Source organism: Engystomops pustulosus, chromosome 3 (genome assembly GCF_040894005.1).
Source record: "Engystomops pustulosus chromosome 3, aEngPut4.maternal, whole genome shotgun sequence".
NCBI lineage: Eukaryota > Metazoa > Chordata > Amphibia > Anura > Leptodactylidae > Engystomops > Engystomops pustulosus.
Window position 1 is genome coordinate 87,398,890 of NC_092413.1, and position 1,058,145 is coordinate 88,457,034.

Here is a 1,058,145-nt window from a genome sequence, read left to right on the forward strand (position 1 = left end):
AAGGTTTTCAGCATTTTCTTATTGATAACATTATTGATAACATTGGTGCTGTGACATCACTTTGGGTGTGTATTAACCCCCTGTGCTGTAACATCACTTCTGGTGTGTATTAACCCCCTGTGCTGTGACATCACTTCTGGTGTGTATTAACCCCCTGTGCTGTGACATCACTTCTGGTGTGTATTAACCCCCTGTGCTGTGACATCACTTCTGGTGTGTATTAACCCACTGTGCTGTGACATCACTGTGTGTGTATTGACCCTCTGTGCTGTGACATCAACGTGTGTGTGTATTAACTGCTTGTGCTGTGCCATAACACGTGCGTGTATTAACCTCCTGTGCTGTGACATCACTGTGTATGTGTATTATTAACCCCCTGTGCTGTGACATCACTGTGTATGTGTATTATTAACCCCCTGTGCTGTGACATTACTGCGTGTGTATTTACCCCCTGTGCTGTGAAATCACTGTGTGTATTAACCCCCTGTGCTGTGACATCACTTTGGGTGTGTATTAACCCCCTGTGCCGTGACATCACTGTGTGTGTATTGACCCCCTGTGCTCTGACATCAACGTGTGTGTGTATTAACTGCTTGTGCTGTGCCATAACACGTGCGTGTATTAACCTCCTGTGCTGTGACATCACTGTGTATGTGTATTATTAACCCCCTGTGCTGTGACATTACTGTGTGTGTATTTACCCCCTGTGCTGTGAAATCACTGTGTGTATTAACCCCCTGTGCTGTGACATCAACGTGTGTGTGTATTAACTGCCTGTGCTATGACATCAACGCATGCGTGTATTAACCTCCTGTGCTGTGACATCACTGTGTATGTGTATTATTAACCCCCTGTGCTGTAACATCAACGTGTTTGTGTATTATCAACCCCCTGTGCTGTGACATCAGTATGTGTGTATTGACCCCCTGTGCTGTGACATCACTGTGTGTGTGTATTAACCCTCAAGCCTAATAAATTCCTAAGGGGAGGACCTACCTAATGATTTATTAAAGAAGAGCTCTGCCTAATTAAATAATAAGGGGGAGACCTACCTATTGAAGTACTATGAGGGGACCCTGCATAATGCATAATGGGTGCACAGTGTGGTCAGTTGTGGTGTGAAGAGTATATATGTGGGGAGGGGGGTTAGCGGAACAGTGTGGTCAGTTGTGATTAGAGGAATAGATATGATATATGTGGGGGCACAGTGTGGTCAGTTGTCGTGTGAGTGGTATATATGACATATGTGGGGGCACAGTGTGGTCAGTTGTGGTGTGAGGGGTATATATGATATATTTGGGGGTACAGTGTGGTCAGTTGTGGTGTGAGGTGTATATATGATATATTTGGGGGTACAGTGTGGTCAGTTGTGGTGTGAGGAGTATATATGATATATATGGGGGCACAGTGTGATCAGTTGTGGTGTGAGGGGTATATATGATATATGTGGGGGCAAAGTGTGGTCAGTTGTGGTGTGAGGGGAATATATGATATATGTGGGGGCACAGTATGATCAGTTGTGGTGTGAGGGGTATATATGATATATGTGAGGGCAAAGTGTGGTCAGTTATGGTGTGAGGGGTATATATGATATATTTGGGGGTACAGTGTGGTCAGTTGTGGTGTGAGGTGTATATATGATATATTTGGGGGTACAGTTTGGTCAGTTGTGGTGTGAGGAGTATATATGATATATATGGGGGCACAGTGTGATCAGTTGTGGTGTGAGGGGTATATATGATATATGTGGGGGCAAAGTGTGGTCAGTTGTGGTGTGAGGGGAATATATGATATATGTGGGGGCACAGTGTGATCAGTTGTGGTGTGAGGGGTATATATGATATATGTGAGGGCAAAGTGTGGTCAGTTGCGGTGGGAGGGGACACTTAATCTGGCCCGGTGCAACACGTTTTTGGTGCAGACACTTCTTGAATACCTGTGCAAGCAGTGTACACTAGAAAAAACATGTAACTGGCTGGACTCTCCAGGACTCCCATAAGCACATTTAAGACATAACCCTTTTTCCAACTTTATGTGATACCTATAATTACATATTAAAACTCTGTATATTGTGAACATTTCTATAATAACTCATTCATAGTATACCCATGTAACATCAAAATCCTTATGCATTGAAAAATGCTTTTTTGTCCGATCTGTTTAAGGGGCAGGGGGAAGGGAGTTTGTCTACGGAGAGGGGGGATGGGGCGGGATTGGCAGATTGTTTGTATATCTGTAAAACAGTTGAAAATCAATAAAAAAAATTTGATTTAAAAAAAAAAGAAAGAACGCGCAAAGTTCGGCAGAAAACTGGCGCACGGATCTTAGTAAATGTGCCCCCTTGTGTCTGGGGAAGCCTTGGGAAATGTAGAGACACCATACATGGACCCAGAGGTCACACTAACATTTTTCCCGAAGGGTAAAAATACTCCTCTTACTATTTTTGAGGAGTATTTTTTGCCGAGGAGGAGTATGAAAATTTTGGTAATACATATAACTAAATAATCTACCGTATTTTTTGCCCTATAGGGCGCACCGGACTATAAGGCGCATTAGTCCGATGCGCCTTATATATGTAATAATTACATATATAAGGCGCATCGGACTATAAGGCGCGGAGTCCGGGGGCGTGGCGGAGACGCGACGGGACGCCAAGACGTGACGGGGAACGCGGGGAAGGTGAGCGGGAGGTGGAGGAGGGCAGCGGACCATACTTACATAGGTCCCCGCTACCGGGGACAGCAGATCTCCAGCGGGAACTGCAGACCACGCGGCAGAAGTTGTTCGTGCCGCGTGGTCTGCAGTTCCCGCTGGAGATCTGCTGTCTCCGGTCTCCGGTAGCGGGGACCTATGTAAGTATGGTCCGCTGCCCAGTGCCATACATAGGGCGCACCGGACTATAAGGCGCACTTTGGATTTCCACGGAAATCCAATGCTTTTAAGTGCGCCTTATAGTCCGAAAAATACGGTATAACTCATAGTCCTATATAATGTTAATAGACCCTATTTATACAAAAAAAAAACCACACTCACCGCACAGCACATACACATAGAGTACAGTGTACCGCCGGTCGCGGCTCACACTCACCCAGCACTGCTCTCAGGTCCCGCCGGGATCACATAACCGCTGGGCAGGACGAGGAATACAGGGAATAATTGGCAAGCATATCTTTACGCATGGCAATTATTTAGGGGGGTAATGGCGCCACATCATGCGTCTATCACGCGTGGTGAGGCATTAATGCGACCTCTGCATGGACAGATGAAGGTATTGATCACTTGGTTCCTGCTCTGCGGCTAACCCGACACATCTATTCATAGGATTCCTTTCCAGGATTTCCCTGACGACAGCTACTGGGAGGCTGTACAACAGCAGAAGTCATTTAGTACTGAAAATGACAGAATCCCAGTATTGAACCACATTGCACAAGTATCGAGGTTTCGATACATCATGCAACCCTACTGGGACATAGAGCGATAAGTGTGATGCAACAGATCACTAGGGCATAGAGAGATAAACCAGGTGCATAGAGAGATAAACCAGGTGCATAGAGAGATAAACCGGTGCATAGAGAGATAAACCAGGTGCATAGAGAGATAAACCAGGTGCATAGAGAGATAAACCAAGTGCATAGAGAGATAAACCAGGTGCATAGAGAGATAAACCAGGTGCATAGAGAGATAAACCAGGTGCATAGAGAGATAAACCAGGTGCATAGAGAGATAAACCGGTGCATAGAGAGATAAACCAGGTGCATAGAGAGATAAACCAGGTGCATAGAGAGATAAACCAGGTGCATAGAGAGATAAACCAGGTGCATAGAGAGATAAACCAGGTGCATAGAGAGATAAACCAGGTGCATAGAGAGATAAACCAGGTGCATAGAGAGATAAACCAGGTGCATAGAGAGATAAACCAGGTGCATAGAGAGATAAACCAGGTGCATAGAGAGATAAACCGGTGCATAGAGAGATAAACCAGGTGCATAGAGAGATAAACCAGGTGCATAGAGAGATAAACCAGGTGCATAGAGAGATAAACCGGGTGCATAGAGAGATAAACTGGTATAATGCAGCTAGAAAATAGAGACACAACCGGAGAGCAACAGAGCGCTGTGGCATATAGGGATAAGTGACATCAATGCGATTACTATTTATATGCCAGTAGTTTACTATACTGACTATTACACCAGTTTTAAACAGAGAAATAAAGGGCAAACAGTAGCACAATCCATATATCAGATAGGGTGCTGTCCTTATAACTTGTCCCAGGAAAAGGATAAAATATGAAAAAGGAAGGTGTGAAAAAATTGAAGTATATATTTTCTCATATGCAACATTTTAGTTGCCTTTTTCAAGTAGAGAGATGACTTTTCATAGCGCCAGTGTGGGGTCAAAATACTCTGTTTACACTTAATTTCATTCATAGTTTCTAAAATTGGTTCAATCTGATATGGCACTTCAAAACCGCAACATCTGCCCCCAAAAAAGTAGTGCTCTTTGCCGTTTGCCCAACAACAGTTTTTGACCACAACATGTTGTGCACTAACCTCTTCAACCCCAAATAAAAATTATGGGGCAAAAGCAATGTTTATTGTAAATATATCTTTTTTACAGACGATTTCTTGATGGGTATCGTTTCCAAAAGGTCACTGTTGTTATTACTGTTCTGGTATATCAAGGGGTCTGCATATGTGACATGGACTTAATGGGACATATTCATTAGGACCTCTGTGCCACGTCAGTGGCGTAGAAGCCCTGAAATAATCGCAAATGCTAGCCTATTGCTAGCACTTGCAATCATTTACCCAAAGCCTCCACTTTCACGCCAGTGGGGCGTGAAGGGGGGTGTAGCCAGCTGAGCAGAGGGCGCTATTGATAATTTAACTAGCAGAAATAAAGATACATGTGCCCCTATTTACTACTACGAGACCTGCGAGAACACCAGTGACAAAATTTTAGTCGGTCCCCTGGTATATTCCACCACCTTATACGCAGCACATTCCCAATTTACGTCCAACCTTTGTTGTGAAATTATTTTGGTAAAAGAAATTATTGTAATAACTGTTAGGTCAAAATGCTCACCATACCCCTCGATAATTTTATTTAGGGATGTACTTTGCAAACTACAGTCACTTGTTGGTTTTATTTTTTTTTAGGTTTTCTATTTTCCCTCCAAGCCTCTGGATTTGTTAGCACATCCTTTGTAATTCTCCAAGTTCTGCCTGAAATACACATGATGCTTTAGCATTGCGGAACCCCATTGTATTTTCTGGTAGTGTTTAGGATCACATGCTAGGTTTTCTCATGTCAGGAAACATGGCTTCCACCTATATGTTCAAAATGCTCACTACACCAGATGTATTATACTACATCACACATTACACCTTGCTAAATTCTCCAATGGGTGTGCATTCAAAGATTAGGGTCACTCCTCTCCTCTGTTTTATACCACTAGGGCTCTCCAAATGCATACAACATTTTATATGCACTTCTACATGGGGTACTTCTACAGTTGGGATAAATAGTTTTTCATATTTTTGAGGGTTGTTAGATTTTTTTTATCCCTTGTGGTTAGAAATTAGGGGTAAATTTGACTTTTTGGGGAAAATGTGCACCTTTTTCCTTGTTGGGCCTAATTGAATCAAACACCTTTACATGCAAATACACATATTACACCTTGATACATTTTCCATGGGGTGCACTTGTTGAGGTTCTCCTCAATTTTGTACCACTAGACTAGGGCTCTCTAAATGCTTCCTAACACATGAAAAGGATTTCTGTCAAATTTGACTTCTAAAAGGCCATCGTCCCTCTTTCCGTTCTGAGCCCTACTGCGCACCCATACAACATTTTATATGCACATGTAGGGCAATTCTACTCTCAGGAGAAATAGTTTTACACATGTTTAGGAGTTGTTTCATCTTTTAACCCTTTGTGGCTGACAAAATTTAGAGGTAAAAGTGACTTTTTTGGGTAAAATTTTCACCATTTTCCTTTTTGTGGCATAATTGCATCAAACAGCTGTTGGGGCAAATACTCCAAGCGGTGTTCTTTCCATCAAGTGTCACTTGTTGGGGTTCTCTGTTTTGGTACCACTAGGGCTCTCTAAATGCATCCTGATACGTGCAAACTTTTTCAGCCATATTTGTCCTCCAAAAATAACCATGTATTTCAGTGCATTAGTGTCAACCTATGGCTCTGGCTGGACCGAGCAGGCATGTCCCGATGGCAGACTCGGGGACCTTCATTAGGTCCCCGGCTTCCCAGTTAAGCATCGCAAGGTGCTGGGAGGAGAGGGAGGGGCCCCCCTCCCTCAGAAGGTACATTGATCCCGGGTTTACCGCTTCCATTCTGGTCTGGACTGTTAGAACAGGGTCCCGTCTGTCATAAGACAGCTGGGGCACTGCTCTTCCCTGCATGGTGGGTCTGTGCACACCTTAGGTTTGGCCAACGGAGAAACACGTCGGCCTAGCCTAAGGCCCCTAAGTGACAGATGTAGAAACCCATATGGGTGGTCACTAAGGGGTTAAAGAAGCACATAGCAGAACGTCAAAAATTGACATGGACATTCAGGCACCAATGACCATTGGTCATGAAGGGGTTAAAAAGTATTTTTTAAAAGTTGCATTGAGTTTTTTTGGGGACTTTTCACTGTTAAAAAAGTCGCAAAGGACTATTTCCACCACTTTACTATACTGGTGTAAACATAGAACTACTGCTAGTGCTATTCTGTGCAAAGCCAGATTCATGTTCAAGTTGCTCCAGACCCGTGTTGGCATATGTGCTGGAACTTTTATGAATTCTGCTACTTTTTTGAAAAAATAAATCACAGACAGCAAGTAGTGGATAAGAACATTTATTGAAGGGCAAAAGCCACTTTAATGAATCTGATGGGCAGTAGAGCTCTAAAGACAGACATAGAACTGTCCCACAGAGACGCCTAATGATAAATGACCCCCATATTTGTAAATGTGAGCTGCAGATAAAAATTTAATTCTGCCCTTTTTTAACTGCCACTATCTCCAGATTTGTAACTTGCAGAACCACAATCACGATGTGATCTGAAAGATGTGATTTTTATCTTTAATATAACACAAGTGTGTTTCTAGGTCTATAGAAACAAAGATAGGGACGTTTGAATAGACCATTTCTTCCCAGAGCCTCTACAATTTACTCATCTCAAGTAGATATGACTCTTCACTGCTTATTTTCATATGACTTTGAAGGAGTTTTAATTTAATTTAGTAGGAATTAGGATTTCACATAAAAGAGGGTATTAGAAAGGACATTTTAAACCCTACATGTGGGGGCTAGTTGTTTTATCAGGTAAAATTCAGTGAAAGATTTCCATTAAGGCAGTGATGGCGAACCTATGGCACGAGTGCCAGAGGTGGCACTTAGAGACCTTTCTATGGACACCCAGGCTGTCACCCAAAGACAAAGTTCATCTGATAGGATTGAATCTCCCTGCAGTTCTAGACAACTTGAGATGCTGCTCTCAGCACTTTTTTTTAGGTGACACATCCTTCACTGATTGGAACTGCAAGAAGAGTAAGAAGGTGTGAACCGGGCCAGATTATCTTTTGAGGTCGCCTTGCTGACCCCATGACTTTTCCTGTACAAAGAGACCTTGGCAAGAAGCTACAATGTCGTCTGAATTTGCTCTCCTGCTTTCAACTGTAGGTCTATACGATTGAATGTTGCAGGGAGCAATAATTTACTGTTTAAATTACCGTATATACTCGAGTATAAGCCGACCCCAGTATAAGCCGAGACCCCTAATTTTACCATCAAAAACTGGGAAAACCTATTGACTCGAGTATAAGCCGAGGGTGGGAAATGCATTAATCACAGACCCCCCCAGCATGTATACAGCCTGCCCTTAGTAGTATACAGACTGCCCCCAGTAGTATACTGCCTGCCCCCAGTAGTATACAGCACTGCCCCCAGTAGTGTACAGCACTGCCCCCAGTAGTGTACAGCACTGCCCCCAGTAGTGTACAGCACTGCCCCCAGTAGTATACAGCACTGCCTCCAGTAGTATACAGCACTGCCTCCAGTAGTATACAGCACTGCCCCCAGTAATATACAGCCAGCCCAGAATTAAAAGAAAATAATAAACTTATATACCGCATATACTCGAGTATAAGCCGACCCGAGTATAAGCCGAGGCCCCTAATTTTACCACAAAAAACTGGGAAAACCTATTGACTCGAGTATAAGCCGAGGGTGGGAAATGCATTGGTCACAGCCTCTCCAGTATGTAGCCAGCCAGCCCCTGCCCCAGTGTATATAGCCTGCCAGCCCCTGCCCCAGTGTATATAGCCTGCCAGCCCCTGCCCCAGTTTATATAGCCTGCCAGCCCCTGCCCCAGTGTATATAGCCTGCCAGCCCCTGCCCCAGTGTATATAGCCCCCCCCCCTTCCCCGTTGTGCAGCACAACAATACCGGATGGATCACACAGAAGATCTATGGGTGCCGCCAGAAAGGCGAGTTTTGATTTATTTATTTTTTTGACTCTAGTATAAGCCGAGTTTGGGGTTTTCAGCGCATTTTTTGTGCTGAAAAACTAGGCTTATACTCGAGTATATAAGGTACTCACCCTCCGGTGGCCCCGACCTGCAGCGCTGCTCCCCCGATGTCCGCGCGGGTCCTCTTCTGGCTCCCGCGGCCATCATCTTTCTTCACTAACTTCGTGCTGGGCGCCGCCATTGTTCTCCCCTGGACGGCGCCTAGTATGACGCGCCGCTGCTGACGTCATACTAGGCACCGCCTGGAGGAAAAACATGGCGGCGCCCGGCACGAAGTTAGTGAAGACAGAAGACGGCCGCGGGAGCCAGAAGAGGACCCGCGCGGACATCGGGGGAGCAGCGCTGCAGGTCGGGGCCACCGGAGGGTGAGTATATAAGTTTATTATTTTTTAAAGATTTTTTATGACTGTATGACTCTTGTATAAGCCGAGGGGACGTTTTTCAGCACACTTTTTGTGCTGAAAAACTCGGCTTATACACAAGTATATACGGTATTGTCTAATTAGCACTTGATGGTAAATAATTAGGTTTTGGTTGTTACTTGGGCACCCAGTCTCCATCACTGCATTAAGGGATTAAAACCCATATAGAAATTTAATGGTTCCTAAAATTATTGACTCAGAATTTTCCTTGCTAAATGAAAAACTGGTGTCTGTTTGTGATGCCCACACAGAGATATGGTAAATGTTCGTTAGTAACTGATTTTGGTTGTAAGACTATCTGTTTGAAAATCAGAAAATTTAGATTTTTATAATTGTTTTCAAACAAATTCCTCCCTTATCATAAATAAAAGCAAAATGTTTTAACCAGAGGTTGAGATAACTACAAGTGATTTTCTTGTTTAGGCACAGGCTGATGGCTAGGAGCGGTGCCAGCGCGCACTGCAATCCTGCCCGCAGCGCACACCGTCACCAGGACATGTATTGCAGAGCCGCCACGCCAGGCCAGCTGGCTGCTTTTTTAGAAGGTCATGTGAACGGAGTGACATTCTACAGTCACATGACATTCTACAGCAGCCGTGGACTGGAGCAGTGAGGACAGCCCAAACCTTTACTGTGACAGGGGGGCGATAATATCAGTCCCCTGTCACACCTGCCCCTGGATGATAATATCAGTCCCCTGACACACCTGCTCCTGGATGATAATATCAGTCCCCTGACACACCTGCCCCTGTATACATTGAGAGGCATGCTGGGAGAATGCTATGTGCATCCTCTCTGCATGTCTCTGTATACAGATCACTTTTACCATGAGATCACTGTTATCTGTGATCTATCTATAAGAAAAGCAGGGAACACTTATATAATGTGTTCCTAGCTAAAGGTTCCCCTGTAAAAAAAATTCTAATTAAAAAACAAATGAAAAAAATGTATTAAAAAAAAAAAGTAAAAAAAAAAAGAAATTAACCTTTCGATAGCGGCGCTTGGGTGTCGCCATCTTTGTTTTGATTGACGCTCCCCGTGACGTCATCGAGAGTGGTGTTCATTTGCCATGTCTTTGTAAGACCCAAGGCTGTACGGCATCTGCAGATTAATGAATACTGTGTAAAAACGCCATATACAGTAATATTGCAATATATGGTGGGAACAATTAGAGCATCTAGGGTTAAAAATACCCTAGAGCAGTGGTGGCGAACCTATGGCACGGGTGCCATAGGCGGCACTCTGAGCCCTCTCTGTGGGCACCCAGGCCATCACCAGAGAGGACTCCAGGTATCTTTCTGCAGTCCCAGAGAGCCCAAGGCTTGCTGTGTACAGAGCTATTTTAAAGTGACAGCATTACCTGGGACTACTGGAGGGATGGGAATGTTTGGACAGATCTGGATTTATCATTGTAGCTCCTGCTCTGGCCTTGACAATTCTTCCTGTCTAGGGGATCCTTTCTGCTTTATTGGTGTCCTCAGTGAGCTGAATGGCACTTTGTGATAAATAAGTGGGTCTTGGTTGTAGTTTGGGCACTCGGTCTCTAAAAGGTTCGCCATCACTGCCCTAGAGGGTCTGAAAAATAGTAACAAAAAAAAATTTTTAAAGTGAAAAATAATAAAAATAACGTAAAAATTAAAATCACCCCCTTTCACTAGAACTAATATAAAACTTACGGGTAAGTAAAAACAGTAAAAATCACAAACATGTTAGGTATCGCCATGTCCCAAAATGCCACATCTATCAAAATATAAAAGCGGCGGTGAACCCCACAATGGAAATAAAAGTGAAAGTCATAAATTTCACCGCATAGCATACATCATGTAAAAGAGGCCTTAGCTGAATTCTATACCAGTCAGGATTTGGCCTAGAATTCAGATCATGCACTGGATATACTAAGCCCAATGTCTCTTAGTATGTGTCACAAAAAAAAAAAAAAAATCTCAATATCACCTGGGTAGGTTAAAGCAGCGTCCCCAACCACCGGGCTGCAGTGCAAATCAGGCTGTGGAAGACTCAATCACGGGCCATGGCCAAAAATGTAAACTTGAAATTAAAAACTTAGTACTTAGCGCGGGCGCTCCTCTTCACCCCGCAACTCCAGCTTATTTTCTTTTCAGGTTCCTGGCAGTGCAGGCAGAGGAATATCTATGTGCTCTGCCCGCATGCACGCACCCACTCTGACGCGCCGGAGCTTTGGACATTTCAATTTAGGGGTTCTGGTTTGGACATTTCATTGGGGGGTTCTGATGGGGACATACACTCACCGGCCACTTTATTAGGTACACCATGCTATTAACGGGTTGGACCCCCTTTTGCCTTCAGAACTGCCTCAATTCTTCGTGGCATAGATACAACAAGGTGCTTGAAGCATTCCTCAGAGATTTTGGTCCATATTGACATGATGGCATCCCACAGTTGCCGCAGATTTGTCGGCTGCACATCCATGATGCGAATCTCCCGTTCCACCACATCCCAAAGATGCTCTATTGGATTGAGATCTGGTGACTGTGGAGGCCATTTGAGTACAGTGAACTCATTGTCATGTTCAAGAAACCAGTCTGAGATGATTCCAGCTTTATGGCATGGCGCATTATCCTGCTGAAAGTAGCCATCAGATGTTGGGTACATTGTGGTCATAAAGGGATGGACATGGTCAGCAACAATACTCAGGTAGGCTGTGGCGTAGCAACAATGCTCAATTGGTACCAAGGGGCCCAAAGAGTGCCAAGAATATATTCCCCACACCATGACACCACCACCACCAGCCTGAACCGTTGATACAAGGCAGGATGGATCCATGCTTTCATGTTGTTGACGCCAAATTCTGACCCTACCATCCGAATGTCGCAGCAGAAATCGAGACTCATCAGACTAGGCAACGTTTTTCCAATCTTCTACTGTCCAATTTCGATGAGCTTGTGCAAATTGTAGCCTCAGTTTCCTGTTCTTAGCTGAAAGGAGTGGCACCCGGTGTGGTCTTCTGCTGCTGTAGCCCTTCTGCCTCAAAGTTCGACGTACTGTGCGTTCAGAGATGCTCTTCTGCCTACCTTGGTTGTAACGGGTGGCGATTTGAGTCACTGTTGCCTTTCTATCAGCTCAAACCAGTCTGCCCATTCTCCTCTGACCTCTGGCATCAACAAGGCATTTCCGCCCACAGAACTGCCGCTCGCTGGATGTTTTTTCTTTTTCGGACCATTCTCTGTAAATGGTTGTGCGTGAAAATCCCAGTAGATCAGCAGTTTCTGAAATACTTAGACCAGCCCTTCTGGCACCAACAACCATGCCACATTCAAAGGCACTCAAATCACCTTTCTTCCCCATACTGATGCTCGTTTTGAACTGCAGGAGATTGTTTTGACCATGTCTACATGCCTAAATGCACTGAGTTGCCGCCATGTGATTGGCTGATTAGAAATTAAGTGTTAACGAGCAGTTGGACAGGTGTACCTAATAAAGTGGCCGGTGAGTGTAAGGTGGGCCTTTGCCCGCCAAACACCTGCAAAGCTGTCAGAGACATTTAAATCCCAGCGGTGCGTGGGCACCGCCATCTTGGATTTGATCACTGGCACAGTCGGACACATTAAAAGGCTTCGGCTTCTTGATTTATCCAGCGGGGTTCTATGCAGAAATAACAGTGCTAGGGAATTTTCACATATGAAAATTTGTCTGCTGCAGTGAGTGCGCAGGCACGAGGACAGGAAAGCACACCAGCCACCCCTCGCCAACCGTGTCCACTGCCCGCCCCCCCCCCTTCACGTGTTTATTCTAGAATTGTTGAGCAGAATCCACTGTGTGTGCACTATAGCTACATCTGCTGTTTCCTAGAGACCGCATTGCTGCTTGCACAGCACTGTAGAAAACAAGCGCAGAGCAGCAGGTGCATAGGTATGTCCACGGTACATATAAATGTAGATGATTTTGCATGCAGTGATCAGCTAGCAGGGATGTAGTGTAAGAAAGAACAGTCTTTACAAAAGAAAAAAAAACTTACTTACAAGGTGTGTCATGCTTTTCTGGAAATATTGGGAATTGCCAATACCAATGTATTAACCCCATAGCACTACGCACCGTACTAGGTACACCGTACCTGCGATTAACGCTCAGAGCAGTACTAGCATGGCACTGAGCGATGCCGGTTCTGCACCAGAGCCGAGCCGGCATCCGAAGTCACAGGATGTCAGTGGTAATCTACCGCTAACATCCCTGAGTGACATCCGCGGCCGGAGTGGACTCCGATCGAGGTTGTTTAACCCGTTACTGCGGCATTTAACTTGCCTTTCGGGGCCATCTTCGGGGGGTGACGATTGTTGCTATGGCAGCCCTGGTGTCCCATCAGGTCTATGACGCCATCTTAAAGGCACAGTGTCAGCCTATGCATGTGCATAGGCTGACACTGCTAATACCCTGCAATACATCAGTATTGCCCGGTAGTATCATGAACAAGCATTCAGATGATAGTATCACCTTGTGATAAATTTTTGGACACAAATTTTAACTGAATTCTGTTATAAACACATGCTGTGATGAAAAATAAAATGCTACAAACCAATATGTAAACTTATTTTATGCCATTAACCCCTTAATGCTCAGCGTCCGATATATCGGACACTGAGCGCAGTGACTTAGCACTCAGCGTCCGATATATCGGACGCTGAGCCGATGCCGGTTCAGCTCACAGGGTGCCGGCTATAACTGATTGCCGGCAGCCCAGTGTAACACCCCCGATCGGAGTTGGCTCCGATCGTGTGTGCTTAACCCGTTATTTGATGATTGCTTGTTCATGTCCCATGGTGGAAACTGTAAAAAAGTGAAAAAAAAGGTAATTCAATAAAAAATAAAGTTAGAAATCAATAAAAATGCCCATAAGCCCCAAAACATATAAAGAGACATATAACGCAAAAAATGTCTAAATAATAACACAAACCTCACACATATAGTATCACCGCGCCTGTAACAACCTGTAGAATCAAAGTAAATCATTATTGAACCCGCACGATAAACGTTGCAAAAAAAACAACAACTTATAAACCCTCCAAAAATTATGAGTTTTACGTATTCAATCCCACAAAAATTACAATAAAAAGTGATAAAAAAACATATGTACTCTAGAATGATATTGGTGCAAAGTACAACATCTCCTGCAAAAAACGAACCATCAACCAGCTCCGTAGCCAAAAAAGTAAAAATGTTATGCCACTTGGAAGACGGCAATGCAAAAATGATAGATTTTTCCCCACATTAGGGTTTTATTTGACAAATTTAGTAAAACGTAAGAAAAAATATTCATGTCTGGTATCCCCATAATCGTATCGACCCGTAGAATAAAGATAACGTGGTTATTAGGATATATGGTGAACACTGGAAAAAAAAGTTAAATATCCAGTACAGAATTGATGCTTTTCTACTCCTGCCCTCAAAAAAAAGTTCCTAAATTTTCAACAATGGGGGATACCAAACCCAAAATGGTAACACTGGAAAAAGCATCTCATCCCGCAAAAAAAAAAAATCCGTCACATGGCCCCAATAACGAAAATTTTATAGCCTACAAATGCGGCCAATGAGGAAACTAAAATCCTGGCAGCTGCAGGGCGCTCCTTCCCTTCTGCACCCCGCTGTGCACCCATAAAACAAGTAACGTCCACATGTGGGGGTCTCCGTACTCAGGAGAAATTGTAGAACAAATTGTATGTGGGTTTTCTCTTTTTATTTTTTAGAAATGTGTAAATTTTAGGGCTAAATGAACGTATAACCGGCACAATTTGACCATTCTAAATTTCACCTCCATTTTGATTCAATTACTATGATGATCTCAAGGGGTTAACAATCTTCATAAAAGCTGTGTCTGATAGCTTGAGGGGTGCAGATTTAAAAATGAGTTTATTACATAGGGGGGTTTTGATGCTAAATATGTAAAATTTCATTCAAAACTGTATTTATCCCCAAAATAGTCCCCAATATCTGAAAATCCGAAAAATTGCTATTCGATTTGTAAGCCGCGTGACGTCAAAATAAATTATCCACACATTTCAAAAATGATGAAAATGTAAAGTAGACATATGGGAAATGTAATTCAGCAACTTATTTAGGTGGTAAATCTATCTGCCTGAAAACACAATGGGGCAGATTTACTTACCCGGTCCATTCGCGATCCAGCGGCGCGTTCTCTGCGCTGGATTCGGGTCCAGCCAGGATTCATTAAGGTAGTTCCTCTGCCGTCCACCAGGTGGCGCTGCTGCGCTGAAAAGCATCGGAACGCGCTGGAGTTCAACGAGCTGGGCTGAGTTAAGTTAAGTGCAAGCTCCGCGACAGATTTTTTTTTTTTTAAATGTGGCAGTTTTTCCGAATCCATCGGGTTTTCGTTCGGCCACGCCCCCCATTTCCGTTGCGTGCATGCCAGCGCCGATGCGCCACGATCCGATCGCGTGCGCCAAAATCCCGGGGCAATTCAGGGGAAATCGGAAATATTCAGTCGGGAAAACGCGAATCGGGCCCTTAGTAAATGACCCCCAATGACTTCGAATTTAGAAAATGGCAAATTTTTCAAAAAATTCATCATTTTTTTCTTTTTTTTGTAAATAAACACAAAACTTATGAGCCAACATTTACCACTAAAATGAAGTACAACAATTGGGGAGAAAATTTTTTTTTAGAATCACTTTGATAAGTAACAGTGTTCAAAAGTTATAACCATATAAAGAGACGCAAGTCAAAATACAAAAAATGGGGCTGAGCCTTCAGCTATTTAATGGTGGCGTCCTTAAGGGGTTAAAAAAGTGATTTCCACTTGAAATAACAAACAAGCACTACATTTGGTTTTGTATTACATTTCTTTTTTTTATACTTTATTGGACTTTAAAATATATATGGAAATAACAGCCCTAAAGGGCAACAGGGTGCAAGATGAATATGTGCCATGTAAAATAAAAAAAGTACCTTTAAGATGTCATAGACTGGTTACACTTCTACTATTAAAGACAGTGTAAATGTAGGTGATGAGAACCACAAGCAGTATTAGGGCACATATCTACATAGTCAATTACAAATAAAATTATTTTCATTATATTACCCAAAGTCTTTCCTATGTACATTTATGTTCCTTTAACACTTCCTAGTAGCACAATGAGCTTCCTCATTCTACGAAAAAATAATTATAAAGTATTTGACATTTGGTATATTTTCTTTAAACAAATCACATATGATGATAATGCAGGTTTTCACATTGCACTTGCCTTAGATAAAATAGATATAATTCATGGTCACAGAACTATTAAAATATGGATTTTAAAGGATGTCAGTAGCAAACCTTTGAACCTTGCCTGTGCAGCTGTCCAAGGTTCCAGAAGGTGAAGGCAGATGGGGTCCTGTGATGCCCATTGTTCAGAGCATGTGGAATGAGGATGGGTATCCTGACTTAGGCTTAATTATTTGCAGTGCTCATGTACTGGGTGACTGAAGTAGACTCCTGTCACCGTAACCCTGCCACCTTTCCCTGGAATATCAGGAACAGGAACCAAGCAGTTTATTGGCTCCAAATCTACAGACAGGTTACCTCTAAGATATTGAAGTGTTACCCCAATATATAAAACCAGGCCTTTTATTATCATTATATAATAAATCATATTTATTCTGCTTTTTACAGCTTTTCTTATGCGGAATTCTAATGTAATGGTTCTTATGACCCATGTGGGCATTATCAGCAAGCCGTCTCCTCCCTCTCTGACCTTCTTCAGCAGGCTTAGGACAACATGCAGGACAAATGTCTGCTTGAACCTACATCTGCATTGGCATGGGAAATATTAAGACTATCGCATGATGTGGCAGTCTAAATAAATCCCCCCTCCATTGTGTTCTGATCATTCATGGTATCACAGCTCTCATCACATTATCTCGTCAATTTTCTGAAAAAGTTATTTTGATACAAATAAGGACCTGAGAATGTCAGGTCTTTCCATTATACCCGTTCTCTGTGTAGAATCAACACTTAGTTTAGGTTTTAGCTCATAATAACTGGTGCAAAAACTGATGATATCTCTGGGATGTGAACTAGCCCATAACTAACGGAATAACCATAACAGTAACATCCAATAGTCTTAGTCAAATAGTTCTAGATGCCATTTTAGTGAGGCATTGATACAAATTTATCAGACTTTATTATTACCCTGGATAAGTATTTAGATGAAGATGGAAAGAAAGATTTATTTCAATGAAAGAAGTAAATGCATGTTTGCATTGGAAACCTGGTGAGCCTCTGTGTAATTACTGTACACAGGTCAGAGAAGAGGCTGGTAATACCCAGTCAATCACCAAAGAGGTCAGAGAGTGGCAAGCCGAGCCACTAGACCAGAGATGGTGAACCTTTTACAGACAGAGTGCCCAAACTACAACAAAAATCACAAAGTGCCAACATGTGATAGCTTTCAATCATGTTGACCTCCAGAAGACACCAATACAGTAGAAAGGAGAAGTAGTAATTTGGATTGTTATTGTAGCTTCCATCCAGGGTCCCAGAGCTGGCACTCCACAGATAATCTAGCTGTGTCCATACCTCCTCATGTAGTCCCAGGCAGCCCAGGATGTGTCCCTTTAAAATAGCACTGAAAATGGCTGGGACTGCAAAAGGAGGCCTTGAGTTCTGGCTGATGAACCCTGGGTGCTATAGGTTCACTACTAATGCACTACACCCATTATACTAGGGAAAACAACTGTTAGTATATAAAGTTTTATAGTTAAAAACACATATCCATCAAGATCAATATGAGAAAAGGTAAAAACACGCTACCATTAGTTCTTTTAAGTGGTCTCTTTCTGGTCTAAATCTTTCTGGCAATAGTCTGGTACAGGGCTCAAGCAGTAAAGTGCAGGATTACAGAAATACCTTCAGATGAAGGAAATAGTCGAGATAAAATGTAATCATAATGAGTATAAAATACCTGAAATCACTTGGTCTTCTGGAGATAATTAGAGTTCTATGGATACTGAGCGGTCCAGTATGTCAAATTATTCAAGCATTTGACCAGGGTATAGGACAAGCCCTTGGATTATGTTAGATGTGAAAAAACTTTCGTATTAAATGGCATCAAAAATAGTATTTTTAAGGCACTTCATGTGAAAATAAATAATAAGGAATTGTTGATTTTCTCCAAGCTGTCTTGTTGTATGTTTGCATCAGCAGCAATCAGATCTGGACACACACCAGGGTTCACTGGCTCAGATTACCCTTCCCGAATTTGGAGTAACTGAACTGATCTCAATATGCTCACCGTTGAGGCTTGTTAATCGAGAACAAACACAGCAAGTTTGACTGAACAAACTTGGTAATGTACAAAACGGTCTTTTTACTCTATGCCCAAGCCTGCTAACAGAGATGTCACAGCATTGTGTAAGGGAACATTTATATAACCTTTCAGAGTGATTCCTTATACCCTAATCTTTTCTAGAGAAATTATAGACAAGGGATTATCTGTTTCCCTATTGACTAATAAGTCATGAGCAAAGCCTAGTAGTAGTCAAAGGGTAAGCAAGACAAACCCCCAGTTTGTATACTGTAGAAAAAAAATAGCAGGAATGTATGGATCTATTTTGTTTGTATTATAAAGTTCCATCAGGTGATCATGGTATCTTATATGATATTATCACCATGTTACCATTGGCTCTACTCTTTAAAATAGGGCATCTTCCTATTGATGAAATTTATGGAAAACAGAAAAAGTTGCTGCAGTGATATTATATAAGGGCATGTAAGTAGAAGCATTGGTGATTTCCTCATCTCAAACTATTTATTGAAACAAAAACAGTGGTAAGTATAGCCACACAAAAATGTCACTATCACTATAACTTGTCATGTGGCCTTGTGCATCACTAACAACTTGACAACAATGTCTTATGCTGTTCACAAGTTAACTAATTGTCTGCTGAGGCATGGCATCCCACTCTTCTAGAAAGTAAGCCCACAGACCATTACGATTCTGGGGTACAAAGTGACGTGCCTCTACATGGCGATTCCATAAGTTTTCAATGAGATGATATCCTCTGTGATCCAGGAGTGCAGGCTACTCTACTTGAGGAACTCTAGTTTCCAGCTGCTGACACTCTAAGCATAGTAGCACTTTAAAGAGAAACTGTCAGGCAAATTAACCCCCAAAACTAAATATATTTTCATAAACTGCCATTAGTAAGCATTGCCCCTATCTCTTCATTGTCCCTCTACATGCCTGTAAACTTAAACAATCAGGTACTAAAGCTGTATGCAAATGCCCTGGGGAGATCCAATGAGTCATTGTCATATTTAGGTGTCCAGCTTTTATGCATGTGCTCCAGGATGCAGCCATGTGTATAGCAGAGCATGTCAGGTACTTGTGTAGCTGATGTCTGTGTCTCATACATGGGTATAGCAGAACATGTCAGGCACTTGTGTTGCTTTACCATACATTGCACACAGACATGAGCAGGCGGAGGAGAGGTGAGGGGTAACAGCGATAATATCCCTTTCTCTCTCCATGTACCCAACCTCATTTATATAATAAAGAAAATGTGATTTTAGAATAATAAAGGTATGAATTGAGTAGATAAAGGCTGGGTGGAATCCTAATGAGCTGCTCCAACAAGTAGTGGTGACAGGAATAGTAACAGAGACCCGATGACAAGTGTTCTTTAACAACTTCTCATTTTTGGGATGCAATAAAGTCTATTGCTTTAGGCTTTGCAATGGTGGAATACTGTTGGTCACTTTTTCAGTGTTGTCTCATGTGTCATGATGTCAAAATGTGGACAGCATGATGAGGAGGACTGTTTAACTACCAATTCAATTTGAAATTTATTGGACGATTCAGCTGGACAATGAAACATTGAACATCTGGACATTTGCCTTTAAAAGCCCCATTCTCAATAAGAAGGTCACATTGAGTTCACCTGTAAAGGTTCAAGTGACTTTTAGGATCATCTTGAAATTTCATCCACAAACCGAATATCCTTAACTTTTTGTCAGTAGGGTTTTTTGTCACGAGGGCGGTTCAATAAGTACCCGTGTTAGAAATGAAGACACCATTTTTTTAAAATAAAAGAGACCCCTTTTAGAACGATACAATTTCTCACAACATTCCTGCCATTTTTTATAACCCCTCCAAAAAACTTGGATTTGTTGAACTCTCCAAAACACGCCTCTGTCTCGGCGATGACTTCCTCGTTTGAGCTAGATTTTTTCCCCTGAACCATTTCTTCATGTTAGGGAACAAGAAAAAGGCGCAGGGAGCCACATTGGGTGAATACGGGGGGTGCGGCAGCAATTCATAACTCAATTCATGCAGTTTGGCCGCGACAACTCCGGATGAATGTGCTGGTGCATTATCGTGTTGAAACAGCACCTTCTTTTTCGCTAAATGCGGCCGTGTCTCCTTCAATTTTTTGTTGAAGCGCTCCAATAACTCACTGTAGTATTGTCCAGTGATCGTTCTTCCCTATTCCAAAAAATCCATGAGGATAACCCCGTTCGCATCTTAAAAAATCGTCGCCATGACCTTTCTGGCCGATGGAACCATCTTTGCCTTCTTTGGAGCAGATTCACTGTGAGAAATCCATTGTTTTGATTGTTGCTTGGTTTCTGGTGTGTAATGATGGTTTCATCAACGGTGACAACTCGACGCAAAAACTCCTTCGGATCTCGCTTGAATTGCTCCTAACACTGCTTCGACAATTTTTTCATCGCCAACTTATCAAGTAAAATATAAATTGCCATTCCGGTCGTCACACCTACGGCCTCTGCTACTTTGCGCACTTTCATTCATCGATCAGCGAGTATCATGTCGTAGACTTTTTGAATGATTTCCTCGGTAACCACGTCTGCCGGGCGTCCTGGTCACTCCTTATCAAAAACGGATATTCGCCCAGATTTAAATTCATTAAATCAATATCTAACTGTGGTCTTAGATGGCGAAGTGTCACCATAAACAGCATCCAACTTTGCTTTTATCTCTTCACATTTTTTCCCATCCAAAAACAAAAAGGTAAATACCGAACGATACTGCTCTTTTTACATCTTAGCGAAAATCACAAAAACCCGTCTTACTCAAATGGCTGCCAAATCCAAACTAACCTATTAATCAGTCTGCAATTTGTTTTGCCGTCGTTTGATAGATGGCAGCCCACGATGATAACACCAACTTCCCTCAGGAATACCCTCTGTCGTCCAACACAGGTACTTATTGAACCACCCTCATATATACATATCTATATAATGTAACAGGTTTTAAAATATAAGGAATGCACATACAAACACAAACAAGTTTGAAAAGCGATAACCGTTAGAAAACAGGTGAGAGGGAAAGAGTTAAACTGCAGCTGCACCAGTTTTATCTTCTACTGTATAAAGCAATATTTTGTTTTGTATATATTTATATATTTGTTTTATATATATATATATATATATATATATATATATATATATATATATATATATATATATGTTTTCTAAATTATATAAAAAGTGGGCAGCACTCCAAGGTTCCAACATTATGCTGCCCGCTTTTTACATCATATATCCACAAGAGGACCAAGCCAGGACCTTTTAGGGCGCTGCACCCCTCCTTTTAAGGAGTTGGCAAACAATGCTGACTTAAATTTTACTACTACTTTATTTGTTTTTTATATTTATATATATATACACACACACACACATGTATACAAAACAAAATATTGCTTTATACACTGGAGGATAAAACTGGTGCAGCTAGAAGTTACTCTTTCCCTCTTACCTGTTTTATTGTATCACTGTAATATTTTTTTTATTACATGAAACCCCCAACCAAAAAGTGGGTTGTTGTAATGTAAATCATAAAGCAGTCTACATACTGCTATGGATACAATACTTTACCAAACCATGTTCAATTTTTCACCCATAATCAACAAAAAAAAATAATACATTGTTGATCTTAGCATAAAGCTGTATATGGAGTTTCTCAATTAAGCAAGATGCTCAGTTTTACACTTCATCAGTTTCCGATAATAACTTCTGATTTCATGTAAAATAAATATTGGTCCTGTTTTTATAATTGGTCTAGATCAGTGATGGCGAACCTTTTAAAGACCAAGTGCCCAAACTACAACCAAAATCCACTTATTTACTCTGATGTGCCAATGTGCCATTTTAAGCAGTAACTTATTGCTACCTGTTCTTCCACTTCTTTAATGTATCGGCCACCTGAGGCCACTAATACAGTTGAAACAAGGTGTGCAAATTCAGATTATCATTGTAGCTTCTCTTCAGGGTTTCTCTGTTTAGGAAGAATGGTGGGTCCAGCATGAGGACCTCCAAAGATAATGCAGTTCTTTCAACACCTTCTCACTTTTCAAGCAGTTCCAAACAGTCAATGAAGTGCTGCTGTAAAATAGTGCGGAGCGCAGCATCTCATAAGTTGCCTAGGACTGCAGGAAGATTTAATGGATTTGTTCCTGTTTGATGAACTCTGTCCTGGGCTGATGGCCTGAGTGTCCACAGAAAGGGCTCTGAGTGCCACCTCTGGCACCAGTGCCATAGGTTCGCCATCACTGGTCTAGATTATCCTTTATCCTTTTTTTTTCTGGATGACATTACATTTTGGGATACATGTAAAAGTTGTTAACAATTATCACCTTTTTATGGAATGTAATGAAAAATAAAATGTAATCCACACATTATGGCATCAGCATTCCTATAATAAACTGCCTTTGCTCTAATTGCACCAGGGCTTGATTTTATTTACAACTCCTCTACTACTGAGTCCTGTCCTAAAGGGACCAAACAATCATGGTTCTGTGACACATCATATTAAATCCAGGCTTCACCTGGATGAGGAAGACGTAATAAAAGCAAACCTACTGAATATGACCAATACATAAGATGAAGGGAAGCGGAGCTCAATGATTCCCCTGCCTTCACACATGGTTTTACAGCTTTCCCTGTATCAATTTTTTATTATGAAAATCCTACTCCAATTGGAATCCACCGATGCTACTTTGTTTATTAAACATTGAATGTTAGTCTGATGACCTCTTTTCTCATGGTTATGAGCTCTTTTTTCACTTATTGCGAATACTTCATGTTTTGGGAACTACATGTGTATGTTATACCTATCAATACAGTTTATTGAACAGAAAGTCCTACTCCAAATGGTTGAAACCTCTGTGTTGCAATATTCAGCTTCTCTCATATCCTGCTCTCACAAAGAGCAGCAAAAATCAGGAGCCAATCACTGGCCACTGCCAATGTTGTTTCTTCTCCTGTTTAGTTCTACCCCTTGACATACAGAAAAAGATATGTAAAAACAAAGCTCCCCTATCTATATAGGTGTGCGTGGAGCTCATTGGCTGCCTTGGCTACAACTTAAGTGCAAAACATAATACAGATAAAGGCTGAGTACGTCACACTGTACCTTTCCTACACATTCATCATTCTGTAAATGCTTATAGCATTAATAAAACATTTTTTTGAAATACTGGCAAAAGCTCAAGTCCTTGTGCTATAACTCAATTCTCAACACTCTGATCAATCTCAATGAACATAAAAATCTAAGTAAACACAACCCGCAAAATCGGGCACAAGTATTTCCCTAATACCCAACATGTGGGAAAGTGTTAATGCAGTTCAGCATTAACCATGTTCCTTAAGTATTTTTTTAATAATAAAAAAAAGCTTAAGAAATGGACCTAGACTCATAGTTGTGAGGCTACAACTGGGGTATCATCTTTTGTAAATGTCCTCTAACCACTTATCATCTTGCTCCTCCTCATCTTCTATGGGTTCCTCTGTTTCCATAGGGATGGGAACTGGAATAGAAATTTCATGGTTGGATGTGGTTTTAACATGTGATTTAAGCCCAAATTTTCGCTTCAGCAAATGGAATTGTTCTTTGATGTAGTGATAAAACTCATATTCATATTTCATGCGCTGGTAGAGGACTTGCAGGGCGTTTGGAGATGGAAATGTTTTTTTCACTGTCACTGTCAGATTTCCAAGCTTTCTGTGTTCTGAGAAGAAAAATAATATATACAATGATAAAAAATATGCATGAAAACGGCTTTAAAATCTCAACTAGATACACATCTTCTGCCACATTAATGAAAAAAGTAATATTGCACCAAGTAGAGTCCTGTTTTTTGTTGATGTCCTTAGCAACACTGCAACTGAGTATGAGTAAGGAGAGCCCAAATTTAGTCTGTATAGCATGTGTGAGGAACAGACTCCTTACCCCTGACACCAATTGCTTCCATTGGAATTAGTGGTGATTGTTGAAATGCTCTGAAGTGGTAATTGTACTGTTCACTCTTAATATAGTGGTTGAAACGAACTAAGGACAGATTCACATTGGAATTTTTTCTTTTTGCAAAATATGTCATCATAGTGGATGTTAAAAAGTTATGGTTCACTTTAACTTGTGGAAAATAAATCTATTTTTCACAGTCCTGTAGATTATAATTAAACAGCTCTTCAGCGCTGCTACCAAAACTGCTGACAGATTCCCTGTAAAGCAGGAGCCCGGAAGTTAGTCACTTCTGAGCTTCTTCAGTTACTGTATGGGCAGAGCTTTGGTGTCTGTGAGATCACCCAGGTATAACTGTGTGTCCATTTGTGGAATACATCAGCCCATTAGGAGGTATAGTTATGACTATCTGCAGGAAGGGATTTAAAGATCTACCAGCTCTAAAATCAGCCCACAAATAAAAATGGTATTGTTTAGTGCACTTTATAAGTGTATCAGCATTACTAATTTAAGAAGACAATTTTATATTAATCTTGACGCTAAAGAGCTTCTTCTGTCTGCTGATTTTCAGTTTTTATTCTACCCAGCATTGAGCTAGAAAAAGAGGGGCGTGTGGGTTAGGACCCAAGTTTGGGACGAAGCCTGGATCATTTTAGCCCATTTAATCTATTTTGTATGGTGCTATACATTGGGCAGCAGTTGCAGTCCATTTTCCTTTATTATACTGAATTATAATAAAATAAATATTACCTGGGTTTTTGTAAATGCTCATGACATCCTTGAAGTAGTGAGGTAAAAACCTTTCCAACAAAAGCAGTACATCTTCAAGCTCCTCAAGAATTCCAACCAGAAGAAAGTTCTCTTTTACATTTTGCTTTGCACGTTCCAAGGCCCACTCACCAGGATCCCTAAAGGTGACAATGACATGTGTGAGTAATTGCTTGTAATAAAGTATAGTTTTCCAAGAACAATAACAGCTACATTTACAACAGAAGCATTTCATGAACTCGAGAAACTGAACAGAACGCCTGTGTGAAGAAGAGGAACATTTTATGAGCTTGATGTTTTTTTTTCACAAAACAGATGAATCAGTTATATAGTTTGGAAAAAATTGACAGTGACCCTTATTCTATGTAACTATGAAGAGAAGTGGTTCACTCACTTTTAGAGTATTTATGCCGGTGGTATTCAAGCAAGCTGTGAAGAGTGAAGAGTCAGATCCCCTAATTTAACCTGAGAATTCAGCAGTTTTTTTCAATTAAAAAATGGATACCAATAACAAAAGAATAGGAGATATAAAACTCTAATTAATTCATACATATCTGTAAAGAGTTTTTTCAGGTTTGTCAGCAGTTGTTTTTTGTCACTGAACTAGCTGGTTGCCACTCCTGTGTTGTCTAGTTTTAAGGTGAATTTTCAACCCAGAGTTCAAGAGCCACTCTGGATCAAGTTTTTTGAAGACTATCTTTAAACCTCACTTCATTCAGCTTCCCCACAACCCTAACTGTGGACGGACGGGACTTTTCTTTAGACTGGGGGGAGTAAATTAACTACGAGACGAGGTGATGTAGCTGGATCCCCCCAGCATAATTTTTATAACTCTATATTGCAGCAATTACAGTGTATAGAGTTATAATAAAAGAAGGCCTGGGGAGCATAGTCCCTCAGGAATGCCTTAGTATGACAAGTCTACCATCAATAAAACTGATGGTAGATGTTTTTTTTTTTTATAAATTTGCTAAGGGAGGTACATGTACAATACATACATGGCTTCCTAAAGTAAGGCATGACGTGCAGAAATAAACTTGTTATATTGTATAAGACCTTTATCCTCCCTGGCCCACCACATTTTCTTTAATTTTCCTGCTATAACAGAAGTAGGCATTTGCCACGCTCAACTGGAATACAACAGTGATCTTTAATAGAAAATAACCTGTGGTAGGATGAACATGACTTGTGTCATAGCAGGTTGATACAAGTGATATGTATTGAGAGGATATGCAAAACTTACCTATAACCTACTTATAATCCCCCCAGGGTACCTCAAAGATTCTCTGTGCAATAACAGACCGTGTTGCGGTATCTATACATGAAAGCCCTCATTTCATCCTCCAACAATTGGTTCGCAATAAAACTTCTCCATTTATGGAAGAAAGCTTTTGTAGCCACATTCCCCCTGTGTTTCGCTTCTAGTCTTCTCTAGAATGGTAGATGTCCTTTAAAATCAATATTTTGCTTGCATACCTTTAAATACTAAAACAATAAGTTACAGTGGCAATACAATGAGAAAATAGAGTGTGCATGGTGAATTCTAGTGGAAAGATTTGCAGTCAATATGGCTGTCCAATGCCCTAATTTCTAGTGTGTACCGAATACATTTCCTAGCATTGCCTTAAAAACTATACCAGACAACAAGTCCTCAAACCAATAAAAGGTGGATCATGATATCACAAAATGAGACTTGTTCTGTAGGCTTATATTTACCTGCATTTTGGATGTTGTCCACAAAAATATGGGATTATGTAAAATAATCTTGGATTGGAACACTCTGCATAATTTTCGAGAATGCATTCATTGATATCCTGAAAATATATGGAAGTCAAAAATATCAAAATGATCACACACTGAACAGATGAATGCATGCCAAATTTTTTTAAAAAAAAATCTAAATGTAATTTACTCATTTTTTTTGTCTTCAACATATCAGGACAGATACTTGAAACTGTGAAGATTGAGTTGTGTATGAGACTCTGCATTAGCCATAGCAGGACTCTACTCCACCACTGTCATGATGTCATTACAGCTCCTTTCCACTGCCTTAGCACCAGAGATGTAGTCTCCCATTCCTATTCTTCTAGTGTCCTATATGCAGACAGCATCTTTGAAAGCAGGAGACACTGAGCAGATTGCATATAGTGTCCTAGTAGAATGCAGCACGTTATAGAGCAAGAGCTGAGCAGATTATAAACAGTGCCCTATTTGCAGTTGAACCACAGGCTTTCTGTGGCCCAGGATGTATTATGGGAGGAAGCCAAATAATTTGTCTGTTCAAATGCTCCTCTGGCTACATATGCTCTATATGAGAGCATTTGCAAGGCATAAAGGTCTTGCTGATCAAAGAGCCATGGCTCAAATAAGCACAAACATTCAACCAATAGGCAATTAAGTCTAAAATGGCCAACGCTTACCAGTCCACCGTCTATGACAATGTACTGATTTTCTCCTAACAAAGGCAAATGTCAGAGAAAAGTAGACAGCGCATGTAAATACTGAAAATATACTAGGCTAGTGAACAATCTTTCAAAGCAGTAACCACTAGATGTCAGTATGTTGCTATTCAAACTTTAGAACCAGTATGTAAGGAATGAAAGCTGAAAACATGCACCATGTGACTACACATCAGGACTAAAATATATATACAGTATAAATGCATTACACTTTACTCTTCTTTAAAATACATTATGAATTTTTTTTAGGCTTCCTAAGGACTAAATTATAGGGCCTGTTTTCATCGGATTGGTAAGAATCAATAAACATACATCTGACTAGAATTATTTTTTACTTTATCCTTAATACATGAAAATGAACACAACAATTTGGCTGGCTGCATTTTTGTATTGCACGCTTTGTAGGCTTTTGTTGTTACTTAAACAACATCCCAGCCTTTATCGTATTAATTCAAACATTAATCATTGTAAACTCATCTCCTCTTTATTATGTAAATGAGGCTGGTCACATGGAGACAGAAAGTGATGTTAGCCCTCCCCTCTCCTCCCCCTGCTCATGTCTGTGTGTAATATATAGTAAAGCATTGCTAGTGTCTGTGCTTTATCTACTGGCATGCTGTCCTCCCATACACATGTGAGAGACACAGACATCAGCTACACAAGTAGTGTATAAGGGTAACAGTGTGCTACAGGATGCAGCCATGTGTATAGGAGTAACTCATACACAACAATTACAGCGTGCGTGACTGCCAGAACCAGGAACCACATAGAGGAGCCAGCACCAGGAGTGTCACATCATTATACAGGCTGTCAGTCATGTGTATAGGAGTATTTCATACACACCGGTTGCAGGGGGCATGGCTGCCAAAACCAGGAACCACATAGAGGAGCCAGCACCAGGAGTCTCACATCATTATACAGGCTGTCAGTCATGTGTATAGGAGTATTTCATACACGCCGGTTGCAGGGGGCATGGCCGCCAGAACCAGTTAGCACATAAAGGAGCCAGCACAAGGAGTGTCACATCATTATATAGATTGTCAGTCATTTGCTTGAATTTTCTTTTTTATTTTGCAATGAAAAGATTTTTTCACAACATCTTAGCCTTCACCTTTATGTGACTTTACATGACAAATAGAGAAAGTAGATCAAATAGAAGCACACAACGTTTCGGTCATCACGACCTTTGTCAAGTATGATCTATTTAGAGTGAAGCATATGTGGCGCTTAGGTGAGGCATGAGCTCTTTTTGTCATGTAAAGTCACATAAAGGTGAAGGCTAAAATCTTTTCATTGCAAAATAAAAAAGAAAATTCAAGAAAATCTTCAAGTGTGTGCCAAAGAATCTGTCTTTAATTGTCACAATTGGACTGAGAATCCTATTCTTTGAGCACCACATCATTGAGAGTGCGGTACCTTCGCTATATAGATTATACAGGCTGTCAATCATGTGAACAGGAGTATCTCATACACACCAGTTGCAGGGGGCTTGGCCGCCAGAACCAGGAAGCACATAGAGGAGCCAGCACCTGGAGTGTCACATCATTATACAGGCTGTCTGTCATGTGTATAGGAGTATCTCATACACACTCAGGCTGCAGGGGGCACCAGAACCAGGAAGCACATAGAAGAGCCAGCACCAGGAGTGTAACATCATTATATAGGCTGTCAGTCATGTGTATAGGAGTATCTAATACACACCAGTTGCAGGGGGCATGGCCACCAGAACCAGGAAGCACATAGAGGAGCCAGCACCAGGAATGTCACATCATTATACAGGCTGTCAGTCAGGTGTATAGAAGTATCTCATATACACACAGGCTGCAGGAGGTGTGGCTGCCAGAACCAGGAAGCACATAGAGGAGCCACCCCCAACAGTGTCACATCATTATACAGGGTATGTGTATAGAAGTATCTCATACAGGCTGTCAATCAAGCACTGGGGGTGGTTGTGCCAGACACTCATGAATAAGCTAGACTGCTGAATATAATAATGACTATTATTATGACCATAATATTGCATACAGGGACAATGTAGGGGGGGGGGGGCAAAAATATGTTTGAAAATATATTTAGTTTTGGAGTTTCTCTTTAAAGCAGATAACATGAAAATGAGCCCACCTTTGTAAGTAACAAAATGTCCCATAGTTATCCTACCAATAATCACCTAAACTGCAAAAACAGAAGGTTCTCAAGCAACAACGGTCCAGTGGTCACCTGCCAATTTCAATCTCAGTTTACCTTGCTGGAGTAATAATGCTTAATAGATTAACATCTTATGACAACTTCATGGACACCAGAATTTTTTGCATGTAACCGCTGTAGCCTGTGAATGTATATTTATTATATAGTATTTGCCATTATCTAGAATAAAAGCAGTCTAACTTACAATCAGCTCTATCAGTGACCTGTTCAACAGTTAAAACAGATCTATGTCATACTAGTTGCATGACATGGAAAACTAAGTATTAATCCACCATCCATGGTTTTCCTTCAATATATTTAGAGATGTGCCCTGAACGCTCAGAGCCCAATGAAAGCTTGAGGGAACATCTCTATTATAAACCTGGAGGCAGGTAATACATCATCACTCCATTAACAACAGGTTTTAGTCACATTTACTTACCTGTCCGACGGAGTTCACCGAAAGTGCATTGTCCGATGATAATGCACTCTGCCGCCATTCACCAAGATCGTGCACCCGATATTCCGCATGTGTCCGAGTTTACCATCTTTTTACTGGTGCATGTAAGTGCATTGTCTTGCAACATAATTTGAAAGTTAAATCACACACTCAGTCCGAATCAGTCGGATCGTCCGATGGTAGGGCCCCCATTTTGTGTTGCATGGAAGCCAGAGCAATGATCACGTGCGACACAATCCCAGCGCAGACACCTGTTAAACACCTGCCCAAGCCAAGTAATTCCCGAAAAAGGTGCAAAGTCCGACGAAAGTGTGCAGCATCACCCTTTGTAAATGAGCCCAAATTCTAGCATTGTTCTTCTATTACGGACCACTACAAAGGTCCAGGTGCCTAAATTTGTTCCCTGGACAATTGTTCCCTAACCAATCACATTTTGACTTTCTATGTAATACATTTGCTGAATGCATTACATACAAAAATCTTAATTTCTCAGCCAAAAATAAGTCTTTTGAAAACTGTAATAACATCTGGGAGCCCATCCATATGCTGTAAGATGTAATTTCCTGAAAACACCACTTTAGCCTTGAACTAGAGAGAACGTGTCTCATGTGCTTACTTTTAACTCTCTAATAAGTATGTTTGTCAGCTTTGGAATTAATATTTTCTTTCAAATGTGTTTTAATTATGTTTTTCATTCCTTTTTTCAAGGTCATTGCATATTTTCAAAAATGATTTAATAAAAAGTAAAGCAGTAATTTACTTGTCACATGTATTTTGTGTTTTTAGATAAATTCATGGCTGCTAAAAGTATAAATATCCATTAGTAATTTTTAAAAGCACTTTGGGAACATTTATCAAAAATTGCCATCTGTTTACTAACATCCCAAGACCAGCTGCCATGCCTGTGATGCCAGGCAATTTTACGCCAGTTTAGATAATTGCTTTAACATCTTGTTAACTGGACTTTCAAAATAACCAAAACCATAAGCATGAATATGTAAGGAAAGAGTCAGTCCACCGGCTCTACAACTAATCTTCGATTTCGGCAAGACGATTCAGCATACGCTGTTTTCAAAGTGTGGCAATGGTGTCTGGAAATCACAACGACAGTGGTGGTGCGCAACTGATCAATGTATAATCCAGATGTGGGAGAAGAAAGAAAATAGCCTCTCTCACCACTGTAGTGAAAAATGTCTTCTTTTATTTCATAATGCGACACAACAGGTGGACGCTGAACATGGTAAGGCTACAGGCCCCGCTTTGCGCTACTCAGCGCTTTCTCAAGCCAGTCTCACTGTTGTCATTAGAACCAGGATTAATAATAAAGCTTAAGTGCACACACCTTAGTGTCTAAGTGCCTTGGGCTAAAGTACAATAAATTACCAACATCCAGTGGTCCGTTTGTAACTAGGTGTCATTCTTATGTAGGGGGCCACCTGTACTGAGATGTCCAGGGTATGCCCTATTCTCATCTATTTTGTGGACTAATTACTGTCATTCCAGTCTATCCCTATATTTACAAGGCCCAGCAGTTTTCCTCTGTTTCCAGTTGCATCTGTTTTAACTGACCCTCATTTACTATAATTTGCACCTAAATAGAAGAGGGGGAGAAATGATTTAGAATGGATAGAGAAGTCTTTAAACCAGGGTGGAGGGGAGAGGACAGGGCTGAAAACTAAGAAGTAGATAGGATATAAAGGGGGAAGACTATATTGAGTCTTGGTGGAAAAGTGGATAGCATCTGGCCATTGGTTGCAGAATTTCAATTAGGCTGAGGTCTGGACTTGGACTTGCCTTTTTCTTTTTTGACCATTTTGTTTTAGATTTTCTGGTGTATCTGACATCAGTGTCCTGTTGCCTGACCACCCATTTATACTCAAGATTTAGCCTCGGATTTGACTCTAGAAAAAATTGATATACAAAGCAAATCATGGCTAAATATTCTCATATACCAGAATTACAGCTGGAGTTTGAGCGCTCTGGTACATCAGTGTACAAGATCTCACCAATGAAAACATCATAACTTGTAACTCTGTTGGGGTATTCAAACACTGCCTGCAACAGCAGTTTCTAAGAGCAGAGAGGAGGGTCTGTGCTGTGTCCTGTGACAAGATCTGACACCAGCACAATAGGGTTCCTCAAGTCCAGCTACAATCCTGAAACATAAATGCATTTTCATGCTTCTGCTACTAACATCATACAGGAAGGTATGGGTACACAGTTCTCCAGGGCTGTTACCCAACACTGTCTGCAAGTTTGTATAGTCTAAAATTATGATAGATTCCCTTTTAATAGAAAGATAATATTGGTGGAACTAAATGGTTAATTAAAATCGCACCAATGGGCTTCCCAATTTCATGTATTGGGGTTTTTATCCCCACATGTGACAATCCAATTTTGTATAATATAATAATCACTACTTGTTGTCTTTCATGGAGGAATCACTAGACAAACAGCTTGGGGAACACTTCACAAATATGTATGTAAGATATCTAAAACCCTTGATAACTTTGGTCCAGTTTGGAGTGGAACCCCTCCTATAATGGCTTGTGAACACATATCCAAATTCAAAATCCAAGAGGAATCTGCACTTTAATAGGGTGTATAGATGTCTATTCGATGTCTAACTGATGGTTGTGCCCACTTATATGTACATATATCTAATACAACATGCAACTTTATGCAAGACTTACCAAGTACCTTTCCTCTTCTTTCATGCCTGGAGTGCGGATCATGTGATTCTGTTCTCCCCTCCAATCTCCAAATCGCCGGAAAAAGTAATTGGAAAGAAATCTATTGACTGGGTCTCGAATTATGTTGATGTATACTGGCTGTTCTGCACCAAATCTGTAGGATACCAAATTAATTGAGATTAAGAACGTTGATTTACACTGATAAAAAATGTTTGTGTACAATACACAAAAACTTGCAGTTTTATTCTTCACATGTTGATACGTGGAGGCCTTGTAGTAAATCAATCAACACTCAATACACCACAGTGAGAATGTGAACTTTAGATATTTTTGCAAATGTATGAAAAAGTAGAAGCCAATGTTTCATGCAGATAGAAGAAACATTCAGAAGGAAAACTATCACTGAAGGTTCAATAATGATTTACATTTATTCTACGGGTTGTTACGGACTATATATGTGATACTATATATGTGGGGTTTGTGTTAGATTTAGATCGGACCCCAGAGTTGCTATAGCAACGATCGGCGCCCCCCGAAAACGGTTCGGGGGGGCCGATCGTGGGGGAAAGACCCCCCAGATGCATGTTAGATGCCGCGGTCACGCTGAACGCGGCATTTAACGGGTTAAGCACCCGCGATCGGAGACAACTCTATTAGTTACAGCCGGCACCCCGTGTTTCCCGATGCCGGTTTGGCTCTGATCCAGAGCCAAGCCGGCATAAGCGCCGTGGCGGATATTTCCGCCACTGAGCGCTAAGTCACTGCGCTCCGTGGCGGATATATCAGAGTTATGGAATTTTTAAAGGTAGGGAGTGAAAAAACAAAAAATAAAAAAACTGAAAGTATTGTATCCCTAACTCTTACAGGACTTTTTGCATTTCTGTTTTTAACTCCCCACCTTCAAAATTGTGAGGCTAGTTAGTATGTTTATGTTTTTATTTGTTTATTTTTAGATGTGTTATAAAGAAAGGGGGGGTCGTTTAAATTTTTACATTTTTTTCAATTGACAGTAAACTGCGAGAGGCAATTTGTTACATTTTAACATTTTTAACACTGACCTTTTTCCTACCTTTACCCATTTAGTTTAAGTTAATGAAAATATTAATGAACTAATAAATATCCAAAAATTATTACCATCAAATATTTAACTGACTCTGGAACACAAGCAACACAGACACAAAATTAAAATATGACAATGAGACACACACACAAAATATATTTGTAATGTGTTTATTTGTGGAAAAAAAAACAGAAAAAGACTAAATACAGGCAGTCCCCGGGTTACGTACAAGATAGGGTCCGGAGGTTTGTTCTTAAGCTGAATTTGTATGTAAGTCAAAACCGTATATTTTATAACTGTAGATCCAGACAAAAAAAATTTGGCCCTAGTGACATTTGGAGTTTAAACATTTTTTTTGCTGTAATGGGACCAAGGATTATCAGTAAAGCTTCATTACAGACACCTTACAGCTGATCAGTGCAGTCTGGGACTATAGTAACCAGAGGTCAGAGGGGTCTGTCTGTAACTATGGGTTGTCTGTAAGTCGGGTGTCCTTAAGTAGAAGACCGCCTGTATTTGGTTTTACTGTAATCATACTGACCCGTAGAATAAAGGTAATAATTGATACTATGCATTAAATAGAGAAAAAAACCCAATTTTTTTCATTGTTGTTCAGAAAGAGTTAACAAAAGTGAATTGATAAGTTACATGTAACCAGAAATGGTTCAGTAACAAAATAAAACTGGTGTCAGGAAAAAAAAACCACTCATACAGCTAAATTTACTGAAAAATTAAAAAATTATGGCTCTCAAAATGTGGTAATGCAAAACTGTAAAATCTAGCATCAGATTGATGGTAGACTCCTGAACTGCCTATTCTGAGCTCCTGTACCTGTAAACTGGTCTTCTTATTTACTGGATTTTGTAGGAATAGACGGTTTAAAATGATGCTAATTAGCCAGAGGCGCTCAGGCTTACATTTATAACACTCGCATTGTGTCCCACCTGGCCCTTCCCATAGAGCTTGCACCTCTCTGCAAATCTTGCACGTTGTTACAGTCGTGTTTGACCACGCCTTGTAAGGGGCTACTGATGTGGATCTGCCCCCCCCCCCTTGTGTCGTTAGGGATGGAGAAAATTTGGCCTCCATAGGGGCTCCTTCCAAATAGTGCCATCAAACAGAATTTTTTTTTTTGTAATAAAAGGGTTGTGGCCAATATAATAAATTATTTTAATGCTGTACTGTATCTACTATATTTGTCCATGTGCCTACGTAGAAAGTATAAGCCTCATCATGCGGAATGGAGGAATATAATCACATGTAGCACACTTGTATGTTTCTTGTCATTGAAAACTACCCACAATTTGTAAAAGATGTTTGTTTACCGTTCATGTAGATAAATATTTGTGAGATTTAGACCAACTTACTGGTTATGTTTGCATTTCACAGTTTTTGAGTATCTACAGCGGTTACAACCACATATGAGATATTGACATTCGGGAGAAATTGGGTATGAAACATTGTGCATTGTTTTGGTATTTTATAGACTGAGAATGTGTAAATTTTTGAAAGAATACATTCATTTAGCCAAAAAAAAAAAATTGTGCCATTTGGTGCCATTTATAGGGTTTTACTATTATATAGGCCTCTAAAAGTGACTTGAATGCCTAGCAGGTCCATCAAAAGTAGGATTTTGACTTTTTTTTTAAGAAAATGTGAAAAATCTAACCTAAAGTCAACATAAAGCAGACATTTGTGAAGTTATTTTGCTATTTTGACTGTGTGTAGAACATTTTTAATTTTAAAAAAACGAGAGTTTTTCCAAATTTTCACCAAATATCCATTTTTTTCATAAATAAACTCTAAATATCACCAAAATTTTTAAACTAACATGAAGTGCATGAATGTGTCTTGAGAAAACAATCTCAAAATCCCCTGTAAGCATTCCAAAGCTATTACCACATGTCAAATTTGAAAAAATGTTCAAGAAACAACTTTTTTTTTTTTAAAAAAGGTGAAACAATGGGCAAATTTACAATTTAACAAAATTTACAAAAAAAATATTATCAAACATGATTTTTGAACCTCAAGTGTACAAATATAAACTACAGGTCTTTATACATAAAATAAACCATCACAATACCACAATGACACAACATTTCAAAAGTTATGGCACTTGGAAGGGGATGGTGGAAAAAGAACCCCCCACCCCACCCGGAAAAGGATTTCATTGCTGTAAAGAAGTTACTCTATACATTTGGTATTGCTGTATGCATACTGACCTAGAGAAAAACATTTTTATGATATTAAGGTTCCACAATAAACGCAGATTTGCCTTCTTTTTTAAAGGACATCTACCACGAGGATGAAGTATTGTATACGAAGCATACAGACCTACTGAAGCATGCCCCCTCTTCTTTAAAGGAAACCTACCACTTGTAGTGGCAGGTTTCTGTTGGAAATACCGGGCACCAGCTCAGGGTGAGCTGGTGCCGGAGCTTATTTTAGTTAGTGTTTTAAACCGCGGTATCGCGGTTTAAAACACTTTTTAAACGTTATAGCCGGCGCAGGCAGGTACGCGCTCGGCGCTTACCGTGCACGCGGCTCTCATTCACTTCCTATGTAGCCGCGCGCAAGGTAAGCGCCGAGCGCGTACCTGCCTGCGCCAGCTATAAAGTTTAAAAAGTGTTTTAAACCGCGATACCGCGGTTTAAAACACTAACTAAAATAAGCTCCGGCACCAGCTCACCCTGAGCTGGTGCCCGGTATTTCCATCGGAAACCTGCCACTACAAGTGGTAGGTTTCCTTTAAGCATCTTATGCCCCTATGTTGAAGAGAAAAAAAGCTTTAAAAAAATATGCTAATGAGCCTGAGTGGCTTCAGGCTCGATTAATACCTATGGAGCCTGGAGCCCCTCAGATTCATTTGCATCATTTAAAAGCCTTTTTTGGTAAAAACCAGGGCATAAGAAACTCTAATACATTAATATTACAAACTAATGTTGCAAAGTTTAACCAGAAGGACTGGTTCAAGACTCTCCATAATATAACATAAACCAAAACACCTAAAAGTGAGAGAAGACCAGTCTCATCACATAATACCGTATATACTCGTGTATACTACTGGGGGCTGTGCTGTATACTACTGGGGGCAGTGCTGTATACTACTGGGGGCAGTGCTGTATACTACTGGGGGCAGTATAGTATACTACTGGGGGCAGTGCTGTATACTACTGGGGGCAGTGCTGTATACTACTGGGGGCAGTGCTGTATACTACTGGGGGCAGTGCTGTATACTACTGGGGGCAGTGCTGTATACTACTGGGGGCAGTGCTGTATACTACTGGGGGCAGTGCTGTATACTACTGGGGGCAGTATACTACTGGGGGCAGTGCTGTATACTACTGGGGGCAGTGCTGTATACTACTGGGGGCTGTGCTGTATACTACTGGGGGCAGTGCTGTATACTACTGGGGGCAGTGCTGTATACTACTGGGGGCAGTGCTGTATACTACTGGGGGCAGTGCTGTACACTACTGGGGGCAGTGCTGTATACTACTGGGGGCTGTGCTGTATACTACTGGGGGCAGTGCTGTATACTACTGGGGGCAGTATACTACTGGGGGCAGTGCTGTATACTACTGGGGGCAGTGCTGTATACTACTGGGGGCAGTGCTGTATACTACTGGGGGCAGGCTGTATACTACTGGGGGCAGGCTGTATACTACTGGGAGCTGCTGTATACTACTGGGAGCTGCTGTATACTACTGGGGGCAGGCTGTATACTACTGGGGGCAGTGCTGTATACTACTGGGGGCAGTGCTGTATACTACTGGGGGCAGTGCTGTATACTACTGGGGGCAGTGCTGTATACTACTGGGGGCTGTGCTGTATACTACTGGGGGCAGTGCTGTATACTACTGGGGGCAGTGCTGTATACTACTGGGGGCAGTATAGTATACTACTGGGGGCAGTGCTGTATACTACTGGGGGCAGTGCTGTATACTACTGGGGGCAGTGCTGTATACTACTGGGGGCTGTGCTGTATACTACTGGGGGCTGTGCTGTATACTACTGGGGGCTGTGCTGTATACTACTGGGGGCAGTGCTGTATACTACTGGGGGCAGTGCTGTATACTACTGGGGGCAGTGCTGTATACTACTGGGGGCAGTATACTACTGGGGGCAGTGCTGTATACTACTGGGGGCAGTGCTGTATACTACTGGGGGCTGTGCTGTATACTACTGGGGGCAGTGCTGTATACTACTGGGGGCAGTGCTGTATACTACTGGGGGCAGTGCTGTACACTACTGGGGGCAGTGCTGTACACTACTGGGGGCAGTGCTGTACACTACTGGGGGCTGTGCTGTATACTACTGGGGGCTGTGCTGTATACTACTGGGGGCAGTGCTGTATACTACTGGGGGCAGTGCTGTATACTACTGGGGGCAGTATACTACTGGGGGCAGTGCTGTATACTACTGGGGGCAGTGCTGTATACTACTGGGGGCAGTGCTGTATACTACTGGGGGCAGGCTGTATACTACTGGGGGCAGGCTGTATACTACTGGGAGCTGCTGTATACTACTGGGAGCTGCTGTATACTACTGGGAGCTGCTGTATACTACTGGGGGCTGCTGTATACTACTGGGGGCAGGCTGTATACTACTGGGGGCAGGCTGTATACTACTGGGGGCTGCTGTATACTACTGGGGGCAGGCTATACACTACTGGGGGCAGGCTGTATACTACTGGGGGAAGGCTGTATACTACTGGGGGCAGGCTGTATACATACTGGGGGGGTCTGTGATTAATGCATTTCCCACCCTCTGCTTATACTTGAGTCAATAGGTTTTCCCAGTTTTTGATGGCAAAATTAGGGGTCTCGGCTTATACTCGGGTCGGCTTATACTCGAGTATATACGGTATATCAGTAAAATACTGTATATCTTTATCAGGAAAAGCATGATTACAAATACATAAAAAAGCATATGTTAAAATAGTTTATCCAAGACGAGACAAAATGCACAGCTGAGTTACTGGCCCCAATACTCTTTAGTAATATATGACTATGTTGTTATATGTCACATAGCAAAATGTTTAAATAGTACAAGAAAAAGTCCATTGACTACAATTGAATAAGGGCATAAGAATAGAGATGGGCGAATCGGTTCTAACGAAGTGTATTCGTTTAGAATTTCAGGAAAACTTCGGTTCGTCACCAATTTGTGGGAAATTTTTTTTCCCTCCCTTTATTAGCAAAATGGCCACGAGCGTAACGTGTTACATGGGGCAGAAAACTCTGGGAAGAAGAAAGGAACACCCTTGATCACATGTGCAGAAATGTAAGCCAATCAGCGACCTCCAGGCCTATAAAAACAGATGGCCATTTGCAATCCTGTCATTTCACACTGCATGTGCTGTCTCTAGCGTATAGGTTACTTGTACTCAGTAGCTGATGGAGTGATTTTTTCTCAAAGTCCAGGGTGTCAGTTTTTGGGGTTCTGTATTCCCCAAATTTCGATTCTTTTTGTTGCTAAAGTTGTTATCAAGAAATCTGTGTCAAATCAACATAGTTGATTAACCAATATGTCAGACAGAGAGGTGGCAGGCCTATAAAAACAGACGGCCATTTGCAATCCCAGGTGTCAGCACAGTAAGGGGGTAAGGGGACGTCGCAGCAGGGGTGACTCTGTGAGGCCAGAACTGCTGGTGTCATCTAGCTGCAGTGTGTTGATCAACAACCCAAAGGTTCTCGATGGGTTGACTATAGTATCATAGTATATAAGGCCGGAAAAAGACGCAAGTCCAACCTTTAAGAATTACATAAATGTTTTTTCCCCATAACCCGTGATATTTTTTCTCTCCAGAACATGTACATAGAGTCCGCCATAACAACCTCACTGCTCTTACAGTAAAGAATCTTTGTCTATGTTGATGGTAGAATCGCCTCTCCTCTAGGCGCAGACAGGGCCGGCGCTATGGGTAGGCAAAGTAGGCAATTGCCTAGGGTCCCCTGAAAGAGAGTGGAGAATCTCTTCTTTCAAATGAATTATGAATTTTGTTTCTAGGTGCTATGGATCCAGAGATATTCAGGTTTGAAGTGAGAATATCAGGTGCCATTTTTATATATAACAATCACTCCTGGCGGCAGTTAACAGTTAATATCTCCGTTTTCCTGAGACTTAGAAACAGAAACATAAAAGATTCATATAAAAGCGGAGACTCTCTTCTTTCTTAGGAAAAAAGAAGTGAGGTTCTATGTGTCACAGAGCCAGAGATACAGCCCCCTGAAGTGAACCCCCCCCCTCCAGATTCTTAGCCATTAGGCTACAGGGAGAATTTGCTGCACACAGGAGCTGCTGCACCCCACAGATAATGGAAATATTCACTTTATATGTTACTACATTTTGAGATAATATCAACTAATATTCATGTTTTTAACCCTCTCCTATCCAAAACTATCTAAGAACACACTTTCTCTCTTATTGCCTTTTATTGCCTTATTTTGCCAAAATTGACTAATACGATGAACATTCGATCCTCTTCCCCTAATGTCGCTATTATATATTAACACTGTAACCCAGAACATATCCATAAAGTTATATCTAACACCAAAAACACAGACATGTTCTGGAATAAAGTTTTTATTTCCCACCATCCTCTATTATTTACACCTATGTTATGAGGTTCTCACTCAAATTTTTATGAAGCGCGGAAGGTTCTGCTATTGTGTGGCTAATACAATGGCGCACATCTAAAAGTGACTTTTATTATCTCATTAGCTTGGTTTATGGATATATAGTTATGTATTTGGGTTACCATTGTGTAAGGGAGGATACAATGATAGATCTGTGTGACGCTCAGTGTAATTTTCTGCAAAAATTGTTTGGTGTCCCCTGTGGATGTAACGTTCCCTTTGCTGCATATTTTGGTGAATATACACATGTGGCGTGTGTATGATCTCCTCACATCTGTATTAGGAAAGTATATTTTCTTCATATAAGTATCTGGATTTATACATATTTTAGAGGAAATTTTAAATGTTAATTGCCAAATCCATCGCCTGGTTGTCTACTTTCAAAATTATATAGGTTTTATGGCGCCTTTACTTTTATTCTGTTTTATTGATACATTTTGCAGGTTGTGACTGTTTTACAATTTCTAGCTTAAAAGCAGATATTTAGTTATTTCAGTTTTAATGATATTTTGTTGATTTATTTATGTGAACATATCAATATGGGACATTTGTGAGCTCTTCACATGTCCATTTATTACATTCAGGAGATGTGAAGGTAAATATTTTCTGTTCATCACATTTTTTGCCATCAAAGTCAAATTTTAAGTATTTTTTATAAAATGTTTCAGTTTGAATCAAAATTGCATGAAGGCGCCTATGTCTATAAACTCTTTAATGCAATTTTGAAAATGGGGCAAGTGTCTGCTTTCAGAAAATATGTGGTTTGCTGGGGTTTACTTTAATTTTTTTTGCTGTAAGGGTAAATACCCCTTGGTTGAATTACTGGGTGAAGATGTTTATCATCTATCTCCTGTCTATATATCTATCTGTCTAGTTATCTCATATAATCTGACCATTTATATATGTTGCTTTTTTTCTATCTATTTTTCAATCTTCTATTTCTCTTCTACTGTATTTATCTCTCATATCCATCTACTGTATATATCATTTACTTTATAGTTCTGCATATAGAAATCTCTACCATCTTTCATATTTATCTTCTATCATAATAATTATAATTAATAATTCTTTATTTATATAGCGCACACAGCTTACACAGAGCTGTCACATCAGTCCCTGTCCCCATGGGGCTCACAATCTAATCACCTACCAGTAATTTTTTGGAGTGTGGGAGGAAACGGGAGGACCTGGAGGAAATCCATGCAAACAGAGAGAACATACAAACTTTTTTCAGATGTTGATCAGTGCTGCAAGGCTGTAGTGCTAATCACTGAGCCACCATGCTGCCCATCAATCTCCCTATCATCTATCTCCAATAAAATTCTCCCGCATTAAGTTTGTTTTACCATACTAAGGGGGGGCTCTTGCTGACTGTGACTGGTCATAAAATTGTTTTATTTTTTAGTTTTGCCCAGGGCCCCACTTTGTCTGGAACCGGCCCTGGGCGTAGAGGATGCCCCTTTGTCCTGGTCACAGGCCTAGGTATAAAAAGATCTTTGCAGAGATCCTTGTACTGCCCGTTCAGGTATTTGTACATAGTAATGAGGTCTCCCCTCAGTCGTCTTTTTTCTAAACTGAATAATCCCAAATTTTGTAATCTACCATTGTATTCTAATCCCCCCATTCCCCTAATAATCTTTGTTGCTCTCCTCTGCACCCGTTCTAGCTCTACTATATCCTTTTTATACACTGGTGTCCAAAACTGTACACAATATTCCATGTGTGGTCTGACCAGGGATTTGTATAAGAGCAAAACTATGGGGCATATTTATCATACGCTGGCGCTCGTGCACCAGCGTCTGATAGCCCCGTCGCTGCATGTTCGCAGCCCGATACATCGAGAGGCTACCGGCAACAGCGTGTGCACAGGCACAGGGACAGTAACGCCCCGCGCCGGCCCACTCCCGGCCAGCCGCCCACTCCGCTCGGTCGGCCGCGCCTCCGCCTTCACGCCCCGCTGGCGTGAAGGTGGCGAATCAGGGCAAATAATCGCAAAAGCTAGAAATAAGCTAAAGTCTACGCTATAATTGCAGAGTGCCAACCCGGCTATTGAGCCTATAATTACTGACAATCCCCCTCTATAAGGGACATATAATACTGTCACATGATGACCATTACCAGTACAACAAGATAAATACCACCATACTGATAATAAACAGACCACCATAGAAAGACCAACATCACCAATTATATCACAAAGCAGGAGCAAATACAACGAGGAACACTACCCCCCTCCACTGAGGAACACTACCCCCCTCCACTGAGGAACACTACCCCCCTCCACTGAGGAACACTACCCCCCTCCACTGAGGAACACTACCCCAATCCACTGAGGAACACTAACCCCATACAGCGAGGAACACTACCGCCATACATTGAGGAACACTACCCCCATCCACTGAGGAACACTACCCCCATCCACTGAGGAACACTACCCCCACACAGCGAGTGTGGGTGCACTGAATTACAAAGTTACATGGAATCAGGCAGGTGAATTTTCGATCAAATGTCCCCATATGACAGCCGTCTGTGGCCATATATATATATCTCCCTTGGTCCTGAGCTCTGGGCACCTGTGCCATGCTGTCAGTGAGGGCAGTGTAGTGCACCCCAGGGTCACTGGCAGCATGGCACAGCAACAAGACAAGAGATCTGGGCCAAGGGCAGTATATATGTGGCCATGGGAAGCTGTCATACAGGGCAGTTTGGGACACTAAACAATAAGGACCTATAGTTGTTTAGTGTCCCAAAGCTGCCTGCCTGCTGCCTGTGACATATACACAGAGCAGCTCCTGCCTCCTGTTGTTATACTTATCTTTACAGGCTGCTGTACGCTCCTGCAGTTCCGTCTCTCTCTTCGTGTTTCCGGGCTGCAGGGGAGGAGGGGGAGGGAGTAAGAGAGTGTAAGGCAGCATTAGTGAGCACAGAGCAGCCTACAGTGAGAGATATCACTGGAGCGCTCGGCGATCGACAGCTTTTCCTGCTGGCCGAAGCTTCATTGATTCAAGATATAGACGGCAGGGGAGATGGTGCGCGTGCCCTCCGTGGCACGCGTGCCATAGGTTCGCCACCACTGCCCTATGTCTTTATCATGAGAATCTTTTCCTCTCTTGATACATCCCATAATTTTATTTGCTTTAGCAGCAGCTGCCTGGCTCTGGTCACTAAAATTAAGTTTACCATCCACCAGTACCCCCAAGTCCTTTTCAGCCCCAGTTTTACCAAGTAATTGACTGTTTAGAACATAATTATACTTTGAGTTTCCACGGCCCAAGTGCATAACTTTACATTTATCTACATTAAACCTCATCAACCATTTCTCTACCCACTCCTCAAGCTTCCACAAATCTCTCTGTAATGCTAAACTATTGACCTCAGTCTTTACACAGCTTAGTATCATCTGCAAATATTGAAACTTGACTGTGTAAACCCACTACAAGGTCATTAATAAAAATATTAAAAAGAAGTGGCCCCAATACTGACCCCTGTGGCACTCCACTGGTAACGTCAACCCAATCTGAGAATGTGCCATTAATGACGACCCTCTGTTTTCTATCACTAAGCCAATTACTTAACCAAATACACAGATTTTCCCCTAGTCCCAGCAGTCTCATTTTATATACCAACCTTTTATGTGGCACGGTGTGAAATGCCTTTGAAAAGTCCAGATATACAACATCCACAGCGTCCCCAAGATCCTAGACTAGGTCGTCCACTTCCTCCCAAATAACATCTGACAACCCCAGCCAAGAGTCTGTGGGTTTGTCAGATACAACCCTTAGTTGGCATGGCCCAGGAGCAGGTCAGTGGCCCTCACCTGTCCTCAACCAGCCTCTGTCCTTTCCATTTCCCTCAGCCAGAGATTTACTAGGTGGTCTGGGTTCAGCGCCACTATACAGTGAGGACGAACTCTTTGAGGACAGTCAGCATCTGCTTGGTAGTGAAGAGGTGGGGCAGACATCTGCGGCTTCGTGCAGTTGGCAGGAAAGTAGAGATGTGGAGAGTGGCACGGGAGGTTATGTTGCACTTGCAAGTAGTCAGGCTGTGCATACTCAGAGCATTGAGAATAGCAGTGACAGGGAAACACAAATCGATGATGATGTAGCCGATCACACTTGGGAGCTGGGTGAAGCAAGGGCTTCATCATCATCATTGGGAGAAGAGGATGTCAGCTTGCGCGTCAAGCCGCAAGTCGCTACGGTGGCCGTGAGTTAGCAGGGTGGCAGCAGTGCCAGAACGGGAGCCAAACGGCCGCAGGATACAAAACCCGCTTTGTAGGTCCAAGTAAGCAGCGGCACAGGGGCTCAGGGAGGCAGCGGCACAGGGGCTCAGGGAGGCAGCGGCATTAGTAGTCACTCAATGCAGAGTGTTGGCGGTAAAATCACCAACTCGGCTGTGTGGCAGTTTTTTGTTAAGACACCAGAGGAGCGTGTGTATTTGTACAATCTGCGGGCAGAAAGTGAAGCATGGCCAGGGAGCTAACGTTGGCACCACAACACATGCAGCTTCACCATCCAATGGCCTGGGAGAAACGTGTCTCAGATGTGGTGGTCCATCCTGCTGCCGCAGCAAAAGCAGCCGCACCTAATGGCACACATGCCATTTCAGCCAGTCAAGGCTCCAGCACCTCTGCCGAAGGGAGCTGTTTGTCTTTGACATCATCTACCGGTCCAGATGCTCCTGCTCCTCGCTATGCATGGCACCAGCAGTCGCTGAATGAGGCGATTACAAAGAGACAACTGTATGCGTCCAGCCATCCTAAGGTGCAGAGGCTGACCATGCTCCTGTCCAAGTTGTTGGTACTGCAGTCCCTCCCTTTCCAAGTCGTGGACTCTGCACCCTTCAGAGAACTAATGGCTTGTGCCAAACCAACGTGGAGAGTTCCAAGCCAAAACTAATTTTCCAAAAAGGCAGTACCAGCCCTTCACAAATATATAGAACAGAAGTGTGGAGCTGTAATTACGGTCAGGGCCAGTACATGCCCTTTACGGCCCACTGGGTGAATGTGCTTCCTGGCCAGCCAGACCAACAACTTGAACAGAAGACACTGCTTTCTCCTCCACATTGTCAAACTGCTGCTCCTGCGCCAATGTCCGCCTCCTCCAACACTACCTCAGTCTCCACAAGTCTAAATGCTGCTCCATCATACCACATGTGCAGGGCAACGTAGTGTCACGCAGTTCTACACCTGGTTTGCCTGGGCAAACAAAGTCACACAGGGGAGGAACTGCTCTGCGTCATGCAATAAGAAATCAATCTGTGGCTTTCTCCACGACAACTGCAAATCGTAACTATGGTGACAGACAATGGGAGGGATGGTCCATGCGCCCTGCATGGCGCATGTGTTTAATCTGGTTGTCAAAAGGTTCCTGAAGTCTTCCACACATCTGCAAGACATTCTAAAAATGGCCAGGAAACTGTGCATTCACCTCATCCATTCTTACAAAGCCAAGCAAACCCTCATCGAGTTGGAATTCCAGCCTCCATATGTTAGACCGCCTGTATGAACAGAGAAAAGCCATTAATTATTTTTTGATGATGCAAGCGGACAGGAGTACTTCCCTGTGTAACTTTGATGTCAGCAACTGGCAGCTTATGCGTGACACCTGCCGTTTGCACGGGCCCTTTCAAGAGGCCACATTATTTGTCAGTCGCGGACAACGGAATGAATAATATCATTCCACTGCTTTATGTCCTGATACAGATGCTGCTATGTCTTTGTTAAGGAGGTCACACTGGTTTCGGACGCCATCTTGACCACTGTCCGCCATCTTAGATACAGCAGCCATGTTCCCTGACCATTGTCAAGTTAATGTCATTATTCAAACTTCATTTTATGTGACCTGTTTGCTGGCCTGTCAGCTAATAACCTTTAATGAGAAGCCAGTCAGTCCTCGATTATATTATGAATCTGGAGTCCACTTATCTTATTCTTCTCAGCAAATTAGTATAAACAATATCTGTGTACAAGGTCTCTGAGAACTGAGCACAATTAATTAACTTTTTCCCAGAATGTTCTGGTAAAAAACATAATGGCCAATAGAATCTAAGTGCCTTATCTCCTATCATACAACACCCAAAATGCTGATTTCTATGTGCTAAAATACAGCTGTGTCTGTTTGAAATAAACAGTTTGATTTGAGTGAATCTATAGACTGGACTGTGTCTTTCTTTTACTCTGTCATCTCGCTGCCGGCAGCTATCTCATCCTCCCTCAAAGGGTTAATTAGGACTCACCTTACAAAAGTAAAGAGGGCATAAAAAAATCCCTATCACTGTCATGGCACTGGAGAATTGGCGACTACATCTCATGGCTACATGAGTCCAGTGGGGGCTAAACTGGAGGAGGAGGAGGACATTGGAGCACAAGCAGAATCTGGTGAAATTAGTGGTTTTTCTGCTCAGGTGACAGGAGAGGAGGAGCAGGAGCAACCAGAGGAGGTAGAAGACGAGGCAGATGACCCAGAAGCACCGTAGTATACAGTGGAGATGGACAGCCAAATAGTCAACATCTGGCATAGGGATGACTTTTGGCTCTCTCACCCCCTTGGACCCTCGCTACTGGTCCAAAAAGGGTGCCTTAAAGAGAAATACTGTGCAGACTGTTTGCTGCTGCCTTTGTGCGCCATTGTCCATCCTCTGTCAGGTCTGACCAGGGGATTCCTGGCAGTCATCGCTCACGTACTATTGCCACGGCTGCTGTGGGGAGATAAGGGGGTAGGAGAAGTAGCTGCTCCATCAGCAGCAGCTTAAGTCCGGAGTCCTTAATGAGCAGCTTCCACTCGCCTAGTGAGGAGGTAAGCCGCTACCAGCAGCAGGACATGGAGCAGACCCTGCACCAACAGGTGGTGGCCTACTTGGACAGCACTCTACCACCCCAGGTAGAGGATCCCCTGGACTACTGGGCAGCCAAACTCGATGTGTGGCCGCAACTTGCGGAGTTTGCAGTAAAGAAGCTATTCTGCCTGGCCAGTAGTGTGGCATCGTTACCCCAAGGAGAACCCATTTGTCCACCTGTAATGTGGGGAGACTGACCTTTGTCAAGATGAACCAGACATGGATCGGCAAAGATTTCAATACACCAATGCCTTATGCATCAGGTTAGATCTGCCATGACGACTCCCCCAAACGTTGAGAAATGAGTCTGGATTCTAACTACCTGCCTCAGCCACTATTCTGATGCTGCCACCCACCTTATGCCACACATCTGCTGCCAGTTGCCTTCCACCATCTTTACCAGGGAGGGAATTGTCACCCACCTCCACACTCTGTCATTTTGCCACTTTCTAACCTCCTGCTGCTGCCGGCACCTCCAAACTCATTGTGCCACACTATGGCCTACCATGTTGTTGCCACCACCAGAATTTGTCATTCTGCCACCCTCTGACCTCCTGCTGCTGCCGCCACCCCCACACTTTGTCTCTGTGCCACACTATGGCCTACCATGTTGCTGCCAGCTCCCCCCCCCCCCCCCCCCCCCCCGCGCGCGGCTTGACTAGTTCACCACAGTAGAGTTGTTTGATCTGCAGTTCCAGTTATCCCTCCCCTACCCTACCCTTCCCAATGTGTGTAACCTGTCTTGTCTGGAATGTTTTATTAGTTACTTAAGTTTTGAAGTGGGTTTTGTAGCAATAATCCATTTGAAAATTATTGGAGATGCATTGCATAACAGGACAGCTATACATAACTTAAAAGCAAACAGCTGTGATGGTACAGAACATTGCATTGTGACGTTATCCTTAGATTTGGTTATTGTAACTTGAACACTGCGGTAGCTACTGTTTCTCTTTATATGAATCTTGACTGAGATTTGATGTATAACAAGGCCAGCATTGCACGCATTACCCGCTGTATTGTGTTATGTTTGAAAAATCAATAAAAATTTACAGTTAAAAAAAAAAAAATGCTAGCGCTGTACAATAGAAACGTTGCATTGGTCTCAAAGCAGTCCATCATATTCATGAGGAGGCAGGATTAGGGGTGGTGTCTCCCGCATAACACGTGGCAGTCACCGCTGGCCTATGGAGTTAGCTGAGCGGTCCGGGGAAGAGGCAGCACCTCGGAATACGCTTTGAGAGGCGTTTCTATTATACAGCGCAGCGGTGTTTGTTAGCGTTATTAGAGCTTTCTGATAACGCTAGCATTTTAAGACTGCTGCATCTGTTTCTGAGGGTGACAGGTCCTCTTTAAATATACTGCACAGAAAAGGTCAATAAAAGTTCATCAGTAGAATATATGAAACCCAAAACTAAATTTTGTCACAAAAAAAGAGACCCTGTACTGCTATATTGAGAGGAAGATAAAAATGTTGTAGAAGGCATTATTAAAAAAAACAAAGAAATAGCCGGGTCATTAAGGTGGAACACGTGTGGAGACAAGGGGTTAAGTGACCTGTATGGAAAGAGTGAGCTCTTTCCTTATAGCCCTAAAGCAACGCAATGTACTATCCTGCTGTGGTGAGCTAGAGGGTTAAAAGGATAAATTTCAACATCATAATATTAAAAAACATTACCCCTTTTTAAGCCACATGGAGATCAGAGAGCTGTTCACTAAGGGCCCCTCTGATAAATCATGTGACAGGCCTGACAAAATGAATGGTTCAGTAGGTCCTTATATTCTGGTCCGACCTCACACCAGTATCAATGATCGGCAGGTTAGAAACATTAACAAAGGCTTCTAAGAGAATAAGCATATTCGTGGACCATTTCCCCTTAGGGCCCCCTTATTTTGAGTTGATAATGTAGGGGTTGCCCAATTTTTGTATTCAAATGGATTTTTCTTTGTCGGTTATTCATCCATAGGATATTTCTTCTTATTAGGATATGTTATTAGGATATGTCCTCCTCGAGAACAGAGGCTACTGGCCCCCCTTCCTGCAGCTGGGCTTAACATAGAGAGGCACATTTACTTACCCAGTCCCTGCGCAATCCTCGATCCGGACTGTCCGACGAGGATGACCTCTGCTACGATTCATGAAGATTGTGCGCCTGATTTCCTGCGTGTCTCGCTTCCCCGATCAGGTCCGCCAGAGTTCACCTCCTTCCTGGTGCATGTAGGTGCTTGGCTTGTGACACAAATTTAAATGTTAAATCCTGCGCGTAGTCCCAATCCGTCGGATCGTCTGACAGCCCGCCCCCCCCGATTTATGTCGAGTGAAAGCCGGCGCAATTGCAACACAAAACGACCGCATACGACACAATCCCCGAAAGGTCGGGAAAACTGACGATAATGCGGCCGCGGGACCCTTGGAATGTCACACATGCTCCTTCTACACTATGGGAGCAATGAAAATGGCCAAGATTATATGCTCCATAGAGTTGAATGGAAAGTGGTCGTATATATGCGTTACAAACTCTCATTTGAGCCCGGCAGCAGGAAAGGGGTCAGCAGAGGGGGATGATAAGTAGTGTGAATGGGAAACCTCTTTAAAGTTGTTTGCCCATGAAAGAAAGTTCTCCTTACTTTACAATTCCACTCAGTTTCAATGCTTTTTTAGCTCCTAGCACTAACACTGTAAAACTCTGGACTCTCTAAGCAGACTGCTGTTTTCTGGCAGGAAGTGCCTGTGTCTGAGCTGGTAATGTAAAGCAGGTGGAAGGGCAGGAGGCAAAGAGCACTGCAGTGTGCAGAAAAAAGATGCTATTCATGAGAAGAATCCGACCATAGTCAGGAGTTTACGGTTATATCCAGGGACAACCAAACTTGTAAACACCAGGATTGATATAGACAGGTTAGAATTATATCTGTGAAATGCTTTATTTTTGTCAATAGTGAATTAGAGAATGTGTTATTTTGTTATCCTGAGTATCCTTAAGAATCTGGTCTTTGTGGGAATACCCATTTAAGGAAAAAGTGCCCTCCTCTACAGAGGTCCCTTTTTCATATCTTATGGCTCCTGATGCAGATTACAACAGTGACAAGCAGTAACTGGATATGCATGACAGTAATTCTCTAGTCATAGAACGCCATGACCAGAATGACAGAATCACAAGACAATGTTTCAAATATGAAACACTCATTGATTTGCTTTATACATATTTACTTTCCCAGGCTCTTAGCAGCATGCATGACATCTGATTAACCATGCCATAGCTCTTCAGCACTATATTCTCTAATCACTAAGGTTCTAAGGTCTGAATTCTTAGAATTCATCCACTTAAGTGTGAAAATTGGGTATAAAATATTCATATCATAGCTGAACACCATTTTCACTCACAGAGAAATGTGAACATTACATTTATGTGATTAAAAATTGAAAAAAATACCTATTTACAGAAATGTATTAAATACCCTATAGGACTGGCCCTATGGTAGTAGTGGATGAAGGGTGACATGTATTGAGCAGTATTTTCTGGTCCCAAGTTCCTTTAGAGGTTTTGGTCCTACCCCAAAATGATTTGGCAGTGGGGTATTTTCTCCCTCTGTATACTCTGAAGCAAACAGTAATAATTTTCTCTCCTTCTTCCCCTGATCTCACACCATTCCTATTTGAGCTACTAAGGACAAAGTATAGTATATACTCAAGTATAAGCAGAGGCCTCTAATTTTACCACCAAAAACTGGGAAAACCTATTGACTCCAGTATAAGCAGAGGGTGAGAAATGCATTGGTCACAGCCTCCCAGTATATAGCCAGCCCCCTGCAGTATACAGCCAGCCCCCTGTAGTATACAGCCATCCCTATGTAATATATAGCCAGCCAGCAACCTTTAGTAGCCAGCCAGCCCCCAGTTTGGCCAGTATTTAAAAAAAATAAATTTACATCGGGACAGGGGTCCCGATGCGACAGCAGACCGAAGGGGAGCCGCGGGGACCAGAGCATTGTAGAGAAGACAGAAGAGGAGCATCGGGGAGCTGCGCAGAGCATTGGGGGAGCCAGAAAGTGAGTATTTAAGTTTATTTTTTTTTAATGGACTTATGTATAAGCCGAGGTGAGTTTTTTTAGCACGTTGTTTGAGCTGAAAAAAATTGGCTTACACACAAGTATATACGGTAGATCACCAGCTGTCTGTGATTTTCTGACCTGTGTGCTGGCACTTATAGTTCTCCACATAACCGATTAGTGAATAAAGCTCTCAGTTGCTCTACTGTTGATCATGAGTGATCATTATCATATTGCCCTTGTGAGGACAGGGACTAATTTGGTAAGCTCTGTGTAGTGCTGCAGAATATGTTGGTGCCATATAAATAAAGGAATTATTATTATCTTGGTGTGACCTGGCCCTTACTGAAAGTCTGATCTCCATATGTTAGGTATCTATACATTGGAACTGGCTCTAAAAATAAAACTTGTTTGTGTCACTATGTGACAATACATAAAAAGAGAAGGGATTTATTTCAATTACTTTACATTTTTGTGTATTATCCTTATCCATTTGGATTGTGTTCCTCAAGTGTGGGTTACATTGCACTTCTACATCACTTTGGATTTTGTTACCTTGTGTTCCAGATTATGGTTATTTATGGTTGATGTTAACACAATGAATTAAATTTTGCTGTTTAAGTGTCAATTTTTGCCATAGAATATGCTATGAATGTTTGATAGATGCAGGTCCCAGAGGTGGATAGGTTCTATGCTGTTTACATAAAATATCTCAACTTAATGGGGCTCATTTAGTTACCCGGTCCTGTCGCGATCCAGCGGCGGGTTCTCCGTCGAGGTTCCGGCGATAGTGTGCCCGATATCAACCAGGTGTCGCTGCTGCGCTGAAGTCCGACGGAGTTCACCATCCTATCCTGGGTGCAGGTAAGTGTGTGTCAAGTGACACATTTTTTTAAAAAAATACGGCGGTTTTTCCCAATCCGTCGAGTGCATGCCGGCGCCACTATCCGATCGCGTGCGCCAAAAACCCGGTAATTTTCGGGAAACCCGACGAAAAAGAGCAATTCGGGCCCTAAGTAAATGACCCCCAATGTTTGCATCATTTAGTAAAAGTTCTTTTATTCATATATATGACAGTAGACAGCTTACAAATCAAACAGATTTTAATTTTTTATCCAACATTTCTAAATTGAAATTTTTGGACCCTTTTTTTATCAAATGAGTTTAAAATATAAATTATTAGAATCCCACTATTTTCAAAAGTACATCAATAACTACTAAAAATTTTGTCGGTAATACATTCACTTAGCCCTAAAATTTACACATTTCCAAAAGATAAAAAGAGAAAACCCATGCAATTTCTCTACAGTACAGAGACATCCCAAATGTGGATGTTACTTGTTGTATTGGCGCACACCGAGCTGCCAAAAGGGAAGGAGCACCCTGCAGCTGCCAGTTTTATCCTATAGAACAGTGATGGCTAACCTATGGCACTGGTGCCAGAGGTGGCACTCGGAGCCCTTTCTGGGGGCACTCAGGCCATCACCAGAGATGACTCCAGGTATCTTCCTGCAGTCCCAGACAGCCCAGGACTTGCTGTGCACAGATGTATTTTAAAGTGACAGCTCTACCTGGGACTATTTTTTGCTTTATTGGTGTCCTCAGGTGCTGGTATCAATGAAAACTGTGACAGAGAATGGAGTATAAATCACAAATTAAATTTCTCTGTTTGCACTTTGTGATAAATAAGCGGGTCTTTGTTGTAGTTTGGGCACTTGGCCTCTAAAAGGTTTGCCATCACTGCTATAGAACTTGGTGGATTTTAATTTCCTCATTGGCTCCTTTTTGCAGATTTTAAAATTTTTTTTTCCATTAGTGGGGCCATGCGACAGTATTTTTTTGTGGGATGAAATGCAATTTCTAGTGTTGCCATTTCCCGCCAAATGGTTAATATTTTATTAACTTTTTTGAGGGGCTTTGTTGTAGAAAAGCATCAATTCTGTAATAGATTTGTTACAATTTTTCTTTTATGTTCACCGTGTCGACTAATAAACATGTTACAGCACATTTACTAAGAACAGTGCAAACTGTGTAGTTTATCTATGTATAGTGCACAAGGTGCCAGAATCAGGATTCCCAATGGGTGGGGGACACAGGATGGGTTGGTAAAGAGAGTTAAAACTTAATGCAGTTAACGAGTGTTATAGGCCTGCCTACAGAGATGGGTTTTAAGAGAACGTTTGAAACTTTGGAGGGTGGGTGTTAGGCTAGATCCACACTGCCATTGCCCGCTGTACCGTAGCACAGCGGGCACATGGCAGTGCTCGGGGAGAGGAGGAGGTGGTGAGCACTGCTCACCCCTGCCCCTCTCCATAGGGATATATATGGCGTACCCATTTGGGGGACGTATATTGGCCGTATATATATGTTGGCCATATATACGTCCCCCATGCGGCAGTGAATGTAGCCTTAGTCTGATAGTCTGGGGCAGAACATTCCATAGAAAGGGTGCAGCTCTAGAGAAGTCTTGGAGACGCGAGTGGGAAGTTCGAATTAATGTAGAAATTAATCTAAGATAACTGACAGATCAGAGAACAAGAAGTCTGAAAACAAAGTGCAAAACTGGTGCACGCCCCTTAGTAAATGTGGGCCGTTATCTTTATTCTATGGGTCAATTTGATTCTGGAGATACCATACTTAGATATTTTCTCTTGAAGGCAAATTAATGTTATTATCTTCATGAAGAAAATTATACAATTTTCCATTATACTTTCTGTTTTGCTTCCATATGGTTTTCTAGATCTCTGCTTGCTGTCATTCTATAGAAAGCTTCAATGTTCACTTCCAGTGGACAGAAATCTGACCATGGTCACACAGCTGAATGGCTCGTAATGTCACAGAGAATAATCAGAGCAGTGTGTTATAACGAGCTGTGCACCTGAGTGACCATGGTCAGATTTCTGTCCATTGGAAGTAGAAGCTTTCTATAGAAAGACAGCAATCAGAGATCTAGAAAACTGTGAAGAATTGATACAATATGTATATTAGAAAACTGTATAACTTTTCATTACACAAACCATATCAATAATTAGCTGAAATGGGAACACCCCTTTAAGTTTTACTAAGGCTACATTCACATTAACGTGCGCTGCTCACCCCCGCCACTCTCCTTAGAGAAACATGGGGCATCTATCTTTCTCACGGCTACGGAATAGTACGGTACCAATCTCGTAAGGGCCCATGCGCCCATTGCCGTTTATGGGGGACGTATACAGCCGTAAATATGCCCCCCCCCCCTACGGCAGTGTGAATGTAGCCTAAGTTTGTAAAATGAAACTTATTTTTTTGTCTATGGGGCTGATTGATGGCTTGTTTTTTTGCAGGATAGTTTGCACCAGTATCATTCTGACAGGGGCATTTAACAGGTTAAACACTCCGGATCGGAGTTCACTCTGACCCCGGGTGTTACACTGGGGTGTCACCTGTTACAGCGGATGTCCAGTGTATACAAATGCCGGCCCAGCTCCGATTTCGAGCTGAACCAGCATCAGTTCAGCGGATATATCCGCAACTGAGTGGCAAGAGTTTAAATACATATTACAATAACAAAACTTTTAATTTAGGGTTTGAATTATTAACATGTGGGGGCTGTTTTCAAGTAAGAAATTTTCATTTCAAATCTATAAAATAAATAAATATTAATTGTCAACTATACAATTTTTTTCACGTATATCAGTTGCCGTCGGTTTCTTAAACTCAAATCAGCACAACAGTAAAACTGATAAAAACATTCTGATTTGAGGATACAAAACTGGTAACAAATGATATATGTAAACGCACCCATAGTCCAAAACCGAAATTTTTATTTTCTTCTTAAATTTATCCATTTGAATCTAGGCTTTGTCATACAACGCTAATCCATGTTAGCTGCTTAGGTGCCCTACAAAGCTATGTGGTATCTTTCTCAGTGTAAGTGAAGCTTTTCCCTATAAGTAGAGGATTAACCTCTTAGTATAAAAGAATACAGAGAGATGAATAAGTAGACAGAATTGCAGGGAATACTGTGTCATGGCACACCATAAGTAAACATTTACCAGATGTTAGCTAGTCATAATGTAATTGAGAAATATCAATTCTTAAATGTGGTTTTGTGGGATAAGATTATATTTGCAGTTTAAAAAGACAGCAGCACTATAAAGTGTGAGTTTTATATATTAAGGCCTCCTGCACACGGACAATGTATGAGCTCATATAAAAAAATGAGGATGTATGCTAAAAGGTTAAATAAATAAAAAAACTATTTGCATGAGGTCTAAATATGACATTCTGTAACTGAAACTGGGTCTCCAGATTCTCCTTTTTGTCAAAGGTCACAACTGTGTTCTTAAAGCAGATAAAAATGCAGCAGAAAGAGGTGTAGAAATAAAAGCTTCATAGCTTTAAAGAACAGTAAAGTTTTTTTCCCCCCACAAATCAATAGCTCTTGGGATGTGGAACAACTTTGCCTATTATCTTTGTTACGTATATCCAGCAGTTTCTTTGGGATCCCCCTCAGATGACCTCAGAGTGTGTACACGACTCAGAACAGTGAGGTAAAGGTTCTCCCCTGTTCCCCATCAGTTCCTTCATTCCTGTCTGTGATTTTGCAGAACTTTCTCTGTCTCTCTCTGCACCTCATGCTGCTCCGACCCCACCTTTTACCATGGCAGTATCAGCTCTGTGCAAAGAAGCTATTAAGCCACAGTGGTCATACAGCACAGGCTATAAACTTCATCTAACTGGTTTACTTATGATTTCTTCTGCTTATTACGTGTGATGTAAGCGCCCAGGCTAGTCAACATATACATCCTGCATATATACATATACATATGTACATATACATATACATCCTGCAATGACCTATATAATAGCCCCTAATTCAATTCAGCAACATATAACCCCCTCTTTAAAGTTATCCTCCCTGTATAAGGTTTCCCATAACACTATCATTCTAATACTGCGGCGTTTGGTTTAGCACTAGGAGCTGCTTACTTCACTTGGTGACAGGTCCTCTTTAAGGTTGTGCTTCCTCTTCTAGGCTTTTAGTTGGGATGAATGTTGCTGCACTTGCACAGCTCAGTAGTGAAGTTCCTCTACTACAGATCAGAGGAATAAGGCACTGGGAAGGAATTCCCATATTTATTTCAGCACTGCTAGATAAACCAGGAAAACAGGAGTTGGAGTTATGGGGTCGGAGATGAAGTCAGGGAAATTGCGGAGCCAGAAGTTTGGCTTGCCGACTCCACAGCCCTTGCTAGCAGGATGAAATAATCTATGTTTTTCGTTAAGCTGTGTTACCTGCTGTATACCAACATACACTGATCAAACAGAACCCAAAGCACCTTCTATTTTCATCCTTCTGACAATATACTGTATGTCAATGAACACATGCAGCCTGTATATTGGGAGCTTTACTAGCTGTACAAGTTCATAAAATGAGATGTACATGAGGCCTAAGGCTAAGTTTGCAAGACCGATATTTTTCACATTAAAATGGCCACCGTAATGTTTTTAACAAGTGCTAAAAACATCCCCATCGACCCATTGCAAATATGATGACCTATATGATCAACGTATTTCTCACCATACAGTGAAAGTGACATGAGATTGCAACAAAAAAAAATAGAACAGGTCTATGGCTGTCTCCATAGAAGTCTATGGGAATGTAAAAATATGGGATGTATATGATGCCACTGCATAGGTGCCGCTTTTCAGTGGAGTTGCCCAGGAGACCTACACATGTGGGAGAAGCTTTCTGGCAGGGAAAGTTTTTGAACTTATCAGTCCAGTATCAGATCATCAACAGTTAAAAGTTAAAGCCAGAATCCACAGCAAGAAACAGTCATGGAGTCTAACCTCACTTTCAGTAAAGATAAAATGGATTCGTGGGTGTGGTCTTGGAATAAAGGGAGAGTAGTCGCACAAGGTTAGAGTTCCTGACCTTCAGACACCATTACAAGTCACTACAGTGCCAAGACAGCCTCTTAATACTATCTATTGGCCATGACTAAGGGGAAGAAAATCAAGGGCACCCCAAAACCAGCAGTACTGCCTGAAGCCACCCTAAATCAGTTCCTTTGCTTGCACTTAGCGGGAAACGCTTGGTGGAAATCCCAAGCTAAACATCCATTTACCTATGCCACCCTGTCAGTTTTCAAAAGTTGCAGGTCTAGGGTTACTATATCTCCAGCATGTTCCCTTTTACACTTACAACATACTGGGCAACCCAGACTTTTTCTCAGGGGTCGAGTCTCCAGCATGCTGCGGTATGCTAAGACGGGCAAGCATACATCCATGTGAATCTGACAATTTAAAGTGCATTAGTACTTAACATGTATAGACACAAGTATTTATTCAATAAGGAGATAAATAAGTATCTATTTGAAAAATGCACATTAACATGCATTGGCATAATATGCTGGCACCAAACTCCTGGTATTGTATAAATAATTGTAATACATAAACCAATAAATCGAAATTGTTTGGGAAAATAATGCACATAATAAAATTTGTAAACTGCCAGCACTCCGTGGTATATTAATCACTTACATTGGATGACAACACATGACAAATGAACTAAAAACTACTTTACTGTTATAGACAGTGCTATAAATTATATATTGTTTAAACACTGCCAAAAATATAAACAAGCATCCATTTACACTGTGCAATACACAAAATGCTTTTAGAATCTGCAAATAAAAAAAAAATATATCTACATAAGATATATTGTGAATTTGAGATAATATACAAATTTCACATTAATATACAATAGATGAGGGATCTATCACCCCATTAGGAAATTGATACAAGATTTTGGAACATATTCAGCATTCTAGGTAAACTGGAGCAAATCGTCAGTTTTGCCAGTTTTGCCCCCACTGTGGTGCAGAGTGCACATTAATGCAATAATGAGCAATAAAAAGAACTTTTTTGATCTTACCAATTGGCTGTAATTAAACAAAGAGTCAAGGGGTCAGAATATTTTCCGCTGAATACTTTAACCACTGTATATCAGAAATGAAAATACATATAGAAAAATCATAGCTGTAGCCAAAGGATTTACCTGGAGAAGTTAAGGAAGTGAACATGTCGGGTAAATAAATAGGGTTGCTCAGATGTGCTGATATTTTTTATTAATTCCACCTGCAAACAGAACATATGTAGAAAAAAAGAAATTATGTTCAGTATGCAATTATAAGTCTTTTAATCTCTGTGATATATTTCATAAAAATGCTGGTTAATGTAATAAAGTATGCATGCACCCAAAATATATAGAGTATAGCAAAAAGCAATCACTTCTGACAATTCAGGGGACTCTAAGAACCAAGACACAACATAGAAGAAGATAGAAAATGGCTTCTCTCTCTTTTTATTACTAGATTACTTCTTGATCCAATTATATAGACATTGCCTTGGTACACATGCCCATATCTTTTAACTCTTTCACATTTTAACATTTCTTTTTATTTAAACATAAGAAACATTTTCCTAGCCTTTTTATATTTGTGTTTTTAAACTTGTCTTTTGCCCAAAGATGTGTGAGCAGATGGTAATGTCATTCTTCCTTCATGATCCTGTTTACTCCTATGGGTCCATACATAAAGAGAGTTTGTCTGTAGCTTATGTGAGAAGTAACTCAAATCATGAAAATTTAAGTATTTTCTGTTGACAAGCTTTCTGTTCAAAATGACCCTTAAGACAGCTTATTCTATGCTACTGGTTGTGGTTGCAGGTAGATGTAGAACATAAACGACCTTTCTGTGATATGATAGAAAAGGGCACACACCCAGGGCTGCATACAGGTTAGATAGATTGTTTAGGTTGACAGCTGTCCACCAGCAAAAAAGCAGTCAATGGGCTTGTGAGCATCAGAAGTGAAACACTGAGCATTGTACAAAGGAGTCTTTGTTGAATCATGCATCCTTTTATATATTTGTTTGACATTTTTGAAGGTAAACCAATTGTGATGCTCTGGCATGGATTTATCAGGACATCGTCTGGTTTCTTCTACTACTTCTTCAGACTTATTTGTCTCATTGGAGAATTTTTTATTCAAACACTGAAAAATAAGTCTAAAAAAATTGTCCATAAAAATACAATGGGGCACATTTACTAAGGGGTGTGTGCGCTAGTTTTCAATCAGACTTTGCACATTCTTTTAGGCGCAAACTGCTTGTACATGTATTTAAGAAGTGCCTTACCACATTTGTGTCACACGCGACCCTTTTGGTGGCGCAGCTGCACTAAGCATCATGCAACACAAATAAGGCGGCGTTCTGGCGCTCAGTTGGACCAAGTACCAGATTTATCATGCAAAGTCCAACAGAATTGTGTTGTACGCCCTATGTTAAAGGTACACCGGAAAAAAGTTGGTGCACTCTGTCTTGGCAGTTCAGGGAGCTCCAGATTCATGAAGAATGGGCGCCAGAAATCCTGAATCTGGCGCACCCTGCACTACACACAGGCAAACGGCATTTAGTGTGCCCTAATGTGCTGATACATGCCCCGTTGTGTCCTGGCATTCATGTGGATTACAGTTTGGTTACTAATATTACAGCAACATCCCGAAGGTGATGCAACCTTTTCCATTTTTTTCTGTTTACTTGTCTTGGAGAGATTTACATTGATACATTAAGATATAGGGGCACATTTACTAAGGGCACATTTACTAACACTGCATTTTTGTCTCGTTTCGTGATTTTTTTCAGATTTGCCCTGAATTGCCCCGGGTTTTTGGCGCACGTGATCGGATTGTGGCACATTGGCGCCGGCTTGCATGCGACACATGCATGCATGGACGTCGGACAACCCGACTGATTCGGACAAACTGCGGAATTTAAAAACCAAATTGTGTCGCAAGATCAGCACTTACATGCACCGGGAACAAGAAGCTGAACTCCGGCGGACCTCAGCAGGGGAAGCGACACATGCACGATCTTAGTGAATTGCAGCAGCTCCGAATCCTCTGCGGACATTCCGGATCGGCGGCTTCAACGGGACGGGTATGTAAATGTGCCCCATAGTGAAGAATAATTGTCTCAACAAATTTAATGTTTTGGTGGCAGGATGAAGGGCCTACATAATATAATTTTTCCCTTTACAGGCACCCCAATATTACTGTATATTGCAGTAAGACAATAAAGGATGATATTCATTATATAAATGTCAATTTGTTAAAAAAAAGTTTACCCCTGGCTCTTTTAAACGTACATCATCTCACACTTAAAGGAAAACTGCCATAACTGCCATCAAAATTAAGCATGATATACCAGGGACACTTACTCATATATCCAGGCATCATGGGGGCATTTATCAGGGCTAGTACGCTAGAAGAGTCGCTAGTTAATAGCATAAATCTATGCTGTGCCGCCCAACTGGAGCTGTGATTTTAAGGTCACTTCATGCATGCATACACACATATTGGGGCAGATTTATCAAGCTGTCTGAAAGTCAGAATATTCCTAGTTGCTCATGGCAACCAATCACAGCTCCCCTTTAAAATATTCATGAGCACTGGTAAAATGAAAGCTGAGCATCTATACGCCAGTTAATGGCAAATGTCTGCTGTAATATAAACGATTGACAACCACTCAACATAATTTTACATTTATTAGCCGTAAATGGGTTAAGAAGTGTATTTTCTATAAGGGGTCACTTGTTGGAGGATTTCACAGTCCCTCAGGGGCTTTACAAATACAACATGATATATATCTATATATATTCCCTCCATTCTAAGCTTTGATGTTTTCTCAAAAACCACCGGTGGTACTGCCATATTGAGAAGGATTTGAAAGGATTGGAAACTGTGGCACGCTTTACAAAAATGAAGATTTTGGGGCTAAAAGGACATTTTATTGAAAAATTTCTAACTTTTCCATGGTTCTTTATTTATAAATACTCTGAAACATGTGTGGGGTCAAAATGATGACTAGTGCTGATGTTCCAGTACTGCTAGTAGCTCTTCAAACACGACATGGTGCATGAGGCGCAGTGGTGATATTGCAACCTGAGTGTGCTCTCTCTGCAGCCTCTGCCTGCCTGTGACATCTTTACAAAGGTTGCAGAAGATTGCTGTGGGAGCAGGATATTGAGGTGACATCTCTGATGGATATCTGTATACATTAAGAGAAAAGGGGTTAAAAGAGGCTCAGCTTTGGACTAGAGCTTCAGAGGAAGGTAAGTTCAGCTGCTTTTCACCCATCCTGAACTTGAAAACAAAATGAAAGCAGCTTCTCTGCGCCTGCGGTGAGTAGTGTATCTGTAAGCTTCTAAGATCTGTCCACTTCTGACAAATAAGGAGGCTAATGATTAACTCCTTCTGTACCTGGAGAATGTTTGCCTTGATCATTCAGCACTCTGAAGAGATTAGACTATCCAGACACTTGTCTGTAATGTCATCGGGAAGATTATCAGGTTCTTTATCTCTGAGCTGTTAGATGAGTACAGGACTGTAAGTTGATTTATAAAAACAGCATATATAAGAAAGAAAGGCAGAGGAAGAAGGACACAGGAACATATTTTCATAATAAAGTAGAAACATATTTTTATTATTAAGTATATTACAAATTTTACTATTATCATGCACTGCACTTTTGAGTTAATAAAACGTTGTCAAAGGTTTAGTTACTCTAACTATTTAAAGGGGTATTCTCGTCTGGGCATTCACATTCAGTTTCATTAATCTGCCATATATAAACATTTCTTCAATTAGATATTGTTAAAATAAATGTTCCTGTGTGAAGATAATTTCTCATAAATGTAGTTATATGGTCCCTTAGAAATGAGATGGCTTCCTCGGATACGGCCACCTCTGCTGGATTGATTGCACAAAGAAACAAAAGGTTTTTGTATATGAAATGTCCGGGGAGTTACTGCAGGTCCCACAGCCGTCCTGTGGTAATGATTGCTGAATCCTGGTGGTCCGGCAGGACTCTATAGCGCAAGTCTGGCCACCGCTGCCAGTGTGTGACGTGGTCGTATCCGAGGAAGCTATCTGGTTTCTAAGGGACAACATCACTACATTTATGAGAAATTATCTTCACACAGGAACATTTTTTTTAATAACATCCAATTGAAGAAATGTTTACATATGGCAAATGAATTCAATTAAATGTAAATGCCCAGATGGGAAAACCCCTTTAAGGCCTTTCTAGGTCTAAGGATTTCTGTCTTTAGTTTTTTTCTTTTAAATATGTAGAAAATGTTGTTTTCATCTTACCTGTTCACTTTTGGTAAGCCGAGTTTTATTGTGAATGTCAGAAGTTACCAAATTGAATCCATGTTTTTCAGAAAGAATGCGTAATAGTAAAACAACAGTCCTGCTCCCACATTTTCCAACTCTGTTATAAACAACTTGACTGGGAAAAGGGAGAACCTAAAGCAAAATAAAAAGATACCACCATTGTAAAAACAAAGAACATACTTGCCATTTTATTACATAGAGGATAGAAACCCATAGGAACAGAAACACTTGCAGAGGTACATAAAAAGAAACTACAAGTTAAATCCTATTTAAAAAGTACAAAAAGTAGAAAAAATAGCATCAGTCACAGTGTTTATCATTAGGCAGGATCTAGCACCAGTTTTAGAGCATCCTAGGAACTCTTGAGGTGTCTCTTGCCCATCAAATTTAGTAAAGAGGCTGAGACAGTTTGATAAATGTGGCACACGAGGTGTTAATGTTTTCCGTAGATATGGGGCTTGTGTGTCTGAAGTGAAAAGTGAAGCAGGTTGGTAAAAACATTGTTGCAAATCAACTTTGAGGACAGAGAACTGATGCAACTGCAATAAGGCAACATTTTCCAGGGTAGAACATGGAGAATAATTGCTGTTGAAACAGTGCTGTCTATATTCGGGAATTTGTTCCTTCTGGAGTTAGATATACTGGTTTGGCTTTAATCCCACATCAAGTCATTAGGCTTTCTAAAAGTCATGCCCTTTTGAGGGCTGCCTCAAAAGGTAGCAGAAAGAGGCGTGGTATTCCTGGAAAACCTATCCTGGAAAATGTATTTGAATATTTCTCAGAATCTCATGTGGAGCATCAATGGCTGTAAGTCTCCACACACCTGCAAGGCAGCCTTAATTATCTCTGAAAGAAGAACTCTTACTTCCTGTAACTGCAATGATACATCCTCCAAATATAGTTTTACAATAGATTTCACAGCCACTGTGCTGTTATATGGAACAATGGGAGAAATTCTAATTGTAGACATGTCAGTTTTCTGCTGTACAAAACTCTCAGAATTGTCTCAATTGACGATTTGCAAAAACTATTTGCGACTTGTTTTTGCATATTGGCTAACCTACTCCACTTTTAATCTTTGCATGCATTATGAAATGAATCCACATGTAGTAGACACATTTATGAATTACAACTGTTTAATGATACATCCCCACCAAAGCCATTCCACAGGAGAACTCTTCCCAATACTTACCTTCACTTCCCTACATCATATATGCCTCTGAATGTACTTCAGGACCACAATGTACTTAGAGAATGCGTGAACAACTACTGTTCAGTTGTCACCAGTTGTTATTTTAAACTGGTGTCTTATGCTTTTTGCAATTTTTTGGCCGTTTTGTGCCAATTTTAGAAAAAACACTCATGGTGGAGCAGGGAAAAAGGTGGGCCAGGTCACGGATGCCCTGGCCTGCAAAGTTTACTATATTAATGTACTATGCTAAAATTGGGGCAAATTACAGCTCACCAGGCTACCCTGCCTACTGAAGTGATTCAGAATAAAGATTTAACATTTGCAAATTAAATCCTTCATCCCCTTTCCTTGGGTCTGTCCGTATTTGTCAAACCCCATGGACAGCGGAAAGTTTATGAGGGAGTCCTCCTTGACCCACTCCCTCACTGGCACTGTAATCCTCTGTGTCTGACCCAATATGATTAAGCATTCCCGCAACCCTGCTCTATTTCTTTGCCCTACTGCTTCTTTATATGCATCTTGAATTGATATAAGAATCAATGCTAGGTTTTTAAAACATTTTTAAATATATTAAGATATCTAAACTATATAAAATTTGGTATCTCCGTTATTGTACTAAACCAAAGAGTAAAGGAGAGGTGTCACCTTGACTACAATATGAAATGCATAAAAATAAAGGCCATTAGAATATGGAGTAACTGTGTTTTTTGCCAATTCCACTACATTTGGGTTTTTTTTCAGCTTCTCAGTGCATGGCACAAAATATTTAATGTTGCTACTAGGAAGTATAATTTGCCTCACTGATAACAAGCCCTTGCAAATGGAAAAATAAAAAAGATATGGCTTATGGAAAGAGTGGAGGAAAAAAACGTAAAACCTTAAAAATACTGGTGTTGCAGGGGTTAATCTATTTTCAGATACATCTGTAGAGAGGTTTATTACCAGCACTGGACCATTTGTACATACCATGGTTACAGTGGACCTTAGTTTATGATGTTTCAACTGCATTACATGCTGGTTGAGGAATCTTCTCATCCAGGGAGCTTAGTCTACTAAAGGGTTTTCCCACTAATAGCATAATAAAAATAATATCACCTAGTTACAGGATCAGGGATACACTGATCATAAGTAATAGGATCCAATGGACCTTGATTATTAGGACTCAAAATAGTGACCAGAGTTCCCCAATTAAATGAAGCATAGTGCACATGTTCTACCAGTGCTTCGATCACTTGAGTAGGACTGCTGAAATAGAAAGTCCCATACAACTGAATAAAGTAATGACAGAGCATGAGGAACAGACAATTACACAATTACAGACCCCAGTTACACTTAGTGCTGGAAGTCCCAGTGGTTAGATGCTTATCCACAGGATAGCACCTCAGTTTTATGGTTCTTTAACCCCTCATCACCGACACTAGTTTTCAGCTCAATGACCAGACTCGATTTTTCGAATCTGCCCTGTGTCACAATAATTGGTTATAACTTCTGAACACTTTAACATATCCCGGTGATTTTGAGAATGTTTTCTCGTGACGCATTGTACTTCATGTTAGTTGTAAAATTTAAGTGATAAGTTTTGCGTTTCGGTCTGAAAAAAAAAGTTTGGCAAAAGTTTGTAAAAATTCTTCATTTTCCAAGTTTGAAATGTTCTGCTTTCCAGACAGGAAGTAAAACTACCCAAAAAGCTTGATAATTAACATTTATGGAATGTCTGCTTTATGCTGAGATGATATTTTATGCATCCTCTCATTTTTCTAGGATGTTATGAGGCACAGAACTTTAGGTGCGATTTTTCTCATTTTCATGAAAATCCCCAAAATTCACATTTTGAGGGACAACTCAGCTTCCAAGTGACTTTGAAAGGCCTAAATAATAGTTTAACCCCATAAATTACCCCACTATAGAAACTTCACCCCTCTATGTATGTAATACAACCTCTATTGAGTCTATTAACCCTTTAAGTGTTTCACATGGGTTAAAAAAAGATGGACCTGCGATTTAGAAACTTTAGAATTTCTTTGGAAAATAGATTAATTTAGGCCAAAACTGATGCTTTCATAATAAATTAAATGATGAAACGCTCTGAAATGATGCCCAATTTCTCCTGCTCTGAAATAATGCCCAATTTCTCCCGCTCTGAAATGATGCCCAATTTCTCCCGAGTGTACTGATATGATGCCCAATTTCTCCCGAGTGTACTGATACCCCATATGTGGTCATAACCTCCTGTATGGGCGCACGGCCGGGCATAGAATGAAAGCAGCGCCATTCACACCAGATTTGTATTGTCACATTGTACAAGCTATAAAATTTAATTTTTTTGGTAATGCGAACATATGATGGCTTATTATTTGCAGGATTAGATAGAATGTATAGATAATTATTTTGGGGGATCTTAAGCTTATTCGTGAGATTTTATTAACTATTTCAAGGGGGACACAAACAAAATCATCAATTTTTATTTTGGATTTTTAACACTTTTCTTCCCCTGCTCACCATAACGTAAAAATAATATTTTATCTTTATTCTCTGGTTCACTACGATTGCAGTGATACCTCATTTATATAGGTTTTCTTATCTTTGCTCAATTTTACTGAGCAAAAATCAACAACTTTTCCGGGCCATAACTTCTGTATTTTTCTGTTGTCAGATCTGGTTGAAGGTTATTTTTTGCATAAAGAGTTGTTCTTTTCAGTCGTATCATATTAGGGAACATAACTTTTTTGATCACTTTTTAGAACATTTTTTGTGATGGTGTTTGATGAAAAATTGTATATTACGGGAAATTTTTTTGTTTTTTTTTAACGTCATTCACCAAGCGGGTTCAATATCAATTTAGATTTATTGTACAGATTTATATGGACACAATGATACCAGATATGTACTTTTTCTGTGTTTTTGTGTTTTATATACTTTATTTGCCTTTTATGTGTTGCTGGGGAGATTACCTAGTTTTCCTATCCCGGGTGTTAGTGCTGGGTCTGAGCTGTGATATCACAGCCCGACACCGGCACTATACTGACCCGATGTCCCAAAATCTTCTTCTGATGCACCACCGTAGAAAGGCGTTGCGTCAAAAGAAGTGCCCTTAATGACCGCCATAGATTCCCGATAGGGCAGTCATTAAGGGGTTAATATCAATGCAATACTAATTTAGATAATATATGAGAAAGCTGGGTTATGTGTGTGATCCTCTAAGCATATCTGACTAATTGTTATATCGAAAAGCAATTTTCTTTGGGAGGGAGATAGCTTGTTAAGAGTTGAGAAATATCACCAGGTGCTAATACCTTTACTTTCAGAATGGTTATAGAACATTGTCTGCAAGGTATTAGAATGTTTAATTACATCTTATTGTGCAGAGCTTTAAAGACACCCACTAGTAATTTGAGGTCATAAAGCAGCCTCCTTATAATTGGTTTTGCTACATCCATACTCAATGTGAATAATAAACGTTGCAAGAGAATAAAAAATGATGCAACTGTTTGGAGCTAAATGACAGGATATGCAGCCTATTAGCCCCTACAGTGTTAAGAAAAAAGGATTACGGGTTCACTAATCAGTCCAGTGACTGTTTTAATGAGAGGAGAGTAAGAAAATCACTTAATTTATGATGGTTCAGAGAATTAGGAGCTAAAAATGTAAAGAAACGGTAAATAAAGATTAAGCTGCCTTTGGCTATTTGCCGTTTCCATCAATCACAAGCTGCTAAAGAAAAACTACCTACTTTAGTAGAAGTTTTTCTGCATCAACAAAACAAATTATAAATACTAAAGATTAATTTTTGATGCATGGTAGAGGTTTATCAACACAATGGTTATACAATGGCCTAATTTATAAGAAAAAAAACACTAAATAAATGGGTTTTCCACTAACACATAAGGATGATTTATCTTTGAAGTTGTCCCAGTTTTCAGATATATTACACACTTATTCACACTTAACATTTATCATGGTAATCCAGATGCTCAGATTTATGACGTTCAACTATTCAAAAAGTTGCCCATTTTCAAAACCCACTACATCGCTCTCCTGGTGCAGAAAACAATTTGCATTTAAAGAAGCAAATACACTGCAGACCCAGCAAAAGCCGGATCAAGCAGGTAAACCCACACTAATAAACTGGACTTGCGGAAGAGCTCCTACAATTTGCTGATCATTGGGGGTCTCATGTACTCCAGTCGGATCCTTTGCCGCTCCCCGAGATGAGATCAGCAGCAGCATGACACGCATGTTCAGGTTGTCCTGTTCATCGCTATGGTTCAGACAGAGATTGTAGAGTATGGTGCTTGGCAATCTCCATCAACTCCATAGAGATAAATTTGGCAACCCCTTTAAGGCTGATGCATAATTCCTGCCTAACGATACATGTCCCCCAATATTTGCTTAAAAAATGTTTTCATATCTTTTATTTAAAAAAAAAAAAAAAGATGAATCCTTATCTTTTTCTAATTTTTACTTCCTAGTTGCACCATTTTTTAAATTTCCATGCAACCTACTATAAAGCTTTAACCCATTCGGGACGCGGCCCCATTTTTCAAATCTGCCCTGTGTCACTATAAATGTTTATACCTTTGGAACAGTATAAGATATCCAGGGGATTTTGAGATTGTTTTCTTGTGACACATTGCACTTCAAATTAGTGGGAAAAAAAATTTGGATGAAATCTTTTTTGTTTAGTTATAACCCCCCCCCAAATTTGCCTAGAATTCAGAAGAATTCTTTATTTTCAAAGTTCTAAATTCTCTACATTTGAAGCAAATAGTCATAGCACCCAAATTAATTCATAACTTACATTTCCCAAATGTCTGCTTTATGTTGGCATGGTTTTTTAAGATTCCACATATTTTACTAGAATGTTATGAGGCTCAGAATTTGGGTGCCATTTTTCATATTTTTTGGAAAATCACAATCACCGTATTCAGAGGGACTTGTGCAACTTTCAATTGCCTGTGAGAGGCCTAAATACTAGCTAGACTCGTAAATTACCCCATTATGGAAACTACACCCCTCAACATATGAAAAAGCACCCTAAAGAAGTTTGTTAACCCTTAAGGTGTTTTATAGGGGTTGAGCGGTCTACAAATATTTTACAATATTTTTTGACAATACATACATTTTGGGTGGAAAATTAAACATTTGAAATAGATGAAATAAAAAAAGGCTCCACAAAGTTGGATACCCAATTTCTCCAGAGTACACCGATACCCCAGATGTGGTGGTATCCTGTTGTATGGGCGCACAGACGGTTATAGAATGAAAGGAGGCGCCATCCAGAGCAGATTTACATTGCAAATTACACAGGCTATAATTTTTTTTCTTTTTTTAATGTGGACCTATAGGGGCTTTTTTTGCCACATGGTACATAATTTTGGGTCATCTATAGCTAACTGTGAGATTTTATTAACTCTTTGTTGGTTGAGGAAATTATAATCATCAATTTTTAGGAAGATATTTATTTTTAGCCGTTTACCATACCATAAAAATAGTATACAGTATTATCTTTATTCTATAGGTCGCCACGAAAATATCTCATTGATATAGCTTTTTGAATTTTGTTCCCAATTTTAGTGAATTAAAGTAATTTTAGCATGCTTAACTTTTTTATTTTTTGGCTAACAAATCTGGTTAAGGGCTTATTTTTTAGCGAGAAGCGTTGTTCTCTTTAGTGGTCTTATTTTAGAGTGCGTAACATTTTTTATCACTTTTTAGAGCATTTTCTTTTTAAAGGGTACTAATTTAAAATAATCTTTTTTTATTGTTTTTAGCTTTTTTTGGGGTTGTTTTTTTACGGGGTTCACTTTGCAGGTCCAACAATGATTCGGTTTTATTATGCAGACTGTCACGGGCATAGCGATACCAAATATGTGGGGGTTTTGTCTATTTTATTAAATTTTATTAAATAAAAACAAACTTGGAGAAAATCTTGTTCATTTTAGCATCACCATCTTTTCATATGCATAACTTTTTATATTTTTCGGCTGACGAATCTGGTTATGGGCGTATTTTTTGCGAGAAGAGTTGTTCTTTTTAGTAGTCTTATTTTAGAGTGGGTAACTGTTTTATCACTTTTTAGAGCATTTTTTTTAAAGGTATTAAGGAAAAATGTTTGTTTTGGAAAGTTTTTTGCATTTTTTTCCCCTGGCGTTTACCATGCAGGTCCAGTAAGGATTCTGTTTTATTATGCAGATTGTTACTGGTAATACCAAATATGTGGTTTTTTTTGTGTATATGTGTTTTTTTATACTTTATTAAGTGTTTGTATGGGAAAGTGCCATTTTACGAGCTTCTATTTTTATGGGGTTTTTTTTAAATTTATTCTATTGTTTAAACTTTACTGACTGTCGGGATGATCGGGCAACCCTAGGGCACTTGGCAGACCTCGAGGCTACCCAGAAGTGAATCGGATCCCCCAGTAAGCGGCATGGGGGATCCGATCCATAGAAGGAAGACCTCACAAGGGGTTAACACTCACGATAAGAGCCGTCTCACGCTGTCAGCTGTAATATACAGCTAATGCTTCTGGTACCATGTCTGTTTGTGAGCCGGTGCCAGAAGCGGGACATTTTAGAACGTCCCCGGGCGGGAAGTATGGGGAATCGTTCCTCCTCCATTGTACCCTAGTAAATAACCAAGAACTCCAGTTTAATTTCTTTATTAAATCATTAAAAGGTCCAGAAAAACAATGTGCAGACAGGGCAGGACAGCTGCTGAAAGTACTTTTTGATAAATGCAATGTCAAATCTCACTTGTAATGCTGGTAAAAGGTTAAGATGTTCTTCCATGCGGCTGACATGATCAGATCTGCTCTGGTTTGTTAGAGAGAACCTTCAAGTCTTCTGGAGAAGGCTTCCCTTCCAGCTGGTAACACAAAGCAATAATCATCTGGCTGCAGTAGCCTTTTTGTTTTTGTCCTGAAATTGGACTAGTAAGCTGAACAAAGTACTAAATTACTTTGTAGAATGAAGGCCCAAACACATCTTCACATCATCCTTCCTCTCAGTTGCAGCATTCAGACAGCACAAATGTAGTGTCATCTGCTGGCTTTGAATTTTAGACCACCTTGGGTAGAAACCCTGGATGATGACACATTTCTATCATCCTGAATCTCCAGGGGAGGAGGTTACAGTAGAAGTCTTGTTTTTCTTCTAACCTACAAGCAGTTTTGGTGGCAAGAAGAAAGGCAGCGTTGAATGATAAGAATCTCAGCATGATCCTATCATCCTTCAAACATCTTTTAGCAACCTTGATAATACCAGGAGGTAAATCTCAGGGAGGAACTCTGGAGTAGATACAAGAATCTCTTCATAAACCTATCTTCAGAAAACTTTATATCAAGAAAGGCACTTAGTGCTGCAATATGGACATTTAGCATACTAATGTTCAAACCTTTATCCAAGCCCCTATGAAGAAATGCCTGATTTTAAGATACACTAAGATTGCTAGCGGTTCTCACCAATTCTTCCAGAAATGTAAGAGGCGTTCCATACTTTTGCATGAATCTATTACATCACCTGCTTTTCAGGAGCCTTGATATGACTGGATCAGACTACCCATTACTTCTTAGGGTGCTGTCACATGATCACGTTTTGATCCCGTTTTGTTAGCGTAAATGTAATGTAATGCTTTAACATAATGTTGTATGTTTACATCACTTTTGCAGTAACAGTGTGAGTTTACGCTGTGTTTGCGTTCACACCACATTTACATCATATTATCATATTTGCATTTACATTGCATTTGTGGTAACATTGCATTCACATTGTATTCACATGGTTTGTACATTCCGTTTACATAGCAATTTTGTGACATTGTGTTTATGTAAACATGGTGTAAACACAATGTCACCAGAATATTAGTGGAATGTGTGTGAACATAGCCTAGGTTTGAGCATATAGAAATCACAGTAGTTTCTCTAACATTTCCTACTGCTGATTTTTTAACAGCATTAGAGAAGATTAGCATAACATACAGCTCCAGCCCCAGCTTCTCCTCTCTGACAGAGCACAGATTACAATGATCAGATACTAGGACAGATATCTCCACAACTGTGAGGACTAGAAAGAAAATTCAATGTGCCCCTGAATCTGTGTAGAATTCCCTACATGGTCATATAAGTGAGGTGCTAAAAGGTCCTCTTTGAGCAATTTTTTGTTTAGTATTTGGTGATTCCATCCTATTGTGATGTATTGCTGCATGAATGTAAATAAAATGTGGAAGAGAATTAGACTGCAGGATCAGGCTACAAGATGTATTTGTAGTCTGTTACCATGGTGACTCAAATGTCTGCACAAAACATATTTATACCATTTTTAACACTTAATGATAACTGTTTTCACCGACTAGATATGTGCATATAAATATCTATTTTACCAATCTGAAAACCAGTAAAAAATAAGTAAAAGGAAATAATTATTTGGGATACACGGAAAAACACCTAAAGTGCATAATGTGACCACTAATTAGCATAATAGTTGAGTGTTTGTTGACACACCTTGCTTAGCAACCAACTGAAAACATTCAGCTACTTTCTAATTGCAGAAATTATAAATTGGAAAAATCTCACTCCATTGCCTATTCTATTACAGCAAACATAATACTGTAATTCTAACAGTGTGTTTTAACTTGATTAACACATCGTGTGTCCACATTACTTTAGACCCATTCTCACAGAATACATTCCACATGCTATGTTTACATAAAAATAATCTAAAAATTAAGCATTTCCTTACAGATAATTATATTATTTTTCCATTAACATATTTTCCCTTTGCATTGGTCATGATACCACCAAGCAGAAAGAAAATAACAATAATGAAACCATTTGTATTTACTGCTTTAAACATTTGGCCTTAGGGCAACACATAAATAATAAAGTCAACAGCTAACCCTGTTAATGTTGCTTTACTGTGAGGAAATTCACAGTTTAATACCTTTGGTGTTTGGATATTGAATATTGCCCAGAACATAGAATGTTGTCATTATTTTTAGCATGCATTTTATAGGATGACAAGATTAAAGGGAACTGATGAAGGTGAATATTATTATAGAATGGTATTATGCAGAGTGCGCAGAGGGAAACTGTGAAGACACATAGTTATATACAGGCGTAGTAAATACTAAATGTAAATATTTTTTTCTTATTACCATATATCCTCGAGAATAAGCCAACCCTAATTTTACCTCCAAAAACTTGGAAAACCTATAACCCTATAAGCCTAGGGTAGGAAATGCATTTGTCACAGCCTCCTCAGTATGTAGCCAGCCCTCCCTCCTGGTATATAGCCAGCCAGCCCCCAGTAGTATATAGCCAGCCAGCCCCCAGTGGTATATAGCCAGCCAGCCCCCTGTAGTATATAGCCAGCCAGCCCCCTGTAGTATATAGCCAGCCAGCCCCCTGTAGTAAATAGCCAGCCAGCCCCCTGTAGTATATGGCCAGCCAGCCCTTAGTGGTATATGGTCAGCCAGCCCCCTCTAGTATATAGCCCTCCAGCCCCCTGTAGTATGTAGCCCTCCGGCCCCCTGTAGTATGTAGCCCGCCAGCCCACTGTAGTATATAGCCAGCCCCCTGTAGTATATGGCCAGCCAGCCCCCAGTAGTATATGGCCAGCCATCCCCCCTGTAGTATATAGCGCGCCCGCTGTAGTATATAGCCAGGCCCTCTGTAGCATATAGCCAGCCAGACCCTGTAGTATACAGCCAGCCAGCCCATATAGTAAATAGCCATCCAGCCCCCAGAAGTATATAGCCAGCCAGCCCCCAGTAGTATATAGCCAGACAGCCCCCAGTAGCATATAGCCAGCCAGCCCCCTGTAGTAAATAGCCAGCCAGCCCCCTGTAGTAAATAGCCAGCCACAGCAGTATATAGCCCTCCAGCCCCCTGTAGTATGTAGCCAGCCCTCTGTAGTATATGGCCAGCCAGCCCCCGGTACTATATGGCCAGCCAGCCCCCCTGTAGTATATAGCCCGCCCACTGTAGTATATAGCCAGCCTCCTGTAGCATATAGCCAGCCAGCCCCCTGTAGCATATAGCCAGCCAGCCCCCTGTAGCATATAGCCAACCAGCCACCCAGTATATAGCCAGCCAGCCCCAGTAATATATAGCCAGCCAGCCCAAGTAGTAAATAGCCAGCCAGCCCCCAGTAGTATATAGCCAGCCAGCCCCAAGTAGTATATAGACAGCCACCTCCTAGTAGTATATAGCCTGGCAGCCCCCAGTAGTATATAGCCAGCCAGCCCGCCCCCTGCAGTAAATAGCCAGCCAGCCCCCAGTAGTATATAGGCAACCAGCCCCCAGTAGCAAATAGCCAGCCAGCCCCCAGTGGTATATGGCCAGCCAGCCCCCTGTAGTATGTAGCACACCAGCCCCCTGTAGTATGTAGCCCACCAGCCCCCTGTAGTATATAGCCAGCCCTGTGTAGTATATGGCCAGCCAGCCCCCAGTACTATATGGCCAGTCCCCAGTACTATATGGCCAGCCAGCCCTCCTGTAGTATATAGCCCGCCCCCCTGTGGCATATAGCCAGCGAGCCCCCAGTAGTATATAGCCAGCCAGCCCCCCCCTGTATAAAGCCAGCCAGCCCCCTGTAGTATATAGCCAGCCAGCACCCCCAGTATATGGCCAACCATCCCCCAGTGGTATATAGCCAGCCAGTCCCCCAGTATATAGCCAGCCAGCCCCTGTAGTATATAGTCAGCAAGCCCCCCCAGTATATGGCCAACCAGCCCCCAGTGGTATATAGCCCGTCAGCCCCCTGTAGTATGTAGCCAGCCCCCTGTAGTATATGGCCAGCCCCCTGTAGTATATAGCCCGCCCGCTATAGTATATAGACCGCCCCCCTGTAGCATATAGCCAGCCAGCCCCCAGTAGTATATAGCCAGCCCACAGTAGAATATAGCCAGCCAGCTCCTGTAATATATAGCCAGCCCCCATGTAGCATATAGCCAGCCAGCCCCCAGTAGTATATAGCCAGCCAGCCCCCCCAGTATATAGCCAGCCAGCCCCCTGTAGTATATAGCCAGACCCCCCAGTATATAGCCAGCCAGTCCCCTGTAGTATATGGCCAGCCAGCCCCCAGTGGTATATGGCCAGCAAGCCCCCAGTGGTATATGGCCAGCAAGCCCCCTGTAGTATATAGCCCTCCAGCCCCCTGTAGTACATAGCCCTCCAGCCCCCTGTAGTATGTAGCCAGCCCCCTGTAGTACAATTCTACACGCTGGAGCCTCCTGATAGATCTGGCAAGTGTTGAGGGACGGGGGTGGCATGACGTAATGGCGCAATTAGCGGCAGCATATGATGAATGTGTCCCTATGTGTGTATACAGTGTGTTTATACTGCATGTATTTGTATATATAGTGGGTGTATACTGTATGTCTAAGTATATGATGTATATGTACCAAGTATGTATAGAATCTGTATGTACGCTCACCGGCCACTTTATTAGGTACACCTGTCCAACTGCTCGTTAACACTTAATTTCTAATCAGCCAATCACATGGTGCATTTAGGCATGTAGACATGGTCAATACAATCTCCTGCAGTTCAAACCGAGCATCAGTATGGGGAAGAAAAGTGATTTGAGTGCCTTTGAACGTGGCATGGTTGTTGGTGCCAGAAGGGCTGGTCTGAGTATTTCAGAAACTGCTGATCTACTGGGATTTTCACGCACCACCATCTCTAGGGTTTCCAGAGAATAGTCCGAAAAAGAAAAAACATCCAGTGGGCGGCAGTTCTGTGGGCGGAAATGCCTTGTTGATGCCAGAGGAGAATGGGCAGACTGGTTTGAGCTGATAGAAAGGCAACAATGACTCAAATCGCCACCCGTTACAACCAAGGTAGGCAGAAGAGCATCTCTGAACGCACAGTACGTCGAACTTTGAGGCAGATGGGCTAGAGCAGCAGAAGACCACACCGGGTGCCACTCTTTTCAGCTAAGAACAGGAAACTGAGGCTACAATTTGCACAAGCTCATCGAAATTGGACAGTAGAAGATTGGAAAAACGTTGCCTGGTCTGATGAGTCTCGATTTCTGCTGCGACATTCGGATAGTAGGGTCAGAATTTGGCCTCCACATTCACCAGATCTCAATCCAATAGAGCATCTTTGGGATGTAGTGGAAAGGGAGATTCGCATCATGGATGTGCAGCCGGCAAATCTGCGGCAACTGTGTGATGCCATCATGTCAATATGGACCAAAATCTCTGAGGAATGCTTCCAGCACCTTGTTGAATCTATGCCATGAAGAATTGAGGCAGTTCTGAAGGCAAAAGGGGGTCCAACCCGTTACTAGCATGGTGTACCTAATAAAGTGGCCGGTGAGTGTATAATATGTGTGCAAATTTTATGTGTATATTATATGATGTGTATATAATAAGTGATTATATACAAATTCATACAGTATGTACATATTATACTCCATTTGTAAATGTATAAATGTATTTATGAATGCATAAATGTGTGCATATGGGTGAACACATGCAAGTGTGTAAAAGTGTATAAAAAGTGCGTACAACTCTGTGTGTGTATATAAATGAGTAAAAATATGTGTATATATTTTTTTTAGGGGAAATGCAGAAATCTGCTATGGGGCCCAGCCTCTCCTAGTTACGCCCCTGCAAGTAAAGTCCATATAGTAAGGGTCAAGTTTCCACAAATAGGTCAGCAAACATATTCCACTTGTAGTTTAAGTATTTTGTAACTGCCTTACATCTATGTTGAATCATTTATTTTTGTAAGGCATCTACTCATTTCAGAAATAAGGTTTCAAAACAGTTTTTTTTCCTTTTGCTGTTCTGGAAAACCTTTCACATTTAGCCCACATTGTCTTTTACTCTTGGGACTTAGTTTAGCAAACGAGTACCAAATCAAACTTTCCAGAAGCAATTTTATGATGTAATGTTAAACACTGACCCCAATATTAACAGTAAATTTAGATGTTCACAGCTATAGAATCTTGACTATTAATATAACTACTAGTATTCACTAGTGACAATTACTAAATGTTAATGATGGAAAGCTTAAAAATACTTTCATAACTACAACCCTTTGTTCTATAATCTACAAGTAATGTCTTTTGAACATGAGCTTGAGAAGGAGCTGTGATCTAAATCTGCCACATTTTAATATGTTTTAGGAGTCTCAGGAGTGAAGCAAATTCTTTTTGACACTTTGGAGAAAAAAAATAAGAGAGTCCGAGAGAATAATGATACATATATATATATATATATATATATATATATATATATATATATATATATATATATATATATATACACTTATTTTTAACATTTTATGTGTAAAATTATCAATTTGGTTTCTGCAGAGGAGTTTTAACCCATGTTGTCTTTCAATTCTTTATAGACTTTGTGACTATTACAGCCATGATATACTACTTATGGTATATATTAAATCATATTAGCCATGTTTTTTTATCAAATACATTTTTATTAATCAATTTTATGTTTTTTTACTTATACAGAAACAAAAACTCCCCTTTGAAGTAAGTGAGCACTTTGCTCCAGAAGTGACCAAGGTATGGACAGCCCAAAAAGATATGCATATGATCAGTTGGGCCTTGGGGCGCTCCTGGGGCAGATATCATCCTTATACTCGGTGAATAAGAAATACATGTGAAATCCTTAGGGCTTCAGCCATTAAAACCTGGGGCACAGACATCAATATTCCATCCCACTGTTCATCTGAAATGGGACCCATATTTTTAAGATATGATTTCAATAAATGACTATACAACAATGAAATCAGGCGAGCAGTCTCGTCCCTAGCAGCTGTTATTGTGATCACAGGAGCAGTTCCAGTAGTAAGCGCTGTCATGGCCAACTGAGTATTCCACGCAATGCCGTAGTTGCAAAAATTTATAGAATTGACTATGCGGCAACCGGACCTGCTCCTGAAAATCAGAAAAAGCCTTAAATGTCTCATCTGAGTGCAACTAGTGGACCAATCGAACACCCGCCTGTTCTCAGGGAGTGAAGCCCTCTATTCTAAAAAAAATCCGGAAGTTTTGGATTCCTCCAGATAGGGGTGAAAGGGGTGCAGCCACTGACCTCAAACAGCTGTTTAACTTTTTCCCACACTTTTACTATCAGAGAAAACGTGGGGGGCCCTTGTCCCTCCCTGCTCTGGGAACCGGCCTCTAGAGCTGCCAGAAGGGGCTTGTGGGATGTCATCTCACCAAGCAAGGTAGGTACCGCCCCACCCACATCCTCCACTCCCAATCCCCTTAAATGTTGTAATTGCAAGGATAGAATGAAGATCCAAGGGTTTGGGGCTGTGAGTCCTCAAGCATCCTTAGACCTTTGCAGTGTTTCATGTTTTATCTGTGCCAACCCCCTTTTTCCAACTCTCTAAATAGGGACCAAAATTTATGAAAATATCTGAGGGGAATCCATACTGGCGTATTATGTATGACAAAGTAATTGGGACATTAATATAATTTTAGTCAAATTCACTCTATCAATTACCGAAAGTAAAAACTTGCACCATGTGGTGATCTTGGCAGCAAATCGTGTAAGCAGTGTGGTCAGATTTAGCTGTATATAGTCTTGAACTCTCGCTGAGACCTGAACCCCAAAGTATTTAAACGTTCTAACTACCTGTATGGGTGTGCTAGCTATTGTGGAGCTCTCTGATAAGGGGTCAATAGGCATTAATACTGTCTTGTTCCAATTTATTCGAAGTCCGGAAAAGTGTCCAAACTGTCCAATAGCTGTGATGGCATTTTCTAGTGATGTTTCTGAGTCTCCTAGGAACAGTTTCAGGTTGTCCGCATACAGAGCTACTTTTTCTGTATGCAGATTATATGGCCATTTTAATAAAGGGGGTCATTGTTGTGGCCATTTCTTTAAAAGGGGGCCGATCTAGAGTGTCCATTTCTTAAAAGGGGTGCATTGCAGTGGCCATTTCATTAAAGGGGTGCATTTCTGTAAAGGGGGGACAGTACGGGCTGCGGTGGTGTAGTTGATCGAGGAGATTAGGCCTCAGGGCACAAGGTTGGTTTGGACACTGGGGGGCACCCGAGTTGTTTGAACACCCCAGGGCTCATGGGACACTTAATCTGACACTGCCCCAATGATCGGCAAACTTGGTGATCCCAAGTCCTCTTTAGCTGCTCTGAGATCCATTGGCTACTTGATTAAAGATAAATATTATATAGATTTATAGATGCATACATATAAAGTGGATTTTATATATATATATTTAGATAGATAGATATAGATATAATAGGATAGTAGATAGGAGAATAGATTAATTATAAGAGATACCTTATATACTCAAATATAAACAAAAGATGTGCTAAAAAAACCCATATTCTGCTTATCTTCTTTCTGGGGGCAGGTAATGGCTACCTATATACTGGGGGACAGTTGCTGGCTGGCTATATACTGGGGCGGGCTATATACTGGGGTAGGGGCAGGCTATACACTGGGGAGGCAGGGGGCTGGCTATATACTGATGATAGGGAGCTGGCTGGCTATATACTGGGGGCAAGGGGCTGTATAGCTATATACTGGGTGGAGGCTGTGACCAATGTATTTCCCACACTAGGCTTATACACCGGTCAATAGGTTCTCCCAGTTTTTTGTGGTAAAATTAGTTACCTCAGCTTATACTTGAGTGCATGTGTAGTAATTGAATAAATATTCTTTATTATAGACTGATAAAATATGAATATGCAAACTAAACACACAAAAGGAGTTCTCATAATAAATATACAGTGGTAAATTGCTAAATTATTATTATTATTATATATAGAAGGTAAACCATTGGGTGTTCATACTAATTGGAAAATCCCAATGATACTCACAACAATAGTTGAAAAATAGTCCATATTAGATAGTGGAAACACTGCGTGTCAGGGATAACACTGGCCCTAACGCACGTTTTGGCTAGATTAGCCTTTGTCTTGAATATGTAGGGGCAAATATATCCTCTGTGTCACAGGAGTCCCGCAATCCATGCCGCAGATCGCGGGCACACCCGCACCCCTCTTGGTGCCGTGGTCCCTGCTGCCACTGTCCCGCTCCCCGGCCCGGACTCTAATCTCCACGCTCCTGGCTGGATTTAAAGGGCCAGCGTCCACCTGATTGGAGCTCCTTAATCCGGTTCTCATTGTATAATCTGGCACGTCCCTTCTATCCCTGCCAGATCTTCAGCATTCTCTAGGAACTTCCAAGGTTTCCAGACCTCGCTTCCCTCGCTCCTGTATCTTCAGCATCATTTCCTGCTAAGTGAAAGCCCTCCTGCATTCCCTGTGTTACCAGTGTACCTCCGTTTGCCTCCCCCTGACACCGGCCCTGGCTGTATCTTACAATCTGATGAGACGACTGTATAGTACTCATGGCCTAGAACTATAGAGCTACATAACCTATTATGTTGTGCAACATAATATTTCTATTTAGTGCTTAGGCAGCGAGCCACTTGTGGGGTCCAAAATAAATATCTACTATAATTGCAATCGAGAAGAGAAATTACTTAGAGAAGAAAAACACACAATATACTCCCATTTCTAAAAAACTAAATTGTTATTATTACAATGCTTGTTTCAAAGTATAGAACTATTCTATTAACATTACACATTAAACACAAACATCAATGCCCCAGAGAAGACATTAAATGTCGAAGCATCTAAGCAAACCGGATAACCATTTACTTATTTAAAACATTATTAAGTGAACTTTTGGATTATGAAACAATACAGTGTCGGAAAATAGCTTTTCTTTAATTTAGAATAATTTGAGAATCATAAAGAATGATTATATTAAAAATAAACATGCAAGAAAATTACACCTATCCAAAGAAGAGATATTTAAAAGGAAACCAAGCACTTGAATAGCCATGATTATAGCCAACCATACTTACCCCAATTTAGAATCATATTTTTACTATCCCTAAAAAGAAGGAATTTCTCAAAAATTTACTTTTAAAATTGCGCAAATTAGGCTCCTTGTGCTCCCTTTGCTAATAATTATGCACTCCCTCTGCTAAAACTTAAGCATGCCTCCTGCATGCTCTGCTATACCCCACTGCCCCCATTCTCCTCGCAGAGAGTCAGTAATGTCACACCGCTTTTGGGAACTTGCGCACATGCACATTCTTTATCCCTATTGTGCAGCCAGCTGCTCCTTAGTGTGGCTGCACAATCAAACCCGGATGGCGCACAAGCCTGAGCAAGAGATGCCGAGAGTCAACGGACGTTATCGGGTCTCAGGCAGGGGAATGGGAGGAAGGGGATGTATATTAGAGCACGCAGGAGGCATTCATAACAGAGGGAGTGAATATTTATCAGCAGAGGGAGCGCAAGCACCCTGTGTGACCTACAAAGGAGCTCCGGAGCCTAATTTGCATAATTTTAAATGTATTTTTTTTTTACAAAATTCCTGGTTTTCAGGCCTAGTGAAGATACAATACTAAATCAGGATGAAAATACTGACCAGTGTATGGTTTGTATTAAATCATGGATTTTCAAGTGGTTGATTTCATTTGATTTCTTATGTGTATTTTTAAGAAGACAGTTACTAGTAGAAAGTACTAACCGTTTCTATTTGCAGGCCCAAAGCAGGCTATTTTGGTTTTCGTTATATGTGGGCACTGAAATATCAGTGTGGCATAGATCCAATAAGGTTCATCGCCCAAGGGCCAGGCAGTCATCTACTGCTCTTGACAGGTCCCCTTTAAGCACACATTGGGGCTCATTTACTAAGGGTCACGCAGCACACTTGTTGGACTGTGCACCTATTTGGGCTAAAACAGCTTGCACAGGTATTTAAGAAGTGTGTGTGGTTGGATTGTGGCGCAGCTGCGCTGGCTTCCATGCGCCAAAAATTACAAGGCATGCTGTCGGATGGTCCGACTGATTCGGACAGAGCGTCATATTTAACTTTTAAATTGTGTTGCACGCCCTATGTTAAAGATGCACCACAAAAAAGATGGTAAACCTGTGAGAAGCGACACATTCATGATTTTTGTCACACAATTTCACCACACTCAGCATTATAGACGGACAATGCGCTTTAAGTGAACTCCAGTGACTCTGTAAGTAAATGTGCCCCATTGAGATTGACCAAGAAATGCTTCAATGATAAGTCCCTCAAGTCCTACTTAACTTTCCTGTATTGCAGCCTTTCCTCATTGGCTTCTTAGGTGCTGTTCTTGCATTGCTTTTTTCATGCGGCATATCAAGCAAGAAAAATCATGTGTGCAATTTATAGCTCAAGTAGCTGTGGATGTTGTGATACCAAGTATCATTACCAAAGTAATGTTTTCTAATCCATAGGTCATGATGTCATCATTGGCTAAAATTATGAGAAACTAAATAAAGTATATCGAGAAGTATGAGTAAAAAACACAACTCAAGGATTTGGTCACTGTTTCACGTTAGTGGTTATAAGCAACTTCAAGGTTTGGAGACTACACAGATAAGGTTACACACAATATGAAATACAGACTGCATTGAAGAGCCGGAGATTTGTCCTCCCATTGGACTACTTTTCCTTGTTGTTATCATTTTTTCAGTAGGTAAGAAAAAGTAAAAAAAAAAAAATTGGTACAGTTAAATAGAAATCTAAGTGTTGTTTGCTTAAATCCACCGCTAGGTGGATCATCTTAAAAAGGAAGTTTTGGTAATATGTACAGAATGTTGGATTTGCGCAGATGTAACAAATTAAAGTACTAGGTACAGATGATCCCCTACTTAAGAGCACCCGACTTACAGACGACCTCTAGTTACAAACGGACCTTGGATGTTGGTAATTTACTGTACTGTAGCGTCAAGCTACAATAAACAGCCATAACAGTTATTAACCCCTTAACGCAATAGGACGTGTATTTACGCAGTTGCCGCATGCCTCCCGACGAACATGTACGTCTCGGCGATCACCCGGGCTCAGTAGCAGATCCCGCGCGATCCCTGCGGGAGCTCCGCTATATGTGGCAGCCGGGCTCCCGTAGTAGCAGCTGGGATCATGATATTCACATTCTCGGCTGTTTAACTCCATTACCGCCGCGGTCATAGTGACCGCGGCATCTATGGAGCAGAGCCGGGTACTCACCCGGTGGGTCGGTATCCTCCACGCAAGGCACGAAGGTGCCAACTGCTTCCATGTCTTTACTCAAATTGCATTGCTGCAAACAAAGGACTTTAGACCAAAATTAGGGAAAAGAAAAAATAATAATAAAATTTAACTTTTATTTCATTTTTATTCTAAAACCAGAGCAACGTCTGTGTTTATTATTTGTTTGAGATATATGTGCAAGGCCGAAAGGTTTAAAAATATTTAGGATGGTAGTGGGTTGTAAACTGGTGCGTGTTGTCACACAGAACGGGGAGGACGTACAGATCTGTAGTAATGAGGTGTGTATTAGTGGTAACTCTTTCCCTCTATCAAGTATGAGAGAGCCCCTTCGGCTCTAATGTTGGATGCTGTTGAACTGCCAAGGTGTCTCAACGGTCATCCGTGCCAACGGGGGAAATCCCTTATTTGATGTCACCTATCCTCTTTTTGTCTACAGACACACTTGCTCACTTGTGAGAGGTTTAACTAGAGTTCCACATTCGCATTCACACTTTTATATCCCTATTACTAAGTAGCTTGCTAGGTTCTTGCTGCTGCTGTTATATCTGGTTCATATCTGTGCGTCTCCCTGGGTGCTCAACTAATCACTATGGTAAATTAGAAAAACCCTAAACCTATGTCGCTGCAGTTCGACATATGTGGGTTGTTGTTGATCCAACTACTTTTCATCCCTATTAAAATATAAGTCACTCAATCAGCCCCCCCCGACATGTTTCGCCATAGACTGGCGTCCTCAGGGGGTCAGGACTGAACTGCAGATCCCGCGCGATCCCTGCGGGAGCTCCGCTATATGTGGCAACCGGGCTCCCGTAGTAGCAGCTGGGATCATGATATTCACATTCTCGGCTGTTTAACCCCATTACCGCCGCGGTCATAGTGAGCATCTATGGAGCAGAGACGGGTACTCACCCGGTGGGTCGGTATCCTCCACGCAAGGCACGAAGGTGCCAACTGCTTCCATGGAAACCCTAGGATCCTATGAAGGTCCAAAGGTCTGCCAGCAGTAGATGCATGCTTTCAGCACGATCCAACAAAATGCTTGTCAGCCTATGCAGAATGCATAGGCGAACTATGTAATATACTGCAATACATAAGTATTACAGAAATAATAAACCCCCATATGTCCACATTACAATAAAATAAACATGTTATACCTTGTAAAATGTGACAATGCAACTCTGCTTTCAATTGGAGTGCCCGTACAGTAGTTTACCACGACATATGGGGTATCAGTGTACTTAGGAGAAATTGGGTATTAAACTTTGTGGAGCTTTTGTCATTTAATCCATTGTGAATTTTTAATTTTGGGCCAAAATGAATGTATTGTGAAAAAGTTACAAATTGTAAATTTCACCTGCACTTTGTTTTTACCCCTGTAAAACACCTAAAGGGTTAACAAACTACTTAAAGTTGGTTTCTCATACATTGAGGGGTGTAGTTTCTATAATGGGGTAATTTATGTGGTTTTACTATTATTGGGCCTCCTAAAGTCACTTGAAACTGAACAGGTGCCTGTAAATAAAGGTTTTGTCGATTTTCATAAAAATGTGAAAATATGCACCCACAATTCTAAGCCCCATAACAACCCAGGGAAAATGAGAGGATGAGGAAAAAGCCCACTCCAACATGAAGCGGACATTTGGGAAAAGTTTCTATTTTTTTTATAATTAAACGCAAAGATAACATCCAAATATTTCCACTAATTTGAAGTACAATGTGTGATGAGAAAACAATCTCAAAATTACCTGGATATGTTAAAGCATTTGAAAGTTATAACCACTTATAGCAACACAGGGCAGATTTAAAAAATCGTGCTTGGTCCGGAAGCTCTACAGTCGCTTGGTCCTTAAGGGGTTAAAGGTGTCTACAATTAAGCTTTATTGTTAATCCTGGTTCTTATGACAATTCAACATTTTTAACCCCTTCCTGACATGTGACGTAACAATATGTCACACATTGGGTGCATGAAAAGGGCCGACGGGCTGAGCCCACTCCGTAGCTTGTAAGTCTTTGCTGCATATTGCAGCAAACACTTACCGGTAATACCAGCGATCAGTGCTAGCACCGACCTTCAAAAAAAATGGCAGCGGGCATCTTGATGAAGATCGTCGCTCCCCATGACGTCATGAGGGGGTCGGTGATCGGTCGCCATGACATCCTCGGGACTTCCGAAGACCGGAGGATGCCTCATTTTAACCCATTGATAGTGATATGTGCGATAAGCACATTGTAATGAATGAGGAGGAAAATCTAGTATGGTAGTATGGCAGTATATTATGGTAGGATCGATCAGACAACATAGGGTTAAAGTACCCTACCCTAGAGGGTTTGAAAAATAGTAAAAATAAAAAAAGTAATAAAAAAATCACCCCCTTTTCCCTAGAACTGATATAAATATAAAAAAACAGTAAAAATCCTTAACACATATGCCCGACCTATTAAAATATAATAAAGTTTTTTTTTTACTGGGTTTATACCCATAATGGAAAATAGCATTTGGAATTTTTTTTCCTGCTCCCTATTACACGGGATGGAATATTAAATACCATCACTATGAAGTGCAATAAGTTACGCAAAAAACAAACCATCACGCAGCTCTGTACATGGAAAAATAAAAAATGTATTGTTTTTGAAGTGGTGAGTGAAAAATTAAAATGCAAAAACGAAAAAGGCCTTGGCGAGAAGTAGTTAAAATCCAATTGTCGCAGAGACCAAAAAAAATGTAAGGGCCATAACTTTTATTTATGCATGCTATCTTAACATTTTTGAATTTTTTTTTGATACACATAAAGCTAGTGAAAAAGGTAATAAAAGTTCAAACTTTTTTTTTTTCATTTTTATCTTTATCTGGGGTTAAAAGAGGAAAAAAGTTTCCCCGAGGCTGAGACAAGGGGAGCCGCCGCATGCCACACATACAGGAATGTTTACACCTCACGTGTACACAGGATACAGGGCTCTGCATTACACTGCGGAAGCATGCGCTGCTACACAGATGAGTACCCTTTTTTTAAATATATACTCAAGTATAAGCCAAGTGGGTCTTTTTCAGCACAAAAATTGTGCTGAAAAACTTAGCTTATACTCGAGTATATACGCTATATATATCTCATTGTATTTTTATGAATATGTATTAATATTTTTTGTGTCTGTGTGTTTTTACATTATATTTCCCCCATGAGGTAATAAAAGACCCATGGGGTACATTTTATTCATTCGTTTTATATTACTTTATTTTTTTTTCTTTTACATGTTTTCCCATGTAACTGAGGCTTCTGTGAATGGGGATTTTGATCAGAGCTGTACTGGGTCTAACTAGACCCAGCAGCTCTGTTTAACATCTTTAGGCCTTGTGGTCACGTGACCGCCGAGTCTACAGAGCCGTCAGCAGCGACGGCTCTGCTCCTCTGTGCATCACGCTCATTCAGTGCGATGCTGTGAGGAGCGTTGAAGGGAGAAGCGGTAATGAACCACATCTCCCTTCTGCCTAGGGCAGTGGTGGCGAACCTATGGCACGGGTGCCAGAGGTGGCACTCAGAGCCCTTTCTGTGGGCACCCAGGCCATAACCACAGAGGACTCCATTTATCTTCCTGCAGTCCCAGACAGCCCAGGACTTGCTGTGCACAAAGCTATTTTAAAGTGACAGTGCTATCTGGGACTACTGGATGGATGGGAAGGGGCGGACGCATCTGGATTATCATTGTAGCTCCTGCCCTGACAATTCTTCCTGTTTATGGGACCCTGGAGGGAAGCTACAATGATCATCCGAATTTCTTCTATTTTCTGCTTTATTGGTGTCCTCAGGTTGCTGATATGAATGAAATCTATGACCGAGCAGGGAGTATAAATCACAAATTCAATTTCTGTGTTGGCACTTTGCAATAAATAAGTGGGTCATGGTTGTAGTTTGGGCACTTGGTCACTAAAAGGTTTGCCATCACTGGCCTAGGGTATCTAGGTGTCCCTGACTACCGGAGACCTGGTCCTGCTGTTAAGGTAAACCTAGCTGATAGATCAAATCCTGTAATTTCCTGTCATTTCTACTTGTCTTATTTTCCTATAAGCATTGTAACAGAGAATAAATTTTAAGATGGCGTCGGCATCGTGGACCGCAACCAAAACATCAAGGCTAAAGGAATGTGGGCGTGACGCTAACGTGCCACAGCAGGGTATCTCTCCAAACAAGACACTACATCATCTGGGAACCCTGATTTGTTATGATTTGTATGCTCCTCCTTTTTCCCCTCTGTGTGAAATTGAAATAAGTTTCTCAGTTGTTGCGTGTAAGTGCTTTGCTGAGCCAGAACAGAAAGGGAGGGGGAGAAGGTTCGAAGGTCAGACAAGATACTGGAGAGAAATGGAGCGAAAGAGACCGCACGGAAAAGCAGACACGGGACAAGTGTCTGGGATTTTGAAAAAAGGCAGATACGGGATGAGTGTCTGGGATTCTGATACAGGTGGCCAGGATAGTGGATAGCCCTACCATCCTTCAGCGGCAGCCATCTTCCCTTCCAGTCCCTGAAAGTTAATTGCCTATGACTCTACTCTGTTGGCAGCCATAAAGGCTGGTTGAGGATAATAGTTGTAGAAAAAACCTGGTTTTTGTTGTAGTTTAGCAGCTGAGCACCCTTGGAGAGTCTTGACAGATGTCTGGAATACAAGTCAAGTGAGGTGAATATTTTCACCAATTCCAGATCTCTGCTTGGATTATTCTTGGAGTGGGAAGTTGGTTGGTTTATTATGGTTCAGTTAAAACTTATTTGATCCTGACGTTTGTAGAAAAATTACTATAAAAAGTGTTGCAATGTCTCTGGTACCTGCTTTCTGGAGTTTGTAGCATTAACAAGGGACAGCGAGGGGGCATGAATTTGCGTTTTGTTATGCTTAGAACTGGCCTTGAAGTGCAGATAAAGCAGAATTTCTCCATATTGAGCTGCTTGGAATGCTGTGTTTTGTTATCATGTAGCTCACAGGCAGTGGTAATACAGTATGCCCTGTTTATGCCATGTAATGTGCTGATGATGTCCCGCTGTGTACTCCAAAAACAGACTAAGCAAGAACAAGCCCCCAACTCTATAACAGAGCCTTTGACTTTTTTTTTTTACTAGAAACCAACACTTTATTTAAGTATGACCTGACAGTGTAGTGTACCCCCAGTGCACTTTGCCAGCTGTTTTTTGACGGGTTGTTACCAAAGGTGTTAACGGACTAGAGACATCTCTGCCAGACTTGCGTATAGAGGGACTGATAAGACTGAGGAACAGAGATACCAGTTTCACAGACCACCGCCTAAGTGAGACTGAGAGAAAGCTCCGGTTCTGTGTGAGCCCGACCTAAGTGGGCGTGTTTTGACTGCGACGAGGAGACATTTCTCAAGTGACTAAAGTGAGTGGCCATTCTAGGAAACGGAGATGGCCCCCCCAGACAGAGTTAGCTCCTTTCATTGTAGAACTCTCCCCTGCTAGCCCGATGATTATTTAACCCATTCTCGGTCATGAAAAAGACCCAGAAAGAGCTTCCGGATACATGAAGGATGGTCCATGACCTCCAAGCTGCCAATGAGTGTCCTGAAGCCCAGTGGTTCCTAACCCACAAATGTCACTGGCAGCCATCCCAAAGAATGCCATATTATCCACTGTTATTGATTTGGCAGATGTTCTCCTCTTTGTGCCCCTACTTGAAGATTACTAGTACCTATTTACCTTTACCAGTTCATTATTCCAGTTTACCTGGTGCAGATTCCCACAAGGGGGAGGGCTGAAACTCCCACAGCCAGTACTCCACAGCCCTACAGGGAGTAAACTGGCAGACTAGCCCCTTACTGGATGATGTTCTTTTACAGTATGTGGATGACCTACCGTTTCTGTGCCTCTATTTTTCAGGTTTGCCAGGATGCATCAACTGACCTTATGTGTTTTCTGTTCCAGAAGGGTTGCAAAGCTTCCGGAGATAAATTTCAGTACTGCTAGGAGAAGGTGGTCTTCCTATGCCACTGCTTTTCAGCTACAGGCAGACACCTGACAGAGGAGAGAAAGCTGGCAGTCCAGAATATGCCCCTGTCTTGAGGCCCTAAGCCTCTTCACATGTTTCTAGGACTGGCCAGCTACTGCAGGCCTGAGATAAGGTCTGCTGCCTCCAGCCTGATGCTGCCCCTTTAATAACTGCATTGCCTCTTCCCCATTTGCCCTTAGTCAAGAGGCAATTGACGTATTCCACAGCCTTAAGATGGCAAAACCTGTCTGTCCCGGTCCTAGGCACACCCCACTGAACCAGACCTTTTATTTTATTTTGCACTGAGTATCTAAGCCACGCCACAGGTGTCCTAGCTCAGGAACGTGGTGGCCTCCCCAGTGGCCCACTATTAAGCCCAGTTAGACTCAGTCATGAGGGGTGCCTTCCTGCTGCCCTCTATTCAGTGAGGACCACCCTCAAAAGAAAGACGGGATTGTCCCCCTTTGAATTACTTTTTGGCTGTGCACCTGGACTAGGCCCGTACTTCCCACAGACCCTATAGCTGATGGCAGAAAACCAGGTGGAATATTCCATACAGTTAAGCCAAGCCTTGAAAAAGGTCCGCAAAAGTGTTTATGATCCCTTTTCAAATCCAGACAGAGACCTCAGGATGCATACCCTGAAGCCTGGAGACTATGTGATGGTAAAAAGACCAGAGAGAGTGTCTGGAGCCTCGCTACGATGGTCCTTTCCAAGTCCTGCTGACCAACGCCACGTCTGTGAAGCTATAGGGGAGCCAGCATGCTTCCACACTTTCTATTGCAAACTTACTTATTCTTCTTGCTAGCTGGTCTCTTTTGACTGACTGTATGCTCAGGGACACCCCAACCATGACTATCACTGTATCCATTGGGCTAACCAGGATGCCCCCAGAGTAGGAGACTTTACCTACGGTTGGTGCAACAAGAAAATGACCTTGACAGTAGAGGTAACCCTGTATTAGCAGAGTCTGATGTGTACTGGATTTGTAGGGATAGGAGAGTCAGGTCAAGCCTAGAGGCTGGGAAGGTGAGTGTACTGTGATAAAATTTCTGCATTCCTTCCTTGTGATCCCCAAGGATAACTCACATGCTGTCCATTTCCTTCTGATTCTCGTTGAGATTATTTAATTAAACTGATTGGACTTTATAAGGAAAGGCACATACCTGTCACAGTGCATGTCAGAGCACATGAGAATCATGAGGTCTAAAGAACTGCCTAAAGAGCTCAGATACAGAATTGTGGAAAGACACAGATCTGGAAAAGGTTACAAAAGGATTTATGCAGCACTCAAGGTTCCTAAGAATCCAGTGGCCTCCATAATCCTTAAATGGTGCTTACAGTTTGGGACAACCACAACTCTTGCTTGACCTGGCAGTCCAGCCAAACTCAGCAATTGTGGGAGGAGAGCCTTGATGAGAGAGCTAAATAATAAGCCCAAGATTATGCAGTAGGTAGATGGAGGTTCCACAAATTCAACTGCAGCCCTCCATCAGTTAGGGCTTTATGGCCCTTAACACCATATGTGACCGCAGCCTCATATGTTGTTATCTCTCTGGGGTGTGACTAGAGTGTTTAAAAATGCAGGACACAGCCTCAAATCCAAAATTAACAGTCCACTCCTGCATATAACCCCCTCATGAGGCTTGTGTCCATGTTGATTTGAGACAATTGCAACAAAAAGTCTCAAAAAGAAGCCAAAATTTGCACCTTACAGGATAGGCAAAACTGAACATTTATCACAAGAAAACAGACCTTCCAAATGTCTCAATTATACACCAAATACACCAAAGGGAAAAAAAATGTGATACATGTCCCCCAATGACCCTAAGCACACAGCTTAAATAACAAAGCAGTGGCTTTAGAACAACTCTGTGACCATTCTTGACTGGTCCAGTCAGAGCCCTGATCTAAAACCAATTGAGGATCTTTGTAGAGGCTTGAAAATGGCTGTCCACCAACATTCAACATCCAACCTGTGGGGACTGGAGAAGATCTGCAAGAAAGAATGGCAGAGGTTCCCCAAATCCAGGTGTGAAATACTTGTTGCATCATTCCCAAGAAGACTCATGGCTGTACTAGCTCAAAAGGTGCTTCTACTCAATATTAAGCAAAGGATCTGAATAATTATGACCATGTCATATTTCAGTTTTTCTTGTTTAATAAATTTGCAAAAATATCTTCATTTCCATATTTTTTTCGGTCAAGATGGGGTGCAGAGTGTACATTATTAAGGGAAGGAACAATTGGCTGCAATCAAACAAAGAGTGAAAAATTTAAAGGAGTCTGAATGCTTTCCGTACCTACTGCACATAGTTAAACTGGGTAAACATGAGGGTAACATCCTCAAAAGTTGAGCAGCTGTGAGTTGTGATACTAATCTATACAAGTTATACAATATAAAAGTGATTATCCAGTTTTTTTTTTTAATTGATGGGCATTTATAGATTAATTATCAGCTGTAAATCTACCATCAAAATCCAGCATGATATTCCAGGGACACTTACTCATAGATCCAGGTACTATTGTCAGGATCGGCGGTAGTGGATCCTCTGTACCACCGTGGACTATGATGTAAGCCGACACCTGGGACCAGAGTCTAAGTAGTGCCCGATTTTCAAGCAGGTTGGACTTGTTGCGGCATGGCGCCCCCAGGTCATTCCACAGACGCGAATTTGTCCACGGTGGCGGCCAAAGCGAAGTACAGATTCGTAAGGCAAACTTGTGGTCAGGGACAGGCAGGAGGTCGAGACACACAGTACAGGATCGGAGTCAGCGACTCAGAGGACATAGGCACAAGCTTTCTCACTGGCAACAAGACACAAAGATCCGGAAGGGTGTGCAGGGAGAGGCAGGTTTATATAGAATTCTGGGAAATGGGCAGGGCCAATTAACGGTGAGCCAGACCATGAAATTTTGTAAAGCCGGCGCGTCCATGGCCAGAGGACCGGGAACAGGAGGTGGACTGGGAGCCGTGCCAGCGTGCACGGAGGAGCACAGGGTGAGCCCGCAACCCGAGATATGGGTCGCCGGAGCACGCGTGTCAACTATGACTGAGAGAGAAGGGTAATACAGTGTACACCCTGTAAAGGTAGATAACAGGGGGGCTAGGGAGCTTAATTAGGGTCATTAACATAATTTTAAAAGTTGATTTTAGAAGAAAGAAAGCCATGAATAACAGATATAAGAAGATTACCACAGTCACGGTGTCTGGATCTATGAGTATGTGTCCATGGTTGATGTTGATGATAGATTTCCTTTAAAGAGAGCGGTGCTCTAGTGTTACCTGCATTCTTGGGGCACTGTGGTGCACTCATGTTGAAGGTCTCCTCACTGGAAACTGCACAGCACCACCCCTCTGGGTAACTGCTATAGTATTCAAACAGAAGCGTGTAACAGCAGTGACTCATAGCAGAGGGGTGGGACTGTACTGTAAGAACACTCACCAGAGTGCACCAGGTTTAGCTACAATCTTGAAATATACCCCCTTGAAATAACAAACGCAAAACGCACATCGGGGGTTCCAGGAATGCAAATAGTAACGGTGGGTAGGGCACATACTATACTATAACTATATTAACAGACCGTATTTGCTATTGCTGCATTGCACCTGGGTTTTGCACTCCTTCATTTAATTTCAAATACATAATAAAGAAATTTTGAATGAGATGTGTGTGAAAATATTTATGATATGGAGTTTGCTGTATTGTTGTAAACGGAGGTCTAGATGAGAAATTACCTAACCCGTCATCTGTAGCTTTAAGATCTTGGAATCTAAATGTATTTTTCACAGTTCTGCTGCTACTAACAAAAAAAAAACATACATGTAAGGCAAGAAATCAAGAAGGAATCAAGGATTCAAGACCAGGAAGCAAAGCTAGCTGCAGCTTTCTATGGTCAAAACTTCTTAGAGATTACCTTTAACATTAATGTAGACTAAAGAGACATGGTACATTGTCGTAAAAATTAAATAATGTTCATAAATTTGACGACTTGATTAAAAGTACCTTGGGGCTTAGTGGACCATGATCATCCAAGAAAGTTGAGTTACCTGTAAAAAAAAATAATTATAAGTTACAATAGGAAAAGACAACTTAAAAATATTTGATTTGTAAAGCGCTACGGAATTTGATGGCACTTTGTAAATAAAGATTATTATTATATTTGGCTCTTGAACATCAAATTGATGTGCCTTTAAAGGATAACTCCCTTCACTCATGAGTGGCTATAGAGGAGCAGTGGGCTTTTCATATATTTGAAAAGGACACATGGAGGAGCAGTTTCCCAAGGTTGGGGGGTACTGCATCTATATAGCCACTCCCAGGGGACGAGTGCACAGAGCACATGGCATTGAAAGGTCATAAAGGACTCATAGATCAATGATTTACCCATAAAGGACTCACAGATCCAGGCATCGTGACTGTGGTAATCTACTTATATATGTCTCCTTCCTTCTAAAATAAACTTAAAATTCTGCTCATGTTCCTGGGGGGCTCTCGGGGATGTTTCCACTGGTTGTTACAATGAGCAGAGCAGGTCACCCTTGCTACTTTAGATGAAAGGAGGCCATGGATAACAAATTTAAGTCACAGTGCTTGGAGCTATGAGTAAGAGGCCCTGAAAATCACCATACAATCCCTAGATATATGGTATTGCTGTGTCCGTAAAACAACCTGTACAATAATACTAAATCATCATTGTGCCCACACAATGAAAGCTGCAATAAAAATAAAAAAAAAACACAAAAATGATGGTTTTTATTTTTTATTTATCTCAACCCACAAAAAAAATGCAATTAAAAGGGATCAAAAAACTTTATCTACTCCAGGACCGTACAACATGTTCCAAAAAAAACAAGCCCTCAACCAGCTCAATAGACAAAGAAATAGAAGTGTTATACCTCTTGGAAAGATGTTGATTGGTTTGGTAATTTTTTTTTAAAAAATTTTCATATGTGTCTATACTGTACGTCTAATTTGTCGTTAAAACTAACTAAACCATGACATACTGTATAAGCTGGTTTTACACATACCACCTTCCCGCATAATCATGGAAAAAGACCACAGGTAAATATGGAATGCTCAGTTTTTATAGATTTGTAATACTGATGCAAATATCTTACATGCTTGTTTTAAAAATTTTTGATGTCACTAGAAGGTAATTATATCACACGTGGAAACACGATTTTTGGTTCTTCAACAGCTTTCAACCAAAGTGAAATATTTATAAAATAAATCTTTGTGGTCTCATCTACGTACCTAGCCTCGCGTTATGTAAAGACCTAGCTCTCTTACCAATATTTCTTTAAAAGACCTTTTTCATTTTACACATAGTCTGGGTGTGTTTAGCCTGAAATAACCAATAGACGCAAGTATTAAACCTGAAAATGAGGCATTCATTTCAAAATAGAACCTACATGGATTCTGTCACCTTGATCTGTAACACTAAACCACCAACAGTTTCTTATAAGCTTGTGGCCCAATAGAGCTAGATAGCCTATACAAATTTCTAAAATCAGGCCACCGGGATGGTAGGTTTGGGAAATCTTGTTAGCTCCAGCAGTGAGCCCTGATGTGCCTCCTCTGTGATTTTGGATCAAATGTCTACTACTATGGTCAAGTGAAGGGATAAGTAAGTATTACGGGCAAAACATCTTATAGCAGTGTGGCCCATTGAATTGAAGCACCTTCCTGTGCTTCCCGTGGTTAGATCGCTAATGCTTTATCAGAGCTAAGATCAGAAATAGGTATTAATAGAACACATAGGATGTTGTGGCACTAAAGGGTTGAACAGCAAGGAGACCTACTTGGCAGTCAACTGGAAAACAGAAACACAGTCAAAGAAAAAAGCCATTGTTACCAGAAAAAACACAGGAATTGTCCCAATTGCCCATTTTAACCGATACTATACATATTAAAGTCTACTACACAAAAAATGACCAAATTTATTTATAATAGACATTTTTAGTTAATTTTTTTTTGTAAAAAAAACAAGCCATAAAACAAAAAATAAAACTGTTATGCCTCTTAGAACATGGCAATGCTAAAAAAAGCTAATTTCTCAGCAAATGAGCCACCAATCATATAAAAATATATACATGGGGTATCACTGTAATCATGGTGGCCCAAAGAATTTTTATGGTACAGCGAACAGCCAACAAAAAAAAGCTAAAAACCCTAATCCAGAATTAAAGCGATAGTGATTTCACCAAATTATTTTATGTGATTCCCCTTTTGAAAACAAACAGAATGATACCTACTTTGTGCTGCTCACCCCTATCTTTCCAAAGGTACGGCATTTTCTGTTCAGAAAGTGTATGACAAAAATATTTCTCACCAGAGATGAAGTGGGTGGAGACTAATTCCAGTGGATTTACTTGTGGGAAACTAAATTGATGTAATGCTAAATTACTTTGAGAAAGAACACAAGGCATCATGGGATCTGTGGGCAAGCTAACTGGCCTCAGCGTATATCAGTCTCCACCCACTTCACCTCTGGTCAGAAAGATTTTTGTCATACACTTTCTGAACAGAAAATGCCATACCTTTGGAAAGATGCCCTCATACTGAGGCCAGTTAGCTTGCCCACAGATCCCATGATGCCTTGTGTTCTTTCTCAAAGTAATTTAGCATTACATCAATTTAGTTTCCCATAAGTAAATCCACTGGACAGTGTACATACAGGATGTATATGGTGACAGCCTGGCAGCTTCCATCACATGGAGGAGCAGGGAACATATAATAAGTGGAAGAAATCCAAGTACACCAGTTACATTAAGTCTATAGCCTGGCCTGTGCTGTATGAACACTAAGGGTGTCAGCACCTGTCTTGGCTTGGCGCTAGCTGTCAGACTAGGTAAGTGGTGGCGAACTCACCCTGCGATGTCCCTGCGCAGAGGAGGAGTCTTAGTCTTAGGCTGCATTTAGACAAACCTATGCCCGCATGGCTAAGGCCGGGCAGCATATGTCAGCCGTGATAGAGAGGGGTGACCCCTTTCCATATGGATGCACGGCTAATGGGCCGTAACACCGGGAAAGATAGGACATGTCCTATCTTTTTCCAGTGCCATATCGCTCTGTGCGGCCATTGCTGTCTATGAGGGACATATGCACGGCAGCAAGCTTGGGGTCGTACATACGTCCCCCATACGTATGTGTGAATGTAACCTTCCATTTCTTGGTTATTGCTTCCCATCTGAAAATCCCTTGTCACATGACCTTATTGTGACTTGATAAAAGTTACATTAAAATTTAATTGTATGTATGTATTTTATAAAGAAAATACCAGCACAAAAGATAAGAAAAAAATCAAAAAACTACTCGCTCTGTACATATGGTACTAAATCATAACAGTTATTATCTTATTATTGTGCTTCCTAAGGCTAATGTAACTTGTTCTCAGTTCTGCAGAAAACAGATGAGTGTAACAAAATATCAGTGTCATTTCCAAATAACTCCTCAAGTATAAATTTACGCAATAAACTCTGCCCTTCGACTGTTTATTCCTTTGCAAGATACATTGCTACTGGTTTAGTTATGGGAGAGCTCTAAAAACCTACTTTAGAAGGAAAAGAGGTTATCTGAGTGACAGATGTTTTTCTATGTTTATTTTTATCCGGCTATAGAACTAATTAATGACAGCTATGAGTTAAATTCCATCACAGCGGTTTAGTATGTTCCTCTGGATCTGTAATTAACTTTGAAACTTATAAAAAAAAGTAAAATGACAGACCTGCTGCTCTAAAAATATTGTAATATTGTAATTATTCTTCTAAGACAACTGTGAACTGGTCTTTAAAACCTCAACATGCTATTGCTCAGAAGCAGCAACGTCTTATGGGGAGGATCTACACCAGATGGGAACAATCTTCATAGTAGATTTTTGTGGTAGGGCAGCTTTTTTTTTAACAAGATGAAATGCTGGAAATGGAGCATATACAACATATTGTTCCCTAAAAACCTTAATTTGTATTTTGAATGTAGAAATGTAAATTCGTACTTAATTTTATGTAATCAAACATAACCAAGTAAAGATTATATAGTTTCAGGAAATTACTACTGCTATGACTAGTGGATTGGATGGATTGCATGGATTCTCCATAAGGACAAGGCATAAGCCAAAGATGATGTTAAAGGGGTATTCCGGGAATAAGAACATCTGACACAAAAACTCATGATGATATAAATAAATGAATACAACAATACTCAATGTCATTAGTCACAAAATGGAGCTTACATAGTTTGATTTTATGATTTACAAAATGTATGGCCTCTCTAAAGTAGGTGGAGTTATCACTAAGTTGGCCGCCACTGGAAACTACAAGTTCCATGATCCTTTAGTTCTCAGTAACTCCTCCTACCTCTTATGCTCTGCTCCCGGGGATGATCTAACAGACTTTCTTACTCTGTTACCATAGTAATGATGTGTAACTGCCATCACCACAGCACTGGCTATACTGGATGCACTGCAACCAACCAACTACAGCCAAACATAGTGCTGATCACATGACCTGCCCAGGAAGGTGGACATGTGACCAGCGGCCATCTTCTGTCCTGTGTCTGTTCTGCAACGGACCACGCAGAGGAAAATAACGGACTGATTAAAGGGCCAGTAGCATTTTAATTCTTCATAACAGTCTATGTCACCAGCATTTTCTGCTAACGGGAGCAAAATTTTAAATAACAACGAATTAAACATTAGCTTATATTTTGAGTACCCATTTGTATATTAATTATGCTTATTCCTGGAATACCCCTTTAACCTGAAATGGATGGTCATTCCCACTGAAATTGACATGTTCATTTGAAACACACCTCATCTCCAGCTTTTTTTACCAGCTCTCACAGTTCTTTACCTGCTTTAGTAGATGCCACTTCACAAATTTAGGTGCAGCTCATTTATTTTTCTCTAGCCCCCAGTGTTCCTGAACCATCATTACTTTTAGCTTTGGCGTGCATTAAAGGGTTTGTCTGGGCTTTCACTTTTTTAAAAGTGGCCCTAGGTTCTGTAAAAGCAGGAAATAAATTATTCGTAGCTTTCACAAACACTCAAACCAGTGCCAGTCTCTGTATACAGAGGCTCAGTGATGAAGTCACAACCAAAGTGCTTTCCCATTGCAGCTTCTGCCTACGGATGCCGTATGGCTTGCACAGGGTGTTGTAAGAAGCAGTACAGGGTATGCGTAATGCTTGTGGCGTCACCAACAAACATCTATATAATAATAATTCATTTGTATAGCACACACAGCTTGCCAAATCGGTCCCTGTCCCCATAGGGCTCACAATCTAAACAACCTACCAGTATGTTTTGGAGTGTGGGAGTAAACCAGAGTACTGGAGGAAACCCACGCAAATACGGATAGAACATACAAACTCTTTGCAGATGTTGACCTGGGTGGGACTTGAACCCAGGACTCCAGTGCTGCAAGGCAGAAGTGCTACCCACTCAGCCACATGCTGCCAATTACTGTCTGGTTTTGGACCATATTGTAGTCTGTTCTTGTGTCTATGTTACTTTTTGTACAAATACAGTATTAGGCATTAGTGGTTTCTGGGGGGGAATTTGGTCTGTACTGTGGTTTTTGGCGCCTCAAGGGTTTTGGTTAATAGTGCGACCCCCTGAAGGGTAGAGGCATGACAATTCGGCCCTTGGACCGAAAAAGGTTGTACACCCCTGGTTTAGATCAATGTTATTACTGGAACTTGTCAAAAGAAACTGTAAACTTGAGTTTCTTCTATAGTATGTTTTCAGTTCATAAAAAGCGTGTTCTGGGACATTATGTACTCAGGCCTCTTTTTCTTAAAAAAGATATCTTAATGCAGTCATAACTTAATTACATTTTCTTGTGAAAGTGTGATTTCTGTTTCCGCCAGAAAATTATCATACTACAGTAGTTGCATAATGTTGGTCTAAAATTGTAGAAATATCAATGTATAACCAGAAATGAGAAATTCACGTCATCTATTACCCTGACTTTTTGCATGAACTGGTCAAACTGATTAGTTTTAGTCTACAATAGTAATTTTCTCCTTTTTTGTGAACTTCTAAATAGCAGTAGCGATTTATGAATATCGTCCCTTTATTGCATTAACGAGACCCACTCCCAGAAAAAACACATCATTGCAGATTACACATACCGAAAGTGCAGAGTGTTAGAGAAACACAAGGAACGATAATCCAGCAGCCAGGCTTGGGTATAAAGTGCAGTAAAACTTCTATTTATTTCAACATTTTAAAAAAGGCATAAAAAAGGTACCATTATACAGACATCTGGTCTGTATAATCTTTAATCTATGACTAAGAACTCTCTGGAGTTCGAAACGCGTTAGATGTCTGTATAATGGTACCTTTTTTATGCCTTTTTTAAAACGATGAAATAAATAGAAGTTTTACTGCACTTTATACACAAGCCTGGCTGCTCGATTATCATTCCTTTTGTCTCAAGATGCACTGACCCGGCTCAGTATGTCCGCGCACCGGCACCTGATACATGACCACGGAAGGGTGAGCTGAATTTCTATTTCTCTCCCTTTTTTAGAGAAACACAGTCCAATGCAGTGCAACCACCATCAGCTCTCAGCCACCCATTAGAAGTGTAAGATTTCTCTACTTCTGTGCTGCCTTCTATGTTACCCATGATGAATTAGGATAGTATCACAAGGGCAGCTAGAGACTGCCTGATAGGAGGACAGTGATAATTCTTCTCAGTATACTTTAGAGAGAGACAAACATCTGGTCACATACAGAAAAGTACATAACAATGAGCAGGTTATAATGTGCTCACATAACCTGACAAAATAGATTCCAGGATAAAAATATTAAAAGCTAAGGTAATATTCACCAACTTCTATATAGGGGGGACTAGGGGCACAATGGAAAAAATAACAAGAGTGTCTCTTTAAAAAACAACAAAACATTTTTCAGTAAATTTTAAATTACGTACCCTAAAAAAGTTGTAATTTTTTTACCACTCTTCAATTTTCAATGCCCCCAAGTATATAGCCAGCAAGTCTCTAGTATATAGCCAACCCATGCCCCCCGAGTATATAGCCATCGGTCAGTACCCCCAGCACTTACAAAAATAAAGTCAATGCTAGCCTTTAAGACTACCCCACAGGTCATCTGGGAGCGGCAGGTCCGTGGGCGCTGGCCACGTACACACTAGGACTTCCGCCGCTGACATAGTATGTGCACCGGCAGATCCTGCTCTGGCCGCACACACCATTATGCCAGCAGTGCACGGACAAGACTATGATGTCATTGGGCAAGGACCTACTGCTCCCTGAAGTAAGAAGAGGACTTGCGGGAAGCGTCAGAAAGGTGAGTATTGACATTTTTTGTGCTGAAAAATTTGGCTTATATTGAGTATATATGGTACTTTAAGACTGAAGATCAAGGTTCTCCTGGGAATTACCGTACTGTGAATTCTGCTTTGTTTTTATATTTGATTTACTATCGTGGGCCGGGGTCAATTTTTTTCATTTGACTTTGGTTATTTAAAATTTTATCTTTAGAAACTGAATTTTCCATTCTTTCCTGATCAGTATTCATGATAGGCATAACAGTGACTGAGTCACATTCTTGGATATAAGAAAGGAATGTTGATAAGAAATAAATCAGATGTGTCAGTATAACTTTCCAATAACCTTTCATTCAGTTCATTCCAGACAACACGTAATGTTGCAATATCATTGTAACTTCCCTGGCTGATATTTTCTTGCTTGCTTTTTAAAAGCATATTACCGCCAAATCTAAAAGCTTCCTAGTTGATATCTTATTAACTGTAGCCAGATTCACATAAATGAAAATACTTCCTTCACTCTCAGTAGTTATTTCATTTATTAATCATAACACTTCCCCACATAGAATCTTAGATTTGGACAATTCAAACCTTCCAAAGAAGATGTCTGATATGTGATGAAGATGGAAGAGAGACAGCTGGTTTTTAGATTAGACTGACTGCAGGGGACAGGAAGAAAAGAAAAGAAGACTCAATAGCATGCTGTAGGGTACAACACCAGATTGAGACACAGGGCAGATTTATCAAACTATTAAGAACCCAATTCTGTCAGAATCTGCAGTTTTAAACGCCTTATGCCAGACACTTTTCCCAAGATGTGAACTTAGAAAAGGGGAGGTGGCTTTGTGGCAAAAAGAAGAGAATTTCGATCAGTTTTCTAGCAAAAACAAAATCAACTAATAGGAGGTGCACAGTACGATTGGAGAGTCTTACACTAGGTTATACTTATCATCCAGCATCAGACACTTTGATAATTATGATGACGCATAAAACTGTCTACTAAATCTCCCCTAGTTTGAAAATCCTGCTGGAAAGACCCAGAACCAAAGGCAACAGTGGATGTGCTGGGAAAATAGGTGCCAACAGGGCAAAAGTAACCGATTCCTCACCTCCCCCCCCAAAAAAACGGTTGCACCACTACACCTCTAAAAACATGAATAGGTTTCAGGTGTAGAGCCCCAGAGGCTGCCTTCACAAGTATCAATTTTGGTGCATTTTGAAATGCAAACCAAAAGCTTCACCTGCAATTACACATTGAGGTAAGATGCAATTTCTTTGCATTCAGTTAACGTGTTGGAAACACAATTTAACCAAAATATGGAATCACGAGGCATTGGATTGTCTTTCCAAACTCAACTCAAAACACCACTTGTGAATGTGGCCTCAGGTACCACAGACCTTTATCCCAGAAAGTTTGTAAACTTGTTATCATGTGGTATAAGGGGCATATTAACCCCTTGCGTTGGTTGGGCTTTTTCCATTTAACTTTCTGTTTATAACTCCCCACTTATTTTCTGCATAATAAATTGTACTTCCTAGTGACTATTTTATATTCCATGACTCGTACTGGCAATAGAAATATAATTCAAAAAGTGGTAATATTGACAAGAAGTCAAGCTTTTTACGTCTTTCACTGTACATTCCAAATCGCATCTTTAATATATTCTTTGGTTCGGTACGATCACAGGGATACCAAATTAAATACAGGTTTTATTAGGTGTTAATAGATTTTACCAAAAATTAAAACCTTTTGTACCAACATTTTTTTTTTAACCATATTCTGACTCCAATAACTTTTTCAGGAGTATGGAGTTGTTTAAGGTCATTTTTGGGGGGATGGGTCGACCTTCTAATTGTTACCATTTTGGGCACTGTGTGACCTTTAGATAATTTTTTATTTAAATTTTTATGCGTTGCGAAAGGGCACAAAAGTGGCGATTCGGACATTTGAGCGCATGTTCTCCATTATGGAGTTCACATTTTTATAGATTGAGAATTTTGGGACACAGTGATACGTATTATGTTGTGTTTTTTTAATTTTTTAATTATCTATTGTTTTATATGTGTTAGGGGCATTTGGGACATTTAAATGAATTTTATTTTTAATTTTTATTTATTTTTGTTTGTTTATTTAACTTTTTTTTAATTTTTACAATACTAATATATGAACTGGTGATCACTAGGGACATTTTAATGAATTTTTTTTTTTTATTATTTATTTTTGTTTGTTTTTTAACTTTTTTTTAATTTTTACAATACTAATATATGAACTGGTGATCACTAGTTCATACTAATGCATTGCAATAACCATGTATTGCAGTGCATTAGAAGTGTCAGCCTATGCAGGCCTTCATTACGTTCCCGGCTGTGAATACGGCACCCAATTGCATTGCGGGATGCCGGGAGGAGAGGGAGCCCCCTCCCTCTGCAGGTATGTAGATCCCGCGGTCACAACATGGACATCTAACGGGTTAACAGCCGAACTGTTAGAGCAGGGTCCTGCTGGAGCACAGCTCTTCCCTGGGGAGGCCGTGCAGACCTTAGGTTAGGAGAAACTTGCTGACCTAGTCTAAGGCCCCTTAGTTTCTTAATGACGCAGCCTGTTTTTAAGTTAATGCTCAGACCTTTTTCTTAAAATTTGACCAGTTTCTCTTTTCTGTGGTAATAACTTTTCAAAACTTTAAGCCTTGTGATTTTGAAAATGTTTTCTCGTAAGACATTGTAGTTTATGTTAATATTATCATTTCGGTGATCAGTTTCTTTTTTGGGGTGTAAAAATTCAATAATTTAGGAAAATGTTGAAAAAAAAAAAAGACAATTTTCAAATTTCAAATGTTTACAAATACTTTTTATACAAAAAGTCATACCACAAATTTTTTTTTGTAGAAACCTTTTGCCATTGGTCTTATTTTTATTTCCATAATTTGTTTTACATTTCCATTTTAAGTTTCAAGTTTTGAAAAATGCTAAATTTTTAGTGACCAATTCAGTCTGGAAGTGCCCTACAAAGGCATATGTACTATATACCTACACAAGTAACACCATTTTATGAACCTAACATCTCAAACTATTCAAATCAGCATTTAAGAAGTCTGTTAACCTTTTAAATCTTTCTCAGGAAGAAAACAAAAATGGATTGAAAATTTTGAAATTTCAATTTTTGAATTAGATTATTTTCATTTAGCCCTAAAATGGACACATTCAGAAGGAATTTGAGGTAAATATACATCCCAAAATTTTCACCCTGCTTCTACCGAGTACGGCAATACCAGACATGTGGATGTCAACTGCTCTTTAGTCGTACAGCGATGTCCAGAACAGAGTTCGTACCATTGGGTTTTTGGAAGTCCAATTTGACTGCAAATGTTTTGTGGTGCCACAGTGTACTTGAAGAGCCCCTGAAGTAACAGTATAATAGAAAACTCCCAAAGATGTCACCATTTAGGAAACTAGACCCCTCAAAGAATTTATCTGGGGTTTGGGTGAACATTTTAACCCCCAACATGCTGGCCAAAATCTAATGCAAAGTAAATGGCGCAGAGTAAAAGATGCATTTTTATCTCAAAAATGTCATTTTAGTGCCTAATATATTGTGCCCAACCCATGCCACATTAGACAAACACACCAAAAATCATTCTGCAGGTTGTACAGAGTACGGCAATACCACATATGTGGCAATAATTGACAGGCTGAGCACACATCAGGGCTGAGAAGGGAAGGAGCGAAATTTTGCTTTTGCAGCTCCGTTTTTACACGTTTGGATTTGGAGTGCCATGTCATGTTCGCAGGGCCCGTGAGGTACCAGTGCAATAGAACCCCCTGAGAAATTATACCATATTGGAAACTACACCCCTGAAAGACTTATCTGGGGTTGGAGGTGAGCATTTTAACCCCCAACATGCTGGCCAAAAAATAATGCAAAGTAAATGGTGCAGAGTAAAAAATGTGTTTTTATCTCAAAAATGTAATTTTACTGCCTAATATATTGTATCCCACCCATGCCACTTTAGACAAACACCCCAAAAATCATTCTGCGTGTCATCCCGAGTACGGCAATACCACACATGTGCCAAAAATTTACAGGTTGGGTACACAGCAGGGATGAGAAGGGAAGGAGAAAAATTTTGCTTTTGGAGCTCCATTTTCACCTATCTGGATTTGGAGTGCCATGTCATGTTCGCAGGGCCCGTGAGGTACCAGTGCAATAGAAGACCCCGAGAAATTATAATATTTTGGAAACTGCACCCCTCAAAGAATTTATCTGGGGTTGTGTTGAGTATTTTAACCCCCAGCATGATGGTCAAAATGTAATGCAAAGTAAATGGTGCATATTAAAAATTGCGTTTTTATCTCAAAAATGTCATTTTAGCATCTAATTTACTGTGTCCAACTCATGTCACTTCAGACATACACCACAAAAATAATTCTTTTTGTTTTTCCGAGTATGGCAATACCACACATGTGCCAAAAATTGACAGGCTGGGTACACGGCAGGGCTGAGAAGGGAAGAAGCTAAATTTTGCTTTTGGAGCACCCTTGTCACTAGACTGTTGTTGGGGTGTGCCAGTACCAGTACAATAGAAAACCCCCAAGTAGTGACCCCATTTTAGGAAAGGGCACCCTTCAAAGAATTTATCTAGTGTTGTATGAACATTTCAACCCCTGAGATGCTGGGTCAAATGTTATACAAAATGATGGGGGCAGTGTAAAAATTGCATTGTTTTCTCAAATGTGCCAAAGTAGGAAGAAATGTATTCAGCCCAACTCATCCCACTGTGGATAAACACCCCAAAAATCATTCAGTGGGTTACTTCGGGTATGACAATGCCCCATGTGTAGCAATAGTCAACAGGCTGGGGACACAGCAGGCCGGAGAAGGGACAAGCAAAATCTATCTTTTGGAGCACCCGTTTCACTAGACTGGTGTTGGGGTGCACCTGAGGTACCAGTACAATAGAAACCCCCATGTAGTGACCCCATTTTAGGAAAGAGCAACCCTCAAAGAATTTATTTAGGGTTGTATGAACATTTTAACCCATAAGATCCTGGCTCAAATGTAACACAAATTGAACGGTGTCGAGTAAAATTTGCTTTGCAATTTCTCTAAATTTGTAATTGTAGTGTCAAAAGTATTTTACCCAATTCATCCAACTGGAGGCAAACACCCCAAAAATCATCATGCAGGTTCTCCCGGGTACATGCCAATAATCTACAAGATGGAGACACGGCAGGGCTCGGAAGAGAATGGTATTTGGAGTACCGACATTTACATTTTTTTTTGGCACCATAAAACATCGCTTTATGAGGAAGAGGTGCACAAACAAAACGTCCCCACACTTGTCCCCACTAGCAGACTCCATATCGGAGGCCATATAATTATATACCTCCAAGTCAGTGTATGACTTCTGGGACATGGTGGGTGTAGTACACAACCTACGCAGAACAACACAGAACAACGCCTGCCCCTCCACGCTACGCCTGCTCCTCCACAGAACGCCTGCTCCCTCACGCTATTACTACTCCTCCACGCTACGCCTGCTCCCCCACAGAATGCGTGCTACCCCACAGAACGCCTGCTCCCCCACGCTACACCTAAAGTGACGTCTAAAGACGTCACTGCAGACTCCGGACCTGCGCCTGCTGACGTCTAAAGTCAGCGGGCGAGCAGAGAGGAGTTAGTGACCGACTGAGTGGTCACTAAGGGGTTAATTTCCCTATTAACATAGGTAGTATATGGTACCGTTTATGCTTTATGCACATTTTTCAATAAAATTATATGTGAGTTTGAACATTTTCTTTAGTAACATGTGTAAAATATGTCAGGTATACGATTCCGTTCCAAATTTTATATCCTGCTCTGTTATTTCTTATGTCATTACAACACGTGCTAATCAGTTACAGCCTCTATATAATGGTTTTCATTTGTATGTATTTTTTTACGACTATAATAAAGAGCTAGGAAGCTCTAAATATGTCAGTCTGTGACCTTCTGTGTGTATGGATTTTATATGCTTTGAATAAAATACAAGTTTTACTAAGACTGCATTGTGCTGGAGGATGGCATTGTGCCTTTTCGGTGAACCTCACAAGACACATGCTCTTCAAGTTGGGGTTGCAATGGACATAATATTGTTTTGTGCTAAAAGTAACTGAAGGTTTCAAAGAGGGCACCTGGTTTACTGATGCTTGAGCTTGAGAACCAGCTTAAAGAGGACCTGTCTCCCATAAAAAAGGCACTAGGAACGCTGGACCAAGCTCACAGCCGAAGAGCCCCTCCCACTCCATAGGCTGGCGGCGACTGCCAGGCTTCAGGCGGCAGTTGCTGCCTCCTAGTCCTTGGCCGTGAACGAAACATGATCTGGAAGTTGTTAAGTTGCTTAAAAACATACCTGATAGTGGTTCATTAGGTAAAATTCTGCTGACAGATTTCCTTTAATTCAAGTAGCTTAACAGCCAGGAGGCTGTGCCCAGTAAGCCACACCACAGTCATTCAGTCTTGGTTCAGAGAGGACCTCTTTGAAACTAAATAGGAACCTAGATGAAGATGGGTGTATAGGTGTGGAAGTGATGGAGTTTATAACAGAAGCTCCAAACAGATCCCAGAATTGGTGTTGCACCAGTACTAGAATTTTGACTACAATACGATATCTGAAAATCATCACTATACTCAATACCGATATGATACTTTTCACAAAACGGAAAAAAACATTATCCAAATCAAAAATTATTATTAAATGGGTATTCCCTAGAAGGCAAGTTTCTTAAACATACTCAGGGTAACAAAATAACACATTCTCTAATTCATGCTTATTAAAAATATACAGCATTTCACAGATATAAGTCTAACCTGTCTCTATCAGACCCAGACCTGGTGTACACAATTTCAGTTGCCCCTAGACACGACCCTGTAACTTCTGACTTCGGGTCAGGTGGCCGCCATCTTCGATTCCTGTGTGACGCTGTGCAGCGGAGATTTCTGTCTCTCTCTGCTCTATGCCTGTAGCCCTACCCCCTACATGGAGTACACACTGACACATACACTGACTTATTTCCTGCCAGCAAACATCGTGAGGAAACGAAGCTGCAAACTACAAACTCCATGCAGATAAGTGATCCGGGGGAAGGGGGAGGCAGGCACATAACTGTGAAAACAGAGATGTAGCAGAGCTGACAGTGTAAGGGCGCGGTCCCACGTTGCGTTTGCAAACGCAGACGCAGACCAAACCGCGCCCACCGGGCGGTCCGCGGTCCAATCGCATCGGCGTTTTCAATAGAAACATAGAGAAACGTCGATGCGATTGGACCGCGGACCGCCCGGTGGGCGCGGTTTGGTCTGCGTCTGCAAACGCAACGTGGGACCGCGCCCTGAATGTCTGTCAGCCTCTGTCTGTTATACCTACGTGTAATAGGCATCTCATGAATCTCATCTTCTCTGCTCTGCCTCATCTCTCTTTCTATGTGAGTACAATGTCAGAAGCCAGATGAAAGTGTACATACACCTGTACCCTGATAATCCAACCACATTGTCACCCACAGAACTAGAGGGATTAAGAAGTGTCTGTTTAGAAAGTCCTGGGCCACACCCTGGAGTTTTACACTGACCAGCCTAAAACAGAAATACACAGAAAAACACTGAGTAAAATTGTAAAGTAAGGGGTTAAAATTATCTTTATTGTGTAAACATTACTAGGGGATTGACATTTACTTCATGAAGCTGTTAATGATGTATAAACATGGCTCAAGGGCTGAGCCCGCTACATATGGGTTGCACCCGAAGACACCAGAGTTTGCACTGGAATATTCAATACTGCACTTGGCATTATGTCAGTGTTACAAATTGCACTTCGTTTATACAGCAATGTATACAGAAAAATGAAGACGTTTTGAATTTTTGAAGGTGGGGAGCAGAAAAATGGAAACACAGAAAATAAAGGCTGCGTCCTTAAGGGTTAAAACATTATCACCTTCCTAAAGTCATAACTTTTTTTTCACAGAGGAAAAAGGGCTGTAATTTTCCTAGGTACCATTTGCAGTTTGTGCCACTTTTTAAAACATTTTTTTTTAAACATGGTGACAAAATACCTCTTTTTTACTAAATTTGTGGGGGATTTTATTTTACGCTGTTACTAAATGGGTTAAAGAAATTATATCTTTTAGATCATGTGTCATGAATGCATAACAACAAACAAGAGGGAATTTTAGTAAATGTTTAATTTTTTTGTTTTATAATAAAATGGATTAAATGGAATGAAGGGTGATTAATTGTTTAAATTTTTATATATGGATATGTATATATATATATATTTTTAAACATTCTTTTACCTTTTTTATTTTGTCCATGAAGGGACTTGGAGTACAGAACTAGCATTTCAAAGTGCAGGTTCTATCAACAGGTACACGGCTGCAGCCCCTTTACAGGCACTGGGGATTAGTTTTACCTCTACAAAAGCACAATAAGCTACATAGGCGCGGGGCTGAACAGGTTAAACTGCCCCTTCCGCAACCTGAAATGCTAGTTTGCACATCACGTCCGTGGCCAAAGTTCCAGACCTCTGTAATCACTAGCGATTCAGAAACACGGCAAGTCATACAGGTCCAGGATCGGGCTGAAGAGATTATCCTGCACAGGTGCAGTGGCACTGGAGGCAGGGGAACCAACTTCATTTAGTTACGTCAAGAGCCACAGCACAGACTCCCACTGGTTAGGTCTCCAGTCCTTGTCCAGAACACACGGCATGTACTGCGTTCCTTCTCTGATTGGTCGAGCAGTGATCACGTGCGGAAGTTCGAACCACAATAAATCTTGGTATTGGATTGTGCAACCCTACCCTGAAAAGCAGGATATCAAAACAGAAACCTTTAATACTACAGTATGTTCCACTATATGAATATATATGTACATATATAGTGACTGGTCCGACCAGAAACACATTGCAAAAAGTGCATCTAATTTCTGTCTATTTATTATTTGCTGTAATGTACTTGTCTTGCTAATTAGATTTCCTACATCTGTAGACAATCTGTCAGAAGAAGAAATTGAAAAACACATTCTGTTTTTCACAGCTTTGTAGTTGAAATATACATTTAATATTAATAAATGGAAAGGCTTAGTAGAAAGACAGGCAGAAAATAATGATCTCTATTTCAAGTCGACCAATATAACTGAAAAAGAGCAACAAGAATACTAAAATTAGAGATGCGAAATGTCATATAATCTATAAAATGAGCATGAAAAAAAAACTTACAGTATGCATTTAACTCATTCAATTATCCTTAACACACACAAAATTACCTCTAAAAGGAAGGTGTGTAGACTTTTCTACTGTATCTTTTTATTACAATACCTTTATTTACTCCAATGCATTACTGCCTAGAATACTTTGGGTAAGCTGGGCTCTCCCAAATGATCATAGTATTACAGGGGGTATAACAGTCAGCAGTTCCCAAATCCTGGAATCCTGGATGTGGCCTAGTGACTACAAGTGCAGTACAATTTCAGCAGGTGGCATTAAAGGGATGCAAATAAGGTTCACTTATACAAAATATACATCACTGATATACAGTACTACTGGTGGCAGAGGCGTAGCTACAGGGGAGGGAGGAGGGGCAGGGGGTGCAGTGGCTCCGGATTTTGGGGGTCCACTGAGGGGCTTTCAGCTCTCTGTCCCTAGAGCCCTGCTGGGCTCTCTATCGTACTACATGAGTGCCAGCTCCTGACACACATTATTACTATTAACCTTTCAGGATCTTTGAGAGGAGTCATCCATAGGTTCTGGTTGTGCAGCACTGCTGAGGGGAGACGGATCATATGTGTGAGGTAAGTATGTGTGTGTGTGTGTGTATGTTTGCCTGTCTGTTTGCTGTTTCTGTCTACACTACTACTACTACAACTATCGTGCACTACACTGTAGCACAACACTGCGCTACTACACCTGTCCTGTATACATATGGGCACAGCATGGCACTACTACTGTTATCTAATGTATAAAGCTGAGTGTATGTGTGTGTATGTATGTATGCATGTCCGCTAAAGGAATCTGTAAGTCGCGTTTACAGTCACCAAATTTTGCACAGTCGCTCTCTGTGACTCAGGGAACGTCACAGACCAAAGTTTTGACCCGAAATTTTCAACCCCGCGCTTTCCAAAATCCACGGTTGATTTGTTTCCATGGGCAACTGCAGAGATAAGCTGTAATTTAATAAAAAGCTGTCCAAAAATGAAACTTGAGCTCTGATTGGTTGTCATGGCTAACTAGAGCAGTGTTGCTCTAAGACACTTCTGACAAATCTCTCCATAGACAAAGTGACAGTCGGAGACAGAGACAGTCACTGCAATGAGAGTGCCCTAGACCAGTGAAGGCAAACCTAATACATGCGTGTCAGTGCTGAACATGTAGCAATTTTCAGTGACACACGACCGCCCGAGAGTTAAGTTTCATCCTTGGTTCCTACACGGCCAGGTGCAGTAGCCGGGAGGCTGAGAGATTGTCAGGAACTGAGCTCCCAGCCCTCTCCCCTCCTCCTCTTCCTCCCCCGGGCCCCTCCACTTGTGTGAGCTGTGCCTCGTGTCTCCAGTGTGCCTAGGTATCAGCACGGGGCTCAAGACCAGGAGAGGTGACCCGGCCATCAACTCCACAAACTCCTCTGCAGCTCCTGATAGTTTTGGTGGGGGGAGGGAGGCAGCACAGAGGCTACATCGCTGCTGCCTTCTGTGATGTCCCAGCAGCTGCCACCTCTACAGTGACCATCTGCACAGCAGGGATGAGGGAGGACAACCTGCCACTCACATCATACAGTGAGTAAGGTCAGTGCACTGTATGATAGAAGACAGTCATCTGGGCTTGTTTGTCAGTTTTGTGACATACAAGCCCTGAAATAATCACAACGCCTTGCAAATTGCCAGACATTGCGATTATTTTGGTCCTCATGAAGGAGATGCGGACAGCGGCGCCTGCGCCCTAGCTATAACCTGTGAACTATCATGACTGAAAGTTTGCAGATTACTAAGCATTGCCACACCTGTCTGATTGTAACCGATCTATTACAATGTGCGATTTGCACATTGTAATAAATAGATGATGTGGAAAAACTGTAGTATAGCAGTACATGGTAGGATCAATCAGACAACCTAGGGTTAAAGTACCCTAGAAGTTAAATAATCATACATATTTATTATTCAAACTATAAATATCACAAAATTCTGTTTTTTTTGTCAAGGTGACTCACCACCCGAGTTATGCTCGGTTTTTTGGCAAATTTTGACACACCAAGCTCAAAAGGTTGCCCATCACTGCCCTAGACCGACAGTCACTGGAATGGGAGTGCCCAAGACCGACAGTCACTGATATGAGTGCCCGAGACCGACAGTCACTGGAATGAAAGTGCCCGAGACTGACAGTCACTGGAATGATAGTGCCCGAGACTGACAGTCACTGGAATGATAGTGCCCGAGACCGACAGTCACTGGAATGATAGTGCCCGAGACCGACAGTCACTGGAATGATAGTGCCCGAGACCGACAGTCACTGGAATGAGAGTGCTCGATATAGCTAAGAGCAGTTATTTACTATCCCGGGCAACGCCAGGAGCTAGAACTAATCCTCTGTATATGGCTACTGCACTGCACTACTTCTCCCATCTTGTATACTTGGGCACAGCACAGTACTACTACTACTATCATGTATATATGGGTACAGCTCAGTACTACTACTCCTATCCTGTATATATGGGCACATCTCAGTGCTAGTAATGATAAAGCCAGGTTGTTAGATATAAATTGAAGATTTTCCTTTCATATCTGTCATCATGACAGCACTTTAATTTTATAACAAGATATATTTATTGTGAGCCGTTACTTTTATGTTAAAGGAAAACTGTCAGGGCGAATTTGGGACACTAAACCACCCACAGGTCATTGTGCTTCTAGTGAAGCCAGAGTAGTACAACCTGGCTTCAATGCACTGACACTGTAGGTAAGCAGTGTGTACTATGAAGCTGGAGTTGTACACCCTGGCTTCACTGCACAAGCACTGTAGGTCCACAGCATGTACTATGAAGCTGAAGTTTTCAAGCTTCATTGAGAGGAGGCGCCAAGAGCTCCTGATGTGAGTTCTATGTGCCTCATCGGACTCACATCTAGGTAAGTATGAATGCCCTATAAGAACATGTTGACTGTTTAGTGTCCCAAATCCACCCGGCAAGTTCTCTTGAGCAAATCCAAGATCCCGCTTGAAGAGACTGGAAATATGTATGAGAACAGAGAGGTCTCCTGTAAGTCACTACAGTGTTTTATACTATGATTATTAATGAGGAGGCCTGAGGAGAACCAGTATCTGCCACATCTAGGTTTTCCCCCCTATGTTGAACCCCTAGTTACACCTCTGGCTGGCGGTTATTCCTATTTCAGGCTTTAATGGCAGTCAGTGGTATTGTTACAGCTGGGTTGCCTTTTTTATACAGTTTCTGAAAATCACATGGAAAGGAACAGGATTTATGTTCTGTAATTTGAGAATTCAGTGTATTTGTGCCATGTTGATCCTGTAACTCCTATTTGGGAGTTATGGAAACCGCATAAAACAGCCCACATAGACAGCAATACTCCTTTAAGCCACATTACAGACACTGGTAAGTTTCTGCATTTAGTCAATCAATCCGTGATCTCTCATTGTGCTCTTTTCATGGAGACTTTATTAAGAGGCCTATACACTTCACATATCTGTTGTCCAATAAACTATCACTTCATACTTCCTTCACGTGCATGATTAGTTTGTCTTAAAGGGGTTTTCCCATGAAAGAAAATTCTCAAATTTCAATCCCCCAGTGATATTAACACAATAAAAGAACATTTTAACCCTTTTCTTCACAATTTTACTCAATTGCTGTTTTAGCTCCTAGACACATTATGATCCATCTAGTTCTGCGAGCTGACAATGTACTTACATTATCAGGATACATGGTTTTTATACACTTTCATTTAGCTTCTGAACATTGTACTAGCATCTGACACATAAAAAGAGAGATAAGACAGATCAGAGATGATGAGAATCATGAGATGCCTATTACACACAATGACAGTCAGCTCTCCTACATCTCTGCTATTACACATAGATCTGCTTTGCCTTCCTTCCCAGATAAGTTCTTTATTTTTCTGTAGCTTGTAGTTATCCTCATGTCTGCTTATCAGTGTGAGAGCTCAGTCCTATACTGCAGGGGGGCGGGGCTAGATTGTAAATTGCAGGCAGCAGAGAAAGGAACTCGGCCATCACACAGAAATTACAGGGTCATATCTAGGAGCAACTGAAATGGTGTACACAGGACTGAAAGGTTGGACTTATATCTGTGAAATGCTGCATTTAAGTGAACAACAGTGAATTAGAGAATGTGTTATTTTGTTATCCTGAGTACATTTAGGAAACTTGTCTTTAAGTGTATGCGAAATAAATGGAGAGAAACAAAGAACCAAAAAATTGGACATGTGTATTCCAAGTTGCCTGCTCTTTATCACATTTGATGTCCAGCAATGAAGAGTAGCCAGAAGCCAAATACAGGCAATCCCCGAGTTACGTACAAGATAGGGTCCATAGGTTTGTTCTTAAGTTGAATTTGTATGCAAGTCAAAACTATATATTTTATAATTGTAGTTCTAGACAATTTTTTTTTGCCCCAGTGTAAATTGGAGCTTCAAAAATCTTTGCTGTAATGGGACCAAGGATTATCAATTAAGCTTCATTACAGACATTTTAAAGCTGATTATTGTAGTCTGGGACTATATTAAAGCATTCAGAGAGCTTCGCCAGAGGTCACAGTGGACAGAGGGGTCCATCTTTAACTAGGGGTCATCTTTAAGTCGGGTGTCCTTAAGTAGGGGACCGCCTGTACACATAAGATGTTGGCTCAGCATGCATGAACATTCACACAATTTTTATTTAATGTGACTTTTGGCTATTGATATTTTTCACATTAAAACCAACATCAATCAATACATCATACGATGCACAAGCTCACAAGACTGAACTATAATGCAGACTCCTCCTTTCCAAATACATGGTGTGTTGTTTATAGATAAAAACAGGGGAAATTTATCAAAAGAACTTAGATAATTGCAAATTCCTGCGCACTTGTAAAACTCTGCCAGGCGAAGCCTGGTGGTGCAGGTTTAAGCCTCTTGATTAGAGAGGAGTTAACCCAAACTTCCCATTCAGGCTTAGGTATGCCCTGCACGTCCAGGACATATTGCCGGATTGGCATATTAATGCCCCTAGCAACTACCCACGGCTGTGATTGGCCAGGGCTGTCTCCTCTCATGTTCAGTTTCCATTCCGAGTGGAGGCGTGCAGAGCCGCCTGAATGAGAAGTTTGTGTCCGCTCATCTCCACTCTTGATGTATCTGCCGTGACAATGGTGGTAGGGCTTGCATCTTAAACTATGGGGGAATTTATGCGTACAATAAACCATATGTTAACCCCTTTGCTACTACAATACAGTACATACGTCCTATTTCCACAAGCCCTGTGTATGCATGTGTATATACACACATACATATACACACACATGTCATGAAAGTGTCAAAATTTATATTTATTATGTCTCCTGAACCGTGGCCCCTACAAACACAATTCTGACATCCTATTAAAGAAGTGTGTTTCTAGGTGGAACAGAAATAGAGATTTATACGGTTACAATTAAAAAAAATTATTTTTAATTACAGATCTCAATTTCCACTTCAAGAGGGAATATCTCTAGTACCTACCCAATAACAACAACTTTATATGATATTAAAGGGGAGATTATCCTCTTTAATATAGGACAACAGAATTGTGTTTTCTATGTGTCACTGCTCAAGAGATTTGACTGTTTGAAATGAGCCACCATCCAGCTGAAGCTTAAGGCCTGCAAAAGACATTTTGCAAAAGTACATGCACCCTCTGTCTCTGAACCTGGATGATGGTTACGGATTGACACTGTATAAATTAATAACATATTTTGGGAAAGGTTCATACAATCACATTTTTAGTTATTTTTCTGCTAATTCTTAAAAATAAGTGTTGTTAATACAAATTACTCTATCCAGTTAAAGTCTCACTAAAAAAAACAAAATGAAATATGATATGTAAAGCAGTTCTAATGTAATCGAAGAGCAAAAGAGAACTGCAAAAATTGACTTTGACATTCAGGCACCAATGACCATTGGTCACGAATTTGTTAGAGAGGTAACAAAAATATATATTTTATATGTATGTAAATATACCAAATAACGCTTAAATTGCATTTGGGATACACTATACATAATAAGCTAGCTAATCTAGCATTTTACACCTGTCACACATGTAATTCATGGCATCTAGACCTACTGTACAGAGGTAAGAAATGGATGAAAATATGTCTAGCTGTGTAAGTTATTCTGCAATCAAATACAATGGTGCACTACGAAAAAAATAACATGTTAGATTAAAATACAAAATCCTCCCACCATTTTTTATCTACAGATGCTTACCCACTAACAACCAGTTGGACTTCCAAACTCTTAACTCTAAACCACAGTATGATCCACCCTGTGTGGTTAGCTTTATTTGCTAAAAATAAGAAAACAGGAAAACATCTCTGATTTCACGCCACTTACGTATGGGAAATGCAGAGACAACAGGCCTTGATTACCGCATAGTAAAAGCTGCAGGAAATCTTACAACAGCAGAACTGTATTTTGACCATTGCCTTCCTATCAATGGTGAATCAGGAAACTGACTCAGTTTAATTTAGTAGAAACTAGCCTGTCTTATATCACTTGTCAAATAGGCAGGTTCACAGGGCTAAGAACTATGCTAATGTGCATGGCCAGATGTTCTGCTGAATATTACATCATAGAGGAGACGTTTATAAAGCTTCTAAATATTTTGTAATGCATATTCATGAATGCTGCCTGTGAGACATATGTGTAGTTATTTCCCCAGGAATTGTTATCTTGTGCATGTATATGGGAAGTAATTGGTGTATTTGTGGATACATTAAAGGTGAACCAAAAAAAGAATATTTTCAGTTTATGTAAAACTGAATAAAACACAAAGTACTATAACTTCTACTACCCCATATGGCAGTGGTGGTGAACCTATGGCACGGGTGCCAGAGGTGGCACTCAGAACCCCAGGCCATCCCCAGAGAGGACTCCAGGTATCTTCCTACAGTCCCAGACAGCCCAGGACTTGCTGTGCACAGAGCTATTTTAACCCCTTAACGCTGAAGCCACTTTTCACCTTCCTGACACGGCCCATTTTTTCAAATCTGCCCTGTGTCACTATAAATGGTTATAACTTTGAAACGCTTTAACATATCCAAGTGATTTTAAAATTGTTTTCTCGTGACACTTTGTACTTCATGTTAGTTGAAAAATTTTGGTGTTATGTTTTGCATTTATTTATAAGAAAATCAGATATTTGGTGAAAATTTGGAAAAATTCTTGATTTTCGAACTTCAAAATGTTCTACTTTTTCCATACATAGTCATAACCGCAAAAAATGTAATAACTAACATTCACTAAATGTCTAATTTATGTGGACATGGTTTTTTAGGCATCCTCTTATTTTTGTAGGATGTTATGGGCCTTTGAACGTTAGGTGCGATTTTTCACATTTTCATAAAAAACGCAAAATCCTGATATTGAAGGACCTGCTCAGGTTTCAAATCACTTTGAGAGACCTAAATAAAAGTAAAACCCCCATAAATTACCCCATTATAGAAACTACACCCCTCAACGTACGTAAAACAACTTTTATGAAGTTTGTTAACCCTTTAATTGTTTTACAGGGGTTAAAACAAAATCGGATACAATTTTGAAAGTAAACTTTTTTGGCTAAATGAATGTGTTTTTCAAAAAATGTACAAATTCTCAGTGGATAAAATACCAAAACGCTCCACAAAATTTGATACCCAATCCCTCCCGCGTATATATGGGGTGGTAACCTGCTGTATGGGCACACGCCAGGGCATTGAGGGGGGAGCTGCGCCGTTCAGAGCAGATTATGCATTGTCACTTTTTATTGGCTATACAATCTTTATTTTTTTGGCAATTTGGACATATAAGGGCTTATTTTTTGCGACATGAGATGCACTTTACAAATAATTCATTTTCGTGGGTCATTAGCTTATTGATGAGATTTTATTAACTCTAGAATGTATGGGTGAAAAGAAAATTGTCAATTTTGGTTTACTTTTTTTTCGTATTTTTTGGGGGCCGTACACCGTTCACTAAAAATACTATATTATCTTTATTCTATAGGTGATTACTATTATGGTGATACCTCATTTATACAGTTTTTCATTTATTTTTACAATTTTACTGGATAAAAACTAATATAGAGGAAATCTCATTTGTTTTTGCATCGCCATCTTTTCTGAGACGTAACTTTAATATTTTTTGGTTGACACAGCTAGTTTTGGGCTTATTGTTGAGTTGTTCTTTTCAGTGGTACCATTTTTGCGCACACAACTTTTTTTGATCACTTTTTAGAACATTTTTGTGTAGAGATTTTATGAAAAATGTACATTTTTGGCGTGTTTTACGGGTTTTGTTTTTACGGCGTTCACCAAGCGGGTCCAATAATGTTTCTGAGTTATTGTACGGATTGATACGGACGCGGCGATACCAAATATGTGGGGTTTTTTGGCGATTTTGTGTTTTTTTCCACTTTATTGCATGTGTATAGGGAATATTTGTGTTTAGGGGACTTTAACTTTATTTAATTAATTCTTTTTATTAAAAAATGATTTTATGTAGTGTTTTTAACATTTTTTATTAACTTTTACAGGTCAGCTTGAACAAGTGATCCACTGATCACTTGTTCAAGCTCTTCTTCACATTACACAGTGCCAGAAGGCACGGACCAGGCTCACAGAAGAGGATCGCGCAGCCCCAGGCACCGCGGGGGGGGGGGGGGGAGGGGATGTGGGGGCTGGTCCGATTCTTCTCAAATGCCCCTAGCACACCGCGGTCAGCGCGACCGCGGCGTGTCAGGGGTTAACACCCGCGATCGGAGAAATCTCTGATCGCGGGCGTTAGAGGCGGGTGTCGGCTATAATATATAGCCAACACCCGCAGCTTCTGGCGCGGGCTCCGTTCTGGAGCCGGCGCCAGAAGCATGACATACTATTATTGCATTTTGCGGGAACGCACCTCCCGCCATGCAGTAATAGTACGTCAAATGTCGGGAAGGGGTTAAAGCGACAGCGACCTGGGACTACTGGAGTAGTGGGAAGGTGTGGACAGATCTGGAATATCATTGTAGCTCCTGCTTTGGCCCTGGCAATTCTTCCTGATTATGGAACCCTAAGGGAAGCTACAATGATCATCCAAGGTGCTTCTATTTTCTGCTTTATTGGTGTCCTCAGGGTGCTGAAATGAATGAAAGCTGTGACGGAGAAGGGAGGATAAATCACTAATTACATTTCTGTGTTGGCACTTTGTGGTAAATAAGTGGGTCTTGGTTGTAGTTTGGGCACTCGGTCTCTAAAAGGTTCCCCATCACTTCCATATGTTGTAGTTACCAAATATTAACAGCATTCCCTGGAAGAAGATGTTTAATGGGTTGGCCATTTAACAGGCTAAGTAGAAGACTCCCACCCATAATATATATATATGTTTTCTGTTCAGCACCAAGAGCACCGCCATAGGACTTAGGACTTCCTCTTGAATATAAGCCATCAGTTATCATTTCTGGCCAACCAACATAATATATAGAATATTAAAAAAAAAAATTGTCCTGGCTTAGTCACTTCCTGAAGTAAATGCTTTATATTTATTCAAAACAGACACAATTGTATAGATAAAAGGTATAAAATTATATTTAAAACATCATATTTAGAACAACTGCCTATTCTATGTATACGGTATATCATTTGCAATATTTTTCTTTTGTCACTGAATATTTTTGTTTCAGATTATGTGAGCAGCGACAAGTAAAAAGGAGCATAGATTTACATGAGGTGTTGACATAGAAAGTGACAGACTATGGACTTCTATGGGAAAGTGTTGTATGTGTGCTTTGTGAGCTGTATGAAGGTCACTGTGCAAGAAGAAGGACCTAGAATGTCTCCATTTTATAATATCAAGGTATAAGAAGGTAGTGTAACAGTCTGTGAAGCTGCAGCATGGAGGGGCTCTGGTAACTCCCCCCAGAGCCCATAAGGCCCCTCCTCCTGAACTTCTAGTTGCTGCTAGTTACACATGCAGAGAAAGGAGGAAGAGATCAGGGGGTTGGGTGAGGGATTTTTTGCTCTATGTAGCAGCCTATTAATCTACAGCACTGACGAACTCTGAAACCCATCCGTCTTTAGTCACAATGCCTGAATCTATAAGTGCTCCTGGTCTATCATGCTTTATTTTGATGGTAGATTTCCTTTAAAACCACAGTGTGTGGGCATTTCCAAAAATAAACATCATCTGAAACCTCAAGGCAGAATGAATATCAGAGCACCCCTTGGGACTTAAGCCAGTGTCACGCTCCAGACACATTGTAAACAAAAACGCTGACCACAGTCCAAAGTCGTAATTAGACAGGTGAAAGTGTTTTGTTGGGAAAAAGCAGTGGTTAAGACAATTCACACGGAAGTAAGACAAACGCCTAAAATAAATGCAGAACATTCTGTTAACCCATATTTTATATTGAGATACTTTATTCTAGATGGCAGCAACAGCAGATAATACAAATAAAATACATATTTTTTCCTTTCACTTTTCTACATTTTTAAACTGATATTCCTGCCATAGTCTTAGGCCTTTGGTAATTAAGTTAATGGATTCGACAGCAAGCTAGCCAATTGTTTTCACATAACCTCTAGCATCGCTAATCTATTTTTTAGGCATTGTGCTGCATGAAAATTGCCGGCTGATTAAGTGAAGAATGCAAGGAAGGAACCATGTGATGCTGAAGAAGGTTCTTGCACTTGCATTCACTGAGCCATAAAGTTGTATGAGAAGTCCAACTCCTGCTGCAGAAAGCATTCCCCAAACCATGAAACTTCCTTCAGCACCTTTAAATGACTTCTTTAAACACTTTGGGTTCAATCTTTCTCCAGTTTGTCATTAGATACAAATAAATAAAACTTGCTTTCATCACTAAAATGAACTGTGGACCACTACTACGTCCACACAAACTGCTTCTCAGTAAAGGTGAGTCTAGCCTTTTGGTTCTATCTGCTAATGAGAGGTGTGGTCACTGCAAAGTGGGGTTTAACTTTAAAGGCTCTTGAGTGCCAAAACACTTAATGAAGAGACAGATCCTTAGCCTGTACAGAGTTGAAAATGGGAGTAATTCTCTAGAAACTAGTAACTTAGACTGCCAGTTTGTCTTATAAGTAGGGAGATTGGCACCAGGTGCCAGATTAACACCGACAACTTCCAGGTATCTCTAATTTTGATCAGTGTTATTTTACAATAATCTCTTTTACATTTTTATTCTTTGCTTGATAATATACACTTTTTTTGAAATAATGTAAAAAATACTGCTCACTTTAGAATAAATTCACATAGGACTACACAATGACCTTGACATTTAGGAAATTGTGTGTTGCTCTCTAAGTTTGTTCTCCAGTGTATAAGAAACTTTGTAATTTTTCAAAGAAAAATGTTTCCTCTACGAATTAAGCATCAAATTACAGATGTTCATAAAAGTCTAGAGAGGGTCAAGTTTGTAAACTTTTATACTGTGCTCTCTGCAAAACCTTTCCGTAACTTGCAAGACACTAAGGCACTTGCTATGTCTTCCCATCATGTTTTCTCTACAGTATAGGGCATTTATTGTTCATACAGAGGCAAAATGTATGCCGTGTATGCCTATGTATATAGGTCTGGAGAGATGTCGTTGTATACAAAAAATGCCATTTATCAGTAAGCAGGCATCCTGCAACAGTTTATAGACTGTCTTAGGAGCTGTACTGTCCATCAGATTTATCATAGTGGCTTAGCTCTCATGATAAATCTGGCATATGAGGTATCAAGGTTTGCAATCCATCTGCAACTGTAACATAAAAGTTGCATATTTTTGAGGAACTAGTCTTAAACTTTTTCCTTAGCACGGGGGAGGACTAAAGTTGGTTTGTGCCTGAATTTAACCCCTTAACGCTCTGCGCCGTAGCTCTACGGCGCAGAGGTATAAGGGATGTATGAAGAGGGCTCACGGGCTGAGTCCTCTTCATACAAAGGTGGGGGTTTTTGCATTTTGCACAAAACCCCCACCGCTAATAACCGCGGTCGGTGCTTGCACCGATCGCGGCTATTAACCCCCTAAACGCCGCCGGCAAAGTCGCCGGCGGCGTTTAAAAGACGGCGGCGCGTGGGCGCCGCCATCTTTTTTTCGATCGCCACGCCCCCGAACGTCATCGGGGGGCGGCGATCAGTTGCCATGGTAGCCTCGTGTCTTCTTTTGACACGAGGCTATCTGGCAGCTGCATATTCGTTACAATGAGCCAGTGGCTCATTGTAATGAATGTGCTGCAAAAATGCCATATATTGCAATACAGAAGTATTGCAGTATATGGTAGCAGCGATCTGACTATCTAGGGTTAATGTACCCTAGATGGTCTAAAAGATAGTGAAAAAAAAAAGAAAAAAAAAAGTTTAAAAAATAAAAAAAATTAATTAAATATTAAAAGTTCAAATCACCCCCCTTTCCCTAGAACGGATATAAAACATAACAAACAGTAAAAATCACAGACATATTAGGTATCGCCGCGTCCCAAAATGCCCGATCTATCAAAATATAAAAACGGTTACGGCCGGCGGTGACCTCCGAGGCGGGAAATGGCGCCCAAATGTCCGAAATGCGACTTTTACACCTTTTTACATAACATAAAAAATGAAATAAAAAATGATCAAAATGTCGCACAGACCTCAAAATGGTAGCAATGAAAACGTCGCCTCATTTCGCAAAAAATGACCCCTCACACATCTCCGTGCGCCAAAGTATGAAAAAGTTATTAGCGTCAGAAGATGGCAAAAAATTTTTTTTCTTTTTTGTACACATTCGTTTAATTTTTGAAAATGTATTAAAACACAATAAAACCTGTATAAATTTGGTATCACCGCGATCGCACCGAACCAAAGAATAAAGTAGGCATGTTATTTGGAGCGAAGAGTGAAAGTCGTAAAAACTGAGCCCACAAGAACGTGACGCACGTGCGGGTTTTTTTCAATTTTTCCACATTTGGAATTTTTTTTCAGCTTTGCAGTACATGGCATGTTAAAATAAATAACATTAAGGGAAAGTAAAATTTGTTACGCACAAAATAAGCCCTCACACAGGTCTGTACACGGAAAAATGAAAAAGTTATGGATTTTTGAAGTTGGAGAGCGAGAAATGAGGCGAAAAACCCTCCGTCCTTAAGGGGTTAAAGGAAAACAACCATTAAGAATAACACAAAACAAACCAGACACACTCCCCTGCCCTTCACTTGATTGCTTCTTCACTTAGTAAAAAAGAATTAATTAGCAGCCAGGAGTGCGGGGACAAGATTATGCTAATTATGCACGCCCCTGCAACTTCCCCACCCAAGCTTGTCCCCATGCTCGGGGCTGCTAATCATAATTTGTCAAATTTGTTTTGTGTTTTTCTTAATGGTTGTTTTCCTTGAACATGTTGTACACTATCCGATACATCAGTAAATTTGACCTTAAAAGGGTATATGTCTAAGTGGAGTATATTTTAAAAATTGTGAAATAGTTACAAAACCCCCCACAGCAAAACGTCTGCTACAAATGTATTGCCAAAAACCTGGTGCAGATACTAGGATAAATAAAAATGGGTTTGCATGACTATGCAGGACCAAAAAAATGGCTACACAAAAAAAATACATAAGCGAATAAAAACAAAAAGAGATGCGTCAACAGACCAATGAAATTTACAAATATAAATTTTTATTAAAGGAAATTTACTATAAATAATCTAGCATTATAATCCAGGCACCATGGCTGTGGAAATCTTATTATATTTTTCTGTGGCATTGTTGGTTCGAAAATCAACTTTGCTGCAGGGCTCTTGGGGGTGGCAAGACATCGCTGGCATCACAGGCTGTTACTGTGCCTGATTACAATAGATAACTGCCTCCCAACCTGCATAATCTCCACAAACATAGAAGATCAATACTGTACCCTGTTAAGGATCTGTCGGTAAAGCAGAAGTCCTATAGTTTTTTGACACATTTTTTCATTTAATTCCTATAGAAAAACAGAGCATAAACTATCATTCCACCAGAGCAAGGGGAATAGTTACGTATTTTGGTTATTTGGGTTACAGCAGATTAACAAATCTAACCGGATAATTTAGCTATTGATGGCTCATGTGTTTATGTCATTTTTGTAACTTTAAAGTAATTTTCATTCAGAAAGAAGCAGATTGAAATCAGATGACTGAATCACTGAGTTCCAGTCTGGTGATGTCACATTCTTGTTGAAAAGTGGCTGCCAATAAGCAGTGACAACGAGGCACAGTAGGGGGCTCATAAAAAGTAATAGACTCATGTACACAGCAAATCCTGCTTACATTCTGAATCTATGAAATCCAAGTTCTTCATATTATGCAATAAGCGCTTACCTAAACCCCTTGCTCTTCCTTTATAATTGTGACACCCATATGTCATTAGAGCATGAGGGATTGTGAGACTAGGGAGGTAAAAGGCACAAAAAAGGCACACAAAAATAAGAACAGAAAAATGAATTCACAGATTTAACACATAAAAAGAAAATAAAGATATATTAGGCAAAAAAAAAAAAAAAAAAAAAACACAACCAAACAAAGGAACTAGAGAAAATTAAGAGAATAAACTATGATAAATTACCACCATGTGTAATTATGTTAGTTTTCGACCATCATAACATTTAAAGTTCTGCCAAAGTTCTTGTCTGATTTTATTTACATTTTTTGGACAATGATTTTTCCCTTGATCATTGATGTACAAATCTTGTTCACACATGTTTGAAAATTGTGATCTCTTTATAATCCCTTTATAATACTTCTTGCTAAATTAGTTTCTAATATATCTTGAGTCTCCGATATTGTTATCATTGACCCAAAAAAATATCCACATATCCTATAAAATTATATTCTCTATGACAAATAGAGTAATATGATTATAGAGTGGAACATGTGAATAATATTATTTGTTTGCAAGTCAATCTTGTACCTGCTGCATTCTCTGCCCTTGCTATGAAAAAAGAGGTAGCCTGTCTCGCCTTTATTTTGAAGGTTGATAAGTCATTAACCCCTTAGTGACCACTCATACAGGTTTCTACGTCGGTCACTAAGGAGCCTTGAGTTAGGCCGACAGAAAAACTGTGACCACAGGATCTATGTACCTGGTGAGGGAAGGGGCTCCCTCTCCTCCTGGCACCACGTGATTGCATCTTCTTCACTGCCAATCTAATGAAGGCCCCTGGGTCTGTCCAAGGCAGAGCCTGCTCTATCCAACCCCTGGCCCAATGTGAATGCATAGGCTGACACATCTAATGCACTGCAATAAATGGTTATCTAATTAATCTATTAACACCTAATAAAACCTATATTAATTTGGTATCCCTGTGATCGTATTGAACCAAAGAATATAAATGTATATAAAGATGCAATTTGGAGTGCACAGTGAAAGACGTAAAAACAGAGCCCACAAGAAAATGTCGGTTTCTTGTCAATTTTACTGCATTTTGAATTTTATTTCCATTTCCCAGTACACGGGATGGAATATAATATACCGTCACTAGGAAGTACAATTTGTTATGCAGAAATCAAGCCCTCATACAGCTCTGTACATGGCAGAGTAAAAAGGTTATTGATTTTTGAAAGTGGGTAGTGTGACAAGGTCATGAAATGAGTGTTCATGTGTATTGCAGCAACCAGAATGTGCATTGGGTCAAATTGGAAGCTATTTTCCATGTGTTGGTCTCTTGGAAGACCTGGTACAGGATTCTAATTGTGGAGACAGAAGTGTGATCACTGCTCCAGACCAAAGCTGCGAGATTCTAATGGGTCTTACAATGCACCAGGTGTGCAAGCCCTTAAAAAAGGGTGTGGAGCAGTCAAAATGGGCTCTCTACCTGGAGACACAAAAGCTGGACTGTGTGAGAGCCACACGTGAGTAACACGGGGTTACTGAAAGTATTTTTCATGCTGGCAGGGAGAAGCCTCCAGTGGCAAGTGAGGGCCTCCAAGTGTATAGTTAGAGCCGGACAGGCAAGGATTTTATTTTATGTTTTGTTTGATACTGCTGTTTTTCTGGAATAAATGCATAGTTTCAACTTTAATACTGCTGTCCATGAGAGCTTTGTCATTGCCGACCCCCACGTTTGAGCTGAACCCCTACAGTAGTGATAAGCAGAAAGTTAAATGGAAAAACTCATCAGGCGCAAGGGGTTAATATGACTCCTATACCACATGATAAAAAGTTTACAAATTCTCTGGGATAAAGGTTTGTGCTACCTGTGGCCACGGTCACAAGTGGCATTTTGGTTGCATTTTGAAATGTAATTCAAAGGCCCCACTAGTGATCAGACATTTTGGTAACATTGGGGCTCATTTACTAAGGGTCCATCGGACGCATTTTTGTCGGGTTTCCCGGCGGTTTCCGTTTTGCGCCGAATTGCCCTGGGATTTTGGCTCACGCGATCGGATTTTGGCGCATCGGTGCCGGCTTTCACGCGACAGAAATCAGGGGCCATGGCCATCGGACAACTCGACGGATTCCGACAAACCGCGGAATTTAAAAAAGGAAATGTGTCGCAAGATCAAGCACTCACATGCACCAGAAAGAAGAAGGTGAACTCGGGTGGACCTCAGCGCGTAAGCGACGGATGCAGGAACTCAGGCACACAATCTTAGTGAACCGTGGCAGACCCGAATCCTCGTCGGACAACGCACCACGGGATCACAACAGGACCAGGTAAGTAAATGTGCCCTATTGTGTTTCCAACACCTTAACTAAACGCAAAGGAAATGCAAACTTACCTCAACATGCGATTGCAGGAGGAGCCTTTGGATTGCATTTCAAAACGCAACCAAAATGCTACATGTCAACGCGGCCCCAGGGGCCCTAAGAACACGTCCTGGCACCTGAAAACTAATCAAAACTAAATCCAAATCTGCCATACAAAAGCTCAATACCACTTCTTCCCTTCCACCCCCGCCATGTGCCCTGACAGCAGATTACATCCAGGGTGTCCTCTTAGTCAGAAGAAACTGCACAATATATTCGTAGATGCTTTTCCTACTTTTATTGAGTTTATGTGGGTTTTAGGGCTAAATAAACGTATTAATGATAAATATTAGTGAATTCCAAAACAAACCTTTATTTTGTTTGAAGTTCTGTAAAATATTTAAAGGGTTAACAAGCTTCCTATGTATCGTTTTGCATAGTTTGAGGGGTGAAGTTAATAGAAGAGTAATATGTGGGGGGTTTCTATTAACCCCTTAAGGACCAGTCCCTTTTTTGTTTTTGCATTTTCATTTTTCACTCCCCACCTTCAAAAATCTATAACTTTTTAATTTTTCCATGTGAAGAGCGGTGTATGGGCTTGTTTTCTGCATAAGAAATTGCACTTCATAGTGCTGGTATTCAATATTCCATGCCATGTACTGGGAAGTGGGAAAAAAAATCTGAATGCAATGCTTTCATTATACGCCCTAAATGATATGTCTACTTTATTCTTTGGGTTGGTGCTTATAACTTCTTGATACTTCGGTGTACAAAACTGTGGGTGGTGTTATTTTATGTGACTTTTGATGACATTTTCAATGCTACCATTTTGAGGAATGTACAACTTTTTGATAACTTTTTCTGGAATTTCTTATATTTTGAAAAAATGGCAAAAAAGTTATACTTTCGACTGGGCGCTGTTTTTCGTTACAGGGTTTTAACGCCAGAAAATGTTATTATATTTTGATAGATCGGACAATTTAGGACACAGAGATATATAACATGTTTATGAATTTTACTGTTTATTTATATCAGGTCTAGGGAGGGGGGGGGGATTTGAATTTTTAGTTTTTTTTATATCTTTAAAATTTTTTTTACTTTGTATTTTTATTAATTTTTTTTTTTTATTTACTTTTTTTTCAGGTCCCTTAGGATACTTTAACCCTAGGTTGTCTAATTGATGCTACTATATACTTCCATACTACAGTATGGCAGTATATGAGGATTTTGAACATCATCTATTACAATGTGCAAATCGCACATTGTAACAAATAGCCTAAAACATGACAGTTTCGGATCTTAGTGTGACCCGAGGCTGTCATGGCAACAGATCGCCGCTCCCCGAAAAGCTAGCACCGATTGTGTGTGTTAGTGACAGGCGTGTGCTCCATTGTGCAGCAAACAACCGGTGAGTATGAAGAGGGCTCAGTCAGTGAGCCTGCCTCATACTCCCCCCTCCACTACAGGACGTTCAAGAATGTCTTTTTGCGTTAACAAAAAAGTTAACAGAACTTCAAATACCCCTCTATAGAAATAAAATGGTCCCTAAAATAATTAATTCTAAAATATTCTTGAAAATTTGAGAGAATGCTGTTTGTTTTGGATCTTTCTAGCATCGTAATAAAACAAAAAGGACACTTCTAAAATGATTCCAACACAAAGATGAGATGAGGTAGATATAAGTTAGTAACTAATTTTGGTAATAAGACTATCAGTTTGACAAACAGAACATTTTGAACTTTGAAAATAGCTAATTTTTTTCAAAATCTTTACCAAATTCCCCTTTTTAAAAATGAAAATAAATAAATGCTAAATATATCAACCAAAATTTCCCACTAACTTGAAGTACAAAATGTCATGAAAAAAAACAAACTCAAAAACAATTGGCGTAAGTTAAAGTGTTCTAAAGTTATTACCTGATAAAGTGACACATGCTGGTTTTGAAAAAATAGGCCTTAGGCATCAAGGCACAAATGAGCTTGATCACAATTGGGTTAATGAAGACATAAAATATAATACACATTTATAATTTCTCACAGTCCTTGGTAATTCAATGAACTCTTCAGAGACAAAGATAAATCCTGCAAACAATCCTCGGTCAATGACCATGCAAATCTTGGACTTCCTGCACATTCATCAAAGTGATCCCAAAGGCTATAGCCTACAGGGAAAAAAAACTTAAGCCCTAATAAGGATCACAAACGCTAACGTGACAAACTGTTTCTCCATATTGCAATTCATGTGTTAGTTAAACAATGTCAGAATAGGTATGGATGTCTTCCTAACGAGTGTTCCACCTTCCAAAAAAATATTTTCTGCCGCACATATGGCTCCACTGACTCCACAAACATATAATAAATTAAAACATTTTACAAACTTCCTTTAAATGTCTGTTCTATTCCTGATCTAAGGACTTAGACCAGGAGTGAAAACATTTATTGGTCCAAGGGCCATACTGTCATACTACTTAACTTAAGGGCCCACATCAGTAAACAGCACCCTAGATGCACCAACAACCACAGTACAGCTCAAAATGTCAGCCCAAAATTTATAAATGCCACAGTGCAAAAATAGATACCACCCCACAATCCAAATACTGCATTCAAAGCAGAAAATAATAGTGCAGACCCCAAAGTAAATAATAATAGTACTGGAGGACTCATAGCAGGCTTAAAATACTGGAGACCCCCAGAACAGAAAATTACTGCATACCTTCAGAGCAGACAAATAATACTGGAGAACCCATAGATGACAATACTGGAAACCCCCAGAGCATAAAACTACAAGGTTGAAGTTGAATATGTATATATATGAAGTGGTATATTTTGTAAGTGTAAGGCTACATTCACACGAATGTATGAGGGAAATATATAAGGCCGACAAATATACGGTGTATATACGTCCCTCTTACAAGGCAATGGGCGCACCACACCATATGGCAGCACCGTACCTTTCCCTAGCCGGGAGAAAGATAGGACATGTCCTATCTTTAGCCGGAATACGGTGCCGTGTGCCATATAGTGCTATGGAGGGGGGTGGGGTGACCAGCAGGCACGCGTTAATGTGAATGTAGCCTTACTCCAGACAAAGAATTTGTTGGTCCCTATGACAACTAGATTTTAGACATTTTGGGTTGACTTAGAAACAAGGATTAACATGAAAGCTTCATTGTAGACACCTCACAGTTAATCATTGCAGACTGCGGCTAAAGTAGAGTCAATTTCCAGCATCCAGTGAGCATCACCAAAGGTCAAATTAGGCAGGGAAGTCCATTTGTAACTAGGGGTCATTTGTAAGTCAGCTGTTCTTAAAGGAGTATTGCCACAATGACAAGATTCTTAACTATACCAAGAATAAAAAAAAAAAATAACACATTCTCTAATTCATTGTTATTATCAAAAATACAGCATTTCACAGATATAATCCTAACCTGTCTCCATCAGTCCAGGTGTAAACAATTTTGGCAGCCCCGGGTTCCGACCATAAATCTTCTCATGTCTAGGGTCGGGCATAGCAGATTCCTCTCATGAAAATCTCCTTCCTGCTCGCTGTAGTCTCTTTCTCTAATACTGGAGACCCCATATGACCACTTTGCAATGGGTCCTGACTTTGACGCAGACTACCAGTGTCAGGAGTCAGGACACAGAGTGAAGCAGCAGGAGAGGACCAAAGAGAACTTCTCAACTGCACTCACTGCTAACCGGCCTCTTGCACAACTGAAAGCTTCCATCAGTTATGTTACATCAGTAACATAAGTGCTCATTGAATTTGGACTGTCAGCATGGTGCGGACCGCTACTTATGGCTTGACTGGCTCCATGTGGCAAACCTGATCCACCTTTTAGTTGAGATTGATGTGTGGTGGACTTTATGTACATGCTCAGTAGTGAAGCTCCTCTTCTAAAGATGAAAGGCATGAGGCACTGGGAAGGAATGCCTTCATTTATCTCAAGCACTGCTGAAGTGACAAGGAAAACAGGACTGTGGAGTCGTGGTTGGTACTTTTTTTGGTAAAGCTGGAGACGAAGTTCGGAAGTTGAAGTTTTAAATTATGGACTCCATAATCTAATGGTCTACAGGATTGAAGACAGTCTCTCTCTCCTCTTCTGTTTCTCACACAGCTGTGAGTATTAACCCTTTTTGCTCTCTCCCTTGCTGTAGTATGTTATGAGCAAACATCAAGCTGAAGGTAAAGGGGTTAGTCCTCACTCTTTAACTAAACAAAGGACATTAGATATGAGCACATGCAGCCTCCACAGACACACACTATATAGACTGGCATATGCATCTTTATGGGTAAGAGCTTGATTTTTTTTTTACAAACTAAGCAAATTTGTTAATAAAATATATACGAAAAATGTTTACCACATTCCCCCACGCACGATACATAAAATTAGCTCAAAATGACAGTTACGCTTTAAAGAAGACCTTTCAGCTTTCTAGTCCCCACGATCAGTCCCAGTAGCTGACTATTCTTATCCTATGTATTATCAGAGAGGAGGAGCTGGAGAAGAGGGGGTGTGTGGTATGCTAATCTTCTTTCATACTGTCCACTCAGTGACAGACAGTGTATGATCTCCCTATGTTTATCTAGATGCTTAATGCATTGTGTTAATATTCTGCTGATATTCAGCTATAGCTACTTTCACACCCAACATATGCTCACCCCATGGGGAGATATATTCAGCTGCAAACTTGTACCTAGATATACCTCCCCACACTACCAGTGTAAATGCAATGTAAACGCAAACGTGACGCAAGTACAATGTAAACACAAAGTAAATGTAAACACAAAGTAAAAGTAAACACAAACCCAACACAAATGCAGTGTAAACGCTATGTAAATACAAACACCACGCTAACACAATATAAGCAAAAATACAAAGCGGACATAAACGCATATGCAATGCAAACGCCACACAACACCATGCCATGTAGACATGATGCAAACGGCATGTAAATGCCACCTAAATGCAAGTGCGACACAAACGTCACATAAATTTATAATAAACATGATGCAAATACCAATGTAATGTAAACGCTACATTAATACAAACAGTGAGTAAAAATGCAAGGCAAATGCCAGATAAATGTAGACACGATGCAAGCACCATGGAAACGCAATGTAAACACAATGCAAACACAATGTAAATGCATATGGTGTGGATAAACAAATGCAATGCAAGCACCAGGTGAATGTAAGCAGGACACAAAGGCGATATAAGTGCATCATGTAACATCATGTAAAGGCCATGTTTGCAAAAATGTAATATAAATACTTTTACATCACGTTTACGCTTTGCTGTAACATTGTGTTCGAGTTTACATCACGTCTGCACTCACATTACGATTATATCATGTTATCATATTTGCATTCATATTGCTTTTGTGGTAACATCGCATTTGCTTTTTGTAACATTGTTTTTATGTAAATACAGTGTAAACGCAATGTCATCAGAACTTTAAAAGGAATGTATGTGAACACTGCCTCTAAATGAGCATAGAGAAATTACAGCTCAATACTGTTCATTGTATTTCCTCTTTAAATTTGCCTGCTGCTGATTGGACGGTATGACAGAGGATTGGCAAAACATATGCCCCTCTCTTCTTCTCCAGCACCTCCTTTCTGCCAATACACAGGATAAAAATGTTCAGATACTGGGCATGATAGCTGTGGCAACTGAGAAAGAATCACCACATGTGTGAGGAGGTGAAATGGGTCCGCTTTAAAGATAACTACCCCCCAAAAATCAAGCATGATAACCCCAGGGACATTTATTCACATATCCAAGCACTGTGACTGTGGTAATCTTATTATATTTGTTACCCATGACCTCTTTCCTCCTAAAATCAAACTTTAAAATTATTATAATGAGACAGAGAGGTTATCAAACTCTGTGTGGGAGTTTTCTCCCTATGCATCACATAGGATCGGGCTGTCAGTGTGAAGCGGGATACCACCAGATCGCACCACAGGCACGACTTTGCTTGTGGTGGCGGACTAGGTGAGGTACAGAGTCGTACAGGAGGTCAAGACAGGCAGCACGGGATAGAAGTCAAAAGGCAGAGTGGAAGAGAGTGTGCAGCTGGCTGCAGAGGAGCGAAGTCAGGAACAGTATCATGGTCACAACGGGAAATCAGATTAAACGCACTAGGTAAGGGATACTGCTTTCTCAATAGCATGATAGCACAAAGATCCAGCAATTTATAAGGGCAGTCGACTGGCCAGCGCCAATTATTGGCGCGCTGGCCCTTTAAATCTTACAGAGCCGGCACGCACACACACACTAGGAGGCGGATACAGCGCGGGGACCGTCGCTGGCGCAAGGAAAGGTAAGTGAGGCTGCAGACTGGCTCCAAGGGCACATTTACTGTGCATGCGCACCCGTGACACAGTAATTATTTTCTTGCATAATTATATATTTAGTTATTTATTTGTGTTACTGAAATTTTTTTACACAAATCTTACCATTTTTGAAGAATATATTTAGCTGAGCAGTATTACCGTATATACTCGAGAATAAGCTGACCGGAGTATAAGCCGAGACCCCTAATTTTACCGCCAAAAACTGTGAAAACCTATTGACTCGAGTATAAGCCAGTGGGAAATGCATTGGTCACAGCCCCCCAGTATATAGACAGCCAGCTCCCAGTAGTATATAGCCAGTCTGCCCCATGTAGTATACAGCCAGCCCAGCCTGCCCCCTGTAGTATACAGCCAACCCAGCCCAGCCTGCCCCCCGTGGTATACAGCCAGCCCAGCGTGCTCCCTGTGGTATACAGCCAGCCCAGCACAGCTTGCCCCCTGTGGTATACAGCCAGCCCAGCCTGCCCTATGTAGTATACAGCCAACCCACCCAGCCCCCTGTAGTATACAGTCAGCCCACCCAGCCCCCTGTAGTATACAGCCAGCCCACCCAGCACTTAAAAAAAATAAACTTATATACTCACCCTCTGACGGCCCCGATGCTCAGTGCGGCTCCCGATGTCCCTGATACACACCTCTCCTGTCATCCCCGTGGCTCCTCTTCTTTCTTCAGTCTTCTGTACAGCAGGCAGGGATGCCACCATGTTTTCTCCCGGTCGGCGCATACTATGACGTCATCAGCGGCCACATCATCTGTATGCACCAACCAGGAAGATAACATGGCCATGTCCCTGCTTGCTGTACAGAAGACCGAAGACAGAAGGACGAGCCGCTGGGATGACAGAAGACGAGCCACGCAGGAGCATCGGGGCTGCCGGAGGGTGAGTATATAAGTTTATTATTTTTATTGACTCGTGTATAAGGTCACGTTTTTCAGAACATTTTTTGTGCTGAAAAATTCGGCTTATACACGACCATATACTGTATTACCCTTCTGGAAAAATGTTAGTGGGACCTCTGGATGAGTGCATTGGAGCCAACATGCTCCCTTTAATGAGTTAGGGAAATAATAAATCTACTAAATACTCTTTTCCCCACACACACATTTACGTTTGACATTTTATTTGACCTTTAAAGGATGTTTGCAATCTCAAAATTCACATACAGGAGTACAACTTAAAATTATAAACAAATGTATAGCTGCTTGCATTCTTATGTATATACAAAGTATACATAGCATAGATGCCTAGCCAAAAGTAGAAACAATGACTTATATAATCTCTTCATCATACTAAAGCCATTTACAAACATAAATGAATGGTGAGATTAGGTTAAATAAAGACGCAGGTCCTTCAATTCCATTATCATGTTCTTACTTTTTGCACTGTAAAAAGTCCAACAACAAACACTTGAGCAGCTCATGAGCAAAGAATCAGGAGATACATATATGCAATAAATTAGAAATGGACCAGGGCTGCACAGTTACAGATGGACTCTCTGGCCACTGTGACCTCTGGTGAAGCTCTCTGGGTGCTTTACTATAGTCCCAGACTTAAATGATCAGCCGTGTTCCCATTACAGCAAAGAATTTTGAAACTCCAATTGTTACTGCGGAAAAAAAATGTGTCTGTAGTTACAATTATAAAATTTATACAATTCTGACTTACATACAAATTTCGCCTTAAGAACAAACCTGTTTACAACAGAATTTTCTGGTGCACAGACTGAATTTTTGGCAAGACGCTTGGCTGGATCACATACGGTTTTCTGTGATCAGGAACAAGCGCCACACATTTTGGATATAAGCCATGTAAAATATGTGGTGCTTGTTGATAATCATAACTTTAAACAACAGGTGAAAGACATTAACTGAACAGGTGAATCACATTTATTGAAATGGTTTCCCCTTCAGAATAAAATTCACCTGTTTAATTAACACCTTAAGGACCAGGCCTATTTTGACCTTCAGGACAGAGGACTTTTTTGCATGCTTGAATAACTAAGACTTGTTTTATCTGACACAGGTATACAAGGGCTTGTTTTTGCAGTAAGAGTTTCGCTGCTAACTTTTTAATTAAAACATTTAGAAAGTTGACACTAAATAAAGTAAAAATTGTTAAGATATGTAAACATGTTTCAAAGATATTATTTTAAAAAAGCACATAACAGAACAGCAAAAATTGACCGTGACATTTAGTTACCAATGACCCTTGCTCACAAAAGGGTTAATGTACGGTTAAATGGATTATGTACATTGATAAAGAAATCAAAAAAGTGGTGTTCACAATGCTGTCATCAGTATGTGATATGCACAATTCACAGCTTCCAACATACAGCATGTGATATAAAAGCGATGTTAGCACTTCTATTTTTAATAAGCCAAAATTACACAAAGTCTACAGAGCAACAACAAAATGTAATAAAACCAGATTAGTATTCTGTCATATCTATTGATATTTGAGTCCACATTTTCTGGAATAAATCAGACAAAAACAGGTCTATACTTGATATAACAAAAAACATTAGAATGAAGTAAATTAATTTAGTGATCATACTCTGTAAAACGCCTTCAATATGTAAATCCAATGAGAATGCGTTACTCATAATAATGGTTTATGCCACATACTGTAATAAAGAACCAAAGTAAAATATTGCACTTAAAAACCATTGCGACTACATGCATGGTTTTCTCCATAGAAAGCCTGATACAAGATACGTGGAAAATGCATGGGCAGGATTAATGGGGTCAGGAAAAGTTTACATGAGGATGCACAGTACATTTTTTTGGCATACAATACTAGCCCTTACCACAATATTAAGCACTCAATTCACAAGAACAGCACTCAATGGAAAATTACAAAAGTTACGCAATGCTCATAAAGTACAGATTAAGACCAAAAACTAATTCAATTGTAGAAAAATTTAAGAAATATACACTCTGTGCACTGTTAAAAGGATAAAAAAAGTCAAGCAAAAGTTAATCAAATCCAGTGATACATAAAAAATAAAAAAAATCACTCTAAAATGCATTCGGTAATGCGGTAAAACATTGTACTAGTATGTACCTAAAGGAGCATAGAAGTGAATGTGTTTAAAAAACAACGGGAAATGGGGACCTCCCCACAGGAATTGAGACAGGTGTGTGATGAGATTGAGGTAGGAAACCAAAATTCCAAGAGTCAGAGGTCCAATCAAGTGATCCACGATTGGACATCCGGAAAAAGACAGATGTAAACAGGTTGCAACAGAGGTATGTCAAAGCAAACAGGGTTTCGAAGGTCCGATCATTTGATTTGTGATCAGATATAAAGTGAAAGGGATATATGTAAATATATTGTCGTCTAGAAACAACATTGTGTCAACATTTATAAGATTGATATTTGTGAAATTAAGATTAAGGTTAAGGCATAATAAGGGAAAGTACAGACGGAATTCAATGAATATAACATGCAAGAGCCCAACTTGGAAGCAAGGACACAATGGAAGAAATTAACAATATGCCACTATAGATATATAATAATAATAATAATAATAATAATAATAATAATAATAATAATACTTTATTATCCCAGACGGGAACTTAAATTGTCACATCCGCTAAACAACAATTTAACAAAAACATCACATATATAAAAAACACATAAAAACACATATACCATAAAACAGAGAGATAGCACAGGTACACATAAATATCCATTTCACCAAATTTACAATAAAAAGTTAAATAAGTTAATTAAAAAATAGTTAATTATAACCTTCCCTATCTAATAGTCATACATTATAAGACTTACATATTCTACCCCTAATCGCTATATTTGATAGCTCAAGAGCAGCCGGTATAAACGTCTTCTTAAATCTCTCCGACCTACATCGCATAAGAATAAAACGAGAACTAAAACCACTAATCTGTGCCTGCAGCACGCCATGCATTGGATGGTCACTGTTATTTCTAATTTTGTCCAGTTTCCTGAGTATCCCACACTGTACTAGTTTCTCCCATCTGTCAAAAGGTGAACCCACTATCGAGGAGGCTTTCTTGATTATCTTATCCATCCTCTGACAATCCCTACTAGAAATACAGTTGCCCCAAGCCGCTAGGGCAAATGCAAATGCGCTCACCATAACCGTGTTATAGAAACCTACCATCATAGTCCTAGGGACATCAAATGCCCTTAGTCTACGTAGAAAGAACAGATTACTATTAGCACGTCTGGATACTTTTTCAATATGCTCATGCCAGCTTAATTTATTGTCTATGATCACGCCCAAGTATTTGTAGCTACTAACCTGCTCAACTTCGGTCCCTGCTATAGTAAGTGATTTGTGTGTATCGTCCCTTCTCCTCGAGAAATTGATAACTAATTCTTTCGTCTTATTTACATTTAGCATAAGACCATTTGAGCTGCACCATCCAGTAAAAGTGTTCACTGACTCTCGATATTCACTATCGTCCCCCTCTGTAATACAGCCCACCAGTACTGAATCGTCTGAGTATTTCTGAAGAAAACAGCCCGGATCATTTTTTCTAAAGTCTGAGGTGTACAGAATAAACAAGAAGGGAGCTAGCACAGTGCCCTGAGGGGCCCCCGTGCTGCACACCACCTCATCAGACCATGTATCACCCAACCTAACCTTCTGTGGTCTTGCACTCAGATAATTCATCAGCCATTTAATCATCGTCGGTTCTATCAGCATGGCCTTTAGTTTAGACTCCAGCAGTGCAGGAATGATCGTATTAAATGCGCTGCTGAAGTCAAAAAACGTCTGTTTTAGGGGATTCAAGATGAGCACATACTCTATGTAGCAGATTAATTAATGCATCATCTACTCCCAGCCCACGACGATATGCAAATTGTAACGGGTCTACAAAATCCTTCACCACACTAGATAAGTGCCGCATAACCAGTCTTTCTAAGATTTTCATAGCCACTGAAGTCAGCGCTATTGGTCTATAGTCATTTAGTGATGTTGGTCGAGGAACTTTCTTTACTGGGACTATAACCGACGTTTTCCATAAAGTGGGCACTAGTCCACATCGTAGGCTCATGTTAAATAAGTGTGTGAAAACATCACCCAACTCTTTACAACACGTTTTCAAAACCCTATTATCCAACATATCTGGGCCTCCAGCTTTATTGGATTTCAGGCGACCTAGTTCTGATACCACATCCTCAACTTTAATCGGCGGCATTGTATCTAGTTTTTCTCCTCCATATTGTTCCCCCATCACATTTATAATTGCGACATCCCCAACGCTAGATCGTGACACTATTGAGTTACTCAACTCATCAAAACGATTGAAAAAGTTATTCAATTCGTTAGCCTTCTCTTTATCCCCCTCTGCCCCTTCAGTTCGCACAGGTATTCCGGTGATTAGTTTTAGACCCTTCCAAACCTCCTTTGTTTTCTGCTCAGACAGCTTATTCTCTAATCTCTTTTTATATGCAGCTTTGCACTCTCGGATTTTTTTTTTCACATCCTTCAATAGGCTTCTATAGGAGTCCTCATCCCCAGCCAAGAAAGCCCGCCTCTTCAACCCCAACAATTTCTTGAGCTCACCAGTCATCCATGGTTTATTATTTGCGAATATTTTAACCCTTTTTACTGGCACTATACTGTCTACACAGAACCTGATATAGTCAGTGACCAAATTAACGCCCAGGTTTACATCACCATGAGCTTCCCTACATAGCAATTCCCAGTCCGTTGTTGCAAAACAGCATTGCAGTTCCTCTTCCACTGACCCTGACCATTTACGTACCACTATCTCCTTGGGGGGAAGTCTTTTTAAGACTGGATGATATCGCGGCTTAAGAAAAATCAAATTGTGGTCAGAGTTTCCCAAGGGTGGCAATGTCACGGATTTATAAGCATCGGTAACATTAGCATAAAATAAGTCAAGTATATGTTCTCCTCTAGTAGGCCTAGTCACGTACTGAGTTAGGTTTGACCATATACCCGCATTTCTAACGTGGTTGAAATCCCCAGTTAGGATCAATAGAGTATCACTGTATCTACCTTGTAGTTCACCAACCACATCCTGAATTACTGCAAGTGCCGCATCATAGTTGGCTGATGGTGGGATATATATGCCAACCAAGATTACAGCTGAGAACTCCCTTGGAAGATAGAAGGGCCTCATTACCAGAGCCAAAATCTCCACGTCTCCACAGCAATGTTTAATTCTAACCGTGATATGGTCAGCTAGACACCACCCCTGATTAACATAAATGATAATACCTCCTCCTTTTTTCTTCCCACTACTTCTACAATCCCTATCTCCTCTAACCTGGGAGAAACCTGGTACACTAATCAGGCTATCCGGGATCATATCATGCAGCCATGACTCAGTGAAACACATAATACAGCACTTCGACTTTTCATTATCATTTACGATCATAGAATGTAATTCATCCATTTTGTTACTTAAAGATCTTACATTTCCAGTTAACACCGAAGGGACAAATGGTCTCATCCCCCTCTTCTTCTGTTTACATTTAAAACCTGCCCGTGTTCCCCGAAATGGTCTCCTAATTTCTTTTGGTATGTCGTTATACTTCATATTCCTCCTAGGTATAGATTTCCTAATCTCTAGGAGCACATATCTCGTAAACCTTGTTCTACTATTCTCTTTAAGTTGCATGTACACATTTTCATTTTTTCCTTCTGTCCCATAATTATAAACCACGGGGCTGAGATTTCCCATTCCCAGGCCCGAGTTATTTTCCAATCCTCCTCCAAATTTCCTACTTCCATTAACCATAAGTGTATCTTCATTGTCCAATCTTGGCCTTAACAGACATTTCACAGCAATTCCAGCATAAATTTCCGCCTGTACCACCTGATCCAGGCCCTGGTACGGGGCCATAGCGGGGCGAGGCGAGCACACGCCACGGACAGAGCCAGAGAGAACCCCCATCCACCAACCGGGGTAGCCCAGACTCTCTACAACCCACAGAGGTAGCTCACCAGGTAGACCACGGCAACCACGGGCTGAGTTCAATAGCAAATGCCATAGACAGAGTGGGTCCATTCCGCTCACCCCTAGTACAAAGTACAGGGGCAGAACAAGACTCCACACCCTAAGTGCCCGCCAGAACTCGTCTTCCCGGACGCCCCAGGACCCCATTACAGGGCTGCATGCACCAGCAATTGGTACTAACAGTTCACCCTGGGAGATTTCCCTCCGTAAATCATTAGGCCGCAATACGAGACAATCTGAGACACAGGGATCCTCCCCTCCAATCCCTTGGTAGTGCCACATCCTCCCCCCACCAGGTACCCCATACCTTGGGTCCAGACGTTGGCAGTCTCGGTCCATACTCATGCCTTCTCCAGTTGCACGATCTATGTTGGCTCTCGAAGTTCCAACCTGAGACACAGCCAGTTGTCCCAGAAACTCTTCAGAGACCGCACAATAGTTTATATAGTTTGCAGTCCAGTACCATGTAATGGAGGAGAGGGTGAGGAAGATCTTCAACAAGTCCCAGATGATCTTTAACAATCCCAAAGGATTTGAAGACGGGTCGAGGATCTCCAGCAGTCCCAAGTGATAGGGGGGGGGGATGTAAGGTCTCCAGCAGTCCCAAGTGATGGGGGGGGGGGGATGAAGGATCTCCAGCAGTCCCAAGTGATGGGGGGGGGGGGGATAGAGGATCTCCAACAGTCACAATTAATGGGGGGGGGGGATGGAGGTTCTCCAACAGTCCCAGTTGTTGGAAGGGAAAAGAGGATCTCCAGCAATCCCAGGTAATGGAGAGGGGGGAAAAGGATCTCCAGCAGTCCAAATAGTAATGAGGGAAGAAGGATCTCCAGCAGTCACCAGGCGATGGGGGAGGGGGAACGAAAGCCCCCCAACATCCAGGCAGTGGTGGGTGAACAATGGTGGGGATGAAGGACCTCCAGACAGTGGGGGGATGGAGGAGGGGGACAGTAAATTATAAACACCGGCAGCACGTGGGGCCGAAAACAGCCACCACACAAACAAGGGACACTAGAACAGACTAGATGACAGGGGGAACGAGCAGACAAACCCTCCAATCCGCAGCCGGAAAGCACGGGCCACTGCTCTGCAGCACGTGGGCGCGATCCGCCACCTGCACGGGAGCACGGGAGCCGGGAGCCGGGAGCACAGGAGCCGTGTCAGCCCTGCAAACAGTGCGCTCACACCGAGGGCGGAGGGGGGGCGATGAGGGGGCTGTGTTCGGCGTCCGAACGGCAGCAACGGCGGAACAAAGTGACGTGCAGCCGTTTCCGGCGCAATCCATATATATAGATTGAATACATAAGATGTGATAGATAGACATTTAGTAAATATACATCAAATCATTTTTGTGATTCATGCCTCTGGGAAATCGCGTGTCCAGGCGCACTATCCAATATGCTTCACACATATGCAAATGTTTCTCTCGATCTCCACCTAATTTATTATATGTTCTATAGCGGTAATGGTCATATGTTGTACAGAGCCACCATGTACATCCTGAAAGTGTGTGGAAGCTCCAGACACATTAAGGGCACTATTACGACTATTTGGATTGGCACCGCTGATGTGTTTTGATATGCACATTTTTAATTTTCGGATGGTACATCCTACGTACTGTAGCTTGCATTTAGTGCACGTGATTAAGTATATGACATGTGTAGACTCACAATTGAGGTGTTTTTTTATGTGAAAAAGGGAATTATTGGTACAGGATAAGAATTAGGAGGTTTTATGCATATGGTGGCAAATGTTACATGTCGCGCCTCCACAGCACACACTCCCCAGGAATTTTAACCAGTTTCTTTTGGACCTTTCTCTTTGGAACTGATTGGGAGAAAGTATGTTGCCCAGAGTGGGTGCTCTAGTGGATACACACTGAATCCCATTTTGTAAAATTTGGGCAAGTGTGGTGTCACGGTTCAAAATAGGTAAGTACCTGTTAATAATGTGTGTCACTTCCTTGTGGTCCACACTATACTGGGTAGTGAATACTGTTTTTTTAATGATGGCATCCTGTTTATTGCAATTACCCTTTTTGCATGACAGATAAAGAGCTCTACTTCTGGAGTCTGTTATGTTACGGGCTCTGTTACATAGTTTAGTGCTATAGCCTCTTTTTTGTAAACGGCCAATTATGCTGTTACATTTAGTTATATAGATTTTTTACCGTGTGGGCTGGATGACAACTGTCAGCTCTCAGAGTGGTGTTTCCAGAGGTGGGTTACCTAAAAAGTTGAGTGTGTATTGTGCCGAATTGATGTCTCCCTGCAGGTAAATGTCTCATCACACACCTGTCTCAATTCCCGTGGGGAGGTCCCCATTTCGGTTGTTTTTTAAACACATTCACTTCTATGCTCCTTTAGGTGTGACTTAGGACTAGTACACTGTTTTGTCCGAAGCGCGTTACCGCATGCATTTTAGAGTGATGTTTTTTTTATGTATCACTGGATTTAATAAACTTTTGCTGAACTTTTTCACCCTTTACCAGTGCGGACAAAGTGGATATTTTTCTTTTTTCTAAATATCTACCTTGGATCCAGACCAAGCGGCTTTCCTCCAGCTTTGTGTACAGCACTGTGTCGATATGCAACTTTCTTTTTTCATATGTATAACCAATTCATTTGTAGAGATAAAATACATTTAGCTGTGAAACATTCATAAAACGTACCAAATCTATACTTTCTAAAATTTAACTGACAATAAAGGGAACCTGTCAGGCACATCTAGCTCCCCACAACCAAAGGTCGTACCTAATTTTCTGTAGTGAGTTGCTCTGAATGATGATACTGAAATGACTCACCAACTTCTGTGAATTATAAAATGAACCCCCATACTCTGCATTTTAATCTTGTGAAATGAGACAGCTGGATGTTCCTAAACTGAGTCCAGCTGCAACACCTCCTTCCTTCTCTGTCCTCTAGTAAACAAGCCCTGCACACACCTACTAAGATGCAGTAGAGAAAGGTATGTGGGTGATAAGTGCAGGAGGTGTGCACGGTACATCTCGCTGACTCAATTCTCAGGATTACAATGTAGAGTGGGGGGAGAAGGTGGGGGGGTCATTTTATAATTCCCAGGAGCCATTGACTCCTTTCAATATTATCATGCAGAGCAACACACTATGATGTGCCTGACGGGTTCCTTATATTAAAAAGTAACTGTAAAGGTTTTTTTATTTTTCAATAGATGTAAAACACCTTTGCTTTGCCTATTATCTTTATTACCTATATTCAGTAGTTTCCTTGCTATGGCCCTCAGATTACCTTAGTGCTGCAATGGCTGCCTCCTCTCCATGTGCTGATAGGCCTTATGAATCCCTATGTTGTTTACACTTTGTTTGTGGTCCGTTTCGTAGGAGGGGAGGAGCTGCTGCTCCCTGCTCACAGGGGAAGAGGTCATGTTTCAGTGAATATAGCAGAGCTGGATGTGTATACAGATGTCTGCCTGCACAGAATAGTGAGGTACAAGATTTCCCTCATTCCCTCCGTCCCAGTCTGTGATTCTACAGAACATTATCTGTCTGTCTATGCTCTTCTCTCTGCTCACGCTTTAAAGGTTACCCGATGGTAGATAACAATAGCGCACCTCCCAATCCTGTCCCAGTGTGTCCCAAGCTTCATTTCTTATAATTTTGTATGGCTGCATTTCTGTAAAAAATAAGTTTATAAGGTATGCAAATTAGCTTGTGGTGCCCTGCAGAGCACCATCAGGTCCACCGTAAGTCAGACACTTTTGCCTCTGACAAATGCTTAGAGATCGGGCTGAATGACAGTCCTGGGAGTTTAGTACAGACACCCCGAATGTCATAGTAACCAATTTGGCGGCAGGCTGGCTTTGCCAAAGACATTTACATGTTTAGCAATATGAAGCGATCACCCACCTGGTACTAAGAGTCGCCCTCTTCGTCCGACCACCCTGACATGCACCATAACAGTATGGCGCATGTTGGGAAGAGGTTAAAGTATTCACCAGTCAACGGGACGCGTTTATCAATAAGTTTGCTCCGGAAAAAATGTCTATAATGACTTGAGCCAAGGTGATTTAGTAATGTGTTCACAACTCTATATTTGTGGCCAGCCGTCTGAATTTCATAAAGCCTCACTTCTGGTGAACCCTTTCTTAAGAAATAACTGAAATATACTTTAAGCAAAAGTGTGTTGATTTTGACTATATATTTTGAGAGGCTTTTATTTCGAGTTCTGACTCTCAGCTATTTCTGAGTCACATACTTGGAACATAAAACTCTTAAGGTTTTCTGTGGTTTTGGCATCTGAGAAGAGAAAGAGCTATCATGCATAAAAAGCATAAAACAACTGAAGGTTAAGGTAAAGGAAACAGTAAAGTCAAGTGACTAGCTTTATTTGAAGATTCCAAATGACAAACAATAAATAACTCTAAAATATTATTTTCTAAATATATTTTACATCATATACAATTATTTATCCTACACCTCTTTAGCAGCACAATTCTAACCTCAAAAAAGTTCTCTCCCCAAAAGGTAATTTTTTTTTCAATTTGAAAAGATGATTTTTTTCTGTTTGGTCCGTGGTAGATTTTAACCTTATAGAACAAGCTTAAAGGACACCTGTCATCAGGTCTCTGTCACTATTTCTGTCACTACTACCTGTTAGAGCAGCTCACAAGGATCCATCCCAGCCTTTATCTAGTCAATTTATACATTAATCATTGCAAAATCATCTATTCTTTATTATGTAAATGAGGCTGGTCACATGGTCAGAGGCAGTGATGTCACCCCTGTTACCAATCCCTTCTACTCCCCCTGCTCATGTCTGTGTGTAAGGCTGGATTCACACGACCGCAAGGGGGACGTATATAAGGCCGACATATATACGGCCGATATACGTCCCCCATAGACGGCAATGGGCGCGTGGCGCCCTACGGGAGTGGTACGGTGCCGCACACGTGCAGCACCGTACTGCCCCGTACCCCGTGAAAAAATAGGACATGTCCTATTTTTTCAGGGCATACGGCGCCGTGCGCCATGTATCCCTATGGAGAGGGGCGGGGGTGAGCAGCGTTCTCCCACTCCTCCTCTCCCCGCGCGCTGCCGTGTGCCCGCCGTGCGAATCCAGCATAGTTAGTGCATCTGCTGACATTTGCATCCTCCTAATACACAGAGACAGACATCAGCTACACAAGTACCTGACATGTTCTGCTATAACATGGCTGCCTGGAGCTGTTGTATCTCTCCTATACACACACAGACAGGCTGCAGGGGGCGTGGCCACCAGCAAGCACATGGAGCAGCCATTACATGGAGCAGCTGTCAGTCAAGCACGGGGGGTGGGCTGTACCTCCCACTCATGAATAAGCTGGACAGCTTGAATATGCTAATGACTCATTGGACATTTCACAGGTCATTTGCATACAGCTTTAGGACCTCATTGCTTAGGTTTACAGTCATGTAGAGGGACAATGAAGGAATAGAGGCAATGCTTTCTAATGGCAGTTTATGAAAATATATTTAGCTTAAGGGGGTTATTTTGCATGACGGGTTCTCTTTAAACAGAGTATAGAGGCTCTTTTTCCTGCTATGTGCAAAATAGAGAATGTGGTGAGATGGGGGATACTGCCAAAATAGATTGTCACATGATCAAAAGATATAGGGGCTTATTTACTAAGGGTTGCGCACACACTTTTGTTGGACTTGCACAGATATTTAAGAAGTGTGTGTGCTGGGATTGTGGCGCATGCAACCCTTTTTTGTGGCACAGCTGCACTAGCTTCCATGCGACACAATTTAGGGGGGTGCGCCGTCGGACAGTCCGACTGATTCGGAGTGTGTGCGGGATTTAACTTTCAAATTGTGCCGCAAACACTAGCACTTAGAGTCACCACTAAAAAGATGGTGAACTCTGTCGGACCAGAGCGGCGAAGCGACACATTCATGATATCAGGCGCACAATGTTAGTGAATTAGTGTATTATAGTCGGACAATGCACTTTCAGTGAACTCCAGTGACCCTGTAAGTAAATGTGCCCCATAGCCTCCACCTTCTTGTTTAGTTGCCAGTATGAAAAGGAGTTCAAAATACAGAAAACACTGGCAAAGTCTCAGATTAATTGGTCTGTTTTAGTGTACTTGTAAAGTTTAGATTTTGGTGTTCACTGACAACACGTTGAAAATTTGGAAACTATTGGTGAAATTCATGCTGATTTTCTTACGTAATAACAGAATGAATAAATGACCAATGGATAAAAAAAATTAAAATGTAAAATAATTACAATAATGGCCATCAATCAATACTAAAATGTCTAAATGACATAATTGTTTTGTTTGCATCCACCACTTCCTTCTGTATACATCACAGGTCACTTTGGCTCTCACACTCTCCATCCAGATGCTCCTTGCACTGAGTAGTTATGATACCATACATCTGCACATTACACAACTTGTTCATTCACTGAATGTCAGCTTAAAGCTACACGGTATTACATATAAAATCTGATGCCAATTTGGTCTGCCCGTAGAACAAATGCATGACATAATGTAGCCTTTCCTATTTTCCAACACATTTTATTTTGACTTTCCAGGTATGAACATTTTTCCTGTCGCCCCATAACATGTCTAATTACCATAGCCAGTGGAGGGCTGTCAGTCTCATTCTGTGGATTAAGAGAAAAGATTTTTGTATAGTAGTACAATACATTATATGTGGCTTAGGAGGAAAAAGCCACGGTCAATTAACCTTTACAGCAATGATATTCTTAGACCAATAGAAAATTGATTATTTCAATAAAATCTTTAGCGGTTCAACATATGGGACTGCATAGATTTTGTGGGATTCTATAGGGCAAGCTATGTAATTCCTATACTGCTAAAGGCTTATATGTGTCGCATAACTTGAGGCATTAGTTCCTGGTGTTAAAAACAGAGAATGACTGAACAGCAAAACCAACAAAATATTATTAACATTTTTGCACATTTGATCAGTATTTGCATCAATGTTATAACTAGCAGAGAACCAGCAAAGATTTGTATTTTTAGTACCTGTGATTCTAAAGGGGCTTTCTGAGGATAAATGTATAATTGAAAAAGGTCCCACCTCTGGGTCCCTTTACTGGTTACCAAAAATAGGGGTCTTTTGTCCCCTTTGTAAAGGGAATTACAATACAATCCATGAACACTAGATTATTCATAATAATGAATTCACACAAGGAACTCAGGGACCCCTAATTTTATTCATAGGTGTAGGATTCCAGATGTAGGACTCCCAACAAATATACATTTAACAACTATTCTCCAAAAAAAAAGGGGAAGATGTATTAATGTGATGGTCTTTGGACCAGTGCAGAGTAGAACTGGCTGGACAATGCAGTATAAGATTGGCGAGTCTTACTTTGCACCTCCTTTTAGTTGTTCTAATTTGCTGCACCGCAATATTAAATTTATTGGCGCAAAGATTGAATTTTCTGGTGCAAGGGCTATTTCCTGCTAAGCCACACCCCTTTACTAAAAACCAAGAGTCAGAAAACTGCCTAAAATGGTTGAAAACCAGAGCTATGGAGTCATGCTGTTGGAGACCATTTACGTGATGTCGGAAAACAATTAACCGACTCAGACTCCACAAATACTTTGATTGTGTCTGTTATTTGTCTCTCTATGTCTTGTCTCTCCCAGTGTAACCCCGCCATCTAGTAGCTGCCAAAGTAAGTTTCCCTCTCACCTTGCAGGGTCTGTTAGTAGGTTCTTGATAGTGGGTTTGACCTTATGAGGGTGGTAGGCAGGGCCATAGCCCGCAGGGACATCACAGGGTTAGTTCGCCAACGCTTACCCAGTCTGACAACTTGTGCCAAGTTCGGTTGTGGTTGCGCTGTTTACTGGACAGTTTCCCGACACACACACATGGAAAAGTACCATAGGTATAGAAGCAAAGTCTTCATGTTATCTATTACTGCTAGACTGTGCAGCATTATGATGTGAAACACTTAGTGAGCTGTTCCCAGTAAAAGCCTGATATTAAAAGTTCAACCATTCATCAAAACTGACTGTTCATAAGGTAATTCCTCATAAGTCTTGAAATTGGTAGAGATGTTGTCCATGTGGTAACTGCATTGCCACCAACTCGATTTAGTATAGGCTGCTCTCTAGCTATAACAAACTAATAGACTCAGTAAATAAATATTATTCAGTCCATTTTTGTTAAAAACTTTTTTTTCTCCACACAGTGTTTTGAGCAATTACAATTTATTAAAGTTATAGTTCTAAGGTTGCATTCTAATGCATTTTATGTTGATACGGTGATAAAAAGTAGTACTACTTTAAATTTTTCACTTAAACATGCCGCATGTATGTGGGAGTCAGAGTTAGGGAAACTAAGGAGTTGGGGTTAAGGCTTGCCAACTCCACTGCCCTGTCTAAAACCTTCAATATAGGTGGTGCACAAGAGAGACTCTGTTAATGGAGAAAACTTCAATCCATTAAACAATGTCACTTAGATGCTGTAATCAGTAATGGTCATGACACCTCTATGATCAAATGGGACATTTTGTAGGACAACTAATAGTTTACTCTGGTACCAATTTGGATCTATTTGACTTTTTGATTTAACTTAAATTTTTGGGAGGCGAATGTGCTTCACAACATAGGGATTCTTTTAGGGGAGCCCTAAATTAATTTTTTTGAGCATTGGCCTTTGTGCAATGCGGAATGCTTATTGTCAGAGCCTGCATTATGGGTAGGCAAAGTGGGCAATTGCCCAGTGCCACTGAAAGAGGAGAATCTCTTCTTTCAAATGAATCTAGAATTGTGTTTCTAGGTATCAAGGAACCGGAGATATTCAGGTTTAGGCTACATTTACACTGACGTGTGCCCGGCGTATCCTAGCACGGCGGGCACACAGCGGCGCCAGGGAGAGGAGGAGGGGGTGAGCAGCGCTCCATAGAGGAACATGGAGCATGGCATCATATTCTGAGAAAGGAATATAGGACATGTCCAATCTTTTTACGGGGTACGGAATGGTACGGTGTCGCACTTGTGTCCTGACCCGTGAATAACCTGCTGCTACTCCAGAATGACCCTGAGCCTTTTGGCTGGTAGTCTATTCAGTGTTCTCCTTGTCAGGGCTGTCAGTTTTGGTAGACAGCCATATCTTGGTAGTTTAGCAGTTTTTCCACATTCTGACCATTTACATATGATTGACTGAATAATGTCCCATGAAAAAGTCAAAGTTTCAGCAATTTTTTTTTAAACCTCTGCAAACACTTTGTCTCAACTTTATCCCTGCGCGGTCTGGGGTAATCCTGATTTTTCATGATGCTATTTATTCACTAATGTTATCTAATAAAACCCTTAGCCAGAATTCACTTATTACAGTTGGATATGATATGGATATGGATATGATAGGATCGTGCAGACACCCTAGGGTTAAAGTACCCTAGGGAGTCTGAAAAATACTAAAAATAAAAAAAAGTTTAAAAAAAAAATTATAATAAAAAACCCTAAAAACTCAAATCACCCCCCTTTCCCTAGAACTGATATAAATATAAATAAACAGTAAAAATCATAAACACATTAGGTATCGCTGTGTCCGAAAATGCCCGATCTATCAAAATATGATAACGGTTTTTCACTGCGTTTAATCCCGTAACGGAAAATCGCGCCCAAATTCGAAAATGGGACTTTTTTTGTCATTTAAAAAAATAAAAAAAATTCTACAACAAGTGATCACAAGGTCGAACAGTCCTAAAATTGATAACATTGTAAACGTAATCAAAATCCGCAAAAAACGACACCACCCACAGCTCTATAAACCAAAGTATAAAAAAGTTATTAGCGCCAGAAGATGGCAAAATCCCCCCAAAAATTTTTGTACAGGAGGTTTTAATTTTTTGAAATGTATGAAAACATTATAAAACCTATATAAATTTGGTATCCCCGTAATCGCACAGACCCAAAGAATAAAGTAGACCTGTCATTTGGGGCGCACAGTGAAATCCGTAAGATCCAAGCCCACAAGAAGACGGCACAAATGCGTTTTTTTACCAAATTCACTGCATTTGGAATTTTTTTCCCGCTTCCTAGTACACGGCATGGAATATTCAATACCTTATCTATGAAATGCAATTTGTTACGCAGAAAATAAGCCGTCACACAGCTCTGTACATGGAAAAATAAAAAAAGTTATGGATTCTTGATCATGGGGAGTAAAAAAAGAAAATGAAAAAACAAAAAAGGGCCAGGTCCTGAAAGGGTTAAAGATCGCATGCGTTTCAGTTGAAATGCATATGCGATCGGGTAAGGCCCCTCCCTACTGTGGTTCAATTGCGTTTCTAAACTAAACATGTTTATAACCGTAACATGTGAACGCAGCCCTAGACCTTCCAGTGGAAATGCATATACGATCGCCCCCCTGTGCACTAGCGCTGTGTTTGTAATCTCAGTGCTAGCAGTACATGTGACTGCACTCAAAAGGTTACTGGACACACTGGGGAGAAATCACTGGGGAGGATTCATTCCTCACTTTTTAGTCTTAAGAGCACTTCTGTTTATCTGTCAAATTTATATAATGGATTTGATTGCGCCTAAATTTGTGAATTTTTGAAAAGTCGCACATCATAAATCTAACTTGAACATCTCAATTTTCTTAATAAACCCGTTTTTTTCAAGAGTTGTAAAAAAAAATAAACTCAGCAATCGTGATTAATAAACCAAACTGGCATACCTACTATGATAAATTCCTTCACTGAATTTTATTTAGGGGTATCAGAATACAGGGGGGCGGCAAAACCATGCATCCATTTCTTTATTCATCACAAATATTTGCTTCTTTATGTTGTTCTGTCACATAAAATAAATTACATTTCAGTTTGTGTCTAAAACTTTTAACAATAAAAAAAGTCCAATGGGGTATGAATAATTTTTCAATCCACTGTATCTAAAAGGAACATAAGCAGCATGATATATATAATTATATTATTATTCATTCATTTTTAGATCCAGTTTGAGCTTTCTGCCAATATACTGTAATGTTACTCCAAGTGAGAACTACTAATAAAATATTAGTAAAATGTTTTACAGTTCACGCTGAGAAATTATTAAAACTACTACCACTACCAGCAGCTAAAGTTTTAAGCATTACATCCTCACTTAGAATAAACACTGATTTTCCATCCTTGAGAAATTTAGCAATTACTGGTTCTCCAAGGCTGATTTACCACTATGTGGATAGTTTCCACATAGCAAACTTTAAATAATCTGTCAGATGAAATGAGATTAAGGCAAATTACAACACGGAAAAAATGTTTCATAAATAACCATAAACGACATAACTTAACAAACTGTCAACGTCAGACATAAAATGTTCCACTGTAAACTTAACGCATAATAATGTAGAAGTTTCAAATGATCACCAGTTTAGATGCTGTGGATATCAGTTTAAATAAAAATAATAACACATAGGCTAAAAAGTGATTGGGTTGGGGTTGCAAATCTTTGATATATGCACTGAAATGTATTACAAATTATTCCTAGATGCCTAGTACCCACACCTTAAAGGACACCTGTCATCAGGTCTGTGTCACTATTCCTGTCACCTCTACCTGTTGGAGCAGCTCACTAGGATCCATCCCAGCCTTTATCTAGTTATTTCATACATTAATCATTATAAAATCATCTATTCTTTATTATGTAAATGAGGCTGGTCACAAGGTCAGAGGCAGTGATGTCACTCCTGTTCCCCCTCCCCTCCCCCTGCTCATGTCTGTGTGTAATGTTTAGTAAAGCATGGCTAGTGTGTGTGCTGTATCTGCTGACATGCTGCATCCTCCTAATACACATGTGTGGGACACAGACATCAGCTACGCAAGTACCTGACATTGCTGCACCCTGGAGCTGTTGTATTTCTCCTATACACACACCACAGGATGCAGCAAGCACATGGAGCAGCCATCACATCATTTTACAGCCATCACATGATTATACAGCCTCACATCATTATACAGGCTGTCAGTCATGCACTGGGGGTGTGGCTGTGCCTCCCACTCATGAATAAGCTGGACAGCTTGAATATGCTAATGACTCATTGGACATTTCACAGGTCATTTGCATCCAGCTTTAGGACCTCATTGCTTAAGTTTACAGGCATGTAGAGGGACAATGAAGGGATAGAGGCAATGCTCTCTAATGGCAGTTTATGAAAATATATTTAGATTAAGGGGGTTATTTTGCATGACGGGTTCTCTTTAAACTGAAATTTGTCATACATATTCACCACTTTCGCCACAATATACTGGCGTGACTGACACATATGGTAAAAGTACTTTTTAGACTTGTTGAGTTTTAAAGGGAACCTGTCATCAGGTTTTGACCTAGTTAAAATCTTCTCTCTAGTCACCTCTATTCCCAAGTAATCTAGACTTATAAATCCCAATTGTCAGACAATTGGAGACAAACCTTCAGTACCAGCCCAAGACCACCCACTTGACAGTAGAGAGCCTAGTCAGCAAAGTTTTAAAATTTCACTTCCTATTATATTAATTGGGGTTTCTAATGTCAGATGAGTAGTACTGGGATGATTACTCTGGAATGATATTACAAATTCCATGCGTACCTATCAAAAATGTCTGATAAAGCATAGAGACATAGCTGAAGTTTATAACAGTGGGAATAAATATATTGAGAACTACACAGATTACAAGAACAAACACTCAGTAGTGTTTGTCTGACAATTACATTGATTTGGTAGACAGACAAGTTAGTCAAGTGTAAGCTATACAGGCGGTCCCCTACTTAAGGACACCCGACTTACAGACAACCCATAGTTACAGACAGACCCCTCTGACCTCTGGTGAAGCTTTCTGAATGCTTTACTATTGTCCCAGACTGCAATTATCAGCTGTAAGGTGTCTGTAATGAAGCTTTATTAATGATCCTTGGTCCCATTACAGCAAAAAATGTTTAAACTCCAATTGTCACTGGATCTACAATTATAAAATATAGAGTTTCAACTTACATACAAATTCAACTTAAGAACAAACCTCCGGACCCTATCTTGTACATAACCCCGGGATTGCCTATATACTTCAAATAGTACATTGAAAAGCTATCTAAGGATACACAAAGGATCATCTCTTCATTCAAGTAAATGCAAGTGGTCTCGGAGAGCACAAAACCATTGATGTACACATTTGAGGTCTTTATGATAAATCAACATTTCAACAAAAGATCTACATTAATACTATTGTCTGTGCATTGAATGTTATATTTTGTTTTCTCATGGCAGTCACAGCAGTCACTGGGGCTTATTTACTAAGGGTCTGTGAATCGACTTCCCAACGTTTTCGGGATTTGCGCCACTGGGACAGGTATTTAGAAGGAGATTGTGTCGCACGCGATCAGATTTTGGCGCAGCGGCGCAGGATTTCATGCAACAGAAATCAGGGGGCGGGCCGTCGGACGATCCGACTGAGCACAGACATTTATATTGTGACGTAAGAACAAGCACTTACATACACCGGGAAGAAGATGGTGAACTCCGGCAGCCTGAGCGTGGGAAGCGACACATGCAGGATATCGGGCACACAATGTTAGTGAATCGCCACAGAGTGCATTATTGTGAGACAATGCGCATCAGGGAACGCGCCAGGGACGGGTAAGTTAATGTGCCCCACTGTGTTTCTAAGTCATATTAGTAACATAACTATCGCTCCCAGAAACAATACAATAATTAAATAGATGTGAAGCAGATTTGTCATTATATTATGCTTACATTTAAAGGAAACCTACCACTTCTGAAGGTAGGTATGAGATACAAACACCGGGCACCAGCTCAGGGTGAGCTGGTGCCGGTGCTTAGTCTCGTTAGTGTTAAAACCGCGGTATCGCGGTTTTAACACTTTTGAAACTTTCTAGCAGAAACTGCTTCGGCGCTTCGTGCACACGATCGTGCGCGCGCCTACATTGGAAACGCCGCAGGCGTTGCGCGCGCACGGTCGCGCGCAGCGCCGAAGCAGTTTCTGCTAGAAAGTTTCAAAAGTGTTAAAACCGCGATACCGCGGTTTTAACACTAACGAGACTAAGCACCGGCACCAGCTCACCCTGAGCTGGTGCCCGGTGTTTGTATCTCATACCTACCTTCAGAAGTGGTAGGTTTCCTTTAAGGGTAGCCAGAGGTTGCATAAACTTCTTTTAAAAATTCTTATTTGGATAAATCCACATTTGCCTTTTCCCCTGTGCATACCATGTGAGTAGCTGCACAGTGCTGCTGCTCATGAATAAGAAGTTGAGGAGGGAGGCTATGTCCCTCACTTTTCATACCACCCCACACTGATATGTATCAATATAGCAGTTCTATTCTATATAGTTGATACTGGAAGACTTTTTATTTAAGATCCAAAAAAGAAGAGTTCCGTAGCACATCCAGATAAAACAATATTTCTTTCCTTTATTCTGTCATCATTAAAAATTGTAAATGGTGTACAAGTAGGTCCAAACATCTACACGTTTCGGCTTTTACTTAAGCCTTACTCATGGGGTTTAACCCTTTCCCGCCGCAGCCCTTTTTCGGTTTTGCGTTTTCATTTTTCACTCCCCACATTCAAAAATCTGTAACTTTTTTATTTTTCCATGTACAGAGCTGTGTGACGGCTTATTTTATGCGTAACAAATTACACTTTAAATGGTGGTATTTAATATTCCATGCCGTGTACTGGGAAGCGGAAAAAAAATTCCAAATGCAGTGAAATTGGTAAAAAACGCATTTGTGTCGTATTCTTGTGGGCTTGGATTTTACTGTACGCCCCAAATGACAGGTCTACTTTATTCTTTGGGTCGGTACAATTACGGGGATAACAAATTTATATAGGTTTTATAATGTTTTCATACATTTAAAAAAATTAAAACCTCCTGTACAAAGATCTTCTTTTTGATTTTGCTTCTGGCGCTAATAACTTTTTCATACTTTGGTGTACAGAGCAGTGGTGGGTGATGTCACTTCTTGGGACCTTTGATGACATTTTCAATGTTACCATTTTTCAGACTGTACGACCTTTTGATCACTTTGGGCACTATTTTCCGTTACGGGGTTATACGTTGTAAAAAAAGTTATCATAATTTGATAGATCGGGCATTTCTAGGGAAAGGGGGGAAGATTGGATTTTTTAGGTTTTTTTTATTTTTTTTAAACTTTTTTTTTATATTTACTATGTTTCAGACTTCCTAGGGTACTTTAACCCTAGGTTGTCTGATCGATCCTATCATATACTGTCAAACTACAGTATGGCAGTTTATGGGGATTTTCCTCCTCATTCATTACAATTCATTGCTGATCACAAAAAAGTGCCATTTTCAACATTGGGCGCGATTTTCCGTTACGGGGTTAAACGCAGTGAAAAAACGTTATCATATTTTGATAGATCGGCCATTTTCGGACGCGGCGATACCTAATGTGTTAATGATTTTTACTGTTTATTTATATTTATATCAGTTCTAGGGAAAGGGGGGCGAGTAGAATTTTTAGGCTTTTTTATTATAATTTTTTTTTACTTTTTTTTTAATTTTTACTATTTTTCAGACTCCCTAGAGTACTTTAACTCAAGGGTGTCTATACGATCCTATCATATACTGCCATACTACAGAATTTTACATTCTAATGAATAGGTTAACCCGAAGTAGCTTCAGGTCTTCGTGAGACCCGAAGCTACCATGGCGACGGATACCCGCTCCCCGATGACATCACGGGGAGCGACGATCGTCAGAAAGATGGCGGCGCCCACCGGCTTTGCTTTGCCGGCGGCGATCAGCCCGAAAACACCCGCGATTGGTGCTTTGCAATATGCAGCAAAGACTTACCGGTTATGGAGAGGACTCGGCCCACAAGCCCTCTCCATGTACCGGGACCCGACATGAAACTATTTATGACAAGATCCACAGAATGGTCTATTAAACTTTACACATAAAATAAATGTAGCGCACAAAAAAACTTTCGAAATAAATGTGGCACACACTGGTTAATTAATTTGTAGAATGTGGAGTCTCAGACCCAATGTCCTCAATGAGTTTTGTTCCTGTGTTTTCTATAAAATTACTGATACCGCATTTATACTTAATGGCATCTCGAGCGAGTAAATAAACTAACATTGGGTTATTTTCTTTGCACTATTTTTGTTTATGTGTGCAATCAGGACATAATTCAACTATTATCCATTTGCAATTGAAATGACATCCGCAAAAGGCAATTCTGTATTTCGGTAGTTGCCATATTTGAAAAAAAAAACTAACAGAAGGAATGTGACTGCATCCAAATGTATTTATTTTTATTACTTGATGTGATTAGATTGGTATTTACACACACTATGCTATTTATAACATTGTAACCTCTTACCATCAACTCCAGCCTCTCTATTCACAAACTAAACTGTCAATCAGTACTGACAGCATAAAATGCAACCAGACGAGGTCACCCCGGCAAAAAAACGTGTCGGAACACTTCTGTCCACCTATACAGTAAAGGGATATACTTGAGGGAGCGCACAAGCATCAATGTTATATCTGTAGTGCGGGAGTGTGTGCCCCCTGTAGCCAGAACTGTGAGAAGCTGCTTGGATGCACACAATCACTACCGTGTGGGGGGCATTTGGTGCCCTTGGCTTGTACTGGTGTACGACATCCCCGCATCACAGTACAGCACAATAAATGATGTTAATAAACCACTTCATATGTGACAGACCTCCATCTCGCCTACAGTAGTGTGGGTGCCAGTAGCAGTTTGGAAGCCATCTCGGTGCCAGATGTACTGGGACCCCTGTGATGCTTGAGCTTAATTTGCTCAAACAAAGAGGGAACACAAATTTTATTAAATAATCCATTATCAGGGGGGACCTCTCCTTGTTTCATCGCAAGCTGTTACAGTCAACTTTTGTTATGGTGGACTTTATGTGTGAAACATAATATATGTTTAAAGAACTCGTACTTTTAATCATACCTAATGAAGGTTATATCCTTTTTTTTTTTTTTACACACACTCACATCCTTCTCCGTTCCAACCCCATTTTCTTTCTCTTATATCCTAGCAGAGTGACGTGTATGGGTATAGCCCCACATGACATTTTAGTTAGTTCTGGCAGATACATTGTGCATTGTGCTTGTCTTTGTCGCCAATGTAATCTAGGTGTAGCCTCATGAAACAGTAGGAAAACAGTGAGGTACATTTATATTAACTGTATATTAGTGGCTGATGACAGCAATTTCTTATGTAAGAAATGACCTTATTTCACACAAGCCACAAATGATACTGCTTAAAACATTTTCACAGCAGTTTGCCACATGCAGTCATATCCAAAATGTGTTGCTTCTGATCCGAATCTTCAGAAGATGCTCTGGCCAATAAGCCATGTTTAATTGAAAACAGAAAATTGTTCAAGCTGTAACCATGGCTCAAGGAGCTTTGCCAAGTTTTAAAAGGAAAGCCCTTGTACTGTTGATGCCTCATTTTCCTATTACACTGTTTATACTAGCTAAGGGATATATTTTGGCTTTGAAGAATAGTTTGTCATAGCAGTAGGGTTGAAATTCAAGTTTATTTTTTATATAGGAATGGCTTTAATACTTGCTGAAATCTGATTGGCGAATAAACATTCCAAACCTGAGCAAATACTCCAAGAGGAATGTGCACCTCTGAGCTTTTATGGTTCTAAAAAAGTGTGAATTTTTTTTCTTTCAGAAAATTCGACAACATCTATGGTATGTAAAAACCACACTTATTGGGTGGTGTATGCATGTGGTTCTCTTGCAAGTCGTCCTATGTAAATTAAGCCTGCAGAATTTCACGATTCTATAATTCAAGTTCTAAAAAAATATTGGCCCAGATTTATTAAACTGGCTGTGTCTGTCTAGCCTTGCACATGTATTTTTTGTGTTTGCACTTTGTCTGCTGCAAACTCTGAACTTAAAGGGCCGTTCTGGTGCCAATTCGGACCATGCGCTACATTTATGTCGAAAGTCTGACACTGCACATTAGTGATGCATCTCACTATTAATAGATCTGGCCCATTCCGTTTCAACTAAGAATATTCTGTACATTAATGTCATGTTAAAATATCAGATTTATGTCCAGAGAGTGAAAAGATGATCTTCTGTCAGAGGGCTTACAATCATATACTGAGGTTTAAGCAAGTAATGTTTTATCACACAGTAGTACAAAGACGCTATTGAACTAAACTATCAGCAGACTAGGGAGATATAAAACAGTAGTACAGAGTTAGACTAGATAGTCATATGTTTAGAGTTTAAACGTGTATTACGAGAATATGAACATCCGATACAAAAACCCATAATGCTATAAATAAATGAATACAACAAAATTCAATGTTATTAATCACAAAATGGATCTTAAGTAGTTTACTTTTATGATTTACAAAATGTTACGGCCTCTCTAAAGTAGGTGGAGTTATCTCCAATATGGCCATCACATAATACTACATCTCCCATGATCCTGCAGTTCTCAGCAACTCCTCCTACCTTTTCTACCCTTTTCCCAGTGATGATGTAACAGACTGTCTTGCTCTGTTACCATAGTAATGGTGTGTGCAGAGGTCCCACTAACATTTTTCCAGAAGGGTAATAATACTCCTTTCACCATCCTTTCAATTTCAGCCGAGGAGGAGTACGAAATTTTCAGTAATACAAATATAAAACTCCTAGTCGTATAAGTGTTAATAGACCAATGTTCCCTATGACTGTTTGTACTCTGTAATGTCTTATTTTATTTGTATGTGTCTGTGTCTATGTGAGGGCTTGTTTTCTGCGTAACAAATTGCAATTTATAGTGATGGTATTTAATGTTCCATGTCGTGTACTGGGAAGCGGGAAAAAAAATTCAAAAACCGGTGAAAAAATTGCATGTGCGCCGTTTTCTTAAGGGATTGGATTTTACGGCTTTCGCTGTACTCCCCAATTTATTCTTTGGGACGGTGCGATCTTGGGGATACCAAATTTGTATAAGTTTTATAATGTTTTCATACATTTAAAAAAATTAAAACCTCCTGTACAAAGATCTTCTTTTTGATTTTGCCAACTTCTGGCGCTAATAACTTTTTCATACTTTGGTGTACAGAGCAGTGGTGGGTGATGTCACTTCTTGGGACCTTTGATGACATTTTCAATGTTACCATTTTTCAGACTGTACGACCTTTTGATCACTTTGGGCACTATTTTCCGTTACGGGGTTATACGTTGTAAAAAAAGTTATCATAATTTGATAGATCGGGCATTTCTAGGGAAAGGGGGGAGATTAGATTTTTTAGGTTTTTTTAAACTTTTTTTTTTATATTTACTATGTTTCAGACTTCCTAGGGTACTTTAACCCTAGGTTGTCTGATCGATCCCATCATATACTGCCAAACTACAGTATGGCAGTTTATGGGGATTTTCTTCCTCATTCATTACAATGTGCTGATCACAAAAAAAAGCCTTAAAAAAAGCCTTAAAATATGCAAATGAGCCTGAAGGGCTCCAGGCTCAATTAACATCTATGGAGCCCGTAGAATTCCCTTCTTTATGTAAAAACTTATTAGCTTACCTATTAAAAACAAAAAAAAACTAATTGCTAATTCATATGCAAATGAGCCAAGTCACTTAATGCATCAGATTGACTATGGTGGTCCTGGTAATCTCGCTGGCACTGGGTTTAACTACAAGAGGAAATCATCTGTTATGTACAGCCTGGCTTCTGCAGTTCAACCCTTTAACTGCCATGATCAAGAGTAAAGGGATTACCTCTATCGCCTCCACAGCCTCATGAAATGAGATCATGTGTGCTGTGGGTTGCCTCTGGATCTGTCAACTACAGAAGTCCTGTTGGGCATAGCCAGAGGCGGGGGCTAATAAGCCGGCTGATTATAAAGCTGACAGTTACAATGCGTAAGGTAGGAGGAATAAAGCCTGGCACTCACCGAATCAGTGTTCAAAAAACTTCTTTTATTGCAGTGGCATCAGGACACAGTAAGGTGCTCCCTCACCAAGGTGACGGGCCGTTTCGTGCATGAGAACGCGCTTTCTCAAGCTGACAGGTACAATACACTGCTGTAGAGAAGCACTGCTGTCACAACCTACTGATTTGCTCTGAATGGGATCAGGTTTCAGGTGCTGAGGGCAGTGTCCATTGCTCTCTTTGTATTCAGCCCAGTTCCATCAGACGGTGCTGGTTATTGCAGTCCTACTTTTTCCATTGCGTGTGCTATTGCTTTGTTTGCTATTCTGTGTATCAGACCTCAACTATGTTTAATCTACCACTCTCTAGCTTTACCACTCTGTGCCTCAATGCTATTTTGGTTTGCAATGTCCCTCTGTGACTTGTCTCTCCTGGTGTGACCATGTTTTCCCTGACTCAGACTAGTGTTTGGTATTTCTGTGTCCTTGTGTTAACACTAGCCCGTCTCTGACTCTGGAAATCGCTGGGTTAGTTGGGGGACTTGAAAGAGAATCATTAAAATCTATATGCCATATTGTTATAAACACATGCATAAAATAAAACTCACAAATAACAAGTCATGACATGAATGATACATTCCAACTATTCTATGTGGTATAAAAAAACTGTTCTGCAGGTATAGTGTTATAGCATCTTACTATCTCATCATCCAAAAAAGAACAATGTTGGAATCCTAAAAAGTATGTAAAATGTATTAGCCAGTCTACAAAGGAAAATCAGTTGTCACATGAACGTTCCATATTATGAAAAATACATGAAAACAACACACATCATAATACACAATGGAGCTCATTTACTAACGGTCGTGGAGTGCACTTTCATTGGACTGTGCTGCTTTTTTGGGGATTAGATAGCTTGGACAGGCATTTAACAAGTGTATGCGCTGGGATTTTGGCGCACATGATCGTTTTTTGACGCAGCTGCTCTGGCTTCCATGCGGCACAAATTGGGGGGAGTGCCGTCGGACGATCCGACTGATTCGGAGTGCAGGATTTAACATTCAAATTGTGTTGCAGGCCCAAACACTTAAATGCACCACGAAAAAGAAGGTGAACTCTGTCGGACCTGAGCGGGGAACGGACACATGCAGGATTTCAGGTGCACGATCTTAGGGCACATTCACATGGCCGTCTGCGGGGACGTACATGCGGCCGCAAATTTGCAGCCGCATGTACGTCCCCATAGACGGCAATAGCGGCGCGGCGCAGATACGGTGCCACACCGGCCCGCACACCGCAAAAAGATAGAGAATGCTCTATCTTTTGCCGTGTGTGCGGCCGTGCGCCGCTATTTTCTATGGAGGGAGGAGGGGTCACCTCCTCTCCAGCACACGGCGGTATGCCTGCACGGCGGACATACCGCGTGTGAATGGACCCTTAGTGAAATGCACTTTCGGTGAACTCCAGCGGGCAGCTAAGTAAATGAGCCCCACTGAATATTAAAACAGTAAGGGTAACTTCACATCCTTAGTATAATAAATTAGCATCTTAGTGTATGGGATTGGTTGTAATCAACCACCGTGGATGACATGTCACTTATTGCTGCAGATACTGGTGTGGAAAAAGTCACAAATTTGCAGTGCAGATTATGGTTTGTTTCTGGTGCCTGCAGAATGGCTCCAGGATTACCACTATATTTTACTGCAAGATTTGGGAGAAAGTTACAATCTCTTCTACTGAGATTGAATGTTCACAAATCCTGACAGAGAATTCACAACCAATTACTTATTTATGGACATTACCTCATGGTTAGGAATGGAAAAGTTGCTGAAAAAACTGTTAGAAATTTCTGAGAATGTGTCGTCTGACAGGGGCCTGCATAGATCCAAGCATATGCTACAAAATTAACAGAGTAGATTTATTGAAAATATTTTTCATATGCATAAATCTTTTACCTATACACTCACCAATACATCTCCTTTAAGACAAAATCCATTTTATTGTCATACATTTCCTCGGCATGCGGAGGCACAAAAACAAACAGCAGCTTTATATTATTATAGTCTTCATCCTGATTGATTACACTTAAAACCTAATCACTTCCAAATGTCTGTTAGAGTCACTTATCCGCAGCCCTTTAAATTACTTTCACTGAGGATTTGCTGTCAGTGTCCTTCACAGGCCATTTCTTACAAGTGCTGGCAGCTAGCAAGACAGCTTCAATACAAAGGGAAATTAGGAACCACCAATAAAAAAAATACATATCTAACAACATTCACACCGGTCTTGGCACACATTATTCCCACTCTAGCCATGTTATAGTCCATTTATTTCTTTTCTAAAAGAGTTTTTACAACCGACATATCACCATATTGAATTTGGGCTGTTGATATGAAATATAAAGTAGGAATGAAATAGATTATTGGTTTATAAATGGTGTACGTTCAAATTCATGATAGAAAGAAAATGTCAACCATTCTTTACTTTGAAAAGTCCATCTATCTATCTATTTATCCTGCTCTTAGAATGCTTTGTCTTATCTGTTAAAAAATAGCAGTACAGTTAATTTTCCGTTGTAGTTCCGTGTCTCTCTAATATTAATAACTGCTGGAGTAGGTGAAAAGAGCTATGAAAATAGATATGAAAGAAAATGGCCTAAGAATATTTCACACCTTAGTTCCTGGTCAAACACCAAAGACCGATGGCTCTGTTAAAAGGTATTCCCAAGAAGACAAGTTTCTTAAACGAAACCGACTGGTTACTACTTAACAGCATTAGATGGGTCCAGTGAGGGTTTTTTTAAGTAATGGGGCAACAGCAGGAGGTTTAAAGAAGGAACGAAAGACTCCAGAAGAAAAAGAGATTAAACATTTTTGTGAGGTGAGAAGCTACTGCTGAGTAGATGCACTGTACAAGATGTGAGGTAGGTACTGATACAGGGGCAAACAGAGGAAAGGAGCCTGGACACTTCTTCCTCATTAATTGGCTCAAAGGAAAAGATCAAACAGGGTGCTGTATAAGAGGGAAGAGGATCCATGGGGCTTGTGAATTGGGAAATTTCCAGTTGGATACACTCAATTATATCTTTTAATTAGGTGAACAGATCTCCAGCCTCAGGTCTGTGACATGTGGCTACTTTTTGGGAGTTAGTAAAGAGTGAAGAGTATAACAGAGTCTTTTAGGATTATTAGAGAGAGCGGTGACTAGACTGTTGAAATACATCCATCTAGCAATGTGAAGGGCAGCTTTATAGGTCGTGAGCATAAATGAAGTGAAGAAAGTCAGCTTATGTTTTTCTCTACAAACATTCGGCACTCCTGGAGCATTGTTGAAGGAAAATGGTTTGGTCCATGTGCCAAGGTTGCCTGAGTCTATGTTGAAGAGAGTGGTGCCATCTCATCCAGGACACAATATGGTCATGATGATTACTAGCCAGGATGGAAAAGGTGAAAGAGGAGATAGGGGACAGCAAGGTTTCTGTGAGTTGGTATCAATGGCACATAGGTTAAAGTATGTACAATAGGTTGTTTGATTCCGAGAAGGTGAAGAATCGCACAAATCTAAAACCTCCTATCCTGTCATAATCGTTCACGAGACTCTCTTCTTTAATCTGACACCATATTTAATATGTGGATGGTGACATGGTGCATGCACGGAGCAAGACATAAATTACATAGCAGACCCTATTCCTGTGCAGCCGCAAATTTGGACATGGGTGAGGTAAGCAGTACTCATCCACCGATGTCCACCCAGCCAAAACGTCTGCAAACAGGAAGTCATTTTATCTTGTTGGCAACCTCTATTGCACAGACTGTCGTGTGCATGAGGCCTTATCTCAGGTTTTCAGGGACCCGGAAACACAATCCTGCTGTCAAAGAGGAGATTCTTCTCTTTCAGATGACACCAGAACTGTGATTCTACATTCCAAAGTTATGGCCCTGAGTATCCAGGAAATATAGTAGAAAATAGAGCAGCACATGCAATCAAACGGCGGGTGCAAGATTCATAAATCTGGCCTGGCCTTACTCCAAATAGAAACAGCACTAACCAAGATATATTAGATACATAACTGGCCACTGAAATGCCAACTTATGAGGCCGTATGAGGCACTTCCTTGGAAAGAGAAGGGATAAACAAACATATACCTTCATTGAGCTCAGCTAAATAAAAAGATCAGATACGAAATAGCCACGCCTTAAAGGACATCTACCATCAGTTTATTGGTGGTAGATGTGTCCTAGTAAGAAGTTCCTTCAGGACTTCTTTTATTATAACTGTATATGCCACGACGTGACAGGGTGATTAGCATAACTTGTATAATTATATATTTCCGCAATTGCGGCATACAGTTTTATAATTAAAAAACTTCTTATTAGGACACATCTACCATCAGTACACTAATGGTAGATGTAGACTTAAATTTCATTTTTACACCACTTTTTTGTAATGGGGTTATCTGGGAATTAAAAAAAAAAAATGTTATAGAAAAATAATAAAAAATGTTATATAAACACAGTAAACCACTCCCCTCCCTCTGTGCTCCCATTCACCCGGAGCGCCATCCATCACGTTGGATCTCTGTTTGATTACAGAGGCTGGTAGTGCCAACCAGCCCACAGCCAGGTCCCTACTACAGCAGATGCACAGCAGTGTTCGGAAAGGCACCGCAGCGGGTAAATGGGAGCCAGGAGAGAGGAGAGTATATGAGGTTTCCCTCAAAAATAAAAATAAATTAAGTTAGGAACTATTCTGACTAGCAGTCTAGACACGATAGAAAATAACATATTTTAATTCTCTTTTTTGGCGGGTGTAGAGAACAAAGAGAACATTACTTTTTAATATTTCAAATATATAATAAAAGATAACGCCAAGATTTTTTTGTTCAAGCTTTCTGGGAAGCTATTGACTGCTGCGTTTATATAAGAGAACACGACCACAAATATTTCAAGAACCTAAGGGCTTGGAGGACAGTTTCATCCTGTTAATAAGAAGTAGGGATTTCACTTTGAAAGCCTTAGGGAAGCAAAGACTTAGAAAAGCAACTACCTTCTTTCTCTTGTTCATTTCATGCAGCTTTACTTTGTTATAAAATAGTTTAATGTCATGGACAGACTTTTGTGTGGGGGAAAAAAGAATGTCACTGTAGATTATGACTAAGAAACATCAAACCACAGAGTGTACAGATCAAACTCTGAAAAAGAGACATTGCTATTACCGTTTTCAGCATTGTTCGACACACATGTTAAAAATTATAAGCCAATGTTGTTAAAATAAATAGTCTCTTTAATGAAGGCAGTTACTTACTGTTAATCGCAGAAGCTTTTAAGTGTCTATTCAGGCCGGCAATCTGAAGTGACATATATGGGCAGGATGATAACAGATCCATATACATGTTGAGTCAAGCATACTAGAAAGTGTTTAAATATATTCATTGACAGTTCATATTCTTAAGCCCCAAGGGAAAAAAGAAATCATGTTTCATATTTCAATATGATCAAGGACATTTTCCAGTATAAGAATTAGATACTGAAAGCCTGTAATATTAAAAGCAGGAGGAGAGATTTGTGACCTTAAAAGTTTATTCCTTGTTCATGGATGATACCATAAAACAACAATTTGTGTATTACTTTAAAGGGAACCTGTCATCAATTTGGTCATTTTTACATAATGACAGGTTCCAATGCCTCTGGCATAATAATAATTCTCATGATTTTTAATTTTTTTTTAAATTAACATGCTAGAGGCTATTGGAACCTGTCATCAATTATAATGACCTTCCTGATGATAGGTTCCCTTTCATATACTCACGGTGGCCTCATCTTGTGTTTGTGTCTTGAAAATATGATAGTGCTCAGTAGTAGTTGAATGAAGAGTTTTAGAGATTTTAAGGCAATTCTGGAAAACACCTTAGGCCATATCTGGCCACATACAAGAACTGAAAACCGGAGGCACTGGTGCAAGGTAAGTACATCTCTGTCTAGACCCCCAATGGGTTTTCTGAAATTCAGAAAAAAAAAACACTTTAAAAGGACACCTGTCATCAGGTCTCTGCCACTATTCCTGTCACCTCTACCTGTTGGAGCAGCTCACAAGGATCCCATCCCAGCCATTATCTAGTTATTTCATACATTAATCATTGTAAAATCATCTATTCTTTATTATGTAACCGAGGCTGGTCACATGGTCAGAGGCGGTGATGTCACCCCTGTTACCCCTCCCCTCTTCTCCCTCTGCTCATGTCTGTGTGTAATGTATTGCTGGTATCTGTGCTGCATCTGCTGACATGCTGCATCCTCCTAATATACAGAGACACAGACATCAGCTACACATGAATCTGACATGTTCTGCTGTAACATGGCTGCAGCCTGGAGCTGCTGTATCTCTCCAAAACACACACACACATGCACACACAGGCTGCAGGGGGCGTGGCCACCAGCACCAGGAAGCACATCATTATACAGCCTCACATCATTATACAGGCTGTCAGTCAAGCACTGGGGGTGTGGCTGTACCTCCCATTCATGAATAGAGTGGACAGCTTGAATATGCTAATGCTTCATTGGACATTTCACAGGTCATTTGCATACAGCTTTAGGACCTCATTGCTTAGGTTTACAGGCATGTAGAGGGACAATGAAGGGATAGAGGCAATGCTCTCTAATGGCAGTTTATGAAAATATATTTAGATTAGGGGGTTATTTTGCATGACGGGTTCTCTTTAAATGCAACTGTGCTCTCCCTACCTGCTTCTCAGATACATTGTTGTGCCAAGAATCAATCAGTCATTAATCCATTGCCAAAAATGGATGCACTATTACCACAGCAAGCGGTTTATGTGGTGGGTGAGCCTTAACCATACAGGAGTCAGTTCATTTAATTCCAACTCCATCAAAATGGTCTTCATCTGAATGGTCTCTGACTCTGACGGAATAGATAAGATGCAATGTTTGGAGCACACAGAGACAGCCACAAAAACCACAGGTGTCCACAGGAATATGGTACAATATGCTGTTATATGGATATGCTGTTATTTTGTCAATTTCCCTGCATTTGGAATCTTTTTTCCAGCTTCCAGGTACATTGGATGGGTTAGTAAATATTGTTACGCAGAAAACAAGCCCTTTATAGCTCTGTAAGTGGAAACCATAAATGTTATGGATTTTTAAAGGAGAGGAGCAAAAAACTCAAATCAAAACGGCATTGGTGGCAATGGTTTAAAAACAGGCCTCTAAATCCAATCCGGTGTGATTTTTTTTTTGTGAACCAAGAAATACAGCTTTGTGCAATGAGCGTAAAGAACATACTGTAGGTTACATCAAGATTTGACTTTCACGTTCAAAAACAGATTTGGCAGAGCTGATGTGGCTCCACTATAAATATATATTTGATAGCTGCCTTTTAAATATCATATCAGATAATGAATTATGAATGTTTCTTGCATGGTTGCATTTAAGGTATACCTAATCTTACAAGAAACTGAAATTAATGTTACTATAAGGGAGACATACCACAGTATTACAATACTGGCAAAATAATAAGCAAAATACACCAAAATGAAGGCATATGTGATGTGTTGGACAATCTAACTAATAGCATCATTTGTAATAAAGGTGATGCTATTAGTATATCTGTCCTACAGCGTGTAAATAAGGAATACAGGCAGTCCCCGGGTTACATACAAGATAGGGTCTGTAGGTTTGTTCTCAAGTCGAATTTGTATGTAAGTCAGAACTGTATATTTTATCATTGTAATCCCAGCCACAACTTTTTTGGGTCTCTGTGACAATTGGATTTTAAAAATGCTGGATTGTCATAAGAACCAGGATTATCAATAAATCTTAATTACACACACCTCTGATAACGGTTATAGCTGTTTATTCTAGCATAGGGCTAAAGTACAATAAATTACCAATATCCAGTGGTCCGTTTGTAACTAGGGGTGGTATGTAAGTTGAGTGTTCTTAAGTAGGGGACCGCCTGTACTGGCTTGGCTCTAATGCCTTCACTTATTTGCTCCATTCACATCAGATTAAAGTAGATGGAAATAGACTATTTAAATCAAAGCAACAGTTTTTTGGGTGAAAGTTTTTTTATTCAGTTTTAAAATGACATGGTTTTGGCTTTAAAACCCTGCATCCCTGTATTTGAAGGTATTTGGAACCCATGGATCACTTCAGAGGTTTCACCTACCCTTGAGAGGGCTCTGACTTTGTCCCCTTTGGTAGATTACACATAGCTTCATGTTACCACTCTCACCTTTAGCGACCGCCTATACTGAACTCGTACTAACTCCATTTTCAGGTTAATCCAACCCTCCCCAACCTTTTAACCTCCCACACCCTCCTCCCCATTCACTTGCTCAGTCTGTTTAATACAGTATCTGGCTATGCATCACTCTAAAATTACTTCTATGAGATCCCCCTGTGAGAGCATATGTTATGCAATGACCTATTGTTAGGCACTATTATACTTTTAATTCAATAACATTTTGTTGAAATTAAAACCCTGCATCAAAAACACAACTGGGTAAACTCAGCCCGAGGCTACATTCAGATGTGCTATGGCATGGGGGGCACACGTCGGCGCATGGGAAAGGAGTAGGGGGTGAGTGCTGCTCGCCCCTGACCCTCTACATAGAGATTCACAGCGCACTCCGCCATATTATGGGGAAGGATAGTACATGTCCTATCTTTTCCCGGGTATGGAATGTTGCCACACTCATGCACCACAGTACTTCGCAGTGCGCCCGTTGCCGGCCTATGGGGAACATATATATGGTGACCGTACACTCACCGGCCACTTTAATAGGTACACCTGTCCAACTGCTCGTTAACACTTAATTTCTAATCAGCCAATAACATGGCGGCAACTCAGTGCATTTAGGCATGTAGACATGGTCAAGACAATCTCCTGCAGTTCAAACCGAGCATCAGTATGGGGAAGAAAGGTGATTTGAGTGCCTTTGAACGTGGCATGGTTGTTGGTGTCAGAAGGGCTGGTCTGAGTATTACAGAAACTGCTGATCTACTGGGATTTTCACGCACAACCATCTCTAGGGTTTACAGAGAATGGTTCGAAAAAAGAAAAAACATCCAGTGAGCGGCAGTTCTGTGGACAGAAATGCCTTGTTGATGTCAGAGGTCAGAGGAGAATGGGCAGACTGGTTCGAGCTGATAGAAAGGCAACAGTGACTCAAATCGCAACCCGTTACAACCAAGGTAGGCAGAAGACCATCTCTGAACGCACAGTACGTCGAACTTTGAGGCAGATGGGCTACAGCAGCAGAAGACCACACCAGGTGGCACTCCTTTCAGCTAAGAACAAGAAACTGAGGCTACAATTTGCACAAGCTCATCTAAATTGGACAGTAGAAGATTGGGAAAACGTTGCCTGGTCTGATGAGTCTCGATTTCTGCTGCGACATTCGTATGGTAGGGTCAGAATTTGGCGTCAACAACATGAAAGCATGGATCCATCCTGCCTTGTATCAACGGTTCAGGCTGGTGGTGTCATGGTGTGGGGAATATTTTCCTGGCACTCTTTGGGCCCCTTGGTACCAATTGAGCATCGTTGCAACGCCACAGCCTACCTGAGTATTGTTGTTGACTATGTCCATCCCTTTATGACAATGTACCCAACATCTGATGGCTACTTTCAGCAGGATAATGCGCCATGTCATAAAGCTGGAATCATCTCAGACTGGTTTCTTGAACATGACAATGAGTTCACTGTACTCAAATGGCCTCCACAGTCACCAGATCTCAATCCAATAGAGCATCTTTGGGATGTGGTGGAACGGGAGATTCGCATCATGGATGTGCAGCCTACAAATCTGCGGCAACTGTGTGATGCCATCATGTCAATATGGACCAAAATCTCTAAGGAATGCTTCCAGCACCTTGTTGAATCTATGCCACGAGGAATTGAGGCAGTTCTGAAGGCAAAAGGGGGTCCAACCCGTTACTAGCATGGTGTACCTAATAAAGTGGACGGTGAGTGTATATATGTCCAACGATCGCCTGAATGTAGCCTAAGTACAAGGTACTGTATTTAACACATTGTTACTATTTATCTATCCATTCATTCATGTAGTCGGATTAAATTGTGAGCTGCAGTTTGTTTTAACTAGTAAGATAAATTCAGCAGATATTTGAATGGAAAGGGGGAAGATGGAGGGAGAGGGTTTTTACATTTCCTTGTACTATTGATTCACAGTATGTTGAAATGTTAGTGAGAATTTAACAGTTTAGATCATTTAGGCTTTCCTTAGGCTTGGATTTTTAAAAATGTTGTATTGTCATTAGAATCAGGATTATCAATAAATCTTTATCACACATACCTCTGATAACTGTTATAGCTGTTTATTCTAGCATAGGGCTAAAGTACAATAAATTACCAATATCCAGTGGTCCGTTTGTATCTAGGGGTCGTATGTAAGTTGAGTGTTCTTAAGTAGGGGACCGCCTGTACTGGCTTGGCTCTAATGCCTTCACTTATTTGCTCCATTCACATCAGATTAAAGTAGATGGACCCGTTACTAGCATGGTGTACCTAATAAAGTGGCCGGTGAGTGTATATATGTCCAACGGTCGTCTGAATGTAGCCTAAGTACAAGGTACTGTATTTAACACATTGTTACTATTTATCTATCCATTCATTCATGTAGTCGGATTAAATTGTGAGCTACAGTTTGTTTTAACTAGTAAGATAAATTCAGCAGATATTTGAATGGAAAGGGGGAAGATGGAGGGAAGAGAGGGTTTTTACATTTCCTTGTACTATTGATTCACAGTATGTTGAAATGTTAGTGAGAATTTAACAGTTTAGATCATTTAGGCTTTCCTTTACGCTGAATTATGTCCAACTGCAAGTAAGTGAATATTTTACCTGCCCTGGCACTACTTAGCATAATGAGATTATAGAACAGTCCTGTACAATCATATTCCAGACCACCAATATGGAAGGAATCATAAGAAGACTATGTGTAAAGCTGGCAATACTGTATATTCAGCACTGCTGGTTTTCTCCTTCTACTCAGCATGCTTGTAGCACGCTTAACAAAAGGAGGTGTATTACTTACTAATAGATCTAGGCACTGTGACTGTGGTAATCTTTTTATAGTGATTATCCATGGCCTCCTTCCTTCTAAAATCAACATTTAGAATTATGCTTTAGACTAGAGTCTGAATATATAAGAAGATTACCACAGTTATGGTGCTTGGATCTATGAGTAAGTGTCCCTGATTTATCATGATGGATTCTCATGGTAGACATTAGGACCATGCCTATCCTAACCCAACCCTCCAAATAAGGCCTCTTAATAACTAAGGTGCATATGAAGCTCGGCTATTCAGAAAAAAATGGTGTAGATTTCACATAAACACCAGTTTCCAGGAGCTAATTATAATGAATTTGTCTGCAGAAACCAAACTACCCCTTTTAGCACAAAAAGGTAATTTTATGGCACAAAACTGAAAAGTGGCATTAAAAAACCTATGAAATGAAAATCAAGTACGGTAAATACTTTCATTATAAGCTCTATCAAAACAGTACCAGGCATAAGGCAGCAGAACTATGTGCAGTGAGGTTCAATATATTAACTCCATACCATTTGTCATTTCTAGCAGATATGAACGAATGTTATTGGAAATAAATTGGACTCTTCACTTTCTGTTCAACAAACAACTTCTCTAATTCGACAACATACAGTAGAATATTGTTCTCCAAAAAAAAAATATATATATATTGGACATTTGGGCATTGAACAGCTCTGCCGCTAATGAGGTTAATCTTTTTTTTTTTTTTTAGTTTCCAGTGGCAAATTTTAGATTTTTTTTGTGGGATGCATTGCATTGTAAAATTGGTGTTGGAGACCAATTTGGTGGAGCCGGAGTAATGATAAAATGGACAGACTTCAAAAATATATACTAACTTGGTACAGTTTGATCAACACAGTATGTTCTAATAATTTGTTTCATAACAATTTGGGAAAATTATGAATTGTCCTCTGTCTGTCTGTTCTATTCCTGATCTAGGGATTTAAGGCAGGGATGAACAACCTTTATGTGAGGGCCGCATTGTCAAACTGCTCATCCTTAAAGGGGTTTGCAATTAAAGATAGTACTTTAATACCAGAGTGTGGGCAGGGTTTCTCTAAGCAGACACTTCATGATTCCTCTGTGCTATAATATGCTGTGTGCTGACAATGTGCTCAGATTATCAGAGTACAGGTTTATCTACACTTTTATTTAGCTTCTGAACATTTAATAGTATCTGACACACAGAAAAAGAGAGGAGAGATCATAAAATGGATATAAGACACAATGACACACTCCATCTCTGCTATCACACCTATAACACACACAATCAGCTCAGCTATGCCTCCCCCTCTCTTCCCTAGGATAAAGACCTTATCATCTCTGTAGTTTATAAACCCTGCACCTGCTTGCAGGCAGGATGAGTCTGTTGTGTCTGAGCTGGTCTTGTAATGTAAAGGGGAGGGGCAGGAGGCAGAGAGCACTGCAGCGTGCAGACAAGAGAAGCGATTCATGAGAAGAATCCAACCATAGTCAGAAGATTTATGGTCGGATCCAGGGACAACCAAACTTGTAAACACCAGAACTGATAGAGACTGGTTAGAATTATATGTGTGGAATGCCGTATTCTTGAATTAGAGCTTGTGTTATTTTGTCATCCTATTCTTTGTTGTATTAAAGGGCTGAAACAGTAACCAGCACCCTAGATACATCAACAACCACAGTAAAAGCACATAATGTCACCCCGGATATTATAAATACTAGAGAACAGCAATAATTACCAACCCAAAACCAAATACTGCATTCAGAGCAGACAATGATAGAGGACACACCGGGCAGACAATAATAATACTGGGGCCCCCAGAGCAGACAACGATAATTATGGATTACTCCCAGAGTAGACAATAATAATACTGAAGACCCCTAGAGCAGACAAATACAGGAGACCACGGGAGCAAGCAACAAAAAAAAAAAAACCCTACCATTTCCTGGCCCCTCTTCTGCTCCCTGCAAGACACTGCAGTTTCTTCTCTCCTCCATATGATGCTCTGCTCTCTGTACTGGCGTTCCTTGACTGTGCTGGCAAAAGGACCCAGAGGAACGCTACACCAGGAGCAGGAGAGGACTTGGAAGTACTTACCGCTGCTGTCGCAGCTCTGCTCTGGGTCTTGAAGCTACTGCAGTTAAGGAAGAGGTCATTGGATAGTGCAGGCTGCAACTGCATCGGCTGCATCCCTCTTCTAGATTTTAAATTGAAATAAATGTGGATGCACTTTATGTAAATGCTCAGTAGTGAAACTCCTCTGCTACAGATCAGAGGAAAAAGGCACTGGAGAATTGGTGACCATTTTGGTGGAGTTGGAGTTAGGGGAACTGAAGAGTTGGCTTACCAACTGTACAGCCCTGTGTATTTATTGCATTTACATAAACAAAACTATGGGGATCAGATGTTGATCAAACATGTACATGCTTTTCAACCATCCTGTAAGGGAATATTGTACCAATTTTCTTTTTAAAATCACATAGTAAAATGTTTGCCTATCACTTTTTTCTAATTTGTTTTTACATTTTGATTGTTAACCCCTTAAGGACGCAGCCTGTTTGCAGGTTAAGGCTCGCAACTTTTTTTTGAAATTTGACCTGCGTCTCTTTATATGGTTATAACTTTTGAACACTGTTACTTATCAAAGCGATTCTGAGATAGTTTTTTCCCCACATGTTGTACTTCATTTTAGTGGTAAATTTTGGCTGATACGTTTTGCGTTTATTTACAAAAAAAAGAAAAAAATGATGAATTTTTAGAAAAATTTGCCATTTTCGAAATTCAAAACCACCGCGTTTTCAGGCAGATAGATTTAACACCTAAATAACTTGCAGAATAACATTTCCCATTTGTCTACTTTACATTTTCATAATTTTTGAAATGTTTGGATAATTTATTTTGACGTCACGCGGCCTACAAATCGAATAGCGATTTTCCGTATTTTCGGAATTGACTATTTTGGGGATAAATACTGTTTGAAATCAAATTTTACATATTTAGCAACAAAACCACCTATATAACCAACCCATTTTCAAATCTGCACCCCTCAAACTATCAGAAACAGCATTTACAAAGATTGTTAACCCCTTGAGATCTTCATAGTAATTGAATCAAAATGGCGGTGAAATTTAGAATGGTCAAATTTTGTCGGTTATACGTTCATCTAGCCCTAAAATTTACACATTTCCAAAAGATAAAAAGAGAAAACTCACCATAAAATTTGTTCTACAATTTCTCCTGAGTGCAGCGACCCCCCACATGTGGACATTACTTGTGTTATGGGGGCACAGCAAGGCGCAGAAGGGAAGGAGCACCCTGCAGCTGCCAGGATTTTAGTTTTCTGGTTGCCCCCTTTTGAAGGCTATAACATTTTCGCTTTTCCGTTATTTGGGCCATGTGACGGCATTTTTTTTGCGGGACGAGATGCTTTTTCCAGTGTTACCATTTTGGGGTTGGTATCACCTATTGTTGAAAATTTTGGAACTTTTTTTTTGAGGTCATGAGTAGAAAAGCATCAATTCTGTACTGGATTTTTTACTTTTTTTTTTTTTTTTTTTGTGTTCACCGTATAGCCTAATAATCCTGTTATCTTTATTCTATGGGTCGATACGATTACGGGGATACCAGACATGAATATTTTTTCTTATGTTTTACTAAATTTGCCAAATAAAACCCTAATGTGGGGAAAAATCTATCATTTTTGCATCGCCGGCTTCCAAGTGGCATAACATTGTTACGTTTTTGGCTACAGAGCTGGTTGATGGCTTGTTTTTTGCGGGACATGTTGTTCTTTGCAACAATATCATTCTGGAGTACATATGTTTTGTTGATCACTTTTTATTGCATTTTTAGTGGGATATAATAGGTAAAAATCATAATTTTTGGCGGGTTTTTAACGTTTTTTTTTTACGGCGTTCATCATATGGGTTCAATAGTTATTTAGTTTTATTCTACGGATTGTTACGGACGCGGTGATACTATATATGTGGGGTTTGTGTTATGATTTAGACTTTTTTGAGTGTTATATGTCTCTTTATATGTTTTGGGGCTTATGGGCATTTTTAGTGATTTATAAAGTAATTTTTTATTGAAAAACATTTTTATTTACATTTTTTTACATGATCCACCATGGGATATGAACAAGCAATCATCTGATTGCTTGTTCTTGATAATACTCTGCAATACTAATGTATTGCAGGGTATTATCAGTGCCAGCCTATGCAGATGCATAGGCTGACACTTTGCCTTTAAGATGACGTCACAGACGCCATCTTAAAGGTAAACCCTCCAGGCTTCTCTGGGGTCCCGATCGGACCCCAGAGGTGCCAAAACAGCAATCGGCCCCCCCGAAAACGGTGCGGGGGGGCCGATTGTGATGTAAAGACCCCCAGAAGGCATGTTAAATGCCGCGGTCGCGTTGACCGCGGCATTTAACGGGTTAAACACCCGCGATCGGAGCCCACTCCGACCGCGGGTGTTAGCCGGGGATGTCAACGGTAGATTACCGTTGAAATCCCGCGGCTAACGATGCCGGTTCGGCTGCTATACAGCGCTGAACCGGCATCGTCTCTGCGCAGTAGCTGTACTGCGCTGAGCGCTATTCGCGGGACTCAGCGCAGTACAGCTACGGCGCAGAGCGCTAAGGGGTTAATGTTGTTTTTCTATTTATCTTTCTGTAATTATGGGGCTGTCATCTTGCATAGATCAAGTATAAGCCCTAGTGGCCATAGTTAAAATTGCAATCATAAAATTATGATAATGAGACTGTTGCTCTCCCCACCCTAATTATTCACTGCTTCAGCCTTGTCCTGGCCAGCAATAAGCCAAGAATACTTAATCACTGTGTTATCCCTGACAGGCAGAAGTAATCAATCGCTGCAACATCCTCCAGCTGCTGTGTATTATTAGACAAAGCTCAGGTTGATGAGTCCTGTCTGGACAGTTCAGGTGGCTCTTTAATGTATGGAAGCGAGTCTGCACCCAGCTTTCCCAAGGTCCTAAATTTTATAATTGTTTTTTGAGCAAAACCACGTAGTTCAGGGATTAAACAAGATATGTGTCTGCATCAGTGTAGCTACAGCATTCTCAAGGCATATTTTGTTCACAAGGTATAAAATGTCCACAAAGCGATGATGCAATATTCTCTGCTCTGCCTTTTTTTGTGCAACAAACAAAATCAGAAAATAATTCCAAGCTTCATTTTTTTACTGCAAAAAACAAGCATCTGTTAGGTAGTCCTACAAGATTCTATCTTTTCCTAGTCCACATAATTCATATGCATAACATACTCAGAATACAGCTCTTTTCAGGCAATATCTCTATCCCCAGGTGCTTCCTCTAGAACTGATGAAAGAAGAACTAGACTTTGTTAAACTCATGCACACTGACACAAAGAAAACTGTACAATCATTGTGACAATTTAGAACTATGTAAGAATTATGGTTTTGCTTCCTCTCCTTAGTCAAAAATGGTTAATAAAAGTTAATCTTTTAAAAAGTGTTATTTTCCCCATGTTACCATTTGGTAAAAATACTTCAACCAGCGATATATGAATTCAACACGTTAACGACATGACCATTTTGCACCTTCCTGAGAGGGCCCATTTTTTCAAATTTGAATGTGTCACTAAAAATGGATATTTTGCAAAAATTTAGAAAAATTCTCGATTTTTGGAATGGTCCACTTTTCCAACACATAGTCATAACACCAACATAACTTACAAACTTAATGAATGTCTGCTTTATATTGGAATGTTCTTTCAAGCATCCTCTCATATTTTTTTCTAGTATGTCATGAACTACATACTACATACAGTACAGACCAAAAGTTTGGACACACCTTCTCATTCAAGTTTCTGCATTTTCATGGGTATAAAAATTGTAGATTCACAATGCAAGCATCAGAACTATAAATTAACACATGTGGAATTATATACTTAACAAAACAGGGTACAACAACTGAAAATATGTCTTATATTCTATGTTCTTCAAAGTAGCCACCTTTTGCTTTGATTACTGCTTTGCACACTCTTGCCATTCTCTTGATGAGCTTCAAGATTTAGTCACCAGAAAAGGCAGGTGCCCTGTCAGGTTTAGTAAGTGGGATTTCAGCCTTATAAATGGGGTTGGACCCATCAGTTGTGTTGTGTAGAAGTCAGGTGGATACACAGCTGATAGTCCTACTGAATAGACTGTTAGAATTTGTATTATGGCTAGAAAAAAGCAGCAAAGTAAAGAAAAACAAGAGGCCATCATTACTTTAAGAAATGCAGGTCAGTCAGTCCAAAAAACTTCGGAAAACTTTGAAAACGTTCCCAGGTACAGTTGCAAAAACCATCAGGTGCTACAAAGAAACTGGCTCACATGAGGACTGCCCCAGGAAAGGAAGACCTAAAGTCACCTCTGGAGGATAAGTTCATCCAAGTCACCAGCCTCAGAAATCGCAGGTTAACAGGAGCTCAGATTAGAGACAAGGTCACTGCCACAGAGAGTTCTATCAGCAGACACATCTCTACAACAACTGTTAGGAGGAGACTGTGTGCAGCAGCCTTCATGGTAAAATAGCTGCTAGGAAACCACTGCTAAGGACAAGCAGAAGAGACTTGTTTGGGCTAAAGAACACAAGGTTCCAACCACAGTGTCTCTGTGCAACACAGAAAAGGTGAACGAATAGACTCTACATGCCTGGTTCCCACCGTGAAGCATGGAGGAGGAGGCCTGATGGTGTGGGGGTGCTTTGATGATGACACTTTTGGGGATTTATTAAAAATTGGACAGGACAATAACCCAAAACACACCTCCAGGCTGTGTAAGGGCTATTTGACCAAAAAGGAGATTGATGGAGTGCTACACCAGATGAGCTGACCTCCACGGTCACCAACCCAATTGTGATGGTTTGGGGTGAGATGGACCGCAGAGCAAAGGTGAAAGGACCAACAAGTGCTAAGCATCTCTGGGAACTCTTTCAAGATTGGTGGAAGACCATCTCAGGTGACTACCTCTTATTTTATAATTTGCTTTTATTGGTCGCAGGAACACAGGTAGGAGCCAGTTACGCAGTCCACATCACATTAACAGTATACATAAAGAAAACAATAATAATGTCACAATGGGTGATATATGAATCAGGAATTACAATATACATCACATATAATTAATTTAAATACTGTGCATACGTGTATAATAGTTTTAGGCAACAGAGCAATGGGAGAGCCCCAGTAGCCAGCAGAGTATCCAAAAAGGACCCCCCAAAGCAATAATGAAAATAGTAATAGAAATGAGACCAAAAAGAGAAAAAAAAGGGGGGAGGGGCTGCAGGGTACAACGACAGGAAAAGTGCATTGGGGGTGTCCAGACCAGGGGGAGAGGTTAGCCAAGAGAGACGGGAGGCATCTTCCATATTCATGATGTCATTGACTTTATTGACCCACTTGGCTATTGTTGGAGGAGTGGTCTTTTTCCAAAGTATTGGAATGCAAGGCTGGACGCCATTATAAGGAATCGTAGCAGAGAGCGTTTGTATGTTCGTGTCGAGTCACAATGGTGGTGGATGAAAAGAGCAGGCTCCAAACTTACTGAGTCTCCACTGACTGAGGAGTAGGTCCTGTCAAAATGGGGCAAGAACCCGACATGACCAAAGAAAGTGGGGGGAATGATCCCTCATCTTCTCTGCATCTCAAGCATGTGACAGGCACTTGTGGAAAAATGATATGTAACCGTGTTGGGGCCCTATACCATCTGGCCGAAGTTTATAACCTGCTGCCTTATTTCATGAATTTACCGAAGTGCTGTGAAATAACTCAAAGATTCTTGACTTCTGTTATGGTGTGAGTGAAGTATTCACTTAACCCTTTAAGTGTTTTACCAGGCTTAAAATACAATGGAATCGTATGTTTTTTGTTCTAAAAATGTACACACACAATGGATAAAATACCAAAACGCTCCACAAAGTCTCCACAATTTCTCCTGATTATGCCAGTACCCCACATGTGATGGTAAGCTTCTGCATAAACACCATAAAAATTTGGGGACTATTTTGTCATATGAGGCCTGATTTTTTGCAGATGAGATATACTTAAAAAAAAAATACTTAATTTTAGGACGCTTTAGCTTATTGATGAAATTGCATTCAATCTTTAATGTGTGGAGAAAAAGAAAATCATAATTTATTTCTTTTTTAGGGGGGGCGTTCACTATACCATAAAATAATATATCATCTACATCGATTAGCTTAGTTATATAGTTTTCTTTATATTTGTCCAATTTAACTGAAGAAAAACTAAAATAAAGAAGATCGCATTTGTTGTAGCACTGCCATTTTTTCAGAAACATAATTTGCTTCCAAACCCAAAGGCATGCTTGACTGCTGCGTGTAAGTGGTTAAAACCCATCATCGGAGGAATCTCCTGTAATGGGTGTTACAGCCGGATGTCAGCTGCAATATACAGCTGACACACATTCTGTATGGTGCGGCTCCACTCGTGATAATAGTACTGCGCTGGTCGGGATGTCTTGGAGACGGATTAAGCTACTGCTTACTGCTATTGGCTCTGTCATGTTCTATTTAATTAAAATTTGTTATTATAAAAAATAAAATGATGCAATATATAACTGTGCCCGAACTTCTAACTACAAGACAATGAATCATTTCTTCTTCTTTAGTAAAAACGTTCTAGGCAAATTTTACCGTATAAAAATTTGAAAATTGATAAGGCGTCACTCACCACTGATTTTTCTGTGAATATTTAATTATACTGATAAACCCTTGGGCATTATCCACCATAACTTAATTTATCAAAACTGTCAAACTTGTTATGTCGCCCATAGAAACCAAAGACCGTCAGTGCAGATTAAAGGGGTTTTCTCTGACTTAATAACCAATCCTTGGGGTCCTAATAAAATGTGCCTTTTCTAGCACTGTCACAACACTCTCTTCAATTAGATGGTCAGCACCTGGCACCCCCAAATGATTACATAGTGATTACCCACCCTAAGGAAACTCCTGGATTTGTTGTAATTTGACAAAAGGCAATTTGTTGGACAATTTTGATAATAAGGCCTAGGGATTTTGTGTAGTATAGGGTAAAATACAGCTTATTAAAATCTAGCATCCAAATGTTACATGTCCTTAACTGGACCTTAGTCACAGGGTCATGTTAATAACACAACTAAACATTTTATTTGGGAAAATAATATCAGGTCAGAGTTTCTCGAGCATTTTTACAAGCTACTATCACTGCAAAAATACTGAACATCTATCCTAAGAACAGAAGAAGATTATGAGCCTTTGTTCAGCAATTGGGGGATATGCATGGAATCCACTTAGTACAGTGGCCCTAGGTACCCTTTCAGTGTGTGTGTGTGTGGTTACCAAAGACACCTTAACATATAATGTCATGATAACTTTTTTAAAGCATAACTTTAAAGTTATAATGATTTTGCCAAATTATCTGATCACCCCTTTAAAAACAAACAAAACCATGCCCATATTGTGCTGCTCGGCATTTTCTTTCCAAAGTTATGGCATTTTCTGTTCCAAAAGTGTTTGACACCAGAGATTAAGCGGGCAGAGACTAAAGTCTGTCTGTCTATGCCCTTCAAGTTGCCCACAGATCCCATGCTGCCTTGTGTTATCTCTAAGAGTAATTTAGCATTAGATCCATTTAGTGTCCCACAAGTAATTTAACTGAACATTTTACATACATGATGTATATGGTGACCAGCCTGGCAGCTTCCATCACGTGGAGGAGCAGGGGACATGTAATAAGTGAAAGAAATCATATGTAAACCCATTACATTAAGTCTATAGCCTGTGCTGTGTGAGCACTAAGAGTTAATACCTTATCTACACAGTACTGTAGTAAAGTGCTGATGACAAGGTGGGGGAGGGGAGCAGCATGAGATGCAGAGAGAGACCGAGAAAGATCTGTAGAACCACAGACTGGGATGAAGGGACTGAAAGGGAACTAGGGGGATTTGTACCTCAATAGTTTGTGTAGGTGACATCTGTATCCACAGTCCAGAACAAATCCAGCCATGCTACGTACATAGAGAGCTCTGTCACATGACCCTTCTCCTTTGTGAGCAGTGAGAAGAAGCCCCTTCCCATCCCAGCAGTCCGACAGATAAGCAAACTATGGACTCCAGGGCTTGTCAGAACAGGCAAAGGAAGCAGCTACTGTCGCACTGAGATAACCTGAGGGGTATAGCAAAGAAACTGCTGGATATAGGTAACAAAGTTGTTCTGCATCTCAAGAGCTATTCATTTGTGGAAAACAAAAAAACTTTACAGTGGCTCTTTAAAATGTCACAGAAAGAAGTTCTGACAGATTCTGATGAATTGTTGCAAATCCTTTAAAAACTATGAACTAAGACACTGAATCGCTTAAGTTTAACCCAATTTACAGGAAAAAATGTTGTGAATTTTAACACAAAGCTGTATTTACAAGTGTTTTGGATCTACGCTCAAGGGCATAAAAAATGTAGTCCTGAAGTAATGATCTTAAACTAAACACAAGTTTGAGGAATGTTCATATTGTGAATGTTTCTAATATTTGACATTTTTGAGTCATAACTATCTTAACAAAACAAACACACTTTAGTTCATGTTGACTTTATCTTGCACTTTCTCCACTTTCACTACTCAGTATTAGGAATCTAGTATCATAAACGGTAACTTTTAATAATGAAATCATAAAAGATATCAATCAACGAACCAACAAGAGAAAAAACACCTGGTGGACTATGTCCAACGTTGCCAAAAATGTTCAAGAGGTCAGGAATGAAAGTCTATGGCAATACTCTAAAGTTGAGGTGCAGATGGGATGCAGATAGAAAATCAGGTAGAAAAGGATAGAAGAGACATCATGGCGGGGTGTATGGGATGCAAGCTCCAGGGTGCATAGGAACAAATAATACTGGGTGGAGACCTAAGCAGACCCTATAATTGTGACTGGGGCCTAGGTTGCCCTAAAGTCCTCACCTCGAAGCTGCAGTCCTAAACAGTTGCCACCCGACCGCAACCCATCCCTAACAACGGGCAAACTGTCCCTAGGCTAAAAGACCAAAGAGACGACAATTTGCCCATATAGGGATCAGAGATTTGAGAAATCAAGGTCAGATGTACCTGATATGTAAGAACGAAGTCAATATGTATCCTACATGCCATGTTTTTCTTATACAGGCTCATTAGGGGTGTAATAAATTACCTATTAAATAAACAAGAAATATAGTACACTCTCGTTGCAGTGACTGCCTGCCATCGGCACTCTCATTTACTGTCACTTTGTCTATGGGGGGAGTTATCAGAAGTTTCAGAGCAGAACTGCTATTGGTGCCCATGGCAACCAATCAGAAGACTAGTTTCCTTTTTGTATAGCTGTTCAAAAAATGACAGGTGATCTCTCACTGGTTTCCATGGGCAACTGTAACAGTTTTACCTCAGACAATTTCCCGCTATCTCTGTATCTCTATCCATCTTACCTCACACATAAGTTGTCTTCTACTCATTGCCTACAGTAAACAATCACAGGTCAGAGCTCATATTAATGACTTGTGGCAGAAAAGCAACCAATCACGGCTCAGCTTCCCACTGCCACAGCAGCAGCAGACAATGGCTCCTGTATAGGGTGGGTAATAAGTGCATTTTGGAAAGCGTGTGGTGAAAATTCTGGCTCAAAACGTGGTCTAAGAGGTTCCTTGAGTCACAGGCAACAACTGTATAAAATTTGGTGATTGTAAATCTGACGTTAGAAACAAAATCAAAGCACACGGAAGCGTGCCCCGGCCCAATCGCTATTGGTAACCAGCACCCAGTGTCTTTTATTGTCTAAATGCAAGACACCAGGTGCCGGTTACCGACCCCATGCATTTCCATTGAAGCTGCTATTGATTCTACAGTAGATCTGGTGCAGCCAGATATTTGGTGTTTTCATTACTTGCTCCAGTATACTGTATGTTCATTCTGTTTCTCCATGAAACAGCAAAAGAGAGGACTTCGATTTCCCAGCTGGGCAGGCAGATGCACTTCTATGTGATCTGCCTGCAGAGAAGCTAAGACGTGGCAGTGTCACCTGCTGATGTCATAGTTTCTCTGCAGGCAGATTGCATAGAAGTGCATCTGCTGGTTTGGCCAGGAACCCCAAGACTTGCTGCAGGGAGAAGAGGACACCGGGGCTCACACAAGTGCGGTTTTTGCCAATTTCACCACATTTGGAATTTTTTTTCCAGCCTCCTAGTACACGGCATCAAATAATAGTCTGTGCCACTGAATAGTTACACAGAAAATAAGGCCTAATACAGCTCTGTACAAGGATAAATGAAAAAGTTATAGATTTTTGAAGGTGGAGAGCGAAAAATGAATTAAATAAATGCTGCAACGTGAAGGGGTTAGAACTATATATACAACTAGGAGTTATATATTTGTATTACTGAAAATTTCATACTCCTCCCCGGCTAAAAATACTCCTCAAAAACGGTGAGAGGAGTATTATTACCCTTCTGGCAAAATGTTAGCGCAACCTCTGGTGACAGTACACAGATACCATTCATGTTGCTTTCATTTATGTATTCATTGTAAATAACCAAAACTAACAATAACAATCTGGTTTTTGTTTTGATTTTTTTTTTTTTTTACAGATAACTTTATCTAAAGCTCATTGTTAAAACTTCCTCTTTGCAAAAGTGCAAACAATTATCAGAATAATCCTTGCAAAGAATGTGATGCTGTCCCAAAGGGAGATTTCACCTCAGACTCATTCTGAAAACTACATTCATTCTAAAATCTGCATTTTTCCATAATCAGCACTTTGTCATTGTTGACATAAAATCTTCTTCCTGTATTCTATAAAAAAGAGAACACAAAACAACATATGAAAAATGTAAAAGTAATACTGATGTCACTTCACTTTTATCAATTCACTTAAATGAGACAAACAGGCAAGTGAGTGCCGGAAATCTTTTCTAAGGCCTGGTAAACCTAAGACACAGGATTGAAGCTTCCAAAACCTGGTGATGGGTTCTGGATGTCATTTAATTTACAGAAAGTTCAAGACAAAGCAGAACAGAAAGCATTACTAGTTTTTGACAAAACTTTACAGCTGGCAATAAAAATCCAGTCAAAGAATAAGGGTTGAAACATCCAGCTCCATAAAAACAGCTTGCTCCTTTATTAGTCCATTTGTAGATACATAGAACACGCGTGTATACTCGAGTATAAGCCAAGGTTTTCAGCACAAAAAATGTGCTGAAAAACCACACCTTGGCTTGTATACAAGTCTATAAAAAATAAACTTACATACTCACCTTCTGCGCTCCCGATGCTCGGTGCGGCTCCTCTTCTCTCTGCTGTAACATGATGTGGTGGTGTGTTGCCGCTAATTACGTCATAGTGTGCGACGGCAGAGAGAAGAAAGAAGAGGAGCCGCGGCAACTGGAGCATCACAGAGCCGCGCCGAGCATTGGGGACCGCCCGAAAGTGAATATGTAAGTTCATTTTTTTATGTGCTGGGCAAACTGGGGGCTGTCTGGCTATATACCACAAGGGGCTTGCTGGCCATATACCGGGAGGCAGTGATTAATGCATTTCCCACCCTAGGCTTATACTCGAGTTAATAGGTTTCCCCAGCTTTTAGTGGTAAAATTAGGGGCCTCAGCTTATACTCCGGTTGGCTTATACTCAAGTATATACAGTATCTGAGAAGGCCAATAGGAAGCCGATTTTGCTGATATTCTTTCCATGCAAAATACATAAAGGTTTGCATTAACACAGATGTGCATCGCTGTCACCATAGCCACCAAAATTTCTTCTCCCTTAAAAAAAATTAAATGTTTTAGTTTTTCATCTTTGTCTCCTGAATGGACACCACATCCATCAGAGCTAAGACCACTTCAGGATGAGAGACTGCCTTAGATGCACTTGTGGATGCACACCCCCCTGGAATAAAAGGTGCATTGCAACATACCTCTATCTCCCTGGCTCCTACCAAACCTCCTCAGTCTGAAGTTTTGCGTGGACAGACCCCCTTCGGAGGACAAATAAACCCAGCTGCAGGCAATTTACCTCATACAGAGGACTGTTCACAGAAGCCTCATTACTGGAAATCCGCTCCTGTCACCATAACCTTGTCTGTAGGAAAGGGAGATGACCTAAGTGAAGTTGGCCCCCCACCTTGTTCAAATCAAACAAAATTGGTGTCAAACGTTTGTGCTATGTTTGTGCTGGTTTGTGCAGCAGAAATTTTCGTTTGTGCCGCTATCGTTTTTAAGATTTTAATGAAAGTTTCCAGAGGTCATCAGAGGTCAACCAGCCCCCCCACATTGCCCAAATCAAACAAAACTGGTTCCAAATAATTCTGCTACGTTTGTGCTGGTTTGTGCTGCGCAAATTTTTGTTTGTGCTGCTTTTGTTTTGAATTTATGAACAAAAAATTTAAGTTCAAAAGTTCAAGCAGCCCCCCCACATTAACGGAATCAAACAAAACTGGTGTCAAATGTTAGTGCTACGTTTGTGCTGGTTTGTGCAGCAAAAATTTTCGTTTGTGCCGCTATCATTTTTAATATATTCATACTTTTTTGCAGAGGTCATCAGAGTTCATTTCTTCCAAAGTACAATGTGTTTGCTAGCTCCCCCTGGTGATCAAACCAGGGAAGTGTCACTAGGTTTGTTTTTTACCAGTTCATCCTAAACACCTCAAACACCTGAACATACCTTAAAAATTATAGCGGCACAAACAAAAATTTTTGCTGCACAAACCAGCACAAACGTAGCACTAATGTTTGACACCAGTTTTGTTTGATTCCGTTAATGTGGGGGGGCTGCTTGAACTTTTGAACTTTCATTTTTTGTTCATATATTCAAAACAAAAGCAGCACAAACAAAAATTTGTGCAGCACAAACCAGCACAAACGTAGCAGAATTGTTCGGCACCAGTTTTGTTTGATTTGGGCAATGTGGGGGGGCTGGTTGACCTCTGATGACCTCTGGAAACTTTCATTAAAATCTCGAAAACGATAGCGGCACAAACAAAAATTTCTGCTGCACAAACCAGCACAAACGTAGCACAAACGTTTGACACCAATTTTGTTTGATTTGAACAAGGTGGGGGGGCCAACTTCACTCAGGTAGGGAGATGACATTTGCAGTAACAAGTAGGCATGAATAAGGGAGGTATACAGATAAAATAAGGTTCTGAGGCCGTCAAATTACTGTACCTGAGTTAAGATGAAAGTATTTTACCATCTACATGCTCAAAGCATTTGCAATGATAGTTCTAATAATTCTAATAATAACTATGTTAACAAATCTAAATAAAATGCAGACTACAGCAGAATGTGGGCATATTTTAGTGTCAAAATGTTATACAAGATGCCCTGAACCACATTATTAACTATTTAGACACTTAAGACTTAAGTTTAGAGACTTGTTTATATACCTTGTTAAAAGATTACAGACCCTTCACTTTACCCCTACTTTGAGCGACTGTGGACATATTCAACCAAAAGCCTGCTCCATACTTTTACTAGCTTTCACGCACCATACATTGATCTTTTACTTTAAATATACATCTATTACAATCACCATTATGCTGGTTAAGAAAACTTGAGGGGGAGAACATGGCAATATATCGGAGGTGATGGCATTGAAGAAATCCAAGCTTTATTGTACTGAACTCCACATTTGCACATGTGACCCCCTTCATGTGCAATGTACAGGGCCGACCGCACTGAACACTACCCAGTCCCCACAGGCCTCATTTACACTCCTCTGATTCCAAAAACTGAATGGTACTCATGCTGTTAGAGAGGAGTACATCTAGTAAATGAAGGGAGGTATTTTTTTTAATTCTTTGTACATAACAGCAACATGCAGGAAAAAGTCTGCCATAAAAATCATCAGTCATGTAAGTCTTCCAGCTAGAGACAGATCAGAGATAAGAAATCCCTTTTATTTGGTACCATAGTGTTAGTCAGGCTTTGCATTTCATATTGAATATGTCAGATATGACAGAAATTCTATGCAGTAAAAGACAAAAAGAATCCATCATCCAGTAAAGAAAAAATGTTACTGAGCGTAATTAAATCTTAATATCCCTGCTCCTCTCCCTGCCCTTACCAATTCTTACTCACACAGGATGCTGGGGCAATAAAAACTACATCTCCAGGTCCCAGATCCTATCTGAAAATTACTGTGGGTTGAGGAGAGTCTCTCTATGTCTATTAACAAGGTCAGCAGGAGGTAGTGGCCTCTATCTCCCAGGTCACAGCAAAAAAAAACACCCTCTTGCCAAACACATCAAAGGAATATGCGGCATAATTCATATTTCACATGCCTGTTCCTAGTAATTCCATTCACCTCTCTGCTGTTACTGTGTCCAATGTAAAAAATGGTCCCTCAGCAACCGGGACCAATTAAATAACTCCCAAAATAATAGTACTGATATCGTCACGATTAGTATGTTTGCATGTGGTACATCATGAGGGAAAAGATGAAAGAAAAACAAGTTTATAAAACACCTGTATGGCAAGATATAATATAAAGATAGTTTAGAAGTTAGAAAAAGCAATTAGCATACTCCTCCTAGCTTTCTTCATGTCATCAGAGGCAGAGGGGCTATAGGGGTATATTACAATCATGCTTAGGTAGAACTTTGTAGATAGAAAATGATCATTCTTTGGGGATCCCTACCTGATAGATTGATTGTGTATTTCTGTTTTCTCAGGCACCAGACTTACAACATCATGTAATGTATTATGTTCTGTATCATTCCTTTTAATTTTATCAAACTGTGATTTTTGCACTGTATACATTTGTTTGTTCAATTTGTCACCCTCTTTGTATGATAACTTTTTTTTTGTAAGCGCTGTCCCTTATGATATTAATTAACATTTCAATTCAATAAGAGCCTTCTTCTAACGATTCCATAACTCCAAAGAGACGTTACCTAGATTAACGGATTTGTTTGCAAGTATAATATGGTATTTGGGCATAATCTATGCAAGGTATCTCGTCAGCCTAATATAAGACAAGCGGTGGCAGCTAAAATCACTCTGAAGGGTGGAGAGCTGGTAGAGGGAGGTCCAGCGTGACCCAATAGTCTTCCTTCCAGAACCTCAGTCTGTGATCCTGACACCTGCAACACAAGGAAGACCTATAGTGCATGGCTATCCTTAATTCTTAATAATTCTTTATATAGCACCTACAGATTACGCAGCGCTGCCCAGAGCTTGCCAAATCGGTCCTTGTTCCCATGGGGTTCACAATCTAATCATCCTACCAGTATGTTTTGGAGTGTGGGAGGAAACTGGAGGAAACGCACGCAAACACGGAGAGAACATACAAACTCTTTGCAGATGTTGACTTGGATGGCATTTGAACCGAGGAACCCAGCGCTGCAAGGCTATAATGCTAACCACTGAGCCGCCGTGCTGTCCCCATCTGTCATCGCATTGTAAATATATAATGCATGCAATTGTCTATGGATTTTTAATTTACCATTGAAAGATGAGAGATCCACTGCATGCAGGGTCCCTTATACACATCTTTCCTGGTTTCCAGTAATCTGTCATTTTAAAGAAAATTCGGCATTTATCTCTATGTAAACTAGTTTTTCGGTGCACCAAGGAAGTTGCTGTGATTACTGGTGCACCCATTTTCTTCTTTCTACACCTTGTTTCTGCAAAATATGTATGTTCTTGTTCAAATGGGTAGTACTGGTTGGTTATGGGAAGTATAGAAACCAAGGGCCAGCAGCTAACCGTGTGTTAAAATATATGCGATACAAATTTGCTGCAAAGTCTGCCTTAATATATTTTCATTCCACAACATGTTAAATACAACTTTAATATCCCCAAGCCTTTAAATAAGTGCAGTAGCACATTAAAACGCACAAAGACAAAGTGATTTACTGAACTGTATATGGATGATATGTGACTATGCATCCTAATCTATGCCTACAAACATGACTGTCCTGGGCATGGAGCTCACATGAGAAGGCACAATTTGACAGCCAAGTGCACTGTTAAATCCTAAGTCACGATGTAGTGCCAACCTATTGTGGGGAACAAAATCAGGATAAGACAGTCACATCTACGACCGCTGCATTAACTCCTGGGATATGTTCAAGATGAACCATTTTCCTCCTACAACAGATACTTTATAGATACTACTTCAACTAAACACATCATACAGTATCAAATGGACAGATACTGGAACACAGTAATGTTGTTATTGAACATAGGTAGGAAGCAGAGCGCTGTAGTGATATAGGTGCATCTTGGTATCTACAATGAGTAAATGTGCAGTAATGAGCAATGTCACAGCCGCATCTTCAGACTACTGACATACTTGGTACTAAAACAAGAACGCAGCTGGTAATGAATCTCAGCTGTTGTGCAGAGGTCAAACATGGAACCAAGAGCGACTGTCTCAGCCTCTACACAGCGCTGGCTTTTATGCCGCTAAACGCTCCCTTTAATCACACAGTTAAGAAAACAAAGCCTCATTTCCATACTCCTACAGTTTTATTTACCAGCGTCTTACTGCATTACTACATTCCAGAAAAGTGATCAGTTCAAAACCATTTCCCAGCTGCCTAATTCCTCAATTCAATGGATATGGTCAGAAGCCGAGTCCAAATTCTTGTGGCAATGGGTAAGTAACACCGTCTGTGATACATGAAAACTAGAATGCAAAGTCAGCAATACAGACTGTGAGAGCACACAGTACTGGCGGCAGTGCACCCTGCTGTATTCACACAGAGAAGGAGGTAAAAAGCACTTGGCAGGCTTAGATAGAAGGGAAATGTACAGAACGAGCCAATCAACTCTGTCTATTATTACAGCTATGAAATGAGGAGAATATCATAAAGCAGGTAGGAGCACCATTGTGAAGCCAGTGTAAGGACCACTGTTGTGTTCAGAGCTGATCAGAACTGATCAGGTAATCCACAAGTCTATGGGGAACTGCATGTGGTGTCCACTGGGATATAAACCCACCTTGTATCACTGTTTGTTATACTTGAAAATGGCTTGGTTATACTTGGCTTGGTTATACTTGAGATAGCTGAAACATTGTATTTCTTCCACTGGTGAAATAAATACCATTATTCACTACAGAGTGCTGCTTCCCTGTTTTGGATTTCTGATTGATGGGACCTTAAGCCAGATCCCTTGAAGCCTGCACCCACATCGGATTATAATTCTGATTACCACAATGCTACTGCACAAAACTTCTGTTTTTGGTGTCCACCATCTGATATATGTGCACTAGAAGGCAAAGTTCAGAACAAACACGCCGGATACAAAGTGGGGGGACATTAAGCCATGTGAGAAGTCACCTGGGCCTGACATGTCATGGACCGAAAGTGATACATAGAAAAGAATAAGACTGTGGAAAGAGTATAAAAGCATCATTGGCGACCTTTCAAATATATTAAAAGCTACTACAACAATAAAACTAATATATGTATTAAGCACAATTTACATTCTTTTTAATGCCCGCATTGGCCTGTTTGGTGACCATCCTTTTTTCCTGTTTTGGTTGTTTTCACCTGTGCCATTTTGATGCAGTTTTTGTAGAAAGAGCAGGGCGTGGATAATAAGTAAGAGAAATAATACAGGAAAATTCTACTTGTGTCTATGTAACGCTGTAATAATAAGTCTACATCTGTGACACCTGAAGCGTTAATCCACCTTACTAAAACTGATTTTACAGTGGTGGTTTTATGTACTGACCACAGGACAAGGCTACAAAGAAAGAACAGAATTACAGCATGTAAATAATACTTGGAGACGCACTTTTTCAGGGATTGGCAAGGTCTTACAGGATAAGCCAACACTTTTAGAAAGGTGGATAGTCCCTTTAAATATGGTAACATACATTAGGAAGGCTCAGAATTCCCAGCACTGGATATGCCTTCCACATCCAGGCTGATGACAAGCACTGACATGGAGCTCTCCCTGCCAGATATGACGGTTCTGTAATCTCCCCAGAGATATAAGCAGGCAATCCCTCCATGATACACCTCACCATGTGCATCTGACAAGTGATCAGCAGGCACCAGCCCCGGGCAGGAAGTTTCTGTGCTGCAGGTGTCCTGCATTCCTGCCTGGCACATGTACACATGGCACTTACCCAGGTAGAGGCGCAGGTCCAGCAGAAGCTGCGGGGGTCCTCCGTTCAGCTGGTAGAAGAGGGAGCCCAGGCAGAAGAGCAGCAGAGTGGCCATGCACAAGCCATAGTCCCGCAGTGAGCAGCGCGGAGATAACCTGGGAAGCCAGCCTCTGATACCCGGGACACCGTACACATGATGGCTGATGTGGTTATTGTTAGTGGTCTTCTTCATCGTCTCCTCCTTACACAGCCCGGCAGGAAGAGCTCACCCATCCGCCTGAAGAAGACAAGAGCTGCTGCTGCCTTCTGGCTCATTGGAGAAGTTGGAGGCAGAGTTTGGGAGAAGCCTCAGAAGAAGTTAGGAGATGGGTTCCTTCCATTGGCCGACCACTGCGTGTGTGTGGTGCTGCGCGCTGACCTCTGCTGATGCGTACGGCTGCCCTGCTATCTCTCCGGGCTATGCTGCCTGCCCGCTGCTCGCCCCTCCTCCTCCCCCCGTCCTGACTGCTCTCCCGCGCTCCCCTTACTGCAGGGCAGCGTGAGGCAAGCTGGGCTGCTGTCTCCTCAGGTTACGGGGGCTATCACGTTACCTCCCATTCCCCTTCTGTAACACAGGAGGCTTGGCGTTTTCTCTTGTAACGTGCAAAATAGGAAGAAAGTTGTTTTCATTTTTCGCCTTTCAGCCTTGCCCTTCCCCCCACATTCTCTTCCGAGTTGTCTTTATTTCCACACCAGCGACCTCTTGGGGCTTCAGCTGGATTTCTCCATACAAAAGACCTTAAATGGTGGTGAGGATTGTACTTTATACATGAAGACGATGATGAAGTTTCCTTTTCATCAATTCTTTATTCACTTGTATTTTGGCCTCTCATTAATACATTCTGAGGATAATCTCAAGAACGTGTTAAACTGCCCCGACGAAAGAGCACCATGACAAGAAAGAATTGCCATCAAAGTGGGCAAAAGAGACTACCATTTATATCAGTGATGGCGAACCTTTTAGAGGCCGAGTGCCTAAACTACAACAAAGACCCACTTATTTATCGCAAAGTGCCAACACAGAAATGTAATTTGTGATTTATACTCCCTTCTCTGTCACAGTTTTCATTGATACCAGCACCTGAGGACACCAATAAAGCAGAAAATAGTCCCAGGTAGCGCTGTCACTTTAAAATAGCTCTGTGCACAGCAAGTCCTGGGTTGTCTGCGACTGCAGGAAGATACCTGGAGTCATCTCTGGTGATGGCCTGAGTGCCCACAGAAAGGGCTCTGAGTGCCACCTCTGGCACCAGTGCCATAGGTTAGCCATCACTGATTTATATAGTACAGTACCTTCTATGTGATGCCACATTGTGAACACACAGGGGGTAATGCCCTGAATCAAATTCAGGCCCATATATACAGTACAGAAGTAGTAGTACTGTGCTGTGCCCATATATTCAGTACAGGAGTAGTAGTGCTGTGCCCATATATAGAGTACAGGAGTAGTACTGCTCTGCCCATGTATACAGTACAGGAGTAAGAGTACTGTCCTGTGCCCATATATACAGTACAGGAGTAGTAGTACTGTACTGTGCCCAAATATACAGTACAGGAGTAGTAGTAGTAGTACTGTCCTGTGCCCATATATACAGTACAAGAGTAGTAGTACTGTGCTGTGCCCATATATACAGTACAGGAGTAGTAGTACTGTGGTCATATATACAATACAGGAGTAGTAGTACCATCCTGTGCCCATATATACAGTACAAGAGTAGTAGTACTGTACTGTGCCCATATATACAGTACAGGAGTAGTAGTACTGTTCTGTGCCCATATATACAGTACAGGAGTAGTAGTACTGTGCTGTGCCCATATATTCAGTACAGGGGTAGTAGTGCTGTGCCCATATATTCAGTACAGGAGTAGTAGTGCTGTGCCCATATATAGAGTACAGGAGTAGTACTGCTCTGCCCATGTATACAGTACAGGAGTAAGAGTACTGTCCTGTGCCCATATATACAGTACAGGAGTAGTAGTACTGTACTGTGCCCAAATATACAGTACAGGAGTAGTAGTAGTAGTACTGTCCTGTGCCCATATATACAGTACAAGAGTAGTAGTACTGTGCTGTGCCCATATATACAGTACAGGAGTAGTAGTACTGTGATCATATATACAATACAGGAGTAGTAGTACCGTCCTGTGCCCATATATACAGTACAAGAGTAGTAGTACTGTACTGTGCCCATATATACAGTACAGGAGTAGTAGTACTGTTCTGTGCCCATATATACAGTACAGGAGTAGTAGTACTGTGCTGTGCCCATATATTCAGTACAGGGGTAGTAGTGCTGTGCCTATATATACAGTACAGGAGTAGTAGTGCTGTGCCCATATATACAGTACAGGAGTAAGGGTGCTGTCCTGTGCCCATATATACAGTACAGGAGTAGTAGTACTGTACTGTGCCCAAATATACAGTACAGGAGTAGTAGTAGTACTGTCCTGTGCCCATATATACAGTACAAGAGTAGTAGTACTGTACTCATATATACAATACAGGAGTAGTAGTACCGTCCTGTGCCCATATATACAGTACAAGAGTAGTAGTACTGTGCTGTGTCCATATATATAGAACAGGAGTAGTAATGCTGTGCTGTGCCCATATATACAGTACAAGAGTAGTAGTACTGTGCTGTGTCCATATATATAGAACAGGAGTAGTAATGCTGTGCTGTGCCCATATGTACAGTACAGGAGTAGTACTGAGCTGTGTCCATATATACAGTACCGGAGAAGTAGTACTATCCTGTGCCCATATGTACAGTACAGGAGTAGTAGTACTGTGCTGTGTCCATATATATAGAACAGGAGTAGTAATGCTGTGCTGTGCCCATATATACAGTACAAGAGTAGTAGTACTGTGCTGTGTCCATATATATAGAACAGGAGTAGTAATGCTGTGCTGTGCCCATATGTACAGTACAGGAGTAGTACTGAGCTGTGTCCATATATACAGTACCGGAGAAGTAGTACTATCCTGTGCCCATATATACAGTACAGGAGTAGTAGTACTGTGCTGTGTCCATATATATAGAACAGGAGTAGTAATGCTGTGCTGTGCCCATATATACAGTACAAGAGTAGTAGTACTGTGCTGTGTCCATATACATAGAACAGGAGTAGTAATGCTGTGCTGTGCCCATATGTACAGTACAGGAGTAGTACTGAGCTGTGTCCATATATACAGTACAGGAGCAGTAGTACTGTTCTGTGCCCGTATATACAATACCAGAGTAGTAGTACTGTTCTGTGCCCATATATACAGTACCAGAGTAGTAGTACTGTTCTGTGCCCATATGTACAGTACCAGAGTAGTAGTACTGTCCTTTGCCCATATATACAGTACAAGAGTAGTAGTACTGTGCTGTGCCCATATATACAGTACAGGAGTAGTAGTACTGGGCTGTGCCCATATATTCAGTACAGGAGTAGTAGTGCTGTGCCCATATATACAGTACAGGAGTAGTAGTACTGTACTGTGCCCATATATACAGTACAGGAGTAGTAGTACTGTACTGTGCCCATATATACAGTACAAGAGTAGTAGTACTGTGCTGTGCCCATATATACAGTACAGGAGTAGTAGTACTGTGCTATGCCCATATATACAGTACAGGAGTAGCAGTACTGTACCCATATATACAGTACAGGAGTAGTAGTTTTGTCCTGTGCCTGTATATACAGTAAAATAGCAGTACTGTGCTGTGCCCATATATACAGTACATGAGTAGTAGTACTGTACTATGCCCATATATACAGTACAGGAGTAGTAGTACTGTCCTGTGCCCATATATACAGTACAAGAGTAGTAGTACTGTGCTGTGCCCATATATACAGTACAGAAGTAGTAGTACTCTGCTGTGCCCATATATTCAGTACAGGAGTAGTAGTGCTGTGCCCATATATACAGTACATGAGTAGTAGTACTGTACTATGCCCATATATACAGTACCAGAGTAGTAGTACTGTCCTTTGCCCATATATACAGTACAAGAGTAGTAGTACTGTGCTGTGCCCATATATACAGTACAGGAGTAGTAGTACTGGGCTGTGCCCATATATTCAGTACAGGAGTAGTAGTGCTGTGCCCATATATACAGTACAGGAGTAGTAGTACTGCCCTGTGCCCATATATATATAGTACAGAACTAGTAGTGCTGTGCTGTGCCCATATATACAGTACAGGAGTAGTAGTACTGTACTATGCCCATATATACAGTACAGAAGTAGTAGTACTGTCCTGTGCCCATATATACAGTACAAGAGTAGTAGTACTGTGCTGTGCCCATATATACAGTACAGAAGTAGTAGTACTCTGCTGTGCCCATATATTTAGTACAGGAGTAGTAGTGCTGTGCACATATATACAGTACAGGAGCAGTAGCACTGTGCTATGCCCATATATACAGTACAGGAGTAGCAGTACTGTACCCATATATACAGTACAGGAGTAGTAGTTTTGTCCTGTGCCTGTATATACAGTAAAATAGCAGTACTGTGCTGTGCCCATATATACAGTACATGAGTAGTAGTACTGTACTATGCCCATATATACAGTACAGGAGTAGTAGTACTGTCCTGTGCCCATATATACAGTACAAGAGTAGTAGTACTGTGCTGTGCCCATATATACAGTACAGAAGTAGTAGTACTCTGCTGTGCCCATATATTCAGTACAGGAGTAGTAGTGCTGTGCCCATATATACAGTACATGAGTAGTAATACTGTACTATGCCCATATATACAGTACCAGAGTAGTAGTACTGTCCTTTGCCCATATATACAGTACAAGAGTAGTAGTACTGTGCTGTGCCCATATATACAGTACAAGAGTAGTAGTGCTGTGCCCATATATACAGTACAGGAGTAGTAGTACTGCCCTGTGCCCATATATATAGTACAGAACTAGTAGTGCTGTGCTGTGCCCATATATACAGTACAGGAGTAGTAGTACTGTACTATGCCCATATATACAGTACAGGAGTAGTAGTACTGTCCTGTGCCCATATATACAGTACAAGAGTAGTAGTACTGTGCTGTGCCCATATATACAGTACAGAAGTAGTAGTACTCTGCTGTGCCCATATATTTAGTACAGGAGTAGTAGTGCTGTGCACATATATACAGTACAGGAGCAGTAGTACTGTCATATGCCCATATATATATTTATATAGTACAGGAGTAGTAGTTCTGTGCTCTGCCCATATATTCAGTACAGGAGTAGTAGTACTGTGCTGTGCCCGTATATACAGTACAGGAGCAGTAGTACTGTTCTGTGCCCATATATACAGTACCAGAGTAGTAGTACTGTCCTGTGCCCATATCTATAGTACAGGAGAAGTAGTGCTGTGCCCATATATACAGTACAGGAGTAGTAGTACTGTCCCCATATATACAGTACTGGAGTAGTAGTGCTGTGCCCATATATACAGTACAGGAGTAGTAGTACTGTCCTGTGCCCATATATACAGTACAGGAGTAGTAGTTCTGTCCTGTGTCCATATATACAGTACAAGAGCAGTAGTACTGTGCTGTGCCCATATTTACAGTACAGGAGTAGTAGTACTGTACTGGGCCCATATATACAGTACAGGAGTAGTAGTACTGTCCTGTGCCCATATATACAGTACAAGAGTAGTAGTTCTGTGGTGTGCCCATATATACAGTACAGGAGTAGTAGTACTGTGCTGTGCCTGTATATACAGTACAGGAGTAGTAGTACTGTCCTGTTCCCATATATACAGTACAGGAGTAGTAGTACTGTACTGTGCCCATATATACAGTACAGGAGAAGTAGTTCTGTCCTGTGTCCATATCTACAGTACAAGAGCAGTAGTACTGTGCTGTGCCCATATGTACAGTACAGGATAAGTAGTACTGTTCTGTGCCCATATATACAATTCAAGAGTAATAGTATAGTCCTGTGGCCATATATACAGTACAGGAGTTATGGTACTGTCCTGTGGCCATATATACAGTACAAGAGTAGTAGTACTGGGCTGTGCCCATATATACAGTACAGGAGTAGTAGTACTGGGCTGTGCCCATATATACAGTACAGGAGTATTAGTACTGGGCTGTGCCCATATATACAGTACAGGATTAGTAGTACTGGGCTGTGCCCATATATACAGTACAGGATAAGTAGTACTGTTCTGTGCCCATATATACAATTCAAGAGTAGTAGTACTGTCCTGTGCCCATATATACAGTACAGGAGTAGTAGTACTGGGCAGTGCCCATATATACAGTACAGGAGTAGTAGTACTGGGCAGTGCCCATATATACAGTACAGGAGTAGTAGTACTGGGCAGTGCCCATATATACAGTACAGGAGTAGTAGTACTGGGCAGTGCCCATATATACAGTACAGGAGTAGTAGTACTGGGCAGTGCCCATATATACAGTACAGGAGTAGTAGTAGTACTGTGCTGTTCCCATATATACAGTACAGGAGCAGTAGTACTGTGCTGTTCCCATATATACAGTACAGGAGCAGTAGTACTGTCCTGTTCCCATATATGCATTACAGAAGTAGTAGTACTGTACTGTGCCCATATATACAGTACAGGAGTAGTAGTACTCTGCTGTTCACATTTATATATATAGTACAGGAGCAGTAGTACTGTCCTGTTCCCATATATGCATTACAGGAGTATTAGTACTGCCCTGTGCCCATATATACAGTACAGGAGTAGTAGTACTGTGCCCATATATACAGTACCAGAGTAGTAGTACTGTCCTGTGCCCATATATACAGTACTGGAGTAGTGGTACTATCCTGAGCCCATATATGCAGTACAGGAGTAGTAGTACTGTCCTGTGCCCATATGTACAGTACAGGGAAAGTAGTACTGTTCTGTGCCCATATATACTGTACAAGAGTAATAGTACTGTCCCCATATATAGAGTGCAGGAGTAGTAGTACTGTCCTGTGCCCATGTATACAGTACAAGAGTAGTAGTACTGCCCTGTCCCCATATATAGAGTACAGGAGTAGTAGTACTGGGCAGTGCCCATATATACAGTACAGGAGTAGTAGTACTGGGCTGTGTCCATATATACAGTACAGGAGTAGTAGTACTGGGCTGTGTCCATATATACAGTACAGGAGTAGTAGTACTGTCCTGTTCCCATATATGCATTACAGGAGTAGTAGTACTGTACTGTGCCCATATATACAGTACAGGAGTAGTAGTACTGTGCTGTTCCCATATATACAGTACAGGAGCAGGAGTACTGTCCTGTTCCCATACATGCATTACAGGAGTATTAGTACTGTCCTGTGCCCATATATACAGTACAGGAGTAGTAGTACTGTGCCCATATATACAGTACCAGAGTAGTAGTACTGTCCTGTGCCCATATATACAGTACTGGAGTAGTGGTACTATCCTGAGCCCATATATGCAGTACAGGAGTAGTAGTACTGTCCTGTGCCCATATGTACAGTACAGGGAAAATAGTACTGTTCTGTGCCCATATATACAGTACAAGAGTAATAGTACTGTCCTGTCCCCATATATAGAGTGCAGGAGTAGTAGTACTGTCCTGTGCTCATGTATACAGTACAAGAGTAGTAGTACTGCCCTGTTCCCATATATAGAGTACAGGAGTAGTAGTACTGTCCTGTGCCCATGTATAGAGTACATGAGTAGTAGTACTGGGCTGTGCCCATATATACAGTACAGGAGTAGTAGCACTGCCCTCTGCCCACATATACAGTACAGGAGTGGTAGTACTGTACTGTGCCCATATATTCAGTACAGGAGTAGTAGTACTGTCCTGTGCCCATGTATACAGTACAAGAGTAGTAGTACTGCCCTGTCCCCATATATAGAGTACAGGAGTAGTAGTACTGTCATGTGCCCATGTATACAGTACAGGAGTAGTAGTACTGTGCTGTTCCCATATATACAGTACAGGAGCAGTAGTACTGTCCTGTTCCCATATATGCATTACAGGAGTAGTAGTACTGTACTGTGCCCATATATACAGTACAGGAGTAGTAGTACTGTGATGTTCCCATATATACAGTACAGGAGCAGTAGTACTGTCCTGCTCCCATATATGCATTACATGAGTATTAGTACTGTCCTGTGCCCATATATACAGTACAGGAGTAGTAGTACTGTCATGTGCCCATGTATACAGCACAGGAGTAGTAGTACTGTGCTGTGCCCATATATACAGTACAGGAGTAGTACTACTGTTCTGTGCCCATATATACAGTACCGGAGTAGTAGTACTATTCTGTGCCCATATATACAGTACCGGAGAAGTAGTACTATCCTGTGCCCATATATACAGTACCGGAGAAGTAGTACTATCCTGTGCCCATATATACAGTACAGGAGTAGTAGTACTGTGCTGTGCCCATATATGCAGTACAGGAGCAGTAGTACTGTTCTGTGCCGCCCATATATACAGTACAAGAGTAGTAGTACTGTCCTGTGCCCATATATACAGTACAGGAGCAGTAGTACTGTCCTGTTCTCATATACACAGTACAGGAGTAGTAGTACGGTCCTGTTTCCACATATAGAGTACAGGAGTAGTAGTGCTGTGCCCATGTATACAGTACAGGAGGAATAGTACAGTTCTGTGCCCATATATACATTACAGGAGTAGTAGTACTGCCATGTTCCCATATATACAGTGTAGGAGTAGAAGTACTGTCCTGTGCCCATATATACAGTACAGGAGAAGTAGTACTGTTCTGTGCCCATATATACAGGATATGAGTACTAGTAGTATGCTATGCTCATCTATACCGCATAGGAGAAGGAGAACTGTGCAATGCCCACATATAGGCAGGGCTGGCGTTAGGGGGCGGCAAACTGGGAATTTGCCCAGGGTAACCTGCCCTTAATGGGCCCCCTGCATGTGGCCTTTTGTAGGCAGAGTATGTATTGCTCTTTTAAAGGAAACCTACCACTTGTAGTGGCAGGTTTCCGATGGAAATATCGGGCACCAGCTCAGGGTGAGCTGGTGCCGGAGCTTATTTTAGTCAGTGTTTTAAACCGCGGTATCGCGGTTTAAAACACTTTTTAAACGTTATAGCCGGCGCAGGCAGGTACGCGCTCGGCGCTTACCGTGCACGCGGCTCTCATTCACTTCCTATGTAGCCGCTGACTAAAATAAGCTCCGGCACCAGCTCACCCTGAGCTGGTACCCGGTATTTCTACCTATCTCCTATTATCTATCAATCTTCTATCTCTCATATCTTTCTATCATCCAACTCGCTATCTACTTTATATTTCTGCATCTACAAATCTATCTATTGTAGGGGATCAACTCAAATGGCAACTTCAGTAACAGTCCAGGTAGCTGTTTTAATTCTTTCCAAAACAGTTTAACGAAACAGAATCGCTTGCTTCAGCATATAACAGAAAATACAGTCCATATAAACAGGCTTGACTCACAGTCCTTTGTAGGTTGTGTCTCCATCCAGCAGCATAACCAAACAATGTCACTATTGCTGATCCTTGGCTGTGTAACACCTCCAGCCCTGCATGCAGTGTAGCAGAGACTTCCAGACTGCAAACACATACACCTAGCTCACCTGAGCTTCCTGGCTTTATCTCTCAGCCAAAACCTGGCCTGGATATGTGGGAGTAGTCACCCACCCTGCTCTTGACTACTCCAATGAAAGCCGGCCCGGATCAACTGCATTAAGCAGCTTTGCTACATTAAATATTGTCAGAAACCTAAGGTTCCTAACCAAACATTATCCGTCTCACTTCACTGAGGCCAGGCACCTCGGTGACACATATCTGCCATCAATAATGGCCCCTTGTACCTTCTCACATACCCCCCTCCTCTGACAAAAGCTGGGGGTTTTGGCACCTTTATCCACCAGACTATGCACCCTTGACAGGGTGTCTGCATTTCCCTGCATTTTTCCTGGCCTGTGCTCCACTGTGAAAGAAAAATCTTGTAGGGCCAGGAACCAGCGGGTGACCCGGGCATTTTTCCCCTTCTTCTCCCGCATCCATCTTAGTGGGGCATGGTCTGACACTAGTTTGAACCTCCATCCCAATAAATAGTACCTGAGGGAGTCTAGTGCCCACTTTATGGCCAGACATTCTCTCAATAATGGCATAATTTCTCTCCGCTGGGGACAGTTTCCTGCTAAGATAAATCACTGGGTGCTCTTCCCCATTTAATACTTGAGACAAAACTGCACCCAGACCTACATCAGACGCATCTGTCTGGACCACAAACTCGCGGGAGAAGTCAGGAGCTATCAACACTGGTTGACTACACAAGGCTTCTTTTAACTCTTTAAAAGCCCGCTCTGCTTCTGGAGACCACTGCACCATTGCCGACTTTGTACCCTTTGTGAGGTCAGTCAAAGGAACTGCTATCTCTGCAAACCTGGGGACAAATCGCCTGTAGTATCCCACAATTCCTAGAAATGCCCGGACCCGTTTCTTGTTAAGTGGGCGGGGCCAATTCTGAATAGCTTCCACTTTATTCAGTTGGGGTTTAATTTCCCCTCTTCCCACTATGTAACCCAGGTACCTGGTTTCATCCATTCCTAGGGCACATTTATTTGGATTAATCGTAAATCCCGCCCTTCTTAGAGAATTCAGAACAGCCTGAAGCTTAATGAGGTGACTTTCCCAGTCATGACTGAAAATAACAATATCATCCAAGTACGCTGCTGCATACTTCCTGTGAGGACGTAGAACCTGGTCCATGGCTCTCTGGAAAGTGACAGGGGCCCCCTGCAACCCAAATGGCATTCGATTGTACTGGAAACTCCCCTCAGGTGTGGACAAAAGCTGTTTTTTCCTTAGCCTCTTTAGACAATGGAATCTGCCAATATCCCTTAGTAAGGTCTAGGGTGCTGATGTACCTGGCTGGCCCTAGGGGTAAGCATCCACTGCGGATACCTCATTGAGTCTGCGGTAGTCGTTGCAGAATCTTGTTCCCCTGCAGCATTTCCCTACAATGTTGTTTTTGGGAAGGGGATACGCTCTCTGAAATTTTTACGGCTTCGATGGATGACTCCGATTGAGTCACTAGGCAAGAAGCCTCAGGGGGGTCTCTCTCTTTCCAGGGTTTGATCAGATTGACATGATAGATCTGGAAGGGCTTCCTCTTCCCTGGCTGATGGACCCTATAGTTGACCTCCCCAACCTTTTCCACTATCTCATAGGGCCCCTGCCATTTTGCTAGGAACTTGCTCTCCGCAGTAGGGACTAACACCAGTATGCGATCTCCTGGATGGAACTGTCTCACACAAGCAGATCTATTATAGACCCTGGCCTGTGACTCTTGGGCCTGGAGAAGATGCTCCTTCTGAGTGTAACCTCACTTTCCCAAGTTTCTTTTGCCACATCTAAGAGACCTCTGGGGTGCCTGCCATAAAGTAATTCAAAGGGTGAAAACCTGGTGGAGGATTGGGGCACTTCTCTAATCGAAAACAAAAGATACGGTAAAAGACAGTCCCAGTCTCGCCCATCCTTCTCTACCACCTTTTTCAGCATGGCTTTTAGGGTCTTATTAAACCTCTCCACAAGACCATCTGTCTGGGGGTGGTACACTGATGTGCGCAACTGTGTGACTTTTAACACCTTACACAGTTCCCTCATCACTTTTGACATGAACGGGGTTCCCTGGTCCGTTAAGATCTCCTTGGGAATTCCTGTGTGGGAAAAAACATAGAACAACTCCCTGGCAATATTTCGGGAGGAGGGGTGCCTTAGGGGGACAGCCTCGGGGTAACGTGTTGATTAATCCACAATGACTAGGATGTACTGATGCCCCCGAGCTGACTTCACTAAGGGTCCTACCAGGTCCATTGCTATTCTTTCAAATGGGACCTCAATAATTGGCAAAGGGACCAGAGGGCTGTGGAAATGTGCCACTGGGCATGTGATCTGGCAGATAGGACAGGATTGACAGTAATCTCTGATTTCCCGGTAACAACCTGGCCAATAGAACCGTGGTAGTACCCTCTCAAGTGTTTTGTCCACCCCTAGGTGACTTCCCAACACGTGTGAATGGGCCATATCCATAACCATACGTCTATATGGCCCTGGGACTAGTAGCTGCTCCACTATCTCATCCCTTATTTTAGTCACCCGATATAAAAGGTCCTGATTCAGGGCAAAATGTGGGTACCGGTTGTCTGCCCCAGGTTCTTGAGCAGCCCCATTTAACACTGTAACATTCTCTAGCGCCCCTTTTAAGGTCATGTCCCAGAGTTGGGCTGTGCCAAAATTTTCCCTCGATACATTTAAGTCAGGGACAGCTGCCTCCTCTGAAGTTGAATCTTCCTCATTCTCCCCTATTAGGGCATTCAGAGGGAACCCTAGTGTTTCCTCAGGATTTTCATCAACAGAGTTGACTGGGTTCTCTGGGGAACTTTACAAAGCTACCTTGGCCCATAGGTCCCAGAACAGAGGGCAATCACGTCCAACAATTACCTCATACAGCAGTTGTTTAACAACCCCCACATTGTGCAACACAGTACCCTGGTCTGTCCCAAGCATAACCTGAGCCACTGGGTAAACCTTGGTGTCCCCATGGATGCATGTGACACCCAGAGTTTTCCCAGGGGCCATAATGTGAGGGAGAGTGGCCGAGATGAGAGTGACCAAATGACATGACATCTCCAACAAATTACCTCCCGGGGTATCCCTTTGGTCACTGGTTTGTACCCCCCTTTGTCCTTGGTGCGACCATCATGAGAGATTTTAGGCCCCAGTTTCTGACAGTTCCAATCTTTATGGGGCTCCCAGTATACGGATTTCATATTCCCTGGCCCTCCCAGGGATTTCTCCATAGTGTGGAACCTCTCCACCAATCCCACTAGATCATCTGCATTCTGGGGGTCACCCTGTGCAACCCAGCACTGTATGGCACGGGGGAGCGAGTGCATAAATCGGTCTACAACCACTCGTTCGACAATCTGGGCTGGAGAGCAGGTGTCCACTTCTGGACTAGATGCAAAAGGTCAAACAGCTGTGATCTTGGCGGCTTGTCCAGGCTATAGGCCCAGTGTTGCACCCTCTGTGCTCAGCCTGCTAAGGTGGCACCAACCCGTGCCAGTATTTCCGCTTTTAATTTGGGGTACTCCTTGGCATCCTGCAGGGCCAGGTCATAATATGCCTTTTGGGGCTCGCCAGTTAAATATGGAGCCAGTACTTCAGCCCACTGACCTGGCGGCAGCTTCTCCTGGTCAGCCACTCGCTGAAATACTGTGAGGAACGCCTCAACGTCATCCTCTGGGGTCATCTTCTGCAATGCTTCCCTTACAGTCTTTCTGACAAGGTGACCATCATTTTGGTCTGGCAGAGCTGGACTCTCCTGCATGTGGACGGCGTCTGTCAGTACTGCCATCTACTGGACAAGGAGCTTGTTGGGCTCGCAAAGCCTCTGCATGTGCTCTCTGTTGCTGCAAGTTTGACTGCACAAGGTGCTTGATCACCTCCTCCATGGCAGCTGCTGTGTGCTGGCTCTGAGCTGAAGCCTTTGCTCTAAACAAACAATATATCCAGGGGATTATGCCCACATCCAAAGCACCAATTGTAGGGGATCAACTCAAATGGCAACTTCAGTAACAGTCCAGGTAGCTGTTTTATTTCTTTCCAAAACAGTTTAACGAAAAAAAATCGCTTGCTTCAGCATATAACAGAAAATACAGTCCATATAAACAGGCCTGACTCACAGTCCTTTGTAGGTTGTGTCTCCATCCAGCAGCATAACCAAACAATGTCACTATTGCTGATCCTTGGCTGTGTAACACCTCCAGCTCTGCATGCAGTGTAGCAGAGACTTCCAGACTGCAAACACATACACCTAGCTCACCTGAGCTTCCTGGCTTTATCTGTCAGCCAAAATCTGACCTGGATATGTGGGAGTAGTCACCCACCCTGCTCTTGACTACTCCAATGAAAGCCGGCCCGGATCAACTGCATTAAGCAGCTTTGCTACATTAAATATTGTCAGAAACCTAAGGTTCCTGACCAAACATTAACCGTCTCATTTCACTGAGGCCAGGCACCTCGGTGACACATATCTGCCATCAATAAAGGCCCCTTGTACCTTCTCACACTATCTATAAATCTAAATAAATCAGCCACATCCCCCACCGGGACCTAGCCTTTTCTTGGTGACCTGGAGGCAGCCAGGGCCCAAAATAACAGAGTGGCTTGCTATTGCAGTCTTTGGCACACTGTGGTCATGGTGCTTGGTATGGGGACCGGAGGGCTGATCTACAGTTTGGCAGGCCTCCAGCAGGTGATGTGTGCAAGAAATATGGAAGGAGAGGCTGATGCAGTGATTTCTCCTTGGGCAAACCCCTGAGGTGTCTGTAGGATGAGTCCCTGGATGATGGATGAGGAAGCCCATGGTGGTAAGCAGCCGTATACAGGGATCAGACAGAGGCAACTTTGTGCGAATCAACTCAAATTTCTTTATTGAACAGCAGGCAACAACCAAACGATTAACAGCAGCTTCTCAAGCTGGAAGAGTCATTGAGAGCCGGTCCACAGGAAGGTTACACGCAGCCTGTTAGTAGGTTCAGGCTGGGCTGGTGTCCGGGTGGTTTATCTCAGTTCAGGCCTTAAGTCTCCAGACTTGCCCTGGGTGCTAGGCAGTGGCCTGAGATACCTGTAGTTCCTGGGATTAGGACAGTGGCTGTGGCAGACAGACCCTGAGGTCTGGTGGTGTCTGAACTGAACCACGTTCTTCCGCCCGGCAGGGGTTTATATACTCCCTGGTCAGGTGCCTTGTAGGGCAGTAGCTACAGCTGCAATTACACAGTTGTCCAACACCTACAGACTAGATATGATCAGTCCCCCTAACAGCTCCTGACGTGGAGAGGGCGCTATTTGCAACTACCACCTTGCCCATGCATTGGCAGGGATGTTGCAAATCTATATCTTTCATACTTGTCTTCTATCATCAATCTATCAATCTATAATCTATAACATATACATCCTGTATGTGGTGCTCACTAGCATTAGTGACGCTGGGTATCTGGCAAAGGCATGCGAGGAGATGGGGCATGGGGTGCAGAGACTCATGAGTGGTGAAAGGATGTGGGGAAGCCTACTGCTTTGACATTACCAATGAGAACAGTGTGTGCCCAAAGCTGCTGCTCTCAGTGAAGTCGGGGTGGAGTGCACTGTGGGTCTGGAGTGTAAACTGAATTCCCGGTGGAGAAGATAGCCACAAAAGCACATCAGGCAGCAGGTCAGACACATTGTGGAGTGGATCATACAGCGGGTCATATGGTTTGTGGAGCGGGTCAGGCCACTACAGAGCAGGTCAAACTGGTCCTGGAGTGGATCAGACAAAAGCCTAAGACAAAAGGCCACAAAAAGCCTAAAAAAACATTCACTCAAGAGAAGGCTTCAGCACACTCAATGTAGGAGCTGTCCAGAACCTTGTAGGAGCTGGTCGCTGACTGTGAAGCCTACCTGCATGAAGGAGGCATTCTTCATCACAAGACCCCCTGAAGGCACATAAGTGTGTCAATAGTTACAGACTACGGAAAGCTGTCGGCCAGCCAGCAGATGCAGGGTAGCCAAGTGACCCAACTGATGCGCACATCTAGACCAAACCCACAGATCTATATCTTACACTGAGCTAGCTGATGCTGGGATAGAAGCAGAATCAGCAAAAGTAAAATTGTAAAGTAAGTGGTTAAAAGTTACCTTTATTATGTTTGGATTACTAGGGATTAAGATATGGGAACTTTTTTTTCGTGAGAAAACTTTTAATCCACTTTATGGCTAGTTTGGCAGTATGCTTTGGGTCATTATGCATTTGCAAGACCCATTTGCGCCCAAGCTTTAAATTCCTGGCTGATATGTTGAGATGTTGCTTCAGTATTGCCACATAAAGTCCTTTCCTCATAATGCCATCTATTTTCTAAAGTGCAACAATCACTCCTGCAGCCAAAGAACACCACAACATGATGCTGACACCCCTGTGTTTCACATTTGACAAAGTGTTCTCAGGCTTGCAACCTTTTCCCTTTTTCCTCCAAATGTAACAATGGTCGTGCACTTGTGATTAAACAGTTCAATTTTAGTTTCAGCAAACCATAGGACATGTCCTTTACATTTTCAAACATTAATCTTTAACCCCTTTTCGATATGGTTCCCTTTTCACTGTGGATAATGACACACTCTTACCAGCTTCAGCCAGCATTTTCACAGCATCTTCTTGGGTAGATATGCACATTTCAGACTTTCCTGAGTGATATCATGGCTGCAAATTCCCATCTTATTTGTAGTTGCATATAATTATTTGTACAGGTGAATGAGAAAAGTCAGGTATCTGTAAATTGCACACCAGGATGAAGCGGGCTTGTGCAAGTCCACATTTCCCATGATATGACACAAAGAAGCTGTGTGTTTCTAAATTGCCTCACATAAATCCACAGGTGTGTCTTTAACTCAGATGTTGCCAATAAACCTATTTGAAGCTTCCTTAGACATGAAATCATCATATGGGCTGTCCCAAATATTTTAAAGGAATAGTAATCTAAGTGTATGTAAACTTTTGACTATGATTAAAGTAATAAAAATTGCCGTGTATACTCGAGTATAAGCTGACCCAAGTATAAAAAACAATGAATAACCATATAGCTAGTGATAAATTCACAAAAACAATCTTTATTTGTAACCATAAAAATACATATAAGTACGGACAATGACATGTGGACCAAAAGGAGGGATAAAAAGTGGTTTGTACAGAGGTAATAGCCAGAAAACAGAGAGCTTAGAGATAGGTTATACAATCCATAACAAGATGAGGCATGAGGAGAATACAGCCAAATCTATAATCCAACAAGGTAGTAAATATACCATACCACAAGATAAAAGTACAAGCCACGGATCAAGGGGAGTGCTACGTGTTGGGAGAGTCTTGTATTTAAGCTGCCATAGGCCAATAGGAACCTACACAAAGTAATTACCACCTGAGTGCTAACCAATGCCATGGGAAGAGTAAACAAACGTACCTAAAAGACCAGCGACTGGCGGTGTGCGCTAAACACAGGCCGCCGCCCGGAGGTGTAGTGCGCATGCGCGGGAACAGCAAAGCATCGTGAGAATACCCGCACGTCAGCCGGCATAGGAGACTGAACAAGTAGAATACGTGCGCATGGGGAAAGGGCATAGGAGGCATAGGAAAAAACCAACTCACTTGTATTGCACATAAGCCCATTATAGTGTGTGCAAACTATGCATCATGAATAATAATAGTATGTAGAGTGGGATAGAACCTAGTGTTATAATTAATATAGCGAAAAACGCATAAATATATTGCACAGACCCAATATTCAACAGGCAAATAAGGAAGTGACAAATGCAAAAAAAAAATATACATATGAACAACAGTGTCTAATGTGTCACAAAAATGATACATAATCAATTATAACTAATAATACAGACATAAATGAATGTATAATGCACATGATTAAAAGTGATATATATACATGAAAAGAAAAATTCAACATAATAGTGAGATGGTGCAAAAAGTGAAAACCCAGTGCAAATGTGAACACACGTGAACAAGAAGGTAAGTATCGCCGAAGGAAATGGATAATAGGGCCAAACCGCTGTGGATTGGTAGGAGAAGGCAGCATACTCCAAGGGTATCTATTGTGGGGATTTGGCCCAGTAGAGACCGTGGTAGCGGGGTGCTGGGATGCAGTTCAAGACAGGGACACCAGGGTACAGTCCAAACAGGTCTCGCCTGCGTTTATTGCAGCAAAATAAAACAAGCCTTTACATTCAGGTATTTGAATAAACAAAAGAAAACCTACCCGTCAGGGTGCTAACTATACAAATAGTCCACTAGCTCACACTAAACAAAGATCACGTGGCTGCTCCAGACACACAGGTCAGAGCTGTGTCCTCTCAGCCTCCTTCCACAGAGAGACAACCCACTCAACTCTGCTGAGTCATTTTATCCAGGCTAATTAGGGTGTTCCCATCACCTGTGTCCAAGGTGCTGGACAAACCCACCTCAGCACTAAGGCCTTGCATAGAAGCAAAACCTAGGGGAAACATACCGCCCATCCACAGTTAACCCCTTCAGTGTCTCACATACCCTCCCCCTCTGTTTGACCCTGTGGGGACGAACATATTTGGCCATCAGACAGTGGGTACGGGACAGGGCATCGGCATTCCCATGCAGCTTTCCTGCTCGATGTTCCACCGTGAATTTAAAATTCTGGAGCATTAGGAACCACCTTGTGACCCTGGTGTTCCTCTCCTTGGCCTGACTCATCCAGGTTAGGGGAGAGTGATCAGTCACCAGTGTAAACTGCCGCCCTACCAGATAATACCTCAGGGATTCCAGAGCCCATTTGATCGCCAAGCACTCCCTCTCAACTATACTATAGTTCTTTTCAGGAGGTGTGAGCTTGCGGCTCAGGAATGTCACGGGATGTTCCTCACCCTCCACTACTTGGGACAGGACAGCCCCCAAGCCCACGTCAGAAGCGTCAGTCTGCACAATAAAGGTCTTGGTGAAGTTAGGGGTGATCAGTATCGGTCCCTCACACAAAACCGTCTTAAGTCGCTGAAACGCCCCCTCAGCCTCTTCACTCCACTTTACCATCACCGCCCTGCTACCCTTAGTCAGGTCAGTCAGGGGTGCCGCTATTGTCGCAAAATCGGGGATAAATCGGCGATAATAGCCCACTATGCCCAGAAAAGCCCTCACTTGCTTCTTGCTCAAAGGTCGTGGCCACTGCTGGATCGCCTCTACTTTATTTACTTGGGGTTTGATGACCCCTCGCCCAATACGGTACCCCAGGTAACGGGCCTCTTCCAGACCCAGTGCACACTTTTGGGGGTTCGCTGTCAGCCCTGCTGCCCTCAGGGAGTCTACCACTGCTTGTACTTTGGCTAGATGACTCTCCCAGTCGCTACTATAGACTATGATGTCATCTAAGTAGGCCGAGGCATAACTCCGGTGAGGTTTTAGCACGAGATCCATTAACCTCTGGAATGTGGCGGGAGCCCCATGTAGCCCAAAGGGGAGTACCACGTACTGAAAAAGCCCATCAGGGGTAACAAAAGCGGTCTTCTCTTTAGCCCTGTCAGTCAGGGGTACCTGCCAATACCCTTTCGTCAGGTCAAGGGTGGAGAAGAACCTAGCCTGTCCAAGTCGTTCTATCAACTCGTCAACCCTGGGCATGGGATAGGAATCAAATTTGGACACCTCGTTCAACTTCCTAAAATCATTGCAGAACCGTAGGGAACCATCAGGTTTGGGAATCAACACAATAGGACTCGACCAGTCACTTTTAGACTCCTCGATAACCCCCAGGTCTAACATCTGCCTGACTTCTTCGGATATGGCAAGCCGGCGCGCTTCAGGGACCCGGTAAGGTTTTTGGTGTACCCGGATGTGGGGTTCGGTTATGATGTCATGCTTGATGACTGAAGTACGTCCCGGTAACTTAGAGAACACCTCCATATTTCGGAGCACAAACTCCCTCGCTTCCTGAATCTGGGCCCTGGAGAGGGACTCCGAGATCCGTACTTCAGGCACCTTGGCATCGGGTACACCTACCTCCGGTGTCCCCTTTTTGGAGACAGACGTCTTCTCTACTCCCATGGCCATCAGGGACTCTCTTTCCCTCCATGGCTTTAGGAGGTTCACGTGGTATATCTGTTCGGGTTTCCTCCTCCCCGGCTGAGATACCCTGTAGGTTACCTTCCCCACTCTCTCCATGACCTCATATGGCCCTTGCCATTTGGCCAAGAACTTGCTCTCCACGGTGGGCACCAGAACTAGCACTCTGTCGCCTGGGTTAAAGGTCCTGAGTCTGGCTGACCTATTGTAGACCCTAGACTGGGCCTCTTGTGCCCTTGTCATGTGCTCCTTTACAAGGGGCATTACCGCCGCTATGCGGTCCTGCATTAGGGAGACGTGTTCTATCACACTACGGTGGGGGGTCCTCTCCTGCTCCCAGGTCTCCTTGGCTACATCCAAAAGCCCACGTGGGGAACGGCCATATAACAGCTCAAAGGGTGAGAAACCCGTGGAGGACTGGGGAACTTCACGTATGGCAAACATCAAATAAGGCAACAAACAATCCCAGTCCTTCCCATCTTTGCTGACCACCCTCTTAAGCATCCCCTTCAAGGTCTTGTTAAACCTCTCGACCAGGCCATCTGTCTGAGGATGATACACAGAGGTGCGGAGCTGTTTTACCTGTAGTAACTTGCACATCTCCTTCATTACCCTAGACATGAATGGGGTACCCTGGTCAGTCAAGATTTCCTTGGGGAGGCCTGTGCGTGAGAACACCTGGAACAGCTCCCTAGCAATATTTTTGGAGGAGGTGTTCCTTAATGGAATCGCCTCGGGATACCGCGTAGCGTAGTCCAGGATAACTAGGATGTATTGGTGCCCCCTGGAGGATTTGACTATGGGGCCAACCAGATCCATTGCAATCCGTTCAAAGGGCACTTCTATGATCGGAAGCGGGACCAAAGGACTCCTGAAGTGGGAGACCGGGGCAGTAAGTTGACACTCAGGGCAGGAGCTACAATACCGGTTTACCTCCTCCCACACCCCGGGCCAGAAAAATCTCTGCAGGATCCTTTCTCGGGTCTTCTCAGCACCTAAGTGCCCTCCCAGCACATGTTTGTGTGCCAACTCTAGCACCAGCCTACGGTGAGATTGGGGTACTACAAGTTGCTCAACCTCCTCACCCCGTATCTGGTCGACCCTGTACAACAGTTCCCCAATAATCACCATTCGGGGGTATATTTTATCAGCCCCTGGTATTTGGAGTACCCCATTTATCACCTTAACGTTCTCCCGTGCTTTAACCAAGGTAGGGTCCTGTAGCTGTGCAGCCCCAAAATTTTCACGGGAAATCTCAAGGTCCAGCATGTCGGCCACCTCCTCGTGGCCCTCGACCTCACCAGCTAGGACCTCTAGGGGAGAGAATTCATCACATGGGGTCACCCCTACTGCTGGTGTGGGTACATCGGCCTCAAAGGGTTCAGGGGCCAAGGCCGGACATACCTGATGTCCATTATCTGCAACAGCACCTGAGGTGGGTCTTCGTCTCCAGAGGTCCCAAAACACCGGTAAGTCTCTGCCGATAATAGCCTCATGAAAAAGGGTCCCCACCACCCCCACTTCATGGGTAACAGTACCACAAGGGGTATGTAGGTTGATGACAGCAGTGGGATATTCGCGAGTGTCCCCATGTATACACAACACTCCCACTCTCCGCCCACTGTATAGTCCAGGATCAACCAAAGTTCCCCGCACCAGGGTGACCAGACTCCCTGAGTCTAGCAAGGCTTCCACTGTGTGACCACCGATTGTGACCATGCATACTTGGGGTTCTGCATCCGTGACCGACTCAGCCGCCAGAACTGGCCGGGCAAACAGTGACACTCGCCGGGTCTGGTTGCAGTCCATTGGCTCCACTGACAGTGGACAGTTGGCAGCAATATGGCCCATTTCATGGCACCGCCAGCACTGGATGCGGCCATGACCTCTGTCACGAGCCTCACTGGGTTTCTGGGTATCCACGCCCCCCAATGAACCCCCTCCCAACCTGACATGTCTCCCCTTTTCCGCAGTAGCAGTCTTACCAGCTGGTTTGGTGACCCTGTCACTGGCACTGCTTCGTGTCGGAGAGGTAAGTAGCAGGTCCTCCGTAGCCCGATACCTCTCTACTAGGGACACAAGCTCCTCAGCTTTTGTGGGACCGGCCTGTCCAACCCACCGCTGGAGCCGAGAGGGCAGAGAACGGGTGAATTTGTCGAGGACCACTCTCTCTACCATCTGTGCGGCGGTGCAGTCCTCTGGTTGTAGCCACTTCCGGACAAGATGGATCAGGTCATGCATTTGGGAGCGTGGGGGTAATTTTTCTGAGTAAGCCCACTGGTGGACCCGGCTGGAGCGAACTTGAACGGTGACCCCAAGACGAGCCAGAATCTCCGCCTTTAGCTGGGGGTACTCACGGGCCTCCGTGTCACTCAGGTCGTAGTAAGCCTTCTGCGACTCGCCGGTCAGGAACGGTGCCAGGACATCTGCCCACTGCTCAGCCGGTAACTCCTCTCGCTCAGCTACTCGCTCGAACACTGTGAGATACGCCTCCACGTCGTCGGTCGCCGCCATTTTTTGTAAAGCCTTTTGTACTGCAGCCCGTGCGGAACGCTGGACAACCGGGTACCCTTGCAGACCAGTATGGGACCCCTCAGTAGTCGTCGCTTGCGGTGCTGCCATAATGCCAGAAAACTTCTCCATCATCAGCTGGAACATGGCTCGGGACTCCTCCTGCTGTTGCTGGAGCATGGCTTGCTGCTGTCGGGACCTCTCCTCCTGCTGCTGGAACATGGCTTGCTGCTGTCGGGACCTCTCCTCCTGCTGCTGGCGGGACCTCTCCTCCTGCTGCTGGAACATGGCTTGCTGCTGTCGGGACCTCTCCTCCTGCTGCTGGAGCATGGCTTGCTGCAGCTGCCGATTAGCCAGGGACTCTTCCTGCTGCTGCTGCCGATTAGCTCTGGCCTCCTCTTGCAGGTATTTAATAAAGTCCTCCATCTTGGCTTTATCCTGCAATTTGCCTGCTGCTTTCACCCAGGCCATGCAATGTTGCAGGATGTAGCGAGCCTTTCAGGTGTGTGTCTTTTGAACTGCCCGCAATCCGAAGCACCATATGTGGGGATTTGGCCCAGTAGAGACCGTGGTAGCGGGGTGCTGGGATGCAGTTCAAGACAGGGACACCAGGGTACAGTCCAAACAGGTCTCGCCTGCGTTTATTGCAGCAAAATAAAACCAGCCTTTACATTCAGGTATTTGAATAAACAAAAGAAAACCTACCCGTCAGGGTGCTAACTATACAAATAGTCCACTAGCTCACACTAAACAAAGATCACGTGGCTGCTCCAGACACACAGGTCAGAGCTGTGTCCTCTCAGCCTCCTTCCACAGAGAGACAACCCACTCAACTCTGCTGAGTCATTTTATCCAGGCTAATTAGGGTGTTCCCATCACCTGTGTCCAAGGTGCTGGACAATCCCACCTCAGCACTAAGGCCTTGCATAGAAGCAAAACCTAGGGGAAACATACCGCCCATCCACAGTTAACCCCTTCAGTGTCTCACACTATAAAAGAAGACAAAGAAACATAAAAGACACCAACTAATAAGAAACAATTACGGATAACCGAAGGATAAAAGGGACCATCAAAGTGGTACCATAAACAAAAAGCACAAAAAGTAAGTTAAAATAATTAAATACACTAAAAACCATAGAGGAACCCGAAGTATAAGGAAAAGGGGGTGGAGCTATAATTGGGGAAACTGCTGGATGGAAAACTATAAAAAGGGTGCAAAACTAAGGTTCTCATTAAGGCCTTGTGGGGCCACGGTGTCCAAAAGGAAAATCCATTTAGATTCTCTCTGTGCCAGGATCCGTCTCCAATTACCTCCCCTCGCATCAATGAGCACCCTATCTATCGCTTTTACCTTTAATTGGGATTCATCGCAATCATGATGTTCTTTAAAATGCCGAGGGATGGTTTTCAATTTGCCTAGGTCAGTTTCCTCCTTTGAAGCTCTGATGCCTAGGACATGTTCACGAACCCTTACCTTCTTGTTCACGTGTGTTCACATTTGCACTGGGTTTTCACTTTTTGCACCATCTCACTATTATGTTGAATTTTTCTTTTCATGTATATATATCACTTTTAATCATGTGCATTATACATTCATTTATGTATTATTCTGTATTATTAGTTATAATTGATTATGTATAATTTTTGTGACACATTAGACACTGTTGTTCATATGTATATTTTTTTTTTTGCATTTGTCACTTCCTTATTTGCCTGTTGAATATTGGGTCTGTGCAATATATTTATGCGTTTTTCGCTATATTAATTATAGCACTAGGTTCTATCCCGCTCTACATACTATTATTATTCATGATGCATAGTTTGCACACACTATAATGGGCTTATGTGCAATACAAGTGAGTTGGTTTTTTCCTATGCCCCTTTCCAAGATGTATTACCCACTATGCCGCTTTCTCCGGTGCCAGGCTTCCCTGTTCTGCGTATGCGCACATATTCTACTTGTTCAGTCCCTATGCCGGCTGACGCGCGGGTATTCTCGCGATGCTTCGGTGTTCCCGCGCATGCGCACTACACCTCCGGGCCGCGGCCTGTGTTTAGCGCACACCGCCAGTCAGTCGCTGGTCTTTTAGGTACGTTTGTTTACATGGCATTGGTTAGCACTCAGGTGGTAATTACTTTGTGTAGGTTCCTATTGGCCTATGGCAGCTTAAATACAAGACTCTCCCAACACATAGCACTCCCCTTGATAAAGCCTATCGGCGAAACACGTGTCGGGGTCTGTGGCTTGTACTTTTATCTTGTGGTATGGTATATTTACTACCTTGTTTGGATTATAGATTTGGCTGTATGTAAAATATATTCTTCTTTCTACTCTTGTTTTCTCCTCATGCCTCATCTTGTTATGGATTGTATAACCTACCTCTAAGCTCTCTGTTTTCTGGCTATCCCTCCTTTTGGTCCACATGTTATTGTCCGTACTTATATGTATTTTTATGGTTACAAATAAAGATTGATTTTGTGAATTTATCACTAGCTATATGGTTATTCATTGTTTTTTGTCCAAACTTTTTGGTGCTATATACTGTGCTGGTGGTGTATAGGCTCTCGCCACTGGCCTCTTTCTCTTTTTGTGACCCAAGAGTAAGCCAAGGCCCCTAATTTTACCACAAAAAACCTGGGAAATCCTATTGACTCGAATATAAGCCGATGGTGGGAAATGCATTGGTCACAGCCTCCCCAGTATATAGCCTGCCGGACCCTGCCCCATAGTATATAGCCAGCACCTGCCAATATCCCCCAGTATATAGCAGCCCCCTGCCTTAGTATATAGCCAGCAGCGGGGGAAGCCAGAAAGGTGAGTTTTGAAATATTTTTTGTACCCGAGTATAAGCCGAGTTTGGGGTTTCAGCACATTTTTTGTGCTGAAAAACTAGGCTTATATTCGAGTATATAATTGAAAAACTCTATGTCATTCTCTGGCATTTGGCAAATATAAATAATTTTGGTAATCCTAGTTGACCTAAAACGGCAAAGGTTTCTTCTGGTTTATGTCAGATAGTGAGAAAAACAGGCATTTGTGTATATTTATATAGTGTATGTAAATTTCTGCTTTCAGTTGTTTATGCAGGGTGGAAGAATTTAAGCTAAGTTAACAAACTTTTTTCAGCGGTATTCCTGACGTATTGTTAGATGGCGGGCTACATTACAATGCAGCCCATTCTGAAAGTGGAAGGGGGAGTGAAAATTGTACATTGTATGTACAGTTACATCACTGAGGTACATTAAAGGTCTAATGGACACTGAGGATGGAGGCCAGACAGTGGCAACCATTTACCTTAGGTTATTATTGATGATGCGGAAATATACCTTTTTTAACAGCAGCCAGCCGGATGAAATAGCTTACTCTGAACAGTCGTAGTGACCAAAAGTATACTGTTTGGGCCTTCATCTGACAGTATTTGCCTATACACAAGTTCAGCTTTTTTGTCAGGAGCTTTACTGATGTACATTCTGAACATGTGAAAAAACGAGATGTGAATATAGCCTAATATTCCATTCTATGGTCATTCTGTATATGCAGGATACGAGTAGACAGACACACATAAAAACAGACACTTACGTTACATACATGATCTGTTTCCACTAGTTCCCAAAGCGGATTAGTGATGCCTAGTCAGGAGAGATTACAACCATATTTATATATACTGTTGTCCTCAGTCAATGGGGGGCAAGGAGCCATAAGCAATGTGGCAACTATAAGTGTACAGTATAAGACGAGACAGCCCTATATAGGGGAAACTAGGTCAAGGAGCACCTACAATTTTGCACTATATAAGGTAGAGGTAACATACCACATACTATGTAGACTACAGGGTACACTATATAGATTACAGGAGACAAAGTTTATTGTGTGGGCTGAATTGGAAAGAGTATCATCTGTGATTCATCAGATTTAGTTATACTATAATAACATTTACAGTGTACAGAGCATTTATTTTGAACAAGAACCTACCGGTATCATTTTTTAAGTCAATGGCATTTCTCACACCTTGTGCAGTCTGGTGGGGCCCATTGTATCATCGAGGGACTTTTCACAGTGACTTTTGTTGTATTCTTGGTTTGGGTTATTCTATTGTTTATCATGGTCTTATATAGCTGTTGATAAATTAGTATCTGCAGTTTTGGAGCAATGCACCTTTAAAAACTGATCACATTGACCCAGCCTGACCAAACAGATCCAGCCTGAACACTACTGTGGTCTGTCTGTGATCCACAGAATGTGAAGCATTCTGTTTCGGAGACCGACCACACTCCCGGAGACAGGATTCATGGCATCATAGTGATATAATTATGATCACAGTTTGATGCTGCTGTTTAGCAGAGAAGCAGAAACACTTTGCATCATATATAACTATATTGGACCGTGTGATTGTACCTTGAAATATGGAACAGCACAGACCATGGCAGTCAGAGCCACTTTCATGATGGAAGTGCAACTGGTGCAGATGAATATCCGACAGAAGACTCTGGTGGGCCCCGACTGGTGTCATGTCATGGCTGCTGGGGGCTCTGTTACTATATTAACTAGGTGGGTCCTGTCAATATATGGCTTCTGTGGGGACCCTGTGACTTTATGGCTATAGTGGGGACCCTTTGACTACCTTGGCTACAGTGTACACCCATTGGTGGCTTATGGTGGCTTTGGGGACACTGTAACTATATTAACTACTGTGGGGGTAGCCTTAGGCCCGTTCCACACTTGCGAGTGTGATGCGATGAACTCTCATTAAACTCGCAATGTATGCTGCCAGGAACGCACGGCCCGAACAGTGCCCACCGGGAGTGAACAGACATCCTGAGTTCCCTCCCGGTGTGCAGCGTTCGGGCCGTGCGTTCCTGGCAGCATGCGCTGCGAGTGTAATGTGATGCGCCGGAGCCGCGCACACGGAGGCGGGGACGCGCTCGGCTCCTGCCGAAAATTTAAAGGGCCAGCGCACCGCTAATTGGTGCACTGGCTGAACACCTCACCTTTAAGAATCCTGCCTCTTCCTGTGTCCCCTGCCGGATCTTTGTGCCTCATAGCCTTAGAGAAAGCTTCCCAGCGAGTATTCCTGCGTTCCTGTGTATTCCTGCGTTCCTGTGTGTCCCCGCTCCTGAGTCCTGTGTTGCCGTGTTGCCTAAGTTCCTCCGTGTTGCTGTGTTCCTGGGTTACCCGTTTCCACCTACCTGGACCTCCTGTTGCTGACCCCGGACTTGGACTTGACGTTGCATCTCTGCCGCCTGCCCTGACCCTGTGCCTGGACCTGACTACGAGATTATCATCCGCTAAGGTACCTCGACCTCGGCTGCCACCGCGGGCTAGCCGCACCTGGGAACGACCTAGTGGTATCCTGCTGCAGCAAGTCCAACCCGCTTTGCGACGGGCTCTGGTGAATACCAGGTGCCGCTAGACTCCGGTCCCGGGTGGTCCAGAGGAACCACTGATCCTAACAGTAAGATTCGGCCATGGATCCCGTCGAGGTTCCGCTTCCCACTCGACCAAACTTTGCCGCCATAGTGGTCCAGCAATCCCGGGAGATTGCCGCTCAACGCGAACAGCTGGATCAAGTCACCACCATGCTGCAACAGCTGCTAGCCGCCCAGCAACAGGTTCCCGTGTCTGCTCCCGTGGCTCCTGCAACCCCGGTCTGCCTTCCTGCTGCTGAACCACGACTACGGCTGTCTATTCCCAGCAAATTTGCGGCGATGAAACGCGTGGGGTTCTCTACCTTCCTGTCTCTCTGTCCACCTCCATCACCCTGTGCATTTGTTCCCATGAGGATGATCTAGCTGGGTATTGTATCAGTAGGGCAGGTTTCATACACTAGTATATATACTTTTCCAGTACAGATTATTGTGCACTTGTCCACCGTTCTTTGCAATTCTTTGGTACTCTAGCAAATCACATTGGTGGACAGTTTAAACCAGGGGGTGTTGAATCGCTTTTTGACCAGTGAGAGCTATGTACATATACCTGCTGTACCTTTTTAGTGTTTTTATTGTATTCATGTCTTGTCTTGTTTTCTTCATTGATTATTATTTAATAAAAACTGTGTTTATATATTGGTCCAGTATATGCATCCATCTGGTGTTGCATCCATCTGGTGTTTATTACAGATTCAGGAAAATGGACGCACGATCTTGAAGAATGGCACCAGACTTCATCCTCGTCTGAGAACGCACCTCTGGGACCGCGACAGGACCGAGTAAGTAAATCTGCCCCAGAGTGCCTCTTGGACTGGGAGTTGGGGTCAGAGGACTTGCCACAGGGGCAAAGGATCGTAGACATCTCTTCAGCTGGTTCCGGTGTACCCGGAGTGTTGGATGGTCTCCTCTTGAAATCTCGTAGACTTCAGGGGAGAGACTGTTCCTAACTAGGTATGGCTCACCCTCCCAATCCCCATCTAGTTTGCTGGTGGGATGGTTATTTCTTAGCCACACTTGTTCCCCAGGGGCAAGAAACTCAGCGCAGGCATTGCAGTCAAAGTCTCTTTTCTGTTTGTCTCGGGCCTCCTTCACCCAGAGATCCACAATTTCTCCGGCCTCCGCCAGGCGCCTCTTGTGTACCTGGACCCAATCAGTCTGGGGGAGTAGGATTAGGAGTCAGGGGCTTCCATGTTCAAAGCCATATCAGCGGGGAGATGGCCATTTCTCCCGAACATCAGATAGTAGGGAGTGTACCCTGTGGAGCAATGGGTGGTTTTATTACACAGGCACACTAGCTCCAGTAGAAGTTTCGGCCAGTCAGCCCTTTTCGCAGCGGTCAGGGTCCTTAGCATGTTAATGAGAGTCTGGTTCATCTTTTCACAGAGTCCATTACCCTGCAGGTGGTAGGCTGTGGTTCTCAGCTTCTTACAGCCATAGGAGGTATACAGCTCCTGGAACACTTGAGACTCAAATGCTGTTCCCTGGTCCATAAGGATTTTCAAACCCCCAGCTGCCTTATCGGGGCTTCATTCTCTGTCAGCTCATTGAGAACACCCCATATATGAGCTTCGAAGTACACCGATAATCATAGCCTTTATTAATATAACTCCTCCCCCGTCCCTACTCCTTTCAAACATTTCAGGAACTTCTAACATACTTACTGTCCTAAGAGAGTGTTCCGACCACCCCACTCCTTATAGTCCACACTCCGACTTCATAATAGATGCTCCGATCTCTGGATCCTCCGCTTACGAGACGACGCATGCACATGGGATACTTCTACCCCTCTCACAGTGGGCAGGCGCGCTCTCCACTCCAGACCTATTTAAACTCCCGGCTGACGGCGGCAGCACACATTTAGCTTGCTGCTGCTGACCGGAGAGGATCGGACAACCAAACATGTAAGTTCCTCCCACCTTCCCCTATCGGCCAACAGAGCCTAGTCTAGACACTGCCTGAACACCATTCCCGTTCTCACCCTCTCAGCACCGCAGGGACCCTCGGACACTAAATCTCTGCCCACCGGTCTCCATCAGCTTTAGCACTCTAAAGGTCAGTTTTAACAATTTTTTTCCCCCACACTATGACCATTAGCTACTTTATCCGACATAATTTTTCCTACTCTCCTTTCAGCATGTAAAAAACAGTCTCCATTTAGGAAAACCTTATATCTGATATCTATACACAGAAAGGTCAGAATACCTTCTTTCAAACCCTATGTGAATAAAAATATTCCATTAGTTATCCCAGTCCATCTTGGTCATATAATGTTTTTAACTTATTATGAATTTTTTATGTTTTCCATTGTAATCATTTTTTTATGATTTCTATTGTAACGGCTTTTTACATGAATATATGAATGTATTTTAAAAGAAAATTACATGTATTGTACACACTCCCCATGTCTTAAATGACTCTCATGAAAGTTTTATATATGTATATATATATATTAAATATTGTTGAAGAAATATTATCTCCTGTTTATATAAACATATTTTTATGATTATATCAAATCCACAACAGCACATTTACTATACTGTTTATATGTAGATACATACCTGACAGTATGCTTCTACACATTACAGAATGCTGTGGACCTGAAGAAGGGGTCAATCCGCCCCGAATCGCGTCGTCCAAAATCCCAATGCTGATATTTAAAACTAAACTGTTCTTATATGCAATAAATGTCTTGTTATATGAACCATCTGCTTCTATGTATATATTGAACCAGATAATTGTACAAATCTTGGCAAAAGCAGCGCAACCAACTACTGGTAACCTTTCCTATAACCTACTGTAATATCAAGACTCCCTCCTGTACACCAGAGTATGCAGCAGCTTCAGATACATGTCCCTGTGGGAATATAGAATATCATTCCCAATAGAGACACAAAACCCTATGATGTTTTCACTCCCATGGAGCGCAGTGTGACCCTTTAAACTACTCAGTTAGTAGATGGGATAGGCTAGTCATGGACAGCTATAACCTGCATGTGTTTTTGCTGGGGGTGACGCTGTGTGTACATGTGTTACTAGGTGTAGCTATTTATATCTCTAGATTTTACTTTATTGAAAAAAAAATTGTGAGGAGGGCCCCCACGAGTTTGAGCCCAGGGGCCCCCACCACCCTTGATCTGTCCCTGCTGGCGCAAACTGGTGCTTTAACTGAGTGCATTAGTTTTTTTTCTGGTGCACTCAGTTGCAGCGGACACAGTGCAGCCATGACACAAAACTGGCACAACCACTTCAAGAATACATTTTGCACATGTACCAGAAACCTGTTGAATGAATGTGCCCCATGATGTTTAAAGGATGTTTTATACCAGTATTTTTTAATTCTTCTTTTAAAGAGATTGAACAACAAATTACTCCATAAGAAAGGGGAAAACAGTCTGATGGGTGGGGGATCAACTGCTGGGACCTCCACCATTCACTAAAATAGCGGTCCCTTCTCACGTACTAAGTGCTAGGTCTAACATGGAATCCTACCACTCCATTCATCACTGAAAGAGCAGTCGAAGATATTCAAGCAAAGGGTTTGGCAATTTGCAACCGTTCCCACAGCACTGAAATAACGTTGTGTCAACCAAGTGTCAAAGCTCAAAAGATTCTATGATATAACCTTAACAATGAGGCAAGGTCATTTTTGAAGCCAATCACGCCAAACAATGTAGTGGGCTACAGCCTGCCCATAGTCATAATCCACTTTGGAAAAGGTTGTCTTCAGCCACCATTCTGCCTCTGTGATAAGGGATTTTCAATGCCTAGGGATAACTGGCATTGCAGCAGCCAGGAAATAAATAGCACAGTTGGTTAAATAGTTATTGGGCTAAAATATATTTACATTTCACAAGATCAGACATATTTGGATACAGAGATTTGAAGGGAGGTGATTTGAGCTAGACCCAAGCTCTGTAGTATACCTTTATTCCCCATTAGTGAGGCTAATATATCAGCTCCATTTACATGGAAGACCGGCAATAAAAAAAAAAAAAAAAAAATTATGTTTCAAGGCTTTCCAAGGGTATTATGACTCCAAAGGCGAAAGAGAAAAAGAAGAAAATTGTTAATTATTTAAATAATACATTTCTGTACATACAGTTGTAGCCCACTGTGGCTTTGTCTTATTCAAGGTAGTGCAATTATGCAGTACATCCACAACTAATAATTTGACAAACTCCATTTTAAATTAAATAGCATACCTATCAACTACCACAATTATTATTATTTGTACATGGCAAAATTATATATATCAACACATATTATTCTTAGATTGAGCTGGCTTTACCTTACTAAAATGTTAATGTATTGTAGTTTAAATATTTATATGTTCTTCTTAGTCTTCGGTGAAATATATAGTGCACTTAATCTTAATTAGATGACAATGCTCATTGCATTTTGAATTGATTTTTATAGACAGAGCTTCATAAATTATCAATATTGCATTTTATATAATTTTGGCACTGAAAATGTCAGCAGAAGTAAAAAAAAAATAAAAAAAAATTTCAATATTCATGTTCAGTTGCAGACATGGCAGTTCACAAAACGTTTCTATTATAGTAGCTTTAAAAAAATCGGTAAAGGCAAAATCTGCCAGCTATACAGTTGAAAAATCTTTTATTTGTGCAAATATTAAAAAAAAAGGTATTTTAGTCTTAATGAGTTTTCCAATTTTTCGGACTATAAGACGCACTGGACCATAAGACGCACTTAGGTTTTAGAGGTGGAAAAATAAGAAAAAATGTTTTTTTTCCCCAAATAGTGCGCTAAAACATTTAATAAAGTAACAGTAAAGTAGCGGCGCCTTACAAGCGGTGCAGCCATGTTTCTCTTTGGAAAGGGGTAGGGGCGAGCAGCCCTCAACCCCTCCTTCTCTCCCAGGCATCAATGTGTGCCCGCCGTGCTACGTACGGTGGGCACACGTTCATGTGAATATAGCCTAAGGGGACTGTGTAGGGCAGTGATGGCGAACCTTTTAGAGACAGAGTGCCCAATCTACAAACTTAACCTTCTTTTATGTCGCAAAGTGCCAACCAGACAATTAAAGCAGTAGCCTATTGATCCCAGCTGTATCACAAGTTTCGATCGTATTGGCGTCCTGAGGACGCCAATACAATAGAAAGAAGATGGAGAAATTTGGATTGTAGCTTCCTTCCAGGGTTCTCTGAAGAGGAAGATTAAGGGAACCCGTGCAGGAGCTCCAACGATAATCCATCTCTGTCCACACCTTCTCGCTTCTTGTCTAGCCCTGGCAGCCAAAGAGGTGTCGCTTTAAAACAGCACTGAGCATAGCATGTCCATATCTTGGACCGCAGGAGGAAGACTTGAGGTGAAGGCATGGGTGCCCACAGAAAGGGCTCCGAGTGCCACCTCTGGCACCCGTGCCATAGGTTCGCCACCACTGGTGTAGGGCATACTTTTATTAGGGGTCATTGTGTGACATTTGGTGAAGTTTTAATAGTGTACTGTGTTTGGGGAGAATTAATGGGGAGACTTTATTAGGGGACATTTTATGGGATGACTCCCGTGCCGACACTACAAGTGTTCTGTCAGATTCAGCCCTATACAAAACACATGGTGGTCGGGGGGAGTGTCGTTTCTTTGACCCAACACTAATTGGCTAGGGCTTGGCTAGCAGCAAGCTCAGCAAACCAGTGTTGGGGGCAGAATTAGTGATGGGAATTACGGCTCTTTAGAGCCACCTAGTCAGGGGGTCTCAAGAGTTACCAGGGCTGTATAGGTATGAGTATATGTGACAATGGTCACAAGAGCTTACAATCTATGAGGAGGAGGGGGACAGCAGGTGACAGTGCTTGTACAATGGTCACAAGAGCTTACAATCTATGAGGAGGAGGGGCACTGGCGGTAACAATGCTTGTACAATGGTCACAAGAGCTTACAATCTATGAGGAGGGGACACAGGAGATGACAGTGCTTGTACAATGGCCATAAGAACTTACAATCTATGAGGCGGAGGGGACACAAGAAATGACAATGCTTGTAAAATGGTCACAAGAGCTTACAATCTATGAGGAGGAGGGGCACTGGTGGTGACAATGCTTGTACAATGGTCACAAGAGCGTACAATCTATGACGAGGGGACACGGGAGATGACAGTGCTTGTACAATGGCCACAAGAGCTTACAATCTATGAGGTGGAGGGGACACAAGAGGTGACAATGCCCACAAGAGCTTACAATCTATGAGGAGGAGGACACAGGAGGTGACAGCGCTTGTACAATGGTCACAAGAGCTTACAATCTATGAGGAGGACGACACAGGAGGTGACAGCGCTTGTACAATGGCCACAAGAGCTTACAATCTATGAGGTGGAGGGGACACAAGAGGTGACAATGCTTGTACAATGGCCACAAGAGCTTACAATCTATGAGGAGGAGGACACAGGAGGTGACAGCGCTTGTACAATGGTCACAAGAGCTTACAATCTATGAGGAGGATGACACAGGACATGACAGCGCTTGTACAATGGTCACAAGAGCTTACAATCTATGAGGAGGAGGAGGACACAGGAGGTGACAGAGCTTGTACAATGGTCACAGGAGCTTACACTCTATGAGGAGGAGGACACAGGAGGTGACATAGACTGTAAGCTCCTGTGACCTTGTACAAGCACTGTTTGGGAATTGTTCAGTTTCACACACCTGTGAGCACAGCAGGCACATGGCAGCACAAGCCCTACCCAATAAATAAATAAAAGAAAAGACAACAAAGCTCTTTTAGATAAATAATGGCCGTGGTGCTTATTAAAGGGTGACATAAAATTAATCCATTAAATAATTTATTAAATAAATTAATTAATTACTAATAAATAAATATTACTAAAGCAGAATAACTTCAATTTTATAAATAAGAACCCAGTCCACCCAGCATTGCTGGGTGACAATGCCCTAATAACGAACACCACAACAGTTCTTATAGCAAAAAATTGGGGAGGGAGGGTGGGTCTCTTCTTTTCTTGACAAACGACGTCTTCTGGCAATCGCCACCCGGCAACAGCTGTTTAAGTACTTTTTCTCCTCAGCGCTGCAGCCAATCAAGAAGATGCCGACATTTATCTGCCCGGAGACCCCGAATATTCCAGAACGGATAAACCAACTTGCATACTATCAGAGGAGGGTCAGATCATACCAAAAAACCCCAAAAAGCAACTAAGAAAATTCAACCTTGATATATAATTAAATCATTAACATTAAACAGGGAGGGCTATGCGGCCATGTGTCTCCCAGATTAGTCAATCCTGGGGGGCCCCTTTTTCATGGCAGCACAAGCCCTACCCAATAAATAAATAAAAGAAAAGACAACAAAGCTCTTTTGGATAAATAATGGCCGTGGTGTTTATTAAAGGGTGACATAATTAATCCATTAAATAATTTATTAAATAAATAAATTCATTACTAATAAATCATTAAATATTACTAAAGCAGAATAACTTAAATTTTATTAATAAAAACCCAGTCCACCCAGCATTGCTGGGTGACAATGCCCACAAGCCACGCGCTACAAGCGCGAGGCCCCCCCAAAACACCGCAGCTATAAATCTACTATGTTTTCAAAACCAGTATTTAGAATATCATTCCCAATATCGGACAAATGAACAAAGTCAGATATGTACAAGCTGTACTCGAAACCCTCTAACTCTACGTGTCTATAACTGAAACCGCCTAAATTGAGGAGGTACTTAGCCACTGCCCTATTTATTCTTTTCCGAATTTTTTCAATAAACGTACATTGCCCAAAAGCATAAATGAGCCTAGGTACTATTTCCGAAAAGACAATAAAAGTGTCAGGAAACATACCTTGTATCAACACGAAATCCCTCTTAATGGCCCACAGCAAATTCATAGTTTTCAGTTTACCTAAGTCATTACCTCCAAGGTGTAAAATTAAAAGATCTGGGGAAGGCAATGACTCTGCAGATTCGCGCAATACCCCCAGCAACTCCTTCCACTTTAAACCCCTTTTACCTATCCAGGAGACAAAAAATTGCTTCTCATTTAAAGATAAATTAACAGTATACAGTCTAGCTTCAGCCCGCTTCTGGGCCCAATATACAAAAGAATGTCCCACTATCCAAATAATAATACGACGATCTGTAAAGACAAAATGAATGAGAACCTATGATTAACTCAGGTCTAACATAAAGTCTAAATCTACTGGATGACCATCCACCAATATTTTTAATTAATCCCTCCCCGAGCCCCAAAGATGCCGCTTCAGTTGCAGCTCCTATATGAAACGAATGTGCAGAAAACTTATCTTCAACAATACCCAACTGTTGAATACATTTTTTCAGTACTGCATTAAACTGGAAACCGATTAAGAAAGATGAATAAAGAGATAACTACCTACTGCAGGCCTAATATTCAACCAGGATTTTATATTAGCAACCGGACACAAAGGTGAATCAACTAACCTAGCTAGCTTAATGACAGCTCCACGACCACTCTGATCCGTTTTTGAACGACGAAGCAGAATCCGCACAAAAAGGGGGCAACAAAAAACATCCTGTAACAGCAACCCCGAAGGCTTATACTTACTAATAGAGATCAATTCACTAATTCTAAAGGCCCCAAAAAAGGCGAAAATAAAAGCAGCATGAAACAGAATCACTTCAAACGTATCAGAACATACAACTGGCAAAACTTCCCATATTTTATTCAGTAATGCAAAAGAAATAGGTTGTCTCCTAACCCGCATAGGCTCAGATTTTCTATAACCCTTAATTAACTGTGTTACCAAGAAATGAGAAGACAAAGGTGATAAACCCCTTACCTTAAAGAAAAAGGAAATACCAGCTAAAGTCTTCAATATATATGAAGATGAAAACTTCAAGGTCATGAGAGAACATACAAAACTCAAACATACATTTAAATCATCAGAAAAACAATCAACCTTATTCTCCTGGCAAAAATAAAACCAACGTTGCCATGAGGCCTCATTACAGGCCCATGTATTATCTGATAAAGACTTCCTTAAACACTCACAGATTACACCCATATCAGACTCCACAGATGACCAAATTCTTCCGCCTCTGGAACTATGCTCTTGAACTTCTCGAGAACGTCAGCGATAATATAAGCTTTACCTTCCACATATTTAGCTTTCAACCAAATATTACGTTCCAAACAAATAAGCAGTAAATGCCTAAGTAATCGAACCACCATGTCACATTTAGATGATAAAGAATTGATAGCAAAAACCACCCCTTTGTTATCAGAAAATAATAAAATTCTCTTATTAGCAAAATACTCACCCCAAATAACTACAGAAACCACCACCGTAATTCCAATAAAACTATATTTTTTTGTAACTTTGCTAATATGCCAGGATTCCGGCCAAGGTTCAGCTGACCACTTCCTATCAAAATACGCCCCATACCCTAAACTGCCTGCTGCATCAGTGAATAATGATAACGCATCAGAATCAACAAACTCTGATTGTCAACAAGTATGGCCATTAAATTTATCCAAAAATTCCAGCCATAGAGACATGTCATCCTTAAGTTCCTTAGTCAACTGAATCTTTGATGATGGGGACCGCAACCCGCGTGTAGACATATAAAGTGCTTTACAAAAGACACGGCCCATAGGTATAATCTTAGTAGCGAAATTCAAAGAACCCAAAACCGATTGCATCTCCCTAAGAATACACTTACGCTTAGTCAACAATCTAGCCAGCAAGTACTTTATTTTGTCAATCTTATCTACAGGCAAAGAAAACTCCATCCTATTAGTATCAATGGTAATCCCCAGGAAATCTAGCATATTACAAGGGAAGACTGTTTTTTCTTTTGCTAAAGGAATGCCAAAATCCTCTGCAACAACAAAAAATACATTCAGTAAGTATAAGCAAACAGTAGACCTAGCCGTACCAACAAACAGAAAATCATCTAAATAATGCAGTACCCCACCCTCCTTCACCAATTGACATAAAACCCATTCCACAAATGATGAAAAAGACTCAAAATAATAACATGACAAAGCAAAACCCATGGGTAACATTTTATCAAAATAATAATGATTATTGAATTGAAAACCTAATGAGTTGAAACCAACTGGATTCACTGCCAAAAGTCTAAAGGCAGATTTAATGTCAGCTTTTGCAATTAGCGCACCCTGTCCAAACTGTCTCAATAGTACTACCGCTTGATCAAAAGTAGTATAATTAACACTAGCATGTGTCTTATCTGTAATATCATTCAAAGATTGTTTCTCCGGAAACGACAAATTGTGAATTAGTCTAAACTAATTTGGTTCTTTTTTAGGAACCAGACCTATAGGTGACAACCGGAAATTAATAAACGGAGGTGAGGAAAATGGCCCAGCAATACGTCCTTCATCCAACTCCTTCTGTAACTTACTATTTACAACATCAAAATTTGAATTAACAGAACTAGCATTCTAAACCCTAACACAACCTGAACCTGTAAACGGAGGCACTTCAAAACCATTAGTAAATCCGTTTATTAACAAATTAGCTTTCTGTCTGTCTGAAAAAACCCTTAGCCATGGGAGCATTCTTTCCAGAATCACTGGCGTCCAAGCTTTTTGAAAGCTGCTCCCTGGCGTTCGGGAGCTGAGCTTGGTTTGCTTTCTTATAACATCTAGACATTGAGTGTGTCCCACTACAGAAGGAACACTACAATTCGCTCCCCACTTACATTGAGCGTCATTGAATGCGAAACATACTCCCTTTCTGAATACTGAATTCTGTGTATTGGGTGTTTGTCTGCTAAGAAATGATTTTTGAGTTATTAATTTCAACCATAAACCTACATCCTTCACTCCCCATTTCAAAGATTTAGGGAAAACTGCCAACTTCTGACAAAAGGACTCGTCATAAGAACACCATGACATGCCACCAAAATTACGATAAGCATCCAATACAATGTCCATATGGCGAATCAAACCTCTTACATTCGGATGACACTCATTTAAAACTGAAGCATAAATAGAAAATGCTTGTAACCAATTAAATATAGACTTTGAAGGGGAACGTTTTTTGTCATCATCAACTTTTTCATTTTTAAAATCAGCTTTAACTACCGGATCCTTATAAGAAGGCAGCAAAGTAAAAACATCAACATATTCTTCACGCCAAATCTTATCTTTAACTACCGTAGGCAAATTAAAGCCTAATGGTGACAATTCACATGGCAGTGTCTCTTTTGCATAGACTTGAATAACACCAATACCCTTATCAATTTCTGGAAGAACAATATCATCAACATTAGTAGCATTATCCACATTTGAAGAAATGACCTCAGAATTAACTGGTAACCATGCATTAGCAGGTGAAAAAAAACCACCCCAGATTTACTCATGTAATTGAACCATTGTTTCATAAAATCATTAAATAGCCTAGGATTAACATTATCATTCACATTTGCAGTTTTCTCATCGGTCCGCTGAGGTGCTGAACTTCCTCCACTGGAATTTCCTTAGACCAACTCGCTTCTAGCTTCACTGGCTGACACAGGAGCCATGGACTCCCTACGTTCCCCCGCCCGCTCACCACGGGCAGAATTCTTTGTATTCCCACCTGGCCGCGGCAGCACTGGCGGGGAATATGGGACCGAGACTTCCTTGTCCTCTTCAGCGGCAGCTCAACCTCTTAGACGACGGCAGCCCGACCTCTTCCTGCCTGCTCCTCTTCTGTGTTCTGCGCCTGGCTCCGACAGTACCGCTCGCCACCGGGACAAGAGCAGAGACTCAAGTACTGGTCACATTTCCTGTCCCCTCTTTAGTGTTATTTGATGCCTCTGCAGCACGAACAGCTGGGACTCTGGGAGAAGACAGTGACCTGTCCGGCATCAATCATAGTGGCTTCTGCTTCCCTTCCTCAGATAACCTGGAAGTGGTGTCACAGTCAGTGTGCATTGTGTGGAGCCGAGCTCAGCACTGTCCCAGCGCTTACTGCCATGTGCCGTCCTCCATTCCCTCCTGCAGTGGAGGGCTGAGATGCCGGCACACATCTACATTCGGACTATAAGACACACCACAGTTTTTTCCCCATCTTCTGGGGAAAAAATGTGCGTCTTATAGTCCAAAAAATACGGTAATATTTGTGTGTATGCAATAAATTTATTTTGAACAAAGCAAACATTTTTGGGACTTGATTAATCTCAAGAATCATGAAAACCTGGTGATGGATAAACTATTGAATTTTTTCCTACTATTAAATGTGTGTGTGAACTGTGGCTAATGTTGCTGGCTGTCAGAAGTAGATTACAATATAGGCGGTCTGAGTGGTAGCCCAGGACTCAAGCTTTTTAGGGGGCCTGTGGCCACCCAAACCACCCAACAAATTTTATACTAAGAAGGACATTCACCCATGAAATCCTTGTTCATCTGTTCATGCTCTCAATATTCATGTACAAAAGAGCAATTCATGTACACAAGAACCTTGAAGGTCCTCCTAGGGTCCTAAGACCTCAGATTGAAAGCAGACAGAAGGAACACTTCCTCCATTCCCAAAGAAGCTTGATTCTAGTAAGATATGTAGGGAGTAAAATGTAGACTTGAAGGGGGTATAATATCCATACAACTCAGGGCCCATTGAAGTGTTAGGCTATATTCACACTGCCGTTGCCAGTCCATACCGTACCGGGCAACGGCAGTGCACGGGGAGAGGAGGAGGAGGTGAGCGCAGCTCATCCCCGCCCCTCTCCATAGGTAGTAATGGCGCACGGCGCCTTACTACGGGTAAAGATTGGAAAGGTCCTATCTTTTTCCCGGGTACGGAGCGGTACGGTGCCGCACGTGTGCTGCACCGTACCGCTCCCGTAGGGCGCCGTGCGCCCATTGCCGTCTATGGAGGACGTATATCAGCCGTATATACGTCCTCCATACGGTAGTGTGAATATAGCCTAAATCTGCCCCTGTTGGCTGTATTGGGACTGATTGCACCACACACAGTTCCTCTGCAGATCACCTCTGGTCTAACAACAGTTAACTAGCTGTGATGGATAAACCTCTGCTCCAGTCCTAACATTAGAACATTAAAGAGATGAGACATGTAACAGGAAAAGGGGAAGGAAAATATATTTATCAATCTAAATACAAGGGGTTGATTCTGCCGCATACAATTAGCAATGACATATAACAAGTCCATCAGTTTGTGACTATTATACATACCCATTTTTCAGAGGGAAAGGGGGCAATGAGAAATACTTACTAACCAATCCAAATAGGCCAAAGAGAAAAAAGGAGGTATAAAACATAGGCTGCTGCGCAACCAGGAAAGACAAGACACAGAACACACCCAGCAATAGGGAGGTAGGGAAGCCTGCCAGGCGCTCCACATTTTATCTTATTTATCAGTAGTACCTGACAATAGGCTACTCAAGTGGTCATGGACCATAATCCAGGTGAGATTTGTTTTGAGAAATGAAAATGGAATGGACAAAGATATCCAGGCTCTAGCTATCGTTATCCTAGCAAACAAGAAATATATTGAATCAGCTTATGCTTTAATTTGGGGCCCTCAGGTAGGGTTCCATTGAGAACTGCTATCACTGGGGATATTCCTGTTAGCAAGAGGATAAAGTCCCAAACATTGAAGGAAAACCTAGATACCACTGGGCATGTCCTCCAGATGTGATAAAAGGGTCCTTCTGTCCACAATTTCTGAAGCAATAGCAATTGTTAGAGTACCCCATTCGAAAAAAATCTAGTGAGCACCATAAACCGACTCATGAGTACTTTGTACCCTGCTTTTACCAATGATGTGTGAATTGATAATTTAGACATAGAAAATGCAAGTTTCCTCCATTCCTGCAAATCAGGCTCAAGGCCCTTATCCTCCTCCAACTTTGTTCACATATGACAGCTTGTTATTTTATGTGACCAAGTGTGACTAAAGTAAAGACATTTTCCCACCATTGATAAGCGTTTTATATTTGTGTTCAAGGTGCTTATGTCCACTTATTTGGCTTTCCATGCTAACAAGAAGCTTCGTAGCTGAAGATAATGATGGACCTCAGATGGAGAAATGGATTGATTATCCCAAAAAAAAGGTGTAATCTGTCCCCAACCCAATAGTCCCTAATACAATAAAACCCCTTGTTTACCGAACCTTTGAACTTTAGGTTTCCTCAATCCTGGAGGACAATCCATATTGCAGCATATGGTGGTCAAGGGCTTATGTCAACATTTATGAAAGGACTGGAGATAGATAAGAAGGTCTCTCTCTGGTCCCATTAAGGGTAATCTACATGGGAATATATAGAAGTCATCTCTGCAAGACGTGCTGCATAAAAATATTTTAATAGGTTAGGTACTCCCAACCCACCCAATATACGTGGAGTACATAAAGCTCTTCTCTCAATCCTGGGATGTTTACCATTGCAGATAGCCCTAAACAGATAAAGCAAACATGGTAACAAGGTAATTTGGACTGCTGACCCAATCACAACAGGGGGTATTGTAACCATGTGTTCAAATCCTCAACCAGTTACGGATACTCTCCCAAATGAATTAGATTTGGCAGTATGGGGATAGGAGACGACAAGAAGAGCAAAATATCATCTGCAAAAAGGGAACACTAATGTTCACTCCCCCATCTCAACTTCCATGATATATCTGTCAATTCTGATAATAGTAACTAGTAGTTTGATCGTTAATGTGTATATCACCGGGGAGAGTGGAACCTTTTACCCCCTGCACCTCAATATATTGAGGAGAAAGCCCAATGAGAGGGAATAAGATAATATAAGATAAGATAAGATAATCCTTTATTAGTCCAACAGTGGGGAAATTCACAGCGTTACAGCAGCAGAGAGGGTACAGAGAGTGAAGTACAAACTATGACAACAATAATATTAGGGATAAATGAACAAAAAGAAAAGGGGATCAAATGCTTTGTGTAAGTCAAGGCTTAAAAGCATGCCCTTCCTATCCCCACATCCATCCCACCCTGACTCTATTAAAAATACAATATCCACAGCTCTCCTACTTTGATCACATGTCTTTCTATGCAGTCTAAATCCCACTTGGTCCCTATGGTTAGGTGTTCAAAAGTGTTCAAGTGAATGGGCAAAAGTTTTGTCATTATTTTCAGGTCAAGATTTATCAGCAATATAGGCCTATAATGTCAGAGTGGTCTTTTTGAGGTTTTGGTTTAACATGTATAAAAGCTGATTTACCCACATTTGGAATGGGTGCTCTCGCTTTATATGAGTTAAAATGTTGAAGCAGATGGGGTATCAGCATACTTTTTAAGGTATGCCACCAATAACACAACTTGCCTCATAAGACTTGAAAGCTTTAATTGCTCCTTATACTACTTCACCCATAAAATCTGATTCCATAAGTTTTGGATATCGGCTCAGAATATAGTTTCTCATAAAATAAACAAAACTACTTCAATTGTTTCACCTGATTCTGAGGGAGGATACATCAGTTTAGGTAGGGCTTTAGACAAGCGTAGGGTTAGACGTTTCGGTAGTAAGACCCGACCACCTCAAGCTTTTTCCTACCCAACTGGTGAGGCATATAGTCAGTTCAGCTATAGCAGTATCTAATTGGGTCTTAAAGGGGTATTCTCGTCTGGGCATTCACATTCAGTTTCATTAATCTGCCATACATTGACATTTCTTCAATTAGAAAAAATTTACCTGTGTGAAAATAATTTCTCATAAATGTAGTCATATGGTCCCTTAGAAACAAGACTAACTCCTTGGATACGACCACCTCTGCTGGAGGGATTGCACAAAGAAACAAAAGGTTTTTGTATATGAAATGTCCAGAAGTTACTGCATATCCCAGCCATCCTGTGGTAATAATTGCTGAATCCAGGTGGTCCGGCAGGACTTTATAGCGCATGTCTGGCCACGGCTACCAAAATGTGAGGTGGTTGTATCCGAGGAAGCTATCTCGTTTCTAAGGGACAACGTGGCTACATTTATGAGAAATTATCTTCACACAGGAACATTTTTTTTTAACAACATCCAATTGAAGAAATGTTTACAAATGGCAAATGAATTAAATTAAATGTAAATACCCTGATGGGTAGGATTAGCCTTGAACCTTGTGTCTAAGTCTGTATATGCCTATTTCTTAATTTCCAATTCCCTGCCCGCATGATTTTTATGTTGTGCTCCTATTTCCAGAATTCTGCCTTGTATTGACATTGTATGAGCCTCCCAGTATATTATTGGCTGCATAGTTCCAGGAGGATTCAAAGGAAATCTACCATTTGCTTTTACGCAAACATGCCTTGAGAATGTTGTAGCTACAAACATGTAGATGCAGAAACATATCTTGTTTTATCCCTTAAACAAATGTTTTTACTTCAGAGAATGCTGTAATCACCGTGTTGTCCCTGACAGGCAGAAGTAATCAATCCCAGCACCATCCCTCAGCTGTTGTTTATGAGTCATCCAGCTTAGGTTAACCTGTCTGGACAGTTCAGAAAGCTCTGTGTAATGTGTTTATGTATAGCAGGCAGTGTGCACCCAGCTTTCCCAAGGTCCTGAATCTTATAATTAGTTTTTTGAGCAAAACCACTCAGATCAGGGATTGAACAAGATATGTTTCTGCATCAGTGTGGCTACAGCATTCTCAAGGTATGTTTGTTTCACAATGCATAAAACAAAAGCTAGATTTCCTTTAAAAGAAAAAAAAGGATTAAAGGGTTGTAGAGTCCCAGTACCTCCTCCCAGCTACTGGATAATATAATTCTTGGGTGGCTGAGGAGTGCACCTACTGGTATAATTGTATAGGTGAAAGAGTTTTGGTCACATGACCTTCCTTCAGCCAGGCTTCCTGGGGAAGCCTCTAGATTCTTCTGAGTGAGGAGTCCACCCAAGTCCAACCTCTGAACCAGAGGGAGGAGCCAGTTGTGAATAGATGCTGAGGAGAACATTTCAGTCAGAATTTTGAGTATACAGCTCTTTAGGGTTCACATTCAGCATAGGCCCCAGCTTCCAATTCCCTGATCTAGTTAGAGATCTGTATTAAAAAACAACAACTTCCATCCCCAGCACCGTGCAAGATTTACCTCAGATCGCACCAACTTGCCTACAGTGCATGCCAGGAGGGCATCCTTATCTGTATCATCATTTAGCCAGAAGAGAGAGTGCTATACAAAGGCTCTTCTGCTCCACTCAATGCCTTTAATGTTTCAGCCAGCGTGAGTGCCATACGCCTAAGGAAACCTACATTTATCACTGTATACCCTTCAACAGGGAACCGTGCCAGTTACCTTCATGAGTAAGAATGTCCTAAAATTATTTCCCACAGTGAGCCAAACTGTATCGGCCCATCCATGGCAGTGTAATAGTATTGGACTGTACCCACTGCCAGTAGCAACCTATTATAAAAAAAACCCAACAAGTTATGTCCCCAAAGCCAATAGTAAAGATGGTAAAGATTATGTAAAAAGGGAATTGTGACCAACACTCTTAACATCTCTCTTGCAAGCCAGAACCCTGAAATGTGTAATGGATTATAGTCTTTTATCTGACAGTAATAATTCCAGTTTATTCCAGTAATAAACTGTCTGAGTTGGTCATTACGGACTTGCATCACTCCAAGAGGTTGCAAGGGCTCATTGTGAGGGACATGGGGCTAGCAAGCCACAACCCCGCCTGTGACACATGTGCTATAAGCTCCAGCAAGTCCCCTCTGGGCACCACAGGGGTGTTCTCAATTTTGGCAAATTAATGTTATCGTTTGAATAATGAAAATCCCTCATGGTTTTCTGAATCGCTGCTTGTACAGTAGAACAAGGTTGGTTAGCACAGCCCAAATACTAGAACGGCCCGTGCATTAAATTTCATGCCAATAAATAAAGAAAGAAAGAAGAAGAAAGGAATGCACGAAAAACGGCCAATACATGAATTTCACTAAAAAATCTATATTATTAATTCCAAAACAGACCACTCTAAAGATACACATTTAAGAACAATTAAAAAACACAATATACATCAGATACAAAACTGCGACCACCAGTATGTGTCAACCGTATACCGCAAATGTCCAGTCATTTAGTAATGAATACCCATCTCCCAAAAATGTATGTATGGGAAGATATAGTATAAATCCTATAAACACCTCTAAACACAGCCCAACAGGAAGCATTTAAGAAAAAGTACTGATTGTACTGGGCCCAACAATGACCTGATGCTTTTATGATACAAATGGAAACAAGAACAAAGTGCCTGTGTGCAAAAAATGATACAAAGTGACACAAGTGCTATCACCTAATATGCATCTCACCAATTGAAATGTCAGCTGTAGGCAAGGTTGCAATGTAAAAAATGGCATACAGGCAGGAGAGGGGAAAGAGGACACCAGCGCAAGGCTTGGTCAATTCTAATGTGTACATTATGTGAGGAGGAATATGATGTATAATCTCTGGTGGTTGGGAACCTTTGTTTTGTGTGCTGTTCAGGTTAGTAAAACAAAAATAAATCTAAGCGTATTTCTTCTTACTCAAATCTCAAATATATTGCTTATTGCAAATGCAATTTATTTTATAGATTTATTTCAGCTCTTTAGCAATAACTGCGGGGTTTTCTGTAGAATGTGTTTCTTCCTCTAGAAGATACTGATGATGCTGAAGTTGGACAATTTTGCCAATAGGTTAAATTTACTGGAATGTACTTTTCTGTGTATAATATTTCCAGAAGTAGATCTGCAGCTTAAACTGCTGTTCACAGTTGTTTCCTTTGAATGTACTTAAAAAGTCTCATCACATTTATGAGACTATTAGGACAAGAGCTTATATAATTATGCTGGGGAATGGATTGCCATGGGGTGCCTTCAGACTTGTATTCACTAGAGCGCAGCTACTGTATGCATCTTGGTTATGAACTTTTTTTTAAGGGTTTTGAAAACGGCTTACTTTCAGAAACTATTACATTTATTGGTTTATTTAATGAAGATTTCACTTGGATCACAGTTAATAAATGCGTGCGACACAAAAAAGTGTTTATGTACAAATTAGTGCACATGTCCATCAGCTGGTATCTATGAACACATCAAGAGCACTGGGGGAGATTTATCAAGCTGCCCAAGAGTAAAAATGTGCTTAGTTGCCCATGGTAACCAATTTCAGCTCCCCTTTAAAATATTCATGAGCACTGGTAAAATGAATGTTTATGGCCAACTAAGCAAATTCTTACTCTTAGGCAACTTGATAAATCTCCCCCACTGATTTGCCTTTTACATCAACTAGTGATCCAAATGCCAACTGTATTGAGTTTATACATGCTCAGCAAAAATGAGCAAATGAGGAGTTTATACACAGACAGTGTGTACCAGATACCAGTGTGGCTCTGATAATGATCACGTGAGAACGGTCACGCTCCCGCCAAAATTAAAGAAAGTTTTCCTATAAGGAGACATACATTTTAGTGGAAGTGATATTTCTGTTTTGTTTTCTCAACTGGGGTGATATCTGTTTTAATTTTAATTTTATTTTTTCATAAAGGTTGTTGCAAATTACCCCATGTTGTTTGGCCGGCTTGCTGACCAAATAACCCTGTCCTATAAAAATCATATGTGGAGTGAGGGAATTGCGTCCAACACTCTTAACATCTCTCTTGCAAGCGAGAACCCTGAAATGTGTAATGGATTATAGTTTTTGATCTGACAGTAAAAAATCCAGTTTATTCCAGTTATAAACTGTCTGAGTTGGTCATTACGGACTTGCATCACTCCAAGAGGTTGCAAGGGCTGATTGTGAGGGACATAGGGCTAGCAGGCCACAACGCCGCCAGTGACACATGTGCCATAAGCTCCATCAAGCCCTTTGCACCATAACACAAAGTCCCGTCTGGCCACCACAGGGGTGTTCCCAATTTTGGCAAATTAATGTTATCGTTTGAATAATGAAAATTCCTCATGGTTTTGTGGATCTCTGCTTGCTGTCATTCTATAGAAAGCTTCATTGTTTATTTCCAGTGGACAGAAATCTTATCATGATCACACAAGTGCACAGCTCGTTATAACCCACAGCTCTGATTAATCACTATGATACTAACGAGCTGTACACCTGTGTGACCATGGTTTCTGTTCCCTTAAAGTAAACAGTGAAGCTTCCTGTTGAATGAAAGCAAGCAGAGATCTAGAAAACTTTGAGCAATTGAAGTATATTGGAAAATAATTTTATATTTTTGAATTATTATTATATTTTGGGGTGGGGGGCATTATCTACCACCAGATTGAAAGCTGGTGGAGGAGCAGATCTTCTGGTACACACGGTCTTTGTATAAACTCCTCAATTACTCATATTACTGAGGGAAGTGAGCAAATTAAAACAGATCAATGGCCGAGGTGTTGAGCACCGTTGTGGTGTTGAATTAAAAAAAAACTGGTAAGATTGCACACAGGAAAGATTGCACACAGGTAAGATTGCTCAAAAGAAAGCTGGCCAAACAGAAGAGCTCACTTCACAAAACTGGGGGTGGGGTAATCATTCCCATAGGCTAACCTTGATTGAGGAGAAAATGGCCAAAACCCTTCATGACAAGCAAGTTGAGGGGATTGGAAATTTTGATGCCTACGATGTTTGGCGAAGGTATGTGTTTTTTTTATTATGTGTATAAACTTATATACTGTTTATATATTGTTTGCAATGCCTTTAATTGAGTTACTGTTACATTTGCAAACATTTGCATTTATTAATGTGAGTCAAGCAACTTATGCAGGTGTGAACTGTGTCTAATGCATGTTTCAAATTTTCAAATTGTTTAAAATTGCATTTTTCATTGGCCACTTTAAAGAGAACATGACGAGGGCTGTTTTTTTTTTAATGGAATCTAAACTATTATATCCCTTCTAATGTTGCACAGAGAATGCTGCTTACTCTGAAAATCGGGGCCCCAGAAGCCCTCAAGATGTAATGGATCACAATGATTCAAGTGTGGAAGACGTTAATCCACCTCTTCCTGCTGAAAATCAGCCGATCTAGAGATACAGAAACTTATGATCACTACAATTGAGTCTGTGAGAGAGAATATTTGTGACACCATTACTAATGCTGCTTCTGTTCTTTTCCGCACAGTTTATCGTGGAAACAAGTCTTAGGATGACAGTGTGAACAAGTCTTTATTCCCCCTACCCTGTTTTGTTCAGGCTCAGATCCAGTCATTGAGATCAGTCATCTTGAGAGTTCAAGTGGCTACAAACATGACACTTCTGAGTCAGTGAGAGTGCACTTAATCTGAGTACAGTAAATAAGGGGAGTTTAAATCCATCCACTTTTCTATTTCAGATTATGAAGGAAATTGTTACATCCACTTCACAGAAGAAGTACGGTACATAGAATGGACACTCGCCAATCCAAAGGCAAAAAGGGGTGTGTCCTCTGCTCATGTGCGAAGAAAAAAACCCACAAAAAATAGTTCAAATTTAGGTTATGCTGAAATATAGATCTAACTTTATTAACAAATTAATTTAAAGTGCAACCCCCGAAGGTGCAAAGTACAGTATATTTGTGTTATGCTGTATGCATATTTGTAATACATTTTCTGAAAGCCAATGAAAATGTAATAAAATTTTGATATCCCTGACAGTATTTTACATGGAGAATGTATTTTCATAGTAGTGCAGAAAGCTCCATTAAAATAATAGTTCCATAAAAAAGTGCATTTTTCTGTTTAAAAACTTAAAAAAAAAAGCTTTAGTCACTTGTCGTCTAATGATCTGGCCAAATTGATTTGAGGTCGCCATTGAAAGGGTATGCGTTCAGTCAAGTCCCTATCAACATGGATTTATTTGCAGGGGCAATGTTATGCAACATGGCGCAGGCAATAATTATTTTACACACAGTTGGTGGACTGTACAACATGGCTTCTCCTGAATAATCCAAGCAGCTAAAACTACTTTTTAGAAGGCCAAAAGTTCTCTTAGGCCCCTTCCACACTAGTGTTTTTCACGCGCGAGTTCTGAGCGTGCTTTTGGCGCGGAACGGTGCAAACAAAATAGTATGTGAAGAACACTATATATGTGTGTGAAGAACACATTGCAGATGTTTCCATATATCTGCAATGTGTTCTTCACACATATATATTGTTCTTCACATACTATTTTGTTCGCACCGTTCCGCGTATCTCCTGACAAGTAAGCAGATGTGCCGAACATCTGTAATCTATACTTCACTGTGTTCTTCACTGTGTTTTTCACTTAAATGATCCTGTGTTCACTGTTTTTATTCTATTCTTCACTGTTCTTCACATCTGCTAACTTGTCGGGAGATAATATACGCGCGGAACAGTGAAGAAAAGATTGTAGATGTTTGCATACATCTGCTAACTTATCAGAAGACATTCTTTTTCAATTAAATAAAACATTTTATTCCGGAACCATGGTCCCTTTGAAAAAGGCTCGAGTCTCCCATTGACTTAAAAAACGTGCGTGAAAAACGCAAAGAAAATGCAAAAAACGCGAACAACACGCGCGTGAAAAACGCAAAAACGCTAATGACTCCAAGGAAAAATGGAACAAAAACGCAGCCAAAAACGTCAGTTTTTCACGCATTGCACCCTGACGTGAAATGCAACGCTAGTGTGGAAGGGGCCTTAGTCGCACTTGATGGTTTTTTTGGGTTTAATTATATTTCTGCTCCTTCTCTGTTCTTATATGCATTGTCACCTAAATTTGGGAGCAAAAACAAATCAGAAATCAATCATAAAAACAGGCTAAATTTGTAACATAAAATGATCTCAGAAGATCTCAAATGAAGCCGGAGGCACCCAAGCCGCAATCTATTACCCCAAATATATGAGGCATGGCGGCAATGAATTTGTCATTGGTTTTTTTTTTGGATTGCGGCTGGTGGTGTTTTTGGGCATGAAATATACTGATAAAAGATTTTGAACATCTCATCTACCACCACATTGAAATATTTACTGACGCTTGTTTGTGTAAAACCAAATCTTTCAGTAATGCAATGCTGGGACTAAGCTGTTGCCATGTAATATATTACTGATATTAATTTTGTAAGACCAGGAATTTAAAGGGAACTTACCACCACAAATCCAAAGAGGCTACTGGAGCGTGGATAAGCTGCAACGTGTAGCCTCATGTCCGACTACTCCATGTCCCAGTAGCCTCTTTAGAAAATTTACATATTAGGGCAATCAAGATTTTAAAAAGATAGCAGGGACGTGAGGATTAGCTCTAAAAAGGGCTATCCTCACGTCCAATACATGCACCTACCACCCGTTCTACCTTTATAGGTAGATTTGTGGTGGTAGGTTCCCTTTAATGTGAACATCCTGGGGCAGATTTACTTACCCAGTCCTGTCGCGATGCAGTGGCGAGTTCTCAGTTGAGGATTCGGGTCTTCCGGCGATTCAATAAGGTAGTGCACGAGATGTGCACCAGGTGTCACTGCTGTGCTGAAGTCCGTCGGAGTTCACTGGAGTTCACTATCCTATTCCTGGTTCAGGTAAGCACGTGTCAAGCGAGGCATTCTTTAAAAAAAATTCCGCATTTTTTCCGAATCCGTCAAGCTTTCCGACGGCCACGGCCACGTCCCCCCGATGCGATCGTATGCGGCAAAAAAACGGGGCAATTTGGCGCAAATCTGAAAAATTTAGGAAACCCGACGAAAAACCGCGATTCGGGCCCTTAGTAAATGAGCCCCCCTGTGTTAGCTTGTGAGGCATTTTCCAGCTTCTCATATAAGTTAAAGATGGATCTTTTATCCAATCGAAACCTATATATACCTCATCAGTTGGTATTCCAGCAACAAAAAAATAAAAGAAGTTATATCACTGTGTTCAAGTTGTTCATATTTAAGTAACAACAAAAAAAAATTCCACTATGTTTTAAGTAGTCGGTATTCAAGCAAATACATTTTTTCTAAAAAAAGGGTACTTTTTTTTAAGAAAATATATTTTGGATTTCAGAATTTGTAATGCTTACAATTAAAACAAAAAACATATGATATAAAATATACAACACATTATTGCACAGTTGTACCATTTTTTAGTGCACTTTTAATCTCCAGCGTGCAATACAATTCTGTTGCAGTAATAAGTGTCGCAAACTCTGACTCGCACTACCACACCCCTTTAGGTGCACATTTTTCTTATGCACAAAAAAACTTCAAAAATAGTTGTGCCAGCAGACATTCAGTGCAAACTGAAAACTGGTGGAGCCAATTTAATATATCCGGGCGGTCACGTTTCTTCTTTTCCTAAATAAAATAACAATCCATATACGGCACATGTATCTTTTCTGACCCTTATTGATTGTAGTTATGTATGCATACTCTTTAGTTTTCTAAATTAGTGGGAAACTTATGTCACCATGTATTCCTATGGGCTCATACACAGAGTTGTGTATTTGAAAGTGTGTGTTTGAGGTTACTGCCCCTGTGAAAAAACACAGGGCATGTCCTATTCTTGGTTGCGTTTGCGTCTCTGCTTTTCACAGTCTACAGGGCTGTGAAAAATGTAGGTATCATCCTTGTGCTGTCTGTATTTGTGAATCTGTTGCTAGGCAACACATTCATTTATCATTTAGAAGGCTTGTTTTCCTTTGCAGATCCGCAAAAACGGAGGGCACAAGGATCGTTTAACAGAAGATGGCTGATGAAACGAAAGCAGTGGTTAACTGTTACTGCTTTCTTGATTATTTCATAAAGACCAGGACACATGGGTTGGGATTGCTCCAGAAATTCTGTTTTGGACATTGCACAGCTCACCTGGCCACAGTAAAAACCAGTCCATGGAAGTCATAATGTACTGGCGTGTGGCTGGTCTAGATTTACAATGCGAAAGTATACATGTACACCAGAATGTATGGAGAATTGTTTTGATTCAGAATCAAAACCTGTGTCACGAAGCATTTTGCTTTCTTTTTGCATGAAGATACATTTTTAAAGTAAAATTTCCAGTATGGTTTTGACATGCATTGGTATGAAACCTACATTTTATCGTAGGTCTATTGAGAGAGTCATAAGCGCCACATATTTTAAAATATAATTCCGCGAGAGCCGTACAATATGTTTTGAGGTTTACTGACAGAACCAAGTGTTCCTTCCCTGCTGTACTAAGCCACCACTGGACCAAAACAATGATAATTCCCTTTAAAATAAAAAATAGATAATTTACATTTGAGTATGCGATGCAGGACATCTGGTCCAGCACTCTGGCTTCTTCTTTTTAATGTGCATGCCTGGATCTGGCTTCTTCCCACCTGATGATGAGAGATGCAGCTTTAAGGCATGTGCAGAAGAAAGCAGCAGCCAGAGTGCTGAAGGAGATGTCCTGCATCGCAAGCTCCAATGTACCGTAAATTATCTATTTTTTATTTTACAGGGAATTACCAGTGGCGGCTTAGTACAGCAGGGAGGAACTCTCCTTGCTGTACTAATATCTGCTGGAGCCATTGTTCTATCTGTGTCCCTTTTAAAGTGTTGGTCTTAAATGAAGTAAACAAAAAAGAGGGTACTGAGTCCCATAGGGAACTTGTAGCTTCAATTTACTAAAGTCAATGATAAGCAGGACCAGGAGCTGCAGAACCTGCAGAATGCATGCGCCAACCGCCACAGAACCCCCCAATAGACGCACCATCTGCCGCAGAACCTCCCAATACACGTGCCAGTCGCTGCAGAACCTCCCAATACACACAGTAGCCCCAGCAGAACATCCCAATACACACGCCAACCACTTCAGAACATCCCAATACATGCGCCAGCTGCCGCAGAACCTCCTAATACACACGCCTGCCACCACAGAACATCTCAATACACATGCCAACCACTGCAGAACATCCCAATACACGCGCCAGCTGCTGCAGAACCTCCTAATACATACGCCAACTGCTGCAGAACATCCCAATACATGCACCAGCTGCTGCAGAACCTCCAAATACACATGCCAGCCGCCACAGAACATCCCAATACACACGCCAACCGCTGCAGAACATCCCAATACACACACCAACCACTGCAGAACCTCCCAATACACACGCCAGCCACCTCAGAACTTCTCAATATTTATTACTGACGTGCACCACAATTTTGTCTTGGGTCCTAGCTATTAGGTGTCTAAGCTGCTGCAGAACCTCACATTAATGTACAGTCATGGGCATAAGTTTTGAGAATGACACATATATTATATTTTCACATTGTCTGTTGCCCTCTGGTTTTTATGTGTGTTTATCAGATGTTTTTATCACATAATGAATCAGTATCCTAAGAACACCAATACAGTAGAAAGAAAGGGTGACAAATTCAGGTTCCCCTGAATAGGAACATCCAGATATGCCCACCCCTTCCCATTCCTCCTGTAGTCTCAGGCAGCACTGTCGCTTTAGGATATCACTGAGCGCAGAAGGTCCTGGGCTGTCTGGGAATCCATGAAGATACCTTGTGTCCTCTTTGGTGATGGCCTGGGTGCCCACCAAGAGGGCTCTGAGTGCCACCTCTGGCACCCATGCCATAGGTTCGCCACCACTGCACTACAGCTTTGAACTTGAGACTACCATCATTTCATAGCCAATCTTCTTGGCTATATTTAGCATATGCGATGTTATGAAGTTGATAAGAAGCATCGCAGGAGGACCGCAGCTAATAGGTTGAGAAAACGCTGACACTTCCTATGGTTTAATCAAGTCTGGCAGTGTGAACTATGTTCTAGTAGCTGGTTGTGAGCTGTATTCACCACACCTGATTCTCTGCAGCCGGGCTCTGGACCAGCAAGAGTTAACACCATGTGACTGCTAGTGCCTGCTCCTACCACCTTGGGCAGAATAAATATCATGCACGCAAGTCATTCCTTGCTGGTTAAATGCTTTGCTTTGCTCATTTTCTGCACTGCTGTAGTTTGCTTCTAATGTGCTCATTCCCAGCAGTTTGTACTTGGTAATAGTGCCTCTTTAAACTTTCCTAACTTTAATGTATTTTGTATTCTCATATGCACAAAAAACAGTATTGTTGGTACACATTTACTAAAATAATTTGCCGCAGAAAAAATGATTCAGCACCAAAACCTGTGTTTAATGTTAACACAGCCTTTAAAGAGTAACTGTAATGTTTTTTTCACAAATCAATAGATCTAGGGATGTAAAACAACATTGCCTATAATCTTTGTTACCAATATTCAGTAGCTTCTTTGCTATCCTCCTTACATTACCTCAAAGCTGCCTCAAAGCTACCTCAAAGACAGTGAATACAGGTGGCTCCTGCACAGAATAGTGAGATACAAGATCTTCCCTGTTCCCTATCAGTCCCTCCACCCCAGTCTGTGATTCTACAGAACTACAGAACTTTCTTTGTCTCTCTCTGCACCTCATACTGCTCCCTTCCCCCACCTTGTCATGCGGCAGTACAGCTCTGTGCAGATAAGCTATTAGCCCTTAGCGTTCACATAGCACAGGCTAAAGACTTCATGTACTAATGATCTCTATCATTTATTACATGTTCCCTGCTCCTCCATGTGATGAAAGCTTCCAGACAAGTCACCATATACATCCTTTTTGTGCACTGTGCAGTGTTCAGTGGATTTACTTCTGGGAAACTAAATTGATTTAATGCTAAATTACTTTGAGAACAAGAGGTATCATGGGACTTGTGGGAAAGCTAACTGGCCTCAGCTTGAGAGCATAGACAGACAGTCATTAGTCTCCGCCCACCTCACCTCTGGTGAGAAAGATTTTTGTCAAACACTTTTAGAACAGAAAATTCCATAACTTTGAAAAGAAAAGGGTGAGCAGCACAAAGTAGGCATCATTCTGTTTGTTTTCAAATGGGAAATCACATATAATAATTTGGTAAAATCATTATAACTTTACAGTTACGCTTTTAATAGAATTAAAAACTCTTCTTTCTCAAGTCATGTCTTCTCTTTTTTTCTGCAATAGCTGTTGCCTATTTTTATAGCAAATAATTCATTCTGTTCAAAAGCAAGGATGAGAAGAGAAGCACTTTTTGTACTTAAAATGTCAGTGCACCTGCTCATCCTATGCCCTTCTCAGCAAGCTCCATTCATAAGAATTTCACAAAGAACTTGTAAAACTGCCTTCCCTCTAGTATTTAGATTCCTTTTAAGTCTTGGTTTCTATTACACTCTTGTCATCAGTTTTACTTTCATTGATTTTTCATCTAATTTGACTGACAGGTTTAAAATATTAATGTAACTGTCTGCTAATATCACTGAAGCAAGAAGATCCAAGCAACTTACCATAAATTTTATAAGCTGAATGTGGATTCTTTTGGTTCAAAAAGTGCTATAAATATGCACAATATATATGAATTTCTTCTTGGAAAGACTAGCAAAGCAGTTTTGCTGCAAACCGCCAATTTCCCTGACTAAGAAGATTGTTTATGAATAAACATGATTGTATATTTATTTATGCTACATGGTTTCTTAATATAGTATTAGAAAGTATTCATGGTAATGAAAATTGCTTTCATCTTCTATACAAAGTTTTAAATTTTCAATTCTAATTTCTTAGCACCTTTTATACATTTAGTTCCAGGCTACATATGTTATAGGCTAATGAAATTCGTCCTAGCCTGCCTGAGTATCTTTTAATGAAAACTCATAAAAGCTAATTACATTATACACTGCCTTTAACTACATTGCCTTGGTTCAGTCTGCCCAATTTATGCCCTTTCATTCCCTTCTTATTGCCTCAGTTATGTCATATTATGTGTATTTAGATTCCATGGGGGATATTTATCATATGCCGGCACTCGTGCCGCAGCCTGATGTATCCGGCGTGATCCTGCGTAGTGTTTATTTCATATTGTTACGTTGGGAGGGGGTGATGGTTGTGGGATTTATGAACTACCCTTGGACACTGGTCTGGACTGCTTAATGCAAACTTTGGATGTTAGACCAGTGTCTGGGGGGAAGGGGAGGGTGTGGGCGTGGGATCTAGTGCAGTGTAGTGTTATGTGTATTATGTGTTATATTCTGTGTATATTTATATTAAAAAAAAACGGGTGTGTGATGTGATCTGTGTGGGGTGGTTTGTTATTGCAGGGTGTGGGGTGTGTTTATGTTTATTTATGGTCAGTTATGTTTATTTGTGGGGGTGGCTTTTCTTTGTTTATTGGTTTGGTTTAGGATGTGATAATCAGTTGGGTGGGGGTTGTGGTATGAAGTGTTTATTCATTTTGGTGTATTTTAAGTTATTGTTTTTGCTAGGTGTGGTATGGGGGCTTGACCAGCAGGTAAGTTACTGTACATATTTTGTATATATTGTGTTTGTATTGTTATGTTTTTAATTTTTTTATTTATAAAAAATAAAAGATCAACAGGGGGCTATGAGAACATGTTGGGGCTTTGGGACAAATTACCTGCAGCTGGGGACATGAGGAAATGGGGGGCTCTGGAGAACATTACAGGGGGATATGAGGACATGGGGGGCAGGGGGCTGCATTAGACATTACAAGGGGCTATGAGGACATTACAGGGGGCTATGGAGGACATTACAGGGCGCTGAGGAGGACATTACAGGGCGCTGCAGAGGACATTACAAGGGGCTATGAGGATATTACAGCCATCATAGGAGTGCCCGGTATGGTGAGCACACTTTTGCATCGCTGTGCCATCGCTGGATAAAAGATCTTTCCAGAAAGAATGGCCTGGCTCCACGACTTCTTATGGAGAGGGGAGGAGTAAGGAGCACTCACCCCACCCCTTCTCCAGCAGTCCTGGCCCAGGGGTAGCTTGCATGTGTGTGTGAAAGGGGCTTTACAGTAAAGGAGAGAAAGTGTTTTTGTGTGGTAAACTCCACAGGGATGTCACATGGCTGAAGAGGAGACGTGGTGATGCCGGACCTAATGGAAAAGATCAAGAACAACTACACATCACATTACATGTCATCTTGAGATAGATATCATAGGTAGGGATTTCTCCTGTGTTTTCTGTAGCTGTTAAGTACAGTTGTTATTGGCACAACCACACGTGAAGGGGGTTATGTACAAGTTATACTACTGAAAATTTGGTACTTGTGCATTGTGGCTGGTGCCCTGGATCTTTTGCGACCCTAGCAACGCCCCTGCTTTTGCGCCGCACGTTTGTCGTTCTTGTAGGGGAAAACTGCTTGCACAGGTATTTAAGAAGTGTCTGGGCTGCTATGGTGTCGCATGCGACCCTTTTGTGGTGAAGCTGTACTAGCCTCCATGCAACACAAATTAGGGGCGTGTTGGTGGTCGGTCCGACTGATTCGTACTGAACGCCATATTTAACATGCAAATTGGGTCGCACGCCCTATGTTAAAGGTGCACCACAAAAAAGTTGGTGAACTCTGTGAGATATGCAGGGAAGCGACAGATTCATGATTTCTGGCGCACATTCTTAATCAATTGGTTGCGCCCAGCATTATACACGGGAAGAGCACTTTTAGTGAATTTTACTACTTTCTAAGTAAATGTGCCCCTTATCAGAGAACCCTGAATACATGCATTTATCTCTTTTTAAGTTGATTACATTGTAAAGTCATAAAGTTGGAAAATATTTAATGTGTTATTTATTTCCAATATACCGTAATTTCTTTTGCACATGTTGCAACATTCACAAAAAAAAAAAAAATTGAGCATTATATTCAATGGATTTCACTATAAACTGGCAGGTATTTATAACCATGCAGGAAAAAACATTTTCCCTATTTTCCCTCCCTGTAGTATAGAAAATATTTACTTCATAAAAGTCATGCGATTGTACAATGTCCTGGTCATTGTCAGTCTAAGTACATTGCATGCAATTTCCCAAGCCTAAAATATTTTGCACTGCTCTCAATCACTCAACAACTGTACAGAGAAATTAAAACGCTCGATAGGTAATGAGTGCATGCAGGTGGCTCAACATGAGATAAAACAGAATTTGTGTACCACATAAGTAAACATGTGGTTTATTTTCATATTCACTTGCTGTCTGCATTTCAATGTTTTCTATGAGCCTTTTTAGGTTTTAATGTTTTCATTAATTCTATCTTTAAATCAGGCGGCTTTAGATACAGTTAACATGAGCACAGATACCGTAAGTAGAACACTTGAGTTTTAGGAGGTGTGAGCATGATATTATTTTTTCTGCTACATAAAGATTGTTTGGATATTTGTTTGATGGTAATGCATGTTCTCATTTTATTTTATGTTTGTTTGCAATACGTTAAGTCTTAAATTGTATTGGTAGGTAAGCCAGTTTAAGCCTATTGGCTTGGTTTGGCCATATGACCCAACCTAATACTTTATATCCGTGGATTCATTGCGTCTTTCTTCAGCCATCAATAAGGATATATCACTTATCCAAAACACATAGGCGTTTACCATGACTCTGCCTGTTACCCGTATTCATCTTTTATGAACTGTATGTATCTTTGCAGACAACACTAAAGAATATTTGTATTTTTTCAATTCAGAGCGGAGTCTGCTCTTGAGACGGATGTTTTCTATTTGTATGCTATACTCCACTGAAGCTGGTGAAATCCGTTCTCGATCAACCCACCTTACCATTTAACTACATCTCAGGTGAGCTGACAACGCCTTTTGTTTCATGATAATTATGGTTAATATTGTTTCTTTTATCATGCCTGCTCCCCTTTTTTAAGGGTATCTTAAGCCGGATTGTTTGTTACTGTAATATACAAATAAAGGCCACATAAACATGAACGTATGCCCGCCGTTGAGATTCCATAGCGATCCACGGTGTACAAGCCGTAACATGAGAAAAGATAGGACATGTCCTATCTTTTTCCCATGCACGGAGCGGTATGTGCCGCATGCATGCAGCATCGTCTTGGCCATGCGGCACATTGCCGTCTATGGGGGACGTATGTACAGCCACAAGCTTGCGGACGTACATAAGTCCCCCATACATTCGTGTGCATGCAGCCAGAAGGTTTAACAAAAAAAAAATTCTGAAAAAAACTATCATGGCATGTAGCCTGTGCCAGTATTGTAAAACAGCAGTTTATTGACCTCTACAACACATACACACCATTAAAATCTGCATGAACTGTAATAATACCAATGTTGCATATGCCATTTTCATGTGCAGATTTCAATCTTCAGGGTGTGCATTGCGCTTTCAATGGGATCAATGGGGGTCATTTACTAAGGGCCCAATTCGTGTTTTCCCGACGTGTTACCTGAATATTTCCGATTTGCACCGATTTTCCCTGAATTGCCCTGGGTTTTTGGCGCACGCGATCAGATTGTGGCGCATTGGCGCCGGCGTGCACGCGATGGAAATCGGGGGGCGTGGCCGAACGAAAACCTGACAGATTCTGAGAAACCGCCGCATTTTAAAAAAAAAAGTGTCGCTGGACACGAGCTTACCTTCACCAGGAATAGGATCGTGAACTCCGGCGGACCTCGGCGGACTTCATCGCAGCAGCGACACCTGGTGGACGTCGGAGGAACTGCCTAAGTGAATCGCCGGAAGACCCGAATCCACCGCAGAGAACGCGCCGCTGGATCGCGAATCAGGGGCGTAACTACAGTGGTAGCAGCCATAGCAACCGCTATTGGGCCCACAGTGTCAGGGGGCCCCAGCATCTGACCTGACACACTAAAGAGTGGGGATATCCATATTATGCTGCAAATTGTACTCCATAATATGTATATAACATATGTGATGTATATATGCTGTGATGTGTCTATGTTGTATGTGTATACTGTGTATGGTGTCTGCATATACTGCATGTGTGTATATATGCTGTGTGTTTGTAAATGTCACTGTATGTGTGTGTATATGCTCTGTATGAGCATATGTGTGACTCACATGTTTGAGTATACAAATATGACCTCGGCGGACTTCATCGCAGCAGCGACACCTGGTGGACGTCGGAGGAACTGCCTAAGTGAATCGCCGGAAGACCCGAATCCACCGCAGAGAACGCGCCGCTGGATCGCGAATCAGGGGCGTAACTACAGTGGTAGCAGCCATAGCAACCACTATTGGGCCCACAGTGTCAGGGGGCCCCAGCATCTGACCTGACACACTAAAGAGTGGGGATATCCATATTATGCTGCAAATTGTACTGCATAATATGTATATAACATATGTGATGTATATATGCTGTGATGTGTCTATGTTGTATGTGTATACTGTGTATGGTGTCTGCATATACTGCATGTGTGTATATATGCTGTGTGTTTGTAAATGTCACTGTATGTGTGTGTATATGCTCTGTATGAGCATATGTGTGACTCACATGTTTGAGTATACAAATATGACCTCGGCGGACTTCATCGCAGCAGCGACACCTGGTGGACGTCGGAGGAACTGCCTAAGTGAATCGCCGGAAGACCCGAATCCACCGCAGAGAACGCGCCGCTGGATCGCGAATCAGGGGCGTAACTACAGTGGTAGCAGCCATAGCAACCACTATTGGGCCCACAGTGTCAGGGGGCCCCAGCATCTGACCTGACACACTAAAGAGTGGGGATATCCATATTATGCTGCAAATTGTACTGCATAATATGTATATAACATATGTGATGTATATATGCTGTGATGTGTCTATGTTGTATGTGTATACTGTGTATGGTGTCTGCATATACTGCATGTGTGTATATATGCTGTGTGTTTGTAAATGTCACTGTATGTGTGTGTATATGCTCTGTATGAGCATATGTGTGACTCACATGTTTGAGTATACAAATATGTATAATTTTTAAGTGGGAAGGGGGGCCCCATGCTGAAGCCTGCTATGGGGCCCCACCACTCCTAGTTACGCCACTGTCGCGAATGGACCGGGTAAGTAAATCTGCCCCAATGTGTTTGAGGTAGAACTATTGTAGATTATAATTAGTTCACTGTGGGTAATTGTTTTTGAGACAATTCCCTTCACCAAGAGAACAGGATCTGTCCATGCTATGGATACTTACCTTTGGTATAAGGTATCCTGGTGAACTTAAAAGGGAACATATCAACACACTAATCCTCCCAAGCCCACAAACAGTGCCTTCTGCTGTAATATGTGTATCCATTGGAGGTCCTTTTAGCATATTTCTAGGTTGAAGCATGAATGAGAAATCAGCTTTCATTCTTTTGTAAGACGCAGTCGAGGAGGTGGGGAGCTCAACAAAGCAGTCAGACAACCCCGCTTTATGACCACTGTTTGCTCTGCCCACTCCATGCATCCGATGTCCCAGTCCTGCGTCCTTGTCACAAAGTTATTCTCAGGCTATCCAGAGATCTTGTGTATGTGCAGTGTGCCTGTGATATCAAAGCAAGCACTGTATGCATTATTGCGGCTTTACAGATGCACTGCACATGTGCAAAATTTCTGAACATCTGGAGAATGATGTCCACATTCAGAGGAAGGGCTGGGATGCTGTTCTCTCTAGGCCGTGCCCCTGCCAGTTTACAGATGCATGGAAGTTCCAACTGGCTCAGCTTCCGGCTGGGTGGGCATGCCCTCCAGTTCACTGTTCCAATGCTATATCAGGTGCTGGGACATGGTGATCGCTGGATGTGCCTAGACGGACGGAAGTGGTTGGAGTGGAGCTTCTGGGCACGGCTCCGATGGCCCAAGGCGTTTGACACCAGGAGTGATGAATAAAATAGTACAAGTTAATTTTTTCATACAGCCAGCCTTGGCCACCTTCTTTTTTTCATTTCTTTCTTTCGTTTTAGGATAACCCCTTTAATCTTTCTTATAAATATGTCGTAACACATATAGCATCTGCCATCTCTTATTATCAGTTTTCTGAAAATAAAACAATCAGGCACCAATATGGATTGTCACTGCACTGATGTGCATCTGTATTTAAAGAGAAAATGTCACCTGTAAAAAAGGCACTAGTAGCTGCTTACTTTAGTAGTGCTACAACAAATGTAGCAGTATTACACTGCTTGCGTTATCGGAATCCAACTGCCACAATGTACAATAGAAACACTGTACCGCGCTATAAGCGGTTGGGTGTATTCATGAGGGAGCAGTCCGAGGCGCTGCTTCTCCCCCGGACTGTCCCTCCAACTCCATAGGCTGGCAGTGACTGCCGCATGTAGCTCCTAATCCCGCCCCCTCATGAATATGCCCGACAGCTTACAGCACGGTCTGGCTTTTCTATTGTACATCACGGCAGTGTCTGTTAGCGTTATCAGAGGATTCCGATAACGCTAGCAGTGTAACACAGCTACATCTGTTGTATCACTAGGAGCTGCTTACTTTAGTAAGCTGACTCTGTGTGCTGGCATCATAGAGTCCGCCGGCCAGTCCGTGCGTACGGTGGACTTACCACAGGGCTGAAGAAAGAAGAGGCGCTGTCGCGGACCCGCCGCGAGCATGGAGATAGAAAAGGAGCTGCCCGGCCCGTCGCAATAGTGAGTTTATATTTTTTTAAATACCCGAGTATAAGCCGAGTTTATATACTCGAGTATATATGGTAATTAAAATCAAAACCGAATATCCATTTTTTATAATATTAAAAAAAATATTCTCTGTGATGAACCCTATAACGGCCTTTTTTTAGCCATTTGGCCTCCAAAAATCTGAATAAAAAGTGAAAAAAAGGTTGCACAGTTTTCAAAATGGTATCAATGAAAATGTCATCCCATCTGGAAAACAATGATACCTTATACAGCTCCATACACTAAAGTATGGAAAAGTTAAAGATGTTAGAATATGGCAACGCATTTATTTTTATACCAGGTTTTTGAATTGTTTTTTAAAGGTATTAAGACCTAATTCGACCATATAAACTTGATATCTCTGCAATCATAGTGATCCATAGAATAAAGGAGAGATGTCATTTCAAAAGCACATGAAAATCTGTAAAAACAAAACCCCACAGAATATAGCACAATATAACACAACTTTTTTGTCAATTCTACCACATTTGGAATTTTTTTCCAGCTTCCTAATATAATATTAAATGGTAACACTAAAAAGTACAATTGTCTCACCTATAACAAGCTGGCATATAGGTTTGTCAATGAAAAAAAGTTACGGCTTGTGGAAAGATGTCAGGATCAGGAGTAGTGGACCCACTGAACCACTACGGACGTAAGATGACGTACAATGACATAAGCCAACACCTGGGAGTGGAGTCTATGTGGAGTTAAAGGGGGTTGGACTTGCTGCGGTGTGGTACCACCAGGTTGCTCCACAGGCACGACTTTGTCAGCGGTGGTGGTCAAGGCAAGGTACAGAGTCGTGAGGCAGAATCGTAGTAGGGGACAGGCAGAAGGTCAAGACAGGCAGCTCGGGGTAGAAGCGGAAGGTCACGCAGCAGAGGGGTGGAGTCAGAAACAGAACGGGGTCACAATGGGAATTCTCAACACAGGTGCAGGGCGTAAGGAACAGCTTTCTCTAGGGCTCAAAGCACAAAGATCCGGCAGGCTACACAGGAAGGGGCCGGGAATTTAACAAGAAGGGCAGCCGCCCAGCGCCAATTATCGGCTCGCTGGCCATTTAAATCTCAGTACGTCGGTGGAACGTGGGCAGGTGGGTGATACTGCTGCAGGGAAGAGGGGGCACAGGAAGGCACACAGGTGCACCTGCGATCTGGGAGAGGGGTCGCAGGAGCATCCATGACAAAGGAGAGGAGGGAAAAGCGGAAATGCAAAAAAATATGATCTCCAAGGGGTTAAAGGGATCCTGTCACCAGAAGATCCATTTTTAGCACTCCCCCAGTCCCCACAGAGCATAATACATATACTGCCAAAGTGTTTTTGTATAAAAAATAGGTTTTACAGAAAAAAAGATATGTTATATATTAGTACCTTTCAATGCCATGACTAGGCACTTCTCCCCAAGAAGTGGCTATGGAGGAGCAGTTTCCCCCACCCCCACCCTTGGGAAACCGCCCCTATCCATCACTTGGCGTAGCGACACCCCTGCTCTATAGCCTTTTTGGAGTGATGGAGTTATTGATATAAATAAATAATAGAAATCATTATCACTGCATCCCAAAATGTCTGAAACAGTACTTTTTTTGTGATTTTGCAAAAACATAAAACATAAAATAATAATAATTCAATAAAGAGTGATCAAAAGGTCATGCATTCCCCACAATGAAAGCAATGAAGATGTCATCATATCCCACAAAAAATTACTCCTTACACAACTCCATATGCTAAAGTAAGAAAAAGTCAAAATATGGCAAAATGAAGAAATTTCTTTTGTACATTTTGTACATATTTTAAAAGCTGTTAAAACCAAATAAAACCTATAAATATTTGCTATCCCCTTAATCGCACCCAAAAAATAAAGCAGAGGCGTTATTTGGAGCGCACAGTGAAAGTGTTAAAAACAAAATCCACAAGAAAATGTTGCAAGTTCACTCCACTTCATGGAAATTTACACACAGCCACTAGGAAGTACAATTGGACAATTACACAGAAAAGCCCTTATAAAGCTCTGTACATGTGTCAGGCTTCAGGGGTAGTGGACCCACTGGACCACCATGGAAGATGACGTAAGTCGACACCTTGGACCGGAGTCTAAGTGGTACCCGGTTTTCACCAGAGCCTGCCGCAAAGCCTGTTGGACCCACCAGGTTGTTCCACAGGTGCGACTTTGTCCGTGGTGGCAGCCATGGCGAGGTACAAAGACGTTGAGCAGAATCATAGTTGGGGGCAGCCAGGAGGTCAGGACAGGCAGCACAGGATCACAGACGGGGACGTAGCAATAGGTCAAGGCAGGCAGAACAGGATCAAGGTCAATAGCAGAATTCTGGTTACAACGGGAATACAGAAAAATAGCATGAGGCATCAAACAAGCTTTTTCGAAGGCTGTGAGGCACAAACATCCGGCAGAGAACACAGGAAGACGCTGGCTATTTAACAGAATTGGCAGCTAGCCAGCACCAATTAACGGCGCAATGGTGCTGGCTAGCTGCCAGCAGGCTGAGCCGTGGGACACAACAGGGCACACGGAGGCACACGGGTGTGCATGTGACCCAAGATTTGGGTGGTGGGGGCACCCGTGACAACATGGAAAAATAAAACATATCGATTTTTAAAGAAGAGGAGGAAAAAATGCAAACACAAAAGTAAGAAAGGGCTCCAGCGGGAAGGGGTAAAATGGATGCAAGTGGCTTGTTTTTCTATATTGAAATACAACAATATTCAGGGTGCGTTCACACGTTGCAGTTAAAACTACATCGCAATCAGCTTTGAGGTGGTTTTAGGTGCAGTTTTGTCAATTGAACAGGTGAAAGACATGAACTGAACAGGTGAATGAGATTTGTGGAGCAGGTTTCCCCTTCAAAATCAAATTCACTCGTTCAGTTCATGTCTTTCACCTGTTTCATTGACAAAACTGCACCTAAAACCACCTCAAAGCTGATTGTGATGCAGTTTTAACTACAACGTGTGAATGCACCCTCAGTTATAAGAGTATTTTATTAAGTAATCATAATCACCTATTGACACAATATATTACGTTCTCCATAATGGTACAATGAAGAATCAATATATGCCGGTATGTTAGGCTACTATAAACTTGCTATACTTATATAAATTCTGTGAAATATAAAACCTTTGACAGACTCAGAGACTGGTCATTCGATATAATGAGATAAGCTTGTGAACTAATATAGAAGAGATTAAACTCATAATCTAACCCACAGCTATAGAGCCATGTCAGGAACTGAAATACAGCCAGAGAGCCTGCCTGTTCTTCCATTTAACAAAACTTATTTTTTTTAACACACTTCACTAAGAGCTGATGATATTTTTAATGTTTAATTTAAATAATGTTGAGGACACCTTTGTGCAAGAAAAAACAATAATCAAATATGTATGATGTCACGTAGTAAAATAATATGTAATACAGCAGTTTTTCTGCACTAAGCTGTTCTTGACATGGATTTATAACTCATCATTTCCCAATTGTTATATAATGTTTTAATATTATTTAGAAAGAACGCTACAAATAGGTGATTAGTTTAACTCTTTGTGTATACAATGTATTTTATGATTGTCCTGTAGGGGGCAGTTGTGAGCAGGAGATGATGTTTACAGAGTGGGTTGATTGCCCGATCTGTATAGCACATGCATGGATCTATTATGCAGGTATGATGTGTCATCTACCCGGAAGACCGGATATGGCACTCATGGTATGCGTTGAAGGTTGCCATGCTTCGGTCTGGGAGAATAGACTGGTAGTAAGTCATATACATACAATTAGGGGTTAATTCAGGAAGGTTAAAGATGCCAATATCATTGGTTAAGTTTATATAGGCACCACTTAAGGGACCTTTAAAATATGGTCCACAACAATGACCCATAAAACCCCTTAGAAAACGATGTTGAAATGCATGTATAAGCGTCTATGGTGGTGTGGTCACTCCTGGGTCTCTTTTACTGATATGCAAAATGGTTGGTATTGCCCATAGTTGAATTTATGCACTAGCCCTTTTTGCCACACTTATGGTGATGTAAATGTTAATTGTTTCAGCAATATGATTCCTGCTGTTATGTTATATTCATATTGTATACTTTATTATGGATATGGGAGCAGGATGTATCCCTTAATATAGATCCACCACTATTTTTGTCTGTTTTTTAATGGTTGTTGTCCTAGTGACAATGGTATATACACTCACCGGCCACTTTATTAGGTATACCTGTCCAACTGCTCGTTAACACTTAATTTCTAATCAGCCAATCACATGGCGGCAACTCAGTGCATTTAGGCATGTAGACATGGTCAAGACAATCTCCTGCAGTTCAAACCGAGCATCAGTACGGGGAAGAAAGGTGATTTGAGTGCCTTTGAACGTGGCATGATTGTTGGTGCCAGAAGGGCTGGTCTGAGTATTTCAGAAACTGCTGATCTACTGGGATTTTCACGCACAACCATCTCTAGGGTTTACAGAGAATGGTCCGAAAAAGAAAAAACATCCAGTGAGCGGCAGTTCTGTGGGCGGAAATGCCTTGTTGATGCCAGAGGTTAGAGGAGAATGGGCAGACTGGTTCAAGCTGATAGAAAGGTAACAGTGACTCAAATCGCCACCCGTTACAACCAAGGTAGGCAGAAGAGCATCTCTGAACGCACAGTACGTTGAACTTTGAGGCAGATGGGCTACAGCAGCAGAAGACCACACCGGGTGCCACTCCTTTCAGCTAAGAACAGGAAACTGAGGCTACAATTTGCACAAGCTCATTGAAATTGGACAGTAGAAGATTGGAAAAATGTTGCCTGGTCTGATGAGTCTCGATTTCTGCTGCAACATTCGGATGGTAGGGTCAGAATTTGGCATCAAAAACATGAAAGCATGGATCCATTCTGCCTTGTATCAACGGTTCAGGCTGGTGGTGGTGGTGTCATGGTGTGGGGAATATTTTCTTGGCACTCTTTGGGCCCCTTGGTACCAATTGAGCATCGTTGCAATGCCACAGCCTACCTGAGTATTGTTGGTGACCATGTCCATCCCTTTATGACCACAATGTACCCAACATCTGATGGCTTCTTTCAGCAGGAAAATGCACCATGTCATAAAGCTGGTATCATCTCAGACTGGTTTCTTGAACATGACAATGAGTTCACTGTACTCAAATGGCCTCCACAGTCACCAGATCTCAATCCAATAGAGCATCTTTGGGATGTGGTGGAACGGGAGATTCGCATCATGGATATGCAGCCGACAAATCTGTGGCAACTGTGTGATGCCATCATGTCAATATGGACCAAAATCTCTGAGGAATGCTTACAGCACCTTGTTGAATCTATGCCATGAAGAATTGAGGCAGTTCTGAAGGCAAAAGGGGGTCCAACCCGTTACTAGCATGGTGTACCTACTAAAGTGGCCGGTGAGTGTATATTTATGTGTTAATAAAATTAATATTTTGGGATTAAAGTCGTGTTTTGATCCATTCATTATGGGCTTGCAATAGTGTCATAGCCATTTTTGTAGGTATTTACATGCTCTCTGTTGTCTATATCTCACATGCATATGCACTTTTCTCCATTCACATTGTATATCTACTATATCATTAGATAATGCTAGATGTTTCCCTCTCCCCTATGTGTTATACAGATATAAAAAGACATATGAAGAGATATATTTGTTACTAACTTGTCTTTCTAGTCAAAACAACACTGCATGTCCTCCCGCCATCCTTGCATATATATTTATCCCATGTATTTGTGAGTATGTAATCACGTTAAAGCAGCAGCATTGAAGACAAGTAGTGAATGCTGTATTTTCTGTTTTCTATATAAGACTGATTGGATTGGAAAGACTGATTTTTGAGTGAGAGTATTTCACATGTTGTGGCTTAAGTAGAGAGCGTGGCTGAGGGAGGGATGCAGCAGGAATGCCCACTCGTGGCACTTAAATGCCATATTGGCTGGGACATTCCCAGAAGGGTTACTACAATCTAAATTAGAATGCTGAAGACAACAAGATTATCTAACTTTTTAAAAATTCCTTACTCGAGTTGTCTTCCTCAAGAATTGTTACCTTAGGATCTGTGACCTGGATCAACAGTCTGCGTGCACCCTTCATTTCTGAGATTGGTGGTGCTCTTGTTTCTTTTTTTCTTTCTTTTGCTGCATTAGTCTTCATCCACAGAAAGCTGGATCATTAGTTCTGGTTTGGTTTAGGAATGCTAAAAATGTTACATTGCGGTCATGCTTTCCCAAATGTACACCTTTCAAACTTACGTACTAACATCAAGAAAAGAGAAGCCCTATCACAATTGAATGCCAGATTCACTACACCCTTGATAAGTTCAACCAAGAAACATATTTTTGGACTATAAGGCTCATTGTTTAGCAAGAAATAATCTTGCTAATAAGCGACTGTGTTTCATAATCTGTAGGTAAGAAGAATCCAGCACTACCAGATCCTCCTCACCACTGTCCTGGAGATAGGGTGAAGTGCCTTCCAAAGTGTTTCGCCCAATCTCTTAGAAAGCAGAGACTCTGCACTGCTATCTGCCTAGCTTGACATAAGCATTACCTGCAGGACCTAGAATGATGTCAGAAGCATATGACTGATCACATGCTTTCTCCATTACCACAAGGTCCTCAACCTTTTTCATTCTGTCAGGGGATGGGGCCAAAGAAGCTAGAGAAGAATCTGTGGCCGGGATTTGGTATAAAGAAGAGTTGTATGTGAATAAATGTAGCAGAGCAGTGTGTGCTGTGCTGGTGTGTGACAAACACTGAATACAAATTTATTTTTTTGGATGGCTAATTCTAGGGTGCATCTGAAAAATACAGTACTTGCTTTTTCTCACCTAATGCCAGTCTTTATGGGTATGTGAGTGAATGGATGTAGCACTGCTGTTTGTCATTGTGAGTGAATGGATGTAGCAAACCTGAGTGAGTGAATGGTTGTAGCAAAGCTGTGTGAGTGAATGAAGCAGAGCTGTGTGTGAGTGAATGGATGGATATAGCAGCGTTATGTTTGAGGTGCTTTTTGTGTCTGATATTTAAAGTAAATGTAGGGTATTTATTAAATTTTTGCATGAAACTAGGAATTTTGATTTGGGGTTTTACAAACTGCATGAGAGGTCACAAATATATTCTTATATTCACCTCTATTTTACAGGGGATTCTAGCAATTAAGCAGTCTAGCACAGAATTCTTCGAGAAATAAAATAATTTAACCGAAGTGGAAAAATAAAAATACAAAGGTATGTTTTAAATCATTTTTTAACATAATATCTGATCTCAGTGAGACTAAATATGTTAAATGAAAATGAAATTAAAATGGACGAGTATTTGTTCTTCATAGAAGAGGTTTCAGATGCATCATTACCTGCTAGAACCCAAGAAACCAATGTCTGATGTTAAAATTGTAAAGAGAAATGCTAAATGATTATGATTATTTACATATTCCCAGATGTTTCATAGTTTCATAATTTATATGGTTGAAAAAAGACACTTGTCCATCAAGTTCAACCAGGGAAGGGAAGGGATTGGATGAGGAAAGGATTTAGGGGAAACAATTCTATATAACATAACAATCAATGTTATTTAGGTGTAAAAAGGCATCTAGACCCTTCTTGAAGCTCTACGCTGTCCCTGCTGTGACCAGCGCCTGAGGCAGGCTATTCTACTTATTGACAGTTCTCATAGTAAAAAAAGCCCTTTCGCCTCCGGTGATTAAACCTTGATTTCTCCAAATGGAGACAGTGCCCCCTCGTCTTTTGATTTGATTTAATCTGAAACAATTTAGCACCATATTTTTTGCATGGACCATTCATATATTTATATAAATTAATCATGTCCCCTCGTAGTCGTCTCTTTTCCAGACTAAATAAATCTAGTTGTTTAAATCTTTCCTCATAACTAAGACCCTCCATACCCCTTATCATTTTTGTGGCTCTACGTTGAACCCTCTCCAGCTCCAGGGCATCCTTTTTATGGACCGGTGCCCAGAACTGGACAGCATATTCCAGGTGTGGCCGAACCAATGCCTTGTATAGTGGTAATATTACATCCCTATCACGAGAGTCTATACCACTTTTGATACATGACAAGATCCTACTAGCTTTAGAGGCACCTGATTGTCATTGCATGCTGTTATTCAATTTATGATCTACTAGTACCCCCAGGTCCTTCTCAACATGGGACTCTCCCAGATTTACTCCCCCAAGGACATATTTTGCCTTTGGATTATTGGCCCCCAGGTGCATAACCTTACATTTATCCCCATTAAACCTCATTTGCTAAGTGGATGACCAAACATTCAGTTTGTCCTACCTCTATATCATTAATAAATATATTAAATAGTAGTGGACCAAGCACAGAGCCCTGAGGTACACCACTCATAACTGGTGACCATTCCGAGTAGGAATCATTGACCACAACTCTCTGGATACGATCCTTCAGCAAGTTTTCAATCCAATTGCAAATTATTTCTGCCAAACCAATAGCCCTAATTTTACCCATCAGGCGTCTATGAGGGACAGTGTCAAACGCCTTTGCAAAGTCCAAGAAACCCATGCTGACTGTCACTTATTATTCTATTTGATATCACATCAAATAGATTTGTTTTGCTATCTTTAGCCACCTGTCTTTCATTTTGTATTTTGGCTGATTTGATTTCCTTTTTGGTAAATTTTTTGTAAGTATTGAAAGCCTCAGGTGACCCGTCAGATTTATATTTTTTAAATGCCCTCTTTTTCTCATTAATTGCCTTTTTAACTGTAGCTGTAAGCCACGCGGGGTGTAATCTAGCCCTTCTATACTTGTTACCTATTGGAATAAGTTTAGAAGTATAAAAACCCAGGATAGATTTTAATTAGAGATGAGCGAACACTAAAATGCTCGGGTACTCGTTATTCGAGACGAACTTTTCCCGATGCTCGAGTGCTCGTCTCGAATAACGAACCCCATTGAAGTCAATGGGAGACTCGAGCATTTTTCAAGGGGACCAAGGCTCTGCACAGGGAAGCTTGGCCAAACACCTGGGAACCTCAGAAAAGGATGGAAACACCACGGAAATGGACAGGAAACAGCAGGGGCAGCATGCATGGATGCCTCTGAGGCTGCATAATCGCACCATTATGCCAAAATTATGGGCAACAGCATGGCCATGACAGAGTGACAGAATGAAGCTAGATAGCATCTAAAACATCCAATAATTGACCCTGACACTATAGGGGACGGCATGCAGAGGCAGCGGCAGCAGGCTAGAGAGTGTCATGGCGACATACCCTAAATGGACTCAGGCTTCAAACCAATGGGTGGCAGAGAGGAACCAAAGGAGGTGAGCAAGAAGCGCTCAAATAATATCGGTACATGATAAAAGTTTGCCAGTATATTTTGTGGATTACACAGCAGGGTGGCGACAAAGTTAACATGGAAGCCATGAAAACAACCCAAAATTCTGCCTGACACAGCTCGTTTGATAAGGGGACCATGTATGGAGGCAGTGAACTAGTAGTAGATTAAAGGTGCTGCAGTTAAAACTATGTTAGTTGGATCTTGGCATGGAGCTGGCGCTCCGCTGCCAGGCGAGCTTTCGCCAATCCAAGCCCCTGTCTCTAGGCTACTCCCCAAACAGCACTTCTAAGAACCTTTTGTATAAGATCAAGTGTAGTAGCGTTCTTATAAGTTTAGGATATGCCGGGTGAGGGGAATGTAAACAGATGCGCAAGAAGCGCTGAAATAATATCCCTAAATGGTAAAAGTTTGCAAGTATATTTTGGGGATTACACAGCAGGGTGGCGACAAAGTTAACAACTTTGATGTGGAATGCCCTGTAATAGCTCTTGGGCGGTGTGCCTTTTATCGCCTAGGCTCAGCAGTTTCAGCACCGCCTGCTGTCGCTTAGCGACGGCACTGCTGCTGTGCCTAGAGCTACCGACTGATGGCACCATGCCCACGGATGGTAATTCGGAGGAGGAGGAGGTGGAGGAGGGGTGGGAGGAGGTATAGTAGGCCTTTGAGACCTGGACCGAGGTAGGCCCCGCAATTCTCTGCGTCGGCAGTATATGACCAGCCCCAGGGTCAGACTCGGTCCCAGCCTGCACCAAGTTAAGTGTAGTAGCGTTCTTATAAGTTTGGGATATGGCGGGTGAGGGGAATGTAAACAGATGCGCAAGAAGCGCATGATGCGCATGGAGCTGGCGTTCCGCTGCCAGGCGAGCTTTCGCCAATCCAAGCCCCTGTCTCTAGGCTACTCCCCAAACAGCACTTCTAAGAACCTTTTGTATAAGATCAAGTGTAGTAGCGTTCTTATAAGTTTAGGATATGCCGGGTGAGGGGAATGTAAACAGATGCGCAAGAAGCGCTGAAATAATATCCCTAAATGGTAAAAGTTTGCCAGTATATTTTGGGGATTACACAGCAGGGTGGCGACAAAGTTAACAACTTTGATGTGGAATCCATGAAAACAACCCAAATTTCTGCCTGACACACCTCGTTTGATAAAGGGACGATGTATGGAGGCAGCTATATGGACGACTTTTGGAGGTAGCAATGGAGACAACGTGTGGAGGCTGCTATGGAGACAATTTAATTTGGATAGTGCCTGTATGTGGCAGTCCCAAACATTTTTCAAACCAGAGGAGCAGGTAGGTGGCCCTCCAGTAAAATGGGATAGATTGAGTGCCTGTATGTGGCAGTCCCAAAAATGTTTCAAACCAGAGGAGCAGGTAGGTGGCCCTCCAGTAAAATGGAATAGATTGAGTGCCTGTATGTGGCAGTCCCAAAAATTGTTCAAACCAGAGGAGCAGGTAGGTGGCCCTGCAGTAAAATGGAATAGATTGAGTGCCTGTATGTGGCAGTCCCAAAAATTGTTCAAACCAGAGGAGCAGGTAGGTGGCCCTGCAGTAAAATGGAATAGATTGAGTGCCTGTATGTGGCAGTCCCAAAAATTGTTCAAATCAGAGGAGCAGGTAGGTGGCCCTGCAGTAAAATGGAATAGATTGAGTGCCTGTATGTGGCAGTCCCAAAAATGTTTCAAACCAGAGGAGCAGGTAGGTGGCCCTCCAGTAAAATGGAATAGATTGAGTGCCTGTATGTGGCAGTCCCAAAAATTGTTCAAACCAGAGGAGCAGGTAGGTGGCCCTGCAGTAAAATGGAATAGATTGAGTGCCTGTATGTGGCAGTCCCAAAAATGTTTCAAACCAGAGGAGCAGGTAGGTGGCCCTCCAGTAAAATGGAATAGATTGAGTGCCTGTATGTGGCAGTCCCAAAAATTGTTCAAACCAGAGGAGCAGGTAGGTGGCCCTGCAGTAAAATGGAATAGATTGAGTGCCTGTATGTGGCAGTCCCAAAAATTGTTCAAACCAGAGGAGCAGGTAGGTGGCCCTGCAGTAAAATGGAATAGATTGAGTGCCTGTATGTGGCAGTCCCAAAAATTGTTCAAACCAGAGGAGCAGGTAGGTGGCCCTGCAGTAAAATGGAATAGATTGAGTGCCTGTATGTGGCAGTCCCAAAAATTGTTCAAACCAGAGGAGCAGGTAGGTGGCCCTGCAGTAAAATGGAATAGTTTGAGTGCCTGTATGTGGCAGTCCCAAAAATTGTTCAAACCAGAGGAGCAGGTAGGTGGCCCTGCAGTAAAATGGAATAGATTGAGTGCCTGTATGTGGCAGTCCCAAAAATGTTTCAAACCAGAGGAGCAGGTAGGTGGCCCTCCAGTAAAATGGAATAGATTGAGTGCCTGTATGTGGCAGTCCCAAAAATTGTTCAAACCAGAGGAGCAGGTAGGTGGCCCTGCAGTAAAATGGAATAGATTGAGTGCCTGTATGTGGCAGTCCCAAAAATGTTTCAAACCAGAGGAGCAGGTAGGTGGCCCTCCAGTAAAATGGAATAGATTGAGTGCCTGTATGTGGCAGTCCCAAAAATTGTTCAAACCAGAGGAGCAGGTAGGTGGCCCTGCAGTAAAATGGAATAGATTGAGTGCCTGTATGTGGCAGTCCCAAAAATTGTTCAAACCAGAGGAGCAGGTAGGTGGCCCTGCAGTAAAATGGAATAGATTGAGTGCCTGTATGTGGCAGTCCCAAAAATGTTTCAAACCAGAGGAGCAGGTAGGTGGCCCTCCAGTAAAATGGAATAGATTGAGTGCCTGTATGTGGCAGTCCCAAAAATTGTTCAAACCAGAGGAGCAGGTAGGTGGCCCTGCAGTAAAATGGAATAGATTGAGTGCCTGTATGTGGCAGTCCCAAAAATTTTTTAAAACAGAGGACCGGGTAGGTGGCCCTCCAGAAAAATTAAATGCATAAAGTACTATAGGTAGAGCCAGTGGGCCCTGTCAAAAAATAGCCAGTTTCCTCTGCTTTACTGTACAAAGAGCAGGAGAAGGAGGAAAATGAGGAGGAGGAGGAGGAGTGGATAAATTATTCAGGTTGAGCTTCCTTCACCTGCTGGAGATTGGAAATTAGGAGAAATCCATGCTTTATTCATCTTGATAAGCGTCAGCCTGTCAGCGCTGTCAGTCGACAGGCGTGTACGCTTATCGGTGATGATGCCACCAGCTGCACTGAAAACCCGCTCGGACAAGACGCTAGCGGCAGGGCAGGCAAGAACCTCCAAGGCGTAGAGCGCCAGTTCGTGCCACATGTCCAGCTTTGAAACCCAGTAGTTGTAGGGAGCTGTGTGATCATTTAGGACGATGGTATGGTCAGCTACGTACTCCCTCACCATCTTTCTGTAAAGATCAGCCCTACTCTGCCGAGACTGGGGACAGGTGACAGTGTCTTGCTGGGGTGACATAAAGCTGGCAAAAGCCTTGTAAAGCGTACCCTTGCCAGTGCTGGACAAGCTGCCTGCTCGCCTACTCTCCCTCGCTACTTGTCCCGCAGAACTACGCACTCTGCCGCTAGCGCTGTCAGAAGGGAAATACTGTTTCAGCTTGTGCACCAGGGCCTGCTGGTATTCATGCATTCTCACACTCCTTTCCTCTCCAGGGATGAGAGTGGGAAGATTTTGCTTGTACCGTGGGTCCAGGAGAGTGAACACCCAGTAATCGGTGCTGGAATAAATTCTTTGAACGCGAGGGTCACGGGATAGGCAGCCTAGCATGAAATCTGCCATATGCGCCAGAGTACCAACGCGTAAGAATTCACTCCCCTCACTGGCCTGACTGTCCATTTCCTCCTCCTCCAACTCCTCCAACTCCTCTTCTTCTGCCCATACACGCTGAACAGTGAAGGACTCAACAATGGTCCCCTCTTGTGTCTCGCCAACATTCTCCTCCTCTTCCTCCTCATCCTCCTCCACCTCCACCTCCTCCGATATGCGCTGAGAAACAGACCTCAGGGTGCTTTGGCTATCAACAAGGGAATATTCTTCCCCCGTCTCTTGTGACGAGCGCAAAGCTTCCGACTTCATGCTGACCAGAGAGTTTTTCAACAGGCCAAGCAGCGGGATGGTGAGGCTGATGATGGCGGCATCGCCACTGACCATCTGTGTTGACTCCTCAAAGTTACTCAGCACCTGACAGATATCAGACATCCACGTCCACTCCTCATTGTAGACTTGAGGAAGCTGACTGACCTGACTACCAGTTCTGGTGGAAGTTGACATCTGGCAGTCTACAATCGCTCTGCGCTGCTGGTAAACTCTGGATAACATGGTCAGTGTTGAATTCCACCTCGTGGGCACGTCGCACAACAGTCGGTGAGCGGGCAGTTGGAGGCGGCGCTGCGCTGCCCTGAGAGTGGCAGCATCTGGGCTGGACTTCCTGAAATGCGCACAGATGCGGCGCACCTTCGTGAGCAAATCAGACAGATTGGGGTATGTCTTGAGGAAACGCTGCACTATCAGATTTAACACATGGGCCAGGCATGGCACATGTGTCAGTCTGCCGAGTTGCAGAGCCGCCACCAGGTTACGGCCGTTGTCACACACAACCATTCCCGGCTGGAGGTTCAGCGGTGCCAGCCACAGATCAGTCTGCGCCGTGATGCCCTGTAATAGCTCTTGGGCGGTGTGCCTTTTGTCGCCTAGGCTCAGCAGTTTGAGCACCGCCTGCTGTCGCTTAGCGACGGCACTGCTGCTGTGCCTAGAGCTACCGACTGATGGCGCCGTGCCCACGGATGGTAGTTCGGAGGAGGAGGTGGAGGAGGGGTGGGAGGAGGAGGAGGCATAGTAGGCCTGAAACACCTGGACCGAGGTAGGCCCCGCAATCCTCGGCGTCGGCAGTATATGAGCAGCCCCAGGGTCAGACTCGGTCCCAGCCTCCACCAAGTTAACCCAATGTGCCGTCAGCGATATATAGTGGCCCTGCCCGGCAGCACTCGTCCACGTGTCCGTGGTCAGGTGGACCTTGTCAGAAACGGCGTTGGTCAGGGCACGGATGATGTTGTCTGACACGTGCTGGTGCAGGGCTGGGACGGCACATCGGGAAAAGTAGTGGCGGCTGGGGACCGAATACCGAGGGGCGGCCGCCGCCATGAGGTTGCGAAAGGCCTCGGTCTCTACTAGCCTATAGGGCAGCATCTCCAGGCTAAGCAATCTGGAGATGTGCACATTAAGGGCTTGGGCGTGCGGGTGGGTTGCACTATATTTGCGTTTCCGCTCCAGCGTCTGGGGTATGGAGAGCTGAACGCTGGTGGATGCTGTGGAGGATCGTGGAGGCGACGATGGGGTTTTTGTGGCAGGGTCCTGGGCAGGGGGCTGACTAGCAGCTGACACAGGGGAAGGAGCAGTGGTGTGCACGGCCGGAGGTGAACGGGCTTGTTGCCACTGAGTGGGGTGCTTAGCATTCATATGCCTGCGCATACTGGTGGTAGTTAAGCTAGTAGTGGTGGAACCCCTGCTGAGCCTGGTTTGGCAAATGTTGCACACCACAGTCCGTCGGTCATCCGGTGTTTCCTTAAAGAACCTCCACACTTCTGAAGATCTAGCCCTCGCCGCAAGAGCCCTCACCACGGGAGCTTCACTAGTTGACAGTGGCGCTGATGCACCAGCTCTGGCCCTGCCTCTCCGTCTGGCCCCACCACTGCCTCTTCCAACCTGTTCAGGTCGAGGACTCTCCTCCGTCTCAGAAGCACTGTGTTCACCCGGCCTCTCAACCCAGCTTGGGTCTGTCACCTCATCACCCTCCGATCCCTCAGTCTGCTCCCCCCTCGGACTTCCTGCCCTGACAACAACTTCCCCACTGTCTGACAACCGTGTCTCCTCATCGTCGGACACCTCTTTACACACTTCCACTACGTCAAGAAGGTCATCATCACCCACAGACTGTGACTGGTGGAAAACCTGGGCATCGGAAAATTGCTCAGCAGCAACCGGACAAGTGGTTTGTGACTGTGGGAAGGGTCCAGAAAACAGTTCCTCAGAGTATGCCGGTTCAAATGCCAAATTTTCCTGGGAGGGGGCAGACTGGGGGGGAGGAGGCTGAGGTGCAGGAGCTGGAGGAGTGGCGATTTCGGTGACATGGGTGGACTGCGTGGAAGACTGACTGGTGGTGGACAAATTGCTCGAAGCATTGTCAGCAATCCACGACATCACCTGTTCGCACTGTTCTGGCCTCAACAGTGCTCTACCACGAGTCCCAGTAACTTCAGACATGAACCTAGGGAGTGTAGCTCTGCGGCGTTCCCCTGCTCCCTCATCAGCAGGTGGTGTCTCACCCCGCCCAGGACCACGGCCTCTGACCCCTGCAGTAGTTGGACGCCCACGTCCCCGCCCTCGTCCTCTACCCCTAGCCCTCGGGTTAAACATTTTTAAAATGAGAGTTATAACTTTATTTTTTTTTTTACTTTTTTTTGTTTTTTTTTTGTGTTTTTTTTTTTTTTTTTGTGTTTTTTGTTTTTTTTTGAGTTTTTAAAACCAAACAATGCTATCCTATTGCTATGGCTATTTTCTAGCCAAGTATCAAAGGAAGCACAGTACTATGCCAGATGAGATGACACTGAGTTATTGCCTAATAGAAATCCAACCCCTACTGAATTTTGCCACTTCGGCCTTTGCTATGGATATGTGCGCCACTAAGCGCAGAACACAGCGGTCGCAAGTCCCACTACAAATTGCTCAGAATTGGCAAGTACATGCACTGCAGAAACTACAGCCACCAGCAGATCAACCAGAAATCAAATATATAGAACGCTACTGTAGGCTTCAAGATCAAGAAGCTGTTTGTATTCTCCTATGGCTATTTTCTAGCCAAGTATCAAAGGAAGCACAGTACTATGCCGGATGAGATGACACTGAGTTATTGCCTAATAGAAATCCAACCCCTACTGAATTTTGCCACTTCGGCCTTTGCTATGGATATGTGCGCCACTAAGCGCAGAACACAGCGGTCGCAAGTCCCACTACAAATTGCTCAGAATTGGCAAGTACATGCACTGCAGAAACTACAGCCACCAGCAGATCAACCAGAAATCAAATATATAGAACGCTACTGTAGGCTTCAAGATCAAGAAGCTGTTTGTATTCTCCTATGGCTATTTTCTAGCCAAGTATCAAAGGAAGCACAGTACTATGCCGGATGAGATGACACTGAGTTATTGCCTAATAGAAATCCAACCCCTACTGAATTTTGCCACTTCGGCCTTTGCTATGGATATGTGCGCCACTAAGCGCAGAACACAGCGGTCGCAAGTCTCACTACAAATTGCTCAGAATTGGCAAGTACATGCACTGCAGAAACTACAGCCACCAGCAGATCAACCAGAAATCAAATATATAGAACGCTACTGTAGGCTTCAAGATCAAGAAGCTGTTTGTATTCTCCTATGGCTATTTTCTAGCCAAGTATCAAAGGAAGCACAGTACTATGCCGGATGAGATGACACTGAGTTATTGCCTAATAGAAATCCAACCCCTACTGAATTTTGCCACTTCGGCCTTTGCTATGGATATGTGCGCCACTAAGCGCAGAACACAGCGGTCGCAAGTCCCACTACAAATTGCTCAGAATTGGCAAGTACATGCACTGCAGAAACTACAGCCACCAGCAGATCAACCAGAAATCAAATATATAGAACGCTACTGTAGGCTTCAAGAAGCTGTTTGTATTCTCCTATGGCTATTTTCTAGCCAAGTATCAAAGGAAGCACAGTACTATGCCAGATGAGATGACACTGAGTTATTGCCTAATAGAAATCCAACCCCTACTGAATTTTGCCACTTCGGCCTTTGCTATGGATATGTGCGCCACTAAGCGCAGAACACAGCGGTCGCAAGTCTCACTACAAATTGCTCAGAATTGGCAAGTACATGCACTGCAGAAACTACAGCCACCAGCAGATCAACCAGAAATCAAATATATAGAACGCTACTGTAGGCTTCAAGAAGCTGTTTGTATTCTCCTATGGCTATTTTCTAGCCAAGTATCAAAGGAAGCACAGTACTATGCCAGATGAGATGACACTGAGTTATTGCCTAATAGAAATCCAACCCCTACTTAATTTTGCCACTTCAGCCTTTGCTATGGATATGTGCGCCACTAAGCGCAGAACACAGCGGTCGCAAGTCTCACTACAAATTGCTCAGAATTGGCAAGTACATGCACTGCAGAAACTACAGCCACCAGCAGATCAACCAGAAATCAAATATATAGAACGCTACTGTAGGCTTCAAGAAGCTGTTTGTATTCTCCTATGGCTATTTTCTAGCCAAGTATCAAAGGAAGCACAGTACTATGCCAGATGAGATGACACTGAGTTATTGCCTAATAGAAATCCAACCCCTACTGAATTTTGCCACTTCAGCCTTTGCTATGGATATGTGCGCCACTAAGCGCAGAACACAGCGGTCGCAAGTCTCACTACAAATTGCTCAGAATCGGCAAGTACATGCACTGCAGAAACTACAGCCACCAGCAGATCAACCAGAAATCAAATATATAGAACGCTACTGTAGGCTTCAAGATCAAGAAGCTGTTTGTATTCTCCTATGGCTATTTTCTAGCCAAGTATCAAAGGAAGCACAGTACTATGCCGGATGAGATGACACTGAGTTATTGCCTAATAGAAATCCAACCCCTACTGAATTTTGCCACTTCGGCCTTTGCTATGGATATGTGCGCCACTAAGCGCAGAACACAGCGGTCGCAAGTCCCACTACAAATTGCTCAGAATTGGCAAGTACATGCACTGCAGAAACTACAGCCACCAGCAGATCAACCAGAAATCAAATATATAGAACGCTACTGTAGGCTTCAAGAAGCTGTTTGTATTCTCCTATGGCTATTTTCTAGCCAAGTATCAAAGGAAGCACAGTACTATGCCAGATGAGATGACACTGAGTTATTGCCTAATAGAAATCCAACCCCTACTGAATTTTGCCACTTCGGCCTTTGCTATGGATATGTGCGCCACTAAGCGCAGAACACAGCGGTCGCAAGTCTCACTACAAATTGCTCAGAATTGGCAAGTACATGCACTGCAGAAACTACAGCCACCAGCAGATCAACCAGAAATCAAATATATAGAACGCTACTGTAGGCTTCAAGAAGCTGTTTGTATTCTCCTATGGCTATTTTCTAGCCAAGTATCAAAGGAAGCACAGTACTATGCCAGATGAGATGACACTGAGTTATTGCCTAATAGAAATCCAACCCCTACTGAATTTTGCCACTTCGGCCTTTGCTATGGATATGTGCGCCACTAAGCGCAGAACACAGCGGTCGCAAGTCTCACTACAAATTGCTCAGAATTGGCAAGTACATGCACTGCAGAAACTACAGCCACCAGCAGATCAACCAGAAATCAAATATATAGAACGCTACTGTAGGCTTCAAGAAGCTGTTTGTATTCTCCTATGGCTATTTTCTAGCCAAGTATCAAAGGAAGCACAGTACTATGCCAGATGAGATGACACTGAGTTATTGCCAAATAGAAATCCAACCCCTACTTAATTTTGCCACTTCAGCCTTTGCTATGGATATGTGCGCCACTAAGCGCAGAACACAGCGGTCGCAAGTCTCACTACAAATTGCTCAGAATTGGCAAGTACATGCACTGCAGAAACTACAGCCACCAGCAGATCAACCAGAAATCAAATATATAGAACGCTACTGTAGGCTTCAAGAAGCTGTTTGTATTCTCCTATGGCTATTTTCTAGCCAAGTATCAAAGGAAGCACAGTACTATGCCAGATGAGATGACACTGAGTTATTGCCTAATAGAAATCCAACCCCTACTGAATTTTGCCACTTCAGCCTTTGCTATGGATATGTGCGCCACTAAGCGCAGAACACAGCGGTCGCAAGTCTCACTACAAATTGCTCAGAATTGGCAAGTACATGCACTGCAGAAACTACAGCCACCAGCAGATCAACCAGAAATCAAATATATAGAACGCTACTGTAGGCTTCAAGAAGCTGTTTGTATTCTCCTATGGCTATTTTCTAGCCAAGTATCAAAGGAAGCACAGTACTATGCCAGATGAGATGACACTGAGTTATTGCCTAATAGAAATCCAACCCCTACTGAATTTTCCCACTTCGGTCTTTGCTATGGATATGTGTGCCACTAAGAGCTAAACACAACGGTAGCAAGTCCCCCTGCTAATTCCTCACAAAATGGTAAAAGATGCAAATTAAAATAAAAAAAGTAGAACGTTATTGTAGCCCTAAGAAGGGCTGTTGGGTTCTTTGAGAATCACTCCTGCCTAACAGTAAGCTAATAGAACACCCTAACGCTTTCCCTGAGCAGCAGCAGCTCTCTCCCTAGCGGCATCCAGAGACAGAATGATCCGAGCAGCGCGGCCAGCGGCTAGTCTATCCCAGGGTCACCTGATCTGGCCAGCCAACCACTGCTATCGACGTGTAAGGGTACCACGTCATGCTGGGTGGAGTGCAGAGTCTCCTGGCTTGTGATTGGCTCTGTTTCTGGCCGCCAAAAAGCAAAACGGCGGGAGCTGCCATTTTCTCGAGCGGGCGAAGTATTCGTCCGAGTAACGAGCAGTTTCGAGTACCCTAATGCTCGACCGAGCATCAAGCTCGGACGAGCATGTTCGCTCATCTCTAATTTTAATTTCTCCCATTTAACACTAGTATCATCATTTGACAAAACCTGATCCCATTCTATATCTTGTATTGCAGCCCTGAAATTAGGAAATTTGGAAATTAGCCCTCTTAAAATTAAAAGTTTTCGATTTTCCCACCTGTTTCTGCTTTTTAGCCGGTTAAGGACCAGGCCCTTTCCTGTTTTTTCATGTCCATTTTTCACTCCCCACCTTCAAAAATATATAACTTTTTTATTTTTACACGTAAAGAGCTGTGTGATGGCTTGTTTTCTGTGCAACAAATCGCACTTCATAGTGATGGTATTAAATATTCCTTGCCATGTACTCGGAAGTGGGAAAAAAATTCCAAATGCAGTGAAAATGGTGAAAAACCGCATTTGCGCCATTTTCTTCTGGGCTTGGATATTACGTCTTTCACTGAGCGCCCAAAATGACATGTCTACTTTATTCTTTGGGTCGGTACGATTAAGGAGATACCAAATTTGTATAGGTTTTATAATGTTTTCATTAATTTACAAAAATTAAAACTTCCTGTACAAAAATTATTTTTTTGATTTTGCCAAATTCTGGCGCTAATAACTTTTTTATACTTTAGTGTATGGAGCTGTGGGTGGTGTCATTTTTTGCAAAATTTGATATTGATTTTTAGGACTGTACAACCTTTTGATCACTTTTTATAGATTTTTTTATATTTTTCAAAATGGCAAAAAAGTGCCATTTTCGACTTTGGGCGCTATTTTCCGTTACAGGGTTAAAGGCATTGAAAAACCATTAACATATTTTGATAGATTGGGCATTTTCAGACGAGTCAATACCTCATGTGTTTATGATTTTTAATGTTTATTTATATTTATGTCAGTTCTAGGGAAATGGGGGGTGATTTGAAATTTTAGGTTTTTTTATTATAATTTGTTTTTTAAAACTTTTTTTTATTTTTATTTTTACTATTTTTCAGACTCCCTAGGGTACTTTAACCCTAGGTTGTCTGATCGATCCTGGAGATTTTCCTCCTCATTCATTACAATGTGCTATCAGCACATTGTAATGAAGGGGTTAAAACGATATAGCCTCGGGTCTTCGGAAGACCCAAGGCTACCATGGAGATGGATCGCCGCTCGCCCATGCGCCGCTATCTTTTTGAGGCTGCCAGCAGCTTTGCCGGCAGCCATCGCTGTTAAAACACCCGCGATCGGGGCTAGCACCGATCGCGGGTGTTACCGGTAAGACTTTGCTGCAATATGCAGCAAAGACTTACCGGCTATGGAGAGGGCTCAGCCCGTGAGCCCTCTCTATGCAGCGCGACCCGAGCGCCGCCGTGAATACACTGCGGGCGGTCACGAACTGGTTAAAGTTTAAGAGAAAAATAATTATATTATGATCGTTGTTCCCAAGGGGTTCCCGGATACTGACATTTTGGTCAATCTCCTCATTGTTAGAAATCACAAGGTCCAACAATGCGTCCCCTCTTGTGGGATCTTCTACAAGCTGCACCATAAAATTATCCTGAAGAATGTTCATAAAATGTCTCCCCTTCATAGATGAAGACGAGCCCTGACCCCAATTTATAGTTGGAAAGTCAAAGTCTCCCATTATCACTACGGTCCCCTCCTGTGCAGCCTACTCCATCTGTCTATATAGGTGACCCTCTATTTCCTCAGAGATGTTAGGGGGTCTATAAATTACACCAAAAATAATTTTTTCAAAGCTCTCTTGGCTTTGAATTTCAACCCACAAAGTTTCAGCCTCACACTCTTCTGAGACCACTGACTCATTCACAATCACTTTTAAGTCTCTTCTGACATACAGACATACACCACCTCCCCTCCTATTTGCCCTGTCTTTCCGAAAGAGTGTAAAACCTTGAATATTAACACCCCAATCATGTGATGCATCAAGCCATGTCTCTGCTACTCCAACAACATCTAACTGTTCCTCTAATATCAGAGCCTCAAGCTCGCCCATTTTGCCTGTGATACTTCTGGCATTTGTGAACATACAATTTAATTTTCCACAGTTATTTATCTGATTTAAAGTGATTTTACTGGCACATATATCCTCACCACTGTTCTGCAACTTGTGGATCTCCTTATCCACTGCATTAGGTCCCCATACACCGCCCACCTCACCACCCACCAACATAACCTGCCCCCTCTCTGATAGTGTCTTCCTTTTCCTCCTCCCCCGATCCTAGTTTAAATACTCCGCCACCCCTGCTAGGATCTTCTCCCCCAGCACAGCAGCCCCCCTTCCATTTAGGTGCAAGTTTTCTGCGGAAGACAGCTTGCACCCCAGTGAAAAGTCAACCCAATGCTCTAGGAACCCAAATCCCTCTGCTCTACACCAGGATCTGAGCCATGCATTTAACTCCCTGAGCTCCCGCTGTCTGCTCTGTGTAGCGCATGGCACAGGTAGAATTCCGGAGAATACTACCTTGGAGGTCCTTTCCTTAAGCTTTGAACCTAGTTCTTTAAAATTATTCTTCAGGCTCCTCCACCTACCATCTATTCTGTCATTGGTACCAACATGGACCACGACAGCTGGGTCATCCCCAGCCCCTCCCAGTAATTTATCCACCCTTTCCACCACATGCCGAACCCTGGCACCAGGGACACAGCAAACCATTTGGTTGAGGCGGTCTTGGCAACAAATTATTCTATCCGTCTTCCTGATTATAGAGTCCCCCACAACCACTAGCTGCTTTGGCTTACCTTACCTGCACTCCCATCCACCCTACTACTAGCTGGTCTGCTCCCCCGGCTATGAGGGAGAGCAGGGTCCACTAGGGCTGCCATTTCTGACACTGACGTCCTTACATCATTTCACAATTTTGCAATTTTGCTTGGATGTTCAGAGTCAGAGTAGGCCTTCCTTTTCTTTGACCCCCTCCTACCCCCTCTATTTACAGTAACCCATCTACCCACCTGGTCCTGCTGGCTTTCCTCTCCACCCTCCACTTCTATCCCGCTTATTGCTTGCTCAGTGAGAAGTATACTCCTCTCAAGATTGTCAATTGCTCGTAGCCGTGCAATATCTTCCTCCAGATCTCTAACACGAGCTTCCAGTAGAAAAATATGGGCACATCTGTCACAGCGGTATTCATCCTGGAACTCTTGCTCCAGCAGTGTATACATGCGGCAGAGTGTGCACAGGAGCATACCACCAATCTTGCTAGCCTTATCCTAGTAACAAAACTGTATATAAATGAAGAGATATAAAATGTAGATTACTTACAGTTCTGTGGACTTCTCTTTTTCAAACTCCGCTTTTTTCAACTCCACTTAAGCTCACTAGCCACTTAGAATCACAAGCCAAAACTGAGCGCGCTCAAAAGTGAGTTGCTAGACCTTAATGTTAAATTTTAAAGATTTGAAAGGAATCTAACATATATTATATCTGTTTACATTTGATAAGATATGCAATATTACAGATAGGACAACATTTTAAAGGCTGTATAAATAAAGTCAGGTCATGTCTTGGATTTGCTTTTATATTCCAAAATCATTTGGCTTTTTAATCCAAAGAACATTTTTGTGTTTCAAGGCATTTGCATAAGTACCAACTGTCCTTTTTAATTCATAGGAATTTGTTTCACAAAAGGTCAATTCTTCGTAGCTGCATAAGAGATTTTTTCAGGCCAACTTCTCTTCTCACATGTGATGCAAAAGCTTTAACATGGCAAACTGAATTAAAGCTCTGTAGAACAGTGTTCAACTGTTGTGGAAAACCACAGTCTCTTTACAGTTTGTTACACATACCAGGACTGGATGATAGCGTACAAATATGCAAGTTTTGTACATTGTATCCTTTTCCAAGAACAAACAATAATAACTTATGAATTGTAAGTTTCGGATTGTTTCTTTATTTTTGAAGCATTCTCATTTTATGTTGGAGTTGTTATTGCTGTGAGTGCATGCAACAAAATTTTTTCTGTTTTACGTATGTGAATCACTTCTTGAACTGCTGGACAAATCATCTGTGAGGATTTGGAAATTCTAAGCTAATGGAAAGCAATATATTTCTTACTTGATTCTTATTCAGGGGATTGTCACAGAGGAAAAAAAAGGGGCTACCGGTACTGCCCTAACGGTGTCCCTCTTTGCATAATCCAAAGTGTTGCAAGTGCAAACATTGTATTTACATAAATCAGGGATTTTCTGTGCTAAAAATATTGATAACCATGTTCCTCATGAATGAACAAAAGATTACTGCAGATCAGCCCAGAAAAAAACGTTACTAGTCACAGTAGAAACCTTGTGATATATCTGATCCAAAGAAAATAGGTAAATCATTGCAGTCTAAAAGTGCTTACAGAAAAATCCAATTCCATATATCTTCATAGTTTATATGGTTGAAAAAAGACACTTGTCCATCAAGTTCAACCAAGGAAGGGTAGGGATTGGATGAGGAAGGGATTTAGGGGAAACAATCCTATATAGCATAAGAATCAATGTTATTTAGGTGTAAAAAGGCATCTAGACCCTTCTTGAAGCTCTCCGCTGTCCCTGCTGTGACCAGCGCCTGAGGCAGGCTATTCCACAGTTTGACAGTTCTCATAGTAAAAAAGCCCTGTCGCCTCCGGTGATTAAACTGAGGACTAGAGCTTCAATTACATTTATATATAATTCTAGCATTAATAGGATTATGTACTCTAATAAAATGTCTTACATGGTGGTGCTTGCCGAGTGACAAAGAGTTAGTAAGCAACATCACCTGTTTTCTCTGTATGCTTTCTATGTGAAACTTCACATTTCCATTTAGCCTCACGCAATTTGTAAGAAACTGTTATTCTTTATGTATAGAAAGACACAAGAGAACATGCACCTTTGAAATTGGCCTTGAAACTACAGATTTTCTATGAAGATATTTATGTTAGGGTAACTTCCCGTTTCGATGTTGGTTATGGCAAAAATAGTGGAAATGAAATTATAAACAGAAGCCTTCTGTTCAATATGTGTTACAACAGACTTGCATACATGGAATACAGGCTGTGACCCTCCCCCTACTATAGACAGTTCAATGTGTAACTGAGACCATACCAATATACGTTTATGCCCTATGCAACTGATCTAAAATATTTTTGTGTCCATGAAACTAAATCAATCTAAGATAATGGCTCACAAGTTTGTTGCTCAATATTTGTTTTATTATGTAATGTCTGGAGTCTAATGATAACATCATAATGAAGACAGGATAATTAGCATGAGTTAATATAAATATCTAAATAATTTGTTCTCAAAGCACATTACTCCTCAAGGCCAAAAGTAGCTGGACAACATATAAAAATACCTAAAGCCTGGATCCGAGTGCATGACTAGATAAATGCAATATTTTGGCTCACTCTGTGTAGGATGTATCAAAACCAGCCTCTTAATTGAAATTTGTTTTCTTTAATAAGATAAATAATAAAATAAGACATCAATCAATATAGTTTAATTAGGATTTGTGCTTTCAGTTCACACTGTCTTAAATCAAGTGCTATGTGTACACATTTCAAGTCTGTTCAGCTATTAGTCAGAGAAATAGTGCGTTAGTGAGATTAGACATTGACTAATACGATCTGGCTAGGAATTAGCATTCTTCATAATGTTGTTTTATAGGGTTGAGACTTGGGCTGTGTATGTGTTCTGGCCTATTAAGTATAAGAACCAGACAAGGTATGTATAAATTTCTGTTTTCTAAATTCATCCGCAAATGTTTTATTTTTATGTGTTTTATAATGTGAACAACTTGTGTTTTACAGTATTTATGATTTTTGTTCCATGTGTCAATGAAGTGATACTGATGGTTTTAGTTCTCCTTGTGTGGTGCTTTAATGGTTATTTCTTTTTGAAGGACACCTGTCATCAGGTCTCTGTCACTAATTCTGTCACCACTACCTGTTGGAGTAGTTCACAAGGATCCATCCCAGCCTTTATCTAGTTACCGTATATACTCGAGTATAAGCCGACCCGAGTATAAGCCGAGACCCCTAATTTTACCACCAAAAACTGGGAAAACCTATTGACTTGAGTATAAGCCGAGGGTGGGAAATGCATTGGTCACAGACCCCCCCCAGTATATAGCCAACTAGCCCCCTATAGTATACAGCCAGCCCAGCTTGCCCCCAGCAGTATACAGCCAGCCCAGCCTGCCCCCAGTAGTATAAAGCTTGCCCCCAGTAGTATACAGCCTGCCCCCAGTAGTATACAGCCTGCCCCTAGTAGTATACAGCTTGCCCCCAGTAGAATACCGCCTGCCCCATGTAGTATACAGCTTGCATCCAGTAGAATACAGCCTGCCCCATGTAGTATACAGCTTGCCCCCAGTAGAATACAGCCTGCCCCCAGTAGTATACAGCCTGCCCCCAGTAGTATACAGCCTGCCCCCAATAGTATACAGTCTGCCCCCAGTAGTATACAGCTTGCCCCCAGTAGTATACAGCCTGCACCCAATAGTATACAGCCTGCCCCCAATAGTATACAGCCTGCCCCCAGTAGTATACAGCCAGTCCCCAGTAGTATACAGCTTGCCCCCAGTAGTATACAGCCTGCCCCCAGTGGTATACAGCTTGCCCCCAGTGGTATACAGCTTGCCCCCAGTAGTACACAGCTTGCCCCCAGTGGTATACAGCTTGCCCCCAGTAGTATACAGCCTGCCCCCAGCATTAAAAAAAAACAAACTTATATACTCACCCTCCGGTGGCCCCAATGTGCAGCGCTGCTCCCCCGATGTCCGCGCGGCTCATCTTCAGGCTTCCGCGCTGTCTTCTTTCTTCTGCAGGGCGCCGCCATTGATCTTCCCCGACAGGCGCCTAGTATGACGCGCCGCTGCTAACGTCATACTAGGCGCCGCCCCGGGGAAAAACATGGCGGCACCCAGCAGAAGAAAGAAGACAGCGCGGAAGCCTGAAGACGAGCTGCACGGACATCGGGGGTGCAGCGCGGCACACCGGGGCCACCGAAGGGGGAGTATATAAGTTTATTATTTTTTAAGTATTTTTTATTTTTATATTGACTCGTGTATAAGCCGAGGGGACGTTTTATCAGCACATTTTTTGTGCTGAAAAACTCGGCTTATACACGAGTATATACAGTAATTAGTACATTAATCATTCTAAAATCATCTTTTCTTTATTATGTAAATAAGGCTGGGCACATGGAAAGAGACATTGATGTCACCTGTTACCCCTTCCCTCTCCTCCCCCTGCTCATGTCCATGTGTAATGTATAGTAAAGCATTGCGAGTGCTTGTGCTTTATCTGCTGGCATGCTGTGATCTCCCAAACATATGTGTGAGACACAGACATCAGCTACACAAGTACCTGAAATGCTCTCTCCTCCTATACACATGTGTGAGACACAGACATCAGCTACACAAGTATCTGACATGTTCTGCTATACACATGTGTGAGAAACAGACATCAGATACACAAGTATCTGACATGTTCTGCTATACACATGTGTGAGACACAGACATCAGATACATAAGTACCTGACATGTTTCTATAAACATGTGTGAGACACAGACATCAGATACACAAGTACCTGACATGTTTCTATACACATGTGTGAGACACAGACATCAGCTACACAAGTATCTGACATGTTCTGCTATACACATGTGTGAGAAACAGACATCAGATACACAAGTATCTGACATGTTCTGCTATACACATGCTTGAGACACAGACATCAGCTACACAAGTAGCTGACATGTTCTGCTATACACATGTGTGAGACACAGACGTTAGCTACACAAGTAGCTGACATGTTCTGCTATACACATGTGTGAGACACAGACATCAGATACACAAGTACCTGACATGTTCTGCTATACACATGCTTGAGACACAGACATCAGCTACACAAGTAGCTGACATGTTCTGCTATACACATGTGTGAGACACAGACGTTAGCTACACAAGTAGCTGACATGTTCTGCTATACACATGTGTGAGACACAGACATCAGATACACAAGTACCTGACATGTTCTGCTATACACATGTGTGAGACACAGACATCAGATACACAAGTACCTGACATGTTCTGCTATACACATGTGTGAGACACAGACATCAGATACAAAAGTCTCTGACATGTTCTGCTATACACATGTGTAAGACCTATACATCAGATACACAAGTACCTGACATGTTCTGCTATACACATGTGTGAGACACAGACATCAGATACACAAGTACCTGACATGTTCTACTATACGCATGGTTACATCCTGGAGCAATTGTATCTCTCCCAAACACACACACACACTCACAGGTGGCAGGGGGCAGGACCTCCAGAACCAGGAAGTATAGAGAGGCAGCCAGCAACAGCATTATTATACAGGCTGTCAGTCAACCACTGAGGGTGTGGCTGCACCTCCCACTCATCAAGAAGCTGGACAGCTGAATATGATAATGATTAATTAGACATCTCTCAGGTCATATGCATACAGCTTTAGTACCTGATTGTTTAAGTTTGCAGGCATGTAGAGGAATAATGTAGGGATATGGGCAATGCTTTCTAATGGCAGTTTATGAAAATATATTTAGTTTTGGGGGTTAATTTGACTGAAAAATAGTTTAAAATCTGTTTCTTCTAACTTTATGCAAATAAGCTTTTTGTCTGTCTGGTGCTCCAGTATTCAAATTTCTACATCTTACTTTTATGCTGTAAACCTTTATATAAACACATTATTTTCTCTTACTTTATAGATCACCAATAAAACTGGAAAGATATGTCTGGAGAGCTTACAAAGTTCCTTGCCTACTGCTGTTTTTAATTGTTGATTTAGGAGATGGTAGAATACCTTTTAATATAATTTCTCAATCCTGTGGCTTAGTCATTCCAAATAAATAGATTTATTGACCTTTTACTTTTTTAAAATATTTTCTTCCCAACCCATACTGGGAAATTACTATATACTGTATACTTACTATTTACGTTTGTAAATAGATGCAAGTACAACCTTTAAGGATTAAACAAATATTTTTTCCCCATAACCCGTGATATTTTTTCTCTCCAGAAAGGTATCCAGGCCCCTCTTGAACATGTACATAGAGTCCTCCATAACAACCTCCAGAGAGTTCCATAGTCTCACTGCTCTTACAGTAAAGGGAAATGAGAGCTGGGCAAACATCTCACTGCGCCCAGCATCAGTCTCTTTCCACTTAAAAAAAGAGTTCTTAGCCATCCCAAAACGTGTTGTGCCCTTTGAGACGTTTCCATTATAAAAATTACTAAATCTAGTATGCTGCCAATGTCACTTGTCCCTACTACTAGTGTGCACCAGTCGTTCCATTTGCATTTTTCCTCACTACAATTCGATCCAGTGTGGCTACTGTGATTTGAAGATGCCTTGGAAGGCAGCACTTTTTGGTACCTATATGAGGAGAAATTTAGAGTCCCCCCACCATGCAGCCGAATTAAGGTAAATCCTAACAGGAAAAATTAAATGGCTTGCTCATTAAAAATAAGAAGAAAGGCTAACTGGTATGGAAACATCTACAATAAGGCCTCCCAGCCTTGAATATAGCATAATATAGAAAAATATGTCCCTCCAGGGAAAATACCTGCAATGCTTATACCAAAAAGAATGTAGCAAACACAAATATATACCAGCAATGAATATACCAAACACATAGATACCAATGACTGGGCCACACAAATAAAATAAGGAAAGGCCACAGCATCCAATGCAGTTTAACGAAGGCTGTATGCCTTTATTCACATGAGCATGAAAAAAGCAGCAACGTTTCGATTCACCATGAATCTTTGTCAAGCATACAACAAGTATGCATGTGCACATATATATACACCAACTCCTTAGTGACATCCTATATCCTATTCTGACTTCTAACAAACAAAAACTAAGCTACTCAGTACAAAAATTTATTTATAACAGTGAAAAGTTATGTTACATATCACCTAATATCCCAGATTAAGTCAGTTTTGTATGTGTATATATAGATAAAACACACATAAAAAGTGATTCCACCAACATGCTCATTAAGTCAATCGCATACACCTGTATTGAAAAAAGTCTCCTATCCACCTCAGAGTGCACTGCAGGGCATTCCTCCAGTCTTGCTTCCATGGTAACCGAGATTGCAGCTCCTCAAATCCTGTTCATTCTCATGCACAGCTTCCTCCGAATGCAAGGAAACCAGAGTGAGGTCACATGATCATTAACAATGTCACATGATCGCAGCCCAGTTATACATTATCATCTTAATATTTCTTATATAAGGAAGCTTGCTCATGAGTAGAGATGAGCGAACACACTCGTCCAAGCTTGATGCTCGTTCGAGCATTAGCGTACTTGAAACTGCTCGTTGCTCAGACGAATATTTCGCCAGCTTGAGAAAATGGCATTTCCCGCCTGTGATGATGTGACCAGGGTGACCAGGGGGAGGGGAGGCCTGCTGGTAATTCACCACCATAAATTAACCTAATTGAGCCAGTTTGTTGACAAAACCAGCATGTGGCTGGGCTTCAAAGACCTATACAGACAAACCGACTGCAGGCCTCACCCCCCCTCGCCTCCCCAGTCGCAAACAAAGAGCCATTAAAACTTTCACATCACCAGGTTGTATAGAGACAGTTATGAAGTTATGGTCCGTCTCACCAGAACACCAAATACATTTTTGGATCAGTTATTCTCCATAAATCATAACAACCCATTGTTCATTGCTCTAGGATACTCAGATCCAGAGATATCAATATCTCTGGATAGGACCATAGCAAATGGGTCAGGTTTGGTATCAATGCGATCCTGGGATTCACCCGGATCCAATGATACCAGAACCATGACCCCAGGACCTTCCCATGGGGTAGCTGTGGCTTCTCCAGGGCTCTGGATGTAATATCAGGTAGGAGGGACCATTGACCCCCCTTGGGATGGGCAGAGGTGTGTCCACACCTGATATAATCGGGCGCCCTTGAAGGGGCCGGTGTCTTTGTCCTGGGGGAAACTAACATCAACTAAGCGCAGGGAGGATCTAAAAGTGTGGACTATCCATCCCCATTAGGCCACACACAAAGGTAACTAACTAACTAACTAAACTGCTTAGACTTGTAGTGCTACCCGTGTAATTTGTACTCTGTTTACTGTATATATCTATTGTGTGTACTGTATTGTCTAGTGTGCCCTTAAGGCAATTAAATATAAAATCTAATCTGTGTTGCTCTTTTATCTCGATCACGAATCTTACGTCCGGGTTTCTCGCTTATATACATGCTACCGGGTTGGTTCCTCACCCTATATAATCCCGTTACGGACCGGGCTTATATTAAAGGAGAACTGGTGGCAGCATAAGGCTGATAATATTCTGTCTCACTGCGGCTAGTGAGAAGGATCTTATAGCCATTCAGGGATTTGATTTGGGGTTGTGCCATATCCGGAAGTTGTGTGGACAACTTTAAATCACTTCCTGCGCCTCTCAGAACCCGTGCGTTCTGGGAGTGTCTGAAAAAGGATAACTGAGTGACCTTACGTACCCTTCAGGGGTCCGGAACGTTGCGGTTTCCTTCACATTGGTGGCAGCGGTGGGATCGAGATAATAGTGTTTGATTGTGTAATCCATACTCTCAAATACTAAAGATTGCCAACAGCAGCGTTTGTGTTGGGATCTTAAGACCAATTCAGCACTAGACACAAGCAGAGTGCAATTACAGTAAGGTGTGAGGTACATCAAGTTGCAGTTCTTTGTTAGTTACCAACAGCTGTGATAATGGCCGGTAGGAACAAAGGCAGGAAGAATGCTGCCAGTGCTGTGGACATTACAGAGGACGATGCAGTACCGCAGTTGGACCAGGAGGAGGTGGGGGGCGCTATTGTTCAAGGCGAGGGGGAGCTCTGCCCAGACTCCCCAAGGAGCCAGTCGCCAGTGGTCAGTCCCACATTGGACCGCCCACTGCCCGCCCACCCACATGGTCTGATGGGCTCGGCGGCCATCTTTCAAGCTGCCTTGTCCAGTTTACAGGCGGGGAACCATGCTGCATACGAGACCCTCATGGCTGCTGCAGAGCGGCGAGAGCGAATGGAAGCAGAGGCGGCAGAGCGACGAGAGCAAGCCCAAGCTGCAGAAAGGCAACGGGAGCGTGAACACCAGCTGCAGATGCTCCAGCTACAACAGTCTGCTCCTGCTAGTCCAGTGTTGACGGAGAACCATGTCCCAAAGCTGCGGACTGAGGACTTCCCCCTGCTGGATAAGGGTACTGACTTGGACACTTTTTTGCTGGCTTTTGAAAAAACTTGCCAACAGTACCATGTGCCTGTGGACCAATGGGTTCGGTACCTTACCCCTCGTCTCAGAGGGAAGGCCCTTGAAATATTCGGCTATTTGTCTAGCGAGACCACCCTGACTTATGAGGATATCAAGCAGGCTCTGGTCCATCAGTACAACCTAACCCCGGAGAATTACCGGAAGAAGCTCCGGAGTTTGCAGCGGGGGTCTGCTGACAGCTGGACTGATCACATGAGGGCTCTTCTCCGAGCAGTGGACCAGTGGACCTCAGGACTGGGACTTACCACCTTCCAGCAGCTGAAGGAGCTAATCGCCATTGAGCAGTTTTTGTGGAATTGCCCGGAGGAGTTACAGCAGCACCTTCGTGACCGGAAACCCAAGGATGCTTTGGAAACAGCTGGCCTGGCAGATGAATACAGCAACAACCGGACTCTGGAGACCAGGAGACCTGCTGGCTGGAGAGGGGGTAAGACCAACACCATCCCGGTCAGGGAGACCATCCCTGCTACCCCTGTCCCTAAGCCCAAGGGGGCATATTTCCATCCTTCCCTCTCCATGCCGGTTGGTGAACCTCGAGTATGTCATCTGTGTAAACAGCCGGGACACTTCAAAGCAAATTGTCCCCAGCGTCACAGGGCCCCGGTACCGTCCCTAAAACCGTCCCCTGTTTTATGTGTGGGTGGGGGTGGTGGGAGGTCCCATGATAACTTGCAGCCCGTCACCATAGGCCAGGCCGTGGCCATGGGACTGAGAGACACTGGGGCGGAGCTAACCCTTGTACGACCAGAACTGGTGTCCCCGCAGGACTTGATACCCGGGAAAACCCTCACTGTCTCCGGAATTGGAGGAACAGAACCAGCACTGCCCATTGCCAAGGTCTATTTGGATTGGGGTGCGGGGAGGGGCATAAGGGAGGTGGGGGTATCCTCCGATATTCCCGTGAGTGTCCTGCTGGGAACAGACTTGGGCCGGCTTGTGTCACAGTATGTGACCCCAGCATCTGCAAGGACTGAGCCCATAACCAGCGATGTGCAGCCTGCCGCTGTACCTGGTATTGAAATTGATTGTTCTGACACTGATGTTGATATTGTCAATGATAATACTGATGTATGTGACCTACCTACTGCCAGGAATGTGGGAGTGGGTAGGGTCCTGGGTCCTACTTTACCCGTGGGGGAGGGGACCATCCAAGCAGAGGGTCAGGCTACTATAGGGAGTGGCCTGTCAGCCTCTGGTTACCTGTTGTCCTCTGAGACTCCTAGTATAGGGAGAGACAGGGGGCCAACAGCTGTGGGGGAAAGGTTTGCAGGAGCGGATTCCGTGCAGAATCTAACCCCAACTGGGCTGTCTCCGGATAGGGCCAGTCCGTCTGCCTTGGCAACTGGATCAGAAGGGGAGAGGAAGTGGGCACTACCTGCGGTTGCAGCGACCATTGCCGCTGTCACACGCAGTCGGAGTGCTGAGACCCCTCAGAGGCCAAACGACGTCCTCCCTTCTGACCCAGTGACTACCAGGTCAGATGGAGGCCAGGAGTCAGACCCCGGGGAAATGGTACAAGACATGGCAGTCTCTTCTATTCTCGCCATGTCCAGCCAGGAGTTTCAGGCAGCATTAGAAGCTGACGCCAGCCTGAAAGCTCTTAAGGAGCAAGCGGCACAGCCTCCTTCAGACTCGGACCCTGAGCGGGTGGTCTGGGACCAAGGACGGCTGTATCGGGTGACGGTCCAGCAGGGTGCACCGGAGGCATGGCCCAGGGATCGACAGTTAGTGGTACCCTATCCGTTCAGGAGTGAGTTGTTGCGGATAGCCCATGAGATTCCAATGGCCGGACACCTGGGGATTACAAAAACAAAGGCTAGACTAGCCCCACATTTTTACTGGCCAAAATTGGGGGCCGATGTGGCTGCCTACTGCCGTTCATGCAACACTTGTCAGAGGGTGGGGAAGGCTGGGCTGCGCCCTAAGGCCCCACTGATGCCTCTGCCGATAATTGATGAACCTTTCCGGAGGGTGGCTGTGGATTTAGTGGGACCGATGCCCGTCCGCAGTAGCTCCGGTAAGGAATTTGTATTAACGGTAGTAGACTATGCCACACGATACCCCGAAGCAGTAGCTTTGTCTTCAATTCGGGCGGACAAGGTGGCTACTGCATTGTTAGAGATCTTCTCCCGGGTGGGTTTTCCCCAGGAAATGCTTACTGACAGAGGAACCCAGTTTATGTCAGTATTGATGGAGTCCCTCTGTAAACAAATACAGGTGCAACATTTGGTGGCCAGCCCGTACCACCCACAGACCAATGGCCTGTGCGAACGGTTCAATGGCACCTTAAAACAAATGCTTCGTATGTTGGCTGACGCCCACGGGCGCGCCTGGGAAAGGTACCTACCACACCTGCTATTTGCCTACCGGGAGGTTCCACAGGCCTCAACCGGGTTCTCCCCCTTTGAGCTCCTGTATGGGCGACGGGTACGGGGACCTCTGGCCCTGGTGAAAGAGGCCTGGGAAGGAGAATTAGCTACCCCTGAAGTGTCGGTCGTTGAGTATGTCATGCGCTTTCGTGACAAAATGACGGCCTTAACGCAGCTGGTACATGACAATATGGCGCAGGCCCAGGCCGACCAGAAGCGTTGGTATGACCAGAATGCCCGGGAGAGGACCTACCAGGTGGGTCAAAAGGTGTGGGTGCTGGTCCCGGTGCCACAAAACAAGCTTCAGGCTGCCTGGGAAGGCCCATACCTCGTTCATCAGCAGCTTAACGCCGTCACGTACCTGGTCACCCTGGACCCAGTTCGTGGAAGGCGGAAAGCCTATCACGTAAACATGATGAAGGCACATCATGAGCGGGAGGCATGCGCCCTCCCAGTGTGTAACCTGCCAGAGGAAGGGGAGGCAGAGACCCTCCTAGATATGCTGGCCCAGGTCCGGGCAGGAGGCTCCCTTGCGGATGTGGAGGTAAGCCATGAACTCCTGGTGGAACAGAGAACCCAGCTGTGGGCCACCCTACAACCCTTCCAGGAGTTATTTAGCAACCAACCGGGAAGGACCGAGTTGGCAGTCCATCATGTGGACACCGGGGATCATTCCCCAATCCGGCGTTCAGCGTATCGGGTCTCCCCGGAGGTGCAGCAGCACATGCGGCTGGAGATTGACGAAATGCTGAAGCTAGGGGTCATCCAGGCATCTAACAGTGCGTGGGCCTCCCCTGTAGTCCTCGTTCCAAAGAAAGACCGGACCACCCGGTTCTGTGTGGACTACAGGGGGCTCAACGCTGTTACGGTCACCGATGCGTACCCAATGCCCCGCATCGATGACCTGCTCGACCAGCTGGCCGGGGCAAAGTACCTGACCATCATGGATCTGAGCCGGGGTTACTGGCAGATTCCTCTGACTCATGAGGCCCGGGAACGCTCTGCCTTTATCACCCCTTTTGGACTTTACGAGTCCACCGTGATGCCTTTTGGCATGAAGAATGCCCCTGCCACTTTCCAGCGGATGGTCAACACATTGCTTAAAGGGCTGGAAGGATATGCGGTCGCCTATCTGGACGACATTGCCGTCTTCAGTCCAACATGGCAGGATCACCTAGAGCATCTGACGCAGGTGCTTTGGCGGATCCGCCAGGCAGGCTTGACCATTAAGCCGGGAAAGTGCCAGCTGGGCATGAGTGAAGTCCACTACCTGGGACACCGGGTAGGTGGGGGGGTGCTGAAGCCAGAGCCAGGGAAAGTGGATGCCATTGCGTCCTGGCCCACCCCCAGGACTAAAAAACAGGTGATGTCCTTCCTGGGCACGGCCGGGTACTATAGGAGATTTGTACAACACTATAGTACGCTGGCTAAGCCCCTGACGGACCTCACCAAGAAGAAGTTGCCCTCCGCAGTCGATTGGTCAAACGAATGCGAGACGGCTTTCCGAGCGCTGAAGACTGCTTTGTCTACCTTCCCGGTGCTACAAGCAGCTGACTTTAGCCGGCCATTTATAGTACAAACCGACGGCAGCGAGTTTGGCCTCGGTGCTGTACTCAGCCAGGTAGACCAAACGGGCCATGAACACCCCGTTATGTACCTGAGCCGGAAACTCCTGCCGAGGGAGGTGGCCTACTCCACCATGGAGAAGGAATGCCTGGCAATTGTTTGGGCCCTGCAGCGTCTGCAGCCCTACTTGTACGGGCGCCACTTCACGGTGGAGACAGATCACAATCCCCTCAGCTGGTTACACACGGTATCCGGTACCAATGGGAGGTTGTTACGCTGGAGCCTCGCACTCCAACAGTACAACTTCGCCATTCGACACAAAAAGGGCCGTGAACACAGAAATGCAGATGGGTTATCCAGGCAAGGGGAGATAGCTGATGGGCGTGCGGGGGAACACAGAAGGGTGTTGCCCCCTAGCGCCCTCTATAGGGGGGAGGTGTGATGATGTGACCAGGGTGACCAGGGGGAGGGGAGGCCTGCTGGTAATTCACCACCATAAATTAACCTAATTGAGCCAGTTTGTTGACAAAACCAGCATGTGGCTGGGCTTCAAAGACCTATACAGACAAACCGACTGCAGGCCTCACCCCCCCTCGCCTCCCCAGTCGCAAACAAAGAGCCATTAAAACTTTCACATCACCAGGTTGTATAGAGACAGTTATGAAGTTATGGTCCGTCTCACCAGAACACCAAATACATTTTTGGATCAGTTATTCTCCATAAATCATAACAACCCATTGTTCATTGCTCTAGGATACTCAGATCCAGAGATATCCATATCTCTGGATAGGACCATAGCAAATGGGTCAGGTTTGGTATCAATGCGATCCTGGGATTCACCCGGATCCAATGATACCAGAACCATGACCCCAGGACCTTCCCATGGGGTAGCTGTGGCTTCTCCAGGGCTCTGGATGTAATATCAGGTAGGAGGGACCATTGACCCCCCTTGGGATGGGCAGAGGTGTGTCCACACCTGATATAATCGGGCGCCCTTGAAGGGGCCGGTGTCTTTGTCCTGGGGGAAACTAACATCAACTAAGCGCAGGGAGGATCTAAAAGTGTGGACTATCCATCCCCATTAGGCCACACACAAAGGTAACTAACTAACTAACTAAACTGCTTAGACTTGTAGTGCTACCCGTGTAATTTGTACTCTGTTTACTGTATATATCTATTGTGTGTACTGTATTGTCTAGTGTGCCCTTAAGGCAATTAAATATAAAATCTAATCTGTGTTGCTCTTTTATCTCGATCACGAATCTTACGTCCGGGTTTCTCGCTTATATACATGCTACCGGGTTGGTTCCTCACCCTATATAATCCCGTTACGGACCGGGCTTATATTAAAGGAGAACTGGTGGCAGCATAAGGCTGATAATATTCTGTCTCACTGCGGCTAGTGAGAAGGATCTTATAGCCATTCAGGGATTTGATTTGGGGTTGTGCCATATCCGGAAGTTGTGTGGACAACTTTAAATCACTTCCTGCGCCTCTCAGAACCCGTGCGTTCTGGGAGTGTCTGAAAAAGGATAACTGAGTGACCTTACGTACCCTTCAGGGGTCCGGAACGTTGCGGTTTCCTTCACACCGCCGTTTTGATTTTTGGCGGCCAGAAACAGAGCCAATCACAAGCCAGGAGACTCTGCACTCCACCCAGCATGACGTGGTACACTTACACGTCGATAGCAGTGGTTGGCTAGCCTGATCAGGTGACCCTGGAATAGACTAGCCCCTGCCCGCGCTGCTCGCATCATTCTCTGTCTGGATGTTGTTAGGGAGAGAGCTGCTGCTGCTGCAGGGATAGCGTTAGGGTGTTATATTAGCTTACTGTTAGGCAGGAGTGAGTCTACAAGAACCCAACAGCCCTTGTTAGGGCTAGAATATTTTTTTTTCTTTGCTTGTGGCTGGGCTTGCTGGCACTAGTAGTGCAGCTAGTACCATATTGAGACGAATTTGCAGGGAGACTTGCGAACGTTTTATTTAGCTCTTAGTGACACACATATCCATCTCAAACACCTAAGTGGGACAATTTATTAGGGGTTTGATTGAATTAGGCACACAAAAAACAAAATAAAACACAAAAAAAATATACAGTTTACACTTTAATTTTGAAAATGTTGAACACGAGGGCTAGGGGTAGGGGTAGAGGGCGTGGGCGTCCAACTACTGCAGGGGTCAGAGGTAGTGGTCCTGGACGGGGTGAGACACCACCTGCTGATGAGGGAGCAGGGGAGACCGAGGCCTTGCGTAACCTCATGGCAGTGGCCGCCCCTCGGTATTCGGTCCCCAGCCGCCACTACTTTTCCAGATGTGCCGTCCCAACCCTGCACCAGCACGTGTCAGACAACATCATCCGTGCCCTGACCAGTGCTGCCGGGCAGGGCCACTATATATCGCTGACGGCACATTGGGTTAACTTGGTGGAGGCTGGGACCGAGTCTGACCCTGGGGCTGATCATATTCTGCAGACGCCGAGGATTGCAGGGCCTACCTCGGTCCAGGTCTCTCAGGCCTACTATGCCTCCTCCTCCCACTCCTCCTTCACCACCTCCTCCAAATTACCATCCGTGGGCATGGCGCCATCAGTCGGTAGCTCTAGGCACAGCAGCAGTGTCGTCGCTAAGCGACAGCAGGTGGTGCTCAAACTGCTGAGCCAAGGTGATAAAAGGCACACCGCCCAAGAGCTATTACAGGGCTTCACAGCGCAGACTGATCTGTGGCTGGCACCGCTGAACCTGAAGCCAGGCATGGTTGTGTGTGACGACGGCTGTAACCTGGTGGCGGCTCTGCATCTCGGCAGACTAACACATGTGCCATGCCTAGCCCATGTGTTAAATCTCATAGTTCAGCGGTTCCTCAAGACATACCCAATCTGTCTGATTTGCTCACGAAGGTGCGCCGCATCTGTGCGCATTTCAGGAAGTCCAGCACAGATGCTGCCACTCCAAGGGCAGCGCAGCGCCGCCTCCAACTGCCCGCTCACCCACTGTTGTGTGATGTGACCACGAGGTGGAATTCAACATTAACCATGTTATCCAGCATGAAGTCGGAAGCTTTGCGCTCGTCACAAGAGACGGGGGAAGAAGATTCCCTTGTTGATAGCCAAAGCACCCTCAGGTCTGTTTCTCAGCGCATATCGGAGGAGGTGGATGAGGAGGAAGAGGAGGAGAATGTTGGCGAGACAGAAGAGGGGAGCATTGCTCAGTCCTTCACTGTTCAGTGTGTATGGGCAGAAGAAGAGGAGTTGGTGGAGGAGCAAATGGACAGTCAGGCCAGTGAGGGGAGTGAATTCTTGCGAGTTGGGACTCTGGCACATATGGCAGATTTTATGCTAGGCTGCCTATCCCGTGACCCTCGCGTTCAAAGAATTTATTCCAACACCGATTACTGGGTATTCACTCTCCTGGACCCACGATACAAGCAAAATCTTTCCACTCTCATCCCTGGAGAGGAAAGGAGTGTGAGAATGCATGAATACCAGCAGGCCCTGGTGCACAAGCTGAAACAGTATTTCCCTTCTGACAGCGCTAGCGGCAGAGGGCGTACTTCTGCGGGACAAGTAGCGAGGGAGAGTAGGTGAGCAGGCAGCTTGTCCAGCACTGGCAGGGGTACGCTTTACAAGGCCTTTGCCAGTTTTATGTCACCCCAGCAAGACACTGTCACCTGTCCCCAGTCTCGGCAGAGTAGGGCTGATCTTTACAGAAAGATGGTGAGGGAGTATGTAGCTGACCATACCATCGCCCTAAATGATCACACAGCTCCCTACAACTACTCGGTTTCAAAGCTGGACATGTGGCACGAACTGTACGCCTTGGAGGTTCTTGCCTGCCCTGCCGCTAGCGTGTTGTCTTAGCGTGTTTTCAGTGCAGCTGGTGGCATCATCACCGATAAGCGTACACACCTGTCATTCTCCACCAGGTGAAAGAAGCTCAAGCTGAATAATGTATGCACTCCTCCTCCTCATTTTCCTTCTTCTCCTCCTCTTTGTACACTAAAGCAGAGGAAACTGGGTATTTTTTTGCCAGGGCCAACTGGCTCTAGCTATAGTACTCTATGTATTTAATTTTTCTGGAGGGCCACCTACCCGGTCCTCTGTTTTTAACAATTTTTGGGAGTGCCACATACAGGTACTCTGTGTATTTAATTTTTCTGGAGGGCCACCCACCTGGTCCTCTGGTTTGAAAACTTTTTTGGACTGCCACATACAGGCACTATCCAAATTTAATTGTCTCCATAGCAGCCTCCACATGTCGTCTTTATAGCTGCCTCCACACGTTGTCTCCATTGATACCTCCACACATCATCTCCATAGCTGCCTCCCAAAGTCGTCCATATAGCTGCCTCCATACATCGTCCCCTTAGCAAACGAGCTGTGTCAGGCAGAATTTTGGGTTGTTTTCATGGCTTCCACATCAAACTTGTTAACCCTGCTGTGTTATCCACAAAATATACTGCCAAACTTTTATCATTTACCGATATTATTTCCGCGCTTCTTGCGCATCTGTTTACATTCCCCTCACCCCCCATAACCAAGCCAATTACTTAGAAGAACAGTACTACACTTGATCTTATACAAAAGGTTCTTAGAAGTGCTGTTTGTAGCCCCCGCCTGCTTTGAAAATTTTAATTTTTTCAAAGTAAACGCTTCTGGCCCCCAGGCCCATTTTGGGTGGGGAGGAGCCGAGAGGCAGGAGCTTGGACAGGAGAAATCTCGCCTGGCAGCGGACCACCAGCTCCATCCCAAGATCCAACTAACATAGTTTTAACTGCAGCACATTTAATCTACTACTACCTTACTGCCTCCATACATCGTCCATTTAGCAAACGAGCTGTGTCAGGCAGAATTTTGGGTTGTTTTCATGGCTTCCACATCAAACTTGTTAACTTTGTCGCCACCCTGCTGTGTTATCCACAAAATATACTGGCAAACTTTTATCATTTACCGATATTATTTCAGCGCTTCTTGCGCATCTATTTACATTCCCCTCACCCGCCATAACCAAGCCAATTACACATAAGAACAGTACTACACTTGATCTTATACAAAAGGTTCTTAGAAGTGCTGTTTGTAGCCCCCACCTGCTTTGAAAATAATAATTTTTTCAAAGTAAACGCTTCTGGCCCCCCGGCCCATTTTGGGTGGGGAGGAGCCGAGAGGCAGAGGCTTGGACAGGAGAAAGCTCGCCTGGCAGCGGACCACCAGCTCCATCCCAAGATCCAACTAACATAGTTTTAACTGCAGCACCTTTAATCTACTACTACTTTACTGCCTCCATACATCGTCCCCTTATCAAACGAGCTGTGTCAGGCAGAATTTTCGGGTGTTTCACCAGATACATAATGGAACTCGGACCATCTGTCGCTCCCATGCTGGAGACCTGAAGTTTCAATCATAGCAGCGCAATATGCATGCCCCATACTGTCGCTCTTAATCATGGAACCATTTCCGAAAAAACTATTAAAAATAGAACCGCTATGCTATTCCATTATTCCTAGAAAATATTCAAACGACCCCGCCTGCTTTGATATGGATGCCCCATACTGTCGCTCTTAATCATGGAAGTCGTCTCCATGGCTGCCTCCACATGTCTTCCCCTTATCAAACGAGCTGTGTAAGGCTCATTTTTCAGGTGTTTCACCAGATACGTTATGGAACTTGGTCACTATGTCGCCACCATGCTGTGTTATCGACTAAATATACCGTCAACCTTTTGTTCACATAGGAAATCATTTTAGCGTTTCTTGCTCACCTCCTTTGGTTCCTCTCTGCAGCCTTAACCAGGCAAAATACTGATACATACAGTGCTACACGTTATCCTCGCCAAAAGGAATTTTTTAAATTGGTTTGAACCCTGAGTCCATTTGGGGTATGTCGCCATGCCACTCTCTAGCCTGCCAATGCCTCTGCATGCCGTCTTTCTATAGTGTCAGGGTCAATTATTGGATGTTTTAGATGCTATCTAGCCTCATTCGGTCACTCTGTCATCGCCATGCTGTTGCCCATAATTTTGGCATATTGGTGCGAATAAGCAGACTCAGAGGCATCCGTGCATGCTGCCCCTGCTGTTTGCTGTCCATTTCCGTGGTGTTTCCATCCTTTTCTGAGGTTTCCAGGTGTTTGGCCAAGCTTCCCTGTGCAGACCCTTGGTCCCCTTGAAAAATGCTCAAGTCTCCCATTGACATTAATGGGGTTCGTTATTCGAGACGAGCACTCGAGCATCGGGAAAAGTTTGTCTCGAATAACGAGCACCCGAGCATTTTAGTGCTCGCTCATCTCTACTCATGAGTACACATATATGGAGCCGTTTCAAAAATTTGTGTATCAGGTAAACAGTATATGTGATTTACAAGACTGTGGCACCGCTACCTGATGACAGCCTGGGCTGGAAGTATAGAGCAAAAAACAATATCTATTTTTATATAGATATCACAAAGTTGGAGTTATAATGGGGGATCCATGCATCAAATCACGCATACTAGGCCTCTATTCGTGCAAAGAGCAGTATAGGGACCTATAGAGGGTGTCCATTTGGGCATCCTCGATAGCCATATGGCCCAGTTTTTGCTTCCCTCTAACCCTGTCACTCCATCCTTCTATGCCCTGCCAAAAACACACAAAGATAAGTTCCCTCCACCTTTCAGACCCATTGGGGGTCATTTATTAAGGGCCCGATTCGCGTTTTCCCGACGTGTTACCCGAATATTTCCGTTTTGCGCCGCTTGTACTTAAATTGCCCCGGGATTTTGGCGCACGCGATCGGATTGTGGCGCATCGGCGCTGGCATGCGCGCGACGGAAATCGGGGGGCGTGGCCGAACGAAAACCCGACGTATTCGGAAAAACCGCCGCATTTAAAAACCGAAAATGTGTCGCATAAGGACCGCTTACCTTCACCTGGTCCAGCTCGGTGCATTCCGGCGCGATGAGTTTACTTTCAGCGCAGCAGCGCCACCTGGTGGACGGCGGAAGAACTACCTTATTAAATCCCGGCCGGACCCGAATCCAGAGCGGAGAAGCCGCCGCTGGAACGCGAATGGACCGGGTAAGTAAATTTGCCCCATTGTGTCCAGCACTGATTCACTAACCGAACGACTCAGTGCTTGGCTTGACAAACTACTTCAGCCCCTGGTGTCCCGTCTTCCTGGCTTCCTTCAAGACTCTAAAGCTGTCCTTAACATTATGAATCACTTTCCATGGCACTCCTCTTATAGTTGGTTAACCTGTGATGTAACTGCCCTCTATACGTCTATTCCACACAGCAAGGCATACATAGCATTAAAATACCATCTGCAGAAATACAGCAACTACAGTGAAACTTTACAAGACTATATCATCATGGTGCTCTCCTTCTTACTATCTAATAACTTTTTTACTTTCAATAACATCTACTACATTCAAAAACTCGGCTGCCCCATGGGTGCTGCATTTTCCCCTTCATTAGCGAATCTTTATATGGCATACTGGGAGGAAGCATACCTTTTTTCGTTTGATAACCCTTTTCTCGCATCCATTGCATGGTATGGCCGTTATATTGATGACTGTCTCCTGGTCTGGAATTCCGACCAGGAGACAGTCACCAACTTTGTCACTTACCTAAACTGCAATTCCCTTAATTTGCAATTCACATTTTCACATCATCCTGTTCATATGCCCTTCCTGGACATTATGCTCACTGGCGACAGCTACACTAATACAGTACAAACCAAACTCTTCCGCAAACCCACTGCGGGCAACACTTTATTGCATGCTACTAGCTGCCACCCCAGCCATACAGTTAGGAACCTCCCAATAGGAGAATTCCTGAGGGCCAAGCGATCATGTACACTAGATCATGACTACGTCCAGGAGAGTAGAACAGTAGAACAAAGACTCACACAAAGAGGCTATACCCGTAGATCGTGCAAAAGAGCACGTAGGATAGTAGAGAGTAAAACACGTAACTTTTATCTTACATCGAAACAGAAGAACAATATTCATACCAAATCCATAGTCACTTTCAGTACCAAATACAACAACCAGTTCCACAAAATTACGGACATTATCAAAAAACACCTTCCCATCTTGGAACACGAGCCCATTTTAAGAAGTATCTTGCAGCATGGTGTTTCCTTTGTATCTACTAAAGCCCAAACTTTGGGTAACCTTTTATCTCCCAATACTTTTTCAGACAAACCTTCCCAACGCCACTGGCTTCAAACTAAGGGCAGCTATTGCTGTGGGGGCAGCCGATGCAACCTCTGTAAATACATACATAAAACCACCTCTTTTACTTCAGTGTGCACAGGTCGTCATTACAACATACAGTCGTACATGAATTGTGAAACCACCAATGTTATTTACCTAATACACTGCTCATTATGTTCCTTGCAATATGTTGGCTGTACTGCCAGAAAACTTAAAGACCGTATAAGCGAACATATCACAGGAGCAAACCCCCGTACCATAGCCAGCACACGTAATTTGTCAGGCATCTCCAAACATTACAAGGAGGTCCACTCTGGATCTATGCATGGCATGCGTGTAACAGCCATAGAACAAGTTTTAAAACCCAGAAGAGGAGGTGATTGGAAAAAAGCGTTGTTTCTTAGGGAGGCTTTTTGGATTCTGAACCTAGACACCCGCATTCCTAAAGGCTTGAACTCTAAACAGGATCTCATGTATTTTTACTAACGTACAGTTCACTTTAGGTCATATTGCCATCACTATATCATTATTCCCCTCCCCTCCCCTTTTCCCTTCCCCTTTTTTCCCCTTCTTTTCCCTCCCTCTTTTTCCTTTCCCTCCTCCTGCTTACCTCACAGGTCTATCCCATGTCCGTGGAAGGGGCGTTGGCGGTGACATCACCGGAAACCTGTTCCAGGTTCACCACGAGGTGTTATTTAAACCTGCAACAGATTACCTGAGCTAGGTATGAGTAAGGACTAGTTGGCTACAGTCCGAAACGCGTTACCGCAAGCTCTGTCTATGTGTCACGTCTTTGGTGTATCCATGCCTGTCTCTCTTGCACTGTGCAAGTTTTTAACGATGTTGAAATAAACCTTTTTTGGATTTTTTATATGAAAAACGGAGTCACATACTTTCATGTTGCTGGAGCCCACAACCTTCGTTCTCTTCAGTTCTCCATTTGCCCGAGTGGCGGTCCATAGTCCGGATTGGACCTAGGCTCCTGTGCAACCTGTCGTTCTTTGGCCGCATGAGGACCATCATAGGGGTGAGCTGATTTTCAAAATTTTTTCTTGTGTTATATATTGACATAGGGACCTATGTCCCCGGCACAAACAAGTGCCAGGGCAATTGTTCCCATATACTCATACCGCACCATGTCTGGGCCAACCAACTGAATGTGTCATTAACCCCCTGTTATCGCGGTTAACCCTGATGGGGACATTCTGCCACAGGAAAGGCGATTGCACGTATTTGTTGGATAATATATTTAAACATGCAGGTATATATTGGATTCTCCAAAACCAGGTGTATCGTCCTTCGTAATAACATGTACAACAATCAGTAACCCCTCTAGTCTATAGAATAATATAAAAAAATAATAATAATTAACAAAGCTTATACTTAGTTAGTCCAAAACTATCAATTATCGAGCAGTGCCACCATCATCAATGAGGGGTGGAGAAAGACACCAACATCTTTGTGAAATGTGTAAAAAACAAATAAAAGAAATTGTGGCGTTAAAATTCGCAATAATCATATTATCGGCGTAATCATATTATAACTATAACATATTATTCTCCTGTAGTATATAGCCAGCCCCATGTAGTATTTAGCCATCCTGCCCCCATGTAGTATATAGCCAGCCTCCCTCCCTTTATTATATAGCCAGCAAGCCACATGTAGTATATAGTCAGCCTGCCCCCTGTATTATATATCCAGCCTCAGGTATTATATAGCTATCCTGCCTCCTGTAGTATACAGCCATTCTGTCCCCCTGTAGTATACAGCCATTCTGTCCTCCTGTGGCATACAGCCATCCTGCCCCATGTAGTAAATAGCCATCCTGCGCCCACGTAGAATATAGCCATCCTGTACCCATGTAGTATATAACCATCCTTCCCCCTGTAGTATGTAGCTATCCTTCCTCCTGTAGTATATAGCCAGCCCCATGTAGTATTTAGCCATCCTGCCCCCATGTAGCATATAGCCAGCCTCCCTCCCTTTATTATATAGCCATCCTGCCCCCAAGTCGTATATAGCCATACTTCCCCCTGTAGTGTAGAGCCACCCTGCCCCCATGTAGTATATAGCCATCCTGTGCCCTTGTAGTATATAGCCATCTTTCCCCCACGTAGTATATAGACATCCTGCCCCTCTGTTGTATATAGCCTGCCTGCCCTATGTAGTATATAGCCATCTGCCCACATGTAGTATATAGCCATCCTGACCCCTGTAATATACAGCCATCCTGTCCTCCTATACTATACAGCCATCCTACCCCCATGTGGTATATAGCCATCCTGCTCCCATGGAGTATATAGCCATCCTGCCCCCTGTAGTATATAGCCATCCTTCCCCCCTGTGGTATATAGCCAGCCCCATGTAGTATATAGCCATCCTGCCCCCATGTAGTATATGGTCAACCTGTCCCCATGTAGTATATGGTCAACCTGTCCCCATGTATTATATAGCCATCCTGCCCCCTGTAGTATATAGCCAGCCAGCCCCTTGTAGTATATAGCCATCCTCCCCCCTGTTGTATATAGCCAGCCCCATGTAGTATATAGCCATCCTCCCCCCTGTAGTATATAGCCAGCCCCATGTAGTATATAGCCATCCTGCCACCATGTAATATATAGCCAGCCCCAAGTAGTATATAGCCAGCCAGCCCCATTTAGTATATAGCCATCCCCCCCCCTGTAGTATATAGCCATCATGCCCCCATGAAGTATATAAGCCAGCCTTCCCCCCTGTAGTATATATAGCCATCCTGCCCCCATGTAGTATATAGCCAGCCCCAAGTAGTATTTAGCCATCCTGCCCCCATGTAGTATATAACCATACTGCCCCCATGTAGTATATAGCCAGCCAGCCCCATGTAGTATATAGCCATCCTGCCCAAATGTAGTATAAAGCTATCCTTCCCCCCTGTAGTATATCACCAGCCTGTCCCCTGTAGTATATAGCCAGCCAGCCCCCCTGTAGTGTATATTGCCAGCCTGCCCTTATGTTGTATTTAGGCATCTTGTCCCCATTTAGTATATAGCCATCCTGTCCCCATGTATTATATAGCCAGTCTGCCCCCCTGGAGTATATAGCCATTCCCCCAAACATAAAATAATACTCACCTACTTGCACTACCTGTGTCCGCAAGGGTCCCTTCGGAGTTGCCGTGTCTTCTCACTCTATGACCCAGACGGCTCCTGAGTAATGAGGACGGCGCCCCAAAATGGGAAGTGAGGGTAGTGCCCTAAGCGTTCGCCCACCCTTGCCTAACCCTCCTCCCGGCCCTGGTTGTACATAAAACCTAGCACAACCAAATCTGGTGATCCTCTCTCCGTTTCCTTTGAGCACAAGCTACTATTCACTACAGAAATTACTACTCTATGAGCGCTTTGTCTCTTCTCTTTTACCTTTCTATTTAAAAAGATTGTTGGAGAGATCCTTGTATTGACCATTCAGGAATTCTACATTGTAATGAGGTCTCCCCTCAGGCGTCTTTTTTTTTAAACTGCATAATCCCAAATTTTGTAATCCATAATGTATTCTAGTCCCCCATTCCCCTAATAATCTTGGTTGCTCTTCTCTTCTCTGCACCTGTTCCAGTTCTAATTTTTCCTTTTTATACACTGGTGCCCAAAACTCTACACAACATTTCATGTGTGGTCTCACTTTGTCCTTACCATTAGAATCTGTTCTCAGTCTCGATCCCATCATTTTATTTGCTTTATTAGCAGATGCCTGGCTCTGGTCAATAAAATTTACAATCCAATTATACAACCAAGTCTTTTTCTGCTGAGTTTTTACCTAGTAATTGACCATTTATAACATAATTTGACTTTTTCTTTCCATGGGCCAAGTGAATAACTTTACATTTATCTTACATTAAACCTCATCAAGCATTTCTCCAGCTTTCATAAATCCCTCTGTAATGTTATACTATCAGCCTAGTTATTAATTACTTTACACAATCTGAAAATGTTGAGACTCCACTGCGTGATGAAGGAGGGAGCCTAATACTGACCCACTAGACAGTATTTAGTCTTGGACACAGAAAACTGTCTCAAAACGAATTATAGATTGGAGTCCATGAGATTTATCAGATGTCATATATAGCTTCTTGCCGTATAATTTTTGCAATTGTTTGTGCGTTTTTTAATTTAAAAAAAAACTGCAACTGTATACTCACACAATGTCGGAAAAAGTAAATTTTTTGTATTTTTGTTAGCGTTTTAAACCGCTGTATCATGGTTTAAAACACTTTTTAAACTTTATAGCCGGCGCAGGGAGGTACGCGCTCGGCGCTTACCATGCGCGCGACCGTGCGCGCGGCTACATAGGAAGTGAAGGAGAGCCGCGCGCATGGTAAGCGCCGAGCGCGTACCTCCCTGCGCTGGCTATAAAGTTTAAAAAGTGTTTTAAACCGCGATACAGCGGTTTAAAACACCAACAAAAATAAGCTCAGGCACCAGCTCACCCTGAGCTGGTGCTCAGTGTTTTCTTCTTAAACCTGCCATTTCAAGCGGTAGGTTTCCTTCAAGTAAATGTGGAGCATGTCTCCCTACATCGAGACCCGAGTTACGATTAATGACTATTGGTGTTACGTACATGATGTGTGAATATAACCTCAAAAATTGTATAGGCACAGGGCAGGAAGGCACAGCGCTGGGCCACTGCCGGGCAGCTGCATCCCTTCATGCCTCCTCCAAGCCCACTTACAGTGTGTCAGAAATTAGTTGTTTTCAGTGCATGGCATGGCCTTTAGAGTGCAGTCACATGTGTCAGTAGTGCTGTGTTTACAAACACAAGGCTAAAACCCAGGGGTTGGACTCACCTTCGTATGCATTTTTATTTAAACTCTATCAATTGGTAATTAGCACCTTTTGTCTTGTATTTAAACAATGCAAGGCATCAGGAGCTCTTTACTGATTGCATGTATTTCACTGAAAAAGCATATGCAATTGGGCTGAGGCAAACACCTATGTGTTAGCGTTGTGTTTACAAAGGCAATGCTAGCGCCACATGTGACCGCACCCTTAAGGGAAAGCAACTGCAAAATGATCTGCTTCTAATAAAATTGTATAAACTAACTTTTTCCACATTTTGTTTTTTCCAGAATACTAAAAAGTTTTTTTTTTAATACCAAGTTGGCACATTAATGTCTGGAATTGATTTGCCACTGGGTTGACTGGGCTGCAAAGTGGTTGGTTGTTTTTACTCTGAGGAAGACACCATAGACGCAGGATTGTGGTTTCTGTTATTCGTACTGTGGATTTGCGGAATGGCAGGTGGCTGCTGACTTGTTGTTAGCATGTCCATGAATGTTAGGGCTATGGGAGACATGGCTGCATATTGTAGTGTTTGGACTGGAGAAAGTACGGCTGCAGCTTGTTGCAGGCATGGAGTGGAATTGTAGGGTTGGTGCTTGCACAGATGTGCCCTGAATGTTTGGTAATACAAATGAAGAGAAGACAGGGGCACTGCTCAAGTCATAATGTCCCATATGAGCCATATGAGACAGTATTATGGCACTCACCGTATTAAAATTGCAATCTTTATTCCAAAATATGCATAAAATCTTGCTGCAGGAGAGAGGAGCAAAACAGGAGCCCACTAGAGGTGATGGCCCGTTTCACGCTAACTGAGCACTTAATCCTGCCTTCATGCAATAATGATTGCAATTTTAATACGGTGAGTGCCAGCTCCTTTTCTTATCTACATTACTGAATGTTTAGTAATGACTGGGAAGTTTGGGAAGCACTCTGCCAGCAGCCTGCATGTTGTTGGTTTACAAGTCTGGTATTTGAGGGATTTTTACCTCAGAGTTTACATTTTTTTTTCAATTACCTTTATCCTGCCTTTCTTGGTGTTCAGTTGCCTCAATCTTGCTTAATTTTCACATTTCTGTGCAATTTAAATTTTTTTTCCTTGTATCAGAGAATTTCTTGTGCAAAACTTTCACGAAAAGGCAGAAATTGAACATATGTTAAACATACGTGCGACTGGTGTAGTTTATTCGCACAGAGCACGTTTAGCACATCAGGCTATCAATCAGACTGTCGGAAATCCGCTAGTCTAACACATAGATGTCTGTGCAAACCACTGCCTAAAGATAAATGCCCCCCATGTGTCCAACTCATAGTAGTGGTAATAACACCTTTATTTCTATGATCATCCCCTTTTCCATTTTCTCTTCAATTTGTTCTCAAAGCCCTTATTCTGCACACAGCCAACAATAGATAGAGATAGATACATGAGAGATACATGATAGATATTAGATAGATACATAGATATGAGATAGATATACAGATACATAGATATGGGATAGATAGATCGATAGATATATGGATAGATAGATAGATAGATAGATAGATAGATAGATAGGAGATAGATATGAGATAGATAGATATGGGATAGATCAGTGATGGCTAACCTATGACACGCGTGTCAGTGCTGACACACGTAGCCATTTTCACTGACACGCGGCTGCCTGAGAGTTAAGTTTCATCCTACATGATCAGGTGCAGTAGCCAGGAGGCTGAGAGATTGCACTGAGCTTCTAGCACTCCCCCCTCCTCCTCCTCCCCCGGGCCGGCCCCTCCCCATGTGTGAGCTGTGCCTAGTGTCTCCAGTCAGCACAGGTATCAGCACAGGGCACAGCAGGAGAGGTGACCCGGCCATACACCCAGGAGGCTCCTCTGCAGCTCCTGATAGTTGTGGTGGGGGTAGGATGGCAACACAGTCAGAGGCCACATCGCTGCTGCCTTGTGTGATGTCCCAGCAGCTGCCACCTCTACACTGACCAGCTTCAGAGCAGGGATGAGGGAGGACAACAACTCCCATCATACAGTGAGTAAGCTCAGTGCACTGTATGATAGAAGACAGTCATCAGGGCTTGTGTGTCAGTTTTGTGACGTACAAGCCCTGAAATAATTGCAACGCCTTGCAAATCGCCAGACATTGCGATTATTTTGCTCTGCACACCTTCTCCATGCCAAGAGGGCATGAAGGAAATGTGGACAGCGGCGCCTGTGCCCTCGCTATAACTTGTGCACTTTCGTGACTGAAAGTTTGCAGGTTACTAAGCAATTTCACACCTGTCTGATTGTATGGCAGTACATGGTAGGATCAATCAGACAATCCACGGTTAAAGTACCCTAGAAGTTAAATAGTATACATATTTGTTATTTAAACTATAAATATCACAAAAATATGTTTTTTTGTCAAGGTGACACACCACCCGAGTTATGCTCGTTTTTTTGGCGAATTTTGACACACCAAGCTCAAAAGGTTGCCCATCACTGGGATAGATAGATATTACATAGATAGCTCTGGTCTCATTGGTCAGCAGTAATGAGGTGATGAGGTGACAGGAGGCAGGCTCCGCCCCTCCATCTTGCTGATTGTAGTTTTTTGAGAGCTGGAAACCCTGGTTGCAATGGGCCAAAAAAGGTACTAAATGAGGACAAAGAGGTAAAATACTTTGAGGAATGAATTTTGTTTTTTTGACAGTTACACTTTAAGGGGAACCTGTCTGAGCGATTTGGCTCACTAAACCATGATGTTTTAGTGTCCCAAATTATCTTCTATTTTTTCCATTCTTGCCCACAAATAAAAAAAACCCATATACTTACCGTGGTCCAGAGCTTTCAGCTCCTGTGAAGTAAATCAATGTAGCTGTTGTAGTACACCCACAGATTCATTTTGCATGCACCTTGCTGACATTGGGGCACATTTACTTACCCGGTCACTGGATTTCCCAGCACACACACTTCTTCGCAGCTGTTTTAGACTGAAAACAGTGCACAGTCCAACAAATGAGCCCCATTGTTTCCACTCTGACTGCTTGTGTTCGGTTGTAGTTGGTGTTCGATGCCAATGTGGTTCTGTAAACTAACACACCGTGCTGAATCAGACCAAAGGAGAGAGGCAATTATAAGTTATTTCTTATTTTTACAAAGCCTGAGGCCAGTAATAAAATAATGAGCAATCCTGGACAACCCCTTTGAGTAATACTACATCCTAGCATGGATGATACTTTTATCTACTTTAACAATATACTAATAATATCTAAGGATATATTAACAAAATGAAAACTACTGCTATATTGCTAATGTATTATTTGTCTCATATCTGATACAGCTATTTTAATTTATGCTGATTATTTTCAGGTAGAATATAGAAATTTAATTGCCCAACACTTGTTTAGTTCCCTATAAGTGCTACCATTTTAATTGCTTTAAATATTTGCAGTAAAGGAGAAATCGGTTTAAAAGGTCAATGTGTCTTCTACATATTAGCCTAACTGAAGATATAGCGAATGTAAGGGGTAAGCATAAAAACAAAGAAAGTTTGATTCTCAAGATGTAGTATATGAGGCAGAACTGTTAAATTACATTACAGTAACTGTAGATAAATAAGTTATTTATAGTTTATCATAAAAAATAGATCCAAACGTTTGTGTTGATTAATCTCCTAATATATCTTTAAAATGGTTAGAGCTTATTATTTCACAACATGGTGCTTGATGTTTTTTACACACTTTAGAAGCAAATAATCATAATTTATATCCAAACATCAAGTATAAAAATTTCCTAAAAATGTTGAATACAAATCCCCAATGCTATCTATCATTTTCTGTATTCCTGTCTTTGGCCCACTCTTTAATTTGATGTGTTAAATTTTCTGCCACTTTATAATTCATTTACTTCTCTGATCTGTGCAGTACCTCACCCCATCAACTTCTCTGCCCTGTAAACAGAACTCATTCAATATAACACATATTAGGTAGAAGAGCGGCACTAACCCAAACTCTAGTCTTCTTGGTCTGTCCTTTATTCAAACATGGTGCAGCTTACAGGGGAGAGGGGTAATTGTTTCCGTGTACTGACACACTTCCTCCTCTACAGCAGAGGCTACACCATCTGCAATGTTCCCAGAGTTATTGGGTTGCATAATTTGGAGACTAGTTTTGTGGCTTTTGTTCGAAAAGTCACAAATTCGCTAATGACCCTAGCTCCCATGTATTGAAACTTCCTAAAACGCACCTGATCAGCAGAAAATGAAAAAAATGCTGGAGCAAAAAGCCAAACATAATACAGATATACAGGCGGTCCCCTACTTAAGAACACCCGACTTACAGATGACCCCTAGTTACAAACGGACCTCTGGTAATTGGTAATTTACTCTACTTTAGTCCCAGGCTACAATAAACAGCTGTAACAGTGATCAGAAGTGTCTGCAATGAAGCTTTATTGTTAATCCTGGTTCTTATGACAACCCAACATTTTTAAACTTCAGTTGTCACATAGACCAAAAAATTTGTCTGGGGTTACAATTATAAAATATACAGTTTCGACTTACATACAAACTCAACTTAAGAACAAACCTACAGAACCCATCTTGTATGTAACCCTGTACTGTACAAAATCCAACAATCTGGTACAGCAAAAAATGCTGTGAAATTTACTTGTTATGTAGAATATCAAGTTTTAGTTTACATAAATTTAATGAAGATTAAATAGGGTTATTGAAGGTGTTTTCTGTTTTATTTTGTTTTATTATGGAGAATGCCACTGAGTTTAGTTATTGGCTGAGTTTAGTAATTTAGCTAAGCAAACACATTGGGGCAGGTTTACTTACCCGGTCCATTCGCGATCCAGCGGCGCGTTCTCTGCGCTGGATTCGGGTCCGGCCGGGATTTATTAAGGTAGTTCCTCCGCCGTCCACCAGGTGGCCTGCTGCGCTGAAAAGCATCGGAACGCGCTGGAGTTCACCGGCTCGGGCTGAGTGAAGGTAAGTGCAAGCTCCGTGACAGATTTTTTGTTTTAAATGCAGCGTTTTTTTCGAATCTGTTGGGTTTTCGTTCGGCCACGCACCCCGATTTCTGTCGCGTGCATGCCAGCGCCGATGCGCCACAATCCGATCGCGTGCGCCAAAATCCCAGGGCAATTCAGGGGAAATCGGCGCAATTCGGATATATTCGGGTAACACATCGGGAAAACGCGAAACGGGCCCTTAGTAATTGACCCCCATTGTCCTAGGAGAGGGGACAGGAGGATAGCACTGAAAAATGTTGCATGAAGGGTTTTTAAGATTGTTAAAAAAAAACCCCTTCCCTTTAACCCCTCAATCGTGGTCCTTAAGAGGACCTGTCACCAGATTTTGACCACCCTGACTAAAAATGCCTGCTGATAAAGTGTTACTGCATGTCCTCCCCATATCACCCAAACTTAGCTGCCAGTGAGGCACTGTACCTTAATTACAGATGTTTTTCTAATGTGCAAATTAGCTTTTGTGACTTATGTCTGGTGTTTGTGACTCTTCACTCTCCCAGGCTAGCAGTGAACCACACCCCATTATTTTGAGTGACATCTCTGTGTCTCTTCAAATCATTGCTCTGCCTCCTTGTGCTTGGGGACCGTCTGCTAATATTCAACTGCCGACATATAAAGCTCTACAGATAGGAAATATTGTGTACATTTTTTTACACGGTGCCTTTTGTTATATTCATGACATGTGACCGGTGACATCATTGCAGGTCCTTCAGCCTACTAAGAATAGCAAACTTTACACCATGCAATCACAGCAGCCTCTATGGGGGATGGAGAGGAGTCCTTGGAGGCTTCTCTGACTTCATGTGGTCAGATACATGCATGGGGTACAGTTTGCTATTGTTAAGACGCTAAAAGACCTAATATGATGTCACTCTGGACATATGACATGAACGCTGACCATACGGCATGGGGAGGATTAGATGGGAGGAGCTGGATGAGCAGGACACACCCCCTCTGACGCTAGGTAATATAAGATAAAAGGTGATTTATGTGGATGCAAGCAAAACTATTTTTAGCTAAAAGAAGGGTGTCAGTCAGTTAATAGGGCTCTATAGGAACCTGTCACTGGGTGTATATGTGCAAATGTGGTGACAGGTTCCCTTTAAAGATATCATGGCAACATAAAAAAACAGGGTAAGCTACAAACAGTGCTTAGCAGATTAATATGGTGCTGTACACCCTACCTGTGAACAATCTATATTGTAGGGTAGATGGAGACATGAGGTGAGGGAGCATAGCAGTGAGGCTGTACGTTGTAGGCAATCTTAAACAGAAAGATATTCTGCTTACGTTTGAAGGTTGGAAAGTGAGGTATATTGGTATTTTTGGTAGAGTGTTCCATAGTATGAGGGGTCCTTGGGAGAAGTCCATAAGATGATAAGAGAAAATCGAATGGTAGCAGAGTGAAGCTAAAGGTCTTATGAGGATCTCACAGGTTGTGCCCAAACACTACAAGCTGAATTTCTTGTGAAATGGGTAACCAGTGGAGAGAGTGGCAGAGAGGGCAGGCATAGGAGAAACATGGAGTGAAATGGAGCAGGCACGCATCAGTCAAGGATGGATTGAAGGGGAAGTTAGAGAGTTGGATGGAAAAACACAAAGAAGGATAATGCAGTACTCCAAGTGAGAGATTGTGAGGGTATGGACTAGCAATTTTGTAGATGCTAGAGATGTTGTGAAGGTGGAGGTGGCAGGTTGTAGAGTCAAAGACTGTTAATTTATATTGCTGCCCCTCTTTTGTTAAGAAGTCATAGGGGTAGAATAGGAGTAGAATTCAACCACATTTAGATTTTTTTCCAGATTTCCAGTATATTATAGGGACTATTAAATGTTGCCATCAGATTGTAATTTTTTTCCCCACAAAAAACAAACACTTGTATGGATTAATAAATGGAAAAATAAATAAGACAGGACTTTTGGAATGCAGAACTCGGATGCATGAACTGAAATCGGCTTAGTAAGGAGGGGGTTAAGTTAATGTAAGACTTTTTTTTAGACTTTTATTTTCTATTTTTGATTTGTGTATGTATTTTTGCGGGGCTTATTTACTAAGGGCCCCGTGGACCACACTTTTCTTGGACATCCAGACGATTTCCGTTTTGTGCCGCTGGGACAGGGATTTAAAAGGGGTTTTGGGCGCACCTGCCGATTTTTATGCAACACAAATGGGGGGGAGGGCCGACGGATGATCCGATGGATTCAGACAAACCGCGGGATTTAACTTAAAAATTGTATCGCAAGCTAATCACTTACATGCACCGGGAAGAAGAAGGTGAACTCCGGCGGACCTGAGCGGGGAAGCGACACATGCAGGATATGGGGCGCCCGATCTTCATGAATCGCGGCAGAGTTCATCCTCGTCAGACAGTCCAGATCGTGGATCGCGCAGGGACCGTGTAAGTAAATGTGCCCCAATATGTTCACCATGAGATCATAAAAGACAAAAGAGGGTTATCTCATCTTTTTCTTTTACAGTCTTCCATTGCAATTGAGGCATCTATAATAACAGGAAAACCAATCGTCTATGGGTAAAGTAGTGGTGTGCAGTGCTGTACTGTGTCACTTCTGCTGCCTTTATCCGCAATATATGTTTGCTGATTCAGCACTCTGTATTGTGAAAAAGTGAAGTCAAAAGTAGTAATAAAGCACTTCTGTTTTCATGGAGACAGACAGAGATTAACAAACTGCTCCTGATGGTCTGTTAAGCTAAACCATAGCATGACAAAAGTTTATTTTAATGGCCAATAGACTCTCATTAACCCCTAGTCCAGTGGGCCCTGGTGTGAACTTATCATCAGGGTCTAATATTCCTAAACCCATGCTACCGGCCCACCATCCTTTTTACTTAAGAATACAGATATCCCCACAGACATATGCACACCTACACTGCGGTCCAGTCGCGATCCAGCGGCGCGTTCTCTGTGGAGGATTCGGGTCTTCCGGCGATTCCCCTGATGTCCACTAGGTGACGCTGCTGCGATGAATTCCGTCGATGTTCACTGAAGTTCACCAAGCCAGGCCGGGTGCAGGTAAGCGCGTGTCAAGGGACACATTTTCTAAAAAAAAAATATGGCGGTTTCTCCGAATCCGACGGATTTTCCCACGGCCGTGCACCAAAATTCCGGGGCAATTCAGGGAAAATCTGCGCAAAACTGTAAAATTCGGGTAACCCGATGTAAAAACGTGATTCGGGCCCTTAGTAAATGACCCCCTATATGTGCATTACACACATATATAAACACAACACCAAATATATATGCTCTACACACATACAACATATATAAAAAAACACATACAAATACACAGCAGACCCACATACACCATATATAGGAAACACTCAAACATTAGTGGACATGAATATATATATACACTCACCGGCCACTTTATTAGGTACACCTGTCCAACTGCTCGTTAACACTTAATTTCTAATCAGCCAATCACATGGCGGCAACTCATCAGTATGGGGAAGAAAGGTGATTTGAGTGCCTTTGAACGTGGCATGGTTGTTGGTGCCAGAAGGGCTGGTCTGAGTATTTCAGGAACTGCTGATCTACTGGGATTTTCACGCACAACCATCTCTAGGGTTTACAGAAAATGGTCCAAAAAAGAAAAAACATCCAGTGAGCGTCAGTTCTGTGGGTGGAAATGCCTTGTTGATGCCAGAGGTCAGAGGAGAATGGGCAGACTGGTTCGAGCTGATAGAAAGGCAACAGTGACTCAAATCGCCACCCGTTACAACCAAGGTAGGCAGAAGAGCATCTCTGAACGCACAGTACGTCGAACTTTGAGTCAGATGGGCTACAGTAGCAGAAGACCACACCGGGTGCCACTCCTTTCAGCTAAGAACAGGAAACTGAGGCTACAATTTGCACAAGCTCATCGAAATTGGACAGTAGAAGATTGGAAAAACGTTGCCTGGTCTGATGAGTCTCGATTTCTGCTGCAACATTCAGATGGTAGGGTCAGAATTTGGCGTCAACAACATGAAAGCATGGATCCATCCTGCCTTGTATCAACGTTTCAGGCTGGTGGTGGTGGTGTCATGCTATTTTCTTGGCACTCTTTGGGCCCCTTGGTACCAAATGAGCATCGTTGCAACGCCACAGCCTACCTGAGTATTGTTGCTGACCATGTCCATCCCTTTATGACCACAATGTACCCAACATCTGATGGCTACTTTCAGCAGGATAATGCGCCATGTCATAAAGCTGGAATCATCTTAGACTGGTTTCTTGAACATGACAATGAGTTCACTGTACTCAAATGGCCTCCACAGTCACCACATCTCAATCCAATAGAGCATCTTTGGGATGTGGTGGAACGGGAGATTCGCATCATGGATGTGCAGCCGACAAATCTGCGGCAACTGTGTGATGTCATCATGTCAATATGGACCAAAATCTCTGAGGAATGCTTCCAGCACCTTGTTGAATCTATGCCACAAAGAATTGAGGCAGTTCTGAAGGCAAAAGGGGGTCCAACCCGTTACTAGCATGGTGTACCTAATAAAGTGGCCGGTGAGTGTATATATATATATAATATATATATAGCCCCACACTATATATCAGATACATTCGGCTCCATGCAGCACATCTCAAAACTGCTTACCTAAAAAAAACACAGTTACATATTCCTTAATGTCACACCCTACTATATATACAACACCTACAAATTTTTATAGAGCAACAATATTCTCTTATTGAGTTATGCACTACACCACCATCTTGTTAATCTATATACAGCACCAGCAATAATATTAATATCTAGCAAAGCATTCATATGTAACACTGCACCTTCTCACCAATCCACATGTAGTCATCAGCCCCTCTTATGAGTTAGTACAAAGTTCAGAAGACCCTTGTTAATTAATATACAGTTCAGCAACCAGCCCCACCATATACAATGTCAAGCAGTCAGCCCCCTTCTATATAATGTCCAACAGACAGACCCCTTCTGTATAATGCCCAGCAGCCATCCCCTTCTTTATAATGTCCAGCAGCCAGCCCCCTTCTATATAATGTCCAGCAGCCATCCCCTCTTCAATATAATGTCCAGAAGCCATTGCCCTCTTTGTAGTGCCTAGCAGCCAAATGGCCAGCATCCAAAAGTCCCCCCTTTTGTATAATGTCCAGCAGCCAGCCCCCCTTCTGTATAATGTCCAGCAGCCAGCCCCCCTTTTATGTAATGTGGAGCATCCAGCCCCCCTCCTCCTTCCAGGGCCACCATCTTGGGGGGTCTAGTGGGACTGTGTTCAAGAGCCCCCCCCCCAGTACCAACAAACCCCTCTCTCTCAGCACTGTGCCGCACTTCTGTAAAAATTTTTTTCAAGAGGGCAATAATATTAATATCTAGCAAAGCATTCATATGTAACACTGCACTTGTTATAAACGTAGCAGAGCTAGTGGGACTGTGTTCAAGAGCCCCCCCCCTCCCAGTACCAACAACCCCCCTCTCCCCCAGCACTGTGCAGATTTATTTAAAGGGGTCATCTTGGGGGCCTTTTCATTATAAGTAGGCATCTGGGGTGGACATTTCATTAAAAGTGGGCAACTGGGGTGGATATATTTTTAAAGGGGGCATCTGGGTGGACATTTCATTAAAGGGGAGCATCTGGGGTTGACATTTCATTAAAGTAGGCATCTGGGGTGGACATTTCATTAAAAGTGGGCAACTGGGGTAGATATATTTTTAAAGGGGACATCTGGGGTGGACATTTCATCAAAGGGGGGCATCTGGGGTGGACAGATGCCGGAGCATATTTTCATTAATGCAAGAAACGTGCGTGCGGCTGATTTGGAAGTGCCGGAGAGCCAGTGACGTCACCGAGCTCTCGGGCACACTCGCGCCTGCGCCACCTTCGCACGGAGAAACAGGCCGTTCCTTAGAGTTTCCCTGGGTCTAGTATTAGGCAGTCACAAGGAAAGGGGGGAGATCAAGGCACTATGAAATCATGATGTCGGTGAAGTATAAAGACAAAAGGGATTGTTCTGACAACAATTCATGGGGACTCCAGCACCCTCACACTGCATCCTAGCTTACAATCAATACATGGGTGGGTTTAATCTGTCAGATCATGGGTGGAAGCCGTACATACAAAACACCAGTCGTGTACATAGTACAGATGGCACTGTACAACTCTTATGTGCTGTTCCAATGTGCAGATCGGGCCGTATCATTTCTCAATTTTCAAGAGGTGGTAATTAGGGAGCTAATATTTGGACAAGAAGGACAGGGTCCTTCTAGCTCTGGATAAGATGTCCGCTGAAGGACTCAAAAAAAGAGTCTGTTCCAAAAGGGGGGTTAGGAAGGACACTTTATACAACTACGAGACCTGCGAGAACTCTATAGTGAGAAAATTTAAGTTGGTCCCCTGGTATATTCCACCACCTTATACGCAACACATTCACAATTTATGCCCAACTTTTGTTGTGAATTCATTTAAGTAAAAGGAAATATTGTAACAACTGTTAGGTCAAATTGATCTCCATACCCCTCGATTATTTCATTGCCGGATGTAGTTTGCAAAATATGGTCATTTGTTTGTTTTATCTTTTTATTTAGGTTTTCTATTTCCCCTCCAAGCCTCTTGATTTGTTAGAACATCCTTTATAATTCTCCAAGTTCTTTTTAAAATTATTATTATTATTTATTTATATTCCAAGTACTTTATCATTCCGGTGCCCTGCTGTATTTTCTGGTTAGCGTTTAGGATTACATGTAGGGTCTTTCTCATGTTAGGAAACATGGCTTCCTAAATCAGGGTTCTGACATTTCACAGTGGCACAAATTGTATAATACTACACCACATATTACACCTTACTAAATTCTCAAATTCTCCAAATGGTGTGCAGTCAAAAATTAGGGTCACTTATTGGGTTGGCTTCTAAAGGCTATTTCCCTCTGCTGAGTGCCCATACAACATTTTATATACACATGTGTGGTACTTCTACCCTCAGGAGAAACAGTTTTACACATTTTTGGGGTTATTACATTTTTTTATCCCTTTTAGCTATAAAACATTATGGGTAATTGTTACCTTTTTGGGAAAATGTTCGCCTTTTTCCTTTTGGGGCCTAATTGGATGAAAAACCTTTATGGGCAAATAAACATATTACACCTTGCTAAATTCTCCAAGGCATGTACTTTCCAAAATGGTGTCACTTGTTGTGAGTCTCCTCTGTTTTGTACCAGTAGGGCTTTTCAAATGCATCCTAACACGAGTAAAGAATTTCTGTAAAATTTGGCTTCTAAAAAGCAAACATCCCATTTTCCCTTCTAAACCCTACTGTGGGCTCCAAAGGGTGTGCATTCAAAATTAGGGTAGCTTATTGGGTTCTCCTCTGTTTTATACCACTAGGGCTCTTCAAATGCATCCTGACACATGTAAAAGATTTCTGTCACATTTGGCTTCTAAAAGGCTCTTTCCCTCTGCTGAGTGCCCATACAACATTTTATGTGCACATATGGGGCAATTTTTACTCTCAGGAGAAATAGTTTTACACATTTATAGGGGTTGTTTCATCTTTTATCCCTGGAGACTTTGGGGTAAAAGTGACTTTTTGGGGAAAATTTTCACCTCTTTCATTTTTGGGACCTAATTGAATCAAACACCTGTTGGGTACAAATTACACCTTGCTAAATTCTGAAAGGGGTGTACTTTCCAAAATGGTGACACTGGTTGGGGTTCTCTGCTTTGGTACCATTAGGGCTCTCTAAATGCATCTTGACACATGAAAACTTTTTTTAGCCATATTTGTCCTCCAAAAACGAAACAAATTTCGTAATTTCACTTCTATTTATTTTTCACCCTCATGAAAAGCTCATAGGGTTAAGAAACTTCCCTAAGGTTGTTTTGAATTTTTGGAGGGAAGCATGTTTTAAAATGGTGTCATTTGTGGGGGTTTTCTGTCATATAAGCCCTATAAAGTCACTTCTAACTAAATTGGTCCGTCCAAAAATAGGTTTTGATGATTTTTGTGAAAATCTGAAAAATTGCACCTCACGTTATAAGCCTACTAACATCCTAAAAACAGGAAAGGATGCTTTAAAAATGGTGCCAAGTTAAAGCAGATGTATGGAAATGTTTATTATGAAGTTATTTTGGTGATATGTGTAACTTTCCCAAAAGTAGAAAATTTTGAATTTGTAAAACATAATTTTTTTTCACAATTTTCACCAAATTTCAGTTTATTTAATAAATAAATACTAAACATATTGCTTACATTTCTCAATCAACATATAGTACAATCTCAAATTCACCTTGATATGTTACAGCATTCCAAAGTTATGACCACTTGTAATGACACATATCAGAATTTTAAAAAAAAGGGCCGTATAAGGAAGTAGCAAAATGGCCAAGTTGTTAAGGGGTGAAAAAGAAGATTGGTCACAGAATATTATCTGAATGTGTTACCATTTTCATCTGAAACAATCTTTCCAATAAAGCTAAACCTACAAGATGATGTTTGGTTGGTCTTGCAACAATAAAAAAAATTCAGGGTAACAAACTATCGGTTGGATGCATTGGTGTTCTAGCCTAAAAGCAAACACAGTCAATTAAGCTTACAGCTGTTAGATGCAGGTAGTCATTCGATGGCTAAATGAAAAGTTGTCAATTTAGCCCAGTCATTTTAATAGACTTTTCACAACATACAGACACTTCTATATTTTGCTGTTTGCTCAAAGCATTAAATAAAGTTAGCATTAGTAAGTTAAACAATTTCCTACTCAGATGCTTTAAAAACCACTTCCTCCTTAAGTCAAGTCTATTTACTATGTAAGGCCACAACAGGAAACCATCTGCAGAATTATGTTCCTCACTAGACATGATTAATGATCATTATCACCAAGGGAATGTTTTACATTTGGTAGGTCGAGGTAGTCTTGTTAAAAAACCAGAGCGACATAACATATGAAAGCATATGATGCTTTTGGGGGAGGGGGATATTTGTTCGTATCGCTTAATCCAGTAGCATTAAATATAAATAGTTATTTAATTATCGCACAGTACTATAAAGAGTAATGAGTTAGTTAGTGCTCATGCAAACAACCATAATATGGGTCCATACACATTCATAATAGGTTGTAATATGGCATCCATAGAAGATTTATGCTTTATCCTTTTATGCCTCTGATCCAGATAAAGTGGAAGTTTTCTTATAAACTGAATGAAACATTATAGATCAGTGATGGCAAACCTTTTAGAGACCGAGTGCCCAAACTACAACAAAAACCCGCTTATTTATCGCAAAGTGCCAACACAGAAATTTAATTTGTGATTTATACTCCCTTCTCTGTCACAGTTTTCATTGATACCAGCCCCTGAGGACACCAATAAAGCAGAAAATAGTCCCAGGTACAGCTGTCACTTTAAAATAGCTCTGTGCACAGCAAGTCCTGGGCTGTCTGGGACTACAGGAAGATACCTGGATTCCTCTCTGGTGATGGCCTGAGTGCCCGCAGAAAGGGCTCTGAGTGCCACCTCTGGCACCAGTGCCATAGGTTAGCCATCACTGTTATAGATCATTGTATATCATTGTATGATGTGTGGATGTGCAGTCCAGTTATTTTTCTCTCCTCATGTTGGTCTAGTATATTCTATCCCTTCATTTATTTTGTTTTTTGCCTGGTACCAGCACTCCACCCCATTCGACCCAGGTGCTTTTAAATTAGCAGGAGACTGCATATAGGGGCCGCCTACTTCTTCTCAGCTAGTGCCTGAGACTACATGGAACAGTGAGTATTCAACACCTGTTCACACATGGTGAGCCTTTTTCCTGTTCACATGGTGCAGTATTGCATGGCGTCCGCTGCTTCTGTTGTGCGGTGCTGGTGGGGACCCGGGCCTGGAGCCATGGGGGCCATGCCTGCCAGCACGGGTGCTGCGGGGGGCAACCAGGTCTTGGTCCCTGCCGGCGCTGTGTTGCGGCGGTGGTGGACGCTATGTGATGCCGCATACAATAGCGTAGGGACCCACCAAAAAGAGGTCACCTTGAAGTGGTTGGTGGGATTATACAATTTGATCAAAATGTAACTAAGAACCTCGAGTTCGTTATATAATGTAGCCTAGCGGCAGTAGATCATTGTATCATGTGTGGACGTGCGGTCCAGTTCTTTTTCTCTCCTCATGTTGAATGAAACATTATGCCCATACAACTACTATTAGCATTTTGTATTAAAATATGTATCTTAATTCAGAGTTTGCACTACATTTTCAGAGTAAAAATAAAATTTTGAGCAGATTTTTAACCAAATAATTGTAATGAGCAGACCCGAACTGCAAAGCACTGCTGTTCAGGATCCGGGTCAGTGTTCCGGAAAAAGTGACAAGCTGTTTGATTTACTGCAGTCAATGAAGAAGCCTGCTACCCTTAGCAACCACAGGCACCTATCCTCTGTAGGCATGCCTGTGATTAACCAAGCTGGACATGTGCCTCTGAAGTATAAGAGTGGGGTCCCATGTCCAGATGCCATTCCACAAAGGAGCCAGGTGACTACTTATGCTTCTTAATTGTAAAGGTGATACAATTAATAGAGGAAATCTAATCTAGGGCCTCATTCAAATCTCCATATCATAGAGAGTCACATTAGTACACATATAGAGATGCATATAGCCTTAGTAAATAGTTTTGTATCCATCCATTTTTATATTCATAAATCTTGTATATAAATGCCACTGAAATCACATCATGCTCTAGCTAATACCAAATGTACTGAGTAATTGTCCTCATAAGCACTGTACATTGGCATGGGGGGGACCAACTAAACCATATGTTCCTGTAAAGTCTCCTGCACATGGTGTATGACTAGTGTGTTACAAGTTAACCACAGTGTTGACAGATGTGGCCTGTGCACTCCTGTCAATTTAAGATAATGAGAAGGGCAGAATTAAGGTATGAAGAGAAAACAAAGAGTCAGTATAGCTGGAAGAATAAAAAATGTATCTAAAGGAGTGAATTGTCTGTACAGATTTATGTTGTCTATGAAGCATCTATATGTAGCACAGAAAAAAGGATAATTCAGGCGGTCCCCTATTTAAGAACACTCTACTTACATACGACCCCTAGTTACAAACGAACCACTGGATATTGGTAATTTATTGTACTTTAGTCCTCAGCTACAATAAACAACTATAACATTTATATCTAAGATCCTAGCACTTATTCAAACAGTCAAAGAAGATTAAAAAAAAAACTGAATGAAACCCTCCTATAGTGGTTAGCAAGAGTAACTACAAAAATATAAAAAATCAAAGGGTAACCTTCCCCCTGCTCCAGCATCTTTGTATATACAGTGTACAATTGTGCACCAAGATGACTTCTATACTAGGTCCTACCTGGCGTTGAATTTAGCTATAACTTGTGCCAGGCTATAGTAAAAGGAATTTTACCATCAAAATTGCCCCTCACGCTGTGTGCTGAAACTTCCTCTGCTGCAGTGAGATTACATCAGGCAGAGGGAAGAATGAAGTGCTGAGGGAGTATTGGGTGAAACAGTCTAATAGCCAGTGAAGTTAAAGCAAAAAGGGGCTCTGGGAACACCCCCAGTGACCTTTCAGGCTCATTAACATCATTTTAAAAGTTGATTTTAGTAGGAAGGAGAAAATGCCAACTTGCGCCTGGGCTGGTGGGAAAAGGTAATTGTCTTTGGTGACCCTAATCAGGAGAATCTCAAGAATATTGAGATGTGTGCAAGACATATTGATGATTTCTTTGTCATTTGGAGTGGGTCCAAGTCTGATTTTGTTGATCTGGTAACAGGATTAAATCAAAACATGATAGGACTCCAATTCAAATATGAAATCCAATAAACTGTGCTTCCTTTTCTGGATCTACTGATTAGAAAGGGGTCCCTTCGTACATTGCATACTGCTGTTTACAGGAAACTCACGGCTACTAATGCATTAATTCATTGGGAGAGTATTCATCCTCTTCCTGTTGGGAAGTATTTGAAACTTAGAAGCAACAGCTCCAGTGACAATGAGTTTAAAAGACAGGCTGATAACCTACTATTAAGATTTCTTGAAAATGGCTTAGGGCTACAAAAAGTGATTACTTCTCTCTTCTGAAAAAGGCCCATAAGGCCTCTTCGGGGGATAATTCCATTCTGTTGATCACAACCTTCAGTGGTGACTTTGCTGGAATTTGACAGATTATCAACAAGGTATGGTCCTAGGTATGGACCCTGACATCGGTGCTGCCACAAGCCCTTGGCCCCAGATCATATTTAGGAGAGGACGGTACTTGAGGGACAGGCTTGTACACAGCCACTACACGACACCCTGTTCAATTACGTGATTTGAACAAGCTTTGCATGGCAATTATACACTCACCGGCCACTTTATTAGGTACACCATGCTAGTAACGGGTTGGACCCCCTTTTGCCTTCAGAACTGCCTCAATTCTTCGTGGCATAGATTCAACAAGGTGCTGGAAGCATTCCTCAGAGATTTTGGTCCATATTGACATGATGGCATCACACAGTTGCCGCAGATTTGTCGGCTGCACATCCATGATGCGAATCTCCCATTCCACCACATCCCAAAGATGCTCTATTGGATTGAGATGTGGTGACTGTGGAGGCCATTTGAGTACAGTGAACTCATTGTCATGTTAAAGAAACCAGTCTGAGATGATTCCAGCCTGAACCGTTGATACAAGGCAGGATGGATCCATGCTTTCATGTTGTTGACGCCAAATTCTGACCCTACCATTCGAATGTCGCAGCAGAAATCGAGACTTATCAGACCAGGCAACGTTTTTTCCAATCTTCTACTGTTCAATTTCAATGAGCTTGTGCAAATTGTAGCCTCAGTTTCCTATTCTTAGCTGAAAGGAGTGGCACCCGGTGTGGTCTTCTGCTGCTGTAGCCCATCTGCCTCAAAGTTCGACGTACTGTGCATTCAGAGATGCTCTTCTGCCTACCTTGGGTGTAATGGGTGGCGATTTGAGTCACTGTTGCCTTTCTATCAGCTCGAACCAGTGTGCCCATTCTCCTCTGACCTCTGGCATCAACAAGGCATTTCTGCCCACAGAACTGCCGCTCACTGGATGTTTTTCTTTTTCGGACCATTCTCTGTAAACCCTAGAGATGATTGTGCATGAAAATTCCAGTAGATCAGCAGTTTCTGAAATACTCAGACCAGCCCTTCTGGCACCAACAACCATGCCACGTTCAAAGGCACTCAAATCACCTTTCTTCCCCATACTGATGCTCGGTTTGAACTGCAGGAGATTGTCTTGACCATGTCTACATGCCGTTGCCGCCATGTGATTGGCTGATTAGAAATTAAGTGTTAACGAGCAGTTGGACAGGTGTACCTAATAAGGTGGCCGGTGAGTGTATATGTAGTGGCTGTGTAGTCGGCTTGTCATGCAGGTGTTTCCTTTTTTCATTGCCAATGTAACAGGTAAGGGATATGAAATTTTTCCCTTTATCAACTGTAGATCCTGTGGGGTCATATATAGAGTTGTTTGCAACTATGGACTTGAATACATTGGTAAAACCAATTTGGAACTCAGAACGGTACCCATATTGGAGAAATCACAAAAAACAGGAATACCCCAATAGCTTGCCATATGAATTTACATCATGAGGTGATTTAAAGACCATACAGTTTATGGACATGGATGGCATGTCCCCCGATCCAAGAGGGGGTGATTGGGACAAATCCATTCTCCAAAGGGACTTTTACATGTGACTTGATTGCTCCTAAGGGAATGAGGGGCTGACATTTACTTGTTTTTTTTTTACATCTCTTTTACATTAAGGTGGTTCTCTACTACCATGATGTTTTAGACATGCTGTTTACCTTCATGGGGTGTTGATTTCCTTGTTTTATCAATTCATTATTTTACACTTTTACTTTAGATTTATTAAAACTGATGTTTTGCCTCTTCTTATTGTCATACTGACAACAAAAATCAATATTTGTTTACACAAAAAGATGTAATGCAACTGCGAAGGAAACTTTGCAGGACAATTATCCATAGTCATCCAGAAACCCATTATAAATTGAGACTACCAGCTCCCAAATCTCCTTACAAACAAAAACAGCTGGCTGCACAGGGTACATATAAGCTTTGCAGACCTTTCTTACCTTCTTACCTTTTTTTCAGTATGTGTAATTTTAGAGGAAATTCAATTTTTGGCTTTATGCAAATGCCATGTCTGCATTCACTCTCTGCATGATGCTTTTTTATAATGGATGTCAATTGTAGTGTGAAATGGCAGTGATGGACAATATAGAAAGAAGAAAATGGATTCCAAACAGGAGCTAGTAGACTTCATTTTTTCAATATCAAAATACAAAAACAGCAAATATAAAGACTTCATTTATATACATCTAAATTATCTGTGTTTTCTCTGCATAGAACCCTCACAACTCCTTTTATTACTTGTCGCATCTCAACTAAAGTAAGGTATCTGTTCTATTTAGCCACTGAGCAGAAACTGGGCAAAAACAAACAACTAACGCTGTCATTAAATATTATTTTGCCTTTATCTTATCATAACTGAAAGGGAATCAACAATGGCATAAATCCTTTTTGCCTAGAATATTCTTGGCACAGAAATACAAAATTACAGGGTCCAAAAAATGCATTAAGGTTCTGTGTTCAAAGCTGTGTGAAATTGACATTTCTACGTAATAATAAAGATAGCTAAACCGTATTCTTCAAAATGAGAAAATATGCTACATTAATATCAAGGCAGATATACTGAAAGGGTAAATTGTAAAAATCCTATTTCAAAAGAGGCTTTTACAACTTGAGATATTAAAGTTAGACATTTTTGTTGAAGCAGAAGCTAAGTCATTTTCTGTTTCCTTTCATATTTAATTTTAAGAACATTTGAGGACAAGTTATACTCATATTACTTTTTATATAAACTGAAAAGTAGGCTAAAAGAAAGTGAAGTATATTTGTCTTCAAGGAAGATGAAATACATTATGAAAAAGTGCATCTAGTGTGACATAGCAGACTGCTTACAAGATGCGCAGAAATATCCATAATTATTCCTTTATGAGTTGCTACAATAACCTTTCCACCTCACCTCATTAATTTTTGTTTTGAAATTATTCTCAGAATGGTAGACAAAGGCCCAGATTTATTAAAGCCTCTGCACCAGTTTTCTGTCGGACATTGCACGTTCATTTTAGAGCAAACTGCTTGCACGTGCATTTAAAAAGTGTCCAGGACACATAAGTATCGCAGCTGAACTATTCCCGGCACGACATAAATTTTTGCACTGAAAGGGACGTTGTGGTGCACAGTCGACCGTGCACCACATTTATCATGCAGTGTCTGACAGAATTGTGTCGCACCACCTATGTTAAAAAAAAGTTGGTGCACTCTGTTGGAGCAGTGCAGGGAGCACCAGATTCATATAGAATGTGCACCGCAAGTCATGAATCACTCTGCACATTCGGTCACGTTTCACAGCTATGTTCAGATGTCCATCCCCACGTTTGACCACCTTCTATCGGACCTGCGATCGGGGCTCAAGTTTTAGGAAACGACCATGAGGTTTTTAATCACCCTAGTGGAATGCCTCATAACACTTTTGAACGAGAACGTGCAGCTGGCGTCCCATATTGGAGTTTTATATGCGCATTTTTATCGCTCTTTTGTGAGTATGTTTTTAATCTAAATAAATCCTGAGTGTAAACTGTACTACGCTATCTGCGGGTGAATTTCTTCCAGCGATCTACCGCAACATATGTTGCATACGGAGGAGGTCACAAGAAAAACGCAGGAGTGTTGGTCTGAATAGCGGTATATTCTTATCGGAGGATTCAGGAATTTGTGCTGGAGGAGTGTGAACTGCTCTATTTTGACATATTGGAAGAGAAGGACACACGGAAGCAAGGGAATCGGGAGCTCCGGTCAGAACTCATTTTCTATGTTTTACAACTTGGGTTTACTGGATCAACCCTTGACTGTTTGTAGCTCCATGAGAGAGGTGTGCAGCACATAGCTGTTATTGCTGTATTTTTTGATCATCTCATAGTGTTTACCCCCCACCCCCTGGGACAGAAGAGCAATGACCCTGTGACATGGTTTGCGACCTTAACACTTTTCTATTTTTTTTTCTCAAGATTTATTTTTAAAAAACAGGAAAGGGGAAAAGCCCTTGATAAAATCATGTGAAGTTTTGGTTATCTAATAAAATTTTAATCTTCTTGTGTGTGTTTATTTCTAGTTTCAGGTGATTGCTAAGTGGATATGGAACGCTGTGTAATGGGTTGATACATGATTCATGATTCAGTGTTGGTTCTGCTTCATATTAGGAAAGCAGGAACTTTGTGCATCATTTTTCAAAAAAACCTTTATCAGTGTATGGTGATATTTGAACAAGCCAAAGTCATGTATTTAGAACAATACAAAACAGAAAATAAAAACCACACAAATCAAACAATTCCCTTAAAGCTTAACTGTTAAGTTATAATGATTTTGTCACGGGTGCTCCTGCGACTGACCACTCGCGTCGCAGGCGCACTTGTGCCCCTCTCTGCTGCCCTGGCTCCCGCCAGGCCCACTTACCACGCCGCGATACAGCGCTAACTCTGGTGGCATGGCGCGCGTGGCCCTGCCTCCTAAAGTGCATGTGCACCAGCTTCCTGAGATTTAAAGGCCCAGCGCACCAATAATTGCCGCTGGCCGGCTGCCAATTCTGATAAATTCCCAACCCCTTTGCTTGTTCTCTGCCGGATCTTTGTGCTTCTTTTCCTTAGAGAAAGCTTTGTTCCATGCCCCTGTGATTATTCTGATTTCCTGTTGTAACCTCTATTCCATTCCTGACTCCGATCCCATGATGCCTGTCCTGACCTATCACTATGTCCCTGACTATGATCCTGTGCTGCCTGTCTCTACCTCCTGCTTGTCCCCAACCACAAATTTTCCTGACAATTCTGTAATATGCCTTGGTCGCCATTGCGGACAAAGTCCAACCTGCTTTGCGACGGGTTCTGGTGAAAACCGGGTAACACTTAGACTCCGGTCCCAGGTGTCGGCTTACGTCTGCAGTGGTCCAGTGGGTCCACTACCCATGGATCCTGAGAGATCTTACCTATTTATTATGTATGATTCCCCCTTTAAAAACAAACAGAACAATGCCTATTTTGTGCTGCTAACCCTTTTCTTTCCCAAGTTATGGCATTTTCTGTTCTGAAAGTGTTTGACAAAAAGCTTTCTGAACAATATGTCATCCGGAGTGTCTTCCAGGCGGTTACTGAGGTACTGAAAAATTTTAGATTCCGTCAGCTGGTTTATGCTTGTCTTGTCTCTTTATGGTGTTAGGATGAAAACCATGATGGTGGTGGTGGTTGTGGTAATTCCATCAAACCAACAGATGTTAATGTCTCCACTGAAGCTGCCTCGTCTTTTGTCTCTTTATGCTTCAGAGCAGCAGTTTCATCCATATCAGGCCTGTCCACATCACATGTCCTGCACCTGTATGGGCAGGTAATGTGATCATCATTTTGTTTGGCTGTATTTGGTTGTTTGAATTGGAATTGATGTCATCGAGGGGATTAAGTAGCAGAAAAGCCTCAGATATCTGTGCTGAGGAGTCAAATCAATAAGCAGGAAAGTGAAGGCATATGAGGCAGGACAGGACTGGATATGCATTGGATATCCATGGTTAATGGACAGTGGTAATGACATTTATTGGGGCCGCAGGGACAAGAGGGATATATTTACATAGAACTGAAGTTGGAAAATGGAGGGACAGGAGGGATGCATTTACATAGAATATATAACAGTTTTTTTTACATGGGACTGTGTATTGCAGGGGAGAGATGGTTTTTACATGGAGGGGGCTGGAATATGATGTAAATGGAGGCAATCAGCACATGGCAGGTGATGCTGACATGGGGGGAGGGGGTATCACATGCTGGCACATGGTACACCAGCAAGTATGTGACACATCCAGTATGGCCAGTGTTGTAGTAAGACACCATCTTAGTGGGGCAGAGGTAATGTGCAGTGATAGCAGTTACACCCACATCATTACTATGGTAACAGAGCAGGACTGTCTGTTAGATCATCGCAGGGAGAAGATTCTGAGAGTGAGCAGCTGCTACTGAAACTGAGGGCGCATGGGAGTTGTAGTATTCTGTGGCAGCCATCTTGGAGATAACGCTACCTACTTTAAAAGCCCATAAAATTCTGTGATCATAGAATGAAACTATTTCAGCTTCAATTTGTAATTAATGACATTGAGTTTTGTCGTATTCATTTATTTATTGCTTTTATGGGTTTTTGTATCAAATGTTTATATTCCTAGAATACACAAAATAGAAAGAAAAACATTTTTTTCAGCTCACCTAAGATTCAGATGCCGATAGAGGATTGATCGCACGGAGTATAGGAGTCAGTGAGTACGAGTCTTTTTCCACTGCATATGGCATGGTGGGAGGAATTTAAAATTTTTTTCAAATTCTAATCCCTTTGTTGATTCTATAAAATTGTATGGCAGATATATAGATGATTGCATCCTTGTATGGTCCGCAGAAATATCTAATATCCCCAAATTCATACAATACATTAATAATAATAGCTTGAATCAATATAACAATAAAACAATTGATTTTATGGACATCACGTGCTCATGAATATTTTAAAGGGGAGCTGTGATTGGTTGCCATGGGCCACTAGAAATATTCTGACTTTCAGACAGCTTGATAAATCTGCCCCATTGTGTCTGCAAAACCATGCACTGAGTATTTCTTTTCACAGTTCCCCATGGTTAAAAATATTATACAAAACAACCTGCCTTTACTGTACCAGGATTCCACTGTAAAACAAATATTATCTAACGGAGTACAATTTGTTGCTAAATTAGCTAAATGGCAACATTGTATTGCCCAATATGTACTCCAGTGTCAGTAACATCAATACAGGTACCTGGTTACATTAAAAAGGCAATTTCAAATGTGGTCAACACAGATGTAAATTTATGCAAAAAACTGCCACTTTTCAGACCACACCCAATCCTATGATAATCAACATCAATAAATATCAACTGTGACAGCCATCATGTGGTATATCTATTGAGCTGTACTCACTGTCACCTACAGTATGTAGGCTGTACAGTCAGAAAGTTCAAAACCTGTCTATATGAGCATGTTAATGATGCCAATAAAACATCCTTTCAAAACATGTCTAATGTAGCCAAGCATTTCAAAATTGCTCATAACGGCTTTTTCTCATATATATCAGCTACTATCATTGCACCTAAACGCGGAGGAGATTGGCCATGGAAGCCTTCTTGATCCTCACGCTTAATACCAGCCATCCTCATGGCCTGAATCTGAGATCAGATCTTATACATTTCTATTAGGTTCCTCCAGGTCCATAAAATTATATCTATTTTTCTCCACTGCCATCATTGCCTCCGATTTTAGTAGTTTTCTCCTCATGCATCATTCTATTTATTTGTTTATTCATTACTGCAGTATTTTCCCTTCTCTATGTGTTTATTTCATTCTTATATCATTTCATGATCTCCTCCCCCGTAGGTGTTTCCTCACCTGTTAAATGCTTTCTGCTTCCACATGTGTACATGCCAATATGACTAAGGATTAGTTTCAGAAACGCGTCAATGGCTCTTTCTTTTTTCCCCCATGTGCAGAGGACTTTTTAATCAATGGATTGAAAGTTAGTTTTTAATATCTCTTTATATTTTTTGAAACAACATTTCATATCTTCGCTGGAGTCCCTGAAGTTATTCCCAGAATACCCCTTTTAATAAATGTGATAGTAATGAAGCAATTTTGCAAATAGTCTTGATTAAATACTCTTTCATGTCTTCAGCTCCAACGCGGAAGATGTGTCTTCATGATATCATGGTACAAATGAATCCTTTGTCTGCCCCAATGGTGGATTTAGTGAATCCTAAGTAGTGATGGGAGGACACGAGCTTGGCTGAATTTTAAAAATCTGTTCGGGTACCATACAGATTCTCCACAGAGGGGAGAACATAACTTATACACTAATAATAATGGACATGGCAGAGCAGTCTCCTGATTGTATACATCTTCTCTTTTACATTTTGTAAGGAAATATACACTCACCAGCCACTTTATTAGGTACACCATGCTAGTAACAGGTTGGACCCCCTTTTGCCTTCAGAACTGCCATAATTCTTCATGGCATAGATTCAACAAGGTGCTGGAAGCATTCCTCAGAGATTTTGGTCCATATTGACATGATGGCATCACACAGTTGCTGCAGATTTGTCGGCTGCACATCCATGATGCGAATCTCCCGTTCCACCATATCCCAAAGATGCTCTATTGGATTGAGATCTGGTGACTATGGAGGCCATTTGAGTACAGTGAACTCATTGTCATGTTCAAGAAACCAGTCTGAGATGATTCCAGCTTTATGACATGGCGCCTTATCCTGCTGAAAGTAGCCATCAGATGTTGGGTACAGTGTGGTCATAAAGGGATGGACATGGTCAGCAACAATACTCAGGTAGGCTGTGGCGTTGCAACGATGCTCGATTGGTACCAAGGGGCCCAAAGAGTGCCAAGAAAATATTCCCCACATCATAACACCACCACAACCAGCCTGAACTGTTGATACAAGGCAGGATGGATCCATGCTTTCATGTTGTTGACGCCAAATTCTGACCCTACCATCCGAATGTCGCAGCAGAAATCGAGACTCATCAGACCAGGCAACATTTTTCCAATCTTCTACTATCCATTTTTTATGAGCTTGTGCAAATTGTAGCCTCAGTTTCCTGTTCTTAGCTCAAAGGAGTGGCACCTGGTGTGGTCTTCTGCTGCTGTAGCCCATCTGCCTCAAAGTTCGACGTACTGTGCATTAAGAGATGCTCTTCTGCCTACCTTGGTTGTAACGGGTGGCGATTTGAGTCACTGTTGCCTTTCTATCAGCTAGAACCACTGTGCCCATTCTCCTCTGACCTCTGGCATCAACAAGGCATTTCCGCCCACAGAACTGATGCTCACTGGATGTTTTTTCTTTTTCGGACCATTCTCTGTAAACCCTAGAGATGGTTGTGCGTGAAAATCCCAGTAGATCAGCAGTTTCTGAAATACTCAGACCAGCCCTTCTGGCACCAACAACCATGCCACGTTCAAAGGCACTCAAATCACCTTTCTTCCCCATACTGATGCTCGGTTTGAACTGCAGGAGATTGTCTTGACCATGTCTACATGCCGTTGCCGCCATGTGATTGGCTGATTAGAAATTAAGTGTTAACGAGCAGTTGGACAGGTGTAGTTAGACAGGTGAGTGTAGTTAGAAGGGTAGTTGCATTGTCCCACAGCAGGCAGAAATGTTACTTGCTCAAGGTTCTCCAGTGATACACTCTTGGTGCATCATGGGTTACAAAGAATACGATAAATCATATGATTGGCTGTAAGTCTCCACACAAATGAAGAAGTGTCCTTTAATGGCAAAGTCTACATAAGGTGTCATCTTACTTGCCCGATCAAGTCTCTAACCTCTCACTTAGCTAAACAATTCCCTATGCTGAACACATCAAAACAGCTCTGTCGACATTTGGGATACATTACTTTTGCAAAAATATACAGGTTTTGCCTGCATCACGTCATTAGGTTTTCTGAAAAAGTAATGCTTGTTTTGAAAAGGTGGAAAATGGAAAACAATGCCTCCTTCTTCTACCTTGAAAGGCAGCCCCCTTAATACCAAGCATGACCTACAAGAAGTTTAATGACGTGATGTGGGATTAAGCCAAACCAGTATATCTATTCCAGAAGGAACAAATTCCCAACTGTAGACAGCACTTTTTTGACCTGGTTGGGTCTCCTCAGTACAGTGTAGGGAATGGGTTTGGCTGAGTTAGAGGCTATTGACTAGGATCTGAAAGTAAGAGTTCTCCTTACGGAGAGTTTGCCAATTAAGGCCACCTTAAAGGTGTGTGGAAACTTAAAGCCATAAAGGCTCCACTAGGTAATTCAGCGAAATATGCAAATTTGTTTTCCAGGGTGTGAAATAGAATACAATGGGCAGATTTACTTAGCAGGTCCCGTCGCGATCCCGCGGTGCATTGTCCAACGTGGATTCGGGTCGGGCACGATGCACTAGATCCTGGTTGGGTCTCCTCAATACAGTGTAGGGAATGGGTTTTGCTGAGTGAGAGGCTATTAACTAGGTCTAGATTTCCCAGAATTCCCTTGTGGAGCATCTATGGCTTTAAGTCTCCACATGTCTGAAGGTGGCAAACTCTCCGTAAGGAGAACTCTTACTTCCTGTTTTGAATAGGGGCTGTCTTACAAGGTAGCCAAGAGTCAATGTTTTCCTATTCACATCTTTGAATCTGCAGAGGTGGCCGTTAATGCAAAGTCTCCATAGGTAGTCGTTAGAAGACAACTTACAGAATATGAAATCTAACAGTGATGTTTGTGTCAGATGTCGGAAGACAAGAGGCTGCACGGTATAAAAGTGAATTTCTCTACACTTCTTATATGTACAATGTGACGCAAAAGTGAGTACACCTGTGGTTACATTACAAAAATAATACACTCTTTTATTGTTGAAGTCCATCTTTTCCAGTATAATCCTAATTTGCAAATCCTAAATAAACTTTAGGACCAGGCATAGAACTTAGTATGCCTTGTAAAGCGTAGTTCCTCCCAAAAGTGCAACAAAGACAGTAAAAGTTAAGACAAATGGAGATTACATATTTCCTAAAAACTTGGACATAACCTGTAGTTATAAGCCCCCGTGAACAGGATAAGGTCAAGGGGAATTATTCCACACTCAAATCTTAGGCCTAAATGTATTTGTGAACCTGGTCAGATCTGGTCAAATTAACCCCCTGATCTGAAGTAAAGCACCCCCAAGTTTATGATTGGATGATAGAGAATAGGATACTCAGTCGATTGAAGATGGCTGCATCATTGTAACCATTTCCTGTGAACAGTTATGAGTTTTTATAACATTTCACTTACAAAATGTATCACACCGAGAGGTGGTATGGTTCACATTAGCATATGAACATCCCTCTCTCAGTGACATCACAAGCTGGTGTGCAGAAGGAAAATACATAAATAAATATATATATAAATAAATAAGTATAAATTATTTGGCTTAAACCCACATCATTTTTTAAAATGTTATCTTTACCTGCTTGTGAATAATTGAAGGAAATCTACCATCTAGAATCTACTTTCTGAAGTAGTTCACAAGGTAAATTACACTTCCCTGCACAATCCTTAAACCATTTTAGCTAATTCTTTTATTTGGTTATCCCTGAAATAAAGTAAATTATATTGATAAGCAAACTAACTGCATGGGGCTACTGGGGGCATGCAGTAGCCCCTGTAATTTCCAGTACAGAGTTTACTCCCCACCCAAAGCCCTTGCAGACCGGCCTACCTGATTGTTGTCTTCTGTTCTTCAGATGGCAGCAGGGGAGCTCTGCACATGCACAGAGGGAGCTTCTCTACTGCAAATGCGTCACCTGAAGAACAGAAGGCAACAAACAGTTACATGAATTTGCAAGTGCTACTGGGGGTGGGGAGTAGCCTTTGCCCTAGATCTACTAGCCGACCTCAGGAGCCCTTGCAGTTAATTTGCATAAGGATATAATTAACTTTATTTTAGGGAAAGCTGAATAAAAGAATTCAAATTTATCTTCCACTTTGAACATCCATCCCACCACTGTAGTTCCATAACTTGCCCTGAAATTGTATTAGGGATTGTAACAAACTCTTTCAGATTATAATTATACTAAATTGTAGTGAAAAATAAACTACATGTCATCTTTAAGATTCTTAAAAAAAAAATTAATTGTGAAAATAGCTTACTAATACTTATTATGGTAGGGCTCTTGACAATCACCCTTGGACCCACGCAACTTTGACCTTAAAGTTGCCCCAAATGTGGGTTATTTGGGCAGTCGAATGGCCCCCAAATTGCCCTATATATGTGGAGGTCTGGTTTCGGTCAGCTCCCTGACTTTTCTGAATGTGCTGTTAAAACAGCAGCCAGCTCAAAGAACCGGGTTGCAGCCGGTGGACTTGTCTATGGCAGAGCAAGAAAGCAGTATGCTCCTTGCTTTGCCATAGATCACAGAATGCAAAGGAGTCCTGGATTAGGCGGTGCAGTGATGTCCTACACTGCGACACATCTGCGCCGACTTTGTTCAGCTGCGGCGCACTGGGGGAGTGGCAGAAGGTGAGTAAAATTTTATTATTTCGTTATTTTATGGGGGAGCTGTATATACAGGGCCACATCTGCCATGAGGCGGGGTGAAGTCCCTCAGGCAGATTGCGGACCCTTGTAGGCAAGTCTGTACTACCTGAAAAATAAATTACATTGCCGCTTTAAAGGCACCAACATAATTGATAGGCAGAGTGGAGCAGCACAGTGCGTCTGTGTGCACTGCTCTGCACGACATAGGCCGGTGTGCGTGATGACGTCATCATGCACATTGGCCTTGGTCATTACACACAATGCGGCTGCCAGTGGGAGAAGAGCATGAGGAGCTGTGGGGGAGCGCCGGGGCTGAAGGTAAGTGCAAGTTTTATTTTTTTAATGGGTTTCAGCTGTATAAACTGTGGGGGGGGGGAGCAGGCTTTGTATACAGAGAAGGAGCAGGCTCTGTATACTGAGAGGGGAAGACTGTGTATACTGAGGCAGGACATGCTGTTTATACAGGGGGAGGGGCTCTGTATACAGGGGGAAAGGCTTTGTATACATGGGGAGAGGCTGTGTATACAGGGAGAGAGACTGTGTATACTGAGGGGGAGACGCTGTGTATACTGAGGGGGGTCAGTGGCTGCATTTACTGAGGGGGAGAGCAGTAACATAACTTGAAGTTGACGGGCCCCAGTGTAAAGTCTGTACCAGGCCCCGACTATAATCTATGGTTTATAATACTAGTCTCCTCATATGGGAAATTGACACCTTATGGACCCCCTAGCCTCTTGGGCCCGGTTGCGACCGCACTTTCTGCACCCCCTCAAGTTACGCCCCTGGGGGAGAGCCTGAGTATATTGAGATGGAGAGGCTGTGTGGGGGGGGGGGGCAGACTGTGTATACTGAGGGTGTCAGGCTGCATTTACTGGGGGGGCAGGCTATGTATACTGGGGGGTCAGGCTGTGTATGCTGGGGGTGGCAGGCTGTGTGTACTAGGGTTAAGGCTGTGTGTACGGGGGGGGGGCAGGCTGTGTAATTCTGGAGGGACAGGCTTTGTACATTGGGAGGCAGGCTATGTAATACTGGTGTGAGGCTGTGTATACTGGGGGTCTGTGTTGTACTGGTGTTATACTGTCAATGGGGATCTGTATATATGGGCTCTATTTTAATTAGACTGGGTGGCCTTATATGGAGTGCTGTATATAATTTAATTTGGGAGTATGTATCGGCTGTTATAAATAAAGGATGTTTTATTTGGGGAATAGTGTGTTCAGTCTTTGTGAGGATAATATATTAGGAACACGCTCCATTATACTGTAAGTGACTGTGTTTTTTTTTATGGGCGCAGTGTGGAGTTGTGCTGCATGAAGCTGAAGACATTTGGCTGTGATTTCAGCAGAAATAAACCATGGCCGGGAGAAATCATGAACAAGTGGATCAGATCACCTGTAAGGTACCAGCTAAAGTCCCCAGATGCCTTATCGGATATTAAAATCAAACACAACATTAAAAGTGTCCAAAAACACTACATAATGGGTATCACCACATCCATCAAATCCTGTACAATAAAATAAAATAAATATAAAATAAATAAAACTTTGTGAAGTGTTTTGTGCAAAATTAATGTATTAAAAAAATGTAAATTCCCCCTCCATTTTTTTTTAACCCCTGTGAAACATCTAAAGGGTTAACAAACTTGCTAAGGTTGATTTTCATACATTGAGGGGTGTAGTTTCTAAAATAATTTAATTTATTGGGTTTTACTGTTACGTAGACCTCTCAAAGTCACTTAAAGCTGAGAAGTCGTCTCTACAAATAGGTTTTGGTGATTTTCATAAAAATGAGAAAAATTGCACCAAAAATTCTAAACCTCCTAACAACATAGAAAAAAGAGATGATGCATAAATAGCCATGCCAATATAAAGACGACATTTAGGAAATGTTGGCTATGAAGTTGTTTCCGTGCTAAGACTATCTGCCTGAAAAGCACAAAATGTAGAACTTTGAAAATAAAGAATATTTAGACATTTTTGCCTACTTCCGTGTTTTTCATAACTAAACACAAAAGATATCATCCAAATTTTTTAACTAACTTGAAGTACAATGTGTTATGAGAAAAAAATTTCAAAAAATCAAACTTGGTCATAAAGCCCTAAAATGGCTTTGTCCTGAAGAGGTTAGTGATAGTATGAAAACAGATGTATTTTGAGATATGTTTTGCAATGTATTTTAAAACGTAGTGCAAACACATAATGTAACGCAGCTTTAGACCATTTGCACAAGATGAGATTGAATTGTGTTTTAAAATGCATTTTTGGTGCATCTGGAGAATCTCCTCCATGAACGTCTGCATTCAGACTTCAGGGTGGAAATTCCCCAAATGCGCCTGTAATTCAATCTTGTGAACATGAATGTCAGGTCCAACATTAGGTAGGACCTATTGAAAGCAACCAGTTCCTCTGACAGCTCCTATTGTGGCCCCTCATGTTCCCCTCATATTGTGGCCTCCTCTTATCTCCCCCTCATATTGTGGCTTCTTATCTCCCCCCTCATATTGTGGCCTCCTCTAATCTCTCCTTCATATTGTGGCCTCTTATCTCTCCCTCATATTGGGACCTCTCACCCCCCCCTCATATTGTGGCTTCTCTCATCTCACTCTAATATTGTGACCTCCCCCTCATATTTTGGCTTCTTTCACCTCCCCCTCATATTGTGGCCTCTCTCAGAACCCCCATAATGTAGGCCCCCTCTCATACCCCCTATAATGTGGGCCCCTTCCCATAAGCCTCCAATTATGTAGGCCCCCTCTCATATCTCACCATATTGTGGTCCCACTCTCACCCCTCACATATTGTGCCCCCACCCATACCATCCCATATTGTCGGTTCCCTCTTATACCCCACATATTGTGGGCCCCCTCTTATACTGCCCCCCCCCCCCCCATATTGTGGCCCACACACTTGTCCTCCTTTCCTTGTTTCAAATGGATTTACAAAAAATAAACACCACATCTTTCTTTGTACTGTGATGATGTTAGATGATGGGCCAGTACGACCATGTATGTAACTGTAAACTACGAATTTCATAGTATTTCATAGTTTATACGGTTGAAAAAAGACACTTGTCCATCAAGTTCAACCGAGGAAGGGTAGGGATTGGATGAGGAAGGGATTTAGGGGGAACAATCCTATATAGCATAACAATCAATGTTATTTAGGTGTAAAAAGGCATCTAGACCCTTCTTGAAGCTCTCCGCTGTCCCTGCTGTGACCAGCGCCTGAGGAAGGCTATTCCACAGATTGACAGTTCTCATAGTAAAAAAGCCCTGTCGCCTCCGGTGATTAAACCTTGGTTTCTCCAAATGGAGACAGTGCCCCCTCGTCTTTTGATTTGATTTAATCTGAATTAAGCTCAACTACCATAGTTGTACCACAAGACAAAGTTGTATCAATCTTTAGTTTTCTTCATAAAAATGTTGATTTATTATGTCACATATGTGACCAAGGTTACAAAAATGAGAAAACAGAAAGCTTAAATCTTTGAATTTCTGGTTACCCTTAATAACCATATTCCATGGTGGAAATGAAGCTTGAAGAGAATTATTTGACCAAAATGAACTCATGAACTGGCAGGGATTTCTTTTTAGGAATCTTCCATTAGGGTTCTTTGGAAAATGACCGTGGAATAACAGATGCAAACACAGTTACATACTTTTATTGGCAGAAATTTAGTTACCAAAAATATTTAATGCAAATACTAGCTACCCTCCATTAGTAACATATAGTAGTAGCAAATATTCCAGTGACCTACGTTCTTCAGCTTCGAATTAATTTCTGCCAGAAGTGACAATCTTATTATGAGGAAAATGAGGTTGGCAAGTCTAACTGAACTTATTTTCCATGCAGATGGTTTCACTTGCTTGCTTAGAATATAAAGCTTTATAATTCCGTATCCATCTGGAGTTAATATGTGTAACTGCTTTGTGTAAGCTGCTCGTAACCTGTAGAGGACTGCTTTACTATTTTTAGGGCTCACATTAATGCTAATCCTAGATTGCCATAATTTTCTAAAATATTACCACGTCCAGTTTATGTTAAATGCATTGCTAATTTTATACCTACTAATGAATAAGCTTTCTTTGGAGTCTAAATCAGATCACTGTATAAAAGTTGTCAGAGTCTTGGAACAACAACCACTAGGTACAAAGAGGACTAAGCCTGTGAGCAATCTGCATACATCCTTAACGGCACTATGTCATAAAGATCTCTCATTTTTCATTAAAGGGTAGAAGTTCAAGTCAATCTTTTGTAGACTATGTATCTGCAAACAACTGGTTGTTTCTTATTTATAGTCATCAGTGAAGATTTTCTGATTGGCCAACATAAATTAAAAAAGAACCCAACAGATCCCATGGGTCGCCCCATTGTATCAGGGATCAGAGGACTCTGTGATCTGGTATACAAATTTACTTAAAATCTTTTGTTGAATGCCTCCACTCATATGTGAAAGACAACCTGAAGTCATGACACGACTGAAAAGGATTGATGAAGTATCTGCGGAGTATGAAACAATTCTAGTGTCTGCAGACATAGAATCTTTATACACCAGCATAAGACACAATGATGGACTTAAAGTGGTCAGCTTCCTTCTGGCGATGGGCAACCAGGATCGCCATTTGATTGAATTAATCATGGAATTGTTAGAATTTATTTTGACACATTTTTTGGTAAGTAAAAATTAATTTTATTTGAAAAAAACAGACACTGCCAAGGGGGTGGCCTGTGCACCCTCATACGCAAATGTATTCCTTGGCTACTGGAAACGGGAGATCTTTTGTGATGTGGGTGCTTTGGCTGACCTCCATGTGCAGTACTGGTATCAGTATATTGATGATGTTTTGTTTTTGTGGCATGGACTGTAGGATGAGCTGAAGAAATTTATGTTGGTTCTGAATGAAAACAATTTCAACATCAGATTGACCTATGAAATGGACAGAAGGAGGGTTAGCTTCCTAGATGTCCAGATCATGTTGTTGATGATGTTGGGATGTTTCAAACAGATGTGTACAAAAAGTCCACATCCTTCAATAAATAAATACACGTGACTTCGGCTCATCCCCAGTCCTCTATAAGGGCATCCTGTTTGGGCAATTTCTCAGAATGAAGAGGATTTGCTCGTTAGAAGTTAATTATGAGAGACAGGCTGAGGACTTCAAATAGAGGCAGAGAGAGGGCATAGCCAGAGGAAGATTAGTATCATAGTACATATAAGGCCGGAAAAAGATGCAAGTCCATCATGTCCAACCTTTAAGAATTAAATAAATGTTTTATCCCCATAACCCGTGATATTTTTTCTTTCCAGAAAGGCATCCAGGCCTCTCTTGAATACGTACATAGATTCCTCCATAACAACCTCCTGTGGCAGAGAGTTCCATTGTCTCACTGCTCTTCCAGTAAAGAACCTTTGTCTATGTTGATGGTAGAACCTCCTCTCCTCTAGGCGTAGAGGATGCCCCCTGGTCACAAGCCTAGGTATAAAAAGATTCTTGTACTGCCCATTCAGGTATTTGTAATGAGTTCTCTAAATCCAAACAAGACATAAAAAGGTTGCCTAGATGGCTAACTCACTTTTCAAGGCAAGAAAAATACATCCAAAAATCGGTAAGAAATCCAGCAGAATGTACTAGTACCATAAGTAAAACGTAACTTTAAATAATTACTGATAAAATAAGTTCACAGTGAACCACAATAGTATGCACATCAACCATCTAGTCAGCAAAAACACATCAGAAAGGGAGCTCATTCAGACCTTCAATAAGTCTCGTCTGACACGATCCCCAGTAATACCTCATTCCTGTATAGCATATGACACGGTGCATCATCTCAAAACCACAGACCACCATTAGTGCGTACAGTAAGGAATAATAGGGTGGATTACACCAGTCTTCGATGCGCCATCTCCTGGTCAAGAGGTACTAGTCCGGAGGTACAGGACCTATTAAGCCCTACGATCGGTTAGTATCCAGACCCCGCAATATTGCTCCCGCCCTGACAAGGACGGCCCCAGTACTGTCTCTTACAGACCCTGTTAGTCCCTAATATATAATCCCAATGAGGTTGTAATGAGGTCTCCCCTCAGTATTCCTTTTTCTAAACTGAATGATCCCAAATTTTGTAATCTGTCATTGTATTCTAGTCCCCCATTCCCCTAATAATCTTTGTTGCTCTCTTCTGCACCCGTTCCAGTTCTACTATGTCTTTTATACACTGGTGCCCAAAACTGTACACAAGATTCCATGTGTGGTCTGACCAGTGATAAGGGCAAAACTATGTATTTATCATGAGAATCTATTCCGCTTTTGATACATCCCATAATTTTATTTGCTTTAGCAGCAGCCGTCTGCCTCTGGTCACTAAAGTGAAGTTAACTATCCACCAATACCACCAAGACCTTTTCACCTCTAGTTTTACCAGATATGTTTAGAACATAATTATACTTTTTGTTTCCATGGCCCAAGTGCATAACTTTACATTTATCTACTTTAAACCTCATCAACCATTTCTCTGACCACTCCTCAAGCTTCCACAAATCTCTCTGTAATGCTAAACTATTGACCTCAGTATTAATTACTTTACACAGCTTAGTATCATCTGCAAATATTGAAACTTGACTGTGTAAACCCACTACAAGGTCATTACCGTATTTTTCGGACTATAAGGTGCACAAAAAATCCTTAGATTTTCTCAGAAATCAAAGGTGCGCCTTATAGTCCAGTGCGCCTTACTTTACTTTACCTTACTTACAGACAACAGCTGCCTTGAACTGTGCACAGGTCTGCCACCTGCTGGTCATTAATCCTTATCAGGTGTGCCTTATAGTCCAGTGCGCCTTATATATGAACCTAGACATTTTAGCAGGCATTTATTGATGGTGCACCTTATACTCCGGTGCGCCTTATACCCGAAAAATACTGTAATAAAAATATTAAAAAGAAATGGCCCCAATACTGACCCTTGTGGCACTTCACTGGTAATGTCAACCCAATCTGAGAATGTGCCATTAATGACAACCCTCTGTTTTCTATCACTAAGCCAATTACTTATCCAAATACACAGATTTTCCCCTAGTACCAGCAGTCTCATTTTATGTACCAACCTTTTATGAGGCATTGTGTCAAATGCCTTTGAAAAGTCCAGACATATAGCTTCCACAGCATCCCCCAAATCCAGTATGTAACTTACTTCCTCGTAGAAGCCAATCAGATTAGTCTGACAGGACCGGTCACTAATAGACCCATGCTGATACAAGGTTATGCACAGTGAGATACTCCAAGATAGCATCTCTAACAAACCCCTCAAATATTTTTCCCACCACAGAAGTTAGACTCACAGGTTTGTAGTTTCCAGGATCGCTTTTTGATCCTTTTTTGTATATTGGTACCACATTTGCTATGCCCCAGTCCTGTGGAACATAACCAGTCCCCAGGAAATCTTCAAATATTAAAAATAATGGTCCGTCTATCACTGTACATAGTTCATGTAGAACCCAGGGGTGTATGCCATCTGGCCTGGTGATTTATCTGTCTTCCAACAGGGGGTTTTCCTGGGTAAAGAGTCGAGAAGGCAACATTCAGTAGATTGCCCCTTTCCTCATCTCGTTCCACCACGACCCCCATGTTACTCCTCAGAGGGTTGACACTCTCCGTTTTTAGTTTCTTATCATTTATATACTTGAAAAATTGTTTGGGATTATTTTTGCTCCCCCTGGCAATATTTCTCTCAGTCTCTATTTTTGAGCCCTTTATCTGCCTTTTACAGGATTTATTTTCCTCTCTATAATGCTGTAATGCCTCATAGCTACCTTTGCGTTTTAGCACCTTAAACGCCTTATCTTTCTCACTTATTGCTCTCCTTGCAAGACCAGTTAGCCACGTTGGCTTTTTCTTGTTCCTCTTATGCTTTTTCCCATTTGGTATGTGTTTCTCACAGGCCTTTTTTAGAATATCTGTGGAAAAGTCCTTTTTTTTTGGGTGGGGGGAGGCTTTTGTCTTTGAGAACATTATCCCAGTTTATGCCTTTATAAGGTCTTCCCTTAGTTGCTGAAAATTTGCCCTCCTGAAGTTTAGAGTGTTGGTTGCCCCTTCACTAACGCTCTTAGTAAAGCGTAATACAAAATCAATGATATTATGATCACTTTTACCCAGATTCCCCCCCAACCTGTAATTTTGATACCATGCCAGGTCTGTTGGTTAGAATAAGGTCCAGCAGTGCTCCCCCCTCTTGTTGGCTCCAGCACTAGTTGCGACAGATAATTGTCTTTTGTTGTCAACAAAAACCTGCTACCTTTCAAGGACCTGCAGGTTTTTTACCCCCCCCCCCCCCCCCGCCCCCAGTCAATATCTGGGTTATTGAAGTCCCCCATGATAAGTACTTCACCATGCTTTGAAGCCGCATCCATTTCACTTATCAGCATTTCCTCTGCTGCCTCCATTATATTTGGAGCCTTATAACAAACCCCTAGTAATATTTATTATTCTTTTTCCCTCTCTTTATCTCCACCCATAGGGACTCCACATTTTCATTTGCGTCACCGTTGTCATCTAGCAGGACTTGCTTGAGGCAAGATTTCACACGTAAAAAAACCCTCCCCCTTTATTATTTATACGATCATTTCTAAAAAGGCTATAACCATCTATAGCAACAGCCCAGTCATAGTTACTGTCCAGCCATGTCTCGCTGATGTGGATAAAGGAGTTCCTCCAGCTCACCTTGATCTGCGGTAATTTTATCCGCTTGCACGGATCCACCCCGCTGCAGGGCAAGACAATTCGAAAGTAGGAAAAATGATTCCAGGATCCAGCTATTCGCAGAATAAAACCGCCTTTATTGTGTTCGTATGGCATCCATCAAGTAAAATACAGGTGACATGGTACAATCATCATCAATACGTTTCTAGCACAAACCAGTGCTCTTAATCATGACTGGAATCGGTTTTCCTACTTTGGAAATGTCTCGCTGATACCCACTATATCATATTCGGCCTCCAACATTAAGAGTTCCAGTTCCTCCATTTTGTTTGTGAGGCTTCTGGCATTTGTGTACATGCACTTTATATGGTTTTCCCTATCCCCATTCCTTTTGTTCTTATTCCCCAATCTTATTCCAGCCCCCCTTCCTCCCCCATGGACTATGACTCTTCCCAGCTCCCTATCTACACTGTCTATTTGCCCTGCACAAGTATAGTTGCCCTCCCCCCAAGTCTCATGTTTAAACACTCCTCCAACCTACTAGCGATTTTTCCCCCAAAACAGCTACACCCTCCCCATTGAGGTGCGGCCCATCCCTACTGTAGAGCCTGTAGCCGACAGCAAAGTCAGCCCAATTCTCTCATTTTTAAGTACCTTCCACCGCTGGTTCCTCACCATCCCCTTCCAGTAAGATTGTGAAAGTCTATATGCAGGCAAAATATAGAAAATGTGACTCCCTTGGAAGGATCAGGGAAAGTAAAAAATGTAATCAAATTTATTTTAGTCAGATTTGAAAATAGTCAGTGGGAAGAGATGACAATATGAAATATTACCTAGACATTGGGGTATACTAAAAACAGAAGCATTTTGTTAAAGGGGTTGGTCACTTTACCTCATGTTTTTGCAATGTGTCTGTAAGTGTGGGTGGCAGGCTGTTAGGTAATTTACCAATACATATCTACTAATAGTTTTGCACTGCTGTCTTAATTCCTCCTGTCTGCTGCCATTTTATGGACAGGAATGTCTGGCTGATGAGGTAAAAGACAGTAGGCCTCACTTCACATATCAAGAAAGCAGTGTAGAAGTTTTAATAGATGTATATTGGTAAATTACCTAATATCCTGCCCCCCACACTTGCACACACATTACAAAAAACGTGAGGTAACATGGCCAACCCCTTCAATTAAATTTTGGCTAGACCTTTGATGACTTCACGTAGGAGTAGAAATCATAAAGATTTTTTGGTTCACAGTCATTATGTTCCCCCAATACATAATATTTTTGGGTCCAGTGGCCCTATTTGCTTGTGCAAATATGACACAATGGGGCAGATTTACTTACCCGGTCCGTTCGCGATTCAGCGGCGCGTTCTCTGCGGTGGATTCGGGTCCGGCCGGGATTCACTAAGGTAGTTCCTCCGCCGTCCACCAGGTGGCGCTGCTGCGCTGAAAAGCATCGTTGCGCACTGGAATTCACCGAGCCGGACCAAGTGAAGGTAAGCACGTCCCAAGCGACACTTTTTTTGTTCCGGTTTTTCCGAATCCGACGGGTTTTCGCTCGGCCACGCCCCCCGATTTCCGTCGCGTGCATGCCAGCGCCGATGCGGCAAAATACGATCGCGTGCGACGAAATCCCGGGGCAATACAGGGAAAATCGGCGCAAATCGGAAATATTTGGGTAACACGTCGGGAAAACGGGAATCGGGCCCTTAGTAAATGACCCCCAATCAATGACCTACTGGAATAAACTGTTCAAGATCTTGGAATATATCTTATGCCACACCACATGACGTGATTTACTACATGACATGTTGGTGTGGCTAGATATATATCGTAGTACTCACTATAAGAGTTAAAAATCAGGGCATGTCTCGGGACATGTTGAAAACCATGCCTTAACATTTTAAAATTAATCATAGATGCAATCCTCTCCTTTTTAGTAAGAGTAATTGACAGAATACATTGTGGTATCAGAGGGGGAGATGTTGCGAAAATATTGCGGCAACGTGAAATCAAATGGATTATAACCTTGGGGAAACTATCTCTTTCTGGCTAAAATGAGAAGTTAAACTTTCTACCATTCTGATATTTATTATTATTATTTTTCTTCTTGTTCACTTTTATTTCAGTCTAGTTACTTACCTCTGCTGGCTACTTGTGGGCTCCTGGTGGATTGGATAAGGGTGCCTTGAAATAGGGTGGAGCTGTTGTGTATGTATCTTACATACAAAACATCTTGGAGAAGAAAAAGATCCTGTATAAGATATTTGTGCTTAAAACTTTGTCAAATACTTGGCATCTATATATGGTTTAATTTAAAGAGGACCTGTCACCCCATTTATCGGCACTAGGAGCTGCATACTAAAGTAAGCAGCTCCTAGTACCTGAACAAACGGTAACGCTATCTAACACTGTGGCGGGGTATAGTGTAATTGTCGGACAGCTCGCAAAGCTGTCCGACGTATTCATGAGGGGGCGGAGTTGGGACGTGACTAGGGGCAGTGACTGTCGGCCTATGGAGCGAGCGAGCGGGGCGGTCCTGGGTAGAGGCAGCGCCTCGGACCGCCCCCTCATGAATACATCGGACAGCTTTGCAAGCTGTCCGATGATTACACTATACCCCGCCGCAGTGTTTGATAGCGTTACCGGCGGTTTCTGGTAACGCTATCACTCTAACACTGCGGCGTTTGATCAAGCACTAGGAGCTACTTACTTTAGTAAGCTGCTCCTAGTGCCGATAAATGGGGTGACAGGTCCTCTTTAAAGCCATGGTGCACATAATAGTGATATGGCCTTAGATGAGTGTAAACTGATAATAAAAATATTTTGCTCATATATCTCCTAGTTATGTGTGTATTTATATTTGTGTGTTTAGGGTATAGTAATGTTTTTTTTTTTATATATGATGTTTATAATTAATACTATTTTTTTGCATGTGGTGTATATTCTATGAAAAATAATATATTTTTGTACAATTATTAGTGTTTATATATTGTATATATGAATGAATGTTATTTAATTTCATATTTATATTTTTATATATAGTAGTAATAAGTAATATACAGTATAGCATGTTGCACTTTAATTATAGATCAGTGTTCTGACATTACCTATAATAATAATTCTTTATTTATATAGCGCCTAAAGATTACATAGCACTGCACAGAGCTTGCTCAATTGGTCCCTGTCCCCATGGGGCTCACAATCTACGTATCCTACCAGTATGTTTTGGAGTGTGGGAGGTAACCGGAGGACCCGGAGGAATCCCACGCAAACACGGAGAGAACATACAAACTCTTTGCAGATGTTGACCTGAAACTATTGTACTATATGTGACACTTTGCTCTGGTAGTTATGGTTGTTAAAACTGGGACAGATATTAAGCCTATGGGGTTCTAAGTGTTTTTAAGAGTGGGAGTTCTAGATGATAAGTGACCTAGCCCATAATTTAAAGGGAACCTACCACCACGATTCTACTTATAAAAGTAGAACGGGTGGTAGGTGGATGTAAAGGATGTGAGGATAGCCCTTTTTAGAGCTAATCCTCACGTCCCGGCTATCTTTTCTTTAATACCCTAATATGTAAATTTTCTAAAGCAAATACTGGGGCGTGGAGTAGCTGGACATGAGGCTACACGTCGCGGCCACTCAGTAGCCTCTTTTCTCCTCCCACCCTGACATATTCGGCGCCCAGCTACGTCCGAGAAGGCCGTCCTGTGGCTGTGTGGCCACTGCTTCAAAGCCGGAGTTACTGTGCATGCGCATAACTCCAGCTTCTCAGATGCTTGTAGCTGCGCGGGCTGAAGATGTCATGGTAGGAGGAGAAAAGAGGCTACTGGGGCGTGGAGTAGCCGCAACGTGTAGCATCATGTCCAGCTACTCCACGCCCCAGTAGCCGCTTTAGAACATTTACATATTAGGGCAATAAAGATTTTAAAAAGATAGTGGGGATGTGAGGTTTAGCTCTAAAAATGGCTATCCTCATGTCCCATCCATGCACCTACCACCCGTTCTACCTTTATTGGTAGAATCATGGTGGTAGGTTCCCTTTAAAGTTTTAGGATGGTATTGTTGGCAATGATTAAAAAAAAAAGGTAAAAAAACTAATGGGTTTGTATTAAAGATATAAATTAGAGAATTAATAACTTTTTAGGCACTTTTGGACATAACATGTGATACATTGGTTTAGGAATTGTTTATGTGCCGTCTTTAAAGAGTTCATAATAAAATTGTGAAGTTTTGTTTGCTTATTAAAAAAAATATTACAGTCTACATTTATTACAAATTTTCTGCTTTTTCTTGTCCGTCTATGTCCTTAGCAGCTGATCAGTGACATCTTGTGGTTGATTCTTAGAATTTCTACTGCCAGACTTCATTACAGTACTGTTATAGATTTTTTTTTGTGAGAATAGGTAAGGCAGTGATGGCAAACCTTTTAGAAACTGAGTGCCCAAACTACAACCAAGACCCACTTATTTATCTCAAAGTGCCAACACAGAAATGTAATTTGTAATTTATACTTCCTTCTCTGTCACAGCTTTCATTCATATCAGCAACCTGAGGCACCAATAAAGCAGAAAATAGAAGAAATTTGGATGATCATTGAATCTTCCCTTAGGGTTCCATAAACGGCAAGAATTGTCAGGGCTGGAGCAGGAGCTACAATGATAATCCAGATCTGTCCGCACCTTCCCACTTCTCCAGTAGTCCCAGGTAGAGCTGTCACTTTAATATAGCTCTGTGCACAGCAAGTCATGGGGTATCTGGGACTGCAGGAAGATACCTTGAGTCATCTCTGGGGATGGCCTGAGTGCCCACAGAAAGGGCTCTGAGTGCCACCTCTGGCACCCGTGCCATAGGTTCGCCACCACTGAGGTAAGGGGATGGGCGCAATGGGTTGAAGGGTTTGGGATTCAAAGAAATTTCGAGGTTGGTTCAAAAACTATGGTTCAAAACACTATTGCAGAATTTATGAATGGTCTGTCTAAAAGTCTGTAGATTGCTGAAACGCATGTAAAAGATATTCCATTTTATTATAGTGTCTATGAAAGTTATGGTTATCCTCATTTTACTGTCCCCAGTTAAACCTGCTAATGTCTTTAAATTGGTGACCAGGCAGTGGACATTTATCACTTATAGCCTCATGTCTTATTATGGTTTTTAACAATTGTTTTTATTTTTTGAATGTGTTTTTTCATAATTCCTATAATGAAAAAACAAAGTTTTGTCTATCTTAGAAACATTATCAGAGGTTCCACAGAACAGCAACAAGACCTGTCACTATTGCACAGCATCAAACTGGAGTTTCTAAGTCCCACCAGTAAAATGTATTTCTTCGTTAAAAAATTTACATGTGTGAAGATAATTAGTCATAAATTTAGCCATGTTGCCCCTTAGAAACAAGATAGTTGTCCTTGGATATGACTATCTTTGCTGATATGCAAAAACAAATAGTTTTTGCATATAAAATGGATGGAAGGTACTGTACATCCCACAGGTGGTCAGACAGGGCTCAATATTGCTTGTGTGGCCACCGCTGTCAGAGTGCAGGTGCGGTTGTATCCAAGAATAGGTTTCTCTTTTCTCATGGCCAACAAGGGTACATTTATGGGAAATTATCCTCACACTGATAATTATTTTTTAATAACATCCAATTGAAGAAATGTATATATGTATGGCAGATGAGTTAAATTAAATGTGAATGCCCAGATGAGAATACCCCTTTAAAGGGAACCTACCACCACAAATCTACCTATAAAGGTAGATTAAGTGGTAGGTGGATCAATGGGACATGAGGATAGCCCTTTTAAGGGCTAATCCTCACGTCCCCGCACGTCCACGCCCCGGTAGCCTCTTTTCCCCTCCTACTCACCAACTTCAGCGTGCAGCTCCTCGTAGCTGCGCGCCCTTGTCCGTCGAATCTGCCGTCTGCGCATGCGCAGAACAGCAGGCACACGCCTGTGCAGCCCCAGCTTCGGAGCAGTGACCGCGCAGGCGCGGACCTGCTGTTCTGCACACCGAAGATGGTGAGTAGGAGGGGAAAAGAGGCTATCGGGGCGTGGAGTAGCCGCGCCATGTAACCTCAGATGCAGCTACTCCACGCCCCAGTAGCCGCATAAAAAAATTTGCATACAAGGCTCATAAAAGTTACTAAAAAAGTGCGGGGACGTGAGGATTAGCCCTTAAAAGGGCTATCCTCACGTCCCATTGATCCACCTACCACCCGATCTACCTTTATAGGTAGATTTGTGGTGGTAGGTTCCCTTTAAGCTGTGCTAAATATATACATGTGATCTGAGTAATTGCAAAAATATAATCATAAACTGCATAGTTTGCTAAATAATCTACCTCTCGTATGGATGCGAAGGCTGTTTGAGATACTATACTTGGTTTTCCTATGTGTAGTGTAGTAAGTGTATTGTATAATGCATCAATTATGCAGGGAATGGGGCATATGAGCCCACCCACTCTTAGGAGCCCTAGGAGTTAAGTTTCCTTGTGGGTTCAAATGTTTAACAATGGCGCTTCCTGCAGAAAAATGTTTAGCTATGATACCTGTTTGCCTTATAAACCGTTTTCTAATATAATGTTTTTAAAAAATTGGTGATGTTTGTAAAGTTAGGAGGTAGTACCTTGTTTTTGGTCCATCGTTTATCAAGTGCTGTTCACATGACAATGACAATCTAAAAAGACTTCCTGTGCTACAAATAGGACCTGCAGCCTAGTATTTGGCTCATGCCCGGGATTATGGAAGTGGGAATGAGTGCATTGAAACAACATTTGTGTGCATGAGGCCTAAAGACCCCTGGACCTGTCTGGTATTCACCCTTTAACTCCTACAGAGGGATCGGACTTTGCTAGAGACGTAGTATAAGCCCACTATCTCTGGTAGTGGTTCCTTGTAGGTAGAAGCTGGCTCACGCGGGTAAGGTGTAGTAGTAGTGAAAAGCACCAGGGAATGGGTTGGGCTTAGTCACAGACAGACATGTAGTCAGGTGCATAACAACAGCCATAGCATGGGGCCCACGTTGTAAGGGGGCCTGGCCAGCCAATCTGCCACACTAAAGAATGGAGGTAGTGAACTGTTATATGCATGTTATGCTACACAATGTACAGCATAATATGTATATAACAGTGCACAACATAGACCGCACACAGCTGACTCAGCAGCTCAGATGAGAAATGTTGGCGGAGGGGATGGGGGACAGAAGAACTAGGAATCTCTCATCTCTACTTCCTGCTGTCTTCTTCCCCCATGTGTTTTGCAGCCAGGGCGGATTAAGACTGCCACGGACCCTGATGATGTCATTATATATGTTTTTTTATTAGGACGTTTTAGGACGAGGCTTACAGTTCAAACAGCGATTTTCCAAATCTTTAAGTGAACTTCAGAATAAATTGTTTTAGAAGAAAATTCATTTTATAAGGGTTTTCAAAGTTCTATTTATTAGAGACTCCCCACAAATCTCCATATTTTTTAAAATGTACCCCTCAAACTATTCAATACAGCTTTTGGTAAGCTTATTTGTTTAAATCTTTTTTATTGAGTTTTTTCAATGAAACAGAAAATATACATCATTGTTACATGCAACCATTAGTTACCGTTAAATTATGATGACAACTTGCCCATGTAATATCGTTTAAAAGTACACAGTTTTGCATATAGCTTGCATGTACTAGTATTTTAAGCTTAGTTATATTTGAATATCAAGTGAAATAAAACGTAAATAAGAATGTATAACCAACATTAAAAGAACATAGGCTCGATTAATATAAGAATAAAGTAAGACAATTTGTATAGGCATAAAGGTTAGTGTTATATATGGGATTTCCCTAAATCACTGAATACCTCTACTCATGTTCTGAAAAGTCTCCCGAAAGACTATATCTTAGTATCACAGTTTGCTTTCCTGTCATGTCATTTTATGGTGATTTTTTTTTTTTTTTTTTTTTTTTACATGGGTCTAGATCAGGGGTCTCAAACTCAATTTACCTGGGGGCCGCTTGAGGTAGATTCTGGGTAAGGCTGGGCCGCATCAAGTTTTCCACACAAAATGCACTTACAAAATAGCATTATTCAGATTCAAATGTCATGGCGTCTCCCAGCGCAAGGAAAGCCCCGAGCTGGGAGACATGTTTTTTCTCTATGAACGCGTCCTGTGCACCGAGGGGTCCCAAGCTCCTACCGCACTGAGCCCAGGACACTCCATCCCCTCCTCCCCCCCGGTACTTGCCTCCCCGTGTCCCTCCCATCGAAGAAGATGAAGTCGCCGCTCTGACCTGCACCAAGGGCGTTCAGAGCGGCGACTTCATCTTCTTCAAGTACCGGAGGGAAGGGGATTAACCGGTTACGGGCCCTTTCCTGTTTTTTCATGTCCATTTTTCACTCCCCACCTTCAAAAATCTATAACTTTTTTATTTTTACACGTAAAGAGCTGTGTGACGGCTTGTTTTCTGCGTAACAAATTGCACTTCACAGTGATGGTATTTAATATTCCATGCCATGTACTTGGAAGCGGGAAAAAAATTCCAAATGCAATGAAAATGGTGAAAAAACGCATTTGCGCCATTTTCTTGTGGGCTTGGATATTACGTCTTTCACCTAGCGCCCCAAATGACATGTCTACTTTATTCTTTGGGTCGGTGCGATTAAGGGGATACCAAATTTGTATAGGTTTTATAATGTTATTTTTTTGATTTTGCCAAATTCTGGCGCTAATAATTTTTTCATACTTTAGTGTACGGAGCTGTGGGTGGTGTATTTTTTTGCGAAATTTGATAATATTTTCAATGATATCATTTTTAGGACTGTACGACCTTTTGTACTGATCACTTTTTATAGATTTTTTATATTTTTCAAAATGGCGCTATTTTCCGTTACGGGGTTAAAAGCAGTGAAAAACCGTTATCATATTTTGATCGGGCATTTTCGGACGCGTCGATACCTAATGTGTTTATGATTTTTACTGTTTATTTATATTTATGTCAGTTCTAGGGAATGGGAGGTGATTTGAAATTTTAGGTTTTTTTATTATAATTTTTTTTAAACTTTTTTGTATTTTTATTTATACTATTTTTCAGACTCCCTAGGGTACTTTAACCCTAGGTTGTCTGATCGATTCTATCATATACTGCCATACTGCAGTATGGCAGTATATGGGGATTTTCCTCCTCATTCATTACAATGTGCTATCAGCACATTGTAATGAAGGGGTTAAAACGAAATAGCCTCGGGTCTTCCGAAGACCCGAGGCTATGGAGACATATCCCCCCCCCTGATGACGTCACGGGGAGCGGCGATCCCAGGTAAGATGGCGGCGCCCATGCGCCGCTATCTTTTTGAGGCTGCTGGCAGCTTTGCCGGCAGCTATCGCTGTGCAAACACCCGCGATCGGTGCTAGCACCGATCGCGGGTGTTACCGGTAAGCCTTTGCTGCAATATGCAGCAAAGACTTACCGGCTATGGAGAGGGCTCAGCCCGTGAGCCCTCTCCATGCAGCGTGGCCCGACCGCCGCCGTGAATACACGGCGGGCGGTGCTTTTCCAGGTGGGGACCGCAAAATATTGTGGGCCGCGAGTTTGAGACCCCTGGTCTAGATCTAAGCCATGGTGACCAAATATCCTCAATCGGTTGCTTATTAAGTAATCCGTATGCTAAATGCTTTTCGTATTCATATGTAGTGTTTACATTTGCAACAAATTCAGCCACAGGGGGGCAGGTGGGGGTCTTCCAATATCTCGCTATTATAATTCTGGCTATAGCTAATATTTTGCAACTTAGTATTTTCCCTTTCCAAGGTAACTTTTGAAGACCTAAGCCTAGGAGGGCCGTTGCTGGATTTTTTCCAATTGGCTGGCCTATCATTCTATGGAGCATTTCATATACCTTAGTCCAATACGGAGTTATTACTGTGCATTCCCAAAAAGTGTGTATTAATGTGCCTTTAGTTCCACATCCCCTCCAGCACATTGGCGATGAGTTTGGGTATGCTTGGTGGATTCGATCTGGGGTATAATACCATCTCATGTGGAGCTTTATAGCATTTTCTATGTGGGTAGTGCATTTGAGCGCTTTGTGTAGAGTAGAGATTGCTTTCTCCCATTCGTCCCCAGATATTTTATATCCAAGATCCCTTTCCCATAGTCTGTGTGTATAGTTGTTCTGGAATTTTAAATGAGAGGTTAGATGTGAGTACGTGGGTTGTAGTCCCCTAGTAGGGTGGTGCACTAATGCATTTAAGCGGGAATCAAATTTGGGGTTCAGATCTCTTAATTTGGTAATGAAGTTCTTGACTCTGAGGTATGAGAACAGTGCATTATTAGGTAAGGAAAATTGTTTTTGTATGTCGTGGAATGCTAAAATGCCTTTCTCTTCATGAATCTGACTAATTGTGTGGATCCCAGCTTTTTTCCAGACTTGCAGATTAAGATCCGGTAAAGCATACTCTATAGTTTCAATTGTCATATTGTTAAGCTGTAGATTGGCGAGTTGGGCTGTTGTTTCTTTATGGGCTTTGAGCCACACTTCTATAAGATTGCGAGTTAAGGGAAGTAAGGATTTAGCTTGTGGTATGTCCCAAAGTGAGGCATTCAATAGTGTATCTATATTAATATTTGTTGCCATTGCTTCTTCTATTTTCATCCAGGGGGATGGTGATTTAGCATTAAGCCATTGGGTAGCCTGTTGGAGAATAGTTGCAGAATAATATCCCCTAATATCAGGTACTCCTAGGCCACCGACGAGTTTATGCTTAGATAGGATTTTATGTGTGATACGAGGCTTGTTTCCTTTCCATATATATGATGACATAATGTTATGAGCTTTGGTAAAAAATCTTTTCGGGAGAGTCATGGGCAGTGTACGGAATAAGTAAAGTAGTCTAGGCAATAATAGCATTTTGTAAGCTGCAACTCTTCCTAGCCAGGACACTTCTTTATTTAGCATCGATTTAGCTTCTTTTTCAAGAGAGTGTAATAATTTTTCATAGTTTTCTGAGTAGAGTTTAGAGGAAGGGTGTGTGACATGTATTCCCAAGTATTGGATAGAACTTGTTCTCCAATCGAACGGGTATTTCTGTTGTAGAAAGAATAGAGGTTCGGAGTCTATAAATAAAGGAAGAGCTTGTGTTTTTGTGGTGTTGAGTTTGTAATATGAAATGTTTCCGAAGGCCTGAATCATGGACATTACTGATTCCAGTGAGTCCTCTGGCTTTGTGATTGATAAAATGATGTCATCAGCATATAGTGATATGACATGTTCATTGTCTCCCACCTGCACACCATGTATTGAGGGGGAGTGCTGTATGGCGTAGGATAGGGGTTCTAAGGATAGGTCAAAGATTAACGGGGACAATGGACAGCCCTGGCGAGTGCCATTTGATATATCAAATGGGTCCGATAGGGTGTTATTTGAATAGACTCTTGCTGATGGTGCTGAGTACAGGTTTCCTATTGCTTTTATAAAGTCCCCTCCAAAACCCATTCGCGCGAGGACCGAGAAGGCGTAGCTCCAATGAATGCGGTCAAACGCCTTTTCGGCATCTAGAGCTAGTAGTATGGAAGGTGTTTTCTTAATTTCTATGTAATTGACCAAATCAATAACTTTCCTCGTGTTGTCTGAGGCTTGTCTATTCTTTATAAAACCAGTTTGGTTCTCACTTATCAAATCTGGTAAGAATTTCATGAGGCGGGATGCTAATATTTTTGCGTATATCTTTGTGTCTATATTTAATAGTGAAATTGGTCTGAAGTTTTGAGGACAATCGGGTGTTTTCCCAGGTTTAGGGATGGTGACTATCAAAGCCTCCTGGTTTTCTTTGGGGAAGGTACCCATAGTTATCATAGCGTTAAAAGCTTTGGTCATGTATAAAGCTATTATGTCAGTGTATGTCTTGTAGTATTCACCGATTACGCCGTCTGGTCCTGGGGCCTTATGTGTGGGGGTCTCTTTAATAGCTTGTTTAATTTCCTCTAGCGAAAGAGGTTGATTCAATTGATTTTGTTGGGTTTCTGAAATAGATTTAAGATGTAATTTTCCCAAGAACCTATCTATCTCTTGTTGGGATGGTTGATATGTGAAAGGGTCATTTTGTAGATTATATAATGATTCATAGTACTCTTTAAATCTGTTGGCGATATCTCTTGGGGTTAATAGTTTACCTTTTTTGTCAGCTGTATGTAAATAGGGTATCTTTGCTTTAAGTTGTTTACTTTTAAATCTGTTAGCTAATATTTTCCCCGCTTTGTTCCCCTGGGCGTAGTATTTAGCTCCTGATTTTTGGAGTTGTTTATCATATACATGAATTAGGAGTAGCCGTAGTTGTTCTCTTTTATTTTGAATTTCTGTCGCTGTGGACGGATTTGGGTTGCTTTTATTTTTTATTTCTAGTTTTTGTATTTCCTGTAGGATAGTTTCTGTGTCCCTTGCCCTACGTGCTTTGTCTTGGATTCCCAATTTGATAAACGTTCCCCTTATATATACTTTGTGTGCGTTTCATAATAATATGGCAGCGATGGCGAACCTTTTAGAGACCGAGTGCCCAAACTACAACAAAGACCCACTCATTTATCGCAAAGTGCCAACACAGAAATGTAATTTGTGATTTATAGTCCCTTCTCTGTCACAGTTTTCATTGATACCAGCCCCTGAGGACACCAATAAAGCAGAAAATAGTCCCAGGCAGCGCTGTCACTTTAAAATAGCTCTGTGCACAGGAAGTCCTGGGCTGTCTGGGATTGCAAGAAGATGCCTGGAGTCATCTCTGGTGATGGCCTGGGTGCCCACAGAAAGGGCTCTGAGTGCCACCTCTGGCACCAGTGCCATAGGTTAGCCATCACTGTAATATGGGGTCAGATACTGATGGGGTATTAAATCTGAAATATTCTTTTAAATCCCTCTCAAAGATGGCTTTATAGTGGGGTTGTTTCAGTAAGTATTCATTGCACTTCCAGATAAATGTGGGTGTTTGGTCTTGGGTTTCTGATAAAGTTATTGTTATGGGAGCATGGTCTGACCATGTAATGATGTCAATGGTGGAATCCTCTATTCTATTAATCAGATGTCTGCTTATTAAGAAAAGGTCAATCCTGGTGTATGAGTTGTGTACACTTGAGTGGAATGTATAGTCCCTTTCGGAACTGTGTTGGGCTCTCCATATGTCGTACAGTTCTGTTCTATATAGAGCTTGATTAAGACCCTGGGGTTTCCTGGTGGGGGTTGATGTGCTATCTAATGAAGGGTCTGGTGTCATATTAAAGTCTCCTCCCATTATTATCTCACCCTTAAAGTGTTTCTGTGTGAGTCGCAGGATTTTGCGGAAGAAGTGAATTTGATGTTTGTTGGGTGCATAAACATTTACCAAAGTATACATTTCATTATTGATTAAGCACACAAGTAAAATGAATCTTCCCATTGGGTCCTGGACAAGCTCAACCTCCTGGAAAGCCACAGAATTTTTAATAGCTATTGCCACTCCTCTGCTTTTTGTACGATAATGTGAGTGAAACACATGATTGTACCCAGGATTGCGTAATCTGTGTGCATCTTGTACTAATAGATGTGTTTCCTGTAAATATAGTATGTCCGCAGAGTGTTTCCGTGCGTCTTTCCATATCTGTGCTCTTTTGAAGGGGTTGTTAAGGCCCTTGACATTTAGTGAGAAAATTTTTATACCCATAGCTTGTCTGGAAGTTGAGCTTTGCCCCACCCCTTATGATAAATATCAACTATATCCTGTGAAGGGAAAAAATTGCCCATATGAATTAAATTGCAATCATTTATACCTATATATTTTGAGCCTGAAATAACATAACATATAACAAACTTGTGACAAATTTTGGCGAGCATAAAAGGCACGCACGTAACTTAAAAGAACAATTGCAGCGTAAAAGCTGCTCAGATTGGGGTGTGTAAAGGAGTTCGGGTAGAAACGTTACCAGTCCAGGAGGTATAGAAGATGAAGCCAGATGTCAGCTCCACACTGGGTATCAGGTGCGGTTTCTGTTCTTGGACCCGACTTTATGCCATTCTTCCTCTATGGCTGATGGAGAGTTTTTAGATTTGTTTGAATTTTCTGCGATGACAATTCCCCATCTTTTGAGTAGGCTTGTTCCTTCATCTGTTGTTCTCACTACTGATATTACACCATTCCTTGATATTAGCAGCTTTGTGGGAAACCCCCATTTGTAAACAATCTGGTTTTCTCTGAGGGCAGAAGTGATGGGAATTAGATTTCTTCTGAGTTTCAATGTTGCTGCTGATAAGTCAGAATAAAGCGTGATATCTTGAAAAGGATGTGGAAGTGTTCCCATTTTCCTGGTGGTGATCATTAGTTTCTCTTTCATTGTGTAAAAGTGGATTCGAGCTAGGACATCTCTTGGAATCTCCTCACTTAGATGTTTAGGCCGTGGGAGTCTATGTGCTCGGTCTATGGCAATCTCTGAGGTTGTGCAGTCAGGGAGTATAGATTTCATCATTCTTTGTATGTATGAGACGAGCTCACTTTGGGTAATCAATTCTGGGATACCCCTAAATTTGATATTGGTCCGGCGTGACCGGTCTTCCAGGTCTGCTAGTTTGGATTGAATCTGATTCACTTCCTCTTCTAGTTTGTAATGGTCGTCGATAAGTTTGTTATGAGATTTTACCACTTCTCCCATTTTATCCTCTATGTGGTGTACTCTGCTTCCCATCGAGGATATTTCAGCTTGTATGGGGGATAATAATTTGTGAATGTCCTCTTGAAAGGAATGTCTCAACACTCCTAGCATGGTTTTCATGGAGCACTCCGTGATTATCTTATCGGAGGTAGGATATGCCTCAAAGGCGTCTTGTGAGTCGGGTGAAGGGCTTCCCCGAGGCCGGGGGATGTTCTCGGGTACGCCTTGTTCGGTTGTCAATCTAGGCCGCTGTTTCGCAGGGCTCTGGCCTGTGGAGGATGACAGTGGCGGCCATGTTGTGGGGTCCGGGAGCTCCTGTGAGTCTGACTCCCTAGTTGTTAGCTCACCTGCCCTGCGTGATGTCGCTCCCCGCGCTGGTGATGCCGGGGCAGAGCTCGACCTTCTGCTAGTCGGAGGAGACCGTGTGTTGGCTTCCTCCGAGCCGTGCGGTATCTTCACTGACCTCGTGCGCGGGCGTTCGGCGCCATCTTGTCCCAGCTCCGGAGCTGAATTAAGGAAAAAATCCATTAATTTATGGGGTTTTTGCTCTGTGCCCCTCTTCTTATTAGCATTCTTGCTTTTAGCAGCAGATTGCATGTTTGCTGAGTCGGGTCTGTGCTGTGTGAAGTCGCTGGGAGATTAGCTCTGTGTCGGAGCTAGCACCTCATGCGTCCGTGCAGACAGGCAGTCAGGCCACGCCCCTTGGTAAGCTTATTAACCCTTTAAACATCTCACAAGAATTAACACAAAATGGAGGTCCTATTTGGAATTTCATAAAGGATAAAATGACAAAACACATGTAGAAATGAGAAAATACGTTATAAATAGAGCAGTTCTCCACATGTGAATCTAAACTACTTTATGGGCCCACAGCAGGACACAGAACGGAAGGAGGGCCATTGAGCTTTTAGAGGGCAGAAGTTTTAGTATGTTGAGCTTTTTTCAAAAAAACCTTGCTTTGGACCCAATTTTTTTTATTTTTAGAAGGGGTCAAAGAAGAAAAAGCAAGGCATATTTTTTTTTACCCAGTTCTGTAGAATGCAGCAATATCCCAAACATGATCACAAACTACTGTAGGGGCGCACTGCGGTGCTCGGAAGGGAAGGAGTGTCTATTGGTTTTTGGAGGGTGGCTTTTTCTGGAACAGATTTCATGTACTACGTCGCATTTTCTGAGCCCCTAAGAGAATAGGGCTTTAAAAACCTCTAAAGAGTGGACCCATTTTGAAATCTAGATCCCTCAATGAAAGCAGCAACACTATATTTGGTCCAATATACCATTGTTTAACCTTTATTAGTTTTTTATGGATAAAGATGCAAAAAAAAATCTATTCTGTCATTGATTTTGCCTTTTTTATGTTTTATCTACCAAATAGCATAGAACATGTTACTTACGTTCTATAGGTCAGTACGATTATGACGGTATCGTACTTATATAGCTCTTTATTTTTTGCTTCTTTATTTGGAGAAAAAAATCCCTTGATTTTGCATTACTGTCTTCTAATGTTTGTATTTTTTTGTTGATTGTGCTGTCAATTCCACTGCAGAGAAGCCTGGCGCTTGGATCTGGTGTTCACTGGATAACAAAGGGGAAGGAGGACACAGGATAGGCTAGTAAAGAGAGAGTTGAAATTTCATGCAATTAGCAAGGTTGATAGACTAAAGAGATTGGTTTTAAGAGCACTTTTTAAACTTGGAGGTTGGGTATTATATCTGATAGTCCGGGGTAGGACATTCCAGAGAAATGGTGCAGCTCTGGAGATGTCTGTGAGAGATTCGAATTCAGAGGATAATCTAAGATCACACATATACACATATAACATGTACACATACATACATACTTGTATGCATATACTGTACATACATATAACATATGCCTACATACATATAGTATATACACACAATAACATCATATACATACATACATACATACAATATATACACACAATAACATCATATACACACATACATACAATATATACGCACATATACAGCATATATACACACACGGTATATGCACACACATACATTTATATACTCATATACACAAGTATGTAGTCACTGTCAGCCAGCCTATATTTAAACATGCTGACAGATTCCATTTAAATCAGACAGAAATCAGACTGAAAAATATATAATAATACAATATGATGCCTTCCCTGTGGGTACAGCAGCTCTGAAGTGTGATCAAGAAATCATTTTTATTTAGAAAAAATACTAAAAACTTGATGCATTCCAAGTCCAGTTTCAGACTACAGTGGTCTCTCTGTGAATCACAATTCATACATGTCTTGTTTCCTGGACTGTCCATGGTAGTCTGAAAATGTCCTTTGCATTTATTTTCAAAAAATGTTATTGTCTAAAAATTGTAAAATATACAATAGTATACATATTTGGCTCCACAAGCAAAACAATATGTAGAATAAAGTTTATATGATATTTATGCCCCACGATGACTTGTTTAAAATTTAAACCAGAAAGTGCAGAATGCTGTAGTATGTCAGTATGTGGTTGTGGTTCTGTTATATTATACTTGACTGCTCTCATCACACTCTGTACCGTGGTTCTGAACCAGTGGATATGCCGGCACCTGTTCTTTAATGATGTAAACAAGTCTTCCCATTTTATTCTAAAAATGTCTTTTAATTTCAGGTGTCTATTAAAATTTTTTGAACCCGTTTTACATCTGTTTACCCAGGCATCGTGGTAGTGATAAGGTTAATGCCACTCTTAATAGAAGCAGGTTGGTAATGATCTTGGCAGGAGGTTTAGAGCACATGTTCTCAGCTGAATCGTCTATGGAATATCACCAGCTGTTGAAAATTAATGTTGATTTATGCTGTATGGTTTATTCCCATCGATCATTGTATGTCTTGTATTTTATGATGATTTATGAGGGAATGGAATGAAGCTTTTGGCATACCTTTAATAAATAGCACATACAGAGCCTTGCTAACAATATATTCATCCTTTTCAGACGTGGAAACCGATGATGCAGAGGGATGTGTAATATGGTGCTAAGAATAGCTTTAACTTTTCACATGTTTTTTTTGTAAACGCGGCATGTCATGGTTTTAGTTAGTTGTTCCTCCACAGTTCACCCAATATAGTCTATGCAGAGCTTGAGAAACAGATGTGAAGCATCCTTCACCAGGGCCTAGCCTTTTCTCGGGGCCTGGAGGCAGCCAGGGCCCAGAATACCGGAGTGGCTGGGGATTGCTTCCGTGGACACGCTGTGGTCCCGGTGCTTGGTATGGGGGCAGGAGGGCTGACCTAAAGCCTGGCAGGTCTCCAGCAGGTGGTGTGTACAAGAAATATGGAGGGAGAGGCTAATAGCTGGTCCACAGGAAGGTTGCTCTCAGCCTGGTAGTAACTTCAGGCTAGGGTGATAGAGATGGAGTCCAAACGGTGGATCTCGGTTCTTGGGCTTAATCTCCTGACTTGCCCTAATGTGTCAGGCAGCTTGCCTTGACACTTCTGCTTCTTGGTATTAAGATACCGGCTTGTACAGCTGAGCAGGAGCTGTTCTCTCGTCTGGTTGCTTTGCTGACATGTGCTCCAAGATGGAGTCTCTCTCTCTTCTCCTGTGCTTCTGCCCACCAGGGCTTTATATACTCCCATGGTCAGGTTGTAGCACTCTCCAATCAGCTTCCAGCTTGCTTTACATTATCACAAGAAATATCATTGGACAATAACATTTGGGATTGTTAACTTTTGCCTTACCAGGAAGTGGCTACAGCTGCAATTACAAAGTTCTCCACTATTTAGAGACCTCCTAGAGAGGTGATCAGTCTCCCTAACAGCTGCCAACATGAAGAGGGTGCAATTCACAACAATTTCCCCATGCATTGGCAGGGGTGTTGCATAAGCATCAGTATGTCATCAATATTCTCAATACTGCCAAGAAAGGGTTAGTCACAGCACTAGGGAAAGGTAGCCATGTACCAGGCCCCCTTTCCATTTCTGAAGAAGAATAAGTTCGCTTGGAGGTAAGTATGTTTTATTTTTTGTTGTTGTCCACATTCAAGGGGGCATTGAGGAGTTAGCTCTGTATAATTGAATGAAGGGGGCACTGTTTATTGATAAGGCACAGTATAGTGGGGGAATCTGTATATAAATTAAAGTGGATGTCCCAGAATTTCTTTTTTTCTCAGAAATGGCTCCAGGGGCTGTAAATATAATAAACCTCTTATAGTAACCTCTCTGTGCACTTTTGTTCACCTGCAAAGTTACCCGCCACTGTCAGTCTCTGTTTGTATACAGATAGTGGTCCCATCCTGATATGGTATACATTCAGACATCAGGGTGGAGATTCCACAGTGGGCATAAAATGTAATACATGAATGTAAGGTCCAGCATTAGGTAAGACCAATTGAAAGTAATCAGTTCCTCTCACAGCTCCAATTGTGGACCCTCATCTCCCCCTCTTATTGTGGCCTTCTCTCATCTACCCATCATATTGTGGCCTCTCATCTGCCCGCATATTGTGAACTCTCATCTTCCCTCATATTAAGGCTTCTCTCATCTCCCTCTCCTATTGTGACCTCCTCTACTCTCCCCTCAAAATGTGACCTCCTCTCATCTCCCCCTCATATTGTGGCCCATCTCATATTCCCCCTTTTTTCTCCCTCTCATAATCCCCATAATGTAAGCCCCCTCTTATATCCACCCCATATTGTGGGTCCCCTCTCATACCCTCCCATATTGTGGCCCCCTCTAATATCCTCGCATATTGTGGGCCCCCATTCATACCCCCCCCCCCCATATTGTGGCCCACTCACTCTTTCTATTTTCCTTGTTTAAAATGAATTTAAAAAAATAAATAAACACCACATACTCACTTGTCCCCATTCTCGGCAGCTATCCTCTTCTTATCTTCCTCTGTACTGAGATGCCGGCAGATGATGAAATCATCACTTAGCCCCTGCCTGCCGGCATCACAGCTACAGGGGAACAGTGATGATGCAGAGAGCTAATAGCTGTGACCTGGGATGCTGTGACCAACGAGTTTCTCACCCTTGGCTTTAGGTTTTCCCAGTTTTTTGTGGTAAAATTAGGAGCCTGGGCTTATACTCAAGTATATGTGATATTTAAGTGTGTGATAGTTTATATGAATTATGTTGCACTTGCACTTTATGTTGTTTGAGTGGGTATGTGTATGTGGATAACATGGGCCCACGAGTCCCATAGTGCAAGTGTGAGTGTGCTTAGTGCCATACATAATATATTAGAGTGGTTTTGTATTATTAGCTATCTACTTTTAATGTTGCCCCTGGTATCTAGGTTTAACCAGTTGTGTTTATTGGCTTCCATAGTTACTGTTTTACGCCTGTGCAGTTGACTTTGGGTATTGATGTGCTGTGATTATTTGCACATGTACATTTTCCCCTGGTTAGCACAGGCAAAATTTACTATTGGCATTTGGCGACATTTACGTACTTATGGCGCGTGTGCTAAATCCAGAGATGTTATTGTGGGGCACACTTTCGCTCACTCTCGTTACCAGCTGTGGCTGGAAATACTAGTTTTTGCTGCTACACCGAGTACATGGAAGAGGTGTATTTAAACAGGCAGAACACAGCGTTACCCCTGTGGAAGCCACTGTGGGTGACGATACTGAGGAAGCCACTATGGATGGTTTATTTCCATCTTCCCCAGGACTGGCTTGATCATTTAAACCACATAGTTAACTTGTATTCCTTTTGTTTTTGGTCAACATTTGATTATTCTTGGTACTTGATTGGCTCTTAATTTGGTACTCTTTTGTAATATGTGACCTTCTCTATACTATTTTATAGTGCTATTCTGATCAGTTACCGGGTGGGGGAGCTCGTATACAAGGACAGCCAGCTGTATCATATACTGTGCTGTCCTTGGTTATAAGATTTTGGTAATTTTCACCTTTTCAATGTTTTTACTATTTTGTTTTGGTGTACCATATATACTCGAGTATAAGCCGAGCTGAGGCACCTAATTTTACACGAAAAACCGGGAAAACGTATTGACTTGAGTATAAGCCTAGGGTGGGAAATGAAGCCACTACTCTCTAATAAAGTGTCCAGTAGTCTCCCCTCCTCAATAAAATGTCCAGTAGTCTCCCCTCATGAATAAAATGTTCACAGCAGCCCTTCAAATTAATAAAATATCTAGCAGAGTGCCCCAATTAATATAACATCCAGCAGAGTGCCCCCATAGAGGTAACTTCCAGCAGACTGCCCCCATAGATGTTAAGTCCAGCAGATTGCCCGATAGATTTTATGTCTAGCAGAGTGTCCCATAGATTTTACATCTAGCAGAGTGCCCCCATAGATGTTACTTCCAGCAGAATGCCTCCATAGGTTTAATTTCCAGAGTGTCCCCTTACAAAATGAACTCAGTACTTACCCTCCGGTGCGCCTTTCTCCCCGCAGTACGTTCGGGTTCCTGCTGGCCCGGTCGAGAACCTGAAGACGTGCTGCAGGGAGAAGAGGACGCTGAGGATTAGCATCGGTGGATGAGTACAAAGTTTATTTTTTTATATACCAGAGTATAAGCCAAGTGCTTTTACAACCGATAAATTGTGCTGAAAATCTTGGTTTATACTCGAGTATATACGGTATATTTATTTAAATAAAGAGTCTATATGCATGTCCAAATGGCATGTGCACATTTACAAGTGGCCACCAGGTGAGCACCTTTCAATACCTGGAAACCAACGATCCTGACGTTACCACACGAGGAGCCGTCCTCTTTCGTTGTCATTTGTTTCTTTCTTCTTTTCTGTGAAAGAGATGCACCTATTTGGAAATTGAGGGGATTATGTAGGAGGCCATTTTTTAAGGTGTTCTTTAATCAATTTTCCAATAATATCAGAAAAAAAAACATTTGATATGTGTTTAGCCATTGGGAAATATTTTCTAAAAGACTTAGGCCCACATTTATTAAAGTGTTTGCACCAATTTTCTGTCTGAATTTGCACTAAAAAGAATGTTCAAACTGCTTGCAATAATTTTAGATAAAAACAACTTATATGTGTTTAGTCATTGGCAACATTCTCCCTAAACAACATAGTCGAGGTGCAGGAACTAAGATTCAGCAGAGACTGCAACTTGGCCTTATGCCGCCAATCTTTTTCAGATACCTCATTCCCTGCAGACTCTTGCCAAAGACTGCTCTAGTTGTCGAAGGCTGTGTATAACATATTTGCTTATAGGTCACTTAGAAAGAAGTTTGTATTGAAATTCCTGGGACCCTATTTATACCGATCATGAGATCAGTATATGGAGAAAATGGGATCCTATAGGTAAATAACACAGTGATGCAGAGGATCAGGTCTGCATTAATTCATTGTGATGAAATCCTGGGACCTCATTAGTACCTGATGGTATGACGCTGGTCATGTGTACCTTTGAGAAGAAGACAACAAATAGAAGCAATATCATGATATGAAGTCATCAGACCAGGTTAGTTCCCACAAATAGTGTACATTAATACTAAACAATTGTTTTAAATTCTAAGATGAGGATAGGCATGTTATTTTCTTTAAAGATATGTGGTGATTGGTTCAAAAGAAACTCTCTCTAACAGCTGATATGTATTTGTCAATTAGAAAAAACATGTTGCTAATAAGTACAGTCCCAATTCAGGGACTCAGATTCATCAGACATTGCATTACATACCTTTAAAAAAACTTCATTTAAAAGGAACTTATAAAGGAGGATGGTGAGGAGTAAAAGTCCATGTAGGCATGTTGTGATTTTATGTGATCAGAAACATGCATGGGGTAGAGTTTGTTAATGTTAGGAGGCTAACGGACCATAGAGGATGCCACCCTGGTCACAAGACATTAAATGCTGATGCTGAGAAGGCATGGTGAGATGCTAAAAAAAGGTTGTCAGTTAGTTAATAGGGCTCTATGGGAACCTGTCACTAGATGTATTTATGAAAATTGACAGCTTCCCTTTAAAGGAGATATTTGGGTTCAATGGTCCCAAAAAGGGTTCTTCTTTGAGGAACACAACTTGACAAGACCTCATACCTCAGATGTTTTAAGAGGCCTTATTTCATGCATGCTCTTTTAGTAAGAAGAAGATTGTGTTGAAATTCCTGGGACCCCATTCATACCAAGCATGGTATCAATATATTAAGAAAATGGGGTCCTATAGGTGAAGAACACAATTTTGCAAAGGAACAGATCTATTTCTGTTAGACATTTTGTGATGAAATCCCATGGCCCCATTAGTACCTATGATGGTATAACCAGGAACAAAATGGGCCCTGTAGGTGAAGAACACAAGGGCCACAGTTACATTTCTGGAAGAGAAAGAACTGTGATTAAGATTCTGGGACCCAATGAGTATGTTTGGTGAATCAAATCTTTCAAGAAAGTTAGGAAGATGACAACAAATGATCAAGAGCATCGCTTTTAAAGATATCAAGGATAAAGTCCAGATTCATTAACCCCTTTGCATCACAGACTTTTTTTCATTAATTATTTGTTCCTTACCTTCAAAAATCTATAACTTTTTCATTTTTCCATGTACAGAGCTGTGTGACGGGTTATTTTCTGTATAACAAATTTTACTCCTCAGTGATGTTTTATTGTGTTTTAATACATTTTCAAAAATTAAAACAAAATGTACAAAAAAATATTAATTATGCCATCTTCTCACGCTAATAACTTTTTAATACTTCAGTGTATGGAGCTGTGTAAGACAAGATTTTTTTGCGAGATAATCTGTTTTCATTGTTCTAGTATGCGGACTGTGCAATATTTTGATCACTTTTTATTACATTTTTTAAGTGATGTCAAATGTCAAGTGGCATTTCGGACATGTGGGTGCTATTTTCTGTTATGGGGTTCACTGCCATAACTGCTATTATATATTTTTTGATCAGACATTTTGGGATATGGCAATACCTAATATGTTTGTGATTTTTACTGTTTATTTTTATATCAGTTCTAGGGAAAGGGGGTGATTTGCATTTTAATTAATTTATTTTAAAATTTATTTTACTGTTTCAAGACCTTCTATGGTACTTTAACCTTGATCGTTCCTACCATATACTGCAATACCACTGTATAGCAGTATATGGTGTTTTTACATATGATTCATTACAATGTGCCACTGGCAGCCTCGATCTTACAAAGGTAACCGATCGCTGCTCCCCAATGAAGTCATCGGGAGTGTTAAACAAAACAAAGATCAGCTGTCGTCTCTTAACCCTTTCAGGACCTGGCCCTTTTTTGTTTTTTCATTTTCATTTTTTACTCCCCATGATCAAAAATCCATAACTTTTTTATTTTTCCATGTACAGAGCTGTGTGACGGCTTATTTTCTGCGTAACAAATTGCACTTCATAGAGATGGTATTGAATATTCCATGCCGTGTACTAGGAAGCGGGAAAAAAATTCCAAATGCAGTGAAATTGGTAAAAAAACGCATTTGTGCCGCCTTCTTGTGGGCTTGGATCTTACGGATTTCACTGTGCGCCCCAAATGACATGTCTACTTTATTCTTTGGGTCGGTACGATTACGGGGATACCAAATTTGTATAGGTTTTATAATGTTTTCATACATTTAAAAAAATTAAAACCTCCTGTACAAAAATTTTTTTGGGGATTTTGCCATCTTCTGGCGCTAATAACTTTTTTATACTTTGGTGTACTGAGCTGTGGGTGGTGTTGTTTTTTGCGGATTTTGATGACGTTTACATTATCAATTTTAGGACTGTACGACCTTGTGATCACTTTTTATAGAATTTTAAAAAAATTTTTAAATGACAAAAAAAGTGCCATTTTCGAATCTGGGCGCGATTTTCCGTTACGGGATTAAACGCAGTGAAAAACCGTTATCATATTTTGATAGATCGGGCATTTTCGGACGCGGCGATACCTAATGTGTTTATGATTTTTACTGTTTATTTATATTTATATCAGTTCTAGGGAAAGGGGGGTGATTTGAGTTTTTAGGGTTTTTTATTATAATTTTTTTTTTTTTAACTTTTTTTTTATTTTTATTTTTAGTACTTTTCAGACTCCCTAGGGTACTTTAACCCTAGGGGGTCTGCACGATCCTATCATATACTGCCATACTACAGTATGATAGCACATTGTAATGCATGGGTTAACCAGAAGTAGCCTCGGGTCTTCGCGAGACCCGAGGTTACCATGGCGACGGATCGCCGCTCCCCGATGACGTCACGGGGAGCGGCGATCCTCGAAAAGATGGCGGCGCCCACGCGCCGCCATGCTTTTGAAGCCGCCGGCAGCATTGCCGGCGGCGATCGAGGTGAAAACACCCGCGATCGGTGCTAGCACCGATCGCGGGTGTTACCGGTAAGCCTTTGCTGCAATATGCAGCAAAGACTTACCGGCTATGGAGAGGGCTCAGCGCGTGAGCCCTCTCCATGCACCCGCGGCCGACCCGTGACGTGCTATTACGTCACGGGTCGTGAAAGGGTTAAATCCGCAATGACGTCATGGGAAGTGACGATCAAAACAAAAATCCGCTACTGTCTTTTAAATCGAGCTGTGATCTGGGGTCGTAGTGGTCGGTGTTTGCTGCAATATGCTGCAAAACCCAACCCTGTATGACGAGGGCTCACCATGTGATCTAAAAAACTGTGAGGAATTGATACAGAAAGTATATTTGAAAAATGTATTACTTTTAATTACACAAACAATATAATTTTTTGTTGCAACTGGACAATCTATAGTACTCTATAATGTATATACCATAGCCATTAAATTAATAACCAACAGAGAAAATATTAAGTCAATTTCTTTATTATTTTCCTTATGAACAGAATGACACTATTATAGACATTTGATTCACAGGAAAGGGGAAAAAACATTGTCAATCAGAGTATTGTTGGACAAGTACAATAGTCTTTACACATTCATATTTTTACAATACACAGAGTTCTTGGGCCTAAGCAACTGCAAATGACATGTGGATCTCATGTATATTACAGCTACTTACAATATCAGAATAGCGAATGGAGAAAAATAAGTTATTTAAATATGGGTTTTCATATACAGAAAGTGCAACATAATTAGTTGTTAAAAGTTCTTAATCTTCCAAAGGATATATGTGGAGTCAACACTGTTATTATACAAATCATGTGTAGCCTTCTCATGGCAGTATTCTGTATACATAATGCATTCCCTTTAATAAGACTCTTGGAATGAAAATGCCCACTAGAAGAAATGGTTATGTTTCTTCTTCTACAAGTGAAGTAACTCAGAGTTCAAAACTGTACAGCGGAATTCTTAAGACACAGTTTTACAGAAAAAAAGCTTCCTCATTCTTACAGTATTTGATTTGTGAAAGTCTTCTGTCAATGATTACATATCAGAATTTTTCCAAGTAGATGGGAGTTTTAGTCACATAGACACAAGACATTCATGTTTTTAATTAAATTTCTATTTTTGGGGGAGAACAACTTTTCATGGAATGGTCCACAAAACAATACAGTAAATGGACCATAATACCACACGATAGAGCTTCTCTTTTTTGGGGTATGCTCTTCACAAGTCATGCTAGCAAATGACATCTGAAGGGCTGTTATGGTTTAAGCAATATAAAAACAAATCATAGTATTATGAAACGTTATATGAAAAGTTATTGGCATTTTCCAAATCTCTACTTGAATAAATGTTACTTTTGGGTGCCATATTTTGTACAGCCCATGCATATGCCCAAGGTGGATGCTTTTGCCTTATTTCTAGGTATGGAGCTATGTGCTTGACTGGAAAATTAATAATAATTATTAGAAGATGTTTTTATAAATTACTCTTCTGGCTATAAGGGTCTTTTCTTCACAAAGTGTCTTTAAAATAGCGCTCCTCCCCCGACCCCTTTTCAATGGTTACAAAGATGTTCCTGGTGGTTTGCGTTATGCAGCAAGATAGTCCACAGCACTCTAATATTACACAGTTAACTGGTCTTCTGAACAGGTATTAGATTTATGTATTAATACTTAAAATATGTTTAAAATGCTATATTATTTATACAATTATACATTTGGAATAAAATAAATCTCTGAAAATAGCTCACAACCAAAATTCACTGTACAATAAAGAATATAGCTTTTTTTTCTATAAGAGATTATGGATAGTAGAAGTTCAGAAACATTTTGCATATACAAATGATGTACAAAGACAGAAAACTTGAAGAATTTGGATTTGGAAATTATGTCTGGTGGGTTAGAGTGGCTTTGATACTTAGACTTAGTCCTGTAAATGTAAGTACGGTAGGTGGAATTTCTGGAAGTTCAGTAGTAAGAAACTGAATTGTAGATGTGCCTTTATTTTGGCAATTAATAAACTGCAGTAATATTAATAAAATTAAGTAAAGAGTAGCATTTACTGTGGAAGAGGAACACAACAAAAGCTAATATATATTATATACAAGTCCTGCAACCAGTACTCTCATCACACTAAGGCTAAACACTATTCTGCACTCCAAGGGAAATATGGTGCGAATAAAAAAGCTGTGGTCCAAATGAACCAGTACCAATTTTATTTTTGGAATGATATTTCCTTACGGTCAAGACTGGTTGCTATTTTCTTTGTAACAAAAGTTTTCATAAATGTACTGCAAGGAGGAAATATAGGGTTCTCAATGTTAATGTAAACTTTCTATAATACTGCTGAAAGACATGCATAGACATAAAGTCGTGATAAAAAGAAAGTCCACCGTCTTTGAATGATATGGTTTTATATATCAGAAGATAATGAAAAAAATTTGGTTTTAAGAAGCTTTTAAAATAAGGTAAATACAACTTGAGGACTTGAGTTTCTATTTCTTTACCAAAAACTATTCGGGCATGAGGGATCCAAACACTGCTTCCATAGGAATTAATGGGGAGATTTATCAGAACAGACTGAACCCAGCTGAAATTCTGCAGCTGAACCTATTTTTATATAATAGTGGCCCAAACTTCCTCCAGAATAATGTGGGAGATTGACAAAGTCATACAGAAATTGATTATTTACAGTTTATTGCTTCTAAAGGTGGTTCTACAAACTATTGATGCATGGGGTGTACTTCACTTTTCAAAAATGTCTTCACCTTTTTCCATTTTTGCTAAATAAATAATAAAAAAATAAATTATGAAAAATGATGTGTGTTGTTCACCTGTCAATCTATTTACCTCATTTTAGGACCTTTTAAGGACCAGATTTTTTTTATGCCCCAATACCAAAAAATCACAAAAAACAATCACTTAAAACAATCACTGGAAATGGTCTTTGAGCTATCTGTAATGTGTTAATTGTTTCATGTGTTTGGTCCTGAAAGTTATTTTATGATTTGGTCAAAAAGAATAATGCTCTTACACACATTTGGTCTGTTTCACTGGAATTTGTTACATTTTTTATGATTAGTCAATTGGATCCATTACATAACAGATTACCCATAAATAGCATGGTTTGTACTCCTGATGGAAAGCAAGTTGCTACCTAGAGCTAAATTTACCTCTTTTTTTACACAGCTATGTTACATTGTATCTTTCTGTATAACTGTGACAAGTAATTCAGGTATCTAAAGCCAAATACTACAAATAAGAAAGTAGAAATGTCCCCTGTTAACATTGTTCAAATAGAAGTCATTAGAAGCAGCTGCAGCATTGTGTTATCCGGCTTGGCTCTTGTGTGTCTGCCTCTATGCTGTGCTCGGGGGAGTGCAACATAGAGGCAGGGTCAGATACTCACCTTTACTCGCTCCCATGAAGCATCACTCCCCACTGTACATGCTTGGTTTCAAAGCTGGCACATGTCGTGATAACATTCTGGCTTCGGAGCCGGAGCGTACAGTGGAGAGTGATAAAGCAAGATGACAGCTGCAGGCGCTGCTTTGTGGGAAGGAAGTAAAAAATTTTTCTTCCACATTGGAACAGGTGAGGGCTACAGGGGGCAGTGTGGGGGCTCTGGCTTCTGGGGGCACTGTGGCTAATTGGGAGGAGTTAAGGGGTACTGGCTGTTGTGGGACAGTATGGCTACTTGGGGCACTGTGGCCGCTGGGGGTTGGGGCATAGTGGCTTCTGTGGATGCACTGTGGCTTTGAGGGCACTGTGACTGCTGGGGGAGCACTATGGCTGCTGGGAAGGGTACTGTGACTGCTGGGAGGGCACTGTGGCTGCTAGGGGTTACTTTGGATGTTGGGGGGGGGGGGGGAGTTTGTGGTTACCCTCAAATAGTTGATTTTAATGGTAGTGCTGTATAAATGTAACTACTAAACTAAAGGGTTGCCTGCTAAGCAGTCTTTCAATAATGTGATCAAATTGTCCGAACAGGACAGCTTAAGATAGTAGTGCTAATCTGCAAATGCCTACTAAAATCTATATATATTACAGATATTGCAATGGGGCAAGAGAGCTTCAAGTTAGGCCTCTGCTATAACTGAAATATACATATTTTAAATGGATTGCCCAATTACATCACTTCCTAATACAAGTATAGAAAGGATTAAAAGCAAATTTATATGATATCAAATGTTTTTGGTCCTCTGATACATTGGACCATGTGAAGCCACTTTTAAGGTAAATGTATTTATTTGTCTACATATATAAAGTGCATTTCTGCCCAGAACATACAACAGCAATGCAGCTAATGGAGCTTTTACTTCCAATTAATGTATGAGTATATTATGTTTTGGATGGAAACCACCTGGAAATATTTCTTGTATGGAGAGATAACCATCAAAATTTTTTACAGCGTATTCTGCAACACTTACAAACAATGACTATGAATATTTGACACAAAATTATTTGATAATGAAGTTAAGGCAAAATAAATGTGTTATTGTAGTTCACCACAAAAATGCCTCCTTTCCCATTACTTAGGAAAAAAGCAAGATTATATTAGTAAATATAAAGTCCAACATTTATTTATGGGAATACTTTGGCCTACTGTAGGCAATGTTCTTGTGCCTAATGCCATGGAAATCATGGCAAATACCACACAGCACCTTTCTTAATCCACAGTGTCAGGGATCTGATGTTCTCTCAAAATAATGCAAGCTTGAGTGACCCCAGTAATGTTCAGTTGCTCCGTTGGTCAAAACAGTTGTTTTCTACTTTTCTGCATGCCAGGCCAGTAAACCAATCTTTGGAACCTACATTCGTCTCTTCACTGTGCACAGGTTGTAAGATATATCAGGTCTCTAGCTGCCCTGGGGTCACAGCTTAAGCCTCTGGTGATACAGATTTTATAAGTCTTGCTGCTCCGAGAAGTTTATTTACATGTCTCTCCTCCTTTATTCCAGCTCCATGTAAGTGAGTCTGTGAGAGGGCAGGCACTTTACTTAATGTGGTGAATCCGGCATCCATAAGAGGCTGGATATACATAGGGAGACCAATGGAAACAAGCCAGTCAGAAACAGATAGTATGTGTCCAGGAGAAATTGGCTTCCTGCAGATCTCGGTGAGTCCTCCACTGGGTATCTATGACAATAAAAATGACATAAATTAACACACAACCATAATATATAATAATAGTTAAAGTAGATCTACCGTTGGGATGGGGCTGTATTCACCATTAACACTGCTGGGTGAATACAGCCATATGTTTATCTTGTGATTACACACATCAGTTTTATTAAACATTTACTTCAATCTCTTCATTCGTGATTTTGATATTGTTTTCTCATGACATATTGTATTAAAAATTAGTTGAAAAACTTAGTGATATGTTTTGCATTTGTTTGTGAAAAAACTGAAAATTCTCCTTATTCAAAATGCTGATTGTTTTACTTTTTAGACAGATAGTTATTCCTCTGTAACCGCCTCCACAAATAACAAAAACATAACACAACATTCACTATGTCTGCTTTAATTTGGCCCCATTTTTTAAATATCGTTCAAATTTTTTTTAGGATGTTAGAAGGCTCGTAAGTGCAAACTTATCTATTATGCCAAAAAACAATAAAATCGACTTTATGAGGGATGAGTTAGGTTATATAAGGTCTATATAATATTCAAAACGGCTTTTTGAAAGTTGAAGGGAAACTGTCATTAAGAGCCCTTTTTCTGACTCCCTCGCGTCCACATCAACAAAAGTGTACACATTGCCAAAGTTTACCTTTCTGTATGCAGTGCTGTTTCCCTAGTTCCATGGTAGTGGCCAGTGAGGTGTGGTCACCCACAACCTCGGGAAACCTCTCCGTCAGGCATGGATTTCAAGTTTAAAAAAAACTCCCATTTTCCTATCTCTTCACCCCTCTGGACATCACAGCTTTGTATATAAAAACTCTTTGGCAATGTGTACACTCTTCTCTATGTGGACATGAGGGAGCCAGAAAAATGCACATGGAAAGTGGTATATGGCCAACACAGTGGGTTAGAGAATGGAAATAAAGCTCTTTTTTTACAGGTCAGATGTGGGTATATAAGTTTTTAGTAGCCATGGCACATTTAGGAAGCACCTTAGGTGCCAAGACAGTGGAAACCCCCAACAAGTGACATTTTGGCCTTGAGTCCTGTCTGGCAAACTATGTGCTGGGGCAAACCCCCTAGTTCCAACGGAGAGAGTTCCAAGTGCCACCTCTATCTTCGATTCTGCACCACTGCCCAAAAGTTCAATGCAGCAATTTTTTCTCCTACTATATGTTAAGCAAATAATTGTGGATACTAGTGCAAATACATGTGTACTGGTAAAATCCCCCCACTCCCCAGATCCTTTCTATCCCATGCTGGGAGACGGAGGTGATGTCACCTGAGAGGCAGGTGTAAGAGGCAGGTGTGAGGGCATGCATAATTAGCAGCCTCGTGCACTGGACATCTCGTCTCCGCACCTCGGCCGGCAAATTATAAGTTTCTTTTTTAGGTGATCCTGGCATGTCAAGCAAAGGACTAGCAAAGGACAGCACCAGAATAAAAATGAAGAGGAGGAGGGGTGACTATTTGTAGTGTTTTGTTTACCTTCTTACACTGGTTGATTACCTTTAAGGCTTATGGGGCTTTATGGAGGTGACAGGTTCCTTTTAATGCAGCTATACCTGAATTATAGGTATTAGTCAGCTCCTTCCTTTTAAAAATTACTTTTATCTCTATGTTAATTTCACAGAAAGGCTCTTGGCGCTGCCAGAAAACTAGCATACAAGTTCTTATGAACATTACCGCCATGCGATGCTGTTTCCTCAGTTGTCTAACACGGATATCGTCCATGCAGGCTGCTACATCTTTTACCAGGTGACCTAAGTCGTCAGCGTATCGTTCGATTAGAGCTTCTGGGATACCACATCGACCATGCTGCCATAGGAAGAGAAACAGCATATTAAAACAATTGCTGCATAGTTAAGGTCAGAATTAATTAGGAGTGCACAATCTGTTATTTTTATTATTAGGCCACCTATATTCCAATTAACCTTTTAAGGGGGCGGCTCTAAAGACAAAAATGTTTATTCATCCATTTTGCAGTAAAAGCACAATATGACTGCACAATCTATACTACTATACTAATGTAGGGGCGAAACCACATTATTTCATCCCTCACAAGAAGTTATTGCTTGTTACAATAAAGTCACTTGGTACAGAATCCACCATGAATGTTCTTCAAACAACATATATACTGTCTCAAAGTTTTGCCAGTTATAACTCATAGTTATAGTTCCATTACTATTATTTTAGTTTTCAGCATATGTACCTTATCTGAATATGGTTCCTCTGTAAGATCGATTTCCTCGGCTAGTAACTTGTTTTCTATCAGTACTTCTTGGTCCATCCCTCGGACACAAGCTATTTTTCTTGCAGCCACTGGACCTAGTTTTACAGCATGCTGAGGGGCACTCAAAACTTCAGTGGAACTGGCTAGCCAAGGTGGTCGGGGAGTGGTTGGGGTATTGCACTCTGGTGTAGGAATTATACAGTTATTTGGACTCAACTGTCCGAATTTTGTAACATGGAGAGAAGATTCATCTGCGTTGGATGAAGTGGCACTGAGAGTAGGGTGAAATAGTCCATTAACAAACCGATCTCTACATTTTTTGACAGGAACTGGAGGAGGTTGTGAAGGATTTTTTGCTGGTACCATGGGTTCAGCAGAATATATGGATGTCTTGTCCAGAGGTACTTGGGATAAGTAGATAGAGCTCTGAGCTATATGGTCTGTTTTGTTACTCTGTAAATGAGATATCCTTGTGCTTTGAACAGGATCAGTAGTGTGCTCCTTCGTCACTGTATCGACATTACAAGATATTCTGTCATGTATATCTCCAGCTTCTTCTTCAATAAAACTTTGATGTGCTTCTTTACCTTCATCTGGTGAAAATACACGTAATGTTTTATTTATACTTTGTACGCCATTTCCTTCCTGTGGAAGATTGTCCATTGAGTGCGATCTTGGCCAAATCTTGAGAGATTTGCTACCATCCACCTCACTGCTTGTACATACTGCAACAGGCAAACTTCTCCGATTCTTCTTAGACCCTGGAACTCCAGCTGGTTTTGCACAAGTGGCATAGATGGGGTCTTGTCTAGCTTTTTCAGTTTCTCCATACTTGACATCTCTGTTTATGTTCAGACTTAATCCAGAATAGTCTATGAGCTGTGGAAGGGAAGACTCTGAAGGTTTTGGTGAGGTCACTTGACTCTTACCTGAAGATAAAACAGATTTTTGAACACAGCATTAAACTTTAAGTGAAATAAGGTTATAAAGTCTTTTTAGCATTCCACCTCCCTATTGCTTTCTGTTTCATTTTTAAAAACTCATTCTTGAATACCAATACTTGATTTAAGTTCTACCTAATATGTTAGCAATGAGTTTGAATAGTACTGTAATTGTATTTGATACTGAACATAATTTTGCATCTAGATGGGAAGTTCTGTTCCACAGTCTGTTATGAAAAACTAATGTACCAATCCTATTGGAAAAAAGATCCTTAAGGACCAACATTCTCTCCATAGCAGATGCAGTTGTGGCAATATTTAAATATGTGCAGTTTTTGCAGCTAGTTGCTGTGCATTTTGAATGTAGACTATTTTACCTGTTGTTCATGATTCAAGTTTTTACATGCGGTGCAAGAACACCCAGGGCCAAATCTTTATTGGAGCTTCTACTCCAGGCCCTGAAACAGCCATAGCGTATAAAGTTAGCATGCAATCTGTGCACATCAGCTGGCCACCACCATAGCAGCACTGCAACTGGCCATTTGAACGCTGCTACAACACTGATGTGGACCTCAGAAAAAATGTGCTTGACAACCCTACCTTTGAAACATGTTCCTGGTGTAATTTTAAAGATGGAAATTGCATGCTGTAGAACTGGAGATATGCACAGTTACAAACATAGTCAGCAATTGTATCTTTATCTTCAGTTTGCCTTCCACGCTATGGGGCTCATTTACTAAGGGTCTGAACGCCGCACTTTCGTTGGGTTTCCCAAATATTTCCGTTTTGCGCTGAATTGCCCCACGCTATATGATTGTGTCGCATCAGCGCCAGCTTTCACGCAACAGAAATCGGGGGGCGTGGCCATCAGACAACCCGACGGTTTCAGAAAAACCGCTGAATTTAAGAAAAGAATTGTGTTGCAAGATCAGCACCTACATGCACCGGGAAGAAGAAGATGAACTCCGGCGACCTCAGCGCTGCAGTGACACCTGCTGGATATCGAGCGCACGACCTTAGTGAATCCCGGCAGACCCGAATCAGCGTCGGACAACACACCGCGGGATCGCTACTGGACCGAGTAAGTAATCTGTTTTTAACTACATATTTCCCGTTCTATGTGTTTAAAAGGTCTCACAAAAACATATTTTGTGCTAAGTTTTAATGTTGACCAATTTGACATGCTTTGTGCAGTGCTGCGTAATCTGTGTGTGCTATATAAATACAGAATTATTATTATTATTAGATATAACCTTTCCTGGTGGTCAAAATGACGAATAATCTCAACAGCCAAAGGAATAGTTGGTTTCCTTCCAAACACAACATCTAACACCTGTCATCTACCATTAACATGCTGTTCTGATAGATTAACCAGACGTATTTAGAGCAACAAAGAAAAATTTAGCAAATTTTATTTCATTATAGTACTTTTTCATGAAAAATGTGGCAGGTTTTATAAATTATGCTGGTAAAAAAGAATCTATCACCTTGGAGTTTTATAATATTTGCCATCTGCCTACAGTTCATATAATGGACATGAAGTAAATGTTAAGTTTTCATTTACATTAAAATTGGATGAAGGGTTTAGGAGTTTCAGGTCCTTAACATGTGTCATCCTGTTTTTAAAGGGACCCAACGTAATTGAACAGTTTACTGAGAGGCTGTTTTCATGCGCAGGTGTGGGCAAATCTTTTATTACCGTGTATATATGAGAGTATGTGCCGACCCCCCTAATTTTAACACAAAAACTGGGAAAACATACATAAGCCGAGGGTGGGAAATGCATTGGTCACAGCCCCAGTACATAGCCAGCCCCTGTAGTATATAGCCTGCCAGCCCCTGTAGTACATAGCTTGCCAGCCCCCCATAGTATTTAGCCTGCCAGCCCCCTGTAGCATATAGCCTGCCTACCCCCCTGTAGTACATAGCCTGCCAGCCCCCTGTAAGATATAGCCAGCCCGTAAAAAAAATAAACACTGTACTCACTAGCTCCTCTTCTACCCTAAGGTTCATTGCGGGTCCGCGACAGCTCTGTGCACATGACCCAGCCGGCGCACAACTGTGATGTCGCCGCTGTGATGTCTGACATCACAACAGTCAATCTTTTTATATAACTGAGTATAAGCCGAGTGGGGAATTTTTAGCACAAAAATTGTGCTGAACAACTCTGCTTATACTCGAGTATATATGGTATGTTATTCACAATTAAGCAGATAAAAGGCCTGAAGTTGATTTCAGGTGTGGTGTTGGCATTTGGAAAATTTTGCTTTGAAGAAAACATGCAGTGGAGCTCTCCATGCAGATGAAACAAGCCAAACTTCAGCAGTGAAAACAGAAAAAAAAACAATTTGAGAAATTGCTACAATATTAGGTGGCAAAAGCTAGTTTGGTACATCCTGAGAAAGAAATAAAGAAAGCACTGGTGAACTCATCAATGCAAAAACAAAACAGACACCCACAGAAGATAATACTGGTGGATGATTGCAGAATAATTTCCATGGTGAAGAGAAACCCCTTCACAACAGGCTACCAAGTGAACATCACTCTCCAGGATGTAGGCGTATATATCCAAATCTACCATAAAGAGAGTACTGCATGAAAGTAAAAACATTTTTCCACATTAAACCTCATCTGCCATTTGTCATCTTTGACCTCTAGTTTCCACAAAATCCATTTGTAATATTATATTATCCTTATTTATATTAATTAGTTTACAGAGTTTAGAATCATCTGCATCTACTGTGTAAACCCTCTTTGAGGTCAATAATAAAATATTAAAAAGATGGGGCACCAATTCTGATCCATGTGGCACTTTATTGGTAATTTCAACCCAATTCGAGAATGTGCCATTAATGGAGACCCTCTGTTTTCTATCACTAAGTCATAACCACAGCAGTCTTTTTTTTTTTTGCGGCACTGTATTAAAAGCTTCAGAAAAGCCCAGATATCATCCACAGCCTCCACCAAGTCCAGTCTAGCACTCACCCCCTCTTAGAAGCTGGTCAGATTAGTCTGACAGGAACGATCCCTCATAAACCCATGCTGTTGCTGGGTTATAAGATTACGTACAATGAGATACTGCAGCATAGCATCTCTAATAAACCCCCCGACAACCAGTGTTAGACTCACAGGTCTGTAGTTTCTGGGATTGATTTTTGATCCTTATTTTGTATATTGGCACCACATTTCCACATTTGTGGAACAGAACCTGTCGTTAAGGAATCTACAAATATAAAAAACAAGGGGCTGACGAGGACAGTATATAATTCATGCAGTACCGGGGGTTGTATGCCATCTGGACCCAGCCATTTGTCTATTTTAGTGGTTTTGAAATGGTGCCGCACATCTTCCTGGGTTAATCAGATGACATATATTGGAGGATTTACATTATTCCTGATTATGTCTTTTCCCATGGGATTTTCCTAGCTAAAGACAGGCGACATTCAATAGATTGGCCCTTTTCTCATGACCCTCCACCATGCCCCCAGGTTATTCCTCAGAGCGCTCACACTTTTTACTATAGTTTTATTTATATATTTGTAAAATAATTTGGGATTATTTTTAATTTCCTCACAATATTTTGAGATTTTATATGGTTTTTACAGATTTTATTTAAATGCCTTGTCTTTCTTGACTATTGCTTGCCTTACAGTACTACCTAACCACATTGTATTTTTCCTGTTTCTAATGTGCTTATTCCCATATGTTTTTAGAATGGGTTTTAAAGCACCCCATTTATTTTTGGTGCTTTTAGTTTTGGGAACATTATCACAGTTTATGCCCTCAAGGTCCTCCTTTGTTAAAAATGTGTCCTTTAAAAGTTCAGAGTTCCTGTTGCCCCTCTTCTGAAAGTCAAATTGAAGAATAATTAAAAGTGAATGATGTTGTGGTCACTGTAACTTAGGTGACTCTCAACTTGTAATTTTGATGCCCCATCAGGTCTATTGGTCAAAATAAGGTCCAAGAGGTCCCCCTCCCCTTTTGTTAGGTTTTGTACCAATAGTGACCGGTAATTGTCCTTTGCTTATGTCAAAAACCTTCTGACTTTCTTTGACTCTACATTCTCATTTTCCTCACCAATATTATCCCACAGGATTGGTATAAGGGATGTTTTCAGCAATAAATAAACCCCTCCCCTTTTTTATTTATATGATCATTTCTAAAATGACTATAACTACCTATAGTAACAGCCCAGTCAAAGCTACTGTCCAGTCATGTCTCACTGATACTCACAATATCATATTTTACCTCCACATTAAGACTTCTAGTTCCTCCATCCTGTTTGTGAGGATTCTAGGCTTCCCTTATTCCTTTGGCTTTTCTGAAATGCATTAGTCCACTCCAAAGTTAAATTTTTTACATTTGCCAGCAAACATTTATCTGGTATATATTTCTTTGGTCTACCTGTGTTCTTGATTTTTTTATTCCCCTTGATAAATGTAAACTTTATTTATCTGTGGTATCAATTGAGTGTTCTTGTGTTAATAGAAAATAAGGTCTCATCTACCTTGTGTTTTCCCCATCAATTATATGAAAATTCTTAAATTATTTGGATGATAAGGGCTGTGCAGAGCTTTCATATATAGTAAAAAAAGGTTGTTCTCTGCTTTCAAAAAATTGAGAACAGCTAAAAAGGGAGATCTGTCTTATGCAATAAAGTAATTTTGAGACATATTGAGAGTTTTTTTGGCAGAGTGGTAGGCCTTTATATATGTAATGCCCCTTTTTGGGCGAATTGACTATTGGGCCCTGGTACTCTAACAGATACGTGCATTGTACTCTCTATATCTACTCTTATACCTGTTTAGGTGAAATTGAGTATTTATTTACCACCACCGCTCATGTGTGTTTGTTGTTGTGTATTTTAGTGATGTTTTTAAATTGTTTTGTCCTTTTTGGTACCTTGTGGGAATAAAATTTGAATAATGCATCTTATTGTCTTATGTATTGTGATCTTTTGGTAAATACAGCCCTGAGTACTATTGTTGGTATTGTGTCTCGTTTTCAGTATAGGGACGCCTTATTTGTGTAGTGGTCATCTTCTTTTTGGTATTGATCACATGTATCATCGTTTTTTTCTTTCCTTTTTTTCTTGTGATACATGTTCAGTTTTGCTTATCCTAGCAAGAGCAAATGTTGGCTTCTTTTTGAGACTTTCTGTAGCAAATGTCTCAAATCCGCATGGACACAAGCCACATGAGGGGGTTATATGCAGGAGAAGACACAAGCCATGTGAGGGGGTTATATGCAGGAGAAGACACAAGCCATGTGAGGGGGTTACATTGAGGAGTGGACACTACTTTAAACTTTGGATTTGAGGCTGTGTCCTGCATTTTTAAGCACTGTAGTCACACCCCAGGGAGATGACATATGAGGCTGCGTTCACAAGTGGTGTTTTGAAACACATTACAACACCTGAGAAGAGGTGATTTGCCTAAATACATTACTGTTAACATTTCAAATTTACCAAACGCATGGTAAACGCAAATGTTAACAGTAATGTAATTAGGCAAATCATATCTCCTCAGCTGCTGTAATGCATTTCAAAACGCAACCAAAACGCCATGTGTGACCTCACCTTTAGAAGTAACCAATAAATGTAAATGCAAAAATGTATAAATTAAAAAACAGGTTACTGTGCAAAATTTTAAACATTTAAAGCATGTGAAATAATTCCAATTTACATGTTAAAATAGGGTTTATTAAAAAAATACTTCCTTTGCCCCTGCCCTTGACCAGGTGCAGATTTGCATCTAAAAAGTCACAAAAATAAGCAAGAAAAGTGATACACAAGTGAAAAGTTGCACTGAACATCTAGAAGATAAAGATACATAAGGCACACTGCACAAGGTGCAGACCAAGGTGCACTTGAAAAACGACAGCAAAAGTTGCAAAAATGAGACAATTTAACTAAACAGAAATAAAGATACATGCCCGTCATTGAATCTGGAATATATCTGCAGGGGTGAAAAGTCCAGAATGCCTATCAAAGCAGCTACCAAAAATATTTGGTGTAGGGGATTACACCGAAAGAAAGTTCCAAAGGTGATTGAATTCAAGGAGTTCTCCCCCTGTGTGTTGGAGGTTTACGCAATGACATTCTGTACTGTACCCAAATAATAGCACAGCCACTCAATTGTCTATCCTAAATAACAAATCAGTGACTACAAAAAAATGTCAAATCCTAGTTTTCCTAAAAATGTATCCAATCTCTGTATTCTTGTCCTGTTTTTCATACTACTGTTTTAAATCAATGACCTATACAGTCAAAGACTGAAGGGGGTAAAAGAATTTCACATGAGTAAAAACAGCTTGTAATCCCTGTCTCCTGAAAGACCTGTGTAAGAGACTCTGTAAAGACTCAAGCTGGGTCATCTGTAGCTACAAGACTTGGATGGAGGAAAACAAGCCCAAAATATCGCTAGTTCAGACTTGCTACCATCTATCAGTCCGATATTCTTCATTCTTATCCTGAATATCATTTAGACTAAAAATAAAGTTTTCTATAGAAGGCTAAATAACTACTGTACATTATCCTTCCTCAAAGTACAAAGCACACAATCGATACAACACATTCCTTTCATAGGATCCTGTGTATTGTATCCATACATAAAGGAACGCTCAATAACGGGAGATCAAACTAGAATAATTCTTCACCAGAACATTCTTCTTTAACAGATACCATCACTTTCTTTTTAAGTGAAAAATGTTCTGCTTCTTTCATCTTCAAAACAAGACGTTGAAATAACTCTGCTTCTGGCTGGAAGTACCTTTCAGGAAGAGAGGGGGTTTTGTCTTCTTTGATATTTGTATGAAGTTAATTAAACTGTAAAACTTGTTTCAAAATGATATTTGCATTTGTACATTGAAATACTATAAGTCTGTATACTAGGAATAATGAGATACTACTGTTATTACATAGGTTGGATGCACAACCAAAGCTCATTTTACATTTAGCTGTTACTTGCTCTTATTGAAGCCAAGTGAATCAGTAATAATAGTAAGTATATACAGTAGGTAATTAACTGAAGTGAGCATTTCAATACTTAAAATTCATGCTTGAAGGGGGCACTTCACATTATCTGCCTTGACCAATCTGTGGTCCTCTTAGAACAATGGATTTCACTTCCTCTGTTGTCACAGGTGAAATTCCCTTGTTTCCTGTTGCGGTCCGAGGAGGCCACAGATTGTTTGGAAGACTAGTTTGTATATATACGCTTTTCAGCTTATAATTGAATTATAATATAATTTTTAGCAGGTTCCGTTTCCAGGAATAGATTACTTTTGCACATAAAAAACCTGCCATAAAAATATCTAAAAATCCTGCAACTTTGAAGAGTGACGAAGATATACTGACGATGTCTAATACCTGGACATTGTAAACGTACAAACATAAGTACAAAGATGCATGAAATTAAGTCATTAATGCAGATAATTTGGTACAACTTTCGAGCGGCTGATCTAAGTATATACCATCCTTTGGTTGCCTTAATAGCCTACATAAATAATGAAACACATATTATTGTATTTCATAGCACAGCTACTTCCATGCAAGTGAAATTATCTTGTGCGCCAAGGGGGCACATAATATAATAGACTTAATGATCGAGTGATACCAGAATTATGGTGCATTTAGCTTGATAAATAACCCAGAGAATAGAGCTGTATTCTGATAACATGACTAATAATAACAATGATAATAAGACATTTTTACCAGGTAGTGTAATTACCCCGCTCCTGTTATAACATGAAGTGTCACCAGATAAATACATGCAGCAGTGTGCTAAGCAGGACAGCATGTCTTATTTCATCCAATATTGTACAGTATTAACGGTAGCAGGTTATGCATCAATATATAGCATGACAGGCACGATACAGTGTGATGTGAATAATGGAAGAAGCAACAAGCAATGCAATGGGTTAGGGATCAATGCACGTCAAAGAAGCAAGCAGAGAGGAGTTATACAAACAGAACTCTTTATTACATCTTGTAGAATCGTCATTCATAATGAAAATAATTCTTCTTCATGTCTCTATTTACATGTCACTTACAATTAAAAATACTGCGACTGCCTTTAAAACCAGCTGCTCTTTTGTAACACTGGACAGTAGTTGTGTTCCCAGTATGCGTACAGCTTGTAGATGAGCAGAACTCTGGTCTACACTGATGTCATTTGGTGGGCAATATCAGATCATTCATGTGGCCATATTTTTGGTCTCTGTCTGCTGGTTGAAATGAGAAATAATATGAGCAGATCCTTTAACTTTTATTGAGATCTATTGATTTACAGTATGGACGAAACAAAGATAATAAATATGGCCACCAGAATGAGAAAAGGTATGCATGTATACACCCACAATGTAACAAGCAATTCTACAGTCTTTCTGTGTAAACAGTCAAGGGGGTAGGAAAAAGATCCCCTAGTGCACATTCATTATATCACTGACCAGTTGTATGGAGAGCTTATCATGAGGAGATCAGTTCTGACCGATTTACCAGGGATGTCAGGATTTACTCCCACTTTATACAACCACTCTGTGTTTACCAGGACACTGCTAACCCCCCATTTTATAGTAAAAACCAAAGCGTACTTTGGGAGCCAAGTAATATTTACATTTTCCCATGGATGGCGGGCCATCTCTATTTACAAGCTGCAGGATGCAGATGGGATGATTTGCTTCTTGGCCTTTAATTATGGAGGCAGAATTAGGGAAGCTGAATCATGACTTCTGCTTATATAAAGATTAGACAACAGATTGCAATCTGCCATCTGTATTGTCAGTATGTGTGTTTTATAGCACATATGGTACATCATAACAAAGAAGAATACATTAAATATCCCAAACTTCTACATTCTTCCTATAAAAGCCAGACAAAGACAATTACCTCTTTCTGGTATGTGTTGTATAAACTTCCTTGTTCTGTGCAATCTTTTCATTTCTATAACATATATTATAACTTAACATTGGTGAGTACAGGCCAATTGGATCAATATCGTGGGGACCCACATCTTGACCCCCAAAACAATAAGCTATTTTGCCACTGCTAAACACAGGATACAAAGCGGCTGAATCTGAATACTCTCCAGATGACTGACCCGAATTACTCTCCATGGGAGCTACAGCTGCTTTCTTCTACATGGGACACAAAGCCCATTGCCTCCATCTGATCTAGTAATCCAAGTGGGACCAGGGAACCAGCAGATTGGTCAATAATTATTCCCTGAAACTCCTCACGTTGGTATACTTGAATCCTTACATTCTTTACAATCAGCTGTAAGAAGGGACTGTGCCACCTTGTGAGTTCCTAGGCCTTGGAAATGTAAATAAGAGTCCTTTCTTGTCCACTGAATGCAGACTTCTATAAAATGGCAGCCTATATAAAGACATCTGTAGTCATAATAGCCAGTTACTGAACTATCTGCGAATACAGCAATTTTCATTTTTTTTGTGATAAGCAAAGTTCCAATGTGCTTCCATACCCAAATCTTGCCTAAAATGATATGCCTTGATACAGTATTTAAAATTACTGATAGTAATATAGCATCCAGACAATGATTCTAGTAATGCAGGGCCTCTACATCTGAAGATATGTTAATAGCTTTCCATATAAAACATTACATTTTCTACTCACTTTAGACAAATTCATAGAACATTGGTCCAAAATGTATTTTAGTTGAACATTAAAATTAAAAACAGTTAAGTATGTTACACAACTATGTTAAGTCATCCTATAGGCAAGATCCGCAGGATTGCAAGTGTTAATGGAGTCAGTCCTCTGGATTAGTGTGACGTGAAGAATGGTAATGCAGATGGGGATGACGCAGGCAGATACAAGGTCATGTCAGTGATAAGAGGAAATGAGAAGCCAAGCATGGTGATCCGTGTTATGAGAAGCATGAGCACAATCCACAGAAGGGTCCACAGGATTCAGCTGCCTGTAGCCGCATATGAACAATAAATTAGCATTGGTTTCTTTGTTCAGTAAAACATATATTGCCTCCACAGACTATGGAAACCTAAGCAAGCTGGCCAGGATAAATGGTGTGCGGTGTGGGGCAGCATGATGTTGGCCAATGTCTACTTCATGCCATTACCATGCTCTATGTTTTCACTGCTCTCATAGCAACCAGAGTCCCGGGGGGAACATCCACTTCTACTTTCTCCCTCTGTGAGTAGCTTTTCCTGAGACCCCGAATGATCGCTGTTGCCTTTGTAAAGAAGAAAAAATGACAAAGGTTAAAATGGACATAACAGGGAAGCAATATTCACACACTCAAGCGGCCTATTAGAAGGTATCAGTATGTGACAACTACTGGACTCTATACTCATGGTTTGTAAAGTCACGCGAGTTAAGCTCCATTCACAGATCAGTTTTCTGTTACATTCCAAATTAATGCAGCGCACAGAAGTTTTCTATCCAGCTAAAATGGTAACCTGACAAGTCATTATGCCTGTGTGACCAAAGCCATATACAGTACTGATCAACATGCAGCATATAAAATTTTTGGTGCATGGATGCAGCTAATGGAAATAGGTTTTTAAAGGGTGGCCTGAGCCCTGTCTAACAGCGACCACAGGCCTCATCATCTTCTGCATGACTGGTCAATGCGTCTTGGGTACAGATTTTAACAGATACCTTCAGCAGTGCTGCGATTGACAGCACCTCAATAGGCCTGACCACCCAATAAATTTGCATTAAAATATGCAATTTTTTAATCAATATTGAGATAATCATTATGTCATTACCTCCCTAGTGAAGGAAAATATTGCTTTTAAAAATTACATAAAAATCTTACTGTCATATTCCTGTAAGAGTTCAATGGCTGTCAGCAAGACTGCTTTGTGTTCTGGATTTTGGATATTCAGTTCATCCAAATCTTCCTCTTCTAGCAGTTTGAATGTGTCTAAATCTTCATATCCATTGAAAAGAAAAGTTGGCATATGCTCCTACAAATGAACACAGACAAACACAGTTCTGTCAGATTGAAAATATATAATTCAATATGGTAAGGCTGTCATTGTCTTTTTCATTGTATATTATTGTGTTATCTTATAACATAAGGAGATTATCCGTAGAAACACTGCATTGTTTCCAATGCTCATTAGCTCAGTGGCAGCAGGCCTGCAGTTTGACTGACATCTTTGTTCTTAAAGGGAACCTGTCACCAAATTTATCACCATTATCGCTTCCCATAGCATTCTTAACTAATGGCCACCCTTTTTTTCCCATGCCTAACCACACTACTATGCCGGCACTCAGAAGGAATTCAGCAAGCAAGGAAGATGACGTCAGAGGAGGGAAGCAACTGGGAGTGATGACAGGAGGGGTGGATGGACTTGGTCGAAAAGGAACCAGCCCCTCTGACACTTTGGCAAGCTGCCAGTTTTGATTAAAGTGTTTTTTATATGGCTAAAAGCTAAAAAGGGAGGCTATAAGTTAAAAGAGTGCTATGGAAACCTGTCAATAGCTGGAATCGGGAAAAATTTGGTGACTATAAACAATAGTATGAGTGTGTGATTAAAATAATTATATAATAATATCTATCAACAGATACAACTCTAGGCAAAATAATAAACATACAATTTTTTTTTCAGCAATTAGTAAAGCAAAAATAAACTTACTTATATGAGAGACTTCACAGTGTATATTGAAACAGCCCCACTATAAACCTCGTACATGCATCCTACTCATGAAATCACAAAAGGAGCACTTTGTGCATTATTCCCACAAAATGTGATCTTCCATTTCAGTTAAGTCTGAATATAGAAATTAGCCTGTTATATGTACACTTATGTCATATGTCTGGAACACTTATCTTGCTGTACACTGTGATTTATCACATATTGGCCCAGGAAAACCATATTCCACATATTCTCATTATAAATGGGAATCCGGTTTAAAAGTCAAGCTTAATGTAATATCACACTGAACGCCCAAGATAGGTGGGAGATTCTGCTATACAGAGGCAAACATTATGTTATAATATTGGTCATGAATATCATATTATGGAGCCTAAAAGCAGTCTAGTCATAACAATGGAGCTTGCTCATTGTCTGGAAAGTTTTGTCTGTGTCTTTCAGTACTTCTTATTTTTCAGCGATGTAACTGTAAGCAAAATACTAATACTATGCATAGAATCCTACTAAATCATAATAGTGTAATCCAGGCGGCTCAGCTATTCCATTAGGTACAAGGGTAATATAAGCAATTCATTTCATGCATGGTGGTTTTATTACTGAGGTGAAACTGTTATTGTATAAATCTTATTTTATACCTATAACCTCTATTAAGTTTTGTTCTCAGTTTACATGTAGTAAAAATAAATTATTAAATATGAAATCGCATCTTTGTAGGGTATCACTGAACACATATAAAGACTCCCTTATACACATTTGTGAGTGCATTGACATGGCAGTGTTTATGTGAATGATAGAATAATAAAATATTTAATAATGATATAGTGGCCATTTCCATGAAGATTTTTAAGAACCAGAGGTTTAATTTTGGCTCAAGGATAAGCTTTTAAATGGAAACCCACAATTTTGGGACAGCCCCTTTCAGGCAAACACAATAGCATATAGATAGGAAAGGAATATAAGTCTTTTCCTGATTTTTTTTTCTTAATTCTGAATCCACGCCTGGCATTAATTAAGGTAAAAAAATATTGCATGGTTTTAACATCCCAAGCCTAGAAGCACATAGTCTTGGCCAGTCCATGAAACAGGGACCATGCTCTGGCGGGAACACAGTTCTGAGGACGAGACTCCAACCATCATGGATTTATATATATAAGAAGAGACTCCTTGCATCATACAGTATATCATTGGTAAAGAATTTATGTGTTTTGTCAACCAACCTTGAGATTAATGCGGTCTAAAAGCTCTTCTACAGACTTGGGCTTTGGTGGTCTTCCCTTGCGGCGCCTTCTTGTTGGACGCTTGGGTTTTTCTTCAACTTCATTGATGACATCTACATAAATGAACTTGAAAGTGCCAACCTTGTTGTTTAGAAGGCCCATCCATGTGCCCATCGGAGGCTTGCTGATAATTTCAATGATGTCTCCTTTCTATAGAAAAAGTAAAGATATCTGTTGTAAAGGCAGTGTAAGAAAATCTCCTATTTGTAAGCGTCCGGTAACATTTCTTGCATATGAATATCACTGCAATGTGTATTTCTTGATAACACAAAGCTACAAACCTTAAGTTTCAGGGAATCTGAATCATAGGGGCTGGGAGTAAAGTCAGTGTGAACTCTAGCTCTGCCGCAGAAAGGACCTCTATATGGCAGCTCTTCATCGTCACCGTCTTCAGATTTGACACTCTCTCTGTTGCTTGCTGAGGAGTCTGTTGTGCTTACGGTCTGACCACCTAGGAAAGCAGAAGGCAGATTCTTCAGAATATCTCTGTGTATTGTAGCTCTGCTCCATTCTGTATAATGGAGAAAGCCTTGTTGTGTAGTTAGGAGGGGTAATGAGAATATTATGCAGGCCTTGTACCATAAAATATATAGTGTGGCTTCTAAATGAAGATGGAAAGGATATTAAATGGCAGCAGACAACAGTTAAGCGGACATGAATAAGAGCCATCTGCGAATGCGTTCTGTCTCTCAGCTGACATTCTGTTCACTGTAGAAAGTACAATTTACAGAGAACATTTCATGAGGGATGAGGAGAGCTACATGAAAACAGAAAAATAATGCACTTACTCATTGAGCTCTGACCACTCAGGGAGCTTCGAAGACTTTCTACTGAACCACCTGCTTTCAGTTTTGGCTTTTCAAGTGTGCTGGTGGGGGGAAGAGGAGATTCAGGGGAACCGGGCATCCCGTCTATGCTAGAGTCCTGAAAGACATATTACAGATATGCATCTAGCATACACTCAACACAAATATAAATATATAATAAGTGTGAATCTTATGTAAACTCCTGGTGAAAAGGTTGGAGAACCTGTGCTATTTGGTAATGCACCAGTGCCCTTGGGGAACAGTTGTAACTGAGTAAAGGGAATATAATCTGCACTACAAGCAGTCATGTGTCACATAGCAGAAGAACTCCAGAAAAACCTGTAGGATAATGTCATATATTGACCTTTCCTGTCACATTAGCTTCTCAGCTTTACTGGATCACATGAAACTTTTACTAGCAGCTTACTTTTATTAACAACACTGCAAAAATGTAGAAGCTTTATTGCAACAACATGCCGGTGGACCGTAGTCCACCAAAACAGTTCAAATAAATATAATTTGGTGAACAGAACTCTGTAAAAACCAAGCATTAACTACTTAATTGAGTACATCTCTGTAGTGTCCAAAAAACAACATTCTACAATAATTATATTGTATATACTGTATCATTTAAGAAACTGAATTCTCTATCTAAGGCCTCATACAATGATTGTATAGGGGCCCGTGATACGGCCACAGAATTTGCAGATGTCTCATGGCCCCCATGAAGGTCTGTGACACTTGATCAGAGTCGGGTGAGCTTACAGTGTATCACTGCACTATGGCCGAGCTGGGCAGCCGCTGTGCAACTTATGGTACATGTCCTATAGCTGGCCTTTTTATGGCGGCGGCTGCTCAGTTTTCTATGGCGTGGGGAGGTGTGAGGAGAGCTCCTCCTACACCCAGCAGTGTGCTTGCCCGGGCCAGCAAATGTTCGTGTGCAAGGGGCTTAAACAAAGAACTGGCCAACTGTAGGAATTCAACAAAAATGTGTCCAAATATAAGGTAGGTCTACAGAGATGTGAAATGTAAAAGGAAAATTCCTGATGATTGACGTATGAATCTGTGTTTTATGGTAAATTATGGAATAATGGGATATAGTAAAATATTAGAAATTACATTTTTTTCTGTGTTCATTTTATTTATACCATATTAATAGTTTTGTTTCAGTTTTTTTCAGTTACGATAACTATCTGAAGGTTTAAATGAACTTGATATAATGCTATTTTGACAACAGTCTTCCAAGCAATAGAAAGTCACAGAGTCAGTGTAAACTGCATGGAACGCTGGAAAATTACTGTGTGCAGAAGCAGCAACTAGTCTTTCCAGTGAAGCCAAGAAAACTTAAGACAGGCCAAGTAGATGGAACTTACAGCTAGTAATAAAACTAGACAGCGAAACCTATAATTAACATTTTGCAAGACTAGCAAGAAATGTATTTAATGTTGACAGAAGCAATTCAGCTGGATTAGAAAACAGCACAACGTGATCTCTGAACCAAGATAACCCCTTTGTGTACTGTCAGACGACCATTGGGCACAGAGCCGGGCAGGCTTTTATAACACTTAATGCTTTTCAGTTTGTGGCCTTCATTAGAATTTAGAATATTGTAACATTACTGAACAATAGCATGTAGTCACTTACTGTCAATGGCTTCAGCAATTTATCATTACGGACCACTGCTAAAGATCAGATCACATCACAATAGATAAGTATTGTTCTGTATAACACAAAACCTATTCAGTCTATGGTTTGGTTACTGAGTTAGGGGGTCATTTATCTTTAGTGAGGGGATTTGTGTGTGTCCTTTTTTGTTTTGTCCAGGTTTTAGACTTGTGTAATTTATTATAGATGATTTATTAGGCTGTGGATTTTTAGTGCCTTTTTATTTTTTTTTTTTAAAAAGTCGCACAGAAGTTGCAAACTCTTCTGCAACTCATTCTAGACTTTTTACTATGTCTATTTGGGACTGGAGTTTATTTTCACAAAATTAGTATCTTTTTGCCATCATTTGCACCACTAAAATTGTTGTATACGTCCACATCTGGACATATATCAAGTGCAACACAGAAAAACTCTGGTTTGGCTAACTTTGCTAGGAGAGTGGAAATTTTGGGGCAAATATGCAAATGCAACAAAAAATGAGCAATAAAAGAGAAAAAAATAAAGAAAAGCCTAAGGTAAATACAGGAATATATATGGTCTCAGGATTTACTGACTGCTGCCTTACTAGGAATGGATGGGCTTACTGAAATGTAATGACTCTTCATCCTACAACTTCCAACAATCATACTGTTTGGGGAGTGATAAAAAAACATCAAAGACCATCTCTCCCTACCTCCTGATACCTGCCATTCAGGAGGCTTCTCTAATAAGATAGGGTCTTTATATAAATACTCTATATCACAGGAACAGACTGATGGAATTGATGAAAACTGTCAACCATGGTACTGAACAGTAACATTATATACAGTATGGGTCATGGTATGACAGTGCAACCACTGTTGGGCATCTACCTTACTCCTTATAACTATTACATTACTTGTTACTGGAACTAATAAGTAACATTGCAGAATGGGTTAAGTCAAGACATATTCTAGTTCACTTAAAAGTAGCAGAAACAAACTGGCATAAATATGCTCTATCCTGGCATCAGTGCGGCACATTCAATCTGAAGTGTCAGAATGACATATCTGCTGGATTAGTGGAGTAAAGCATTGTCAGCTCAGCCTAGCATGAAGCTCATTTGTCTCCTATCATGAATAAATGATGCCAATGGCACGGCAAAGTTTCTTTTCAGTTTTCCAGTTTCAATTATTCTAGCCACGCCAGTTCCTGCATAAAAACTATTCCTTCTGCTATTTTCTACAAAGTGAGAAGTGACAATTCCACGAGGTATTGGAAGAGATGGTAACCAGTACTAGAGCAGGCATGAGGTATGAAGTCAGATTTAGTCATTTCATGTATTTGGAGCTATAAGGTACACAATATTCTATCTTCTCCTCCTCACTTTGCTTTGAGAAAATTACTTTGGGACTTTATCTTGAAGTGACAGCTATGACCTAATAATTTATTTTATGAAGTGTACACAATGCAATCTTGTAAAATATGCACTGTGTCTGCTTGTAATACAGCTATACTCAGCTAGAGGGCAGCATCTGCCAGCATTCAGCGGGTCTGACCTTGAAAGTAACTTTTCTTCTACAATGTTTAGATGATATTGTAAGTATCTATTATTCTGCATGTAAATAATCATTCTGACGCTTTCCTCTGATCCACAGAAAACCATGTAGATGACTGCTTTCCTTATCAGTGTTGAGTTTGAAAAAAATGTAAAAACTTTAGCTCCTTTTCAAAGAAAATAGTAGAATCTTCTATTTTAGTACAATGAAAATTTGTAGGTGTTTTCCAGATTAATAGGTTAATTCAGAAAGGCTAAATATCTCCTCTGCGAGTCTGCTCACAGAACATGTGTAATAAAGGGAAGGTCCACAGAGGCAGAATTGGCATTTCTGTGGCCCAAAGCAAACTTATGTCCGTACCAACTCCCCCACAAACTTTTTAAACATCTGATACAGGAGAATTGGCTACATATTGCCACTGTGTGGGGCCCCTTTCTCCATACTATCTACACAACAGATCGTGAAGGTCCCCCATGGTCACCTCAGCTGGTAAGGCCTCTTGGTAGGGACGCACTTGAGCATCCAGGAAGATTTTTTAAGTGATTATTCATTGGAGCTTTCCTTGAGAATATTCTAGGTCAAGATGGCCTCAGTATTGGAAAACTTATTCATTGTATTGTATTGATATTGTATGTTCTAGAGAAGCACCAAGTATCTTTGAAGTGTAGAGAAAATGCTACCTTCTTTGACAAACTGTAAATTGTACCATGCATATGTACTCAGCCGCCTGCACTGTAATACCCCTAAATAACAATCCAGTGTGTCTGGATGGCTTTATACACTGCAGGGTGCCAGGCTGCTGCCCTGATAGATTTCTCTGCAAAGAGAACATCCAAGGCTGCAGTGTAAGGGACAACAAGCTACATTTTTTATGAAAACATGAAATAATTTGTAGCCCATAAAAGATGCAATGGAATAATATAAAATGCCCTCAAGTGCCAGTCATCACCTCAGTTTTAAAATACAGCACATTCTCATAGACTGTGGCTGGGAAGCTGAAGTCTGTACAGCACTGCGGCCATGACATCCATGTGCTGTAAGAGGAAGACACAGCTGGGATCCAGAATTCAGAGGACTGTTTCTTTTTTCTAATGCCGCCTCATTTCAATAAACAATTTACAGGAAAGGAATGTAAATTTCCTACTGACCTGCTCTGACACAGAACTTGTGTATTTCTTGGACATCCTTTTCCTCATGGTTTCCTTGACAGACTTGACTTTTTTACCAAGTGAGATCCTTGGTGTGGTGGGGGATTTGATGACTTCTTTGTATATAAACTCTCCATCATTCTCCTGCAAGAGTAATTCAGGACAGACACAGAATGTGAAATAGCCTACATATATAAATATATATATATATATATATATATATATATATATGGGAAGGGTAAGAACCTAAGGTAGGAACCAAATGTATGAGCCACTGAGTACTAGAAACATAGTAAAAAAATCTTTCTTTTATGATTATTCAATAAACTCATGTTTATATAGGAAGGCAATATATTTTGTATTATTCATTTATAACATAACAATAGTCTATACTATTTGTATATGTAAACTACAGCCTTGAACCAAGATGCTCTTCACAACTACCTGGCCTGCAGCAACCTGCATCTTTTCTTTTGGCTATAAATAATGGAAATGTGTAATAGAAGTTTCATTAATGTCATATGGAATGAAAGGTGAGCAGAAGACCTTCCATTTTTTGTTTCCTAAAACGAAGACGAGGCTGCTTGTTCAAAGTTTACAAAAAAATAATAAAAATACCTTATGTTTTCTAGACTGAATTAAAAAAGATTTTTACATGCATATCCTTAAAGGAAACCTACCACTTTAAAATGACCCTTCTGACCCACAAATACCTTAAGCTAGCTCAGGATGAGCTGATGCCGGACCATATTTTCAATTAAACCAGAAACCGCTGTATTTGTAGAAAAATTATTTTCTTGTGGTAGTAAAATCTCTCTTCGGCGCTTCTGCAAGCGTCATGCGGCGCGCACCCCGGACCCTGCTCCGCGGTCACGCTCTCGTCAGCGCCGCTCCCGTCACTAATTTTGCTGTGCCCGAGAGCCGGTGACGTCACCGAGCTCTCGGGCACACTAGCGCATGCGCACCACCTCCTCCTGGCGCGTCGCGGCCGGATCCCATTGCGCATGGGCGAAGTCCCGAAGCCTCGTAGTATCGCGAGGCTTCGGAGAGAAGACCGAGAAGACCACCTCCACTATGCTCGCCGCTATACTTCGCCCATGCGCAATGGGATCCGGCCGCGACGCGCCAGGAGGAGGTGGTGCGCATGCGCCAGTGTGCCCGAGAGCTCGGTGACGTCACCGGCTCTCGGGCACAGCAAAATTAGTGACGGGAGCGGCGCTGACGAGAGCGTGATCGCGGAGCGGGGTCCGGGGTGCGCGCTGTATGACGCTTATAGAAGCGCCGAAGAGAGATTTTACTACCACAAGAAAATAATTTTTCTACAAATACAGCGGTTTCTGGTTTAATTGAAAATATGGTCCGGCATCAGCTCATCCTGAGCTAGCTTAAGGTATTTGTGGGTCAGAAGGGTCATTTTAAAGTGGTAGGTTTCCTTTAATGGTCAGTACAATAACCAATCTGATATGTTTCTACACAAACCCTACTGGAGAAAATGTCCCAAGCAAATGTAGAAAAATTTGTGAGAAAGTATGAGCCAGAAGTCCAATTTGTGATGGGATATTATGGTACAAGTGTGGATTTCATGTGGATTTGTATTACATACGGAGTGCGTTTCTGATGCAGATTTGCATGTGGTTTCCAATCTTTTATTGTACCTCACTGATTTTACATAATTTCCAGAAAAACTCTACATGATTTCATGCCGATTTCATATGGATTTTTAAAAACCCATAAAATTTCATGGAAAGAAAACAAAAAGCTGCAAGGCCACAGCAGAAAAGTAACATGCAAAATATGATTTCTTTTTTCAGAACAGCTGTTTTAGTTCCAATGTCTTTCTTCTAGTGAAATGTATAGTAAACTTACCAGAGAGTCTGCATTATTTCCAACATGTAGAGAGCGATTGTTAAGGTCAAATCCACCAAAGCTGCAGGTCCTCTGTGAATTAAGAGTAACAGAAGGGAAGGCAGCGGACAGCAAGAGAAAGATGGAAAAATAGAGATAAAGAAGAATAGAATTAATCTAAGAAACAACGTCATTGAGCACAGAACATATGCAGCAATGGAAACCAGTAAAATAAAATGTTGGGGTATTTGATGTTACACCACAGTGATTCATGCTCATAGAATGACGTTTATGTATATCACAAGCTTTATAGGCAGATGTTTGTTTAGGGCTTTTGGATACCACTTTTAATACATTGATGGTTAGAGACTGTATTGTTTTCAGCCTTCATCAAAGTCTTCACAAACAGTCCTCAATCACATAAAGACATTGTGGAGGATGTGCTAATGTATGGTAACCATATGGCTCATTGTTCACTAGACAAACCCAGCCTAAACTTCTTCCCCTGCTTCTTTATCTGCTTACAGTATGCTGAATGAGAAGACTTTACTTAAAGGGACTAAATAAATGGAGTGAAATATATATATATATATAGATATCTATAACAATAGTATACACAAAAAAGACTGATAGTGACATTGCTTTATCTTCACGTTATACAGATATATTATAAGTGTAGAGATAACCAATGGCAATACTAAACAAAAAGTACTGATATACCGAATACAACAAGTGCACGTAAAGAGATTATTATAACTGCCTTTTTCCTCGTAGCTGGCCAGTTGAAAGACATTATACCAGCAGACGGTAGAATATTTGATGACATCCTCTGACTATCTTATGTCTACAGCTGCAAATACACACAAGATAAAAAATGGTCTCGGTAAACATTTTTTGTTACGAATAAATGGCAATAACCATTTACAATAGTTACGGTCAACATTACCAGGTGGTTCTATGGAGAAACTTTAATTCATTGTATTAGTATTAAAATCTTAAATTTACAACCCAAATGAAGCCTTAGATTAAGGTTTCATGCACATTATTACAGATCTCTACGACCACCCAATGGATCCCCTTTGCTAATAATGAAGTATTTCAAATTTTCCACATTTGTAATGAGCATTTGTTACAGAAACAAAAGGAAACCTGTATGCACTCTCTAATTTCTGTCACTCTCCAAATTAGTTAACCTCTTCCAAAACAATGTATTACACTTTTCCTCTCATTTTGTAAACCTAAGATGTTTTCTGAACGCAGTAATCAACTTATTGTCCATGCATGTACAACAGCATTCTTAAGATAAGTGACTACAGCCTGTAGATGTGTGTTCGCATCCTCCCAGCACAACAGATCATGTACAGAAAGCTATTTTTATTGAACAATTTGGCGGCTCCAGTGCTAGATGTCATACAAGATGTATGCATGGATTTGAATTCATATGACTCATTTTATCCTTTATTCCCATAAAAACATTTTTTTATCTCATATATAAAATAATCCTTTGTAATGGACCCCAAACTGTTTACTGTACTTTAGTTCCTGGCTACAATGATCAGCTCTAACAGGTATCAAAGGTGTCTGGAATGAAGCTTTATTGTTAATCCTGGTTCTTATGGCAATCCAACATTTGTAAATCCTAATGTCACAGACCAAAAAATTTTTTGTCTAGAACTACATTATAAAATATATAGGTCCGACTTACATACAAATTAAGAACAAAACCTACAGAGCCTATCTTGTATGTTACCCGGGGACTGCCTGTATATATTATTTATATATATATATATATATATTACACATACATACATACATATAATGTGCTTTAAATTGTCAATGTAATTAAGGAATGCTATCCCACAAAAAAGAAATGTGGTTGTTCGCAACATGACACCTGAGAAGAAGGAAAAGCAGGAAGATATTTCCACATGCTTGTGGTAGTTCGGGTAAGTGTATGATAAATGCTGCAATCGACTAAACATATGCATAATAACTATAAACCTAAATATAACAGTAGTCAATGGAGAGGGTAGTTAAGAAAAACAATCAGGAGCTGAGAGCGACATAAACAAAGCCTGCTGGAGGTGAGCAAGAAGTTTCTATCTTACCCCAAGTGCAATATTGACATTAATACTGGTCAATAAGTCTCTATAATAACTTATAGAATTCTGCTGATGCCGAGTTAGATAAATAGATTTTCCTCTACTCTTGGTGTGGAAGACATCATGAACATCCCTTGTATGTGATTCTGCTTAAATTAAAAATAGAGCCTGGAGAGGGTTAAACTTCTAAGAGAATGTGAAATACAAGTCATATAATGGTCAGGAATAGTGTTAAGTGCATGTTGTATAAGGTGTGCTATTTTTTCAAATATATATTTATATATCAATATATAGCTGTATCGGTCTTTAAGTATGTGTGTGTGTATATATATATATATATATATATATTTTGCATCACTGCAGTGTGTATCCTATGTATCCCATGTCACATGCCCTGTACAATTCTTGACTCTTCCTGAATACCATGAGTCGCTTCCTATAGCTCTTCCTCGTTAAATGTGGCTATTTGCACAGGAAATGGACAATTTAGCCAGCCTTTTGTCCAACTGAACAGAATAACAAGACCCTTCAGCCTCCCTTACAACACTAGAGACATTTCTGTGAAAAGAAAACATACAAGGCAGCTGGAGGAAGCAGAAAAAAGCCAGGTTTTAAAAAACAAAGGACTGTAACTACCCTAGAGAGATAAACAGATTTGTTCGGCTACTTAATAGGGAAGGGGGGACTTGGCTTGAAGCTTGTATATCAGTGAAGCATTGATCCCAGCAATACTATTGCAAGCTTAATGGTAGATCACTAAAATTTAGCAATATACATCTATTTATAGTTCTGCAGCGGTTTCTTTAAATGTAAAATAAAGCCCACTAGGTCAGAAATGCCTTTTACTCATCAGCAGCCATTCCTGTCCATAAAGTGGCCTGAGATGGAGGGTTATGTGAGCAACTGTCCATGACCAATCAACCTCCCAGGACCTTGTGATTGCATTCAGGAATACAATCTTAAGATCCTGGAAGGTAGATTGGACATGAAAAGTTAGGATCACATGACCCTCCAAGGGGTGGTTTACATTTCAAGAAAGCAGGCAGAACTTTTAATAGATGTATATTGGTAAATTACCTAATATTATGCCCCTAATAGCACATTACAAAGTGGCCAACCGTTTTAAAGACTTCATATCTTAGCATATGCTTTCTTCAATGAGAAGCAGTAACTTATAGACCATAGTAGAAGAATATATGCCCATGTAAGGTAAGGGACAGATCAGATGAACAACCTATTACAGTTGCTAGAAATAAAAATACATGTTATTTTCTATTATACAAACATGATATTTTTCAGCATCCAGTAGCCTGCAGGTACATAATCTAAATGTAAATCCATAGAGAATAAGAGCAGGGTCTTGTGCTTGCTTCTGGAGCCAGTAAATCAGGTAATGAAATGATTGGTGGCAATGGAACGTTCATGCAGTCAAAATATCGGATTTTTGGAAAATAAGAGGTACATGGCGTGAATACAATCATTTGCATGCTGCGTAGTCTGAAAACAATATGGCACACAGGATGACCACTTCCACAAAATATGAAGGCTTTCCATGTCCCAGAGCTTGCAGGCAGTGATGGATTTCATTCTATCAAGTGCGCGGCTTCCTGCCTACTCTGTGTAATAAAGATAAACTGAGCTATTCTAAGAGATTGTAAAAAGTGTCTTTTTTGTGTTAAGTAGATGTCTTATGGCGTATTTGTGAAGCTGTAAGATGCTAAATGGCATAGTAATTACAAGTAGGAGTTTGTCGGAGCCAGGCAGTAAAATCAAATCTTTTTAGAAATAGTAGAGTCACTGTCATGCAGCAGAACTAAAGGCGCGTGCCTTGAGGCGTCTTTCCATGAGATAAGATTTGTCAGGCTTGTTTATTGTTAAAGCAGTAGAGAAGTTGTGTAATTATACATAGCTAGAACCAGTATGGGAGAACACAAACACCTCCTGACAGTTACCTATGTGTGCTTTTAGTATATATCTTGTTAATAAGCACATTAAGTAAAGGCAGTTACAATGCAGGGGATACTACCCATGCCAAAAATTATGTTCGCAGTTCATTACGTATATGGAAATAAATGCTAAGGATAAGCTTTCTTTTGGAATCTATCTAATATGGAAAAATGTGAACAACTAAATTGAAGATTATGTAAAGGCATCACTGACTGCAGCTTTGTAGGAGATGGAAGGCAAACACCAAAGCAACGTTCAGACTCACAGACTTCTGATGGATTCTTAAGAGAACCCGTTTAGTACAACGGTCCACAGTGGCTGCCCATTTTCTTTCTGCCTCTTCCTCCTCTTCCAGTAGGCACCGCTTCTCAGCCTTGCTAAGGGTCCTGTCACTGACAGGCCGTACAAGATGAGTCAAGTTCAAGTGACTGTATAAACTTCTCTCCACCACATAGGTTATGTTGAATTCACTGACTGTGCGTCCCCTTGGCCTTCTGTTTGGGAAGACGCTGCTGCCTCCTTTAGTCCGTTGGCGAAATATTTGCTGCTCACAGACGGGGGAAGACGTTCCTTTCCTAGCTGGTCGCTGGCTGAGAAAAGCTCTAGCACACGAGTAATTAGAATCGAGTTTCTTCAATCTGATCTGCTTCCTGATATTCTGTACCTCCTCCAGAGAAACCAACAGGTGATGTTTGTGCCTGTTTCTATCATAAAAGCAAACACTCTCTGTACTTACCCCATGACTTAAGGAGCCAAGGCTTTTTCTTAATTCTCGTTCTGTCATGGAACGGGAGACCTTTTGGGATTTTTCATCTTCAGGATATGAAAAAAACGTTCCAATCTTCTTGGGGGGTTTGATAAGGCCCCGACCTTCTGTTTTGCTCAGTGTCTTTACGAGTTTTCTGTTAACACTCATAGTGTCAAGGTTTCCAGATGAAGGAGAGATAGAAAGTGGACAATCTTCAGGATAGGTTTTCTCTTGTGACTTATCTCTACATTGTGGCTTCTTATGAACTCCAGAATAAAGTGCTGATTTGTCATCTACAACAGGAGTACTGTGAACGGCGTCTTCTAGACCTGTGTAAAATGACATCAAATTAGAAGACGACTAACATTGTCAACGTGTGCAACAATTCCAAGTATATCTTTGTAGTGTGTAATCAGATTTGCATGTCATAGCTCAAATGATGAAACCCTATTTAGGAATTAGATAATTTACAGCAGTAGGTAAGGTATGGTGATATGTTTAATGAATCTGTGATGTCACTGTGCCATGGAATAGCATAACCTGACACACCAGATGCTAATTGTAATAAAAGCACTATTATTATTGTACTGCAGCAAATACAGCGGTACTGGACCATTAGTTGTACTTATAAGACACCCTTAATTTATCACAATTTACGCCAAATAAACAAGGTAAAGCAAACATTTAGTCAATTTTCATTTTGATTCCTTAAAAACCAGATATTCAAAAGTATCCCTTTTATCTAACCTGTTTTTATTCTCAGACTGTAGAATTAATTTTTCTCAGTGATTATTGGGGCAACTAACTTGTTTGTACTCGAGTCACAACATTTAGTGATTTTCTGTACAGCATCTCTAAAGAGAGTTTTTCAGGCTTGCTCTGTGCATAAACTGTTATTTTATATTCTGGAAATGAGGGGGCTGCTGCATAGAAAGCCCATACAGAATTAACACACATCATTACAATTATTAGGTCCAGTGGCCAGAGTAAAAGGGAGTATAGTAGTTTGTATTAAATATAGATGATGACATAGAAATGTTTTGAAAAGCCCATTCATAAATTCCCAAAAATATGTACATCACAAAAACTAGTTCTTTTTGCTCAAGTCAATTATTGGGAATAGGCATTCCTACAATTATACGCTTGTGTGAATTGCTGTAACATCAGCTGACTGATAAATGACTAAGAAAATGCTCGTTTGTCGATCACATGTCTTGTACAACCTCAGAAAACAGGGTCTATGCTGCCGACAATGATGCAAACTGTGTGGAATGAATGATCGCATTAACATGCAAATGGGAATGGTAAAGGGCCTTTATCATGAGTACCATGTGCTGGTGACTTGTCCTACCCTTGATCGACACACGTTCTTTCTCATCCTATGTAAAAGAGCCCTTAGAATTGAGCAATAAAACTATTATTGTTGTGGATTTAGAAACAACATGATATGCAGTGTAGTGGATATTATTAGATATAACACTACCCAGTTAGTTTCTATGTAGTCAGTAATAAAGACTAAAACTATGACCCGGTACCCATCATATTCACCTTCTGTATTTGGCTTTTTCATTTCTTCAGCTCTAATAAGTTTCTTTCTCACTCTTCGAGTAGAGTTCACCAACTTGTGCAGCCTCTTGAATTTGACTGACTCCTCAGATTCGTCCTCAGACTGTTCTCTTGACTATGGGAGAAGGAAATATATACACACATAGATAGATACAGGGCTACAAGGTTTTGGAAGGCATATATGCAACATACTAATTTCTAAATTCAGAACTATCCCATTTAGGGTCCATTCACACGCGGTATGCCAGTCGTGCAGGCATACCGCTGTGTGCTGGAGAGGAGGAGGAGGTGAGCATGCTCTATCTTTTTGCGGTGTGTGGCCCGGATCGGTGCCACACATGTGTGGCACCATATCTGCGCCGCGCTGCTATTGCCGTCTATGGGGACGTACATGCGGCCATGTGAATGTGCCCTTACAAATACAATTTGTCAATCAAACCACTTTCATAAATCATAAACTGAACATCTGAAATAAACCTCTAAGGAGAGAAGCCCACATTCAGATACAGATATATCAAGAGGGATCTTGTATGGGCAGAAACCAATATTTAGCTGATAAGAGATTTTTTTTGTAATATTTTTCACACAATTACTATTCTTATTATGTGTTACACCATAATGGGGACACTGGCTTCTATCCTCTGTTATACCTCTTCCTATGCCATGTTAACAGACATATCCATTTTATCAGAAAACCAAGGACTAGGAAAACTAAATCCTAGTGAACTCTAGTTTCATATCTAGCTTCACATGCAAAGGTGCAGATTTATTAAAGCTTAAAATGTCAATCATGCTGAGGTTTTTCAATGAACTCCTACAAATACTTTATTTAGAACACATTAGATCTCTACACTCACAGACTAAACCTAACTGGTTAATAGGAGGCTCTGAGCCTATCATAATACAGAAGAGATTCTCCAACCACAAGTCACATGTTTATTTATTTCCTTTACTTTTACATTTGATCAAATGTGCTGCATCCCAGATGTTCTGCCTCTAGAGCACAATATAATAAAACAATAACAGAAATATGCAAGTCTTCTCCAACAGCAGTGACAGCAGATGGAGCAAGACAGAGCAGCGGTCCTGCCCATGAGCCAAATCATATACAATACGATACTTCTGCTCCTCCCCTAGAGGAAGACCATGTCCGGAATGACTTGCATTGCAAAACTATTCCATTATGTGTTATTCCATTACACATTAATTGTATACTTCTTTATTAAAGTATACTGTACATTAGAATGCATTTCATACTAATTAAAATGCATTATTATCATCATGCTATACTACTGACACATTAAATAAGTTTCTCATATAACTTTACAGCTCTCAGTTTCTGCCAAAAAGGAACTTTTATGATGTCAAAATTCTCTTGTATTGTGTATTTACTAGATGCACCTATTACCCATGAGCGAGTGTGATGCATTTACTCGCATTGTCAGCTTGCCTGAATGTCCGGCCTGAACACTTATCGACCAGAAATGAACTCAGCATGTCAGTTAAGTTCCGTTCTCTGAGCATTCAGGCTGGCAAGCCTACCATACAAGTGTGATACAAGTAAATCACATCACATTTGCTCATAGGCAATAGGGCTTAGTCTCTTCTTATCTGTGACTGACAGCATATCATTATCATGCTATCATTGTCATTATCCTGAGTAGAACAGACAGGCATTCAAATGTCATACATGGATAGGCTGGCCCCAACAGAATCAGCATCTCCCATCTTTACCTGATTGATTCACCATCTCAATCCACCAGGGCTGTGAACTCGGTAAGACAAACATCCAACTCCTACTTCTCAATTTCCCTAACTTAGCTCCACCAAAATGGTATACAATCCCAGGGGTAGATTTTCTTTAATAGCCCTCGGTTCAGGATTATCATCTCATGGCCATAGGGGGGAGAAGTTATATGAAAGGTATATCATTTGTGATGGTGCTGTAGGGAAATTGAATATTTAGTTGCAGTTTTTTTTCTAGAGGAGAGCTGATTTCTGTAACTGCAAATGCTTCTAAAAAATCATGCAAGTGATACTGAGGGGCGGCAGGCTCAATAGCTATAGTTAATTGAACCAGGAACCCCTTAGGCTCATTTGCTTGATTTATAAAGTCCTTTTTCGTAAAAAAATTTTTTAGCACAGCTGGAGAGAGCCTTTGACAACAATTCCAACAATACCTGTATCATCCTTTTAGCTACTTCCTATCCTGAGATATAGGTAATATATAGCTAATATAGCTAATAGGTATAGGAGGCCATCTGTAAAATCCTCTTAGCTTCTCCAGAAGTGGGCGACTGAGGGCACAATCAGCTTAGCCAATCTGCAGAGCAAGGCACGGAAGAAACAGTGCTGACAGCACAGAACAAGGAGCTCTACATCATACAGTAATCTACTACACCACAAAGAAAAATATATATTCTGACATTTCCAACTATATTAACACCTACATAGGAATAAAAAGATAAACACATGGTAACATCACAGTACTAGTATATATACTGTGTACTGTGATATGTGTGCAAGATTGGAACCATTCATTAGACTGTTTGTAAATGGATGACCTAAAGCATTTGATCGGTCACATGCTTGTGACATCACTCAAGCTCCTTGAGTTTTTTTACACGCTGCCAGCAATAATGAGGCCCGATATTTTCCTGCACCCACCCGCTACATATCGTCTCATGGTGCCCCACTAAACAAGATCCACCCACCCTTCTCTCCAGTATGGATACTGTTTCCCATTGCAACCAATATAAACAAAGTGTGACAGAGCAGCCAGGAGGACAAGATAAAACCCCTGCTGGCATGCAAATGGCTGGAGATAGCTAATGAGAGTAAATTAGAGAATTGCTCATATTAGCTTAGTACAGAGTTAAGCAAAAGGTTTTATACTTTACAGTTCTTTAATTCCTGGAAGATTTCCTTACCATCATGAATCTACATAAAGATGTAGAGCTGACTGTAGTTTTCTCCTGCCTGCCTCATCCCTACAATGTTTTTGGTTAGTCCATAAAACTAGACACTTTTAATCTCTTAATGAGCAGGCTTGAAAATACTTTAATGACAGGGAATTCTGAGCAAATTTTGTACGTATTGGTTTAAGGACCATAACTTCTTTTTTTTTTGCATGTTACCTTAAATATTTTTGTGATACATAGGGCTCGTAAAAAACCCTAGATGCACCAACAACCACAGTACAGCACAAAATGCCACCCCAGAAATGATAAATGACACATTACAGCAATAAATACCACCCCAGAAACCAAATACTGCATTCAGAGCAGACAATAATACTGCAGACCCCAGAGCAGATAATAATGGTACTGGAGATTACATAGCAGGCTTAAAATACTGGAGATACCCCCATAGCAGACAAATACAGGTGACCCCAAAGAAGACTTACAATAATGCTGGGGACCATGGAAGATAATACTAGAGACCTACAGAGGATAAAACTAATAATACTGGAGACCCCCAGTGCAGACAAATATTGGAGACCCTGTAGTAGACAATAATACTGGAGACCGCATAGAAGACAACACGGGAGACCACTAGAGCATAAAACTAATAATACCGGAGACCCCAGAGCAGACAAAAAAATGATAAATCCTCTCCTTTCCTGACTCTTCTTCTCCTCCCTGCACCACACTGCAACTTCCTCTCTTTCCTCAATGTACTGATCTGTGTCCGGCATTTGTTGTATGTGGTGGTATCAGGATCCGGAGCAGAACTGCACTAGGAGCAGGAGAGGACAAAGAATCAGTGCAGTACATACCAATCCTGGGTCCTCTCCTGCGGGTGTTCTACTCATACAACTAGTGTCAGGAGACAAGTCACAGAGCGGAGTGGCAGGAGAGGACCTGGGAGCCTTGAGAACTTTACTCCCCGCTTCCTAGCCTCCTGAACCAATGAATGCTCCCATCATTTATGTTACAAAGGTTATGGAAGTGCTCATTGGACTCTGGCTGTCAGCGGGGTGCGTACCGCTACTCATGGTTTGATTGCCTGTATGTGGCCTGTCGGTGCAACTTGTACACCCCTGATCCCCTTTTAGTTGAGTTGAGATTCTCTGCTATAGATTAGAGGAAGAAGGCACTCTGCATTTATCTCAAGCAGTGCTAGAGTGACCACGAAAACTGGACTGTGGAGTCCAGTTGGTGACCATTTTGGTGCAGCTGGAGTCAGAGTCGAACTCCGGGAAATTGAGGAGTTGGGAGGTTTGGCTTACCGACTCCACAGCCCTGGTAAGAAATGGATCACTTACTTTTAGACTGGTGGGTGTCTGATACCCAGAACTATTTTGATTCCCTGCTTTATGTATCAATTATAAGGAATTTCTTAAAAGGGTGCTCAGGAACAGGTTTATATTTACTTTCTATGTAGAGATTTTAGCACGATGAAAAAATGTTCACTGCATAAGGTCTCATATAATTCAGATCTTGAATATAGGAATGGGATAAGGCCAGGTTAAAGTGAGCCATCCATCTCTCTTTTACAATATCTGGATTTCATTCCTTAGTAGTGAATATTTCTTCCCAGTTGGTAAGGCAACTTGATGTTATATGAAGTATTTCTTTGAAAGGAAAAATTCTATAAAAACATATTGGCCATATTAACCAAGATCAAGAAGTATGATATATAAATGTAAATGGAGATGTTTTCACATGAAATAATTTTCAAAACTCTCCTTTGGAACAAAGAAGACTGCATCTAGAGACAATAGTCAGAGACCAACACATTAAGGAACACATTGATATCTCAATCCATATTTCGAGGCTCTTTGATACATCAGACATAGCTTCACTGTAAATCAATGTCCAACACATTAAAGAGCCTTCAAAGTATACTAGAGATGTCAACCAAAACAGAGAAAGTCGTATTCCTTTTGAAGAAGAGAACATTAGCATATATGATAAAGAGTGTTCGACTCTCATAACAACGGAATCTCTCGAAAAACAATCAGTCATTTCTCATGGGACAGTTGTGGTATCAGTATATGGACCTAACAGACCAAATATATAGCAGTACAGGCGGTCCCCTACTTAAGGACACCCAATTTACAGACAACCCATAGTTACAGACAGACCCCTCTGACCTCTGGTGAAGCTTTCTGAATGCTTTACTATAGTCCCAGACTGCAATAATCAGCTGTAAAGTGTCTGTAATGAAGCTTTATTGATAATCCTTGGTCCCATTACAGAAAAAAATGTTTAAACTCCAATTGTCACTGGGGCCAAATTTTTTTCGTCTGGATCTACAATTATAAAATATACAGTTTCGACTTACATACAAATTCAACTTAAGAACAAACCTCCAGATCCTATCTTGTACGTAGTACTGTAGTCTTTTAGACAGTAAGTTACAAAGTTTAATAGTAGATAAGCTGCCAATGAGAATGTAGTAAGGATCTAATTACTGTACTAGCAACACTACAAATAAAAAATAAGCATTCAGCATTCATAAAATAGGAACATGTTATAAATTATTCATCTTGGTGCTCGGTTATCCATGCCCTTAATTGTTAATCTGTAGTAACGTTAGGATTTATCTGGTGATCTAAAGGTTTTATTATATGTTACCATATGTGATGTTAATAAAAAACAGATTGTACGTCAGAAAGCCATGGGGACCAACTGCGCAGTCATGACTTACGAAAACACTGACACAATGGTTTCCTGCCCCTCCTACATTAGACCTGTCACTATTACTAACCATTACATATCCAGGTCCATTTACTACACCCTCTCCATTGGAAAATGAATAGAAAATATAATGCAACATTATTTAGTTATATAGAAAGTGACAGATTGGGTATATCCAATAAAAGCATTTTTAATCAACTATATAATAATACTAATTGTACAGTAGCTGCTCACAGCTCTAACTAAATTATAACAGTAAAGTCAGTTTGTGTAGATCATGTAAAACAATCCAAAAGCCTCAACATTTTAGGTAAAGCAAACATTTCCACTATTGAATGGCACAACTTTCGTAATAGTTTTGGCTAAACTGAATTCTGTAATGCAGACTGTGGTGCCCGAGTGTTTCATTTGGGTTTTCCAAGTTAACATTACATCAGATTTTAGACAGCTGGCTTCTTACTTTTCAACCAAAACAAAGCAACCAATCCAATACACAAAATTATACATTTAAAGAGAGAGGAGGACATTTTGCTGCCAGTGGACTAGACTGAAAGCTGCGAGAACGTTGGCATGTTTCCCAGGGTGGAACCTCTCAGCTTCTCTTGGAACAAGTGTATCCTTCGCACATCTGCAATGCTCTCATAAGGAAGAACACAGCCAATTTTTTTTGCTAGGGGGATGGGGAAGTGGTGGTGAAGGAGAACGGGAGAAAGGGAGAAACATTTGCAGTAAATATATTGTACATGAAAAAGAGTTTTATTCAATGGTGTACTCCATCACTGAGCTGAGATATTTGGTTATATGGATGAAAGGTATCTTTAAGAGGGACTTCTTCCTACTCAAAATAGACCTCAAATACATCCATTAATCAGTAGTCAGATCTGATTAATGGATACACAATGTAGGGATAGCATAAGAATCAGGACATGATTCACTACTAGGGAGGGACATGCTCTGGAACCACAATGTTCGGCTAAGATCTTCTTCCCTGCTGAGTGTCTCCAGTGACTGAGGAGTCTTACAGTAACATGACTTTTAAATAAGGCATTTGGGTGACAGTTTTGATCTGTCTAAGACCAGATGTTCTAATATTCCTGGACAAGACCAAGGAGGTCCACATTAGAGAATGAGAGGTTTTACATTCATTGCACCAGGACATTCTTTAGCAGTGGACTCTGATACATAGTATAGGATGTTGTATGTAAGGCATGTTTTATGTGTCCCTACATCTTCCTATGTACAAATGTGAAAAATGGCATTAATTGTGGTAAAAGTGCTACGGAATATGATTGGGCTATAAAAATCTTTTTATTATTAAGCTATTTAGCCCATTATATAGTATACTGTTGTACTATAGTGTAAAGTCATGATTAATTTACTTCACACAAATCATCGTGTTGGTGTATTAATATTGTGTAGTTGCACCTGAGCCCAATTCATTTTCTTTCTACAGCTATAGAAACGTTTCTGTAAAAAAGTTCTCTGCAGCCTCTTTAAGCAATTAAAGGGGTTGTTCCATGTTTCATTTTAATCGCCTCTACACGTGATAGCAGATAACAATGACATTGGTGGGGATCCAACAGCTGAGACATCCATGATCTACGACAATGAGGCCCCATTTCTCCCAATCGATGGAGTGCAGCATGTCAATGAGGTGCCCTGCCACTCCATTCAATGTCTGTGGTATGAGCAGAGCTGGGCCAGTGCTCAACAATCTCCAGCACTCTCCTAGAGGATAAATTACATTGTAAAAGCACTGCCAGCACTCCTCAACCTACTGCTTCATCAAAAAGGAGGACAAAGACCCCTTGTTCTTGTGATTGGTGAGTGACCCAGCTTTTGGATATCCCCCCAACAGATTATTAGACCCTATCATGCAACAATTAAACATGGGACAAATCCTTTAACTTTACATACATATCTGTGGAAACCTACAAACTCTGTGGCGCTCTAGAAGATGAAAAATGTCTGGAAAATGTTTTTCAGCTCTTTTATTTTTAAAGGTGAAGGGGTCTTTACATTAGAACAGTGCTTTGCGCATTATTTTTACCAGTTATTGTATATTATTGTATTTAGCAAGTATCAAATGTAATATAATGCAGCAGTTCTCACAACCCTTTTCATATTCAGAGGGTTATAAAAGTATTTGTTGTAAAAAATGTAAGCATCACACATGCCTCCATGGTATCGTAGTAGCACTTATACAAATCTGTGTGTACAGTATAGTAAAGTGTACACAGTGCATAAATGCATTACGGTACAGGACCTTCAATGAAATGCAGAGACTATATGGCATGACATACTGCACTGGTTTACAATAATGATACCCCATTTAACCCAGTACATGCATCGTGAAATGCTATAGCCATTTATATCAATCCGGTAGTATACAATTAACAAAGGAAGCAAGTAATATGGACATCATCCACGCTAGATACAGCTGCTTTGAAGAGCCAAGACGTGCTCCTATATTCTGATCCAAGAACATTTTGGAGTACATGTCTCTAACTGCAGTAAGTCCTCTAATACAAGGCCTCTTGGCAAAGAAACACGTCCAACTTCCGTGAGAAAGTCATCAATCCAAGAAAAACAATTGGGGATTCAATAATGGTCGCTAACGTAAAACTTTACATGCTTATACACATACTTGTGTATAATGTCAAATGAAAATGTCCTATTGTTATAGCACAAAAAAGACAGTGATGTACACATTTCTAGTAATAGTAAGCAGCAGCATTATATTACTACACAATACAATGACTAGTGCAGTGCTATATAGCAAAATCAGACCTTGTTTATTCTTATTTATATCCACACATGGGTGAGTATTTCTCACATAATACCCTAACAATAACTAAAATAGAGGCCCATGATGCATGACCTTAGTGGGGATGAGAGTCTAAATGGTGGAGGGACAGTCCTTATTTTGTGCGATTCTCATAAAAATTTATGGAACTGGTGAAAATGCCAAATGTTATGATTGTGTTATATGGTATTTGTTTATTTTAGTAATGTTGTTTTATCAGGAATACAGATTTAGGTGTTTGTTTACAACCGAAGGCTGAAAACTGCTTTTGGCTCATAAAGCACATTGGAAATCTGTATCTGGTGATAAACCTGGCATCTGTTGAATATCATCTACTAGTGGTTTTATCTACTGACTGCAAACAAAAATCCACTATACAATTATTATGTTTGATGATCTGATAATTCTCAAACATTTAAAAAAATGGTTGTGTTTTATATGTCAGCGACCAAGATAAGTCAATAGTGACTGTCACTTTAAAATCATCCATGAAATGCAGTACCGTAAATTCCCTGGAAGAGCTTTTGGCCCAAAAGACAAAGAAAAAGAAATTCCCTTATCTAGAAAATGCTACCAAATACCAAAAATATTGTGCTAAGAATGCAATTTACTTTGTATCATTTCTATGGGATAAAGATAAGACAAAACACAAGATTCTAATAGATCAGTTACAACAATAGATCTTCGGGTGTTGATTTCTTTCCTCATGATAGAGAAGTATTTTATCTTAATATGCTGATAGCATGTACAACATGGGGATAGAATGAACATATACACAAGATGTAGCATTAAATGGAAAACTATCATAATAGTAATGCATTCATAAAGAAACACATAAAACTATGACAACTATTCATTTTGGCAAAATGTAGGAAGACTGCGACAGCATAAGCCATTAACGAAAAGCAATTAATTGCTATACTGACCATATACAATCTAAGTACTGTACATACTTGGAAAGAATCCATTTCAGAAATGACTGATGGAAACAGCAGCACACAAGAAAACATTGCCTGAAGTCCATTACATGTCCAGATAGAAAGTTCTCACAGAATCAGAGAAAAGGAATGTATCCAGTAGACAAGTCCAAAACTCCAATCAAAGCTGCATTCATGAGAATATGAGGATAGAAGAGTACAACTATGTCAGTCCTGCCTACCCCACTATCTGAAAAACTGACTCCAAACTTACCAGCTTCGGCATTTAGGAAGGCGATCAATTCTTACTGAACTCTATAAAATCTTGGTCCTTTACAGCGCTGCGGTCCCCAAACCTGTGATTGAGCACTTTGTGAAAGCAAGCAACATGTGATAGCAATCCTGCACACGCGACCTCTTCCCCAAGTTCTATTATCAGACACATAAAAGGTTTCAGAGCCACAGCTATTAGGCTAAGGGAGGGGGAGTGACATGAAGAAAGAGGATGCTGGACTTCATTAGCCGCCTTCTGCTCTCAGACTGATCCCCGGATCCTCTCCAAGCTCTGCAGCTTGTGAAAAAAGGCACAAGTCATCAGCTTTAAGCAAATCTTCTATTCACCACAAGGAAAAAAGGGAGTGTTGTATATGGCAAACAATCCCCGTTTTCACTGACGAAGGCTAGCTAACCTCTTGCTGGCCTCCAAAGCCTTAATTGCTGTCTATGGAATTTTAGAGAATAGAAAAAAAAAAGGAATACAGCTTCTAGAAGACAAAAATGGGCTTTGACCCTTTAAATGCTCCAAAACAAAGAAAATGCCCCCAAACAAGCAAAATAAAGACAGTATATTCTACTTGCTGGCATATTCTATAATTATGGCAAATTCATCAGCTTAATACATTTCCGGTTAATGAAAACACATGTGACCTACAGTTGAAATAAAATGGAAAAAAAAAAAAGTAAAAAGACATCAAAATAAGTCGATAGAATGTCATACAGTTCTCATACACTTAGTTCTAAATGCTGTCATCTCAACAATCAATTATTTATTAAACTGAATAAAAATGGGGATAACAACAATATAAATTGAATATTCTGGTGACAAGTAAACTAAGAAGCAGTACTCAATGACAAGGAGCTGCTGCAAAAGCAGACTTGTGATTCCAATATTATTTCTATAAAATTCCTAAAAAGTTTTTGGCTGAAAATTGCAAAATGGATTGAATTTTTAAAAGAACAGATTGAATGGGATGGTTCCCTTGTTTCGTGATGAGGTAGAAAAACTGAGCCTGAATAATATGTATATAGTCTATACAAAGAAGGGCTCATTCAGACATCCGTTTTTCACCTCACTATACTGTCTTGATCCCCATAGAGAGCATATTGACCTATTATTGTTTATGTGCCTATTCACATGTCCATTTTTTTAAACTGACCAGCAGTCTGCTGTAAAAAATTGTAGAATTGTAGCATACAAGTTATGCACAGTCAGTATTTTGTTCTCAGATGCTGCTGGGGAACCAAATATAGTTATTTATAGGAAAAGTTATATATAAAGGTTCTTTACAGTTAGAGTAGCCAAACTGTGTAATTGCCAACCACGAGTCACGCTCAAGTGTTCCGTTTGAGTGGCATTTTGACCCAATCACACTTAATTTTACACTGAAACACATGTCAGCAATGCAAAACATGTGGTCCTCATCCTCGATTACATGTGCTTCAGTGGCAATCTATATGCGATCAGCCCAAGCCCCTCCCTGTTGCATTTCAAAACGCAATTCAGACGCCACATGTGAAAGCTGCCAAATGGGTAACAATGGCAGGAATAGATTTTAAAATGGCTTTCCTACGAAACAAGTCTCATTGATGAGACCCCCACAGATCACGAGAACACGGGGACTGATGGGATCTAAGGTAACTAAGCCTGACCTCTTCTCGCTGGATAGGGCCTAACTTGTTTTGTGGGAAAACCCCTTTAAAAGAAGGTATATAAGAAGGTGAAAGGATGATCTTTAAGTCTTTTTTCAACCCATGTATCTACAGTATGTCACTGATATGGATGAAATGTACTAGTGAAAACAGCTTTTAAAGAGAACCTACTACCACAATTCTACCTATAAAGGAAGAATGGGTGCTAGCTGCATGTATGGGACGTGAGGATAGCCCTTTTTAGAGCTAATCCTTCTCAGATGAGGGAGCATAGCTGCGAGGAGCTGCACGCCGAAGATGTCAGGGTAGGAGGAGCAAAGAGGCTACTGGGGCGTGGAGTAGCCGCAACGTGTAGCCTCATGTCTGGCTACTCCACGCCCCAGTAGCCGCTTTACGAAATGTACATATTAGGGCAATAAAGATTTCAAAAAGATAGCGGGTACGTGAGGATTAGCTCTAAAAAGGGCTATCCTCACATCAAATACATGCACCTTCCATCCGTTCTACCTTTATAGGTAGAATCGTGGTGGTAGGTTGCCTTTATCAGGAATCTCTCAAAACAACCAACCACATTTCCATAAAAAACTCAAATGACAGCTACAAATGACAATTTATATTGAGCAAAAAGAAGTATCAATCACACAGTTGTAACAATACCTCCCACAACTTTGCCTACTATCATGCCTTACCTGACAGATCATAAAAGCAGAGGATGTAACCATTGACTGCAATCACAATTGAAGGAACAAGAGTGCCATAGGTCAAGCAATAGAGCAACAGGCAAATAATGTCCTCTGTGAACCAGGAAGTTCAGAGGGCAATATGTGCAGAGTGAACATTGGATTTCTAAATTAGATCAACCACTGCAAGTATTCTTATAGAAATGTAACACATGACAAGCTTCTGCTTCTTATTACAAGCCTTGTACTGGGCAGGTTTTACAAAGGGTCAACTGTTTTCTTTTTAAACAGCTCCACATCCATCCAGGGGCCCTATATGGTATTGCAACTATCTGGACAAGTAATAAAATTAGTCACAGCTCATGTTTAAAGGGAACCTGTCACCAGGCAAATCGATATTAAACCACAATAAGTATCTTGTAGGGCTGGGCCCTCACAGCCGTATCTCTACATAAATGCGCCTCCCTGTAATCTCCAGCGAGCATGCACTGTCATCTGTGCTCCAACCCTGCAGCATATACGTGGAGGGAAAAAGGCGCACTGCGCATGCACGAATATTGGGACAAGACTGCAGCGGGCTAAGTAGTGGACAAAAAGCCAGGAGGCAGGGCCTGCTGCGGCTACAAACAGAGAAGGAGATGCAGTTGTGCAAAGATGCGGCAGAGGGGGCTGGTGCCTTTGTGACTGCTTTGCCTGAAACCCCACCCACTTGACTGGAAGCGGACCATAAATATAAGTTTCTATCTGCAGGAAGCGGTCACAATTTACAAAGACATGTCTAGCACATGGGCAACCGGCCTTAAAAGGTACTTATTGTGGTTTTATATTGATTCACCTGGTGACAGGATCCCTTTAAAGATAAGATCCTAAGCAGACCATCTGAAAGTCATTTCTTTGATCTTCACCAAATTCAAGCTGCATGTCCACAAACCTCAGATACAAGTCAAAGTAAATATGAATACCTTTCCATGCAGATACACAACAGACAGTACCCAACCCATTTCTCCGTATCAAGATCCTGACCGTCTTGGCTGTCTGGATGTCTACCGTCTAAAGGCAGCACCTTCAACAAGCCTCTTTACAATTATATACTTTAACACCACTAACCGTGTTCATCCAATAATACTACTCTATGAGCGCTGTCCGGTCTTCCCTTGTTTGCCTTCCTATCCTTTTTTTCCATGCAGATATGTAGAGGATTTCACTTGCTTAGGATAAACGGCTTGATCCCCAACCTTTCTGAAGAAATATCTTTAGCATGCTCCTAAATCTGTGTGGTTCTGCACAACATATTCAGTGTAAAGTCAGCTGGAAGCATGTTGTACAGGGGAGTCAATGGCTTTGTACTAGCAAGTATTAGGTACTATGTGTGGCCCCATATGGTGCGTCTTTCTGTTCTCTACTGAATTATGAATACAAACGCCTTGAGAGACAATGATACTGCCCTAATTTGACAAAAAAATACAGTGCTCCTTTAAATCTATGTCTTCAATGTTACGCCTCAGTATAGCTTCATATAACAAGAGGAACCACAAGAGCTTGTGGCTTTAATGGTAGTCAGAAACATATTTAGCCCCAGGACACACTTTGTAGTATAGGTGTGGACAAATGGACTCAATGGGAGAATAAGGCTTCCAGTCATAAGAAGGATGTTAGTTTTTACAGGATGTCTACTATGTTTTTAATCATTCCGCAAGTAAAATAATCCCTGGTTTGGCAGAAAAGTGAGCCTCTCTTCCTGCACAGACAGGAAGTAAAAGCACCGGGACAGGAAGTATGCTCCACACAATAACTACAAGAAATTATACTGAAAAACCATTATTTTCTTTAAAATAATATGAGATTCACACATTGGTTGTAAGCATTTTCAGGTTTCTCTCTATATATACGGTAACTTCATTACTGATAAGAATAACCATAAGGAATCAAGTGTGTAACTACATGCTATGTTTCAGCATTTACATTCTGACCCTCAACTCTCTCTCCCTGTTCCCAAGGAATTTTATTTCTACAGCAGAAACCTGGTATGTGACCATGTATAAGAACATATGTTTTCTGTCCCCAAGAGTGTTTTAAATGTAATCCACTTTAACAGGAAATATTTTCTCTGAAAACTTCCAGTGACATCAGTTGTTCAGAGTAAACCAGTAAGTGAAACATCTGCACATATTGAAACGACTGTACTATATACTTATGACTAAATGGAATAACCAGTGAAATCATTTCAGTTATTCCATGCCAAAGGCATAGTGCCACCAGTGACTGCCTCTGTCTTATGCAAGAATACCCATGTTCTCTTTGCAGCCAACGGCAAAATTTGGCAAATAGCAAATGGAAAGTGGCATTCACCAAATATCCAGTTGAGCCAATTGCAAGCGGTTTGGTGGAAGCACATATGCACTCGGACCAAGTCCCTCCCCATTGCATTTCAATTGAGTTTCAGAATGCAAGTGAGAAGCAATGTGTGAATGCATCCCAATAATGATGTCCAATTCTGCTAAACAGCAAAGGTAACAAAATGTTGCATAGAGTGGACAATGCTAAAATAAATATGCTCATTATTAACAGGGAGTGATGTGAATGGAAGCAGAGATTAGCCAAGGACAGGGCTGTTGTGAGAGGGGGGTTAGTACTTGGGGTTAAATAAAAAAGAATTGACACATTTGCCAAATACACTGTAAGTGCTGTGCAGCGTACAAGTCATGCAGAATGTGTTATTAAAAAAATTCAAGCTCAATAACAATATTATACGATATTCTAACAGAAAACAGAAGTTTCTCGTGTATCCTTGAAAACTGATGTTAAGCTCCATCTTTAAAGGAAATCTACCATCAAAAGCAAACATGATAAACCAGGGACACTTACTCATAAATCGTGGTAATCTCCTTATGTTTGTTATCCATGGGCTCTTTCCTTAACTAAAATAAGCTTTTATAATTATGCTAAAGAGCCCGAGGCACTATAGGCACTCTGTGATCTACCTTTACAGACTGCTACACTGTCTCACTGCAGCAGAGGAAGTTTGCAGTGTCCTTAGCTCTCTTTGCTGATTTGCTCACCAGTCCCTCCTTGCTCCTCTGGGTCAGTACTGTAGTATTTAACCAGAAGCCTACTAAAGCTTATACGCAAAGCAGATGGGATGGGGCAGAAATTTAACAGCACAGCAGTTTTAGGAGACTTCCACAGTGTTCTGAGCCCAGCTACAATACTGGAACATAAATCCACTTAGTCACAGTTCTGCTGCTACTAACAATATACACAAATATACACAAATACACAATATACACAGTATTTTGCATAGTCAAAACTACTGATTGACCCCCTTTATGCTAGGCATAGACATTCTTGTTTCTGTGGTGTTTTGATCATCCAGGCCTTTTGGTCTTCCTCTCCAATGCATTGGTTTTACCAAATAAAGGGTATGCCACTCAATCCCTACCCTTAGCTGATTAGCAGGGGATTAAAATTTTTCAGACTAAATCTATTCCTGATGATATTCCACCTAATTTGCATTGTAACTGATATTATATATAAATAATATAAACACTAGGAGAGAGAAATAATTATACATGTGTAACCCTGCAAAGGCAATGATTGAGTTAACCTATGGATCTATAGATGCCTCAGAATGCAGAAGACAACCAAATAGGTGGGACTCCAAACCAAACATTTATGGCATAATGCACTACAAGTGAATTGGATAGAAGAATCCAATGTCTGCTCTGACTTTCTATTATGTTGTTTTGAAAAATTCAATAAGTGATTTCAGAAACATTTAGTTTATCTCAGAAAAAGGCATTCATTTACAATTTTTTTCTTGCGACATGATACAGGGGTCGTCGAAGAAAAGAAAAATATGGCAGCTTTTTTTTCCCCAAAAACAGTGCCACACCTCCACAGGATGTTTTGAGTACTGCAGTGACAGATGTGGCACTAATTCACATCAAACTAGACAATGGTCATACATACAAGCAATACACTCACATTACAATTGGAAGACTCGTCACAGGGTGGATATGACCCATCAGCCCAATCTGCTGAATCTTGGGACCCTTGTGTCTTATTCTGCGACTCATACTCCTTCAACTGCAAAGAGGAAGACAATGACATAGTACAGTGTAATAGCAGCAGCGCGCCATTTCCAGCAACATCTCTGAAACTGTCATTGCTAAACCAAGAAGTGACGTTAAGATGCATAGTTAAGTGAGGTTAAGAAGCAGGAAGCAAGACTAGCTGGCGCTCATCCACATAGTATTGGAATAAAGAGAATATAAAATGTTATGAGGCGTGGAGCCTGTACATGCAGGATCGCTTGTCAGCAATGAAAAGAACTGCTACATATACAAATATTAAAGAATAATAAATGTATTCACAATTACTGGTAAGATTGTAGAGGGCGCATTCATACCTAATGAAAGTCAAGTTATAGTTTATGGCAGGGATTCATATAAAATCATATCACCCGCATTCTTATAGGAACATGCTGCCGGCTAAAAACATACTCCCTTCACTGAAAATTCGGGGAATACTACCTAAAAATAATAATATGGGGGCAAACTGTAGTTAGAAGTCAGCAGTATAGAGTCCCAGCTTTTACAGGGCATTAACTCCCAGCCTGCGGCTGTCAGGGCATGCTGGGTAGTGTAGTTCTACACCTTCTGGGAAATTATACTACTTTTCTAGTGAATAAAGCAGCCATGTTAAGAATGGGGGGTGAGTACCGACTGTCCAGAAGAAATTGGTGAATCGGTGACCGCTCATAGTGACATAAATACAAACTAAACATGTCTAAAAGGTGTCCCATAAAGATTATGACAATAGGAATATAAGTTTTCATTCTTTTAGCAAATGCAGTGAATTAGCAATGTAAATATAATTAGAAACTAGACGTGTGACAATGAGATCATATTTACTGAGATGACACGAGTTCTTGGAGGCCCATATCACAAAAACTGATTGACCTCACAACTGAATGTTTGTGGGTTTGGTGAACAGTTCAATAAATAAAAATTTCAAGCTAGTGATATACAGGGCTTAAACCAGGCTAAGAGAGAGGCTATATAGATAACTAATAGTAAAGATGGTAAATAACTGCTCCTAGCTATAACAAAATAGAATGGGTGAACAAAAAATATTTTATATGGATCTCTCTCTCTGACTGTTCCTGACTGACTGTCTTTGTCTGTCTCTAATTGTTGCTCACTGACTGTCTCTGACCGTCTCTGTCTGCAGCTTTAATTTTTCCATAGCAAAATATAACATTAAATCTTTGTGATGTATTTATGCTATAGGAAAAAAGTTTCATAAATCTGATAAATATCTATCTATTAAATTTATGAAAAGTTAAAATAATAGGTCTAGGAATTAAATCATTATAAAGATGTATTTTAAGGGAACCTATCACCAGGAATGGCATTTATACCTAGAGACAGGATCCTATAGCCTAAGCTATGCCTATTTTAAAAATGCCATTGCCAGCAGCATGAGCAGAGTCCTTGGAAGGGGGGGGGGGGGGGAGCAGTTGCAGCCTGCTTCACCTCATGTATTCTTTCTCTACTCCACACATCTCCCACCCTCAATGCACATGACAAGAAGTGAGGAGGAGTAAGAGAGCTGGATGAGTTTGGAGAAGAGAAGACTGAAAAAGGCACAAAGGATGCATCTTTGTCCTTTTATACCAAATTAAGAACAATTGGACAAAAACTAATAGAGAAAAGAGTGCGGGGTGATCTTCATTCTAATCAATATGGGCAAGTATAACATTGTCCAAAGTTAATCCTAATATAAAAACAATGATTGACTTTGGACACAGCTATCAAGATCCAGCAATAAATACTTCCTTGACCATCAGAAGGCCAGGTTCACATGGAGGGTAACCTGGTAGCTTGTCATTGTTTCAAGCTAAACATTCAACACTGGAAAACTTGCTGTGATGTCTGCAGGCGAGCTGCAGCAAAAATCAGGCATTTTTTTGTTACAGTGGCCTGTGGTACCACATGCTTGAAATTCTGCAATGCCCTTGCTGTGCCAAATGCTCTGATATAAGCCTCTTTTCTTTCGGTGTTAAGCTGTCCATACATATGTTTGTAGACCTAAGTTACAAGGTGTCAATATCATCTAATGTGCATAAGGTCCTTTAATAGATGTCAGGGAAATAAGGATCAAGCAGATAAATTCTATCTGATCCTTTTGTTACCACCAGAGGTGTCTACCATGACTGTTTCCCCTTCCTATAAACGAGTATGGGAGAGTTGGGAGTTGAGGAGTATTGCTGGCATAAAATGCCCCCTTTAGAAAGTCCAAAAAGCTGCAGTGATATGCACAGTGCTGGAAACTTTCACCAGATTTAAAGCGTGTCTGGTGGCACTGGTATTCATTGAACTAGGAATCTGGAATTGCTACACCTCTATATTACAAATGAAATCATGTACAAGTGAGAACAGGAACCTAATGTGACACATAGGGGGAGATTTATTATACAAGCGCCAGTGTATGATAAAGCCAGGCCCCGCCACCCGCCGGATACATCATTAGGCTTAGACTGCACGATGTATCCACCAGCGGGTCTGGCTAACGGCCAAAACTACGCCGGGTCCGACCTGGCATAGTTTTCAGTTAAAATCAGTGAACATTCACCGGTGAATGCCCTCCCATTCCACAGGCCCACATGGCGTGGAGGTGGTGTAGTAGCTCCAATAATCACAATTTCTTTCATTGTGCAAGAAATGTTGATTATATCATTACTTCTACACAGATTTATCATACACTGGTGCTTTGTGTCCCAGTGCATGATAAAGTCCCACCAAAGGGAATAGATCATGAGGTATAGAGCTCAAGATGTATCTACTGGCCATGATAGGATGGCGGACAAAACCTTTTTGCGTAAAAACTAAAGTTTTGCATAAAAACCTGCAAACATTCAGCGGTGAATCTTTGCTGATTTTTATAAAGTGTTCAAGCACAGGGCAAGAATGCCCCATGCCAGCCCACTCCGGTGATGTCTGCACCCCTTCACACCAGCATCACGTCCACATGGTATTGAGGTGACCTAGTCCCATAAATAATCCCAATTTCTTGTTAAGCACTGACAAATCTCCCTCATGGAGCAGATAGATCAGGCTTCTCATCTTAATCCTGAGGGATAAAAATGAAGTTTACATATTTTGAGGATTTCCTAAATTCATATTAAAACAAAAAATCTTACCACCACAAAGCCATTTCTTATTACAATAGCAATACACTTTGGTAAGTGGTCATACTGTAACAGAAGAGGAGAATAGAAAATCCTACCCTGGCAAGCGCCTCCTCTATGGTGATCATTTTTTCCTTCACCATCATCATTAGTTGTATTCGCTCTTCATCACTCATTGTGATCTCACTGGCCACATAACCAACATCCTCTCCTGGAGAAAAAAGAAGAGAATATATTAATTCCAGCATCTCTCTTACTTGGAGGACATGTAAATGAACTGTTTACAATGGGACATGACAGGTCAACTAAACTTCCTTCCATTAAATAGAGTATGTCGACCGCCGCTTTGTGCTTTTTAAATCCCCTCTAATTCCTCCAAATCATCTTCTTTTCAGAAAAACAATTGTACAAACGCTTTAACGTCTCAAATTCACAATTAGCTACAGGAATGTAAAAAGAGAAATCTTGCAGAAAAAAAATATGGGAATATTTTGATTGATGGGAGTGTGACCTACTAGACATTCACCAATCCTGATGGAGCAAGAGGTTTCCTTTTGGAGTTTACCCTGTACAATTGTGCTCCTGGTCATGTACTGCAGGGAATTTCCACAGCTCAATTTTAGTGAATTGGGATGCAGGAAAATGTCTGCAAAAGAGTGGCAGCACTTAAAGGGTAACAAAACTATTTAAAAAAACTGCATCCATGAATAGTGCAGATGATAAGAGTAAACTTCATAATATGCTATATTGAAGAAATAAGTTCCTGTGCCCTTCTTTTTTACCACGTCTTCCATATTTAAGCAGTTTCTTAAAGGGAAATCTACCATTACAATCAATCAGGGACACCAACTCAAAGATCCAGGCAAAATGACTGTGGTAATGTTCTATGTTACCCATGGCCTTCTTCCCTCTGAAAATCAACTTTTAAAATTAGGCTAATGAGAACACATATAAAAGTAAATAATCGGCAAAAATCCTATACATGCTAGGTATCACTGTGACCCACAATGCCTGTCATATCAAAATATAAGAAAGATTATTCCTGGCCGTGAACACTGTAACAGTATACAGCGCCCAATGTCTGAATCGCCACTTTTTCACCATTTTTCCATCCATGAATATTTAAATATAAAATTATCAAATGGTCATATAGGTCCCAAATTTAAGTTACAACATGATCAAGTGCCACAAAAAATACCACTTTAGATAGGTCCGTAAACAAAAGTGTGAAAAACTTTTGGAATGAGTGGAGTAAGAAACAGAAATGCAAAAATGAAAAAGAGTCCTGTAAGGGTTAATGAAGTTTATAGCGAAGTTTACTTTTATCATGTCCAAATTTTTATTTAAGAAAATAGTATTAGTTTCAGGTTTAATTATGTTTTAAGTGACATTGAAGAACCTTCATTGTAAATATTAGCTAGATGAATCCATAATGTAATTATGCTATAATATAATTTCATAGAGAGGCTGCAGGACCTCCCCTATAAACTATACACAGCGTGTGGCCTACGATTATTCCTGCCTTTGTACAGCTATATGAGCACAGTTCTCCCCCAATATTTTCCCTGTTGCTCAGAGGCTGAGCAGTGCTTCCCTCTGCTGGATAAGAGATGCAGTGCAGCAATGCAACCTTCAACTGCAAAAGGAAATGTCTGAGCAGAAACTTATACAACATCAGAAAGAAGCAGAATATGCATAGAGCAAGTGCTTCCACAGGAAAGAAGAGGGATCTCTGCTGGTAGTAAAGAGAGTGGAAGTTGTGGTAGCCAAGCTCTCCGGCAAAGCACTAACAGGACGGTATATTCATTGTGTGGATGTGAAAGACTATACTGCGGGGGCAGGAAGGGCCACTGGATGGAGTAAAAGGTTTCATTGTTCCATCGCTCTCCATCTACTACGTCTTCTAGAAATGTATTAGCAAAATTGTCAGGACTTTAGCATAACCCCACATGCATTAGCCTTCCCTTAATGACGTAACGGCCCCATTCATTTGCCCCATGAGCCTGGGGTAGTCTACAGATCTATACATTTCTCTTTGGATGGGATTTGCGTCAGCAGAAGGCACTTACAGATAGCAGAGGACATTCTCTCCTCAATATACTGGTATTACAGCTTGTATGTATGTATGTATTCATTCATCTTATGGTAACATGTTGACATGAGAATAATTTTATGTATTAACTATCCACATAGATGTTCATACACTGTGTCCCATGGCTTTGCTCTCCAGAAAAGAGATGTCAGCTACATGCAGCTTCGTGCATATGTTACATGCCTGTCTGCAGTATTACATTTATATCATATGTATAAAAGTATTAATAATGGATCATTATAACCATCAATAGCAGGGGCAAAACTAATCTTAAATGGAATAAGCATAATTCATACCATACCGTGTATAATCCCTCTTCCACTTAGCACCCTTATAAATACCCCCGAATGTGGCCCACCAGCATATAATGTCCTCCTTTTTGTTGCCCATGTGCTCCTCACATATAATTCTTCATTTTATTTATCCCTCCTCCTCCTCCCACTTAAAACTGCCTGTCCTTTGTAAACTTTCCATCCCTTCCCCCTCTCACACTGAGCAACCCCTCCAGCATCCTCACAAAATATGCCTCCCCTATCAAACTGTGGCTCCATCAACTCTCCCTCATACTGTGCCACCCCACGTCCCACTAATATTGTGACCCCCTCACATTGTGCCTCTTCCTGCTCCCCCTCATATTTTGGTCAAATCACATTGTATCTCCCCTAGCTCCCCCTCATATTGTGGGCCCACGACCCTCCCACACTCACTTTGTGGCCCCCACACATTTTTTTCTCCTCCCAGCCCCCCCCTCACATTGTTGCCCCCCCAACCTCCCATATTGTTGCCTTCTCATATTGTGCCTCCTCCAGACACCGGTCCTATTTATTTCCATATTTTCCATTTATTTCCAGTGTTTGCATGGGTTTCCTCCGGGTCCTCCAGTTTTCTCCCACACTCCAAAACATACTGGTAGATTGATTAGATTGTGAGCCCCATGGGGACAGGGACTGATTTGGCAAACTCTGTGTAGCGCTGTGTAATCTGTGTGCAGTATAATTAAAAAATAACAAACAGAGTCACTTACCATGCCCTTTTACCTCTGCAGGAGTCCTCTCTTCTCTTCTGTTTTTTCTGCTGCTATGTACAGCTCTGAAGCTGGCAGGTGCAATGATATCTTCACATCGCACCTGCCAACACAATGGAGATGTGGGGAGCAGAGAGATTCCTGCATCATCACCATTACATTCAGCTTCTGGAGCAAGTAGATAGAGTTGTACTCCAGGGTCACACCACTGGGGGAAATAAGGTATGGGCATAAACCTAGGATTGCCCTGCCGGAGAAGTGATGGTTGGGAGGTATGATTTCACTTAGAGGTAAGCTGCAGTAGTTGTTACTGTAAATTGCGGAAGGCAAAATAATTTTTAAACTCTCTTGTCTAGATGGAATGGACCCATAATAAGATGAGACCGCTGGAGTATGAGATGTGGAACACTTTAATCTTTTTTAATGAAATATAATATGATAAATTGAAAATACAATGTATTATATTGCTATTGATTCCTATTCATTACCTTTCGACGTTTGTCTCATTATTCCTTTTTGACTTTTCCGGAAATGTTGCCAAAAATATTTATTTTTCTTCTTCCAGTCAACTTTACCTGGAGGAAAAGCAAAATAATTGAGAAAATCATTACAAGCCAATCTAACCCCAGTCACAAAGCTGACAACAACCTCATCATGATATTGATTCAATAAACATCAGTTTCAGAAAGAACATGGGCAATCATTCCTTCAAGTACTGTATGAGCTAAATACCCAAGCGCACAAGGTATGTTGGTATACAAACACAACCTGTCAGCATGCTGCTGAATAGCTGTGGTTGAGGCCCTCAAACCTATATAACTTATTTCTGCCCATTGCCAGAACCAGAATATAGAATGTCCATGTGGGCTACTCAGCATCTCTGAAATAGCTGAAATAGCTATCAGGTGAATGAGCCTTTAAGCCCTTAAAGGGAACCTACCACCCCGATTCTACCTAAAAAGGTAGAAGGGGTGGTAGGTGGATGGATGGGACGTGAGGAGAGCCCTTTTTTGGGCTAATCCTCACGTCCGGGGTATCTTTTAGAAAACTTTATTGCATGTATATGCAAATTTTTTTATGCGGCTACTGGGGCGTGGAGTAGCCGGACATGAGGCTACTAGTTGCGGCTACTCCACGCCCCAGTAGCCACGTTACTCCGCCTACCAGGTAATCTTCGGCTGCGTGGCCGCGGCTCCGGGGCCGGAGCTACTGCGCATGCGCAGAAGGACAAAGATGCTGAGGGAATCAGACGAGCTGTGCGCCGAAGATTACCTGGTAGGCGGAGTAACGTGGCTACTGGGGCGTGGAGTAGCCGCGACTAGTAGCCTCATGTCCGGCTACTCCACGCTCCAGTAGCCGCATAAAAAATATTTGCATATACATGCAATAAAGTTTTCTAAAAGACACCCGGGACGTGAGGATTAGCACAAAAAAGGGCTATCCTCACGTCCCATTCATCCACATACCACCCCTCCTACCTTTATAGGTAGAATCGAGGTGGTAGGTGCCCTTTAAAGAAGACCAGTCAGGTTAATTTGGGACCCTATATCAATTACAGGTCCTTATGGATCTGTGGTTTAGGGTCCCATTTCGACTTTTTTGAAAAATACATTTAAACTCACCTAGATGTGAGTCTGATGAAGCACATCGGACTCACATCTTCTGATACCCTGGTAGTGCCTTCTCTCGTGATGCAGGGTGTATAATATTCTGGTTTCACTTGACAGAGTATAATTTTTTTTCTTCTTCCTAATAGTTACACATCAAACAGGGTGATTTGGGACACTAAGCCACTGGACCATAAGGACCTGTGGGTGTTTTAGTGTCCCAAATCATGCTGACAGGTTTCATTTAAGGGTGCCCTTCACAGTTTCATCTATCTCAACTGCAGCATAATCAGTTTTTATGTGGCTGGGTTCACAGGGTCCAAATGAATTGTATTTTGAAATGCAATACAATCAGATTGGGGAAGCTCTTGTCCAGATTGCATATGTGCATATCAACTACAATGGGCACCACATGTTTTACATTGTTTACAAATCAAGTACATGGTTCTTGGGAAAGTCCCTCCACATTCCAACTGAATTACATTTCAAAACGTAATCTGTATATAAATTTCTAATACATAATATTACAATGCATTAGTGTGTACATTACATGCTGAATACAGATTTACAGAGACAGTCAATTACAGAATTGCTAATGTTAGGGCCTGTTTACAAAATTCCCTAATGAAGTATATTACAAAAATACTTAAAAGGGGTTTGCCCATGAAAGAAAGTTCTCAAGTTTAGATCCCCTAGTGATTTTTACATAATAAAGATTATTTTAACCCCTTACAATTTTACTCAGTTTTCTTTTTGAGCTGCTATAACTCAGTGATGGTCAGTGTAAAATCCCAGAGTGTGGGCAGGGACTCTCTAACCAGACACTTCACGATTCCCCTGTGCTCTGTGATACTGTGTGCTGTCAATGTGCTTGTATTATCAGGGTGCAGAGATTATTATTTAGTTTCTTAACATTCTACTAGGATCTGACACATAGAAAAATAGAGATGATACAGATCAGAGATAAGAGATGATGAGGTCCATGAGATGGATATAAAACACAATGACACTCTCAGCTCTTGTAACTCTGCTGTAAGACCTTATCTGTCTGTAGCTTGTACAGAAAGTCTCAGCACACTGCTTCTTGCTGGTCTTGTAATGCGGGGGGCAGGAGGCAGAGAGCATTGTAGTGTGCAGAGAAGAGAGGCTATTCATAAGAAAAATCTGGCCATAATAGATTTATGGCCGTAAACACCAAAACTGTAAACACCAGGACTGATAGAAAAAGGTTGGAATTATATCTGTGAAATTCTGTATTTTGGTTAATAACATTAAATTAGCGAATGTGTTATTGTTATCGTGAGTATATTTAAGAATACTGTCTTCATGAAAAGACCCCATTAAAAGGGAAACTGTGTGAGGTTTTTTAAAGCACTAAGCGCTATATAGAAATTGCTATTACTAATAATACTGACCTACAGAGCTTTCCTCAGAGCTTGATTTGTGAAGAGAAAGCCTGCAAAGAAAGAAACAAAGTCATATTAACCTTCTGCTGTACAAAACACACTATTTACACCCATTTATAAATAAATATGGTACTAGAAATGAATATGGTTAGTTTGGTTTTGTAAGCAACACAGTTAAAGGGAAAACTATGCCTCTTGCGCTACCTTTAAAAGAGCAGTTCCTTATAGATTAATGTCTGACTTCCAAGAAGCCTTATGACATGACTTGGGATACCAGCCAAGTCTCTTCCAGAAGGGTAACTGCATCTGCAGACAGTGCTCTTGTATGTTCTCTCTGTGTTTGCATGGGTTTCCTCCTGGTCCTCTGGTTTATTCCCACACTTCAAAACATATTGGTAGGTTGATAAGATTTTGAGCCCCATGGGGGAGAGGGGGCGATTTAGCAAGCTGCGTAATCTGTGCGCTATATAAAGGAATTATTATTGTTATTATTTCATATTAGATGCATAACTTTCAGAAAGTCCTTTAGTGGGAGATCCACTTTCCACCAGAAGAGGGCGCCAAAGAGGTTCTTTATCCTCTTCTTGCTGCAGATAACCCGCACCATGACTTAGAATCACAGACATTTGTACAAGTAATGTTGTCCTGCCCTGTGTGTCTGTAGACTATGAAGCAGAGGCCGTGTCCAGGTGTGCACAGTGGAAAAGCACATGTGTGACCTTTGGAAGGGAATGACCTTCTTAGCTTATCGCTCCACTAGCAGATGCTTAGTTCCCATACAATAAGCACTTCCTCGGCTGGAGTCCTGGTCTGCAGTGATTACTGACAAGTCAGCTTTCCTCTCCACAATGCACTCACACTTGCTGACTGATAAAGTAAATCTGCCTCTTCACATAATCCAAGCAGCCAATTTGTTCAGGACTGAAAGTGTTAAAGAGCGTTCCACCTTGTAAAAGAAAAATTACCAGTCCTTGGGGTTTTTCTCTTCTGTCAAGCTGTTAAAGAGGTTCTCCACCAGTCTGATTAATGTGGCAGTAGGAAAAGAGAAAAGTGCTGTTTGAGTAGTGCCGCCTTTGGTGCCAATTTGGCTTTGTGATAAAGAGCCGAGTAATCTGGAACAGGCTGGTAGCTAAGGATGCAATTTCGGAGTACATTCTAATAAGTGCACTCATGACCAGGCTACTAGCCTGTAATCCGCACAAAAACATTTTTTATATTTTATTTTAAGTAACTGAGATACTTGTCCCCATTACATACCGTTTCAAAAGTAAAATACTAAAAGAAAGCACTACATTCCACAAATCCATTCCAAAATCCATTCCAATGATGGAAATCGTGTGACATTGTGTGAGGGTCACACACTTTGCACCATAGTTTGTCTCATACACTATGTGGGCAATATCTGTTCAGGTCACATCCACATGTGAATTGCTATGGTAATGCATGTCTGACCCTAAACAATTTAATATGTGTGTTTACAGCCTCCAAGGGGTAATCCGAGTCTCTTTTTTTAACACAATGGTAGGTGCCCAACACCTGGTACCTCCATCCATTAGCCATTACATTTATCTGTTATATGGCCTTTTGGCAGCTTTGTTTCATTCAAGTGAATGGTATTGTAATGGAACTGTAGTACCAAGCCCAGACTATATACAAAGTATGGCACTTTGGTTGGTTAACTATGCAACAACCGTCATTTATCCTCTTCCTGAGTAAGAACAAATCTGGATCAGTACAAGATAGTAATGCACTGTACACTTTTATTTTTAAAATATTTTATTTAATCTGGAAGCAAAAGTATTTATGCCTCTAAATGAGACTATTTCAAGGGAAACCTGTAACCATGCTATTTGATCTGCCAGCAGTGTATTAAATTGCTGGAGGAAAACTTTCCATTTATCAATGTAAATTTCCAGCCCTCCCCGAATGTGTGTACATACAGAAATAAATGTGAATCATAGAATGCGCAAAGATTTAGATCAATCAATTGAAAATTAAACTGAATAATTTTTCTCAGAACTTTGCATGAATCTGCTGGATGCTCCTGCTCTATAATATGCTGCTTGTAGTTCAGAATGAATTGCCACAACATTATGTAGTTGCAAACAAACTACTCTGACATGCAAGGACAGCACAGACCGGCCTTGGAGAAACTCTCACCTTGGCATTGACACACATTCTAATCGGCCGTGATAACAGTGGAGAATTGTACAGTTCTAATGACGCAGACAAAGTAATTGCTGCAGATTCTGTTTCTAAGATAAATTGATTGAAGTTGGATGAGCCTCTTTGCCACAGTGCCATGCTCCGAGACTACTGCGTACTAAAAAAATCAGCCAAACACCCCCTGAAGGAGATCTGATACCCCAACCTGAATACTGATTGATATGAGATTCCCCTTTTTCCTTGTCAAACAATGATTTCATATTTTTATATATTAATCTAAATTATCAGATAGCAGAAAAAATGCAGATACAGTCCCCAGGTTCTGTACAAGATGGGTTTCTTTAGGTTCTTACTGAAGTTGAATTTGTATGCAAGTTGGAACTGTATATTTTATAACTGTAACTCCAGACAAATTCTTTTGGATTTTCAAAATTTTCTGCTGCCATGGAAACAAGGATTATCAATAAAGCTTCATTACAGACACCGTACAGATGATCATTGCAGCCTGGGACTAAAGTAATGCATCCAGAGCGCTACACCAGAGGTCACAGTGTTCAGAGAGGTCCGCTTGTAACTAGGGGTCGGGTGTCCTCAAGTCAGTGGCCGTCTGTACTTATATAACACAGCTGTTATTCCGAAAACCCTTGGTAATGGGTAATATATATCATTGCACCTTAAAAACAAAAACTCATAAACTGGGACTGAACTGACATGCTGAGTTGAGTTCCGATGAGCGCTTGGGCCAGATGTTCCACTAAGAGATCGATGCAAGTTGCACGCATCAAACTCACTCGTGGACAATAGACCTAACAGCTTAACTTTGGGCTGGGAAGGTATTTTGCAGTAATTACAGACAGTAAGGAGCCTAAGTTTAGAGATATGATTTATCATGTCACATGAGAGTCACATTTATGTCACACACATTTAGAGCTCCGGCACATGTGAGTTGCAGCCGTGCAGGATGGGATGGATTGTGACTGCAGTGTCCCAGCTGCCTTATATTATGTGGCTGTTTAGCTGTAACACCGAATTATTCTATGAATCTTCTATGGCAGTGGTGGCGAACCTATGGCACGGGTGGCACTCAAGCTACCTCCCTAGCACACAGTTTACCAGGCAGGACTCAAAGAATCTAAGTGCAGTGCCTGGCAAGTCCAGATTTACTAATCTCAGTGCGATTTTAACCCTTGAGTTGCCAAGGCCATATCTCATTTGTCCCCACAGGAGACACCTCAGTGGCCAAGACAGTATGAGATACATCCTGGAATATAGGAGCCATAACTTTGGATCCCTGGCACCTAGAATTTCTTGGCTGCTTGGGACTGAAGGAAAAGCATAAAGGTGTGGAGATGACCGGATAATCTTTGAAGGTCCTCCTGTTGGCCCCATGACTGTACACCCATGGGGCCTTACAGCAGGACCTTGGAGAGAAGCTACAGCGATACTCCGAATTTGCCCTCCTGCTTTCAGTTACATCAGTGTCCTCAGGTGGCTGGTATGATTGAAAGGAAAACAAAAAAAAATTACAGCTTATATTGGCAATTTGTGATAAATGATCGGATTTTGGTTGTAGTCTGGGCACTCAGTCTCTAAAAGGTTCGCCATCACTGTTCTATGGTGAACACACAAGTTTCGATCTTGACATAGTAACTGCACAAAGATTACCGCTGCCATGCTTAACCTGTACTGGAGGCGAGACAACTCTTATATATTTCCTTTTAAACTGTTATTTTTAATTCTAAAATACCATTACTACTTGTGAATGTACACTGCAGTAAAAAAAATAATGGCCCTGTACCCGGCGCCTACAACTTACCGTACAAAACCTAATGCAGTGTAAGGTCCCTTAACCTTTTCCATGTTTGTGTTTCCATTATTTCCACAAATTGTACTTTCTAGTGGTACCATTTTATACTGTGTTCATTGTACAGGGAAGCTAGAAAAAAATTCAAATGGTGGTAAAATTGCTCCATATCCCTACACACTTTGGGGGAGAGTTGTCGTCTGTCTACGAAAGAATCGTGTAGTAATTTCCCGAAAAAAGTGTCTGCACCACATTGATGAAAGGTTTTAGACAGTTTTCTGGACTACGCATCCCAGCAGTCTGGGCTGCGTTTTTATTTCTCACTTTTTTCAGCGATTCCCGGCGTGTGAAGCTTGAATAAGAACAGCATCGGGATCGAGGTGAAGAGAACAATAGGGGAGTATTTTTAGTTTTGTTTTACTTTATTTTTAGTGGTTGATTTCCTTTAACTGTAGTTTACTCCGGTTCTGTGTCACTTAGAAAAGTAACACAGAAACACTTAGGTAAAGCTGTGAAACGGTGTCTCATTTTCTGCCCTTCCCCATGCAGTGAGCAGCGTATCTTAAAGCCTTCTGAGCTCTGTACACTTCAGACAGACAAGGAGGCTAATGCTTAACTCTCTCAATACCTAGAGTATATTTCCCCTGATGATTTAGCTCTATATGGGGAAAGGGACCTGATTTACAGAAACTGCTTAGAAATGCAGAAGAAAAAGGAGCAAGTAGTAACATATTTCTTCAATAAAGTGTATTACAAAGATTATTATCATCTGCACTATGCATTTATGCAGTTTTGTCAAAAGTTTAGTTACACTAAGCGCTGACACACATCCACAAATGAGGAAAGTTTATGAAACCATATGCATGAAAAATTGTCTCTTACCTATAGCAATGGCTTACAATACAACTTTTACTTCACACACTGACACTACAACATGAAAGACGCGATTGGCTGGTATGTGCAACAGTATGACCTGCTCTTCACTTCCAGAGCTGTCCCCATGTAAATGTTGTTTATTCATAGCCTAATATCCAATGAAGTGACAAGATTACAATATTATGCCTTAGATTACAATACTTCCCAGTCCCTTGTCATACCTCATTTGTACTCAAGAAAGTGGAGATCTTTTCACATGAGCGAGTGAGATGTCTGGGAACTCATTTGTTAGAAAATAAATAATCAGACATTACAGTTTTGCCGGTGACCCTCAGGAGCAGTTTCAGGGCAGCAATTACATTAAAATGAAGGTTATTTATATGCTGATTACAATTCCCCAATAATGATCGGGAGATGCTTGGCAAGAAACTGCGCAATGCTTTGACACACAGCCAAGCGCTGTCACTCCACGAGATGGCTTTAGGGTATGTTGTCTATCAAAGTACAACTTTATTAGCAGGTTCTCATAAAACACCAGAACTGACAGCTCCCTCATAGAAAACCCATTTGTGTTAATGAAATTCGGCACTTTTCTATGGATAAATAGAATTGTCCTTCTTATATTGTTTATGAGCGAGGCAGTTCTCTCCTTGTGAATTGTCTAGAAGGCAGAACCTTTGCCAAGTCGTGTTTCCCTTTATATGCCTGACTATCACAAGACTAAGGGAAATAAGCAAAAAAATGGTGGGGCATTCCCCCTTCAAAAAGGCCTATTAAGAAATGCAGCAACTTCACCCATCATGAGTAACGTGATGTATGTACAGGTCTTGGCTCTGAATACAGACTATGTGTGAAATATTTAGGTCTACAATATGTTACTTTTGTGCATGAACAATCTTTTTCTCAGGGGCTGTGTGTCAGTACAAAATCAAAATGACCTGTGAATGGAATTTAATATGACCATGTGCTGTCTGTTTTAATCAAGGTCAGTACTATGATATAATAATTGCTTGTGTGAAAAGGCCTTGGACTGTCCTATCTGCAGGAAAAAGCTGAGCAGATCATAGGTAATGGTATTATCTGCAGGCAGCATATTATAGAGCAGGAGGAGCTAAGGTGAATATACATAATATCCTGTCTGGAAGCAGCATATAATAGATCAGGAGGATCTGAGATTATTCTACATAGAGTCCCATCTGCAGCGAGCATGTTATAGAGCAGGAGGAGCCCAGATGATTCTATATAGTGTCCTGTCTACAGGGAACATGTTATAGAGTGGGAGGAGCCGAGATGATTCTACAAACATAAACTCCTCCAAGTGGCTAAGTATTCAACCCTAGTATAAGCCTATTCAAAAGCCTCTCACTCAGTTAAACCAGTTCCCTCCACTGTACTGAGCAGATGCAACCACATCGAATCAGTGCTGTCTACAGCTGGGAATCTTTTCACCCCACAACATGTCATTAGGCTTCCTGAAAGTCATGCTTGATAGTAAAGGAGCTGCCTTACAAGGTAGCAAAACAGGCGTTGTTTTCTTTATCCCATCCTGGAAAACGTATTTGCATATTTCTCAGAATTCCTTAGTGGAGCATCAACGGCTATAAATTTCCACAACCCTGCACAGCAGCCTTAATAGGCAAAGTCTACATAAGGATAAGTCTTACTTCCTGACCCCATAATTCTACATAGTATCCAGTCTGCAGGGAGCATGTTATAGAGAAGAAAAGGTGTGCTTGTAGTGTGCTATCTATAGGCATAATGTTATAGAGCAAGAGGAGCTTAGTAGATTGTACATAGTGTCATAATCTGCAGATAAACTATATATAATTTCCTCATATGTCATAGAGCTATGCAAATTGAGATAACATTTTGTAGGAAAATATTGGGTAGTCTTTGTCATTAATACACATAGGTATCCATTTTTTATGCCAAAAAGTAAAATAGTCAATACAGCCATCTCTGTGTTTCCAACTAAGCGGTCCTGTAACGCATCGCAACTAGCAGATAACACGGCAAAACTACAGCAACAGGCACAATCACCCTATTCAAATAGAATCCAATTGTCTTATTAACATAACTAACCTCAAATTTTAATATTTGCAAAGCTTGCATTTATGGCTAAGACTCCCAGTCTTAGAAAACATATGACACGGGTGCCAGATGTGACTGCTCCAGGTTCCTCGGTTCTTCCTGTTCAGAGGATCTTGGGGGGAAGCTACAACGATTATCTGAATAAACCCTCCTTCATTTAATGTATTGATATCCTCAGGATGCTAATAGGATTGAAAACTGTAGCGGAGCAGGAAGAAACAAGTTACTGCTTAAATTGCTGTGTTTTGGATGTAGTTTGGGCACTCAGTCCCCAAAAGGTTCACCATCACTGGCTTACCGCACACTTGCTGGGTTACCCCTAGCTTCAATTGTAATGTTACAAGTACTGCATGCTCATGTGAACCATCATGCACGCATACTCTAAAGAGAGGCTTTTATGTGTCCCTTTTATTTGAGAATTCCCATCTATCCACTAAATACCTTTGGTATATTTGTCCATTAGGTGGTCATATCCAGTGACTGGTAAGGCTGACAGGGCATAAGAGACACGTAGGCACTTTGTGAGTGACTAAGTAAATGTTATCGATTGATCGATTGCTATGGACAACAATGACCTCATTTCTTTGACATTGAATTTCTGTACAATATTCTTTCATAAGGGGTGTGGGGATTTCTAGATGTATGTACATAATGTATGTACGCATGATCTATGTTTGCCTTTGATAAGTGGAAATATTTTTTTGTTCGGAGTCTTAAAGGAGTTTTCCAGGATTAGAAATCCACTTTTATCTACACAGAAAAGGTGAAGAAAAAGCAAATAAATGCACAAATATATAAAAAAAACAACATCTTGAGTTCAAACAAATGTGTAACTGGCTCTCATCATGAACATCAATGAGAAGAAGGAGGGGAATTAGCATGCGGAACATGCAGGCAACTTGGTTAGAGGAGACCTAGTCAAATAATAATAGTGTGAAAGCCAAATTCTCCTCGAAACGCTATGGGATGAATACACTTTCATTTATCTAAACAGGGGCTGGCACTGGGAGACAAATGGTTCCTCAGTCTTATCGCATTAGCATGAAGCTGAAAGGAACTTTAAGACTGCAAAGTTTTGACCTTGTTGGCACCCATGTGAGAAAGGGATGGATCGCAAAATAGGTTCCATTGAATTATCTCCCCATTAGGTTTCCATGGAAATGGTTCTAGAGGCAGGTCAAAACTTTCTCAGTGAATGCAAACACTGCAGCGTTCATCTGACGCCAACATATTTCCGTGTTTTTACTCATGTAAACACAGTACAAAATGACAAAATTTACTTCATAAGCCGGACCGAGCTCAAAGCGGTCCAGCATATTCATGAGGTGGCGGGCCAAGGCCTCCTAATCGCTCACCCTCATAAATAGGCTTGACCGCTTTGAGCTGGGTCCGGTGTTCTAAAGGTACGTTGCTGCAGCGTCTGCTAGCTTTATCGGAGGGTTACAATAATGCACTGCTAAAAATGGGGTAGCTCTAGGACCTGCTTACTTTAGTAAGCAGCTCCTAGTGCGTTTTTTTTGGGTGACCCAACGTGACCCTGATCCTTTTATTAACATACATGTTTGTTAGTATTGTACAAGACATACAACACATAACATGAGCTACCTACTGTTTACATTCCAATTTCTCCAAATTTACTTGTTTCTCACCTACAGTATTTTTAATTCTTCAATTCCATATTCAATTTCTATCTGGGTACTGTTGCTCTTGTACACGTGTACATATGATGACACCATATGACTGTACTCATTCACTGATTATTGTACTTGACGCTTCTCTGGCTTCCAGTCATTTCTCAGCAGACTTTTCTCTGAATAACTAGCAATCATACCGAAGCCTGAAACTGGCGTAGGCACTATCAAAATGTAGAAATATTTCCATATACTTAGCCAGAAATAAGAAGAACTCAGTGACCAAAGCACAGCTGCAATGTGTATGATCTTCCACTCCAAATAATGTAGTCTGGAACTGGAGAGAAGGCAAATTACAGCAGATTTTTCACCCTCCTCCCTCTCAGCCGATGCTACAAAACTCCTAAAACACACATGTTGTACATTGCATGGCATCTCCTCTTCGGGAATGTTAAGCTTCCATGGAATTTCAGATGATCATTGATATACCGCTGTCTAGGTATGTGGAATTAACACATTACAGTTTGTAGAGGAAACATGTTTCTACAATTTATCTAAATTATACACATGATGGTTCAAGCATGCCCACTGTCTACTAGGCGACAACTAGTTTACAACACAAAGGTATGAAGTAGAAGCAGTGTTTCTGAAACATATAATGGCACAGCCAAAAAAGACATGACACATTGGTTGTCCAACACACACTCTAGTGCGAGACCATGAAAATATTTGCTTATAAAAACTGCACGATAAGTAAATACTATTTGTAAAAGAAAACATAACATGGTCCACGGTTACATATAATAAACTTATGAAGCAACTGCCATAAAACAATTTCTTAAAATAACAGTCTAGGTTCAGACACGCCAGCACATGCCGTGTGGCCATATCTATGCTGGCTTGCTGTTCTTTCTCATCACTTATAGAAAAACGCTTCAAGAATTGCGTCTTTGGAAAGCCGCATGTAAGGATGGAAACTGTAGGAAAACTCCAGCATAATGTAAAAAAAACAAAAATATCAATACAAGAAAAAAAAAAATTGGTGCGGTAGGTGAGACGTCTCATGTCCAAAATTATATTAAATCAGCCTTGTGCATAAAAATTTAAACCATTGCTAATAATCTCAGCACATGTGTAACAAAAACATTGACAACAATGGTAACACAGGATGTAACAAGGTAGAGATTTATACAGGGAATTGACTGGATATCCTGACATCCAAGTCATAGAAACAAAGTCATTGGCTACAACATCTATTATGCCATTCTCCCTCTGATTCTGAAAGGTTTGGCCATGGCAGAGATTATCAACCACAAAAGCAGATGAGAAATTATTTATAAGTGAATAATATTTAAAGGGAACCTGTCTGCAGAAATTGAGCTAATAAGCCACAACCAGTAAATTGTCAAGTATCGCAACAGCTTCCAGATTATGTTTCTTCCATGACCCAGTGTGGTAGCATCACGGAGACAGAGAGCCATGGTCACATGTCTCTGGCCTTACTATTACCTATTTTTGTGGTATTGCTGTCCACGGTCTGCTCTCCCTGCCTCAAAACATGTACTCCACTGTGGCCAACATCATTCAGGAGACTTCAGATGAGCCAATTAGCAATGTCCATGGATGCAGGGTCATCGATCAAAGCAGATGTGATCTTGGTGGGGAAAGCTTGGTGGGGAAGCTCTCTGCCTCCATGACTTCAAACAGCAAATTTTCATCTCACTTCAGGACCCCATAGGGCCCTATTAACTGACACCCTTCATTTAACATAAAATTCACATAACATTTACTTTATAAGCCTGCCCTGCATATAGCCAAATCTAGAGCGAGTCATATGATGAGTGAGTACCTTCTTCCCCATAGAACAGAGGGGAATAGGGACTCCTTGCATCTTATATCAACAGGATGCATCAAAATAATTCCCTTCCTTTGCACTGTTGTCAGTCCATGAAATGGGGCCAGTGCACAGTCAGTGGTTCAGGCACAGACCATGGTCACATGTCTCTGGCCTTACTATTACCTATTTTTGTAGTATTGCTGTCCACAGAACTCAGGATCATTACAATATGTGGGACTCCTAGCAAATGAGCAAAATACTGCAGTTGTTAGATATGCACTATTAGAGAGGTCAACACCATGCATTTACAATTAATTTTACAACACCTTAATGTGGACCCCCTGGCTGTGATAAGAGGAGGCCAAACAGAATCATGTCATTGTTTGCTTTACCTGTAAGATCAATTTACTAGCAAGTTACAGTATCAATCAGGATAATTAAGAGGAGGATAATGCTTTGAAGGTATAAGTACCGTTTCTCTATTGAGGAGATGAAAAAGCTAAATTTTACTGTAAAAAAGGTTTCAAAAAAGGCATTGTCAACAACATCAATAAACTTTGGGGAAGTCCTAGAGTTGCATTCATCCTGTTTCATCCAGATTGTAAAAGCCCATGACACCTGCAGTGCAAACATGCCTCTCTGCCTTTTCTAAGCATTTGCATTACAATATAATTGTGTGTTATAACTTACCTTGCACGCTGACAAAATTCTGGGGTTGGGCTTTGGTTTGGATGTATTTCAAAAAACAACATGTGACTTGTCTGAGCTGCAGGCTACCTCCATCTTTGTGCTCCTGTACAGCTCTGCCCTCTCCCACTGATGTCATCTCACTAGGCTGTGAGCAGGAGCAGGGGGTGGAGCTGTACAGGAGCACAAAGGTGGGGGCCAAGATCTAAGGAGTGAGTAACACAGACAAGGCACATGTTGTTTTTTGACATGCATGCAAACCAAAGTCCAGCCCCTGTGACTACCCCAGGATTTTGTCAGGGTGCAAGAGTAAGTTAAAACACACTTATATTGTAATGCAAATGCTTAAAAAAGGCAGAGAGGCATATTTGCACTGCAGGTGTAATGGGCTTCTGCAACCTGTCTTTAGTGAAAATGAGGTCCCTGGTGACAGGTTCCCTTTAAGTGGTTCTCTGAGGGTACGTCTCTGTCCTCCCTGAAAATAATAGATTACCGCCCCTTTGGCTAACAATCTCTAATTCAATATTGAAAAGGGGCCCAGTGGGAATGAAATGATGTGTAATTTAAAATAAAATATTTGGTGACAGGTTCTTTTATAATATTTAAGTATTAATACAATAAATATAAATGTGATCCTTTTTATATTGCAGCTTTTAATATATAAAAAAGGAAACTTACCATCAAGAATCTGCCTATTAAGATAGATCTGATGTTAGGTATCTATTAAAATGATAAACCCTAAACTATCTTTTGCTAACTTGATAAGACTTTCTAAGCTGATCTACACTATATAATATGCTAATTTTTGGCAGAGGCTACTAGGGCGTGGTGTGGCCTCTCCAGGCTGTGGGAGCAAAGGCTACGACACGCCCTAGTAGCCTCAGTGATCCTTTCTACCTGCAGATTCTCGGCATTCCTTGGCACACTTCTTTTCACCACTGGCTTCTTCATGTTCTGCACATCCGCATGCCTAGGAATGCCAAGGACGAGCATGAAGGAGGGATGGGAGTAGCCTTTGCTCCCACAGCCTGGAGAGTCTACTCCCCGCCCTAGCAAATTAGTTACAAAGTGTAGATCAGGTTTGAAAGTGTTATAGAAATAGCGAAAGATAGTTTAGGGCTTCGCATGTTAGTAGAAACCTACCATTAGATCTGCATTTAAAGGTAGATTCCCGATGACAAATTTCCTTTGACAATAAAAAATAATAATAAAAAATCTTTCCCTTAGACTAGGGGAATTTATTTCTTGTATACAGTCACATAAAACTTGAAAACACAAAAATCTAAGCAAAATATTTATCATGAAACCTCTTTTTGAAATATGTTCCCCATTTTAAGATTCCTGCGTATCGACTGCATATAAAAATGAATAGAAATGTAATAACAAGTTGTTCCCATCTCATGACACTTTCGTTGAGAACCGACTAGACTTCACACATTGTGCAAGTGATCTAATGCATTCTGAACAGCTAAGAGAAAGAATTTGCAGTTCTGCATTCCACTTCTTGATCTACCTTGAAATGAATTTTCAAGACAGAAGTTGGATAAGAGACCATAACCTCTCCTTGTTCATTTTGGCTTCATTTTCTCAGCCAAGCAGGAAGCGTGCCTAGGTTACGCATTCTGCCCGAAATGTATGAAGTGATTCATAATGCAGCCTAGAGTCAATGAATGCGCCAATGTATTTAAGTGGTTCAGGAGATATATAATTTACTAATAGTTAATTTAATAATAATTTACTAGTTTTAGAAGTTTTCCATAGATATTATTAAAGGAAACCTACCATTTAGAATGGCAGGGGTAAGCTGCAAGTACCGAGCACCAGCTCAGGGTGAGCTGGTGCCGGTATTTACTTTCGTTAGTGTTATAAACCGCGGTATCGTGGTTTTAACACTTTTTAAACTTTAGAGCAGAAGAGGCTTCGGCGCTGCGCCCGTGCGCGCGCAACATCTCCGCTATTTCCTATGTAGGCGTGCTCTAAAGTTTAAAAAGTGTTAAAACCGCGATACCGCGGTTTATAACACTAACGAAAGTAAGTACCGGCACCAGCTCACCCTGAGCTGGTGCTCGGTACTTACAGCTTACCCCTGCCATTCTAAATGGTAGGTTTCCTTTAACTGATTCATAAGTCATCTATATGAGACCAGGAGGGGTCTGTAATCCATCAGCTGTTTGAAAGGCCGAAAAATTCAGAAGAGCGCTATAGTATCCATACCGCTCACCAAGAAAGTTGTTGTATATTACATAGCAGCTGTGTTACCTATTAAAAAAAAAGATCTATTTCTAAATCCCAGAAAATCCCTTTAAATTACATATTTATGCTCCATTATCTGGATTCCAGCTCCGGTGGTAAATCTCATATAGACAGATATTTTTGACTTGTAATATATATATAATTCTATTACTGTGCCTTTTCTTCTCTTATTTTTATGGAAAGTATCAATCAGTGTGGGGAAATGGTGAGGGAAGTACAGGAAAAGTATGGACCACCCCTAGTGCACTGAGCGGCTCACTTGCATAAATATGAAAATGGAAGCGACAGATCTCTGGGAAACACAATGCTCTTCTTACTAGAGAGGTGCGATGGTAGAAACCCTTTACCATTTATGAAGAAGAAGCACAATCTATGAACCAGAAAGAGGGTGAAAGAATGCTCTCTCCAATATTCCTAAGAACTCCAGTAGTGTTTTCTGTCATGTGCCTTTGATGCCTTGGCCTAATACAACATGCAGAGAAAAGCACTTAATGTACCTAATCCTTATTGAAAAGAATGAACTCAGGGTGGAAATAGGCAGCAATCAGCTGCTCCATCCACTACCACATGAATAACATAGCAAGACACAAAATATAAATACTAAAAACACTACAATAAGCCTTTTTAACATTCCTCTCCGCATTCCATCCAGATTACAGAGATTACCAAGGACTGCTCCATCCTTAATAATGTCCATTAAAAAAATATTTGGAGCGTGACAAGTCAAAAATGTTTAAGTATATGCTTATCAGCATCCTCTCTTAAAAGAAACATTTGAGTAAATACTATTTGTAACTTTTTGTGGAACTTCCTGAACAATAATTACGAAGCTTGTTAAGAAGGAGAGGCTTCAGGGAAGCTCACAATATTGCTGGTGAAATAAGCTGAAAATTATTATTTCCAAGTGCTTCATCCTCTTCTACTAATACTTTATAATCCAGGAACATCCGCATGAGCCAGCGACGTATACAACTTGTCCTGTACACCATGTCCTTATCACAGGGCATGGGGTACATCTCTCTGTTATCCATTTTCTGACTGATGTTTTCTTCAATAAAAAATTTGGTGAAAATCCAAAATTCACCTCACAGGTTCCCCGCTGCGCATGTTACTGAAGAGTTGTCTCCTGACCATTGTGATACAGAAGATTGACATTGGCCATCGTGGGACTGCTTCTGCCAGTGGTTGACTGAGGACAAGGACAGAACTGGAAAGGAACCATGTGCATGTCCAACCGGTTGCTCAATTCTTGACATCCATGAGGGTTCCTGTGATAGTGACTGGACAACCCCTTTAAGTGGACATTCCATGACTTTGATGCTTTTGACAATCTTTATGACTCATAGTACATAATAATTTGGTGCAGTTATGATACCCACAATTCACCTATAAGGTGAAACAGCCACAGCACAGAAATGCTGAATGTTGATAACTTTGCATACTGTGTAGCTGAGTATTGCACTCCAGCTCCTATTAAAGTGAATGGGAGCGGAGTTGCAGTAACCTAGCTCTGACACTACACAGTGTACGGAGCTGTTTGCTTTCAGTGTTTTAGCCACCACATACAGTCTTATCATTTGATCATATGGAAATGCATGCACCCTGCAATGTTTCTGATAACTCTTTAGCAATACCTCCCTCATGTAGTTAGCTATAATCTTTGATATTGCTTCTCTCTCCTATAAGCAGTCACATTTATAAAATTTACAAAGTTGAAGTTTAGAAATGAACATGGAGTAAACTTACTTTCTTTCGGTCTCTGGAGTAGATAATGTGCTACTAAATCCAACCGAATCCTGAAAAAAAAAAATACTGATTTAGCCTCACGTATTTCATTAAGATGGAGATTTACATAATAATTGTACAAAATATGATATTTCACTTACTTCACTTTGGGGGGAGAGCAGCTGTAATGATGTGGAGCCAGCGTCAGATTTCTCCTAAAACAAAACATGTGATTCTGTTACAATCCATCAAGAAACGTGGCAGGCATACTAGAGTAGATAAGAAGGTTCACAAAACCACAATGTAGGTGGGCAGCTCCAAACTTACAGCTTTTCTGAGGATATATGGTATTGGTGAGGAAGCATGGGGCAGCTGGAAAGCCCCTTTATTGCCAATTACCAGTAACCTTTAAATAGTACAGTGTGTATAGATGAGAAAAGGCATTATATCTGACCATAATATGACAGTGCTTTGTTTTCAGGTGAAGAGACTAGCTACTATGAGGTCTCCAATACACTGCCCACAGCAACTAGAGAAACACTGCTCTCTCACTCCATAAGATCATGTTGGACATAGAGAAGTATGTACATGTAGTTATGTGAGTAAAGCACTTGGAGGGATCTTTATATTTAGCATAGTCTTTCCCTCTACATACATTTTTATAGTGACCAGTAAACTGACAGCTCAGCTGTAAAGAGGAGAAGCTGTGTAGATTGACACCAGTGACTGACATACAGACATCCCTGTATATCCGAGGGGTTGCCATGTAGCCTGTGGTTTCAATATCCAAAACTAAGCCTTTAGTGAAAAACATGTGTTTCTGCTCAGGAGATCAGAAATATGTACTGAATATCTAAAATCATCACTTCACAGTAAAATACAACATACTTCCCAAACATATATGTGTAAGACATATCAAAACAGACAAAACCTGGCTAGGATGGGTGAATATAGCAAGCACCACACAGTAGCTAAACTATTTCAGTGTTTAACAGAGAAACAAAAGTTATAAGAAAACAAAGTATCCGCCCCGATACAGGAATCTATTGTTTACATCCAGGAACAATGTCTCCTCTATAGGAGATGAACACTTCAGCTGACCATTGCTACACAGGAGGCTAGAATGCAATAGAAAAGCTCATTGTGATCCTGTACTGTGTGCACTGCCAGCGGGAACTAAGGAGGTGCCCCAATATAAACCCCTTCTAGATGGTAAGAGAATTACTTACTATGTAATAAGCAGCCATTCTCCAGTACTTTGATGTGAGGAGGCTCTCTAGATCTAGTAAGCTTGGACTACATGCTGCCTTGAGGACTATCCTGGAAACACAAGGTCGGCCCTGTCATGGCTGAGCTGTGCAAGTTTTGTATCTGTAGCACAGACAGATGCATCCTGCCTTACAGGACCCTGACCCCCACTGAACCTTCCTCAAAGCAATCCATAAAATAGAAGTGACTAATCAGAAACCGCTATAAATCCTAGTCACCAACATACATGATTCCAGAGCCTAGCACTGGAAGAAACCTACATTATGCCATTGGCATGACCATGAACTAGACCTGTCTAAAACAGCCCTTTGTAGGTCTATTGGAGGATAGGTTTAGTATAGTGGGGGGCACTGCTTTTTATTCCCAATCCTGTGATATCAATATCAAGCACTACTACTATACACCAAGTAAGCATCCAAACCCTCTGGTCTCATCAAACAGAATCTGATATTGATAATCTACCCTAAGGAGAGGTTACCAAGACCAGCCCCAGAAAACCCCTTTTAATAGGACCAAGCCACCTGTACCACCTGTATAATTGCCACAGTATAGTACATTGTAACATTTGCACTTGTATAATGGATTGCTCTTTCCAAAGCCTCAAATTGGAAAAATGCCTACAGCAACAATTCATGGTGCAATATTCACTGCTTAGTGATCTTTTAAAAACTAAACTGTATTGTAATTGGTTGCTTCCAGACTACATATCATAAAATCCATACATATAATCCCATGGAGGAAGGGCAACAGGGGGATGGTAAAGTATGGTAAAATAATTGTTTGACTCCAGCAGAAAGTACAAGGTGTTCTGCAATTTGACTGGGGCTCTTTAAGTTGCTGCTGGTGTGGGTCTCGGAGTAATTCTCAATTCTTTGGATGTAGAGCAGCCCTGAGCTTCTGCAGCGTGATTGTCAGAAGAACAGAGCGGCGGCTTGATAAGAGGAACATGACTGGAATAAAAGATGCTCTCTACATGTGGAAGCATTTAATCAGGCAAGCTTCAATTATTTTTATCAAGTGAGGGAGAGAAGCAATCCCCTCCGCTCTCATAAATCTGTTTAACACTTTACCCAACATCCAGACAGAATGCCAATTTAGGCATCTAAGGGCGGTGGGCAGAGGATGGGCATGCATTTAGATGCATGGCGTAACCGAACAAGTCACAAAACTCATCCATGTTCAGTCTGATAAGGAATTTTATTTCTGGAAATATCACCGAGGAAAAACACTGTCTAATTAAATAAGCGGATTCATTATGCATGTGTGCCCTTGACTGGCAGCCCCCCAGCAATCAGGGCCCTGGTCCGAAATCCCTGAAAAGCCTCTCTTTTTATTAAGAAGAGCTGTGCTGGCTTTGACTATATCTAGGATTTTTGGCCATGTTCTACTGAATCATTGTTATATTACTGCATAATTATTTATGAAAATATTTCTTACAGTAAACAAATTGTAAACGTATATATGTCATTCATCTGGACATTTATAACAGACAATACTGTCCAGTGTGCACCTCTTACATCCTGACCGAAATGACAGATCATTGAAGCACGACTAATGGTTCATCAAGCCTTGCCTAGTCATACCAATCGTGGTCCTGAAGTGTTCCAAACATGAATACTTCTACGATGTGATAAAATTGTAAAGTAACTATTACTATCCTTGTCACACCAATGCAACCAGTCCGATGGGCCCATTGGTTCTTGTTTGTGCACAGATGAAGCAGGTGACAACTGTAGCCAATCAAGGGCTACGGGGGTGGTGACAGCTATGTCAGCATATTGTCACCTGTTGGCGACGAATTTAAAGGGCTTTCAATACATATGAAAACCCTGCAGGGAGCTGGGGTGCGAAAAAAAAACACATACTTTTGGTAGGTCTGGTTAACAGCCTGTGTCCCACTGGAAGTTTAAAGGGTGATGGGGAGGGGAAGAGTCACAAGACCATTTTCATGTAAACATAAGGGTGTCCTCCTTAGACAGAGACTTAATTTCCTGTTTTGTCCACTCACCCACGGAGGCCACTCATTGGATGAAGTGGGTCCTGTGACGGCGCATACAAAACTGCCTGTCGGGCGCAGAAACCAAGAAGTGGGGGGGAGGGGAGATGTTTATCCCCTTCCCATTCAACACCTTTAAGAGTATTTTAAGATTGATTTATTGATCAACAATCCCTAGAATAGGTCATTCATATAAATTATCAATGGTGGTCTGATTCCCTGCTCGCCTGCCAGTCAGATATCTTTATAAGTTACAGAACTCCAGTGAGGGCCACTTCTGTTTCACAGACCAATGATGTAACATCTAAGTGAACTGGCTGGCAGTTAATATCTACTGCATTTATACCAATGTAAATGATGCTAAGCACAGACACTTTACAATGAACAATACTGAACTTCAACTATCAGAGTTCTCTTCCCAAATTCTGTGTAGAGAGTACCAGGTTGTCTATCCCAACCAATTTACCGTACTACAAATAATAATTAAAATAATAATGTAGCACAATCCAATTTTGTAGCGCTTTACAAATTAAGCAATCATTAAAAAAATAATGGCATTCCCCTGTCAAATACTTTCATAGACACTTCTAGACAGAGACTAAGACAAGAACTTTTTGATTTCTTGAGGCAAAATAAAAAAAAAGTACATAAATAGCTTTACTGGAAGACAAACAATATGTGGCATAGGAATTGCGACAATACAGCCTACGGCATTAACTACTGTGTTAAGAAAGGGTTAAAGTTCACAAAGTTGTACCTATTATTCTAGGCAGGAAATGTGCCTGCAGAGGAAACAAATCCATAAATTTAAGGGAAGGGATATAGCCTTGGCCAGATGCTGCTAGACCTCCAACAACATCTTCAAACTAAAAAGCAAGGAAGACATCCAAGAGGGATTTTCCTCATTCAGAGGTTCCGGGCAGGATGAACAATCATTTTCTTTTACAGAAAAGCCCAACTGTAAAAAGCATTTTTATCACTTACAGAATTTTATTTGCACATAGTCAAAAAAGTTAAAAAAAAAAAAATGAGATGCATCAACAACAACTACGGTAATCACATTGTAATAAATATTTTTATGGAAATTTGCTAATACAGTCAATCACAGAATTAAGGACTCCTGACTTACAGATGACCCCTAGTAACAGAAAGACCTCTCTGCCCACTGTGACCTCTGGTGAAGCTTTCTTGATGTTACGTTAGTCCCAGGCTGCAATGATCAGCTGTAAGGTGTCTGTAATGAAGTTTTATTGATTATCCTTGTTCCCATTACAGCAAAAAATATTAAAAATCCAATTGTCAAAATTTTTTGTCTGGAGTTATTAAAAATATCTATTCTGACTTACCGTATATACTCAAATATAATTCATCAATTATCAATTTTTGTGCTGAAAACTCTCCACTTGGCTTATACTCGGGTATATAAAACAAAATAAACGGATTACTCACCATTCTGACACCCCGGGCAGCTCCTCTTCTGTCTTCATGTGCGCGGGTGCCGACGCACATGAAGACAGAAGAGGAGCTGCTTGGAATGTCGGAATGGTAAGTACTCCTTTTATTTTTTTTATGTGCTGGCCATACTGGGGGGCTGGCAGGTATATACTAAAGGGGGGTGGCTGGCAGGCTATATACAAAAGGGGCCTGGCAGGCGATACACCACAGGAGGCTGGCAGGCTATATACTAAAGGAGGCTGGCTAGCAGGCTATATACTAAAGGAGGCTGGCTATATACTACAGGGGGCGGGCTGGCTATATACTACAGGGGGCTGGCCTGCTATACACTACAGGGATTTGGCTGTATACTACAGGGGGCTTGTGTCTATGTACTAAAAGGGGCTGGCTATATACTACAGGGGGCTGGCTGGCTATATACTACTGAGGGCTAGTTGGCTATATACTACAGGGGCCTGGCTATAGACTACAGGGGGCTGGCTATAGACTACGACGGGCTGGCTGGCTATATACTACGGGGGCTGGCTGGCTATATACTACAGGGGGCTGGCTATATACTAAAAATAACTATACTGTACTGCGAGTCTGAAAATAGCAAAAAGCCACCATACGAAAGAGATTCATCTTTATGATGGTTCATGCAACTTCCAATAACAGCAGGTTAATCAATTCACATCCAGGATCCCTTCGTCTACAGCATATTACATTACAGACTTCCCATAGTTATCAGTCAGGTTCTTCATGGCTGAAGCTACCTGGCATGGGGTCAGAAATTTTTACAGAAAGGGTAAAAAAAATTAAAATTATAAAAAGGAAAAAGATAACCGTGATAATTGGGAGGAAATTGTCCCGTTTCACTGTATGACTAGTAGATTAGTCAACTTCCTAGAAATGCTTTATTTCCTGGAGGTGGTCAAGTTTAACATATCTCAAACCATGTAAAGATAGAGATAAAATTATAGGACACGGGTCCTCTGATTGCCAGCAATATATTCAATGTTCTTAAAGCAAACCTGTCATCAGGAATGTCATTTTCAGCTGGTGACAGGTTCCAATAGCCTATGCTATGCTGATTATAAAATGTCTTTGTCAGCATTCTCAAACATTATTTCACATTATCTGGCCTGTGCCAGCAATGTGTGGTGAGGTGGGGGCAGCTGAAGCACCCAAATATCACATAAGGTTCACAAATTCCCAATTTTATGACACCACCCATGTATTTAAGCAGGGGGCCTCTGCAGATGGTCGCCACATGGTTTTAGAGGAACGCACTGATCTACTAGGATGAAATATTTCCAATCAGGAATAGCATCCACATCTCCCAACAGGAGTCCAGACGTTTGTGTTTTCTCCCAATTTTGACATTATACATAAACAAGTAAGGGGTAATAGTAATTCTTTGGGTGTTATTTAGCAGCCAGTGGCACCTTATTCTGCTCAGTGTCAACAATTCAAAGTACCATAGCGAATGTGGAAAGAAGGCAATAGGATTTTAAACATGCTATGAGAGCGAGACAGCCAAAGAATTCAGAAGCCATCTGCAAGGAAGATTACGATTCTAAGACTACAATGTATGCAATTCTGTCAAAATCTGTGCAGTTTCCCCAAAGATGTCCCTTTTACGGAGTTGAAACATTAATGACAGAGACTATTGACAGTAAAGACAAGGTTAAGAAGATGAAGAGGTAATGAAGGAGTTGCATATATGCAGTAGTGCGGTACGGTGGCTGAGTGGGTAGCACTTCTGCCTTGCAGCGCTGGGGTCCTGGGTTCAAATCCCACCCAGGTCAACATCTGCAAAGAGTTTGTATGTTCTCTCCATGTTTACGTGGGTTTCCTCTGGGTACCCGGGTTTCCTCCCACACTCCAAAACATACTGTTAGGTTGTTTAGATTGTGAGCCCCATGGGGACAAGGACCAATTTGACATGCTTTGTGCAGCGCTGCGTGATCTGTGTGTGCTATTATTAGAATTATTATTATTATAAGTTGTTATACATTCCAATGAACATAACTATGTGAATATGCAGCCAGCAAGTCATAACTGACACAACTGACAGCGGTCTTCTTTTTTTCTCATACTTCCTGTGGGCCATAGTGAAAAAAGAACCCTCACTGTGGCTCCTGGTTGGTTCGCTGACACTCCTGGCTGGGTCGGAAGTGTCTTTGGTGACCTCAGCAGTCATGGCCCTGGTGACATGAAGCAGTGTTGTCATAGGGATGACTACTGAAACCAGTGGCCCCAGAGGCTTTTTTGAGAAAAATAGAAGACCCCTTTAAAGGGCTGTGACTATGAAGTGTTCAAGTTAGAAAAGTCCGTGGACACATGTATGGATCCTCCCACGATAAACATAGCTCCTCCAAGAATGCAATTAATAATTTCATTAAGTTATAGAATCTACCAGAATCACTACAGTAATTTTGTTAAAATAAGAACAAGAGCACATTCTGTCTTATATTAGTCTAAGGGACATATGCCAACTATAGAGAAATATACTAAATGTCTTAGAATCCCCTATCTTCTCAAATATCAGTAGTTTTAAGGAATTTGAGCTGTAATTTGCCATCTATTAAATCAATGCTTGACTTCTTAGCAGAGAGGTTAGGAACATTAAGAGGCAAATTACAGTGGTCTGAGGAATATATATTTCTATTCCCATGTATCATAACTTTATTTTTTATTCTAAGATTAGACATTATATATGAAGACACTTTTAAATCCTAGTAAAGGGTTAAATCCCACAGCAAAACCATGAAACGGCCACAATGATGGTTTTATTTATGGACCCACCTCAGGACATTTATCATGTACATAAATCTCCAGTCTGGGAGGCAGGAGATGTTCCCATGGACTGGAGCTGTATCTGTGAAAAATCTTTATCTAACAAAGCCTCAGGACAAAATCATTCATGGAAGAAATTCACAGTACACTTCCAAAGCACAGTAAAATAATAAAGTATTGAATGATCCTGCCTATAGGTGCGAGGATGCCAAGAAAAGTCACTGTACACAGAAGCACTATGACAATAGCAAGTCATACAAATAGAAGATCAATAGAAACATTTGTTAACAGCCAAGGCTATCAAGGCCAAGCTACGCCTCACCTCATCACAACAAGGGCGTTCCCCAATGACATTAGCCATCTCATATACACATATTACAACTAAGGACCCTGGCTCAAAGGAAGGATCAAAAATGTATGTGCATAGGAATTCTGTCAGTTTTGACAAATAAAGCTGCAGAGAGTGTGCGGCATTGGTCCCGGAGATCCGTTTAACAAACTTTTGACTGTGTTAGTAGCAGCAGGACTAAAAGCATTGATATTCCACGATCGTATCTGGATTTGGAGCACTCAGGTGTCTTGAAGTGTGAGATCTTACAGCACAGCCTACCCCTCTGCTATGAGTCACTGCTGCATACAACTGCAGTTATTCAGGAAGAGGGTACTGTACGGTGTTCAGTGAAGATATCACACACACCAGTGCACCAGGGTGCAAAAACATGTAGCGAATCCAACTGCACACAACCATCCAGGATCAGTAAAAATGTAGCAATTTATTTCACATTCTTGAAAAATTCACGAAAGCAAATGAACATATAGGAGAACACAGACATTCACAGTGTAAATGCCTACGCGTTTCTGAAAAAATCCTTCATCAAGGCAGGGTGCTCGGAATCCAGCTACAATCTTAGTTCTGCATCTACTAACAAGATACCTAACACTGTCTACAGTTTTGTGTGGTCAAACCTGCGTACAGATTCCCTTTAATAGTTACATTTCACATACGCAATGGGATGTGATGCTTTGAAGATGTCATCTCCTGAAAAACAATTGTCTGCTCATATGTTGGTTACTAGCGTCTCTACACAAGCCAAATATTGGGAACTGCTATTTCTAAAAACAAACGTTGCCAGATAAAGGCCTAACAATTGGTTGCATCAATGTTTCAATGTGTAAATGGATGGATGGATCACAGGTCATAGAATTGTGTATATATTAATATTGTAAGGGATTAGGTCCCGGATCGTTTTCTCTTGGGGTAGAAGGGCACAATTCACTAGCACTCTAGTAAATTCACAGCCCACACTGTGCGATTTGGGTACAACTGACCTCAACCAGTTTTATTCGGTAGTAATACAAATAAACAAAACATCACAATAAAGCCTATGCCTCTCCGGCACTAACTATACATTGAGGTTCCCTACCTCACTCCCAAGCACCCCAAAACGCACAGTATTTCAGATCACTGAACTTCCCTAGGTCTGTCTTCTACTTAGCTCGGATGGAAAATACAGGTCTGCTAGTCTAATATGTGAAGTGAAGAGGATGATGAAATATGGAATTAGGGTTATGGATTATTAATGTTGTCATGGTCATCGTGGCTGCACTGCTGGGTAGGAAACATTCACAGCTATATGCGCTCTCCTTCAGAATACGGACATCACTTTCCAGAAGAGTCTGTGTTGGACTTTTCTCTCATTTTCAGAAAATAAGCCTCCATACATCTTCTTTATACATTAATGTATCGGATCACCCCCAAACCATCTCTTTTCTAAAGTGATAAATGCACTGGAACCACACAGTCATCCAGGAGAAAAAACAATGGAGATAAGAAACAAAGACACAACTCTCTCTTACAGACTACACAAAGTCACAGTGAACGAAACACGCAAAGGATTTTTCCACATGGAATTTTTCAAAGATTAGCTCGTCCAGAAACACTGCTGGAGGTGAATGTAAAGTTCTCCATAATCGTTACATTTCTGTTGTTTCACGAACACTGGGGGATCCGGCGGCAATCTCATTTCCATGTTGCTGCCAGATGGCTCCCCGAAATCTACAATTAGGGAAACATGTAGTGAATAACATGGGAATAACATGGTTGGATGTGTTTAGCACCACACTGAAGTTACACAAATTGAAAATGGATTAAATTACCAATGCAGCAGAACTGTTGTGGCCTGACCCAGATACCCATTACTATTGTCTATTAATTTACTAGGGCGGCAGGAGAACCCTATTACAGGTCCAAAACATAAGATTATATGGGAATTTATAGCAATTTTATAAAGCTCAGACTAGTAAAATTGTGAAATAATTGTCTAAAATCCATTAACAAAAAAAAACATTCAGGCTACACCGCTCAGCATACCGTGCAACCTCATATCACTTTCTCTACTATACTAACACTATACTGATTTTGTCCAGAATTTAAACCCATAGGCACACATTTATTAAAGTGTTTGAACCAGTTTTCTCTCTGACTTTGCACTAAAAAGAACATGCAAACTGCTTGCACATATATACATATATATGTATGTGTATGTATGTACGTCGGCTAAAGGAATCTGTACCATCGCGTTTACAATCACCAAATTTTGCACAGCCGCTCTCTGTGACTCTAAGACCATCATAGATTTGGTTTTGAGCCAACATTTTCACCTTGCGCTTTCCAAAATACACTTATTAATCACCATATACAGGAGCCATTGTCTGCTGCTGTGGCAGTTGGAAGCTGAGCTTTGATTGGTTACTATAGGCAATAAGCATAAGACAGCTTGTGTGTGAGGCAAGATGGATAGATATAGAGACAGGCAGGCAGGGAGAGTGAGAGACGGGCAGAGAGAGTGATTGAGAGACAGAAAGACAGGCAAAGAGAGAGAGAATGAGAGACAGTGAGGGAGATTGAGTGACAGTGAGGGAGAGTGAGTGATAGTGAGACAGTGAGAGAGTGTGAGTGACAGAGATACAATCAGGGAGAGTGAGTGACATGGAGACAGTGAGGCAGAGCGAGTGACAGAGACAGGCAGGGAGAGAGAGTGACAGAGAAACAGACAGGGAGAGTGAGTGACAGAGAGACAGACAGGGAGAGTGAGTGACAGAGACAGGCAGGGAGAGTGAGTGAAGGATAAGCAAGGAGATATAGATACATAGATAGTTCTAAAATATTTTTTGTTAACTGATTGTACTTTTTAATTTTTTTTATAGCTAAGAACACTTATTAACTATCCCGGGCAACACTGGGATCTACAGCTCATGTATTTATAAAGCGTCTGCGGCAGTTTTATGTCACGGTTACACGGTTTCTGACAAAGACAAAAATAATGTGCACTAAAGGGGTGTGTTAGTGCTTAGTCGGACCATGCGCTACATTTATTACTGACGTGCGCCACAATTCTGTGATGTGATCCCAGCTTAGAATCACTTATACAAGATGTGCTCACATGTAAGGGTTTGTCTGGGATTTGAAGATAAGGAATGGGGGTGTAAAAATAACAATAATAATAAATAATAATAAAAATGATAACAGGTTATGCTCACCTTCTCCCTTGCTGCCATTCTGCCATGGCACTGTCCATTGCAGAACCCTCTGTTTGTATACCATCAGTCACATATAAAAATTTTCTAATTCTAGAAAACCCACTAAAAAATATCAGATGAGATTTCACATAAAGACCTTCCAAAGTCATATGCAAATGAGCAGCAAAAGTCACATTCACATTCACTTTTAGAGACTGCAGGGGGAGTGCCAATTAAGTTGCCCCCATCTTTGGAACTGCATTATATAGAACCATGCTTTGGGGATCATATTATAGATGGGAATCTCCTATTTCAGATCACAACTGTCACGTGGTTGAGGAAGCTACAGAAACAGAGATAAAGGAAGTTATAGCCTTAACCTGAAGAAAACTCTGCTCATTTTCACATGACTTTGGAAAAGATTTTTTTTATATGTAAACATGCAAGATTTAACCAAAGGAAGGAATTCTAGAATTGATATTTCATATCCTACATTCGGGTGCTAGTAGTTTATAGGGGTAAAATATGGTAACAGAGCCCCTTTAAAACTAACAACCTGTATTTTCTCTGCTAGAAATGCTGAAGAAGTGCTTTCTCCATCCCAGCATTGTGCTGATATAAGTTCTAATTTTGAGTTTTCTTATCATTTTTATGTAAATTTGCAAGAGGCATTATGGAAATAATAGGAGGGAATTAAGCTTTATCCTTTCTGTATTTTCCTTCAGAGAAGGGCAGCAACATACTGGGAAAGAGGTGGCTTTTCAAAATGCATAGAAAGAGATTTTCATGCGCGGCTAGGCTTATTTGAATATTGTACAGATATGAGGAAAAAATGGTTGTTTATTCCTAGGAAAACTGAAAACTGCAATATTTTCTAGCAGGGCAGAAAGTACATCTCCTAATCCTAACAACTCATAAATTGGAAATGAAATGAGGATGATAAGCAGGCAGATCAATTCTGTGTCAGCTCGCTTTCTTTTAATATAGAAAACGTATCCATCCATTCACTGTTCAATAAAATGACTGCAGGCTTCTGTGCAAAAATATGAAAACATGTTATTTATGCAACAAGCGTTTATCAATTTATTTCTCCATCACATTTTATTCTTATCAAATAAACTATATGCAGCCGAAGCTTCTCAGGAAAAAGTCTGGAATATGATATAAATTGTAACAAATCATCAATTTTACTATATTTTAGGGTATGTGGATTTAAAGGGCACCTGCATTTTCACTATAAAAAAATCTCATCACACCCAGTCCAGGGTGTGGAACTGGTGTGCCTTATAGAGCAACTACACTTTTCAAGATATTTTTTTTATTATTTCAGAGATGAATGGTGCAGGTGGTAAACTTTGTCATGTATTCATTTAGTGAAGGAGCTTCTCTGTGACTTGTTTCTCCTCCTTCTCCTGTAGTGAGGAGTGTACCTAAAAGCCTTCTGAGTGATGTCCACTTCAGACAGATAAAAGGTTAAAGGGAACCGGTTGTCAGAAATTGGGCTAATAAACTATTGCCAGGACTGAGTGGCTAACAAGGCTACTTGTACAATGGCAGCACCACTCTCTCATTACAATGTTGAAAAAAAGTAAGATCAGGCATACTGGCCAAACTTTTCATTCCCAAGGGAGCAACAGCAGTGAAGTGCAATACAAGTTGTTGTATTCACACCACAAATGCATGTCAAAGAGTGAAGAGAGGCGATGGGGAGGATGAGGGCAGGAATAGTTCTCAAAAAGGTATAAAGTATTGAAGGTTCATTTGGCATTTGTGACAGACCATTATTGGAAACATTTATCTGTTGCAACCCAAAAATTGTACATCTGTTTAGTGCATTTTTCTCTTTTTCATCTACTGATAATCACAGTATCAAGAGGAACAGAAAATTTGTGATCTGAGCTTTCAAGGAGAGACGAGCCCATGTCATGAATTTTAATGTATGAAGAAAATACAATCTGCAATTTCTGAAGCCTCATTACGTTTATCAAGAGAACAAAGTGCGTTTATTGAATTTGTAGTCTAGCAGAAATCCTTAGGTTTATGCATAGGGCAGACATTTTATCTATTGCCCCAAATACTACAGTGTCATCTTCAGCATCTCAGCAGACACAAAGCAATGAATCCATCCTCATCATCCATACTAAGGCATCAAGGGAGAAAATTCTAGCCATGATCCATTACCAAAATTGCCATACATGAGGCCGTACACACAGGTACCACTCTTGGGGAATGTCAAGTGACGTCGGTCATCAACTAGAAAACTGATAAAACACCATGATATCACATACATATCTATATACCGAAGTACACATATGCATTCAGCTCTTTACATAACAAACCTGATAAGATGTAAGCAGAAAAAAGTGTCAACAATCATATGTTGGGAGAATATTATTGTGGCTACGCTAAAAGCTAAACATTGACATGTTTTTTTTTTACTTTTAATTCTCTCCCAGAGACTAATAGAAACATGTAGCAGTTGTAGTAGAGAGGAATATGTCGGGTGTATGCATTTCTTATTGTGATACTACTTACTACCACCTACTCCCATAGCTCTCATTGTCTGCCCCGCTGACTAACCAATTACAGCACAAAAGATTAAGGTATGGCCTAATAGCAGAGGAACTGCTCAGAAATCACCGTCAAAATGGTGTGACGTCAATGGGGTGTGACCATGGTGGAGGAAAGGAAACAAGCTAATAAGACTGCAGCTTGTTATTCCACAGAGCTACAATAGGTACAAGCATTCCTCTCCACCATACACAAGCAGGAGCATCCAATAAATACCGGTACATCATTACCATGTACACCATTGTGAAGTGTAACTCTGGGAATGGCACGGCTGCTCTCAGTCCACTCATACTCACAATGTATCAGAAGTTGTGACTTGCAGATTTACCCTGAAAGGATGTCTAATAATGAATACAACAGAGCCTGACACATCAATAATGACCCCTGCACCCACATTCATTCCTATGGAGACTGGGATCATTTATCATAAACTACCACAATCACCCATGGTCTACCCTTCACTCCTAGAGTAGGGGCATTGTGCGCCAAGTATGATGATCCAGCTATACACATAACAGACTACGAAAGATTACAAGGTGCCATCATTATCACTACCCAACATAAAGTATCTACATTCAGTGACTTTCCCCATACATAGACCCTTCCCAGGATAATCTCATAATAAACTAGATAACTGGGATATCTCTGCAAAATACAGATCTGGTGAATCATAACAAAAGACAGCGTGACTACTTTAAATTATAGTTTAGAACTACTTATTTATACCTCAGCTATTTCCTTCCTGCATAGCTGAACACAAGATGGAGAACATAAAAGGTCTAATAAAAATTTCTTAAATCTACAACACAGATATATATTTAAACGCTATAACAACAAACCCTATTTTCCATCCTTCATTAACAAAGTGGCTTTTATAATTCCCCATAGTCTGGGAAGATCCACCCGTCTTAACCTGCTGCCAGACAGTGAAAACTAAACTATACGGTAATTATATAGTCTTGGAGGCCAAATCAGCTCAAGTACATATAAGCTTCTACTAAAACACAATGATGTTGTATTCTTGACTTGTAGATAAGTTAACAGTAGTTGCCACTACTTGTGATCTGTTCAGATTGGAAAGTAATGGGTTATAGTGGATCCTGCCTACTTGCCAATATCAGGTAAAATGGACTGTAATTACAAGTAAATGGGTCATTGTAACTTTAGATTTTTTAATACTATTGTTATTCATGCAGTCAAAATAATTTTACCAAACTCAGTTCCAAAGAATTACATTCAAGAAGGTGCAATCGGAAAGTACTTCATCAAGTGATGCAAACCTTCTATAGACTTGTATAAGTCAGTCCTTACTGTGTTAGAAAATGACTTCCTTCATGATATGGGGAACTTGGCTTCTCCTTCCCAGCCATTTCTCTAGTAAAAATATCAGAAAGGGGAAGGCAGAACAGAGAAGCAAAGTCCAGTTCAGAAAATATAGAAATGTAAATGAATACATGTATAGAATCATTGTAGTCTTGTCTTATCCACTTCTTTATAATATGACGTGTAGGGTAATTCTTAGAAGATGCTGGAAACTCACATATTGCCGGGCAGCACTTCTTAGGACACCTAGATCCTCCTGACCAGGAAATAGGACATATGTTTTCCAGAAAGAAGAGGTAACAATAGGGTTGTCTGCTTTTACCTGTTGAATTTTTACGTCATTTCTTTCTACCTTTGTTAACTGCCATAACACACTGCAACATTTCAGATGACACAGTCCTTCTTCGGTCACTGAATGAAGCTTCATGGGGTAAAAAGCAACAAGAGATACAAAATCGGGTCAATGGACACAGGTTCCTGTTGGAACTGGAAACAACATGCGAGGATGTTCTGAAATGAACGAAGTAATGATCAAGAATTGCCATAGGATAAGAAGCGATATAAAACAGCCTATGTTTTAATCACCACAACGTCCAAATATGTGTATTTATTTAGCCTTGTGTAGCAATATTTCAGCAGTGTAATTTAGCCTTTCTCCAGCTATACCACTACACGAGGTAACATTTTCTAGGCTTTTTTTGTTCACATGTATATATAAATCCAGTGGTTGGAGTTACAGGGAGCACTCGCGGTATATTTTTGGACTGTGCTGCTATATTTTTGTGTCTACATTGCTGCACTGGACTTGCCGATTCTGCATTGGTAGAGTTATGATCACCATTCATCTGTCCAATCACTGGCCTCAGCAGTTACATTAATTTGCAGTACGTATACATACACATGTCCACTGTGGCTAGCCATGAACGTGACATCATTGTTGCAGTGGTCAAGGGAGTGACAGAGCATTTCTAGGTGCAGTGTGTCCACTACAGCCATAGATATCCCATAAAAATCAATGTTAAACACGTGTCTGCCAAGGAGCTGACAGAAATGGAGTAGAGAGGATTGCTGTAAATTGGAGGAGCTCATGTAGTGTAAGAGGCTGGTTTATCACTGAAGACGCCCCATGCTGTGTAAGTGCATGCAGGGAAGAGCTAAAATCATCAGCAGTTATCTACACACTGCTGGGCGCTCATCATAGAGGGACAACTAAAGCCAAATTTTCGCCCCTATACGCGTGTATAGATGATACCATACCACCGCCATGTTACATCACAATTATTATGAGGAAAAAAATTGATGATCTCTCCCACTATTATATCTGATGGGTTCCCTTAATATATGTGAGTCTTTTTTCCATTAGATTTCAGGACCTCATGCTTATTGCCCATACAGGTATTTTCCCTTCCAACCCCGCCATTACAACTTATGCAACACTTATAGGTCAAATAATACCCTCATAGATCAGATTAGGTTATAAGTGTCTTTCCAAGGTCATAACTGACCGCTGGAATACTGTTATAAAAGATAATTGTTGGGGGGGGGGGGGGGAGAGACTTTATACCTTATGTAATTTGGCCTAAAGACTCTGGTGCCATTGGGAAGGGATGGTCAGAGAAGGCAGCAAGCAGGTTAAAAGTGCTTTGGGGGACATGTAGCTGGAAGGCCTCTGCTACTTCATATAAGTATGAAGTTTTTTTACCATCTTTTATAAAATTATGCGGGCAGCCAGATCTTTAACCACTACAAAGCTCCAGTGGTGCTTGATTTGTAGAGGTTAAACTGATGTGGTAGATTTCCTTTAAAACCTGAGATTCCTCTTACTCCCTGCCTTGTTGTGCTGTGTTTTCATACAAACAGCCAGAAAACCATAATTAATGAATAAGTTTCTAATTCCTAAAGTAGAACATACAGCACAAGCACATTAATAGAATTCAAGCTGAACAAAAGCAGCAGAGTCATTCTGGTTACTATTATAGTCGGCGCTGATGTACTAAAGTGTACAGTAATAGCTTCCAATAAATATGGAAGTGTAAATAAAAATGTAACTCACGCTGAGCAAATTACATTACAGAATAACAAGCAGCATTTGGCTCAGAGTATATTAGCAGTGAACTGGCAGGAATAAATCCTCTGCTCTGATGAAAGACACTAATTATTCCAATGTTACATCACCGAATAAAACGTGCCCATTACACATAGGTAGGTGCCAATGTTTATCTATCAATAATCCGTTTACTGCCACGTGTCCTCCATCACCTTCACCTTCCACTGATAAGTGTATTAATAACGTATTGCGGAGATGGAATTGCTACACACCTCTGGTAAAATGCCAGACCAGGAAAAAATATCACATTTATTACCAACTTTAATGTGACCCATCATTTATACTTTCATTGAAAAACAAACTGAAATTATTTAGTACAACAGGAAGAAATTCTCCTGCATGTCCACTGGATGAAATCAATGTTAAGATCTTAAAGATCAGGTCACAGTGAGACATGATGTGCTTACCGCATTGTGACCGTATGCTATAGACCTCAATAGTGGCTGTAATATGGTGCAAATCACATCCACCATTTTGTTTGTGTGCATAGGGCCCTAGGTGTTATTTCTTTCACTAAAATACATTAAAGGGCATCTACCACTGCATGCAAATGAGCCTGAGGGGCTCCAGGCTCCATAGGTCTTAATGTAGAATGGAGCCCCTCAAGCTCATGTGCATACAGTCCTTCATCCTGGTGGTAGATTTCCTTTAAACATGAGAGTGGCGAGACACATTTATTTATCAGGTTTCACGCGTAAAACAAAAAGCTGCCCCAAAGAAGCATAATAGCCATATTCAGTTCTTTATAATAGTCACACAAGTGGGAACACCCTATCACAATTGGAAATGTGTTGTGTTCAAAAATAGCCAATCGCATGTCAATAGTAGATAGTATACAGCTGCCACCATTTAAAGGCATTCTTAGTAACCCCATACAAGTTTAAAGGAAATCTACCCTTGGGAATCCACTTACCAAAGTAGCTCCCAAAAGTCACAGTGATGCAGGATCTGTTTTCTCATTGACAGCCTCACTCATTCTTATAAAAAACATTTAAAAATATGCAAATTTACTGCCACTCTCCATGTTCATGCGTCATCCTACACCTGACGTCACAGCATTTCGGATATGGATTGCTGCGCATGCGCAGTAGCTTCCGTTGCCACATCAAGAGCTACTGTGTATGCATGGGAATTCAAAGCCGGAGACCTGTGACGATGGGCGCAGAATGCTCAACCCTATAAACATATTCAAAACATATTTTAAAGACAACCTTAAGAAATAAAGCTATTTTGATATTTGTGGCATGGCTTGTCCTATCCTGCTCCATAATAAAAGCAGTAGAAAACAAAACTCCAAAGCCCCCCCCCCCCCATGTTTGGAATAATAAAAATAATTAAAAAAGGGGTGCTTAAAAGACCACATTCACAATATTAAGGTCTCCCCGGATTCTGTTGCAGTGACCTTTAAGTTAAAGAACCTGCAAGTAGGACTTTTCATCCACTCGGCTTCTCACCATGTTTCCAATGACTTTCATTGTAGCCAAAGGAGTCTTATGAAGGCAACTTATACTTACACCTACGCTGTCCACAGCTTTTTATGGCTGTACAGGGTCTCCCAATTCAGACCCAACCTCTCAATTACCTGAAAGCTAAGCTAGTACTGCTATTTACTTTGATTTCACAATGTTTGACACAATATTGTCACAATCCATCATATAGTGAAGGGATGTCCCATCAGACACAGAGCAGTGCCGATCACATCCAGCACGGTTACATTGGTGTCTTGTGCCCTGCGAGCTATAAATCAGGCCTGGCCTATTCTGATTTATAGACTTCTTTTATTTCACTTATCTGTAACTAAGCTTCTGCGCTGTGTAGAGCAGGCAGCCAGAGGCGCTATCTGCAGCTTCCAAATGTGAATGCAACAGAACAGGTTGTAGGAACAAATCATCCCTGAGCCGCGCAAAGACTTAATTACAATCCTAATGTCTCAACATTTAAACGTCGTCAGCGATTTACACAAATTGCTTTCTCTCCCTGAAAGCCGAAAATTCTGTTCTTTAACGTCTTCCTCTACGCGTTTTCTCATCACTGATAATGCAGGAGGGCAAAGAGAATACATATAGGTAGTCCTCTGACTACCAATAAATAAGATTTATCCTCCAAATTAACTTCAATATCTGCACTTTCCAATCAATGAACTTTTACCACAAAATTCTATCAAGTGCTGTATCCTGTGCGGCACACACCTTTTAGTCTGGGGTTATCCTGAAGTCAGATTGAATCCATGGCAAAGTGGGCAACTTTCCTTTACCTGAAGATTGCTTTTTGTTTGCCAGGCATTGTTGTGTTCATAAAGTAATAGGACACTTAGTATAAAGTTCCAACACAGTAATCCAATTTTTCCTGGGAACTAGGGACAGTCTTGCTTCTCAAGGTAGAGAACTTGCAGATGCTGACGATAAAGATGTACATGATCCTTTGATACTATATATATAGTACAGACATTGCAGGAAGCTTTGTGTAGCCGAATCCCCTGCTTCCCTGGATAGCACATGGTAGGTTATCACTGTTAGGCTCCATACACACAAACATATGCTCTGCTCGGTGTGGGACGTGGGTGTAGGCTGAGGAGGTGTGCTGCACAGTGAGGTGTGCTACCGGGCCGCTCTTACAGCAAAAGATAGAGCACCGCGCTGTGCACAACGTACTCCTGTGGAAGCTGCATGCTAGCTGCTGTTCGTACATGTACTGTGCTTCCCCGAAAATAAGTCAGTTTCTTATATTAATTTTTGCTCCTAAAGAGACACTAGGTCTTATTTGTCTATAACCAAGAATTCACTTTTATTATGGAACTAAATATGAACTTGTTTTTTGTAGTCATGTCATCACATACATCAGCATAACCATCTGAATTCCATCAAGAATTTCTTGTGACTCTATTTCCCTGTACAACAATCTATGGTACATTTACCAATTCTGGTATTTGTGAACAAAAAGCAACACTTTTTATTTATGTCAGCAACTTCTGTAACATCCTAAGAACTTTCCAAACTGAATTTCTTGATCTCCATTTCTATTAGAATCTCTCATGTTTAGCAATAACACTTTCCTTCAATGAGCCCCTTCTTGTCCAGGTAGCTGCTCATAGAACATTTGCATTGCAACAGTCAGTGATTTTATCCCATGAATTTGTCACCCATGTCACAACCTGTTGCAGTATCTAAAAGATTTACTAATATTAATATGTTGTGTAGGGAGCTGTAGCAATAACTGCTGCTAGGTCTTATTTTCAGGATTGGCCTTATATTTCAAAGCTTGAAAAAATTTTTAATTATTTTCGGGAGGTGTCTTTTATTTGGGGAAAGGGTAGCATACGACCCCTACGTACGGTTGAGTGCAAGGACCCATTAAACTCATATGTGACACATGGCTGCTGAAGCATGTAGCCATACCCCAAAATATTACAACGTTTTAATCATAATAAACTTGTGTCAAGCCCCTTACCTCTTCCAGATCCTGAGAAACATGGCGTTTGCGCAGTTCCTCCATCCTTTCGCACACGTCGGTAAAGCAGGTGTTGTAGTAGTCGGCGTACTGTTCAGCGAGATCGTCAATATTTCCCAGCGAACCATCCTACAAGCATGAAAGAGAGAATGTCAGGGAGGGGGATACAAAATGGACAAACTGCTTATATTATATCTCAATGGCCCAAATATATGAAGACTGATGCAATCTGTCTTGCGGCAGATAATCCAATAGTGGCACAGGCTATTAGTAAATGTGGTCTTTTTCAGGATGTGCTTTTTCTTTGTTGCACTTTGCTTCCTGCATGTGCGACAGTATATATCTGAGCTTTTGTACATAATAGCAATAAAGAAGCAAATGCTATCTAGTCCACCTCTAGCAAAGGACTAGTTTTGTCCAATTTCCAAATAAGAGAGAGCAAGCAATGACATTAAGTTGTCAGTACAGACACAGCATTGCATACTGCTTAGTGTGCCCATAGTGTCAGCCAATAACAAGTGAAAATAAAAACTTTGGGGGCTCTCCTTTCTTCTTATGAATCTAGTGCATTCCATGCTTAACCCTGTCCACTCCATTAGGACCCACAATGGGCAAATGACCATTAAAACTGGACCATGCAGTGAAGAAAGTAGGCGGCCTAGTCCAATCTTACAGACTGAACTAGCAAGAAGATTACTTCTTCCCATAAATAGATGCATCTGCTTTGTGCAATGACTTGCATGAAGCTACGTAGCCAAGTGATATACAGCTGCCACACGCTCCCTAAACAAGTTATATGGCTGGAGACTTATCCTTACCCTAGGCAGCACTTATCACCTAAGTTATGCTTTCACAAAGCTGTTAATGGTTCCAAAGGTCGCAGAATAGTGAGAGCACAGCCCAAGTAATCCACTTAAGGAACAATGCAAGTGTCAGATCTCCAGCTTATTCACATTATTTATACATGTGGATATTTCCAGTGAAAAGTCAGGAACCCACATGCCCGAGCTCCACTCAATCCAACATATATTTAGGTCTTAAGTGTCATTTTAGGGTCTTAAAGGTCAGAGTCTGCTTCCAGGCACTGCAGGTGCTACCTGAGCATTACTGTCTAAAAAAAACATAGATTTTAACATATAGTGAAATTTGTTTAGTATTAACAGCATCTTCATGTAACATGTCACCAGTAGGACCTGTATACATTCCAAACACACCCTTCCTAAAAAAAATGTGAATTTGTCAGATAAAGAGGATTTATATCAGCTGCATACCTACAGTCACTATGTTGGCGCTGAATTGTTGCAATCATAGGACTTGTGTGGCCAGGTCCTCTGAACAGATTCTGTTCCACATTAAATTCACCTGTACATTGTGTGCCCCTGGAGTGTACAGAAAGGGAGCAAAACTAAACACAGCACTGACATGAAATTCACAGGGGGCTATGGTTTTGCGGCATTGGAGTGCTGTCATCATTACATACATTGCATGCTGAAATATAAGCTCTTTTTGTGCCAGGATGTGAAGTCCACGCCATAACCAAGGACGGGCTTGAAATGTGTTAATTACAAGTTCTATGGCATCATGGTGGGTGACAGGTTCCCATTAATGTGCTAAAGACATCAGCTTAAACCATTAGCCCACCATTTCCATAAACATCAATATAAGCTAAAAATATACAAGAAAAGTGTCTTTTATCATAAGTTTACATTCTTTATGCACAGACTTTGTGCTGGAAACATTTCACTAACCAACCGCAGAATAGAGTATGGGACTCCATACCGCACAGTGATATATGATACAACGAGTCCCTTCTTTAAAAAATAAAAACAGCAGCACCAAGCTTGTTTACAGTGGGAAAGCAGGGACTCCTTTCGTCAACTCTCTAGTCAATCAGTGAATCACGGGCCAATCGGTGTCCTGATTTCACAGACCAGCCACAGTGTTGAGGATAGGACTCCGAGCATCACAGTGATATATGATCCAAGGTGTCTATCCTACCCCGTCTTCAATCATCCAATTTAGCCAGAAAATACACAATTCCCAAAACCATGGTTATAATGGCAGTTTCCCTTTAGCACATTCCCCCAAAATAGTTTGGGTGAAGAATCTATTTACAAAGTAGATGCTATGTAAAGTGCACACTGTATATGCCATTATCAGATCTACCAAACTTAACTACAATATTTGTGCTTCTATGTCCTTTAAAATGTCTGTAAAAATATGTTTTATTATTAATAAAACTGGCAATAACTGCACAAAAAGCTCTGCCCGGACAATATTAATTTGTTACGGTTTCCCCATATGCCAAGTGAAATGAGGCCATTATATGCCAGATGGCTGTAAATACTGTACTTTTATTTATCTCTGGGACTTGTCGGCTACTACAATACATAATGATTCCCACCAGCACCAGCGTTTCATTATAGAGCACGTCTAGGGTCAGTGCATCGGCGGCATTCATTAATAGAGCGCCAGAGGGCACAAGACTACCAGAGGGGACATTCATCTCTATTAACAGATCCTGGGTTCATCATCTAACACATTATTTGCGGCACTTGTCATACTGAATGCTAGGACATGAAGGTAATTGAAGGATAGAGCTCTGGAGAAGGCCAAATGAAAGAGACAATTGTTTTACACTGCAACAAGAAAACAGACACCAGGAAATCAATGGTTTTAGAGGCCCATGTAGAATTATGGTCAAGGAACATAATTGACAGTTATGTTATATAGAATGGTTTCCCCTAAATCCCTTCCTCCTCCAATCCTTTCCCTTCCTTGGTCGAACTTGATGGACATGTGGCTTTTTTCAACCATATAAACTATGAATTCCCCAGGCAAAATTATTCTAGAAATGGACTATTAGGAAACACATGCAACTAGTCAAATCGCTACTAGTCTAAAGCTGCATTGGAAAGGTAACATACTCTTAGATACACAAGACATTTTAAAAGAGTTTGTCCCAAGTTTTCAACAGTATAGGGTATAACAAGGTGATCGTTGAGGGTCTGACCCTTGGGATCCATGCTATTTAGAGAAGAGGGGTCCCATTCGCAATTAAGTGGAAGCTCCATTCACTTCTATGGGAGTGCCAGGGATAGCCCATCACTGTGCTCGGGTATTTGAGGCACATCCATGCAACTGAATGGATGAATTCTTATCCTGATGCTCCAACCCTTAGTCAGAACAGGACCATTCATTGTTCTTCAGACCGTGTTGGGTCCCATTCTCATGATCGGCAAGGTTCCAGCAGTTCAACCCTCACCGATCATCATGTTATTTCTTATCCTGTGGATATGGGATAACCACAAAACTTGGCACAAACCCTTTAAGCTTACTGAAAAAAAAGGTTCAAGTCCCAGGGTCAACATCTGCAAAGAGTTCTGGGTGCTCTGGTTTCCTCCCACACTCCAAAACATACAGTTAAGTTGTGAGCCCCATTGGGGACAGGGACCGATTTGGCAAGCTCTGTGCAGCGCTGCATAATCTGTGTGCGCTATATAAAGAATTATTATAATTATTAAATGGAGTAAACTGCTTTTCTGAATATGACACACAGCTCTGATATGTGAAACTAACAAGCCGTGCCCGTGTGTGACATCATATGACCATGGACCGATTTCTATCCACTGGAAGTAAACATAGAATCTTTCTATAGAATGACAGAAAGCAGAGATCTAGAAAACCCTGATGTATTGATACAGAAAGTAAACTGTATAACTTTATAGAAACCACACTTTGTGGACTCTAGACAGCCCACCTAACTCTTGATTACAGTTGCTGTTTAGCAGCAAAGCAAGAACTCCTTGCATCTTATATCATTATGATGCTTGGAGTCCCAGCCTCGGCACCGTGGACAGTCCCACCACACAGAATAAGAAAAGAATGGCACTCACCCGGATATTGTCAGTAGCTTCAACTTTTAGTCCTTTATTGATGTGTACTCACAAAAAATACACAGGGATGCGCAGAGTGTCCTCTCTCCCCGTTTGCTGTGTATTTTTTGTGAGTATGCACCAATAAAGGACTAAAAGTTGAAACTACGGACAGTATGCGGCTGACTGCTATTCTTTTCTTTTCTACATGGAACTATTCATTAACACTGCACTGTCTGCATAGAGCACAACTCCGCGCAATAGTATTCGCCACAAATAATCTTCGTTATTTATGATAAGGACTTTGTTGCCATTCCGCACCTTTTATCATGTTCTGCACCGTAGATAGTTTGAAAATCTCGCCAACGCAAGCTCGGTGATACTTGGACCAACCATGACTTTGTCTCTGGCCTAAATCAGAGATGAGTTATTATCCTGAAGATTTTATCTACATACACACAGGCCGGGCCACAAAGCATGATCAACAGTACAAGAGACTTACTTTACCGAGTCCTGGCTCTTTCAGCACATATACTTGGGAGGTAGGCTTTCATTTGTCATGCAATTCCATTCTGACTAGACCTTCCTTCCTACAGTTTCCTTCTCTTTAGCCTTTAAATAGGATGGGAAATGACTAAAACTACTGGAGGCTAAAGTCATTTAGTCTTACTCCTACACAGACTTAGTGGAAGAAAAAAAACATTTCCTGCTATTCGGCCAGTAAAAGGTATGTGCGTAATAAAGGCATATATACAGTTTTACTCGCCCAGTTCAGGATTTCCTCAGGAAATTCAGTTTTCTCCCATAGTTCTACATTACTACATTCAAGAAAACCCCTGATCCATTTGGTCTACTTAAATTATTAGCAATAGGCCATAAATACAGGGTGGGCCATTTATATGGATACACTTTAACAAAATGGGAATGGTTGCTGACATCAACTTCCTGTTTGCGGCACATTGGTATATGGATGTGGATGTTGACCATGGCGACCATTTTGAAGTCGGCCATTTTGGATCCAACTTTTTTTTCCAATGGGAAAAGGGTCATGTGTTCAAAGTGTTGAACCCAGAGGGAAGCACTTAGAACGCACTTTATAAGTGGTCATAAACTTGTTAATAACTAATGAAAGAATAAAGTTATGATAAAGCCAAGCACACCATTATTTTCTTGTGCAATTCTCAATATGTTTGATGTGCTACATGTTCCTCTTCTCATTGGAAAAAAAACTGTTGGATCCAAATTGGTAAACTTCAAAATGGCCACTTGAAAAGTTTTCCCCCTACCATAAACTAATTCCCACAAACAGGAAGTATGTCACCAACCATTCGCATTTTACTAAGGTGTATCCATATAATATACATACATCTCTGTCAAATCAAGTAAAAGGGGCTGATGTGCAATACCAAGTACAGAAGCTAAACAATGTGCAGCGCAGCAACTGATTGGACTTCTGTGGTCACTTTAATAACTAGTTACTGCCCAATATGTTTTTGTAACAATATAGTCAATTATTGTACTCTGCACAAAAAAAAAACATTCAGATGGGGAATAAATGTGTCTGCATCTTGTAGTAAAGATCTGCATCCCGTGACTATGTTCTGCATCTTTTGTGTCTTATTATAATGACAATGGCTTTAATTGTTCTTCACAACATCCATCCCATCCATCCTTAATGAGCACAGTTGTGTAACAGTCATCTCTCTACTGTATTATGAAGAATAGCCATCGGACGCCTGTGCACGGCAAGCCCAAACTCCACGGGACAACAAGGAAGCAAGTCACCCCAGTCCATAGCTGTGCAAAAACAAATGGGGTCACAGACAGGTCCACACAGAATCCAAGGTCAACACCGTATTTCATGTGAAATGAGAAACACCAACGAAATGGAAAATAGTTTTTGATCATGGAATGGAAATAGTTAACCCAGAGCATGCAGCTAGAAGACCATTTAAGAAAAGCATAGGCCTCAGGCTACATGTACATGACCATATTTTCTAACTGTACTGCAACTTTTTTTTTCACTGCTAACCAACGGCCCCGTTGTTTTCAGCGGAAAATACAATCATCCATTTGATTGACAGAATTTCCAATTGAATTGTAATTTGTTTGGGTGGCCGCAAATTATTGGACATGCACTCACTGTACCTCCCTTCTCCACCCAACATGCTATGCCAGGGTCCTATAACCAGTGCGCACACGGTGGTGTACACTATTTGCATACTGCAGTGCTGATGCACTATCCTGGATGTAGTGTGCAGGCCAGCTGCTTCCCCTTCCTGCTGAAACAGAGATCATTGGTTGTGGCGTTAGAAAAGCTTGACTAGTTATTTGTGTGTAAAAGCTGAACAGGGTTCATCATCAGGTAGTTATGTATTCAGGACTCCATATACTGACTCCACTATACTATGCACATAGCCAGACCATTTTAACAGGAAAAATTTATTGAGTCCGCCTTCTGATTTTACAGAAAAAAATCCTCACTAACAGCAAGTAAAAAACTGCAAAATTTAGAGGCATAACTCCGGAGCAGTGTGGGTGCCATCAGGTGACTGTCCCCGCTTGCATAAGGGAGGAGGAACATTTCCAGCTTTGACAGAATTAAACTTCCTGTCAACAAGGCTGAAAAATTCATGTGGGTACATTCACATGAACTTAATGAGAAGCCGATATACGTCCACACGATTTGCGACTTCATTTCAGTACCCATTGACATTGGCAAATTTACTTACCCGGTCCATTCGCGATCCAGCGGCGCGTTCTCTGTGGTGGATTCGGATTTTCCGGCGATTCACTAAGGCAGTTCCTCCAACGTCAACCAGGTGTCGCTGCTGCACTGAAGTCCGCCGAGGTCCGCCGGAGTTCGCGATCCTATTCCTGGTGAAGGTAAGTGCGTGTCCAGCGACACTTTTTTATTTTAAATGCGGCGGTTTCTCCGAATCCGTCGGTTTTTCGTTCGGCCACGACCCCCATTTCTGTCGCGTGCACGCTGGCGCCGATGCGCCACAATCCGATCGCGTGCGCCAAAAACCCGAGGCAATTCAAGAAAAATTGCCGCAAACCGGAAATATTAGGGTAATACGTCGGGAAAATGCGAATCGGGCCCTTAGTAAATGACCCCCACTGTTTCAACGCACCATGAACATGTCCTATATTTTGCGGTGTTCCTGTGGCTGCCCTGCGTTGCTCTATGGAGAGGGTAGAGGTGAGCAGCGCTTATCACTGTTCCTCTTCAGCGCGGCTGTGAATGTACCCTTAGATGTTTCATTGTTATTAGCAAAATCATTATTTAGCAGTAAGCTGTCATTTCAAAATGTATCTATTTTTCCATCGAGCAACCATGTGTGGTTTATGTAGTTTATATGAAGTCTGTCATTTTTTAAATTCAAGGCAACAGAGAGCTCCATGAAAGTATCAAGTAGTCAGAAATACAAAATGATATTCTCTTCAAGGATGTAGGGAAAGTTTTTTGTTTTTAAGAGACAAAATGTTTCCATCTTATGTGTTAAAACTTCCAATGTTATTTGCAGGAGCTCCCATTTCATGATGTCCATATATCAGTTATCCACATAACAATTTATGGCACATGGGCAGAGATGGCCTTGACTGGACAGCTCCTCTAATGCATATCTCCATTTAACCACTTAGAATGTCCTCTACACCGCTTCTTAGTTTCATCCAATAGCGGCCTGCGCACTCCATTACCGTAATCTGGTGCCGAGTAGAGGAAGACTTACGGGAGCTCTACTTCCTTGAGGAGAGACAAACATAAAAGCTGATAGAGAAAAATATAGACCGTCGCATAGAAAATAAAATCATTTCATTTTCAAATAGAAGCCTTAAAGGCAAAGTGATCAGGCTGTGGCTGCACTATAACGGACACATGGCAGACAACCTCCTGTAAGTGAATTTGGAAGGATGATAGGTATGAAGGGAGAGAGCTTCACATGATGAAGGTATATGACTTGAGAATCTATTGTCCAGCTAAACATGGTGCAGAAAATTGCATTCGAATTGTAGCGTTTTGTATGGTATACACCTAAATCCCCACTTACAAAGCATGGTATCCATTAAAACCAACCATTTCTAGTAACAGGCAGCTTCCTGTATCGGCCCTGGTGATAAAGTACTTCCAGGAATATTCAAAAGATACATGGAAAAATTCCTTTATGTTCCAAGGTAGAGCCATCTTTCTATCAGCATAATAGATGGTATTCCAGATCAGTGAGATGACAACAAAGAATGACTAGGAAGCAGATGCTGAGGACTTCAGAGAGGAAGATACAGACTGGGAATGTTGAAACGTATCATAAATCCATATTTAAAGCAGATATATCAGGTTACATGATGCAATGAAGAGTGAAGAATGATAGCATTTAGAATGATACAAAAGATGTATATCCACCAGGCCACTCGTGCTCGGAGAAGAAAAGGGTCTCTTTGACATGCTTTAAATTCCTAACATTCATCCAGAAGTTACAGACCTCCATATGGCAGTGAAAGTAAGGTCAGGGTGGAAGATGACAAAAACAAGTACCGATCCTCCCCACTCGGAGGATGCTACACGATAACTTAAAAGACTGTAATTCCTCAAACTGAGATAATACATTAGAAATCCATTCTAAATCACTTTTTAAGGAACGGCTCCAGAAATGCAATTGGAAGCAAGAGAGAGAAACTTCTCCGGCCAACAATGCCAAGAAAACATCCGACCAATTTCCTGATGACTGTTTTCCAAACAAGAATGATCTCTTCCTAATGGAGAACACCTTTATCACAGTAACCTTACATTCAAAACCGGAATAAAGTGGAAGACACAGTATTTCAAGAGAGATGGGCGCTTTCCTGACCCGTGGTGGATGTTTTGGATTAGGGCTCTCCACACTGTGGTCAACTGAATGATAACAGATGTAGATGAAGGGAAGGTTTTGTCACACAGTAAACTCTGTAGGCTGAATTTTATTTGGCAAGGTTATGCGAGATGTACAGTTCACAACCCATATGCAGCTGGAAATACTTACTAAAACAAATTCAGGCTATGTCAATTTCAAATCAGCTTCTATAGGCCAACAACACAAATTGTTACATAGTATTCAAAAGATGTTAGAAAGGATATTTCAAGAGAAAAAAAAAACTTTACCCAACAAAGAAAGAAAAACAATAGGAGTTTGCATAGAACCAGCTCATATCTATCCCTAGTGGTAAAATATATATACCTTCAGAACCATTGGTGTATAACATATAGAAAACAAGTCTCTGTGGAGGTAGGGTAAGCCATGGTAGGTAGCAAGATTAGGGTAGGGAAGGGATGAACAAATCAAACAGCAACCAATCAATTTCAATACAGCAAGAACTTCATAAAGGAAACCGGTCTTTCTAAACAGGACTACCTGATCTTCAGACAGCATGATATAGAGCAGGAGCAGCCTCATTAGCATATAGCTTTTTGCCAGTTAAATGCTCTGATAATTCTATAATTAGGAGTCCGGTGGGCAGTGCTCCTTAGCGAGTGACTTCCTACCTTGTATGACTGTAGAGATTACCGTCAGTCACCGACTACGACCACCTACTGGACTGTGCACAAGGCTATATACAAGACTCCTTTACACAAACATGTTAAGTCTGTGAGATCTGACCCCTGTGTTGTCAGATTCCACGGACCTAGCACACTGCACTGGACCTGATCATAGAGAAACATGATGCAAGGAGTCTTTGCCTGCCAGCTGAACAGCGACTCTGAGAGTTGTTACCTGACAGGGGGCCTTGAATCATATTTCTTCATGATGCTAGGAATCCTGTCTACTGAACTGTGCTCGGTCAGTGCAATATATATATGTTTGTGTGCAGGTGGGCCTTAGGCTACGTGCACATGCAAATTGTTTTGGACCTTGTGCTATCCTTTGCTCAATGTCTAGCACGTGGTCCCTTGTATTTCAATGGGCTCACAAGCATTGGCACCTCACACGGCGATAACATACAGGCCCCAACCAATAGGCTACGGATCCATAGCTTGAGGACCGAGAATGCGCATTACTGTATGCAGGTATGCTACATCTGTAAATATCTTAAATTCTGGATTTATTACCCAATGCCACTAATCTGTACAACACAACAGAAGAAAGAAGAACTTCAGTGTTTCCTCTGATCCTTACAAATCCTGCTTACTACTGTGTACCACGATAACATGAACCCATAACATTCCCTAAATTCTGACCATGGCATAAACATATTGGCATTACAGATACACATCAAAAGCATAACTCTACAATGATCATAACCAGAACAAGTAGGTTCAAATATATCGCAGCTTCAGCACTTCTTTCCGGTAACAATAACACACCATCAAATGTTATGTCTAAGCATGTTAGCCATCTGGGGTAGTTAGTTATAACGTTAGTATCGATAATAAAAGAACCAATGTAGGCCGCAAATGTCCGTCTGGCAGCTGGTGACAAATCTCACCGTTAATCTTTCAGTGCTATAAATAAGTCGAATGAATGGGTGTTTTCATGGACTCCCATTGTCTTTCCGAGCATGGTCTAAACATGCACAAAGAAAGCATCCAGCAAAAGTAACTGAAAGATGCCAATAACTCACAGTGTGTGATCCATGAAGACAATGTTTAGACTGTCTTCATACTGAGTTCTTACTGATCTATTGGACTCACCATATAGTTAATAGTTGCCCTCGGGGAGGGCAATTCGACCTACAAGTGCATTAACAGGATATGACAGCACAATGTATTTTTCAGACACGGCACCACGTGACAGCGCTTTTCTGTGCCAGCATCTCTGCAGTCACCACACTGTCTCTTTATACATCCGATTCTTCTATAGATGCCATACAACTTTACATTTAAAACCAGATGCCTGACTCCAGTAAGGACAAACCACTACAATAACGTGACTGTTCACTGACGGGAATTTCAAAAGACGCATCTACAGCTTGTTTTTATGTTCTCTGAATGAGTCGATCTGTCCAATGGTAGAAAAAATGCAGGATTTTTATCAATAGGACAAACTGGGACTCTCTATATGACCTCCAGAGGGACCCCACTCAAGATGGCCTTCTCTGGATAGTGTATATTATGCATGCTACTACCCTAACTGATATCTAGACCTGGGATGAGATAAGATGCCACATACCTAGAATCCTGGGAAGCGTATTTCTTTATTATGTGCTAAAAGTTAAACTTTATATTTTATAAGCCCCCGGTAAATTCTAGCCATCCAATACAGCCAACAAATTTTGCTGCCAGATTCTTGTCATTTGATGGGATGTCAATTCCACCAAATTGAGGAATGTTTGTATATTCACATTCACTTAAAGGAAATCTACCATCAAAATCATGCCTGGATAAACCAGGGACACTTATTCATAGTGGTTATCTCATTATATTTGTTATCCATGGCCTATTTCATTCTAAAATAAAGTTATAAAATTATGCTAATGAGGGGCTCAGGGTGGTGTTTCAAGAGCCCCTCAGAGATGTCTTTTCACTGGTTGTTAAAATGAGCAGAACATGTCTCATCCTCCCCCTGCTCTCTCCCTCCTCCCTCTGCCTGCGTAATCTAGCAGCAGCAGGAAGTCTGGAAGAGGAGACCTGCTCTGTTTATTGTAACAACCAGGGAAAAAAACATATGATTATTGGAAACCCCCCAAAGCCGCTCAGACTCATTAGCATAATTTTAAACCTTTATTTTAGAAGGAAGGAGGCAATGGGTAACAAATACAAGAAGGTTACCACAGTCCCAGTGCCTGGATCTATGAGTGACCCTGGGTTATCATGCAGGATCTTGATCGAAGATTTTCTTTGAGAGGACCATACACTGGAGCACTATTGGATGAACAGCCATTCTCGAACATAGGATCAAGTATGCTAAAATCCAAATACCCAGTCTCTCTACTGCTGTCATTGGAAAGTCAAATGATCCTGCTGAAATAAGACCAACATTTATCTTATACACTCCCCGGCCACTTTATTAGCACTTCCAACTGCTCGTTAACACTTAATTTCTAATCAGCCAATCACATGCCGGCAACTCAGTGCATTTAGGCATGTAGACATGGTCAAGACAATCTCCTGCAGTTCAAACCGAGCATCAGTATGGGGAATAAAGGTGATTTGAGTGCCTTTGAACGTGGCATGGTTGTTGGTGCCAGAAGGGCTGGTCTGAGTATTTCAGAAACTGCTGATCTACTGGGATTTTCACGCACAACCATATCTAGGGTTTACAGAGAATGGTCCGAAAAAGAAAAAACATCCAGTGAGCGGCAGTTCTGTGGGTGGAAATGCCTTGTTGATGCCAGAGGTCAGAGGAGAATGGACAGACTGGTTCGAGCTGATAGAAAGGCAACAGTGACTCAAATCGCCATCCGTTACAACCAAGGTAGGCAGAAGAGCATCTCTGAACGCACAGTACGTCGAACTTTGAGGCAGATGGGCTACAGGAGCAGAAGACCACACCGGGTGCCACTCCTTTCAGCTAAGAACAGGAAACTGAGGCTACAATTTGCACAAGCTCATCGAAATTGGACAGCAGAAGACTGGAAAAACGTTGCGTGGTCTGATGAGTCTCGATTTCTGCTGCGACATTCGGATGGTAGGGTCAGAATTTGGCGTCAACAACATGAAAGCATGGATCCATCCTGCCTTGTATCAACGGTTCAGGCTGGTGGTGGTGTCATGGTGTGGGGAAGATTTTCTTGGCACTCTTTGGGCACCTTGGTACCAATTGAGCATCGTTGCAACGCCACAGCCTACCTGAGTCTTGTTGCTGACCATGTCCATCCCTTTATGACCACAATGTACCCAACATCTGATGGCTATTTTCAGCAGGATAATGCGCAATGTCATAAAGCTGGAATCATCTCAGACTGGTTTCTTGAACATGACAATGAGTTCAATGTACTCAAATGGCCTCCACAGTCACCAGATCTCAATCTTTGGGATGTGGAGGAACGTGAGATTCGCATCATGGATGTGCAGCCGAGGAAACTGTGTGATGCCATCGTGTCAATATGGACCAAAATCTCTGAGGAATGCTTCCAGCACCTTGTTGAATCTATGCCACGAAGAATTGAGGCAGTTCTGAAGGCAAAAGGGGGGCCAACCCGTTACTAGCATGGTGTACCTAATAAAGTGGGCGGTGAGTGTAGGTATGACCATCTTAAAGTATTTGGCCACAAATAAAGGCTTTCCAGAGTAAGTACTATACCCTAATAGGGTCACTCATTTTGTACTTACTCTGATAAAATGTCCCCTTCTGCACTTAGGAGGTGTGAATCAAGCCACCTGCCAGAAGCCTCTTTCAGGACTTCTTGTGACGTCTTATGTACTTCTAGTAGGTCAGGGGGCCATGCGCTTATTTCCCATTCCAGCTTATCCATGACTCCCTCCAACCAATAACATAGTACTGGTAGTGGCAACCCAGAAAGCATAAGAATAAAAGCAGAGACAGATATCAGCCAGAAAGGATTTACCGTAGGTCTGAAATGTAACTTTACATATCTGCGTTAAGCAGATCAAAAGTCTAATGTGGCATAATAAATGTGGTTAATAAAATATTTGTGCTGAGAGTATCTGTGGGATATGAATTATTACTATGCTTAATCTGGATTTCAGACCCAGTACAGCTCTGCTGATGTCTTCTACCCCCATTGGTAGTCATGTAGCTGTAGATGCCAGTTATAGTAGAAACTTGAAAAATAGAAAATTCTAAAGTGAAAATGTCTACCAGGCCACCATGATTGACAAAACAAACACACATATAGAACAAAAAGAAAATATCATAACATCCAAATAAATACAAAAAAAGTCACACTGCCCATACTAATGGCAAACATTGCCATAGATGTCCTCTACATATCAAAACACTGCAACACAATGGGGCATTTCTTTTTTACTATGAATATTGCTGTATGTTAAAATAAAAGTTTTTTCATTCTTTGTAACATTAGCCCCAAATAGTATTAACTAGTGCTGTGTCAGGAAAAAAAAACTATGCAAACATTTTGTAGGTTGTGAGTAAAAGTGATAGGGTCTTTTAAGCACTATATCTGCAAACATGCTAAAACTCTTTGGTCAGTAGTAGGTTATTCGTGGTTTTTGGCCACATTCTTTCATAGCTAGTACCGAGGAGCTATTCCACCATTACAGTAACACCAGAGCAGGGCTTCACAGTGATAGGGGTCTCATTGTCATGTGGCTTTGAGGAGTCTAGTTTCAGCAGCACAACCTTTTCAAAGCATTCAAGATCAATACTTTTATTTACAAGTGTCAGGACCTCACATTATGCAAGAATGATGACCAAAAGGTCTGGAGACAGTTTTCTCAGCACTGGGGGTAGTAGCAGAAGTGTGGGCTGGGGATCCAGATTTACTAGAACATGAAGTAGTTTATCAGCAAATTGTCCATGGCAAAGGCCAGACCTCCTCTGAGGTCAGAGCTACACTGGGACTTTTTGTATGATTACATATTGATTTTCACTATGAAGCTCCAGCAGCAGAATGAAAGAATACATTAACTTCTATGCACTCTCAGATTGTTCAAGCTGCAAAAACGGACAGCCATGTGTGTAAATTCATAGAAATGAATGTGTCTGTGCCACCGACTACATCAAGAAATATAGGCCTCCTGATGTATTCAGTGGGGCGCCCGTGCAGCCTATATTTCTGGCATAGGAATATGGCGAAGACTGTGAACTTTCACTTTTAAAGGTTCACAGGAATGATGCAGAAATGTCCCACCGCCAGCCCAATCCTCATCTGGCCACACCCCTTTATTCCCCCCTATGCCCTGATAAATGTCCCCCAAAAATTGTGTTTTCATGCATGTAGCCTTACTCAGGCCAAATTAACATATATGTAGATTGCTCTGTTCTTTTTCATAGACCTAGAGGAAAGTGTTGCACCAATCTACTCTGCATATTCTAGAGTACTTTCCAGTTGTCATCATGTACTGTCTCCAGTAAGGGCCACAATCTAACTTCTCTATCAGTATGTCTGCGGAATGTGGAAGGAAACAGAGGAAAATCACACAAACACAGGAGACCATACACATTCCATGCACATGTTGCTCTCGGTTGTATTCAGTCTTAGGACCACAGTGCCACAAGAAAATAGGGCATCAAACTAATGTAAAACACATTTAGGGGCCTCTTCATCAGACTGACAATTCCCCAAAATTCACTCCTACAGATATAAGGAATAAACTCCTGGAAAAACTGATCAAAACTGCAGCCAGGTAGCATCTTACTAAATGTTTGATCGATTTGTAGCATTGCTAATCAACTAGTAAATTCTGTACATGCACATACTAGTCTTAAAGGGATACTGTAAGCTTGGATATGGGCTGCACTCTATGGACACTGTGCCATAATCAGTAGGAGCTCAGAACATTTACATATAGTTTTATTGTAAGAGTAATGTAATTTTTTCAATTAAATCACTGCTCTTAAGGCTTTTGCAACGAGAAAATCTGCTATAATTTCACATAAATGAGTGGGCGGTCTTAATTTAAAGGGAGCCTGTCATCAGACATTGGCCTAATACACCACTTCCAGTATGTTGCCAAGTAGCTCAGCACCTTCTAGATCATGTCTCTTTCTTGGTCTGGTGGGGTGGCACCATCTAGAAAATCAACTTTGAAGTGAGATGTTATTTGGTTTTATGAGTCAAGGAGGAGGAGCATTTAACATTAAAGTCAAGCTCTCCCAGCCTTAGAATGCCCTCTTTACTATAACTGATAGTTCTGCATCCAAGGACATCATTGACCAGATCTCCCGGAGTCTTCTGAATCATGCCAATCAGATAGGTGGGGGTGTTCAGAGGCAGGGAGAGCTGACTTCAGTGTTAACTCTCTGACTTTATACAACCAATTAACATATCACTTCAAAGTTTAATTTTCTGTATGATTCCACCAAGCTGATCCATGAAACAAACATTATTGAGAATCTGTTCTAGAAACAATGGTAGTGGTTTATTAGGTCTATTTCTGATGACAGGTTCCCTTTAACAGCTTCATCTATCAAGCACTAGCCCACCCCCTGGACTCCTGAACACAGAAGGACAGGGATTAAAATGAACATATCTTATTGGCGGAGGCCAGTCCTGCTGCCAATGTCCTATCCAGATACAAAAAGTTATCAGTCTACAATCCTGGATGTTTTCCCAGCTGGATCAAGTATATCACAATTGGTCTCATTCTGTCATGATGAATACATTGTATATTTTTGCACCAGTCTGTAGCAGAGATTGTGAATACTTTAGTATAAACACAGTATAAGTGATACTAATAGTGGCGGAAGGTTAAGTATTATTGTTTACAATGTGTGTGCACACCGATGACAGCGAGACATCTTATACATGACCCCCGGTTACATCAGGAGGAGATCTTTACATACTGAAAAACTTCTCATATACAGATAACAAGTGTCCACAGCCAGCAATGGAGCTCCATCACACCCGGGTGACAACTCCTCCAGCATGGGGTCAATGACCCCTGGGACTCCCACTACACAGTTCACACATGGATGTGACCCACTGCCCTCCAGGCATTATTCTGCTTGCCCATGGACACTGGGCAATATATCCCTGTACTATTTCCCAAATAGCTCCAACACAAGCCACAGCACACATCAAGTACATACACAGAATATTATCACTTATACATGTATAGAGTTCTACTAGTGTCAGACAAAGTATATATAAAAGTGTGAGAGCACATGGATGATCCCATGGCTGACACAACAATCACCTCCATCAGGTCCTGATCAGGTAGGTAGTCAATCACTTACTGCACGATGCACACACGGCTATTGATTAGTATGTCCTGGGATGAGGCCCCCTCCCCCACTCACCAGCATTCCCATCACCTCTGTCCAGAGACTGGAGAAGGCGTCAGACCCCATGCCCTCCGCTTGAGGCTCCGCACTGCTGGCTTCTGCCTGCTCCCCGTCCATGGTGGTCCAGCCAGCGATGCCTCAGGTCAGTGCCCCCTGCCCCTCACTAGTGGCATTCCTTAGTTGGCAGCTGTGGGGCAGCCTGTAGAGTGCACCCCTGTGCCCGGGGTGACATAGTATCTCCTGCCTGGGAGCTGAGCCCTCCACTAACTCCAAACTGTGGGCACACACTACTGGCCCCGGCGCCTGGACTAGTCCACAGAGTTCAGCCGGGGGAGGCAGCCCAGCGAGTGCTGCTGGAAGTGGTGTCTCCTGCTCCTCAGCAAGACTTGTAGTAAGGGTCCTCCACACGGAGAGAAGTGCTGAGCCCGGGATGGGAAATGGGCTGAGTGCAGTGTCTGTGTGACCTGGAATGTGTGTACACCTCCCCCTCAGCATGGAGTGTGCTCTCCCGTCTTCACATGACTGCTCACTGAGGAGAGTGACAGTGTGACCCAGGGAATGCCACTTGTTGTGGGCTGTTACCTACCCAGAAAATGTGCAAGCCTTTCACACAAGACCTGGATGCTTCACCAAAGTGTCCTGGAATTTAGAGACAAGAGTCCCCCATGTGATCACTGTCCTGTATGATAATGATACATTATAGGATTAATAATGTAATAATTCCCTTAGATATACAGAATCCTATATTTTCATTGCACTGAGGCTCGTCTGTGGTCCGTATTTCATCAGTGTGTAAAGTGTTTGTGAGCTGTGTGTCCACGCCTGTCAACCACACAGCCACAAAATAACTGAGGCTGACAAATGATGTAACTGGTTTTATCCCAACACTTAAACGGTCTCAAAGTTGTGTTACCTACAAGCTGATCTGCAGATACGGTGTACACATGGATGACACCTGTGCGACATCCATATTTTTCACATTCTCATGGACTTCTGTGAAAAGCTATGAATAGGACTTGAGTTTTGATTAGATTGTGAGCCCCATTGGGGACAGGCAGGCTCTAAATAAAGGAATTATTATCAGTTTTCTACAGCCTCCAAACAAACCACATTCACATGTATTGTTTTTTCATTGTGCAACATCCCCCACCGGGGCCTAGCCTTTTCTCGGGGCCTGGAGTCAGCCGGGGCCCGCAGTACCTGAGTGGCTGGCGGTTGCGGCCTAGGCACGCTAGTGTCACGGTGCTTGGTATGGGGAACCGGAGGGCTGTCCTACAGCCTGGCAGGTCTCCAGCAGGGTGGTATTGGCAAGAAATGATGAGGGAGAGGCTGCTATAGCGGATCTCCCTGGGGCAACCCTTTGGTGTCTAGAGTATGAGTCTCTGTGTAGTGGACAGGGTGCCTGTGATGAGGGCAGCCGTAGTAGCAGGGACCAGACGGAGGCAGAGGTTGAACGAAAACAACTTACAGTTCTTTATTGGAACCGACAGGAACTGCAGCAACGTGCCTTTAACAGAGTAGTGGAGTACTGAGATGCAGTTGGAGGAAGCCACAGGAGGTAGATCGCCAGTCTGGATGCAGAGGGCAGGCTGGGAGGTAGCTGTGTCCCCCTGGTCAGGTGGTGGCTGCTCCTCCAATTACATCTCAGCTTACATTGGACAGAATGTAATACAGGTGATTGGATGATAGATCTTACATCATACAAAACACTTAACTCCTGCCTTGCCAGGCAGGATCTACCACTGCAATGTCCCCTGTGTCCTATAAGGACTATGTAGTGTGATGTAGTGACATGCTGTGGGACGTATTCGCAAGCACTCCTTCGCCTTGCATCGGCGAGGGTGTTGCAATTGCAACAACAGTAGCGGCAGAGAGCAGCTGCCACTTTCTCCTTTATACTTTGACCCTATGACAACCTTTGCATTGCACAAGTTCCAAGTCACAAGTGTAATTTACAAGATGCAGATTAAGAATGGAAAGTAGCAATCGCCCTGCCATAAGCTCCTACATATTACTACATAATGTATGTAACCCCAGTCTCCAGTGCAGCATCTATACAATCCCTACCAGCCGCAGTAAAGAACTGATGAAGATCAGAGGTAACAAATAGTGTTATTGCCTTCCTTCTTCATTATTCACATTGTCTTATTGTGAGTTATTTATTCTATAGTAATATGATTATCCCATCACAGCCTGCCTTATGTAGCATCTTACTAATCAGAGACCATTATCTGGCAGATGAAACCCAACTGCCCCATTCTTCTGTCTCCATCTATATCATCTATTGTCATCAGATCCACACATATACATTTAATGGTGGACTGATGCACATCTACTATGTATGGCCAGTTTTAGTCAGAAAATAACTGATAGCTCACATACATACAGCAATAAGGATTTTTTTCATGTAAAGGCTTCTTTGTGATGTGTGTAGTTAATGCTAAGGGTCTGACCACTGCAAGGCTGGTGTAACAAAAGTGAGTATGATCACGTGATGTGTGTACTTGCCAGAATGACTGTCCCACACGCTGGGTTATGGAACTGAGCTGACATGCTAAGTTCAGCTCTGTTGCTCCGTGTTTGGATATTCAATCGGTAAGGACACACAGTGAGATGGACTGATAAAAAAAAATCGTGATCATATGAAGTTGGCCTTACCCTCAGAAACAATAAGATTAGGGGCCTGCAAGTTCTATAGGATGAAGCACCCAGGAAAGTGTCGGGGTACCCACAGGTGCTAGTCCCCGATTAAAGTTGTTGGCATCAGCTGCCTCTGAAAAGAATTATAGAGAACCTGTCATCAGCAATTAATCTAATAAACCACTACTAGTCTATGGTCAGACAGTACCTTCTAGTACCTCACTTCTAGTAGTTGTTTCTTTCTTGGTCCAGTGTGGTGGCCTCATCCAGAAAATCAACTTTGAAGTGAGAAGTAAATTTGTTGTATAAAGTCAAGGAGTCTGAGAATTTAACCCTGAAGTCAAGGTGGGGAGCTCTGAACACCTCCTCCTCTGTGACTGACATCATGCATAGGACTTTAGGAGATCTGGTTAGTGATGTCTATGTATGTAGAACCATCAATTACACTGAAGGAGGCTTTCTGAGGAAGAGAGAGCTTGACTAAAGTGCTAAAATACCTTTTGACAGTAGCCGAGTGTGCGAAACGCGCGTCAGGGATCTATGAATTCCCCTGCTGTGTCCCTGCATCCCAACATGCCTACAGGTTACAAGTAATAGGTGTTAACTGACATTTACATGGACTGGACAGTACCTCCAGACTGGTTCATATATATATCAGAATTTAGGTTACCGTATGAGCTCTTGGGTGTACTCTTCCTCGTTATATTTCCCAATTTTCCCAGCTATTTGTGATGATTCATGATTTTTGTATTAAGATTATTATTGTATTATAATAAAGTAAAGACAATTTTTATGGTAATTAGACTCCTTTTGTGGTTTATATCCCTACAGATATTGGTCTATTATTAAACCTAGTGAAAATTATTTTATATATAATACCTATAAACACGCACATCTACATAGATTACACTACCCAAGTATGTTTTTGTACATATAGATGGGCACATGGAATAATGTTTTTCAAAATGAATAAAAAAAAATCCTTACAAATATTCTAAATTGACTAATACTAATATCAATGTTTTACAACCACTTTTACGGAGACACTAATGTTGTGCTCCTCACCTGTCTTCCATAATGTAAAAAACAGGTTTGATGAGCTCAGTAGTGCTGAAGGCTTTAGGTTGGAGACACACCTTTATTAAAGTATGTTAGAGCCTGAAAAATATTTTAAGAAAGCAAATACTAGAACATGGTCATGAGCTTTTTTTGCTTTAACTCAGTTGACTGGTGTTGCATGATCTTCCAACTAAAATAGCTACGAAACATCCTGTGGAGGAACTGCCTTTTAATTTTTCAATGGTCTTCTTTCTTCATGTGAGCAGGCCTACCTCACAAAGTCAATATTATGTACTTTAAAGTGTCCCTGGGATTACTGGAGGTATGTGCCATGAGCTGAGCTGTGTGGAAATAGGTCTGTCTTTATTTCTTTACACTCTCCACAAATATTTAACGGTTTTAAATGGAAAACTCAATACACATGGACGCATGCCTTCATTCAGGCCACGTTCACACACTACATTTAACATGCCATTCAAAGGCAGTGTGAGGGGCTTCGTAAGTGTTTTTTCACTGAAACCTTTACATGCAATATACATGGGGGAGAAACTCCTCCCTGTGCTTACATTGCATATCTAAACGCAATTCGTGTGTAGTAGTATAAAAAGAGTGCTCATTACCACAATCTCAAGCATGGATAAAGCAGGCACTGCAACTGTGGTAATCTTCTTATATTTGTTATCCTTGGCCTCCTTCTAAAATTAACTTTTAAAATTATGCTAATTAGTATAACGGGCTCATGGGGGTCCTTCCGTCCTGCAGCTTCATGGGCTGTTAGACTGTCTCACCCTCCCCCCTTCTTGGAAAAGGCGGGGAGTGCTGCTGCACAGTGTAACAGACTGTGAATCTGCATCATGGAAAGGCTATGGTAACACCCCTTTCCCCCGTAGCCTTTCTGGTTAATTAGCATCATTTTAAAGTTTGGGGGTTTTTTTAGAAGGAAGGAGAACATGGATAACAAATATAAGAGGATTACCAGTCACAGTGCCTGGACCTATTGGTAAATGTCCATGATTTATCATGTTTGATTTTGATAGTAGTTTTCCTTTAACCCCTTAACGCTCTGCGCCGTAGCTCTCTTCATACAAAGGTGGGGGTTGTTGCATATTGCAGCAAACCCCCACCGCTAATAACCGCGCTCGGTGCTTGCAACCTTTCGTTGTCGCTGGTGTCATTTAAAAGATGGGGCCCCGCCGGCGTCGCCATCTTTATTCCGATCGCTGCGCCCCTGAACGTCATCGGGGGGCGGCGATCGGTTGCCATGGTAGCCTCGGGTCTTCATTTGACCCTGGCAAATGAAGACTGGCATCTGAAATCTGGCATCTGCAGATTTGTTACAATGAGCCAGTGGCTCATTGTAATGAAAGAGCTGCAAAAATGCCATATATTGCAATACAGAAGTATTGCAGTATATGGTAGGAGCGATCTGACCATCTAGGGTTAATGTACCCTAGATGGTTTAAGAATTAGTGGAGAAAAAAAAAGTTTAAAAAATTAATAAAATATTAAAAATTCAAATCACCCCCCTTTCGCTAGAACTGATATAAAACATAATAAACTCACAGACACATTAGGTATCGCCGCGTCCCAAAATGCCCGATCTATCAAAATATAAAAACTGTTGCGGCCGGCGGTGACCTCCGAGAGGGGAAATGGCACCCAAATGTCCGAAATGCGACTTTTACACCTTTTTACATAACATAAAAAATGGAATAAAAAATGATCAAAATGTCGCACAGACCTCAAAATGGTAGCAATGTAAAGGTCGGCTCAATTCGCAAAAAAATTACACCTCACACATCTCCGTGCACCAAAGTATGAAAAAGTTATTAGTTTCAAAAGATGGCAAAAACATTTTTTTCTTTTTTGTACACATTCGTTTAGTTTTTGAAAATGTATTAAAATACAATAAAACCTGTATAAATTTGGTATCACCGCGATCGCACCGAACCAAAGAATAAAGCTGAGGTGTTATTTTGAGTGTACAGTCAAAGTCGTAAAAACAGCCCACAAGAACGTGCGTTTTTTTTTTCAATTTTTCCACATTTGGAATTTTTTTTCAGCTTCATAGTACACGGCATGTTAAAATAAATAACATTACAGGAAAGTAAAATTTGTTACACACAAAATAAGCCCTCACACAGGTCTGTACACGTAAAAACGAAAAAGTTATGGATTTTTGAAGGTGGAGAGCGAGAAATGAGCGAAAATACCCTGCGTTCTTAAGGGGTTAAGCAACTTGGTCAGACACCCACTCCACATGTTTTCTGGATTAACAGGCCACTTAACCCAAAAGTTCAGTTCAGTCGTTCTAAGTTCATTGTGGTACATCCCACAAGCGCACATAGTCAGCTTGTCAGGCAACAGGCTCAAAGGGGTTGTCTGCTTTCAGCAAATAATTGATATGGTTTGTGTAAGGAAAAGTTATACAATTTTCCAATATACTTTGTGTTTTGATTCCTCACAGTTTTCTAGCTCTCTGCTTGCTGTGCTTCTATCCTGCAGGTGTACGAGCAGTTAGTATCACATGGCTATAATTACTCTCTATGATAATAGCATTTCTTGCACCTGCCAGTCCATAACATGACCATGGACATCTGTTCTATGCACTGGAAGTAAACACAGACAACAAGCAGAGATCTTGAAAAGGATGAGGAATTGATACAGATTGTATATTGGAAAATTGTAACTTTTCAATACACAAACAATATCAATTATTTGCTGAATATGGACAATTTCACGATTCTTAAAAACATACAGAAAAACTGTGTCCTATCTATATACAGGCCCAAAATAATAAATCTGCACACCTGGATCATCCGGGCATGCATGTTTTGTTAAAGGGTATAGGAAGAGCAGTACTTTACATTATACATGAATGTCAATAAATTACATTGTACAGTATTTGACAACTTGTACATTTTCACACATGTCCGGCAGTTGGAAAAGCAGGTAAAACAATGTTTTGGCTGAGAGTCAAATATCCAGACTGTCTGCAGATATTGCATTACAATACAGTGAGAACACATACGTTGATTAATGCTTCATCCGCCAGGGAGCAAGATATTCTGACTGCTTAGCATATGTCAGGGAGCACCTGGTAGGAGAAAATGGTTCCCAAATGTGACTGCAACACACATTCAGTATTTTCTTACTTTCCACTCATTCCAGTTGTCTTAGCGTGCAAGTAAGTAATGGAGTGAATGTACTTATCTGTAAATCATATTACACAGTTATTTTCTTTAAAAAAAAAACACGTCCCTCAACTTCACCTTTTCTGCATGATTTATATCTGTCTTCCCCAACCAGAGGGCCGCAGCCTGGTGCCGGGACATTCAGTATTGGGCCGCAGAAGAAGAATGAGGCAGGATTAGCTACTGCCTGAAGGTGTGGAAGTACTTGGGCATGAAGTTTCTGCCCTTCATATGTTCCATCACCAGTACTTGTGTCCTTCTACAGCAACTCTCCCCATGCCCCCCTCTCTCTGGGAAAATGTGCTCTACCGGTCCCTACAGAAAAGAAAAGGTTGGGGACCACAGTTTATCATAATGTATTATATCTATTATTATTAACAGGATATTTTTAATGACCTATTCTTCTGGTAATTAATATCAGATTGGTGGTGACACTTGACACCCCCACCAATCGGCTGTATGGATGCATACTGTGTCCTCACAATCTACCAAGCACAGCGATGTACATTGTATAGAATGTACAATTGCAGCCCTATGCAATTGAATGTGACTGAACTACAAACAGTCCATGTGGTCGAAGGACATGACATCAATGACCTGTAAAACAGAAGCAGCACTCAATGGAGAACTCAATTGCTTGTAAAAGTGGATGGTGGTGCCAGATGTCATACCAATGCCCTTCTGATATTTCTCACCTGTATTTAGAAAATGTCTTGAAATCTCCCTGGAAATATAACCTGTCATTACTAAAGGTTGAGGTATGGAATTTTACTTGACTTTTAGAATAGTAGAAAATTAGAACATAGGTCCACCACCCGGCCTGAATTGACACCATCATAAATAACATCATATTAGGTCAGGTGAGCCATTGTAACTTTGGACAACACACTGGCCTTAACTGTAACAAATCATATATACACTGCTCAAAAAATTATAGGGAACACTCAAATGATTTAAATATTCTCGTATTCTGTACAAAGTTGAGTGTGCTAACAACAAAATTACAAAAAAATCATCAATAGAAATCAAATTTATTAACCAATGGAGGCCTGGATTGGGAGTCACCCAAGTGGAAAAATATACTACAGGCTGATCCAGCTTTGATGTAATGTCCGAAAAACAAGGCAAAATGAGGCTGAGTATTGTGTGTGGCCTCCACCTGCCTGTAAGACCTCCCAACGTTGCCTCGGCATTCTCTTGATGAGGTTGCAGATGGTCTCCTGTGGAATCTTATCCCAGACCTGGACTAAAGCATCCGCCAACTCCTAGACTGTGGTGCAACGTGACATAGATCGATGAATCGAGACATGATGTCCCAGATATGCTCAATTGAATTAAGGTCGGGGGAACAAGCAGTACATTCCATAGTTTTAATTCCTTCATCTTGCAGGAATTGCTGGCATATTCTAGCCACATGAGATCTAGCAAATTCCTGCATTAGGAGGAACACGGGGCCACCCCCACCAGCATTTGGTTTCTCATGGGGGCAACCTTTGGAGGACACTGCACATCGGCCATGCTGAAGGAAGTTGAAGGCAGCAGATCGCTCTCCACGGCGTCTCCGGACTCTGTCACATGTGCTCATTGTCACCTGCTTTCATCTGTGGCGAATTTGCCAATCCTGATGTTCTCTTGTAAACGCCAAGCGTCATGCATGGTGTTGGCTGTGAGCACAACCCCATTTGTGGATGTTGGCCCTTTATACCATCCTCATGGAGTCGATCTCTAACTGTTTGTGCAGACACATGCTCATTTGTGGCCTGTTGGAGGTCATGCTCCTCCTGTTCCTCCTTGCACAAAGGAGGAGGTAGTGGTCCTTCTGCTGGGTTGTTGTCCTCCTATGCCCCTTCCAAGTCTCCTGGTGTATTGGCCTGTCTCCTGGTAGCTTTCCAGCCACTGGACACTGCGCTGACAGACAGAGCAAACCTTCTTACCACAGCTCGCACTGATGTGCCATTCTGGATGAGCTGCACTACCTGAGCCACTTGTCTGGGTGAGGTCATACAGGCACATCCAAACTGAGCCTCATTATGCCTTGTTTTAAGAACATTACATCAAAGTTGGATCAACCTGTACTGTAGTGTGTTTCCTGTTTAATTTTGGAGGAGACTCTGCCATTGTTTAATAAATTTGATTTCCATTAAAGATTTTTTTTTTTATTTTGTCAGAACAAAGTATTCAATGAGAATATTTCATTCATTTAGATCTAGTGGCATTTGAGTGCCATAGACATTGGGGCAGATTTATCAAGCTGTCTGAAAGTCAGAATATTTCTAGTTGCCCATGGCAACCAATCACAGCTCAGCTTTCATTTTACCAGTGCTCATTTTAAAGGGGAGCTGTGATTGGTTGCCATGGACAACTAGAAATATTCTGATTTTCAGACACTTGATAAATTTGCCCCATTGTATATCTAAAACATGAAGAACAAAGTGTAAGCATAAACTAATTGAATGGTATTAACGATTCCTGGCAGTTTTGTTGATAATGAAAGAAGTAATTGCAAGCACAGAACCGGTTTCTTGTTACCAATCTCCCTGGTAACGACTGTGAGACTGGCATTAGTGCCAATCGTGCATGCGTGGTCCGAACTCTCAATTCCGCAGCTGCGCCTCTGGAGTGTGCGCACATGTGCCGCACACAAGGTGGTGCTAGTTTGCAACAGCTGTACGTATAGATGTGCATGCTTCCGTTCTCTCCAGCAGCCAATAGGTGTTCTGTGTGTTCTGTGCATGAGCACACAGAACTTCACGGGAGCGGAGCATCATGTGAGTATAGGTTTTTTAAAGGAAGGGAATGTAATTACGTTTTGGGTTTCTTTTTTTTTTTCATTTGGTGGCTGTACAACCCCTTTAAATTGCAAGATGAACCGAGTGTTAGAGTGTCATCAGTAGGTTGCAACAGAGATACTGAGAGATTAGAAGTAGAAATAAAAAATAGAAATGAGTGGACGCCCCTTACCCGCATCCAACACCGCTTCCTTCTGAACAATGGCCTTTAGGAATCGGAAGATGAGTGTCAAAAAACTCTAGACCATTGGATACTATTTACCCTAACATGCTCTGGTGTGTTAGACGTCCTACAATAGTACCTGACCACACTCTTTAAATAGCGTGGGGTGCCATGTTTCGGCAGACAATTAGTGACTTGTAAACGGCTCAAGGCCACAAAAAAAGTTGAGACACTGACACCACTGTTGTTGGCTAATATTTCAATGAATTGTTTGAGATGGGGAAACCAACATTGCATGTTTCTACTTAAAAGCCCTACTTTCATGATATAATATCACTGTACACTGTACTTTTAATGTTTTCCATTAATTTTACCCGATAGCAAAATAGTCTTAATTTTTTTTTAACAGTTTAGACTTGCTCATATAAACAAGGTAACTTCTAAGGAGTTTTGTTTCTCAAATTGAACACTTTTTTTCATAGGGGAGATCTTCTATACAATTTAATAATATAGTTGTCCATTTTTTAACCTTTGATTTTGTAGCTTCAGCCTGACCATAAGTACTGCTGTGTATTGTTTTTCATGTTCTGATTATCTTCTTTTATTTGGTTGCTTTGTTTTTGCCCATTCTGCCAACTTTTACAATATTTCAAGCTTCGTTTTGGGTATCCCATGGAGTTCTGACATCAACACGGAGTCATCAATAAATAGATAAAAAATTCAAATTGGTCCCTGTTCAAATACACACACACCGCCCCTTTAAACACAATCGACAAGCAGACTCCATGAGCGAGAGATGAACAAACGGGTTGCTACAAAACTAAATCATGTGACAATTTCAACATCTTTAGAAAGTTGGGAAGTACATCAAAGCATTTTTTCCTTCCAAATAGTTTGGGTGGAGAAACACTTTATTACACCTTGTGTAACCACAAGGCTGTGTGTCTGCCAGGCTTGCTGAACAGACTGGCTTTATACCAGAGCTGTCATTGACACAGTTGTAGCCTTATGAATTTTGGCTCCCATGGTTTTCATATTAAATTCTAGCATAGTCTTGTGACAAGGAATGTGTTCATCCTGCCTCTTCCTTTTTTTAATGCCAGGAGCTATAAACCCTGTGTATAGTATTTTTATATCGTACATCATCCGTTACCTTACAAGAATCACAGATTGCAAAATAAGAATTCCAATTGTATACTGAGAAATCCCCAAGTGACCTCTCTTTATCTGTTGGTATATGGAATATACATTGTAATATCTGAACAATGGCTTAAGCCAAAATAAGCGGGAAATACTACCATTGAGGCAAGTCAATTACAAGGAGCCATGAAAAAGAGGCAATTTTTCCATATATTTAACCATTGTTACCAAGTTACATTAGAGCTGCTGGTTACATTAATTTCCCGCTGTCCTACTAATAGTACAGTTTGGATAAAAGCTGTCAGGCAGATTGAGCTCCAGTACATTGGATAAATTGCCATGTTCTCCCTGTGATGGCATACCTATACTTTGCTTTGGAATAGGTAGAATGGAAATATTGTGGGGTTGTGCTTTATAATGCACTTCCCCATAATAGCAGAACAATTCCCTAAACAAAACATTATATTAGGGGGCCTGTACAGATATGAATGTATTAACAGGACATATATTTAATATGGTTATGTAAGTGATCATAACATTTTCTTGAATATTCTCTCCTATAATCTTCGTAAACCTTTGTTTTGAAATTGAGTGAAATGACCTTAAATCATGTTTGTTTCCTATAATATATGCACAGATTTATGTGAAAGTCACCAAAGTTATGTCTTTGTAGAAGCTGCATTCCATTGCTTGAGTAAGGCCTAAAGGCAACATTGAGTCTTTCAGGTAACTGTGAGATACTGACCGAATATTTTTTATATAAATGCATTGTAGGTAAAAAGGTAGTAAAGGTATATACATGTGTAATTCTATATACAGTGTGTGTCTCTGTACATATAGATATGTGTGCGTGTATCTAAAGTGTAGTAGCTTCTTTTTCATTAGTATAAACCATGCTTGAAAGGTTTTTTGCAGTCACAGTAAAGTAAAAAAAAATAGCTTATCAGTGGGGGTCCTAGCAGTGTAAACCTCACAAATGTAGAGCTCAGGGTCCACTTCTTGGAGCTCAACTGAAATGCAAGATACCTCTTATCCTGTGGATAGGGGATAACTTGTATTTGGACCACCCCTGCACTGTTCTTAGTATATATGCCCCATTATCTAGGTCAAAAAGCTTTGTCAATAGGAAATGACTGAAAGATCAAAATTCTCTTGATACAAGTAACCTCAGATATATTATCTATATGTATATTTGTATGTCTGGCACCTCATTTTCCTTGATTGACCTTTTTTTCATGTCAATATTAACAAGCAATCTCTGTAATGTTTGACTTACCCTATATACTCGAGTATATATGCTGAATTTTTCAGCACAAAAAATTTGCTGAAAAAACCACACCACGGCTTATATACAAGTCTATAAAAAAAATAAACTGACATACTCACCTTCTCCTGATGCTTGCCGTGTCTCCCCGATACTCCCGTCCCCATGGCTCCTCTTCTGTCTTCTCTCTGTTGTAACAGCCGGCAGAGGCGCAGCCATGCACTCTGCTGGCTGGCGCATACTATGTCACCATGTCATAGTGTGCACCGGCCGGCAAAGTGCATGAACGGGAGAGGCGCCACAGGGATGGGAGCATCGGGGAGCCGCGCCAAGCATCGGAGACTGCCGGAAGGTGAGTATGTAAGTTTATTTTTTTTGTAGTGGGCAACTGGGGGCTGGCTATATACTACTGGGGGCTGGCTGGCTGGCTATATACCTACATTTCTAGGTAAAAAGCAAATGCATTTCCCACCCTCCGCTTATACTGTACCAGTCTTTGGTGGTAAAATTAGGGGCCGCGGCTTATACTTTTAGTCAGCTTATACTCGAGTATATACAGTAGATGGTAATAGTAGAAAATAAGTCCCTTGGCCTTTTGTACTGGATATACTGTTAGGGTCCAGCCTGGCGTAGAATTGCACCTTAACTTGTGCCAGAAACCTGTGCAGGCTATAGGTTATGTGTCGGGCAGTGGCATCGGTGCCGGGGCCCATTCTACACCCTGCTCACTTCCAGACAAACTTGGGAAGGAGGTGATGTAAGCCATGATAAATGCCCCCAGAAAGTTTTCTATTCTAGTTTAAAAAGAACAGATGATAAAGATGAACAGTAGTAGTACCTAAACAGAAAGCCTTATACTATCAATAATACTACATTGTGAATCCACCACTGGACAAAACTGCTTAAAACAGCTGCCTTAAAAATGCAAAAATGTGAACAGTGGCAGTAGATGTTTCAAATGTGAAAGAATTTCAGATCTGTTTAAAACCAGAAAACTTGGCTCTCAAAAAAAGTCAGCTGGAAACATTTGGCCAAATCAGAAATGTAGATGATCTGTTTTTTGAAATAAATATGCCAAATAATCTAAACATGGTATATTATGTCATATAATCTACTTAGTACACAGGTCACTTTAATACCCTGCCACATAAATCAGTTTCTGCCCAAAGTGAAAGCATAAGTATATATATATATATGTTGTGTATGTTTGTATGTGTAGATATGTGTGTATAGACAATTCTGGCTGGCTGATATATTTCCTGTGATGGCAGCTTAGGGACTATAAAAAAAAACTACTGCTGTGCAGTTTGTGTATTTTTTTTTTATCTAGAAACAACACACCTACATTAGCATTCTGAATAGCAAACACACTTGTAAGAAACACCTACGTATCTCCATCACAAAAGGGTTCATTATCATTATGCTTTTTTTAATTATCACACCTGGCATGCAGATAAGGGGTTTCCTTATTAAAAGACTGTCTAGCAGTGAATTCACTTCCCTTGCCTACCACCCCCTTCAGCAAAAATGTAGTTATGTTAGAACCAGCGACATTTGCTGTGTGATGAACAGGTCCATCAGAATTCACATCCAGCGGATACGGCCGAAAAATGACCCAAATCTGAACACCTGCCATAGGTACTTGCAAAGGCGCCCAGGGCACATAATTTTGGAAGGAAATTTGTTGCTCTCCTGTGATATAACAAGGAGCAACAATCCTTTGGCGCATTACTGACTAAAGTCCGGGTTCATATTCTCCGTTGCAAACCAGAATAATGTGGTCCAGGTCCGCTCATCCCTAGTCATAATGTAGCCACACTTTTAATCATGAGATGTGATGCAATATAGTGGATTACATTATGTCAGACAGCTTATTTTCATAAACCCAAGCACGGGGGCCAAAGATTGACAGACCTAGATAAACTGCGGTCCTCACTGTAGTGGAGCCAACCCATACATGTCTCACATGTTCCTCAATATGTAACAATATCAATTTAGAGAAACCACTCCTCCTTAAACTGCGGACATACTGTATTATCATTAATAACATTCAACACGTTAACAAGGAAAATAAAAGCATGTTTGGTACTAAACAATATAATTTATGAATATCATTTATCCCAGGTAAAATTGAGAGGGTGTTGTCCCCATGTCTCACTATCCTTGCCTCTACTACTATCTGTACCTATTGCAAGAGCATTTCCTCAACAGGTTGAGGATAATATAACTTATAACGCAAACTGTTAAAAAAAAAAACCCATGACATTGTGACATTTCTTCACTTGCTCCAATGTTTTATACAAGTGTGGTTCAATTTTATTATTTCATCAAACAAATGGTTTTTTTGCTTTTATGCTGCTTTTATTCCAATCTTCAGTTTATTACTCCAGGTTCTTACAGTTATTATCCATCAGTTGTCACTGGCGGGATAAATACTTCTACTCCTTCATTCTGAAGTTATTTTGGAAATAAATGTGCCAAATAAAATATCTTTTCACTGAAAGTGTAATTCTTATCTCCACTCCTTTCCACTAAGACCAGGATATCATTCCTCCTTATGCCATTACATTTCCTCACTCGATATGCAGGCTATTTGGAAATGATCACATAACTCCTAGCCCAAGTTAAACAGAGCGCTCTTCTCCTTATAACATATACCAAGATAAACAGAGAAAAATGAAAATAGCAGCAATCCAATTAAAAGGAAGAGCAGTGAGATCCAGTAAATAAGATCAGCTTTCAGCCACAGTAATTACATTCTGCTTAGCCCAACACCATTACTAACAGAAATTTCATTTTTCCTGAACGTTCTGTTCAGAAACATTTGCTAAGGGCAACAGTACATCAAATACATTTCTAGGTAAAAAGCATCAACATGTGTTGGGCAATCGTGAAAGCTCCATCAAGTTGCCCCAATATTATTAGGAAACTAGCAACTATGAAATGAATATTTCTCATAGCCAATGTAGCAATAATGTAAATGCACAATTCAAAGCTGTCTGTGGATAGAAGATAACTTACCATAATGTGACATCTGTAACAGTCTTGCAGTGATGTAATTCCGCTGCACACTGGCAGGACACAAGGTCCAAGAAGCCACTTAGTTCTGCTAAGTAAGTTTGGAGGGTTTTCGATTCTTAGCACAATACAACCTTTTTCACATTCCAGGAGAAAGGTATCCGTGTGCCCAAACCAGGTATTTCTCAGAATAACTCCAAAGCACTGCTAGCTATGCCATCCTTTACACATTACAATAAACATTTAGATAATGCAAATAACTGCACTTCGTATCCAGTTACAAGTCCAGAAGACCAGCAAAGTAAAACACCTCTTTCCCCTAACTACACAAAATGTAAGTAAAGTGACTTCCTTTCTAAACCTTTGGAACCATCCCCCATATCATGATCACCTATCCACAATGAAGACTTTTAAGCCACAACATCTCCTTCTTGTAACTGACCCCCTGCAATGTGTTGAGAGAGTCATCTCCTGCTGAGTTTGCCTGGAACTGATAAGGTATAGCCCTGACAGATAAAAAGCCAAACTGCTGTACAAATAAATAATACCACAATACAGCAGAATTGCATCAGTATCTTATGACAAAACACTTTATTTTTTTAAATCTAAATTTCAGACTTCATCACATCAATCAATTTTACATGGAATCGGGACTAGTAGCATTCACCCAATCGCTGGAGCAGCTTTATTGAAAATGTGTAGTAAAGAAGAGACTGCCACTTTAAGCTTTGTTCTAAGCTATTAATTCATAGTTCAGGTTTGTTGCAGAATGTTTGATGTATTTGTTTGTAATTCACAAATTGTCTAAATGATTTTATAAAATAAAATGAACAGAATTCCAGCTCTCATATCTTGTGGATGAGAAATGCCAAAAGTGATTCAGCTGTGGAACAGATATGAGAGAGCGCCAAAAGTCTGCTGTGTTACTGCTCCATAAAACACGTCAGCCATCTATTTTAGAGAAGTATGAACCCACAGTCAATGGAAACTGAAATCCATAATTCTGCTGCCAAAACCATCAGAACAACTGCTGTTATGGAACAGGAGACAGAATTTTAGTATCAGTAGCATATAAAGATTATTTAAAGGAACAATTTTTCACTGCAAACAAATAAAAGAGCATACTACAATAGAAGTGTAATTGGGATTACTTGTAGTTGATGTACAGCCTCAAACACACAAAGGAATAAGGATCTGATCAATTGGAATTTAAAGGGGTTGGCCCGCAGATTGAGGGTCACGTGATCTCTAACTGTCCATGAACAATTGCCAGTTAGAGATCACCTCCATCTGCGGAGGGTCATAAGGTAAAAGGCAGGCGGCTCCACTTCACATATCAAGAAAGCACAGGACTTTTAATTGATGTGTATTGGTAAATTAGCTAATATCCTGCCCCCCACACTTACACACACATTACAAAAAACAATGAGTGGCCAACCCCTTTAACCGCTGGGACCCCAGTGATCACTAGAACAAGTATCCCGCATTGAAGGGGTCCTTCGGTTTCCCAGTGATCTTTCATTTACCAGAAGATTCTGGTTTTATCTTTTTACAAATTAACTTCTTTGTGCACCGGGGGTAGAACTTTTCCAGCTGCTGTATCCATTTCTTCTTTCTTGTAAGGGATGTCAGTCATAAAGAGACAGTGGTGAGTTGTGCTGAGCATTATAGAAATAAGTATATGGGTGCACCAGCAAGCCAAGACCTCCTGCCCCTGGTGCACCATGAACCTAATTTGCACAAAGAAAAATATGGCATTTTCTCTAAGGTGACAAATCCTTAACTAAAACGAATGGCAAGGATTGAGATTACTTTGGTAACCAAACCAAAATCTGTTCCGAATAGACATTTACAACTTGACACACAACTTTTTTTACTCAAATAGACTTCATAAAATTCAGTCCTTTTTTACTCCATTGAAAAAGAAAGAATGTCAATCCTACACTTCTGGATTTGGAGATTCAGACTGTACAGCAGAAGATCATTTTAGAACTATATGACTACATGTTTACTGTTTTTAGGTTTTCAAGGCCGTAAAAAGATATGTAGCTGCCTTCTTTCATGCACACTACACCCACGCCGCAGTAGATATGTAGATCACTTGCCGTGTGATCAATGATGAGCGAAATAATTGTGCCTGTACAAACAGTATGTCAACACTGGTGAGGGTTCACTGGCAGTGCAGAAGGCTGACCCACCACTGGTACAAGTCACATGACAAAAGCCACCGTGAACAATCCAGCCCCATCTTCTATACACAGCTGTGTGGGCATTGTGTATTAAGTTGTATGATTTAAGACATTTTGTATTGTTTGAAAGAAAAGATGAAAGTACATTAATGGCCTTGGTTACTGGCAGCTGCACAGAGCACTTTTAACCTAGTTCTACCATTATTGGTCTTAAGCAAACACGTAAATCAGGAGGCATTTAGTCCAACATTGTTATTATATTGTGATCCTGGTTTTATTCATTTAGGGATTAAATGTGAATCCTGGTAAGAGGAGAGAGTGCAACAGTACCAATAGGATTACATCAATTATAACACAAAACTGAGTTTTTAGAGGTTATTTCACTGCTTTGGAAATAACTTCGTAGAGCTGCAGAGATTCACCCACCTACAGTATATAAGCTAAGTGGCTGCAGTTGATGAGTGGCCACTTATAAAAACAATTTTTTTTTTAAATTAAGGGCTCTTTTCCATTGGTGTTGATGTACATTTTCAGTTGCACATCCGTTGCGTTTTGTTTTTTCTGTGTCCGCAAAAAAACCTGAAGGTTTTACTTTTTAAGAAAAAAAGCGGATTTCATAATTTTTTGCATGGACAACGGATCAGTGAAAATACAAGCCAATGGAAATCACCCCTAGAAATCATTGGATTTGTGAGGCATCCATGGAAATAACTGAAACACTGGCTATTCATAATTCACTCATAGCATAGTAACCCTTAGTGGAGAGGTGTTAACCTGCAATGGAGTTGTCTCCATGGTGGCACTGCATCAACATCTGCTGCTTGGTTTGTCCATAGATTATGGCAGAAGAATTGGGATTCGGCTGTAGGTGATCTCTGTGGCCAGCCTATTGGACCCTTCAAACAAGTAAGCATTGTCTGAAGCATTTGTTGTCTGACAAATCTACATTGCTAAAGGATATCCCACCTTTTTTTCCCAAACAGATGTAGTCTCAGTTTATTAGCTGCCCTTAGGCTACATGCACAATGCTGTATTTCTCAGCCTCGTGCAGCCTTTGATCCACAAGATAATGGAGGTTGCACTTTTTTATGCTGATTGGACATATAGATCCAATTAAGTGACACATTCATCTATTGCAGCAAATGGGTCAGAGAATGCACATTTGTGTGCCTATACACTGAGATGGAATACTATTTAGATATATATACATAGAAAGGTACAAAAAGTTCGTGGAGTGGCACTGTGGTAATCAGGATTGAGATCCTAAATGGGTGCAAGGTTCAGGGGATCTGACTCCAAGTCCCAATACTCAAGAATCCAAGACAGGGAAGCAGCACTCCGTAATCAACAGTGATATTTATTTCACCAGTGGAGCAAATACAACGTTTCAGCTCTCTCTATGTAGCCATTTTCAAGTATATACTTGAAGATCTACTTGAAAATGGCTACATAGAGATAGCTGAAACGTTGTATTTGCTCCACTGGTGAAATAAAAATCACTGTTGATTACGGAGTGCTCCTTCCCTGTCTTGGATTTATATATAATCTCCATTAGGTAGATATTGGGTATTGTTATGTACTGTTTTCTCAGTAAAAGTTGCCATGTTTCTAACTGTAGTGGATTCTAGTTTGCTTCCATTTTCATGTCATTGACACTATGGACAAAAGTGATGTTCTCTGTATCACCACACATAAAACTAGAAGGAAATACAGTACATAGCACATCAGAATATCATAAATAAAAGTATTGCCAAAGTAAATATTGCAGCTGGTGATAAAATGATATGGCGTTTTGCAGATCTTCTGACATCTGTTTCATAAGACGTGTAATTAGCATAGTGTTGTAATGTATCTAGCAAACACACAAAATTCCATGGTGTCATGTGAGTGATGCTGAAATAACCAATCTGCCTATGTCTATGTCCTTGATTATTTTATTTTTACATAGGTTCATTTATTGAGCTGCAAGCCAAACACTCAGGGCATGACCCAGTTATCCCTCTGAATAAGGTTCCATTTTATTCACCAATAACCATATGTCTAATAGTACTGTTCTGTTGTGGGAATGATTCTTTCAGTTCCATCGATGAAAATAACTTAACAAGTTTACAAAACCAACTTGTGAATAGGGAAGGGGGCTGTCTGTGAGCAACTTTTTGGCTGATGCCTATTGTCAATGTAAACATTTAGATTTGAGATGCCATCTATCTAAAAGGGAATTGCTGCATTTCATACATTAAATAACTTCAAAATCTCTGTCTGACTGGTAAAAGAAAACTTTTAATTACTGTGTGTAGCTGTTATTCCTAAGATCCTTAACACTAGACACACAATGCTTTATCGGCCATATGACTTATATAATATAGCGCTGTCCAAGGGCAATGTGTGGGTAAAAGTCTATGGGACTGCACAAAGATTATTTCTCTGCTAGTTCCTGCCTGTTGTAAATTGTGGTATAGCCTGTGCCAGGGAAGGTGTAGTAGGGTATAGTTAATTCACAGGATGCCCCAGTCTGGCCCACTCTGCACCAGGGGATGCTTAAAAATGTATTTCAGGAGAAATATGCATGTTTGTAAATGCTGTGGGGCTGGGGTTCACACCACGGCCAACCCCCTCCATCCACCCGTTTTACGCCTCGACAAGCCCAAAGTTATCTGCGTGTTATAGAATGTCTGTCTGAAACTGGCGGGAGGGGAAGATTCATGTGGTTTCTTTGCCAGAGTGTTTACTGAGCAGACGTCCCTTACATATTGGGTTCCTTTCAATTAATATGTAATAAATGGAATAATTGAACTGTCCCTTGATAATAACTTGATGTGCAATGTAATTGGTAATGATTTAGTGTCTGTTACTGGTGTACAGTGAAAACATAATTACATCATCAGCCCTGAAATCTCCCAACCTGATTTAGAATTCGGAGACTCTCTTTCCTTGCCAGCTGCATTCCCCTCAATTGCTGTCTGGTAAATAGCAGCTGCAGAGGAAGCCTAGTGATGCCAGGGTACATCATGGCGAACGCCCCCGCTCTTTAGTCTAGTGTATTACCAGCCAAAATTTCTGAATAGAAAATCTGTGTCCTACTGAAGATATGAACCTTTCAATGCCAAATGAACTGGCAATGTAGAAGGTTTCAGGCCTTTACAGGCAAAGGTTGGAGGAAGAATCTCCATTCACTCTGTAATGTGAGGAATACAGAGAAATGCTATCGAATATAGTAGGAGATGAAATATGATGTGTCCTATAAGCTTTACCTAATTTATCAACATGGTTAAATCTTTTGTTAGCGCCATAGAAACAGCATTGCCATTGTCTGTTGTGAGGCTGCTTAGTCCTTCAGACATCATAGAACACAAATGATGTCTCTACATATACTGTATACAACAAGCAAATGTAATCCCCCTCTTATCATCAATATCAGTTTTCATTACAAGGTCTTGTTTTTGACATAACATTTCAATGATACAGTAAAAGTAAACTAGGGCCTGTCACATGTAATGTTGATACTACATAGTGACATCAGCACTTATAGGGCACATACACTCACCGGCCACTTTATTAGGTACACCATGCTAGTAACGGGTTGGACCCCCTTTTGCCTTCAGAACTGCCTCAATTCTTCGTGGCATAGATACAACAAGGTGCTGGAAGCTCCTCAGAGATTTTGGTCCATATTGACATGATGGCATCAGACAGTTGCTGCAGATTTGTCGGCTGCACATCCATGATGCGAATCTCCCGTTCCACCACATCCCAAAGATGCTCTATTGGATTGAGATCTGGTGACTGTGGAGGCCATTTGAGTACAGTGACCTCATTGTCATGTTCAAGAAACCAGTTTGAGATGATTCCAGCTTTATGACATGGCGCATTATCCTGCTGAAAGTGGCCATCAGATGTTGGGTACATTGTGGTCATAAAGGGATGGACATGGTCAGCAACAATACTCAGGTAGGCTGTGGCGTTGCAACGATGCTCAATTGGTACCAAGGGGCCCAAAGAGTGCCAAGAAAATTTTCCCCACACCATGACACCACCGCCACCAGCCTGAACCGTTGATACAAGGCAGGATGGATCCATGCTTTCATGTTGTTGACACCAAATTCTGACCCTACCATCCGAATGTCGCAGTAGAAATCGAGACTCATCAGACCAGGCAACATTTTTCCAATCTTCTACTGTCCAATTTCGATGAGCTTGTGCAAATTGTACCCTCAGTTTCCTGTTCTTAGCTGAAAGGAGTGGCACCCGGTGTGGTCTTCTGCTGCTGTAGCCCATTTGCCAAAAAGTTCGACGTACTGTGCGTTCAGAGATGCTCTTCTGCCTACCTTGGTTGTAACTGGTGGTGATTTGAGTCACTGTTGCCTTTCTATCAGCTCAAACCAGTCTGCCCATTCTCCTCTGACCTCTGGCATCAACAAGGCATTTCCGCCCACAGAACTGCCGCTCACTGGATGTTTTTTCTTTTTCGGACCATTCTCTGTAAACCCTAGAGATGGTTGTGCGTGAAAATCCCAGTAGATCAGCAGTTTCTGAAATACTCAGACCAGCCCTTCTGGCACCAACAACCATGCCACGTTCAAAGGCACTCAAATCACCTTTCTTCCCCATACTGATGCTCGGTTTGAACTGCAGGAGATTGTCTTGACCATGTCTACATGCCTAAATGCACTGAGTTGCCGCCATGTTATTGGCTGATTAGAAATTAAGTGTAAACGAGCAGTTGGACAGGTGTACCTAATAAAGTGGCCGGTGATTGTATATCATACATACACTGACGCCACAAGCCATGATAAATCTGACCCTCTGATAGATCAGTAGTTTGGGGTTAATGCTGCTATGTCACCATCGTGTCTTTTTATTATTGATAGGCAGATTTAAACAGAATTCCTATCTATCCATTTGTTCATCTATCTTCTGGTACTCTGTGTTCTTTTCATTGCAGAATCCTCTCTGTTTCCTTCTATGCTTGTGCCTTTCATTATTTACCGACCGCTGATGAATTCTTTTGTGAATGAGTGTTTACGTAGTCTGAGAGGATGAGAGAGATGTTAGGAGAGAATCTGAGGAATCCATAGAAACAGAACAGTTTTATAATGTTCCTAGCTGAGCCCTTACATTCAATGCACATCAACATGTGTTGTGCAATGAAAGAAGTAATAGTTTTCACAAAATTTAAAATCAGGAATATAGGAGACACATTTCACCATATGGTGGCCTCTCTAAGGCTGGGTTTACATCATGGTGTTTCCTGACGTGTCCTTTCAGCATATGATACCCATGTGAAACATCTAAATGGTTAACACACTTCTTAAAGTTGATTTTTCACACATTGAAGGGTGCAGTTTCTAAAATACCATAATTTACAGATTTTACTGCTGTTTAGGCCCCTCAAAGTCACCTAAAGCTGCCTCTAAATAAGGGTTTTCACAATTTTTATAAAAATTTGAAAAATTGCACCCAAAATTCTGAATATCCTAACAACCTTGAAAAGAGAGAGGACGCATAAAAAGCCATGCCGCTATAAAGCAGACATTTGAGAAATCTTAGTCATAGCACCCAATAACGAAAAAACAATCTCAAAATCCCCTGGATATGTTAAAGCATTACAAAGTTGTAAACTCCTATAATGACAAAGGGCAATTTTTAAAAATCAAGCCTGGTCCTAAAATGGCTTAGACCTGAAGGGGCTAAAGGGGTTGGCCACTTTCAGTAAATAATTGATATTATTTGTGTAATGAAAAATTATACAATTTTACAATATGCTTTCTATATCGGTTCTTCATGGTTTTCCAGATCTCCGCTTGCTGTACTTTTATGGAAAGCTTCTATATTTACTTCCAGTGGTAAGAACCTGTCCATGTGATGTGATGGATATGCAGGTGCGCAAGCCGTTAGAAGAGTAATAGGAGTTGTGTGATAATAACGGCTCGTGCACCTGCATGTCCATCACATCACATGGGCAGATTCTATCCACTGGAAGTAAATAGAGAAGCTTTCTATAGAAGCACAGCAAGCAGAGATCTAGAAAACTGTGAGGAATTGATGCAGAGAGTATATTGTAAATAAATGAATACAACAAAACTCAATTTCATTAATAACATGGAGCTTAAGTATTTTTCTTTTATGATTCACAAAAGTTTATGGCCACCATCTACAACTCCAATGACCCATCAGTTCTTATTAACAGTTCCTCACTCTCATTTTCAGCTCCCAGTGACTATCTTTTCTCTGTTACCATAGTAATGATGTATGTAACTGCCATTACTGCACATTATATTACTGACATGATGTCTCACCCCAACAATGGCCATACTGGATGCAGTGCAACCAACCGACTACCGTCAAACATAGTGATGATCACATGACCTGCCCAGACACGTACAGGACATGTGATGTGGACATGTGAACAGCAGCCATCTGTGTTCCACAGGGTCAAGGTCTGAGTAAAGGGGCAGTAGCATTTTAATACTCTGTTATAGTGCATGACCACAACATTTTTCTGCTGAGGGGAACAAAATCTTAAATAACAACCACTTACAAATTTGTTTATATTGTAATGAATATTTGAATATGAATAATGCTTATTCATGGAATACCCCTTTAATAAAACAAATCACAGAATTATACAGGGTTTAAAATTATATTTAATATATTTAATATATTTAATACCTACGGAACTATTGTCCTACACATACGGTACATCTAAAGGACCTGACACCACCAAAAAGATCCCTGATGACAAATTACTTCTACATATCAGAATTCATTTTATTAGACAATTTATAAACATATGGCCATCTATTAAGTGGCCAGAAATAACAATTGGCCATACGGCATACATTGTATATCGAAAGCATTTTGGGGCACATGTATCATAGTTTCAGCTAGCCAAATTGGCTAATTTTAGCGACTTTTGCCGTTTTTGCGCCATTTTGGTGACTTTTAAATCTGTTCTTTTACAAGTACGCCTTGTTCGGCACCTTGTGCAGTGTACCTCATGTATCTTTGTTTTCCAGATGTTCCGTACGACATTTTGCCGTTTTTGCAAAATTTTTGTGCCAATTTTGGCACAATTCTGAACCTGATAGTTCAGTGCAAAGGATTTTTTTTTTTTCATGGACCTGATTTTAACATGTAAATTGGAATTATTTCACATGCTTTAACTGTTTAACATTTTGCACAGAAACCTCTTTTGTCAAAATTTTAAAATTTTTGCATTTTTAAAAAAAAATTGGTTACTTCTAAGGGTGAGGTCACACGTAGCTGTTTAATTGTGTTTTTAATGCTTTTTGAAACTAATTACAACAGCTGAGGATAGGTGATTTGCCTTATTTCATTACTGTTAACATTTGCGTTTACAAAATGCAATATAAACGCCACGTTAACGCATGTGTTAACATTGCGTTTACTATGTGTTTTCTAAATTCAAATGTTAACAGTAATGTAATTAGGAAAATCCACTCTCCTCAGCTGTTGTAATAGGTTTCAAAATGCATTAAAAATGCAACATGTTAAATCCCAAATTAACAGTAGTGTCCACTCCTCACGTGGCTTGTGTCCATGTGGAAAAGAAACCAAAATTTACGCATGCCAGGATAGGAAAAAGTGAACATGTATCACAAGAAAAAATACAGGATGATACATAAGGTGCAAAAACTAGCCGCCAAAAGTCTTTAAAATTCACCTCAGAGAGACCAAACTATGATACATGTGGCCCTTTGAGTCCTTGATGACTCCACAAATTCACACAACTGAATATATACCATATATGACACAAATATACAAAAAAATGTAAATAATAAAATGTATGTGTCTCTGTTCTTTTTTTTTCCCTGTATTTTAACTATTAGTAAATATTCCCACCATAATTGGTGACAAAAATTTGCAATTGTCAGCCATTGTACTACTTTGCCACTACTATATTATACCATGTTCTTTATGAGTGAGTAGCACTACAGCCTTGCAGCACTGGGGTCCTGGGTTCGATTCCCACCCAGGTCAACAACTGCAAAGAGTTTGTATGTTCTCTCTGTGTTTGCGTGGGTGTCCTCCGGTTTCCTCCCACACTCCGAAACATACTGGTAGGTTCAATAGATTGTGAGCCCCATCGGGACAGGGACCAATGGGGCAAGCTCTGTGCAGCACTGCTGTAGGCGCTATATAAATAAAGAATTAATATTATTATGAAGCATTCCTCTTACTAACCTTTATATTAGACTTTGACTACCCATACACAGCTATTGGGCTTATAGAAATTTCTTGTACTTATGCACACCTAAACTAGAGGTTCATATAAAGAGAGGGGACAAGAGCTCTCAGACAAGAACTACCATAATTTCTTATTAGAACAAATTGATATCAAGCTGCCTTTTCTTCCCTATTATCTGACTCAAAGGGAAATCTAGGCCTTCATAGATAATATGGCCTACATAGATAATATATGCTCATGCCAAAGTCCTTGTCCCATTCCCCTCTGCCGACACCACAGGATACATCAAGAGGCTCTGTCAAAGCTTGAATAGTCACTAATTGTAGCAAATGTGCAGACGCAAGGCTACCACACCCTATGCCTGCCCATTCCAACTGTTGTGGAGATGGTGTGAAGTGGGAGTAATCACAATTGTTGGCGTTTCACTAGCATTTGCGATCATTTCAAGGCTTGTACAGCAGTTTTCTGATCTGAGTAAATTTTCTAAATCTCCCCAAGGCCAGAACTTCAAAATTGGTAGGTTCAGCTCAGGGTCTGGCGCCAGCACCAGGCATACCTGGGCAAGAGCCAGGCCCCAGAGGGGCAAGGGGGGCCCACACAGCTGAATCTAAGTCCCCAGCAGCCTGGCAGCATGTGGTGAGGGAGGGCAGTATATAGTAAAATTATGAGTGGGCTGTATATAAAATAATAGTTTTGAAAATTTTAATGCCACTACACTGGTTCACTGCAAAGGGGCCCACTGAGGCTCTGTTACCCAGGGGCCTTCTGGAGCCAGCCCTGGTTCAGCTGACATTCATCTGGCCAGCTTCATACAGCTGCAAACAGACAAAACCCATCACTGATGGGAGCAAGGCCCTATGATTTGTTTAGTAAAAAGAATTTACAATGAAAAATCTAAGCTAGCTGTGATTCTTTCCGTTGGTATTTTCAGGCATGTCTCTAGTGACGTTCATGGGGTTACAGTATGCAGATACTTTGTATTACATGGATACCTGCTGTTAACATCTTCATGATCAGATAGAACACTCTTGACTACAGGCTACACAATCTGCACAGTGTCTTTGGCAAATGTTGTAGCTGACAGTGGAAAATTTCTGGAATATTCCTATAACAAATGAGCACAGTCTATTTCACAACATTTAGGTTTAGACTTCTGCTGTAAAAGGAAGTGTACATTTATTTGCTTCCTTATTTGGAAGGAATAGGATCTTGGACAAGTTTTATTTGACAACAATTCTGTACATAGAAAAATTATTAGAAACATTTTATTTTCTATTTGTTTACAAAACCATAAAATAATAATAAGTCAGAAAAAATGACTTCTTTGGATGATAGAAAAAGATTCATATTTCTTTTATGTCACTTAGCTTTGCCGATTGATGCTCAGTGATGGATATATCCATCAATTAGCTGATGCTGCTATAGCTTGTCAACGGAGCTGGGTTGGCATCAGTATACATGAGATGTCAGCTGTACCTAACAGTGGACAGGTCTATGTAACACCCCTGGTCGGAGTAAACTCCAGTTGCGGGAACTTTAACATGTTAAATGTCCTTCTGGAGGTCAAGTAATATCCATACTCCAAACAAATTGCATAACAAATTTTAAGTTGGGAGTTTCTCTTTTTATTTTTTGGAAATGTGTAAATTTTAGGGCAAAAAAAATTAAAATCTGTTAGATTTGTGAGCTAACATCATATAAGAATATAGGATTTTTTAAAAAATGATGTAAACATAAAGTTAAGATATGGGAATTAGTAAGTACCATTTGGACGGTAAAACTATCAGTCTCATAAGCAGATAATTTCAAATTTTGAAAATGACAAATTTCTCTAAAAATTTGGTGAATTTTTTTTTCCCATAAATTAACATAAACAAATCAACCAAAATGTACTACTAACAAGAAGTACACTGTGTCATGAAAAATCTGTAAATCATTTTGGTAAGTTAAAGTGTTCAAATGTTATAACCACATAAAGTGACACATTCACGTACAAAATGGCTGCGAACAATCCTTTGTAGACATTTTTCTTGTCTATCATTGGCCAGAAAACTAAAATGAAGCTAATCTGTGGCTTTTGCAAAGCTCAACATGGCCTAAATGTGAACATGGCTTAAAGCAATGGAAACCAAATAAGCAAAAGTAAAAAAAAAACTGAAAAAACATAAATGTTTTATGATGTGTTATGAGACCTTTCGCATCCTGTTTTTGCCATTTAATGTTATCACTTTCTGTCTTAGCTCAACATATTCTCAGTTCAGTTTTTTAAGAGACAATGAAACTTTTTTTATTGCGCAATGGAAGGTTTCTTAGAAAAGCCATTCTTCTCAGAAGACATTGTCAGTCCTAGATGGTCACTTGGAATTGATTGAAAAAAAATTTGCAGTGTCTATATCTTCCATATCTTCCATGCACATACTATAGAGGATAAACACTGATTCTATATACTTTTTGTTATTCTCCATATGACAATTATTGTTTATCCTACTGACATTGTTACAGTCCTATGATGACTATATTCATGCATACATGAAATTGTTTTTGGCTTCGTTTTATTCATTTATATATGGTTATTGAGATATTTGCTATTACGGAGCCTGTCCATAGTATATTTATGGCACAGTCTGTTATCAGTTGACAATTGTAAAATTTCAGCTTTCACACAGTGAGAAGCAGCCTCAGATCCTGGTGCACAGACTTAAATTTCCCTGGCTTTTTGGCAGCTCTTCAGTTTATTCTTTTGGTCATAAATTCATCACATGGTAGCCAGGATTTTTCCACTTTGGAGCGGCAGCAGCCAATTGTACCGGATAGATAATATGCTGAGGAACCGGCTCTTCCCCAGTGACATCGGAGGCATGGGAAAGGGCATTCACCTTGATATTCTTCTCTGCAGATCGAAAGTGGATTATCAGGTCAAAGCGGGAGAAGAAGAGTGACCAACGGGTTTGCCTGGGATTAAGACGTTGGGCTGTCTGGAGATACAAGAGGTTTTTATGATCTGTGTATTCGCAGACTGGACAGCTAGCTACCTCCAAAAGATATCTCCATTCCTCCAGGGTAAGTTTGATGGCCAAAAGTTCTCTATCCCCTTTAGAGTAATTCCTCTCTGTGGGAGAAAAGGTATAGGAAAGAAGCTGAGCATTTGGCCCTTCGGCCCTTTCTGGATAAGCACCGCCCCTGCACCTACTGAGGATGCATCCACCTCTAGAATAAAGGGCTTCTACATGTCAGGTCTAGTGAGAACTGAAGCCGTGGCAAAGGCGGACTTTAACTCTGAGAAGGTTTTTTTCAGCCGCCAGAGGCGTGGATCAGCGCCTTTCTTGGTGAGCGCAACAATGGGAGACACCAGAGTAGAGAAATGTGGGATAAACTGCCGGTAATAGTTAGCGAAGCCTAAGAACCTCTGGATGGCTTGTAGACCCTCAGGACGTGGCCACTGCAAAACTGCCAACAGTTTGGCTAGATCCATCTGGAGACATGTCGGAGATTATGTAACCGAGGAAAGGAAGACTTTGTTGGTGGAACAGACACTTGTCTAGCTTGGCGTAGAGACGATTAGTCTGTAGGTGTTCTTGAGACCCACCTGCCGTAGGTGAGACTGGTGGGTCTCAAGGTCTGGGGAGAATACCAAAATGTAGTCTAGGTAGACCACGACACACACATACAGTAAATCTCAGAAGATGTCATTGACAAATTCCTGGAAGACAGCTGAAGCATTATAGAGTCCGAATGACATCACAAGATACTCCAAGTGTCCATTTTGGGTGTTATAGGCTGTCTTCCATTCGTCACCCTCGCGGATTCGGATGAGGTTTTAGACCCATTGTAGGTCCAGCTTGAAAAAAATCTTGGAACTGCGCAGTCGGTCAAAGCACTCTTTGATCAATGGCAGAGGGTAGTGGTTCTTAACCGTGATCCTATTAAGTCCGTGATAATCAATGCAAGGATGAAGGGAGCCATCCTTCTTGGTCACGAAAAAGAAGCCTACATATAAACCCTCTCTGCAGGTTCTCTTTGATATATACTCCAGCATGGCTGCGGTCTTGGGAATGGATAGATGGTACACCCGACCTCGGGGAGAAGAGGTACCTGACAACAAATCAATAGGGCAGTCGTAGGGATGGTGTGACGGCACATCAGCAAAGTCCCTGGTAAGCCTTCCAAGGACTTGGGAGACACAGAGGAGGCCAAGATGGGTACAGGTAGAAGCGCCACCATACAGCGGGACTGGCACTCTGAACCCCAACAAAGAATTTCTCCTGTCATCCAGTTGAGGACAGGTGCATGGAACTGCAGCCACGGAAGGCCCAACAGGAGGGGTGAGGCAGAGCAGGGCAGCAAGAAGAAGGATAGTCTCTCCCTATGCAGAACAACCACTTGCATGGAAATTGACTCAATGCGGTTCAGGATTGGATCTGAGAGGATTTGTCCGCTGACCAAGTATATGACCAAAGGGGACCACAGATATGTGATTCCGGGAGACCAGAGCGGCATCCAAAAATTTCTCAGCAGAATTGGAGTCCAAGAAAGCCGAGACCTGAATCTGGATGTAGGTGCGCTAGGGACGCTTCTTACAAGAACGGCTCCCTAGGTGCTGGCGTTTCCCAGACATTAAGGACGAGCAGGGCAAGTCCCTGTGCTCTGGGCTGGTGCAGTACAGACAGAGGTTCTCCTGAAGTAATTTGGGATGCTCCTAGATTAGAGATTTGGGTTCTGTCCACCTGCATAGGTTCCTCAGCATACGATACAGGCGGAGGCTGGAGGCAGGTGCCAGGTGAGGAAAATGTCTAACACGGGCTTGAAGTTGCTCAAAGCATAGCTCCTCGGCACGATCCTCAAACTGTTCGTCAATCCAAATGGCCAGTGAGATGAGACCACTCAAAGTAGACAGCAGGTCACAAGCGGCCAAAGCGTCTTTGACCTGAGTAGAGAGTCCTTTTTTAAAGGTGGCGATCAGGGCTGCATTGTTCTAGGCATGTGCGGAACTGAACTGCATACTCTCCTACAGATGAGTCGCCTTGATGTAGGTTCATCAGCGCAGTCTCAGCTGAGGAGGCCTGCAGTGGTTCTTAAAACATGGACCGGAATTCTGCCAGAAATGCTGTGAGAGTAGCCATGACCAGATCGTCTCTGTCCCAAAGAGGGGTAGCCTAGGCCAGGACCTTTCCGGAGAGAAGACAAATGCCACCTTAGATCGCTCCGTGACAAACTTAGTTGGCATGAGTTCAATGTGCTGAGAACACTGGGTAATGAAGCCCCTGCACAGTTTGGGGTCCCCATCATATTTATCAGGCATAGACAGTTGTAGCCCAGGTTCAGTGGCAGGAAGACAAGCCTGGGTAGCGGGAGACACCGCAGGAGCAATCTTAGGAACCTGATGCTGGATGGCTAGCAACTGTTGCAGCATAGCGGTGACTTGTCCCAGCTGTTCACGTTGCGCTGCAATCTGCCGAGACTGCTTTGACCCCGATGGTGGTAAGATCGGCCAAATAGGAAGCAGAACCTTGCCGGAATCCATGGCCAGATATTACTGTCAGGCTCAGAGGTAGTGGATCCTCTGAACCACTACGGATGGTGACACAAGCCGACATCTGGTGAGCCCACCGCAAAGCGGGTTGGACTTGCGGCGTGGTACCACCAGGTCGTTCCACAGGTGTGACCTGTCAGACACAGCTTTCTCTAAGGTATGAGGGACGAATATCCCGATGGAGCCGGGACAGGTAACATGCAAGAGCGATGCGCCGGGGGAAGCAGAGGGTCACGGGTGAGTTTGCAAACCTGATATATGGGGCACGGGACCTCTTATGACAACTATGGAGATCATATCTAAAGGGTTTACTTGGATACCCATAAGAAATCTTTGGAAAACTTCTTTATCCTCTTTTGCATCTTTTGATCCAAAAGCAAAGAAACTTGGCAGTCAAAACTTAACCTGTAACAGTTCTGGCATAAAAAGCTGATATTCAAGTGACACAGAAGGATTTGAATAATGCTATTAAGTATAGAAAGGGGGAATGAAACTCCTTTAAAAAAAAAGTCCAAAACTGATATAAAAAATCTGTCCTCTGTAATTTAGCATACATTTTCCATTTAGTTTCAATCCTTACAGGAATCCTAGATACATTCTATCACTATATATTGGCAAGTGTCAAAAAAGCAGAAGGCAATGCCTAGGCTCACTGGTTTGGAACTAGATGCTGCTTTATGTAGACTCAAGAGCTGCTGAAATGCCTAAGAACTTGGCAAATGATTCACCTTGAGTTCACAGTGCATACACATCTGTGCTGTGCCCACAGTCTGATGACCTTCATTACATATTTGGCATAAAGCACCTGGGTACATCCTGGGAAGTAAGCCCAGGGCAACTGACCTGATTGATGGAGAATTAGCAGAGCTCATTAAATCTATTGATGCTTTACAAAGAATTCACACATGAAAAGGAAATAGAACCCATTTACAAACTTTGAAAGATTAAACTGCTTTTCAATGTATATAAATAAATCAATCCAATGGGGTACTGGTACCAAGCTGATTTTTGTAACAGAATGACCATTAACTGAACATACCAGCTTCCATCTGTTACCTTTCTTATATAAACCTTGATAATGTTCTCATTTAACAAGGTCAAGGAAAAAGTAGCATTTAAAAGTCACTGGTGCGCATTTGTCATGGCTTGTACGACAGTTTATTGGCATATAAGTCATGATAAAGTTGCGATTTTTGGATCACCACCAGGAAATTGAACTTTTTATCCCCTTATCCACACCAAGTGGTGACAGAGGCCGCAACATGCCGGGACATGAAATCCCTGTTCTAGTGCTTTTGCTATAGCTTGAATCTTAACCTGGCAAAAGCTTTAGCAGCAGTCTACACCAGGCGGGATATGGTGTAGAATTTACCTGGCACACATTGATTAAAGCCCCAGTGGCAGTTTTGCTGTGTGAATTTGCTGTCCAAGCAGTTGCACTATGCCCGACGCGACACAAAGGGGCGATCTCATAGTAGTGTGAGATCATGGCCAATATTGAGTCAAACTATAGAGTCAAAATGTAGACTAAACTCATGTAATGTAACCCCTTAACGCTCTGCGCCGTAGCTCTACGGCGCAGAGGTATAAGGAGTGTATGAAGAGGGCTCACGGGCTGAGTCCTCTTCATACAAGGGTGGGGGTTTTTGCATATTGCAGAAAACCCCCACCGCTAATAACCGATTGCGGCTATTAACCTTTTCATTGCCACCGGCAAAGTCGCCGGCGGCGTTTAAAAGACGGCGGCGCCCAGGCGCCACTATCTTTATTACGATCGCCGCGCCCCAGAACGTTGGGGTCGGCGAACGGTTACCATGGTTAACATGGCTTCTGGAGATTCGTTACAATGAGCCAGTGGCTCATTGTAATGAATGTGCTGCAAAAATGCCATATATTGCAATACAGAAGTATTGCAGTATATGGTAGGAGCGATCTGACCATCTAGGGTTAATGTACCCTAGATGGTCTAAGAAATAGTGGGAAAAAAAAAAAAAAAAAAAAGTTTAAAAAATAAAAAAAATTAATAAAATATTAAAAATTCAAATCACCCCCCTTTCCCTAGAACTGATATAAAACATAATAAACAGTAAAAATCACAAAAATATTAGGTATCGCCGCATCCCAAAATGCCCGATCTATCAAAATATAAAAACGGTTACGGCCGGCGGTGACTTCCGAGGCGGGAAATGGCGCCCAAATGTCTGAAATGCGACTTTAACACCTTTTTACATTACATAAAAGATGAAATAAAAAATGATCAAAATGTCGCACAGACCTCCGAATGGTAGCAATGAAAACGTCGGCTCATTTAGCAAAAAATGACACCTCACACATCTCCGTGCACCAAAGTATGAAAAAAAAAAATTAGCGTCAGAAGATGGCACATTTTTTTTTTCTTTTTTGTACACATTCGTTTAATTTTTGAAAATGTATTAAAACACAATAGAACCTATATAAATTTGGTATCACCGCAATCGCACCGAACCAAAGAATAAAGCTGAGGTGTTATTTTGAGTGCACAGTCAAAGTCGAAAAAACTGAGCCCACAAGAACGTGACGCATGTTTTTTTTTTCAATTTTTCCACATTTGGAATTTTTTTTCACCTTCGCAGTACACGGCATGTTAAAATAAATAACATTACAGGAAAGTAAAATTTGTTACGCACAATATAAGCCCTCACACAGATCTGTACACATAAAAATGAAAAAGTTATGGATTTTTGAAGTTGGAGAGAGAGAAATGAGCGGAAAAACCCTGCGTTTTTAAGGGGTTAAATAGGCTTCTCCTAATGCCTATCCCAACAGCATATGTTGGAGTAGATAAGGAATGGCCATGATGGATTTTGATTGATTGATCCGTATATATCCTATATGAGTTGCCACCAGAGAAGTCTGACTATGGCTTTCTTCCATCCTCTCATTCAGAATACCATGGCTGAGTTGGGCTGGATTTTGGAGTCATATGAAATGCTGTTTAGATGTCAACTATCCAAAGTATACGGCCAATTTAATTGTGGGGAAACCTAGTTTTTACTTCAATGCCTTTTTACCTCAAAAATAACTAGTAGAACTACATGCAAGAAATCAATGTTTTGTTAGCTGTCAGAGATTTTTTCCAGGGCTCCAAAAACCCTTCTACAGTTTTTAGGTGATCTCCAAATTAATCGTTACAGGGGAGGATAAGATGGCTGCTGGTACTGGCATAAAGCACAGAAAAAAACAGGCACCTGGTCATAAGCTGCACTCAAAATTCCTGTTTATTCCAGGCACTAAGCTGTGTATATAGAAAACTGAAATGTTTGCAAGGGGTGTGAAAAGTTGATAAAATACTGAAATGATATAGGTTAGCTTGAATTTACCAGAACCTCCCCTTGAACTATTTTCACAAATGAACTCTAGGTTTAGTTTCTACTTCTCAAGGGAAACTGAATGTTATCACTAAATGTTTTTATAAAGGCTCCCCAGAAGTCAAAACATGATCTTCAGACAGGAGCTGCAGAGAAAGACAAAAGTTAGGGACAAATACTATCTCTAAACAGATTACACAAAATGGTGTCTGAATCCTAAGATGACTGACAGTGAACAAAATAGTGTCTGGAGAGAAATATCTCTCACATAGCCAAATAAGTGAACAAAGTAAAAGTAGGTGAGCAAGGACAAAAACTACATATAGTAAATGGTGAAGTAAATGCAAAACCAGTACAGGGGATCATATATTAGCAGATTGGTGACTTTATTGAGTATTTTCATTTATTATACAGACACATAAAGATACTTCTTGATATAGATGAACGTAAGCACAGAAAGAAGTGTACTATTGAACACATCACATTTCTGTACATCTTTTTTATTTCAGAAAAATTCTGAATTTGTTTGTCGAAAGAAATACTTAGGGCTAGGATGTAGGTGGGTGAGGCAACTGTATAGGGAGCCATTCTGCCGTAGAAATATACATGCATATAAGAATATGCAATGTTCACACTAGTTTAAGTCAAGTCCCAGTGTGTTCAGCTGTATCTCCATTTTCCTTACAAACTTTCCTGACAGCTGTGTTGATATCTATGCGGTTTCTTAGTTACAGTCATGAACTTGATGGTGTTACATTCCTTCAGAGTGCAATCTCTTCAGATTATATATATACAATATAACTGAGACATACGTAAAAATGTTTGCCTTTTACAAGTGATGGCTTGCAGGATGGAAATTTCAATATAACAATGTGTTCTCCATCTTCTGCAGCCCGTGGTAACTGGAAGAAATGTTAACATGTACCTTACCTACCATAAACAGAACATCCTTCAGGCTTAACATATGATCTACTTCTATGCATTCTGACATTTTTGCTAGCGACATTCTTCTAAATATCAGTTCCCCATTTGTTTAAACAAATTTTTTACAAAGATTATTCAGAATTCATAATCCCTCTTGACACAGTAGTTTTGTAATACATAATTGCCTTTATTACACTCTTGCCTATTATGAAACCATTGACTGGTTAAGAATACTATTTCAAGGGGTGAACCAAGTCTCTCTACTGCCTTAGACAACTATAAAACTTAGACGCCCCCTGAAATGAGACACCCCTCTACACACAGTTAACCCCTCATATTTGCAATCCTCTCCTCATATTCAGCACCCGTTAATATTTGCCAAACTATCAGACAGCCTCACTAAATATTTTCTCTCCCTTTCCTCTTAGTAAGCCTCCCCTTCATACTTACCCTCCCCACAGTCATCCTCCCTCTCTTCATATTTGTCCCCTCTCTGCTCACAGTCAGACCCGCTTCATATTTACCTCTCTCTGCTCAGAGTCAGACTCGCTCCCAGGGGCGTAACTTGAGGTGGTGCAGAGGTTGCGATCGCACCCCGGCCCAAGAGGTTTATGAGGCCCTTAAGGTGCCACTTTCCCATATGAGAAGACTATTACTATAAACCATACATTAAAGTCGGGGGCCTGGCACAGACTGTGCTCTGGGGCTCATTGGCTTCTAGTTACGCCACTGCTCGCTCCCTTCATATTTTCCCTTTCATATTTACCCCAATCTCAGTAAGCCCCCAATCTCCCCCAATCTCAGTCAGCCACCCTATATATGTGCGCCGCCATTCTCTTCACAGTCAGCACCCACTTCATATTTCGCCTCTCTTCTCATAGTCAGTATACACATTACATTTACTCCGCCCTTCTCATAGTCAGCTTCTGCCTTTATATTTTACCACCCTCTCCTCATAGTCAGCCCCAAACTCATGTTTCCTCACAGTGAGCATCCCTATAGTCTTCTTCTACACAGGGGCAAGTGATCATTACAGGCTCTGAACCCCATAGGCTATAGCAAATGTATTTCTGTATGTAAATACATTTGCTGTATCCTTCAGCGTAGCAGGACTTCAATGATGTCCTGCAGGGAAATGCAATGTGCTTATTGCAACAGGTTTCATCACATTTTAGTATCCAATTGTGGCATGAGATTGTATAATTTGAGCTAGCTATGAGCTAGCTATGTCTGTGTGCAATGCGGCCGGATGGAAGCTGTGTCGTTCGGTCTTCAACCAAGTTTCTAACAATTAATTATGGGGGGGGGGGGGCTTTGAATGTCCCACACCCACCAATTAATAATGAATCACTTTTAGTTTTTGGCTGGAAACGACCTCTAAGGTTGTAGACCTATCTATCTATAAATAGGTGTGTGTGAGAAAGAAAACTATTATTTGAAAATTCTGAATCCCAACAAGCTGAAGCTATTCTGTCAGAGACTGGCACAATCTAAGTAGCTACTAGCAAACGGCTTTATTAAAACCAGATTATAGAACATAACTTCAAATCTTAACTTCATTTTCATTTATTACTAGTTGATGAGTGCAATAAATGTTGTACAGGTCCAGAGTGTCGCAGTGTATCAGCATGGGGCTCAGTAGCAGTCAGCTGTAATGCTAGCTTTGCTGGGAATGCATCATCATAAACAGCGTGAGATATACTAGAGATAAACAGCAGAGACACATCATTCAGATGGAGCGCTCTAGTGGCGAGATAAGCAGATTCAGAAGAGATGGAACAATCTGGATAAGTCATCAGGCGTGTAACGAGAGACAACAGCACACAGCATACACCAGAATGTGTACAATATGTTACTGATGCTGTGCCGAGAATGAAATCCACTACTGCTTAATGTGGCCTACAGGGCTGACAATTCACTATCTACAGTATTCTTTGGATATTTCTAAATTGTAATATGGAACAAAAAACTAGAATTTTTTTTCTGTAGATTTGGGTGTATGTACTGTATCACTTGAAATTTCTTAAGGTGATTTATCCATAAAAATGATGCATAATGTTACCTAGAACATCTTCTGATCATCTGTAGAAAGTTATTTTTAGGGAATTGAAATTGAAATCTAATGATAATTTTTGACTAGTTTGACAATTTATTTTCCTACCTTATAGCTAAATTAATTTCATACAGGAAATATATTAACAAGACAAAAGCTATTCTTTATTACTTACTATCCCTGGAATATCATAATTTTAAATATATACAGTATCCTTATGTATATGATGCTACTGGCCATAGACAGTAGAAGACAGGTAGTGGTTGATCTACTGTTGGTTTAGCCATCATTTTGCAGACACAGTTATATATAATACAGTATATTGGCCATTACAGTTGTTCTAACATTTACAATGACTTTGTGTGAAGGATAAATCTTCCTAAAAAATACTCTGCAAAACAATGGGGCAGATTTACTTACCTGGTCCATTTGCGATCCAGCGGGGCGTTCTCTGCGGGGGATTCGGGTCCGGCCGGGAATTAACTAAGGCAGTTCCTCCGACGTCCACCAGACTGCGCTGAAGTTCCCCGAGGCCCGCCGGAATGCACTGAAGTTCACCGGCCTATTCCTGGTGAAGGTAAGCGCGAGTCCCGCAACACTCTTTTTTTTTTTTTTTTTTTTTTTTAAATGCAACGGTTTTTCCGAATCCGACGGGTTTTCGCTCGGCCACACCCCCCAATTTCCATTGCGTGCATCCCAGCGCCGATGCGCCACAATCCGATCGCGTGGGCCAAAATCCCAGGGCACTTCAGGGAAAATCGGCGCAAATCGGAAATATTCGGGTAACACGTCGGGAAAACGCGAATCGGGCCCTTAGAAAATGACCCCCATAGTGCTGTTCTATATGAAATAAATAATAATTAAAAAATGTGTTTATTCTGCTTCTGTAAACGGGACACAATTTTAACTTTATGGAATAGAAAGTAATAGAAAGTAATTTTTTTTTAATTTTTAAATTGTATATTAGTAGTAAGCTTTGCCATTTGACAGATAAGCTGAGTTTTTGTTAAAAATGCAGATACTAGAGAAATTCAATGTGTTACTTTTATTATACAGGTTATTATGCCCAAGTGAATGCCAATAGTAATATGTTGTTTTTTAAGTTACATTGCTCAATTATGACTTTCTTAATTATGTTTTATGCTCTAAAAGAAAAGAAAATCTGGTTTCATGCAGCCTGGACCTTTAACAATTTTCTAATGGTACATCTGTCATATGAAGTGTAACTGTGGCAGACACAAAGTGGGGAATTTATCAAGTTCTACAAGATAAAAAATATGATTTTTGTTATGTAAACTGTTAAAGGTTTTTTTTTTAAGCCTTGAATTTGACTTTTAAACAGGTGATGGAAAATTGGAGGTGGACTGATGTATGCCAGATTTATCAAATGCCATTTTGCAAAAATTTTGGAAATCTTACTTCAGTAAGGGAATACTTTTGAAAGTTGATGTAACATCTTAGGACAGAAGTCACTTAACGTTGCTAAAACTTTGTCAATTATTAGAAATGGCAATTTCTCTAATTAGTTTTAATTGAGTCTTTGTTGTGGCAAATCTGAGAATCTTGACAAACCATGGTCACTGTAACATGTGAATAACAAGGACTTGTAAGTCACAAAAGACTATTTTTGTGAATTTTTGAGTCCAACATTGCAGTACCCGATATACAATTGTGTGACACTTACTATAATTTGTAAACAGCTTACTAATATACACTTCCCCGACTGCTGCATTTCGAATCCATCTGATGATAATCCTGAAGATGATTATGTAAGTGAGGCATGAGGCTCAAGTAGTAGTTTTGGTAGAATGGCAATGAAAAAATACGTTTTTATATGGTTTTTTATAAACTTTATCAACTATTTGGTTAACTGTCTGTAACTGACACAGAATGTGTTATTGCACAGAGACACATTTCAACTTAAATGCTTTGCGGGTTTTCCAGTCCTCACTGCTTATAGAACCCAGTAGTTACTTCCCCAGGGAAGTTTTTGGATGAATTCCCATTGAATGTGGGATGATGGAATGTAATGTTGACCCAGGAATGCCACTAAACAGCTTGCAAACACCAGCAGCTTCCACCCTTGTCTGCCTCCTGAGGCTCTGCTTATCAACTAAAGCTAACAGCTGAACAAAGCTGCCCCCTAGCAAGATGCAATGGGAATACAGCCTGTCTTCCTCCTATTGAAAACAAGTGTAAGGCGATAATCAGAGCTAAATTTGTTCAAGCAGCGACAAATCCTACAGCATGGCTAGCATCGGTTATTCACAATATTCATATCAATAGTTTCAGTTGGTGATCACCCATACACTAGACAAATTATGTCATTTCCATCAATTACTATGGTAATAAAAGATGAACCTAAGGTCATGTGTATATTTAAGAGCCTGTGCCAAGTTCTCTAGATTTTCTCCAGAATGGAGTAGCATCTATTAAAAGTGGTTATATTGTCTATGTTTTTTTGAATATTCATTTGCTTTTTACATTTCATTTAACAAAATGGCAAACAATAACATTGATTATTATGTGTATAATATGAAAGATGTAAACCTAATGTGTAAATAGCACAGAAAATATGATACAGTATGTTAAAGGCCTATCTGCTGTCAATCATGGTTCTTTCTTGAAATGAATTGATATCCATGTAACGGGCTAGATTACACCCTGGGCTATATATGAAATTCATACATTACACATATCGGACTGTACAAATTACATATCTGGGTTATATAAATCCTAAGTGAGTACATGAATGTCAAAGAAAGAGTTTGTGTTGACTGTATGATTGATTTACTTGTAAGTTCTTCCAAATATAAAAGTATATGTTTATACATCAAAAGGCAAATATCTTTCATATGAGAAATAAGCTTTACTTATGGAGAATACTTAAAGTGAACCTGTCACCAGGAATGTCATTATAGCTGGTGACAAGTTCCAATGCTGCATTTAAAAATACCTTTGTTACTATTTTAAATAATTTCGGTGCTTTATATAAGGGCTCATTCACATGTGATTTGGTTGCATGATTTGGGACCAGATCACAGCCCCCATAGATATCTATGGCTCCAGGTCACGGCGTGGTAAGCACCGTGACCGCGTCGGACTTGTCCCATACGTTGCCAGGGAGGGACAACAAAATGCCCCTTCTCAGGGACTCGCCACACGCTGCTGGCAGGTTGACAGGTAATGGGAATTAAATTTATATAAACTACTAAAATGATTCAGAATACTGACAAGGCAATTTTAAAATCAGCATAGCATAGGCTATTGGAACCAGACACCAGCTAAAAATCACATACAGTAGCCAGATATAATAGGACCCAAAGATCTGGGGGTGGGCATGGCTATGTATTTTTTCAACCTTTTTGCATAATACTATGATATTATGATAAATGATAATATACGGTTAAAAAAGGTATCTCATGGAGTCTGGTCTAAAAGTGGATTCACAATATAATGATAGCGGTGGTGTAGTAATAATAATAGGACATTTGCAAAATTTTTAGTTTTACAGAAAGTATTTGCTTTTATGCAAATTTTGTCTGTGGGATATAATACCTGACCTGATTATTGTCCCTTACCCCTGACTCGGAATTTCTCATCTGTGTCATATATCAGGATTTTCATCCATTAACATATATGTCTATGAAATATTTTAATACCATATAGCATAACCTTTGCTTTGAAGTAGACAACGTGTCTTCCATAAGATTACAAGATTATAGTGTAAGATAATGAAATGTTGCCTCAGGAACTAGATAAAGATGTAACGTCTCCTGTGTGTCCCCAATAATTGCTATGATGATTGTGTGCTGATACATATGTCAGAGTGCTGGCCCTTTCCTTTCTATGTTTGGATATATTTCCCTGAAAAACACATAATTATCTCTAATAAGACAGCAAGATGTGCACATCACACTCTAAGATCACTTTAATAACCATTAAAACTGCTTTTGCCTGCTGTTAACTTCATTATAAAAATTAGCCAGACCCCCGGCAGGAATATGTGCCCAGTGTTTTCATATCATCTTCTCACCTCTGCATTTATAAAGTGTATGACATTCTTGCTTCTTACTTCATTAATACCCAATTTCTATTAATACTGATGGTTATTTAACACATCCTCAAAGAGTCCATAAATTAATTTGGATGTGAAGCCTCAGTGTTCTCCTGCATTCTGCTCATTAAATCAATGCCATGAGCTTAAATATTCAGCATTAATAGGAATTATACATGAGCTAAATGAGGAGCTCTTTCATTGCTAAGTGACACCATGTCATCTATGATTACAGGAGGAGGTGTGGAAAAGATAAAAGTGGCAAATTTTGCTCCTGAGTTTACTACTAGGAGTAGATGGAGCGATTTTATTTTTTTAAATTTTTAAATTTTTTTTTAGTTTGCTAAATGTCAGGGGAGGTGAGAGAGAGAGTACCGTAAATACATGATGCCATTTCATTGTGTACATTGTGGGTATACACATTGGCTTAAAGGGATCCTGTTGTCACAAAAGACATTTTTCAATGATGACAGGTTCCAAAAGTCCATTAAATCATTATTCCAAAGGTGATTTTGTCTTATTTAGGAACAATAACACTTTGCGGACAAGGGCTCGCAACTCCTCATAGCTTCGCGCTGAAGATATCTGGGTAGAAGGATCAAGGAGGCTACTGGTGCGTTGAGGAGCAGCGCCGTGTAGCCTCAGCTCCGGCTAATCCACGCGCTAGTAGCCTCCTTGGTAAATTAACATATTATCACAATTAAAGATTAAAAAAAGATAAAGGGGACTAAAGGATTAGCCCTTAAAAGGGCTATCCTTACATACATTAGAGGCACCTACCACCGGATCTACCTTAATAGGTAGATCTGTGGCGGTAGGTTTCCTTTAAACTACCAATGGGTGTTAATTTTAACTTATTAACTTCACACTAAACGTGGCCACTATATTTCATGTGTTTATGTAAAAATTTGTCAAAAAGAATGGCGGACAGGGATAGATTTTTTTTTACCGCAAACCATATTTTCTACTTGTCTTGGTGACAGAAGTGACACTTATTTCTCTAGAATATAGCCTTGAAGTGTTACAGACGTTGCAGTGTATCACTGATCACATATGAATCAATAATGAAGCAATTAAAAGTATGCTAATATATGTAAAGTGTAAAACTGCCACAAAGATAGTCAAGCTCTTTATCCTGTTTTTTTTAAGGTGCTCTCAGACAGTCGTGTGCTGACCGGGCCGGAATCAAGGCGTGGCACACAGCCAGGAGTAGGAGAAAGGATGAGCAGACGGGTCGTCTGGCTCAATTGTGGTGCAACTGCACCACACCGTCACTACCGCCGTAGACCTCAATGGTGGCTGTGATAGGGCTGTAAACATGCTCACAACACACTACTTTGGTAGCGACTTTGGGCGCAATTTTCCGTTACGGGGTTAAACGCATTTTATTTATTAACACCTCGCGCCGCTGATTAACACCCATGATCGGTGCTAGCAATATGCAGCAAAGACTTACCGGCTATGGAGAGGGCTCAGCCCGTGAGCCATTTCCATGCACCTGCACCCGGCATGTGACGTAGTACTACGTCACATGTCGGTAAGGGGTTAAGAGAGATAATTTATTAGCTTGCAAATTTATGCAGTGAAAAATGAAATGAAAAAATTAGATTTAATGCATTGAGAATGAAATGTTTATCAGTTGACTCATTTTAGTATATTCAACGCACTTGCTCACTTGAATCATGTTAAGTGTGAAGAATAACAGGGAATTAACATGAAACATTTGTTGCAGAAAAATGTGTGACTGAAAATTTGTTTGTTGTCCTAGCTTTCATTTTTGTAAATTTATATAAAATTATTATAGATTATTAAAAAAGAAACTAAGTTCCTCATTCCAGATGTTCATTTTTGCCTTTTGCCTTCAGGCAGTTTAAATGTGGAATTAAAGTAGTTTTCTTTTTGGTTTGATAATTTGGCTTTTTCTCATGATAACCATTAGGTTTGTTTTGCCAACTTAATTTCCTGCTGGGACCACCAATGATCTTTGGAATGGAACTCCTGTGATCTGGACAACAGGAAACCAGTTCTCACTACTTTGCATGCAACCTGTGTCTCCATTCTATTCTATGGGAGTGAGCAGGATAGCCAAGCACTGTGCTCATCTATCTCCATCACTTAGAAAGTCATTGAATGGAGCAGCATGGTGCATGATTATCCTGGAACTCCATCAACTAGTGAGAACGGGATCCCCTTATTATAGATTGCAGGGGGTCCCATTCTCATGACTCGTGGTGCTCCAAGAAGTTGGAACCACATTGTTCACCTCGTAAACTTCTAAACTTGGGAAAACCCCTGTATGTTGCTAATTACCAATTTTAAAAAACAGCCGACTCTAGAACACCAAAGTTATTTTCCTTATCTCCTCTACTCCTCCTCTACTCTAAAGAACAATTATCTCCCTAAAGGTCAAATGTATTAATGTATGAACAGCGTGAGAAGGGTCTATAAGGCCTGTTACGCACAAACAGTGCAGCCTGTGTATAAGAACATATGGCCACACCATAGCAGCCGTGCTGGAACTGTTATGGTTTATATAATTCAGGCGTGGCTGTTTGGCTGGCAGAGAGTACATCCCTGTATTATAATTCTATATACTGTAGGGACTCCCGTCCACTGTCCTGTGTGCAGCCGTGGGATTGTGCTACCAAATAGAAAAAATACAAAGACTGCACAAGAACATGTGTCACAGGACTAACATACAGGAAGTTCCTATGGTCTCTTTATCCCTTTAACAAGAGAGCACAATGGATGAAAGGAGAACTAGTACTAATAAAAGATGTTTCTGTAGATTTTAATTCCAACTATCCATGCCATTTAAGAAGACCTTTAAGTTATTCACTGCCAATGAATCTCTCATGTTGAATTCATTGATTGTGAGTGGGCTACATTTTTCTTATCTGCTTGGGGCAACAATCTTTTTCTTACCCGACCTAGATATCAGGAAGATATCACAGGACCCACATCTTTTTCCAAGTTGTTGAGCCCTGGCGTTGATTTGCTAGATTGGATAAGCGCTTTGATATGTTAGGATCTTGTAGGGATAACTATGACCCTTATTGCAGTCATGACATCTCGGGCAGAAGATTATGTGCCTGAGATGTCCTTATTTAATCTCTCATAATCTTAATCTGTTGTAGTAATTTTTTGCTGGAATGTTTGTTTTCTTTAACATCAGCTTTCTGAACAAAAGTAAAAAATGGACAAATAACTCCAAGTTGCTAGGCAACATATTCCCAGGAATGATTTGTTGATGCCACACTTCTAATTGCAAGGTGAAATAGAGACCCGAAGGATAATTATATGTATTCGATGTCTGAGTCTTGTTTATAGCAATTGCATAAAGTGAGCATACAGTACATAAGGAGGATGATACAAGTTGCAACAAGTTAGGGAAATAGGGCAATGTTTTTGGAAGCATGACAACACTTTACATTCTGAAACAGTGTCAGTGTAAAATGTTTTAGCTACACTTTCCTTGGGAGGTGCCTAAGGTAAGCAATAAGCAAATCTCATATTTCCAAATTGCGAAATGGTTAAACCCATATTAACCATATCAGTTAGAAGCTTTAAAGGCCACCTGTCAGGTAAAACAGAAGACTATTTGAAGATACTAATGAAATAATCTCCCTAGACCTTTTCTAATTAACTGAATTTTAAAACACTAGCTTTAGTGTAACATGCCTAAATGCTGTGCCAGAATGTGGTAGTCCGATCGAGGGAACTGTCTCCTCGGCGGTCCAGGATATTCATGAGAGCGGACTGCTAAGTGCCACAGTGTAGCACAGCATTTAGGTATGCTACACTAAAGCAAGTGTTTTGAAATTCATATCTTTAGAAGAGAAAAAGGCAGAGTATTTCATTAGTATGTTCAAATAGTCCTATTTTGTACCTGATAGGTTCTCTTTAAGTAGTATAATGGTTAGACTATGTGTGCAATTATGATAAGTGTGGATATAAGAGAAATTCCTTAAAAACCTTTTAAATTGCTCTGTATATAATTACCTAGTTACATGTATAACACCATCTAATATATAAAGCCGAGTGTATGTGTGTGTGTGTGTGTATGTATGTATGTATGTATGTATGTCCGCTAAAGGAATCTGTACCATCACGTTTACAATCACCAAATTTTGCACAGTCGCTCCCTGCCATTCAGGGAACGTCATAGAACAGGTTTTGAGCTGAAATTTTAACTCAGCGCTTTCCAAAATACACTTAATAGCCACCATGTGCCAGAGCCATTGTCTACTGCTATGGCAGTTGGAAGCTGAGCCGTGATTGGTTGCTGTTCTGCCACAGGTCATTAATATGAGCTCTGATTGGTTACTATAGGCAATAAGCTGAAGGCAGCTTATCTGTTAGGTAACATAGATAGGTATACAGGATACAGACAGGGGAGATTTATCAGAAATGTCTGAGGATTGTTCCAGTTACCCATAGAAACCAATCGGAAATCAGCTGTAATTATATAAACAGCTGTGCAAAAATAGCTGTGCCTGGAGCAGTTCTGCTCTCAGGCACTTCTGATAAATCTCTCCATAGATAAAGTTTGAGACTGTCACTGTCAGATAGAGAGACGGTCACCAAAAGAGACTTTCAGAGACAGTCACTGTAAGAGTGTCAGAGACGGTCACGGAAAGAGACAGAGAGACACAGAGAGTCAGAGGGAGAGACATTCAGAGAGAGATAGATACTTATAAAATATTTTTTGTTAACCCATTCTATTTTGTTATAGCTAAGAGCAGTTATTTCCTATTTCCTATCACGGGCAGCGCCAGGATCTACAGCTAATAATAACATAAATCTGCTTTTCTATTAATAATAGCCAAGTATACTGATATTATACTACATAATTTATGTCCGTCACCCTTAACATTGCTTACGTTACTCTCATCGAATGTCTGGTCAGTTAAAATTTTTCTTCAGTATATCACTTTATTATATAACATTTTTTTTAAATTTTTCCGTGTGTATTATAACATCTAAAGCTAAGTTTGCATTATTGTCATGTTTTTTCGTTTACCTTCTTTACAAAAACATGGTAAATAAACGGTAATACAACTTAACATAATGGATGACAGTGTCCGTTAACAGTACTAACACTTTACTTTCAAGACATCGATCTATAGCTTCTATAGCTGTATATTTATCTATCTGTCTATTTATCTATCTAAAATGAGAAAAGCAGGCAGCACTCTGGATTTGAAATTGGAAATATGGGTGGATTTTATTTCATGTCCCAAGCCAGAACCTGCGGAGGCGCTGAACCCCTCCTTTTGAGGAGTATCTACACTGTGCGGACTTGTGTTTCATTTATCTATCCCTAAAATCTGTCTTATCTATCTATTCATCATAGATGTCATCTTTAAATATCTCATTTTTACCTACCTATCGATCTCACTTTTCTATCTATCTACCTATTGATATCTTTTTATCTGCCTATCTTTCTCTCTATACCTCACAGTTATCTATGATCTATCCATCATCTATTTTTATATCTATGTATTAACTATTCCTAAAAAATTGCATTCAATTCAATGTGATTTATAAAGGATCCGTTCAGTTTCTTACTTTTTTAAGCGGAAATGGAAATCTGAACGGTAGTGTGAACTGAGCCTAACACCCCTATTGTGCCTTTGAATTATAATTAATAATTTATAATAAATTATAAATAATTATAAATCAATAAATGGTTCTTTTCACAACTCTTCACCTTGCAGTCTTGTGGTACCCAGCCTTATCAGTGAAAAAAAAACATGTCATCAGTTTTTTTTGCGGACCCATAGACTTCTATTGCCTTCCATGATCTGTATCCATGAACAAAAATAGGACAGGTTTAAATTTTATTTTTCACTGACAATGGATCAGTGGAAAACAACTGAAATGGGAACACATATTTGAAAACAATGGCACAGTAAGGCATACATGAAAACCACTGAACCACAGAGGTGAAATACAGCACCAGTCTGAAAGAGCCCCAACTAATCTAGATAAGCCAGGGCTGCAGTAGAGTGAATCAGCTGCAATAATGGATCAGCTACATCCAAGAATTTAATAGGCAAGAGTGGATGAAATGGAGAAAGAGGTTCTGTGGTTTCTAAAACTAAAGCAGTAAATAAATAATAAAGAGATGGTGCCTGCTGCATTATGTTCTTCATTTAAATTTAGAAAGTTCCCAAACAGTAAGCAGTAGGAATCTATACTCCCTTTGTTGTGGCTTATTAAATGTAAATAAATTGGTCTTTATAACTCTGGATCCAAAAGATCTTTTGTCCTGAGGGGCTCAAGGTTCTGCCTCTTTTCCTTAAACAAGGGCACAGGAAGCTTAAATAAGAGCAGATCCTGCCAGAGGGGGGGCACACCAGTATGTAAGTGGGTTTGGTTTACAATCCTTCATTCCGGTGGTAGATATCCTTTAATTTAAAAAAAAACAGCATGTGTCTCACAACATGTACATTTCTGTAGGTAGGCATACAGTGGGATACATCACTTATAGGTTCCTATTGTAAATAAATATAGGCAATGCATTTTTACAACTGTGTCCGGAAGAGGGTAGTCTTGTATGTATGTATGCATGTAGCATTCAAAAGGTAGCAGCCTGTCATGTGACAAATTGAACGTTCAATGTGTATGCCAGTTAGTAGGAGTGTATACATTAGATACATTTAGCATAAATACACTTTCCCAGTGCATACTCAGAACACAAGACTAAGGTGAGACATGAACAGGCATTATAGATACGGATGTCCCAGCCACAAACTCGAGCAGGACCTGCTCTCTAATTTGCGGCCTGAGAATTTGGCTCATACAGATGGCAATGGAAAACATTAGTGCAACTTTTCTAACTTGAACCAGTCATAATACATGGATTTTAGCAATTTGACATATGATTGTCCTGAGATGCTCCTTACAACTTTAAAAAGCTAAGAACAGTCATAAACAATTAGCAGCAGAGTTTCGTTACCAGAAAACAACCCATAAACATAAGTCAGGTTCATTTAATCTTAAAATTATTTGTATGTTAAAACATTTAACTTGACTGCAATCAAAACATGAACGGGATGAGAATAATTTCTAAAGCTCATAGCCTTAAGGTATTTTATGGATGAAACAAAGTCTTTCTCTTGTCCTGGAATCGGTTGGCTGTCATTTTCTGCAGCTCTATAGTCACAATAACAATGCTCATTTTTGTTTACAGCAAACTGATCTGCATTCTGATCTAGACTAATCACAATCATACTAAAGGGGCCCATAATCTTGGGTGAAAAATCGAGAACATTATTATATAAAAACTTCAGAGATTTTCAGATTAGATACAATATCAGAACTGATGGAATCATGATTTGTGCTGCAAGGCATGAAAATGCGGTAATTTCTGCCACACATCATGTAATTTATGACTTTTTGGCCCTTTTCTCAGCAAAACGGGCCAGGGCAGGTATACCAGAATTTACTATAATCTGAACGAAAATACTGACAGAGATTACAGTTAATATGTTTGCCAGGCCAGATTAGCCATAGATACCTATTCCAGGGCACGTTAGAAGTAAGCTAAAGACCTTAGTAATAATTGCATGTCGCAAGCTTCCAACTGCACAATGGACAACCCTAATAAATTGCCGCCAATGTCTTTCAAAATGTGGCCACGAGGACAATAAGTGGAGTGCACCAGATGTTGTGTAAGGCAGCCAGTGCAGGCAGCTGGTTTTAGGAAATCAAAGCGAACCATGTATTTCCCCTGAAGCCCTTTTGTAGGGGAAATTAGATATTACTTAGAAGCCATTCTGATGTATAGATATTTAAGAAATACAATAATGGCTGGAGTCCACCAGAATGAAAGCAAAAAGCACCTCAAATATATAGGGGCACATTTACTTACCTGGTCCCTGTGCAATCCCTGATCCAGACTGCCTGACGAAGATGAACTCTGCCGCGATTCATGAAGATCGTGCATCCGATATCCTGCATGTGTTGCTTTCCCGATCAGGTCCCCCGATCAGGTCCCCCGGAGTTCACCTTCTTCTTCCCGGTGTATGTAAGTGCATGGCTTGCAACACTATTTTTTAGTGAATTCCCGCGGTTTGTCCGAATACATCAGATCGTTCAACAGCCCGCCCCCCTTATTTGTGTCGCATGAAAGCTGGCGCTATAGCGCCAAAATCCGATTGCATGCGCCAAAAACCCCTTTTAAATTTCTGCCCCAGCGGTGCAAAACGGAAATTGTAGGGATGTCCGACGAAAGTGCGGACTGTGGGGCCCTTAGTAAATGAGCCCCATAATGTCCATATTATAAACCAAAAAAAGCAGTTATGGTATTTCATGCTAAACGAGGGGACAGCGCCATTTGGGCCACACATCATTTAACCACAACAGGTGGCTGCAAAAAATATTTCTGGGATTGGAACATATGATTGTATGCCATAATCCATTAATCCGATTGAGGGTGGCATATTACTTTCTACTAACAATTTGAAATGGAACTTAGAAAGGACAGTGTGCCCTATCATGGTGTTAACTCCTACTGGTCCACAGCCTGGCTTGGGTGAGGTGGGTACAATTCACAGCTAGTGACTAGAGCATAATTCACACTGCCAGACAAGTGTATGACAGGAACAGTCAGTGTTTTTTCAACCTATTAACCGAGGAAGACATAGTCACAGACGTAACACAATCAATGTAATGTTTTCTCATAGTTCATTCTTGAAAATGAGTGTGCAAGGATAGCAATTGATGTCCAAGATCTTGTGTGGCAAATTTTTAGACAGGGCCGGCTCCAGGTTTCAGTAGGCCCCTGGGCGACAGTGCCTAAGTGGGCCCCTTTGCAGTGCCAGCATTAAAAATTCAAAAACTAAAATGGTCTCCTATTGCCTGAAATATTCCCCATTTTATCATCCCAAACAGTCATGTCATGGTCAGGGCAATTTTGAGGTAATTTAACCAACAGGGCGAACCTAACAATGTGTGCCCCTCCACTCTGCCAAGTAATAAAACTGAAACTGCAACTCGGCTGCTGCAGAACCTCATAATACACACCTCAACTGCAGCAAAACCTCATAATACACACCTCAACACTGCAGAACCTCATAATACACACCTCAGCTTCTGCGGAATCTCATAATACACATCACTGCTGCTGCAGAACCTCATAATACACACCTCAGCTTTAGCAGAACCTCATAATACACACCTGAGCTGCTGCAGAACCTCATAATACACACCTGAGCTGCTGTGTAACCTCATACTACACATCACTGACACAGAACCCTCTCTGCTTCTCATGTATATTTGGATGATTCATATCATTCACACATCCACACATGTAGCAAGACATATATACAGGCAGAGAGCTACAGATACATGCAGACAGCTACAGATATACATGCAGACAGCTACGGATATACATGCAGACAGCTACGGATATACATGTAGACAGCTACGGATATACATGTAGACAGCTACAGATATACATGCAGACAGCTACGGATATACATGCAGACAGCTACGGATATACATGCAGACAGCTACGGATATACATGCAGACAGCTACGGATATACATGCAGACAGCTACGGATATACATGCAGACAGCTACGGATATACATGCAGACAGCTACAGATATACATGCAGACAGCTACAGATATACATGCAGACAGCTACAGATATACATGCAGACAGCTACAGATATACATGCAGACAGGTACAGAAAAGCATGGAGGCACACACACACTGACAGACAGATACATGCAGACACACATGCAAGCAAACACATCATCACACATACAATACACTCACTGTATGGATCAGTCATACACATCCATACATGTCACATACCATGGGGTGTCTGCAGCAGCCCTGGGATCACATAGAGGAGTCTTCAGGCTTCTCCTCCTCCTCCTCCTCTTCGTCCCGACCTCTGAGCTGACAGATTTCTACTTTACTGCAGCTCCGTGTGAAGAGGAGATGGGGGGAGGAGGAGGGGGGATTAACCTGCAATGTGCTGCATCACACAGGTAGCTCTGTAGTCTCTACCTGTGCTGTGCCTTGTCCCAGATGGGAGGAACGGTGCAGGACACAGCTTGTCCTCACAGGAAGTGAAGAGTGAACATGTGCACAGCGTGTGTGGGCCCCCGGCAGCTCTCTGGGCCCCGGCACTTGCCCAGGTATGCCAGGTGCTGGAGCCGGGCCTGTTTTTAGAGAACATCTCATTCTGACTGATAGCAGTAGAAGTTTAGAGAAGTCTATTCAGATTGATCCATGATGCAGCGTCCTACTAGAAAGTTATTTAACTTGTAGCTTGTACTTTACACATGAATTGGCAAAAGCTCAATATGAGTCAAGGTTATAGTAAATCTTTTGTCTATTCATGCTAATGTATTGCACAATTAGAAGATAACAAACAGTGTATTTATCTAGGCAGTTTTTGCATAATTGAAAATAAATGAAGGTCATGTTATCCAGTAATGTGTATGTGTGTTTGTGTGGAGGTTTTGACATGGTCATTGACATCACTGTCTTAGGGGCATCTAACACTTTAATAATATACTGGTGTAGTATTTAGAGGCTAGCCAGTATTGTTAAATATGTATATTATTCTTACAATCATGTCAACATATGATTTCATTGACTCATAATGGAAAATTGAAGGGAGAGCATATCCAGTAGTCTATTGGTTTCCTACCTTGCTTGTTTGATTTCATTTTCTTTATTATGTTACCTTTATATAATAAAGTACCGTATTTTTCGGCCTATAAGGCACCAAAAATCCTTTAATTTTCTCAGAAATCAAAGGTGCGCCTTATGGACCAGTGCGCCTTATATATGAACTTATACAGAAGATGTAGTGTACATTTACCAGTGTTTAATAGCTCCATCCCCAGAAATTTCCTGCACCTTCCCACACAGTATACAGGGTCCCTAGCTCCTGAAGTGCCCTGGCACCACAACTAACATTGTGCCCCTCCTGCCCTCCCCTAGAGACCGAAGCTGCCATAGTGCCGACCACGAGACAATCATCATCAGTAAACAATCCTCCATACTTGACAACCCTGTAACAGGGGAAAGAGAAGGAGCCACAGGGAACCCCACAGGAATAACACCCTGCCTGAGGAGGGAAGGAGAAGGGGCAGAGGGAGACCGCTTAACCCCTGCTGCATCACCCTGCATTAACCCCCAGCAGCCATACCTCTGAGATCGGAGCTCTCTGACACGCTGAAGACTAGTTTCCTGGGAAGTGTAGCTGGCTTGAACTGTGCACAGGTCTGCCACCTGCTAGTTACTGCATTTGATCCTGCGCCTTATACTCCAGTGCGCCTTATATATGAACCTAGATGTCTTAGCAGGCATTTATTAGAGGTGCGTCTTATAGTCCGGTGCGCATTATAGGCCGAAAAATATGGTACTTCAAGGTGTATGCTATTTTATTGTATTTCCTCATTTTAACAGGCCAGGTAGATATGATGTTAAAGTATCCGCAGAACTATGGTGATAAACTGCTTCACCATTACACTCTTAGTAGTCTATAACTTTACCATGACCATCACACAAGCACAATGTTTTTGTATACAGAGAATATATTGAATACAATTCTTGTCCCTGTAGGGGAGCTAGCTTTAAAAACTCAGTGAGGACAGTGTAGGTATCACGTACAGAAATAGAGTGTACACTCTGGGGTTAAAAAGTAAGTATATACAGAACTATAATTCATTTGTGCACATAGACCATTAAGTTGCAATATGATTGAGAAGATTAACATTCAGTGGAAGTACTTAGTCTGCACAGTCAGAATGCATTACTATGTGAAGAGTATGAGTCAGGTTGTGTTACATCAGACCTTCAATAATAAAACATATCCTTTAATACCATTTTATAGGATATGATGTTAAATCTAATAGTACCAGGGTATCACAGCATAAAGTACTGCATAAAGAGCATTTAATAAAAAGTAACCAAACTTAGCAGATACAACATTAAGAACTTTTCCTGATAAACCTGAATCCCCAAAATGGTATATTGTTAGTTTAGTATAGAATAATACAAGAACTGCTATGTCACAGCGCTGTACATAACTATGAGAAGAGATTCTCCCCACCCCATACTACTAACCTCGCTCATGATGGGTTGTTCAGTGTAGTCCTAGGCATCTTAATTAACAGAGTTTTGATTGATTTCTGTTTAGATCCTCGGAGCACATGTTTAGCAGGGCAGTATTCCTCGCAAACTCTTGTTCCATGGACAATATACTACTAGCTCAGTATTGAAAAATATTGAGACTTTGAATACAGTGGGATTTAATTTCTGCCTTCCAAACCTGCTAGACCAGTCCTCCACACAAGCCGCCTTTCATTAGGAAGAGCATGGGGACTTAAATTACAGTGGGATGTTTAGTAGCGGTTTCCCACCAATTCTTTCTGCTATTAGTCTGTGGGACAAAGAGTATTGTGTTTTATAGATCTAAAGTCTATGCTGACATTTAGCGGTGCATTTCATACTAGAGCTTTACTATCTTTTGATCGAGCCCAACATAGAATTAGAGGTGGATAATAGGTCTTGTGTCTAGTGATTTGCAATACATAGATTCTGGCTCAAAACGAATAGCTGATGCTAATTTTCCTATTATTAGAATGTCCTTTTACCGGATCAATTTGGATGAAAATCAGGGTCTATGTATTTTGTAGGGTAAATTTTAGGATACTGAGAAATGCAGCTGATCCAATTGTACTAGATTTTTATTAATAGACTGTTGATCATCATGTTGGCTTCATGGTGCAGTTGACTGGCATCTTTACGAACATGTCGGGGCGTGTAGGTGTAATACTAAATTTTTGTTTTTTGACTGCCACTACCACTGTGAAGCGGCTTCTACTTATAACTAGCCGCATTCATAGGTCTTGTTGGGAACTTGTTGTGTGCTTGTTGTCCTATTGTGGCTTAGTAAAGAAAACCCCAGAGCCATAAGCAAAGGGGGACATGACTTTGGTATGGGGGGACCTACAACTCCTGCATTTTTATGTAGTTGTAGTTAATAGGGGTGGGTCTGCTTTAAGGGGACAAAGTATGTGGTGTGTAGTGCAGGCTTATTAGCGGACAGATTAAGTAATGTCAAGTGTGGTAAGGTGAGAGGGGAGGGGCACAGCAGTAGATGTCACTTCCTGTCCTATATCTTGCTTCCTCTTTCTCTCACCAGAAGACCAGAAAGAAACATGTCTCTCCCTCCCGCCCTTTTCCATTACTACTCTACAATTGTTTAATTATTTTACATATAATTATGTAAACTTTATTGTACATTATTTGTTAGATCCTGACATTGTGTATGTTGTATCATGCAATATTGTTTTAACTGCATTATGATGAGAGAAAGTTGGCATTATTGTTCTAAGCGCAGAGGAAGGGGGCTTCCCTACAGGTTTCCTTCTTGGGGGGGGGGGGGGGGCATGACTCTTTGTGAGTCAGAGGTTGAACAGATTTTATGGTTGCCTGGATATTATTGAGGTATATGTTCATGGCTTTGATTAAACGAAATATATGAATTGTGACATATATTTATATAAAAAAGGCAATTTTATGGAATAAAGTATAGCAGGTTTTGCTATCTGTTACAGCTTTGACTTGGCGGTGGAGGTGTCGAGTGGAAGTTTCAGATGCACTCTTTTTACTAATAGAGGATGTTAAACTTCAGGGTGGTAAATAGGCTGAGCTTAGGAAGTGGCCAGCCTGAAGGATGTCTTAATGGTAATATCATCCAGGGGTGCACGGTGATGAAGCACAGAAGTGTGCTGGCTCTGCTACAATGGCGAGCCAGAGCATGTAGCCCCTTTATTGCTGTCTGGCCGGGTGATGAATGTCAGGCAGCTGTGGATCTCACAGTTTAGTCCCCTAGCATTTCACCTGACTCCTCCTCTAAGTATTTTAGTCCTGTGATTTAAATAAAAGAAAAATTAAAAAAAAAAACATAAAAGAAAGTGTTTTGTGTATTTATTCAAGACACATTGCTTCCTCTGGTTTGTAGTGGAGGTCCATCCCATATCCCAAATTCATATGACAGTGTTGTTATTGTATTTTATGGCTATTTATCTTGTAGAAGCCAGATAATTTTTACGTCTTTTATATTTTTATTGTGTAATGTTAACTCTGAGATGTAGGGAACAAGAAATTTCCCAAAAGTGATAAAGTATTATTATTATAAGAGCATAATATTGCAGAATAGGGCACATATTGAACAATCGTAAAACATATGCATATTGCACCAATATTACGGCTGGAAGGTCTGTGACTCCAATAAGAAAAATACATCATATATCCCTAGGATGTTGTTAGTTTAGATCCTATGAGGTTTGTATTGCCTTTCTCTGCACTGTGCTGCTTTAAAGCCCAAACCCTACTGCTATAAGTAGGGGATGTATCAGGATTTTGACTGGATAATTACAGCAGTCACTCGGAGCAGAGGGGAGGGGCTGTTTAACAGCTCATTGCTAAGCAGAAAGCTTTTCAGGGCCACTTGTACACTTGCAGTAGCTGCAGACCTAGATTAAAAGTTCACGTTCACAGTCCTGCTGCTACTGGACACAAAAATATATATGCCTATAGCTAGCACTGTCTGCAGTTAATTTTGGTGAAAACTGATTCCCCTTTAAGAATGCCTAATGCAGAGGACTGGGCATGTCACTGCAGGAACTACTATGACGACATCTAAATACCTAAACATGTTTTGTTGTGAGTAATGATTCAAACAAATATTTTACCTTTCTATATCCCAAAATACCCAACAACATATTCTAATATTTTTTTTAATTACCTTCATTAAATACATTATCCAGAATCTTGGCATAAAAATATGTCCTTGGGGTAGCATGCGCATTCATTGCATTTGATGTTAACAATGATTATCTGTCTTTCCTCTTACCTGCTCTAATTCACAGCTATAGATAGAAAGAGCCAAGGGCAAAAGCAACAAATGACTGGCACTTTTACAGATAAGTGTTATTTGTAATTAATTTCTAAAACAATGGAGTGAAATGTTTTCTTGTGTTTTTCAGTGAACAATCAAATTCTGAATGATATTGTATACATTCCGGATTGATTGGCAACCTCTCCTATTATGTTATATTGTACAATAGTGAAAAGCATGTTTAATTGAGGCTTTACAGGGACTGACTTCATTTATGGAGAGGGTTACAAAAATAAAGGGAGTTCCACTCCACTACAATTTGTACACTGGACTATTTCTACAACAGGCATTTTATGTGGTATACTTAAAGTAATTTTTGGCCATTAAAAATATGGATCTCAAATGTTCCTTTCAGTATCTAAATGCAAAAGAACTAATAATAATAATAACAATAACATCACCCACCTAAATAATGGTAACAAGGATTTAAAAGTAGTTATTTTTGCCATGTTCTGGCTTAATGATAATAATAATTCCTTTTATTCATATAACGCACTCAGATTACACAGTGCTGCACAAAGCTTGCCAAATCAGTCCCTGTCTCCATGGGGCTCACAATCTAATCAACCTACCAGTATGTTTTGGAGTGTGGGAGGAAACCGGAGGACCCGGAGGAAACCCACGCAAACATGGAAAGAACATACAAACTCTTTTCAGATGTTGACGTGGATAAGTCTTAATAAATCTGTCCAACAGACAGCGCAGGACTGCCCCCCAGAGAAACAGAGGACCCTTCGGCGGGCATAGTCTCTAAGCCAATACTGGACCCGAGAAGTATAGAGTGGGCCCAAGGGACCCCAGTCCAACACTGCAAATACATTTTGGTCATGCTCTCTTTTGGTAAGTCGCTTCCACTCTTACAATTCCTGAACATGGCACTGGAAATTTCTGCCCTATCAGATACTTTTTGCATAGGCAAAATTTGTAGGGCTCAGTAGTGCTGAAATCTATGAAATATGCCTGGTTAAAGTAGTATTTGAAGAGCTGATGAATAAATGTATAGATGTGCATTTGAGTAATAATGCATAATAAATAGAGATGAGCGAACACTAAAATGCTCGGGTACTCGTTATTCGAGACGAACTTTTCCCGATGCTCGAGTGCTCGTCTCGAATAACGAACCCCATTGAAGTCAATGGGAGACTCGAGCATTTTTCAAGGGGACCAAGGCTCTGCACAGGGAAGCTTGGCCAAACACCTGGGAACCTCAGAAAAGGATGGAAACACCACGGAAATGGACAGGAAACAGCAGGGGCAGCATGCATGGATGCCTCTGAGGCTGCTTAATCGCACCATTATGCCGAAATTATGGGCAACAGCATGGCCATGACAGAGTGATAGAATGAAGCTAGATAGCATGTAAAACATCCAATAATTGACCCTGACACTATAGGGGACGGCATGCAGAGGCAGAGGCAGCGGCAGCAGGCTAGAGAGTGGCATGGCGACATACCCTAATTGGACTCAGGCTTCAAACCAATGGGTGTCAGAGAGGAACCAAAGGAGGTGAGCAAGAAGCGCTCAAATAATATCGGTACATGATAAAAGTTTGCCAGTATATTTTGTGGATTACACAGCAGGGTGGCGACAAAGTTAACATGGAAGCCATGAAAACAACCCAAAATTCTGCCTGACACAGCTCGTTTGATAAGGGGACCATGTATGCTTACAGTTCATCCCAGTCGCTGCACTGGCTGCCAGTCTCCTTTTGAATACAGTTTAAAATAATAATAACCCTCATCCATAAAGCTCTGTATAATGCTGCACCCCCCTACCTCTCCTCTCTTATCTCAGTCTATCGCCCAACCCGTGCTCTTAGATCCGCCAGTGATCTTAGATTAACCTCTACCCTAGTGCGGACCTCCCACTCGCGTCTCCAAGACTTCTCTAGAGCTGCACCAATTCTATGGAATGCTCTGCCCTGGACTATCAGACTAATACCTAACCTCCAAAGTTTCAAACGTGCTCTTAAAACCCATTTCTTTAGGCAAGCCTATAACACTCATTAACTGCATGAAGTTTTAACTCTTCTACTAACCCGTCCTGTGTCGTCCTCCCATCTGTTATCCAGCAACCAACAGGCACCAGACTTCTCTGCAGTCCCATTCACCCTGGACCTGGTATATAAGATGACGGCTGAGTGGTTCAAGCGACAGCAATTCCATTTATTATATTTTTTTCTATTCCCTAAGAAGAATGGCTTGACCATTAAATATTCTTTTACCTCGTGTTACCCCATCATCTTCATAAACCGTAAGCTCTGGCGAGCAGGGACCTCACTCCTGTTGTTCCATACAAATGTTGTGCTCTGTTACATTACATTTGTATTTGTTTCCTATGATTTGTAAAGCGCTACAGAATATGATGACGCTATATAAATAAAGATTATTATTATTATTATTATGGAGGCAGTGAACTAGTAGTAGATTAAAGGTGCTGCAACTATGTTAGTTGGATCTTGGGATGGAGCTGGCGCTCTGCAGCCAGGCGAGCTTTTGCCAATCCAAGCCCCTGTCTCTAGGCTACTCCCCAAACAGCACTTCTAAGAACCTTTTGTATAAGATCAAGTGTAGTAGCGTTCTTATAAGTTTAGGATATGGCGGGTGAGGGGAATGTAAACAGATGCGCAAGAAGCGCTGAAATAATATCCCTAAATGGTAAAAGTTTGCAAGTATATTTTGTGGATTACACAGCAGGGTGGCGACAAAGTTAACAACTTTGATGTGGAATGCCCTGTAATAGCTCTTGGGCGGTGTGCCTTTTATCGCCTAGGCTCAGCAGTTTCAGCACCGCCTGCTGTCGCTTAGCGACGGCACTGCTGCTGTGCCTAGAGCTACCGACTGATGGCGCCATGCCCACGGATGGTAATTCGGAGGAGGAGGAGGTGGAGGAGGGGTGGGAGGAGGTATAGTAGGCCTTTGAGACCTGGACCGAGGTAGGCCCCGCAATTCTCTGCGTCGGCAGTATATGACCAGCCCCAGGGTCAGACTCGGTCCCAGCCTGCACCAAGTTAAGTGTAGTAGCGTTCTTATAAGTTTGGGATATGGCGGGTGAGGGGAATGTAAACAGATGCGCAAGAAGCGCATGATGCGCATGGAGCTGGCGCTCCGCTGCCAGGCGAGCTTTCGCCAATTCAAGCCCCTGTCTCTAGGCTACTCCCCAAACAGCACTTCTAAGAACCTTTTGTATAAGATCAAGTGTAGTAGCGTTCTTATAAGTTTAGGATATGCCGGGTGAGGGGAATGTAAACAGATGCGCAAGAAGCGCATGATGCGCATGGAGCTGGCGCTCCGCTGCCAGGCGAGCTTTCGCCAATTCAAGCCCCTGTCTCTAGGCTACTCCCCAAACAGCACTTCTAAGAACCTTTTGTATAAGATCAAGTGTAGTAGCGTTCTTATAAGTTTAGGATATGCCGGGTGAGGGGAATGTAAACAGATGCGCAAGAAGCGCTGAAATAATATCCCTAAATGGTAAAAGTTTGCCAGTATATTTTGTGGATAACACAGCAGGGTGGCGACAAAGTTAACAACTTTGATGTGGAATCCATGAAAACAACCCAAATTTCTGCCTGACACACCTCGTTTGATAAAGGGACGATGTATGGAGGCAGCTATATGGACGACTTTTGGAGGTAGCAATGGAGACAACGTGTGGAGGCTGCTATGGAGACAATTTAATTTGGATAGTGCCTGTATGTGGCAGTCCCAAACATTTTTCAAACCAGAGGAGCAGGTAGGTGGCCCTCCAGTAAAATGGAATAGATTGAGTGCCTGTATGTGGCAGTCCCAAAAATGTTTCAAACCAGAGGAGCAGGTAGGTGGCCCTGCAGTAAAATGGAATAGATTGAGTGCCTGTATGTGGCAGTCCCAAAAATTTTTCAAACCAGAGGAGCAGGTAGGTGGCCCTCCAGTAAAATGGAATAGATTGAGTGCCTGTATGTGGCAGTCACAAAAATGTTTCAAACCAGAGGAGCAGGTAGGTGGCCCTGCAGTAAAATGGAATAGATTGAGTGCCTGTATGTGGCACTCACAAAAATTGTTTCAAACAGAGGACCGGGTAGGTGGCCCTCCAGAAAAATTAAATGCATGAAGTACTATAGCAAGAGCCAGTGGGCCCTGTCAAAAAATAGCCATTTTCCTCTGCTTTACTGTACAAAGAGGAGGAGAAGGAGGAAAATGAGGAGGAGGAGTGGATCAATTATTCAGGTTGAGCTTCCTTCACCTGGTGGAGATTGGAAATTCTGAGAAATCCAGCCTTTATTCATTTTAATAAGCGTCAGCCTGTCAGCGCTGTCAGTCGACAGGCGTGTACGCTTATCGGTGATGATGCCACCAGCTGCACTGAAAACCCGCTCGGACAAGACGCTAGCGGCAGGGCAGGCAAGAACCTCCAAGGCGTACAGCGCCAGTTCGTGCCACATGTCCAGCTTTGAAACCCAGTAGTTGTAGGGAGCTGTGTGATCATTTAGGACGATGGTATGGTCAGCTACGTACTCCCTCACCATCTTTCTGTAAAGATCAGCCCTACTCTGCCGAGACTGGGGACAGGTGACAGTGTCTTGCTGGGGTGACATAAAGCTGGCAAAAGCCTTGTAAAGCGTACCCTTGCCAGTGCTGGACAAGCTGCCTGCTCGCCTACTCTCCCTCGCTACTTGTCCCGCAGAACTACGCACTCTGCCGCTAGCGCTGTCAGAAGGGAAATACTGTTTCAGCTTGTGCACCAGGGCCTGCTGGTATTCATGCATTCTCACACTCCTTTCCTCTGCAGGGATGAGAGTGGAAAGATTTTGCTTGTACCGTGGGTCCAGGAGAGTGAACACCCAGTAATCGGTGCTGGAATAAATTCTTTGAACGCGAGGGTCACGGGATAGGCAGCCTAGCATGAAATCTGCCATATGCGCCAGAGTACCAACGCGTAAGAATTCACTCCCCTCACTGGCCTGACTGTCCATTTCCTCCTCCTCCAACTCCTCCAACTCCTCTTCTTCTGCCCATACACGCTGAACAGTAAAGGACTCAACAATGGTCCCCTCTTGTGTCTCACCAACATTCTCCTCCTCTTCCTCCTCATCCTCCTCCACCTCCACCTCCTCCGATATGCGCTGAGAAACAGACCTGAGGGTGCTTTGGCTATCAACAAGGGAATATTCTTCCCCTGTCTCTTGTGACGAGCGCAAAGCTTCCGACTTCATGCTGACCAGAGAGTTTTTCAACAGGCCAAGCAGCGGGATGGTGAGGCTGATGATGGCGGCATCGCCACTGACCATCTGTGTTGACTCCTCAAAGTTACTCAGCACCTGACAGATATCAGACATCCACGTCCACTCCTCATTGTAGACTTGAGGAAGCTGACTGACCTGACTACCAGTTCTGGTGGAAGTTGACATCTGGCAGTCTACAATCGCTCTGCGCTGCTGGTAAACTCTGGATAACATGGTCAGTGTTGAATTCCACCTCGTGGGCACGTCGCACAACAGTCGGTGAGCGGGCAGTTGGAGGCGGCGCTGCGCTGCCCTGAGAGTGGCAGCATCTGGGCTGGACTTCCTGAAATGCGCACAGATGCGGCGCACCTTCGTGAGCAAATCAGACAGATTGGGGTATGTCTTGAGGAAACGCTGAACTATCAGATTTAACACATGGGCCAGGCATGGCACATGTGTCAGTCTGCCGAGTTGCAGAGCCGCCACCAGGTTACGGCCGTTGTCACACACAACCATTCCCGGCTTGAGGTTCAGCGGTGCCAGCCACAGATCAGTCTGCGCCGTGATGCCCTGTAATAGCTCTTGGGCGGTGTGCCTTTTGTCGCCTAGGCTCAGCAGTTTGAGCACCGCCTGCTGTCGCTTAGCGACGGCACTGCTGCTGTGCCTAGAGCTACCGACTGATGGCGCCGTGCCCACGGATGGTAGTTCGGAGGAGGAGGTGGAGGAGGGGTGGGAGGAGGAGGAGGCATAGTAGGCCTGAAACACCTGGACCGAGGTAGGCCCCGCAATCCTCGGCGTCGGCAGTATATGAGCAGCCCCAGTGTCAGACTCGGTCCCAGCCTCCACCAAGTTAACCCAATGTGCCGTCAGCGATATATAGTGGCCCTGCCCGGCAGCACTCGTCCACGTGTCCGTGGTCAGGTGGACCTTGTCAGAAACGGCGTTGGTCAGGGCACGGATGATGTTGTCTGACACGTGCTGGTGCAGGGCTGGGACGGCACATCGGGAAAAGTAGTGGCGGCTGGGGACCGAATACCGAGGGGCGGCCGCCGCCATGAGGTTGCGAAAGGCCTCGGTCTCTACTAGCCTATAGGGCAGCATCTCCAGGCTTAGCAATCTGGAGATGTGCACATTAAGGGCTTGGGCGTGCGGGTGGGTTGCACTATATTTGCGTTTCCGCTCCAGCGTCTGGGGTATGGAGAGCTGAACGCTGGTGGATGCTGTGGAGGATCGTGGAGGCGACGATGGGGTTTTTGTGGCAGGGTCCTGGGCAGGGGGCTGACTAGCAGCTGACACAGGGGAAGGAGCAGTGGTGTGCACGGCCGGAGGTGAACGGGCTTGTTGCCACTGAGTGGGGTGTTTAGCATTCATATGCCTGCGCATACTGGTGGTAGTTAAGCTAGTAGTGGTGGAACCCCTGCTGAGCCTGGTTTGGCAAATGTTGCACACCACAGTCCGTCGGTCATCCGGTGTTTCCTTAAAGAACCTCCAGACTTCTGAAGATCTAGCCCTCGCCGCAGGAGCCCTCGCCACGGGAGCTTCACTAGTTGACACATTTGGCGCTGATGCACCAGCTCTGGCCCTGCCTCTCCGTCTGGCCCCACCACTGCCTCTTCCAACCTGTTCTGGTCGAGGACTCTCCTCCGTCTCAGAAGCACTGTGTTCACCCGGCCTCTCAACCCAGCTTGGGTCTGTCACCTCATCATCCTCCGATCCCTCAGTCTGCTCCCCCCTCGGACTTCCTGCCCTGACAACAACTTCCCCACTGTCTGACAACCGTGTCTCCTCATCGTCGGACACCTCTTTACACACTTCCACTACGTCAAGAAGGTCATCATCACCCACAGACTGTGACTGTTGGAAAACCTGGGCATCGGAAAATTGCTCAGCAGCAACCGGACAAGTGGTTTGTGACTGTGGGAAGGGTCCAGAAAACAGTTCCTCAGAGTATGCCGGTTCAAATGCCAAATTTTCCTGGGAGGGGGCAGACTGGGGGGGAGGAGGCTGAGGTGCAGGAGCTGGAGGAGTGGCGATTTCGGTGACATGGGTGGACTGCGTGGAAGACTGACTGGTGGTGAACAAATTGCTCGAAGCATTGTCAGCAATCCACGACATCACCTGTTCGCACTGTTCTGGCCTCAACAGTGCTCTACCACGAGTCCCAGTAACTTCAGACATGAACCTAGGGAGTGTAGCTCTGCGGCGTTCCCCTGCTCCCTCATCAGCAGGTGGTGTCTCACCCCGCCCAGGACCACGGCCTCTGACCCCTGCAGTAGTTGGACGCCCACGTCCCCGCCCTCGTCCTCTACCCCTAGCCCTCGGGTTAAACATTTTTAAAATGAGAGTTATAACTTTATTTTTTTTTTTACTTTTTTTTGTTTTTTTTTGTGTTTTTTTTTTTTTTTGTGTTTTTTGTTTTTTTTTGAGTTTTTAAAACCAAACAATGCTATCCTATTGCTATGGCTATTTTCTAGCCAAGTATCAAAGCACACTACTATGCCAGATGAGATGACACTGAGTTAGTGCCTAATTGAAATCCAACCCCTACTAAATTTTCCCACTTCGGTCTTTGCTATGGATATGTGCGTCACTAAGCGCAGAACACAGCGGTCGCAAGTCTCACTACAAATTGCTCAGAATTGGCTAGTACATGCACTGCAGAAAGTACAGCCACCAGCAGATCAACCAGAAATCAAATATATAGAACGCTACTGTATGCGTAAGTAAGCTCTTTGTATTCTCCTATGGCTATTTTCTAGCCAAGTATCAAAGCACACTACTATGCCAGATGAGATGACACTGAGTTAGTGCCTAATTGAAATCCAACCCCTACTAAATTTTCCCACTTCGGTCTTTGCTATGGATATGTGCGTCACTAAGCGCAGAACACAGCGGTCGCAAGTCTCACTACAAATTGCTCAGAATTGGCTAGTACATGCACTGCAGAAAGTACAGCCACCAGCAGATCAACCAGAAATCAAATATATAGAACGCTACTGTATGCGTAAGTAAGCTCTTTGTATTCTCCTATGGCTATTTTCTAGCCAAGTATCAAAGCACACTACTATGCCAGATGAGATGACACTGAGTTAGTGCCTAATTGAAATCCAACCCCTACTAAATTTTCCCACTTCGGTCTTTGCTATGGATATGTGCGTCACTAAGCGCAGAACACAGCGGTCGCAAGTCTCACTACAAATTGCTCAGAATTGGCTAGTACATGCACTGCAGAAAGTACAGCCACCAGCAGATCAACCAGAAATCAAATATATAGAACGCTACTGTATGCGTAAGTAAGCTCTTTGTATTCTCCTATGGCTATTTTCTAGCCAAGTATCAAAGCACACTACTATGCCAGATGAGATGACACTGAGTTAGTGCCTAATTGAAATCCAACCCCTACTAAATTTTCCCACTTCGGTCTTTGCTATGGATATGTGCGTCACTAAGCGCAGAACACAGCGGTCGCAAGTCTCACTACAAATTGCTCAGAATTGGCTAGTACATGCACTGCAGAAAGTACAGCCACCAGCAGATCAACCAGAAATCAAATATATAGAACGCTACTGTATGCGTAAGTAAGCTCTTTGTATTCTCCTATGGCTATTTTCTCGCCAAGTATCAAAGCACACTACTATGCCAGATGAGATGACACTGAGTTAGTGCCTAATTGAAATCCAACCCCTACTAAATTTTCCCACTTCGGTCTTTGCTATGGATATGTGTGCCACTAAGAGCTAAACACAACGGTAGCAAGTCCCCCTGCTAATTCCTCACAAAATGGTACTAGATGCAAATTAAAATAAAAAAAGTAGAACGTTATTGTAGCCCTAAGAAGGGCTGTTGGGTTCTTTGAGAATCACTCCTGCCTAACAGTAAGCTAATAGAACACCCTAACGCTTTCCCTGACCAGCAGCAGCTCTCTCCCTAGCGGCATCCAGACACAGAATGATCCGAGCAGCGCGGGCAGCGGCTAGTCTATCCCAGGGTCACCTGATCTGGCCAGCCAACCACTGCTATCGACGTGTAAGGGTACCACGTCATGCTGGGTGGAGTGCAGAGTCTCCTGGCTTGTGATTGGCTCTGTTTCTGGCCGCCAAAAAGCAAAACGGCGGGAGCTGCCATTTTCTCGAGCGGGCGAAGTATTCGTCCGAGCAACGAGCAGTTTCGAGTACCCTAATGCTCGACCGAGCATCAAGCTCGGACGAGCATGTTCGCTCATCTCTAATAATAAACATATGCAAAAACAATACATTTCTATTAGGAAAAGTTATGCTTTTGACGAAAATGCGTATCCAGGTGCAGGAACTACCTGCTGATTTGGACATCCATTTATATTATTTATAAATGCGGCTCTTCAAGGTCCACGTGAGTGAGCGGCATGCTCAATGTGTTTTGTTGCTTACTATAGCTTATTTATGTTTGAATAATAAGTAATAAAAACGCATTTGTAGTGCATAAATCAATTGTTTTTGCATCACCCTGTTCTAGGAGGTGTAACATTTAGAGTTTTTTATTCATTGAGCTGTATTATTGCTTATTTTTTGCTTGATGAGTTGTACTTTTTTATTATTATGGGTTTAATGTGACTTTTTAATCACTTTTTATTGCCTTTTTGGTTTGATTGGATGTGCTAAAATCCTAATTATTGGCATATTTTTTGTAGTGTTCACTGTGCAGGCTTAGAAATTATTTTAGTCTAGTTTACGGGTTGTTACAGATGTGGTGATAACTTATATTTACTGTTTGTGTGGTGGTGATTTTCACTTTTTAGATGTCTAGGAGTTTGTTCATTTGTTTGGCATTTAGGGAACTTTTTTTTAAATTGATGTTTGGCATTGTATTACATGATTGTATTACATGCATAGCCTGGCATGCACAGTGACAAATACAGAAGCCCTATAGACAAATATGACTGTGGTGCCTATAGGGTTAAACAGCTCGGATTGCGACCACATTCTGCCAGGCTACCGCACTGCTGTCACAGTAGTAATGTACATCCAGTTGCAGGAAATACCCACCGACCTGGATGTACATTTTTGTCTAGGTAGGTAAAGGGGTTTACATGCCATGATAAGGAACCATTTAGGGATAAGGGCAATGGTTTTTAACTATAGTTTTTAATGAAGTATTTATTTTAGGTGGATTCATTTTAATGTTGGGTTCTCTTTAAAGAACTAGAGGGTCCCTCTTCCTAATAGGGAAAATAAAGTTCAATCTCTAAAAATAAAAACTTGACCTGTTTTCTGGTTATAGAATTGTAAAGGGAGGCCTCATCCACTAACATTGAAATATTTCTCATCCACAAACTGCAGTAGATTTCAACAGCCCCAGTTTCCTGGCCAAAATGTTAAAGAATGGGTCAGGCCAAGCCAACACTTACCTGAAACACCATACCTTGTACACATAAAATGTATAAATTGATCCCAATATTGTTCAAAATCTATAATGTATCAAAATGGTTTGGTATGATTGTGAAGGCTTTGAACAGGGTCCTAGGTGCTTCACAGTATTATATTAAGTGCTGCTATGTCTGTATTAAATAAAATCAAATGATTTACATAAAATCACATAATTTTATTTTGGTTTACAAAAGAACATAATGGGTGAAAGTTGTCATTTAATAACAAATATTTATTGTCCCTGGTTATGTCTCTCCCCAGAGTTATTTTTCAGAACTGTAATTCTTTGGAACATAAGATGGCAACATTTCGTTTAGAAATAATCGCCTGTGAGACTGTTAAATCACAAGAAACTGCTGATCTCCAAAGTGTTTGCAGGAATTTCTTTACAACAGATGTATGGCCTGATCCCAATAGGGACTAAGAAAACCAACAGGAAGCGCATCGAGACTCATCTCCAAGAAGTAAACATGACATATTATCCTACAAACAGCAAATTATATTTTATTTTCCACACACTAATGCCATTTTTATTTCCTATGCACAAGATATTACTTTCCAATGTTAAATTACAGTGAAATTGAATGAAACCTTACTCTGGATGTTTATTCTCGCGGATAAATTTATAACTCTGTACATTTATTAACTGATGCCTCTCAAGTACCAGACGTAAAAAAAACAATCATCTTCCCAGTAACACAGGTCCATCTTATATTTCCATATTATGGTAATGTGGTTTGTGGAAGGATATTGCTAAGGCAGATGTCTCAACCTGAGCTACAAAGTGTGGAGAAACCAAAGCTGCTATTTTACCATGACCAGAACATTATATAGTCTCTATACAGCAGAATTTATGTTATATATTGGATGTCAGCTTATGTTTGTACAATGCCATCCAGTCCATTATAACCAATCAGGAACATCGAACTCATATTGCCCTCTTCTGTGGAAGTAAATGCGTATTTGGATTATCTAAAGATTAATGGGACAAAGGTTTTTTTTAGACAAAAACTTTTTTTTTGGTGGTGAGTTCTCTCTCCGATAACCAAATTAATCAAAAGCACAAAAGAGTCCAAGGCACCACCAGTGTGATCTATTACAGTGTGACATAGGCTGGTGGTTTTATTTAGCACATAGGCTAAATAAAAAAAAATCAGTTTGAGAATGGCCAGTGCACTAAAACATTGATATTTTTCCATATTTACTTTAGGGTAAAACTACAATTTACCATTTTGGCAAAGCAGTGGACTCTTGTACTCGAGACTTGGATGCTAACAACTAATACAATTGAATAAGGAAGCAGAAAGTCTAAATATTAATGTGAGTAGTTATGGGAGTTCATATATATATTCTACTCACAGCTTCTTCCATTGGATAAATACCTACTAAGGCTACATTCACACGACCATTTGGGGGGCGTATATACGGCCGACGTATATATACGGCCGATATACGTCCTCCATAGACGACAATGGGCACACGGCGCCCTACGGGAGTGGTACGGTGCAGCACACGTGCGGCACCGTACCGCTCCGTACCCCAGAAAAAGATAGGACATGTCCTATCTTTCTCCGTAGTACGGCGCCGTGCGCCATAACTTCCTGTGGAGAGGGGCGGGGGTGAGCTGCGCTCACCTCCTCCTCTCCCCGTACACTGCCGTTGCCCGCTACGGTATGGTACGGGCGGGCAACGGCAGTGTGAATGTAGCCTAACAGTTATAAGCTCTTGAGAGCCGTCATTCATTTTTTTTTAACTTATGACTCTTTTCACCCTGTACTATTTTATTTGTAGAAAAGCCCTGAAATAATTGCAGTTGCTAGTCAACTAACAGCAATTCTGATTATTTCCCCCTTCACGCCATCTCCATGCCACAGGAACATGGAGGGGCAGTCACTGGTGGGGGAATCTGTCGACACGGGTTTTGCTAGCCATGTGGCTGCCACTTACTAAAATTATTTTACTCCAGGTAGGACCTGGCATATAATTATACGCTGCACAGCTGTCTGCCGGATACACTGGAGCCTTTGATATATTCAGTGGCGGAGGGGCGGGGACTTTGTTATAGGGTGGCGTATGACATATGTCCCACTGTGTGCCAATATTACTTAGCTGGAGGCCCAGCTGTATTATATTGGGCTAAGAGATTTTGATATGGATTTATAATGATTGCTTTTGCAAAAGTATCCTGCCAAATAGATTATTTTATACATCTTTATCATGCCTCAAAATGTAACAGATGTTTATGTGTCTTTTTATGTTTGATATATAATATCTAGAAGCAAACTGCAATGCGACAGAAGGAATTCCATTTACAAAACCATATCATACCTTGTCAACAGTGAGAAATTGACCTGGATCTGATGACAGATGGGTTAGATGTAGACTCTTCAGTGCTTATTCTAGCTTTCTACTTGAAAGTATATATTAGAGTATCCAATATATACTCTATGACAACTATTGATCCAAGTTAGTAATAAATCATGATATATGGTGCAGAAAGTGAATAATAATTTTCTTACTCTATTTGCAGCAAAAGAACACATTTTTAGCCTGAAATGGAGGAGAACGAGAGAAGTTGGATGATTGTGTAGCAGATACTATCTAACAGGCTGCTGAGGAAGGCAAGTTATCAATAACATGTCAAATCAGTGAATTGCGTAGTACTTAAGCACCGGGGATATAAGGCAAATTGCCTTGTAACCTACAGATGTACTCTTCCTAACATGGAGGTAAATGACATTGATAGATCACCGTATTATATACAGTGATAGAAGAAGCAACACTTTGGGAGAACTATACTGGAAGAGCCATAAGATAAATGATCCCAGGTGGACGGCTGCAATGTTTGCTTGAAATAGTGACATAGGTTTTATATAGATATAGTACAGACTGCTGTAAAACCATCTTTTTTGGGATATATATCTTTCTATTCAGGAGTATGATGAACTCTATGTTGTTACAGAGTCACATTGAGTATTATAAAAATTATTTATTTTGTTTGATGAATTACAGAGAATCTTTACTGGATTTACCAGGGCAGGAGGTTTAGGCTACTTTTACATGAACGTATGCTCGCCCGGCCGTAGCCTCTCCATAGGAAACAGTGCCGCATTCTCAATCTTTTCCCCATGTATAGTGCGGTATGGCCATACCGCAACCGGGTCGCCATAGCCGGCTTCGTGTAAATTTTTATCCATGGAAGGATAAAATGTTTAGACCAGTGATTTTCAACCTTTTTTGAGCCGCGGCACACTTTTTATACTTAGAAAATCCTGGGGCACACCACCAACCAAAATAGCACTAAAACAGTCATATTATACATATAGTTAATAATATAGATTCTAAATTTATTTTACTCACTCATTGGGAAACCTGGGCCTGTTTCGATAAACACAAAAGGGATATCCTGGCAGGAATGGTGGAAAGACACACACAAAGCTCTTCCTCAACAGTTCTCAGTTTCTCCCTGTTTTTAGTATATGGTGCTGATTATTATGTGGCTCATATACTGCAAAATAAAGGAGTACAATGAGAAGTACTATGGCCATGAGGCCAGAGTACAAGTGCCAGCTCATATACTCAGCATATGAGCTGCTACTTGTAGTACTCCAGCCTCATGACTAGTATTTCTCATTGTTATATGCAGTATACTGCTGGAGTACTACAAGTACCAGCTCATATGCTGAGTATTTTGCCAACAGTTCATATACTCAGGCAAAAGCTCATATAGTCAGCATTATTGGTGGGCATTACCTTGGTGGTGGGCAATTGCGGGAGTCTCTCCGCTCTCAGGATGATGCGCCGGCCTCAGTGACGTCATTTTGTCGCACGAGGTTCAAAGCTTGCACATGTGTTATTGTACACGTCTCCTACATTGTAAGAAGCCGTGACTGCGCATCGCGGCGCATTGCCGGGAAACAAAACACAGGGGGCACCATAGTTTGGGGAAATTTCCCCGCGGCACACCCGACCATGTGTCGCGGCACACTAGTGTGCCACGGCACACAGGTTGAAAATCACTGGTTTAGACCATGTTTAGAAAAAAGAGTGGAATTTGCCAAGTTTTTATACCTTGATACCTACTATTTAATTTATAGTAGGATCTTATTGTTATGTAAATGGATATTGTAAAAATACCAAATCCAATGAGTTTCTGTGTTAACTTTATTTTTTAAAATGTTTATTTATGCTTTTTTTTGGAAACCAACAATAACAAGAACATTGTAGAAATACAATAGAGATACAAACCTTGTGATTTGAGAATGGCAATCAAAGAATCATATTATATGTCATCAGGATAAAAAAGAACCAGCATGCAAAGAGCAGCTGAGTAAATCTTAATGATAAGTGTCATTGCACCACAAACCATACACTCCACATAAAACCATAACATACACATTCCCCTCTACCTCTCCCCAGGAACCCCTGCCCCAAAGAGTTCAAAGTACAGGGAGTCTTACTCCACTTAGACCAAATCAGGTAAAATTTCTGGGAACAGTGTCTGTGGATATAAGCTCTATGGAAGTGGGGACAAATTTATTTGCCAGGAGCATCCAACGCTTCAGTGTAGGGATATCGTGTTCCTTCCATGACATTACAGTCACCTTATGGACATAGTAGAGAGCGTGGCAGAAGAAAATCTTTATCATAGTGGCCCCGTACTAGTTCATTCATTATACCCTGGCGACAAACCATTACGGACAGAACATGGAGAATGTGAGAGGAAGATTGAATAAATTCTACTACCTCTGACCAAAACGGCTGTACTCTATGTCATGACCAAACACAGTGGAGAGCACCCACTAGCATCCTGACAGCGGAAACAAGTATCATTATCCATGAAACCTATACAAGTTTTTCAGGAGTATAGTGGATATGATGAAGAGATTTTGTCTGATTCAGGAAATCCCTAGTGTTCACCACAAAGTCAAAGAGGAATGATTCAGGTATCACATTTTAATGGCTAGCAGCTATGTCTCAGTGTACACTTTGTCCCATCGTTTATAAGGCGAAGGCCATTACTGTTCAGGTACTTTGTTGTTGACTGCTGCATACACAAACTTGTGTCTCAGTTCTGTCCCAGATGAAGGAGAAGCGTATTGTTTTTCTATATATTATATGTGCACAGCCGTAGTTGAAAAGTGCTTTATCTAACAGTTATTTATGCTGTTATAACAATGATCTTGTGCAAATGCTTTTGATGATATCTATTCCATAAATGGTGGGAAGTGATATGGCATTTGAGGAATACCCTTTATTAAGGCCCTCATGTGCTTATGATGTTTTATTATCTCTGTTAGGTGGAGCTATTAATTTTGGTCAATTAAACTAGGTTCTGTGTTATGTGCTAGAGCAGTGGTGGCAAACCTATGGCACTGGTGCCAGAGGTGGCTCTCAGAGCCCTTTCTCTGGGCATCCAGGCCATCACCAGATAGGAGTCCAGGTATCTTCCTACAGTCCCAGACCACCCAAGAGTGGCTGTGCACAGAGCTATTTTTAAGTGACAGTGTTATTGGGACTACTGGAGGAGTGGGAAGGTGTGGACAGATTTGGCCCTGGCAATTTTTCCTGTTTATGGAAACCTGGAAAGAAGCTACAATGATCATCCAAATTTCTTAGAAGAGAAAGGAGTATAAATCACAAATTAAATTTCTGTGTTGGCACTTTGCGATAAATAAGTAGGTCTTGGTTGTACTTTGGGCACTCGGTCTCTAAAAGGTTCGCCATCACTGTGCTTGAGTATACTCTCCTGCATTACTAAAATGTCACCAGAAGATTTACCGTGTGCCAGCAGATGGCACACACATCCAAGTTATCTGCATAATCTCTGACCCTGCACCTTAGTGTGGGCTTTAGAAGGCAGTGCTGACATTTAAAGGAAATCTACAACCAGGATAAAGGATTGTAAACCAAACACACTGACATACCGATGTCTGCCCCCTCAGGCAGGATCTGCTCTGAAATTCTTATGTCCTTGCTTTTAAGAATGAAAGGCTTTAAAACCTATGCAAATGAGTCTCCAGGGAGAGGAGCCTATGGAGCTTTGAACCCCTCAGGCTCATTTTCATAATTTGAAAATCCTCATTTTTGTAAAAACCTACCAGGGGGCACACACCGGTATGTCAGTGTGCTTGGCTTTCAATCCTTGATCCTAATGGAAGATGTCCTTTAATGCCATCAGTTCCCCTATCTGCTGGACAAATGTATAGATTGAACGTAAAAGGGAAAGCATCACTGCCATCGGAAAACGGATAGTGTGTAACATTGAAGCGACTGAGCTTTTCATTATCTGTTATATCTCATCGAGGTTAGACCCTAAGGGCTCATTCACACACCCGTCTGTGGGCATGTATATGCGGCAGCGAATTGGCGCCCCGCATATACGTCCCCATAGGCTGCAATGGCAGTGGTATGGTGCCACACGTGTGGTACCGTTCCGCGCCGTACACCAGGAAAAGATGGAGCATGCTCTATCTTTTACCATGTGTGCGGCCGTGCGCCGCTGTTTTCCATGGAGAGGGGAGGGATGCTAATTAGTTTTCTGTGACTGCTTTAGTAAATAATTACCCAATGACCAGCACCTTTTCTACATACATAAGAAAAGTTGACCTGAAGTCCACAAATTGAAGAAATGTTTTACCACTGGGCCATTAGATCACGTTAAGACAAATGTTTGTGGTATAGGCATAGAATTGTATTTTTATAATTTAAATAATCTTAAAATCAAGGATTTAAGAAGAACACTGATGTCATACTACAAGATTAATACATGGAGTGATGTCAAAGTAATGTGATATTAAATACTGTGGTGTCAATATATAAGATAATATATCAAGTGATGTTATAGAACAAAGACAACAAACACAGTGATGTTACAGTACAGCATTAATACACGCAGTAATGTCATAATACATTGATGTTAAACACAAAATTTAGCATGACACCTTCCATTATTATAATTAAGTACTGGCTATGAGTTGAAATGGGCCCACTTGGTTGATGGGCCTTTGTAGCAGCTGGTATGCCTGTTACCCAGATACTTAAGCCCATGCTATTGGCAACGAACCAAGGTCTACTTCCAGACTCAACATAAATGTGCCTCAAGAACAAATACATATTAGAGTACAATATAATTGTATTATATAATCTTTCGGATTTGTTCACTGTTTATCATGTTAACTATTGCAGTTGTATTTTCAATCTATTTTCTGCTGTGAGAACTATGTGTGTAATACTGCACCATATGGCTTACCATACAGTGCCCTAAAGTAACAGTCATTGCCATTCCTAAGCAATCACATAAAGCAATCTTCTTCTTTCCTCTAAAGTTTTATGGAGATTATAACCCCCCAGAAAGCAGTCACATATAAGTTCATTCAAAAAGTTAAATTTTGCTAAAAAAACTTTATCTATGTACAGTATAAAGCAGAGCATATGTACCCACTGTATCAATGCACATAGAAAATGCTGTGCACCATATGGATTTCAAATAATGTCTCCTGCAGTAGTAGTTTTTTCTGCACTGTGCACATGATGCTTAGTTTTATGTCCAGGAATTTCAGAAGATTTGCCTTAAAATTGTTTAGAGCAGTCTGTACATGAAATTCATTTGGAATAAGTATTTTGTGACAGATACCAGTGAAAAAAATGATGATAAAGTATGCTTGCTGTTATTGAATGAATACATGTTTATAGGGTGAATATGACAAAGCATATCACAAATATCCACAGAATGTATTCAGAGGTGGCTTTCCCATTCACAACCAATTAGAATAAATATGGCTGTATACATGTATGTGTATATACTCCTTCATATAGGGCTGCGGAAATTGATGCCACTATAGTAATAAAGGATTTTTGTTTTTACAGTATACATATAGATTAACATGTTCTACTTGTTATTTCTTTTACATGTACACCGAGATTATCCAAAATATCACAATATATATAGGAGTATATTCTCTAGAACATTTGTCAAATCAAGACACCAGCCGATGTGGGCTACCAAAAATAGAATGAAAACATCTCCCAAAAGTGATTGTTACAGTCTGCGGTAAGGTATGCTGGTCTAGTTAAGTTAGCAGCTCAGTTACGGTATACAACCAGCTTCATAGTAATCACATGCTACTACTACTATTGTAGCAATGGCGAAGGCAGAAATAGTAACGTTCACACTGTTATTTGCAAATATATGTTACTTGTATTTTATATATCATTTATAAGAAATAGCATACAACTCACCATAACTTTCTTTGTCACCAAAACATAGTTGTAAGCTTGGCTTTTGTCACTGTCACCACCTCCGAGAATTTGTTGCGTGTAAGATACACTGTATAGCTGACACAGCAGCTTTTAAGAAACCCTTGATCTTCAGTGGTGCCTCGGTAAGGAATACATTTACTAAAGCAGAAATATTCTCATGTGATTTATGAAACATCCCATTACAGGCACTGAGGCAAGTAAAGACGGCATAAATAGAATAGCAGGAAGCCAGCACATATAATGAAATGTCATAATGTGAGGCTATGCAATGCCCTGAATAAATCCACCACACCTTACAGACAAGTCAGGTGCCAAGATTGACCTACCAGCAAATTGTCTTGGTATCCAGGAAGTATATGAGAGGCTTAGGATACTCATAGATGATGATTATACACTGCCTGTTTGTTTAAAAAATAACACACAGTGTATTTCACAGATATAGAAATGAGAAATGTGTAGTTATGTATATTTATAGCACCAGAGAGAAGAAAAAGTATTTAAGGATGTAATTCCAGTGTTCTTCATGTGTCTTATTCTCACCATAGTCTCTAACCACCCGCAGTTGGATCTATGTATGTAGTCAGTATGTGTGCTTCAGTGGCTCATGTGAATTATAAAATGAACCCCCATACTCTGCATTGTAATCCTGTGAATTGAGTCAGCTGGGTGTTTTTGAGCTGAGTCAGGCTGCAACACCCCCTTCCTCCTTCCTCCTTTTGTACACATGCCCCCTACACGCCTCCTGCACATATCATTTGCACACCTCCTGCTAAGCTAAACCACAGAAAGGGGTGTAGAGGGTGTGTTTACAAGGGGACAGAGAAGGAAGGGGAACACCCAGCTGTCTCAATTCACAGGATCAGCAGAGTGATGGTGGTGGGGGGTCATTTTATAATGCACAGGAGCTGCTGACTCAGTATCACCATGCAGAGAAACTAACTACAGTAAATGAGGTAGAACCTTTGTTTTGGGGGCTAGATGTGCCTGACAGGTTCCCTTTGAAGGGAGCTTGTCACCATTAATTCAAAATTCATTTATTATAGGGGATATTCACAGTTTGCACATAAATACATATACACATTAATGCAGTCATACCTGACTTTCAATCTCCTAGCATAGGGAAGAAGTCATATAAATGCCAAGTTAAACAGAAACTTTCTACTCTATGTAATGCTGGCTGCAGAATACACTGCATTTTCATCAGAATAGGCTCTCTAAAATACATGGTTTCACAAAATAATCACAGTATCTTGGAGTAGAGATCCAAATATAATGAAATTTATGCTTGGGAATTATGCATGGGAACAAGAGATTCAGTTAAACAATACCTAATAGCCAGTGGCGGACTGGAAATATAATTTACTTGGAAGTTTCCCGGTGCTCTGGGCCACCTCACAATGTCACATGCTGCTTCTCTTTGCTGTAGCTTTGTGAGACGCGCTGGCCATGCTGTGTTTTTGGTGCTGTAGGGCCATGGTGTGTGAAGAATCAGTCCTGGCACTTTATAAAGGAAGCAGGCTGCCCCCTTCATTAAACACAGACCCGAAAACTCTGAGCTCCCTGCCCCATCACATATTTCAGTGCCCGTCTGTGTGTGTCACCGTCTGAGGACACCCATGCTCAGCCCAGCGAGAGCAGCTAAAGCTGGAATAGAGCAGAGCAAATGGTATGGGCCTCTTACCAGTCTTTGTGAGTAATGTACGGTGATTACTGCCTCTTTGGTCAGTGATATCACAATATGAAATATATATGGTCCTTTCTGTGCTAGGGCTGGAACAGAGTCCAAAAAGTGCTCTCATCGGTGGTACTCTCTATGTTATTTAGATCTAGCCGCAATGCAGCACCTTATGGGTTAATATCTTCCCCTCGACCCTTAGATCTGCTATTACTCTGAGGTTGAGGTCACAATTGGCATTTACGATTGCAGAAATTCATGCATTTTAAAATGCATGCATTTTTACATGTTATCATGCATTTGGCTGGTTTGAATGCATTCTTCTTCACTGCTGGAAGTGTAAGCAGCTTTGTTAACATTTTCACAGCTGCTAACCCTTCCAGCAGTGAAGAAAATGCTTTCAAAGCAGCCAAACGCATGGTAACAGGTAAAACCCATGCATTTTAAAACATTTTTGTTTCTGCCCTGGAAATGCCACACATGGTGGTTGTCATACTCATATGCACCACACACAAGGTCCCAATGTGTCCCTAAAAAATGAAGAGCCCTGGGATGCCCTGAAGATAGAGTCCTGACGCTATGACATAATTCCAGGTCCAATGTTATCAGGTCCAATGTTATGCCTTTTAACAGAAGGTTTTACATAAAGTAAAAGGCACATGGTACAGGATAGGTGCTTAGCACTGTCCGTCACTAAGTAAAAACAGATGGTACCTATCGGGTGTCCATATTTATGATATGTAATGGTGGATAGTATAATGGTTCATCCAGTCTTTTGCAGACTGTTGTTATCACTCTGTTGAGGTGGCGCTACTATATTTTATTTGTAGTTTTATGAAAAGTTATTTTTTAAAAGCCTTTTTTCACCTTTGTCCATTACATTATTGTGCCAGGTGTAGTTTTGTCATTCCCAGCGACTAAGGGTTCATTCACATGGCTGTCTGCAGGGACGTAAATGTGGCTGCAAATTTGCGGCTGGATATACGTCCCCATAGACGGCAATGGCCGCCCGGCAGCGGTATGGCACTGTTCCGCGCCGTACATCGGGAAAAGAAAGAGCCTGCTCTATCTTTTCCCTAGTGTGCAGCCGTGCTCCGCTGCTTCCTATGGAGGGAGGAGGGGCCAGCACACAGTGGTAAATGTTTGCTAACCCCACCTATTTATGATGGCTATTCCCATTGACAGTTGGAAAGCCCTAAAATATGGGGCCCACTTTTTCATTGCATAATGCAATAATATTTTAATTTCCCGGTCTGGCCATGCTTATAGTGCACACAAAAAAAATTGCGGTCTGGAGGTTACATAATTTCATCTCTTTTGTGGTCTAGTTTCTACTATAGTACCAGTAAGCTCAAAACCATTGTCATAAATGCTTGTCACCTCAGTCCCCATTGCCCAGTGGTCAAATGTTGAACATGACAAGCCAATGTGCTACTGGAGCCCTCTCTACCCCAATATAGTAGGTACAAATTATAATGGAACTGATGGGGGGTAATCTGAATTGAAGAGAAAAGCCTGATGGGGACAAAAATTTAGAGGGATACAATTCTGTTGAAAAAATAGGAAATTGAAACATACAGTCAACTAGGAATGAAAGGAGGGCCATGTATTGGGTTTAGACATGCTGGAAATAGAACAATGATAGGTTCTCTTAAGGGCTGAGGAAGAAAGGCCATCTACAGTGCATTGTGTGTAGGCTTGACTGACTTCTGTCTGTAGGTGGTTTTAAGTTATAGTGCTCTGGACAAACCTATATATCGTATGTTGAAAAAATAATAATTCAAGGGATCACTGTAAATGTAGGGGCTGCAGAAGAATATATTAGTCTCTCCAATTTGCAGACTACTTAGCATTTTGAAAGTAATATACCTTAAGCAATCCTCAAACAAAGAGTCTCCAGCCAAAGAAATTGAGGCAAGCAGATCAAAGAACATTTCCCTTTCAATTTTTGGCAGGTACAAACAACTTAACATTTTAGAAATCATTGTTGGTGGAGAAAATATGCTGTATCAATTTGCATATGGTTTTATTAAATTAGAAGAAATCAAGTTACAAATTACCTCCTTCTTCTAATAATTATTATCTCTAGAATCCAACTTATTTGTCTAGAAAATGTTATTTATTCCAGTCTCCCTGTGGTGTCTTTTAAATATCTTGGCTTCGGTGAAGGCATTTCTATGTTCAGATTTTAAAAAGAATAAAAAAAAAAATCAGACTTTTGTGTGCATATTTTTTCATGTGTAAGCCTTATTTTTTATAAACTGTATTAATTTTAATAATAATAAAACATTTCTAATTTGCATATCTCATAAAAAAAATTTTCCTTCAAACAAATGAATGTCTGCATAGTTACTAGATCATACAATGAATGACCACTTTGGTATGTTGGACCTTCATTGGCCTTATAGACCACCGTAACATGACATACACAGGGAACATCCACTGATACCATATTATTGCATTCTATGGAAACATTCCATCAAATGCCACTATGAGCTGCACTTTCTTGTCTATGCACTGTGTGTTCAACACAAAGATTCTTGGTCTACGCTGAAGGCTCACCTTTATTATTTGCATACAAGGCAGCCCCAATTGGGAAAGTGTAGGTGCCTCTGATAAAGTGACTATTCACTTTTTTTATTATGTAGGGATGGAAAAAGAAAGCCTTGTGCCAATCTGTTTACCCCTTAAATCAATTATAATTCACTTAGCTGCTTGTAATATTTTGCTGTGAAACACACTAAGCTGATTATAACTGACTGACAAGATTACATTTTACATTGCCCAGCAGTGGAAATACTGCCGCTATTTTATGAATACAATAGAAGCTTTTGCTAGGTTTTATTTTATATTTTCTTTTTTGAATAAAATATAGAAATACTTTTCACTAATCTTTACTAATAATTTTCTAGTGTGACAAGCTCCGCGATAAAGCATGTTTAGTACATCTGCTTTTTGTCTGCAGTCAATAAGCATAAACATTTGCTCAGGAGAGGTCCATAATTGGTGTGGATACTTCAACATAATAGCATGTGCTTTACATTTACTTTGAATAGCACTTTTGGAATGTTTGGTATCTGTAGAAGGAATACAGCTTATAGTAGGAGGGGGGTAGACTGCATTACACCCACTATGGGGCAGAAATACCTATATGGTAACCCAAGTTGGTGCTTGCAGCCATGTAGATCAAGGGTCCCACACAACGCCATCAGTATACCATTACATTCAAAAGCTGTGACAGAGCAGGGAGCAATAAACTTCTTGTTCTGCCAGTCAGAGCTATGCATTACAGGGCCCCAAGACATTACTTAGCTTGGGGTGCCAGAAATACCAAATCAACCAATGAAACTACTGATTACACATTTTTCTCCACCTAACGTTAACTTCTCACCTTAACCTAAAAGCTACACTTATTATTAACACTGTTATTGTGAAAAAGCAGGAAAAAATTGTTGGTGCTAAATGAAAATTTATATATGTGAATGTAAAGATTTATGCAAATGATAACAATATTAAAGTAAAAAGGAATGTTTATCAGGAAAACTGTACAATCGGAAGGGACAACTAGCAACTAGAGGGCCAACTGTAGCCTGTGTACAAGATGAGATAAGGTTGGGCATAGAGGAATTCGGGTTCCATATGGTTTTATGCATCACATTTACCCACCATTGTTTCAAATCAGCCTGTAGATCCCAGCTTGTCTCATATATGTCCGATTGCCAAAAGGAAATGTTTAATTCTGGTGAAGACATTCCAAATGAACCTCTACAGTCTATGGGCTAGCATTATTGTGTGACCTGACAAATGCCAGGTGGAAATCCTGCCATGAAAAACAACACTTGTGGCCCTAGAATATCCTGCATATATTGTAGATCTGTTAATATCCTTTATATGACTATTAGGGATGACCAACTTCTAGTTGAGACATCTAGTACACAACTCTAGCGGTTAGGGCAGTGTGTCACTACAGAGCAAAGACTGGATTAAAGAGGTTACTTAAAGGCCTCAATACTCAAACCTTGACCATCATGAACAGGGGTGGTTTATGAAGGTGTGATCATGTCCAATTAAAAAAAAATTACATTCGTATATAAGTAAAATATGACTTCAAGGTCAGAGTCAGAAGCACCTGCCTCAAATAAGTGAACAGTCATATGCATTTCAGTATGGGCATTTCTACCACTGTAGCAGCAGACTAGACAAGTTGTTAAGTGATAAGTGAGGGATGAGCAGCATTACTGTATGTATGCAGCTAAGTGCAATATATTTTAAGGCTCAGGTATGCTGATGTGCCATCAAAAAGTGTTTCCATAAGTATAAGCTGCTGTGACTTCACAAGCTTAGGCTGCAGCACACTATGCCACGCAGAGTCCTAAGCCACTGCATATTGATATGATGCAAGGACTCCTTGCATACCAACTACACAGCAGCACCGTCACTGTAATCCATTATGCTCAGTGGATGCAAGGAATCCTGTTCCCAGCAGTATTGTCACTTCTCAATTGTGACAACACAAGTGGATTTTAGTAATGTGATCTCTTGTGATGCCACAAGATCAGTATGGGGTAACAGCAGGGGAAGCGATTAGAGCTGAGTCTTGTTTAAAAGATTCCACTAAGAAAAATTATTATTGAGAACTTACCCTCATGGGTCACCCTCTTTAAAGGGTTGGCCACTGTACCTCATGTTCTTCACTGCTTTCATGATTTGTGAAGTTCGGCTCCTGTCTCTTAGCTCATCAGCCAGACATTCCTGTCCATAAAATGGCACCAGAAGGAGGGTCATGTGATCTCTAACTGGCGATTCTTCATGGACTGTTAGAGATCACGTGACCCTCCATCTACTGCCATTTTATGGACACAAATGTCTGGCTGATGAGGTAAAAGACAGGAGGCTTCACTTCACATATCAAGAAAGCTTTGCAGAACTATTAGTAGATGTATATGGGGTAAAATGGCCAACCTCTTAAGTGGTGGTGACACCTTTCTAACTCCTGCACACTTGGTGTAAATGTCAAGCACAACATTTTAGTGGATTTGTAGTACTTTTCCACTGTTTCTTCTAAAAAGAAAAAAAAAACTCTACTAGCATCACTGGTTTTGTCTCCTGTTTCTCTCCACCCCAGATAGATTACTTCTTCCTGATTTATAGCATTTGTCTTCTACCTGACTGACTCACATATCCATGGTGTGAATCTCAATAAATCCTGAGCCGGGAGCCTACCCCACAGCTCTGAATTTGTATAAGCCAGACAGCCCAAAGCTGAAGAACATAAAATCTCTTTTTAGCTTGAATAGACACATGAGACAGCCAGCTAGAAGATAAATGGTAGCTCCTGGAGGCATACGTGGATGAAGAGTCTCAAATTCTACATAATTTCTCTTCCTAGGTCCTGTCTTTGTGGTTGCGCTCATAGGGTCAATGCACAAGAAGGCATTTTAAATAGTGATCATATAATGTATTTTTGATACCTAAGACATTTATTAAGGATCATTTCACTGGACAAAAATCCATTCTTATGTGACCTTATTGTATTATACTGTATATTGGAATATAAATGCGTAACCTCTGTGGAGATATTTACACAACCGTTTTTCTCTTAAGAAGTGAGAAACAAGCAGGTAAATCAATCAATGGATCCCCTTCTCACATACTTGGCCTGATCTAGAAACACAGGTATGAGGGTATACAAGGGCTGGTTACCTTTTTAACCTTCTGTAAACTTTTAATCTAGCAAAAAGGTTCTTTATAAAAAAGCATTTAAATCGTAGGGTTAATTAGCACTTTGCATATCGCTATATGGTGCCTCTGGAAGGCACACAGAGATAAAGTATGGTTCTATAGCAAGCTGTGAAAAACATTATAAAGGTCTTTTGTTCAGAAGTATGTATACAGCTTAAAGGGAACCTGTCTGAACAAATTGACCTAAATAAGTCAAACTCTCCCTGTATCAGACATGCCAAGAATTTCAACAAAACCCACTTTTACTATACATAGATTCACCAGATACAATTTGAAATCAAGTAGGGTGACATGCATTAAGATAGTTATATTATTTTAGTAATATTGTAACAGTACAAACTAAAAGATCCTCCCTAGTGGACCATTTACATCCTTTAGCTATCTGAAGGCATTTCTACCTGCCCTGGTCGATGTCTAGCCTCATGTCAATCTCCTGACTCGTATATTCTGGGATTTTTATCTTTGTTAACTATGAGAAACTCTTAAAGGGGGTTGCCCAAATTTCCCAAATTCCCAAATTTCAATGCCAAATTTCAATCCCCTAGTGATGTTTACACAATTCATTACTTTACAATTTTACTCAGTTTTATTGCTGTTTTAGTTCCTATCACTCAGTGATGGTCAGTGTAATATTCCAGAGTGTGGGGTGGTGAAGCAGACACTTCATGATTCCTCTAGTTCTCCATGGTGAGAATGTGGTTAGATTATCAGGGTACAGGTTCATTTCGCTTCTGAACATTCACTAGTATCTAGAAATGATAAGATGATGAGATCCATGAGACACATATTACATATGACATACTCTACTATATCTCGCCTATAACACATACTGTCAGATCTGCTATGCCTCCCCTGGATAAAGATGTGTGTGTGTTTTAGAGGCAGAGAACAGCTCAGCGCAGGGTCAGACTGAAAAGCAAGATGTCTGCCGACCCTACACTCAGGAGATACAGGGTCGGATCCAAGGGTAACCAAAATTGTGTACACCATGACTGATAGAGACATGTTGGAATTATATGTGTGAAATGCTGGATTTTTGTTAATAACAGTGAATTAGAGAATGTGTAATCTTATTATTCTGAGTACATTTAAGAATCTTGTCTCTGTGGGAATACCCCTTTAAGTTAGTTGTTTATGTATTGTTGATTTTTTTTTCTGAGGTGTAGTTTGGTTCCATTTGCCTTTAACCCTTCAGCGCTCTGACTTAGCGCTCAGTGGAGGATAGATCCGCCACTGAGCTGATGCCGGCTCGGCTCTGGATCGGAGCCAAAGCAACACGGTGTAACTAATAGCCTGGCACCCCAGTGTAACCCGTTAAATGCCGCATTGAATGTTCATGTCTAGAGATGAGCGAGCACTAAAATGCTCGGGTACTCGTTATTCGAGACGAACTTTTCCCGATGCTCGAGTGCTCGTTTCGAGTAACGAGCCCCATTGAAGTCAATGGGAGACTCGAGCATTTTTCAAGGGGACCAAGGCTCTGCACAGGGAAGCTTGGCCAAACACCTGGGAACCTCAGAAAAGGATGGAAACACCACGGAAATGGACAGGAAACAGCAGGGGCAGCATGCATGGATGCCTCTGAGGCTGCTTAAATGCACCATTATGCCAAAATTATGGCCAACAGCATGGCCATGACAGAGTGACAGAATGAAGCTAGATAGCATCTAAAACATCCAATAATTGACCCTGACACTATAGGGGACGGCATGCAGAGGCAGCGGCAGCAGCGGAAGGCTAGAGAGTGGCATGGCGACATACCCTAAATGGACTCAGGCTTCAAACCAATGGGTAGCAGAGAGGAACCAAAGGAGGTGAGCAAGAAGCGCTCAAATAATATTGGTACATGATAAAAGTTTGCCAGTATATTTTGTGGATTACACAGCAGGGTGGCGACAAAGTTAACATGGAAGCCATGAAAACAATCCAAAATTCTGCCTGACACAGCTCGTTTGATAAGGGGACGATGTATGGAGGCAGTGAATAGTAGTAGATTAAAGGTGCTGCAGTTAAAACTATGTTAGTTGGTTCTTGGCATGGAGCTGGCGCTCCGCTGCCAGGCGAGCTTTCGCCAATCCAAGCCCCTGTCTCTAGGCTACTCCCCAAACAGCACTTCTAAGAACCTTTCGGATAAGATCAAGTGTAGTAGCGTTCTTATAAGTTTGGGATATGGCGGGTGAGGGGAATGTAAACATCTGCGCAAGAAGCGCTGAAATAATATCCGTAAATGAAAAAAGTTTTCCAGTATATTTTGTGGCTTACACAGCAGGGTGGCGACAAAGTTAACAAGTTTGATGTGGAATGCCCTGCAATAGCTCTTGGGCGGTGTGCCTTTTATCACCTAGGCTCAGCAGTTTGAGCACCGCCTGCTGTCGCTAAGCAACGGCACTGCTGCTGTGCCTAGAGCTACCGACTGATGGCGCCATGCCCACGGATGGTAATTCGGAGGAGGAGGAGGTGGAGGAGGGGTGGGAGGATTTGGAGGTATAGTAGGCCTTTGAGACCTGGACCAAGGTAGGCCCCGCAATCCTCTGCGTCGGCAGTATATGACCAGCCCCAGGGTCAGACTCGGTCCCAGCCTGCACCAAGTTAAGTGTAGTAGCGTTCTTATAAGTTTGGGATATGGCGGGTGAGGGGAATGTAAACAGATGCGCAAGAAGCGCATGATGCGCATGGAGCTGGCACTCCGCTGCTAGGCGAGCTTTCGCCAATCCAAGCCCCTGTCTCTAGGCTACTCCCCAAACAGCACTTCTAAGAACCTTTTGTATAAGATCAAGTGTAGTAGCGTTCTTATAAGTTTAGGATATGGCGGGTGAGGGGAATGTAAACAGATGCGCAAGAAGCGCTGAAATAATATCCGTAAATGGTAAAAGTTTGCCAGTGTATTTTGTGGATAACACAGCAGGGTGGCGACAAAGTTAACAACTTTGATGTGGAATCCATGAAAACAACCCAAATTTCGGCCTGACAAACCTCGTTTGATAAAGGGACGATGTATGGAGGCAGCTATATGGACGACTTTTGGAGGTAGCAATGGAGACAACGTGTGGAGGCTGCTATGGAGACAATTCAATTTGGATAGTGCCTGTATGTGGCAGTCCAAAAAATGTTTCAAACCAGAGGAGCAGGTAGGTGGCCCTCCAGAAAAATGGAATAGATTGAGTGCCTGTATGTGGCAGTCCAAAAAATTTTTCAAACCAGAGGAGCAGGTAGGTGGCCCTCCAGAAAAATGGAATAGATTGAGTGCCTGTATGTGGCAGTCCAAAAAAGTTTTCAAACCAGAGGAGCAGGTAGGTGGCCCTCCAGAAAAATGGAATAGATTGAGTGCCTGTATGTGGCAGTCCAAAAAAGTTTTTAAACCAGAGGAGCAGGTAGGTGGCCCTCCAGAAAAATGGAATAGATTGAGTGCCTGTATGTGGCAGTCCCAAAAAATTGTTTAAAACAGAGGACCGGAAAGGTGGCCCTCCAGAAAAATTGAATAGATTGAGTGCCTGTATGTGGCACCCCCAAAAATTGTTTAAAACAGAGGACCGTGTCGGTGGCCCTCCAGAAAAATTAAATGCATAAAGTACTATACCTAGAGCCAGTGGGCCCTGTCAAAAAACAGCCAGTTTCCTCTGCTTTACTGTAGAAAGAGGAGGAGAAGGAGGAAAATGAGGAGGAGGAGGAGTGGATAAATTATTCAGGTTGAGCTTCCTTCACCTGCTGGAGATTTGAAATTAGGAGAAATCCATGCTTTATTCATCTTGATAAGCGTCAGCCTGTCAGCGCTGTCAGTCGACAGGCGTGTACGCTTATCGGTGATGATGCCACCAGCTGCACTGAAAACCCGCTCTGACAAGACGCTAGCGGCAGGGCAGGCAAGAACCTCCAAGGCGTAGAGCGCCAGTTCGTGCCACATGTCCAGCTTTGAAACCCAGTAGTTGTAGGGAGCTGTGTGATCATTTAGGACGATGGTATGGTCAGCTACGTACTCCCTCACCATCTTTCTGTAAAGATCAGCCCTACTCTGCCGAGACTGGGGACAGGTGACAGTGTCTTGCTGGGGTGACATAAAGCTGGCAAAAGCCTTGTAAAGCGTACCCTTGCCAGTGCTGGACAAGCTGCCTGCTCGCCTACTCTCCCTCGCTACTTGTCCCGCAGAACTACGCACTCTGCCGCTAGCGCTGTCAGAAGGGAAATACTGTTTCAGCTTGTGCACCAGGGCCTGCTGGTATTCATGCATTCTCACACTCCTTTCCTCTCCAGGGATGAGAGTGGAAAGATTTTGCTTGTACCGTGGGTCCAGGAGAGTGAACACCCAGTAATCGGTGCTGGAATAAATTCTTTGAACGCGAGGGTCACGGGATAGGCAGCCTAGCATGAAATCTGCCATATGCGCCAGAGTACCAACACGTAAGAATTCACTCCCCTCACTGGCCTGACTGTCCATTTCCTTCTCCTCCAACTCCTCCAACTCCTCTTCTTCTGCCCATACACGCTCAACAGTGTAGGACTCAACAATGGTCCCCTCTTGTGTCTCGCCAACATTCTCCTCCTCTTCCTCCTCATCCTCCTCCACCTCCACCTCCTCCGATATGCGCTGAGAAACAGACCTAAGGGTGCTTTGGCTATCAACAAGGGAATCTTCTTCCCCTGTCTCTTGTGAGGAGCGCAAAGCTTCCGACTTCATGCTGACCAGAGAGTTTTTCAACAGGCCAAGCAGCGGGATGGTGAGGCTGATGATGGCGGCATCGCCACTGACCATCTGTGTTGACTCCTCAAAGTTACTCAGCACCTGACAGATATCAGACATCCACGTCCACTCCTCATTGTAGACTTGAGGAAGCTGACTGACCTGACTACCAGTTCTGGTGGAAGTTGACATCTGGCAGTCTACAATCGCTCGGCGCTGCTGGTAAACTCTGGATAACATGGTCAGTGTTGAATTCCACCTCGTGGGCACGTCGCACAACAGTCGGTGAGCGGGCAGTTGGAGGCGGCGCTGCGCTGCCCTGAGAGTGGCAGCATCTGTGCTGGACTTCCTGAAATGCGCACAGATGCGGCGCACCTTCGTGAGCAAATCAGACAGATTGGGGTATGTCTTGAGGAAACGCTGAACTATCAGATTTAACACATGGGCCAGGCATGGCACATGTGTCAGTCTGCCGAGTTGCAGAGCCGCCACCAGGTTACGGCCGTTGTCACACACAACCATGCCTGGCTTCAGGTTCAGCGGTGCCAGCCACAGATCAGTCTGCGCCGTGATGCCCTGTAATAGTTCTTGGGCGGTGTGCCTTTTATCGCCTAGGCTCAGCAGTTTGAGCACCGCCTGCTGTCGCTTAGCGACGGCACTGCTGCTGTGCCTAGAGCTACCGACTGATGGCGCCATGCCCACGGATGGTCGTTCGGAGGAGGAGGTGGAGGAGGGGTGGGAGGAGGAGGAGGCATAGTAGGCCTCAAACACCTGGACCGAGGTAGGCCCCGCAATCCTCAGCGTCGGCAGTATATGACCAGCCGCAGGGTCACACTCGGTCCCAGCCTCCACCAAGTTAACCCAATGTGCCGTCAGAGATATATAGTGGCCCTGCCCGGCAGCACTCGTCCACGTGTCCGTGGTCAGGTGGACCTTGTCAGAAACGGCGTTGGTCAGGGCACGGATTATGTTGTCTGACACGTGCTGGTGCAGGGCTGGGACGGCACATCGGGAAAAGTAGTGGCGGCTGGGGACCGAATACCGAGGGGCGGCCGCCGCCATGAGGCTGCGAAAGGCCTCGGTCTCTACTAGCCTATAGGGCAGCATCTCCAGGCTTAGCAATCTGGAGATGTGCACATTAAGGGCTTGGGCGTGCGGGTGGGTTGCACTATATTTGCGTTTCCGCTCCAGCGTCTGGGGTATGGAGAGCTGAACGCTGGTGGATGCTGTGGAGGATCGTGGAGGTGACGATGGGGTTTTTGTGGCAGGGTCCTGGGCAGGGGGCTGACTATCAGCTGACACAGGGGAAGGAGCAGTGGTGTGCACGGCCAGAGGTGAACGCGCTTGTTGCCACTGAGTGGGGTGTTTAGCATTCATATGCCTGCGCATACTGGTGGTAGTTAAGCTAGTAGTGGTGGAACCCCTGCTGATCCTGGTTTGGCAAATGTGGCACACCACAGTCCGTCGGTCATCCGGTGTTTCCTTAAAGAACCTCCAGACTTCTGAAAATCTAGCCCTCGCCGCAGGAGCCCTCGCCACGGGAGCTTCACTAGTTGACACATTTGGCGCTGATGCACCAGCTCTGGCCCTGCCTCTCCGTCTGGCCCGACCACTGCCTCTTCCAACCTGTTCTGGTCGAGGACTCTCCTCCGTCTCAGAAGCACTGTGTTCACCCGGCCTCTCAACCCAGCTTGGGTCTGTCACCTCATCATCCTCCGATCCCTCAGTCTGCTCCCCCCTCGGACTTCCTGCCCTGACAACAACTTCCCCACTGTCTGACAACCGTGTCTCCTCATCGTCGGACACCTCTTTACACACTTCTTCCACTACGTCAACAAGGTCATCATCACCCACAGACTGCGACTGGTGGAAAACCTGGGCATCGGAAAATTGCTCATCAGCAACCGGACAAGTGGTTTGTGACTGTGGGAAGGGTCCAGAAAACAGTTCCTCAGAGTATGCCGGTTCAAATGGCAAATTTTGCTGGGAGGGGGCAGACTGGGGGGGAGGAGGCTGAGGTGCAGGAGCTGGAGGAGTGCCGATTTCGGTGACATGGGTGGACTGCGTGGAAGACTGACTGGTGGACAAATTGCTCGAAGCATTGTCGGCAATCCACGACATCACCTGTTCGCACTGTTCTGGCCTCAACAGTGCTCTACCACGATTCCCAGTAACTTCAGACATGAACCTAGGGAGTGTAGCTCTGCGGCGTTCCCCTGCTCCCTCATAAGCAGGTGGTGTCTCACCCCGCCCAGGACCATGGCCTCTGACCCCTGCAGTAGTTGGACGCCCACGTCCCCGCCCTCGTCCTCTACCCCTAGCCCTCGGGTTAAACATTTTGAAAATGAGAGTTATAACTTGTATTTTTTTTTTTACCTTTTTTTTTTTTTTTTTTTTTTTGTGTTTTTTAGTTTTTAAAACCAAACGATGCTATCCTATTGCTATGGCTATTTTCTAGCCAAGTATTACAGCACACTACTATGCCAGATGAGATGACGCTGAGTTATGAAAAAAATAAACGTAAAATAAAAAAGGAAATGGCAGACTGTGCCTAGTTGAAATACAACCCCGGGCCCTAATAAATTTTCCCACTTCGGTCTTTGCGATGGATATGTGCGTCACTAAAACACAGTGGTCGCAAGTCTGACTCCAAATTGCTCCCAATTTGATAGCAGATGCACTGCAGCAAGTACAGCCACCAGCAGATCAACCAGAAATCAAATATATATAACGCTACTGTAGGCGTAATTAAGACGTTTGTATTCTCCTATGGCTATTTTCTAGCCAAGTATTACAGCACACTACTATGCCAGATGAGATGACGCTGAGTTATGAAAAAAATAAACGTAAAATAAAAAGAAACTGGCAGACTGTGCCTAATTGAAATACAACCCCGGGCCCTAATAAATTTTCCCACTTCGGTCTTTGCGATGGATATGTGCGTCACTAAAACACAGTGGTCGCAAGTCTGACTCCAAATTGCTCCCAATTTGATAGTAGATGCACTGCAGCAAGTACAGCCACCAGCAGATCAACCAGAAATCAAATATATATAACGCTACTGTAGGCGTAATTAAGACGTTTGTATTCTCCTATGGCTATTTTCTAGCCAAGTATTACAGCACACTACTATGCCAGATGAGATGACGCTGAGTTATGAAAAAAATAAACGTAAAATAAAAAGAAACTGGCTGACTGTGCCTAATTGAAATACAACCCCGGGCCCTAATAAATTTTCCCACTTCGGTCTTTGCGATGGATATGTGCGTCACTAAAACACAGTGGTCGCAAGTCTGACTCCAAATTGCTCCCAATTTGATAGTAGATGCACTGCAGCAAGTACAGCCACCAGCAGATCAACCAGAAATCAAATATATATAACGCTACTGTAGGCGTAATTAAGACGTTTGTATTCTCCTATGGCTATTTTCTAGCCAAGTATTACAGCACACTACTATGCCAGATGAGATGACGCTGAGTTATGAAAAAAATAAACGTAAAATAAAAAGAAACTGGCAGACTGTGCCTAATTCTACTCAAACCCCTAATAAATTTTCCCACTTTGGTGTTTGAGGTGGATATGTGTGTCACTAAGAGCTAAACACAACGGTAGCAAGTCCCCCTGCTAATTCCTCACAATATGGTACTAGCTGCAAATAAAAAAAAAAAAAAATTATAACGTTATTGTAGCCCTAAGAAGGGCTGTTGGGTTCTTTTAGAATCACTCCTGCCTAACAGTAAGCTAATAGAACACCCTAACGCTTTCCCTGAGCAGCAGCAGCTCTCTCCCTAGCGGCATCCAGACAGAGAATGATCCGAGCAGCGCGGGCAGCGGCTAGTCTATCCCAGGGTCACCTGATCTGGCCAGCCAACCACTGCTATCTACGTGTAAGGGTACCACGTCATGCTGGGTGGAGTGCAGAGTCTCCTGGCTTGTGATTGGCTCTGTTTCTGGCCGCCAAAAAGCAAAACGGCGGGAGCTGCCATTTTCTCGAGCGGGCGAAATACTCGTCCGAGCAACGAGCAGTTACGAGTACGCTAATGCTCGATCGAGCATCAAGCTCGGACGAGTATGTTCGCTCATCTCTATTCATGTCCCATGGTGGAAAAAGTGAAAAAGTAAAAAAAAAAAAATGTTATTCAATAAAAAATAAAGTAATAAATCAATACAAATGCCCATAAGCCCCATAACATATAAAGAGATATATAACCCCAAAAAAGTCTAAATCAGAAAAAAAACCACATATATAGTATCACCGCGTCAGTAACAACCCGTAGAATAAAAGCAAATCATTATTGAACCCGTATAATGAACGCCGTTACAAAAAACTGTTGAAAACCACCAAAAATTATCATTGTTACCTATTCAATCTTACAAAAAATGCAATAAAAAGTGACCAAAAAAACATATATACTCCAGAATGATACTGGTGCAAAGTACAACGTGTCCCGCAAAAAACAAGCCATCAACCAGCTCCGTAGCCAAAAAAGTAAAAATGTTATGCCACTTGGAAGACAGCAATGCAAAAATTATATATTTTTTTCCCCACATTACGGTTTTATTTAACAAATTTAGTAAAATGTAAGAAAATATATTCAGGTCTGGTATACCCATAATCGTATCGACCCATAGAATAAAGATAACATGATTAAAAAAAAAAAAACGAAAAAAAAAAAACGAAAAAAAAGTCACAAATCCAGTACAGAATTGATGCTTTTTACTCCTGCCCTCAAAAACGAGTTCCTAAATTTTCAACAATAGGGGATACCAACCCCAAAATGGCAACACTGGAAAAAGCACCTCATTCCGCAAAAAAAATGCCATCACATGGCCCCAATAACGAAAAAGTGAAAATTTTATAGCCTACAAAAGGAGGCAACGAGAAAACTAAAATCCTGGCAGCTGCAGGGCGCAGGGCTTCCCTTCTGCACCTCTCTGTGCACCCATAAAAGTAAAGGCCACATGTGGGGGGGTCTCTGTACTTTGGATAAATTGCAGAACAAATTGTATGGTGGGTTTTCTATTTTTATCTTTTGGAAATGTGTAAATTTTAGGGCTAAATGAACGTATAACCGGCACAATTTGACCATTCTAAATTTTAATCAATGGGTCTTTTCAGACTTTTCAAACTTTTTTTCAACGCGCACACGCACAATTTTTTTAACGTGCGTTGAAATCTCCGCATGCTCTACTTTTGCAAGTCATGCGCGTGAAAAACGCACCATACATGTCTATGGTGATGCATCAAAAATGCATTGTGCATGAAAAACGCATTGAAATTGCATTGAAACTGTGGTGTTACCGTGTTCTGTGTTGATCCCGTGTTCCTGGTGTCCGGTGGCGATCCTGTTATCCTGTGGCGGTCCTGGTGTCTTGTGGCGGTCCTGGTATCCTGTGGCGGTCCGGTAATCCAGTAGCCTTCCGAGGTCCTGCCATCCGAGGTCCTGTGGTCCTGCCATCCAGGGTCCTGCCATCCGAGGTCCTGTGGTCCTGCCTCCCGAGGTCCTGTGGTCCTGCCTTCCCGTGGTCCTGCATGCCCTGTATCCCTACCTTGGCTGCAGCCGCGGGCCTAGTCGCACCGGTGGAGCGACCTGGTGACTCTCCGCCACAGCAAGACCATCCCGCTTTGCGGCGGGCTCTGGCGAAGACCAGGAGTTCACTTAGACTCCGCTCCCGGGTTGACTATTCCCCTGAGATTGTGACAGGGGCTGAGCCTTGAACTGTAAAATGGCTGCGTCCTTAAGGGGTTAATATGTAAAAATTGTTGCCTTGGTTCACCCTCTTATGTACTGATGTGTAAGTATTCTTTACAGGTTGGACACTGATTTTCTTTGTGGGCATCACCAATTATATCACATATATTGTGTCTTTTCTTTTGTCTGGTTCACAAAATCTCTTCATACAAAAAGATGTAGTTTGCCTTTACTGTAAAAAGCCAGGCTGCTTTCACATCTCATTGTAAGGATATGTCATGAGGGCCAAGACAGATCTCGCTGTATGCACATACAGTGGGATACTTCATCCTGTTCAACCCCTCCCCTCTGAACCCATTAGAAGGGGCTGTTCAGGGTGTTACCCCCAGTGATGTAACTGTTCTAATGTGGACAGTGACATTTCAGGAGACCTCCCTGTGTGTACATTTAACAGAGGCTGGGGGTCATCAGCCGACTATAGACGTGCCTCTGCCCGCGGTGCTTGGAATCTGAGGAAAGAAGAAGCTGGAACTGTAGAGTGAAGAAGAGTGCTGGAGATCAGTATTTTTTTCCCCAAGTTTCATACCCGCGGTCTTCAGCCGCTGGACCACAGCGCGGTCTTTGGCCCTGGCATGGTGGTTGAAGGCCACTAGTGTAAAGGATACCTCCATCTGCCAGTATATCTCTATGTATATGGTCAACAAATACAAAAAACAATATGTTTTACCCAGTGCTGGTTGTCACAAATGTAGTTTAGTCCCACTGCTTGCATACTCTTATACATGGGCAGCAAAGTGTTTTCTACTATTGTTCAGGCATAGAAGAATTGACAGATTATAAAACAACTTTTTCTAGTTTAAGAAGGATTAAGAAAACCTAGGCTATCACAAATATTTAACAGTAATATTTAGAAACCGGATTATTTTTTTTAATTATACCATAAAATGCAAATGCTTGCACTGCATATTTAATTATGTAACACCCTATTTAACTGATGTTTTTAGTTAGTTAATAAATTGATAACTTCCATGCAATAAATATAAGAAATAGTTAAATTTTTTACACTGTACGCAAGATGCACATTCACAAATCCACACTTCGTTAGTTGCAAAAAAAATTAGCTGAATGATGGTAATTGATATGGAAAGCTGTACATTATGTTCTTGTAGACTTCATCAATTCTGCTTAAGCAGATGAGTTTCTAACAAACCAGGTGCATTTCTCTGATTTGACCACACTACAAGCTATCATGTCGTGCCCATGCTGTGCATCAACATATCAACCCAAACCTCACTACAAAGAACGGCAGGATAAACCTTCTGTTATTTAATCCCACAGAGCAGAAAATCTGAAGTTTGGCACCGACAACTGAACCAAAGTTTGATTTGTTTAATGTCCTACCGCTTCTTGCAAGCTAAGCATTGCCATGATCAACTCCTATTCCACAGATTGTAACTCTGTTAAATAACACTGTCAGTTGTTTGGCGTTCTCACACTCCGTAATTTGTAATTTTTTTCCTGTTGTTAAATGAAACAAAAGCATCAAAAAAAAACAACTGTAGATCATAGGCCTTTCTGTTTACCTTAAACTGGGGGAAAAGAGAACTAGAAGAAAAGCAATTAGTTAACATTATATTACTTTATTGTCTACATAAATATTATCTAAAACAAAATATGTTAAATATGTCACCATTGTTACAGTTGTTACTTAAAAATATAGGCATTTTTTTCCAGTAAATAAGTTGAAGCTTAGGCTACGTTGACACACATATGTACTCGCCCTATCCAACACAGGGTCGGAAGGAGGAGGGGTGAGAGCTCCACACCCCTCTCCCTTCCATAGGAAGATGAGTGAACCCCCGACTTGGTCACAATGTGGTGACCCACTGTGTGCTCAGCGCATAGTGATCAGGAGACATAGAAGTCTATTCAGGCCTCTGAACAGCTGTGTGAATAAGCCCTAAGTAACATGGCATCAGCCAAGACATAGAATAGGAATATCACTACCAATAACAACCGGCAAAAACAGCAGCACAGTCAACAAGATTAGAGAGTTTTAGGGTGCTATCCAGTACTCTTACCAGTCCATAGTAGATCCACACATAAGAAAACGGCCGCACTCCAAGGTAGTGAAACAATTCAGTGTATATTCCACCTCCAGCAACGTTCCGGCTGTGTATCCAGCTACAAAGGCTGGATACACAGGCGAAACGTTGCTGGAGGTGGAATATACACTGAATTGTTTCACTACCTTGGAGTGCTGCCGTTTTCTTATGTTTGGATCTACCAATAATAACAGATATTTGTTTAAAAATATATATTATTCATAATATAATTCTAGACTTCAAAGCCTAATAGCAATGCTTTCAACAATAATAACTGACTAAGCATAGAAGTGGGAAGTAAGAAGACTCCTTATGGAGACTTTGCCATTTAAAGCTGCATATAAAGGTGTGTGGAGATTTACAGCTATTGATCCTATTGTGGGATTCTGGGACGTATGCAAATATATTTTCCAAGGTGGGATTAAAAAAAACAACAATGAAATCACATATAACATTTTCAGATAGCCTAATGACATGATGCTGGATTATAGAAAACCATAAGGAACAGACTCCGATCTAGAAAGCAATGTTTCTTTGTGTTGCACTATGTCGAACAGTGTTGGTAACTGGTTTGGCCAAGCCAGAGGCCGGAGAAGTAAGAAAACTCCTTACGGAGACTTTACATTTAGAGGCCAACGTGTGGAATATAACAACCAATGATCCTCCACTGGGGATTCTGGGAAATATACAAATATGTTTTCCTGGATAGAATAAGGCTAACATTGCCTCTTAACAAATTAAATATTTTATTTAAACAATGGAAAATGGAAAAAGTTGAAAAACAACAAGAATGTTACAACATAATGATCCTACATCCTACATAAAAGATACTGCTAGGTCACACTCTTGACTTCCACTCAAAACGACAGACATTTTGTGCTTTAGGCAGTGGGACACTGAAATATACAGCGTTTTGTAAGTTCTTGTCGTAACTTATTGATGTTTATTTCTTTAGAAGTGACTACTCTTTGGTAACCCTTTCAAGGTTCCTTTTTTCTAGACTCCTGGGAGATTGATTGCTGTATGCATATTGGACAATATGTTATTTCCAGTCTCTAGCTGACACAATTAATTACTGTCCCTAGGCTCTGCTCCTGTATTGATCCCAGACGTGAAAGCACTTGATAATCAATAGCCGGCATTCTAATTAGAGATTCGCAGTAAAATGGTCATATTGCTATTTGAACAGTCTGGAATCAGATCCTTCATTTTCTATTCACCTGTTTTCTAAGATAAGTCTTCAATACGGTACACACAAAATATGAGTCATTCTTGTATCTTGGCGGTTAACAAATTGTCACATTGGTAAAGGACAATAGAGAAAATGTTTCCAAGCCTATCTGTTGATGAGATTGACCTATCTGTGTCAGCTCTGACCATGAGAACATGTGCCAGGATCTGTCTGATAGAAATCTAACCCTTTAACTTCTCTATTAATACACCGGCCTGTAGTGAATTGAGATCTGGGAGATTGCATAGATTTTTCCACAGGGAGAATTAGGCACAGCTTAATTACTTTATATTCCCTGCCAGTGAAATAAAGATAAAGTATGTCTAATCTTAATGCTGCTAATTTATAAATTCTCTTTAATCATTGTAAGAAACCAAACGACAGATAATGTAGGTGTTCAATCTAGTCATGAAACAGGAAGATATCTCACTATGTGTTCTGGAAATAGAGAAAACATCCATTTTTTTAACTTTATTTTATGATTGGCATGTTAAAATCTAATGTACCTAGAAAGCCGGATAATGTGGTTTTCTATAATTGTACAGTACCAAAGTCCTTTCCCTTGTTAGCTCTCTGGGGTATAGCACAATAAACACTTGTATACAGATGAATTACATAGATGAGTAACACTCCAATACCACAACAATTTTTTACATTTTTACACAGTTTTCAAAAACATATTTATTTATCTGAATTTGTAGGATTAAGGTTGTCATATTCTTGAAGTCACAGTAAAATGTTTTCAGGTTTTAGTAACGTTTTATACAACAGTAAGTCAGGAGCTATGCAGTTTTTACAAGTGGCGTTTTTCTACTCAATTGCATAACACAAAAATAACAAATACAATGAAACCTCTTTGAGCAGGCCACCGTGAATTTTGCACAGAAAAATCTGTGCTCAAAATTTTAAAAAGTTTAGGGGGCTATTTAAACAATAAGCATCTTATATTTACCTCCTCTAGTGCTCTTGTCTACTCATATTGCTATAATACTGCCATAGTATGCATAAAAATACAAAAACTCTACAAAGTCCTCTCAAATACATTGTCATAAACTGAGTACCCTCAGAAGAAGTGCCAAACAAATGATGACAATATTGGCATACAGGCCTCCCAGTATGATGCTGCACCGTAGTTACCCCAGAAACAATGTGACACATAAAGAGCCTGTGGCTTACCCTATCTTATTCAATTCACAATTTTGACCGAGTCATTATTATAACCCTCTAATGAGCAGCTGCATGTAAATATTACTAGACGCCCATTCACAAATTTCTATAATTTAACAAATACAAATTTATTTCAGTACTAGATTACTTCCTAGGTATCCCTAAAGATAGTAAACAATTGGCACTAGACGATGGGAATATACTGGAGGTACAACAGTAACTTTATGTACTGGCTATGCAAGGCAATCACAACAATGGTGAATTAAAATAATAATTAGTTTCTCATCAACCAGGGGAAATTCTTCACCACTAGGGCTAACTCTGCAAACAAATACTATTTGACCAATTTAAAGATAACCAAATGGAGCTAGATTAGTTAAAAACTTCTAAACTTCTCTTTTTTCTAATGGCCAGTGCTTTCAACATAATCCATTCAACTAACTGGCAATCGAGAGAGGTAGAAATTGTAACTCCTCACAGCATTATATACATATTTCATTCCTGTTGATGTGAAACTCTTAAAGTACCGTATATACTCGTGTATAAGCTGCGTTTTTCAGCACAAAAAATGTGCTGAAAAACATCCCCTCAGGTTATATACACGAGTCAATAGCGATAGTCAATGGACTTAAAAAATAATAAACTTATATACTCACCCTCCGGTAGCCCCGATGCGCATTGCTGCTCCCCCATATCCGCGCGGCTCGTCTTCTGTCTTCCCGGCTCCTCTTCTTTCTTCAGCGCCCGTCTTCTGTCTTCTGTGATGTCGTGCTGGGCACCGTCATGTTCTTCTCCTGGGCGGCGCCTACTATGACATCTGCAGCGGCGCGTCATACTAAGGGCCTGACGCCCGGGAAAGAACAATGGCGGTGTCCACCACGATGTTAGAGAAGACAGAAACGGGCGCTGAAGAAAGAAGAGGAGCCGGGAAGACAGAAGAGGAGCCAGGAAGACAGAAGAGGAGCCGCATGGACATCGGGGGAGCAGCGCTGCGCATCGGGGCCACCGGAGGGTGAGTATATAAGTTTAAAAAAAAAATAAAAAATTCTGGCTGTATGCTACTGGGGGCAGGCTGTATACTACTGGGGGCAAGCTGGGCAGGCTGTATACTACTGGGGACAGGCTGTATACTACTGGGGCAGGCTGTATACTACTGGGGGCAAGCTGGGCAGGCTGTATACTACCGGGGGCAGGCTGTATACTACTGGGGGCAAGCTGGGCAGGCTGTATACTACTGGGGGCAGGCTGTATACTATAGGGGGCTGGCTGGCTATATACTGGGGGGGTCTGTGACGAATGCATTTCCCACCCTCGGCTTATACTCGAGTCAATAGGTTTTTCCAGTTTTTGGTGGTAAAATTAGGGGTCTCGGCTTATACTCGGGTCGGCTTATACTCGAGTATATACGGTATATATTTTATTTGTTGCCTTCCTATGCAGTTATTTATTTGTATTGGTTTGGTGGCTTTTCTTGTGTTTAAGCATGGAGAAATGATTTCCCATTCTATGGAGTTCAAAAGTTTATTTAGGATTCAGATTTATTTAACCAGAGGCTCCTTTGAAGATTCCAAAATAGGCTAAGAGAGATAAAAAGTTTTGTTACATAGAATCAAAAGTAGAAAATAGATTTTTTGCCTTCTTTTCAAACAGTCCCTTAGTGCTGCAGAGCTACAGTTCATTCTTTTAAAACATCATTTCAGATATCACAAAAGCTACAACTGCTTTACAATAAATTACTATTACTATTACTATTTGTGTTGCATGAAGACTAGTGCAGCTAGCGCCACAAAGTGTCACGTGCACCACAATTGTGTCTCGAACACTTTTTAAATACCTGTGAAAGCAGTTTGCAATAGAAATAATGTGTACAGTCCGAAAGAAAACTTAGTTAATGTGACTCATTGGGGCAGATTTACTTACCCAGTCCTGTCGCAATCGCGTGTTGCGTTGTCCGACAAGGAGTTGGGTCTGCCGCGATTCACTAAGGTTGTGCGTCCAATTTCCTGCATGTGTTGCTTCCACGCTGAGGTTCGCCAGAGTTCACCTTCTTCTTCTCGGTACATATATGTGCGTGTCTCGCGACACAATTCTAAATGTTAAATCTGGCGCGTTGTCCTAATCTGTCGGTTTGTCCGACAGCCACGCCCCCCAATTTCTGTCGCATACAAGCCGATGCACCAAAATCCGATCATGTGTGCCAAAATCCTGTGCCAAAATCAAGTGGAAATCGTCGGGAAACCCGACAAAAATGCGCTCCGCGGACCCTTAGTGAATGAGCCCCATTATCTTAGAAATTAGAATAATTAACCCAACCCTCCAAAAGGTTTTGTAAGCATTTTTAAAAGTCCCTTAGTCTGATTCAGTAGGCAACACAATTATGGGGAAGAATACTGACTTGACAGATGTCCAGAAGGCAGTCATTGACACACTTCACAAGGAGGGTAAGCCACAAATGGTCATTACTAAAGAAGGTGGCTGTTCACATAGTGCTGTATTAAAGCATATTAATGAAAAGTTGGGTGGAAGGAAAACTTGTAGTAGGAATTGGTGCACAAGCAATCAGGATAACTGCAGCCCTGATAGGATCATTAAGAAAAGTTCATTAAAAAATTTGGGGGGGATTCACAAGGAGTGGACTGCAACTGGTGATAGTGCTTCAAGAGCCACAACACAGACATTTTCAGGACATGGGTTACAATTGTCACATTCCATGTTTCAAACCACTCCTGACCATTAGACAACACCATTAGCATCCTATCTGTACCATGGCGAAAAGAACTAGACTGTTGCTCAGTGGGGCACAGTGTTTTTAGATTAAACTAAATTTGCATTTAATTTGGAAATCAAGGTCACACAGTCTGGAGGAAGAGTGGAAAGATACACAGTCCCGACTACTTAAGGTCTGGTGTGAAGTTTCCTCAATCACTGATGTTTTGGGAAGTCATGTCATCTTCTGGTGTAGGTCCACTGTTTATTTTAGAGCCCTTCATGCTTCCCTCTGCCCTCACCAAGCTTTTTAGAAATGGAATTTTCATTTTCCAACAGTACTTGGCTCCTGTCTACTCCGCCAAAAGTACCAATAACTGGTTTAATAGCCAAAGTTTCTCTGTGCTTGACTAACCAGAAAACTCGCCGGACCTCAAATGAGAATCTATGGTGTATTGGCAAGAGGAAGATGAGAGACGCCAGACCCAACAATGCAGAACAGCAACCTGAGCTTCCATAACACTGTTTAACTCAGCTGATCACCTCCATGCCACGCTGGAGGTGGCATGTAACGCTCTGGAAAATGACATAGAAAATATACCTCTAATACATGTTTCTAGTCACATAAGAATATTGCTAGAAAAAAACTATTACTTTAACATTGATAAGCATCAGACATATATGCATTATTGACATTCATGAGATACCCCTCCCTGTAGCATGATCAATTCACTTGTTCTTGCTGGATGTGGCAGTAGAAATGCTTCAAGCACCAGAGCCTGGACTCGTGACATAAGAGATGTCAGAGCACTTAAATTAAATTCCGCACCCTCTGGCAGCAGAACCAACCATTGATCAGACGGCAGGTGCCGAGTGAATTGGGAATGACATGATGCAGAGGTTCGTATTGTTGCTGGTACATTGATAATAGAGGTGATTATGCTCATGTGTTTACCAGGCTTTGACACATCTAGACATGTAGATAAATAGATCAGAACAATATGTATAGAATAAAAGTACAATAATCAATGTTATATGCTATCGGTGGCTGTGGAACATCAAGTCCAAACATTTCTTTGTGTGAGTGCTTTTTCTAAAAAAAGCTTCATTAACATTGCTATACTGGTATTACTGGCTATGTATGCAGTGTCTATGCAAATCTAGATTATTGTGCCATAATGACTACACAGGATGACAAGATCAATACATTACAGTGAACCCTTTTATCAGCAATTTGCATCATTAACTATGTTTCCATTTAGCTAATTGTGCATAAAAAATGAGATGTCATCCAGGTGCTCTGCAATGTGAATGAGGGTGTGTTTCCTTATGTGTTCACTAGATGGCAGTATCTATTAAACGGTGTTGTAACTGCATAACCTTATTGACAAATTACCAAAATACGCAATCTCATTGGCTATATGCATCTCAAAGCTCGGAACGCTAAAGAGAATATTTACATTATATAACATCACACTATCCATACATTGGATAGGATTGTTGACCTATATGTTTTTTAGGCATATATTCTAGCTACACATCTGTAGTTTTGGAAGGTAAGACCACACACCAGTACCAAGTGGGTCTAAAAGTGTAAAATGGTTGCAAAAGGCTTGTGGTTTTTCTCCAGGTATATGTAAACAAGACATAAGAAGAACTTTATAATTATATGATGGCTTGGAACTTCTAAGGCTTTGTTATAATTTAAGAAATCTATAAAAAAAAACAACCTGAACCAACATTGATATTCCATAGTATGACAAAAAGGGCAGTGATGTGTATAGCCAGGGTACAATCATTTTTGCTTTATAGCTGTGATTTACTGGACCTGTACATCAAAAAGTGGGTTGTTATCTGGCTGTGTATGTGCATGTCATTTCTGAAAGGAGAGCACTCAAGCATTTTGGCTTTTCATAGCCACATTAAATATTGTGACTTTTTGTGCTCATTTGCAGAAAAAAATTATGGCATTCTGCATTCTTCCAAAATTTATTCCAGTTTGGAAAAGTGGGTAAGGAAATGGGCATGGTTAGCCAGATTTAGTTAGCCAGATCTTACTGGCCGTGAGCTAGCCACACAAATTGCAGCTATATCACAGCCGCCACTTTTGTAACGTACGTATGGTCACAGTGTGGCGAGGTCTTAGAGCAGGTCTTATTTCGGCCCATGTAGTGGTGCGACCTGTCCGCTCATAGGGAGATGCGATCTGTTTCAGCATGCAGTCATGTGCATGAGGCATAAGGCTTCTTGCACACAATACACTCTGCTTGCACTCTGCTCAGCTCATGCTCTGGTCTATGGAATCCACAGCCATTGCATGAGCCCTTACAAGTAAATGGGGGCATGCACTAGCCGCTGACAAAACTGTTAGCACACATCCCCATTTCCTGCATGAGGCATAGAAAATGTCATTCTGGGTCAGATGTAAAAGATCCACAAGGTTTATACAACAATTAGGAACCTAGATTTTGCACTTCTGAGTGCCCTAACTTAAGATAGACAATCCCACGGGGATACTGTACAGTTTTATTCTCTAGTAGCTACTACTACATCGTGCACCATTAGAGGAAAATGTATCAAAAGAGGCTTGTGCAAAGGGCATCAACCAAGCAATACATGTAATCGGAAGAAATGAACCATCATATGAAAAGTAATTATTAGGGTGCGGTGACACATATTGCTTTGATTCTGTTTAGAAGAGGAATCAAAGCGCAAGGGGGAATTCCGTGCCCCGATCGCATATGAGTTTCTGTTGAAACGCAAACAATTGATAACCAGCACCCGTTGTCTTGTATTGTTTAAATGCAAGATGCAAGGTACTGGTTTCTGATCAGATGCGTTTCCACAGAAACTCATATGCAATTAGATTCCACTTCTAAACGGAATCAAAGCAGTACCTGTGACCACAGCCTAAGGGGAAAAATGGATCTTGGAAAACAAAACTGGCAAAAAATGGAACAGTAATGTTGTTATCTGCAACCATCAAATTTCAACTTTAGATGGGCTTATCAAGACATTGGTGTCGATGTCCTATCCCAAGACTAGGTCATCGATATCAGATCAGTTCTTATTGGCTGAGTGAAGGGGCTGCTATGCTTTGATGTTACAAAGTAAAGCTGCTGAGACTTATTTAAGTGAATGGGATAGAGCTGCAATATGATTACAAAAGCAGCCGATTGGTGGATGCTGGGAGTCAAACCCCATAGAAATCCTTTATTCATGACTTAGTTGTAAGGGTAAGCCATCAATATTATTGGCTAGACAAGCTTTGGTCTGTCTTATGAAGTTGCCTGTGTCCATAAGTTAGCAAATACATTTTTGTGGTTACCAATTTTGTATTTCTTACACAAAAAAGCCCATACTTCTTTCATTTGCTGAGGATTTGGAGTAGAACAATTTTTTTAAATGATTCCTTGTGGAGTATGGGCCTCATCACTGGGGTCATTGACTTTCTGGACATTCTGGGGAAAATCCACATGAATCTCTCTCTCCCAGCCGGTTTCGAAGTTTCTCTGACCTGCACCTACTTGGCGTGAACGTCTGGCCGTCACATTTACTATGGCCTCAGATGGAAAACTGGTGAAGACTACTAAGAGACCAAAGCCTCATATTGTATATGGGCACTGGCCTGATGGTGGGAAGAGTTTTGAGACTGGCATTATAAATGCCAGTCTTAATGAATCTCACCCTCTGAGTTACCAACATTTCTTAAAAACCAAGAAATAGTGAACAACTGTGTTTGCCATCTCCATACTCCATACATGTCTCATACCATAGGAAAGGTAAAAAAAAAACCTTTAGTATGTTTCTAGGTGGTTTTTCAGATGGATGCAACTTCAGAAAGCATTAGATAACAGAGTAACATAATATACAAATAGAAGAACAGGTTCAGAACATTAGCTGGTTAACAAGTCATGTCATTAACAATTTTAGCACATTTATGGGCAATTATAGGTAATAATATCTGGAGAAATTTAGGAACTAATATGTCGCAGCTCGTATTTTTACTCACAAATCAGGCCAACCGATCCTAAATGTAAAAAGCTTAAAATATACTGCAGAACAGTGAACATTTAATAAAAAACAAAACAATAAAGTATAATTATAGCCATGGGACTTATTATTCAGAATGCTTGCAGCACGCTGGATAATGGATCTAATCTGTACTTGAGTGAATCATACATTATATATACTACATTATATTTCAAAGGACCTTGTTTTCTTGGCACCATTAAGCTTAGCAGGGTTTGTGAAAGGAGTTCTTCCAGAAGAGATTAAAATGATGACCTTTCTTGTAAATAAAGTGTTAAAACAAATTTCACTGAACCTTACCATCAGGAAACTACCTATTAAGGTAGATCTTGTGGTTGGTTCCCATTAATATCCTAAACCTTAAAATATCCTTCCCTAACCCTATAACACTTCGTAACCTAATCTAGAGTTTATCTAACCAACATGCTACATTTCTGCAGAGGCTACTGTTTTTTTTGGGTGTTACTCCACTTCCCAGTAGCCTTTGCGATCCTCCCTAGCTGTGTGTGGCGAAGTCGAATCTGGCACACCCCCTGCTCCCGGAGCACTGCGCTGCAGAGCACTTTTATTACTGCATCAATAAAATAGCATATCAATTACCAAAAACAATGGAACATCATCATCCGTACAAACCCTACAAATCCTGACTCCTTTCTAGGTCCTGTTAGTCATGGACCCGTTATTAGGGGATTAAGATAGGTGATGAATAATGGGAAGGATGGTGATCTCATCCCATATATCGGCACTTTGCATTTTATTGAGGAGATAATAGTGCCCATTTACTAAGAACAGTGCAGTGTGTACTATGTGGTGTTTTTCTGTCTAGTGTGCAAAGCGCGCCCCTTGCACTGCCGCAACAGAGTGCACCATTTTTTTGGTTAAAAAAAGATTGTTTTCACAAAAAGAGCTGGCGGAAAATGTTGTGTCCTTCTAACCAGAACGACCCATATTTACTATAAGCAGTGCAATCTTGTACAGTTCGCCTGTGTAGTGTGCAGAGTGCACCAGATTCATGATTTGTGTCGCATGTTCTTCATGAATCTTCTGCCCCCTGCACTCTCCTGACAGAGTGCACCACTTCTATATGTGCACCTTTAACATAGGACGTGCGACACATAGATGAATGTTCGGAATTATTTTATTATGGCAGATTAGATATGCTGTTTAAAAGACAACACAATGAAACCAAATCTTTATGTGCTGAGGAAATGAGAACACAATGGTCCCAACAACATACGCCAAGTTGGAACTATGTGTCTGTAATATTTCTGTATGCATTTGTCAATCGAATAAATGCGCCATTATATAACCATTTGGTAAAATTACAAACAAAGAGTGAAATAATAATGATCAAGATAAAGTTTCTCATCAGTTACCCTGCCTAAAAGATAATGTGAATGTGTCCATGTGATAATAGGATGTGTGGTAGGTTTTATAGCAGGCATGTGCACACAGTATGTGGTGTAATGTAATTCATCCAACAATAAAGCTGAATCCTGGATGTACTGAGGGTATATACAGTCATGGCTTCTTCAGGACCTCTGCAATTCTCCCTGGCAGCTCTCAATCAACTTCTGGACCAAATACTGACTGATAGCATTCGTGCACAATCAATACTTGCATTTTGTCTGGGGAGATCTGGGAAGTTTCCAGGCCATGGACCCCAAATCTCTGTTTTGTTCCCTGAGCCATTTAGTTATCACCTTTGCTTTATGGCAAGGTACTCCATCATGCTGGAAAAGGCATTGTTGATCACCAAACTGCCTTTGGATGGTTGGGAGAAGTTGCTCTTGGAGGACATTCGGGTACCATTCTTTATTCATGGATGTGTTTTTAGGCAAGATTGTGAGAGAGACGATTCCCTTGGCTGAGAAGCAACCCCACACATGAATGGTTGCAGGATGCTTGGCATGAGATAAGACTGGTGGTATCGCTCACCTGGTCTTCTCTGAACAAGCTGTTTTCCAGATGTTCCAAACAATCGGAAAGGGGATTCATCAGAGAAAATGACTTTACCCCAGTCCTCAGCAGTCCACTCCCTGTACCTTTTGAAGAATATCAGTCTGTCTCTGATGTTTTTTTCGGGAGAGAAGTGGCTTCTTTGCTGCCCTCCTTGACACCAGGCCTTGCTCCAAGAGTCTCCGCCTCACAGTGCGTACAGATGCACTCACACCTGCCTGCTGCCATTCCTGAGCAAGCTCTGCACTGTTGGTAGCTGATCCCGAAGCTGAAACACTTTTAAGAGACAGTCCTGGCGCTTGCTAGTCCTTCTTGGGTGCCTCTCTCTTTGAATTCCTTGATGATGCGATAGATTGTTGACTGAGGTACAATCTTTTTTTAGCTGCGATACTCTTCCCTGTTAGGCCAGTTTTGTGCAGTGCAATGATGACTGCACATGTTTCTTTAGAGATAACCATGGTTAACTAAAGAGAAACAATGATGCCAAGAACCAGCCTCCTTTTAAAGTGTCCAGTGGTGTAATTCTTACTTAATCATGACCGATTGCTCTCCAGCCCTGTCCTTGTCAACACCCACATCTGTGTTAATGGAGCAATCACTAAAACGATGTTAGCTGCTCCTTTTAAGGCAGGCCTGCAATGAAGGTGAAATGTGTTTTGGAGGAAAAAGTTCATTTTCTAGGCAAATATTGACTTTGCAATTAATTGCTGATCAATCTTTATAACATTCTGGAGTATATGCAAATCACCATTATAAAACCTGATGCGGTAGACTTTGTATAAATTAACATTTGTCATCATTCTCAAAAATTATGGCCATGACTGTATAATGCTGTACAGACAATTGACGTAACTGTAACAGTTATCTCCAATATTATTTTTAATAAATACATTCATAAGCCCTAGAATGGTAATTCTCATGTTCTTTTTTAAACTCTCTTCAGAGTCTTTCCAAGATATTAATACATGTAATTTCCCTACTTAACAAGGTATGTCTTGAAACATGCCAATGTTGTCCAACATTGCTGTTCTTTGTCCATGAACATTCATAGTCCTGTGTTCCAAACAGACAACACTGCAGAGCATAGGACTTCTTACATGATAGCGATCTATGATGAAAGGAGTTCTTGCTTGTTCAGTAAACCATAATGCCGATACTACCGGTATTATCATGGGAGCTGATCTGCAGTAACCTGGTCTGACATCTTAACAGTAGAATTGTCTCTTTCCTCTTTCATTTATCATTATCTGCTTGGAAATACATCCACAACCTAGCAGTGGCTATTGGTTCCTGGTTCTTATGGCATCATATTAATTCGGTAAATCATTAGCAGTCACATCTGACCACCTGACCACTGTGACCATGGTTTAACTCCGGGATCGGGTGCAGAATAAGTATTATTTCAGGACTTACAATCAAACAAAACCATGAGCGCCAGAAACAGGAAGTCTTAGAGGTATTATGTTATCATATCCTTTTTTTCAACATTGATAGGTCAGTTGTGTCTTAGCAGTCTGTTACAGTGCATATTAGCCGGATTTGTCAGGACTAACATATTCATATATAAATATCATAAATATCAGATGGGAAGAGATCTGACACCCGTCACCCCATCAATGTTTGAGCTGACTACAACATTTGGAGGTGCACTGTACTCTCTTCACTACCCCATAAGCACTGACCTTTATATTATATAGCAGCCCTGCTTGACATTGAAGCTCAACCCTGTTCAACTAAATGGGTCTGCACTGCAATTGCCATGTATAGTGGGAACAGTACAGAAGTTCTACAGTCACTCAGAACAACTAAGCAGTAGCAGTTCAAGTTGTTAGAGACCCACTGATCTGATATTGCTTATTAACATCAGTGGTTTATTCCTAGAATACTCCAGTGAGGCATTCAAAGAGGTTTGATAACCATTGCCTGTGGAAAAATGTCTTTGGGACCTTAAAATAAGGAGCGATTTTAGACATAAAGACATTTTATGGGTGCTCTGGATTAGAAAGTGGCTGAGAAGAGGTGGTCTGTGTTCACAACTGAATGCTTTAGTCTAGATAAGCGAGTGACTATATGTTCATGTATTCAGTGGCTTTCCTGCTTTCCAGGAATCTGCCATCAATTTTTATAAGCATGGTGTTTCATGAACAATGACAGTAGTAACCCAATGCACTCATAATTCTGTTTGGTTGAAAAGCTTAGTGGTCATTGAGTTAACCAATAGATATAACACCCAAGCACACCAGAGCTCAAGGTAATTCAGCGACGTCTCAAGCGCCTCTTCTTATCGAGAAATTCTTCAGGATATTTGCCACTTAAATAGTCATCAGCTGTTTATACAAATCACACTTTGCAAGAATGATAGCTGACAGAGAACACATCTGAGGCCAGCACAGGCTATCCGAACTGGTCTATTTAGAAAACATTCATTCAGAAGCAATGTCATTTACTGCCACTCACAGCCTGACATTTACTATCACCTGGAATCCAAACTAGTCCCCTGCAGCAGGGAGACAACGCGCTACAGCATTTCTTACTACGGTGATAAATCTTTACATAACCCCAATTTACTTTCATTTATTGCTGGCTTCAAAGAGGACAAAGCGGAACATTAAACAGAGTTTTAATGGGATTTTTTTACCATCTAGTTCCTATTCCATTAATTTCTTTCCTTCTCAAGACCAAAGAAAATTTATATTTGCATATGAAACAATATACATGATCTAAACAAAACTACTAAATGTACATCTGTTTATGGAAATACCAAGCATATGGCTATGTAAAATAATCAGATACTAGTATTGCTTTTTAATTGGTCATTTAACACAACCTTGTGGGAAATCTGTGCGTTATATTGCTGATGCTGCTAGACCTGAACCCCACAATAACAACGCTCTAGATTAGAAAGCATTAACATTGTTACAAACAAATGAGAATTAGTGGAAGACCTCAGGACTAAATTTAATATACATTAAGCCATGTGTATACAGGCATGCTTCCTCTAAAAGATTCTTAACTTACTGCAAAACAAAAAGATTCTACTAGTAACATGTAAGACTTGCACAGCATGCATGTTACACATATGCTTTTTGTCGTACTTCTGTCTGATGCAAATAGAAAAATCCAACCCATTATATTTCCCCTAAAAATAATCTATTTGGTGTATTGTACTAAATTAGTACGGTAACTTTTCGTGCTATTTTGCTATTTCACACAGTCAGCTAGTACATACACTCACCGGCCACTTTATTAGGTACACCATGGTAGTAATGGGTTGGACCCCTTTTTGCCTTCAGAACTGCATCAATTCTTCATGGGATAGATTCAACAAGGTGCTGGAAGCATTCCTCAGAGATTTTGGTCCATATTGACATGATGGCATCACACAGTTTCCGCAGATTTGTCGGCTGCACATCCATGATGCGAATATCCCGTTCCACCACATCCCAAAGATGCTCTATTGGATTGAGATCTGGTGACTGTGGAGGCCATTTGAGTACAGTGAACTCATTGTCATGTTCAAGAAACCAGTCTGAGATGATTCCAGCTTTATGACATGGTGCATTATCCTGCTGAAAGTAGCCATCAGATGTTGGGTACATTGTGGTCATAAAGGGATGGACATGGTCAGCAACAATACTCAGGTAGGCTGTGGCATTGCAACGATGCTCAATTGGTACCAAGGGGCCCAAAGAGTGCCAAGAAAATATTCCCCACACCATGACACCACCACCACCAGCCTGAACCGTTGATACAAGGCAGGATGGATCCATGCTTTCAGGTTGTTGACGCCAAATTCTGATCCTACCATCTGAATGTCGCAGCAGAAATCGAGACTCATCAGACCAGGCAACGTTTTTCCAATCTTCTACTGTCCAATTTCAATGAGCTTGTGCAAATTGTAGCCTCAGTTTCCTGTTCTTAGCTGAAAGGAGTGGCACCCAGTGTGGTCTTCTGCTGCTGTAGCCCATCTGCCTCAAAGTTCGACGTACTGTGCGTTCAGAGATGCTCTTCTGCCTACCGTGGTTGTAACGGGTGGCGATTTGAGTCACTGTTGCCTTTCTATCAGCTCGAACCAGTCTGCCCATTCTCCTCTGACCTCTGGCATCAACAAGGCATTTCCGCCCACAGAACTGCCTCTCACTGGATGTTTTTTCTTTTTCGGACCATTCTCTGTAAACCCTAGAGATGGTTGTGCGTGAAAATCCCAGTAGATCAGCAGTTTCTGAAATACTCAGACCAGCCCTTCTGGCACCAACAACCATGCCACGTTCAAAGGCACTCAAATCACCTTTCTTCCCCATACTGATGCTCGGTTTGAACTGCAGGAGATTGTCTTGACCATGTCTACATGCCTAAATGCACTGAGTTGCCGCCATGTGATTGGCTGATTAGAAATTAAGTGTTAACGAGCAGTTGGACAGGTGTACCTAATAAAGTGGCCGGTGAGTGTATGTCTATGAACAGACACCCACAGATTGTGATGTGTGTTTTTAGGAGCTTTACTTAGCATTTTGATATTGTTTCAAATTGCTTTCATGAAAAATTTAAGTCCTTACAGCTTTAAAAAGTTTAAAAAGGTTCAAGTATGCATGCTATACTATCCACAAGGTACAATGAACAATCTGGATTCCTCCAATCACAGGACAGACCAGCAGACATCCACAGAGCAAGGGAGCCATTTCTACCTATTATTGCAGTGGCAGGTCAAGCAGGCGTTCTGCAGCCCTTTTCGGTCCTATGCAAGTGTCGTAAAGTGCACTCAAGTGTCTCTGTCAATGTGAGTGCCGGACATAGCCATGCATCATGTCCGTCAATTTCCGACACTCCCATATTATTGAATAGAGAGGCATGATGCATCCTGTCGCTCAACCCATTAGTAAGGAAAGGACCCCCATTCTTCATATTGCTGGGGGTCCATTCTCGTTATCTATGTGGGTCCCTGTACCTGAACCCTCAGAAATAGCTTTTTATTCCCTAAATGTGGATAAAGGATGTCATGCATATCAAATTGATAACCCCCTTTATGGGATTTTCCCTTAAGTAAAATGATATTTTACTGTACGTGATAAGTGATATTGATGATTCATCCTTGTGTATAAAGGCAACTAACTATTAAATTGTACCTGCCTTCACCCAACACTAGGATAGTTACCCCATATTAGTAGTACATTGACCCTAGTATAACATTTTACTTAGCAAGGTACTAAGCATGAGGGCATTTGACCCTATGCCATCTACACACTGAAGTTAGCAGAAAATAATATGTTTTATTTCAATCATTTATTCAAATTAATTTTTGTAATATACTTTAATAGTGGACCAGGTGTAGCTACAACTTCTGTTTTGACATAATACTGCAATTTTCTCAAACAATAATGAAGAAATAGAAATGCTTAAGGTTTTACAGGACAGCACATTTCCATTTAGACAGCATCTCTGCATGATACAACTTCATGAATGCTTGAGCAGCAATCACAATGCTAAAAAAAACAGCAGGCTATATACGTAAATGAAGTCAGCATATCAATCCAGAACACTGTCTGGCTTATATGGTCATAATAAAGCACGGAAGAACTCACTGTTTTACTTGGTGCTGCACAGAAATTTAATGTCTCTGTATTTGTTTTTGGGTGTTTGAATAGAAAATAGTACAGGGAGTGTAAAGCAACCAGTAGCCCTAGAAAGAGGAACCAAAGTAATAAGCAGATCTTTAAAAAAAAGCATAATCCATGAAGTTCAAGATGTTTCTTTATCTTTTTGACGGGACATGAGTAGTGTTAACCCATTTATTGTAATAAAACTAACTTAGGAAATTGATAAATGTTAGCAAATGAATCTTTTCACATGTTCTATTTATTTGGCTACTTTTATGACCTGTACTATGTTGCCTCAGTGGAAGCCACAGGTCAGGGGTCATGTCATCTTTATGATTCTGCTTTTTTTTAAGAATAATTGGGCGGCATTTATCACGGATTGTATGACAATTTTCTGGTAAGGGGATGGGGAGCCGGGGCAATGAGGCCCAGGCCGGTGCAGATTTTATAACGTGTGCCAGGCTACCACGTAATTAAGGACTTGGCTTAGAGTTTATCTGGGCACAAGAGGGCTGGAGCCTCTTAGTATCTCCTTTGTAACATGACACAGTACGCCAGTTCTTGATAATCCCCCCTCCCCATTGTGATGACAATTGATAAAGTAGTGCTTGAAGAGGTATTCCCATCTTTTCTTCAATAGGAAGTCATTTTGTTTTTAAATTTCTGTGTGAAGGTAATTTCCTATAAATGTAGTTTTATGGTCCCTTAGAAACGGAGGACAGCTATCCATGGATATAACCACCATTGTTGGAGTGATTGCGCAGAGAAAAAGGTGAAAGTTAGCCTGGGTTCACACATTGTTTTTGGCATACGTTGTAAAGACATGGTGGGGCGGATTCCCGGCGTGTCCTTACAACATATGGCACAGACGTATACCACTGTATACTTATACGGTGGGATACATTGCCCGATGACTTCTCCAACCCCCTAAATGCTATTGACTATATGTCAATGGGTATGCTAGACTGCTGAGCATATACCAGCAACGACATGTGAACCCAGCCACAATGCATGTCCTACAGCCTCAATAGTGCATGCCTGGCCACTGCTGGAAGAGTGCATTGGTGGTCATATCCAAGGATGACTATCTAGTTTCTAAGGGACCATATGACTACATTCATGGGAAATTATGTTCAAACATGAACCTTTTTTTATGATATCCAATTGAAGAAATGTATATTTGGCAGATGAATTAAATATCTTTCTTCAAAGAACACCACAAACCAAACTATTTGGCTGAAAAGCCACATCAATTATTTGTTTGTGTCAGTAAAAAGGATGAGACCTTTTTTTTTTTTTTTTAAATGATACCAGAAATGTATATGTAGACAGCAGAATTGTATACTTAGCTTGTGCCTATATCATCCTCTTTGAGCTTGAAGAAATAGAAACCTATCATGGACCCTGTTTTGGATGAACCGTTTAGGAAACAGGGTTACTGTGAAAAAAATCCTGTTGGATACATATATCATACTTAGCAACTGGGAGTCCTTGGTCATATTTTCAAATGTCTTTTCTTCTCTACACTGACAGACCTTTTAATGGTCTGACACAATGGGATGGTGGATAGCGGCTGACAGCAGAATGCGCTCATAGCTCATAACAAACACCTTTAGCTGCTATAGAGAAGGAGTAATTGTCGAGTCACTGATAGTTATTTTCCTATTCACTTATGGAAAGGAAAAAAGAAGGAACAAAGGCAGCTGTCAGAATAAGAGCTCTGCCGCCCCAATCAATTACATCCAAAGAGCAGATCCTCTGCCCCAGACAGCTCTTGCTATGCACCTGTTTTTTTAAATAGAGCGAGGGCAGTAAGTGACATCATCCCAGTGAAAAATATCCTATGCAGAACAGCAAGCACGGAGAATGGTAATTTTACTGAAGGTCATCTGAGGTCCTTCAGATACATCTTTCTTTTGGTGTCTCCTCCCTACTGCTGATTGCCTGAGAATAGAGAGGAGAAGAAGTCGGCAGCAGAAAATAACAATCATGTCATGGCTGGATACAGGGAAATGTCACTACGAGAGCTGTAATTATTGCACTTAAATCACAGATGATGGAATTAGTACCTGTCTCACTCCTGTCAAACAGAAAGATTCATTTAGTGGATTTTTGAGCCTGTTTAACAAGGATCTTGCTTCCAGTGACATAATACAGATGTTACAAGTAAAGGCTTTAGTGGTAAATTCATTATTTTATTTTAAAATCTGTGTTTTCTGTAATTGCTTGACTATAATCTAAATTGAAGCCACAGTTTGAATACTGTTTAATATCTGAAAAAATTGTATATAAAAAGTATCATGGAAGAAAAAGTTTTTACTGGAGTCTACAAATAATGTGTAGATTCTCTGTGGACTATGGATATACTACTGTGTTATGAAAATAGCAACTTGAAGTCTGTTGACAGAACAGCAATACAAGAACAATAAGTTATGAATAGAGATGAGCGTGCCCAGGATTCGGGCGCGGCATGTGCGTTCCCATCATATACTAGCTATAGCTGTGATTGGTCAGGGGAAGATTGGCTTAGCTGATTTGGTGAGATGAATCTTAACAGATTAGTTATGCAATATCACTGAAGATGTAAAGACTGGAGATATAATAAAACACAATGGTTGGACAGTTGTGAAATATGACTTGTATTATACAATGTGATTCAATATTACTATTTACTATACAACATATTGACAGGCTGTAAAGAGTTAAAGAAGTTGTCCACAATGGGCATTTTATATGGGTCCCATATAAAACAATCAGTACCATCTGTCACTGTCTGTTTAGATAAAGATGTCTTAGAAGAGACCTCCTTACAATATACATATATCTGAATGGGCTTTCTAATGATCTTGTTATACTTAGTGGAAGGAAGTTCTACCATTGCCAGATACAGGGATTCTTTACTGTTAGAGCAGTGACACTACGCCACACAGTGTTGTTATATCTGGTGATGACTATGTACATGTTTAAGAGGGGCCTGGATGCAATAATGGAGAGCAAAACAGCTCGACAGAGTGCACCGCTTTTTTTTGGTGCACCTTCAACATGGGACATGCGACACACTTCTGTTGGACTTTGCACGATAAATGTGGTGCACGATCTGCCTGAGGACCCGAACGTCCATTTTGGTGCAGTATAGTGCAGCTGCGGCACAAGTGTGTCTCATGTGATACAAATATGTCTTGGACACTTCTTAAATACACATGCAAGTAGTTTGCACTGAAAAGAATGTGTCAGAAAACTGACGCAAGGGCTTTAATAAATCTGGGCCATTGTTTATAAAAAGGTAGGGCCCTATATACATGGGTGCTTCTTTCTTAGGTGGTTTTTCAGGATACTGGTTGTAGATTGTTGTGCGCTCAATAACTATTTCATGGTGTTGCTTTTCTTATTGATTTCTTGTCTTGTTGAGGTGACCATTCCCCTACATTTTAACTAGACAGAACTGGGACTATTGTCTTTGAAAATAAGAATGGATGCCCTTTAAGTTTTATACAACTAAAACTTACTGAAAGGACAAAATGAACCTTGAAATTGGAAAACTGAGTGTATTAAACAGCTTTTATCCCCATTGAACTTGCCTATTTGCTATTTCATTCCATAATGCTTTACACTGTCACATCAGGATCAATATCACTTATTCTGATGTTAATTCAATAAAAACAGGTTGGGTGTTCTTGAACGTGGGGAAGTTTCTCCATTACATAGTATCTAAAAAGTCATCGCTGCCAGGTGGATAATTCAGTTAAATGATAAAACACATTATGAAGAATAAGAAAGTGCATTATGTGGATGGAGCCAGGAAAACTGGAAATATCTATTCTGTATATTTCTGTGCCATCAAACCACAAATCATTGCAGGGGAATAGGCGGAGGGCTGGCGTGGGGCGGTAAGCTTGAACATGCAAGCAGATGGGCGGGTGGGGAGGCTGTGACCTGTGCCGGGGGGCGGGAAGGTGTCACTGGCAGTCTCCTGTGCCGGGGATGCGGCCGGGCTTCAGGGAGATGTCGGCTCAGGAGGGGAGGCGCAGGGGGTGGCATCTGGTGGGGGCCCCCTGGGGGGGCAAGATGGTGGGGGCCCCGGGGCTCGAGCCCCGGGAGCCCCGCCTATAATCCGGCCCTGACTATTAGCATGCACTAACTCTTAGACTCAACCTCATGCAGAGATCAGTGTCTACTACGCAATAAACCAGCCTCCATTTTGTTATAAACCAGCCTCTAGTACCTCATAGACCAGCATCCACAGCATAATTGTATGTAAGGGGCCTTTCTCAGTACTCTACAATACATTTAATAGCTCTGAAAGTTATTATTTCTTATTAGTTATTATAGATTTCCCGTGGCTTCCATAACTAGATTCAAAGCTATCCAAAAACCGTTGTACGTGAAACATCCTTGACTTATTATTAACAAGATTGTATCAATTACCTATGAAGCCTAATAAAATCTTAGCTTCTAATAATGGGTGAGGGAGACTGACATACAGGGGCGGACCAGGAATTTAAAGTGGCCCTGGTAAAAAACTTTAAAAGTGCCCCATTCTGTGGGGCACTGTGATATGGATGGAGTTATTAAACTCCACACAAACTGTTGATAGATGGTCTAAATCAACATGTACAGCGCAGAGAAAGAATCATACTGCCTCCCTTATACTGGAATAAAGCTTCTTTTTTTTAAAAGAACACACCTTAATACTGCCATATATATATACACAAAATACACCCTACTACAATACCTTCTCCGATAAACAAGAATGTAACTACTATAATACTGCCACTAAGTAAAATATATTATAATACTGCTCCTATGTACAAGAATATAATACTTTAATACTGCCCATATGTACAGTAACATAACTACTATAATACTGCCCACTATGTCCAGAAATATATCTACTATAATACTGCCCCTATGTACAAGATTACTACTTTAATACTGCCCCTATGTACAAGAATATAACTACTATAATACTGCCCCCTAAGTACAAGATTACTACTATAATAATGCCCCTATGTACAAAAATATAACTACTATAATACCCCCATCAGTATATAGCCCGCTTGCCCCCCCATCAGTATACAGCCCACTTGCCCCCCCCAACCCCGTCAGTATACAGCTCGCCAGCCCCTCTTCAGTATACAGTCATGGCCATAAGTTTTGAGAATGACACAAATATTATATTTTCACATGATCTGTTGCCCACTGGTTTTATGTGTGTTTGTCAGATGTTTTTATCGCATACAGAAATACAAGTGCAATCATATTATGAGTAACAGAAGCTTTTATTGACAGATAGAATGAATATTTGCAGTGTTGACCCTTCTTCTTCAGGACCTCTGCAATTCTCCCTGGCAGCTCTCGATCAACTTCTGGACCAAATCCTGACTGATAGCAGTCCATTCTTGCACAATCAATTCTTGCATTTATTACTATTTGTTGTTTTTTGTTTGTCCACCCGTCTCTTGATGATTGACCATAAATTCTCAATGGGATTAAGATCTGGGGAGTTTCAAGGCCATGGACCCAAAATCTCTATGTTTTGTTCCCTGGGCCTTTTAGTTATCACCTTTGCTTTATGGCAAGGTGCTCCATCATGCTGGAAAAGGCATTGTTGATCACCAAACTGCATCACAAAGTTACTTAGAGCTTCTCTGCTATATGTTGCTTTTTTCCTAGAATTTTCTGATGGAGACATCAGTAGTTCCTGTTCCGCTCTCCACAATTCGCGTTTCAGATTTAACTCTTCTTGCCCGAACTGAATTTTTGCTTGTTTAATATATTTAGAGTATATCCCCTATACAGCTTGTAGACATCCCAAACCATTAACATGTCCGCTCTCCCCATGTTTTTATTCCAAGACCATTCCGTTTCCCTACTTATATCAAGTTTGGACTCCAATATGGTAATCCAGTATGGATTGAGTTTGAAATGCCTATAGCTCACTTCTGGATTTTTAAGAATAATCATAACTAAAGCATGGTCAGAGATTACCATTTCTTCATATACCATTTTCCTAATTAACCTAAGCAAATATCAATTCTGGACAATGATTGGTATGCTTTACTCATGCATGAATATACTCTCTTGTTTCCATAAAGTGAGCGCCAGACATCCGACCAGTCCAAACTTTCACATAAATGACCAAGTTTGCCCCTCTTTCTTGGTCCAAGTTGCGGCCCACGAGATAAATTAAATCAGTCTTTGTACTCATCCACTGCCAGATTAATGTCTCCCATCACCATTAACGGGGCCTCATCAATGGTTTCCAGAAACTTCAATAGATGCTGGTGGGGGTAAGTATACAAACGCCAGAGTGACTTTGTGCCCTTTTAGCATGCCATGTAGGAAAATAAACATTCCCGCATTGTCAATTTGGTGCTTTTCTATCTTAAAGTCGATGTTCCTATGTATAATAACCGATATCCCCCTTGAGAAAATATTGACAAACGAATGGAACTCATCACCTATCCAACTCCTCCTAAACCAACTAACATGTTCTTCTATCGGATGCACTAGGCCCCAACCCTCAGAACTAACCAAATCTCATAATCATAACAATCTCGGTGGACCCCGGTCGAGGTGTCCGGAGAAAGCACCCTGCAGGCAGTGAGACAGTAGGTGGCCAGGAGATTCTACAGCTGCAGGACGACCCGGGGATGACGGCAGCAAACACGGACTAAGTGGCGGGCAGGAGCTGACCTGGTGGTGGAGCGAGGCTAACTGGAAGGCTAGATATTACTAAGCAAATATATCCTGACTATACAACTGATCTGCTGTGCTTTAACGTGCATGCTCTGCCAGTTTTTATTGTGTGCCCTGTGGAAAAAGGAGGCGCTCCGTGGAGCGATCAAGCGGAGAAGTCTCCTAAGAACAGCCTGGGACTAGTCCTTGTTGGTCTAGAATCTGTATTACTAACTTATTGCTGATTATTATTGTATACCCTATGCCAGTGATGGCAAACGTTTTAGACACCAAGTGCCCAAAGTACAACCAAAACCCACGTATTTTTGACAAAGTGCCAATGTGACAATTTAAGCAGTAACTTATTACTCCCTGAACTTTCAGAGGTTTAAATTGTATAGGCAGCTTAGGACACCAATACAGTAGAAAGAAGGAGAAGCTTCCTTCTAGGGTCCTGGGCTGCCTGGGACTACAAGAGGCCTTGAGTTCTGTCTGGCAAACCCTCCCCTGGGGTGATGGCAAGGGTGCCCATATAGAGGGCTCTGAGTGCCATAGTTGGCACCCGTTCAATAGGTTCGCCACCACTGCCCTATGCAAAAAGGAGGTGTTCCGTGGAATTATCAAGTGGAATATCCTCCTGGAGACAGTCCGGGACTAGCCCTTGGTGATCTATATCTTTAACAAGCTTTTCCAACTTAACAATTCAGATCTTATGAGCTCCTTATATTCAAAATGTTTACTAAAATATGTATTACTAAATGTATTACTAAAATATTATATTTGAGTGTACTGTTACATATAATACATTTGTCATTATTGTCATAGCTACATGTAAATGGATAAGAAGATAAATAAAGTAAGTAAAGGCTGAGAATTTTATTATGAGCTACCAGAAGGTACAATTTCAGATGGGCCAAAAGATTAGCATCAAGTTTTATGGCAAACACTGACATACTAATAGAATATAAAGAATAGTAATTTTCATATGCAATAGATGGAAGTTTAATAGGACATGTGCTCAGTGGCCATTTAGAATGCACTATTTATGGAAAAACTTAGCTGAAAATCCCATGTGCTCGAAATGATCTAGGTAAACCATAAATAGAAAACCAGGGAAATATACGGCAGCCTTAGTGTATATAGTCCAACATTTAAAGTCGCCTTTACCTCTGCCCCCTGAGAGCAGCTGGAGGAAATATACAAAACCTAATTATAGTTTAACAAAACCCTTTAAGGTCAGAACATAATAGCGTAAGAGTCTTTTGAGAGCTTTATATCATTCCTTAATGTACATTTCTCCCCTGATAGAACTGCTGTATTACTCACACTAGGCCTTCTTGATAAAAAAAAAAAAGAAAATACAAATTAAAAATATAACCCATTTTTTCCCCAGAGGAAAGTCATGTGTGTTCAGAGAGAGATTTGTCTTTTATTCAATAATTGTACAGCTTACGGAAAGTGAATGGGACATGTATAGTTATTATAGTATACATTACATGATTTTGGTGCCCTGTCCGGAACCTGTTCTCTATTTTTCAGATGCTCGATGCTTTTTCGTTGCAATTCACAACAAAAGAAATGAGAACTTCTCTAATATCTTTTAATCTGTTACATCTTACAAGGGCTTGCAGAATTATACTTTGCTGTCACAGCATTTCCTGATAATCTGCTGTTTGAACATTAGGATTAACTTTATTTTTCCGGTCTTATGTCTGGTCTTTGGAATATATCCAAAATGTTCTAATAGTTTATCCCTTCACAGGTTCTATCTCTAATCCCCAGTTCTACTGGAGTTTGTAGATAGAGGCTAGTTACTATGATGGCTTCTATACACTGCAAGTCCAGAAAACAAAAGTCAAAAATGGTAATTTGATTGAGGATTTGCTCTTTTTTTTATCTCTTATATTTGCGACTTCTTTAGGCACATTGATATATTTGCGCCTTTTACACACACCTAGCAGAGTTAGCTGCGCAACAATTTTTCAGTGTTGTGCCTGATATATCTTTAAAATCCAGATGTGAACGTATGAAAAAGTCGCAATTCATGGTTAAAATGTTGCAAATAAAATTCAGTGCTGACTAAGCAAAGGAAAAACTTTAGAAGAAGTTGCAGAAGAATTTGAGACTTCTGTGCGACTTTTTTGCAAGTTTTAAATATAAAGTCTCAAAAACCCCATAGACCCAGCTGCTTGATATATCAACCTCTAATATAATTCAAACAAGTCCAAAACCCGGAATAAACAAGAAAAGACGCGCACAAATGTCCTGTCTAAAGTTAAATGACTTCCAAAGAGTCTCTTGGTCTTTCCCAATGGGATCCTACTCCTTCCCCTGCCAGTAGACTTGTAGGGATCATGTAGCAATGTTGGATAATAAGGAGATTTTGGGTGTGAAGCAACATTCCTCCTAATTAGATGCCACTTTCAGGTTGAATGTGAAACTCTGGTTTAGTTTTGTAAATGAGTGAAGAAAGGTTGTTCTCAGAAAATCTATGGTATTACAATCTGTTACAGTGGTTAAATTTTCCACTGTGGCTCTAGAGAGTCACTCAGTGCCATTTGTCGGCTTTATAGCAACATTTTCGTGCACCTATAACCTTGATTTTCTGATGTGCTAGAAGGTCTTTTACTGCTCTGAAAATCATTGCAGATTTACTGTGAGACTGTATTAGTATGCACAACCAACTTGCTAAAATTCTACTGCTGAGAGATCTGCACATAACAGAACAAAGGAAAAGACAGACAAGTGTACAGTTAGAAACATACTGCATATAGATACTTCATATATTTATCTACCCATTGTATATATATATATATATATATATATATATATATAAATATATAATGACTGTGGTAATCTTCGAGGCCTCCTTACCAGTACCAATCTGTGCTGATTATCATGCTTAATTTTGATGGTAGATTTCCTTTAAATATCAGTGTGAGAGGTGCACTGTATCTGCCTGTGTGCAGTGGTCCTCAATTGATAAAGTTGAATACATTGTACAAAGAAAAGGTGTGAATACTGATGACTGCATAAATGAGTTTTTTATTTAAGGGATAACATCAAACATACAAATGCAATGACAAATGTATCCTACAATATAAAATATTGTCTCTCGATTAATACAACCCAGGATTATTCAATGGAAGCATTCGGTATAGTATTTTTGTGATACAGGGAGGTGGCCTTTCCTCCTGAGCATTACCTTGATTAAAGAAGCCGGCCAATTCATTGCATTGCCACATCCTCCAGCCAGCACAAATCAATCAGACAAATGTCACGGACAAGTCCTTTAGCTTCCTACTATCAATCACACACATTACTGGTACATCAATAAATCATGTCCAGGTAGCAAAGTTTATACTTTCCAAAAACTTGCTTTGATAATTAGTCATTAGCTAAGTTTTTAGTGGATCTTTCTCCTAAAAGTTCAGGCAATAGGCGCTGCTGCTACACTTGATGGGAAATTCATTGTGTTGACAGCAGGGATGTGTTTGTAGTGCAGCTGAGGGAGACAGGAGGCTGAGAATACCCAATTCTCTAAGCAAGAGCATTAGCCAGTCATTCTCCCTGGTGTAGTCCTGCGACATTACATTAGTAAACAACGCTGTGTGTGACAGCAGCCCTGCACCGAGCATATGGTACCCAAATGAATCAATGCTTTTACAGCTGTAGGTGTCACATTGGATGCTGATTGGAGTTAATGCAAATGGCTTTCTTGTCAGATATTTATGATATTGTTATGAAATCTGATAGCTCGGGGCATTCATAGGCAGGTTTATACAATGAGCATCATCATCTGCCTTATACATGTTTTGAGAGCATAAAAGTGTTGTAGATTTTACCGTAGAACAAAGCCATTTTATCTTTTCCATTGCAAGGCATGGGCCTGTGACCATGCAGGTAGGAGATTGCCATTCACATTTAATTATACTGAAAGACACGGCAGAGCATTATATCACTGGGGCAATAACTCAGACGCACATAAATCCTTCACTGCCCCTTTATACTATTTTGCTGGTTCTACATATTTTAGCGGTATGACAGTGCTTGGGAAGTGCTATATGATTTGTGAATCAGAATTTTTCTTTTAATATTCACTGTTTACTGGAATTGCTCAAGAAGGTAGAAAGTCATGAGTTTTAATCCAATGTGGATTCTGACCTTGAATGTCACTGCAGGCTGCTGCTATATCGACATTTTCACTGTGACCAATTGTTAGAAGAGATTGTTCTGTTGAACTCAACAAGCCTTCAAAATCAATGTAATTTCTGAATACATCCCACAAAATTGACAATTCCTAACAAAATCAGTGAACACCAGTCCATAGCTTCGTAGTTCATTGTAAAGCTTTATATGGATAATTCATATTTTTCTGAATTTTTGGTTTTGGTTGTAAGACAATATGAGCTTTATAGAAAAAATTTGTGAGAATAACTCTAAACTACATTTAATAATATACTATTATATGAAATCCTGACAATGTTGGCAAATAGGACATATAGATGCCTTCTCTAAGCAGCAATTTGCCTTTTCTATACATCTTTTTGCACCTGCTCATACTGTCTATATTTAAATGATAAAAATAACTATCCCAAATGGAGAATTACTGTAACAGAAAAAATATATACAGATGGTCACATCACTACTTTGCCACACCCTTTGGCCACTGATAGAAATTTCATTAACAAGTGATCAATAGTGATCTGTTGCACGTAGAGATAAACCAATCTATAAGTCATAATAATAGATTTCTAATCCCCTCTAGATCTCTGAAAATAACAGATTCACTTTGGACCCAAACTAAATCTTTTCTCTAGTTGTACATTTGCCGTAGTAGTACCAATTAAAATTATTGTTGGTCCCATTAAAAAAATCACCATTTACATGGCTCTCTATAAAAAAAGTTTTGGGTCTCAGATTATGTTGATACAAAAATAAAAAATAAAATAAAAACAATATGAATTTGTTATATTTGTGATAGTACTATGATATTACTATGATAGTACTGTACATTGAACTTCATAACAACAGAGTCAGTAAAAAATGGCTCAACTACATTGCACTGCACCACATTTTTCTCCCAGCCTCCCAGTACATTTTACATAATATTAAATGTTATTAACACACTAGGAAGTAGAATTTGCTCTGTGTTATGCAAGTGGAAACGGAAAAAAATGGGTAAGTAAAAAACAAACGCGAAAATGAAAACTAGCTTCATTGTTAAATTCCTATCATTAAGTTTTCTACATAAACTTTGTAATACAAAAAGTTTAAAATATATTCTATTATTGGAAATTGGCATCTACCTCATCCCTTTTCAGCCAGTAGACCCTGGTAATGCTGCCAGAATGTCAAATATTGCCTAATATTCACATATAACATTTTTATTAGTGACATGAAAAAGGCAGATAACACTCCAAATGTCAGTGAAAACTTGGGGTGAAGTTTATTTCATGCGCATCAACATTTTGGTGTACAAGACCTTTGTCAAGTTGCCTTAGTAGTGATCTTTTTTATCTTGTAAGAAACCCTTTCCTTGGAGCAGACTCTGGCAGTGTACATACTGATGCGCTCATTTCATACATAGAATGTCAGAACTGCAGTAGCGATGGATACTTACATGGGTGACACTGTATAGGTCTTGCCAGCAGCATGGCAGTGAGTGGGATGTTACTATTGTGATTAAAGGACATCTACCACCAGGACTGTTAACCCAGCAAACTGAACTATTGGTGTGTGCCCCGTCTGGCAGGATCTGCTCTTGTTTTAGCTAATCTTACCCTGGTTTTTACAAAACAAGGCTTTATAATTATGCAAATGAGCAGAGGGGCTCTGGGCTCCATAGTCCTGTAGGAGTAGTTAATGGAGCCTGGAGCCCTCAGGCTCATTTCCAAAACTGTAAAGCCTTTTTTTCTTAAAAACAAAAAAAATATATAGAAAGCTTAAAGAAGAGCAAATCCTGCCAGAAGCGGCACACACCAGTATGTCAGTGTGCTTGGTTTACAATCCTTGATCCTGGTGGTACATGTCCTTTAATATGTAAATTAGTAAGATGCAGAAACTCTGTGAATGAAAATAATTACATTTATCTAAATATTACAAATATTTAAACTGCTTTATCATGAAAATTCCAAATTTCCTGATCAGAGAAGTTAAATATGAGATTTACTCCTGATGTTACACAAATCAGAATTATACAATTATAATAGCATAAACAAGATCTCACAGGAAGAAATCCAGGACATTTTACATCTTGGATTTGTGTATATGCTGCTTTTGTTTGAAATGGAAATGTGTCTTAACCTGTTCTTTTTAGCATCTTGAGGATTCAGCCTGTAAGGATTTAATGTGGTCCTGTAGTGAGTACAGCAAACAGCAGCCGCCCATGTTTTTAGCGCTCTTGTGGGGAGCTGCGGTGACTACATTAGACTCACTGATCTATCCTTATTTATAAGCCAGGTAGGGATCTGAAGCATACTCCTTGCTGTGGACCATTCATTGGCTCAGACAGAAGGAAAAAAATCACTATTTATTCAGACTCTGAGCTCAGAGCCTGGAGAACAGCTGTTTCAAAGAGACTTTATGATAAGGTATTGTAAAGAGAATATTTTCCACAGAACTTTTCTTCTAAAGTAATATTCCTATTGATTTACCATGTTCCATTTTACACTTTTTATTGTTTCTGCTGCATTCATCGATCTCAGGAGTGCTCACTGTACTTCCACCAAAGATATTAGTACTCATAATCTTAGCCAACTTTTAATGGCCTGATCAAACTAACTGTACATAGTCGAATAACTCTGTAAATGTGTTACAGTATCTAAATTGGTTTATTATATTCGTGTACTTATGTCTTGTTTTAACCCCTACGGGACACAGCATCTTTTGGCCTAAAGGACGCGGACCCATTTTTCAAATCTGCCCTGTGTCACTATAAGTGGTTATAGCGTGGGAACGCTATGAGAAATCCAGGGGATTTTGAGATTGTTTTCTCGTGACACATTGTACTTCAAATTAGTTTAAAAATTTGGATGAAATCTTTTGCGTTTAGTTATGAAAAAAAACAAAATTTGGCAAAAAATTGGAAAAATTCTATATTTTCAACGTTCTAAATTCTCTACTTTTGATGCAGATAGTCATAGCACCCAAATAAATTCATAACTTACATTTCCCAAATGTCTGCTTTATGTTGGCATGGTTTTTTTAAGATTCCACATATTTTACTAGAATGTTCTGAGGCTCAGAATTTAGGTATCATTTTTCACATTTTTTGTAAAATCACCAAAACCCGTACTTAGATGGACCTGCTCAACTTCTAATTGACACTGAGAGGCCTAAATAATAGCTAGACTCATAAATTACCCCATTGTGGAAACTACACCCCTCAACGTATGAAAAACCACTTTTAAGAAGTTTGTTAACCCTTTAGGTGTTTTATAGGGGTTAAAACAAAACGGAGGTGCAGTCTGAAAATTGTAATATTTTTTCACAATACACTCATTTTGGGTGGAAAATTAAACATTTACAATGGATTAAATGAAAAAAGGCTCCACAAAGTTTGATACCCAATTTCTCCCGAGTACACCGATACCCTATATGTGGTGGTAACCTGCTGTATGGGCGCACGGCTGGGCATAGGAGGGAAGGAGGCGCCATCCAGATCCGATTTGCTATGTCACATTGTACAGGCTATAATTTTTTTCTTTTTTTATTGAGGACCTATAGGGGCTTATTTCTTTTGCCACATGAGATGCACTTTTCTGGTACATAATTTTGGGGCATCTATAGCTAATTGGTGAGATTTAATTAAAGCTTTGTTGGAGGAGGAAATGAAAATCGTCAATTTTTAGGAACATTTTTATGTGGTTTTTTTTTGGCCGTTAACCATACCATAAAAATAGTATATTATTTTTATTCTATGGGTCGCCACGATTACAAAAATACTTCATTTATATATATTTTTAATTTTTTCCCATTTTTACTGAATAAAAAGTAATTTGGCAAAATTGTTGTTAATTTTAGCATCACCGTCTTTCATATGCATAACTTTTTTATTTTTCACCTCACAAATCTGTTTAAGGGCTTATTTTTTGCGAGAAGGATTGTTCTTTTTAGTGGTCTTATTTTAGATTGCGTAACTTTTTTAAATCACTTTTTAGAGCATTTTTAAAGGGCATTAATAAAAAATCATCTTTTTTTCAGAGAGAGTTTTTTGAGGTTGTTTTTTACGGGGTTCACTTTGCGGATCTAATAACGATTCTGTTTTATTATGCAGATTGTTACGGACGCAGGGATACCAAATATGTGGGGGTTTTGTGTATTTTATTCAATTGTACTGAATAAAAACTAATTTGGAGAAAATCTTATTCATTTTAGCATCACCATCTATTCATATGCATAACTTTTTTATTTTTTGGCTGACAAATCTGGTTAGGGGCTTATTTTTTGCGAGAACAGTTGTTCTTTTTAGTGGGCTTATTTTAGAGTGCATAAAATTTTTTAAATCACTTTTTAGAGCATTTTTTATAGGGTATTAATTAAAAATTATCTTTTTTTCGGAACGTTTTTTGCGTTTTTTTCCTCCGGCGTTTACCGTGCGGGTCCAGTAACAATTCTGTTTTATTATGCAGATTGTTACGGACGCGGCAATACCAAACATGCGGGGGTTTTTTGTGTTTTTATGTTTTTTTATACTTTATTAAGTGTTTTTATGGGAAAGTGACATTTTAGGGGCTTATATTTTTATGTATTTATTTTTTATTTATTATAATGTGTAGTGTTAAGTGTTTTTGCATAATTTTACTTCTACATACTTGAACTTAAACCAGTGATACTCTGATCACTGGTTTAAGTTCAATACACTGCTCTACAATACTATTTTATTGTAGAGCAGTGTAAACTGTCTAAGCATGCTTGCGCATGCTCAGACAGTTTGCAGTCAGACCCGGAAGGGTTCTGGCTGCCATGGAAACCGGGCAGCTCCGGGGCACATGCCAGTCCTCGGAGCTGCCCAGGAGAGGATCGGATCCCCCGGTAAGCGGCACGGGGGATCCGATCCATAGGGGGAAGACCCTTACACGCCGCGGTCATGCTTAACCGCGGCGTGTAAGGGGTTAACACCCGCGATCGGAGTCGGCTCCGATCGCGGGTGTTAGCGCAGGCTGTCAGCTGTACTAGACAGCTGACAGCCGCTGCTTCTGGTACCGGCTCCGTTCGTGAGCCGGTGCCAGAAGCAGGACGTTATAGTGCGTCCTGGTGCGCTAAGTATCTAGCCACCGGGACGTACTATAACGTCCAGGTGCGCCTAGGGGTTAACCTCATGTCGGGTCCCGATCTTGCCGAGGATCGTCGCTAACCGTGACATCATCGGGGAGCGGCAATCCATCGCCATGACCGCCTTGGGTCTTCCGAAGACCCAAGACTGTCTCGTTTTAATCCTTTCATTACAATGTGCTATCAGCACATTGTAATGAATGAGGAGGAAAATCCCCATATACTGCCATACTGTAGGATAGGATCGATCAGACAACCTAGGTTGAAAGTACCTTAGGGAGTCTGAAAAATAATAAAAATAAAAAGCCCAAGCCCACAAGAAAATGGTGCAAATACGTTTTTTCACAATTTTCACTGTATTTGGAATTTTTTTCCTGCTTCCCAGTACACAACATGGAAAATTAAATACCATCACTATGAAGTGCAATTTGTGACACAGAAAACAAGCCATCAAAGAGCTCTTTACGTGAAAAATAAAAAAGTTATAGATTTTTGAAGGTGGGGAGTAAAAAATGAAAGTGAAAAAAACTAAAAATGGCCTGGTCACTAAGGGGTTAATAGGTTTATTATTCTAAAAAAATGTGTGTATAAGAGGATATAGACTCACCGGCCACTTTATTAGGTACACCATGCTAGTAACGGGTTGGACCCCCTTATGCCTTCAGAACTGCCTCAATTCTTTGTGGCATAGATTCAACAAGGTGCTGGAAGCATTCCTCAGAGATTTTGGTCCATATTGACATGATGGCATCACACAGTTGCCGCAGATTTGTCGGCTGCACATCCATGATGCGAATCTCCCGTTCCACCACATCCCAAAGATGCTCTATTGGATTGAGATCTGGTGACTGTGGAGGCCATTTGAGTACAGTGAACTCATTGTTATGTTCAAGAAACCAGTCTGAGATGATTCCAGCTTTATGACATGGCGCATTATCCTGCTGAAAGTAGCCATCAGATGTTACAGGGTACATTGTGGTCATAAAGGGATGGACATGGTCAGCAACAATACTCAGGTAGGCTGTGGCGTTGCAACAATGCTCAATTGGTACCAAGGGGCCCAAAAAGTGCCAAGAAAATATTCCCCACACCATGACACCACCACCACCAGCCTGAACCGTTGATACAAGGCAGGATGGATCCATGCTTTCATGTTGTTGATGCCAAATTCTTACCCTACCATCCGAATGTCGCAGCAGAAATCGAGACTCATCAGACCAGGCAACGTTTTTCCAATCTTCTACTGTCCAATTTCGATGAGCTTGTGCAAATTGTAGCATCAGTTTCCTGTTCTTAGCTGAAAGGAGTGGCACCCGGTGTGGTCTTCTGCTGCTGTAGCCCATCTGCCTCAAAGTTCGACGTACTGTGCATTCAGAGATGCTCTTCTGCCTACCTTGGTTGTAACGGGTGGCGATTTGAGTCACTGTTGCCTTTCTATCAGCTCGAACCAGTCTGCCCATTCTCCTCTGACATCAGCAAGGCATTTCCGCCCACAGAACTGCCGCTCACTGGATGTTTTTTCTTTTTCGGACCATTCTCTGTAAACCTTAGAGATGGTTGTGCGTGAAAATCCCAGTAGATCAGCAGTTTCTGAAATACTCAGACCAGCCCTTCTGGCACCAATGACCATGCCACATTCAAAGGCACTCAAATCACCTTTCTTCCCCATACTGATGCTCGGTTTGAACTGCAGGAGATTGTCTTGACCATGTCTGCATGCCTAAATGCACTGAGTTGCTGCCATGTGATTGGCTGATTACAAATTAAGTGTTAAAGAGCAGTTGGACAAGTGTACCTAATAAAGTGGCCGGTGAGTGTATATATATAGATATATATACAGTACAGTCCAAAAGTTTGGACACACCTTCTAATACAAAGATTCTTTTGTTTTTTCATGACTATAAAAATTGTAGATTCACACTAAGGGCATCAAAACTATGGATTAACACATGTGGAATTATATACTTAACAAACAAGTCTGAAACAATTGAAAATATGTATTTTATTCTAGGCTCTTCAAAGTAGCAATTTAGTAACCTTTTGCTTTTATTACTGCTTTGCACACTCTTGGCATTCTCTTGATGAGCTTCAAGGGGTATTCACCTGAAATGGTCTCCCAACAGTCTTGAAGGAGTTCCCAGAGATGCTTAGCACTTGTTAGCTCTTTTGCTTTACTCTGCGGTCGAGCTCACCCCAAACCATCTTGATTGGGTTCAGGTCTGGTGACTGTGGAGGCCAGGTTATCTGGCGTAGCCCCCCATCACTCTCCTTCATGGTCAAATAGCCCTTACACAGCCTGGGGGTGTGTTTGGGGTCATTGTCCTGTTGAAAAATAAATAATGGTCCAACTAAATGCAAACCGGATGGAATAGCATTCCCTGCAAGATGCTGTGGTAACCATGCTAGTTTAGTATACCTTAAATTTTGAATAATCCCCAAGCGTGTCACCAGCAAAGCACCATCACACCTCCTCCTCCATGCTTCAAGGTGGGAACCAGGCATGTAGAGTCCATTCGTTCACCTTTTCTGCATTAAACCAAAGCACAGATTTCAACTGGTTGAATGTCCATTCCTTTGTTCCTGTTCTTTAGCCCAAACAATTCTCTTCTGCTCATTGCATGTGTGGCAGTGACCTTGTCTCTAATCTGAGCTGCTGTTAACCTGCGATTTCTGAGGCTGGTGACTCGGATGAACTCAACCTCTGCAGCAGAGGTGACTCTTGGTCTCCCTTTCCTGGGGGTGGGGGGTCCTCATGTGAGCCAGTTTCTTTGTAGTGCTTGATGGTTTTTGCAACTGCACTTGTGGACACTTTCAAAATGTTCCCAATTTTTGGACTGACTAACCTTCATTTCTTAATGATGGCAACTTGTTTTTCTTTACTAAGCTGCTTTTTTCTAGCCATAATACAAATTCTAACAGTCTATTCAGTTGGACTATCAGCTGTGTGGTCCCGACCAACTGATGGTCCGGACCCCATTTATAAGGCAAGACATCCCACTTACTAAACCTGACAGGGCATACCTGTAATGTGAAAACCTTTTCTGGTGAATACCTCTTGAAGCTCATCAAGAGAATGCCAATAGTGTGCAATGCAGTAATCAAAGCAAAAGGTGGCTACTTTGAAGAACCTAGAATTTAAGACATATTTTCAGTTGTTTCACACTTTTTTGTTAAGTATATAATCCCAAATGTGTTAATTCATAGTTTTGATGCCTTCAGTGGGAATCTACAATTTTTATAGTCATGAAAACACAGAAAACTTTTGGTCTGTACTAATATATATATATTATATACTCTTTATGTATGAGTTGATATATATACTGTGTGCGGGTGTATGGGAAAAAGCCAAACTGCATTAAATTTCTACTCTCTTTTTACTAACCCAATCTGTGTCCTCCTCCTGTCTGTTATCCGTTAGACACCAAGTAGATACCAAGCTCCAAGCTTCTCTGCAGTCATATTCCCCTTGGACTTTGTATATCAGATGGTGGCTGATGATTAGATCAAGCAGCATTTTTATTTATTCCATTTTTATTCCATTCCCAAAGAATGGATGGGACCATAAGCTCTTATGCCTCTCGTGTCACCCCTAATTTCTGTTGTTTCATATGACTGTGTTATTACTTAAATATTACTCTGTAATGTCTTCTTTTATTTGTATTTTTCCCCATAATCTGTAAAGCAGTACAGAATTTGATAGCACTATATAAATAAAGAGTATTATTATTTCTATAAGATTAGCTCCTAGATTACATTTCCCTATGACGCTGCTCCAGTGATTTCACCTATGGTCAGGCTAAGACCTGAGGTCATTATGCAAATTCATAAATTTCAAGTTTACATGCAGGCAAGCTCATGTTTAGTAGGTATCCCTTATCCATAACTATTTTATCTCATTCATTTATTCAGATATTGGGAGGTGCAGGGCTCAAGAGATGCGGTTTGTGCAGTCATGTTGTTCCTCCATTCCCTGTCTAAAATACAAGAAGCAGCCAAGTGCTACTAGTTCTTTTGAGAATAAACTGATCAGCAGCAGGATTGTGTGATTTACTTAATATTTTTTAAACTACCGTATATACTCGAGTATAAGCCGACCCGAGCATAAGCCAAGACCCCTAATTTTACCACCAAAAACTGGGAAAAACTACTGACTTGAGTATAACCCGAGGGTGGGAAATGCATTGGTCAAACCCCCCCAATATTATACAGTCTGCCAGCCCCCTGTAGTATACAGCCTGCCAGCCCCCTGTAGTATACAGCCTGCCAGACCCCAGTAGTATACAGCCTGCCAGCCCCCAGTAGTATACAGCCTGCCAGCCCCCAGTAGTATACAGCCTGCCAGCCCCCAGTAGTATACAGCTTGCCAGCCCCCAGAAGAATACAGCAGCCCTTACTAGTATACAGCAGCCCCCAGTAGTATACAGCAGCGCCCATGTAGTATACAGCAGCGCCCATGTAGTATACAGCAAGCCCCTAGTAGTATACAGCAGCCCCTAGTAGTATACAGCAGCCCCCAGTAGTATACAGCAGCCCCCATGTAGTATACAGCAGCCCCCATGTAGTATACAGCAAGCCCCTAGTAGTATACAGCAAGCCCCTAGTAGTATACAGCAGCCCCTAGTAGTATACAGCCAGCCTGCCCCCACGGCCCTTAAAAAATAAACTTAAATACTCACCCTCAGATGTCAGCGCGGCTTACCGATGTCCCCGATGTCAGCGCGTCCCGTCTTCTTTCTTCTCCATGGCTCCTCTTCTCTCTTCTTTCTTTCGGCATGGACGAGGCCATGTTTTCTTCTAGCAGGCGCATACTATGACGCTGCCGCTGCTGACGTCATAGTATGCGCGGCCACGAAGAAAACATGGCTGTGTCCATGACAGAAGAAAGAAGAGAGAAGAGGAGCCGCAGAGAAGAAAGAAGACAGGACGCGCTGACATCGGGGACATCTGTAAGCCGTGCCGACATCGGGAAGGCGCGGACATCGGAGGGTGAGTATTTAAGTTTCTTTTTTTAAGTGGGTAATTTTTTTGGTAATAGACTTGTGTATAAGCCGAGGGGACGTTTTTCCGCACATTTTTTGTGCTGAAAAACTCGGCTTATACACAAGTATATACGGTAAATCATTTGCAAAGGCAACTGCATGAGGCTTTATGTGTGCACTCCCAATAGTCATAAAGCCCCATGGGAAAACCTAGACAGGTATATTTACACAGTAATCTGAAAAATAGCGTTGAGCGAACCTAAAGTTCAGGTCCCGGTGCTTATAAAATCACTACTGGTAATGCTTGCGGAAGTTAACTGTTAACTTAAAGATCGCTGCGAGACCCCATTTTGGGGAGGATTTGTGCTCCTCAATGACATCATGCACAGCACTGTATTTAATGCTATCAAGTAAAATTACATCTGAATAGTTAAAACCTGTGATTAACACCGATTAGCATCGGGAGTATGGTTTGAGTCTGAAACACATCAGAATTTCAAGTCTGGGTTTGGATAAACTTGGTCATCACTAAAGGCAAATGCTTTGGAGCCATGTGCAGGCTCCAAGTAAACTGCAAATCAGGATGCTAGAGAAATGTAATAAATAACACTTCTGTATGTAACTGTAGGAAGCACCTATAAGTGAGATACTATTTGTATAAATTTAGCCAATATGTCAATGGTCTTAGTGAAAAACAAATACATAATCTTCTGGGGATTCTATTATTTTTAATTTTTTTTTTATATAGTAGGATTTATTTAGTACAGGCGGTCCCCTACTTAAGAACACTCGACTTACAGACGACCCCTAGTTACAAAAGGACCTCTGGATATTGGTAATTTATTGTACTTTAGTCCTAGGCTACAATAAACAGCTATAACAGTTATCACAGGTGTCTGTAATGAAGCTTTAGTGTTAATCCTGATTCTTATGACAACCCAACATTTTTAAAATCCAATTGTCACAGAGACCAAAAAAGTTCTGACTGGGATTACAATGATAAAATATACAGTTCCGACTTACATACAAATTCAACTTAAGAACAAACCTACAGACCCTATCTTGTATGTAACCCGGGGACTGCCTGTACAATGTTTAGTACAATTTAATACAATTATGAGATTTGTTATTGTATTATCAGGAAGATTCTTTTTTCAAGCACTTTATCTTAATGCAATAGGGTGTAGAGTCTATACATCTAACAAACCATTCCCTTAAGTCTTTCAGGTAAAATTGTGCAAACCTACAAAACGTAGTTTCCAATTTTATCAGAGAATTTTGGGAGACATTTAGGGAAAATTTTGATTTACATATTCCTTTTGTGGAACCATCTTTCTCTCCAGAAGAAATCCCACATGCCTAATTGCATGAATGTCTGAGAGCCCTAGAGCATACAACTACCCTACGCTGATGCATGCTGGAGAAACATTTCTTACATGGGATTTTTGACTTACAGGCATATTATTACTCAGTAAAGGCTAATTTGTGAGTATAATATTTAAAACTACAGAAATTTGTATTTTTGGCAATGTTAAATGTAATAAAAAGTGTAAAACTGCAATAAATAATTTAGCAATGGAACATATGAAACTGTAGTTCCCACCTAGCCTGAAGCATATAAATCAGATGCTCATATATGTGTTGAATCTTTCATACTTCACACCAAAAGAAATGCCTAGAGGAAACTATGAGCAGACTGCTGTAATCTCATGTGATGAATTAATCATGGAGGTCTCTATGCCACTTGCCAAGGTGGAATTCTAATGAAAAAGTCTTTGGTGACAAATTTTGAATTTCAATTTGAAAATCGAAATCATCCTGGCATTCCAGATGTCTTTGTCTGTTCATCAGTAGAATATTACTAGTCCATGGAGATGTACTAGTTAAGCATTGTAGATAATACTGTGTATACGAATAATACTACAGATATGTTATTTAGATCAGCTAGGTTGAACTAATATTGGTGGAGAACACTGTATTTACTGGATGGTCTTGTCCTAACTATAACATGCAGTAGTGTTAGAAGGTTCAATTATGGAAGGAGCGAGGATGGTAAGGAGTGGACAGCAACCAGAGCTGGCTATTCCTTGACCTTTAGCAGCTGCTTTGCAGTAAATGGGCTCTTTGTTACACTCTAGGCACCTTTCCCCCAAATTGGTATGACCAGTTACTTTTAAAGGGGTTGTCCAGCGGTTGAAAAACATGGCTGCATTCTTCTAAAAGCAGAGCATCGTACTCGGCAATCTCCATCAGTGCCATAGAGATAAAGGGGGCAGCCCGACATGCGCGTCCTACTACTTTGCTGATCTCGGGAGCAACGAAGGGTCCAAATGGGGTACATTGGACTCTTCGTTCTAGTGATCTGTGTGGGTCCCATCACTGATCAGTAAGGTAGGCCCTATCCTGTGGATAGGATCTTTATTTATTGACACAAATAAAAAGGAAACATTTTTTAAACAAAGAAGGAGCATTTATGTCTGAGTTCCAAGGGGCATTTATGAGCTACGTGAGACAAGGAGCGCTCCGGTACATCTCCACCTTTCCTTACCAATGCATGAGCTGTGTTTTGAGAACTTTCTCTTCTATTGGCAAACATGTGAAAATAACTGTGATCTACTATACATAGTGACTTTGGTTTGCTAAGTCCAAGAGGACCTGTTAGTTGTCCTAACATGCTTCTATACAAAGGGATGTGTCTCAACAGTCTGAACAGTCAGCACTAATTGGACAAATTAATGGGTCTCCAGTTTACCCCACTAAACTACCATCATCCTCAGTTAGGGTAGGATTATCCTTTCTACCATACCATCATTCATGGTATGATTCACCTTTAAATCTAAGAAGAGTCACCTTTTGCCTGAGATAAGTCACTTTTAGAGGCTGGAAGAGGAACATCACATCAAATACCCAACTATTGGGCTTTGAAATCATATTAAACCCAAGAATCTCTCTAAAAGAATATAAATATAACTTCACGGGTGTGGATCTGTAAGGTATAGAACCAAAGACTGCAGTTAAATACCAAGCTGATAATGCGAGCCACGGATAGAGATCTAGTTCCCAACTAACTTACAGAACTGGGAGCCTGATGTTTAATATGATACCACAGCCAATCATGGTTCTAGATGTTGTATAGCACAAGATAGGGGAGTCGGAACCTACAAGCAACCTATAAAAGTAACTCATCTCGGGGAAAAAGTGACTCTTCTGCACTCTAGGGAATTTAACTTTGGAGGTGTTTTTATAGGTAAACATAAAAGAGGGAATGTCTTAAAAGATATTTTATAACCGACTTGAGGGTGATGTTAGTTTAGTAGTGTAAAAGGTTCTGACAATGTTCCTGTATGGACTTTCCAGGGACATATCCTAACGGTCTACACCTAGTTGTTGAAAATAAGAAAATATGCTCAAGAGTTCTTCTACAGGGAATACACGCAAACAGAAAGGACAGTCCTTTTTAATCTGATTATTTAATCAATATTAATTAAACTATTTCTATTTATTAAATTTATTTGGTGTTCTTTTGTTGCTTCAATGTGCTTGATATCAACAGGGCATATTACCCTCAATACATTCATGCCAAACACATTTCCGAGCACTAGGTCTACATTTCATTAACTTGTCTTTTGATCCTTGTGTATCCGGAAACATCTGCAGCAGCTACACAAGAAGAGATTAATTTTAATTGTTTAATCTCGGTATTCTAATATTTGTGAAAAGCCTCTTAACATAAAGAATTAGGAAATGTTCTAAGAGTCCAGAAATAATATATAAAGTCGGAAGCATTGCCATGGCAAGGTGACATAGCTGGTAAATATTTTAGAGAATTATCCTAATCTGAGAAGTTTGCACAGAAGAAAAACATTCCGTATTGCATTACAACAAAAAATGTTATAGGGACAGAGACACATTCATAGGGCTCTTAGGGCAGTCATGCAGGAATGATTACCACCAGGGTGTTACAAAGTGGTAAATCTTCTCATTTAATTAAACACATCACAGATTAGGAGAAACAAATCAGGTATTGAGTAGACATTTTACGATCTATGTATTGGATCTCACAAGCGCCTGTCTAGATAAATTTTCTACATACATTTTTAAGTGTTTTAACCTTAGGAAAACAGACTTCTAAAAAGCTTGTGCAGTTAATAATACATCTGTGCACGCAAACTGTAGACTATAGGAGGTGAGAAGTAGGAGGTGCCTCAATTACAGCTGCCTCTGATCCATTGGATTACAATGTGCCTTGTATACCAATGACCTATGTGTGATGGAGAAACATTACAACCATAGATAATTGCTTGATGTCCGATAATGAAGTAGGTTGTTTTTGTCTTTATTTATTGTCATTTCCCCGACATGTTACGGCCTTGTTTAACAAAGGAACCAAGAAATTGAACCAGGTTTTAAAAAGTTGTTTATCTGGTCAATTTGTTTTTTTTTAATTGGCAAAATAGAATAGAAAACGGGAACATACAAAATTCGTCTCAACGATCCCCTATTCTCACAAAATACCCAGATCAGGGGCACAGGAGTGCCAGAGAATGAAACATCTCCCTCAGTATCTCCAAGATTATAGTGACTCAAATAATGAAAGGAATATGTCATTTGGACCGCACAGTGAAATCTGTAAAAACAACTCTTGCAAAAATATGGTACAGCTTTAATTTTTTTCAATTCCACATAAATCATATATGAAAATCTATGTTATCTACTTGTTAGTATGTTAATATCACATACTGTTGATGCATTGTCAATGCTCATAGTTATGTTTGACAAAATGTATTTCGTTTCATGATGCATAGATTTTATTATGACATGAGTTTTACCACCTCTAATGCACTGTGTAAAATACAATGGACTTGATCGTCACCTCCAAACATAATGAAGCTGACAGAACTGCTTTACTGCTGTGACTGAAATACAAATGTACGCGAAGACCACATTACTGAGGTTTCTACAGTTTTGTGTTTGTACTCATTTGAATTTCGTTCACAGCAGTAAAACATATGCCTGTACCTTTGTTTCATTTGAGGAGGTGCAGAGAAGTCCTCTGGATTTTTGAGTGTAAAATTCCACAATGTTTTTATTTTTGTTTAGAAAACAAACATTCTTCAGTGCTCTATTGAGGTTTAGAGCCCTAAATTCTCCATCGTCAGTTTCATTAGTGAATTTAATTGAGAGACAAATCATATAATTATTTTTAGTTCCTATATAAGATCCACACAAATAGGAAGAAACGATACAATTTCCAGGCGAAAGTATGAGATGATCTTGGACTGCAGTCCTTAACCATTATGGGACCATTTGCACAGGGTTGGCCATCCAAAATGGGAGGTGCCAAAGAACGGCACTCTTAAGTTTGACCGTGCCAGCACTGATCAGGGCATACAGCTGAGACCAGGCCTGAATGGAGAGAGCTCAACCTGTCTCCATAAAGCCCATACCACATTATGACGTATTGAAACGTGTTGTGCTTAGGGGTTAAAGTCAATTGTTAACCATTGAGCCCAATTTCATCAAGTTGGAGGGACAGATATTGGAAGGTTGTCGTCTGTCTATTATTGGCATATTTTAGGAGAAAAGAAGGGTTTAGCAAATTGAGTTTAGACAGCTTAGCTCCCCTCTATCCACTGTCAGCCAAGTCTAATGTGATTATATAAGAAGGGTACTGCTTTTGCCTAAATGACCTGGCAATGATCTTTGGCACATGACATCCTTAGGAGAATATGTTGAAAGTAATCCCAGCTATTTGGCGTCTACTTTACAAATATTGTTATCTTTATTCACAGGTACTGGTGAAAGCTATTCTGAAATGTGTAGATATGCTAGCTTTTGGTTGTCTAGTATAGTCTAGTGTAGGTAAATATTATGTAAAGTTTTTTCCTGCTAATTAATTTGCTTACTAGACTGTACCAATTCATTATTGTCAAAATGTAATATTTTAACACATATGCAACATTTTTCTTAATTGTCTTCAGAACTTCATATACTGCCGGAGGTATTAATTGGATGTCCTTTAGTCTTTCAAGATAATTAATTAAATGTTATCACCCAATTTGTCAAGTGTAATGATGATTAATACGTGTCTGGTGACATCGCACCTAGAGAAATGTGTTGAAGCTTTTTGCGGGAACTCTATGTGCAGTATGGCTTTTTATACAAAAATAATGACAAGTCTCATTTACAATATACTCGTATGTTTTCATAAAAAAATTACAAATCATTTTAAATTTCTAATAAATCTTAACATATTTGTTGTAACAAGAGTTATTCCATGTTCTATTGTTTATGGTGTGGAATAAATTATATTTATAGAATCATTGTTTCATCTATCATGCCATTTTACAAACAGCTTACAATAGGAAACCATATAGAAATATTCTCTTGCCCCACACCAGACTGCTGCACAATATCAGGCTGGAACTCTCAGGGTAACAGGCAAAGAAGCTTCTACAGGGTCTACAAACTAAGGGCACCCATCTAAACAGAGCTGGAGAGGAGTGAATGATGACAGTGGACTGAGGAAGGGCAGTTTGAAAGATTAGTTGTGTCCCTCGGGCTAATTGCCTATAACCAACCAAATACTGAGCCATGAAAAAAAGCTATTTGCATCCATTTGGAATCCATGTGTAAATATCTTATGTCCATGCTTTTTTCACTGTAACATCACTTTTTGCTTTCTGAGCTAGGCAGCACCAGGTTTATTAAAGTGCCTAATCCTGAATAATATATCTGTCTACTCTAAGTTTGCATCAACTATTTTTTTGGCTTAGTTTACGTAAGAAAAATGCATTTCCATATTTTTTCCTGCTATTTAATCAAACCCTATTCTCCTTTTCTCCCTCTATTGTGCATGATACTATATCAGCTTCAAATTAATTATCCCTTTACTACAATATTACTAAAGGAATTGTCTATGTATGTGCATCCTCTCTCCTGAGACCAAGCACATAATGAATATACTATGGTGTAAATTTTTTTTCATTAATAATCATAACGTTAAAATATTCTGAAGGTAATTGTGGTGGAGAGGGGCTACATTCCAAGCTTTTCTATGTACCCCTATGTCTATGTAGCATAACCCATACTAAAAAGATTGTATGAACCTAAATTTTTAATATACAGTAAATTTTGATATTTCGACAATCAAGTATGGAGAAAAGTCAATTCATTTTAGTGTAGTCGCATTTGATGAAAATAAATATTTTGTAGATTGAACTAGTTCTGTTGGCCCAACACTATTTTCATTTGGATAGTGGCATCTGTTGCTAAATAAATGTAATACAGAATCTAAAATCCCAGATGAATTTCAGAACAAGAACAGTATTTGAATTATCTTATATGTTTTTATAACCTTAAGGTAGATTTTATTGTCCACCACTGCTTTAAAACAGGTATTTCAGTTGAAGGAACACTAATTTTGATGGGGAGGAAAAATTGACACATTTCAAACACATGAAAAGAAATGTTTTCCTGCCTGGAGAGGTAAACTGTGTTTTACCTCAAACATTTATTTCTTGACAGGGGAACGCTTGTACACTGTCGGGCACTTCAGCTAGCTCTGTTGTCAGAACATATAATTGATGTTACCAGCGCGTTGCTCAAAACATGAGGCGTATTTATGATGGTTTTGTTTCAAATATACTAACACCTCTAAAGACTGTTAGACTTGCATGGAGAGAGTGAATTGTTTAGTGATACATAGTGATACAGAGAACTTTGCAATATATAAGATAAATATATATCCACAGGCCACACAGCAATTATGTCTGCTTGATAAGTTACTGTGATAAGTTTATCGGAAAGATATACGGTCATATAAGTGTAGGAATTAATCAGTGAACAGAATGGAAACATAGAAACAGGGCTCATATTTTGGCCAAAAAAGCAGTGTCCTTAGAGGAGCTACCCAAGACCTCACATGTAGTCACTATGGAGAACAGAAGAGTATTGTGATTTTTTTTTTTTTTTACATGTTTCGATTACATTCACATAAGCTCGGCTAGAATGAAAAATATTGAGCCAGCCCAAAGAGATGATTTGATGCTGATTTCCATGATAGGAATGGACCCTGAGGCCACAATCATTTGAAGGATTTTCAATTGGATTTTAAGATGGATTTTACAGCAGATTTGACAAAGTGAATAAGTTCACATGAATCCAACAGCTCCGACTTGGTGGTAATAACTGGTGGAAAACGAGTTGGATAGGCAATCTTCATGTTTTGTTGGTTTCATGATTTGTATGGGACACTATGGTACTCCGTGTACAATTTTATCGAGGAGGGGGGGGTGATTCTTTGTGAGGAGAGGATAAGCCTGGGGGGGGGGGGAGGTTCTGGTTGAGCAGGAGGGCACTAGTCCTGAGGGGGGGATTCTGTGTGGGGATGGAAGACTAGATCTGGGGGGATTCTGGGGAAGTCTGTAGGTCTAGACCTGGGGGTGGTGGCTGTGTGAGAAGAGGGTATCAGACATAGAGGGGGGGGCTACCTGACAGAGGAAAGAGACAAGACCTGGGGGGGGGGAGCGGTATTGTAGAAGATATATTCTTGTAAATAGGGGGCAGTATTGTAGTAGTTATATTACCCCCTGAAGGGTAGCAGTGTGACAATGCGGCCCTCAGGACAGAAAAAGGTTGTGCACCTCTACCCTAGTATCATCAGAGGCATGATAAACAAAGCATGAATCCTGCCTATCATGTAACCAAGGCATCTTCATCAGTATGTATAAAGACTTGCATCATGAATGGTCACTTTTTATGCGTTATAATACCATTGTTTTACTGCATGTACAGTCAGAACACAGAGCTTATTGTCTACTAAACTCAATTAAAAGGATTCATATAAATCCAGTTTATACTGGACTCATTTTAAATCCCCTGAATTTTAGATTATGTTATTAATATCTCAAGATAATTAATATTTTAAGCTACTGGACTACAAAGCAGCAAATATAATTGCTTGGAAATGTATTAAAAAGGATAATCCATAAAAGGCTCTACCAGGAGTTTAGTACACAAATAAAGTGTAGAAGGCGTAAAAATCCTTTGCAGTTTTATGCATGGTAGTAAAACCTTGTGAAATGAAGGATTTTTCAGGCTGTAAAATGGAGACAGTGAAAGATGGCAGTTCGTATGCGCAGGTGATGCATAGGGTAACTCAATGCAGGTTTATTGGCAAGGTCAAGCGCAGCAGCCTTGTGAAGGGAGGGCTCAGAGATGTTTCATCTATTATCTGCTGTTGTGGCACTCATGGCCCTGGCTTCATCTCCTGATGGAAAGAAGCTCCACAGAGAACAATTATCGCTTCTCAATTAATTTGGCTAAAGATTTAAGCATGCATCCAAATGCACTACTTTTGTAGTAAGCAGCTTATTTACACACAAAAACTGATATGATTCTTTTGTGTAATAATGTGAGCTATTCCTTTAAGTTTACCACCACACTGAAGGTCTCCGGGAAGAAGCACACTGCTGTGAACTACAGTACATTTACTAAACAACAACAGTATAATTGCAGCACTATTAATAGACGTTAAGCTTAGCAGCATTAATTAAGCCTATATAAATAGGAACATTAATCCAATTTAGGAAGGCATTAAATCCCAGTGCTATCAGGAATTATCCATAAGATTTCAATTGAAAAACGCTCGGTATGTGAAGCTGTTATTGTAAAATTCAAAAGGCTCCTGCAATTTTTGTGCTTTATTGAGCAATATTTTAGACTAAATAAGTAGAAAAGATTTGTAAATTGAGAATATGCTTTATAGAATTATTATATGTACTAAACAAACAGAACTTGTCAAGAACCAAGATTTATTGCGGAAATTTCTGTAAAATGATTTGTTAATTGAGAAGATACCAGTAGATTTATTAGATCCGTTAAAAACATACTTCAGAAAATCCTTTCTATCCCTTACTGCATTTTTTTAAATAACTGTCTATCTCATGAAATACTTTTCTTTTGTATTTTGTTGTTACATCCCTGCAGTGCAGCTTCGTGTCTTTACTACTTTTTTCACATCAGTATATGATGTTCCTCTTACAAATCTTGCACGCCCTCTATATCAGGAGGCTGCAGCGGTACCTGTCAGCAATTCTATGCCGGGCATGGAAGGCCGCATGCTATAGCTAGCAATCAGGGGCAGGAACCCACCTCGTAGCACACTACACCACTGGGTGCACCCCCTTCACATGCCTCCATCTGGCATGGAGGTGGCATGAAAGGGGAAATAATTATTTCAGGACTTTTATGCCAAAATACTGTTTTACAAGCCCTGATAAATACCTTCCACTATCTGTATGTTTAGGTTTTCCCCGCTTTCATCTCTTTTATATAAGTATAAAATAATCAGTGCCAGTACTATCTGTGCCTGCTGGGAGAACAGTGTAGTTATACCTCTTGCTACATAAGGCAAGAGATCATATGTAGATCATATGTATTCTGTCAGACAAGACTGCTTTGTCTTCCCTGTTATAACTGAATGACAGGAATATAAATATGCTCCCTTGGAGAATTTGTGCGGTACAGCCCATGAGGTTTCAGCAATGAGTTACTAATATTTATGACTTTTGAAGAGAACAGAAAGCAATAGACTAACATGCTGGGTGTTTGCACAAACTTTGGTCACCTAAATATAATATTGAACCAAGAACAACCCCTTCAACTATTATACTATTCCAACTAATAATACTATTCATCAGGCTTCTAGCACTCACATAAAGCAGGGATTTGTGCCAAATACCTCAACGCGTCTGACTCTGCCTATGGTGCTTTATATGCTTCTCTTTTATTAGTCTTATGCACTAAGCAATAAATCCAAGGTAATCCTAGGCAATATATTGGTGCCTTTGCTTCCTATGAGTTTGATGAACAAGCCTCTTGTCATGAATTAAATTGAACCCAGCTCTATAAGATATTGCAGATGAGAATTTAGTAAATGGGAAAATGACTTCAATAGATTTAAAAACTTTTAAAATGGTCTATAGAAAAATCTGATACTTGATCCTGTATATTCTAGAATTATTGAATTGGTAGTGGAAGTTTTCGTTACTGAAGTATAGTTCTTCTTTCGACAAGTTATAAAATGAAGCATACACACTTTTTATTTCTCAAGTTGCTTCTTCAGTTGGAACAGGTAAGCAATGGGATACTTTATTTACACCTACCGTATATTCCGGCGTATAAGACAACCTGGTGTATAAGATGACCCCCCTACTTTCCTGTTAAAATATAGAGTTTAAGATATATTCGCCGTATAAGACTACCCCTTTTCCAACGCATACAAAACACCGGTAAAAATAAAAAAAAAAACAGATTTGAATTTAACATGGTCCTTTTTTTAATTTAAATTCTTATGACATGCAGGTATATAGCAGGAAAACTGTCGCTCATAAACATAAGGCATACAACAACAACATTACCATCGTCCATTTTACTGTAAATGTTACCATACTGTACCTTAAATTTTTATTTTATTAAATATTCCATGCCATGTACTCAGAAGCGGGAAAAAAATTCCAAATGCAATGAAAATGGTGAAAAAACGCATTCGCGCCATTTTCTTGTGGGCTTGGATATTACGTCTTTCACTGAGCACCCCAAATGACATGTCTACTTTATTCTTTGGGTCGGTATGATTAAGGGGATACCAAATTTGTATAGGTTTTATAATGTTTTCATACATTTACAAAAATGAAAATCTCCTGTACAAAATTTTTTTTTTGATTTTGCCAAATTCTGGCGCTAATAACTTTTTTATACTTTGGTGTACGGAGCTGTGGGTGGTGTAATTTTTTGCGAAATTTGATAATATTTTCAATTATATCATTTTTAGGACTGTACGACCTTTTGATCACTTTTTATAGATTTTTTTTATACTTTTCAAAATGGCAAAAAAGTGCCATTTTCGACTTTGGGCGCTATTTTCCGTTACGGGGTTAAACGCATTGAAAAACCGTTAATTTTTATTTATACTATTTTTCAGACTCCCTAGGGTACTTTAACCCTAGGTTGTCTGATCGATCCTACCATATACTGCCATACTACAGTATGGCAGTATATGGGGATTTTCCTCATTCATTACAATGTGCTACCAGCACATTGTAATGAAGGGGTTAAAACGAAATAGCCTTGGGTCTTCGGAAGACCCGAGGCTACCATGGAGACGGATCACGGGGAGCGGCGATCCCAGGTAAGATGGCGGCGCCCATGTGCCGCTATCTTTTTGAGGCTGCCGGCAGCTTTGCCGGCAGCCATCGCCGTGAAAACACCCGCGATCGGTGCTAGCACCGATCGCGGGTGTTACCGGTAAGCCTTTGCTGCAATATGCAGCAAAGACTTACCGGCTATGGAGAGGGCCAGTGGTATAACTAGAGTCCTCTGGGCCCCGACAGGGCCCCCCCCCGGTATGCATAAAAACATTGAACACCATCCACCAGTAGCCATAATTAATGCCCCCACCCACCAGTAGCCATAATTAATGCCCCCACCCACCAGTAGCCATAATTAATGCCCCCACCCACCAGTAGCCATAATTAATGTCCCCTGCTCAACAGTAGCCATGATTAATGCCCCCCCCAACCAGTAGCCATGATCAATGTACCCCCTCACCAGTAGCCATGATTAATCTCCCCCCCTCACCAGTAGCTATAATCAATGTCCCCCCTCACCAGTAGCCATAATTAATGTCCACCCCAGCAGTAGCCATGATTAATGTCCCCCATAGGTAATATCCCCCCCAAATAGCCATTTCCTAACTTTCACCCATGCCCCCCCCCAAATAGAAACAGGGCCCCATATATTTAAGCAAAATGAAAAATGAAACTCTTACCTAGTTATTCCGCTCCTCTTCGCGCTCTCTCTCTCTTCTAAAGATCGGCGCAGGCGACAGCTGATGACGCGTCTGCCAGGTCAGGTGCCAGGTCATAGACCTCAGCAGACCCGGCACAGGCGGGCGCGTCATTAAGCCTGTGTTGGCGTTGATGGATGCGGTGTGCGGAGATGGCCGATGATCGGGGGCCTGTTCAAATTTTGAATTGTGACAGCTCAGGGCCCCCCTGATCCAGCGCACGGGCCAGATGCAGAACAGTCCGTGCGCTGTAAGGGGAAGGCCCGCGGCTCTCACAATCTAAAACATCTGCCCGCTGTGCTGCGCCGAGTTATCAGCGCAGCGCAGGGGTCAGGTGCGGGCCTCTGACTGGCAACGGGCCCAGTCTCAGTCGCGACCCCTGCGACCACGATCGGTACACCACTGGAGAGGGCTCAGCCCATGAGCCCTCTCCATGCAGCGCTACCCGACCGCCGCCATGAATATACGGCGGGCGGTCACGATTACTGGCGTATAAGACGACCCCAGACTTTTTCTGTCTTCAAAAGTCGTCTTATACGCCGGAATATACGGTATATATTATTACTAATACAAACTGATCATTATGTAAATTTTATAATACATTTTAAAGCTGGAAGTATCCATCCTCTAACATTTTATATTTTCAAAATAAAATTCAAGGTTTGGTAGAGGTTTGGAATAAGTAGCATTTTTTTTAATGCTTTCATTTGTAGATAACCAATACCATGCTAGAAACAATGCATTTCCCGCAAAAATTCTGGGCCACCTATGATTGCATGTAAAGAATTTGACTTGCCTTATTAAGAATTACCGAGCTCTGGCTCTTGGATACCTTCTTTTCATTTAACTGAACTTATGAACATAGCTTATACTTTTCAGTGTCTGAATTGGATATGTGACTTGACAGAATCATTACAAAGAGCAGGAGTACATTTTTAGATCCTGAATTGCACAAACAACCCTATTTGAAATAACCCATCAAAAAGTAGAATACGTAGCCCTTACTTCACTGTCATCTACTAATGTATTTTCCAAGTAGTAAGGTAGTGATTGAGAAAAAGTGTCATAGTTTAAATGGAGGATTTTATACTGTATTTTCTTGTGTTTACAAAACTGAAAGATCAGACAATGGTATAAAATGCAATTTAAGCAAAATTAAATGTTATGGATATTTTTCAAGTCATAAACAGATGAAATTTTTTCTTAGGACCAATGTTTCTATGAGTTGGTGGCTGTCGAGCTGCCAAGTTACTACTAACTTAGAAGGAAACATTTACTTCCTTTTTACTGAGAGATTGCATAAATGTCAGACAAATGGATAGCTTATAGTAGATTCTTACAAATGCTGATGATAAAATTGTGGTTGAGTTTATGATGTGAAACCTCCGAGCCACAATCCTAGAGAAAACATCTCGGCAGCAAATATTTCATGTCTTTTTTTCAGTCATATCAACTTGCAAGTATATTTCATTACATCACACAAATGTGTAACTCTATGGTTGATATTTACACCTCTATTCATGTTTAGTAATGTTAAGGGACTAAGAATTTAGGGACTGTTCCACTATGTAGACATTACGATTGCTTAGGATAAGTCATCAATATTAAATTGGATCAGGGTCTGACAATCAACTGAAAGTTGGACCTGCAGTGTTTAGAGCAAGACAGTGCAAGAAGCAAGAAGTGCACATTCACTGTATAGTGGAGTGATCATGCTGAAGCTAAGCTCCTATTTACTTGCAAGAGTTACACAACAAATCAAAAACTTTTCTTTGGTAAATTTAGTTGGCTGTTATTTTTTTGGTGAAATATTTAGCAAAACAATTGTTGCAAATGCATGACACCAATAATTTCTTGACTGTATCCCATGCCACGTTTTGTGTGACAGTTCCCTTGACGACCTCAAAAATTATCAGAAGGCAGAGGAAGCCTTGAATGTTATCTCAATTGGGAGTATCTTTGTAATGTGCACCACAATCTTCAAAAAGTGGACAACATTTTAATATATTTGACAAAGATTCCTGAAAAACCCTACAATCTTATTGAATGTAATACAATACAATATGAATATGAGTAAGACACCTTTAAATGTAAAGTTTTTCTAAGAATTAATGATTTTTTAATAAAACTGCAGTAAAAGCATTGTCTATAGTTGGCCAATTTATTTTTCTCAGTGTATTAGACAATTTTTAGATAGGATATCTCAATAAATGTAGTACTAAATTATTATATTATTATATTATATTCTGTAAAATTGCATTTAGAAATCTTCTAAAGTCTAAGGATATTTAGTTAATCACAAATTCACTTAGTTAAACTGCCAGACACAATAAATAGGAATTACCACCATCAGCAAAATTTATCATGCCCATCAGCGGCAGATCTTTTATCTCATATGTCAGGTAGTCATGAACCTGTCGCCTCCACCTGCACACTTGAAGATTTATTGGCTCTCGGTTAAAGGAAATAGCGTGAGTGGAAATTAATTACCAGTGTACCGCAAACAATATTGATATGAGATGTCCTTTTACGTGAAGGACATAAAGCGGCTATGGTACAGCTAGTAAACATAAAATATTAGATTCTCAATTATCCAGACTTCCAGGTTCTTATCCAGGTTCTTTTATTTTCTAAAATAGGAGCTGAATTTTGTTCTCAACATATCACAGTCATTGACCAACTGAACACAGTTTCTAAATCACTGTTCTGCCAGATTAATTCTCGTTGGAAATGATACAATGAATAGTACAATAAAAAATGCAAATGAGATACACTACAATAAAAGATGGGGCAAATAGCTCTGCACACATCCTCAAGGGAACAAGAAAGCCATTAAGGCTTCCTATCACAGAAGATATCCCTTAGGTTTATTCTGCATACATCTGTGAGGAATCTTTCCCCTCTATCTGTGCCAACAAGACTGCAGTATAATAAATCCTGACATCCTACAGTCACCTAAAATATCAGATTAGCCCACTTGTTATGCAAGCGGCGGTGCTTTACAATAGACACTTAGGAAATATAATTTCATCAAGCTAAGAGGAAAAGTACATGCCATTTTCACTCACTATTACCTAAACTTTAATCTGAAATAACATCTGCAGAGGGACACGCAATGCTGGCATTCCAAATAAGAAATACCTTTTCAAGAAAGAGCCGTAATGAAATTTAGTGATGAAACGAATCAACTGGCACAACCATCGCAAAATATCAGACCCAGCTGTTACACTGGGAGGTTGATGCTTTTCAGATGAATGTAATTGAAAAAGCAGATTTTCATTTCCATTAAGACCAGTAACCTTTCAAATGCCCCAAAGATACGGCCCAAAAATCCTACCTTTGTGGCCATCTTACATTCTGGACGGCAATCAACCTTAAATATTGAATCCAGCCTCCTCATTTCTCATGTTATTCTATGCAGTGGTGACTGAAATCCCTCATAATTATATAGGCCATATAGACTTGATGGCCATAATAAGCTGAAGTCATTTCTGTAGGTCAGCACAGCATCAAGGCATTCAACCAATCAGACATTGTTTCTGATATTTATTCAATGTCAGAATATTTATAGAACAATGACTTACACAACACTTACCCAAAGCCACTTTCTCATGATTTTTGGAGCAATTTATTAAAACCTGTTATGCATGCTTTCTACCACATGAAATATGTTTTAGAGCCTTTATTGTTCTACAATAGTGGTGACTTGGCAAGAAGGGGCATGACTTTACATGTCACAACTTGTGTCAACTTTTTGTGACAAATTAAAACAACTTATAGTTAAAGTAAAGTTAGGTCAGCAAAAATAAAAAAAAAAATGTTAAAGCCTCAGCTCCAGTGATTAATAATTAGACTACAATAATAATATAATGATTGATTTTTAGGTGTATGTGAGAAAAAAGCCAAAAAAATTTAAGCATTTTCCTAGAATATATGGGCTTTTGGTAGCATTTTTTGTTTTGTAACAATTCTGTATTTCAAAGAAATGTGACAGTCCTTTGAAACGTCACTAAAACACCACACACCACAATTCTATTTATGTACATTTTGTATTTTGTATTTTATGAGTGAAATATGTATTGGCCACAGGATTTGTTGACATGAAAATTCACATATTCAATGCAGAATGTAATGAAAACCTTTTTCCATCAGAAAATGTATTAAATTAGTCTCTGGGTTATATGTACCAAGTTCTCACTACAGCTTGATGGGTAAGGGCCCATGCCATTGGCTAAACTAGAACTCTCTAACTATAATAGCTACTTACAGGGCCGCCACTAGGAATTTTGGTGGGACCTTAACACCAGTATCTATTTCCATATTGATACAGAACATTATAAACATTTTTTTTTTGACAATACATTTTTGAGCCATGACAAGCTAGACAGCACCCTACTCTACTGCACATGCCCACTCAGTATATACATAGCCCCTGCACATGCCCACTCAGTAAATAGATAGCCCCTGCACGTTCCCACTCAGTATATACTGTGAGAAAGTGAGAGGTGTCATTTGGGAAAACCGCTATCTGTCCTACAGGCAGATGAAATGCAGTTGGTAAAAGCCCTGGGTTTGTCTGCAGTAACCCAAGGGTTAATGCAGACATGTGATAAGCAGGAATAGTCTGTTTTGTCTGTGTTGGCCTAGCTAACACAGATACATTTGTAATGTCCGTACTGGGCTGCTTATTATGGAGTAGGGGTAGCTGGTAGTGGGACTGGTAGTCCTGGGCTTTTGTATAGCTCACAGGTGCAGGTCACAGGTCTCCTTAGGGCCTGATTTAGTCTGCAGGCCAGAAGCAGTAGGAGAGGCCCTACCTGGAGAGCTGAAAGCGAGATTGCATTCTCACAGCAAAGGTAACTGAGTGCCTCCTGTACTAATGCTGGCCAAGAGCGTGTGCCAGGCAGCCTGGTACCCGGATAGCTAGGGTCCGTCAAATGTGTTAGACAGCGCCTAGCCGGGCAGGAATTACTTTTGTAACGTTTTTGCATGTGCCTAAGCCAAGGCTGAATTTGTGTTCTGTTTTGCAAGTGTGAATAAAACACTTAAGTTGGACTTTAAACCGGCGTGTGTCCCTGCTTCCTGCACTGCTACCAGTCAACTACCAGAGCAATTCCCCACAATACATAGCCCCTGAACATGCCCACTCAGTATATACATAGCCCTTGCACGTGCTCACTCAGTATATACATAGCCCCTGCACATGCCCACTCAGTATGTACATAGCCCCTGCACGTGCCCACTCAGTATATAGATAGCCCCACCAGTCCACAATCAGCCCCCCCAGTTCACAGCAGATGCCCCCCCCCCTTTAATGAAATGTCCTGCAGATGACCCCTTTAAAGAAATGTCCTGCCAGATGCCCCCTTTAATGAAATGTCCTGCCGGATGCCCCCTTTAATGAATTGTCCTGCCAGATGCCCCCTTTATACTGACCTTTCGGCTTCTTCTCCCCAGCCCTGTGGCTCCGTCTTCTCCTCACGGCTCCGTCTTTTGCTCTTCTGGCCGGGCGTATCACCAAGATGAGGCAGTGTCATACAATATGATGTCACGCGGCCACGACACTGCTGCACCATAATGATGTGCCTGGGCCGGAAGAGCAGAAGTAGGAGCTGTGAGGTCGGGGAGAAGAAGCCGGAAAGTGAGTACAGATTTTTATTTTTTTTTCCTCATATAGGGCCTGGGCATGGGGAGTTTAGTGGGTACTGTGAGCGCCTCGGGCCCCCCTTTTCATGGGAAAACGGGCGGGTCCTTGAACACAGTCCATTAGACCCCCCATGATGGCGGCCCTGGCTACTGAGAAAGCCACTACTGTTTTACTTCACGTATCAATGTACCAATGATTATTTCTCAATTTTCACAAATAGAAGCTATTGCTTTTTATTTTTAAAGAACCCTTAATACAAGTACCGTAAAAAAAATTCTTTCTATTAATCATTCTACAAGTCTTTTGCATGGCCAGTAAAAACTCCCACTGGAGAAGCAGCATTGCCATGTGCTTTCTTGTTCCTATTGATCTACTCCACAAGCCAGACGTGAGTAACATAAGGGAAAAAGAGATAATGACATTGATTATTCTGTTCTGGAGCCAGCCTGAAAATGAACTAGATTACAGAATATACCCTAATCATTAGGGATGAGTGGACCTGTTAAGGTTTGGGGTTGCAGCCGAAAGTTCTGTTTGGGTGCAAACCTGAACACTCACCCCACTGGTAACATGGGGGGGTGTTACCCCTCCATGGCTGGCTGAAGACCAGCTTCATGGACCCGAACCCTCAATGTTTGGCATTGCAGGTTTGGGTCCACTAATCACTACTAATAAGGAGGTCTCTATTACATGCACATTGTAATACAAAGTTAAGTAGTGTATATAGGGTTACTTCATATAAGTGAAGATAAGCCTATACATGATAAAAGATGAGAGAAGGAGATCCCCACACATATATCGCCTGCTGCACGGGGTTCCTCAGGGGTAATGGATCCAATGACACAAAACATATATATACAGTGCCTACAAGTAGTATTCAACCCCCTGCAGATTTAGCAGGTTTGATAAGAAGCAAATAAGTTAGAGCCTTCAAACTTTAAACAAGAGCAGGATTTATTAACAGATGCATAAATCTTACAAACCAAAAAGTTATGTTGCTTAGTTATATTTTAATAAATTTTAAACATAAAAGTATGGGTCAATTATTATTCAACCCCTAGGTTTAATATTTTGTGGAATAACCCTTGTTTGCAATTACAGCTAATAATCATCTTTTATAAGACCTGATCAGGCCGGCACAGGTCTCTGGAGTTATCTTGGCCCACTCCTCCATGTAGATCTTCTCCAAGTTATCTAGGTTCTTTGGGTGTCTCATGTGGACTTTAATCTTGAGCTCCTTCAACAAGTTTTCAATTTTGTTAAGGTCAGGAGACTGACTAGGCCACTGCAACACCTTGATTCTTTCCCTCCTGAACCAGGCCTTGGTTTTCTTGGCTGTGTGCTTTGGGTCGTTGTCTTGTTGGAAGATAAAATGACGACGCATCTTAAGATCCTTGATGGAGGAGCGGAGGTTCTTGGCCAAAATCTCCAAGTAGGCCGTGCTATCCATCTTCCCATGGATGTGGACCAGATGGCCAGGCCCCTTGGCTGAGAAGCAGCCCCACAGCATGATGCTGCCACCACCATGCTTGACTGTAGGGATGGTATTCTTGGGGTCATATGCAGTGCCATCCAGTCTCCAAACGTCACGTGTGTGTGATTGGCACCAAAGATCTCGATCTTGGTATCATCAGACCAGAGAACCTTGAACCAGTCTGTCTCAGAGTCCTCCAAGTGATCATGAGCAAACTGTAAACGAGCCTTGACATGACGCTTTGAAAGTAAAGGTACCTTACGTGCTCTTCTGGAACGGAGACCATTGCGGTGGAGTACGTTACTTATGGTATTGACTGAAACCAATGTCCCCACTGCCATGAGATCTTCCCGGAGCTCCTTCCTTGTTGTCCTTGGGTTAGCCTTGACTCTTCGGACAAGCCTTGCCTCGGCACGGGAGGAAACTTTCAAAGGCTGTCCAGGCCGTGGAAGGCTAACAGTAGTTCCATAAGCCTTCCACTTCCGGATGATGCTCCCAACAGTGGAGACAGGTAGGCCCAACTCCTTGGAAAGGGTTTTGTACCCCTTGCCAGCCTTGTGACCCTCCACGATCTTGTCTGTAATGGCCTTGGAATGCTCCTTTGTCTTTCCCATGTTGACCATGTATGAGTGCTGTTCAAAAGTTTGGGGAGGGTCTTAAATAGTCAGAAAAGGCTGGAAAAACAGATAATTAATCCAAACGTGTGAAGCTCATTGTTCTTTGTGCCTGAACTACTTCTTAATCCTTTAGGGGAACCAAACAGAATTCTGGTGATTAGAGGGGTTGAATAATAATTGACCCACACTTTTATGTTTAAAATTTATTAAAATTTAACGGAGCAACATAACTTTTTGGTTTGTAAGATTTATGCATCTGTTAATAAATCCTGCTCTTGTTTGAAGTTTGAAGGCTCTAACTTATTTGCTTCTTATCAAACCTGCTAAATCTGCAGGAGGTTGAATACTACTTGTAGGCACTGTATATATATATTTATATAACTCACCCCCAGATCAGACACAGAACAGGTGTGGTGTACGTATCACAAGCTGCCATGCATATCAAATGCCGGAAGTAGCCGACAATACAAACTCCTAGCATATATATTGTGCACACAAACATTTTACTGCACGTGTAACTGGATAAGCGGGCATGTGTGTCATATGCCGAAAGAGATCTATGATACACTCTCCCAGAATGCGTATCTTGCTTAATTAGGAGCCAAAGCGTATGAAAGCTTTACGGCACATGTGCATACTAGAGCCTCAATACACGGACGATCGGGCGTCGAACCAAGTAGAGACGTATAGTGCAATCACATTATAAGTGTAAGTTAACAAATACATAAATGCTTGCGCCCACATCAATAAAACCTACATATGTAAATAAGTGAATTAGATAATATAGAAAATGCCAGCACTCCAATTAAAGTGAAAAAAATCTATGGTACATTATTAACCATGTGTCTACAACAACAATGTTTCGGCCCCTAGTAGCTAGAGCCTTCCCCAAGCATGTGAAAAGTGCAAACAAGAAAGTATACATAGCATAAAAATAATGTGGCATCCATATCATATCGGGTATTAATTAGAGATGGGTAGAAGTTGTAGAGGAGAAGGAAGGTTCACATAGTGCTAGTTGGTTCAGGTTATTAAATATACTTATCCATAAATAATAAACAATCTATGGCACTCAGCCACACTGTATAGAGCAATGGATTCAGAGGGTCTGTTGCCATGAGAACTGCATGGAATATCTCCAGTTACTGCACAGCCATATTGGTAATTAGAAGGCTTCCCTTTTCCGAGTTCCCAAGTTCTAAATCAGATCAAAGCTTCCATCATAAAGGAAATAAAAAGGAATACCAACACATGATTCAGCCATGATTGATCTGTGTACTCTATTTTTCCCAATTACTGCTTGATGTTCATGTCTATCTCTTATGGCACTGAATCATAATCGAGGGCAAGAGTGTACACCTGTGATTGAATGTGCTCAAATTCACAGACACAGGTCAACTACATCAGTCAGATGTTGGCAAAAATATCGGCTCATTAAAAGTGTAAGAAATGTTGGAAAGAATTGGGTGTTCTTTGTAGGAGAACTAGCTAACAACCAAATCCATCAGGCACTATGTGAATGCCTGCTGTGATTTAATATTCTGTGCCCAAATAAATAGGGACACATTTACTAAAAACAGTGCAAAGAGGGCGCCAGATTCAGGATTTGTGGCACATGTTCTGCATGAATCTAGTGCCCTTTGCAGTGCCCTGACAGAGTGCACCAATTTTTTTGGGTGCACTTTCAAAATAGGCCATGCGCACAGTACACCAGAATATACCAGAATGCCTGTTCTAGTGCAGAAATATGTGTGCAACACTTCTTAAACACATCTAAATGCATAGTAATGTGCATGTTCAGACTCACTTATATTCTCCACATACCTTTAGGCTACATTCACACTACCGTATGGAGGACGTATATACAGCCAACGTATATACGGCCGATATACGTCCTCCATAGACGGCAATGGGCGCATGGCGCCCACACGTGCAGCACCGTGCCACTCCGTACCCGGAAAAAGATAGGAGCTGTCCTATCTTTACCCGTAGTACGGCGCCTTGCGCCATAACTTCCTATGGAGAGGGGCGGGGGTGAGCTGCGCTCGCTGCGGTACGGTACGGGCGGGCAACGGCAGTGTGAATATAGCCTTACGGTCAGTTGCACTTTCGTTGCTCTTTAGCAGCCTCTAATCACATGGCGCTTGTATACAGAACCTATAAGCTGTTCGACAGAATTCTGTTAACCCTTTCAGGACCTGGCCCTTTTTTGTTTTTTCATTTTCATTTTTCACTCCCCATGATCAAAAATCCATGTACAGAGCTGTGTGATGGCTTATTTTCTGCGGAACATAGAGATGGTATTGAATATTCCATGCCATGTACTAGGAAGCGGGAAAAAAATTCCAAATGCAGTGAAATTGGTAAAAAAAAGCATTTGTGCCGTCTTCTTGTGGGCTTGGATCTTACGGATTTCACTGTGCGCCCCAAATGACATGTCTACTTTATTCTTTGGGTCGGTGCGATTACGGGGATACCAAATTTATATAGGTTTTATAATGTTTTCATACATTTAAAAAAATTAAAACCTCCTGTAAAAAATTTTTTTGGGGGGATTTTGCCATCTTCTGGCGCTAATAACTTTTTTATACTTTGGTGTCCTGAGCTGTGGGTGGTGTCATTTTTTGCGGATTTTGATGACGTTTACAATGTTATCAATTTTAGGACTGTTTGACCTTGTGATCACTTTTTATAGAATTTTTTAATTTATTCAAATGACTAAAAAAGTGCCATTTTCGACTTTGGGCGCGATTTTCCGTTACGGGATTAAAGGCAGTGAAAAACCGTTATCATATTTTGATAGATCGGGCATTTCACATCATATACACACATATAATACCATATACAAACATACAGCATATACACTCCCAATACAGACCCAATATCCCAGATTTTTTAATTTTTTTAAATGACTAAAAAAGTGCCATTTTCGACTTTGGGCACGATTTTCCGTTACGGGATTAAAGGCAGTGAAAAACCGTTATCATATTTTGATAGATCGGGCATTTCACATCATATACACACATATAATACCATATACAAACATACTGCATATACACTCCCAATACACACCCAATATCCCAGATGTCCCCCCCTGAGATCTTGGACCCCATAGCGGCTGCTATGGCTGCTTTTATTGTTATATAAATACAGAATTATTATTGGAAACTTCTCCCGGCCGTGACTTAACACTGCAGAATTTGCCACTTTGGTGATCATCGCCTCTGGAGAACATCTCCACATTCTGTCCCTAAAAAAAAATCAGTCAATTAATGTTCCCTAGGTAGCAGCTAAGTGCTCCACAATTTGCCCCATGCATATACAAATACACTGTGACCCCTCAATATAGTGTAATATATACTACCGTATACTTCCCCATCATTGATTCATATCTAACACCAGAAAATACTAATTACTTTAGATAGCAGAGCACCCCAGTATATATGTAGCCCTAGCACATGCCCTCACTATATATGTAGCTCCAGGCTCTCAGCACATGCCCAGCAGCATGCAGGTATTCCCCACACATGCCCCAGCATTATACAGGTTGCCACCACAAGTGCACCAGTAGTACCCCAGCAGTATATAGTGTCCCTCACACATGCCCAAACAGTATACATTGGCCCCCACACATGCCCCAGGCACTGACCTTGGCACCTGGGTCATAGAGAGGGGTCCTAGAGATAGGCAACGGCATCTGCACCTAGGTTGGGCAATGGGCACAGACAATGGTAGTATCGCTGCCTGCGTCCAGTGATCAGCAATGTATGCGCCTAAAGATGCACACCACTGATCACTACTGAGGGCTTGGAAGAGGAGTGCCCCCTGCTGATATCAGGGGAATAACTACAGGGATAAAAGCCATAGCAGCCTAGAATTCCAATGGGCCGGGAGCACCTTCTCCCCTACCCCTTACCCCCCCCCCCCCAGTAGCTATGCCACTGCAGAACGTAATGACCTTTTAAGCATTTTGGTTCATGCTGAATGGAGGAGCAACTGATTTAACATATTGAACACTTAAATCTAAGGGATGGGATTAAAGATTAGAGCCCATAACCAATATAAAATCCAATTACATGTTCAGAGTATTGTAAATATTGAAAGTATTCTATTGGGGTATCATACTCTGTCTTATTTTTTACATTATTTTTCAATTTCATGCATTATACTATCAATAAAATTCCTTTGTAAGGGCCCAGCACTTTTAATTCTAATTACATTTTTAATTATAATTCTGCCTACATACACTATGGCTCAAAAGTTTGAGGTCACTTAGAAATGTCCTTATTTTTGTAAGAAAAGCACATTTTCTTTCAATGAAGCCAACATTAAATCATAAATACACTCGTTGTAAATGTGGTAAATTACTATTCTAGCTACAAACGTCGGGTTTTTAATGCAATATCTACATAGGTGTATATAGGTCCATTTCCAAAAATCATCACTCCAGTGGTTTAATGGTACATTGTGTTTGTTAACTGTGTAAGAAGGCTAATGGATGTTTCTAAAACTATTGTGCAAGTATTCTACCACAGCTGAGAATAGTTTGGCTGATTAGAGAAGCTATAAAACTGACCTTCCTTTGAGGGTGCGGTACCACGTAGCGTTTTAATTGTTAAACAAAATTTAACAGCTGTTTAATTAGGCAAATCTGTCTTCAGCTTTTGCAATGCGTTTTTAAACGCATGCGTTAAACTCGATGTGTGACCACACCCTCCGCTGGAGCATCACTTGTTTGTTCTATGAAACTTTCACTGGCCAGAATAAAAGAACTTTCATGTGACACTCCACAGTCTATTCTTAGAAATGAAGGCCATTCCATGTGACAAATTGCCAAGAATCTGATTTTCTACAACAGTGTGTACTACTTTCTTCAGAGGAGAGCACAAACAGGCTCTAACCACAGTAGAAAGAGAAGTAGGACAAGTACAATACAAATACATTAGAGTCTCTAGTTTGTAAAACTGATAATTCACAGGTCCTGAACTGGCATCTTCATTAAATAGTACCCGCCAAACGCCAGTGTCAACCTCTACAGTGAAGAGGCGACTCCATGATGCTGACCTTCAGAGCAAAGTGGCAAAGAAAAAGCCATTAAAACATTAATACAGGCAAAAGACAAACACAAACTTTGTACAGACAAATCTAAGTTTGAGGTGTTTGGTTCACACAGATGAACATTTGTGAGACACAGAACACTAAAATGGTGCTGGAGGATTCCATGGTCAAGTATGGTGGAGGTAATGTGATGCTCTGAGGTTGCTTTGGTGCTGGTAAAGTGTACAAGGTCAAAGGGATTTTAAATAAGGAAGTATATCAATCCATTTTGCAACGGCATGCCATACCCTGTGGACAGCGCTTGATTGGAGCCAATTTCATCCTACAACAGGACAATGACCAAAGCACATCTCCAAATTATTCATGAACTGTTGAGGGAAGGAGCAGGCAGCAGGTATTCTATCTGTTATGGAGGGATGAGCCAAGTCATCAGATCTCAACCCCATTGAGCTGTTGTGGGAGTATAGTACGCAAAATATGCCAATCAAGCCAATCCAACGTGTGGGGCTCCTGGAAGCATGGGGTAAAATTTACCATATTACCATAGCAAATTAACAGATAGAAAGCCAAAGATGTGCAATGATGGAATTGCAGCAAAAGGAACATTATTTGATAATAGCAAAGTTTCAAAGAGAAAATTATTATTTCAAATAAAAAAAAAAAAAATATTTAATACCTTGTCAATGGACTATATTTTTTATTAATTTTGCATTTTGCATGTGACGGTAGTGTATTTTTCATCACCTGGTCTTGGAAAGGATTGGAACGTAATGGTCAATGTAAAATCATACTGATCATCAGAATGAACAATAAAAGTAATGAATAAAACAATTCTGGTAATAATACTGTAATACTGGCAAATTTTCAGAACCCATATTCTACTCCACCTGTTCACCTGCTCTTACTTATGCATATTGCCGTTGTATTGTTTTAATCACTGTATAGCCTCATGCAGCAATAGATTAATTCTCCAGTCTAGACCAAACAGCCTGCAGCATAACCCCAAAAGCCTTCCCTTGTCACATCTCATCAAGACGCATCTGATAGATATGGTCTAAGCCAAAAATATATCATAGAAATTCAGAAAGAGTGCAAACTCATGAGATCTACTGAACGCTATATTAATTCCAAACCTTTGATGGATAGATTCAGTGTAGGAAAAGCAATTTCACCTGCTTTACATTGTTAGCTGAATTTCATGAGTTCTAAATACACAGAAAGTTTCAGAATAGTGGGGCACATTTATTAAGAACAGTGAAAACTACACCATATGCAGTTTGCCTGTGTAGTGTACAGAAGGCGAGCAGTCCGACCGGAACGCCCCCTTCAGTGCAGAAATTTGTCTTGCATGAAAAATATTGCAGCTGTGACACAAAAGGGTCGCAAGTGACAAAAATGTGGCACAAACCCTTCTTAAATACCTGTGCAAGCAGTTTGCACTAGAAAGAATGTGCAAAGTCCCACAGAAAACTGGTGCACAGAGCTTAGTAAATGTGCCCCAATAATTTTTGTAGAAAATGAATACTATTACATGAAAAGCTTTGGAGAAAAAGTATGTTTATATTAAAAATCACTTTTTCCTGCAACTACAGCAAATAAATTTACCTCTTATAAATTCATCCTGTTGTAATGAGCTGCATTGGATATTTAGTGCAATATTAAGTTGTGTTCTTTTAAAAAAGAAGCTTTATCCCTGTACAAGGGAGTCAGTATGAGTCTCTCTGCACTGTACCTGTTTTTATCTAACAACAAATTGTGTGGAGTTTTGCAACTCCACCCACATCACATGGTCACGCCTACTTGTTTTGACTCTGCCGACAGAATGGGGCCTCTTTCAGAGTTTTTTCTAGGGCTACTTTAAATTCCCAGTCCGTCCGTGACTGCTGGGTACCATCTACTTGCATTTCAGTGGAAACCCATATATGATCAGGCCAAGTCTCCCATTGTATTTGAATTGTGCTTCAGAAGGCAATTCAAATGCCACAGGTGGCCTATAGGAGTGCCAAATCCATCATGGTTATAGCCTTTCTTTAGGGCTCCAGAGTGTAACTGGAGCTTATATTGTTTTGTACATGAAAGTATATGTCTTGGTAAACATGCTTAGTGTGTGGTAGGGTCACAGAGCATGGAGAACCACCTTCTGAGAGGGATTTGTTTTTGCTTTTTTGACAGTGGATGAGTTCCTTAGTTTTCCATAGAGAATTTCACTATTCTGTTAGTCGCCAAGAAGAAGCTAACTTTTATAGTATGGCTACTTAGGATCTACTCATTTTAGTTTGCAATCTGTTGCCTAGCCATCCTCTATTGTTGGTTCACTTAGAATTCTTGAAATTCATAAAAACAAGGTTACTTGTAAAGTAGACTAGTCTGGGAAAGTTAAATACTTCAGCAAAAGTGAAGAGAACTTGACATCTCTGCAAATTGGCCACACTCTGGTGAGCAATCCCATACTTTCCACCACTGATTCCTCTGCTGCTTTTCTCCCATTACAATTAAGGATTGGTCTTTAAGTGCAACTTCAGAGCATCTTTCAAAAACCTATCCATTTTCTGGCAGGCATTCAATTAAAGCAGAAATGGCCAGGGCTCATCTATTTAACCCCATAGTAATGGTACATTTATCTTGTACCATGATGTATATGCAATAGCAAGAATCTTTGTTTCAGCTTTTTAAAGATTTTTCATCTTTACAATATAATGTAACATGTTATGGACTTAATTTAAAAATGCTACACATGTATTGCAAGAAAAGTAAGACTGCAATCATTTTCCATACAAATGTATTAAATAAATTACAATTTGGGGGAAGGGTTAATCAAAAAGAGTTAATAAAAAATATATATTTTATACTAATAGAACTGTCAACGAATAAAATACCTTATATACTCGAGTATAAGCCTAGTTTTTTAGCACAAAAAATGTGCTGAAAAAACGAAACTCGGCTTATACTCGAGTCAAAAAATAAATATATCTAAACTCACCTTTCCGGTGACCCCTGTATATCTTCTGTGCGATCTGTTCGGCAGCGGCGGCAGGCTATATACACTGGGGCAGGGGCTGGCAGGCTGTATACACTGGGGCAGGGTCTGGCAGGCTATATACACTGGGGCAGGGTCTGGCAGGCTATAAACACTGGGGCAGGGTCTGGCAGGCTATATACACTGGGGCAGGGTCTGGCAGGCTATATACACTGGGGTAGGGTCTCGCAGGCTATATACACTGGGGCAGGGGCTGGCTGGCTATATACACTGGGGCAGAGCCTGGCTGGCTATATACTGGGGAGGCTGTGACCAATGCATTTCCCACCCTCGGCTTATACTCGAGTCAATAGGTTTTCCCAGTATTTTGTGGTAAAATTAGGGGCCTTGGCTTATACTCGGGTCGGCTTATACTCGAGTATATACGGTAATTAATAAGTCAGTTTTCAGTATTTATTCAACAAGTCAAAATCTATGTAAGCAAAGTAAATATACAAACGTTACAAGGGACTCAATAAAGCGTTAATCCTTTATATCCCCACTTTATGGTATTCTGATGCTAACACGGCATTGACTCATTGGGGGAATTTATGAAGACTCTTTTAAACATTTTAAACTTAAATTTGGGCATTTCTATCAATACTTCTCCTTTTGTAAAATATGTGGGTTGAGCTTATAGCAGCTTAAAATTAGATGATATTAAACATTATATTTAATACAGTTAATAGCACATTTGCTTTTAGTAGACCTTAGGCTATAATAATAAATATGTTTTGGAGGTTTGCCAATGATACATACAAAGAGGTGCTTTAACCGAAAGATCAATTGTTCTACTATACCTCGAACATACATAATATTGGACACATATGTAATAATATAAAATATACAGTACATTGTACTAGTATAGCCCACACTTATATAGTGCTGCATTATGGTACACACATAACCACATTAAAAGAAATCTATCATCAGAAATCTAACTATTAAGGTAGATCTAATGGTAGGTATCTTGTAACCTTTTAAATATGTATCTTTCTTTAACTAATCATGCAATTGTTTAATAGTTTTAGTATCGGGATGAACTATACATTATCTAGCTAATATGCACATTTTTCCAGAGAGGCTACTGAGGGCATGGAGTAGCCTCTCCTGGGAGCAGGAACAAAGGCTACTTCACACCCCAGAAGCCTTTGTGATCCTTCTGTCCCTGTGCCTCCTCCTGCTTCTGCTGCCATGGCCCTGGCTCCTTTAGAGCTCTGCGCATGCACAGTAGCTCTACATTCAGTGCCGATGGGACGGCCACTATGCACATGCACCTTAGCACTGAATGAGGAGCTACAGAGCATGCGCAGAGCTTCAAAGGAGCCAGGACATTGGCAGCAGTAGCAGGATGACATGCAGGGAGGGAAGGATCATAGAAGCTACTGTGGTGGGGAGTAGCCTCTGTCCTCCCTCCCTAGAGCTTCTCTGTAAATGTGCATATTAGCTAAAGTATAGTTTATCTTAGAATCCATTATTTTAGGCAAAGAGAGATTAGGGTTTAGAAGGTTACAAGGAATCTACCATCAGATTTCTGATGCGAGGTTTCCTTTTATTTACAATTTGCTTTTTAGTTGGAAGTGTGAGGGCTTTATAATGTGCTGCCGAACCGAGAATTTTCATGCATGCTTTCTTTAACTCCTGTATCTTATTGAAATAATTAATCTGGGAGTTTATCATAGACTGAAATTGGCAGTGTAAAGAATATGGTATATAATTGTGCAAAGAAGAGAAGTATTGAGAATTGGGGCAATTAATTGATTAACAAACCCTGCACGCTAACGAGCAACATGTATTTTAGGTAAATTCTCTGTAACACTTTACCAACGCCTATATGAGATATTGTCGTTTGAATACTATATATTCTCACTTATCACTTTGTCCATCCAATGCCCGTGAGGGTGTTCCAGAATTGCCAGAATAAAGCAAAAAAGCGAAAAAGAACTTGGCATACAGTAACTATTAAAACTGAGTAATGCTGATGCTTGTCATTTCTTTCAAGGTTAACTTGGATTATTGGAATCCTAATTTGTCCTAGGGTGAAAAGCAGAAGACAGATGCAGTAGTATGTGGCTACAAAGTTATAATGGAAAAATAACTAATTTCCCCATCCTGTTAGGTGCTGGAAGTGCTTTAAGAGGTTTTCTGGGAAATAATATACTTTTGAAAGCTCACCTGGCCGACAATAGTGGATCCATTGCGGTGATACCTTTAATTGCATTTGCAGGTTAATATGAGCTATGCTTGTATTATAGCGCCCGGTCTATGCAGTTACACAAGGCCAACTGGTTTATTTGATGCGGTTTGGACCTCCCATGATCATCAGGAATAGTCCTGGAAATCCTCTTTAACCCCTTAACGACTTGGCCTTTTTTAGTTTTTTCGCTTCCATTTTTCACTCACCAACTTCAAAAATCTATAACTTTTTTATTTTTCCACATAAAGAGCTGTGTTATGGCTTATTTTCTGCGTAACAAATTGCCCTTTATAGTGACGGTATTTAATATTCCATGGCATGTACTGGGAAGTGGGAAAAAATTCCAAATGCAGGGAAAATGGTGAAAAACCACATTTGCAACGTTTTCTTGTGGGCTCTGATTTTACAGCTTTCACTCTGCGTCCCAAATGACATGTCTACTTTATTCTTGGGGTTGGTACAATCACGTGGATACCAAATTTGTATAGGTTTTACAATGTTTTCATACATTTAAAAAAATTAAAACCTCCTGTACAAAATATATTTTTTTTATTTTGCCATCTTCTGGCGCCAATAACTTTTTCATACTTTGGTGTACGGAGCTGTGGGTAGTGTAATTTTTTGCAAATTCTGATGGCGTTTTCATTGCTGTAATTTTTGGGACTGTGTGACCTTTTGATCACTTTTTATAAAATTTTTTATATTTTTCAAAATGGCAAAAAAAATGCCATTTTCGACTTTGGACACTATTTTCCGTTACGGGGTTAAACCCAGTGACAAACCGTTATTATATTTTGATAGATCGGGCATTTTTGGACGCGGAGATACCTAATGTGTTTATGATTTTTACTGTTTCTTTATATTTATATCAGTTCTAGGGAAAGGGGGGTGATTTGAATTTTTAGGTTTTTTTATTATAATTTTTTTTTTAAACTTTTTTTTATTTTTACTTTTGCTATTTTTCAGACTCCCTAGGGTACTCTAACCCTAGGTAGTCTGATTCATCCTATCATATACTGCCATACTACTGTATGGCAGTATATGTGGATTTTACTCCTCATTCATTACAATGTGCAATTAGCACATTGTAATGCATGGGTTAAAACAAAGTAGCCTCGGGTATTCGGAACACCGAGGCTACCATGGCGACGGATCGGTGCTCCCCGTGACGTCATTTTGAAGCCGCAGGCAACATTGCCGGCCGCAATCGAGGTGAGAACACCCGCGATCGGGGCCAACACCGATCGCGGGTGTTACCGGTAAGCCTTTGCTGCAACACCGATCGCGGGTGTTACCGGTAAGCCTTTGCTGCAATATGCAGCAAAGACTTACCGGCTATGGAGAGGGCTCGGCCCACCGGGACCCGGCGCACGTCGGGGAGGGGTTAAAATGTGTTTCACTTCTTCCCTAGCCATGTCAATGATGGATATGCTTTTTAAACTCATTCTTGTCTAATTGTTGTTTTAGTTATTATAGATTTTACTATTCCATTATTCTAGTAGATTCTGATGACACCCGCCACTTCTGGAAGAGACTCTAAGGCCATTGCATCCTTAATCAATAAGAGAACACTTTTTTGGTTACTCTTGCCCAAGTCCTTTCATCTTGAGCTTCCAATCTTTAAAACTGGCTCAGTTAACTTCTTTTTTACTTTCTCATCAACTACAACTCATTTGACCAGAGTTTGGCTTCCAACTCACTTTCAGTTTAATTCTATGCTGTGCTATGTAGCTAAGGCTTCTATTACCATATAAAGAAGGATCTGAATCAAGAACTTATTAGAGGCCAAAAGTACGAACGTAAATTTATGTAAAGCATTTACCGTTGTGCAGTCTATGCATGAGTTATGTCTGGTCCAATAAATTCTCCCCTAGTGATATAGGAGTTTTTAGGACCACTTGAACTGTAACGGCATATTACATAATAATATCGACTTCTTGTTTAGGCATGATGAAGATTTATTATTCCTTACCGTCTAATAATGTTTCAAATTTTGTGTTGGTCAATAATTCCTGAGAAAATTAATCATGGTATTGGCACACAAGTCAATATCTACTTAGAGTTTTCTCAAGGAGTTTGTTAAATATGCTGATGATGTCCAGGATATGAATCCATAATGGTATCCACCTACAGGGCAGACTGTAATCTATTCATGAGGTAAGGCATTTTCTGTACTTAATGTAATAGAAAAATAAACAAAAAACCTTATGTATGTATAACATTATGTATAGTATATGTAGGCATTCACATGTAAAAACTGCATTCTTATAAGTAAATCGAACCACCCAAGATTTTCACTGATCAATACAGGTCCAAGAAATAAAGGCTACTTAAAGCACCTATTTATATATTTTACCTGTAGTAACTGCTGTAAAATAAATTATTACATGTAGAGATGAGCGAACATGCTCGTCCGAGCTTGATGCTCGGTCGAGCATTAGGGTACTCGAAACTGCTCGTTGCTCGGACGAATACTTCGCCCGCTCGAGAAAATGGCAGCTCCCGCCGTTTTGCTTTTTGGCGGCCAGAAACAGAGCCAATCACAAGCCAGGAGACTCTGCACTCCACCCAGCATGACGTGGTACCCTTACACGTCGATAGCAGTGGTTGGCTGGCCAGATCAGGTGACCCTGGGATAGACTAGCCGCTGCCCGCGCTGCTCGGATCATTCTGTGTCTGGATGCCGCTAGGGAGAGAGCTGCTGCTGGTCAGGGAAAGCGTTAGGGTGTTCTATTAGCTTACTGTTAGGCAGGAGTGATTCTCAAAGAACCCAACAGCCCTTCTTAGGGCTACAATAACGTTCTACTTTTTTTATTTTAATTTGCATCTAGTACCATTTTGTGAGGAATTAGCAGGGGGACTTGCTACCGTTGTGTTTAGCTCTTAGTGGCACACATATCCATAGCAAAGACCGAAGTGGGAAAATTTAGTAGGGGTTGGATTTCAATTAGGCACTAACTCAGTGTCATCTCATCTGGCATAGTAGTGTGCTTTGATACTTGGCTAGAAAATAGCCATAGGAGAATACAAAGAGCTTACTTACGCATACAGTAGCGTTTTATATATTTGATTTCTGGTTGATCTGCTGGTGGCTGTACTTTCTGCAGTGCATGTACTAGCCAATTCTGAGCAATTTGTAGTGAGACTTGCGACCGCTGTGTTCTGCGCTTAGTGACGCACATATCCATAGCAAAGACCGAAGTGGGAAAATTTAGTAGGGGTTGGATTTCAATTAGGCACTAACTCAGTGTCATCTCATCTGGCATAGTAGTGTGCTTTGATACTTGGCTAGAAAATAGCCATAGGAGAATACAAAGAGCTTACTTACGCATACAGTAGCGTTCTATATATTTGATTTCTGGTTGATCTGCTGGTGGCTGTACTTTCTGCAGTGCATGTACTAGCCAATTCTGAGCAATTTGTAGTGAGACTTGCGACCGCTGTGTTCTGCGCTTAGTGACGCACATATCCATAGCAAAGACCGAAGTGGGAAAATTTAGTAGGGGTTGGATTTCAATTAGGCACTAACTCAGTGTCATCTCATCTGGCATAGTAGTGTGCTTTGATACTTGGCTAGAAAATAGCCATAGGAGAATACAAAGAGCTTACTTACGCATACAGTAGCGTTCTATATATTTGATTTCTGGTTGATCTGCTGGTGGCTGTACTTTCTGCAGTGCATGTACTAGCCAATTCTGAGCAATTTGTAGTGAGACTTGCGACCGCTGTGTTCTGCGCTTAGTGACGCACATATCCATAGCAAAGACCGAAGTGGGAAAATTTAGTAGGGGTTGGATTTCAATTAGGCACTAACTCAGTGTCATCTCATCTGGCATAGTAGTGTGCTTTGATACTTGGCTAGAAAATAGCCATAGGAGAATACAAAGAGCTTACTTACGCATACAGTAGCGTTCTATATATTTGATTTCTGGTTGATCTGCTGGTGGCTGTACTTTCTGCAGTGCATGTACTAGCCAATTCTGAGCAATTTGTAGTGAGACTTGCGACCGCTGTGTTCTGCGCTTAGTGACGCACATATCCATAGCAAAGACCGAAGTGGGAAAATTTAGTAGGGGTTGGATTTCAATTAGGCACTAACTCAGTGTCATCTCATCTGGCATAGTAGTGTGCTTTGATACTTGGCTAGAAAATAGCCATAGGAGAATACAAAGAGCTTACTTACGCATACAGTAGCGTTCTATATATTTGATTTCTGGTTGATCTGCTGGTGGCTGTACTTTCTGCAGTGCATGTACTAGCCAATTCTGAGCAATTTGTAGTGAGACTTGCGACCGCTGTGTTCTGCGCTTAGTGACGCACATATCCATAGCAAAGACCGAAGTGGGAAAATTTAGTAGGGGTTGGATTTCAATTAGGCACTAACTCAGTGTCATCTCATCTGGCATAGTAGTGTGCTTTGATACTTGGCTAGAAAATAGCCATAGGAGAATACAAAGAGCTTACTTACGCATACAGTAGCGTTCTATATATTTGATTTCTGGTTGATCTGCTGGTGGCTGTACTTTCTGCAGTGCATGTACTAGCCAATTCTGAGCAATTTGTAGTGAGACTTGCGACCGCTGTGTTCTGCGCTTAGTGACGCACATATCCATAGCAAAGACCGAAGTGGGAAAATTTAGTAGGGGTTGGATTTCAATTAGGCACTAACTCAGTGTCATCTCATCTGGCATAGTAGTGTGCTTTGATACTTGGCTAGAAAATAGCCATAGCAATAGGATAGCATTGTTTGGTTTTAAAAACTCAAAAAAAAACAAAAAACACAAAAAAAAAAAAAAACACAAAAAAAAACAAAAAAAAGTAAAAAAAAAAATAAAGTTATAACTCTCATTTTAAAAATGTTTAACCCGAGGGCTAGGGGTAGAGGACGAGGGCGGGGACGTGGGCGTCCAACTACTGCAGGGGTCAGAGGCCGTGGTCCTGGGCGGGGTGAGACACCACCTGCTGATGAGGGAGCAGGGGAACGCCGCAGAGCTACACTCCCTAGGTTCATGTCTGAAGTTACTGGGACTCGTGGTAGAGCACTGTTGAGGCCAGAACAGTGCGAACAGGTGATGTCGTGGATTGCTGACAATGCTTCGAGCAATTTGTCCACCACCAGTCAGTCTTCCACGCAGTCCACCCATGTCACCGAAATCGCCACTCCTCCAGCTCCTGCACCTCAGCCTCCTCCCCCCCAGTCTGCCCCCTCCCAGGAAAATTTGGCATTTGAACCGGCATACTCTGAGGAACTGTTTTCTGGACCCTTCCCACAGTCACAAACCACTTGTCCGGTTGCTGCTGAGCAATTTTCCGATGCCCAGGTTTTCCAACAGTCACAGTCTGTGGGTGATGATGACCTTCTTGACGTAGTGGAAGTGTGTAAAGAGGTGTCCGACGATGAGGAGACACGGTTGTCAGACAGTGGGGAAGTTGTTGTCAGGGCAGGAAGTCCGAGGGGGGAGCAGACTGAGGGATCGGAGGATGATGAGGTGACAGACCCAAGCTGGGTTGAGAGGCCGGGTGAACACAGTGCTTCTGAGACGGAGGAGAGTCCTCGACCAGAACAGGTTGGAAGAGGCAGTGGTGGGGCCAGACGGAGAGGCAGGGCCAGAGCTGGTGCATCAGCGCCAAATGTGTCAACTAGTGAAGCTCCCGTGGCGAGGGCTCCTGCGGCGAGGGCTAGATCTTCAGAAGTCTGGAGGTTCTTTAAGGAAACACCGGATGACCGACGGACTGTGGTGTGCAACATTTGCCAAACCAGGCTCAGCAGGGGTTCCACCACTACTAGCTTAACTACCACCAGTATGCGCAGGCATATGAATGCTAAACACCCCACTCAGTGGCAACAAGCCCGTTCACCTCCGGCCGTGCACACCACTGCTCCTTCCCCTGTGTCAGCTGCTAGTCAGCCCCCTGCCCAGGACCCTGCCACAAAAACCCCATCGTCGCCTCCACGATCCTCCACAGCATCCACCAGCGTTCAGCTCTCCATACCCCAGACGCTGGAGCGGAAACGCAAATATAGTGCAACCCACCCGCATGCCCAAGCCCTTAATGTGCACATCTCCAGATTGCTTAGCCTGGAGATGCTGCCCTATAGGCTAGTAGAGACCGAGGCCTTTCGCAACCTCATGGCGGCGGCCGCCCCTCGGTATTCGGTCCCCAGCCGCCACTACTTTTCCCGATGTGCCGTCCCAGCCCTGCACCAGCACGTGTCAGACAACATCATCCGTGCCCTGACCAACGCCGTTTCTGACAAGGTCCACCTGACCACGGACACGTGGACGAGTGCTGCCGGGCAGGGCCACTATATATCGCTGACGGCACATTGGGTTAACTTGGTGGAGGCTGGGACCGAGTCTGACACTGGGGCTGCTCATATACTGCCGACGCCGAGGATTGCGGGGCCTACCTCGGTCCAGGTGTTTCAGGCCTACTATGCCTCCTCCTCCTCCCACCCCTCCTCCACCTCCTCCTCCGAACTACCATCCGTGGGCACGGCGCCATCAGTCGGTAGCTCTAGGCACAGCAGCAGTGCCGTCGCTAAGCGACAGCAGGCGGTGCTCAAACTGCTGAGCCTAGGCGACAAAAGGCACACCGCCCAAGAGCTATTACAGGGCATCACGGCGCAGACTGATCTGTGGCTGGCACCGCTGAACCTCAAGCCGGGAATGGTTGTGTGTGACAACGGCCGTAACCTGGTGGCGGCTCTGCAACTCGGCAGACTGACACATGTGCCATGCCTGGCCCATGTGTTAAATCTGATAGTTCAGCGTTTCCTCAAGACATACCCCAATCTGTCTGATTTGCTCACGAAGGTGCGCCGCATCTGTGCGCATTTCAGGAAGTCCAGCCCAGATGCTGCCACTCTCAGGGCAGCGCAGCGCCGCCTCCAACTGCCCGCTCACCGACTGTTGTGCGACGTGCCCACGAGGTGGAATTCAACACTGACCATGTTATCCAGAGTTTACCAGCAGCGCAGAGCGATTGTAGACTGCCAGATGTCAACTTCCACCAGAACTGGTAGTCAGGTCAGTCAGCTTCCTCAAGTCTACAATGAGGAGTGGACGTGGATGTCTGATATCTGTCAGGTGCTGAGTAACTTTGAGGAGTCAACACAGATGGTCAGTGGCGATGCCGCCATCATCAGCCTCACCATCCCGCTGCTTGGCCTGTTGAAAAACTCTCTGGTCAGCATGAAGTCGGAAGCTTTGCGCTCGTCACAAGAGACAGGGGAAGAATATTCCCTTGTTGATAGCCAAAGCACCCTCAGGTCTGTTTCTCAGCGCATATCGGAGGAGGTGGAGGTGGAGGAGGATGAGGAGGAAGAGGAGGAGAATGTTGGTGAGACACAAGAGGGGACCATTGTTGAGTCCTTTACTGTTCAGCGTGTATGGGCAGAAGAAGAGGAGTTGGAGGAGTTGGAGGAGGAGGAAATGGACAGTCAGGCCAGTGAGGGGAGTGAATTCTTACGCGTTGGTACTCTGGCGCATATGGCAGATTTCATGCTAGGCTGCCTATCCCGTGACCCTCGCGTTCAAAGAATTTATTCCAGCACCGATTACTGGGTGTTCACTCTCCTGGACCCACGGTACAAGCAAAATCTTTCCACTCTCATCCCTGCAGAGGAAAGGAGTGTGAGAATGCATGAATACCAGCAGGCCCTGGTGCACAAGCTGAAACAGTATTTCCCTTCTGACAGCGCTAGCGGCAGAGTGCGTAGTTCTGCGGGACAAGTAGCGAGGGAGAGTAGGCGAGCAGGCAGCTTGTCCAGCACTGGCAAGGGTACGCTTTACAAGGCTTTTGCCAGCTTTATGTCACCCCAGCAAGACACTGTCACCTGTCCCCAGTCTCGGCAGAGTAGGGCTGATCTTTACAGAAAGATGGTGAGGGAGTACGTAGCTGACCATACCATCGTCCTAAATGATCACACAGCTCCCTACAACTACTGGGTTTCAAAGCTGGACATGTGGCACGAACTGGCACTGTACGCCTTGGAGGTTCTTGCCTGCCCTGCCGCTAGCGTCTTGTCCGAGCGGGTTTTCAGTGCAGCTGGTGGCATCATCACCGATAAGCGTACACGCCTGTCGACTGACAGCGCTGACAGGCTGACGCTTATTAAAATGAATAAAGGCTGGATTTCTCAGAATTTCCAATCTCCACCAGGTGAAGGAAGCTCAACCTGAATAATTGATCCACTCCTCCTCCTCCTCATTTTCCTCCTTCTCCTCCTCTTTGTACAGTAAAGCAGAGGAAAATGGCTATTTTTTGACAGGGCCCACTGGCTCTTGCTATAGTACTTCATGCATTTAATTTTTCTGGAGGGCCACCTACCCGGTCCTCTGTTTGAAACAATTTTTGTGAGTGCCACATACAGGCACTCAATCTATTCCATTTTACTGCAGGGCCACCTACCTGCTCCTCTGGTTTGAAACATTTTTGGGACTGCCACATACAGGCACTCAATCTATTCCATTTTACTGGAGGGCCACCTACCTGCTCCTCTGGTTTGAAAAATTTTTGGGACTGCCACATACAGGCACTCAATCTATTCCATTTTACTGCAGGGCCACCTACCTGCTCCTCTGGTTTGAAACATTTTTGGGACTGCCACATACAGGCACTCAATCTATTCCATTTTACTGCAGGGCCACCTACCTGCTCCTCTGGTTTGAAACATTTTTGGGACTGCCACATACAGGCACTCAATCTATTCCATTTTACTGGAGGGCCACCTACCTGCTCCTCTGGTTTGAAAAATTTTTGGGACTGCCACATACAGGCACTCAATCTATTCCATTTTACTGCAGGGCCACCTACCTGCTCCTCTGGTTTGAAACATTTTTGGGACTGCCACATACAGGCACTCAATCTATTCCATTTTACTGGAGGGCCACCTACCTGCTCCTCTGGTTTGAAAAATGTTTGGGACTGCCACATACAGGCACTATCCAAATTAAATTGTCTCCATAGCAGCCTCCACACGTTGTCTCCATTGCTACCTCCAAAAGTCGTCCATATAGCTGCCTCCATACATCGTCCCTTTATCAAACGAGGTGTGTCAGGCAGAAATTTGGGTTGTTTTCATGGATTCCACATCAAAGTTGTTAACTTTGTCGCCACCCTGCTGTGTTATCCACAAAATATACTGGCAAACTTTTACCATTTAGGGATATTATTTCAGCGCTTCTTGCGCATCTGTTTACATTCCCCTCACCCGGCATATCCTAAACTTATAAGAACGCTACTACACTTGATCTTATACAAAAGGTTCTTAGAAGTGCTGTTTGGGGAGTAGCCTAGAGACAGGGGCTTGAATTGGCGAAAGCTCGCCTGGCAGCGGAGCGCCAGCTCCATGCGCATCATGCGCTTCTTGCGCATCTGTTTACATTCCCCTCACCCGGCATATCCTAAACTTATAAGAACGCTACTACACTTGATCTTATACAAAAGGTTCTTAGAAGTGCTGTTTGGGGAGTAGCCTAGAGACAGGGGCTTGAATTGGCGAAAGCTCGCCTGGCAGCGGAGCGCCAGCTCCATGCGCATCATGCGCTTCTTGCGCATCTGTTTACATTCCCCTCACCCGGCATATCCTAAACTTATAAGAACGCTACTACACTTGATCTTATACAAAAGGTTCTTAGAAGTGCTGTTTGGGGAGTAGCCTAGAGACAGGGGCTTGAATTGGCGAAAGCTCGCCTGGCAGCGGAGCGCCAGCTCCATGCGCATCATGCGCTTCTTGCGCATCTGTTTACATTCCCCTCACCCGCCATATCCCAAACTTATAAGAACGCTACTACACTTAACTTGGTGCAGGCTGGGACCGAGTCTGACCCTGGGGCTGGTCATATACTGCCGACGCAGAGAATTGCGGGGCCTACCTCGGTCCAGGTCTCAAAGGCCTACTATACCTCCTCCCACCCCTCCTCCACCTCCTCCTCCTCCGAATTACCATCCGTGGGCATGGCGCCATCAGTCGGTAGCTCTAGGCACAGCAGCAGTGCCGTCGCTAAGCGACAGCAGGCGGTGCTGAAACTGCTGAGCCTAGGCGATAAAAGGCACACCGCCCAAGAGCTATTACAGGGCATTCCACATCAAAGTTGTTAACTTTGTCGCCACCCTGCTGTGTAATCCACAAAATATACTTGCAAACTTTTACCATTTAGGGATATTATTTCAGCGCTTCTTGCGCATCTGTTTACATTCCCCTCACCCGCCATATCCTAAACTTATAAGAACGCTACTACACTTGATCTTATACAAAAGGTTCTTAGAAGTGCTGTTTGGGGAGTAGCCTAGAGACAGGGGCTTGGATTGGCAAAAGCTCGCCTGGCTGCAGAGCGCCAGCTCCATCCCAAGATCCAACTAACATAGTTGCAGCACCTTTAATCTACTACTAGTTCACTGCCTCCATAATAATAATAATAATAATCTTTATTTATATAGCGTCATCATATTCCGTAGCGCTTTACAAATCATAGGAAACAAATACAAATGTAATGTAACAGAGCACAACATTTGTATGGAACAACAGGAGTGAGGTCCCTGCTCGCCAGAGCTTACGGTTTATGAAGATGATGGGGTAACACGAGGTAAAAGAATATTTAATGGTCAAGCCATTCTTCTTAGGGAATAGAAAAAAATATAATAAATGGAATTGCTGTCGCTTGAACCACTCAGCCGTCATCTTATATACCAGGTCCAGGGTGAATGGGACTGCAGAGAAGTCTGGTGCCTGTTGGTTGCTGGATAACAGATGGGAGGACGACACAGGACGGGTTAGTAGAAGAGTTAAAACTTCATGCAGTTAATGAGTGTTATAGGCTTGCCTAAAGAAATGGGTTTTAAGAGCACGTTTGAAACTTTGGAGGTTAGGTATTAGTCTGATAGTCCAGGGCAGAGCATTCCATAGAATTGGTGCAGCTCTAGAGAAGTCTTGGAGACGCGAGTGGGAGGTCCGCACTAGGGTAGAGGTTAATCTAAGATCACTGGCGGATCTAAGAGCACGGGTTGGGCGATAGACTGAGATAAGAGAGGAGAGGTAGGGGGGTGCAGCATTATACAGAGCTTTATGGATGAGGGTTATTATTATTTTAAACTGTATTCGAAAGGAGACTGGCAGCCAGTGCAGCGACTGGCATGAACTGTAAGCATACATGGTCCCCTTATCAAACGAGCTGTGTCAGGCAGAATTTTGGGTTGTTTTCATGGCTTCCATGTTAACTTTGTCGCCACCCTGCTGTGTAATCCACAAAATATACTGGCAAACTTTTATCATGTACCGATATTATTTGAGCGCTTCTTGCTCACCTCCTTTGGTTCCTCTCTGACACCCATTGGTTTGAAGCCTGAGTCCAATTAGGGTATGTCGCCATGCCACTCTCTAGCCTGCTGCCGCTGCCTCTGCCTCTGCATGCCGTCCCCTATAGTGTCAGGGTCAATTATTGGATGTTTTACATGCTATCTAGCTTCATTCTGTCACTCTGTCATGGCCATGCTGTTGCCCATAATTTCGGCATAATGGTGCGATTAAGCAGCCTCAGAGGCATCCATGCATGCTGCCCCTGCTGTTTCCTGTCCATTTCCGTGGTGTTTCCATCCTTTTCTGAGGTTCCCAGGTGTTTGGCCAAGCTTCCCTGTGCAGAGCCTTGGTCCCCTTGAAAAATGCTCGAGTCTCCCATTGACTTCAATGGGGTTCGTTATTCGAGACGAGCACTCGAGCATCGGGAAAAGTTCGTCTCGAATAACGAGTACCCGAGCATTTTAGTGTTCGCTCATCTCTAATTACATGCAAATCATTAAAATCAATAATCATCAAGAATTGCAGAAATTTTGCCAAATTGATTCCTTTTCCAAACAAGTAGCCATTTGAAAGTCAACATACAGCTCAAGTGTGAGGCTCAGGGGTGTCAGCTGACCTCTGGAGATATATATATATATATATAGGGGGGCTCTATCTAGGATTGTACTTGTGCACAAGCCTTGAAAAACTTGAAGTTCTTGTTACTGGGCCTGAAATGACGACTCTCCTGCCCCCCTACAACACCTTCATGCCAAGAGGGCAGGAAAGGGTGGCGAGTAGGCCAGTATGGATCAGGGATGCTCTGTGATGGTGATTAGCTATAGGCTTGAAGCAGTTATGGCAGCAGGTTATAATTCAATTCTACTCTGGGCAAGACCTGCTGCAGAATTGGTCCTGGCGCATGGTCATGATTCGGACATACTGAGGCTACATAAATTGCTGAAAACAGAGTTGTGCCTACCTGCACATCTCAATGAAGAGTTCATCACATTACCAGCACTAATTATTATCACCACAACAAATGAGCACTGTACCGTTCTTTTATCATTTATCCTATGTTTCAGAATATAAAACATTTTCTAGTATTATCATTTAGGATAACTACCCTGTTTCCCTGAAAATAAGACAGTGTCTTATATTAATTTTTGCCCCTATAGATGCACTAGGTCTTATTTTCAGGTGATGTCTTATTTTTTCATGAACAAGAATTTACATTTATCGTTGAACAAAAAAACAACTTCTCTAACATCCTTATGACTCTCCAAACTCTCAATTTCCTGCTGTATTCCTTCTAACTCCATTTCTATTAGAATCATTGGCCCCAGTCTCTCATGTTTAGTAAAAGCGCTTTCCATAAATGACCCTTCTTATCCTGGGAGCTGCTGGGGTCACATTTGCAGCAGAACAGCCAGGGATTTACTTACATGAATTCTTCCCCATGTCACAACCTTCTGCAGCATCTAAAAGATTTACTAATACTAATGTATGGCTTGGGGGGAGCTGCTGCAATGGCTGCCGCTAGGTCTTATTTTCAGGGGAGGCCTTATATTTCTAAGCCTGAACAAAATTGTACTAAGTCTTATTTTCGGGGGATGTCTTATTTTAGGGGAAACAGGGTATAAACCTTTTTTATCACAGGACAACCCCAATGATGTGGATATGTTTCAGATTGGAGTATGTAACATTTAAACCTCAATGCATGGGAAAGTAAGATTCATTCATTGTTTTTCATTGTAAAAATGTCACCAAGTGATTCAGCAAGTTACAATGTACTCAGTGGAGGGAGTTCAAGTCTTTAAAACAGAAGAAAATGATACATAGATTAGTAAAGTTCTGCATTTCCAAACTAATATCTACAAGGGTTTTGCACTATATTTACTATAAAAACTCAGTCCATTGTTGAATCAGTCTAATTGTTAAAAACTAAAATGCAAGTCAAACCATCCCTGATTCCTGGGAGAATGACCATACTCATTAAGCAGGGATGATGTGTCAATAGGTACAGCAGAAGGTGCAACACAGCAAATCTAACAAGGATTATATGTGAAGTTTACACTCATTACTCAAGAAACTAATTTTTGTTGAAAGTCAATTCAATGATGGATCATACACTGAAAACTGAAGTCATTACAGTCATTCTAATATTCTTATTTAAATGCATGAAAAACTGATTAGCTGAAGGCAGTACGCTGCATGTACCAGAAATAGCACCTCTTTAATATTTATGCTAATGTAAAATATATTTTCAAAGGAAAGGTTAGAGGTGATGTGTGGGTAGAGGATTGTGACATGCACACAAACACAGAGGTTCTGCACAGTAATGCTATGCAACTGGCACTTGTGAAAAAGCTATTAGAAACTGGCCGGTGGCTGGTAATAAATGTCACGGCATGCTTCAGTTGAGAAGCAACATGGATGTTTTGGTGAAAAATAATCCTGCTGCAATCAGCCTTTTATCAGGAAATTGTTATTCTCCAGCAGCTTTGCTCATGATGAGGCTGAAGGAAGTGGTCTATCCATCCAACGCTGCTTTATCTGTGTACCTGTAGGCATTCATTTCCGATTTGCTGCCTCGCCTTTACTAAATGATATTATCCAGAGATGAAATGCTGTCATTTAAATAGAAAACAAAATAACCACTTCTGTTCATTTGACCTTTCTACACAATAAGGATCAAATACAATAAATTCCCGTCAACCATGAAAAGGTTACAAGCACAGAATGAGACAAATATAAAGAAAGTGGAATTTCTGAGATTAGGAGTAAATGCCCTGGATAAATAATTGTGCTATTGCTGGAATACCTGTCAGCTGGTTACAGTGCAACTCTGGCAATTAAAGGAACACTTCTAGCTGGCCATAAGTGCTGTGCACCAGTCATTGCCTATAGAGGTACCAAGAAGAATTTACTACACTAGCAGTCTGCTCCTGACCAATTGCATGTGCATTTTTCCTATTTAAAGGAAATCTACTTTGCTTTTATGCATTATGAACCAAACATATATACCTTGAGAATGCTGCAGCTACACTGATACAGAAATATATTTTGTTTAATCCCTGAACTGAATCCCTGAAATTATGATAATGATGCTCTGTAAATAAGCACTACTTCAGCCTTGTCCCGTCCAGTATAAGCCAAGAATATTCATCTGTGTGTTGTCCCTGTTAGACTGGATGTGTACATCCTCCAGCTGCTGTGTATGAGTCAGCCAGCTCAGGTTGATTAGTCCTAGTCCTGTCTGGACACTTCAGGCAGCTCCTGTGTTTTTGGAAGTAATGTATACCCAGCTTTTCCAAGGTCTTTAATTTTATAATTCAAAACCACTCAGTTCAGGGATTAAACAAGATATGTTTCTGCATTAGTGTCGCTACAGCATTCATAAGTTATGTCTGGTTCACAATGCATAAAAACAAACGGTAGATTACCTTTAAAGCACCTTTTTGCACACAAATGTGCCTGAACAAAGGGTTCCTAGCTTGCTTGTGTGTGCGCAAAGATATTTGTATGTTCCCTCCATGTTTGTGTGGGTTTCCTTCCACAATCTAAAACATACTGTTAGGTTGATTAGATTGTGAACCCCACTGGGGACAGGGACTGATTTGACAAGCTCTGTGCAGCGCAGCATAATCTATTTGTGCTATATAAATAAAGGAACCATTATTATTATTTCTATATTTTTTCTCTTCATCTGTGTTCAGTTTTGTGACTGGTTTTCCACAGCATACTTTGGGCTGCCTGCTTTCTGACCACAACACTGCCCAGCCTCTTGGTTTGCAAAATTTTTTTTCAAAAACTGAAAAAAGGGCATCAGCTCCAAGGGGTTAGAACTATTTTTAAGAAAACCTGGCTAAAGCACCACCCGCCACCACCCACTGTATTACCAATAGTGTCAAAGTTATGCAAGACCCATTTAAATCTGATTCTCTATGTAAACAGGATTTATCTATTGATAGCATTAACTCTAGTGTGGAATAGCTCCATACATATTGAATTGGATGGCGTATACAAACGAAACATATTTTTATCTCATTATATTTTAAAGAGTAAATTGTCTTATAATGTTTGGCCTTCTGGGCAGGACATGCATCATTGGAAAAGTATCAGTTTTTTAATTATTTCCCTTTAAACATATACAGTATATTTGGTATTTTTGACTGTTTATGTTCCCATCTATAATACAAAAACACATCAAAATTATACTTTTGCTCTGTCTTTTGAGCCTCAGAATGGACCAACACTGATGATACAAGTCAAATATTAACACTGTCAGTAATGTATAGGTGTCAGTAATGCATAATTGTCAGTAACATAGAATTTAGGTCACATAGAAACTAAGGACTAAGTTTCTCGAGATCTGTAAGATCAGAAAAGTACACCATAGGTGAACATGGAAACTTCAAAACCTTTGTTTTGCAGGTCTGTATAGTAGATAATGCAGCACTTTCCATTATGTGGTAACAAAAAAAAAGATATTGATATTATTAAAAATTATGATTTATCTATATGAGTCTTAAAGTTAACTTAATACTGACATGTATCAACTGAATAAGCCTAAAATAAATGCCCCTGCCGGTTATGTTTTAATAGAATCCCTATCTTCATGACTTAGTGAACATCCCCAGGACAGACATTTACCTGTTTTCTAGACTGCACAGTATCAAAAGTCATAAATACTTTGCCCCCTAAAGTGACGGTGACTTGTAAATTGCTGGTGACCGTAAAGTTAATCAGGCGGACAATGTAGTGTCAATTACTGGAACAATCTTTACCCATAGGCACAAAAGGAATTTCCAGAAGTCTGACTGCATGATAAGACAAGCAATGTCCATACTGCATAATGAATGAAAACATGCTGTACTTAGCCAGGTACACTGCACGCTTCCTTACAACAGAGAGCATATAATACTCAATTTTTACCACTGCCATGATTCAGTCAGACAACCATAAATTCCTTGTGGTTTTTGACTAGGCTCTTCAGGCTCAACGCCCTGATCTGTGTTGGTAATATTACAACAGCTGTTTTACGTATCACAAACAGATCTAGAAATAAATTAGATTTCTTTTTTTACTTTAATATGTTTAAATGATTGTTTCATGCAGATCACAACTGCATACAGTGGTGCACATTTATCAAAAACAGTGCAAACTGCACCTAGTGAAGTGTACAGTGTGCACCCGGTTCATGAAATATGGCACACATTCGCATAATAAATGTTGCGAACGGTCTGACTGTGCACCGGAACACCCATTTTTGTGCAAAACTTAGTGTCGCTTTGGATATAGTGTAGCCACGACACTTTATAACTACATGTGCAAGCAGTTTGCACTAAAAAGAAAGTGCAAAGACAGACAAAAAATTGCCATAGGGGCTTTAATAAATGCCTGGGTGCTTCTTTTGTTGTAGATGAGAGGTTAGTTTCGAGAGGTTAAAAAGGAAACAAAGTGCAATACGTTTGAATAGAGGGGTCAGATACTGTGGTTCATATGTAGTGGGAATAAGTCTCACCTTATATAGTAATAACGCAGGCTCATCAAGCAGTTATGGCATTAATGTGCTGCTAGCCATCTATACCACTTAAAGTGGTAAGTAGTCCAAAAGACTCATTCAATTGATTGAATGTAGAGAGCACAAAAGGAAGGTGAGCAAAATGATGTGAGGTGCTACATCTGTAATATTATGTAATAATAAAATCTTGTTTATTGCACTGTGTTTTTGGCTGTTTTATATTTGTTATCCATGGTCTCTTTTCTTCTAAAATGAACTTTTATAATTATGCTTATGATCCTAAAGGGCTCTGAGTTGTGTTTTCAGAGCCTCTCGTGCTGTAGCTTCACAGTCTGTTACAATGAGCAGAGCAGATCTTCCCTCCCCCTGCACTTCCTGCTGCTGATAGACTACACAGACAGAGGGAGGAGGGAGAGAGCAGTGGTTTGGATGAGAAATGCTCTCCTCATTGTAACAGCTTAAGAATCTGCAGCACTGAGAGGGTCATTGGCATAATTTTAAAAAGTTTGTTTTAGAAGCAAGGAGGTCATGGATAACAAATATAAGAAGATTACCACAATCACAGTATCTTGCTCTATTAGTCAGTGTTCTTACTTTATCGTGATGAATTTGATAAGATTTACTTTATCTAAGTTACTTTACTTTTGACTTTGCATATTAGGTAAAAAATACCCTATATTCAGTAATGTCCCCTGACACTAGGGATTCATAAGAAGTATCTATACAGCTACACTGTTGGATATATATTTGTACACATTCTGCAGTTTCTTAAAATCTCTATTGAGACTGGAGTTTTAAGCGCCAGTGTTAATATACCCCTCTCCCCCTTGCGCTAGCATCATGGCATGCCGGATCTACTAAGAGGGTCCAGTGGGGATTTCAGCAATAGTTTTCCCCCATTTTCAGGTGTAGACTATACAAAGTATGGCAAGCCAGATGCCTGCTCCACTCTTCGCCACATTATGGCCCAAAGTGGCATGTGGGTTGGAAAAGCTACAAAACTGGTGGAGATGGGGCATTTTATATGACTTCTCTGCCAGAAAATTGGTGGAGAAGGTATTGTAAATCTCCACCAAACGCTGAGACTACTAACATCAATATTGCTATCTCTTTCCCTACTGAATCATTGATTATATAATAACGCAATTATTTTACTTTAGAATCGTAAAATCCCTCTTTAGGAAAAAAAAAATATATATCTGTGGAAAGCAATGCTGAAATATATTTTTCTATAAAAGGTTCTGTTTTAAAATTCCTCCTTTTGGACACAATAAGAAAAAAAACCTTTTTCTGTTAACAGCTTCATTATTTTTCAGCAGACAAGTTATCATCTGTTTACAACAATTCATATGCATCTTCACAGGGTCTTCTATCAAATAAGCCACAAAATAGTGCTCACTCAGCAGAAGAGATGCTAGTCGTGATTTCATCCTCTTCACATTTATCACTTCCAAGGGCAGCAGAAAATGCCTCTTCTATGAAGTTTTATTATAAATGTTTTCATACTCTGCCTTCAAACCTATTGTAATATAAATTATTGCTTTTACTGCTCTGCAGATTACGCAGGAAGTGATAATACCCCAAGATGCACACTTCTAAAATTTTCAGAGTTGCAGTTTATTGTGGAAGTAAAAAAAAATACAGCAAACATATTGGGATTTTAAAAAGTAATCCTAGTTGCTAACAAGTACAATCCTATTGGGTTACCATGGGGATTGGGAAGCATTAGCTGAAGACTTTAAAGATTCACAGCAGATTTTTACAAATCAAAAGACTCTCTGGTGAGCAGAGCCGATTGTGCTCCAGCAATGTGCCTATTAGAGGAAGATGACACCCTGTTTGGCTGTTACAAGCCACTCTGATCACTTGCTCTCTGTAGCTGTGCTTATGCCATTACTTTCTACACCACCATTCAATTGTTTTGTACTTTGTGAGTGCTCTTCTATATCATAGCTGACCTCTTCTATTTTACACCGAGACCAACAGAGTATCTTGTCAGGTCACCCACAACCTGGTACAAGATTTGTTATTCTCTATGACACTACAGAAATGTGCCTCCGTTTATAAATGTCATGAGAATTGCACTGCAAAAAGACTGTTACGGTTTTCCGTAAAAATGGAAAAAAGTGACAAAGAAAGACCTGGCAGCTTTAAAACGAGCTCTACTATACACCTTTGGTTAATATATCCAATACATAGAGCCAACCCTGCTAAACTGTGAGGATTAAACAATTCTTTCCAAAATGTGTCTATACCAAAACAGAGCCCATAATTTGGTACAATATAAATCCCCCAGTAGATGGTATAAAGTAAGACTCTACAATCTAAAGATATTTTAATATTATAGTCTGCCTACTCTAGGTTCACACTGTAAAAATAGGACATATGATTAATAAAGTCCTCATAATATCGCAAATATAATGTCCTGGAGGTGGGAAATGATAAAATTAACAGTTGAAAGTCTCACCACAAGGGGGGCTAGTTGGATGAATCACCCCATTACATCCCAACCCAAGGTAAAGCCAGTTATTCAGGGCCTCATTTACACTCATGATCCGGAAAAACGTTGCAAATATTAGACAATTTTAAATGATAAATGTCATTTGCGACATTTAGCACATCTGGAATAGAAGATAAATGTGTCTTACCGACAAAAAACAAATGTCCGGCAGACATTTCAAAATGTCCCCAAAAAGGCGCAAAATTGTTATGTGAAAAAAAATGTCTCAAAAAATAAAGAAAACACACAGATTTATGCTGAGAACACACTGTCGAATTGTATGCCGATTGTCATGATACTGATGCAACAAAGATGACCTGGCTCCATAGGAGATACTTCCAGGGCAGCAGACCACTGGTCTACAATGAGGTTCCTGCAAGCCAAACTTTGTCACTATCACTGCAGCTAGCCAGTCTACATCCCTGCTAGCCACAAAAGGAAGGAGTTATAACCAGCCTGCTGTTTGAAACCTGCCAATAAAAGGAATCAGGAGTGAAGAATCTCTGCTCCTCGCTGGGTGTCCCTGGCCTGCCATCACCTGCCTGCCACATAACATCTACTGGGGAGATAGATACCTATACCGTGAGTCCCCCAGGGGGATACCTTTACACATTGGCCTTCCCCTCTTCTTTCTTTACTTTGCCGGTGTAGATGTTTGCGATAGAGACCTAAAAAAGAAGCCAGGCTCCTGTGACACCTGCGGTCTAGCACTCATACAGGCAGCCATTCCAGGTTACAGTCTTCTGCTGTCGGCTCCAGTGGGGATGTTGCAGAAACACAACAGCTCCTCATCCCTATATTCAATTATGTCCCTCATATAGCTATCCACTGTTTCTTTCTCGTGTTGACAACAAATGCAATGCTATAGAGTGTTTTACCAAATAATATAAGAATTCTCAATAATTAACTTCCATAGGATGCATGGAAATTTTTATAATAAGAGACACTAAGCAGACTGATGTATTGTTTTGTGGTCAAGTATTTTTACATGATCTCTCTGTACATTAGATGCTGAAAAGAATGCTAGACAACCTCCCGTCTATGTGCATACAGAGATAGTTGTAAATCAGTAGTAGGACTCCCTCAATGATATTTCCTCCCACTTTAAGAACATGGATGCCCATGGGTCAAGGCAATTTTTATACATACATATATGGGAGGGGCAAAACAATATGAAACCATTCAGCTCAGAAAAGTTGTCGTATAACATTTATATAGTTCAATATTTCTGAACATTTACGATGGCACAGACCATTACTCAGAAAATGCTTCAGGTTCTAAAGTTTCACTTGTTTTTATTGTGCAAATTTAGCAGTAAAACTCCATGTTTATTAATGTGGCTGATAGTGTTAGATTTCCTTCCACATGCTCAGGGGACAGAATGGAGACATAAAAGACTAAATCTAGTTATCATCTTCCCTTTATCCTCCCCCTCAAGAAATAATATATGAATCCCTGAAATCTCCCTTTATAATGCATATTTCAAAAGGTACAAGTTCTCCACCTATTTCATGTCCAGAAATGAGTTTGTAATTTTAACTTTTTTTCCATATCCAATGCATTATTAATTGTAGAGTTGGTTTATTGACATGATCATGAGTGTAAGTGGCTCTTCTATACTGTCTAGGTAGCAATTGTGAAATACAATAGGATTTTCCAAATATCTTCTTTCCATTGATGTAGTGATTTGTACAGTACTGGGAAAAGTATCCTCAGCTGACTCTTTAGTGTTATAGTCCAACTAAAATGAGTGAAGTGCAAGCAAAATAAAAGCAATACATTCATTATTCTTTATAATGTACCAAACCCTAGAGACTTCCATTAGTGACTGATTTGCTGTAAATGGGTTTTCAGGTGTATGTAAATGTGGCACTTAGAGCCCTCTCAGTGGGCTCCCAGTAAACATGAGTTCACCAAACAGCAATCTGAACATCCTTGTAGTTTTGGTTGTAAGTTCACCATCTCTGTTGTAGATGATTGGCACAATCCAAAGTACAGTCTGTAAGATGCCAGGATGACTATGCAATCCCTTAGTGTACATTTGTTCATGCTGTACATGTTTCCTCTCCTAATTAAATACAAAAAGTACATTCTGGTGACAGTACAGTTAAAGGACATCTACCACCAGGATCAAGAGTTGTAAAACAAGCACACTGGCAGGATCTGCTCTTCTTTGAGCTTCCTATGTCCTTATTTTTAAGAAAAAAAGGCTTTACAGATTATGCAAATGAGCCTGAGAGGCTCCAGGTTCCATTAACACCTATTGGGCCTGGTACCACTCAGGCTCATTTAAATAATTTCAAAGTCTTTTTTTGTATAAACCAGGGCATAAGATGATAAAAGCAGGGGGCACACACCAGTATGTCCAGTGTGCTGGGTTTATAATCCTTCATTCTGGTGGTAGATGTCCTTTAAGTAAATGTTTTTTTTTTTATTTATTTCTTAATAATCACGTAATAATAAAATGTGAGGCCTTTATGGTTAAAGACTCCATTTTTTCCCCACAGAGAAGCCAAAATGGTTTAAAACTGTTTGTGGTATTGATGTGATATAGTTATGAAAACATTGTTAGGCCAACTTAACCTTTATATGTATGATGTTGTCAATACCGGATTGGGGACAACAAACACCTGCTATGAACACCTGCGACCAGTAGCTGCACTGACTATGCCATCATTGGAGGGGTGGCATTTCATGGTCGTGATGAAAACCTGATGAAGGCTCAGGTCCGGAGGTGTTACTAGGAGAGGCTCAGACTCATAGCAGATTTCTGCACGGGGCCTCCCCTTTGCCTTAAACAAAATATATACATATTTGTAAATTCACATGTTCATACACTCATATACACAAATAAAGGTCTACACTCATACATACATCATACACACATACTTACAGTATATACTCACACCATACATCAAGTTCACACACGTAGGGGGAGATGTATCATACACCAGTGGCCACGTCCCACCTCGTAGTGCCCGACACATCAAGAGCCATAAGCCTCTTGATGTATCTGGTGGACAGCGTGGCTGGCGAGCAAAACTATACCCGGTCGGACCTGGCGTAGTTCTGCAAAAGAACGCAAGCACAAAACAGAAACACCTCGTGTCTGCCCCTTCCAGCGGCATTCACATCCACAACGCCCCCTCCACGCCCACATGGCATGGAGGTGGCGTATTCACGATTTTAATTGCAAATTCTTGCACCGCGCAAGAATTTTACTATTACACTGCTTCTACACCAGAAAACTGGCGTAGAAGCAGTGATAAATCCCCCCTTTAGCTTATGCATATATAGATATAGTACATACTGCATAAAGTCACAAATAAAGTAAATATACACAGTTATACAGTACATAAGGCATATAAAGGAATAATTATTATTAATTCTATATATACACACACACATATATACACACACACATATATGCACACACACCATAAATGCACAAACAGCATAATTACACCATATACAGCATATATACACACACACATACATACAAAAGGCATATTTATTATTCTTACTTCATGCACATCCAGGATGTCCTTGTGTTAGTTCGGGATACAGGTCATTCGACGTCAAGTGACCTCACGTGGGAAGAAGAGGGACTGAATGAGGTGGCTGGGCTGCAACACCTGCAGCAGAGGGACGTCCCGGTGGCACCGCCGAGTCATAATTTATTCAAGCCGTGCACTCGGGCCCATTCCTCTATGTCCCTGCTTAGCGTAGCTGCCTATAGGGCCCGCAGCCCGGCTCTAAAATAGGAGCATAGTGGGATGAGCCCGGGAAGGGACACCTCATCACCTCCTAGGACTCCTAGGCCCAGGTGCAGCAACCATTGGGTAGCTCCTGTTATATTCTGACATTTACTGTATCAGTCCCTGATTTAGGCTTTGCATTATATTTCCAATGTTATTGCCCTTTTTTCTGTTTTCAGCAAGTATTTGTAATTTGGTTATAAAAGCTTCCGACTAAATAATCTACCATGCAGAACTTTTGCAGATGTCATTATACTTTTTATGGCCTAACATCTATAATGGTGACTAAGACTCCATTTCTGTTGTAAATTCACAATAATTTCCTGCTTCAGCAAGTTATCATTAACAAGATGGGTTATACGCTTTATATTGCTCCAGGTAGCTATTAATGAATTATACTCTTACAAAACAACAGCTGACTATATTCTCGCAAATATATGCTCATAGACCCAGCAGTAAACATAACTGCTATAATTAAAACTTAACAGTCTAACGTATGCTTTTCCTGAAAGAAGCTGCTTAAATGGAAAATCAGGACTGAAATTTACTACACATTTGAACACATTTTTCGGATACCAACACCAACATCAGTAAATATAAATGAGAATACCCAGTGGATCATCAATGGCTATAAGTCTCTCCGCAAGGCAGCCTTAATTGGCTGTCTCCATAAGGAGAACTCTTACTTCCCTGACCTATTCACAAGCCTCTCACTCAGCTAAACCAGTTCCTCACACTGTACTGAAGAGATCAAGCACATCGAAACAGTGGTGTCTACAGTTGGGAATCTGTTCCTTCTGGAATAGATAAACTGGTTTGACTTTTAACCCATATCATGTCATTAGGCTTTAATGAAAAAGTCATGATTGATGCAAAGAGCTCTTACTTCCCTGATCTAAATATAAATGATAAATAATATAATAAAAATATTAAATCAATATAATAAAAACTTACAAAACGTACCTCTTTTTTTTTTTACAGGGCACCAACAATGTTTTTCATATATCATTGCTAATAGTGTTCAGTTAAAACAAGCTACAGGTCCATTCATGGATAATGTAAAATGTATTTTATAGTACAAGTAATCAACCAAACTTGGAGACCCAGAACCAATATATTTAAATCCTGTATACTGTTTGTATGCCAGACAAAATAAGTTTGTTTCTTGTAACCTAAAAATATTACTGCTCTGCAAGTTCAGTTTTTTGTTTTTTCAGTTTTTTTTTGACCACATGGACAATACATATCTAATAATCCAAATATATAAAGATTTGAACCTTTAACATTTTTATGTTTATTCTTTGTATCTAAATATGTTACTGCATGTTCTCGTCATTAATGTTCTCAGAAATAATTTGCCTTACAGCCTTGTCTTGAGCCATTGAAACCTTGTCTGCGTCACTGTATGATGGCACAGATAGACTATGGTGGTAGAATGAAGACTTGTCAATGTCCACAACAAATACTGCAGAGTTAGTTTAGTGCCACAATGTCTATTGAGAATTCCTAAGTATGTGGAAGGAAGCAGAGCACAGGATTTATGTGGAGTAATGAAACAGGACAGTGATTCTGAATCATCATTAATGAGGAACCAGCACCTTTAATGATGGAATTATGATCTTCAATTTGTTTTCTCTTATTTCAAGGGTGAGCAACCATATTGAAGAGAGATTGACTTCTTAGTCCATAAAGTTAGATTGCATGGAATAGCACCTGAGGTCCATTCATTTAAGATGTTATTTACTATGTGCATCATCTTTGATCTGTATGTTTACTGTGAGGAGATAGATCAATGGTATGGAAAGAAATATATTAACCCCTTGCTGCCAGAGTCACTTTGCACCTTCCTGATAACGCCAATTTTTTCATATCTGCCCTGTGTAACTGTAAGTGGTTATAACTCCGGAATGCTTTTACATATCCAAGTGATTTTGAAATTATTACTCGTGACACTTTGTACTTCATAATAGTTAATAAATTTGGGTGGTATGTCTTGCGTTTAATCATGAAAAAAAATGGATATTTGGTGAATATTTGGAAAAATTCTTGATTTTCTAAATTGAAAATGTTCTACTTTTTCAAAACATTGTCATAACAGCAAAAAAACTTGATAACTTGCTTTTTTATGTGTCCTCTCATTTTTGTAGGATGTTATGGGGCTTTGAAATTTAAGTGCTATTTTTCACATTTTCATAAAAAATGGAAAATTATGGTTTTGAGGGACCTGTTCTGACTTCAAGTCACTTTGAGAGTCCTATATAATAGTAAAACCACATAAATTACTCCATTATAGAAACTACTCCCCTTGACGTATGTAAATCAACTTTTATGAAGTTTGTTAGCCTTCTAATTGTTTTACAACGGCTAAAACAAAATCATGTGCAATTTGAACATTTTAATATTTTTGGCTAAATGAATGTGTTTTTCAAAAAATGTACACATTATCAGTGGATAAAATACCAAAATTCTCCACAAAGTTTGCTACCCAATCTCCCCTGAGTATAACAATACCCCATATGTGGTGATAACCTGCTATATGGGCAGACACCAGGGCATTTAAGAAAGGTGCACCATTAAGAGCAGATTTGCATTGTCACTTTTTAATGGCTATACAATCTTAATTTTTTGTCAATTTGGACATATAAGGGCTTATTTTCTGCAAGATTAGATGCACTTTACAAATATTGCATATATTCGAGTATAAGCCGAGTTTTTCAGCACAAAAATTGTGCTGAAAAAAACCTAACTCAGCTTATACTTGAGTTAAAAAAAAAGAACACTAAACTCACCTTTCCACCACCCCCTGCAGGTCCTCTTCTTGCTTTGGGGGCTCTGGCTCCTCTTTAGGTGTTTCAGCTTGTCTTCGGGTACTCCAACTCCTCTTCGGGTCCCTGCATGATGCCCACGGTGCACAAACAATGACATCGGCAAGCGGCCGAAGAGGAGCCAAAGCAACTGAATAGAGGAACCCGAGTACCCGAAGCAAGAAGAGGACCTGCAGGGGGTGTTGGAAAGGTGAGTACAGTGGGGCAGGGGCTGGCTGGCTGTATACTGGGGGGATTGGCTGGCTATATACTGCAGGGCAGGGGCTGGCAGGCTATATACTGCGGGGGCAGGGGCTGGCAGGCTATATACTGCGGGGGCAGGGGCTGGCAGGCTATATACTGGGGGGCGCAGGGGCTAGCAGGCTATATACTGCAGAGGCAGGGGCTGGCTGTATACTGCGGAGGCAGGGGCTGGCTGTATACTGGGAGGCAGGGGCTGGCTGTATACTGGGGGGCAGGGGCTGGCTATATACTGGGGTACAGGGAGCTAGCCCTCTAAATACTGGGGGGAAGGGGACTGGATACATTGGCGCGCATAACTTTTTTTTAATAACTTTTTCGAACATTTGTGTGATAGGAATTTTAGAAAATTTCCATTTTTATTTTAATTTATTCTTTTAACCCTCCCCCCCAGAAGAAAGGCAAGAGTCAAAAGATCAGAAAACTCCAAAGAGGACTTATAGCAAGCACTGGGAAGTGGGCAGACAGTCCTCTCATGAGATATCAGAGTCTTGATCCAACAAGTGATTGGACCAGTCCCCTGAAAAGCAGACTAGCAGGGTAGAAATTTGAGTAGAGGACGAATCTGTCCATCACATCTAGCTTAACCGTGTCACTTTTTTTCATTACAGGACACTTGTACCTCATGGAGGTAGAGATTTATAGCATAATAGATGACTGTGGCAAGCCTAATAAATATGATTAGCACATGGGGAGACATTTATCAGTGATTAAGTAGGAGAGTCACTCAACGGCTCATATTTATTATTGCGTTTATTCATCTGCACCACTTTTCTGCCTGACTTTGCATTGAAAAGAATGTTCAAAGTGCTTGCACATGTATTTATATAGTGTCTGCTGCACCATAAGATTGTGCACCATAAGTGGTGTTCCAGTGCAGATTCCCATGTATTCACCCAATATAATTGAGTAGCCATGGCTTTATAAATTCTTTCAAGGCTTTATAATATCTTTCAATCTAAGATTGCCCAGTGATTGTACAGTCATTAAAGGTCCGGTTTATAGTCAGATACCATAGTCAACAGATATCAAGAAGCTTTATCACATTTTTGTAAGTGATACACAATCGATTTTTTTTTGTCCTTGGCAGACAGCGTTACAAAGTAATTCTTGTAAAAATGGAAATATGAGAAATATTCTTCCAGGACAAAAAACAACTCCAGTTTCTGATATAAATATGCAGTCATCACAAATTCTGGTTGATATTCTCACACCTTTTAGTGTATATTAACACTAAAATTTGTTGCAGGCATTAATTTTTTTGAAATTTTAGTATCCATTTCTCATTCCAAACACTGATGCAAAATACTAACCAGAATGCTGCTGTGTGAACAAAGCCTTAAAGAAGAAACATGTGTGAAAATCCTTGTTTATCTCTTTTTTTACCAGTAATTATCAGTCTTAGGATATTCTGGCTTGATGTCTTTAGAATCTGAAAGGGAACCTGTCAAGAGATTTTAACCCATTAAACTACTAGCCTCCTCAGTTTAGGGACATGTCCATTTCAGAATCCTCTCACTTTAGATATCTTTGGTTCTCTAGCATCTATAGCTATGCTTTTACTGTCATATTAAAGATCATATTAACACATTAAAGAATCTTATCTTTCTGATCACATCAGGCCTGGAGATACAGGCAGTTTAAAAAAAAGCAGGAATCGGGTTTTAATTTCAGCTCCCATTTCCAATTATGTTTTTACCTGCCTGTATCTCCAATTCTGTATATCACCGAACCACAAGTCTGATGCGACCTGCGATTCTTGCCTTTAATGTGACATATTTGTAGGTACCATAGAACAAAATATGTTAATAGGAACTATAAAACTGAATACAGGCAGTTCCTGACTTAATGACACTTGAATTACAGTTGACCTAGAGTTACAGACAACATATCTGCCCATTGTGACCCCTGGTAAAGCTCAATGGATGCTGGTAATTTACTGCTCTGTAACAGGTGTCTGCAACAAAGCTTTATTGTTAATAATTGTTCCCATGACAATCCAAATTTTCTTAATTCAATTATCAGAATTTTACCATCTTAGGTAAAATTCTTTGTTGCACATTTTCACATGCCTTTGGAAAATATTTTATTACATGTAAACAGGTGAGATTTGACATAAAAGATGGGTTCCCTTTAACGGTTTGATAAATCAGCTAGCACATGCCCTATGTCTAAATGCTTAAATTCTTTCCATACTGTGAATCCATACAACCTCCTGGATCTGTCATATTTCATATAAATGTGACTGATAAAGAATTGGGTCATTCTTTATAGTATACTGCATTTTGAAGCTGTACTGTATTGCAACCACATTATGTCCATTCTTAACATTTTTATGAATACAATAGATAAAAAATGTGGGCATTTTTTATAGTATGGTACATTTGTGACATAGAATCCCCTAAGCTATGTGAAGGCACCATATGGCAGCATAAATAATGCCCATGGCTCTAAACTATTTGCTGCCATACAGGTCCTGCCAAATGTAGAACTGATTGCACTGACCATACCACGGAAAAGGAGTCACAATAGTTAACTGTTATGATGAAGGACACATTTTGATGGAAATTTCCCTGGTAAATCTACACCCTTTTAATTATTAAATCCTGGAGGAAATAAGACTAGATAAGCTATTCATGCTTATTTCTGCCGGTATAATGGGGAATAATTACCTGCTCACACTGGATTAGCTGTAATGATTTGTTTGAAGTACAGCTGGGGCTGTTCTGTCTGTGATGTCCAGATAATTGGCTGTTCCTTTATATTTGCCTTGAAATATTGCTTATATGGGTCATACAAGTGCTACATTCACACTTCACAAAGCCAACATGATTTCCTTCTTCCTTCTGCTCTCAAATTTAACCTTATATTCGCATTTAAACGTTGTGTGCATAGAAAAATAGCAGACCTCCATACAAAGGAGGATAATACTATGTTTTTCAGATACCCCGACTTAAGTATGAATTTAATTTCCAGCTTGGACATTGCTCATAAAAGAGATGTGCTACATGTAATGTGTGATATTTCTCTGGTTATATAAAGATACTCTTTGTATTGAAACATTAAAGAGCAGCTTTATGAACATTTGCCATTGAACATGTTCCTTTTATTCCAAAATGGGATTTTTAAGCTTTTATAGTACAAAGAAGGATACCGCAAATGTTCTACCTGCAGGTAGATAGGAGGTATCTTCTAAGAAAAAAGGTTCTGCTTTCTTCCTGTAAAGCATTTATAGAACCATGCAGTACAATATACAATGAGCTTTCAAGTCCATAGTTAGGTATGATCTAACGTGTCAAGAAGGTCATGATAGAACCATTTTGGGTTATTTAATATGTTATTTATTCTTGTTCTACAATGTGTAGTATATTTGACTTATTAAACACTACAGTCCAGTAGACTTACATGAATTATTGAAAAAGCATAGGAAAACATTCTGAATGTTGAAAAATATTAGCAACCAAATATTTGTGCTATTTTCATATTTTATAAGATAATTCATTCACATGTCTTTTAGGTTACTAATTTCATGGCACTCTAAGGGGGACATGTGTAATAGTATTTTTGTCTTTGGTGAATTTTTGAGACATTTGGCAGCTCTTTTTTTGTGCCTTATGTATGATCATGTCTTTTTACTTGTGATACATGTTCAGTTTTGCCTATCCTGGCTTCTTTTTGAGACTTTTTAAAAAAATATAATCATCATATAACTATAAATCCAGACATTTTCTTGGATATATTATATTTTAATGTATAACAGTTTTCAAGATTTAGTGAAAATCTATATAGGCTTCAAAGCTGAATGTGAAGGATTATCCAGAGCAGCAGGTTTTAGGATGGAGAACTTTTACTGCATATGGATGTGAGAAAGAGAAATACATTGTGTATACCCCCATTACATATGATATGAAGCCTTAATATGCCATTACTTTCTTTAATGGATGTTTGGTAACACATTTTTTGCAATAACTGTGTAACTTGAACAAACTTATCATTTTTCATTTTAGCAAACACTTCATGTTGGTTTACTATTATTGAAAGCCTTTGTAATGAAAGTCTATAACAGAAAACCAAATGCGACCATTGATGCTTTTTTCACTTTGTACAAAGACGAGAAAAAAAAGAAACTACAGTAACATAACATCAGAACAAAACTGCGTAAACATAGTAGAGATTGCCTTCTGCTGTTTTATGGGCGAGTTAGTTCTCTTTGATATTTTTTATTGTGAACTTGCCAGATAAAAACATCCATACATAACCAAAAGCAACTTTGTAAACAGTGGGGAGATCCCCAAGTTGGACTCACTGGGAGACATGTATCTAATTATTATTATTTTTTTAATATTGTTTTTATTATTTTAAACACTACAGCATCAATTCAAACATACAAAACTGGTTTCCAACAACAATGGAGCAAGAGTTATTATCAGACATATGGCATTACACAGTTTTATTCAGTTGCTATTGAATTTGTACAGGAGTTTGTTCTGCAATAAAGTCCAGATACATTTTCCCAAGAGTTGTTTGATGTTTACCCTGAATCAGACTTTTCCTCTCATCCAGTATCTCTCTCAGGGCATGTGAGGGTTGGTGTAGCTCTTACATTATTGTATTTGTCCTACTTTTTTCTGAGTCATACGTTTAATTGAAACAGGTATATTTTAGAAAATAAAGGAAAAAGGAACAAAAATAACAACTACTGTATTAAGGGATAAAGCCTGCACCAAAGGTCAAGGGAGGGGGGGTTGTATGTGAACTGGTGGCAGATGGGCGTCCTTTTAGATCATATGTGGGTTGTTTCTTTAGTGTATGGTTGAGACTTTTGGTTGGTCTTTTTTGTGTCTTGCTTATGATCATGTATTCTTTCTTCTGATACATGTTTAGTTTTTCCTATTCTGGCAGGTGAAACTTTTGGCTTTTTTTTGAGACTTTTGGGCATATTTACTAAGTATTTCCGAAATTTTCGGGATTTGCGGCACTGTGACAGGTATTAAACTGGGGATTGTGTTGCACGCAATCGTCTTGTCGGGCAATTACGCTGGCTTTCGTGCAACAGAAATAGGGGGACGGGCCGTCGGACGATCCAACTGATTCGGAATGAGCGTGGGATTTAATATTCAAATTGTGTCGCATCCGATGCACTTACATACACCGGGATGAAGATGGTGAACTCAGCCAGAACTGAGTGGGGAAGCGACAGATGCAGGAAATTGGGCGCACGATCTTTGTGAATCATGGCACAGTATTGATGTCAGACAATACACTTCGGGTGAACTCCGACAGCCGGGTAAGTAAATGTGGCCCATTTTGTTGAAAATGTCTCAAATCCACATGGACATAAGCCATGTGGAAAGGTAATATACAGGAGAGGACACAAGCCATGTGAGGGGGTTATATACAGGAGAGGACACAAGCCATGTGAGGGGGTTATATGCAGGAATGGACACAAGACATGTGAGGGGGTTATATACAGGAGTGGACACAAGCCATGTGAGGGGGTTATATGCAGGAGTGGACACAAGCCATGTGAGGGGGTTATATGCAGGAGTGGACACAAGCCATGTGGGAGGGTTATATTCAGGAGAAGACACAAGCCATGTGAGGGGGTTATATACAGGAGAGTACACAAGCCATGTGAGGGGGTTATATACAGGATAGGACACAAGCCATGTGAGGGGGTTATATACAGGAGAGGGTGCAAGCCATGTGAGGGGTTATATACAGGATAGGACACAAGCCATGTGAGGGGGTTATATACAGGAGAGGACACAAGCCATGTGAGGGGGTTATATACAGGAGAGGACACAAGCCATGTGAGGGGGTTATATACAGGAGAGGACACAAGCCATGTGAGGGGGTTATATACAGTAGTGGACACTACTGTTAATTTAGCATTTAAGACTTAAGAATGGCTTGCATTTTTAAGCACTCTAGTCACACCCCACGGAGATGACTACATAGGAGGCTACGGTCACACGTGGTGTTAACACATGTGTTTTGAAAAGGATAACAACAGCTGAGAAGAGGAGATTTGGCTGATTACATTGCTGTCAACATTGGGTTTACAAAATGTGTATATTAAAAAGATGTTCACACCCACATTAACGTAATGTTAACACACACATGTTTAAAAGACTATGTCAACATGTGTGTTAACATGTGAGTTTTGTAAATGCTATGTTGACAGCAATTTAATTAGACTAATTTGCTCTTCTCAACTGTTGTGATGCATTTGTTAACACCAAATGTGACCCCACCCTATTTTTTAAAAATGTGAATGCAAAAATGTATACATTAAAAAAAAAAACATTTAAAGCGTGAAATAATTCCAATTTACATGTTAAGCAGGATCTATGGAGAAAAAAAAATCCTTCCTCTGCACCCGCCCTGGACCAGGTGCAGATTTTCGCCTTAAAAGCTGCAAAAATAAGCAAAAAAAGTGATACATAAGTGAAAAGTCACATGGAACATCTGGAAAATACAAATATATAAGGGCAATGCAGATTAACATGTACTTAACCCCTATCTAGCAAAATATAATAACGGTTTTTCACTGCATTCAAACCTGTAACGGGAAATAGCGCCCAAACTCAAAAATGGCACTTTTTTGCCATTTTGAAAAATATAAAAAAAATCAAGAATAAGTGATCAAAAGGCACTACAGTCGTAAAAATTATAGCAATGAAAACATCATCAAAAGTTTTAAAAAATTACACCACCCACAGCTCCGTTCACCAAAGCATGAAAAAGTTATTAGGGCCAGAAGATGGCAAAATAAAAAGAAAATTGTACAGGTGGTTTTAATTTTTGTAAATGTATGAAAACATTCTAAAACCTATACAAATTTGGTATCCCCGTAAGAATAAAGTAGACATGTCATTTGGGGCGCTCAGTGAAAGCTGTAAAATCCAAGCCCACAAATAAACAGCACAAATGCGTTTTTTCACCATTTTCACTGCATTTGAGATTTTTTTCCTGCTTCCCAGTGCACGGCAGGGAATACATTAAATACCTTCACAATGAAGTGCAATTTGTTACACAGAAAACAAGCCAACACAGAGCTCTTTATGTGTAAAGATAAAAAAGTTATACATTTTTGAAGGTGGGGAGTGAAAAATAGAAATGAAAAAACAAAAAAAGGCCAGGTCGTTAAGGGGTTAAAAAAACGAATGCAGAAGTCACAAAAATGAAAGAAAAAAACTAGCAGAAATAAAGGTACATGTCCCCCACCAAATTATCTTATAATTCCAGATGTTTAACCCCTTAACGCTCTGCGCCGTAGCTCTACGGCGCAGAGGTATAAGGGATGTATGAAGAGGGCTCACGGGCTGAGTCCTCTTCATACAAAGGTGGGGGTTTTTGCATATTGCACAAAACCCCCACCGCTAATAAGCACCGACCGCGGCTATTAACCCCTTCAACGTCGCCGGCAAAGTCGCTGGTGGCGTTTAAAAGATGGTGGCGCGCGGGCGCCGCCATCTTTTTTCCGATCGCCACGCCCCCGAACGCCATCGGGGGGGCGGCGATCGGTTGCCATGGTAGCCTCGGGTCTTCTTTTGACACGAGGCTATCTGACAGCTGCAGTGGCTCATTGTAATGAGCTGCAGTGGCTCATTGTAATGAATGTGCTGCAAAAATGCCATATATTGCAATACAGAAGTATTGCAGTATATGGTAGGAGCGATCTGACCATCTAGGGTTAATGTACCCTAGATGGTCTAAAAGATAGTGAAAAAAAAAAAAAAAAAAAGTTTAAAAAATAAAAAGAATTAATAAAATATTAAAAGTTCAAATCACCCCCCTTTCCCTAGAACGGATATAAAACATAATAAACAGTAAAAATCACAAACATATTAGGTATCACCGCGTCCCAAAATGCCCGATCTATCAAAATATAAAAACGGTTACAGGCGGCGGTGACCTCCGAGGCGGGAAATGGCGCCCAAATGGTCCGAAATGCGACTTTTACACCTTTTTACATAACATAAAAAATGAAATAAAAAATGATCAAAATGTCGCACAGACCTCAAATTGGTAGCAATGAAAACGTCGCCTCATTTAAAAAAAAATGACCCCTCCCCCAGCTCGGTGCGCCAAAGTATGAAAAAGTTATTAGCGTCAGAAGATGGCAAAAAATTTTTTTTCTTTTTTGTACACATTCATTTAATTTTTGAAAATGTATTAAAACACAATAAAACCTATATAAATTTGGTATCACCGCGATCGCTTTTCCGGTCTCAGCTGGCGAACTTGGCAGGAAGAAACAGAACAGCCAACTTTACCACTTTTCTCCACAAAAATCCATCTTTTTTTTTTTTTTTAAGTTGCATCTTCCATACCATGCAGCAATGTAGACATACAGGTACCGGTCTAATTTAAAATCAGCCTATGGGATCTTTGACATTTTCAGATCAGTAATTTCTCACTGAAGCCATTTTGGCGTATAGACACAACGGGGCACATTTACTTACCCATCTCGTCACGTTCCCCAAGATGCGTTGTCCGAAGAGGATTCAGAGCTGCTGGGATTCACTAAGATTGTGCGTCCAATATCCTGCATGTGTCGCTCCCCGCTCAGGTCCGGAGTTCACCTTCTTCTTCCCGATGCATGTAAGTGCATGGCTTGTGACACAATTTTGAATGTTAAATATCCCGCTTAGTCTGAATCAGTCGGGTTGTCTGACGGCCAAGCCCCCGATTTGTGTCACAAGAAAGTCCGTGCGAATGTGCAAAAATCCGATTGCAAGCACCAAAAACCCCAGTTAAGTGCGCCGCAAAACAGAAAAAGTCTGTAAACCGGACGAAAATGCTCTTCGCGGACCCTAAGTAAATGTGCCCCCACAGATTGGTTTTCTCTTTCTAGGTTTAGTGATCTTTCACTGATGCCTTACTAACCCATTCTTTTTAATGGGCTTTTTTGCATTTTAGTTTCTTTCAACTGATCTACAAAAACAGCACGGGAACTAAAATAGTACAGGATCTAAGTTATTTTCCAACTGATCAGTGAGAAAAACTGAAGTGTGGAGAGGTATAGGAAAAGAGAGAGATCCAGAAGAATAAACACTTAGTTCTGTAGGAGGGATAGTAAGAAAACCAAGAGAGAACAGTTTAATTGCTACAGAGAGATCCAGAAGAATGAGAAAAGAATAGTCACTTTTGGATTATTGGAGACATTAGAAAGTGCAATTTCAGAAGAGCCCATAGTACGGAAGCTGGATTGTAACGGGTCAAGCATGGATAAGGCAAGAATAGACCAGGTATTCCAGGAAATGGGGACTCTTTTTTTTCTCATGACTGGCTCAAGGGAAGAAAGTACAATGTGAAGCACAGGGGGGGGAGGGATCCATGGAGCTTATGGATTGCAAAAATTATTTCTCATTAGATAAGGTTAATTTTGGCTTTACAGTAGACGGCTAGGTCCTCAACATGACTAGAAGAATACATTCAAAATGCTATTTTTACAGCATGATGAGTTGCAAAAATGCTTTAGCTCTTCAATTAAATTGCAGTTCACGGACCCCTTGCTATATAATGGACATAGCATTATACTTCTACAGATCCTTGTACAGTTCTTTACATTGTATAGGTTTTATCACTCAGAGACAGCTGAGGCTGATTGGCGCACGGCTATGGTGTTGGACCCCAACTTAAAAATCTGCTTGGAGTAGCCCACAAAACTGCCTTTTATTATTTTTGTTCTAACAATTGAGATCTTGAAAAAAGCAAATCTAATACCACAAAGAAACAAGCCTTCCGATGACTACAATAAAAACACTAAAGATTAAAAAGTTATGGCATTAAGAATCATCTCAACATGTTTAGCCCAGACACTGCTTTAATGCTTAGGTGGATAAGAACATTTTGCACACCATACTATATTTTGTTTGAAAATTTGGAGCACATCAAATAGTATTTGCTAAGACTCGCAGTTCAGGTTTAACTTACAAAGCAATATAGAATGAAAACCTATTACATTTAAAGCCACATAAGATCTCTTAAGTTTAGTGTCAGTCTCCCAGCAACAATCTTACAAATTATCGTTTAACAGTATTTTCAAGTTTTTCACTGGAGACCTACTACATGTTTGGAATGATCTGTAAAACCATAGTAATAAAGTATGTTATGTTAATGTAATAAACAGTGTAATGTGGGGAATGAGGTATCTTTTGAATAAGATTAGATCCGCTCTGTTACTTCGGCATTTCTTGCTTCAAACTATTTTGGTAAGTGAAGCATTTTAAACACAGAATAACAAGAGTTATTTTTTTTTTTGCTAGAAAATGTTGTTTAACCCCTTAAATGACGTAACCAGATTGTATGTTAAGGCTCAGCCCCATTATTTGTATTCTGACTTTACTTATCAAAGCGATTCTGAGATTGTTTTTCATCACATATTCTACTTCATTTTAGTGGTAAATTTTAACTGATATGTTTTGCATTTATTTATAAAAAAATGTTAAAACTGATTACTTTTTTGAAAAATTTACCATTTTCAAAATTGAAATTATCTTGTTTTCATGCAGATTAACCATTTACCATTTTTTGGGGGAAAAGCATTGTTTCGTAATGAAATTTTAAATATACAATATTAAAAAAAACCCTTCTATATGAACCCATTTTCGAAACTGAGCCCCTCAAACTATCAGAAACAGCTTTTATGAAGATTGAAATGGATCCAAAATTTAGAATGGTCTAATTTGGTCAGTAATACGTTCTTTTCCAAAAGTTAAAAAAAATAAAACCCATCTTAAAATTTTTTATGCAATTTCTTCTGAGTATGGAGACCCCACATCTGGCCGTGACTTGTTGTATAGGTGCACAGCGGGGCGCAGAATGGAAGGAGCGCCTTGTAGCTGCCAGTTTTGACCTATAGACATTGCCAACCCTTTTGTAGGCTTTAAAATTTTAGTTTTTCCATTAGTGTGGTCATGTGTGGGTAATTTTTTTGCAGGATAAGGTGTGTTTCCATTCTCCAGACGCATGCAGCAAGTTAGGAGGAACAGCTGTTGCCCAAATGGGCATTTGACTTGCATCTATCTCAAATTCATGGTCAACTTTGAGGCTTAAAATAGACAGTCCAGTCAAGATGCGTCTGGGATGCAGTTGAGATGCATTTGGCTGCAGACAATTAGCACACTGTTCTGTTAACATGAAACAGTCACAGATATTTTCTTTTAGGTGTAAATTGCTTGCACAGGCATTTAAGAAGTATCTGTACCACAAATGTGTTTCACTCTACCGTTTTGTGGTGCAGATTAGGGGATGTTCTAGTGCTCAGTCGGACCGTTCTTAGTGAATCTGGCGCACCCAGCATTATATACAAGCAGAGCACTTTTAGTGCAGTTTCCTACATTTTTAGTACATGTACGCCAATAAATTTGTTATTATGTTAATTGTCTATAGCCGGTTGTATCGTAACTGCATTTCAGTAGCTTCATGACCGGACTATCTATTTGTACCCTAAATGAGGTAACTGGAAGACGAATATTGAAACTTTTGTAGTCCCATGTTCGCCCACGTCGGGACATTTTATGTCCCCAAGGAAAACCAAATCATGTCTCCTAACAGACTAAGGAGCTAAGGACTAACTCTGACATGAGATGAACGTGCTTGCTACTCTAAGTTATTTTGTTTATATTTCACTCAGACGCAAAACATAAAAGTAGTTATCCTAAGTACTGTAATTATTTGTAACACTTAAGTAAATTTAGCCGTGTTCATGGGTGTGTGCTAATCATTTACACATGTCCCAACAGCTGCCATTATTCTGTCGAACAACGGAAATGTCAGACGTCAAGTGCAAATGCATGATTTAAATGCGTGGCGTGGATTGATACATTGAAATTAGAGGCAGCAAACATTGAGAAGGAGACTGCTCTGAATGTCAATTAAAACACAGCAGCAGTAATCGGAAAGGACAGTGTGTCATCTCCAAGTTGTATTGATTTTTTATAAGGAAGACTGAGCAGACACGCTACATAAACATCTGAAATCCTATCACTGTGTATTCTGCTACTATTACTGTCTACATCAGTTCTGATTGTTGTAGCATTAAGCCATACAGCATGAATTTGAAGGTTATGGCTGTTAACCCTGAGCCAGGGGCTTACAATATTCTTACCAATACTGCTTTCTTTTCTTTCCTCCAACACACAAACAGGCATCAATAAAATGTAATTCAATAAGCAATATTTCATATACAGTACCACCATGATACTATTCGCCTTTAAAATGACTGAACACATTCTTATAGATGGTGAGTGATACTAGTGGCCTTTCAGGAAGACATGAAGCTTAAATTTAGTGTTACAATTCCAGGAGCAAATGTCTATTAAACTGGGGTTATAAAAAGTATTTCACTTTCTTACGGTGCTTGATAGCAAGTTGAATGTGATATCCCCAAGAGTGATGAACTGCGATGATCGCTGGAACTCAACCTTACAAAAATTCTATATGTAGATATAGTCAATCAATAGGACATTTGCATGTATATCTCAGGGATACAATCTAATTTATACTCAATTATGTAGAGGATTTAGGAATGAGTATTGGTAAAGAACAACATCTGCTGCAAGAGTTTAGATTGATCACTCTGGAAGTGAGCAGATGTGGAGGCAATTACATGTAGAAAATCAACAATTAATAAAAATAAGAATGAGGTGCTCATTTCAAAGCTTGGTTATCCATACTGTGAGCACATCACATTTGCATATATGATATACCTCCAAAGCACAAAAGATTCCAACGAGGAAACTGAAATGGTTCTATTACTTATGTCAGGGCTGGCGTCAGCACCAGGCATGCCCGGGCAACTGGCGGGGTGCAGAGCTGCTAGGGGAGTCTATACTGCCAAATCTCAATATATAATAAAACCAGGTGCAACCTTCTATAATGAAATTATGAGGGGGCTATATATAGTATAACCCATGAGGGGGCTATATGGAAAATATGGGCTATATGATAAACTATGGAAAATGTAAGGAACACTGTTTTAAAACTGTTTTAGTTTTTTTTAATTCCGCCATGTGAGTTCACTGTAAAGCGACCCACTGAGGCTCTGTTGCCTATGGGCCTACTGAAACCTGGAGCTGGCCCTAACTTTAGTATATACTGTAAAAAAAATATGTCTGTCATATTTTTTAACCCTTTAACGATGTGTGACATAATAGTATGTCACACGTCGGCTGCGGGTGAATGTGAACAACAAGTGGAGTGATGTATGTAGTAAATGTAAATGATGTCCACGCATCCCCAAAATCAAATAAAAAACAAATACGCACAGGACAACAAAGAATGAATAAAAACACTTAAAAAATACACCCGAATGGTGTATATAACAGCCAGGGACTAGTAAGCCCTGAAATCCCTCCCACGTACTGACTGGTACTAACAATTGACAATGTGCAAGTCTGTACAAGTAAGGATACCAGGTATCCAAAATACATGAATGAGTATAAAAGAAATGTAGCAAAGTGCTAAGTGCAAAAAGAACCTGGTGCTAAGAAAGCCTGCCTGTTTTTAGGATGCTAGGTTCCTGATAGGGACAATGCATAAGTGATACCGATCCAGACGAGGTGGATTCCAGATGAGCAGTCAGGCTAAGTCAGACAGAGAGGGATGTGGAGCAGACCCCACGCATATCGTCACCTGCCTGGTGACTTCCTCAGGTGTAAGTGACTTAGAGATTGGAGTGCCCTGTTTAAATACCCAGGGTTTGTGCCCCGCCCCCGGTAACAAATGAAATGGGTAAAATTGGTTGGTCCAATACACATACCTGCGGCAATAGTACTTAGTTAATGGGCGCCGGCCGTATGGAGAGAATGACATTTCCTGTAAACTTGGTCACATGATCGAGCCTGATCGATGAAAGGCTGATGTTACAGAATGTATGCAAGCAGCATACACACATCTAATACAATAAACAACTGAAGTGACCAATAAGTATATATTCAAATCGGCGATACATAGTCAAGTTAGGTGCTATAACCACAATCGAATGTGTAGTATTCGTCACAGTGGGATTAGGTAAATCAGACAGTAGATGACACAGTACAGCTCCATTACTAGGATCACGGTAATTTGTATGTTTCTACAAAGACGCAGCTGAAAGTTAGATGGATAAATATTACTATTGATTAAGAGAAAACAGTGAATTACATAATTCAATGTTATAGAGACATAAAAACCCGATTTAACGTACGTGGCTAGATAGTAACAATGAAGTCAATTCAATGGTACAAAAATATCCAATACAAACCAGTGTGCAAAAACTGCTTAAGAATGCTGCAGGTGAATGGAGAGGGCTCACAGGCTTAGCCCTCTCCATAGCCATTAAGTGTTTGCTGCATACCACAGCAAACACTTACCGGTAACACCTGTGATCGGTGCTAGCACTGATCTCGGGTGTTAACCCGGCCACAGCTACCAGCAAAGCTGCCATCTTGGTGAAGATTGTCGCTCACCGTGATGGAGATCGGTTGCCATGACAGCCTCGGGTCTTCCGAAGACCGAGGTTGTCTCTTTTAACCAATTCATTACAATGTGCGATTTGCACATTGTAATGAATGAGGAGGAAAATGCTGCCATACTGTAGTATGGCAGTAAATGGTAGGATCAATCAGACAACCTTGGGTTAAAGTAAAATTAAAAAAATAATAAAAAAAGTTAAAAAAATATTAAAAAAGCCTAAAAATTCAAATCACACCCCTTTCACTAGAAGTCATACAAATACAGTATAAATAAACAGTAAAAATCAGAAATAAGTTAGGTAACGCCACGTCCCAAAATGCCCGGTGTATCAAAATATAACAACTGCATTAAACCCTGTAACGGAAAATAGCGCCCAAAGTCCATTACCATTTTTGAAAAATATAAAAAAATTCAATAAAAAGTGATAAAGAGGCACTACAGTCCTAAAAACAGAAGCATTGAAAATGTCATCAAAAGTTACAAAAAATTACACAACCCACAGCTCCGTATACCAAAGTATGAAAAAGTTATTATCCTCAGATGACAATATTTAAAAAAAAATTTGTGCAGGAGGTTTACATTTTTGTAAATGTATGAAAACATTATAAAACCTATACAAATTTGGTATCCCCGTGATCACACCGACCCAAGGAATAAAGAAGACATGTCATTTGGGGCACTAGGTGAAAGCAGTAAAATCCAAGCCCACAAGATAACAGCGCATATGCTTTTTTTCACCAATTTCACTGCATTTGGAATTTCTTTCTCTGCTTCTCAGTACACGGCATGGAATATTCAATACAGTCGCTATGAAGTACAATTTTTTACACAGAAAACAAGCCCTCACAAAGCTCTCCACATGGAAAAATAAAAAAGTTAAAGAGTTTAGAAGGTGGGTAGTGAAAAATGGAAATGAAAAAAACAAAAAGCGTCGCGACTGGAAGGGGTTAATTTTTTTAAAAATTTTAGTCCTTGAATTATGTCCTGAGATCTGTAAGGTTTTCACCACAATATAACTTACCAAAACATCTCTGTTTATCAGAACAGCTGATATTTATGGGTGTTGTTTATTGGAGTCCTACCAATCTGATATATTTGGGAATATGTCAATATTTTTAGCCAAACATACCCCTTTAGGGAAGGAAAACTTTGCTCTTGTGTAATTTGTAAATGTTCTGTGTCTAGCATTTCTTAAAAAGGATACATTATACAAGTTGAACAACACATATTAGCACATAACATAATGTCTACTGGTTACAAGATGTTCTATGGTAGCCGAACAGTACGTGGATATTTCAATGGATGCTCTTTGAACCCTTACACTTTAACCCATTCATGTATCACGACGTAAATGTACATTGCAGTTATTATTTACTATTACAGTATAATGCTCTTAATAGAGTATGAAGTTAAGCCCTATTTGTACAGGGCAGCTGTTTGCTGTATTTTTTAGCAGACAGCCACTGTTAACTGCTGTGATCAGTGCTGGCAACTATCACTTCAGTTACACTGTTAGGGCAGATTCACAATCATGTTTTCTTTCATATTAGTGAATTTTCACTGATTTGGGGAACAATATAACAGAAATTCAAAAGCTGAAAATAAAGTTAAGTCTGTCCAAAGCTCCATGCACTGGTCTGCAGCAGCAAACATGCAATAAGCCACGTGCCGGGTAGGAAGCTCCATAGGGAGCTCAGTGGCTGCACCCCAAATTAAGGCAGGTATTAGGACGTGCTGTATCTTTTGCCCAGCACTCACACAGCTTGGACACAATGGGGCACATTCACTAAGGACAGTGCAAACTGCACTAAATGCAGTTTGCCTGTGTAGTGTGCTTGTTCTCCATTAATCTGGCGCCCCCTGCACTGCACCAACTTTTCTTTGGAGCACCTTCAACATGGGGCGTGCAACACATTTCTGTCGGACTTTGCATGTTAAAACTGGCGCATGGTCCGACTGAGCGTCGGAACGCCCCCTAATTTGTGTCGCATGATCCCACAAAACGGTCACATGCCACACAAATGTTGCGCAGGCACTTCTTAAATACTTCTAAAAAAAAGCAGTTTGCACCTAAAAGAACAATCAAAGTGCAATGGAAAACTGGCGCAAGGGCTTTAGTAAATGTGCCCCAGTGTGCTCACTGCACGGTGTTCATGCACAATGCACGTCTATGGTGGCTGCAAGCTAGCTGCCATCTTTGATGCTAGCTCACAGCCCAATACATATAAGTAGAATTACACTTTTATCTGTATTTTAATGTAAGGATCTAATATCCCATATTTAGTGGTGGAAAGTTGAAGAAGACCTTTAATACATTAAAAATAGTTCACTTTTCTAAGATATGGAGATTTAAATAGTCTCTCTAGCATTAATACATGAATTATTATTTTTAAGCTTGCTGAAGTCAGCTGCATAAAAAAGATGACAGTGTTTGGATTTCAGGATATATCACCAGGCATTAAAACATGTCTACTAGAGCAAGAAGTCACAATCATTTAATGCCAAATTACTATACTGCATGTGATTGCATAATTTTGCTTTTAATTGAGGCATTTGTAGCTGATGTACAATCAACATGGTGGGTGTATAGTCAGACTGTATTCATTAAAGTGGATGTGATGCTGCTTCCCTGAATGCGGCATAGCAATATTATGACTTGCTCCCAATAGGAGATAACTTAGATGTTGTATTTCACATCCTTAATTACAAACAAAGCTTTAACATTTTATGCTTTTCTGTGAAACCATGCAGAAATTCTCATAATCTTATCTTAATGTCCTGCTGTTATTGAACTGCAGTTACTGCAAAATGCCCACATCATCATAGTGGAGAAATAGATATTCTCTGGCATCATTTAGTAGTCAGTATATAGAGAAATGGCCCTACCATGTGTGTGGAATGGCTGGAGAGCCAGAAGTTTATCTTTGTTAGCTCTCTGGTGAGTAAGCTTGGCTGCTACAGAGGCTCAGAGCACAGATTGCACTATAACCACTTCCAAGCTTAAACGTTTGCTCTGTAATAGTTTATGTGTACAATAGCTCCTCGTATTACCAGCTAAATTCACAGCATATTAAAATATTATCATAGTTTTTCATTCAACAGCCCCTTCTTCTGAACTTAGATAGAGGTCCCTGATCTGCAGCAGTTCATGATCCATGTTCAAATATGACACATATAATTGTGTAAAATATGGCTCTGTTCATACTTCAATTTTTTGAGACTTCTTTGCACGGCCGCATCTGCCATGAGGCGAGATGAAAATCCCGCTTCAGGCGGCAGAATGCGGGTCCCTGTAAAGGGCGGAAAAATTTGCCGCTCTAAAGTGGGCAATTCGGGCGTCCATTAACGCCCGAATCGCCCACCAGCTAAATAAATCGCGCCTGTCTCTTTAAGAAACAGGCGCAATTCATATGCGGAGTGAAGCAGCACCTTTCCGGCTGCTGCGTGGCTCCATTCTAAGCAGTGACACAGGCGTCATGACGTCACGCCGCCTGTGTCACTGTGCGGAGCCGCGGCTCTTCTGTGAGGATGGGAGCCGCGCACCGAGGGAGCAGCTGCCTGCAGGTGAGTATATATTTTATTATTTTTCAAGTACTTTCATTAATTAAATGTGGCTAATAAGTGTATGGGGAGGTGTCATGTTATACTGGGAGGGGGGTACTGTATGTATTATATGGGGCTAGAAAACGTTTAATACTGGGGGGGGGGGGGCGCTATATATATCATATGGGGCCATAATTATTTTATACTGGGGGGGATGATGGAATACTATGTATTTTATTTGGGGCTATAATTATTTTATACTGGGGGGATGCTGTATATATATTATTTGGGCTATAATTATTTTATACTGGGGGGATGCTATATATATATTATTTGGGGCTATAATTATTTTATACTGGGGGGGATGCTATATATATATATTATTTGGGGCTATAATTATTTTATACTGGGGGGATGTTATATATATATTATTTGGGGCTATAATTATTTTATACTGGGGGATTCTATATATATATTATTTGGGGCTATAATTATTTTATACTGGGGGGGATGCTATATATATATATTATTTGGGGCTATAATTATTTTATACTGGGGGGATGTTATATATATATTATTTGGGGCTATAATTATTTTATACTGGGGGGATGCTATATATATATATATATATATTATTTGGGGCTATAATTATTTTATACTGGGGGGGATGCTATATATATATATATATTATTTGGGGCTATAATTATTTTATACTGGGGGGATGCTATATATATATTATTTGGGGCTATACCGTAATTATTTTATACTGGGAGGATGCTATATATATTATTTGGGGCTATAATTATTTTATACTGGGGGGGGGGATGCTATATATATATTATTTGGGGCTATAATTATTTTATACGGGGGGATGCTATATATATATATATATATATTATTTGGGGCTATAATTATTTTATACTGGGGGGATGCTATATATATTATTTGGGGCTATAATTACTTTATACTAGGGGGGGGTGCTGTATATATTATATGGGGCCATAATCATTTTATACTGGGGGGTCCTGTATATATTATATATCATTATATCACTAAGCTGGGGGGGATGTATATGGGATACAGTATATTACTAAGCTGGGGGGGGGCCGTATATCGGGTACAGTATATTACTTAGCTGCAGGGGCTGTATATGGGATACAGTATAATACTAAGCTGGGAGGGGACTGTATATGTGGGGCAAGATTTTATTTAAGCTGTAGGGGATCTGTATATGGGAGCTGTATATAATTTAATTGGGTGGTGAATAACGAGGCCTTTAAATATATGAGAGCAGGGCTTTATAAAAAATAAATTTATAATATATATATATTCATTAGGGGGTGCTATATATTTGATCAGGGTTGCACGGTATGTAAAATCATGTAACATAATAGCAGGGTGGGATATATTGGTTATAGGATACAGATTACTTTGCATCATGTAAACCAAATGTTGGGGGGGGGGGTCTGTATTAATAAATTGGGGGTGTTGTATATTGATTGGTGATTAGCATGCTATAATTCCAGTATATATATAAATATATATGAAGGGATGTTTTATATGTGGGGTAGCGTGCGGTCACTTGTGTTGTGAGGGGTATATATTATTTAGGAGCACAGTGTTGTTTTCCAGAAGACTTTATACGGTAAGTGACTGTGATATTTTTAGGGACGCCGGGTGGAGATGCTGCAGGGAGCTGAAGATATCTGGCCGTGAATTCAGCAGCGATACATCATGGATTGGAGAACCCGGAATAAAGTCCTACTGATGGAAGAGATTGTCATCTGTAAGGTACTAGATGCCACTAATGACTCAGATCCGTAGTCAGTCACACAGTGTCAGGGAGCTGTCTGTAGGGTTGTTAATTGTTAGTAAAGTTTAAGGATTTACTTAACAGGGAGCGGGGGGAGGGGGCAGCATTTTAATATTCGCCTCAGGCAGCAAATATGCCAGAATCGGCCCTGCTTCTTTGAGACCAGAATTACTTATTGTATATTGTATATATTGTATATTGTATATATTGTCTTTATGACATATATAAGAAAGGAGCCTAATGTAAGGTCATGTTAAGGTTCTAAAGGTAAGTCTATTTAGGTGTACTGAGGTTATGAGTATGAAAATATGTACAGCCCCATTTGGACACTTTTGGCTTTCCTTTTTCTTTAATTTTTGAGACTTTTCATGGAGCTTGTACTCATTTGTGACTTTTGTACCTAGGACAGTCTCCCTTCAATGTTCGCCTTTTTCTACTTTTCTGCAGTGTTTTCTCCCCTGAGTTATCATCTGCATCCAGATGTGAAGTTGTTTTTTTTTCAAAAAAAAGGTGCAAATCTACCGCAGCCTCTGACCAGGAGTAGAAATTAGCTTAGAATTGATTGCAACTTTTGTTTTAACCCCTTAGTGGCATGGCCTTAAAACGGCTCTAGTGACCAGGACATTTTAGCATTTTTTTAGTACATGGCAGTTTAAGGGCTATACCTTCTTTTTTTGCGTGCTACCTTAAAATTTTTTGCGGTGCTTTTTTTTTCAGGAGACATAGAGCTAGTTAAAGCATAATAAGATATTTTTTCATTTTTAGATTTATTTTGGATTAAAAATTAGGGAAAAAGGCTTTTTGGTAATTTATATTACTTTTTAAATAAATTTTCAAATTAACTGAAAATGCACATTATTAATGAATTCCCTATTTTTTTGGTTGTTTTGATATATAATATGTATATTCTCAGGCATGGTGATTTTTTTTGTAGTGTATATGGGGAAATGCGAGTATATTTTTATGAATATTTATTAATTTTTTTGTGTTTCTGGTTTTACTTTATATGCCCCTCTTGAGCTCATACAAGACCCCAGGGGGACATTTTGCCAAATTTTTTTGTACATTTAATTTTTTTTTTTAGTTTTCCCCTGTAGCAACCCCCTGTTACTGCTGATGTTTATCAGAGCTGTACTGGGTCTGATCAGACCCAGCAGCTCTGATTAACCAGTTTCTAGTGCCGACCCTGCCGGCCCTGCTCCTCTATGCATAGGCGCTCCTTCAGTGTGATCCTGTGAGGAGCGGAGAAGAGAGAAGCGGTAATAATCACCCGGGGGCTTGGTCTGGCTAGCGCAGAAGCAGTAGAAAAATTGCAGCAAAGTCTAAAGACATCATTGCGGACTCTAGACCTGCATCCACTGACGTCTAAAGTCAGCGGGCGGGCAGAGAGGAGTTAAATAGTCAAAAATTCAACCCAATGACCCAACACCACATGGATCAATAAGGAAAAAAACGCTAAATCTAACCACACACATCTGTCCATCGAAAAAAAAAAAAAAAAAAAGTCCCAAAAGACAGACAGACAAAGCCAAACTCATGATACGTGTGCCCAATTGACTTCCGTGTGTTTGTGTGCAGTCTGTGTGTAGCCTGTAATACTAGGCCTGTGTCATATCCACAAAATCCTGATGGAATTTCTTCAACTGAATACCTCCTAAATCATTTGTTTCATAAATATTAAATGAAAAGCCACTGACATTATCCAACTAGAATGCTCTCCCTATCCACTGTTCTCTAGGTACTGTGTAACTGTCTTTGTCTAGTGATCTGCCTTGTTATTGGTTTTATATGTCCTGGTTTTAGCCTGTATGTTATGCTCTATCTATATTGGCTGGTAAGTCTTTTGTCTGCTCGTCTATAGTCCCTGTCCTTCTTGGGTCTTCTGTCACAAGTGGCATAGCTATAGGGGTGGCTGATGTCTTAGTTGTGACTGGGCCCTCCAAGCCACAGATACCCTTTACAAATTGCATTATGGCCAGGGCACTGTGGGCACAGTACAATGGGGCACTGAGTTAGAGATGTCTAATTACAAGAATTATTGGTCAGTATATGAAATAAAATTGATAATGGGGGTTATGTGCACTTTGTAGAATATGGAAAATCTGTACTATTGTGTATTTAGTGGGGGAAGTGTATAAAATATTATTAATTAATAATGTTTGCCAAGATATTCATTTTAAGGGGAGGTTGCAATATCATATTATTGGGGAAAAATATCTGTTCAATTATGGGGTTAATAAAACCAATATAATTCTTTATGGGGAAGTAAATCATATATAACTTATTATGGAGTAAATATATATATATAATACAATTAAATGGGATGGTTTCTTTATATAATTAGAGGAGGCATTGCATTTAATTCTGAATGTACGTAATAAAAGAGGGGACTCCATTTGTAATAAAATTTGGGGGAGTGCACTATGCAATAACATGAATTCAGGGGGTTACTGTACAGGCAGTTCCCGACACCCGACTTACAGATGACCTGTAGTTACAAACTCTCTGGCCACTGTGACCTCTGGTGAAGCTCTCTGGATGCTTTACTATAGTCCCAGGCTGTAATCATCAGCTGTAAGGTGTCTGTAATGAAGCTTTATTTATAATCCTTATTCCCCTGACAACACAAAATTTTGAAGATCCATTTGTCACTGGGACAAAACAAGGAACTACAATTATAAAATGTACCTGTTCAAACTTACATACAAATTCAACTTAAGAACAAACCCAAAGAACATATCTTGTATGTAACACTATCATGTAAGTAACCATGAGCATAATGTAATTAATTTGGGGAGAGGGTACTATATATAATGAATTCAGGGGGTGGATTTTTTAAATATAAGTCAAGAGTCATTGTATATAGTTCAGTTTAGAGGAGACGCTGTAAATGTTATGCAGTACCATAGAGTGTGTTTTTTGAAATTTAGCCGGACATTTAATTGGACATAAACTAGTTTGGGGGATTTGGGAATGGAAGGGGGGGGGTGTGCGCAAGTTGAAATCTTGCATTAGGGCACATGATCCTCTAGCTATGATCTTGGCTCTCACCAGTGTCAGGAGTACATCAAGAGGAAGTTGGTCCCCTGCAGTTGTCTATATGACTGGTAACGGTGAAAACAATGGGGTTCCCTTGGTTGATGCTCTTAGGAATAACCTATGTCCATCTGGTTTGGTTACATAGTGGGTCAACACTCACTGTCTGTTGCAATGGATCTGTAATGTCAATCACAGCTTTTCTACAAACAGAAGCCATGACATAGGAGTGGATGGTGTCTTTTAATGTTAATTGCACGTTGCAGGTAAAATGGTTATGACCCCTGTGGTTATTTTCAGCAATGTCATTAACTTCTCTTATGCCACAAGTGTACAATCCTTATTATTACAAATAGAGCATAAGAAACTTTGAACGCAAAATGCCATTTTTGAACTTAGACTCTTCATTATCAGCCTAAATCATGCTCTTTAAATAGCTGTACTGATACAGAATTTTGGTTTTGGAAAACAATACAATTTCATTAAACTAATTTCAAAGGACAGGTATGTACTTCAGCATTAGAGCCATTAAATTCCACAACGGTAAAGTTTTCTCGCAAGAACCACTATTTTCACACAATGCCAAATAAATAAAGAGAGCATCAACCTCAAACCACAAGAAATAAGAAGCTTTTACTTTAGAAGGCACATTACTATCAAAACCAAATTAACTGCACATCATCCAAATTGCCAGGAATGAAAACTCCTATGTTATGTAAATGTGAAATCTTTAAAGCTTTTATTGTAGACCAGTGAACCACAAACACTTATTAATCAGTGCATGCAAATCTCAATCTACTGCAAGAATCATATTTTTAAAATGCATAACTTCACGTCAACAAATTCATTTACATTATAGTAACACAGAAATACACAAGCAAAGCAGATACAACTGTGTATACTACATACGAACATAACGTGTCCTCTAATATTGATTCTTCTATTAAATAAAATCATTTCACAGGGAATCTTAAAAGGGTGTTTACAAGTAATTGATATTTTTGAATAATGAAAAGTTATACAAATTTCCAATATACTTTCTGTATTAATTGCACACGGTTTTTAAGATCTCTGCTTGCTGTTCTTCTATAGAAAGCTTTGCTGTTCATTTCCATTGGACAGAAATCTTTCCATGGTCACACACGGCTCATTATATCACACAGCTCTGATTACTCTCTGTGATACTAACGTGTCATGCACATTTCTGTCCACTGGAGGTAAACATAGAAGCTTCCTATGGAAGAGATCTAGAAAACCGTTAGGAATTGATGCAGAAAGTATATTGGAAAATTGTATAATTTCCAATAAAAGGAAACCCCTTTAACAATCAATAAAGTCCTATAGGAATTAGTGATATCCAGCTATAGATAATGATGCTATTTACACTTACCTTAACTATTAAGTAATACAAAGATGCTGCACTTACCTGCAAGAAAAATAAAATACAATCAATTTTTACAGCAAGTGTTTACATTTAATGTTTAGAACCAAAGGGATAAATACATTTTCTAATGAACACTATTTCCACATAATCCAAATATTACATGTTTAATAACTATTATGATTAAATATTTGTGGAACTCCATGTGATCCAGCAGGTTTATTAATACTGTACAGTGGTGGTAGGGAGATATTCCACAAACGAGATGGGCATAAACTTCTAAGCTTTTAAAAGGACATTGACCTAAAAAAACACTGCCAATATGTTGCCAAGCAGATGAACACCTTCCAGATCATGTTTTTTTCATGTGTTGTGGTATTATCCAGCAGATCAACTTTGAAGCAAAATAAAAATTGGTTGTATAAAGTCACAGAGGCAGAGTGTTATGCACTAAAGTCCAGCTCTCCCCACCACAGGAAGCCCCATCTGCTGTGATTTACATACACTCAGGACTGTCAGTTATAATGAAGGGTATTCTGAGGTGAGTAGAGTTTGACTTCAGTGCTGAACTCTCCACCTCCATGACTTTATACAACAATAAACATCTCACTTAACCCCTTATCACCGACACTAGTTTTCAGCTCAATGACCAGACTCGATTTTTCAAATCTGCCCTGTCTCACGATAATTGGTTATAACTTCGGAACGCTTTAACATATCCGGGTGATTTTGAGAATGTTTTCTTGTGACACATTGTACTTCATGTTAGTTATAAAATTTAAGTGATAAGTTTTGCGTTTCGTTCTGAAAAAAAGTGAAAATTTGGCAAAAGTTTGTAAAAATTCTTCATTTTCCAAGTTTGAAATGTTCTGGTTTCCAGACAAGATGTAAAACTACCCAAAAAGTTTGATAATTAACATTTACAGAATATCTGCTTTATGTTGGGATGATATTTTATGCTTCCGGTCATTTTTCTAGGATGTTATGAGGTGCAGAACTTTAGGTGCGATTTTTCTTATTTTCATGAAAATTGCCAAAACTCACATTTTGAGGGAAAACTCAGCTTCCAAGTGACTTTGAGAGGCCTAAATAATAGTAAAACCCCATAAATTACCCCACTATAGAAAGTTCACCCCTCAACATATGTAAAACAACTTCTATTAAGTCTATTAACCCTTTAAGTGTTTCACATGGGTTAAAAAATATGGACCTGCGATATAGAAACTATAGAATTTTTTTTGGAAAATACATTCATTTATGCCAAAACTGACATTTTCAGAATAAATTAATTGATGAAACGCACTGCAACGCTTGATGCCCAATTCCTCCCGAGTGTACTGATACCCCATATGTGGCGGTAAACTTCTGTACAGGTGCACGGCTGAGTATAGAATGAATGGAGGCGCCATTCACAGCAGATTTGTATTGTCACATTGTACGACCTATACATTTTTTTTTTTTTGGTAATGCAAACATATGAGGGCTTATTATGTACGGGATGAGATACAATGTATAGATAATTTATTTGGGGAGTCTAAAGCTTATTCATGAGATTTTATTAACTATTTCAAGGGGGACACAAACAAAATCATCAATTTTTATTTTGGATTGTTAGTATTTTTTTTCCCCAGCTCACCGTAACGTAAAAATAATATTTTATCTTTATTCTCTGGTTCACTACGATTGCGGTGATATCTCATTTATATAGTTTTTCTTATTTTTGCTCAATATTCCTGAGCAAAACCAATATTGGAGAAAATCTCATTGTTTTTACTATTGACAACTTTTCAGGGCCATAACTTCTGTATTTTTCTGTTGTCAGATCTGGTTGAGGGCTTATTTTTTGCGAAAACAGTTGTTCTTTTCAGTCGTATCATATTAGGGAACGTAACTTTTTTTGATCACTTTTTAGAACATTTTTTGTGATGGTGTTTGATGAAAAATTGTATATTATGGGAAGTTTTTTGAGTTGTTTTTTTACGTAGTTCACCGAGCGGGTTCAATATTGATTTAGATTTATTGTACAGATTAATACGGACGCGGTGATACCAAATATGTACGTGTTTTTGTGTTTTATTTACTTTATTTGCATTTTGATGTGTTACTGGGGAGATTATGGGACTTTTATTTATTTATTTAATTATATTATAAAAAGATTTAATTTTTTTTTTTAACTTTTTTTTACACTTTCTACTTCTTGGCTTGAATAAGCGATCATCCGATCGCTTATTCAAGCCTTTACACTGCAATACACTTGTATTGCAGTGTATACTGTAAGTAACTGAGCATGCAACAATACATTTTCAAGATATTATCAGTTTACTTTGTATGCTAATGATGCAGTTGGTGCACCAAAGTCATGTTCTAAGCTAACAGAGCACTGATATACCTGCCTAAATCACTTCCCTCTCCATTGTCACCCATTGCTCTTCACATAATCTCTTGTTTATCTGACAGGGAGAGTAGTGATGCAGGAAGGAATAGTTGTGCTCTGGGTGCTAAGGACACAACCTAGTGCACCAATTGCCTCATTAGCATATGCATTACAATGGGGATTTCTCAATGGGGAATTATGGACAGAATTAATAAATGTATCTTAAATCAAAGTTTTCTGCCACAATATGCTGCTAATATTAATACATGGAAAAACTAATTGTAAAAAAAAAATATTTTTTTCACTTCCCTAAGTGTTTTCACACTATAACAGGAAGTAAGAAGATGTTTTCCAGGGCATCACAATATGGAGAGTAGTACTCATACATGCTGTAGTGATTCAGAGAACTAATTGGGGCTTATTTACTAAGGGTCCCACGGATCGCACTTTCGTCGGCTTTTAGAAATTTTCGGGATTTGCACCGCTCTGACAGGTATTTAGGAGGGGATTGTGTTGCACACAATCAGATTTTGGCGCAATTGCACTGACTTTCATGCAACAGAAATCCGGGGGGGGGGGGGGGGCTGACTGGGCGTGGGATTTAACTTTAAAATTGTGTCTCACTTACATGCACCAGGAAGAAGAAGAAGGTGACCTGAGCGGGGAAGTGACACATGCAGGATATCGGGCGCACGATCTTAGTGAATCACGGCAGAAAGCATTATCGTTGGACAACGCACAACGGGGATCACGACAGGCCCGGGTAAGTAAATGTGCCCCAATGTACTTTCTGTACTTATTACTTTGATAGATAAGCTCTCTAAGAAGTCTTAAACTAGATTGCACAATAAAAGTCAAGGCTTTAATATAACAGCCGTGTTGTCATTAAAACATTTTTTGTCATTTTTTAAAAATGTTTTTAACTCAACCTCCATAAATAGGATGTTTAAAAGGTCACATGAATGTTCCTAGTCTATGGCCAGACTGCAGATGGCTAAGAGAACTCTAAAATCAAAAATGAATGTCAAAAGTAAATACTTGTCTACATAATATTATGTCTATATTCTCTTAAAACAATGTTGGAAAATATTTCAGAGAAGAAAGATTTTTTTTATTTCAAGGAAAAGTTGGGCAGAGATTTAGCTTAGCAACATGGCTTAGTATTCCTGGCATCCTATTTTAGCTAGAGCAGTAAGGGAAGGTTTTTTAAAAGCTTGATTTTGCAATGCCAGATACATTGGATGCCATTGGATACAGTTGGAGGAGGAATGGGGAATGGCTGATCTCCCAGGACCCATATATTTAAATGTTTCTTGTACTCTTTATGTATCAACTAATTGATGTTATTGTGGCTATCATGAACAATTGTAAAATACTGGGAATACGGTTAATTGGGGCTCAGAATAATATACTAATATACACAGTAGCATTCTATAAATACTCATTTTATATTACTTTCTATTATCTATGACTGCCTTTCTCCAGGTTCTATTCAACTGCTGCTGGTTTCTATTTTAACATGATAGAAAATAAAACCAACCATATGTGATGCAACATGCAGAAACATCTTGGTGAATGTCCATATAATCAAAGTGATTGTACTTTACACAAACAGAAATGCAGGAGGTATAATGTAGCATTATAGCTAATGTTCTGGAAAATACCTGAAGCGGTACCTTGACACTTTTACTTTCCAGATGTCAGAACACAGTCTGCTGCAGCAGGAGTGTAGAGATTGTGGATCATAAGGCTTCGCAATGACCTTGATGTTATTTGTCTGTACATATGCCAGCTGCCTTACGAGTGAACTGCTGTGATGAAAGTCACTTTGTAGGAATGATATGGTTATTGTGCAATCAGGTCACAGTTTTCTTTCAGCTACTTTTTAGGTTTAATTAGTACAATATAGTGAACAGAGTTTTAGGGCTTAAACACACAGCAGTACGTGATCAGCCTGTGATGCACAGAACATACAGAGTCCAGGCTGATGGCACTGCAGGGACGGGAATCCTTGCATCATATAGATCTATGACGTAAGCAGTCCCTGTAGTAGTAGTAGTGTATTGTAATCTATTACAATATCGGCGCTGCTTTCAGTGGGGGAAGCAGGGGTCACTTGGATCATAAATTAATATGATACAAGAAATAACATTCCTGGAGTATGGTGAGCCTGTGACACAGAACGTTTTGCATGTTATGCGAACGTGGGCTGATCACGGACTGTGTTTTAGCCCACAAATTTAGACAGTTTAAAGAGTGTTATTAAGACATAATTTTACCATTGTTTTTTTTTTTTCAAAATTCAATTTTATTCCTTAAGGTAAATCCGACTAGAGCAGTGATGGCGAACCTTTTGGAGACAGAGTGCCCAAGCTACAACCAAAATCCACTTATATGTTGCAAAGTGCCAACATGATAATTTAAGCAGTAACTTATTGATCCCTGCTGCATTACAGGTTTTAATCGTATTGGTGTCCTGAGTTCACCAATACAATAAAAATGATGGAGAAATTTGGATTGTAGCTTCCCTCCAAGGTCCTGATCTCTCCTCTTCAGGGGACTCGGAGCAGGAGGTCCAATGACAATCCATCTCTATCCACACCTTCTCGCTCCTCCTGTAATACTGGTAGCTAAATAGCGCTAAGCATGGCACTTCCTGGGCTCTATTGGATCACAGGAGAAAGCTTTGAGTCCTATCTGGCAAACTCTGTGTTGGGGTGAAGGCCTGGGTGCCCACAGAAAGAGCATCGAGTGCCACCTCTGGCACCCGTGCCATAGGTTTGCCACCACTGGACTAGAGGCTTATTTTTGGACTTGGATAACCAGCACCACAAATGATCAGCTTTTTGAAAAGACTGCAATGTTCAGATGAGCTCTACAGCCTTCTCACTCCTCACCAAACACATTGCTTATCATTGTACTACAGCTGTGCTTAGTGTTTCAGATGAATCTCATGTCCTTGAATAAAAATTAGCAGAAAAAAGTCTATGTAATGGGTGTATACCACACCACAGGCAGCATTCATTGCAGTGTACCACATACTTCAAGCAGCTGATAGGGAGAGGTGCCAGGTGTTGGACTCCAATCTGATCAATCACCTAATAGTGATTGCCAAAACATCCCACTATCTGCAGTTGGCAGAATAGGTGGTGTTAATTTGTGTGTGAACTGTGGCTTGGGTTAACTGAGCCACACTCTGCTCCTTGCATTTCAGCCCTGCCTAGCAAGGGTTACTAGCCTGATTGACAGATCCTCCAGTGTGCTGCTGGAGGCATGTCTGGGAACTGCCTTATATACCTGCCTACTCTCATCAGACCTTGCTGGTCAAACTGCTATTTTGCTGTGTTCTCTAGTTTCTCTTGTATTCTCTAGTTTCTGTTTTCTGATCTATTGCCTGTGTCTTGACCTCTCTATTTGGATTGTGATTTGGTTATTGTTATTCCCCGCTGTTGCCGTCTCGGATTGTATACCTTGCCTTATTGTGTTTGTTTGTCTGTATTGTTACGTGTTCACACCTTACCCAGGGAGGGAACGTTGCCCAGTTATTGGCCTCTGTTTAGGGGGGACCCAATAAGTAGGTAGGGAGGGAACGTTGCCCAGTTATTGGCCTCCGTTTAGGGGGGACCCAATAAGTAGGTAGGGACAGATTGGGGGTCTCAGTGCCAGGGCTCACTGTCCTTGTCTGTGTCCTGCCATTACATTTGGTTTTCAAAAACTGTGTGGGTTCTAATTTAACAGAATATTATTCAGTAAATTAGGTTGAATACAGGCAGGTCCAACAGGACCAATTTACAATCTTAGGCCTTAGTTACAAGACTGTAAGGTGGCCTGTGATACAGATGCACAATTTGCCCTGGAGAGGTCTAAGGCAAATAAAGCATTTTAGATACAAAATGTTTTTTTGTACTGTATTTTTACATTGCTGTATAAAATTAAGTTTTTACATTTTTTTTAACCTGACATTTTTTCAAGGTGCTGTCTAGCATTTGTGACTTTTTAGCAACTTATTAAAAAGTTCCAGTTGGGGAATACACCTAACTTTAGTCTAAACAGCTGGATTTTTTAGATGAATATAACAAATCCATTGAAAAACAGTGAACCACGAGTTGTGGTGCAGATGTGGAAAAGTCACAATAAAGTGTGCGAAAAAGTCTCTGCGGATAAATCTGTGACTTTTTTGTTCTAACATGATGAAGAAAGATAGTGACAAATCTCCACCAGTGTTTCTCTGCACCTTCACCTAGCCGGGTAGCTGCTCGTCTTACAATGGTAGGGGAGGGATGAGGAGCGCTCCCTCCCCCTCCTTTCTCCACCCGGCCTTGTGCTACCTCTGGGATCCTTACATTTTTTTCTACAATTGCATTCTTTCTTAGTAATTGGATACTAGATCTTCTCATTTATTTTAATGTTTTAGAAATAATAGATTTTACATTTGGCTGTAGATCGTTTAAACCTTTAAAAGGAATCTATCACATGCAATGCTCTGTTACCACGTAATCTTGCCTGTGATGGTAACGATGTGCCAGCACATTATAAGGCTACATTCAGAGGATGTATGCCCGCTATACCGTAGTACGGCGGGCATACATTGGCGCTGCAGAGAGGAGCAGGGGATGAGCGCAGCTCACCCCTTCCCCTCTCCATAGGCATATACAGCACACAGCGCCGTATCACGTGGAAAGATAGGACATATACTATCTTTCTACAGGCTATGCACCATACTGCTCTCGTACAGGGTTATGAGCCCATAGAAGTGTATGGGGGACCTATAATGGCCAAATATACGTCGGACGTATTTACATCCCCCATACATGTGTGTGAATGTAGCCTAAAGCTTAGAGTATCTTCAGATGAACGTGCTGAATCTCAGCCATGTAAAACTGACATTCTCTACTGTTTTTCAAAGCTGATATTTTTTTTGTTAAAGTACAGTAAAAACTTCAACAGGTCAACAATGTGGAAATAGACCCTTAGGGTTAATAGTTCACAGATGATGGCTACATTTAAAAATAAGAGAAATACAATGTACTGTATTTAGTTCTTTAAAGCGGAATATCCCATCAGAAATCAGTTTTAACCCTTAGTAGGAGACGTTTGGTAATTGGCCTTAGTATTCAGCAGGTTTCAAATGTGCTTTGCTTTTCCTTCCAGAACATGAAACAAAGCTCTGACATGCCAGACAAAGTATTTTTGTTAACAGATTGTTAAAGCGTATGTCCCATACGGCCCCTGACTGTGCCAAGGACAGAGTAGAGGATTGAAAAATAATAAGCGTACATCAATAATTCTAGAACAAATAAGTAAAAGCTGGATAATTATGTGACACATCAGTTCTCTATGTAGTTCAGGCCGAGCAGCATCAAGTAAGGCGAGTGTATCATGTGCATTATGCCAGCATATTTTATTACCAGCTTTTCCACTGACCCTGTCTAACACATCAAAGGGTTAATAAAAATATACCACTTTCTTGTAAGACATGAAAGAGAATTTTAAAAATGGGAAAGCATTGAAATGTATCCAGCATTGGATTTCAGACTCCTACTTGATTGTATTTGTTGTTGTGAGTGAGATGTGTCATTAAAGGGAGTCTACCGGCTTTCCAATCACCCCACAAGTAAAGCCACCATTTTGTTGGCCAATCCATAGCCTTCGAGGCCTACATTTCCTGTTTCACAGAGATTTGTCATATTTCTCATAGAATTATGCTATGAAATTAGGAAAACAGGTGCACCTACAGGCACTGCCAACCCCAAATGCTCAGAAAAGCTCATTTTCATAGAGTAAAACAATGACTTTCCACTGGGAAACAGGATAGGGATATATGTAAAGCTTATGAAACAATGTCACAAGTCTATGAATGATCTGTGAAAATCTTACTATTAGGACATGCTCTTCTTTTTATCGGATCGTTAGCATGGTCTATTAAGGTTTTATGAGGTTGAAATCAAAATCTTTTGTACAAAAAATATTTAACATGTTGCCAAATTCTGAGGCCAATAACTTTTTCAAACTTTAGTGTACAGACCTATCAATTTTTATTTGTATCAATTTCGGATGTGACGATATCTAACATGTTTATGATTTTTACTGTTTATTTATTTTTATATATGTTATAGGGAAAGGGGGGGGTTAATTTAAACTTTTTTAATTTTTTTAAAAATTTTAAAAAAATTTTAACATTTTTCTTTCCTATTATTTCAGACCCTCTAGGGTACCTCTAGGATACCTGCACAGAATGATTGCTCATACTGTGCACTGCAATACTACTTTATTGCAGTATATAGCAATTTTACTGCTGATCGGGGGTGATCTGCCATCCAACATGGCGGCGCCCATTGGCAGCACGGCTAGTTGCCGCGGTGAGCTCTCTCCAAACAACACTGCAGCACCAGGTAAGCAATGGGGTTAATACAATTGCCATGGGTACTGATCCATTAAAAAGTATTGCATAAAGTGCAGCTGTGTACCATGCAAGCTAAAAACAGATGATGCACAGACGATTATTTTATGGTCCAAGGTCGTGTGCATCTGGTTAAAACTGCAAAATTTCTTTTGATAATATTGAATTTAACATGTAACAGAAAAGGAAAAAGTCTATAAAGATATGTGTAACATAAACCCCAAATTAATAAGTAAGTAAACAAAAAAGTCATTTTCTGATGGTACAATCCATGCAAAGTAACCAAACTAATGAAATGAATAATACATGTATGGGCTGAATAGAATACTTCTTTTATGATAGATTGGAGTAATAGCATTTCTGATGTACCAGTGTGACTAGGAAATGTCATCACAATACATATGTTTCCTTCCATACTATCAAAGATTAAAAATGTTTCAGGACCAAAATAACCCAGAAATGACACTGGGTTATCCATTAAAACCGAAGAATAGTGAATTTCAAAGGCAGCAGAGCAATGATTGCTATGCAGAGATTGGAGAAATATGAAATTTACAGTCTATTCACTGTGTAATGGCAGACACTGTAGATACTTCCACAGAAAGGTCAGATATCTTTTATGAAAGGACAAGTACACAGAGCTGGGCTGAATACGGTGAAGACTTTGAAAATGCTGAGAGAACTGCAAAATGGGAATCATTATAAATAATTGCAAGTGTGATTTTTGTTTTCCTCTTTCAAAATCAATTTTCCTATAAAGTGAACACATTAGCAAATACACATAGTACAACCTTATCTGCACTTTTTTTTAACTATGTTAAAGTACTGTCTCTATTGTGGGCAGCACCGCAGCTTAGTGGTTACCATTACAGCCTTGCAGCACTGGGGACCTTGGTTCAAGTCCCAGTGTCAACATCCCAACACTGCTTGGACAAAAGAAGGGTTGAGCCACCTCCAGATGTATAGTAAAGAACTTCCTCCCCTCTCCTTATTCAGAAAATATGTTCTCTTTGTGTTTAGAGAACTTGATAAAGATTGTGCAACACCCCTGCCAATGCATAGGCAGGCTGAGAGAAGCAAATAGGGCCCTCTCCAGGTCAGGAGCTGTTATGGGGAGTCATTAACCTTCTAGGAAGTTTCTAGAACTGATATATTGTGTGACTTTTTAAACATTATCTCAATAATACCCTGCATAAATATGTCAGTAATAATGACATAATCTCTTTCCACTATTCATGTGTTCAGATTCAACCAGGTCATTGTATGTTTAAGTTTGTATAGAGCTGCAAATTACCTTTTTCAGCTAAAGCAAGAACATCTACAAGTCAATACAAACCACATGAATGTGGCAGGATCAGACATCACATATAATAATAACAATATGTTTTTATTTGTATAGCGCCATCGTATTCTGCTGTGCTTTACAGATAATAGAGAAGATATAATAATGACATAAAGGCATTACAGAGCAATAAGATGGTCACATATTATATTTTAAGTTGCCACATCTATAAAGAAGTGAATTTTAAATTACCCTTCCTATGTTTATCTGATGGCTCTGAAAATAGAATCAGAAGTATAATAAATAGGTCATTTTTGCTGATATTTTGACCCATGTGTTGATCTGTTGGTTATTTGTGTATGTTTTCATGGGTGTACTTATTTCCCCATTTAACAGTGGGTGGTTAATGGGACTGTTATATGCTCCAGTCACAGTCTAATTCTGTAGGGAGAGGAAACAGAAATGTGTTTACACTTGAAAATGTCACATAAAACGGCATGTGGTCCTTACCCTTAACTAAAGCAAACACGTTCCTTAGAGATCTCATCTATATTCTCACATGCTTCCCCACACTTAGAAATCTATTAATTTACAATTAGTTTTATTGATTTTCTTAGGACAAATAGTATTTTCTGTGATAACATGTTAAGTACCATACAATTCATCTTACCTTCCTGAAAAGATAAGCGTCACTTTTATGGACTACCTAATGTATTCTTTATCTAGCCACGCTTTTATCATACATTCACAGCACGGGTGGGTATTTTCCCATTATTTCTTAAATAATCTTATTTATATGTAGCCTAATGCACAAGCAATTGTAGTAAAAATGCAAAAATTGGAAGAAAATTATGCAAAAGTCACTTCTAAATATCTTTAGATATACTTTCACCCAAAAGGAAAAATTATTTTTCAGGGCTTCGAAAACGTTCAACATTGCCACACCTGTGTGATTTTAGCCAATATTGCAGCTCAGCAATAAAGAAATGAATGCAGCTTAGTTGCAACACCCCACATTGCACATGGTCAGATGAGGAGGTGTTTTTATTAAAAAAAAAAAAAAAAAGCAGCCATAATTTCCTACAATTGGACAAACCCTTAAATGCATTAACATCCATGGATAGTCACATAGTTTATCAGGTTGAAAAAAGACCCAAGTCCATTTTTAAAGGGTTTGTCAATATTCAGAAAATAACTGATATTGTTTGTGTAATGCAAAATTATGCAATTTTACAATATACTTTCTGCAGCAATTCCCCACGGTTTTCTAGATCTCTGCTTGCTGACATCCTGTGAATAGAAATCTATCCGTGGTCATTTGATGTCACACAAGTGCATGACTCATTATTATCACTGAAAGTAATCGGAACTCTTTGTTATAATTAAAAATATACATCTCACACACTGTTAAACTATGTAGCTTTCTATAGAAGGACAGCAAGCAGAGATCTAGAAAATCGTGAGGAATTGATTCTGAGTTTTTTTTATCTGAAGGACTGGCCTGTATGGTCCTAGCCTAGATGTGTTAATAAAGTAGGTTACATATGTAACCATAATGCCTCATGGGACCTTATCATCAGCAGGTAATTTCACCAAATAAAAAGCTTTCCTTTTAGCAGACACCTTTACACTATTATATTTCCATCCAATTCTGTGCTACCTAAATTTTAGTTTGGAAGGAGTCCTCTAACCACCAATATGGTTGTAATAGCCATGGGTCTTGATATAGAGAATATATACTTACATTTCTTCAAATATACACCAATCTCCTGTTAGCAAATAGTCTAAATAAAAAGCAATATTTGTCAGATAGTGGGCCCTGGATTGTAAAGGTAGTAAAAGCATATCAGATATTTTAAGCCTAGATGTTAGTTTTTAGCAGCTGTATGCTCTATCACTTACAGTAAAGTGACAGTCCAGCCAGCTCAGCATCCTAAGCTGACAAGTGCGGTGAACTAGGCTTAAGCAGCTTAATTGCTGCTCCCCTGGGCCTAGTAGTTTCCTCTAAATAAACCTAATAAGTGCTGTCTGTGGAAATAGAAGACATGAATGCACATTTCACTATCACTTTCCATTTTTAGTCTGTCTAGTTTTTAGAATCATACAGAACTAAAGCGCACTGTACAAGTTTTGGAAAATGTGGGGCCATAAAACAATATGTCCTTTCCTATTTTTAGCTTATTGTAACTACCTAACCTAATTTGCACAATTTCTAGTGGGCTTGGTTTTTACAGCTTTCATTATGCACCCCAAATGACATATCTCCTTTATTTTATGGGTCTGTAAAATCACGGGATGCTTAATCTAAATAGGTTTCAATGTATTTTGATACAATTAAAAATTAAAACCTTCTTTACAAAAGATCCTATAATGTTTTCATAATGCTACTATTTTGAGGATGGCCTTTTGATAACGTTTTATAACATAATTGTTATTATATTACTTCAGTATGGCAGCCTCAGATCTAACAAAGACCCAAGGCTTTGATGGCGACAGGTCAATGCTCCATGATGACATCAAGGGTGGTGACTAGTAAGCCAAGATGGCGGTGCCGATATGCCTTTGGCTTATTACCGCCGCTACCAGCTTTGCCCACAGCAATCAAAGGGTTAACAGATCACTATTGTCACCGGTAGGTACCTTGTATGGTGAGGCGTAAGCCCGTTAGCCTTCTCAATACACCCGCAGCCAACATGTAATTATTAATAAAACAATACGTCATATGTTGGTAAGTGGTTATATAATCTGCACCGCTTTGTAGATATGTAAATTAAAGCCTTCTGACTTTTACCTCATCAGATTGACATGACTGACCATAAAATGGTCACAAAGTGAGGATCATGTGATCTCTATCTGTCCATGGGCAATCTCCCTGCCAGGACCTTATGTTAATATTCATGAATATAAGATCAAGTTCCTGGCAGGGCAATTCTTCATGGACAGGGGGAGGTTTTTTTTTTCAAAATCACTGCTGACAAGCTTTTTCAGCGGAGGGGCCCAGGACACGGCAGGGAGACAGGTCAACTTTGATATAACTTATTATTTTAACTACTAATGCCAGAAGTTGTACAAAAACAGTCTAGGGATAAATTATTTATTGCCTCTGGGGACATGGGGAGGCTCAATAAAGGTACCTTGTGGCAGATTCCCTTTATTGGGTGAAAAAAAAATTGAAATCGTTATATTGGACGCCATGCCGTGAGCGCATTGGGGTAGATTTATCAGAAGTGTTTGAAAGTAGAACTGTTCTATTTGCCCATAGCAACCAATCAGAGCTAAGCTCCCATTTTCCCATAGCTGTTTATAAAGTTAACGCTGAGCTCTGATTGGTTGCCATGCAACTAGAACAGTTTTACCTCAAACACTTCTGATAAATATCCCCCATTATGTCCAAGCCATGCGGCCACACCGCTAAAAATAGAGCAAGTCCTATACCTGCCCTGATTTGTGGTGCGGTCACTGAGCTCCATCTGAATAGCAGCTCATGGCACACCTCTGCTCATGTGAACGTGTGCATGTAGCATTGGAATCAAAATGGTATCACCTGATTTATTTACTCATCACAAGTCTACACCACTAAACATTATCGTAAATATGTTAGGTATCTTCACATATGAAAATGCCAAATCTTTCAAATTTCTAAATAATTATCCCATCTGGTGAACTTTCTAATGTAAAAAAATTTAAAAAGTGAACAAAAGGACCTGCAGTCCCCAAAATGATGAATGATGACGTGATCAATAGAAATGTTGACACTGTCCCGAATTTATGGTTTATTTATATTGGATTATTTCTTAAGATTTACATTTTTTTTAATGTTATAAAAACAACAGAGATATATTAAAATAACAAAGCTATATTAATTTGGTATATTTATGTTCAGAGTAGCCCAAAGAATATAGAAGATGGGTTTTTGGATCATACAATGAAATCCTTAAAATCAAAAATGGTAAGAAAATGGCATTCCTCTGTTTGTTTTGTCAGAGGATACCATGCATTGTTTCTTCTTCAGTCTCACAAGCATCTTCCCTCTAAATTTTCTAACTCACCTGAAAACTGGTGACCACATTGACCAAAGCTTTACAAGAAATGTGATTTTTACTTTTTAAGCTTATTATAACTTCTGAAGAAACGCAGCCTGAACTGCTTTCTGTTGAAATCTATATAAAAATACTTCACTATATTGCTCCAGATAGAAGTTAAAGGGGTATTTCCATTTCAACGAGTAATGGATATTGTTTGAGTAATGAAAAGTTATACACATTTCCAATATATTTTTTGTATCAATTCCTCAGGGTTTTCTACATCTCTGCTTGCTGTCCTGGTATAGAATGTTTCATTGTTATTTCCAGTGGACTGAAATCTGTCCATGGTCACACAGGTGCACGGCTCATTATATCACACAGCTCTGATAACTCCCATCCATTATCACATGGTAGAATGTGTTTTATCATACTCTACAGTTTTTTTTTCAATTCCAACACAACATTCTCAGCTCTTTAACTTGCAAAATATGTGATACTTCTACTTTAAATAATTCAACTACTTGCAAGGAAACAATCCTTAAGAAGAACAGGTCTGGTTAATTACTCAGCATCACCATTGACAGCATGTCCTTAAGTTGATATGTTCGCTCTGGGCATTTTGTGGTTCGAAACGCTCTTAAATCTCTCCTTCCCATTTGGCGGTATAACCAGAGAGACATTTGTTTACGCGAGTCTGAGAGATGTGTGTACATAGTCACATTTTGGTTTCTTCTGTAAACAAGAATATGTAATCAGGGCAGGCAGTCATGCATCGCGCCAAACACAATCCTTTCTCCTGAACATTAAATATAAATGAACAGAAAAGCTTCAAGCTAATTTCTTCAATAAAATAGACAGCTATTCTATTTTCCCAATAGTTATCTCTTTTTTTAAATATCTGAAAATATGAATATCAAAACTCATATTAAAACACTCAGATGCCGGCTTAAACATCTTGCAAAAAATGTTAAACTGCTAAAACTATTACATGCTGCTTATTCATTTTTCTATTTCCATATGTTGTAATGAAGTGATAGACTTCTTATTTAAGGATGTGTCATCACATATTATCTGCTTTGCCGTCATTTCCATATCATTCAGTGACCAGTATGAAGTATTTCATCAATCATCCTGCTTCTGCTACAGACAGAACCCTGGAGATGAGAAGAGGTCACAGGGGTGAACAGATAATGATTGCCTACTTGATACCAGCAAATGCAGTGGGGAATTTATACACAAAAATGTCCAGCTGCCTAGCAGATCGTGATCACATGACTTCAGACCAAAAAACAAAATGTATTGCATTAGCAAAAATACACATTATTAAAATGACACCCCCCCCCCCAAAAAAAAAGCATGTAGGTGTTTTATTTCCACTGTAAAAAATGCATAATTAATTTAAATCCCTGCTGACATCAAATGACAGGTCATTCACCAGTGTTATGCATAAAAACTTTTTTCTGTGTGGTCACTCAATTGGTCAACCAGTATGTCACCCAATAGGAAGCAACTTTGCAAACAGGTTTATCGGTGGTAGATACGACATGGATTTTAAAAAAAGGACGCGTAAACATGCGTAATTGGAAATTTATACAATGTTGTTGTTAGATATACAAATAGTAATTCATTTAAAAAATTGTTGAGAAACTTACTGCCGGTATGTGCACTCAGATATTTTCCAATATCATTTTACTATTCAATTTATGTGCCATAGTGCTCCCAAGGGCTTTCTGCTGCCTGAATGCTTAAATAATGTTTCCTGGCAACACATTGCACCCTGTTGTTGATTAAGTATAAACACATGCAAATGAAATGCCAGGTTGCCTCTGGAAGAGCACATCCCTTTTACATAATAGAGCACGGATAATCCGTCCTTGTCTTTAGTGTTTATCTAATACAAAGTGCAGCCACATTAACACCCTCAGAAATGCTGCCGTGTTCTTCAAACTTCATGCAAATTCTTCTAATCTCTTGGGCTTTCATTTAACTGGAGGACAGTTGTCTGCTTGGCAGTTTGGCTTGAATCATTAAAGGCATGGTGGCACATTGTTAATAAATACTTATTACTTAAAGGATAACTTGTTTCTCATTTGTCTCATCCGATTTGGAATGACCTGTGGTTATTTCAGGGTTTGATTGAGGCTCTTCACATATGATTTTCCTGCATGAGAAATAGGATCAACTATAAAGGATTATCTCACCTTACGTTAAGATCCTATTAAAGAATTACTGAGTTATAAATCATTATTATACTATACAGGCTTATATATTTACACAACCATAGAGCAAGGGACACTTACTGAAAGATCCAGGTACTGTGACTGTGGTAATCTTATCATTTTTGTCCTTGGTCTCCTTCCTTCCAACTCAACTTGTAATTTTATGCTAATGAGCTAGAAGGGCTGTGGACAGCCAGCCTGCCCCCCCCCTGTATGCAGCCAGCCAGCCCCCCCCCCCAGTATATAGTCAGCCACCCCCCTGTACTGTATATAGCCAGCCAAACAGCCCCTCCAGTATATAGCCAGCCTGCACCCCCCCTATTTGCAGGCAGCCTGCCCTCTGTGTATGCAGCCAGCCAGCCCCCCCAGTATATAGCTAGCCAGCCCCACTGTATATAGCCAGCCAACCAGCCCCCCTCAGTATATAGCCACCCTGCACCCCCCAGTATACAGCCAGCCTGCATGCCCCCCAGTATACAGCCAACCTTCCCCCCTCAGTATACAGCCAGCCTGCCCCCCCCCCACATACAGCCAGCCTGCCTGCACCCCCTGTATACAGCCAAAACTGCCCCATCGGCCCCAGTCTAATTGTTACATGGCCAATCCACCCATGGCTGTGGTGGCTTGGGAAGTGCCGAGGGATTAGGAGGAGAGGGACATCTTCTCCTGCAAAGTGTTCAAATCTGTTTTGTCATATTCTAACAACAATAACCTTTTTAATCTTTAGTGTACAAAACTGTGTATGATGTTATTTTTGGGGTAAAAGCTGGTGTTTTCATTCATTTCATTTTCATTTCACCATGTATGCAAATGTACAGCCTTTTATAACTTTTTATTCAGATTTTGCAAAATGACAAAAAAGTCAGACGAGCATATTTTCGTATGCATGTAGCCTTACAGTAGCATGACAGTTATGGTAGTTATATCGATCAGGCCCCCTATGAGTTCTGCACTGTATGTCCTATGACAGTGTATGTACTATGCTCTGTGGGGACCTGAAGGGTGCTAAAATGGTTCTTCTGGTGATAGGTTCCCTTTAGTCCTTTCAATTTCTACTTGGAATATGGGATAAATATTCAGCATAAATATAAGCCTTCTAATTGGTTTTTCATGATCACCTTTTCGACTAGTCCTCTACTGACCATGAAGAAATGTGATGATACAAATATGCTAAAGGAATGGCACACTACTTAGCTAAATTGTCTAGCATCACGTTGTATCAATATCCTCACGTCAGCAGTGGAAATCCATGAAAATCTTATTTTCCAGCAACTATATTTTTATAACAAGAAGCAGGTTATAAGGTTGATGTTTGAGTCTTGTAGGAAGATAACAAGGGACACGAATTCTTCACATCTGTGTCTTGTGGATTCATCTTTGTAGGTTAATTAAAATCAAACAGCAAATATATCTGTCACATCTGTTTACATCCACAGAACCAAAGGTTTAACAATTCATCTGTCCTAATATTGACTTGGAAAAAGCAATCAAACTAAACGCTGGATAGGTGAAAAACAATAAGCCTGGGGAGCATGGATCTAGCACCACCTTTTCCAGAGCACTTTTATGAAAATACAATTCATTGCACAAAGGAACTGCATTCACAGGTAGCTGTACCACAAATGAAACCCATGCAATCATTTGGGCCCAGTATAAAAACTTTTGCTGTACTAAGCAAATATAAGCAATTCTCTACTTTACTGTAATTAGCTATCTGCAGGTGCTTAGCTGCTAGCGGAGGTTTTACATTTCCCCAAGCTAATCTACATTTGCCATGTTTCCTGGTAACCATGTCAAACCATATAGGACAGCTAGAGACAAGAGGAGGCTTTTTAAGAGGGGTTGTAGGAGAGGAGTGCAAGAAAACAGGACCTTGAGTGATATCATAAGCATGTGACTCATCACATGCTTCAGGTTGGCTAATTACAAATATGCTGTCCTGATTCATATGAATGCCCTCAGTGCTCTGGCCTCAGTGCCCTTAGTTGATGTCACAACTAGGAAGTGCTGCCCACTTCAGGAATAGCTGCATATGATTTTATAAGAAGGGCTGATAGATATACCAGGCTGTATCTGATGCTAGGAGAAAGCCAGCAGGAGTAGGAGTGCAGAAAGGGTTTTACATATATTGGTGGTTGGAGATTCTACAATTAAGAATGATTTTAAGGAACTAGGTAGAAAGTTCAAGTCAATTATGATAAGGTAGTGTTTTCAGAAATACTACCAGTTGCCATTAGCTTCTCTGGAGAGACAGCAAGAGCTTAGGGAATTAAATAAGTGGCTTAGAAAATGGTGCAGAAAGGAATGGTTTGCGTTTGTGGAGAAATGGGCCGACTTCTCTGTCGGCTACAGGCTTTTTGCTATGGGCGGGCTGCACCTAAAAGGGGATTGTGCAGCTGTGCGAGATAAATCTTTGCTGGTAACTGCAATAAATCTAACAGAGAGTGGGGTAATTCATTTCATTTAAGCCAAAGGAATAAGTATGGGAAAACCATAAAAAGTGCATGTACACTAATGCTAGAAGCCTCACAAACAAGATAGAGGAACTGGAACTCTTAATGTTGGAGGGAAAAATATGATATTGCAGGTATCAGTGAGACATGGCTGGACAGTAGATATGACTGGGCTGTTAATATAGATGGTTATAGTCTTTTTTAGAAATGATCATGTAATCATATTGACAGATGGACTTGTTTAAATGTGAAAACATAGATCATGGCCATCCCGCAGGATGAAATTGGTGAGAATAATGAGAATGTAGAGTCCTTATGGGTGGAGATAAGGAGAAGAAAATAGAATAAAAGGGTTATAAGACTCTGAATATAATGGAGGACACAGAAAAACTGCTGAGAAGTCAAATAGATGTGCCCTACCCTGATATAGACTGGGGGCAGAAATGTGTAGCTACTACAAAGGCAGAAGGGGTTTGATTTTAGCAAAAAAAACTATTACCTGACACAACTAGCACAAAACCCATAAAAAGGGGGATAGACCTGACCGGGTATAGGTTGAGGGTCACCTAAGTAGCAGCGACCACAACAAAATTTGTGTTACATAAAACACAAAGTAGACTTGTGCACTTTCTAGTGTATGTAGCAAGGTATCCTTTTCTTTGGGGTCATAAGTACAAAAAATGCATAGAGCAAACCTGTGCTGGCAAGAGATGAAATTCTCTTTGAAATAAACCCAAACTATAGTTTGTTAGTTTTGTCTACCAACATAAAATGACCCCACTACCAAATTTGAATAATGTATCAAAAACTGAGTGAACTAAATATTTGAATAAAGTAGTACTACACATCCTCCATTGGTGATACAGTGGTGTCCAGCCAAATCTGGTTTTGCTGATAACAATGGAGGCATAATACACAGCAGATATCCTTAGTGTGAACACTCAGTGTGAGTAGAGAAATTTTGGCATACAACAACAGCAGTGTGCAGAGGCAGCCACAGCCAAAAGATATACATTCATTCCTGTTAAAAAGTCCCCTTTGGGTGACGTCACTGAAATAAGGAAAGTCCAGAGGGTCAAGATGCCATTCAACAGCAGTTTCAACAGCAGTCGACTTTTGTGCCACAGGGGTGAATATTGGGGCCGCTTCTTTTTAAGATTTTTATTAATGACCTTGTAGAGGGTTTACACTGTGAAGTTTCAATATTTGCAGATGATACTAAGCTCTGTAATGTAATTAATGCAGAGGAGAATAGCATAATATAACAGTTGGATTTGTGGAGGCCTGTGCTGACAATTTTGGAGATAACTTTTAATGTGGATAATTGTTAATGCACTTGGGTTGTACATTTCTTGGTAAAACTGTTGGAGAAAAAGAATTGTGGTTATTGGTGAATAGTAATCTCAATTTTAGTAATGATTGCCAAGCTTCGTCTGCTAAAGCAAATAAAATTATAGCATGTGTCAAGAGAGGGATAGATTCTTATGGCACATACAAATCACTGGTCACACCAAACATGGAATATTATGTACAGTTATGGGCACCAGGGAATACTGGAACAGGTGCAGAGGAGAGCAAACAACCTTATTAGGGGAGTTGAGTAACTTGGGGTTATTCAACTTAGAAAAAAAGACAACTAAGAGACACCTTATTGCAATGTATAAATATTTGAATGGACAGTACAGAGACCTGTCAAAATATCTTTTTATTCCTAGGCCTGTGACCAGGTCCAGAGGACATCCTCCACGTCTAGAGGAGACAGGGACAGGGTTAGACAGGGATTCTTTACTGTAAGAGCATTGAGACTGTGGAACTCTCTGCCACAAGATGCTGTAATGGCTGATAATTTGAACATGTTCAAGAGGGGCCTGGATGCCTTTCAGGAGAGCAATAATTTGACATCTTATTGCAATAACACTTTGTAAGTAGTTTCTGTTGACCTAGGGAGTTATTCGTTATTTTGACTGCCATATTAGGGGTTTGGGAAGGAATGTTTTCCTGCTTTGGGCCAATCGGCATCATCAGCCTTGCAGGGTTTTCTTTTGCCTGTCCTTGGATAAGCCCTGCATAATGTAGAACTAATAAGTTGGATGCGATGTACTGATGTATTTTTCAAACCTTATTTACTATTACACCATTTTTGACATGAGACCGGATTCTTTAGGCTATTCTAGTTTTGATTTAAAACTTTTGCTTGCTGATTGGTTGGATTGCAGATTCACCCTTTAAAGTGCATTAGCAAACACAAAACATAACTACAATTAATGCTATTAACAGCAGGGAGTCTGAGTGGAAATGTGCAATTATATTATGATCAGCACAGTAGTTGTAACTCCTTATTTACTGATCACAAATAGCATTGCAACGTTGGCCATTTTTCCTTCCTTAATTGATTCTGCTGATCTAATGAGATGTGTCATTTTAGTGATAATGATCCATTGACATGAGTGTCGCTTCAGCAAAGTGCTAATACTCCTTCAATTACTGTGGCCTGAAAGTTTCTCTTGCTCACTCCCTCACATACATGTGAATAAATTAGCTGAGTATTCACATGTTTACAATGGACAAAGAAGGCTGTAATGCACTGCCAGACTCTTCATAGCTAATAGGCCAGGGAAACAAAGATTTGGGCATGATGAAATTTAATTCACCCCATCCTTTATTACTGTGCTATTGTTTAGAAGAGTTGGGAGGCCCTGCTGATTTTGGCAGATTCATGTGATTTTTTCCTATATGTCTAGATGCCTTTTACTTTTTTACATGATGGAACAACTACTTATGCTTCTCATTATTTAGCAGGGTTGGTTGAATGTGCCATTTTAAAGGAAATCTACCATCAAAATCCATGATAAACCAGGTACACTTACTTATAGATCCAGGCACCATGTTGTTATATTGTTATCCATGTACTCTTTTCTTCTACAATCAACAATTTGCTAGTTTAACATTGAACTATTTAAACTCACAGAGATTCTCATCCTGTATAAAGTTGAATTTAGATGTTTCATTCAAGGGGCACAATTTTATCTGGTAGCAATCAGAAAGTTTTAATAGATTCAAAGTTTCTTATAAAATACCAGCACCCACCGCCGCAAAACCCAACACCCTCCATCCCCCGCCACCAATATCCGTCACACAAATACATTCTCCTAGTGCTCCTATTGCTCCTAATATTTGTTTTCTTTATTTGTTTTTCTCTTAATCGTTTAATTGTGTACAGTATTATGTGTTTACGTTGTTTTACCTGATTCCATGGCTCAACAGTGTGTACAAAACAATTTCCGCGGGCGCCGCCATCTTTCTGAGGATCGCCGCTCCCCGTGACGTCATCTCATGAAAACCCGAAGCTACTTCGGGTTAACCCATGCATTACAATGTGCTATCAGCACATTGTAATGTATGAGTAGAAAAATCCCCATATACTGCCATACTGTAGTATGGCAGTATATGATAGGATCGTACAGACACCCTAGGGTTAAAGTACCCTAGGGAGTCTGAAAAATAGTAAAAGTAAAAATTAAAAAAAGTAAAAAAAAATTATAATAAAAAAACCTAAAAATTCAAATCACTCCCCTTTCCCTAGAACTGATATAAAAATAAATAAACAGTAAAAATCATAAACACATTAGGTATCGCCGCGTCTGAAATGCCCAATCTATCAAATATGATAACGGCTTTTCAGTGCGTTTAACCCCGTAATGGAAAATCGCGCCCAAAGTTGAAAATAGCACTTTTTTGCCATTTAAAAATTATTTAAAAATTCTATAAAAAGTGATCAAAAGGTCGTACAGTCCAAAAAATGATAACATTGTAAACGTCATCAAAATCCTCAAAAAACGGCACCACCTACAGCTCCATACACCAAAGTATGAAAAAGTTATTAGCGCCAGAAGATGGCAAAATCCCCCCAAAAAAATTGTACAGGAGGTTTTAATTTTTTTAAATGTATGAAAACAACTATAAAACCTATATAAATTTGGTATCCCCGTAATCGCACCGACCCAAAGAATAAAGTAGACATGTCATTTGGGGTGCATAGTGAAATCCGTAAAAATCCAAGCCCACAAGAATACGGCACAAATGCGTTTTTTTACCAATTTCATTGCATTTGGAATTTTTTTCCCGCTTCACAGTTCACGGCATGGAATATTAAATACCACCATTTTGAAGTGTAATTCAAGCCATCACACAGCTCTGTACATGGAAAAATACAAAAGTTACAGATTTTTGAATGTGGGGAGTGAAAAATGAAAACGCAAAAACGAAAAAAAGCTGCGGTAGGAAGGGGTTAAAACACAGCAAATCTCAGTGCATGGACCCGCAAGCAGATGGGTATGAATTTTATGTAGTGGCAGCGTCGTAGCTGGAGGCTCAGCTCCCATTCACCTAAACCCATAGGGGTTTACTGATCCTTCACTAGGACATGGTGCTCCTCCTGCATGCCAGATAAATCAGGCTGGCTTAGAATTGCAATGGCTAGGCTACAGGTTATGGTTAGGCTACAGACTACAGCTAGTTCACAGGCGTGGGCGAAGGAACGCCCATAACAGCCAATTCTCCACCAGTAGTGACCGCCTTTACACCTGTCCATGCCTACCTGCTGTGGAGGGGGCGTAAAGGGGAAAATAATTACAATTCCTGGCACTGCCAAAAATCTGGCGCGCAAGTCCTGATAAGTATCTGCCCATAACATTGATTCTAGAGACAAATCAATCACACAGATTTTGAATGTACATCCTGTATTCCGCCCAGTACTGACATCCATTTACATACTTACCTAATATCACATTGAGAATGCAATGCATATATTTCATCTTCTTGTAGCTTTTTTTCAGGCACATAAATCAATGACAGGGATTAAGTAAGTGACAAATAAATTGCAAATGTTACAAATCTTCAGCAATGTCAGTGTGACTGCATAAAAAGAATTTTCTCTTCATAGGGCCGATGAGAGGGATATAAACCAGACACGGCTAACATTTGGGAAAAGATTTCTATGAAGCAAGGACATGGCAATCTACAGAAGTGAGAAATGGCTTTTGTTCATATATTGAACCGTAAAATACAAATAGCAAAGGCTGTCCAGACCTTGAGGACCTCTAAAAGCTATGCATGTGATAGGAAAAAGAAAAATAATTTCCAGAAATAATTCCAGGGGATGTCAGTCCAGCTTAGTAACTCTTCATTGTTTTATGTCATTTCTTTAACCCCTTACCTTACCGATGTGTGAGGTATAACTACATCACACGTCAGTTTCATTTATATAGAGAGGTCTCAGGGGCTGAGCCCTCCTCATACAAACTGGGTGTTTGCTGTTTATTGCAGGAAACATCCACCGGTAACACCAATCAAGGGTGTTATCCGCCATTTTGGCTTAGATCGCTGCTCCCCATGACATCATTGTTTATTTCTGATGATCTTTTACAATGTGCCAATAGTACTGTAGTATAGCAGTGTATGGTAGGATAGACAACACAACCTAGGGTAAAATTACCCTAGGGGGTCTGAAAAATAGTAATAACCTAAAAAGTTTAATTCACTCCCCTTTCCCTAGAACTCATATACAAATAAACAAATAAAATCATTAACATGTTAGGTATCACCAAGTCTATCAAAATAATAATAATAATAACGTTTATTCCCAGTATTGAATCCGGCAATGGAAAATAGCACCCAAATTTTACAACATATAAAACATGTAATAAAAAGTGATCAAAAGGTCGTGCAGACCCCAAAACGGTAGTAAAAAAACATCAGCTCTACCCACTAAAAATTACACTACACACAGTTTCACACTGAAATATGAAAAAGTTATTAGCGCCAACAGATGGCAAAACTAAGAAATTAATTTTTGTACAGAAGGTTTTAATTTTTTATAATGTATTAAAACACAATAAAACCTATATTGTTCTACTGACCCAAAGAATAAAGAAGGGTTCACAGTGAAATCTATAAAAACTAAGCCCACAAGAGGTTGGACTTGATGGACTTATATATAAGTACTTATATAGTATATATACCTTATATACTATGATACTAAGAAAATGGTTCAAATACGTTTTTCTTACCACATACAATATTAAATACCATCACTTTGAAGTACAGTTTGTTATGCTGAAAATAAGCCCACACATCGCTATGTATGTACATGGAAAAATAAAAAAATTATGGATTTTTGAAGGTGGGGAGTAAAAAATGGTATTATGTCCAGAAAAGAGAGTTTCGACTCCTTGCAAAAAATGTTTTGTCCCAATCAACACCCAGGCTGAGCTTAACATTGGATATAAAGTAACCTCTCCATAAATACAAAGGAAGGTCATTATAAATACAGCACATCCCTGTGATAAGAGAAATTAAGAAATGCGATGCAGGAGCAGGCTGAAGGATTGTCTCCTGAGAGCTGGAGACATACTGAATCAATACAGGACAAAGACAATGCTACTAAGAACATCATAGATTAAATTAGATAGTCTGGTGCTAAAGCAGGAAAAACAAGGCAAACACTTGGTAGATTCTTAGAAACATGAACAAACATGTTTCCATTCATTCAAATCGGAATGCCAGCTGTTAATGAAGTAGCCCATAGGCTGCTGGGGACATCATCTACAAATAATAAAGTGTTTGCAGCTATAATGAGCATATAGGTGCAGCTGTCATTAAAGTGTAAGCTCTGTGTTCAGTGTAATGCTTTTGTATATGAAATCATAAGAATGCTGTGTTTTACAGGGTTCAGTAGGCTTTGCACCTGTTTATGGAGATGAATGGAACTTGGTGGGGGATGTGGGAAAGCAAAGCACGTATTTCCCATCTTCCAAATGCCTAAATCTATCTACCGGTTCTGGCTAAATCAGATGCCGTTGCGACTAGAGCCATGAAATTGCCTGCTTTGTTCTTAGTGAAGCATGCATCTTCCATTCCTCACGCACCCATATTATTTTATCTGCTTCGAAAAATATTACTTTTTTCAGAACAATGTGACAGAATTCAAGCTTTTCTTTTGTTGTATTCAGGTTTTACACAATGAGCAAGATTCATGAAAACTGTTGCTGTCTGCCTTAGTGGAGTTACCTTACTAATATGCACTGTGCTCCACATTTTTTAATAGCGTTGTATGCTCTTAGCTAGGCTACATGCACAGGAATGCGTGACCGTCCGGCCATAGACGAGCGGGCACATGTCCGACGCCATGGAGAGGAGGAGGGGTGACCCCCTTCCCTCTCCATAGAGATACACGGCACACGACGCCGTAACATGGGGAAAGATAGGACATGTCCTATTTTTTCTCTGTGTATGGAGCAGTACAGTGCCGCACATGTGCGTCACAATATCACACCACGTAGCCATTGCTGTCTATGGGGTACAGCCACAAGCTTGCTGCCATACATACATTCTTCCAATGGTCATGTGCATTGCGCCTTAATGTGGTCAGTTTTCAGGATGTGCACACAGTTGAACCTTTTTTTTCTTTGTATACTTTGCTTCATGCAGTTGCAACACATTTTCGTTGAATCGCAGTAATAAATGTGGCACTAACTAGGCACACAAATCAACACACACTTTTAGTTGCACAATTTTCGAAAGTATCGAACAAAATGCAACAAGTGTGGCGCAAACAATAAATACATGTACAAGCTCCAAAGACCCTTTTTTTAGTGAAATCTTAGACAAAAAAAAAATGGGTGCAAACACAATGTTATATCTGGAGCATTGTCACATTGTGATCAATTACACTTATTGTCAGCAATAACAAAAAGGTAGAAAAACACAAAACTAAATAAAACTCAATTTCTTGATACCTCAGAGACAACGTTAGGGTTTTGCAGCCTTTACTAAGTGAACATGACAGGTGTAATAAAAAAGAGATTGCATCTGGCATGATAGGACAGGTTAATTTTCCTGACGTTGACAGACACCAGTTCTAAGCAAAGTTAAGAAAATAAAAAACAGATTGAAATCTTTATTAATACCTGACAGCAACACAGCTTCAAGAAAAGTTTCTATATCCAAAGGACCTACTCAAACTGTAAAATTTGGTCTTGTCTAGCAATGCTGTTTACATAGGAGCTTACATTCTGCCTTCATATTTGGCTTGGCTTCACAAGCTGTTACACTGTCTCACCCTCTCCCCTGCTTTCCCCTGCTCCCTCCTCCTTCTTTAATCTCATGGCAGCAGGCCAAAGAGGAAGGGTGAAGGTGCTCTTCATAGTGTAACATCCTGTGAATCTACAGCACAGAGGAGCTTTGATAACTTTCCCCAGAACTCTTCTGGTTCAGTAGCATAATTTTAAAAGTTAATTTTAGTATTAAGGAGGCCATGGATACAAATATGTAGATATTTAGCTAAATTTTGATGGTAAATTTCCTTTAAAGGGGTTATCCGGGACCATAAAAATTCTCCAGATGCTCCCAGTATTCATAGTTCATTATCCTAATGACCATGCCTTACCTTGATTCAAACTTTGAATCTTCCCTGCATATGGGGTTACACATCAGCCTGCAAATGTTTACAATCTCAGCTTCCTGTATGGACGTTTTTGTGCTGCAGAAACTACACTCCCCACAGTGCATTGTACTGTAAACACAGCAGGGAGTGTATCCACCCATTCCAGCCTACACGGCGCTGGCAACCCCACCCACTACACCTTCCAGGCTCTGCTGCATCCAGCCCACTACACCTTTCTATTTTCTGCCTAGTGCACAGAGAAATAGACTGTGCCACGATTCACTAAGATCATGCACTTGATTTCATGAATGTGTCACTTCCCGGCTCGGGTCCGACAGAGTTTTAATTTTTGTATATGTATGAAAACATTATAAAACCTATATAAATGTGGTATTCCTGTCAGTTGGGGTGCATACTGAATGCTGTAAAATCCAAGCCCACAAGAAAACGGCTCAAATGCGTTTTTCACCATTTTCACTGCATTTGTAATTTTTTCCCCGCTTCCCACTACACAGCATGGAATATTATATACCATCACTATGAAGTGCAATTTGTTACACAGAAAAGAAACAATCACACAGCTCTTTACATGTAAAAATAAATTGGTCACCTATGTTATGAGGGTGAGGGGGGGGGGGCTGGGAGGGGTGTCTCAGATATGTGATCATATGTGACCACCTCCCTGCGACAACTGTGGCCATACCACAAGCTCATATGCCATAATGGGGGGGGGGGGGGAGGGGGGTTGATGACATTTGTCTTGAGCTTTGGGTTGTCAGATATGTAGTATAGAGAGTTGTCACATATGAGGACCATGACATATGTGAACACGAGTTCACAAAGGTATATGTACATATTTTTATCAAATGTGGCCATAAGTGATTACACTACTTCTAAAGGTCCTGTCTACTGCGCATGCTCGCCTTAATACCGCAGGTCGCGAAAGTCGCTGTGAATGCCGGCAAATCCGCACACACGGCAAACCATAGCAAGTGTCAGTGTGCAGATTTGCCAGCAATCACAGCGACTTTCGCGACCTGCGGTATTATGCTGGGAAGGCGAGCATGCGCAGTAGACGGAGCGAAGTGCCACCCCAACTGCGCATGCGCCATGGAGACTCCACACCGCCGGCCCCCAGACTCTGAATAGGGCCAAAACCCCGCCCATCCGTCCCGCAGGAGTTGAGAGCGATGTGGCCGTGACGTCAGCGGAAGTGGAGAAAGCTGAAGATGCGGGGTCACGTGACCCACTCCGGAGCCGCGGAAAGAAGACACTTTTGAAAAGGTAAGTATATTTGAAAGTTAGTTAGATTGCAGGTAGATGTAGAATAGTTAGGGAAAGTTTAGTCCCGGACAACCCCTTTAACCCCTTAACGCTGCAGCCCTTTTTCGTTTTTTGCGTTTTCATTTTTCACTCCCCACCTTCAAAACTCTATAACGTTTTTATTTTTCCATGTATAGTGCTGTGTTATGGCTTATTTTCTGAGTAACGAATTATACTTCAAAATGGTGGTATTTAATATTCCAGACCGTGTACTGGGAAGCAGGAAAAAAATTCCAAATGCAGTGAAAATACACATTTTCAACGTTTTCTTGTGGGCTTGGATTTTACAGTTTTCACTGTATGCCCCAAATGACATGTCTACTTTATTCTTTGGGTCGATTCTACAGCTTTCACTGTGCGCCACAAATGACATGCCTACTTTATTCTTTGGGTCGGTGCAATCATGGTGATCAGGGCCGGATTATAGGCGGGGCTCCCGGGGCTCGAGCCCCGGGGCCCCCACCATCGTGCCCCCCCTAGGGGCCCCCACCAGATCGCGCCTCCCGCTACCCCCTTATGAGCCGCATGCCGTCCGCAGCCTCCCGGCCATCTCTATGAACGACCGTGCCGCGTCCCAGCTCATCCACCCCCCTGCATGGACTCCCCGCCCACCCATACTGCTGCATTCTAAGCCGTCCGCACTTCGGCACAGGTGACTCCGCCTCCGCGCAGGCCCCCCCTCCCCCGGCACAGGTGATGGCTTCCTGGCCCGCCCATCCCGGCGCCGTGTATGCCCGAGCCGGCCCACACAAACAAGCGACACCGCTCGACCCCGCCCCCTGCTCGGCACCGCTACCCGCCACCCGCTCAAACCCCCACCGCCCCCTACCGCTCCGCGCTCAAACCCCCACCCGCCCCCCGCTCCCCGCTCGAACAAGCACCGCCAACCCCCCATTCCCGGCCAAACAAGCAAACAAACAAACGACCCTCTCCCCGGCGAACAAGCAACGGCAAGACCACCCACCCGCCCAAACAGACACCCGGTCATCATAAAAGGTAAGTATATACATATGTAATTATGTGTGTTTATTTATGTATATACAGTGTGTTTATGTGTATTTAAGTATATACAGTGTGTATATGTGTATATACAGTGTATATACAGTGTGTATATGTGTATTTAAGTATATACAGTGTGTATATACAGTGTGTATATGTGTATTTATGTATATACAGTGTGTATATGTGTATATACAGTGTGTATATGTGTATTTATGTATATACAGTGTGTATATGTGTATGTACAGTGTATATACAGTGTGTATATGTGTATGTACAGTGTATATACAGTGTGTATATGTGTATTTAAGTATATACAGTGTGTATATGTGTATTTATGTATATACAGTGTGTATATGTGTATGTACAGTGTATATACAGTGTGTATATGTGTATTTATGTATATACAGTGTGTATATGTGTATGTACAGTGTATATACAGTGTGTATATGTGTATTTATGTATATACAGTGTGTATATGTGTATGTACAGTGTATATACAGTGTGTATATGTGTATTTATGTATATACAGTGTGTATATGTGTATGTACAGTGTATATACAGTGTATATATGTGTATTTATGTATATACAGTGTGTATATGTGTATATACAGTGTGTATATACAGTGTGTATATGCGTATATAGGCATCTACTGTGTATATATGTAGTAAAAAATTGCGACTCCGTAAGATAAAGTCAAGTGAATTTATTCCACCTTAGTGATGCGACGTTTCGTCTTTTCAATCAAGACAATTGATTGAAAAGACGAAACGTCGCATCACTAAGGTGGAATAAATTCACTTGACTTTATCTTACGGAGTGCTGCTTCATCGCGGTTTTTTCCTGGATGTATGGGTCGTGTCGGACCCTCTTCTGAAGACCTGCACCCAATTTTTTCCTTTGTACACGGTGCTGCTCCTTTGCCCTACTTTGGTTTGTGTATATATGCTTCTACTGTGTATATATGCATCTACTGTGTATATATGTATATACTGTGTATATATGCATCTACTGTGTATATATGTATATACTGTGTATATATGCATCTACTGTGTATATATGTATATACTGTGTATATATGCATCTACTGTGTATATATGCATCTACTGTATTTATACACGCATATATTTATATAAGCATATACTGTATGTGTGTACATTTATATATATATATATATATGTGAATGATGTGGTTTTTGTATATGCTATGTATGTGGTATGTATGTATATGCTGTATATACTGAATGTGTGTGTGTATTTCCCGTATGTGTGTGTATATGCTGTATATACTGAATGTGTGTGTATTTGCTGTATGTGTGTATATACTTTATGAGTTTGTATATACTCTGTGTATCAGTATATAAATGTATATGAGTGCACAAATGTGTGTGTATAAGTCTATACTTGTGATAATATATGCAAGTGTAGAACTTTATGTGTGTGTATATAAGTATATAAAGGCGTTTATGTATCAGTGTATACTTACACTGGGGGCGAGGCGGCTGTATGTATTGGTGTTACTGGGGGCGAGGCGTCTGTATGTAGCTGTGTTACTGGGGGGCGAGGCGGCTGTATGTAGCTGTGTGACAGGGGGTGAGGCGGCTGTATGTAGCTGTGTTACTGGGGATGAGGTGGCTGTATGTAGCTGTGTTACTGAGGATGAGGCGGCTGTATGTAGCTGTGTTACTGGGGATGAGGCGGCTGTATGTAGCTGTGTTACTGGGGGTGAGGCGGCTGTATGTAGCTGTGTTACTGGGGGTGAGGCGGCTGTATGTAGCTGTGTTACTGGGGATGAGGCGGCTGTATGTAGCTGTGTTACTGGGGGTGAGGCGGCTGTATGTAGCTGTGTTACTGGGGATGAGGCGGCTGTATGTAGCTGTGTTACTGGGGATGAGGCGGCTGTATGTAGCTGTGTTACTGGGGGTGAGGCTGCTGTATGTAGCTGTGTTACTGGGGATGAGGCGGCTCTATGTAGCAGTGTTACTGCTGGGATAGTGGGAAGGAAGCAGGAGGACTTGTGTGTACGCTACACTTAGTGGGGGCCTCCACCAGATTTTGCGCCCAGGGGCCCCCACCATCCTTAATCCGGCCCTGATGGTGATCACAAATTAGTATAGGTTTTATAATGTTTTCATACATTTACAAAAATTAAAACCTGTACAAATTTTTTTTTTTAATTTTGTCATCTTCTGACGCCAATAACTTTCTCATACTTTGGTATACGGAGCTGTGGGTGGTGTCATTTTTTGTGACTTTTGATGGCGTTTTCATTGCTACAATTTTTAGGACTGTGTGACCTTTTGATCACTTTTAATGATTTTAAATTTTTTTTCAAAATGGCAAAAAAGTGCCATTTTCGACTTTGAGCGCTATTTTCCCTTACAAGTTAAAACACGGTGAAAAACCGTTATTATATTTTGATAGGAACGATACCTAATGTGAACGCGGCGATACCTGGAGGGTGAAGAACATCTCTGTTTTTTTCCAAAAAATAGTGTCACACCTGGATACAGCTAAGCTATAGATTCAGGCAGCCTGTATTTCGCTTTCAGTTTTAAAAAAGCATACTTCTCTTGGTAACACATAAACCGCTTATCCTCTGTATAGATATATTAGGTAGATTTCACATAGTCAAATTATGAGAACATTTTAGCATCCGTTTAAGAAGTGGCGATCTGTCCAGCTCAGTAGAAATCTGGGAGGTTGGGTTGCTGCAGGTGTAATACACATTTTAAGGGCATCTGAAAGCGGCCTAAGGCTAAACCATTCTAATTATGTATTTTGTTTTATATTTTATAGAGATTCTGGTATGGAAATCATTGCTATTACCTGCATCCTCTCTTTTACCTTCTGTGAAAAATAAACTCGTGAGAAGAATGCAGCGGTTCACAGCTGGAAATTTATACCATAAAATCTCCAACTAAATGTTTTTTTATGATCTTTGTGTTTGTTTATCTTGGGGGAACAATATCTTTCATTTGATCTTTAATTAAAATTTGTATATTGAATGCTTTTCAATCATCGCTATAAACAGAAAGCCTTTCTCTTTTATGTATTTTTCTTATTGTGGGTTATGCTATGGGGAAATGTGGGTCAAAATAATTACCTTTATGGCTTGAGACACTTCCTATGAATTCAAAAGGCAGAGAAATGACCACAAATTAACCTGAGAGGCAATAATAATGAAACATGAATTGTGCAGAGCGGGCTGCGGAGATGAATACAGCAGCTTATCATTTACTGTTCCATAGGCAATTTCAGCAGGCGGCATGCAATCTAAATAACCATGCTTACAGCTCAAAAAGAGGAATGCGAGGCACCTGAAGATCTGCTGTTTAAATAGCGTTATTGAGGATGACATTGCAAGTGTGATCGCTTCCCGAAATAATAAAATGACTCATAATAAAAGTTTGCCATTTGCCAAGCAGAATATGGCAAAGGTTATCCAGTGTGTGCAATGCATATTACCCTGGTTATCAGTCACAGATGACATATTCCAGAGGCGTACGGCCTCCTACAGCCGCTTACATTTAGCTCTTCAGTCATACGACCAGCAAAAAATGGGAGGAAGTCTTGTAGATGAGGTAATCAGTCTAAAATGACACTTTTCAAAGGTTGTGACTCTAGGAAAATGGCATAAATTGTCTGCTCCATCTCAATTTGTTTAGAGGTTACATAAATGACAAGGACTGTCACTGGAAAGGAAAAATGAATCTATATTGTACATGTTTGCAGCAGTAGTTCTATATATATTGAGGGTACAGCTATGTTAGTAGGACAGACTATTGCTGTGAGTCTACCTTGATTTTGAACTAACCCATTTTCCATATGCTTATGTTATATATAATCACAGAAAATTGTGCTTAAAATACCATTTAGATGAGTATCTTGAAGCTGCTGATTCCCAGAGCAAAATGTATATCAACCCCCCAACTACATTGTTTATAAGACAAGACCCTTTGTACTGGGAACATATACCTTAAGAGCACTCTAATGTAAAGGGAAACTGCACCCTCAGCACTTTCTCAACTTATGCACCTGTATATTTAACCCTTTAATGATCTGGCCCTACCTTCCAAGAGCCTTAATTTTTATTTTTTTACATTTACAGTGAGGTATGAGGGCTTCTTATCTGGGAGACAAATTGACATTCCAGGCGTCCAAAATGGTTCTTACTAACTTGTATTCACTTGAAATACTGATTTATGTAAAATTTATAAAAAAATTAAATAGTTGACTGGCAATGCCCAACCACCCATCTTTTTCACATAGGGAGCAGGGAGCAGCTATGTCCCATTGAAGTACATGGAAAAAGTCCCCACTCTGTCTAATAGAAAACTGGTGTCATGTGTTTCTGTGTATAAACATTAAAGAGAGCCCGTCAGGCAAAATAACCCCCCTAAACTAAATATATTTTCACAAACTGCCATTAGAGAGCATTGCCTCTATCCCTTCATGCCTGTAAACTTAAGCAATGAGGTCCTAAAGCTGTATGCAAATGACCTGTGAAATGTCGAAGGAAGCATTAGCATATTCAAGCAGGGGTGCCAGCTTCCTGGTGCTGGCACCCCTGCAGTCTGTGTGTGTGTATAGGAGAGATACAACAGCTCCAGGCTGAAACCATGTTATAGCAGAACATGTCAGGTACATGTGTAGCTGATGTCTGTGTCTCTTACATGTGTATTAGGAGGATGCAGCATGTCAGCAGATGCAGCACACACACCAGCAATGCTTTACTATACAATACACACAGACATGAACAGGGGGAGGAGAGGGGAGGGGGAACAGGAGTGACATAACTGCCTCTAACCATGTGACCCACCTCATTTACATAATAAAGAAATGATAATTTTACAATGATTAATGTATGAAATTACTAGATAAAGGCTGGGATGGGATCCATGTGAGCTGCTCCAACAGGTAGCAGTGACAGGATAAGTGACATAGACCTGATAACAGGAAATCTACCACTGGATCCCAGCCAAAATGACCTCCTCACACCACTCTCTGGGTTTCTATACCACTCATCCCAGGATATTTTTTGGAACAAAAGCCAATAGTTTAGGCAAAAAAAGGATTTTATAATCTGTGCAAATGAGGCTTCAGCGCTTCACTTACATCACCATGGCGTTTATGTGCACCTCCGATACTTAATTATGCACGCCTCCATCATCATTGTGTTCCTCCTCCTTGGACCGAGAGACGGTGATGTCATTCGGCTCTCAACACTTCTGTGCAGTCAGTGAATCTCATGCAGCCACAATGTCTCGCGGCTGGCTGTGCAAGATTCAGTGGTGGCGTATGCATGAATACCCGTAAGTATTGCCGCGGCTGTGCTTACCTGTGACACATTGCAGCCACGCGAGATTCACTAACTACACATGCTCGAGAAGTGCCAAACGATCCAAATGGGAGGAACACAGTGAAGATGGAGCCATACATAATTAAGTGTCGGAGGTGCCCGGAATCGCCAGGGTTGACGTAATTGAAGCACCCAAGCCTCATTTGCATAGCTTAAAAAATCCTTTTTTTTTCTAAACTATTGGCTTTTGTCCCTAAACAAAATATGTCCTGGCATCAGTTGTACAGAGCCAGGAGGGTGGTGCTAGGAGGTAATTTCAGCCAGGATCCAGTGGTAGATTTCCTTTAAGAAAAAAGCCACCACCCAGAGATCATCACCTACAAAGAAAGGTAATCATGTATCTAGACTGTACCCAAAAGTTCTATCCAAACGGTATTGTATCAGAGATCTTATATTTCTTGTTTAATGAATCAGGACAACGACTACTTTTGAAACAATTATTTTTGTATAACTCAGTCTAAAAATTGTATTTCTCTAACTATTATTTATTGGGCAGCATATGTCTATTATCTGTAGTAAACATTAGTTTTCTCAAAACATTTTTACTCTTCAAAACTACATGAGGCCTTCTGAAGACACAGAAAGATTCACAGCTCCGCAGGCACCATCAAATTATCTGCACATCAAGGCACAGTGGGATTACGCCTGGGAGCTTGAACGCTTTCAATATTTCAGTGTTTACCAAGGAGAATATACAATATAAAATATTGAACATAATGTACACATAGCTAATGACCAATGTAGCTACAGATTGTGAGCTTCAGACCGATACAGCAATTTACCACCAGAAAACTGCTATATAAGTTTATGAAACTTTTCATCAAAATACTATTTCAAATGAACATTGTTTTTTCCTGAAAATCTAAGTGGAATTTTCCAGGAGACCAGGGAGTCTGGGAAATCTTTGTATGTGTATGTGTGTGGTACGTTGTTTTTTTCTCTTCCACAACAGCTACACCTACCAGAGAAAATATGCCATGGCCATTCCCTTCGCCTCACCCCTTAGCTCCTCCATTAGTTTTCCCACCAAGTATAATGCCCCCTTTAATTGCTCCCACAAAATAAAATACCCTCTTCCTTTGATACTATACCCTAAAAATACCTCTTAATGTGGTTGTTGAAAGCCATCCTGTGTACTACATATAAATTATCTTCTAATATGGCACACCATCATATAATGTCCTTTTTCCTGTAGAACCTCCACATTTAATGCCCACCCTCATTTTAGCCCCCGCTTTTTCTGTAATCCTCAACAGAGGGTTTCTTTAGTACCCCCACTGATTCTTACATAGAAAATTTGCCTTTAGCCACCCCCTTTGCTTCTCCCCTTAGCTCATTCCATAGTATTTCCACCAAGTATAATGCAGGTACAAAATACAAAACTACAGTGATCAGGAGACAATTGGAAGGAGGACCCTGCCTGTGAGGGCTCACAATGTATATAGGAAGGAAGAAGGAGACATGAGGTGAGGGAGCAGAGTAGTGCAGTTATTGTACTTTGTGGGCGATGCTGAACAGGTGTGTTTTCAGATTACGTTTGAAGGTTTAGAAAGTGGGGGAGAGTCCGACACATTTTGGTAGAGAGTTCCACAGTAAGGGTGATGCACAAGAGAAGTCTCGGATGCGGTTGTGAAAAAAACGGATGGTAATTGAGTGAAGCTGAAGGTCCTGTGAGGAACGGAGATTATGTGTGGGGTGATATTGCCTGATGAGTTCAGAGATATATGGAGGGGACATGTTGTGGATGGCTTTGTAGGTCATGGTTAGTATTTTAAATTGAATTCGCTGTGCAATGGGTAACCATTGGAGAGACTGACAGAAAGGAGATGCAGAGGATAATTGAGGTGACAGATGGATTAGCTGGAACAGCAGAGTTTAGGATAGAGAGTTAGCTGGGAGACCGCAGAGAAGAATGTTGCAGAAGTCCAAGTGGCAGATTACTAGTAGTGGGCAAGGAATAGTAATATTGTAGACTCTGGATTAAGGAATGGGCGGATGCAAGATATATTCTTGAGATAGTGGCTGCACGTTGTAGTAACGTCCTGTATGTACGGATAAAGAAGAGTCAAAGATGAATCTAAGGCAACAGACTTTACGGACCAGGGAGAGTGTGGAGCCATGGGTTGTGACAGTAAGTTCTGGTGAGAGGGGTGTGTTAGGTGGCGGAAAGATGAGTTCTGTTTTGTCCATGGTAAGTTTTAGAAAAGGGAAGAGAAAAGGTAGGCTGAAGAGAGGAGATATCTGGATCAGAAATATAGATCTGTGTGTCATCTGCATAGGAATGGTATTGGGAGCCATGGAACTTTGTACTAATGAAACATTGTACTTAAAGTACCTATACATTTTTTATTAAATTATTGGTGTGCTACAGTTTTTGTATTCTATTGTATGACCCAAATATTTATTACTCATATACCCATGAGCCAGTTTCCTGACTCTTTCTCCAAAAAAATAAATGTATAAAATGTAAGGTTACTTAAGAGATGAGAAAATACCATACTTAAATGGGTTGGTCATTTTACCCTGCACCACCATGTAACACATGACTTAGAGAACCTTAGAGTCAATGCACACGCAATGAAACAATTATAGGACTATTAGTCCTATTCTGTTGCCCGCTGTGTGCCAACTGCTTCATATAACACATATGTAAAACTGTTTACTTAATGCCAGGGGGAGTATGATTGAAAAACACCATTTGCAGCCGATAGGTACATAGCACAGAATTGATAAAGGGCTCTACTGTACAAAAAGATACTGTATGTAAGCAGAATTATAAATAAATGTGTATGATTTTCCATTCTATAAGCAAACACATTAAAAAATTACAACTGGAAAACCTTTTTAAGCCATATTTGTCCGTGCAGTCAAGGTCTGCCTACCTCATTACACAGAATTTAATGATGCTATACGAAACGGCGTCTGAACATGAGCTGTAAATACAGAATGCAGACAGAGACAACTGGAAATAGCAATGTTTCCCTCCAGTTCCCTTAATGAGCTCTAACAATGTGTTTGCACTACATTTAAAACACACACACAGTAAAATAATTAAATTATAAGTTCATCTCAAATTTACTACGTGGTTTAAATTACTTTATCTATATTTTGTTGAGACTCTACTGGGAATGTTTGATTTAAAATATAAGAATATACCAATTAAACTAAAATGATCAGGTATGCAGAGCAATATAATCGTGCATCCATTATAAATGCTCCTTGGAGCAGCATTACGCCTGCATTAAATGATAAGTAGAATGAGGTTGTGCTGCAAATGGAAATAGTGGCAAAGAAGCACACTAAATGACAAACTCAAACTATTAAAAATCAATAGACCTTTAGGAGGGATTTTAGAACCACATGTAAACATGAAGGTTTCTTCCATGCTTTCCATCCCTGGGCCAGTGTGGCTATCGATCAAAAGCTATACTGATAGTACCTGTTTACCCATAAAGACAAGGACAATTGCTCCCTCATATTTTTTAGGGTGAGTCCAGATATGGCTATACTGCCTCTACCCACTCATATTAGGTTCTTGGGAATTGCCATGAATGCATGAGGTAAGATCAATAAACAGGTCAAGCCTGGGTATCTTTCTTGATAACAAAAATATCATAATGTGTGGGGAAAAAATGTTTTTGTTAATCTTATAGGTTAGACTTGATGGACCTGCATCTTTTTCCAACTTATCTACTATGACAATAGGATATCAATCTTCACAGGATTACTGACCGCAATTTTGCGGCTAGCAGCATTGGAACAAATTTTTATGGTGACAGGTTCTCTTTACAATAAAAAAAATTTATATTCTAGGTAATTAATTTCTATAATAACTGGTGGTCTAGGGCAGAAATGAAGTTAATCTCAGGATCCTTTTTGATTCGGGAGAAGGAATCCATACTTTTTATAGTTCGTAAGTGAAGTCTCTCTAGGCTTCTCTTTTACATGTGCTGAATATCTGCTGTAACAACCTCCGTACTCTCACTCCTCTTACAGTAAAAAAATCCCTCTCTATGGTAAGATGATGAATCCCTTGCTACACACAGCTCCCAAGTGCGATTGGCTACCTCATCATCAATTTGCGTTTCCCGGTCACGGCTACTTTCCTCACCGGTGTCAGTATACACAGCCTGCCTACTGCATGTCTGCCCCACCTCTTCACTGCCAAGCAGCTGCTGACTGTCCTCAAACAATTCATCCTCGCTGTGAAGTGGCGCAGAGCCCTGACCACCTAGTAGCTCTCTGGTGGAGGGAAAAGAACAGGACAGAGCCTGGTTGAGGACAGGTGAGGGCCGCTGACCTGCTCCTGGGCCATGCCATCTAATTGTTATGTCTGTCTGACATAGTGGTTAATCACCTACGTGGATTTGACACGTATTTCTTTCTCTCAACTTTAGCAACACAAAAAGTATGGCAATTTGAGTTATACAGATACCTCACAACCGACACCCTGTAATTGGAGCGAAAATTACTCTATAAACTATGTGGATTTGACATGTATTTCTTGCTTTCAACTTTAGCAACACAAAAATATGGAAATTTGGGTTATATAGATACCCCACAACCGACACCCTGTAATTGGAGAGAAAATCTCTCTATAAACTACATGGATTTGACACGTATTTCTTGCTCTCAACTTTAGCAACACAAAAAGTATGGGAATTTTGGGTTATACAGATGCCCCACAATGGACGCCCTGTAATTGGAGCGAAAATCACTCTATAAACTACGTGGAATTGACATTTATTTCTTGCTCTCGCCGTTAGCAACACAAAAGTATGGAATTTGGGTTATACAGATACCCAACAACGGACACCCTGGGAGAGGAGCAGAAATCACTACAGCGGCTGTGCAGATATGACATAGATTTCTTCCTAGTGGCTTCAGTAACAAAAAAATAATTGCTATTTGGGGTATACAGATCCCCCTAAATGCAAACCCTGGGAGAGGGGCAGAAATCACTACAGTACAGTAGAAGCAGCTGGATGCTACAGACAGCACATGCAGTGTGAAATGCTGAGATTGCAAGTGGCTGACAGTTTTTTTGGGCTGTGTGACATCACATAAGGCTGTCGGTCGCTGATTGGCTTACAGGTCTGCAGATGTCATCGAGGGTGTTCCTTTTTCCTTCCCAGAGTTCTCTGCCCCATGTTACACATTGTGCTCTTGGACATTTAGCTAAATAAGCGGGGGGAAAATAAAAACTTTGTTCCCGCGAATTGTGAGGAATCGAATTTTCTGTGAAATCTCCAATATGGATGTGAATAGGAACGCACTTAAGTTCACCGGCCTATTCCTAGTGAAGATAAGTGCAAGCTCCGCGACACATTTTTTTTTTAAATGCGGCGGTTTTTCCGAATCCGTCGGGTTTGCGTTCGGTCACGGCCCCCGATTTCCGTTGTGTGCATGCCAGCGCCGATGCGCCACAATCCGATCGCGTGCGCCAAATTCCCAGGGCAATTCAGGGGAAATCAGCGCAAATCAGAAATATTCGGGTAACACGTCGGGCAAATGCGAATCGGGCCCTTAGTAAATGACCCCCATTATATAGTTCTTGGTAAAACAAGTCCCTGTGATGTATAGATTTGCCTTAGAGTTGAGGGCTGTACAGTTGACATCAAATGAACTAAGGACTTCAATTGTATCTTGAAGTGCCGTTTCACTATAATAATCCATCAAGTTTGCTGAAAGGTTCTATAACTCCTTTTTATACTTATATCTGTCACTTAGTTATTGAAATATCTAAATAATCATTTTAATTAGAAACACAAATCAATTGAACATTGTCCTTCCCTGCAGTGAAACCATCAGTGTGATCAATTGTCTACATTATTAGTCCGCTATTGCTTCTCGGTCTGTAACAATGTGACCTCCCTATTTAGCACATCATCCATGTTCCTACAGTATACATCACTGGTGCCTCCTCCTTTCTCCTCTAGAGGTGCTCTTGTAGGCTCTCACAATGGGGATCATTGACTATGTTCTGCAATTATTACTGCACATATTGAGAATATGAATTATCTTAAGGATAATTGATGGTTTCAACACAACACAAATCTCCCAGTCTGATATTGAACACATTGTTAAGTCATGTAATTCCATATTGGAAAGCTTGAAATTAGGATATTCCAATTTAGATGACAGCAAATTGTACATACACTGCATTCCCTTGAATCAGGGGACATTTCTTCTTTTTACGAAATAATCTAATAGTTGAATTACTCACTTGTGACAGTCGACGCTTCTATGCTATGAATTTTTATCATTGCCCTTTACATATACAAATATTATAAAATACTTTCCATTCTAGACATGAACTCCTTTTTTTGCCATATCCTATATCTAAATAAAGTCCCGGGGGTTAAATGGAACCTGTCAGAGGACGGACGATTAATGGTAGTATGTTTCTTACTTTCAGAACCACTTACTTCCCTGTCACTTACAAAGGAGCCCACACTAAGACCATTTGCACCAAAATGCAGCCTAGTCTGGCTATAAGTTCCTTTACATGCGATTTCTTATTATTGGGAGCTCAATGTATCTTTGCAGCATCGTCACATGTCCTTTAAGAATGGTCCAGCATGTGATATAATAACATCAGTGATTATAGGCCTTTGTATTAAGGCTGAGAAGGTGTGATCCAAGCTGTTAGGGTTTATGGGTTTATTAATCACACCCTACTCCGTATTACCCACTGTACTAAGGTTGTGTAATATTGGGTCATTATAATCACAGATATTGCTCCGTTGCAGTCAGTGATGTTGCTGACTGAAGGCTATAGAGAGCTTATAAAAGCCACGTGCAGTGTCCACATGCATCCAGCTCCACTTTGGAGCCCCTGTAGCTTAAGATCTATTACACCGCACATTCTTTTCAGCCATTCCTCCCCTACTGACTGGCTAGGAATAGATTGATAGGCTAAGCTGGCTATCTATAACCTTCACACGTGTATATCACATTCTACACGGCGTGCAGCTGATATTATGACTTGCCACCATGCTAAGGGTGTTGTTCCTTATAAGGATCACCCACAAGGGCACCCTGGTTCATAAAATGTACTTTGATTCCATGCCTGGAATCTAGGCAGGGAAACTAGCGAGTCGAATTGGGTGTAGCCTGTACAGGCGAGTCGAGCTGGTCTTCCTCACATAATCAGCAATACCACACCTCCCCTCCTATATCATATGGCTGTGCACGGCACATGCACGGCTTCCTGCTTAGTGTTGCTAAGCAGTGAGTGATACGCAGCTCCCTAAGAAATGCCCAGAAACAGTGTTACTTCTCATATTGACAAAATAGATTCCTGCTATGTTTCTTGATAGGCTGGGTGTCCTTTAAAGGGGTTTTCCCATGAAAGAAAATTCTCAAATTTCAATCCCTTAGTGCTGTTTACACAATAAAGATAGTTTTTACTCAGTATTATTGATTTTTTTAGCTCATATCACTCTCTAAGCAGACACATTATGATTCCTGTAGTGCTCTGAGATACAGTGTGCTGAAAATGTGGCTAGATTATAAACACTTTCATTTATCTTCTGAACATTCTACTAATATCTGACACATAGAAAGAGAGATGAGACAGATCAGAGACGAAAGATTATGAGATCTTTGAGATGCATATTACACACAATGACATTCTTAGCTCTGCTACATCTCTGGTCTGCCACAACACCAGATCTGCTGTGCCTCCCTCCCCCGGATGAATAACTTATCTGCCTGTAGCTTGTAGCTCTCCTCACGCTGCGATGTGTTGTTTGCTGGCAGGATGTCAGTGTGTGTGTATCAGTGTGAGCTTGTCCTGGAATGCAAGGGAGCAGAGTCCAGAGAACTGCTTATCTCCACAGCGTCAGACAAGATGTCAGCCGATCCTAAAATCAGAAGATCCAGGGTTGGAAACCAGGGGCAACCAAAATTGCTTACACCAGGACTGTTAGAGAGAGGTTGGAATTATATCTGAAATGCTGTATTTTTGTTAATAACAGTGAATTCGACAATGTGTTTTTTGTTATCCTGAGTATATTTAAGAAACTTGTCTTTGTGGGAATACCCATTTAAAGATGCTAAAAGTTGCAGTAAATGGCAGAAATACTGCTTCATTATTAGGTACAATCTTTGGCACCCATTTTATAATAGACCAATCAAGGCCACAGATCAAAACAGATATTTGTTTCTTTAGATTTCAGTATTGTCATCCAGAATAAAGACCTTCAGATATCAAACTTGGCAAACAGTGGTTCTGAAAATTACTGTATTCACTGAAAGCTTCTTAATTTCCACATACAAGTAGAAGAGGGCCTAGAAATTCTGATGTTAGTCACTGTAGTCTTCTGTAATCTGTCAATTATGACCAAAATTAATTTACTCTTTACTTACAATACCCTATGGAAATATCACTCTGCAATATATTGTACCCATGAAACACCCAGTAAGCCATGTATAGGTTTTATTTATGAAATCCATTATTGCCATGATGAGGCAGCAATGATACGTGTGCATTTTTAATACAGAACTAGAAGACTATGAGCTTCCACATGGGTGATAAAATCATGAAAATAGCAAAACAAAGCACATAAAAGAACCAGGTGCTTCAAGCTAAGTTTTTCTGCTATTTGTACATAATCATAATAGGCAATGCAAATGCTGATCTGATGCTGATATTATTATTTAGGGACACTAAATTTTATGTGCCCATTCTCAGAATGAGAAAATTAAGGTGAAGTTAATAAAATGTTCTCTTATTAAAATAGTAATTATTTTACATTTGCTACATTGGCAGCTGATTTATAAGCAATACTAAGAAATAATAGATTGAGACTGGATTTTCTTATCTGATTTCGAAAACATTCCAAAAAGGTGATAAGGACATTCTATATTAATAGATGGGAATTCTTCAGTTAGTATCATTACTTTGCTAATGCAAAGGACGGTCAGAAAAATAAACAATGACATCTATACGCTCCTTTCTGTCAAGAGTATGATCATGTTCTTTGTCCATCGGTGTTAATTTTATTTATTTGAGTAATTGATTATTTTCTCATTACTATTTTTGTGCTAAAATGGAGCAGAGTAACAAGACATGGGGGCACATTTACTAAAAAAAACTGCAGTCTGTATGTGCAGTTTACTTGTGTAGTGTGCAGAGGATGCCAGATTCATGAATTGTGGCACCCGTTTTTCATGAATCTGCCACACCCTGCAATGGCCCGACAGAGTGCACCAACTTTTTTTTTTGGTGCACCTTTAACATGGCGCTTGCAACAAACTTCTGTTGGACTCTGCGTGATAAATGTGGTGTACGGTCCGACTGTATAGTCTTTCAGTGGCAAAAATTTTGTTCGCGTAAAGATTAGTACAGCCAGGGGTGTACCAAGCCTGTCTGCTGCCTGAGGCGAGCCATAGAGAGACGCCCCCCCCCCCCCCGCCCATATATGTAATATTTTAGGGAGTGTCAGGACCAGATCCATCATATTGGTTTGGTGTGAAAATAAAGCAATCCAATAATGCATACAGAGTACCGCCCTGTAGTATTTAATGCATACAGCATGCCGCCATGTAGTATAAAATGCATACAGCGTATCGCCATGTAGTATAAAATGCATACAGCATACCGCCATGTAGTATAAAATGCATACAGCATACCACCATGTAGTATAAAATGCATACAGCATACCGCCATGTAGTATTAAATGCATAGAGCGTACCACCATGTAGTATAAAATGCATACAGAATATTGCCATGTGGTATAAAATACATACAGCGTCCCCCCATGTAGTATAAAATGCATACAGCATCCCCCCCATGTAGTATAAAATACATACATCATATTGCTATGTAGTGTAAAATGCATACAGCGTATACGGCATGTAGTAAAAAATACATACAGAATATTGCCATGTAGTGTAAAATACATACTGTGTACCACCATGTAGTATAAAATGTATACAGCATATCGCCATGTGGTATAAAATGCATACAGCATATCGACATGTAGTATAACATGCATACAGAATATCGCCATGTACTATATAATGCATACAGCATATCGCCATGTAGTATAAAATGAATACAGAATATCGCCATGTGGTATAAAATGCATACAGCATATCGCCATGTAGTATAACATGCATACAGAATATCGCCATGTAGTATAACATGCATACAGCATATCGCCATGTAGTATATAATGCATACAGCATATCGCCATGTAGTATATAATGCATACAGAATATCGCCATGTAGTATAACATGCATACAGAATATCGCCATGTAGTATAACATGCATACAGCATATCGCCATGTAGTATATAATGCATACAGCATATCGCCAAGTAGTATAACATGCATACAGAATATCGCCATGTAGTATAACATGCATACAGCGTATCGCCATGTAGTATAACATGCATACAGCATATCGCCATGTAGTATATAATGCATACAGCATAATGCCATGTAGTATATAATGCATACAGCATATCGCCATGTAGTATAAAATACATACAGCATATCGCCACATAGTATAAAATGCATGTAGTGTATTGCCATGTAGAATAAACCGCATACAACGTGCCTCCATGTAGTATAAAATGCATACGGAATACATATATACACATATAAACACGTACATATACACATACACATCACATACATATACACATACACATCACATACATATACACATTACATACACAAATCACATACATATACACATTACATACACAAATCACATACATGTACACATATACACACATACATGTACACAAACATATACATATATACATTACATACACACATGACATACATATACACATACATATACACATATACACACATACATAGACACATCACATACATATACACATATATATACATTACATACACATCACATACATATAAACAGATAAACTTACTTTATTTTCTTTTATTTTCCAGGAAGGTTCTCCAGGAGCGGGGGAGGGGGGGGGGCTTGGGCGTACAAGGGGGGGGGGCGAGCGGAGGAGGGGGGGGGAGCGGAGCGGAGGAGGCCGGGAGCGGAGCAGAGTGGAGGAGAGGGGGAGGACTGAGCGGAGGAGGGGGGGAGGACGGCGCGGAGCATAGCGGAGCAAGCGGAGATGAAAGGGACAGAAGGAGCGGAGCAGAGTGGAGGAGAAGGGGGGGCCGAGCGGAGGAGGCCGGGAGTGGAGGAGAGGGGGAGGACTGAGCGGAGGAGGGGGGGAGGACGGAGCGGAGCATAGCGGAGGAAGCGGAGATGAAAGGGACAGAAGGAGCGGAGCAGAGTGGAGGAGAAGGGGGGGCCGAGCGGAGGAGGCCGGGAGCGGAGCAGAGTGGAGGAGAGGGGGAGGACTGAGCGGAGGAGGGGGGGAGGACGGAGCGGAGCATAGCGGAGGAAGCGGAGATGAAAGGGACAGAAGGAGCGGAGCGGAGTGGAGGAGAAGGGAGAGCCGAGCGGAGGAGGGGGGGAGCGGAGCGGAGGAGGCCGGGAGCGGAGCAGAGTGGAGGAGAGGGGGGGCGGAGCAGAGGAGGGGGAGAGCGGATATGAACGGGACAGAGGGAGCGGAACGGAGCAGAGTGGAGGAGAGGGGGGGAGCGGAGCGGAACAGAGCAGAGCAGAGGAGGGGGAGAGCGGGGGGGGTGTCGGCCTGGGATGGTGGTCAGGTGGACGGCAGGACAGGCCGGCGGGCGGCAGCAAGGTCCGGTTGGCGGCAGCACGGGTGGGGGTTCCAGCGGCAGCATAGGCAGACTGGCGGGTGGTAGCATGGACGGCCGGGCGCACAATGCCGCCCCACGTCCAGCAGGTGGCGCGCCGCCTGAGGCGAGATTCTCAACTCGCCTCATGGCAGGTGCGCCCCTGAGTACAGCCGCGACTCAAAAGGTTCATGGGCGACCCATATGTAGTGTGGACACTTCTTAAATACATGCGCAAGCAGTTTGCCCATGAAAGAACGTGCAAAGTCCACCACAAAACTGACGCAAGGACCTCAGTTAATGTGCCCTAGATATGTGAACAAAGCCCTATGAAGGCAATGGAGGATCTTCCAGACTTTAAAGGTGTTTTAGGAATCTACAAATTCCCTGACTGGATTAATTCTTCATTGGGATGTTATACCATCCTGTGTTGTCTGTGTTAGTTGACATTATTGAATTTTCCTACCATAGGGTACAGCACATCCGGGTGTCCCAATTTTTTATACAGAAACAATATTATATCTAACCTGTATTTGTACTCATCTTTCCTATACATTATCATTATGAGCAGAATCAGATTTAAAGGTGATTTATACAGAGCTCCCCACCTTGACTTCAGTGTTAAACTCTCCGCCTCCTTGACTTTTTACGACCAATTTACAGCTCATTTCAAAGATAATTTTCCTGGATGATGCCACCACCCTAGGCCATGAAAGAAACAAAAAACTAGAAGATGTTACACTGTTTGACAATACACTTGTGGTGGTTGATTCAGTCAACTGCCGAAGACAGGTTCCCTTTAAAGGTTTTTGTTGTGATCTAAGCAAACCTATTACACAGTCTTATCTTCTTATGACAGTTCTGTATGCTGGCGAGTTACACCTATTTAGACACAAATGTAGGAAATATTACTCAGGTATGGTATCTCATTTTGGTTATCTGTGTGAGTTTTATAGAAAGACTGGAAAAACTACTGAGGAAAATGTATATTGGAATATCAGAGATTGTGTTTGAATCTTTTTCAAAAGTTGAGTTCAAAAGTTACATGTCAAACACCATATACATTTAGTGCAAATTTTTCATGAATATCTCCTTGCCCCTGCTAATCTGTAAGGTGACCTGTGTGGATGGATGGATCCCTTGAGGCTGGCTTCTCACTTAAGAAAGCTAATAAAGATTTTAATTACTGTCTTTGGCTTTAATTAAAAGTCTGTAGAGCTGCCTATGCACAGTGATTAACCAGTGATGGAAATCTGATTCCTGTAAACATTCAGTCTTACCAAATAAAATTCAAAGTAAACATTTAAAGAAAGATAAAGCAGGTCTGTAGGTAACTGTAAAGAAGGCTGTTTCCTCACGAAGCCCCTTTACCATTTGTAGCTTATATAAAGCACATACATTTTATAGTTTCCGTAATATAGTAAAGTCATCAAAGAATACTGCAAGGTTTTACCTGTGACTACTACAGAATTGTAACTGCAGTCTAAAATACATACTCTAATAATTATCAGGAGTGCAAGATAAATAATAAATTGTATTAACAAAGATACTAACTTTTTATTTAGAGTTACTTTATATTGTTTATGTGTCATACCTGTGGGATCTGCCTTCCACCTTTATCTTTAGGAGGGTATCACAGAAGACTAATCAAAATGGGAATATTATTAAGACATATTTAATAAAACATTTTATACTTAGACAATCTATTTCCAAGTTCAGGTTTTCTCCTGACACACATTTATTAAAGTGTTTGTGCCAGTTTTCTGTCCGACTTTGCACTGAAAAAATGTGCTAGCTGCTTGCACATGTATTTATAAAGTGTCTGTGCCAGTTTTGTCACGCGGCTGCACTGTGTCCGCTAAGACAGAAAAAATGTGCACCTAAAGGGGCATGTTAGTGCTTAGTCGGAATTTGTGACACATATATTACTGACATGCAGTATGCACAAAGTTTACCAAAAAAAATGGTGCACACTCCCAATGCAGTGCAGGGGGCACCAGATTAATGAAGACTGTGCGCCAATTTTGATTAATCTGGCACACTCCGCACACTCCACAGGCAAATTACATATAGTGCACTTTGCACTAGTTTTAATAAATGTGGGCCAACATGTTTCACTATGTAGAACGGAGCTATCCAAGTCCCTTGAGGACAATAAATGAAGTTGCAAAATGCATAATGACTACTCCATTTACTTATATATGACTGATAGAGGTAGCCAAACACAGTGCCCTGTTAGTGGATAGGTGTTGTTAACGGAGAAACCGCTTTGGGGTGCAAGTTTTTCTAACCTCACAATTCTACTGTGATTATTCAACTATTATTTATGTGAGTATATGTCTGTTGACTCTTCCCTGACACATGATGATGACAGGGGAAAGGTATGGGTAGATTTAATGGACAGCTAGCGTGGCCATCTGGCCAGTACAAGGAGTGCTGCCATAACAGGCCTGGTAACAGGTAAAGGGGAGCCTTTTCTTAGCAATAAGACCTACAACATTACCCCACTGGGGCATGACTGCAGTGTGGCTGCTGCTGGATTCTCAGTAACCAGAGTGGCTGGTTGCAGTGCACAGTGCAGTGCAGTCTTGCAAGACTCTTAAATGGCACAGTCCACACAACAGCAATTAACAGGCTGTAAATGGTCCTTCCTGCAAGCACACGCAAGGCAGTGGATTAGTTGTCTGTAGTGATGATTCTGTTGTGGAGCAAGAATTTAAAAGCATGTCAGCCTTTATCCAGGGTTTAGAAGACTGGCAGTTGGAGCCAGGTTGGTTCTGCAGCACGGGATGCAATCTAGATGCAGAGTTGAATATCTCTCGAGGAATCAAAAGAGTGACACACAGAGCCTCAGACAGAGCCTTCATTTATAGACTTACTCTTTGTACACAGTTCTGGAATATTCTGAGGCTTCCAACCCATCACAAGTGCCCAACTCCTTAGTGGCAGGCAAAATATAGTATACATTTTGCACTCATTTGGGGCAGTAGATGGTAAGAAAGGATTATTATATCATAGTACAGATGAATCCCAAGGGGAAATCACAGCCTTAAAGTTGATGTCCTCTTAAAAGTGCTGAATTTAGTGATGGCATTGACTGACATTACAGACCCATTACTTGTTATAGCCAGAATGGGCCATTCGAATACTGATGGCCATATTGATGGCCCTCTTGACCAATCTCCTGAAGACTGGGTGAAACACTGACAAAGAATTTCAGCCGATCTCTGAGGCTGCTGATAGTTTGGACCACTTTCTAATTCCATTTTTTTACCTTTGCACTGGTCTCTCTTTGCCTCACCCCATCCCACCACTGACCTGTAATGCAGGAAGCATTTTTACACCAAAGAAAGCAGCAAAACCAATGATAAATAACCCCCAATGTGTGTATGCTACTTATATATAAGTGTTTTGGTTTAGCAAAACACTGAAGCTGCTGACACTGAAAAACCACAAAATTTTCATTAGTATGAAATATATTTTTCTATATTTAGTTGTGAGTCATCTTATAGTCTGAGTAAATTGTACTGGTGTCTTTCAGACAGCAACAGCGTTTTTAAGATTGCAACAGTCATGACTTCATGATACTAGAGTGGAGAGAAGCTTACTGTTGATCAGATAGTTTTATCAGTTTCCTCATGCATCACTGTGTAACTAGACAAATGAAGGACAATTGGAAGCGCTCACATTAGACAAGGGCATATAAGAAAGAGATTCATGTGATGCTAGTCTTTATAGAATTAATTAAAATATGATTTAAGAAATGTTATCGCAACCTCTTTAGTACAATTATAACAATGATATATGGCTGTACATCCCAGATCTTTTATGTTACTTGCGGCAGCACTAGTAATCTCAAAAAATATGCTGGAAAATGTCCGTCTCCACTTATTGCTATTAGCCCACTGTCTGGCAAATGTGTCAATGTTAATGAGCTGTCAAGAGAAAATGAACAAGTTCAATTTGTTTACCTTCGTAAAGATGCCGGTGGGATGAAGATGTTGACTGCATTACATAAAATTTATTGTTTCTCTACAGCAGTTGATAGTACAATATGCTTTTTGGCTTCCCCTCAGTTTGATTTGCATCTTGGGAGAATATGATTTACTGACACTGTACATCTCAAAGTGTTCTCGAAAGGAAGGATGTAACATGATCCAGTTTTCAAGTGGAACAGTTCACTTTCTCATTTTTGCTCATCACCCTCAATATGGAGTATTTTATTTTAAGAAAACTACTAATAAAGGCAATAAAGGGCACTTGTCACCAGGTGACCCATCTTTAGAACCTCCCCATTCCCCACAAAGCATAGTACATACACTGCCAAATGGATTTTGTATAAAAATAATAGGTTTTACAGAAAAAAAGATATGTTATATAGATCCTTTCAATGCGACCCTTATATTGGCGTTTTCATATATTTGAAAAGGACAATTGGAGGAGCGTTTTCCCAAGGGTGGTGGGAACTGCTCCTCTGTAGCCACTACCAGGTGCCTAGTCACACAGCACATGTCCTTTTCAAAAAGGTATAATATAACATATCTTTTTTTCTGTTAAACTAATTTTTTTATACATAGTATGTACTATGCTCTGGGGGACTGGGTGCTAAAAATGAGTCATCTGATGACAGGTTCCCTTTAATCCTATTTTGGGACAATTTTCTCCTTCAATTACTTGGACGATTAAACTAATGTGAAAAAATTATAGCCTATATAATATTTGTAGATTAGGATAACTGAAAAAAATGAATGATCAAAAAATGACACATTTTACAGAATCTACAAAATATACTTTCTTTACTCTGTTTCCCTAAAGATCAACCTGTTTCAGCCTGGTATCTGTGAGATCTTGTCTAAATAACAGTATACAAGTATATTATAAAGGAATACATGAGCAAATATCCCTGACACAGATATTTAGACAATACAAAGCATATTAAATGTTTCTCGCATGTGAATAAAAACATCAGTGTCAAAATGGAAAGTTGCCATGTTTGCACATAAAATAGGACCATTCATAGATTGCCTATGAATATAAAAATAAGTACAACACCAAGATGGTTGTTATCCATCATTTTTCCTCCAGTATTTAGACATTCATGAAATTGAAAGTTAATGTACCGGGGACTTTCATTATCTGACCCATTCTATCTCCCCATTACACCGACATAGAAACAGAGCTATGAGACCAATATGTCATGAACAAGGGATGGAGAAGGTCACACAAACCAATTGGCAATAAAGCCACACTTTAGCCTGATTTACACCAAAGGAGCTAATAAACCCTCTTATTATAATAGCATAGAGTATATGTGCAGTTTTATTTTTAAACTTGCTATTACAAGAAATCTAACAAACTGAAAAACTGATGGTAGAAATGTTCGCGTCATGAGCATTGTTAACACAAAAAGTTAAATGATTTTAAAATGTTATCTTCACCATCCAAAAATAAGGAAGAATTAAGCCACCTACATCATTATATTGGTCACATTTCTCAAGTGGTATGGTTCTGGCAATCTTGGAAAAACAGATCGGTTAAGGGTAGATGAGCCCTGATACCTAATCTTCCCCTACTGACTCAGTCTACTTGATGACTAAAGGTCGACATTCCAACAATGAACAGAATGATGAGGGGTGACAAAACTGTAATCAGCAAAAATTGCGAAAATAGGGATAGTGCGTTTAGGATTAAATCACAAGCCAGAAAATACCAAACTACAAACTAAAGTCACAACTAGTTGGGAGTACAGTAAAAAATTATATTGCAAGGGATAGTCAGAAAACAGAGCAGATGAGGTAGAATCCACACACAAAAAGTTTAACCAAATAACTGGCAGTAAACTCCAGTCTCAATGAGGCTTTATAGTTGTCAAATAAGCTACCAGAGAAGTATCTGGTAAAAAAAACTAAAGGTTTTATACATCACCACTATCTAAGCTAAGCACTATACATGAAGTTCATTTGGGAAAATTATGTAAAGGGGAGGTTCTGGTATATATTCAAGCTAACCTATAGCATTTCAGTGTTTTATCGCTTTTTCACACCCTCTGCAAGATTTTTTTCTCTTCTCATATACACGACTGCCTGATTGGAAATAAACACAGTTATTTGAGTGCAGCTTATCACTGCGTATATCGTCATTCTCTGTGCCCATATCCCAGTGCTTGGAACAAAGATCTATAAATTTGGCAATCACCTTACAATTGTGGAAGGGCTGTTTGAGCCCTAGATAAAGATCTCTGACATCCTCTATTACAGTCTTCCAGAGGCAAACTGTAATAAAGAAGTAGTCAATTCATGTCTTTTGTGTATGGCAGTATATTGTATCAGTGATTAGACCCTCTAGGTTTCATGTATACTAGGGGGCATGCAGCTCTGTACATCAAAGTATGAAAAAGTAACATGTGTCATAATTTGACAACAAAGACTTAAACACAAATATTTAGAATAAGATATTAGGTATTAAGACATAACTAAACTACATAAATTTGGTATCTTTGCTACCACACTGGCCAAAAGAATAAAGGTGATATGTCATCCAGACCACACAGTGAATTTATCATTAGGCAGATTCCTTGGGAAAGTTTGCCTTTGGAGCTTTGCTGCCCATCACATTTTTTAAAGTGGTTTCGGCCATTCAATAAATCTGTTAGCAAAATGATTTTAAAAAATCTCAACACATACCCCTGGAAGGGAGTGGAGTAATTATGCTATTTTTTTCAATTATTTAAAAAAATCAGTGATAAATCTGTCTTTACATAATGTTGCACTAGCAGTGGTTCTAGGTTTAAGCCACAATTTCGGAATGGAAAAAAAAAATCCCAGTGCAATTTATTTTGATACTTTTTAATGTCATAAAATCCAGAAAATCCTCCAATAATAACTTTAATTTTCACCTTGTTCCTCAGTTTTGTTTTATCTCATCTGGGGGGAATAGGAAGGTACTTGTTATCTATGTTGAAATGTTACAATGGAACAACATATTTGGAATGGTGGCAAAAATGCACCGCATCCACAACACTGCAGCAGAACCTTACAAATGACTCAAAACTTAGCAATAAACTTTTATCATCAAGCTTCAAAAAGTACTTCATATTATAATCATATTTATCAATTCCACTATTTGGTCATCTGTGTTTGCAATGAAATCAGATCCCGTATTTGGATTCAAAATGTCATTTAATGTAAACTCATTTCTCCTGTGTATTTTGATTTGTCAAATATGATGCTTTTACTGTCGTGCAATATCAGCTTAGGTACCACAGTACTGACCTTGGATGACATGTATTGCCTTAAAAGAGTATTTCAATTTCAGATATTAATGGCATATCTGCAGATTATGTGATACATGTCTCCTGCAAATAAGATTCCCTGACCCCTATCCCACTGATACTGATCATGGAATTTATAGATCCTGTGCTGAGATAGCCCTATATGTGCACGGTGAATCTTCTAGAGCTAGAAGAGATGGCTCTTGGCTTAATACAGGAATAGCATTAGATAACAGTGTAGCCATTAGATAACAGTTCAATTTTCTTAATGTTTATGAAATTATTTTGTGCTCAATAACTTGTAGTCTTTGTTTTTCTGACATATCTGTTTATTAAACTAAGAGAGAGAGGATGAACCCAATGCCATGTCCCCTTTAGAGGTAGATTATCTCTATTGGGAAGAAAAAATCTTGCAATCCAAATGTCAATCTCTCTCTTGCCTTACAACATCTGGGTACATCTATCTACACATTTTTGTCAGCCCTCTGTGGGAATCAGTTGATTTTTTTCACTATTATTTTACAGTATGTTTTTGTCCAGCTATAGAGAATCATTTTGGTAGGCCGTGCCAAGGAGAATGATAATATATATGAGTGTTTAGACCCTCCAGGCTTTGCTGGAATATGATAGAAGAGAAAACCTTGGCAACTATAAATGGTCCTACCGATTTTATTTTTTTTCAGCATATTTAAATGTAATAACATAATGACTGTATTTTGGATTACATCCAGTTAAAACTTTTTTCCCCCATATTTTATGGGCTGATCTGTCAGTGGTTCTATATCCCAGCCACTTGAAGCAAACAACCTGTCATTTCTGACACATTCTACAAGCAAACATGTAGAGGAGTAAGGATTTAGACCTGAAAGTGACAGGATGCTGAATATGAGAGATTCTGTAGAATATAACAAAACCCAATTATAAATAAGATATAGTGCAGCTTTTGGAATTAAAGAAGAATGGGAACGGACTCAGTCTTTCTTGAAAATAGATTATCCAATGTCCTAATTTCTTGGCCTCAATGCGCTGCTGGTTGTAATGACATTGGTTACATCTGTAGTGCTCGCACACCATCCAGCTCTGCAGAGAAAATGAGGTATATTCACAGTCCATTTGCAGGTTTGTTCCATGGAATAAGCATTGGCTTAATAAGCAATGGAAGTCGCCTTCTGAATTAGGAATTGAATATCAAAATCAAAGCTATTGTATCTAAAACAAAAATGAAACTTTGTAATTTTCTAATCTGTTTTCTAATAATTTTGACAACATTACTGTCAAATCAGCACCTTTTAATGCACTATATGGGCTTCCCCTTTATTGCCATTATAATAATGCCTGGTCATGTGATGGAGAATGTTAATAACTATCAGTCGCAGATTTATAGTTTTATAGAGGAACCTTTAAAAGCAAGCCGTTTCATAGATTCATAAGCCATTTAATTCTGGATATTAAAGGTTCTCTTGCATTCTTAAGAACTGTCATTTGAAATGCGTAGGATAGGAAAACACATTTTATTCTACTGAGCTGGAGAAAATGCAAAAGGGCCCCCGTATCATTCTTTGTACTCTGATAGTATCAGATTGTTGTAAAGATGTACCCTGCCGCTTTAAGAAATAGTAGCACTTATTTAAAGGGGTTGTCTGTGCTATACAACCAGCCTTGGGTGGGGGGAAACCCTCCTATGTCACTGCTCTTGTCAAGCGCCACCTATCAGTGCCACACCTCTGTTTGGCAGGCATGCCCATCCATCCATAGCAGCAGATGGGCATTGGATTTACATAATTGAATCTAATGCTGTATAAGGTGAGTGGAAGTAGTCGTATGGGAGCGCCTGCTTCTGTAAACAATAAAGGGCATGGCAATGACTGGCGATGGTGTGAGACAACGAGACCAATGGAGGAGGTAAGCAATTTTTTTTTTTTTGCTTTTACAGCCCACCTAATTTTTTAAATGCTCAGACACCCCCTTTAATTAATTCACAAGTCATCTAAATGGGTCTTGCAGTAAACATGTGCACGCTGCAGAAACAATATCTCCAAACAGATATATGGAACTGTTTTTAATGCATGGGAAAGTCTTAAAAATTGAGTGAGGTAACTACTCTTGTTCTGGCCTACTTGCCCATCCTGAGTTAACCCGCCAGATTTGATTGGACAACAGTCCATACTCTAACAGAGACAGGCAGACAAACACATAGAGAGACATTAGTGAAGTCAGGATAACCAAATCAAGATGCTGGCAAAGTACAGAATTATGAGGCAGAGAGTAGTCAAGAAATAAATCAAGGGTCAGAATGCAGCAAATACATAGTTTAGATGGTATAACCCCAAGTACCATGAGACTAGTATATCCAGCAACTGTTCCACCCCACCACCGGTTTGGTTTGGCTGTCCATCACTCACACACACAATCATCTATAAGATGAAACCACCCAGCCTTTAACAGAACACACACCCAACTCAGCCAAGGGAAATAAACTCTGCAGAGCAAGCTGTCAATCACAGTCCCAAGTAGACCACCCCTGGGTGTTCACAAGCTCACAACCCTGCAGCCAAAACCCATTTAGGGTGTTCTAACACAGCATTTTTCTCAATGTACAGTACTATCGACCTTTTCTGTGAATGATAACTGACCTACACACAATTTCTTTACATACATGATGCTGTTTTAGCCATGCATGTCTAATAATAGTCATTTTTTTGTCAAAGTGGAAATGTAACTTGGGGAAAATTTACATCCATCGTCCATACATACAAATATTCTGCTTACTGTGTCTTTCAATCCTCTGCTCATAAATAGCAATATCATCCAGGTGGTGTTTTATTTTTCAGCCTGTCTTACTCGTTTCACTTACTCGTTTCACTATACCAATCAGATTAAATTTTATATCCAGCACAATATATTTTATTATATGGCTCTGCCGTCTCAGACATATGCTGTGTGTATTTATTTAGTTTGTTAGAGAGACGTATAAAATCAATCACCGTCAGGTTAAGAAAGCATGCAGTTTTTATACTGGTTATATGCTGTTAGGGAGTAATTGGTTTTCTCTTTTCTATCTCTAACAATTTAGAAGAATGGTCCAGCAGCCTCCAGACAATCTCCTAAATAGAGCTAATAAATTAAGTCACATTTTTAGCTTGCAGCTTTCTAACCACCGCCTTCTCTGCTTTATCTTACATGCTGAGATGCTGCATGGCAAACACAAGCCATGCTGGAAATCTAAATCCACGTACAATCTGTCCTGGGAGTCCTTTGTATGTGATCCTCTTATTCAGGGAAAGTAAAAAGATAGAAGTACTGGGTAGAAGTTTAGGAGACATATTAAAAGGATACTGCTATTGAATTTGTGTCAAGTCTCTGCTGCACAAAAGGTTGACTACGTGGCCTCGCTCTTTTCTTTTTATTCTTCAGCATTAAAGATAATATGTGATTCTGCTCATGAGTATAAAAAAGTCTTGACATCTTTACTCTATTTAACATAAAGGCAATGCATACAGATAAAAAATAAGATTAAAGAATAAGATATCCACTTGGAGAGGAAATTATATATATATATATTTTTTTTTTAATTTTAAGAAAAGCATTACAGAATACACAATATACATATATAAACAGTTCCTTTACATCAAATTCAGCGAGAATAGACTATTTATAACATTTTTAACCCACTCCCATCTCTCCCATCCCTGGCGGTTGACGAATAACCGAGACCCAAAGAGATACATGGTATTGGACCATCCACTTTTACAGATAAATAAGAGGAGTCTTTGTAATTTTCTAATAGATACTACAAGGGCTGTTGTTCACTAGATCTATTCAGCCATAAGTCCCTCATCCCATCTCTTTTTAGTTAGAATTGAAAAGAAAATAAAGCAATAAAACTTATGTAAATCATCCCTATATATTAAGACTCAAAATCCTCAGGATATAGTGTTTTTTTCAAATTGCTTTGTCATAAAATCATCATAGTATCATAGTATATATGGCTGGAAAAAGATGCAAATCCATCAAGTCCAACCTTTAAGAATGAAAAAAATGTAGTTTAGAACATAATTGTACTTTTTGTTTCCATGGCCCAAGTGCATAACTTTATATTTATCTACATTTAACCGCATCAACCATTTCTGCACCGTTCCTCCAGCTTCCACAAATCCCTCTGCAATGCTAAACTATTGGCCTTAGTATTAATTACTTTACACAGCTTAGTGTCATGGATGAAAGTAGCACTGCTTGTGTACAAGAAAAATATAATCATTTCTCATTGATATGTTTATTCAAGTAGAGGTAGAAAAGTAAATTTAAAGGGGTAACCTCATTTCGCCACTGACATTTATTTTAATTCACCTGCCTTATAGATGCATTTCTTGAAATGGATGATAATTCCCTATAAATCTAGCCAGATTGTCCTTTAGAAACTTGAATGTTGTCCTTGGATACGACCACCGCTGCAGGAGTGATTATATAAACAGTTTTTGGATATGAAATGGCAAGGAGCTAGTGCATGTCCCACAGCAGTCCTGTGGAAATGAATATTGAATCAAGGTGGTCAGACAGGCCTCAATAGCACATGTCTGGCCAGTGGGGGGTGGTCGATTGCAAGGACAGCTTTCTCGTTTCTAAGGGATAACATTGCTACATTTATGGGAAATTATCTTCACACAGGTAAAAAGAAATATGAGATATATAACATACAATTGAAGAAATGTATGTAAATGGTAGATGAATTTAATTGGGTTGCCCCAATGGGAAAACCCCTTTAATATTGTTACCACCCACAAATGCCAAAAACAACTATTACAAAATGAGAAGCAAATCATAATTTTAAAATGTACAGTCCATATTAAGGAAAATAGCTGTAACGCATATTACACTGAAAATACTCACCTACTCTCTTCTTCATCTTGATAGAGGTGGTCTTCACTAATCTTGATACACCTGGATCACCTAAAAAAGACTTAGAAAAAGCGGCCTGAAGCACGGGAACATGATGTCCAGTGCTCCGTGCTGCTAATTATTCACGCCTCCCGCCACCTCCACACCTGGAGGTGATGTCACGCAGGAGACATGAATAATTAGCAGCCCGGAGCACAGGACATAGTGTCTTTGCGCTCCGGACTGATTTTTAAAAGTCTCTTTTTTAGGTGATCCTGGCGTGTGAAGATTAGCCAAGACCACCGCCAGGATCAAGAAGTAGAGGAGAGAAGGTGAGTATTTTCAATGTAATTTACCTTACAGGTACTGGTAGATTTCCTTTAAGTTTCTGAAAAATAAAAGGTATGAATGAAATTGATTCAGGTTAACACTTCCTTTCCAAACAAATCTAGTAAAAACATTTAAAAATGTGCTTTATCTACTGCGATTTTAAAAGCAAAACATGAATAAGAATTATAAATGTAGAGCTGAAACTGAATATGAAATGATTTGCTACACACTAGTATACATAGTTAAGTCTATTTCTAAATGCAATGAGATTACCTAACACAAACTATAGAATTCAATGCAAAAAAACCCTCTCTAGGAGGGAACATGCTAATGTATAATTTATAGAAATTAATTAAAGAAAAAGTATATAAAAGCAATGAATGTTCTCAATGGAAAAATGCTAATTTTAACTTTACAGTACATAGGTCAAAATTAATTAATTCACTGTTACCAACATTTGAACATAGTACTTTATTGTATGCATATTGTATGCTTAAAGCGTAACTGTATTCTATATTGATTTTACCAAATTATTATATGTTATTCTCCCTTTGAAAACAAACAGAATGATGCCTACTTTGTGCTGCTCATCCTTTTCTTTCCAAAGTTATGGCATTTTCTGTTCTGAGAGTGTTTGATACAAATCTTTCTCACCAGAGGTGAAGTGGGTGGAGACTAATGTCTGTCAGTTTATGCCTTCAAGCTGAGGCCAGATAGCTTGCCCACAGATCCCATGATGCCTTGTGTTCTCTCTCAAAGTAATTTAGCATTAAATCCATATAGTGTCCCACAAGTAAATCCAGTGAACACTTCACAGTGCACATATAGGATGTATATGGTGACTAGCCTGGAAGTTTCTATCACATGGAGGAGCAGGGAACATGTAAATAATTAATAAAAAAAAACCTAAGTAAACCAGTTACATGCAATCTATAGCCTGTGCTGTGTGAGCACTAAGGGTTAATAGCTTATCTGCACAGAGCTGATACTGCCTATGACAAAGTGGGGGAAGTGAGCAGCATAAGGAGAGGAGAGAGGCCGAGAAAGTTCTGTAGAATCACAGACTGGGGTGGAGGGACTGTTAGGGAACAGGGGAGATCTTGTGCCTTACTATTCTGTGCAGGAGACATCTGCATTCACTGACACATCCAGCTCTGCTACATTCACTGTCACATGACCTACTCCCATGTGAGCAGGAAGCAGCTCCTCCCCTCCCATGAAACCAACCAAAAAAAAAGGGTAAAAAAAAGTATGGATTCCCAGGGATTATCAGCACAGAAGCTATTGCCGCTCTGAGGTAATCTGAGGGGTATTGCAAAGAAACTACTAAATATAGGTAACAAAGATAATATGCAAAGTTGTTTTACATCCCAAAAGCTATTGATTTTTGGGGAAAAAAACCTTCACAGTTACTCTTTAATGTATATCCAACCAGAAAGTAACATAATATACATGAATTTTTTCCATAAATGGATTTCTTGATTTTTGTACATATTACAATACTAAAATTATACAATACTATACAATACTAAAATTATAAAGTAAAATGCAAAAACTCCTAAATCAAACTTGTACATTACATTTTTATTGATGGTCTACTTATTCTCTTTATAAACATTTTAGAAACATCTATTGTCACATTGGCCCTACTAGCCCCACATTTATTAAAGGCTTGTATGTGCACAAGGATTATCTCTACACATACATTGAATAGATATTCATATTTTACGCCTTGGATTTTAAGTATAATTTATACATGTTATCACATATGGTTCATTATTTATTATGTCATTATGTCTGGTGCTAGGTGTTCTTTTATTTTCCCCAATATATTAGGGAATATTGTCCTGTGCTCATACAAGCCTATCATATATGTGGGGCTAGTAGGGCCAATGCCACAACTATTGTAATGTCTGTTAATTAAGTGATACTTATCCTTCACTGCGGTCTGAGCTTAGCAGACGTCAATGAGTTTCTAGGTTACGTAGAATGCCACTGCTATTGTAATGTCTTTAACAAAGACGTCAATGAGTTTCTAGGTTACGTAGAATGCCACTGCTATTGTAATGTCTTTAACTTAAAGGGGTATTCCCACAAGATTCTCAGATAAAGGCAGTCCCCTACTTAAGAACACCCAACTTGCAGATGACCCCTAGTTACAAACGGACCTTCTGATTATGGTTGGGCAGGACAGATTCTTCTCATGAATATCTGCTCCTGCCTGTACTCTGCAGTGTCTCTCTGCCTCCTGACCCTCCCTCCGCATTCCAAGGTGAGTCCACACACAAACATTTCCTGACAGCAAGCAGCAGTGTGAGGAGACAAAATCTACAATATGATCTTTATAGCAGGGGAAGGAGTTATAGTAGAGCTGATGTGAGTTATAGCCGACAAATTGCAGAGCTGGCGTGTCATTGTTTGTTACATCCATCTCATGAATCTCATCATCTCTGATCTTTCTCACGTCTCTTTTTCTATGTGCCAGATACTAAACTAGAATGTTCAGAAGCTAAATAGTCTAGAAGCTAAAAAATGTAGATAAACCTGGACCTGATAATCTAAGCACATTGTCAGCACAAAGCATTTCATAGCACAGAGGAATCATCTAGTGTCTTATAGAGTCTCTGGAATTTTACACTGACCATCACTGAATTATAGGAGATAAACAGCAATAAAACTGAGTAAATTGTTAAAGAAAGGGGTTAAAAATTATTTTTATTGTATAAACATCACTAGGGGATTAAATTTTGAGAACTTTCTCTTATGAGAAAACCATTTCAAGCAATACATATCCACCACTGTGGTCTGCACTCAGTGATGAGGTGATGCCAATGAGTTGCTAGGTTACCTAACTTGTTGACTTTAACACCATTCCTGACTATTTTTCCATGAACGCTTCATTGATGTTGAGGCATATGAAGCAAATAGGGGTGGAGCATTGTACGTCAAGTCCTGCTGTCGGATCTTCACAGGGTGAATGCTGGGTATCATTCGTCCATGACTGTATGTCTTATACACATCAGGTAGGTGACACCTACAAATTTGTGTCCCCGCCTTGGTAGTAATACATGAGTAGATGTGGGGACATTTGCTGTTTCTGTGTAGGTACTACCCTCCCCTCCCTCCACTTCCATTTTGGTTTTTTTTACCAGGGGGTGTCTGATATGAAAACTAAGATTAGAAAACACAATGGTAGGTACATACCTTCACAGGAACTAGCAAGTAGGCAAGGACTTGAGTCTGACTTTTGTGGCCAGGAATAACAGTGCAGTGTACAGAGAGAGACCGCTGATAAGAGCAGGCTGCACTCTATAAGTTATCTGTGCAAAGCTATCTTATATTTTTTTTACAAATTACCACAATAGTTTATTTGGTACTGAAATTCTTTCTCAATTTCTATTTCCTTAGATCAGTTTTACATGAACTCCATAGGTGGTTACCACATGTTGTTTCCAGACAGATAATAGCAAAGTTACCATCTAAAGACAGAAAGGTGTGTGCTCCAGAGGATACACTTCAAAGCTTCTCTAACATCAAAGGCACAGATCATGGTCTAGCATATTCTTTAAATGACATCTTCAAGTCAAATCTATTTAGCAAATTAATGAAAAGCAAAGCATATCCATTTTCTTATCACATTATCAAATTCATTTTAGTAGTTCAAGGTTTTTTCAAATGTATGTATATACTTTCGGCTTTCTTCAGTATGTAGTAAAAGGATCAGGTGTTAAAAATCTAATGAAATATTCGGGAGGATAATCCCAACATCTAAAAGGTAGTAAAGTGCTTATTTGTGGTCTACTATAGTTGAATCACACAAACAAAACAGGTCTAGTTTTGCAAATAATGATATTAAACATTAGAAATCCTAGTGCACATTTGTTACTGTTTGATTTGATAAAGTTAGACAGAACCTCTTGCCTGGGGCACAGCCATGGGGCATGTACACTACTGAATTCAACATTTTTGTCCTAGTTATGAATTCAAGAAGATATATTTGTTTTTGTTAAAGTGCTTCAGATGCCCTTTTATCTCCAAGTAATTGTGACATTTTAAGTTGAATTGCAGGCCAATATGACATATAGACCTATTATATAAACCTATTTAACCTGCTTTACTATTCACATAAGATAATGGGGGTCATTTACTAAGGGCCGGAATCACGTTTTTCCTTCGGGTTACCCAAATATTACCGTTTTTGGCGCACGCGAACGGATTGTGCCGCATCGGCGCCAGAATGCATGCGACGGAAATGGGGGGGCATGGCCGTAAGAAAACCCTGACGGATTCGGAAAAACCGCTGTATTTTTTTTTTAAAGTGTCGCTTGACATGCACTTACCTGCACGCAGGATAGCTTGAACTCCAGTGAACTCCGACGGACTTCAGCACAGCAGCGACGTCTAGTGGACATCGGCCACACTACCTTAGTGAATCGCTGGAAGACCCGAATCCTCCAGAGAACGCGCCGCTGGATCGGGACAGGAGCGGATAAGTAAATCTGCCCCAATGTATTGATTGCAGGGAGATATACATCATTGTGGCATGAATCAGATATTCTTTAAGCATATAATAATAGTGTAGGAAATTTACAATTGTTTAGTGAAGTATGACTGTAAAAAAAGGAAAAATTATGTCATGGACAGAATAAATTTCACCAATTGGGTCTACATTGTAGCTTTCATCCACTAAATGCTTCAATAGCATGTCTTTTCCCTGAGTTACATACAAGATAGGTTCTATAGGTTTGTTCTTAAGTCAAATATGTATGTAAGTCACCGGGACTGCTGGTACAATTAGTTTTTAGATGTATCTAGAAAATAGTTATTTTGCTTAATGATCCTTTTTGCGGTATCTGAGCAAACATGAACAGTAGTGATAACTATGTCTTTTTTAAACAAAGGAATTGTGCACACTGAAGCCATTTATAGATTAATGGTTTATTTAATGATCAAAATCATTTATATTATTCTGATGATTTTTTTCAACTGTTAGTCTGATATATAATACGATTCTGATAAAAAAGAACAAACCTTTTATTGTTTTTATAGAGGAGTCTGATACAGTAAAGTATGTTAGACTCTGAATACTTTATGAACTTTCCCTACATCAGAGAAGAACAAACATCAGATTGTCCTCAATACCAGTAGAGAACATCTCATTATCATTTCATCTTCTTTTATGCTTTCTGTATAATTGATTCCTTTAACTTTTAGCCTGGAATAAATGCACAAGGGGTTTACCTAAATGAAATCAAATTAAATGCTATGAAAATCTAATATTTCAGAACTGTGATGTTAAACTTTGAATTAGCTACGGGGAATTACGTTTTTAAATGTATGAAATGATCTAGAATTCTGGTTTGTATCTGTAAAATATTTTTTCATCTTAGCAAAGTGAATATTTCAATAAATCTTTCATATTTCATTCTAAGTATGTGATAAATAGTGAAGACTTGTGTTCATAGCCTGCATGTACCATCATATATTAATCTTCATTTATGTATATAGCACCTACAGATTACGCAGCGCTGCACAAAGCATGCCAAATATATAGATGCTCTGACATTTCTATAGGTTGTTATTATATATTTGTATAACATTTATGAAGTTGATTTCAGTGTACTATAAATCACAATAATTCAATTAAAATGTATCTAGTAATCTTGTAAGGGTTTATTCACAGATATTAGTTAATAATGGCAACTGATTACATGTCCATTCCTTCAGTGTTCCAGATCTGTATACATAGGGCTTCCACTGCCAGGAATGACATGCAGATTCTCCTATCACAAGCTGGTTTGATGGTTGTACAAAAAGTCTCCAAAATTCACAAACATTTCTTACACCTGGCAGGAGCATGTTTTGATTTGTCCCAAAATGTTCTCCTTTTTTTACTTTTTAAAAAAGGTGCAACTTCTACATCTGGAATCGGGTGATAACTGAGGACACAATGCAGAGAACTAGCCCATAGCACAATTTCAAGGGAGTAGCAAAATGCACAAGTTTGAAAAAAAGAACAAAAAGCCAAACTAAAACAAAGGTAAAGTTGCCCCAAGTCTATAGGTTTTACTATGGCATTTATATCCATATGTCTAGTGCAACTCTTACAAATCTGTTCACTGGAGCAAATTACCAAAACCTTGAATAATTACTCAAGAGGGATAAATACATTTATTTTATGTACATTTTGATAAATGTTTGTTAAGTTTAACCCCTTAGGGACGCAGGGTTTTTCGGCTCATTTCTCGCTCTCCAACTTCAAAAATCCATAACTTTTTCATTTTTACGTGTACAGACCTGTGTGAGGGCTTTTTTTGTGCATAACAAATTTTACTTTCCCGTGATGTTATTTATTTTAACATGCCGTGTACTGCGAAGCAGAAAAAAAATTCCAAATGTGGAAAAATTTTAAAAAACAGCACGTGCGTCACGTTCTTGTGGGCTCAGTTTTTACGACTTTCACTCTTTGCTCCAAATAACACGCCTACTTTATTCTTTGGTTCGGTGCGATCGCGGTGATACCAAATTTATATAGGTTTTATTGTGTTTTAATACATTTTCAAAAATTAAACGAATGTGTACAAAAAAGAAAAAAAAAATGTTGCCATTTTTTGACGCTAATAACTTTTTCATACTTTGGCGCACGGAGATGTGTGAGGGGTCATTTTTTGCGAAATGAGGCGACATTTTCATTGCTACCATTTTAAGGTCTGTGCGACATTTTGATCATTTTTTATTTCATTTTTTATGTTATGTAAAAAGGTGTAAAAGTCGCATTTCGGACATTTGGGCGCCATTTCCCGCCTCGGAAGTCACCGCCGCCAGTAACCGTTTTTATATTTTGATAGATCGGGCATTTTGGGACGCGGTGATACCTAATATGTTTGTGATTTTTACTGTTTATTATGTTTTATATCCGTTCTAGGGAAAGGGGGGTGATTTGAACTTTTAATATTTTATTAATTTTTTTTATTTTTTAAACTTTTTTTTTTTTATTTTTTTTTTCACTATTTTTTAGACCATCTAGGGTACATTAACCCTAGATAGTCAGATCGCTCCTACCATATACTTCTGTATTGCAATATATGGCATTTTTGCAGCACATTCATTACAATGAGCCACTGGCTCATTGTAACGAATCTGCAGATGCCAGATAGTCTTGGGTCAAATGAAGACCCGAGGCTACCATGGCAACCGATCGCCCGCCGTCTTTTAAAACGCCACCGGCGACTTTGCCGGCGGCGTTGAAAGGGTTAATAGCCGCGATCGGTGCAAGCACCGACCGCGGTTATTAGCGGTGGGGGTTTTCTGCAATATGTAAAAACCCCCACCTCTGTATGAAGAGGACTCAGCCCGTGAGCCCTCTTCATACATCCCTTATACCTCTGCGCCGTAGAGCTACGGCGCAGAGCATTAAGGGGTTAATATACAGTGGGACACGTTTACTTACCCGTCCACAGGAGTTCACAGAAAGTATATTGTCCGTCAATAATGCACTCTGCCGCGATTCATAAAGATTGTGTGGCTGATATCCTGCATGTGTTGCTTCCTGCGCTCAGTCCGAATCCGACGGGACGCCCCCCCCCCCATTTCGAATGAAAGCCAGCAAAGCCGCGCCACAATCCGATCACGTGCAACACAACCTCCTGTTAAATATCTGTAACAGTCACGCAAAACTTGAAAACATCGGAAAGTCAACAACAGTGCCATCTGCGATCTTTAATAAATTGAGGCCCAGTATATTTATTTTGGTTTTTTTTCATTGAGATTCCTTAAATCACAAATAAACTTGAAAAAATTCCAAAAGTGGTTGAATTGGCAACAAAACACAGTTGCATTTTCTTTCAGACTTTCACAAGTCCTAAGGACATATCCCTTTTGTACTATTGATCACTATTGTTATGGCGATGCCAAATATTTTAGATTTTGTTATGTTACATTATTGAATTCATTAGAATATAAAATCATTTCTATCATAATATTCTGTTACCCATAATTCCCCAAAACTGTTGCAATGATCAGCTATATCCCATATTGGGAAATCATGAAATTACCAGGATTTGCAGAGTGAGAGAGAGAGCTGATACTGGTGCAGTGGGGGGAGTCAGTTAGTCCCACCTTGTGCCTTCAGCACAGTTAAGAAGACTTCACATTCACATCGTCCTCCCCATGGCAGTGTATGACTGTGTATGTGGTATGTATATTAGTTGTTCTTGGGCAGTGCAAAACCAGAAGGTGCTGCAGCCTATATAATTACTGATAATTCTGCTGATTAGGGTGCCAAGCAGCGTGAGCATTGCAGTATATTTAGTGGTGGAAAACCAGACATTTATGGTGCATATCTATATTTATTCTGCAATATTTCATATATATATAGTAAAATCAGACAAAATGAGAGAACTTATCTATAAAAAATGCACTTAATTTACTTTCAGTATATTGCATTGATTTCTCTTGTCACTTTCCTGAGTTTAAAGGTTCCTTTATATTCCTTTGCTTCTAGCCAATGTAATGCAGAATTTATAAAAAATGAAATTCCTGTTGTGTCACCTGCACTATTCACAAGAAAATAATAGCTGAACCCAATAACAAGCGTAACTTAAGTCAAATCTGTGATGGATGGAGGGAAATATTAAAGTTGAAGGAGCTGTAATTCAGGGATGATGCTAATGTAGATGATTTACCAGAGGCCAAAACCAAAGTCTCTTCTATTGCAGGAACTACAAATAAATAATGACATAAACACAGACTGTACAACACAGGACCTTCCTATTACCTTTAAAGAGCAACAACAATATGTGGCTTCTTCTTCACAACGTTTGGTATATAGTTAAATAAAATCAGTTTTACATGGAGAAAAAAAAGGATAATATAATAAATTAATTTATGACAGATGTAATGGAACATTGTCCGGCAAAGGTATTTCTGGGAAAAACTGTACCTTCTCCTTTACCAGAAGAACATGACTACTATTGAGAACTGTGTCCCATATAGCCCTTTCCTATGTATTCTCGTTGCCTAATATTCCAAAAAGTGATCATCATTGATCTGATCATTGGAATCCAACTGTAATATAATTTTACATTGATATACTGAATGGTAATAGACTAAAATTAATATGGCTCTTATCATATGCATTATCCTTGTTTATCCTTGGTTTATAAGCATAGTATAGCTGGTAAGGAGCATTGCTTAGCAAGAAAGTAGAGTGTCTTGACAATCAACAACAGTATGTAGGTATTTTCCGTAAAGTCAGCCAGCTTATAGGAAGTGTAGTATTAGACAAAACTAATGCAGCATATGTATAATATAACAGAAAAAACCTAGCAGGGCCTCAACTTTAGGGAATGCATATGAAGATACAAAGAATACAGTATAATAATACATCTTCAATTTATACATCCACTGCATAGCCTAGATCAGTGATGGCGAACCTTTTAGAGACAGAGTGCCCAATCTACAACCAAAACCTATTTTTATGTCTCAAAGTGCCAACATGACAATTTATGCAGTAACCTATTGATCCCAGCTGTATCAATCGTGTTGGCATCCTGAGGACACCAATACAATAGAAAGATGATGGAGAAATTTGGATTATAGCTTCCTTCCAGGGTCCCCTGTAGAGTAGGAGCTTCAATGATAATCCATCTCTGTCTACACCTTCTCGCTTCTCATGTAGTCCTGACAGCCAAGGAGGTGTCGCTTTAAAATAGCGCTGAGCATTGCTTGTCATTGGCTGTCTTGGGCTACAGGAGGAAGCCTTGAGTCACATCTAATTCTGTGCTGGAGTGAAGGCCTGGGTGCCCACAGAAGGGGCTCTGAGCGCCACCTCTGGCACCCGTGCCATAGGTTCGCCACCACTGGCCTAGATAATGCTTTGTAAACATTATACCATGACTAAGAACCCATTTGTTCAAAACACGTAGGGGCACATTTACTTACCCGGTCCTGTCACGATCCAGCGGCGCGTTCACCAGGTGTCGCTGCTGCGCTGAGGTCCACCAGAGTTCACCATCCTATTCCGGGTGCATGTAAGTGTGTGTCAAGCAGTGTGACACTTTTTTTTTTTAAATACAGGCGGTCCCCTACTTAAGAACACTCGACTTACATACGACCCATAGTTACAAACGGACCTCTGGATATTGGTAATTTACTGTACTTTAGTCCTAGGCTACAATAATCAGCTGTAACAGTTATCAGAGGTGTCTGTAATGAAGCTTTAGTGTTAATATTGATTCTTATGACAACCCAACATTTTTAAAATCCAATTGTCACAGAGACCAAAAAAGTTCTGGCTGGGATTACAATGATAAAATATACAGTTCCGACTTACATACAAACTCAACTTAAGAACAAACCTACAGACCCTATCTTGTATGTAACCCGGGGACTGCCTGTAGTGCAATTTTTCCGAATCCGTCAGGTTTTCCAACGCCCACGCCCCCCCCCCTTTGTTGTCACATGCAAGCCGGCGCCAATGCGACACAATCCGATCGCGTGCAGCAAAAACCCAGGACAGTTTGGCGCAAAATGGTATAATTCAGAAAACCCGGCGGAAAAGCGTGATTCGGACCCTTAACTTTAGAGGTTCCACAGCATTTTGTTGTTTGTACATTCAACTATATCTTGAATTACATGTGATAATTTTTGGGGTAATGTAGAAACATTTTTGACCTAACATTTTAACTGACCTCTGCTACATTATTTGACCATTCTCTTGATATTTGATTTTGTGTTTCGCAGCCATCATGGATTTGAATCTTTGGTTCTGTTTGAATATTCTTCTCTGTCTATTATCTGTTGTTTGTCCCTAAGTGTTAGTGTAGTGATTGTCAACCAGAAATCCCTAACCAACAGGGTTTGCAAGACTTGACAGGGTTTGTTGTTGAGTTCAGGGCATGCACCCTCTTATCTATTGTGACAGAAAAAACAGCCCTTTAATGTAGAAAGATATGTATGTGACAGAGCAAGTGCCCATAATGCAGTATGACACACAGCACCATAATCATATGATTTGGTTCATTTTACATATTTATATGCTAGGTACCTAATATGCCCCCACAACACAGATGTAAATTCATGTATATGCACAGTTGTACATTAAATGCTTGTGCCTAGGTGAATAATTTACAGTATGCTGTGGAATACATTACAATACAAATCTAGTACATGACTTCTACTTAGCTTTACATATGTTTAGTAAATCCACAGTCGTCCTTCCTCACAGAAAGTAGATTCTCTCATTAAATAATTCATCATCATGCCTACATCATCATGGGCATATGATTGCATACAAGCTATTAGAAGGAGCAGGAAAAGGCCAGTTCATCCAGATAATTCCAACATACATCTGACTAGTAATCTACTCGCAGTCAGGCATGATGGCAAAAAGCTAGCCTCAGCCATTTCAGAAAACTAATTCTGTTCAAATCAGCAAACTAAATTGCTGAAGTATGAAGCACATTGCCCTATTACGACTTATAGATCAAAGGCGCAATCAGGCAATCGATAAAATGCTTAACAAGATGTCAGTAGAGTGCACCTCACAAACTACACATCACAAATGAGAACACACGGCATATATAATAAGGGTCCCTCCAGTGTCCCGCTTAATTGCTAACTTTCTGCCATCTTCACAGTAAAGTTTTTCCTCTCTCAGCAATAATGCTCATAGGATACATAATAAACACTTCTATCACAACGGGCAATAATATAAATGCCAGATTAGAAGTTCTCACTACTACATGTGTATTTGGATAGTAATCTGTAGTAAACTGTGTCACTCCACCTAGTTGCTAAGTGTCAGGACCACATTTAGGAAGTTACTGGTGTAAGCATGTGTACTGATTGAATAATTCTGCCTTACTGTAACCACTTAACTCAGGTATCAGACTTGGCCTCCCTATGAATGTGCATGCGGACATTTAATGTGAATGCGTTATATTTATGAGAAGAAGCTTTAGTTGACACTGTCAGGCTTCATGGGTAGGGAACCCCATGGACAACTGTGGACGATGACACACGCCGACACCTGGGACCGGAATCTAAGTGGCATCTTGCTTTCACCAGAGCCCGCCGCAAAGCGGGCTGGACTTGCTGCGGTGTGGTACAGGTGCAACTTGTCCGCGGTGGCAGCCAAGGTGAGGTACAGAGTCAGAAGGCAAGTTCGTGGTCGGGGACAGCCTCTAGGTCAAGACAGGTGGCAAAGGTTCAGGGTCAGAGGCAATGAAGAAGTCAGGGCTGGCAGTGGAGGAGCGTAAACGGGAACAGGTAGACAGTCCCAACGGGAGATTAACACACAGGAATATCACAAAGATACTAGCTTTGTCTTAGGCATATAGCACGAAGATCTGGCGGGGAATGCTGGGAGAGGCCGCTTTTAACAAAATCCGGGAAATGGCTAGCGCCAATCAGCGGTGTGCTGGCCCTTTAAATTTATTTGCCAGAGTAAATTTACGAGAAGCTGGGATGGGAGCAGGAGCGTGGAGAGGTGAGTGATGCTGGGGGGAGCAGGTGCAACAGAGAGGAGCATCTGTGACAGACACAAAGAAAAATTTCAATATGAGCCAACCAAGGGCCTGTATATTTCTGTCTATAATGAAGCGGACACTTTAAGTGGTTAATAATTGTATATGATACAACATTAAGTATATATAGAAATGGAAATATGGAGATGGAAAGTTGCAAATAACAAGTAACATACAAATACAACATACAGATGCCTATTTGGGTTGTGAATGTCTTGTTCAGTGGAAACACTTGTCCTTTACATCTTAAGACATCCCCTGCAATGAGTGTTATCATTCAGCAAGAATTACTGAAACTCATTTTGAGATCCTATTTACATTCCACTTATTAAGGTGAGTGCTATAGATTTGCATAATTATATTTTATAACAACTGACATCTTTGGGAGAACTGGTCATTCAGTAATATACAAGAAAGACAGAATGTACTGCTGAATAATCCAAAGTCTTTTTTTCATTAAAAATCTTGGGGGGTGGGGGTTGTACATGGTTTCAAAACCACTATTATTGAATGAGATAGCAAAATTATCAATGATGAATAGTAAAGCGAAAAGAAAGCCTAGTTCAAAGTTTATATATGTGTAATATGCACAGCAGTGAATAAAGTTAAATAAATAAAAATAAATAAAGAGGGGGATTGCCTCCAATACACAATAACGCATGGCTACGTTTCCTCAACTCTCATCTCCATCTACCACGTTGGATTTATTCTTGTCTTAATGTCATATATGCGAATACTGTAGTACAGTGGAAATAATGGTGCTCTACAAATAATAATAAGAAGCCTAAAACAAAGCAAATTATCAATGTCAAAACCTATTCTGTTAAAGGAAATCTACAACATGGATGCAGTATTTTACACCAAGCACACTTATTCAATGTTGTTTGTCTCCTGAAAGAGCACCTGTTCTTCGTTTATCATCTAATGACCTAGTTTTGGATAAAACTATCTTTTAAAGTTATGCAAATGAGCCCCAGAGGCTCCTGTCTATGTCAAAGAAGTCCATTCTGGCTCCATTGTCTTCTAAATATGATGTCTCTGGCGGTCAAGAACATGCATAATTAGCAGATGACGGAGCAAAATGGAACTTCTGTAATGTGCACAGGAGGCTCATTTCCATAATTTAAAAAGATGATTTTCTTTAAACAAGACCATAAAGGAAAAATGGATCATGTTTCAGGGGGCACACAAATGTGCTTGGTGTAAAATGCTGCATCCATTTGGTAGATTTCCAGTGGTAAATAAATTGTTGGGTCTGCACTAGATTTCAATTCCAGTGCATGCGTATAGAGCAGGTATTACTAGGAGGTCAAGAACCACCTTGTAATACCAGCATGTTATGCGCCGGGTGTACCGATGATTAAGACTGGCGCACAGCATGGCACTCATGGGCCCCATTGGGCCCCATTGTCTCTCAATGTGTAGGTATGTTCAGAGAGAGGCACAAACAGAGCAGGTGTCTACAGGTGGGCTCCTAGTTTGTCTCATATCTGTAGTAAAATTTCAGATCAAGATATCAATTTACAGGGCAGCCACCAACAGGAAGTTTTCTTTCATAATAGATTTTATTTTTATACATGGCTAAATAAAGGGTAGTTCGTATCTTAGTTAATTCATTAGTAGTTTTCATCAGTTTGTTTAGAGCCAAAACCAGATGTAGAGACACACATACATACAAGTTATAATAATTACTGATGCAAAAAATGCATGTGATAACTGTCCTTTATGCTTTCACTTGTATCATGTAATATTCATAAACAAGTAATTGCAGTCACCACTATTATGAGCTTTATACTGTGTTACTATTCAGTTTTATTATTTTCAGGAGTTTTAAAAAGGGGTGCCCCCTTAAAAGTCTCTGAGATGTGTCAGGGATAATTATATAAAATATAAGTTTGCTAATTGGTGACCGTAGTACTCTGATACATCTGAAATTACCTAAAAGAGGCTAAAAAGAAATAAACTATGAGTTCTCCCTGCATATCCTCATGTTGCTTGGGTAATTTCCCCAACCATGAAGCCTTATACTGGAATCTGATAAGCGTGCTATCCTAGAATCACCATCTAGGCTAATAATAATAATTAATAATTATACTATTTGCAGAACATTTTAATGTTGGGAGTTTGGAAATGATAAAGTAATGCATGATAAAGGAAATAGCTGCAACGTGTGTCAGTGCCTGCAATAATCCTTGACCTAATTATCTTTAATCCCCATTTAATAGACTTGCAACCATATCTAGCATAAATGCCTTTTACTTAGACACAGTAATGATTTCTGTTATCTTTTTGCTATTTTTTCTCTCTTTTCATGGGTGTAGATTGTAATGAGTTTTATTGTTGTGTGGCTGAATTTTCCGCTGTGATCTATTATTTCTCCAAAGAAAGTTACGCAGCAGGGGGCTGTGCAACCTTTAAATAATGCTCCTTCTATTGTGCAGAATCAATTTCTATGTAGCCAACATCCGAAACGAGGAACATATGCTTGTGAAGAGTGTTTGTTCAGGTTTTGTAAATGTCTGACCTTGGTTCTGTTGTAATGGCTTCTAATGCATAGTGCATCAAGGAAACCCTCATTAGTTACTTCAATTTCAGTACCCAAATGTATTGTGGATGCCCTAATCTATAGCAAAGGTCTAGTAATAATATAAATGCAGGACATATATGGTCTATAAATAGACAGATATGGATGTTTGTCAGATGTATTCAGTAAGTGGTTGACAGTAAATGGTACCCTACTGAAAAAAAATTAAAAGTATTTTTCATAAAGGTTAAATATTTAGCTTTTTAGTAAATCATTAGTAATATTTTTTATAGGAAACTAAAGATAGCCCCTGGGACAGATATTTTTCATGTAGGGATTTTATCAGATGCTCTAAATTTTCATTGTAAAGCTGTCAATGGCCATCTCTGTGTTGTATATATATATATATATATGTTGTATATTATATAAGATTAGGAATGTAGAGACAATAGAGGGCAGTAAAAGTATTTGAGTCCTTTGTTATCCCATATATCAGGGGTCAGGAACCTTTTTGGCCGAGAGAGCCATGAACGCCACATATTTTAAAATGTTATTCCGTAAGAGCCGTACAATATGCACATGCCCCCCAGTAGATAGGTAGTCTCGGATCTCAGGCACACCCGTGCCCCTCTCCGTGGTGGCACCTCAGTGCTCACTCACCTCTCCACATTCCTGCTCCCGTCTCGGCTGGCCAGCGCGCACACCGGCACTCACAGATTTAAAGGGCCAACACGCTGCTGATTAGCGCTACCCACTTACCGGGTTCCTATAAAGACTGGCGGCTCCCAGCATTCCCACCCGGATCTTAGTGCTTCATGCCTATGAGGAAGCTTTCCACAGTGTTTCCTTCTCAAGTGTTGACCTCCTGTTGTGACCTCGGACCTGTTCCTGATTCTGCTCCTTTGCTGCCAGCCCTGACCTCTTGCTCCGTCCCTGACCTTGCATTATTGCCGCCTGCCTTGACCGCCTGCCTGTTCCTGACCACGAGACTGCCTAGTTATCCTGTACCTCGACCTTGGCTGCCACCGTGGACAAGTTGCGCCTGTGGAACGACCTGGTGGTACCACGCTGCAGCAAGACCATACTGCTTTGCGGCGGGCTCTGGTGAAGACCGGGTGCCACTTAGATTCCGGTCCAGAATCTACTCCCAGTAGATAGATAGCCACAGCACATGCCCCAAGTAGATAGGTAGCCCCAGCACATACTCCCAGTAGATAGGTAGTCACAGCAAAAGAAAAATTGAATATTCACTTACCAGCGCTCCCTGCAGTCAACTCCTCATCGCTCCCACACTCTTCTCTTTGACCAGGCTTATTCGATGGCGCCTGGGTCTTACAAAGGACGTAGGCAGCGGTAACATAGATGCCTGTGTCCAGTGATCAGTCTAAGACACACACAGCAGCCATCACTATTTATTAAAGATCTGTCTGAGAGCTAGATACAGCCAACAAAAGAGCCATATCTGGCTCCCGAGCCATAGGTTCCCTACACCTGCCATATATCATCATAGAGCATCACCTTTATGTATCTCTGGCTATTAACTATTATAGGCCTTGAAATTCAATAATGTAGATATAAAAGGGTTGTATCTTGCATAACAGTTATACCCTATTCACTGGATATCGGATTAATTTAATTGATGGTGAGGTGTTCTGACTGTTGAGACCCCCATGATCCACAGAACGGAGAGATCCATAAGTCCCCTTACCCTGCTCCATACCAGCAGGAATTTTTGTATTCAGTGGCCAAGCCAACCAGTGATCTGAGGCTGGACTAAAAACATTTGTATCCATTTCAGTCTGCTATCAAGAAAAAATAATATATTTTTTCTGGGGGCCTCTGGCAACTGCAGGGCAGAATCTGAACATGCAGCCATGGATAAAGAAATACCATAATGAGCACCCCTTCTTCAGAATTGCAGGGAGCGGTAATTAAAACAGGAGAAGCAGCATTTAAGGCCCCTTTCACACTTGCGTTTTTCACCAGTGTTTTCTGCGCATGCTTTTGACGTGCAGAACTTGCATTGCACTCTGACCCATTGTAATCAATGGGTCTTTTCAGACTTGCATTTTTTTTCACGCACACACGCGCGCTTTTTTTAACGCTTGTTTAAATCTCGACATGCTCTACACGGACACACGCAAGTCATGCGCGTGAAAAACGCACCATACAAGTCTATGAAGATGCATCAAAAACGCATCGCACTCTGAGACACCTGCAAGTGCAATGCAAGTGCAATGCGTTTTCCACGCATCAATTGCCATAGAACAGATAGAGCTCAGTCCTGAGTCCTTTATCTGCGCGTGAAAAAGGCATTGAAATTGCATTGAAAACGCATGTGAAAAACTGAGACACTGAACAAACTCTGACTGAAAACTGATTGCACTCTGATGCAAAATGTGCGTTTTTCACTGACCAAACCCTGATCGCACCCTGATCAAACTCTGACGTGATCTGCAACACAAGTGTGAAAGGGGCCTAAAGGGTTACCTTACTTTAAATGATTGGGAGTGCTGCCGATTCACAATCCTGTTTGAACTTTGACTAGGGGTCATCGCAGAGTACAATAAAGGAGATTGATGGTGGGTAATTTCTGTGAAGTAATCGCTAATAGTAATTGCCCATGACGCTTAGACTTTCAGGTCAAAGATACAAGGGAAATTAAATGCAATGCAACACAAATGCAGTTCTGTATTTCCATACTTCTGGATGTGCTATTGTAGCATGAAATATGAAAAATATGCAAGGAACTGACAAAGAATAGAAATTTATCTGCTAAATGCTCATGTCATTTCATCTGGTGGGGAAATGGTTTTACTTTGGCCTGATGCTGTTTTCCATAGGTCTGGTGGAAATAGGTATGATGGAAAGCTATAATGGGATTTGCAGATGGCTTGTCTTACTGTCTTTTGATGCACATTCCTGAGCATGTACATGCTAATCAATTAACATTATATCACAAATCTACTGTATATAGCAGCTATTGTTTTTAGTGCAAATTATAACAATCTTCCAGGCTCATTCTAAGACCTACCCAAGATACACTCACATTTCCGAAAAGGGACATGAGGTGCAATAAAGTTACAAATGTTTGTGCTAAGTTTGAGACTTTTATTGTACATACAGAATAGGCTGTACCTAAAATAAGTTTTCATTTCATTTTGACAAAGGGCCACATCTCAGCTATTTCATCAGATTTTTTAATCAGTTATTGCAAATCCAAACCAGTAATAGGCAAACACACAAAATAGGTGCAAATTCTATCTTATTTATATGTGTTCCCCACATATCATGCAAAATCAAAAATAAGATGTACTGTTTCTAAGGCAACATGCACATGAATGTGCAATTTACCTAGTGTGCTAGCTATTATTAGAAAGACTAGTTATTTCAATGGTTAACAGGTTCCCATGTGTGTCTATGGGATAACACAAATGGCCTTTGTTTCTAGAACCCCATGTGTGAACCACTTGCCTGGGCCACAAATTAAAGAACAGGTCCTGATCCTGCCCATGTTTGCGGCTCGGGGAGTCTACTGTCATCAGTGTTTGAGCAGAGCTCTCACAATAATGACGCATGGGCTGCAACAGCAGACCACAGGTCCGTTGTATCTGGCCTATGAAAAGCACAGGTACATGAGCTCTACCTGTGGCAATAACCAGTAACCAATGGCAATAACCAGAGATAACCTTTGTAACATCATACATACCATGTGAAATGAGAGGTTTTCTACATAAGAACACTGGCTGAATGAATCAAAGTGATTGCCCTGTTGCCACAGGGTTATGGTGATACCACATATGGAAATGGACAGGTAACGTTTGGGTCAGTTAGTAGATGGCAGAAAGACAAGAAGTTCAGTTTTAGAAAGATTGAGTTTCAAGTAGAGAGAAGACATGATGTTAAAGACAGCAGAGAGGCAATCAATGTTGTTTTGCAGCAAGGCAGGGGAGCATGGGTTGCATTATGGGTAAATAACCCCATGCTTGGACTGCCACCAATATCTACCATAAAGTACCCAGATCACTTGTTCCTTCTCACTGTTTGACTGCAGTTAAACTTAGTTTGGATGGCTTATGTACACGTAGTTCCATTCCATTCAATGTACACTCACCGGCCACTTTATTAGGTACACCATGCTAGTAACGGGTTGGACCCCCTTTTGCCTTCAGAACTGCCTCGGTTCTTCGTGGCATAGAATCAACAAGGTGCTGGAAGCATTCCTCAGAGATTTTGGCCCATATTGACATGATGGCATCACACAGTTGCCGCAGATTTGTCGGCTGCACATCCATGATGCGAATCTCCCGTTCCACCACATCCCAAAGATGCTCTATTGGATTGAGATCAGGTGACTGTGGAGGCCATTTGAGTACAGTGAACTCATTGTCATGTTCAAGAAACCAGTCTGAGATGATTCCAGCTTTATGACATGGCGCATTATCCTGCTGAAAGTAGCCATCAGTTGTTGGGTACATTGTGGTCATAAAGGGATGGACATGGTCAGCAACAATACTCAGGTAGGCTGTAGCATTGCAACGATGCTCAATTGGTACCAAGGGGCCCAAAGAGTGCCAAGAAAATATTCCCCACACCATGACACCACCACCACCAGCCTGAACCATTGATACAAGGCAGGATGGATCCATGCTTTCATGTTGTTGACGCCAAATTCTGACCCTACCATCCGAATGTCGCAGCAGAAATCGAGAATCATCAGACCAGGCAACGTTTTTCCCATCTTCTACTGTCCAATTTCGATGAGCTTGTGCAAATTGTAGCCTCAGTTTCCTGTTCTTAGCTGAAAGGAGTGGCACCCGGCGTGGTCTTCTGCTGCTATAGCCCATCTGCCTCAAAGTTCGACGTACTGTGCCTTCAGAGATGCTCTTCTGCCTACCTTGGTTGTAACGGGTGGCAATTTGAGTCACTGTTGCCTTTTTATCAGCTCGACCAGTCTGCCCCTTCTCCTCTGACCTCTGGCATCAACAAGGCATTTCCGCCCACAGAACTGCTGCTCACTGGATGTTTTTTCTTTTTTGGACCATTCTCTGTAAACCCTAGAGATGGTTGTGCGTGAAAATCCCAGTAGATCAGCAGTTTCTGAAATACGCAGACCAGCCCTTCTGGCACCGACAACCATGCCATGTTCAAAGACACTCAAATCACCTTTCTTCCCCGTACTGATGCTCGGTTTGAACTGCAGGAGATTGTCTTGACCATGTCTACATGCCTAAATGCATTGAGTTGCCGCCATGTGATTGGCTGATTAGAAATTAAGTGTTAACCAGCTGTTGGACAGGTGTACCTAATAAAGTGGCCGGTGAGTGTATATGAAGGAAACAAGTCCATTTTATTGCAAAGCCAAAATTTAGTTATGTGATCATTGAGTTATTTTAAGCATTTGCCTCATTAATTGTTCATTGCCTCAAACCTTATATATAAAATATTCACAGTATCCATTAGCTGGATTTTCTGTATTTTATGATGTACAAGGGGGCTTTTGGAATATAGATTGTATTTCTGCATTTAACTCTCTTTCACTCTCAGGGGATCTGTTGTACATTTATTTTCTGTTAAATAATGGCACTTTGCTATGTACAGTGGTAAATAGAATCATTACAGAATGATGATTTTCATCCCACTCCGTGTAACTGCAGGCATATTAGTATCGTTACAGATATCCTAAATAAATGAAACTGTCAGTTTATTAGTAACATGAGTTTGATCATTGCAGTGCATTTTTGGCGTTCAGATATGAAGCTGACTTTTTAAAGGTTCTAAAGTAGCTATCTACTAGAGAAAAAAAATTGTTGTGCTCACTCCAAATATCACCAATGTACAACTGGTTTCCATAAAGTGGCATATATATATATATATATATATATATATATATATATATATATATAATTCATGTTTGCCCAGTTACTTGGGATAACTCACAGTTTGGGTGAGTTTAATAAAACCTCTTTCATGCCAAAGGCATGTCTGAGTGGCAAAAACCAGATGGAATTGCTGGTTTAAAGCATTGGTCTGGACAGCGTGCTTGCTGGATTTCACAGATTGACCAAAGTGCTAGGGACAGGACTGGGCATTATAGTGTTAAATAATACAAGTGGCCCCTGCTTCCCCATAAAACAGTAGCACTGAAGTGCAAATATAATAAGATATATCACAATGATGAAATTTCTCAGCATCATTTATAATTCAAAGACTTGCCACATTCCAAATTGCATACCTGTTTAGAGTATGTCGATCCCCATCATCATTATATGCTAATATTATTTCAAATGTGAACAATACAAGATTCAGGCTACATTCACACAGCCGTGTGCTTCCCCAGACTTAATCCGCTCCTTACCCCTTACCTCTGCATTGAGATATGAGCGGCCCACATGCGGCTCACCACACCATGACAGGGCGCGCCATTGACCACAATAAGGGCCGTGATCTGGCCACAAATTGTGTGGTCAGATCACATCACCCATTGTGGTTGTGTGAATGTGGCCTCAGTCTGTAAAAACCCCATATGAAATGGATTAAAGTATAGAATCATAATTATGTTGTGGGAAGCAAAAACAGAGCAAATAAGTCCATAATGCCTATTAAGAGTATTACAGTCACTTGCACTAAATCAGGCAGTTATTAATGATATAGCCATAAAGGTGACATAAAGAGGAGAAAATAACAATATTTCATGTGAGGGCTTCATATATCAAGAAAATAAATTAAGTAATTGTTGGGCTCAAGTGGCAAGTTAGCACAGCTCATTTACCATGACTGTGCTCAAATGAGCAAATGATAGACCAAAACCTAATATTCATAGTAGAAATAAGACATACTGCAAGGTTACACAGAATATAGATTTCTTTTCACAGCTGTCTTTTTACTGTTACCGTCTTTTATACTTCTATTGAAATATATAAGAGACCTGAACATGAGCTTGGCCCTCCATCCACCCAAAAAAATAAATAAATGGACCTTTATATGGACACTACTGATTAGAACAAAGCTGATTACTAAACACACTTTAATACAGTTTTGTGTTAAACTAGATCCAAACGCTCAGTTTGAGTGCTGGCAATTCAGTGGCCACAAAGGTAGCATCAACACCCTTCATAGCGTTCAAATACCTTCCCACATGTTCCTATAAGACCTCTTTTGGTCCCTAGACTTACAAGTCAATTAGAATATTACACTCAAACACAATCTGCAATATACTAATCACTTCCCACCAGTACCGTTGTAATTTTAGACATCTCCACATCATGCGGATCAAGAATGCACCCAAACTACATCTGGGACATTTTTCTTCCCTACGGTTCATGAGTTTGAGGGTATAAAACACATCATGTTCTATGAAGATCTGAGACGTCTCATTAGAATTGAGAGAGTCAGCCTATTCCTATAAGGATAAACTTGTCAACAGTTTCTTCCATTTACTATAACAAGGCATAGCAGAGTCAGGCAGTGCTTTTATTTCCAAAGTCTGATATATTTTGGACCTTTACCATCTCTTGCCACCCCAACTTCTGAGCAGAGGAACTATTTTCTCCCTTGTCAGAGAGGCATATTTGGATTGAGCATAGGGAAACCATTCACCATAACCCCATAGTGGAGTTTCCTTCAAATAACCCTTAAAAATCCAAATAAAAACAATGGATAACAACCCTTAAAAACACTTCTGCTTCTAATAAACCCCCAAAACATATCTACCAAGATCCAAGCAAACCCTTTCTCTTCTATTGGTACATATAATTTATGTAACCCTCCAAAAAGTACATCCCTATTTTGGAAGACAAAAAGTACCTGAGGCAAAGTTACCATTTTAACCCCTTAGCGCTCTGTCGTGGATATATCCGCCACGGAGCACAGTGACTTAGCGCTCAGTGGCGGAGATATCCGCCACGGAGCTGATGCCGGCTCGGCTCTGGATCTGAGCCGAACCGGCATCGGGAAACATGGGGTGCTGGCTGTAACTAATAGCTGGCACCCCAGTGTAACACCCGCGATCGGAGTGGGCTACGATCACGGGTGTGTAACCCGTTAAATGCCGCGGTCAGCGTGACCGCAGCATCTAACATGTCTCTGGGGGGTCTTACCGTCACGATCGGCCCACCGAACCGTTTTCGGGGGGCACCGATCGCTGCTATGGAAGTGTTGGGGTCTGATCTGGTCCCCAGCACTGCCTGCAGGCATTGCCAGTAAGATGGCGTCTGTGACGTCATCTTACTGGCACAGTGCCAGCCTATGCAAGTGCATAGGCTGAAACTGATAATACCCTGCAATACATGAGTATTGCAGAGTATTATCATGAACAAGCAATCATATGATCATTGTTCATGCCCCATGGTGGAAAAGTGAAAAAGTAAAAAAAAAATGTTATTAAGTAAAAAATAAAGTAATAAATTGATAAAAATGCCCATAAGCCCAGTACAGAATTGATGCTTTTCTACTCCTGCCCTCAAAAATGAGTTCCTATATTTTCAACAATAGGTGATATCAAACCCAAAATGGCAACACTGGAAAAATCATCCCATCCCGCAAAAAAAATGCCGTCACATGGCCCCAATAACGAAAAAGCAAAAAATTTATAGCCTACAAAAGGAGGCAACAAGAAAACTAAAATCCTGGCAGCTGCAGAGCGCTCCTTCCCTTCTGTGCCCCGCTGTGCACCCATAAAACAAGTCACGGCCACATGTGGGGGGTCTCTGTACTTGAGAGAAATTGCAGAACAAATTGTATGGTGGGTTTTATCTTTTTATCTTTAGGAAATGTGTAAATTTTAGGGCTAAATGAACGTATAACCGGCACAATTTAACCATTCTAAATTTCACCTCCATTTTGATTCAATTTCTATGAAGATCTCAAGGGGTTAACGATCTTCCTAAAAGCTGTTTCTGATAGTTTGAGGGGTGCAGATTTGAAAATGGGTAGATTATATAGGGGGTTTTGATGCTGAATATGTAAAATTTTATTAAAAACTGTATTTATCCGCAAAAGAGTAAATTCTGAAAATACGGAAAAATCGCTATTCGATTTGTAAGCCGCGCGACATCAAAATATATTATCCAGACATTTCAAAAATTTAAAAAATGTAAAGTAGACATATGGGATATGTAATTCAGCAACTTATTTAGTTGGTAAATCTATCTGCCTGAAAATGTAATGATTTCGAATTTCAAAAAAGTGCCATTTTTCAAAAAATTCATCGTTTTTTCTTTTTTTGGAAAATAAACGCAAAACTTGTTATCCAACATTTACCACTAAAATGAAGTACAACATGTGGGGAAAAAATCAGAATCTCAGAATCACTTTGATAAGTAACAATGTTCAAAAGTTATAACCATATAAAGCGACACCCAAAAAGTCAGAATCCCAAAAATGGAGCTGAGCCTTAAGCTGTAAAATGGCTGCGTCCTTAAGGGGTTAAACAAGACAAGTGTGGTTGCTAAGGGTATATAAATTTTTTTCCCTATTCTATCAAGAAGAGGCTTAACATTCTGTTCCATAAAATCTCCCAAATCCTTACTAATCATAATGCCATAAAGTATTTCATACAGCTAACAATCCTAAGCTGACCAAAACTACATCTCTCACTCCGACGCTGAATCCAAGGGTAGGCAAGATGACTTGCTACAATAAATCTATCTAAAGTCTGTCACTCCTTCAATTATAGTGTCAGAATGGTCCAAGAAGAGTAGCATGTTGTCTGCATACAGCTGTAACCTCTCATCAAACTCCTCAAAAGAGCACTCAGGCAATGGGACAAAGCTTCCAGTGCTATGGCAAACAGCACTGCTACTGAAGCCTTCCCATTTACACCTACCCTTGCCGATGCCCCATTATATAAATGTTTAATCCAGTTGATAACCCAAAATCCAAATCCCATTATTCTGAGAGACAGCCAGATGTAGTCCCACCGACACAAAAGCCTTGATCACTTCAAGAGATACCACCATACAAGTAGGATGTGATTTCTCTGGGGTATGTAAAATTGTAAACCTTCAGCAACGTTAGCAAAGAATATCAGATTAATGTAAAATAATTTCTGGGGTTAAACCATCCGTACCTACATTCTTGCCCCTTGGTAAACTTTTGAGTGCTTCTTCCATTTCACCTAGGTCTAATAGGTGATCTAGCATTGCTGGCTCTTCCAATGAAATACTGGGTTCCCGGAATATCTTCCAGAGATTTTTCAATTTCTGCCTCCTCCATCACTAACTGAATATATATTCAATATATATAAATCTTCAAAACCTTCTTGAGACACATCCAGCTCTCCATTTCTGCCTTCTATTACCTCTATAAAATTGTTGGATTTTTGCCTTTCAGTTAGAATTGTCAGTTTGTTTATGGAAGTAAATTTCCCTATGATTTATTTCTGACTTTGTAATCTAGTTTTTCCATTGCCATTTCCATGAAGTGCCTTCTCATACACTCTAGTGCCCCTAACCCTTTATACTTATTCTCCTTGGTATGAACAATGTCTCCAAATCCATAACCCTATGTTTAGTTGACTGCAATAACCATTTTATGCAATAACCATTTTATTCAGATATGGCTTCAGTGCATCCCACCCAGAAAATATGTTTACTGGAGGCAAACCACATCAGGTTGATACAAGAGACCTAAATCAAATACTGCTTTTCTTTTAATTTTTATTGTTAAGGCCCCATACATTCCAAGAAAATATTTTAACCTTATAGGCAGCAAGACAAGCACAGGTGACAGGCCGTTTTGTGCACTCAAAGCCTCCTCCAGAACTGATGTCACCAGGGTAAGAGCAAACAGGAAGTAAGTCACATTTCACATAACGCTAAAAACTATCATAGTACAAATCTATATGTAAACAAAGATTATTTCAAAATTATAAAGCTGGTAAATGACATGAAAAATCAAATGTTAGCACAAGTTAGTATCCCCTATAGAACACATAATAACACATAAAATAACAATATATTGAAAAAATTCCAAATGCAATGTGAAAATGCATTTCAGAACAGGATTGGGTCTGAATCAAGGCATCTAGTAGAATTAGGTTGCATTTATGTCCGTCAGTGATTAGTTTTTACATTAGTTGCTCCTCCTATTAAACTGTAACCAACAAGACTATTGCCTTCCATGTAGTTCTGCAATTTGTTTCTGTGGCCAAGCACTCAAGCAAGAGTGACTACATCTTATTGTATTTATAGAGGCTAATTAACTCCATCATTACTGAATACACCCATGATGACAAAGGGTTGCTGGAGTTAATAGACATATTATGCCTATTGGCCATCAAGATAAATGCAGGTTTAATATCTCTTGACAGAATACATAATATACGGCCTTGGCGAGACAGCTCCTCATTCTGCTCTGTACCTCTACAATAACAAAGGAAGCATTTTCACATCATTCCGGTGAGTGCCGCATTTCACTCTTTTGTTTTGCCTCATCTGTCTGCATATATTGGACGTGCACCCTGGACTGCTTTGTTTTCCCTAATGCCCAGTCTCCTGCCTTTGGTCTGCAGAAGGTGTTCATTTATGTATTCTGGTGTGAGCAGTGCCGACCTTTGACCTTTCTTTCCTACGATCCCTCCTAGAATACATAATATACTTTCAATTTCCAATGATATAATTTGACCCCCAGCTCCAAGGAAAAGACTGGAATGTGCTTTGTGTATGTTCTACTCTCATTGACAATATATATCTGATATGCCATCACACCATCGGTTCTATTCATTTATACCACTGACACTTTTATGTGGCCTTTAGGTCTGTTCAGGCATCAGGGTCCACACCACCTGAAGCTCTGACACCGCATCACATCACATATTGTAATGGGCTTTCTACTGATTCTGGTTAGACAATTAGTACATCAGAAGTCAATTTACCCTCAGTAATTTGGTGTAGTCCGTTTCTCATGACTATATGAATAGTTTTTGGGTTGGTTATAGACTTTTACTACAGCTGATAGGCACTGATAGCATGTATCTGCAATATCAAAAATGTTATAGATAAAAAAAAATTCCAAGATTTTGGAGAAATAGAGCTGGATGTCTTGTATATATGTCTCATGGCAACTTTTCATCACAAAACTATCTGAACCCGACAGCTACAATGGAAAATTGCCTGCAGTTTGATGTCTCCATAGGAGACCATAATCACCAACAACGATTGAATAACCCATCAGTGACAATTCAGAGCTCAATCTAAGCGCAGCGTCGTCCACATAACTGTGCTTTGGTAGGACTTTCATTTTCACATTCATTATTTCTGTTGTGTTACGAATCACCCAAACAAATGATCTGTTCTGTTTATTTCATCAAAGAAAACATTAAAGGAAACCTACCCCTACGGATCTACCCATTAAGGTTGATCCGGTGGAAGGTGCATCTAACGTAAGTAAGGATAGCCCTTTTTAGGACTCATCATTTACTCCACTCTATATTTTCTAATCCTAACTCAGGGTAATATGCAAATTCTCTAAAGAGGCTACTGGGGCATGAAGTAGCCGGAGCTGAGGCTACACTGCGTGACTACTCCTCGCCCCAGTAGCCTCTTTGATCCTCCTACACTGAGATCTTCAGCACGAAGCTACAAGGAGCCTGTGTTCTGCGCATGCTTCTCCACGCCCCAGTACCCTCTTTAGAAAATTTGCATATTACCCTGATTAAATATTAGAAAAGATAGAGGAGAGTAAAGGATTAGCCTTAAAAAGGGCTATCCTTAATTGGTAAATCTGTAGTGGTAGGTTTCAATTAAAGGAAAACTACCATTTGCTTTCATCCATTATGAACCAAACTTACCTTGAGAATGCTGTAGCTACACTGATGCAGAACTATATCTTGTTTATTGCTTGATCTGAATGGTGATGAGGCTATGTTGCTGCCGTGGCTGCAGTGGTGCTCTCCTCTTACCTTAATTATGCATTGCACCAGCCTTGTCCTGCCCAGCATACGCTGAGAATACGTCATCACTGTGTTGTCCCTGACAGGCAGAAGTAGTCAATTCCTACTGTGTCAACCCTTAGCTGCTGTGTGAGAGTCACCCAGGTCAGGTTGATTAGTGCTGTCTGGATAGTTCAGGCAGCTCCTGTGTATGTGAAAGTAACATGTTTATGTACAGCAACCAGCCTGCACCAGCTTTCCCAAGGTCCTGAATTTTATAATTGTTTTTTGAGCAAAACCACTAAATTTTTTCAGAATACTGGGAAGTACGCCAAGTGCAGAGTAAGATGCTTGTTTTAGAAGGAGAAATGTGCTCCTGAACAGTTTAACAGCCGGTGCAGCCAAAGCAAAGAGGGCCTCTGGTAACACCCTCAAAGCCCTTTGAGCTCATAATCATAATTTAAAAAGTTGTGTTTAGAAAGGAGGTGGTCATGGATAACAAATATAGAATATTATAGAAGATAATATAGAAGATTACCACAATCTCAAGCTCTAAAACATTACAATCTAATATACACATTTATCATGTGGTAGAGTACAAGGAGCCTTCTGCAGTCAGGGCCGGCGCTATGGGTAGGCAAAGTGGGCAATTGCCCAGGGCCCCCTGGAAGGGGAGAATCTCTTCTTTCAAATGAATCTAGAATTTTCATTTCAGGTTTAAAGTGAGAATATCTGGTGCCATTTTTATATATAACAATCACTCCCAACGGCAGATAAACAGTTCTCTCTGTTATATATTCTGTTTCCTTAGAAACATAAATTTAGATTCATATAAAAGAGGAGACTCTCTTTTTTCATAGGAATAAAGAACTGAGGTTCTATGTATCACAGGGCCAGAGATACAGCCCCCTGAAGTGTACCCCCCCTCCATATTCTTAGCCATCAGGCTACAGGGAGAATTTGCTGCTCACAGGAGCTGCTGCACCTCACAGATAATGGAATTATTCACTTTATATGTTACTACATTTTGAGAAGGGATAATATCAACTGATATTCATGTTTTTAACCTTTCTCTATGCAGAACTATCTAAGAACACACTTTCTCTCTTATTGCCTTTTATTTCGTGATACTTTTTTTTGCGAATATAGACTGATACGATGCACATTTCATCCTCTTTGCCTAATGTCGCTATTATATATTAATACCACGACCCAGAACATGTCCATAAAGCCATATGTAACACCAAAAACACCCACATGTTCTGGAATAAAGTTATTATTTTCCACCATCCTCCATTATTTATACCTATGTTATACGGTTCTCACTCAAATTCACAATAATACAATGATGCACATCTAAACGTGACTTTTATTATCTCATTAGCTTGGTTTATGGATATATAGTTATTAATTGGGTTACCATTATGTAAGGGAACATACAATGATAAATCAGTGTAAAGCTCAGTGCAATTTTATGCAATAGTTTGGTGTCCCCTGTGGATTTAACATTCCCTTTGCTGCATATTTTGGTGAATATACACATGTGGGGTCTGTACGATCTCCTCATATCTTACACACATTTGTACATATTTTAGAGGAAATTTTGAATGTTAATTGCCAAATGCATCGCCTGCTTGTCTGCTATCGAAATTCTATAGGTTTTATGGCGCCTTTACTTTTTATTCTGTTTTATTGCTATATTTTGCAGGCTGTGACTGACTTAAAATTAGTAGCTGAAAAGCAGATATCTAGTTATTACAGTTTTAGTGATTATGTGGATCTATTTATGTGAACATATCAATATGGGACATTTGTGAACTCTACACATGTCCATCTATTACATTTAGGAGATGTGAGGGTAAATATTTTCAGCTTGGAGCACATTTTTGCCATCAAATTCAAATTTTAAGTATTTTTTTTTAAAATGTTTCAGTTTGAATCAAAATAGCATGAAGGCGCCTATGTCTATAAACTCTTTAATGCAAAATTGAAAATGGGATAAGTGTCTTCTTTCATAAAATATATGGTTTGTTGGGTTTACTTTAATTCTTTTTGCTGAAATTTCGATTAAATTTTTAAACGTCAAAATTGTAAAAATTGCTCTGGTCAATAATGCGACAAAATATCCAGAAATGCCGGGTGGTGAAAGGGTTAATACCCCTTGGTTGAATTCCCGGGTGAAGATGCTTATCATCTCTCTCCTGTCTAGTTATCTATCTCCTATAATCTGACCATTTATATATGTCGCTTATTCTCTATCTATTTACTAATAATAATAATAATTAATAATTCTTTATTTACATGGTGCACACAGATTACGCAGCGCTGCACAGAGCTTGCCAGATCAGTCCCTGTCCCCAATGGGGCTCACAATCTATTCAACCTACCAGTAATATTTTGGAATGTGGAAGGAAACCGGAGGACCCGGAGGAAACCCACGCAAACACAGAGGGAACATACAAACTCTTTGCAGATGTTGACCAGGTTGTAGTGCTAACCACTGAGCCACCGTACTGCCCATCAATTTCTCTATCATCTATCTATCTCCTATAAAATTCTCCCATATTATAGTTTTTTTACCATATTAAATGAAGCCTCTTGCTGACTGTGAATGGTCATAAAATAGTTTTATTTTGGGGCCCCCCTTTTAGTTTTGCCCAGGGCCCCACTTTGTCTAGAACTGGCCCTGTCTGCAGTTGCTGCTTTCTACTGAATTTAATATCCAAAGTAGAAAGGGAGCACCCATACTTTACCATTGCTACAAGTACAATATGAGGGGAACACCAGTCAATATTCTAAAAGGCCCCAACCACTTAGTACGTCTGGAAGTGTGGTCTGCCGCCAGTCCCGGTCAGACTGGGTGGAGATTTCAGCTATAGCCTCCCCCGGTTTTCCGGTGGGGACCATAATAAATACATCAGGCTGAGCCATCCACCACCCTTCCTGCCAACCCCAAAGTGGGGTTTGGAGAAGAAAACAGCAAAATCATTGTTAATGCTTTGGTCACCAAAAAACTAGAGTACAAGGTATTTTAAGGTTCTCCCCATTTCTGCACCTTATATAGATAGATGTTCTGGTGTAGTGCGGTAAATAATGGTGACATTCATTCGAAATCTCTTTGTCTGCTTCTGAAATGATCTACATTTGGGTATATGATATACATTTTTATATCATTCCATCTTCCGTTCCTCTTCATTAATGGGGGATTTTGCCAATATTTAGTTTGTGTCGGCGTCAGACTGAGCGTGTGCGGGCATGAATCCTCTGTTTAATTATGCCAGTAATTGTAATGTTGATAACTTTGCGCTTTTTGTGATGTATAGAGTTAGCAAATACGCTGTGATTTGTGAAAGCAGAGGTGATTACATTAAGCAACGCATTTATGCTTCCCTGTGAGAAATATTACGCTGTAAAATAAAAGACGGAAAATCATTTAAGTTGCAGTAAATGGCTGAACATTTTTATTTTATTTCAAGGCTGATATATGTTCCTAAATGTGACTACACCTGTCAATGTGATCTCCTGTGTGTAGGTCACGGGTCTGAAAGAGTAATTGGGTTTTCTTAGCTTTGAAATGATTTCTACTCCACAGGGGCACCCGGCAGAGCATAAATGTCACATTTACCAGACATTGTTTAGTTGGAGCATGCAGAGACTTTTCAGTGATATTTTGGATATGTTGTAGCAGGAATATTACGAGTAGATACTTTACTTCTAGCTTTGTTAAGTGCCTATATTACTTAACAGGTTCAGATACAAGTTCATTGCTTAATATATCTATTGTGAAAAAGGTGTATTACTCACAAGACTATCCAGACCATTTATATATGTTGCAGATGTTGCGCAGTATGAATGTAACATATTTATTTTAATGTGAGTTATATGAATTGAGGACAACTGAAGACATTATGGGCTGTAAATGCCTGACCTTCTTAGCTTTGGGCGGCAGCCTGGTGGGACAGATTTATCACTTGGCAGGTATGTTACTTCAGTTTTTGGATTGTCTTAAGAGCTCTTTTGCAGATATGATTTTTAGTAGTGGTTGCGACAGCATGAAAAATGTGGTTTCATTTAGTGGATTTGCCAATTTTTTGGCCAAAAAGTATCAAACATTTACTAAGTTTTTCCTACACCACTGGGGGGTTGGAGTGGCTTTGCACCTCCATTTGCTATTTTAATAAATCTGTTTGCCACATCTGGATTAACATTATAACTCTTGAGTAAAATGGGTGATTTGAGACACTTTAAAAATGGAAACCTGATGTACCTACAATGATCTATCCCTTTTATACCAAAATGTTTAACACCTTCCATAAAATGTTGAAGCACGGAGAAGAGTCACTGGTAGAATCTATCAGTGCTTGTATTGCTAGTCACAGTTCTTGGGTAACAGGAATTGTGACTATTTTCCCCCAAGTGGGCCATCTTCGGCTGAGGAACTCTGAGCCTGCACACTAGCTATAGCCTGCACCAGAAAAGCAACACGCTTTAGGATGCAGACAGGATGCAACACGCTTTAGGATGCAGACAGGATGCAAACAGAAATTTAGAAATACAGGTAGGATTGCTGAGTAACATTAAAAGCAATTTTACTGACAACGTTGTGGTTGGAATTAGAAAAATGACATTAGATAAAAATTAAAAGTCAAAAAAAGAATCTTAGCAAGGGTTTATGATAAAACATAAGGCAGAGAATACTTTTTATTTCATGTTTGTGTGAAGCTAATTAAAAGACTATTAGCAATATATTTATGGTTAATGTTGTAGGTTATATGGAAACATGTTCCCTTGTGGTCACACATTGTAAGCTTTAAAGAAAATTATGTAATCGATTGTATATTTTTCATTTTTTGTATATTTTCATATTCTTCAGAGAATTATTAAAAGTTGATCAATAAGTTATATGTATCAAATGGCTTTAAAGGAAATCTACCATTTGCTTTTATGCATTATGAACCAAACATACCTTGAGACTGCGGTAGCTACATTGAAGCAGAAACAAATCTTCTTTAATACCTGAACCAAGTGGTTTTGCTGAAAAAACTATTATAAAGTTACGATAATGAAGCTCTGTCGCTCCTGTAGCTACCCTTGCGCTTTGCTCTTACCCTAATTATACATTCCTCCAGCCTTGTCCTGCCCAACACAGGCTGAGAATACATCCTCACTGTGTTGTCCCTGACAGGCAGAAGTGGTGCACCATCCCCCAGCTGCTGATTAGTCCAGTCTGGATAATTTAGGCAGCTTCTGCATATGTGGAAGTAACGTGTTTATGTACACCAGCCAGGCTGCACCCGGCTTTCCCAAGGTCCTGAATTTTATAATAGTTTTTTGTGAAAAACCACTAAGTTCAAGGATTAAACAAGATATGTTTCTAAATCAGTGTCTCTACAGCATTATCAAAGTATGTTTGGTTCACAATGCATAAAAAGAAATTGTAGATTTCCTTTTTTCTACAAGCCTTCAGCTGGAGCATTTCCCAATCTTTGTTTACAAGCATTACACCCCTGAAGTCAATCAGTAGACTGACTGGTCACATTCTTTATTACTGGCTCTGATTGGTAAGTTGTAAAGTTTGATAAAAGCCCACCTTGCAGTTTCCCTGAACTACCACTAAACAATATGTAGCTCTGTCTGCTTTTGTCTCCAACCTGTGTGTAGTAAAGCTAATTCCATGTCTTTCCTCAGCTGGTCAGTGGTGGTTTCTGGTGTGAAATACACACCCATCTTATAATGATATTCAATACTACAGAAAGGCTGCTAATATATTGTGAATAGAAACTTTACAGGTACTTTTAATAAATTTAGGTAGAGTGGCATATATCATGCTTAACCCCTTCCTGCACCCTGATGTGACTCTACATAATAGAATATGGTTAGTTCCTGCTCATTGATGTAGAGTTACGTCATGGTGATTGCCTGAGGCCGGAAGATCAATGTGGGATCCCCGCAATATGCTATAGCCAGGTTCCCTCTGTAACAGCCTGTATCATGACTATCACAATTAATTCTATATTTTGCAAAACAAGTTAACCATAAAAAAAAAGCTATATAAATGGGGAGCTGCCGTAACCATGGTCACTGATAGAATAACATTAACACATTATTTTTATAGTACAGTGAATGGTCAAACAAAATGCTAAAAACTATAAACAAAAATGTATTATTTCTTTAACCACCACCAAGAAAGAGTTAATAAAATCTCATTATTAGCTATTAAACCCCCCTAAATGATGAACTTCAAAAGTTGATCTCATCCAGAAAAAAAATAATCGCCCATATGTCCAAATTATAAAAAAATAAACATTTTATAACCTGTATAATGTGACAATTAAATCTGCTTTGAATGTTACTCCTTCCCTTCTATGCCCGGCCATGTGCCCATAAAGCATATTACCAACACATATGGGGTATCTTCATACTCTGCATCAAATAAGGTATCAAACTTTGTGGAGTTTCTGATCATTTAATACTTTGTGACAGTTAAATTTTTGGTCAAAATTTATGTATTGTCTAAAAAAATTACAATTTGTAAATTCCACCTCCATTTCGTTTTAACCCCTGTGAAACATCTAAAGGGTTAACACGTAGAAAAGGAGAAAAAAATCCACTTGGTCCGCACTGGCAGTAAGTAAAAATTTTGCAAAAGTTTATTTAATCCATCAATACGTAAAAAGTATACAAAAAAACATCACTTTAATACCTGTGGTAACACATTTGGACAAAACAATGCATTATTTCCTAGTCATACCTAGGGAAGCATTAAAGTGAATGAGCTTAAATATGAAAAGGAAACCACAAGAAGCATTAGGTGAGGTGCATGGTTAGGTGGAGTCTCAGCGTGGTAACAGAAGTTCAAAGACTCGTGAATTGGTATCAACATGTTGTATCCTTGCAACAGAGCCACAATTAGAAAAAGGAATGGTAATTAATTAATGTGATGTACATGATTGTTAAACATATATGTTGTACAGTATTATGTGTTAGTTTAATAAATGTACATCAAATCATTCTTATGGTTCATGCCTTTGGGAAATCACGTATCCAAAAGCATGATCCAGTATGACTCGTACATATGTAAGTTTTTCACAACGTCCACCTCGTTCGTTGTAGGGTATGTGCACTTTGGCAATGATGGTCGTGTAATGTACAGACCTACCATGTGAATCTCGAAAATGTCTAGATGCCCCAGATACATTACGGGCACTAGCACGATTATTTGGGTTACCACCGCTAATGTATTCTGATGCACGAGTTTTGAGTTTCCGTATGGTGCATCCTACATATTGTAGTTTGCACTTGGTTCGTGTTATTAGATATATGACATAAGTAGACTAGCAATTAAGATGTTTCTTAATGTAAAAAATGGAAATGTTGGTGCAAGATGTGAATTAAGAGGTTTTGTGCATGTGATGGCAAATCTTCCACCTCCACAGCAAACACTGCCCTTAAATTTTAACCAGTTATGTTTTGATTTATCATTTTTGAAACGGTTAATAGTTAACATACTACCTAAAGTTGGTTTTCTAGTTGATACGCATTGAATGCCATTTAAAGGGTTAACACACTTCTTAAAGTTTTCATACATTGAGGGATATAGTTTCTAAAATGGCATAATTTACAGGTTTTTACTGTTATTTAGGCCTCTCAAAGTCACTTAAATTTGAGCAGGTGCCTAGAAATATGGGGCAACATTATGGCATTTTTTATAAAAAATTAGAAAAATTGCACCTTAAATTCTAAACCTCCTTACAACCTAGAAAAAGAGAGGATGTATAAAAAGCCATGCCAATATACAGCAGGAAAATGTTAGTTATAAAGTTACTTGGGTGCTATAAACTATCTGCCTGAAAAGCAGAAAATTTTTAACTTTGAATATGAATAATGTTTGCCAAAGTTCAGTTTGTTTCATAACTTTTTCATAACACAAAAGATATCATCAATTTTTTTAATTAATTTGAAGTACAATGTGTGACGAGAAAACTATCTTCAAGCTTGGTCCTAAAGCCCTAAAATGGCTTAGTTACGAAAGGGTTAAGTCTAATAGGGCCCCATGTATTGGTCTGTAAAGGGACCCATACTCTTTTAATTACTCCCCTGGTTGTATAATAATCTATTTTAATTCTATCCATCTTAATTGGGATCTTAGCATCTACTACAAAGTAAGAACTGGGTCCAAAGTTGCAAGACAGCTTTGTAGTAGTTTGATGCTTCTTTTTAGGTAACATTATGCAATACCAATGCAGAAGTTTTGAAGCCAAAAAATACATTAAAACAGAGCATTCAGCAATGACACATTGGCATTTAAAAAGAAAATGTGAAAATAGTTTTCATTAGACAAACACTGCCCGCTGAAGGTTAATCAAATGCCGAACTATACAAGGTAATTTGGAAATACAGACAGTCCCCTACTTAAGGACACCCGACTTACAGACAACCCATAGTTACAGACAGACCCCTCTGACCTCTGGTGAAGCTTTCTGAATGCTTTACTATAGTCCCAGACTGCAATGATCAGATGTAAGGTGTATGTAATTAAGCTTTATTGATCATCCTTGGTCCCATTACAGCAAAAAATGTTTAAACTCCAAATGTCACTGGGGCCAAAATTTTGTTTGTTTGGATCTACAGTTATAAAATACACAGTTTCGACTTACATACAAATTCAATTTAAGAACAAACCTCCGGACCCTATCTTGTACGTAACCCGGGGACTGCCTGTATATACCACAGCTCTGTTGTCTTGGCACAACTTATTACCTGTGCAGCACTGAAATAAATAACTACTTTCTTCACAAATTATATTTTTTAAAATGGTGGCATTAGTCATAATATCATAGATGGTCAATGCTGCGTTATTCAGTATTTGGTGTATGTATTGTGCTGAAGTATGGACCAGCTCTTCATTTTAACATCTTAAAGCATATTTTCTGGTAATTTCAGGGAATATGAGCTAAGCTGTCCAAAATAGTTTTTTGAATTAGACACAAACCTAAAATATACATTGAAAAAACTTTTCAATTACATGTAGGAGATGTAGTGTACAAAATGCATGTATACCTGTGCCATGACAGCCTCGGCAATGACTTATATTGGCCATAAAAAAAAATACATATTAAAGGAATTATTCACCAACATTAAAGTTTGAGAATGTTCAAATGAAAAATTAATAAAACATATTAATATACTTTAATTCTGAGAATCTAACACATAACCCACATTCAGATTCCCTTCTTGGGGAATCTCATTACTTTAGATAAGCTGCTCACATTTTCTGTCTCCGTGTCAGCCATGCGTCGGTTTAGCTGATAAAAAAAAAATAAACCAGACAGCATCATGCCACTAACACAGAGAGTAGAAGAATCTCACTGGCTATGCTGTGATTTTTTTTGAATGTTTCAACACTAAATTATATATATATTTTTTTTTTATTAATCCACACTTGCAAAAAATCCCAAGTCCTTTTCTTTAACCACTTTTTCATGTGCATGTGTATAATATAATATAATGTTGGTATGCAGAGATCAGATACAAATCAATAGCAGGTAATTGTTAGCACATGAATGGTTTAAAAGAGTTGAATTAGAAATAAAGATCTCATTGTTTTAACAAGGTATATTCCGACAATCCCCTTTTCCTGGAAATCCTTGCAAGTTTGTGTAAAGGCCTGTTTATCCGTCATGAGGGAATTAAAGCTTCTGCTTTATACAATAAGAGGGCAGTATTCATTGTATACTATCCAGGAATTATTTGACAGCTTAGTTCTCCAGAGAAATCTACTTGTCACCAGCCATTCATAACTGAACTGTCAGAAACCATGCACAAGATTTCCAGATGAACTGTCTTCTAAGATGCTTGCCACTAGCCATGAAAGCGACAATAAATTATAAGCACTCTAAGCCATGTAACACATATACCAACAATATTCTTAATATAATTTTGATGAAAATACAGATTAAAAAATAGTTGTGAAAAGGTAATATTGCACTTCACATCTTAGTAGTTTTTTTTCTGTTTTTAGATTGTAGACTTTTATTCAGACACTGACAGCCATCTTGCAGTAGTTCCTAGAGACTTGCTTAAAGGGGTATTCTCACAAAGACAAGATTCTTAATTATACTCAGGATAACAAAATAATACATTATCAAATTCAATGTTATGAACAAAAATGCAGCATTTCACAGATATAAATCCAACCGTTCTCTATCAGTCCTGGTGTACACAAATTTGACTGTCCCTGGATACGATTGTAAATCTTCTGATCAGATTCTTCTCATGAATAGCTTCTCTCATCTGCACACTGCAGCGCTCTCTGCTTCCTGTCCCTCCCCCCTGTATTACATGACCAGTTCAGACACAGGCACTTACTGCAGGCAAGCAGCAGTCTACAGAGGCTTACTGTACAATCTACAGACACACAGTATAAGGTCTTTATCCGGGAGGGAAGCATAGCTGAGTCTGTGTGTGTTATAGAAGAGTTAGCAAAGCTGAGATTGTCATTGTGTTTTATATCCATCTCATGGATCTCATCATCTCTCATCTCTAATCTATCTCATCTCTTTTTTTTCTATGTTTCAGATATTAGAAGAATGTTCAAAAGCTAAATAAAAGTGTAAGTTAACCCTTTACTATGTCAATCTAAGCACATTGTCAGCACACAGTATCACATAGCACAGGGGAATCATGAAGTGTCTGCTTAGAAAGTCCCTGCCTGCACTCTGGATTCTCATACTGACTTGTCTAGGGGGTGATATGACCAAAAACAGAAATTAAATTGACTAAAATTGCAAAATAAGGGGTTAAAAATGATCGGTCATTATCTAATTAATTAAATGAGGTGACTACCAACCACAAAAAGCTGAAAAGTCATCTCTACAAAACAAGAAACAAAAATATGCAATGAATGTTTTCTAACAATAGATTCTCTTTCAGAAGGATGTTTACTTTCTTAATATATTTATGGAGGAAGCCTGCTTGGCTTCATATTTAGATATGTGTTGCAGCAGCCATATGGCCATAAAGACAATAGTGTAGAAATACTGTATCTATAAGCTAAACGTGAGAGTTTGAAAATGTGCTCTATGGTCATTGCAGGTCATTGTGTAGGATTTGAGAGCAGATGTATTTATTACTGATGATTTAATGGTGCTACCTATGTTATCCATATATAGATTTTTCCTGTCTGTTTAATTCTCTTTTATAATGTGGTAACAAATAAATCTCTTATAAAGCAGGAAATGTCAGTTTACTTCAAAGTTTTAGCTCATTTTCTTATGTCAAAGACAGATCCTGTTAGCTATGAAATGTAAACATCTCTACATTGCTTTGTATTTTTCTGTTCCTATAATATAATAGAAAAAAACTAAAAGCCCAGTTTGAGAATCCAGTTTGAACATTGGAATACTTTCCTTAAATATTTTTATCAAAATTATGAAACTTCCAGGACATCTACCATCAGTATGGAGGATTATAAACCAGGAACACTGACATACTGGTGTGTGCCCTCTCTGGCACGAATCCCTCTTATTTTAGTTTTTTATTCCCTGGAGACCTTCAATATCATTTGAATATGTTTTAAGTTTTTTTGTAAAACATAACATATCATGAAAAAACTAAAAGAAGAGTGGATCATGCCAGAGGAGGTACACACCAGTATGTCAGTGTGCTTGGTGTACAATCCTTTATCCTGGTGCTTCTAACTATATCAGTTTCTTAAGTGCTCAATTTTGAAACATGTAATTCCAAAAAGATTTATAGGAAAAATATGAGTTTGAGTGTGTTCAGTTTTTTTTCTGTCAAGATGGGGTGCAGAGTGTAAATATTGAGCAAAAAAAAGAACTGATGTGATCCTACCAATTGGCTGCAATGAAACAGAGTGAAAAATTTAAAGGGGTCTGAATACTTTCCGTATACCAGTAAACTATATTATAGCACATTAGTCTGTCTTCTTCTACTCCAATGCAGTTCTGGATTTTACATTTTAATTACTTGGACTAAAGGTACATTACCGTCTATGAAACTTTCATGTATAGAATGACTATGTTTGAGGTGTAAAAATGTCATTATGATTTATGAGCAGAAGAAACATTTTAAATTAAGATTTGTTTGATTGTCTGCTTCTATTAGGAAAGCCGGGATGGTGTTTTCACTTCCCTCAAATAAATACACTACAATGTAGAAGACGAGGCCTTGTGCATGCAGCATGACTATGAATAATTTTCAGCACTGAATATTTTACATCCAGTAATTTAAGATAGCTGCCACTTTTTAATAACCATGGATGTGCATTCAACTTGGTATGTTTTTGTTTTCTGGGTAATTGATATAACATCTTCTTGTTAATGACGGTAAATTATAACTATGTTTTATGAATCTGTCATTTCAGCTTGTCGGTTGTAGAACGCAGGCGGCTTGTGTGCACTGGAGCATGGAAATGCAAACTGCTGTGCACAAGACTGGGCTAGGTATATTGAAAAATACAAAAACATGAATATCAATGACAAAGGTTTCTGAGCATTATCCGTATGCTGTGTAGCTTATTTATATCATTTGCATGATATGAAATATGAACTCAAATTTAAATTACAAGCACATTCAATTTAAAGTTACAAGGGATTTTAAGAAATTATTTGAATTTTAAAGAAATATACAACAATATATCATGAGATGAATCTATTTAGCCATAGCTTAATAAAGAAAACTAGTCTAAAGAAATTCTGATGCTGATGCTCACTCTAAGTGGCCATTATTGTTGGGTAAGTGTACTTTTGTACCATTTTTGAAAATTTTGTTACATTTGCATTCTATATTTAATACATGGAAGTTTTAGAATTGGATATTTAATATATATTTTATATTAAGACAATATTGTGTAGTATGCACCTAATGTTTTTGAGAATTCTCTTTGTATTCCACCATCCCCAGTAAGCTTGAACATACAATCACCGGCATCACTAGAACACATGTATTGTAGACTCTAATTTCTACTGTATTGCATTCTTTTGAGAAAATACACTGTATCTACTAAATCCTGCCACGGGTTTCAACAGTAATTAACCAGCATGCCTGAAGGGTTGTAGAAGGCTACTGGCTGTCTTGAGGATGCAATGGTTCCCCCAAACTCTACAAAGGGTAACTTGCTCTGTTAATATAATTTTAAATTAAAGTTATAGTAACCTCTTAGATGATATTGTCTTACTCTGACAACAGCATCGGAGGGGTGGCAGTCTGTAATCTCTTATCACAGACTAGTTCTCCTCTGTGTCAAGAGTAGAAATCTATACTAAAAATTAAAGACAGTAAAAATATAAATTGTTACATTAATAACTGGTTTGATGCCTGTTTAATATACATAATTTCAGCACCTACTGTCAACTAAAAAATAAAGTCAAAACTCACCTTTCTGACATCACCTGTATGTCCTCTTCTGTCTGGGACAGTCTGAGACAGAAGAGGACCTATGGAGGACGTCGGAAAGATGAGTACAGTGTTATTTTTTTTCCTACTACAGGGGCTGGGCAGGCTGTATGCTACAGGGGTTGGGCAGGCTGTATGCTACAGGGGCTGACAGACTATATACTGGGAGGCTGTAACCAATGCATTTCCCACCCTCGGCTTATACTCGAGTCAATAGGTTTTCCCAGTTTTTTGTGTTGAAATTAGGGTTTTCGGCTTATACTCGGGTCGGCTTATACTCGAGTATATACGGTATATATATATATATATGTATATATATATATATATATATATATATATATATATATATATATACACACACACACAATATGACCCTATGTGGAAGTAAGAATTCAACTGTTTGGCAGCCATGATTGGCTATGGAGGTTCTCGTGATGTGTTTATAAAATTAGCCATTACAAATACTGTTAATTGCATAAACATTTTTGCAAACTCATTTATCCTGACATGGGAATGAATACATAAACACTGAATGAAACCTAGGGGATAATTGGCGGTCAATAAATCAATAAAGAAGCAAATATAACATTTATTTGTATACATATACACATATCTAATTTCTATTAATTTAATCAATAGAGGAAACTTATATTGTGGTAATAAGGTTAGAACAGAGATATAACTCCATTATTTGACTTACAAACTATAATGGAATGTACCTTTAAAACATAAAACTTGATTAGAAACGCATCCATGTCATCTGTTAAAAATGTATTTATTTATAGCAATAATAAGTGCACAACAGTTAACAAACTGCAGCAGGGAGAGAATATTATAAAGAAAGTTTACATAAATGACTGTCAACTAATGGCAGTTTTACATTTCGCTGGCATATAATTTTGGTTTCTTATGTTTCCAATTTAACTAGATGGCAGAAATATTGCTGACACTGTTGTAAATAACTGCAAGGCTAACATTCAAGGCAAGCTTTATGTATTAGTGGAGAGAATCATTTCTTATTGGAATTTGCCTTCTAAATAAATTATTTCTAAAGTCAGTCTTCCCTGTAAATTAAAAGAAAGTTTATAAATTGTCATTGTATAATAGTACTGTAGATAAGTACTATAGAAAAAAGAAAAAAGTTGCAGGTGAATCAAATACAACCATTACGCTTACAGCATCCAGAGGAAGACGAAAACCCTATAATGCACATGTCAATTGGCCCTTAGTGGGGAAAAACTTCTTCCAATATGGCTGTCAGAAGAAATCCTTGTATTAAAATTCATTTAAATGGATATAGTTTCCATAATGTGTGAGATTTTTGTTTTTCAAAATCTTGAAAGGCATCCAGGTCCTTCTCCAGCATGTGACTCCAGCATATGATCAGCCATCACAAAATCACGTGGCAGCGATTTACAAAGACTTACTGTATTTAAAGTACAACTGTAAATTGTTGGCTAACTCTGCGCTAAGCTAAAATAAGCAATTTTCTAATTGACTCTCATTAGTAATCTGCCACCAGGGGTTTTATCTTGTCCCTTTGGCTGCTCTCCCTCCCTTTGTTTTCATTGGTAACCATGGGAATCCATATCTGTACCCTGGAGATGAATGGAGGGTGGGTGAAGGTTGTTGGGAACGACACTATGAGAGATGTGCACTCTCGATCTTTAGTCTGCTAGGTGCAGGAGAATTTAAGTCCTGACTTTGTCCAGCATCAAGAAAAAAATCTCTAGAACCTTGAATGATGTCACAAGCATGTGACTGATCACATGCTTCAGGTCATCCCATTGCAAACATGCTGCAGCCTGGACAGAGCCACAGGATGGTAGGAAGTCAGGAATAGTATGTAGTAGAGCTCTGTGTGTTTGAGAAGTGTATGTATGAACGTGTGAATGCAAGCACAAATCCGGGAGACATTAAAGGTAAAAAAAAAGTGTTATATATATATATATATTCCTAGATTTCCCAGCTCTTCTCTTGCAACCAACTGGGCATTCATGGCAGCTTCCATAGGGAATACTGGCAAAATATAAAAAATCAGTGATTGGATAAAAACTATTTAAGGGAGGGGGTCCTTTCAGAGCCGTGGTCATCTTTCAGATGACCCCAAAGATAAAAGTCTAAGGGGGTCAGATCGGGAAACCTTGTTGGACATTCAACTGCCCACTTTCCAGGGAACTGTTCATGCAGGAATGCTCAGACCTTTGGGGTCATCTGCAGTCTATTCTGTGAAGATACAAGTTGTGCATAATCTGGATACTTGAAGCCTTGAAGCTAGCATTTGTTCTGCGGTGCTGCTATCAGTGTGGGAGAAGAGGTTTGCATTGACAATTCAACACAATGGGCAGCACTTCGAACACATTTTAAAAGTGGTCATAAACTTGTAAATAACTAATGAAAGAATAAAGTTACATTAAAACCACCATTGTTTTTCATGTGAAATTCTCAATAAGTTTGGTGTATTACATAACCCTCTTCCCATTGCAAAAAGAAAATTGGATCCAAAATAGCCAACTTCAAAATGGTTACCATAGTCAACACCCATCTTAAAAAGTCCCACATATATATGCGATTATGTGATGTTGCCATCTGTTCATCGTTTTATTCCTATGTAAGTGTTTTATAGGGTAGTTGACAAGTTTTAATTTATCTTTTTCTTTGTGGTTTAGTAGACGACTGAATGATAATTTCTTGCTATGATGCAGAGATCCAGTGCTCTGTGCTGACAGCTCTGTGTCTTCCCTGCTTTGCTCTGTACTAGATCTCGGTACAAGCAGTAATACTGAGAAAATAATTTTGCTCGAAAATTGCTGTTTAGTTGCAATCACAGTGGTATATATGCCTCACTGCGACCATGTATGCAATCTGCACCTTTATAGAGCGATATTGTACTAACCACTTTTAATGCCTTCCGTGAATACTTTCTATGGTGTTATATATACTTGTATCAATGTGAAGTGAATCTAACTTTTATGAATCTAGTGGTAAAGCGTTAGAAAACAGTAGGAAGCATGGTAATTCTGGGTGCTGGATGAATGGAAATTAAGTTTTAATCTAACGCATTCAGTTGATGTCAATATTACAACGGCTCTGTCATGGAATGGAAAAGAACATGTAGGAGAAAAACATAAGTAGTCCACATAAGACCACCCAGCCCTCAATGACAACATCCTTGGCTTACCAGTAACCAATGCTTTACACAAACACCACAAAATGTCACCTTCCACCTATCCACTTAGTCACCTTCAAACCCTCACTCAGCTAGTTTCATTTACAAGCATTCTATTCCTAGGGAACACTTTTCACTTAAGTCTCTAAGTCTCACTTAATGACCATTGTTAGCCACTAATTCCTACAGATCTGGTGATTTTTCATACCACTTAGCCCTTTTCAAAGAGCCTAGACCCCTTCTGTGTTTTCTTTCCTTTATGTCACTTGAATGAGAAGAATGATGCTCCATACCTCTTCTCAAAACCTTTTACTAAAATTTTCACCAGATGTATTAAAAAGCAATGGTCCAGCAGCTGTCTCCTCCATTGCATCTTTATTTTTGAGTGTTATTTATTATCCTAGACCTGCTGATTTTTATAAATAGGTGAATCAATCATACCCTTCATTTCTTCTTCATTCAGTCTTTTTATGCATTGCACAACCACCTAAAATCACCATTCTTTGGAATATTATATTATGGTCTTATCATTACTCCTCATGACTATTGTATCGTGTAATCTATTTCTATTTTGACATTTTGCTAATAAACCTATCCTCTCATTGTGTACCTATAAAACATTCAGACTAACCTCTGACCTTAAAATCATGCATGTCTTTAGAACTAATATTTCACGGATTATAGTCAGATCTCCTGCAATTATAGATAATTGCTTTCATACAAGATTAACCCATCACCTTTACTTACCCTTCACATCTTATTCATTTCCTGCCTGGAAGCTCACATTGCATGTTATGTGGATTTAGATGCCAATAGTTACTGTACATTCCCTTCAGTAAATCCCATGTTGGTCCACAGCTGATGTTCTCACCCTTGTGTGCCAGTGGTATTGGTAAAAGAAATATTCATATAGATATGAACAAACATGGCGTCCTGCTCAGAAAGCTATTGTATTTTTTTACTACACCTAAAAAGTGTTTTGAAATCCCTGTTCACATTTATTGTACTTATTGTCATTTTTATGCTAATTTTAGTAGAAAAAAATCCAGCAGTATGCTTTTTATTGTAATAAATGTTATACTCACATTATATTAACATGGAATGCTGGAGCTTGAATATAGTAAAAAAAAGAAACAGTAAAGACTAAATAGATGACATCGCATGGACAAATAAGGAATACATGAGTTCTCTATTCTAACGTTCTAATTTATTCAATGTTTATAAGGGTCAGACTGGCCAAACCTAGGGTCCAAAGTGATCTTAAACCTGTGGGGGAGAGCCGACCACCACTTAGTAAATAGAAGCTATTTTACATTTACAGGCATAAATCAATTGTAATCTAAGTAAAGTAAAGTCAAATTGCTCCCAGAAGAAGCATTTATTGGGAACATGCCGAGTTATCTCCTATTTGATCTTACCTCTCTGGAGCAATTACACACTAACAATTAGAAGGAAGGAGATGTTTGGGCTAAATGTTTATTTTAATTTAATTAGGAAATGTGAAAGCTGCAATTATTTATTAAATTTATTCCATTAGCCGAGACGATTTTTACTGAGGGTAATGGTCATGACCTGAGCACACAAAAGTCTGGTCAGCGTTAACAATGGTTTTACATAGCCAGTAATTGGATAGATTTCACAGCACTCTAATCTAGGAGATAGCATAGTGTATAGGCACCATAAAACACCTTCAGGAGCACCTGCTGCTCGCCATCAATAAAATACTTTTATAAGATAATATATTATTCTTGCCAGGGCAAGAAACATGGAGTTAGGAAACATGGTTGCTTTCTTCCTAAAACAGCACTACACCTGTCTGGTACTGCAGTTCTGACCCATTTACCATTTACCTCATCAGGACAGTGCTGGAATATCAGAGATAAAGATGATACTTTCCCACTATAGGTTACTGCGAAGGGTCCCACTACCACAATGTGGAAGTATATATGTATAAAATATATGGATTAAATGTATTTTATGGTTACCATAAATATCCTCGCCTATGAGATTACAGCAGCTATGTTAAGTTTTGTGTCCCATTTAGATCAGATGACCTAAATGACAAGAAATTTTCAGATAGGAATCAATAACTTAGGCAGCTCACTGTGAGTCTATAAAACTGGAGAGTCTTTTAAACATTTAAATATTTTTAATTTACATACATTTTATTTTAGTTAAATACTATTTTCAAATGTACATACAAACATTCAAAAAAATTCTCCTGATCATTGGAGCCCTCACTGTACAATCTCTTGGCTGAAATACATCACAGATTTTATATATACTACATTCAAAATGCTAGGAAACTATCAGTCTCGATTTAAAAACACTTTGAACATCGTATCAATACATGGTTTGGGAATATAGAGATTATAGGGGCAACAGGAATTGTGCATTATACATAATTACACACATGGCAAGTCACCCTTTATTAGGTCTTGGTATTTCAGTGGTTTGGTCCTCTGTTTTTTTGTTATAATGAGATTTGAGAGAAGATGAAAGTAAAAAAGAGTCAAGCTAGCGGAACAATGGAGTTGATGTATTATGAGTTGCCTTTTGTGTGCTTGTTTCACTTATAAAAGTAAAGTTAGATAGCCAGCTTAGATCCAGCACATTTTGAGGAGAGCAGTGTGCAAAAAGAAGAAAATATCTAAATTTCTACAAGCTAGAATTTTTCATATTTCTCATGTCACATTGGATCCACATGGGAACATACAACTGTGCCCTGTAGTGCCCATCTACCAGCATATATCTTTATATTATTTAAGTGTAGTACCATTCATGCAAAGGTAGTGATACCCCAGCAGATAACGAACCTCCGCACCATTCTTAAGTGATCCCCAGTCCAAACATTCTCTGGGTCAAAGATTCTGTGACATGGTCTCGTCATTTTCAAAATAAAATAATGTATTCCATCTACGCCACAGTGTCCATTCTATCTAACACAACTTGTACTGTAAATTCAAACAACGATAACACTCAGCAGTGAAGCTTTTAATAATCCAACTCATCTGCTCTAGGAAACTTAATGTGATGTTCAAATCAAATGTTTATCCTATCTCTTAATCCTTGGATGATGGAAGATCTTACCATGTAAATCCTGCATTAGTTAGTACCAACTGAAGCTACAAAGAAAAAACAAATGTGTTAGAACATTTAGGTTTTTTTGTGAAGCCTATATGTAAATCTTTAAATTTATTAAAAGGGGTTTCCTGGTTTAGAAAACAAATTTGTGAGTACTCCATTTGCGTCTGGGGAAATGGCAGATTACCATAAAGGAAGCTTGGCTGGCTGCCACAGAGGGAAGGTCAAGTCACATCACAAAGCTGGTCCCCTGCTTCAGAGACAATTGTAGTGGCCAGTAAGTGTTAGCCTACCCAGTGATGCAGCTCTACTGTTCTGAAAATGTAGGTAGTCAGAGTCAGCAAGACTGTTCCTCCAATGCTTCCTAGTGTTGCTGCTGGGGTCAGTGTACATATGCTGTATGTCTCAGCTAGTAACTATCTTGTAATTATTATGTTGTTCCCTGTAGGGAGAGGGGTGTTGGATGTCGTACATTTGATTATTGTGTCTTAGGGTCACAGAAAAGATTTTTACATACACTATATAAAAATGTAAGATCACTTGATTTTTTCGGAAATAATGTAATGTACAGTGATCAACATTTGAAGGATTTTTGTAAGGGGTACACAATGCTACTAGAACACTGTTTTACGGAGGAAGTGTCATTGTATAGGGAATGTTTATGGTACTGTATGTTGTAACTTTGGCTCTATGTAAACTTTTAACACCTATGTGTCTTTTGTTCTGTAATAATAATACGAACTCTTTATTTATATAGGGCACACAGATTACACAGCGCTGCACAAAGCATGTCAAATTGGTCCCTGTCCCCATGGGGCTCACAATCTAAACAACCTACCAGTATGTTTTGGAGAGTCGGAAGAAGCCTTGCCGGCGAAACCCTGGGTCGGGCGAATAGAAAGCTAGCGTCCCGTTATGTGAATTCGTGATATGCGCATTTTTAATGGACTCTTGTGATTATAATGAACTGAAATAAATTTTAACTTTATTGGAACGTACCACACCATCTGCCTGCATATTTTCTTCCAGTTACAATATAATAATAAGAAGATTTGGAGCTCCGGTCATAGTGAAATTATTTTCTCTATTTCTGTGGACTTTTCAAAGACTGTGTGGACCGGTCTTATACCGTGAGTAGCTCCTTAAGGGGCAAACTGTGCACCACGAACAACTGTGTTTCTAGCCTACCAGTATGTTTTGGAGAGTGGGAAGAAATCGGAGGACCCAGAGAAAACCCACGCAAACACAAAGAGAACATACAAACTCCTTGCTGATGTTGACCTGGGTGGGATTCGAATCCAGGACCCCAGCACTGCAAGGCAGAAGTGCTACCCACTCAGCCACCGTGCCACCCCTGTTACTGTTTATACACATACTATGTTGCCACAATATTTTAAAGGTTTGGACTTATGAGGGTCCACAACAGCCCAGGGCAAATAGTTGTTTTGATCTCCCCCTGGTCATTGATTTCCCATTCATGATATATGTTCAAACTTGACTAAGGCCAACATTTGCATGGTGCTTCCTCCTATATCTGTAAAGCATTGCTCACAGTGAACGTATTTGCACACTGGGGTAATTTAAATTCCTCAGAATACAAGCCATATAAACATATATAAGATATCTGGGAGTCTGATCACTGAGCTCCCAAGCAATCATGAGAATTGCCCCCAGGTGCTTCATGCAAACATTCATTAATGTGGATGCTAAAAACCTCTCTATTCATTTCTGTGAGGCAGTTGGCCCCTTAGTGATCTCATAGGGTTGGAGTTAGAATAGTGGATAACTGTCCTTTGACTCCAGAAATAAAACAAATTCAAGGAAAAGTATAAAAAAGAAAAATGTGGATTCACAGTTTTTCACAAAGTCCTATCATAAATGAATGCTCCAAAACATTTTCCACCTATATCACAGAACTCTGTTTTTCCCTTGCTCTCAGATACAGCAGCAGAAATCTCTGGAAAGGTTCACTTTAAGGCCAAAAATATCCTCAAATTTTAAGGAATTAAATTAAGTTGTTCATTTTCCACTTCCACAATGGTTTAGACTTTAGCTGTGATAATTAAATATTATGGTGTTTTCTGTGTAATTGTAATAAATAATTACTATTTCTGCTACGTGAACATATGATAATAATTGGATGTGTGTAGACAATTGCTGTTAATTGACTTGAAAAGAAATAAGCTGATGTTAAACAATGGACATTCATTCTATAGGCTGAGTCACTGACACTGGAATGAAAAGATGATTTTCAGCAAAGGTTTTCAATTGGCTGACAACATGTACAGCCTGTTACTGAGTGGGATAAAGAGGCTTTTTGTGCAGTAACAATAGCTGAGTTCCTGGGTTTGTTCTTTTCTAAGCTGCAAGGGCTGTTGTCATATTTGAAGCTTGGAAGATTGGCACGGACATTGTGGTTTTTTCAGCAGTTTCAATGATGACTGTAGGGTCGTCAAAATAGCGTAATCTTTATTTTGTGCAGCTGCCGTAACTAATGTACAATTATGTTCCATCTTTCATCCAGGCATCTGTATATAGGGTTTCAGTATAGGTATGAAATCTTAAGTGAACAGAAAAGCACCTATTGGACAAAAGCATTTATAAAATCTGAATTATGAATAGTGATAGATTGCTTTATTATTTATGTATTTATTATGTACCAAACAAGCTATGTAAGGGATTTTTAAAGACTTCTAGTTAATAGGTTTTCATGATAATAGGTCATTATCAGGACAGTGGGTGTCAGATTAGTATAGTGCTGAACATTTGAGAAAACAATGTGGTTTAAGGGCTGATTTAAGATTTTAATGCCTCTTGCTACAAATAAAAGATAAAAACTGGTTAACAATTACTACCAAAGGCATAAATGACAGTGCTATCCAGCATCCACATAATACTCCACATACAAGGTACAAAACAATTTAAAGGGAACCTACCACCACAAATCTACCTATAAAGGTAGATTGGGTGGTAGGTGGATTAATGGGACGTGAGGATAGCCCTTTTAAGGGCTAATCCTCACGTCCCTGCACTTTTTAAATAACTTTTATTAGATATTTATTCAAATTTACTTATGCGGCTACTGGGGCGTGGAGTAGCCGCATATGAGATTACACGAGGCGGCTACTCCACGCCCCGGTAGCCACTTTACCCCTCCTACTCACCCATCTTCGGCGCGCAGCTCCGCGTAGCTGCGCGCCCTCGTCCGGCACTGTAGTATGGCAGTATATGATAGGATCGATCAGACAACCTAGGGTTAAAGTACCCTAGGGAGTCTGAAAAATAGTATAAATAAAAATAAAAAAAAGTTTAAAAAAAAAAAATTATAATAAAAAAACCTAAAATTTCAAATCACCCCCCTTTCCCTAGAACTGACATAAATATAAATAAACAGTAAAAATCATAAACACATCAGGTATCGACGCGTCCGAAAATGCCCGATCTATCAAAATATGATAACAGTTTTTCAATGCGTTTAACCCCGTAATGGAAAATAGCGCCCAAAGTCGAAAATGGCACTTTTTTGCCATTTTGAAAAATCTAAAAAAATCTATAAAAAATGATCAAAAGGTCGTACAGTCCTAAAAATGATATCATTGAAAATATTATCAAATTTCGCAAAAAATTACACCACCCACAGCTCCGTACACCAAAGTATAAAAAAGTTATTAGCGCCAGAAGTTGGCAAAATCAAAAAAATTATTTTTGTACAGGAGGTTTTAATTTTTGTAAATGTATGAAAACATTATAAAACCTATACAAATTTGGTATCCCCTTAATCGTACCAACCCAAAGAATAAAGTAGACATGTCATTTGGGGCGCTCAGTGAAAGACGTAATATCCAAGCCCACAAGAAAATGGCGCAAATGCGTTTTTTCACCATTTTCATTGCATTTGGAATTTTTTTCCCGCTTCTGAGTACATGGCATGGAATATTTAATACCATCATTATGAAGTGCAATTTGTTACGCAGAAAACAAGCCGTCACACAGCTCTTTACGTGTAAAAATAAAAAAGTTATAGATTTTTGAAGGTGGGGAGTGAAAAATGGACATGAAAAAACAGGAAAGGGCCCGGTCCTTAACCAGTTAATAAACAATAAAGTCTAATAAAAAATGTAAAAAAAACACACCACACAAAAAAATCACTTGCGCTTTCAAAAAGTTAAATTTGTTCCTTGTACCAAACCTACCAATCCAGGCAATCCCCCCAAAATATTTCATTTTGCAATGAACCTTATAAATTTGGTATCACTGTATGCGTATTGAAAAATGTTATATTATTTAGTTTAGATGATAAAGACAGAAAATTTTATTATAAAAAACAATGTCAGATTAATGTTCTTTTTTAAATATGCTACACAAAAAGGGTTAATAAAAGTTCACCAGTAGGATAAATAAAACCCAAAATTGCGCTACATTTTGTCATGAAAAAAAAAAAACCAATAAGCTACCGTGATATAAAAATAAAAAAGTTATAGCTTGTCGAAGGCATTGGCCCGCATTTTTAAAGCCCCAATTTTTTTAGTCTGACTTTGCACATTCTTTTCAGTGCAAACTGCTCACAAATATATTTATAAAGTGCCCACGACTATACCCTCTGCAACACAAAATTCGCCACTGAAAGGGGCATTCCGGTCGAACTGGGAGCCATATTTATCATGTAGTGTCCAACAGAATTGTGTTGCACGCCCCATGTTAGAGGAGCACCAAAAAAAGTGGGTGCACACTGTTGGAGCAGTGCAGGGGGCACCAGATTCATGAAGAACATGTGCCACAATTCATGAATGTGGTGCACCCTACTTCACAGGCAAGTTGGCACTGTTTTTGATAAATTTGGGCCATTGACGGAAAAAAACTGAAAATGGCCTGGGCATTACCATGGATAAGTGGTTAATTATTTGGTTCAAAGTGCATTGATGTATTATGAAGAAAATGAATGATGAGGACAAATCTTTGTATTGTACAATACAAAGATTTGCTCTATTAACCTAGAGGTAAAAAACTGGTGTTTTCAGTATTCAAGTTTCAATATTTTTCCAATCTATTACTTACAATGTGATAGTTTGTGTAGACAGGTTGCACAAATGATGATCATGGTAAGTAAATAGAAGTGTATGAGTTCAGAAATGTGCTAGCTTTCTATTTGCAGTTTTCTACCTTCCTTTAATTTATTAAGCTGTCACCATGGAGACAGACTGGAGTAGGATCGGCGAAGAGCTATGCTGTCAATAACGTCTCTACAAGGACAGCGCCAGTCTACCTTGACATTACAGCAGACAAGGCCTCCTAATTCAGGGAGAGGGCAGAGGGAAATAAATTCTGAGCTGAAATTTATGAGAAATTCGTGAACAAATGACAAAGCTTTACACAGATTGTAAATAACAAACACTTAACCCATTAACAGAAATAATTCTATATCAATATATACAGCAGTGTAGGGTTTGACAACTTAGCCCTGCTACGTCTATACTTTGCTACATGATCATACCAACGGTTAGTGGTATCAACTTTATGACATTGGATTAGTCCGATAAATAACTTTTTTAGAATTTTAGACTATCTTCGATATCTCAGTTTACATGTTTATAATATGGTAATGTAGATATTTATCTCTTTCTCTCCCTAGTTCAGTGCTATCAATTCTAAGCAACTCTATTAAAATATACCCATCTGCTGACTTGCTTTATAGCTCACATAAAATTAATCAGTACCTGATTGCACTCTGCAGTAAAAAAATAAAGCACTAATGGCAACGAGTTTACATTTTAGCCTCCGGCATATTAAATATTAGCTTCCCTTATAGGCGAACTCTACAACTAATAAATGTACAAGTGGCTTTTTCTTTCCTGTCACTTCAGGGACTGAGCATCTTCTACTCATATAAAAGATAAATATGCAATGTGACTGCCCTGCTTTTTTAGTATTATTCATGGCACTGTTATATTATAGGAATTGTTGATTCCAATATTTCTGTAAATTAATAGTTCATTCAAATATATTAAACTTTGTCATATATCCTATCGTAGAAAAATACCTTTCCATTGACCAAGAAGAGAGACTGCAGAGGTCTATATAGACATGAAGTAAGGAGGGGCGAAGCAAGAACGATAGACGCATGCTCAGATGTGATTAGCAGATTTCTAGCCATTTTATAACATTATTTCATCAGATCTTAGCATAACTGAGCAGTTCAGATAACAAAAATGTTCTGGTATCTGTTCCAAGAAGTGTGTCTTTCATCCACTGCTTACTGGAGACAGGTCAGTGGTATGAGCACTTTAGTAGGCTTGTGAGGGCTGCATGAGGAAAGTGGTAATTTCCTCTGATGAGAAGAACATTTCCAGATTTTCTAATATTCACCTGAACTATTCAGTAACACTGCATACAGCCTTTCAGAAATGTGATAAAAACTGCAATGGTGGCAGTGTAAGATCAGGGCCTTACAATATCAGAATAGTTTCCTTGTTGTATCCCTATCGTTTTATGTTATGATGTTTTGTAAAATTACACTTGCTAGATTATGGTTGTATTTACCGTATATAGTCAAGTATAAGCCAATGTGCTGAAAAACTCTAACTAGTCTTATACTTGAGTCAATAAAAAAAACAACTCAGTACTTCGACACCCCACTCATGTACTATTTTATGTTCAGCTCTTTGGGTCACTGTGGCTGTGTCACATACACCATGAGGTCATACACACTATGATGTCAGCAAGCGTCTGACGTCATGGTTTATGCGACGGGGCCGCTTGAGAACCTGCCGGGGGTGTCGACAGCTGAGTACAGAGTTTTTTTTGGGGGGGGGGGTTTGGCTGGGCAGGGGGCTGCTGGCTATATATGGTGGATGCAAGCACTGGCTATATACTGGGGGACAGGCACTGGCTATATATTTAGGGGCAGGCACTGGCTATATACTGATGGGCAGGCACTGGCTATATACTGGGGGGCAGGCACTGGCTATATACTGTGAAACAGGAATTGGTTATATAATAGGGGGCACTGGCTGGCTATATACAAGGGGGTGCTGCCTATATACTGGGGGAAGGGAACTGCTGGCTATATACAAGGGGGAAGGGGCTGGCTATATACTTAGGGGCTGCTGGCTATATACTGGGGGCATGTGAATTTCCTGCCCTCGGCTTATACTCAAGTCAATATGTTTTCCCAGTTTTTGGTGGTAAAATTAGATGCCTCGGCTTATACTCAGGTTGGCTTATACTCGCGTATATACGGTATGTATATTCATTTATCCAATTTAATAACACCCAGCTCAAAGGCTTAAAGAAAACCTGTGACCAGAATATTATCCCTCACACCATCTACTCTTAAAGGGTTAAAATTCCTCCCCATATTATCTTAAATTATTTGCCACTAAGGAACTGTACCTTAATTACCAATGTTTTTCAAATGAGTAGACATAAGTCAACTTCTGAAGAGAAGAGTCAAGTTTTCTCCAGGCTAGCAACAAGCCATCCTCTTCCTTTTGACTAACAGTTCGACCTGAGGAGACATGAGGTCAAAGACCTCTCCCCAACCTTACCAGAATAATGTCCCTCTCACTGTATGCTGAATTTAGCAGTGAGCACAGTGGATGAGCTTTAGATACTCCAATGTGCTCCAAAATTTTAATGCAAAATTTGAGTGAACATTCAGCAAACACCAACTTTCTCATCCATCAATAGGCAATGTGATAACTAGTGATTTTAGGAATGCCAAATCCAAATTATAATCGGACAGGATTAGTAAATCTACCCCATCGTTCTCATTACAAAAGCCTCCATATAGAGAAAGCCTACTTGTTTGTGACTAGTGTCAATGCATTTTAATGCAGCCACAGTAAAGTAGTAGAGGCCGCAATGATTAAATTCACAGCTTCAATAAACAGCCCGCAAATTACATTGTGACAGGAGATGTAGAATAATACCTGAAGCATAAAGAGAGGAAATGGAGTTTAATTAAGTGTTGCCTTGCTAAATCATACTGAAAAAGTGCACCGAGGTGGGATGAATACAAAATAAGCTTGTCTGTAGAAAGAATAAATAAATCTACTACTAAACATGCATTTCCAATCAAACTGGTAACATTTCTATTCAGTCTGGAATTTTGGCCATTTTAAAGTACAATAAAATAACTTGATTTATAGTGAAATGATACACCTGACAATATCCTTCCTGGTCATGTGTGAAAAAGCTGCATGGCACCAGTGTCCCTTCTTCTTTGGCTGTGGCACTTTAGCTCTCCACATCCATGAAGGTTGAGCTGCTGTGAGGTGGAGCATGAACAGGAAAAGGATGGTCATGACAACTATTAGCACTTCTTTAAAGTGACAAAAGCACAATTAGTAATTCTGAAGGAAAAAATAAATATGGAATAAGGAAATTAAATTTAACCCCTACGGGACTCAGCATCTTTTGGCCTAAAGGACGCGGACCCATTTTTCAAATCTGCCCTGTGTCACTATAAGTGGTTATAGTGTGGGAACGCTATGAGAAATCCAGGGGATTTTGAGATTGTTTTCTCGTGACACATGGTACTTCAAATTAGTTTAAAAATTTGGATGAAATCTTTTGCGTTAAGTTATGAAAAAAAACAAAATTTGGCACAAAATTTGAAAAATTCTATATTTTCAACGTTCTAAATTCTCTACTTTTGATGCAGATAGTCATAGCACCCAAATAAATTCATAACTTACATTTCCCAAATGTCTGCTTTATGTTGGATGGTTTTTTTTAAGATTCCACATATTTTACTAGAATGTTATGAGGCTCAGAATTTGGGTGCCATTTTTCACATTTTTTTGTAAAATCACCAAAACCCGTATTTAGATGGACCTGCTCAACTTCTAATTGACACTGAGAGGCCTAAATAATAGCTAGACTCATAAATTACCCCATTGTGGAAACTACACCCCTCAACGTATGAAAAACCACTTTTCAGAAGTTTGTTAACTCTTTAGGTGTTTTATAGGGGTCAAAACAAAACGGAGGTGCAGTCTGCAAATTGTAATATTTTTTCACAATACACCCATTTTGGGTGGAAAATTAAACATTTACAATGGATTAAATGAAAAAAGGCTCCACAAAGTTTGATACCCAATTTCTCCCGAGTACACGGATACCCCATGTGTGGTGGTAGCCTGCTGTATGGGCGCACGGCCGGGCATAGGAGGAAAGGAGGCGCCATCCAGATCAGATTTGCAATGTCACATTGTACAGGCTATAATTTTTTTTCTTTTTTTATTGTGGACCTATAGGGGCTTATTTCTTTTGCCACATGAGATGCACTTTTCTGGTACGTAATTTTGGGGCATCTATAGCTAATTGGTGAGATTTAATTAACTCTTTGTTGGTGGAGGAAATGAAAATCGTCAATTTTTAGGAACATTTTTTGGCCGTTAACCATACCATAAAAATAGTATATTATTTTTATTCTATGAGTCGCCACGATTACGAAAATACTTCATTTATATATATTTTTTATTTTTTCCCATTTTTACTGAATAAAAAGTAATTTGGCGAAATTGTTGTTAATTTTAGCATCACCATCTTTCATATGCATAACTTTTTTCTTTTTCACCTCACAAATCTGTTTAAGGGCTTATTTTATGCGAGAATGATTGCTCTTTTTAGTGGTCTTATTTTAGATTGCGTAACTTTTCAAAATCACTTCTAGAGCATTTTTAAAGGGCATTAATAAAAAATCATCTTTTTTTCAGAGAGAGTTTTTTGAGGTTGTTTTTTACGGGGTTCACTTTGCGGATCTAATAACGATTTTAGTTTTATTATGCAGATTGTTACGGACGCAGGGATACCAAATATGTGGGGGTTTTGTGTATTTTATTCAATTGTACTGAATAAAAACTAATTTGGAGAAAATCTTATTCATTTTAGCATCGCCATCTTTTCATATACATAACTTTTTTATTTTTTGGCTGACAAATCTGGTTAGGGGCTTATTTTTTGCGAGAACAGTTTTTTTTAGTGGGCTTATTTTAGAGTGCATAAAATTTTTTAAATTACTTTTTAGAGCATTTTTTATAGGGTATTAATTAAAAATTATCTTTTTTCGGAACGTTTTTTGCGTTTTTTTTCCTCCGGCGTTTACCGTGCGGGTCCAGTAATGATTCTGTTACGGACGCGGACGCGGCAATACTTGACGCGGCAATACCAAATATGCGGGGTTTTTTGTGTTTTTATGTTTTTTATACTTTATTAAGTGTTTTAAAGGGAAAGTGACATTTTAGGGGCTTATATTTTTATGTATTTATTTTTTATTTATTATAATGTGTAGTGTTAAGTGTTTTTGCATATTTTTACTTCTACATACTTGAACTTGAACCAGTGATGCTCTGATCGCTGGTTTAAGTTCAATACACTGCTCTACAATACTATTTTATTGTAGAGCAGTGTAAACTGTCTGAGCATGCTTGCGCATGCTCAGATAGTTTGCAGTCAGACCCGGAAGGGGTCTGGCTGCCATGGAAACCGGGCAGCTCCGGGGCACATGCCAGTCCTCGGAGCTGCCCAGGAGAGGATCGGATCCCCCGGTAAGCGGCACGGGGGATCCGATCCATAGGGGGAAGACCCTTACACGCCGCGGTCATGCTTGACCGCGGCGTGTAAGGAGTTAACACCCGCGATCAGAGTCTGCTCCGATCGCGGGTGTTAGAGCAGGCTGTCAGCTGTACTAGACAGCTGACAGCCGCTGCTTCTGGTACCGGCTCCGTTCGTGAGCCGGTGCCAGAAGCAGGACGTTATAGTGCGTCCTGGTGCGCTAAGTATCTAGCCACCGGGACGTACTATAACGTCCTGGTGCCCCTAGGGGTTAAAAAAGAGAAAAAATGCTTTTTTACTTTTACTTTAATAATAATAATAATAATTCCTTTATGTAGCGCACACAGATTATGCAGCGCTGCACAGAGTTTGCCAGATCAGTCCCTGTCCCCAAAGGGGCTCACAATCTAATCAACCTTCCAGTATGTTCTTTGGAGTGTGGGAGGAAACCGGAGGACCGTGAGGAAACCCACAAAAACACGGAGAGAACATACATTTATCTAAATGTCCGGCAGAAGGGCAAAAAGGAGTCATTCGGCCATTTTCCAATATGGGTTTCATTTTTGTTTTTAATTGTTTTTAAATCTAACATATTTATGATTTCACTTGTTTATATATATATTATATGTGTTCTAGAGAAAGGGGGAATTTTCACAATTTTTTAAAAAATTTTTACTATTATTTCACACCCTCTAGGCTACTTTAACCCTAAGGGATCTGATCACTGATACAATATACTTCAATACAGTAGTGAATATTGTGAATATACTGTTTTTGAATTACATACAGAATGCCTCGTTACAGTGACAGAAATCCAGCTGTCATGGCAACCAATTGTAGCTCACTGTTGAGTTAGGGGGGGCTGACGACCAGCATTTAAACATGGTGGTGACCATGAGCAGAGCTCTTAAGCTCCATTGTCGGGTTCCATGGTGCTGGCATTGTTCATGCAATCGTGCTAATACATAATAATACAGCTGACACCCACCGCAAATGGAGAGGGCTTAGCCTGTGAGCCTTTGTATAGTAGTAAGGAAGTGGTTAAATTATAAAAATAAATGATTAGCTCTTTGTGAAATAATTCTTACTATGTAATATTTTTCCTGAACCTGCTTTAAACTTTGTCGGAGTGCTGTATAAAAGTGTAGATTATGTACCGGGACTAGAATGAAGGATTGGACTGTCACACTGCAATATGCTTGATCTTTTTTATGAAATAAGGTATATTGGCAGTGGGTCAACTGTTCGTACTTTGCCTGTACAGTTGGCCTCATGAACGGAACAATGCTGGTGGACCCAGCTGTAAATAAATGTTACAGTAAACAAATTATAAATAGGACATTGTGACTGTTTCCCCTGTTCCAATTTTAACAGTTTTAATTATTAGAGGAACAAATTAATTATTAGAGGAATTTGTGATTTGCTAAAAGTCTTTTCAGTTTTCACCATCTGCCTTGTGGACTGGGATTCTGTTGTGCATATAAAGAGAACACACTTCTACATGTCCTTGTCAAGTTGTGCGTCTTTTTGAGTTTAACATTAGGTAATGATGTGTAGACATATAACAACCTTGCCAACAAAGAATCTGCCAGTATAGAGATTCCATCTTCTCCTTCCTCTAATTGGACAAATGTTGGACTGTTGCTGCACATAATAGAAAAGACCCTTAAATATTAGTACTTTAGGGACAATAGTCTTTGAATATGCTTTGTTGTTCCATATGCTTAGCACTTTTAGACTATTTTATTACATCTGTAGTATCCTATTTACAAAAAAGAATTTTTTCTAGCAGAATAAGGTCTGGATAAACTGACAAAATTAATAAGAAGTAACAGTCTATATAATATAATATAAGTTTTATGTTTTAATGGGCTACATAAATGAGCTGCAGGTAGACCTACGGTCTTTCAATGGACCCTTGGCTACTGTGTTATCCAATCCGCACCAAGTTGTCGCTGCTATAGGATGCTATAGGATAGCAACAGAGGATGCCCCTTCAACTTCATGTTTATAATATGCAAATGAGCATTTCAGTGCACCAAGGGCAAGGCCGCAAGGTACAATGCGCCCTCTTTTACTCATTTTAAAGTGCTACTTGTACACTGTCAATCACGGCTGAGTATGAAGTGCTGAACAGTGAAACTGGGAAAGGGGTGAATTAATACCATGGGCCTGGGCAGTATGAAGTTTAACATGTTGTTTAGTAAAGAAATTAAATATTTTATTTCCCCTTTAGTCTACCTGCACACAAAGATGTAAACTTCAATTTGCATCAGTCTGGCAGTTTGTCACAGATCCTCATAAACTATAGTTTATAATTGATCCGCAGAAAAAAGTTTTGTACTAGGACTTGTTCTATTTTTTAACAAATAAGTTGCAAGATCAGTCATATGAGAAGTGTGATCTATTGCATACACAAGATATAAAATGATATATACAAATCAAACTCTGCTAACATACAAATGAAAGAGCTTTACATTAGCTAGATGGAGAGCCAAGTATGTACTTTTGCCCCCTGGAGTTGCAACAGTTCATGCCTTTTATGTCAAAACGTTTTTCCTAATGGTGGTTTGGGCAGCCACGGGCCCCCCAGAAGCCATTCCACCCATATGAAGATCCATCATTGCCAATGAAGCATATAAACACAATAAATTAAAATAAAGGTTATTCTTAATAAAGGCATGCGCATAATGCTTTACACTTTACTTATAAGGCCATATGTTTAAATTATATGTCGTCGGTCAACATTAGGATATACAAATATGACTATAAGTATTATCATACATGATGCATAGTCCACTGTCTTTAAACCTCATGGAAAATTTTAAGGTGAGACACACAGCTAAGATACAGAAATTTTGAATAGTAAAAGGCTAAAATTAAAAGATTTCCCATTGTTTGTACAATTTTATAATTACTTTTTGCTAAAACTTTATGTTTGACACAATTAAAGATAATTTCCGAGATGTCTTTTTATTTTGCTGAAAGTGAAATGCCTCAGCTATCATGGTTATCAAAATACCACCTGGAAAATGAGGTGGCTAAATGGATTAATCACTGACTTTTCACCTTTGAGACCAAAGTTGGATTTCAGCCCAGACAGGAGTAACAGAAAATCATTCTGATCATTCAAGTGAGAAAGTATCAAAGTGAAATTAGTGTGTTGGTCTCAGCTCAGGCCTTCCAAAATGGATGCACCAAATGACTAATCCCCCTCTCACCTTCTGACACCTTCAGCCTTACCAGACATTATTGTTTTAAAACCGAATTACCTCAAGACATTCAGAAATATGAAAATACATAACTGAATGTTAAAGGTCGCAAAGATGAGTTTTATAAGTCTTTCACTTCTTCATTGCCTGCTATAAAAGAATGTAAAGTGTAACTTAACTTTTAAACATTTTTAAACTCTAACTTTTTAAACCATTTTTTACCATTTTATACATGAATAGTAGAAATAATAATAGTAAAAAATTGAAATATTTTTAAAGTAAAATGCTCCGTTTTTATGGGGTAAAAGGTGATGGGAAGGTAAAAGGAAAATTAGATGCATTTATGTCCAAATTTACTATTGTCAACTTAAGAAGTTGAGGTTTTCTATAAGGGAATTATACTATAAATCCTACTATAAATTACCTATATAAAAATGTGCTGAAAAAACCCTCGCCTTATACTTGAGTCTATGAAGTAAAATCTCTCTACTCACCTTTCCAACGCCCCCGCAGGTCCTCCTCTATCTCCGGCTCTGTCTTTTGGTCTCTGCACACTTTATTGCACACAAAATTATTTCAGCTACTTGCCGACATCATAGTGTGTATGCCTCCATCGACACACACTGTGATATTGGCAAGTGGCTGACGTCACTATATATGCAACAACAGTGTGCAGGTCACCCAGAGCCGAAGATTTAGAAGACAGAAGAAGACTTGTGGGGGCATTGGAAAGGTGAGTAGAGAGTTTTTTGTATAGGCTGGGCATACTCGCGGAAGAGGGCTGCTGACTATATATAAGGGGGCAGGGACTGGCTATATACTACGCTGCTGATGGCTATATACTAGGGGGCTGGCAAAATATTAGGGGGTTGGTGCAGGCTATATACTTGGGGAAGGGCTGTCTATATACTAGGGGGCTGGCACTGGCTATATACTAGGAACAGGAGCTTGCTATATACTAGGGGAGAGGTGCTGGCTATATACTAAGGGCAGGAGCTTGCTTCTGGATGGCTATATACTGGGTGGAGGCTGTGACCAATGCATTTCCCACGCTAGGCTTATACTCGAGTCAATAGGTTTCCCAAGTTTTTTGTATAAACTCGGGTTGGCTTATAACTGAGTATATGCAGTATAAAACTTCATCAATGATATAAGTAAATAATGTTGGGTCTATTTTCTGTTAATCCATGAAATAAATTATTGCTGTTGCTTTTGTATCCAAACAAACATTAAACATACTGTATCGGCAAAGCACAGTACCAAGACAGGGAAGAAGTCCAAGCACTTGCTTCTCACAACCTTTGTTCCTGCCTACTTGTCGTCCCTGCACTAGACCAGCATTGCTGCTTGATTTTACTTCTAACTGTTAGCTAAACTAAGTGCTAGCTGTTAGTTTACCAGTTGGGGGGATGCTTGGAGCGTAAAACTTAAACTGGATGACAGATGACAATTTACTCTGAAAGGTATAACAAAGGAACGGACCAACATTGAATTATAACAAAATGCTCCAGAATTGTCATTCCATAGGCCATACAATAATCTAATATAACAGCCAGGTCAGTAGAAGGTTCTCTTTTAGTATCTGTTCTTTTATTTATTTTTTTCATTTCAAATGTGAATTATCACAATTTCCTACATTTCCTGTTATAAAAATTTATATTTGCATTTTCATTTTTTAATCTTGTAGAACAGGAAAACATGAGAAATCTGATGGCATAATTTTGAATATTTTCCGTAGTAAGTTTTGATTAGTAGCCTGTGATTGCAATCACTCTTTGAAGTCCAACATTTTCATTAATGACAGGAACATTTTAATCAAAGAAAAGCAGAATGAAAAATGTACAGTAAAAGAAGCTTCCTCCCAGGCATGAAATAAATGTATTCACGTTTCAAGTGACCATCTTGTATCTAATCAAGGGAAATCTGCACCCAGAAATTAGGTCATGAATGCTTCTCTGTCGGAAGTATATCTATGCAGAATGCTACTTGTGCATGCCTAGGTTATGCTTAGATTTTGCTATCATCGTGACTCAGCTGAAATTGATCATATAGCTTAAAATCAGAAGAAATCCATAATTCATTTAGTAAGAAGAAAATTTTATGCAGTTCATAAGAAAGTGAAGCTTGAAATAAAATAATATTTTTTACACTATGTGATCTTATAAAGTAATATGTCAGAGATGCATGCAAATACGTTTTACAGGTAATCGGCCTTACTTGGCAAAGTCTCTGAAAGGAGAAACCTTACTCCCTGACCCTAATCGATAGCCTCTCACACAGCCAAACCAGTTTCCTACACTGTCCTGAAGAAATGCAGCCACTCGAGACAGTACTTTCTACAGGTGGGAATCTTTTCCTTCTGGAATAGATATATTGGTTTGCCTTTAATCCCACATCATATCATATGGCTTCTTAAAAGTCTTGCTTGATGTTAAGGGGCTACAAGCCTACAAGGCGGTCTTAATTATCAAAGTCTCTGTAAGGAAAACTCTTACTTCCTGATCTTAGAGGGGGCAGGTTAGTCTATCCTTAGACATAGTCATGGCAGGCCCAACAATATGACAGATGCAGCCATTTACTTGCCATAGAATTGTATGCCACATTGCTCAAATTGACTTCAGTTGGCACAAGGATAACAGAGAAATTACCACTGCAGTCACACATAAAAAAGACAGAAGATACTGGAACAGATTAAAAATAAAACATAGGTAGATATTTTGGGACATTTGCCTTCTTTGATGTATTATGTATAATTCTGGGACCCTAATTTTATGTAAATGTCGTGGTTACAAGTAACAGAAAAATCCAGGCCAGGTTGCGCAACTTTAGAGTTTTTTTCAAAACATGCAAATACATCATAATGCGTTTTGGCTTCAGGCAGAAGCCTTCATCAGGTGGACAATATAAAACAAAATTATATACATTGTACAACAGCAATTTTAGATAATCGGGCACATTTACTTACCCGACTACTGGAGTTCATCCAAAGTGCATTGTGTGAAGATCATGGACTGTGCGGTGATTCACTAAGATCGTGCACCCGATATCCTGCATGTGTAGCTTCCCCGCTCAGGTCCGCCGGAGTTCACCATCTTCTTCCTAGTGCATGTAAGTGCTTGTTCTTGCGAGACAATTTGAATCTGAAATCCTGCGCTCAGTCCGAATCCGTCAGATCATCTGACGGCCCTCCCCCTTATTTCTGTCTCACGAAAGCCAGCACAGCTGCGCAACAATCCGATCACGTGCGACACAATCCCCTGCTAAATACCTGTCAAAGCTGAGCAAATCCTGAAAACCATGAACAGTGTGACGAAAGTGCGATCCATGACCCTTAGTAAATAAGCCCCAATGTATCTTCCTCACCTCAAGATCCAAATCGTTATGGCACTGAAAACAATGTAGGACATAAGCTTATAAAAAATTTAGTATGCTTTGTACCACATTGATTAAGCGTTTTAAACAGTCTCTTTTGGACTTGTGAAACAATCCATTCTATATGGAGAACTATATAGAATAATTATTCTATGAGTTTATATTTTCTTACTCTTGAGTTATTGAGCATTTCTGGTTACTAGGAGGCCATTTCCGGTTACTGTTTCACTATTTGTCTCGACAGGAGAGAATGTCATGAACAATTTATTGCAGATAATGTATTCCCAGCCACAAGGTAAGTGTCAGTAATTAATATAAAGCTATTTAAAAACGCTTGTTATAAAGCCCCTGCTGTTAAATCCAACAGAAAAATCACAGCGGAGTATGTTTAGTTTATTACAATGTCTTCTCAATGTCAACCATGGCACTAAGCCAGTGAGTTTATAAAAAGTATAAATGGATATTATTATTAAATACTAAAATGGAGGCAGTAGCTTAAAGCAATCTTGTCACCAAAAAAGACATTTTTGCTGGTGACTGGTTTCAATAGCCTATGCTCTGATAATTTTAAAAATACCTTTAATGCCTTTGTTAGCATTCAGAACTTTGCCACTACTTTATAAATCTTTATTTCACAATACCTGGCTCAATGCCAGCAGCAACTGCAGCAGCCTGTGTACCAGTCTCCTTAATGCATTCTTCCTCACCTTCCCACTCTTGCAGCTCCCTCCGCGTCTATTCTCTTCCTGTCATATGCATTGAGCAGGCAGGGAAGGAAGGCAGATCGTGTAGGAGGAGAGGAACAATGCATCAAGGAGTTACAGGCACACAGACAGCTAATCTGACAGGTAATGTGAAATAGAGTTTTATAAATTAGTGGAAGTATACAGAATGCTGGCAAAGACATTTTTAAAATCACAATAGCATAGGCTATTGGAACCTATTACCAGATAAAAATGACATTCCTGGTCACAGGAAGAAACTTCTTCGCCCCCCTGATGAAGGGGTTTCTTCCAAAACGCGCGTGGGGGGACATACTGGCCTTTGGATCCCTGATGCAATCCCCCTGCTTCTAATTTTTGCCTCTTTTGTAAACTCTATATCTAATTATGTAGCTATGTTTAGGACTTTTTATGTTTTAGCTTACTGGATTTAGGAGGGAGATATCACTTGTCACTATTATTTGCTTATACTATATATATACTAACATATACATATTCCATTTCACTGGCTTTACCTGTATTCATGTATTTTAGATTTTCTGACATTTATTCAATAAAGGCTTCATTTTATATTGAAATTCATTGGTATTCCCCAGTTTTTTTGTATTTTGATTATAGTTTCATTGGGAGATAAGCATCTTTTGTCAAAGTATGTGCGATTGATGCATGATATATGTCATATGTTGTTGCTATTTCTTTTTGGTTGGTAGATAAAATTTTATTGTTGAGTAAAGCTGATAAAGGACATCTGCCACCAGGATGAAATATTGTATGCAAATAAGCCTGAGAGGCCCCTGGTCCTGGTGGTAGATGCCCCATAAGCGGTAATGCAGTTTTTCTATATTCTAATCAATAAGTATATGCTTAATAGCAGTAATATCTGCTTCCATTGTGAAGTTTGTAGAAAAACCTGACAGATCTTTTCCCTATCCCTTTAAGTGAAATGTTCAATATGTAGCAAGGGTGCTTAAGGAAACCTCGAAATATAATTCTTAAGTTCATGTCTTTTACTTACTTACAAAATCCCATTACCAAATGACAGTCCTAGAAAGCATGAGTCAGGATGTCTAGCACTTCCAACATTGGAACGAGATATTTCTCTTGATCCTATATAAACAGGCTTTTATATAATGATAGACTATCATTATTGTATACTTACAAGTAGCTAAGTGTGGATGTTTTGACATCTCTTAACTATATAATTTGCCACAACTATGATGCTGATCTAGACAAAATGACTTCCCATTTTTTTCATTTACATGTAAATGGGATTTTTTTCATTATGTGCCTCCCAACTTTCAAACACTGAAAAAGAGACCAAAGTTGTGACATATGTAGTGTGGAATAAAAAGCTTTTGTGCCCTGAGACACACTTTTCACCCGCCCTTAATCCCACCACTCGGAGTTCACACACAGCATAATACCTGCTTTCTGTTGCCGAAATTGTATAATGTCCCGTGTAGACCCCTTTTGGTACCAAGTACAGTATGCCCCTCGTGATTTATCTTTATTGTAGTTCTTTTTACTTATTATTCTTTTAATTTATTTTAAAGTTTAAAGTTTTCTTTAAAAAATGTGCTACTCACTGCTCGTAGCTGAACCTGCAAGCAACACACGGCATTGGTGGAAGCCGATTGGGAGAGTAGGAATAGAGATTGAAATTGGATTCACTGCATGCCATCCAGGATAATGTGTCAGATAGGACTTTAGTGATATAGTGTATCCTCTGAGGGATGGACTCTATTTTCCGTTACAAAGTCATATGATGAATTTAATACACTGTTGTGGCATTTTTATAACTCAAATTAAGTGTAAAAAGAGACCAATCATGGTCCTTACTCATCTAGTTAAACATGATCTATACTTTAAAAAGCCATGGGTGGGTAGGACTAAAGACCACTTGCACCTATAACTCATCACGACTTTAGTCTGCCATTCTTCAGTGCAGGAAGATCTGAGTACACAACAAAAATCTAACAAGGGCATATGAGTTTTTCAGCACACAATATTTACAGTAAAACAGTAATATTTTTAATGATGCAATACATATAGACAGTCCGAAATCGCTATATTATTACGGTTGTTTTCCAGTATCATAAAATGTTAGTCACCCCATTAATTCCGGTTGCTATCAAATGTACTCTGCTATGTAGAATGGAGTAACATATCTGGAGCTCTATTTACTATGACCTGTCATTAAGGCATAATCTTTTCCTGATTCCATTATTACTCTGTGTCATACTTGTCAGCCTCTAAATCTGTATTTACTTGTGATGAAAATCATCAGCACATTCAGAGGCCTCCAGAGCTGTCCACTTTCCTGTTAATGAATGTGCCAGCTCAGCAAAGCACAGCGACTTAGTAACCTTGTCATCAGCTGTGTGATCCCAATGGAGAGACATAATTGCACACATAAGACCTTGTTCCCTCAGTATTTTACTAGAAGCTACAAGACAATGCAAGCGCTTTAGCAAGATGATGAACCTTTTATACACTGAGGGTAGGATGTGGGCTCCATTTTCTATAAATCACCTGGAAATGAATATTCATTTTCCACAACTATCAATTATTGATATAATTTATAAAACATAAAATACAAATATCTGTTATTAGCAGTTATTTATCTAACAAGACAACAGTGTGAAACCAAACATGTTTTTCTCCAAAAAGTCACCTGCTGTGTTTAATAGAAAATAAGGTTTGAAAATGTACCCCAGTCATGGGGGTTGTCCACTGTTAAGTGTGCATGCCGGGTGCTATTTTTGATAAGTACAGCGAACTACATAACTAGAAGGGAGGGGGTGAGATAGAATTCAGTGATGGGAATTTATCATATTGCCTGGTGCAGAATTGTGCTATAACCATAACAGGCGCAGGTTATAGCCAGTGTGCAGGATATAAAGGTCCCATCATGAGGAAAATAATAGTAATTTCTGTCAGTGTGGTATAAAAGCCTTGATACAACACCCCCGTGACACTGATACCCCATTTATTGGCCCCAGGACATATATTTTGGCAATCATTTAGGTACATTTTAAGTTTTATTTTTTGGGAGAAAAACATTTTTGGTTTCTGACTATAGTTGTAAGCTATAGGAACCTTTTTGATGTCAGAAACTATGGTATAAATTGTTTCATTGCAGCCAATGTAGCAAAAAAAGTTCTTTTATGTACAATCTGCACCACACATTGACAGGAAAAAATTATTTTTGCTCATTTATTTAACAAGAAAAACTGAGATATCACATAGTCATAGGTATTCAATCCCTTTGCTGTGACAGTCATATTTAATTCACACACTATCCATTTCCTTCTGATCCTCCTTAAGATGGTTCTACTCTTTCATTGGAGTCCAGCTGTGTTGAATTAAAGTGATTGGACTTGATTAGGACAAGTGCACACCTGTCTGTATAAGATCTCACAGCTCACAGTGCATGTCAGAGCACATAAGAATCATGAGGTCTAAAGGTTATAAAAGGCCAAGGTTATAAAAGAATTTCTGCAGCACTTAAGAGCACAGTGGCCTCCATAAGCCTTAAATAGAGGAAGTTTGGGATGACCACATCTCTTCCTCGACCTGGTTGTCCAAACAAAGCAATCATGGGAGAAGAGCCTTGGTGAGAATGATAAAGAAGAACCCCAAGATCACTATGGCTAAGCTTCAGAAATTCAGTAGGGTGATGGAAGAAAATCAAGAAAAGTCACCTTTCACTGCAGCCCTCCACTAGTCAGGGCTTTATGGCAGAGTGAGCTGACAGACACCTCTCCTTGGTGCAAGACATATAAAAGCATACAATTTGCAAAACATGCAAAAGGACTACCAGACTATGAAAAATAAGATTCTGTGGTCAGATGACACGGAGATTACATTTTTTGGTGTTAAGTCTAAGCAGTATGTGTGGAGAAAACCACTGCTCATCAACTAAAAAATACATTCCCAACAGTGACACACGGTGGTGGCAGCATCATGCTATGGGGGTGTTTTTCACCTGCAAGGACAGGACAACTGGTTGCAATTGAAGGAAATATGAATGTGTCCAAGTACAGGGATATCCTGGATGAAAGTCTCTTCTAGAGTGCTCTGCACCTTAGACTGTACCAAAACTTCACTTTCCAACAAGACAATGATCCTAAGCAGAAAGCTAACATAACAAAGCAGTGGCTTTAGAACATCTCTGTGCCCACTCTCGACTGGCCCAGCCAAAGCCCTGATCTAAACCCAATTGAGCATCTCTGGAGAGACTTGAAAATGGCTGTCCACCAACAGTTACCATCCAACCTGAGGGAACTGGAGAGGATCTGCAAGGAATAACGGCAGAGGATCCCCAAATCCAGGTGTGAAAAACTTGTTGCATTATTCCAAGACTCATGGCTGTACTAGCTCAAAAGTACTATCCAACCATTGATAAACCTTTCCATTTGAAATAAAAAAAAAATTGCCTCAAAACTGAAAATACTGCCAATGCAGAAGAATTAACAGATTTATGTGAACTAAAATAAGGCAAAAATGCCTTGTGCATCCCAGCCTAAAGCACAAGTAAACAACAAAGGATACATGTGATTTTGTAGCGGCTTCTGGAAGACATAGTTGTTGATAACAGATAGCCCACACTCCGGGAAGAAAGCAGACCAATGAGGCATACAGGACATGTCAGGACCATAATACAATGAGTAATGAAAAGAACAACAATCCCAAGGATCTTGTTAAAATTCTGAAAGAATTGCATGGCGAGTTTAAATGAAAATAGAGAAGAGGGGTCTGTGCATGCCAAGGTTGCCTCCTGGCACTGGAACCATTGCACAGTTTAAGGCTCTAGTTGGAAACAATTGTGTAGAGACACATTAACCATCCCCATCCACAAGCTCCCATCTAAGTTATCTTCCTCATCAATCAGATAACCTTTATTTATGCCCCCGGGCTGCGTGGAGCTGGCTCATGCTGAGTAAAATTTCCTTTCAGTGAATTTATTAACTAGAGATCTAATTTAATCAGAGATTTCAATTTAACACAAGCAAATCAAATTTACCATCAGCATTTGAACAATAATATTGTTGTTTTTTTGAGGACTCCGGGCTTCAGAGTTGTCTGTTTTTAAATAAAGCTATAGCAAGTGCCAGCTTAGCTATATGGAGCCTCGGAGTACTATAAAAATGTGCCATCTATTCCAAACATACAAACAAAAATCAATTTTCTATTAGTTCAAAGCCTACCATGCGTACCAGGGAGATTACATAGACAAACTCAAATGGATTTTTGTCAGACCAGTAACTCCCTTTCACCCAAATGGAATAAACCTTGACATATCAATATAGTATATTAATTGAAATTCTTAATTTTTCCATATAATAGAATTCATACTATCATATTCTAATGTAAATATGTCAAAACTATTTGCAAAAATCATAGGTATTTATAAAATGAGGTCTTGAAGGTTTCTTTAGCACATAAATCAGTTACTAAATAGACATGCTTTTCATCCTCATTCTTAAATCATATAGCTTATGCTTTGGTGTGTATTGACAAGTGAAATCTTTAAACAACCATCATTAATACTTGCTATCTCTCTATACAGAAGGTTATATGGCATAATTAACTAGCATTCTTGCCTTGGTCAGAATCAGTATGAACACTGCTATCTTATATCCAAATAAAATACCTTAACCCCTTAACGACCAGGCCCTTTTTCAGTTTTACGTTTCCATTTTTCACTCCCCACCTTCAAAAATCTATAACTTTTTTATTTTGCCATGTAAGGACCTTTATGAGGGCTTTTTTCTGCGTAAAAAAATTGGGAAGTAGGTAAAAAATCCAAATGCAGTGAAACTGGTCAAAAAATGTGTTTTCCATACTATCATTTTGAGGCCATTTGATCACTTTTTATTGAATTTTTAAAAATATTAGTTCAAAATGGCAAAAAAGTGGCGCTATTTACGCTGGGAATAACAGTTATTATGTTTTCATAGATCAGTGATACCTAACAGCTTTATGATTTTTACTGTTTATTTATATTTATATCAGTTCCAAGTAAAGGTGGGGGGGTTATTTGAATTTTTAGTTTTTTTAATTTAATATTTTTTTAAACTTTAACACCCTAGGCTGTCTGATTGATCCTACCATATACTACAGTATGGCAGTATATGGGGATTTTCGATGTAATCTATTACAAAGTACAAATCGCACATGGTAATAAATGGTGTGAAACGAGCAGCCTTAGGTCTTTGTGTGACCAGAGGCTGTAATAGCAATGAATCGCCGCTCCCCAATGATGTCATGGGGAGCAACGATCCAAGTCAACATGGCGGCACCCACCGCCAGCTTTCTAATGCCACCATCAGCTAACACTGCAGCTAGCCCGTGAGCCCTTTCCAAACACCCGCAGCCGTTGTGTGACATAACTATACGTCACACATTGGTAAGGGATGAAGGACTTAAATTCCAGAAGACATAACTTTTTATTTTCACTTTTGTGCTGTAAAAATTGTAGTTTCCAATAACCTCATTTTTAGGGTAAAATAGCATCATGCTCAAAATGTATTAACCCTTTCCTGCGAGGTAACATAACAAAACATAATTCCATTATTTGTTTTTTTTATTCTTAATTAAAACATTTACATGGTTAGCACTTCAGTATAAGCAATTAGAAAAAAATGTACTTTAAGTACTGTTAAGGAGACACCTTTTGGGGGAAAATTCATATGTTTATGTGTCACCATAAACATAAGGTATTATTTTTAAATTCCTGAATTGGAAGATTATTATTAGGGTTTATTCCAAATTGACATTTGGATCACTTTATATTACAATTTTTGGAAGTAGGAAGCATTAAAATTATGATTTTTGAATATTTTTTATTTTTATCTTTGATTTCCTTCAAAATTAAATTTTTGGGCACATAGACTGAAATTCCTAGCACATGGGCTAGTCCAAGATCCCTTCTCTTAGGTCATGCCCAATTTACAGAAAAGTTGATTCCGATGTAGACAGATTAATACATCTCCCCACTGCTTTTATAATTACTCCCTCCACAATTACAAAGCATCTAAAAATAAGTATCTAGTAAAGCCAAAAAGTTTTGTTCACTGCTGCTGCTCTTGTCCACAAGACAGAACATCCATCCAAATTCAGACCAATATACACTGATTCCAATAAAAAGAAATCAAAACATTTGCCTGCTTAAAAGCATAGAGGACATGTAGTTTGAGTTCCCCATGGCTCCTGTTCTCATTTATAATTTAGCTTTCATATATAAATAATCAGTTGATTGCATATTATCAAAATAAAAGATAATTGACCAAAAACTGTAAGGCTCTGTCACTTTCTCCATTCTTGGACAAGATGGTAATATTTTAATCAATCTTAAACAAATCACTTTACAGGAATTACTCATGTATTTGGGTTTCAGATCAAATTAGGATTCAGGTGTTTAAACACTAGGATCAAGGAAACACTAGAAAAAATAGCTCAAATGAGTAATATCATTGGCCAAAAGATATGCTTCTGGTGGTTAAGATGGTTACTGCCTTTAGAGGTTTGGAAATGTAAAAAAACAATTGTACTTTATCAGAGGAAGAGCTTTGAGAACCCAAGGTACATCATGAATTTACTCATTTATTGCACCCCTCAGTTGTAAGGTGATCTCCAAAGTGAAAAGGTGATACAATACTGAAATACTATAGGCTAGCTTGAATATATTTTAAGCAACTTCCAGAAACCACCCTAAAGTGCTTTTCCCAAGTGAACTCTAGGTTTGGTTTCTTCTAAAAAGCCTGTCCTCAAGGGTACAGGGTTTTATCACTATCCCAGCCACAAGTGTACTTTGAAGGCTCTACACTAGTCCAAACATGACTTTCAGGCAGGAGCTACAGAGAAGCAAGGAGTCGAGGACAAGCTGTCAGATTACACAAGATGGTGGCTGAATCATAAAAATGGATGACAGTAAACAAAATAGCGTCTGGGTGAGCAAGATGGCGTCTGGAGAGAAATATGATATCTCTCACAGAGCAAATTATAAGGATTAGCTTTATGAAATCATTAAATAATTTGTATTCATGGGACAATATACATAAAAATATATATTCTGTGACAATCCTGCATCTCCTCGCTGATTACTTTTCTACTAATGATAGGAAGGAATGATCTTGCCTCCAAAATTGCACAAATAAAGAATCTTCTTTTAATGTCTATATGTCTTCTTTTAATACACATTTGTTTAGTTTTGGGCTTTCTTGTTGCTTACTTCAGGCCAGTGAATTGCTGGCTGTTCTTTTATGGCAAAGGGAGCCACAGATAAGGCATAATACTGCAAACCAATGTATAAGGGCCCTACACACATAACAGACTTTGATTGATGTCTCTTTTACCCAATAATGCCCTCCTTCATAATGTCAGTTCTATTCCAGAAAAATAAAACTATCTTTCCTTAAAGTTATTTTCTTTCTGCAATAGAAAAATGAAAACATGAAAACCTCCCTCCGAGGAATCAATTCAATTTCCTTGTGACAGACAGTACTGGAAGATGATATTCCACTTAGTGCACTAAATAACCAATGAAAGAAAGATGATGACAACTTGCACATAATATACTCCTACATTTCATGACTAAAATCTCCACTTCTTTTTAGGAGTGCAAACTTATTAACTTGGTAAGACTATCTTTTATACTAAGAAACACTTTGATGCTTTATGGGGGTGAAATGAGTCATGCCCCCCCCCCCCCCCCGAGAGACTCAGGTTTGTTTGTTGTTCGTTGTACATAAAGTATCTACTTGTTGCTTGGAGTATAAAATAATCAACCAGGGAGAACTTTTTTCAAATCAAGAAATGGCAGATTGTATTATAAATGTGAAACGCATCAACATGTTCTAACCTTCACTTTGTTTCATTCTAACTTTGTTTTCTTTTCAGGATTTTCCACAATAATTTTGACAAAAAAGTTTCTATATGTCAAGACACTATACATTGTCAGCATTATAACTGAACAAGATCCTCATTGTATAAGAAGGTTATAAATGATCATCCAAATTCAGTCTGATGCCCTTTTTCCTTCTGCTGCAGGGCATAACACTCAACTTTCTAACATATTGCCTTATGAATCTCCTTCAAGTACCCAATTATCAGGCTGTACCAAGCTTGTCATTACCATGACAGCTGTATGCTGCATGCTGTACATGCTGAGAGGTGAAAGATTGTACACCAAGATCCTCTTAGTCTGTGTTTCATTTCCATTACAAAGGGAACAGGGGAAAAAGGATAAGAGCGGAGAAGTCAGAAAGGGGCAGCTGACTAGGGTAAAGCAGCTGCAGCTCAGAAAATAAAGTGAAATTTAAAAATGTATGTTTTGGCCTTTATGTATTCTTCATGCTGAATGCTGTAGACTCCTCAATGTAAATCTGTAAACAAAAGGTGTAGACCATCAATCAAGATGGCTCAAATGAGTACTTTCACGTAAAAGAAATCTGACATTGACATGAATGGACATTTCCTGAGAAACATTAAAAAAACACACATTTCAAATTACAAAGTAAAAAAGGAACACATATATACAAAGCTTCATATATTGTATTTCAGTCTTTTAATACTTTTACCATACCTTTCAGCATGAATGTATGAGATGGCAAAAAGTACTAGGATGTATCACAGTAGTGTCGTAACATGTTTGGTGTATATAAAAATATGTGAGACAGTTTTCTGGGGGAAGCAATTTTCACTGTATTTTGTATTTCACCACCATATTCTTTGTAAAAAAAAAAGGCAGCACAGCGGAATTTTGTGTGGATCACATTTTTCTGTTCAGAAGCTAATTCCTCTACATCTTCCTTAGCCGCCTTACCTGTTTTTTCATAGGTTGTCTATAGTTCCCATAATGCCTTGGGTTCTCATAAAATAACTGAGCAGCACCTCAGATTCCAACAAGTAAATCCATTAGACGTAGTGTAGTTCATATATGTGGAACCGTTTTAGTGAATAATCCATCATTTATCATCACATGCAGGAGCATGGAATAAGTAGTAGAAACAAGCAGCAAAATTGTTACTTGATGTGTACAGTCTGTGTTGCTTGAGTATTATGGGTTAACAGCTTCTCTGCTGTGTTGTGTACAGGAAGCAGAGGCTAGATGAGGAGGCTGCAGAAAAGTTTATGACAATTAGAGATGAGCGAACATGCTCGTCCGAGCTTGATGCTCGTTCGAGCATTAGCGTACTCGAAACTGCTCGTTGCTCGGACGAATACTTCGCCCGCTCGAGAAAATGGCAGCTCCCGCCGTTTTGCTTTTTGGCGGCCAGAAACAGAGCCAATCACAAGCCAGGAGACTCTGCACTCCACCCAGCATGACGTGGTACCCTTACACGTCGATAGCAGTGGTTGGCTGGCCAGATCAGGTGACCCTGGGATAGACTAGCCGCTGCCCGCGCTGCTCGGATCATTCTGTGTCTGGATGCCGCTAGGGAGAGAGCTGCTGCTGGTCAGGGAAAGCGTTAGGGTGTTCTATTAGCTTACTGTTAGGCAGGAGTGATTCTCCAAGAACCCAACAGCCCTTCTTAGGGCTACAATAACGTTCTACTTTTTTTTTTTTTTATTTGCATCTAGTACCATTTTGTGAGGAATTAGCAGGGGGACTTGCTACCGTTGTGTTTAGCTCTTAGTGGCACACATATCCACCTCAAACACCAAAGTGGGAAAATTTAGTAGGGGTTGGATTTCAATTAGGCACAGTCTGCCATTTTTCCTTTTTTATTTTACGTTTATTTTGTTTAATAACTCAGTGTCATCTCATCTGGCATAGTAGTGTGCTTTCATACTTGGCTAGAAAATAGCCATAGGAGAATCCAAACGGCTTACGCCTACAGTAGCGTTATATATTTGATTTCTGGTTGATCTGCTGGTGGCTGTACTTGCTGCAGTGCATCTACTAGCCAATTGTGAGCAATTTGTAGTGAGACTTGCGACCGCTGTGTTTTGCGCTTAGTGACGCACATATCCATTGCAAAGACCGAAGTGGGAAAATTTAGTAGGGGTTGGATTTCAATTAGGCACAGTCTGCCATTTGTCCTTTTTTATTTTACGTTTATTTTGTTTAATAACTCAGCGTCATCTCATCTGGCATAGTAGTGTGCTTTCATACTTGGCTAGAAAATAGCCATAGGAGAATCCAAACGGCTTACGCCTACAGTAGCGTTATATATTTGATTTCTGGTTGATCTGCTGGTGGCTGTACTTGCTGCAGTGCATCTACTAGCCAATTGTGAGCAATTTGTAGTGAGACTTGCGACCGCTGTGTTTTGCGCTTAGTGACGCACATATCCATTGCAAAGACCGAAGTGGGAAAATTTAGTAGGGGTTGGATTTCAATTAGGCACAGTCTGCCATTTGTCCTTTTTTATTTTACGTTTATTTTGTTTAATAACTCAGCGTCATCTCATCTGGCATAGTAGTGTGCTTTCATACTTGGCTAGAAAATAGCCATAGGAGAATCCAAACGGCTTACGCCTACAGTAGCGTTATATATTTGATTTCTGGTTGATCTGCTGGTGGCTGTACTTGCTGCAGTGCATCTACTAGCCAATTGTCAGCAATTTGTAGTGAGACTTGCGACCGCTGTGTTTTGCGCTTAGTGACGCACATATCCATTGCAAAGACCGAAGTGGGAAAATTTAGTAGGGGTTGGATTTCAATTAGGCACAGTCTGCCATTTGTCCTTTTTTATTTTACGTTTATTTTGTTTAATAACTCAGCGTCATCTCATCTGGCATAGTAGTGTGCTTTCATACTTGGCTAGAAAATAGCCATAGGAGAATCCAAACGGCTTACGCCTACAGTAGCGTTATATATTTGATTTCTGGTTGATCTGCTGGTGGCTGTACTTGCTGCAGTGCATCTACTAGCCAATTGTCAGCAATTTGTAGTGAGACTTGCGACCGCTGTGTTTTGCGCTTAGTGACGCACATATCCATTGCAAAGACCGAAGTGGGAAAATTTAGTAGGGGTTGGATTTCAATTAGGCACAGTCTGCCATTTGTCCTTTTTTATTTTACGTTTATTTTGTTTAATAACTCGGTGTCATCTCATCTGGCATAGTAGTGTGCTTTCATACTTGGCTAGAAAATAGCCATAGCAATAGGATAGCATTGTTTGGTTTTAAAAACTCAAAAACACAAAAAAAAAAAAAAAACACAAAAAAAAGTTAAAAAAAAATTAAAGCTATAACTCTCATTTTAAAAATGTTTAACCCGAGGGCTAGGGGTAGAGGACGAGGGCGGGGACGTGGGCGTCCAACTACTGCAGGGGTCAGAGGCCGTGGTCCTGGCCGGGGTGAGACACCACCTGCTTATGAGGGAGCAGGGGAACGCCGCAGAGCTACACTCCCTAGGTTCATGTCTGAAGTTACTGGGACTCGTGGTAGAGCACTGTTGAGGCCAGAACAGTGCGAACAGGTGATGTCGTGGATTGCTGACAATGCTTCGAGCAATTTGTCCACCAGTCAGTCTTCCACGCAGTCCACCCATGTCACCGAAATCGCCACTCCTCCAGCTCCTGCACCTCAGCCTCCTCCCCCCCAGTCTGCCCCCTCCCAGGAAAATTTGGCATTTGAACCGGCATACTCTGAGGAACTGTTTTCTGGACCCTTCCCACAGTCACAAACCACTTGTCCGGTTGCTGCTGAGCAATTTTCCGATGCCCAGGTTTTCCACCAGTCACAGTCTGTGGGTGATGATGACCTTCTTGACGTAGTGGAAGTGTGTAAAGAGGTGTCCGACGATGAGGAGACACGGTTGTCAGACAGTGGGGAAGTTGTTGTCAGGGCAGGAAGTCCGAGGGGGAGCAGACTGAGGGATCGGAGGATGATGAGGTGACAGACCCAAGCTGGGTTGAGAGGCCGGGTGAACACAGTGCTTCTGAGACGGAGGAGAGTCCTCGACCAGAACAGGTTGGAAGAGGCAGTGGTGGGGCCAGACGGAGAGGCAGGGCCAGAGCTGGTGCATCAGCGCCAAATGTGTCAACTAGTGAAGCTCCCGTGGCGAGGGCTCTTGCGGCGAGGGCTAGATCTTCAGAAGTCTGGAGGTTCTTAAAGGAAACACCGGATGACCGACGGACTGTGGTGTGCAACATTTGCCAAACCAGGCTCAGCAGGGGTTCCACCACTACTAGCTTAACTACCACCAGTATGCGCAGGCATATGAATGCTAAACACCCCACTCAGTGGCAACAAGCCCGTTCACCTCCGGCCGTGCACACCACTGCTCCTTCCCCTGTGTCAGCTGATAGTCAGCCCCCTGCCCAGGACCCTGCCACAAAAACCCCATCGTCGCCTCCACGATCCTCCACAGCATCCACCAGCGTTCAGCTCTCCATACCCCAGACGCTGGAGCGGAAACGCAAATATAGTGCAACCCACCCGCACGCCCAAGCCCTTAATGTGCACATCTCCAGATTGCTTAGCCTGGAGATGCTGCCCTATAGGCTAGTAGAGACTGAGGCCTTTCGCAACCTCATGGCGGCGGCCGCCCCTCGGTATTCGGTCCCCAGCCGCCACTACTTTTCCCGATGTGCCGTCCCAGCCCTGCACCAGCACGTGTCAGACAACATCACCCGTGCCCTGACCAACGCCGTTTCTGACAAGGTCCACCTGACCACGGACACGTGGACGAGTGCTGCCGGGCAGGGCCACTATATATCGCTGACGGCACATTGGGTTAACTTGGTGGAGGCTGGGACCGAGTCTGACCCTGGGGCTGGTCATATACTGCCGACGCCGAGGATTGCGGGGCCTACCTCGGTCCAGGTGTTTCAGGCCTACTATGCCTCCTCCTCCTCCCACCCCTCCTCCACCTCCTCCTCCGAACTACCATCCGTGGGCACGGCGCCATCAGTCGGTAGCTCTAGGCACAGCAGCAGTGCCGTTGCTAAGCGACAGCAGGCGGTGCTCAAACTGCTGAGCCTAGGAGATAAAAGGCACACCGCCCAAGAGCTATTACAGGGCATCACGGCGCAGACTGATCTGTGGCTGGCACCGCTGAACCTGAAGCCAGGCATGGTTGTGTGTGACAACGGCCGTAACCTGGTGGCGGCTCTGCAACTCGGCAGACTGACACATGTGCCATGCCTGGCCCATGTGTTAAATCTGATAGTTCAGCGTTTCCTCAAGACATACCCCAATCTGTCAGATTTGCTCACGAAGGTGCGCCGCATCTGTGCGCATTTCAGGAAGTCCAGCACAGATGCTGCCACTCTCAGGGCAGCGCAGCGCCGCCTCCAACTGCCCGCTCACCGACTGTTGTGCGACGTGCCCACGAGGTGGAATTCAACACTGACCATGTTATCCAGAGTTTACCAGCAGCGCCGAGCCATTGTAGACTGCCAGATGTCAACTTCCACCAGAACTGGTAGTCAGGTCAGTCAGCTTCCTCAAGTCTACAATGAGGAGTGGACGTGGATGTCTGATATCTGTCAGGTGCTGAGTAACTTTGAGGAGTCAACACAGATGGTCAGTGGCGATGCCGCCATCATCAGCCTCACCATCCCGCTGCTTGGCCTGTTGAAAAACTCTCTGATCAGCATGAAGTCGGAAGCTTTGCGCTCGTCACAAGAGACGGGGGAAGAAGATTCCCTTGTTGATAGCCAAAGCACCCTTAGGTCTGTTTCTCAGCGCATATCGGAGGAGGTGGAGGTGGAGGAGGATGAGGAGGAAGAGGAGGAGAATGTTGGCGAGACACAAGAGGGGACCATTGTTGAGTCCTTTACTGTTCAGCGTGTATGGGCAGAAGAAGAGGAGTTGGAGGAGTTGGAGGAGGAGGAAATGGACAGTCAGGCCAGTGAGGGGAGTGAATTCTTACGCGTTGGTACTCTGGCGCATATGGCAGATTTCATGCTAGGCTGCCTATCCCGTGACCCTCACGTTCAAAGAATTTATTCCAGCACCGATTACTGGGTGTTCTCTCTCCTGGACCCACGGTACAAGCAAAATCTTTCCACTCTCATCCCTGCAGAGGAAAGGAGTGTGAGAATGCATGAATACCAGCAGGCCCTGGTGCACAAGCTGAAACAGTATTTCCCTTCTGACAGCGCTAGCGGCAGAGTGCGTAGTTCTGCTGGACAAGTAGCGAGGGAGAGTAGGCGAGCAGGCAGCTTGTCCAGCACTGGCAAGGGTACGCTTTACAAGGCTTTTGCCAGCTTTATGTCACCCCAGCAAGACACTGTCACCTGTCCCCAGTCTCGGCAGAGTAGGGCTGATCTTTACAGAAAGATGGTGAGGGAGTACGTAGCTGACCATACCATCGTCCTAAATGATCACACAGCTCCCTACAACTACTGGGTTTCAAAGCTGGACATGTGGCACGAACTGGCGCTGTACGCCTTGGAGGTTCTTGCCTGCCCTGCCGCTAGCGTCTTGTCCGAGCGGGTTTTCAGTGCAGCTGGTGGCATCATCACCGATAAGAGTACACGCCTGTCGACTGACAGCGCTGACAGGCTGACGCTTATTAAGATGAATAAAGCCTGGATTTCTCATAATTTCCAATCTCCACCAGGTGAAGGAAGCTCAACCTGAATAATTGATCCACTCCTCCTCCTCCTCATTTTCCTCCTTCTCCTCCTCTTTGTACAGTAAAGCAGAGGAAACTGGCTATTTTTTGACAGGGCCCACTGGCTCTTGCTATAGTACTTTATGCATTTAATTTTTCTGGAGGGCCACCGACCCGGTCCTCTGTTTTAAACAATTTTTGGGAGTGCCACATACAGGCACTCAATCTATTCAATTTTTCTGGAGGGCCACCGACCCGTTCCTCTGTTTTAAACAATTTTTGGGAGTGCCACATACAGGCACTCAATCTATTCTATTTTTCTGGAGGGCCACCTACCTGCTCCTCTGGTTTGAAAACTTTTTGGGACTGCCACATACAGGCACTCAATCGATTCCATTTTTCTGGAGGGCCACCTACCTGCTCCTCTGGTTTGAAAAATTTTTGGGACTGCCACATACAGGCACTATCCAAATTAAATTGTCTCCATAGCAGCCTCCACACGTTGTCTCCATTGCTACCTCCAAAAGTCGTCCATATAGCTGCCTCCATACATCGTCCCTTTATCAAACAAGGTGTGTCAGGCAGAAATTTGGGTTGTTTTCATGGATTCCACATCAAAGTTGTTAACTTTGTCGCCACCCAGCTGTGTTATCCACAAAATATACTAATAAACTTTTATCATTTACCAATATTATTTCAGCGCTTCTTGCGCATCTGTTTACATTCCCCTCACCCGCCATATCCTAAACTTATAAGAACGCTACTACACTTGATCTTATACAAAAGGTTCTTAGAAGTGCTGTTTGGGGAGTAGCCTAGAGACAGGGGCTTGGATTGGCGAAAACTCGCCTGGCAGCGGAGCGCCAACTCCATGCCAAGATCCAACTAACATAGTTTTAACTGCAGAACCTTTAATCTACTACTAGTTCACTGCCTCCATACATGGTCCCCTTATCAAACGAGCTGTGTCAGGCAGAATTTTGGGTTGTTTTCATGGCTTCCATGTTAACTTTGTCGCCACCCTGCTGTGTAATCCACAAAATATACTGGAAAACTTTTATCATGTACCGATATTATTTGAGCGCTTCTTGCTCACCTCCTTTGGTTCCTCTCTGCCACCCATTGGTTTGAAGCCTGAGTCCATTTATGGTATGTCGCCATGCCACTCTCTAGCCTGCTGCCGCTGCCTCTGCATGCCGTCCCCTATAGTGTCAGGGTCAATTATTGCATGTTTTAGATGCTATCTAGCTTCATTCTGTCACTCTGTCATGGCCATGCTGTTGCCCATAATTTTGGCATAATGGTGCGATTAAGCAGCCTCAGAGGCATCCATGCATGCTGCCCCTGCTGTTTCCTGTCCATTTCCGTGGTGTTTCCATCCTTTTCTGAGGTTCCCAGGTGTTTGGCCAAGCTTCCCTGTGCAGAGCCTTGGTCCCCTTGAAAAATGCTCGAGTCTCCCATTGACTTCAATGGGGTTCGTTATTCGAGACGAGCACTCGAGCATCGGGAAAAGTTCGTCTCGAATAACGAGTACCCGAGCATTTTAGTGCTCGCTCATCTCTAATGACAATCAATGGCTGGGATGGAGGGACTTATAGGGAATTGGAGATCTTTTCTACCTCACCATTCTTTACAAGCAACTTCTATATCCCAGACACAATTAATAATAATTAATAATAATAATCCTGCTAGCTACACACAGCAGAATGACATGACCATTTATTATAAATGATATTGATTTGTTAAAATAAATCACCAGAGTTGGACATTAAAGTACTGTGCATACTTGAGAATAAACCAATTTTTGTGCTGAAAAATCCTCACTCGGCTTATACTCGAGTATATACCGTATTTTTCGGACTATAAGGCGCACTGGATTATAAGGGCCACCATCAATAAATGCCTGCTAAAATGTCTAGCTTCATATATAAGGCGCACCAGATTATAAGGCGCATCTGATTATAAGGATGAATGACCAGCAGGTGGCAGACCTGTGCACAGTTCAAGGCATGTTGTCTGTAAGTATAAGGCGCACTGGACTATAAGACACACCTTTGATTTTGTGCGCCATATAGTCCGAAAAATACGGTAAACAAAAATAGACTTGTATGTGGAGGCAGTGCATATGAACCCATCTCTACCCTTGCTGTTACACTATTGTAATGAGTGGTTGCTGCTGGGAATTTGATTACTGGGGGAGGCAGCAGGGGATTTCATCTGTGAGGGGAGGCTGCTGGGCATTTCATTAATGGGAAAAGTTGCTTGTCATTGGATTAGTCAGATGAGGATGCTTGCCATTATTAGTTAAGGGCGGCTCCTTGGCATTTCATTGTTGAGGGAAGGCAGTGATCAATGCATTTCTGACCCTTGGCTTATTCTCGAGTCTCATGTTTCCCATTTTGTGGTAAAAATAGGTTTATATTCAGGTTGGCATATATTTGAGTATATACTGTAATTGTTTATCATAATGATAAATCTTGTGCATCTTAGGACTCTCTAGAAAAAGTTGATAAAGTTGTTTGCTATTGGTGTAATTTTGGTGCACACAGGTGTATGAAGCACAATCGAAGAATGTGAGTGTATAGCATGAACCTATAGATGGGTGCAATACAACAAAGACTTTTAATATAGCCGTACAGTGCATATGAGGCTAAAGCACCAGCATTGGATATTTGCCATACTAAATAACTGACATTCTCTAAATTATTCTGATTATCTGTTCACGGTTGGAGTAAAATTTTAAATACTATAGTTTTTTTTAACTTTTTCTTGTCATAAGTAATTGGCACATGTAATGTTATCTTTACCTATTATTATTAATCACAACATGCCCTTTCCATGAATTCAGTGTCATCCAGAAGAATGAGGGAATGCTGATTCTTTATGTCATGTATGCAGATTCTGAGTATCAGCAAGAACAGGTGGGATCCTTTTGTTTTCAGCAAAAATTACTTTGGATGTGCTGGTCATACTTTAATGACAGGTGTTTTGCATCTGTTTAGCGCAATTACAATAACATAAGGGCATTGACTACATTAACATTTTATGGCTGAATCCAAAAAGAGTTTCTGGTCAGATCGAATTTAGGTAAAAATCATTTATAAAGGAAGTTATCAAAACGGCAGTTTATCTTGCCTAGTCTTAAGACAGTAAGAGAAAAAGCTATCTCGGAAAAAGCTGCTTTGTTCATAAAACTATTGTTCTCTTAGTCCTATTATGTGTCCTGCTATTCACAACTATTCTCTTCTAAATCTCGTAAATGAGAAGTTTTTTGTTCAGTGTTTTCAGAAATAACCTTGGAGTTTGACTTAATCGTTAATTTATGGTTTCTGTTCTTTATTGTATATTAAGCCGGCCAAATATATCCATGATCAATAAAACAAATAAAATAGCAGACTGTAATAGTAAAATAATTGTGAAGAAAGCTCACAAAATTCTTAACTCCTTCTTGCCATCTTCTGTTTTTGTGTTTACTTTATGTCTTCTAAAAGACATAACTTTTTATTTTCAATTCATAGAACCACATGAAGGACAAATTGCAGTTTCTATTAGCACCATTTAATATTCTGGTGAGGAATTTTCTTTTTAAAAAAAACTTTGCCAGTTTTTTTCAGGTTTTGTTTTTAGGGCTGCGACAGTGTCATCAAAACTATACATCCCCTTTAGTCCTTGGATCAAAAGGATAAAAGGATCAAAAGGATTTCTATAAGTCATATTTCATATTTCTGTTGCGTGCAATGCATACAGTCCATGGGATTGGATGAACATACATCTATATTGCCGCAATAAAAAGAATTAATGGCCATTTCTAATAATAGAAAATCAAAATCTTATAAATTTTAGATGAAGAAGTCATACAGTACTTAGAACCTGATGTACATTCCAGTATCTGTATGTTGGTTCCATCCTAAGGACTGTACACATTGCAAGTTTGTGTGCATCTTACTTACATTGCAAACAAGACAGATATTATTGTACATTTCCAAGGAACTGGTTTGGCTGAGTGAGAGGCTATTGACTAGTTGGAAAACCCTGGCAAACTCTCCACAAGGAGGACTCTTACTTCCTGATCCTGATCAATAGCCTCTCACTCAGCCCTACGCTGTACTGAAGAGACCCAACCCAAGGTTAAAACAGTGCTGTCTACAGTTGGGAATTTGTTCCTTCTGGAAAAGATATACTGGTTTGGCTTAATTCCACATCATGTCATTAGGCTTCTTGTAAATCATGCTGTGTGTTAAGGGGGCTACCTTTCAACGTGGCAATTTTTTTCCTTTTCTACCCTGGTAAACATATTTGCATATTTCCCAGAATCCCCTAGTGGAGCATCAATGGCTATAAGTCTCGACACACCTATGAGGCGGCCTTAATTGACAAACTCTCCATAAGGAGAACTCTTACTTTCTTATCCCAGTAGTATTGGAGTATATGATATAAGCGATCAGACCCTCTAGGGTTCAAGTACTTGGGGGCCTAAAAATACAGTAAAAAATGAAAAAAAAAAATAAAAATAACAAAATAAAAGTTATAATCATCCCTTTTCCTATATCAGAAATAAAAATAAATCAACAAACATAAAAATGTTAGGTATTGTAGCATCCACAAATTCTCAATCTATCAAATATAATTACAATTATTTCCAGAAGTGAATTGTAAAAAAAACCTGAAAATAATCTTCAAATGTCTAAATTGGAATAAAAAGTTTTCAAAAGGTTAGCCCCCAAAATGGTAACAATAGAAATGGTAGCTTCATACAACGAAATGTGAAAAAAGTTACTGCCAACAGAATATGGATAAACAAATAATTTTTTAAAAAATATTTGAAACCATAAATACATTGCATTGGATATTAAACACCAAGAAATACAAGAAAGAGGTGAGCAAAAAACTGAAACTGGAAAAAGACATTAGTGATGAGGGGTTAAAGAAAGTCTATTTCAAAAACTTAGCAAAATGCCTTTTTCTCAAGTTTTATGTTTATTTTTTAATTTGCTCAATTATAAATGCATTAAAAATCGGTCAGATGACACAAACACGTGACCTGAATTCTAATCTAATAAAACAGAGCTCATTACACTTGTGTTAATTGCAAGTTTTGTAAATAATGAAATGCAATTGTATAAACACAAAGAATCGGAAATGCTTACGTTGAGATGAGGGAAATGCATTATCTTAGATTACATGCAACACAACAAAATTGTATTGCTGCTTAAAAAGTATAATGAAGGACTAGTAATCATATTCCTACACTCTATAATGCAGTTTAAAATCAGAAATGAAATTACAGCCTAAGTTTTAATATGCCTCTATAAAGACAGGTTGGTGAACAAGATAAGATCAAACAGACTTTGTAAAGCATCATGGAATATTCATAAATCAGAAATTTTAATTAAATACTACACATTACGTGGCACATTTTTCTAATTGTATGCAAATCACATTAGATTTTTAATTCTAAACATAGAATTATGGAACATTGGGCTACGTGGACTAAATAAAGAATATAATTTTTAAGCTATACATTATTGTATTTTTATCTACAGTATTACTTACCTATTCGGATCCCAGGATGATAGCATCAGGTGCTGTCATTAACAGTTTAGCTAAAATAAAAGGTCCTTCTGCTACATATTGAGGCTCATTTACTAAGGGTCCACGGAGTGAATTTTTGTCGGGCTTCCCGACGATTTCTGTGTTGCACCGAATTGCCCCAGTATTTTGGTACACGAGATCGGATTTTGTCGCATCGGCACCGGCTTGCACGTGACAGAAATGGGGGGGGGGGTGGCCGTCAGATTTAACATGTAGAATTGTGCCGCAAGACATGCACTTCCAAGCACCAGGAAGAAGAAGGTGAACTCCGGCAGACCTCTGCGCGGAAGCGACGGATGCAGGAATTCGGGTGCTCGACCTCGTCGGACAACACACCGCGGGATCGCAACAGGACCGGGTAAGTAAATCTGCCCCATTATCTGCTTATGATGACCACTGGTAATCAGTCCACCTGACAAATCAATAACAGGGCCACTACTTATCACATGCTATTTATCCCATAGGTTTCTTCTTATGTAAGAGAGGAGATTCTAGGCACTTCGGGACGAAGAGCTGGGACTCTCTACTTCCTATGTTCTTGTTTTTAAATGTCATGAAATGTTAAATACCCATTAAAGAGAACCTGTCACCAGTAACACACTATTGAATAAAACAGTGCATTTAATTGTGACTGTGATCCTGGTCAATTTGATGTTTGTTATTTCCAATCTATTAAACTGTTCAAATATATCAAGTATATCAGTGAATTAACTCATACTTACCAGGAGGGTGGTGAATTTTAATTTTCATGTACACAGACACCCTGACAGAGGCAGAAAATAATACTGCCCCATTGGCTAATAGGAGCTAATCCCCATATGAAAACCAATGATGTAAATCAAGTCATTTAACAGTTTGGGTTTAGTGACTTTTAAATTCACTTTTATTATATATAATACTATATATATATATATATATATATATATGTATATATATACCGTATATACTCAAGTATAAGCCGACCCAAGTATAAGACGAGGCCCCTAATTTTACCACAAAAACCTGGTAAAAGCTACATATTTTTTACTCGAATATAAGCCGACTTTGGGGTTTCAGCACATTTTTTTTGGCTGAAAAGCTAGGCTTATACTCGAGTATATATGGTATATATATATATATATATATATATATATATATATATATATATATATATCCACACACTATGTATTTAAGCCCATACATATGTATGTGTTTTTGTTTATTTTGTTTTCCTACATGGTACTGCCATTTTAAGGCCACCAGGTCAGTTGCCTTTTCCCGCTAAGCTTCAGAATATGACAGATGTACAGTTTATTCTAGGCAAAATGTTGCAGCATGTCATTCACAGAACTGTGAACATGTTCCTGGACCCTTTACAATTTCAGCTAAAATGTCATGCTTCAATGGATTCCCAATAGAGCCTGCTCCCTGTCCAGCGTGCCGCTTCATATAAGCACAATCTTAACATTTAGAAGTGACAATCTCTGTTCACCCGCAGGTTGCAACATACAGAAAAGACTAAAACAATAGCCTCACCTCTTCCCAGCTAGAGCAGTAAAATACCCAGTAATGATTTTATTTACTGGCCTATACTGTAACTGAATTTCTTTTCTGCAATTGGTTGTAAAATACATTGAGAGCATTAAACATTAACTGCAAGAAATACAGGAAGCATGCAGGGAATCCCTTCTTACCCACTAAACAGCAGTGTAAAGTGTAATAATTTTGCACTTTAGAGCTTTTTGCCCAAGATCACGGACACACTGGACAGATCTGCTGCTGGTTAGCCGCAGTAGAATTGTCTGTGATGATTTTTGTTTCTTCCTACAGTAAGATAGGAGCTGGCGGCTCTCCTAATAAGTCTGTTTTAGTGAACACAAACTTATATTCTCCATAAAGTACATATTGGCAGGGCCAGCGCCAGAACTTGGCATACTTAGGAAAGTACTGAGACCCAGAGCTGGTGGCCCAATCTCAGTCCCCGGAATTCCATAACCCAGTAGGGGGCTCTTTGTGATGATAAACAAGGGAATATTTTAGGGAACGGGACTATTTTAGTTTTTGAATGTTTCATTCTGCCACTTAAGTTCATTGCAAAGAGGCCTACTGAGGCTGTGTTGACCAGGGGACTAATAAAACCTGTAGCTGGCCCTGTATATGGGGCAACTGTGTGTAGCTATGTTTCCTTTGCCATTTCTTTTGTAAATGTGTTAATAACTTGACAACGAGGTGTATTATTATCATGACAAATCTCCTAGTTTACTAGTGATTTACTAGTGATAAATGTACTTAAAGGGGTATTCCAGGAATATGAACGTCTGACACAAAAACCCATGATGATATAACTAAATGAATACAACAATACTCAATGTCATTAGTCACAAACCAAAGCTTAAATAATTTGATTTTATGATTTACAAAGTTTATGGCCTCCCTAAAGTAGGTGGAGTTATCACTAAGATGGCCGCCACTGGAAACTACAAGTTCCATGATCCTTTAGTTCTCAGTAACTCCTCCTACCACTTATGCTCTGCTAACAGTGATGATATAACAGACTTTCATTACCATAGTAATGATGTGTAACTGCCATCACCATAACACTGACCATACTGGATGCACTGCAACCAACCGACTACAGCCAAACTTAGTGGTGGTCACATGACCCTGCCCAGGCAGGTTCAGGCCATGTGATGTGGACATGTGACCAGCAGCCATCTTCTGTCCTGCAACGGACTGCACGGAGGAAATTAACGGACTGATTAAAGGGCCAGTAGCATTTTAATTCTCCATCACAGTGTATGTCACCAGCATTTTCTGCTAAGGGGAGCAAAATTTTAAATAACAACTAATTACATATTAGCTTATATTTTGAGTGCCCATTTGTATATGAATGATGCTGATTCCTGGAATACCCCTTTAAATAAATACATTAATTATGTTGATTATTCAACATTTGTCCCATTTGACATCATGCATGGGCTCGGAGCATAAATATAATAGTGAAGCATACTTTCTTTTATCCAGGTGAATAGTGTAGGAAGTGTTGCTTGGCTAAATAAATATAGTGCAAGCTAAATGAAATATGAAAGCAAGTTATAAAACTTTCAGATGAATTCATTAAGTGATTTAAGAGGGTTACTTGCTAGACTTCACTCTTGTAGCCATCCATATAACATTTGGTGCATGGCTGCAGTAAAGGCTCTGCTGCAGCTCATATAAATGGTACTTACAGTAGGATTTAGAGCACTAGATGAGACTTTCTCACATGAAATACCATTAGTCACTAAGGAAACAAAAAAAAATCCACCACCTATTCAGAAAATATGCTAAACGCTTTTTATGTATGAGTTTTATAAAGTACAGAGAGAACTCTCAGGAGTTAAGAATTTGCTTATTTTAGAAATTATACATTGATGTGTCCAAAATATACTGTATGATTTTAATGTTTGTGAATAATGCGTGGCCTAGAACCCTAATTGTTCAGAAAAAGTAGACTAGTTCTATTAGACAGGTTTTTTTCCTAACCAGTAATTCAGGAACCACATGGGACTCATGATCTCTTGCTATGTAGTTTGTAGTAGGAAAAGTGAGCTTTCACCATAATCTATCACCATACAGTGGTGCGATTTTAGATTATATAATTCTGGTGTGAAATTTCTCACTGAAATATATACAAGAAAATGTATGCAAGTCAATTGACTTCTTATTTCTCAACATTTACACAATAATAGGTGCAAAACCACAAACAATCATTAGCATGTGAGGTCCGCTCATGTGCTGACAATAGTATAAGACTGTCTCAGACAGGAAGAGGACCTGATCTAACACTGAGGATGGGGACATGTTCTAACTCAGAAATAGGACCTGTTCTATAATTTGGGGATATGGAAATCACAGCCAAGTTTGTGAGCCTATTGAAAATAAATGGGAATGTTTATGTGCTATCCATTGAAACATGGGATAGTACATGGCTCAAAACAATGTTCATGTGCACGAAACCCTAAGGTTCTGTTTACATTTAAAGGGGTATTCCGGGAATATGAACGTCTGACACAAAAACCTGATTTTATGATGATATAAATAAATGAATACAACAATACTCAATGTCATTAGTCACAAAATGGATTTTAAATAGTTTGATTTTATGATTCACAAAATTTATGGCCTCTCTAAAGTAGGAGGAGTTATCATTAAGATGGCCGTCACTGGAAACAAGTTCCATGATTCTTTAGTTCTGAGTGACTCCTCCTCCCTCTTATGCTCTGCTCACAGTGATGATATAACAGGTTTTCTTGCTTTGTTACCATTGTAATGATGTGTAACTGCCATCCCTGCACATCACCACAACACCGGCCATACTGGATGCACTTCAACCAACCGACTACAGCCAAACGTAGTGGTGATCACATGACCTGCCCAGGCAGGTGCAGGACATGTGATGTGGACATGTGACCAATGGCCATCTTCTGTCCTGTGCCTGCTCCACAACAGACTGTGCGGAGGAAATTAACGGACTGATTAAAGGGCCAGTAGCATTTTAGTTCTTCATTACAGTCTATGTCACCAGCATTTTCTGCTAAAATTTTAAATAACAACTAATTACACATTAGCTTATATTTTAATGACCCATTTGTATATGAATTATGCTTATTCCTGGAATACCCCTTTAAAGCTCAGTCTCTGCAACAAAAAACCACAAATGTGTCACATTTGTCATACAATGAACACCAACAGTGACGACTGGATACCGCTGCTTTGCTAATTGTGCTACTCATTGTTTTAGATCTTTTGCAGAGTGAGTAACGACAACTGCAAAAAAGTGCAGTATAATACATGGTTATTAGAATGTTTAAAAACCAATTCAGAAACAGCCTTTTAAAACAATAATGCAAAAATATGAAAAGATTTTCCTAATTTGCCTACAGACAGCTGCAAGATAAACAAGCAAAAGCTGAATATGTCAGATCCATCTAACGAGGTGGTGTACGGTAGTGTGGTGATTCCAGGGGGGCATGGCACTTGTAGCAGTCAGAAGCAAACTATGGCCTGCCCCCTATAGCACTTACAAGCCAATTTACATACTCATAAAAAGATAATTCTAATGTTGCATACACTGCATAACTATGGATTTGGCAGCCTCTATCTATTCATCACATGCCCACCTGTTAGTGATTGGTGGGAGCTGCACCCATGTAAAGGATAATGTTATGGGACCTTGCAAAATACACCTCAGCCTTACCAAGGAGTTCACCATGCCCCCATCCCCACATCGAACTCCTGCACACCCTTGATCGCCGCTCAGCTGACCAAAGATCTGCTGGTTTCAAGACCAAATCATGAGGTAGAGGTGGGGCATTACGTATTCTTACCGAAGCAGCAGCACTTGTCATGGCCATACTAGTGCCAGAGACCATACTGCACACCAGTTAGTTTAGTTCCTGAGATTAGGATCTCCAAATGAACTGATTTTTAGGTGGGCACACAGAGAATGTAAAAGTGGGGGCACCTGCAGTACCCTATTTTAGTTGCATGAAAGTAAAGATTGGTTTGATGCAACTTCTGTGTCTCTAACATTTTTGATACATACAGTATAGCAAGCAAAAGGTATTGTCTCTGCATTGCATTATTAGATTGATATCACCTGCATAACTATGGGTTTGGCAGCCATTTTGAACTCAACAGACTGTCTTGTGGCACCACATTTTATTTTCACTGATCTATGAAATCACTGTGACTGTATTTTCCTTTAGCCATTATTAGTGTCGCACAGTCTATTATGCATCATATTGTTTATTGTTATCCTTGCACAGTAATATCCCTGTACTAACCTATCATTATTTGCATTATATTAGTGTATGTAGTTAAGATGTAACCTTATGGCTGGGGTGCCCATAGCTTGATGTGGAATAATAATGTCTATTTTATGATGAGTTCAGTATTCTGTAGCATTGTCTTTAGTAGAAAATACTGGGTGCCATTCGGGTGCAATTCAATGGGCCCATTGACTTACAGCACAAAATTTCAACCTACCCACAAGTGTCTTTTGGCAGACCATGTATGTATATGTACATATATACATATATACATATATATACATACATATATACATACATATATACATATACATATATATATATATATATACACTCACCGTCCACTTTATTAGGTACACCATGCTAGTAACGGGTTGGACCCCCTTTTGCCTTCAGAACTGCCTCAATTCTTTGTGGCATAGATTTAACCAGGTGCTGGAAGCATTCCTCAGAGATTTTGGTCCATATTGACATGATGGCATCACACAGTTGCCGCAGATTTGTCGGCTGCACATCCATGATGCGAATCTCCCGTTCCACCACATCCCAAAGATGCTCTATTGGATTGAGATCTGGTGACTGTGGAGGCCATTTGAGTACAGTAAACTCATTGTCATGTTCAAGAAACCAGTCTGAGATGATTCCAGCTTTATGACATGGCGCATTATCCTGCTGTGGTCATAAAGGGATGGACATGGTCAGCAACAATACTCAGTTAGGCTGTGGCGTTGCAACGATGCTCAATTGGTACCAAGGGGCCCAAAGAGTGCCAAGAAAATATTCCCCACACCATGACTCCACCACCACTAGCCTGAACCGTTGATACAAGGCAGGATGGATCCATGCTTTCATGTTTTTGACGCCAAATTCTGACCCTACCATCCGAATGTCGCAGCAGAAATCGAGACTCATCAGACCAGGCAACGTTTTTCCAATCTTCTACTCTCCAATTTTGATGAGCTTGTGCAAATTGTAGCCTCAGTTTCCTGTTCTTAGCTGAAAGGAGTGGCACCCGGTGTGGTCTTCTGCTGCTGTAGCCCATCTGCCGCAAAGTTCGACGTACTGTGCGTTCAGAGATGCTCTTCTGCCTATCTTGGTTGTAACGGGTCGCGATTTGAGTCACTGTTGCCTTTCTATCAGCTCGAACCAGTCTGCCCATTCTCTTCTGACCTCTGGCATCAACAAGGCATTTCTGCCCACAGAACTGCCGCTCACTGGATGTTTTTTCTTTTTCGGACCATTCTCTGTAAACCCTAGAGATGGTTGTGCGTGAAAATCCCAGTAGATCAGCAGTTTCTGAAATACTCAGACCAGCCCTTCTGGCACCAACAACCATGCCACGTTCAAAGGAACTCAAATCACCTTTCTTCCCCATACTGATGCTTGGTTTGAACTGCAGGAGATTGTCTTGACCATGTGTACATGCCTAAATGCACTGAGTTGCCGCCATGTAACTGATTAAGTGTTAACGAGCAGTTGGACAGGTGTACCTTATAAAGTGGCCAGTGAGTGTATATATATATATATATATATATATATATATATATATATACACAGACTGAGCCGGATCATAGTGGGATAGAGGGGCCTCAAATGTGGGTGATTCGGGCAGTCGCATTGTACATTGTATTTGGCTCCAGGCTCCCCAGGCCGAATCTCGACGATGTTCCTGCCTTTCATCTATGGCAGAGCGAGGGAATTATAGACGATTTGAAGCAGGGCGCCACTGTCTTTGTTTACATCCGATATCGCGAGGGAAGATGAGGTGAGTACAATTTTATTATTTTATCAACGACTGTATAGTTATTATATAGGGGGATTGTGTATATTTATTATGGGGGGTGTATATATCAATAATAGGAGTCTGCATATAGTTATTTATTATAGGGAGGTTGTATATAGTTGTCATAGGGGAACTCAATGTAGTTAGTTATTATAGGGAGGCTTTACATTGTTATTATAGGTAGTGTATATAGTTATTATAGGGGGTGTATATAGTTATTATAGGGGGTGTATATAGATATCATAGGGGGTGTATATAGTTATCATAGGGGGTGTATATGGTTATTATAGGGGGACTGTATATAGTTATTATAGGGGGTGTATATAGATATTATAGGGGGATTGTATATAGTTATTATAGGGGGACTGTATATAGTTATTATAGGGGACTGTATATAAAAGTGACCAAGAACAAAGAGAGTGTGTCATAAGGCAAGTATAGTACAAAGTGGAAAAATCTTTATTAATTTACACGTATGGTATTTCAAACAGGGAAAACTAAATATTAAAATCAATTAAAAATGTACCAAGCACATACATGAAACACATTGTTGGTTACACAGGTAAGTGTCAACCGACACCCCCTCTCACAAAATATTTCAACACCACTTCAAGTATCAAATATAAATATCTGACCGAGTGCTCATAATTGTCGTAGGTATCAATTAAGTACCACTGGTCTACGTGAACAATTATTCAGCACATGTAAGCAGTACAAGAGATCAAAGGTCTAAGGTGCTACAATACATTACACAACATGTGGGACTGCAATACTCCAATCAGCATGGTATTAGTCAGTCTACAGGGTGATAGAGTGGTTGTGGAGGAGGTGGAGGGCTCCCTTGTCCTCCACAACCATGGTGGACGAGGGAGACCTGGTGGTGCCACGCCACAGCAAGTACAAACTCCGCTCCCAGGTGTCGGCGGTGGTTCAGTGGGTCCACTACCCCAGATCCTGACAATATATATACACAGTATATGTATAAAACTATTGGTATCTTAAGTTGTAGGCTGCAGAGACCCTGTATTCATTCATTGATGTATATATTCTACAATACTCACTGCCGTCACCCTATCAGTTCAGCAATATCATTCTAGTCCTTGTTTATTTCCATTTGTAATGAAGCATCAGAACTTTTCTATGTCAGCATTTCCCTTTTCAAGGATATTGTTGTGCCTCTTCATAAAAATAGGACATTCTCAAAAATTCTGAATGTATGAAATGAATATGCAGTAGAATGTTTTTTGCAAGCTTGAGTGCTTAAATGATCAATTCAGGAACGCATACAACTGGTGCGTATAGATTTATATCTTGACCATTCCATGTTTATTAATGAGGTGCTTATTTGCATACAGTTAGCATAATATATGTAAAATAGGCATTGTGAATACACAATATGCATTAAAGAGTTTTATGTGACAATGGATGAATCAGTTCCCTGACACAGACTATGTTCTATGGAGATAATGTTAAAATGCTCAGCAAGTGTCCTGTATTTTTATATTTGTTCAACGCTAATATAAAGAAAATAGCACATTTTCAAAGTAGTAGAGTTCTTGTGTTCGGGTCACTCATGTGCCAAAAAGTATAAAGACCCTGTGTTTGTTAAACTGTGCAGTGTGACGAGTATAGGGAAGAATCTCCTGCAGGGACTGATATTTAGCATGCAATTATGTTCAGGACAGAGTCGAGCCATGTAGAGAAATACTGAGAATATGATGAGCGGAGTTACTGTAGTCTATCTAGATGGACAATAGCGTAATAGAGTATACAAGTAAAGCAGTGGGGGTTACTTTATCCTAAAACCCGCTTCAAGGGTTTTTCAGTATGCCACAAAGAAAAGAGAATAATATTCTGTATTTTGCATTTTTTAAATTAATTGATCATTTCTTGTTCCAAACCATTGACTGAGCTATCTTGTGGAAAGACACTATGGGTGTCATTTATCTTTAGTCAGGACATTTATGCGTGTCTTTCTTAACTTTTTTGTGTTTTGGAAAAATGCTTGTGCGTCTTACTTTGCTAGAAGAGTGGATATGTTGCAAATTTTGGCGCAAATAGGAATATTCACCAAAACTTTCAGCAATATAATAGGGGAAAAAAGCCTAAGATAAATTACCCCTATTTATGTTACTAAAAGCCAAGAGGCTGCAGACTGAATCACAGTCTTTGGGTTCATGTACAAGAATATGTGTTTGGAAGTGTGCTAGCCATTGTTTCCACCACTATATCACATAACCATGTATTTCTATGGGCTCAAACACACATGACCCTGTGTATCCGCCAACTGTCTGAGCCACAAATTTTGAAGTAGGCCCTATTTACGCCCTTGGGCATGTGCAATCCTATGAAAACTTGCATAGAAAATATCTTATCAGAATAGTCCCTGAGCATTTCTTTGGGTCTCCTCACCCTGAGTAATCCTTAAAGTATGAATTAAATTCTCACCACGCTGTTATTTGGTATCTAGCAATTTTTCTTTATCAAAAATATATCAATCGTTACAAACATTTTAGGCAAAACATAATCACCCAAGTGTAAAAGTCCATATAATCCAGCGTGAACTTCGGGGAAACGGGCTGAGCATACCATGTAGTTATTTCATTAAGGAGGAAGGCATCCAGTACATCATGTGACATTTCAGGGCGTGGCCCCTTCTTCCCAAAACATCACATGATGCGCTGGACGCCGTCTTCCTTAATGGAGTAACTACATGGTGTGCTCAGCTTGTTTCCCTGAAGTTCACGCTGGATTATATGGACCACACTTGGATGATTATGTTTTGCCTAAAATGCTTGTAACAATTTATATATTTTTGATAAAGAAAAATTGCTAAATAGCAAATAACAGCGTGGTGAGAGTTTCAGTCGTACTTTAACAATCCTATGAACACACCTTACACGACCACGAGACTATTGTTTGTGGGCTGATAATGCATATGTTTGTGTACAGGTAGCCTTAGCTTTTTGACTGATGTTTTCATTGCCAAAGCGAAGATTAGAAGTTTCATTAATTTCTTTAAGTTTTCCATTCTTTATGGTTTCCTCCTTCCTTTGACTCAAAAAACATGGATGAAAACTGGCAAAGAAAGTTTTTCTGACTCTACCCTCTAAACTTTAAATCACATACAAATAAATTAATCTACTTGAACAAAAAAGTGGAACACCAAGTTTTTTTGTGACATATGTGTTCAATAGTGTTCTCTTATTTCTAAGGCTTCCTGCACACAATGTGGGGCACTAGTCAATTTTGGCACAGGGTGGCACAGGAAGCGTGCTATAATTTTCTGTGGGATGTAAGTGGGATTAATTAATTGGAGCATGTCCGAAAATGATCTAACCTAACTCCCCGTTCATTAACTCCCTAAACCAGCTTTTTGCTGCTCTAATGTCGTGCTGGAAATTGCGCCGAAAAAATGTTAGTAAACTGGAAGCCCCGTAAAAGTGTCAGATTCCCAAGCGCAACAAATAAGGCATAACAAGCACAGGCGGGGGGGGAGGGGGGGTGCGAATTTGAATTTTTCCATCTGGAAGTCAATAATATATGCCCTCAAAGTGTGCAGTTCCTAAGGCAAAATACAACACATGCGCCAATGACAATAGAAAAAGACAGCCTACCTCCTGATCCATAAAAGATGGACCAGGTGCTATTCCTACCCGAGTTTTCAGCTTATGCATGGGCCGTAGAATCCTGGCATGTAGTCATGAACTCATAGAAATAAATGGAGACATTTTATAATTCAGGTATAATATACATAAAAATGTATTTATCTTTATGTTTTAATCCAATGAATATGCTCTAAATACGAAAAGTTATGAATGCCATCGTATTTAAGTGTTGGCAATAGTTTATATAAATACTGACCTGAGCTATAGAGAAGCCCTCACATTGTAAACTTGCTGGCACATTCTGGAAGCCAATTTAACGTGACCTTTGAAAAATGGCTTCTAAAGTTTAATGCTGGAGAGCTTACTGTCAAGTGTTCAGAGAGACAAGATGCATGGTCTCATTTTGGATATAACTGACATGTAGCTTGATCAAATCAATTACATTTGGTAGACAGTGAATCCAGGAGTCAGACACAAAAGGAGCTTTTTTGAAGAAATTCTTCAACAAGGCCTAATGCTGTCAGTAGCTATTGCATGAAGAAGCATATAAAATGTGAGGAGGCAACAGAACAAAAAGTGATATGAGATATTATGGAAATAATCAAAGAAATATTCTGACCTTCCTCTGAGTACATGTGCTCTATTTATCTGAGCACAGAATACATAGACACATCAACAGTCATCTGCATACCGGGTGATATGTGCACTTTATATTCTGTAGGCACTCAACAGGTTTGATGCTCCATTAGAATTCTTATTTCCTTCATATCTATTACATGCTGATACTCTTCTTATTGCCTAATAATGGTAAGGTTATTATGTGGACATTTGATAGTCCATCAAATACCTTTTTGTCCCTATGTAAGTGCCAGCGCATGTTTACATAACCCTTAGAAGGCTAGCCTGAGCTGCCATCCCCTTATAATGCACAAAAGTATGTCATAAATGCCTTGTCTGCATGTTCTACTCTGTTACCAAAGAAAAACTCTATTTCTTTTGTTTTCTCTCCTGTCCTGACCCTAATGATCCCATTCTGGTTTACAAGCTATGATTCATAGCGTCTAATGAATAGATTTTACTCACTTTCTAGAAAGCAGCTCTCTATTTAAGCATACATCTATTATCTTTTCTATGAAGCCTTATGCTTATTTTCCTGCCTGATGTGCTGTTGCCAAATCTGCTTTATTAAAAGCTATTCCAGGCCAAAAAATGAGGGATTTTTACACATAAATAAAACTCTTAAATTCTGCATCCTGAATGATCTAAGCATCGAGTATTGGTGGGGAAGGGAAGCAAGGAGTGGCATGTAATTTATATTGTATTGGTCCCTGAGCTGTTAGACCCCATGCAGATGAACATTTATGTTGTAGGCTAGCCGTACAAACGGCATCTAGATAAGGCCGCCAGGTGCATTGTGCATAGCGAGGAATGTGTCTAAGTACTCTGCTGTCACACCATCAATTGCATCAGTATTTTTCTAAATTTATCAAAGGAAATCTACCTTCAAAATCAAGTATCATATACAAGGGACACTTACTCATAGATCCGTACACTTGTATCACCGTGGTCAGATTTCTGTCCACTGGAAGCTAACATAGATGTTTTCTATAGAATAGTAGCAAGCAGAGATGTGAAAAATGTATGGGGCACATTTACTTGTAACAGTGCAAATTGACAGTTTGCCTGTGTATTGTGCAGAGGATGCCAGATTCAGGACTTCTGGTGCCTGTTCTACATGAATATGGCGCCTTCTGAACTGCTCCGGCAAGCGCACCACTTTTTTTTTTAATACGCCTTTAACATGGGGTGTGGGACACAATTCTATTGGACTTTGGATGTTAAATCTGGTGCACGGTCTGACAGAACACTGCAGGGAAGAAATTTGTGTCGCATAAAGAATAGTGCAGCCGTGCCCCAAACAGTTGTGTGCGACATAAATGTGGGGCAAGCACTTCTTCAATACACGTGCAGGCAATTTACAAGCACTAGAAAGAATGTGCAAAGTCCGACATAAAACTGGTGCACAGCCTTTAGTAAATGTGCCCCTAAGTCTCTTTTCGGAGCTCCGCTGCTCATAAGATTCATTAAAGTTACTTTGGCCCATTACTAAATGTTCTTACACCCTAATTGCTTTCTGGATCACAAAATCCATAAAAAGTCCCAGCACATACACCAGTAGGGGATTGGAGTGACTGTGTGACTTTTTATGGCACTTTTTGAAAAAGTCCCAAGTCATGGATCGGGCTTTGCATATTAATTAAGTGGCAGGAAGATAGATAGATAAAACTGTATTAATCCCCAAGGGGGGGAATTGTATTTTTTTTTTTTTGAAAGAGAAATAGTCCTGTGCCATTTTTAGCAGTTAAAAGTTCCACAAAACCTCATTGCAACTATTTGGAGCTTTTTTTTTTTTACAAAACCAATGATAAAAAGCTTAATAGTATCTGTAGCTGCAGACAAATGGGGCATATTTACTGACACTGCTGCTTTATATGCCAGTAAGATGCACCTAATTTATGTTCAATCTGATGTTATTCTAACTTCGTATAAAGTACAGAACAATTGGTCTGTCCGGACCACAAAAAATAGAAAACACTAACGAATTAGAAATGTATGTTCAACAAATCTTTACTAAGAAGGCAAACAGAAAACCAAATCCTAACCATTTAACTACCCCATCAAGAGATTATTTTAATACATAAGTAGACCACTGGAATGAAAGCCTGTGAGCCTGTATGAGGGCCGTTGGATATCTGACCCATGAAATGTGATGCTATTCCCAGAGGACTGGTATAGAGAACATCTGTCGATGTCAGATCATAGCCAGATCATGTCCAGTGTGTGGTAACTCATGAAGACAAATAATGCGATTGGGTTTAGTACTAAAAGGGTCAGATTCCTTTTATTATCTGTAATGTGATCACCAACATGTTTTATTAAACAGGTATTACATTGTTTTATTAAACATGTATTACATGTATTACATTACCTGGATTTAACTGTTGCAGAAAAATGCAAAATGTAGAATCTTTTTGTGTAATTTGAATATGATTGGTCAATAAGTTTCTGCCTCACGGTTATTTTTAATTTCCTCCAGATCAGCACTAGGATTATAGGTTGGACTTTATGGACCTGTATTGTTGTTCAACTTCATTTTGCTCAATACTATAATAGTTCAGAAAGTTTCAAAACAATAAATTATGACTATGAGGACACAAAAAAGAAGTTTACATGGCTCTATAAATTCCTACACAGAGACAGCAACCTCAACTTTATATATGAGCTCATTTTCTAAAAAAATTAATGTTTAATAATCATTGTAGTCTGGCAATTTAAAGAAGCATATTTACATGATAGGAGTATGAGAGATTAGGGTCCTACCGCACTTATGTCCAGAATGAGGGTCCCCTAAACCTATTCCTGTCTGGGAAGTAACCCATTGATCATTTTTCCATTTAGCTGTATAAAAAGTTATGGAAATGGCAATGGAAGCATGTATGCATCAGGCATAGATGTCATAAATAGCTATGGGGGCAATGCCCATTTAAACTCCACGTGCCCCCTCACATAAATACATTACTTAAAATGGAAATCATCATGTAAGGCAATGCCCGCTGGGAAGAGATGAATTTCAAGCAGGCTCATGAAAAAATACCAACACAATGAGCAATGAGTCACATCTCACTTTCATTATTATATGTTTTCTCCAAGGAGTACTTCAGGTGTCAGCCACAGGACAGATGAAGATAAAGCATGATACAAAAGACCATTTGCTTTAGTTAAACAAATAGGAAAGAATACATTCTGTGCATTAAATTAAATGGGAAATCATTTATTTCAATGTGTGAGCATTCTTTGTACTAGCAATGAAGAAAGGATCAACCACTGTAAAAATCTCAGATCAAAGTAGCGAAGTGATTTATGCAGATGCAAGTTAAAACTGTTACAATATAGCACGTTGAAATCATAAAAAATATATTTACATTCAATTGTTTTTTATTTTCCTTGCAGTGAGAATTTTCAAGGCTATATATGTCCATGATTTCAGAATATTATCTTAATTTGCTGTTGAATCTGAAGTAATGGATTTTTACATTAATGATAATTATTTCGAAGATACTAAGGTGCCTTTAACATTTGCTATTCTATTTATCTCTATCTATATAAGATGTTTTGTTTCCTTGATTTTTTTGAGGCATGTACAGATGGTCCCCGACTTAAGAACATCCGAATTACAGACGACCCCTAGTTACCAACAGACCTTTGGATGTTGATAATTTATTGTACTTTAGCCCAAGACTGCAATCATCAGCTCTAAAGGTTATAAAATGAGTCTTCAATTAAGCTTTATTGTTAATCCTAGTTATTATAACAACCCAACATTTTTAAAATCCAATTGTCACAGAGACCAAAATTTTGGCTGGGATTACAATTATAAAATCTACAGTTCCAGCATACATACAGCCCAAAAAAATCTTTATATCTGCACCAAGCCCAAGCTCTAGCAAAAGAGTTAAAGAGAAAACTAAGCCTATACTGAAATTGATCTCTCATCTCTCGTCAGATACAAGTGAATGCTCAGAAGCTAAATGAAAGTGTATATAAACTGGGAACCTGATAATATAACCATATTGTCGACACACAGCATCTCACAGCACTAGAGAGCTTTAAAAGAAGTTGAAGAAAAGTTTGAGACTTTGCATGACTTTTTTTGCAACTTTTTAATGAAAGGTCGCAAAAACCCCAAAGACTGCCTGATATATCAACCTTTAAGATAAATCAAACACGTCTAAAAGTTAAAAAAAAAACAAGAAAAGACATGCACAAATGCCCCACTAAAGATAAATGACCCCCCCACCCCACCCCCATGCATGCCTCATTAAAAATTCTAGATAAATAAGTTTTCCAGGATTGAAAAAGGGAATCTATGCCTTTAATTCAACTTGCAGAGCTGGCCTCCAAAGGCAATCTCTTTAAAGAGAAATATTCCTCTTCCTGGTCCACATCTATGGCTTTTCACCTAGCTCTACACTGCACTTATGAGGAGGGATTAGGGCAATGACCCGGTGACTTTTACTTCTGGTTTGGCTGTTATTCCACCTCATGTCACTAGGCTTTGTGAAAGATGATAATGTATGGAGAGCCTGCTTACCTTGAGGTGGCACTAGAGGTACAGGTTTTATCCTTCCTGGAAAAATATATGTATATTCCTTATCCAGAATTATCAATGGAGCATACATGGACTTGACTGAGGATAATTTTTTACTAACAGCTAATCAGTATTTTGGGGGCAGTTAATGTTGCAGTATGTGCTGTAGATCCCTCTTCAGACCGGAGTTTTATGGCATCATAAAGGCCATGCAGCAAAATACCAAAACACTCCAGTTATTTAATCCAGTTATTATTTGAGCCATAATGTGTGGTTGCACATGAAAAGAGAAGGTATTATGATGTTATCTGTACCCACTACCTATGCTGGATATGTTTTATGGAACAATTGGAATTTCTCAAATAAATTCTGAAGACAAAGGGGCAGATTTACTTACCCGGTCAATTCGCGATCCAGCGGCACGTTCTCTGCGGTGGATTCGGGTCTTCCGGTGATTCACTAAGGCAGGTTTATTGTTAATTCTGGTCCTTATGACAACCCAACATTTTTAAAATCCAATTGTCACAGAGACCCAAAAAAATCCTGGCTGGGGTTACAATTATAAACTATACAGTTCCGGCTTACATACAAATTCAACTTACGAACAAACCTACAGAACCAATCTTGTACATAACCTGGGGACTGCCTGTAAATATTTTGCTCAATGAAACACAGTCTAGATGCAAATTTGTTCTCCATTGGCCTCTCTACAAAAAATGTAGAGATCAATCTGCAATGAACATGTATCAATATGCTATTGAAAAAGTAACTAACGTTTTTATTTTTTTTACATTTTTTCCAGTCACTTAAAAAAGAAAATATGTCTTACTCGATATTGAATATTTCTTCTAATGGCCTTTACACTAAGAGTACTTGCTGCACTACTGAAATGCTTACTTGCCTTTTAGTCCAAACATATACACAGAATAAAAATGAAGCCATCAGCTAACATCCAGAAAAAAGAAATTAACAGATATTATGGGATTAAATAGCCAGTGCATTTTAATTCTTGACATGGCTTCTAGTCTGACCTCCAAATATTGACAGTCATGAAACAAGGAAGACTCCAAAAGGTCATATTCTGATTAAATTCTCTGAAAGGTCACTGATAATTGCTAGTGACTGCCGCACACATCAGAATTTTGCTAGTATTTTGATTAATCAATATTAAAAAATGTTGAAAAGGTTCAAAATGATTCTCATTATAGTTGAGCAGGGCGTTGAACACAATGTGGCCTTAAAGGAGTAGTAAATTTTCAGGCACAAAGACCCTTGTAAAGCATATGTATGTACAAGAAAGCTACAGAAGGCTAGTCATTCACACAAGGGATTAAAACAAGTAGATGTTGTGCCTGTCCTCAAAACACATTCCAGTTTCTCTACATGTTATGATATATGTAACTATAAGCCTTTAGGGGGCAAATACAGACCCTCTATTTTGTATGAGGTCCATTGGGTTTCCATACCCATGTCATTTATCTGTCCACCAAATAATCAATTAAAATATCAATAGATCACCCAGTATTGAATCTTGATATATTTAGTGACCCTTATAATGATTATGATATAAATATAAGGCATAATAAGCTATAATGCATAGTGATCCCATAATACATTAAAATATATGTTGCCCCATACAGCCCTCCATAATATACTGCATGCATAGTGTCCCCATGCAAAATTATAATCTTTATATTTCCTCCATAATAAGTCATAATATGTAGACTGTCCCTCCCCAAAAAGTTAATAACACCATAGGTATAATACCCCCATAATAAATTATAATACGTAGAGTAACCCACCCTAGGAGACCCATTTTTAGCAGTCCCCTAGTCCCCACAGAGCTTAGTACATACACTGCCAAAGTGATTTTGTATTAAAAATTGGTTTTACAGAAAAAAAGATATGTTATATTGTACCTTTTATTAGCATCTGCTGTGTGACTAGGCAGTTGCCTATTGGGAGGGGCTGGAAAGGAGCAGTTCCCCCCCCACACCCTTGGGAAACATGTGACCTTTTCAAATATATGAAAACACCCATCACTGGGCTTAGCAACGCCCCCTGCTCCTCTACAGCCAATCCCGATGTGTGGAGAGTTATTCATATATTTGAAAAGGTCACATGTTTTCCAAGGGTGGGGGGGGGAACTGCTCCTTTCCAGCCCCTCCCAATTGGCAACTGCCTACTCACACAGCAGATGCTAATGAAAGGTACAATATAACATAACTTTTTTTCTGTAAAACCAATTTTTAATACAAAAACACTTTGGCAGTGTATGTACTATGCTCTGTGGGGACTGGGGAAGTGCTAAAAATGGGTCTCCTGGTGACAGGTTCCCTTTAATGAATAATATTTATTGCCCCAAATAATACATTGTTATATAAATTAAACTTCTAAATTATAGGGGGTTACCCATCCCAAAATGAATTAAAATAACTACTTTGGGTCAAAATAAAAATATTAAAATAACTTACTTCCCAGCATTGAGGACTTAATGACGTAAGCAGCAGGATGACATCATAACACCACCTCGGACAGAAGCACGGGCAATTGATTATTTTAGTACATTAGTGGCCTGCCATGCAGTTCCCTGATGACGGCCTGGCATTCACCAGTAGAATACTTTCTACGATGTATAATAACAGCATAACGGATAAGATTTAAATAAACGTCATCTTCATGGAGTGAATAAAACTCAGAGTGTGAAGAAGTCTACATTATACGTTTTTAACAAAAACAGCACTGCAGTTATAATTCGCAGTTCTCAACTTTTTTAATGCAAAGGTTGAAAGTTACCATAAAACTGCAGGTCTACGATATATCGCCCCAGCAGCTTTCAATGTCCTCCTTGAAACACAGTAACTCTTCCACCCCATGAGCTCACAGCCTAAGTTCCCAGCCAGTTTTAACACATGACACACTTAGGCTGTGAACTAAGGTTGTTTTAGGCTGACAACCACACTGCCAGGAACAGGATTCTTTGCATTCATATTGATACATGATGTAAGGATTATCCCTTTCCCTGCAAAATAGCTATATTGGCACTGTAATTGATTGTGTTAAACAGCCCGGAAATAACTTTTCAATGACTGAGGATAATTTATTAATAACAGTTTGGCGAGGTCCATTTCCTGATTCAAATATTTGAAAAGTTAAAAAAAGACACCAGTTTGGCATCATATTTTATTTGAATCAATCTGCGGACTGGTTATGTTCCACTGGACTGGCACATAGCAAATGCAGTACCAATATACAAAACAGGATCAAAAAGCGATCCTGGAAACTACAGACTTGTGAGTCTCACTTCTGTGGTAGGAAAAATATTTTAGGGGTTTGTTAGAGATGCTATCCGGGAGTATCCCACTGTACATAACCTTATAACCCAGCATCAGCATGGGTTTGTGAGAGATCGGTCCTGTCAGACTAATCTGATTGGCTTCTATGAGGAAGTAAGTTCCAGACTGGATCTGGGGAAGCTGTGGATGTTGTATATCTGGCATTTCAAAGGCATTTGACACAGTGCCGGATAAAAGGTTGGTACATAAAATGAGACTGTTGGAACTAGGGGAAAGTAATTGGCTTATTGATAGAAATCGTCATTAATGGCACAATCTCAGATTGGGTTGACATTACCAGTGGAGTGCCACAGGGGTCAGTATTTAATATTTTTATTAATAACCTTGTAGTGGGTTTACACAGTCAAGTTTCAATATTTGTAGATGATACTCAGCTGTGTAAAGTAATTAATTCTGTATCATTACAGAGGTATTTGTGGAAGCTTGAGGAGTGGGAAGAGAAATAGTTGATGAGGTTTAATGTAGATAAATGTAAAGTTATGCACTTGGGCCATGGAAACAAAAATTATAATTATGTTCTAAACAGTCAATTACTTGGTAAAAGTAGAGCTGAAAAAGACTTGTGTGTATTGATGGATGGCCAGGCGGCTTCTGATAGAGCAAATAAAATTATGGGAGAGGAATAGATTCTCATGATAAAGACATAGTTTTGCCCTTATACAAATCACTGGTCAGACCACACATGGAATATTGTGTACAGTTTTGGAAACCAGTGTATAAAGAGGTGTATAAAAAACATAGTAGAACTGGAATGGGTGCAGAGGAGAGCAACCAAGATTATTAGGGGAAAGGGGGGACTAGAATACAATGATAGATTATAAAATTTGGGATTATTCTGTTGAGAAAAAAAAAGGACTGAGGGGAGACCTCATTACAATTTATAAATACCTGAATGGGCAGTAGAAGGATCTCTCCAAAGATCTTTTTATACCTAGGCCTGTGACCAGGACAAGGGGGCATCCTCTACACCTAGAGGAGAGGCGATTCTACCATCACCATAGACAAAGGTTCTTTACTGTAAGAGCAGTGAGACTATGGAACTCTCTGCCGCAGGAGGTTGTTATGGCGGACTCTATGTACATGTTCAAGAAAGGCCTGGATGACTTTCTGGAAAGAAAAAATATCACGGGTTATGGGGATAAAACATTTATATAATTCTTAAAGGTTGGACTTGACGGACTTGCGTCTTTTTCCATGAACAGTCTGACAAAAGTGCGATCCGCAACCCTTAGTAAATAAGCCCCACTGTATTCATGGTATCATAGTAAATATGGATTTACTATGATACCATGAATACAGTGGGGCTTATTTACTAAGGGTTGCGGATCGCACTTTTGTCAGACTGTTCACGGTTTTGGGGATTTGCGCAGGTAAGACAGGTATTCAACAGGGATTTTGATGCAAGCGATCGAATTGTGGCGCAGCTGTGCTGGCTTTCATGCGACAGAAAATTGGGGGGCGGGCCGTCGGACAATTCAAATTGTGTCGCAAGACAATGCACTTACATGCAACAGGAAGAAGATGGTGAACTCCGGCGAAACTGAGCGGGGAAGCGACACATGCAGGATATACCATCTTAGTGAATCGCAACAGAGTGCATGATCGTCAGACTCTCCATACCTCGTGAACTCCAGCGGCTGGGTAAGTAAATGTGCCCCATTATGTTAAACATCATATTTTTTCCTGCCTCTGGGGACTATCTCTTCCATGCCTTTTATCACCAAACTCCAAATCATGATCAGTCTTGAAAGCATGTTTACTTCTTTGCTCTAGCTCCTTTAATGGGTTGTTTTTAAAGTACCAGATTCTAGTATGGGGTACATACTGGAAAATCAGATTATCTGCAGTCCTAGAACAATATTCCCCAAAGAACAAAAGCATATGGAATAACAGTAAAAATGCATTAACAATCACCGCTATGGTGTGAAATGCATCAAGGCGTTATGTGAACTTCAGTCAGCAGTAAGAAGAAATTATTTTCTATATGTCAAATATGTCACGGCTTTCCTTATATAGGGCGCTTACAGAACATTGTTCACTGTTTAACTGCTGAGCACCCAGGGCCTCAATTCATTCTAATACTATATGCAGACTATTATTGGTACATACCGTACTTACAATCCATCTTCCTCCCATAAATACAATAATTTTGGTGAAACATTAAATACTATACTATAGTATGTGTTTTTGTGAAATATTATAGCGCATAATTATCTCAGCAGGCATCAGTATTATATGTCACTGTGTGTGCCAATCCATTCCATTACTTGAGTCAAATATTAATTCTTGAGGGCATAATTAACCCCAGTGGCTTTGTCAAGGTTTGGAAGCTGCTCAGTTCTATTGCTCCTCAGATGACTATTGTTTCCAATACAGTGATATGTAGCCTGCCGTTATAACTACAGAATTAAGTAGGTTCTTGCTGTTTTATGCCAACAATAGTAATATTAAGATTTTTTTCACTAAAACCAAATATACATTTATTAAGCACCTTCAAAATAAATGTGAGATAAAATTTATATAAACAAGAGAGAAATCCGTCTTTTCTTAAATACAAGCTTTCCAAAATACAAGGAAACTTTTTTATGAGCCTCATTTCCTCTTGATTTATAACTGGGTAATAAGTAAGAAGAACAGATGCTTGCTCCATGAACAAAGTATGCATTTGGATATGTTATGTGTTTTTTTTTTATGATGCTACCCTAAATTATGGTCTGTCTGCATTGGTAATTTTGCAGAGAACAGATGGTGAGATTTTAGTTGCAAGGGATGCACCCATTAAATGAGCAGAGCATGCCAAGGAAAGATTCATTCCGGAACAGAGATTTATTCTTCCAGTGGACTTCAAAGGAAAATACAAACTTACGTTAAAACAAATGTTTATCTAATTCTCAGCTTCATTTCCATTTTTACACGTTCAAAGTATATTTTATGTCGAATATAGAAAAAAATGTATAGGAATAAAAGGTAGGAAAATGGTAAAAAACGGAAATACCAACCACATGTAGCCTGCAATGACCCCCCAGTCTGTAACTACTTCTAAAATCGATCCCATCCTAAAAGTTTAGCCATTCTTCTAAAATGTTCAGTAAAAAGTGCATGATAAAGGGCAACGTTCATGTAAATGTAGCCTAGGACTGATGTTAGTACCTCATATGAGCTATTACTGATAATTACAACTCTGCGGCACACAGCCACAATAACTTCAAATTAATGGATTTGTTAAATTTAGGGATGCATTCATCCCCGGACCTCCAACCCCATGTGGATTAGCAGGAGGCTATCCGTTTACATCATTTATGTCTCTCTATATTGATCCTGCAATGAACCAGTCATGTAGCATCCATGTATTCCCTTACTGTATATCTTGTTCTCCCCTCCCTCTAATGATGGAGGCATATGTGATGTCTCCTATTGGTCTGCTATTGTGATGTCTATGGGGTTCCATTCGTTTAAATAGCACAAATAATGCAGAAGCGAGCATTATTGTTTCCTTTCTTATAGTAATCTATAAGGAAGACTTCCATCCATGCAAGCCTATGGAATCAAATGATGGATACAAAGCCTCTTGTTTACCATCAGTTCTTGGTATCCGTTATACTCTTTCATAACATAAGAGAATAAAAGAAATATCAAACTTTACTATGAAAATGTTTATTATGCAGAATTTGTTTTTTTTCTTTTAATTGTTGCCAGTCTTCCAATTGTAGTCTTCCAAGGCAGTGCTGTAGTTACTGTGGTGACCCCCTCCTCCTGCCTGGATTATTAGACTGATAGGGCTAAGAGAAGCAGAGTGGAGAATGTGCCACTATTTACTTAAAAAGAAAACTATTAAGATACCATTAGAATTAAAATTTCTCATTTTACAAACAAAAAAGACTACTATCCACCAAACGGACGACTACTCTTCCTAATGCTACAACTTGTGACTCCTCGTCTCCAATATGTTTGAAGGTGTCTTAAACTCATTTGGGGTGGGGGGGGGGGTTATTATTTTTGTTGCTAGGTGTTTTGTGGTGTCAAATTTTAGTGATGTTTTACACTGTGATTGTATATTGTGGAGCACAGCCTTTAGTATTTGGTGCATACATGAAGGGTTTAGGAGTTCTCTTCAGAGTCCTATTCTGCGCTAAAAATTGCACCAAAAAACTGGCAGGAAACTAAATGTGCAGAAAAAGTGTTGGGACTGAAGAGTTGTGCCGAAACTATGCAACAAAAAAAGTCATGAGTGGTGGAAAATTAACTAAACTGTGGCACCAACATAAATATAGCACACATTTTTTGCAGTAACAAAATAAAAATGTTGCTGACAAAAAACTGGTACAAAGCCCATAATAACAAACCCCCTAATGTGTCATAAAGGTGTGGAATAGCAAGATTGGATACAAATATGTAGTAATATTAGTTCTGGCACTTTATCTATGTAGTAAGCTTAGTTCTGTTAATGTATCTATGTAGTAAGTCTAATTCTAGACCATGTATCTAAGTTGTAAGGTTATTTTTATTGCTGCCTCTATGCAGTTAGCAATGAGCTTCCGATACTGCAAGCACAGCGGGCACACGGCAGCGTGCGGGGAGCCCGTCGTTACATATGTAATGGGGCTCAAGCCTTTTATCTTTTGAGATCCTTGCAATACCCATGCTAATGATAAAAATTAAACCTTCTTATGAGTTATTATTTTCCTGAGATGCTCCTGGATTTTTGCCTATGTTCATATCTCTATCACTCATTTATTACATTATATTTTTGGTATAAGACTATGATATATGTATTACCATTCCTAGTTTTTGGTGTGAATGTAGTAAGAAATCCAATAAAACAGCATAGATGTGTACAACAGTGACCTTTAGAACACAAGATCATGCAATCCCTGTTTGCACTTAACAAGTCCCATTTCAGGAGACTGAAAATCTCTGCAGCTATGTAACACTTTACACAATGTTAAACCTTTATACATTATTCAATGTTGAGAAATCCCTTGAAAGTGTGAATGAATCATGTCAGCTACTATACTCTCTAGTCACCTCAGGCTGATATAACTTAAAACAACAGGACAAGAGGTGAAACAAACAGCTAAAAAGATATGCAGAACATTCTAAAGTGTAGTTTAAATTCCCTATTTGATTAATTATTTGTTTAGTGGGAGTTTGACCTGGAAAATAACTTAATTTGTTTACATTTGTTTGTGCAAGAATTTAAGGGTGTGTTAAGGGATAAAGGTATTGATGATATATCTTTAACATAGGTCATAAAAAAAAAGCTACCACCAGGATCAAACATTGTAAACCAAGAACACTGACATGCAGGTGTGTGCCCCCCTGGCAGGATCTGCTCTTCTTTTAGCTTCTTATGCCTTTTACAAAAAGGACTTTAAAAAATAATCAAGTGAGCCTAGGGGCTTCATTTTTAAAGCTATATTTAAAAAAAAAAATAGGGCATAAGGAGCTAAACTAAGAGTCGATCTTGCCAGAGGGGACATACACCAGTATGTCAGTGTTCTTGGTTTACAATCTTTCATCCTGGTGGTAGATTTCCTTTGATATTACAGGCAGTCCCCGGGTTACATACAAGATAGGGTCCGGAGGTTTGTTCTTAAGTTGAATTTGTATGTAAGTCGAAACTGTATATTTTATAATTGTCGATTCAGGCAACAAAAATTTTTGGCCCCAGTGACAATTGGAGTTTAAACATTTTTTTCTGTAATGGGACCAAGTATTATCAATACAGCTTCATTACAGACACCTTACAGCTGATCATTGCAGTCTGGGACTATAGTAAAGCATCCAGAAAGCTTCACCAGAGGTCAGAGGGGTCTGTCTGTAACTATGGGTTGTCTGTAAGACGGGTGTCCTTAAGTAGGGGACCACCTGTATATCGGTAGGGTTCTGGCAACCCCAACAATCAGCTGATCACTTGACTCAGCAAGGAAGGGCTCAGAAATCATTTGCACAGAGTTCATGACACCATAACTTCCCATCTGACAAGAAAGGAAGCACTGGAGAGCCACTCTAGAAACTTAATAGGCACTCGATAAAGGTATGTTTTCCTGAAAAAGATGCTTCTATCAAAACCTTTAGAAACCCACTCTAGTAGCTGGTTAACCTGACACTAATCTGTGTGATTCAGGCAGGTTGCCCACAAGCAAGTCCGGCCCGAGAAAATCGCTCCGTGTGCTGGAGGGATTTCTCAGACTGAAGCTCCTATCATTGGACTGAACTCAGAATTTAATTTCAGGCCAGTGTTTCAAGGCTCTGTCCAGGAAATCCACCAAGCCCACAGAGTAGGACCAAACTCGCTTGTGAGCATCAAGTTATTAAAAATTGTATATATAGCACTTATTGGTGATATATTGCAGCTGAACTACTTACTACTGACAGCTGAGCTGCTTTCAGTACTAAGACATTTTGAAGCTTTGGAACTGAAATATTGAATTTTTGCTTATTGGTCCTTTAAATGAAGGCATTTTAAAGCAGAAATTTTGTGTAAGAGGAAATGACTTTCTGCTTAGATAAATGCTCCATATCCATGTCTGGAGATAGGTAATATAAATGTGAATCAATATCTCGCATTTGACAGTAAAACGCTTTAATGCTTTGAAGAATAAAAAATCCTATCTAACTGAGCGCTGATGCTTCACTAAACAATATATTATCTAGATACATCTGTGAGATTCGGGAGTTGCCCTAAACCTTATTTATTTTCCAACTATTTTCTACTACAAATCAGATAAAATCTGTCAAGAGTAGCAAAACTATTTCGTTCAAATGCAATTTTTCAAAAGGCAACATCTGTTGTGCCTATCCAAAATTTATGGAAATTTCCTGGGGCTAGAATTGTGATTGTATCCAAATCAATCTTCCCCCATATATACAATAATACCACAAGAAAAAAGTTTAAAGTAAAATATGAATATTTACCAGTTGTGATGTTAATTATACTGTTTCTATAAATCAATGATTGCTTAATTTTATGTCCAAATTCAACAAATCTGGTTATATATTACACTTGTAAATACTATAAAACAAGACATCTTCTGAATCATTTCATCTGTAACAGACAAGAAAAAAAGTCTGTTATGAACCCTTCAGATATGCCCTGAACTAATATTCTAGTTTCACAATTTTATTTCAATGAACATTATAAAACCTATATTGAAAACAACTAAAATTTTGTAATAAATTAGGAGCCTATTTTTGAAGACCTAGGGGGTTATTTATCATTGGTTTTCCTGGGCTTTTTAAGCGTAAAAAAATCTCAAAGCAGTCACATTGAGGGTTTTTGGGACTTTTCACTGCTAAAAAGTCTCACAGGACTATATACACCTCTTTATTAATCTGGCCTGAACATAGAACTACTGCTAGTGCAACTCCATGCAAAGCCAGATTCATGACTTGAGACTGGTCATACGTGCGCCAGCGTATGATAGCCCCGATGTAGGCTTCTACATCTTGATGTATCGGGCTACCAGCAGCGCAGCGATTATCCTACGCCAGGCAGGGCCTGGGGTAGAAAAAACCGCAGCCAGCGACTTTTCACATATGAAAAGTCACCGACAGCAGCTGGTTCGCAGGCGCAGGGAAAGTAACGCCCTGCGCCGGCCGTTCGGCCTGCCGTGCCCCCCCTTCACATCCCACTGGCGTGAAGGTGGCGGATTGGGGAAATTAATCGCAAAAGCTAGCAATAAGCTAGCATTTGCGATTATTTCAGGGCCTCTGTGCCACTGGCGGTGCGGAGAGGTCCTGATACATATCCCCCAAAAAGTCTAATAGTTACTCCAGTCCCCTGCTGGTGTATGTGCTGTGACTTTTTATGCATTTTGAGACTTTTTGAAAAAAAATCCCAGACAGAAAATAGACTATAAGAACATTTACTAAAGGGCCAAAGCCACTTCATTGAATCTGATGGGCAGCAGAGTTCCAAAGTTAGACATAGAACTATCCCAAGGAGCCGCCTAATGATAAATAAACCTGGATAGTGATAAATAACACTGGAATGAGATGTGCCATTATTATTAAGAGGCTTCCCACGGTTTCTCATGTGCTAAAATGAAATCTGTGCCTACCATGGTGTTCACAATAAAGTGACTTTGTACATGACTTGAATGCCATGTACGTTGTCACAGACGAAGCATAATCTATTTGCCAGCGATTAGTATACTGAATAGGGGACATTTATCATATGGTATATCCAGTATATCTGCGCCTACTGCTCAGGCACAGTCCATGATATTGCTCTTGTAAGGGCGGGAATCAACATATTCCACATTTGTTGAGAGCCAAGGTGGCATTACTACCCCCATTGTTTTGGTGTCATACATTTTTAGGGAACAATTATTAAAAATTATGTTTTATTTTTACCACTCAGGGGAATTGTTTGGCTTATTTTTCTGAACAGGAACATAGCATTATTTTAACAAATTAAACAATATAAAAAAGATTTATAAGGCATATAAAGATGTACTGTAATAGAGGAAGAATTACCTGACTTGTGTAATTTATTTCATGTTATATGTGAATTGCGCTAGCAGCTTCTAATGGCTGTATACTAAGTCACTGAGTGGCACTTTCATGACAACAGAAAGCTTTTTAAAGTAGCTGCAGACGATCCTTACATGCCATCAGTGATTTCCATTCCAAGAATTACTGTCCTTTTAGGATTTGGGGACGTTTAATTACCATGAAACTTTTACTTTTTACTGCGTGTCTAATGTTTTAATGAGTAGGGGAACCTTGAATCGCTATTGTAAATGGCACACCAACATTAGAAATAAAATATGCTCATTGCAAGGTCAAATGACGTATGAAGAGAATTAAATATTACATTTTAATATCTAATGTGAGAATTAGAATACCAAGTTACGTAAGCACTATATAAAATCAGGAGCAGAACAGTGATGTTCCTATGTCACGTCCGCCAAGAAGCGACAAACGTTTCTGCTGAACGACTGAATGGCCAATAATAAAGACCGAGAGACCATAACAATGATTTTATTATAAGACATTTGGGTTCTTAGAAAAAGTTTTTTCAAATCTTGACTACCCCCTTAAAGGACTTTAACATACAGGGGATCAAGACTAACATTGGTCTTACTCTGCTTATTTTGGTGTTCCTATTCTTAGCTGTTATGTAGTAAACATAGTTGATGTTACACTTCAAATGTTAAATGCTGTATAGATTGAGTATATGCACACAGTAGTGAGGCTAACTATATTTACTCAGAATCATTGTCTCAGATTGACGAGATGTCAGTGTCTTGTTATTAAGAAGAAAAAGTAACATTTAGCTGTTACAATGAAGCAAGAAGTAAATCAGACATTGATACTGATGACATTCAAGCTCAAGATGTTTGATAGCAAAGAAACTCAATGAATATATGTGAGGAAAAAGTCATTAGCACCCCGACAGAAGATGTGCCAAGACTCGTCTGCATCCAAGAGTAATTGAATCCACAGGCAAGAAAATTGTTGAGCCAGTTCCAGCTCCTCATCGCCTCCAATATATAACACATCTTGTTTTCTATTAGCACACACATTGCTGAAATACAATATTTATCAGCTCTCACAATACATGGGTACATTGGTGTGTAAGAGTAATGGAAAGGTAAATATGTTACATTTACATTTTAGTATTATCTAGACTAGGGTTCACACCCTTCCTACGCAACCCTTTAATACAGTTCCTCATGTTTTTGTGCTACTGTTATGAAATATAATCATAGTCACAGTGATCCCCAGTAATCACCACAACAGCCCCCAGTCGCCAGTTGTCACATTGATAACCCCAGTAGGCAAAGTGATGCCCCCAATAGACAGTAGTCAAAGTGATGCCTCCAGTAGCCAGCAGTCACATGGAATGCCCCCAATAGCCATCAGTCACACAGATGCCCCTTGTAGCCAGCAGTCACAGGAAATGCCACAATAATACCTCCAGTAGCCAGCAGTCACAGTAAATGCCCCCCAGTAGGCAGTAGCCACAGCGAATGTCACAGTGATGCCCCATAGTAGCCAGCGGTCACATTGAATGCCCCCCAGTAGCAATTACTCACCAGAATTTCCACTCAATAGCCAGAAATCACATAGAAAGCCTCCAGTAGCTAGAAGTCACAGGGGATGCCCCCAGTAGACCGCAATCATGGGGCATGCCCCAGTAGTACAGTGAGTATGGAAAGTGTTCAGACCCCTTTAAATTTTTCACTCTTTGTAGCCAATTGGTGAGATAAAAGTCTTTTTTTTCACATTATTGCACACAGTGCATCCCATCTTGAAATAAAAAAAAACAGAAATGTAGATTTTGCTAATTTATTACATGGTAATAAGTATTCAGACCCTTTGAGGTGATACTCATATTTAATTTACATACTATCCATTACCTTCTGATGCTTCTTTAGTGGTTCCACTCCTTCATTGGAGTCCAACTGTGTTTAATTGAACTGATTGGACTTGATTAAGAAAGGAGCACATATGTCTATATAAGACCTCACAGCTCACAGTGCATGTCAGAGCACATGAGAATCATGAGTTCTAAGGAACTGCCCAAGGATCTTGGAGACCCAGATCTGGCCAAGGTTACAAAAGAATTTCTGCAGCACTCAAGGTCCCTAAGAGGACAGTGGTCTCTATAATCCTTAAATGAAAGAAGTTTGGGACAACCACAACTCTTCCTCAACCTGGCTGTGGGACAAAAGCCTTGGTGAGAGAGGTAAAGAAGATCCCCAAGATCACTGTGGCTGAGTTTCATAGATGCAGTAGGGAGAGGGTAGAATGTTTCACAAAGTCAATGATCACTGCAGCCCTGAACCATTTGGGGCTTTATGGCAAAGTGCGCCGAAGAAAGCCTCTCCTCAGTACAAGACATATGAAAGCCTGCAAACAGTTTGCATAAAACACATAAAGGAATGCCAGACTATGAGTTATAAGATTCTATGGTTTGATAAGAAGATTGAACTATTTGTTGATAATTCTAAGCAGTATGTGTGGAGAAAACCAGACACTGCTTATAAACAAATACAATACAATCTAATACAAAGAGAAGGTGGTGTCATCACCATGCTATGGGGGGGGGGGGGGAGTTCAGCTGCAGGGACAGGACGACTGGTTGCAATTGAAGTAAAGATGAATGAGTACAGAAATATCCTGGATGAAAACCTCTTCCAGAGTGGTCTGGACCTCAGATTGTGCCGAAGGTTTACCTTCCAACAACACAATGACCCTAAGCTCACAGGTAAAATAACAAAGCAGTGGTTTCAGACCAATTCTATGACCATTCTTGACTGGCAAAGCCAGAGCCAAGACTTAATCCCAATTGAGCATCTTTGGAGAGACTTGAGAATGGCGAAAAATCCACCAACATTCACCATCCAACCTGAGGAAACTGGAGAGGATCTGCAAGGAAGAATGGCAGTGGAACCCCAAGTCCGGTTGTGAAAAACTAGTTACTTAATTCCCAAGAAGACTCATGGCTTTAATAGCTCAAAAGTTGCTTCTATTCAATACTGTGTAAACATACTAGTAATGGTTCATGAGGTTAAGACCAGTTTGCCACTTGGAGAAGAAACAGATACTTAGAACTGTACAATTCTGCAGCAGCAAAAGAGTTAAGGAATAGCAGTGAATGTTACAGGAGATGAAAAGCTTCCTTCCTGCGGTGCGGAAATGAAAAAGATTGCATAGGTTGGAGCCTGGAATCAGAAAATAATTGAGAACACTACAAACAGAGGTTTTCATTTTATTAAATAGTGATAAGGGATTTTTTCAAAACCAGTAACATATTTTACAGCATAATTGTTAAATGTGCCGAGGGTTTTGGATTCAGGCTTTCAAGTTAGCATGTGTCATTGCTACTCAAGAAATCTTATTGACCAGGGGATGTAGAAATGGTTAGGACTTTTAGACACCCCATCCAGTGCCCTACTACTTCTGGATCTGTGCCAGTACACCAAGATAATTTCAGTAACATGTTACTTAGGTTACCTGCACACGACCAATGTTTTCCGCTGCGTGATTGCCATTGTTTCAGTGGCTGGCACATGACCCCATGTATTTTAAGGGCTTATACACATGGCCGTGGTATACATTGCTGTGTGCACGAACCATCTACCTGAGCTGCAAAACTCAGAGCAGATCCAATTCCTGACTCAATTTGCAGATCAGGCAGTCCTTCTTCCTGTTGTCAGTGTTGAGCAGATATATGGACCATGGTGGTTTCTGCCTGAGAGAACACCACATTCGGACGCATGTAGCTTTATGTTTATGGAGAGTGCAGTGCATGCACAGATGTAGGCATTCTATATACACAGAATTACTTGTATTTACAAGCATATCTTTTGCATTTCCAGGTTCTTTTAGATATTGGTAATCTTTCTCCGGTGCTATATCATTACAAACCCAGACCTAGTGCTTTATTGGTTTTGTTATTATTGGTTCCTCTTCAATTTCGAGATTACCAGCTTTTTGTATCTATATCATTTTATAATTTCAAAAGATTGTATGAGGAAACCTCATCACTTTTTAATTACACCGGGAAGCTCTTCCTCAGTTTACACAGCCACTTATCACATTAAAGCAGCTAATCAATAATAGTGACAGGCTTGTCAAGTTCACTGGAAAGAATGTCAACACATGTCAAGAAAACTTCAATCAAGTCTAAAGCAATGGATAAGAATTCACAAAATTCACATATTTGCACATTCTACAATCGCCCAATACCAGTATCTACTGGGGGTTGATGACCTTTCATTTACTGTATGCTCAGTGAAGAAAAAAACTTGAGAAACAGAAGGCCTTACTGTACATTATTGTGGCTGTAAAATACAAACATACACTCAATGGCCACTTTATTAGGTACAGCATGCTTGTAACAGGTTGGACCCCCTTTTGCCTTCAGAACTGCCTCAATTCTTCATGGCATAGATTCAACAAGGTGCTGGAAGCATTCCTCAGAGATTTTGGTCCATATTGACATGATGGCATCACACAGTTGCCGCAGATTTGTCGGCTGCACATCCATGATGCGAATCTCCCGTTCCACCACATCCCAAAGATGCTCTATTGGATTGAGATCTGGGGACTGTGGAGGCCATTTGAGTACAGTGAACTCATTGTCATGTTCAAGAAACCAGTCTGAGATGATTCCAGCTTTATGACATGGCGCATTATCCTGCTGAAAGTAGCCATCAGATGTTGGGTACATTGTGGTCGTAAAGGGATGGACATGGTCAGCAACAATACTCAGGTAGGCTGTGGCGTTGCAACGATGCTCAATTGGTACCAAGGGGCTCAAAGAGTGCCAAGAAAATATTCCCCACACCATGACACCACCACCAGCAGCCTGAACCGTTGATAAAAGGCAGGATGGATCCATGCTTTCATGTTGTTGACGCCAAATTCTGACCCTACCATCCGAATGTCGCAGCAGAAATCGAGACTCATCAGACCAGGCAACGTTTTTCCAATCTTCTACTGTCCAATTTCGATGAGCTTGTGCAAATTGTAGCCTCAGTTTCCTGTTGTTAGCTGAAAGGAGTGGCACCTGGTGTGGTCTTCTGCTGTTGTAGCCCATCTGCCTCAAAGTTGGACGTACTGTGCGTTCAGAGATGCTCTTCTGCCTACCATGTTGTAATGGGTGGCGATTTGAGCACTGTTGCCTTTCTATCAGCTCGAACCAGTCTCCCCATTCTCCTCTGACCTCTGGCATCAACAAGGCATTTCCGCCCACAGAACTGCCGCTCACTGGATGTTTTTTCTTTTTCGGCCCATTCTCTGTAAACCCTAGAGATGGTTGTGCGTGAAAATCCCAGTAGATCAGCAGTTTCTGAAATACTCAGACCAGCCCTTCTGGCACCAACAACCATGCCACGTTCAAAGGTACTCAAATGACCTTTCTTCCCCATACTGATGCTCGGTTTGAACTGCAGGAGATTGTCTTGACCATGTCTACATGCCTAAATGCACTGAGTTGCCGCCATGTGATTGGATGATTAGAAATTTACCATACACCTGATGTGCCTAAATCTAGTCACTTTCATCTCAAGAGAGTTTATATGATAGTCTTGACTGTTTACGATACTCTTATTGAGGCATTTTAGTCTTTCCCAATGCGCTTCCTAATTGCTGGACAGCAGTAGAATCTGATAAAGCTGTTGCCTAGCAACAAATTAAGGATCAAGCATGACAGCAACAAGTTTCCTTAGGTTCTGTGACCAGTGTAGTCACCCAGTAATCTACAGTCCATGCTGGAGAACGCATTTTGATTATAACCGACCAGCGAATTTCTCCTCTAGACTCCAGCTGACTGCAGGCAGAGGGAAGAAATAGTTGGTAAAATTAGTTTAAAATCTGTTGAGGCAGCGACAGAATGAAGCCAACTCAGGACTGTTGGCAAAATACGTACATGTTTTTTTGTCACAGATATTATGGAACAGCCAGTTGATTTTCTTAGTTCTCACTCCCAGCACCCTATTAAGCAGCTGATTTTGCTAGATAAGTAGTGGGCGGCCAAGCATTATGATGTTACATGTTGGATCCTGAGATGAATTTCTGTTCTTGCAGTCCAAGCTCTTGTCCCCCAATCATTCAAGATCTTTATATTTCTTACCTATTGAAGGTAGTCCCAAGCAAAGGACCAGCCTCCATAAGCCCCAAAATGGTACAAAGACAACAATTGTCTTCTTGAGACATCGACGTTACTCCTTTTTTTACTACAATTTTCTTCACTGTATTTAACCCCTTAAGGACGCAGCCATTTTGTAGCTTAAGGCTCAGCCCGATTTTTTGGATTCTGACTTGCGTCTCTTTATATGGTTATAACTTTTGAACACTGTTACTTATCAAAGCGATTCTGAGATTGTTTTTTCCCCACATGTTGTACTTCATTTTAGTGGTAAATTTTGGCTGATAAGTTTTGCGTTTATTTACAAAAAAAAAGAAAATATGATAAATTTTTTGAAAAATTTGCCATTTTCGAAATTCTAAATCATTGCGTTTTCAGGCAGATAGATTTACCACCTAAATAAGTTGCTGAATAACATCTCCCATATGTCTACTTTACATTTTCATAATTTTTGAAATGTCTGGATAATTTATTTTGATGTCACGCGGCTTACAAATAGAATATCGCTTTTCCGGATTTTCAGAATTGACTATTTTGGGGATAAATACAGTTTTGAATGAAATTTTACAAATTTAGCATCAAAACCCCCTATATAATCTACCCATTTTCAAATCTGCACCCCTCAAACTATCAGAAACAGCTTTTACGAAGATTGTTAACCCCTTGAGATCTTCATAGTAATTGAATCAAAATGGAGGTGAAATTTAGAATGGTCATATTGTTCCCTTATACGTTCATTTAGCACTAAAATTTACACATTTCCAAAATATAAAAAGAGAAAACCCACCAAACAATTTGTTCTGCAATTTCTCCTGAGTACAAAGACCCCCCACATGTGGCTGTGACTTGTGTTATGGGGGCACAGCGAGGTGCAGAAGGGAAGGAGGGCGCTGCAGCTGCCAGGATTTTAGTTTCCTCATTGGCCCCTTTTGAAGGCTATAAAATTTTCGCTTTTTCGTTATTGGGGCCATGTGACGGCATTTTTTTTGCGGGACGAGATGCTTTTTCCATTGTTACCATTTTGGGGTTGGTATCACCTATTGTTGAAAATTTAGGAACTTTTTTTGAGGGCAGGAGTAGAAAAGCATCAATTCTGTACTGGATTTTTTACTTTTTTTTTTTTTGGTGTTCACCGTATATCCTAATAATCATGTTATCTTTATTCTATGGGTCGATACGATTACGGGGATACCAGACATGAATATATTTTCTTGCGTTTTACTAAATTTGTCAAACAAAACCCTAATGTGGGGAAAAATCTATCATTTATGTATTGCCGTCTTCCAAGTGGCATAACATTGTTACATTTTTGGCTACGGAGCTGGTTGATGGCTTGTTTTTTGCGGGACATGTTGTACTTTGCACCAGTATCATGTCTGAGTACATATGGTTTTTTGATCGCATTTTATAGCATTTTTTGTGGGATTGAAAAGGTAAAAATCACAATTTTTGGAAGGTTTATAGCAGTTTTTTTTTATGGCGTTTATCGTGGGGGTTCAATAATGATTTACTTTTATTCTACGGGTTGTTACGGACGCGGTGATACTATATATGTGGGGTTTGTGTTATGATTTAGACTTTTTTTTGAGTTATATGTCTCTTTATATGTTTTGGGGGTTTGGGGCATTTTTAGTGATTTATGACTTTATTTTTTTATTGAATAACTTTTTTTTTTTAACTTTTTCACTTTTATACCATGGGACATGAACAAGAAATCCTCTGATTGCTTGTTCATGATAATATTCTGCAATACTGATGTATTGCAGAGTATTATCAGTGTCAGCCTATGCACTTGCATAGGCTGGCACTGTGCCAGTAAGATGACGTCACAGACGCCATCTTACTGGCAGTTCTTGCAGGTAACTCTGGGGTCCAGATCGGACCCCAGAGTTACTATAGCAACGATCGGCGCCCCCCGAAAACGGTTCGGGGGGGCCGATCGTGGGGGAAAGATCCCCCAGGTGCATGTTAGATGCCGCGGTCGCGCTGACCGCGGCATTTAACGGGTTAAGCACCCGCGATCGGAGACAACTCCGATCGTGGGTGTTACACTGGGGTGCCGGCTATTAGTTACAGCCGGCACCCCGTGTCTCCCGATGCCGGTTCGGCTCTGATCCAGAGCCGAGCCGGCATAAGCGCCGTGGCGGATATATCCGCCACTGAGCGCTAAGTCACTGCGCTCCGTGGCGGATATATCCGCCACGGAGCGTGAAGGGGTTAAGGGGTATTCCCAAGAAGACAAGTTTCTCAAATGTATACAGGATAACAAAATAACACATTCTCTAATTCACTATTATTAACAAAAATACAGCATTTCACAGATATAATTCCAACCTGTCTATCAGTCCTGGCGTACACAATTTCAGTTGCCCTTGGTTTCCGACCCTGTATCTTCTGTCTTTAGGGTCGGCAGCCATCTTGCCTGATGCGGTGGAGAGCTGAGTTTCTCTCTCCCTCGGCTACCTGCAACGTCCCCTCTCACCCTGCATTCCAGGACGAGCGCACACTGATACACACTGGTACACATGTATCATATTTTTTCAGCTGCCACTTTTTCAAGTTTCCCTATGTTGGTTTACTCATTACAATGTATCCTATTTTTTCCCTTTGTGATACATGTGATGAGTTGCTTGTTTAGTCTCCCTTTTGCAACTTTTTGTTTCGACGTGCGACTTTTTAGTCCCAAATAGTAGCTCCCAAACGTTGCTCTGCTTTCAGAGCCCAAGTCTCACGAGTTGAAAAAACATCTGGGCTACAGAGATAAATACGGCAACTGCATTACATCCTTGAGGCAGATAACTTTGGTACGCTGCTTGATTCTGTCCCTAAAAAGTCGCACAAAAGGTTGCACAAAAAAAAAAAAGAAAAAGAACACAATAGGAGTGATACTGACTTCCTGCGGGCAAACAACAGCCTCAGAAAGAGGAGAGCTGCAGGCGGATAAGTTCTTTATCTGGGGAGGGGGATAGTGTGATAGAGCAGAAATGAAAGTGTATATAAACCTGTACCCTGATAATGTCAGCACACAGCATTAGATGGATCATAATGTATCTGCTTAGAGAGTCCCCACCCACACGGGGGACTTTAAACCTGAGTAAAATTGTAAAGTAGGGGGTTAAAAATGATCTTTATTGCGTAAACATCACTAGGAGATTGGAATTTGAGAAATAGCTTTCATGGGCAAACCCCTTTAACTGTAAAATAAATTGGTTAAATAGTGGGAGGCAGCCTTAAATGATTGGATTCTATGTAAAGAGATGTTTGGCAACACAATATAAATTCAGCATAACAACATGAATGACTTGCTCAAAACCATAAATCTGAAGAAGAACGTGACCCGTATAGTGATGTGAGCAATTAAAATCTGTCATAAACAAACATAGGCACAGCACAGTCATTTATCTGGGCGAAAACAAACAGTAGGAGGATTTCAATATATTTGCAATGTCATTGTTAAAACCACCTGTTCACTATCCTTTAGAGGTTGTTCTTAACATTATGTAGCTTTGCTCTGTAATGCTAAATGTAGTCTCAGGAGCACGTCTGCTATCTCCTTCACATTTCAAGTGACAGGCATTCCCAGCTCTTAGATATAATGACATTTCACAGAGCACACAGGGGATTTGTGGAAGAAGGTATGGAATTAGGAACCAGGCAGAAAATTGATAGTGGAAAAGAACCCACACGACATAAAAGTTCATTCTATGGAAAAAAAATAGAAAAATCTGTTTCATAAATAGATGTAGTAGAAATTTTATTATAGATATAGACAAGGAATGACCTGGCTAGCTATACAACTTATTGGGAGACAACATTATACACACAAGTTTAAATGAACCTGTCACTTTTCTCTTTCCATAGCGATCCTCTAAAGCAATATTCCAAAGAAGTGATGAGCAGACAAGAATTATTTTTTACAACAAGTTGAAGTGCAGCTTATGGAAATCCAAGCAGACGTTTATAGCATCTAATGTTAGAAATGCCATACACTATAAGCCTGTAACTATTTGTATTATACATTCCAAGTATGACAACCTCAAACACAACAACTAGTATTGTAATTCTGCTCCTTCAGGGTGCGGTCACAATTCGCGTTTAACACATGCGTTTAAAAAGGCATTGCAACAGCTTGAGAGAGATTTGCCTAATTAAACAGCTGTTAACACTTGCGTTTACAAAATGTTAGCGCTTGTGTTAACACATGCGTTAACAAACACATGTGTTGATGCAATATTAACACATGTGTGAACAGTGCATTAACAGTCACATGTTGTAAACCCAAGTGTTAACAGCTGTCTAATTAGGCAAATCCCTCTTCAGCTGTTGCAATGCGTTTTTAAACGCATGCGTTAAATGCAACGTGTGACCGCACCTTCATAATCAGTTTTGAGGTAGTTTTAGGTGCAGTTTCTTATTGTAACAGGTGGACATGAACTGAACAGGTGAATTGCATTTATTGAACATTTACTGAACAGTCACCTGTTCAGATAGTGGGGGAGATGTATTAATGTGTCAGTCTTTAGACAAGTGGAGAGTCACACTAGATACTTCTCTTTTGCGTCAGATCAATAATTGGGGGAGATGTATCAATCTGTCTACGCCAGAAAATGGAAGTAATTCACAACTGAAATGCCCTGTGCCACATTTAATGAAGTTGTCAGACCATTTTTAGGCTGCTTTCCAACTCGTCCAAATAAAGAGACATGTCCAGGGCAACTAGAAGGCCTGTGTGCCAGAAAATGTTATATAGTGGCAGAGCAAACTAGACCAACTAATAGAAGCTCCAAAGTACAACCAGTGATACCTTCAGTTTTTCATATGTAGTTTTTGAAGCCAAAAGCAGGTGTGGACCATAATGGGTGAGAACATATCATTTCTTTAATCCAGCTATCAATGGTTTCCACCACCCTGTGTCTGTGCCTCAAAAAGCATCAGGTCCTGTACAGACCGTGTTTGCGGCTTTCTACGATCATTGGTGTGTGATTAAACTTTACATCATGGTTCCCTTGCCTTTATAGTAGGGAGAAAGTAGCTTAATTATCAATATCGGAGGGATCTATCACATTCCTTTCTTCTTTTTGCAACTTTTTTGGGCACTTTGATGGATGTATTTGCACAAAAAATACACATTCCTAATGGTGTAGTAAAAAGGAGAGGATGGGTTGCTCAAAATTTAGCAATTTTTTTAAAAAGTTGCAAAACAGACTCAGATGCCAGATTAGTAGGAAATCTATCTATCGAGCATGATAGAGGGGGACACTTACTTGTAGACCCAGGCACTCTGACTGTGCTAATCTTTTTATATTTGTTATCCTGAGCACGGTGGCTCAGTGGTTAGCACTACAGCCTTGGGCCCTGGGTTAAAATCCCATCCAGGTCAACATCTGCAAAGAGTTTGTATTTTCTGTCCGTATTTGCGGGGGTTTCCTCCGGGTCCTCCAGTTTCCTCCCGCACTCCAAAACATACTGGTAGGATGATTAGATTGTGAGCCCCATGGGGACAGGGACCAATTTGGCAAGCTTTGTGCGGCACTGCACTGCTATATAAATAAGGAATTATTATTATTAAGAGAAGCTGTTTCTCTTTTCTCTTTGTCTGATGCTGGACTATTAATCTGGTGGTATATATGACTGATGAGTCGTACTTTGCACCTCCCATTGGTTGGACCAGTTTGCTGTTCTACAAAACAATTATTCCCGGGGATGAACCCTGTAACGAAAATAACTGTGTTTTTTTTGTCAATTTCCCAATATTTGGAATTTTTATTTCCAGCTTCCCAGTACATGGCACAGAATATTAAATGATGCCACTAGAAAACACAATTGCAGTTAACAAGGCCTCAAATAGCTTTGTTAATGAAAAAATCTAAAAGTTATGGCTTGTGGAAGGAATGGAATGAAAAACTGGAACCCAAAAACGAAAAAAAACTTTTTCTTGAAGGGGTTAAGCTACATATTGATTACATAGTAGGAGGTATCTTGTCATACAGCTCTATGTACTCATAAATGTTTTACCTTTTCTACAGTAGAAGTAATATATCAGATTATTTTTTTAGTAAGTGGTTCTCCATGCATGTCTCCAACCATGCTGACATTGTGTATGAAGAGACACTATTTATAGGAGTCAGGTCCTGCTTTATAACTGGTGGCGCCTCCCCTGGTGCTGCCCCCACCTTGCTATAGGTGCTGCTGCCTGAGGCAAAATGCATTGTCAGTTTTAAAATGTTTTCTGCATACAAGGAAAATCTCTATTGTTCTCACATGCAGTTTTTTTGGCCCAAAAACCTATGTGCACTTACCTTGGAAAAGTTAGGAGTAGTCAAGGGTTAAAAGCTATATGGCAATAGGGAAGCAAGGGACCTCCCAAGATGTTCCATAATTATTATGAGGCCAGTAAAAAAGACATGTCAGTAGAGTTAACAGTAGATACTGTAGATAACAGTAGATACAGATCTTACAGAGAGGTATTCTGTCAAATGTATTGTGTGTAAGTCTTTGAAAGTTTTCAGGGAATCTTTTTCTCCTTCTATAAACAACCGTTCGACACAGTTATATATTTTCCGCCAGGCATATCTCACTTCGATATGCATGCAGAAAATGGGTCAAGTACGTACCACTGCTTGGCCTAGATGTGGCTCCCTAGAAGCCGATTTTATGCACATTATATGGGAATGTACTCCAATAACACAGTTTTGTAAGTTAAATTTTTCCTTACTAGATTCATTGTACTGACTATTCTATGCGTTCCTGAGTTATGCCTGCTGGGGATCTTGTCTGAGGAAGAATGGACATTTTTCTACTAGAGACGCTATCCATGCCAAGAAAATGTATAGCACTATGGTGGTTTGATCCAAACTCGCCATTATTGCAAATGTGGAGCACATATTACGTATATACTCGCGTATAAACCGAGGCCCCTAATTTTACCACAAAAACCTGGTAAAACCTATATTTTTTTTTACTCAAGTTTAAGCCAAGATTGGGTTTTCAGCACATTTTTTTGGTGCTGAAAAACTAGGCTTATACTCGAGTATATATGGTAATTAAATGCTTCATATGAGGTAGTAATATATGGACACAGATAAATTCAGACAGATCTGAGGCATATGGTGTGACTTGGTTGAGACACATTACAGGCAGTCCCCGGGTTACATACAAGATAGGGTCTGGAGGTTTGTTCTTAAGTTGAATTTGTATGTAAGTCGAAACTGTATATTTTATAATGGAAGTTCTAGACAATTTTTTTTCTTTTGCCCCAGTGACAATTGGAGTTTCAAAATTTTTGGTGTAATTGGACCAAGAATTATCAATAAAGCTTCATTACAGACATCTTACAGCTGATCATTGCAGTCTGGGACTATAGTAAAGCATCCAGAGAGCTTCAACAGAGGTCACAGTGGGCAGAGGGGTCCGTCTGTAACTATGGGTTGTCTGTAAGTCGGGTGTCCTTAAGTAGGGGACCGCCTGTACTCCCCACATAGACTACAATGGCCCTAATTAAAGCACACCCCACAGGTTGATGCACACCCCACAGGTTGATGCACACCCCACAGGTGCATGACAGGACACATTGTACTGTGTAAATGGTTATATGTCTCTTACATGAGAGGCTCCTCGGATAAGGAGAAAAGGTACCTAGAAAACGGTTCATCTGTCAGACATATAGTGAGCTAGACATATAAATGACCTCTGAATATCACCTGCTGAAGCAAAGTTACTTGAATCATTGCATGAGTTTGATTTCTATGTAATTATGATGCATTGTGTAAAGTTACATGCCTACTATATTGTAAGCCATACATTGTGCATTGGCTTTTAAAAAGCAAGTATTGTACGAGCTGAAGTCGATATAGACTCTAAGCACTTTCAGAAAGAATGGGGAACATTTAATTTCCCGGTCCCTCAGAGTTCCTGAAAGTGCATTGTTCGACTGGAATGCACTCTGCCACAATTCACTTAGATTGTGCGCCCGATATCCTGCATGTGTGGCTTCCCCACTCAGGTCCGCCGGAGTTCACCTTCTTCTTCCCGGTGCATGTAAATGCTTGGCTTGCGACAAAATTTTGAAGTTAAATCCCACCGTTTGTCTGAATCCCTCGGTTCATCCGACGGCCCGCCCTCCGATTTGTGTCGCATTAAAAGCCGGTGCCAAAATCCAATCGCGTGCGCCAAAACCCCTTTTAAATCCCTACAATAACTACATTTACTTCAACTGTTTTTTCTATTATGTTGTTTTAATAAAACTATTTTAAAATATTGAAACTATATTTTCCATGGCAGGAAAAGGAAAATTGTGTCTCTAGTACTACCTTTAAAGAGCTAGCTCTGTATAAATCAAATCCGTAAATTCAAGAAGCATGTCTCTTCCAGTAGCATAAGACACCTTATGTCTTTTTCAAAATCCTTACTTCTCATCAGTGGTGTATAGAAAACTGGTTTTGCTAGGTTGGAGACCATAAACACAGATCAGCAAAGGGAATCCTAACAGAAATTTACTGATTTGGCTAGTATCCTAAGTCATGTTATAAGGCTTCCTGAAAATGGAACAATGATCAATGTGGAGCTGCCTTCTTTTAGGTTGCACTAGCAACAGTTTGCCCTTTTCCATACTGGAAAAGAAATTTGTATATTCCTTACCCAGAATTCTCAGCCTAGCATGCATGGCTCCATATACCTGTAAAGTTGTTTTAAATGCATTATACTTGGCGAGCATCATTTATGGAATGGCCTGCCACGGTAGTCTCCTTAAGTATATATATATATCACCCTTCCTGTCCACATTTATGGCCTCTTACCTCAGCAAACCAGTTCTCTACAATGCATTGACAAGAAGCAAAGACTTTGAAAAAGTGCAGTTAGGTGCTTTTTTCTTTGGTAGGAACTAACTGGTTTTCCTATTATCCCGAGTCAAGAAACAAGTCTTTTTGAATATCAATAATTCATCCATAGGGAGCTATCTTATCTTGAACACTAGAGCCACAGTTTCCCTTTTCCCAACCCAGAAAACTTATTAGCATATTCCTTTCCCAGAATTCTTAGCAGATTATGCCTGGGCTTTAAAATTCTGTAAGGTGCCCTACACAGGCAGTTTTCTTAACTGGATATGTTCCCTCTCCTGAAGAAGTCACTCAAAAATTAAAGATAGCACAATTGATGTGTTTGGTTCAGAGTTTACAGTTTATCTATATGGAGAATCAATATAGAGGACCATTTTTAAAGATTTAAAAATAACACTATAGTTTTGAAGATATATATTGGTTAATATAGTACACAATTTATACTATTATGGATTTGCACTAAAACCTATAAAGCTGATTGCTGTTATTAATAAGAAATGTATGGTGTAATAATTATGTCAATTTTTTCTCTTTATTTCTGAAGTCTGCATAATTCCTATGACAGCATCTATTTTGTTAAGTCATTAGATCATTATATAGCATGTGTGTTATCATTTTGTGTAAAAACAAATGAGACAAAATATATGCAACAAATAATAAAAAGCAGGCAGAGCATTATGTAGTTAATGGAAAGCAAATGTGAAAAAAGAAATGAGATCTTGGTGAGGGCTATCCTAACCTTCTGCATACGTAAGCTCTAAGAGAATGCAATAAATAACAATTTCCATCATTCTAAAATATATTAATGGACAACACTTCTTTGGCCTAAAAGCAATTCCATTACAAAAGATTCATTTTAGCAAAACAGACACAAAAGCATTTGAGAGTCATTGCAGAAAATATTTATTTTTACTTGGGGAAAGAGAAAAGCTGTAATAAAGCCCTGGACGCTTATTGTGAATAATATTGGGATGTTGCTTATTAGTCTCTGAAGGAAGCTGATATAAAACACCAGAAGAAATTGCTGAGGGAATGCTTTGTTTGTAGATAAGAGTATATAAGCATTCGTATAATTAATGGAACTGCATGGAGAACAAATTCAAAGCTCTGTGTCCTCCTCGTTATTAAATCCATTACATTTCATATGATAATACCCTGAAGACAACCCCAGTGACATGAGCATATTTCAGTAACATAAACCATAGGTTTCATAGGAAGACGCAGTACACATACAGTATACTATGTATACTCTGCTAATCATACATGTAAGTTTGGTTTTGGACAATGGAAATCTATGATACTGTAAGCCAGTGTGTGTCCATAAATAAATAACCCTGGGATAACCAATCTAAGGTCAGGGTTAAACAGTGCAAACAAAAGTCTCAAATTTAGCTGTATTTTCCACTACAAGTCTGTACAAGTCTCCACATTCCTGGTGTCCTTTGCCAACAATCTTTGCCCTTTGAATGCCCATGTACGCTGGCTTAAGACCTGCAGTTCCAGTCACTGCAGCACAGAGACTATAGATCGGAGTTATCCCACTGCAAAATTCCACATGCCGTGGCCACAGAGTCACACATGGGGGCAGATAAAAAGTGTCCTTATGTTAGACAGTGAAGAGTTAGACTAGACAGTCTTATTCTGCACCAGATTGATAAGTGTCTGGTGCTGGATGATAAAAGTGTCCTAGTATAAGTCTGTCTAGTACTTTTGTCAAGCTAGTAATAGGAGAGCCAGAAAACTGTCTAAAACCCTTTATAAATGTGTTGCAGACAGTTTTTTAATGCAAACTACCCGAGAATTCTGTCAGATAATAAATCTCCCTCAAGATATTTTTCGTGTAATTTTGTACAAAGGTACAAATATTTCAACCATAACAATTGGGGATTAAGGTCAGCATGCTGGGTATCAGACTACTAGGACTCCATTTACTTCTATGCGGCTACAGTAGATGACCGTTCCAGCAGCAATGCATAAGGCCCCTTCCACACTTGCGTTGCAGATCACGTCAGAGTTCATCAGGGTGCGATCAGTGTTTGGTCAGTGAAAAACGCACATTTTTCATCAGAGTTCAGTCAGTTTTCAGTCAGAGTTTGTTCAGTGTCTCAGTTCACGCGCGTTTTCAATGCAATTTCAATGTGTTTTTCATGCACAGAAAATGCGCCTGAAATGGACTCAGGACTGAGCTCTATCTTTTCTATGGCAATTGCAATGCGTGAAAAACGCATTGCACTTGCAAGTGTCTCAGAGTGCAATGCGTTTTTGATGCATCTCCATAGACTTGTATGGTGCGTTTTTTCCCGCGCGTGACTTGCGTGTAGAGCATGTCGAGATTTAAACGCGCGTTAAAAAAAACGTGCGTGTGTGCGTGAAAAAAAATGCAAGTCTGAAAAGACCCACTGGTTACAATGGGTCAGAGTGCAATGCAACGCGCGTGAAAAACGCAAGTGTGAAAGGGGCCTAAGAGTGGAAGAGTGAAAATGGACTCGTAGGTCGGTTCTAAGTTCGAAGAATGTCCTCTAATAGTCGTTTAACACAGAATGCAAATATTAACAGACAAGGCAGGAGAGGTGAGGTTTTCCCTCTTAAGATAAAATAAATATAGTAATTTTCATGGAGGAAATAGGAAAATGCTAATTTAGGAAACAACATGAATATTGTAGCTGAAAATGGCCATTCTTTAAAAGTGGCGTCTGAGTGCTTGGCACTTAAGAATAAATCATAAACAAAGACAAGTAAACTGAGGGGAGAAGTTTACGCAGCCTTAATTCTGGAGTAAAAACAGTCAATATCAGCAATTAATTGGCAGCTTCATAGCACGAGGCCCTCAGGCAGCGCTGAAAGCTGTTTCTAACAACTTAATTACTGCAAGATGAGGAAAATAGATGCCTTTCTAACGATTCCTCTGACATTGACAGAAAAAGACTTAGCTCCTAATGTGGCCTTAAAGTTATAAAAAGCAGTTGAAATGATTTTAGGGATCATGCACATGACTGCACACATTTTGTAGAGATCTATAGTAGGACTGCCAAAGAAGTGCATGAGCCCATGTTACGCTATATGCTTCCACTTTTTTAAAGAGAAATACGATACATATATATATATATATATACATATAGAACCTGACAGACAGATGCATGAACCCTCATGGCAATAATAAATTAAATTAAGGGCTCTTTCACAATGCGTTGTTTTTCCCGTCCCCACTTTTGTGATTTCCAAGGATGCCTCACAAAGCCATTAATTTCTATGCATGTTTTCACATTGGCTTGTATTTTCAATTATCTGTTGTCCGTGGAAAAAATTATCAAACATGTCATATTTTTTTCACTAATACGGATCGCGAAAGGCAATAGAAGTCTAAGGGTCCACAAAAAAAAACAAATGAAACATCAGTTTTTTGCACTGTTGAGGCTGAAAAACCAGGGGTGATGTTAAACCTTCAGTTTTTTTTTTGCAGACACAGAGCCAAAACAGAGCATAACGGAGACAACAAAGAAGAAAAACGGAGACAAAGCACATTGGATGAGCAACTGAAGCTGAACACCAACGTCAATGTGAAAGAGCCCTAAGGCTGCATGGCCACTTGCTTGAGTAATTAAATCTTGGGAGAGCTGAGTATCCCCCCTGGCACTGCTTAGCTAAAAGACAAGCATTATCTGGACGAATTTAAAGTACTTTTATTAAAATTAAACTGCAATAATGTAAAATAGAGTCACACGATTTTGTAAAGGTACATATATTTCAATTCAACCGCGAAAACAGCAATTTGCAAATTGTTGGCTGGTTTTATCAACTAAAGTAAAGATTATGTTTGGCACCTCAAATAGTAGTATATCACTGACATACTGCAAACATATACAAATGTTCCATAGTGGGGGTGGGGACTCTCTAAGCAGACACATTGGGGCACATTTACATCCTGTGCGATCCCTGGAAGTGCATTCTCCGACCGGAATGCACATCTGCCGCGATACACGAAGATCTTGCACCCGATATCCTGCATCTGAGTTCACCTTCTTCTTGGTGTATGTAAGTGCATTGTCTTGAGACACAAATTGAATGTTAAATCCTGCGCTCAGTCCCTGAAATCAGCCCCTGAATTCTGTCGCATGAAAGTCGCGTGCGATCGCGTCCGACCGTGTGTGACACAATCCCCTGTTAAATCCCTGTCTCAGCTGCGCAAATCCCGAAAATGTCGGGAAGTCCAACGGAAATGCGATCCGCGGACCCTTAGTAAATTATGCCCCATTATGTTCCCTCCAGTTCTGTGAGCTGACAATGTGCTTAGATTATCAGGGTTAAGGTTTATATACACTTTCATATGGCTTCTAAACATTCACTAGTAGCTGACACATAGAACAAGAGATGAGACAGATCAGAGATGATGAGAATCATGGGATGTCTATTACACACAATGACAGTCAGCTCTGCTATTCCACAGTACACTGGATCTGCATTGCCCTTTTTCCCCTCCCCAGATAAAGAACTTATCTGTCTGTAGCTTTACACTTCTCAGTGTTTGTGTATCAGTGTGAGCTCCGTACTGGAATGGGAGGGGCTAATGGCAGGGAGCAGAGAGAGAGAAACTCAGCTCCACGGCCCTCACACACAAATCCTAGATGGCTTCTCAGATCCTAAGTCAGAAGTTACGGGGTTGTGTTTAGAGGCAACTAAAATTGTGTACAGCAGGACTGATAGGGACAGGTTGGAATTATATCAGTAAAATGCTGTATTTTTGTTAATAACACAGAATTCGAGAATGTGTTATTTTTTTATCCTGAGTACATTTAAGAAACTTGACTTTGTGGGAATACCCCTTTAAGGGGAATTCATTAAGGATGTATTTCAAAATTGTGTTGTGTGAACAAACCCTTAGGTCTCATGAACACAAATATTGATTTTGGACATTGCTTCAAGAGCTAGCACATTTCCCATCTATTTCTATATATGCAGGTGGCCTCAAAGTGATAAGCCGAAAGATTCTATGTATTATTTTCTAGGGCTTGTTAAGGGCATAACTATGGTCTTTGAGGCTGTCATACTTGGCAACACAGTCTTGGTTCTCTCCACAGTTACAGTTACACCACCACAGCTTGCTCATTGTTAGGCACAGTTCCCAAGCAAGACCCAAACTGGTTAAGATAAGTAGTAAAACACTTAAAGAGGACCTGTCACCTGAATAATCTATCTAGGAGCTGCTTACTAAAGAAAGTAGCTCCCTAGCCCTACTCCAGGAATAGCAGTGTTAAATTGCTAGCTTTATCGGAACCTTCCTATAGAGCTAACAAAAACACTGCACTATGTAGCCCTCAGAATGCCGGACCATTCATGAGGGGGCAATCCGAGGAGGCAGTGACTGCAGCTTGAAGCCTAGCAGTCACCACCGCCATATGGTTTTGGAGGGGCGGTAAGCTTCTGAGATACATATCCAGGGATAAATGAAAAACAGTTCAGGTCTGATGACAAAAGAAGGTACCTACCATTGCATCTACCCTAGCAGGTAGATTCCTGATGGTAGGTTTTCTTAAAAGAATCTATCATCAAAATCAAGCTTGATAAAGCAGGGACATTTAGTCATAGATCCAGACACAGTGACTGTGGTAATGTTCTTATATTTGTTTTCCTTTAAAAAAAAACTTTTGCAATTATGCTAATGAGCCAGAAGGGTTCTGGGTTTGTTACCAGAGCACCTCCATTCTGTGTTCTTACAAGCTGTTACACTGTGCAGGTACCTGCTCCTTCAGCAATCACCCCTCCCACTGCCTCTGTAATCTAACACATTGGGAGGGGAAAGTGCTCCTGCACAGTGTTACAGCCTGTGAAGCTACAGCACGCTTTGGCTCTAGTAACACCCCAGAGCCCTTCTGGCTCATTGGCATAATTCTGACAGTTGCTTTTAGAAGTAAGGAGGCAATGGATAACAAATATAAGCAGACTGCCACAGTCACAGTGTCTGGATGATTAAGTGTCCCTGGTTTATAATGATGGATCTCTATGGTAAATGTTCTTTTATCAATCTAGCAATGAAGTCATTTAATAATCAGATGTAACAAGTTTAATCTTTTTAGGGATGCTTGAGAGTTTTTTGCTAACTTTCTCTGTCTAGTCAGTTGCAACTGAATCATATTAATAGCTGGAGCAGATATTCTTATCTAACCAAGTTGATTGATATATTTTTACATTAAAACACACAGCAGTTTTATGTATGTCCAACAGAAACTTCAGGGAACTTTGGCACGACATATTAATCAGGCTAAAAAGTAACAAATCTGAGTTGATGGTTCTGAAGTTGGATTAGTCTTGCAGCATCTGGCCTAAAGCATCCAGCTTAAAGTAATGGTATCAATGACCTGAAACTAATGTTTTTAATGAATGTTTAATATTAACATAAATGTTATTATACTTGTAACACTTGTGCACACTGGTCACATAAGGAAACCTCAATAATGTGGAGACTTGCAAGGTCACACAATTGTAATGAGTGACAGACTTGGTGAAATCTGTTCTTTAATGAGAGATATCCTGTTGTGCGCAGAATACTGAAGGATAATGGCATGGTCACGGAGCATTGCTTATTCATGATCTGCATGTTCCATGAGAGGTTTCTGAACTCATTTTTTTAAGACGTTGGAAGCAGAATAGCGCATATGTTATAGTTATTTAAACTCTGGACACACAAATCAAGGACATGTAATAACTAAATAGTTTTTGTAGATAAAAATTATAAAACCACAGTTGTTTAGCACTATATATATATATATATATATATATATATATATATATATATATATATACATATATATATATATATATATATATATATATATATATTCATATATAAGCAATGTATGCATTAATAAGTATTAGTGGTTGTGTGAGATCAGCAATACAACGGAATATTGTAAAACAGCATTGGAATTTACCCTTACTTGTCTCCCCCAACTTTCTGAATAGTGGCACCCGACCTCTGTATTTATTCGGTGGAATCATAAGTGATTTCATGAGCTCCACTCATGCTCTGATGTCAATGACAAGGACTGCCCAGGGTGCCAATCTTGAACAGGAATAGGACCTGCTCTATGTTTTGCTTCTGGAGCAGTCAGCTCATCTCTGCAACCATGGAATCCATGGACTTGTGCATGAGCCCCTAGAAGTGAATGGGTATGTCCACTATCTTTAGAAAGAAATGTCTAGCAACATTAGGGCACATTTATTAAGGGACGTGCGCCAGTTTTCTGTTGGACTTTGCACGTTCTCTCCAGTGCAAACTGCTTGCACAGGTATTTAAGAAGTGCCTGCACCCTATTTATGTCTCACGCAACCGTTTTGTTGCACGGCTGCACTATGCTACATGCGACACAAATTCCTTTACTGAAGGGGGCATCCCGGTGCTCAGTCAGACCGTGTGCCAGATTTTATATGCAAAGTCTGTAGGAGCTGTGCAGTGGGCGCCAGATTCATGAAGAATGGGCGCCACAAATCCTGAATCTGGAGCCCTCGGCACACTACACAGGCAAAATGCACGTAGTGCAGTTTGCACTGTTCTTAGTAAACGTGCCCATTGTCGTGAGCATGACCACTGAGTAGAGTGGGAGGATGCAGTGGGAGCAGTGAAGACCAGCTTCTGTCCACAGATGTTGCCCTGTAAGTGTGCATGGAGTTGTGGGTCTGCATCTGACCAAGCACAATAACTGCATGGTGGCTCCTGCTTCCTACTTATCATAAAAGTGGTTTCCCAGGGCAGGGCTATGAGATTAATTAGAATTTTAAAGATACTCTCACTGCTCTGGCTCCTCCATGGTACTGAGGCTCTTATGTGCATATGATCAGTGGCCTCAGCAGTCACTTTAGCTAGAATGGTGAAACCACGGCTGAACATGATCATCCTTGCTCATGTGATTTCACTTTGAAGCAATGGAATTATAGCCACTCTGATGGCTACCTACTGTACACTCAAGTGAGTCAATAAATTGGTGTGAAAAAGAGACCTTAACGTCCATTCGTCATCGTTGGTTTGCTTCCTTTTGACTTCGCTTTTGGATCTGTCCATTTTTTACGGACAAGTTACATACATCTGATGATTTTTACAGTAAGCTTTAACACACTGAAGAGTGTAACCTAGAAACAACCTGTTTTTCACAGAATTTTTTCACAGACCCATTATGGTACATGTATCAAACTTTTGTTTTTCATTTTTCTCTAATTTTGAGACTTTTCATGGTATTTCTGCTCATTTGTTACTTTGTTTGCGCCTAAAACTATTTCCCTTCAAAGGCCATTATGTAGTTTACTGCAGTTATCCAGTAACCTGAATACAGATGTGAAAGTTGCGACTGTTGCAAAAGTTGCAAAAAGGCACAAATTTTGGTGAAAATCTAAGACAGCCCCTGACCAGGCATATAAACTAGCTTAGAACTAGTTGCGACTTTTTGCGACTTTTGTTTTAAAAAGTCCACATGTATCAATAAGGAAAAAAACACCACATGTATCAATAAGGAAAAACCGCTAAGATGCATCTTACCAGAAGAAAAGCAAAGAAAAGTCCCAAAAAACAGACGGGCAAAGCCAGACTTATGATACATGTGCCCCATTGACTTCTATTTGACATCAGGTATGAGAAAACGGATCTGACTTGGACATGCTTAATATCCTTAAAGGAATGGAAGCACTATCAGTTAAAATAATACATAAAACAGTTGTGTGCATGCATTGAAAAGTTGTGTGCATCCGGCGCAATATCTCATACCTATCCCTTTGTAATGACATAGTTCAAAACTTCTGTTGTCATCAACTATAAAAACATTCAAAATATGATAGTCACGTTGTTTTAAACAACATATACAGCTTCATTCATGCATAGATTTCTAAAATGTCCACCCTCTAACCTTTCTTTCCCCCTTTGTTAGGGTATCAGCAGCAATTTGTAATGTATTTCTGTCCACTTTATAAGTGACTGGTTTGCTATTAATTACTGACTGACACCTTCTTTCCCTGGTTGACCCCCTTCCCTGTCTGGCTGAATGTAATCTAAATGTGATACTAACACTCATTCCCACCTGTGAGATCCCCGCTAGCTCATTCTGAAATAGCCTTCATGTGGTTATGTCAGATCTAAACACAGAATGAATGTGTTACTATGTTGAAACTGTAGAGGCTCTGCTAGTATCCTAATAACTAAGGGCCTATTCAAACTCCATGTGTGGACCACTGAACTTAACGCATTGCATTTTAGTAATACGTGATATATTGTGGTTCTGCTGTCCAGTACACAACATATCATATATTTGAATAAAGGACATTAGACTCCTGGCTGTCACATGGATCATGTTTCCTGAACTGCCCATCTAAATTATTGTGAGATCTGTCAAGGGTGGGCACTGGTTGGATTGTCACTGCAAATTGCCTCCTGATGGTTTGGCCAACTATGGGCCAGTACAAAACGATTTTGAAAATGTTTGTGAAACTAAACTCTGAAATTTCATACACCAGTAAAACTGATATTAATTAACTATTGACCATTAAAGGTGTTTTCCATAAATATGTGAAACCCCCAGGAGGTCAGAGCCAGGATATGGAAGAAAAAGAAAACAAACATATACTTCAGCTCCTAGTTTTCACGTCACTGTGGTACTTTCGATTTCGCGCCCTGGTTCATCCAATGACTGAGCTTCTCAGACCAGATATCAATACAGGAAGTGAAGTCCTCTAGAAGTCAGTGATTGAATGAAATGGGTCGTGTGATCCCCTGGAATTTCTAGTTGGCCACAATTATATAAAAAATGTTTTCAAATCCACTCATACAAAACTGAACATGTTAACACCCCATGCCTGACCCTGGTATCTGTCATAGTATTGTAAGCCAAGTATGCAATTTGTAAATGCAGGACAGTGATGTGGACTTTATATATTGATCACATTATTCCAAAATCTGCACAGTCTGTGTTGCACAATGCTTGAGAAAAAGCTGAAACATTGCAACTATGAGTGAATAAAAGTTTTTCCATCTTTGATAATACATGAAATGTGGTTTGGAGGTTTTGCTGCTCAACTTTGCATTTTAATAAATTATTAGTAGTGTAAATTAATGCATTAAATTTATAAAATTTATATTGTATACATCAATATTATAAAATTTATACTTTATGTATAAATATTTGCTTTCATTGGTTATTCAGAAGTTTAGAAATCTGCTTAACACAGGACAAGGAGGCACAAGAAGGACCCAAGTAATATTTGTTTGAGACTGCCTATAACTTCATGGCCTTTACAGCCAATCAAATTTTTCTCTGTAGAGTCAATGGACAAATCACTCCTTGAATAAATATAGAACATACAAATACCTAGTTATATATGTATTGAATATTGGAGAACAGATGTGAGTTATAATCTTTTTAAAGCTTAAAGGAGAATTCCAGTTAAGGGTAGAGTAGTTATGGTTTTACATGTCCTACAAAAAAAGGTAAAAATTCAGGGTTAGGCCAAAATTGTGAAATAATGGGAACAGTTACAGGATAAGGGACATTTTCTGGGCCATGATAATGGTACTGACACAAATAAATGATAGGAAGAATAATGTTACATTAATCCATGGAATTTATGTATATGGGACTAAGGACAGGTAAGGCTCAATTGAACACAGATGCCCAGTTTTGCCTGGATCTGAGGATGTTTTAACCCCTTACCGACATGTGACGTAGTATTACGTCACATGCCAGGTCCCGGTGCATGGAGAGGGCTCGCAGGCCGAGCCCTCTCCATAGCCGGTAAGTCTTTGCTGCTTATTGCCAGCACCGATCGCGGGTGTTTTCGGGCTGCCGGCGGCTTCAAAAATCTTTCTGAGGACCGTCGCTCCTCGTGACGTCATCGGGGAGCGGCGATCCGTTGCCATGGTAGCCTCGGGTCTTCGTGAGATACTTCTCACAGGTCCCCGTAATCCCCTGTAAGCCTCGGGTCCCCGTAATCGTACAGACTCAAAGAATAAAGTAGACATGTCATTTGGGGCGTACAGTGAAATCCGTAAAATCCAAGCCCACAAGAATACGGCACAAATGCGTTTTTTTACCAATTTCACTGCATTTGGAATTTTTTTCACGCTTCCCTGTACACGACATGGAACATTAAATACCAACATTTTGAAGTGTAATTTGTTATGCAGAAAATAAGCCGTCACACAGCTCTGTACATGGAAAAATAAAAAAGTTACAGATTTTTGAAGGTGGGGAGTGAAAAATGAAAACGCAAAAACGATAAAGGGCTGTGGCATTAAGGGGTTAATATGTTGGACTTGTGTCATATATCATGCAGGGTATATCACCTTCACTTTATCCACAGACTTCCCACATAAGCTCTACAAGCTCTTTACTATTCCTTACCATCCCTTTCATGTCGAACAAGGAAAATGTATATATTGGGAGTTAGTGGCCTTTCCCCATGTTTAAGGGAGTGTGTTATAGGCAGAAATCAGTATGTGACATTATTTAGACTTGCCAACAAACATTAACGCTGAGGTCTATCATTATGCAGGCAATAGAAAATCGCTGCAAATTTACCTCATTGAGATTAAGACTTGTAAGTCTAAGTAAAAGCCTTTCATTGCTGGTAACTGAAATGTAGCTGCTCTCCACAAAGTGTGTGGTAACCAAGGTAACAAACCAGAAGATTGACAAAAATAACAGTCAGCTACATTCCCTGAATGAAATGAGCTTTCTGACATGCTTTGTGGGTTTTGTTTGGATAGCTCAGAACACATGCATATGGCATGACTACTCACAGCTGGAGTAAACACATTTCCTACAAGAAATCAAACATCGGACGTAGTTACTGGGCCTATTCTGTTTCATAACATGCTCTAGATGTTTTATCAATATGTATATACATGAGACTATCTATTTCACCAAATATCTTCTGCCAATGTGAATTCATCTACACCCTGAAGTGCTTATATTTTATCTCTTTTCACCTAGATGCATTTGGGAAACCAGAACAATTTCTCTAATATTTACCATGTACTAGCTTCTTTGATATATATTAAATTATTATCATATTTTAAAATCTTCTGCTGTGACAAATAGGATAGGAATTTATTACATTTTAGTTACCTTCTTATGTATTACATTTTATAGATGTTTTTTTATGCATGGCATTTTTTGCCTTTGCACTAGTTTTTAGTGAAGTCAAATAAAACCCCCAAAATATACATTAAAAAGAATGTGCAGTATTTTTCGGACTATAAAGCGCACCAGAGTGTAAGGCTCACCATCAATAAATGCCTGCTAAAACGTCTAGGTTCATGTATAAGGCGCACCGGTTTATAAGGCGCACCTGATTATAAGGATGAATGACCAGCAGATGGCAGACCTGTGCACAGTTCAAGGCAGCTGTTGTCTGTCAGTATGGTTTATAAGGTGCACTGGACTATAAGGCGCACCTTTGATTTCTGGGAAAATCAAAGTATTTTTTGTGCGCCTTATAGTCCGAAAAATACGGTATTTCTTTTTACAATTTATTTTATTTTTACTGTTATTTCCTTATGATGGATCTCACAAAAAGATTGCATGTGGTATGAGGGTTGATAAATGCACTAGTTCAAGGGGGAGGGGCTGGTGGCTTTCTTGAAAGTAAAAAATCACATGATATAGGAACTAGACTTGATTGATGTGTGATGTGTGACTGTGTTGAGCCAGGGCTTTTTTCTGACTGAAGTCAGGAAGGAATAATTTTGCTAATATGGACTACAGCCACCTGCATTATGTTTTTTTTTTTGGTTGCCATATGGATTATAGATTGTAATTGATTGGGCTTTTATTCTACCTTATCTTTTATATTTAGTTTTTTTATAACTTTTTCTGTGTACTACTGTCTCTTACTATGTGCTAATTACTAATTTTTCTCCAGCCTACAAATGCAGCCTCTGCCGCTTTTAATCCAGAACACCTGAAATACATGGCATTCTAAAAAGTGCCCCATAAATGATTCCTGTCAGATGGAATATAAGCTTTCATTAAGTATTTTTTATATAAGGCTTGTAAATTCAATTTAAATTTCAACACTTTTCAAATGGACAATTGATGTAGGCGGAATATCAATCAATTTTATAGCTATTCCAGCTTCAAGCACCTATTCCACTCTTGGGATCTGGCTGGAAAGGATCATTGTATGCTATAGTGTATAGAATAAGTTGAAGATTCAAGAGCATCAGTGAGTGGTGACATATAGGGGGACATTTACTATGGGTCTGCATTTTCGTTGGGTTTCCCAACTATTTCCGATTTGCGCCGCATTTAAGTGGGGTTTTCGGTGCAAGCAATCGGATTTTGGCGCAATCGTGCTGACTTGCATGCAACACAAATCGGGGACAACCAACTGATTCGGACAAAGCGCGGAATTTAAAAATTAAATTGTGTCGCAAGCCATGCACTCACATGCACCAGGAAAAAGAAGGTGAACTCCGGCGGACCTCCGCGGGGAAGCGACACGCTCTTGGTGAATCGCGCTGGACTTCATCTTTGTCAGAGAACGGACCTCGGGGATCGCGACAGGATCAGGTAAGTAAATCTGCCCCATAGTATTAGACTTGAGTAAATGGCGCAATATATAGAAAGTTGTAGGGAGCGGTCACACCTGGCATTTTAATGGTGTCTTTTAAAATGCAATTCATTGGGGGAGATGTATTAATGTGTCTTTACACCAGTGCAGAGTAGATCTAGACAGTTCTCTGCTGCAACAGATTAATCCCTATGTCTGATGCTGTATGAGTAATCTGGTGCAGTATAAGATTAGTGACTCATACTTTGCACATCTGATTAGTTGGCCTAGTTTGCTGCGTCACAATTTCGAAATTTCTAGCACACAGGTTATTTTTCTGGCACAGCCACATCCCTTTTTTTACACGCCCCTTTTTCAGAGGAGTCACAGTCATCAAAAAAAGTGCAAACTATACTGTGCAGTTTGCCAGTGAAGTGTGCAGAGTACGCTAGATTCATGCAACATACAGGGGCACATTTACTTAGAAATTCGGAAAATGCACTAAAAGTGCTATTTTCGTGTATAATGCTGGGTGCGGCAATAAGCTAATAACGTGTGCCAGAAATCATGAATCTGTCGCTTCCCCACACTGGCCCGACAGAGTTCACCAACTTTTTGGTGGTGCACCTTGAACATATGGTGAGCGACACAATTTACGAGTTAAATTCGGTGCTCGGTTCAATAAGCCGGACAGGGCTGCTGCGCCACAAAAAGGTTGCATGTGACACAAAAGCAGCACAGGCACTTCTAAAATACCTGTGCGAGCCATTTTAGCCATGAAGAACGTGCACAGTCCGACAAAAGTGCAGCGGTAAACCATAGTTAATGTGCCCCATAGTGCGCGACACAATTCTGTTGCACACCGTATGAGAAATGTAGCACATGGTCTGACTGTGCACCAGAACGCCCCTTTCAGTCCAGAATTTTGTGTAGGGTCGGGTATAGTGCAACCTGACAGTTTATAAATACATGTGCAAGCAGTTTGCACTGAAAAGAATGTGCAAAGTCAGACAAAAACTGGTGCAGGGGGTTTGATAAATGTGGGTCAATGTTGATGCAATGCAATTAGGCAGATCTCTACTACACAGCCATTGAACGGCTTTTCAAAACGCAATGTAAATGCCACATTTGACCGGACCCTCAATGTGAATGAAGCCTTATTCTAATTAAAAAGACCTGCCATTTTATCTGATATTTACCGTTTTTTACCATAAAATAACCTACTTTTACATCTTTCCTTAGAACTTTTGTGTCCCGCTCTTACCCTTCCTTGAAATGTATCCATAGGTTAAGTATTACCAGGTGGGGGTATGTCCCAGCACAGTCTGACATTGTCCAGTCAGTGCTACAGGAACGGGAACATACACTCTTCCTCCAAGAAAATAGAAGTTGCACGAAACAAATAAAGATGCTTGATTATTGTTATTTTATGTAGACAACCAGTATATAATAAAACTGTCATGTGAGGAGTGGTAAAGGATCCTCTTTAATGTGGATCCGTGCTCAATACTAACCTGGTGCTATATGGTTGTCATGGTGACCGTGCAGCTCAGCGAGTGGTTTTTCTGCGCACCCCTTAGTCAGACTGCATTGTAGAGGATCCCTAAAAGTGCACTTTAAAAATGGAAATATTCCTTGGATCTCCTATTCAAGCAAATGGTATTCTTTGTATAAGAAAACATTATATAATTTCCCATTTAAAAATAGTAGAAGGCAGACAAGTTGGGTGCGGGCGCAATGTACGTGAAATTCTTTGCTTACTGAAAAGCCTAAACATGTACAAACTGTGCAAATATTCAATGTCTGAATGTGTGGAATGCTCTTCTTCATTTAGTGTAAAATAACTTATTCTCTTTTTTTCATAATTTATAATGTAACTGCTGTATACGAATCGAAAATTGCTGCTAGCAAATCTGATCATAACGCAGTGTTTTACAACTGAAACTGCTCCAGATGGCACAGTAAGAAGCTAAATGTGCGATAGAACTATATGTCTATTTAGTAAATGATTCACTGTGTCATTGGAAATAGATATAAAAAAATCCTCTATAAAATTAACATAAACAATCAATATCAGTTTGATGGGTCTCTAACTTACGGCATGTAGCTGGTTAAGGGCTGCTTCCTCTTCATTCTGTACAATGCATAGCATGCACATAGTAGCGACTGTGCTTTGTATTGCAGATTTGTCCTCCTTGGTGCTGCTGAAGCATCTCTGCAGCTACCAACAGTTGAGGAGTTACATGCAAGGGGCCTAAAAGTCATATGTGTTTGGGAAACACTACATTAGGTTGGGTGTACATGCAAAGACAGATGTGCTGGTCAGATCCCACGAACCAAGCACAATGCTGTGGACTAGAGTCCCTGCATCATAGATAAATATGACGCAAGGAGTCCGTCTGCTGTCTGAACACCAGCACAGTAACAGTGTTAGGGTTTATATAGAGATATTAACTGTTAGTGCCATACATAAATATACCTTTAAAAACATGACAAATTACACAAATTATGCCCTACCTGCTACTTGTTTCATCTTGCTATACAATTGAATGTCCACTCCAGTAAGTGCAGAATAGAAGTGCAGGGTAGGCCAGACAGATGCTGGTAGTGGGGGACTTTATTGTACAGTAGCAGTAGAGCAACCTGCCACATAGTCTGAAAACTTAAAGCATTACTTTAAGTTCTTTAGTGTACATGATAAATAAAAGCTGTGCTGGGATTGGTTGTAGACAGTTTTTACAAATGTACCCCAATGTGTTGTGTGTGTGCGCTGACAGATTACAGGCAGGCAACGGGAAGTACGCAGCACTAATCACACATATTCACATCAGTGACAAAGTTTGGGGAAAGTGTATATAGGCCTTCAAGAATGGATGCAAAAGGAACTTAAAGGGGCTGGCCACTATCACAAAACTTTACCAGGGTAAATACATAGTATTACACAGGTAAAGTTTATGTAAAGCCACCAGAATTGGCTTGTTGAATAGAGAGGCGTGTGCAGTCATTACTGTCTGCAGTCCCCATTCGTTATAACCACCCCCACAACAGTGGAGTGGTTATGATGGAGAGAGCATGCAGACGGTAATGACTGCAGACACCTATCCTGCTGCAGAAGGCAGCAGGACACAGAGCCTTACAGGAAGTCCTGAGTACTGCTGCCCCAAGGTCACGTGACTTAATGGTACAGGGGCTTCACAGAAACTTTACCAGGGTACTTACTATATGGGTGACACTATCAGGTTCTTGTACTTACTTTGGTAAAGTTTTTTCCAAGTTTTTCACCCTTTGCATAATGACATCTATGAGAAAAATTTGTTTGTTGAAGTGGTGGAAACAAAGGGAGGAAAAATAAATAATAATAGTTATTAAAAAGGTGCAGTAATTCTGGGCAACATTAATCTATTGTGTAAATGTGCTTATTTGTATAATTTATACCAATGATTTTTACTATTTATATGTGATAGATTTTACTGAGTACTACATGGCACATTATAAGGGGATGAATGATAGAAGGCCCTAACCAGGGCACCATGCAACCTAAAGCCGGGCATGTTGATAGGTCTCATTTACAGAATTTGACATAAGATGTGTTTTCCTTTTCAGTAAAACCACAAAATATGGTGACTAGATAAGATTTTATTTCAAACAAGCTGCTTGACAAACATAACACATTTTCATTTTCCATTTAAACAATCGTAAATGATTTTATATTTCATTTATTATTTTATTACTATTATTGATTGGAACATTATAAAATTTGCTGTTTATGACAACACATTTTGGAGTGTATGTGATGGCTGTTATTGAATAAAAACAAGATGTTCAAGCACATGCCATCTTCTTCTGCGACATAATAAAACCCACACTGATCCTGGGTCTTGAGCGTCTGTCTCATATCAGTCTCTCTTTCATCAAATCAGAAACTCTGTGTGCTGCCTCCTTGGAAGGGTACCATGTATTCTTTAAAACTGCTAAAAAAATAAATAAAAAAAGAACATTGTTGTAATAACTGGTTCTATGTATAAGGTCATCTGTGGAAGTCCTACTGCTGGAAGCAGACATGCGGCAGCTCTTATCTGGTACAATCTAAGTCTGGATTACCTTACTCAGTGTCCTGCAATATCTGGAGACATCCTGTACTTTAACAATCGAGCCATAGGGGGAGATTTTACAGGACTTATACATGCCTGAAATAAAAGTAATTCCTTCCAAACCACCATTATTTCCCCCTTAAAGGAAATCTAGCACTAGGATTGTAAACCAAGCACACTGTCATACTTGTGTGCTCCCCCTCTAGGAGGATCCATTTTCTTTAAGCTTTTTTTATGCCCTTGTTTTTAAGAATAAAAGGTTTTAAAACTGATGTGCTGGAGGCTGAGGGGCTCCAGCATTTCCTTAAACCTATGTAACCTGAGTCTAAGAAGCTAAAAGAAGAGCAGATCCTGCCAGAGGGGGCACACACCAGTATGTCAGTGTGCTTGGTTTACCATCCTTCATCCGGATGGTAGATGTCCTTTAACGTTTCCTCCAAGCCAAGCGACTGCGGTGGGATGTGAAGGGGCATGCCTGGCGCTGGTAATAGCAGAAGTCTATTTCAGGCAGGACTTGGCGTAGAATTGTACACAAGCGCAGCTGGCCACTGAATACATCAGGAGGTTGAAGCATCTGATGTATCCAATGAGGTGGGTGGGTCAGTCTTATATCACATGTCAGCAATTTACAAATATCCCCCATGGAGGCTATAGATCAATTGAGATACGACTAGTAGTGTGCTGTTTTATGCTACTTTTAACACACGCAGTAATTTGAAAAACTCTTTGGATAAAATGTTCGTAAATAGCAGATATTGATTGAATAAATGATGTGATTTTTGTCAGAATTTTAAAATGTAAATAATATAAAGCATAAGGAGAGATTAGAAACTTTCCACTTCCATTCACATATAGTTAAGTTATATACAGTTTATGTAAATAAAAATCTTATACTTACCTGTAATTTAAAATGGTTATCAGGCGAGGCTTGTGAGGTTCTTAAAGAAACAGCTGAATTTAGACGAGCACTGCAAACTTGTCACTCCTTACCAAGCACATTGTATATAGAGACTGGGTGCAAGTAACACCATTTCCATGCACCTTCTGGTCATTAGCTGCTTTGGACCCAGCTTATAACTTAAAGCCAGCCAAGCTGGGTGTTTTATATTGTATGCTGTAGGTAAAATAGAATTATAGTAACAATATAAGGTCTCATTACATCAAATTTAGGACGTCTGCTAGCTGTTGTTTCAACAGCAGGAACACTCCCCTATTCACTTCTATTGGATCATGCCCATGGTTGTCGGTTCCATAGCTTGTGCATCATTCAAAAGGTTGAACCGAGGGACTTCAGATTACTTCTCCGTGCACTGGGAAACCAAGAGCTTTGTGGGTGAGCTGGACGCTATTTTGTTTTTGTTGTACATAGCTTGTGCATGAGCTGACTTCTCAATGCAAAAGACAGAACAGATCCTATTCCTGCTCATGTTTGCGTTCCATGACGTCTTTTGCAATTATTTGTGCGTGAGCGGAACTCCTCCACTAATAACATAAGGGGTGCAAACAATTGTCCACAGGGCCGTTGTGTGCATCCCATATAACTCAACTTGTCATGTGCAGGAGACCGACACATCAATCTACTCATAGGTGTGGTCGGGTGTGTATTGCTGGCGATCTATGTAGAGAGGGTTTTATATGCACATTTTATATATTTTAAATACATATTTGATGTCTGTCCATGTAATAAATTCACAAATCCTAAAAGCTCAAAGTGAATGACTATTCTGAAATAAAGTGGTATCAAATAGGTCCAGTCTAGTTACAGAAAATGATCCCATGAATATCCAAGGATGGTGAATATTGTCATTGGCAGCTGCCAATTTGCAAATGTGCCAAATCAAAAAGTAAACAAAGTTAATGCTTTAAACCAAACAACTTAGTGGTGAGTAAAGGATGACCTCATGAAATTCTATAAGCTAGGAGTAGAATAAATTGTATTACGCTTCCTTACAAATCTAAGCTACGCATATATACCAGGTTCAGCTATTAATTTGCTTTTGCAGAGCTTGAGTCCACGTATGTTAATTCTCATGTCTTTGATACATTCTGCTAATTGTTTAGGGATTTAGCCGTCTGCTGTAACTGCATAATTTATTAGATGATAGATTATACACCGGGAAAGGAGTATGACAAAAAGGACAATACAATCAGAGTCCAGCGTGTATTTCCCAACATACTAGTAAAACTGGGTGTCAATGATCCATATGTCTACCTCTGAGCCAATGGTAAACATTTGTTGTGCTTGGTGATGTGCCTACATTGTGTCATTGTATCTTGTGTAATCATGGGTGCTGCTGAAAGGGTGATAGGTTGGGAGTTGTTATGAGACTGGCTAGAAATTTGTCATGTACAGAGCATTTGTTATGTAATGATTAACCAATACACCAGGAAGTAATTATTAATAATTGATGGATAATTGTTCATTTGACACATTTAACACCACCCTCCTATTCTATATCAGCACCAGTAGATGGATAGAATTATAGGGATTTGTTATTTGCAGATTATGAACATTAAGGCTTTCTGTTATTAGCAATAAGCCCTGTTACTACATATCTTATAATACAAATTGCCACCCAGTTTACTTTTCCAGAGCTCTACAATGACTAAAAAGTCATCAATGCGGTCGAGACAAGGACATCATCTAAACATTGTCCAAACAAGGAGAAAATAATTGCTCCAAAAGCATAAAGGTCATCTAATAAAACACCTAGACAACCGGCTAACATATACTAGGATTTAGTGGTTCCGATATTACTGGAGAGGCTGCATAGGACTGCACCATATGTTATGACATATGAGTCATTTAGCAAGTAAATGCTAAGTGAGTGCATTTCTAATGTATCCCAACAGATAATTTGTGCAAATGGCTCATCCTTTGTATTCTTTGTTGACATCTGCAATCTGCTTAGATAGACTTGAAATATCACATTATTTGCAGCAAAGGAGACATGTTTCTTTTGAACTAAAAAAATACAATACAATGACAACAACTGGAAGTAATGTGTGTAGCTGTGTATGTCTCCCACAGGTCACATTATCCTCACTGCACAATCTTGCTCAAATATATATATAACACATATTACTATGTTTTCCCTATTCTATTCTAACGATTTCTATCTGGCATATTCTTCCAAGATGAATGGACCAAAATGAGATTAAATAGGAGGTATACCCTCTATTAGCACTTATGTATTGGATGAGAATGTAAGAAGCATCACTGCTACTGTAGTATCAGCCATCAGAACATAAGGGACACAATCTCCTCAGCAGCAGGAATCAAGGAATATAGGTCGGCCTTTAACTTGTCCAGGAGGAACAGAAGAAATTTGCCATTTGATTGCCAGCTTTGATGTCAAGTTCTGGTAAATAATCTTTTAGAGAAACACTAAGGCTAGATGCACGGGCAGCAGAATGGGAAATTTACACTGTTAGCTGAATGTAGCTACCACAGGGGATACTGGGCACTGTAGTTTATGGTGTATTAGAATTTATTTTATTCTATTTCAGACTTGCCACTAGCTGTCAGAGTAGGCAAATGGTGGCAAACCTACCCTCCAGCTAGTGGATAAACTCACAATTTATAAACTGCTAACAGACCCTGGTAGACCCTGCAAGGGGAAGGGGATAACTGCAGGTAGAGCAGACAGGTAGATACAAGTACAAGAAGTGTCTGTCAGAATAAAGTTACAACAAGATATTTAAGAAGGTACAAAATCTGGAATACAAATGAATGAAGAGAGGTCAACTACCAAACAGATGAACAACAGACAGAGCAAAAATGACTGAGGCACTGAAAATACAATATCTGGCCAGGACCTCTGGAACAAGGAAATCTATATAGGAGGCTAATGGGAAAGTAGTTAACAGCTGAGCACTAAGAAGATGTTATCCATTGCTTACCTCAGACCATTCCTGCACAGAGAGCATGACACGGAGGGTTAGGTATAGAATCACCTATATGTCCAAAAAATGTTTCCCCATTTGTGTTTTTCATTTGAAGCAGAAACCCCCTTTAAAGGGAACCTGTCACCAGGAGACCCATTTTTAGCACCCCCCCCAGTCCCCACAGAGCATAGTACATACACTGCCAAAGTGTTTTTGTATTAAAAATTAGTTTTACAGAAAAAAAGATATGTTATATTGTACCTTTCATTAGCATCTGCTGTGTGACTAGGCAGTTGCCAATTAGGAGGGTCTGGAAAGGAGCAGTCCCCCACCCCCACCCTTGGGGAACAGCTACTCCATGTGACCTTTTCAAATATATGAAAACACCCATCACTTGGCTTAGCGACGCCCCCTGCTCCACTACAGCCAATCCCGAGTGAGGGGAGTTATTCATATATTTGAAAAGGTCACATGTTTCCCAAGGGTGGGGGGGGGCTGCTCCTTTCCAGCCCCTCCCATTAGGCAACTGCCAAAATATCTTTTTTTCTGTAAAACTTATTTTTTATACAAAAACACTTTGGCAGTGTATGTACTATGCTCTGTGGGGACTGGGGGAGTGCTAAAAATGGGTCTCCTGGTGACAGGTTCCCTTTAAGAAATCTTGTTAATGTGCATTGTGACCTCTCCCTGGAATGTGTTGTAATATTTTTTTAATGCTGTTAGCACTACAAGACATCTGCAAGAACATCTGTACGGAAGAGATTTTATATTTTTTCTTTATAATTTAAGTGCAAAAAAGTCACATATGTTGCACAGCTTTTGGATGGATTTGCTTTATCTAATGAATCCAACTTTTTAGACTAAAGTTAGTTGTATTAGTTAGTTATGTAGCCATATGTGACTTTTGAAAAAGTCGCAAAAAAAGTGTGCAAAAGCTTGGCTTGCCTGGTGTCAAATGGCGAACTTGGCAGAAAGAAGCAGGACAACCAACATTGCAACTTTTTTGGTGCAAAAAGTTGCATCCTCCACACCAAGCAGCAATTTAGTACAAGGGAAATCCACCTAAACAAATTAGACTAAGAAACAAGACATAAAATGAACTAGACTAAGAGGAAAATTAGAAGAAGAAAAGAAAAATCTCCCATTGGTGTTTTCCACCATCTACTTCCCATTTAGAGGCAAAGGCATCTCATTTGGATGGAAGTGTATTTCTTTGAATGAATAAGATTTGAAGATATACCCAAAATTAGATCCAAATGTTAACCTTTAAGAATTAAAAACATGGGAGACAGCAGGATCTTTCACTTGAAGACACCCTGTTGTTTCTGGTGACTCTTAAATTTAATGATAAATGAAAATAGTGATTTACAGTAAAAATATATTGAAAAGTTTTTTGCAATGCCTGTAATAAGAACTGACCTTGTGTTTGAAAAGATCTTCCATCATACAGGTATAAAATAGACATGTGATTATTTCCCCTTGTGAAGTCTGGCCAGAGATTGTAACAACAATGTAAACAAAAAAACATTGATATCAATGGCAGTGTGTCTATGCTGCTACGATCATTGGGTAGGCTCAAAGTGTCTTGAGTATCGAACAGGGCTTTGGAAATCTTTTTTAATATGTTCTCATCCCAGACATTTTTGACATATTAGAAGATCATTTTGAATGGTATTCCCCTGCCAGCAACTCTGCAAGATACCCAGGAGGTTCAGTATTTAGCAAGTAGCTGGTAACTTCCACTGTCAATTCAATTATGTATCATTAATTTCCCAGAAAGCTTCACACATTGGATTAAAAGCATAAACACTGCCACTAAAGATAATTTGACAGGGGTCTTTGATTACTGCTTTACTCAGATAGAAAAGTACATACATGACGAATACTGTTTAACCCCTTCACGCTCTGTGAGGATATATCCGCCGCAGAGCTATGAAGGGTGTATGAAGAGTGCTCACGGGCTGAGCCCTCTTCATACAGAGATGGGCTTTGCTGCATATTGCAGCAAAGATCCAGCGCTTCCACCCGCGGTCGGTGCTTGCACAAAACGCGGGTGTTAACCTTTTCTTTGCTGGGGGCAAATTCGCCAGCGGCACTGAAAGCAGGGTGGCGCATGGGCGCCGCCATGCTTAATCCGATCTTCGCTCCCCTGAACGTCATCGGGCGGCGAACGAACGATTGCCATGACAGCCTCGGGTCTTCAGCAGAGCCGAGGCTGCTGGTTTCTGCATATTCGTTACAATGAGCCAGTGGCTCATTATAACGTATGCTGTGCAGAAATGCCATATACTGCAAATAGAGTAGCATTGCAGTACATGGTAGGAACGATCTGACCATCTAGGGTTTATGTACCCTAATGAAACCATTATGTAGATTATGTAAGGAATTAATTTGACATTTTTATTTATGTTTTTATTAGATTGAGTTGTATATGTATCAATGTTTGTCTTATTTATTGTTCTGTTCTTGTATGGAGTAGAGTGAAATAACTGTATTTCCTCCTTGAGGACAATAAAGATTATTATTATTATCATTGGTCCTTAACTCGCTGTCAAAAATCACATGCAAACATTTTGAACTGTTATAAACTTTAGGTAGCTGTTGTCCGAACGCTTGTTCTAGCACCACAGCTTTATAAAACTCTAAAGTACAGGCAGGCCCTGTGTTACATACAAGATTTCTGGAGGTTTGTACTTAAATTTAATTTGTATGTAATTGTGGACAGGTATATTTTGTAACTATAACTCCAGGCAAAGTATATAACTCCATTGCAGACACTTTCATAACTCTTAGGTTGACTATTGCAGCCTGGTGTTAAAGATCAGAAAGCTTTACCAGAGGTCACAGTGGGTCCAGAGGTCAGTTTGTGACTCGGATTTATCTGTTAGTCAGGTATACTTAAGTCAGGGACTGTGCACACCAAATTCAGAGAGAGAAGTAATAATAATAATAATTTTAAAAAAAAAGCTTTATTCATATAGAACCATCATATTCCACAGTGCTGTACAGATCCCAGGGTATACCGTATGTACTCGAGTATAAGCCGACCCAAGTATAAGCCGAGACCACTAATTTTACCACAAAAACCTGGTAAAACCTATATTTTTTTACTCGAGTATAAGCCGAGTTTAGGTTTTCAGCACATTTTTTTTGTGCTGAAAAACTAGGCTTATACTCGAGTATATATGGTATATACAAATAAAACAAGACATTACAGAGTAATAATCATATGAAACAATCATTACTATTGTTCCATATGACTGTTTGTACTCTGTATTGTAATATGTTACTTGTATATGTCCCCTATAAATTGTAAAGCGCTGCGTAATTTGATGGCACTATATAAATAAAAATTATTATTATTATAAACAATAGGAATGAGGGCCCTGCTCGCAAGAGCTTACAGTCTACGTGGATGAAAGGTGATTTGTAATTGGTCCAGGCATTCTTTAAGGGATAAAATACTTAAATAAATAGATAAATAATCCTGTCATCAGCTGCTATCGATATTTACAGAAACCAGGGTGCATTGGTCTGTAGAGAAACCTGTTTAATGGTATCAAGTGATGAGCGACTACATAGACAGGAGGAGAAATCAGTGGAGGTTTAGAGAAAAGAAAGTGAAAGTTATATGCAGTTAGGGAATGTGATAGGCCATTATTCAGTTTAAGTTTTTACCATTGATATTTTTATAGTGTGTACAACCAGCTTAAAAGCCAGTGAGGACTGAAATAAGTATCTGAAAAACAAATGTTTACCAGACCATCATTAATCAACTAACCTATAGTGATGATACAAACCCTAGTGACAAAGTGAAAGGACACAGGATTCAGGAAAGATTATAATGAATATACTTTATGCCCTCTCCTATGCCCAGATATATGAACAGCTAAATGTGGATATCCTTGAAAGTTGTTTATCTACATTCCTTAATTCAGGTAGAACAAAGTATGAGAAATTCCAAGATATTTGACCAAAGTTGAGAGGGGCTTATGGCTTCTAACAATAAACTGTAATTAGCATTAAGATTGCATCATTCATGTCAGCCAAGTTTTCAGAATATTCACTCATTGATTGAAATCACCAAGTATACCAAGTGAAAAGAAAGCTTTGTTAGAAGCACTTTGTGTTCATCGATCATTATATATACAGTATACATGTATAGCTTCTTGTGATTGACCACTCTGTGATTGAGAATCCTAAATCCATAAACCTGGGCATCTCATGGGCAACATGATGTTCAAAATTGAAGATAATGACAGCAATTATGTGAACCCCTACTGAGGTTTTTATAGTAGATGTTTCCTTTAAATCCTTCATAATTTTTATTTGTTGCTGTATAACTGCAGTAAATTGTGCAGAGCTGAAATTTCTATTATCTTTCTTCTGCTCCAGCAGCCACCCGCTGCCTGCATGGCCATATGCTATTAGCAAAGGACCTGTCAGATGGTTATTCTCTTCAAGGCAATTAAAATCTGTGTCCAGGAAGAATGGATAAAAGTTCACAAATAATGTGTTTCCATTTGATTGTCCACATCTATGTTGGTGCTGTTTCACTTTAATTAAAGGTACAGTAGAAGAAGCCTGGATTTTCTGTTTTTTTATTATTATATTCTAGAATAATACCTATTTATAGAAAGCATATTTTGATACAGATCTTTAGATAAACATTTGAGGGGTCATTTATCATACTCCTGTGTGTCGGCATATGATTGCCCCACTGCTGCTCCAGCGCAGCCAAATACATCAAGAGGCTGCACAGCATTTATTTTTATGGCAAGTCCTACCTGAAAATTGGGCAGCTGCAGTGAGTGTGCACAGAGACCCTGATAAATGCCCTCCTTTAATTCCTTTCTGTTTCTTTAGGTCTTATTTACATGTCTGTAAACCAGATCCCACCACAGTCACATCAACAGCAAAAAAAACCTAAAAACTGTTTTCATTGATTTATTTCTTAGTAGAGCTTTATTTATCTGATATAGAACTCTATTACCTGCACTGATCTAGAGCTGAAAGATATAGCTGCCAGTCAGGGCCACTGTTAGGGTGCTGCAAACTGGGCATTTGCCCAGGGCCCCCTTTCCTAAAGGGGCCCCCTGCATGTGGAGTTTTTTTGCCAGAGGATGTATTGCTTCTTTAATACCACTTGGTTGAATGCCCGGGTAAAGATGCTTATCATCTATTTCCTGTCTATATATCTATCAACTATCTGTCTAGTTATCTGTCTCATATAATTTGTCTATTTTCTATTATTATCTCTGTCTAACCATTTATCTATCCAGTTTATTGTCTATCTATTATCAATCTATATATATTCCATCTAGGTATCTATTATATCTACTATATCTCTTTAGCTATCTATCAATTGATCTTCTATCTCCCTTCTCTCCTACTGTATCTATCTTCTATCATTTATCTAGCTATCTATATATAATCTACTTTATATGTATGCACTTATAAATCTATCGATCATCTATCTATAAATCTATATCAGCTTTGATATTTATCTTCTATCATGAAACTATCATCTGTCTTTCTACTATAAAATTCTCATACAGTCACATATTACAGATTGTAAGGAGCAATCTTACTTAATGTGACTGTTCATAACATAGTTTTATTTTAGGGCCCCACTTTGTCTAAAACCAGCCCTGCTGCCAGTTAAAGGGGTATTCCCATGAAGACAAGTTTATTAAATGTACTCAGGATAAAAAAATAACACATTCTCTATTTCACTGTTATTAACCCCTTAACGCTCTGCGCCGTAGCTCTACGGCGCAGAGGTATAAGGAGTGTATGAAGAGGGCTCACAGGCTGAGTCCTCTTCATACAAAGGTGGGGGTTTTTGCATTTTGCAGAAAACCCCCACCGCTAATAACCGCGGTCGGTGCTTGCACCAATCGCGGCTATTAACCCTGTCATTGCCGCCGGCAAAGTCGCCGGCGGCGTTTAAAAGACGACGGCGGCACGCAGGCCCCTCCATCTTTTTTTTACGATTGCCGCGCCCCCGAACATCATCGGTCGGTTGCCATGGTAGCCTCGGGTCTTCTTTTGACACGAGGCTATGTGGCTTCTGGAGATTCCTTACAATGAGCCAGTGTAATGAATGACCTGCAAAAATGCCATATATTGCAATACAGAAGTATTGCAGTATATGGTAGGAGCGATCTGACCATCTAGGGTTAATGTAGCCTAGATGGTCTAAGAAATAGTGGGAAAAAAAGAAAAAAAAGTTAAAAAAATAAAAAAAATTAATAAAATATTAAAAATTCAAATCACCCCCTTTCCCTAGAACTGATATAAAACATAATAAACAGTAAAAATCACAAATATATTAGGTATCGCCGCGTCCCAAAATGCCCGAACTATCAAAATATAAAAACGGTTACGGCCGGCGGTGACCTCCGAGGCGGAAAATGGCGCCCAAATGTCCGAAATGCGACTTTTACACCTTTTTACATCACATAAAAAATAAAATAAAAAATTATCAAAATGTTGCACAGACCTCAAAATGGTAGCAATGGAAACGTCGCCTCATTTTGCAAAAAATGACACCTCACACATCTCCGTGCACCAAAGTATGCCTGCAAACAACAGAAGCAGCAAGAGGAGAGCTACAGGCAGATAAAATGTTTTTATTCTGGGAGGGAGATAGTGTGATACAGCAGAAATGTAGCAGAGCTGACTGTCTCATTGTGTGTTATAGGCATCTCATCATGTGAATCTCATCAGCTCATCTCTGATCTGTCTTATCTCTCTTTCTTTGTGTCAGATACTTGTACAATGTTCAGAAGGGAAATAAAAGTGTATATAAAGCTTGTACCCTGATAATCTAAGCACATTTTCAGCACATCTTGCAGCACATCTTACAGCACTACCCTTTAAAGATTTACAAGATAACATGCTGGCAATCTAAAGTCACCATTAGAGGTAGACTATACCATTGCATAACTAAACTCAATACTCAAAATATACAAACTAATGTGGGTTCACCTAGACTGCCATACAAGGCACCCTAGTTTGGTGCATATTTGGTATAATTTCAGATTAAGCTTAGTAATATATATAGAATGGAATGTAACTGGCGGGCACAGTCCTGGTTGTGTCGGTTAAGGCTTCACACGCAACCTGGAATGGCGTGCTGGGACCAGTGTGATCAAAGTAGGACCTTCCAGCGGTGCTCAGTCAATCGTGAGGGAGTACAGTAAATAGCAGAGAAAAGTAACGGCACTCACCAGTTCCAAAGGTAGGAAAGTCGTCCTTTATTAGTAAACAAACATGCAGGGAGGTATACAAGCAAGCCTCGGCAACGGGGCCGTTTTGCGCGCTACGGCGCTTTCTCAAGCCGATTAAGCCGATCAAGCAGATTAAGCTTAGTCAATTGTTTAACTCTGGCCAAAAAAGGACATGGCTTAAATGAAAAGATTTTTTACCGTATTTTCCAGCGTATAAGATGACTTTTAAATCCCCAAACTACTTCTCAAAATTCAGGGGTGATCTAATATTCCAGGTGATGGGTATACACCAGGTGAGAAGCAAGATTCAATATGACACTGCGACAGGTGGCTGCCCATGCATCATGCTACAGCACCTCCCATCCTTTTCCCCCACTTTCCCAATGTTCTTCATCCATGGGCTCACAGGAATGTTTTTATACACAGGATCTTCGTGTGCAGAAGCCCTGACCTCACTGCCAGCGATGGCATTCCTTCAGTGCCGCTGTGTTGACCTCGCATTCGGGGCTCAGCGTGGATGGCATGTGATTCGGTGTACCTCCCGTGACAAGAGGCAAAACAAGCGTCCCTCACGCAGTAACTCTAGAACCCACAAGGTGAGCGGGGTGTTTTGCGGGTGGCAGTAAAATCTCCATATACTGCCAACTGTAGTATGACAGTATATGGTGGGATCAAACAGACAACCTAGGTTTAAAGTACCCTAGTTTAAAATAGTAAAAATAAATAAATTTTAAAAAAGAAAACACCCTAAAAATTAAAATAACCCCCCCTTTCAATAGAACAGTAAAAATCCTAAACATGTAAGATATCACCACGTCCCAAAATATCAAATTTATCAGAATATATTTATAATACATAGTTATTCCCGGCTTTTTACCACATAACAGAATATAGTGCCCAAATGTCCGAAACACCATTTTTTCGACATTTTGCAACATATAAAAAATGTATTTAAAAGTGAGCAAAAGTCCTTACAGTCTTCAAAACAGTAGCAATGATAACATCATCTCACAAAAAATGACACCACACACAACTCCATACACCGAAGTATGAAAAAGTTATTATCAAGAAGATGGCGAAATGATTTTTTTGTAGAGAATGTTTTAATTAATTGAACTACCATTTAGAAATCAAATCTAATGTTTTTTTGTTTTTTTTAATCATATGTGCGCTGGAAAAGGGGTAGTCTTATACGATGTGTATATCCCAAACTCTATATTTTAACTGGAAAAGTTGGGGGTCGTCTTATACACCCAGTCATCTTATACGCTAGAAAATATGGTATATAAAACTTGTACCTGATTTTGAATAATAAGAATTTCCGCCAGGGCAATCACACTACCCTATGTGCTTTGGCTGACCTACTGTATATGTAACAACATAATTCTTGGAGTCTTAGACTGACCACATGTCCTGCATCCCACTTCTGTACCTTGAATTGGAGAACACATCTGTGTGTCAGCCATTTATCATGTGGACTTCTCCAGGGGTAACGACCTGGTGATGCCCTGTGAGACGATGGTTTTCTGTTGAAGAGAACCTGTCATGAATACTGAATGAAATATCATTGCTGCTGTACCCCAAATCCATTTACTGTTTGTTTTTTAAACACAATCTACAATCTCAAAAAGATATGTCCTCCAGTAGTTTTATATGTGCATTAGCACCTGCTGGCCAAAGAGGTGGTAACCTTTCATTTAGCCCCCCTCCCTTGGTTTACATGACATAATTCAGGCATACATTTTTTTGGAGCCATATCTTTTAAAATGGTAAATACATTTGAAAAAAAGGAAACACCAAATTGATCAGGGGCAAACTGGCAATGAAGTAATGTCATACAGCATTTTATACTTGGAGACAGTTACCCTTTAAGCCAGTGGTTCTCAACCTGTGGGTCGCGACCCCGGCGGGGGTCGAACGACCAAAACACAGGGGTCGCCTAAAGCCATCGGAGCCATGATTTTATTGCATTTTTTGGCACAAATACAATATTCTTGTACATGGTTTGGGGTCACTGCAACATGAGGTACTGTATTGCGGGGTCACAGCATTAGAAAGGTTGAGAACCACTGCTTTAAGTAGACCTTGTTAGTCTGTATCTCCAGGCAGCCATTGCTACACAATGTTTTTAGGCAAAGCATAATACATTAAAATTCGAACCAATACTATATATTAAGTAAATCGTGTATCAGATATGACACATACTCAACATTCAACAATTCTCTACCTCTAATTTTCTATTCTAAGTGCATGCTTGGCAACAATTTACTGAAAGCTTTATGCATATTCAATTTTCCCATATATACACCCAAAAAGCTTTTAGAATATAGTTTATCTGTCACAAACCGGACTCTAATTATTTAACTAAATTTATCTTCCATGCATCACAAGCATAAAAATTCTTATTTCATGAGTTTATCACTGAAGCAAAATTATCTAGAAAGCATAAAAGCTTTTAAATCAATCACAGGTGAGTGATAACATGCACTTTGCTATATTTTCATACCACCGTTAACAAATAAGTGGCAGAGGATTTTTTTTTGGATATTTATATTAACAGTGTTTTCAGACTGTGGGTCAGCAGTATCCCTTGTTTTTTTCTGTTGCACCTTTTTATATTGTTGCACTGTTTTTGGCGCCGGTTTTTGACTAAACACCAAACCCATGCAGTAAAAAAAAACACGTTTTCCTCATTTATAATACCAACCCAGATGTTTTACTGTGCCTAATAATCAGTCATCATTAGTAACTTGTTAATTTAGGAACAATTTAGGCGCAAAAACGCTCCAACCTGAAGGTGGTGTAAGCTGAGAAGCAAGCAGTGAGCTCTTGTGCAGAGCAGTGAATCCCCAGCAACAGAGCTCAGCCAGACACTACATGCAGCCTCTGTTTACAGTTCATGACATTCTATTTACAAACAATCTGCAAAAGCAGCAGCTCGGAGCAGGATAAGTTAGTAGGAGCTGCAGATACTACAGAGAAGTGTCCCTTGTAGCAGTATAGAAAAGCAGTGAGAGGGGGAGAGACGGTATAGAAAAGTGTCCCTGTATAGAAGGATGATCACACTGGTGTCTGAGGAGGAATAATGGCCAGAATTACAGGAGGGTAGCAGAAGATCAACAGTGGAGGATCCCTTCCAGGAGAAGCCACTGCTGAGGAGGATCACTGGGTGCAGCTTGTCACACACCTAGGCTCTGCTGCGAGGGTCATTCTCATGCTAGGATGTGGGAGAAAAGCAGAGAGGAGCTTATAGGAGGCTAAGTGTCCGATTCTAACTTTGCGCCTAACAATGCACCAGAATTAAAGCACAGCAATGAGACTTGAGCAGAGAACAGTGATACATTTGGCCCTGTTTTTATTAGAATTTCTGCATTCTGTTTCTACGTGTGATTATTAGAAAAACTGTAGACTACTAAATTTACCAAAATTTTTAAAATTATTGCTGAACTTTTTCTTAACACATGTTTATTAGTATTTTTTAAATTATTTTTTACACTATTTCTTTATATAGGAAACAAATTACAGATTAAAGAAGCAAACTACTGTGACAAAAGAGCAACCAAGAGCAGCTCTATCATGTCAGTGGAGCTCCCAGAGATCATATACTGTTTACATTATGCACTAAATACTGCTGAATAAGTTTCGTGTTGTCTGGAAAAAGAAGACAAACCATCATAAACCTACAGACCCTATCTTGTATGTAACCCGGGGACTGCCTGTACTTATGATCATGTGATATTTCAGTTTTGTATAAAGGGGTTTTCCCACTAAGATAATTTAGGCCCTATCCACGGCATAGGGCCTAACTTGCTGATCAGTGGGGGTCTCAGGGCTGATCCCAGAAACAAGGGGTCCGACCGGCCTAACTTGCCTTCGTGGGAAAACCCCTTTAATAAATTAGCAAATATATCTACATTTCTGTTCTTTTCTGTGAAGATGGGGTGCAAAGTGTACATTAATGAGCAAAAAAATAACTAAAATTTTTACTTTAGAAATTGCAATGAGAAAACAACCCCCTTCGATAAGGCATGATAATGGAAAATAAATGAATGTTTTGTTGAAATAGATCCATTAAATCCCTTTGAAAACGGATATTTTTTTAATCTAATACTAGCAGAGAAAAAAAATTCTGCTTGCCTTTTTGCAAGCTACAAAGCAGACCGATGTTCAATAGGACAAAGACTTCATGACGCCTTTAGAATGAACAACACAAAGGTCTACAACAGACCCTGATCAGAATCTATTACAGTCGTACCTATTGTTTGCTTTTCGGCCAAACACTTAACAGTTTCCACACATGGACAATTCTTTATGGTGCGTAGCGGAAAACAGCTAGACTTCATCAATTTAACTAATCTTTCAGGAATGTTTCTTTTTTACCAACACAATTCTAAATGCTCATTCTGTTCACAGCTATCCCTCCCGATCTCTGATTAACATGCATGCCTGGCTTGGCCAGCAGTATTATATTCTCAGTAGCGAAATGGTGATAAGCCACTGTTAGACACCTCTGACAGTGTATCATCCCTCATGAAGATTATAGATAAGGCATGTTGGATTTCTATTTCTTCTTTTTCTGACATTTACCATCAGGGTTGAGACAGGTGATCCATACAAACATAATATAAGTATCTAATGTGCTGAATTTTAACTCTGCTTCTTTGTCACCTGGACACTGGACACTGATTGTAACAATTTAGGCACACTCAAAAATCTGATGTAAAAAAGCTAAACTAGTTCAGTGAGCCCTTCGTGAGCAGCAAAGGTGGTCCAAGCAGTTTTTGTAATTTTTTTGCCCTCATCTTTCAAAAGCCATTACTTTCTATTTTTTTATCTGAACACAAACTGAGGGCGATGAACGGTTAGAAGAAGGCGCTGCAAACGCTCGGCATTGTTCACTCTTTAAAATCTTTATTTCACAACGTGTTTCGACACGGAACTTGTTTTTTGTTAGTTGAGTTTTTTTAATAGCAGCATTTTGGGGAACAGAGAATGTATTGATGTTTTATTAATCCTTAAGCGGGTAAAATAATGGAAAAAAATACAATTCTGATGCTTTTATCACATTTTTCATTAGTTTTCTTCATACTGTAGCGTTGTAACTTTATCTCCAGGTTAGTACAGATTTAGAGATGCCAAATTTGTATACATTTTTGTGAAGCATTTTCAAAATGATGTAAACACTTAAAAGAAAAAAAACTTTACATGTCACAACATGAAATATTTGTAATAAATGTATTCATATTGTAGTTATTCATTTGCAGTTCATGCTTTTTATCGTTCTTTTATTTAGTTTTTTGTTATCAGCAACTATTTTACTATAACTTTGACCAGGAGTCTAAATAACGTGCCACACATCCAGACGAGGTTGTAACAAAATTGGCAATAACCAATATATTTTTTTAACTTTTTAAATACATAGTTTTAATTAAGTCCCACATGTTGCTCTAAAATGTGATCACTTACGGTAATTGCTTGTATATTGCATTACTTCTATGGACTAATGCACCAGGCTGTGGATTCCACAGACACATGTAGAGCTGACTGCCTGAGTTTTAAAAGATCGAGCAGGTCATAATCCTGCCAGAGGTTGTGGCCTGGACAGTCTTTTTTTTATTGTGATTAGGACCGTTGGTTGCTGCATGAGAACTGCACACTTCTGTACCCTTCATTAGGCCCCAAGCTGCCATTCATTGCAGTAAGCACCCCATGATTGTGCTGGTAAATTAACTACCCCTGCTATGCTTCATTTCCCTACCAGGTGCCAGTCAGAAGATGATTCATCCCAGAATCTAGCAACGCCTAATTACGTTCTTATAGGTTTTTGACCAGATGATTGCAACGTGAAAGGGCAGGGTGGTGGATGTGAAGAATGAAACCCTGCCTGTTAAAATGATGGAAACCAACAGAGCCCAAAAGAACTTAGTGACAATCAGTGTTTGTCATTTTGCAACTGATCCTCCTTAAAGGGCACCTACCACCACAAATCTACCTATAAAGGTAGATCGGGTGGTAGGTGGATCAATGGGACGTGAGGATAATCCTCGCGTCTCCGCACTTTTTTGGAAACTTTTATTACCCTAATATGTAAATTTTGTTATGCGGCTCCTGGGGCGTGGAGTAGCCGCATCTGAGGTTACACGAGGCGGCTACTCCACGCCCCGGTAGCCACTTTACCCCTCCTACTCACCATCTTCGGCGCGCAGCTGCTCGTAGCTGCGCGCCCTCGTCCGACGATCCTGCCGTCTGCGCATGCGCAGAACAGCAGGCCCGCGCCTGTGCAGCCCCGGCTTCGGAGCAGTGACCGCGCAGGCGCGGGCCTGCTGTTCTGCGCATGCAGATGTTTGTTAAAGGTTTCCTTTAACAAACATCAGATGAGTATGTGAACTTAGCATCAACAAAATGTTTTACTATTGTTGTCATCTGTTAACATTTATCTATTGGTGCACTATAGGGGGAGATTTAGCAAACTATTTAAGTTTGAGTATGTGCTTAGTTGTCCATGGCAACCAACAACAGCTCTCCTTTAAAATATTCATGAGCACTGATAAAAAGAAAGCTTAGCTGTAATTGGTTGTCATGGGAAATTAACCACATTCTTAAACTTAGACAGCTTCATAAATCTGTCCCTATGTCCTTTAAAAAAGATGTAAGTAGGGACTTTATTAAATGAGAGCCAAAATACCTTAAGGGTGATAGAAGAAGTGACTATATCTGCAAAGTCATGAACATGCAAAGCCCAAAAATGAGTGAACATTGGTTCTAAAATTCAACATCTTCATTATAAGTTAGTATATAAAAACATATACAAACTAGACAGAATACCAATATACAATATATGTTTCCAGTATAAACATGTATGCCTCAATATCCAACCATGGAAACACAGTCATAGTAGTGAAAATATATTAAAGCCAAATATATCCAAGTAAAAAAGTGCAAATGCAATATATACTAAACGCTACGTAGTCTTACCCAAGGCACCCCGATGCGCGTTTCTTGCATTCACGCTTCCTCATGGGGCATGCAGACTTCTGTGACAAATTGAGTCTATGTGACAGATTGTATCTAATAAAATGTAAACTCGGGATCAGCCTGTAGTTACACTATGTTTATGCTGTGTAATTAATAGGAGCTATAGTCAAAATCCAGTTTGTTTCTTACTATTCAGCAATAGCATGCCGTATTCCTGACAAGACTCATTAGGTAGAAGACAGGAACAGACTACTCTGTAATGTCAGGGCTGATAACTGCAACAAGAAAACAAGAAACAAAGAAAACAAAGAGATTTCTCATTTTTACAAAGCTTCCAGACATATCTATTGCCAGGACCAGATTAACGGGTGGGCACCACGGGTCAGGAGTGGGGCCTCCACCATCCTCCCTCCCCTTGACTTCTTCCATATGATCAATTGTATCGACATGGAAATTGCAATACACTCAACTCCTATGCAGCTCAGGAAGTCATAAACTTTCTGTATGATTGGTCCTCCCGGCTTGATGGTTTGTGGGCAGAGTCAAAGATTCTCGGGTGAAGTGACACAGCCACCAGATGTCGGCCTGTGAGTGAAGAAAGAGTGCTTTTCTGCTTATGTATGGGATGTGAGAAAAACACATAATGACTACAATCTATAATTGTCTGGGAGTCATATACAAAGAACTGCATTGGTGGGGCCAAAAGAGGAGTCTAAAGGGACAAGAGACTATAGGTTTTTGGTTGAAGGGGCAAGAGCTATGTATTATACATGTGACTGTATGTTGGGCGCTGTAAAATAATTCACAGTTTTATGACTAAAGCAAAAAAATGCTTCATCTCTAAAAGGATACATTTAATGAATCTGCATATATTTCATGTGGATTTCTCACAAGTTTCTATCCAGATTAAAATGTGCAGATCAAACACAGCGGTGGCAATTCATCATATGCTGCTTCCTGTGCCCACGTATAACGAAAACCCTGCCCCTTCCCCGCTCTGTATATATCAGCAGTCTCCAGCCTCCTAACATCTTCGTGGGGGGAGGGGTGTGGCGGGTGTGGCTGCACTGGCGTCCTGCATGGCATAGAATTGCACTATAGTCTGTGCCTGAACAGGTGCAGTCTATAGCTAGTGCGCAGGTGCAGGGCAGGAGCAACCTGTGCCGGTCCACTCGGCCACTTCCCATGGTCCCTTCATGCCCGTGAAGGTGGCAAAATTTTTTGTTGATGATTTCAGGGCTTGTACACTAGAAAACTGACAAACAAGCCCTGATACATCTCCTCTATAAAGTCCACTCCACATGTGAATCAATCCTTTAAAACGGTTGTCCACTAGATAGCTTGGTCCAAACAAATTGCTCACTCTGTGTGGGACTTAGCAGGCTAAACCTACAACAGCTGAACTGAACTGACATTCTTAGGGCGATGCCACATGTTAGCGTTTTGATTCCGTAACGGAATTAAAGCGCACTGGGGAGGCCTATGGCTGATCGCATATATGTGTTTGTATACAAAGACATGCAACCGGCAATCAGCACCTGGTATCTCGCATTTACACAATACAAGATACCGACGCTGATTGCCAATCGCATACGTTTGCATACAAACGCACATGGGATCGGCCATGGGCCACCCCAGTGCACTTTGATTCAGTTACAAAACGTAATCAAAATGCTAACGTATGGAATCACCCTTAGTCCTGTGTAGTGATTCTAGGTTCAGTTTGGTAAGTTCCGAAATGTATTGTTGGCCCAAGTACATTAATTAGCTAACATTATGTAAACAAATTTGTTAACATTGTGTTGGTGCATGCATTTTGTAAGCGCAATGTTGACAGCAATGTAATTAGGCTTATAGATGTTTTTTGCAACTTTTCAGTGCTAAAAAGTTGTACAGGACTATGTGGCAACTTTACTATACTGGTGTAACATACAACTACTACTAGTGCAACACTGTGCAAAGCCAGATTCATGACTTGTGACTTTTTAAAAAAGTTTCAGAAAAGTTGCTTAGTCACTCCAACCTCCTGCTGGTGGATGTGCTGTGATATTTGATGTATTTTAAGCCTATTTTGCACCTCTTTGAAAGAAAAATAACAGTGTGTGAATCTCCCCTCCGGTTATAGCTTAGGAGTTCATTACAATGTTTTGCAATAGACATAACGAAGTTCTGCAGCAGTTGAGGTGTGTATTATGAGGTTCTGCAGCAGCTGAGGTGTGTATGATGAGGTTCTGCAACAGATGAGGTATGTATAATGAAGTCTGCAGTAGCTGATGTGTGTATTATGATGTTAAGCAGCAGCTGAGGCGTGTATGATGAGGTTCTGCAGCAGCTGAGGTGTGTATTATCATGTTCTGGAGCAACTGAGGTGTGTATTATAATGTTCTGGAGCAGCTGAGGTGTTTATTGTCATGTTCTAGAGCAGCTGAGGTGTGTATTATCATGTTCTGGAGCAGCTGAGGTGTGTATTATGAGGTTATGCATTAGCCGAGGTGTGTATTATGAGGTCATGCAGCAACTGAGGTGTGTATGATGAGGTTCTGCAGCAGATGAGGTATGTATAATGAAGTCTGCAGTAGCTGATGTGTGTATTATGATGTTAAGCAGCAGCTGAGGCGTGTATGATGAGGTTCTGCAGCAACAGAGGTGTGTATTATGAGACTCTACATCAGCTGAGGTGTGTCATATGAAGTTCTGCAGTAGGTGAGGTGTGTATTACGACGTTCTGCGAGAACTGAAGTGTGTATTATGAGACTCTCCAGCAGCTGAGGTGTGTATTATCATGTTCTGGAGCAACTGAGGTGTGTATTATAATGTTCTGGAGCAGCTGAGGTGTTTATTGTCATGTTCTGGAGCAGCTGAGGTGTGTATTATCATGTTCTGGAGCAGCTGAGGTGTGTATTATGAGGTTATGCATTAGCCGAGGTGTGTATTATGAGGTCATGCAGCAGCTGAGTTGTGAATTATGCGGTTTCCCAGTAAATAGTTTGATTTGTATTCAGTATCAGTATGTGACCATTTCTTTTATCTAAGATCTCTAGAGAAGCATTATAATTCATTTACTATTTACTATTTTTCACCAAGAGGCCTCTACCACCCTTAATCTAGCCCTGTCTATTGTAATGTATACAAGTGGTAGGATTTTTATAATTAGCTATATAAAAGGTCGACACTAGAGATGAGCGAACACTAAAATGCTCGGGTACTCGTTATTCGAGACGAACTTTTCCCGATGCTCGAGTGCTCGTCTCGAATAACGAACCCCATTGAAGTCAATGGGAGACTCGAGCATTTTTCAAGGGGACCAAGGCTCTGCACAGGGAAGCTTGGCCAAACACCTGGGAACCTCAGAAAAGGATGGAAACACCACGGAAATGGACAGGAAACAGCAGGGGCAGCATGCATGGATGCCTCTGAGGCTGCTTAATCGCACCATTATGCCAAAATTATGGGCAACAGCATGGCCATGACAGAGTGACTGAATGAAGCTAGATAGCATCTAAAACATCCAATAATTGACCCTGACACTATAGGGGACGGCATGCAGAGGCAGAGGCAGCAGGCTAGAGAGTGGCATGGCGACATACCCTAATTGGACTCAGGCTTCAAACCAATGGGTGTCAGAGAGGAACCAAAGGAGGTGAGCAAGAAGCGCTCAAATAATATCGGTACATGATAAAAGTTTGCCAGTATATTTTGTGGATTACACAGCAGGGTGGCGACAAAGTTAACATGGAAGCCATGAAAACAACCCAAAATTCTGCCTGACACAGCTCGTTTGATAAGGGGACCATGTATGCTTACAGTTCATGCCAGTCGCTGCACTGGCTGCCAGTCTCCTTTCGAATACAGTTTAAAATAATAATAACCCTCATCCATAAAGCTCTGTATAATGCTGCACCCCCCTACCTCTCCTCTCTTATCTCAGTCTATCGCCCAACCCGTGCTCTTAGATCCGCCAGTGATCTTAGATTAACCTCTACCCTAGTGCGGACCTCCCACTCGCGTCTCCAAGACTTCTCTAGAGCTGCACCAATTCTATGGAATGCTCTGCTCCGGACTATCAGACTAATACCTAACCTCCAAAGTTTCAAACGTGCTCTTAAAACCCATTTCTTTAGGCAAGCCTATAACACTCATTAACTGCATGAAGTTTTAACTCTTCTACTAACCCGTCCTGTGTCGTCCTCCCATCTGTTATCCAGCAACCAACAGGCACCAGACTTCTCTGCAGTCCCATTCACCCTGGACCTGGTATATAAGATGACGGCTGAGTGGTTCAAGCGACAGCAATTCCATTTATTATATTTTTTTCTATTCCCTAAGAAGAATGGCTTGACCATTAAATATTCTTTTACCTCGTGTTACCCCATCATCTTCATAAACCGTAAGCTCTGGCGAGCAGGGACCTCACTCCTGTTGTTCCATACAAATGTTGTGCTCTGTTACATTACATTTGTATTTGTTTCCTATGATTTGTAAAGCGCTACAGAATATGATGACGCTATATAAATAAAGATTATTATTATTATTATTATGGAGGCAGTGAACTAGTAGTAGATTAAAGGTGCTGCAACTATGTTAGTTGGATCTTGGGATGGAGCTGGCGCTCTGCAGCCAGGCGAGCTTTTGCCAATCCAAGCCCCTGTCTCTAGGCTACTCCCCAAACAGCACTTCTAAGAACCTTTTGTATAAGATCAAGTGTAGTAGCGTTCTTATAAGTTTAGGATATGCCGGGTGAGGGGAATGTAAACAGATGCGCAAGAAGCGCTGAAATAATATCCCTAAATGGTAAAAGTTTGCCAGTATATTTTGTGGATAACACAGCAGGGTGGCGACAAAGTTAACAACTTTGATGTGGAATCCATGAAAACAACCCAAATTTCTGCCTGACACACCTCGTTTGATAAAGGGACGATGTATGGAGGCAGCTATATGGACGACTTTTGGAGGTAGCAATGGAGACAACGTGTGGAGGCTGCTATGGAGACAATTTAATTTGGATAGTGCCTGTATGTGGCAGTCCCAAACATTTTTCAAACCAGAGGAGCAGGTAGGTGGCCCTGCAGTAACATGGAATAGATTGAGTGCCTGTATGTGGCAGTCCCAAAAATGTTTCAAACCAGAGGAGCAGGTAGGTGGCCCTCCAGTAAAATGGAATAGATTGAGTGCCTGTATGTGGCAGTCCCAAAAATGTTTCAAACCAGAGGAGCAGGTAGGTGGCCCTGCAGTAAAATGGAATAGATTGAGTGCCTGTATGTGGCAGTCCCAAAAATGTTTCAAACCAGAGGAGCAGGTAGGTGGCCCTCCAGTAAAATGGAATAGATTGAGTGCCTGTATGTGGCAGTCCCAAAAATGTTTCAAACCAGAGGAGCAGGTAGGTGGCCCTGCAGTAAAATGGAATAGATTGAGTGCCTGTATGTGGCAGTCCCAAAAATTTTTCAAACCAGAGGAGCAGGTAGGTGGCCCTCCAGTAAAATGGAATAGATTGAGTGCCTGTATGTGGCAGTCCCAAAAATGTTTCAAACCAGAGGAGCAGGTAGGTGGCCCTGCAGTAAAATGGAATAGATTGAGTGCCTGTATGTGGCAGTCCCAAAAATTTTTCAAACCAGAGGAGCAGGTAGGTGGCCCTGCAGTAAAATGGAATAGATTGAGTGCCTGTATGTGGCACTCACAAAAATTGTTTCAAACAGAGGACCGGGTAGGTGGCCCTCCAGAAAAATTAAATGCATGAAGTACTATAGCAAGAGCCAGTGGGCCCTGTCAAAAAATAGCCATTTTCCTCTGCTTTACTGTACAAAGAGGAGGAGAAGGAGGAAAATGAGGAGGAGGAGGAGTGGATCAATTATTCAGGTTGAGCTTCCTTCACCTGGTGGAGATTGGAAATTCTGAGAAATCCAGCCTTTATTCATTTTAATAAGCGTCAGCCTGTCAGCGCTGTCTGTGGACAGGCGTGTACGCTTATCGGTGATGATGCCACCAGCTGCACTGAAAACCCGCTCGGACAAGACGCTAGCGGCAGGGCAGGCAAGAACCTCCAAGGCGTACAGCGCCAGTTCGTGCCACATGTCCAGCTTTGAAACCCAGTAGTTGTAGGGAGCTGTGTGATCATTTAGGACGATGGTATGGTCAGCTACGTACTCCCTCACCATCTTTCTGTAAAGATCAGCCCTACTCTGCCGAGACTGGGGACAGGTGACAGTGTCTTGCTGGGGTGACATAAAGCTGGCAAAAGCCTTGTAAAGCGTACCCTTGCCAGTGCTGGACAAGCTGCCTGCTCGCCTACTCTCCCTCGCTACTTGTCCCGCAGAACTACGCACTCTGCCGCTAGCGCTGTCAGAAGGGAAATACTGTTTCAGCTTGTGCACCAGGGCCTGCTGGTATTCATGCATTCTCACACTCCTTTCCTCTGCAGGGATGAGAGTGGAAAGATTTTGCTTGTACCGTGGGTCCAGGAGAGTGAACACCCAGTAATCGGTGCTGGAATAAATTCTTTGAACGCGAGGGTCACGGGATAGGCAGCCTAGCATGAAATCTGCCATATGCGCCAGAGTACCAACGCGTAAGAATTCACTCCCCTCACTGGCCTGACTGTCCATTTCCTCCTCCTCCAACTCCTCCAACTCCTCTTCTTCTGCCCATACACGCTGAACAGTAAAGGACTCAACAATGGTCCCCTCTTGTGTCTCGCCAACATTCTCCTCCTCTTCCTCCTCATCCTCCTCCACCTCCACCTCCTCCGATATGCGCTGAGAAACAGACCTGAGGGTGCTTTGGCTATCAACAAGGGAATATTCTTCCCCTGTCTCTTGTGACGAGCGCAAAGCTTCCGACTTCATGCTGACCAGAGAGTTTTTCAACAGGCCAAGCAGCGGGATGGTGAGGCTGATGATGGCGGCATCGCCACTGACCATCTGTGTTGACTCCTCAAAGTTACTCAGCACCTGACAGATATCAGACATCCACGTCCACTCCTCATTGTAGACTTGAGGAAGCTGACTGACCTGACTACCAGTTCTGGTGGAAGTTGACATCTGGCAGTCTACAATCGCTCTGCGCTGCTGGTAAACTCTGGATAACATGGTCAGTGTTGAATTCCACCTCGTGGGCACGTCGCACAACAGTCGGTGAGCGGGCAGTTGGAGGCGGCGCTGCGCTGCCCTGAGAGTGGCAGCATCTGGGCTGGACTTCCTGAAATGCGCACAGATGCGGCGCACCTTCGTGAGCAAATCAGACAGATTGGGGTATGTCTTGAGGAAACGCTGAACTATCAGATTTAACACATGGGCCAGGCATGGCACATGTGTCAGTCTGCCGAGTTGCAGAGCCGCCACCAGGTTACGGCCGTTGTCACACACAACCATTCCCGGCTTGAGGTTCAGCGGTGCCAGCCACAGATCAGTCTGCGCCGTGATGCTCTGTAATAGCTCTTGGGCGGTGTGCCTTTTGTCGCCTAGGCTCAGCAGTTTGAGCACCGCCTGCTGTCGCTTAGCGACGGCACTGCTGCTGTGCCTAGAGCTACCGACTGATGGCGCCGTGCCCACGGATGGTAGTGCGGAGGAGGAGGTGGAGGAGGGGTGGGAGGAGGAGGAGGCATAGTAGGCCTGAAACACCTGGACCGAGGTAGGCCCCGCAATCCTCGGCGTCGGCAGTATATGAGCAGCCCCAGGGTCAGACTCGGTCCCAGCCTCCACCAAGTTAACCCAATGTGCCGTCAGAGATATATAGTGGCCCTGCCCGGCAGCACTCGTCCACGTGTCCGTGGTCAGGTGGACCTTGTCAGAAACGGCGTTGGTCAGGGCACGGATTATGTTGTCTGACACGTGCTGGTGCAGGGCTGGGACGGCACATCGGGAAAAGTAGTGGCGGCTGGGGACCGAATACCGAGGGGCGGCCGCCGCCATGAGGCTGCGAAAGGCCTCGGTCTCTACTAGCCTATAGGGCAGCATCTCCAGGCTTAGCAATCTGGAAATGTGCACATTAAGGGCTTGGGCGTGCGGGTGGGTTGCACTATATTTGCGTTTCCGCTCCAGCGTCTGGGGTATGGAGAGCTGAACGCTGGTGGATGCTGTGGAGGATCGTGGAGGCGACGATGGGGTTTTTGTGGCAGGGTCCTGGGCAGGGGGCTGACTAGCAGCTGACACAGGGGAAGGAGCAGTGGTGTGCACGGCCGGAGGTGAACGGGCTTGTTGCCACTGAGTGGGGTGTTTAGCATTCATATGCCTGCGCATACTGGTGGTAGTTAAGCTAGTAGTGGTGGAACCCCTGCTGAGCCTGGTTTGGCAAATGTTGCACACCACAGTCCGTCGGTCATCCGGTGTTTCCTTAAAGAACCTCCAGACTTCTGAAGATCTAGCCCTCGCCGCAAGAGCCCTCGCCACGGGAGCTTCACTAGTTGACACATTTGGCGCTGATGCACCAGCTCTGGCCCTGCCTCTCCGTCTGGCCCCACCACTGCCTCTTCCAACCTGTTCTGGTCGAGGACTCTCCTCCGTCTCAGAAGCACTGTGTTCACCCGGCCTCTCAACCCAGCTTGGGTCAGTCACCTCATCATCCTCCGATCCCTCAGTCTGCTCCCCCCTCGGACTTCCTGCCCTGACAACAACTTCCCCACTGTCTGACAACCGTGTCTCCTCATCGTCGGACACCTCTTTACACACTTCCACTACGTCAAGAAGGTCATCATCACCCACAGACTGTGACTGGTGGAAAACCTGGGCATCGGAAAATAGCTCAGCAGCAACCGGACAAGTGGTTTGTGACTGTGGGAAGGGTCCAGAAAACAGTTCCTCAGAGTATGCCGGTTCAAATGCCAAATTTTCCTGGGAGGGGGCAGACTGGGGGGGAGGAGGCTGAGGTGCAGGAGCTGGAGGAGTGGCGATTTCGGTGACATGGGTGGACTGCGTGGAAGACTGACTGGCGGTGGACAAATTGCTCGAAGCATTGTCAGCAATCCACGACATCACCTGTTCGCACTGTTCTGGCCTCAACAGTGCTCTACCACGAGTCCCAGTAACTTCAGACATGAACCTAGGGAGTGTAGCTCTGCGGCGTTCCCCTGCTCCCTCATCAGCGGGTGGTGTCTCACCCCGCCCAGGACCACGGCCTCTGACCCCTGCAGTAGTTGGACGCCCACGTCCCCGCCCTCGTCCTCTACCCCTAGCCCTCGGGTTAAACATTTTTAAAATGAGAGTTATAACTTTATTTTTTTTTTAACTTTTTTTGTTTTTTTTTGTGTTTTTTGTTTTTTTTTGTGTTTTTTGTTTTTTTTTGAGTTTTTAAAACCAAACAATGCTATCCTATTGCTATGGCTATTTTCTAGCCAAGTATCAAAGCACACTACTATGCCAGATGAGATGACACTGAGTTAGTGCCTAATTGAAATCCAACCCCTACTAAATTTTCCCACTTCGGTCTATGCTATGGATATGTGCGTCACTAAGCGCAGAACACAGCGGTCGCAAGTCTCACTACAAATTGCTCAGAATTGGCTAGTACATGCACTGCAGAAAGTACAGCCACCAGCAGATCAACCAGAAATCAAATATATAGAACGCTACTGTATGCGTAAGTAAGCTCTTTGTATTCTCCTATGGCTATTTTCTAGCCAAGTATCAAAGCACACTACTATGCCAGATGAGATGACACTGAGTTAGTGCCTAATTGAAATCCAACCCCTACTAAATTTTCCCACTTCGGTCTTTGCTATGGATATGTGCGTCACTAAGCGCAGAACACAGCGGTCGCAAGTCTCACTACAAATTGCTCAGAATTGGCTAGTACATGCACTGCAGAAAGTACAGCCACCAGCAGATCAACCAGAAATCAAATATATAGAACGCTACTGTATGCGTAAGTAAGCTCTTTGTATTCTCCTATGGCTATTTTCTAGCCAAGTATCAAAGCACACTACTATGCCAGATGAGATGACACTGAGTTAGTGCCTAATTGAAATCCAACCCCTACTAAATTTTCCCACTTCGGTCTTTGCTATGGATATGTGCGTCACTAAGCGCAGAACACAGCGGTCGCAAGTCTCACTACAAATTGCTCAGAATTGGCTAGTACATGCACTGCAGAAAGTACAGCCACCAGCAGATCAACCAGAAATCAAATATATAGAACGCTACTGTATGCGTAAGTAAGCTCTTTGTATTCTCCTATGGCTATTTTCTAGCCAAGTATCAAAGCACACTACTATGCCAGATGAGATGACACTGAGTTAGTGCCTAATTGAAATCCAACCCCTACTAAATTTTCCCACTTCGGTCTTTGCTATGGATATGTGTGCCACTAAGAGCTAAACACAACGGTAGCAAGTCCCCCTGCTAATTCCTCACAAAATGGTACTAGACGCAAATTAAAATAAAAAAAGTAGAACGTTATTGTAGCCCTAAGAAGGGCTGTTGGGTTCTTTGAGAATCACTCCTGCCTAACAGTAAGCTAATAGAACACCCTAACGCTTTCCCTGACCAGCAGCAGCTCTCTCCCTAGCGGCATCCAGACACAGAATGATCCGAGCAGCGCGGGCAGCGGCTAGTCTATCCCAGGGTCACCTGATCTGGCCAGCCAACCACTGCTATCGACGTGTAAGGGTACCACGTCATGCTGGGTGGAGTGCAGAGTCTCCTGGCTCCTGGCGGGAGCTGCCATTTTCTCGAGCGGGCGAAGTATTCGTCCGAGCAACGAGCAGTTTCGAGTACCCTAATGCTCGACCGAGCATCAAGCTCGGACGAGCATGTTCGCTCATCTCTAGTCGACACCCCAGTAATCTATCCTGAAAGTTACTTTAATGGGACAAAACTTTTTAGGGTACATTTATATTCTCTCAATAAAGAGTAATGGTCTACCCCCTTCGGAATTTCACAGCTTGCTTGATAGTTTAAACTAGTGGAACTACTTGTGCTGAAATATTCATTTTGGTTGCATAAAACATGAACATTTTCTAAGATGAAAAATATTCAATAAATCTCTCCACTTTTTCCCAACATCCCTGAAAATGCTGCTTGAATTTAAAAAAACACGACTGTCAAATACTATACAACCACTGTAGAAAAAGGTAAGAAGTATGTTGTCAAATACACAGCAGTTCAATATCATACGATATATAAACATACAGTACAAATGCTACCTTCTGTAAATATGAGAGTGAGTACAATATGAAAGAACTGCAACATTTCTGCAGGTGGACTGAAAATCCTGCTATAGATCGTCATTATTTATGGTCTAGGCCAGTGATGGCGAACCTATGGCACTGGTGCCAGAGGTGGCACTCAGAGCCCTTTCTGTGGGCACTCAGGCCATCAACCTAGGACAGAGTTCACCAAACAGGACCAAATCTTCCTGCAGTACCAGGCAACTTATGAGATGCTGTGCTCGGCACTATTTTACAACGACACTTTATTGACTGTTTGGAACTGCTTGAAAAGTGAGAAGGTGTTAAAAGAACTGCATTATCTTTGTGGGCCTCCTGCTGGACCCACCATTCTTCCTAAACAGAGAGAATCTGGAGAGAAGCTACAATGATAGTCTGAATTTACCCACATTCTTTCAACTGTATTGGTGGCCTCAGGGGGCCGATACAATTAAAAGATGCTTAATATGGCACATTGGCACATCAGGGTAAATAAGTGGGTTTTGGTTGTAGTTTGGGCACTCGGTCTCTAAAAGGTTTGCCATCACTGGTCTAGGCCAACAGGAGTGATGTCAGTCCTATTGGTGAAATGGTGAAAACAAAAAACTGATTTATAATAAACTATATAAACTATAGCCTACGAGTGATCCATGAAAAAAATGACTGGAACATGCTCTATTTTTTACCAAATTGCCACAGTCTATTAAAATTAAGGCCACAACACTGATCCATTAAAAGTAATTGGAGGGAATTAATTACCTGTGTTGTATGATACCTCTGCTTCTATTTCGGCTTCTACAATGTACTAGAATAATGTGGTGCACAGATGTAATAGGAGATGTATCAATCTGTCAATGCAAGAAAATTGGAGTAATTTGCACTTGCAATGCCCTGTGCCACATTTACTGAAGGTTTTAGACTGTTTTCCGTTGCCACTGAAAAGGGGGCGTGTTCTTGGCAAAAGGGGAGTGGTCACACCAGAAATATCAATCTGTGAGTCAGAACATTCAATACTGTGCTGCAGCAAACTTGAGCAACTAATAGGAGGTGCATAGTACAACTCACGTTTCAGCCTTCATTGACACAGCCGTTGGCACCGTACCGTTCCGTACCCAGGGAAAAGATAGAACACGTTCCCCGGAATACGGCGCCGTACGCCATGTTTCTCTATGGAAAGGGGCTGGCGTGACCAGCACTCACCCCCTCATCCTCTCCTGGGGCGCCGACGCGTGCCTGCCGTGCTACGGTACAGCGGGTACACATTCGTGTGAGTATAGCCTTATGCTGCACCAGATTAATCATCTGGCATCAGACACAATGATTATTTTTGGGGAACGCCGATAATAAATTAGGCAGAAGTTCTGTATTGTCATTGTGTATGTCAAAATTTGGTCGGTAATTAATTTCACGTAGCATTATAGAACAGTCTTTATATAGTTTCCTCCATTAAAATCAGAGGCATGTGGAAGTACAGAAAGAGAGGCTAGAAAATTGTTCAAAAATGCAGACATCTTCGAAATATCAGTTCAAAAAACAAAAACATATGTGACAAATAAATCTCTAAAGCTGAACCTGTATTTTCAACCTCTGGGGGTGTGGTGAGGTGGAATCTCATTTAAATTGATTAAATTTTAATTAATGTAGAAACTACATTCAGAGTAACCCAGAAACAATAATAATAATAATTTAATCGAAATAGTGCACACAGATTACACAGCGCTGCCCAGAGCTTGCCAAATCAGTCCCTGTCCCCATGGGGCTCACAATCTAAGCAACCTACCAGTATGTTTTGGAGTGTGGGAGGAAACCAGAGGAAACCCACGCAAACACAGAGAGAACATACAAACTGCAGATGCTGACCTGGATAGGACTTGAACCCAGCATCCCAGCGCTGCAAGACTGTAGTGCTACCCATGATGAACTGTAGTCTTTTTCTGTTATCATTAGGGTGCTAGTTTTATGTGAGTCCCCTTGTAACAGCATTTGAGATACTGGGGGCCATTTACTAAGGGCCCGATGCGCGTTTTCCCGTCGTGTTTACCCGAATATTTCCGATTTGCACAGATTTTTCCTGAATTGCCCCAAGATTTTGCCGCACGCGATCGGATTGTGGCGCATCGACGCCGGCATGCACGCGACTGAAATCGGGGGGCGTGGCCATAAAAAACCTGACGGATTTGAAAAAACCACAACAATGGACCGGGTAACTAAATCTGCCCCACTGTATGATACTGTGACCCTGGACCTGTGTTTGGTCCTTTATTTATGCATTGAGCTCTGTCTTGGTGCTGTATTACTGTATGGTGGTATGGTGGTTCTAGTGATGTTTTTATTTACTGCACTACATTACAATAAGTAACGGAAGGCACTATATGTACATGTTTTATTTAAAGGGGGTCACTGCAGATGCTTAAATGAATTATTGGGAGGATTGTCTAGACCAGAGGCAGGCATGTTGCGGCCCAAGGGCCACTGCAAAGTATTTTTGACTTTGATTGTGGCAGGTGGTCAAGTTAGCCAGTCAAAGATACTTAGCAGGCTCGTCAGTAGAGCAGGGGGCGCTGTATCGCATGAACCGGATGCAGGATCAGGAATTGTGCATTATGAATGAGGCATAATAAGAGCAGGCATTATGAATGGGGGCATAATAAGAGGGGGCATTTTGGATGGGGGCATAATGAAAGGGGACATTATAAATGTTGGAATAATGAGAAGGGGCATAATGAGAGAGGGCATGAATGGGGGTCATAATGAGAGATGGTGGCATAATGAAAGAGGGCATTATAAATGGGGGTTCTAAAGAGATATGGGGGCATAATGAAAGGGGGCATTATGAATGGGGTGCAATGAGAGGGGGCATTAGGTATTGAGTATGTAGTTATATTAGTTCGGCCCCCTAAAATTATTTCAATTTCTCATGTGTCCCCAATGTGTAGACCAATGTAGTGGGATGGCGCTGCATACACTATAATTAATACATCCGGAGGCCCTGTATGTAATATTTTTATTTGAGGAGGATTGATTTACAATTTACAATTATTTACAAATAAATATTAATGGGGGGTTGGGGGTTGCTTTTTTGAGATTTGTCCTGTAGAGTAAATTACCTTGAAACTGGATAGTTGTAGCGAATCAGCAGACACATGGCAGGAACACCTAACGCCTGCCCACTCTGCTGCCGGCTGTGCCCCCCTTCTCACCCTATCATGCGAATATTTCAGGGTTTGTATGCCCAGAACTGCCATACAAATCCTGATAAATGTCACCCATGGAATTGTATATCCTATATAATAATCACTCCCTTCTGTGTGTAGAAAGACAGCACATTCCTCAAAACACATTTAGAATCCAAACTAATCTGTTCTGAAACCATTCCTGGAATGTGCAGAACTGCAGAGACTTCCACCAGTTTACCACTGGTGTCCTCACCTGCCAAACTAAGCACAATGAACCTGAAAAATCCATGCATAATCTGCCTTTTCACTGGTCAACAAATTTACACCCAATGTGGGATTTATTTTTACTGCACCTGCTGTAGGTTTTTGTTTGAGGCAAGAACAACTCTGTATTCTGTTTATAGAATAAAAGTAGGTTACGGCATCACATGGTGAAAATATATATATACATAACTCATACCAATGTCATTGGGTTTCCAAATTTTCGAGCTTCTGAAGCTAGACCACATCACATATCCATTGCTATTCCCAACAGTGATAAAATTCATGCTATAAACACCCATTGAATTGAAAAATTATTGCAATCCCCTATAACGCTTCCAGGGAAACATTACTTACAAACTGGCTAGGTCCAATTTATAAGAAACAAAGGCAGAAAAGCTTTCTACATTATCCTTTATATTGAACTCACATGTCACTCCTTACTTTCTATTGCTTCCTAAATGGCTGCATGTTAGTGATTTCCAAAGACGGGCTTGTCTATGTCTGATGTGACAGTAGTTTTCCCTGAGGTAAAAGAACACTGATCTCTGTGGCAAATGAAAGTTTCAAAGCCAATTATACTTAAATTGTCAACAGACCCCAAAGCTCGTACTGAAATGACCTGCCGAGAAATAAGTGAGTGGACGACCATATCTGGTGCTCATGGGAGACATAGACAGACAGCTCATTGTATTTAACCTTAATGAGGAAGACAATGGGGAGACTGGAGCTACTGTATATAGCTGTAAATAAAAACTCAAGTGTTGTCATTTGGGAAAACCCACTGTGAGGTAGGACGTGCCAACAGATCCCAATCTTCACAATCAGGTGATTTAGAGATCCCAAAAGGAGGCTCATTAAATATTGTGTATACATTATGAAGATATATGTCTCCATTAGGCACTATGAGTATACACACTCAGTAGGACATTTATAGTGACCTACAATACAATAAATTGTAAAAGGACCGAGAGGACCTACTCTAGACCAGAATTTGGTTATCAATTCTACTACCTCCTATAAAAAGTGGAAGCATCTTAAAGAGAACCAAGCCTCCAAGGTGACTATGTTTCCACTGCATTCTTGTGTTCATCTCAACAAGGTTTTACTGTATGAAACAACAAGTTTACTGTTGAAAGCTACAGTACATTAAGGCAGATTCATACACATCTTTTCTAAAGCTTAAGCAGTGGAAAGTTATTGTAGACATTCTAGAATGTTTAGTTACATTTTACACGACTTATTCGTTGGTACAACTTTGGGAAACATTGTTGGTTTTAAGCTCTGCCACATATTCCCTCTCAGAACAAGCACCAAGTTGTTCAAAGGGTCTTGAATACAGGGAAAAAGGTGTAGGCCAGTTTGTTGCAGTTCATTATGCCAGCATTCTGGCCCATTTAGCTGAGTAAATCTGACCCATTATATAGCACGGACAAATTCCTACAACTAGATTCATTATATATAACTCCATTCAGATTAGAATTAAACAATTGTTGTAAATTGTGATAAACACCTTGCAATAGTATATATTGTTAACATGCATATCTTACCTTTTTGGAGAACGGTGGTTTACTGAGATTTACTCCATCCCGGATGAGTTTATCCCTTATCATGATCTTTAACTTCAATTTAGGATAAGTAACCAAGTTCTTGCTCAGTTGCCCACTTTTATTACTCCTTGCAACTGGTTTATGACCCTGGGCTTCTTTCCAAGCTTTGGTTTCATACTGCTCCACCAAGTGACTAGTATAGATATCAGGTGTAGGGGAATCTACCTGGGGTTCTAAAGTGAAATATAATCCACTTGCAGCTTCTTTCTCTTCTTCCTTCAGTCTGTGGACTGCATCATGGATCTTCTTCCGATGCTGCTGGATCATCACTCCGATGGCATCCAAATCAGGATCCCCAATCTGTTTACATACCTCAAGATCATCATATCCATTATCCACAAAGGATTCTGCATACTGAGAAAGCTGCAGTGCTTTAAGCCATTCAAATACTATATTTGCACACATGTTGAGTAAAAAAGCTGGAAAATATTCTATTAAGGACAAATAGGCAACTTATTTCCAAAACATAAATGATGAAATAAAACATCCAAAAGTTGAAAAAGATGAAAATCACAGTCCAGTAAGGATTGGTAAAGGACAACTCTTTACACAGTTGGGAAATAGCAGTGAGAGACTGCGCCGCACAGGTACCCGATGGTCCATGTCATTCTGTAGCTAGGATGTGTCCGGTCCATGGACTGGAAATATAACTGTAATCCCCAGAACAAACTGTGGATACTGATAGTTCTGTGCTTTTCCTCAGATCAGGAGTAAACAGTTTACATCTCAGCTCTCTCCTGCTTTTACATTGCTGATACAGTGCAGGAAGAATTCAATGCAGGCACCACCCTGATGCCATGTTCCTAAATATTTCCCAAACAAGTTAGCATCGAGCGGCACGCTGCTACTTTTTTATTTCCATGCTGCTCACATTAGCTTCTGTATTCCGCTCTAGTATGCCAGAGAAATCCTGTGAGGTTGTATCTTCCACGCTCTTCTTAACAGTTTGCTTCTCTCCTCCCGCCCTGCCTTCATCTCTGGGATGCCAGACACACTTCTTGCTTCTCCACCAGTCAATACACTCCAGTAAAAAAAATCATTCAATATAATCTTAGGTTAGCCGGCAGCTTGTTGGCTTCTTTCATCCTCTGGCCACACCTTTCCTTATTTTTACAACCTGGCCGAATAGTTCCTTCTAGCTTCTGCTTGTTCCTTGCACAATACTGGCTACACACAATTTTTTATTTATTGTTCCAGATTACATTTGCAGCCGCTTCCGAGAGAGGATTACAAGTGCGGTTCAGCCGGCAGCCTCTGCTGTGTGTGTGTGGATGTGGGGAGGGGACTTAGATTCAGGATTAATCTGCAAGGGAATACAACAGGCAATTTGGCTGTGGACAGTCTGCTTCCATAAGGTTATTTGTGTCATTCACTCTTCTTTAGAAGGAGTCTTTTATCTCGCTTTTAATGTGTCTTGCTTTCACGGTACAAATGCTAATTATTCTTTACATTTTCTGTTTTATTCCAGTCTCATTCATACAAAAAAGGCATATTGAAGCCTTTAGAAAAATGTTCACTTAAGAATCTTAAAGATGAGGCTTCAGCCACACTGTTCAGTAACACTGTTCTGATATTAGTGGCCAGAACTGACATCTAAACACAGTCCTTAACCCGTTAACTGCAGCAACATTTATAATATATTTCATGTTACAAAGGCAGTGCATTAAATTCAAAGCAAACTGCTCCCTGACAGCTGTTCAAATGGTTTTTTAGTTGTTTATACTGTTGTTTGTTAATGTTATAATAGTAGAAGTTAGATATCATTTTAGGTGCTATATTGAGCTGTAATTCAATTTTCTAAAAAAAAAAATCCAACTTAAAAAATTAACTCATACCTGCACAAGAACATGGTAAAAATGTGTTTTTCGTGAAGCCTCATTGATCCTGACTGCCTGTTGGTTTACGCTGTATCAGCCACTGGGACATAGTTGACGAGTGGGCGTGCCCGGCCACCTGGAAGTTCTCGGAGCAGAGCTGACATGCCTCTGTAAAGAAACAGTGGCTCGGCCGGAGGAACCGTGGTGCAGGAAGTACAAATTTATTTTTTTGTACAGCCCCCCCAGCCAACTCACAATTTTTACTTACTATCAGACAACCCCTTTAATCCTTTATAAGAGCCCCTTTAGGCAGAGGAACGAAATTGCAATTATTCTGTCTGCAGCAAAAAACAACCCACGACTCCTGATTTCTGACGCCACTTTCAGCCACAATTTAACTATGTGGAGGGGCAGGGTTCAACCACTTTCACGTGACTCAAAATGACTGCGGTTTAGTTGATAGCAATGTCACTGCAGCTAACCCGCAGTGATTATGTTCAGAGCAACCCCTGTCTAACGTGAACCGATGCTCAAGTGGGAGGAGCACCAGCTGAAAATATCTATGAAATCAGGCAGCATTCTTATTTATTTCCATTACTAGGACTGATTCGAGCTGTATGTGTGATTGCTCATTCTGAATAGTATTAACTCATTTCTTAGCCAATCACTGGCATTTCTACATGGAGCAATAATTGGACATAGAGGACAAAAAATGCCTTAAGACCTGGTGGGTGACAAAGGTGTCATTAAGGTTCAACAATTAAAATAATAACTATAAATGCACAGTTGGATTCATCGGTAAGGGGGGCTTGGGGGGCCTGATAATGTGTGTCAATAGCAACTTCAGTAAAGCTAATATTACGGTCAATATAAAGAACATATCCAGCATAAATCCTCAATAGCTGCAAACATTTTTTCAAGGTGTTCTTATAAAAGTTTTATAGCTCTCACACATTCCAAGTTGTAAAGTCTTTGTAGATTGTTTTCTACAGAAAGGATGTGACACCTGTTGTGAACTTGTAACAGGGAACACGGTACCTTTGATAGAGGGGACAAGTTATTTTATTTACAGTATAAATCTATCAAAGCAGGCATTGTCGGAGATAGATGTGCCAGCAGCTTTTCGTTATTGTATCTGGTGGTCACTGTGAAAAGTGCACAGTCAGAGTCTAGACATTCTCGTGCTTGACCATTCATGTCCAAACTCATGTGTTTGTTTCTACAATGTGGTGCTGTCAGCTCTTGTAGTGTGCTCCTGCACTGTACACAGCATAGAAAATAACATGCAAATTTAAATAACAAATGTTTTTGAAATTACTCTCCAAAAAGTAAACCCTAGATTGAGAACATAGACATTCAAATTTTAGAAGGTGGGGTCTGTCTTTATTGCCATCCAACAGCAGGTGTGACCAATATACAGGCAGTCCCCGGGTTACATACAAGATAGGGTCTGTAGGTTTGTTCTTAAGTTGAATTTGTATGTAAGTCGGAACTGTATATTTTATCACTGTAATCCCAGCCAGAACTTTTTTGGTCTCTGCGACAATTGGATTTTAAAAATGTTGTGTTGTCATAAGAATCGATATTAACAATAAATCTTCATTACAGACACCTGTGATAACTGTTACAGCTGATTATTGTAGCCTAGGACTAAAGTACAATAAATTACCAATATTCAGAGGTCCGTTTGTAACTAGGGGTCTTATGTAAGTCGAGTGTTCTTAAGTAGGGGACCGCCTGTACAGTATATGTATGTTTCTATAAAAGACTGGTAAGATGTTTGCCCATTTCCAGACTCCTTTCACATAGCCATGCTATTTGAGAGTAGATATACTACATGCTGGAAACTCTGCTGCAAAAAGTCATTTTGATTGGTTTAAAGGGATTGGCCACTTTCAGTAAATAATTGACATAATTTGTGTAATGAAATGTTATCAATATCTTCAATATACTTTCTATATCAATTCCTCATGGTTTTCAAGAACCTTGCTTGCTGTACTTCTATAGAAAGCTTCTACTTCCAGTGGTAAGAATCTTTCCATGTGATGTGATGGACAGGCAGGTAAACAAGCCGTTATTATCACAGAGAGTAATAGGAGTTGTTTGATAATAATGGCTCATACACTGCATGCGTAACACATCACCATGAACAGATTTTATCTACTGGAAGTAAACTTAGAAGCTTTCTAAAGAAGCAAAGCAAGCAGAGATCTAGAAAACAGTGAGGAACCGATATAGAAAGTATATCAGAAAATTGTATAACTTTTCCTTACACAAACAATATAAATTATTTGCTGAAAATGGACAACCCCTTTAAGGGTAAGAAAAGTTCAACATCTGCTGGGCACTTGGCCTAATATATGGTTATTTATTATATTAATACAAAGTTTAGTTCTCATTGTCAAATTACTGCTGCTAAAAAGTTCACACTTGAAGGACACCTGAGTTTCAATGGAGATTATCATTGAGGAATACTTGCAATTTTGCATTCAGGTGGATACACAGCTTCAACATCACAAATAAGACCATTTAGATGTTGCCAGTCTTGGTATCCTTAGTGGCATATCTCATATATTAGGACCCATTCAGATCATGCTATGGAGTTCATTAAATAGATAGAGGCCCGCATTTACTAAAAACTGTTAAAACTGCAGAATGTGCAGGTTGCCTGTGTATAGTGCAGAGTTCGCCAGTTCTTCATGAATCTGGCAACCCCTGCGCTGCTCCGACAGAGAGCACCACTTTATTTTTTGGTGCACCTTTAACATCGGGCGTGGAAACACAATTCTGTCAGACTTTGCATGTTAAATGTGGCGCATGGTCCGACTGAGCACAGGAACGCCCATTTCAGTGGAGAATTTTGTGTTGCAACGGGTATAGTGCAGCGTGCACCACAATTATGTCGCATGTGCCAGAAATGTGCCTCGGACACTTCTTAAATACATGTGAAAGCAGTTTGCACTGAAAAGAATGTGGAAAGTCCACCAGAAAACTGGCACAAGGACCTTAGTAAATGTGAGCCATAGTAACATATACTATAGAACAGTGGTGGCGAACCTATGGCACGGGTGCCGGAGGTGGCATTCAGAGCCCTTTCTGTGGGCACCCAGGCCTTCAACCCAACACAGAGTTTGCCAGATAGGACTCAAGACTTTCTTCGGTGGTCCAATACAGACCAGAAAGTGCCATGCCCAGTTCTATTTTAAAGCAACATCATTGGCTGCCAGAACTACAGGAGGAGCAAGAAGGTGTGGATAGAGATGGATTGTCATTGGAGATCCTGCTCTGGCTCCCCTGATTCTTTCTCTTCAGGGGACCCAGCAGAAAAGCTACAATACAATTTTCTCCATCATCTTTCGATTGTATTGATGAACTCTGGACACCAATACGATTAAAACCTGTGATACAGCAGGGATCAATAAGTTACTGCTTTGTCATGTTGGCACTGTGCGACATATATGTGTGTTTTTGTTGTAGCTTGGGCACTCTGTCTCCAAAAGGTTCGCCATCACTGCTATAGAACCTAATGTTTAAAAAAGCTATCACTTTTGCCCCACTTTAACAAAGTGTTATTCTTTTGAGATCTAAGGTTTATTGCATAAATGAAGAGGTAAACTTGAATCTACTTCTATTTAACTTTTTTGCTGAAAGTAATTGGAATGGATCCATTAATTGGCATCCACTTATATCTTACTTTGCTGACAAATTTTATCCATAACACGGTTCTGATATGATTTGGATGTATACATATATCTTCATTTGTACTATTTCAGGATGAATAACAAAGGAATGGCACAACGCAAATTTAGAAAAAGCTGCAATATCAGCAAATTTGAATTAACAACTGTTGTGCTTTTATCTAATGACAATGGATATTGATTGCCGCATTAACACTAACAAACCTTCATATTACATGGATGAGACAATTTATGCTTTTAGACAAATATTTTTTACCTTCACCCTAAGGGCCCATTCCGATGGCAGTGATTGGGCTGAGACGGAATAAGGGGCACAGACTGTACTCTGACATATAAAGTTGAATAGGGATAGCTAAAGATCTGATTTAGATCTGTTGCCTATGAGCAGGTTTGTTCCCACTCTGCAGGATTTACTGTACTGAACCTAGAATCACTGAACTGAAATGCTGAGTTGAGTTCAGTGATTCTAAGTTCAGTCCAGTAAATCCCACAAGTGCATGGAGCGAGTTTATCAGACCATATTTGCTCGTGGGTAACATGCTTTAGGGAATGGTCAGTGCAAAGAAAATCACAGTGTGGGCTTCTTTGGTTTGATTCTCAGATTAGAAGATGGATGGATGACATTTGTGTGATATCTGTGCATTAGCAGTAAAGAAAAAGCTTCTTTATATCTGAAATATAAAAAAATAATATTAAAACTAATGCCAGTTGGAAAAATTAAAGACACTGAGAAAAAAACATCACTGATAAAAATGGTTTAGAATAGTAAGTAATCTCCATTTGGGGCAAAATATCTGACAAAATGCTTAAACGTTTAAACGTTTAAGCCCATTAAACCACTGGCTATACTGTATACTGTAGTTTGTTTATCAAATATTGTGAGGGGTGTATTGAGCCTCATTCTACTAAAATTCCTGCAATTATTGTTACGTCCCATATGTGTCAATGCACTTTCAATATTCCTGATATTCCTGTATTTTTTTTAAAGGAATTGTTCTATTATGAGGCTACACTAGCCACAAAGTACATTAAAATAGGCTTGCAGTGCCCTCTACAGACAGCAATTGATGTGTTTCTTTTTGACTAACGCAAATGTCTAACGCAAAGGATGTAATATTTAGACATGTTTAACAGGTAAACAGTGTATATTCACAAATCCTCAATATAGCAGGCATTCTGCATGCATTTTATAGAAGTCTTACTCACAAAGCTACAGTACAGACCAAAAGTTTAGACACACCTTCTCATTCAAAGAGTTTTCTGTATTTTCATGACTATAAAAATTGTAGCTTCACAAAGACGGCATCAAAACTATGGAATAACACGTTTGGAATTATATAAATAACAAAAAAGTGTGAAACAACTGAAAATATATCTTGTATTCTAGGTTCCTTTTGCTTCAATTACTGCTTTGCACACTCCTGGCAATCTCTTGATGAGCTTCAAGATGTAGTCACCAGAAAAGGTTTTCACATCGCAGGTGTACCCTGTCAGGTTTGGTAAGTTGGATTTCAGCCTTATAAATGGGGTTGGGACCATCAGTGGTGTTGTGTAGAAGTCAGGTGGATACACAGCTGAATAGACCTACTGAATAGACTGTTAGAATCGGTATTATGGCTAGAAAAAAACAGCTATGTGAAGTCCATCATTACTTTAAAGGAAACCTACCACTTGAAGTGGCAGGTATAAGGGGGAACTACCGAGCACCAGCACAGGGTGAGCTGGTGCCGGAGCTTAGTTTTGTTAGTGTTTTAAACCGCAGTATCGCAGTTTAAAACACTTTTTAAACTTTATGGCCGAAGCAGCTTCGGCCATAAAGTTTAAAAAGTGTTTTAAACCACGATACTGCGGTTTAAAACACTAACAAAACTAAGCTCCGGCACCAGCTCATCCTGAGCTGGTGCTCGGTAGTTCCCCCTTATACCTGCCACTTCAAGTGGTAAATTTCCTTTAAGAAATGCAGGTCAGTCAGTCCATAAAAATTGGGAAAACTTTGAAAGTGCAGTTGCAAAAACCATCAAGCACTACAAAGAAACTGGCTCACATGAGGACCCCTCACCCCCAGGAAAGGAAGACCAAGAGTCACCTTTACTGTGGAGGATAAGTTCATCCAAGTCACCAGCCTCAGAAATCGTAGGTTAACAGCAGCTCAGAATTTGAGATTTTTGGTTCCAACCACTGTGTTTTTGTGCAACGCAGAAAAGGTGAACGAATAGACTCTACATGCCTGGTTCCCACCGTGAAGCATGAAGGAGGAGGTCTGATGGTGTGGGGGTGCTTTGCTGGTGACACGGTTGGGGATTTAATTCAAAATTAATTAATCAAAAGGTACACTGAACCAGCATGGTTACCACAGCATCTTGCAGTGGCATGCTATTCCATCCGGTCTGCGTTTAGTTGGACCATCAAGGATCAGGGCAGGCGGCAGAGATGCAAGGTCAAGTCCAAATCCGGGGTCAGCAACGGGAGGTCCAGGCAGATGGGAACTCTGGTAACACAGCAACACAGGACTCAGGAGAAGGAACACACAGGAACGCAGGAATACACAGAAATGCAGGAATATCGCTTGGGAGCTTTTTCTAAGGCTGTGAGGCACAAAGATCTGGCAGGGCTTACAGGAAGATGCAGGCATTTATAGAATTTTGAGGAAATGACGAGCGCCAATTAATGACCCGTTGGCCTTTTTAATTTTGAGAGGCAGGCGCATGCGCGCCCTAGCAGTCAGGGACGCGCGCGCACACCAGACGGGAGCGAGACAGGTGAGCTGTGCGTGCGATGCGCTGGCGGGTGCAGAGACGGTACCCCCCGCCCCCCTCTTCGGCCTCCCCCTCTTCCTGGGCTGGAGGAATCTCTGCAGGAGATATTGTCCTCTGGCTCCCAAGACCGCTCTTCTGGCCCGAACCCCTTCCAGTAAACCAAGAACCGCTTCCCCCTTACCGTTTTCATGTCAGGGATCTCCTTTACCTCATAGGTGTTTGTGGAGTGGGGGGATGTAGTTGCCGGGAGAAGCGGTTCAGGATGACAGACTTGACCAAGCAGACATGGAGTGTGGGATGCGCATGGTGGAAGGCAGGTGCAGCCATGGGGCATGGGGTTGATGCACTTCAGCACCTCTAATGGACCCAGATAGCGAGGACCAAGCTTTAAGCTGGTAATCTTTATCCGGACATATTTTGACAAAGCCAATCGGCGAAACACGTGTCGAGGGTGTATCCCTGGACGCCGGGTCTTCTCTTTGGGGTCTGTACGCTGGCTCCTCGCCATTACACCTATATTGAACAGGTAAATAGAAGCGATTAGGCTATACTGGTACATACCTTTGTAATTGCTTTTCAAAAGGGACAGAACTTTCAGTGGTACTGTTCAAAAACTATACAATTAGGAGCCATTGCCAGAAATCTTTGTATCTTTAATGTCAGACCTTCACAACTGATTTAAAGTTTGAAGACGCCCGCTCTCCTTTGCATATTTTAATCTCTTTCATTTTTCTTTTGTACTTTTCCTTCTACTTGCCTTTATTTAAAAACTTTTTTGGCTTCTTTAGAAACAACTCTTTTCTATTATTTGTTGTAAAATTGTGGCATAATTTTATTTTGATTGAAATAATGAAATATATTTACTTAAGAATACTCTACAGCCACCTAGTGGTGCTTTCGTATAGGTGCGGTCTAGGGACTCATGTGGTATAGAGTTATCTATAGCAAACTTGTCTTGGAGAGGAAATTTTTTTGTTGAAATATTTTGAAGACAGACACACTCTATCCCTGGAGGGAAGATGGGAGGAGACTTGCGTTTCTTATCGGCCTACGTTTTGGTGCGGATGGACGCTCAAAGCAGGGACTGATGAGTCTGTTCCCAGGGCAGCACGGTGGCTGAGTGAGTAGCACTTCTGCCTTGCAGCACTGGGGTACTGGGTTCGAATCCCACCCAGGGTCAACATCTGCAAAGAGTTTGTATGTTCTCTCCGTGTTTGCATGGGTTTCCTCCGGGTACTCCGGTTTCCTCCCACACTCCAAAACATACTGTTAGGATGTTTAGTGAGCCCCATGGGGACAGGGACCAATTTGACATGATTTGTGCAGCGCTGCGTAAACTGTGTGCGCTATATAAATAAAGACTTATTATTATTATAGTTTTAAGGTCTGCTACCACAGCAGGAACATCAGCAGACATGGAGAGAGGTAGGGGTGGACGTGGATGTCTTCCATATACAACAAAGAAAGGAGAGGCACCGTCAGACTCCGAGTCCAGGGAGTAATATGAGAACTCTGCCCATGGTAGCAAAGTGGACTAGTCGTCCTGACGGACAGAGACACAATGACGCAGGAACAGCCCAGAGTTTGGTTAACTCTCTCAACTGTCCATTAGACTGCAGATGGTACGCAGAAGAGAAGTCTAATTTCACCGGCAGCTGATTACACAGGGATTGCCAGAAGCGGAAGACAAACTGGACCCCTCGGTCCGGGACGATGTGCAATGGAAGTCCATGTAGGCGAAAGCTGTGGGTGAAGAACTAGCTGGAGCAGACGGCAGACCTGGCAGCGGAACAAAATGAGACATTTTAGAAAAACGAATACCACCCAGATGATGGTGTTGCCTGTTGAAGGCGGTAAGTCTGTGATAAAGTCCAGAGCCACGTGAGTCCACGGGCAGCTGGCTATTGGCAACGGTGAAAGAAGACCAGCAGGTTTGAGGCGTGTGGCGGCTTATTCCGGGCACAGGAAGCACAAGAACACACAAAGTTCCAAAAATCCTTGGCCAGATCTGGCCACCAGTAGAATCAGGAAATGAGGGCGAGAGAGTGCTGCATTTCAGGATGCCCAGGCACACTCAAGCAATGTCCCCAAGTCAGAACTTCCCTCCGGAAAGCAGGACGCACATAAGTCTTGCCAGAAGGTAGATGTCGAAGATCCACAGGCGCGGCCAGTACCAGTCGCTCAAGTGGGATGACATGCCGCGAAAACGGTTCCTTCCCAATTACATCGGAGGCACGAGAGAGGGCGTCAGCCTTGATGTTGCTCTCAGACGGGCAGAAATGTATAAAGAAATTAAAAGGGAAAAGAAAAGTGACCATCGAGCTAGGCATGGATTGAGTCACTGTGCAGTCTGGAGATAGAGAAGGTTTTTATGATCAGTATAGACACTGACTGGATGAGGAGCACCCTCCAGAAGATAACTCCATTCCTCCAAAGCGAGTTTAATAGCCAGAAGCCCCCGATCACCAATAGAGTAATCCCGTTCTGCGGCTGAAAAGGTCATGGAGAAGAACCTACAGGAGTGAGTACGGCCCTTGGGACCCTTCTGTGTGCGAACGGCTCCAGCTCCAATGGATGAGGCGTCAACCTCTAGGAGGAATGGTTTCTCAGTGTCAGGCTGGGTGAGAACGGGAGCAGATGAAAAGGCAGATTTTAGCTTTGTGAAAGTGTCTTCAGCCACGAGAGACCAGAGCTTATGATTGGCATTCTTTTTGGTCAGCGCCACAATGGGAGATACCAGGAAGGAGAAATGTGGGATAAACTGCGGGTAGTAATTGGCGAAGCCCAGGAATCTCTGGATAGCTCGTAGTCCCACAGGACGTGGCCGCTGAAGTACTGCAGACACCTTGGCAGGATCCATCTGGAGTCCCTTGTCCGAGATAATATATCCAAGAGGAAGAAAAAATTGTGGGGGATTTGTTTCGAGCCAGGCGCCAAGTGATGTGTGCACAAAAATAGGGGAGGGGTGTGTTGGGTTGGAGTTGCAGCGTCAGGCCCCGGAGCTGGAATATGGATCCAGATAAAGTGTGCGAGGAAAGGGAAAAAGACGGGGTCGAATAGTGAGACGCGCTACATCCAAAGTGATATTATTAGTTTTATTGGAAAGTAGGACTACGCGTTTCAACACCGTAATGGCGTCTTCATCAGGTCAAATACTGTACAATTACATAATACGAGACAAAAACAGAAACAGAACATGACGTGTTATGGTTAGTAATAGGTGAGCTTTACAGGACACAAGATTTCGTAAAAACAGTGGTTTAGTAAAACAATGATGATTCATATACACAGTATACAGACATATGAATAGACATGTATAGAATTAGACATATGAATAGACATGTATAGAATTAGACATATATAGGATTATTGTTTAGACATGTGTAGAGGCTAAAGAATAGGGTACAAAGGAAGGGTACAAATGAAGCCGAAATTCAGGGGGAGCAGATGGGGTCCGGGTGTTCAAGTGTGGGAGATACTTACCGCGGTATTCAGTGCAGCAGGGAGAAGGCTGCGTGCTGTCACTGGCGCGGGATGAACATTTTTGGCAAAAAAGAGTACATGGTTGAATGAAGAAAATGAAAAGAATACTTATACATACAAAAAATTTTTTATATATATACATGTGTTTATGTGGTACGTTTTGTATGTATAAGTATATCATTAATTCTCATGTAAGACTACTCTTATCCTGTGTTACACAGCCACACTGTGTCAGCCCTCCTAACATCCCCTCATCTATGTCCATATTTACATAGCCACACATTTACTAGTTCAATCTGACTATTTCCTCCATTATTTAATTCCCACTCATTTACATTCAAATTAATCACCTATAATAAGTATTGTCAGCATCTTCTTCCTCTCATGCAAATCATCTCATCAGCCCATCTCACACTCCCATTCATCCTATCTCCGCTCCGTGACCTGCGCATGCGCATTGTCACCACACCAGTCCGGCTGTCAATCAATAAAAACCGCGTGTCTTCTCGGCACGCGCCCTGTTCATCCCGCGCCAGTGACAGCACGCAGACTTCTCCCTGCTGCACTGAATACCGCTGTAAGTATCTCCCACACTTGAACACCCGGACCCCATCTGCTCCCCCTGAATTTCGGCTTCATTTGTACCCTTCCTCCCCCACCAGGATCGGACACCTAGGCAGCATAGATCCTGCCACAGAAACAGCAGGACCTCCTGCAGGTACTTCCACTCCACACCCTACATACCTTACCATTCACATCTCTACCAATCCATTCAATTTATCAATTAATTTATTAATTTATTATTTATTAATTTAATTTAATTATCTATTTATTCATTTATTTAATTATTTATATATTCATTCATTACCCATCCGCTAGCTTATTCATGTATTTACTCAATTTACTCAAACTATTTAATCATTTATTGTTCATACTATCATCTGCTCATTTATTTATTTATCTATTTAATCATCTATATTCTTTAGCCTCTACACATGTCTAAACAATAATCCTATATATGTCTAATTCTATACATGTCTATTCATATGTGTGTATATGAATCATCTTTTTAACCATTGTACAGTGTTTGACCTGATGAAGACGCCATTACGGTGTTGAAACGTGTAGTCCTACTTTCCAATAAAACTAATAATATCACTTTGGATGTAGCGCGTCTCACTATTCGACCCCGTCTTTTTCCCTTTCCTCGCATAATGGGGGTCATTTACTAAGGGCCCGATTCGCGTTTTCCCGACGTGTTACCCGAATATTTCCGATTTGGGCCGTTTGTACCTGAATTGCCCCGGGATTTTGGCGCACGTGATCGGATTGTGGCGCATCGGCGCTGGCATGCACGCGACGGAAATCGGGGGGGCGTGGCCGAACAAAAACCCGACGTATTCGGAAAAACCGCCGCATTTAAAAACCGAAATTGTGTCGTTTGGGACGCACTTACCTTCACCTGGTCCAGCTCGGTGTATTCCGGCGCGTTCAGTTGATTTTCAGCGCAGCACCACCTGGTGGACGGCGGAGGAACTACCTTCATAAATCCTGTCCGGACCCGAATCCTGTTCAGAGAACGCGCCGCTGGATCGCGAATGGGCCGGGTAAGTAAATCTGCCCCAATATATCCAAGGAATGGTAGACTCTTCTGATGGAATTGGCACCTAGGGACGCTTCTCCAAAGAGCCCTAGGTCTGAAGGAAGTGATCCGGGCTGGCAAAGTAGAGACAGAGGTTCTCCTGAAGTCGCCTGGCTCCTTCCTGGGAGGACAGCAGAGCTCTGTCCATCTGCATAGGCTCCTCTGCAGATGGTACGACTGGAGGCTCGAGCAACCTTTGGAAAGCTGGAGCCAAGCAAGGTAGACGTCGTGGACGAACTTGGGGTTGCTGGTTAACTGGTTAATTGGTTTTATATCTGACATGCATTGTACTTATGTTGGTGTGAATATTTGCACACACATCTATAAAATATAATTTATATATTGTCAGCGTGATGTATATATAAATTTATGAAATGTGCACTGAGATGCACTGATGTGACTTGAGACAATGTAAAGGTTTTTGTGGACAGAAGGAGAACTAGGCCATAAATGTCTACTAATCTATAAATTCTACTAATAATGATTTCTGGATAAACAACCTGCATCTGATAACAATGGACTGTGCTATTACCCCTGGAGGGACTAAAGCCAACTGAGGACAGCTGAATGTTATTGCCACATGAGGATTCTCCCAGTTCTTGGGATCGCACTTTCATCAGACTGTTCGCAGTCTTTTGGATTTGCGCAGGTTTAACAGGTATTTACGCTTGGATTGTGACGCACGCAATCGGATTGTGGCGCAGCTGTGCTGGCTTCCATGCGACACAAATTGAGGGGCGTGCCGTCGGACAATCCAACTGATTCTGAATGAGCGCGGGATTTAACTCTCAAATTGTGAAGCACTTACATGCACCAGGAAGAAGAAGGTGAACTCTGTCGGACCTGAGCGGGGGAAGCAACAAATGCAGGATATCGGGCGCACAATCTTAGTGAATCACAGCAGAATACATTATCTTCAGAAAATGCATTTGCGTGAACTCCGCGGGACCGGGTAAGTAAATGCGCTCCTGACAAGGCAGAGCTTACAACCATTGGACATACAGGGGCACATTTACTCACCCGGTTCCTCGAAGTTCCCGAAAGTGCATTGTCCGTCTGGAATGCACTGTGCGCGTGCCCCTGATTTCCTGCATCTGTCACTTCCATGCTCCGGTCCACCGGAGTTCACCATCTTCCTCCCGGTGCATGTAAGTGCTTGGCTTGTGACACAATTTTGAAGTTAAATCCTGTGGTTTGTCCGAATCCGTCGGATTATCTGACGGCCCGCCCCCTGATTTCTGTAGCATGAAAACCGGCGCGATTGCACCAAAATCCGATGGGTGCAACAAGAACTCCTTTTAAATCCCTGTCCTGGCGGACAGTGGAAGTGGAAGTCGCCGGGATGTCCGACGAAAGTGCAATCCGCAGGGCCCTTAGTAAATGAAAGAATGCAAACGAGAGTAAGTATCACGTTGGATGTGGGTTATATTCAGAGACGGTAACACATAAGAATACCAATTGATATGGTGCAAGTACAAGATGTGACAATCGATCTATGAAAAAATATACAAATCAATGTGGCGCAAGCACAGGATGTAGGTTATATTAAGAGACGGTAACACATAAGCATTCCAATTGATATGGTGCAAGTACAAGATATGAGTAACATGAGCATGCTGTAAAGGTTCTGCAAAAATATGAAGGATACAGTCATAAACAGTAGAGATTGTATAGATTATGAGGACGGCGACAAATGAAAAATATGTGTCAATACAGCGTAAGTGTAAAACGTGAATGTTATTAGAATTCTGAATAAAATTGTAAAGTGATGAGTGTATATTCATGTCTATATGAAACATACACAGTGCAACTCTATTCCCATAAATAATTCATAAATATCTACATCTATCCAATGTGCTAAGAGGTGCTGAACATCTGTGTCAAAGTACAGACATTGAAGGATGTAAACTCTTTAGTGTAAAACAAAAGTATAAATAAATTGATAAATTAATAAAAATGCAAGTGTTACTTGGAAGAGTAGGAATTAATTCTAATAATAAATATTGTTAATCAATATCCCGGAATGATTCAAACCAGGCAGCGCAAGGCAAGACAGCAGATTCGACTCTTATAGTAGTAACAATTAGAATTCTTATTGACAAATAATACAAATTAAATGTTAGTTATTCTGAGTGACCAAATGATAATATACAAAAAATATTAAAAAATCATAGGCAGAAATAAGATATTTTAATACTCAAAGTCATGGCTGAGATAGTACAGGCATGGCCCGCAAGCAAGTGACAGACCCCCACACAACAAGGGAGACAGGCAGGGAGAGTGATGGACAGAGATACAGGTAGGGAGAATGAGGGACAGTCAAAGAGACAGGCAGGGAAAGTGAGTGACAGACAGAGACAGCCAGGGAAAGTGAGTGAGTGAGAGACAAGCTGGGGGAGTAAGAGACAGACAGTGAGAGTGAGAGACAGGCAGGGAGAGTGAGAATAGACAGGCAGGGAGAGTGAGAGAAAGAGACAGACAGGGAGATGGCGTGAGAAACAGACAGGGAGAGAAAGATATAAGATATTTTTTTGTTAACCAATTTTATTTTACTATAGCTGAGAGCAATTAATATTGTGTAAGTACTGATATTTATTGATAAATAGTGACAGGGATTATTATAGGGGTATTTATGAGGGCTTATGCGCCTTGCTAGTGTTATATTGTTACTGTGCTTATTACACTTGCTATTATTTTGCCCATTCCAAGGCCTGGTGTATAAATAAACACTTCACAGGCCCCCGTCGGATACATTAATAGGCCAGGGCATCTTGATGTATCCAGCTGCGCAGGAGCAGCGGTGGGGCTATCATATCGCACGAGTGCCGGCGTATGATAAATGACCCCCATAGTGCCTGTTCTTTTATAAGAGAGCCAGGAGTCGTGTAAATAACAGAAGCTCTGTCTTATTCATGCCGACAATCTCTTTGGGGAAACAACTTGCCCATTATATTGCCATTAGCTAGATGATACACTAATAACAGTAAACCTTGGGAACTATTCATCACATAAGGATTGTTAACGGTCTTCAGAGTATTCATGATTAAATATAGTATCCTCAAAATTGGTAAAAGTTTTCTCTTTTTAAGTACAATAACTTAGAAAATATTGGATTTTCCAACAGCAAAGTGCTTTTATGACTGAAATTTGAAAAGTGCTAAAAATATCCAATTCTCAAATATAGTGCTACAATGTAATTAAAATGTGAAAATAACAAATATACAGTGACAAGAGATCTTTCAGTGCTTTACAGTCGTGTTAATGATTAAGCCTTTAATGTGGTTTTAATGTGTTAAGACTAAAGTCAACATAAATATATAATTTTGTTATAGGATTAGATAGAAGGGTCCTGTACAATATGCCAATCACAGAATGACCCAAGCTGAGACCCTAAGACACTTGGCAGAGTAATAGTAATAATAATCGCCATAATATTCTGTAGCGCTTAACAAATTATGGAGGACATATACAAATAAAATAAGTAATTACAGAGTGATAACATAGTCATATGGAACAATAGGAGTGAGGGCCCAGCTTACAGTCTATGGGGATAATGGGGTGACACAAGAGCTTACAGTGTAACAGAAAGAAAGGGGTGGCACAAAAGGTATAAGAGCTTGTATAACCCCTTAGCGACATCTGACGTAATAGTACGTCACATGCCGGGTGCGGGTGCATGGAGAGGGCTCCCGGGCTGAGCCCTCTCCATAGCCGGTAAGTCTTTGCTGCATATTTTTATTAATGACCTTGTAGTGGGTTTACACAGTCAAGTTTCAATATTTGCACATGATACTAAGCTGTGTAAAGTAATAAATACTGAGGTCGATAGTTTAGCATTACAGAGGGATTTGTGGAAGCTTGAGGAGTGGGCAGAGAAATGGTTGATGAGGTTTAATGTAGATAAATGTAAAGTTATGCACTTGGGCCATGGAAACAAAAAGTATAATTATGTTCTAAACGGTCAATTACTTGGTAAAACTGGAGCTGAAAAGGACCTGGGGGTATTGGTGGATGGTAAACTTAATTTTAGTGACCAGAGCCAGGCGGCTGCTGCTAAAGCAAATAAAATTATGGGATGTATCAAGAGAGGAATAGATTCTCATGATAAAGACATAGTTTTGCCCTTATACAAATCCCTGGTCAAACCACACATGGAATATTGTGTACAGTTTTGGGCACCAGTGTATAAAAAGGATATAGTAGAGCTGGAATGGGTGCAGAGGAGAGCAAACAAGATTATTAGGGGAATGGGGGACTAGAATACAATGACAGCTTACAAATCTTGGGATTATTCAGTTTAGAAAAAAGATGACTGAGGGGAGACCTCATTACAATGTACAAATACCTGAACGGACAGTACAAGGATCTCTCCAAAAATCTTTTTATAACTAGGCCTGCAACCAGGACAAGGGGGCATCCTCTGCGCCTAGAGGAGAGGCGATTTTACCATCAACATAGACAAAGGTTCTTTACTGTAAGAGCAGTGAGACTATGGAACTCTCTGTCGCAGGAGGTTGTTATGGCGGACTCTATGTACATGTTCAAGAGAGGCCTGGATGCCTTTCTGGAGAGAAAAAATATCACAGGTAATGGGGATAAAACGTTCATTTCATTCTTAAAGGTTGGACTTGATGGACTTGTGTCTTTTTCCAGCCTTATATATCCTATTGCAGCAAAGGCCTACCGGTAACACCCGCAATCAGTGCCGGCGGCTTAAAAAAGATAGTGGTGCATTGGCGCCGCCATCTTACCGAGGATCGTCTCTCTCTGTGACGTCATTGGGGAGCGGCGATCCGTCACCATGACAGCTTTGGGTCTTCCGCAGATCCGAGGCTGCTTTGGGTTAACCTATTCATTACAATGTGCTATCAGCGATCAAAAGGTCGTATGATAACACTGTAAACGTCATCATAAGCCGCAAAAAAACTACACCTCCCGAAGCTCCGTACACCAAAGTATAAAAAAGTTGTTAGCGCCAGAAGATGGCAAAATCCAAAGAAAAATTTTTTGTACAAGAGGTTTTAATTTTTGTAAATGTATGAAAACATTATAAAACCTATGCAAATGTGGTATCCCATAATCGTACCGACCCAAAGAATAAAGTAGACATGTAATTTGGGGCATTCAGTGAAATCTGTAAAATCCAAGCGCACGAGAATACGGCACAAATGCGTTTTTTTAACTAATTTCACTGCATTTGGAATTTTTTTTCTGCATTTGGAATTAGTTTTTATGGCATTACAGATAGGAGGAGTACAAAGGATGGCTAAGTAAACAGAGAGTTGAAGTTTCATGCAGTTGGGGAATGTGATAGGCCTAAAGAGATGGGTTTTAAGAGCTTCTTTGAAGCTTGGGCAAGTCTGATAGTTCGGGGTAGGGCATTCCAGAGAACTGGTGCACCATGGAAAAAGTCCTGGAGATGTGAGTGTGGGAGATTTGAATTGAGGAACAGCATAATCTAAGATTGCTGGTAGATCAAATACCATGGGTTGGACGATAGACTGAGATGAAAGAGGAGAGGTAGAATTATTATTATTTTTAACTGTATTCGGAAGGAGTTGGGTAACCGGTTAAGTGACTAGCACAGACTGGAGGATTCCATGTAGAATTCTGTCTGAAAGACAAGCCTGGCTGCTGCACTAAAGAGGACATGTCAAATCAATTTAGGACCCTAAACCAACTACAGGTCCTTGGTGGTTGAGGGTCCTAAATCAACCTATTTGAGGATCCCATGCGGATGCCTAATCTCGCAACGCAGGAAGTGAAGCCGGAACGTAAATGAGCAAGGTTTCTATAAGTTTTCTTTTTTTAGTTTCAACAAGGTTTTATGTAAAATGCCTTACAATTGGTCAAGGCACACGGTGTTCCCCACACAGGGGGATCAGTAATGAAGATGCTGTTACTCCCGAAAATACTATACACAATTCGCTGTTTTCCCTTACTTTCTAGGAAAACATTAAAATATATACAGAGATTGTTATTAAAATTTATGTGGAGAGGGAAAGGTGCAAGAGTGTCTAGTAAAGTATTGTCTTTACCATGGGATCATGATGGTGTTGGGTTTCTGGACTTAATTCTATATAATAAAGCAGTGAGTCTGCAATATATTATAGATTGGTATAAAACAGAACCAGCAACAATGATAAAAACAGAAGCGGCTTTATTCACCCCAAGTAGCTTCATGGAAGAGGTTTTGTTCAGGTCCTGGGCTGGTTTGCTAATTCTGTCTTTCAAATCAGCTACAATTCATCACCTTATTACACTATGGAAAGAACCTAAAGAAACTAATTGGATATATTTTGATGTGAAAGAAATTAAAATAACTTGGCTGGTTGAAAATCCATATAATGTGCCTAGAAGTTTTCGGCAAACATGCTATAAGTTTACATTAAAAGATCTAACAATAGGTAATAGAATAATTCATTTTGATGCAGCAAGGGAGGCTGGTATCTTTGTAGGGGGTGAATTCCTGGTTTATATGAGAATTTTTAGCTCTATAAAACCACATGATATCATAAGAAGGCTGACCTTGCAATGATGCCCCTTTCAATTTATAAATAAAGTGGCAAGACAAACTCATAACCAGGATGGTTGAGTGTGCCGCGGGGAGCCCCTGTGTAGCGCTGCCGCCGCGCCTTAGCCCCCATACTTACCAACAAGGCCCACGTCGGCGATCCGCCCATCTTCCGTTGCTCCTGCACCGCGCGGCCCATGTCACGTGACTGACGCGACCTGACGTCAGGTCGCGTAAGTCACGTGACATGGGCCGCGCGGTGCAGGAGCTACAGAAGATGGGCGGATCGCCATTAGGAGAGAAGTTACGCGGAAGAAGACATCAAGGGTAAGTATATAGGGTTATTATTTGTATAGGGAAGGCAGCAAGGTTCTTTTTTTCATTAGTAAAGGGAGGCTGGGGCTTTTTATTAGTTAAGGGGGGCTTCTAGGGCCTTTTAATTAGTAAAGGGGGGCTTCTAGGGCCTTTTAATTAGTAAAGGGGGGCCTCTAGGGCCTTTTAATTAGTAAAGGGAGGCCTTTAGGGCCTTTTAATTAGTAAAGGGAGGCCGCTAGGGGCTCTTAATTAGTAAAGGGAGGCCGCTAGGGGCTCTTAATTAGTAAAGGGAGGCCGCTAGGGGCTCTTAATTAGTAAAGGGAGGCCGCTAGGGGCTCTCAATTAGTAAAGGGAGGCCGCTAGGGGCTTTTAATTAGTAAAGGGAGGCCGCTAGGGGCTTTTAATTAGTAAAGGGAGGCCGCTAGGGGCTTTTAATTAGTAAAGGGAGGCCGCTAGGGGCTTTTAATTAGTAAAGGGAGGCCGCTAGGGGCTTTTAATTAGTAAAGGGAGGCTGCTAGGGGCCTTTGATTAGTAAAGGGAGGCCGCTAGGGGCTTTTGATTAGTAAAGGGAGGCCGCTAGAGGTTTTTATTAGTAAAGGGAGGCCGCTAGGGACTCTTAATTAGTAAAGGGAGGCCGCCTGAAGGACGGCTGGCAGGCAGGACCCCTGAAGGACGGCTGGCAGGCAGGACCCCTGAAGGACGGCTGGCAGGCAGGACCCCTGAAGGACTGCTGGCAGGCAGGACCCCTGAAGGACGGCTGGCAGGCAGGACCTCTGAAGGACGGCTGGCAGGCAGGACCCCTGAAGGACGGCTGGCAGGCAGGACCCCTGAAGGACGGCTGGCAGGCAGGACCCCTGAAGGACGGCTGGCAGGCAGGACCCCTGAAGGACGGCTGGCAGGCAGGACCTCTGAAGGACGGCTGGCAGGACCTCTGAAGGACACTAGGATACTGGACCGCCACAGGATTGCAGGACCGCCACAGGATTGCAGGACCACCACAGGATTGCAGGACCGCCACAGGATACCAGGGCTGCCACAGTATAACACAGAACAAGGGAACACAGGAAACCAGGAACACGGGAATCACAGAATCCACAGAGGAGCGTCTGGAAACGCTCGGGAACACGGAGGGCTTTCTCTTCAGTAACAGGACATGAAGATCCGGCAGGGGATGCTGGGAGTCGCCAGGCTATATAGCCGAGCCAGGAATGCCAGAGCCAATAAGGCGAACGCTGGCCCTTTAAGGCTGGGAGAAGACTGCATGGAAACAGCATGTGGCCTACACGCTGGGAGCAAGAGTGCAGGCCAGAGCCAGGAGAGGTAAGAGAGAGCTGGGGGAGCGGGGACCGCGGTAGCAGGCATGGGTACACCCTCAATCCGTACCGAGGATCGCGGGTGTAACCGTGACAGTACCCCCTCCCTTAGGGCCCCTCTTCTCTTCTTCTTCAGCCCGCTGTTCTTCTTTCTTCGCCTCCTCCAATTCTTTTTGGTGACGAGACACCTTAGGAGGAGAGAAGGCACCGGGAAGACTTGGGAAGCAGCAGGCTGGGTTGGCTCTAGGCACACCGGAGCAGCCTCAGGGGAGGCCGGAGCAGCCGTGGGAATCTGCGGAGTCTGGGGCGCCACTTGGGCACCTCTGGCAAGCTGCAGAGTCTCTGGAGGAGCAGTGGCAAGCTGCGGAGGCTGGAGAGTCTCTGGAGGAGCCGTGGCAAGCCGCGGAGGCTGGAGAGTCTCTGGAGGAGCCGTGGCAAGCCGCGGAGGCTGGATAGTCTCTGGAGCAGCATTGGCAGGCCGGGGAGGCTGGAGAGTCTCTGGAGCAGCATTGGCAAGCCGCGGAGGCTGGAGAGTCTCTGGAGCAGCATTGGCCAGCCGCGGAGGCTGGAGAGTCTCTGGAGCAGCATTGGCAAGCCGCGGGGAGCCGCGGAGCCACTGGAGCAGCTGCGGGGAGCCGCGGAGCCACTGGAGCAGCTGCAGGGAGCCGCGGAGCCACTGGAGCAGCTGCAGGGAGCCGCGGAGCCACTGGAGCAGCTGCGGGGAGCCGCGGAGCCACTGGAGCAGCTCTGGGAAGCTGTGCAGGCTTGGGCGCCGCTGGTGCATCTCTGGGAAGCTGCGGAGGCTTGGGTGCCGCTGGTGCAGCTCTGGGAAGCTGCGGAGGCTTGGGCGCCGCTGGTGCAGCTCTGGGAAGCTGCGGAGGCTTGGGCGCCGCTGGTGCAGCACTGGGAAGCTGCGGAGACACTGGGGACACCGGAACCATGCAGGACAGATTAGGTGGTTCAAACCTGGACTGGATTTTTGCCAGGAACTTGGTATGGGTAACCATGTCCGGGTCACCTCTATCCCATAGGGGAGTAGCCCAGTCCAGCGCCTCTCCAGTGAGCAAAGAAAAAACACATGCCAACTTAGTGCGTTCGGGGGTGGACTGGGAGGACGTCAGCTTGATGTACAACGAGCACTGGACGACAAAACTCCTGCAAAAATTGGGGTTGCCATCAAATTTGTGTGGCATCAAAAAATCTGATCCAGAGTTCGCTGCCGAAAAACATGGCTGGGGGACAGAAACAACAGGAGGAGTCACAGGAGCCTGCTGCTGGGAGGCAATAATCCGCAGGGTGGCAGCGAGTTTATCCAAGAGTTCTTTTTGCGCAGCAATCTCTTGGGCCTGCTGGGCAATAGTGCTGGGAAAGTCACCCAGAAGCTGGTACGGATCCTTGACACTGTTCATGGCTTTGGCAGAGATCATGACCTTGGCAGACTCCGTGGTCGGATCTTACTGTCACAGTCTCAGGGGAATAGTCCCTTAGGACTAAGTAAGTGGACTCCCTGGACCACCGCGGGAGATAACAACCTTAGCCACACCCAGGAGCAGAGTCTAAGCGAACTCCTGGTCTTCGCCAGAGCCCGCCGCAAAGCGGGATGGTCTTGCTGCGGCGGGGAGTCACCAGGTCGCTCCACGGGTGCGACTAGGCCCACGGTGGCAGCCAAGGTAGAGACACAGGGACCACGGGAAGGCAGGCAGGCAGGACCACGGGAAGGCAGGCGGGCAGGACCACGGGAAGGCAGGCAGGACCATGGGAAGGCAGGCAGGACCACGGGAAGGCAGGCAGGCAGGACCCCTGAAGGACGGCTGGCAGGACCCCTGAAGGACGGCTGGCAGGCAGGACCCCTGAAGGACGGCTGGCAGGCAGGACCCCTGAAGGACGGCTGGCAGGCAGGACCCCTGAAGGACGGCTGGCAGGCAGGACCCCTGAAGGACGGCTGGCAGGCAGGACCTCTGAAGGACGGCTGGCAGGACCTCTGAAGGACACTCGGATACTGGACCGCCACAGGATTGCAGGACCGCCATAGGATTGCAGGACCGCCACAGGATACCAGGACCGCCACAGGATAACACAGAACAAGGGAACACAGGAAACCAGGAACACGGGAATCACAGAATCCACAGAGGCGTCTGGAAACGCTCGGGAACACGGAGGGCTTTCTCTTCAGCAACAGGACATGAAGATCCGGCAGGGGATGCTGGGAGTCGTCAGGCTATATAGCCGAGCCAGGAATGCCAGAGCCAATAAGGAGAATGCTGGCCCTTTAAGGCTGGGAGAAGTCTGCGCGCGCCCCCTCTAGTGGTAGGAGCACGCAACTGCATGGAAACAGCATGCGGCCTACACGCTGGGAGCAAGAGTGCAGGCCAGAGCCAGGAGAGGTAAGTGAGAGCTGGGGGAGCGGGGACCGCGGCAGCAGGCATGGGTACACCCTCAATCCGTACCGAGGATCGCGGGTGTAACCGTGACAATCAGTAGGTTGATTCTGTAAAAGATAGGTCCGGAAATTTCCATTTTGCTGCTATGTGAATTCTAGTCGCTAAAGCTATAAATTGGACTACATGATGAGATTTATTCTTAACCTTTGCTGGTTTATCTGGTTTATCAGCCTCGGAAGCAACTGTTGGGCAGGTGGGGGTACATATTGGCAAGATGTGCAGGAACGTAGTACATTCTATGTAGTATCCTAAGAGAGGTCTCTATTAACGAAACTTGCTGGCTGCCTTTCGCTAGAGTGGTATAGCAGTGCCTCCACTTTGGCAAGGAGAACTGGCAGCCAAAGTCAGAGTCCCACTGTTTCATAAAGCGTGACTTTATGTCCAGTGGGGGCGCATTGAAAATAGACATCAGGTGCTACAAATGGGTGATACCCTCGTCACCCACCATCGGAAGTCCCCAAATTCTAGTCCTGGCGGAAAAGATGGTTATGTAATAGGGGTAATAATGGAGAAGGGTTAGTTTGCAATTTATGTTGGAATCTAAGAGAGCGACAAACTTTTAAGGAGTGAAGTGAGAATGGGGAAAGGGCTTGCAATAAGGTTGGTAATGGGCCTGTCATCCAGAACAGGCTTGGAAGTGTAACGGATGAATTATCTGGGATTCAAGCAACATCCATCTGGGTGCATTTTTAGGAGCGGCAAATCGGGCTACTTGAGCGCTTTATAGTAAAGGGCGAAATAGGGTAGTGACATACCACCCAGGCTTTTGTGTTTGAACAAGGTAAATAGTGCAAGGCGTGGTCATTTGTTGTCCCGAATTTGGAGATATGGGAGTTGATAAGCTTGAATGTTTTTACAGGGATTAAAATGGGTAAGGATTGGAAAAGATATAAGAACTGTGGTAGGGTCACCATTTTTATTAGGGTCATTTTTTAGTATGGCCAGAAAAGAGTGGACTTTGACCATTTGCCCAAATCTATTTTGAATTGTTGTATTATTGGTGTGTAGTTCCAGTGGAACAATGTGGACCTGTGGCTTGGTAGGTGCACCTCGAGATATGTGATGTAGTGTGGTTTAATCTTAAAGCTTAAGGAATTCATTAGTGCTTCTTGAGTCCTAGCTGGGATATGTAAACAGAGCACTTCAGATTTGTCAGTTTTCAGTGGAAGCTGGCCAGGAGTTGGGTTAAGTTAAGGGATGTGTGAGGGCTAGTGATGGAGAGGAGAAGCTCATCTGCGAAGACACTTACTTTGTAAGTATCATGTGTGGTTTTAAAGCCCTGTTTATCAGGGTTGGCCCGTATTGCTGCTGGCAGAGTTTCCAAAGCCAGAGAAAATAGGGCTGGGAATAGGGGGCAGCCCTGGCTTGTACCTCTGGCAATAGGAATAGGTGTGGGTTGCACTTTAGAGAGCTTGATATAGGCAACTGGATGGTCATAAAGAAGCTTAAGGGTGGATATAAAGTCAGGTGGAAATCTATAGTGTTCCAGGAGTTTAAATAAGTATGGCCATAGCAGAGCCATATATCGGCCAATATCGAACACCTTTTCTTGCGGATATTGTCTGGGGCTTCTCGGGATGGGATAAAGGTTACCTGATCACTATGAATCAATGTTGGTAGAAGCGAGTTCATGTGCTGAGCTAATACTGAAGTAAAAAATTTCTAGTCCAAATTTAGCAAGGATATGGGCCTATAGTTGCTGGGGTATAGAGGATACTTATTAGGTTTAGGTATGACTGTGACATGGGCTAAATAAAAGTCTTGGGGCAGTTGTGCGTGCTGAAGGATGGCGTTGCAGCGCGGATATGTGGTAGAAGGTTGGGGAGGAGCGTTTTATAGTAAGTGACTGATAGGCCGTCAGGGCCTGAGGCTTTACCCAACTTGAGGTTTTTTATTTTCTCTGCAATTTCTTTTTCGGTGACAAAGGGTTTCTGCAGCTGATGCTGGCAGGGAGGCTAAGTGGACCATGATCAAGAGGCTATCAATGCTAGTGGAGTCTGGTTGGGTTGGTAGAGTATATAAGGATTGATAGAATTGGTGAATTGTATTGTAGATACATTCAGGGTGGCAGGTAACACTTCCATCCTGTGTTTTGATAGAGAATACCAAGTTGTGGTGTGCTAACTTTTTGTACATTTTGTTTGCATATTTGTAAAGAAGGGCTTGTGTCCATTTCAGTGCTCTTTCAGTTATCTTGGTGAGGAGAGCTTTAAGCTGAAGCTTAGTATCATATATTCGTTTAGTAAGATGTAATGTGGGGTGTAGCTGGTTGGCTAATTCTAAGCGCTACGTGCAATCCCTTTTACGTTTGGCCGCTAGTCATGGTATGGCATTGGTAATGAATTGTTTATGTGGATGGTATGGTTGGTGGTAGCTGTGGAGCTAAAGTATGACTTGAGTTCTGATTCTATCTGGGAGCGGTTACATGATCTACAAAGAGTGCCTTTTTAATCTCCAGCAATAAAGCGATGAGATCTGTGCGTCAAACTTAAAAACTGTTATGGTCCGACCATGAGGACTGTATGTGTATAGCATAAAGTAAGGAAGGCAAGGAGGTAGTGTTAGTAAATATATAGACAAATCTTGAGTAGGTACGGCACGCTGGCGAGAAGTAAGTGTAACCCTGTATTGTTGCCATGTGATTCTCGCCATGTATCAGCTAGGCTATGTGTTTTAAGCAGTTGCAGGAATAAGCGTCTATAAAGACACATCATGCCAGTCCTGCTCACAGCCGAGCTGTCTGAGGTGAATTGGCGGAGTTTGTGAAATATTGCTTTAATGGTGGGGATTTGAAGGGTCAGTGGTGCATAGCAGTTTACTATTCAAATGTGTCTAGATTGTAACGTGCCAGCTAGGCTCAGCCCTCCACCAAGTCGCGTGCGAGAAGGAAATAGAGAAGGGGAATCCACAACAGTATCGGACGTGGGCTGTTTAAAGTGCTGCAGTAATAGGTTGCAGATCTCGGCACCTGGCTAGGGTAGAAGGGCAGATGTCAGCAAAGAGTTTCACAGAGTCTGGGAGTTGTGGACGCATTTAGAACCACATCTCTAGAATCCTTATGTTGGAGTTTGAGGACCACATTTCTTGGTGAACCTTCTGGTCTGGGTCTCCGGGTACACTTGAGGCAGAGGGAGCAAAGATATTGGTAGCTGTTTTCTTGAGAGCTGTGATGGTTTCTGGTAGGCCTCTGATGTTCCCTCTCAGGGACCTATTTTCCAGGTCTTCACATTTAAGATTAAGGGCCTCTGCACGGTTCAGGTGGTCTTCTAGATGTCCTTCGATCTTCGTCAAGGGCTTCAGCTGTATCGTCCATATGTCACTCCAAGTTGTCTGTTCTGGTAGCAACATTTTGGAGCTGCTTCGTATAAGTCTTGACAGCTGTTGACAGCTCCTTGTGAAAAAATTTCCTGGATGGATCTTGGAAATCTTCAGATGCCATTTCAGTGGGTTGAGACAGCAGAGGAGGATCATCCCGGATTGGGGAGGCTTGTGACGAGTGGGTTTGAGCCCGTGGAGCTGAGGTGGAAGCCATTGGAGGTCTACTCGCTGCCTGAAACTGCTGCAGAAGTGCTGATATGGAAGGGCTTGTCGGTGATGGATCTTTCCTCCGCCTGGGACAAGTCATTTCTCTGTGAGAAAATGGAATCTGGCGAAGAGCTGGAAGATGGGTCAAGGCTAATTGATGTCTGGCTGTAGCGACCTTTAGAGCGGCGCTCTGTGGGTCACAATCGACCTCGCTGGGCACTATACATGAGAGAGACGAAAAATATCAGTCTCTTGATAGATGAGGAGGAGGCCCAAGTTGCGGGGTGCCTGAAAGATGAATAGAATGTAGGCCCTTTAAGGGCGGTTTGCTGTGGTGGAATTAGGCAGTCCGGTGCCTGAAGAGCTCAGAATAGGTGCCCAGGCTATTTTGGGAATAGGTCAGTTGTGATATAGGCTAGCACATTAAGCAGTACAGGCTGCTATGTATAAGCTGCTGGCCAGATAAAAGTGGGCCTAGATGTGGCCGTTGTTTTATTGGCCTGCAGGGCACTGCAGGGTCGGCGAATGCCGGGCTGTTTGTCTGAGGTACTGTAAGAGCCCTGGTACCGTCCACACTGACCTTGTGACTGTGAATCAGTTGGTTGGCTGCCAGGGCAGGGCAGAAGGACAACGGGCACAGTACCTTGCAGATGCAGCTCAAGTCCAGTCCCTTGGTCTAGCTCCGGAGATCAGGGTCTTCTTGAAGCGGCACCGGAGCTCCCAGGTGTGGTCTGCAAAAGATGAATGCAGGCACCAGTGGAGGGCTGCAGGCCTCAGCTGGAGGGTGGTAGGCCTCAGCTGGATGCAGGCCCTTATGGCCTCCCCAGGCTGCAGAACTGTCTGAAAACATTGGCCACAGCATCAAGGGTCCCCCTGAGGCTGATCGGATGGGTAAATGGCCTACTCCCCCACTGGCTGGGTTCCGGAGGCACGGGAGGTGGTGCGGCCGGCCGTGGTTAAGGATCGAGGCCCTGGCTTCTGAGGCCGCACTAGGCCGTAATTGAAAAAATGTCTTGAACTGAGGTACCTTGGAGGTTGGATGTCAGGTAAATGGGCTCGGATGGTGATGGATTTAAGTGCCCGAGTGGATCAACGCAATTTTGCACCTTGCTTGCTCACCCGCTCCCCTTCACACACACCCCCTTCAGGAAGTATGTTTTCAAGTTTGGTTTTATTTTGTCCCAAATGCTTAAAAATCGTATAGGGCTATTTGTGACAGTAAGCCACCTGTCCATAGGGACCTGTGTGTGGTTTAGTGTCCCAAATTCTCCATGACAGGCTCCCTACAAGAATGGATTGTAGAGGAGAGAGTTTAGTTAGTTGAAGGCCGTTTAGTAAAGAGTTCTAGTAGCCTAGAGGTGAGTGAAAATTAGAGTTTTAAAGGTTCCATATGTAAGAAATTATGTTTTCAAGGTGCATATGGCAAGAGCATGCAGGTGAATGAATATGCAGTGAGGTCAGAGGAGAGGTCAGAGTACAGCACAACCCCAAGAAAGTAGGCCTGCTGCCTCTGGGTTATGGTGAAACCACAGACAGAAATGGAAAGGTCAAGGTTGCGTTGGCTAGTCAATGGTGGAAAGACAGGAAATTCACTCTTAGAAAGATGAAACTGTAACTGTCAATCTGAGCAAAACAACAAAGAAACATAATTCTGTTTCAGTTGTCCCTGGGAATCATTCCTCAAAGTATTTTGCCTCTCATTCCCTATTTAATACCTTTTTGTTCGTAGCAACCATCTTTGTCACCTCTGCAAAAAGCTACAATCAGCAAATGGAGGGGTAGAACCTGCCTCCTGTGACATCCACACTGGGACCGTAGTCTAAGTGGCACCTGGTCTTCACCAGAGCCTGTGGCATAGGGGGATGGTCTTATTGCTGAGGGGTGCCACCAGGTCGTTCCACAGGTGCGACTAGTCCACGGTGGCAGCCAATGTAGTAATGCAAAACACATTTTGTGCCCAGGATAACAGCGGGAGTACAGCGCTGCAAGGAACCCTGGAACTCACAGCAGGAACAAGGGAGAAGGAATACGGAATAGGAATGTAGGAACAGACTGAAACGCAGTAACAGGAACACAGGAACGGGAACACGGAGGAACCCTGGAAACACAGAAAAACGGAGGAACACTGGAAACGCAGGAACACAGGAGGGCTTTCACTTCACAAGAAAAGGCTCAAGATCCGACAGGGAATGACGGGAGCCGCCGGATTATATAGCAAACCGGAAGTGACCAGCACTATTCACCAGGATGCTGGCCCTTTAAATCCTGGAGAGCCAGCGGGGATGTGCCTGCGATCCGAGACATGGATCGCGGGACACCCTTGACAGGCCTCCTCCTTCTAAAACCAACCTTTAAAATTATGCTAATGTGGCAGAGGGGCAAAAACAGGTGTTAAAATAGCTAAAAAGGAGAATCGTTGCATTGCATTTGGTATGAAAATACGCATTCACTGGCAGCAAACAACATAACCGTGGTCCTTTATATTATATGAGGCCAATATGTCATTGGTGTGTGATGCTGAAGAAAAGACTACAGGACTGGGACCTGCTCAAAAATTGTAGCTCATACACCAGGCAATTGGCTCATACACCAAGGCCATGTCTATGACCCCATAGCAATACATTTAGATGTTTGCTAGACATCAATATTCGCTGGCAATTATTACAAATCAATGATTACTTCATTTATCTTATATTTTCTCTGGATCACAACCCCAGACGATTATTTTCTACCTTTAATTACCTTTACATCCTTCGACACCCTCACCTGGCCCTCTGCTGGATCTCCTCATACCTCTACAACTGGACGTTCGGTGTCCATCACTCTCATACTACCTTCTCACCCCGCCCCCTCTATGTTGGTGTTGGTGTCCCTCAAAGTTCTGACCTGGGACCTCTACTCTTCTTTATCTACACCTCTGGCCTAGGACAGCTCATTAAGTCCCATGGCTTTCAATACCACTCCTATGCAGATGAGACACTCTGGCTAGAAGAGAGGTGATATATGGACCAGAAATAAAGATCTGCCATCTGCAACGGATATATCTGTGACGGATATATCTGTCACTGAGCTCAGCTGATTGACACTCTTTGACGGATATATCCGTCAATCAGCTGATGCCGGTTCAACTTGACATCAGAGTTAAGCCTGCATCAGTATACACAGTATACACCGACCTATTAAATGCCTTGGTCAGTGCGACCGCAGCATTTTTAATAAGCTTCTGGGGGTCTTTCCCAAATGATCGCCCCTCCTACGTGCCGGAGAGAGGACCGCCAATCGTTGCTGTGGCAGCCCTGAAGTCCAATCAGGACCCCAAGGATGTCCACAAGCCTTGCCTGTAAGATCCTGCCTGTAGCAGAATCTTACAGTCACTGGTGGTGAGGTATTTTTTTGTCTATGTTTGGCATTGTTTTGGGGAAGATGTGGTGGAAATGCTATTTTGCAACTTTCGATTGAGCCAACGGACAAAGTAACTCACTTTGACATGCAGCAAATTCAATATTTGCATAAACTAGTTTTCACAATAGAACTGAATTCATGAATTATGACTCTCCATTTAGCAGTAAAATGCCGCCAGTCCCCACCCTGGCTCTATTATGGAGTGTGCACCTTCTAGTGGTTCTTTTTTAGAGCGTGCACCTTCTTGTGGTTCTATTATGGAGGGTGCACCTTCCGGTGGTTCTATTTTGGGGGGTGCACGTTCTGGAGGTTCTATTATGGAGGGTGCACCTTCTGGCGGTTCTATTTTTGAGCGTGCACCTTCTGGTGGTTCTATTAAGGTGCATGCACCTTCAGGGGGTTCTATTATGGAGCATGCACCTTGTGGTGGATCTATTATGGAGCGTACACCTTCTGGAGGTCCTATTATGGACTGTGCACCTTCTAGTGGTTCTATTATGGAGTGTGCACCTTCTGGTGGTTCTATTATTGAGTGTGCACCTTCTGGCAGATCTATTATGAAGTGTGGGCCTTTTGGTGGATCTATTATACAGCATGCACCTTCTGGTGGTTCTATTATGGAGTGTGCACCTTCTGATGGTTCTATTATGGAGTTTGCACCTTCTGGCGGATCTATTATGGAGTGTGCACCTTCAGGTGGTTCTATTTTGGAGTGTGCACCTTCTGGCGGATCTATTATGGAGTGTGCACCTTCTGATGGTTCTATTATGGAGTGTGCCCTTTCTGGTGGATCTATTATAGAGCCTGCATCTTCTGGTGGTTCTATTATGGAGTGTGCACCTTCTGGTTGATCTATTATGGAGTGTGCACCTTCGAGTGGTTCTACTATGGAGTGTGCACCTTCTGGCGGATCTATTATGGAGTGGGCACCTTCAGGTGGTTCTATTATGGAGTGTGCACCTTCTGGTTGTTCTATTATGGAGTGTGAACCTTCTGGCAGATCTATTATGCAGCATGCGCCTTCTGGTGGATCTATTATAGAGCATGCACCTTCTGGTGGTTCTATTATGGAGTGTGCACCTTCTGGTGGATCTATTATGGAGTGTGCACCTTCTGATGGTTCTATTATGGAGTGTGCACTTTCTGGTGGATCTATTATAGAGCCTGCATCTTCTGGTGGTTCTATTATGGAGTGTGTACCTTCTGATGGTTCTATTATGGAGTGTGCACCTTCTGGTTGATCTATTATGGAGTCTGCACCTTCTAGTGGTTCTATTATGGAGTGTGCACCTTGTGGTGGATCTATTATGGAGCATGCACCTTCAGGTGGTTCTATTATGGAGTGTGCACCTTCTGGTGGTTCTATTATGGAGTGTGAACCTTCTGGCAGATCTATTATACAGCGTGCGCCTTCTGGTGGATCTATTATAGAGCATGCACCTTCTGATGGTTCTATTATAGAGTGTGATCCTTCAGGTCAATCTATTATGGAGTGTGCACTTTCAGATGGTTCTATTATGGAGCATGCACCTTCTGGAGGTTTTATTATAGAGAATGCACCTTCTAGTGGATCTATTATAGAGCATGCACCTTCTGGTGGTTCTATTATGGAGTGTGCACCTTCTGGCGGATCTATTATACAGCATGCACCTTCTAGTGGTTCTATTATGGAGTGTGCACCTTCTGATGGTTCTATTATGGAGTTTGCACCTTCTGGCGGATCTATTATGGAGTGTGCACCTTCAGGTGGTTCTATTTTGGAGTGTGCACCTTCTGGCAGATCTATTATGGAGTGTGCACCTTCTGATGGTTCTATTATGGAGTGTGCCCTTTCTGGTGGATCTATTATAGAGCCTGCATCTTCTGGTGGTTCTATTATGGAGTGTGCACCTTCTGGTTGATCTATTATGGAGTGTGCACCTTCGAGTGGTTCTACTATGGAGTGTGCACCTTCTGGCGGATCTATTATGGAGTGGGCACCTTCAGGTGGTTCTATTATGGAGTGGGCACCTTCAGGTGGTTCTATTATGGAGTGTGCACCTTCTGGTTGTTCTATTATGGAGTGTGAACCTTCTGGCAGATCTATTATGCAGCATGCGCCTTCTGGTGGATCTATTATAGAGCATGCACCTTCTGGTGGTTCTATTATGGAGTGTGCACCTTCTGGTGGATCTATTATGGAGTGTGCACCTTCTGATGGTTCTATTATGGAGTGTGCACTTTCTGGTGGATCTATTATAGAGCCTGCATCTTCTGGTGGTTCTATTATGGAGTGTGTACCTTCTGATGGTTCTATTATGGAGTGTGCACCTTCTGGTTGATCTATTATGGAGTGTGCACCTTCTAGTGGTTCTATTATGGAGTGTGCACCTTGTGGTGGATCTATTATGGAGCATGCACCTTCAGGTGGTTCTATTATGGAGTGTGCACCTTCTGGTGGTTCTATTATGGAGTGTGAACCTTCTGGCAGATCTATTATACAGCGTGCGCCTTCTGGTGGATCTATTATAGAGCATGCACCTTCTGATGGTTCTATTATAGAGTGTGATCCTTCAGGTCAATCTATTATGGAGTGTGCACTTTCAGATGGTTCTATTATGGAGCATGCACCTTCTGGAGGTTTTATTATAGAGAATGCACCTTCTAGTGGATCTATTATAGAGCATGCACCTTCTGGTGGTTCTATTATGGAGTGTGCACCTTCTGGCGGATCTATTATAAAGCGTGCACCTTCTGATGGTTCTATTATAGAGTGTGATCCTTCAGGTCAATCTATTATGGAGCGTGCACCTTCTGGTTGATCTACTATGGAGTGTGCACCTTCTGATGGTTCTATTATGGAGTGTGCACCTTCTGGCGGATCTATTATAAAGCGTGCATCTTCTGATGGTTCTATTATGGAGTGTGCACCTTCTGGTGGATCTATTATAGAGCATGCACCTTCTGATGGTTCTATTATAGAGTGTGATCCTTCAGGTCAATCTATTATGGAGTGTGCACTTTCAGATGGTTCTATTATGGAGCATGCACCTTCTGGAGGTTTTATTATAGAGAATGCACCTTCTAGTGGATCTATTATAGAGCATGCACCTTCTGGTGGCTCTATTATGGAGTGTGCACCTTCTGGCGGATCTATTATAAAGCGTGCACCTTCTGATGGTTCTATTATAGAGTGTGATCCTTCAGGTCAATCTATTATGGAGCGTGCACCTTCAGATGGTTCTATTATGGAGTGTGCACCTTGTGGTGGATCTATAATGGAGTGTGCACCTTCTGGAGGTTTTATTATAGAGCATGCACCTTCTAGTGGTTCTATTATAGAGCATGCACCTTTTGGTGGTTCTATTATGGAGTGTGCACCTTCTGGCAGAGCTATTATGGAGCGTGGGCCTTTTGGTGGATCTATTATAGAGCATGCACCTTCTGGTGGTTCTATTATGGAGTGTGAACCTTCTGGTGGTTCTATTATGGAGTGTGAACCTTCTAGCAGATCCATTATGCAGCGTGCGCCTTCTGGTGGATCTATTATAGAGCATGCACCTTCAGGTGGTTCTATTATGGAGTGTGCACCTTCTGATGGATCTATTATAGAGCGTGCAACTTCAGGTGGTTATATTGTGGAGAGAGCACTGGCAGATCCATTATGACGTGTACACCTTCAGGTGGTTCTATTATGAAGTGTACACCTTCTGGTGGATCTATTATGGAGTGTGCACCTTCTGGTGGTTCTATTTTAGAGCGTGCACCTTCTGCTGGATCTATAATGGAGTGTGCACCTTCTGGTGCATCTATTATAGAGCATGCACCTTCTGCTGGATCTACAATGGAGTGTGCACCATCTGCTGGATCTATAATGGAGTATGTACCGTTTTGTGGTGTGTGCAGTGTAAATGCTCTACATAGTGCCACCAGATGGAGAAAAACTTCAAAGAATCACTAGATTTAGCACACTCCGCATAGAAACTCCAAATATCGCACACAGCATCACTAGGAGAACTCACTGCACTGCTCATACAATCCTGATAGTCAGAGCGCGGGCACACAGTTAGAGCTGCACGATCTTCCGGCCGCTGCTGCATCACCCACAAGAGGGCGCTCATTCTCTGGAGCGCACTACACGCAGACATCATGTGACTGTGATGTCATCAAGGTTCTCGCTTGCATAGAAAAGCTTTTCCGCTTTTCGTCACTTCCGCTCTGCTCGCCATTGCTGTGTGTTGCTGTATACGGAGGCGCCATGACGGACCGCTATACCATCCACAGTCAGCTGGAGCACCTGCAGTCCAAGTACATCGGCACCGGGCACGCGGACACCACGAAGTGGGAATGGTTGGTGAACCAGCACCGCGACTCGTACTGCTCCTACATGGGCCACTTCGACCTTCTCAACTACTTCGCCGTGGCCGAGAACGAGAGCAAGGCCCGGGTGCGCTTTAACCTGATGGAGAAGATGCTGCAGCCGTGCGGACCGCCTGTAGACAAGCCGGATGAGTCATAGAGCCGGGAGGAGGTGGAGGGCGCAGGCGCGTACGGGGCCAGGCTCATATTAACTGGACGGCACCGGCTTATATGGACTGTATGGAGCCTGCACATAGTGACTGGACGGCACCGGCTCATATTGACTGCATTGAGGCTACACGTATTAATTGGGCGGCACCGGCTCATATCTACAGTATAGAACCTACACATCGGTACCGGCTCGTATGGACTGTGTAGAGTCTGCACACAGTAAGGGGCATGGGCCTCAGCAGCCGCATGGACGTGACGCCTCCGCTTCTCAGTTTTGGGGACTTTTTTTTTTATCCGTGTTTGTTCTTGTGTTGGTAGTGCACACCTGACCACTGGTGGGCGCTGGATTAAAGATCATTCCTATTCCATGCCATTAGTCTTTGTATGGTTTTCTTCCCTCTGGGGGCAGCCGGGCCTTGATCATATCATCTCCTGTCCTGTATGGGCTGCTTGGTGCAATTTATATCTTTAATCATTTAGTTTTAAAGGGGTTTATCTGACATTAATAAATCACCCACAGGATGGCACATTGTAGACTAAACGGTTGTGTCCATTGCCCACCCCTGCCAAGGAGCTACAGCAGAATCATTTCTTTCATTGGGGCACCACCTGCCACTGGACAGAAGTGTTCATCCTGGATATACATTCACACAGCCAAATGCATACCACTGGGGAGGAGGGGTGACCCCTCCATAGAGAAGCCCTGCATGGCCTGCACGCACGTGGAAAAATAGAGCATGCTCTATCTTTTCCCATGTAGGGTGTGGAATGGTGCCACATTTACATCCCCCCCCCCCCAGCCGGCCATGTGAATGTACCCTTAGGCTTTATCGTAATCTGGTGATAAAAGGACATCAGACTTACTTGTGGTAGACTGTCCTCAGTAACATACTCATAACCTTGGGGGTATCCATTCACCTCTGTTACCTCCAGTATACTGAGAAATATACTCTATTAAAAAGGGTAAATGTATATATCTCCGTACACTGGTGGTAATAGAGAAGAGGTGCATGGGTTGCCCGAAGGTAACAAATGGGTTACAGAGGACAGTCTACTATCAGTAGTTGTCTTCTACTATCACTAGTAAAGTGGATTGTAGTTATGTACATGTAAACCACAGTTCATGGTCCAGAGATTTCCAGTGGTGAGTGGTCTCACTGAGTGTAGCTATGATGGTTGTCTGTGATTGGTCTGTTTCCCCACCCTAGTAAATACTCTTTATATAATATAGTATGTCCACTATAGGAATCTGCACCGTCGCATTTATAATCAAATTTTCCACAGCCGCTCTTTGACTTGAGAACGTCAGACTGATTTTTAATAGAAATTTCACCCAGCACTTTCCAAACTACACTTGCAGGCTATTTTGTATTTGGGGTTCTGTTTTCTCATTCAAAAAGCAATAACTTTTTTATATTTATGTATACAGAGATGTGTAAGGCCCTGATATCTGGGGGACACGTTGTACTTTTTAGTGGCACCATTTAATTTTTCATGCAATGTAGTGGAAATCTGGAAAAAAATTCCAAGTGAGGTGAAATTGACAAAGACATTTGGAGTTTTCTTGTTGGCTATGTTTTTACGGCTTTTATTCTGCGCACCAAATTACACCTTTTCTTTAGTCTTTGGGTCGGTACAATCACAGGGATATTATTTTCCGTATTTTCCGGGCCATTAGGCGCACCGGACTATAAGGCGCATTAGTAGTCAGCGCCTTATATATGGAATTATTCCATATATAAGGCGCACCGGACTATAAGGCGCAGGGTCGGGGGCGTGGTGGAGGTCCGGGGGCGTGGCAGAGCGGAGACCGACCGGAGAGGTGAGTGGGGAAGGGGGTCCCTTCAGGTGCAGGATGGCAGCGGACCCTACTTACATAGGTCCCCGCTACCGGAGACAGCAGATCTCCAGCGGGAACTGCAGACCACGCGGCAGAAGTTGGTTCGCGCTATGGCACCTGTTGTCCGTGCAGTGTGGTCTGCAGTTCCCGCTGGAGATCTGCTGTCTCCGGTAGCGGGGACCTATGTAAGTAGGGTCCGCTGCCCTCCATACATAGGGCGCACCGGACTATAAGGCGCACTTTGGATTTCTAAGGAAATCCTAGGTTTTTTTGTGCGCCTTATAGTCCGGAAAATACGGTATATAGAAAAAACGGATACAACAGCTGACCACAATGGGAACCGTTTTCTCACTCCATATGTCCTTCTTTAGTGTGATCCGAGAATGGCAGTGCCAACTTCAGTATGGGAATGGTAGACAGTATACGATGAAGGATCCAGCATTCATGATATATAAAAGTTAATTCCTTTATTTCATCCAAAAATTAAAAACATCAGTATGCTCGGTTAAAGTGCATAATGCCAATATGTATTCATGGAATACAGAAGAGAAATACTTAGACAACTTGCGCATTTTGGACAAAAATATTCTTGTCCTTACTCATGGTCATATCAAATTTCTATAGTTTTTAAAAATATCTTTTGTAGATGAAAAAATATTTTCCATTTTGAGTCCAATAAGTTTTTCACCCTTTGGTGTAACAGACCTATGTAAGGTGATGTTTTTTGTGGTACGTTGAGGTGTATTAATTTATATAAATTTTGGACTCTATATAATTATTATTTTTTTTTTTTTTAATTCAAATATTCATGGATGTGAAAATTGGTAAAGGGCCGATTCGGTACTCGGCGCTCTTTTCCGTTAGTGTGTTATATTTTGATAGAATGGGCCTTTTGGGACCAGACGATACCCATCATGTTTGTCATTTTTCCTGTATTTATTTTTGCTCTAGGGAAAGGGGGGGATTTAAGCTATTAATTCATTTACTTTTTATTTTTTTAATTACCATTCATTTCAGACACTTCACGGTAATTTAACCCTGCAGGGCCTGATTGCTCGTACTATATACTGCAATACTACTGTATTGCAGTATATAGCAATTTTACTGCTGATCTCTAATAGTCTGCCATCAAGTGGCTATTAGAGATCATTACACATATCATGCTTACAAGTCTCAACGAGACTGTAGACTGCTATGGCAACGGATCATCCAAGATAGAGGCACCCATGAAATGGTAAGCTAGGTGCTGTGATCTGGTTCGACTGCAGCACTTAACGGGGTTACTGCCGCAATCGGAGCCAGTACTGACTGCGGCAGTAATAGGCGGTTGTCATCTGTATTATACAGCAGAAACCCGCTGTAAAATGACACCAACACAAAGCAGAGATATGGTAAATGTTAGTAACTAATTTGGGTAGTAAGACAATCAGTTTGAAAAACAGCAAATTTTTTCTAAATGTTTACCAAATTCACATTTTTTTCATAAATAAATGCTAAATATATCAACCAAAATTTCCCACTAACTTGAAGTACAAAATGTCATGGAAAAACAAACTCAACAGCACTTGGGTACGTTAAAACCTTTTAAAGTTATAACCAGATAAAGTGACACATACTGGTTTTGAAAAATAGGCCTTGTTCATCGAGGCGCAAATGAGCTTGGTCACTAAGGGGTTAGGATAACTTTAACACATACATTTGTTAACTTGATATTAACACTTTCGAGAACATTTGCGTTTTGTTAAAGGAAACCTACCACTTGAAATGGTAGGTGTAAGCTGCAAATACTGAGCACTGGTGCCGCAGCTTATTTTCGTTAGTGTCATAAACCGCTGTATCGTGGTTTAAACACTTTAATCTTTATATGTGAAGCAGCTTCGGCACACCATGCGCGCGTGACGTCACCGGCTCTCTGCCACTTTCTATGTAGGCGTGCGCAGAGTCGTGCGTATGGTACGCCAAAGCTGCTTCACATATAAAGATTAAAAAGTGTTTAAACCGCGATACAGCGGATTATGACTCTAACGAAAATAAGCTGCGGCACCAACTCACCTTGAGCTGGTGCTCGGTATTTGCAGCTTAAACCTACCATTTCAAGTGGTAGGTTTCCTTTAAGCAGCTGTTGCAATGTATTCTGAAATGCATGTGTTAAACGCCACGTGTGGACTAAGAATGCATAGGTTATACTTCCATCTGGTGGGCTTAAGGCCTCCCAGTCTGACACTGTCCTCTGGTGTGTGTATGAGCTCATAGAAATACATTGGGACATAAGTTACCTGCAAATACGTTCATGTGCAAGAGGCATAACAGGCAACTTTTTGGTTATCTTGGGAAAGCCTTTTAAGGCCTCATTTGGACAAAACAGTTCTGATCACTATTTTCCAGACTATGGGGCACATTTACTAAGCAATCTGTGCCCAGATTCTGTCGTAGACTGCACATGTATTTGTCTGCACTAGTATTGCGTCACGGCTCCATTGTGCACACAATCCCATGTACTGAAAGCGGCATTCTAGTGCATACTCGCACCGGCTCTTCTTGAATGTGTCGCCCGCTGCATGATAGAAAGGCAAACTGGGCCTATGTGTCAGCAACAAGTTCCCTAAATCGCCTGAATTTAAAAAAATAAAAATCCTCTATTGGTTTATAGTGGCTTTGTATTGTAATTGCAGTGTATCTCTCTGCCTGCATCCTTGGCTTTGCTGAAAAACTGAAGTGGAAAAAATGTGTGTGGTTATGAGTGCATTTTTAAAATTTTGAAACTTGTTGAATAAAATACAACAGCAAAACCACATGAATTTTTTGGCATGTGTTTTAGGTGCACTGTTTGAATACACCTTTAGGTGGAAATTCTTCATCTCTGAGGCAACTGCACATGAACATGCTTGGTCTGTGGAGAATGACCTGTGTGCTGTTTAGATACCACGGACCAAGTGAAGAGAACCACAGTCCTTGCAATAGTCCTTGTAATACAGTGTCAGCGCCGCATAGGCAGGGTTTTTTTTATCATAAGGATTTACATAACAAAAAACTTCCAAATCGCTTTTATTAAAGACTCCTGTTTAGGAAAGGTCAAATGATGGATTAGTCTGGATTAGCTGTTTGGTTCCTTTTTTTATGACTCCTAACAGTGATAACCTCAAGTTATCAAACAGCGAACAACTAAATGGAACAACAAGTCTATCTAAATGCAATTCTTTTATTAACTTTAACAACTTCAACACCTTGTACATGCTTCACCTGAGAATTGCGTCACATGAAAACCAAATTGAAACACTTTATTTAACAGCTCTACCTTCTTGTCTGGATGCAATTCTAAGAATTGGAGCATTTTCATAACTTCACCAGTCAAAGCTCTTGACCAATTGCTCTTTAGCATTAGCGGTTTGCTGCAACTGATTTGCTTTTTTGTAACAGCGACATGTGCATTCATGCCTATAGTGGTAATTTGCTGCCCACTTACATGGTGACTCATTGAAGGCAAAACACAACTTTTCAATAAATGGTTTGATTAGAATTTTGTTGTCTGTTGAGAAAGGACAGCTGAGGTAAAGATAAGTTGAGCAACAGAGCAACATCCTTTATTCCCCAATTTATATTTGGATAGACTGCTACCTTACTGCCTAAAAGACGTATCATAAGTAATCCACCCAAAATGTCTATAAACCTCTTGAATAATGTTGACATGTTGGAATAAACCACAACATAAATTAGGTTGTAGCTCACCCAACACAAAAGCAAAAATGCAACATGTCTATTACCAGTTATGAAGGATTTATAGGGACCATATTTTTTATCATAAGGATTTATCTAAGGATTTCTTTGAAGGCAAAAGAGACCATAAATCAATGTATTAAATATTCCAAATGTTTTTGTTTGTTGCTAATCATAAATGAAATCCTAAAGGAGACAATTTATAAGGTAAAGCCTCCTTAGGCCTACTCCCATAACCTTCTCAATAGTAGGAAAAATATGTATAACATTTATCAACTATATCCTCATTACTTTAAACATCTGCTGCACTAGCCCACACTTCAACTGGCAAGTTTTACACCACTGATTTCTTAATAAACTCTGTTGTTGCCTGGCTTACCAGCGTGTACTACCTGCCTCTTGGGTAGTAGAAGCTCTTTTGGTATGCAGAATCGGATCCACACCCCAACCAGAACAGGAGCTTCTTTCGCCATCTGTGCTGCTCCGCTCCATTTCTTCAGCTTAGAAACAGTCCAACTGCAGCACAGACTCCATCTCTTCATCTTCCTCTTCCTGCTTATTCCTCTTGACGTCATGGCACTCCAGCTCCTAACTTCCACCTCTTGACTCCACTTCCACTTAAATCCGCTAGACATCTACGTAACCCGGCTTCTCCCCCTCCACTCTCCACGGTCTTCAAAAGTTGATGTAGCAAATCTTCCATGATGCTGATCTTCTTCTGTTCACAGCTTGACGGCAATGACAGCTTGCCCACAAAGAAGGCTCTATATATCCTGATCCACCGTTCCCGCCTGAATGATAGCTGCCAATCACAGCTGTGCTTCCGGGTGGCTGCCTGCATACAAGAAGCTTCCAGAAGTGGTCACAATCACTTTGCCTCCAGAAGTTTACTCACGGAGCGTACTAAACACCATTTCGATAAATAAACTTTAACAAAATAAACAGAGCAACATAATATGATAAAGACAGTGTCTTATAACTGAATATAGAATGGGAGAGGACTGTGATACCATGAGTCCCCCAGTTTATGACTGGGGGGCCCCTTTGCTTTAGATAGAGGTTGACTCTCAAGGGTTGAATTAGCAAAGCGGTGAAGATTTGTCATATATTATCCCTGGCTCTGAAGAGTTTAGCAGAGCTGCTGGCAGGGGCGTAACTAGGAGAGTAAAAAATGTTTACATTTGTATAGTCACACATGTGATTAACAATCACACACGGTATATAAACACCATATCTAAATACAGCATATACACATACAAACAGTACCATTATCACCCATGTGTAATATACATAGATATACAGCATATACACATCACATATATGACATATATACACACATACAGCAAATATACAGATTCATACAATACCATATACAGACAAGCAGCATATACACACCCGACACCTGAGATGCTGGGGCATCCGACACTGTGGGGGCCATAACAACTGCTACCCCTGTAGTTAAGACCCTGGCTGCTCGGTCTTATCAGATACAGTACAACTTTGACCCAGACATTTGCCTCCACAGGGGGTCTTTTTCCCCTGTAACCGTCCCTCCTGCCACCCATGGACTCTCCACACGCTGCTCGCCGGGAGCCAGGTAATGTTAAATAAAGTTTATAAAGTACTGAAATTATTGAGAATACTGACAAATGCATTTTCAAAATCAGCATACCATAGGCTATTGGAACCTGTCACCAGCTCAAAATTACATTACTGGCAAAAGGTTCACTTTAAAGCCTTTCAGGACAAGTACAAGAACTTAGAAGTAGCACAAAAAACATCAAAAAGTCAAGGAGATAAAAAAAAAGTTTGATTTCTTGAGTATGTTTACAAAATCCATATCACAAAGTGAGGCTACTGTACAGATTAACAAAACCTAAACAATTCAACTACATAATGAGGTACTATACTAGGTGCTTCAGTATACTGTTGTAAATAAGGTGTTTTCCTGATATTGAGACTGTGCTATTCTTAATATTTTTGTATATTGCATTAAAAAATCTTTGGAGGTCCTCCTGCTAAAGATGAATCCTGGATTGTAGTTGACCTGGTGCACTGTTGTGTGAGGTCTTATAGCACAGCCCCTATGATTCTGGAATATAGGATTCTGGTTAGATATCACAGCACAGCCCCTCCAATCTACTCTGGGTCAGTTTGAATACTACAGAAGTTACTCAGAGATGAACTTTGCTATTATCAGTGAAGTTACTTACAACACCCACAAAGGTACACAGCTCTACAGTACTGCCAACGTATACCATTTGCAGGTGTACATGGTAAAACTGATGACATACAGTGATACCTCGGTTCTCGAACATAATTCGTTCCGGGAGGTCGGTTGAGAACCAAATTGTTCAAGAACCGAAACAAAAAAACCCATAGGAAATAATGGAAACTGGATTAATTCGTTCCAAGCCCCAGAAAATGCCTATTTACTGGCCTAATTTGTATATAATATGTAGAAAAACATGAGTCTCAACAAGAAATAAGAAAGAAAAGTGTATTTATTAAAACAAAAAAAATTAAATGTACTGTACAGTACAGTAAATTGTGTTTCATTTACTGTACCTGTACCAACCTTTATGGCAGGAGGGAATGAATGTGGAGGGAGGAGGGAAGGGGGATGGTTATTGTTCTGATGGGAAGTCCTCTTCAATAACAACAGAGGGTAACTGCTCTTCGGGTGTTTCTGTTCTCGGTGTCTTTTGCTGAGGAGAATCAGAATCTTGCTCTGCAGTTGCTTGTCTGATTTCTTTACGGAAGAATTTGTCAATGGTTTGCTGTTTTTTTCGGCTTTGCAAAATTTTGCGGAAAGTGGACATAACATTGTCATTAAAAATGTTAACTGCTCTATTTGCTACCACTTTATCAGGGTGATGTTGTTCAACAAAATTGGCGATTTCTGCCCATTTAGCACACATTTCATGAATAAGGCCACTAGAAATATCCTCCACTCTCTCCTCTTCTTCAGAAGAAATGTCTTCAACCATATCCTTCTGCTGCTGTTGTTGTAGGTGCATTAGTTCCTCGGTGGTTAACTCAGCAGCGTGACCTTCCACAAGTTCGTTGATGTCATCTTGTTGAATGTCAAGGCCCATGGTCTTTCCTATGGCCACAATATCATCAACCACAGCAACATCTTCATCAATGACAGGAGCTGACTCAGGTTCTAAAGGCTCACTGTCCCTTTCGGGCCAAAGTTTTCGCCATGCAGCATACAATGTGCGATGAGTGACATTACTCCAAGCAGTGTCAATCAAGTTTACACAATTCAGGATGTTGAAGTGTTGTTTCCAAAATTCCCTCAGAGTTAACTGTGTGTCATTTGTCACTTCAAAGCACTTCCGGAAGAGGGCCTTTGTGTACAATTTCTTAAAATTGGATATGACCTGTTGGTCCATGGGTTGCAGAATAGGGGTTGTATTGGGGGGTAAGAATTTTACTTTTATGAAGCTATAGTCATCAACTAGATCTTCTTCTAAAGCTGGGGGGTGAGCAGGAGCATTGTCCATCACTAATAGACATTTTAATGGCAAATTTTTTTCTGTCAGGTATTCCTTCACTCGAGGTGCAAAAACTTCACGCACCCACTCTGTAAAGAATTGTCGGGTAACCCAAGCTTTGGTGTTAGACCGCCACATCACAGCCAATTTACTCTTCATGACATTGTGCCTTTTGAATGGCCGGGGATTGTCAGAATGATAGACAAGCAAGGGTTTTACCTTGCAATCACCACTTGCATTTGCACAAAACAAAAGAGTAAGCCTATCTTTCATAGGCTTGTGCCCTGGTAGTGCTTTTTCCTCTTTGGTTATGTAGGTGTTGGCTGGCATTTTTTTCCAGAATAATCCGGTCTCATCGCAGTTGAAGACCTGCTCAGGAACAAACCCTTCTGCCTTGACATAGTCACTAAATTCTTTTATGAAGCTATTAGCAGCCTCCTGGTTTGCACTAGCTGCCTCCCCATGCCTAGTGACGCGATGTATGCCACTTCTATGTCTGAAATTCTCAAACCAACCTCTGCTGGCTTTAAACGTGAAAGCACATTCACCACTTGTACCAGGTGTTTCTGTGTTCAGGTCACTAAATATTTGGAGTGCTTTCTCACAAATAACGACCTCATTGATGCTGTCACCTGCTAACTCTTTTTCTTTAATGAAAATAAGGAGCAGCTTCTCCATTTCCTCCATTATCTGAGGCCTTTGCTTAGTTAACAGTGTAACACCTTTGGCAACACTGGCAGCCTTTATAACATCTTTATTCTTAAGGAAGGTAGAGATGGTTGATTTTGGCATGCCATACTCTGCAGACAGATCCGACACACGTGTGCCCTGTTCATATTTGCCAATGATTTCTTTCTTGAGTTCAATCGTTGTTCTCACAACTTTCCGCTTACCTTTGTCTGCATTACCACTTCTGGCTTTCTTTGGACCCATGTCTAAGGGTTAAATTCAGTGTACAGTACAGTACAGTAATTTGCAGTACACACTTGCGTGACTCTCTCCACAAAGCGACTCTCTCTCTCATTAACTCACAATGATGACGCAGGCAAGGCGCTGGGCCGAATGAACGCCATTCGGCTCAACTCGGCTAATCTCGGACGTTCGGCTGTTCGAGTTCCAAATATTTGTTCGGAGTCCAAGACAAAATTTTCTCGAACTTCCTGTTCGAATACCGATTTGGTCGAAAGTCAAGGCGTTCGAGAACCGAGGTATCACTGTATTCCCTTAGGATTGTCTTCATAAGGAAAGGTTCATCATTATGCCTGATGAGAAGGAGAAACCTCCTCAATGGTAAGAAATTTTTCAATACCAAGTAGCCAAGTGACTTTGATTTTGAAACACTTTTTTATGGTGCCCTACTTTCTTTAGCCCTCACTTATTTATAATTCTCCCTTCTCTGCTGCCCCAACACACACATGTAATGTCCCTTCTTCTGAAACCCTTCCCACTTACATGCCCCACTTCTTTGTATGCCTCCTCACTCTGTAGTCCCCAGTTCTGCCATCTAGCCGATAGACTACAGGCAAATTTTTCCTGTTTGCCTAGGGCATAAAAATACCTTGTTCCAGCTCTAGTTATCAGTCTCTTTCCCTTTATCAGAGGGATTATGCAAATAATAAGAGGATGTGTGCAATTTTGAATGCTCTGCAGACTAATTTATACCCATAGCAAAAGTCATTTGATTTCCTTTCTACACTACCAATTATTTGTGGGTAGAATTGCATGCATTAAGTTTGTTGGATAATTTTTTGGAAAAGGGAAATTAAGCATACTAGACAAAGGAGAAAATATTTTCCTGACATTCACTGTTCCCACCACCAGATGACACCCTATGCACACATGATTGCTTCTTCTTTTAACTTCCTGGTTTTGTCAAAAATCACATGAGAATTTAAACTATGGACTATCTTTGCCATTCTAACCCTTTGATTAAAAGAAATCAAAAAATTACATGTAGTCTTAAACCAATGTTTAAAGCCAATGATACTAAAAACGAAAAGCAGATAATGAAAAAGATGCTCATGACGTATTGTTTGTTAACATACATCATGTATTCAATCAATTTGGTTATATTTTTGGCATACAAAAAGGAGATATGCTAGTCGGTGACTACAATGCAAGCTAAAAGGCACTATAGGAATCCACCTACACAGCATTGGTGAGCAAGTGACCCATAGCCCCCAACTATCCCGGATACCGTGAGACAGTACTATTTTTTTGCGCCGTCCTGGCCAGTTGGGAGCATGTCCTGTGGTGTCCCACTTTTTCTCACCTTCTGGTCCCAGGCTTGACACACTAAAGCTGAAGAGCAGCCGAGGCATTTGAACCAGGAGGTGGTTCAGCTCCTGCTGCCTCAACACATCTGATTCTGCTCTTTAGAAGATGTGTGACGGTAGCTCCACCTCTAGGATGGGCCCCTCCACTGAGTCAATATCAGAGCCCTGGGAGAAGTGGAAGCATGGCTACTGTGGGGGAACGATGGAAAGATAATTGTTTTTGTGTATACCCAACACAAGGGGCGAATAGGGGGCCACAATATGAGGGAGGATGAAGGATAGGAGGCTACTATATGAGGGATGATGGAACGCAAGAGGCCACAATTTCAGGAAGGATGGAGTACAGGAGGGCACACTATGAGGCAGGATGGAGGACAAAGGGCCACAATATGAGGGAGGATGGAGGACAGAGGCAACAATGGGAGGGGGAATGGAGGACAGGAGGCCACAATATGAGGGAGGATGGAGCACGAAAGGCCTCAATATGAGGGAGGATGGAGGACAGGGGGCCACAATATGAGTTAGGATATGGCACAGTATCAGTGTTATCAGGGCCAGATTAAAATTGGCTGTATGAATATTCTAGCCATACAAGTCTGGAATTCACTTCCTACATATCATACTAGAATCAAGCTTCTTGGGGCATGGAGGATACATTCATTTCTGCCTGCTTTCAATCTGCGGCTTCAGGACATTTGGAGGGCCTTAAATGGTCCTGAAATGCTCTTGTTTGCATGTATATTGAGAGCAGGAACAGTTGTATGAGGATTTCAAGAAAGTCCTTCTCAGTATCAAATTTGGTGGATGGGGGTTGAGGGTGCGGAGCTTGACTGCTGAGAGTGATGGGCACATAGCTCTGGGACCTCAGCTAGTTGCTTGTTAGAGCTTCTGAAATGGGCAAACCCAACAAGGATAAGCATTAGGAGACTCTTGCTGCTGTTAAAACCAATATGGTGCCCAAGATACAGCAGGGCTGGGCACAGAAGAGGGGGAAAGGATGGGAGACTTCTCAGATCCTGGAGGAGACCACACCTCAGCAAATGCTGCCCCTGCCAGCTGGGGCTTTATAAGGCCCCTTCCACACTTGCGTTGCAGATCACGTCAGAGTTTGATCAGGGTGTGATCAGGGTTTGGTCAGTGAAAAACGCATATTTTACACCAGAGTGCAATCAGTTTTCAGGCAGAGTTTGTTCAGTGTCTCAGTTTTTCACGCGCGTTTTCAATGCAATTTCAATACGTTTTTCACGTGCAGGTAATGCGCAGGACTGAGCTCTATCTTTTCTATGGCAATTGATGCGTGGAACACGCATTGCACTTGCATTGCACTTGCAAGTGTCTCAGAGTGCAATGCGTTTTTGATGCATCTCCATAGACTTGTATGGTGCGTTTTTCACACGCGCGACTTGCAAAAGTAGAGCATGTTGAGATTTAAGCGCGTGTTTAAAAAACCGCACGTGTGTGCGTGATAAAAATGCAAGTCTGAAAAGACCCATTGATTACAATGGGTCAGAGTGCAATGCAAGTTCTGCGCTTCAAAAGCATGCGCAGAAAACGCGCATGAAAAACGCAAGTGTGAAAGGGGCCTAAGACGCACTCTACTCCCGGCCTTGAGCCCACTGGCCAGAGATCAAGACAGATATGAAACATCCTGGACACCTCCGGGAGCAGATATAATATGTGCAGTCTGATATGCTAGCCTTTTACTTGAGGGTTAAAGACTCACTCAAGATCCATTTTAACCTACCATTATAAAACAGGAGCCGTAGGAAAAATGTACATATAAGGAGCCTTCCAGAGTCATTTACCTATGAAGTTTTACCATCTGTGGCCAAGGAACTTTTTGTCAGGTTACTAGGCCAAGACAGAGCAGACATGGTTCAATTTGAGAGAATTCACAGGGCTCTTCTGGCTAAACCCAGAGTTGATGAGCTACCCAGAGACATAATATGTATTTTCTTGAGCTTTGCCGATGTGGTGGCCATCTTGCGATCCAGTAGGGAGCATGGAGAGATGAAATATCAGGACTCCAACATAACCTTTTATCAAGATATTGCTCCATCTACCTTGGCTAAAAGGTGAGCCCTAAAGTCGTTACTGTAGGCTCTGCAGGCATCGAATACCCATTTTCGCTGGCTGTATCAGTTTGGCCTCAGCATTAACAAGAATGGCAAACAGATAACTATGCACACTCCAGACTATTTAAATTCAGCATTGCCTTTTGGGGTTGCAACCGAAAATACCCTCCTGGCTGCTATCTGAGCAGGACCTCAAGCTTCCCCCTCTGCCTGCAGTTGCCCACTGGAATGTGGTGAAAGTAAGGTTGACTGAGAAGTAAAAAGCATGCAAGAGACCACCTTTGGAGTCTTCAAATTGTACAAAAGAACAGGGATGCCCATAATGTGTGACAATTTATAAAGATTTTATTTAAGGATTAAAGTGCATACATTTAAAAACATTTTAAAAAAGTACTAACTGTGCTAAAACAGACCAGTAAGCCCCGTGCCTATTGAATATTAGCTATAATATAGTATGAGTATATCAACAGCAATAGACAATTGTAATCAAAGTAAATAGTAAATCCACAAGTGTGGTATAGGTTAGTTAGCTGTGTGATAAGTCAGACCATAATTACCTATGTATCATAAATACAGGAGCTGGGCACCGGGAACTGGAGAGATCCCCACGCGTTTCGCCTGCTAACCAGGCTTCCTCAGGGGCGCCAGAGTGTGTGGGAAATGACATTATATAGTCCCCCTTGCCCGAAGTGTAATCTATGCAAGTTGTGGTGCATGCGCAGGTGGCGTGACGGACACAGAGGTCTCGTCACGTACTTAGAATATAACTCATTCACTCCACATTATTGCGCATGCGAAAAAACATACCTGCGAGTGGATGAGTTATATTCTAAGTACGTGACGAGACCTTCGTGTCCGTCACGCCATCTGCGCATGCGCCACAACTTGCATAGATTACACTTCGGGTAATGCTATTACCTCTTCCGGTTTTGGATGTGCACTTGACTTACACATTTCCGGTACATGGCACGCACGCCGCACCATTGAACCACATGACGCGGCTGGTCCATGCCGGATGTCCGGGGGCAGGGGGACTATATAATGTCATTTCCCACACACTCTGGCGCCCCTGAGGAAGCCTGGTTAGCAGGCGAAACACGTGGGGATCTCTCCAGTTCCCGGTGCCCAGCTCCTGTATTTTTCTACATAGGTAATTATGGTCTGACTTATCACACAGCTAACCACACTATACCACACTTGTGGATTTACTATTTACTTTGATTACAATTGTCTATTGCTGTTGATATACTCATACTATATTATAGCTAATATTCAATAGGCACGGGGCTTACTGGTCTGTTTTAGCACAGTTAGTGCTTTTTTAAACGTTTTTAAATGTATGCACTTTAATCCTTAAATAAAATTTTTATAAATTGTCACACATTATGGGCATCCCTGTTCTTTTGTACAATTTGGACGCGGATATATCCGCCGCTGAGCTGATGCAGGCTCAGCCCTGGATAGGAGCCGAACCGGCATCGGCATCCCCGATTGTTGCTATGGCAGCCCTGGGGTCCGATAAAAAAACAACCAAAAATTATGATTTTTACCAATTGAATCCCACAAAAAATGTAATAAAAACTGATCAGAAAAACATATGTCCTCCAGAATGATACTGTTGCAAAGTACAACATGTCCTGCAAAAAGCAAGCCATAAAAAGGCTCTGTAGCTAAAAAAGTAAAAATGTTATGCCACTTGGAAGACGGTGATGTAAAAATTATAGATTTTAATTGGCAAATTTAGTCAAATGTAAGAAAAAAATTTCAAGTATGGTATCCCCTTAATCGTATCGACCCATAGAATAAAGATAACATGATTATTATTCTATACGGTGAACACGAAAAAAAAAATCCAGTACATAATTGATGCTTTTCTACTCCTGCCCTAAAAAAAAGTTCCCAAATGTTCTTCAATAGGGGATACCAACCCAAAAATGGTAACAGTGGGAAAAGCATCTCATCCCGCAAAAAAAATGGCATCACATGGCCCCAATAACGAAAAAGCAAAAAAAAATTTATAGCCTACAAAAGGGGCCAATGAGGAAAGTAAAATACTGGCAGCTACAGGGCGCTCCTACCCTTCTAAGCCTCGCTGTGCACCCATAAAACAAGTAACACCCACATGTGGGGGTCTCTGTACTTTGGAGATATTGTATAACAAATTGTATGTGGGTTTTCTCTTTTTCTCTTTTGAAATGTGTACATTTTAGGGCTAAATGAATGTATAACCGACAAAATTTGACCATTCTAAATTTCACCTCCATTTTGATTCAATTACAATGAAGATCTCAAGGGGTTAACGATCTTCCTAAAAGCTGTTTCTGATAGTTTGAGGGGTGCAAATTTGAAAATTGAAAGTTGATTATATAGGGGGTTTTTGATGTTAAATATGTAAAATTTCATTCACAACTGTGTTCTCCCTATTACCTTCCTTGAGATTAGTTTATCCATTGGCCCTACTCATACTCCCTATGATTGATCGCAATATAGTGTCCTACAATGTACGTGGGATGGGTACTCCACAGAAGCGCAGCCAGGTTTTACAAATAGCAAGCAAGCTCAAGGCTAACAACCTATTATTACAAGAAACATGCGTTAAAGGATATAAAATCCCTACTCTCTCAACCAAATATTTCAAGTGGTGGTACCATAGTACCTATTCCAAAGCTTCCAGAAGAATGAGTGTGGATATTGATAAAAAGAAACCCCTTCAATTCATCTCAGAATCTGCTGATCTGGCGGGTTGTTTCCTCTTTCTTAATGGCTCTATTAGAGGCTTGGTTATAACAATAGCTAACATATGGCCTAATACAGGTCAAGTTGTATGGATTCCCCAGTCTCTTTCCAAATAACGTTGCTTTGCAGAAGGTATTATAGTTTTGGGAGGAGATCATAATATTGCTCTGAAACCATTGTTACACACCACCAGTACACAACCACCCACACATAGGAAAATTGACAAGATTCTAATGTCTTTGGGGGAGCTGGGCCTTGTAGATGTGTGTAGGTCTCTTAACTTTACAGATAAGAGCTACACTTTTTACACTTCTTCCCACAAAACTTATCATAGGCTGAACTATATATTTGTAGCAAAACAGCAGAAATAGGATCATGGTCAAATACATATTATTTGACCATGCACCCACCTGACTTAAGATCAGCCTTTAAGAGCTACATAAAGAGGAGTGTTGTTGGAGGTTAAATCCTCTATTCTATCTGACCTGGCACATAAAGCGAAGATAGAGGCACTCATAGTCAAATGCTATTCAAAGAATGCAGGTAATGGGATACCAATACCCACATTGTGGATGTTCATAAAATGTTGTTCAGGGGTGAAAAGATCTCTTTGGGGACTTATGTTAAAAAAATTACATAATGAATGTAATGAAAATTTTGTAATTACATAAATGATGTCTGCCCTATTGCACAAAAAGAGAGAGATTCTTAAATCCATTTTACCAGGCCTGATAGGACCTGGGCCGGCAGGATTTGTATTGGGATACCGAGGCTGATTCATATAATCAAACTGGCTGTTAAGCAAAAGACCCATTTAGTCCTTCTTGATACAGATGCATACAGACACACTACTAGCCCCTTACATAAAGGATTATTTTAAACCTGCTTGGCATATCCCACATGAGCTACTGCCATTGGGTGTGCTCCCTCACTTGTGAGGTTTTTGTATATTTATAGTATTATTATAGTACAACATTTTATTAATTGTAACTTGTAACTTATTAAAGAATTTTGGATGCAAGATTGGTTTCCTTGACTCAATTTGAAAACATCTATATCAGTATACCACAACTTCCTTCTTCTCTGAGGAGGGCCCGGTAGATGAGCATTATCTTTTTAGGAAAACTCAGCTTCTACCAAAAAACTTCTTGCATATCCAGAGCTTTAGTGAAGTATGTAGGGAGTTCCAAGCTAGATTTCAGAGGGCGAGTCCGTCAGAGGATTGGCTTCATTTGCTGGCAAACAGGAGACCCTTACATAGGAAACATCACTCTAACCCTAGACTAGCTTTACAGAGGGAGATGTGGAGGCCCTTCTATAAAACTCCAGTGGATTCTCTAGATGTATTACAGTGAAAGCAACTCATTAAAACATTTTCACAAGGTGGTATAAGACACGTGCATGGTTGCATATGCTAGTATGCAAGAGATGTGGGAATGACACTGGGGACATGACACAGTGTGGGACATGATACACTGAGGACATGACACAGGGTGGTCGTGCTTAGTTATAACTGATTTTTGGGATGCGGTGCTGGAGGCAACAGCGAAAATTTGTTTAGAGTGATTCATAGATTGTCTAAGTCCATACTCTTGAATATTTCTGAAACCACCTTTCATGCACATTTGCTGACAGCAGCCAAACCAATTATCCCCAAACTTTGGAAATCTTCTACCCCTCCCTCAATAGCTCATTGGACAGAGAAGGTTGATGAACTTGGCAAAAAAGAATAGAAAGGAGTGCTCATTTCTCCAGCGGGAGCACCCGCTTTCCACCTGCGCTCCAGCGGTCATAGCACCGCATCTCATCTCCATTTCTACTTATACCTTGCAATCCTTCCCAGACGAAGGTCTGATTTTATAAGACCGAAACGTTGCAAAATAATAATTTTTGTTGGATTGCTATACTGTTTATTATGGATTAAATAAATTATTCTCAATTTTTGACCTATAAGTTATCTTTTCTCTATATATATGGTGTAGTAACCTACTTTTGCACCCATGTACTCCGAAACATCGAGTGACGCCTATTTTTTCCAAAGATGAACTATGTAGGTTCAAAGAACTAGGACACTGGGCAGCTGATACTTGGACTTAATTACTACAAATATGGACACCATGATTATCCAGACAGATATAAGAAGACTTATCTCTGTAGTCCTTTCCCTTCCCCCTTTGACAAGAAGTGGACTCTGTCAATTCTAAGAAATTACTATGTTATGTTATTTCTATGTTTCTTGTAAAAACTGGTACAACTTCTGTAACTATGGCAATGTATCAGCTGTCTTAACTGTACCTGATAAAAACAGTTTTAAAGACAAACACATTTGGTGGATGGTTTGGCTGGCCATGGCCCCCCATAAAAGGCTTGGGCCCCAGGCTGCCGCCCAAACCGCCTACATTATAATCCACTACTGAGTGTTATGTTCATTCATATGCCATCTAAACTCTATTTGAAGCTATCTGATGTGACCAGCCCCGGGGTAGGCTATTTCACATTTGCATAGTTCTAGTTGCATCTGGCGATTGAAAAGTTTTCTCTAGACAGAGAAAGTGAGCCTTTGTTTTATGTGAGGTTTTAGTAAATTTATAGTATTATTACAGTGCAACATTTTACTATTTGTAACTTGTCCTTCTTAAAAGATTAAAGAATTTTAGAAGCAAGATTGGTTTAATATAACCTCTACAGGCATAAATATAGGACATTACTGGCAATAAAATCATTAATGGGTGTGAATGATTTATTAAAAGTTTATTATCCATAATTACACTATGACCATAGGATGTTTTTGTGGAGACGATGACCTGCTTGTCTTTGCTAATGAAACACTGTCTGCAAGCTAATCATTGTACGTCTCTAAAATTTGTACAGTAGATGGTATACTAGGATTATAAATGATCAGCCTCCATGCTGTGTCCTTTCAGAGCAGTGGGCTCCAGCATTTGTCATATGCCGCTTGTGTCTTCCACCAGGATACTAATCTAATCAGAGTTTAGTCTGAATATTCATCAGGGCAGAGCACTGGAGCAGCTCCTTGGGGGATCCCTGCTGCCTTTGGCATGTTATCTGACTACTAAACTGTGCAGTGTCCTTGAAACCTTCATTCTTGACTTTCCTAAGGGTCTGTTTGCAGTTGGAGGTTAAAATGATACATTGCTGTACACATGTCCCCAATATTGTTTCATTGCTTATGACCAGTCACTGCTTGTAAACAATGTTTAATATTATCATTTTCAAATAATTTTGCAGAGACAAGTGCAAGGAAATGATCATACCAAATATCATCGATACACATTCCTTTATCATAAATGGGGAAACACATAAGTCCTCAAACGCAGTTTAATCTCGATGGGACAATTTCTGAGAGGTGTAGGAGTGTGTATGTTGTTGGTACTCCCAGGGAAGCCAAGGGCAATGCACGAAAACAGGGCAGGAATAGTCAATACCTTACCCTGCATTTCACATTGGTTCTGGCAAGATCTTAAATGTGACAGATTTATGTAAAAAATCGAAACACTTCAGAGTTAGGAGCATGGAATTGATGAAGAAAATATCTATTCCTGAACCCTGTAAAATTAGGGGAATGAAAGTAGGTCTCCTAAATACATATTTCATGGACTCACTGTCTATGTAAAGCATACAAAATATGGGAGCACTTTGTAGGGGAGTTGAGGCATTTAAAGTACAACTATAAGTATAAAAACATTTGCCTTGCTATGCACTAAGCAAACATAAGTAATTCTCTAATTTACTCTAATTACGGTAGCTACCTACAGGTATTTAGCAGCTAGCTGAGGTTTTACCTTGTTTCTTCAGGCTACTCTCCATTTACCATGCTTCCTGGTAACCATGGAAAACTGTATTGAACAGCTAGAAACAACAGGAGGCTTGTTAGGAGTGGCTGTAGGACCATTAGGGATGTCACAAGCATTACAAACATGCTGTCCTGATTCATAGGAATTCCTTCAATGCTCTGAGCTGAAACAAGATAAGCAGAATCAAGAAGTTTATCGTAAGGGCAAACTAATAAACAAAGTGTCCAGGGGAGGGGAACCCTGAACAAATTAAAAATAAAATGCCAATAACTAACAAATTTATGGTAGACATGGGTGATAAGGCAATGGGCCAAAGAGACCACCCACTTTAAAACCAACATTCAAGAGCATAGTTCTACCACAGGCCTGTCTGCCCAGGGACACCCACCGAATTAGCCAAGTGGCCAAAGACAACCAGCCCCTCTGCATATTGGGTACGAACCTCTACTTCAATCAATGGACAAAAGCATGTGTAAAAGGCACTTGCACAGTAAACAATAGCCACCAAAAAATGCAAAATACAATATGTATCACAGCAGCCAGAAAGAAGGAGCAGTCCCAATATCACTCCGCAGGCTGTCTGTCCCTGGAGTGAGGGGCGAGGACTCATTGGCACTGGGGTCTTGGTGAGTCCATGCGGCGGGCCACACAAAGAGTCAAATCGATTGAAGGTTGTCTGAAGATGAAACATTGATGCCTAGACACGAAGTTGGATATCTGGCAGGTTGAGGGCTGTCTGGAGGGTTTGGAGTTCAGCAGGATACGAGATAGAGACTTGCTTCAAGCCAAGCAAGCCACATCTATATGTTATATTGTGAGATTGGAGCACTAACAGTAGTGGTTTAAGGGCTGCTCGGAGCCTGAGAGTACGTCTCGACTGATCCAGGTAAATGGACAAGTTGGCTCCAAAGTCTATGTCGCCAGACAGTTGCATCCATTGCATGATGTTTTCCTTCATGGTACAGTTGTTGATGCAACATTATCACATCTCTCAGTTTATTTGGATCAAATGAGAGAGCCCTAAAGGCTCTATGTACATCAATTTCTATATGTGTTCTAGGGGCACGGTCTAGGAGCATATTGAAAGTGCCCGTTATTGCAAGCAGGTGATCTGATGCTTGAGTTGTTTCCGGAAGGCCTTTGATACATATATTATTTCTTCAAATCATCCCGTTGGCTCAAGCGGACACAGGGGACCTGGTCAGAGTGCATCGAGGCAATTTGTAAATTTTGTACAAGTCTCAGAAACGGAGGCCTGGAAGGATTCTAAAGAGGCCACCCTTGGCTGCAGGTCAGATGCATCATTCTTGACCCCCTTGAAGGCTAATCTTCTTGCTTTCTTTAAATTGGTTGCCAAAATGTCCAGGCAGGAGCGCAAGGAGAGAATACAGCTTCGGGTGATAACGGAGAGTGCTCACAGCCTCTTCAGGTTGTGGGAGGTCAGCAGGGGCAGCATGTTGTCCTCTCAAGGATGCAGTAAGATAACTGGAGTGCGAGTGGATAAGATAGCGGGATTAATAGCATCAACACCTAAAGAGTAGTCCTAGTTCTTATCTAATTGATGATGGGGGCCATCTTGGGCAACTGTATGATCTGAGGAAAAGAGGGGCCTCTTGCTTGGTGAGCTAAAGCCCCAATCTGGTGTCACATTTGGAACCCTGGTTTGGGTGGTGGACCCATGTAAGGAAGAGGGGCTAGTAGGCAAAAATGCTTCTGCTCGTCTACTTGTTGAGGAATGGCTGCAGGGGACAAAGATGGCTCCAGGGTTAGGGACACCTGGGAACCTTTGTGCTGTACCTCCTGCGGTGTGCACACAGCCAAACTGGTGGCATTGGCTGTGCAGATGCGGATGCTAGAGTCGTCCAATGTGAGGTGGAAGAAGATGGCGACAGGTCACAAGATGGTGGACCTTCCGCGCTGTGTTCTGCTAGTGACAGGTCCTGGAGTGTCAGGAAATAATTGAAAATCAGCATCTTGGCTGGCAGGGCTTTCTTGGCACTTCGGGTCACTGTTTATGTGCCTGATTTCCCCTTGTATGCCCAGGGTTCCCCTCTCTGGACAGTAAAGTAGTTAGAGCTCTCACGTCATACACCCTCACAGAAGCACACTCAAACCACACCCCGTATGGAGCTTTCATTTTAACTGATTTATGGAAAAAGAATAGATGCTATAGCCAATAGTTCTAAATGTAATAGTGCACAGTGGAGGAGGGTATATTAGACATTCAGAATCTGTTTAGGAAAATTCTGTTTAAAAACTGAGTGGACCCTACGATTGTGCCAGGTTCCCCTGGCCTATCAAAGCCACATTTACATAGCTACATTTACATGAACATATACAATATGTCAAATGATGAGGTTTACGATTAAAAGGAAACCTATAAAACAATGAAAAGAAAGTATTATTTGGTCACTGCAACAAGCTGCCTGAAGATTTTTTTTTGCCAAAATCCAAATCTACCAAAATCCATCATGATAAACCTGGGACTTATAGATCCAGGCACTGTGACTGTGGTAATCTTCTCATATTTGTTATCCCTTCCTTCTAAAATCAACTCAAATTTCCTTATGAGCCTGAGGGTCTACCCTAGCTCCTACAGAAAAGGAGTGGGATTCTGTACTACAGAAAAAGGAGGGCGGTAATGTGCTACAGGAAGGAGAGCTACTGTACTACAGAAAAAGAGAGGGGGAATACTGTGCTACAGGAATGGAGGATACTGTACAACAGAAAAACGATGAGATACAGTGTTACAAGTAGGGGAGCTGTGCAACAGAAAGGGGGGCTGGGCTACTTTACTAAGGGGGGTGCTGGGCTATACTTAAAATGTTGCATGGCACTCCTTTTTAAAAGGGGATTCCTGTGTTACATTTCTAAAGGGTTACTGTGCCACTTTTGCAAGGGGTTGTTGTGCTAACTAAATTTATAAAGGGGGTGCTGGAGTAAACTATGAATAAACAAAGGGAAATTATTCAGAATAAAGTAGTATATACTATAATTTATATAACCTATGAATCACAAACCTTATGTATAGTACCTCGTAAATACAAAAAAATTCATACAAGACACTGGTGTATCAAAATATCAATATTTATTATTTATAGACACCAAATGACATAAAAGATACCCCAATTAAAAACATCATTTAAAAACATACAGAAACCATGGACAGTGTGACATACAATCAGCACAAAAATACATATATGGCTACTGTATAAAAAGATTCAATGCCCAAAAACAAAAGCTGGAGGTGGAAGGACAATGACACCTGGTCTCCAATTTATACCAATTGCAGACACTAACATCATTGCACATGTATACAATATATCCAAAAATTATTATAATCACATAATGATAAATCCAAAATCCACCAACATGTCCAAAGAGTGTCACTTATCTCAGAGAGCCAAGTCCCAAACCAGAGAGGGTTAATACCAACCTCTAGCAGCTTCGTCGACCCCCTGACGATGCTGGGTGCGAAACACGCGTTGAGGTGCTGGACAGTGAGACTGCAATTTAATCAACATGGCAGCTAGTGGTTGGTATTAACCCTCTCTGTTTTATTACAAAAGGTTTTAATTTTTTAAACTGAAATAAAAACATATTAATACCTAGTATTGTACCACCCCAAGGAATAAAGCGGAGATGTCATTTAGAATGAAAAGTGAAAGGCATAAATACAGAACCTAGAGGAAAGGGACACAAATGTGTTTTTTTTTTTTGGTTAATTTCAATCCAATCCAGCATCCCAGTACGCAGCATAGGTTAAAGTAAATCCAATCCTCTTTCATCTCACACATCCAGATCCAGCAAAATAGGAAGAAAGGTTGGAGACTGTAAAAATGTGAAGCTCACAGTGAATTGAATCAGTTGAATAGACCAAGTAAAATCTCTGTAGCTACAAAATGATGTAAAACAACTGTTAATAACAATTTTTGTTTCCTGCAGCTACAGCGTATGTAGTAGAATAAATGACAATGGTGGTTAAGAGACATTTATCTGAGTTGACTGGACCAGTTAGCATGTCAGCAGTTTTAGAGCGATCTGGCCCAGAGAGTCAGTGCACCGTCAGATTTTTGTCATCTCAAGCTAAAGGGAAACTGTCAGATCGGTTGTTTGTTGACTGCCTTCAACTTGCAAGCTTTGTGTCAAATACAGAAGTGGGAGCAGCTGCTTCTTTGAAAATGCATTTTATGGCTCACCCTGCAGCATTCTCAGTGCCAGCTCTTTCTTCAACATAATCCAAACAAATATAATATGCTTTTATTTTTACAGCATACACAACATACAGTATATTGAACCCTCCATAGTCTGGACACATATGTTTTGGGAAATACTTGTATATAGTGGAAGGGGTTTCCATAAACACTGTAAATCTGGGGGAGAAGGTGAGGGTTTCCGCCGTGGCTTTTAGAGGAGTTTTATGACACAAATTTTACAACACAGTGTCATCAAGACAAAATGCAATTGTAAGTATTAACCACTAACACTGCAAATCTTTTTTCGTATTTGTGTTTTTTACTTTTCACCTTCCAAAAGCCAAAAGTTAAAATATTTCTAAATTCATTGGAAGTGAATTTCTTCCAATACGCTTTCTGTGTATGCAAGTTCAGACTGATGCTATAATTCAGTACAGCAGAGTGCAACATAATTGAGAGTACCAAATCCCATGTTAAGCACTGACAGAGGTGAGACTGACTTTATGTGTGGAGGATGTGACCAGATCCTGACACCCAAACTTTGTACTGTTCTGCTGGCTCATTATGACTAAATCACCAATATACGTATGTTGTACCAATGTCTGTATGCAATTGATACACAAATTATGTCTTTGCAGTCACACCTAAATAATGTGGAAAATCAACAAGGCAGAGCGACTATCACATGAGATAGATCCCTAAGATGGTGGCTACACCTGACCTTGCTTACACATCTGTAAACATTGCATTTATGAATGACAATGTCCCCTGACCTGATCCCAACAAATCCTGAGACATAATTTGCTGAGGGCATTTGTTCTTTTTGAATGGGCACCTTTAACCCCTTTTGAGCTTGTTTGGGCCTACCAGACCAGTCACTATTTTCAAAATCTGACATGTCGCTTTATGTGGCAATAACTTAGGAATGCTTTAACCCCTTAGGAACCACCCGTACAGTTTTCTACATCAGTCACTAAGGGGCATTGGGCTATGACAACAGATTTTATGTTTATTTTCTGTTTTAATTTAGATGAATTAGTTTTAAATCTATTAACACCGAAAAAAAAACCTATATAAATTTGGTATCCCTGTGATCGTACAGAACCATAGAATATATTAGAGATGCCATTTGGAATGTGCAGTGAAAGATGCAAAAACAGAGCCCACAAGAAAAAGGGGACATTACTTGTCAATTTTACTGCATTTTGAATTTTATTTCCACTTCCCAGTACATGGGATGGAATATAAAATACAGTCACTAGAAAGTACAATTTGTTATGCAGAAAACAAGCCCTCATACAGCTCTGTACACAGCAAAATAAAAAAGTTATTGATTTTTTAAAGTGGGGAGCGATAAACAGAAAGTAACATGGAAAAAGCCCATCAGTGAATAAAGGTTTGTGGTACCTGAGGCCACGTTCAAAAGTGGCATTTTGGTTACATTTCGAAACGCAATCCAAAGGCTCCACTCGTGATAACATAGTTTGGTAACATTATGTTTCCAACATGTTAACTTATCGCAAAAGAAATGCAAACTTACTTTAACATGCGATCGCAGGTGTACCCTTTGGTTTGCATGTTAAAATGCAACCAAAATATCACTTTGAACGCGGCCTCAGGGGCTTTACAAACATGTCATGGCATCTGAAAACTATTCTATCAATATCTGCCCTACTAAAGCTCAATGGCGCTCCTTGTGCACCCCACCATGTGCCCTGACAGTGGGTTACATCCAAATGTGTGGTGTACTCTTACTCAGAAGAAACTGCACAATATATTCGTGGATGCTTTTCTACTTTTATTCAGGTTATGTGGGTACATTTTAGGGCTAAATTAATGTATTAATGATAAATATTAGTAAATTCCAAATCAAACCTTCATTTTGTTTGATGTTCTGTAAAATGCTTAAAGGGTTAACAAGCTCCCTACATCGTGTTTAGAATAGTTTGAGGGGTGACGTTAATAGAATGGGGTGATGTGTGGGGGTTTCTATTAAAAGAACTTCCAAAACCACTATAAAACTAAAATAATTGATTCTAAAACTTTCTTAAAAATTTGAGAGAATGCTGTGATCTCTCTAGCGTCATACTACAACAAAAGGACACTTCTAAAGTGATGCCAACAAAAACCTGAGATATGTTTAATATTAGTTAGTCACTCATTTTGGTAATAAAACTATCTGTTAGAAAACATTTTGATTTTTTGAAATTAGCTATTTTCTTCAAAATGTTACCAAATCCACCCTTTTTTCATAAATAAATGCTAAATATATTAACCAAAAAGACATGAAAAGACAAACTCAAAACCACGGGTATGCTAAAGCCTTCTAAAGATATTACTGGAAGTGACACATGCTGGTTTTGAAAAAAATAGGCCTTGGTCATCAAGGCACAATTGAGCTTACCACTAAGATTAACATAGTGGTTAACCCAGCTGATTTTGACATCATGGCATATTGTACTTAATTTTAGTTTAACAATTTGGTTGATTTGTGTTGCAATAAGTTATGGAAAAAAACTAATTTGGTTAAAAGTTTTAAAAAATGTTTATTTTTAAAGTTCAGGATTTTCTACTTTCCAGGTAGAATAAAATAACTTGATAACTCAGATTTCTCAAATGTCTAAATTAGGTCAGCATGGTTTTTTATGCGTCCTCTCATTTTTCCAAGAAATTTAGATCTAGGTGCGATTTTTAAAATTTTCATTAAATTCCCAAAACTCACATTTTGAGGGACAACTTAGCTCTCAAGTGACTTTGAGAGCCCCATTATAGAAACTACACCCCTAAACGTATGTAAAACAACTTTTACAGTCAGTTAAACCTTAACCAAAATGGAAGTGCGATTTAGAAACTGTAATTATTTTGAAAAATACACTCAATTAATCTAAAAATCACACATTCACAATGGATTAATGGTGCTTGTAAACAGCCGTATGTGCACACGGCCGGGCATTGAATGAAAGCAGAGCAGATTTACATCGTCACATTGTATATTTTTTGGGGCATGATGTACACTGTACAGATACTTTATTATGGGGAGTCTTTTTCAGCTTATTCATGAGATTTTTTTAATTTCATGATGAACACAAATACTATTATTGCATTTTGTTTTAATAAGGTTAATAAGCCAGAAATCATGTGGCTGCAGTGCCAACAGTGTTAAGCGCCCGACTCTGGAGCCCCTCAGATTTTGTTTTCAACTTTATATTTGTTTTCAACCACTTTTTTGCCCAAAATACAAACATAATACAGTACATTCACAAATGTACTCTCAGGTACTTCTCCCACATAGTAATGACCTGGCAATTTTAGGTTACCTAATCTACCAGCAATCAGCCTCCAGGTACCATGTGGTAAATGGAAGGGGTAACTAGATTTCTAATTTCTGTTAGATACTTTACAATTTCTTAAATAATTTTACAGTAAGTGTATTTTTATACAGGAACACTTTGCATCTGGCTTAAGATTAATGGTACCCCTCAAAGTCCCTTACCATCACCTATGGCACAGGACAGGGCTACCTCAGTTTTGTGCCATGATAACAAATGTCCAGAATTATAATATACTGTAGATCCTTATGACAAATTTAGTAAATGAGCCTATAAATAAGAGAAAAGAATATTAAACTTCAGAATATAATCACTGAAGAAGAAAGCTATGAGCACTCTCTAAAGTGTCTATAGTATGTATTTGAAAAATTAAATCCGGCTAAGTCTTTTAGAGCACATCTGATGGCTTGGCTTCCATCTCCTTTTCTGTCTTTCCTGGACCAATTTCTAAGCAGATGTTACTAAATCAAAGTTGAGTGACCATAATTCAGCGCAGAACATTCAGGAGGCAAGGAGAGAAAGGGCCTCGAGAATGAGCCAACAGACAAGTTGTTTTGCATTTTGTGGTTTGCTATCTATGGATACATACTGTTAAGCCAAAGAGTGCAATTTGAAAAAATACACTAAACCTCTTTTGCAAAAGGCATTTTTTAATAAAATTACATTTTAGTAAAAAAAAGCCCCTAAAGGTGTCTCTAGTTTTTAATGCAGTTTTTATGAAGTAATGTTTTTTTATTCATGAATTTATTGACTGATTTCTATATGTTTTATTCTTATATTTATTTTGATTATTATTCCATTATTTTACAATTTTCGTTCATATATACCCATTTTATGCACTTTAAAATTTAGACAAGTTTCTCTACATCCTATCTATTTAATTATCTTTTATTCTGTATTTCATTCTAGTACATATTTACTATTTATGATTTCCCCAAACATATATTTTTTTATAAGGCTGCATTCACACGTTGTATGCCCGCTGTACTGTAGTACGGCAAGCATACAACAGTGCCAGGGAGAGGAGGAGGGGTAGAGCGCTGCTCACCCCCACCCTTCTTCATTGGAATACATAGCGCATAGCCCCGTATTCCGTTCAAAGATAGGACATGTCCTATGTTTCTACGGGCTTCGAAACAGTACGGTGCCGCCCGTGCACTGCACCATATCACTCCCGTACAGCGCCGTCAGGCCATTGAAGTGTATGGGGGGGCGTATATACGTCCCCCATACTTTCGTGTGAATGTAGCCTTACACTGTTTATCTTTACAGAGTATCCTTTGTCAAAGTTGCATAGTTGTTCCATAAAATGTTGACCTGAGGAATAGAGTAATCCACCCCTCAAACGCATAGTTTGCTATCTAACCCTAGCGATGCGAAACCAGTATTAATGTTGTGCCTATAGCAGAATCACTCAAAAGGAGCAACAATTTTTCACATGAACACTTATCCCAGAATTACTACTCTTTGCTCTAAATACCTTTACTACAAATGCCACACAATAGGCTTCCTAAGTTTATAAATGCAGATAAAAAGTCTTTTTTAATGCCGCAGTACTGAAGGTGGAGGAGGCCAATCTAAAAAAGTACATTTTATTTTTTATTTTATAAGAGCCACCCCTCCATCCAGTTCCAGTACCTTTGTCTGCTTACCAATGTACATCATCTTAGAATGCTAATAGTTTATTAATAGGCTACAAAGTGCTCCTGAATACTTTTGAATAAAAGTGAAACACAAGAAAAAAGTAAGTTATATAACCAAGATGTTGTAAGCCGTTATGGACCCATGTGGCAAGTGGGATGAGAGCCACAAGTATCCACATGTTATGTTCCCATGTGATAATACAGTTTATGCTAGTCTATTAAAATCATATTCTGTATATCTGTTTGCAACCTTACATGTTTATAAGCGCAGTTAAAAGATTCCATTTATGGTCCAAACATTCAGAAACATGTCTACAAAAATGGAATAAGCAGAAGTAGTAATGGTTGCTTTAACAGTATTTAGTGCAGACAGACTTAGGGGATTTTGTCACTATTGTCTAGATATTGGTCCTCCATTCTGAAATGGCTCAGTGTGAATCTGTTATAGCATGTACACAGAATATCTGGAAGCCATTAGTGTAGGGCTATGCTGAGGATTTTGGAAAGGAGTCACTTTCAAGTGTAATTCTGAAGAGCTGGGAGACAAGACTTGATATAAATGTGAGTAGAGTAGAGACAGTTCATTGTACTTCTTTTCTACAATGCAGACTTGTCATGCCGACAGCTGTTTCTCTCATGTCATGCTGCGGTTGCATGACCAGAGCTGTGCAGATTGATAGTTTTCTAAAGGGAGACAAGGGAGAAAATGCAAAATGAAAAAGCTAAGGCATTCTATCCAAAAACCCATTTTAAAAGCCCATATGCAAAGCTGATGCATTTTACACGGATGAAAAAATGCAATAAAAATAACGCAAAAAAACCCGCCATATTTATCCTCGCCTAAGGAATATACAGTAGTTTTATTCTTGTATATAGAAGCAGTATTATAGTGGATCTATCCTTGTAGATAGTACTAAAATTCTTGTATATATTGGGCCAGTATTAAAGTGATATTTCTCTACATAGTAGCAGTATTTTTTATATTTATACATTTTTATAATAATGATAAAATAAATAATTATAAATTATATATATTTAAAAATAATATTTAGTATTCAGCTAGATTTTTACATAAAGTATTGTAGTAGTTATATTCTTGTATATCGGAGCGAGTATTGTATGCACTTTTTTGTATGCATTTTTGTATATAGGAGGCATTATTATAGTAGTTGTGAAAGGGAAACAGGTATAAGTGCTCACACACCTGGACATGTAGTCTGTAATCCAGACTAGTAGTTGTGTTCTTGTAATAATGTTTTAGTAGCTCTATTGCTGTACCTAGGAGGCATCATCAATCTCTACTTCCTCTGCATTGTACATGTTTAGGCTCTTTCACAGTGGCGATGATGTTAGGCTTCAGTTGCTCATCCGTTGCATTTTGTCTCTATTGTATCTCTGTTTTGTCTGTGTGATGCATCCGTTTTGTGTGTTTTCTGTGCCCCCCCCCCCAAAAAAAACTGAAGGTTTAACATTTCTTTGAAAACATCACACCTGCCTCATCAGTGAAAAAAAAGTTTCATTCGTTTTTTTTACCACGGAGAAGGGGAAGCGCAGTGGCACAGTGGTTAGCACTACAGCCTTGCAGCACTGGCGTTCAAGTGCCGTCTAGGTCAACATCTGCAAAGAGTTTGTATGTTCTCTCCGTGTTTGCGTGGATTTCCTCCAGGTCCTCCAGTTTTCTCCCACACTCCAAAACATACTGGTAGGTTGATCAGATTGTGAACCCCTTTGGGGACAGGGACTGAAAAGTCAAGCTCTGTGCAGCACTGCATAATCTGTGTGCTCTATAAAGGAATGATTAATTATGATCTATGATGAAAACAGATCAGTGAAAATACAAGGCTTTGAAAAACAATACCAACATACAAGGCACAGGAGAAAGTTAATTAAAGCTTTTGTGTGTCTTGTGTCTTTGATTCATGTAATGTTCTTTTGCCCCATCTAGTAGTGCCATTCATTGAATACTAGCACAGTAGCCCTCCTTACATTAAAAAGTTGATTTTCTTTTGCATGAAGGCCATCTACCAACGTTCTGTTGACAACATGGGTCCGCATTCAGATTTTTTCCCATGGGCACTTTAAGTTCCTAGTACACCCCTGGGATATAGGATAACTTTAAAATCCCATGATCAGTACATATCAGATACAGTTTTACTTATTTCAACACATATGCTGAAAATCATCTGAATCTATCAAGTTCTTCAGGTTCAGCTAACTATTTAATATATTTAGGACCTGTTCTTTTTTTGTAAAGGTTATAATGATGTATTAATGAGCTAACCTCTCTTGTCAAGGAGAATGCTACTTGTAAAGATAGATTGCATCCTCTTGGGGTCACTGTTGTATCATTTGTTCTGTTAATTGGCTTTATGTTGCTTTGTATGTTAGATCTCAGAAAGACATGATCATTAAATTATAGTATATCACCATGGCAGTGCAAGGCTTTGTAGCAGATCTGTTATATGTGAGACCTTGAAAGTGATTTACCTATATATTTTAAGGAGAACATACAAATTAAAAATCACTGTAACAACTTTAAAAAAGGTTACATTCACACCTTGTTTTTTAATATATAAGCCAGGAAAGCTCCTGCAATATACACTGAATGCATCCATTTGCTTATACTGGAAGATGAGGACATCCTTCTTGCTTCCACCTGCACATTATACATCGCATACTGTGGGAAACACAGGATGGAAAGACGCAGCAGGCCGTTTCCTCTTGCTGACATACAGGCGGTCCCCTACTTAAGAACACTCGACTTACATACGACCCTTAGTTTCAAACGGACCTCTGGATATTGGTAATTTATTGTACTTTAGTCCTAGGCTACAATGTTCAGCTGTAACAGTTATCAAATGTGTCTGTAATTAAGCTTTAGTGTTAATATTGATTCTTATGACAACCCAACATTTTTAAATCCAATTGTCACAGAGACCAAAAAAAGTTCTGGCTGGGATTACAATGATAAAATATTCAGTTCCGACTTACATACAAATTCAACTTAAGAACAAACCTACAGACCCTATCTTGTATGTAACCCGGGGACTGCCTATATATACTTAGCAGAGGCCATAATAGCCTATGGGGGAGAGATGCAAACTTTTGCATCCATCCCCAGCCTCTACCGAGCATACATTCAAAATAAGGACAGTTATCACTGGGGGAAACACCCTGAACATTGGAAGCAGCCAATCAGTGGCTGCTGCCCATGTTGACTCCTCCTTCTACTTTCAGTGGAAATGGATGAACAGATGCTGTATATCACTGTATAAACATTCAGTGGTCCTAGCCCTTTATTGTAAGGATATGTAACGAACTCCCTGATGTATCCTTACAACGGAAAGCTAAAATGTGGTGGGACTGTAGCCTACCTGTTAAACCATCTGTAAATGATCCATCTGCAATTCTTGCAGCTTTGCAGCTTTTCTTTGTATTCAGGAAAAAAATTTAACTACATGGCGTCCCGGAGCTTCTATGTTAACTGCCAGTGGACAGAAATCTGTCCATGGTCATGTGATGGCACACAGGTGGAAAATTGTATAACTTTCCTTAACCAGTCATACAAATTATTTGCTGAAAGTGGACACCTCATTTAAGTATGTTTAGGAGCTCAGGGGTGAAGATATCTGAAGTGAATCCTGCAGCGATAAGTCATGGCTGGAAAAGTTCAGCAACTGTTAGAAAAGAGAGAATTGACATCTATGAGGAGTCCACCAGGCTAAAGATGAGGATGGAGCAGTCCAGTACAAGGGTAAAAAGTTGGTGCTACTACTAATTCATATAATAAGTGATGTCTCTATCTGCCTTACAGCAACCCTGGAATACAGTATATTTTTTGGCATTATTTAGTAAAGTGCAGTATATTCCCAGCATATATTTACACTAGCTGTAGCCGCCGGCGTTGCCCGGGGTAGTAAATAACTGCTCTTAGCTATAACAAAATAGAATAGGTTAACAAAATATATTTTCTATATCTCCTTATCTCTCTGACTCTGTCTGACTCTTTCTCTCTGCCTCTCTTCTCCCTGTCTGTCTGTTTATCTCTTTTCTGTCTCTGTGTCTGTCTGTGTGTCTGTCTCTCTCTCTCTCTGCCTCACTTTCTGTCTGTCTGCCTCTCTCTCTCTGCCTGACTCTCTCCGTATGTCTGCCTCTCTGTGTCTGTCTCTGTGTCTGTCTCTCTCTCTCTGCCTTACTTTCTGTCTGTCTGCCTCTCTCTCTCTGCCTGACTCTCTCCGTATGTCTGCCTCTCTCTTTCTCTCTCTGTCTGCCTCTCTGTCTCTCTCTATATTACCTCACACATAAGCTCATTATACTCATTGCCTATAGTAACCAATCAAAGCTCAGAGCTTATATTAATGACTCGTGGCAAAATAGAAGCTGAGCTGTGATTGGTTTCTAACTGCCACAGCAGCCAGGAGAGGATGGTTCCTATATGGTGATTAATAAGTGTATTTCAGAAAACACAGAGTGAAAATTTAGATAGACTCAAAAGCTATTCTGTTTCCCGGTGCAGATTCCTATAGCGTACATATATATAGCGTGTATATATATATATATATATATATATATATATATATATATATATATATATATATATATATATAATATATATATATATATATATATATATATATATATATATATATACACACAGTGTGCATGGGGGGCACAGGAAATATCTATTAGATGGGGTTATTTTATATATCTATTAAAGGAGGCATAATACATATATAATTCAGGCGGCACGGTATATATACACTCAACGGCCACTTTATTAGGTACACCATGCTAGTAACGGGTTGGACCCCCTTTTGCCTTCAGAACTGCCTCAATTCTTCATGGCATAGATTCAACAAGGTGCTGGAAGAATTCCTCAGAGATTTTGGTCCATATTGACATGATGGCATCACACAGTTGCCGCAGATTTGTCGGCTGCACATCCATGATGCGAATCTCCCGTTCCACCACATCCCAAAGATGCTCTATTGGATTGAGAACTGGTTACTGTGGAGGCCATTTGAGTATAGTGAACTCATTGTCATGTTCAAGAAACCAGTCTGAGATGATTTCAGCTTTATGACATGGCGCATTATCCTTCTGAAAGTAGCCATCAGATGTTGGGTACATTGTGGTCATAAAGGGATGGACATGGTCAGCAACAATACTCAGGTAATCTGTGGCGTTGCAACAATGCTCAATTGGTACCAAGGGGCCCAAAGAGTGCCAAGAAAATATTCCCCACACCATGACACCACGACCACCAGCCTGAACCGTTGATACAAGGCAGGATGGATCCATGCTTTCATGTTGTTGACGCCAAATTCTGACCCTACCATCCGAATGTCGCAGCAGAAATCGAGACTCATCAGACCAGGCAATGTTTTTCCAATCTTCTACTGTCCAATTTCGATGAGCTTGTGCAAATTGTAGCCTCAGTTTCCTGTTCTTAGCTGAAAGGAGTGGCACCCGGTGTGGTCTTCTGCTGCTGTAGCCCATCTGCCTCAAAGTTCAACGTACTGTGCGTTCAGAGATGCTCTTCTGCCTACCTTGGTTGTAACGGGTGACGATTTGAGTCACTGTTGCCTTTCTATCAGCTCGAACCAGTCTGCCCATTATCCTCTGACCTCTGGCATCAACAAGGCATTTCTGCCCACAGAACTGCAGCTCACTGGATGTTTTTTCTTTTTCGGACCATTCTCTGTAAACCCTAGAGATGGTTGTGCGTGAAAATCCCAGTAGATCAGCAGTTTCTGAAATACTCAGACCAGCCCTTCTGGCACCAACAACCATGCCACGTTCAAAGGCACTCAAATCACCTTTCTTCCCCATACTGATGCTCGGTTTGAACTGCAGGAGATTGTCTTGACCATGTCTACATGCCTAAATGGACTGAGTTGCCGCCATGTGATTGGCTGATTAGAAAGTGTTAACGAGCAGTTGGATAGATGTACCTAATAAAGTAGCCGGTGAGTGTATGTAATAGAATGATACAAATGTAAATTTTTACATAGTCTACTGCATCAGGTTTTATAATGGCAGTTTGCATATATTCCAGAATGTTATAAAGAGTGATCAGCTTACCAGCAATTAATTGTAAAGTCAATATTTGCCTAGAAAATGAACTTTTTCCCCCAAACACATTTCAACTTCATTGCAGGCCTGCCTTAAAAGGAGCAGCTAACATTGTTTCAGTGATTGCTCCATTAGCACAAGTGTAGGTGTTGATGAGGACAGGCTGGGAGATCAATCTGTCATGATTAAGTAAGAATCAGACCACTGGACACTTTAAAAGGAGGCTGGTGCTTGGCATCATTGTTTCTCTTTTGTTAACCATGGTTATCTCTAAAGAAACATGTGCAGTCATCATTGTACTGCACAAAACTGGCCTAGCAGGGAAGAGTATCTCATGTAGAAAGACTGCACCTCAGTCAACAACAACAATCTATCGCATTATCAAGGAATTCAAGGAGAGAGGTTCCATTGTTGACAAACAAGGAGAGCGATACCACCAGTCTTGTCTCATGCCAACTGCAAAGCATCCTGCGACCATGTGTGGGGTTGCTTCTCAGCCAAGGGAATCGGCTCTCTCAAAACATTGGCTCTCTTGCCTAAAAACATATCCATTAATAAAGAATGGTACCATAGTATCCTCCAAGAGCAACTTCTCCCAACCGTCCAAGAGCAGTTTGGTGATCAACAATGCCTTTTACAGCATGATGGAGCACCTTGCCATAAACTAAATGTGATAACTAAATGGCTCAGGGAAAAAGACATAGAGATTTTGTGTCCATGGCCTGGAAACTCTCCAGACCTTAATCCCATTGAGAACTTGTGGTCAATCATTAAGAGACGGGTGGACAAATAATAACCAACAAATTGTGACAAAATGCAAATATTATGTAAGGAGGTAAAGTGAAATCTCACAATTCTTAACACAGAAACTTTTGAGAGGAATATCTCAAAATGTGCTTTTTAAAAAAATCTTTTTATATCTTTATTAAAATATGAAGACTTTCTGTTGCAAAATTAAAAGAAAAAACATATTTGTAGGAGTATCGTATAGTATTCTCCACTTTGTATTCACTTCTTGCGTAGAATAAGCATCTATATAGTATATACACCGGTAATCTCTCCTTGGGGATGTACCTGGGGAATGGGGTGGTTAAAACCAGTAGTTTCATCCTCTAGCTCGCAAAAAGTAAAAATGGCTAGATGGCGGTGTTGCAGGAGTTGGTGTGGTCCTCGAGTGGTTTTTATGTCTAGGCTTGATATAAATGCTAGTTTGCAGTTGCATGTTTTCCAGGTTCAAGGCTGCAACTTGTGGGACCAGTGATAAGAGTGTGGAGAAAAGCATAAATCCAGGGCTGCTGTGGTAGTAATTTCCCAGCCCACCGATCATTAATTGTGGTGCCCTGTATGTTGATATATAAAATGACCTGGAAGCAGGCAAGGCAAATTTTACAGCACAATTTACTTGGTAGAGTAATGGTTACATGTCCATCAAACTGGAGACACATACACTTATATACAAGAATGGACTGCTATCAGTCAGGATTTGGTCCAGAAGTCCAGAAGAAGGGGCAACACTGCAAATATTGACTTGCTGCATTAACTCATTCTAAAAAAAAACTTTTGTTACTCATAATATGATTGCACTTGTATTTCTGTATGTGATAAAAACATCTGACAGACACACATAAAAACCAGAGGGCAACAGATCATGTGAAAATATAATATCTGTGTCATTCTCAGCCACACAGAATAGTAATTGTATATTATGTATATTAAACTGCCATTCTGAATATTCATTGTTTAGATTCTTTAGGTTGCTCTTTGTGGTTAAAAGTGCAACGCCTCTGTCCTGCATGTGATCATTGATATGAGTATGGTATGAGTCCAGATGCATCATCACACACACACACATATATATGTAGGGTCACATTATATATATATGTAATAGTATTTAATAGAGGGCACAGTATATAGCTAAAATAGAGTGCACTGTATCTATCTTTATTTATTACAGGGCGCACAGTTTGAATTAAAATAGGGGACTGTGTGCATTCATTATGGGGGATTGTATACATGTAAATTAGGAGGCTCTGTTCATATGTAAAATCATGTCAGATAATGTATACAGGTTTGTTCTTAAGTTGAATTTGTATGTAAATCGAAACTGTATATTTTATAATTGTAGATCCAGACAAAAAAAAAAAATTGCCCCAGTGACAATTGGAGTTTAAACATTTTTTGCTGTAATGGAACAAGGATTATCAATAAAGCTTCATTGTAGACACCTTACAGCTGATTATTGCAGTCTGGGACTGTAGTAAAGCATTCAGAAAGCTTCACCAGAGGTCAGAGGGGTCTGTCTGTAACTATGTTGTCTGAGTTGTCTGTAAGTCGGGTGTCTTTAAGTAGGGGACCGCCTGTATTTGTATGTAGGGACCAGGATTGGTCCTGGTGCTGTGTTTCTGTATGAAGCTCGGCTCTAGTACTGTACTTATGTATTTACTATGTTTATGTACTAAGCTTTGTTCTGGTAAAGTACATATGTAAATCGCAATTATAATAATGACAGGCACAATATTATAATTTGAAAGACATCGTACATTTTAACTAAAGGGGTTGCACTTTATACTTTAGAATTTTTTTGGGCTGAGCAATGTCTAAGGTGTCATAGTGGGATAGTGCTGCAGAGGCTGCTAAGATGTGGAGCAGCCTCTCCGGCTCCATGCTCTGCCATTCACCAGTAGTGATGTAACCTGTGAGATGGGAAGACAGTTCACTTGGTGTGATCACATCATCTGTGCTGGGTCTTCACAGGCCATGTGTGCTCCTGGAAAAAGGAGACAAATACGAAATCGTCAGAATAAGCGATAAGGCATGACCAGCAAAGGAAAGGTGAGTAGTAAACTTTTTTTGGCATAATTGATAATTGATTCAGAGAACTCTGCTGCGTCTTCTCTAGGTCACTGTGCAGTGCCATTGGTATGACATAAGCACCACAATGATTGCGTCATGTCACCTGCGGCGTTAACTGTTTGCTGTCAACAGCAAGCCGCAGAGGAGGACAACGGGACGTGACATGGCAGATTGGGAAACGTAAGTGATTTTATAGGTGCATTGTATATATTTTATTTGGGGCCACTTCATGTTTATTTGAAGGCACAGTAAGTATATTTGGAGGCAGTGCAAGTGTATATCATTTGAGGAACTTCATGGGGATATCATTTGCAGGCACTGCATGTATATCATTTGGGGGCACTGCAGGTATAAAATTTGGAGGCACTGGATGTATATTTAGAGGCGCTTCAAATATGTAAGTTAGAGGTGCTGCTTGCTATACATTTCATTTGGAGGTGCTGCATATATTAAAGGGAACCTGTCACCAGGGACCTAAATTTCTCTGAAGACAGGTTGCAGAAGCTTATTACACCTGCAGTGCAAAAATGCCTCTCTGCCTTTTATAAGCATTTGCATTACAATATAATCGTGTGTTATAACTTACCTTGCACCCTGACAAAATCATCTTTGTAGTCACAGGGGTTGGGCTTTGGTTTGGACGCAATTCAAAAAATATTGGCCTCCACCTTTGTGCTCCTGTACAGCTCCTCCCTCCTGCTCTTTCACAGAGATCACAGCCTGGTGAGCTGACATCAGTGGGAGAGGGAGGAGCTGTACAGAATCACAAAGATGGAAGCAGCCTGCAATAGAGACAAGGCACGTGTTGTTTTTTGAAATACATCCAAACAAAAGCCCAACCCCTGTGCCTACACAGAGGATTCTGTCAGGATGCAAGGTAAGTTATAACACATAATTATATTGTAATGGAAATGCTTAGATAATGCAGAAAGACATATTTGCACTGCAGGTGTGAGGGGTTCTACAACCTGTCTTTAGTGAAAATGAGGTCCCTGGTGACAGGTTCACTTTATATGTGCAAAAGCTGTAGATATCATTGCTAAAATCATCTACTAATTTTTTACATAGCTGCCTATGCCGTGCTGCCTCTCCCTCCATGGATCATAGATAACAGGCAGTCCTCTGTAAAGTATGAAACAGTTTCAACTGCTTTATAGTGAGGGAGCGGTAGTCCTATGTAAGGAATGTGTGTGTGCTGGGGGAGTGGTAGTCAAAAGTCTACTATGTGACTCATTTCTAGTTTCACCGATAGCGGTAGCACCGTTGCTATATTGTCTACTGTGGCAGCATTGTTACTATATTGGCTACTGTCTGGCACTATTGCTATATATAGGCCACCATGGTGAGTACCTTTACTAAATTGACTACAGTGTGGACACTTTATAAATACTGGCTACTGTGGAGGCATAATAGTCTTTTGTTGGGGAGCAAGCTTTTGTTAAAACTGATGGGAGTTTGATTTTGTGATTGTGTCATTATCTAGAAATAGGAGTGTTTAGGTGTGAGCTGTATATATTCTTTGAAAACAAACACTTGAATCTACAGCAGTTTATCTGCATTATATACATATGCTGTTTATAGTTTAATAAATTCATTCTTAAATTGTAATTTCAAGCCGAATAACATGCTTGTATTTCCCATTGGTAATCTTTTTTGTCTATATAATTGCACTTTTTCTCCATGCAGGAACATGTTTTACAAAAATGTCATAACTTCCAGCATGAACATAATGCTGCCTGTGCTTGTTACATAAGGAAATTATGACATGTATGACATTTACACTTATTGGTTTAATGCCAGGAAGCTTTGTACCTAGTGTTCTTCATATAGCAGTCCTCATTATAAGCTTCGGACATCTGTTCCTAGCAGATTGAGACATTTGATGTATGTAATATATTTGTAACTCATTCACATAGCATACCATATATTTTATTTCTGTTTTATATATTTATAAAGAGTGTTACTTACTTAGTAAGTTGAACCAATGCTAGGTTAAAAATGCAAGTGCGAGTTATGTCCATTGCTCTGATGAGTGATGAATGAGTGATGTACATTTCATTTGTAGCTAGTGCATGTATATCGTGTATAAAATCTGGAGTTTCTACATGTATACATAATTTAGAGGTATAATTGGGTATATTTCAGTTGAAGACTTTGTGTTTCAGGTCCTATACTGCCTGACCACACAAAGAACTACAACCTCTGGATAACATAATTTTTTCTATTTAAAAAAGGCAGATCGAAGGGACCAATTCAATAAGGATAAATACAAAGTAAAGTATGTATTTCAATTGTAACGGGATTTTTTTCGTAAATTTTTCTGATACTATGATGGATCATATCAATGGCACACTTCCAGTAATGCGCGCATAGCCTAACAAAGACCATCCGGTAAGCATTAGTTTTGTGGGTAAAAAAAACTGAAGGCAACATTAAACTAACACTAGTATTGGTGCATATCTGTGCACACAAAACTGAAATACTGGAGTGAAACACAAGTGCAAAACACCACAACCATTTTATGTCAGCAAAGAAGAAATTGGACATTCTGTATGCCATAACCAATCAGTTTAAAAAGTCACTTGTTATCAAAGGAAACCTACCATTAAGGTTGATCTGGTGGTAGTTTTCTATTAACCTACTAAACCCTTTCAATTGTATCTTAAGCTAACCCCAAATTTATGTTAACACTGTAATGCTTTTTACACTAAGCTAAACTTTATGTAGCTAATATGTACATTTTCACCAAAGGTGTGAAGTAGCCTCTCTGGGCTGTGAGGGCAATACTACCTGCCTACCTGCACAGCCTTGTCTCGTTGTTGTTACCGGTCCGGCTGTCTAGTGCTCCATACCAGATGCTCCAGATTCATCAAAAAGATTACCAATGGGAAATGCAAGCATGTTATTCTGCTTAAAATTTCAATTTATGGATGTATTTTTACTATACACAGCATATTAAAATATATACAGCATATTTATATATAGATAGTGTTAACCTGTGCCAGATTCATCAAAGCTTCTGATGGTAAATTAGCAGCGGTAAACGGCGGAAACAGTAGCAGGAGTGCGCCGAGGACACACAGAGATTGCAGAGGCTCCTGGGCATTGAGTTACCTTTTCTCCCACTGCCAGGAGAGGCTACTCCAAACCCCAGTAGCCTCTCCTGGAAATTTACATATTAGTTTGATAAAGTTTAGATTAGTTTAGAAAGAATTAAAGGGTTAGCTAAAGATAAATTAGGGTTTGGTAGGTTAACAGAAACCTTGTATAAGATCTCCCTTTAGAGGTAGATTCCTGATAGGTTTCATTTAAGGAAAATTCATAAGAAAACACATTGTGTGAGATTTCAAGCATGACTTTCAAAACTTCCTGTACCAGTCTTGATCTTTCCTCTTCTGAAAAATTGTGGCACAAAGTCATAACCTCACTGAAGTCATACACTTACTGAAATGACTGTGCAGCATAATTTGTGACTTTCATCATACATTTATGAAGAAACCTGTGTAAAATAAGTGAAAATAAACTGTGCATGGCACTAATGGGAAATCATTGGAGTGGTTATTAAAGAGAACCCGTCAGGCAAAATAACCCCCCTAAACTAAATATATTTTTATAAACTGGCGTTAGAGAGCATTGCCTTTATCCCTTCATTGTCCCTCTACATGCCTGTAAACCCAAGCAATGAGGTCCTAAAGCTGTATGCAAATGACCTGTGAAATGTCCAATGAGTCATTAGCATGTTCAAGCTGTCCAGCTTATTCATGAGTGGGAGGTACAGCCACACCCCCAGTGCTTGACTGATGGCTGCTCCATGTGCTTGCTGGTGGCCACGCCTGCAGCCTGTGTGTGTATGTGTGTGTATAGGAGAGATACAAAGGTCCAGGATGCAGCCATCCTATAGCAGAACATGTCAGGTACTTGTGTAGCTGATGTCTGTGTCTCTGTGTATTAGGAGGATGCAGCATGTCAGAAGATGCAGAATATACACTAGCAATGCTTTATTATACATTACACACATACATGAGCAGGGGGAGGAGAGGGGAGGAGTAACAGTGGTGACATCACTGCCTCTGACCATGTGACCAGCCTCATTTACATAATAAAGAAAAGTTGATTTTGCAATGATTAATGTATGAAATGACTAGATAAAGGCTGGGATGGGATCCTTGTGAGCTGCTCCAACAGGTAGTAGTGACAGGACAAGTGGCACAGACCTGATGACCTGATTGGCATTTCACTCAATGGGAGCTCTCTGTTTGCCAGTAATGAGAGACTTTATGGCTGACATTTACTAGTTGTTCTGTGGCTGTCACTACTATTTGTTTGCAGGTTACTAATAAAAAACACATTGCTAATAAAAATATCACAAAACATTATTAAGCATAATTATATATTCTGCATTCTATGTTTATATTCTTTTTAAAAACTTTAATTTTTCATATACAACTCAGAGCAATAACTCCTGTAACGCTTGTAAGTCATTTGACTGGAGGGGGTTGTATTTTGACAATTTTTCTAACATACTTTATTTAGAAATTCTGCTACTTCAGTTGCAATCCTGCAATATGTTGTAATGCTCAATCTTGTAGAGTGTCAGGCTTGCAGGTGTGGATCCTCTGGACTACTGCAGACGATGACACAAGCCACTACCTAGGACCGGAGTCTAAGTGGTACCCGGTTTTCACCAGAGCCCCCCGCAAGGCGGATTAGACCAGCTACGGCGTGGTACCACCAGGTCGTTCCTCAGGCGTGACTTGTCTGCAGTGGCGGCCAAGGTTGTAGTACAATGACGGCAGACAATCTCGTGGTCGAAGTCCAGGCAGAAGGTCAGGGCAGGCAGCAGAGATGCAACGTCAGAGTCTGGTCCGGGGTCAGCAACAGGAGGTCCAAGCAGAAGGGTACGGGAACACAGCACACAGGACAGCAACACAGAGGAACACTGTTACACGGGAACACAGAGGAGCTCAGGTAACACTGGAACACGGTGGGACTCCGGAACGCAGGAGACACAGGAACGCAGAAGACACAGGAACGCAGGAATCACAGGCAAAAATAGCAGAATAGCTTTCTCTCAGGCTGTGAGGCACAAAGATCCGGCAAGAGATACAGGAAGAGGCAGGTTTAAATAATTTAGTGAAAATTGCCAGCGGCAATTAGTGGAGGCGGAGACATGCGCGCCGTGCTGCCAGAGTCGGCGTGGGAACGGGACGGGGTAAGTAAGAAGCCGGGGACCGGGCCAGCTGTGAAACGCAGCACGAGTGCACCCGCTACCCGGGAGGGAGGGAGCGGAGGCACCCGTGACATAGAGATCCGTATTCCAGCCGGTATACATTTTGTTTATGGAGCAGACTATGAGCTTACTTGTAATCTCCCAACGTGTTTTTAAACAGCTCCATACTACAACCAGGAAGAGAGCAGGAAGGTTTCACCTTCTAAAACTGTTAGACAGATCTTCCATGGCAACGGAGAAGTAACGCTAAGGAGCACTTTGCCCACGTAGGTGGCAATGAAAGAAGTAGGTGAAGTTATTCATTAGATATTCATTGATATAGTAATTTGCTTGAAAGTCTTGTATCCCAGTTAGGATACATTCAGACAGACAGAATTGTGGGTGTGATCTTGCTGCACCAATTACAAGGAGTGTCACCGCACCATGACAAACCCTGTGCTCGCCTGGAACCTGGTCCACGCTAGCACAGAGTCGTCTGCATGAACCTAAGGTGGTGTAGGTAGCAACCAAGTCTTCAACAGCTAACGTCTAGTGTAGGTCACTAAAAATGTCAGACGAGTAAGACAATAGTTTTGCAGATATCTGGTGGACCAGTGAGCTTAAAGTTGTGCCCCAGGACAGTACTCTCCAGGACAGTAATCATCTTTTTTTGGCAGCACATTACTAGTTCTTAGGAGAGTCTCACTGAGCACCCACACAATACACAAATGTGCCACTCTTCAGTCTCTTGGATGTCTTTCAGGTTGTAAAGGCTAGTAGCAGTGCATCTATTACTGGACCTGTTTTCTTTTTCCACAGAGAGCGCTATAAATTGAATGTCTATAGAGCTGCTATGATTTAATGGAAACTGTTTAAAAGTTATTAACCTCAGATGATGCCTTAAGCTCTTTCTCAATTATCATACCATTTTGTACGCTTATCTGTCTTCATTATTCACTTGGCAGTGCCAGGATCGTTCACTGCCAGAACCAACGTCTATATAGCTGTAAGAATGTCTTGGCATTTGTTTAAGATAGTTGGTGCGAACATATGTGCATAGGCATGTGTTTAGAATTAAGCATTATTTTCAAGCATATTATGGGCCTTTCGGTTTAGATTACGGTAAGTTGTCATAGTAACTCATTAGCTGATGACAGAAACATCATTGAGATCACATTGGAACCTTTCTATGTACATTCTGAGGCTCAGACTGTCAATCAGCCTCAGTGGGCAGAATTGTGGTGTCACACAGTGTGCTCCTACTTACTATGTAATAAAGACAAATTGTGGAGGCTTTTGCTGCTTGTTTTAGCTCTCTACAGAAGGCCCTAATTTTTACAGTAGATTATAGTGTAAAAGGTGCAGGTCTATCAAGTTCAACCTATAAACCTACAATGATGATCTTGAGGGAAAGTCAGAATAATTCCTGGATCAACACTATATTAACAAAAGTTTTTGTTTCTAAAATATTTTTGCTCTTAAAGAAAGGCATTTAAGTCCCTATTGAAAAATAAAATGAAATGAAAATGAAAAATAAATAAATAAATAAAAAATAATAATAATAATGCTGTATGAGACCAATCCAATCTACACTAACTTTTCATCTCCAATGAACCCGTTCCTGATACGCTCCGTCATAGCTGCCTCACAAGCAAAAGCAGCACCATAAAGAACTGGTGTCACCTGCCTGTGACCTGAGATTCCTCCGATTACAGGTGGTAACCCCTTTCACCCAACAATCAATCATGACTGTGGCATGCAAGGGGCTTTTGATGTAGATCAGGCGCCCCCAGGCTACTTACCGAGGGGGGTCCAAGCTACCGATGGCAGGCCTGGAGTCTGGCAAGTGCCACTTGACCTTCATAGAAAGCCAGGCACGGCCTTCAGCTGTAATCCACTGAGGATGCTGCGCATTACATGTGTTACATAACACAGTACTACATTTGTATTGCATTGTGTTAACTCAATGGGCCACATTTATCAAAAGTAGTGCAGTTTGCCTGCGGAGTTCGCAGAATGTGCAAGATTAATCAAAAGCGCAGAATCTTTATTAGTCTGGTGCCCCCTGCACTGCTTGTGAAGTGGGCACCAACTATTTTTTTGGACATCATAGAGCATGCAACACTTCTGTCGATTCCCAGTAATAAATGTGCTGCACGGTCCAACTCCCCTTTAGGTGCAGAATTTTGTGTCACAGCAGGCATACAGCATACAGCAAATACACTTGCTGTAGGTCCTGGCATTGTCTGGGGTAGTAAATTTCTACCCCAGACAAATATAACAAATAATATTTGATATCTATATCTATCTATGTCTTTCTGTCTCTTTCGGTCTCTCTGTCTGTCTCTTACTCTGTTTCTCTCTCTTTTCATTTTCTCTACGCATGAATACATACACAGCTTTACTATACACACATAAGGAACACTCTGGGATCTACTCTACACAGGAATACATACACAGCTCTACTATTCAATACAAAAGGACCACTCTGGGAACTACTCTACATATGAATTCATACACAGCTCTGCTATACACAAAAAAGGAACACAATGGGAAGTACTACACATATGAATACATACACAGCCAGGAACACACTGGGAATTACTACACACATACAGAACCCTTTCCCCTCCCCCCCCCCCTTCTTCTTACCCTGTCCCAGCGCACCATGGCAGTATCAGACCTGTGGTGATGTAAGAAGCATGTGATCAGTCACATGATGCTGACATCACCGCAGGTCCTGTAGGACACCTGGGAGAGGGCTCTCCTCTCTGGGAGATCAGATGAAGCGCTAGGTCAGGGCATCATCCAATCTCCATTACAGCAGTCAGGAGGGTCTGGCAGTGCTGGATCCTCCTGACCTTTGGTCATAAAGACGAAGGCGCTTTTTATCAAGATTTTTATAGTCCAAAAAATATGGTATATTTACAGGCACCTGATCAGTTTTCAAGTGACTTTTAGAGGCCTTATATTAGTAAAACCACATAAATTACCCCATTATAGAAACTACACCACTCAATGCATGGGAAACCAACTTTTAATATATTAAATACTTTATTGAAATTTTTGAATACAAAAATGCATAAGACACCAGACATACAACATTAAGTACCGTATATATATATAATTGCAATACAATATATACTATATATATATATAATTGCAAAAAGAAGGTCAGTTAATATATTCTAATCAATATAGTACACATATTCAAAGGATACAGTACATATTATACCCAACCCCCCTCCCCATTTTCTCTGCTCGTTGAGAAAAAAACCTCCATTTCCATATATTCCATATCCTCAACCCCTTATTTTCATAGCCAATAGGGCTAAACCAGTACAGTTCATACATATTAATACGCTTAGAAAGATTATACCAGGTTTCCTTATTTCGGGGCTCTTTTGCACCACACTTACATACTATACAATCACAATGTTCATCACATTTTTAAATAGGCTTTCATTCTCGATTAGGACAAAAATAGCAGTAAAGATTTATGGTTCAAGTTGCATCTGCAAAATATCGCTGACATATTCAAAAACCGCCTGCCAAAATTAAAAAATAAGTGGACATTTTTAATTCATATGTAACAAATCTGCCCCCGAAGAGTAACATCTTTTACAGTTAGAGTTATCTTTTACTTTCATTTTGAATAGATCTAAAGGAGTATAATAAATTTAATGAATTAAATTGAAGTGAATTATTCTACAGTTCCAGTTGATAGATCCAATCTTAGTGCTTTTATTTATTAATTTTCATTTATCCCCCTCTATCATACCAATATCTATTATCCATTTTACTCTGGAATTCACGCAAATACCTTGCGTGAAATTCAAATACTTTTAATAATAAAATTTTTGAAATAATTTTACTTTTTGAGTGTCAAAAGGACAAAATAGTGATAAACAATTGTGCTCATATAATTTAAGTCTTATTCTGTGTCTCACCTTCTTTAGTGCATGAACAATTGAAAATAATTTGAAAATATCTAATATCACCATCTTTTAACCCGTATAATCTCTGTAACTGTGTTTTCCAGTATCTTTGATCTGGTATAGATAAAAGATCTTCCAATTCCAGTTATACCATAAAGGACTATCCACCAGGAACCTATGGATACCTAACATTTTTCTCATGTCCATCAAGATTTTAGGCAAAACCCTACAAATACTTGAGTTTCCGAGTGGATCTCCCCCATTAAAGGAGCTTTCAAAAAATTCAACAATGGTCTGTACCCTATCCTTCGCGGAAAACACCTATTTGAGTAATGCAGGGTCATCCTGCCAACCTACCATCTTGCTCAATTGGGCAGCCAGGTAATATCCTCGAAAGAAGGGTAAACCTAATCCTCCCTCTCCTGTTGGACCATACAGATAACTCATCTTGATTCTTACTTTTTTCCTGCCCCAGATTAAATCATTCAAAATAGTTTTGATCAATCTGAAAAAGGACTATATAACCATATTCGAGAGGCAATTAACATATACAGTATCTGAGACAGTAAAATAATCTTGATCAAGCTGATCTTATCTGCTCTAGAGAGTGGCAGACCATTCCAACATGCTATCTTCTTTCTAAGATTTTCAATTAGTGGAAGGAGATTAAGCCTTTGAAAATCCCCTACACGATTAGATATAATAACTCCCAAATACGAAAACTGTTAACACACCAAATTCCTACCATGAATAAAGATATTCTTAGCTTCATCATACAATGGCATCAACATTGACTTATTCCAATTAATTTTGAGACTGGACACCTTACCAAACTCTTTTATTACTGATATAGCCAAGGGAATAGATTGTCACTTGGAGCCCCCTTCCCCAAGGTCAGTAGCCGAGTACATTATATGAATACAATCTCCAGTTTTTTGACTGGGAATAAAACCGTTTTGGTTCTTAAGAATAACATTACTAATTACATTATGAAGTCAGAGTGATAAAAGCTTTCCCAAAATTTTAATATCAGTGTTTAATAAAAATATCAGGCGATAAAAGGATCATCTTAAGGATGTTTATCTTTTTTCAAATTCAGAGCAATACTTGCCCTGACTATTAACCCGTATACCCTCCCTCCAACAATTGCGGCTCTAAAAACCTTGCATAAATTGGGCAACAGAATTTCATGGTATCGCTTATGAAAGCTAAATGGAAGTCCATCCAATCCTGGCAAAGAATCTTTTGTACACACATCAAGGGCAGATTTGTCCTCTTCCAAAGTAATATCAGACTCCAAGAACTCCATATTATCTTCAGTCAATTTAGGAAAAGTAATAGAATCCCAATAATTAAACACCTCTCTAGACTAGATATTACGATTGGCTTGATATAATGAGGAATGAAAGTGCCTAAAAGTCTGGAGAATTTGAGTTGGTTCTCTGATCACTGTTAGGATCAGTGGATCCTCTGGACCACCGCGGGAGATGGAACTAGCCAACACCCGGGACCGGAGTCTAGCGGCACCTGGTATTCAGCCCGGACTTGCTGCGGCAGGATACCACTAGGTCGTTCCCAGGTGCGACTAGCCCGCGGTGGCAGCCGAGGTCGAGGTACCTTAGCGGATGACTATCTCGTAGTCAGGTCCAAGCACAGGGTCAGGGCAGGCGGCAGAAATGCAACTCCAAGTCCGGGGTCAGCAACAGGAGGTCCAGGCAGGTGGGAATGGGAACACAGGCACACGGAACACAGCAACACGGAGGAACTCGGGTAACACGGCAACACAGGACTCAGGAGCGGGGACACACAGGAACGCAGGAATACACAGGAACGCAGGAATACACAGGAACACAGGAGTACTCGCTTGGAGGCTTTCTCTAAGGCTATGAGGCACAAAGATCCGGCATGGGACACAGGAAGAGGCAGGAATCTTAAAGGTGAGGTGTTCAGCCAGTGCACCAATTAGTGGTGCGCTGGTCCTTTAAATTTACAGCAGGAGCCGCATGCGCGCCCTATGAGGCGGGGACGCGCGCACGGCAGTCCGGGGAAGAGCAGGAGCCGGGAGAGGTGAGTGAGGAGACTGGGCTGCAGCGGGGGCACACGGGGGAGCACGGATGCGCCCACGATCCGAGACAGGGATCGCGGAAGCACCCGTGACAATCACACTGCCCCTTTCATTTTTTATGGCCACAATAAGATTAGAATTTCCAATGTCAGAGTGGGAAGAATATATCTAAATGCTAGCATAATCTTAACACACTGTAAGAGCCAATGTAGAAACACAAATCTGCCCTTTTTATCGACCAAATGTCGAATGACTTCAAAATTGATATCCTTGTGAATCCAAACAGAGACTCCCCTAGAATATATACTACCAAAAGAATGATATTCCATTTTAGCCAATTTTTTGTTAAACCGATATACATGATCTACCACTAAATGATTCTCTAAAAGACAGACTATTGCTGGCAGGTGTTTATTTACTATATCAAAAAGTTGGCAGACCTTGAGTCTGTCGCTAGCTCCTTTAATATTCCATGTAAGGATCCTAACTATTATTTATGTGGAGAAGAAAAAAAAACCCTCGGCCAGCAGAAAGAACCTACCCACCCCAAACACACCTTGACCTACATATTTTCTTTCTCCGCAGGTCCCTTCAACTTACAGCGTCACCTCTTCCCCCAACGCCTCCACGTTAACCTTCATTATTGAAAGTATTGCCTTCATTTTAGTGGAGAGCCTTTTTGGTCAAGCCTGATTGATGCCTCTTCTGGGGAATAGAAAAACCAAGTTTTTTCCTGAAAAATAACCTGGAGCTTAATTGGTATCAATAAAGAATATTTTAATTTGGCTTCTATTAGCCTTTGTTTGACCCCTTTTAAAACTAGCCCTTAGTTTCTGAGTATCTCTAGAGAAATCAGGGTATATGGAAACTTTGGATCCATTCAATGTTATCAAACTTTTCTGAAGAAAGTTCCCTGTCTTATGAATTTAGGGAGGGAGCTAGGAGTATATTTGCTCAAAGATATTCTTTGGGCTCTTTTAACTGCAAATGTAGAGGAGAAGACACTAGAGTTAAAGGCCTCTGTGAGCCACTTTTGTACGGAGTGAGCTAAATCAGACCCTTCGTCTCCTTGTGGGTATCCAATTATTCTTAAATTGGACCGTCTGGAACGATCCTCTAGATCGGTTAATTTCTCTCTAAGTCAATTGTCTCTTTTGATATTATCTATTTCGGCTTTAAGTGCAATGACTTGGGATTCATAACTCTTATAGTTATTTTCTAATTCCTTAGATTTCTCACAAAGTGTCTTAGTCTGATCTCTAATGAGTATGATATCCGCTCTAACACTACCCATTTCCATACTTAGGTCCGCTATCACTTTAGATTCTTCTACTGAGAGCTTGGTTTCCTGCAGGGAGGATCTCAGATAGAATATTAGACGTTTCTTCTGGTAGATCTTGAGTCCTCATCTGCCTGTAGAGCACTCTCTTTTGGAGTCTGTCTAACTTTAGCAGGGGAGACTTTCCAAATCTTATCTAGCCCAATTCCATCTTTTTCTGGCCCTCCCCCAGATTTCCTCTGAGCATTTTTTGGTGCCATTATGCACCAGGAATTCTGTAGTACGCTATCGTAATCCACACAGTTGTAATGGGTCACAAAGGCAAAATAATGCCTAAATCACATAGAAAACAACGCAGATCCAAGATCCCGGACAAATTCACAATAAACAGACTAACTATAGACTAATAATAGACTAAAAGTGTATACTGCTTTCTCTAGAGGTACAATATACCCATTTACCTATCCGTTTTTGTCACACTCTGCAGCATTAAATTCCAGAAGCCCCAAACAGATAAATATTACACAAGTATTCAGGAATAGAATAATAACTGGACTCTACGGATTTAGGATAACAGTCATTATAGGCTTTCGACATTGAACTTTCACAAGAACTACATCCAGCTTTATGAGAAACCAACTTTAAGAAGTTTGTTAACTCTTTAGGTGTTTTACAGGGATAAAACCAAAATGGAGGTGAAATTTAAAATGTTTCATTTTTTGGACAATATATTAATTTGGGGCCAAAACTTAAAAATTCACAACAGATTAAATGACAAAAAGCTCCACAAGTTTGATACCCAAAATAAACACTTTTTTTGTGACCAAGCTTCAAAATGGAAAAAGCTTGAAGGGGATTACATATCACAGGGACAACGACTTTTTAGTCTTGACAAAAATGATCACATATGAGTGAAGGAAGAGACAGGCACAGGCCCTGAGCTACCCCCCACCTAATTGACTAGTAGATAACTGGTCGACAGTCCTTACACAGAGTAAGGGCTCAGAACAGTTGACAAACGAACACGGTGGAATAAAAGTTAGATAAATAGACAGACACAAGCAAAGTCAGAATAACTGGGTCAAATATGGCAGCAAAGTACAAAATCTAGAGGCAAAACAGTAGTAAAAAAAGTAGCAACAATACAATAAACAGCAATATAGCAGAAGTAGAACAACAAGTGCCAGGATACTAGTAGAACCAGCATCTGGGAGCATGCTGTCAATCATAGCTCCAGCAGAGCAACCCTGGGTATGGTTCACAATTTTAGAATGTTTTGTTTCTTTGACCCAAGTGCATAACCTTACATTTATCTACATTGTATTAAATTTCTATGCCCAATCCTCCAACTCCATACTTTCCACCTCTGTTTTGATTACTTTACAAAACTTTGTATCATCTGCAAATATCGAAAACCCTCTATGAGGTTGTTAATAAAATATTAAAAAGAAAGAGCCCAGCACTGATCCCTCTGGCACCCAGCAGTTTATTCTAAAAGTTTAGACATATTTCATTTGTTATACATGTATCTAACTATGGAAATGTAGAAATAGGAAGGAACATAAACTTCATTTAAATGTTTACATTTTGAGGGGACCTGGAAGTTTTGGCAGTTACCATCTGCAAAAGTCAGGACTTCCAGCTGATATCTTGCAAAGACAGATCCAGATCTTTTATTATTTCAAAACAAAACCATTTCTCCAGAGAACAACTTGGCAACTTTTTGCTTATTCAGAAACTCCTTATTTCAGGGAAACACATCTCAAATATATAATAAATGAAAAGGCTTCTGACCCAGATCAAAGGGTTATTATCATCCTGTGTATTAGAGCATATTACTAGGATATGCCATAACACAAGCAGGAGTGAGAGTCTAACGGCTGGAGCTGATGTTCCCAGCAAAGCAAATACAATGCAGCACTGATCATTCATTTTCAGATTGTAAGTTTTAAGAGTTTGATTCTTGTTTGTTGATCGCAGATATATACTATAAATGTTTGATAAATTTGATAGCCAGCTTGATACATTATGTGCGATATATATTCTAAATAAAGTACTCTCACCCTTCCAACTAAAGGACAGATTAATCTAAGTTTATGCAGTTATGCAATGAATTGTTAGATATGTAAGTTATTCCCTGATGAAAATTACATTGAAAATGAAAATGATGCTGTTCTAGACAATGATATTGATATGGTGTTAGAATGTTTGTTATGGAGAACACCCCACTTTATGTTCTGGAGATATTTATACAACCTCATGCCTGTGGTAGCGTCATGCTGTACTGTTTGTGTTTTTCTTAATACTTGGCAAATGTAACACACTCATTAAAATCGCGATTCTTGGAATTGCTGTGGTTCTTTCACATAGAAATGTTTGGTACACTTTAGCATTTTAATGCCTGAAACATACATTTTTAGTGCCCTGCTTTTGTTTATATAGATCACTGATCATGCTGAACTTTTGTTTCAGTTGGTTTTCCAAAGCACAATTAATATTATACTGAAAGAAAGTAATGGACTGTTCTGTTGCCACTTATGGCATTAGTGAAGTCATATCTGACCGATCACATTATCCACTATTTAATCCTAGTGTTAGAATTCAGGTTACCAATGGAAAAATAGATGTTGTTGTTACAAACTAATCTGTAAAACAGCCTGAAATTGTGATTAAGAACATTATGATTCATACCCAATATTGCTTATAATGATTTGGATTTGAATGTCAGGACTTCTTTCTACCTTTGTCATTCTGTTTCAGTCACCAATAGCTCATAGTTCATTTTGCTGAATATAAAATACAAAAAATAAATGGTTCCATGATAGAAATTCTGTGGTTTATTATATTACTTTATGATAGTTACACAAATTAATTAGTTGATTTAGTATGGACACAATTATAGTTCCTTAGTAGTATAGCATCTATCGAGTGCCCTTTAAATGTAAAGAGGTTTTCTGGCAAGTGAAAAGTGGCGCTGGCCACAGCAGAATGAGAAGCATTCACTGCAGGACAAGCAGAAATAATTGGGATACCTTCATTTTTAACCTAACCCTACCAACCCTTCCCCTAACCAAACTTCCCTTTTCTGTTTTTTTTTTTAATTTAAAAAAATTTGTTTTAAATAGACAAAGTTTTTGTAAATCTGTATTACCAGAAAATAGAATCCATTAAATCCTAGCGGAAGAACCTAAAATGGGAACAGGCTGGACAGGAGGGGAGGGTATCCATGGATCAAGGGAAAGGGTGCTTCTCTATTCTTCCCATAGAATACCTGGGAGACCACACTTTAAGGAATTGACATATCCGCTTGTGTTGGCAAGCTTTCATGCATTGCATGAAACTCATATAGAGATCCAGAGGCGGGGGGTTGTGTGCTTCCAAATCAAGGAAATTAGGGTCTATGCTGTACACAGGATGTGGAGTAACAATCTAGATCGTACGGAGGAAGACCTGATAAGAAGGCCACTGGATCCCTCTTTATGGGTCCTTCTATTCCATGATGAGAAACAGGTGGCCTGCAAAGTAAAACAGAAATTGGATTAGAGATGGAAACAATCTTCTCTTCATGCAGAAAACAACATCATTCAACCGGATTCCAGCGCGATGCCCCCCAAAAAACCTTCAGTTGATTTTGAACCAATTTATATTCTTGCTGATTTATCAACCAGCCGATGTAATGTGGATTCTATAGAGACAGTATTCAACAGGTCATCTAGTTATGTCATGACTCAGATACGCCATCTCTTCATGGCTAAGGGAATAAACCCATCCAGGTTTGGAGGAAATATATTAGCCTGCCCCCACCGCCCTGAATCATTAGTCAGTTCTATCTTTAGATGATTTAGAGCTGAACAAGACTTTTCTGTGTTATGTCAGGTATGCCTTGTCTCCTAGTGTCTGAGATATATTCCTTGGCCACAAAAATACTGACGTTCTGTCAGAAAATCTTTTATTTTTATCCAGTGCATTATCCAAGATGTCATCAGACCCTGAGACAAACAGTTTATCTACTTCACAGAGTAGTAAACATGCCCTTGGAACCAATATCTCCATAATGGAATATTGTGTACAGTTTTGGGCACCAGTGTATAAAAAGGATATAGTAGAGCTGGAACGGGTGCAGAGGAGAGCAACCAGGATTATTAGGGGAATGGGGGAACTAGAATACACTGACAGATTAAAAAATTTGGGATTATTCAGTTTAGAAAAAAGACGACTGAGGGGAGACCTCATTACAATGTACAAATACCTGAATGGACAGTACAAGGATCTCTCCAAAGATCTTTTTATACCTAGGCCTGTGACCAGGACAAGGGGGCATCCTCTACGCCTAGAGGAGAGGCGATTCTACCATCAACATAGACAAAGGTTCTTTACTGTAAGAGCAGTGAGACTGTGGAACTCTCTGCCGCAGGAGGTTGTTATGGCGGACTCTATGTACATGTTCAAGAGAGGCCTGGATGCCTTTCTGGTGAGAAAAAATATCACGGGTTATGGGGATAAAACATTTATTTAATTCTTAAAGGTTGGACTTGATGGACTTGCGTCTCCTTCCAGCCTTATATACTATGATACTATGATAATTTCAGCCACATGGTTCCTGTTGCACCATTTGCTAGGGCAACTGAGCTGCCAGACATTTTACCCTAGAATGATCAGGCTCTTTTTCATTTTTGTGTTTCCATTTTTCACTCCCCTCCTTCAAAAGTGTATAACTTTTTTATTTTTTGATGTAAACAGCTGTATGTGGGCTGATTTTCTGGGTAACAAATTGTACTTTTTAGTGATGGTAATATTCCATGCCCTGTACTGGGGAGCAGGAAAAAACTCCAAATGCAGTGAAATTGGGGAAAAATGCATTTGCACCATTTTCTTGTGGACTGCCTGTTTACGGCTTTCACTGTGTTCTCCGAATGACATGTCTACTTTATTCTTTAGGTCAGTATGATCATGAGGAAACTAAATTTAAACAGTGTGTTAAAATCTTCTGTACCAAATAAAATTTCTTTGTTTCACCATCTTCTGGCGCTAATAACATTCTCATACTTTACTGCACATAGTTGTGTGAGTTTTGTTGTGTTTTAGTTGTGTCCTTTTTTGAGACATGAGGTGACATTTTGTTTTCTACCATTTTGGGGACTGTATGACCTTTTGATTACTATTGATTACTTTTTTATATGTTGCAAAATGGCAAAAAAGTGGCGTTTTGGACATTTGGGTGCTATTTTCTGTTATAGGGTTCAACACTGGGAATAACTGTGGTTATATGCGCTCCCACAGCATACCTGAGAATTCTGGAATCATCCGAGGCTGGCTGTCATGTGAGGACTTACATCTAGAACTGGAAAGGGCAGCAAGGCCACCCGGAAACCTCTTTCCTTATATAACCCTCCTGACAGGTCTCCAGGACAAATCCAGGCTGAACGTTAATGGGATGGGTGGCACTGCCCCCAGATCGAAGCATGTCGATGTACAGGAAACAAAAACTGGTGAAGAAAGAGAAGGGGCTTTTTAAGCAGGTTCCTGGTGTGGGGAGCTGGTGTTCCACTGTATCAAATGCTGTAGACAGATTGTAAAGAATGATTGGATTTAGCAGTGAGGAGATTGTTTGAGAATTTAGAGCAGTTTCAGTAAAATGCATGGTTTGAAAATTATATTGTAGGGGTCAAGGAGGGAGTTAATGGATAATGGATTGAATAGGCCAGGTCTTCTAGGAGTTTGGAGATGAAAGGCAGATTATTGGTAGTTAACAGCACTGGACGGATCCAGGGAAGGTTTCTTTAGTAATGGGGGTAATAAGAAGAGGAAAGAACAGAAGAGAGAGAGACTTTAGTGAGATGAGAAGTGACTGCTGGTGAGAGACTGTATGAGATGTGAGGGGATGGGGTCACTGTTGCAGGTAGTGGGGCGAGCTGAGGAAAGTAGCCTGGACACTTCTTACTCTGTGATTGGTTCAAAAGAAGAGAATGAGCATGGTGAGGTACCAGAGGGAGCATGGAGTTAATGGATTGGGAAATTATTTACTGTCACATACAGTCAATGTTATCTTTAAAATAGGTGGTCAGGTCTTCAGCCCTAAGGCCTGTGATAGGTGGCTGTACTTTTGGTGTTATTAAGATTTGAAGAAGATTGAAGAGCTTTTGGGATTTAGAGAGAGTATATGAGATTATTAAAGTAGACCTGCTTGACGAGATGGAGGGCAGAGTTGTAAGTTCTTAACAATTTATTAAAGTGAGTGGAACCACTAATGTTAATTTAACATTGAACAGGCTATGGGAACCTGTCATTAGGTTAAATAAATGTGAAAACTTGATGACAGATTTGCTTTGACAGCTGTGTAGTGAACCTGGTGGTTGTTAAGTTCCTTCTTTTTAAGTGTTCATGATGGTTTGCCCTCATAGGAAGCACAACATGTGTTACTAGGGCAGAGTAGATATGAAGAGTTATAAGGGAATCCTATTTAAAAAATAACATGCCCCATTAAAATCCATCCAGTGATGTGATAATTAGAGTTTTTGTGTTAAATATAATAATTACCTTCACATTGTGTAATCAATTATGTTTTTTCTGTATTAAAAATACATCATATGCCCCCAATTGCCTTCAAAATCTATACATGTTGTAGAGAATGTCAGGAAAATTCCCTCTTCATCTCTCTAATGGACCTATTGAGTGAGATTTGTATTTTTAGAACACAGAAGAGGTGAACATATGACAAATCAATACGGTTAAATAGTGAAGCTCTGAGAATGATTTAATTAGAACATCTTTAAATCTCTCACTACATAGCATGCAGCCCTTTCCATAATAATACAAGAAAGCTTTTATCTCTTATCATACAAGAATGTGCATTAATGGATTATATTGTAACAGAAGTGCTGATTATGTGGTTCAAAGTAAGTCAAATAACATTTAATTTAAAAGTTTTACCTATATAAAATATTAGATTTATTGGACTGTCAAGCAGGGAAGACATGAAGACATGCTCTGTGTCTTTACAAACAGTGCGATTTTTCTTACCACCTGAGACTGAGGCTTATGGGGGCCACATCTATTGCTAATATACTTCTGGCTGCACTGGGCCTGACATGACATTATGTGGGGTTGTATTCCACATGAAGGGTTGCACCCCCACTTTGAAGCTGTTATGGGAACCCTCACTTAAAGAGACTTCCCGCTTCTGTTTTTGTGTTGGCCACCTACCTACGCTCTTCATCTACCTGTGATCACCCCTTCTGCCATATAAAAAATCCATCCTAGAAGAGCAGTTCCTCCATTGATTACCCATAAAGCATCCTGGTCCTTCTCCACATGTGCTTCCATCTGGTCAGCCTTTCAGCCTCCTCCCCCAAATATGAAGGTTTTATCAAAATCCCTCATGTGTAGTCCAAGGAGATCAGTGATATAGTGCACTGTACTTCTACACTTGAAAGATAAAGAGGCCAATAATGTACATGAGGAAATACTTTGTGAAATTGTTAATATTTATTGGGCCTCATAGCAGCTCATCTCTTTTCTTATTTATAGGCACCAATCAAACTATAACAGTGGACTGAAAACGGTCTAGTCTTAATTTCTCTAAGGTTAAAATGAGGTTAAACTGGAATATGATTGATGTAAAACACACTTCAAAATTATTGTGCCTATCTGGCCCTCATGGTGGGATTATACTCACTCCTCCAGGTCTGCTTTCGATTCTGGCCGCACCCACATGGACCAACCTTCCGCACTCTTCTCCTTTCTGTTTAGTTTGATCTTAAATAACAGTTTCTCTGTTTCTTTTCTGAGAATGTATTGCAAAAACAACAATAAAATGTTACAGGGACCTTTTGTCTAATAATAACACTTATTAAAATGGGACTTTTTGGCCAAAGGATTCATTGAGTGATATTAGGCAGAGAGATGACAAGCATATCCTTTCCCTATACAGCCTCTGGTCACCCAAGGGTGGCAATGCAGAAGCTTACCCACACTTCTCTGTCTTTCCATCCAGAGAATATAAAATTTGGGATTCTCTACCAAACAGCCCGGTAATTGTAACAACAATAACACAAATTTTAAAAAACCAACAGAAAATCTTTTAATTATGTAGATATTCCCCCAACATATGTAATTTAGTGAGTATTTAGTTTCTTTTCTTTCTGAAAATTCACACACCCATTTGGTTGTGTCAGCTCTCCTTCTCTGTGCATCGTGATACTTCAGCGCTATGCAAGGAGGAGTGGTAATAAACTGTATCTCCGTAGGGTTTCTGGGTGTCACCAGGAGACACAGTCCTGCTCCCACGACTAGCAAGGGAGCCGAAAAAAACTGCAGCAATGTCTAAAGATGTCGCTGCAGACTCCGGACCTGTGCCTGCTGACGTCTGCAAATCCCCTTCTTGCTTCCTGTACGCCCGGTAGCAACAGGTCTATGCTCCCTGGCAGTGCACACACTATCATGTCAGCAAGTTGTCTCTGTCAACACCCAGGAAGCAAGAAAAGGACCTGCAGGACCTGCGGCGAGTACTGACTGCATTGTTTTTATTTGCTGGGCATGCTGGGGGAAGGGGTTGGCTGTCTATATAACACTAGGCTCCATATGACTTTCAGGATATACACTGGGGGGAGGCTTTGACCAGTGCCTTTCCCACCTAGGCTAATACTCGAGTCAATAGGTTTTCCCAGTTCTTTGTGGTAAAATTAGGAGTCTTGGCTTATACTTGGGTCGGCTTATACTCGAGTATATAAGGTACGTCTATAGGATTTAGAGACACAGAGTAACATTTTCTGTCCCTATTCCTTCTGCTCAATTGATCACCATTATACAAAGGCAGGCATTCTGATGCCAGCCATAAAAAGCTGAGATGGGAATACCTCTTGAATTGTAATCACTACATTATTTGAAAGCAGTAAAGAAATTGGACTGAGAGGGATTTTGGGACCCGTTGGGTTCTGTTTTGGTTTGTGATGGAGGGCATTGTTTCCTTCCTATTTCCTAGATGATTAGACATATGCATATTAAATAACAAGAGCTTAAGTTGAAAAACTATCCTAGTTCATTCCATGTGGTATTGAACATCATACATTTGGTTTTCAGCATTTATTTTGGCTGGAAAGGACTTGGAAATGCTTTTAGACTGTAAGTGAACCTCCATTAAACATTTAGTATATCGCTCTGTATTGTAAGTTTTATTTTTAAAAGATGAGAACTATGGATACGAGGCATGCAGCTTTTAATATTCACTTTCAAAACACTTATAGATACACTTCATAGTGTATTTATGTCTACATCAAATGAATAATATATCCTCTCAGTGAGGTACAGATCTTATTGTATTTATGCACTGTTTCATTTATAATTATTATATATTTCAGTGGAGGCTTTAAAGTGATTTATGAACACTTACTTGAAATTCCATGAACTCAACACTGGTCTGATAGTCTGGCCTGTTTTGTGTTTTTTAGTTTTTTATTCTTTTTAAAATATACAGTTGCAATAACATGAAGAAACATAAACCATAATAATTTTGCAAATTTTATAAAATAAAAAAATGGAAATATCATTTATGATTAGAAATTTGCCAGTATTTCCCTCCCTCCCTAGAGAAAAACTAAATTAAAGGAAACCTACCATTAAGAATCTACCTATTAAGGTAGATCCGATGGCAGGTTACTCTGATTTAGAGTAGTATAGCCCTTTTTAGACCTTTTGTGGCCCATAACTTTTATAAATTTTATTTCCCCCAATATTTAAATTTTCGAAAGCGGACGGAGCTGAGGTTACATGGCATGGCTACTCCATGCCGCAGCAGCCTCATGCATTTCTCCTACCCTGACATCTTCAGCGTGCAGCTCCTAGTAGCTACATGTATTCATCTGCGAAGCTGGATTCTGCACATGCGCAGAACACAGGCCACCGGCTGCGCAGTCTCGGCTCTGAAGCCAGGGCTATTGCACATGCGCAGAGCCCAACTTCGCAAATTAGTGCATGCAGCTACCGGGTAGTGGTAGGTTTCCTTTAAACAAAACATAAAAAAACACTGCTGCTGTATTAAACCTTATTGTTGTGACTTATTTGTTGTATTCATCTACTCTAGATCTCATTTAAACTATCCATATGTCCCATTGTCATATAGAATATTCTATCTATGTGGCTCATCCACTAATTCCTCTTTTCTGCTTCTTTAGATGGTTTAAAATCCCTCCATGAGGACTTTTCTAGCTAACTATACTGCCTTAGGCACCAAGATTTTGGTCTCATTATAAATAATATTGATATAATCTACCAAAATTTTTGCATTATCTGACAACTCAGCAATACACTATTCAATCCCTTTGATGTTCCCCTCTCTAGGCAAAAGTTTTAAAATACTGCAATTTCTCGCGCTTAAAAGGAGTCTACCACCTCACCCAAGCAAAGAGAAAAAAGGGGGAAATATGATCTTGTCTATGTACATTTAAACGCACAAACGAGGCATCCATATCAACATACCGTATATACCGGCGTATAAGACGACTTTTGAAGACAGAAAAATCTTCTGTCTAGTCTGGGGTCGTCTTATACGCCGGTGCATGGAGAGGGCTCACGGGCTGAGCCCTCTCCATACCTGGTAAGTCTTTGCTGCATATTGCAGCAAAGGCTTACCGGTAACACCCGCGATCGGTGCTAGCACCGATCGCGGGTGTTTTCATAGCGATAGCGGCGCATACTCACCCTCCGGTGGCCCCGATGTCTGCGCGGCTTGTCTTCAGTCTTCCGCGCCGTCTTCTTTCTTCTGCTGGGCGCCGCCATGTCTTTCCCCGGGGCGGCGCCTAGTATGACGTCAGCAGCGGCGCGTCATACTAGGCGCCTGCCGGGGAAGATCAATGGCGGCGCCCAGCAGAAGAAAGAAGACGGCGCGGAAGACTGAAGACAAGCGGACATCGGGGGAGCAGCGCAGCACATCGGGGCCACCGGAGGGTGAGTATATAAGTTTATTTTTTTTTAATGCTGGGCTGTGCTGTATACTACTGGGGGCAGTGCTGTATACTACTGGGGGCAGTGCTGTATACTACTGGGGGCTGTGCTGTATACTACTGGGGGCTGTGCTGCATACTACTGGGGGCTGTGCTGTATACTACTGGGGGCAGTGCTGTATACTACTGGGGGCTGTGCTGTATACTACTGGGGGCTGTGCTGTAATGGTAATGTTGTTGTTGTATGCCTTATGTTTATGAGCGACAGTTTTCCTGCTATATACCTGCATGTCATAAGAATTTACATTAAAAAAAGGACCATGTTAAATTCAAATCTGTTTTTTTTTTAATTTTTACCGGTGTTTTGTATGCGTTGGAAAAGGGGTAGTCTTATACGGCGAATATATCTTAAATTCTATATTTTAAACAGGAAAGTAGGGGGGTCATCTTATACACCAGGTCGTCTTATACGCCGGAATATACGGTATATGTATATATATATATATATATATATATATATATATATATATATATATATATACACTCGGCCACTTATTAGGTACACCATGCTAGTAACGGGTTGGACCCCTTTTGCCTTCAGAACTGCCTCAATTCTTCGTGGCATAGATTCAACAAGGTGCTGGAAGCATTCCTCAGAGATTTTGGTCCACATTGACATGATGGCATCACACAGTTGCCGCAGATTTGTCGGCTGCACATCCATGATGCGAATCTCCCATTCCACCACATCCCAAAGATGCTCTATTGGATTGAGAACTGGTGACTGTGGAGGCCATTTGAGTACAGTGAACTCATTGTCATGTTCAAGAAACCAGTCTGAGATGATTCCAGCTTTATGACATGGCGCATTATCCTGCTTAAAGTAGCCATCAGATGTTGGGTACATTGTGGTCATAAACGGATGGACATGGTCAGCAACAATACTCAGGTAGGCTGTGGCGTTGCAACAATGCTCAATTGGTACCAAGGGGCCCAAAGAGTGCCAAGAAAATATTCCCCACACCATGACACCACCACCAGCCTGAACCGTTGATACAAGGCAGGATGGATCCATGCTTTCATGTTGTTGACGCCAAATTCTGACCCTACCATCCGAATGTCGCAGCAGAAATCGAGACTCATCAGACCAGGCAACGTTTTTCCAATCTTCTACTGTACAATTTCGATGAGCTTGTGCAAATTGTAGCCTCAGTTTCCTGTTCTTAGCTGAAAGGAGTGGCACCCGGTGTGGTCTTCTGCTGCTGTAGCCCATCTGCCTCAAAGTTCAATGTATTGTGCGTTCAGAGATGCTCTTCTGCCTACCTTGGTTGTAACGGGTGGCGATTTGAGTCACTGTTGCCTTTCTATCAGCTCGAACCAGTCTGCCCATTCTCCTCTGACCTCTGGCATCAACAAGGCATTTCCGCCCACAGAACTGCCGCTCACTGGATGTTTTTTTTTTTTTTTCGGACCATTCTCTGTAAACCCTAGAGATGGTTGTGCGTGAAAATCCCAGTAGATCAGCAGTTTCTGAAATACTCAGACCAGCCCTTCTGGCACCAACAACCATGCCACGTTCAAAGGCACTCAAATCACCTTTCTTCCCCATACTGATGCTCGGTTTGAACTGCAGGAGATTGTCTTGACCATGTCTACATGCCTAAATGCACTGAGTTGCCGCCATGTGATTGGCTGATTAGAAATTAAGTGTTAATGAGCAGTTGGACAGGTGTACCTAATAAAGTGGCCGGTGAGTGTATATACACATATATACATGGAATAGACAAATGCAAAAAGCACCACCAAATGTAATATTCTGCAACATGTCGTAGTGCAATGTACTGTATTATCCAGCATACTTTTATGATTTCTTTTATGACATTTCTGAGAAATTCCTGTTTTATTCCAAATGATAAATAGATTGTACCAATTGGTGTACCCAGGTCACGTTCTTGCACCCTAACCATTAATATTCTTGACTAACCACTTTTTACTCTCTTCCTTCCAAAAGCCATAACTGCTTTTATTCTGCTCACAGATCTGAATGAGGACCTGTTTTAAGTGCAACAAGTTATATTTCCTTGTGGCATTTAATATTTCATGCAATGTACGGTAAATCTGGAAAAAAAAGTCCAAAATGCAGAGGAATTGACAGCAAAATGCTTGAATTTCTTACAGGCTTTACATTTGTGGCTTTCATTCTGTAATCCAAATGACACACCTCTTTAATCTTTGGGTCACTATGATCATGAAGATACCAAATTGATAAAGTTATATGTTTTTTAACAAGTGTTTTTTGCAAAACCAGCTGATGTTTCCTTCATACTATTTTGGAACTGCACATTCAATTGATCACTTTATATAAAAAAAATGTATGGGTTGGCGAAATGGCAAAAGATTCAGACATAATTTAATATCTTTAAGATATTTAAACTTTTGTTTTTCCTTTTTTGTTCAATCTCCCTGCCAAGGTAATTGGGGATGATGCCCCACCAACATTCTGTTTTCAACAATGAGACCGGCAACCCAAAGCATTTACGCATCTCCTTCCATGTGATCCTTATCTTAGGTTCAAATCCAATATTAGTCCACACGACAGGATTTTTAAACCATCACGACCCATGACATTTTGGATAAGAATAAGTCACTATTCATACACGGGACTGCTATGTTTTCTCTCCTGGTACTTTAAATCCTCCTAGTGGCCAATTCCGCTATGCAGAGAAAATATAGACCAAACATAGTGTAGACAGTTCCCAAAAATTGAATTTTTAATGCAAATCTACTCACATAAAAACCATAAAAATGCACATATAACCACCAAGTCACTGCCCGACCCTGGGTTTCGCCTCTTTTGGCTTCTTCCATAGTAGATTAAAGAAGCAATGGAAAAACTATGAACCTTTCTCTCACTGCTTTTAAAATCCAGCTACTGTATTATATGTACCATATATACTTGTGTATAAGCCGAGTTTTAAAAAAAAATGTGCTGAAAAATCTCACCTCGGCTTATAACACGTGTCAATAAAAAAAAAAAAAAACTTACATACTAACCTTCCAGCGTCTCCATACAATCTGCCGGGCAGGGCATACTATGATGTGACCACTGGTGACGTCCTAGTATGCACGAGCCGGCAGATCGCATGGCCACCTCTCTGCCAGCTGTTACAGCTGAAAGAAGACAGAAGAGGACCCACGACAAGCATCGGGAAGCCGCGATGAGCATTGGGGACACCGGAAGGTGAGTATGTAAGTTTATTTATTTTATATGGAATGGCTATATCAGTGGTGGCGAACCTATGGCACGGGTGCCAGAGGTGGCGCACTGAGCCCTCTCTGTGGGCACTCAGGCTGTTGCCCAAGCACAGAATTCACCAGACAGGAGTTGAGGGATCCTCCTGCAGGCCCAGGTAGCCCAAAACGTGAAGCATCTAGGTCTACCTGAGGCTGCAAGAAGAGAAGGTGAGGACATGGTCAGATTAGAATTGCAGCCATTAAAGCTCCTGCTCTTGGCCCCACAATTTTTCATGTTCAGGAAAGCTCCAATGGCAATCTGAATTTTCCCACCTTCTGTCAACGATATTGGTGTCCTCAGGACCCTTGAGTACGGAACAAGAAGACTATAATAATTTAATGCTAGAATTGCTGTGTTGGCACTTTGCAATAAATAAGTGGGTCTGGTTTGCATTTTGGGCACTCGGTCTCTAAAAGGCTCGCCATCAATGGGCTATATACTAAAAGGGGCTGGCTGGATTGCTGGCTTAAGGGAGCTGGCTGGCTGTATACTTAAGGGGCTGGCTGACCATATACTACTGGGGGCTGGCTATAAATTGCTTGGGGCTGGCTGGGTATATACTACTGGGGGCTAGCTGGCTATACACTACGGGGGGATGGCTGGCTATATACTATAGGGGCTGGCAGGCTATGTACTACAGGGGGCTGGCTGGCTATATACTGCTTGGAGCTGGCTGGCTATATACTACTGGGGGCTGGCTATATACTACTGGGTTCAGGATGGCTATTTACTACTGGGGGCTGGCTGGCTATATACTACAGGGGGCTGGCAAGCTATATACTACAGGGGGCTGGTAATATACTACAAGGGCTTGGCAGGCTATACACTACAGGGGGCTAGCAGGCTATATACTACAGGGGGCTGGCAGGCAATATACTACAGGGGACTTGCTGGCTATATACTACAGGGGCTGGCAAGCTATATACTACACGGTGTTGGCTGGCTATATACAACAAGGGCTGGCATGCTATACACTACAGGGGGCTTGCAGGCTATATACTAAATGGGGCTGGCAAGCTATATACTACAGGGGGCTGGCAATATACTATAAGGGCTTGCAGGCTATACACTACATGGGTCCAGCAGGCTATATACTACCGGGGGCTGGCAGGCAATATACTACAGGGGACTTGCTGGCTATATACTACAGGGGCCGGCAGGCTATATAATACTGGGGGCTGGCTATATACTACAGGGGGTTGGAAAGCTATATACTACAGGGGGTTGGCTGGCTATATACTACAGGGGCTGGCTGGCTATACACTACAGGGGGCTAGCAGGCTATATACTACAGGGAGCTGGCAGGCTATATACTACACAGGGCTGGCAGGCAAAATACTACAGGGGACTTGCTGGCTATATACTACAGGGGCCGGCAGGCTATATAATACTGGGGGCTGGCTATATACTACAGGGGGTTGGAAAGCTATATACTACAGGGTGTTGGCTGGCTATATACAACAAGGGCTGGCATGCTATACACTACAGGGGGCTAGCAGGCTATATACGACAGGGGGCTGGCAAGCTATATACTACAGGGGGCTGGCTGGCTATATACTACAAGGGCTGGCAGGCTATACACTACATGGGTCTAGCAGGCAATATACTACAGGGGACTTGCTGGCTATATACTATAGGGGCCGGCAGGCTATATAATACTGGGGGCTGGCTATATACTACAAGGGGCTGGCAGGCTGTATACTACAGGGGTTTGCTGGCTATGTACTGGGAGGCTGTGACCAATGCATTTCCCACCCTCCGCTTATCCTTGAGTCAATAGGTTTTCCCAGTTTTAAAATTAGGGACCTTGGCTTATACTAGGGTCGGCTTATACTCGAGTATATACGGTAATATATGTACAGTAAAGACCAAAAGTTTGGACAGAAAATCTCATTGTCTGTATTTTCATGACTATAAAAATTGTTGATTCACAAAGTGTGAAACAACTAAAAACAGGTCTTATATTCTTGGTTCTTCATAGTAGCCACCTTTTGCTTTGATTGCTGCTTTGCACACTCTTGCCATTCTGTTGTTGAGCTAGAGGTAGTCACCTGAAATGGTCTTCCAACAGTCTTGATGGAGTTCCCAGAGATGCTTAGCACTTGTTGGCCCTTTTGCCTTCACTCTGCGGTCCAGCTTACCCCAAACCATCTTGATTGGGTTCAGGTCTGGTGACTGTGGAGGCCAGGTCATCTGGCGTAGCCCCCCGTCACTCTCCTTCTTGGTCAAATAGCCCTTACACAGCCTGGAGGTGTGTTTGGGGTCATTGTCCTATTAAAAAATAAATGATGGTCCAACTAAACGCAAACCGGATAGAATAGCATTCCCTGCAAGATGCTTTGGTAACCATGCTAGTTCAGTACACCTTCAATTTTGAATAAATCCCCAAGCATGTCACCAGCAAAGCACCCTCACACCATCACACCTCCTCCATGCTTCCCGATAGGAACCAGGCATGTAGAGTCTGTTTGTTCACCTTTTCTAAGCTGCTTAAAGACACAGGGGTTCGAACCAAAGATCACAAATTTGGACTCATCAGATCAAATCACAGATTCCGACTGGTTTATTGTCTATTCCTTGTGTTCTTTAGCCCAAACAAGTCTCTTCTGCTTGTTGCCTTTCCTCAGCAGTCTCCTCTAAACTGTTGTTGTAAAGATGTGTCTGTGGCTGGTGACTTGGATGAACTTATCCTCCGCAGCAAAGGTGACTCTTGGTCTTTCTTTCCTGGGACGGCCCTCATATTTGATGGTTTGTGCAACTGAACTTGGGGACACTTTCAATGTTTTCCCAATTTTTGGATTTACTGACCTTTACTTCTTACAGTAATGATGGCCACTCATTTTTCTTTACTTAGCTGCGTGTTTCTAGCCATAATACAAATTCTAACTGTTTAGTCAGTAGGACTATCAGCTGTGTATCCACCTGACTTCTACACAACACAACTGATGGTCCTAACCCGATTTATAAGGCAAGAAATCCCACTTATTAAACCTGACAGGGCACCTGTGATGTGAAAACCTTTTCTGGTGACTACATCTTGAAGCTCATCAAGAGTGCCAGGAGTGTGCAAAGCAGTATTCAAAGCGAAAGGTGGCTACTTTGAAGAACATAGAATATAAGACATATTTTCAGTTGTTTTACCCTGTTTTGTTAAGTATATAATTCCACATGTGTTAATTTATTGTTCTGATGCTTTCAGTGTAAATTTACTCTTTGAATGAGAAGGTGTGTCCAAACTTTTGGTCTGTACTGTATATGCAATTGTATGTTCACAGTATAAGGCCCATGCACATGGCCATAATTTGTGGCAATATGCATTGTATGCTCTGCATACTCTACAGCTAACCTTTGACTGCAGGGATTTGTTTATGAGTCTGGTAAAGTGACTGCAGGTATCCATTTATGTGTTCAATATTGTGACAGCAGGAATATGTATATAAGTAAAATATAGTGACTGCAGGGATATACACATGTGTGTGATATAGTGACTGCAGGGATATATTTATGTGTGTGTTATAGAGAGTGTTATTTATGTGTATGGTATAGTGTTTGAGGGATATATTTTTATATGTGGTGTCCTGACCGCAGGGATATATACATATATACGGTATAGTGACTGTAGGTAAATTTTTATATGTGCTTTGTAGTGACTGCAGGGATATATTTATGTGTGTGTTATAGAGAGTGTTATTTATGTGTATGGTATAGTGTTTGAGGGATATATTTTTATATGTGGTGTACTGACCGCAGGGATATATACATATAAACGGTATAGTGACTATAGGTACATTTTTATGTGTGCTTTGTAGTGACTGCAGGGATATATTTTTTGCAGTATAGTGACTGTAGGACAATATTTATGTGTATGGTATAGTTATTGCAAGGATATATTTTTGAAAATGTTGCAGTGACTGCAGGGATATATTTATATATACAGTATAGTGACTGAAGGTACATTTTTATAGTGCTTTGTAATGATTGCAGAGAAATATTCATGTGTATAGTCAAGTATCTGAAGTGATATATTTATATGTGTTATGTTTACTGTTGGTGTGTATTTCCTTCTTATACTTTGTAAATCAATGGTGGTTGACCACTTATGTTACGATCTTACAATTGTTAATAAGGGTTTGCGCCATTTAATTTTTTTACTTCAGCCGGTATAGAATTGTCCCTGGTTCTGCAATGTTTTTTCACTCTACAGCTTGAGAGTGCAGAGGTGGGGTGCACATTTTTTGTGTTTACTGTATGTACAGAAAACCATTCCATAGTTTATAACTTGTAAATAATGATATAGCTGTGAAATGTGTTGGTAGTTTTTATTTGCAATACCATCTCACACGTAATCCCAATTTTTCATAGGACCTCCGGCTTCACTTTTTTACCATCCAATCTAAACACAACCATCCCCAGGACTACTCCTGTGCTCCCCTCATAGTCTGGAGCTCTGGAGCAAAAACGTGTCAGACCGCCCCCACTTACCAAATCTTAAAGCGTAACCTGAGAACTCATCTGTCCATCTAACCTTCCAAATAGATTATGAGCCCTCAAGGGGTGGGTCCTATTTTAATGTATGTTAACCACTTACTGAATGTACTGCACTATGGTCACCATAGACCATCATGTGAAATAAGCCAGACCACACAAAAACGAGGCAGACCACAGATGTCCTCAAATTGCAGCAGACACATAATCGAAGCCCATAAAAATGGTTAGAAGCTTCCAATAGATGCAATTGCCTTGAAAAAGCTACGGTGAAACACGTGTCAGAGGCCAGCACTCCACTATACCAATGAGTTTTCATTTCTGTGACCTAATGCTGTTTATAGACGCTGCCCTTACTAGCCATTGTGTAGGTACATTGTAGATAACATATGTAGACATGGATTAGGGTAGGTCACATTTTATACAAGCACTGCTGGCATTATCAAATTTATGATTAGTTTGGGACCTTACCCAAACCCAACCGGTTGCTGGTTGAGTAGTAGCTCTCTGATACTGTTCTGTGCAGTCTTCTGGATCCTCATTATTTATAATCTTTTTTCTGTCAATATTATTATATGACTTATATTTTTTAGATTATGACTATGGGAGTCATTGACATCAAGGGCAGTTTAGAACCTGTCATGATAACATTTCTGCTTTGAGAATTCTTTGGTCATCAGCGTAGATCAGTGATTTTCAACCTTTTTTGAGCCGCGGCACACTTTTTATACTTAGAAAATCCTGGGGCACACCACCAACCAAAATAGCACAAAATGACACTAAAACAGTCATAAAAGGCCTCCCTTTACTAATAAAAAACCCCTAGCGCACTCCCTTTACTAATAAAAACCTCTAGCGGCCTCCATTTACTAATCAAAAGCCCCTAGTGGCCTCCCTTTACTAATCAAAAGCCCCTAGTGCCCTCCCTTTACTAATAAAAACCTCTAGCGGCCTCCATTTACTAATCAAAAGCCCCTAGTGGTCTCCCTTTACTAATCAAAAGCCCCTAGTGCCCTCCCTTTACTAATAAAAACCTCTAGCGGCCTCCATTTACTAATCAAAAGCCCCTAACGGCCTCCCTTTACTAATCAAAAGCCCCTAGTGCCCTCCCTTTACTAATAAAAACCTCTAGCGGCCTCCATTTACTAATCAAAAGCCCCTAGCGGCCTCCCTTTACTAATTAAGAGCCCCTAGCGGCCTCCCTTTACTAATTAAAAGACCCTAGCGGCCTCCCTTTACTAATTAAGAGCCCCTAGCGCCCTCCCTTACTAATTAAAAGGCCCTAGAGGCCCCCCTTTACTAATTAAAAGGCCCTACAGGCCCCCCTTTACTAATTAAAAGGCCCTAGAGGCCTCCCTTAACTAATAAAAAGCCCCAGCCTCCCTTTACTAATAAAAAAAAGACCCTAGCTTCCTTCCTTATACAAATAATAACCTTATATACTTACCCTTGATGTCTTCTTCTGCGTAACTTCTCTCCTAATGGCGATCCTCCCATCTTCTGTAGCTCCTGCACCGCGCGGGCCCATGTCACGTGACTTACGCGACCTGACGTCAGGTCGCGTCAGTCACGTGACATGGGCTGCGCGGTGCAGGAGCTACAGAAGATAGGGGGATCGCTGATGCGGGGCTTGTAGGTAATTATGGGGGCCAAAACACGGGGGCGCGGCGGCAGCACTACACAGGGGCTCCCCGCGGCACACTCAACCATGTGTCGCGGCACACAGGTTGAAAATCACTGGCGTAGATGACCTGAAGACTTCTTGGCATAACCCATTCTTTTGTTGTCCGTAATCTCACTTTTTATATGCATGCCCCCATCTCTCTTGATTTTCCCCTTTTATCTTGATGCCACAAATTTCACCATGCGGTATCTTCCTATCATGCCACTTCTCTTAACACCTTCATTTCTGTTACTAACCAATTTCTCTCTGTATCACCCTCATTTTTATCTGTGTTCCCATCCTTTTTTTGTTGCACCCTAGTATTTTACACTCACCGGCCACTTTATTAGGTACACCTGTCCAACTGCTCGTTAACACTTAATTTCTAATCAGCCAATCACATGGCGGCAACTCAGTGCATTTAGGCATGTAGACATGGTCAAGACAGTTCAAACCGAGCATCAGTATGGGGAAGAAAGGTGATTTGAGTGCCTTTGAACGTGGCATGGTTGTTGGTGCCAGAAGGGCTGGTCTGAGTATTTCAGAAACTGCTGATCTACTGGGATTTTCACGCACAACCATCTCTAGGGTTTACAGAAAATGGTCCGAAAAAGAAAAAACATCCAGTGAGTGGCAGTTCTGTGGGCGGAAATGCCTTGTTGATGTTAGAGGTCAGAGGAGAATGGGCAGACTGGTCCGAGCTGATAGAAAGGCAACAGTGACTCAAATCGCCACCCGTTACAACCAAGGTAGGCAGAAGAGCATCTCTGAACGCACAGTACGTCGAACTTTGAGGCAGATGGGCTACAGCAGCAGAAGACCACACCGGGTGCCACTCCTTTCAGCTAAGAACAGGAAACTGAGGCTACAATTTGCACAAGCTCATCGAAATTGGACAGTAGAAGACTGGAAAAACGTTGCCTGGTCTGATGAGTCTCGATTTCTGCTGCGACATTCGGATGGTAGGGTCAGAATTTGGCGTCAACAACATGAAGGCATGGATCCATCCTGCCTTGTATCAACGGTTCAGGCTGATGGTGGTGGTGTCATGGTGTGAGGAATATTTTCTTGGCACTCTTTGGGCCCCTTGGTACCAATTGAACATCGTTGCAACGCCACAGCCTACCTGAGTATTGTTGCTGACCATGTCCATCCCTTTATGACCACAATGTACCCAACATCTGATGGCTACTTTCAGCAGGATAATGCGCCATGTCATAAAGCTGGAATCATCTCAGACTGGTTTCTTGAACATGACAATGAGTTCACTGTACTCAAATGGCCTCCACAGTCACCAGATCTCAATCCAATAGAGCATCTTTGGGATGTGGTGGAACGGGAGATTCGCATCATGGATGTGCAGCCGACAAATCTGCGGCAACTGTGTGATGCCATCATGTCAATATGGACCAAAATCTCTGAGGAATGCTTCCAGCACCTTGTTGAATCTATGCCACTAAGAATTGAGGCAGTTCTAAAGGCAAAAGGGGGTCCAACCCGTTACTAGCATGGTGTACCTAATAAAGTGGCCGGTGAGTGTATATATGCCCCTTTATTTTTTATGTTGCCTTCTAGCTTTTTAAACAAAAATGAGCAGCTTTCTAGGAGTTAGAGGTATGTGCTCTGCCCCAAGGTGGACTAACATCAATTTTGCTATTCCAATGAAATTAGAATCATACTCTTCTGAATAGGTGAATTAATCAAATAATTTTGATTAATCACCTGATTAATCACTTAGGGCCCTTTCTTTGGGCACTCAGTCTGTTTCCCCCAGTACTGAATTTGCCAAAGGCGGCGCACTCCCTGGAAGAGTAATATGCGAAGCTATTTTAAAGCAACACATCCTTGGTTTCCTGGGATTGCAGAAGGAGTGAGTAGGCGTGGAAAGGGCTAGATACGTATTGTAGCTCTTGCCCCAGGCCCTACAGTTCTTACTGTTCAGAGGCATCCTGGAGGGAAGCTACAGTGGTTAACCAAATTTCTTCAATTTCGCTGTACTTGTGTCCTCAGGAAGCTGATATGATTGAAAGCAAGAGCCAATAAGTTATTGCTTAAATTGCTGTGTTGGCACTTTGTGATAAATTAGAGGGTTTTGGTTGTAGTTTGGGAACCCCCAAGTTTGTTATCACTGACCTAGCCCTAGCTCCTATTTAGGAGACAAGTCATAAGCTTAAGTCCTCATAACTTGAAATTAACTTGGAAGTATCTACAAAACAATTTAAAGTAACAAACATACACTTCATGTACGTCAAATTACTTGATAAATGAATATATTAATGGAAATGTTAATAAAGAATGAAAGCACAAAATCTGTGTAAATTGCATAAACAGTTTTGAAAAAATGCAGTCACTATAGATGAATGACAGATAATATCACTGAAGAAGCAGAAAGATTTCTTAATGTCACACAATACAGCACAACCTCCATATCTACAACAAATCTATAAGCATTGAAACATAGCATAATGTAGGGCTTGATTCAGTGGCATTTTGAATTTTCTTTGTAGCCCTTAAAGTTGCAGAGATATCAGTTCCAACATTTGACCATTGTAATCCTGTATGCTGTCAGAGAGGAGGAGCTGGAGGGGGCATGTGTTATGATAATCTCATCTGATACTGGCCAATCAGTAGCAACCAATGTCAGAGAAGCTACTATGAACGTTTACAGTGATCTCTCTGCAATCATTTGAGGTTGTATTCACACCTTACCCTAGAAGGAAATATTTTATTACAGTCTATATAAAAATGTGGGCAATATTGCCACAATAAGAGGTTACCCCCTGCATGATAACAACCCAGTCTAAACAACCAGCAGAAGAAGTAGAAGACATTTGGATCCCACATTGTTGAAGTTTGTGCTCCAAAGAGTTTAAAAACGCTAAAAAATAATACGCCTGGCAATATTTGGGGATTTATTGCGAGCAAATGAAATATGGCGCTTCCCACATGCCGTCGGGATTTAATTGCCTTCGGCAGCTTTGGAGGAGGCATTTACATTTACATTTAACTCACAAATTTTATCTCAATTTGTGTGGTGGTGAAATTGAACCTCATGGTGCTGCAATAAATCAGAAGTCTCCTGACTGTAACTTGTGCTGCTACCTTAAGTACCTGTGCCATTGTTTTTTTTTTGGGGGGGGGGGTGCTTTCCTAGCAGTCATTTTTAATTTTTAACTGAGGTTAGACGGACAATGGTCCATGGGAGCCTAAGGCCAAATGCACACGATTGGGAACAAGCCCATATGTTGTGCCCATCCCACGGACTGCACACCTTGCACATGACAGGGTTCCTTTCATTATAAAAAAAAACATTTGCCCAGCATACATGAAATTCCTACATCACATTTTGGTATAATGCATCATGTACCATTGTATCTATTGCATTCATTATGCAGGGTGAATAATGCTTTTTATGCTTTATGATTTTATATCATGGTTCATTATGGATGTAGCAAATGCTAAATATTTGTATGTTTTGTATATTTTTAATTTAAATCTATGGTAAAGTTTGTATTTTTTGAGATTTCTCACTTAACTTCTTGCACAGTATCTACATGTTTCCAGACTTTTTTTGTATTCTATTGGGAGATCATGGGAAGTCATTTATTTCCGTATCATAATATTCAGACTTTTGTCATAAGCAGTCTACTGAATAAAAAAATATTGTAAATTAATTTGACATAAATCGTTTTTGAATATTTATGATATTTTTCCTGATTACGTGGATGTATTTTTTTCCTATACACAATGGAAACTGTAGCAATAAAACACTTACAAGGCTTTTACGGGACAGTCCTTAATTTCTTTTACGCTCGCATCTGGTTCCACTTATGACTCATACTTCCCATATGTTGATACACAAGTCACACATAGCTTCATGTATACCCATGCAAGTCAGCTAAAAGGAAATAATTTTTTTTCTAGTCTTCATATCGTAAATGGTTTAAGGTTGTATTCAAATTTTGGATTGAGAATTTAGGGCTGGAAGGACAAGTCAATAAAAAGGATTGGTCGTAAAAAGGGATAGGGGAAAATTGGCTGATTTCTGGGTGTCTGAGCTCTGAACCCAAGTGATCAATGTAACAATTCAGAAAACTGCCCAATTCAGAATAGAGCATAGGTGAGGATGCGTGACCTGCGATCCATTAACTTCTATGGAACTTATAGTTGCAATGCTCATATGAGTTTTCAGCAGGGGCGGACTGGGAATTTAAAGTGGCCCTGGAAAAAACTGTTAAAGTGGCCCCATTCTGTGGGTGGGGTCAAAACAAGAAGGCGTGGCAATGTGATGTGGGTGGAGTTACAAACTGTTTATAGATGGTCTAAATAAACATGTACAGCACAGAGAAAGAAACTCATACTGCCTCCCTTATACAGGGATAAAGCTTCTTTTTTAAGAGAACACAACTTAATACTACAATACCTTCTCCGATAACCAAGGAATATAACTACTATAATACTGCCCCCTATGTACAGGAATATAACTACCATAATACTGCCCCCTATATACAAGAATATAACTACTATAATACTGTCCCCTATGTACAGGAATATAACTGCTATAATACTGCCCCCTATGTACAAGAATATAACTGCTATAATACTGCTCCCTATGTACAAGAATATAACTACGATAATACTGCCCCCTATGTACAAGAATATAACTACTATAATACTGCACCCTATGTAGAAGAATATAACTACTATAATACTGTCCCCTATGTACAAGAATATAACTACTATAATACTGTCCCCTATGTACAAGAATATAACTACTATAATACTGCCCCCTATGTACAGGAATATAACTACTATAATACTGCCCCCTATGTACAAGAATATAACTACTATAATACTGCCCCCTATGTACAAGAATATAACTACTATGATACCGCCCCCTATGTACAAGAACATAACTACTATAATACTGCCCCTATGTACAGGAATATAACTGCTATAATACTGCCCCCTATGTACAAGAACATAACTACTATAATACTGCCCCCTATGTACAAGAATATAACTACTATAATACTGCCCCTATGTACAGGAATATAACTACTATAATACTGCACCCTATGTAGAAGAATATAACTACTATAATACTGTCCCCTATGTACAGGAATATAACTACTATAATACTGTCCCCTATGTACAAGAATATAACTACTATAATACTGCCTCCTATATACAAGAATATAACTGCTATAACACTGCCCCCTATGTACAAGAATATAACTATTATAAACTACTATACAACACAGCTACATACAGCCGCCTCGCCCTAGTTTCGCATGCAACATACACCTCAGTCACACCAGCCACTTAGTCCCATGCAACATACACACCAGCCATACGGTCCCACGTAGCATACACAGCAGCCATACATTCCCACATAGCATACACAGCAGCCATACGGTCCCATGTAGCATACACACCAGCCATACATTCCCACGTAGCATACACACCAGCCATACATTCCCACGTAGCATACACACCAACCATACATTCCCACGTAGCATACACACCAGCCATACGGTCCCACGTAGCATACACACCAGCCATACATTCCCACGTAGCATATACACCAGCCTTACATTCCCACGTAGCATACACACCAGCCATACATTCCCACGTAGCATATACACCAGCCTTACATTCCCACGTAGCATACACATCAGCCATACATTCCCATGTAGCATACACACCAGCCATACATTCCCACGTAGCATATACACCAGCCATACATTCCCACGTAGCATACACAAAAGCCATACATTCCCACGTAGCATACACACCAGCCATACATTCCCACGTAGCATATACACCAGCCTTACATTCCCACGTAGCATACACACCAGCCATACATTCCCATGTAGCATACACACCAGCCATACATTCCACGTAGCATATACACCAGCCTTACATTCCCACGTAGCATATACAACAGCCTTACATTCCCACGTAGCATACACACCAGCCATACATTCCCACGTAGCATACACACCAGCCATACATTCCACGTAGCATATACACCAGCCTTACATTCCCACGTAACATACACACCAGCCATACATTCCCACGTAGCATACACACCAGCCATACATTCCACGTAGCATATACACCAGCCTTACATTCCCACGTAGCATACACACCAGCCATACATTCCCACGTAGCATACACACCAGCCATACATTCCACGTAGCATATACACCAGCCTTACATTCCCACGTAGCATATACAACAGCCTTACATTCCCACGTAGCATACACACCAGCCATACATTCCCACATAGCATATACACCAGCCTTACATGCCCACGTAGCATACACACCAGCCATACATTCCCACGTAGCATACACACCAGCCATACATTCCCACGTAGCATATACACCAGCCATACATTCCCACTTAGCATATACACCAGCCATACATTCCCACGTAGCATATACACCAGCCATACATTCCCACGTAGCATATACACCAGCCTTACATTGCCACGTAGCATACACACCAGCCATACATTCCCACGTAGCATACACACAAGCCATACATTCCCACGTAGCATATACACCAGCCATACATTCCCACGTAGCATATACACCAGCCTTACATTCCCACGTAGCATATACACCAGCCTTACATTCCCACATAGCATACACACCAGCCATACATTCCCACGTAGCATATACACCAGCCATACATTCCCACGTAGCATATACACCAGCCATACATTCCCATGTATACAGCCACTTACCCTGTAAGTTCTCTTCTCATTGCCATCTTCATCCTGCATTCTTCTCCTTCTTGCGATCCAGGGAAAGGGGGGGGCGATCTCGGGGGGGGGGGGGGGGGGCGATCGCGTGGGGGGGGGCATCGCGGGAGGGAGGGGGACTGTGTGGTCTCTGTGAGCTGAATGCTCACAGCAGTGCTCAGGCCTCCAAATCTAGCAGGGAGAGATGCTGGCCCACATGCCAGGACGTCATTAGGCATGTCACGTGATGACCCTGGCATCAAACAGCAGAAGCACAGCAGGGGGAGGTCCCTGCAGCGCTGCCCCCGGCCTCCAGTTCCTATGGTCCTCAGTGCGGTGTCCATCCTTACCAAGGTGAGTTAATGTTTTTTTTTTTTCTCCGGCCCCACAGATGTCAGACCGGCCCCAAACGAGTCTTATGGCCAGTCCGCCCCTTGTCTTCATCCTCCTATTGCTCTTATTGTTCAACTATTCCTATATGCAGGGCCGGTTTTATACAAAGTAAGGCACCAAAATAAAACTATTTTATGAATCATCACCTACAGTAGCCCTACGCAATAATAGCACTTTGCAGTTTCTAAACAGAAATATGTTGAGGTAACAAGTAGAGATGAGCGAGCACTAAAATGCTCGGGTGCTCGTTATTCGAGACAAACTTTTCCAGATGCTCGATTGCTCGTCTCGAATAACGAGCCCCATTGAAGTCAATGGGAGACCCGAGCATTTTTCAAAGGGATCTATTCTTCACTGTTCCGTGCGTATATTATCTCCCAACAAGTTAACAGATGTGAAGAACAGTGAAGAATAGAATAAAAACAGTGAACACAGGATGATTTAAGTGAAAAACGCTGTGAAAAACACAGTGAAGAATAGATTACAGATGTTCTGCACATCTGCTTACTTGTCGGGGTGATACGCTGTCCCGGGATCCGCTCCTCTTCTTCCACTGAAGTCTCCCCGTGCTGCCCGATGTCTGTGTCCCCCGTGCTGCCCGATGTCTGTGTCCCCCGTGCTGCCCGATGTCTGTGTCCCCCGTGCTGCCCGATGTCTGTCTCCCCCGTGCTGCCCGATGTCTGTCTCCCCCGTGCTGCCCGATGTCTGTCTCCCCCGTGCTGCCCGATGTCTGTGTCCCCCGTGCTGCCCGATGTCTGTGTCCCCCGTGCTGCCCGATGTCTGTGTCCCCCGTGCTGCCCGATGTCTGTCTCCCCCGTGCTGCCCGATGTCTGTCTCCCCCGTGCTGCCCGATGTCTGTCTCCCCCGTGCTGCCCGATGTCTGTCTCCCCCGTGCTGCCCGATGTCTGTCTCCCCCGTGCTGCCCGATGTCTGTCTCCCCCGTGCTGCCCGATGTCTGTCTCCCCCGTGCTGCCCGATGTCTGTCTCCCCCGTGCTGCCCGAAGTCTGTCTCCCCCGTGCTGCCCGAAGTCTGTCTCCCCCGTGCTGCCCGATGTCTGTCTCCCCCGTGCTGCCCGATGTCTGTCTCCCCCGTGCTGCCCGATGTCTGTCTCCCCCGTGCTGCCCGATGTCTGTCTCCCCCGTGCTGCCCGATGTCTGTCTCCCCCGTGCTGCCCGATGTCTGTCTCCCCCGTGCTGCCCGATGTCTGTCTCCCCCGTGCTGCCCAATGTCTCCCTGCTGCTTGATGTCTCCCTGTTGCGTGATGTCTCCCCGCTGCCCGATGTCTCCCCGCTGCCCGATGTCTCCCTGCTGCTTGATGTCTCCCTGCTGCCGTTCCGCGCATATCTTCCGACAAGTAAGCAGATGTGCCGAACATCTGTAATCTATTCTTCACTGTGTTCTTCACTGTCTTTTTCACTTAAATGATCCTGTGTTCACTGTTTTTATTCTATTCTTCATTGTTCTTCACTGTGTTTTTTTTAATTAAATGCTCGACCTCGAGCAGGGGAAATACTCGTCCGAGCAACGAGCCGTTTCGAGTACCTTAATACTCGAACGAGCATCAAGCTCGGACGAGTATACTCGCTCATCTCTAGTAACAAGGGATTTAAATGGGTTTGCCTATGAAAGTTCTCAAATTAATACCTCCTAGTGATGTTTACACAATAAAGATAATTTTTAACTCCTTACTTTACAATTTGACTCAGTTTTATTGCTGTTTTAACACCTATAACTCAGTGATGGTCAGTGTAAAATTCCACAGTGTGGGCGGGGACACTCTAAGCAGAGATGCTGTGTGCTGACAATGTGGTTAGATTATCGGGGTCCAGGGTTTATCTACACTTTCATTTAGCTTCTGAACATTGACTAGTTTCACTTTATTTCTATACATAGAAAAAGAGAGATGAGACAAATCAGAGATGATGAGATCCATGGGATGGATATAACACACAATGACACTCTGATAACTCACCTATAACATACAATGTCAGCTATACTATCGTATTTTTCGGACCATAAGGCACACAAAAGATCCTTTGATTTTCTCAGAAATCAAAGGTGCGCCTTATAGTCCAGTGCACCTTATATATGAACCATACTTACAGACAACAGCTGCCTTGAACTGTGCACAGGTCTGCCACCTGCTGGTCATTAATCCTTATAATCAGGTGCACCTTATAATCCGGTGCACCTTATATATGAACCTAGACATTTTAGCAGGTATTTATTGATGGTGCACCTTATAATCCGGTGCACCTTATAGTCCGAAAAATACGGTATATCCAAAGGCGGACTGGAAATTTAAAGTGGCCCTGGAAATTTTTTTTTTTTTAAAGTGGCCCCATTCGGTGGGCAGAGTCAAAACAAGTAGGCATGGTCATTTAATGTGGGTGGAGTAACTAAACTCCACACAAACGGTTGATGGTATAAATCAACATGTACACCGCAGAGAAAGAGACTCATACTGCCTCCCTTATAAAAGAATAAACCTTCTTTTTTAAAAGAACACAACATAATACAGTATACAGTACCAGTATACTGCCTACCCTCCCCCCTCAGTATACAGCCTGCCCTCCCCCACTCAGTATACAGCCTGTCTCCCTCCCCTCAGTCCCGCCGGCAGTGACAGCTCAATGTGCTCCGGGGGTGCACAGACTGTCACTGCCGGCTGGACTGGATAAAGTAGTGGTGCTTTGGGGAGCGTCGGAAAGGTGAGTTCATTGTTCATTATTTACAGACCGGCCCTACCACTACCAGACTGTCACTGCAGCAGCCCCAGAGCAGTTGGCCCACCAGGGGCCAGTCTGCCCCTGACTACATCTCAGCTATAACACACTGTTAGCTCTGCTACATACCTTCTTCCCCTACTATAAAGACCTTTTCTTGCCTGTAGTTTGTAGAGTAAGTCTGTGCACGCTGCTGCTTACCGGCAGGAAGTGTCTGCGTGTCAGCTCATCTTGTAATGGAGGGGGGAGGGGCAGAGATCAGACTGCATCCTGCAGACGGTAGAAGCTATTCATGAGATGAATCTGCCCTGCTTGTCCATAGAAGATAGAAGATGTAAGGCAACCAAAATTGGGCAGGGCAACCAAAATTGTATACACCAGGACTGAAAGAGACAGGTTGGAATTATATCTGTGAAATACTGTATTCTTGTTAATAACAGTGAATTAGAAAATGTTTTCTTTTGTTATCCTAAGTATATTTTAGTATCTTGTCTTTGTGAGAATACCCCTTGGAGCATTTGGTAGGAGATAGATAGATAGATAGATAGATAGATAGATAGATAGATAGATAGATAGATAGATAGATAGATAGATAGATAGATAGATAGATAGTTCAAAGCTTATTACCTGGACTGGAGTGCTGTTATCCTTTTCTAGAGGGAGAGAAGTACAAAGAGAGAAAGATAAATAGATACACAGTCCCCTGATCCCCTGCTATATTTGCCCTACTGAATTCACATACAACTCTTTAAAAAGTGTCCACAACCTTTTTAAAAATGCTGACAACATATTAATGACGCTTCACATGCTGAGACTCCCACTAGTCAGTGACATGGACATTAGTTGCATCCAGTACCTTACATGATACGATCTGCTCTATCAGGAGAAAAACTTCATTACCACTTCTTCCAGCCATGGTTTATTACTGCTGAATTCGCCACCGGATGCCTTAGACTCAATTCCACACTGCTCCCCTAACAATAGCACAATCACTTACAGTATAATGTCACCTGGATAACAATGCATTTTATTTTGAAACAATGTGCGAACATACAAGGTAAAACAAATCACCAGATGCATATGTGTAAAGTTTATATACAGCCTCCACATTCCCACAGTTTATTTACAGCCCCCCACCCCCACAGTCTACATACAGCCCCCCACCCTAACAGTCTACAGAAAATGCACGTTCTGCTGGGTTGCGCCTCCGGTCAGGGATACGAGCCTGGGACCTCCACACTGTACAAAGCAGGGCACACTCACAGGTTTTGTCTGTACCGCTCTGCATATCAATAACACCTGTGTCTTAACACAGGTGTTTTTGATATATTACAACAGGTCCGTACTCCTGGTAGGTCAGTGATGGCGAACCTTTTGGAGACCAAGTGCCCAAACTAGATCCAAACCTTCTTATTTAAATGAAAAGTGCCAACATTGCAATTTAAGTGGTAAATTGTAAATTAAGTGGTTAATCTGTTTTGTCAAGGCTTTTAATTGTATCAGCGTCCCTGAGGACACCAAAACGGTTGCAAGAAAGAGTAGAAATTCATATAATCATTGTAGATTCCTTCCAGGGCCCCCTTAAACAGGAAGAATTGCAGGGTCCAGAACAGGAGCTGCAATAATAACACAGCCTTGTCTGCCCCTCCTTGCTCCTCCTGTTGTCCCAGGCAGCAAAGGATGTGTAGCTGATCACAGCATGTCCTAGGTGGCCAGGGACTGCAGGAGGTTTTGAGTCCTGTCTGGAAACTCTGTGCTGAAGTGATGGCCTGGGTGCCCACAAGGAGTGCTCCGAGTGCCACCTCTGGCACCCGTGCCATAGGTTCGCCACCACTGTGGTAGGTGATTTGGACAGCTGCCCTAGTCACCCACCCATACAGTCATTCTGCCCTGGCTGGGGCCCCTGAGCCATTGGCCTCTTTGCCTGGCCATCTTGTCAGCCCTACTTATATGTACACATTTATCCACGATTGAGGATTATCGTCAGTGTATATACCATGTACAATGGTGTGTATATAGACTTTAATTTCTGAGCATTAGCCTCTTGGATCCTGCCATCCTAACTGTACTCTCAGTTAATGCAACACCCATATTTTTACCTTGTTAAAAAGATATCATAGTATCATAGTATATAAGGCTGGAAGGAGACGCAAGTCCATCAAGTCCAACCTTCAAGAATTAAATAAATGTTTTATCCACATAACCTGTGATATTTTTTCTCTCCAGAAAGGTATCCAGGCCTCTCTTGAACATGTACATAGAGTCCGCCATAACAACCTCCTGCGGCAGAGAGTTCCATAGTCTCACTGCTCTTACAGTAAAGAACCTTTGTCTATGGTGATGGTAGAATCGCCTCTCCTCTAGGCGTAGAGGATGCCCCCTTGTTCTGGTCACAGGCCGAGGTATAAAAAGATCTTTGGAGAGATCCTTGTACTGTCCGTTCAGGTATTTGTACATTGTAATGAGGTCTCCCCTCAGTCGTCTTTTTTCTAAACTGAATAATCCCAAATTTTGTAATCTGTCATTGTATTCTAGTCCCCCCATTCCCCTAATAATCCTGGTTGCTCTCCTCTGCACCCGTTCCAGCTCTACTATATCCTTTTTATATACTGGTGCCCAAAACTGTACACAATATTCCATGTGTGGTCTGACCAGGGATTTGTATAAGGGCAGAACTATGCCTTTATCATGAGAATCTATTCCTCTCTTGATACATCCCATTATTTTATTTGCTTTAGCAGCAGCCGCCTGGCTCTGGTCACTAAAATTAAGTTTACCATCCACCAATACGCCCAAGTCCTTTTCAGCTTCAGTTTTACTAAGTAATTGACCGTTTAGAACATAATTATACTTTTTGTTTCCATGGCCCAAGTGCATAACTTTACATTTATCTACATTAAACCTCATCAACCATTTCTCTGCCCATCCCTCAAGCTTCCACAAATCCCTCTGTAATGCTAAACTATCGACCTCAGTATTTATTACTTTACACAGCTTAGTATCATCTGCAAATATTGAAACTTGACTGTGTAAACCCACTACAAGGTCATTAATAAAAATATTAAAAAGAAGTGGCCCCAATACTGACCCCTGTGGCACTCCACTGGTAACATCAACCCAATCTGAGAATGTGCCATTAATGACCACCCTCTGTTTTCTATCACTAAGCCAATTACTTACCCAGATACACAGATTTTCTCCTACTCCCAGCAGTCTCATTTTATATACCAACCTTTTATGTGGCACGGTGTCAAATGCCTTTGAAAAGTCCAGATATACAACATCCACAGCGTCCCCCAGATCCAGTCTTGAACTTACCTCCTCGTAGAAACCAATCAGATTAGTCTGACAGGACCGATCTCTCATAAACCCATGCTGACGCTGGGTTATAAGGTTGTGCCCAGTGAGATACTCCAGGATAGCATCTCTAATAAACCCCTCAAATATTTTCCCCATCACAGCAGTTAGACTTACGGGTCTGTAGTCTCCAGGATCGCTATTTGATCCTTTTTTGTATATTGGTACCACATTTGCTATGCGCCAGTCCTGTGGAACATAACCAGTCCTCAGTGAATCTTCAAATATTAAAAATAACGGTCTGTCTATCACCGTACATAATTCATGCAGAACCCGGGGGTGTATGCCATCTGGCCCCGGTGATTTATCTATCTTAGTGGTTGCGAGGCGGCGCCGTACCTCTTCCTGGGTTAAACTGTTGACATTATAAAAAGAATTTACATTATTCCTCATTGTGTCTTCCACCAGGGGATTTTCCTGGGTAAAAACAGTTGAGAAGGCGACATTCAGTAGATTGGCCCTTTCCTCATCTCCTTCCACCATGACCCCCATGTTATTTCTAAGGGGACCCACACTCTCTGTTTTTAGTTTCTTATCATTTATATACTTGAAAAATAATTTGGGATTATTTTTGCTCTCCCTGGCAATATTTCTCTCAGTCTCTATTTTTGCGGCCTTTATCTGCTTTTTACAGGATTTATTTTTCTCTCTATAATCCTGTAATGCCTCATCGCTACCTTCACGTTTTAGCACCTTAAACGCTTTATCTTTCTCGCTTATTGCTTTCCTTACAAGACTAGTTAGCCACATAGGCTTTTTCTTGTTCCTTTTATGCTTTTTCCCATAAGGTATGTGTTTCTCACAGGACTTTTTCAGAATATATGAGAAAAAGTCCCATTTTTGGGGGGGGCTTTTGTCTTTGAGAGCATTATCCCAGTCTATGCCTTTAAGGTCTTCCCTTAGTTGATGAAAATTTGCCCTCCTGAAGTTTAGAGTGTTGGTTGCCCCTTCACTAACGTGCTTAGTAAAGCGTAATACAAAATCAATGATATTATGATCACTATTCCCCAGGTTCCCCCCAACCTGTAGTTTTGATACCCTATCAGGTCTGTTGGTAAGGATAAGGTCCAGCAGTGCCCCCCCTCTTGTTGGCTCCAGGACTAGTTGCGACAGGTAATTGTCTTTTGTTGTTGACAAGAACCTGCTACCTTTGAAGGACCTGCAGGTTTCTGCCCCCCAGTCAATATCTGGGTAATTGAAGTCCCCCATGATAAGTACTTCACCATGCTTTGAAGCCGCATCCATTTCACTTATCAGCATTTCCTCTGCTGCCTCCATTATATTTGGAGCCTTATAACAAACCCCTAGTAATATTTTATTATTCTTTTTCCCTCCCCTTATCTCCACCCATAGGGACTCCACATTTGCGTTACTGATGTCATCTCGCAGGACGGGCTTGAGGCAAGAATTCACATATAAACAAACCCCTCCCCCTTTTTTATTTATACGATCCTTTCTAAAAAGACTATAACCATCTATAGTAACAGCCCAGTCATAGCTACTGTCCAGCCATGTCTCGCTGATACCCACTATATCATATTTCCGTTCCAACATCAAGAGTTCCAGTTCCTCCATTTTGTTTGTGAGGCTTCTGGCATTTGTGTACATACACTTTATATGGTTTTCCCTGTCCGTATTCCTTTTGTCCTTATTCCCCAATCTCATTCCAGCCCCCCTTCCTCCCCCATGGACTATGGCTCTTCCCAGCTCTCTATGTACACCGTCTATTTGCCCTGCACAAGTGTAGTTGCCCTCCCCCCAGGTCTCTAGTTTAAACACTCCTCCAACCTTCTAGCCATTTTTTCCCCTAAAACAGCAGCCCCCTCCCCATTGAGGTGCAGCCCATCCCTACTGTAGAGCCTGTAGCCCACAGAAAAGTCAGCCCAGTTCTCCATGAACCCAAACCCCTCCTTCCTACACCAACTTTTGAGCCACTTATTTACCTCCTTGATCTCCCGCTGCCTTTCTGGTGTGGCACGTGGTACAGGCAGTATCTCGGAGAAAATTACCTTTGAGGTCCTTGCCCTGAGCTTATGGCCTAAATCTCTGAAATCATTTTTAAGGACCTTCCACCTACCTGTTACTTTGTCATTAGTGCCAATGTGGACCATGACCGCTGGTTCCTCACCAGCCCCTCCCAGTAATCCGTCAACCCGATCAGCAACATGCCGAACCCGAGCACCCGGCAAACAACACACTGTTCGGTATGCACGGTCTTTGTGACAGATTGCCCTGTGTGTTCCCCTAATAATCGAATCTCCCACTACCAGCACCTGTCTGACCTTGCCTCTGCTCCCATTACCCTTCTTACTGGAGCACACATTCCCCTGGTTGCTAGCGGCCACATCTTTCTGCAGCATTGCTACCCCAGAGCTGATATCCCCCTCATCCGCCAGCCTGGCAAACTTATTGGGGTGCACCAGATCAGGACTAGACTCTCTACAACTCTTCCCTCTACCCCGCCTTCTACATGTTACCCAACTAGCTGCCCCTTCACTCTGCACCTCCATACTTCCCTCCCCACAACCATCTTCCCCAGAGAGTTTGTGCTCCAGGAGCAGCAAACTTCGTTCCATATTATCAATTGCCCGCAGCCTTGAAACTTGCTCATTTAGATCCAGAATCTGGGCTTCCAGGTGAGCAATTTTCACACACCCCACACAGCAGTATTCCCCCTCGAACGGCTGTTCAAGGAAAGCATACATGGCACAGGATGTACACCGTGTAGCAATGCCACTTATGGAGTCCATTGTTCTAATGGGGATTACAATAGAATTATGCACAGAAAGAAGAATTTACAGTCAAAGTAACACAGAACACAGCAGTTACCTGCTAAAGCCCCTCAAACTTAAGTCCCTTAAACGTAAGTCACACTTAAGACACTGCACACACTTCAGATCAATGCACACTCGCCGCCAAGCTCATACACTCGCTTTGCTAATGCTTTTTTAAAAGTTATCTGCCACAAAAATCTGCAGAGCTCACTGCACAAGATCTGGCTGCAAACCACCAAACAAACTGACCACAGAAGTATATAAAGGCTGCTAATTAGATAGCCACACCCCACTATTAATTAGGCAGCACCTGTGACTATACTGTCTAGATAAGCAAGGTGACTGCCTCCCTATACCCCCACACAGTATACAGATTATGCAAGTAAAATACCTTCAGATCTACTTGGTTGCAATAAAAATCACACAATGAATATCAGGAAATAAAAAATGTAGATGCACTTATCTATTTGTTGCTGGATCCAAAAAGTATTCCTTCCCTTAAACGTAAGTCACACTTAAGACACTGCACACACGCCGCCAAGCTCATACACTCGCTTTGCTAATGCTTTTTTAAAAGTTATCTGCCACAAAAATCTGCAGAGCTCACTGCACAAGATCTGGCTGCAAACCACCAAACAAACTGACCACAGAAGTATATAAAGGCTGCTAATTAGATAGCCACACCCCACTATTAATTAGGCAGCACCTGTGACTATACTGTCTAGATAAGCAAGGTGACTGCCTCCCTATACCCCCACACAGTATACAGATTATGCAAGTAAAATACCTTCAGATCTACTTGGTTGCAATAAAAATCACACAATGAATATCAGGAAATAAAAAATGTAGATGCACTTATCTATTTGTTGCTGGATCCAAAAAGTATTCCTTCCCTTAAACGTAAGTCACACTTAAGACACTGCACACACTTCAGATCAATGCACACTCGCCGCCAAGCTCATACACTCGCTTTGCTAATGCTTTTTTAAAAGTTATCTGCCACAAAAATCTGCAGAGCTCACTGCACAAGATCTGGCTGCAAAAATATGAGAAAATATATTGGGGCACATTTACTTACCTGTTCCTTGGAGTTCACAAAAAGTTTGTTGTCCGTGTATAATGCACTCTACTGCAATTCACTAAGATCGTGCGCCCGATATCCTGCATGTGTCGCTTCCAAGCTCAGGTCTGCCGGAGTTCTCCTTGTTCTTCCTGGTATATGTATGTGCCTGTCTTGCGACACAATTTGAATCTAAAATCCCGCGCTCAGTCCGAATTAGTTGGATCATCTGACAGCACGCCCCCCAATTTTGACGCATGAAAGCCAGCACCACTGCGCCACAATCCGATTAACCCCTGTTAAACACCTGTAAAAGCTGCACAAATCCCAAAACCAGCAAACAGTCCGATGAAAATGCGATCCGCGACCCTTAGTAAATAAGCCCCATTATCTTTAATCAGTTGTTATTTTTGCTATTTTTATTGCAGAATTATGGGATTGCCTCTAAAGATATGTAGAGATGCTTTACAGCAGCCAAATGGATCATAGAAACAATACCAGGATGTGCATTGAGGTCCGTGGGAGTTTTGTGGACATGGGACATGTACAAAGGTCTCTGTGTAGTGAAGAACAATATATAAGCTTTGTACTAAAAAAATTACCAAAATATTAACTTATTAAAAATAATATTAATTTACACAGCATTAATTGTGATTAGATTTTACACCTACACCATAGAGAGAGAGAGTCATAAACTTGCCTCTGTTAATCCTTAGAATTGAGCTATAAGTAATGTATTTTTATCTGGTGATTTTAACAATTTATGCAAATATAACCTTTCCGCATTACAAACATGTGTGCATTCTGTAACCAGTTTATTCTACTTTTTGCTCTCACACTTTGAAGTGTCAATAACACCACCTACGCAACGCAAAGGTACACCTATTCCCAAAATCACATCACAAAATTCACACCTTAAATCCTAACAATACTAGCTTGAATACTCTTCAGCTGTTTCTTTAACACTCACTAACAGGGTCACATTCACATTCAGCTAACAACATATCAAATTATACCCAACCCAAATTGCAGAAGGCAATCTGTTACTTCCACTGTAACACTATAGTCCCTACACTCTTTAAAGTAAATCAAAGTGAACAAATCTGATAACAATTATTGTACATCTCTTTTTTAAAAAATTGTCACCTCAAAACACCAATCATATTAAAGGGCAGAATCTGCTCTTTAATATGACTCCAGAGCTGTGTTTAAGGTTCCACATTTCGGAAGATATGGGCTTATGAAATGTCCCCCTGCAGACGATCAACTGAAGGCAGAAGGGAGACAGTGCTTATAGTTTCCAGAAGTACATGCACCCTCTGCTTCTGTAGCTAATTCTGAACAGGGTAATGGTTTGACAACATATATATTTTTTACATAGTTTGGTGAAGGGTCATTCACTTCTACTTAGTAAAAAACTTTAATGGGAAAAATGACAAAAATATTTCATGACATTTTAAATTTTTTTGCTAATTCTAAAAACTAAAAATTGTTATGATACGTAAAGCTGTTCCAAAGATGTCACCATTTAAAGAAGAGTCATACAGTACCAGAATCAATCCAGCAATATTTTTTACCAGAACTAGCTGACTACAAGCATACAGTAGAAGATCCAAGCTCTCTACATATAAACCAAATAACTACATAGATGCAGTGCCAGAATCTTAACACTTAACCCTTAATCTTAACCCATACAGTACCAGAACCAAACCTTTTGTAGATACATAACCAAAACATGCCTTCATAGACACAATACCTAGATTGCTGCACACATGCAGTACTACACCACAACAAAAATACATAAATCTACATAAATCCAGTACCAGGACCACGCTTACTACATAACTATAGCATGATCCAAACTTACTGTGAAAACAAGGAAGAAGCTATACTTGCCTTTCTCCAGAGCTCTGGTACAGCCAGGGCTGGTTCTAGACAAAGTGGAGCCCAAACATAAAACTATGACTAGTCACAGTCAGCAAGAGGCTCCCTTTAGTATGGTAAAACAAACTGTAATATGGGAGAATTTTATAGGAGATAGATAGATCGAAATTACAGCAAAAAGAATGCTGTAACCCCAAGAAAGTAAACCCCAAAGAACCATATATTTTCTGAGAGCATTTTCAAAATTGCATTAAAGAATTTATAGACATAGGCGCCTTCATGTAATTTTGATTCAAACTGAAACAATTTTATAAAAAATACTTAAAATTTTACTTTGATGGCCAAAAATGTGATCCAAACAGAAAATATTTACCTTCACATTTCCTAAATGTAATAAATGGACATGTGAAGAGTTCACAAATGCCTCATATTGATATGTTCACATAAATAAATCAACATAATATCATTAAAACTGTAATAACCACATATTTCTGCTTTTCAGCTAGAAATTTTAAAATAGTCGCAACCTGCAAAATATTGCAATAAA

General features: G+C 40.8%; 3 protein-coding genes and 4 long non-coding RNA genes across 20 annotated transcripts; 5 read left to right on the forward strand and 2 right to left on the reverse strand.

The window, feature by feature from the left end:
• Positions 1-21,375: 21,375 nt before the first annotated feature.
• Positions 21,376-191,199, reverse strand: UST (uronyl 2-sulfotransferase). Its single transcript, XM_072141329.1, has 8 exons — positions 190,526-191,199; positions 92,843-92,886; positions 62,536-62,691; positions 58,381-58,460; positions 32,754-32,907; positions 26,674-26,771; positions 24,940-25,097; positions 21,376-23,956 (listed from the first exon to the last, which is right to left on the reverse strand). The coding sequence occupies exons 1-8, from the start codon at positions 190,734-190,736 to the stop codon at positions 23,670-23,672; spliced, it is 1,188 nt and encodes a 395-aa protein (XP_071997430.1). The 5' UTR covers positions 190,737-191,199; the 3' UTR covers positions 21,376-23,669.
• LOC140121587 (uncharacterized) lies at positions 188,834-230,164 on the forward strand. Its single transcript, XR_011854132.1, has 3 exons — positions 188,834-189,043; positions 218,798-218,886; positions 229,520-230,164. It is a non-coding gene; the product is annotated as an uncharacterized lncRNA (long non-coding RNA).
• A 135,721-nt stretch (positions 230,165-365,885) lies between these two features.
• On the reverse strand, positions 365,886-933,890 carry SASH1 (SAM and SH3 domain containing 1). Of its 14 annotated transcripts, none has more exons than XM_072141330.1 (20): positions 932,249-933,592; positions 460,825-460,953; positions 440,518-440,571; positions 440,378-440,427; positions 425,296-425,336; positions 422,762-422,848; positions 419,256-419,368; positions 415,950-416,051; positions 399,971-400,103; positions 397,940-398,751; positions 393,647-393,718; positions 391,781-391,924; positions 387,433-387,568; positions 386,926-387,095; positions 386,585-386,794; positions 384,524-384,674; positions 383,822-383,935; positions 372,763-373,712; positions 372,237-372,368; positions 365,886-370,562 (listed from the first exon to the last, which is right to left on the reverse strand). In XM_072141330.1, the coding sequence occupies exons 1-20, from the start codon at positions 932,711-932,713 to the stop codon at positions 370,305-370,307; spliced, it is 4,323 nt and encodes a 1,440-aa protein (XP_071997431.1). In that variant the 5' UTR covers positions 932,714-933,592; the 3' UTR covers positions 365,886-370,304. The 14 variants fall into 14 exon arrangements, with proteins under 14 accessions (XP_071997431.1, XP_071997439.1, XP_071997438.1 ...); XM_072141338.1 differs by having other exon boundaries at positions 398,411-398,751; positions 932,249-933,591; XM_072141337.1 differs by lacking the exon at positions 932,249-933,592 and adding an exon at positions 552,908-553,179.
• LOC140120496 (uncharacterized) lies at positions 694,690-715,451 on the forward strand. Its single transcript, XR_011853825.1, has 3 exons — positions 694,690-694,810; positions 700,249-700,439; positions 715,369-715,451. It is a non-coding gene; the product is annotated as an uncharacterized lncRNA (long non-coding RNA).
• LOC140120497 (uncharacterized) lies at positions 753,584-759,531 on the forward strand. The gene is made up of 4 exons (XR_011853826.1): positions 753,584-753,737; positions 754,123-754,207; positions 756,622-756,754; positions 759,432-759,531. It is a non-coding gene; the product is annotated as an uncharacterized lncRNA (long non-coding RNA).
• On the forward strand, positions 777,087-799,303 carry LOC140120498 (uncharacterized). The gene is made up of 5 exons (XR_011853827.1): positions 777,087-777,164; positions 789,215-789,248; positions 790,763-790,932; positions 791,022-791,100; positions 799,063-799,303. It is a non-coding gene; the product is annotated as an uncharacterized lncRNA (long non-coding RNA).
• A 33,496-nt stretch (positions 933,891-967,386) lies between the features above and the next one.
• Positions 967,387-968,091, forward strand: SF3B5 (splicing factor 3b subunit 5). The gene has a single exon (XM_072139518.1). The coding sequence runs from the start codon at positions 967,452-967,454 to the stop codon at positions 967,710-967,712; it is 261 nt and encodes an 86-aa protein (XP_071995619.1). The 5' UTR covers positions 967,387-967,451; the 3' UTR covers positions 967,713-968,091.
• The last annotated feature ends 90,054 nt before the right edge of the window (positions 968,092-1,058,145 follow it).

What these genes read in the sequence shown, in the direction of transcription:
- UST (XM_072141329.1), bottom strand. Translation starts at nt 190,736, where the DNA reads ATGAAGAAGACCACTAACAATAACCACATCAGCCATCATGTGTACGGT. An exon ending in GGCTTACCAAAAGTGAACAG is followed by an intron (nt 58,461 to 62,535) that starts GTAAGATGAAAA and finishes TTCTGTTTGCAG; the next exon opens with GTGGAATTAATAAAAAATAT. An exon ending in GAGCATTTACAAAAACCCAG is followed by an intron (nt 23,957 to 24,939) that starts GTAATATTTATT and finishes TTTTCTTCTCAG; the next exon opens with AACACAGAAAGCTTGGAAAT.
- SASH1 (XM_072141330.1), bottom strand. Translation starts at nt 932,713, where the DNA reads ATGTGTGCAAATATAGTATTTGAATGGCTTAAAGCACTGCAGCTTTCT. An exon ending in CTCTGAGGAAAGCTCTGTAG is followed by an intron (nt 422,849 to 425,295) that starts GTCAGTATTATT and finishes CTTTTCCTCCAG; the next exon opens with GTAAAGTTGACTGGAAGAAG. An exon ending in TAGACCGCATTAATCTCAAG is followed by an intron (nt 384,675 to 386,584) that starts GTTGGTTGACAA and finishes GTTCATTTGTAG; the next exon opens with GAGCATATGCCAACTTTTCT.
- SF3B5 (XM_072139518.1), top strand. Translation starts at nt 967,452, where the DNA reads ATGACGGACCGCTATACCATCCACAGTCAGCTGGAGCACCTGCAGTCC.